General features: G+C 45.1%; 2 protein-coding genes, 1 long non-coding RNA gene, 1 other non-coding gene and 2 pseudogenes across 8 annotated transcripts in view; 4 read left to right on the top strand and 2 right to left on the bottom strand.

Moving 5' to 3' along the window:
- The window catches only part of CHCHD3 (coiled-coil-helix-coiled-coil-helix domain containing 3), a 298,843-nt gene extending 172,792 nt beyond the window's left edge, over nt 1–126,051 (top strand). Inside the window, exons 6-11 of one of the 3 annotated variants that reach the window (XR_001116881.2) lie at nt 25,966–26,049; nt 73,201–73,271; nt 95,598–95,751; nt 97,663–97,799; nt 114,355–114,490; nt 125,249–126,048. Coding sequence is in view for 2 of the 3 variants with exons in the window: in XM_003261354.4 (XP_003261402.1) it covers nt 24,656–24,670; nt 25,966–26,049; nt 73,201–73,271; nt 114,355–114,490; nt 125,249–125,272 (330 nt within the window). In the remaining variant the exon portion in view is untranslated. Of the gene's footprint in view, nt 1–24,655; nt 24,671–25,965; nt 26,050–73,200; nt 73,272–95,597; nt 95,752–97,662; nt 97,800–114,354; nt 114,491–125,248 lie in introns of all 3 variants that reach the window. The other 2 variants (XM_003261354.4, XM_003261353.4) reach the window with 2 other exon arrangements.
- Nucleotides 103,319–103,449, top strand: LOC115838177 (annotated as a pseudogene).
- Nucleotides 126,052–159,172: 33,121 nt separating the features above from the next.
- Nucleotides 159,173–159,276, bottom strand: LOC115838125. The gene has a single exon (XR_004033168.1). It is a non-coding gene; the product is annotated as a small nucleolar RNA SNORD46 (small nucleolar RNA).
- A 173,896-nt stretch (nt 159,277–333,172) lies between these two features.
- On the top strand, nt 333,173–791,057 carry PLXNA4 (plexin A4). 3 transcript variants are annotated; one of them, XM_030825648.1, is made up of 32 exons: nt 333,173–333,309; nt 404,374–405,647; nt 423,591–423,773; nt 613,969–614,100; nt 672,086–672,186; nt 684,819–684,942; nt 685,680–685,833; nt 687,006–687,105; nt 689,573–689,687; nt 702,058–702,258; nt 709,856–709,952; nt 710,439–710,629; nt 714,951–715,102; nt 719,394–719,511; nt 725,943–726,079; nt 727,708–727,872; nt 731,227–731,320; nt 731,796–732,035; nt 732,677–732,823; nt 733,497–733,731; nt 739,819–739,961; nt 746,081–746,349; nt 749,450–749,516; nt 750,360–750,506; nt 755,015–755,174; nt 765,750–765,853; nt 766,408–766,507; nt 767,696–767,886; nt 769,085–769,254; nt 773,638–773,850; nt 781,291–781,441; nt 783,828–791,057. In XM_030825648.1, the coding sequence occupies exons 2-32, from the start codon at nt 404,460–404,462 to the stop codon at nt 783,921–783,923; spliced, it is 5,685 nt and encodes a 1,894-aa protein (XP_030681508.1). In that variant the 5' UTR covers nt 333,173–333,309; nt 404,374–404,459; the 3' UTR covers nt 783,924–791,057. The 3 variants fall into 3 exon arrangements, with proteins under 3 accessions (XP_030681508.1, XP_003261397.1, XP_030681509.1); XM_030825649.1 differs by lacking the exon at nt 333,173–333,309 and adding an exon at nt 344,242–344,300; XM_003261349.3 differs by lacking the exons at nt 613,969–614,100; nt 672,086–672,186; nt 684,819–684,942; ... (24 more) ...; nt 781,291–781,441; nt 783,828–791,057 and adding an exon at nt 526,851–528,984.
- On the bottom strand, nt 649,245–652,692 carry LOC115837941. The gene is made up of 3 exons (XR_004032966.1): nt 652,651–652,692; nt 651,970–652,178; nt 649,245–649,460 (listed from the first exon to the last, which is right to left on the bottom strand). It is a non-coding gene; the product is annotated as an uncharacterized LOC115837941 (long non-coding RNA).
- Nucleotides 791,058–1,022,628: 231,571 nt separating the features above from the next.
- LOC100581340 lies at nt 1,022,629–1,023,662 on the top strand (annotated as a pseudogene).
- The last annotated feature ends 17,507 nt before the right edge of the window (nt 1,023,663–1,041,169 follow it).

Raw genomic sequence — 1,041,169 nt, 5'->3', positions numbered from 1 at the left:
ATTGGTAGTGCTTACGTAGTGAGCTGTGTTGGGAAAGGTTGTGTAGCCTTACTCAGACTCGGTGGGGTCAGGAAAGACAGTGCTGGCTGAGCAACGTCTGCTATGAGCGTGGGAGTCAGGAGCAGTGACATCCTTGCCTCTGTCTGCCATGTCTTAGAAGCATATAATTGCTAGCCCTTTTCTGATCTGTAATGTGCTGCTGTGTTCGTTTGAGAAAGTTAGAGGGGGTCAGCTTGGATGAAGAGAAATGGAAATAGTTAAGCTGCCTGCTTAGAGCTATCTCTTGGCACAAGAGAGATGGAGCAAATAACACATAGAAATGTTCAATATTAAACTGAGAGACAGATATACAAAGGGAAACTGCAGAAATATACTTTGTTCCGTTCACCATTCTCTGTCAAAAATCTGCTTGAATTCCCAATAGTTTATTAGTATAAGAAAGTTAAGGAATAAAGAGTATGCATTTAGTTAAACCTACTTATGTCTGTCAGGAGCCTGAACAATACAGGCAAGTATAGGAGCCAGGGCAACTCTTTCTGCTCTCCCAGACATGCACCAAATATGTGGGGGGCATTTGTTATGGAGTTACAGGCACTATGCTGGACTCTGATCATACAGTAATAAAAAGAAATACCCCCTGCCCTTGGCAAGTTTTACCGGTACAAATACAGTTGTCCCTAGGTATATACAGCGGATGGGTTCCAGGGCCGCCCTTATATACCCAAATCTGTGCATATTTAAGTCCTACAGTTGGCCCTACAGAACTTGTGGATAGAAAGTTTATACTTAGGTTTTGTATCCTGTGACTACTGTATTTTGGATCTGCTTTGAGTTGAAAAAAGTCTGCGTATAAGTGCACTCGCTCAGTTCAAATCCATGTTGTTCAAAGGTCAAGTGTATATGCTTGGTACCATTTTTCATGGGAAAGCTCATACCTGATTATTTTTTCATTCTTACTCCAGCCTCTAAGCAATAGCACTTTGTACATTGCCTCATGCATAGGAGTTTCTCTGTAACCATTGCCGAATGAATTGTATGCTGTAGGTTGCAAGTGCCATGAAGTTTCTAAAAGAAAATGGCCAATAGTGCCTGGTATGGCTTTGTAAAGAAGATAAAGGTAGTTGTGTTAATAATGAGAGAGTAGTTGATTAAAAAATAAATACAGTATCATCTTGACCACTTATTGGCTGTGTAACTGTGGCAATCCCTTTCACTTCTGTGACCCTCATTGTGCTCCACTGTGAAGTTGGGAGTTGGGAGTGATAATTTTGGCAGGATTTGTTTATTTTAGCATTCCTCTGCTATACAGTATTGTAGGTATATTAGTCTGTTCTCATGCTGCTATAAAGAACTGCTTGAGACTTTTTTTTTTTTTTTTTTTTTTTTTTTTTTTTTGAGATGGAGGCTTGCTCTGTCACCTAGGCGGGAGTGCAGTGGCACGATCTTGGCCCATTGCAACCTCCACTTCCTGGGTTCAAGTGATTCTCCTGCCTCAGCCTCCCAAGTAGCTGGGACGACAGGTGCGCACCACCACACCTGGCAAATTTTTGTGTTTTGAGTAGAAATGGGGTTTCACCATGTTGGCCAGAAGGGTCTCGAGCTCGTGACCTCAAGTGATCCACTGACTCAGCCTCCCAAAGTGCGGGGACAGCATGAACCACCACACCTGGTCTTGGGCAATTTATAAAGGAAAGAGGTTTAATTGACTCACAGTTCTGGGAGGCCTCAGGAAACTTAAAATCATAGCAGAAGAGGAAGCAAACATGTCCTTCTTCACAGTGTGGCAGGAAGGAAAAGTGCCACACAAATGGGGGAAAAGCCCCTTATAAAACCATCAGATCTCATGAGAACTCATTATCATGAGAACAGCATGAGGGTAACTGCCCCCATGATTCAATTACCTCTTACCGGCTTCCTCTCACAACATGTGGAGATTATGGGAACTACAATTGAAGATGAGATTTGTGGGGGGACACAGCCAAACCATATCCCTAGACATAGCTTTGAGAATTTAATTAAGACCTAGCATTGTTTTGAGAATTAAATGATATAATGAATATGAGATAACTTTATAACATTCTAAAGTACTACACAACTATTAGTTATTATTATTCTTTGTTATTTAGAGGCAGCTTTCCCCACACTCCTGAGTTCAGGGATCTATTCCTTTGCATCTGTCTTCCATTTTTTTCAAGTGTCCACAGGAACCTAAATGAGCCTGCCTGGCCTGGACCCAGTACTTACAAGGGCTTATGCTTCTGACTTTCTTCTTCGGGTATCTTAGCAGCTTATTGGAGAGGATGGTGTCTTTATCAGAGGAGAGTCTAGAGTTTTAACCTTTAGACCATACCTTAAAAACCAAGGGCCTCAGATATGAAAGGATACTTATAAGAAGAAAGTGCAGGTTACTTTGACTCATATTTTGAAGATGGCATACTAAACAACATCTCAGTGAAATATCAGAACAAATACTAAAATTAAGACATTTCAAAATTTATATCTAGAGCCAGCATGATTTTTCTGAGGTTTGGGACTTTATATAGTAGCCTTTTACTTAGGGTAAAGGACTTAAAATGTGGTGTTAGACTGTAGCAAATTTGAGTTTTTGATGGAAGGACATTGGTACTTTTGTCAAGCTGGACACAGGAAAACTTGCAGTTATGTTTTCCTGCACTGTGGCAGCATGATTCTCTTAAACACCAGATTCTGAACCGCAGACCAAGACTGATGGTTAAAGCAAACAATTCCTAATACCTCATAATGATTTGTCCCAAATTTCCTTCTCTTTCATTAATTATATTTTCCTTCTTAATTAATTAATTTTATGTTAGAATAGCGTGACTGATCTCTTAAATATATCCGTGGCCTATCTTCAAATTGCCTAGTTACGGTGGTGATTCTATTTGGAGATTTTTCTGTGGCATAGTCATGGTATGTATTGTGTTAATTCTTGTACATTTTCCTGGGTTTTTGACCATGGTTTGTTTTTTCAGTTCTGCAGTTCACTGCCCTCTCACTAGAATTTATACCTTTCCTTTAGAAGATATTTAGAAAGTGCTAGTAGAAACATAGCTGTCATTCAGCACATGCAGGTCCTGTTATCTCACACTTGGATCCTTTCAACAGGCCCTTTAATGGTTTCCCTACTGGCATTCTCCCCTCTTTCTAATCCATCCTACATACCAAGATTAATCTTCCTAAAATACTGTTTTCATTGTGCTCAAAAACCTTTAGTGGCCCCCCCATGGCCTACCGGATGAAGTCCAGACCTCTTAGCCAGTTAAGTCTTCCTACAGACTAGTTCCCACTTATTTTCTGGCCCTCTTACTGTAATTCCCTCTTCAACTGATAGACTTGCTGAGGCCTCCTTTCTTCCCTCCTCTGTGTCTCTGTTTCTTGTCCCCTTTCTTGCGATGGCCTTTGACCCTATCTCTGCCCATCTAAATCCTACTCATCTGGCTTTCAAGTTCTAGTCCAGTTGATGAAATCCTTTATTTTCCTGGCAACATTTACTGTCCTTATCGTATATTATATTCTTTCATGGTGGCTTGTGTTTACAAGCTGTGCACTGCCCTCTACCCCAATTTATAAGTTCCTGAAAAACGTGGCTTCTGTAGACAGGAATGGATTCTTGGTAGTTTTATAGCTCTGTGTGTAAAAGGGAGCTTTAGGATTGTGGTTTATGGTCATTAAATGAGATGCAATAGACAAGTTATTTATTGTAGTCTGTCCTGTCTTGTTCAGTGACTGAGGGTCTTGTACAAAATAGGTTTTCATTGAGTGCTTATTGAATAAATGAATAGATATATTAAGTTTATTTTGTTCTTCAGGTGTGTAAATTATTTTAGCATTTAACTTAACATGTCAGCATGTATATAGGGTATGGTTTATTTCCTCTGGTGGGAAGAGACACATTCAGAATGCCCCAGAGTCATTTATGGGTGATCATGAATTGTGTATTTTGCTTAGATCAGGCTTTGTGTTTAGAGCTGAGTAAGTTGGTGGCCTGGCCATTCTACCCACCAAATTGCAAAAGTTCTCCAAAGTGTTACAGGAGCTATTTGGATAGTAGATCAATTAATAGTTTTATGTTGCATTTCATCTCTAGAGGATGCAGGCTACCTCAGATGACAGAAAGCTACAGGAGGACAAAAGATAGCTTTCTGCAAAGACCTGCTAGGCAGTCTTTTTTTTTACAAATATTCCAGCTGGTTGTCAGCTCTTCCTTGATCATGTCATCATTACTGCCGTATTCATCTGACACCAGACAAAAAGAAAAAAGGAAAAAGATTGGGGGTGGGCGTTGGGGAGGGAATTCCTTCAGCACTTAAACCAGGCTTGTCACACTGCAGGGGCACTGTGTTTGGTTTTAATAATCTCATATGTCATTATTAGTAGTAAAATATAAATCTGTTTCTTAGAACTTTTTAGAAAAGAATTTTGAAAAGATTATGAAATGGTACTCATGCTCATCTTTCAGGAAAGAGGTGGAGGGGGTGTTAACTTGCTAACTGTCATTACACTGCTTGTTTTCAGTTTCAGATTAATAGCAGGTGGTACGCAGTTTTCAAAGCAAACAGGCTTTTTTGTTCGGTTAGAAAAAGCACTAATTCTTTACTGTAGCCTAGAATATTTTGTGCAAAGTGACAAATGGCAAGGATCACAAAACATTTAACATTTAAAAAAAATTGATAGCTGGCTAATATTGTAAATTTTTTAAATTAAAAATTGTCTTAAATTGATAGATAACATTGTATGTATTTATCATGTACAATGTGATGTTTTGAAGTATATATCATACATTGTGGAATTTTTAAATCCAGCTAATTACCAAGTGCTTTACCTCACATAGTTATAATTTTTGTGGCCAGTGCAGTTAACATCCACTCTCTTTGCATAGTATTGTAAATGTCTAAAGGATCAAGCCAGCACTTCAGCAAAATATTTCTCTTACCATACTAATTGAGTTACGTATCTTGGTTATTTATGCTTAATATATATGTCTGTTACTTTCAGTGAATATATTTTCATGCAGCTGTTTTGATTTGTGGCAATATCCTTTTGTCCACTCTGCAGTACAGTACTCATCTCGATTAGTAAATGCCTCTGGAAAGGAATTGCATCTTAGAAGCTCTGCAGATGATCAGCCCATCCAAATGGACGGTTAATGCATGCTTTTAAATATGTCTGTGTGTATGTGGTGGCAGGAGTGGGGTGGTTGGTGATGTTATGTTTGGAATAACATATTAAGGATTTCTATTTTTGGATTCTTATTTACAGGTAAGTTTTTTTTTTTAATTAGGCATTTTTTTTCCCTCAACTTTTATTTTAATTTCCGGGGTACATGTGCACGATGTGCAGGTTTGTTACATAGGGAAACGTGTGCACAGTTCATCCCATCACTTAGGTGTTAAGCCCAGCATTCATTAGCTAGTCTTCCTGATGCTCTCCCTCCCCACAGCCCCCCAACAGGCCCCACTGTGTGTTGTTTCCCCCCATGTGTCCATGTGTTCTCATTGTTCAGCTCCCACTTGTAATGAGAACATGGGGTATTTCAGTTTCTGTTTCTGCGTTAGTTTGCTGAGGTTAACGGCATCCAGCTCTATCCATGTCCCTGCAAAGGACATGATCTCATTCCTTTTTATGGCTTTTTAAAATTATTATTATTATTATTATTATTATTATTTTTTCCAATGATAATAACTCAATCCTCTATTTGACAAAGAAGGAGAAGGAAGAGGAAGAAAAAGAAAGTGGGATAAAGGATCAGAAAGGGAGGAAAATAGAAAAAATTAGAGTATGACTCCAGGGTAGACCTGTTTTGTTGTCGCTTGGTTGGTTGGTTGGTTTGTCAGTTGTATTTTTCATATGTTTCGCCATGTTGGCCAGGCTGGTCTCGAACTCCTAGCCTCAAGTGATCAACCCGCCTCGGCCTCCCAGAGTACTGGGACTACAGGAGTGAGCCACCACGTCCAGCCCCCACATTGCTTCTGGCCTCTGTGGTAGACCTCCCAGACGGGGTGGCCGGGCAGAGGCGCTCCCCACATCCCAGACGGGGCGGCCAGGCAGAGGTGCTCCTCACTTCCCAGACAGGGCGGCCGGGCAGAGGCGCTCCTCACATCCCAGAAGGGGCGGCCGGGCAGAGGCGCTCCTCACTTCCCAGACGGGGCGGCCGGGCAGAGGCGCTCCTCACTTCCCAGACGGGGCGGCCGGGCAGAGGCGCTCCTCACTTCCCAGACGGGGCGGCCGGGCAGAGGCGCTCCTCACATCCCAGAAGGGGCGGCCGGGCAGAGGCGCTCCTCACTTCTTCCCAGACGGGGCGGCCGGGCAGAGGCGCTCCTCACTTCCCAGCCGGGGCGGCCGGGCAGAGGCGCTCCTCACTTCCCAGACGGGGCGGCCGGGCAGAGGCGCTCTTCACTTCCCAGACGGGGCGGCCGGGCAGAGGCGCTCCTCACTTCTTCCCAGACGGGGCGGCCGGGCAGAGGCGCTCCTCACTTCCCAGACGGGGCGGCCGGGCAGAGGCGCTCCTCACTTCCCAGACGGGGCGGCCGGGCAGAGGCGCTCCTCACTTCTTCCCAGACGGGGCGGCCGGGCAGAGACGCTCCTCACTTCCCGGATGGGATGGTGGCCGGGCAGAGGGACTCCTCACTTCCCGGCCGGGGCGGCCGGGCAGAGGCACTCCTCACATCCCAGACGATGGGTGGCCGGGCAGAGGCGCTCCTCACTTCCCAGAAGGGGCGGCTGGGCAGAGGCGCTCCTCACTTCCCAGAAGGGGCGGCCGGGCAGAGGCGCTCCTCACTTCCCAGAAGGGGCGGCCGGGCAGAGGCGCTCCTCACTTCCCAGACGGGGCGGCCACGCAGAGGCGCTCCTCACTTCCCAGACGGGGTGGCCGGGCAGAGGTGCTCCTCACTTCCCAGACGGGGTGGCGGCGGGCAGAGTCACTCCTCACATCCCAGACGAGGGGCGGCCGGGCAGAGGCGCTCCTCACATTCCAGACGATGGGCGGCCGGGCAGAGGCGCTCCTCACATCCCACACGATGGGCGGTCAGGCAGAGACGTTCCTCACTTCCTAGACGGGGTGGCGGCTGGGCAGAGGCGCTCCTCACCTCCCAGACGGGGCAGCCGGGCAGAGGAGCTCCTCATAACCCAGACGATGGGCGGCCAGGCAGAGACGCTCCCCACCTCCCAGACGGGGTGGTGGCCGGGCAGAGGCTACAATCCCAGCACCCTGGGAGGCCAAGGCAGGCGGCTGGGAGGTGGAGGCTGCAGCGAGCCAAGACCACGCCACCGCACTGCAGCCCGGGCAACACCCAGCACCGAGTGAGCGAGCCTCCGTCTGCAGTCCCAGCACCTCTAGAGGCTGAGGCGGGCAGACCACCGGAGGTCAGGAGCTGGAGACCAGCCTGGCCGACATGGCGAAACCGCACCTCCAGCCAAAGGAGAGAAACCAGGGAGGGATGGTGGCGCGCGCCGGCAATCGCAGGCAGGAGAATCACGGGAGCCGGATGCAGGGAGTCTGCAGCGAGCCGAGTGTACTCCAGCCTGGGCCACAGAGGGAAGAAAAGAAAAAGAAAGCAAGAAAGCAAGAAAGGAAGAAAGGAAGGAAGGAAGGAAGGGGAAGGAAGGAAGGAAGCTAAAATTATTATTATTATACTTTAAGTTCTAGGGTACATGTGCACAACGTGCAGGTTTGTTTCATAGGTATACATGTGCCATGTTGGTTTGCTGCACCCATTAACTCATCATTTACGTTAGGTATTTCTCCTAATGCTATCCCTCCCCCTGCCCCCCACTCCACGACAGGCCCCCATGTGTGATTTTGTTCCCCGCCCTGTGTCCAGGTGTTCTCATTGTTCAATTCCCAGCTATGAGTGAGAACATGTGGTGTTTGGTTTTCTGTCCTTGTGATAGATAGTTTGCTGAGAATGATGGTTTCCAGCTTCATCCATGTCCCGGCAAAGGATGTGAACTCATCCTTTCTTATGGCTGCGTAGTATTCCATGGTGTATATGTGCCACATTTTCTTAATCCAGTCTACCATTGATGGACATTTGGGTTGGTTCCAAGTTTTTGCTATTGTGAATAGTGCTGCAGTAAACATATGTGTGCATGTGTCTTTATAGTAGCATGATTTATAATCCTTTGGGTATATACCCAGTAATGGGATGGCTGCGTCAAATGGTATTTCTAGTTCTAGATCCTTGAGGAATCGCCACACTGTCTTCCACAATGGTTGAACTAGTTTACAGTCCCACCAACAGTGTAAAAGTGTTCCTATTTCTCTGCATTCTCTCCAGCATCTGTTGTTTCCTGACTTTTTAATGATGGCCATTCTAACTGGTGTGAGATGGTATCTCATTGTGACTTTGATTTGCATTTCTCTGATGACCAATGATGATGAGCATTTTTTCATGTGTCATTTACAGGTAAGTTTTTAAGAATATTGAGATATTGCTTAGTATGCCAACTTTAAAATGTGAGTCAGAATAATCTGTATTCTATTCTTAACTCATGACTAGTTAGCTTTGTGGTCCTAAAAGTGTCTTTAACTTCTAAGGGCCTTGGTTTTTAAGGTATATTCCTGCCTTTGCCTTAAATATGCATGATTCTTTGGAAAAAAAAGTTGTGGGTTTTTTTTTTTCTGAACACAAAGTCATGCTGTGTCACCCAGGCCTGGAGTACAGTGGCATGATCATAGCTCACTGCAGCCTTGACCTCCTGGGCTCAAGTGATTCTCCTGCCTCAGCCTCCTGAGTTGCTGGGACTACAGGCGCATGCCACCATGCCCGGGTGATTTTTTTTTTTTTTTTTTAATCTTTTGTAGAGATGAGGTGTCATGCTGCACGGGCTGGTCTTGAACTCCTGACCTCAAATGATCCCCCCACCTCAGCCTCCCAAAATGCCAGCATTACAGGCATGAGCCACCATGCCTGTCCTTTGTCCAAGTATTTTTGATAGCTGAGAAATATGGCATCAGATGTCATTCATGTTTGTCATTAAGATGATTTTACATGTGATATACTCACATGCGGTTTAAAAGGCTTAAGAGTGGGGATCGCTTTCCTCTGGTCTGGAATCTGATCAATTAGTTTCTCAGTTCGAACACTTGCAAAGAGCTTTCTAGCATCTGATCAAATGATGCATTAATGAAAATCCTACCCACAGTAAGATGAGTTTAAGTCAGAAAGGCAATATGTAATTAAAACAATAACTATAGCCATAAGCAGGCCGGATACCCATGCCAGGTAGTTAATAATATTCTGACTTCCCCAGAAGGCAAGACCAAACCAGAATTATGAGGTTGTTTTTGTTGTTGTTGTTGTTGTTGTTGTTGTTGTTGGGTTCAAACCTAGAGATGGATCTGCCTGGTGAGCTCTCCTGGGAAGAGTCAGAAATTCTGTGTTCATGAGACAGCTCTTCCAGCTTGTGGATTTCAGGCAAATCTCTTTTCTGCAACTTGTTTCTTTAACTGTAAGATAAAAAAATAAAATAAAAAGGTTCGTGTAGAAACTGTACTACAATTGGCCCTTTGTGTCCATGGCTTCTGCATCTGCAGATTCAACCAACCAAGGATTGAAAATATTCAGAAAAAAAACCCAATATAACAACTAAAAAGAATACAAATAAAAAATAAATACAGGATAATAATTACTTACATAGCATTTACATTATATTAGGTATTATAAGTAATCTAGAGATGCTTTAACATGTATGGGAGGAGGTACATAGTTTATGGGCAAATACTATGCCATTTTATATCAGGGACTTGAACGTTTGTGAATTTGGGTCTTGGGGAGTTGTGGAACCAATCCCTTGCAGATACTGACAGACAATTGTACTTGCTTCACATTGCTGTGCAGTGAGGCTTTCTAGTGTGATTATATAGTTACAGGTCTTTCAAGATGACAAAGGATGTTAAAAATTGTAAGTTGACAATGCTGATCATGTCTATTCCTGAGTACCTTGACAGCAAAACTCTGGTATGACAAGAGTTTCTAGAATTTGAGATTGTGGAGCTCTCTGCCTCGTTTTGGTCTTCCTGTACCAGGGTATTGTTCACAAATAGTGATGTGAACAAAGCTAAGCCTTTTTTTATTTTTTATTTTTATATATTATACTTTTAAGTTCTAGGGTACATGTGCACAATGTGCAGGTTTGTTACATATGTATACATGTGCCATGTTGGTGTGCTGCACCCATCACCTGGTCATTTACATTAGGTATTTCTCCTAATGCTATCCCTCCCCACTCCCCCTACCTCACAACAGTCCTTGGTGTGTGATGTTCCCCTTCCTGTGTCCAAGTGTTCTCATTGTTCAGTTCCCACCTATGAGAGAGAACATGTGGTGTTTGGTTTTTTGTCCTTGCGATAGTTTGCTGAGAATGATGGTTTCCAGCTTCATCCATGTCCCGGCAAAGGACATGAACTCATCATTTTTTATGGCTGCATAGTATTCCATGGTGTATATGTGCCACATTTTCTTAATCCAGTCTATCATTGTTGGACATTTGAGTTGGTTCTAAGTCTTTGCTATTGTGAATAGTGCCACAATAAACATATGTGTGCGTGTGTCTTTATAGCAGCATGACTTATAATCCTTTGGGTATATATCCAGTAATGAGATGGCTGGGTCAAATGGTATTTCTAGTTCTAGATCCTTGAGGAATCACCACACTGTCTTCCACAATGGTTGAACTAGTTTACAGTCCCACCAACAGTGTAAAAGTGTTCCTATTTCTCCCCATCCTCTCCAGCACCTGTTGTTTCCTGACTTTTTAATGATCGCCATTCTAACTGGTGTGAGATGGTATCTCATTGTGGTTTTGACAAGAAATGGGGAAAGGATTCCGTATTTAACAAATGGTGCTGGGAAAACTGGCTAGCCATATGTAGAAAGCTGAAACTGGATCCCTTCCTTACACCTTATACAAAAATTAATTCAAGATGGATTAAAGACTTAAATGTTAGACCTAAAACCATAAAAACCCTAGAAGAAAACCTAGGCAATACCATTCAGGAATAGGCATGGGCAAGGACTTCATGTCTAAAACACCAAAAGCAATGGCAACAAAAGCCAAAATTAACAAATGGGATCTAATTAAACTAAAGAGCTTCTGCACAGGAAAAGAAACTATCATCAGAGTGAACAGGCAACCTACAGAATGGGAGAAAATTTTTACAATCTACTTATCTGACAAAGGGCTAATATCCAGAATCTACAATGAACTCAAACAAATTTACAAGAAAAAACAACCCCATCAAAACGTGGGCAAAGGATATGAACAGACAATACTCAAAAGAAGACATTTATGTAGCCAGACACATGAAAAAAATCTCATCATCACTGGCCATCAGAGAAGAACAAAGTTAAGTCTAAACCAGCCAGGCCTGAGGACTGAGTCAGACAAGAGGACCCCCTGCCTCCCTCTTGTGGCCTTGGCCTTTGCCTCAGGGTGGCTTCTTTAATAGGCAGATGATGGCATGTCTCTCTTCAGTCACCTGGATCCCAGCACTGAGGTGGCTGATTTCCATCCTATCTTGTGTGCTCTGTTGCTTTCTATTCAGAAGACCGGTGCTTTGAGTTCATTCTCTTCTTTCCATTGCTCCCTTATAAGGGTTCTTTCCCTTCTTACCCTGTTTAGGGCTCAGGTTGTCATTTGTTATTCCCAAGATCTTATCTCTTAACTTCTTTTCCTTGGTTAGATAAGCTAGAGGCTTTGTACAGAGGCTGAAGGTTTTCAAGAATCCCCTCACTACGGGTTTGGGGAAAACTGGGATGTTGTAAAGGGCTGAGTGTTCTGTTGTACTTTCATTACCAGTGACCCATTGTGGAAGATTTCTTTAGAAAGTAATTTTTATCCCTTAAGTGATTTTCCAAATTCTATTTTTCTTTTTTCTCTCTTTTTTTTTTTTTTTGTTTTTTAAGAGGGAGTCTTGCTCTGTCGCCCAGGCTGGAGTTCAATGGTGCTATCTCGGCTCACTGCAACGTCCGCCTCCCTGGGTCAAGCAATTCTCCTGCCTCGTGATCTCCTGAGTAACTGGGACCACAGGTGCCCACCACCACGCCCAGCTAATTTTTGTTTTTTTTTTTTAGTAGAGATGGGGTTTCACCACATTGTTCAGGCTGGTCTGGAACTCCTGACCTCAGGTGATCCACCCAACTTGGCCTTCCAAAGTACTGGGATTACAGGCCACCATGCCTAGCCTCTAAATTCTATTTTTCTTAGAATATAGTAGAGTTGCATCTTAAGGATTTAGTTTTAAAATCAGCATATAAGGTAAACATTTCTTTTGTTCAAAATTATTCTTATGAGTCCAGCACTGCTAGTTTTTTTTTTCCATTCTGGGTCAGTAGTTTTCTTTAGTTGAGCACTAGATGAAAGTGCTGGCTTTCATTTAAAGGTTTGTGAATGAATCCTGTATGAGTTCAACCACTAGAGTTCCATTCACTGGGAAGAGATGCTCACTCTGGGAGGGCATGTGGGAGATGAGACAGATCGAGAGGAGAGCTGATGTATGCCTCCTGTCTCAGGCCTTCTTGTGGAGTAAGTGGAGCCCTGGGTACTACTGAAATTATTCTCTCTCCCTCCATCACCCTGGGCAGTTGAGTTTGCAGAAGTTAAATGTCCATATGATGTAATTGTACCAGCTTCTGTAAAGAAACATAAACAGGATGAACATTTATTTTCTGATTATTTTCTGGCCTTTCTCATTTTTATGTGGAAGATGAGAATGAGTGTGATTTGGTTAGCAGCAGTGAGTTGAGGTTGTTTTAGAAAAGTGGCCCCTTGCAGCCCCAGTCTTAGCTATTTGAGTTTGCCAGGTGATATGAGGTTCACGAGGCAGCCCAGTGAATATTGCTAAGGCTAAGGCTCTGTTCTGGTAGTTGCAAACCCATTGCCAGTGCCAAGTCAGGCAGAGAAGGAACATTGCTGCTGCCACACAGTGCTTGCCCCTGGCATCCAGGTGTCACATACACGTGGTTATTTCAAAATGTTTAATGTGTGCCCCTAGCATCCTAGCAGTTTGGCAGAAGAACATACACATTTATTGAATTTCCTCTGGCCTAGCTGCTTAGTAGATTCCAAATGAATAATACAAGAAATGTTGTGGTAAATGTAATGCATGAAATGTGGATGTTAGAGGGGTCTTAGATATTATTTAGCCTATCCTCTGAATTGTACAGATAAGAGACAGATCCAGAAAGGTGAGGTGATCTGCTGTAGACCATGAGTTAGCAGCCAAGATGGAATGGAAGCCTTAATTGTCTGATGCCTATTTTGTTGCTTTTTCTACTTGATAGAACTTATGGATCAAATAGTATCCATAAGTTCAATTGGATTTACTCAGCCTGGTCTGCATAAGTGAAGCAATTCTAAAGGGAACTGATACATACAAACACATGTAAACCTCATTCTCTGCTGGTTTACATTCTGTTTGAAGTGGAAGTTGATATTTGCTGTCATCATTTTGTTTTGTGTTAATTAACAAATCTGATTATGTGGCGGCCATAGGAGTGTGCCCTTTAGCTCTATCTTTAAGAGAACCTGCTTCAAAGGTGTGGTGCAGTTAGCTGACAGCATCAAGCTGCTGCACCTTTGGGATCCACCATGTGCTCTGGGGCTCCCCATCAGCCTGGCTAAGATTTTCCCAGAGCTGCGTATGATCTTCCTTCCTTCCCTCCTGTTGCTGGTGTCAGACCTGCAGCACAGTCTGAGGCCCTCCTGCTTTCTTCTGCTCCTTCTCTACTCCACCTTTCCCACACATGTCCCTGTAATCAGTCTCTTGTGCTTTATGTCTTAGCATCTGCATCCCAGAAGACCTGAACTGACATAGTATACAGGTGGATTTGAAGTTATTTTTAGTGTAGTGTGCAATAACGGTTGCAGAAAATCTTTAAAAACAAATCTTTATGTTGAGTAGGGCTGAAAATTGCTACAAATGTTTGATTAGTCATTTTTTTAACATTTTCTTCTCTTAACCTCAAGCCAGCATGAGAAGAAATAAAGTCAGAGCAATGGGAAGTACACTGCTGTCAAGAGGCAGGAGTCCCGGAACCAATTCTCTTTCTGACCTTCAAGAATTCCCTTAGCCGACAAAGAGCTTGGAGCCTCGCTTACTTCCTAGAAAATGAACTGAGTGATCTCTGGATGTTTTCTTCAGCTCTGAATGTGAAACAGATTGCAAGAAAAGAGGTTGAGTGGCCAATTGGTCCCAATAGTGTGAACATTAAGTCTAAATTTAAATTGAACAAATACAAGTTAGTACAAAGAAAAGGAATTCAGAAGTTGTGCGGTAATTGTCTCCATGTTGTTGTCCAATTTATTTGTCAGTTCACTGACACCAAATACCTTGGTGCAGATAGTGCAGTTTAACTAGCGTCTATGTCAGAGTGCTTCTGAGATTTTTAATCTCCATGGTAAAACAAGATTATATGTAAGTGCCTGGAAATGGAAGTTTCATTCCCCACAATATGGAATAAGAAGATAGAGATATTTTAGTATAATTGCACCTTAAGTTATGGAACTCAAAATGCTTAGTATTTCTTCCCACTCTATACTCACAACAGCTGTGGTTTAGAGTTGAGACCACCCTGCTTTTATGAGTGATGGTAGCATTCAGTAGTTGATAACGCCAATCTGCTGCAGCTGTCTTTAATAGTAAACCCCTTCCTGCTCTAAGTCCATATAATCACACAGTTTTAAAGAATATGGCCTCTTTTAACACTTTTTCCTCTTTCAGTGCTAATTCTTAGCTTTGAAGTTTTTAAGCTTGCTAATGATGCTATGACATAGAGTCCTTAATTTATTTTACAGAATTTAACTTTTTGGAGCTGTGTTTTATATTCAGTTGCTGAATTTGATTTACCATGGTCTTTTAGGCTTGTTAGCTGTTTATATTCACTTGTGTTTCACTTGTGTCTTTCGTAAGCACTTGTGTCTTATATTCACTTGTGTCTTTCATAAACATGTAGTAGCTGAAGCCGTTGTCATTAGAGAAGATAAGACTGCTTGTGTTAGAATTCTGAAACCCTAGCAGTTCATTTCAGTTTTGATTCAGCATTTATTTAATGTTTCTTATGGGTTGGGGATTGTGACGAGTGTTCTTGTTTTAAATAGATGTTGGGCGGAGAGCACAGAGCATATGCCACTGAACTGACACAGTGATATATTTCAGCATCTTTCATGTTGAAATGTCATGTTACTTTGTAACATGAAACTTGTAAGTTATAATGGAATCACAATATGCCTTGTTCTCAGGAATTATATATAAAATATTTAACAACAGGTATGGCATAGTCACTGCCCAAGCAGAACAAATGTTAAACAACCAGAACCAGTTCGTGTCAATGGAATCTCAGCCCTGCCTGATCTGAACATAAGTTAAATGGATTCAAAGTCTTATATGTGATAGAAGCTTTGATTCTGGTTTTACCAGAAGTTGTAGAAAAGAACGAGCTTTTGTACATATTTTATATATTTTCTCACTGGGAAATCATTTCATTACATTACAAAGATGTGAGCCACTCTCATTGCTTTTGTACCTTACGCCTTTGCAATTCAATCCTACCACCAGATGATAGATAACACAAGCAGACCCAACCCCAATCTACAATATGTACAGACATTTATTGAACAAAACTTTATTAGAAATCCAGTACAAAATGATTCATATGACCCGTTTTGTAAAACTCAATGAAGTTGCAGTTTTCTGTTCTTTTAAGTATTTTCCTTGGAAGAAAGTTTCACCTGAGACAGATGAGGCTTTTTGTATTTGATCTCAAACAACCAACAATCCTCTTGTAGTAGTCTGTTCTTACACTGCTAATAAAGACATACCCGAGACTGGGTAATTTATGAAGAAAAAGAGGTTTAATGGACTCACAGTTCCATGTAGCTGGGGAGACCTCACAATCATGGCGGAAGGCAAAGGAAGAGCAAAGTCACATCTCACATAGTGGCAGGCAAAGAGAGCTTGTGCAGAGGAATTCCCCTTTATAAAACCATCATATCTCATGAGACTTATTCACTATCATGAGGACAGCACAGAAAAAACCCGCCCCCATTATTCAGTTACTTCCCACTGGGTCCCTCCCATGACACATGGGAATTAGGGGAGCTACAATTCAAGATGAGATTTAGGTGGGAACACAGCCAAACCATATCACCTCTTAAACCTGTGGTTTTCCACAGAAGGCGATTTTGCCTCCTAGGCAACATTTGGCAATGTCTGGAGACATTTTGCTTGTCACAACTCAAGAGTAGGGGGTAGTGCTGCTGGGCTGTACGGATTAGAGACCCCGAGTACTGCTAAACGTTCTACAGTATGTAAGACCTGTCTCCATAACAAAGAATTATCTGGTCCAAATTGTTGATAGTGCCAAGGATGAGAATCTTTGTCTTAAACACATGGCTGGATACAGAGCTTTTTAGGGATAAATTCTGAGGTACCACTCCTACAGTAAAAGCTAGAGGCCTCATTGGATTTCATTAACCTGTTCATGCAGCATATGTAGGAGTGTCTTTATAACATGGCAGCTAATTCTGATATCTTTGTGATAGCTCTCATTTTACTAATAAGAACTCATATCTAACATTTATCATGCTGGTTAATGGACCATTTTCACCAATAAAATCCCATTTCCAGCAGTCATTTTGCTAATTAGCAAAACATCACTGTTGATTAAGACATGGATGACTGAAGCCCTTCTAGTAGCCTCCTACTTTTCGAGCTTCTAATAAGAATACTTGCTGATTGCTCCTGGATTGTGCATTCCTGAGTAGCATGCTGGCAGCACCTATTTCAGAGCTTACATAATAATGTACATACATAATAATGTACACATAAAATCACACTGTATATCATGTGGTAGTTTGAACTAAATCATAGACATTAGGACAGATTTCCTTCCCAGAAGCTGTACCTACTTACTTCGTACCAACTCTTGCCCTCAGTGCAGTTCATTTGATTCAGCTACTGTGTACTGAGTGTTTCCTTGTGGAAAGTACAGATCTAGCTTGAGCCAAAGATACAGACAGAGAGGAGGAAAGCCCTTCTCTTGTCTCAGAGAGTTTACAGTTAAGGAGAGGAATAGTGGGTAAGTAAGCATGTATCATACAAGGTAAAATCAAAAACAAGTGCCATAGGAAACATATTGAAAGGTTTTATTAGCTGCAAAAGTAGGAGAAGCAGCTAGGGTATGACTTGGCAAAGACTCTGGAAGTAATATCCAAGAGTGGTTTTGGAACATGGGCGCAGGGCTGGGTCAGTGCATGGTGATGTGGTGATTCCGAAGAGTCGATGTGAGCACCCAAGTCTTCTGTCTCCTCACTGAGTTTCTTACTGTGTCAGTGCTAATAACTTCCAAATTATGAAATAAAACTAGAAAACTGGAGGAGTAAATGTATAGTTTACAATTGTTCCCTCTCTCTCAAGCTGTAGAAGAAAGTTTATAAAATCGGTTCTAATTTCATCCAGCACTGCATTTTGCTTCTTTTGTTAAGCACTATGATATACATAAAAGTTATGAGAGAACTTCTGGGATAATTTAAAGCAAAACACCACCAGATCACTTTCTATTCAAAATTTGTGTACTCCAACAACCTCCTCTCTTTATTCAATGTTGGCTTTACTTTTTAATTTCAAAAATCATTCATTTTTGGCTCTGCATTCTTATTTAAGAGAATAGCAGATATACTTTTGCATTACTCCATTTTCACACTGCTATAAAGAAATACCCGAGACTGGGTAGTTTATAAAGGAAAGAGGTTTAATTGACTCACAATTTCACATGGCTGAGGAGGCCTCAGAAATCTTACAATCATAGCAGAAGGCAAAAGGGAAGCAGGCACCTTTTTTACAAGGCGGCAGGAGAGAGAAAGAGCCTGTGAAAGAGAAACCTTCAGACACTTACAAAACCATCAGATCTCATGAGAGCTCACTCTTGATCACTGGAACTGCTCGTGGGAAACCGACCCCATGATCCAACCACTTCCCACCAGGTCCGTCCCTCAACACGTGGAGATTATGGAGATTACAGTTTGAGATGAAATTTGGGTAGGGACACAGAGCCAAACCATATCATTCCACCCTGGCCCCTGCCAAATATAAGATTCTTTTTACATTTCAAAATTAATCAGGCCTTCCTCACAGTCCCCCAGAGTCTTAACTCATTCCAGCATTAACCCAAAAGTCCAAGTCCAAAGTCTCATTTGAGACAAGGAAAGTCCCTTCTATGTAGGAGCCTGTAAAATCAAAAGTAAGTAAGTTACTTCCAAGATAAAGTGGGAGTACCAGCATTGGGTAAGTGCTCTCATTCCAAATAGGAGAAATTGGCCAAAATAAGGAGGCTACAGGCCCCACACAAGTCCGAAATCCAGCAGGGCAGTCATGAAGTCTTAAAGCTCTAAAATCTCCTTTGACTCCATGTCTCATGTCTAGTTCACCCTTACGCAAGAGGTGGGCTCCCATGGCCTTAGATAGTTTTGCCCCTTGTGTTTTTGTGGGGTACTGCCCCCATGCTCCTCTCATGGGCTGGCATTGAGTCCCTGTGGCGTTTCCAGGCACACTGTGCAAGCTGTCAGTGGATCTACCATTCTGGGGTCTAGAGGACAGTGGCCCTCTTCTCACAGGTCCACTAGGCAGTGCCCCAGTAGGGACTCTGTGTCGGGGCTCCAACCCTGCATTTCCCTTCTGCACTGCCCTAGCAGAGGTTCTCTATGAGGGCTTTGCCCTTGCAGCAGACTTCTGCCTGGATATCCAGGCTTTTCCTTACGTCCTCTGAAATCTAGGTGGAGGTTCCCAAACCTCAATTCTTGACTTCTGTGCGCCTGCAGGCCCAACATCACATGAAAGCCGCTAAGGCTTGGGGCTTTCACCCTCTGAAGCAGTGGCCTGAGCTATACCTTGGCCCCTTTTAGCCACGGCTAGAGCTGGAGCTGCTGGGACTCAGGGCACCAAGTCCTAAGGCTGCACACAGCAGCAGTGCCCTGGGTCTGGTCCAGGCAACCATTTTTCCCTCCTAGGCCTCTGGGCCTATGATGGGAGGGGCTTCTGTGAAGGCCTCTGACATGCCCTGGAGACATTTTCCCCTTTGTCTTGGTGATTAACATTCAGCTCATTGTTACTCTTACAAATCTTTGCAGCCGGCTTGAATTTCTCCCCAGAAAAATAGGTTTTTCTTTTCTACTGCATGGTCAGGCTGCCAATTTTCCAAACTTTTATGCCCTGCTTCCCTTTTAAAAATAAGTTCCAATTTCACATCATCTCTCTCAAGTTCAAAGTTTCACAGTTCTCTAGGGTAGGGGCAAAATGCCACCAGTGTCTCTGCTAAAGCATAGCAAGTGTCACCTTTGCTCCAGTTTCCAGTAAGTTCCTCATATCTATCTTGAGACCACCTCAGCCTGGACTTCATTGTCCATATCACTATCAGCATTTTGGTCAAAACCGTTCAACAAGTCTCTCAGAAGTTCCAAACTTTCCCATATCTCCCTTTCGTCTTCTGAGATCTCCAAATTGTCCCAACCTCTGTCCATTACCCAGTTCCAAACTTGCTTCCACATTTTCTGTATCTTTATAGCAGTGCCCCACTACCTTGGTACCAGTTAACTGTATTATTTCATTTTCACACTGCTATAAAGATACTACCCAAGAGTAGGTAATTTATAAAGGAAAGAGATTTAATTAACTCACAGTTGCGCTTCCTGGGAAGGCCTCAGGAAACTTACAATCATGGTGGAAGGCAAAGGGGAAGCAGGAAGCTTCGTCACACGGCAGCCAGAGAGTGAAAGAGCATGTGAAGGAGGAACCGTCAAATGCTTATAAAACCATCAGATCTTGTGAGCACCCACTCACTATCACAAGAATAGTAGGGGGAACCTCCCCCATGATCCATTCACCTCCCATCTGGTCCATCCCTCAACATGTGGGGATTATGGGGATTACAGTTCAAGATAAAATTTGGGTGTGGACACAGAGCCAAACCATATCATACCCCAAGGTGGCAAAGGACATAATCAGTTGGCTGTTTTCAGTATGTTATTAGTGTGAAAAAGCTTAAAATGTCTATCAGGGCTCTTGAAACTCTGAGAAGGGGAAGACAAAACAAACACCAAAACCAGCTGCCTTGATCTAATACTGGGTGCTTGGGTTTGAGTTCCAGACTTCAGATTAGGAAGTCTATTGGAAGAACGGGCTTTTGTCTTTCATCTCTCTGGTTTATGTTCACCTTATATTAGGTGTTATAGCATTTGTGGACATCAGTGCAGTTTAGCATTTCCAGCTGGGATCTGCTTATAGCTGATGCTTATGCCTCCAAATAGTAATTGAAAAGTATGATAATAGGTTGGACATCATTTAAGTTCACCTAGATGAGTTACCCTACTGAAGGTCACCCTCTGGTGTGGTTTGGAAAACAGTGCTGGAAGTATAATTCTTTGTTTATTAATGCCACTTGGTAAAGACTCAGTGAACCCTATGTAATTTCTCCTAACTAAAGTCTAGAATTCAATTAATTGAATACATGGCTACTTTAATTATTCTGTTACGGCTAATTGATATTCACAGTGATCATGTTTTACAGTTTCTAAATGCAATATTACCTTACAAGTTTATAGTTCAGCCTCCTTTGATATTTCAGTTCTTTTTCTGTTTTATGTCAGCATATAATTTTATTAGGTTCGTATATATTGCACCTCATATGTAGTTTTGACAAGAAATAAAGCTCTTTTTCCTACTCTTATTTGCTCATCTTTCTATGTGAGTTGTAAAATAGATTTTGCCTACCATAGATTATCCATATTATAGTGAAAGTTTAATCTTTCTCAGTTCTTTATATGTATGCTTCAGATTGTTAAAAGGTTTAGAATGAAAGGATATATAGTTAGTTACAGGGATGTCCTGTTTATGTTGTTAAGAGAGTTGTTGCCTTTTCTAAATCCCAGTAATCTCTGGCTTCATAGTGTTATCTCATGGAAAGTTGAGTAGGTACCTGCTTTGTTTTTTACCCTGAGCTATTAAAAATTGAATACTGACATTTCAAGGAACTTTGTCATTTAAAATATACAAGCTTTCCCATAGCACAGAACCTTGCCTTAACATGCCTTGTGCTTGATATACAAACTAACAATACATTATCTGTGCTAAGTGATTGTGATGTCACCGAGTTCCCAATGCCATGCAGTTGGTGCCACACCTGAGTCCCCAGGAGCAACCAGGGCTAAAAGGGTGTAGTAATGCCGACAAGTTTGTGCTATGAAGATTTAGCCTGGACTATTCATGGGAAGGTAAAGTTTCTATCAGCACAGTATGTTATATTCATAATCCCAGTTTTCTCTTGTATAAACTTTATTATACCCTTTGTTGTAAAGCCCCTTCAAGTCCATTCTGAAAAGAGACAAGTCTTTAAGGAAGTAAACATACGAACTTCACTTTTAATCTAGCTATCAACACCAAGTTAAGACATCAAAATGTTTGTGTTGGGTTCCTTAAACTTGATTTCCATATTTTCTTTGTTTCTCTTGCATTATAGGATATTCTAGTTTTCCGTAATGATCCACTTAAGTACATTGTGTCACATTTTCAAGCCCAGTCACGTTATTCTAAATCTGGCAAGATCTGAAATCTATTCAATACATATTTCTTCTAGGAATAGCAAATAGTAGATGGGGAAAAATGTTTTATATTATTTTTTCCCAAGATATGTTTCTATATCAATAAATAATGTTGTAATCCTCTTTGTTTTTATTTGTTCATTTACAATGATTCTCTGTTAGAGAGCTCTACAGAGTTTTATTTTCTTGCAGTAGGTTTACTACTTTTTTAAAGTTGGATGTGACTCTCCATCCTCAGCAGCTATTAGCTTAGTCAATGTATTCTAGGCTTATTTAAGTTTCAGGATTCATATCGTGTGACTTTTTCTCCTAGCATCATATTAACTGTTTGAAAGCAATGTGCTATTAAAGTGTTGTGGCCATGTTTCTTACTTTGTTATTCTTCCCAGTGGATCTCAAACTATTGATTCTGTTTGCAGTCCAGGGAAAGATGTGTGCTGCTGGCCTATAACTTGGTGGTGTTGGGTCTTAGGAAATATTCCCCTCTTTGGTCTTTAGTGTACACATCTGAGCTTTGGACATGTTATTTTAAACTTTTTCAAGGGTCATATCTTAGAAAAGTGAGTGAGCATATATCTGTACATCCTTTAGGTTGTAATCAGCTCTTCAAAATTAAATTTGTTGATTGATGCGGTATCCTCAGCAGCCTCAAGTGTTGAATTCTCTTAGTGTTTTCTAAATAATGATAATGGAATATCCATTATGATTTATTTGCACTTAAAAAAACTCACTGTATGAACAAAAGGAACATTACCTAGTATGAGTGTTTTAATAGCCAGGGTAGATAATGCCATACATTGAATGGGGGAGAAAACCAGGTGCGGATACATTCAGGATTTAGTAGGTAATACAGTTTCCATGCTATCTATAACTGTTCAAGTTGTTAAATTTTTTGAATTGTTAATATAATTATTTAATAGTTCACTCTTTTAGATGCCCTCAATGCTACATTTCCATCTCATAGTCAAGTGTAAACATATGTAATATTGATGTTTAAAAGATTTTTTTCTGATTACAGAAGTAATAACTGTTCATTATAGGAAATAAGAAACAGTCCAAATAATATATCCTACTACATATATCATAATTACTATAACATCTTACCATACTTTACACTGTTTTCCATGTCAGTATAAACAAGTACTCAACCTTCTCTGTCCCTCCCTTCTGCTCCTCCCTCCCCCATTTCTCATGCAAAATTAGGAACTTAGGGCACACGCTATTTTATGACGTGTTTTTTTTTTGTCACTTAATATTTTGAGTTTTAAAAAATTAATTTTATTTTAAGATGTCAGCTTTCAAGGACTCTTACTGTCTGATTATATGGCTGGATCAAAATCTTTATAATCAATATCCTATTGTCAGATTATATCTTATTTACCCAAACATCTATTGTTCACTCTTAGTTGTTGTTGCTTTAAATAATGCTGGTTGCATTTTCTTAGATGTAAATACTCTTATATTTTAATATTTGCTAGGATTGAATGCCTGGAAAAGAAATTGGCCACATAAGAAGATTAATGATAATAATGATTTATACACACATTCACACATTTATAGTTATTATTATAAATTTTAGTATGCTTAATTTATATTAATTTTTAAAATTTATGTAGTTAAATTTATTCTTTCTGATATACAGTTCTATGAGTTTTGACAAGTGCATGTAATTATACAACCACCACCACAATCAAGAAACATATTCATTTCCTCACCTTAAAAAATTTCTTCCTTTTGCCCCTTGACTATAAAGTATGTTTGTTTTTAATTCTGAACATATAAAGAAGCAAAAATAAGAAAATAGATACCGCCCATAAGTCTACCAGTCTGCTGTAACCTCTGTTGACATTTTGTAAAATATCCTTCTGGTTTTTTTGTTTGTTTTTGTTTTTGTTTTTTCTCTTCGTCTTCCCTACAAAAAAAAGAGGTTATACTACCTTTTGGTTTACATAGCTTTTTTCTTTTTTAAGTGGTGTACTTTGAGTACATATTTCATTTAGCCATTGGATTGGTTTGTTTTTGTTTCTCTGCAATTCTAAACAACCCTATAATGAACATCTTTGCATATAGTACTTAAGAAAAGTACCATAAGTAGAGTTTTTAGATCTCAGTGCATATGTACATTTTAAAGACTTGTTAATTTTATCCATTTGATTTATAAAATGGGTATACCAATTTATATTCTGACCAGCAGTGTATAGGAGAGCCTGTTTTCTTATATCCTTGCCAATATTGAGTATTTTTAATTTACATTTTTGTTAATTGGTAGATGAATAATGACATCATATTACCTTAATTGGTATTATCTGATTTGCGGTGGGGTTAGCTTTTTTTTCCATGTGTTTATTATTTGTATTTTTTGTGTGTTAATTTCTAGTTTATATTATTTGTGTATATTTCTTTTGTTGTTTTTTGGTGGGGAGAGGAGTGGGGGATGAGGCTTCTTTTTTCAGTGCTCTATATGTTAATAACATTAACTCTCCCAGTTACATGTTGGGATTTCTTTTCCTCTTTTTATTACTTGCTTCTTCTTTTGATTTTATACTGCTTTTGTTTTATGGAGTTTCTTATGAGTCTATTCTTTTTCATTTACTTTATTTATATTTTGGGTTTTTATGTTGAATTTAGAGAGGTCTTTTCTCTTTAGATTATGTAGTCATGTATATTAGGTTTGAAATTCATTTACTTTTTGTTTCATATTCCTAACAGTCTAATAAAATTTTTACTGTGTTGTACCAGGGAGCCATAGATTATATACCTGTATATGAATGTACTTTAATCTAATCTTAACATTGTATTTGTTTTTATTTAGTCATATGCTTCCAAGCAGCATGTACTTTTCATTGGAATCTTCTATTCAAACTGTAACAGCATAGTGACATTAAAATGTGTATCAAGTTAAGCATTTCCTTTTTATTTTTTCCCCAGTACCTTCTTTGGCTTGCATTTTAAATATTATCCATCAGATTTTTTGTGTGTGTGAAATTAGGAAAAAACAGTACTTAACGTTTTTAAATAACTGTTTATTTTTAACATGCTGCAGGATATTGAAGACAAAGTAAGTAGCAAAACAATAACCTATAAATGTGCAAGTAGTTCACCTAAACTAAGCAGATAGTTGAGTAGACAGGCACCTTGACATCTGAGACAGGCAATACTTGATCATTTAGCAAAAGAATTTTGGTGAAATAGCACAAGGATGGGAATGCCTAACTATATACTTGTTAATGGATAGCTGGATGCATGCAATTAAAAAAATATATACACTTTACATATTAAAAGTAATATATATACTTTGTTTATATATATTAAAAGATACACACAAAAATATATATAGATATATATTTTTGTGTATATATGTGTATATATAATATGTAATATATGTGTATAATATATGTGTATAATATGTATATTATAATATATAATATATTATATATTATTATATAATATATTATATATTATATATTATTATATAATATATTAATCATATTATATATTATATACATATTATAATATAATATGTATATTTATATATACACATATATATATATACACACACACACTTTCTTATAAGTTGTAGTCAGGCATATATTCAGCATTCACTGAGCAAAAAATATGTTGAAAACAAAATCTAACTCAGAGTGATATAGGAAAGTCTCATCCCTCAGAGATAAAGGTGAATTAAACATAATATTGAAGATACCAACATTAGTTTAAGAAATGCATTTTTTTATAAAAAATCTTGTAAATTGAAAGTCCAATAACTAAAACTTTTAAAATTACTCTTAAATATTGTTATTTATTATGATTATTTTGAATTATGGAAATAAACAATTATAGTAGTTTTTGTTTCCACTCTTCCATAACAATTAATTCTTTACATAAAGGGAAATAGAACAATGTATGTATTTATTTGCAGGTAATTAACTGTTCTTAAACACAAGATTTATGTACAAAATGTTATTTAGGCATTACTTTTTTGTTCAAAAAAGAGCCATGTATCTTATGCCCAGGATAAAATTAAAGTTCCGTTGTACAAAATACTAATCCTTGAAATTACTCTTTGATAGGGAAGTTAAATAAGAGTCTGTTATGTGCTGTATTCTGATGTTTCCAAATATATTTGGACAAAATAGGACACAGCTGTTACAGTGGGAAAAAAATACAATGTGGACTTATTCTTTACATTTAAATACAGCAATCATCATCTTAATGTTTTTCTATGGCAGAGACCTAATAGATTGCAAAAATCTTCAGATTTGTATTCTTATTTCTAATGCAATTTATTCTTGACTTTTGCTTTGCTGTTGCTGCTTTTTCTTGATATAGTATATTCCTCATTTCTTTTTTTAGGCTAGGCAGCTGGAAGAGAAAGACCGAGTGCTAAAGAAGCAGGATGCATTCTACAAAGAACAGCTGGCTAGACTGGAGGAGAGGGTATGACTATTTTTTGTCATTGATTCTATTACTACATCTGCTGCTTTCTTGTATATTTATTTAAAAATTAATAAATTAGAACTTCAACTGCTTTTCCTGGTTGTAAAGTGGCCAGGAAGTGAAGAAGCAAAGCAAGTAGTTAGTTCATCCTCTGTAACAATGTCATTTTTTCTTTGGTCACTTTGGAATGGTTGCGTTATTTGTTCACTGATGCATTTTACCACTTGGGACCTACCACAAATACTTTTCTTATATGTTTAGAATCTACATTGCCTCCAGGTCAGACAGTACACTGCTATTCTTACCTCCCCCAAACATTGACTAAACTTTAGTACACTCTTAAAAATGGTAGTGTTTTAAAGGATATATTTATCTTCTTTTATCTTTTCTTTTTTTGCTTTTTTCTTTTTGAGATGGAATCTCACTCTGTCGCCCATACTGGAGTGTAGTGGCGTGATCTTGGTTCACTGCAACCTCCACCTACCAGGTTCAAGCGATTCTCATGCCTTAGCCTCCTGAGTAGCTGGAATTACAGGCGTGCACCACCATGCCTGGCTAATTTTTGTATTTTTATTAGAGATAGGGTTTCACCATGTTGGCCATGCTGGTCTCAAACTCCTGGCCTCAAGTCATCTGCTTCCCTCAGCCTCCTAAAGTGCTAGGATTACAGGCATGAGCCACTGCACCTGGCAGGATCTATCTTCTTTCTTAAAACTCAGTTTCACTGCATTTGTAGTTAAGAAATGAATGTCTCCTTCAGGAGAGGTAGATAGGAGCTGAATAATAGAAGTTAAACATGAGTTAGGAGAAGGAAGAGAGATAGGGCATCAAGTCAGCATGGGTCTAGAATTGGACAGAGATGGACAAAAGAAGGCAGTGAGTTTAAGAATAGGAGTTTGAGCACCTTATCAGCGCCCTTTTCAATAAAGTAGATTGGTTATCTAGATTAATTTCATACATAGACCATGAGGTTGCAGAGTGAGCTCTCTCTTTCTTTTGAATGAAACCCTCAAAATTTTATTTGTTGAAAATGGTATTTGATAAGAAAATAGGAAAAAATAAGAAATATACTATTAACCCTCACTCAGTACAGTTATGTATATGTTAAATGTGTTTGCTGTCTCCATATGTTACCAAACTGAGTACCTCTTGAATGGAGGGAGCATTTTCTCATTCATTTAGCAGATGTTTACTTAAGCACTCTGGTTTTGTGCCAGCAGCTATGTACTAGTGAAGAAAATGAGGTAAACATCCATCTTCATGGAGCTTAAATTCAGTTAAAACCAGAATACATATTGTATGGCAGGTTATGATAATTTCGGGAGGAATAAAATGGGAAAAGAGAGTTCCAGGGCTGGGGTTTAAGCTTGGAGTTGGGTAGAGAGGGAAGATCTCTCTGTTGAGATGACATTTGGGAAGAGGCCTATGGTAATAGGGAAGCAAGCCGTTGCCAAAAGCGTGAAGCAGGCGTGAACTTGGCATGTTTGGGAAGGCTGGGGGTTTTGGGAACAGATGAACCCTCTGGCTGCTGTCTTGGGCAAGAGTTGAAGCAACAGAGAATTAGTAAGAAATTATGGCAGTAATTCGGAAAAGGGATGACTGGTGTGGGTCTGAGTGCCGGCAGGGGAAGTAATGAAATGTGGTTCGGTATTTTAAAGGTAGAGCTGACCAGATTTGCTGATGGCTTTGAACATGAGTGAAGAAAGAATAAACTCTAGGTTTATGGCTTTTATGACTAGAAGGTTTTTCCACAGGGGAAGATTCTTAAGATAGGGATTGGGATGTTGGTGGTAGAGGAAATCAGGAGTTTGATTATGGATATGTTAAGCTTAGGACACTTAAGGCATTGAAGTAGAGATATTGAATAGGCATAAAGTGAAATGGTTTAGAGAATGTCAGTAATTTTTCCTGTAAAGGGCCGGATAGTAAATATTTTAGGCTTTGCACACCACATTTGGTTTCTGTGCAGCTCCCCAACTCTGTCTTTGTAATGTGGAATCAGAGAAAGCCAACTGTAAACGAGTAAGTGTGGCTGTGTTCTAATTGAAGGACCCTGAAGTATGAAGTTCATATGGTTTTCACACATCACAAAATTTTGCTTAAATTTTTTTCCAACCATTTAAAAATGTAAAACCAAAAACAGGTACTGGGCCTGATTTGGCTCCCTCATTGTAGTGGGCAGAACTCTGATTTAGAGCACAAGGCTCTGATGTCAGATGCCTTGGATTCAAATTTCTGACCTGGCATTTCCTGCTGTGTAATGTAGAGCATCTTATTTTTCCTCTCAGTTGTTTCATATATTAAGTGATGATTTAATAGTACTTACCTCACTAATTTGTTAAATGAGCTAATACTCATAAAGCACCTGTAATAGTGTGTAGCTCAGAGTAACCATTCACCCACTAATTGTTTTACTTCTATACCTAGAGCATTGTACATGGCTTAGAGTTTGTATTAATTTGTTTTCTCACTGCTATAATGAGCTGCTTGAGACTGGGTAATTTATGAAGGGAAGAAGTTTAATTGACCCACAGTTCTCCATGGCTAGGAAGGCCTCAGGAAACTTACAATTATGGCAGAAGGTGAAAGGGAAGCAGGCACCTTTTTCACACTGGCAGGAGAGAGAGAGAGCGTGCAGGGGAAACTACTTTTAAACCATCAGATCTGAGAACTCTCTCACTTGTCACAGGAACAGCCTGGGGAAACCACACCCATGATCCAGTTACCTCCCACCAGGTCCCTCCCTCAACATGTGGGTATTACAATTCAAGATGAGATTTGGGTGTGGACACAGAGCCAAACCATATCAGAGTTAGTAAATGTTAAATGAGTGAAAGTTTTTTAGGTGATACACCTGGCACCTGCTTTTCCTCACCCAATGACAGTTTTCTTTGCCATCAGGTTTTACTATGTTAGGTACCTTATAAACTTGCCTTTAATTATTGTCAGGTTCAAGAAAAGGCACTGAAAAATATTCTCCCATTTCTCATAGACTGACCAATTTGATTGGTACAAGCATCTGAGAGGATTTGTTTCTGGCAGATTGAACTATCTGCCCAACAACTGCTCAACAAATAAACTGTTAGGCTTTTTGGCATCAAGTAGAACAAGTGGTAGAAGATTAGATAGACACAGTATGATAAGATCAAATTATTGTGAATATATATATATATATATATATAGGCAGAATATATTGTTTTCCTTTTTGAAGATCAGCCTGGAAAGTAGTCATCCTACAGTTGAAACTGAAATCTGAGAAGCACCAGTGAGCTCAGAATGCTAAGGTGGAATATATACGCTTCTGTTACTTAATACTCAAGAACTCCACATTAAGTAATATGTGATAGAATGTTAGACAAGTAGTCAGAAGGCATGCTTTTGTCATCTGGCTATTAGGCAATTCACCTAATCCCCTGTGGTGTCTGGTTCTTTATCTGCAAAATGGGGATATACTCTGTTCCTTGCTCATCTTCATGGTGATTGGGGGTAGATCAGATGAGTGTGTAAAAGCCCCTTGAAAGCTGGAAAGAGCTTAACAAACATCAGCTGTTGCCATGAAAGAATATCTGCTTACTTTCCATTGTGTATAAGATAATGATAATCATAGAATTAATATTATTCAACTTCCTTGTGTCTTTTGCCCATTTCTTTACAGTCCTGTTTTTGTTTGTTACTGTCATTCTCAAAGTACCCAAGTTGAATTTTGTCACTTTGGATTTCTTCCAGGAATATGTGAGAGACATTTAGGTCTCAAAGGATGAAGTATTTTCTAGGCATAATGCAAAAGATTGTAAAGGGATTTTCTTTTGTATTGTGATGGCAGTGAAAATTACAATGTCTAACTATTTCTATTAGGAATTCTGCACACACTTTTATATTAGACAGTGTAAAAATGCTGAATCCATTAATTTGTGTTGTAAGAAATAATGATTCTAATATTAATATAACTTGCAGAATCATCTAACTTACTAGGAAATCCAGGTTGCCTGTGGTTTAAAAGTGGACATAGGCACCTATGTTTCCTCTTTTAACTAAATGAAGTGATGAAACTATAAAGTAGATACCAGATGGTGTATCATTAATGGAGAGGGGTGTGGCATCAACGAGTCTTTTACAGAATCATTCTGAGGGAGATTCCTTAGATAACCTTACCATCTGCGCATCAACTAGATTAACTAAACACAGCAATTGTACACGTTATCACTTTTTGATGACTTGAACTATTCATTTATATTGGCTTCATGCAAATTTCTTTTGAGAGTATGAATCAAAGTGCACTAAACACGTGAAGTACATTTAGTTCTGTAATACAGCTTGATTTGCTTCTTGGATCTATTTCAATAAACTCCTTGTTAATTAGATAATTCCCGTGTGTGAATGGAACTCCCTCCACCCAGGTATTTATATTGGCCACTCCATCCAGGAGTCTGAGATAGTTTTCTTCTTTCACTAACTTGTTAGGAGTAATAAGTATAATTTAACTGGACACTGATTTCACCCTTTTTAGAACAAGTTTTCAAAAGCAGCGACACTTTACTGAGAGAGAAGGTCAAAGCCATTTGAAAAGATTTTGAAGTCCTTATTTCATAGTCAAATGTTGCTAAGTTATCAATGGCATCTCTGTGAACATTAAAGATATCACATTTAGGTGTTTTGCCTAATTGAAAGATACTTAGAGAGTATTAATTCCTGATTATTGGTATAAGAGACGTAGATAGTATTAATTCCTGGTTGGTGATTTGATGAAAGGAAGTTGAGAACAGCTTTCAAAGAGAAGGTTCTTAAGTGTTTCTAAGAAGTAGTCTCCAGGTCTCTCAGATAATTCTTTTTTTGTTGTTGTTGTTTTCCCAACTTTATTTTTAAAATTTTTTCCCAACTTTATTTTTGTCTGTTGTATAATTGGCAAATATGTCCATAATAGTTTATACCTCTTTAAGATAGCCACATTTTGTTTATAATACTTGTGATTAGTTATGTGTGTTTATCTTGTACACTCCTGAGGACACAGAGCTCATTTTCTTATTTCTGTATTTTCTATTTTTTTTTGTTTTTGAGGTTCCATAACTTGCATATTTCTGTATTTTCTACAAATAGCACAGTGAATGAATCCTAGATTTTCTAAGCTTATACTATGAAGTTATGTTTATGCAATTAGTGTATAGTTTTAAAATACACACAAATGTTTAATATCTTTTTCACTAACCATTTAAATTCATAATTCTATCCTGGGAGAAAGTCAAGTTTAACTTTGAATATTTTGTTACTGTTTATAGCATCCTCATTAACATAGCTGATGATAACATTTATTGAGCATTTACATTATGATTGGCACTTTGCATGGATTGTCTCATTTTACACTCACCAACAACCCTGTGTGGCTGTGCGCCCTATTGTTTAGATGAAGGCTTAAAGTAATTCACCTAAGAACATACAGCCAAAATATGATAGATCTGGATTTGAGCCAGGTTCCGTGCTTAAGCATGTAGCTGCTGTCTAGTACTAACTTGAAGATGTTCATTCTGTATGTAAATCCTGCTGATTGTAGTGTTAGTTCTTTGGGTGGTAAGTTAGCTCTTTCCAGCTTCTAATACAACTTTTTGGGTCCTGACGTTATGATTTGATTAATGCTACTTCATAACCTAAAAGTGTTAAGCATTCAAAAACACATAATTTTCTCCCCAGAATTTGGCATTTCCTGGGAAAATGTGACCAAAAAAGAATGAATAAGGTCTTATTACCTAGCAATTCAGCATGATACCCGAGTTATTTTAATATCTAGTTGTGCTTCTTTCACGTTGAAATAAGAAATTTATAGTCATTAAAGCAGTTTAAAAATTTCTTCTTGAGGTCTTCATTCACTTGCTCATACTTTGATAATACTGCTTTCCATCTTTTCATCTCTTTCCATCTTCTGGAAAGAAAGCAAACCTTTTTTTTTTTTATTTTTGACAAAATGTTTTGATAGATATTTCATTAGAGTCTGGATGATTGCATGTTCTTCAGGAAAACATGTATTTTTCAGGAGTCTGTTGGTCCTGTGGGAGGGAAACAAGGGGAAGGACCGTGGTTATCATGTCATAGAGGGCAGAAGCCACAGCCTCCCAGGGGTCTTCCCGGATGAAGGGCCTTGTCTCCCCAGGACATGTTGAAGACTTGAGCTCTTTGATAATGTGTTTTGCATGTACAACTTCTCAATTATGAATTTGAATTGATTTGCTCTATGGAATCCACTTTGCTCTTGGCTTTCCTAAGAATGATGGGGTTTGGCTCAGCATGAAGCCCTCTCGGCTTGAGGAGCTGAGGGAAATCAGAAAATTTAGTTAGGTATAATACAATATTGAGTAACCCAGTGATGTGGCATGCATTTGTTCTTTGAGAACTCCTCCCTACACCTCCCTCCACTGCATTTACAATTTATTTGCTTCTTAAATATGAAGATATGTTTGTAAGATGGGCCACTTAAAATATTGTTCTATGTGCTATATGTAAAAAATGGAAGACTTATTTTATTAGGCTAGTTTTCCATGGCATATAATCAAATAGATGCCTCCTTGTCTATAAACATATTACCTATTATTCATCATATGCTTACCATATTGAAGATCTGCTAAGTGTATACCATTCTTCACAATTCTTTCCCATGTCAGGATCTTTGCCTTTGTTGTTCCCTGGGATGCTCTTTCCCACCTCTGAATAGCTGTCTCTGACTCTCTTACAAGTTTTAGGCTTTCCTAGTGACTATCAGAAACTAGACTTCTGAACCCTGTCTCTAACTGTCATATCAACCTATTTATTTGTTTGAAAGCACTCTTCCAGATCTATAATTAGTTTACTCGTTATTTGTTAACTTGTTCATGACTGCCTTCCCAGTCATCCAGTAGAAGTTCCACGAAGGCAGAAACTTTGTCTTAGACACCCCTGAATCCCTCATCTGGTGAATCATAAATGCCAGTGTGGCATGGATTGCTTTCAGTTTTCAGACACCTCTGGATTTCAGCAGCAATTTGCATACAGACTGCAGGAAATCTCACAGAATTAAGAGGGGGAGAGAATTAGATAAGCTGGGCAAAAGATAATACAAAGAGAATGGTGAAAAATAAATTGCCACTAAGAAGAAAAGTATATTACTAGTTTGTCACCCGTGGAGAGAATTGCTAATTAAATTCTAAGGTCATGCTTACATCAAATGAGCAATTTTTAAAAGTCTCACTTATGGCAGATGACATGTCTTTTATTGCATCATAAAGTGTTGGGCTCATCTGTATGATTAATTGGCTTTTGATTGCGTGACTTCTTCTTTCTCAATTAGTACCTTTGCTTCTGTGCTCCTCTGTGTGAAGCTTGGCGAAAAAATAATGCCAACAATGATAATAATGAGAAATGACAACAGAACAGGTTATTGTCAGCCCAGAGTGCTTCTTATGGGAAGAAATTATGTATTTTTACTACCAGGCGAAGTCTGTCATTGTAAAATATTTCAGTGAGTGAAGCTGGATCAACCTTTTCAAGGGATTAATACAGGATGGATTCACAATTAGACTACTGACATCTGAGATACTAAAATATAAACGGTCCTTTTTTGGAGATGGGGAGATAACTTAAACTTGGTTTATGGGATTAAGAAACCGTTTGATGTTTCCCCCCATGACGTGCTTTCTAAACAGTTGCCAATGATTTCAGGTGATGTGGTTAACTCATTTTGGCCCTGCAATGTGACAGAGTAAATTTAACATGATAGTTAAAAATGGAACTTCCTGGTAGATGTGCCTACGTGGGTTATACTAGTTTGCACTTGTCAACCTAGAGAGATAGACTATTCCTTTGACACTGGGAAATTTTGTACTGGTTTCCTCATTCATGTGGAGATCAGGGCAGATTCCCTGTGGTTTCTATAGTTACTGAGAGCTACACAAACAGAGATGAGGTTCTATAGTCCATAGGTTTGGATGTTGAAGTTAATAGAAGCCTATACCACTTTTAATTGTAATGTCACAAGCAACAGAGGTTTTATTAAAGTGGCTTGGATTGTGTACATTGAGTTACTCTCAATTTTTTATCATCAACAAGTAGTGATAGTTTAAGTAAATGCACTTAGATGTTAATTGTTCTGTAGAAAAATTAATAAGGCCTAGTATCAACATATCTTTTGTTAACATAATTGACACATTTATAACTTAGGTGCAAAGATGGAACCATTTTACACTCTTTACCTGTTTTCCTAAAGGAAGTTTATTATTGCAGATATTCCAAAAGTAGCAAGCAAGATTTTTTTTTTTCCCTAGTTTGTGCTTTGGGGAAAAAAATCAATACAGTATAGTAGATATGGGGGTCTTATCCTTAATTTATTATTCAACAAATCCTCAAAATGCATTGGCTTTTCTGTTAACCTCTCTGAAATTTCGAATGAGAAATGTGGTTTAGGTAACCTTGAGCTGTTTTCAAATCTGGCTTTAGGGATATGAGACTTACTTTTTTTCTAGGGTGAGCTGTTAAAAGTGCATCCAGGTAAAATGATCCCTTTAACTGGAGTCAGTTTTTCTATGTCTAACTTTAGAGGAAAGATTTGCAAATCATGGGATCAGCACTTAATTTGGGACTCTATTTACCATGTAGGCTGTCAAGAAGTATTAACCTTAAGGTAAGATGAGAACATGGAGTACAAAGCTGTGAGTTGATGGCACACAGTACAGCGGTATTAAATAGCATTATCCATCCTGCTTGCTACAGTAAATAGGATTTCACTATTATGATGTGTCAGGGCTTTCAGTGAAATCAAATTTACAAGACACTAAACTGCCATCCTCTCTGCTGAGCAGCTTTATTCTGGGATCTTGCTTTCATATTAATCCTGTTGGTAGGAAATACTTGTACCAATTGTGCATGGAAATTATAATTTAATGATCTCTTCCTTTTCTTTATTCAGAGCTTAGAATGGACTACTGTGCTTTGCAGTGATAGCCCCAGGGCTCTGAGAAAGAGATAATATACAGTTCAGCTTTAAAGCCCAGTATTGCTTTTTTGTGAGTGCTTGTAATGATCATAAGTGCTGAGATTCCAACAATGTGGGTTGCATACTTTCTCAACTCTTCACATTTCCTTTACCTTTTGAAAGGCTACACAATAAAATAATTAGATTCTGTTTACCCTGATGGTTTTAAAAAATGATATGCCACTTGAATGTGTGAAGACAAGGTAAGAAATAAAGCATTGTGAAATCGAGGGAAAATTAATTCCAGTTTTAAAGATTCTGTACATTTTGGGAAGGCTCAGCAGGCTGTTTTATTTGAAAAACAATTATTTACTCACTTAACTTTCTTTGAGCTCCTTTCTTGCTATTGATAGGAATATTACAGCCAGGAAATCATTATGTTTCCTGCGTATGAGATTGAAATTGGCTAAATCCTTTGAATTTTCTTCACATCCAATTTCAAAGTTAGTGATTGTTTTGCTTCTTGACATCTTGTTTATTTATAAATTTCAAATGTACTTCATTTAGGCAGACCAGCCAATGTGTATTTTCCTATTTTACTGACTGAAAAATTAAAGTACATGAATATTAAATTTTTTAAAGGAAATTGCAGTGCTTGTGTTAGAAAGTGCTCTTCAATCCTTATGTTCAGACCATGAGACAGCTGTGCCTCTGTAAGGGATTACGTTTCAACACATTAGCTTCAGTTAAAAAGATATATTTGGTCATTAAAACGTTTGCAAATAATATTAGCTCATAATATCATCAAATAAGAAGTGCCCACATCTGAATTTGGCATATAAAGCAGGTTTGCATGGTAAGGTCGGCATTTAATGAAGGGAACCTAAATCCAATTTGTCCGTGTAGACTAAGATAGGATTTTAACTTTGGTCATTCTTATCAAAATTTTGGGGACTAGAGGTAGTCCTTGGCATTCACCACTCATTCAAAAACACATTTGTTAATCTCCTACAGTGAGCCAGGCTCTATTCAAAGATATAATGATGTATACAAACGGCACAAAAGCCCGTTGGTATCTGGCACGGAGCTTTCAGTTGACACGGTGGCGCAACGGGCCCGTGGAGGCTGTGTTTGTGAAGAACACTACCTTTTTACTACCTTTGTCCCTTCAAGATCTAAAGATCATGAGATCTGGGGGGAAAGTTAGTAGGTTAGAGAGATCCATCAGGTTAAATTATCAGATGAAGACCCCAATACTTTGGTTGCCTCAAGTAGTTCTTTCTGAAAATAAACATTAAATAGGTAAGTTCCTTTGAAGACCATAACTCATTCCCCTTTGATCACTGTGATAGTGCCTGGCACATAATAAGCCTTGGATAAATTTTTTAAAATTAATGTGTTTGTCCAGGAATGGGGTGGGTTCCATGGCCGAATAATTTTGAGGAATGTTAGGTTTCACGAAGCTGAACAGATTTCTTTTCTACAGGCCTTCTCAGAAGTTATGTACACTTAGAGCCTCCAGGATGAGGATGCTGCATGATGTGTTTCAGCATTATACCCAAAACATGGAATCGTTCTGAGATATATCTGTGAATTTATCCCAGTATATCATCTGAGATTTCTGTACCCTGAATAATGCTAGTACCTACATTTTTTTTAGTCCTTCTTAGCTTGCATCCTAGGTTGTAAAGGTAGAGTAGCCATAGAATTTCACTGACGGAATTCCTAATCTGCGGGCTTCTGAGGACCTGAAAGCACCTGGGATTGCTGCTCTTTGCTCCGTGTTCCAAAAGCATACGCCAATGAGAAGAGGCTGTCTCAGGGTCCTAAAGGTGCGGTGCTCTGGGGTGGGGTGTTCTTTCTCAGTCTGAATTATCTTCCTAATCCTCACCCTCTCCAAGAGTCTTTGAGGAAACTGTAGCCCATAGTAGGTATCTCATTTTTGTATTTAGGTGTCCATTGATTCAAGCTTGCATTATTCCAGCCTCCTCAGAATTGGGAGCAATGGGTAGTGGAGTTTCTCCTTGATCGTCCCATGTCAAGATTCAGCACCACACCTGTTAACCCAAGAGTTGTATGTACTTGCCTGAAGAACCAGGCACAAGTTTCAGTAGAATGCCACCAATGGAAAGTCCGAACCAGAATATTCTTCCCTTTTATGAAATGAAGTAGGAAGGTAATTAAATTGGATAAATTACCCCTGTGGATCTTTACAAATCTTCCCACAAGTGTTACCAAGATATGGTGCTGAAGGAGCAAGTGGAAGAGCTATCAACATTTTCTGTCCCATCAGAGCCTCAAGGTTTCTGTGACCCTCTAGAAAGAATCTATAGGACTTGCTATTATTTTGTGAGGAAGCAGTAAGGTTTACTTACATAGGGTAGAAAGTGTGCCTTTGTATCTGGAGAATAAGTTTGATGATGGTCAGTAATCACATGCTCTGTAATTTAATTTGTCTTCAGAAAACGTTTAGAACTGGAGTTCAGAGAGAATGGCACCATCACCACACTGTCCCCTTGTGACTTGTAGTGTTTGCATAAACTCTATAAAAGCAGGGACCTTGTCTGTTCCCTGCTGTATCCCTATTACCTAGACCAGTGCTTGGCACTTAGCAGGTGCTTGGCAAATATTTGTTGAATGAATGATGAAGGCATTTTCAGCGCGACAAAAATGTCCATGTAACCTAGAGATGCATCTTCCAGGTTGCTTAGTGGGCAGCTCATCTCAAGTTAGACCTTATTCTGCAAGTTTTCTGAGATTTAGGTAAGGGTCCTTTTGCTCTAGTCATGCTAACTTCTGCTATTAATGCAACAACATATCTTATTTATGTAAAATTAAACATCAGTATAATTACTACTCCTCAAGCAAACTTCTGAAATAAATCAAATTATTGTCTAAGTGATGTTCTTATCCACTACTTTTACGTGACTGGGGAGAAGGTGAATAATGATGATGATGATGATATCAATTTTATCTACAATCTTTAACCTAAATAGAATGCCCAACTTCATATATTATCGCAAAACCTGGTTTTAAGTGACAGAGTGCCCCTGGGTACTGTGCATTGTGTACATCCTTGTTCCAAGATTATTGGGAAAGAAATATTAATATCAGTGTCAGTACCATCAACGTCATCATTAAAACATCCACCATCGGCACGCGCCTGTAGTCCCAGCTATTCGAGAGGCTGAGGCAGGAGAATCACTTGAACCCGGAAGGCAGAGGTTGCAGTGAGCCAAGATCGCGCCACTGCACTCCAGCCTGGGTGACACAGCGAGACCCCGTCTCAAAAAAAAAAAAAATGTACCATGTATTGAGGGATTATTATAAGCTAGGCAGTGCTTGAAATGAGTTAACATAATACCGTCTTCTATCCCTAGAACATTAGGGGAAGGTATTTCTTTGCCAGGCAACCAATTGATTTGTTGAGGCTGAAAGACACTGAGTAACTTGACCCGGGATTCCTAGCTGGTGCACCCAGGCCTCTGTCTTCCTCCTCACCAATGGCCTCTCCCTTTGTGTCACCAGTGGTGGACTATTAAATTTTCACTTTCGGTCTCATGTGGTTCCACTCCCGTTTTCATCCTCCCCCTCTTTATTTTTATTTATTTATTTTTTGAGACACAGTCTCGCTCTGTCACCCAGGCTGGAGTGCAGTGGTACGATCTCGGCTCACTGCAGCCTCCACCTCCCAAGTTCAGGATTCTGCTGCCTCAGCCTCCCGAGTAGCTGGGATTACAAGCGTGCACCACCACGACTGGCTAATTTGTAGAGATGGGGTTTCACCATGTCAGCCCGGCTGGTGTTGAGCTGACCTCAAGTGATCTACCTGCCTCGGCCTCCCTAAGTGCTGAGATTACAGGCACCAGCCACCGCGTCCGGCCCTCCCCTCTTTAAAAAGATTTTTGGTGGAGATGGGCCTGACATTTTTTGTTTAGAACCACGAGAGTCAAGTAACAGATTCTCAACTAAGTTTCCCTCAGCAACGTTGGTACTTGGTTTTCTTCCACAAGCTAAGCGCCCACTGTTTTATTTAATAGTGAATCTTATTTAAAGAGAAGTTAAACTAGCTTTATTAAAGGGCATGATTAGATACAGTTAATTAGTACGGCTATAGTATACAGGCTAAATTGATAGGAAAGGTGCTGAAAGTAAGGAAATTGTAAAGGATCTGTGAATTGGGTCTTACTCCTCTGAGGGGATGCAGAGGAAAGAAGCTGGCCCTATACTGTGGTGAAATATAACCAGAAATTGAAGTCACAAGCCAAGCCAAATCAGCCCAGGTAAAGGTGATGACACTTTCTGTGATGGCAACTAGTAGCTCCTAAGTAGCCTTCAACCATGGTGTCCACAGCAGCCCAGCACACTTAGCCTGCTATGTGGATTGTACCTGTGGAATCCCGGGGTACAACTTCCTGCAAGTTTAGGTTTAGTCACACGAGTTTACTGTCACTTTCCATTCTAAGACGGAGTGTGCTCCTGTTTCAACTCTCTAGTTTCAGGTCAGAGATGTTTCTCCTATCCTAGAACTATTTGAACTTCAACTTCCCCAGGCTGTGCCTCAAAATTAACTTTAGTAACTAATAAACTTCAGTACATGCACCAGTCAATTACCCTCAAGCCAGCCCTACTTTTAGCCTTCCTCGATGGCAGATTCTTGTCCATCTCCTGCCACAGCATTCCTTCCTAGGAGATCTCCATGCTTGTGTTCTCTCTGTAGATTGCTCTGCCTGTGTTGGGCATCCCCTTATTTTTACTTTTTTTTTCCCAACTTTATTTTTGTTTGTTTTGTATAATTGACAAATACATCCATAATCCTTTTATACCTCTCTTGATGATAGCCACGTTTTGTTTATAATACTTGTGATGAGTTGTAGATGATGAGGGGATGTTGAGCACCTACTGTGTGTGCAGATATTATGCATGGTAGGTACCTGTGACACACAAAGTCACTGAAGCAGACACAGTTTACCTCTAACATCTCATCACTCCTCCTTGCTTGTTACCTCCTAATATTAGAATTTGTAGAACTTAATCATAATCTAGTTTCCACCTTGCCTTGATGGATGATCTGTGATGTGACGTGGGCAGCGGAAATAGAAGTGAGAACGGAGTAGCACTGACTGAGGGGTTGTCTCCTTGGGCAAGCAGTCCACATGTTGAGAAGATTTGTCTGCTTATCTGTTTATCCTCATTATCATTAAAATGAAAATGTAACTAGAACTACAATGAGCACTTCTGTAGTTCAAGAAAAATAACCCATAATAAATTGTGAACTGTCTATTCTCTAAATTGTGGAAATTTGGCAGATGTCCCTAGAACTATTTGTTAAAATTCAATAGTGTGTAATTAAAGACAGAGACTGCCATTTTGCTGTTGGGTACATTAAAAAATTATATTATGTATCATTTGGATTTGACCCTGAACTCATTTCCCAAAAGATTAATGCCAGAAAGACAAAAGTATATTTTAGTCTAAATAGAGGCTCAAGTTATATAAAGTAACTAAATTTATGGAAATAGTTAGACTCTAGCTATTTAAGAGTAATTATGCAAAAGATAGTTTTGAACGAATATTCCTCTAGAAATGGCCAAATGGAAGCTGTGATTATGATGAAATTCTGTGCTTCAAGTCTTGCCAGACAATAAGACAAGACTGCTGATATTTTAAGCCTATATCATTAAAACTAATATTGATGCAACAACCTGGATAATATGTCAATGAAATGGAATATTTTATAGACACACAAAAGTATACTGCTCCTTGAAACTTTAGCATTCATCTAGTATAAAATTACACTTTTTTCAAGCAATGAAACAGAAACCCAGAGGCTGGAAAATTATTTTTACGTGGTTGGGAAAGGGAGTGGTGGCAGTGTTCACCTAGTTACGATTATCTCATCAAATAAGTTCTAGGCAAGTGAGTGGGTGTTTGTATGTTTAGGTTCCTGCAATTGATTTGTGTTGGTGTGTCCCTCCCAAATATAGACAAGTGGATATGGATTTATATATTAGACCTCCTAGTTATCAGCTATTTATTCTTAGATAAATCATGTAACCTGTTTGACCCTCAGATCCCTCATCTGTAAAGTGGCCTTCATGTTGTACTTCCTTGGGAGTGTGGAGATTAAATAAAATATTATGTGTTAATTTATACATACTAAATTAGGATAAACATCAGTTATCAGCACCAGTCTCTAGGAGGTTGATAATTATACTGCTGTTTGAGGTAGCTTGTTGCAGGGAGAAAGCCCTAGAATAGAGTAGAGAGATTGAATCTGGAAACACAGGTTGAATTCTATTTGAAGTATTTATCTTTTTTTTTTTTTTTTTTTTTTTTTTTTGAGATAGGTCTCACACTGTCGCCCAGGCTGGAGTACAGTGGCGTGATATCGTTTACCACAACCTCTGCCTCCCAGGCTCAAGCAATCCTCCCACTTCAGCCTCCTGAGTACCTGAGACTACATGACTGCATGCACGGGCCATCACACTGGGTTAATTTTTGTATTTTTTGTAGAGACGGGGTTTTGCCATGTTGCCCAAGCTGGTCTCAAACTTGTGAGCTCAAGCAATCTGCCCACTTTGGCCTCCCAAACTGCTGGGATTAGAGACATGAGTCCCTGTGCCCGGCCATTATTTTGTTATATTGAAATGTTATATTGAATTTTGCCAGAAGGAATGGAATTATTGGGTCAACCATAAAACCGTTTTTATAATATAGATACAATAATCAAACCTACAATTAAGCTTACATAATCTTTCAGGTTTTTCAGATCTCTTTCATGAATATCATTTTATTTGATAAAATGGGATTTCTCTGCCAGGTACGGTGGCTCTTGCCTATAATCCCAGCACTTTGGGAGGCCAAGGCAGGAGGCTTGCTGAGCCCAGAAGTTTGAGACTAGCTTGGGCAACAAAGCGAGACCTTGTCTCTACAAAAAATAAAAAAATTTGCCAAGCATGGTGGTGTGTGCCTGTGGTCCCAGCTACTCAGGAAGCTGAGGGAGGCAGATCAGCTGAGCCCAGAAGGTCAAGGCTGCAGTGAGCCATTATGTCGCTGCACTCCAGCCTGGGCAACAGATCCTGACTCCAAAACAAGTCATGGGGGATGGGGGGAGCAGATTTATCATATTCATATATATATGAATATATATATAGGCAATGAATATATATATAATTTGCCTTTGAATTTGGCAGATTGTGTATATCAAAGATAGAAGTCTGATAATTTAGTGCACATAAGCTTAGGTCTTTCTGTCATTTTTTGAGCAAAGGCCGGTTTGAATCTGCATCCGTTTTGTTGAATCACCCTAGCTAATGAGCGGGAAATTAAAAAAAAAGAACAGAGCTGGTTGAGCTTTCACTTCTGCATATTCAATCCTATGGTATGTTTATTAAATCCCATGGTATTGTAATATTGCAGTCTGGCTCTTCCAGACCAAAGAAATAGGTACACAGAGAAGAAGAAATCAGGTTCTAGAGGTTGTGGTTGTGACATTTGGGGATGGCAGTGTTAAGGAAGTAGCCAGGGCATGGGGACTGTGGGACTGTAGGAAACCTTAGCATCAGAGGAAATGCTATACAGGTGCCCTCTAATAATATAATGTGAGCATGTCTCCTGGAATTTTTAGTTTTGTGTTTGAATGTTCCATCAGAAGTGTCTGACTTAAGATATCAATGCAGAACAAGGATTTGCTTTTTCGTGATGCATTTTGGGTCAGTTTTTTTTTTTTTTTTTTAACATCAAGTAAGTACAGACTGAGTTATATTTTTCATCTCTTCCATTAAGATGAAATGGACAACAAGAGGAAGCAAACATGAAAGCTTGGGTGAGGGTGGGTCACCAGGCCGTGGTGGGCAAGAGCAAGGGGCCCTGGGGAAAGTCGCACAGCAGTTACTCTCCGACAGCCACTGAGTTTGTGGGACAGTGTTCACGATTGTGAATAGTCCTGGTTAAAAGGTCTTTTCTTGAAAACCAAGGCTTTTCATTTGGATTCTATTCCAGAGGCACAAAACAATTCTGGGGTCTTGGCTTTGGCAAAATGACTTTGGGATGTTTATATCAATTTTCTTTAGAAATGAAATTTTCATTTCTAAAGAAAAATGTACTGGGTCAGACTTAATTCTGGCACATCTCATCATTTTGTGCAATTTATGCAAGAGTCTATTAAAAGTACTCACCAAAGAGCAAAATCACCAAAGCGCTTTTCGTTATAAAACTAAAGGTCTCAGCGTATGTTGGCCAGCTCAGAAAACCTTCACAGACGGCTGTGTTACCTGTCTTAAGAATGTAATTTTTTTGACTAAATTACTCAAAAGGCATTCTGAGTTTAGAGGATGCCTAATCTTGTTGAAATTTTAATTTCATTAAAATTAAATGACAAAAAACAGTCTTTAAGTCATCAAGCAATAACTTTTCAAAAAGATCTGTGTAAACATCTAATAATTTTTTTCTCTTGTAATTTAAATTCATTTTTATGTTCCTCCCACAACTTCCCGTTGGCTTTGCTGCTTCTACCTAAAAAGCAAAAAGCAATGAATATTGGTTAGGCCTTTTAAATTATTTTTTATATTTGTGGATCTTATTTGTATTTTTAATCCCTTAAGTCAAAGTGTATTATGTTCATGACTGAAGTATGCAGTTGTTACAGTATAAAATTATGGGCATTATAAGGATTAAACCTAGCTTATCAATTGTGGGTGAACGTCTTTTTTATTTGAATATGCTACAGTGTAAAGATAAAGGCATAACAACTTTTTAAAATTGTTTTTCATTTCATGTTCTCTGTGGTACAAAATATGGTAAAAATACCTGCTAACTTGCCACTGTGAACACCCACTCTGCAGTTAAAACATTTCCCATAGCCTATTTTATATAATGTACTTTCTGGATCCCCTCATTATCCAGAGAAAATAATTTTTCTTTTGAGAAAATTTTTTCTTTTGAAGTTTATCCACATAGCAAAACAGGGTATTGGTGTAAGTCTTTCTGCCTTATACTTTCTCATCATCCATTTACTCTAAAATTAGTAATAGCAATAAAATCCTATATGTGCATGGTACATATTTTAAGTAACCTGGAATATTGACTTTAATGTATTTCTATTATTGTATTAGTAACTTTCTTTATCTGTGGACGTTTTAAGGAGAGAGAAGGGTTTGCTGATTTCAATCAACAATCAGCAACTGAAATAAAAATTCTAAACCATATTTTCTCAAAAACCTACCTCTGTAAGTTCTGTAAGTTTTGCTGAATTCAAGAATAACTATTCTCTAATTTCTTAGTCTCACCTGTAATTTAGAACACTTTCAAATAATCTTTTGGACTTTTATAAAGCTTTAAAAAGTAATACCTTTTAAGGCTTTAAGGCTTTAAAAGGTATTACTTTAACAATATTTTAATGTAATTTAATACCCTTGTTTCTAACAGTTTAAGACTTTTGCCAAATGTCTTTTTATTTTTTAGTGTTATTTTTGCACTAGTAGTTGTTCATTTCATAAATATTTATTTAGAACCTACTATGTGGTAAGCTCCATTTTAGGTTCTGGGGATATAGCAGAGAGCAAAGCAGACAAAAATTCCTCTGGTTCCGTAGAGCTGACAATTCATTAATGCAAGATAGTCAATAACAAATATATTTTATGTCAAGTGGTGATGGGTTCTATGAAGAAAAATGACTCAATAAGAGGAGAGAAAATGATGGTATATGTATGGTGGGTGGGGGTGGGTGATGCTGTTTTGGATAGCGGGGCCTCTGATTAGATGCTACATGAGCAGGGACCCGAAAGAGCCATGTGTTTCATCTACCTGGGGGAGAAGCCTGCTGGCAGGTCCTGTTGAACACTCGTTACCTAAATCTCTTGCATTGGCTCCATGTCATTTATTGCTCTAGCGTATTCTTCACTATCTTTTCAGAAAGTGCCAGGTTTGCTTTTCAAGTACAGTATCTGTCTTGCCAAGCCTGGCAGACAGTGCTTATTTTGGTCTGTACTTTGTTAGCAGATCAGTTCTATGTTGAGTTCAAATGACACTCTGGTTTCAAGAGTGACTCTAATTCTTTTTCTCCTAGAGGAATAGTAAATCAGCCGTATGAATCTGGTCAGTGAGTATTGAAGTATTTTAAAAATTCCTTATCCAGTGAAAATGCATCCATGATTCTCTCTGTGACTTTACACACCTTTCCTCAAGCCTCTCCCAAACCCAAGTCAACACTAACAATCCTACCAAGCTATTCAATATGAAGAGTAACATTTATTGCAAGTTTTCTTGTATGTATGTCAACATGTTTGCTAGCACTGCAATGCTGAGTTATTTAATTAAACCTTTCCAGCTTTCTAGGAGTGTTATCCTCATGTTTTAGACAAGTACAGTGAGACACAGTAAGGGTATGTACTTTATCCAAGGTCTCGGGAGTAGTAAGTGGCAAGACCAGGACGTGAACCCTGGCAGTCTAAGCTCACATTCTCTCTAAGCCACACAACACAGACTTTTTGAGAGGTTGTACTTGGGATGGGATTGCATTAGACAGAAAGGGGCTGAGTGGGCCCTTTGGTTCAGTGTTCTACCAAAGTTAAATAATATGTGGATGGGCCACATAAATGTTTTAATATGAATTGGGTGAAAGGTCCTCCTTTAGCGTTGTCCATAGATTGGAAATGGTTCCTGTCGACAAGGTTGTGCAGTTGATGGTTGTTACAGGCTGAAAGAATGAGGGGTCATGATCAACTCACTATACCACTGGAGGCTATATGAGTAAACAGCAAACTTTTCTCATGAAAGCAGGATGTTGGCAAAATGACAAACTGTGCGGCCCAGAAGGAATGCTGAGGGCAGTCATGACCCAGGCACAAGTGTTTCTTGTGATTAGGCACATCTGAAGCCTGTTAGCAATAATGTGAACCTGTGATCAATTAAGCAGCTAACCAATCGTTACCTCCTCCTCCCTGCTGTTGCTACCGGATAAATATGAACAGCGGTAGAAGCTCGGGGGCTGCCTTTGCTCGTTAGAAGCAGGAAGCTCTCTTCTTCTTCCCAGGTTCCCTTCCTTTAAAACAGTTTCTTTTGTCTTAAGTTTTCATTTCTAGGTTCCTCCCTTCGTTCAGTCTTGTAATGATGGTCTCAAGCAGTAACAATAGTAACTGCTGTAATGAGGATCTCAAAATAGTAACCATGGCAGTCGGCCACAGACGGATCTGTATTCACCACCTCCATGGTCCCTTTCCTGCTTTTGTTGATCTGTTCCCCTAGTAAAACAGAGAAGGCCTGATTGCTGTTATTTGCACCTGTCGTCTTTGCACTGAGTCCTCAGTTTTTGTGGTGTTCCCCCCAACCACCACCTTGGGGTGAATTCTCCTTCCTGCTTTTAGGTTTCCAGTCCCCTGCTGTCCTCCAACCTCTTCCCCATGATTAAAACAGGAAAAGCCTTTGTTATCTGAAGGTTTCTCTACTGTGGACAGCCTGCCGAGATGGCAGCAGTTAGGTATGGCTAAAAAAGTTCAAGTAAGTCTTCTGGAGCTTTGGGACATGTTCACTCCTCATCCTTAGCATGGGTCATCACTTGTTTTTCTCACGCCATATAATTTTTTTCTCAAGTTTAGACCCCCAGGTACACGATACTGCTTTTCAGTATGTTTGGCATAATTTTATTAGGTATTTAAAGCATCTTTGTACCATAATCCTCCTTATCTGACAAATTAAAAATCATTTTAATGGTTTCTTTTACTGTTTTGGCTATAGAAAATGAAGTTTTAATGAATGGGGTCTATGGTTGGAGCTCATCTTTGCAATGAGTAGACATCTTGCTGACATTGTATTTGAAAGTAGTGTTTATTCTGGGAAGGATGTTATGCAGGATAATACAAGAGTTTTCAGAAGTTTTTACATTTTATTTAGGGTCTTTGCAATGTGTTGAATCGTTGTTTTAGTGGGAAATCCAGGTTCATCATATTGCCATTTATTTTTTTAAAAAATCGGTATGTATATCAGCATGGCTAGAGAAGGGTATTCTGGTTCCTCAACAAATATCCAGAGAATGTAGGTTTTTATCTTTGTTTTAGACTTGGGGTACATTTCTCTTATTTGTCCAAGAGATGCCAGATGGACAAATCACAGTACAGACATACTTCATTTGCCTTTTTTAAAAAATGCAAATTTAAAGTTTGTGGCAACCCTGCATTAAGGAAGTTGATTAGCACCATTTTTCCCACAGCATGTGCTCACTTATTGTCTCTGTGCCACATTTTGGTAGTTCTTATAATATTTCAAACTTTTTCTTTGTTGTTATATATGCTATGGTGATCTATGATGTGATCTTTGATGTTACTATTGTAATTGTTTTGGGACACCACGGACCACGCCCATATAAAAAGCTGAACTTAATTGATAACTGTTACGTGTGTGTTCTGACTCCTCCACCCATCAGCCATTTCCCCATCTCTTTCCCTCCCCTGAGAGGCCTCCTTATTCCCTGAGACACAGCGATACTAAAATTAGGCCAATTAATAACCCTACAATGACCTCTGAGTGTTCAAGTGAAAGGTGGAGTCACACATCTCTCTTTAAATCAAAAGCTAGAAATGATTAAGCTTAATGAGAAGGATGTGTGCAAAGCCTAGATAAGCTGAAAGCTGTGCCTTTTGCACCAAACAATTGGCCAAGTTGTGAATGCAAAGGAAATGTTCTTGAAGGAAATTAAAAGTGCTACCCCAGTGAACACACAAACAATAAGAAAGTGAAACAGCTTTATTACTGCTATGGAGAAAGGTTCGTGGTTTGGTGGAAGATCAGACCAGCCACAACATTCCCTTAAGCCACAGCCTAATCTAGAGTAAGACCCTAATTTTCTTAAGTTCTACGAAGGCTGAGAGAGGCAAGGAAGCTGCAGAGGAAGCATTGGAAGCTATCGCAGGTTGGTCATGAGGTTTATGGAAAGCAGCCGTCTCCATAACATAAAAATGCAAGATAAAGCACTAGGTGCTGATGTGGAAGCTGGAGCAAGGTATCCAGAAAATCTGCCTACTATCATTGATGAAGGTGACTACAACAGATTTTCAATGAAGGTGAAATAGCCTTCTATTGGAAGAAGATGGCATCTAGAACTTTTCATAGCTAGAGAGGAGAAGTCAGGGCCTGGCTTCAAAGCCCCAGAGGACAGGCTGACTCTTGTTAGGTGCTAATGCAGCTGATGACTTGAAGTTGAAGCCAGTGCCCACTTACCATTCAAAAAATCCTAGGGTTCTGCAGAATTATGCCAAGTCAACTCTCCCCGTGTGCTATAAATGGAACACCAAAGTCTGGATGGTAGCACGTCTGTTTACAGCCTGGTTTACTGAATATTTTAAGCCCACTGTTGAGATCTACCTCTCACAAAAAACATTTTCCATTTAAAGTATTACTGCTCATTGACAGTGCACCTAGTCACCCAAGAGCTCTGATGGAGATGTACAGGGAGATTAATAATTTCATGCCTGCTAATATCCATTCTGCAGCCTGTGGATCAAGGAGTAATTTTGACTTTCAAGTCTTACTATTTAAGAAATACATATCATAAGGCCATATCTGCCATAGATCGTGATTTCTCTTGAATGATCTGGGAAAAGTACATTGAAAACCTTCCGGGCAAGAGTTACCATTCTAGTTGCCATTAAGAACATTTGTGATTCATGGGAAGAGGTCAAAATGTCAGTTAACAGGAGTTTGGAAGAAGTTAATTCCAATTATGGATGGCTTGAAAGGGTTCAACACTTCAGTGGAGGAAGGAATTGCAGATGCGGTGGAAATAGCAACAGAACTCGATTTAGAAGTGGAGCCCGAAGATGGAACTGAATTGCAGCAATCTCATGATGAAACTTCTAATGTTTGAGGAGCAAACTTGAACAGGTGAGGAGCAAAGAAAGTGGTTTCTTGAGATAGAATCTACTGTTGGTAAAGATAATGTGAATGTTGTTGAAATGACAGGAAAGAACTAAGAATATTATAATACATGAACTTAATTGGTAAAGCAGCAGTAGAGTTTGAGATAATTTTGAATTTTGAAAGAAGTTTTACTCTACGTAAATGGTATTAAACAGCATCACATGCTACTGAAAACTCTCCCCTGAGAATGAATTGATGTGGCAAACTTCACTGTTGTCTTATTTAGGAAATTGTCATAGCCATGCCATTTGGCCACCACCACCTGATCCATCAGCAGCCATCAATATTGAGGTAAGACCCTCTACCAGTGTGACTTGCTGAAGGCTCAGATGATTGTTAGCATTTTTTAGCAATAAAGTATTTTTAAATTAAGATTATGTACTTCTTTGGACATAATGCTATTGCATGCTTAATAGACTACAGTGTAGTATAAACATGACTTTTATATGCACTGGGAAACCAAAAAGTTTGCGTGACTCACTTTATTGTGGTAGTCTGAAACCAAACCTGCAGTATCTCCAAAGTATGCCTGTGTTCAGTTTTCCTATTCCAGTGATATGGTGGTTGCAAAATAAAAGTATTTCCTTCCTCTTTCTCTCCCCTTATTTCTCCATCTCTCTCTCTCTCTCTCTGTTCCTCTCCCTTCTTTCCCTCCCCTCCCTTGCCTTCTTTCATTCGTTTCTTCTTTCCCTCCTTTCTTTCTTCCTTCCTTCCTTCCTTCCTTCCTTCCTTCCTTCCTTCCTTCATTCCATCCATCCATCCATCCATCCATCCATCCATCCATCCATCAGCAAACATTAAGTGCTGGATTTCAAGATTCATAGACATGATTCCTTTTTCTTAAGGGACAGTAGGTTAGTGGGAAGGAATATAGGGATTATTTTATGGTAGTATAAGTTCTCTAATACAATTTATACTAATCATTCAGTTTAACATTTTCTCGCCTTTCTACTCCTTGACACCTGATGCTTAAAATTTGGATAGACCATGCATCAGCAAACTAAGAATAATTTGTACATTTTTAAATGGTTGGGGAAAGAATTCAAAAGAATAATTTTATGACACAACAATTCTATGAAATTCAAATTTTAGTGTCCATAAATAGTTTTATTGGAAGACAGCATGGGCTCATTTGTGTGTATATTGTCCGTGGCTACTTTTGTACTACAACAGAGTTGAGTAGCTCTGACAGAGACCATGTGACCCATAAAGCTTCAAATATTTACTGTCTGGCCTTTTATGGCAAAAGTTTGTCACCTCCTGCTTTAGACATGTTTTTTCCCCTAGAACTTCCCGAGGATAATTGATTGTGGACACATCCAACTACGTCCCAAGACACGGGCTATGGACACAGGAAAAAGCAAGAAAAAAGAAGAACCTGTTTCCCACCATCACAGAGCTCAGAGTCTAGCGAGTGGAATACAGTACAGAGAACAAAATGAGCCAAAATAGATCATGAAAAGTGTGATGAAAGAAACATGAATACAGTGAGAGAAAATAGGAGAGGGGTTTTCAGATGAGGTGTTCTAACGACGAAACACTTAGGAAGCACACACTCACACTCCAAAGAATAGCAGAGGTAGCGGTCCTGAGTGCTCCAGCCACCAGTCTTCCTCCAGCTTTCCTCGGGAAATGACACCATTACCTACTCAGTGGCCGAAGCTCACAATCTGTGACATATTTTTGGTTCTCACCTTTCCTGATATTCCCTCCTTCCTCTCCAATTCATCAGGAAGTTCTGTTGATTCTACTTCCAAAACATAGTTCAATTTTGTCTACTTTTTAAGTCTATTGCCACCATAAACCAAGCCTCCATCTCTCTTAGCTGAACTCTTGTAATCACTCCCTTGTCTGTCTAGTCCATCCTCTGTTCCCTCCACCACTGTCTATTTTCCAACCAAGAGCTATGGTTTTTTAAGAACTTGAGTCTGGGCCAGGAGTGGTGGCTCACGCCTATATTCCCAGCACTTTGGGAGGCTGAGGCAGCTGGATCACTTGAGGTCAGGAGTTTGAGACCAGCCCAGGTGACATGGTGAAACCTTGTCTCTTCTAAAAATACAAAAATTAGCCAGGTGTGGCATGCACCTGTAATCGCAGCTATTTGGGAGGCTGAGGCAGGAGAATCTCTTGAACCCAGGAGGTGGAGGTTGCAATGAGCTGAGATTGCGTCACACCAGCCTGGGCAACAGAGTGAGACTCTGTCTCAAAAAAAAAAAAAAACTTGAGTCAGATTATATCATTTCTTTGCTGAAAACCATCCATGCTTTTCCATAGCTATTAGAATAAAATCCAAACCCATTACATGCCTGTTAAAGAAGAAAGGAAGTCAATAAGGCCTGAACATAGGGAGTGTCTGATGTGCTGGACTGGATATAAGATGGAGTAAGAAAGAAAGATGATTCCTGTATCTCTGGCTTCAGCAAATGTGTGAAAGATAGAACCAGTTACCGAGTCTAGGAAGACCAAGAGGAATAAGTTTATTCATTGAAACAAACAAAACACAATGTGGGATTGTGTTCTCTGTCTGTCTGTCTGTCTGTCTGTCTGTCTGTCTGTCTATCTATCTATCTATTAAAAAAACTGTTTATTTTTGAGATCGAGTCTCACTCTATCACCCAGACTGGAGTGCAGTGGCACAATCTTGGCTCGCCGCAACCTCTTGGGCTCAATTGATCCTCTTGCCTCAGCCTCCAGAGTAGCTGGGACTACAGATGCGCGCCACCACGCCTGGCTAATTTTTTGTATTTTTTTTGTATAGACGTGGTTTTGCCATGTTACCTAGGCTGGTCTTGAACTCCCAGGCTCAAGCAGTCTGCCTCATTGACTTCCCAAAATGCTGGGATTACAGGCATGAGCCACCGAGCCAAACCCTGTGTTTTAATCAATTTAAATTTGAGGTGTTTCTGATACAATTGATGTCAAGAAAACATTTGGACCATTGAGTATGGAATCAGAGGCAAGGTCTGGGCGGGGTATATAGGTCTGGGAGTTGTCAGCCCATGAGGGGAGTTTAAAGCCATGAGACTGGAAGAGCTTTGCTAAGAGACCAAGTGCAGGTCGAGGAGAAAAGTGGACCTTGAACAGCCCTGAGGTCTGAACTGGGGGTTACTTCTTAGGGGAAGACAAGAGTCCGGTGGAATTCCTCCAAGGGGACTGAACGGGAAGGAGGCAGGACTTGTGCTAATTTATCCAGGGAAGCAGTTCTCCATCATCTTTGGAGGAAGTGGGAATCTGGGCTGGACAAAAGCCAAAGATTGTTAAGAGCATCTTCTACAAACAAAGCCTCTGGCTAATCTAAATTTAATTCTGGATCTTGTATAGATTAGGAGTTCATTTAAATTTAATTTGCATAGGGTGAAAATAAGCTTGACCTTTATAATTGCTGTATCAGAAAAGTCACAGTTTCATTGACTTGTTAGCCAATTTTTCCTCTGTTACTTTTCTTCTGGTTTTGTTGTTGTTGTTTCAGTTTGTAATATACAGATTTAAGAACAAGTGTCTGGATATCCACAAAGGCATCACAGACAGCTGACACATGGATCTGCTTTTGTTTGTAATTAAAATGGGCTTAAATCCCATCCCCCTTACACTAAGTAAAATATATAATTAGAATTTTTAATATATAATACCTTAAATATCTCATTGTAGGTTCACGGAAGGTAATAGTATTCGATTAGAGGCTAAATGCTACCTCCTACACAAAGCCTTCTAATTGTTTTGTATAGATGGTGATCTCTCTTTATAAGGCATTCAGTATAGTGATCTGGAAATCAGTATGTTAATATAGTGATTTGCAAATCACTGTACTGTAGTTGTTAAGAACATTACCTCTGGAGCTCGGCTGCTTGGATTTGACCCTGGCAGTGCCACAGACAAGCTCAAATGACCTGGTAAATTATTTCATTTTGGGGGGTATTAGTTTTCTTATCCGGAAAATGGGGATAATTGTGCCAACCTGATGGAGTTATTGTCAGCTTTGCATGAGACAGTCTATATAAAGCACATGTTCTGGCATCAGATTTAAGAACTATTTAGAAAAAATGTCTGTATTAACACTTAGCTAAAATATGCCACTGATTCGTAAAGATATTATTATTAGCATTTATACCTTTCTTATCCTCAAAGTGATTTGATGGGATATGGGCAATATTCTAAGCAATATTAAATCAGGAAGGCTTTAGTTTTCTAACGTACAAACTCTCAGAGAGCTAAAGACTAAAAATTTATTTTTCTTTGTATCACCAGTACCTGGCACAATACTAGGCTATTCATGCTTTGTTGAACTGAGGGCTAAAACTCAGAAAGTTGATATCAGAGAATTAGGATGATTGGGGCAAGGGCTGGCACATGCCATCTGCTTGAGGGGTTGTGTTAGTGGCTGTGCAGAATTTTCCATTGCATCATTACTTTTGTTTTTTGTCAAGAATGAAAGGTATATAACAAAAGTTGGCTCAAGGGAAGTGAAACTAAAGAGAAAAGAGGAAAAAAGTGAAGATGCCAGGCACAGAGGCTCATGCCTGTAATCCCAGCACTTTGGGAGGCTGAAGCAGGCAGATCACCTGAGGTCTAGAGTTCAAGACCAGCCTGGTCAGCGTGGTGAAACCCCATCTCTACTGAATATTCAAAAATTAGCCAGGGATGTAGTGTGTGCCTATAGTCCCAGCTACTCAGGAGGCTGAGGCAGGAGAATTGCTTGAACTTGGGAGGCTGAGGTTGCAGTGAGCTGAGATCGCACCACTGCACTCTAGCCTGGGCAACAGAGTGAAACTCAGTCTCAGCAACAACAAAGTGAAGAAAGAGTTGAAAAAGAATCGAAGAAAGCCCTACCCTGAATGAGCTCAAATGTGTCTCAGCATAGAGAAATACAGACAAGTGTGCCGATTCTGCTTGTGGAGAGGCACTGTCCCAGAAGACGGGAGTTATCCTGTGACCTGCTAGGCCAAATAGGGTTTTGGGTGGACTAAAGTAGTTGAGCTTCTAAATGACTTTACTCCTTCAGCTCCGATTCTTTCAACACAGGGGTAGCTAATTTCTAAAACCAGACCCAGTGGGATTGAGTGGTTTGCCCAAGGTCACAAGCAGTCAGGCCCCTGTTAGGAAGTGCCCCCGCCATCCAGAGGTCTTCAGCTCTAAAATAGGCTGCCTAGGCCAGGCGCAGTGGCTCTTGCCTGTAATCCCAGCACTTTGGGACGCCAAGGCAGGCCGATCACCTGAGGTCAGGAGTTCGAGACCAGCCTGGCCAACATGGTGAAACCCCATCTCTATTAAAAATACAAAAATTAGCTGGGGGTGGTGGCAGGTGTCTGTCATCCCAACTACTCAGAAGGCTGAGGCAGGAGAATCTCTTGAACCTGGGTGGCTGAGGTTGCAGTGAGCCAAGGCCACACCATTGCACTCCAGCCTGGGCAACAAGAGCAAAACTCCATCTCAAAAAAATAAATATATAAAATAGGCTGCCTTCTGAGATTTGCCAGTCTCCCTGTCACCAGCAGTGTTTCAGGCACAATGAGAACAATCACTTGTCAGGGATACTGTAAAGAAGATTGTTGGAAAAGGATTTGATGACCTAGAAGGTCTTTACCCCTTAAAGTTCAATGATTCTAGCTCCAGTTTCATGGATTTAATAAGACAGCCTCTCTTCCTAGCTCCTTTTAGAAATGGATCTTTGAAAGCCTTTTGTTTTATGTTCTATTTAAAATAGCAATTAGCTTTGCATCTCAGGTACTTTACAGTGCACCATGTGTATTATTCTTGTGGAATATTAGTTCACCAGATGATAGCCCACAATTCTAGTTACGTATGAAGTGGTGGTGTGGTGAAATAACATTGCAGCTCCTTACTAAACCAAAAACTCCAGCAAGCTTGTCGCAGAGAGACCCTCATTTTCCCAGCTGTCAACCTGACTGATATTTTAATTTTTTTGCCCTGTAGAAAACTTCAGTCTCTTATCCAGTAGATAAATGGGCAAACCCCCAGGAAATGCAGCAGAATGTTTCTGTTTGCCAATGCAATGAATGCAGAAGCTAATAAATGTCTACTTCTATCAGGAGGAGGCGTGTAATGAGTAAATGATGAGAGAAAGAATTCAGGGAAACAAATGATCAATTCAATCTAAGATGACAAACAATTTCCTAATAACTTGGCCTCTAGTTGGAGAGAGGGCTTCACCAGGCAAAGAGAATGCCTGTTGAAACTAAGCCTAGCACAAGGCCATTTACATTCAGCTGCTGATGGATTTGGTCTGGTTACATTTGGGTCACACTGAGCAATAAGGCGACATTCAGACACAGCCTGGTTATTGCAGACTTTTCTTTGCCCTGTAATTTCTATGAATGTGTACTAGGAAAAGGAATCATTTCAGAGCCTAATTCACATTATTCACCCCGATTCCATTTATGTTTCACATTTGTCTTTTTAATAAAAATCTTTTTCAGAAGTAAAGATCTCGTCTCTTTCTCCTGAAATGTGTTCAGATCACAAGGGTCACACAAGAAACTCTTTTGTGTAGAGTGAATGTGCTGTTCTTTAAAGACTTTTGTAGACCTCAGCTCCCTAAATCCCCAGTGTCTGCCTTTGTGGGAACTAACAGAATGCATATGCTTTGTCTCTCATGGATGGGTGCATTCTTGCTTATAGGTCTTGTTTGGAAGGACTTGGACCTACACTAGGCAGAATACACAGTAAATGAGATGGGCCTTGGAAGGAGACTTGCAGCCCACATGGAAGATGTGAGAGAGTGACATCATGCCAGACTGAAAGATAATTTGATGAAATGCATTTTATTATCACCCCTTGGTGGGATCTTTCTAAGAACAATTCTCAGAAAAGCCACGTGGCAAAGATTGGCTACTAAATACCAGCAGTTTTCAGGGACAGATTTTCGTGAATATTTCTAGAAGACTATCAGACTTGTTTACTGGTCCTCTATAGCTATCTTTTTCTCCCCATCCCACCCACCCTCTTCGTTTTTTGTTTTTTTTTTTTAAAACAAATATGACATATTCTGGTGCATTTCAGTACCACATGAATGAACTGCTTTTCTGCAGTTGAGGGGTAAAACTTTTAGGTAGAGTTTAATGCAGGAAAATGCTAATGAGCCACCAAATAGAAGCTGGACACAGGCAATACTGCAGGGCATATTGTACTTGGTAGCATATGAAATACACCTTAGAGACTCAGGAATCCTGCACACTCCCTTCTAAGGGAGAGCCATTATACCTGAAAGCTAAGACTTTTCAATGTGCCTCTATTCACATGCATATTTCTCTGCCAAGTCTTTCAAAAAGGCCTTTCCTTTGAAATACAAGATAAACACATCTTTGAAATAGATCGGTGATCCCTTTGCCACTTTTGAGCTTTCTACAATTCATATCTGAGATTATTAACCCTTAAGACTGACTTTTCTATTCACCTGTATAACTTTACATGTGTTGGTAGCACTAGAGAAAACCATGTCACAGTTATCATTAACATCTCAGTTTGTGCTAAAATTGATGAAAAGAAATTAAACTTCAGATATGTGTATCATCTGCATTGGATCTTCTTTTTCTTGGGTATTGTGGTTTGGTTAAGAAATAAATATAAACCCTCCATGGTCAACAAAAGGCATGACTTAGTGAAGTACTCTGTAGGGTACCATCTACTGCTTTGTACTGAAGGAACTATAATATTTTAAACCTCAAGACCTAAGGCCTTCTAGCTCTGGACTTAGGGACTGATTTATTTCTGGCACTTAATATCTTATGGAACACCAGCAGATGTGTGACCTTGTTTAAACATACCATTCCTGGTAGGTAAAATAAAGATAGTGGCCCCTAACTTTACTTCCTTCTTGGCTGGTTTTTATCATAAAATCAAATGATATGAACATAGGAAATAATTGATTCCTAACAATATTTGCTTTCAGACAGTCCAAGACTCCACCAGCTTTCCTATGCTTTCAACTCTTGCCCTTATAGAATTGTGTTCCCTTGTATAGGAGGAATCTCCAGAGCCTCCCTTCTTTCCAGGGACTTTTGAATATGAATGTTATAGTACATCTCAGTAGATCATAAGCACTGGAATCACATAACTAAATTTTAGAAAAAAAATCTAATTCAGGTCCTAGGACCTTACTCTGTAGCAGATACATTCAGTAAATACTCGAGTGAATAAAAAATGAACATTGACCCACTTAACAAATGGCAGAAGAATTTCAGAGAACCAATAATAAATAGGGCTTTAACCTTCATAATTTAAAATTGGTTTGTCCCCCAACCCCCTTTTAAAAATTAATCCCCACTCTCTCATCTGTATTGACCTTGTGGTTGCATAGGTTTGTACTGTGCCAAAATGGTAGATTTTTGTTTTTCCTTTTTTGTTCTAGAGGAGAGTTGGTACAGTTTGGAAAATCATAAGAAACTGTTGTATAACTGTCCTTATTCTTATATCTATTCACCGAGGTCTAAAACTTAAAGGAATTTAAACATTTCTTCTCTCCTTTTTTCTCTTGGGGAAAGGGGGAAAAAACAAAGCAAACTCTAAGCAGCCCTATCATTCCATTATATGAATAATCTATTAGTTACTTTAGCTATTTTCTGTGGCTAAATACTTGTTTTTCATTTTTCAGTATGATGAACTCCACAATGAAAAAATTATTAGCTAAATTTTTGTATACATTCATGATTATTTCACATATTTCCAGACATGAAGCCTTTGAGTCGGAGTACATTCGAAAGGCATTTGAAACATGTTGCCATAAATTGTACCAATTTATACTCTTACTAGCAAACGATGAGGGAACCCATTTCCTCTTCTACTCGTTGACACTTAATGCATCTGTGAAATAAAAGAAAGAAAGCAAGTAAGACAGCCAGTTTGATAGGGTAAAATCAAATGATTTTACCAATCTTTTTCTTTCAAATTTTTCGAATGTTACTATCAAGGAAATGTATGTGCTAGACACCTACAGTCTAGCTCTTCCCTGTCCTACTCCCCAATCAGGAGACTTGAAAGAATGGTATTTTCTGGTAGGTGAAATCTCAGCTTAGAATATAATACAGTTCATCCTAGACTTCTGAGAGTGCACGATGCCAGTGATAAAAGTAGATTTACAATGAGACACTGTCTTGGATGGTAATTCTGTACCCCTTGCCTGCACCAATCCCAAGACTGTCTTCATTGAATATAGACATTAAGTGTGTGCCTTAAAAGAGTGAGCATCATAGTTATTTATTTATTTTTTGAGACGGAATATCGCTCTGTCGCCCAGGCTGGAGTGCAGTGGCGCGATCTCAGCTCCCTACAGCCTCCGCCTCCGCCTCCGCCTCCCAGGTTCAAGTGATTCTCCAGCCTCAGCCTCCTGAGTAGCTGGGATTACAGGCGAGTGCCACCACGCCCGGGTAATTTTTGTATTTTTTAGTAGAGACGGGGTTTCGCCATGTTGGCCAGGATGGTCTCGAACTCCTGACCTCAGGTGATCTGCCCACCTTGGCCTCCCAGAGTGCTGGGATTACACCGTAGTTCTTAATGAGTAAATCTGTCTTACTCATTTGTGTCACCTTTTATATGTCAAAAGGTGACACAGATAACTTCCTGAGCATAGTGATCCTTTGAGCTTAAGGATGCTTTGCCTTGCGTACACCATCAGAGCACCTCCTCATTCAAGGCTTTTGCTTGTCACTCTGCAGCGGTCAGTCAGAGTTGTTTCATCTTCTTATTCACTTAGAGAGATGTGCACAGTCTGGGATACTGAGCTTGTTTGTGGTACTCGTCCTTTATGAGAGGTGCGTATTTTCTGTGGTGCTGGAAAGGTATTACTTCTGAGCAAATAGATTTGATTCTGCTGGGATTACAGCTCAGCTGGTGCTGAAGAGCACAGCAAGTATCATGCCTGTGAAAGAGTTCAGAGGTTTGCTCAATCTTCAGGAAAGTTTTTCTTGAGTAGATATTCTGAATCAGAATGAATTATTTATGTTGGCCTCTATTAGAATGTGTCTATCTTGTCCTGCTAGAGATTTGATGCAATCTTATTTTAAAAAGTTGGGTTCTAGGCAAAAGTGGGAGGAAGGCAAGCTTTGTCTTGGCCTCTCCAGCCTACTCTCCTCAGGATTCCTTTCTCCACCAACACTTCTCCTTCCTCACAGGACTCCTTCTGTAGTCTGTACACTTAACTTTTGTTCTGGAAAGCATTCTTGTTCCCACCTGTTGGTTATGAGTCTCTATAGTTAATTGATAATTAGCTGAAGGGTAATAACTGGATTCACTCAGTTTTTCTCTCAACCTTGATTCCAAAGAAATAATAATTTAAGGTCTTCTAATTCTTTACGAGAATCTTTAAAATTTGTTTTCTCTGTCCTATGATTATTTCTATGATTACTGTAATCATATTTTCAGTCAATAGGATGGTCCTTAGAAATTTGAGAGACACTAGGTTGGATGACAAAAATACCTCCCTCCTGTGGCATTGACACTATAATATGGAGCTCTTGAAGCAAGAAAGACAGCCAAACTGAAGCTAGTTATCTCTGTGTACTATAATTGGTTAGCTGTTTGGAGCTCTCTGTCCAATAGCCTTTCGAGGTATCTTCAGCCTTCCATTCCTAGGACCTACCCCTGGCCTGGCCCATATTATATTAGCTCTTCAGCAGTAGTGCTTCTTGAATGAATGGATTTTAGGTTGGCTTCTCTGAGGGCTGGAGAAGAAGGTGGAATGGTAAGCCAATGTCATCCAAATCAGCATCTGTTATGAATCCTTCAGATTATTAATATAAAATTATGAATGTATGCAGGGCTAAAGAGCATTGCTGTTAAAGGAGCTAATGTTTGCCTGCTTCATCCATGGTAAGGCTGATCATTTATGGCTTTCCTCTTGGCCCGCAGTTTTCAAGAGGACTCTGTGTGCATGTGCTCAGCCTGTAGCTGAGCAGGCACAAGAGAGTTTGTTAGTTTTATAGAGTTCCTAGTCATAGGAGATGATATGAGACCAGGGGTAAAATGGAGTGCAAGCCTGAGATGTGTTGGCAATACAAATGTGACACATTCTGTATAAAGCCATCCAGTGGATGTGCTGTTAAATGTGCATGTGGCATCATCTCATTGAGCACTTCCCAAGGAAAACTTATGACCTGGAGAGTGACTGTGTCACATCACACAGCCCTTGAGAAAATGGGGGGTTCCTGTGCCGGTTCCATGAAGTAATTTAACAGTTACTCTAGAGGTCTTGCAAGACATCACGGTAAATTCTTGTGATAACCCTTCTGATAACTATGAAATTGCTTTGTCTCACCCTTGTAGAATAAACAATGAGACATACAACCGTGTCAAAAGCAGAAAGGTCTCAGGTGTGTAATATAGAAGTCCAAAAGGTAAGTGTAGATGGCTGATACTGCTTTATCACAGGGAGAAGAGCTACAATAATAGAAGGATTTGAGACCTTTTATTGGCATTGTTCTTAAAAAGAATAATAGAAAAATTAGTACCTTATATTTGTGATAGATGAGAAGTCCCAATCTAAGCATGGAAAATAGAGAAAGGATTAGAGTCACTTTCCCAGTAATATTTAGATAACTTTCATGCATGATGAGAATTTACTTAATACATAATGGAAATGAAGGCATATTTTTCTAATAAAAATTACATATGCCCAGGCTAAAACCTTAAATTGTCATAGAAGGCTATAAAAGAAAGAAAAGTATCTTCTCACATCTGTAACAACTGTTCCTTGCAGAACATTTCTGGGTATGTGGGTGCATGTATTTTTGCTTATCATTTTATAAAATATTCAAAGTGTTTTGTACCTTTCTGTTTTCTTCTTGGACCTCTTTCCATATCAAAACTGGTAGGTTCCTCTTATTGCTAAAGGGGTCAGAATAAACTTTTACAAGTAGAGAAATGAAGCTTGAATCGTCTGACACAAATAGCTAGAGAAATTTAAAGGAAATAAGATCACAACTAACTTAAGAACTGAATATGAAGGTAGATACTTCAGAGAAATATAGGGCTTTAGAGACTCATTACAAAAACCACTTCCTAGAAATAAAAAATTTCCACATAGTGACCCAGTAGCACTGTAATTCTTTACTAATTATGTATTTATGTGATTTTTAAATCTATGTCGGTCTCCTTCATGATAATGTTAAGTTTCATAAAAGCAGGGCCATTCATCTGTTTGCTCACCATCATATTCCAAGTTCTTGGCCCAGTGTCTGGCACAGACCTTTAGTATTAATAGAAGTAAAAAAGTGAACAAATAAAAGGAAACTTAGAATGCCAAATGAGTTTTTGGTGCAGTTGTTTATTTTAATTCCCCAGATGAAGAAACTGAAGCATGAGGTAATGTAACTAAGGTTATCCTTGTGTAGTGGCAGGGCTGTCAGTGAATCTAGGATTCCTATTCTAATTAGAAAACCAAATCAAGAAAAACAAAACAAACAAACAAAAAACCTGAGACTCTCATTAGTGAAGTTTCTAAAGCTCCTGGAATAAAACTAGAAATGCCAGAAGAAGCTCTAAATAGCTCTGTTTCTTTATATAAGAAATAGTAAAGATGGAACGAAAGGGTAATTATAAAAGCAGTTTATTAATTTTGCCAAGGCACCCAGGAGATAATGGGGTTTTCATGAAATATGACTTCTCAGAGATGGTAAGATTTGATGCTAGAGTTCAACATGGCTTTGACATTTTTTAATTCTTCCTGTTCTTTGTTGGAAAAGGAGAGAGGCAGAAGGAAATGGAGATTCCCGACAAGTAGAAGTGAAGCATTACCGCAAAGGAGAAAGATGCTTCCAGTGTGTCATTGCGTTTGACTTTATTGAAGTTATTCATGAGGTGTACAAAAAGCAAACATCTTAGGGCTTACAGAGGTCTATTCCTGATTACTTTCACCCTGTCTATCATAAAAATAGAATGGCTGACATAAGTAGATTTTTCTCTTGTTTAATAAAAGGCTGGCATGGTGGCTTCAGTGTCATCAGAGCCCCAGGCACCTATTGTTCCATTGCAGCACCCTAACACAGGCCTTTGCTCTTTAAGGTCAGCTTATGTCCCAAGATGGCTGCTGGAGCTCTGGCCATCACATCAACACTGCAGGCTGAGATAAAGGGCTGAAAAGATCCCCTGTCAGCTTAGATCAACTCCCTTTAAGCAGCCTACTGGGAAGTTCCATATAACACTTCTGCTTACAGCTCAGCCTCACTGGCAGCAAGCTTGGAATTTTAGTTTTGTTTACCATATATCTAGCTTAAAACTAGGGTTATCTAAGCAGGAAGGAGAGATTTTAAGATAAACCAGTGAGAGTCTTGTTTCCATAGGGAATCTTAATTTGGCTTAACTATGGAATGTAATAGGATTTTTGATTCATTAGAAACTGCTAACTTGGTTATTTATTATTGATGACTGGTGATATGGATTTGAAAAAGAAATAGGGCTGAGACAAATTATGATTCACTTATCCATATACACAAATGATTACTAGCAGAAATTTAGGGATACTCAGGGTACATAACTAGGTTTTTGAGTTCAGTGCATACATAAAACAAATAGCAATGCTGAATGTTAGATACATGGAGATGCAGTTTGAATCCATCAGCTTGATGATTGTTCTTCAGGTTCACGCATAGTTGTGTAGGTAAATGAATAGAAATCCAGGCTCTTTGGATTACCTTAGGGAGCCAAGAGTTGCTGGTAAGAATGGCATTGTGATGGAGAACCTCTGCCTTCCACAAGGAGAAACCAGGCCCTATGCCAAGTACTGAACTTACATAGTCCCACTGATACAGTCATCCTGAAAGATAAAGTCCTCATTTTAGATGTTAAAAAGCAAGACTCAGTTTAAATAACCCAAACCGTTCCTTAGTGTACCTTTCAGAAACAGAATACTGGATCTGATATACTGTGAATCTGAACCGACATTGGCAATTTGCAAACTATTTAAGTTAGCTTTGATTTTTCTGTCTGAGGACAGCATTCTCCTGGGGGCATTGAGTAAAGACGGAGGGTAGGGGATAAAAGGAGAGAGTCAGTGAAGTAGACTCAAGGCCATAGGTTTAAGAAGTTTCAGTAATAAAATATTCTTTAAGGTGCCAGCTACTCCATTGGAGGGCTGCTTTTCTTACCAAGAATTTCAAATTCCTTCTGCTTTTCTGCCAACCTATAACAGACTTCAGAGTATAGACACAAGAAAGGCAAAATTCAAACCAGTCATTAGGCTTTCTGATAGAAGAAATATTAAAACTTCTAGATAAACTAAATTTGTACTATTACTGATTTTAAAAACCATAGCTTTTAAAGTTCTGATAAAAAATGTAGTTCATTGCAAAGTCAATCTCTTGATTCTGTGTAATTCTGTAAAAAGACAGAATGGTTGACAAGTCATGAACTCCTTCTGAACACCTGATGCCACTGAATAAATAACTGTTTCAGAGCTTCTGTGCCTGGAATTGTAGCTGCGCAGCAATTAATGCAGCATTAAATTGGGTCCGCAAGTGCTTAACTCTCACCTTTGGGAAAACATACTTGCCTACATCTAGCTGATTATATATCATAGTTCCTGGGTGAGGATTATAACAAAAAGTATAATTAAGACTTTTGAATCTGGCTACTCAACAATGGGAACTGCTGTTATTTGACACTGGTGTTTGTGGCACCCTGGACCTCTTTGTTGGAATTGGCTGCCACTTAGAGTGACACTTGTGTTTGCATGTGTTGTAGGAGGAAAAAGAGGCCTGCAGTTGTCAGCAGTAACTATAGACCAGTTTAGACACAGGACAGTCTCACCTTTAGCCAGTGTGGTATTGTACCTCGAAGGTACAGGACCAGACTTGTTCCTGCCACCATTCTCTTGGTGCTGAGGATCTGTGGAGTTGCCACCATCCTTGAATGGACAGGCAATCGTCTTGTTGTTCTTTTCCGGGAGATAGTGTCAGGCCACCAGAATTTAAATTGTACCTCAGCCCTCATGTGTTACATAGTCATGCCCTAATCTCCATATGAAGCATTCTATAAAAGAACTGACAAGAGCCAGTTACATTTTTCTTATGACCTCTTTGATTTGTTCTTTTTGTACATGCGACGGGTATGATCATACTAGTTATAATAAAACGATTCAGAATCTGAGCAAATATTGCACGAATACTGTGTATGTATGTGCATGTTTTCTTTTGATCAAATTTAGAACTTGAAAACAGATAGTTTTCAAATCGAGCAATAATGTATATCTGTGCATGTGCATTTTAATATACACTTTTAAAAGTGAGACTTTCTGAAAATGGAAAATGGCAGTGTATCGCACATTCAAAATCCTGGGCCACGGCCAGCCCAGAGAGACTCGGGAATGATGCCCACTCTTGTTGATTCTCGTTTCCTTCCTTACGGTCTAGAAACTTTGTTCTTGGGGATGAAGATACCAGATGGGTAAATCCCCCCCATACCCCAAATTAGTTTAAGGGAGATTGGAAAGAAATATTGGAATACTTGCAACTAAAATCAACCACTTTGTTTTGTACTTGATTTTGTGCTGTCACCTCAGCTCTCTGTGGCAGGTACAATAAATAACACTCAGTAAACACCCATTCCAAATTCTTTCTTCCTTCTTCTTTACCCTAGAAGTGAGAAAACAAAAATAATCAATTTCCTAGCCTCCTTTGTAGCTGGGATTCCCAGCCTCCTTTGCATGATATAATTGTAGCGGAAGGGGTGGAAGTACAAATCTCTGGACCTCCCCCTTCCTCCACCCTGAGGACATGGGCATAATAACTGCAGGTGCAGTAGCTACCTTGAACCGTGAAGACAGAAGTCAACTGCTCAGGGTGGCTATAAGGGAAGACAGAACAGGGGGCCTAGTTATTTGTTGATACACTTGCATAGTTATATCAGCCCTGAGTTTCCCATCCAGATTTCTTATTACACAAGAAAAATAAACCCCTTACTTGTTTAAGCTACTGTTTTGAGCTTCAGCTGTTACTGTACTATTATTGTAGTTGAACACATCTTAAGTGATATACATTTCCTTTTTGTGGTAGCATTGCAGGCTGAAGTGTTTGTCAATTTGTAGTAGATATAATAAGGGTAGTATTTCTTTTCATCCTCATTATAACATTATTTCATTTACTTTAGACTTGTCTCTATCCCATCCTGTTTTAAATATGAGCAACAGTTGAAGTGCTGTTTAGAATTGCAGGTGTCACTAACATTTCTGTGAGTTTGTGTGTCATGTAGTTTGCTGAGTGCTCTAGGTATAATGATGAATAGGACAAGATACCTACTCCTAGGGAGCTTATGGACTAGGTGGGGACCACACAGAAATACATGTTGTTGGTACAGTGTGGTAAGTTATAAAAGTCTCTTCTTTGTAAGAACACAGAGAAGGAGCATAATCAGTTAGCTTTTACTGTATAATGAACTACGACAAACTTAGTGGCTTAAAACAGCTACCATTTTATTCACATCCTGATTCTGCAGGTTACCAGTTTGGACTGTTACCAGCTGGGCTCACTCCTGCTGAGTTGGTTGAGGTTTGGCTGCTCTAGGCTGTCCTCACCATAGATAGCTTGTAGTCTCTCTCCCGCTTGCAGGCTAGCCTGGGGTGATTGACATGGCCCTGTGCAGGGTTGCAAGAGAGGGGCCCAGGTTTGAAACTGGCATACCATCACTCTTGTCATATTCTGGTGCCCACAGCAAGACACAAACACAGCCCAGACTGAAGGGATGGGGAAGTAAACTCCATACTCCCATCATGAGAGAAGCTGTGAGGTCATGTTGCTGGGGGCACGGATATAGAAAAGAGTAAAGCATGGTGGCCATTTTTGCCATCTACCACTGGGTTCTGAGAGAACAGGGGAGGGTATAGCAATAATTTTCTTAAAGGATTTCATCTCAGATTTTTAAAATTCAAGATAATTGCATGCCCTTCTTTATTAGTACTGAATAAAAGGTGATACCATCAATCTTCATCAGTTTTGGAATCATTTTTCAATATTGCCAATTACCTTTTGAACATCAGTTTAAAAAATAACCCATAAGAAAATGCTGCTTTGAGAAAAGAAAAGTTGCATGCCAGAAAGTACAGGATTGACATGTGGTTGGACTTTTCTTTAATTTGGCGCTTCTCATGGATCATTTTAGGAGATTCTCTTCCCTCAAGATGCTCCATGAGCAATCAGTTTGAGAATCATGAACAGTAGTTCTCATCTTAGAGATTCACATGTAGAGTAAAAAGCAAGGCCTTGGGAAGTCTTGGCATTAAAGTACTTTGGCTGTTTAATGTGGTTAATTGGATTTCATTAGTGATAAGGTCAAATGTTATTGGTTTGATTTTTTATATGGGGTGGTTAGTTAATTCCATAGCTATTAACGCTTCTGACACTGGTCCACTATTGTCTTCATATTTCCCATCTATCTTGAGGAACAGAAAAACAGAACAGGTAAGCAGTGTGAGCAACATTCACCAATGTCTGGTTAATGGAAGAATAGGCTTTTGTTTTAAAGATTTAAATTTTTATTAAAATGGCTTTTTTAAAAAACCACCCCACCCCACACTATGCAGTTTTTTCCCCCTGTTCAAATAATTTTTAATAATAGGTCGCATTCCTAAGTCCCTGGTGCTACAAAGAGTTTTACATATATTACCTTATTGAATCTCCAGAGAATCCTGTTAGGTAATCATTATTACACTATTCCTGTTTTACAGAGGAAAAGTAACTGTTAAGGTTAAGTAACTTACTCAGTTTCACAAGGGTAGGGCCATGATTTGGCCATCTGGCTCCAAAGTCCATGTTCTTAACCACCATGCTGTACTGCTAAGAATCGCCCACCTAAGTGCAGAGTTCTGTGGATGACATATGAATAGGTTTTACAGGAAACGTATTAAAAAGTATGTACAATGGAGCATTCAGTCTCCCCACACAGTTCGTTGCCCATGTTTTCAGTAATTGATCCATGGTGCCTTAGATTGGAATGTGTTTTAATACAGAAAATCAAAATACCTATTGTTTCCAATGATGCCTTGTCTATTAAAATAGGTGACAGAAATATCTTCCAAATATAGAGAATTATATTGTTGTTTTAGATATAGTTTACCTCGTAGGAGCTTACTTGGCTTATCTTTACAAGGATGTGCAAGTCTTTATCAGATGGTTGATAGTGCTAACACATCCAAGAGGTACTGTCATTCTACTTTAAATTTATGAGATCTACCTTCTCAAAGAGTCTTGATGGAAAACATGTTTTATGCTTATATCAAACAATAAGACTTTCTGTTTTAAAGAAAGAAATTATTAAATCACACCTTTGATATTTGAATTAAATCACATTTACCTGCCACAAATTTATTTTAACCGTACCATTGGACAAATCATGTCAAGTATTTTTTCTGCTGTTTATGGGGCAGGACAATACGCAGAGTGAATATGAATGAAGATAGTTTTTATTTTAGGCTGTATAGTGATATGTTGTTACACACAAAAAAATTATTATTCATTAGAAGACCACCTTAGACCACCTTGTAAGATCATGGACGTCTTTCTTTCTCCACATTTGTTTTTTTTGAGACAGATCTTGCTCTGTTGCCAAGGCTGGAGTGCAGTGGCACAATCTTGGCTCACTGCAACCTCTGACTCCTGGGTTCAAGCGATTCTCATACCTCAGCCAGCCGAGTAGCCGGGACTACAGGTACCCGCCCCCACAGCTGGCTAATTTGTATTTTTAGTAGAGATGAGGTTTCACCATGTTATCCAGGCTGGTCTTGAATTCCTGGTCTCAAGTGATCCACCTGCCTTAGCTTCCCAAGGTGTTGGGATTACAGGTGTGAGCCACTTCGCCCAGCCTGCTTGTTCTTTTTAGTTATCTTTTTTTAAGGTCATCTTAACAGGATTTCTTCCCCATTCCATATACTATGAGTAATTACTCTTAACAAATTTGGGAGGGAATGTACACATCTTCTTTGGAAATAGGAATGTGGTTGTTCCTTATTTAAGCACAGATCATACAAGTCTTACAATTCAGCTATTAGTAAATGATCAGACAAATTGGTATATCTCCTACTACAAACTGTAGGGTTAACCAAAGAAAACAGATGACATTAAAGTAACAGTCATCTATAATTAATAAACAAGATAGCAGCATGTGCAACCTATTACCATCTCAAGACAACAGAGATAACAAAAGCAACCTTTCTGAAAATGGTTGTGCTCCTACCTCTCAGTACCCATTCAGGGTAGGAACATTGTGGTGTTGCTAGGCAATGTGTGAAGACAGAGTTCTTGGAGCAGTTTGGGGTCCACCAGTGATCTGCCAACAACATTGGCAGAATCACTAATTTGGAGTACCTTTATAAAGATTATAGCTATATTTAATTATGAAAAGTGGTTATTTGCCATCATTCTTCAAAAACACTGATTTTTTTCACTTTGAATGGCAAGCTAAATACTATATTATTCTCGCATTGTTCTAGAAACCCCGTAGTTTACAAATTTAGTGTGTGTATTCAGAATCACCCAAGCTGCTTGTAAAAAATGCAGCTTCCTGGCCCCATCCCCAGAGATTCAGGATGTGGCCCAAGACTCTACTGTTTAATAAGCTCCGTAAGTGACTCTGAAGCAAGTGGTCCATAGACCTTGAACCAAGGGCTCACAATAAAAAATTAGCTGGGTGTGGTGGACGTGCCCCTGTGATCCTAGCTACTCGGGAGGCTGAGGCAGGAGAATCACTTGACCCTGGGAGGCGGAGGTTGCAGTGAGCCGAGATTGTGCCACTGGACTCCAACCTGGGCAAAAGAGTGAGATTCCATCTTAAAAAACAAAAACGAAAGAAATCGACGTACCATCAGAACACTACGGTAATCATTGCTGCAGACAGGACTCACCAGTGGATACCAAAAGGTGATGGACAAAACTTTGAGAAGAAACAGGATGTTTGCATAGTCTCAAAGTGTCTCCTGCAAGATCTCAATTACAGAAAGGAAAAATGGTAGCTTTGTTTTGGAGAATCCCCACAGACACTAATCAGGTAATCAAGGTCAACATCAATAAAAAGATCTGTTGCCATAAGGTAGCCCCTGAAATCAGGCAGGAGAAGGGCATATTGCTTCTGTAGAATTCTTCCCAGTAGTGCGTAAACTCTTAACCATGAGAAAACGCCTAGGTGAGCCCAAATCACGAGTGACTCTACAAAATATCTGACCAGTATTCTTCAGAAGCGTCAAGGTCATAACAGAGAAGGAAAACTGAGGAACTGTTACAGATGAGAGGGGACTAAGGAGCCATGGCAATTACATAGGATCCAAGATTAAGTCCTGAAACAGAAAAGGAACATTAGTGGGAAAACTGGAAATAGCCGAATTAAGTCTGTAGTTCAGTTACTACTATTGTAACATTGTTAAATCATTACCTTTGATAATTGTATTATAATTATCTAAGATGTGGACATAAGGGAAACCTAGGTGAAGGATAGATGGGAATCTTTTGCCTATTTTCTGTAACTTTAAAATTTTTTCACAATGAAAATGAAGAGAGTATATTTGCTTAGTATTGTGTATACACTGCAACAGTTAGTATTCAAGAATATATAAAATCCCCACTTAGCCAACCTCTTCAGGATTTGCCCGCCCTGCCCAATACACTTTTATATTCTTGCCAAACAAAATCTTGTATTGTTAACCCCTTTGGAGGGAGGTGGGAGTAATACAATTTTTGTCTCTATTATAAAATATTTAATTTTTTTTTTCTTGAGACGGAGTCTTGCTCTGTTGCCCAGGCTGGAATGCAATGGCGCGATCTCGGCTCACTGCAACCTCCACCTCCTGGGTTCAAGTGATTCTCCTGCCTCAGCCTCCTGAATAGCTGGGATTACAGGCATGAGCCACCATGCCCAGCTAATTTTTTGTATTTTTAGTAGAGATCGGGTTTCACCATGTTGGCCAGGCTGGTCTCGAACTCCTGACCTTGTGATACGCCCGCCTCAGACTCCCAAAGTGCTGGGATTACAGGCATGAGCCACCGTGCCCGGCCTATAAAATATTTTAAGCCAATGTAACGACTAGCTGCATGTCCACACCTCGTTTTTAAAAATATAGCAACCCAGCAAAGCCCGTGTTCCCATACTTTGTGGCATCCTGCTCCTTTTGTGTACTTCCACCACACCACATGACTGCTACCACTCGGAGATCATCAGTGGACCTTGGTGTTTACTATTCTTGTTCATTATTTTTCACTTTTCCAGTCTTGGCATAAGGTGCATCCTACCGATCAGATATACCACTTTTTTGCTCTGCATGTTTGTCTAATTCACTCCTTTACTTTGTAGATTTTCACTGTATGAATACCCAGTATTTATCCATTCTGTCACTGGAAAACAGAATGAGTGTTTTTTGTTGGGTTGGTTTTTGTTTTGTTTTGTTTTTTTGAATGAGTTCTGTTCATTTGTAAAAGTGTTTTCTGAGGCCAAAGGAGATCTCTACTCTTTCTGAACTCCAGTAACACTTATCTATGACTTTTAACTCAGCATTTGTGACTTTCCATGATAATAATTGTTGTTTCCTGCCATGTCAGATGGAAAGCTTCTTGAGCGTCTGATTCCCAAAGATGGATGTTATTAGGACAGTAAGAATTTAGTTTTCTTTCACGAATAAGTGAATATTTAAATAATGAATTAAACACTGTCTACACATAGATCTTGAGAATACTTGCATTTATTCCCTTGATTGTTACATGATGTTACCCCCTGGGGACTTTTCTTTATTGGAAAGATTTATGCAATATGGGAAACTGGTTGCTGAGGTGGAAGTATGGAGCATACATAAAGCCTAAAGCTTTAATTTGAGAATTATGTGCTAAGTTTTCAAGCAACACAGGTACTGGGTTTTGTGTGTGTGTGATTGTGTGTGTGTGTGTTTTAACATCCTATAGGAAAGTTGACAAAATTATTAATAATTTTACTGCATTTGGCATGGCAAAGCAGAGAGGAACTGACTAATTTGTATTATGGCAAACTCTTGCTTTTGTGCACATTCTTAATAAAACGAGTAATATTTGCCTCTTACCATTTAGAATCTATACCTAGAATGGAATTACCCTAATTATTTTCCTCCAAAATTATTTTGTTGAGATGTTGATGTTACTCTGAAAACATTTAACAGATTTCACAGCCCTCTTGCCTATCTTATTTGATTTCTTCAACAGCTTTGGCAAAAATAAGCAGGGATAATATTATCATCCATACTCGACGGGTTAGGAACACTGGAAGGGAAGCTGGGGGAGATTAAAGACCTGCTCGAGGTCACAGAACAGAACCAGAAACCAGATCTTTCAACTTAGTCCTGTCTCTGTCCAGATATTACAGTTCCAGTGCTTAAACTAAGCAAAAGTATTAATTAAGGTGTTATTGCTTAGCCAGCATTTTAATAGATAGTTCGGTAACATAATACCCACTCAGCAGTTCATTAGAGTAATTTGGGAGTTTCTCATCTTTAGTGAGAGTAAGTATTGTTAGTGATTAGTAACTGTCTTTTTGCTACATTCTGTGTCAGAAGGGTTCAAAGGAAAGATTACACCAAACATTGCAAAAGAGCATGTTGTGACTGGTGTGTATTTTAAAGGGAAGAAAATCTTATAAGTGAAACAGATAGGAAGGTGTGACATAACCTTAAGTATCTGAGATGACAAATGGTTTTTTGATAGCTTGAGATCTACAGAGGAATTAAAACCTCTCGGCATATAGACAAGTGCAGTTGATCACTCAAATTGCAATTTTATAAAATGCAGCAGCAGTATACGTAGAATATTGTCTTCATGTCAGAAATGCACCTTTGTGCTTGAAAATGATAAAAAATTACAATCGATCCTTACAACTGTTCTGTTCATCTTTATTGATCAGGTGCAAGAAAGATAAATCGTAGCCCAAATAAGATTATAGTAAATATTAGCATCGTAGGGGACTATAGGTTGATAGAAAGCCATTCATCATCTCAAATGGTGACCTGTCCATGGCTCTAGCCACCCTGAGTCTGCTGTCTAATCACATACCTATTGATTTTATCTACATCCAAGAATCCTGGATGTGACTGTCATTGGACAACCTAGATTGTTAAATGCAAAGGGGTCACTGGTGTGAAGAGGATTTCACTTTCATTTTTTCACCAACCAACAATGATTTATTAAAAAATAAATGATCCCAGGCCATGCATTTGAAACCTGAGTGATTAGAGAATGAAAGGTACACAATAGACTACCATATTGTGGTGGTGTTTTGTTGTTGTTGTTTTTCTTAATGCAGTGCATTTTGCAGGATATTTCATTGAGTCTCAGGGCTCATGGGGTCATTTAGGCCATCTCCTGCAATAAGACCAGTTTCAGTGTAGCTAGTCAGAATGGATAAATTTTGCTGCCCCAGGAAAGGCATTACTTTGCCACTGCATCTTGGTTTATGTTGTTTATGTGTCCATTCATGTTCATAGTGGAAACATTTTTTGTTATTAAAATTATCTAAATCTGCCCCCTTGTTCCTACTGATTAGTTATAAATGTTGCTGTTCTTGTGGTCATGTGGAAATGATAGAACAACTTAAGCTCCATAAAGAAAACTTTTTTTTTTTTTTTTTTTTTGAGATGGAGTTTTGCTCTTGTTGCCCAGACTGGAGTGCAATGGCTCCATCTCCGCTCACCGCAACCTCTACCTCCTGGGTTCAAGTGATTCTCCTGCCTCAGCCTCCTGATTAGCTGGGATTACAGGCATGCACCACCACGCCCAGCTAATTTTTTTTTTTTTTTTTTTTTTTTTAAGTAGAGACGTGGTTTCTCCATATATGGTCAGGCTGGTCTTGAACTCCTGACCTCAGGTGATCCGCCCACCTTGGCCTCCCAAAGTGCTGGGATTACAGGCATGAGCCATACCATCTTGATGACAAAAATATTGTGTAGAAAGAAATGATCTTTAATATCCAAGTAGGAACACCAATGGAATAATAGACAAATATGAATATGTGTGAATTTCAGTTTTTGATCTCAGGCATCCTTTGATCTTACAAGAGTAGATTCCAAATAATGGCAATCTAAAGAATCTTTCCAAAATGTTAGGAATTTTCTCCAAAGGATCAAATGATAAGGAATTGTAACTGTGAACGTTTACTCTGTAATTACAATCCGCATACCAACAACTGTACTGTTATTTAAACGAGTAGCTTTACATGTGTTTTGTAAGTATCCATGCCACCTATACAAGAAAGCCTTCTACTGCTTGAGTGGCTGAAACAAGGTTTTATGTGTTTTTTGAAGTTGTAAATCTTCCACACGTTTTGTCATCTTGGATAGTGAAACCTTTGCTATCAATCTTTGTCCACAGAGCTCAGAGTTCTACAGAGTCACCACTGAACAGTATCAGAAAGCTGCTGAAGAGGTGGAAGCAAAGTTCAAGTAAGTTTTTAATAGTATTATAATTATTTACTATTCTTAACAAGATGAAAGCACACTTGCAGTGCTTTTTGCACAGAACATAGTTTGTTATATAGCACTCTAGAATACTTGGAAGAGTTTTGGGGTGGTTGAGATGGGGCCATGTTATCTGCTATACTGGAATTCAGATGCCAAGAAAAAGGCATTTGATGAAAGCCTGTTACAAATCAATGTATTTTATGAACTGGGGGAAATTGAAAGCAATGGTAATAGAATTATCATTCGTAATAATATATAAAATAGAATGCCCTTGATTATGAAGGTCATGCTAAATTGCTACTCTATTAAGGGAAACATAGAAACCATTCACTTTTGTATAATAAAATGATGGGCATGTGCAAATTTGGGTATCTGCCTTTCTTATGGTTGGGCTGTTTTCATTTCTTCACATGTACCTTGAAAGCCTTTAAATCATAGACTTTACCTGGCCCTTGATTATGAAGGTGATGTTAAATTGCTACCTCTCTTAATCCTTGGAGTGTTTAAATGAATGTTCTGTAATTGATGGATCAAAGTGTCCGTGACCCATAGCCTTGTACTTTCCCTTTGCTGCCAGTTCTCACATTAGGTAAGAAGACATCATTCAGAATTTTTCTGAGTATATAAATAGTCCTAATGTGTAACCTCTACTAGTAGCACATGCGCAAATTAGTGAAGCAAAAAAAGTTGTTGTGACAGCTTTAGTTGAAAGATTGCATCGGGCTCTGACCTCCTTCCTTGCACATGTTTACAAGCATTTGATAAAATGATTAAACCCTAAGGTGGAATTACTACTTTCTGCTACAGTACAATTTGTGTGGTAATGGATATTAGTGTTATTGTAATGTGGATTAAAATAAAATTTTTTAAAAATTAAAGGTAGTTTGAGGTTTATTTAAAGAGCCAAAGCCCTTCAGCCTTCTGTAGTGAATTATCTCTTTAGAGGCAGCAGAGAGAGACCTTCCAAGGATGGGCCACAAGTCTCACTATTAGAGATTAATGTGAGATCTTAAGAATTTAGACATATTAATAGAGCTGGTTATAGATTTTTTAAGTTACTCTACATATATTATTTTAAGTTAGGTGTTTATTTTTCTCCCTAATGATATAGTGACTTTTTTTTAGGTGGTAAATCTTTTTTTGTCTCTATCCCATGAGAACCTTCGAGTTGGCTCCCTGAGTATTTCTTTATTCTAAGACAATAGCTATAAAAACAACTAAATTTAGGATACATTAGAGATCAATTTTGACTAGAGTGATCTGTGAAGTTTTCATAAAGAAGGTGATTTTTTAGTTCAGCCTTTAAGAAGAGTATTGAGTAGGTGGATGGGAAAGATACTCAGAAGAAAAACTGTGCTCTGTAGTTGGTGGATGACAAAGCAGTGGCTTGAGTCAGAAAGACTAGTGCAAGATAAAACTGGAAAGGTCAGTGGGTCATTAGCTGCTGGGCTGTGAAGTTTGGTCTTCATTGAGCAATGAGTCATGGGAAGATGTTTGACCAGAGGAGTGCTCTGATTTCTGGGCTCCTGAAGGAAAAGTAACCTGACAGTGGCTGTGAGGTTTAGTTGGAGACATGAAAAATAAGAACTCGAAGAATGAGATAAGGTCAGGCGCGATGGTTCACACCTGTAATCCCAGCATTTTGGGAGGCTGAGGCAGGAGGCTCGCTTGAGGCCTGAAGTTCAAAACCAGCCTGGTCAACATAGTCAGACCCTGTATCTACAAAAGAAAAACTTAAAAATTAGCCAGTTGTAGGGGCATATACTTGTGGTCCCAGCTATTGGAGAGGCTGAAGTGGTGGACTGCGTGAACCCAGGACTGCAGTGAGCTATGATTGTGCCATTGCACTCCAGTCACAGAGCAAGACTATGTCTTAGAAAAAGAAAAAAAAATCAGATGAGAAGTCTCTACAAGTGCAAGAGAAAAAAAAAGTTGTTGAAAGTTTAGACATGGCGCCAGGCGTGATGGCTGACGCCTGTAATCCCAGCACTTTGGGAGACCGAGGCAGGCAGATCACTTGAGGCCAGGAGTTCAAGATCAGCCTGGACAATGTGGCAAAACTCCATCTCTACTAAAAATACAAAAATTAGCTGGGCATGGGTGGTGCATGCCTGTAATCCCAGCTACTGAGGTAGCTAAGGCTAAGGCAGGAGAATCGCTTGAATCCGGGAGGCAAAGGTTGCAGTGAGCTGAGATCATGCCATTGCACTTTAGCCTGGGCAACAGAGCAAGACTGTCTCAAAAAAAAAAAAAAAAAAAAAATTAGACACATGAATTAGTGATTGGTTGGTGTATTAGTTTGCCAGAACTGCAAAGTACCACAGACCGGGTGGCTTAAATAACAGGTATTTTCTCACAGTTCTGGAGGCTAGAAGTCTGAGGTCAAGGTGACGCCAGGGCTGGTTGCTTCTAGGCCTCTCTCCTTGGCTTATAGATGGCCATCTGCTCCCTGTGTCTTGACAGTCTTTCCTCTTGTGTCTACATGCTAATCTGCGTTTCTTACAGGAATACCAGTCATATTAGACTAAAACCCTCCCTTGTGACCTCACTACAATTTAATTACCTCCTCAAAGACCCCTCACCCCAAATACAGTCACATTCTGAGGTACGGAGCAGTGGGCTTAGGATTTTCAGGGCACACAATTCATCCCCTAACATTTAGATAAAAGGGACAAAAGAACCAGAATTATGAGGTTAGCAGGTCGGAAAATCAGTGGAGAGTGGATTTCATAGAGAAAGATAGGTCTGGATTTTAGATGGAAAAATCTCTGTCCTGAATCTCTGCCCAGCTGCCATGTCATTCAGCCTGAACTAGGCTTGGAGTGCAAGAGGCCACGGGAAGCACGACGTTGACATCGTGATGGCTGACCCCCTGCAAGTCAGCAGGGCCCTGTAAGTTAGGCTTTGTTTTAAACAGAACCTCAACAGCATCATTCTGTCTTACCTATTAAATATTATTCAAGAATAATTAATAATATGGCCAAACTGTGTAGTAAGGAATTGGCCTTGGCCAAAGAGAGGTCTGGATTTTGGACCAAGCTCCTGAGAAATTCTAAATCCTTGGAATTTCCTAAGTGATAGAAATTGTTATTCTCAGCCAGGCGTGGTGGCTCATGCCTGTAATCCCAGCACTTAGGGAGGCCAAGGCGGGCAGATTGCTCGAGCCCAGGATTTTGAGACCAGCCTGTCCAACATGGTGAATCCCTGTCTTTACAAAAAAAAATACAAAAATTAACCAGGTGTGGTGGCGCATGCCTGTAGTCCCAGCTACTCGGGAGAGAGGCTCAGGTGGGAGGATCACCTGAGCCTAGGAGGCAAAGGTTGCAGTGAGCCGAGATAGCACCACTGCCTTCCAGCCTGGGCAAGAGTGAGACCCTGTCTCTAAATAAATAAATAAATAAATGAGAGCAAAAAAAGAAATGGCTATTCTTGCTGGGCCCCTTGGACCATGTGGTATCAGCTCAGCCTCTGGGGAGGTGAGTTTATCATGTGGACCATCAGTCAAGCAGTTTAATGAGGCTCCAATAAAACTCTGAACAGTGCTACTCAGGTGAGCTTTCCTGGTTGACAGGACTCCATGGGCACTGTCACACATTGATACCAGGAGGGCAGCAGGTCCTAAGGACATTGGAAGCTTTGCATTTGGAAACCCCCAGGCTCGGTCCTATGCATCTCTTCCTTTGGCTGATTTTCTGTATCATTGCCCTATAGTAAACCATAACTGAGTTTAACAGCTTACAGTGAGTTCTGAGTTCTTTCAGTGAATTATTGAACCATTGAATTTTGGGTGGTTTGGACCCCCCCTCCCCCGCCCCGCAAACTTGCTATTGATGTGTCAGAAGTGAGAGGAATCTTGGGGACTTTGCCCTTGGATTTTTGCGTTTTGACTAACTCCAGTGCACCCAAAACCTAGGTTTTAACACACTGTGAAGAAATTCGAATAGCTAGTTTTTTAGAGAGTGGCTTTCATTATATTGTTTTTTCTCCCAGCTACTTCCTGCTAGACTGAGCTTCCTAGAATGTTGTGTTTTGATTTGCAGTGAGTTCATTAGCTTCACACCTAGGAAGTGATAGTGTATTGGGTATAGGAGATGCTTACCATCTTTGAAGGCACAGAGATTACTTAGTAGACTGATATTTCTTTTTAGAAATTTGGCCATCTCAGATAATCAGGACTTTTGTAAGACAATATATAATATTTGCATTGCATGACAGGGGTTTTTCGCCTGGTCAGATTATTTTCACTGGCTCCTATCTGTATGACCAGCTTAGCACTTGTAAGCATCACCTTGAGGAGCTCTATCTTGAACCTCAACCTGAACTCAACAGTTTCTCTTAGGCAACAAGTTCTGAAGGACTTTGAGGATAATTTAGTTAATTGTATCTGATGAAAGTAGGATTCATTTTTGTGCATCTTGGTTACAGGAGATAGAAGCTTTTTAAAGTTCAGTGTCAAGGGCAGTATTATATACCTGATCAGAGGTCATACAAATCACTGTAAAGAGAAAGAAAGCTAAGAGCATTTGAAGCTGCCCATAACTAACCACCAGCACATTGATGCAACCTACCGGGATAGCTAATCGAATTATTTTAGGGATGCTTAAAATATTAACTCATACTTCAGCCCCTCAATTTATAGTTTCGGCAGTAAAATACTTTGAGAATTAATGGACTGTTGTCTCCTACTTTATCCACACATCATTCATTCATAGAGCCCCTGTGTGACAAGCCAAGCCTGAATATACAACTAAGAAAACAGGCCAGGATCTTATTACTAGTGTGGAACTCAGAGTTCATCGGAGAAAAACAAAAGGAAGACAGACTTTTTAAATGATGATCTTTTTAAAAAATCAAAGTTAGTTCTCCTCTTTTGGGGTGATTACATTCCCAGTGCGTATCAAGTTATTAAAAATATTACTTACCATGATTTCAGTGGGAACTAAGGATTCGAAGATAATTTGGACTATTTTCCCACAATAGATTTAAAATTTTAGCTCTAAAACCTAAATCACGGAGCAAATCCAGCATTCTTCTTACATGTAACCTTAATTCAAAAGGAATACCTTCTCTTTTCTCAATCCAACTAAAACAGTAATTGTCAACACTTCATGTCGCATTTTATAACAACTTAGGGTGCTAGTTTCTATTATATGGTGCTAGTAATGTTACAACTCATCCTAATGCAAATTATATTTTATATTAATCCTTATGCTGTACCTCATAGGTAATTAATTAAACAAAGTATTATTTTAATAATGTTACATGTGTAGTTCTTAACACAGACCTAGCACAAAGTGATAAATACTGCATTTGATTATGATACCAAAAGTTATGAAATTATGTGCCATCGGAGAAATCTCAGTATTTGTTTTTAAACAAATTCTAGATGCTGCTAAACCTCTAGCACATTAGAAGGAGTTCTTACCCTTATGGAGCTCATACTCTAGCCAGGATGACCAACACATAAAGCACTCATGATAGAATAGCATGTAAGAGAAGCCTCACAACAATGTACCTGGAGTGCTGCCGGCCTCCTGTTTCTTGGTCAATGTCAGAATCAGATCTCTGTGGCTACATTGGAGCTGATATGCCACACCTATAGAAAGAAGATGTTACCAGAGTGTTTTTGCGTGTGAATTGTTTTTAGAATAGAAAAGCAAATACCAAAGACATGTTAAATATTTTAAAGGCAATATAGGCATTGTAAAGACAATGTGATAGTAAACAAATGAAAAGCATTTTACAGACAGTTGATATTTCATTCCCATTCTGTCCTTTACATAATGAAGTGGCGAGTTTCTATTTTCCATAAAAGAAAGAAAAAATATGCATGGAAAGTGACATAGATCTATTGAAAATATTTTTGGAATGATTTCATTAGAGGTACAACTTTTTAACATGGCTTCAGTTTCTGTGAAAGAAGAAGCACTTCTAAAGAAGTACGAGTCTATGAACTCAGACGTGAATACCAGTAATACTCCTTTGTGTGCCAGATTTTAGAGGGGTATTCGCTTTTATCCGTGAATGAAGTTGTTGAAACCTGACTTATAAATTTAGGCTCACAGAAGAAGATTAGGTTATCCTTATAAAGTATTAAAATATTAGTTACCCTGTAAAAGTAGTTTAGGTGATTTTAGAGTATCTGAGGAATACTATGCAAAACTCATACAGATAAAATGGATTTTATAAATATTACCCTGTCTTTAAAGGTTTTCTTCAATGTAAAACCCTTTAACTTTAAAATGTCCTTGATTTTTTTTTTCTTTTTTAGGGGTTGCACTTTCACTGGCAATATTGTTTAGTTTCTTTTTTGGGTGTAATATTTTAATAGCTATATTACGGATGAATTTGTGAAGCCGAGGAAGACACGCCAATAATATCAGCAGGTGTTTCTTATGTTCTGTATAATTACACATGTGTATCATGGACAGTTTTAAGCAACGGTGTTTAAAGATCCTGCTTAATTGGCTGTAAAATAATTAAATACGGTTTTGACTGGCAAATTTATAATTCTGCTAGATGCATAAGCCAATGAGCCTGAATGTCAATGCAACCTCATTGTGGAAATATTAGATTAATAGAACTAATTGTACTGAAAGTACAAAGTTTACTCTGATTAATAGTCTTAAAATTCTTCTAGAAGTTTAGTCAGGTAAATTTATGTTACTTTTCTTTCTTCTCAAACTTTTAATTAAAACTTATTTCAAAAGTTTGAGCTATTCAGTTCCGTGCTTCTCTTTCTAGTTTCTCTGAAGTTGAGTTCTTGCAATTTGTTGGTGACTCCAGCTCTCTTATTGAGTAACATGCCTTATCAAAAGTATTAAAATTATATGCTGTTTTACGTGTATTTGTATCTACAGCTGACAGGTACCCTGAACAACTTCTCTAACACGTATTGATGTCTACTTATAACCTACTTTAGTGCTGTGTGAATGGATCTAATATACCAAATGTACATGATAAACGTTTTATCTCTGATTCTCATTGATCGGTTTTGAAATGATCAAATAGTGTATCTCAGTAAGACACTAATTCACATTGATCAAATTCTAAATGATCAAGTTGACTTGGTTTCTGCTGAACACAAATTGTATTAAAACAACATTACTTGAACATGCTGCCTTCTCTAATGCAGGAGTTATGTTACCAGCAGTTACATTATAACTAGAGTTATTGTATTATAAAGATGTCTCCTTCGTAATGAAAAGTTTACACAAGAAGAAAAGAATGCGATATTACAGGAAGAACAGGGCTTCAGGCAAGGATTTGGGCTTTTACTAACTAATTAAATTCTGCATTTGTATTGGGCCTTTTTTCCCCCTTTTTTAATTTGAAGGGCTGTGAGCAAGAAATATAGCAGCTGCACTGGTGACATTTTATTCCCCACGGTCCTTGGAGCCAAGTAACATCTTGATTATTCAGTAAGAGACTTAGTAATTGAAGAGGAAAAATTCTAGATAAAGTAGATATACCTGTACCCTTTGTGCACTAGCCTCTTGGTTACAATGATGTCTTTAGAAGTTTCGAGTTATTTATTGGTTTTTGTTTTTAAAACATCAGCTCACCTGCGTCAACTTCCATAGTATATCATGTCCCCTCTGGATTTGCAAATGTGCTGCTGGAGGAGGATTTCATTTGTGAAATTGAAGAAAGATGTTAATGTATTATGAATATACTTTGTATATGAAGCTAATGGCAAATACACATTTGGCTGTCACATGGACTTGGTTATTTAGAACACAGAATTCCTCAGGCAGGTTATTTATTATGTCTTTGACTTGTGTCTTCCATCTGTAAAATGTAAATTGTAACTGTCACCTTCTGTAGGGCATATAAGCTGAGAAAGTTTAAAAGTTAACTGAGAAAATTGTCTTTGATCCTTATCTAAAAAAATGGTCATAAGTTGTTTTATTCAACTCTAAGATACTGGCTCCCATTTTAGGAAAGTTGTAGATGATGCAGCTCCTTCCGTATCTCATCAGGGATATGTAAGATAGTGCCAGCTCCCAAGCTGTCAATCTGCCTGGTTTGTTTGTCTGTCCACCTCCCACCAAGCAACAAATTAGTTCCAAGGAAAGTGAGACCGGCTTTGGAGCATGCCAATATTTGACAGTATTTCTTACGATACCCATTTAGAATTGGTTATATACACAATGAAAACTTTGGTGATTAATGCTTTTTTTCCCCCTTTCTAAAATTGGAGCCCTTCAAATCAGATCTACCTGGTTATTTAATTTCTTTTTAGTTCCTTGGGTTAGATCTCTATACTTGGTCTAAATACTATTTTCTAAGATAATAGAAGTAAATGTCAAGAAACATTAACAAGAGAGATTTCCATCTGCATTCTCTCTCTACTTCATGACTGGTCGCCACAGTATTCCACTCAGCTCAGTGGTGTCCTGCAGAAAAGGGCAGGGCAGATGGCAAAGCTGATTGGGAATATAGGGATAAAAAGGGCAGGAGCAGGAGTGTACACCAAGAACAGAGAGTGTTGTAGAGTATTGTTAATTTCTCTAAAAAGACAGTGCAAACTGCAGCTATCTCATGAACATGGTCACAAGACCGAAAGGGTGACTTTGGAAACTTTTTTCATCACTTCAGCATAGGGTGTAAAGGAATCTCAACTGGTGAAATAAGCTGCTGATGGTGCAGCCAGATTGGCTGCATCCTTCTTAAGTCCATGACCTGGAGCATTCTTCTCTGTTCTTGCCATGGCAGTTGGGGTTTGTTGGCGTTGCACTGAGCTGTTCTTTCCTTTCATATAAGTGGTTTATGTGTAAACATGTAAATGATCAAACCATTCTTGTGGCAGCTCTTAGGTTTGTGGCCATACACTCCTGGATTCATGATTTGTTCTGTGTGAGCTAACAAATCGTTCTGTCTTCCCCAGCAGGAACATTAGTATTGAACTTTCTTCTTAATCAGTACGATCCATTAAGAATCTAGTATACCCTACATGGTTATATGAAATATTAATTGCACACTGTTAGTTAGATAAATGAAGAGTCTGTCAAAATGATAGCTTATTTCCTTCCTTGTGTCATAATATTTTAAATGAGAGCATTCTGAGTTCTAGGGTACATGATATTTTGGAATTTGTTTATTGATCCTTGCTTTCTTGAGTCATTAACTACACAGCTCACAGTTGGAAAAGACATTTCTAACTGAGACTACTAGGTTTGTCCTCTTGCCAATTCCAGCTAGAATTCATTTACTTGTTAAGGGCTCCAGTTAAAAATCATGCTTTCAAAGATAAGAAAACATATTTTGTGTTTTGAGTGCAACTAAGCTACAGGTAGAAAGCAGTGAAGCTTGTAGGAAGGCCAATTAGAGTTAATTGTCTGACTGACCTGCCCTGTTATAAGATGTCCAGAAAGACTTCTAGAAGGTAGAATTTAAATTCTGTCCTTGTGTCAGATATGCAAAGTTAACAATCTTAGGACTTGTGCACAGTTAAAGATTGTATCAAAGACGTTATCTACACATAAAAATGGTAGCTCAGGATAGTTTCTGGAACATTGTATAGGTTCAGCCATAGTATAACATCAAATTAATTATGTCTTATCACTCCAGAATTTGGTAAGCCTGTCCCAGATGCTATCAGCCCTTCCCTGGTTTCAGTCAGATAATTAACTTATGAATGTATTTGGCTGTCCATTCACTCTGCCTGGGGTAAAACCACATATTAAAATTGAAACCAGAACTTTCAGGATACGTTGTATTTTAACTTGTATTCTTGTTGCTCATTTGAATGTATCATTACCAAGTCACCCCTCATGGTTTCCGTCTTACCAAGTATTCTTATTTCTGGCTCTTCTGATTTTTCTGAAGAGATAAGCAAACAAAATACAAAAATTGATAGATTGGACCTTATGAAATTTTAAAATTCTGCCCATCTTAAGACACCATTAGGAAAATTTTTTTAATGGGCAAAAAACTTGGACACTTCAAAGGAAGATGTAAGAATGGCCAAATAGCACATGAAAGGAGTTTCTACATCATTAGATACCAGGGAACTGTACATTTAAAACATAGGAATGGCGAAAATCAGGAGGACTGACAATACTAATTGTCTGGAAAGATTGTGGAGAAACCAGAACTCACTTTGCTGGTGGGGGTATACAATGGCAAAAGTCCTTTGAAAAAAAATGCTGGCAGTTCCTTATAAATGTAAAGCATACACTTGCTGTATGATGTAACAAGTCTAGTCCTAGGTATTTACCCAAGAGAAATGAAAATATACATCTACAAAAAGACTTGTACACCTATGTTCATAGCAGGTTTATTCATAGTATCAAAAACTAGCAACAATCCGAATGGTCATCATTGAGGGAATGGAGAAACAAAACAGATAGTATTCCACTCAACTCAGTGGTATCCTGCAGAAAGGGGCAGGACAGATGGCAAAGCTGATTGGAATATAGGGATAAAAAGCACAGTGTTCTACTTTATATTCATACAGTAGAACACTATTCAGCAGTAGAGAAGAGCAAACTACTGATACATGTAACAGCACGGATGGATCTCAAACATCATGGTACACACGAAGAAGCCAGACGCAAAACAGTACTTCCTATGTGGTTCATTTAAACGAAGTTCAAAAATAGGCAACATTTGCCTATTGTGGGAATAGAGGAGATTTGACTGGAAAGAGACACAAGCAGCATTTCTGAGATTTTGGGAATATTCTGTTGTATTCTGAGTGATAGTTTTACAAGTATATACAGATATGTAACTTCTAATACAACATGAACACTTAAGATCGGTACATTGTGATATACAGGCTGAGCAGCCCTAATCTGAAAACCCCAAATCCTCCAAGATTGGAAATTTTTTGCATGCCAACACGATGCCACAAGTTGAAAATTCCACACCTGACCTCGTGTGACAGGTCATAGTCAAAGGCAGGTCCACAACATGTAGTCTGTTCACTGTGCCTCAGGAAGAAAATGACCTTCAGGCTATATACAGTATATATGAAATGTAAATAGATTCCATGTTTTGGTCGGGGTCCCATCCCCAAGATATGTCTTTATGCATATGCAAATATTCCAAATTCCAGAACCCAAATTCAAAAACACTCCCATTCCCAAGCATTTCAAATAAAGGATACTCAACCTGTATGTTAATTATGCCTAAAATACCCTAAATTAAGAAAAAACGTACCCCAAATATTGGGAATTCCCAGTTTCTAACTCTAATATGTCCTAGATAAAATGCTTCTTCAATTTAATCACAGTCTTAAATGTATGATTCCTAATCCTATCCATAATCATAGTTTTTTTATTAGAATTTAATCCCTTGTCTCAAAGTCAGGGCTGTTCATTCAGAATATTTTATTACTATAGAAATAGAGAGGGATAAATTTTGCTTGTATTTCATTTATTTATTTTCTTAAAGAATCAGTCTTTTTTCCCGCATTAAGTTACATTTGCCTGTTGTACTCTCTTCCTCTTCAACCTAGGACCTTGTAGGTAGGCTTGGATAAGGTTTGAAAATTACTTGTGATAAAGGGATTTCAAAGGCAGTATTTGTGAATGAAACATTTGTACAGTAGCACTGGTACTTTTCAATATAATAATCATATGCAGTAATTTGTTCATACTATTTATTGAGTCCTGGCAGAATGCTTGAAAACTTGTAAAAGCTTGCGTCTTGGCCCTTCCTTACATGTTGAAATGAAAGCACACATGTTCATATGTTAAAGTATCGCCAGGCATCCCCAATTTGCTCACATGCCTGCCTTAAGTTATTTCATGTGCTTTCAGTGGCCAATAGTTAAATTGCTGTGTTCCTTTTGTGAGTGTGTATGTCTAAATGCTGGTAATCAACCGAGTCCCTGGAAAATTGATAAATGTGCTCATTAAGGAGAGTTCTTGCTCTTGGCTCTGTTTCACAAGTCACCCCAGCTAGTGTTTCTGGATGAAGCTGGCAAGAAACACCGCAGTGATACATCTGGCTTTATACTCCTTTTCAAGGACTAAAACCTCCTTTTTTAGTATGTTAAACATGCATTGTAGGGATATTGCAATTACAAAGAAGTAAGCTATTTGCCAATTACATTATTTACACAAGAAAAACCAAGGGCTGCTGCTGTGTGGTGAGATTTTTAATTTTTTATGCACTGCCATTTGCTCCTCCTCTTGTTCTCTTGAGCATCTGAGATTACACAAGTGCCTATTCATTTGTGAGGCAGAGCCATCTATGCAGACTCTGAAGTCCACCGGCTGGCCACTGGCATAGATCTCAACAAAGCTGACTATGTGAGAGATGCATTCAGCATGGTTTATCATTAGAATGTCGAAGGTAGCATACACCTGTTCCTGCTTTCAGGATGAAAAATGAATTGCCAATTATATAGACATGTTCAGACAGACGCTTCATATGGTAGAAGCTTGCTTGGCCTGCTTTATGCTGGGCCCCCAACTATGAAGCCATCAGTTCTGAAAAAGAGGTGTGTTGGCAAGGAGGAGAAGAGAGAGGGGTATCAATCCTTGATCTGTTACCATGGTTTGTGCTTGTGCAAGCTGTGGGCAGGAGGTCAGTGCCTCACACCTTTGTTTCCCAAGCAGAGCCCTTGAACAAGATGAAGTGATCAAAGCTGGGTGCCAGCGCATTATCACAGTCTCATTACTTTGCAAGCTGCATGCCCAGATGATGCTGTTTTCTGCATCAGGCTTCGCTGATTTACATTCGTAACACCTCCATTATAGCTCATTCGATACTGCTCACAATCAACCAGTTCTTGTCTTTTCCTGATAGTGTTTCTCCAATACAAAAGACGCTAGCGTAATGAAGAAAATTAGTATTGCTGGTATAGAATTCGTCTTTAAGACATCCTGGTTAATTGACAAGAAGTGGGAACCAAATGCTTTGTCATGACTTAAATCATTTGTGGTTTTGGTTTGGTTAGTTGGGTGTTGGTTTGGGAGTGTTTTTGAAGTCTTTGAACTTGAGTTGTTGGATATTGCCAGAAGACCTATTTTGACTCCTGTCTTGCGAGTTCTTTTCTGTTAGTGAATTCTGACACCCTGTCCTTATTTGTTTGGTTTCTTCCCCTAGTGAGCTCAATGGCATATATTTATTTGTTAAAAGTATTAACACAACAATTTTGCTTTGAAGAACTTACCATCCCAGTATTAACACATCCATTCACCAAGGGTCTGTTTGATGTTCCATGTTCTACGGGCCCTGAAAATACAAACATATCAGTTTGAGTCCCTGCCCTCAGAGGGCTTGTACTCATTGGGATCATTAGCTCTACTGCAGAAGTATCAAAACTTGGTGCAGGAATTATTACTAAAAGATTTGTTCATGAAAAATTTTGAGTATCTTATACATTCCATATGGTTGTTATAAATTGGGAATATAAAAAGTGACCAAAACATGTTAAATGCTAACATGAAAGTACAAACCATAAAATACAGTAGAACTAGGAGGGGAATCCCAGGGGAATCTGGATTGCATGAAGAGGTAACTGGCATAAGCTGGATCTTCTCATCTTGAGATTTTCTTAAGGTAAGAAGAGGGAGAATGGCCTTGCTATGAAGAGGGCCTTGAATAGTGGAAATGGTTGAAACAGTGTGGGGGAGGTCTAATGGAATATGAGACCACAAAGGAAGACTGGAGTCAGACTTGAAGGACTTGAAATGCCATATTTTAAAAGGCACAGTTAATAGGGCATAAAGATTCAACCAAGTGTTCTACCTACTTGGTGGCCAGGCGTGGTGGCTCACACCTGTAATCCCAGCACTTTGGGAGGCCGAGGCAGGCAGATCACAAGGTCAGGAGATCGAGACCATCCTGGCTAACATGGTGAAACCCTGTCTCTACTAGAAATACAAAAAATTAGCCTGGCGTGGTGGCGGGCACCTGTAGTCCCAGCTACTCGGGAGGCTGAGGCAGGAGAATGGCGTGAACCCAGGAGGTGGAGCTTGCAGTGAGCCGAGATCGTGCCACTGCACTCCAGCCTGGGAGACAGAGCGAGACTCCATCTCAAAAAAAAAAAAAAAGAGTTCTACTACTTGGGAATATTTTTTTCTTTCACCTATCCCTAGTCCCCATAATTGTCACCACTAGGATTATGCCTTTTGAGTTGGTCATTGTTTCTGGAAGTCTTCTATCAAATAATACAATATAATATTGCGTGCATAGATGTTGTATACATTTATTATATAATAATTAGAGTTTACTGCACCAAATTAATGACTACCACTCTTAATATACTAACGTCCACTCAAAAATAACCACATATTAGCTTGCCATATTGATTGATAGCAAAGTTCAGGGGCTTGAAAGGATGGGACATAGGAAAGACTAGTTCTGATTAAAAAGGTGGGGAGGAGAGAGTTGAGGAAAGATTGGATTCATAGGATGCTGCCTGAGAAAGTCCTAGGGCATTAGGCAAAAAAAGAGCCTCATCTTTTCATACCAACTGAAATGGTATACGATTAGCTTTCATTACTCCTAGCTATGATATCTTTGAATGGTGTCCTAAGAATTCACATGGTACCAGGTTCTTTGTGTCATTGCAAAGAATGTGTGAGAGACAAATGTTTGTGGTTTATTCAGATGTGTTTTATCTGGATGTCTAATTTTTAATTTATGTCTATAATTCTGATTGAATGTGCCCAAAATAGATAAAATTAGCTCACTTACTAGGTAAATTTTCTATTGCTAGTCCACTTGATTATGAAATGAACCTTTTAAAGTATTCTCTCTCCTTCCCATTGAATTTTATGAATAACTTTTCTCTTTTGATATCCTTCCTGGAGACTTACTGTAGTGAAAAGGATATGAAATTAATAAATAATACAGGTGGCCCCCCTTATCTGCAATTTTGCTTTTTGCAGAGTACAATAAGATACTGAAAGACTACATTCACATAACTTTTATTCTAGTGTATTGTTGTATTTTGTTATTCTTGTTGTTAGTCTGTTACTGTGCCTAATTTATAAATTAAGCTTTATCATAGAGGTATTTGTAGGAAAAAACATACTTTATCTACAGTTAAGTACTACTCATGGTTTCAGGCATCCACTAGATATCTTAGAATGTATCCCCCATGGATAAAGGGGAACTAATGTATTAGATTTTTTTCTCTTTTAATTTATCAAGGAAGTATTTTTTTTTCTTGTAACAAGGGAAATGTAATTTTACTCCTCTTTTCTTTTCCAGATCAACCTTTTAAAAGTAAAGCATGTGAAGTTGTAGTTTGATATTTAGCCTTTCACATTTATCTCTATGAATAGATATGTTAATAAACATAGATTTTGTTTTGTTTTCACAGAATGTAAGACTATACCATATGTATTTTAACTTATATTTATTATGGATACATCCCCCTGGGTCAACACATAAATTCAACGCCTTCTTTTAAATCCAACTCATTCTTCTAAATAGCTGCATCATGCCTCATAGGATTGGTCTGTAGTCCTCTACTGAAAGTTTCTTTCAAGTGATTGGTTTTTTTTTTTTTTGGTTGGGGGCGCGGTGGGGACGGACAGTGCAGAAGAAGGCTGCAGCGAAACAAACTCATACCTAAACCCTAAGGAACTGGTACTTTTATGTCCGTAACATGGATGGGGTTTGAATTGTGACCATTCCTTCCAACTGTATAGCATTAAGCTACTTAACTCTTGAGCTTCTTTTTGCTGATATAGGACATGTACATATAATACCTCATGGGTTGTTAATAAGGGTTAATGAAATGTGGGTAAAATTCTGGGCATATAGTAGGTACTCAACTCTATACAGGTCAGTTTCTTTTAGGGATCTAGTAGTTAAGAGTCAGGGCCCAGGTTATTTAACCTTAGAAGTTGTATCACAATATGAATCAAAAATTGGCCTCCCAAGACACTTTTTTTTAAATTTAAAAAAAAGGAAATCATGTTTTGTGAAAATTGTAGGCTTTTTTGAGTTGTATAATTTAAAAATACTGCATTTTGGCACAACCTTTGCAGCTTTTGCTGCTAGTTTGTAATTCCCTAGAGGCGAATTGAAAAGATTAGTGGCAGAACTTTTTCCATTAACTCTGAGAAAAACTACAGAGCAAAAAATTGTCCTTTGGCAGAAATGTCAATCCATACCTCTTTTGAACATTTGGAAAGTGAAGCGCTGAGAAGCTGATATAATAGGAGAATTGAAAACCAAAATGTATACACATCTTCACCTTTTCTAACAGACGACAAGACAAATGAAAAATACATCCTCAGAACTTGATGATGCAAAGAAAATAGGATCGTTGCTCCAGAAAATGCATTAGGCTGGGATCTTTAAAAGATTTGAGTACTAAGCTTTTGGCCACGTTCTTCAGAAGGGCTGATCCATTCTTATTAATGATACATCTATTTGTACTTAATGTCATAAAATTCTACGTTTATATGCTACAGTATCTAGGAAGTAGACTTAAGAAAGAGCAAATGTTTAATATACTACAGGTTTTGCTGTAGCATCTACCAGAAAATATGCTTATTTTCTCTCGTCTGTGGTTCTTGGTCTTCCTGATTTCTTTTTAAGTTTATTAGGACTTCTCTTCATTTTTCCACGCCATAATGTCAATATAGGTACAATGAAATAATAAGTATCCACATGTTAAAATGTGACCTATTCTAGCAAGTTACTTCTCATTTTCCACCCCACCCAAACCCCACACTGTCTTAGATTTTTATATCTGTGAAATGGTGATAATAACAGAGCTGTTATATTGGAATTAAATGAGGTCCATTTATGTTTTTAGCACATCCTAAGCAGTGAATAGTGAGCTATTAATAATTACTATAGTCATCAATAGTTGAATTTTCTGTTGGGTGAATTTTGTGTTTTTTTAATTGATGCTCATCATATGATCTAATATATATTTCCCTAGAGGATAATCCTTGAATGCAATAAAATTGCAATTGAGAGTATACCAGGCCTCTTAAAAGCATGTGTTTAAAGGTAAATGCTTTCTGTCAAATCATTAACCAACAGTTAGCAGCACTACTCAAAATAATAATTATGTTTTAATATGCTACATGAGAACTACATAATTTGGTTAGAAATACATATGCAATGGTGTGCTCAGACAAAATGCAGCCATTGTTAGTTCATGATATAGTTCTCACCTAAAACCTTGTCATAGTTTTAGAATATTTTTCTTCACTTGAGATTCTAGACAATGATAGGTTGGTAGTCTATACTGAACAAACAATATTCTTCCTAACGTGTTCTGTAGTCACTTGCTCAGCATTTGGGCCATGTATATATTTTTTTTCCAGAAGTAAAAAGGACAGTGTGGCTAAGTGTCTAGATTAGTTCCCAAAAGCCCGTTTAACCCCTGCAGTTCAGAAAAGAAGACTAGACGTTAGGGGCAATTAAAAAAAAAAAAAAATACTAGCACATTTTCCCATGTGTGTGCATACATGTGTGTTTAAACTACATTCTGGATTGAAAAGCCTGGGCTAACTCAATCACAGGTGCAGCCTTGTTTCTATGAAAAGAGATAGATTCCTGTAGAGAGTGAGAAAGGGATGTGGAAGCCATAGCAAAGAGAAGCCTCCTTCTCTCCCAGTCCCTCCTGTTGTTTTCAAACATTTTTTGTTAGCAGTTAGTGGAATCCTAATACCCACAACTGATAATATGCTATCTTAATACTATTACTCTAGTTTATAAGCTTACTTACAACCTTTGCTCATTATGAAGAGAACAATGAAGCTTATTTTTATGAATACAACATTTAAAAATTAGGGGCCAAGGATGATGGCTGCAGTCCTATGTCAGTCCCAACAGCCAAAGTTATGTGTTTGGTTGAGTGTTATGACGATCCTGATTTGCGGTGATAAGTAGTGGCAAATAATAACTTTTTTTTTAACAGCTTGCCTTGCAACCACAAGATGCTCATCCATCAATCTGATCCAAATGATTAAAAGCAAAATAAGTTTCCACTTCAAAGTTAAATAATCAACGTTATCTAATAAATCATAATACAGAAGTTGGGACAAACAGCCAAAACTTTAAATATTAAACCACAATATGAAAATAACCTTAGATACCTCCTGGGCTGATCTTCTGCCATCTTTTCTCATGTACTTCAGTGTTCATTCACTAAAGGGAGGGGGTGCCTTCTGCACCCGGCTTCAGCCCAGCTCACACTGCCCCCACAGCACAGCCATAGCACACCTCACCTTCACCACCTTCCTCCCGATAAACTCAGCCTTTTGTTAGGACCTGTCTCATGTGTTAATTCCTCTGCTTTCTCTGTAAAGTCTTTCTAGACACCTCCCTTCCTACTAAAAAGCCATAATTAATTAATTAATTAATTGTTCCCTGTGTGTTTATGTAACTCCAGCCCTTATGACAATGTAAGTGACATCAGTGTTGCCTGTGCCCTGTCTCCCTTCTCATTTAAGGCACAAGCTGTATCTGAGCCAGCTTGATGGTAGCACGCCTCTCTCTAACAGGTGCTCAATTAGTATCAATATTTCCATCTACTAAATTGAACTCTTATAAAATGTCCATGCTTCTTAACTTAGACTCCTGCAGTTCAGAATGGAAGACTAGAGGTTGGGGCAACAAAAAAAGCAAAAAGAAAAAAAAAAGTGCGTTTTCTCGTGTGTGTGCATTTAAACTACATTCTGGATTTAAAAGACTAGGCTAACTCACTCACAGGTGCAAATAAGAATGTTTTTACTCTGGAAGGGATCTAATATAGCTCTGAATTTACACTAGAGGAAACTGTTGTCTTAAAAACTAAGAATTATAGACTTGGGATTTTGAAGGGCCCATTGCCAAGGTCTAGTTAACAGCATGTGAATCTCATTCTTAGTTGAACTGAAACCTTCTTGAGGGCAGGGATTGTATTTTATCCTCTTTATCGATCTCCGCAAGCACCGGGCATATATACTGTGCTTGGGAAATACATATTTAAATAAATGCATTCAGCAAATTAGGTGCCTGTGGCTATGTTGACATCTCTGTGTCTGGCTTAAAGGTTTGATTTATCTGGCTGTTAATGGTCTTCATTACAGGCTGTTAATACAGGGCTGATTTTTGTTGGACATTAGCTAATTGCTAGAGTTCATCTCTAGTACATGCCAGATAGAAGCTGGGCTTTTCTCTTGATGGTATCAATAGGGTAATTAGGACTATAGCAAAATTCAAAACATGATAGAGTATTTATTACATTAAGACGTCATTAATTGGGAATTCCTTCAGTTCAGATTTCTATAGAGTGTGAATTTTTGTCAAGGGAAAGTTATTGATATTAAAAATTTGTTGACTTTTGCTATTTTTAAGGACTTTTTTTTTGCTTCTGTTCATGTAGACAGATTTATATATTTTCTAGTTTGAAATTTCAACTTGAAAACACAGCATCTTCAAGTCAGGTAACTGTCTATCAAGAATACCAATTAAATACTTCATAACAAGTTTTCTTCTTATAAAAGCCTACCCACCCACTTTCCCCCATGAGGTTTCTATTGTCTGTTATACCAGTCTATGTTAAACTTAATTATCGGCATTTTCTGAGCAAAGCACTGATGGAACTAAGGCATAGAGGAGAAAATTCCTGTGTACTTTAAGGATAAGAGAACCATTCCTTTTTCTGGCTCAATTAAAACTGGACCGATTGTCAAGTCCCATTAACCTAGTGGGTCACTACCTTGCATGCATTAGTGGCAGCCCCACTGTAATGTGGAGCAGTCTTGCCACGTCGTGGACACATTTATGAAGATTGATAACAGCTAAGGTTCAGTGTTAACTTTTATTGTCAGGCAGGCTGTACAAGAAACTGTCTGGTATTGGCTTTTGCTTTGATTTATGAAAAGGTTGCCACATGAAGAAGATATCACATAAAACAGCACTGCTGGCAGCAGCATTATTTGATGCAATTGTAACCATAGCAAATAATAACTAATGCTAATTAGGTTCAGCATCATCTCTTGCTACTTTCCATAGTTTGGATGGGGTGGGCCCTCATAGCAATATAATACACTCCCAAAGGAATGGGTGACTCACTTGCTTTTGCCTGGGTTAGCACATATTTCTCCAAAGCTTTCCTTTTTTCTTTCTTTCTTTCTTTTTTTTTTTTTGAGACAGGGTCTCACTCTGTCACTCAGGCTTTAGTACAGTGGCATGATCATAGCTCACTGCAGCCTTGACCTCCTGGGTCAAGTGATCCTCCTGTCTCAGCCTCCTGAGTAGCTGGGACTACAGGTGCAGTACCTAGCAGTGTGATGCTGGTTCTTTAAGAGAGAACCATTAAGAAATTGACTTCATGTTCAGTTATCCCAAGGTGTCAGTGATCGAGTAATTACCTATTGGCTTTGCCTCAGGGGAGACATGTGTGCACAGTCTCCCCCATGAACCCCAGAGGTGGCAGGAGTCTGAAATTCTGACTCCTGAATATCTGCAATAGCTCCAAGTAGTGGCAGGTGGCTCTTCTGGAAAGTGGCAGCTAGAGCTTCTTTCTCAATTGGACCTTTTGTCCCTAAGGAGAATAGTCATCACTTTGCCTCATTTTTTTTTTAATCTCAATGCACTTTGATATAATGGAGTATCTTTTATGCTATAAAAACTTTCCTTCCCTTTGAAATCTTTGGTCTCACTAGTCCCAGTTGCATCTTAATATTCAAGGAAGGCAGCTGTGTTTTCCTTTAAGCAAATGTAATTGTTGGAGGAAGGCATCTCTGTTTATCCCATGGACAAATACGTTACGGGTAATGCCAAAAAAAAAAAAAAAAAAGAAAGAAAGAAAGAAAGCTTGGAACCCCAGGAAAATTACATGAATCTTTTCAACTCTTCATAAAGCGGATGAGTGCTGCCCTTTTCTTTGGAGCTGACAGCTGTGGAGGCTACGGACCAGCACATGTACAGAGAAATCGCCATTTTCTTTTAGTTCCCAGGTAAAGACAGAGAAGACAGAGATGCCCTTTGTGTCTCTTGTCTGTTTTTCAGGTAGCCACATTTGTCATAGTTGAACCTACTTCCATTTTGATATTCCAGGGGTTTTTTTCAGGCTTTTGTATGCCATTTATTGAATTCTGGCAAGATTTGGCCGTTCTTGGATCTTCTTTATCTAGGGAAATCCTTTGTGCAAATGTGGGAGGCAATCCTCTCAAGCAATAGAATGAAAAAATACCGGTAGAAGCATGCATTAGTTATCACTGAGAGCAGAATATGGCCCTGGCCCAAGCAGGTTGCATCTAATAGCCTCTTGTTGCCTGGAAGGCTTCTGGTTCCTGGAATGGCTTGGAGTGATCAGGCAAGCCCCTGCCATAAAGGAGGAGGCACAGCAGCAGCTGGGGAGAATCACATTTGGCCCACAATGGCAGTAAGATGGTGCCTGGGAAGCCCTGCTCTCGGATTTGGGGGGAGCCAAATTATGAAGCTTGGATGTGAGATGGTGTCATTAAGGGCTTTCTGGAGAGATCGTGCAATTAACTATGAAGCCAAATGAGCCAGTGTGTTAATATATGGGGAAGGTACTCCTAAAATGCTCATGAAGGCAATCTAGTGACTGTCATAAAACTTTCTTTTAAACAGATACTTTTTGAAAGGGTAAATGCTAAATCTGAACCTCAAATCAGCTTTAAAAACAGACATAGCTAAGATCAAGGCTCAAACATTAATAGAGGCCAACTCTTTTACTCCAGAAAGTGAAGAAAGAGACTGCTAAGCCCAGATGATTTTTTTTCCTGGCTTTGCTTCCCTTTTAGAGGGTGTGGATTGAGCTAGAAAGGGGCATTATCTGATCTCTATTATTTTCAGAAACTGTGGATTTTGTATGGCAAGGTGCTTATTGGAAGAGAGCCAGGCTTCTCGTGAATTTCAACCTGACAAAATGCCCAGCCTGAACTACATGACCATAAGAAAGTGCCGAACCAAGAAAGTCCAACCCAATGCTAAAGATAGAACACTAGGGAAAAGTTTAGTGCAAGGAAACGCAAATAAATTTTGTTTCAGGCACCAACTCCAATTGATCGTGGTGGCTCCCTGCAGTATTTCGTTGAAAAGGATTCGGAGGCTATGACAGACTCAGCCTGAAAGAATGTCAAGATTGATTAGTGATGTCTGTCACTGGCTTAAGCATTGAACGAGTTGGCATTTTTCCTTTGTATTTGCTACTCCTGCTTTAGAAGCATATATAAAAATTTGTTCACCCCTTGATTGACAGTGCCTAAACCAGAAATAGGAAGGATCTGGCTGGGGAAGGGGAGAGAAAGGAAGAAGAGAGAGAAGGAAAAAAGAAGGACAAAAGCCTAAAGGACTGTATAATGCAATTTTCATATCTTTTCTCTGTTCTCTTTTCACCTTTTTTCCTACCAGCAGGTTTGGTGAAATGAAGTATCACAAAACAGGACTCTTTATTTTGTTACCTCTTGTCCCAATATGGCTCCTAGTAGGAGAACTCGTTACTTCTCCCTCATTTCAGGCAACCTGAGCACCAGTGAAACTGTGACTGGCATTTGCAGGGACCTAAAAGGTAATCAGAGTAAGAACAACTGGTAAAATGTCCTTTATGTGCAGTCATTCCTGCCATTTCCTTTGTAATGAATAAGAGAATATATTAACATTCCATTTTGCTTAGCATTTGTAATATATGCAAACATATTAACCTTTGGTACATTTTTGAAATAGTCTCCTGGGCAAAGGGCTTAGTTTATAAGCAGGGAAATAAGACTTCAGTCAGATGGCCTCACTCCTAAATACTGGAAGAAGGAAATGCTCCATCTGTTAAACGGTTCTTTCAGTCTAAATGTTGGCACTTATAACCAATATTGGAGATCTAAAAGTGGCTGGATTTGATGGTGTCTGATAAAAATTAATATTATAATTGATTTGCCATCACATTGAAATGCCTTGATAAAAAGCTCTCATTGCTTTATTTCATTATACAGTATGTGGTTGTGATAAAAATTATCTCATTACGCTATTCAATTTAGATAACAAAACCAGTTATTCAGACCTTAAACTAAAGTTATCATCCTGAGCAGTACTTAAGTCTTTCTCTGTCAGGGTCTTCGGTCCTAGCTCAAACTGGAGTTGCTGGCCATAATCCTCCTATTTGACAGTTGACATTGATTAAATTAGGCCAACAAGTCTAAAATTTCGGTTTCATGGTCTGCTGTATAGCCACAGCCATTACATACCTCTAGTACCATGATATGATATATGATATGATATATGATCTGATTTGACAAAACTCCAGACTTTACAGGCTTTTCACATAATCATTTAGTAATGTGTAATTAACTTCCGAATGGTAATCAATCAACACATACTGTGATTTTATGATGTGTAAGGCTTCTGGTTCTCACTCATCCTTCACAAAGGCCAGTCACTCAGGCACAGGGTAGACCTTTAATTTTATCTGGGTTTTCTTTGCATTCAGCCATGGTGCATTTATAGAAAGGAGAATCCTCCTAGTCCATCTTCTTCCCCATTCCTGCTTATGAGTTGGCTACAAGGCCATTACAGGCAGTGCTGTCATTACCTGTCCATTTAAGACCATTTGAAAATGAAATCATCATTAGCACTTTCACATTTCTCCCTATTATTTCTAAATGTCCTTTGGTGGTTAAAGCTTTTGGGAGTATGGGGTAGGGGAAGGGACAGACCTCACAGCATGAATAAACTGAAATGTTACCCAACATTTTAATAACACCAGCATGTCTAGGCCTCCTCCAGAAGACCGCCAGCGTGGCATCACAAAATAACATTTATGACCTTAAAGATACAGAAAACTCATGAAAAGAGGCTGAAAACCAGTTTCTGGCCTGTTTGAATACTGGTTTAACAGTAATAGAACTTTTAACTGTGTGGGTTTATTATTCTTGAAATGTCCAACTTGTTTTAGGCAAGATTTTGCTACTATTAAGGCAAATTAAAGCAGTTTGCCATCAATTCTGTTGAGTTCCCCTCACTGCTTAGTCACAAGTAGCAGCCCTGCCACCAGCAGTGGGCAAATCTATGCCAAGTGTAATTACTTCAAATACAATTCCATTTATTCATAGGGTGGACTGTTGCTCCCCGTGAGCACGTACTTGGGGAAAGAAAAGATATGTAGGTTTATGTTCATTATGTACCCCATGCTGGAGGTGTGATTTTTAACATGAGTACAGCTTTTTAATCCCGTCATCAAAAACACATGCAGCAGCCCTCCTCTTTTTCCACCACCTGAACACCTTGTGGGCACCTTCAAGCTTCATGAGCAGTTACCAACTCTCAGATGTATCATATTCTAAAACTTGGTTTTTAAGTTGGCTGTTTGAAAATAGCAGCTCATTTTTCTTTGGAAAGAAGATGATAACTAATGGTTAGGTTCCCAGAATAACCTGCAGAAATATATGAACAATAAATGTGTATTAATAATAACAGCTACCATTTATTTCAGGCCTACTCAGTGCCAGACATTGTGTGGAGAGCTTAAACGTTACCTTACTAATCTTCACAACAATGTTAAACAGTAGGAACTGAGGAAAAAGTTGCATCTTAGAGAGATCAAGAAACTTGCCCAAGCTTCCATTGCAAGTAAGAAGTAGACCCCAGTTTTGGATATGCATATTTTAGATGCTAGATCCTGTGTTTTTAACCATCACAGTAAATGGCTAAAACATAAGTATTGACTGTATTCTAGAACTTAAGTATTTATTGGGAAATTGGTTCTTGATTCCAGTTGGGATGTTAAGAACATGTGTAGTTTGGCCACTCTTCCTCACAGGTCTGCCTTGTTCCCCCACATATATACTGGCTAATACAGTGCTGATGAGAAGTGGAGAAGGTACCCCAGTGGCTTCTCAGGGGGAAAGGTTTGAACAGCTGATGGTGTTTGGCAGATGTGACAAGCACTGGGAATACTGCCCTGTTGGAGCTTCTGGTCTAGTGGGAGAAATAACTGATCATCCAAATAACTTGACAATGGCAATTGTGAAAAGTGCTGTCAAATGCTATGAGAGCATGTCCCATGGGAATCGACTGTGAGGCATTGGAGACAACCTCTTAAAGCTGATATAAAGACTAAAATAGTAGGCATTAGGGGAAGGGCAGCAGGGCCAATGCATGGTAAGACCCTGAGGAAGGAGCTGAACTCCTTTGGGGTTCTGAAGGGAAACCTATTGTGGGAAAGTGTCGTCAAGAGAGGTGGAGGCAGGGGTTACATCTTGTAGGACCTAGTAGGTCATAATCACTATTTTGGATGTATCCCAAGAGAGGTAGGAAATCTTAAAGAGTTAGGGTTGTAACCTAGAAGTTGTGAGACCAGATTTGTGGTTTAAAAGGGGCACTCTGGTTGTTGTTGTTTTGATAATGAATTGTGGTAGAGATGAGGGTAAGAGACCAAAAATGGAAACAGAGGGACTACATGGGAGGCTGTTGAAATAGTCCAGGCAAGTGGTTATGGTGGCTCGGACTAGGATAATGAAAATGGAAATACAAAGTGGTCCATTCCAGGCCAGGTGCGGTGGCTCATACCTGTAATCCCAGCACTTTGGGAGGCCGAGGTGGGTAGATCACTTGAGGTCAAGAGTTTGAGACCAGCATGGCCAACATGGTGAAACCCCATCTCTACTGAAAATACAAAAATTAGCTGGGCTTGGTGGCGGACACCTGTAATCCCAGCTACTGGAGAGGGTGAGGCAGGAGAATCAGCTTGAACTTAGGAGGCAGAGGTTGCAGTGAGCTGAGATTGCACCACTGCATTCCAGCCTGGGCTACAGCAAGACTCCATCTCAAAAAAAAAAAAAAGAAAAAGAAAAGAAAAGAAGAAAAGGAAGTGGTCAATTCTAGATCTATTAGAATTTAGACAAGACTACGTGACAGAATGGATATTGAGAATGGAAGGGGGAAAGGGGGAGGTATCAAGTACAACTCCCTGATCTTGGAGGGTCTGTTTACTGAGATGGGGAAGAAAAAAAATAAATTGGAGGTAGAGGAGGGAATTAGTTCAGTTTTAAACATGTGGTACCTGTAATGCCTTCCATGTAAATAGCAGTAGTCAAGTCACCTATAAGAGGGCTGGGCTAGAGATACAAATTAGATAGCGACCAGCACACAGATGGTATTTAAAGCTATGAGAACGGTTGAGGTATCTGTGGAGAGAGGGGAGAGAGAAGAGCAAAGAGACCTCCAGGACCATCACTCCAAGGAACTCCAACATTGAGGGATCAGTTAGAAGACAATGAGCCAGAGAGCCAGGAGGAAAAACAGGAGAGTGTAGTATTATGGAAGCCAAGAAACTCTTTTCAAGAAAGGGGCAATTTACTGGAACAAGTCTGCTGATCGGGTCCTATAAGATGTCTACTAAAAATCATTGGATTTGACCACTTAGAGGCCTCTGATTTTAGCAGGAGCAGTTCTATCCAACAGTTGAATGAAAGCCACTTTGGCATGGATAGAAAAGAATGGATGGAAGGTAAGGAAGTGGAGGCAGAAATTGAAAGGGTATTTGCTAGAACTGTGCTTCCAACAGCATGGTAGCCACTAGCCACTTATGACTGTTTAAATGTATTAAAATTTAGTAAAATTTAACATGCATTTCCTTTGTTGCACTAGTCATATTTCAGGTGCTCACTTGCCACTGGTGGTGTGACCACCATGTTGGGACAGCGAGGATTTAGTACATTTCCATCACTGCAGAAAGCTCTGTTGGATAGCACTGTTCTAGAGAATGACAGAATGCGGTGGGAACCATCTCAGGAGAGAAAATCCCACTAGAAGGCAAGGGTGGGGGAAGGTAAGAATTGGATCCATGCATAGGGATTGCCTTTCTTTTGATGAGAGAGACATTCTTCCTCCAAAGTAACAATAGAAAAGGAGAAGATGGGTGCAGATCCAGATCTTAATGTTGGGAAGATGAGCGAGTTATCTTTTGGTTTATTTTTTTTCTCAATGAAACAACAGGCCAGCACATTAGCCAAGGGTGGAAAGGGAAAAGAACCAGGCAAGATGTTAGAGGAGGCTGGAGATGGCATGAATAATCCTAGTAATAGGGGGAGAGTGAGTTTACCAAAGAAGTGCCATAACATTGTGGCAGGATTTAGTGCCTGTGAATTTATAGTGATTCTAGTTTCCCTAGTTTTGTGATTTTTCTCCAGAAACACTCAACTGGAGAGTAGTATTAAGGGGTTTGGGCTGTGTGTAATGGCATATATTAATACTGCTGAATTGGAACCCTTAGGGAGATGTAAAACTAATGGAGCTCAGCATGGTGAATCCAATCCAGACATGAATTGAGAAATGCATTATTTGGTCCTACAGTAATATATCATTATCCCTTTACGTAGAAATCATTGAGATTCTACCTCTGAAATACTCATGTATGAGACTCATCATAATCATTTGGAGAATCTGTGTGGTAGATTGTTGTTTTCTATACTTCATAGTTGGTCTTGTTCATTTTAGTCTCAGCAGCGGACTAGAATGTTAAGCCAATTTGCTAAATCTTGCCTGTCTCTGTAAAATGCTTAAATCCATTTATGCAATACAAAGGGATATGTTGGAATTTAATGCCTTCTTATGGCATCAGTACTGAATACTTTATTTAATCAGAACAAAAAGAGAAACATGTTAGAATTTTCAAATTACAGAGTTACCATGTGGATGTTTCACAGAGGCACGTGCAGTTCAGTGCTTATACACCCGTATAAACTTCTCACATTTATTAGCTATAAAATACTTTGAAGGTGTATTTTCTTCTAGTCTTTATATTTAATTTATGGAGTATTAAGTAGGAAAATATTAGCAACTACTTGAATGCATGCTGCACTTATTTTCTAAGAATTAGTAAATAGTGTTATCATGTGTGATTAGTTGTGTTTAATGCTAGAGATGAGATATTACGAATTAGCAACTCACCTTCTAAGTTCTTTTCCTTACCAGTTACCTTAAACATATCCATTTCCCAAATAGAAAGAGACGATTTTCTCATTTCCAGGGACTTTCAGGAGATTAAAAGGTCAACATTTACGATGCTCTGATTTCAAGACTGCAAGGCACGATGTACAAAATTCGTATGTTGTTTGAGCACTTTTTTTAAAGCTTCTATGTTCAAACCTTTTGAAATGAATTTAGTTCCTATGGAAACTTATCGCTGCTGTAGATAGTGCCCTTATCCAAGAGAAGAAAATAAAATCAATTCAGAGAATGATTTTATAATTGTATAACATAGCTTGGGAATGGACATTAGGAATATGTGCAGTTGTGCTCTTCGGCTGTTATACTACTGGTTCATATTAGATTGTGTTTGAAAACAACCTTGCAAATGTCACCATCTGTCCTTCACTTTGAGGCCAGAATAGGTAATAGTGGTTTAACAAAAGTTTCAGTGGGTACTCTTTCTTGCAGCACCACAAGTAATACCTTGTGAGGAGGCAGGGGGTATGACAAGTATTTTGGAATTAAAATTAGCTTTGGTAGGTGGAGGAGAGGGAGAAGGAAGAATGCTGGTTGACTTCTAGGGAAGATTGGCATTTTGCAGGCTATTCATTCACTAGAATTCGTGTTGATGAACACAAAAAGGAGGCAGCTGAGGCAGACAGACTATTTGAAAGTTAAGTAATAGTAGTGTATGCTTGAAGTGATAACTTAGCCTATGGTAAGGATATGGGAAACTGAGGAAGGGTTAAAAGTGAAAGGCATTTTAAAACAGTATCTAACAATCTCAGTGACTTCTTGAAAATCAAGAATTAGCCGGGTGCTGTGGCTTATGCCACATCCTAGTACTTTGGGAGGCCAAGAAGCGTGGATCACTTGAGCCCAGAAGTTTGAGACCAGCCTGGACAACATGGCGAAACCCCATCTCAGCAAAAAAAAAAAAAAAAAAAAAATCACAAAAATTAGCCGAGTGTGGTGGTACGCGCCTGTAGTCCCAGCTACTCAGGAGGCTGAGGTGGGAGGATCACCTGAGCCCAGGAGGTCAAAGCTACAGTGAACCGTGATCACAGCACTGCACTCCAGCCTGGGTGATAGAGCGAGATCCTGTCTCAAGAAAAAAAAAAATTTTAAAAGGGAAAATAAATAACAACAAAACCAAAAATTGATGTATGATGATGAGCTAACAATATTGCTGTTGATGAAAAGTAGGAAGAAAATCTTGTTTGGATAAGAAAACAAATAATAAATTGACCATAACCAGTTGATACTTAGTGTAGAGTCTTAGAAGGAACCTAAGAGGATCATCAGATCTAGTCCCTGGCTTCAGATGGCTAAGATTACTGATTGTATATTTTATAGCAGAACTGAAGACTAAAGAAACCTAAGATCACACAGCTACTGACTGGTGAAGAGACTCGAAATCCATTTCAGTCACAAACAGAGTTGTAGGAGTACCCCTAAAGAAAGGAAAATACTTTCACAAGGAACTTAGAAGAGGAGTAGGGACATAGATCTGAGCTTTGGGAATTACTTATAAATAAAAGTGGAAAGCAGGTGGGGAGAGAGCAATTAAAAAGACAGAGAAGGGGCCAACTTACGATTTCATGAATAGAGAAAGCTTCCAGGCCTTCCAAATGCTCGTGTTAAACCTCACACCCAATGGCTTGCCCCATGACTTCAATAATGTGTTGGTTTCTCTGTCTCTTTTCTCACAAGGTTACTGAGATACTGAATCAGAAGGGTTTGTGCCAAACTTGTGCTGAAGGCTGATAATGTAGGGGGCATTATGAATTGTTTCCCAGCTTACATTTTGGTCTTTGTGTAGAGTTTGCATGTGGGATTTCATATCTGCCGTCTTTAAGTTTTCAATCTGTTTTCTATTTAGTGCCACAAAACGTGTGGAAATGGCATCACCATTAGGAATTGTGGTGCCCAGACATCTAGGGGGAAAAGCAAACTTTATTATAGCAGTTTCTCAGAGGATACAATATATATAAATAAAATGCTGTTGTATTTTTTTGAATGTTATTTCTTGATAAGCAATATATGCACATGATAGAAAATGTAAATATTATATGCAAAAGTCAATCTCCTTCATAACTCTTTGGCCACCTATCCAACTCCCCTCCTTGGAAGCAACTGCTATTTGCAATTGCGTATTTTTTCAGATATATTTTATAATCATTTCTCAGCCTTTTGGCTAAGATCAAGTGTAGATATTTATGTCAAGTATATATATATATATTTATGTGTGTGTTAGCATATACATGGTATATGATTTTAAATTAAACTTGTGAAATCATGAGCTCATGCAGAATAAGTAATCATTGCTGTCCAGCATCCATAAACTCTTATTTCATTTTCCATTACCCATTAACCATTCACTTTACTGCACGTCTGTTTTGGAGAGCAAGAAAGGACTTGGGCTGGAAGTACTGGACACTCAGTGTAAGTGTGAGGTGAAGCTCATCAGTAAATGTGTAAATATATTCCTGCCTTAGACATGTTTACCTTATATATAAAATTAAATGCTATAGTGGAAAGTACAGCCTGGGGGGCAGAGAGGAGCCTGGAGTATCCCTTGCCAGTGTTGAGCATCTCCCATCATGGGGTCCCCTACACCTGCTCAGGTACCAAGGCAGGGCCAGGCAGCGGGGCCTCCCCCAAGTTCATACTCCGTCTCTGCTGTTCTGTGTCCAGCTCCTTTAGGATAACCTTCTTCTCATGTACTGCTTTTTTCTCATGCGTGGGCTTACTCACCAGAATCCCACATCTTATAGGACCCGATCAGCACAGAATCCCTCTTGCTATCAGAGCACTGACCCAGCTGATGAGGTTTCCCACCCAGCAAACCATTTCCTTCCACTCCTCCCCATCTCACCAGCTTCATTTTGTAATATACTTCACTGTGGACATCCTTCTTAGGAAATTGAAGTGTTATTCCTTAACCACACCAGGTCTGCAAGGACCATGCCCTCCTTTCTGCCTGCCCTTCTTTGTCTTTCTTTCAAAGAATTGAAAACTCACCCTTTTCACACTACCTTCCCTAACTTCTAAGCACATTTTTACTGGTTCCTCTACTTGATGGGAAGGTCATGGTCTGCTTGCAGAATGTGTCCTTGATGAAAGCATTTTGGCTCTTTAATCTGTATGTAAATTTCCATGTGAATCTTTAAAAAAAAAAAAAGTCTGTTAGAGATGTCACTGCCTCCAGCTCTAGCCTTTTCTTCTCTCTTCTTTTGCTGCCTTTCCTTCATTTACTTGTCTGTCTAGAATGCCTTTCTATCCCATCTCTAACTGCCTAAGCCCTTTCCATTCTTGAAGACCCTAGTGAAATTCCATTATCTCATCTAAAACTTTTCCTAGTCATCTCCAGCCAGAGGTAATCCTTTCCTTTTGTATTTTACTGTTGCCAGATGTGTCCTTTTAAAGCAGTTCTTATGGGCTAGATAGGTCTGCCTGACTCAGTCTCTTTATCTTGTCCCACAGTGCCTAGTATCTCACAGGCACTCTAAAGGATATGGAGTCCTCATCCTGCCGCTTCCATTTCTTCTTCACTGCCCACTTTCTTCTTTACCAATTTCTACCTGGCTTCTGCCTCACGCACTCTGCTCAGATTCTTTCTCCAGCCTGCTATGGAGCACATTCCTTGGCCGTTTATCAGTCTTCCTCCTTTTTGACTGTCTGTCATGAAACTCTGGTCTCCCCAGCCTTGTGATGCTGTGTTACACCAGTTCTCTCCATGGTCAGTTCCTCTACTGCTCCATCTTCCCTCCCTGTCACCCCCAGGTCTGGACCGTTCCCCAAGCTTCTGCTGTCCTTCCTGCCCTTTGCCTCTATGCTCCCCACCACATCTTGCAGGGGATTTTGACACTGCAGCTGTAGCCCTGCCATCATGCTGAGCTCCAACTCCATGCTTTAGATCGTGGTGAGGAGGTGTCATTTCCACTTGAGCTTCCTGTCATTACTTGAGCATGTTTCTTTTTAAAATCCCCAAGGCCTAAGCCATCCTGTGATTCTCTCAGTCCTTCATCTTCTTCACTTCCATGTCCTCTCAGTTACCACATCATTCCATCCTTGCTTTCCAGTGCCTCCATTCTTGCTGGATCATTCTCTTCTTCAGCTTGTTTCATCTTTATAGCTGGGTGCTGCTCCACTGACCTCTCTGCCATGGAGTTCCACTTCCATCCATCTGATTTATTTTTGCATTGGAACTGCCTTCCCAAGATGGTACCTTTATAACTTCACCCTCTCATTTAGAAAGGCCAGTGGCTTGTCATCACCTGCAGGATAGACTCTAGGTGTGCTGTCTCTTCTTGGCAGACTGTCCATATCCCAGCCCCTCCCTTCTTAGCACTACCCAACTCTTCCAACCCTCTACTACAACCTGAGTCCCCTGAATATGCCAGACTTGACTGAGCCTGGACCTTGGCTCACCTAGATCCTCTCAAATGCCCTCTGACTCTTACAGTCCTGCCCTTCACTCTGTGGGCTTTTTAAAGTTCCATCTCCTCTCTTCCTTGGAACCCCCCCAGACTACCCCTTCCCCCACACCATCCACCCACAATAGAATGGTTATGCCCTCAGAACAGCTGTAGCGTATACTGCCTGTACTGTTTCCTTGACACTTCGGTTGCCTTGTGTTACTTGTGACCTTTATGAGTGTGTGTGTTTCTCCCCCAGTAAATAAGTTTCCTGGGGGAGTATTTAGTATTCTCTCCCCTCCCCTTTGTTCCTGCACATCTTTTACTCCCCCTTCCTAGTCTGTACACAGTGGCACAGCTCTGATGTCCACATGACATTCTTTCTTCCTTGCAGCACTGCATCCAAGGAAGTTTGGCAGCATGGCCTATTGGCCCCATTTTGGGATTTCCCTCTTCCAGTGGCAGTGCCTAAGCATTCCCCTCTTCAAGTAACCCATAGGGATGGAAAACAGACAAAAGGCTTGACTCTACCCCTCCTCCCACTGCTGCTCCCGCCGCTCTTCATTTTTAGCACTCTGACACTTAAAGGGCAAATCAGTATGGATAATTTTTTTTCTTCACTTGTCCCTAAAATAAATACATTTGCAATTCTTTCAGTTAAGGGAGACAGACACAGTCCTTCCAGTGTGTATCTGGCATTTGGATCTTGCTTTTAAAATGTAGTGGAAAAAAGTATATCACGTAAAGTAATGTAACACGCTCTCTCACCACAGACTTAAATTTTGGTCTTAACGTAGTTTTTTAGAATGTGTCACAGTCCTCATTGAGATATGTGACAGTTTTGAAATTTTTAAAATTAAACTGTTCTTGACTTCTCTTGGTATTAAAAGCACTCTCTTAAATTTGGTCACAGCAGGGAAGAGGTAGAGGTACTGGAATGTATTTTTATGCATGGACGACTCAAATGGAATTTCACCAAACTTCGCGCCACCCAAGTCACCCCTCAGCTGAGAAGGAGTATATAAAATTCATCCCAAAGGGCAATTCTTTGTGAAAAATTATGATCACCTAAAAATAGAAGCTCCACATGAATGTGTGTCCACTTATATTTCTGCACAGAACGCTGCTTGCATACTACCCAACAGCAAGAGTCTGTGATTGTAAGCTATTATAATAGATTGAGGAAAGTGATATAAGACGGTCCATGAAGTATGTATTTCTCCAAATAGGGAAGGATTATTTCTGGGAGGGTATGTTTGATGTTCCCTTACAGTTTTCTCGTTAAGTCTTAGGTTGATTGTTAGTATCCTTTGTCAGAAAAACCTTGTAGATTGCCAGGCCTGGTGCCCTGTCCCTTGGCTACATTGGGGACTCCCGTGTTGGCTATTTCCAGTTACCCATCTTCTAAACATGAGGTTTTTTGCAGGAAAAATGGGTGATAAAGGGAGTACCACCCCTTCAAGAACCTGAAATTAAAGTTATCTTCAAAGACAGATGTCATAGTTTGTTTTAGTTCCCAGCCTTGAATTCCCCATTTCTCTCCATCTTCCTTCCCAGTGGCTGGGCACAGCAACCCACCACTGGGTAGAGTGGATTCCTTCCCTTTCTCCTCTAGTTCCAATAGATTATTTTGCTTCCTAATATCTTTCTGCTTTCCTCAACTTACCCAGTTCCTCCTGTCTTCCTTCTGTTGTGGGAGTGACTGAGTAGATAAAAGAATAAATGAACCAACCAACCCTCATGTTTTTAATCCTAAGACCAATTTTGATGAACATTCCAAAGTAGCATCATGAGGGATTGGAAATAACTCACAAAGCCTTGGGGGTATCAGCATAAGTAGAATACATTATATAGATATTTAAGAAAATAGTTATTTAAGGAAAAATCTATGATTGATGCATTGTGTATGGCTCATGATGAACATATTTCTGTTATGTAATTAAACAGCTGTTTTACAAAGTCAGGAGAGAGTAAATGCCATGCCTTTATTTAATAATAGTAATAATAACAATGCTTTTCTTGACCCTGAAACCTAATTGAGATATTCAAATAAAAAGTTTGATCTGTGTTAAGATTACTTGGTCTCATTCACACATTGATATATCCTTTGGAGATTCAGATTTAACATTTTCATTCCAAAACCTGTGGATCTTTTGAAAGGACAAGAGAATAATCTTCAAATTTGCAATTCTTATAACCAAGGGCTACTTCTATGGAGTGTGATTTTATTCTATTCCCACTATGTGCGTGCTAGGAGGTAGTTCTGCCCAGAATACTTCATATAACTGCTGCTAAAAAACTGCATTGTTAACCCACTAGTGCTTGTTTTTATTACAGCATATATTATTTGACATTTATTAAGCAATAGCAATATTTCAAGCATTGTTAAGAAAGAAAGGGAGGGAGGGATGGCTTATAGCTCTCTAAATAAAGGCTCCCCACCCAGACGAAAGTGCAATTTGTTAGCTGTAGAATTTTGCTTGTTGAGAAGACTTTGTAGGCTTGAGAAAATAGTACATGGTTGTTCTAAGTTATATGTGATCTGGAAGTTTATTTGGGGTCCTTCCAGATTGAGTTCATGTTGCCATCAGTTATGTTGAGTCACCAAACTCTGTACAATTATTGCCTCTTAGTCCTGGTATCTTTTAAGTAAGAATTAAGTAAAAATTTTATCTCCCTTTTTAGAGATATGTAGTCCAAATATAAGTCAAGAACACCAAGATATGGTGGAAAGTAAAAATTAGCCAATGGCTTGTTTCTTCCACCTCATACCAAATGCCTGACTTCCCAAATCCTTCCACCTGTTAAACAACTAAACAAAACTGGGGACCCTCATTCTTTGGAGACCCAGCTTCCTAAGTTCAGACCCCTAATGAGGAATAGGAACCCTCCAGCTCTTCAGTTGTGCCGGGTGAGCCCATACAGTGGGATCCAGCTCAGGGTTTGGTGCAGTTGGCAAGATCCCAAGAGGGTTTTCTGCGAAGAGTAGAATGAGAGCTGTGTCTTGAGAAGAAACCAGGCAGCAGGGGAGTCCCATCATGTCAGGGTGTGTTACTTTCCCCTGAGCACCACAGAGAAGCCACCAACCCCTACCAGCTGTCACGTGGCCACATGTTGTTAAAGTCCTGCTCTCCTAGGTTTTTCCACCCTGCCTCCCATCATTTCCAAGGACCCAATATTATTGAATAAGAAAAACATATTGCAAAATTGAAAAGTTGTTTGCTCACCTTACATTTTGTTGTGTTTGTACCCATCTGTTTAGGGTGCATGAGGCCTATTGGCATAAGAACTGTGTATCTGTGTGTGTAGAGTACTGTGTTGCTCATTTTAGCAGGGATAGGTGGCCAGAGGTCCTCTCTTTTGGATTTTCCCGGGTTTAGGGCTTTTACTCAGGGTCCTAACACTGGAGTGGAAGGCTGGCAGTGCTTTCCCCTCCTGCCCTCCAGGTCGCATTCCCCCTGTGGATCCGACTATGGAATTGTGAACCTGACATCTTTTTCCAAGGTCAACAGTGGATTAAAATTAAAATGTTAAGTCTTAAAGTATTTTCAGATAGATACTATTCTTTCAGTCCTTGGGTTTACAGGATAGAATTTTATATGCTCTGTTTTCTAGCTAGCCAAAGCTAACCTTTTCTTTTAAAGCCCAAGCTGTAGCTATTTGATTAAGTAGTATGGCCCTCATTACAGGTCATAGTCTGCTGGCAGTGTGACTGGTTCGTTGAGCTAAGTGCTGAGCTAGGTGATGTCCAGGTCAGCATTCCTTTCTCTGGTAACAGTGGAGGCTGCTTGGCATTTTGTGTTGTGATGGTAGAAAACATAGTGGTTAACATTCATCATGTTAGTAATCAAAAAAAATTGCATCTCAAATTGTATATGAAAACAAATGGAAACAAAGCAGGCAGCTTTTGGAGCTGTTTGGACCACTTTAGAGAGGGACTTCTGAAGTGTAATTGTGGAAATTTGATTACAGCTCAAATGGAAATGTCATTAATAAAATGGTTAGCAGTTATTAAGAATGTCAGAAAAGCTTAAAATTGAATTTTTCAGATCTTGCATTGTTAGAGACTATTTACATTTTACTCCGAAAACAAATATTAGGATATTTAGATTTAAGGTAAAATTAAAAATAAAAAGTTAATGTAGTACATTTCAGATATTTTCTTCCTTTATATTGCATTTTACGATAGATTAATTGTAAGTGATAAGAGAAACAAAAGTGAATGATTACATATTTTTAAATATTGGCAATGTGCCTAGTAGCTTTAGTTTTGTGTTTTAAAAGAAAAGCAGAAATCCTGATCACTGGGTTTAACAGCTGATGAAAAGTTGGTAGAAAAAAAATTAGAGTTTTTGCATTGTGCTATAGGAATTAGACCTAAAGATTTGATTCCCTGACTGTGTTGTGTGTCTGCTTTTAGTGTAAAATATGGTTTTATGAGACCACCTGATCCCATGAAGGATGCATTATCAGAACCTGTTAAAAAAAAATTAGAATTCTCCTTTTAACACCAGCCATTCTCATATTCATTTTCTCTCTCCCTCCTTCTTTCCTTCTTGTTCCCTCTCTTCTCCCTCTCTCTGGTATTTCATCGTAGTATCTGTAGAACTCTCTCAGCATACTTCTGGTTCAGGTACAGGGAAAGGATCCTTTCTTTGCATGCCTAGACTCGTAATGAGTGACTTCAGTGTCCTCTAGAGCCTTGGGAGTTGTGGCTGCTAACTGATTGTCATTACATGATTTTTTTAGCCTTCTGAGTGGAGAGTGGTGTGAGGAGTGTTATCTCCACATTTTTTCCTTCTCTGAAGTTACTTTATTATCCTTACCATTAATATTAGCAGAACTAAAAAGATGGGTAAGTAGTTTTCTTGAAATGTAAAGCTCAGACCCACATCAAAGAAGGTTCTAAGACTTGAAAATAGAGGCAGCAGTGGAACCAACAGATAGTTTTAAAACAGATAACCAAGTGTAACTGTATTATAGAGTCTTAAGAGGGGACTTCTGAATACTCCCTCAGCTTTGTTTTTGCTAAAACTGTTTTCATTTCTCTTTGATCAGTTAATTTAACTTACAGGAAAGTCTCCTAAGGTAATAATCAGAAATGGTAGTAATAATTTATGTCCTTCACCATGTTTTTTAAGCAGTGAAAAATTAGAAACAGCCTAAATGTGTATCTTTATTCTTTTCTGTCTTTTTCCAAAGTTTCTACAATAGACCTGTTAGTATAATGAGAAAAAATACTTGGATATATATATTTTTAGATGCCTTTTAAGTGAATATTAACATTAAACATTAGCCAAAAAATGTTTTACTGGTGACAGGCTACAGAATATCTACCAGAAGTGCTTCTTTTGATTTTGTTCTGGGGGCATATCTTTCGGACTCCGGTTCTACCTTTGGTACTGTCAGCAACCCCTTGGGCCTTTGGTGCCACTGTGTGGGGTAGGGAGGGCCAAAGGGAGGGTGGGCTGCTAGTGCTTGTGGAGATGACGGGAGAGAAAGGGAAGAGCAGAATAAAAGAGTATAAGAAAGAAAAGAAAAGAGATGCGCATACATATGGTAGGATCCATGAAAGGTTCCCAGTAATTTCAAGTGACCACAAAACTGGATTTTTTTTTCTTGTTTTTGTTAAATGTATATTTTCAAAGGTTGACTCTATTCCACCGATTTCTTCTCACTAAACATGTTTTTGAGTAACTATTAGATCTTCCCACTTCTTTATTAGTGTTTTAAGTTTTCCAAATCTGTATTTCATCCTTCTCTTACCACTGTCATTCACCATTTCTTTGCCTCTTCCTTACATACAAAGAAATTAACTTGTCTAATCGTCCTTTGCTGCTAAGGTTTAATTTTCCTTCCTAGGTATCTTGAAAGTCTGCCTTTCATTATTTTTGCCTAATAGGGGCTTTTTCCATCAGCAGGAATGAAAGCAGTCAATAAAAGTCAATTGCTGACTCCATAATTATATGGAGGGTTTACCATAATGCATATTGGAAATGTTTTTGAAACCTTTATCCTGAATGGAAGGTGCCATGGCTTGTGTTTTATGGCCTTCTAATGTTAGACAGCAATCTCATTTAGCATTTTCCCAAAGTGAAAACAGTGCATTAGGGCAGTATAACAAGCTTTACAGATCAATACAGAGGCAAACCTTTACCCTTATAGATTAATCCAAGAAAATGTCCCAGAGTCTACTCCAGGAGCTGGAGGACAATTTATGCTGATTTCCATTCTTCTTCCCCTCTTTCTACCATCGAATCATTAATACAGATTGAAATGTGTACAAAAAGAATTTCAGAGGATGACTGCACACACACACACACACACACACACACACACACACACACACACACACAGAACAGACCACCAGACAGGAAATCAAGAGCCCTGGAAGTGAGTAGTATTGATTTGTGGTGATAAAAGTATATTTTGACACATTTCAAATCATAAATAACTCATGGACTTTAACTTGCATGACTAATAGCTCAACCCAGGATACATGCTTATCTACAACTTAAACTACCTCTTTCTAAGGAGTCCATAACATGAGGTGAATTATCCCATTGTGAGTAGACTTTTTAAAGGAAAAAATACACTGTCTTCTTTATGATGTGCAGTGTGTGGATGCTCATTTTTACAGTCTTTTCCTGTATGTTAATGAGGAAGGGCTGCATATCTGGTCAGAGTTGTTCTAGCCTTCCCTCCTCACCTCCTTCCCCTTGCTTTTAAATCTGAGACACATTGGAGACACAATCAGTTGTCAACACTAGGATAGAATGTAACCCTGCTTTCCTATGAGCTATTAGTCATTAGTCATGTATTTGCTAGGTTCAGCTGATCTGATGCTTAATCATATTTTATTCAATATTTGTCTAGATGCAGGTCTTGCTATAATTAGTCACTTAGTGGTATCTGTGCCTATACTCTTTGAAGCACGGCTGATTCCTTTTAAATCCTGATGTTCATGGTAAAGGATTAGGGAAATCTGTGTCCAGAAAAATTCACAGACATCTGAAGTTTGAAATCTTAAAGCATGGAAACTCCTGGGATTCTATTTAAATTCTGTTCTTAGGTATTTGACAAAGCAGTAAGGTAATGAATGAAAAAGTGATGTTATAGAAAAATTGTTGAAACGTTTTTTTTTTTTTCTCTGTTTGTCTATGTTCTTTAGAGGGTAGTAGGAAGTCACGGAACCACCAACATGCTTTGCATTTCTATTCTAGCAAAATATATGTTAGCTTAGTGTACTGGATAAAAGTAATGAGGAGACAGATCGTCACCCAGGGGTTTCCTTATTGATGAGAAATATTCCCCCTGTGTTCTGTAGGGTTTTTTTTTTTAGAACCCATTAAATTTAAAATAATGTGATTTCAAGATTACTATGGAAATAACAAATTTAAATTTCAAAAATAGAAGTGATAAGACTGGAAGCTTCTTGTATTAAAACTAATTTGAAAAAACACAAATTTCTAGATTAAAAGTAGTAATATTGTGTTTTTTTTCTCTGTATATATGTAGTCCTTACCGTCCAAACTTCCCTGCTGTATTAATAAGAATATTTTACCTTCATTCATATAACTCATTTGGTTTATTATCATTTTCAAGCATATATTATAAGCTTTTTGGAAACATTTACATTTGGTCTCACATATTCACAGAAGCAATCTGACCGAAATCTGAGATTTGTAAGTATAAGTAGCAAAATTTTAACCCAGGGGACTTTAAAATATTTTCTTTGCACCCATTTGTATTCATTGAGTAAATGTATTACATGACTTCTGTAGGGTTCCCATGTCTAATAGCTGAGGTAACAAAGAAAATAAGTCACAGTCCTTGGAATTTGCATTCTAGTAAATGTAGGTTGCTAAATTGTATTAGACTATGGTGTAGTCAGTGTCACGTACATGGCAAGAAAAGTGAATACAGGACCAATGAGGTCACCATAAAGGGAATGATAGACTGTACCGGGGTTGAGGGGTGGAGAGCTAATGAAAGCTGACACTTGAGTGAAGTATCAAAGGATGAGTAGGTTTTTTCCAGATATATAGGCATAGGTGGGAGTTTGGGCGTAGAGCATTTGCAGAAGCAAGAGCAGCATGAGCTTAGACGTGAAGAGAAGTGTAAGAACCAAACCCTGAACTGGGTTTGTCCAGGCTTCAGCTGTGTGCAGGGTTGTGGGGTGAAGGCAACAGAGTAGGCAGGAACCTGGTCAAGAAGGACCAGCCAGCTGGCCTTGTATTTTGTGTAGAAAGTGCTGGGAAAAGAGACCATCTTCGATTTCCTATTGGAAAGAACCCTCTGGAAGGTGTGTGGAGGCGCAGGAGTAGAGGGTGTTAAAGCTGAGAGACCAGCTGGGAGGTTGTTTCTTGAATCCAGGATGTGGCTCACTTGGAAGCAATGTAACGACAGTGAGTGTGGAGCAGGAGGACCAGGCTGCAGGGATCTCCAACTTTGTGACCAAGTGGATATGGGAATGGAAGAGAGAACTCAGGGCTTCCAAGTTTCTGGCATGTTGATATGGTTTCAGTTTGGAAGGGACGGTTATATTGTCCAGACTAACTCACAGCAGTGTCAATTAGTGGAACTAATTTCTTAGAATTTATTTACCCTTTGTCATTTTTATCATGGGAAAAATTTAGCTATTTTTAAAGTTTAAGGAAAATTCTTTCTCTTAAACTTTTTTCTACATTTGCAACATCTGTGTCTTACTGTGCGTTTTATGTGTTCTTTAACCTTGATTTTTATTCTGAATGAAGACCACTGGTCTCAGCGGTCCCTGTGTTTGTTTTCAGGCGATATGAGTCTCATCCAGTCTGTGCTGATCTGCAGGCCAAAATTCTTCAGTGTTACCGTGAGAACACCCACCAGACCCTCAAATGCTCCGCTCTGGCCACCCAGTATATGCACTGTGTCAATCATGCCAAACAGGTAGGTGTGCCAGCCAGGCCAGTGGGGGCACTGGGCAAATTGAAAACTGGATGACCTGGGGCAGTGGTAAGGACTAAGTGGGCCGCTGTGTGAGAAAAAGCTTTCTAAGCCCTAGTCATCATCATCAAGAATTACTGTAATGAGTTGATTAGGGCATAACTTCTGTCCGATCATTGTCAAAGAGCCCATATCTTCCTTGTGTACAACTCATTTACTTGCAGAAAAAAGGATTCTACTAAGATTATACTTTCTTCCACTTGCCCTGAACTTTTGTCTTCTAATAATAATGTTCTCAAGGTCATTCCTCATACTTTTAGGCCAATATTTAGAGCCAGCGAAGAGGATACAGATTAAGAGCTGGCACCTTTGGGCCCATAAGCAGTAGGTAGTCAGGCAGAGAGCCAGGTTCAAAAAAAAAAACACCGCTGTTCAGTCACTGTCCAACGCTTCCACCAGTTGATAGAGTTCACTTAATTGGACAGGGAAAGGGAAACCAGAGATAGCATTTTAAAAAGAATTTCCACTGCTTTTATAGACCATAACCATATTCTTCTCTTGACCCTTCATATCAGAATAATATGATGTTCACAGGACATGCATTTTCTCTAATTTATGTACTTTAGAAAGCTAATGATAAACCCTGAAGCAAATTATCAATTCTGGCGGTCACATAATTGCCTATCATTTAACCAATTTAACAGTTGGATATACGTTGTTCTAAGAGGCGGAAATTGTTGGAAACCTTGATTCCTTCTGCTGACAAACTCCACAGATTTGACCTTCTAACCCAACTAAATCTAGTGTTTGAGTTACACAGCATGCCTTTCTGCAGTCTAATTTGCTGTAGTTATAATGATATCACTTGGCGTAAAATTTTTATACTCTACAAATATCCGATGGGAGGGTTAGTATTGTCTGGATAGCTAGAAAAAAGCAGTAACATTAGTGGAAAAAATATAATCAAGATTTATTAAAAGCCTATGTTGTCCTCAAAAGCCTAGTAGCTGGCAGCTTTTTTCTGTTTCTCGCTTGTAGCTGCACTTGTATAACTCTTAGTAGTGTGCCAGGGATCCTTTTCTTTAAAGGTCTTTGGTACACGTAACGTTGCTAATGTTAACTTAGTACATTTTATTTGTCGAAAACAGCTTCTGATATGCTCTTAAGAAACCCCAGCCTTCAATATGAATATGAACTGAAGGACTTGGGACTTGTAGGTTGATTCATGGATTTTTCTAACTTGCTAATAGTGCCTTATTGAGGTGGTGGTCAGTGGAAAAGAGTGGTTGTAACAAAGTGTATGTTTCAATGCTGGTCTCTAACATATGTGCCTGTTTGTACCACGTGATTTGTAACATTACCACAGTGGCAGCTGCAGGGGCATTGGGAGTGCTGACCCCATCCTGACTGTCTGGGTTGTGTTGAATTATCTACATATATTCTTGTGACATCAATGGTATATATTTATAGGATAAAGCAGAGTTAACTTGTGACAAAACCAAATACACCACATGGCACGATAGAGAGTTTGAATCTGGCAGACCTGAGTTTGTACCGTCCTTTTACTAGCTCTGTGACCTTGGGGCTTGAGTTTTCTCATCTGTAAATTGGGGTATTGTTGTGAGGATTACTTTTATATGAAGTATTCAGTAAATCTTGTTTTTCCCCTTCTTTCCTCAGTTGCATTATTGTGCTGAAATTTACTAAACAGTTCAGCCAAAAGCATCAAATTATTATTAATGATTTCAAAAGAGACCCTCTTTTTTCCCCCTCACTCTCCAATCTTTTATTTTCAGCTAGTATGTTTGGAGTATCTATTGTTTTCGTGGCTCTTATATTCAGTTATTAGGAGGTGTATAATACAAGTTAATAATAAAAAGATAGAAGCCCTCAAACCTTTTTTCCTAAGATGGGCAACATTGAAATGGATGAGAACCAAGAAGCTACGCCACCTTACATTTCGGCAGTAGTTAGGATTGCAAGGTCATTTCACATCCATTCTTTTACTTGTTTTTTTATGACAACCTGAGATGTAAATAGAGATGGTTTTATTTTCACCGTTTTCCAGTTGAGAGCACTGAAACTCAGGAAAGTAACAATAGTAAATTTAACAGCTAGACCAAGATGTACCTTGCCATAAAAACAAAAAAATTCAAAATACATAAGTGGCGTTTGGTTTTTGAGTGGGTAAGTTTGTGAAGGGGCATCCATCCATCATCCACTAATACAGAAATAAGGCAGTAAGGGAAAGTGAGAGCGAAAGCGATAAAGGGAGGACACAGAACATGGAAGATCTAACGAGCGGGGGACAGAGTGTGAAGGTCACACATGGGGAATGGGTTGATGAAGCCCATGGTGAAAGGGGCACCTTGGCACTGGCCCATTTTAAGATCGCGCCACAGTGGCCAGAAGGAGCTTCTATCAGTGTTTCATGAGCAGTTACTTTCCCTCCCAATACCAGGTTGTCCTTTTGCTCCTTGTGAATATGGTCTAACCTCATGACCCCAGCTGTGCCCCTGTTGTTAGAAGAGACTCTGGCAAGATACGTGGTCCCGACTGCCTATTTTAGCAGTTCCTCGTGGGCCAACTTCTTATATTTCCTGTTAAATCCAGAGAACAAACTGGACATGCTAAACATGGAAAATACTACACATGACAACAAGCCATCAGGCAGTGTTGTCCATATCCGACACAGTGCAAGGGTTTCCCCCATGGAATAATTCCAATGGCTAAGTCCACTCCACTTTTAAATAACTCATAAGACTGGCCTTTCACGGGTTCCCTGGGGCATTGTTCTAGAGACTAATAGGTTTTACTGATAGGAAAATTTCCAGATATTCCTTAGCCTTACTCTTCCTCTCTGCTTATTTATCCACTTATTCACATCAGTGTTTCTTCAGCTGTTCTTCAATAATTTTTAATGGGTTGACATGAGACATTTAGACTAATATTTCTTGTGTATTAAGTTATGTGCTCTTCATGAGGGTAAAGAGATATTAAATAGCTCTAATTATTATTTCTAAGACTTAAAAGCTACCGGCTGGCTGGCTATATGAGATACAGCATTTACAAACGAAGGAGGACATCGATTGATACATACTCCTGTGTGTTTTGTTTCTCATATCGCTTAGCCTCATAACTTTCTCAAGCTCGGCAAGATTGGATTACCTCTTCTTACCTTTGATACCTGGTTCCCATTCTATCTTGCTACACCCACCTAAGATAGGAGAGGTGCTGCTTGTACCAAATAGGTCATGTCTCTTCATCTGAGTGCGCCTATGAACAGGCATGCTTATGCACACCACCTACCTTACAGGAGAAATGGAAAGGAGCAGGAATGAGAAGCCAATAGTGTTTGCTCATGGGTAGACCAAAATGTGCCCAAGTTCTGTTTTTTAAAAAAAGGGAAGGGTGTCAAAAGGGTTTGCTGTCAGATCTGCATTATGTCTGGGACCATTCCCTGGGACATACCACTTCTCTACTATTTACTTGTAGAATTGGGCTGCATTGGGAGTTGCTAGTCTAAGCATTTCAGCTTTTTCCCAGCCCTGCTGCTATTGACAGAAAAATGCAGAAGCTGGCTGGACCCTTATGGCACATTCTATGTTCACTGGGAGGGTGGGGTTTATAGGAAATGCTGTTGCTGCCATCCTAATCTAATTATAGTGCCTTGAGCTTCAGTTGCTTTGATAAATTGAAGGTTTGAACCAGGTGATCCATGAGGGCCATCTAGCTCTGTTATTCTAGGACTGATTCTGCTTTCATGTATAGAGAGCAAAAGGTGGTGTGCATATAAGCATGCCTGTTCATAGGCGCACTCAGATGAAGAGACATGGCGTATTTGGTACAAGGAGCACCTCTCCTTTTGAGACCTCCAGTATTTGTGCCTTTGCCTCTTAAATTTTGCTATCCACCTTAAATATTCACTTGAGAAGAACACTTGCATTTCTGATTGGTCTGCTGCTGCCTGGCCTCCCACTGCTACTTACCCTTTCTTTGAGGTTCACACTCCTGACAGCCCTGGGGAAGCCAAGGTGGCAGAAAGAACTAGGAGGGAATAGAAACAGTTTCACAGTTTCTCCACAGTCAGTGAAGTGAAAAACAGCTGTCTCTGCACTGGCTAGCAGAATGTACCCTGCCGGCTAATAAAGGCCATTAGAAAATGCAGGCTCCCTCCAGCCAGCCGTAAGCCTCCCCTGGATCGTGATGCCTTTCATCCTGTGAAGTACCATGGGAAGTGTGACTCTGAAAACAGAGCAGGAAGCCAGGAACCTGGAGCCTGGGCAAACTGGGACCAGAGGCAAGGACCAATCCCAGGAGATGCCCCAGGGACAGAGGTCAGTGTGGGACCTGAAGTTAGATGATGAGTCTGTCAGGGGTGCCCCAAACCATAGCAGAAGTTTCAGTCAGTAAGCAGGCAGTGGGACAGTAGCCACGCAGTTAGCTCAGCTCACAATAAGGACGTCTTGTAAATGAGACAACCCCACCTCAGACCTACATGCTTCCTGCTGATCTCTTTGGAGAGATCAGAAAGGAACCTGACTACAGTGAGGAGCTTGGGGTCAGGACCCAGTAAATGAGGCTAGATCCTAATGTGACAGCTCTCCAACTTAAGGGTAGTGCACCCCATTGTCTCGTTTCTAAAATATCATTGACATCTCCAGTATTTGGTTGGCTTCCTAAGTCAAAGCCTCAAGATCAGTGCATATGGAGGAATTTGCCCTGGCACAATTTCTGTCCACCTTCTGAAGGACAATGCATTTCATCTCCCCGGTGAACTGTATTTATATTAGACCAGGATTCTGCTCCTAAGTCTGTGACATATTTTGAGTATGAAGGGGTCCTGAAAACATAGTAGTAGCTTTTGCTTAAAAATCAAGGTTCTTGAAAGAAAAACCTATTGCTAGAGCAAGCTGGATGTTATCATTGTTTTCAGATGAACTCTACATTAGATGCAAATGATTTAATAGACTTATAGGCTGTTGGAGCTAAAAGGACCCTAGAGATCATGTAACCCAACCTCAGTTTTTTCATGTGCAAAAATTAGCTTCCAGAGAATTTAAATGATCTGTAGAAGGGCAGAACCCAGACCAAACAGCCCAATCTTAAATCCAGAACCAGGGTATTTTTCCTGTCGTGTCAGATCTCAAATGTGGGTGAACATCAGAATCCCCTGACGGGTTTGCTTAAAATGTACCCACCCAATCCCCATCCCTGGAGATTCTGATTCAGAAGGTCTGGGTTGAGGCCTGGGCATCCGAACTTTGGCCAAATTTCCCAGGAGACTCTGTACCCAAAGTTTGAAAACCATTGCTCTTAGAGCCCATTGGCCTGAATTGCATTAAAGGGCTTTGACCTTTCAGAGGTCCTCCCAAGTCCTTCTTTTCCATCTTTTGGGAGATGGGGAGCTGTCACTCCCTACAGGTCAAAGCTACCTGGCAGAGGTCTCATCAGACCAACCCTAGGAATGAATCTTTAGCTTTAAGAACAAATTGGAAGATGATGTGGGAAGCGGATGGAAGCCTTGAAAAGAGATCCCCTTCCCCTCTTCTGTTGCTCCCATGGAAACAGTAGGTGACCCCAGTCCCCTGGCGAGCTCACAGCTGTGACCAGACCCTCCCTTGGTTCTACTGCTCCCAGTCACCCTGCTTCCCTCCCCTGACCCACATCAGGGTCCCCCCTGATGTACACGATGGCCACTTTCAGAGAGCATGAAGATAATCAAGAAGGTTAACTTTCTGGGAAGCCCTCCAGGAGCGTGTTTTTATTGTGTTCGAAAGCTGCTTTATCATCATCGCTTGATGACATTTATTAATTGCCCAGCTGGGATGCTGGTCACAGGGTGACTGACACGTGGGTATTTCATAATAGATTTCCCATCTTTTGGTAGGGCAGCCCTTTGAATTTAGAGTCAGATCAAAGCAAACAAAATTCCAAACTTTAAATTTCCTATCCCAGCCTCTTCCATCATAGGAATCCTTTTCTAAACCACTTTCTGAGAGTAATCGTTGCTTCGTGACATTTTCTCTTTTTTTAAATCTGAGTTTAATAGAAGAAATACTACCATGGTAATAGATTTTCATTTTTCTTAATAGGTATTTCTTTTCTTGTGCTCGTCCTTCAAGAGTTAGAACTGCAGTATGTTAGTGTTTTGTCTGTTATTGCAGCCAGCTGTATAAACAGTTAATTACTTGTAACTTAATTTGAATATTATACAGAGCATTTGTCACAGAAGATATAAAGCAAGATCCAGGCAGAAAAAAGTTAACTTCTATTTCCTCCAAAGCAGGAGGAACAAAGAACAAACAGCTCTTGCTGCAGGGAATAGACACATATTGAAAACAAAATAAGTGAGCTAATCAGATTTCCAGGTAGTGAAGAATAGTACTTGGTGCACAGGCAAAACTCGCTTTGTGCTTCCCATAAATTCAATTTATAGATGACTTTTCCTTCCTGTCTCATGCACAGTCTTCTCATTCTGTCTTTTTCCTCATCGAATCTCCAGTGTCTCCCACTCCCCACTTTTCCCGACCCTCCTTAGTAAACTGGTGTCTTAAGACCAGGTCTGTGCCAGGACACATCTCCAGTTTCATTTTTCCTTGGTTAGGTAAACCTTCCTGCTTTTCTACCCAGCTTTATGAGGCCTGAAGTCTTGGTGAGGCGCTGGGTAAGCTCATCCAGAGACAAGCACCCTGAGTGGCATCTTAAAAAACAAACCGCTTTTCTTCTCTTCATGATGATTGGTTAGCAACCCAGGGTTGCCATCATTTCTCTTAAATTATCAACACAGCCAGTAGCTGGCATGCTGCTATGATAGTCAACCCCTCCAAGAAAGCCGTGATTCAAAAATCAGTTGATGAGATTACTGCTTAACAGAAATATTTGAGGCAAGTAGTTAGGATGGTTAGTAAGGTTTTAATAAGCGGAAATGACATGCAATCTCAGGTCTCCAGGGGCGCTGTTCTTACTTGTGAGCTGCCGGCTGTTCTTCAGTGGCTGGAATGAGAAAAAGACTTGGGAAAAGAGCAGTGTTCATGCCTGAACCACTCTCTTCTTTTGGTGATTTACCCAGCTGTTTATAAAAGGAGTTTCTGCAGGCCCAGCTACGTAAATGATGAGCAAAAGCAAGGAATTTCTTTCTCCACATTAAGATTAAGTGTTAGCAGTTCCTTAACTGAAGGAAGCAATTTTTTATAACTTGCAAAGCTTCTCCCTCATTCTTTAGGGAATTTCCTATGTTAATTTATGCAGTGTTAAATTTATGCAGCGTTGAAATTCAGCCCAACAGCAGTACTTACAGAACCAATAGAGACAGTAGAACCTATAAGGTGAAAGCTGAATAACACAGACCCCACCAGACCTACGGATCCCTCTAGCCAAAAGCCCTAGGTTCTGGGTTGGAGCAGGTTTTGTTGCATAGCTGGAATATAATAATAACCCAAAATGTTTGACAGATGAATTCATCTTTTTTAAAAATCCAGCCTGCCATTGTGTTTGTTAATTTCCCTGATAGAATTGAGATGGTTTTGTACCACCTCTGCCACCCTTTGGTAGCAAGTGAGTGCAGTTTGACAAAATGTTTATAGATCGGCCCTGGTGCTTTTCTGTGGTGGTCCCACATGTCTTCAAGGAGTCACCACAAATCAGCTGAACCACTGTGCTATCTTTGAGGATTAGAATTTTAATACATGTAACAGGGTATTTTGTGAATGTGGCTGAAGGGGTTATTAAAATGTTACTTCTTTTAGTGTCTTTATGTGAGACTGGCCTGCTCATCCTCAGACCAGCCAGGACCCATCTTGTCTCTTTCTGAAAGAGAGCCTAACATTCTTAGCATGATATGATTTGGCTGAAAAATTACCCATCTATATTTGGTTGAGGTTGCAGAGAGAATAGTAAAAACAATCTCTAGACTCATGAAAACACTCTTTAACTATTGCTTTCCTTAAGTTGTGGCAGCTGCAGATTATTTTGCAATATTTGAAAGGAGGTGCATTGTCGTGTAGTTACCCTTGTAACCCTAAGCCCAAAATTGTAGAGAGGGTTACAGCCATGTAATCTTGACCAGGCAGATGACAGCTCAGAGCTCCCATCAGTGTGTTGAAGAAAGCAGTGAATCTATAACCCCCCAAATGCAAATGGCCAAGTGGCATCATTTATAAAGAGATCACTTTCTCTAGTAACTGAATTTCCTTAGATAGGCTCAGTATAGATCCGCTTTATACTGGCTTCCATTTTGTATTTAATAAAGCGTGATGTAGTGAGGTTGTCTATATATCTGGAATTTATAGAACTTATCATCTATGTAATTGGAGAGACTCACACAGATCAATTCACAAGCAGGTGAGCGTAGCTGAGATGCTGTGATGCTGTGACACTGCCAGGTGGTGTCTCTTACATGGTGGGTGTTCAGCGTGTTATTTTCCCAGCGAACATGGGGCTGGTGCCTCACATTCCAGTATGAGTTCTTACAGGACAAGGCTCTGCTGAGCAGAATCTTCCACTGCACCTACTTTGTTTTTCCTGTTTTCCCTAAATGCATCTAGCTTTTCTAATTTACCTCCTGTGTGACAGAATCATTGTTTTTCTGACCACTATGTGTGTTATGTCTAAGTTTGCCTGCCTTTATATCTGTTCTTTTGTGCCCTATGACGTAGACTTCTTAGAAACCTATAATGATGAACACTTCAGGATAATCTATTCACCCTTTGCTCCTATGACCCAATAGACCATCTTGTTTGACTTCTACTCTTTCTGTTCTGTCCCCTAATTTCAATCATTTTTAAATTTTTGACGCTGAATTGTTGTATCTAGAGACCTTTGACCTCAGAAGGCCTACAACTTCCTTCTAGACATTTCCAGTTTTGGATGTCTCACCCAAAATTGCCCCACAAACCCAAAATTTAAGTCATCCTCCTCCTTCCCAGGCTCCCACTGACTTCCCTGTTTCTCTTGGTGGCCCTGTCACTGTCCTTGTCACCAAGGATCTTCCCGTACCTTGGGTGTCACCATCTCCCTTTTTCTTCCCATGTAGCTCTAGTTCTTGTTTCCACCCTTGTCTGGCTTCTAATCTGCCTCCTTCTTGGGCTTCCTGCCTGCAGACTTCCCTCTGTTGGATCCGTCACGCTGAGGATGTCAGGTTAACATTCCTAAATGCTACATTCTCCTATGTAAAAGCATTCCTCCGTGTTTTCGGTGGCTAGCAGGACGTGTCCGTCCTGGGCCCTCTTTCCACCCTTTCTCTTGGTCAGTCCTGAGCATATACCCTTTCTTCCAGCCAGGCTTCTCCCCTCAGGATTCTGTTTGTGCTAGGCTTGTTCCCCTGCTGAATCCTGGCCACCGCTTTCTCCCCTCACTCCTCCCAGTCCCACCCTAGTCCTCCACCTGGATTCTCTCCATGGTAGAAGGTCCTTGGAGAAGACTTCCTTGCTCGCTTCAGCTACAGGCTTGCCCTCTGCACCAGGCAGAACCATTCCTTTTGTGAACTGTGACCATCTCTGGAAGGGGACACAGAAACTGGGAAACAGAAGGAAGGAAAAAAATGACTTTCTACCAGATACTATTTGGTTCCTGTTAAGTGTTATGCTGTTTACACAATAAAATAAATTTTAGCATGTATTTAGCAAATAAATAAAAATTAGCAAATTATTACCTTTTATTATTCCTGAATTTTCCACAGGTGTATGTATTAGTTTCCCCAATGCACTAAACTGAGTGCAGTGGTACCTGGCAGGAGCTCAATGGAGAGATGGCTGGAAGGGTGCGGGTTGGCGGGAGGCAGGTGGGAACGGATAAACTAGAGGCAACCTCGGCCTCACCTTGCCTCTCTGAGTGGTTACAAAACTAGAGGGGAAAGTATCACCTTTTTCTTCTTAAAGACCTCTAAAAATGGAGGCAGTATACCCCCATTTCAGCTGGTTATAGAGTTCTCATCTGATAGTTAGGAATTCTTTCTATCTACATCCGCATCTCCCAAATAAATAACTAAATAGAATGTAGGGACCATTTCTGCAATCTGGGAATAGGTACCAATCTGTGTAGCTCTGTCCAGCCTCATGAGCACATGAACATCTGTGCTCTCCCTCTCTGGGAAGGAATCTTGTGTTTCTCTAATGAAGAGATTCCCTCTCAGAGCCTTTGGAGTTGAGATTTGATCCCTGCACTGCCTTGGCCACAGCTTTCCCCCAGTCACTGCATCCATCAGCCATGCTCCCAACATTTCCAAATGCCCCTGCCAGGAGCACTTTTGCTTTCTATTTGAGACAGCAAAGACTGCTGCCCAGGCTGGAGTGCAGTGGCATGATCATGGCTCACTGCACCCTCTGCCTCCCAGGCTCAAGGGATCCTCCCACCTCAGCCTCTCAAGTAACTGAGACTACAGGCACACACCACCATGCCCAGCTAATGTTTTTGTTTTTGGTAGAGATGGGGTTTCACTGTGTTGCCCAGGCTGATTTCAAGCTTCTGGGCTCAAGTGATCTGCCCCCCTTGGCCTCCCAAAGTGCTAGGATTACAGGCGTGAGCTACTGTGCCCGGCCTTGTTAGGGTTTTCAACCCATCTGGTGGTGAGAGGGGTCATTTAAAGATCATACGTGATAAAGCAATGGTGTTGATTAAAGGAGCAATATTTTGAGAACAGGAAGTATGTGTTTTTAAAATTAGATATTTGAAAAGCAATACAAATCATACTAAATAAGTTAGTGCCATTTATTTTTTGCCCTCTCCTGGTGGTAAAACTTACTCTTTCTGTTTTTCTTGCAGAGCATGCTTGAGAAGGGAGGATAAAAACTTTCAGAATGAGCAAAACACCATCAACGTTAATTCCAGAGATGGAACATTTTTTTTCCTAGTGAGAAAACAACCCATTTGAAGAGAAGACCACTAATGAGAAGACCACTAAAGAGAGACACCAAGAATGGATTCAGCAGAATCATTTCACATTTTGAACAGCAGCAATTTGAAGGGCCAAAGCCTTGATCAGGGATCAGTCGTTAAAAGACACTCTTCACTATTAGTAAACCCTCTTATGATGATTAAAAGAGAAGGGCAGCCCTCTCCACCTTTTGGTACTTTCTATGCAACTTCCACTGACCATAAAATGTTTCTCTTCTGAACAAGCCCCATCATTTGGTGAACCTCCACCCTAACAAAGTAGGATGGGGTTGGGGGCTAAATTAATTGGAGTGGGGCGAGGAGAGAGCCAGAAAACATAGATCTGAGGGCAGCAGTGCTGGGTGGAGAGAGCCAGAAAACAGATCTGGAGGCACCAGTGCTGGATGGAATTGTCTAGGCTGTGTCATGTTGGTTTTGTCTCTCTTTCTTTTCTCCTTTGATTATATAAGAGCTATTTCATTTTAACTTATTATGGTGATTATACAGGCAAGAAGACAAAAAGGAGAGAAAATGTACCTCTTCTACTGGAATAATGTTTATGATTACAAGTGAGATAGGGTATTTTTATCAATATGAAGGCAACCTTGGCTGATATAACCTCTATAGTGAATACTCACATCTTTACTTCACTCATTATCAATAATAAATATATTTTCTGACAAAGACTGGCATTGTAGCTCCTCGCACATTCCTTTGGCTGGGTTAGATGGCTATGCTTACGGGAATTGAGCTGATTTATGTTGTTACTAATTTGCATTTGTGCTGTACCTTTCCTCTCAAAGGCTCCAGAGCATTTTGTGGAGCCTCCGACAGGCAAGTGATGCTTATAACTTGCCTGTCAGGTAGGTAGAATTCAGGAAGATCTTTACAAATTGTGTGAACCTTCCTTTCTTTGGGATGACTTAAGTCATCCTGCCTGGGGCAAGAACTAGATTAATAACCTTGGTTAGGACCTTCTGACCCTGCAATACTACAAAACGTTTAAAGAAAATAATTCAACCATTAGTTTTTTTTTTTTTTCTCATTCCAATTTTTCAAAACTTCCTGATTATAACTCTCCCTTTTTTTTTATTTTTTATTTTTTTACCATGATTGGTGCTTCAACCCTGGAGTTGAGTGAATTGGAAATAAGTAGTCACACTGAAGCTAAATGAGAAGGTTCTTTTGGGACATGGGAGTACCAGTGCTCTGTGATATCCTTTAAGTGTCTTTTGTCATGTGGGATTTTTATTTTATTACGAAGCACATGAACTTAGCAAAATACAGGTTCTGTATTCTTAATCTGTGTTCAAATTCTGGCTCTGCTGTGGAATTCAACCAAGTCAACCAATACTTCTTCAACTGCAAAAAGGGGGCAAATGGAAGAACTAATTTTTAGGCTTACAGTGAAGAGTCCAAATGCTGACTCACCGCATACATTTGGTCAGACCCAGTAAATGCTTGCTTGTGTGATGATTCAGTAAACTGGCATTTGGAGCTGGGGGCATAGAATGTATTCACATGCTCGAGTACCTTTTATTTAAAGTCAGATGTACTTGTGATGGAACAGTCTCAGCCAACCCATGTGAGTGTAACTGCAGCTACTTATTCATTCGGGTTCCCGGGCGATGGCTCCCTCCGAGTGACATGTTCATGGACAATTGGGGACACACCGCTGGCCTAATGTTGATTCTGAGCAACACTAGAGGCTCTCCTACCGTAATTACTAATATGCTCTGTGATGACTGCTTCATGAAGGTTTTTTGTTTGGGTTTTTTTGTTTGTTTTGTTTTGTGGGGGGGCTGTCAGGTTTCTTTTTTAATGGTCTGAAAGAAGCTGAGTTTATTTCAGTGTGAATAAGGATTCACTGGTAACTTGAGGAGCAGCACATTTTGATGCTGTCAGGGTGGCATCCAGGTAGCTGCCTGAGAGGAATGGAAAAACCTGAGAGACACAAAAACAAATGTTTACATGGCGACTTGCTCTAGTGTTTGCAAATCAGCTAACTCACAAATTCCCTCCTATACTGTTTTGTTTTGCAATTGAGAGCCAAGTGCTTGGCACATCCCAGGCTGCCAGTCTTGCCTCTGGCAGGCAAATGCAGCGCTGTAGAGTCAGGCGTCTAAAGTGGGCGAAATCCAAGGGAAGGGGGGTTGGTTCGTCAGGCCGTCCCTCCCAGCATTGCTTATTGATTTTTCATTCTGATAAGCATGGTAGGTGCAAGAAAAGCCAGCGCTTTGGGGAAATAAAAGGATGAAATGATGCCTTTCTCTCCATCCTTGGAGAGCTCCCTGCTGATGGCATCACAGCTCTGCCAGGTCACAGTAGCTTTCCAGACCACTGCTTGGGAAGAGTGTTGTGATTTATATGAGGCTGTGGAGTGGTACATTCCAATCAGTCAGTTTCTCACTTAAGTAGAACGCACCTTCAACCACAGTAGCTTAGCTCATGAAGCCAAGAAGAATAAAGTGTCTTGAAAGCTGGTCAGAGGTTATCATACTAAACAAATGTTTGATGAAGTTATAGAACACAGCTGGGCTGAATCAGCACAAAGTCCTCTTTGAGAAGTCAATAACATTACAGTAAACTTGCCAACATGCACTAGTTTAGAAAAGTATTGACTAATCATGATTAGTAAAAGCCAGATGCCTGTGGCCAGTTGGTCAACCCGCAAGACTCCCTACAACAGTTTTTAGCAGTATTTAGCTTAGAACTGACCAGGTAGTCACATGTCCTCAACTTCTCGGGCTGAGAAATGGAGAATGTGGTTCTTCACTTGCTGTCTTCTAGCCTGCAGGTATAATTGCTTTTGCCAGAAACCCACATTTCAGTGAGCTGTAGGAGATGACCCTTTTGAGATTTAAGAATTAAAGCAACAAAATTTCAGTTAGATTAGGAGGAATAGTTCAAGAGATGTATTGTACAACATGCTGACTATGGTTAGTAACACTATAATGTATTCTTGAAATAATTTTTTTAAAGAATTAGCAGTTGAACAATTGAAAGGGCAGCAGTAACTTGCTGTGATTCAAACCAAGTGAATTAGAAAATAGTCTGTTTAGAGTTAATCCTCTTGAAAGGCTAATGTTGTGAATAAATGAGTTGATACTCATTCATATCTCACTGGTCTCCTCCCGTCTTCCTCTCCCAAGTTTTCTCGGTCTCTGCTTCCTCCTCTCTTCTCTGCCGTCTTCATCCCTCCCTCTAACCTCCTCTGTGTGTTTACACTTTTTTCAGCCTCTCCGGCCTCCCTCCAGAGAAGCAGTGACAACAGAGTGCACAGTGCATCCTCCTGAGTGCAGAGTCCTGGGGTCTTGACCCAGCTCTGCTCCATTTGTCAGTGGGGACAAGTCACCTCCCTCTGGTCTCTCACTGTACAATGGCCTGCTCTGGGTCCTTCCATTATGATTTGTGTTTTTTTGATACTTCCCTTCTTTTCTCCTCCAGCCTCCTAAATCTTTTAGTCCTATATTTAGTACTTCCTCACATTTAGTAATTTCTTATTCTTACAGTTCTTATAAACTGGGTAAATTCTCTAAATGAAAACTATATTTGTATTTCTTTCTCTGCGCCCTTGATGGTACTTTTCCCACAGCTTATGGTCCCCGTTAGATTTTTGTTTTCCATCAGTGCCCTGAGGGATTTATTCCGTGGGCAGGCTGCATCTAGTCTAGGAAGTCACCTTAGGTCACGTAGCCCGTTTTGCTGATGACACCCACGGTCCAAACCACCCCCAGAATAGGGGACTGTGGTGCGGGTGCTCTGAGGCCTGCACTGGCCAGTGAAGAATACATGTTCTGGCTAAGGAGTCCATGGTTTAGTTTAAACCTTTATTCCAGGCATCTGTTTTAGCTTCTTCCAGCCTTTAAGAGCATGTGGAATGGAGCAGATTGCAGTTTTTACTCTCCTTCCCTTGACCCACTTGATTTTGAGGTACCAACAATAACTGAAGCAACGTAAAGGAAATAAAGGAGGGGGATAAGGACCCGTTTACTGTCCATAAAGTAGAACGCTGGCTCATGGTGATCAAGGCTGTGCCTGGAGAGGACTGGATGTGATTCCCAGAAGCTCCTTTTACTCTCTAGGAGCTTTTTTTTTTTTTTTTTTTTTGAGACAGAGTCTTGCTCTGCCACCCAGGCTGGAGTACAATGGCATGGTCTTGGCTCTCTGCAACCTCCACCTCCTGGGTTCAAGCAATTCTCGTGCCTCAGCATCCCAAGTAACTGAGACCACAGACACGCCCCACCCCGCCCAGCTAATTTTTATATTTTTAGTAGAGATGGGGTTTCACCATGTTGGACAGGCTGTTCTGGAACTCCTGGCCTCAAGTGATCTGCCTGCCTTGGCCTCCCAAAGTGCTGGGATTACAGGCGTGAGCCACTGCACCTGGTCTGTAGGTGCTCATTCTGACTGTACCATATATGAAAAGAAAAGTCACTTTTGCCGGGCGCGGTGGCTCACGCCTGTAATCCCAGCACTTTGGGAGGCCGAGGCGGGCGGATCACAAGGTCAGGAGATCGAGACCATCCTGGCTAACACAGTGAAACCCCGTCACTACTAAAAAATTAAAAAAATTAGCCGGGTGTGGTGGCGGGCGCCTGTAGCCCAGCTATGCGGGAGGCTGAGGCAGGAGAATGGCGTGAACCCGGGAAATGGAGCTTGCAGTGAGCCGAGATCGCGCCACTGCACTCCAGCCTGGGTGACAGAGAGAGACTCCGTCTCAAAAAAAGAAAAAAAGAAAAAAGAAAAGTCACTTTTAATTATTCCACTGCAGGTGAGTCAGAGCTGTATCTGTTTTACAATCATCCCCAGCCTGTGCATGACCCAGGGACACTGGAGTGGTTGGTGATTTTTCAAGCTCAGTGAAATGGGAAACTTCAAGGCCCCCCTTGGGTACTGGGAGGCTGGCCCTGCCCATCTCCCTGGGCAAGCTCTGCTACTCCTGGATAACACTGCTTTATCTATGATGAAGGATCAGATTGGTAAACAAAAGACAAAGTAGATTTGTTCCCCCGTACCCGGAATGAGAGTCATCTTCCTCACCCAAAAAGGTTCCTTATGCTAGGAATTTTAGCCAAAGCACCAGACAGCTTCTGGAACTTTCAATTCCATTACCTTCCAAAGCCCAGAGTCATTGGATCCTGGCTTTGGGAGAAAAACGACCAACCACCTAATTCATTCTCCTACCTCCAAGCTGATGTTTGAATGGAGATGATGAAATTTTATATTTCATGTTGTGCTCTCTCTCTGGTCCCTCCAGCCTCAATATTGCTGGCATAGCCCCTAAGAAGAGTTGAATTGCTTTAGTTTATGGGAAGAAAGCAGAAGTCACCCAAATCAAAGGTATCTTCCACTTTTCCTACCCTTCCAATAGATCCATGGTCTCTAGATCGTGATAATATGCTCTTGTATTTCAGGGGACAAACCTATGTTAAATCCACTTTGGATTCAGAAAATATGGTCATCATATTGATGCTTTTCAGTTAAGGAAGTTGGAAACTGAAACCGTTTCAGTCCCTGCAACTCCTCAAACCAAGTCAATTCTGTGGCAAACAGCTTTGCTTCAGTTTAATAGAGTACTTCAAAACTCTTGCAGTGATTTGGATTAGGTGAGGCCTCTATACTCTTCAAAGGCTTTCCCATGCAGGACAACTTTACTTACCTACCTCTCTGCCCCCCACTCCCTGGCAGATAGTCTGTCTCCTGGGAGGATGCTTATCATGCAGGCAGTGGTCACTGTCCCTTTGTTGAGAGGCCAGTCTGCTTCGAATATAACCTTACCTTCAAAGTAAATTACATTTCTATATCATGGCTTTGAAATGCAAACATGGAAGCCGGAGGTCAGTGGTCAGTTGCAGGGTACCACTCTGCTTAGCTGTGCACCTTTCTTCCCAGACTTGCCCCAGCACAGAGCAGCGTGCCAGGGCTGGAGTCCAAGTGGCTCATACTTGGGAAGCCTCCTGTGGAGTCCCCTTCCCTGTCAGGTCTGCCCATCAGCCAAGCTACTGCTGGGCCCTCCTCACTGCCCACAGCACAGGTTGAAAGCCTCTGCTCACTCTCTCTCTCTCTGCCCCTCCTTGGAAATACATAAAATCGAGGTCGAGGGCCGGATGACTGGGGCCAACTGCCTATTATCTGCTGCCTGTGCAGTCCAAGGGATGAGGGTAAAACCATTTTCTTCATTTCATAGCCACAGGCGGTGTTTCTCAGTCAGCATCAAACCAGCAATGCCACGCCAGCCTGCGCATTTTAGCTTGGCTTTGCATCTCCCTAAGGTAATGCGCATCCCGGTCTCAGAAGCATGACCATGAAGTCATTGAAAACAGTATTCAACCTCCAGTTGAAGTGGCATTGTCGTTTTATTTCAAGCTTGGAAGGCAGGCTGCAGAGCAGGGGCTGGGAACTCCACTTCAGCAGAGGGTGAATAGGATGTCGGGTAACCTGCTGGCAGAAGTTTATTTTCAGTCACCTCCGTGTTCTTAAAATGCCTTTGCAGCAGCTGCATGTTAAATGTGAACCCAAAATAAAAGAGCCCACATTCTTCACCCTCAGGTGCTTAACACAGAACTTAGAAGTATCAGTGACTAAGGCAGAAGGTGTTTTTCTTCTATTGGAAATGAATTTATCAGTGAAGTTAGAAAGATGTTATATTTTAGAAGCAGAAGAGGGGTTATGAATCACCACTAAGGTGATGATGTTTCAGGAACATCAGAAGTTTATTGTCCTGAGTTTTTATAACCACTTTCAACTTCCTCCTCATTAAAGGAGAAGCTTGTTCATCACCAAGCTCAGCATGGACCACTTAGCTCATCACTCCTGCCTTCTCTGGTTCCCTGGAGAAGGTACTGTTAGCCACAGTCCCATGTCACACTGGCATTGCCTGAATCATTGCCTGAATTCAGCATAGCCTCTGTGCACCAGGTGCTGTTCCAGGTGTCAGGGATATCGTGGTGAACAGGACAGACAAGGTCCAGACCTCATGGGGTTTACATTCTGGTGGGAGGAAACCATAACCATATGATGTCAGGTAGTGATGAGTGATGTGTGAGGTATGAATGGGTAAAGGAATGGAGCTCTCAGGGAGGGGGGATAGAGGTTTGTGGAGGTGCCGTGCTATTTTAGGTTAGGTGGTGAAAACACAGCTATAAGGTGGTCACATCTGAGTAGATTGTTGAATGTAGTGAGAGAACTGGAAGCCAGGTATGGTGTCAGGTGCCTGTACTCCCAGCTACTCAGGTGGCTGAGATAGGAGGATTGCTTGAGCTGGGGAGTTCGAGGCTGCAGTGCACTGTGATCATGCCCGTGAACAACCACTGCACTCCAGATGGGGCAACATAGGGAGATACCATCTTTAAAATGGGAAACAAAAAAGGACCAAGTGAAGTGCATTCCAGATTGGAGAGCAGTAAGCACAAAGGTCCTGGGGCAGAAGCTTGAAGTTCGATGGGTTAGGGGAGTAGCAAGGAGGTCCTCATGGACCCAGCAGAGTGAAAAAGGCCCATTGCTCTGGGATGTGGGTTGACAGAGGTAAATCAGAGCCAGAACAAGGCAGGACATTTTTGTCCATGATAATGATTTGAGCTTTATTCTGAGTGCAATGAAAAACTATTGGAGGGTTTTCTGCCAGGCTGTCAATCTGATTTACATTTATAAAAGACCACTCTAGGCTGGGTGCAGTGGCTCATGCCTGTAGTAGTGTTTTGGGAGGCCAAGGCGGGAGGATCGTTTGAGGCCAGCCTGGCCAACATAGTGAGACCCAATCTCTAAAAGAAAATTTTAAATAAAATTAACCAGGTGTAGTGGCACACACCTGTAGTTCAGCTACTTGGGAGGCTGAGGCTGGAGGATTGCTTGAGCCCAGGAGGTCCAGACTGTGGTGAGGTATGATGGCACCACTGCATTCCAGCCTGGGTGACAGCAAGACTCAGTCTCAAAATATCCAACCAACCAAACAAAAAAACACTCTGGTTGCTGTGTAAAGAACTAAAGAACTATCCAAAGTATGGGCAAAGTGGAAGTGAGGTGAATATTAGGCTATTACGTTAATGATCGAAGCAGGAAGTGGCGACCCAGACTAAAGTGATAGCGTGGAAAAAGTGAGAAGTCAGATTTAGGAGACCCATAGACGTTAGATAGACCCAACAAGACAGCCTACTATATTAGATGTGGGGGGAGAGAGGAATAAAATGTAAGGACCCCAAGATTTGCCTGAGCAACTACTGAATGGTGGTGCCATTTATTGAGATGGAGACACTTAACATCTGCAAGAGTGGGAGGGGTGTGGACAGGAAGCAGAGGTTCCGTTTTGATCATGTTAAGCTTAATGTATAATTTATGACCCCTAGTAGAGATGGCTGTGCAGGCCTTTGGATATATGTCTGGGGCTAGAGAGAAGATTTCAGGTCCTCGTTGTCAAGATGGCATGGAGCCTTGGCACTGGCCTTGGATGTGTTTGCCTATGGGATGAGTTTGTAAAGAGGAGAGGGCTGGGACAGCTACAGCTCTCTAACACTGGGAAGCTGGGGAAGAGGGAAGGGAGCTGGCCAAGAGGAATGTGAGAGAATGGCCACTGAGGTGAAAGACAAACCAACACAGACATGGAGACCAAGGGAAGGAAGCATTTCAAGAAAGGGGGAATGGCCAGCTGCACTAAATGCTACTAATGGGTTGAGAAAGGTGACAGCAGAATTAGCCAGTGAATTTGGCAACATGAAAGTCACTTGATGAGCAAGTGATGACTGGGGAGAATGAAAGCCTGGTCAGAATGGGGTTGAAGAAAGAATGAGTTTGGAAAATGAAGACGGTGAGAAGCAGCAATGCTTTTTTTTTTTTTTTTTTTTTTTGAGACGGTGTCTTGCTCTGGCACCCAGGCTGGAGTGCAGTAGTACAATCTTGGCTCACTGCAACCTCTGCCTCCTGCATTCCAGTGATTCTTGTGCCTCAGCCTCCCAAGTAGCTGGGACTACAGGCATGCGCCACCACGCCCAACTAATTTTCGTATTTTTCAATAGAGACAGGGTTTCACCATGTTAACCAGGCTGGTCTTGAACTCCTGACCTCAAGTGATCCACCTGCCTCGGCCTCCCAAAGTGCTGGGATTACAGGCATGAACCACCACGCCCAGCCAGCAGCAGCATTTTTAGGAAGTTTTGCTTAAAGAGAGAGTAGAGAGGGAAGTAGGTAGAAGAGATGTGGGCTCCTCAGGAGATTTCTTTTTAAGATTGAAGATACAGCCCATTTTATACAGAAAAAAGCAGAAAAAGAGGATAAGCTCAGTGGAAAGTCCTTGAGTAGGCTAACTGGCTGGGATCTAGCCTTAAACAGAGCAGAGAGAGTTTATCCATTGTAAATAGAAGAAAAGTTGAGTTTATGAGCACAGATCCAGGCAGGCTGGTGGATGGTCCTGAGAGGATGAGGTCATTCTCTTCTGATGGCTTCCATTTTCTGATCAGCCATGTGGCGTGTCCCAAGTTAATGTTTGCTAGCAATAATTGAAAGTAGCTGAGTGCCTTCCTTTTCTCACTGCCTTTCTTCCTTCCTGAATAACTCAGTTCAAAAGCCCTTACGTAGAGCCAAGCAAGGTAGGCCCCCAAGCAGGGAATGAGGGGGGTGGCAGCCAAGACTGGGATGCCTGAGCCTGTGCAGGAAGAGAAGGGTGTCCATTCGTGGTGTGAGAACCCGAGTGATGGGAGGAGGGTGGTTGTGTTGGCTGGGGGAAGAAGGGTGGCTCTAGCAGTGGAAGAGTGATGACATGCAGAGGACACTGATCTAATAATAAATGTATTGAGGATAATGAGAGCCAGTTTTCTTATTGTCAGATAAGGAAGTTACAAATTTGGAAAGGGAGAAATTAAAATGACCTGTATAGCATTGGTTTGGAATTGGAGATACTGAAGTGAAATTGTGGTGATAGATACTGAAATTATATATATATATATATATATATATATATATATATATGATTGCATATTTATATGTATCTATTCATACTCATATATTATGCACATATGTATGTATGAATGTCCATTCATTCAGATATTCCTTAGATCTGCCATCGAGAGGAGCTGGGAGCAACAGCATTCTAATAGCAGTGAGCTCACCATATTCCCAGATCTTTGGTCTAAACACCATCTTTCACTAGAAGGAACGATGACTTCTTGAAGAAATGGCTAAGCCCTAGGTAGGAAAAAATACAAGATGGGAACATACCAAAAGGGCAGTGCCATCTTGAAGGGGCTATCACTGGCCACAACTTGGGCAGATTTAACCCACTGAGTAACAAAGGAATGGTCCAAACTGATATCATGGGTCCATGCTAATATAATAAATAATGAATAAGTAAATGGGGAAAGGAGAAAGCTTTCCCTTAGTATAGAATGCAAACTAATAAATGTTAAAGGAATGATATAATTATGAAATTATTATTTGACAACCACCATAGTAATAATTCAGCCAAGAAACATCAATTGGATGTTAAAACTAGGGGGGTACTCTTCTGAGGAACAGGATGGATGTTTACATGTTAAATTCCCTTCCAACTCATGAACTACAAAATTAAACAGAGTAAATTCTTACAAAGAAGAAACCTGACATACACCACCTAAATCAAGTGATCAGCATTAACATGACCAGGAATGGGCCACATCAACATGTGATAGGATGCAGTGAGAACACAGCAGCAGCGCTTCTGAGACTGTCCCACCAAAAAGATAGCGTGAATCTAATCATGAGGAAAACATCAGACACACCCGAGGGAGGCCCAGTCTACAAAATAGCTGGCCTGTACCTTCTGAAGTGTCAAAATCATGAAAGTCAAGGGAAAAAGTCTCAAAGAACTGGTCCAAACTGAAGAAAACTAAAGAGACACAATGAAATACAATACGTGATCCTGGACTGGATCTTTTTGCTACCAAAGACATCACTGGGACAATTGCCAGAACGTGAACAATGTCTGTACACTCGATGATAGTAATATAGCAATGTTATTTATTTGCTTATTTTGAGGATTGTATGGTTGTTATAGAGGAGATTGTTCTTGTTTGGGGTATTTGGGGCTGATGGGGTATCATTTTGGCAATTCACTCTCAAGTGGTTCAGGAAGAAAAGTTTGTACTATTCTTGAAACTTTTCTGTAAGTTTAAAAGCATTTCAAAATAAAAAAAGAATTACATGTTTTAAAAAGCAGCAAAGGTAAAAGAAGTTTACTTTAAAAAATGAATGCTATGACATTCTTAAAGAGCTAGATGCGAAGGCTTGCTCTACTAGAGTCATTATAAAGTTACCACAATTAAAAGAGTGAAATGATATGGAATTGATGGATGGGACAGAATAGAGAGTTCAGAAACTGACCCATGCATATGTGGTTGGTTGATTTATGATGAAGTTTGTGGTTCAGGTCAGAGGGGAAAGAATGGTCTTTAAAAAAAATGGTGCCGGCTCAGTTGGATGTCCCCATGGAAAAAGAGGAAAACTGGACCCTCTCTTACTCCATACTTGAAAGTCAATTTCAATTGGAGTATCATTTAAATGAGTAAACACCAAAACTTCTAGAATATAGTATAGAAGAATAGCTCCATGACCTCAGTGTAAGGAACTATTTCTTAAACAGCATACAAAAAACACAACCCATAAGGGAAAAGGCTGATAAATTGTATTCCTTTAAAATCGAGAATTTTTGTTCATCGGGACATCATGAAGAGAATGAAAAGGCAAGCCTTAAGACGAAGATATTTGTGAAACAGCCAACAAAAGGTCATATCCAGAATATATAAAAAAAGGCCTATAAATCAGTAAGAAAAAGACAGCTGAATAGAAGAAAGGGCAAGAGACTGAAATAAGCACTTCACACAAAAAAACGTAAATAAATGACCAATAAGCATATGAAATGTACTCCATGGAACTGCTAATTAGGGAAATGCAAATTAAATTCACAACGAGATGCTACCATTTGTCCTGCGACGTGGCAAAAATGTAAAAGATGGAAAATAGCGTTGACAAGGATATGAAGCAACTAGCTTCTAATACATTGCTGGTAAGATTATAAATTGGTACAGCCAATTTGGAAAATGATTTGACATTTTCTATGAAAGCCGAATCTATACATAACTTATGACTCAGCAATACCATTTCTAGGTACATAGTTAGTGTTCAGTAGCATTATTCATACTAGCTACAGAGTAAAAACAACCAAGTGTGCATCATAGTAAAACTGATTAAATATATTGAGGCATCTGGAATATGATGCAATCATACAGATGACTGATTTATGGCCACACATAAAAACAGAGATGATTCTTACAGTGTTGAACCAAAGAAGTCAAATACTAAAGAATGAATATTGTGTAATTGCATTCATATAAATTTTTTAAGGCAGAAAATGGATAGTTTTTAGAGATGGATGCTTATGTGGTAAAACTTATGAGAAGTAAGGAAGCGTTACCATATATGGACGGCAGTTACTTCTCTTGGGGTTGGAGGGTGTCCTGATTGGAAGGGGACACTAATGGGATTTCTAGGGTCCTGCTACTATTCTGTCTCTTTGCCTGAGTGGTGAATGGGTATATGTCATTTATGAGAATTCATTATCTGTACATTTGTGTACTTCACTGTGTGTTTTATACTTCAGAATAAAAAGGATTCAAAATAAATTCAAACAGGCTCAGGGTTATTCCTATGACAAAGTCATTTCCACTCCCTTGATAATACCTACCTGAAACTGACATTTGGTGAGGGCTATTCTGCGCCAGCCACTGTATTAAGCATTTCAATATCTCCTGTTGCCATCTGGGCACGGTGGCTCACGCCTGTAATCCCAGCACTTTGGGAGGCCGAGGCAGGTGGATCACTTGAGGTCAAGAGTTCGAGATCAGCCTGGCCAACATGGCAAAACCCTGTCTCTACTAAAAATACAAAAATTAGCCAGGCATGGTGGTGTGCACCTGTAATCCCAGCTACTTGGGAGACTGAGACTTGCTTCAACCTGGGAAATGGAGGTTGCAGTGAGCCAAGATTACACTACTGCACTCCAGCCTGGGTGACAAGAGTGAGACTCCATCTCAAAAAAAAAAAAAAAAAAAAAATTGCAATAATCTTATAAATTAGGTATTTGTATTATTCTCATTTTGCAGGTCAGAAAACTGAGGCTTGGAGGGATTAAATAACCTGCTAAGGGTCATACAGTGTGTAAACAATGCAATCTGCCCTCCCCAGAAGTCTGGCTCTTAACTGCTGCATGAGCTCCTCTCTATCCAAGCCCCACCTTGATACTAGATCTTGAGGACAACCCTTGTTATAAACCTCCAAGTTCCCCCCATCCCCGCAGTGTCTGGTACAGTGCATTTGTACAGGACAAGCCTTCAATAAATGTTGAGTTGAATGAAGGAATAAAAGCCCCATCATTTTCATCGGCTTTCTCTCGTGTACTGGGTGCAGTAGCACAAAATATCTTGTCTGTGCAAAGTTACTGAGATTTTGAGCAGAGGAAAAATAACTGGAGAACCTCCTGCCTGTGGCTGATGCTAATTTTGCTCACTGGGGTCTGTCAGGCAAATTCCCCACTTCCTTTTTTGCTTTCCCTGCGCTCCAAGACATCTGCCTAACTCCATGGTGTTCCCCCGCTCGGCCTGCCACCCAGGAAGTGGTAGAGGGGGAGACACAGCCGGGCTGTGTGTGCGTGCACTGCTTCTGCCTCCGGAAGGTCCCAGGTGCAACCACTCAGCAGGCCCCAGGTGGGCCACCAGGGTGCAGGGCACAGAGCCCAGCCATTCTAAATAAAACTCCTAAGTCCATGTGGTTGCTGGGTTTCCAAGGTCTTCTGAGGCAAAAAGAGTTTGGAAGGAAAGTGACTGTCGGTCTGGAACTTTCAGTCCCCATTCAGTGGAGATTTGTTACTGGTACATTGACTTTGGAGGTGGAGCTGCTCATGAATGCAGATACAAAGCAGATGGGTGGGGCTCCATGCAAGGTCATCAGCTCAGCCTCTGAGCCTGCCTTTGCTGAGCAGCCTCTTCCTGTTGCTAGTAGTTTAAAAATAAACAACCACAGAAAAGAGAAAATCAAACTTTGGGAACTCTACACATACTCTCCTGAACATTTTTTGTTTGTTTTGTTTTGTGTTTTTGAGACAGAGTCTCGCTCTGTCGCCCAGGCTGGAGTGCAGTGGCATAATTTCGGCTTACTGCAACTTCCACCTCCCAGGTTCAAGCAATTCTCCTGTTTCAGCCTCCTGAGTAGCTGGGATTACAGGTGCCCACCACCATGCCTAGCTATGGACATTTTTTTAAGAGACAGTCTTGCTTTGTCACCCAGGCTGGAGTGCAGTGGTGTGATCACAGCTCACTGCAGCTTCAAACTCCTGGCCTCAAGCAATTCTCCTGCCTCGGCCTCCCAAAGCGCTGGGATTACAGGTGTGAGGCACCATGCAGGGCCCCTTGCTGGACAATTTCAACCATAATTTCAAGTTGCCCCAAACAGCTATTTATTTATAATTCTCTCACCTATCCCTCAACTCTCCCCAACTGACTCCTCTTCCTCTTGACTTTATGACACTGCACTCACCCATCACATGTTTGTGTCATCCAGGCTTAAAGTCTAAGGTTCATGGACTCCCCCCGCCCCATCCACCTGATCTTACCAGCCCTCAGATACCATCAGTTTGGCCCAGACAGCCTTTTAGAGCCAGGAGAACTTGGGTCAATTCTTGGTTTTATAGACATCTTAAAGCCACATTAGTAATGTCCTTAAAGTGAGGATTACTAGGCACTTTAAAGGTTATAGGCAGTCTGTAATATCCTTCAGGAAGATCGCTATAAATCTGTAGAGTGGTATAAAAGGGTCAAGTCTCTTCCAGTTCTTTTTCCATAATCTCTTGCCCTAGACAGTAGTAAATAATGTTCACTGTGGCTTATCCAAGTGTTAATGCCTTCCTTAGTGACAGACCTTGAGTTTGTCCAAGTAGCAGATGGACAAGTCTTTCAGGGGAAAGGAGATCCCCTTCCCAGACCCAGGGATAAATCCTGGTTAACTGAAGCCAATCATAGTAATTCAACTTCCCTTGCCAGTGATTGGCTCAGGAGTGGGCATGTGACATGATTCTAGCCAATGACGTGTGAAGGAAGTCTGCTGAGTGCTTCTGGGAAAGTTAAAAGGGGATACTAGTGATGCCAGGTTGTATTTCCCCTGATGGCCTTTGATGTGTGAGTGTACAAGACCTGGAGCTTCGGTGGCCACCTTGTGAGCATGGAGTGACAGGTCTGAGGACAGAAACTGAGGCATAGGGGATGGGAAGAATCTATGGTTTTTTTTGTTTTTTGTTTTTGTATTGTTGAGCTGCTGAATTAATCAGTTAAAACTGTTCTACCATTAGACTTCTTATTACAAGAGGCAATACATTTTTTCTTTTTCTTATGTTGGATTGGGTTTGCTGTTACTGTTAGCTGAAACCTCCTAACTGATACATCTGCATTCAACAAAGAGGTGCTCTCCCTCTCTCACTCCTATTCTCTTTCCATCATTAGGGAATCAACTTCAGGCTAGCAGGGACATGGTTTTTTAGTGATGTCTTCATAATCTCTTACCAGAATCCCTTTCTCATCAAATGCCTGGTCAAGGTTAAGCTTCTAATTTCCAGTCATGGAATAGAACAGTGTTAAATGAAGAAGTCCTCAGCCAGGCATATCAGAATCACATGGGAAATGGGAAAGGATCTGAATAGACATTTCTCCAAAGAAAATATACAAATGGCCAATAAGGACATGAAAAGATGCCCAACATCACTAATCATTAGGGAAATATGAATTAAAACTTCAATAAAACACCAATTCACAACCACTAAGATGGCTATGATTTTTTAAAAAAAAGAACAATAACAAGTGCTGGTGAAGACATGGGAAAGTTAGAACTCTCATACATTGCTGGTAGGAATGTGAAATGATGCCACAGCCTGGCAGTTCCTTAAAAGGTTGAACATGGAATTACCATATGACCCAGTAATTCTACACCTAGGAATATACCCAGGAGAAATGAAAACATAGGTTTATACAAAAACTTGTACACAAATGTTGACAGTAGCGTTATTCATGATAGCTGACAAGTGGAAACAATCCAAATCTCCATCAACTAATGAATGAATAAACAAAATGTGGTATATCCATACAATCAAATATTATTGAACAAAAAGGAATAGAGGTCTGATGCATGCTACAACATGGGTAAGCCTCAAAACATTATGCTAAGTGAAAAGAAGCCACTCACAGAAAGACCACATATTGTATAGTTCCATTTATATGAAATGACCAGAACAGGCAAATCCACAGAAACAGAAAGTGAATGAGTGGTTACTAGGGGTTAAGAGGAATGAGGAGTGACTGATAAAGGTTTTCTTTTTTTGTGTAAAGAAAATGTTCTAAAATTAGATTGTGGTGATAAATTGCACAACTCTGAACATACTAAAAACCATCAATTTGTGCATTTTTTTTTTTTTTAATTGAGACAAGTCTTGCTTTGTTGCCCAGGCTGGAGTACAGTGGCGTGAGTACAGCTGGAGTACAGCTCACTCCAGTCTCAACCTGCCGGGCTTAATCTATCCACCTGTCTCAGCCTCCTGAGTAGCTGGGACTACAGGTGCGTGCCACCACACCCAGCTAATTTTAATATTTTTTTAGAGACAGAGTCTTACCATATTGCCCAGTTTGGGATTTGTGCACTTTAAATGGGTGAATTTTATGATATGTGAATGATATTTCAATAAAGATGTTTTTAAAAAGAAACATGATTAAACCATTTTTGCTTTCTGAATTAACAAGAATGGGGAACTCTATTAACTTGTTAAAAATTAACAGTATAGGCCAAAACAATTGCTATATAGGATAATAATAAATGTTACTTCTATGCATCTAACAAAAACCTCACATATCACCTGGGGAGTTTCCCTGGCATCACCTGAGACCTACAGATCTGACCTGGAGTGAGGCCTTGGAGTGAACAGCTCAAGTTCGCCAAGTTCATGCTCAAGTTCGCCAACCAAGAAACCAGAGGGAAGTTCTTGACTTCAGAATAGTGGCTCTCGACCAGTAGAGGTATTCATTTGCAGAAAGAATGCTGAGTGTTACCTAAAACCGTAACACAATGGTCCAAGAATCCATGGTTACAGCAGAGTCTGAGAGTCAGACCTTTTACTTACTTACTTATGTACTTATACATAATAATTATTGATACATACTAACTATATACATAATTGATACATAATAGTACATATTTATGGGGTAACTGTGATGTTTGAACAGGACTTATTTTGAGGCTGGGCATGGTGGCTCACACCTGTAATCCCAGCACTTTGGAGGCCGAGGGGAGTGGATCACCTGAAGTCATGAGTTCGAGAACAGCCTGGCCAACATGGTGAAACTCCATCTCTACTAAAAATACAAAAAATTACCTGGACGTGGTGGTGGGCCTCTGTAATCCAAGCTACTTGGGAGGCTGAGGCAGGAGAATCACTTGAATCTGGGAGACAGAGGTTGCAGTGAGCTGAGGTCGTGGGATTGCACTCCAGCCTGGACAGCAAGAGCAAAACTCATCTCAAAAAAAAAAAAAAACAACTTATTTTGAATTCTTGCTCTGTTAACCTGAAAGCTGTGTAAACTGTGGAAAGTTACTCAAACCTCTTCAAGTCTGTTTCATAATCTATAAAATGGGGATAAGAAGATCACCCCAAGGGGCTGATGTAATAAGACTTAAAAATTTGAAGTACTTTGTACCACGTCTGGCACCTAGTAAGCTTTTATCTGAGTGGCATGAAGGAGTCAACATTCTAAAGTCTGTCCTGATATCAATTTAAGTCTTAGGAAAACATTGAATTTGAAGTATGTTAGCCCAAGGGCACGCACAGATGCCTTTATTGAACTACTAGTCATATGGTGAAGTCCTTACAATAGAAGCCCCGTGAGAGCAAGCTTCTGCTTCGGGCTCTGTGCAGTGTCATCAGTGTCTGGAGGTTAGTTGGTTCTTAAATGTTTGTTGTGTGCATGAGAGGCATAGGGTTTTTTCAGCAGTTGCAAGTGAATGTTCCGAGTCTTCTGCAGTATGAGTGACTCCATCTGCCATCTGCCTCTGACTGTGGACCCCTGGTGTATTAGTCTGTTTGGGACGCCGTAACAAAGTACCATGCACTGAGTGGCTGAAACAACAGACGTTTATTTCTCACAGTTCTGGAGGCTGGAACTGCAGCCAATTTGGCTCCTGGTGAGGGTGCCTTTCTGGGCTTGCAGACGCCTGGTTTTCCCCAGTGTCCTCACACGCAGAGAAACAGCTCCTTCTCTTCCTCTTCTTATGACGCCAATGAGCCATCATGAGGCTACAATGACCTTATGTAACCCTAATTACCTCTCAAAGGCCTCATCTCTAAATACCATCCCATTGTGGGGTCAGGGCTTCAACATGTGCATATGGAGGGGACACAGCTCCATCCATAGCCCCTGGCACCCCTCCTCCTGCTGCAGCTCACCAGCCAGTATCTGTGCTGCTTCCGACCTCCCCACCCCACCTGTCAAGACCAGTCTTTCTGCTCCTGCCCACTCCTCCTGTTCCAGCCTGTTCAGCCTTTCTGTGTATTATGGGACCTGTTGATGCTGGCCATCTGTGCCGTGCCCTACTCACTGACCCAGGATCGTTCTAGACCAACCTGGAGCAGGCACTCTGAGTAGAGCCTCACATCAGTCCTTATTCATCTTTGTTCTCAGTTCTTTAAACAACACCCAGGAAAATGCCAGCAGATGTAGAAACAGCTTTGAAAAAGAAGACTTTTGCTCCCATCATGGTAGGACCAAGATCTTTGCTAGAACAGTAGGCATGCTCGGCTTTCCCGGCTGGCAAAATGCTCCACATTGCATGGCCTTTCCCACGGCACGGCCCCGTCTCATTTGCTGGAGATTATCGCCACAATCTGAAGTCCACCCTTGTGCCTCCTAGGCCTGGAGAAACTGGCCTCAACTCTTTCCTCTGCCAGTGGCGTTCATGTACATACACGGATTTGCAACCCACCTCGTGTGGCTGGCTTTTGCCTGGGCTTCTAACCTCTCCCTCCACAGATTGTTTGCATTCTCTCTTAGAGCTGGTGTTTCTGGCACCTCCCAAATTAGTATCATCTGTGAATTTCATTGCTCACTGTTTACCCCGCTTCTCCCTGCTCATTAGCAGGGCTGGAAGAGGAAGATGGTCTCCACTGCGGCAGGAGAGAGACAGATCCGAGCTGCTGTGAGCCCTGAGGGAGCTGCACCCAGTGCCAAGAGCTATAGGCCTCTGCTGAGATGGAAGCGGCGCCTGTTCTAGCAGAAGAGAATCTCAGCGCTCTTTAGAAGCCAGTTGGGAGGCCGCAGCATCAGCTGAAGGTAAGGAGAGGATCTCCCTGGATCTCCAGGTGTCCTGGCCCTTCCTCTTGCGAGGAGCAGCTCTCCAGGCCTGAGCTGGGGGATCAGAGGCACCGTCACACCCCGCTGCTCCTGTCGGGGAGGTGAGACGCCATGTGTCCCAGCTCCTTGCTCAGCCCAGAGGCGCCCACTCAGCGAAGAACCTTTCTACCCTTTATGTCTTCATCAGGCCTTAGGTTTTTGTCATTATATAGCTTGCCACTGTGTCTTTTTTTTTGGTTTGGTTTTGTTTTGTTTTGTTTGGAGATGGAGTCGTGCTCTGTCCCCCTGGGCTGGAGTTCTCAGCTCACTGCAGCCTCTGCCTCCCAGGTTCAAGTAATTCTCCTGCCTCAGCCTCCCGAGTAGCTGGGACTACAGGGGCGCACGCCACCACACCTGGCTAATTTTTGTATTTTTAGTAGAAACGGGGTTTCACCATGTTGGCCAGGCTGGTCTTAAACTCCTGACCTCAGGTGATCCGCCTGCCTCGGCCTCCCAAAGTGCTGGGATTACAGGCATGAGCTACCATGCCCGGCAGCCACCCGTATGTTAATGCAGTTCTCTCTCGTTTTTTTTGAGACAGGGTCTTGCTCTCCCACCCAGGTGGTATCACAGGGACCCCTTAATGCATTTCTCTCTGACTTTATTTCACTGATATTAACACAAGGCTTGACAGAAGGTAAAAAAAAAAAAAAAAAAAAAAAAACCTCGAATGTTTGAGTGAAAAGCATCCACTAATAGTTCCATGAATCAACTTGCAGTCAATATGAGACCCACAGTATTTCAAAACTGAGGGGTTTCAGACAAAAGCACAATTTGCATTTAAGTTGGACTGTCCGGTTTTAAAATGAGGTTATATCAATTTCATGAATTTTTTTTTTCAAAAATAAAACAGCTTTATTAAAATATAATTCTCATCCCATGTAGTCCAGCTCTCTCAAGTGTGCATTTCAATGTCTTGTAGGATATTCACAGGGTTGTTCAACCTTCACCACAATCTAATTTTAGAACATTTTCATCACCCCAAAAGAAACCCTACGGCCATTAGTCAGGCTCCATTTTACCCGTAGTCCTCTTTTGCTGGCAACCACGGATCTCCTTTCTGTCTAGAGATTTGCCTGTTCTGGGCATTTCATAGAAATGGAATCATGGGATATGTGGTTTTTCTGTGATTGGCTTCTTTCACTTAGCCAATGTTTTCAAGGTCGATCCAGGTTGTAGCATGTATCAGTCTTCATTCCTTTTTATTTCAAATAATACTGTATTGTGTGAAGATATCACATTTAGATAGCTTCCACTTTTTGGCTATTATGAATAATACTGCTATGAACATTTGTGTACATGTTTTTGTGTGAACCTTAGTTTTCATTTCCCTTGGGTACATACTTAGGAGTAGAATTCCTGGGTCACATGGTAACTGTGCTTAAAAATTTGAGAAACTGCCAAACTTTTATTTATTTATTTTTATTAAAAAATAGACAGGGTCTCACTATGTTGCCCAGGCTGGTCTTGAACTCCTATGCTCAAGCCATCCTCCCGCCTTGGCCTCCCAAAGTGTTGGGATTACAGGTGTGCACCACTGCACCTGGTCCCAAACTGTTTTTTGAAGTGGCTGTAGCATTTCACATGGCCACTGGCAGTGTGGAAGTTTCTAATTTCTCCACATTCTCCTCAGTACTTACTGACCTTCTTTCTGAACTTAGCCATCCTAGTTGGTGTGAAGTGGTATTACATTGCAACTTTGGTTTACATTTCCTTGATGACTAATGATGTTGAGCATCTTTTTATATGCTTACTAGCCATTTGTATATCTTCTTGGGAGAAATATCTATTCAGATCCCTTGCCCATTTGAAAAATTGGATTGTTAGCCAGGCATGGTGGCTCATGCCTGTAATCCCAGCACTTTGGGAGGCTGAGGTAGGTGGATCACTTGAGGTCAGGAGTTTGAGACCAGCCTGGCCAACATGGTGAAACTCTTATCTCCACTAAAAATACAAAAATTAGCCAGGCATGGTGGCATGCGCCTGTAATCCCAGCTACTCGGGAGGCTGAGGCAGGAGAATTGCTTGAACCTGGGAGGCGGAGGCTGCAGTGAGCTGAGATCGCACCACTGCAATCCAGCCTGGGCGATAGAGTGAGACTCAGTCTCGGGAAAAAAAAAAAATTGGATTGTTTATCTTTTTATTGTTGTCATAAGCATTCTTTCTATATTCTGGAAACAAATCCCTTATCAGAGCTAATGATTTGCAAACATTTTCTCCCATTTTGTGCATTGTCTTTTTGCTTTCTTGATGGTATCATTTGCAGTACAAAAGTTTTAAGTTTTATGAATTCCAATGTATCTATCCGTTTTGCTCCTAGTTTTGGCATCACATCTAAGAAATCAAGGTCATGAAGATTTATGCCTATATTTTCTTCTAAGAATTTTATAGTTTTAGCTTTTACATTTAGCCTGTGATTTATTTTATGTTGATTTTTGTATATAAAGTGAGGGAGGAGTCTAACTTTATTCTTTTGCATGTGTAGTCTTCTTGAAATCACAAAAATAACTCAGACCCCCTTTCTATTAATACAATGGGCTGTCAGGTTGCATCTGGTGCCCCGGCCCATGAGCACCTCCCAGAGCACCTGAGGGCAAATGAGGTGGTACCTGAGATGTCATTTTGCGAGAGATGTGTGTGAAACTAAGAACTAAGCCACAGAGGGACCAGCTTTGGATCTGAACTGGCAGCATCCCTTTTGCAGCTGCCCACTCCTCTCTCGGGTAGTAAACTGGGGGCACCATTACACTGGGGGGCACTCTGGCCTTTTAAAAAATATTAAAGGTTAAGTTGAGCCTCTGTGTTCTTGTCCTTGGCAGAACACTGCCTGGAAAACAGCCTACCTCCCGGGCGCCGTTCTGGGCGTTTCACCTGCATGCCCACAGTATTCAGGGTACTCGTGGTGCTGCCCCACAGTCCCCTGGCTGCACATTCTCAACAGCCCCAACTCTGCTGGCCTCCCTCTTCCAGGGAGGAGGGTGGAGGCAGCAAGGGGAGGATGGAGAGTGAGGGGGAGCGGTGTTAGGGGAGAAAAGCCAGTACAGGAAGAAGATGGCAGGTGTGGAGGAGTGTGGAGTCGACAAAGATTTTCAAGGAGCAAAGCAGAGGTAGAAGAGACAGGTGGAGGCAGACACTGGACCTGTAATGCTCCCTTTCCTCCTTTCAGCAACATGCAAGATGACCAGACCATGGCACCTGTGCGCAGACATGCTCTTCTCCACCAGGACTGCCCAAGGGGTGCTCATGTGTGTGTCAGGGGTGTGTGTCTTCCTTTCTGGCCCCTGCTTCCTCCTGGTGCTGCTGTGTCTCCCTCTTGCCCAGGTGGCCCTCATGCTGTGGGCATCCGCCATGCTCCAGTTCTTCATGGAGGACCCCCACCAATCCTCACTGATTAGCTGAGCAAGTCCTCTCAATCAGCTGCAGGTTATCCAAGCCAAGCGATGTGTTTGCATTTTGGTTTATCAGGCTTCAAGGCTTTCACTTGGAAGGAACCAATGTAAGGGTCTGCAAGGGCCTCATTGGGTTGGGAAGGGAGGAACATAAGGTGGGAGAAGGAATATTTTCTCCCCCTGTTGCTCCAACTCACAGAGGCCTTTCAGTCCCAGCACCTTGCTGTGAACCCAGACCGGCTAAGCCAGGCCGCCAGCCCCCGGGCAGTGGATCTTTCTGATGTGACCCCCCCCAGACTCCAGTTGCTGCCTTCATCACGAATCTGCCTCAACCCTCCTAGAGTTGAACGAGGACCCAGGACATGAGGGCTTCAGCCCTGCTGAGTCACAAGCCACCAGTGTGCCCTTGGGAATTAACTTGCCACCACCAGGCCTCATCTGCCTGGATAACATGAGAGATTCAAACTGGACCCTTTCCCATCCCCAGCCCCAAGTCTTCTGATTCCCATGACATCATTTTCTAGGCAAAGCTGATTGCCCTTGGTTCCGCACTGGGTGTCCACAGCCGGTTCCTATTCCTATGCTGATAGCTGCACCTTTCTCTTCCTCCATTTGCAGGGCCTCTGGGGCCTGCTGCCCTGTAACACTTTATATCTGTCAGGAGAGCCAGATGCTGGGTTCACATCTAGCTCAGCCTCTTACTAGCTCCATGAAGTTGGGTGAGCTACTTAACCCACCTGCCTCAGTTTCCCCATCTATAAAATGAGGATGATTGAAGGTCCCTCCTAGGGTTGTTGTGTGGATTAAATGAGTTGATCTTAAAGCTCGTTGAACAGTGCACGTGGTAAGGGTATACACATGCGTTCCTGTTACCGCTACCGCCATGTTCTCTCTGTTTCCAGCCAATCCCTGTGTACTCTGGAGGTGTTGCAGAGAGTGTCCAATCACATTGCAGTCTTCTCCCTATACCCCCGTTGTGAACCTGAGTTTCTAAAGATAGGTCCTGCTCTTTGTCACGTCTCCTCTCCGATCTCCCTGGTCTCTGTCCTCCTCCCTGGGTCTTTAGTCCATACAGGGACATATGGAGGTGAGATCTGGGGCCTCAGTCTTGGCATGTCTCTGGCCCAGAAATCTGCTTATCTGAAACCAGCACTTCCATACCTACACAACCACTCTTTAGCCCATGGTTTTAAAAACCTTGCATTGGGGCCAGGCACTGTGGCTCATGCCTGTAATCCTAGCACTTTGGGAGGCAGTGGCGAGTGGATTGCCTGAGCTCAGGAGTTCAAGACCAGCTTGACCAACATGGTGAAACCCTGTCTCCTCTAAAAACACAAAAATTCCCCAGGTGTGGTGGCATGTGCCTGTAATCCCAGCTACTTAGGAGGCTGAGGCAGGACAATTACTTGAACTGGGGAGGTGGAGGTTACAGTGAGGCAAGATCACGCCATTGCACTCCAGCCTGGGTGACAGAGCAAGACTCTGTCTCAAAAACAAACAAAAAACCCTTGCATTGCAGGTTACAGCTACACACGGTAGACCACGCAGTGAGGTTTTCCCACAGTCTGCCTCCCTCCTCCATTCGCTCCATCCTCTCCTGCCTACTCTTTTATTAAATCTAAACTTTGGGATGGCAGATTATTTTAAATTATTTGTTTTGTATTAGTTTATAAATGATATCTATTTGTAAATTTGGGGAATACAGAATATGAGATTAAGTAGAAATAAAAATTGGTGTTTTATCTACTAATCCTACAAGTGGAAATACATTTACATACGAACAATGACATGATTTAAGAGAGGAGTTAAATGTGGTTATTTGACAATGATTGTAGTTTTTTTTTTGTTTTGTTTTGAGACAGAGTCTCGCTCTGTCGCCCAGGCTGAAGTGCAGTGGCACAATCTCGACTCACTGCAAGCTCCGCCTCCTGGGTTCACGCCTTTCTCCTGCCTCAGCCTCTCCGAGTAGCTGGGACTACAGGCGCCCGCCACCACGCCCGGCTAATTTTTTTGTATTTTTTTTAGTAGAGACGGGGTTTCACCGTGGTCTCGATCTCCTGACCTCGTGATCCGCCCGCCTCGGCCTCCCGAAGTGCTGGGATTACAAGTGTGAGCCACCGTAGTTTTAATCAATTTCACTTCACTGATCTTTTATTTCTGGCATAGTGAACAAGTGTCTACCATTCTCTCAGTCATTTCTACATCTTGCATCACCTTCTCTCTGGACCAAAATGTTGCTAGGAAAATCAGTTTTGTTGTTAAATGCTGAATTAAACAAATTTATGACAGCATCTTCATTGCAAAACTTCTCAGAGCCTTTAATTGCTAATATAATTGCCTAAGAAGGAAAGACTGTACGTGGCATTACCCAAACACGACTATGCAACAATCCTGTATGAAAACAAAAAGAAAGAAGTATGTTTTAGCATCTTTCTAGGAGTTAGGCTTCCTTGGAATTCCACTTGGGAAACCCATTTTTACATTGAGCCACCACATGGTTCATTTCACACCCCAAAGCCAATAGCAGAGGCATGGTACCATGTGTGGCGTGGGGCTGAGTGGAGAGCAGCTTGTGGCTGTTACTGATCTCTAGGAAGCAAATCTAGGGTGAAATAGAATGCCGGACGTGGCCTGGAATGCAGTGGTCCCCATTAACTCGGTGAGTTTGGTTACTCACACCTGAGGCCGTTTCCCTGCCTACAAACCAGGGAATAAGACCTGCCTCCCAGGGTTGTGAAGAATAAATGTTATTTATGAAAATGCTTAAATATAAATGCTCTTGACAAGTGATTTAAAGGAGTTGATTAGTATAGGAACAGACCCAAACCTTGTAACCTTGCTAATATTGTGTTTTATCAACTTGGCTTATGCTTAGTGCCCCAGAATTCCCACACCTCTCCAGCTGGGCACATCACAGCCTGGCCATAGGACCTCCTGGTGAGGAGCAGAGAAGCGCCAGCTCTGCAGTGCCCAACCCCTCCCCAGCCCTCTCTGGGACCCACTCTCATTTGCACTGGTAGGCCAACTGCACCAGGACACTCCCTGCCAGGCCATGAGAGCTGCTGCTTGCCTGCACGGCCCAAGTGGTAAAGAGGCAGCCAGGGCCGCCTTGCTGCCCTCCCCAGGGTGCCTTGCTCCCCTCCCCAGGGCGCCTTGCTCCCCTCCCCACTCAACAGAGCCGAGTGTTGCCAGAGCCTAGGCCCCCAGGAAAACAGCACAATTTCCAGAGCCAGAAACTGGAGGCACTGCTTGCCACAGGGGCCTCCTCTCCGGGCCCTAGGGCCAAGCACAAACTGCTAACTTCAGGGTCTCCACGTCTTCATCCAGGAAAGTATCTGAAAATGCCCACCTCATGAGAGGTTTGCAGACAAGTCAGAAAAAAAGATGTCAACCTCACTGCCTTGACAGGCTTGTATCTGAGTCTGGGAGACAAGACACACATCTAAATAACAGCAGAGACTTTCTTATGAGGAAGTCGCTGCTGTGAGGCGGGCGTGGCACCCACAGGCCGTGGCACAGCTGCCCCTGCTCACCATGGCCAAAGAGCCTCCCTGGTCATTGTGTGATGGTGTCTTAGCTCAGGCAGCCACAACAAAGTACCATAGACTGGGTGGCTTCAACCATGGAAATGTATTTCCTCAGTCTGGAGGCTGGAGCAGGAGGTCAGGGTGCCAGCATAGCTGGGCTCTGGTGAGGGTCTCTTCTGGGCTATGTCCTCACATAGCCTTTCCTTGGTACATTTCAGTGGAAAGTGATCTCTCTCTTCCTCTTCTTATAAGGGCGCCAATCCTATTAAATTATGACTCCACCCTTATGACCGCACTTAACCTTAGTTACCTCCATAAAGGCTCTCCACGTACAGTCATACTGGGACTAGGGCTTCCATATATAAATTTTGGGGGTCTGCAATTCAATACATTGCACATAGTAACAAGGCCAAGGTCATGCATCGTGTTCCCGGGGCTCGTCTGGCTCACCCTGGTTGAAGGCATGAGGAACATACTACCAACGTCTGCTCACAGGGTAGGGAGGCATGGATTTGGTGTAGACAATTAGAAGGACAAATTGTTAAACTCCTTTGTGGAGTCTAGTTCACTCCCTACTTCCAAGGATGAGAAAGTCACAACTCACAGAAATAAAGATGCCACAGTCCAAGTCTCTGACGAGATTAACATTTTAAAAATGTGATTTCTACAATTACCATACCCATGTAAGCCACCTTAAACTAGTTCTAGGGCTGCCCATGTCCTGCATCCCAGGCAGATGTTCCCAGATGTTGATCTGGCTTGATGTGAAGCTTTTGTAAACAGGCCTTTAGCAGCCCCTAGGATTAACTCTTGAGGCAGGGAATCCAGAGCCCAACCTACTGTCTTCATTCCACTTACCCCTTAGAAACTTCTGGAGCCTCAGAGGAAACCCTAGGGCTCCTGGGACACAAGTGGGAATTGACTTATCAGAATCCATCATTCTTAGTTAGAGACAGGTACACAGGAAAGTGACTTGCCCAAAGTCACACAGGGACAACAGAAAGTTATTGGCAAAACCTGGAACAGATCCAAGGTCTCCACTCAAAGCCTGAGAGTTCCTTCCAGTCCAGAAGATCCCAAACTCAACCAAGTGTCAGAACCCCTTGGGAGTTTAAAATATATTTTTTTCAGGCACCATCCCCAAAGGATTCAATTCAGTGGGTCTGGAGTGGGGCCCTGGTATGTATGGGGTTTGCAGTGGTTTGGATGTGGTTTGTTTGTCCCCACCAAAACTCATGTTGAAATTTGATCCCGGGTGTGGTGATGTTGGGATGTGGGGCCTGGCAGGAGGTGTTTGGGTCATGGAGAGGGATCTCGCATGAATGATGTGGTGCTGTTCAGGCAGTAGTGAGCTGTTCTTACAGGAGTGGATTGGTTCCCATGAGAGTGGGTTGTTATAAAGCTGGAGACCCCTTAGGATTCCCCCTCTCTGCACATATTCACTTCCCCTTTGACCTTTCTCCCTGTGTCATAATGCAGCAGGAAAGCCCTCGCCAGAAGCCAGGGCCATGCCCTTGAACTTCTCAACCTGCAGAACCATGAGCTAAATAAACCTCTTTTCTTTATAAATTATCCAGTGGCAGTTTTTTTTTTCTTTTAATAGCAAAACAAAATGGACAAAGACAGGGATTTTTAAGAAACATTAAGTGACTGACATGGCTGCTTTTGCTATAAGCAGGCATTTAAGTTCAGCATGGGTAGCAGCTTTAGTGACGGCAAAACTGTTGGAGGCAGGGAAATAAGTCCCTTGGCTGGCAGTGCAAATCTTTGCTGGCTTGGTCCCTCCAGCGCCAAGACTATTCTTGACTCCACCAAAGAACCAAGGGTGAATCCTAGAATAGTAGGCTGTATCTGATTCCACAGCATCACTCTTCATGCATCTAGAAAGTTCCCTGCACATTCCTATAGGTAGAACGTGTACATAAACAATGACAGGTGCAGACAGGCGAGCCCACTAATTATCACCATCTGGATGAATAGACTGAAGTAAAAAAAAAAACCTATGTGATGGAATTTTCTCCTCTTTGTTTTCTTATTTCTGGTGGCTTAAATACTGTGTTTAGTTTAAATACAGAAATGATCCTACCACAAACATTATGGGCGTAAAAGCCAACACAGCCAACTCCATAGAGAGACTGTTGCTTTCAGGTATGAAATAAAAATAGTGTTTGCTGCATCTCCAGGTGTTCCTGTCTCTTCTTGGCATGTGTCACCTCACTCCTCCACAGGACTTCTCTGGGAAGTTAGTTTACTCCCATTTCAGAGAGGAGTAATTGGCAGAGGAGAGTTTAAAAGGCTCAAGGTCACAGACAATAAGTGACAAAGTTGAGATGAAAAGCCATATGGCACATATTAGCTACAAGCAGATCTAGCCTTGGTTCCTGAACCCAGAGGCAGGGCTGAGAAGAAGGACTGGGTTCATGGCCTCCTAAATAAAGGAAGTGGGAAGGGAAGTCTGGGCCACTGGGCTAGTCTTTATTCTGATGATGAAGGAGGAGCATTTGAAAGGTAATCGTCTGTGTCAAGTGCATTCCACCCCTGTGCTGTGTCTCCTGGCCCTTGGATACTAGGTATCTCTGCCCTCGTGGCTAACAGGTAGGGGAGAAGGTGCTGAGTTCAGCTGCCAGGACACCCTGGGGACAAGTGTCCCTGATCCACTGGACCCCTTCAGCATTTGGGAAGATGAGATTTTCATCTTGAACATCTGGTGTTGGCAGATTGGCAGGCTTTACACTGAATCTCTGGGGGTCTGCACCTGGCCTCTCCCAGTGTGTGGAAGACAGTGGAGGTGGGGCTGACCTAATCCTTGGGAAGTAAGTGAGTGCCAGTAGCCTGCCTGCCTCTTTTTTTTTTTGCAGCCTGGGATCAGAACCAGGGCTGGTGCAGCTGTGGGGTGCTGGCAATGCCATTCTTGTCCACTAAGCACTGTGGATGCCATTGTTATCCATAGGGCACTGTGGCACTTGGAGATGAAAAAGATGAAGTCCCTGCCTCCCCCAGTGAACTTCCCAGGGAAATGCTGGCCTGGAGGACACAGGGTCTGGGCCTGTTCAGGCAGGTTCTATGGGAGCAGAGGGCAGAAGGGCCCTTTTGCTGCTGGGGGAAATGGCTGAGGCAAGGTAAGGCAGAGGTGAGGCAGAGGCAATGGGCTTCTCCAGGCCTCTAGAACCAGACTCTGCAATGTCTGGAGCATGACACTTACCCCCCACCCAGGGGACTTATGGAATCTCTTCAGCTTGTTTTACATCTCTGTGACTTTTGCAGGGTTCAGAGGGCATAAAGCTGTTGAGCTGGCCAATTTCTTGGGGTCTCTTTGCTTCTGTGGGCAGGGTTGGCACCAGGTAACTCCCTATGAAAGCAGAAGCATCTCTTCTGCCACTGGTCTCTTTCGAGGTCAGGTCTCGGAGCCTTGTTAAAGGGCAAATGCCATCTGGCAATGCTATTAGTTGTAATGCCTTAGTTCCTTCTACAAAGTGAATTTGCTGCTTCCCTACCAGGACCCTGGAAGGGGAAGACTTGGGACAGGTCCTGTGTTAGCAAGATGGGAGATGGAGGGAAGGGAGCTGAGAAGGTACCCTGGCCATGTGCCCTGTTCCTCATGGAGAAAGGGAATTTGCTAGAGGGCCTGGGCAGATGATCATCTGGGGCTGGAAGAGTCCTCATGCCTTGTGAGTAATTCCCAATGTCTGCCCTTTGAGGGGACCAGTTCGCTGTGCCTATACCTTCTTACTCACACCTGCACCAAGGCCTGTTGGGCAGGATCCCCGCCACTCCTCACCCCTGCCTCCTGCGCACCCTCTCTTGCCACGTCTGCCTCAGTTACCAGCCCCAGCCCCTGTGCCTGAAGCCCCCCTCCCTGCAGCTGTGACCCTCCTAGGATATGGGAAAGTGGATGCAAGGCTTGAGCAGCCAAGGAGACCTGGGGTCTTCATTTGTAAAACACAGGTGGCTTCACCCCTCATCCTCACCTTGGGATGTGGCAGCAAAGGCTTATTGATCTCTCTCTACTTTTCTCCCCCATAAAAGAAATCAGACAGGATGTAAGGATAAGACCAGGCACAATGAGCCATGCCTATAGTCCCAGCTGCTCGGTAGGCTGAGGTGGGAGGATCACTTGAGCCTAGGAATTTGAGGTGAGCCTGGACAACATAGCATGATCCCATTTCTGAAAGAGAGAGAGAGAGAGAGAGAGAGAGAGATGTGAGGGTAGAACTAATTTCCCTCCCCCCGCACCCTGCATCTTGTAAAGGGCAGAGGAACTGGCCACAAATGTTCCCGCCAGCATGAGTCCTTGGGCCTTGCCATGACATGTGGGTCAAAGAGGAATTTGAGTGTCAGAAATGTGTAGATTTTGTAAATTTGGTTAGTTATTAGTTACCTCTTCTAACATAACAAACATGGTAAGCCAGGCAGTTGGAAGAAAAGGCATTTTTAAATAAGGGAAGATGCCACTGTCTGTTGAACTGGGGTTGCAGTATGCAGAAAGGAACAGATCGGCTCTTGCATTGCAGCAGATGGGATTCTGGGCTAACCCCAGAATTGGGGTGAATCCCTGCATAAGTAAGTGTACCAGTGGCGAAGGCAGAGGGACAAGCCACAGCACCCCCGGTGGACCTGCCATCTCATTAGATGCCAGCCATGGGGAGGACAAGCATGGAGTCACCCCAGGTCCCTCTTCTGGTCCTCTCTGAGACAAGAAGCTTGCACCTTCAAAAGGACCAGTCAGAGTTAGGAATGTGGTGGGTGGCTGTGGGGTACTGCAGAGTTGAGCTGCATCCCTGGTACACCATAGACCAAGTGTAGTGAAGAAACTAAGCTTACCCCAAGAGAGGTCTGGTCTTTGCCTTCTGCTACTGGGAGGTGACCCCTAGGCCCTTGGGATGTCCTGCCCAGTAAGAGTGTCTTTGTTAACTGGGCACCTTGGCCACAATGGACAATATGACTTATGCTGGGGGCTTTGGGCCAGCTGGTATCCACTTGACCTCTGGAGAGGTTAGGAACTAAAAATCAGCCACATGGGAGGTCAACCATGGAGCCCCAATAAAAACTCTGGACGCCAAGACTCAGGTGAGCTTCCCTGGTTGGCAGTACCCCATACATATGTCACATACTGCTGCTTCAAGCAGTTAACACCATGCATGACTCCATGGGGCGAGGGTGATTGGAGGCTCCAGTGTGGAATTTTCCTGGAATCTGCCTTATGGCGTCTTCCCTTGGCTAATTTTAATCTGTATCCTGTAGCTGTAATAAACCATAACTGTGAGCATAACAGCTTTTAGTGAGTTCCATGAGTCTGTCTAGTAAATTATCAAACCTATGGGTAGTCTTGAGAACCCCTCAAACCTTGCGGTTGGCGTCAGAATTGAGGGTGATCTTGCGGATGACTGTTTCTTCAATTACACAGGTGGGTAGAATCATTTACCACCTGAACGCCTTTTAAATTTTGGCTTATGTGATGAAGCTAACTGACCATAGACAGAGAAACTAGATTGAACATGAGAATCTAGGAAACAGTGCTTGGAACACAGGCTTTTAGCAGCAGGCGTCACAGAAGCTCCCTCATGTGATGGGCCTTGGGAGCCTCCAGTGTGGTGACTACCTGAGCAAGCTGGGCTCTGGCAGAAGCACTCACTGCTGCCAGGATGAAGAGAAATCCTAAGTGAAATATGCAAGTTATGATGACCATAGTAGGTTCTTGTTTGAGGGGGGACTCTGATTTTCATGGTGAAATGGGCACAGCATCTGGGTGGAATAGGGGTGGAAAGATGGGTTGGTAACAGGGAGCCAGAGAAGGAACAGATGATGAGTCAGAAGCCTGGGATTTTGATCCTAATATTGCTGCAAACTGGTCATGACCTTGGGGAGGTTAGTGATATTATGGGTCTCCTCATGTGGTGCCTTGAATGTGGGAGCCCATAGAGTTGATGGGGCTATGGGGATAGATTCAAGGAGGAACATGGAAGAGAATATACAATTGGGTACCTTCTCTGCCAAAGACATGCTGGGGCTTGACTTAATGGAATAATCAGGGTTTTCCAGATAAACAAACATAATTTTATTGCATTTTTTTTTTTCCTTGAGACAGGGTCTTGCTCGGTCACCCAGCTTGGAGTGTAGTGGTGCAATCATGGCTCACAGCAGCCTAGACCTCCCAGGTTCAAGAGCTCCTTCTGCCTCAGCCTCCCTAGTAGCTGGGACCACAGGTGCTCACATACAACTAATTTTTTTAAAAATTTTTGTAGAGATGAGGTCTTGCTATGTTGCCCCAGCTGATCTCCTGGCCTCCAGCAATCTTCCCGTCTCAGCCTCTGAAGTGCTGAGATTATAGGCATGAGCCACTGTGCCTGGCCCAATTTTGTTGCATCCTTGAGGCAAAATTTTTCCTTCTTCAAGAAACCTCAGTCTTTGCTACTAAGGCCTTCAACTGATTGAAGGGGGCTCCCCCACATCATGGAGGGTAATCTGTTTTTGGTCGAAGTCTACTGAATTAAATTTAATCACATCTAGAAAATTATGTAAAAATCATAAAAATTCACAGCAACATTCAGAGTGGTGTTTGACCAAACAGCTGGGCACCATAGCCTAGGCAGGTTGACACAGGAAATCCACCATCACACTGTTTTATTTAATGCCCACAGCAACAACACAAAACTGGCAGCATTAGGAATCCGCAGTGCCGAGGCTGGGTCTGAGGCGGCTGTGGCTTCATCTTCTCATGGTACCATGCTGTATCTTGTAGATGATCCCAAAGATTTCCCAACTGGGACACTTAAACTCTTTGTGACTCTCTTTTTTCCCCTGCAACTATCTTTATTGTAGTTGACTCAACATAAGACACTATCATAATCAGCAAAATTATAAAACTGCACAGGAGGTACCAAAATAGGCCATTTACCATAGGTAATGACCCTCACATCATCAAACTTTAAAAATACACATGAAAGTTGTACAGTCTAGACATTTATAAAATATATAGCTAAAAAGAAGATATGGGGTTCCCTCTTTGGGAGGCTGAGGCCGGCAGATTACTTAGGCTCAGGAGCTTGAGAGAAGCCTGGGCAATGTGGCAAAACCCTGTCTGGACAAAAAATACACAAATTAGCCAGGCGTGGTGAAATGTGCCTGTAGTTCCAGCTACTTGAGGGGTTGAGGTAGGAGGATCGCTTGAACCCAGGAAGTCAAGGTGGCAGCGAGCTGGGATCACCCCACTGCATTCCAGCTGGGGCGACAGGTGAGACCCTGTCTCCAAAAAAATTAAAAAAAGATACGGGGTTCCACAAGGAGGATTATATTACACAATTAATACGTATAAATTAAAGGGCCATCCGTGGAGAAACCACAATGGCACAGAATTTTTTTTTAAAGCAACCACAGGTTCTATTTTTTCTACTATTCCTACCCCAAAACAGCTCCCAGTATTGACCCCACCTCCCTTTTTGTTCCTTTGTTTCTTTTTAACAGTCAGTGTAACTATGACAAGTCCTTGCACTGGCAAGTGACACACAGATGGCCAAGGTGGCCACAGCCACACCTGAAGATACTTTTTCATCACTCCAGCACCCCCTTTTCAAAGCAAGGTCATGATCTGCCAGTAGCCACAGCCTTGGCATTGTGTCTCACTCTGACACTTACCAGCTACTTTGCAACCTCTAAGTTGGAATCTCTGCTGAATGGTTCAGGGAAAGCCACCATTCCCTTAACAAAGTCTAGAAGACATTTGTGAGGTACCAGGCATTGGTAAGGACTGAGGCTGTGATATGACTCAGACACAGACCTGTTTGAGTTGCTTGGTGCAGCCAATCTTGAGAAGATTATGGTACAATGAGCAAATGTTTGGAAAGTGCTTTTCATATTGTAAAATGTAAGCTCTAAGTTTTCACATGCTCATTGTAGACACTGATTGTACACACTTCCCATGAGCCGATGGAAATGATGCAGTTGGCTTCATTGTCACCGTGGTAGTGACTACACATTGTGTTATTCTAAGCATTTGTTTGCTTAAAGGTTTAAGAAGTATACTAATTGCTTAACCACTCGTAAAATCTGAGGAAACCCAGAATAAATGCTAATGAAAAATGTGAACTGATACTCCACAAAGATTTTCACCAAAGAAAGGAAAGAAAGATTAGGAATGAGGGGTGTCATTAGGCAGGATTGATTTTTTTAATGCCAGATGCTAAAAATCAAACTTTTACGAGTGGGGAAGTACACAGCATGAGAAATGTTACATCCATGAACCTGAAGACTCCTCTCATTCCCCCATAACTTGTATTCCACTTGGGAAAATGTCTTCTTCCAGGAAGATAAGTTCTGTAGTTCAGTTGCTGCATGATTGGAGAGGGAAGGGGGCAAATTTCTGTCATCCATTCACCACCTATAATGTCATAGATGACTCATTCTCAGGGGAACTATATTTGGACCCAAGGGTTGAAATTAGAAGAATAATGTTTTCACCCTGAAATGTATGAATAAATAAAACATATTTTACCAATATAAAAGGATTATTATTCCTCGACCAGTGATTTTAAAGATACACCGATGGCGAGAAAATTAGTTTTCTCAATTCACATAGGCTCTAATATAACAGTGACCTGGAATTAAAAAAAAAAAAAACCTGAATGGTCCCCTAGAAGCCTAAATTTTGGCCTAGGAAGAGATCAAGGACAGTCTCTGTTCAGGTGTCTTTTTAGCAACTATTTAGCGTTCATACCCCTGGTACTCTCCAAAAAAGCTAGTTACGTCTATTCCCTTTAGTTTAAAAAAAGTCTGTAACTGAGCTTTTTAAAAAAATTATTTAAAGTTAAGAACCAAAATAGACTGTGGACAAATAAGGTTTTTGTTCATGTTCTGCCCCTACTTCTTTTTTCTGGGCCTCAGTTTCTTAATCTGTAAAATGCAGAGGTTGGAAAATGTGTAGGTTTTCTCTCTTCCTGTTCCTTCCAGATTCCCAAAATCACAGATCCCTCACATCATGACCTTTCCCCAGTGCCACTTAGATTGCTCAGGCCTGCGAAACTGGGGAAATCACAGTTGATTTCATGAGCTCTGTCTGGAACCGACGCTTTGTGCTCTCCTTCCTCTTGGCAGGCCCTGGCTGTGCCCGGACTGGTGTGGGCAGGGATGGTAGGCAGGATTCTGGGGCCAGGCAGGGTCCGAGGGCTTACCACCATCCCTCCGAAGTGCCTCTGAGACAAACATTTGGTGAGGAGGCAGGGGGATGTGTGGGAAGGGGGTTGCTATGGCAACCCCTGAAATGTGCAGGCTCCAGACCCGTTGCCTGCCCCCTCTGGCCTAGTGCTGCTCCTAGAGGTCTTTTCTGATGGGAGGGGAACAAATATTGGGAGTTACATGGAGATCTGAGAGCATTCCCAGAAATCCTCCCGTAGCCCCCAGCCTCACTACGGCTTCCAGAGGAGAGACCCAGCGCCAAGACACCATATAGCTCATGCAAGCATGCCGCGGCCAAGAAACAGCTTCTCTGCGCCTCACAGTCTGTCTACAAGGCCCAACTCGAAGCCCACCAGCTCCCTTCCTCTGGGCCCCTGTGTGTTTGTCAGCACTGATGTGCATTATTTGTGTGTAAGTATTCATAAGGTTTCTCAGCTGTTGCAGCCTGCACGTCAACAGAGTAGTTAGCCTCCGTAGAAACTGTTTACGTGGTAAGTCATGTGTTTATGCATCAGTAGCATAGGAAGAAATTGCTGGAGTGGGCAGAGAGATCTGTGCTCCGGCATAAGCTATGGATAAATGAGGGGAGGGGAGGTCAGCGTGGGACTTACCCAGAGAAGCCAGGGAGCTGAAGGAGAGAGAGGCTGAAAGTGGGAGGGAGTGGAGAGAAGGGAAGGGAAGATGGGGAAGAAAGAGAGTGTGTGGAGCGAGGGAGAGAAGGGAGGGAGAGTGAGATTGAATCGTGAGATAAAAGATTAGCTGATGCTTTGGAAAGGAGGTAAGAAAATTAGAAGCAAAGACAGGTACAATTTAATTAGGCAAAAACTACATGTAAACAACACTTCTTAGCTACAGTAAGGAAACAATTTTGGTTTCAGTTCCTGAGCACTGGGGTCTCCAGGTCTCCTGTGCAGGGCGGGCTCTCTGAGTTTTCCTCTGAAGCCCCTTGCAGACCCTGTCTGCTGCTGTCTGCAATGGTTGCGGGGGGACTGTAATCCACTTGAAATTCATGAACAAATCCTCGGAATGGCCTCAACTGCTCCCTTTACTCTTCAACGACAAGCCTGTTCCTGCTGAAAAGATTTCTATTCTCTCGGCCACTCCGCTGCCACGGAGCTGTCAATGCCAGCAGCTGTTGGGCCAGGGTATTCGTACACATGTGAGTTCATCACAGTCTGGTGTGTGCGTGGCCGAGCTGATGCCAGATTGGTTCCTCTTCCACTCTGTTCCTTCGCCTTTTTTCTCAGACTCCCTTGCTAGGAAGAAAGTTCTGGCAAGAGCCTAAACGTATGATGTGAAAACAAGATTCTGTGTATGCTATATATAGTTGTGCACAGGTGTTACATAAGAAATTCATGTGCTATGGGTGTAAAACATGGTCAGAAGACCCAGATGCATAAATCTATTTATTCACAGCCACGTGCATTTGTTTGCAAGTGACCTGGTGGTCCCGGCCCTGGTCCAGAGAATTGCTTGGGACCATTCAAAATGAACCATACTTGTCAACATGTTCTCAAAGCCAATTAATGAAAAAAGAAAATGCTAAGTTGCTTCCAAATGGATCTAAGTAATATTTTTTAAAAATGTTCCCAATGAAAGTTATTTATGAGACAGTTCCTATCATTTTACAAACGGAAAGCTTTAATGGCTATTGTCTGTGGGGGGAGAAAATTCAGATTCTGGCTGGTCATTCGGGGTGCTCCACAGTCTGCACCTAGGATTATTTATCTTTAAGGCTGTGTTCACCACTGCTCCTACCACAGAGCTTATTTTTGATTGTATCTTTTGACCACGTGAAAACATCAGTTTCTCGGACACATATCATTGACATGCAAGACCAATTCGCAGATGGGCCAAGGCTAAGAGGGATAATGAACTTATTTATTCAACAAATGTTGAACACCTAGGCTGAGCTGGGCTTTTTTCTAGCACTGGGCATGCAGCAGGGAAGGAAACAAAGCCCCCCTGTTCTCATGGAAAGCTTGTATGCTAGTGGGGGAGACAGACCCATGTGTCTGGAGGGGTAAGTGTTATGGAGAGCCATCCTGACTGCAGAAAGGTGGCCTCTCCAAGAAGGTGGTCTGTGAGAGGAGACCTATATAAAAATGAAGGGGAGCATCTACTGAGCTTCAGGAGATGGGTGTTTTCGGGCAGTGAGAACAGCAGATGCAAAGTCTCTGAGGCAGAAGTATGCTGGGAATATTTGTGCAGCAGCAAGGAAGCCATGTGTGGCTGGGGTGGAGTCAGTGAGGGCAAGAATGATGGGAGGTGAGGGCAGGGAGGCAGCTAAGGCTAGATCGTGCAGAGCATTCTGGCCATGGTCATGATTTGGGATTTTACTCTGAGTGACATAGGATGCCACTGGCCGCTTTTGAGAGGTGTGATCGACTGTGTCTCATGTGATGACTCTGGTTGCCACCTGCAGAGGAGGCTACTGTGAGGGTCAAGGGCAAAAGCTGGGAGACCAGTTAGGCAGTTATTTTAATAATCTAGATTAGGACTGCGGTGGTTTAGACTAGCTGAGTGATAGAGGTAGTGAAAATAGGATTCTGATGGTACTTTGCAGGTAGAGTTGCAAGAATCTGTTATGGAATCAGATATGGAATGGAGAGGGGAGTCAGTGATTCTAAGAATTCTGGACTAAGCAATCAGGAACATTGGGAATAGAGCCGTTATTTATTGAGGTGGGGAGTAGTCTGGAGGAGGGGGTGGTGATGGAAAACCAAGAGTTCTATTTAAATAGGTTTAATTGAGGCCATCCATTGTGCTATGAAGATATTTAGTAGGCAATTGGATCTATGAGTCTGAAATTCTGGGGAGAAGTTAGGACTTGAGAAATCATGTTGGGAGCTGTTCAGATGACTTTAGAGAGTTGGGGTAGGTAAAGAAGGGAGGAAGTCCAAGGACCCAGCAAAGAGTGGGAAGGAATGGCCAATGGTTCCTTGGAGGAGGAAACCAAGAGGGGGCTTCCTCTGAAGACAATGAGAGAAAGCAGGAGTTCTCTCTCACATTGAGTTGAAATCTCTCAATGGTTGATTTTACACTAATGGTCCACAATGAATCAATCTGTGGAATCCATACCCTTCTGTTGTCTGCAACCTTGACCCAGGAGGAGGGAATGACCAACTCTGTCATTCTGTCATTCTCTCATGTCATCATGGGAGGTTATTGATGGCAGTTTCAGTTGAGTGGTCCAATTGAAAGGCTGATTATAGTGGGTATTATGGATTGCAAATTGTATCCCCCAGAATTTATAGGTTGAAGCCCTGATTTCTACGTGATGATATTTGGAGATGAGGGCTTTGCATGCTGCTCCCACTGCCACCTATGCATGTGAAGGAAACGCCATGTGAAGACACAGAGAGAAGGTGGCTGTCTGCAAGCCAGGAAGAGAGTCCTCACCAGAAATTGAATGTGCTGGCACCTTGACCTGGAACTTGCAGCCTTCAGAACTGTGAGACAATAAATGTTTGCTGTTTAAGCCACCCAGTCTGTGGTACTTTTTATGGCAGACTGAGGAGACTAACATAGTGGGCTAGGAGACAATGGAGGAAAAGTGGCAACAGCTGGAATGAACAGATTTTGCTAGAAGAGTGTGATCAGGAAAGTTAGGAGAAAACATTACTATATTTAGAATTTTGGCTTAGAAAGTTCCCAACCATTATGATCAATTTAGTGGGAACCCACTTGTTTGTTTGCTTGTTTGTTTGTTTGCTTGTTTGTTTGTTTGTTTTGAGGCAGGGTCTCATTCTATTGCCCAGGCTGGAATGCAGTGGTGTGACCATGGCTCACTGTAGCCTGCATCTCCCAGGCTCAAATGATCTTCCCACCTCAGCTTCCTGAGTAGCAGGGACCACAGGCACGTGCCACCATGCGTGGCTAATTTTTAAATTTTTTGTAGAGATGAAGTCTTGTTGCCAGGGCTTGTCTTGAACTCCTAGGCTCAAGCAATTCTCCTGCCATGGCCTCCCAAAGTGTTGGGATTATAGGTGCACCATCGCACTTAGCACTTAGCACATGTAGGTTTAAATGGTAAAGTTTTTATGTGCAGGATTTGAAAGATGTGACTTCACGCAGTTCATGAGAAAAAGCCTTGGATTTATGGCCCTTCATGCAATATGCACCATTGCACAATGAGGACGTCAGAAAGGCCACGTGGACCCTGGCTTGGGCTCCTGGAAGAAGGAGATCTGGAGAAGTGGAATTACAGTGTCCCTAAGGGTCACCGTGCTGGAACATGATGAATATGTTACTATGCTGAGCCCTATGCTTGTAAAAGAGAAGGGTAAACCAGAGCACCTTTGGAGAAATTTTTCAATAGTAAAAATCTATTGAAGAATGAAAGGTGTTCAGCTTGGAGAAGACCCAGGAGGGAGAGATCTGTCTTCAGCCATTTGAAGCTTGTCACATGGAAGAGGGCTCATACTTGCTTTTACAAATCAAGTATAGAAGGTAAGGGTTCAGTTATCTATTTCTGGGTAACGAGCCACCTTGGAAATGGAGTGGTTTAAAACAACAATTTATTATTTCTCACAATTTTGTGGGTTGGCTAGGTGGTTCTTCTGCTGGTTTTGTTTTTCCTGGGCTGACATGACTACACTCCCACTGTGATTGGCAAGGCTCTGGGCTCAGCTGAGTCCCTTGAACCATGAGGCCTTTCATCCTCAAAGAGGAAAATTTGGGCTTCCTTTAATGGTGATGGCTGTAAGCCAAGAGTGTAAGCCCTGTTGGGAAAACAGGACTCATCAAGCCTCTGCTTGCATTACGTTTGTCCCATTAGCTACAGTGACTTTCATGGGCAAGCCCTGGGTCACGTTTGCAGACAACAGAAGGGTATGGATTCCACAGATGTGATTCATTAGGGACCATTAGTGTAAAATCTACCATTGACAGATTTCAACTCAATATGAGAGAGAACTTTTAAGCAACTATAGCCATGTAGTTAGCAACCTTGTGGAATAGCTGGTTCCCTGGTAGTAGAGATATCCCAACTTGAATTCATGTGTTCATTCTCCCATTCATTTAAACATTTTATTAAATACCTATGTTGTGTGAGACACTGGGTTACCTACTATGGAGAATAAAAGATGGCTAGAATAAGGTCTGTGAACTTATGACTTTTACAGACCACTGGTAGAAATGGGGGTGGGGGAAGGAGTTATTGAGAGGGACTTATAGGTAAAGTGCAGTAGGAGAGCAGAGAAGAAAGAGAACTTCTAGATGGAGTTGGGGCATGGAAAATAGAGGCGGTTGCTAACATCTTTACAGAAGAGATAATATTTTAGCAGAGGAAAGGGAAATAAACTAATTCCTAATGAGTTCTACTGTGTGCCAGGCACAGTTCCAGGCTCTGTATGAATGTTTCACCCTTTAATCTTTATGACAACCGCATCATTCCCATTTAATAAGTGAGGATGCTGGATCTCAGTATGTTTACATAAGAATTGTCAAACCTAGAACTTAAGTCTTGCTCTGGCTGGTCCACAGTATATTCCTGTGGAAGCAAGGCTGTCTCCATAACATTACCATGTACATTACAATTAAAAAATTTGAAAGTAATTCACATACAAAAGCTCATCCAAGTTGGTTTTTACAGTATGAGGAAACTGTTATCCTCATTTTGTAGCTGAAGAAACTGAAACTCAGAGATGTTGATTCTGACAGAGAGGGGGCTTTTGTGTTAACTCTTCTCTCTGCCTGGAATGCTGTTTTCCACAACGATGTGGCTGGCTCCCTCCTGTGATTCAGATCTCAGCTTGAATGTCACCTGCTCAGAAAAGTCTTCCCTGATCACCAAGCCCAATGTGGCTCCCAAGTCTTTGGCTCTCACATCATCCTATTTAAATTCTTTGTGTAGCACTTGTTACTGTTTAGATGATCTGTTTTTTCTTTTCTTTTTTTGATTTCCTCAATTGGTGATTGTCAGTTTCCCCAGCTAGAAAGTAAACTTCATTAGTAAAATATTTCAATTTTTTTTGTTTTTCAATGCTCAGCTTGATTGTCATTCTACAAATCAGATATGTATGTTATACTTTATATAGTCGTATTTATTTTTATTTTCACACATTTGCTATTTTTTATTGCTTAATAGTCATTCTTATATTTCACCTTTTTCTAGTATCATTTTTCCTCTTCCTAAGGTACATATTTTAGTTCAGACATTCCTTTAGTGGAGGACTGTTGTAATGAGCTTTTTGTATGTCTGAAAATAGCTTCATTTTTCCTTTTTTCTTGAACTATAGTTTCGATGCATATATTTAATACAGTTGACAGTGATTTTCTTTTTTCTTTTTCTTTTTTCTTTTTGAGAGGGACTCTTGCTCTGTTGCCCAGCCTGGAGTGCAGTGGTGCAATCTCAGCTCATTGCAATCTCCGCCTTCCAGGTTCAAGCAATTCTCCTGCCTTAGCCTCCCCAGTAGCTGGGAATACAGGTATGTGCCACCATGCCCGGCTAATTTTTTTTGTATTTTTAGTAGAGACAGGGTTTCACTGTGTTAGCCAGAATGGTCTGGATCTCCTGACCTCATGATCTGCCCACCTCAGCCTCCCAAAGTGCTGGGATTACAGGCGTGAGCCACTGCCCCCAGCCAACAGTGATTTTCTCTTAGCATTTTGAAGATACCATTCTACTACTTTTTAGCTTTCATTGTTGCTGTGGAGGTGAGCTGTCAGTCTAATCTTTGTAATCTCCATTCCTTGAGTAGTGCTTTTCCCTCTTCTTTTAAAAAACTCCCTGTTTGTTTCTAAGATCTTCTTTTTGACTTTGGTTTTCTGTAATTTTATTATGATGTGTCTTGCTTGGAATTGGTTGGATTCCCTGAAACTGAGAAGCAGTGTTGATATGGTTTGGCTGTGTCCCCACCCAAATCTCACCTTGAATTGTAATAATCCCCACATGTCAAGGTTGGGGCCAGGTGGAGATAATTGAATCATGGGGGTGGTTTCCGCCGTACTTTTCTCGTGGTAGTGAAGAAGTCTCACAAGAACTGATGGTTTTATAAATGGAAGTTTTCCTGCACAAACTCTCTCTTGCCTTCTACCATGTAAGATGTGTCTTTGCTTTCCACCATGATTGTAAGGCCTCCCCACCCATGTAGAACTGTGATTCAATTAAACCTCTTTTCTTTATAAATTACTCAGTCCTGGATATGTTTTTATTTAGCAGCGTGAGAACGGTCTAATACAGATGTCAATCTGAAAAATTCAAAGCCATTATTTTTTCAAATATTTCTTCTTCCTTTTTGTATTTGCATATTCTGGCACCCCAATTATACTTGTGTTGCATCTTCTCATTCTTTCGTTCCTGTCTTTTTATCACTTATTTTTATTTTTCACCTTTTTCTCCCTGGTGCATTCTGGGTAATTTTTCAGCTATATCTTACAGTTTGCCAGATACACTTTTGCTGTGTCTAATGTGCTGTTTGACCCATCCAATGAGTTTTGAATTTAATTTATTATGATTTCATTTTAAGGTAAGTTATATTTGGTTTTTAAAACTATTTGGTTTGACTTTGATAATCTCTTATAAATTCCCTTTTATTTCTTTAACTATATTAAACTTATTTAAAATTCTTTATCTGATAGTTCAATACCTGTAGGCTCTATGGGTCTGATTCTGCAATTTATTGTTTCTGCTGATCCTTACTCACGTTGGCTTGTATTCCCATGCATGTAGGGATTTGCTCTTTATTTGTAAAAATTACAAGACGTCTAAGTTGAGGGTTCATTCCTTCAGAGAGGATTTGTGTTGTTTTTGCCAGATGCTTAGAGCACTGTCCATCTGGGAACACTTTAAACTAAGTCTGGAGTTTTTAATTTTTACCTTCTGGACCCACAGGTGGTATGAATTCCAGCCTTGAAGCCTTATAAATACTAGCTTGTGGTAGGAAATATTAGGTAAGATGTATTTCTCCCTGCCACCTTCTTACTCTAAGGGCCAAGGCTGAGTCAGAAAAATCCTTTTTTTGTGGTGCCACTGAGATGTCATTTCATGGGCATTCCTGCTAATAAAAGTCCCATTCTACTCGGGTCCTAGGATTTTTCTCCAGTCTCATATGTGTCTCTTATGTGTCTTACATGTCTCTAGGCCATTAGAAAATCCAAGGATTTCCTAAAGGAAAATGCTTCTGTGGCTTACTTATCTCCATTGAATTTTATTCCCTTATATTTATTTCCTCTGATTGTTTTCCTTATTCGCCTGCTAACTCAGCCATGATCTAAAAATATGTTTTATGTTTTAGCCAGTATTTTGATGTTCTATACTGGGAAGGTGCTCTCTCCTCATTTAGTTCAACATATTGCCAGAAGCAAAAGCACCTATTCTTATTCCACACCACACTACTTTGCCTTCCAGCCCAAAGAAGATGTGGCTGAAAGTCATTTTTGTAGTGAACAGTGTTACCAGGATCCTGTTCCCTGTTGTTAGAATTTCCCTCTTTCTCCTAGCCCTCTCACCATAAAGAAAATCGAGAGTCTTGGTATAAAATGAAGGGCCAATATAGCTGGATCATGGTAAGAAATGGGAAAAGAGAAATGAGAATAAGTTCGAGATGTAGATTGGAATCAGATTGTGAAAGACTATTTGGGGGGCACTGGTTTTTATTCTGAGTCAACTGGGAAGCCATTGAAGGGTATTAAACGGGAGAGGGATGTGAACTAATTTTATTTAAAAAATACAAATGTGGATGACAAATTCTTGAGGAGCAGAAATGCGAAAGGGAGATGGGTTGGAAGGCTACTGCAGGAGTGCAGATAAGAAAAGAGGTAGGTTGAGGTAGCATGGTAATCATGAGATGCAAAAATGTAGATGGGTACATTATCTGTTGTTGTGTAACTAATTACCCCCAAATTTAGCAGCTTAAAACAATAAACACTTGTATCTCATAGTTTCTGAGGACTAAAAATCTAGGAGCAACTTAACTGGGTGTTTCTGAATCACTGTCTTACGATGTTAAATTGAATCATTGGCTGGGGCTGCAGCCATCTCAAGGTTAGACTGGACTGAAGAATTCACTTCAGAGCTCACTTGTGTGATTGTTGGAAGGTTCAGTTCTTTGCTGGCTGTTGGCCAGAGGCTTTCATTCCCTGCCACGTGAGCAATCTTTTCATAATCTAATCTCTAAGTGAGATGCCGTCAACTTGGCCACATGTTATTGGTCATGCACTTCAAACCCTTGTACAATGTGGGAGGGGACTACACAGGGTATGGATATCAGGAAGCGAGGCTCTTTGGGGGCCATCTGGGGCTGCCTACCATAATGAGTATGAAATCTACTTTGGTTGTAGAACAAACAAGACTTTACTCATGAATTTGTTGTGGAGTATGAGGAAAAGGGAGGCGTCAAGGATGGCTTCTGGGTTTTTGGTTTGAGCTACTTACTACCGCAGGAGCCACTGAAAGAGAAACATGTTGGAAGCCAAGAGAAATCAAGAGTTGTATTTTCAACTTCTGAAGTTTGTGAAGCATTTTAGATACCCAATGAACATGCCAAGTAAGCAGTTTGAATGAATAATTCTGGAACTCAGGGGAGAGCTTAAACAGAAGATTAAATTTGGGAGTCATAGCTTGTGGATGGATTTAAAACCTAGGCACTGGACAAGATTGCTGAATTGCAGTCATTCTCAAGCTTAGCTGCCTATTAAAAGCTTTCAAACATTCCAACACCAGGCCATTCTCCAAATCAATGAAATCAATATCTCTGGGGGTGGCACCCAGCCACGAGTATTTTTAAAGCTCCCTAGTGATTCTAATGTACAGCCAAGTATGAGGACAATTGACAAGGGAGAAAATGTCAATGAGAAGAGAAGGGATTCCGAGACCTCTTCATGTGTGTGAGGGTGGAGGATCATAGTGTTGCAGAGAGATAAAGTGTTGGCAGAAGGCACAGCCTCTTTCACAGTACCTGAGAATTTGGTTGATCTTGCGGTTCATGTGCTCTTGAACCACTGAATTCCACATACAGAGGTTATCATTTGTGGCCAATTAAGAGCATAAATAACCTTGGAATTTCAAAATGTAAGAACTCGAATACACTGATTCCATTTTGCAAGGCAATCAGACTTAATTAGACCCAAAGTATTTACCAAGCATTCTTCTGGCCTTTTTAATTAGGGATGAAAGTTAAGCAATTTTGAATCTGACAGTCTTTAAGAGTGGATGATTTTCTGTGCAAAGACGTGGCTGGATTCCAGCTGGAAGTTTCTGAATTCAGGCTATAAGAGGGAAAACAGTTAAGTATCCAGCCCCGTTTAACTTCAAGTTAACAATAATATCCCAGTTTTTGCATGTGTAAAGATTTTGTGCACTTCATTGTTAAGTAGGTATTTGGAGATATTTTTCCATTTGTGGGGATTTGTGCATTTGAGAGATTCATTTTCTAATATCAAGGCCTCTATTTGCTACCCTGTTACCTCAGACTTTTGCAGACGGGTGTACTTTAGTGAGCTAAGAGATCAATAGCTTACAGCTATTTTCTCCACCATTCTTCCTGAGATGTTGAAACTGTGATCTTGACTCCATTAACTTATTTTCCATGACTCTTGACTAACAAGTTGAACAGGTCAAATTTATAACTATTTATAAATAACAAGGTAATTTATAACTTGGAAAGTATATAGCATATTCCCTCATCCCATACCTGCACCTGATTGGGATATTTTAAAAGATATTAATTTGTCTATATTTTTGTTTATGATTAAGAGGATTGTTAAGGGAACCCCCAAATGCTCTATAGTTGGAGTCTAAAGACCTAGGTTCAAGATTTAGCTCTATCACCTGTTGGCTATAAGCCCTAAGGCAGGCTTTATCTTAATAAACCTGTTTCTTCCTCTGTAAAATGAACTTGATCCCTGTCTCACTTCTTTCCTGAAGTCATTGTCCACGTAGAATGGGGTAACTTGCTTTGAGGAGTGTAGAGAAATACGTGAATATAAACAGCCTTATCTTCCTGATGTGAGGACTTGCTGCATTCACCATTTCTCCTCTTCTGGGCATATGTACAAGCCATTCACCTGCTTTGGGCATCTGCTTCCTAGCCTTCTTGCCATCTGGCCTTTCCTTCCTTCCAAATCTCATGGCACAAACCTCATACCTCTTCAGTAAGTCCTCTTTGATTAACTCCATCTCACCTGGATCGTCCTTGATGTTTTTCTCCAACGCCAGAATATGGTGTTCTCTTTAAATTAAATACCATATACTTGTGTGTTTCTGCCAAGTGTTCATTCTGGCTTTTCATTAAATTGTTAGCTTTTGGAGAGCAGTGACTGGAGATTATTTCCCAGGTTTGCAGCAGGCATCAACAGCAAAGTCCTATTCATCAATGCGGACCACTAACTTGTCTTTACATCCCACGTGCATTTCTCACTGATCTTCACAAATTAGCATTTACCCAAAAAGCAATCAAGTTTAGGATGTTTGTAGACATTTTCCTGCATGTATAACTCAGTCTTTTCCTTATTAAAGCAATGCCTGGCTCTCAAAGTTTTATTGGCATCAAAGTTTTAATTGGGTATCAGCCAGTGAGGGAGGGAACAGAAGCATTCATTTTTGTTTTTCATTCGCAGGAGTGTGTCTCCATCAGCACACCACTGAGATTTCAACATCGCTATCCTTCCTTCCTTCTCTTTCAAGTCATTCCAAGCCCAGTGACATTCGAAGGGATGAGTCATTGTCTAAATGTGGAGGCTGTCATTCTGCATGCACAACTGTGCTGGCTTGGGTACCATCCCAGTCTGTGATGGGAAGCATGGCTCTGACCTCACAGGGAAGAGAATTCTGAATGTAATCCTCTGTAAACTTAGAAGTGACATAAATCATGATTTGATCTTTTTTGGGGACTCAAGCTGATGCTCTGGGGATTTACATAATGAACAGACTGCTGCAGTGCAGTAGAAATAACACCATTCTTGGAGACAGGGGGCCTCAGTTGGAGTCTTGCTCTTGCACTCACTAGTTGTGTGACCTTGGGCAAGCCATGTTACCCCTCTGCACCTCAGAGAGGAAGCAGGTTAAACTGGATCATCTTAAAGTTAGTTTCCATAAGGACCCAAAGTTCTGCTGAAAGTTATAGGATAATGCGGACCCCAATCAACAAGGACTTTGTAATGTTTTCTTGGTCTCCTAATGTTTCTGCTGATCTGGAGAGGTGGTGGGGACAGGGAGACTCTTTGGCAGTAACTTTCTGGATGTCTAGCAGATACATATATAACAGGTTGTGAAAGGAAACCAGAAACGAGAGTGGAAATGGGGAAAGAGATGAAAGAAAAGTAGAAAAGAGGACGTTCTGTGTTTCCCTCCACACTGCCATCCCTCTGGTTAATTGTAGATTTCTGACTGCTTCCAAGCTATCCAGGGTAGTTACTGATATCATGCAAGGCACAGGGTGTGAACCTGCGTCAGCCCCAATTCAGGGCTGGGATGATCCCCCAAATCATTGAGTTTCAGGGACAAATGTTTATGGGCATTCTGTCTGCCCTGAGAGGCTAAACCCACTGACCTGGAACACTCAGGTGTTGAGCCCTAGTCCTAAATTGTGGCTTTCTTGGTTATTACTTGTCAGGGTTAGTGTTTCTTAAACCTGCCTTCCAAAAGAAGTGTCTCGTGACAAAACCAGCCTGGAAAATATGCTGGGTTGGATGAAATCAAACAGATTTCTACATTGCAAGGTTTCTTAGAGTCTTTTATTGCTAAATGTATACTGCTAACATCTAAGAGGGGAGTATAATATGCAACATTTCCTAAACTTATTTGATCATGGAGACCCCTCCCCTCAAACTCAACGTCAACCTCTATTTATTTACTTTCAAGACTTCTAATAGACCTCTGAGAAGCAGGTTTTGGGAAATACTGCTCTAAGTTGATGGCAGTCTAGAATGTTCCACCCCAAACCTCATCCCTTTGGGAGGTCAGTCCTGATTAAGTCCAGGAGGATGGATGAGTCAGGGCTGACAGTGCCATTCCTGGCACCATTCCTCTTTAATTAAAACCTGAAAACCAAGAGAGGAGATTGGACCACGTGTTCAAACAAAGGCTATGTGAGTCAAGTGAGTGTTATCTCAGGGATCCTGCATCCATATGACTTTCAAAACCCCAGATGCTTTCCACAGGATGAAATAGTTAGAAGCGATTTCATCCACTCCTAGCCCCCACTAACACCCCTGCCTTGCCCTCCCCAGGCCCCATCTGAGATGTCAGTCACCCGCCTGGCATTCCCAACAAGCCTGTTTGTGAGTGCCTCAGTGATAGGAGGCTTCCTGTATTCATTACATCTTTGAGTGGCTCTGTTTATTGAATGTCTTGCCATAGACAACTCTTCAAAAGAATTTTGCTCCCTGGGAGAGACTCTTTTCCCATTCATTTCTTAACAGATATTTATTGAGCACTTACAATGAGTAGGAAATAATGAGTGATCAAAGATATAGAATAGTATCCTGACCTCAGGAAGCAAGACATGTGCACAAAGAAATAGGAGGGTGCTTATGGCTGGAGGTGAGAAAGTGCTGAGAGTATCAGAGAAGGGAGAGACCAATTTCTGCTAAGGTACCCAGAGAAGATTTAAAGAGCAGGCAGCCTCTGAACTGTGCCTTAGGATGAGATTGGGGGTGGTGGTCAGGGAAGAGCATTAAAGACGGAGGGAGTGGCCATGGGAGGCAGGACTGGGGGCAGGTTCCCAGGAGTGCATACACATGAGTTGGGGATTTGGGGATGATAAGCAATAGCACCAAGTGGCTTCAGTCCCAGGAGGATTTATTGGAAGAACACAGGGGTCTCTGCCAGGGCAGGGAAGCAGTGGGGACTCCCAGCAGCAGCTCCTCATGAACTTCCTCTTCCAGGCCCTGCCCCAGGCCCCTCTATCCCTGTATGTCTCTGAACATGCAGGTTCCCAGGAGAGAGAGCACGGATGCCTGAGGGAGGGTCATGATGCCACCCCTGGGATCTGTTGCAAAAAGAAGGGGAGGGTAATAAGGAAACATGTGAAAAGTGCTTGGAATGGTGCCAGGCATCTAAGAATTGCTAAATTATACAATGTAAAGTATATAAATTATGCTGGGTAGTAAAAGCAATACTCCCCCAGAAAGCATCTTATGGAAGATCAGTCTGGAAGAATAGTTTGGGTCGAGGGTAAGAAGGGGTGAGTGGTGGGGGGGAGGGAAAAGGGGATGGCAGTGAAGGCTTTCAGCACGGGGCAAAAGGGTCAAGGTAGCAAGATTCTTGTAGGGGCAGTGTGGGATGGACTCACAGTGGGGATCAGTAGAAGTGTAGCCATCCCAGACTTACGAACGGGGTTAAGATCACAGGTGGCAGCAGGAATGGTTTGAGTGGAGATGGAGGGGCCTCGTTCTAACTCTCTGCGTGGTACCGTGTGAATCCCCCCACTGGACAAGGCTTTTGACCTTCCTCTGGTCCACTTTAAACCTCGGCGCTGTCTGACCTGGTTTCTGTATCAACCACAAATTTTCCCTGATAGTGAAAGTGCTCAAGGATGCTTAGCAGCCAAGGCTGGGGGTGCTTGTGGTGGTGGGAGGGGCAATTCCAGGAAGAGAAGTGAACAGTGTGGGTTTCTGGGGCAGAGGTTCCCAAATGCCAGTCCATAAGAGGTGCCACGAGACAAGTGGCAAAGCTTTCATCCTTCTCAGTAAAAACACTGGTGTAAAGTTAGCTGTTGTCCTTCTGATGGGCCATCCTTAGCTTGGAAATTGTGCTTTTGCTTTTCCTGTAGGTATATTCAAATGTCCTCTCCCCTCACACCATTTACCCTTCTGCACCTCCTCTCTCCTTTTTGGATAAAATAATGGTCAAAGTGGATGGTAGGAGGTTTTTCTCCTTAATTGTCCTAACTTAGCAAAACGAAGAACCGACAATCCCCATTTTTAAGTTGTATAAGTCTATGGATTTTAAAAGTCTGGGAAAAATTGATGGCAGACTAGATACACAGGTTTATCTCTCCTCCTTCCCCATATCCATCAAGATGACAAAAGAAACAGGAAAAAGTCATAGAGGTTTAAGATTTGGGAGGGGTACCACTGAGAGAGATCAGAAGAATGAAGAATATATATATATATATATATATTTTGAGACGGAGTCTTGCTCTGTCACCCAGGCTGGAGTGCAGTGGCGTGATCTCGACTGACTGCAACCTCCATCTCCCGGGTTCAAGTGATTCTCGTGCCTCAGCCTCAGGGTAGCTGAGATTACAGGTGTGCGCCATCATGCTCAGCTAATTTTTGTATTTTTAGTAGAGATGGGGTTTCACCATGTTGGCCAGGCTGGTCTCAAACTCCTGACCTCAGGTGATTCACCCGTCTTGGCCTCCCAAAATGCTGGGATTACAGGTGTGAGCCACCATGCCCGGCCAGAAGAGCGAAGAATTTCTGAAACATACTTAGGTCAATGAATGCGTGGGGAAGTAACATAAAAAGAAACATGAACAGCCAAAGAAACATGGAAGTAGGCTCAGTTTTCCTAATAATTAAATGCAAATCAAAACAAAAATGAGATACCATTGTTTTGGTCTTATAGATTAGCAAACCTTTTATAAGTTTGATAAAAGTGCAGTGTTCTGTGTGGTCAGGATGCAGAGAAACTATCCTTTTCATGGTTGATGTTTCATATGTAAGTTGTGAACTTCTGAAGGGAAATTGGGTAATATCTGTCAAATAAACATATATAACACACCTTTTGGATTCAGCGATTCTACTCTCTTAACTGACTTTCAATTACCCAGCTCCCAGTTCCTGCGGTAACACGCTCTGATAGACGCCAGGAATGCACTAAAGGCTTCATAGAGTTTCTTGCCTTCTAAGAATCTACTCTGTTTATTCCCAAACCTGTTGTACTTGGTGATCTTGTAATTTAATCACAATTATGTGAATCTTTGAAATCTGAGTGGAAAAGAAACGTTTTTTTTTTTTTAACTACAAGTACTGTGTTGAATATTTTTTTTAGAGGAAAAAAATAAACTTTTTATGTTTGACAGTGTGGAGATGGCTGATGAATTCTGATTCATCCCTGAGATGAAATATTATTCTGCTAATAAAATTATGTTGTCAAAGGAAACGCCAAGTGAAAACAATAAAGATATATAATTATGTTTCAGTGGGATTCTGATGTTATAAATATACATACTGGTTTACAGTGCCCCTGGATGGTGGTAATACAAGTGATTTTCATTTTGTTCTTGATACTTATTTTCCAAATTCTATATAATGACTATGTATTACTTTAGTTATCATGAAAATACATTTAAGAAACTTATTTTCTGAACATACATTGATAATAATCATAATAAAAAATTGCTAGTACCTAGCTGATAAACTAGCAATCTCATGCAAGTTAAATAAAGGACTTCCATGAACTTGTTTTCAATAGAGCCCTGGCCTACTCTCAAGACTAGAATCACAGGATTATCAGCTACATTACTGGTTAATGAGAGACAAGACACGTATAGCTCAGGATAAGACTAGCTACTGAGATGAGGGGCAGAGGTGGGTAATGTGGGCTGGACACATTAGTTTAGAGGTGCCAGGAATGCAAATATGAAATTTTGTATTCCAAATTTTCTTCGTCAGTGACTCCTTTTTGTTTTAAATTGGGAAATATTTTAGATATTTTTAAAAACTCCAGAGACTATTTAATGAATACTGAAATGGGAAAGGTTCCCTTTTCCCCCTCGAAGGGTGTGCGACAGAGGGAGTAGCTTGCTTCTTCAGTGCCCGGCTGCTCCAACCTCTAGGTGAGCATACAGACGAGCAGGTTGTGGGTCTCTGACCCCACGGCAGTGTCCAGGGGTGAATGTTTACAGCTCCTGCAGCCCCAGGGGGCGTGTGTTACTGTGTGCTCTTTTCGTTTGCCGTGTATAGGAGGCTTGCGTTAACCAGCTCAATTAGACCCTCTACCTGTTGCAAGGACAGAGGGCTTTCTGTATCCTGGGTTCTTGCCTTGGTGTACCGGAAGAATCAGATCACATGTGGGCTTGGAGAATGAGTTCAAAGTTTTATTGAGTGGAAGTAGCTCTCCGTCGATGGGGGAGCCAGCAGGGTGATGGTTTTTCCCTGGAGTTCCTCCGATTGCCCCAGCCAATCTCTGCCTTGTCCTGCGGGTTGAGACCAGCCAGAGTGCGGGTGTCCCTTTGTTGGTGCGTTCTTCTGCCAGCGTGCTCTCCTCGATGTCCTCTCGATGTCCAGCTGCTTGTCTTCTTCCGCCGACGTGTTCCTCTCACCGTCCAACAGCTTCTGTCTCTGCCTTGCTAGGGTCTCGGGTTTTTATAGGCCCAGGGTGGGAGCGTGGCAAGCCAGGGTAGTCTTGGGAAATGCAATGTTTTGGAAGAAGTCAGAAGTGCCTGTCCTCACCTGGGTCCGTAGGGTAGAGCCCTAACCAGGGACTACGCCCTCCTTTACCCAGCACTTCCCCTCCCTTCTTCCTTTCACTTAAAGGGACCACGCCCTTCCCTTCCCAGCACTCCTGTATGAATACTATGCATCTTCCTCTCAGTTCAAGAAACAAAATATGTAAGTATAGTTGAAACCCACCATAGTTACCTTGTCCCAAGGTGAAACAAGTGTTCTAACTTTGATGTTTTCATTTCCATGCATCACGTATTTATACGTTTAATATCTACACTTTTTTTTTTTTTTTTTTTAAGAGACAGAGTCTTGCTTGGTTGCCCAGGCAGGAGTACAGTGGTAGGATCACAGCTCACTGCAACCTCAAACTCCTGGGATCAAGCCATCCTCCATCCTCAGTCTCCAGAGTAGCTGGGACTACAGGCATGCGCCACTACACCTGGCTAATTTTTAAATTTTTTGTAGAGACAGGGTCTTGCTATGTTGCCCAGGCTACTTTTGAACTCCTGGCCTCAAGTAATCCTCTGGCCTTGGCTTCCCAAACTGCTGGGTTTACAGGCTACTGTAATCCCATGGAGCCACAGCATCTGGTCACATATGTCCTTAATATCTTGCTTTGTGTATTTTTTACTTTATATAAAGGCATCATACTGCATATATCTGCCTGAAAATTTTTTTTTGTACAGTGGATCCAAATTGATACACGTAAGCCCTAGGTTTCTTAATTTTGACAACTATGCACTTTTCCATTGTATCATTATTTATGTATTCTGTTGATAAACATGTGTGTTGTTTCCAAGCCTTTTTCTGTTAAAAGCAAAGCTGTGATATACATTGTTATGCATTCAAGATTTTTCCCAGAAGATTAGATTTTAGGTGCTCTTACTATATATAAAAAAATTGGGCAAATTTGTGGGAAAATTGATATTTTAACGCAATATAGTAACAATATTTCATTCTCTATATGTGTGTTAAAACATCATGTTATATACTGTAAATATGTATAATAAAATTAAAACAGAAAAAAGAAAGAAGAAATAATCTTATATTTAAGCCCCTAAAAATAAAAAACTCTGCATGTGAAAAAGTTAATAGAAATTTAACAGTAAATAAAAGATTGGGTTCAAATGTAAGCAAATAACCAAGGTTTATATCTTTATAACCGCCCCACCCCCAATGTTTTTCTGCATCTATGGAGGTGTTTATCTAACATTTTAAATTATCTCCGTAATGATCCTGGAGCTAGGCAGCTAATTTGATGGAAACTATGAGATGAGGTAAAGATTCTTATGAAGACAAATTCCTTAAAGTTTTTCAGAACATCACCCTCCAAGAGGGCATTTCAAATGTCACCTCCCACAGTCAGGGGGTTGGAAAAGAATGCAGGTATTGTCACACGCTGCCAGTAATTCATCACACGGTAAATGGGGATGTGTGAGCTGGAGTGTTGTGATAGCTAGGGACTGTTACAGAAGAACTGAAGAACAGCATGCTTCGCACCAGGTTATTTGAACAATATATGATTATTATGGGCCAATGCCTGGGGCTTGGATATATTTTTGTTAAGGTGAAATTTTCTTTGTAATAGAATTGGTTATAATGGGATTTGATCTCCATTCATCTCACTTACCTGTTCTCCCTCTGGCTGCTTTGATCGCTCTTGCTCTCTTTGCAGCAGTCAGCTCAGCTTGTCTAAGGACCCAAGCATGCCTCTAATTTGTGACCAAAAGCTCTCCGGTGGGGCTGTCTTTGTAAGCCTTAGATCATTCATCCATCATTGATGGCCTCACTCAATCTGCCTTACAACGTGTTTATTGTCTTACTTAGCTTGTCCCCCTTGGAACTCTCCTGGCCTGTTTAGAGGCATCCTGGTTTGTCACACATTATGGATGATGAACAGTTATGTTCTGGGTGGTTCTGAAGTTTTGCCCCGGCCAGCGTTAGTGCCGTGTCTGTCTGGACATGGGTAGCAGACCGCCATTAGAGGATGATGCTCATTTGCTTCACATCCCAGGTTTTGAAAGGCACATCTGCCAGCCATCTTGTAAGAATGTTTGGAGTTAAATTGCTAAGTTTGACCAAGGAAAAAGGTGGGCATGATGCAAGATGCCACCCACCAAATCGCCACTACAGCCTACACAATTCAAAGGCCATGCCCTGTGGGCACTGGTTTTGTTGGCCAATGTTTGTGCAAATAAATAATTTCTCTTCTCCTGAGTTGCTATGTTAAGTATGTTAAACATTGGCTGTATCCACCTAATCAGTTTCATCTCTTTCTTGTTCTGTACATAGGTTGATTCTGCAAGAAGGTGAAATGCAGGAAACTGTCTAATGGCATTTCACTTGATGGGTGGTAAAGGGTTCCTCTCTAGACATGTTTCCTTAGCTGAAGGGCCTGTGATCCTACCATTCATGGCCTCCAGGAAAATGTGACGATCACGGTTGGGGAATGTAAATCGCCGTCACTTTGATTAATTAATTAATTAGCTTAGCCAGAGGTTTGAGGCTCACAGAAATTGCAACACGATGTTTATTCCTTCCGAAAACTTTTCATAAAGAGGGGGCACGTGCTTTGTCAGGGACTAGTGATCCAAAGATATTGCCCACATCTTGCTGTGCTCTGCCCTAGGTAGGGCCATAGTCTAGGGGTATGTTTGAAAGAGCACTGAACAGGGGACTGTGCACCTTGAATTCTGGTGCCAATCCTGTACCAGATCTGAGAGCTGGCGGAGCCAGGGAGCCTTTGGGGCCACCATTTCCACATCTTTATAGTGGGGAGAGGGTGGAATAGGATCTCTAAAGTCCCTTCTAAGTGTGCCTGCTGTGAGTATACAGGTGTTTATTTTTCTTGGATAGGTATTACATCTGTGTGGTTCACACATCAGTACAAAATGTCCTTCCCTCCCTGTGCCTCACCTGCTCCTCTCCCTACTCAAGCAGCCACCACTGATGTTAGTTTCTTATCCTTCAGAGATTTAAGAAATGTAAGTAAAAGCTAATGCAAGTCTAAATTCTTTATCCCTCTTTCTTTTTCTTTTTTGATATGGGGCCTCACTCTGTCATCCAGGTTGGAGTGCAATGGTGCAAACCTGGCTTCTTGCAGCCTTGACCTCTTGGGCTCAAGTGATCCTCCCACCTTAGCCTCCCGGGTAGCTGGAACAACAGGAAAGCACCATCATTCCTGCCTAATTTGTTTGTTTATTTTGTAGAGATGGGGTCTCCCTATGTTGCCCAGGCTGGTATTGAACTCCTGAGCTCCAGTGATCCTCCTGCCCTGGCCTCCCAAAGTGCTGGGATTACAGGCATAAGCCACCATGCCCAGCCCCCTCTTTCATCTAACATAAGATATGGCATACTATAAACACTGTTCTACATCTTGCTTTTTCTCCCGCAATTAACAATGTATCTCGAATCTTTCCATGTCAATATAGAGCTTCTTCAATTTTTTTATAGCTATATAGAATTCCATTGTACATATGTTCAATACTTTAACTAGTTCCCATACAGATGACAATTTGGCTGTTTCCATTCTTTTACTGCTATAAGCAATGCCAAAATGTATAAGGTTGTATTTATATCATTTTGCATGCTGCTAAGTGTGTCAGTAAGATAATTCCTAGAAGTGGAGTTTCTAGATCAAAGATATACATTCTGGTAATTTTAAAAGTGTGATTCTTTTTTCCATCTTTTTTTCTGACATCACCTCTGACATCAAATATGTGTGGGGTTTCCAATACCAAGTCTCTGATTTTCTGGCACCAACTGTGTGTACAACCATTCAATTCAATTTTGACAGTAACTACAGAAAGATTGCAGTGGACTCCACAGGTTTAAGGCCCCCAGTCCCACAAAATGCCCCCACTTCAGATGCTACCTACAAAGGGAATGGCCGGGCTACCCACACTTCTGCCTGGCCAACTGTAAATTCTGGGGTTCCTACAACACCCCTTCCCTTGCCCCTGAATGGCTCACAGTACTCGGGAAAGTGCTTTACTTACTATTACTGGTTTATTATTAAAGATAGAAGTCAGGAACAACCAAATGGAAGTGACTTCCATGGTGGGAGTGGTGGGCAGAGCCCCCGAGTCCTCCAAATGCCATTTCCTCAACACATCAGCGTGTTTACCAACCTGGAAGCTCCCAGGATCTCATCATTCAAGAGTTTTTAGAACCGAGTCTCCAGACTGCCTCCCATCCTGGAGGTCAGGGGCTGAAAGTTCCCACCCTCTGATCACATGTTTGTTCTTTCTGGTGACCAGAACCATCCTGAAGCTATCTAGGGGCTCCATCTTGCGTCAGCTCTGATGTGGTTGACAGAGGACTCCTACAAACAACAAAAGATACTCCCAACATTCTGAAAACCCCAAGGGTTTTAGAAGCTGTGTGCCAGGAACTGGAGACAAAGACCAAATTCATTTTTGTTTATTTTATTTTATTTTTTTGAGACTGAGTTTCACTCTTGTTGCTCAGGCTGGAGTGCAGTGGCACGATCTCAGCTCACCGCAACCTCTGCCTCCCGGGTTCAAGCGATTCTCCTGTCTCAGCCTCCCAAGTAGCTGAGATTACAGGCATGCGCCACCTGCCTGTTATCTCACCTGCCTGTTATCTCACCTGCCTGGCTAATTTTGTATTTTTAGTAGATACGGGGTTTCTCCATGTTGGTCAGGCTGGTCTCAAACTCCCGACCTCAGGTGATCTGCCTGTCTTGGCCTCCCAAAGTGCTGGGATTACAGGCGTGAGCCACCGCGTGCAGCCATGCACTTTTTATTAGAACATAGAAAGATACAGTTAAAACATCCTAATAATCACTCCCAAGCCTACCATTAGTGAATTTGAGGGTCTGTTTCCCCACAGTGTTGTCAGCACTGTGTGTTGTCACACTTCCAGCCTTTTGCCAACTTAAAGAAATATATTTTATTTATTTATTTATTTTTGCAGAAATGAGGTCTCACTATGTTGTGCAGGCTGGTCTCGAACTCCTTGCCTCAAGCCATCCTCCTTCCTTGGCCCCTCCAAAGTGCTGGGATTATAGGTGTGAGCCACCGTGCCCGGCCCTTTTGCCAACTCGATAGTGATAATGGAATCTCAAGAGTAGTTTAATTTGTATTTCTTTTGTTCTGAATGAGGTTGAGCATCTTTTCATATAGTGGTGAGCTGTCTATATTTTGAACAGGTAGGTTTTGAGGGGAGGAGAATGGAAGGATCCAGAACATTATACTCCTTACAGAAGGTGAGAGGAAGGGCTGTGGGGTCCCACAAATGGGAATATGCAAGAGTCAGATATGAACTGAAGGTCTCTGATTTTTTTCTTCCATGTTTTTATTAGAGTCAATCCCATTTGCTTCATCTAGTGCCCACTCCAAGGTCCCAACCTGACCCCCTCTGGGTGAGCCAGTCACAGTTCCATTAGCAGGAGACCTCAGGCTTCCTGAAAGATCCTCCAGGATGAGGTTCCCTGGGCAAGCCCAAGTGACCCTGCCTAAAGCCCAGCTGAGAGCCTGGTTGCTGTGTGCTGCTGCTGGTCACCACGTCCTGATGCCCTTTGAAGAATCAAAATTCCAGGGCAAGGAGCGCCTGGGACCTTATCCAGTGCCTGCCTCCACCTCCCTCTTGATGCCAGAAGCTGGCTTTGCTGTGGTCACCTGGACCTTTGCACATTCAAGACAGGAGAAGAAAAATCCATAAGACTCTGCTGTCCTTGAAACAGTGGGAAGAGGAGAGAGAAGAAGGGAGAGAAAAGTGGTAACCCTGTCCTGGGGAGTGGCAGTCGCTGTCAGCCCCGGCCAGTACAGATGGATTTATGTCCAGCGACCCCATATTCCAGGACGCGTGGCTGCCAACAGGCTGATGCCTGAAGGGCTGTCCAGAGAGGGGCATCCTCTGAAGCAGCAGAGGCAGAAATGTGACAAGGTTTACTCTCCAGGAAAAAGGATTTAAACCATGCCTGTTCTTCCTGACTCGCACACAGCCTCGCTTCTCCTGTCTCCTTTCAAGAGGTTCTCCCAACTCCTGCTGCTTTAGTCTCCGAGGACTCCTCCACCTCAGTGGCCTCTTGGCAGGTCCCTTTTTCTTCAACCCCCTCAGCAAAGACTGCTTAGAAGTGGGCACACTGGGAACCTTCTAGCATAAACCTAGTGGTGCAGGTGGAGGAAGGTCTGGAGGGCTGTGTGTGTCACAGGCCAGGGTGAAGGGGCTGTGAGATCTGCTAAGACCAGGGAAGCCTAGTTCTCTTTGTAACTTAGGGACCCAGCTCCCGAGAGTGTTTTGTGTGTGTCCATTTTACGGCACTTGACTCTGTTTCCCTAACTGTAAAATGGTTGTAAGTGTTCCTATAGCCTCCTCACCTCTGGAAATGTTGAGAATCCCAAAGACCCAAGAATTCCAACCAGGAGAGCCAGATCTTCTCCAAGGAGCACAGTGGGTGGGTGTGTCCTTTCCCTGGAGTTTGAACAATCCTGAGGCAGCGTGTGCCCCAGGCGGTGATAGATGGAGGTCCCCGGCAGCGGGCTTTCTTGGCAGTGGCCTGCCCTGCGTCTGACGAGCAGCCAGCTCAGAATGAAGATAAAGCACTATGGGGCTTTGATGGACGACGGGCCCAGCTTCTCTTGAAATTGGTCTCTCAAAACAATATACAAACTAATACACAAATCAATGCAAAATGTTTCAACTGCCAGGAAAACTCAGTCCATCTATCACACTTAAGGGGAAGTGGGGGCTGTGGTGCTCGGCCATTGCCTGAGTCCTCAAGGCCCAGGGGAAGGGATGCTTGGTCTCCAGAAACTGACTGTCTGATTGAGCATGTCCCTGTTGAGCGTGGACCCCAGGGCGACTTGAAATTAGAAGTGGGAGGGAATTCCCGGCCTCACCATGCTGCAGGGCTAGATGAGAGGGGCTGCTGTGCCTTTGTCTCTCTGCTCACCATTGGCCACTCATGGATGGGCTGAATCTTTGAGGGTAGCCATTGGCTCAGGTCCTGCGGGAGAGGGGTAGTAGCTCCAGGCCTTGAACTAGTGATGATGCACAAGTGCGGGTCGTAACTCAAGGTGACTAAAAGCCGGGCAGCCTGGGAGTCGGCTAACACTCTTGGGTTCTCCAGAGTTGTTTGCAAGATGGTCGCTCCTCAGCATCCCTCTGGTCTATTCCTCCTGCCTCTCTGCCCATCTGGGAACTTCACGTTTCATTCTCCCCTCGACTTTTTTTTTTTGAGTTAGGGTTTCACTCTGTCACCCAGGCTCCAGACTGGAGTGTGGTGGTGCAATCATAGCCTCATTGCAGCCTTGATCTCCTTGTCTCAAGTGATCCTCCCACCTCAGCCGCCTGAGTTAGCTGGGAATACAGGCACATGTCACCATGCCTGGCTAATTGTTTAAAAACTTTATTTTTTATAAAGATGGAGCCTTGCTATGTTGCCCAGACTGGTCTCAAACTCCTGGCCTCAAGCAATCCTCCAGCCTTGGCCTCCTGAGTAGGTGGGACTATAGGGGCACACCACCATGCCTGGCTAATTTGTTTATTGTATTAAAAAACTTTTTTTGTAGACAGGATCTGGCTATGTTGCACAGGCTACTCTTGACCTCCTGGCCTCAAGTGATCCTCCCACCTTGGCCTCCCAAAGTGCCAGCCTCATTCTCTAAATAATGACACTATCTGCCTTGAGTTAGGCATTCTTCCACTGGAATCAAGTTCTTAGCTTTATCCCAATCTTATTTTCTCTAGAAACTTCTTAAAACTTATATGTATATCATGCCTTGCAGTTTGCAAAATCTTTTCATGTACATGGTTAGTAGCATCATCTCCATTTAACAGGAGTGGAGATTGAGGCTCAGAGAGGTTAAATGCCATGACCAGGCTGCCAGAAGGGAAAACCTGGTAGGAATTTAGGAAAAGTGTTGCATTTCCAAGCCCTGTTCACAGAAGCTGGCCTCTGGCACGGACTCCATGCCTCCCATCTGATATATTTCAGATGTGTGTCCCCGCCCAAATCTCATGTTGAAGTGTAATCCCCAGTGCCAGTGTGGGGTCTGGTGGGAGGTGTTTGGATCATGGGGGAGATCCCTCATGGCTTGGCGCTGTCTTTGTGATAGTGAGTTGTCAGGAGATCTGGTCATTTAAAAGTATGCGGCACTTCACTGCCCCACCCTGCTCTCTCTCTCTCTTGCTCCTTCTTTTGCCATGTGGAATACCTGCTCCTGCTTCACCTTCTGCCATGAATAAAAGCTCCCTGAGGCCTCCTCAGAAGCAGATGTCACTGTACTTCCTGTATAGCCTGCAGAACCATGAGCCAATTAAACCTCTTTTCTTATAAATTACCCAGTCTCTGGCTGGGTGCGGTGGCTCACACTTGTAATCCCAGCATTTTGGGAGGCTAAGGAGGATGGATCACTTGAGGTCAGGAGTTTGAGACCAGCCTGGCCAACATGGTGAAACCCGCCTCTTTACTAAAAATACAAAAATTAGCCAGGTGTGGTGGTGGGTGCCTGTAATCCCAGCTACTCGGGAGGCTGAGGCAGGAGAATCACTTGAATCCAGGAGGCGGAGTTTGCTGTGAGCCAAGATCGTGCCACTGCACTCCAGCTGGGGCAACAGAGCAAGACTCTGTCTCAAAAAAAAAAAAAATTACCCAGTTTCAGGTATTTCTTTATAGCAATGCAAGAACAGCCTAATACACAGTCTTCCAAGGACTCCAAAGAAGCATTAGAAACTCCATCCTTCCCTTCCATTGTTAGTTTCTGATCTCTTGGTGGCACTAGCCATGTGGCACATGGTGGCCGGCATGAGCATCAGCTCCTGTTCTTTAGTGGGCTGACAATTTGCCCAGAGTAAAAGATGGTTACTTTTTAAGGATTTCCCCCACTCCATGACTAAAAAAGTGAAAGAATAATCTTATCTGCAGCCATCAGAATAAAGAAATGACTGGAGATCCCAGTAAAGGGTTTCTGTAACTCACAGGACAAGAAGAACTCCTAGACCTTACCCATCCTCCTATCTCCCTCCAGGCCATATCTACAGTGCCCCAGCCAGGTCGGTGGCTGACTTACCCATGGGCATTTCCAGGGAGATATAGATGACCTTCTCCTGGAGCTTATCCAAATGGTTGGAAGTTCATCTTAAATCCCTCAATTTAATTTGGGTCCATGGTCTTTAGTTGGTCTTTGTCCTAGTTATGGTGTCTCAAACCTGTGAAGCCATTCCCTGAACCTGTGGGCTGTTCTCTGTGCTGTTGGGGTCACCCCTGACATGTGTGGTCAGTCCTGGATGTCCTGCTATATTGAGGATATGAGCAAACTGGAGGCACCTGGAGGGGTGAGCAGGACATGGAGGGGACCGATCACCATGCTACCATTGAGAACAATCCAACAATGTGTGTCCTACAGAAAAGGGACTTGACTGATTGACTGGGGTTCAAAGGGGATACACTTAGGAAAAGGCAGGGATGTGTGGGGATTAGGAGCATGAAGACGGGAAGCTTCTGGGAATGAGGCTGCAGGCCTCAAACAGGCTTGGGCGTTTGTTCCTGAGGGCAGTAGGGAGCCAAAGAAGGTTGGTGCATGGCAGTGGCCTACTTGGATGTGTGAGCAGAGGGCAGCAGGTGGCCACATGGAGAAGGGTCTGGAGGGGACAAGGCTGAGGCAAAAAGGGTCTTAGGAGGCTGGAGCAAGGTCTGCCTGTACCTGAAGCAGAAGCTCATGGCTCTTCTTTGTTGCTGGAGAGAGGCTCTGGGGATTACACGGGCTCCTCCTCTCCCCTGGAGGCCCTGATCTCAGAGGAGGGGGTGGTGTGGGTGGTGGAAGGGGCTTTGCTAGCTGACCCCCATCAGGGGAGGGGGCACGCTGCCCTTGCAGCAGATCACATGAGGTGTGGCCAATAGTAGAACTGCTGTTGTGAGAGTGTCTCCCCTTATGGTGTTATCTGGGCACTTATTCAAGCTTCTGGGCCTCAGGGCTTCTGGGAAGGCCAGGTCCTTAGGGTGGGAGATTCTAGGCTCACTTCAGGGGGAAAACCCCAGAATGGTCCCCAGAGGAGCAGACAGTGGGGTGTTTCTAAACACCTATTCCTTGTTTCTGTGGCTAGAAAAACAAACAAAACCTTTTATCTTTGCAGGAAAATAGAAGGCAGGGAGACTCAAGGTCATTCCAGGAAAGCCTTTAGGGGTCGTGGTTCTGGTGTGAGGAGTCATGTTTCACTTGGCCTCAGAGGCCATGGCTGTGCACTGCCATAATAGAGTAGGGCTCATGGAGGTTGAAGCGTTTCCCACTACAGACTTAAACAAAATTACAGTAAAATACTCATCACATAAAATGTACCATCTAAATGTACCATTTTTAGTGTTCAGTTCAATAATGTTAAGTACATTCAAGTTATTGCACAACCGTCACCACCATCCATCTCTGAAACTCATTTCATCTTGCAAAACTGAAGCTCTACTCCATTGAAAAACAGCTCCCCATAGCTCCTAGCCCCCCAGCCCCTGGCAACCACCCTCTAGCTTCTGTCTTTATGTACCTATTCTAGGTGCCCCACGTAAGTGTATGATTCTACTTATATGAGGCACCTGGAATAGGTACATTTCACTTAGCAGAATGTCCTCAGGATTTATTGATGTGGTAGCCTGTGTCAGAATCTCCTTCCTTTTTAAGTCTGATATTCCATTGTGTGTATGGACCATGTTTTGTTTATCCATTCACCCATCAACGCATATTTGGGCTGCCTCTGCCTTTTGGCTATTATGACGAATGCTGCTATGAACATGGATTTGCAAACATCTCCTCGGGACCTTTCTTTTTCTTTTGGCTGTATACCCAGAAGTAGAATTGCAGGATCATATGGTAGTTCTATTTTTAATTTTTTGAGGAACACCATACTGCCTCCATAGTGGCTGCACCATTTTCCATTCCTGCTAACAGCCACTGCAGCGTTTTTATGACATGCCTGTAAGCTACAGGGCCACTATGGGAGGCTAGGATGCAGACTGAGTTACAGCCACACCAGGCACATAATTCAAGCTTCAACCATACCACTGTACAGCCCTGAGCCCCAGGGGAGCAGGGAGCCATGGAATCTCCCAGCCAACTGTAGCTCAAAATTACTTTTGTTCGATTTCAGAGCCTTGGGTTTAAATGTAAAAACTCCCCCTAAATGTCCATTTAAGGAACAATAAAAGTTTTGAATAAGCTTTCTCAGATCCAGGGCTATATACTCTTTATAGGGCCAATTGCTTCACTTCACGGTCTTTCTTCACTTCTTTTTTGTTTTGTTTTGTTTGTTTGTTTGAGACAGAGTCTTGCTCTGTTACCCAGGCTGGAGTGCAGTGGCACGATCTCAGCTCACTGTCACCTCCACCTCCTGGGTTCAAGTGATTCTCCTGCCACAGCCTTTTGAGTAGCTGGGATTACAGGCATGAGCCACCGCTCCCAGCACACTTCCTTTTCTTATTGGGAGGAATTTTGAAATGTCTCATTCTAAAGAGGACTTTGTTTCTGGGGATCTCAGGATGCTATAAGGGCTTTTTGCTACCCTGTTCTGTGAGATTACCCTGAAGTCAGAAGATGCAAGAACTAATATCCCTAGCTATGGCTTCTCTAAAGGAGGTGTACATATAGTGACCCCTCATTGAGGTGTTGTCTTAGACTTTCCTCTCTGGGAACTGCACACGTCACCCCAGGCCTCCAGTGGCCACGTGTCTGCTGTGTTTTCCTGTCTCTCTTGTTTACCGACTTAGGAACTGACTACTGACCCACAATGAATACTTCATATTTTTCTGAAAATCTGGGTTGTATCTAAGGCAGTGGTCAGTGATCCAGCCAAATTCTACCCATCACCTTCCTGTTTTTGTAAATAAAGTTTTATTAGAACACAGCCACACGCCCATTAATTTGCAACTTGGCCATGGCGGTTTTCATGAAACAATGGTCAAGTTGAATAGTCATACCAGAGACTGTAAAGTCCATAAAGCCGAAAATATTTTCTATCTGGCCTTTATGGAAATTTGCCAGCCCTTGGTTTAAGGAAATGTCAGTCTCTGTGTGTGGCCAAACCAGTGTATGTGAACCCCCAGTTGGAGGGGTAGCCACATTCTGCCACGTAGACAGAAGAGAAGAGAAGAGAAAGCCAGTCTACAGGAAGAGAGAGACAGGACACAGAGAGGGCTGGAGTTGGGAGATGAGACATGGAGGCAACTCCTGATAGCTCCCAAGTCCTCAGTCCAATAGCCTTTCTTTTTGTTTTGAGACTAGGTCTCACTCTGTCACCCAGGCTGGAGTGCAGTGGTGCCATCACAGCTCACTGCAGCCTTGACCTCCTTGGGCTCAGGTGATCCTCCCACCTCAGCCTCCCAAGTACCACAGGCACATGCCACTATGCCCAGGTAATTTTTTTGTATTTTTGTAGAGACTGGGCTTTGCCTTGTTGCCCGGGCTGGTCTCTAACTCCTGGGCTCAAGTGATCCCCCAGCCTCAGCCTCCCAAAGTGTTGGGATTATAGGCATGAACTACCGTGCCTGGCCTCTACACCCTTTCTAAAGGCTGTTGGGTTTCATTAGTTACTCCCAGACCTTTATGATAAAATCACCTTTTTTTCCTTAAGCTAGCTTAAATTCATTTCTGTTTTGGCAATTAGAGTCCCCAGTAATACTCTGGAGAAGCTCTGTGCATCTGTTATTCAAAGATCAGTGGTGGCTCAGCACATCAAAGCCTAGTCCAGGGCTGGCCTTACCTCCTTCCTTTCTTCTGAGCTGGTGAGTCAGAAGGAAGCAGGTGTGTGCAAAGTTGGCAGCTAAGCTGACATGGAGAAAAAGTTTTTGGTGAGGAGTCGGGGGTCACAGCCCTGGTGCATGCCTCTTGCTCTTGACTGACAGCCACTGCCTCCTCCCGGCAGGAGCTGAGGTGGCCTCCACACCTTGTGTGCTCCAGCAGCTGCAGTCAGGGGGAATGCCAGAAGCTGCCAACCCTGGCCTTTGTGCCCTTGAACTCTTTGAAACTATTCTCTCAAGTCTACTTTGAATTTTCTTTAGTAACTTTTTAATAAAAACAGACGCAATGTAATCTTTAGCCTAACAGTTTTTGCACTGGCGGCCTATGAAAGTCAGATACAATGCTTGGCATATAGAAGAACGGTGTTTCTAGTTGGAATGTGGACTTCGAACAAACTTTTAATGAGAACTTCTGGTTCAAAATGGTGGGCTGAGTACATGCTTTCACCTTTGTCACTTCTGAGATGTCTATCATGGCAAAGAGATTGGGGAGGAAGATTGTTGAATGCAAGAAATCCCAACACAATTCTGGAAGATGGAATGAATGGGATTTTGATGCATGCAACTGTCGGGAAAAGGCATAACCTGGAATAAAAGTGGGGCTGCAATGGATGTGGGAATCCATATGCTTGTTAGGAAGCAAAAAGGATTCTGGGCTCAGAGTTGGAAGGTACAGTGGAACACAGGAGTGAGAAAAGGGACTCACAAGAGGAGGAACGGTTAAAAGTTGCTATGGTTGTACGGCCCACCTATCATACTTTGGTACACATAATCGTATCTGCTTCAAGACAAAATGTAAAGGGTATATCTGTAAATTTAAATCAGCCCTCTGTGGAAGGCTAAGGCATCTAGTGCAGGTTTTGGTGGTCAAGAATAGAGCCCTCCATCTTCTGGCATTTGGGGAGTTTTTGGCTTGGTTTTTAAGTGAGAGCCTCATACATTCTTCCAAAAGTCAAAGCCACCATCATGCCACCAGGCAATATTTCACACCCCATGGAGAGCTCCTAATCAAGATTCTAAGGAAGAGACCTGCTGGAAAAAAAAAAAAAAGACCTCTTGAGTTCCAACATAATGCAGAAAAAAAAATTCCACATCAGCTGCCTTGTCCAGTTTAACTATGGAAGGACAACCAAGAACCACAAGAATTAGAGAAGAACCAGAAGCATGAAAGAGATAGGCCAAGATAGACAAACTGACCCCACTGGACACCAAGTCAATCTCCAAAAAAGTCTTGTAATTTACATACTCAAATTCAGCGGTATATTACATCCATAAAACAAGCATAAGATGCAATGAAAAAGGAACAGAAAGAGAAAAAGAGATAGTTCTTAGAGATTTAAAAAATCTTGATTACCAAAATTAAAAATGTTCAAAACAAGCTTGGTATATAAAGTCAAGGGAATCTCTCAGAATGTAGAAAAGAAATATAAACAGAAAAATAATAATGGAGAAAAGGTAAGAGACATGAGAACTCATCCTTGAAGTCAAACATAAAATGAAGATCAATCCCAGGAAGAAAGAATAGAAAAAAATGGAAATTAGCAAAGAAAGAGTAGAATAAAATTTATCAGGGTTGAAGAAGGACCTTAATTTTAAAAGGCCCCAAGTATCCAGTATAGTAAATGGAAAAACAAAGCAAAGCAAAGCAAAACAAATGACCCAACACTTAGACATCTTTCTGCAAAATTCTAGAGCACCAAAGACAACTGGTAGATCCTACAATTTCCCAGAGAGATAATGAGAGTTATCTCAAAGAAACTAAACTCAAACTGGCAATTGACTTTTCATCTGTAACCCTCAGTGTTAGAAGACAACACAAGAATGCCTTCAAAGTTCTGACAGAATAGGACCTAACTTAAAAAAATAGTATTTACCCAACCCAATTGTCAATCAAATATTAGGGCAAAATAAGGCCATTTAATTTCCTTATACCTTTTCTTAGGCAGTATCTGAGGTCGTATCCCAGCAGCATGGGGAAGTAAACAGAGGAAGAGAAAGACATGGAATCCAGGAGACAGGAGGTCATGTCCAATCCAGGACAACAGCTAAGGAGACCCCAGAGTAACAGCCAGGCTGATCCTGGAGGATGAGCAATCCAGACTGGAACAGAAGAGCAAAGAGTTCTACAAGGGGGAATGAGAAGAAAGAGCACTCCTGTGGTAGGAATACCCTCTCAAGGATGGGACATCCTAAAACATGAAAAATGACCATTAGTCAAAGGAAAAAATGTGCTTGGAAGCACCTAGATAAACAAGAAGCTGTATCACAAAGTCAGTATCCCAATAAGCAGAATGTATCATGATTTTAATCAATTGCTGGAATATAAGAAAGGGAATTCATTGAGCTTTATGCTGGGATGACCATTATTCTTTGAGTGGCCTAAGGATTGCAATTTCAGATTTGTGGAAAGGAAATTGACACACTGGCCGCACTTGTTCGGGCAGAGCAACGTGTGTATTGTGATCATAATTGTTGCTAACAACAAACAACAACAACAACATTTAGAGTGCATCTATGGAAGCTCAGGGGATGGCATTGTAGTTAGAGAATGCAAATGTTAATATCAGCATTTTAATGTGAAATTTATCTGACAGCAGGTTGGAAACAGAAGGGAGAAGGATGGGTAGGGGCATAAATACTCCCATCTTATCTGAAGGAGAATCAAAATACTGACTAACGTTGATGGAACAGTAAATGGAGGTACTGTTATTTAATGTTATAAAAGTAACTAAATATGTCAATAAAAAATATGAAACCACACACATTGAGCTAAGTTTTAAATGAGGACATTATAAGTTGATAAACCAAGAAGTGGAGTTATAAATACCATTTAGGTTAAGGTAATCACCACCAACATGGCGCTGCTTGATCCTCTAGGTTTGCTGGAGGGTCACGTGGGGCCAGGAATGGCGAGAGCTCCAGCCCGGTTTCTGGCTGCAGTCAGCACTTTCTGCTTCCCCAAATGCACTGTCTAAGTAGTATCACTTTCTATTTGTGCATTGAGCAGAGCAAGGTTAGGGAGCATTATGTTATAGAACCTGACTGGTCTTCACCTCCTTTTTCTCAGCTGATGTATGGTCTGTGCTTGTTGCCTGACACTTGTTTGCATTAGAGACAGACACCCATGCCCCACAAGGGTTCTGTGTGGTCCACAGTGGCCTACAGGATACCGGCAATCTGAATAGAAGTGGGGAGCCCTTCAGACCCACAGAAGGCCTGAGTATCTACCACTGCAATGTCTCTCCAGCCAGGCCTGGAGCAGCTGTGTGGTCCTCTGCTGGTGATGTCTGAGCCTTTGAGCAAGTCCCAGTCTCTTTGGGTTTCCCCAGAAGATCCTGGTGTGTGCTGCTGCTAGGGTTGTTTTTATGGTAAAGAGCTGACACACTTTAAGGAGGGAAAAAGAGGGAGGTGTTCTGCTTGGTTAAAGTGTGTGGAAAAGTCAGTGAGAAGATGGTGCTGATGACACAAGCCTATGAAGCCCTCAAGCCACCTGCGGTGGAGGCCAATCTTTTGCAGTTACAAATTATGTATTTGGCAGCACTGAGTAAATATCAGAATAGGCCTTCACCTGAGGACACGGTAGACTTTTCTGGAAAAGGACAGAAAAGCCAGCTCCCTGAACTTTCACTTCACGGACAGACACTGTCACTCAAAGAGGCATCAAAATCCTTCCAATCTTAAGTGACTGATTCATAAAACATCTTAAAAGCATTTTAGAACAATGGAGAACAGAAGAGAATGACGGACAGTTTGAATGAAAACACTCATCTTAAGGAAAGGCTAGAACTGCTTGCCCAAAAAACCGTGAGATGGGAGAAAAGAATGCAGGAACTGAAGGAACAGAAAACCTGCTTGAAAACGCAAAGGGGGGAATGAAATAGGTCATGGGTGATAAAGTGGGCCAGTGAACATCTCTGATGAAAACCTTGCTGAAGATCTAGGTGTGCCTGTCTCTTTGGAGACCATGTGGCTGATGGCAGCTTGAAATTAGAGAAAAAGAAGAAAGCAGAAAGAACTGGAGATCACCAGGTCTATCAGTTACAAGTTGATTTGAAGAGACTCCTGGATGCTGTTAACTTAAATGTTTTCTTTAGAAGATTTGAAGGGAAAAAGCAAAAAAAAAAAAAAAAAAATCCAAGAAATTATGTGAAGAAAATCCAATGAATGAAGAGTTTCCAGGACAAACAAAGTCTCCAAACTGAGCAAGCATCTTTGCCGACTGAAAATTCACAGCTTCGAAGTGAGATTCAGAAGCTTCCTCTGGAACTTGAAATACATCAGGAACATGTAATGCAGCTTCAGAGAAAATCAATGGAGGAGGAAATACACTACCTAGAAACAGAGAAGAAACATTCTACAATGTATGCAGAAACATGAGCCACACGTATTGGAAGTGCAGCCTCTACAGATGATGGCTGAAGATATGGACAGTGGGTTGGACAGAACCACTTCCTTCTTTCTTACTTTTGTTTTGTTTTGTTTTTTGAGACAGAGTCTCACTCTGTCACCCAGGCTGGAGTGCAGTGGCGCAATCTTGGCTCACTGCAAGCTCCATCTCCTAGGTTCAAGCGATTCTCCTGCCTCAGCTTCCTGAGTAGCTGGGACTACAGGTGCGCACCACCATGCCCAGCTAATTTTTGTATTTTTAGTGGAGACGGGGTTTCACCATGTTGGCCAGGCTGGTCTTGAACTCCGGACTTTGTGATCCACCTGCTTCAGCCTCCCGAAGTAATGGGATTACAGGTGTGAGCCACCGTGCCTGGCCCAGTTCCTTCTTTCAAAGCTAGATTGTCTTCTGTGAGAAAAGTACTCCAGAAAGTTGGATGGGTAGCTCTGTCAACAGAAAGACGTCTCAACAAGCTCAGAAAATAAAATGATCACAGCAAATATTGGCTAATGCTATGTCTGAGTCCCAGACTCTCCCTGGTGGCCCTTTTGCTCCACACGCAGCCCACAGAGGCCTGGAAGTATCAGGGGAGGACCTGGGCCTTCAGGTCACCCAGGAAACAGGAGGATAAAGCTGTGGGAGTGCAGGGATCTAGGGTCACAGCTCAGTATGATTCAACCTTCCCAGCAGCCAACCACAGCAAGACATTTGCCTGTGTTCTTGCAGTAAAAGTTTTGATGTCTCTCTTATAATTTAATGCTTGCCATTCCATGGATGGCATAGTTGCTTTCATTAAAATTTGATAGCATTAAGAGAAGAAGCCAGGCATGGTCACGTGCACTGATAGTCCCCGCTACTCTGGAAGTTGAGGTGGGAGGATTGCTTGAGCCAAGGAGGTGGAGGTTGCACTGAATTGTGATTGCGCCTCTGCACTCCAGCCTGGGCGATGAGAGAGACCCTGTTTCTTTAAAAAAAAAAAAAAAGGTGAGAATTAAAAATGGATTGGATTTAGGAATTGCCTCTGGGAAATGAAGTGGGCAAGAGTGCAAAGAGACTGCTGCTGTGCATGGAAGCTGGAGGAGCGACTAATCTGCATAGCCCTGGGGTCACTTCCTCCCTTTGGAGCACCTGGTCCAGCCAGGCCCAGCCCAAGCCCACCTCTTTGAGAATGATGAGTGCTCAGGGGAGCAGATACACTCTGCTGCTTCTCTGGCTTGTAAGTGTTCCATTAGTAACCCCTATTGTATATTTACACAACCTGGCACTAGCTGCTTATGTCTCCACACTCCCTTTGCACAACACAGCACTTGTGTATGATTTGCTTTGTTCCTGTATGCATATCCTTTTGAGAAAAAATTAAAACTGTAAAAGCCCATTTATTGAATTTCTGCTGTGCGGCAGGCATAGTACTAGGTACTGATGATTGGAGGGTAAACAATAATAGAAGCAAAAATCCTTCTTGAATGACGGGAGATCTGAGGGCTGTGTTTCATAGAGCTTCGCTAACACTCACAGAGGGATGTCTGTGAGTTCAACTCAAACATCTGACTGTTCTCCTCACCCAGTACCCTCTGCCCTCCTGGGGAAGGAGCTCTCTAGTAAGTTTCCCAGGGCAAGGGGCTTCTAAGGTAACCAAACTTTCCGTTTGTGTACATCTTTGACCAGCCATGAAATTTCAGGTATCTGGTATATGCCGTGGCAGGAGAAAGGGCTGGGGGTGGGGTGGTAGCCTTGAGAATATCCTGAAAATGACTGGATGGTAAAGCTGATGATATGTCCTCGAGTTTAGCTTTCACACTGAAGGAGGGATATGCAAGTTGATGGAAAAAGCAGGATTTAGGTTTGCTTTTTTATTTTTTTGAGACGGCGTCTCTCTCTGTTGCCCAGGCTGGAGTGCAGTAGCATAATCATAGCTCATTGCAGCCTCGAACTCCTGTGCTCAAGCAATCCTCCTGCCTCAGCTTCCCAAGTAGCTAGGAATGCAGGTAAGATAGGAATAGATAGGAGTTCCTATCTACCACACCCAGCTAATTACAAAAAATGTATTTCGGTAGATGTGGGGTCTTGCTAAGTTGTCGAGGCTGATCTTGAATTCCTGACCTTAAGCAATCCTCTTGCCTTGGGCTTCTGAAGTGTTGGGGTTACAGGTGTGAGCCACCACACCTAGCCTGCTTTTTAAAAATTGAGTGCCTTCCTGTTTTTCTAAGCTTGAATGCCCTTTATAAAAACAAAAATAAAACAAATTTTAAAAACCCAACCATTTATTTTCATTCTAGAGTAGTTGACTCAGCCGGGGTCAACAGGGCCAAAGTGATGAACTCAACCCCTGAGATCCGTGTTGCGATTGTTAGTCATATCTCTGGAGGACAAGGATTTCCTGTCTTATTTATCCTCGAATCACTTGTGTTCAGAATAGTTCCAGGCACATATGAAAGGCTCAAACAAACTATTGTTTAATACAAAGTAATTTGCAGTATATCTTACTTTTGTACCAACTTAATACTGAAATCACAGATGTCAATAAATAATTCAGTAGTAAATGTGTCTCTTAGTTATAAGATTTGGTCCTGAATACATAAATCATGTGGCCCATCCCCTTTCCTCCTCCCAAAAGCAGAGTGGGTGAATGGGTAGATGAATGGATGCCCTGTTCAGAAGTGAGTTTGCCATGAGAGTGCAGAAGAAGTTTAGCTCAGCCCACTCTCCACTATGGGTGAAACGACTCAAGCACCGTCAGCAGACAGAGGAGTAGCAATACCATATATAAATTTATCAAAACAAGACAGCATCTATTTTATTGTCAATACCACTTCAACAAAATTAATTTCCTTTGCGGTTTTTGTTTCTGTATTTAATGGTCGAATGTAGTGCCCAGCACACACTAAATAATGGTTTCCTTCATTCTCTCATTTTTGTCTTTTTGTTTTTTCAGAAAGCCCCTGATTGATTAAATGTCTCCCTGCCTATTGCCCTTAATCCTGTGCTCTTCTCCCCCAACCCCCTCTCCAGCACCCAGGCATTCTAACTGCATCGTGCAGGGAGCTGGCTTGAACCAAAACAAAGTGGCACACGAACACGGTACCAAGCAATATGGCACAAGTGCCAGCTCCAAAGGATTTGCCAGTTCAGGAGAGAAGAGGGGATGGAGGCGGGGAGGCCATGGGTCAGGATGTGATGATAGGGTTAGAAAGGACTTGGAAAGGGAGAGAGAGCAGAGCTGCTCTGTGCTCCGGACTTGGATGAAGCTGTCATGACAAAGTGATATGGTTTCCTACCCACCTTCTCCTGCTCTGATCCCAGCCACAAAGTTGTAGAGAGGCATGGACAGAGTGTTTTATTACAGTTGAAAATGAAGACTTTTTTTTTTTTTTTTTTTTTTTTTACCTTATGGGCTGCAGGAAAGCTCTACCATTTTAGTCCTCTGTTTTCCCTATCTGTAAAACGGGTCTCCTAATGCTTGCTAAGGAAGGCAAAGAAGTGTCTTCACAAGCACTGGCCTAACGAAACTGACCTTGTTGTCTGCTGCACAAAGAAATGAAAACCCATGGCCAGGCCAGCTCCCTTCTTGACTGGGATCTAAACCTCTGGGGGGAGGCAGCTGCCTCCTGCTCAAAGGAGAGCCCTTCAGAGGGATGTTTTATGGACACTGCTGGAAACATAGAGGATACAGTAAAACACAAAGGCAAGTGCATTGAGCTAGAGATCCCATTCATTCTGCTTGACAGACATAAATTACTGACCAGACACCGGCATTTCCCCTCATGGTCATCACCCAGTGAAGGGGAGAGCTTTTATTTTCTAAATGATATATTGATCCAATAAAATTATTATTACATCATCTCTACTGGCCATCACAACTCACAATGGGAGAGCATTATGGGGAAATGAATGCTCCTTCTGGAATGGGGTACAGAGATGTGTGTTTGTGTGTGCGAGTGTGCATGTTTGTGTAAAGATTTCTGACAGACAGGACATCAAGACCTTCCTGGCTAACACGGTGAAACCCCGTCTCTACTAAAAATACAAAAAAATTAGCCAGGTGTGGTGGTGGGCACCTGTAGTCCCAGCTACTTGGGAGGCTGAGGCAGGAGAATGGCGTGAACCTGGGAGGCGGAGCTTGCAGTGAGCCAAGATCACACCACTGCACTCCAGCCTGGGCAACAGAGCGAGACTCTGTCTCAAAAAAAAAGAAAAAAAAAAAGATTTCTGACAGAGAAAGATGGGAAGTTGCATTAATATTAGTTGACTGAGCTCCAGCACTCACATGCAAAACCAAGCATCTTTCCTGGGACCTTCCCCAGGGGGTCACTATTGAAATAAGATGCTATTAGGGAACAACTTGGAAAGGATATAGTAGACCAAGGCCCCAGGGCTTAAGGAGTGAGACTGAAGGGCTCTTGTTAGACTCAATATGTCTTCCTTGAAGTAGGAGGTGAACAAGGAAGAATATACAATTTTTTTTTTTTGAGACAAGGTCTCACTGTGTCACCGAGGCTGAAGTATAGTGGTACAATCACGGCTCACTGCAGCCTTGACCTCCCCAGGCTCAGGGTGATCCTCCCACCTCAGCCTCCCAAATAGCTGGGATTACAGGCAGGTGCCACCATGCCTGGCTAATTTTTTTTTTTTTTTTTTTTTTAGCTAGAGACAGGGTTTTTCCATGTTGCCCAGGCTTGAACTCCTGGGCTCAAGTGATCCTCTCACCTCAGCCTCCCAGAGTGCTAGGATTATAGGGATGACCGCCATGCCTGGCCAGAATCTATAATGTTGACTTTAAGATATCTGATATTAGGTATATGCCATGGCAGCGGGGAAGGGCTAGAAATAGAGTAGTTTAGTGCAGGGTTCTCAGACCCTCAAAGCCTCAAACCATCTTGTATAGCAATCTAGGAGGAGAGCCTCCTTCAATCATGTAAAGATCACAGGAGACTGTCTTCTCTGGAGATAAGTTATTGATGAGCTAATGACCTTGAGTCAAATCGAGTATGTGGAACTACGCCCCTTTATATCGACAGAGGGCTGAGATGTGGTAGCAAGGTGGAGTGGTGAGTGAGACCCCAAAGCTGGATAGTTCTAACCACCTCACCCCTGCAGGTGGCTGTGTCTGAGTCCTCAGTTACTCCCTGGGTCTTAGAAAGCTGAAGATATTAATAGAGGATTTCTCTGACTTCAGTGAGTCGGAGGGAACAGCTGCACCTGGGGAGTTTTTCCACTTGACGAGATGGACTGCTTCCCAAAGCATCGTCGCAATCTGCCATGAAGCCTTGGCATACCTAGGAGCTCTGGGATAGAACACAACCACACAACCAAGCCTTGAATAGCTTTCAGTGTTGGGTATCCCAAAAGGCAGACTAAGTAGTTGCACGCCCATGCACACACACACACACGCGCGCGCGCACACACACACACACACACACACTCTCTCTCTCTCTCTCTCACAAGATGTTTAGATACTTGACAGTATGAAGTAGTCATCCTAGGAAAAAATCGGAACCAGGCTGAACTTTCCTACCCTTACAGTTTAGTGCTATTTTTATTTGGAATTTCACATTAGGGGGCTCAGTGTTTTGGGCCCTGGATAATTTGGATGCCTTGTGCCCAGAGTTCCCTAAGTGGAGGGAGCTCTGAGAAGTGCATTGTCCTCTTGGAGAAGCTTGGGCTCAGTGGGTTTGGGTGCAGCCTGGTGAGACATAAACCTCACAGCGACCTTTGAGGCTCCTCATCTCCTGAATTCTCATGAACTATTCTTATATTCAAGTTTATACTTTTGAAATGCAATTTAGTGGGAAAAACTATACCTATACAAGTTTAGGTAAAGAAACCAGCAGTGCTGTAGTCTCCCAGCCTAGGTTAGGTGAATTCAACCTTGTAATACTTAAGCTGCTGCCAGGTCCACAGGGCTCTGTCCTTTTAGGACCCTGCCTGCCCCTCAGAGGGGAGCCAAGAGAAAGGGCAGATAGCCACGGGGACCCCCACAGTCCATGGACCACTGACCATCAAGAATGTTGCTATGGGTTTCTCTAGGAAGAACGGGGGCCACCAGGCCCTGATAAAAGGAGTCTGTACAAGATGTGAGGGTGGTAGATCTGTCCCAGGGAATATCAGTTTTCCAAATTAGATGTGATTGTCAGTTGGAGAAAAAAGACTCCTAGAAGGTAGGGAGAGAGCTTCTCTAGACCACTACCAAATATATCTTTCAACAACCGCAGAATTGTCATATTACTCTGTTTCAGAAAACCTATGTTAACATCCTATTTTGGTCCACAAGACACTCAGCTTTCAGAGTCTTAACCCTGTGTCAACACATCTTAACTGCACAATAATGCTTGTCTTTCTCTCCTCAAACTCCAGCTCCATCCCCTTGAGGACAGTCTCCACAGTGGTTTCCATGTTCAATTTAGCTCCAAAGTCAGAAGGAATCACGTTCTACCCCAGCTCCACCGCTTGCCACCAGTTCCTTATCCTCTTTCAGCCTCAGTTTCCTCTTTCGTAAAGTGGAGATAGTCCCTACCTCCATAGCCTAGCTAGCACCTGGCTTGCGTTTAAGTGTTTGATCAATGTCTGCTGCTGTAATACACATAATAATAATAATAATAATAATAATAATAATAATAAAAAATGTCAGTTGGTTGAGGAGCCCCCTGGTGGTGGTGGTGGTGATTCTGGAAAGAGTATAGGTTCTCTGTGAACACAAATGCAAAATGAGAAAAAAAATCTCTTTGAATATAGAGACAGGCAAAAGCACCTGAATGTTGAGGGTGTGCTGCCTCAGTGGTTGTGCTTAACTGACAGGCTCCATAATGGTGTGAACACTGCATGCCCTGGCTATCTATTTTGTGTCGAACTTAATCCTTATTTTCACAAACCCAAGACTGTTTCAAAAATGGTCTTTGTGGCCATCTTGGGAAAGAACAATGCAGTTATCTGACAACCTATTGTTCCATGGCGTTTACTGACATTGCTTTGTGTTTTAGAATCACCTTTAAAGCATTCTAGAGATGGTAGGGAAGGATGGAACTCTGAAAGAATGAAACCAAGAGGGAGTTGAAGGGCAGAGTAAGAGCTCGAGAAATCCATTATCCATTAACATTATCTTGGAAGTCAAGACTTAGAGATACCCCAGGATAAGTTTTATTTCTCCACAACAGATGATTAATTACACTATAGCTAATTTGTGTGTTATAAGAGTTTATTTGAAACAACAACAACTCATAGCTCCAATAACCGAATGTCACTGGAGGAATTCCCTCTTCTGATCTCTTTGCGCCACATCAGCTTCACTGACAGAGGCTCACGCACTTCCAGTGGGCACTGAGCCTCCCTCCCATCCTTACACAGGACAGTCTTGTCAGGGCCAATCCTGGCGAAGTCTACAAGATTCTTGTGTTCTTCCTGCCGGATGCCAGGGTCATCTGTGCTCTCCTCACTTCCTCTCTTAGCAACTATGGTCAGGCTAGTTTTAGACTCTGCAAACTCATTCATACTGAGGAGTAAGTGATTATTGATAATTAAATCCTTGCAATATGGGTGCTTCATAAGTTGAGGACATGTCTTCATTCAAAGGCATGAGTCTATAATGGCGGATTTTCAGGCCTCCCAGGTGTACATTGTGGCAGAGAAAATGTATTGAAGAATAGGTGATTTAGTGCAAAGTTCTTCTCAGAATTGCTCCAAATTATACCACACAAGTGACCTTTTACTCTGCCCGTGGTTTAAGGATATAGCAACAATTATAGTCTGTGGAAAGCCTACTACCTAAAGGAAAAAGGTTTAGAAAATGCAGTGGAATCTTATTGTCACACAGTAGACCCCTGATATTCTTAAAGGCTGTGGCCTCATACCTTAGTGAATTACCAAATTTGAGAATGACATCAAGTTGTGTAATTTCTACCCCACAAGGTAATAAAGAATAATTGAAAAACCTAGTGCCTATTTCAGATCCATAATGGTTCTATAAATATAGCACTTGGGTAATTCATAAAGCCACTTTCTGGCTAGACCATCATGTGATTAGTTAGACCTCTTCTCTTCCCCCACCCCATGCCAGCAGCTGCCTTTCTTTTCACACCCAGTTTCCCACAAAGAAGCACAGGCTTTATCACCTCCCATGTGCTCCATGACAAATGGAGAAGAACAAAGCCACCAGCCCAGTGCCCTGTCCTTACACCCGGCTCTGAGTACATGACCGTGCCTTGGCAATGTGACAAATGACTGCACATCGCGTGTTGTAAATGATGGGGTCATTCATGAATAGTTAAAACCATGAATGCGAAGCCCTTGAATGCCAACGGCCTTCCGGGCTGATATCATGGAAATGACTTTAACACTTGAGCCAGAGGCTGAGAGACATCATCGCAGGCCCCTGTCTTCACCGGGGAGAACATCTCCCCCTTTGTGGTGTCCCCAGTCACGTGTATCTGGTGGCCTCTGTCTTCATTTCTTAGGGCTGCCATCATAAAGTGCCACAGACTGGGTAGAATGACAGGAATTTGTTGTCTCACAGTTCTGGAGGCTGGAAGCCCAAAATCAGTGTCGGCAGGGCCAGGCTCCCCTGACAGCACCAGGGAAGTAGCTGTTCCAGATTTCTCCTCTAGTTTCTGGAAGTCTCAGGCCTTCCTTGGCTTGAAGATGGCTGCTTTCTCCCTATCTCTTCACACCATCTTCCCTTGGTGTGTGTCTGTCTCCTCGCCTGGCATGCTTTTTCATAACGACACCAGTCACGTTGGATTAAGAGCCCACCTACTCCAGTATGACATTGTCTTAATGAATTACATCTGCAATGACCCTATTTCCAAATAAGGTCGCATTCTGAGGTACTGGGCATGAGGACTTTAGCATATGAATTTTGAGAGGACGCTATTCAACCTGTAGCAACTGCATACACTTCCTTGAGGCTTCTGCTAAGTGGTGAGGGGGCTGCTTTCAGGGATCAAAAGAGTGATAAACACTAGTCTACCTCGTTCTTTACCCATCTCACCATACCACACACACTCACACACCTGGATGCTTTAAAAGAAGCTCTGGCACCTCACACCCATTAGGATGGCTATTATCAAACAACAACAAAAACAATGACAACAGAAAGTAAACATTGGCAAAGATGTGGAGAAATTGCACCGTTGGTGGGAAAGCAAAATTGTGCAGCCACGATCAAAAACAGTATGATGCTGCCTAAAAATATTAAAAATAGAATTACCATGAGATGCTGCAATTCCACTTCTGGGTATAGACCCAAAAGAACTGAAAGCAGGGTCTCAAACAGGTGCTTGTCCACCCGTGATCATAGTGGTATTATTCACAACAGGCAAAAAGTGGAGGCAACCCAGGTGTCCAGCAACAGATGAATGGATGAACAAAATGTGGTGCAGGTTGAGTAGCAGAAATGCATGGGATCTGAGGGGTTTTTGAACATTTTTTTTGGATTTTGGAATATTTGCATATATATAATGGGATATCTTGGAGATGGGACCCAAGTCTAAACTTAAAATTCATTTATGTTTCATATATACCTTATACAGACAGCCTGAAGGTAATTTTATACAATTTAATAATTTTGTGCATGAGGCCCGGCACAGTAGCTCACGCCTGTAATCCCAGTACTTTGGGAGGCTGAGGTGGGCAGATCCCTTGAGGTCAGGAGTACAAGACCAGCTTGGCCAACATGATGAAACCCTGTCTCTACTAAAAATACAAAAATTAGCCAGGCATGGTGGTGCGCGCCTGTAGTCCCAGCTAACTCGGGAGGCTGAGCCAGGAGAATCGCTTGAACCTGGGAAGTGGAGGTTGCAGTGAGCTGAGATCACACCACTGCACTTCAGCCTGGGTGACAGAGTGAGACCCTGTCTCAAAGGAAAAAAAAACTTGTGCATGAAACAAGGTTTGCGTGCATTGACCCATCCGAAGGCAAAGGTGTAAAGTACCTTGTGGTGTTTTGTGGATGCTCAAAAAGTTCAGATTTGAGGTTTTTGGTTTAGGGATGCTCAACCTGTATTTACCTACAATGGGATATTCTTCAGCTTTCAAAAGGAAGAGAATTCTGACACATGATCCAACATGGATGGACCTTAGGGCACTATCCTAGGTAAAATAAGCCAGTCACAAAAGGACAAATACCATGTGATTCCACTTAAATGAGGTACGTAGAATAGGCAAATTCATAGAGACAGAAAGGAGAGTGGTGGGTACCGGGGTGGCTGGTGGGAGAGGGAGTGGGGATGGGGAGCTATTTTTTAATGGGGCACGGAGTTTCAGTTTTGAAAAATGAAAAGAGTTCTGGAGATGGATGGCGGCAGTGGTGACACAGCAACGTGAGTGCCGCAGAGCTGCACACTGAAACATGATCGAAGTGGTACATTTATATTATGTGTGTTTTACCACAGTTTTCTAAAAAGAAGCTTCGGAGGTCATTTTTAAGATTCCTCTGCAGCCGGGCGTGGTGTCTCACGCCTGTAATCCTAGCACTTTGGGAGGTCGAAGTGGGTAGATCCCTTGAGGCCAGGAGTTTGAGACCAGCCTGGCCAACATGGTGAAACCCTATCTCTACTAAAAAAATACCAAAATTAATCAGGTGTGGTGGTGCCCACCTATAATCCCAGCTACTCAAGAGGCTGAGGCACGGGAATTGCTTGAATCCAAGAGGTGGAGTTTGCAGTGAGCCGAGATCGTGCCACTGCACTCCAGCCTGGGTGACAGAGGGAGACTCCGTCTCAAAAACAAACAAACAAACAAACAAACAAACAAACAAACAACCATCCATCCATCTGCTTGTGCCTGGCCCTGGGATTTCACACAGGTCATTTTCCTCTTCCAGCACCAGTTTTCTCGTTTCCAAATGGGAACTGTGTGTCCCCCAGTGCCCCCCAGGGTGAGACCTGGGACCTGCCAGGGAGCTCACCTCAGAAGAAGAGCCTTGCCCAGTGTGTCCAGAGGGCCATGGGCTCAGGGGGCCTCCAGTACTGGTACTGGTGAAAACTGCTGGAGAATATGTGGGAGCCCAAAGCTGGGTGCTGAGGAGTGAAATGTGGTCGGCTGGAACCGTCCTGAAAGGACAGCATTCATAGCCTAAAGCCTTTGGGGAGACTGGAGACAAGTGTTTTGCCCTGTTTCCTTCTGCATATAAGGCTGTGTCCTTGGAGAGAAGGAATGTGATCACCCTGGGTCTGGCCAAGTCTCCATGGACCACAGGGAAATGGGAACCAGGGTACCTTGGCTGTGCTGACAGCCCCATCCATTCCCTGGCTGGAGTGAATGAGCAATGAAGTCAAAGCTGTCTAGGTTTCAAGGTAAGTCTGTCCCTGTTCTCTTTTGCTTCTGACACTGAGAGGACATAAGCCCCTTTTCAGGGGTTCCCTTCTAGAGCTGCTTTTCAGAGCCACAGAGCCTGGCTAGGTCCCACTCCAAGGATCATGGGTGTTGTCTGCAGCTGAGCAGTGTGGGTGAGAGAGAATGGAGAGCTGAAATCTAGGAAGCGCACTTTGTGGTTGGCACTCTTCCTCAACCTCAAGACTCTGCCTGCCAAGATAGATTTCACGTTTGCCTTCTTCAACGTCTTTGTTTCTGTTCTCACTCTTCTCCATTCATAACATTGCGACCAATAAAGTAGAAACCAGAGCAGACTCTGAGCCTGAGACCGGCACCTTCTTCAAAGGGAATCAGGGCCAATGGAAGGATTTTCTCATTCTTTTAGAAGAAAAGTGCCCCCTCTAGTAAGGGTATGAGCCAAGAATGAGCCAAGCATGAACTCAGGGTCAGTCAACCAACACTGCCCAAAGCCGTCAGCTAACGCTGCCATATTTCCTGTACAAAGCCAACGTTGCTGTCCATGGGCTGTCTACTCTCACGGAGTATTTATCTTGCAAAGAGGCTGGTGGCTTTGATTCATCTACACTTAACCCCATCCTCCTTATGGCTGGAGGCCCGGGAGTCGTGGACAGGAACCAATCTAAAGTGCTCATGGGTTATCAAACATGGAGTCTCGGAGGGTAACTTCAGTGATCCAGCTTAAAGCAAGAAGGAACGTACCACTGATGGAGCACCTGCTATGTGCTAGGGTTGCGGGAGGGGTGACACAGAATAATCTCATTTGTTTCTTACAGTAAGCCTTCCAAGTAGATAGGGTGGCCATCATTCTTACAGAGGAGTCAACGGTGGCCAGAGAGGCTAACCAAGGTCACCTGGGGGAGCTTTCAAATGTTCATGGACTATGCAACGTCAGAGTCAAAGTGAAAAAATGCAGCCACTATTTTGGGAATTACTCTGAGACAATTAAGCACTAGGAGAGGAGGAAGCACCTAAAATCCAGGGACACCATTCCTGGCATTTATAATCTTGACCAATCGGACCTTCTGGAAATCTTCAGCGATGAGCACATCTCTGCCCCTGGCAGAGGAGCTGCAAAGAGGCAAGCAAAATAGTTCAAGGCAGCAGCGGCTTTTGTTAACAAGTGTGCCATTTACAGAGGGGTGATTATAGAGCCCGGAGGAAATTCCTGGGTGCTTTTTGTGAGGGTGATGGAGGCCTGTGCGGTGCACAGAGGGCATCTCTACCTGAAAGGAAGAGAAAATAGCAGAAATAAGTGCCCAAGTCTTCTCCCCACTCCCTCTACACATCCTTAAGCATCCAGCTAAAAAAAAGAGATCTAATATTACTTAGACAAAGAAAAGCAACCCAGGCTTCCATTCCTATTTTTCTTCTTTCCCGACAGCTTGTGGAGTGCCTGCTGTTAAGGGCAGAAAAATATCACCCCATGCTCTAAAACATGACCAAAATTACCACCCCGTGACTGCTCTGGTCCTTGGCAGGTGAGCTCCAATGTTGGCAGGCCGGGGTTTTTGGGAGTGCCAACTCTCTTGTGACAAAAATCACCAGCAGGGGCACCAGCGATGGCTGAAGGAATTCGCGGAGGCTCCCTGAGATGAGGTGGGGTGGGGGCCTGTCTTGTCCTCAGGATCCAGGCACGTGGGTGCGGGAGCCACAGACAGCAGAATGGACAGGTCCAGGCCAAAGCAGGAGCTTGGGCAAGCAGAGGGCAGGGGTGAATGTGGACATTAAACCCTGCCTAAAGCCAGGGGCCATGGCTCATGCCTGGGATCCCAGCACTTTGGGAAGCTGAGACAGGAGGATTGCTTGAGCCCAGGAGTTTGAGACCAGCCTGGGTAACATAATGAGACCCCTTCTGTACAAAATAAAATTTAAAAGATTATCTGGGCATGGTGGTGCACACTTACAGCCCTAGATAATCAGAAGGCTGAGGTGGGGAGAATCACTTGAGGCCAGGAGTTTGAGACCAGCCTGGGCAACATAGGGAGACCTTATCTCTACAAAAAATTTTTTAAAAATTGGCTGGCTGAGGTGGCACATACCTGTGGTCCCAACTACTCAAGGGGCTGAGGTGGGCCGGGCATGGTGGCTCACGTCTGTAATCCCAGCACTTTGGTAGGCCAAGGTGGGTGGATCACAAGGTCAAGAGACCGAGACCATCCTGGCCAACATGGTGACGCCATGTCTCTACTAAAAATTCAAAAATTAGCTCGGCGTGGTGGTGGGTGCCTGTAATCCCAGCTACTTGGGAGGCTGAGGCAGAAGAATTGCTTGAACCCAGGAGGCAGAGCTTGCAGTGAGCCGAGATCGTGCCACTGCACTCCAGCCTGGTGACGGAGCAAGACTCCATCTCAAAAAAATAAAATAAAAACAAATAAATTATATACATATACATATACATATATATATATATATATATATAGGCTGAGGTGGAAGGATTGTTTGGGCCTGGGAGGTCGAGGCTGCAGTGAGCTATGATTGCACCACTATATTCCAGGTTGGGCAACAGAACAAGATGCTGTCTCAAACAAACAAACAAACAAAAGAAAGAAAGAAAACAACAACAACAAGAAAACCCTGCATAAGCTTAGAATCACAAATGTGGACAGCACCAGCCAACAGCAGTGGTTGGCAAACTCTGGCTCTGTGAGCCAAATCTGAATGAAGGCCTATATTTGTGCCGCCCTTGACGAAGCATGGTTTCTACATTTTTAAATACAGTAGTTGGAAAAAAAAAACAAACAATATTTTGTCACAGGTGAAAGTGATATGAAATTCAAATTTTAGTGTCCATAATAAAGTTTTATTGACACACAGCTCGTTTATCTACGTGGGCTGTGGCTGCTTTTGCTCTTCAATAGCAAAGTTAGGGTGACAGAGCCTATATGACCGAGAAAACCTAAAAGATGTACTATCTGGCCCTTCCCAAAAGAGTTTGTCGATCCCTGGCTAAGAGGGATTTAAATCCAAGCTCTGACACTTACAGGCTGGGTGACTTTGGGTCAGTTCTCTAACCTTTGTGAGTTTCAGGTTTCTCATCTATAAAATGGAGGAATAATCATGCTTTTGCCATGTGGTTGGTGGAAGGATTACCTGAGACAGCAGATGAAAAGAAAGCACTAAGCAGAGACCTGGGGCAGAGCAAGCACTTGGTAAAAGTTTGCTTCTGTGATTCGTTTGTCAGGCTTCTTAAGGAAAGAGTTTGACCCATATGACAGAGACTGCAGGTTTGCTAATCCTATGGCTTTTCACAACAGGCTACTTTAGAGGCCTGGAAAAGCTAAATATTTGCTCTCTCTTGCATCCAGGGGTAATCATATGATAACAATCTGGCCAATGAGATACACATGGAAGTCTGCTCTGAGTATTCTGGGAAAGCTTTTGCTTTCTTGATAAAAAAGGCATGTCGTGGCTGAGCTCCACCAATTCTTCTTCCTGCCTGGGCTATAGGTGTGATGTTTGGAGCTGGGGCAGCCATTTTGGGCCCATGAAGGCAACGGTCAATAGAATTATGGAGACCACTGACTCTGAAATCATTAAACTGCCAAGTCAATGTCATCAGCCACCTACTTTCAGACCTTTTGCTATTTAGAAAAATAAAACTCAATTTGTTTAAGCTATTGTTAAGTCAGGCTTTCTAACGGAACACATCTCTGATGGGTACATCATGTTGGAAGTTGAGTGGGATTCAGAGGAGCCATGGGTCATGAGGGAGGGCTTCTGCTTGAGGGAACCAGAAGTGACTGATAGATACAGGGATGTAAAGATGTACCTTTTGAGAAGCTGAGTCACAGACACAGGCACAGAGATAAGAGATAGGAGCTCAGAGTTCTGATCAAGCTCAGCTTTGGCTAAAAGAAATTTCATTGTCATGGCATAGCGGGGACAGGTGAAGAAGAGGTTTATTGCTTTTTCCCAGGGGAGCTGTTAGCGAAGAACAGGGCCTATCAGCATTCTCGAGGCTGCGTTAGAGGGATAGGGAGGTAATGAAAATATATTCTCTTAATTATAATGTACGAATGTCTAGAAAACGTACTCGTTATATTCCTCCTTAGAGTAATCTAGCAGTCAAGTCTACACATTGGATCTAAGCAGCCCTAAATAAGGCAGCCCCAGCAGCACTTGGAGAAGGAGCATACACTTGGTACAGGGAGAGGTGATTCTCCTTTGAGCTGGCCTTGACCCACTTAGATTTCCAAGAGCATAAACTGGCATGCTGAATGCAAATATATATATGTAAATATATATATACACATATATATTTAGGTAAATATATATATACACATATATATTTATATATAGGTAAATATATATACACATATATATTTATATATAGGTAAATATATATACACATATATATTTATATATAGGTAAATATATATACACACATATATTTATATATAGGTAAATATATATATACACACACATATGTTTATATATAGGTAAATTATATATACACACACATATGTTTATATATAGGTAAATATATATATACACACATATATTTATAGGTAAATATATATATATATACACACATATATTTATATATAGGTAAATATATATATACACACACATATATTTATATATAGGTAAATATATATATACACACATATATTATATATATAAAAAAAAAAAAAAATAAAATAAACACATATATTTATATATAGGTAAATATATATATAAAAACATATATTTATATATAGGTAAATATATATATATATATACACACATATATTTATATATAGGTAAATATATATATACACACATATATTTATATATAGGTAAATATATATACACACATATTTATATATAGGTAAATATATATACACATATATATTTATATATAGGTAAATATATATACACATATATATTTATATATAGGTAAATATATATATACACATATAGGTAAATATATATACACATATATATTTATATATAGGTAAATATATATATACACATATATTTATATATAGGTAAATATATATACACATATATATTATATATAGGTAAATATATATACACATATATATTATATATAATATATATATAAATAGGTAAATATATAAAATATAATATATATATACACATATATTTATATATAGGTAAATATATATATATATATATATTTATTTAGCAGGTGCATGTAAATGCAGTGGCTCATGCCTGTAGTCCCAGCTACTCAGGAAGCTGAGGCAGGAGGATGGCTTGAGCCCAGGAGTTTGAGCCTGCAGTGAGCTATGATCATGCCACTGCACTCCAGCCTGGGTGCCAGAGAGAGATACTCTCCATTAAAAAACAAACAAACAAACAAAAACACAAATCAGAGCTTTTAATGTATTTACTCTTTGGGGAGATAATGCAAGTTTAGTATAGGATTTTGTTTAATACAGAGAAGTTTAAAAAAGAAAGAAAAACCACTCTGAAATCCCCCATCCCACACCCCAGGCAACTATAGATCTCCCTCTGGGCAAATAAGCATGTGTAATTAGAAGTTTTACACGAATGAAATCCTATCATGCTGAATACACTTTCTTTATATTTTCTCCTCTCGCTCTCTTGCACCCTATTTTTTATTTGTAGAATTTTTTTTTGTATTGGTGACAATAGCTAGGAATCAGTGTTTATATGATCCATGCCACATTCCTTTGCATGGCTCCCTTGGGGAGGGAATTGGGGGAACTACTGGAATGGTGGGAAGGGGTCGTCTGGCTGGAGTTGAAGCATGGGATGATATAGTAAAAGTTCCTGATGGATTTTCTAGTAAAGATGTAGGTTAAGTTGGAGACAAGAGGGCGGGTAAGAAAATGGCACAAGTAGGTGATCATGGGAAGATCTGCATAGCTTCCTCCTGCTTCTGACCGTCTAGAGCTCTCTAGGGGATCCGCTGGCTGGATGGATGCCCTCCTGCACCTGGGCACAGTCCCTGGCCCCTGCTGTGTTGGGCAGATGCCCCGCTGGTTATCTGGCCTGCCCGAGGTGGACAGAAGTGAGCCACAGCACTCCACTCACCCTAGAGCCCCAGGAGGCTGCACTGCCAACCAGGAAATGAAGTGGATAAATGATCCTGGCCTGAGAACCTGCCAGGTTATTTGGTCCAGGCACAGCCTCCCCAGTAAACAGGCCCTTCGGAAAACCATGGGGCAGCTTAGAAGCTTGTTTTAGGGATGCAAAGCCAGAGCAAAACATATTAGAAAATAATTTCCTAGATTCTGTGCTGTGATGGGAGGTTATGATTTTGACACTTCAATATTCCTTCTGGCTGGTCATTGAATTTCTTTTAATGGTGTTTGTTGTTGTTGTTGTTGTTGTTTTCTTATTTGTCTTTCGTTCACCCTTTACTCCTTCCTGTAAGGGTCATCAATGTGGCAGAATAGAACACTCTGTAGGAGCTCGGGTCTGGTGTCCACCTGGCTTTCCATCCTGGTGTCATTACCTACCTGCTGTGTGAGTGTGGAGAAGTTATTGGACTCTTCCGACCGTCAGTTCTTCTTCTGTAAAATGAGGATATTGACAGTGCCCGCATCACACCGGTGCTTTGGCCATGCCTGTATTTCCATGACCTTACTTAAGTGCATACTTAAAGGAAGCGTCCAGCTGCCTGGTTTCCCACCACCCTCTCCCATCAGCCTCGGTTTTCAGCCTCGGGCAATTTGCAGATGATGATGGCTTGTCCTTCCTCTTTTTTTTTTTTTTTGAGACGGAGTCTCGCTCTGTCGCCCAGGCTGGAGTGCACTGGTGCCATCTCGGCTCACTGCAAGCTCCGCCTCCCGGGTTCACGCCATTCTCCTGCCTCAGCCTCCCCAGCAGCTGGGACTACAGGCGCCCGCTACCACGCCTGGCTAATTTTTTGTATTTTTAGTGGAGACGGGGTTTCACCGTGTTGGCCAGGATGGTTTAGATCTCCTGACTTCGTGATCCGCCCGCCTCAGCTCCCAAAGTGCTGGGATTACAGGCGTGAGCCACCGCACCCGGCCGGCCTTCCTCTTTCTAACTGTGCTTATTATTGGTACTTCTGGCTTAGAGAGCTCCTCAAAAGTCGCTTTGGCTTAAATGCTTCCTACACACACCATGAGGGACAGAAGCGAATACAACGTCGCGGTTCAGGTCACCTCAGGACTTCAGCCTCAGCTTTGCTTGAATATGTTAATGAGGACCAGAAATAAAATTTTATCTAGAAGTAGGAAGCAGGGAGCGAGAATGAGAGCCGATGAGGTAGTGCACCACAAGCAGATGTGAGTGGGAGAGGAGATGGAGACCTCTCCCAAACAGCAGGGATGGTGGGAGGGAGAAGGTGCTGTCCTCCATCTGCCTCTACAGAGGCATGTGTCCCCGCGGCATGCCACGCATCAGTCCCGGCTGATGGCAAAGTGAGCTCCCAGCGCTGCTGGGTCAGTGAGCGATCCTCCCGCTTTGGAAGTAAAATGCTGCGGGGAAGAGGCCAGAGAGCCACAGGTTGGGCCCTGGGATCCCTGGACCGGCCGAGACCTTCGGCTCTACATCTATCTATCTATCTATCTATCTATCTATCTATCTATCTATCTATCTATCTATCTATCTTTCTTTCTGTCTGTCTATCTATCTATCTTCTTCTTTCTTTCTTTCTTTCTTTCTTTCTTTCTTTCTTTTCTCTCTCTTTCTTTCTCTCTCTTTTTCTTTCTTTCTTTTTCTTTCTTCCTTCCTTTCTTTCTTTCTCTTCCTTCCTTCCTTCCTTCTTTCTTTCTTTCAGCAGAGTCTGCATCTCTCCCTCTTCTTTCTTTCTCTTTCTCTTTCTACAGAGTCTCTCTGCATCTGTCTTTCTCTCCTGTCTTTCTCTCCTCTCTTTCTCTCTCTCTCTTTCTTTCTTTCCTCCTTTCTCCCTTTCTTTCTCTCCTCTCTTTCTCTCTCCTTTTTTCCTTCCTTCCTTCCTTCCTTCCTTCCTTCCTTCCTTCCTTCCTTCCTTCCTTCTTTCAAGTCTTGCTCTGTCACCCAGGCTGTAGTGCAGTGGCTCAATTTTGGCTCAATGCAACCTCCGCCTCCTGGGTTCAAGTGATTCTCCTGTCTCAGCCTTCCAAGTAGCTGCAACTACAGGTGCATTCCACTACCCTGGCTAATTTTTGTATTTTAGTAGAGACAGGGTTCACCGTATTGGTCAGGCTGGTCTTGAACTCCTGACCTCAGGTAATCCACCCGCCTTGGCCTCCCAAAGTGCTGGGATTACAGGCGTGAGCCACCATGCCTGGCCCCTCTGCATCCCTTTCCCTTCTCCTTGCACATTCTGGTGGCCTGAGAAAGCCAAAGAGACAGAACAGGACAGAGACATGGAGACAGAACAGGCAGAGCATCTAAGCTAGCTGACTGGCTGGTTGCCTGCCACCCAGCGCCCGAATTTTCACCCAACTGTGGCTTCCTGCCATCCCAGGCTGTTCCTCATGCCCCTAACTGCCTTCTTCCACCCCCCTGCTTTCCTACCTACCTCTGGGGAAAAAGAGAAAAGCTTCTCTTGAAAAAAAAAAAAAGTCCCAATGGAATGGCTGTAAAGGATAGATTAAGATGAATACATTTCCTGTAAACTTTGAATAGGAACTGCTCTCCCAGATTCAGAAAAGGCTCCCTGCCCCTCCGCTCCCTGGTGGAGCTCCTGGCCCGTGCCTTGCTGGGGATTTGTGGGTGGGTAGCACAGGCATGCCGCTCCTTTCCCCTCACTGCTTCCCCCACTTCTCCCTCCTGCCCCGAGGCCAGACCTCAGGCTAAGTCCTCTGCTGGGCTTGAGATCCTGGCAGGGCAGTTCTAACTGCAGCTGAGCTAGCTCATGGGAGAGAATTCTGGCAAAAGAGAGCAGAATAGATGCTACTGCTGAGAATAAGATCCCTTCTAGCTTGGAGTTCTATGATTCCATGAACAATGAGGCATGAAAAAACACATTCAGCTGATTTCCACCCTAAGAGCACCATTCTCATCTTGGGTAACTGTAAACATGTAGCACATTTCAGAGAGGGGGGCCCGAGGTGGGAAAGGGGGCGCCAAAAGGACTGAGCCACTTTTTTTTTTTTTCCCCGGATTACAGGAATCTCAGCACTCTGGCTGGAGTAAGAATAGCCTGAACCAGCCACTGCTGGCAGTATTTCCTTTTGTCTTAAATAAACTGAATCCACTTTCGAAGAAAATAAACATTAAACACAACACTTAATAACCTAAATTTTCATCCATTATTTGTCAATAAATGTACTTTTTATGTAGTTCTAATCACCGTGTACATAGTATTTTATGTTGCTTTTCCACTTAACATGATTTAGAATGTGCGTTTTCCATTTATTGACATAGACTGAGTCTTGCCATTAGGTAGCTGTATGAGAACCCATTAAATTCAGACCCTTTAATTTGTTTATCCAAGCTATTCCCCTATTGCTGGACATTTGGGTTGTCTCCAGTTTTCACCATTATAAATAGAACTGGCAGCGACATCTTAAGATGGAACAACAATGATGAAGAGCTGAATTGTTGCTGACTTTATTTTCATTGGCAACCAAATTTAGAGAAAGCCTCAGTATTGCGCCTCCCAAATGCGAGAGTAATTAAACAGCTGCCTTGAAGGATGGCTGGATGATTTATAGGCAACAAGATACGTTCAGTGGGTTTATCAGTATCCTGCGGCATTAAGGATACGCTTGTTAATTATCTGTGGTTAATATGATAATTTAGGAAAAACAACACCTATTAAAGTTCTTCATTAGGCAAAAAGCCTTCTCACTTTTGAACAAACAAAGCCTCCAAAATAAATGATATTCACCTGTGATCTGTCACTGGGCAGAGAGAGCAAAGAGTCCCATTTATCTTTAACTTTCCTACAATGCCATGGGTCGAAAAGAGTCTCCCTCTTGGAAAATTTTTCCAGGCCCTGTCCCTGCCTCTGTGGCTGCCTTTTTTATTTTATATATATATATAAAATATATATAAAATAATTTATATATATATATAAATATATATATATTTTATTATACTTTAAGTTCTAGGGTACATGTGCACGACGTGCAGGTTTGTTACATATGTATACATGTGCCATGTTGGTTTGCTGCACCCATTAACTCGTCATTTACATTAGGTATATCTCCTAATGCTATCCCTCCCCGCTCCCCACACCCCACAATAGGCCCTCGTGTGTGATGTTCCCCTTCCTGTGTCCAAGTGTTCTCATTGTTCAATTCACACCTATGAGTGAGAACATGTGGTGTTTGGTTTTTTGTCCTTGCGATAGTTTGCTGAGAATGATGGTTTCCAGCTTCATCCATGTCCCTACAAAGGACATGAACTCATCATTTTTTATGGCTGCATAGTATTCCATGGTGTATATGTGCCACATTTTCTTAATCCAGTCTATCATTGTTGGACATTTGGGTTGGTTCCAAGTCTTTACTATTGTGAATAGTGCCTCAATAAACATGCGTGTGCATGTGTCTTTATAGTAGCATGATTTATAATCCTTTGGGTATATATCCAGTAATGGGATGGCTGGGTCAAATGGTATTTCTAGTTCTAGATCCCTGAGGAATCGCCACACTGTCTTCCACAATGGTTGAACTAGTTTACAGTCCTACCAACAGTGTAAAAGTGTTCCTATTTCTCCCCATCCTCTCCAGCACCTGTTGTTTCCTGACTTTTTAATGATTGTGTGGCTGCCTCTTTATGGAGCCACCAAATTAACCATTGTGGGACCAATTAGTTTTGTCCAGGCGTCTTAACAATTTTGCTCTATCTGCTGAACCTTTACCTGCTCATCTCTGGGACTGAAATGGAGCAAGTAGTGGTATTCTTATTTTGTAAGTGAGGAAACTGAGGCCCAGGCATGGTGAGTGGTTTGTCTGGGGTCCCAGAGCCAGGCAGGGGACAGATAGGGTGACTCAGATCTCTTGCTTCACCACCTGAGTTCCTAGCTTCCCTTCCTTCCCTGCAACGTGCCCTCCCTCAGGGGTTCCACCAGACCAGCACCGAGAGCGATACAGAGATTCTTGGAGTGAGCAGAGAAAAAGGGAATCATATAATGTGATGCCGGAGACAATATCAGGAAGATCCAAAGAGAAATAACCTCATCTTTATTCTTCAATAAGTATTGAATGTAACTCATGGGTTGTATTCAATCACCACTCCCGGGTGTCACCCCAGTCATCCTCCACTGCCCCATCTTCATATTTCATTTTGGCCTGGACAGTGCAAACTCCATTGAAGCCATCAAGAATAATTTTTATATATGGGGTCTCTGCTGAGCCAGCATCTTGCTGCATAGATTCTCAATTATCCTGTTTGGTGGGGGCAGGAGTCACGGGGAAAATGGGGAGAGAGCTCACCTAGGCTGGAGGCTCTCTGAGAATCAGTCAGGTCCAGTTTCTCCATCCCCTGGCTCTCTACTTTCGGGCAGTACCAGCTCCTATTTCAGGGAAACACCAAGACCTCTATATATGGTGTCCCTTTGGAAGAGTTAGGAGGAGGGAGAGGACAGAACACAAATTGCTGTGTCCTGGAGTTTTCGTTCACTCTTCCATTTACTTTTCGTAATGAACCTAAGAGATCTGTACTAGAATCCTCGTCATATGGGTGGAGAAGCTGAGGCTGGAAAGGGTTAAATCCCTACTCAAGATCACACAGGGATTAAGTTGCAGAGGGGAGGATTTAAACTGAGATGCTCTTTTCATTTGCCACTGTTCCATTCACCTCCACTCTCCTTGGTGACTCTGACATGGACTTGGCCCTTAGCGGGTGAGGAGGGGTGGGGATGGCATGGTGTCACAGCGGAAGCTACAGGGCAGAGGCAACTTAGGGTCCCTGAAGGGGCAGCAGCCCCCCACTAACACCCAGGGCTGATGCCTGTGGATTGTCACATTGATGCTGGCTGTGGCCTCTGAGGACAATCAGGTTACTCCCTTTTACAAATTCACCCCCATCTGTGTCTGAGTGCTGATTGACGCCAGGTGAAGTTGGAGTGATGGATTAGTCCTGGTTTTAAATTCCCACTGCTGCATCGCTAAATGTGTGCCCCCAGATAAGCCCCTGACTTCTTTCAGAGCCTCAGTTCCTTTGTGAATCTGACATGAATAACATTTGGGTGGACTGTGTCCTTGGGTAGCTTGGAAGATCAACTCAGATGAGTAGGAAAGTGACTTGGAACCTGAAGCATCATTTTATTACGATGAAATAATGCCAGGGCTAAGACCAATGATTATATTTTATTTCACACCTGCCCCTTCCTTCCTGACAAGTGTGTCTACCAATATTTCCTTAAATAACCGTCCCACTAGGGGTTTCCAAAGAGTGGTCCAGGGACCAACCTCATCAGACACAACAGAGGGTGCTGTGACAAATACAGATCGCCAGGCCCTACTCCAGACCAGAGCCTAGGGGAGTCGGGAGCCCTGGAGTCTGCATTTTAATTTGCTCCCAGGATGATTCTCCTGTCCAGGCATTTGCAGTTCAACTTTCAACTCACTTACAGACCCCCCAGTTTCTCTTCTCTGAAACTTGGGAAAGAAGGGTTAAAGGGAGTGAGTGGGTATTTGTGTTCCTTTGTCTGGTTTTTGTAGGTGGCCAGCAGACTGTGAAAACCTTTGGCTAGGCTTGGCTTCCCCTTTGTGGAGACAACAATCCCTTAACCCCATGTATTTCCTTTTAGCTTGACAAATCAAACCCGTGTTTAGCTTGATCAAGCAAACCCATGCCAGCCCCTTGGCTCTCTCCTTTCAAAAGTGTGCTCAGCCTCTTTCCGGGAGATGGGGTGCTGACTTGGGAAATGCTGATCTGGGCCCAGCAGTGTCTCAGGCTTGCTGTGTGACATTGCCGAGCCCCTTGAATCTTTGCATTTCAGGGCCTCACTCACAGTCAGGAGAGGTGCCTGGATCTGTCCAGTGATGCTTGGCTGGAGGACACAGTGCCCCTTGGTTTTGTGTGTTGGGCTTCCTGGTCTGTCAACACTAGTTTTCACCGAGTATTCATCTTTCTCCTAAAGGTGAAGCCTTGTGTAGTCGTGTGGCTTGACAGGTCCTTTCACGGGTCAGAAGGGCCCCCACCCAGAAAGCAGGTATAGGTGCGATTTTTCACTTCCTGAACAGTGTCTGTCTAAAGTGCACACTTTGACTTCCAGTTTGGTGCATCCAACCTGCTTGGAGTCGAATTCATCACAAACGCTTGTTCTCAGACCCAGGCAGGGAGAGGATCAGGGAGGATGGGGAGGGCGAGGGGCAGAGGTTTGTGTTACCAAATGATCACCAGGACCTCATTCTAAAGCAATTTGGACTCTCAGGCCTGGGCTTACTGTGCACACCTCTGTGTGGGATTAGAATAGTCGAGGAAGAGGCAGAGTTTGCATCAGGTTCTTTTCTTCTTTTTAGACAGGGTCTTGCTCTGTCGCCTAGGCTGGAGTGCAGTGGTGCCATCATAGCTCACTGCAGCTTTGACCTCCCAGGCTCAAGTAATCCTCTTGCCTTGGCCTCCCCGGTAGCTGGGACTACAGGCACGTGCCACCACACCCAGCTAATTAAATTTTTTTTTTTTTTTTTTTTAGAGACAAAGTCTTGCTATGTTTCCCAGGCAAGTTTTTTTTTTTCTTTCTTTTTTTTTTTTTCTTTTTGAGATGGAGTCTTACTCTGTCACCTGGGCTGGAGTGCAATGGCGCAATCTCGGCTCACTGTGGCTGCTGCCTCCCGGGTTCAAGCGATTCTCCTACCTCAGCCTCTCTAGTAGCTGGGATTACAGGCCCCCACCACCATGCCTGGCTAATTTTTTTTATTTTTAGTAGAGACAGGGTTTTGCCATGTTGGCCAGGCTGGTCTTGAACCCCTGACCCCAGGTGATCCACCTGCCTTAGTATCCCAAAGTGCTGGAATTATAGGTGTGAGCCACCACACCTGGCCTCCCAGGCTAGTTTTGAACGCCTGGGCTCAAGCAATCCTCCTGCCTTGGCCTCCCAAAGTGTTGGAATTACAGGTGTGAGCCACCGCACCTAGCCTACAGCAGGGGCTTGATCTGGCACTCCACCCAGGACTCAAGGAGGCAAGAACCCTGTCAGAGAAGAAAACGAGTGCAGCTGCAAGAGGTTCAGCAGGGAATGAAGAAAGGCAGACACTGTCCCATCCTGGCTGGTGAGGAAGAGATTCCACTGTCTACCCAGATGAGTTAACCCCTAAGTTTCCAGGAGTACTGCTCCTTCCCGAAAGTTTTCCCTGAAGACCCTCTGCTGTGAGCTGGCCACACACAGAAAGCCATCCCCACTGCCACCTCACTCACCACCAACTTCACCTCCTCTCTACCTGCAAGTGACAGGCAGTGAGTGACATATTTCAAGGCTGCTCTGGAAGGTGTGGCCAAAGGAGGGTTGATTTCATACTTCGCTTATTTCATCTTCCTCCACGGTCTGTACCCCATCCATCTTTCATTCACAATTCTCCTTTTTCACCCTTGACTGATCTGGTCCTTGCCTAATTCTAGAATCTATTTTTTCCTTCCTCTGCCCCCTGATCTGCCACTGAATTGCAACCATATTACTGTCTATTTCTATATTTCTTTTGCAATTCGGCCTTTTCTTCTCCTGTCATATCCTTTCAGGCACAGCGTGTGGGCTTGTGAATGGTGGTGATTGCTGGGGCCACGCCTTCTGTCTCTCAGACACACCGAGACAAAGGTCCACCTCTAAGAAGCTCTGTGACTTTGACCCACACACTTTACTTCTTTAGTGTTTTTTTTTTCATCTGTAAAATTGGATGATCTGAGCTGATCATCTCAAAGCTCCCCTTTATCTTCAATATTAGTCAATTCTGTGGTTCAGGGTGCTTTGTTGATGGCAAATATTCACTCTACCTATGCAGAAAAATCTCTGTGTCTAATTTTATATTTCATGATGACTCGCCCAGGCATCCAACCACCACCAGATCAATGTGGGCTTGGGGGAAGTAACATATTGGCCCAAACCTAATGTAAATCCATGACAGCAATGGCCAAAGACCCAAATGCTAAGTGTTTATTGATTATTTTGTTTATTATCCAAGTGCATGCTCCTGTTCTCCTTTAGGGCATCCATGAATCTTAGCAGTAAATCTTGTTTATTGCAGAGTGGGGACTAGAACCCGGGTCTCAGGTCTGAATGAATGCTGGGGAGGCCCAGCTTGGCTCTGTGATGTTGGCAGGATGGACTCATTCTGGGTCTCTTGCTTGCCAATTGGATGTGTTTGAGCACATTAGCCAAAGGTGCCCCCTCTGAGTGGAGGCAGACCCACCCATTGTTTATAACTTGACGAGTTTATGGCCCTGCCAGAGCCGTCTGCCCAAACTGAGGGCCATCTGCCTGAGACAGTTACTTCCTAGAGGCCCAGTAGACCTGGACTTGCCTTACCCGGGGGATCACTCAATGGCCTTATGTATCAGGACAAGTCTCCCATCCATGAGGACTTGCAATGTGAATCTGTACTGGCTTTGGTCCTTTTCTGGGTCTCATCACTTACACTCCTTTTTGGAAATTGGTGGGATATAAAAAAATTCATTTATAAACATATCCTGAATTTCACCAGCACTCATATACGCAGACCGTACCCAACTATCATATTAGGCTGGTGCAAAAGCAATTGAGGTTTTTGCTGCTACTTTCATGGCAAAAACCGCAATTACTTTTGCACCAATCCAATACTGATTTACACATGACTTAAGAGTTCCTCAGCTTGTTGGTTTCTCCCTTGAGTCTTGACTTAGAGACTCTCCTACTAGTTGTTAATGTCCCAAAGGACAGTTGTTTCCAATTAAAAAACCAGATTCTCTAGGCTGGGCACAGTGGCTCACCACCTGTAATCCCAGATGACGTGGGTGGATCACGAGGTCAGGAGATCGAGACCATCCTGACTAACACGGTGATACCCTGTCTCTACTAAAAATACAAAAAATTAGCCAGGCATGGTGGCAAGCACCTGTAGTCCCAGCTACTCAGAGGGCTAAGGCAGGAGAATCGCTTGAACCTGGGAGGCAGAGGTTGCAGTGAACCGAGATCACGCCACTGCACTCCAGCCTGGGCAACAGAGTAAGCCTCCGTCTCAAAAAAAAAACAAACACAAAACAAAAACAGAAAACCAAATTCTCAAAATAGCACAGAGCTGAATTTGTGAATGTACTTAACAAATGCTGCTAAATTTAGTTGAATACAAGATGATCACCCTCGGAGGAGAGGACGAGACCTGGCCCCAGGTGAAACGTCCAAGACCTTGCCATTGCTTAGGAGGAGCTGATGTCTTTCTTCTTCCCGTTGGTCCCTCTCTCTGCCCCTTCTCTTCCCACCCTGGCTCTAACAGAAGTTCTGAATGTCTTCTGGGAAAACAGTTCTTGATCTTACTGCTGATGAAAGTGGATAATGTGTGAAAAATTGACCTTTCAGATGACTCGCTAACTGCTTTCAGTGTTAAAGAGATTTTCCAGATGGGAAAGAAAGGGAGATGAACAGCTAAGAGGTTGTTTCCTGGAAGTGGCGTTGACAGCATTTGGAGGCCACTGGGACTTTCATTCCTTCTTTGCCCTTTATCTCCACAAACCACTATGAGTGCCTTTGGTGGGGAGAATGGGATGAGAGGAAAGGGGGTTGATTGGGGGGGGCATTCCCATGGGAGTTATGACCAGATCCTTTCTTCTCACCTCTGCTCTGAGGACTTAACGCTCCCTGGTTCCAGGTAAATGCCTTTTCCTGAAGTAGCGGATGTAGCAGTTGTCTTTAGAATTCCCGAGAGACAGCGGTATGCCAGTTGTTACACTTGTTGGCTGCTTGAAATAGGCCATAGTGGGAATATTTACATTATGGAAATTGTCAAATGCTACAAATCAGATCTCTTTTTATTTTGAGAGTGTGTTTAGGTTTACCAGCACATCACTACCTGGAGAAAGAAAAATCATCTCATGTCCAGACTTCACACCCAAGCCAATTAGTTTAGAATCTTTGTGTGTAGGGCCAAGGCATGCGTGGTTTTAAACTCCTCCCAGGTGATGCCAACGCACAACCAAAGTTGGAATCACTATTCCAATCAAATCCTTGCATTTTACGCAGGAGGAACTGAGATCAAAGGGGTAAAGTGACTCCTCCCAATTCCAGCAACTCCCAGGGAGCTAGCAACAATAATCAGATCTTCCTCCAAGGACCTCCAGATGGCAGAGACTCACCTCTGTGCCATTTTGTCCTTTTTTTTCTTTTGCTGACCTCTCTTCTTCTACATTTTCTTTTTTCTGTCTCTTCCTGCCAGGTCCTGAGCAGAGCTCTCTAGAAACTGCCACCTAAGATGTGCTCCTTCTCAAAAAAAAAAAAAAAAAAGATGTGTTCTTTGCCCTCAAAGTTAGGTCTCTCTGCGGGCAGGAGGTTACCAAAGGAAATAGTGGTAGAGACAGTTTGTGCTTGTGTCCCCACATGAGCCGTGCAGGATTTTCCATCTGAATAGAGGGGCCCAGAACTGAACAGAGCTGTCACAAGAGAAAAAGTTGATGTTTGCTGCAGAGGATCAACAAATCACTTACATTCTACAAAGTCAGAAAAACCAGTAGCCTGGTATTTCTTAGGGTAGTTCTGGGGTCTCCCCTCGAAAACTTCCTACTTGCTGGTCCTTCTGCGTGAGGACAGCTCCCTTACCCTCTGGGCCATCAAGTGGCTGCAGAAGGCAGTGGGGGGCTCTCCCCCCAGGAGGGAATGAGTAATAAAAAGAGTTTACAGAGTGCTTTCACAGGCATGATCTCATTTGGGTTGATGACCCTGGGGCTCTTGAATGGAGAAGGAAGTGGGGGGCTTGGGAATTCAAATTGCATCTCCATTGTCTTGGGAAACCCTTTCCGGCAAATAGGAGTCAGCAAATCCCCACCTTGCCTGTCCCTCCTTCTCAGGCCAGGAGCATTTAGAACTAATTGAATCACTAGATTACCTAATGCAGCCTCCATTAAGACCACGAGATCCCAGGGGAGAGGCCATTGAAGAGAAGCAGAAAGATCCACCCTCAGCCCCAGCGCTGTCCCAGACCCCAACACCACCGCCTTATTCATCGAGCCCCATGGACTGCCTGGGGCACTTCTTCAGACTCTCCTGTGGCTCTAGCATTTGAGGACAGGACTGATTTATGCCCTCCGTTTATGCCAGTTCTTGATCCTAAGGAACAACAAGTATATGACAGATGGTGTGTATTCCTTCTCTGGATTTTCTTTTAAGGTAAGCTCTTCCTATTGGAGCTCTTGTCCTGTGTCCAAGAAGAATCATAAAGGAAATAGCTGACCTCCCAAAGATCGTGAGGTGGTTTGCCAGAAGGACAGAGATAAAAACTCTGGTCTTTGGACTAATTTTTCTTTCCACCCAGACTGACAGCCTCTTCTCCATGAGGTGGGGTGCTGGTTGGATTTTCTGTTATTCAGTCCAGTTATTAGATGTCCACCATTCACTGTGCCAACAGCTGTTGGGGGAACCACAGTAAGGAAGGCCATTGTGGTCCTGAACTCCTGGAGCTGACAGTGCAGTGGCTAGAGCAGGGGTGCTCCATCCAAATTTGTGGGATGAATGGACAAAGGGGAATCGGCTGACCTGGGAAAATACTCCTTTTCTCAGCACTCCAAAGTGAATGGAAATCTCCAAAAAAGGGATGGCAAATGTTGCCTAATGTATTTACTGTAGCTTTGTGAAGGCCAAGATCTTGCCCATTCCTTCTAGAGCTCTCTAACAGCATCTTATTCAAACTTGAGTCCTTTCTGTCCTTAAATCATCACCACTGTCCCACAACTGATGCACACTGCCCATGCCCTGTACGGTAACTGGGTCCCCATTCTTCTTCTCCCAGCCCCCTTTCCCACCCCAGTGCACCTGCATGTCTAGAGAAGGGCACTTTATCTGACTTTTAAATCTTCCCTTCCTCCACATTCACCTTTTCTGTCTTCTCTCTGCCCTCTGCCCTCTGTCCTCTCTACTGTTTGGGTTTCCTAGGAAGTGATGGGCTTGATGCTGGGATGGAGTTTTACATGCCTGCTAAGGGCCCCTGTTGTCTAGCAGTCAGTGTTTTACTTTAATGATGAATTCCCTCAAAGAGATTTCATATGTTTTTAAAAACAATAATGCTTTTGCCTCTTACCAGGGTAATATCTCATTGTGGAAAAAATTAGAAAAGACAGAAAAACACACACAAAATAGGAATATCATCTGCTATGATCCAGGAATAACTACTGTTGTCATTTTGGAAAATTTCTTTCCAATCTTTTAACTACACACATACATACACACACACAGACACATTTGTTAATATGTATTTATGCACATATATATTTACATATGGATTTACACATATATATGTATGTTGTGTATATGCATATATGTATATATTAACAAAAGCAAAACAAAAATGAGTTCAAACTTTGAGAGGGTTTCTTTTCAGAGAGAACAGTTCAAGCACAAACAGAGACAGCCACTCACTGATTATGGGGTGTTCTTTATGGCTGAGGTGACTCCTGGCATGGGTAGCCCTGTCCCAGCCATCTCAGTGAATGTGAGCTGTGGTTGCATCTCCAAGAACCCCTGTCCTGTGGGCACACTGGGTGGGTAGACAATCACTCTTGTAATTGTCTTGGTTTCTTCATCTGTAAAGTCGGGAGAATATTGGTATCACCTCAGAAGGTTTGCATTTATATCTGAAAGCAAAGCCCGAGACAAGGAGTTGGTGCAGGTAGTGACCCAGGAATTTTCTTGATCACGTTGTAAGCTGGAACCTCTAGCCAGCAATGCACCTCCCCACCCCCCATCAGTATTATAGCTTGTATCCACATTCAGTGGTTCCCAAGCTCTTGTCCTGTGTCCAAGAAGAATGAGGATACACTGACAGTTGAAGGGTGACAAAGGTGGAGAATAATTTTATTGAGCTATGGAACAGCTCTCAGTGGAGAGGGGATGTGCAGCTGGGCAAGAGGTGATCCTTCACCCCTGCAGTTGGGTGATTTTTCTCTCAGTGTGCCTGGGTCTGGGGTTTTTATGGACTCAGAATGGGAAGTATATGCTCATCGGTTTGTGAGTATGCAAAAAAGGTTAAAGTGAAGACACCACTCAAAGGTGGGCACAACAGTGTAGAAAACCAATTAGGAAAGAGTAGGTATATATAAAATAGGTGAAGAGTGGGGATCAATCAGAAGAAAGTGCACCAAATGGGAAGACAGGTTCTCAATCTGGCCCATGGATTTGACTTGTAGCTTGGCTTTCAGGCTTTAAGCTGTCTTCAGCTTGGTGGTGGGGTTTCACTGGGGACCCACCCCTACCTGCCTAGGCATTTGGCTGCCTTCTGCTGCTATCAGTAGTTTATTTGGGAGGTGACTCAAGAAGCAGGAGGGGGCAGCAGAGAAAAGCAAGGCCATGGAGTCTTGGTGTTGCTGGGGCTTCTGAGCAACTTAGTAAGGATGCCCTGAATTGCCTGCCTGAAGACTGAGAGGCTGAGGCTTTTCCCACTGGCTCCTGTCCTGTTTGGTTGGGTGTTGCCCTGGGGGCATAAACTCCCCTGTACTTCAGACTGCTGCTGCTGCTTGCAGGTCTAACACACAGTGACAGAGAAAGCCCTGGGGGCAGAAGGAGGTGAGCCCAGCGGCGTGTTGCTAAAGTAGGACACTGTCAGTGGGGTGAATCTGAGCCAGCCTGGAACTCTGCACTGCAGCTGTGGCTGAAATCAGAGGTAGGCCAAGGAGGGATGCGGGGCACTGGGTTTCTACCGTATCCCCGTAAAGATGCCTCTGGCCTCTGGGGTGAAAAGCCTAGCATCCAATTAGAGGACAGAAGAAGAGAGCCAGAGGCCAGGGGCTGGATACACACACACACACACACACACACACACACACACACACACACACACACTCTATCTCTCAGGAGGGGGAAGATTTCAAGCCATAGATTTTCTGAGGTCTCTGGTTAGAGAAAGCAAGCAGCCAGGTGGGAAGGAAAAGGAGACTTCTCAGGCCATTCAGCCTCTTGAACTAAAATCAGATTGCAGGGGAAAGAGGAGCTCTCTTGTCCTCTGCCTCCCAGGAGGAGGTGGCCCTGCCCTCACCCCAACATCCCACACCTCTCCCTTCCCCAGGAGAAAGCACACACTCAAATACAGTGTGTGGGCGATGGGTGGGGAAGAGGGTGTGGCTGCCTGTCTACCACATTCCTGGCTCTGGCCCAGGCAGCGCTTTTTCAGACCTGCACATCTGTCCATAGTAAAGAGGTGTAGCAGCCTTGCATCTATGGCCTATTGTTGGGGCAAAGGCTTTATCCATTAGCTCATGACCAAATCGGAACCATTCAGGGCCTGAGCTTGTTCAATTGTAAAATGGGCTCGAATTCAGAATAACATCATGACCCTCCAACCCACAGAACTCATCGAGGACATCTCTTCCCAAGTCTGCATTCAGCGGCATCTCGTTGGTAGCTTGAAATTGGCATAGTGGGAGTATTTGCACCAGGTTAATGGGCAAATGCTACAAATCAGGACTTTTAAATTTGGAGATCCAGAGGTTAAATGTTTACCAGCACAGCACTGCCCTCTAGGAACTTTATCCATTCTGCAGGGAACTGGAAGATCATGGAAGAAAGCAGTGTGTGGATGGTGCAGTGCCCTTCACAGGCACTTTGATTTTGGGGGCAGAACTGGGCCTGCCAGAAGAAGCCACCATGGTCTCAGAAGGCCAAGCCCCCTCAGACACCCTGGAGGTTTTGTCTGTTGCTGCTTCACTTTCAATGTGTGATTCCTAACCACTTAGCTGCCTTTTACAGCGATGGGCTGAAATGTCCCCTTGGTCTCTTGCTCCTTCTCTTATTCCTCCAGCCCCACACACCAGGAGCCTGCCTGCCACTGAATTGCCATGCCAGCAATTTTCTCAGCCGCTTAAAAGGCCATCAAGACAGCATCAAACTGCCTGTGCATGCTAAACCCAAACGCTTATGGAGCAGAGCCCAGAGTGGGATGCTAAATTGGATTCTATCAAATCAACATCAGCTGCGTGCAAGCCGCTGATAATGAAAGGCTCCTAACGATGGCGTTCATAGCTATAAAGAGATGACTAAGAGCTAAGAATGGATGGCTGCTGGCTCTTGCTAGGGTGGGAAGGAGGCACCGGGGAGAGGCTGTGGTGATAGACTATCCCTTGTGGATGCTGGCTGGAGAGGGGAGGAAGGAGGAGTCAGATAATGGATGTTCTCCATTTTCGGAAGGGGGATGGATATAGGAGAGACATTCACATTCTCCTTTCTTTCTTACACACACACACAACCCAGAAACACATTGAGATCATGAAGGTGGGCCTAGCCCAGATGTGGATATAGATTCTAACTTCTCATCCAGAAATCACTTTCTCTGCACTAACACCCCCCAACCTCCCAGTTCATGAACTCCTCAAGCCAGGATGGTTATTACTTAATGGAGGGAGGAGAGGCAGAAGAGTGAGTCCAGGAATTTGTCCTGGGTCTCTCCTTTTCTGCTGACTCCTTCCCTGTGCTCCAGGTTGCAAGAGGGCACTTCCTCCACCTGGCATGTGTATTAGTTTCTGATTTCTGCTGTAACAAATTCCCACACGTGTAGGCTTAAAATGACAAATTTATTCTCTTGGGGTTTTTAAGTCAGAAGTCTGACTTGGCTGTCACCAGGCTAAGATGAGGGTGTGGCGGGGCCGAGGTCCTTTCTGGAGGCTTTAGGGGAAGGTGGTTTCTTTGCCTCTTCCATCTTCCAAAGGCCTACCTCATTGCTTGACTCTTAGCTCTCTTCCTTCATCTTCAAAGCCAGCATTGCTGCAACTCTCGGACCCTTCTTCTATAGCTGCAGCTCCCTCTGACTACAGCTGGGAAAAGTTCTCCACTTTTAAGGACTTGGGTCATTAGATGGGGTCTACCCGGGTGATCAAGGATACTCTCCTATTCTTAATGGCCTTAACCATAATCACATCTGCAGAGTCCCTTTTGCCATGTAAAGTGACATAGTCACAGATTCTGGGGATTAGCACATGGACATCTTTCGGGAGGGCCATCATTGCCTACCACAGTGTGCAGAAATTGAAGGCTTGTTCCTCAGAGCCCCTTCGTTTGACTGAAATGTCTGGTGACCAGGATGGAGCCAGTTGTGATCAATATTTGCAGCCTGGGATGCCGACCGTGGGTAGACGATGTTGAGGGACCGGCATCGGTGGGTGTCACTGCCAAGGTCTGCACCAGCTGGGATGGAAGGAGAGAGAAGCTTGTTGGATGGGAGCTGCCTTGAATCTCTTTCCTGAAAACAGTAGTGCCAGTGATAGTGCTGGACATTGGATAATGTTTTATGGTTTTCAAAGCCACGTTGAAACAGGTTAGCATGTAGCTGGTTGGACTGGAGGAAAGTAGATCCATGTGAGAGGAAAACTGGGACTCAGATTGGGTCAGTGCTATCCCCTAGTGTCATTGATGGCTTTATGATGAGGGTCTAGTACTTTAATTTCTAGTCCAAGGCTCTGTTCAGCAGGTAAAAGCATCTAGAGATGGTGTCAATAGAAGGCTGAGATAAGGGCTCAGCAGATCAGCTTGAGGGCTGCAAGGAACATCAGAGAGCAGAGAACAGCATCGACCTCAGACTCCCTTGTAGTTCTCTGCTTTCTGCACTTCTGGCTCACTGCTGCAAGATGGGGTTTCAGTTGCTCCCTCATGGGGAAGGTTTGTGTACCACCAGTCACACTGTCTTGCTGGGTCCTGCATTCTGCAATCACCCATATGTGTTTTCAGGGCACTCGGTAGCCTAGTTTCTGCAAGCATCAGTTGTGACCAGCCTGAGAACAGAATCTGGGGTCTCAGGTTCACCTTTGCCACCTTCTAGTCAGCTGACTCTTGCCCAGTGTTCAAAGGTGAGCTTGTTGCATGTGGCAGAATGGACTTTGATGAGTCAGCAGACTCGGCCTTGCCACTTAGAGCCTTCTGAGCCCAATCACACTGACCTAGACTGATGCTGGTGAATGTAGAGGCCTATGAGGTCACAGGAAGTAAAAGCATTGTCCTAGACATCTCATCTAGAGAGGAACCAGTTCTATCTCTAGTATCACATCTGAATTATTTTTTTCACCGATGCATTTATATTTTGGTTGGCAAGCTTTTATGAGTACAAACCATACTCTCCCATGTTGGACCCTTTGCCAGCATGTAGCCTGCCCACTAACTAGCTTGTACCCCATCTTCACCTTTACCCAGAGGCTGCAGCTACTCCTAACTAACTGGTCCCAAGGAGTGTGGAGAGGAGTTGAGAGAAATTGGCTCCAGAGTCTGGCAGCGGTGGTCTTGGGCAAGTTGTTTTACTTGTTCAAGCCCCAATTTCTTCATCTGTAAAAATGAGGCAATAATAATTGCAGGTATTTATTCAGTTTTATGTATTGGGAACTGGGCTAATTAGAATTACACATAGTTTTCAGGCATAGCTCATTTAATTCTCACAATGATGTTATGAGAATTAACATTACATGTCAACTTGGCTAGGCCATAGTGCCCAGTTATTTTGTTAAACACCAGTCTGGATGTTATTGTGAAGGTATTTTTTTAAAGATGTGATTAACCTTTAAATCAGAAGACTTTGAGTAAAGCAGATTATCCTCCGTAATGTGGGTGGGCCTCATCCAGTCAATTGATTTATCCTTTCAACATCTTATCTTGTTAGTTTCAGTCCATTCTTCTGGCCCAGACCTTTTTTTGAATCTTCACTCTGTCCTCCAGCATACTGACTCTCCCATCTAGCTTTGGTTCGTCTATCAATTTGTTAAGCATGCCTCTTATGTCTCCTCGTATCTGAGGATAAAATGTCAAAGAAGACAGACACATGTATGGCTCTTTGGGGAAATGGACAAGCCTCTTGTGATGCAGCACTAGGGGCTTCTTTAATGTAAGAGAAAAGACTGAGGTCCCTCTAGAGGAAGGGTTTCTGCCTCCAGACTGCTCTCGCACACACGTGTGCAACATGAGCTCCTGCCAGAACTTCCAGCCTGTTGGTCTGCCCTGCAAATTTCAGACTTGCCAGCACCACTATCACATGAACCAGTTCTTTAAAGTAAATCTCTCTCTTTCTCACCTATTGGCTCTGCTTGTGTGGAATCCTTAACTGATACAGACATTATGAGGCAGGGAATGTTATTATGTCAATGACATAGATGAGGAGTGCTCCCCAACCCACACTCTCCACATTTCTCAGCCTCCCATGTGCTGAGATGGGTCATGTGACTAGCCTGGCCAATGAAATGTGGGCAGAGTGGCATAAGTCACTGCACCTGACTTGGAATTCCCCCACCTCTTTGCACTTAGGCTAAATGGAGAAGACCCAGTGGAGTTCTCTGGGAAGGAGCCACTAGATGAGAAGCCTCAGTCCCCAAGCCATCTATAGGAAGTCACCCATGGGACTGGACTGTGACATGAACAAGAAGTAAGCCTTTATGGTATTTGGCCACTTAGATTTTGAAGTCATTTGTTATAGCAAATGGCCCACTCTGGCAATTCATTGTCCACCGTTGTCCAGGCAGGAAGGTGCAGCATCAGTACTAAAACTCAAGTGGCCTGGCTTGCCTACCTGCTCCCTTCCCTGCACTGCAGCTGCCTGTGGTGTTGTTGGGAGGGTTAAATGAGGTGGTGTGTGGTAGGTGTGGCACTTGGTAGGCCCCTTATACATGATAATTATTAATGTAGCAAGGGTTTTATTTGAGGCGTGGATTTGTGGTGCCTCTTGTACTATTGTTGTGGACAAAATGGAGTAGAGTAGGCTGAATGATGGCTCCTTCACTAGTTGAACAACTATCCCCAAGACGTGTTGGTTAACAAGCCAGTGTCAACCAGGAAGTCCCTAGTGCTGGGTCACAGGAGGTTTGTCCATTTCACCAAAGAACCATACAATGTGTCTGTCTTCTTTGACATTTTATCTTCAGATATGTGGAGACATAAGAGGCATGCTTAACAAATTGATAGATGAAGCAAAGCCAGATGGGAGAGCTAATTTGTTGGATGACAGAGTGAAGATTCAAAAAAGTCCAGAACAATGGACTGAAACTAACAAGATAACATGTAGGAGGGATAAATCAAAGTCTTGCCTTTAGTTCAAAAACTAACCGAATGAGGACGAATAAGGACAGGATGAGGGAAGCTTAATGCCACAGCAGCTCATGGATGAAAGTCCTAGGGCTCTCATTGTCTATTAGCCTGTTATGAGTCAAGATACTGACACAGACTCTTTAAAGATGAAGGACACATAGGCTGCATTAATACAAGCCTCACGCCCAGACCATAGTCATCCACTCAACAAATATATACTGATTGCTTCCTGTGTGCTGGGCATTGTGCTAAGTGCTAGGGATGGAGCAATGAATGAGACAGACCAACACTGCTGTCATGTCTCATGCAGCTGACAGTTAGGGACAGAATTATCCTGGGACCTACACCCAGATGGCAAAGGGCTTGAAAACCATGTGATATGAGGAGTGGTCCAAGGAACTAGTAATAATGAGATTTACGGAAGCTTCGGAAATATAAAGGGTCATCTTTTCTAACAAATGCTATATACTTCAGAGGGACAAAGAGGACTGATGGCTGAGAAAAGAGGGCTGAGCTTTGGTCTAGCACTGCCGACGTTTGGGCTAGCCACTGTATTCTTGCTCTTTCAGTGAGTCCTCACAACAGCTCTAGAAGGTAAATATGATTTCCTCATTTTGCAGATGGGAAAACAAAGGCTCAGAGAAGCTCATGTCATGTGGACATGCTCATAGAGCTGGCAAGTGGCTGAGAAAGGCTCCAAATCCTGTCTGTCTAAATTAAAAGCCCCAGGTTCTTTCCCATTCAGCACCCCGATGCAGATTTCACCTTAGCTTGAGGAAGACATTTCTAACAACTGCAGCTAAACATAAATGGACCACCTTGTGCTTCCTCCACTAGAAGTGTTTTGGCAGAGGCTGGATAACAGTCTCCTGGGATTTCCCACAAGGGGCTTCTCCATCAGTGCCTGGGAGGTGGATGGGGTGGGGGGGGCGGCGCAGGCTTGGGGAGCATAGCCTCTGTGCCTTCATCTCTGGCCTCACTGGCTACATTCCAGCCACACTGGGCCCTGGGAGCTCCTCAAACAGGCCATCTTCTTTCCCGTGGTAAGGCCTTTTCACACACCAACCCCACCACCCACTTCCCATAGCTAACTTCTGCTCATCTTTCTGGCTTTAACCAAAACTTTACTTTCTTCAGGAAGCTTTTCCTGATGCTCAGCACTGGGTTAGATGCCCCTCTTTAGAGGCCGTCCTGGCAACCTGCCTGTGCTGTCCATGGAGCATGCAGCATGCTCCTCCTGCTGCCTGGCTTAATGTCTGTCTGAATTTCCCTGAGGACAGGGAAATTCCCTGAGGGTCTGCCTCTATTATGTCCTGTCCTCAGTTTCTAGCACACAGTAGGCACTCTAGAAAGGCTCGAAGAATTCCTGACATCCTCTAAGATCTGGCGATTATTTTGGTGCCCTGGGAATGGCCAATGTCCGTTGGGTTTTCACCTTGCCTCCTGCCTTCTCAGCGCTTGGCCATGCCTGGGACAAGGCTGGGTGGGTCACAGTGGGATGTATGGTGGGGATGGGTCAGAGAGCAGCAGTGGCCACTGGCCCCAACCCTGCAGGCTTCGAATGTGCTAGAATCCAGGTGAATGATGGCTGTGGAGCCAGGTCTGGCAGAGGAGGGGTAGTGAGCTGCCCCAGTGACCTCAGCAATTACCCGGGCCTCTGTGGACTCTGGGCTGCCTGGCATTTCCTCCCTCTCCCAGTATCCCCAGGGCCCTGGCCTCTTTGAATGTGGGGGCTGCAACTCATTATTCCTTCCTCTGTGTATCCGTGGCTTGACTTCCTGACCAGGAGGCAGTAGGGAGAGAAGGGGGTTAATGATGAGCGGGGAGGTGGAGGAAGGGAGGATGATGTCAGCCAGGCCGCAAGGCAGAGACTAAAGCCCCTAATTGCTCTTTTCCTTCTTGTCAGAAGTGCAGTGGCTGACTCCATAGTTACTGTAATAAAGGCCCGTGGACAGGGAAGGCGGCCCACTAATGAGAGGGCCATTGTTCAGTGAAGAGGGAAGCAGGAGACAGGCCCATGGGGCCAGAGCCCTGCTCCCCAAAGGGAAGATGGAGAAAGTCCCTGGGTCACCTGGCCTGGGCCATGGGCAGGGTCATGGAGGTTGTGGTCAAGTTGCATTTTAAATGCCTTCAGCATAGAGCAGCTGGTCCTCTCTGTGACACAACAGACTTCCAGGACCTCACTGAGAGCATGATCCAAGGGAAAGAGCCTGGGCCCTGATGGCTGTGTTATTTGGTTAACAAGTGGGATGACTTCCTTCAGGGGGCAGATTGTGAGAAGCCATTATGTTTGCTGGGAATCACACTGAATATGGGGTCACTCCATCTTCTGTAATAAACGTGTCCTGATTACTCTCAATTGAGCAATTCTTCCAGAATCTACCTTAGAATCAGAGATTCCCAGGAGCAGGAGGGAGGGCTGTCCATCCACCCATAACTAGTTTTTTTTTTTTGAGCAATGCAGAGGGATTACTCCATGTCCTTGCCAGGCTATGGAGGCTCTGCCACCTCCTCAGTCCCCTGCAGGCTGAGGATTCAGTGGATACTGTCACACAGCTATGCACGGGCATCCCCTCAGCCAGTTCATTTCCATGTGCCTGAGAGGATCCTGTACAGAGCTGTCGAGCTTGGGTCCCCACCCTTGACTATCCACACCTGAATTGTCATCTTCTCTCTCCTGCCCTTGGAAAACTTGCCACCTGCCTTCTGCAGGAAAGCTACCCAGATCAACAACATGTGGTCTGTTTGTGCAATGGAATATTACTCAACCTTTAAAAGGAAGGAAATACTAGCTGGGTGTGATTACGTGCATCTGTAGTTCCTGCTACTTGGGAGGCTGAGGTGGGAGGATCACTTGAGCTCAGGAGGTCAAGGTGGCAGTGAATTGTGATTGTGCCACCGCATGATCACACTCCAGCCTGGGCAGGAGAGTGAGACCCTATCTCATGAAAAAAAAGGAAGGAAATTTTGATACATGCTACAACATGAATGAAACTTGGGGACATTCTGCGAAGTAAAATAAGCCAGTCTCAAAAAAGAAAATACTGAAAGATGTGACTCATATGAGGTCCCTCGAGTAGTCAGATCCATAGAGATAGAAAGTAGAATGGAGGTTGCCAGGGGCTGGGGTGGAGAGTGGAGAGCTAGTGGAGTAATGGGCACAGAGTTTCAGTCTGGGAAGATGAACAGAGTTCTGGCAATGGCTGCCCAACATCGTGAATGTATTTAATGCCACTGAACTGTATACTTAAAAATGGTTCCTCTCCTGAATGACTACTGGGTACATAATGAAATGAAGGCAGAAATAAAGATGTTCTTTGAAACCAATGAGAACAAAGACACAACATACCAGAATCTCTGGGACACATTCAAAGCAGTGTGTAGAGGGAAATTTATAGCACTAAATGCCCACAAGAGAAAGCAGGAAAGATCTAAAATTGACACCCTAACATCACAATTAAAAGAACTAGAAAAGCAGGAGCAAACACATTCAAAAGCTAGCAGAAGGCAAGAAATAACTAAGATCAGAGCAGAACTGAAGGAAATAGAGACACAAAAAACCCTTCAAAAAAATTAATGAATCCAGGAGCTGGTTTTTTGAAACGATCAACAAAATTGATAGACCACTAGCAAGACTAATAAAGAAGAAAAGAGAGAATCAAATAGATGCAATAAAAAATGATAAGGGGGATATCACCACCGATCCCACAGAAATATAAACTACCATCAGAGAATACTATAAACACCTCTATGTAAATAAACTAGAAAATCTAGAAGAAATGGATAAATTTCTTGACACATACACCCTCCCAAGACTAAACCAGGAAGAAGCTGAATCTCTGAATCAATAACAGGCTCTGAAATTGAGGCAGTAATCAATAGCTTACCAACAAAAAAAAGTCCAGGACCAGATGGATTCACAGCCGAATTCTACCAGAGGTACAAGGAGGAGCTGGTACCATTCCTTCTGAAACTATTCCAATCAATAGAAAAAGAGGGAATCCTCCCTAAGTCATTTTATGAGGCCAGCATCATCCTGATACCAAAGGCTGGCAGAGACACAACCAAAAAAGAGAATTTTAGACCAATATCCTTGATGAACATTGATGCAAAAATCCTCAATAAAATACTGGCAAACCGAATCCAGCAGCACATCAAAAAGCTTATCCACCATGATCAAGTGGGCTTCATCCCTGGGTTGCAAGGCTGGTTCAACATACGCAAACCAATAAATGTAATCCAGCTTATAAATAGAACCAAAGACAAAAACCACATGATTATCTCAACAGATGCAGAAAAGGCCTTTGACAAAATTCAACAACCTTCATGCTAAAAACTCTCAATAAATTAGGTATCGATGGGACGTATCTCAAAACAATAAGAGCTATCTATGACAAACCCACAGCCAATATCATACTGAATGGGCAAAAACTGGAAGCATTCCCTTTGAAAACTGGCACAAGACAGGGATGCCCTCTCTCACCACCCCTATTCAACATAGTGTTGGAAATTCTGGCCAGGGCAATCAGGCAGGAGAAGGAAATAAAGGGTATTCAATTAGGAAAAGAGGAAGTCAAATTATCCCTGTTTGCAGATGACATGATTGTATATCTAGAAAACCCCATTGTCTCAGCCCCAAATCTCCTTAAGCTGATAAGCAACTTCAGCAAAGTCTCAGGATACAAAATCAATGTATAAAAATCACAAGCATTCTTATACACCAATCACAGACAAACAGAGAGCCAAATCATGAGTGAACTCCCATTCACAATTGCTTCAAAGAGAATAAAATACCTAGGAATCCAACTTACAAGGGATGTGAAGGACCTCTTCAAGGAGGACTACAAACCACTGCTCAGTGAAATAAAGGAGGATACAAACAAATGGAAGAACATTCCATGCTCATGGGTAGGAAGAATCAATATCATGAAAATGGCCATACTGCCCAAGGTAATTTATAGATTCAATGCCATCCCCATCAAGCTACCAATGACTTTCAAAGAATTGGAAAAAACGACTTTAAAGTTCATATGGAACCAAAAAAGAGCCTGCATTGCCAAGTCAATCCTAAGCCAAAAGAACAAAGCTGGAGGCATCACGCTACCTGACTTCAAACTATACTACAAGGCTACAGTAATCAAAACAGCATGGTACTGGTACCAAAACAGAGATATAGACCAACGGAACAGAACAGAGGCCTCATATCTACAACTATCTGATCTTTGACAAACCTGACAAAAACAAGCAATGGGGAAAGATTCCCTATTTAATAAATGGTGCTGGGAAAACTGGCTAGCCATATGTAGAAAGCTGAAACTGGATCCCTTCCTTACACCTTATACAAAAATTAATTCAAGATGGATTAAAGACTTACATGTTAGACCTAAAACCATAAAAACTCTAGAAGAAAACCTAGGCAATACCATTCAGGACATAGGCATGGGCAAGGACTTCATGTCTAAAACACCAAAAGCAATGGCAACAAAAGCCAAAATTGACAAATGGGATCTAATTACACTAAAGAGCTTCTGCACAGCAAAAGAAACTAGCATCAGAGTGAACAGGCAACCTATGGAATGGGAGAAAATTTTTGCAACCTACTCACCTGACAAAGGGCTAATATCCAGAATCTACAATGAGCTCCAACGAATTTACAAGAAAAAAACAAACAACCCCATCAAAAAGTGGACAAAGGATATGAACAGACACTTCTCAAAAGAAGACATTTATGTAGCCAAAAAACACATGAAAAAATGCCCATCATCACTGGCCATCAGAGAAATGCACATCAAAACCACAGTGAGATACCATCTCACACCAGTTAGAATGGTCATCATTAAAAAGTCAGGAAACAACAGGTGCTAGAGAGGATGTGGAGAAATAGGAACACTTTTACACTGTTGGTGGGACTGTAAACTAGTTCAACCATTGTGGAAGTCAGTGTGGCGATTCTTCAGGGATCTAGAACTAGAAATACCATTTGACCCAGCCATCCCATTACTGGGTATATACCTAAAGGATTATAAATCATGCTGCTATAAGGACACATGCACACATATGTTTATTGAGGCACTATTCACAATAGCAAAGACTTGGAATCAACCCAAATGTCCAACAATGATAGACTGGATTAAGAAAATGTGGCACATATACACCATGGAATACTATGCAGCCGTAAAAAATGATGAGTTCATGTCCTTTGTAGGGACATGGATGAAACTGGAAACCATCATTCTCAGCAAACTATCACAAGGACAAACCAAACACCACATGTTCTCACTCATAGGTGGGAATTGAACAATGAGAACACATGGACACAGGAAGGGGAACATCACACACAGGGGCCTGTTGTGGGGTGAGGAGGTGGGGAGGGATAGCATTAGTAGATATACCTAATGCTAAATGACGAGTTAATGGGTGCAGCACACCAACATGGCACATGTATACATATGTAACAAACCTGCACGTTGTGCACACGTACCCTAAAACTTAAAGTATAATAATAATTTTTTTAAAAAATGGTGAAGATCATACATTTTATGGTATGCTTATTTTGGCACAATAAAAAAAAGGCTTCCTGACTTCTCTCTCCCTTTTTTAAACATCTATAGAACCTGCCTCTTGAACCCCCCAAAGGAGAAGGCTTGCCCCTTCTTCTAGATTGTGGTCACAGCAGAGACTGTATTTGTCTTGTATTCACAATGGGGCTGAGTACATAGTATTCAGGACACACTTGCTGCATTGGGTTAAATGGAATCCACATCTGCATCCTCACCAGAAATTTAGACTTTTCACTTTGGGTGTTTGGAGTGGCCCAAATTTATACCAAACAAGTTGAACTGCTTAAGTACTTAGTAAAGCTCCTGGAACCCCAGTACCTAGAGCTACCATAGAAGAGGAAAACATGATGTCATTTCAGGAGCAGAGGCCACCTGAGGACAGGAAGGAGGGCCAGGGTATGGTCCCCAGCTGTATCTTCCAAGGCCAGGTCTGTGAGGAAGTGGTTCTGTGGTTAGGTAGCTTTGGGAAGTGGCACAAGCCAGGTTGATACAGCAGGAATTCTCTGATCCTTTAAATATGAGTGTGCCACGAGGCCCACGTGGTGTGTGCTGCTTTGCACATGCATATCACCCCACAGTCCCTTTAGGGAAAACCATCTCCCAGGAGCTGAGCTTCGTGGATCAGCCTCAGGGAACTTCCTGCGTGTGGGCTCCCTATAGACGACTGAAGGGTCCACACATCCTCACATTGGATCAGGTCCTGGAGGTCTGAACATCTTGGGCATGCCCAGGTCCTCCCCTAACCCTTCTTGGTGCCATCTGGTCATCCTGTCCCGGCTCACACCGGGATAGGAGCTGTAGGCTCTGCCCGTGTCCAGGGCAGCCTCTTCCTGCTCCCAGCCCTATCCCTTCCCATCTGAAGGCTCATTTATCTTGTCTTCTGTGCTTCTTCTGTTTCCTTTTGCACCCCACTCTGGCCCAAGGGCTATAATTTATTAACAATCCCACATCTCCACCCTGCTGCTCTGAGTCACTGATCCCATCCATATTCAGTCGTGCATTATTTAAATCTAGAAAATGTTCTGGGCTTGAAATGAACAGGGAGAGACTCATTAATATGGGTCTTATAGATGTATTTTTTCCAACTCTTTGGAACTTCAGAGGGCTCTGTGACCATTATCCCAAATAGCTCTTTCTTCCTTTGAAGAGCAGAGGCCCACAGGCGGCCCAGTGGGTTGATGGGGGGAGGGCTGTGGCTGCGGTATTGCATCGGTACCAACCCTGCCACACAGGGAGGGCTGCGGGGAAGGGGGGATCAGCACGTGGGTCCTGGCTTTGCCACTGGCTGCCCATGCTGTCCCAGGGAGTCTCTTCCTTTCTCTGGGCCTGGTGTCCTCTTCTGTAAAGCAAGGCATCATCCACATGGCTTCCCAGGTCCCTCCGAGTTTCTCATGTGCTCTGTGAAATGCATCCCTGCCTCTCCGCCACACCGAAGAGGAAAAGAGTTCAAGTCAAGCAAATCACACTTGTCGACTCATATATCTTTCAAACATCGCTTAAAAGTCAAAAGAGCAGACCTATCACAAAGTGAGTTCATCCTTTTAAATCATTTCGCTGCAATAGGAAACCTGAGAATGCCCAATACAGAAACTGTTTAAATCCATTGTGTTTATGTAGCAGCTTTATTTCCGAAGTGCTTGAAATACATTTTCATATTTGGTCTTTGCAATCTATTTACAGAAGATGAGCTGGGGAGAGTGAGTATTGCAGTTTACGCATCAGGCACTGAAGCCCAGAGAGATGAAATGCCTTCCTTTAAGCCACCAAGCTGCACAGTGGCAGGGGGCTGTGACATGGACTCAGCGTTTCCTGGAAATTTCTCCACCAGGATACACCCCAAGTTCTTGGGCTTCACCTGATAAGTGGAACCATCTCTTCCTCTCCCAAGCCTTTGTCCTCTTCCTGGTCAGTCCCACCCAGGCTCATCTAGGCCTGAAATCTGGTCATCAGCCTCACTTTTGGGACTTTGTCATAATCCACATCCAATCAAGCACCAACTCGTTCTCCTAAGAATTCCCTAAAACCTTTCCCTTTTCTACACTCTAAAGTCAACTGCCCTAGGTCAGACCTTCATTATGCCTTATCTCCTCTGGACTGGGCTTTTTTTTTTTTTTTAATCACAATTTCCTAACTGGTCTCCTTGTTCCCAGGCTCCCTCAAACCCCTTCTCCAAAAATGCAAATCTGGCCACATCCACCCTCTTCCCTGCCCCTCCCACACTAGTTTGAAGGCCTTCATTGGCACTCATGATTTATTGAATAGCCTGTGTTTTCTAGCATGGTGTCTGGGCATTCCCAGATCTGATCTCATCTGGCCCATCTATCTGCACCACACCTTATGTTTTCCTAATACTGGGCCAACAGTAATTCTCCAAATAAGCCATACAATTTTCTACCTTCATGCTTTGGCTTGTGCTGTTTTCTCTGCCTCGAACAACCAGTGCGGTCCTGTTTGCCTATTCTTGGCTAATTGCTGGTCTTAATCTTTCAAGACTTAGCCCATGTGATGCCATGTGGCAGGATTAGCCACTCTCTGGCTCGTCTAATACCCTGTACCCATTTCCAACATGGAATCTTCTGTGTTATAGGTAGAAATGATCTGTTTACCTATTTATCTCCATGGTAAGACTTCTGTTTCTTGAGAGCAGGAATAAAATCTTACTCATTTTTATAGCTTCAGTGCTACAACTACAAAGCAGAACAAAGCATGTGTGTGGTAGGGTTTGAAGGAAAACACTATCTTTGATTTTATTCTCAGAGTAGTGGAGGGGGAGAAAATGCCTAAGGATGTAGGATGTCCTAATAAAGATGTTGTTTCTTCTTTGTGCTGATCCTGGGGGTCTCTACCTAAGATGCTTCACTGAGGTATAGATGCTTGGTCAAGGTCAACCATATCTGTTCAACACTGTCTCTAGTTCTGAGTCCAAGACTGTGACTCCAGCCCTAAGAAGAGCTATTTACTTGGCTTAGAGGAAACTTCTGTTCCAAAGCCACAGATATTCCCGTGATCCTCAGCAGTCATCTTGGAAATTACTGTCATTGGCTCACAAGGAAGAGCTGGTGACAGGTCATGCAGACACCAAGGCAAACCCATTCTTTCTCCTTGTACAGGGGAGGAGAGAAAACTCTAAGGAAGCCTTCAGAATCACTGTATGCCTCCCAGCAGTGGTGGTGGAGGAAGGGGGGGTCAGAGGGCAAGTACCATTTCAGGGAATCGTGTCTCTCTGTGTTTCTGTGTATGTGTGTGTATGAGAAAGAGAGAGAGAGAGAGAGAGAGAGAGAGAGAGATACTTGTTTTCTCTGCAGCCTATGGAGACTGAATAAATGTTGGGACAGAGTCTGGCAACAGCCAAGGTTGACCAGAAGTAGCAACTGGCTTTCCCTCCCATGAGGACACTTCATCCCTGTCTATCCATGGGCCTAACCAAGCAATCACTGTCTCCCACTGTTTCAGCCTTTTACTCAATCACTTAATGATTTCTCAGGTCTGGGTGGCATGGCCACAGCCCTGTATTAGCACAGAGCATAATTACCCACCCTATTCCTGTGACTGTGCCTCCTATTTACTGCCCTTAAAAAGACCAAATTCCACCCCTCTTCTTGCTGTGGGCATAAAAAGGACCTTGGCCTCTTATCACTGCCTGGGGCCTTGGAGCAGCCTGCCATAAACTGCAATATCTGCTCGTTTATTCCTGTTCATTCAATTGGCTCCAAATTGCTCTGAATGAATTCTTGGGCTGCAGAAGAAGCTGTGCAGGCCTATTTTCATTAGCGTGGACACTGAGCAGGGAGACAGTGAGAGAAAAGAGGAAAGGAGAGGGCACTGCAGCTGGGATTTTCTCTACTCCACACCGCTACCTTACCCCTCAGCTCTTCTGGGCACACATTGCCCCTCTGTGCAGGAAACAGGCCACTCCAGCGTGCCTGTGCCTGAGCCTTCTGCTGACAACCTGGATCTTATTGACACAGACTCACCCCCATTAAATGGATAACTTAACAAGTCCATGATAGGAGGGAGAGCTAAACCTGTCTTCCCCTCCAGCAAAGCTGTACTTGCTGGAGAAGATGGCACCATCTGACCATCTTTTTATCTTTCCCAGGGAGCTGGAGAAGCTTGGCCAGGGGGAGATAGGGTCCCAGTGTGACCATTTGAGCAGGGATGCAGGATCAGCTTTACAATGATCTTAACACATTGATATAGTTTGGATCTGTGTCCCAACCAAATCTCATGTTCAACTGTAATCTCCAATGTTGGAGGTGGGGCCTGGTGGGAGGTGACTGGATCGTGGGAGTGGTTTCTCATGAATTGTTTAGTGCCATCCTCTTGGTACTGTTCTTGGGATAGTGAGTGATCTTGCAAGATATGATTGTTTAAAGGTGTGTAGCACCTCCTCCGTCTCTCTCTTGCTCCTCCTCCTTCCATGGGAGACACCTTTTCCCCCTTCACCTTCTGCCATGATTGTAAGCTTCCTGAGGCCTCCCCAGAAGCAGATGCCTATGTAATGCTTCCTGTACAGCCTGCAGAAATTAAACCTCTTTTCTTTATAAATTACCCAGTCTCAGGTAGCTCTTTATAGCAAGGCAAGAATGGCCTGATACACACATTGATGATTTTCCCCTCTTATCATCAACACGGTCCCCATAGGACCACCTCGTCCCAGCACCCTGGGGCTGAGAGAAGGATTCTGAGGTCAAGACATTTGGTTTCCCTGCCTTGTGTTCTTTCTTGATTTCCTGCCTACTGTGTTTACAGTTTGGAAGTTCTCAGGCAGTCTGATCTGAATCTTCCTTATATAACGAAAGCCTATTTCTTTTTTGTTTGTCTTCCCTTGGGGCGTCTATGCCTATAACTCTTTTGAAACTGGAAGTCAGTTATGAAAGTCTTGTCTCATTTCCCTCAGCCTCATGTTCTCCAGGCCAAATCTTCCCAATTCCAAGAGTCCTAGCATCATGTAACTTAAGAGTCAGAAGGATGCCTGTTAACTAACTCTCCTACTTGACTTTATTACCCCTTCTACACATAAGTGACTTCCTTCAGATCCTGCCCAATTTATCTGCAAGATTTTTAAAAATGTGGGTGGTCTACTTCTATTTCCAACAGCCCATGTGGTTCTGGGGGCTGAAATGAAAACTTTAAAGAGGGGTTCTTGGTCTTTCCAGCTTTTTTTCTAGAGTACTGGGATGGAAAAACATTAACCTGACTTCATTTTTCTCTTTCCTTAAGGACAGGGCAAGGGAGACGAGGTTTAGTGGGACTGTGGGTTTTCAGCATCCGGTTCCTACATTTCAGCTTCAGGAAGGAGGTCTGCCCAGAGGAGGTGGGGTGTGGTAGAAAGAATAATTTGTTTGTGTCCAGGATGCATGAATTCTAGGTATGATTCTCCCAACTCTAGCTGGGTAACCTTGAACAAGTCAATTTACTTCTCTGGGTCTCAGCTTCTTTGTCTATAAAGTGAAGAAACTGGAGCAAAGGAATTCTAAAGTCCTCTCTAGTTCTGACATTGCTGAGTGAAGAGCCCTCTAGGGGAATGACCAGAGGGTGAGGGACACTGGCGATCCAGGACAGTGCTGCTGAAGACACCTGGGCCAAATGAGGCTCCAATGAAATAAGCAAGAGAATGTGATGGACAGAAAACAGGGTGGTGGTATTGACTCGGAGGGCTGGTGCAAGGTGTGTGGCATGGGTGGTCAGGCCCACATGGGCCGGGGAGTGTCAATCTCCTTTTTGTTCTTCTAGAAGCTGCTGCACCCATCCATGGTGCTCTTCATGGCATTGACCTCCGTCTTTCTCCTGTACCCGTAGCTCATGTTGAAGTAGGTTGCTTCAGATTTTTCAGATCATCTGAGAAGTGCTGTGCTTTCCAGAGTTTCTCTCCATCTGGTCATTCGGTAGGCAAAGAAACCCATCTAAAGGCTAGGATCATCTCACAGATAGATAATAAAACCTGCCAGCTTCAAGCGAGCCTTTTCTAACAAAAGAATCCAATAACCAATATTTCCCACTGCCTTTTCTCTGTTAATGCTATGGAAATGGTGCATTAGATACAGGAGCTGGAGTGGTTTGAAGGATGAAGAATCTGTTTTTCTGTGTCTGTAAACATTTTCTCCTTGAATTATTTGACATGGTTGGATGTTTTAATGCCTTGGGCCCTGGCAAGTGGAGTGTCCACTGTAGCAGGCACATTTCCCTGTTTCCTTCTCCCCAGGCTCAGCCAATTGCCCCAGCTAACAGAGAAAATGTAGCTAGTGATGGAGGCTGGACCAGGCGTGGAGACCTGCAGCTTGCCAGATAGTGCTGGGCAGTGCTACCATCTGAAACAAGCTCCAGAGGCAAAGGCAGGGGAGAGACCAGGTTGACTCATGGCCATTTCTCAGAGCCATAAGATTTCCAGGCAGCTGAGCCAGCTTTGGCTGGACAGTCAGGAGCAAGGCCTGGCCAGAGGGCTGATGGTGGCATTTCTAGTCCCTGGTCTCAGCGGCATGCTCTGGGCATTGTGGCTCAGGACTGTTAGGGCAAGCTGCTTTGTCAATGTCCCCAGATCATTCGCCTTCTCTCTCCTTTTCCCCGAGAACATTCTGCGAACTACTAAAATTGCAAAAGACTGAGCACAGATGAATTCTTCTGTAGTTTCCTGGTGTATGGATCAATGAAGCTCACATGATATATGACCTTGAACAAATCATTCTTGTTTTTTGTAAAGTGAGGCCATCTCATCCCTGGCTGCTGCCTGCATCCCCCCTCTGCATCGTACAGAAAGGGGTCATGGACCTGGAAAGAGGCATCTTGGTTTCAGTTTCAGTTTCTGTTTTAACAGTGCCACATAACAGCAAACTTGTGACATCAAGCAACACTTTTAACTTCTATCAGCTTCAATTTCTTTATCTGTGAGATGGGTTTAATATTTGTCGTGACTATAGGGTTTTGGAATCAAATGAGTTAACACTGCTTTGCAAGAGGTAAAGATCTGTACGAGGGTAAAGTAGTACTAATGATATAGACATGTGTAGCAAGTTTCATGTGAAATCCTTTGACGTCGTCATCAGAAAGGATGTGTATAGGGGAGTGGCCATTGGAAATGCTGTGTAGAGCAAGGACGTGAGCATATCAGACCATAGTGCTCAGAGCTCCATGCCATCATCATTCACTTAACCATCTGAGAAATGATGAATCACTGGGGCTGCCCAATCGCTTACTTGTCATTCCTCAAGCCATACCTATGAGGACATTTTGGGGAAGACAGAAGAGAAGAGAATAGGGAAGGACCATGAAGTGAAGCAGGAGCCCAAGCTTCTAGATCCTGGAGATTGGCACCATCTAGTCCCTATCCTGGTGATCTTCCGAATCCATCAGCAGCTTTTCCAGGCAGGCCTTAAGCTAAAGGTAGGATTCACTTCTTAAAAAGGCTTATTCACTTCTTAAAAAGGGGACTAACTGGGTCATGGGAACCATCGAGACTTTGACTAGGGTTGACCAACTTTGAGCTAATTCAGTGGAGAAAGCCTCATGGGTTGTGGATATTTCATGTGGAAAAAGAACCAAGCTAAGGGCCTGTGCATGAACAGAATTGCTTTTTTTTTTTTTTTTTTTGAGACGGAGTCTTGCTCTGTCGCCCAGGCTGGAGTGCAGTGGTGCAATCTCGGCTCACTGCAAGCTCTGCCTCCCGGGTTCACGCCATTCTCCTGCCTCAGCCTCTCCGAGTAGCTGGGACTACAGGCCCCCACCACGCATGGCTAATTTTTTGTATTTTTAGTAGAGACGGGGTTTCACCGTGGTCTCGATCTCCTGACCTTGTGATCTGCCCGCCTCAGCCTCCCAAAGTGCTGGGATTACAAGCGTGAGCCACCGCGCCTGGCCCAGAATTGCTTTTTAAGACATTACAGCATTGCTAGTGCCATGATAGTGCCTGCCTTTGCCTTTGCATTCAAGTGTGTGTAGGCCTGATCTATATCACATGGATAGGTGTCTAGATTATCCTTTAAAATATTCTGGGATAGGAGATTCCAAAATTGCCCTTGGCAAGCTATATAAGTATTAGCAAATTTGGCAATCCAGAGGCCTATATCCACATCTCATTTTCTACTGTAGAAGAGGATATTCTTGAGTTTCCAGGAAGCGAGAAATAAAGTTCATTGACCTCTCTTTGAAGATATACTATTATTTTTATTGAAATTTGTTCTCAAGTCTATTAATGCCAAGAGTTGTGAAGGGTCTGAGATTTTACTTTACTTAAAATGTAATAGTTAGCCTGTTGTTGTTCAAGTTGTTGTAAGACATGAGATTCCTGGATCAGAGATGAAAGACTTTATTACTCACAGCAAAAGCAGTAGCCAAGTTGTCAGCTTATTTGTGTTGGTTCCCTGGACCCACTTCGCACAAGGTGGGAATGAAGATGGACAGATAACAACTGGTACACAGAGCAAGTTTTATTGTAAGAGAGAAACCCTGAGCTTAGAGAACCCAAATCTTTTCTAATGGGCAGTAAACATTCCTGTTCTTCACTCTGGAGTGAGACCCCGTCTTATCTTCCAGGGATGTTTGCTATACAAATACTCTTGAAAAGGTAATCTAGAACATAAGATAACACCTTGCTTTCAAGACATGCAAAAAGCTGAGTCCCATGGAGAAGCATCTCCCAATATTGATGAGTTTTACTATGTTTATGTGAGCAAATTCCAATTTCTTTAATCTTTTTCCCTGGGCTCTATTTCCCTACCCCTTCATTTATCGGGCACTTATCCCCAGTGGTGCTCCGTGGCTATTTTTGGGTCCTGTGGTTTCTTGCCTCTTAGGCAGCACCATCCAGACAGACTCTCTGCTCTTCTATAGGAGAGTTCCACAGAAGAAGTTTACCTCCTTGTTCAGAGGTCCCCAAGGAAACTGCACCTGCAAGGTGCATTGCCATCATCTGTTCCGTTCTAGAAAGATGAAGACAAATTGAAGGCAATTCAGAGACAAGTAACTTAGGTGATTAGGGGTGATGTCAGGGGAAAGATGAAAAGAACTGCACATGCAAGCGTCTGCTCAGGTTGTGTTGAAGAAATTGGAGAAAGGGGATGTAGGGAAGCTTCCAGTGCCTGAGCGGATCAGGCTCAGAGTAACTTTCAGGATACAGACATCTGACTCGGTTCCTCCCTAGCTTGGCCTCTTTGTGGATCTGTTTCCTTTTTCATAAAACCGGGATGAAAAGGGTGCATTGTTGTTGGAGATTAAAGGACATACTATATATTTATAATCACCTAGAATAGTGCCAGGCACATAGGAAGAGCTCAAGTAATGCATCATGTTTTTGGAACACAGAAAATGCGAGCTAGAAAGAATCTTAGCCTCATATTCAGCTCCTCAGTCTACAGAGGAGGAAACTGAAGCTCAGAGGCAGAGGTGACGGATCCGTAGACACAACGCTAGCTACAGGAAGAATATGACTGGTCCTAAATCCATTCTTTCTTTAAGACAAAATAATATATTATGGCTCTCTGTCATTTTAAAGGTGCTTTAATGGTTAATGTCCAGACAATGAGCAAAAGTGGCACATATTTATTAGGCTTCAAGTTCTCCTTCTGAGTTTCTTTAGAGAGGGTAGGCACATTGGTGGTAGCTTTTCTGAGATGAAATGTAGCCTTCTCCTTACAAAGGCCTACTGCTGCAGCTCACTTTCATACTCTGAGTGTTAACACCATGGCTAAATGCATATGGGCTTTTACAACAACTTCGGGTGTTGACACCATGACTGGATATGTGGGCTTTTTATTCTGGAGGCTAAGTAAAGGCAGACACCAGCTCCTTATTTTCCAAGTTCTCCTGTAGGTGTCTGTGGGTATGGGTGAGGAAATGTACTCTAACTTTGCAAAAATAAATTAAGCTTCCTCTTGCAACATACATGAAGGATGCCAATGCTTTTAACTTCTAAGTGATCTCACAAGACATTTTTTCAATCAAAATACATTGATTAAACAATGATTATTATTCCATCTTATGTTAATCAAAATTTAGCTGCCAATCAGAGCTTCTGATCAGTAAAACGTCATTGCTATCCTACTGAGTTGACCTAATTCTAGGCCATAAATTGAAACATCATTTTTTTTTTTTTTTTTTTTTTAGTGTGCCCGGGCAAACCTGTCTCTCATAAAAATTTCTGTTTCATTTTTGGAAATAGTGAAAGATGTCCAAAGATTCCCATTATTACTTTCAAGAAGCGCTAGGGACTGCCACCATGAACCGTAGGGTCAAGAAGCTAGGAGGGATCTCAAATAATCTAGTCAAACTTCTGGCATTTACAGAAGGAACAGAGGCCCAGGGACTGGATAATGGTCCAAAGACACTAGCAGAGGCCTCTTGGAGTGGCTTTGTATTAGTTCGTTCTCATGCTGCTAGTAAAGATATAGCCAAGACTGGGTAATTTATAAAGGAAAGAGATTTATTTGACTCACAGTTCACATGGCTGGGGAGGCCTCACAATCCTGGCAGAAGAGCAAGAGACACCTTACATGGTGGTAGGCAAGAAAGAGCTCGTGCAGGGGAACCCCCCTTTATAAAACCATCAGACCTTGTGAGACTTATTCACTATCATGAGAACAGCACAGGAAAGACCCACCCCCATGATTCAATTACCTTTCACCGGGCCCCTCCCATGACATGTGGGAGCTACAATTCAAGACGGGATTTGAGTGGGTACACAACCAAACCATATCAGGCCTTCCCAGCTCTACTGATGTCTCTCATTCCTGAGAATGACTGCAGTATAGGGGGAGGCCTCAGGGCCACATCTGGGCTGTCATTCCTCCTGACCTGGACCCCAGAGATAGCAGGTTCTCTCTCCTGGCCTCGAGCTGAGCTTATCAGTCTCTTTCTCAAGAGTTTGACATTTGACACAGGGACTCAGGCTGAAGGCTTCTTGAGGGTAAGTCTGTGAAGGGTGGCACAATTGGAAGGAAGTCCATGCTCTCCTAATGCTGAGTGCTGGAGCCAGTCTCATGCCCTCTCTTCACGTATCTTGGTTGTCCAACTCTTTCTTCAATTTCATACACCAGAGGTCTTCCAATAAATTTTTCATAAAAAATAAAGATCATTTAGAGCTGGTTTCCATTACTGGTTACCAAGAGAACTTTAACTAAAAAGATAAAGAATTAGTAAATAGCAATATTATACCTAGAATCCAGGTCTCATGATTTTCAATCTAATGCTCTTTCTGGCACAGCAAGCTGCCACTCAGAAAAATCCATAAAGCTTTGATATAACTCATGCTTTGAGCGATATAATAATTATTAGACAATGAAAATTCTGGGGGGAAAAACGCAACCTTTTTTGGAATCTTTATTGAAAGCTCTTTTTCAAAGTATGAGATGGGAAAAACAAAAGTCACATATATACCTAAATACTTGATTGCATTAAACTAGAATAATGCATTCAGTTTACTTTAAAATGAGATATTATTACACAATCTCTAGGATAGATTTACCAAAGCATTAATATACAAAATAGAAAGACATTCTCTGAATTTTGAAGTATCTTTCACTGGTATGTTTAATAATGCCACCTGGTTTTCTGTGAGTTCCTAGAAGGATGCAAATGAGTATGCTTCTATAGACAAATGAATATGCTTCTCTTCGAGGTTGTGAAGGAAAAAATAAGGATCTTCTATTTTACTCCTGTCCCTGTTTAGGAATAGAGAAACCAAGGCATTGAGGCTGATTTAATTGCTTGAGGTCCACTGAGAGAAGGCAGTGGAGGGGTCAAAGGAGGAACTAGAATTAAAGCCCACGTGCTTACTCCTCTCGAAGCTTGGGCTTAGCTTCTGAAGTGAATTTTGAATGAAAGGAGAATGATGGCTTAGTTTGTGTATTACACATCTTTATACTTCCCCATGCCTACCATGTAAACAGGCACCTAATCAATATTGATGGAAAGATGAATAGAGGGAGGGAGAGGAACTAAAAAGGAGGATGAAAGAAAAGTAGGAAATAGGGAGGGAAGAAAGACAAAGCTACTGATGTGGTTTGGATTTTTGTCCCTGCCCAAATCTCATGTTGAATTGTGATCCCCAGTGTTGGTGGATGAGCCTGGTGGGAGGTGTTTGGATCATGGGGGCGGATTTCCCCCTTGCTGTTCTCATGATACTGAATGAGCTCTCACGAGATCTGGTTGTTTAAAAGTGTGTAGCACCTCTCCCTGCTCTCTCTTCCTCCTTCTGTGGCTGCTTCCTCTTTGCCTTCTGCCATGATTGAAAGTTTCCTGAAGTCTCCCCAGCCCTGCTTCCTGGACAGCCTGCAGAACCCTGAGCCAATTAAATCTCTTTTCTTCATAAATTACCGAGTCTCAGGTAGTTCTTTATAGCAGTGTGAGAACAGACTAATACAGCTACTGAACTGGAGAGTGTTAAAGGAGAGTTTATTTAAAAACTGCCCCAGGAAGTCCTGAGGACACATGTCCCGGTTGCGCTATGAGGCAGAGAAGTTAGGAAACCTCTAGCCATCCTGGCTGGAATGGGGATTCATATGTGGAAAAAGGGAAAAGATGTAGAATAGAGGAAAGAGAATCAAAAGAAAACAAAAGACAAAGAGGTTGAGGTTGACTTTTGGGGAGCAGCTGTGCGGTGCATGGTGAGCTGCCCGTCCTTCTCAGCTGCTAGGCTCTCTCAGCTCCCCCTGGTTATTGGCCCCCTCCTCGCTCAAGGTGCCTACTCCTCTCCTGTTTTTGATCAAAGCCAGCCTCCAGGAAGCGGAGGCACATTCACAGCTGAATAAAACACTGACCTCTTTTTAAAGTGTTACCAAGACATTTGCATTTTAGCAGATTTAAACCTTGAGCTACAGAAATGAATTTGTAATGACGCAGTTTGTGTCATCGGCTGGGGGACTGACAAAGTTTCACTTGGTGCCCCGAAATGAATCCCACTGAATGACTCTTACTGCTCAAGTCCTGCTTCTTCCCCAAATGCTCTTCCTCTTCCTACTTCCTGACTCAGCCCTCCTCCATGCACCTGGGCCCCACTTGTCTTCCATCTGCTCGGTTTCCTACCACTTGACTGGTAAGCCAAGCATTAAGGAGTTCTAGTCCCAAGTGCACACACAGGAAGAAATTATGCACTGCATCCAAAAGGAGGTGTGTGCTCTTCCTGCAGAATATGTGGCTTGTGCTTTGGGCCCAGGGTGGCACGTCCCCACTCCTTGAGATGTAATTTGTGCTCACCAGTGTCACAGGCTGGCCCATGCTGTGCCAAGAAATTTTAGGTAAACAGGGGTAAGGAGGGAAATATGGAGATGGTTTGAGGCAGATGAAAATAAGAAGAAAGATTAATGGATGAGGAGGGGTCCATTTGGCCACAGTAGTTCGATGCCATACTCACAGATGTCCACCAGGAGCAGTGTTTCCTAGAGGGTTCCTGTATTAGGGTTCTGTAAAGGGACATAACTAATAGGATATATGGATATATATGAAGGGGAGAATTGACTCACACGACCACAAGGTGAAGTCCCCCACAATAAACCGTCTGCCAGCTGAGGAGCCAGGAAGCGTGTCTGAGTCCCCAAACCTCAAAAGTAGGGAAGCCAACAGTGCAGCCTTCAATCTGTGGCCAAAGGCCTGAGAGCCCCTGACAAATCACTGGCATTAAATCCAAGTGTCCAAAGGCTGAAGAACTTGGAGTCTGATGTTCAAGAGCAGGAAGCATCCAGCACAGGAGAAAGATGAAGGCCAGCAGACTTAGCAAGTCTGCTAATTCCACCTTCTTCTGCCTGCTTTCTTCTAGCGAGGCTGGCAGCTGATTAGATGGTGTCCACCAAGATTGAGGGTGGGTCTGCCTCTCCAGTCCACTGACTCAAATGTTAATCTCCTTTGGCAACACCCTCACAGACACACCCAGGAACAATACTTTGCATTATTCAATCTAATCGAGTCGACACTGAATACTAGCCATCACAGTTACTGTTCTGGTGATCTGGGACCAGGGCCATTAGGACCCAGTGGGAGTCATTTGAATTTCACAGTTAGGAGGTTGAATGAATGAAGAACTTTAAGGGCAAGCAGTGTAGTTTAAAGGTATGAATAAACTGTGTGTGTGTGTGTGTGTGTATGTGTGTTTTCCAAATTGGTGGGAGGCTAGCAATTAAGACTATGTTGAAGAGACCACTATATCAAGAAACTGACATTTTAATAAATCCAGATCAGCTTCTGTTTCAACCATTCTGAATGCTCTGCTGTGGGTCTGAAATTAGAGCTTTTTTTTTTTTTCTTTTGAGACAGAGTCTGGCTCTGTCCCCCAGGCTGGAGTGCAGTGGCACCATCTCGGCTCACTGCAAGCTCCGCCTCCCGGGTTCACGCCATTGTCCTGCCTCAGCCTCCGGAGTAGCTGGGACTACAGGCGCCCACCACCACGCCCTGCTAATTTTTTTTTTGTATTTTTAGTAGAGACAGGGTTTCACTATGTTGGCCAGGATGGTCTTGAACACCTGACCTCGTGATCCGCCCACCTCGGCCTCCCAAAGTGCTAGGATTACAGGCTTGAGCCACCGTGCCCGGCCGAAATTAGAGCTTTTAAGGACCCATTGTACCAATACTTTCATCTCTTGATGCCTCAGTTTCCCTTCCAAATGACCATATCGTTATTGACACGCCTTCCGTTTTCTTTTGCCTTATCAACCATGCAGCAAAAACAATTTAAATTCATGCCTTAGTAAAATTGCAAATTACTTTGGGTAATGAACCTCCTGGGTCAAAATAGCAAATGATAAGCCTGTAAATGCCAGTGTTCTGTCTACTGTATAAAACTGGTCTCCAGAGGAAGGTGGTTCGGTGGTGTTCCCACTTAACTCGGGTCCACTTACAACTCTGAGCTCCTCTGTTTTGAGATGAAGGGAATGAGGTTTTTTACTGAGAGGGGAATCTATTGGAGAATTCTCCTTCCTTAAGGGAAGGTTCTGGGGTGCACCATCAAGCCTGATGAACCAGCTGCTATAGTTTTCTATCCTCCCAGGACTGGGTAGTGCAGTTGCAGCCTGAGCCTCCGGCGGGCCCTGGGTGAGTTGCTGGTGTTGGGATTTTAGCAGGAGAGGAAGCAGACAAGAGGAGCCCAGCACGGATGCTTGTGAGCCGGAAGAGGCAATAGCATCTGCCAAGTTGATAAAGAGTAATGCTCGGATCTTGAAATCGCTGAAAGTGCAGAGGGAGGGGCCCTCCGAGAGGGAGAGAGAGCACAATGTCCCGCCAGGGAAGCCGCAGCACTTCCTCTCTGGTTTGATTCCCGTTATGCATGTCAGACAGACTTACTCAGAGAAAGAAGCGGGTGGAGGGGAGTAGAAAATCAATTGTTTTTCATATTTATTGATCTCTTTCAATGAATCGCTGTGGTAATGGAGTAGGAGGGGATGGAGGAGAAAGGGTCAGCCCCAAAGGGTGAGTAGCCATCCACTTCGGCACTAGGAGTGTCAGGAGCCCACTGAGGGTGCTGGGCGAGCAACTGCCACTGTGTCCCCAAGAGGCTGTGGGAGGAGCAAGGCTCAAGTCTACCCAGCGTTGGGGGAAGGGCCTGAACATGCTTGTTTAAATATTTGGGGTTAGAGATTCATCCAGATGAGTTAGAGTTCTCCACCTCCGTGTTAGAAAATAATACACATCTAATTGCAGAAAAGATGGCTATAGAAAAGCGTACTGTAGTAGAAAGGTATGTAATTTTACGAGAGCATTGCAAACATTCCAATCTTTTCTCCACATATGGTTTATGTACTTACGATAGAACTTACATGTACAATATATCTTGCTTTGTTTGCTTATCAATAAGTTGCATTTGCTACACTATTAAAAGCTCTTTAGAACATCCTTTAAATAGGACTTTTTTTGGATATAAAATAACAAATGACCATTACAGAAAATTTGGAAATAAGCAAAAAATATAAAAAATAAGTAAAAGTATTCAAAATTTTACCACCTAGAAATGACTCCTGTTGATAGTTTAGTATATTTCATTCTAAGCTGTTTTCTATACATGTATACATAGTGTATTTACCTCTGTGAAATTTTGATTATGATGTATACATATTTTTTATGTTCTATTTTTTCACTTATGTGATCAAATAAATTTTAAAAACGTGATTTTTAATGTTCATATAATGTTCTATCATATGTGCTCAGCAGTTTTTATTGTATTGATCCTATTACTTCCAGTGTTTGGGTTATAATAAACAACACAGTGATGGCTTCTTTACATCTATTTTTAACCTCTTCTCTGGGTACCTAGAAAATACTATTTTCGTGGAGATGGAGCTGGATTTCCCCTCAGCTTCAGGTAGAAACTCCACTTCCCCTGGCCCGCTGAAGCTTGGCCCATGCAAATTTCGAAACGTGGCCCAGAACCTGCTGAAAGCCTCTAGTGGTGTTTGTCCCTCACTGACAGCCCTCATTTTTTTTTTCAGTTTAGTTTAGCGTTTTTCTAGAGCTTTCTGTCTAATACAGTAATACATATGTGGCTCTTCAGATTCAAACTAATTCAAATCAAAATTAGAAACTCAGTTTCCTGGTCACAGTAACTACATTTCAGGTGCTCCAGAGACACACACATGGCTCATAGCTACCATATTGGACATAAAGTCACAGAGCATTTCCATTGTGGCAGAAAATTCTATGGGAAGGTTACCCTGGGCACTTCTGATTAACTTGTCTGGGGTCTCTCCAAGTTTTTGGGGCTGTCAGTCTCTACTTGCAATCCCCTTCCACCATCTTCTCAGGCAGACCCATATTTCAGCCTTCTCTTTGTCTGCTTATACCTAATTTTTGCGCCTAAGATGGCGTTTAGAGCAGGTTCTTTTTGTCTCTGGGCGAGTAAGAATTTACCCAGAGATCCGAATGATAAAAGCATAAGTAAGCTTTTCTAGTGCTACCTCCTCAGACTCAATGAGGAAGAAAATGGATATTCCTAGCCAAAAAAGGAGGTTAGTGGAGGTGGCATCTCACCCCTCCAGGCTGGGGACAGCTCAGCTGACAGAAGGGTGAGCTGTTGTTCCTGTAGTCACTGCTCTTAGATAGCTGGAGCCTTTCTCCTCAGCACAAGGGAGGGCTAGAGTGGCTGTCAGTGTCTTCCAGGCAGGTTTCACAGCAGCAGCTTGGGCAGAGCAAGGCCATCAGTTACCACTTCCCCTTTATATAGGACTGGCCAGGTGTCATCAGACTCTGATAGCACGTAGCAAGCAAGCAAGGACTGAGGGCCCTGGCACGTCGAGGGAGACCAGGTGTTCAGGAGTGAGCAAGTCGCTTAAACACACCAGGGTGTTGAGAAGGATAGGGCGGGACACAAGCAACACACCAACGCTGGTGAAAAACACAGCTCTAAGCCATTTACATTCACATTTCAACCATGATGCCAGGATCCAAATTCAGACTGTTGTGGTCTAAGCAGATGGCATCAGCCAGGTGTATAGAAAGGCCTACAGGCTTTAATTACTTGGGGGGCGTATTAGTCTGTTCGCATGCTGCTAATAAAGACATAGCTGAGAATGGGTAATTTATAAAGGGAAGAGGTTTAATGAACTCACCATTCCACATGCCGGGGAGGCCTCACAATCATGGCAGAAAATGAAGGAGGAACAGTCATATCTTACATGGTGGCAAGCAAGAGAGAGCATGTGCAGGGGAACTTCTCTGTATAAAACCAACAGATCTCGTGAAACTTATTCAGTATCACAAAAACATCATGGGAAAAATCTGCCCCCAAGATTCAGTTACCTCTCACTGGGTCCCTCCCATGACACATGGAAACTGTGGAAGCTACAATTCAGAATGAGATTTGGGTTGGGACACAGCAAAACCATATCAGGGGGACAGTCTAGTGGCCAAAGAAAGTCTAATTACAAAGATTACAAAGTAAGATTTGTTTGAGAGGCAGATTCTAGACCCCAGAAGAGATTGGCTCCTCCCAAGACAGGTTCTTATCCCTTGTCCACTGCCTCTTTTCAGAAGACAGCAGCACTGTGGGAAAGGAAATGGAGATTGCTTGCCCAAGAGGAAGTGAAGAAAGGAGACATTCTCCAGGAATCAGGTTAGCTCCTAGAGTCTTAGCTCTGTCAAAGTGAGAGCAAGAGCCAAGTTTGTCCTGCTCAGTGACCAGTCCTCAGGGCAGGCACATGGTAGATGCTCCATAATTTTTGTTAAATGAATGAATAACAATGATTTTACAATTTGAATTGATCTGGCCTTAATCAGTCTCAACATGCCCCCAAAGGGTGAATGTATTTCAGGGAAGATAATGAGATTTGGGACCAGAGATGCCTTTCCCTCACATTCTTAGTATTTTAAATTTTAGTATATAATATTTAATAAATGTATTAATAAATATATGTAGAGTCTACATAACAATGTAACAAAGCATACTAATGAAACACACACTGCTGAAGCCACCACCCAAATTAAAAATCAGAGTTTTACCAATAAGATAGATGCTATCTGCTTTCTCCTCCTCCAACAGACTCCATGGCCCTGCTCTTCCATAAAAATAACCACTATTTTGAATTTTATGTTTATCATTCCCTGAACTTTTAAAATATAGTTTCACCTCCTCATCTGTGTGAATTATCAAGCAATATGTTGTTTCATTCTGCTTGATTTTGAGTTTAAAAAAGGCATATTGATGGTGGTCCTTTGAAACTTGCTTTTTATTCAATGTTATGTTTCTAAGATTATCCTTGTGTCTGTATTTACATTCACTTTTCACCGCTACCTAATTTTCCATTGTGTGAAGGTACCAGACTTAGTATGCACTCTCTCACTGATGGGCATGTAGGTTGTTTCAGGCTTTTAATGGGAATATTAGGGTTGTGGATATCTTGCGTATGTCTCTGGGTACACATGTGTAAGAATTTCTCTAGGATGTGTACCTGGAGTGGAATCACTCACCCTATGGTAGGTGCAATTTTAACTTTCAAGGTGTTTCCGTATTATTTTCCAAAATGCCTGAATATACTCCTGACAAAATAATTATACTTCTGACATAAGAATCCCCATGTCTCCACATCCTCGCCACCACTTGTTATTCTCGAGTTTCTTAGTTTTTGCCAATATGGGGAGTATGATATTGTGCTCCTAATTTATATTCTCCTGACTGTTAATGAAATCGACCTTCTCTTCATATTTCCTCTCTTTAGTGGCATCCTTTCTCATGCCTTTTGCTCTTTTTATTTTGGGTTTTGTCTTTTCTTTGACTTTTAAGAATTATTTCTGTGTTCTAGATACTAATCCTTGGGTGATTAAATATCCTTTCAATGTTTTCTCCAGTTGCTGTTTACTTATTTAATGGTATATTTTGATACCTCAAAATTCTTTCTTTTTGAATGGAAGTTCTTGATTTTAGAGTAGTCAACATGTATCAATCTTTTTGTGTTTTAAGAATCCCTTTCTGATTTTGAGTTTGTAAAAATACTCCTCTATCTTATTTTATCTTCTACATGTTTTAAAGTTTTTTGCTTTTTGTATTTAAGTCTTCAATGCACTTGGAATATATTTTTATGTGAGATGAGAGTAGTGACTCACACATTTCCCTGGATATCCCATTGGGATATCCAGTGGAACATCTTTGTGTGGATAGACAATTGTCTTGACACCATTTATTTAAATTAATCCTATCTCCAGTGACCCAAAAGCCACTTCTTTATCAAGAATATGGGTCTACCTAACAAATCTTGAAATCTGGTAAGGCAAGTCCCTTATTTCATTATTCTTGAGTGTCTTTCTTTCATTCTTAATCTGCAGGAAGGATGGCAGTACCCGTGCCCAAGGTCATAAATAGCAGGGACTTAGAACTCTGTGACAGTTTGTGTGTGATGCTTGTTTATGAGGTCTACACCAAGTAGACTATGCCAAAAACATCTGTCTGTGATGCTGAAGTCCCCAGTTCAATGTAGGAAATTCCAAGTCTCTTTTAGCTTTGGGCTATACTTTCAACATCCTTGTAAGTGCTGAATTCCTAAGACAGCGAAACCATCTGACAGGAATATTAGGGTTTACCCAAGGACAGGATATCAGTGTTTGGCTTGTAAACCAGATGCGGTGGATGTGACAGTCCCGGGAGGGAAGCAGCATGGTCTCAGGATGGCTTGCAGCCAGTGGTGCCATGCTGTCACACATTAGGAAGAGAAAATGAAGCAGAAGAAAAATGCTGCCTGAGATGTTCTCAGCAAAGCACTTTTCCATCACAGCCTCTGCTTCTTGACAAATGGACTCTCAGATGCATCTAGGAATATCTCTGATGTAGAAAAATACAAGGTCAGAGACACATTGGGTGTGGGAAGAGTCCATTTACTCATCTGTACAATAGCTATTTATTGAGTGCCTACTGTGTGCCAAGCACTATTCTATGGGCTGGGATTCAGCCTTGAACAAAACAGGCAAGTTGCTGATGTTCAAATGGGGGAAAGCAGACACTATACAGCTAAACAAATAAGCCAGATAATCTTACCTATGAATAACAGTTATCTAGAAAGGAAAACTGCATGATGCTCAGGGAAGGTTTCTCTGGGGCAGTGTGAATGGCAGGAAGCAGCAGCCTTGGCAAGATCTGCTGTTTAACTCAGTCCTTCAACAAAGGCAGCTCAATAGAGCAGCTGGACCCAGGTGTTGGCACCTCTGCTCCCTTCTCTTGCAGAGGCCTGGAGTTTTCTTCCATTCTCTTGGAGGTGGTCTTTCACTCACCAGCTGCCTCACACCCTATCCCCCATCCAATCCCTCCTGCGGCCTGTGGTGGCCTCCTTAGAGAGCTGCTGCCCGACACTCGCTCTTCAGAGTTGCCATTGTGTTCTTCCTGACCAGCCCTATCTGCATGAGCTGTGGGACCATGTGCTCTCGGCTGCCCCAGCCAACCTGGCCTTGCCTGTTTTGCAGTGATGTACCAGGCTGCCCGGGGATTCAGGCTCCATTGCTGGAGCTGTCCTTCACCCGTCAGGTTCAGAGAGCTCAAAACCAGAAACCAGGAGACCTAGGTTCTCATCCTAACTTGCTGTGTGACCTTGGTTAAGCCTGTCTGCACTCCCATCTATAAAATAAAAGGACTGCACTAGTGATTCTCTAACTGTTCTGTGGGACCCAGGTCTTTTCTCTCTGCAGAAGTGATTCGAATTTTATCCAAAAACTATTTTTATGGCTGTAATAGAAAAAACAAAACTCCAATGGGTTATATGCCAAATATCAACAGTTTAAAACCCAACATGTTAATTTGTTTTGCTAGGCAAACTCCTTTTTGCACAGATCTTAGACTAAATCTCTTATTGCCATCTGTGTGTGTGCATGTGTGCATATATATATATATGTAAACTATTTATTAAAATGTCATTGATTTGGATGCTTGTAACTCAGCTCTTATCTTGCTTGTAACTCAGCTCTTATCTGGGATGTCTGCACCTAATAAACGGTACCAGCAAGTGCATGACTACAGTGCATACCTTCCCTGAGCAACTCACCACCAGGTCCGTGCTAGCAGCATGTTCGCAGTGAACATTGTAATATAGGCTGGGCCTAGCTTTTTTTTTGTAGTTAAATGTTTTAGTTGGAAAGAACTTTAGATTTACAGAAAAGCTGTCAAGATAGTAGAGAGTTCCTATGTATTCTTCAGCAGCCTCCCCTAATGTTAACCTTTTGCGTACCCCTCATCCCATTGGCAGAGCAGGGAAATTAACATTGGTACAGTACTGTTACCCAAATTACAGACTTCATTCAGATGTCACCAGCTCTTCTACTACTGTTCCCGGGTCCCCTCCAGGGTCCCACATGGCATTTAGCTGTCAGGCCTTCTTAGTCTCCTCCAGTCTGTGTTGGTTTTCCAGTCTCGTTTTTCATGACCTTGACAGCTTAGAAGAGTGCTGGTCATGTATTTTGTAGAATCCCCCTCAATTTAGGTCTGTCTGGTGGATTCTCATGATTAGACTGGGGTTATGCATTCCAGAACCCCGATCTAATCATGAGATGAGTTTCAATGCATCCCAGAACCCCAGTCTAGACAGCCCAATCAGACCAGTATTTCCCCTCTGGAGCTGGATTGAGGAGGGAACATGGGGACTGAAACCTTGAATGCTTCTGCTTTAAATACCCCGAAAAGGTAAAAAGCATTGAGTGGAGGAGCCCCCTCATTAGGGATCACTGGGGATACTGAGCAGCATTACTGTTGAGAGTGTGAAGGCAGAGGAAAGCTGAGATACAGCTCTTAGTGACATCCCTTAGCTGAAGCCCCATGGGAAATGGCCAAATTCTATATTTTATGTCACTGAAAAATTGGTAAGAGTTGGAAAAGGGGAAGGTTCTGTAAGTCACTAGTCTCAGTAATCAGGAATTATTGGTACTGTTGGAAATGGAAAGCATACCTGTGCTTAGAAGGACATACACGATGTGTGAGTGTGTATGTGTATGCATATGTGTGTGTGACACGGTGTACGTGAGTGTATGTGTGACTGTGAATGTATGCATAAGTGTGTGTGTACGTGAGTATATGTGTGAGTGCATACGTGTGTATATGTGTATATGACACTGAGTTTGTGAGTTTGTGTGTGTGCATGATGTATATGTGAGTATATATATAACTGTGTGTGTGAGTATATGTGTGTTTGTGGGTGTATGACTGTGTGTTTATGTGAGTATATATGTGACTGTGTGTGAATGTGCATGTAAGTGTATGTGTGAGTGTGAGTGTATGACAGTGTGTGTTCATGAGTATATATGGGAGAATGTGGATGTGTGTGTTTGTGAGTGTATGTGTGTGTATGTGTGTATACGATAGTGTATGTTTATGAGTGTATATTTTGAGTGTATGTGTATGTGTGTGACTGTGAGTGTATATGTGTGTACATGATAGTATTTGTGAGTGTATATGTGTGTAATTGCATGTGTGAATATATGTGAGTAGATGTGTGACTGTGTGTGTTCATGAATATACATGTGAGTATATGTGTGACTGTGTGTATATGTAAGTACATGTGTGAGTGTGTATGTGTATATGATAGTGTGATTGTATGACAATGTGTGCTTGTGAGTGTATATGTGCATGACTACGTGTGTGTGTATGTTGGTGTATGTGTGAGTGTGTGTGTGTATATGATAGCATGTGGGTATTTGTGAGTGTATGACAGCATGTGTTTGTGAATGTATATGTATGTGACTGCATGTGTGTGTATGTTGGTGTATGTATGAGTGCATGTGTGTGTGTATGATAGCATGTGTTAGTGTATGACAGTGTGTGTTAATATGTGTGGCCATGTGTCTGTGAGACTGTGGAACCGGCAGTGGCTTGGGAATTGGGTCCTAGTTCCAGCCTAGTTTCATGCATTCAACAACCTTACATCTCAATTTCCTCTTTCATAAGATGAGCCCACCAGTAGGGCTCAGACTGAGTGGCCTAAACAACAGGCATTCATTTCCCAAAGTTCTGGGGGCTAGGAAGGCCAAGAGCAAGGTATCAGTTGGATTGGTTCCTGGTGAGGGCCCTCTTGCTGGCTTGCACATGGCCACCATACTCACTGTGTCCTCACAGGGCAGAGAGAGCACTCTGGTCTCTCTTCCGCTTCTCATAAGGACACTAATTCCATCACTGGGACCCTGCTGTCATGACCATATCTAAACCTAAACACCTCCCAAAGGCCCCATCTCCAAATACCATTACATCGGAGATTAGGGCTTCAACATAGGAAATTTAGGAAGCCAGAAACATTCAGTCCATAACAGGGAGGGAATACAAAAGAGACTTCCCATGAGCCCAGGTGTTCTGGGTGGAAGAGACTGAGGGTGGAGGAGGAGCTTGGTGAGTCCAGCCCTTCAGCTGTATCCTCGGATGACTCATCCCCAGAGAGTCCATAGCTCTTCCAGGGAAAAAAACACCAAGGGACTGACAGAGGGGAGATAAGCGTGTTCTATGAAGCTTGTCACCTTAATGGCCTGATGAAAGGAGGTGACAGAGAAAGATCAGAATAATACCGTAGATCACTTAATGGATTGCCACTATCATTAACAGCCTTAATTAGTCCATAATATACTGTACCTCCACAGCAAGTGCCACTGTTAGAAATGGAAATCAGGCCAGCCGCTGGGGTGGAAAGCAGCAGGAATGCAAACGTCCACGACCCCTCAGATCCACACAAAGCCTTCCGACCTTGGAATTCAAGGTACTGGCTCAAGCACAAAATTCAGACCTGAGTTTCTAATCAAGCCTGTCTCTGGCTCCTCTCTCTTTACAGTCCTGTTCTTTTCCTCACTGCTCTGACCAATCATTGTAGCTCTTACTGCTTTCGCTTCCCTTGATGGTGATGCCACCCTACGTGTGCACATCACTTTGTGCTCTTAGACTTGTGTCTGTGAGACTATGGAACCGGCAGCAGCTTGGGAATTGGGTCCTAGTTCCAGCCTAGTTTCATGCATTCAACAATTCTACATCTGAATTTCCTTACACATAAGATAAGCCCCTACCAGTGGGCCATAGCAGCCACAGCTGCCTAAGGTACTCTCCTAGTATTCTTATAGAAACTGTATATTAGCCAATTTTCACACCGCTATAAAGAAATAATTTATAATGAAAAGAGATTTAATTGACTCAGTTCCATATGGCTGGGGAGGCCTCAGGAAACTTATAATCATGGCAGAAAGAGAAGCTGGCACCTTCTTCACAAGGCAGCAGGAGAGACAGCGCACGTGAAGGAGGAACTGTCAAACACTTGTAAAACCATCAAATCTCATAAGAACTCACTATCATGAGAACAGCATGGGGGAAACTGCTCCCATGATCCAATCACCTCCCACCAGGCTCCTCCCTCGATATGTGGGGATTATGAGGATTACAATTCAAGATGAGATTTGGGTGGGGACCCAGAGCCAAACCATATCAGACTGGGACCATGAAATGAGGGCAAAGGAAGCAGCTGCATGAAACTTGGCATCTGGTTACAGTGTAAGTTCTTAATGGGCATCCTTAGTAACAGGTGGCTCGCCCCTGTGGCCCACACTCAGCTCTGCAAACTAAGCTGACACACCTGAGAAGGCATCCCAGTGCTTCCTGACCCAGAGCCACTGGGTGTGGTCCTAACCGGAGGGGAAACATCTGTTGGTCTCTCCAATACCCTCAGGCTCTCAGCTGTGCCCATCTCTCTTGACCTGTACCTGAGCTGGGCACACAGTGTTGGCAGTTGGTTTGGGAAGTATGAGAGAGAGAGGGAGGTGGGCCTTGAGATTTTTGTCAGATGAGGAGACTCAGAATCAAACCTCCCCATGGTTCAGAGTCTGCCACTGGGAGCCAGAAACGGTGTCTTTTTGTCAAAGGTCCTAATAAAGCACTTTCTCTGCCTCTCAGATATTGATTCATCATCTTTAATTTTGGACAGGGCATGCACATCATATATTCTTTCCAACCACAGATCGACTGCCATTATTTCCTTCATCATCTTCCTCTTTAAATATATCATGAAGGAATTACGGTGGCTGGGACCATCTATTTCCCTGGAACCAATGCTGAAAGGGGGCTGGGATAACAAATGTCCTATTAGAGTAAAGTAATGTGCTCCCCTGAATTGAAATGCGCCTTTCTGGTCACCCAGCCCCTTTGATGGTGAAGAGGCAGGAAGCTGTGGAGCCAATTGCTGCCTGTGGAGTGAGAAGGAGAACACTGGGGAGAAGCTGCCAGGCAGAAGAGCCATGGGACAGCCAGGAACACAGGCCATGACCAAGTCTATTGTCTGCTTTGGTGCCAGAGATTCTTGAGCAAGACGAAGGGCATATTTCTTGGTTGTGATAGTGATAGTGAATGTTTCTCGAGTGCTAACCATTTATCAAGTGTTAAGCCAAGATTTCAAGCTAAACCTAAGCACCTTGCAACCATCCCATGAGGTGGGTGTTGCTACTGTCTCCATTGTACCATGAGAGGAGGTTAAGTCACCTGCCAGGGAGACAAAATCATAGATGTGGGGTTTGAACTAAGCTTTGCTCAACTCCGGAGCCCTTTGCTCACTCACTCCTCTAGGCCACTGCCTTTCAAACACTTTTGGCTGCAACCCACCGTAATAAATATATTTTACCTATGACCCACTATCCACACACATATTTGAAATTAAACATTTTCACAAAATAATACTTATTTTTACTAGTGTGTGATATATTCTGACTTTTGAAAACTTCCATTCTTTTTTTTTAAGAGACAGGGTCTCCTTCTTTCACCCAGGCTGGAGTGTAGTGGTGCGATCTTAGATCACTGCAGCCTCAAACTCCTGGGCTCAAGCGATCCTCCTGCCTCAGCCTCCCCAGTATCAGGAACTATAAGCATGGACCATTACACCTGGGTAATTTTTAAAAATTTTTTTATAGAGATGGGGTCTTGCTGTGTTGCTGAGACTGGTCTTGAACTCCTGTCCTCAAACAATCTTTTCCTTGGCCTCTCAAAGTCCTGGGATTACAGGTGTGATCCACCTCGCCAGGCCCTCATTCTTTTTAAAAAAGGCTTGTTGGACTCTCCAAATTGATTTCACAACTTACTGGTGGATTGTGAACCCTCAGTTTGGAAACCCTTACCCTTGGTGCCTGTGAAAGTCATTTTAACCACAAAGAGCAGTTCTAATACGGCCTCTGAGACTGGGCTGGAATTTCTAGAAGGAGAGAATTCCTCCAGCTTGATTATGCAGCATTTGGGTTTGGGGCAGACTCCAGAGGCTGCTTTGTGTGGGGTGGGGGCTGGGGGAAAGTGAGTCAGCACACCTGGCGGCTGGAATTAAGACACACTTTGCTGTGTTTCACGTGTGTGTTAGGCACTGTGGGGGCTCTGAACTTGCACGTGAAGATTCCTGCCCTTGAGGAGTTTATGATCTTTCTCAAAGAGCATCTCTGTGAAACAGCAGAAAAACAATACCAGACAGACAGGATCCTGCAGGAAGCTGAAGGAACATAGAGGAGCTTCATCATTACCCGTCCACACACAAGCCTTCCCACAAACAGAGCCACAGTCTTATATGAGCTGCCCTTCCACTTGAAACATCTTTCTTCTCCCCCCTCCTCTTCCTGCAGGTCTGAAAAGATTCAATGGCAGACCACTGAAATTCTCCCTACCACCCCATCCCCAGCCACCTAATACCTTTCTCTGCAGGTAACCAGCCCTTTTAATTTCTTTTGTATCCTTCAAGAAATAGTCTAGCACATATAAGCATGTGTAAATTAATTTTTTAACACAAATTATATCATATCATACTCCTGTTTTGCATCTAGCACTTTCTATCTAGCACCTTTTGCATCTAGCACTTAATTTATCTTGGAGATCACTGCATAGGAATAAAGAGTTCCAAGTTGGTTTTTTTTGGAACTTTCTAAAAATTTCTGTTTGGGTGAACCATAGTTTCTTTAACCAGCCCCTTTCAGATGAAACATTGAGATAATTTGTAATCTTTTGCTGTTATAAAAACTGAAGCAGTGAGCAACCTCCTTGTACTCTGGGATGTGCCTAGACGTGGTGAGGTGGGCCCAGGAAGGCCTCTGCCTGTATCTCTGCTCCGTGCCCTGTCATGCCCCCATCCCTCGCCCTCAACTTCAAGTCTGTCTGCCTTCTCCCTAGTTTCTCTCTCCTACCTCCAGGCCCCTGTGCATGCTGTTCATTCTCTTTGGAATATCCCTTCTCCCTGGCTGACTGCTAACTCACCTTCTGGGTCTCAGCTTGAGAAATATTTTCTTAGGAGCAACTCTGTTCATCCCAGCATTCTGTGGACTTGTAATCAATCACTTAATACTATACAGGGTGACCCTAAGGTTTGTATGCTTTTAGGAATTTTAATACATTTATTTCTATAATACAAACAATCTGCAAGATGGAAAATAGAGGAAATTTAATCATAATTTACTATATTTAATTACAGAAATGTTGGCTTTCGACATATCCAGCCTCAGTTTAGATATATTTGGGTAGAACCATTCTGTATAAAGAAGGGTTTATTACCTAGAAAATTAAAGAAAGAAATTAGAACAAATGAATCATTAAAAATTTCATTGAAATCTTGAGTAAATTCATTCTCTGTCACACTTTGCAATTTGCTTCTATATTATATAGAAGCAAATTTATTAAAAACTCAAACTGCACAAGAATTACATGGATATCCTAATTTATGTATTTATTTATTTATTTTACCATATTTCATCTAAAACACACACACTTTTCCCCACATTTAACATTTCTGAAAGGGGGATGTGTCTCACTGTTAAATGCTATCTTATGGTGCTGTGGGCTGGACAGCCACATTGACTGCTGTGATCATTGTCTGAGCATGCACAGACTTGGTCATGGGTACTTATGTTGTCATCCCTCCAGTGGAGTTGGGTGCATGACTGACATTGCATATCTGGGGTTTAGTTTATATTTAAAATACCTCTTAAAAAACAATATCATTCTAATTTGGTACCGAAACAAAAAGTTTATATAGAAAGAAAACAGTAGGCCGGGCGCGGTGGCTCAAGCCTGTAATCCCAGCACTTTGGGAGCCGAGGCGGGCGGATCACGAGGTCAGGAGATCGAGACCATCCTGGCTAACATGGTGAAACCCCGTCTCTACTAAAAATACAAAAAATTAGCTGGGCGTGATGGCGGGCGCCTGTAGTCCCAGCTACTCGGGAGGCTGAAGCAGGAGAATGGCGTGAACCCGGGAGGCGGAGCTTGCAGTGAGCCGAGATCGTGCCACTGCACTCCAGCCTGGGCGACAGAGCGAGATTCCGTCTCAAAAAAAAAAAAAAAAGAAAGAAAGAAAACAGAATAGCAGGGTGTCAATTTGATGCTAGCAAGCAAAGCAAATGTTTTATCATTCGAAAGATGAGATCACTATTCTCTTGCAAAGTAACAACAAAATGCTTTGCAAGACTGTAGTAGCCTGAATTGTGTCCCCCTTAAAGTCACGTGTTGAAGCTCTAACCCCCAATGTGACTGTATTTGAAAATAGGGCCTTTAGGGGAGGTAATTCAGGTTAAATAAGGTCATATGGATTGAGCCTTCATCCAACATGACTGGTGTCCTTAGAAGAAGAGACACCAGGGATGTGTGAGCACAGAGGAAAGGCCATGTTAGGATGTAGCAGGAAGGTGGTCATTTGTAAGCCAAGGAGAGAGGCCTCAGGAGAAACCAAAGCTGCCTGCACCTTGATCTTGAACTTCATTCCCCAGAATTGTGAGAAAATAAAGCTCTGTCGTTTAAGCCACCCAGGCTGTGGTATTTTGTTATGGCAGCCTGAGCAGATTAATATAAGGACAAAGAAAGAAAGAGTCCACAAGGAGATGAAGCTATGTTATGGTTACATTAGTGTGCAAGAATTGTGTATCACAGGATGAGATGCATTCTGTAATCTGTGGCTATATGCATTTATTTAGTGTAAGTTTCTCCTACCAATTGAAAGATCCCTGAAAGCCATAACTTCTTTGATTGTCAGTTCTATGCTGATCATGTCTTCTCTGGTCACTGTGTACCCCAGCACTCAGCACGTGGTCTGGCATGCAATAGATACTCCAGGAACATCTGTTGGCTCACTACCATCTCTTCCTGATCCTCTGTAAGAACAGAGCACCATTTCTGCTTTGGGAAAGAATAACAGAGAGATCTCATGTATGCTTTAGATGCTGGTGTCAAGGCCAAATCCTGTCTTAGTTATAATTACTTATCATGAATGATAATGCAACGTTAGAATGTTGGAGCTCTGCAATCCTTAGAAATCCAGCCAAATCCCCTCGACTCACAGATGAGGAACCTGGGCAGTGTTCTTACCCGAAGCCAGTTAGAGAAAGGGCTGGGGCTGGATCTTGGGTCTCCTCTGTGGTGCCCTTTCTACCCATGACTCTGATCAGTGGTCTGGAAATTTACAAGTATCACATGGAACTGGATGCCATGGCTTTAAGACTTTTACAATTTGAGTGTAGAAGCCAGGAAATTTATCATTGGAAAATTGCATGCATTTTTTTCCTAGCTATAGATGAAAACTTTATTTTGGAGAAGATTAATCCTTTGTTCTGCAAGACCCCCTGAATGGCCCCTTCAGTTCCACGCACGCTGGGGAACCAGGTGGGGGTGGGAGGCGGCAGTGTTGACTCAACGCAGAGGTAAAGCCTGGAAAGATAAATGTTCTTTTTAGGAACACTTTACTACTGGTGATTGTGGGGGCGCATGGTTCTTGGCAGGGCTTCAGGGAATGAGGGACAAGCTGAGTGGCAAATATTATATTTTACTTTGCCTGAATTCTTGCTTTTTCTTATACACACAATGATGTCAGTGTATACATGGTCATGATGGTGAGAGGTCGGGGAGGTTGGGAGCTGCTTTTAGGAAAATAAAAACAGAGAGCGGACACAAGAGCATGAGGTTTGATCCTCCCTTTGGGCTGGAAGTGGAAACTGAGGCACAGACTACCCTGCTATAGAAAATTAGCACAAAGGCCTAAGGACTGGAAGAATTGTCACTGTCCCTTCTAAATGAGAAGCCCTGGATCTGGGCACCCAGGATATGGAGGATGGATCAGCACTGAATCTCAGCCCGAGACTGCTGGCCTGGGTTATAGGCTCAGCACCATGATGGGTGTTCTCAGTCCATCCTTGGATGGTGAACTTTGATATGACCCAGATGCTGCAGAGTTGCTGCTCTGGGATGCCAACCCCTAGAGCACCATGCGAGGGGTGCCCACTGGAACTGGGAAGTGCTGGACACGTGGGTGTAATTCCTGAGGACCTTAGGGATATCTGGAGACTTGAAAAGATAAGATGTCCTGTGATTAAGCAGGCTGGGGCTCAGAGTCATTGCTCTTTGTACGTTGAATGTCAGTGAGCATTTGTCCCCACAGGCTAAGACATTCTGGTTAGACACACACCAGAGCATGTCTTGCTCCCTCTAAGCTCAAAATGCTTCCTTACCATTATTAATTTTTTTATTTCATGTGATCAGGGTAAAAAGGGTAAAAGAGAGTGAAGATGTGATAGGCCAGAAACCATGGGTACAAATGGTCGGCATTTTTTTTTCTTTTTTCTGTTTTTTGAGACAGAGTCTTGCTCTGTCGCCCAGGCTGGAGTGCAGTGGTGCAATCTTGGCTCACTGCAATGTCTGCCACCTGGGTTCAAGTGATTCTCCTGCCTTAGCCTCCAGAGTAGCTGGGATTACAGGCACGCACCACCACGCCCAGTTAATTTTTGTATTTTTAGTAGACACGGGGTTTCACCATGTTGGCCAGGCTGGTCTCGAAATCCTGACCTCAAGTGATCTGCCTGCCTCAGCCTCCCAAAGTGCTGGGATTACAGGCGTGGGCCACCATGCCCGGCCCTGGCAATTTCTTGTATAGGAGTTTTACTGAGATTGTCTCACTTAGTCTTCCAACCATCCTAGGCCTAGACCTGCTATGATGTGTGTTCATCTGCTCATGACCTCATGGGGTAAGCAGGGATGGGCACAGGGCTGCGCCTGGCATGACAGCTGCCCATGATAGAGGGACAGATATGGGGAAACCAAACCACAGTCTCTCTTGCACACACAGCTATGTAGGGAGGAGGCTGTGCGCTGGGAGCAGAGGCTCCGTTGTGGCAGCACAGACCCTGGGGGTGGATGAGAGCCCAGGCTTCAGCCTGGGGCCTGGTCAAAAGCTGTCAGGAAGCACTGCTATGGAAGACAGTGGAGCCCAGCTGACTGTGGGGCTGTGGGCAGACTCTAGGACTGACAGAGGCCAGGAAACTCCTGCTTAGTATCCATTTTTGGATTTAGGAGTTGGAACCAAGGTAGAAAACTTAATAGTGGGGAGAAAGAAACTGAGCCACCGTAGAAGCTTCCTGTCTCAGGATTAGTTCAGGATCTGGGCAGGGAGTGGAGGAGGGAAGTCTCTGTAGTCAGCCCATTGGAGATGGGGAGGCAAAGGCATGGGAGATGAGGCAAAGCCTCGCACCTGCGGTTTTGGGATGTCCTGTCCTCATTTTCAGTTATTTGCTTGTTGATGGATTTTCTGCTGGAGTAACTACATCACAGGTGGGGAAACTGAGGCATAGGACAGGCCAATGCTAGGGCTGCCAAGGGTTTCTCATAGACTTGGAAGACAAGCATGGCTTCTGTCAGTCTTCCAGAATTTTCTTAGGCAGGAGCTGGGATGAGGGGCAGCTGAAAGCAAGTATGGGGGCATCTTTGCTAATATTTTGCTCCCAGTTAAAGAGCACTTCCAGTGTCTGAGAATGTCGCGTGGCCTTCCCCCTGTGCAGGGTGTGGAAAATTGCATTCTTCTGTGCTCAAGGCAACCAAGGAGAGCCTGGTATGTGCAGGACCCTGCTCTGGTCTCTTTGTCAAGTCCTCTGTGACAGCTGCAGATTCAGAGACCACACTTCAATTACGGACCCAGCAGGTGAAGGGGTGCTTGGACAGGGCCATCACGTTGAGATCAAGGAGGTAATTCATCCTTTTCACAGCCACGGAAAGGGGGAAGGATTGTGCATACAAATTGTGGTCCTGGTCTGAGAGTGGAATGGGGGATGAGGAATGGGGGAGGGGATAGACAGAGAAAGAGAAGGGTGAAGGAGCTGAGAGCCAAGAGAATGATCAAAAGGCTCTTTGGGAATGGACTTGTAGAGCCATCTATCTCTGCATTCCCTCTCGCTCATCCTTGTCATTCCAAGCATTTCTACAAAGCACTGTTTCAGCATCAAACAATATCAAGAAGACTTGAGGCAATAGCTTCCTGGGAGGGAGGACGTGCATGTTGGGGGAGCTGGATGGAACAGAATTCTTCTGACTTCCCCACCTCCTGCATCCTTTGCTTGCAGATAGCAAAGGCGAGGGCTGGCTTGGATTTGCCCAAGGGAGACCAGAATGATTCAGTGCCTGAGGCCAGTAGCATTTCGGGAAGAGAATGAAGCTCAGAGAACTGCTAGGCTGGGAAGTCCTTTCTCTGCTCAAACAAGGCCACCTTATTGGGGTGCAGTGGGGGAAGCACGTGGGGTGGCATCATATGAAATCTGAGCTTCTAAGGCTTTATGTGAATCTGGAAGGGCAACAGCAGAGCAGGGTTTTGGCAGGTGACTGGCTGCTACTCCCTGAGCCTTGTATGGCTGTGCTTTGAAGCCCACTTGCCTCAGGGCATTTGGGCATTTTCATAGCAACCATGGGATGTAGCTGGGAGTGTGGGATAACAGCCAATCACTCCTAGGGGGGGCTATTCCTTGATGTGGTCTCTGAAGCACACAGATTCTTGGAAAACCATACCCCAGAAGCCCCACCCCTGAAACATCAGACTACAGGGGATCTCTCAACCCATGTGGCTAGAAGTCCAGGCTGCTGGTGCCTCAGCTTCCCTCCTTGACTTGGGACAGCCCCTTCTCTCCTCTGCCCTCTTCCTGGTTTCTTGTGGTCCCCAATTCCTAGGCCCCTGCACTCCCAGAAGCCTCTTGGCTGAGGAACTCTTCTGGCTTTTGGCTATGAAATCTTCGGATTGCTTGGAGTTCTTGTGCAGAGCTGAGCCAACCTGGGTATTGGATGGGAGGCTTTGAGCTGAAAGTTTCTTGCGCTCATTTTCTGTCCTTATTGCAAGATAGTGGATGCTTTTCCTCCCACCTCCCTCTGCACATTGGAGCCTTTTGGAGGGGATGCCCACTCCTGAAGCTCTCTACCCTCTGAGTTCTGTTGAGAGGGATTCTCCTAACAGATCCCTGGAAACTCCTCCTCCATCCCCCAGCCTCCTGGAAGAGTTGCATCCTATCTTTGCTGCCTGCAGATAAATACATTGCATTCATTTACCTATTTCAAGTTCAATAACCCGGCCCTTGGAAAATTCCTCTGTTGTTAAGTATTAAACGTGGAACTTCCTGATGCTGTTGCTGTTGTGTGATTTTACATCTTCCGGAGTTAGTTGGAAAATCCCTGTGTTGCTAAGTATTAAACGTGGAACTTACTGATGCTGTTGCCGTTGTGTGATTTTGCGTCTTCCGGGGTTCGTTGGGGGTTTGAGGCCAGACTGACAGAGGCATGGGGCAAGGTGCAGGGCAGTGGGGTCAGAAAGAGCCTGTCCTGGGGAGCTGAGGAATTGTCACGGCATTTCTTCCTCTTCAGTCCTCCAGGAAACCTCTTAGCAATGTCAGCTCACATCGTTTTTTCCTTCTAATTGCTGGGAACATTGTGTGTTCTATCTCTCGGTTATTTTGAATCTAGCACTGTATTTTGTCTTAGAATGTTTCATGCCTGTGGGTGTATCATCCTTCCAGCCAATTTACAAGCTCCTGGGGACAGGGGCCATATCCCTAAATCCAAGTATACAGTTCAAAAAATCTATTCAAGTTCTTACTCTGTGCCAGGTGCTGTGTTGGCATTAAGAGTGCAAAACTAAGTATGCTATGACCTTTGACCCCAAGGAGGAAGCAATGGACACATGACTTCAGCAGAGCACAGTGACTGTATTAGGGTTCTCTAGAGGGATAGAACTAATAGGATACGTATATATATATATAAAGGGGAGTTTATTAAGGATTAACTCACACCATCACAAGGTCCCACAATAGGCTGTCTGCAAGCTGAGGAGCAAGGAGAGCCAGTCCCAGTCCCAAAACTGAAGAGCTTGGAGTCCAGTGTTCGAAGCCAGGAAGCATCCAGCACAGGAGAAAGAGGTAGGCTAGGAGGCTAGGCCAGTCTCGTCTTTTCATGTTTTTCTGTCTTCTTTATATTCTAACCACACTGGCAGCTGATTAGATGGTGCACACCCAGATTAAGTGTGGGCCTGCCTTTCCCAGCCCACTGACTCCAATGTTAATCTCCTTTGGCAACACCCTCACAGACACCCAGAATCAATATTTTGCATCCTTCAAAGTTGAGATTCGGTATTAACCATCACAGAGCCCATCATGACAAGGCCTGCAGGCACATCCACATGTCCCAGACTATGTGAGAGATGGTGGCCAGAGGGGGATCTCAGAGGGGATCCTTGAGAAGCTGAGACCTGAGTGAGGCCTGCAAGGGTGAATGGAATTAGGTGGAAAAGGGAGAGGGCAATATTCAGAGAGAACAGCATGTGCAAAGGCCCAGGGGCACTTATTCAGCGATCTAGAGGAAGTTCTATGTTTCTGGTGTATTGAATTTAAGGCAAAGAGTGGGATAGGATGTTGTGGATAAGTATGGCTTTCTGTATGTGTGTGTGTAGTATGTGTGTGTGTGTGTGTGTTGGGGCAGTGTTCCTGTGTGTATGTGTGTTGTGTCAGACCCCTACTCATCCAGTAGGGATGGAACCATGTCAGAGAGGCCAAAGAAGAGACCTAGAGCCAGTGAATGAGACAGGGTTTATTGAGGCCTTACATATGGGCAGACTAGTGGCAGTGGGCTGGACGGGAGAACTGCTACTGTTTGTAAAAAGCATGCAGTTTACATAGCATTTTCACTTAGCACCCTCTACCTGGGAACCTCCACCTAGCAACCTCCATTTAACCCTAAATAAAGGGCTTTGATGCCCTGTGTGCCCTGCATTCCAAGGAATGGGCCAAGGGTTTAGATGACCCTCACAGATAAGGAATGAGGCTCCAAGCTGGCCAATCCTGGATTTCTTAGCTTGGAACTCCAAAACCAGCACTTTTCTTAGACCACAGGGCCAGTCTCAGGGTATGCTTAAGTTATTGCTATCAGGTGCATCTGCCATACACTGTGTGTTTGTGTGTGTGTGGTGTGGTGTGGTGCGTGTGCGTGTGCGTGTGTGTGTGTGTGTGTGTGTGTGTGTGATGTGCTGGAGTTGCTGTGTGTACTCAGTGAGAGATCTCAACTTGATTCCTTGGGTGACAAGGGAGAAGATACTGATGGGAGGAGGTGAATCACAGGTTTGCATTTCTGAAAACTCGGTCTGGAGAAAGATGGACAGGCTATGGGGACATGGAGCAAAGCTACTTCAGTGGTCCACCAAAGAGATGATGAGGGTCAGAGTCAGGGAAGCAGCTGGGGAAAAAACGTGAAAAATACTTGGGAGATAAAATGGTCAGGACCAGATCCTTGCCTTTAACTATTCAATGTCTGAATATATCCTTGATGACACCGTAGTCTGAGAAAGGAACAATCCGCCCAAGAATGAGAACCTTGGTGGGGCGTGGTGGCTCACGCCTGTAATCCCAGCACTTTGGAGGGCCGAGGCAGGTGGATCACAAGGTCAGGAAATCGAGACCATCCTCACCAATATGGTGAAACCCTGTCTCTACTAAAAATACAAAAATTAGCCCAGCGTGGTGGTGGGCGCCTGTAATCCCAGCTACTCAGGAGGCTGAGGCAGGGGAATCGCTTGAACCTGGGAGGTGGAGATTGCACTGAGCCAAGATCACACCACTGCACTCCAGTCTGGTGACAGAGTGAGACTCCGTCTAAAAAAAAAAAAAAAAAAAAAAGGAGAACCTCAAGCCCCACTGTTTTCTCTATCACCTGGAGCAAATTGTGTTTGTCCTCCTCTGTCTCAGGCAATTTTAGACCTTTGCTGTCTGCAACCCACTCAGAACACTGGCTTCATTGATTTAATTTTTCTCTCCCCATCTCTTCGCCCACCTCCCCCTACATACTGACTGCTCTTGACCCAGTAATATTTTGAGTTGAAGGGAGTGTGGAAAGCCTGGTTAGAACGGAGGATGCCTTGGATAGGAGCAGACACAGGTTTTCCCTCCTTATGATGTTTCCAGGGTTGAAGCTGGGGGTCTGTCTCCCCACCTTCCACTCCAGGTCAGCTTAGAGACTCAGCTCTGTGTCCTGAGAACACAGAGATTAGAAGAGCTAATCTCTGGCTCCAAATGGGAGCCAGTGGGATCCCAGATAGTTTCCACTGGTCTTCAGCAAAATGGGGAAAATGTGGAGGCTGTCCTATTTTTCATAAGTCTAAATTTATTCCGTTTAAGTTTCTGCTTTTATCCTGAGATTATCTTCTTCCCATCTTGCGGTGTTAACAAGTCATTTAAAAAATGAAATGATAGTGATAATGGGATTTATTTTTAATGTGGCTATTTGGCAAAATATAAACTTGGCAATTTTGTGTTTATCTACCCTCCCCCAAATTATTTTGAAATTTTCTTGGCAGGTGCAATCTCAGAGCCTGGGAGCTGTTGAAATGGATGCTACATTTCTATCCCAGGAGGTAGATAATGAGTAAGAGCCTAACTCTGGAATCAGGCACATCTAAGCTCACACTCAGCTCCAGCATTTGCTCACTGTGTGACTTCTGGGCTTCAGGTTCCTGATCTGTAAAGTGGGAATAATACAGTAGCTACTTTATAGGGTTGTGAGGATCAAATGAATTAATGTGTATCCTCTATGATTATTACTTCTAAAGATTTCCACTACATATATCATTTTTTTGCCTACCATGAGCTCTAATTTCAGAAATTCTACCCAAGAAATTTAGAATGCTCTTCCTCCGCTATTTTTTATTTTTTTTTGGAGATGGAGTCTAGCTCTGTTGCTTAGGCTGGAGTGCAGTGGTGCAATCTCGGCTCACTGCAACCTCTGCCTCCCGGGTTCAAGTAATTCTTCTGCCTCAGCCTCCTCAGTAGCTGGGATTCCAGATGTGTGCCACCAGCCCTGACTAATTTTTTTATTTTTAGTAAGGATGGGGGTTTCACCATGTTGGCCAGGCTGGCCTTGAACTCCTGACCTCAGGTGATCCACCCGCCTAGGCCTCCCAAAATGCTGGGATTATAGGCATGAGCCACCATGCCCAATCTTCCTCCACTAATTAATCCAATCCCTCTCATATTTCTTCGGCAGTTAGAGTTTTGATGAGAGGAATGAGCAGAAAAGAAAGGAATTGAAAGGACAGTGCTTAAAGTTGGAACATCTGACTATGTCCCTTATAGTAAGATCAGCCCTACTTCCAAGCACGAGCTTTTAGCATTGGCTTGGACATGTAGCATAGATTTAATCATCCCACGAATAATGAGGAGAGGTGGGTGAGGAGCAGATGAGACCATGGGGTTGGGGGAGGGTCTATGGAGTTGAGTGACACTTGTTAAGTATATTATCTTCTAGGAGCCAGCTACTTGGCCCAGTTTTGATGACTCAATAGGACTAAGGCACCTGAAGAATAAGGGCTGTGCCTCTTAAACTGTATGTGTCTCATGGATACACAAAGTAATGAGATAAATTGATCAGTTTTTCAAAGCATCAATTTGACTTGAAGACTGAAGAAAGAAAGTAAAGGAAAGCAATTTAAATGCCAAGTAATTTAAAACAATATTCTTATATTAAAACAAACAGATCCATTATGGAATAGGGGCAAAATTTGCATATATTTAAAAAATAAAACGTGAGATTTCAAAGAAATTTTGTGCAAGTGGTTGAGTCTTTTGGACTCCATCCCAGACACTTAGGCATACACATGTTAATTCTCTGCCACTATGGGTGTTCTGGTTTAAAAGTTTGAAAGTTCTTTCTGTGTGTCATGGGAAGAAGTTGAAGGGTTTTAGTTAGGGAGAGTCATAATAAAGGTTGCAGTTTAACAATGTCACTCTTGAGGAATACCAGGTAAACGTACAGATCAAACACTTAATTTATTTCTACTCCCCCTGAAAACTCCACTGATATGACCATAAAGAGTCAAATAAAGGCCAGGTGCAGTGGCTCACGCCTGTAATCCCAGCAATCTGGGAGGCTGAGGCGGGCGGATCATGAGGTCAGGAGATGGAGACCATCCTGGCTAAAACGGTGAAACCCTGTCTCTACTAAAAATACAAAAAATTAGCCGGATGTGGTGGTGGACACCTGTAGTCCCAGCTACTTGGGAGGCTGAGGCAGGAGAATGGCATGAACCCAGGAGGCGGAGCTTGCAGTGAGCCAAGATTGCGCCACTGCACTCCAGCCTGGGCGACAGAGCGAGACTCCATTTAAAAAAAAAAAAAAGTCAAATAAAAAAAGCAAAAAAAAAAAAAAAGCCTGAAGTGGGCAATGTTTACAAAATTGAGGAAGCTGGAAAAGCAATGGGCACATGACAAATGACTTAGTAGTGCAGAGAAAGTGAAAACGCTGCTGGGGAAAAACCAAGAGGCGAAGTGATTTGCAGAAAGAACCAGAAATCAGAGGCAGTAGAGTCTGAAGTTTTCTGTTACAGATTGTGTGCTATGGAAATTGAATTGTGTTTTCCCCAAACTCATATGTTGAAGCCCAATATCCAGTGTGACTGTATTTGTAGATAGGGCCTTTAGGAGACAAGTAAGGTTAAATGAGGTCATAAGGGCATGGTCCTAATCTGATAGGATTAGTGGCCTTATAAGAAGAGACACCAGGCCGGGCGAGATGGCTCATGCCTGTAATCCCAGCACTTTGGGAGGCTGAGGCAGGCAGATCTCGAGGTCAGGAGATTGAGACTATCCTGGCTAACACAGTGAAACCCTGTCTACTAAAAATACAAAAAAATTAGCTGGGTGTGGTGGCAGGCACCTATAGTCCCAGTTACTCGGGAGGCTGAGGCAGGAGAATGGTGTGAACTCGAGCGGCACGGAGCTTGCAGTGAGCGGAGATCGTGCCACTGCACTCCAGCCTGCTGGGTGACAGAACGAGACTCCGTCTCAAAAAAAAAAAAAAAAGAAGAGACACTAGAGAACACTGTCTCTCCATGCATGCACAGAAGAAAGGCCATGTGAGGACATAGTGAGAAGGCGGCCATCTGCAAGCAAGGAAAAGAGCCCTTACTGAAAACCAAGTTGGCCAGAACACTGATCTTAGTTTTCTAGCCTCCAGAACTGTGAGAAAATAAATTTCTGTTGTTTAAACCCAGTCCATGATATTTTGTTATGGCAGCCCAAGCTAAGACACTGGCTGGCAATAGGAGAAATGGTTAAAAGTTGTATAAGGTGCAGTTGGACTCATGGTTCCCAATCCTCAGTATGCATCAGTTTCATCTAGAAGAGTTAAAAAATATGCAGGTCAGGACCTCACTCCAGAAAATCAGAGGTAATGGTTCAGGAGAGGGTCTAGGCATCAGTTTTTAAAAATGTTTCCGAGGAGATTAATGTGCACTCAGCATTAGAATAATAGAATAGGACCTATGAGATGCCCTTTACAAGTCTACATACTCAGGTATCTGTCTATGATCTTAGTGCAGGAATGAAGCTTTCCTCTCTGGAGAAGTTGTACAAGAGAGTCTCTAGACTCAGAGTCATCAGATAAAATTGATGGTGAAGTTGAGTTAAAGCCAATTTACTGAGGCCTCTTATTCCCCTTCTTCCATTCAGCTTCCCAGAATGCTGGTAGTTAGGTTTATTTGTCCAAGGCAGGAGTTCTAAGTATTCCTCTCTGAGTAAAACGATCCACCCGAGAGAAAAGATCTAAAGGTATTACCACTTGGGGTCTCCTTACAAAAGGGCCTGGGCATACCTGATCAATCAATAATGAGATCAACTAGCAGAAAAGACAGTGACAGAGCTTTCAATCAGCATTTGAGTGCCTCACTCTTGAATATAAATAGACAGCCAAGGACATAAGACATCTGAAGAAATATTTTTAACATGAGACAGAATTTGAACTAAGCAAATCAGAAGGAACTCAGAAGAAATGAATGCAAGGCGTAGTGTAGAAGGAAAACAAAAAATATCCTCATCATGAAAATGCTTTGAGATGTAAGACAGAATACTACATTCATAAAACAATAACAGAAGGTTGTAAAACAAGGAGTTTCAGAGAACAAGATCACAGAAATTAAAAATAAGAGAACGGAAATAACAAAAAAGCTACAAGATAGTGTTGAGGAAAGTCTAGAAATTAGATCAAATTAACCTAGAGACTGAAATGGAAGAGAAAAATAAAGAAAATCCAGGAGATCCAAAAAATAAAAGATGTTTAGAAAAAGAGAAGAGAGGAAATGAGGGAGAGAGAGAGAGGACATTTTTAGAAACAAACCCACAAACAAAAAGACATGTTCAAAGAATATGAGTTTCCAGACTAAAATGATCTGCTGAATGTTCAGCATAATCAAGGAGAAAAAAACACTCTAACAGAAAATATGAATTTTCAAAATGCCATATAAAGAGCCTAAAAGCTGAGAGGAAAAGAGAGAGAGAAACAGAGAGAAAGAGAGTGCGAGAGACAGAGAGCAAGAGAGAAATACAAAGGAGCAGGAGTCAACACAGCATGGGTCTTCTCATCAACAACATTAACAGTTGGAAGACCATGGAGCCGTGTCTTCAGAATTCTGACAGAAAATGCTTTTGAACCTAGAATTTTATACCCAACCAAAGTACCTCAAATATGAGGATAGAATAAATTTTTAGGAAGGCAGGTCTCAAAATATTACCACCTGTATACTCTTTACAGTAAGCTGTTAGAAAATGTGTTCCACAAGGATGAGGACTATTGAGCAGGATTAGAAGGCTTCTGTCCATATTGGGAAAAGAGGAGAGAGAGCCTCAGAAGGGATGCCTCCAAGGAGGAAAATATTAAATGCATTGAAGACCATGAATGTTTAAACATATTGAGAAGAAATATTCTGGTGGAGGGTTTGGAGAGATATTAGTGAGAGTATCTGAGTCCATTCTTGTTGCTATAACAAAATACTTCAGACTGGGTTATTTATAAAGAACAGACATTTATGCAACCACAGTCTGGAGGCTGGGAAGTCCAGGATCAAGGTGCCAGTGGATTCACTGTTTGATGATGGCTGTTCTCTGCTTCAAAGAGGGTGCCTTTTTGCTGAGTCCTCATATGGTGGAAGGAGCAAATACTGTGCCTTCACATGGTGGAAGGGATGAAGGGCAAAAGGGCCTAGTGAGTTCGCTCGAACACTTTTATAAAAGCACTAATCCCATATATAAGTGTGGAGCCCTTGTGACTAATCACTTCCTCTTAATACTGTCACGTTGAGTCTTAATTCCAGCATAAGAATTTGTGTGTGTGGGACACATACATTCAAATGATAGAAATGAGGGCTACATAAAAACTAAGCAAATAAGACAACCAGGGAAAACAAACAAACAAAACTGTACAGGAAAAGAAATGTAATCATAGTATACACCTTAGATCAGCTGTGAATAATGTTATATAGAAGGAAAACAACAAAAGCAATGAAAATTGTGATATAAGAATCTCAGGAGAATGAAGACAGGAGAAGTGTGTGTGTGTGTGTGTAGAAGATCTAAACCTTCATCTTTCATAATAGGAAGTTGACAGATATCTAAAACTGAAAAAACATCAACAAATAGAAGCATAAGCATGTTATTTAGAAATGTAAAAATAAATGGCAGAAGGCGATGGGATGGGTGTTGGGAAGGAATACTATTCTTCGTTATGAGCCATGAGTTATATTTTGTTTCATAAACTGTAGTACTTCAATAAAACTAAAAGTTACACTACAGAGATTGGAAATATAACTTTTGTAGATATTCAGAGGTGGGATTGATGAAGGGTTGAGCCAAGGTAGAGCAGGTAGTCAGGAGCCATTGAAATTTTCTTGTCCTCATAGATTGGATTCCAGCATGCAGGCTCTTTATTAAGGAAGGTCCTTGGGATCAACATCTGTGAAAGAAAATGGACAGAGTACCATGTTGTTCTGTGATGCAGGCTCACTCGCATTCTCAGATGACCCCATAGGGTGCTCCAGAGCTATATCCTGGGTTGGGCTGAGATGCATGCACCTTGAGTGAGACAGTTCTCTGCAGCTGAAGCAATCCCATTAGGGATTGACAGATGTGTTAGGTCATTCTTGCATTGACATAAAAAAATACCTGGAACTGGGTAATTTATAAAGAAAAGTGGTTTACTTGGCTCATGGTTCTGTAGTCTTCTAGGGAGGGTTCAGGGAGCTTTTACACATAGTGGAAAGCAAAGTGGAAGCAGACACATTAGATGGCCAGAGCAGGAGCAAGAGAGATGTGGGGAGATGCTGCACACTTTTAAATGACCAGATCTCATGAGGGCTAACTCATGATCACAAGGATAGTACCAAAGGGATGGTGCCAAACCACTCATGAAAAATCTGTCTTCGTGATCCAATTACCTCCCACCAGGCCCAACCTCCAATACTGGGGATTACAATTCAACATGATATTTGGGCAGTGACAGATATCCAAACTATAGCAATAGTTGAAGGCTGAGCACCGACAGCACTCCCAAAGCTGAGGCAAAAGTCCTTCAGGCTAGATTGAGAGGGAATCTGGGCTGTGCATGACAGTGTCCACTACAGTAGGTAAGAAATGATGATGTGATGAGGGCTTGACCTAGTTTGTGGCAGTGGGAATGTGGAGGAGGGAATAGATTTCAGAGGTACTTAGAAGGTAAAGTCTACAAGGCCTGCTTGATTGGTGGCAGTGAGTGAAGAGGAGTGAATTGGGATCATCTGGTATACCACCAGTTTTCTTGCTTGTAAGTCTGGGTTCACAGAAAGAGGGTGTATAAGGGTAAGGGTGATGAATTCAGTTTGGGATAAACTGAATAGAGAGGCCTGTGTGGGGAGAAGACCTGCTTAAAGCTTCTATTTCAGACTACTCAGATCTTTTCTCTTAATTACTGATGACTTTGTTTTCTGAATTCCACAATCAAACCTTGAAATATATTTCCTACAAGAATCTAAACTCCATGAGAGCAGGACTTTTGTCTGTCTTGGTCTTTGCTGTATCCCAGTCCCTAGGGGAGACACTGGTATGAAGTATTCAGCAATATGTGGATATTTGTTGTTGATCTACCATTCCCACATCGCTTCTTTGTGTCTGACTTCTTCAATGACAGTGCAAGTCTTTTGCAGTGATAGTATGAAAATTATTTTACTCCTCTACATCCTATAGCACCCAGCACAGTGCTGGCACACATGTGACAAATGCATGAGGATGAACAGATTGATGAAGGCCAGGGGATCTCAGGCCTCTAACTGCCTAGGACTCCACACACTCCACCCTGACTCACAGACCTGCCTTTTGTGATGGTCTCTCTGGTGCTTGATGTGACAGATGATCAATGCTCTACAGGATCTATGTGAATGGTGTGAAAAGATAGTACCTACAGAGGGGGAAATCCCCTTGAAATATTGCAGAATTAACCAGTTTTACTGGAGATGAACTCACATAATGTACATTAACAGGGTAGGGAGGTAGTTGTTGCATTTTAGGACACAAATGTCAGAAGAGCAGAGTTAGGGATCCCTTGACCTTCATAATTCTGCTCCTTCAGGATCCAGCACTGTGCTTGGCTGGAGGGGCTTTTATCATGTGGTTGCATGACCCTCAACCCAGAAAGGCTTGATTTGGCACTCTCCACCTCTCCTGGGCTGAAGTCATCGGTTTGTACCCCATCGGCGGGTTTAGGTTCTTTCAAATTGCCTAGCCCTCACTTTTGAGATGGAAAAAGTAAGTAAAGGACAAGTTTGAAGAACAAAGAAGAAAAAATCATGAAGGTCAAATAAATAGCTTTATTTTGGGGACTCAGAGTCCTGTGGATGAAAATGCATTCACAGCATTGGCCATTTGTGGGGAAGAGTTATTTTATCTACTTTATACAAGGAGAATAAATTGGGCAATCTAGAAGCAGAAGAAAGTCTGAGGACTTGGGTGACTTTTTCTCTTCTACTCAGGACCCTTTGTACACTTGCTTCCTGTTCAGGCTTGAGGACTGACTTAGAGGTAGGTGAGCTTTTGAGATTTATGGTGAAATTGATTCTAAAGGTCGTGGCAGGTGGTGGGGAGCCTAAATAGGGCAGCCTTTGCAAAATTTGCTGGTGGGGCTGGTGTTTAACCCTAAGCTTACTGAACACTAAATCAGAAATCTGTGAGTTATATGGACCAAGTTCATGACTTATACCAGGATCCAGGAGCTGTAGTTTTCAAGCTCATGCTTCCCTTTCCAAGATTGAGTAGCCCCCAGATGTGACTTTTCATATGAAGTAGTACTTGGGCTTTGAGTTGGTTTCTAGGTCATGAGGATGAGTTTGTGCTGATCTGCTCATTCTCTCTATTCTTCCCACATACACATCCCCATGTGACCTCTGGCATAAACATTTCCACTATTTGGCATGGGCTCTGTGATCTATGCTCATGAGAAAGGATCACCTTTCTCAGTGTGAAGAGACAGAACCTGTAGCCATGGGAGCTAACCAACCAGGTATGTGCTTATGGCCAGGGACTGGAGTCTGTATGTGCTTTGCATATTGCTATGATGAATAGTATACTACCATCACCGTGGGTACTACCATTATGATGGCAGCATCAGAGTCTCAGCAGTGAGGGTAGGATAAAGAGCCCGGGTACTTGGAGCCTGAAGATGTGGTTCCAGTCTTGCAACTGCCTTGGGACTAGCTTTCTGGCACTGAGCATGTCACCAAATCTCTCTGAAATTCTGTTTCTATTAAATGACAATCTATCTTGACTACATCATAGTAGGTTCTGAATATTGAATGAGACAATATAAGGGAAAGTGCTATATAAACTGTGAAGTGCTATGAGGCCAATATGCTGTAACTATTACTGACGGCAATTCAAAGACTAAGCTTCTTTTATTCTTTCATTCCCCAAATATTAAGTGCCTGATATGTGATGGATACCAAGCCAGGTACTCAGAGTACAACAGGCAAAAAGCAACTAAGCAGCTTGGCTTTATGGTCCAATGTTAAGATTTCCAGGTTCACATTTGGTGGTCTGCCACCTTTGGGTGAGGTGCTGTACACCCTGGGGGTTGCTTCCTGCTAGACCTTTGGATGGGTCACCTGTAAAGGCCTTTGGAGTGGCTGTTTTTAAACTGTTCTCTGTAGAGCCCCAGGGTCCCAGGGAGAAACTCACATGGGTATGGGGTGGAGCAAACAGGAGGGACTCTAAGTCCTCCTCCCCCTGTCTTCAGCCAGGCTTGCTCTCCTTTGACTATTTTATTTGATTGTTTGAAAACTGCTGCTATGGCGGAAGGAGCTGGACAGTCTGGCTCCTTGATCTCTTCTAACTTTTGCATGTGACTTATGGGTGAGTCCTTTTTAAAGTCCCTTTCCTCCTCACTCTTCCTAGGGCAGCCAGAGGCATAGACTGTTTGTTGTCGTTATTGGAATGTAATCAGGGTATGAAGACTTTAATTTTAGTTTTTTTCTTTTTTTTTTTTTGAGATGGAATTTTGCTCTTGTCACCCAGGCTGGAGTGCAATGGTATGATCTCAGCTCACTTCAACCTCTGCCTCCTGGATTCAGTGACTCTCCTGCTTCAGTCTCCTGAGTACCTAGGATTACAGGAACGTGCTGCCATGCCCGGCTAATTTTTGTAGTTTTAGTAGAGATGGGGTTTCACCTTGTTGGCCATGGCTGAACTCCAGACCTCAGGTGATCCACCCGCCTCGGCCACCCAAAGTGCTGGGATTACAGCTGTGAGCCACCATGCTCGGCCAGTTTTAGTTCTTATACCCAATGGGGAAGGGGCTGGAAGGGTCACCTGGAGGGGTGGGTTGGTTTCCTTTGATAGCCGTGGAACAATAGCCTGCACAAATAGCTTTGACAGTCACCTGGCTGGGCAGCCATGCTTCATGAGAAATGTTGGGCATGACTCTACCTTGGGCAATTTCTCCATGCCACAGAAAGTCAACTTCAACAGGTAAACTGGTAACCATGTGGTAGCTTCACCCCTGGCCCTGAGCTCGAGGGCAGCTTCCTAGTAGCAAATGGCATTTTAAATAGTCTTTGACCTCGGATGAAACAATTCTGCAGCATCTAGACTCTCTGCAGTAATTGACTCTGATGGCTGACAGGACATTTCCACAGGAACAGGGTCCTCCAAGCCTGATGCACTGACCAACAACTGGAGTCATCTGGGAAGTAGTTCTTGGGTCACAGTGGGGACCAGAAAATGGAAGAAATCTCTTTTTTAGCTAACCTGTGACATAGGCCAGGGATTTTTTTTTTTTTTTTTGCCTTCGGATAGCCCCTAATTCTTCAGACAGTTTGTAAGATGGAGTGTTCTGTGCTGGGAGGTATACCTATATGCCCAGGATGACTCCCTGATTATTTTCCTAATGTTTTTATAGCATCTGCAATCATCTTCATGAGCTAATCCTCACTACAATACTGGTGGTTGCTGTAATAATAATAAATAACCCGACAAGTGCTTGAATAATTCTTGCTCACATTAAATCCAAAACAGGTGTTCAGGATTGGCAAATAGCTCTTTTCAAGTGGTGACTCAAGGACCCAGGCATCTTTCCTCTTTCCTCTGTATTTCTGCCATCCTCAACGTGTGGCTTCTAGGTTCATCATGCTTGTTTATATCCAGCCAGTGGAAGAGAGGACAGCATGGAGATTGTGTGCGGAAGGTTTTTATAGGCCAGTCCTGGAAGCGGTACACATCGCTCCATTTACATTTCAATGGCTAGAACCCAGTAATAAGTCTCTACACAACCGCCAAGAAGTCTGGGAAACACAGTCTAGGTGTGTACCCAAGGAGAAGAGATTTGGAGGATAGCTAGCTGTCTCTGCTACTACTGTCTACTTGGGTAAAGTCTCCCTATTTATGGGGAGAAGAGGACAAGAAATAGAGTTAGAAAAATTATGTTAAATAGCAGCAATGTAGTTGACTTCCCACATTCAGAATACTCCTGGGCAAAATAAAACAACAGTGGGAAACCATTTTCACTCATCCGATTTGAAATGGTTTTAAAGTTTGATAATGATGGCAGAGGTTTAGGGAAACTGGTTCTCTCATACCTTGCTTGTGGGAGAGTAAATTGGTGCAGCCACTTCAGAATGCTATTTATCAGTAATTATGGCAATTTTAAGTGTTCATGTCCTTTGACCCAGCAATTTCATTTCTCACTATTTTTTCCTGGAGTTAACACTTGCCCATGTATATGGTGGGGCTCAAATGAGATACCTTTGCAGCAATGTATAAAAACCAAGAGATTGGCTGGGTGCGGTGGCTCATGCCTGTAATCCCAGCACCTTGGGAGGCTGAGGCGGGCAGACCATGAAGTGAAAAGATGGAGACCATCCTGGCCAACATGGTGAAACCCCGTCTCTATTAAAAATACAAAAATTAGCTGGGCACGGTGGCATGCACCTGTAGTCCTAGCTACTTGGGAGGCTGAGGCAGGAGAATCGCTTGAACCAAGGAGGTGGAGGTTGCAGTGAGCCAAGATTGTGCCATTGCACTCCAGCCTGGGCGAGAGAGTGAGACTCCATCTAAAAAAAAAAAAAAAAAAAAAAACCAAGAGATTAAAAATCACCTAAATGACCAGCAATTAGGGACTTGGTAAGTAAACTATGGTTCACTTGAATTATAGAATACCATGGAATGGTGCTATGGACTGAATGCTTTTGTCTCCCTAAAATTCATATGTTGAAGCCCTAGTGTGATGGTATTTGTGGGTAGGGCCTTTGGGATGTGATTTACTCATGAGGGTGGAGCCCTCACGAATGAAATTAGTGCCCTTATAAGAAAAGACATGAGAGAGATGATCTGTCTGCCCTGTGAGGATACAGCAAGAAGGAGGCCGTCTGCAAACCAAGAAGCAGGCCTTTACTGGATACTAAATTGGTCAGAACCTGGATCTTGGACTTTCAGCCACTAGACCTGTGAGAAATAAATGTCTATTGTTTAAGCCACCCAGTTGTTGGTATTCTGTGATAGCAGCCCGAACTGACTAAGACAAATGGTTAAAAATATAGGGTAGAGTTATATCAATGGATGTGGAAAGGGCTTTAAGACATATTCCAAATGAAAACAGCAAGTAGTAGAGCAAAAGGTATCCTATTACATCATTTATAGAAATAATAATGAGAACAAGACAGAAACTACAAATCTCTCTAAGTGCGGATACATTTATGTATGTCAAAGCACAGGGAAGAGTCTGGAAGGTTATAAACCAGGGCAATGTTTTTACCTTGGGGAGAGGACTGGGTTTGACATGGTAATTAAGGAGACTTTCGATTTTATTGTTTGGATTTTAATAACCCTGAAGCATCCTCAATGTACTACTTATATATTAAAAACAAATTAATAAAAGTAAAGATGTTATATAAAATAAATTTAAAAACTCAAATATTTTGGACTTTGCAAATATAAATACCAATGGTATTTATCATGTTTTATTATCTTAATATTTTAAGACCTTGAACAAAGAAACAAAAACTAAGCAAAACAACAAGAACCTTCTCAGAAATCCTAATCAGAGGCAGGCCGCTTATCCAGTGTCACCTCAGAAATCACAAGAGTAGGTGGGATTATGAGAACATGCATACTGAGTGTGTCATTATGTCTTTCAAGACCAGTAGGTGATCATGTGACCCTGAAGCCTTAAACATGGTACCATCAAAAAATAGCTTATTAAGAAAAATGGGCCAGGCGTGGTGGCTCACACCTATAATCCCAGCACTTTGGGAGGCTGAGGCAGGAGGATCACGAGGTCAAGAGCTCGAGACCATCCTGGCTAACACGGTGAAACCCTGTCTCTACTAAAAATACAAAAAACACTAGCCAGGCATGGTGGTGGGCACCTGTAGTCCCAGCTACTCGGGAGGCTGAGGCAGGAGAATGCCATGAACCTGGGAGGCGGAGTTTGCAGTAAGCTGAGATCGCGCCACTGCACTTCATGAAGCCTGGGCGACAGAGTGAGACTCTGTCTCAAAAACCAGAAAAGAAAAATGGACAAGGAGTCCTGCTGTTACCTAGTAGTTCTCCAATTATGTTCCAGTAGTCTGATAGCTGGAGTGAGGTTGGTTCAATAGCTAAAATCAAGTAGCTGATCACACGTCTTTGCTTAGCTTCTAGAATATGCCAGGTATGCTAACCAGGAACTGAAATGGAGCCATGAATAAGACAGTCATTGCCACTTTGTTCATGGGGCTTGTAATCTAGAGATATTTTCCTAATTAATACAAAACATTTAGTCAATTCATAGAATTTTCTCTGTTTACAGTTTTTCTTCCATAGATGTTTCCTTTGATTTTTGAGTTGCTTACATACCAGCAAGCACAAACGACAACAGCAATAAAGCTGATGAAACAGTGGCAAATAAGTATTAACAGAAAAATTCTGAAATCACTTTTTATGTTTAATCTGGCAGTTAATCTTTTTGGACACATATGCATGGTCGTGATATTGTATTTCATGTATATGGTATAATCTTCTTGTCCCCATATAAAATTGTTGATTTGTAAGTGGAATTTAAAATATCTCTTGGGGGCTAGCCAGAGAATGTCATGATTTCCAGGCTTGATACTATCTGGAAAAGTTTGAGAAACATACACACACACTTCGCTCTTTTTAAGGGTTCTTTTTCCTAAGGATTCAAAACAGGCGGAAATCTTGGTTAAGAAGGTTTTTTGGGATTTACACTTCGCTGACATTTTCCCACTGTTCTGAGTCATTTCCTTCTGAGCCACAGCTTGTCTAGTTACCAGGCAGTGTCTGGGTCATAGAAATACAGTCTATTGAATTTAAAAAATTTCCAAATAATTTCTGTCCTCTTCTTGCATTTTTTAATTTCATGATGTCCATAGTGATACTTCTGAAACCTACTTTTCTTTCCTGTCCACTTCTCTCATGGAGCCCAGGCTACCAGAAATCACTTTTTATGTTTAATTTGACAGTAATCTTTTTGGACAGCAATGCATGGTTGTGATATATTTCATGTATATGATATAATCTTCTTGTCTCTAATTAAAATTGTTGATTTGTAGATGGAATTTAAAATATTTCATGGGGGCTAAACAGAGAATGTCATGATTCTGTCCTCCCAACATAAACCTTCTGCTACTTTTCTCTCTCCTCCTTGCCTCACAATCTTGCATTACGAAAGCCCAAAGCAGTTGTCTGGCCCGAATGAGCCTGGCCTAGAGGACGAGGAGGAAAAACTTGAGAGGCAGACCAAGTTAGGCAGAGCTAGAGGGAAGCAGGGAGTGAAAGGCAGAGAACAGTCAGAGGTTAATTACAATTATCTTTTCACGTAATCATTTGTGAAATAGTTCACTTGGTCAACACATATTTATTAAGAACCTACCAAGTGCCAGGGCCTGGAGATGCAATAGTAAACAGACGGAATGAACATGGCCTCTGCCTTCATGAAGCTTCCCCTAATGGGACATAGAGAGGAGTAAGCAGGTATTCACCCAGCACCGTGATGAATGCTGAAGAACAGCAGTACAGGAGTTCATGGGCCATGGTGAGGTAGGAGGAAAAGCTTCCTGAGGAAGGCCACATGGCTTGCCAGGAAGCCAGAGGCTGCTAGGTGTCCACTAATATTCCTTTAATAACAGCACCTAAATTTATCTGACCAATGGCTGCCCAGCTAGGGACTGCATTTCCCAGGCTCCCTTGCAGCTGAGTTTGGCCATATGACTCAATTCTGGTCCATGAGACTGGAGCAGGAATGATGTGGGCAATTTCTGGTTTGCACCCATAAGATGAAGGGTCTGCCTTCCTCCTCTGATTCCTGCCTGGAAAGTGGGCCTGGAGGTGGTAACTGGAGCAGCCACCTTACACAGCGAGAAGGAAGCTCAATGGTAAAGGTGGCAGAGGAGAAAGAATGAAACAGAAACAATACTATTCAGCAGAGTTGCCCTACCAGCCCAAGACCTGCAGAGAAAAAGATTCTGTCTGGTATAAACTACTCTTATTTAGTTTCTATTCTGGTAGCTGGACAAACATTTTAGGTCATATATCAGGTTTAAGAGAGAGTTCTGAATTTCTAATCTCTTCTTCTTATCCACTAGGGATCCCACAATTTAATTCAGTAGCAGTCCTTGGATCAACCAGACTGGGAGGCATTTGGGAAACGGGCTGTCAGTGTTTTAGATTTCATGGGAGGAAGCCTCAGTGATGTAGATACTCATCCAATTTAATTACTGTGAAAATTTCTAAGAGACAGTAATTACTGCCTTATTTGCTGAAAGAATAGCCTAAAGGAAAAGAATTTATATATTTGGTCTGAAATCAAACTCCTTACCATTAGGAAGACATAGGACATGCAGAAACAGGGAATACAGAGGCATTTTTCACTGTCTGGCTTAGAGCTCTTTAGCCCAATGTTCAGGGATGGCCCTGGGATAAGAGTGGAAAGTGCCCATCAGTTCCTGGAGCAAGTCTACCCACATGGTGCCTTCCTGATCAGTCTTCAGAGTCTGAGCCATTTCTTACATTTTGACCCCATTCCTCAAACCACCCTGTGCTTTTCCTCCGTGGCACTGTGGCTCCCTGTCACTACTGAGAAGCGCCCTCTCAGCATGACATCAGAAAACAAACCCGTGCCCAAGGTGGCAATCGGGTTCTCTACAAAGAGGATCAGTCAAGAGAAGCTAGGTTGTGCTGATGTAACGAAACCCCCCAGATCTCAAATCTAACATGGCTGCTCACTTTAGCCACTCAAGTCAACCTGGATGACCATCTTGTGACTCGACCATCCAACATGAGGCTTCAGGGTTCGTTGTGGTGAAGAGGAGAGAGGGCATGGGAAGTTCTTGATGCTCCCAATCAGAAGGGACCCATTTGCTGGACAGGGCAAGTCATGCAGCCACTCCTAACTTCATGGGTTGGAGAGTAGGGTCCTCCTGTCTGTCTGGAAAGGAAGGGCAACTGGAAGGGTCAGAGAGCAGCACAGTCTACCACAGAGATGACCCATGAAAGGGCCGGTGGGTAAACGCAGTGTCTTCAAACAGGTGCATATTCCAGGAGGCTCACAAGAGGATCCACTGGGTGCAGGAACAACATAATAGAACGTTGAGTTATATTTATTCTTTGTCTTCTCCTTTTACAGTTTCTATATTTTGAGTATGTCCATTACATCCACTATAATGTCTATTTATAGTATAAATAATGTTAGACATGTAGTTTATGTGATTATAATTTATAAATAAATATGTATATACTGGGGGTGGGTGCACAAAAAGTTTTATGGATGAGGCAAGCAATTAAAAATGTTTGGAGGCCACTGGGCTGGAGAACAGGACACAGAGACTCTTAGGTTATAAGTGCTGAGGGCTCTTGGAAAACAAGGCTCCTGCAGCCCTTGACCTCAAGTGACTCAGTTTCCTTGGCTATGAAACTCCCATTATGATTCCCTTTGCAGAAGCTTTTAGGATCAATACCCCAAAGGTCCTTAGAGAACGGGCTGAGACAGGCTAGGCAGGTAAGGTAGACAGAGGAAGCTGAATACATTTTCTCCTCTCTTGCCTGCAGCCAGCAAATGCGGAAGCACTGCGAAGACGCAACGTGCTTTTTAAACCGTGCATGGCACATGGAGTGGGTGTGTGGAGTACATGGTGACCATGTGTGTGTCAGGTAGAGAATGCGGCCTTGGACTGGAGAGCCAAGAGGAAGCGTGGTCAGGGAGTCTGGGCATTATCTGCCATTGCTTTTCCTGGTGTGGCTGGAAATTTTTGAGGGATCCACTCCAAGGGAAGAGTGTTGCTAGCTAAGTCTGGCTGATTTGGGGATAGGGCAAAAGCAGGCCGTGGGGAAGAAAGAGAGAGAGAGAAAAAGAGAGAGAGAGATCCTTTATCTGTCAAAAAGTGTATTAGGTCTCCAGAGGGGAGAAGGGAGAGGGGAGAGAAGAGAGGGGAGAGGGATGGATAGAGGTGGGGAGAAGGAGCGAATGAATGTATGTGTGTGTGTGTGCATGTGCATGAGTGTGTGTGTGCACCCACGTGCACGTTGCTGAAAGCTGATGTGGACAGAGTCTGTTAGTTTTTCTTCCTCTGGTTCAAATGGGGTCTCCCAGCTTTAGGACATGGAAAGCGTCACTTCCCTGCTCACTCCAATGGCCCGCAGAAGGGAAGAAGAGCAGAGAGGTGAGCAGGAGCAGGGAATAAGGTATAAGGAGCAGGTGCTACAGGGTGCGGGAAGGAGAAAAAGTGTCAGAAGACAGATCCCGAAGTGGACACCGGAAGTGACTCTTCGTTGCGTCCAGAGCCCTCAGCCATCAGCCAAAGCCTGCAACCCAGAGCCCCAGGGACGCCGAGGCCGGGCACTGCGGGCCGCCTGCGGTGGGGTGACGGGAGCAGCCCCAGCCCCCGTCCCCTCCGCCAGGGGCGGGGGCTGCAGAAGTCCCCATGGCGGCAGTCCAGGCAGACAGGACGCGCGTGGGGTTTGTGCTGTACAGGCTTCAGTTTCCCTTAGGGCCCTGCTCCCTCTGCCACCACTCCCCTCTCTGTGAAGGACATCATCACGTTCCCAGCCACAGGCTCAAAACCTCAGCCATCTCCCGAACCCCCCTCCCGCTCCACCGATGGCCAAAGCCCTGGAATCTCAGCTCTCCCAGATCCCTCCCTTCCCGCCACCGTGCCCGGTCCCTAGGTCGGGAGGCAAAACCACGGAGTGTCCTAAAGCCCTGTGCTGATGGTATTTCTTAGGACCTTCTAAATCTTTTGTTCTGTGGATTAGAAACCAGCGTTCTAAAAGAGGGCGAGGGCTCGGGGGAGAGAGATTTATTACAGTTTAAGGGCAAGGGACATCTTGGGAAGCCAGGGGGCAGGATTTCAGAAGAGGCTCCGGGAGGGTCTGGAACTTGGAAGCCGGCGGGACACAGGCGACCTTCCCAGCCACTCCTCCATCTCCGCCTCCCTGCACATCTGCTTCCTCCTTCTCTGCAGCTTGCTTTTCTCTGCGGCTCAGTTCCGCGGTGGGAGGTGTCTCTGGCATTTCCCAAGTATTTACATCTCCTCCATTCAAGAGACCTGAATAAACTGAACTAGTACCAAATTTCTTGGAAATTTCTCATTAGTCAAATTGGACCAGGTGCCTCTGTCCCCGTCAGCTGTAGCCAGGCAGTCAGAGCGCTGCACACAGCTGTGGTTGCTGGGGCCCGCGTCTGGTGCCTGCCAGCCTTGCCTGGGCACCCTCCCTGTGGGTCTGGCATTTATAAACCTCTGCTCCAACAGTGCTCCCTGAGTCTTCAGTGCCTCCCCATTTTTGAGCTTTATTTCCATCAACTTACATGCTGAAAACAATATCAAATACGCTTGTTGCAACTTCACCCGCTGTCTGCTGCATCCTGCTATCTTTCAGGGTGGGCCTGCTTAAGCCCACTCCCACTATGGCACTAGACCTGTCCAGTATGAGGGCCTCTGGCCGCATGTAGCTACCGAGCACTTGAAATGTGGCTAGTCTGAGCTGAGATGTGCAGTGTGTCAATCACACACTGGATTTTTAGCGTTTAGAAAAAAAGAGTGTAAAATACCTCAATAATCATTTATATTGTTGATCTGTTGGAACAACATTTTGGATATCCAAAATATTGAATATTAATATTAGGTTAAATAAATAAAAAGTTAATTTTACCCATTTTTACTTCTCTAATGTGGCTGCTAGAAAAATGTGACTCACATTACATTTTTACAGGATAGCACTGGATGAAAGCACATTCTCAGCAAAGGCCTGGGCTTTCTCACTTACTCCCTTTACTCAAGCTGTTCCTCCCTCCAGAAGGTCTCCCCATCTTCCACCTATGCAACTCCTATGCATCCTGCAAAACCTCCTTCCAACGTTGGCCTTTGAAGCCCCATGCCCACAGGCAGAAGTAACCTGCCCACCTTCAGAACTGTAGAACTCTTTTTTCTTTTACTTTTTTTTTCTGGATTTAAAAATACACTCCTAGCAGACTTTACATGTAATTATTAAAATATATTTTATCTTCTGTATTATATTGTAGGTCCTTGTGGCCATGTTTTGTTTATTTTTTTATTCCAGGTATAGATAGCCAACAAATGTGTATAACTAACTCGGAAATATTAAGTCTGTGCAAGAATATCACACATGCTACTTTGCGTTTGTCCTGGTCTGTGTTCCAGTTTTCCCCATCACCCCCTCACCCACTCACTGACACACCACAGGTGCACACAGTCTCACCCCCATTGCCATATCCACTCAGCCACCAAATACTTAATGGCACTTTCCTGTGCCAGGTGCTGGTGGAATATGGGTGAACAGCATTGAATAAAGAGACACGGCCCCTGCCTTCATAGAAGCCACAATCTAATGGGGAGAGTGATAATTAAAAAGTGAATAGATCCACATGGACTTATGAACTGTGATATGGAGCATTCAGAGAAGATGCCAGTGGGGGAGGGCGGCTTTATTCAGATTCACGGTCAATTGGTGGCAGTGACCTTTAAGTAGAAGCTGGTGGCATGAGGAGGCAGCTATGTACAGAGCAGAGGAGGAAAGGCCCAGGCTGAGAATCTGATGCGAGAAGATCCCGAGATGGAAAAGTGCAAGGTGTGCTAAGCCGAGGGAGGGAGGAGGAAAGCTGCATGAGACCAAAGGGCATTTTCTCTGCAGTCCAACCTTTGTGTGCATGAGAAGAATCGCTAGTAGGTCAGTTTCCTCTCTGTCTTCCGAGTTTACTCTTTGGAAATTCAGAAGCGTCAGGGACTACACTGGTCTCTTAACATCTTTTCAACAAAGCATAAAGATTAAGTCCATTTTTTTTTCTCATAGTGTTACATCTAGGTGACTGTGTAATATAGTAAATGTATATATATTCTTATGAAGATCATGTGTATAATCTCATTTTGATGCCCTTTTGATAGAAATCAGTGGTTCTCACCCACGGTTGATGTTGTCTTCTATGAGACATTGGGCAATGTCTAGAGACAGTTTGGGTTGTCACAACTGCTTAGGTGGGGGATGTTGCTACTGGCATCCAGTGGATAGTGGTCAGGGATGCTGCAAAATATCTAACAATACACAGGACAGGCCCTCCCTGCACCCAATAAAGAATTATTTGCACAAAATGTCTGTAGTGCTGAGAGAGAGAGTCAGGATGAAGACTTTTTTTTTTTTTTTTTTTTTTTGAGATGGAGTCTCTTTCTGTTGTCCAGGCTGGAGTACAGTGGTGCAATCTCCTCTCACTGCAACCTCTGCCTCCTGAGTTCAAGTGATTCTCCTGCCTCAGCTTCCCAAGTAGGTGGGATTACAGGGGTGCACCACCACACCTGGCTGCTTTTTGTATTTTTCAGTAGAGATGGGGGTTTCACCGTGTTGGCCAGGCTGGTCTTGAACTCCTGACCTCAAGTGATCTGTCCACCTCAGTCTCCCAAAGTGCTGGGATTACAGGCATGAGCCACCGCCCCTGGCCAGGATGAACATATTCTTTTAACAGGTAGAAAGTTGAATCTGTGACAGAGACTGCCAGGTGCTACATCACATCTCTTGTTCCTTCCATTCTTAGTAAAAGAAGTCCAATTTTTTTCAAGGTCACACAATGCATGCAGCTAACAGGTTCTATTTCCCAGTGTACTCTGCAGTTAGGTGTGGCCATGTGACTAAGTCCTGGCCACTGAGATGTAAGCCGACATGTGCTATCCTTTGGGAAGGTTGTTAAAATGGAGTTGACTTGGCATGCATTGCTGTCAAGGGGACATTTTGCTCCTGTTTTTCTGATTTCCTGCTCCCTAGAAGGTGGTGTAATAGCAGAAGCTCAAAACAGCAATCTTGACCTACTGAATGGGAGCCATGATGCAGCCTTGAGGTGACCTTGAAGATGGCAGAACACAAAGTCAGCAGCTTTGTTCTCCGATGACTTCATGGAGCCCCTGGACTCTTTCCTTCCTCTCAGCCTTTTTTAGGTGAAAGAATGTGCCCTGCCTGTTAAAACTTCTGTTACTTTAGTTGCTTGTAATATGCAGCTGATCTATTTTTAGCTGAGAGCATCACGGTCACAGAGAAGGCTGAAGGTCCAGGGCCCTTTCTACTGGTTCTCTCTTACAACAGGTATCTGGACTCCTCTTTTGGTACTGGTCTCTCTTGCTAAATTGTCAGCCTTGGATACAATTTTCAAATTCTAGGCCAGACTCTACCTATGGGGAGATTTGTGTGTAGCCCATCTTCCAGGATCATGCCCCAGGTTGTTTAATAAATTCCCCCACCTTTGGGTGCGCGTTATGACGTGGGCACAGCACAGTAGCCTTGCTGCCCTCTGATCTTTCTTGGAGACGTTCAGAAGTTGTGAAGGGGTTGGGTACTGAGAAGTGTGCACTGGGCTTGGCCCCACTGCTGTCACTTTTGAAGTCTGAAGTTCTGTGTTGGAGCGTGGATTTGGAAGCGTTAAGATATGTTTGCCAAAGGCTGGAGTTTTGATGTGGAGTGGAGAAAGAGCTGTTACTTTGAGGGGGAGAAAAACACCTTTCATTTCTTTAGGGAAAGATAAGTAATGCAACTTTGCAGTTTCTCACTTCTGATCTTCTGGGGAGCAGATGTTTCTTAAGGAATGGCAGGTCCAGAGGCGACATATTTAAGTTCGCAAACACCACACATTTAGATGTTAGACATTTCAGTGTTGCTAAAGAAAACCACCAAATGAAACAGCCAACTCTCCCTCTTAGTTTGTCAAAGAGAGACTTTTAAAAATTCACTTGGCTGCTGGCCGGGGGGATCGGCTCACTTGCCAGTCTCAGAGATGGGGAAAGGGGGTGACTGTGTGATTGGAGTTGGGGAGACCAGTGACTGAAGGAGAAGAGATATGGGGGTGCCTGGGCACACAGAGAAGCTTCCCTTCCTTGTGGGGACAGACAAGGAACCGCTCCACGGGCTAGACACCCTCCTGCTCATCCACATTACAAGTGGCAAACCTCTGCTCCTCCAAGAGGCAGTATCATGGCACTCAAGGTGGAATCCATCCCTGTGCTATATGGGCAGTTATCTCCTAAGATGCTCTCTCCAGGAGGCAGAAACTGGGAGGAGAAGAGGAGCCTTAGGCAAATGAATGGAAAGGATTCCTTCAGATAAGAATGAATGACACCTGGGGTTTAAATGATGCACTTTGGGTTGGGTAAATGGCTTCCCTTAGCCTGATGACCCTCTTCCCATGCATGCACGTTTTAGTCTTGAAGACATTGCTGAGGCTGAATGTTAGGGCAGGTTGCTGCAGAGAGCAGAGAGAGAGGGAGCTTTAAGCAGCTGTATTCTAGCTATGGTCTGAATAAGATGAAATTCAGCCTTTTATTTTTAGCAGGGATGGGGGGACTAGGAAGAACCTTTGAGAGGGGACTGAAGAGCTGCTTTTGGAGGACGAGGATGAGAAAGTTAGGGATGCCCTCCAAACACCTGCCAGTGCAGCAGCAGCAATAGCAGAGCAGTCCCTCTGCACACAGCATAGCTCCACTTCCCAGTCTCAGACGCTCCTACTGCCAGTGCTCTGGTGGAGAAACTGAGGCCCAGGGGTTGTAGTGACTTGTTTCCCATCTTCCCAGAAATTCCCTAGGAGGAGCAGGGCCAGCCTGGGGCTCCTGGCATCTCGTGTAAGGGTTTTGTCTGCATGATTGCTTTGCCTTCATTATTTCACTTTCTGCTCGGGTTCTTGGAAGTGTTCCATAAATGCCCTGCTATGTGAAGCTCTTTCTTAAAATAGGAAGAGGATAACTCATCTAAAGGAAGGGAAGGACCTTGTGAAGAGAGCTGCGCATAATTACAACTCACCCTGGTTTCACTAGTTCAAGTAGGCAGATGGTGGATAGAACTGAAGCCAGATAATTTGCACTTACCAAATTAGCACCCGTCTGTTAGAGTCTGGAGAAATGGTAAAAAATGGGCATCTCTCTTTTCACCATATAAGGTAAATAAAAGCCAGTGCTCATGGAGTGTTGGCCCTACAGGACACAGAGTCAATGCTGTCCCAGCTACTGCTCTACAGCCCACAGGCTTCCCCCTCCCACTGCCAATGAGGGGCAGCCCATTGTAGCGGGAAGAACTTAGGCCTGGGAGTCAGACAGCCAGAGGTTCAAATCTTAGCTCTGGTACTTACTAGTTGTGTGGTCTTGGGCAACTTAACACGAGAGAGGCTGTTTATTCATCTATAAAGTGAGGATAATAATATCTATTAGTCTAACTCAGTAAATAAAAGTAAATGAGCAGGTTGTATTTGGCCGTCTGCAGTGATAGCTCATTGGTAATGGCCACCAACCCCCTTTCGGTCATCACCTACATATGACGATAGCCACAAGAAGGGAGGTGGAAGGGACTAAGGGGAAGGCCGGTCCAGGGCAAATTCCCCATCACTCCAGGACATTGCCCACAAACCACATGCTCTTGTGGTTAGCCATATGTGAAAGAAGGATGAGGCTTTTACTCTGCAGGACTTACAACCGCATGATGGAGCAACTCACATACTTCCAAGCAGCCATGGACACATTTTGGAAACAGTTTGTCGCTGACCACTCTTTCCACCATCTATTACTGAGTGGCCCTACTCAATGTCAGGTGCTGCTCTGGTATTGAGGAGACTGGGTCTTCACCCAAAGAATTGCAAATCTGGGAGGGAAGGGAGATACAGAAATGTAATTATGACAAAACGTGTAAAATGCTATAATCAAGGTGTGATGAATCCCACTGGGAATGGGACGGAGTGGGCTGTGGTATGTCACTCATGTGGACACTGAGCTGGGCCTTTAGGGATGAGGGGCATTTCAGCACATAGTGACAGGGTAGGAAGGGCCCCCCAGGTAGAGAAACAACATGTGAGCAAGGCCTCAGGTTTGGCAGTTCCTGGCTCTCCCAGAGTGAGCACCACAGGGTGACCAGTGTCAGTCCCACCTGGGCACGGCAGAGCAGGGCTGCGTCTGACTCTGAAGGGCCTTTTCTGAGTTTGAATGTGGTCCTTGAGACAAGGAGAGTTTTTAGACAGTGGAGTGAGTAATCCCTGAGGGTTGCAGTTTTGGGAAGATCCATCTGGCTGCACCAGGGAGAATGGACCACGAGAGGCACGAGTGGAGGCAGGGAGACCAGTTTTTAGGCTGTCGCAGGAGTGCAGGGGTGGGGGATGTAGGGAGGGGTTGAATGGAAGCAGTGGCAGAAGGAACGGATTGAAGTCTCCATGAGAGGAGAGACTGGGCAAACTTGGTGATGAATTGGCCGCGGGGTAAGTGTCAGAAGGCCAAGGGTGGATGCCTTATGACTTTCTTGGGCAGTTAGAATCTTGGGCCAGCTTTCTCTGAGAGCACTTTCACTGTAATGCTTGCAGTGTACTTCTCTTTTGCCATTGGACTGAGTGTTCCTCGAGTGCAGTGACTCTGTGTTATTCATTCTACCTGTAGCCCTCATGCTAATACAGAGTACGGTCCCAACAAGCATAGAATTAATATGTTGGTGAATAAATGAATGAACTATTCATTCTGCCTTTTGCTGCACACATCTGCCTGGAGAGTGTGTGCCCAGCTGGCTTCTTACAGCTCTCAGCATGGGGTCTCATTATCCCCATGGAATAATGAGGATGATGGTGATGATGATAGTGATAGTGATGGTGATAGTGATGATGATGGCGGCAATGGTGGTGATGGTGATAGTGATGAGGATGATGGTGCTGATGGTGGTGATGGTGATAGTCATGAGGATGATGGCAGTGATGGTGGGGATGGTGACAGTGATGAGGATGATGGTGATGATGATAGTGATGGTGATAGTGATGCTGGTGATGGTGGTGATGGTGATACTGATGATGATGATGGCAGTGATGGTGTTCATGGTAATAGTGATGAGGATGATGGTGGTGATGGTGATAGTGACGATGATGATGAGGATGATGGCGGTGATGGTGGTGATGGTGATAGTGATAAGGATGATGGTGGTGGTGGTGGTGATGGTGATAGTGATAAGGATGATGAGGATGATGGCGGTGATGGTGGTGATGGTGATAGTGATGATGATGATGGCTGTGATGGTGGTGATGATGATAGTGATGAGGGTGATGGTGGTGATGGTGGTGATGGTGATAGTGATGATGATGATGGTGGTGATGGTGTTGATGATGATAGTGATGAGGGTGATGGTGGTGATGGTGGTGATGGTGATAGTGATGATGATGATGGTGGTGATGGTGTTGATGATGATAGTGATGATGATAGCTGTGATGGTGGTGATGGTGATAGTGATAAGGATGATGGCGGTGATGGTGGTGATGATGATAGTGATGAGGATGATGGCAGTGATGGTGGTGATGGTGATAGTGATGAGGATGATGTGGTGATGGTGGTGATGGTGATAGCGATGAGGATGATGGTGGTGATGATGGTTATGATGATAGTGATGATGATAGCTGTGATGGTGGTGATGGTGATAGTGATGAGGATGATGTGGTGATGGTGATAGTGATGAGGATGATGGCAGTGATGGTGGTGATGGTGATAGTGATGAGGATGATGGTGGTGATGGTGGTGATGGTGATAGTGATGAGGATGATGGTGGTGATGGTGTTGATGGTGATAGTGATGAGGATGATGGTGGTGATGGTGTTGATGGTGATAGTGATGAGGATGATGGCGGTGATGGTGGTGATGGTGATAGTGATGAGGATGATGGTGGTGATGCTGTTGATGGTGATAGTGATGAGGATGATGGGAGTGATGGTGGTGATGGTGATAGTGATGAGGATGATGGCAGTGATGGTGGTGATGGTGATAGTGATGATGATGATAGCTGTGATGGTGGTGATGGTGATAGTGATGAGGATGATGGTGGTGATGGTGGTGATGGTGATAGTGATGAGGATGATGGTGGTGATGGTGGTGATGGTGGTGATGATGATAGTGATGATGATAGCTGTGATGGTGGTGATGGTGATAGTGATGAGGATGATGTGGTCATGGTGTTGATGGTGATAGTGATGAGGATGATGGTGGTGATGGTGTTGATGGTGATAGTGATGAGGATGATGGGAGTGATGGTGGCGATGGTGACAGTGATGAGGATGATGGGAGTGATGGTGATAGTGATGATGATGATGATGGTGGTGATGGTGATGATGATAATGACGATGTGATGCTGCTCACTTTCCTCTTTCCAGAACATAATGCTTCTGTTCTGAATTTCCTTGGGGAATTCAGGAGGCCTAATTAATTTACGTGAGAAAAGTGATTTGATTGGCACTTCTAGGCTGCAAAAAGGCACAGCCTCAGAGAACATCTTCTTCGCACAGTGATCGTTGCTCTCATAGCCCCTCATAACGGGCCCCATTAAGGTGCTTCTATCAAAGGTAGATAAAACTCCAATCCCTTTAGCCTTGTTATTACGTTTCAGAACTATCTGTCTCTCCATCTATAAAGTTTTTCCTTGATTTCTCATCTGCTCAGTATGGATTTGCAGCTGCTCTTGTGTTGTGCTCTGGGCTGCTCCTGGCTAGGTGTGAGAGGCCCTGTCTGCCCATATCACTTGAGCCATACCGGCAATTTCTCTAGAATTTGAAACCATGCTCATAAGTCTTGTCTCTTGGGTGTATGTGCAGGTCAGCCTCTTGGAACTGGAATGCTCTGGTTGCAGGTTTTCTGGTTAACTGTGGATTATTGAAAATCTTTGTTTTGGTTAGTCTCGTTAAACTTTTTCAAAGGCGTCTGTTCATTTTCCTTCCTCAGATGTTTGAATGTTGAACATTATTTACTTTTGATTTGGTGATTTAGAAAGCATCCAGGATCATGATTCAGAAACCCCATTCCAAAAATGCCAGTTTTTATTATGCTTGACCACAGGTGTGGAAGGCTCAGGGTACTGTGTGAATCTCACTTTGGGATGCATTCCTGATTTTGTTTGGCTAAATTCCAGATATCAGCTTGTTTCTCGTGATTTGCTTCTAGTGAAGTTGAAGGCAGAGAATTCTAAATATATGAGAGCTCGAGCTGCTTTCTGATGAATGAAAATTTTTGCCATATATCAGGTTCTCCCTCCTCCCTATTTTTTGTCAGGCTTAAAGTGAGGGGTGGCCCTCATGTGAATCTAGAGAGTTACGTGTAAAACTGTGCCCAGCCCTATTGCTAACTCTCTGTGTGAATTTGGTGGTTCAGTTAGTTCTGCTATAGTGCTTGTTTTGGAAATGCAAATCTGTTCCAAAGCAATTGATGGATTAGGGAATGATTTGAGCGTAACACAGATTTCACATTTACTTATGTGCGATTTAGCCTACGAGAAACACTAGGTGAATGCAGAAAACTGCATACAGCTGAACTGAGTGGCATGAGAATGTATAGAACGCATGCTTACACACTTCAAAGGCAACCCAGTGACCTTGGTTGGTTTCCCTTTTGTTACCCTGACCTGCTCAAGGAACTGGGTTTTTCTGATGATGACTACTATTTTCCTGGGCTGACATAACAAAGTACCACAACCTAGGTGGCTTAAAACAACAGAAATTTATTCTCTCACAGCTCTGGAGGCTGGGATTCTACAGGGCCATGCTCCCTATGAAACTCTCAGGAGAATCCTTCCTTACCTCTTCCTGGCCTCTGGTGGTGGCTGTCAATCCTCGGTGCTTCTTTTCTTTTATTTGAGACAGAGTCTTGCTGTGTTGCCTAGGCTGGAGTGCAATGGCATGATCTCGGCTTACTGCAACCTCCGCCTCCCAGGTTCAAGCGATTCTCGTGCCTCAGCCTCCCTTGTAGCTGAGGTTACAGGCGTGTGCCATTGTGCTCAGCTGATTTTTGTATTTTTATTAGAGGCGGGTTTCACCATGTTGGCCAGGCTGGTCTCAAACTCCTGGCCTCAAGTGATCTACCTGCCTCAGCCTCCCAAAGTGCTGGAACCACAGCCGGCCTTTGGAGTTTCTTGACCTGCATCTGCATGGCTCCAGTCTCTGCCTCTATCTTCACATGATGTTCTTCCTGTGGGTCTCTCTGTGTCCAAATTTCCCTTTTTGTATAAGAACACTAACCATATTGGATTAGGGCTCACCCTAATCCAGTCTGATCTCTGCTCAATTTGATTACATCTGCAAAGCCTTATTTCCAAATAAGATTACATTCACAAGTACTAGGGGTGAGGACTTAACATTTTTTTGTGCATGTGAGGGGTGGGGGTGGTGGTGACACAATTTAACTTATTAACAATAACCAAACCAAGTTCCAACTCTGCCTGGCTTCCTGTGTCCCCAGAATTGGCCCAAATCTACCAATGCCACCTACCCACTTCCTAACAGACCCCCCATGCAGCATCATGCTTCCAAGCCCTTGACCTTTCCACCACTTATCATGTCACCTACCTGTTCTCCAGGGCCAAAGTCTAGTTCTGCCTTGTCCCCAAATCCTGGGGACAAAGATCTGTTGACTCTATCACTGGATCCCCTCTCTAAATTCTTACAGCTGTTGCTCAGACATAGCCTCATCAGTACAGTAAATAACAAAAGCAATGCCTAGTCCAAAGGGTCTCATCTACCCAGGCTACGAGGCAAAATGCATGGCCTTGGCACACCGCCGCATGGATTTGGATCTTAGCTCTGCCGTTTCCTAATTGTGTGACCTTGAATAAAATGACTTATCTTCCCCATGCTTCATCCTCTTCATCAATAAAATGTGGATAAGAACAGTGCCAATCTCATAAGTTGTGAGAATTAAATGAGATGATTCCTGCGGAGTGCTCAGCATGGGGCCTGCGCATTTGTTAATTTTATTGTGAGTGCTGAGGACACTCGCCTTTTAAAAGCACTGCTTTTTAGGTCGATGCTGAGCCTGGGCTGGTGTGCACTGCTAGGACTGGAGTCAACAAAGGAAGAGCCATCAAGGGGTGGGACAAGAGGGAAGTGCAGGACCGGGAGGGTTGAGTCCCAGGGAGAGGCTGTGGCTAGGGGCAGAGTCCGGTGCAAGCGGAGTCATATCTAGGGGACAGGACTGACAGATGTCACCATCTGCACATGGGAATAGAGGTATGTCATGGTCCCTGCACCTGTACAGAGAAATGGCTTATCAAATGAATGAGTTATTGAATAATGATGAGTTTAGTTCAAAGTAGTTGTAGGATATATAGATAGGGAAGATGTCCCAGTAAGCAATTATATCAAGTCAGATAGTTGGCTGGGCAGGGGTGGGGTGGGGCAGGAGAACTTGTGGCATCCGTTGGCCAATTCTCTTATATTACATAAGTTGATGTTTACTGTTTATTGAAAAACAACTGTTTACCAGATTATTAAGACTTTTTTCTATTTCATGTAACAAAACCAGCACAAGCTACTTTTCACGAGACAGAGAACCTTATTTTGAGGATGCAAGGGTATGAGTTTCATGGAACCCCGGGGCAGAGATGAATTAGAAGCAGAGCCTCGAATGATATCTACCCTCTGTCTCCTGTTTCCTCTCCATGTATCTATGTTCCTCTTCTCTCTCTTCATTTGAAGACTAGCTCCTCCCATTGTTCCAGGCTGGTTGGCAGAGCACAGGGTCCCCATCAGCTCCTGAGCTAGTGGGAGTTCATAGGCCACTATCCAGAGAGAGATTGATTTCTCTCAGCACTCATCCAGTGCAGAATCTTGGGGAAAGGCATGCATATTGGCCTGGCTTGTGTTAGGTGCCCCCCGCCAGAACACAGAGGGGTAGTGGAGTCAGGTACCTTAGCACCCACCCCTGCAACACAAGGAACTTCACAGAATAGGGGTGTGGACAGTGGTGGGCACAGCTGGGCAAATAACCCAATTGGATAGTCTGCTAAGCACTTTGGGCATGTTATCTTTTAAATCCTCACCATAACCTTGCAAAACATGCATTAACTTTCCCAGTAAGGCACCATCAATACATAGTGGATGCAGGGTTTTAATTTAGATCTATTTGAAACAAAGGACCCCGCCCCCAATTAAGTGATTTGCTCAAGGCCAGAATTAATTGGTAGCTAAATATGCACTCATCAGTGTGATATAGTTTTTAAAGTTCAAAACCATACCCAAGGAAGAAATATAAATATACACAGGTCCTCACAGCTGGGAGTCTAATATACTTGGTTGAAGTCCAATATCTGACTCCCAAGTCCTAAGGTTGGCCCTGCCCTTTTGCATGCTGTATGAGCTGGCTCCTGGGGAATGCAGGCCCCCTCCCATAGCAGAATCTGTACTTTTAGCAGTGGCTTCTCTACTCAAAATGTTTACCTGTGAGACTGAATCCTGGCCTGCAGGTGGTCAAAAAAGCTGGTGCATATTAGAGGCTGGGCTCGTCCACTTCTTCCTGCAGGCAAAGCTGGTACCAGAATCCTCTTAGGGGAGGTCAATGAATCTTTTGCTTAGAGACCAGACACAATCACTGTCTGGATTATCTGCAACTCAGGGCTGCCGAGTAGTTGGGCAGAAGTGATTTACAGAGGAATAGTTCCCGACAAGGGATTCTGGTGACCTTATAAACCAAGAGACTGAAGCAGCTCGGCTCCTCTCTTCCCAGGGTGGAATTAATTCCACCTTAATCTCTGCAGTCCATTTGATATTTTTTTTTCAATAAGGAGAATACAGATCCCAGCAGTCTATGTTGCTTCTTGGAGACATTTAAACGACCAATCTCATTAGTGTGGGAGCTTCTTCAAGGAAAATTGAAACCAGCAAACTGGCTATGAGAAGAATAGAAACATAGTATGGAAAGGAAGGAAAATAGGGAAACTTTTAAATGCTTTTATTTGCAGGCTAACAGCTCTTTTCTGGGTAATTTTGGTATTTCTTTCATTTTTTAATTGATTGACGGGTTGTAAGTGGTTGATAGGGCATACGTATTGGAAAGTTTTGGTTAGGGTAGGGGAGAGGTTCTCTTTCTTTCTCCATGTTTCTTCTGGTTCATAGACTTGTACTAACACTTCCTGATGGCTTTAGAGAGATCTTTCCACTCCTCAGTGACTCCTCCACGGGTAGAGGAGAATCCATTGAAAGGTGAGACAGTGAGAGTCTGATGACCTTCTCACCATGCCTGTGTCCCTTCACAGTGCAGATCTGTGTCAATGGCTGATTCTCATGTCTCTGATCCCTCTTGTACTCTCTTCCCTCACTAAGATGGGAGGCAGGTCCTTGTCATCCCTGGTAACTATTTTGGTGGCTGGGTAAACGTCTTTTCTGTAAGCTGAAACCTTCCTTGTGTGTGAGGATCAGAGTTGGGGCTTGGAAAGAAAGACTGGGAAGCTTGTTTGGGTCTTGAGTGTAAACTTTTCTCCTGGTCACAAAAGCAAATATTTTTTAATTTAATTCAGGTGATTTTGAAGTTGATTTTGAGAAGAACACTCTGAGAAACTCCCCATAACAACAAGGAGACCACAGGGCCATAAAGAAGCTGGTAGACAGAGGCAACATGGTCTCTTGGTCGTATAGGTTATAGGGCATGTAGCTGTCATCTGGGGAGCTTGCTCTGGACTGAGTTCCAAACCTCCCTGCAAAGCCATGACTGAGAGAGTGGACTCCAAATGACAGCTCATGAAGGAGGTGAAATAGCCCTTTGAGAGTCAAGCTCATTAGCCACAATGGGTGGACAAAGTTTTCATATTTTTGTCCAGTGGTCTTTGACCTTGAAAAGAACAGGGAGTCTAATTACCTCGCTAGCTAGAGAGTCAAACCTGAGAAAAATCATACCAGAGTCTGAAAAATTTGAGGCTTACTTGGATTTTGCCCAGGCAGTCACTAGAACTGAAAATTATTCAGTGTTTACATGAGTAAACCCAGATTCTTCTATGGTAAGAACCTTTGGGACCAGCCCTCATTGATTTAGAAGAGGCAAATTTGTCCAACAAATTGAGATCTGAGTAAGAATGAGAGATAAATCATAGTTTCAGCTCCCATATTGCTTTCCCCGTGTGTGAAATGGGATTTAACATCAACTTCTTTCTTAGATCTTTGTTGTGTGTGCAAGGACACCTTTCAGAAAAGGATCAACATGTACCAACTGAATCAATTACTAATCTAATTCTATTCTAATCATTTAACACGTTCAGCTACATGTGGCAGAAACCTCCCTCTTGCCACCATAGAAAAAGACCCCAAACTGTGCCTTAAACAACAGAGGAGTTCTTTCATAAAGAAGTTCAAAAGCTATCATCTTGAGCTACCATGAAAGCTTCCGGGTACAAGGAACCCAGGCACTTTATCTTGTTCCTCTGTCATGTGAGACTTCCATTCCCAAGGTCACCTCCTTATCCATTTTAACTGCTGGAACCCTAACCATGAGATGCAGATTCAAGAAAGCAAGACTAAGAAAGGGGAGGAAAAAAGACACATCTTTTCCCTTTATACTTTCTCAAGTTGTACCCACCATTTTCACATGTATCCCACTGACCAGAAGGTAATCACTTGATCTTTATTTCAGATGGTTGTGTGCCTAGCTAGAATTAGGGGTTCTGCCACTAAGGAAGAAGAAAACAATGGGGGGAATCACTAATGGGCTCTACCACACTATCAGAAATGTTTACTGTTTTTTTTTCTTTTGACTGAGAAGGCTCAATTATATGACCTCTGGAGGTTTCTTTAAATAGAGAGATATATATTTCTTTACATTAAATATTCCTTCAGCAAAAGTTCCCTCAATATTTACTGAACCCTCCCATGTGCTAAGTGGTGTAGTAGGTATTTTGAGGACTATGAAGATTGACAAAACATATTATCTGATCTCAAGGTGTTTAGAATTCATTTATTCAATAAATATTTGATAAAAAAAAGTTTCTGTGTACTAAGTATATGCTGAGCTCTGGAGATAGAAAGTCAAAACAGAACTATGGGATTAAACCAAAGAAACAAGAGTACATGAAATAATAAACATAAGGGCAGAAATCAATACAATTAACAACAAAAGAAAAATAATAGTAAAGATTAATATAACCAAAAGTGAATTTTTTCATATTATTGGTAAAATAGACTTCTGAAGAGACTAATCAAGATAAAAGAGAGAAGATACAAATAATAAAATATGAAATTTAAAAAACTATAGACAAATCAGGAAGTAAAATAATAAGAGTGTTATGAATAATTATAGGCTAGATGTAATGGATATATTTTTAGAAAATATAAAAAGTCAAAATTGGTACAAAGAAAAAATGACAGGCAGGGTGCCATTGTTCATGCCTGTAATCCCAGGGCTTTGGGAGGCTGAGGCCAGGGGATCCAGGGATCCCTTGAGCCCAGGAGTTTAAAGCCAGCTTGGGCAACATGGTAAGATCTCATCTCTACAAAAAATAAAAAATAATTGGCTGGGCAAAGTGGAACACACCTGTGTTCCTAGCTACTCGGGAGGCTGAGGTGGGGGATTGCTTGAGACCAAGAGATCGAGGCAGCAGTGAGCCGTTCTCACACTGCTGCACTCCAGCTGGGGTGACAGAGTAAGACCCTGTCCCAAAATAAAATAATAAAATAAAATAAAGATCATAATTAGACCAAAAATATTAAAGAAATTGAAATGATAACCAAAGACATCTTATCTCCCCAAACTCTAAGCCCAGATAGCTTTAAGTTTCATTCTATCGAACTTACAAAGAACAATGAAATCCTACCTTTTACATATTATTTTCAAGAAAAGAGAAAGAATAAAAGTTGAAGTTAGTGTAGTTTTTATTTCAAAATGAGGTAAGAGCAATGTAAGAAAACAATAGGCATATTTCACTTATGATAAGTACAAAAATCCTAATTAAGATATTAGCTAACCAAATTAAACAATGTATTAAAACATATCATTATCAAGTAGGATTTATTCCAAGTGAGCAAGGATGGTTTAACACAAGAAAAATCGATTAACATAACTTATCGTATTAATAGGCCAAAAGGCACTATTCATATAATTATCTCAATTGATGAAGTACATGATAAAGTTCAACAGTTGTTTATGACAAAACTCTTAGCAAATTAGGAACTACGGAAATTCCTTAAACTGGTAAAAGATACACCAAAAAAGAAAAAGCAAACATTATCTTTATTGAAAAAAATTTGGATGTATTTACCTTAAGACTGAGAATGCAATAACAGGGCCATTATCAGTGCTATTGAAAGACAATATAGTTGTGTTTGACTATAAGAAAAGAAGAAAAAAGGGGGAGAAGTCTAAATGCTGGAAAGGAAGAAATAAAAGTGCTTTGTTTGCAAATCATATAATGACTTACCTAGAAAACACAAGGCAAACTACTAGAATAAATAAAAGATTTCTGGGTATCAGATCTACCTAAAACAAAATGGCATTTTTCTATAACAATAACAAAATATAAAATATTTAAAAATAGAGTGTTATTCTCATTGGTAATAAGAACTAACCAGGAATTAACTAAGAACAACTGAGGTCCTTCCAGAGAAAAAGTTAATATGTGGGAGGGGGGGTATGCTGTAATCAGCATTGGGAGGGGGGGTGGATCCGAGTAGGAGAGAATCTGGCTAACAGTGAAGTCTACTAAAATACAAAAATTAGGGGAGTGGGGGCCTGTAGTCCAGTAGCAGGAGGCTGAGGCAGGGAGGCGTGAACCCGGGGGGGAGTCTGCAGTGAGCGAGATGCGCCACTGCATCCAGCTGGTGAAAGAGCGAGACTCCGTCTCAAAAAAAAAAAATAAAAAAAAATAAAATAAAGTACATAGAAGTTGATCTGACTAAATGGAGACACATGCTATGCTCAAATAAGATTTTTAATATTTTAAAGATATCAATTAATCTCCGATTAACCAATATATCTGTTGCACCTTTGAATCAAAATTCCGATTGATTTACAGAACTCAATGCATCTACACGGAAATTTACATAGAAGGATAAAAACCCACCAACAAAGCAAGATCACAGGAGGAGTAAGTAGGGGGACATACCCTGCCAGACTTTAAGACATATTAGAAACACGTGGTAGCAAAAACTGGGGTGGTCGGGTAAGAACAGCCAAAAAAGTCAATGGAACAGAGTCAGTATAGGGAGTAAATATATAGTTAAGATGAATTATGAATTAATGAGGGAAAGATGAATTATTTAATTAACAGATTTGGCTAAATTTACTTACCATACAGATAATCATTAAACTAGTTCCCTACCTAATGCCACATATAAAGGTGACCTAGAGATGGATTAAAGGCCTAAATAAGAAGGACTAAACTATAAGATTAAAAGAAGATTTCCTTTGAGATCTAGAATAAAGGATAACTTCTTAAATGGAATTTTAAAAGCACAAAATATAAGGAAAAAAGTATTTTATTTACCATAATCGTATCAAAATTCAGGATTTCTATTGGATGAAGGATACCATGGACAGTGAATGAGCTGATGACAATTGGGAGAAGATATTTTACTATGTCTAAAACTGACAGAGCACTATTATTTAGAATTCACAGGAAATTCTTGCAGATCAACAAGCAAACAATGAGAACTCCAAATGAAATACAGGGAAAGGTTATGAACAGCTAACTTATAAAAGAGGAAACCTGAACAACTAACAAGTATATGCAGAAATAATCCAAATCTCTTTAAAATGCAAATTAAAATGTTACTTTAATGTAGTAGACTGACAAAAATGTGGAGGTTGGATAATGTTTGTTGAGGTTGTAGGAATATGGAAAATCTCATGCCAATAAGAATATATATTTTGGCCAGGCGCAGTGGCTCACGCCTGTAATACCAGCACTTTGAGAGGCCAAGGCTGGCCGATCATGAGGTCAGGAGTTTGAGACCAGCCTGGTCAACATAGTGAAACCCCCTGTCTCTACTAAAAATATAAAAATTAGCCAAGAATGGTGGCGAGCACCTGTAGTCCCAGCTACTGGGGAGGCCGAGGCAGAATAATCTCTTGAATCCGGGAAGCCGAGGTTGCAGTGAGTTGAGATCACACCACTGTACTCCAGCCTGGGTGACAGAGCAAGACTCCATCTCAAAAAAATACAAAAATATATATATATATTTTGTTGTAGACATTCTGAAGGGCAACATAGCACAAATTAGTCACACATATTTGTTAACCATAGGACCCAGAAATTCCATTCCTGAGTATATATTTGATGGGTCCCTAACGGGATTGCACCCAGGTGCAAGCTGGGTGCCTATCAATGGGCAGTAATAAATGTAAAATGTGGTAGAAGCATACGATGGAGTGCTATTGAGAAGTTAAAAATTACAGATTGGATGTATATATATATATATATAGAGAGAGAGAGAGAGAGAGCAACATGGATGGATTCTTAGAACTTAATATTGAGTGAAAACAGTAAGGAACAGAATGAAGCATATGACATTATATATGTATGTAAATTAAAATTCTATATCCATGAAATATACACATATTTTACAAGAATGCATACAAACAAAAGACCCTCATTAACCTTAACAGAATTGTAGTCAGTGGTCAAGGTAACAGGATTGGAAAGGGAAATAAAGGGAATAAATGAATGAATGAATGAATGAATGAATGAAAGGAGAGAGACGATGCATAATTGAATGTGTCATGAACTAGGAATATGGTTGACTCAATTCTCTGGCCTAAAGCCTAGTAAAATAGAAAAGAAAAAAAGAGATGATTAAATATGGCCACTAGGTCTTACAATTTAGTAAAAGGACATAGACATATTTCATTTAAAAATAGACTGGAATTATTAAGATATTTTGGAACAATTCCACTTGTGATAGAATAGTGACACAAATGATGATGTAGTGACTTCTATCTGAGTGGGGACTGGGGAAATGAGAAGTGGCCTTGTAGAGGAGACAACAAACTATTGGGGGAGACTGGCATGAACAGAAATAATACAATTCAGAGAACGATAGGGAAAACTTCAAAGTGAATTACAAAAATGAATTCAATGGAAATGCAAGGAAAGGCATGATAATTCTGCAGAGGGACTTGAGGAAGGCACCTTGATCCTGAGCAAAGCCCATAGCACCGGGCTGGTGACTCAGGCAATCAGCCTGTCTGGGGTCACATCTAGGTCCAGAAGTGGCTGCTGACTTTAGCAGACTATGCCTGGAAGCCCAAATCAAAGCTCTGCACAATCATGCCCCCAGTGTAGTTAGTGTGACCTGAGAACCAATCAATTAGTAATAAAATACAAACTTTTATTCTGCTTCCTCAGTGAGGAGGTGAATCCTTTTAAAACCAGGTTCCATGATGCAGGTTTTTTTTTTTTTTTTTTTTTTTTTTTTCAGGATTTAGATTCTGTTTCCAAGTTTGTAGATGTAATTAGATGATTTATCATGGAAAATTATTGCATGATCATCAAAAAGTAATGAAAGTTGTCACAGCCTTCCTTCTTAATGGTATTTCTCCCTGACCTCCTTCTCCCTACCCCGAAAATGAGCTCTAGGACTCTAGCATGGAGCCAACCTAGGGGTCTGATGTTATTTAATTCATGCAGGCAGTCAACCATCAATGCATTTTTCAGAAGTAAAGACAACTTCCGTAACTTTTTAATTAGAGCATAAAAGCCGTTAATTAAAAAGACATAAATCACTGAGAAACCTTTAAATCTTTATAATCTTTTGTGGCATTGTATGTGTGTTTCCAGCTGTGCTCACTAAAATCTCAAAGGCAGCAGAGTCCAGAAAGGGCCAGCACTGTTCTCCAGTGTCCTGGGGCTGTGGCTTGGCAGGACCAGGCATTCAGTGGCTCTGTCGTGGTGGAGGTGCTGGTGTGGACCTCACTCAGTGGAGAGAGAGGCCTGGAAGACCTTGGAACAGGAACATCCAGCCCTGCTTCTCTCTTAGTCTCAGCCCACACTCAGAGTGTTTAGTAGGTCAAGATGGCAGCCATTTCTAGGGGATAGAGGGACAAGTCAATCAACACCAGAAAAAAGCAATCGGACAAATCAAGAATATACAACATTTATAAAACTATCAGCCTGGGTTCATCAAAAAGTCAGTGTCATGAAAGAAAAAAGTTGGAGGACTGTACTGGACTAAAAGAGAGTCAACAGACACTACAACCAAATACAATGTGTGAATTTTGATTGGATCTTGGTAATTGTAAAAAAAAACCTATAAAATATATTTCTTAAGATGATGGAAAAATTGAATAGGGACTTGATGTTAGATAATATAATGGAATATCATTAATTTTATTATGCACAATAATGATATTGAAGGTATGTAGGATAATGTTTCATTCTCAAGAGAGGTTTGCTGAAGGGTCTAGAAGTGACATTTCATGATGTCTACAAATGTGACAAGATGATAACAATTATTGGGTATAGGTGGAGGGCACCTAGTGTTCATTTTATTAATCTTAAACAGTTTATATACATTTGAAGCAACTTTGTCACAATACTTGGGGGGAGAAAGAATGACAGCTTCTTTGTAACTTCTATCTGATCTTTCTCTACATGTGGGTCACCAATGTACTGATTGAACGAGAATCAGGTTGGGCCAGTATATCTGGACAAGTTTTCCTCTTTGTTCTGACTTAGTGCCTGGGTGTTGTGAAAGTACCCCTTTTCCAGATTTTAAAATAATATGGGCTTTAAGAACAAGGTAATTATTCAGGTCTTCCCGCTGGAGCACTCATTGCTGATCCACCCGTATCTGGGGATTTAAAACTTACGTGCACAGAAGTCCCTATTCTCCTGGAACTCCCAGTCTAGCATGGGAGATGGATGAATAGTTAGGCAGCCAGTCTCCATGAGGCATCATCCCGTGCAGAGGCTTCTGACACCTGTGTAGTCGAGTCTGCCATGATGCCTGGTGCCCCTACAATATTGGGGATACCATTCTCCTTCTTTCTCTGTTTAAAGATAGACAACAAGGGCATCATATACATCTCAAAGTGGTGTTTATTGTTCTGTGAGGCATTGGACATCACTGCTGGGTGCTGGGGGTCTCTGTGGGAAGATGGGGAAGTGGTGGGTCACAGAATCTTTCAAGTGGTTGGGTTCACCGTGGAACTTGAGATGGTGACTAGGGTCTAGAATGGGACTGAGTCTCCAGGATCTAATAGGATCTAAGCCTAGCAAAGATTATCTATCTATCTATCTATCTATCTATCTATCTATCTATCTATCTATCATCTATTTATCTATCTATCTATCTATCTATCTACCTATCTATCTACCTATCTATCTATGTCTGAATGGAAACACCACTGGACTAGACGCAGAAATCTCCGTACTTTCTAGCTCCCACATGAAGTAGCCACCTTCTGCCAGGGCTCAGTGCCTGAAGAAGCAGACTGGAATTATGTGGGATGGAGTCCAGCAGGGTCCCCTCAAGAGATCGGCCTATCCATGCAGCTGGAGAAGAAAATGTCCCCCCATACAGCCTTCCCTAAATTTTGAACCATTCTTTGTCAAAACTGAAAAAGGCTTTAATTTAGAGAGTGAGAGCTGGAGGGACCTTGGAGATTGCACCATGGTTTTCAAAGTGTGCTGCCACGAAGTTGTGGGATATCAAATGGAAGTTCAAATGGAAGTCAAGACTCAAATAGTTTGAAAGCTGCAAATCAAGTCCAACTTACTCACCTTATAGAAAACGAGCCCATTAGTTTCCCAGGATTGCCATAATGAAGTACCACAAACCGAGTGGCTTAGCAGAAATCTACTGTTTCACAGTTCTGGAGGCTGGAAGTCTGAGATCAGGGTGTCTACAGGGTCATGCTCCTGCTGAAGGCACCAGGGGAGGTTGTTTCAAGCCTTTCTCTTAGCTTCTGGTAGTTCCTTGGCTTGAGACAGAATAACACCATATGGAGAACATGGTACTCTCCCTGTACGGGTGTCTGTGTCCAAATTTCCCCTTTTTATAAAGACACCGGTCATGTTGGATTAGGGTCCCATGCTCCTCCAGTATGACCTCATCTTAACGAATTACATCTGCAATGTCCCTAATTCCCAAAAGGTTACATTCTGAGGTATTGGTGGTGACCACTTTAACATATGATTTTTGGGGGAGGACACAATTCAACCCACAACAGTGAGTAGAGAGGCATAGACTTGCCTTAGCTCAAGTAGCCTTGCCTGGTCATGGCCCCATGCCTGGGTCTGGGTCTCTTGGTCCATCACCCGGAGCTCCCTTCATTACTGCAAACTGCTTCCCACCTGATGCTCGGGCTGAACAAGGATGCCCAGGCACACTTTTCTCAGCCCTAGCATAGGAATCACTTGCCAGTTTTGGGGTGCCTTCATTCAACCTCTTTTTGTGAGTGCCTGATCTCCCATTTGGGGAATCTGCTATTGTATGGCCCTTCCATGGCAGGCAGCACTTGTTTCCCTCTTGGGGACTGAAAGGGCAGACCCTCTTTCTCCTGTCTTCAGGGAGCCCATGTGGATATATAGCTTAGGCTGAGCCAGTGAGACCTGCTGCCTGCAACTTGGTCCCTGGAATGAGCGATGGCACGATGTGGAGGCCACATTTGGGCTCCAGGGCTGCAGCCACGCCTGCACCCACCTGTCCTGTAGGGTGGCCTCGTGGGGCCTCCTCCTGAGCCATCCTCCAGGACTCCCTGCCTTCTCGCTTTTGCGAGTCGCTGATGTCCTTTTAGTAAGTTCCATCTTTGCCTAGGAGAGGCAGATGGCATCCATTTCTGTGATGGACACACCCAGGGTGTCACTGCTTACCTGGGGTGGTGTGACAAAATTCATCTTGATTTTAGGATGAGCCAGGACAAATCATGAGACCCTAAAGATGACAAATGACCATTATGTGGATTTTTTTTTTCCTAAGTGAGACCTGAGACCTGTTCTCTGAGGGTGTGACTAACCCAACCAGCTTGGAGCTGGGGTAGGCAGGGAGAGGAGCTAATTTAGATTCCACAACAGCCCACGCTGCGCATCAATTGTGTGGGTAAACAGCTTCCCCACTGGCAGAACACCAGGCCCAGCGATTTTATCTTGTTAAAACTGAGCCTAAACAAAACAGATAAGCGCTATATCATCCTCACGAATTAGTCCACCTCTGGTTTATCTTCTGAGAGGTTTGCCACCCTGTCATTTGTGTCACTGTAAACATAGGTTGGATAGATCACTCTTAACTAATTTAATTTGCTTTCAAATGTATATGTGTGTGGGGGACCTCCTCTAAACCAAATTATTTGGAAAAATAACATCAAGGTCGGTGAAGAAATGCATGTGGCAAAACAAGGTCTTGGGTTTTTTTTTTTAATTTTTTTTGCTTTTGGAAAAAAAAAAGACACATAAGGGTTTATTTTTGATTAAATGCCTTAGCCTTGCTTTAGTATTTATCTTTCTGTGGCAGCCCCTGGTCTAGTCACAATGTGTAATTCCATTAGCATTATCTCTCCATTCATTTGAGAGGGGCTTCAGCCTGGACAGCCACAGCATAAAAGGGCTACAGCGTTCCAGAGGCTTATTTCTTATTTCTTCAGCAAGTTTATTCCTTTATCGGCAGCTCGTTTAAAGGGAGCTAAAGGGGACCCCGTCAAATCGTTAAACGAGAATTTAATGTGGGTTTTTAAAGGCAAACCCAAAAGCTTTTCAGAAAAAAAAAAAAGGTTAAATTAAATAAATGAACAATGGCCCACAGCAAGCATAACTGATGGCTGAGGATAATGCGGACTGGCCTCAGATTTATGAAGGAGGTTTTATCTTTGTCCTTTTAATGAGACGAGTGATTTTGATCGGGTGTCAGGACTCCTGGGTGCATTCTAGCTGAGTCGCTAAGTGACCTCATGACTCTGTTTCTCTCCCTGTACCGCACTCCCATCTTTGTCTCTTGTCCACCGCAGAGGTGATGCTGGGAGGAAGAAAGAGAGGCTCTTTCTAAAGTGCTTTGAGTAGCTGCAAAGGAAGATGAGGGCAGATGGAATGTAGATACAGGCAATTCTCATTTGTCCATGCTAATGGGAGGCAGGGTTCCCACGGAGAAATGAATTGCACAGAGAATGCCCAGACCTTGAGTTTTAACTCTCCCTTCCCCGAGGGGACTTTCACCTCATGGGCTGATGGGTCACCTCTCTGCCTGGCTTTGCTTCTCCTCCTCTCCTTGCTCTTGTTCACCCCTTCACAGAAGTTCCCACCAGCCAAGACACATACGGAAGATGAACAGCAGGTGGAAAGAGGAGAAGATGCTGGGGGTTGTGGTAGCGATGTGATAATAGCTCCCGGGAGCTGCTTGTAGGACTTAGCGCGTGTAATCCTGTTTTCTGGGAGAGGGATTTGAGGTGCCCAAAGAGCACATAATACGCAGCATTCTGAGAATGGAGTTGGGAAGGACTGTGGCAGATGCCGAACCTTGCCATTAAAAATGGCAACACTAATGCATCTGAAAGGGAGATGGGGACAGCCTTTGCTGAGGACCCAAATTCTCCCAGTCCTGTGCTAAGTCCTTTATATGTGTTATGTTTTTAAGAAAGTGTTTCCAAGCTTACAAATAAAATCTAGACCCTTACCAGTAAATTTTTTGAGCATTTCCAACATATACACGTGTATGTATTTATAAGTTATATATATTCTATTGTTGTAAAGCATTATGTATATTATATGCACAACTGTACATATTTTAAAAGAATGAGAAAAATAAATAGAAATAGAAGCTACAATACTTTTGTCCTGTATCCTTGTGGAGTCGTGGGCAGACACTAGGCGCTCACAATTCACTCTGGCAATTTGTGCTCTTCACAGCCTGCTTGACAGATAGGTGTTGTCACTTCCATCGTATGGATGAGGAACCATGGTGAAGATTGTTTGAGTGATTTGATCGGAGCTGGGATAGTGACCTGTGTCTTCTGAATCAATTACAGTGCATTCACTTTTCTTCCCTCTTGTCCCCAACATGGGCCCTGTGTTTCTGTGGCCCAACCTTCCCTCCTTCCCCTGTTCCATGGCTCCCCATGTTGATTACATCTGCAGAGGATGACAACTTGACTCTTGATTAGTCCAAATCAGTGTTAGTGATCCCATGCCTCCTTTCCAGATGCTCTTTTTCCCAGCCTCCCTTGCAGCTTGGAGTGGCCATGTGACCCAATTCTGGCCAATCAGACATGCACGAGCACTCTGAGAAGTTTCACTTGCTGTCAGAAGAGAGCACTGGGAAGGAGATGCAGAGAAAGTAGGAAGAGAGACTGGGTCCTTGATAACTTCACTGAGTCCCTGCACCAAGCCCAGAGCCACCTACCTCCAGACTGCTCTCCTGAGATATTAAATGTCTTACTGCTTGAGCAGCTAGATGAGTGTGATGGTTAATATTGAGTGCCAACTTGACAGGACTAAAGGATACAAAGTATTGTTCCTGGGTGTGTCTGTGAGGGTGTTGCCAAAGAAGATTAATATTTGAGTCAGCTGGACTAGGAGAGGCAAAACCCACCCTCAATCTGGGTGGGTACCAGCTAATCAGCTGCCAGCACAGCCAGAATATAAAGCAGGCAGAAGAACATGGAAAGACTAGACTGGCTTAGTCTTCTGGCCTACATCTTTCTCCTGCGCTGGATGCTTCCTGCCCTCAAACATCAGACTCCAAGCTCTTCAGCTTTTGGACTCAGACCTTTCACCACAGACTGGAGGCTGCACTGCCGGCTTCCCTACTTCAGAGGTTTTGGAACTCAGCCTGGCTTCCTTGCTCCTCAACTTGCAGACGGCCTATTGTGGCACTTCACTTTGTGATCACGTGAGTCAATACTCCTTAATAAACTCCTCTTTATATATACATCTATCCAATTAGTTCTATCCCACTGGAGAACCCTGACTAATACAATAGGCATTTTGTTATTTGCAGACAAAGGCCTTCCTAACTGACTTAGTCTCTATTCCTAATAGGCACCTTCCTTCCTCAGTTCATTTCCTCAGTTACCTTCTGTGCCCGTGCCTCAGTTAACTTTTATGGAACCAGGCTTGGTTCATATGGCATAAGAAGTCAAATAACCAAGAGATCTTTTCAGAGCTACAATAGATTTTCCTAACTCTTTTCTGTTATCTTTCCCAGTTGAATTACTATGTGTGTATTTGCGTGTTCCATTTCTTTCCCTTGCATAGTTCTACACACATTGACCCTTTCATGGTTCTTTGGAACCGAGTATTTTCCCTCCTCTGTGTCCCATCTGGAACTGAGTATTTTCTGTCTTCGGTGTCCCACCTCACAGCCTTTGCACTGGCCACTCCTGTTTCATCTTCTCTCGTCTGCTGGCTCCTTCTTTCCCTTCCAGTCCCAGTCCAGATGTTACCACCTCAAGGAAGTTGTTCCTAGCAGTGTATCTCCAATCTTCACAACACATGTTTTAATTTTCTTCATGTGAATTACCACTGCAAGAAGTTCTATTGCTAGTTCATCTCACTCATTACATCTCACCCCCATCCAGAATGTAAGTTGCACGAGAGCTTTGATCTCCACTTTATCTGCAGCACCTAGAGCAGTGCTTGGTATACACTAGGAGCTCACAGTCTATTTTTATAAAAAATGAATAAAAGAAAGAATGAATAGATATAAGGTGTCTACTCACCTGAGTCCTTGGTTTTCTTCCTCAAGGGTATATTTCAGTGTTTATAAATGGGGATACTAAAAGCTAGAATAATCAGAGCTTCCTGTGCAACATGCTAGTTAAATAATATGCTATCATCAACTTTCTGTAATTTAAAATCTTAACTTAGAAGAACATATATAAACATTATTATTTCTTACTGAGTCTTATTTTTGAAACATTGTAACAGCAGAGACAATATTAATAAAAATACATAGTTATAAGTTAATATAGTGTTATGATCAGAATCAAGAAGAATTGCATTCTAAATTGACACCCTCTCCCTCACCATCCCACACTACTGGGAGAATACTTATATCTTGGCATTAACAACAGACTACTACAGCTATTTGTTTACCGTTTTGTCCCCTATTCACCTGAAACCCCCTAAGGGTAGTGACTATGGCTGAAACAGCTTTGATCTGCAGCATAGTGACATATGGTAGGCATTCCATAAATGTTTTTTTCAATGGATGATTCTAAACATGATATGAGTTACATAAAATATCCTGTTGGCATATTTTGCTCTACAATTACAATGAAATTTTCTAAAACAAAAAATCTTTATAGTCCCATGAAAATCTGTACTATCTCTTTTGGTTTTTTGAAGATACCTTTATTATTGTCATCATCACTCCTTCCTTCCTCTCTCTATTTCTTTCTCTCTCCCTTCCCCAGCTCTTTCCCCCTTTTCTTCCCTCTCTCCCTCCTTTCTTCTTTTCTTCCTTCCTCCCTCCCTCCATCCCTTCCTTCCTTCCTTCATTCCCTCCTTCCTCTTTCTTTCTTCTTTCTTTCTCTCTTTCTTCTTTCTTTTTCTCTTTCTCTTTCTTTCTTTTTCTTTCTCTCTCTCTTTCTTTCTTTTCCTTTTTCCTTCCTCTCCCCTCCCTCCCTCCCTCCTCCCTTCCCTTCCCTTCCATTTCCTTCCTTCCTTCCTTCCGTCCGTCCGTCCTTCCTTCCTTCCTTCCTTCCTTCCTTCCTTCCTTCCTTCCTCAAGGTGTGTTCTGTCTTCCTGTAGTTTTTATGTCTGAATATGCATGAAGAATTAGGGAGGGAAATTATGATCATGCCCGAAAGATATTGATAAAGCCACCAGGGAGGAAAATATGGGTGCTTTAGTTTTATTTTCAGGAGAAGAAAATGATGCCAGTGTTGATAATACTGATTGCCGTACAGGAGGAAGAATAATTGGGAATGGCAAAGAGATATTTAGACAAAATTTGGAACTCCTGCAGAAGAAGTAAGCACACATTATTTCACAGACAGGTGCATTGATGACAGAATAATTTCTTCCAAGGGAGAGATAAGAATGCCATTGTTCAGGTCATTTAAGACAAACTAGAGGAGGAAAAAGCAGTAATTATTTTTAGTTTGGAGAATGTCCACAGTGTAGTTAGGCATAGGACAAAAACCTGTCCAGCCTCCAGGTTCACAGTCCATAGGATGAGATGACGCTACCTGACACTGAGTTCATCACCTGAGGCCTCTGTGAGACATTAAGATCCCTGTTCTAGTTTTCAGGACCTTATTAACTGTTGAAGCCTTCAGAGGGTTATGGGGGTAGGAAGGGAGAAATGGAAAGGGTCCCCCAAGGAAAGGGAGAGACCACCTAGAGAAAAGGGAGACAAAAGGATTCTGGACATAGAATGAAGAAAGACCAGGAACTCTGGGGAGTGTGGAATGGGAAGAAGATTTGAAAACTAAAGAGAAAAATAAATAAAAATTCAGAGCCCTGGATTATATGAATATCCAGTAGGCAAATGGAACATGGAAGATGAATTCATATGGGCCAGCAACAGGTGGAAGATGGTGCATCTGATGAATGAGGTGTACAGTGCAGAGTGGGGAGAGGCAGGGTTTAATTGAGTTCTGTGCCTGCCTCTTCCCTTCGTCCCACCCTTGGCCTTATGTTTCTGGCTTCATCCTTGACTTCTCTCCTTAGTAATGGTCTTGGGTGGGATATTGGTTCTCTTCCCTAGGAATTACCCCAAAAGCATTCCAGTTCCACCTAATAAATATCTACTAAGTCAATGCAAAGCCTATAGCACCATAGGGCATACAATGATAAATACAGAACAACAAACATCTCAAACCTCTAGAGACATCAGAGGTCATTCAATCCAAACTCTAGTCTTCACTTGAGCATCCCCTGGTTTCTGCCTGACCACACGAAGTGATGGAGAACTCACTACCACTCAAGAAAATGTATTTTATCTTTAGAGAACTCTATTAGAAAGACATTCCTCACATCAAGCCAAAATATGTCTAAATAAGATAAGTTCCATTCTCTGATCCTACTTTCACATCTTGAAGTTACACAGAAGGAATGCAGCAGCTCTTCTCTTTGACAGCCCTTCAAATATTTGAAGCTGTTATGTTCCCTTGAGCCTTACTTCTCAAAGCTGAACATCACCAGTTACTTTGATTGTTTCAAATTAATTCCCTTCTGGGCTCGGCCACTCTCTCCTGAATGTGCTCAAACTTATTATAAAGTGCTTAAAGTGTGGGGCCTTGAGCTCTATAAAATAATGCAGGTATAGTCTGCCTATCTCAAAGTTGAGTGGGACTGCTTCCTTTGGGACTCCATTCTCTTTTAATACAGCTTACGATCCCATTGACTTTGGCAGTGTTTCACTATTGATTCATATTGAGCTTATTGTCAACTTCAGCTCATACTTTGTTTTTGGTTTGAGACAAGGTCTCACTCTGTCACCCAGGATGGAGTGCTGTGGTGCAATCATGGCTCACTGCAGCCTTGACCTCCTGCTTGGGCTCAACGATCCTCCCACCTCAGCCTCCTGAGCAGCTAGGACTACAGGCACATGCCACCACACCCAGCTAATTAATTTTTTTTTATTTGTTTGTTAGAGATGGAGTCTCACTCTGTCACCCAGGTTGGAGTGCAGTGGCACCATCTCGGCTCACTGCAACCTCCGCCTCCCAGGTTCAAGTGATTCTCCTGCCTCAGCCTCCTGAGTAGCTGGGACTACAGGTGCCCACCACCATGCCCAGCTAATTTTTTTGTATTTTTAGTACAGAAGGGGCTTCATCATGTTGCCCAGGCTGGTCTTGAACTCCTGAGCTCAAGAAATCTGCCTGCCTCGGCCTCCCAAAGTTCTGGGATCATAGGCATGAGCCACCATGCCTGGCCTGAGTGCCATATATTTTCAAATGAAGATCTGTTAAGCTCTCTCACCTTTTTTATTCCTTAGAATGGTACCTCAAGGCAACACCAAAATGCCCTGTCAATACCCAAAATGCCCAACATTCAGCAAAAGTTTCTTTTTCTTTAGGATGGAGCAGGATTGTAAATAGTTACATTTAATATGTTTCTTTTATTGCAATCATAGACAAATCTGATGACCATGTCTCCTGTATCTTTACCCAAGTCATTAGTAAATGCGTTGAATAGGATTAGTCTGAGAACAGAGCTCTGACATATACCCTAAGAAAACCTCCTTCATGTTGTCTTTGATGCGTTAATGAACATCTTTGGGGTTTAACCATTGAGTCAATTAATTCACCAGCCTACATTGCCTGGTGTTCTACAAGGATTTTATTAAAGAGTCTATTAAATGCCTTGATGCAGTTCAGATATTCTCTCTTACATTTCCTTGATATAAAAGCCTCACAGCCTTGTTGAGTTAGAGAGCAAGACCACCCTAACCAAGTTTGTTCTTCATGATTGCTATGGACTAAATGTGTCATCCCACTCCCAATTCGTATGTTGAAGTGCTAACCCCCCAAGTTGGGGCCTTTGGGAGGTAATTAGGTTTAGATGAGGTCATGAGGGTAGAGCCCCCACACATGATGGATAGAGTCCTTATAAAAAGAGGAAGACTCACTTGAGATCTCTGTCTGCTTGAATGAACCAAGGAAGAGCCATCTGAGGACATAAACAGGAAAGGAGCCATCACCAAGTACCTGACCATGCTGGCACCCTCATCTCAGACTTCCAACCTCCAGAACCATAAGAAATAGATGTTTGTTGTTAAAGCCACCCAGAGAGTGGCATTTCATAACAGCAGCCCCAAATGATTAAGACAGTGATTCCAGACTTACTCCTAGTGATCAATCACATCCTTTTCTAAATAATTACACATCTATCTTTTAGTGATCCAATGGTCACTTTGGGGGGCCACACTCATTTGTTTGTATTTTTCAGAACTTACATTATTTTCCCCTTTTGCAAAACTGGAATGCCATTTGCCTGTCTCTGGTTTTTCTTTGTCTCTCCCTACACAGTTCCTGATAACATTAATAACAATATGGAGCTTTCACCCGCTGCTATCTAAATGTCTCCTGGAGTCATCCTATTTTTGGCCTGTACCATGTCTGAGTGTTAGTTTCCATGAGTTTACTGACTCCAATGTAGCAGGATATTTCCTTTGACTTGATCTAAAGCTGCTTGCTTTAGCGTAGAAAGGAGGTGCTGGAGCATCCCTGGAATCCCCCTAAAATCAATCTAGTGCCAAACAGAAGTTCTCTGGCCAAGTAGGATACTGGCTGGTCTTTAGGAAATGAGAGATGAAGTCTCATTCTCTGGGACGTTTACCAGATCCACTGAGCTGTCTGCCTGGGCAGACAGGCTGCTGTGTGACCTTCATGGCAGCCCACAAAAGAGGAGCAACAGGGTGCATCTAGTAGGAAACTAGAACAAAGGCAAGCTCAAATATGATACAGATGGGGTGGAGGAGTGGTTGGCTGGATTTGAGAAGAGAGAGTGAGCAGAGGACTGGCGGTGTGAGAAAGATGATTTTAGCAGCAGTATTTTTTTGTTCATTTTCAACTAGCTTTTTGAAAAATAGAGAATGTAGTACTTGCACGTGGTAAAACATCAAAAAGAATAAAGAATATACAATAAATTAAGAAAATACATATCACTCTGTTTCTCACTCTGAGGTTTCTGCTGTTTTTTGTGTATCCTTCCAAAATGTCCTATGTGTGTACAAGCCTATTTTGTATATTCAAAATATGCAAAGATATACATGAATACACCGTTCTGCATTTTGCTGTTGTTTTTCAGAGCAGCATACATAGATTTACTTCATTTTGTTTTCATTTTGTTTTACATCTGCACCATGTTCTGTTGTATGGATGTATGGTAATTTTAATGCAGTGCTTTGAGGAAATGAAAATAGAATTTCTGCCAAACCAAGTGCATTAATCTTGAGGTGGAGGGAGTAAATGACAGGTGTTACCAGATGTACATTTCAAGCTTCCTACACACCCATGGGTCACGTCAACATCTCTTGCCTCAGTTTACCTAGCAGGAAAGAATAACAATTTGATTTTAGTGTCAAAAACCATGAATAAAGGCTCCTTACCTACAGGACTTGGAAAGAAGAGCTAATAGAAAGAGTCCATATTAATATTTTCTTATAATCAAAAGGTGGGGTATGGACAGAAAGAAACTCTTACTCTGACCTTGAACTGGGCTGATGCAGTTCATGTATCTGATGGGTTCCCACGAACAATCATTTGAGAACTGGGCAGGCCTGGGCTGACCTGTCTTATCCAGGCCCATCATTGGCCCTGCCAGAAGTGTACTGGCAGGTGTTTAACAACCAGCTCTCCACAAAAACAAAAGTCCCGATTTGCAGCATGTGCCAATTCCCATAGTGCAATACATCCACAGTGGCTGATTTCCAGCGACTGACCTGGCATCGCTTGTTGCAGAGTTGGGGAGATATGGCACAATTGGCCCTCCCCAACCCTCATGTGCTACCACACACCTCTGTGGACTTCAGGCTTCGAGGACACCTGCTCTCTCTGGACTCCACAAGGGACACCTCACATTTGTGAAGGTTACAGTCAGCAGGGCTGCGTTAAGAGAAAGCTCTTTAAAAACAGATGAAGAATATAGGGCCTGGCCAGGAAAATAGGGCCAGAAGGAGAATGGAGCCAGGCCACAGAGTCCTGGAGATGGACACTAAAGTGGGGAGAGGTCACCTTGGGCCTAAGCACTGTCCTCAGAATCCCTAAGGCAACTGTCTGCGGCTCTCTTTCTCCGCTTTGCATAGGCACTCCTGTCCCTTCATTCTTCTTTGCCTCTTTCTTCCCTTCTTCTCTCGTCCTAATCCTTGTATATGCCTTGGCTCTGCTGATAGCCAGCAGGCTCCACTGAGCTCTCTGGAAGCTGCTGAGGGCACAGGAGAGAAGATGATGCGAGAAGTCCTCAAGGAGACTGGTGTGGAGGGAAAGTGGATGATCAGCTTTCAATCACGTCTCGCTTCTAGTCTCTTTTTACTCTACTTGCCATCTATGGGAAGCATCGTTGGGCCTCCCTCCTGCCCTGTGGTGCAGCATGGGTCAGGATCAGATGTAGGGAACACTTTCAGCACCACTGGGCCTGGTGCTTAGCAGGTGCAAGGCCTCACCCTGGAGCCCCATTCAACCTCACCTCCAAAAGGCTCTCTGGCAGAGGCAGGTGCCAGACAGCTTGTGAAAGTGAACAGGACTCGGCACAACTTTCTGCCTGTCTCTTGAATGTCTCTGATGGCCAATACTCTGGAACTGAACTGACGATGGCCCATCTCAAGTGAGTGCTGGGTTTCAGTATTCTGTACGTGGATGGTTTCAAGCCTCTTCATTGGGTTTTCTCATTTCCATGTAACACACTGAGATGAACTAAGAGGCTCAACCCCAGAGCTCTGAAGGGAGTGACTGGCAGGACATCTATTGGTGCTCAGTCCTGCCCAGTATGAGACTATCATGCATCAAGCATGCCCCACTTTGTCCTTCTTATTCTAAAGCCAAGTGGGCTCAAATAATAAGCTTAAGAGGTTAATGAGGTCAAGGTCAGAGGAATGATATCTTCCCTGCAAATCACTGTATTTGTTATCTGTTACTGCATAACGAATCTCTGGCATAAAACCATATCTTATCTCTGCTCCATGATGTCTGGGATCTCAGTTGGAAGCTTCTGAAGGCTGAAATCATCTGAAGGCTTAACTGGGGCTGGAGGATGGGCTCCTAGTGTGGCTCGCTCATGGAGCTGGCAAGCTGGCACTGGTTGTTGGTGAGTAGGCTCAGTTTCCCACCACATGGCAGGTCCAAGGGACTCAAGAGACCAAGCTGGGAGCTAAAATGTCTTTTTGTGACCTAGCCTTGGACACTGTCACTTCTTGGTCACTTAAGTCAGCTCTGATTCAGTGTGGGAGCAGACTGTATGAGGGCATGAATACCTCTGGTTGAGAGTCACTGGGGCCATTTTGGAGGCTGGCAACCACGGTCACTTAGAACAGCTTACACTCAGACCACCTGGCCACCATCTTGTAAATGTATTACCAGGCAAGAGCATTCAACCCATCAGCACGAATCCATCTTCATCACAGGGAAAACAACTTGAGGCCTTTCTGTTATGTGCACCCCAGTCAGAGGGGCCAAGTGACTCATTTAAACTACTTAGCCAGTGTACTAGGCAGTGCCAAGAGAGAGGCACCATGTGGGAGACATGGACTGTATCCAGTCCTTGTAATGCAGGCATACTACGGGACCCTGTGCCTCCCAGGACTTAACCCCAAGAAGGGTTACACTGAGGTATTTCTTCTTTCTTGTTGTGGTAAGACATGGCTCTGGCCAGATCTGGGACTCTCTTGTTTCTGGCCAATGGAGTTAAGTCACCCCCCTCCCTCCCTCCCTCCCTCCCTCCCTCTCCCCTCACCTCACAATATCCTCTAACTTCTGGTTTCTGTAGTTAAAAAGACAAGTTTTTTTTTTGTTGTTAGTTGAAAGAGAAGGAAGCAATCCGGAGAGGGGGCAGTGGATGAAAGGGTCTGGGGAAGAAGGGGAGTAAGACTTGGACCATGGGAGGCATGGGAGTTGTTTTGGTGCCCAGAGGATCAAGATCCACAGTGTGTGTGTGTGTGTGTGTGTGTGTAGGAGGAGAGGGGTGTCCTCCCCACCTAAACACCAACCCCCCAGTGTGGCTTGGAAAGCCACCGCACGGTAGCAGAGCTTGCCATGTCCAGCAGTGCAGCCGGGTGGAGGTGCCCTTGCAGAGGGCAACCACAGAGCTGGTAATGCAGAGATGTCCTTCCATCAAATGGCTCATGGGCAGTGGATTTCCAAGAGGGTACTTGTGGTGAATGAAGTGGTCAGACTTGTTCCTAAGCACACCCACCAGTGGCGGTCTCTGACATAATGGGAGGAGACAGGGAGGGGTTTTTCAGTGGTGGCCAAAGTCTTATCTGAGCAGAAAAGGCTGGGAGTTGAGATTCGGATGTTAATATCTCTGTGCTCATTTGCACCCACATGCTAGGGAAGCCTGGAACAGTTGGGTCTACTAAGAATACCCAGCCACCAAGTTCAACCTACTAGTTGGCCCTGTGGTGTGACACAAGGATGTTCCTCCCCTCATCTTCCTCGAAAGGCAGTCACCTCTCCTTTCTGCTTTACTGTTCCATGGTCCAGTCTTGAAGACAGAACCCTTGGCTTAGAGGTCCACTTAGTCCCTTAGGAGACAGATGGAAGAATAAGTTAGTTTGAATGGACTGAGAATCTTGAGAGCTGCTGCCCATCCCTCGAAATGGCAGCATTCAAGGAGGATGCAGATTAAAGGCTGCTGGAGTGTGCTGTGGACATGTGGTGACACATGCAGAAAGCAGGGGCCAGAGGGGACCCTGGCCTCACCTGTGTCACTGCGGAAGGCTCCTCTTGCCTCCTCTGCTGAGCTGTGGGATACTGATGATATTCCTGCTGTCCTGCAGGTGGCGCCACAATTTAGGTTTTTAAGCTGCTGACTGCCTGCCTGTGGTTTTTCTATCCAGTGCAAGGTACAAGACCCAGCCATGGGGGCAGCTCTTGGGGGAAAGAAAATGTCTCTTTAGCACCACCAGGCTCTGGTGATTTATTTAACGAGCAAATCTGGCTTTTATCAATTTAAATAGCAGCACTGTTCCTAGGCTAATAAAATGGTGGTAGCTGAGTGAAGGGAAACTTAAGGGTTTCTTCTCCTCTTTCCTATTAAACTGGTCCTTTTATTCAGCCGTGGGAGATGAACCAACACTTTTTCTGTCTAAACCCAGCAATAAACCCCAACCCAAGTCCCACAAACATAGCTTCTTTAGAAAACAGGACTCTCTGAAGCAATGTGCCATTTAGCCTCTCCCTCTTGTGGCCATGGGTCCAGACAATGACATAATCAGCTTCGTGACCAGGTGAGGGGTAGAGGGAGTGACTCACAGAGCCATTGTCAGTAGGGGACACCTAGATGGTCCTACTTGTGTCTCCCTTAGCCCTCACCAAGGGACAGGGGGTAGAGGGGGTGTGAGAGCCAGAAGAGCTTGTACCTAATGCAGAAACACATTTTGAACTGTGGGAAGATGCTGCTTTTGCCTGTGTATTTATTCATAGGGTGGGGACAAGATAGCAGAAGGCCTACCCTCATTGTATCGTTCTATTTGAAAAAAAAAAAAAAAACCATCTGGAAAGTGACTCTAATTCCCTACATGTGTTTTGTACCTACCTTAGAGTTTCAAAGCACATTAATAAAATGGTATGTCCTTTGAATGTCATTGCAACTCTAAGGGGCGAATGTGTCAGGTGAGAGATGAGGTATCATTGAGAGGATGTGACCCACTCCAAATTTTAAAGCTGGCCGATGACAGAGCCAGGAGTAGGACATGTGTTTTCTAACTTCCAATGTAGAGGCCCTACTCATCCCACCCCATTCCATTCTCCTAACTTAAGGCAGTCAATCCAATGGGACATCACTGAAAAAAAAAATCCTCTACTGTGGCTAATTTGACTCTTTCTGCGCCTCCTCCCGATAATATGATAACTGCCCCCTTCCGTATGCCTTTTACTGTGTTCTTCAGTGGAAGGCAAGCAGGGAAAAGGCAATTTGAGATATGGCCCCATTAACAATGGGAGAGCTGGCTGGCCCCTCACCTGCCCATGGCTGGTCCAGCTTTTTGCTGTATGTCTTCCCTGTCATTTGGCTCTGTTATTACTCTTCAGGCGCCACATGGCATTCATTTCTCTGAATGAAAATAAATGACACCACACACTAGGCTGGAGATAAAGAATAATAAACACATTTTATTTGCCACCTCTGGAAAAAAAAAAAGGTCTTTGACTTCCCGTCCATCCATCAGGAAATGGGCCTGGAACTCAAGCCATATTCACACACACACACACACACCCAATACGAGGAGGAAAAAGACAATCAGATTGTATTAAAAATACATGCTAGAATGACTGAGAATGGAGACAGAGCTGTTTTCTCACCTTCCCCCCTTCCTTTCAGCATTTTATGGCATACCCTGAAAGCTGAGTGGCCAACAGACATTCGAAAGGAGTCCCCCCCACCCCTGCTTTTATTGAACGATATTCCTTAAGTAACCCATTAGGGACTTCCGTGGGGCTATCCGGGCTGTCACTTCCGGAAATGGGCCGTGATGGACCCATGCAGCAATTTTAAAAGGGACACTTAGAAGCAGTGCCAGGATCAGGTGATGCAAACCTTACATGGACCTTGGGGTGAGGGGGCCTCCTTCGATTTTGTATCCTCAGTGCCCGGCTGGCCTCATGCTAATCCCAGTCTTGCATAGAGAGGCATTTGGCCCTGGGCTTCCTCCACCCTGGAAGGATGTCCAAGAGGCAGTAGCATTGAGTGATTTTGTTATGTGTGTCTCTGGACTTCTGAAACTAACCTGATATTGTGTGCTTTATCTAAAGTCTGGGATTCAGGGTTTCTGGGAAGAGTGGAGTCAGATCAACGTATTCACGTAAGCTTAATAAGATAACTCCTTGCTGCTTTCTCGACCATGCAATACTCAGCAGAGAACCAGAGACTAAAAGGGCTCCACGCTGTCTCCTGGAATATCCTTTAATCAAAGAATCAAACATCTGGTTTCCTCCTCATTCTGGCTTGGTTCATCTTCTCATTGGTGAGAGCAAAGTTTCAGCAGGGTCCTCTCTGGGCCAAGCCTGACCTACATGTGCTGCTCACCTTGGGGCTTGTTTAAGCTGTCATCTCACAGCTCCTTTCATAGGCTCCCCAATTCACACAACTTTGATTTCTGTGAGAATATAACCCCTATAGGGAGGTATAGGAATTTAAGCCATTATCAATCATGTCCATCTAATAAGGAGGCTCTGAGATGTTTCGATGGGAGGGGCAGTAATGGGCAGGGAGTTGCTGGGTGTGAGGACCGGGAAAACTAAAGAAGGGACAGGAGAGAAGAGGCCAAGAGCCATGGGCTCCTTTAGAGGGTCGTCCTTGATGGTTGCCTATCCCAGGGAACGCTTACTGGACACTGCTGAAGGTGCCGCTTCCCTGAGACTATGGTGGGAGCAGGGATGAGGATGAGGGAGGTACGCACAGAGTTGAGTTAACAGGTGTGGGAATCCCTTCGGTTTCTCTTGGTGGGTGGGCCCATTCCTAGGGGGATCTAGGCAGAGGTTTGGGAGGTAGTGCCACCCACTCGCCATCTTCACTGCCTAAACCAGAGCCACATGGTGATTTCTTTCTTTGGGCTTCAGAAACCACCCTGATGTTGGCATGGTCTGTTCTGGTTGTAGTCTAGGATCTAGGGTTTCAGAGAAGAGAGGAGCCAGGAGAGCCGCTCAGTATAAACATGACTGGAAAAGTCAGGTTACCAAACCAGCTCTGGGGCACTGGCCACTCATGTTCTCTCGTGCAGGCCTTGTGCCCTCAGTGTCCTCGGCCTCCTTGGGTGCCATGTGGGGGTGACTTGGCGGGGTGTTGGGAGGGGTTCTCACTAGGAATGGGTGTATGCTTCAGCGTCAGTGTGCGCTTGTGTCAGCTCTGAGCACCTGAGGTCCCTCCGACGGCCAGTGCCCAGAGCCGCACCTTCCGAGGCGGCTGAGTGCCTCCCTCTGAGCGCGTGCCTTGCGCCCCAGTCACCCATGTATGCCCCACTCTCCGCCCCACATCGCCACCGCCAGGGTAGCTCCGTGCGGGCCGAGGGAACCCAGAGGGGGTGTCGGCAAACGCTGGTGCGGAGGAGAGCCGGCAAGCCAGGCGGCGGCGGGTGGGAGCGTCTAGGGAGGCGCCCCCTGCCCCCTCTGCCGGCCGCTCTCCCTCGGTCTAGATGTCAGCCGCGAGCTCCGAGCCAGCGAGAGCGAGCCAGAGAGGGAGCGGCGGCGGGCGGCGGGCGGCAGGGAGGAGAGGAGGCGAGGCGAGGGAGGGAGGAAGGGAAGCAGGGAGGGCGGGAGGGAGGAGAGGAGGACCCAGAGAGCGCCAGGCAGCTGGAGTTTTTGCAGCGCTTGGCCGGGCTTCAATGCACAGCAGCAGCGAGCCGCGGCGGCAGCAGGCAGCCCGGGAGCTCCGGCGGCGGCCGAGCCAGCGGCGGCCCCGCTCCCTGCCCCCTGCAAACTTTGCGAGCAGCTCGCCCGGGGGGCCGGGGGCGCGCCCGGGAGGCCCGGCTCGGCCCGCGGCCGAGCTCTCCGCCGCCGCAGCGCCAGCCGCCGCCGCCACCACCGCCGCAGCCCCGCGCCTCCCAGGGGAACAGCCGGCGGCTCCCGCGGCCCCCCAGCCCCGGCCCCAGGGCACTGCCCGGCGAGTCCCTCGGCAAGGGTGGGGGCTGCCGCGGCGCGGCCGGCCGCGCGTTGCCGGGGGGCGGCCGCCGCTACTCAGAGAGGCGCGCAGAGGCTCCGAGAGCGCTCCCCGGCGGGTCCCCCGCGCACTCGCCGCGCCCGGGCAGCGGCCCGACCGGGAGAGCATGGGCGGCGCGGAGTGACGCCGCTGTGCCCGCTTGGCATCAAGGACATTCAGCCCGCGGGGGTGGGGACGAAGGGGGGCAGCCCCGCGTCGCTACCGCAGCCCCCGAGAGCCGCCGCCGCTGCTCGGGCTCCGGGGCTGGGTGGAGGAAAGGGGTGTTCGGAATCGATCCCCATTTTCCGACCTTTTTGTTGGACATTACGCCCACCTTGGACGCCGCAAGAGGAGCTGTCAAACCCCGCAGGCTCTGATTCGGCGCCCTCCGCGTTCCTCGGCTGCTCCCGGCTTCCCTGTGCCTCGGTGGAGTATTTGCGTTCGGGGCTGGGGCTGGAGGAGGCAGCCACACGCGCGCACACGCACACGTTCAGAGGAGGGCGAGAGGCAGCGGCATAAGCTCCATCTGCAGTGTCAATGCGGCGCTCCCGCTGAAGGAGGGAAACGCGGCGCGTCCAGGTAAGGAGCCGGCCGGCCGGGGAGTGGGGCCGGGCGGGCGGCGAGGGCAGCGCGGTCGGAGAGACCCGGGCCGGCCCGGGAGTCCTCGGTGTCCCGGAACCAGCCCGCGGCACACGCACACGCACACACGCAGGCACACACACAGATCCACACCGGCACACACGGCGCTCGCGCACCTGCCCACGTCCCACCTGGACGCCCGCGGAGGTGCAGCGGCCGGAGCAGGGATTTCCCGGGTGTGTTCTCCTCTCACGCTCCCGGACTCAGACTTCTCTTTCCCGGGACTTTCGGGGTGGGGTTCTGTGTATTCCCGGCTCTGCCTCCCACCCGGGGAGGTTGAGGGAGCAATTTTTCAGCTTCCAGCCCCTTTCGTCCCGAGCTGGGCTTTAAAACGGGAGAAGTCCTGAGAGGTCTCCGGAGACCCACCCAGTGTCATCGGGGTCCCGTGGCCTTTGGACACCCTGGGATTTCAACGGGAGACAGACCCACAGATATTCGGACGCATATTTGGAGAGTGGTGGCCCAGCGCCCGGGGAGGAGGCCACATAGGCGGTTGGGGCTGCAGTTCTGTAGGGCGGCGCATATGAAACAGACACTGCGTTTCCCCAGTAAGAGGCAGCACAAACGCCTTTCTGAAGCGTGGTACTGCTTCCCCGGAATGCGCCGAGATTTCAGGCAGAAAGCGGCTTAAAGCATCGCCGCGTATGTTGCTTGTCTAGGGAAGGTACGGGGGTCCGATCCTCCTTAAAAGGTATGACCTTATTCACAGCCTCAGTCCCTGCTTAGCAGCAAGCAGACAGGACTTGGAGACACAGGACTTGGGTCCCCTCTCACCTCCCTACCCTTCCTGGGCACATGGGGCTGCCTTCCCCGGTGCCTCTGGCTGGCGAACACCTGTCACATGCCTTTCGTGGTGTGTGTCTGAGAAAGAGAACTAGAAGTGGGAAGCACGAGGGGTGTAGTCCTCCAAAAGAGGAGGCTCCCCTCCCTCGCGATGGCGGCGGCAGTGCCCACCGGAGGAGGCAAGGCAATCGTGGGTCTGCCAGCGTTCCCCAGAGCCCAGGGCTGCTCCTATTGTAGAATCACTCCCCAGAAGCCCGTGCTTTAAGGTCCTATTTCCCGAAAGCATTTTTATTCTTGTTCTCTCTGGCTGGAATTTCACAGGCTGCTCATTTTAACTTTTTCTGGAGGAGGTAGGAAGTGGCTGGGGTTCTAAGAGGCTTTTCCATAGTTCCCTTCTTGGGGTCTAAGAGCAACTAATTTAGGGTCTCAGTTTTCATAGGGAGAAGAACATGAGATCCAAGTCAAATTCAGAATTGAATATACATGTACAAGCTCCTGTGTTTCTGGTGCTGTCACTTTGAGGTAGCTTTCTAGGCAACCTGATCATATCATTCTCCCACAAAACTGAATAAGCTTGTACCCTCTGTCCAAGATCATGTGTTCAGAGTATCCCACAGACCCACCAGTGGAAAAAATATGTTAGGAGCCTTCCAGAACGTGATGGAAGAGGAGCAAACATTCTTTTGAACAAGGAGGCCCCAGTGCTAGGCCCAGAATTTGGGTTGTTTTTGTAAATCCTGAAGATAGGGGCTGAATGAAAGGGCTTTTTCAGCACCCTGACTCCGCTATTTCCAAACTTTTTTCAGCTCCTGCAAAGGTCTCTGGATAGGCTGGGGAGAAGCGCAGACGCCCCGGGAGGCAGATTGTATTCCTGCTGTGTGCTGTGTGAGCTGCCCTTTGATTGATTGAAAAGCATAGATGGAATAAAGCAAATCTCTCACAATGGAGAGACCCCAGTAGGGGGAAGAAACCTTATTTGCTTTTTAGGAATGGTGGGCGTGTGCACACACACACCCAAGATATATACACACATGCGTTCTCAGAGTCTGGCTAAATGTGGTCAGCTCCCCACCCCACCATGTGTGACAGTGGGGTCCACCTCTGTCTTCCGGGCTGTGGAAGAAATGGAACATTTCTCCCCACATGCCCCTTGAGGGCGTGGACAGGCAGATCCCACCTACGCGTACAGCAGCACATGGTTTGCAAAAGAAATTATGAGCTCCAGCAACAGCGGGTGCTTCCCAGGTAAACAGCCCCTCATGGGACCTGGAAGAGGCAAAGGGATAGGGTACAGGGTCTTCCTGAAATGTCTGTATCTTCCCTGTAGACCTCCACTCCTTTCTCTGCTTTCCTCCCTACCGTCTTTCCTTTCTCATGTATTTGCAGCCTCAGGATCCATCATTTTAATGCAAAGCTAGTATCATTATGCTGGTTATAAGCTAAACATCTGGGTTCAAAAAATCTCTGCACTTTCTGCACTTAGCATTAGGTACTAATTTGGTTTCTAGGACAAGGCAGGCATTAATTAACATCTCTGTAAAGCGGAGTATACATCACGTTTTCCTGGCTCTCTTGCCCAGCCCTGGAGCATGCCACGCTGTCATTCACCCTCTCTGCCACTCTTCTGTGCCCTTCCTTTTAAGTTCTCTGAGGTCTTTCTCACTGGGAAGACAGTCACACTAGAAAAACCCCAGCCATGAATGCTTCTTTTCAGCAGACCCTCACTGCCTGGTAGATGGTGCTTAAGGCAGCTCTCCTGTGAGCACTAGGCGTGGGTCACCTACAAGCTGCTCCTTCTTACACAATCACACCTCCCGGGGCTCTCGTCTGTCCTCCCAGGACTTCCTCCTGGATGCCCACTGGGACACTGCAGACATTTCTGGAGGACTCCAAGGCAGTCAACTTGTTTCCTTTCTCCTTCTCTGTGCCTTTCTGTCGCCTGCTGCTGCTACTCCCTGCAGACAGGGAAATCTGCACGGCATAGTCTGCCTACACACACTTGGCCTCGGGATCCTTTTCATCACAATGAGGGCTGCTGGGAATGAAGTGGGGGCTTTCTAGGATGGCAGCAGTCCTGAAGTGGGAGAGAGCTAAAGGGGCTGGGTCATTAACCACTCTTGATTCATAGTTATCAGGCTTTGATGCAAAGAAATCGCAGTGGATCTCTCTCCTCCTAGTCAGCTAGGGGGCATTTCTTAGCTGCTTCTCCCCATCCTCACCTAGAGAAGGCATACGCAGACAATGCACATCAGAGACCTGTTGGAGCAGCTCTGTGGTGGGTTACAAGGGGGCGAAAGCAATACAGAAAACACGACCATGGTCTTGGCTGTCATTAGACTATGCAACCGATGTGCCAGCATCTCCTCTCTTCTTATTTGTGTCCAGCGCTACCCAATGTGAAACTGGCTCAGACCCTGGGCTATTGAGTAGGTTCATTTCCCTCCCTTGACACCTCCCTTCCTCTTCCTCCAACCCCCACTTCTCCGCCCCCACCACTTGCTAATCTACCTCTTGGCTTTGTGCGCACATCCGCCAGCCCATTCGCCCTCAAATTTGCGGCACTCCAAGAAATCAATATAACATGAATTTAACGACAGCTAGATGATTAAGTGTTATTTATATTTAAGAGCGGCATTTTAAAAAGACGTCTCACTAATAAATCAAACGGCTGTTTGGGAGATGCACATGATTAGGGTAATTGGCCTATAGGCTCTATCGAGCTATGCTTGGTCCACACAGGGCCCTGTGGACAGGACACTGTCTCTTTAAAAGCTGCAAGCTCCACTGCTCCCTCCCCAGACTCCCACCCGATCCCCTCTAGCTGCCCAGACTTTTTCTTTCTTCTTTCATGTTGCCCTCACTGCCCAGGCTGTACCATTCAAGTTGCGGTAGGAAGGCGGAGCCCGCAGGGAGACTGAAGGGGGCTCTGCTGCTAAGTGGTAAGAGATGGATCTTAAAACGAAAGGCAGGCAGGGGTCCTGATTCCCCTGGAACAAGAGCCCAGGCCTTGTTCCTGAAGGAGGAGGCTGCTTCCCTGCATGGTATGGGGCAGCCTGGAGGAAGAGCTTCCTGAGTCCCTGTGTGAGTCTGTGTATGCCCCCACACCCTTGTCTGGTCCTGTGGCATCAGCCTCCCAAGGGAAGAGGCTGTGAGGATATTAGTATTGGTTTCAGTTCTTGTAAAAACAATGGAATGGAAGATGATAATTAATGATGATGGTGACCAATATTTATTGAGCACTCATTTGGTTTAGGCACCATTTAAGTAGTTTGCCTCATAACAACCTAGATAGGCTATTATGGTCCCTATTTCCTCCAGGAGGAAACTGAGATGCAGGAGGTTAAAGACTTTGTCCCAGATCACACAGCCACTTAGTGATGGAGCCAAGTCTCACTTGTGAGCAATCTGACCTTTCTCCTCATCACTGTGCTGGTTTCCTCCTTAGAATATATGTGCTCACTGTTCTGCTGCCCCCTTGGGAGGTTTATGGGTGAGTGCTTGGGAGGAAGTTTAGAATATCTGGTCCCTAGTCTCTTGCACTACCTCTGTGATGCCAGGCAAATGGGTTTATTCACTGAGCCTCGATTTCCCCATTCATCAAGGGAGATGAGTCTTCTCCTTGGCTGTTGGTAGGTTATAAAATTGCATGGATCATTCTAGCAGAGTGCTCAGGTCCTGAGGGTGACTGTCACCTCATTTGGCAATTCCCATTTTCTCCCAGGAAATAATGAGTGAATGAATGAATGAGTGAAGTCCCCATCTTTACTTTAGACTCTATGAGGCTCCAATTCTGATAGGAGTCTAATTCTCCCTGGTGACTGCTTCAAATTGCTAGTATTGTAGAAACAACACTTCCTCATTTCATCTTTAAAATAGCTGTGCAAGGTAGGTATTGTTTATTCCCATTTTGATAGCATAGAAACTAAGGCTGAGAAGAGAGTTTAGGTGAGATGTTCAAGGCCCCAGGTTGCTAAGGGATGGATGATTTTTTCACTCTTGGGCAAAGATTCTTACCATTACACCACTCACGGTAGATACTTGACACTTGTTCATTCATTCATTTATTACTCCTAGAGTTTCTGACTTCAGGATCCAGAAGCAGGGAAGAAATCTGTGCCTGGGGACATCATGCCATGCTGGGTGCCTGGATCCTATGGTGGTTGCAGCAGAGACTCATCGCGTGTTGGTGCCAATGGACCATGTCAGGGGATAGCCATCCTGTAGCACTTAGAGGAATTTTGATAGGTCCCCATTTGCACAAAGAAAATAATTCAGACCTGAGATGGTGCAGGCTAAGGCAAGGCATTAGGAATTACATCCTGATGCAAAAAGGTGTGGGTGTGAATCCCTGAAGGAGCCCATGGGCCCGGTTGGGTTCTGTCCCACTCCAAAGCCAGGGCTAAACTCAGTCCCTCTGGTCTGAACATTTTAGGAAAAAGCAACAAGTGAGGCACTTTGGTTACTTGCCTTTTTTTTTCTTTTTCTCCAAAAGCCAAACTTTTATTCCATGCATTATTTCTTTGACTTCTCTACACTGTAAAGTGAGTGAAAGTTCTGTCCAACTTGAGGTGGCTAGAAGGGGTGCACTTGGAATTTCATCACCTCCCCCTCTGAGGCAGCAGTAGGAATGAGTGGATAAAACATTGGGAGGTAAAGTCCTGTGCAAACTGAAACCAACAGGTGTTGGCGAGATCTCAGGCATCCTAGCTTTTCCTTCTAAGCTTGGATCTTCCCCTCCCCCTCTATGGTGTTTCCTCCATGAACCAGGATTCGCAACAGCAAATTGGATTTTGGGATGTTTTGTCACTCCAACACAAAACAGATCACTAGCTAAGAGGATAGTCTCCGCAGTCAATGTGCTGAACACGGCCTCACTGAATCAATTCCCAAGGTCTTACAGGGTAGAGTATTTTCATTATGAAGTAGGACAGAAGCAGTGGAGGAAGAGGTCATTGGAAATTTAGGAAAGGAAAACCATGGCAGTTGAAAGGCTTTCCTGGTCTTCGCTCAAGATCAGTTCCTTATCTGACATACTCACTGAACTCTTCTTGAATGAGCACAGCTGGATTTCCCTTTTGGTAGTGTGTGGAGGCTCAACCTAGAAGGTGAACCAATCATTCCTTGGCTTTGACCCAGAGGCCAAGAGGAAAGAAGTAAGCAAGGCATAGCTGGTGGATTGCTTCCGTTCTTGTGGTGGGGTTAGAGAGTGAGAGGAGACAGTAGCAGACATCAGGATGTGCAACTAAAGCAGCCTGCCTGGAATGTCAGCTAATGTTGCTAGAGTCAGTTGGAGTTCATTTTCTTCCTCTCCATCTCAGACCTGCTTTCCTGAAAGTAATACTTAAAATAGACCAGAGTTTCCCAAAGTATATTCTGCAGGGGAGTGAATAGGCATTACATACAAAAAAGTTTCCGCAGTGAAATAAGTTTGCAAGACCCTGGGTGTAAAGCAAAGCTAAAGATACTCCTTGCTGCAGGACTTCTCAGAGCCTTTAATACACTCACATGGATTGTGAAATCACTAAAGTAGATCAACTGTGTAGTGGACCTGGAATCCACTGAGAAGCACTGGATTAAGACAAGCACTTTCCTATGACTACTCTCAAATGTGAATAAAGGGGTGGCTTCTCCAGTGAAAATTTCCACTGAACCTTTGCGTTATGTAAACCAAGTATTGGATTCTGCTGATGGTGTGAGCAATAGATTCTCAAGCAGAATTGTGCCAGATAGGTAGAGAGTCCACCTCTGGCCTCAGCATTTGCTCAGCCTTCTTCAGAGCCAATCCTGCCCCTTGTCTTTCCAAGGAAAGAGACAGCTACTTAGGCACGTGTCCGTTTTCTTAGGTTCCTAGATGATTCCAATATGTCCGCTTGCTTAAAAACCACTGTTGTGGAAAAAGCTAGGCTTTGGATACAAATAGATGTAGATAACTCTAACTAAAGCATCTTGGGAAAAATCATTTTATGTTTCAGTTTATTGTTTATAAAATGAGGAGGTTAGTCTAGATCGGTGATTAAACATAGTTTAATATGTATACAGTGAAAGTCTTTGCTCCAATGAAATTTTATATGGAATTCCAATGCACAGAACAGATGCAAGCAGGACTATTCTTGTCAAAGCTATGGAGAGCCTGGGCCTTGCCCCCTCTGCCTGTCTGTCCTTCACCCCAGTCACAGCCTGGGTTCCCTAGAAAGTAGAGCTCAAGGCAGAAGCTATGTGTTACCACTTTATTGAGGGGTGGGGTCCCAGGGAAGCAAAAGTGAAGCAAAGGAGGAGAGGTAGGGAAGGAAGGAGAACAAATAGTGTGTTACCAAGCTGGCCCTGCCTTCCCAGTGAAAAGCAGCTGGTGGCTCAGTCACTCAGGAGGTATCCAGGGAAGCCTGGTGTGAACACTATGTCTCAGAATAGTCTGTGGTGGTGAGGCACAGCCAGCAGTTAATCCACGGGTCTTTCTGGTCTGCTGGAGCTCACTGGTCACAAGTCACCCCACGAGACATGAGTCAACTCCCCTCACTTTGGGGTTGGGAATACCAGGTCAAGCTAGAGCCTCTGTGGGTCAGGCCCTGGGGCTGGGGCTTCCTTGGCTCTCCCTGCAGAAGGTGTGTCAGGGTTACCCCTACAGGAGCCCAGCCTTTGCCTCTGAAGGAAGAAAAGACAGCAAGAACTTTAGGACCAGAGGAGCGGCAGAAAGCATCACTGAGGCCTTTTGTCCGTTAGATACTGACTCTGTCTTCCTCCCTTAATACATATGCTTGCCCCTAACCACTGATCAATGTGAGCAACTCACTGACTTAGAGACGTGGGTCTGTGTTAGGGCATCTGCCTGAGAGTTGCGGCTCCTAGAGGGTAGGGTCAGCCTCTGCTTCAAGCAGTGTCTTGTTTAATCAAGAGCTCAATTCATGCTTTTTAATAATGGTGAAGAAGCTGCTCCTGGCAGTGGCAATGATAACAAGGGTTCAACAGGAAAATGGCTGCAGTTCAGAATTGGGGTGGGGTGGCATGATGTCAGGTGGGACTCAGGAGATTTGGGCAGATATATAAATTGGAAGTCTGGGATAATGGTTTCCATGCAAAGAACATAAAGTTCTTCAGAACAGAGTCAGATGGCAAGACAGGGCAGGGTACTCCAATTAGGAGCCCCGGAATTCACGTGTCTATGTCAACACTAGTCGACTACACTATTATCCCATTGAAACCCCAAATAGAAACCACATTAAGAATGGGTGCCAATCCGATTTCTGGAGACTTTTCTAATGTTTTGGGGCTTACTAAACAACAGCCAGCCTTCCGCATAGTGGTGTGTGACTATCTCAGGGGCAGCACGGCTGCTGGGAAGCAGGGAGAGGTCGTAATGACCTCTGCCACCCTCCTAGTTTTAAGAAGTAATGAAAGCATTGAAATATAATGCAACAGGGGACATTTCTGCATAAAATATTTCCTGTAAGTCATTGCTTGTAGCTAGTCCTGCCCCTCATCAATGTTTTTTTTACTACTCTTGTGCTTTGAAGGCCCTTTAGGGTCAGGCTGGGGAGAGGACTGATGGTCATGCTGTGCTTGTGACCTCTTTTCCTGCTCTCTTGTCCATTAGATATTGACCCTATCTTCCTCCCTAAATGCACTTGCCCCAACCACTGATTGATGTGAGCAAATCACTGACCTAGAGACGTGGGCCTGCATTAGGGTGTCTGCCTGAGAGGTGCAGCTCCCAGAAGATAGGGTCAGCCCCTGCTTCAAGCAGTTTTTTTTGTTTCATCGGTAACTCAATTCATGCTTTTTAATAATGGTGAAGAAGCTGCTACTGGCAGTGGCAATGAAAACAATGGGAATCATGTATTTCCTTATGTTTTAGGTTGAGAGGGATCATTTCTTACTTCTTGTATACTCAGTGCCCAACCCAGAGCCTATCTTACTGGAAGCAATTGATAAACATTTGCTGTAAAAATAGAAGGAATAAATGGAGCAGGATAAGGTGGAGAAGAATGACTTTAAAAATATCAAGACTAGGGAAGTGTGAACCAGACTAATATGGTGGGTTCTTGCTCTGCAGCAGGGACAGAGTAGGGATCACATCAAGTCAGACTGACTGGCTATTCCAGAGGATTCAGATGAATCCAGATGGGTACAGGCTGAGCCCCTCAGTTATCCTCCAGCATCCTGGGTCATAGTGGTTGGGGACAGGTAGGTGCAGTGGTCTTGCACATGGATGCACATGGAATTAAATTATTTCTCTCTGTGTAAAACTCACTATGGGTTTAGGCGCTGATAGATTAGGGGGGAAGACCAAGCTGAATTTAGCAGAACATTCCAGAGACTAGTCTATAAAATCCTCCATGGAAAGAGCATTCTGTGACCAAGTAAGTTTTGCAAGCATCCTCTCTTTTGTCCTCTTCAGGAGATGCACAAGGGCGAATTAAAGGTGAAGAAGACCTGTTATTGGAAAACCTATTTATTCTTCGCCCACTGCTTTTCAGATTATTGGGTCATGGGGATCCCTTTGTGTGGATGTATTTAAGCCTATTGATGTCTCCTGGAAAGAGGGTTCCATAGAAAGGCATTTTGGGAGATGGTGACCTTCAACTGGAAGCTTTCAAGTTTTGGTTTACTTCAGAGGTGAAAAAACCAGAAGAATGAATTCACTGTACTGACAAAATAGGGACTTATAGGGACTTGTGACCCCAACTTTCAGAGGCACTGCCTGCCTCTTGTCCTTGTCATTTGCTTTTGAGACTCCCAGAAATGACTGCGAATTCTCACAAAACTTTAGCGACCGTGGCCTTGCGATCTGCCTTCAGGTGTATATTTCATAAAGAAACAATTTCGAAAAGTGTGAATGCCACTCTGACAGGTTTGTGGACATGTTTCCCACAAGTGGCACTTTTTGGTTGCATATAACGGATCAAGATGGATGTTTTCAAAATATGTGAGTAATGACATTCACCTCAATTTTTTTTCTCCAACTATGCTTCTTGAATAAGAGGCTTCAATATAACTGACGAAGATAGATGTTCCTTATCAAATTAACAAAGGAAGCTTGAGTTATTAAGGCACATCTCCCTAAGCTTTGGATGGCTGAAACAAATTTTCTCTTGGGAAGAGAAAACTTTGCCATCCAAGAAAAGGCTGAGGATTTCTAATTAGACTGTAAATCCATGGTTTCCACCACTGGGTAGTGACCTGGAGAGTGAAGTTAGGCATTTCCCATGGAAAGCGTTTTCACTGCCCGGCATTCTTCTCACATAGGTAATGATTGTACGTGTGTGTGTGTGTGTGTGTGTGTGTGTGTGTGTGAGAGAGAGAGAGAGAGAGAGAGAGAGAGAGTGTGGGAGTGTGTATGTGGGTTGGGGTAAAAGGGGGTATCCTCTAAGTGGTATTTGGGTTTGAATCACTTGGGGACACTGTCTGGTAATTCACATGCCCAATTATAGAGCCCCCACCCCCCATGCTTGGTGCAGGCACAGTGCTCCTTTCCAGAGTGAATAACAGTTGCTAACACACACTAACAAAATTCCCCTGATGCCCATTCATAAAGCATTGCACTGGTGATTCTATCAGCATTAAACTGTTTGGTGACTGAGCTTAGAATTATAGGAATCGGAGAAATGAATTAGCAGTAAATCAAGTCCCAGCTGAGTTCGAACCCAACTGCAGTGAGTTTTAAATTAAAAATATCTTGCTATGATGAAGCAGTTGTAAGTCAAGCACTGGAGCTCTGTTGCTCTTGACTTTGGAGAAGTGTGGCAGCCACCCTTTGAAAGGAAAACGCTGACAACAGCTTGTATTGATTCCCAGCCATGCTGGGAAATTGTCACTTCATTTCTTCTTCATAAACTGTTGGCTTTCATTTTTTTTTTTTTTCAAAAAAGGAATCCTATTTGCAGGGATACAGCAGAGCTTTGGGAGGAAGACAGGTGGGAGAGGGCTCAGGCCCATGGGGGACTATTCATGGCATTCTCTTTGGTCCTCAGAAAGAATCATGTGGAAGAGGAATCTGGGTCTGCGGGTGTCATGTGGTTTGTTTCCCTGCTTGGACCATATTTGATTCTTCTTTCTGGAGGATCTGTATAAAAAACAACAAAGAGAACACTTCAAGGAAGCTGCAAGACTGTCGTATTGCAGTGACAATTGTGGTGTAATAGGAAATCATTTATGTAAGTTATGGTGCCCTCTGAATGGAGCTTGTCAGAAATGTGGCTATGTTTTTTCCAGGCCTATTTTTGTTTCCTCCTGCAAAATAATCCTGAGGTTTTCATTTTCAGAGCAATTGAAGAAGTATTACATACTGGCCAGGGAATATGGAGACTGAGCTTCTAATCCTAGGTCTGCTGAATGTCTTTCAGCAAGTCCCCTCTCTGGGCTAGGCCTCAGTTTCTCCTCTTTAAAGCCAGGAATAAGCCCTTGCTGTTTCCACCTGCAGCCCAGGAGGTGAGGATGAATGTGGCCTTGCATATTAAAGGGTTGGGTGAGCATCAGAAGAAAGAGTCTATTTACACACAAGGTCAAAGAAAATCAAGACAAAGAGAATGAAAACTGAGCTTAGGCCTCGCATCACACCTTTGCCAGCTCCCGTGTGTTTGCTGATCTGGTGAGGAGGTGTAAGTGATAAAAACCACATGCAGAGGGTCAGAAAGGAGAATGCAGTAGGGATGGCAGGAGACAGTAGCAGGGGATGGTCAGTGCAGGAGTCCAGAGGCCTGGGTCCCCGAGGGGATCTCCACCCTGGCAGTAGTAGGTTCAGCTGGGGACTGCAGAAAAAGAAAAGGGTTCGTAAGATCCCTCGATGCCTACATTTCACCAAGCTCCATGCACATAGATTTGCATATTTTAGTAAGAGAGGTTGATATGATGTTATGAAATATTTAATCAATTAATTGACCAAGCAATCAGTCAATTCAAGCAATATTTATTGAGTGCCTACTATGCGCTAGGCACTATGTGAGAATTTGTGCAGAGATGAAAGACCTACTTCTGCCAGTAGGGAGTTCACAGCTTAGTGTAGCCACAACATACGTGGGAATAGAGAATTTACATGCAATGTGGCAGGAAGTGAGATTGGGGCATGAAGAGGGTGCTCTGGGAATAGGAAGAGGGGCACCCATGCAGTTATGAAAAGCAGGACATGAAGAAGGGCTCCTGGAGAAGGAGGAGGAGGAGCAAGAAGAGGGGGAGGAAGAGGAGGAGGAGAAGGAGGAAGAGGAGAAAGAGGAGGAGGAGGAAAAGGAGAAGGGGGAGGAGGAGGAGAAGGAGGAGGAGAAGGAGGAGGACGAGGAAAAGGAGGAGGAGGAGAAGGAGGAGGATGAGGAAAAGGAGGAGAAGGAGGAGGAGGAGAAGGAGGAGGGAGAGGAGAAGGAGGAGGAGGAAGAGGAAGGAGTAGGAGGAGGAGGAGAAGGAGGAGGAGGAGGATGAAGAGAAGGAGTAGGAGGAGGAGGAGAAGGAGGAGGAGGAGGATGAAGAGAAGGAGGAGGAGGAGAAAGGAGGAAGAGGAGAAGGAGGAGGAGGAGGAGAAGGAGGAGGAGGAGGAGGAGTAGGAGAAGGAGGAGGAGGAGAAGGAGGAGGAGGAGAAGGAGGAGGAGGAGAAGGAGAAGGAGGAGGAGGATGAAGAGAAGGAGGAGAAGGAGTGGGAGAAGGAGGAGGAGGAGAAAGGAGGAGGAGTTGAAGGAGGAGGAAGAGTAGGAGGAGTTGAAGGAGGAAGAGGAGGAGGAGGAAGGGAAGGAGGAGGAGGAAGAGGAGGAGGAAGAGAAGGAGGAAGAGGAGGAGAAGGAGAAGGAGGAGGAGGAGAAAGGAGGAGGAGGAGGTGGAGGAGGAGGAGGAGGAGAAGGAGGAGGAGGAGGAGAAGGAGGAGGAGGAGAAGGAGGAGGAGGAGAAGGAGGAGGAGGAGGAAGAGAGGAGGAGGAAGAGGAGGAGGAGGAAGAGTAGGAGGAGTTGAAGGAGGAGGAAGAGTAGGAGGAGTTGAAGGAGGAAGAGGAGGAGGAGGAAGGGAAGGAGGAGGAGGAAGAGGAGGAGGAAGAGAAGGAGGAAGAGGAGGAGAAGGAGGAGGAGGAGAAAGGAGGAGGAGGAGGTGGAGGAGGAGAAAGGAGGAATATGAGAAGGAGGAGGAGGAGGAGAAGGAGGAGGAGGAAGAGGAGGAGGAGGAGGAGGAGGAGGAAGAGGGGCATCCAGTTGAGTTTTAGAGGATGTTTTGAAGGATCCCTCAGATTGGCTTTGTGAACTCATAAGCAGAGGTCCCACGTGGAGGAAGCAGCACAGAGAGGTGAGAGCACAGCCCTCTGGGTCTGCAGGAGTTCAAGGCAGAGGTGGGAAGTGGGGCAAGGGGCAACATGGCAGAGGCTGCACCAGGACCAGTGTCAGTGTCCAGCTAAGGGATTTATCCATCAGGCAGCAGTCAGGCCTTGAGGATCTCCATGGAAGAGAATCAACAAGACCAGATTTGTACTGTAGCAAGATTCAGCGGGGGCCACGTGGAGAACAAGTGGAAGCAGGCTATTGCAGTAAATCAAAGCATCCTAGCCGGGGCTGATCAAAGGTGGTGGCAAAGGAGAGAAAGGGGCTGATCTGAGAATCACATCGTAGGAGTTAGCGCTGACAGATGATGGTGGATATGGTGGTGAAGGTGGTGGGCAGCAAAGAACGGGCAGTGGGGTTGTCCTGCAGGTGTCCTGCCTGGGCAGCTGGTGGGAGATGATGCCATTCATGGAGCTGGAGAAATCTGGACTGAGGCAGGTTGTGGGGGGGGCAGGAGTGCTGCATTCTTTTCTGGACAAGGTGAATTGAGGCACATGTGGATTTGCAGGTGGAAGTGACCAGGAGGCCGGCGGATACAAGGCTTTTGTGTCCCTGGCAGCTTCAACTTCATGCTTACCTAGTGTTGTTTACTTCTGGACCCAGTTGCAGACTTAGGAGTTCCTTTTGGGATCTGGCAGAAACTTGACAAAGAAGCAAGAAGATCCACGTAGAGATTCTTGCATTTTTCAAGTGGTTCATGTTTCGATGTAAACATACTGTCTTGGACAATGTACTTGAAATTGTTCTGAAAGCATCCCAGGTATTCACCTTCCCTTAGGAGAGTCCCACTACTTTCCAGTGGGAAAAGAACGATCCCAGGAGGCTGAGTAGCACCCAGAGTGCTATGGAGCAAGCTTGGAACAGAGTGCACCTGGGCCTCTGTTCTGCTTGTTCCCTTCCTCGGTGCGTGCCTCCAACTTCAATGAGCGCATGCTCAAAACAGTGTGGTCTAGGGAAATGAACTCCACCATGAACTAAGAGATTGGTGATTAAAATATTGACCTTGCCCACTGGGAATAACGTCCTGTTGGTCTAATCCCACATTCTGGGAGGTAGGACAAAGTCTGCACAATCAAAGCCTGCAGGTAGGACCTGGCCACTAGATAGGGTTGGCTTGGTACGGGAGTGTCAAGTGTCAAGGAAAAATTTTTATCATGGGAATGCCTTTAGGTGGGGCAATCCCTCTCCAGGTTCTACCCCCTGTTTCTCATATCTTTGCTTCACACATCTATGATGAAGGTATTTTTAAAATACCAGACACAGTCTAGGGCTTAGTAAAACTCAAGCAGTATCTGTTCTCTCTCTTTCCAATACATGGGGAAAAAATGAATGGGTTAGCATATTAGTGACAGATGCTTTGCATTCTGCAGGGGAGCTTTATAATTTAGTGGTCTTCATTTGTTGTAGGAGATGTAGACATGGGCTCCTGTGTTCCATTACAGTGTTCATGTCATAGGAACTGCAGAGAACAGGCCATTGGTTTGAGCAGAGTGCTAGAGAGAGATATGCCCAACTCCTTCAAGTCTTCCCAGACGCTTTTAACCCTCTGTGCTGCTGCGGAAGGTAGTGAGACTTGGGGATGGGGAGAGGCCCCAGACAGTGCAGGGCCTCTGACTAGCCCGGGCATCATTTATACCAGTTCTTCAAGACTGAGGGACCCCGGGAGTTCAGGCCCAAAGAGTGTCTTTAGTTGCAAAATTGCAGTACAACATCAAGTGAAACAATGGATCTACCCTCTTCTCTGGATTGCTTCTGGGTATCTCAGGGCTGCTAATAAAATTGGCTTGTGCTTTGGGCTGTCTTGTGGGGAGAAACGGGGGGCAGGGTAAGTGTTTTTGAGCTCTAACCTTTCAAAAACCCCATAGAGGTGGCAGGATTTCTGTTCATTCCTCCTCATGCCTCTTTTCCCAGCCCTTGTACGTTTTATCAATTGCTCTCAGCATGTAATACATTTACGGAGCTGCACTTTTGGTCTCAGGGAATTCAGCAGTTTCTCCAAGTTTATCTGGTGGCACATTGTTTCCTTACTAGGAGGCAGAGGGCAGGGCCTGGGGATCTAAGAAGGAAAGTAACCTAACCGCAGTGATCTGTGGTCAGGACTGGAATAGAGCAGTTGACGCCACCGAGGGTGTCCTTGTTACATCCCCTCACCATGCCCCTGTCCACTGTGGGTGAGGCCTTTGAGATTGGTGAGCTGAGCCCTCTCCAAGGCTCAGAGCCTGCAACAAAGGTAGGGAATCCCTACACTTTCCCCTTTTCTTGTACCACCTTCTTATGTTTCATTTTAGAGACTACCTACTGAGCTGGGGGTATCAGATGTCCTCAAAGGGGCTGCTGGCTTTATGCTCGGATGAGAAGATCTAAGAAAGCAGGCAAAGGCGAAAGAGGCGGGGTAGTGACCATGTGCATGATGTCAAATTGGACAAAGAATCTTGGCTGTCATTGGCCCCCGGCTGATTGTTGGGGGTGTGGAGGAGAGAGAGTGAGCTTTGCTAAACCCAGGCCTAATTGCATGAAGTTGCTGTAGCTCATTTCACTCTCCTTTGTTCCTTCTCCTAGGACTTAATACTAGCAAGACCGAAGCCTTCTTAGCAAATACTTAAAAATAAACTAATTGAATAGTTTTTCTAAACTGCATTTATATTTCTGGCAATCATTGTTGAGTGAAATGGTATTTTATTTACATCTAAGATTTGCAGAAATGTAATAGAAGTTCTCTTGTTTTAATTTGATGATGCTAATTTTTGGAATGTTCTAAAGAACATTTATAAAAAAGCTTACAGAATATCACATATAGAATATGTGAAAATTCACTTATATAGTGAATATATATACCAAATATAGAAAATTCACTTTGAAAAAATGTCATTTCTCCCGCACATACTGTTTTGAAAGAATGACATTTTCACCTGAAACTTATATTTGAAAACTTAAAAATATTGCTAGGCATGGAACAGCATTTAACCAGGTAACAAATTTTACAAGTAGACTTAGCCACATGCCAGGTCTGGGCATTTTTGTGTGCAGACAGTATTATATGTAGAGACTTTCTGAAAACTCAGCCTGCCAAGAATTTCCTGGTAATATATGATTATTGGCTTGTATTTTCAATATTTACATCTCATATTCCCACTTAATTGCAAGCTTCTTGAAAGCAGGCATTGTCTTAGACACATTTGCAGTTCCCTTTGGACCCAACATAAGGTTGTTTGATTGTCTCTCTCTCTCCCTACCTTAAACTTGGTTTTCTGAGCTTGAAAAGAAAAGTATTTGAATGGTCGGACAGTAGAGGGCATTACACATCCTGAAACAGCTGTGGATCTACAGGAAGTGGGAAGTAGCTTCCTGGGGAAGTCTGCAGGCAGTGATGTCCATGTCTTGGTGTTTATTCTTCCATACAATTATCATTTTTCACCAGCTGATAGTAAACAGAGCACCTAATGAGTAGGTCTCTATACCACAGATGTACCATATTGCTTGGTAGACACAGAGGAGCTTCAGATAACATCCTTTCCAAAATGAAAACTCCATTAAACTTGGCTGACTTCCTGTTGTCTTTGGTGAAAAGGTCCAAAGGTTTTGCAAAGGTGAAAACTTTTTTTTTAAAAAAAAGGTAAATTAAAGGAAAATTCAAGGAAATAAAGAGATTTTTATTCAAGGGCACAAACAGTTGCTCCTTGGTAATTGATTGCCTATCTTTATGTCCCCCCCACCTCCCATTAACTCCATCTTCTGTAAAGAGAATCTTAAGTTGTAGGTTTTGATAAACTCTCCTCCCACCTCTTTTCTCTGAGCCAAACATCCTGGCTGTGCTGGCAAGTTGGGAGCCTTTGCAGGGGATGGGAAGAACTCAACTTCAGTAGCACGTGATAGAGGGTTCTTTCTCTTTTAACTGCTTTGCACATTGATGGAGAGCTCATTGCTGCTCATGGTGCAGGTAGGTCTGACTCCACATCTAATTTTGTGACTGATCACAGGTGCAGGTCACCATCTGCAGGAGGTGTGGATAGCAAAGCCCAATGTCAAAATTCATTCGTGTGGCAGGGTTTCTGGGCAGAGGGTCCTTTAAGATCTTGGGGCAGCCCCCATCCCACTGCTGGTTCATAACCAGTGGGTCTCTAAGCTTCTCTCACCCTCATTTTATGTGTGTCTTACACAAACTTCTGCCACCTGGTACTTTATTCATTAATATTTTTTGAAGGCTAAAATTTGAATTTATGTTTGTCACATTCAATTTCTTTTTGGGGGTCCAGTTTTGACCCTGTTTCAGGCTGCTAAGATAGTCTTAAACTTTGTATCATCCTCATCAATGGGTTGAGTCTTACTCTACTGTTAAATGACTTCTCTCATATTATCTCATTTGACCTTCACAAGTCCTGGAATCTGTCAGTTGCAAATTTGATAAATGTGACTCTCAGTCTTTATTCAACTTACTGATAAAAGTATGAAACAGCACAGCACCAAGGACAGAACCCTTTGACATGGCATTTTCTGAAGAGCTTCCCTTTTGGGTTTGACAAATAACCATTGATTCACTTTCTTTAGGCTCCAGAAGCAGGAGAGCACCCAGGACCCAGGATAGACTTTGGAGGCAGACAGGTCTGGCACTGCAACCCAACTTAATGCCAACTTGGCCATGCCCAATGGGCAGATTATGTGGGGACTCATTTCCAATGATTATAGGCAGGTGAGAGCTACAGGCCTTCTCCTCCACAACCTTCCTACAACAGCAAGTTGCAGATTCAATTCTACCCTACCTACCAATCTTTGTTAGTAACCAGGCACAGAAATAGCCATACAGCCTGTTTTTGAAGCTCAGTGTGGATCCTGCTGTCTGCCTCAACTAGTGTGCCAGGGAATGGTCTCAAGGTTTGCTGATATAGCGGGTCACCTCAACCCTCCTGGTGGACAACCAGAGGGCACGAGGGGCATGCAGCAGGCAGAAGCTCCCTCTCTGGCCCCAGGGTGTGGTAAAAATATTATCACTTTCTGCAAGTGTCAGGAAGTGAGAAAGTTTGGGAGGCACTGACTTAGTAACTCTGACAAGTTTATTTCAAGGAAGATTTATTTGAGGCAGATGTGGCAATGCGGTTGCAGGTTTCAGCTCACCTTGTAGTGGGATTAGAGGACAGCATCCTTTGAGAGATGAAATAGACCCTAGTAGGACCCCTAGGCCAAGAATGGAGCCACAGAGGGCTCTAGGCTTGCCAGATTCTTGTGCCCAAAGGGCAGAGATGCCTGGATGGCATTTCTAACCAATTATGCATATTCGACACTGCTTAATTTCCTGTTGATAAATTGTTTCCAACATCTCTTATGTTTTTTAACAAACAGTGTAGACTCTGATGCAAGGCTTTCAAAGGCCAAGTCACCAGCCCTGGTTAGTTACAATACTTCAGATGTCGACTAACCATCCTTGGGTGAGGATTGGAACTAACTTACATTATACCACTCTGTTTAAGCTGATGCATTTTAAAGTAATTTACAGACATCATCAAGCCTTGGCTACTCAGCTGTGTGGCATCAGCATGTTACCTGTCTTCTCTGATGTTCAGTGTCCTTATCATTAAAAGAGTAAAATAAGGGACTGCTCTAACAATTAAGTGACATAATACATGGAAATAGCTTACACACTGCTTGACACATATTAAATGCTCAATGGAGAGGTAATATTATTGAAAATTGTTGCCTGTTCTTCAGATTCCTAAAGCTTGTCAGTTCTGCTTCTTGCCACCCTATGTTGGATTAAAACACTTCAGTTTTCTTAGTTTATAAATAGTCACATCTGTTTCTAACACTGGGCTTCAACAAGTCTACTGCCTTGAGGTTCTATAAGCAAATGGGAAGGGAAGAAGAGCAGGTGGCTGGTCCCATTGCATTAATTCTGGCTCTCCGTCAGAGTATGACCTCTTAAAAAAAGATTTAAAAATATTTGTAGGGATTCCTTTATTTTTGGAAGACTCAGAATTTTCTCAGAGTCTAGAATTAACAGCCACGTTTATATATTCAATCTGTGCTCAGATCAGCCATCCACATGTAAATGTACGTTATTTTTATAGGACCTAGAGTGATATCTTAGATAATGTGGTTTTCTTGCCAGGCCATGGTGATGCTTACTGTTTTTTTTTTTTTTTTTTCAGGTTTACCACCCAAGACTATGAATTTGGTGTAGGGAGAGCAGGTAGGAGACTCTTGGCTCAAAGCAGTGGCTAACCGTTAGTGAGTAATTATTGCCTGGAGCCTACCTGATAATTATGCCAAGCATTGCAGGATGGGGCATCTGCTAATGTTTGCCTGCAACAAAGTCAGAAAGCTGAAGTGGTCCATCAGAGACCAGAGAGGTGTGTTCAGAGTACATGGTATTTGCACACTTGGATGTCCTCACCTGCCTCCAACAGAGGATATTTATGAACACAGCCCATCTCAGCTGTCTTCAGCCCCAGGCCCTGGTTTCCTGGAAAGATAGACTTAAACTAGCGAGTAAGGGCCTCTGGGATTCTCCTGTGTACAGCCAGCCAGCCAATCAGAACCCTCTGCCCTGAGGCACCCTGGTTCAGAGCGTGCTCGATTCTTCCAGGCACCTTAGCTTTGAAATCAGTGAAATCTCTGCATGATGACAAATGATTAAGCTGGAAACATTGCATTATTCCCAGCAACACTCGGGCTGAGAGAGGAAAGAACCACTGGTTGACTGTGGAGAAAGGTGATTTGCCACTGTGGAGAGGGAACAAAAGCTTGGGGAGTCTGTAAACGGAGTGTGTCAGTGTATTTTGAAAGTGATGGGACATCTGTGAGCAGAGAATCCGGCTCTGGTCTTGTGGAGGTGGTCTTTCCACCGCATAGCACACCATGGGGAGATTTGCCATTGCTTCTCTGTCCCCTAAAGGAAAAGGGGCACCTCATTGTCACACTGTCCCCCCAGGATCCTTGTCACTGCCATCCTCTACTCTTCAGCCCATCTATAGTGACCACAGGCCCTGTGTTCACTAGAACAGCCTGTGTTTCAGATATTCTGTGCCATTGCTTGAGTGTGTGTCCTGATATTTTTGGTTTGAAAATAGTCATGTATCTATATCTATATCTATCTCCAAATGGGTATCCTTGGGCAAAATTGAGAAGTAGTTGAATTTTGCCCCAAGTTCTTGGGTATCTCCTCTCTATTTCTCTCTTTCTTTCTTTAGACAGGGCTTTTGGTGCTATACGCTGTAGTGTGTATACCTGTGAGCTGGGAGCAAATAAGGGCTGAAATTCTGCTCATGTTTTATTGGCCAAGGCTTGGTGTATCTCTTTGCTCAGGAGGGGTTGCCCTTTTCTTCCCACAAGATGCCTTCTGTTTACCAAGTTCTGGCCAACCAGAGAGGACAGCACTCCCTAATTCTCAGTAAATAGCCATGTAGATCAGTGGGGACCCTGCTGTTTGCACCCTCTCCACTCTCTTCTGTTTAGCCTTGGGCCACAGAAAAACAGAGGTGATGGAGGAGGTACACTAAGGTGTAGGTTGTTGAAAGAGACAGCATGATGCTTGACCCAAAGAAATCATGTTCCAATGGTGGACTTTTAGCACGTCAGTGGAGGGAGTAAGATATGGACTGGTGCAGGGGAGCTTTGCTAGGACCTCTCAAACCAGACGGGAAGGTCGTACGTGTGGCCATTTGCTAGGTGCCTGTGCTTCAGATTGAGCTGGGAACAGCTGTCTCTGGCCCCTCTTTTGCACTTAATTTTCATGTACCCTGTCAGGAAGCTCTCTCCCTGGGCTGATGACCATCACCCCTTGGCTTTTCTGATGAGTCTGGGGAACCTGGAGTTCCTTCTGACTGTGTTATGAACCTCCTGGGGGCAAAATACCATTCTCAGTAATGTGGAAAATAGCCTAAGGACTGCTGAGAGCTGCCTCCTGCCATGTCCCCAACTTCCTTTATGTGTGTCCTCCCTGTCATTCCAGGAAATGCTGACCTCAGGGTGAGCAGGTTGCAGGCCATGCCTGGGGCTGGCAGAAACATATCTCAGGACGCATCTGCAAGGCTTCTAGATCATCCATGTGTGGATGCCGTGCCAGAGCTAGGCATTCAGAGCAGCAGGTTTTCTGCCTGTGAGGTCCACCCAGAGATACTGGCTTTTCCAGCAACCAGAATTAGGAGGAACTTCGGTTTCATGGCATGGGAGCCCATAGCACCCCAGAATCCTGAGCCAAGCATTCTAACTGCTAACAAGCCAATTCCCTGCCTCCTGGCAGAATCATCCCTAAGTGGGCTTGTAATGGGCAGTACTGGCCCCAAGGCAAAATTTTTTTTTTTTAGTTTCTTTTATCCTAACACAACTTCTACTTTAACTAGCATCACTGAGCTGGCTTTGGGGTGAGGGTCTCAGGCACCTAATTGATTTTTTACAGAAGGGCATTTCTCCTGATATTAATCTTTAGGGAAATGGAAGCCCACTTTTCTTCTGTCCAGTGTTTTGTGGCCCAAAGGGGATGTGTCTCTAGATGAAGGAAATGGAGTATCAATGCTAATTTGAGATCCAGTGAGCAGCGGCTCAGGTAATCAGATACCACTTCAGCTGGAAACCTCATACCTGCAGAAGGACTTTTTCTTCTCACCTTCCAGAGCCTTCTAGCTATGGGGTGTGCTACAGGAAATTGGAAGCTGATGAAGAGGCGGGCTGCCCCATTCCCACCCCCAGGGCTGCCTGTAGAGAATCCAGGCCCTTCATTTCCCAGTGCCTAGCATCTTGGGGCAAAGGTACTTCCAGCTACTGCTCGTGAACTAGAATTTTTGAAGAGGGGTAAGACTAACAAAAAGCCCCAAACAAATAACTCCCCCTGTGGCTTCTTTTTGACCAAGTGTTTGCTGAGAACTAAATCAACTCTCGTAAGTGTGTTCTTTCTTAGTATTTTAAAACAAGGTCTAGGAGTCAGGGCTTTAGCACTGAGGTTCTGGGTAACTCTGCCAGCTGTGATCCTGGACACCATCTCTGAATGGCTTTTCCTGCCCCAATTAATGTCTTCCTTGCTCATCACATTAACTCTCACCGGGAGCTTTCCTGTCAAAGGAAGGAGGCGGAGCAAGCACTTAGCTTTCCATCTTCTGTCAACTTCAGCTGCATCTTGGCTGCATGTGCAGCATTGATTTTACATGTCCCTCCTCAGCAAACCTGCTAATAAGATTCTTTTCCCTCCTCTCCTTCCCCCTACCCCCTTCAACCTGGCCCCGACCCCTGGTCAGACCTTGATTACATGTCTCATTGATTCCATTCAGCTATTTATTAATACACTAATTAGTATGTTCATTTAAAGGAGAGTGACACGCTTTTTAAAAATAGATGTACAGAGGTGTAGGTTAATGGAAATCTCTGTTTATTTAACATCGATGTCTGGTGTGAAGAGGATTAGTTTTGGATGTTAAAAGGACACAGGGGTTTTTCCAGGGCTTAAATCACTTTAGCTGACAGTCACTAACACCCTTTGAAAGGTGACACCTAGAATCGTATTTCATTTTCCTTCAGTGATCATAGACACTCCAATATTGGGGTGGGAAAACTAGAGGGCAATTGAGAGGGTACAGTACAGGGCTGGTGGTATTAAGTCTTTTGCAGACAGCTCTGATTGTGTATGGGGACTGGCTGGCCCTTGCAACCTCCAGTGAGGTATACTCACTACTCTGGCTGTAGGACCCAACCGGCATTTTGTGATGAAAGGTGTGTGAATGGAAAAGCATTGCTTTTCTATTATAGGCTTGTTCTTTTTGTTCTTGAGTTGCTCACTATTAATCATGGCTGGTTAATTCTGTAACAAACCACCACAGTTCAATATGGGTTAGTATGTGGGGGGATTTTTCCCCATGCAGTCATTCAGGAGCCCAGGTTCCTTCCACGTTGTGGCTCCACCATCCTGTTAAGGTCTTCTCAATTTCCCACTGGCTCTTCTGTATCTGGTCAAGAGAGAAGGGAAGAGAAAATGTGTGAAGAAAGCTGCTGAGTGCTCTGGGGACCTGGGTGTGCACCTAAGCTCTCTGTCTCCAAGTTTGGCATGCCAGGACTGCACTTTGAGTGTTGGGGAATTGTCAGGAGGCTGCTGCTGTGGTCCAAGGGAGAAATTATGAGGACTGGGCCTGAGGTACTAAGTGGAAGGGAAGGCAGAGGCCCAGAAGTGGGTCTTGGTGAGAATTAGATGAGGCAGCTGAGGGGCATGGAGGACCAAGTGGGTGCTTGTGCTCTAGCAAAGGGAGAGAATGCAGGAGAAGGAACAGGTGGGGCTTGTTTTTGAGTAGCTGGGTTTGAAGTGTCTATGGGACAGCATGGAGATATACTGGGTCTGTGAGTGGCCAGGAGGTCAGGGGGAGACCAGGATTAAGGTCTTCACTGCAAATTGGATGAGGGGCTATAGGTGCAGATGTGGTCATTGCAGCCCAGTGGAGTAGGAGGACTACTAGGGTCATCAGCAGCAGAGGAGCTGGACTCTTCCCTTCCTCCTCCCACTGAGTCTCTCAGACAGAAGCCTTGAGGGAGGGGAGGACAAGGGAGGTTAATTGTGTATAGCAGACTTTGGTGCCTTGCAAATGCAAAATAAAGTCATATTTTGGTTAAAACTCAAATTATGATGATTTTTTAAATTAGCTGAGCTGTGCTCAGATCCTCTTTAAGTGTCTACTAATTGCCTCCTGCAGCTGAAGAAATGCTGACCCCTCCCTCTCATTGCTATTCTCCCTGTTAATCCTAGCCTGGAAGAGGTCCTTCCCCAGATTCCTTCCAGCAGAAAGAGATCAGGCTGTGTGTTTGAATACAACTTTTTTTGATGGGTCAAGGGTAATAAAGGAAACATAGAGAGTAACTTAACACTTCTTCAAAAGGTAGCCACTGTAGGCACATCTCCAAGCTTAGACCTGTCCTCACTTTTGGGTGACTCATGCCCCACTCCTGGGCATCCTGCTCCCTAGAGGAAGGGCAGGCTCACCACCATGCTGTGGGGTCAGGGGTACTCTGAGTTGCAATGAAGATGCACATTCCAGCCTTCATTGTCTTCCTAGGGAATGTTCACTTCCTTCAGGGTAAACCCTACCTTTGGGTAGCAGGTGGGGTATAGCCCTAGCCTTAAAGCACCCACAGAACAGCCACAGCAGAACAAGGTTCCAACCCCAAAGTCTGGGTTGGTGCTCCAAACTGCAACTGGATCCTGGGCTCAGCCTCCACCTTCATGTAAAGTGAGGATCTCACCCACCTGTGCTGTCTTCTTCTGCCTAATTTTCAAACTATAACTCTACCTCTCTCTACCTAATGTTCAAACTGTGGTTTGAACGATAACTTGTCTGCCCATCCACAAAAATAAGCTCAGCATTTTAAAGTCATTTTAAGAAAAAGATCCTAGCCCCCATGCTGCTCCCCAAACAAACAAACAAGAAAGCAACTCACCCCAAGGAAAAATTAAAGATGTAATTTAACCCAAATAGCAATTGTCATGACTGCTGAGGAATCCTCCCTGCATTTGATGTACTTTGCCATTTTCCAGAACACTAAGGAGGGTAATGACTCAGGCAAATGACCCTCCCAGAGGCAAGGAAATCTGCCCCCAGGAAGATTTTAGGGTCCACTCACTTTTAAGGTTTTTCCTGCATTGATGGTTCCAGCTTTCAAAAATCTTGGGAGGGCCAAATGTATCAGCATCACCGGGGTTGGGACCCAGGATTTTTTTAAGTTCCCTAGGTGATTCTCATGAGTAGCCAAGTTCGGAATCGTTTCCAATGTCTGAAGTAAGTGGTTCAGTTCCTACCAAGACACCTCAAGGGTGTGAGTAGTTAATAAGTATTTTGCACGAGGGGAAATTAGGTTCCCTGGGATTCCTGTTTTCTTAGGTGGGATGATGATAGGGGTCTTACCAGAAAAGGGCCCTGATCCAGACCCCAACAGAGTTTTCTTGGACCTCACACAAGAAAGAATTCAGGGCAAGTCCATAAAGTAAAGCAAAAGCAAGTTTATTAATAAAGTAAAGGAATAAAGAAATGGCTACTCCATAGGCAGAGCAGCAGAATGAGCTGCTTGACGGAGTATACTTACAGTTATTTCTGGATTATATGCTAAACGAGGGGTGGATTATTCATGAGATTTCCAGAAAAGGGGCAGAGATTTCCCAGAACTGAGGGTTCCTCCATTTTTTAGACCATATAGGGAAACTTGTGGATGTTGCCATGGCATTTGTAAACTGTCATGGTGCTGGCCTGAGTGTCTTTTACCATGATACTGTATTATAATTAGCATACAATGAGCAGTGGGGACGACCCGAGGTCACTTTCATCACCATCTTGGTTTTGGTGAGTTTTGGCCAGCTTCTTCACTGCATCCTGTTTTATCAGCAAGGTCTTTATGACCTGTATCTTGTGCCAACCCATATCTCATCCTGTGACTAAGAATGCCTAACCTTCTGGGAATGTAGCCCACTAGGACTCAGCCTCATTTTACCCATCCCCTATTCAAGATGGAACCGCTCTGGTTCAAACACCTCTGACAGGGGTATATTTTACTCTGCAAACTAGGAAATAACAGATTAAGGTTTAAAAGCCACGTTGGGTATTTATTGGAACGTTTAGGAGAACCCTTGGTCTTGGTCTCGGGTGACAGCAAGCCTAACCTTGGGTCAGAGCACATTTCTCTTGGCCTGGGGCTAGGAACAGAGAACTCAGACTGCCTAGCAGCCTCTCTCACTGTTGTCAGTGTTGTCTACCGCCATGTCCCACTCCTGGGCTCTCTCCACAAGCAAATGCATACAAAATGGTGGGACATTTTTTAAAAAGCAAATAAATAAAGACCTTACTTGCACTTGAAATTGCCCTAGCCTCATCTGCTTATCATAAAAATCCTTTCTTAGTCATCTTGCAATTAGAATTAAACTCCACTCATTGATTTGTAACGAGGGCTAGGGGAGTCTAGAACTCCACTTCCTACTATGACAACTAAGTGTTTTCAACAAGCAGGACTCTCCAAACCCCTCACAAACCCCACCGGATTTGGGACGTGGCATTCCTAGAAACTCTTTTGAGGCTTTCCAAAGCCAGGCTTTGTCTCTCTTCACTCTGTCCCCACTCGCAGCCCTGGAGTGAAGCCACCAATTCAAAGGGCTCTGTGTGGCTGGGTGTTTTCTTCGGTTTCACGTTTTGTTCGACAGCATTAGATCTGCTCGTGTTCAGACTCCCCAGGGCCTGTGTGTGCGTCACTGAAGGCTTTTTGTCCTAATTTGGTCATAGTGGTCTTGGGATCTGTAGTTGTGGCTACAAAGAGAGGTGCTTTCTGCTTTCTTGCCATCCCCAGGGCTCTTTTGCCAGCTGCTGCATGAAGCTGAAATACAGAGCAGTCCAAAGAATAAAAATCTAGGCCACCAACAAACTCTCTTCTTGCCTCCACAGACCCTGATTTGATTCTCCTGGTGGGTATGTTTGTGAGGTCCTGATGGCTTTGACCGCCTCTCTGTTTTCTCTGAGGTTCTGGTTTGCCTGGCTGTTGGAATGTCTGTCCTTTCATTCTTCTGCACAGTAGGCCAGAGTTGGAATCCCTGATATAGTTCTGCACCCCACTAGGAGATCCCAGGAGGAGCCCCAGACAGCTCCCAGCCTCTCGTCTTGACTCCTACTACTCACTGTATCCTTACGCATGCCTTCATGCACTCAGGAGCACCCTAGCGAAGAAATGGATGCAACCACATTGGCGTGGAGGGGATGCTTGTTAAACGACATACAAAGACCTAGAAACTTAAGCAGAGATGTAGGTGTGGGAAGGTTTAAGAAAGCAACATACTGTATAGGCTTCAAGGTAAAGACTCCGAAATCAGATTAAAGTTCAATTCACATCCCACCACTTTGTAGTTTGGGCAAAGGTACTTAAATCTCCCTGAGACAGTGACTTCATTTGTAAGATGGGTGTGACAATGCCTTCCTTACAGATTATGTGAGATGACGTGTGTGAAGTGGTCAGCATCAGTACTGGGCCCAGAGCAAGCATCATTGAAGAGCACAGCCTACCGTATCTTCCTTTTGAAAAGGATTTTTCACTTTAAATTCTCTCTGTGAACTGAATCAGGGAAAATATCACCATGGAGCTAGCTTGCTGTAATTCAGTTTACTATTTCAAGAGAGGAAGTATTTAAAACATAGATGTATTTTTCAGGCCACTTGTAACAAATTAGCATCCTTTTGGGCTCCCTTTCCTGGAATAGTGAAACCAGATGGGCCAGTTTGGCATTTGACTTGCATATTTTCATTTTGTGAATCTCATGGGTTGGACCCATGATTCCTAAGCCTTGTTTGTCCTCAGATTCACCTGAGGAACTTTTGAAAGTTACAAATTCCCTGCCTTTGTTCCAGACTGATGTAACCAGAATCGACAAGGGTGTTAGGAGCAAGGGTGGGGATGGAGAACCTTCTCAAAAGGGGGGCTTAAGGTGGATCTGATAATCAATCAGTTTTGTAAGCCCAAAACAAGTTCACTGTTCACTAGTGGGGCATTTGTTTCAATCATTTCCATTAACGCTGTTTCTTCTCCCCTCTGCTCTCCAGTGTGTTATTAAAAAAGCTTAGCACTCAAGGGATTACCAGCACCTGCCCCCTTCTGTTCCTGAGTCTCAGTGAGTGTCTGGTTGTGAATTAAGAGTGCCCACTGTTTTTGGCCACTCGAATATATTAGATTCTGGAGATATGCTTACAAATGGCTTTCACCAGAGTTCTGCTTTCTTTGGACTTAAAAAAATTTGACTGGTGCCTTGGGATTTTTAGTCTCTCAGTTCCTACATCCCAACAGGGTAGAATATTGAACCCACTAAGACTGTCAAAGCAGGAGGGAAGATCAAGACCAAATGAAAGGGATCCCTAATACTTGTCCCTTCTTAGATGCTGCATTTTTTGTGGTCCTGGAAACATATATTCCTGCATTTCCACATCCTAGCCCTTTTTCTGCAGTGCTGCCATTGTTTTTCATTCTGAAGATTAGTTTTAGGAGTAGGTAAGCTACTATTCCTGAAGCTCTAGCTAGAGACAAAGATCCCAAGTACTTGGGTGATGGCCAAAACATCACAGAGGAGAACCAGATGTAGGTCAAGCTAGTCAAATGCACCCTTCTGAGCACCATCTGGGGTTGGTGTTAAAGCCAGTCCCCTGTTGGACTCACTAATGATGACTGTGGTTATCAAAGGTGACTGACTACTCAGCACTGGTCAGTTTTGGGGGTTGGTCGGTAACTGCTGGTCCTCTTCTTAGCCTTGAATGTGCACAGTTATCCTACCAGTCAGCAGGAATACACCCAGCCGCCTCCTGCAGGGTCCAGGCCTGCAGGTGCCTGATGACTTTGTGGTGATGGTGTCAGTCAATCAGTCAAACCTCTGCCTAGTACAGCAACACTGGTTTTTCTTAGCCTCCTCTACCCTATTACACTTCTTAATCCTCATTTTTTTTCTTTTCCTGCGAAAAACAAATGAAAGTCATCCACTCACTGTTTTGCTTTCTTCTGGAATAAAGGCATTTGGAGAGAAAAAATGAGCACATTTATAGGGAGGATTCTCTTTGGGGCTGTGTCATGAAAGAAAAACCTTGGGTCAACCCGTTGGCCTGCCTTTGGGTGGCAAATGTACAAGGATTCTTTGACAAGAAGGTGATGCCTGGCTTGTTTTTCTCATCCCAGCTCTCTCAGTTCAACAATTCAACAAGTATTTATAGTGTGTTTTTTATGAGCTAGGTATTGTGCCAGGTGCTGGGGGTTCAGTGTGAGTGGCAAACATGGCCCTACCCACAGGGAGCTGAGAGTCTATCCCTGGGATGTTTTTGTTCAACCTCATTCTCCTTTGATAGGCTTTCCAGGCCTCTACACAAACCTACATCCTGACTTCCACTGGGATAAATTAAAGCTGCCCACAGGAGCATGTGAAATAACTGCAGGAGGTAAGGTCCTTTTGAGAGAATTAATAGGAGCTTTCTTGGGGCAGACAATAGGAGCCCAGAGGACACTAGGAGAGGGGTGATCATCCTCTTAAATTCCAGGTCTGAAGCCAGAGAGGAGTCCTGGGATAGAATAGGGAGAAAAAAATACATTTGCTACATTTGTTTCTTGCAGATCTTATTGATTTGGTGTAGACAATAAGAAAGGCAAAAGCAAACAGGTTGTGTGGTGAGCTTTGCCTGGTGTGGCTGTACTAGTCCCCTCTATTGTAGCACAGGTCCAGTTCAGATCAATGTCAACCTCAGTCACTTATTTATGAAATTTATATAGCCCTTTCCCAAGTTACATTTTACTTTTATTTCATCTCCAAGATCTTTGCAGTGAAAGCGAAAGTTTTCTATTTTTATTTTTTACAGGTACCTACTTTTGATATTCACTCATATACATGGAATGGAGGAAAAAATATCTGTAGCGCATGACAGACATCTAGGCCAAGAAAGCCATAATTATTTAAAGGTTTACATTTCCACTCCATTCAGACCCTACCTAAAAACCTGGGAAGTTAACCCTAATGGGCACCTTTTCATCACTCAGTAGGACCAACAGTGAGAATCCTAGGAGCCCCCATGGATCACCTGTCACATAGTGACAGGGTGTGTCCCCCTCACCCTCTGCATACTTGTCTATTTCTATGTGCTCCTTCTTTTCTATGGAAGTTCCTGGCTTGTATTCCAATGCTCTAAGACCTCTACTACTAACAAGTGGGTCTGGGAGCTTTCTCCTTCCCCAAAACAAGAATTGTGCTGTCAGCCAATTTCACTTAGAGAATCTCTAGTATCACAAAATTGGTTGCTCTCTGACTCTCCAAGAGGTTATCCCACCTGCCTGATTGTAGTGACACCGTGGGTAGGTTCTCTATTCTCATATGAAATCATCTCTCCTCTGGGAGGGTTTTGGGTTGGAGAGTGGCCACTGTCACTTACTTGAAACTGAGATCTTTTCTTTGAGCTGTCTCATGACTAAAAAGAGGATGGGTGGGTTGTGGCTTAGCCCTCATAGTCACTTTCCCTTGTCTGAGCTACCCATGTTCAAAACCTCAGTATCATCTTTGATTCTTCTTTCTCTTTCAATCCCACTCTCAGTTAATGGGCAAATCATATCATTTTACTTTTCTCCCTCTGTCCTTCATCTGGTTTTCTTTCCATATTCTGATTTCTGTCTCCATCTTCTAGGTGGTGTGCCTCACTCATGAAATAACCCTGCACTTCCCATCTGTCCCTGTCTTCCTAGTGTTGCCGCCACCATAGCCCTAGCTCAGATAGTTTGCCTTCTTCTCTGAAAGTTTGATAAAAGGAGTCAACTCTCCTTCCTGATTTTGGTCTCATCCCCCTCTAATCAGTTTGGCACATAAGTGTCCAATTCATCTTCCTCAAGTATAGCTCCCAAGGAGAACTCCTTTGCTTGAGAATCTTCAGTGGCTCCCCATCGCTTATCAAAGATCCTTCCTTTTTAGCTTAGCATTCAAGTTTATCCATGTTTTGGAATTGGCCTATTATTTGGGTTTATCTTTTATTTCCTCCCAAAAGTAAATCCAATGCTCCAGTCAAATCAAATACCAGCTGGGAGGTTTTTGCTTCTAGTAAAGGCAGACTAGCTAATTCAATTGACTGACCTTCCTACTCATAAAAATTCAGAAAGTGGAGAAGATATTTTCAAAAGCATGCTTGAAGACACATGAAAGCTAGTAAGGTGGTAAATATTGATAGGGCCAAATTTTGGAAGAAGCTGGAAATCAAGAGGTTAACTAATCAGAGGGATTAGACTTTTGCTGGCTTCTAAAGAGGCACCTGAGAGTCTAAGCATTGCATTTGACAGCATTAGGGCATTAGAGGACACAAGCTGGAGTCCAGGGCCTATTAAGCATGGGAACATTTTGGGTTGGAACTACAAGTAAACCAGCTTTTGCAAGTTGTGAAGTCAGGCTTTGAATCCCTTGAGTAGCTAAGAAAAATGATAATTTCTGAAATGGGATTAATGTTACACTGTGTTGCAAGTCAGTTACCTGGTAGAAGCAAACAATATTATCTGGAGGAAGATACCTTATCCTAGTCATTGTATTATTTCTACAAATAAATCTTTGAATACAATGTCCAGCATGTAATCAAAGATAAGCTGACACACAAGGAAATAAGTCAACATGACCAAGAACCAGCAGAAATAATACACTCATAGGTTTCCTGGATAATTTCCAGTGCAATTATCAGACCATGGATTTAAAATAACCATGCTTACTATTTTCAAGTAGAAATAAGACAAGATTACAAGTTTTGGCAGCAAACTAGAAACTATAAAAATGACATAGTAGATTTCAAACAAGAACCAAAAAGAAATCCTGGAACTGAAAAAATACAGCAACTGAAATTAAGAATTCAATGGATGTATTTTAAATAATTTAGAAATAGCTGAAGAGATAATTAATGAAGTAGGGTAGGGGGCAAATGAAATCATCCAAAATGAAGTATAATAAATACAGAAAACTTAGGTAAGAGACATCGAGGATACAGTGAGAATAGTGCTATCTATTTAATTGGATTTCCACAAAGAAAGAAAAAAAATGAAGAAGTATTATTTGAAGAGGTAATGGCTATGAATTTTCTAAAACAAAGAGAAAATATCAATACAGAGATTCAAGAAGGTCTGTAAACTCTAAGCAGTTTAAATAAGAAGAAATCTACATTCAGACCTGTCACAGTACAAACATAGAAAATTGAAGACACATTGTAGTATTTGTTATTTCCTGAGCAAGTCTTTAATTTTCTTGCATCTGTACCTTGGCCTATACTATTCCTCTACCCCCTCATCTCCATCTGTCCAGATGTTACCCATTATTTACCAAGCTTTATCTGATAATCCTCCTGTCTTTACCTCCAACTGGATTCATAATTAAAATTATCAGTAAAAACTTAATGTCAACCATATTAATCCTACTTGTTAGACTACTGCTATCATTACCAAGTGCTTACTTAGTTCCAGGCATTGTCCTGGGCACCAGTCATGTATTATTTCTTTTAATTCTCATAAAACTCAGTAGAGGTTATTACACAAGAAAACACAGAGACCACCCACCTCTCCTCTGAACTTGTCTAGTATTTTACCTTTCATGTACCACCTATTTCATTTTTTTAAAAGCACCTCTTCTTCTAAACATATATTAGATTTTCCTGGAACTATTATAATTTGCATGTAAAGCCCATTTCATCTAGAGGAAGTGATTCGCATCTGGTTTTACTCATGCATAGTAGGTGTTCATTCATTTGTTGAGTGAGTCTCTCACGTGGCTTACCTGGCTTGTCCCTGAGATGCCTTAAATGCCTGCGGATCTGTTAGAATCTGAGAAGATGCACCAATGGAAACTGAGCCCATCCCCACACCTTATCATCTCTGCTTGCCTTAGCAGCTCCCGTTCACACATTAAATTGAAAGCAGCAACCCATGCTCTATTTAAAGTGTCCTCGAAAATGGTACTCAAGTGTGTAACACAGCTATTTCACTGACATGGGCAAGGTATTTATGGAGAAGTTGTTTTTCCTTTGGATAGGGGGCTTTATAACCAGAAACCATTATATGACACCTACGTGGATGTCAAAAGGAAAACAACGAAGAAACCTCTACTAGTTACTTCCATCTCTATCAAGACATAATCTCCCTGGTTATTTTCTCTATCAAGCCGTCTCTCTTCCATCAGCATCCAAAGATCGCAAAATACAACCTGGGGCCAGTGAAGTTGAAGCAGGAATTGTCCAGAGCAGAAAGAATAATTGCGGTTTTGACCATTAGCATTCCGGCAGCACCGGCTCTCTCTGGTTTTGTTCAACAACTCAGCTTGACAGCTTAATGGTTTGTGGGGCAAGGAACATTTTAGCACAGTCAGTTGCTACTCTTATGGGGCGGGGGAAGCTGGTGAAAGCACTAGGTAGGAGTCTCCAGAGAAAGGGGCTATGTATGGGAAGAGAGGCATTAAGTTAGGGGAAATGGCCAACTTCATCCAGCCACATTTCATCCAGTGCTTCGAGGAAACCTGTGAATCGTGCATGTTTTTGTGTGCTGCTGTCACTTTTCTCCCCTCTGCTCTCTGTCTGGCACTTTTTCCTTGGGAATCCTTTGAAATAAATCTTTATTGATTCTACTGATTAAATTCACTCCTGGCATTTTTGACAGCCAGGATTGTTAAGTTTCTGAACAGTACCAACATTCTCCTCTCATCCTTACCTCCGTCTCCCTTTCTGAGTAACAAATAATAAATAGCACAGAGTTTTTAAGAACGGTCCACACTACACCTTCTGCTCTCTTGACCCAACATCCATTTCCTGTATGAACTTTGGGGAAATTTGGGGAATTCCTACTAACACCGTGTTGGAGAATGTTTGCCTGCGCCCATGGAGCTGGAGATCTAGCCCAGGTCTGGTAAGGGGTGATTGGAGCTTGGGCAATTGAAGCAATTGCATGTTAAATGAGATTTGAAGCAATTGCATGTTAAATAAGACAATGAAATGTCTAGAGTGGAAGCTGGCCCTGACAACATCCACAGTAGGACTTGAGCAGGAAACGTGTCCCATGAGACGTCCAGCTCTCCACAGCAATTGTGATTGTTGAGTGGATTCTCCAGGCAGAGACATGGTGCATGCTCTGGATAGCTCCAAAACTCTGGGTTGATCAGTGTTTCTCGGTGGAGATGCCACTGGCATTGTAAGTAGGATGCTTCTTCATTATGCAGAGCCATCTTACACAGTACAGGAGGAGCATCCCTGACCCTCTGGATCCTAAAAGCCAAGAGCACTCAGTCAACCACAAAGCCTCCATACATTTCTAGATGCCCATGGGGAAGGGAAATGGCACCATAGGAGTCCTTTTGCAAGTCAGAGAGAAGGAAGGGCATTGTTAACACCTTGCTTTCGGTTAACACTGCTCTATTCGCTGGGGAATGGCTATTAAGATATCTTTGATAGCTGAGTGACCTTGAATGATTCCTTTCAAAAACTCTGTAAGCCTTCACTGAGGTCCTTGATAGTTGCCTGGTGATCGTGGAAGAACTCATCTCTTAGGTTTTTAGGAAGATCAATATTAGCAAATATTTATGAGTGCTTACAATTTGCTAAGCACATTATATGCAGGGTCTCATTTCATCTTTGTAACCGACAACCCTGTGAAATAGATTCCATCATCATTCCCGTTTAACACATGATGAAACTGGTTTTGGTCCCACCTTACAGATGCAAAGACTTAAGTGTATTACTCAAGGTTGTGCAGCTAGCTGGACTATAACAGGTCAGTGGCTTTTCAAACTTCAGTGTGCTTCAGAACCTCCTGGAGGGCTTGGAAAAATGAGATTGCTGGAACCCAGCTACAGAGTTTCTGATTTTGTAGGTCTGAAGCGGGCCTGAGATTTACATTTCTAATAAGTTCCCAGGTGTTGCTGCTCTGGGGACCAATCACAATTTGAGAACCACTGACTGGAGCCCTCCAATTCGTAACTGCCAGTAATTTGGAATGTATTGTGAGCTCTGGGAAGACAGGTGGAGGGTCTGTCCCTCTCTCCATGTACACACAGCACACTCATCAAGGGATATTGTATGGCTTTATATGGCCTTGGACAGGGCACAATCTTTGTGGCAGGGACAGAGTCTCACTTGGGTTGTGCTCCACTGTCAATCTCTTGAGACTCCCTGTGTCCCACAGCCCTGGGATGGAGAGGCAGGGTCCTAAGTAGGCACAATATATCCTGGGGCCTTGTAGTAGGAGAGAGAAGAGCAAGGAGGGTGAGAGGGTGGCAGCAGTCACAGGGAAACAGGCAGAGGCTGAGAGGTTAAAAAGTCATAGAAGATGTGAGTTATTACAGGATCTGAAACCTGTATTCAGGAGCTTTAATTATTTCTACTGTGTTTGTGTTTTCTGTGACTATCAGATTTTCATTCTCTGCTTTTCACAATGTCAACTTGGGCAAAGAGGAGCCAAGGAAAGGGATTTTCTTTCCCTCGTGCTTGGGGCAGGATGTTCATGGGGGAACAAGGTCTCCCTCCGGTTGGTCATGATGGCAGCAGCTGGAATCAAAGTGAGGGAAGCCCGGAGATAATGGACAAGGGGTGGGGCAGCAGTCTACAGCGTCCTGGCTCTCCTGGCCTGGAGGTGCTTCCAGTCATAATATGATACCCAGTGCTTATCACGTGCAGGGACAGATGCTAGACACCTTATAGTTGTGAGGGATGGATTCTATTTTTGAAATCCATTTTATAGATAAAGTAAGTTTGAGAGATTCAGAAATTTCAAAGGTTTACACAATGAACAAATAACAGAGCCAGGCCTGGAGTCCAGGGTGGCCTTAGGTATAGCCCCCAACCTTAATGCTTTTGCAGTAATGCTCACAATCTTGGTGCTTGCTGTGTCTGAATTCCTGATGGTGGGGACATTTCAGTTCCATTCACCTTGTCTAGAAGCAGGTACTCCCTTCCTGTGAAGCTGGTGATGCTCCAGGCTTCAGACTGCCTCTGCCTAAGACCTTGCCAGTGAATTTGTGCTGATCATATAATCTCATGGGGCCTGAGTGTCTCTGCTTGGGGAGCACCAGGACTCCTTTCCTCTCTTGCTGGGCTGCTGTGTGGACACTGACGTGTCTCTGGGCTCATGAGAGGAAGGTGGTGCAGGTGCTCGTGGAAGCAGGCAAAGGCTCCACTGCCACCCTGTGTCTGCAAGCCTGGTACACATTTCTCCTCCATGTGGGTGGCGGCATTGGGAGGACTGCAGAAGGGGAAGCAACAGAGGACAGCGATTGTCTGATCCTTTTCTTGGAGGAATTGAAATGTGAGCAGGTTTGGGGTCTGGCAGGATCAGCGAAGCTCTGCATCTCACAGAGGAGTTGCTCTGTGCTGGGGGATTTTCCCCTCTGCTGGTTTGATAAATGATCCCAGGCTGGGTGTCCAGGCTGAGCATGCAGGTCATGGTGGCCCCCACTGCCCGTGCACTTCTCCATGAAATTGACAACAGAAGGTCATGGCTTGAAGAAGGACTTGATCCAGATAAAGACTTTCTTTTTTAAAAAATTTCCCAGCTCCCATTCTTACCAGAGGCTTTGTTGTCATTGTGGATTTGACACCTCACTCTCAGAGGGCCTGGCTTCACTTCTCTCTTCCTGTCTGGCCTTCTTCATTCCCACTTCCATGCAGCATGGTAGAGCATGTTGAGTAGATGCCTCCCACCCTCTTCGGGGTCTGGTCAGGCACACGTGCCTCAGTCCCGAGACACCCTGCAGTTCTGCTTCTGGTGTTTGTCTCTAACTAGAGAATCCTAGCTAAAGCCCTTAAAGAAGGTCTTAACTTTTTTGAAATAGGAACTGGGGTGCTGAAAATGGCCCCTTCAGGGCAACGTATGGACTTAGAGGATTAAGGCTTCTTCCTAAGAGGCTACTTTCATTGTGTCAGGCCAAAAAAGAACCACCAAATCTTATCATTAGATTGTTAATTCCACCAAAGTTTTCATTTGTTGTGCTTGGTAGGTGCCAGACACAGCCAAGAGCTCATTTTAGGCATTGCTTGCTCCAACCTCCTGCCTTAGCGGGGAGTCTGGTGTACAGGAAAAGGGCACCTGGCTGCTGCCTGGATATGTCTGTGGTAGCTTGACCCATTGCCAGGCTGGCCCTGTGGACAGCGAGGTCTCAGAGAGGATCAAGATCTCTGTCTTCTGACCTCCACTTGCAGGCCCTGCTTCTGCCCTTTGGAAGAATCCAGAAAGAAATCTCGCTCCTCCAGGCAGCAGCCCCCAAGTGCAGTTTATATGTAACCTGTCGCTTCAAGGCTTCCCAGACTTCTCTAGTTGCTTGCTTCCTTGCCATCTTTTAAATCAGCCTAATGCTCCTGGGAGGAAGGTCAACTTAGCAACACTCCTTGGCAAGAAGCAGAGGCTGACACAGAGTGGGGACTCAGCAGTTCGTGCTCAAAATAATCTGCTTTTCTTCAGAAATACTTTCTTCATGACCATCTCTTTCTGCCCTGACTTCTTGGAGTTGGGACCTTCGACTTGTCAAAGTCAGCCACCTCTTTAGGGCAGCATCTCCTCGCTTAGGGGTGGCGTATGAGTCGCTGCCACTGCCATAGCTGCTGGACCAGGCAACTCCGTGGCTGGCTCTAGGATTACAGCCTACCAGCCTCTCTCTGCAGCTCCTTGTGGCTGGGTCCTCTGGGCTGATTTGCCCAAGGACTGGCTGCCTAATTAATCTCCAGGTATCTGGAGCCCTGGTAGAGCAGCCTATATCTGGCAGGTTTACTCAGAGGAGAAGCTTGGTGGTGCCACATGGGGGTCCTGCAGGGGCTGAAGGAAGCCTTGTTCAGAAGCCTCCTTCTCCTTCCTTCTGCACCATTGAGGTCCTCGTTCTATTTGTTGAGACCTCAGTGTCTCAGTGGGGTGCATGCAGAGGTGGAGGTAGGCTTAGGGAGGGGAATTTAGTCTTTGCCTTCTGTAATGCACAACTTCTCCCTTGGTCTGTTGCAAGGGTCAAGACTGGGATAAAAGGATAAAAATTAGTCACTTACAGGGAACAACAGGGAGAAAAACTGAACTTACTAGGGAGAGCAATATAACACAGTCATGATGGCGATAATAACTGCAAACACGAATACAGCAGCTACTGTGTGTGCAGCACTGTTTGAAGCATTTACACTTATTAACTCATTTAATCTTCACAAAAGCCCAATGCAGTATGTCCTGTTATAACCCCATTTTATGCATGAGGGCCCGAGGTTCAGAGAGTAACTCGTCCAAGGTCATAAGACGAAGTTTTTCTCCAAGTTTGGCACGCCCGATTGCTGTGGGAAGCAGGAGAGAGGTGGGGAGCAGAGATTCTGGAGCCTGGCTTTGAGTCTGGGCTGCAGCCTTTAAAATGATCTACTCTCTGTAAACCCCAGTTTTTCCCTCTGTCTAATGGTAATAAGACCTACCTTGTAGGGTTGTGGTGGGGATTAATGGAGATGATGGGGGTCAAGTGTTCAGCCACGTGCCTGGCCTGTGGCAAGTTCTCTGTAATTAGCTCCTATTGTGCAGGGGAAGATGCCTGGATTTTTCAATCATCGGGGAAAGATCCTGCCTGTGTGGCCTGCAGAGGGGATCTTGGCCAAGGTATAATGCATGAGCCTGGGAACGAAAGGACCTGGGTTCTATTCTCTCGGGGTCACACTTTCCTTTTGGCTTTCTTAGTGAATTGGTGGGCCAGTGAGGTGTGGGGTATGGGGCGGCTGCCATCGAGGTAAATGAGATGAATCGGGGTCCTGAATACCAAGGGACCCCTTTCCTTTCCTCTGGAGCCCCAACTCTGCAGCTGATATGAGGAAGAGGGTAGGACAGGAGATAAGCTCGTTGGCCTCAGCCACAAAAGGCCATTACCAAGAGCTGGGTCTTGAGGTTCCTGAGTGTGGCCCCCCTCTTGCTGTTCTCCCATGGAAACACACCAACAAGACCACAGCCCCTCCTCTGACTCTGCAAGCCAGGAGAACCCTCAATGAAGTCGAGGAATGGCATTTGGTCTCTGATGTTTTTGGCATGTGCCCCCATCCATTGGGCATTGTCTCTAAGTAAATCAGCGCTCACTGGGAGGTTCATCATTAATGATGGTGAACATAAATCCGGATATCAAAATAGTCTTCTTCATAATTTTGATTTCTTTTTTATTTGGAGACGGGTTGATTTCTGGTCTGATAAGTTGGTCCTGCAGCTTGTAATATGGATTATGAAGAGCTATACTAGGCGTCGAAGGATCACATCTTCATTTTCTTATTGATTACCAGTGCCTGCATTATTTATGTGTTATTTTCTATCCATATTCTCCTGATAGGAAGCCCTTAAAGCCACTTCCCTAGTTTTTAAAACACTGGATTATTGAAGTGAAATAATGCAATAAATCATAAGTTTCCTGAATTGGCTCAGGTATACTGTCATATCTTGCTAAATACTGATGGCAGGTTAAGGAATGGGGGCGCTGTGTCAGCCTCAGCATCATGGTGCCATCTGCTCTCAGGCACCTGTAAGACCCATGCCCCTCAACACACCCAGTAATGGCGCCCATTCTTTATATCAAATATTAGTAGAGCTGTTATGTTTCAGTCTTTTGAGATACAAATAGATTTAAATAGAAGTTCTAGTATTTTCTTTCCATAGCCCTTCTTTTGGAGACTACTAAAATAAAAGGCTTTGAGTGCCAGCCAACCCAGTGTTCATCCCATTTGCTCCAGCTCCTGGCTGCTATCAGGCTAGAGGCTCTTTGTGCCTCCTCACCCCATTCTGCCACTACAGAATCTGTACACACACAACACTCATGGGTAGGCACCCGTGGACAGGGCCCCTGGAGCCAGATTCTCGGTCTCTGCATCAGGCTTAGATGTGTGGACGCCAGGGTAGGGAGGGCTGGGGTGGAAGGAACCTCAGGTCTCTCACTTGGCTCCTCTCACTTGGAAGTTGCTGCTGTTTCATGGGGTCTCCCACAGAGGGGAGGGGGTCTAATGGTGGAAGTAGTTAGTAGGGGCGGTTGCCTGAGGCTGATGACTTGGGGAGCCTTAGAGCAGAGTCAGGGAAGATCTGGAATTGCTGATTGGATTTCTCACCAGGTATCCCTGTTCCAGCCAAGTAGGCTTGTATCCTCTCCTTGTTGAAGCTGACCGGTTTTCTATTTCAGTGTGAGTTCTTGCTCCCCTCTCCTCTTTATGACTACACACACTCAAGCTGCGGCTTCCTCTTCACTGGCCTTTTCTTTTCTTCCTCTTTACTGGCCTTGGGAGTTCTCATAAAGCAGCCATTTTATTTCCCTGTCTTCAGCCTTCACTCAGCCACCAAGGAATGTCTCTGAATCTCATTGCCTTTGTTGCCTGGTGACTTGTTAACATAATAATAATAATAATAATAGTAATAATATCCTTATTCTGTCCTTTAGAGCAACCCCACAGGGGTCTGGTTCTGTGGGAAGTGGTCCCAAATCAGAGTTCTTGGTTCTAAGATGAGAGGATGAGGTGGCTTTGTTCAAGGAGGTGGGTTGGTGTGGGATGGGTGACGGCTCCAAGGTGGGCGGTGAAGGGAGAAAAGGCTGGGTGCTGGCGGCAGGCATAGAAGGGAGAGCAGAGCTCTCTGGTCCTGCAGCCTGTGTGCTCAAGAAGCCCGGCTTCCACTGATCAGAGCTCCCTGAGGTGGGCAGGGCAGCTGCAGCTTCTTAGACTAGCAGAGCAAAAGGAGAACAGAGGCCCAGAGCATCAAATAGAGAAAAATGGTTTTCTTGTGAAGCCAAGGTTTTTTGTTTTAAGTAAGCACAGGGGAGTCCTGATGTGGATGGGAATCCTTGAATTATTTGAAAGTGCTTGGGATGGCAAATTGGGCTGAGGCTGGCCTCTGTGGATTCTGGGGAACCCTTTGAACAGGGGGTGTCTGGAGAGAAGTTAATTCTTTTCATGTTGGGGGCCTTGCACCTCTCCGATTCCTGAGTTTATGTTCCACCCAAGGATTTGGCTACCTACGATGAGACCTCAGAGCACTGCAAGGGCAGCTCTGGGAGGCAATTTAAGGTAACACAGTCCTGATCATTTGTTCCTCCTACTTTGAGTGGGTGTTTACACTGTGCTGAGTACTGTGCATGAAACTGAAAATAAGAAGCATATCTTCACCTTAATAAGGTTTCCTTAGCAGCAAAGGGAATACAGGTATAAACGTTATGGCAAGTGCAAAGTAGAACATGATAACAATAATGTGTATACAGGTTCTATTATTCTGGAAATTAAAGGAAGGACAGAAATCCCTTTGGTTTGGAAGTTAGGAGGGATTTGTGGTGGTGGCAACCAGTTCCACTGATTGCCCTACTTATTCCTCATCACAACCTATAAGGAAGATTCTGCTGTCATCTCTGTTTTATGCTTAAGAAAACTGAGGCCTAGAGGGAATAAATAGCTAGTCTCAGGTCACATTTGTAAGTGTAGAGATGGGGAAGGAAGGAGGAAAAAGGAATCTCAGGTAAAGAACAACTGGGTGAAGGCGTGACAACAGGAAAGCACAGGACATGCATGGGCAATAGAGAGTAGTTCTATTAGAGTGGAAACCATGAAGTCAGATGATGGAGGTCTTTGAATACAATGCTAAGTCTGTCCCTCACTGCGTAGGCAATAGGGAGCCGCTGAAGATTCTCAAGTAGCAGAGTGGCATGATCAGAGATGACAAATGGTTTGGAAAGAGGAGAATCTGGAGATGTATAGAGCATTAGAGTTGATGGTAATAAAACATACGAAGGATAATGCATTGTGCATAGAGGTTGGTATGATGTCATATTTTTTCAAACAAGGCAGGAAAGAAAATTTTCTTTCACTTGCATAAGAGGCAACTGATTTCATAAGAATAAAGAGGAAGTGACCCATATTCTAGTTCTTCCCAACTGCGTCCACGCATTTGTACCTGGAAACTTTCTAGAAATGCAAACTCTCATATCCCACTCCAGACCTGTGGAACCTGTGTCTATAAAAGGCCACCAGGTGATTCTGAAGCATGGTCAGGTTTTAGATTCCACTGTGACAGAGTCCTGACCCCCAAACTAGGCTGTAGTCCTGACCCCTTTTTCTGTCTTCTTACTGCATTTCTTTGGCACAAATCCCAGTTAGTTTTTTAGATCACTCTAATGCCAGTTTGTTGGAATGGGTAAAAACATCTTTTATGTCTTCAGACCTGTGTTGGCTTTGAGGGAGGTTGTGCCAAGTTGGCACCTGGAAGCATCCAGATCACTGGGGTGATGGCTTTATGCTGTAGTGAAAAAAAGCTTTGGACTGAGGCTCTAGGTCCAGCCAATAACTAACCCCTTTTGTGGTTCTAGGATTTACAATGTCAGATTTTGAGTTACTGCATCTGTAAAATGTGGATAATAATGAGATTCTGTATATTAGTGATTCTCAAAGTGTTGTCCCTGGGCTATGAGTGTTACCTGGAAACTCGTTAAGAATGCAAATTACTGGTGGAGCCAAGATGGCCTAATAGGAACAGCTCTGGTCTACAGCTCCCAGTGTGAGTGACGCAGAAGACGGGTGATTTCTGCATTTCCATCTGAGGTACCGGATTCATCTCACTAGGGAGTGCCAGATAGTGGGTGCAGGACAGTGGGTGCAGCGCACTGTGCGCGAGCCGAAGCAGTGCAAGGCATTGCCTCACTCGGGAAGCACAAGGGGTCAGGGAGTTCCCTTTCCTAGTCAAAGAAAGGGGTGACAGATGGCACCTGGAAAATCGGGTCACTCCCACCCTAATACTGTGCTTTTCCAATGGGCTTAAAAAATGGCACACCAGGAGATTATATCCCACACCTGGCTCGGAGGGTCCTATGCCCAGGGAGTCTCGCTGATTGCTAGCATAGCAGTCTGAGATCAAACTGCAAGGTGGCAGCGAGGCTGGGGGAGGGGCGCCTGCCATTGCCCAGGCTTGATTAGGTAAACAAAGCAGCCTGGAAGCTCGAACTGGGTGGAGCCCACCACAGCTCAAGGAGGCCTGCCATCTTCTATAGGCTCCACCTCTGGGGGCAGGGCACAGACAAACAAAAAGACAGCAGTAACCTCTGCAGACTTAAATGTCCCTGTCTGACAGCTTTGAAGAGAGTAGTGGTTCTCCCAGCACGCAGCTGGAGATCTGAGAACGGGCAGACTGCCTCCTCAAGTGGGTCCCTGACCCCCGAGCAGCCTAACTGGGAGGCACCCCCCAGTAGGGGCAGACTGACACCTCACATAGCCAGGTACTCCTCTGAGACAAAACTTCCAGAGGAACGATCAGGCAGCAGCATTTGCGGTTCACCAATATCCACTGTTCTACAGCCACCGCTGTTCTGTGGCCACTGCTACAGGCAAACAGGATCTGGAGTGGACCTCTAGCAAACTCCAAGAGACCTGCAGCTGAGGGTCCTGTCTGTTAGAAGGAAAATGAACAAATAGAAAGGACATCCACACCAAAAACCCATCTGTATGTCACCATCATCAAAGACCAAAAGTAGATAAAACCACAAAGATGGGGAAAAAACAGAGCAGAAAAACTGGAAACTCCAAAAAGCAGAGTGCCTCTCCTCCTTCAAAGGAATGCAGCTCCTCACCAGCAACGGAACAAAGCTGGATGGAGAATGACTTTGATGAGTTGAGAGAAGAAGGCTTCAGACAATCAAGCTACTCTGAGCTACAGGAGGAAATTCAAAGCAATGGCAAAGAAGTTAAAAACTTTGAAAAAAAATTAGAAGAATGGATAACTAGAATAACCAATGCAGAGAAGTCCTTAAAGGAGCTGATGGAGCTGAAAGTCAAGGCTCGAGAACTACGTGAAGAATGCAGAAGCCTCAGGAGCCAATGCGATCAACTGGAAGAAAGGGTATCAGTGATGGAAGATGAAATGAATGAAATGAAGTGAGAAGGGAAGTTTAGAGAAAAAAGAATAAAAAGAAATGAACAAAGCCTCCAAGAAATATGGGACTATGTGAAAAGACCAAATCTACGTCTGATTGGTGTACCTGAAAGTGACGGGGAGAATGGAACCAAGTTGGAAAACACTCTGCAAGATATCATCCAGGAGAACTTCCCCAATCTAGCAAGGCAGGCCAACATTCAGATTCAGGAAATACAGAGAACACCACAAAGATACTCCTCGAGAAGAGCAACTCCAAGACACATAATTGTCAGATTCACCAAAGTTGAAATGAAGGAAAAAATGTGAAGGGCAGCCAGAGAGAAAGATCAGGTTACCTACAAAGGGAAGCCCATCAGACTAACAGCGGATCTCTCGGCAGAAACTCTACAAGCCAGAAGAGAGTGGGGGCCAATATTCAGCATTCTTAAAGAAAAGAATTTTCAACCCAGAATTTCATATCCAGCCAAACTAAGCTTCATAAGTGAAGGAGAAATAAAATACTTTACAGACAAGCAAATGCTGAGAGATTTTGTCACCACCAGGCCTGCCCTAAAAGAGCTCCCGAAGGAAGCACTAGACATGGAAAGGAACAACCGGTGTCAGCCACTGCAAAAACATGCCAAACTGTAAAGACCATCAAGGCTAGGAAGAAACTGCATCAACTAACGAGCAAAATAACCAGCTAACATCATAATGACCGGACCAAATTCACACATAACAATATTAACTTTAAATGTAAATGGGCTAAATGCTCCAATTAAAAGACACAGACTGGCAAATTGGATAGAGTCAAGACCCATCAGTGTGCTGTATTCAGGAAACCCATCTCACATGCAGAGACACACATAGGCTCAAAATAAAGGGATGGAGGAAGATCTACCAAGCAAATGGAAAACAGAAAAAAGGCGGGGGTTGCAATCCTAGTCTCTGATAAAACAGACTTTAAACCAACAAAGATCAAAAGAGACACAGAAGGCCATTACATAATGGTAAAGGGATCAATTCAACAAGAAGAGCTAACTATCCTAAATATATATGCACCAAATACAGGAGCACCCAGATTCATAAAGCAAGTCCTTAGTGACCTACAAAGAGACTTAGACTCCCACACAATAATAATGGGAGACTTTAACACCCCACTGTCAACATTAGACAGATCAACGAGACAGAAAGTTTACAAAGATACCCAGGAATTGAACTCAGCTCTGCACCAAGTAGACCTAATAGACATCTACAGAACTCTCCACCCCAAATCAACAGAATATACAATTTTTTCAGCACCACACCACACCTATTCCAAAATTTACCACATAGTTGGAAGTAAAGCACTCCTCAGCAAATGTAAAAGAACAGAAATGATAACAAACTGTCTCTCAGACCACAGTGCAATCAAACTAGAACTCAGGATTAAGAAACTCCCTCAAAACTGCTCAACTACATGGAAACTGAACAACCTGCTCCTGAATGACTACTGGGTACATAACGAAATGAAGGCAGAAATAAAGATGTTCTTTGAAACCAATGAGAACAAAGACAGAATATACCAGAATCTCTGGGACACATTCAAAGCAGTGTGTAGAGGGAAATTTATAGCACTAAATACCCACAAGAGAAAGCAGGAAAGATCCAAAATTGACACCCTAACATCACAATTAAAAGAACTAGAAAAGCAAGAGCAAACACATTCAAAAGCTAGCAGAAGGCAAGAAATAACTAAAATCAGAGCAGAACTGAAGGAAATAGAGACACAAAAAACCCTTCAAAAAATCAATGAATCCAGGAGCTGGTTTTTTGAAAGATCAACAAAATTGATAGACTGCTTGCAAGACTAATAAAGAAGAAAAGAGAGAAGAATCAAATAGATGCGATAAAAAATGATAAAGGGGATATCACCACCAATCCCACAGAAATACAAACTACCATCAGTGAATACTACAAACACCTCTACGCAAATAAACTAGAAAATCTAGAAGAAATGGATAAATTCCTTGACACATACACCCTCCCAAGACTAAACCAGGAAGAAGTTGAATCTCTGAATAGAACAATAACAGGCTCTGAAATTGTAGCAATAATCAATAGCTTACCAACCAAAAAAAGTCCAGGACCAGATGGATTCACAGCCGAATTCTACCAGAGGTACAAGGAGGAGCTGGTACCATTCCTTCTGAAACTATTCCAATCAATAGAAAAAGAGGGAATCTTCCCTAACTCATTTTATGAGGCCAGCATCATCCTGATACCAAAGCCTGGCAGAGACACAACCAAAAAGGAGAATTTTAGACCAATATCCTTGATGAACATTGATGCAAAAATCCTCAAAATACTGGCAAACTGAATCCAGCAGCACATCAAAAAGCTTATCCACCACGATCAAGTGAGCTTCATCCCTGGGATACAAGGCTGGTTCAACATACGCAAATCAATAAATGTAATCCAGCTTATAAACAGAACCAAAGACAAAAACCACATGATTATCTCAACAGATGCAGAAAAGGCCTTTGATAAAATTCAACAACCTTCATGCTAAAAACTCTCAATAAATTAGGTATTGATGGGACATATCTCAAAACAATAAGAGCTATCTATGACAAACCCACAGCCAATATCATACTGAATGGGCAAAAACTGGAAGCATTCCCTTTGAAAACTGGCACAAGACAGGGTTGCCCTCTTTCACCACTCCTATTCAATATAGTGTTGGAAGTTCTTGCCAGGGCAATTACGCAGGAGACGGAAATAAAGGATATTCAATTAGGAAAAGATGATGTCAAATTGTCCCTGTTTGCAGATGACATGATTGAATATCTAGAAAACCCCATCATCTCAGCCCAAAATCTCCTTAAGCTGATTAGCAACTTCAGCAAAGTCTCAGGATACAAAATCAATGTACAAAAATCACAAGCATTCTTATACACCAATCACAGACAAACAGAGAGCCAAATCATGAGTGAACTCCCATTCACAATTGCTTCAAAGAGAATAAAATACCTAGGAATCCAACTTACAAGGGATGTGAAGGACCTCTTCAAGGAGAACTACAAACCACTGCTCAATGAAATAAAAGAGGATACAAACAAATGGAAGAACATTCCATGCTCATGGGTAGGAAGAATCAATATCGTGAAAATGGCCATACTGCCCAAGGTAATTTATAGATTCAATGCCATCCCCATCAAGCTACCAATGACTTTCTTCACAGAATTGGAAAAAACGACTTTAAAGTTCATATGGAACCAAAAAAGAGCCCACATCGCCAAGTCAATCCTAAGCCAAAAGAACAAAGCTGGAGGCATCATGCTACCTGACTTCAAACTATACTACAAGGCTACAGTAACCAAAACAGCATGGTGCTGGTACCAAAACAGAGATATAGATCAATGGAACAGAACAGAGCCCTCAGAAATAATGTCGCTTATCTACAACCATCTGATCTTTGACAAACCTGACAAAAACAAGCAATGGGGAAAGGATTCCCTATTTAATAAATGGTGCTGGGAAAACTGGCTAGCCATATGTAGAAAGCTGAAACTGGATCCCTTCCTTATACCTTATACAAAAATTAATTCAAGATGGATTAAAGACTTACATTTTAGACCTAAAACCATAAAAACTCTAGAAGAAAACCTAGGCAATACCATTCAGGACATAGGCATGGGCAAGGACTTCATGTCTAAAACACCAAAAGCAATGGCAACAAAGGCCAAAATTGACAAATGGGATCTAATTAAACTAAAGAGCTTCTGCACAGCAAAAGAAACTACCATCAGAGTGAACAGGCAACCTACAAAATGGGAGAACATTTTCACAACCTACTCATCTGACAAAGGACTAATATCCAGAATCTACAAGGAACTCAAACAAATTTACAAGAAAAAAAAACAACCCCATCAACAAGTGGGCAAAGGATATGAACAGACACTTCTCAAAAGAAGACGTTTATGCAGCCAAAAAACACATGAAAAAATGCTCATCATCACTGGCCATCAGAGAAATGCAAATCAAAACCACAATGAGATATCATCTCACACCAGTTAGAATGGCCATCATTAAAAAGTCAGGAAACAACAGGTGCTGGAGAGGATGTGGAGAAATAGGAACACTTTTACACTGTTGGTGGGACTGTAAACTAGTTCACCCATTGTGGAAGTCAGTGTGGCGATTCCTCAGGGATCTAGAACTAGAAATACCATTTGACCCAGCCATCCCATTACTGGGTATATACCCAAAGGATTATAAATCATGCTGCTATAAGGACACATGCACACATATGTTTATTGAGGCACTATTCACAATAGCAAAGACTTGGAATCAACCCAAATGTCCAACAATGATAGACTGGATTAAGAAAATGTGGCACATATACACCATGGAATACTATGCAGCCGTAAAAAATGATGAGTTCATGTCCTTTGTAGGGACATGGATGAAACTGGAAACCATCATTCTCAGCAAACTATCACAAGGACAAAAAACCGAACACCACATGTTCTCACTCATAGGTGGGAATTGAACAATGAGAACACATGGACACAGAAAGGGGAACATCACACACTGGGGACTGTTGTGGGGTGGGGGGAGGGGGGAGGGATAGCATTAGGAGATATACCTAATGCTAAATCATGAGTTAATGGGTGCAGCACACCAACATGGCACATGTATACATATGTAACAAACCTGCACGTTGTACACATGCACCCTAAAATTTAAAGTATAATAATAATAAATTTTTTTAAAAAAAGAATGCAAATTACCAAGCCCTCCCCAAGATCCACCAAATCAGCCTACTCAAGATGGGCTCCAGGTGAGAATCACTCCAGGCGAGAATCACTCCAGGCAAGAATCCACTCAGGTGATTCTGATGCATCATTAAGCAGAGAACCACTGCTCTTTGTTGAGAATGACTGCTGCTTGTCATAGCACTCAAAAGTTCAAGCTCTTAACTGAACTCGATTTTGGCTCTATTACAGCGGTTCTAAAATTTGACCATCCTTCAGAATCACCTGGCAGTCTTGTCTAAACACAGCTTTCTTAGGTCTGGAGTGAAGTCTGAGAATTTGCATTTCTAGGAAGTTACCAGATGAGAAACATTATTCTATTACATACTAACTTTGTGGTCTGGGACAGGTTTCCTGCTCTCTGTGACTCAGTTTCCTTGTCTATAAAATAAAGATCATAATAGTATGTACATTATAGACTGTTAAGAGAAATAGAATAGGTAATTCATGTAGAGTTCTTAGTGCCTTATAGCTTCATAAGCCTTTTCCTTGTTATTAATTAATCTGTAACATGTTTTACAAATACAGACAGTAATTGTGAGAGTTGGATGGCAGAGGACTACAGTGTGTCTACATTTAAAAATTCTTGTGGTGGTAGAGTACATAAAACATTAAATTTTCCATTTTAACCATTTTAAATGTAAAATTCAGTGGCATTAATTACACTCATGATGTTGTGTAACTAAAGTTGTCATCCATCTGCAGAACTTTGTCATCTTCCCCAGCTGAAACTCTGTTGCCATTAATAACTCCCCATTCTCTTCTCCTCCCAGCTCTGGGTAACCACTGTTCTACTTTCTGTGTAGGAATTTGACTATTCTAGAGATTCAGATAAGCAGATTCTTACAACATTTGTCCTTTTATGTCTGGCTTATTTCACTTAGCATAATATTTTTAAGGTTCATTCATTTGTAGACATATCAAAACTTCATTCTTTATATGGCCAAATAATATTCCATTGTAAGGATATATCATATTTTGTTTATTGGTTCATCTGTGGATGGACACTTGGGTTGTTTCTGTCTTTTAACTCTTGAACGTTGTCTGCAGTGAACACTGTTGTACAAATATCTGTCTGAATTTCTGTTTTGGAATATACTTAGGAGTGGAATTGCTGGATCGTGTCGTAATTCTATGTTTAGCTTTTTGAGGAACCATCAAATAGTTTTCCACAGTAGCTGAATAAACCATTTTACACTTTCACCAGCAGTATCCAAGAGTTCCCATTTCTCCACATCTTCACCAATACTTGTTACCTTCTATTTTCTTGATTATAGCCATTCTAGTGGATGTGAAATTGTATTTTGTTGTAGTTTGGATTTACATTTCCCTAATGGCTAATGAAATGCATATTGACCATTTCTATATCTTCTTTGGAGAAACGTCTCTTTAAGTCATTTGCTCATTTTCAAACTGGTTTATCTATTTGTTGTTGAGTTGTAGAAATTCTTTATATATTCTGGATATTAGACTCTTACCAGATAGTTGATTTGCAAATATGTTGTCCCTTTGTGTTTGTTACCTTTTGGGTCTATTTTTAAATACAGTTTTGTTGAGATATAATTGATATTCCATAAACTGCTGGACAGTTGAATAGACAGTTGAATAAGTTTTGACCTGTGAAGCCATCACTATAATCGAGGTAATGAGCGTATCCATCATCCCTAGAAGTTTCCTCATGGCCCTTGGTGAGTCCTTCCTCCTGTGCTTCCTCTCTCTGTCTATTAATAATAATGATCTAAATACCCTGGAGTTGACACAGAAGCATGATGAGAAGATACCCGGTCTGGGGCTCAAGAGATCAGACCCCAAGTGCCCTGGCTTTCTTGCCAGCAGATGTGTGATTTTGAACCCTGGGCCTGCTTCCTCATCTGCACGTGACAGGGTTTGTCTATCAGTGGTTCTCATCCACTCTGGCTGCATATAAGAATACCCTTTTGAGGGGCCGGGCGCAGTGGCTGATGCCTGTAATTCCAGCACTTTGGGAGGCCGAGGCAGGTGGATCACGGGGTCAGGAGATCGAGACCATCCTGGCTAACATGGTGAAACCCTATCTCTACTAAAAATACAAAAAATTAGCCGGGCATGGTGGTGGGCACCTGTAGTCCCAGCTACTCGGGAGGCTGAGGCAGGAGAATGGCGTGGACCCGGGGGGTGGAGCTTGCAGTGAGCCGGGATCGTGCCACCGCACTCCAGCCTGGGCGACAGAGCAAGACTCCATCTCAAAAAAAAAAAAAAAAAAAAAGAATACCCATTTGGGAAGCTTTTAAAAAATATTGATGTCTGCCCTAGACCCTTTAGACCAGAGTTACTGGGGGTGGGGTGCTGAATTCTGTGTTTTTAAAAAAACTTTCCCAGTGAATCCAATGCATAGTAAGTTGAAAAGATTTCCAACACAGCCTTCATGTCCCAAATTCCATGATTTCTGTAACACCTTGTATTTTTCATATTGATTTAATTTTATTCTTTCTAAAACACCATGAGGTGGGTAAGAAAGACATAGCTCATCTAAAGACATGAAAATAAGTATGCAGAGTAGGGAGGATTTGAGGAGATATGAGGTAGAGTGGGGATGAGAAGGTAGCAGGTGTTTTCTGCTATTTCTGTTATTCCCTTTGATTGCTGTTAAACAAGATGACCCCAACCTGCAATGGGAGGCAGCCAGTAGTTGCCAGGTAGGGCCTTCCAGGGTGGGGTTATTATGGACTGGGGCTGGCTTTGCTGGTATGTGTACCCAGAGATGAACAGATTCTCAGGACTAACTCATTCTAGTCCCAAGTATATTGATATTTAAGATAAGATGCCATCTTATTCATTGCTGGAGTCTGCTGTTATCCACTTAACAAAAGAATGGCTGTTGCTGCCCTAGACACCCTTCATAGTCTTTATGGTAGCAAAGTATCATCAGCCAGCACAGCTATAGCCTGAGGGATTACTGGGTGAGTCAGTGAGATGCTTTCACCTTCTGGTAGGACCCAGTAATAGTGTGAACCATAAGTGAATGGTGGACTCATACAAGAAGACCCAAGTTGGGCGGCTCCAAAACTGGTCATTCAGCACCTCCCCTGCATCATCCTACTCCTGGCACTTCCCTTCTCTCTGTTCAGCCATTGCAGGCACATCAGTGGTGACTCTCTCATGGGTACAAGAAGTCTGCCACAGTTCTAGGCATTGTAAGCAGGTGGACAAGTAAGGAAGAGAGGTGCTCCCTTACGTGTGTCTCTTTTAAAGAGCAATAAAATTACATTCCTGAAGCCCCTGGCAGGCTTCTCATTCAGTCCCATTCATGAGGCTTGGGTGGCATAGCTGTTCCTAAACTCATCACTGGCAGGGAGAGGGAGACCAGCATGATTGGCTTAATCCAATCACAACTGTTGGTTGAGGCTGGGAATCACTGGCTTATTCCAGTCATGGCTGCCTACTTCTGGAGTGCGGCCATGTGTGGAGGGTGAACTCCTGAATACAGTTGGGAATATTCCAGTAAGAAAGACACATTGGTGGATTGGCTGCTCCTTCGGGGAGCATGGATCGGGACCAGGAGGCTGGGTGTTCTTGAGAACAATGTAGTCCGCACAGTGGAGAAGCCTCATGTCCAACTGCTGCCCCTCCTGGGAGTTCACCTTCCTGGTGAGTCAACCACAGTTCTCCCTCCTTGGCTGGCATGAGATTAAAAACCAAGCACTCACGCTGCTTACTCTGTTCTCCGAGCCGACCACCCCAAGTTGGTTAATACCTTCTTTATTCGAGCTGTTTAGATTACAGCCTTCTTAAGTTATATTCTTGTCCTGGGGAAGAAACCTTGTCGCCCTGATTGGGCTTCACTTCCCTGCTTTTTCAGTGGAGACCTGGGGACACCTTGCCCTTGTAAGGTGGTTTCTGCAGATATCTGGTGCTTCCATGCAGATGTCTTGATTGTTACTAAATTAACTCTCAGAAGGTCACCTTATCTCCTTGTTCCAGGGGCTCTGTTCTCTTGCCTCTGTGTGCAGGCTCTATTAGCTACCTCTCAGGGCTGTTGGAAGATGCTCTTCAGATTGGATCAGGTGGACACGTGCGTGGAGGTTGAGTCTGGCATGTGGGCAGTATGCTGGCAGGTGGCATGGGGAGTCGGTCTGGGCAAATACAAATATGATTGTAATGCAGTCGGGTGTCAATTCAGCTGGGAATACAGGTTATTGGTCCGTTGCCTCATCGATTTTTGCAGGCTGAGCCTTTGCCTCATTGATTTTTCACTTTGGACTGAATCTTGTTCATCCGTTCACTAGAGATTGCTTCATTTCTTTCCAATTCTTTTTTTTTTTTTTTTGAGTCTGTTTCACACTGTGCCACATTGTACTGCCCTTACTCACTGTAGGTTCCTAGGAAAATCTCTGCGACGTGGAGAAAGGCATTTAGCCTCTTTAAGCTTCACTTTCCTCATCTGCTCAATGGGGATGGTAATTCCTGCCTAAAATGCCTACAAGCTTTGAAGGCAGTTGGGTATCTGGGAGAGTAGCTCCTGAGAGGTGGATGGCAAGATTTCCTCAGTAAGGGAATTCTTACCTTGCTGAGCAAAATAAAACTCAGACTCTAGACTTGGCAATGGAGGAAGAACGTCTACTTGAGGAGGTGCTGAGGTCCTGCAGCCTCAGCTCTTGTCTAAAGATTCAGTTTTTTCTGCCAGTAACTGCAGCTTTGGCCACATTGGGTCCAGAGAATGGAATGCATCTTCCCAATAATCTACATCCTAAGTTTGGATTTACAACTGTCCATTAACTTCTAAGAGCATGGCTAACATAAGGCTGGACATTTAACAGGATTTTACCCGGGGCCTGGGGGTGATAAAAGTGAAATAAATAGAGAGAGTTACTATAACAAGTCAATGGGGTTTCCAAGTTATGGTTTATTTTGCTTCATCGGTGTCTCTTGTAGAGTGGCCCTGTTTAACACCCATTGTGCCACCATGGGGCAGGGTCTCTTTGACCACTAGCCAGACCCTCAAGACCCCTTAAAGTTTAGGCATGAAGACTATGCACCAAAGAGGGATGAGAGGTCCCTGTCCTACCTGTGAAGGTGTGCCATCAGTCCTAGTGATCTATTTGAGAGCCACCTGGATGACTGCCACTGTAAATTGTTCACCTTCTTGAGAAGCCATGTCCAACCCTCACAAGCATAGCCTTACCCCATAGGGCAGGACAGAAGAGTCATTATCCCCAAATAAAACAGTAGCCCCTACAGGGGCACCAGGAGTACATGCACTACAGGCAGCAAGGAAGTGAGCCATTAACTTCACCTTAGAAGTCAAATCAGCAATTTGGGTGTGAGGGTTGGCGGGGCCTTTGAGTCTGGGAATGAACTAGGAGGGGATGAAACTGAAACCTACACTTTGTTGAGATAGACTCATTTTATCCTTCCTCCTTTCTCTACATTTGTTTTCCTGTCAGATTTCTTATAATCAGAGAAAATTGTGGCCTCTCTCATCTGTGCTAAGCAGATCAGGAGAAGGCAGTTGTCACAGGCATGCAGGCATCTGCCAGGAGATTAACAGGAGGGCTGCTATGTCTCCATGGGGCCATGGTGATGGAGGATGCAGTGTGTTCCATGCATGAGCCTTCGGTGGGAAGGGAATATCAAGGAGTGCAGTCTATACCACTTGCTCCCGTTGCTTCTCCTCACCTAGAGGTTTTCCTTCCAGAACTAAATCTTGAGAGCTTGGGTTTTCATTTCAATAAGTGAAGCAAATTGCTTTAAGTTTCTCAATTTACTTGACAGGGTTTTAATAAAGACTCAGTGAGAAAATAGATATGAAAGTGCTTTGAGGAATGGAAACCAACATGCCAGTATTTCCCAAGGTGTGTACCATGGAACAGTGTTCCCAGAGGTCATAATAGGGGTTAAGCAAGAAAAGCTTCCTTGGTCAAACAAGTTTGAGAAACCCTGGTTCACAAACCTTCCATGGGTTTGCTTATCAAAGCACCACCTCTCAGGACTTTTAGTGAGCTGACATGCATCATGGCTCCCCAGGAGGGTGGTGCAGTGTTGCTCATACTTGCTTAATAGGGGACCCTTTCAAGGCAGAGCCTTGGGAGGGACTGGTATTCTTCTCAGTGCTATATTATTATAATCCTATGGGTCTGGAGATGCAGGTTGGTGAAAGGGACATGTTTTCACCCAATAAGGCATTTGTTCACACGTTTTCTCTAGGTCTTCCCTTTCTCTCCTGTGTCCATGAACTGGCAACTGTAAACCGGAGTTACTTAAAACCCAGAAGTTTCTGATGCCCCCGCAAAATGGATCTTTATTAAAAACCATCTTTCATGCCTATAATCCCAGCATTTTGTGAGACTGAGGTGGGAGGATTGTTGGAGTCCAGGAATTTGAGACCAGCCTGGGTAATATACTGAGATTCAACTATACAAAAATTTAAAAAATTAGCCAGGTGTAGCAGCCTGTGTCTGTCATCCCAGCTACCCAGAAGGCTGAGGTGGGAGGATTGTTTGAACCCAAGAGTTAGAGGCTGCAGTGAGCCGTGATTATGCCACTGCACTCCAGCCTCAGCGACAGTGAGATCGTGTCTCTCAAAAAAACAAAAAACAAAACAAAAAACACCATGTTGTCTACATGTTACCACATGAATGAACCTTGAGGACATTAAGCTAGGTGAAAGCAGCCAGACACAAAGGAAAAATACTAAATGATCCTACTCATATGACATACGTAGGATAGTTAAATTCATAGACATAGAAAGTAGAATGGAGGTTGCCAGGGGCTGGGGGGTGAGGGGATGGGGAGTTGGTATTTGATGGGTACAGGGTTTCGGTTTGGGAAGATGAAATGGCTCTGGATGGCAGTGATGGCTGCACCATGACATGGATATACTTAATGCCACTGAACTGTATGCTTAAAAATTGTGAAAATTGTAACTTTATATTCTATCATGAGTTTTAAGCATGTTAATATGTTTTTTAAAAAATAGTCTTGTTGGGTGCAGTGGCTCACGCCTGTAATCCCAGCACTTTGGGAGGCCGAGGCGGGCAGATTACGAGGTCAGGAGATCGAGACCATCCTGGCTAACACAGTGAAGCCCCGTCTCTACTAAAAATATAAAAAATTAGCTGGGCGTGGTGGTGGGCACCTGTAGTCCTAGCTACTCAGGAGGCTGAGGCCAGAGAATGGCGTGAACCCAGGAGGCAGAGGTTGTAGTGAGCCGAAATCATGCCACTACACTCCAGCCTGGGCGACAGAGTGAGACTCCATCTCAAAAAAAAAAAAAAAAAAAAAAGTCTTGCCCTTAGTCTGAATTATTTTGATTTCAGCCTAATTTCCTTCAGACTGGCCTTTAGACCTTCACTGGTTTATATAACGGGGCACCCAGGACACTCTTTATGACTTGAGAGAAGAGAGGGCTCCTTGCTAAGAAGTATATGATCAATGCTGTTTCCCCTTTTCCATTTTCAGTCCTTTAATGTTATTAACTTTGGTTGGGAATTTATGAAGTTTATAAAGTAGCCTGTACTGCATAAGCATCTGTAATTTCCCTTTGGTAAAATCCAGTTTGCTGTGGTAGTTCTTCCTTCACAAAAAATAAGCATCGAATTCTAGGTTCCTCAGTAAAATTCTTTCACTGACATCCCCTTCTTCCAGCCAAGGACCCTTGGTACAATCTCTGCATCTACCCATGAGCCATCACAGTTACAAGGCCCCCATCTCTATGGGGCTTATTGCAGGGTTAGGTTGTCTTAGCCTCACTTCATTTTAGTTATTGAGAATCAGCTTCTCATCCAGAGAATAGGGATGACATTAGCATCCTCCTGGGAGCATGTACATGAGATGCCTTCTGCAGAACACACAGTGTGGTTCTCTGTGAGTCACCTCCCTTGATTGTTCTCTTGAGCATCAACCTGGGCCAGGTGGGCCCTCTAGACAACCTCACCCTTGACATCCTAAAAAGAACTCTTGTCTTCTCTGCTCCTCTGCCCTGATTTCCCCATATCAGTTAAATGGCACCAGCACGCACCCAGACCCTCAATCCAAAAATCAAGGAGGTGTGACTAAGTCCCTCTTTTCCACCCCCTCGTTTCCATCATTACCAGCAACCCCTGCTTCTTTTTTCTTTTAGGTTTTAACACTATCTGAAAATAGTTATTTTTCTTGTTTATTGTGTGTCCTCCCTATTAAATGTAAACTCCACGAGACCAAAAACCTTGTTGTCTTACTCATTGCTGCACCCCCAGAATGTAGGTTCCCGGTGTAGAGTCTAGGGAGCTGAATAAGTGTTGGTGAACGAATGCATGAAGACATGTGCCATCTTCCCTGCCTGCTGGTTAGCTTCTTCAGACTAGCCCTTGGCCCCTGAGAGCTTGCCCAATGGTGCCACCTCCTTGAGCTCCATTGTGCACAAGCTATCAAGGCCTATCAAGGTGACAGGCCAGAACAGGTCAGAAGGCTTTTCTCTCTTCCCAGTTAACATCTGTGCATTTATCATGGGCCTTCTAGACAAATTTCCCTTCCCACTTTTGCTATACAATCCCCAGTGATGACTCTGGTGAGTGGCTTTGGGGTTTGTTCATTTATTTATTTTGAGAGTCTCCCTCTGCCACCCAGGCTGGAGTGCAGTGGCACGATCTCAGCTCGCTGCAACCTCTGCCTCCTGGGCACAAGTGATCTTCCTGCCTTAGCCTCCTGAGTAGCCGGAAATGCAGGTATGTGCCACCATGCCTGGCCAATTTTTGTGTTTTTTATAGAGATGGGGTTTCACCAAATTGCCCAGGCTAATCTCGAACTCCTGGGCTCAAGCAGTCTGGCTGCCTTGGCATCCTAAAGTGCTGAGATTACAGGCATGAGTCACCACACCCAGCCAGCTTTTGCGTTTATTAGGAAAGTATTGGCTCAACAGAAGACCCGAGGCGTAGAGAGAGGAAAGGCATGACTTTGGGAAAGTTAATGAGATTCTCTGATACCCAAAGTCATGCCTTGGCAATAATCCTAATGGGTTGGGTTGGGGTGGTCATATATGTTTGGAGCCATGAGTGGTTTATTGCCTGTGAAGGAGCTTAGAGAAGGCAAAGCGTTCCACCAATGAGAGGTGGTGATGGTTGTGTTGATGATGGAGTTTTGGGTGGCATAAGAGTAGGAGGGCAGTGGGAGCTGGCAGGTGTTGTCCCCTCTGCATGGAGCATGCGGTGTCTGTGTCCGTGGAGCTGATCCACAGAGTGGATTCAGAAGAGCTACCGAGTCTACTGAAAGGCCTCCTGGGTCTTGCAGCGGATCTGACCCTTTATCACACCCCAGCCCACCTCCTGGCCTCTCTTTCCCCATGGACACAGCTTCAGAGCAGGTCCTGAAAGGGGGATGTCAGTAGCATCCAACATGAATCCCCCCTGTGTCAGGCCCTGCCTTGGGCCCTCCACCAACATGCTCCTTTCTGTATTCCTGTCACCTGAAAAAGGAAGAGGGCATGACCAAGTCATAGGGGTGCCGTGGGAGGGAACCTGTTATGTCAGGAGCACTGGCAAGAGGGCCTGGTGCTGATTTCAGAGGTAGAGGTCGGCTTACTGAGGACACATCTACTTTACAGTCATGGGCACCTGAGAGGATGGTGTCCCCGGTGCTTCACCCTTCTGTGTCTGGCTTTGTGAAGTTGGGGAGTAAGGGGATGAGACTTCCTGTTCCTTGCCCAGGTGTTGCTGGCACAAACACAGAGATAGGGTGAGGTTTCATCACAGTCCAGGGGTCAGGGGAAAAAGAGCTGGGAGATGGGGATGTGTTAGTTAATTTGGAATCATTGCCAGAAACTGCACATCTCCTTGGCCATTTGATTCACAGGCGTGTGCCCAGTGGGAAAGGCAGGATGACTCGGAGACTGGGACCCAAACCCTTAAAGCACATGTTAATTCTTGGGAGTAAGGAATGAGTGGGACCAAAACAACCTCTTTACTATGTATGACATGTTCTTCTGGCATGTGCACTATATATTACACTTGTTACTTGATCAATACTAAATATTTCTTAAATTTAGTGTTGTCATGGTGATAGAGATTATTTCCAAACTTTATGTCCTAAAATCCTCTATTCTGCTACCCCCTTACATATTATCAGGTAGTAGTGCCTGGCCCCAAAACTTTGTTGCCGTCATTCTGAATTTTTTTTTTTTTTTTTTTAAGGAGCAAATATAGCTCCGTTCAGCTTCCGGCTGCAGCGGAGATTTCTGCCAAGATTTTCGGCACACAGCTGAAATATGTTTTGTATTTTATGAGCTTTGGCTCATCGTGGAATTAAATAGCACTAATTACATGAATATAGACCAGCAAGGGAGACAACTGTTCACTTCCTGATTTTCCGGGGAATTGAGAAAGAAGAGAGGGGGTAGAGGGACAAAAGGGTCCTGGAGTGAGGCGCTCCCACTAGATGTTGGTGACAACAGAAGCACTGTCATTTGGCTGAGTGAGCCCCAAATAGCCTGCTCCCCCACAGTGCCAATGTTTGGTGGGATTATGGGCTTCCTCGAGTAAAGACTCTATGGGGCCAGAAGGTGGGTGGCTGAGCTGTTGGGGCGGCTGTGACAGGGGCTGGTGGGGGTGATCAGGCCTTTTAGGAGTGGAGGGGCGGCCGGAGAGATGCTGAGGTCCAAGGATCTGAGTGTATGGACTCTCGGCTCTGTTTTTCCAAAACCTTGCATGTATTATCATTTCTAAACTCACTGACTGTTTTTACAGTTAGAAAAGTCTAGCTAGAGATTTCACACCAGTCTGTGGAAGGGAATATTTCCATTTCTTTTTCTTACTTGCTACAGGTAGGAAATGAAATGGGTCAGATCATGCTGGCAGAGTCAACCTGTTGAGGGGTCTAAATTAAGCCCTTGGGTGGGCGGGGGAGTTGCAATGCTTGGAGGCCTCCTGCTGGCCTCCTGCTGTGGACTGAGGTCCTCAGAGGCCGGAAGAAGCAAAGGCCTTTCCCAGAAAGATCAACTTGCTTGTCAGGCTCAGTGAAATGGACCAACACCTGAGATGTTAAGAATGTGCTTGGTCCTTTTTATCTAAGGGAGAAAATAGACTCCAAAGAGTGTGACTTACATCCACTTAACAGATGAGTATCCCGAGTTCTCTGAGGGCAGGCTGTGGAATTCAACCCTGGCAGGCATTCCTGAGGCTCCCCACAATCTAGATTCAGGCAGCTAAAAAGGCAACTTAAGCAAAGATGCAAAGAGTCTTTGGAGAGAAACTTCAGTACCAGCTTTTTGTCACCCAGTGAACACCACCCCTGGGTGTTGTAATCATCACATCACGTGGCTCTGCCCTGCACCTCCACAAAGGCTGTTTGTGGAAACTTCCCAACCTCAATGATAGCCTGTGTTCTGTGAAGCCTACAACATTTCACTCTCACTTCTGAATTTAGCACAAGAAGAAACTGGGTGATCTCTCTTCCCCATCCTATTTCCAGAAACACCATTTTACAGATGGGGAAACTGAGGCAACAAGAAAGAAGGGCTGTCACTTAGCAGGACGTGTCTGGTTAGAATGACCTGATGCCAATAGTATCCTTGGCCGTGGCAATTCTTAGAGGAGGCTTTTATGGGTGACACTGGCTGATGCATGATTGGCTGCGAGCTAAGAACATCCCACTTCTTCCCTTGACCATGAAAGGAGAGCAAGGAGCTCATTTGGGTGAAGGCCACTGAATGTGGCTTTGCCTGCTGGGGCCAGGCCAGAGCAGCTAGAGAGGCTACGGGGAGTGTAGGTTAGAGTGGCAGGCAGGGATGCAGTGAGCCTCCTCTCCTGATGAAAATGTCAGCTGGGCAAGCCTCAGGCCACATGCACGAGACAGGGATTCCTGGAGAGGTGACTATCCCCAGACTGTGGTGACCCCCAAGCCCCTTTTCTGTGGCCCCTATGTCCACTCAGGTCTTGGGGCAGCAGAAGTGACAGCAAGTCTCCCTTTGCTACAGCTTAGCAACTTCCCATGGTGTCCCCCCCATTTCTGCGCACTCAGAGGCCAGTGGATCCCCTTTGAAGACCAGGAGCCAGTACCCCTGGACAGACCCTGGATAGAGTATTCCTCATGGGCTGGGTAGGAGACAGTGGCCACATAGGTGCCAGGCTGTGCCATTTTGCAGAGCAGGTCTTGACACCAACTCCAGCTGGGGCATCTGACTCCAAATTCCTGGCTGGCCTGTTTCTTTAAGTGAGATGCTGGAAAGAAGTTTAGGATTCTATCCTCCCCAAGCCAGGATCCTATTGAGAATGCTGTGTTTTTAAAGCCTCGCTGCCACACTTGGAGTAAAGAAAGCCATTGCTTAGCGACTCCCCCGCCCCAAGGCACAGTGCCTGGAATCTCAAGGCGATCTCCACTTGGTAATGGAGAGTTTCACATGGGGCTGCCTGGGCCTCGGCTGGAGCTCCTGCTCCACTCTGCTGGGAACGGCAGACTTGGCCAGGGAGAGGTGGTTTTGTACCCTGAGGGAACACCCTCCAGGCCAAGGACAATGAGGCCTGGGGGAGGGAAAGGAAGGAGGGTGTGGAAACCATGTATAAACGCCTCAGAGGTCCAGCTGGGACCTGATCTCTGAATGGAGAGGCTCACAGGCTCAGCCTCCTGCAGAGGCTTCTTCCAGGCTGGGTCCAAAGGCTCTGTCCATGGTAATCACTTCTCCTCAGCCCCTTTTAATAAACTAGGAAGTAAGGATGAAGGAAGCCCTGTGTAGCTGAGCTTGGTGCTGGATTTCCCTGGGACCGGGCTGGTTGCCTGGCGGCGCCAAGACTCTACATCAGTGCCTGGCCCTCCATCGCTCCCTCTTCCCCATCTTTTATACTTTTCTCCAGCCCTCCCACCAGTCATCAATTTCACAGTTCCCATCTCTCAGAAGAGAAGCAGAGGCAGAGGGAAGTACACTGGAAGGAGGGCTCCCATGGCCCCTGCTGGACTGCTGCTTCCTGGATTAAGGCTGGGTTGTGGCTGAGCTGACCCCATGAGGCCCCACCCACACTGAGACTGCCGAAAGCCAGCAGTGACCGTCTCTTGGGAAGACAGTTGCTTTGACTTGACTTTTCCCCCTAGTGATAGTGGTGGGTTTTGCTGTGTCAACCCTACCCTCTGGCTTTTTCCTTTGATGAATGAGACATGCATTTCTGATATAGCCAGCAAAAAGGGGCAGGGGGACATTGAAGGCTGGGACAGATGGAGCTGCAGTGAGGTGGCCAAGTACATGGGGTCAGTTGTCTGTCACGGGCCCCAGACTGTAGCGAGCTGCATGATTGGGCCCTAGATGGGTGTAAATAGAATTCTCCATGGAAAGATGTAAAATAATTCATGGCTCCCACTTCTAGAAACCGAGAGTTTAAAGTAAAAAAAATGCAGACATGAAAAAATACCGATCTTACTGAAGATGCTATTTTGAATGCACGGATTACAAATTGGAGTAGAAATCTACAAATAGCATGTGTCCATTTTGTTTGCAGGGATCAATGAGTGTTTGAAGTTTCTTAGATGAAATGGGAATGAGGCCTCTTGCTGCTCCCCAACTCCCTCACTGCCCTCAGCTGCACACACACTTACCTCCCTGGGCCCCAAACTTGGAAATGGCCATTGAGCAGGAAGATTTCTCTATCCTGTATATGTTAGCTTGGCCGTCTCCTCTCTCTGGGCTTAGTCACTTGCAATCTGGCTTTGGAAACAAGGGAGGGGGCTGCTGACATCTAAAGAGAACTCTTCCTAGGGCCAGAGCCTGATGTACCACAAAGAACAGAGACCTGGAGCCCCCCAGCATTAGGTTTGAATCCCAGCTCTGAGATGCAGTGAGCTTGCTGTGTTTCTGCCTGTGAGTTAGGGTGAGGTTAACTGTTGTCACACACAAATCCACAGTTTCAGTATTATCACAGTAAAGATTTCTTTCTTGTCTGATGTTCCTGGTTGGTGCATGAATCTTACATCTTGAGGCTCCACCATCCTATAGGGCTTCAGGGTCCTCTTTATCCAGCTGGGTGGTGAAAGAAACTGTAGAGAAGACACACTTATTTCTTCCCTGCTTTGGCGTGGAAATGTCACCATGACCTTGCTATTCACACAGTCACACCTGGATACCGTGTGGAAATGGAGAGGCTGGGAAATGTCATCCATCACTGGTGGCCGCCTCTCACTGACTTCATACCAGCAGCCTCACGCATAGGGAAGCCCATGTTATTTGTGAAAAGTTAGCTTCCTGGCCGGGCGTGGTGGCTCACGCCTGTAATCCCAGCACATTGGGAGGCCGAGGCAGGCGGATCACGAGGTCAGGAGATCGAGACCATCCTGGCTAAAACAGTGAAACCCCGTCTCTACTACAAATACAAAAAATTAGCTGGGTGAGGTGGTAGGCGCCTGTAGTAGCGCCAGCTACTCGGGAGGCTGAGGCAGGAGAATGGCGTGAACCCCGGGGGGCAGAGCCTGCAGTGAGCCGAGATCGCACCATTGCACTCCAGCCTGGGCGACAGCGAGACTCTGTCTCAAAAAAAAAAAAAAAGAAAAGTTAGCTTCCTGTTCCCAATCCACCTGCACAATTGAGATGAAATGACCTGTTGTACAGTGTTGTAGGAAGTTCTGGGTTTCTAATAGAGGCTGGGAAGGGGAGGATCTGCAGAGCTTGCCAGTGGGACAGCTGGAGGGGCCTCTAGAAGACCCTCAGCCCCTGGAGAGCAGGGACACTGGTTTTGTTTTTTTGTTTTTTGTTTGTTTGTTTGAAATAGAGTCTTGCTCTGTCACCCAGGTTGGAGTGCAGTGGCATGATCTCGGCTCACAGCTGCAACCTCTGCCTCCTGAGCTCAAGTGATACTTGAGTAGCTGGGACTACAGGCATGTGCCACCATGCCCAGCTAATTTTTTTTTTAGTAGAGACAGGGTTTCACTATATTGGCTAGGCTGGTCTCAAACTCCTGACCTCAAGTGATCCGCCTGCCTCAGCCTCCCAAAGTGCTGGGATTAAGGCATGAGTCACCGCTCCAGGAAGGGACACTGTTTTTTGCTCTGGAATGTATCTATCCTTTGCACCCAGTCCAAAACTCCTCATGTGGTATGTGCTCCATCAATAGTTGTTGGCTGAATACAGGAGTGCATGCTGACTTCTAGCAACTGACATCTCCTGCATTGTGGCTGTTTTCTGTTGTTGTCTGTTTTCCATGCTGCAATTTTATTTTCAGGCTCAGCTTCTTCTATTCAACCAGGTCCATACTGATTTCCTTTGCTGCATAGGATAGTGGTTCTCAAAGTCCAATTTGCTAACACAAGACAACTTTTTATGATATTCCAGCTGGTGGACCGGTTGGTCTCCGTAAATCATATACGAAAGATGTAGTTTCTCTGATGCATTTGAACTCATGTCCTAATAAAAATAAGAAAAAAAGAGCTTTACCTTTAAATATAAATAAATAAATAAATAAATAAATAAATAAATAAATAAAAGGACACAATGGAGTATGTTAAGTATTTATAAGCCCTTGTTTAGAACAGGGTACAACCAGTTTTTTAGGTTGGTCCCTGTTTGAATTGACAGGCTCAAAGATTTACTTGAACCACCAAGATTTACTTTGTACTTTAGCCGTATGTGATACCCACTGCCATCTCATATACTCTGCTACGGAGCATGCATGCATGCATGCATTCATTCATTCATTCATTCATTCATTCATGTGTTTCCAAACATCTATTATACACCTACTGTGTTTCAGGCTCTGAGCTTGGAACTAGAGAAAAGAGGGGCAATATATAATCCTTGTCCTCGAGGAGCTCATATTTTTAGACTAGGAGACAGCATCAATGGACAAATATAACAGAGTTTGTAAAATGTGAGACTGGTGGCACTGGTTCCTGCACTAATATATAGTTGGGGCATCTTAGACCAGTGGCTTGATCAGAGAAGGTTTCATTTGAACAATGAGTCTAACTCAGGGCCCGGAAGCATGAATTGGTGAAGACTTCCCAAGATCTCTGCTGGTGCAGCTCCTACGGCAAATGCTCAGCAGACAGGGAAGTGTTGTGTTTGCTTCTGAAAGTTGGTACATACACATGCACACATATTTGAACATCACCTGGGAATATGCCTTGCTGTCTGTAAAACCATAGTTTATCTCTGTGGGCAGTGGAAGGCACAGATCTGTTTGGCTTGCTCACTTGATCCCGTGGAATAATAGTCTATTAGAGAGGTTGTTTTGGGAGACACTGTACTCTTTGGGATTTTTCTGTGTATGGGTTAGGATTCTTACATCAGCAAGTGCCAGAAAACAGAACCCAAACTGGCTTCTGCAAAAGGGGAATTTTTTTTTTTTGACTCACATAACTGGAAAGTACAGGCATAGAGCTGGCTTCAGTGGACACAATGGAGACATTTATAGGATGTCGCCAGGCCTGGGACCCAGTACTCTCTATCCTTTGGCTTAGTTCTGCTCTTCTCAGTACTTTGGCTTCATTCTTCCAGCCTCCTGTCCCCTGCTCCCACCCCTGTGATTACAAGATGGCACCAGCGGTTCTTAGGCTCTTGCCTCTCCAAGGTCACATCTGGTGGAAGGCTAGAACTTTCTCCCCCAGTATCCCTATCCAAAGCCTGTTGCTTGTCGGAGACCTGATTTAACCAGTTTCTCATTCCTGAGCCGATCACTACACCCTGCCCACCCGTGTTCTGTGCTGAGTGGCTCAGGCTTTGAACCAGAGGTGGAGTCAATTCCAGCAGAAGTGTTTGGGCAAAGGCACAGATGCCCGGAGGATAAATGAATGACAGCAAAAACAACAGGTATGCAACGTGTCTGAAAGTGTGTTTCAAATTTTTTTGACCATGACTATATTAATTGGGCTTCTTCAAAGAAAATAGAACCAAGAGGATATGTGTGTGTGTGTGTTTGTGTGTGTGCGTAGAGACAGATTGATTTAAGGAATTGGCTCACACAATTTTGGAGGCACCAAGTTCAAAATCTGTAGGGTAGGCCTGTAGATGGGAGAGCCAATGTTGTACCCAAGTCCAAAGGCCATCTGCTGGTAGAGTTCCCTCTTGCTCAGAGAAGGCCAGTCTTTTATTCTATTCATGACCTTCAACTGATTGGATGAGGCCCACCCACATTATAGAGGGCAGTCTGCTTTACTCAAAGTCCACTCTTATCCCAAGACACCCTCCCAGAAACTTCCAGAATAATGTTTGACCAACTATCTGGGCATCGTAGCCCAGCCAAGTTGACAAATAAAATTAACCATCCTAGGGACCCAGTTACATCACACATATTTACATCACACTCAATACGTAGTTTGCTATATAGTGGGTAAAACGAAAGTCTCACCAGCCAGGTGCAGTGGCTCACGCCTGTAATCCCCGCACTTTGGGAGGCCGAGGCAGGTGGACCATGAGGTCAGGAGATCGAGACCATCCTGGCTAACATGGTGAAACCCCGTCTCTACTAAAAATACAAAAAATTAGCCGAGCATGGTGGCAGGCACCTGTAGTCCCAGCTACTGGGGGAGGCTGAGGCAGGAGAATGGTGTGAACCTGGGAGGTGGAGCTTGCAGTGAGCTGAGATCGCGCCACTGCACTCTAGCCTGGGCAACAGAGGGAGACTGTGTCTCAAAAAAAAAAAAAAAAAGTCTCACCAAACAGTGCTTATCTTTTCTATGTGACATACTAGTATTTTCCCTTCTATTTTATTTCATTAAGAAGAGCACCTGGCCAGGTACGGTGGCTCATGCCCATAATCCCAGCACTTTGGGAGGCCGAGGCAGGGAGATCACTTGAGGTCAGGACTTCAAGACCAGCCTGACCCAACATGGTGAAACCCCATCTCTACTAAAAGTACAAAAATTAGCCAGGCATGGTGGTGGGCACCTGTAATCCCAGCTACTTGGGAGGCTGAGGCAGGAGAATCACTTGAACCCCTGGGAGGCAGAAGTTGCAGGGAGCCTAGATTGTGCCACTGCACTCTAGCCTGGGCGACAGAGGGTGACTCCATCTCAAAAACAAAACAAAAACAAAAACAAAAACCACCTGTGACTCACCTAATTCATGGTGTGTTGTGACATGAATTTTGAAATGCCATCCTAGGGCACACTTTCTGAGAATCCTATTACCCCATAGCAAAAGGTCTGAGGACCAGGACTCTGTCCAAGGGGCCGGGGAATATATTGTGAATAACTGAGTGAGGCCTGAAGAGCTGCGCTCTCCAATGCCCAACGTGACTGTGTGTGACCTCAGCCAAGACCTGTACCTGTTCATGCCTCGGTTTCCTTATCTATAAAGAGGGCATACTTATAAATACCTCATCTACCTAACAGGGTTGTCATGAACAAGATATTCAGAACAAGGTAATATCCATGAAAACACTTCGTAAACTCTAAAGTAATTTCACAGGGTAATTGCTATTTTAAATGACTCTATAATAACTTTCCTCTCTACCACTCAGGAATCTGAGAGGATGGAGCTATTTCACGAAAATTAGTTTCAGTTCTTTGAAACTTGATGCCTAAAACAAAGACAGCCCCAATTTCTTTAATCAAAATGATCAGCTTCTATAAATGAGTCCCATCTCCCCCGAGACTACTCAAAATTAAAATCTGATTTCAAAGAAGGGAAAACTATAGCGTGTTTGGGTTGGGTTTGGGGGTCTTTCAGTTCTGCCTTCTTACCCACTCTACGTAGTTCGGTGAATCCTTCGGAGCAATTGTGAAGGTTATTTGGTCCCATTACTTGCCTTTAAGAATCAGAGTTGGGCTGAATGTAATTTCCAATACTTGGTTTTGAAACTAGCTAAATGGTGACTTGAGAGCAAAATGGTGGGTAGGCTCTGAAATTGGGGTGGGGGTTTCCTAGGTTGGGATTACCGCTTACAAGAATTGACATCCTGGAAGGGAAACCCCCCTGGAAAGTCTTGCTTTGCCAGATTGGAGCAGCCTTAGACAGCTCAGGGAGACAGGGGCCTGGTGGCTCTGCATATCTGTGGGTCCCAAGCTGGACGGCGTGTCACCTCTGTGGTGGTTCCTCGTGGGGTCTTTGGTGAGGCAAGCTGGAGCTCACATCCTTATTTTCCCCTTTTCTCTTCCATTTCTCTCTTATTTGTTTTCTAATCAGTCCCTTTCTTGGTGTGTAAAATGAAAGGCTGGTTATTCCCAGTGCACGTTATTGTTTCTGTAGGCCCCCCTCATCTCTGGGTATAGTAATCTCACCGTCCCCAGATGAGGGTGATAAGTGTTTGAGATGCATAACTGTGTCTCCTTTCAGTGCCTAATAGAAGATACAGAATGAGCCATGACACCTTTCTGCTCAGTAAATTCATAATTATAGGATTCTTCATCTCGCCTCTTGCAGACTAGAGAGCTGTTGATTGGCCATGGGTCCATGTGTGTGTACAGTAAGGCAGGTCGTGGGGTAGGCACACTTTCCCTAGCATATGGCAGGTTGTGATACAGAGACTGTGCGAAGTTCCCTCCTCAGAAAAGTTGGTGGCTGAGCCCCGACCTGCACCTGCCTGTCTGGAAGGGGGATTATCAGCCCTGCTGGAATTTGGTTGTTGGCAGAGATGTTTTGAGAGCCCTGTTAGCCAGCAGAGCATATGGTGCCCAAAGAGCAGTCTCTTTCAGACAAAGGCTGGAAGCAGCTGCTGGAGTGAGTTCACATAAAGTCACAAGAGAGGCCGGGGTGGTGGAAAGAGCATGGGGTTGACAGTGTGAGACCCAATCTTACACTGTTTTCAACTCAATGTGTGACCTCTTGCAATTCCATCTGACCTCTTGGATTTCAACTTCCTTGTCTCTAAAATCAGGGATTGGGAATCACTAAACTGGATTATCTCTTTCAGATGAAAAACTTATAGATTCTTCTTTGATATTTGAATTTGCATAAGCAATTCAAGGTGAACCATCTTGACTCTTCATCACTCATCTTGAGATGTACCACCAGGTACCATCTCATTATCATAATCCTAATCTTTCTAATCCTATTTTAATCTTGCTAACGATAACAATGACAGCAACTCTCATTTTCTAAGCACTTAACTGTGCTGGGCAAAGGCTCTGTGCAGCTGCTGCTTTACAGTCATTAATACTTTCAGAGGTAAACCACAGAACTCACCTGATCGGTGTTATCTACCAGCTTAGGCCCTGAAGGTCAGAGAGGACTTTGTTTTTCTCCTGATACTGGTAGGTGATATCCCAGGATTTCTGTTTGGGGCTTACAAGAGTTAACAAGGGCTTCTAATTGCTCTATCTTCTGGGCTCTGGAATTGTGCATTTCTAGAAAAGTATGAATTTTGCAGTGATTGAAACCTGGACTTCAAACCCAGTTCTGCCACATCTTAACCAGCGTCCTTGCAGAGCTAAAGTTTCCTCATCTGAAATAGGAATAAGACAATTCTGACCCCAGGGAACAGTGGTGAGGATTGTGTGAGCCAAGCTATGTGAAAATATTTGCATGGGCTCTGGGGTACAGTGAATGCTCCACAGATATTGATATTCCTCTATGCTTCCAGCCCTTCTTTCTGCCAGTCAAGAAACAGTTGTTGAGCCTCCTCTATATGTCCAGCTGTGAATGTGTTAATGAGCAACACAGACCCAGCCCTGCCCTGTGGAGTTCACAGAACCTCAGCTCCAAACTCTCCTTCTGCAAAGGCTAAGGCTAAATGGAATGGGAGAGGCTCCTCTCTGGGGGCCTTTGCTCTTTTCCTCTACCATGTCATTTCTGTCTTCAACACTGTGCATTTCAGTCTCAACTTCCCAGTGACATCCTGGTAAGGCTGAAGCTCTCTCTTTTCAGCCTCATCTTCCAACTGATCCATTCACGGACTATGTTCTCCAGACGTACTCTTCGTTTTACACACCCTCATGTGATGTGCCCACGCTTCTGCTATGTAGACCCCTCCCCTAGAAGGCCTTTCCCTTTGTGCTCTGCCTGTCTTCTCGAAGCTCACAGCTCAGCCCAAATTCCATGCCCTCCCCAAGGCCTCCTGCAGCCTGCTTCTTGCCCTCTCTCACCCCAAGTTAGAAGTCTTCCCCCTAGGAACTTTCAAAGCACTCTTTTGTATGCCATGTGACTTTTCGTCATGCGCATCAGTTCAGGTTCTGGTGGTATCGGCCTGATTTGACTACGCGTTCTTTGAGGATCCGATCCTTGGGCCCAACAGCATCTTGCACATTTTATGTGTGTTCTGAGCAAACATTTGCCACATGGGTGAATGAATGAAGGCCCTTGGCTTGCAGCACTGCTCTTGGTTGTGGTGTGTTCCACTAACCAGTCTTCCTCCTCTGATATTGACTGGAGAAGACCTGTGCTTTTCATTAGGATGCTGGCTGTCAATGCAAAGTCTTTATTTGGTTTTCTTCCTTCTTCTCTTGGTTTCCACCTAACCTAGTGTTTGCTCCCTGCTGGGGAATTTTCTATTGCTTAGTGATCTACCTCTTCTCATTCTCCACTTTTGAGGTGTTTGGGGGTGAATGAGAAAAATTCCACAGAGCTGAGATGCCCCCAGATAGAATGTTGGCAATTCCTGCCCTGAATTCTCCCAAACTGGAAGAAACATAAAGCTGTCCAATGGGAACACATGCAGGAAGCATCTTGAATAGAAAGAGACCCTCAGAATGGGAGGTGATCTTGTTCCTCGGGGAGTTTTGTATTTATTTGTTTATTTATTTGCTTGACCACTTCTTAAAGCATTTTTTTTCTCCCTTTAATGAAAACCTCTCAGAGGAGGTCCTGCTAGGGGAGGAAGCCAAGATCTGCCTTGTTAAAATGACATTAGGGCTCAGGGTTGGGCAGCGAACCCAGAGGACCTGGTCGCCGCTGCAGTGTGAAGAGATTGAGGATGTGGGTTTTTAATTTGGCCTCTTCATCCAGCAGAGGAGGCATAGAGGAAAGTTTCTCCTGCAGTAGTAGGTACAGACACAGAGAACTGGAGGCAGTGGCTGTAATGGACAGCCCCCAAGAAGGGATCAACCTTAACTCTTCTGCTGCATGGGACAGAGACCACGGTACAGCCCCACCTGTGCAAGGCTGGGGTGAACTGAGATGCTTTAGCAGTTAAGATTGCGAACCTGCACACATTTAAACTACTCATATTTGGAGCTACCTCTACCACTTATAGCTGTGCAAGTTACATGACTCCCGTAAGCTTGCTTTCCTTAGCTATAAAATGTGGCTACAATAGGATGTACTTCGGAGGTCTACCAGTCAGGGTGCCAGCAGGTAATAGACAGCACACACAAATTTGGTCCTTTGAGAAAAGGTTAATAAAGGGGCTATTCATAAAAGTGTGGCTCTTTAAGGGGCGATGTAGTATGGGGGGATAGCAATAGTGAGGTCCCTGTTACCACCTCTACGGCCAGATGGGGTCCAGCAGGAGGTGGTTCACAGAGCCTGGAGATGGAGAAACTGTGTGCAGAGGCCTACTGTGGGGAACACCGGACAAAGCTTGCAGCTAGTGCAGGCAGCCCCGCCTCCTGCCCTTCCTCCCTCCCTCCCTCCCTCTTCTCCTCCAGCCAGTCTTTGTGGATGCTGCCTGCTGGTGGCACCTGACCCGGGTGACAGTGCTGGACAGTGTCTGACACAAATTCAGGCACTCAGTAGATAATGGCTGTTGATCATTATCATCATCATCATCACTGCTATTATTATCATGTCATTATCATCACCACCATTATCATTACTGATGTGTCCTCCTGGGGCCACTGCCACCTGGCTCTGACTGTGTCACATGCCTGTGGTGGGGGTTGACTCAGTCAGCCTCCAGCACCCCCCGCCAGTGCAGTTCTGCTCAGTGTGTTCAGAACATTTTGAAAGTCCAGGCAGACAAGCTGTGGGGTGAAATGAAGCCACTGGCGTTGTTATCCAGCTCATAGTCTTCCCTTTCTCCAGTAGGGGAGACTGCATTGCTGAGTCCTGGCCCTCGAAGGGGACGACGGTGCCTGAGTGCTGCTGTGCCGCTGGGACCCGCCTCTGCCATGAAAGCCATGCCCTGGAACTGGACCTGCCTGCTCTCCCACCTCCTCATGGTGGGCATGGGCTCCTCCACTCTGCTCACCCGGCAGCCAGCCCCGCTGTCCCAGAAGCAGCGGTCATTTGTCACATTCCGAGGGGAGCCCGCCGAGGGTTTCAATCACCTGGTGGTGGATGAAAGGACAGGACACATTTACTTGGGGGCTGTCAATCGGATTTACAAGCTCTCCAGTGACCTGAAGGTCTTGGTGACGCATGAGACAGGGCCGGACGAGGACAACCCCAAGTGTTACCCACCCCGCATTGTCCAGACCTGTAATGAGCCCCTGACCACCACCAACAATGTCAACAAGATGCTCCTCATAGACTACAAGGAGAACAGGCTGATTGCCTGTGGGAGCCTATACCAAGGCATCTGCAAGCTGCTGAGGCTGGAGGACCTCTTCAAGCTGGGGGAGCCTTATCATAAGAAGGAGCACTATCTGTCAGGTGTCAACGAGAGCGGCTCGGTCTTTGGAGTGATCGTCTCCTACAGCAACCTGGATGACAAGCTGTTCATTGCCACGGCAGTGGATGGGAAGCCCGAGTATTTTCCCACCATCTCCAGCCGGAAACTGACCAAGAACTCTGAGGCAGATGGCATGTTCGCGTACGTCTTCCATGATGAGTTTGTGGCCTCGATGATTAAGATCCCTTCGGACACCTTCACCATCATCCCTGATTTTGATATCTACTATGTCTATGGTTTTAGCAGTGGCAATTTTGTCTACTTTTTGACCCTCCAACCTGAGATGGTGTCTCCACCAGGCTCCACCACCAAGGAGCAGGTGTACACATCCAAGCTCGTGAGGCTTTGCAAGGAGGACACAGCCTTCAACTCCTATGTAGAGGTGCCCATTGGCTGTGAGCGCAGTGGGGTGGAGTATCGCCTGCTGCAGGCTGCCTATCTGTCCAAAGCGGGGGCCGTGCTTGGCAGGACCCTTGGAGTCCATCCAGATGATGACCTGCTCTTCACCGTCTTTTCCAAGGGCCAGAAGCGGAAAATGAAATCCCTGGATGAGTCGGCCCTGTGCATCTTCATCTTGAAGCAGATCAATGACCGCATTAAGGAGCGGCTGCAGTCTTGTTACCGGGGCGAGGGCACGCTGGACCTGGCCTGGCTCAAGGTGAAGGACATCCCCTGCAGCAGTGCGGTGAGTCCAGGGAGGGCTGCGGGCTGGGATGGTCAGGAGTGTAGGATGAGAACCCCAGCCTTGTAGCCCCCATGGGGTGTGTATCATCCTTCCCCTTTTGCAGATGAAGCGAGTATATCCCATCCCCTCTGAGTCTCATTGGACCCAGAGTGTTACTAAATATCCTGCAACTATGACATTGAATGTATAAGAGTCAGAGTGGGAGCTGAAACATAAATTCCCATCAGAGTACTTTTCTTTGCCCCATATTGGCTCACTGGTTATGACGGGGAGTGCTAGAAATAGGTAGGAATTTTGTCAAATGGATGTCATAGGGACTGGGCATGGCTGGAGTCTAGATCACAGTGTGCTGTAGTGCAAGACGCATACACACCCTTTGTACTCACCAAGCCTGCAAATAACTTTCCTGGGAGCTTAGAATAAAACCATAGGGTAGAGGGAGAAGAGAATGTGAGGAGTCATCCTACATTGGGGTAGATATAGAATTTCAGGAGAGGTGTGTTTTTAGCCCTTTGTATGTCTTTAGGAAATGCTAAAATGAGAGCACAGTCAGGTAAGAGTGCAGCGAACACATAGAGAAAGCAAAGCTAACTTAGAAAAGGGATGGGAAGGGACAAATCGTGTTTATTGAGCATCTTCTGTGTGCACAGTGCCTTGGAAGAGACATGTGAGAAAGTCAGGAAGCAGCCCGAGAGCAGCATGGGATGATGGGAGAGCTGCGGGGAGCCAGAGGGAGAGCAGGAGAAGGGTTGGCTTAGGGGTCTTCACATGGCTGGTGGGTATGGCCTTGCTGGGTGACCCCAGGTGAAGCGGGGGACACAGACTCCTGCCTGTCGCAGCCTAGCTCACGTGTGCCCCACCATGAAAAGCATCCACCTTCTTGTGGCTTGACTGTTCCTCTTCACAATGGTCGTGTTTTTTCACAATTATTCTTTGGGTGACTTGGAAGGCTCAGCTATCAGCATCTTCTGTGTTCTTGTGCTTTTCCTTTTATAACTGTGCATTTTAGAGATTATGAACCTAGTTTGAGAACATCAATTCTATAATTTTAATTTGGGGAGAAGAAGAAATGAAAATGTATCCATCGGACAGAAGTACACATCCATACTGATGTGATTCTTGACTCCTTAAACTTTGATGGAGTTCCATATTAGGAAATGTATTTTGGTTGTTTAAAGAAGTGTAAATTTCCTTTCATAAAGTATAACTATGTGCCAGGCAGATCTCAGTGGGGACTGGCACCCTCCCCAGCCAGAGTGTGGAGAGGCCATCACTCTGGTCTTTGGGATTTGGGTTGGAGATAGGGAAGAGAGAGGAGAAAGATAGTGCCCTGGCATTAGGCTTAAGCTGTTTTCCACTGTCAAGTCTTCCAGGCACTGGGCCGGCTGAAACTAAGCGATGTCTTCTCTTCTTGGAGGTCTTGAAAAGCCAGGAGTTCCCTGATGTCACAAAGGAAATAGGAGAGGTGCTATGGACGCAGCAGGGAAGCAAAAAGTTGACAAATCAGAGCCAGACCAGAGAATGGAGGGGACTCCACTGTATCTACTGAGCCTTCCTGGCAGGTGACTTAACCTTTGGGAATGCCTCCTGGAGCCCTTTGTTTGGGGCAGTAGTGGAGCCACTTAAGAGAGTCCATGAGACAGGGCTATGAACTTGCAGGGGTATGGACTGCTCCCAAACGAAGGCAGCTAATGACAGAGGCTGTGCTGGACGTGTCTATTAGACACTCAAACATGGGTCTGTGGTGAGATGTATTAGATTGTTGGTGTTGAGAAGGCCTTTTGAGAGCCTTGGCCTAAAACTTCATTTTGCATTGAGCACCTTAAGACTCAGCAAGGTGAATGAATTGCCCAAGGTCACACATCTTAGGAGTGAGTAACAGAGCCAGCAATTGAAGAGGATCCCCCTTGCCTGCAGGACACCCACACATGCATACATGTAATAAATTCCCCATGAGCATGCACACATATGCAGGCCTATGTCAGAAGATGGCAAGTTTATGCTGTGCACTTACTAAACAACAACTAGTTCTTTTGAGACCAGAGGGGTTGGCAATCTCTGACAGTTTCCTGTAGAAAACTTACTTAAAACCCTGACTTTTTGGGCGATGCTCTTGGGAGAAAAGTCAGCTGCAGGGGTCCGTCTGGCTGCTCGTGGGCAAGTGTTCGTGCTGCCCTTGCTTCCTGCCACAATACAAAAAGCCAAGTTCATCATGGAAGTCTGCAGAGCTGCAGGTCCTAACACCGTGTGGTAGCCTTAGAGAGAACAGAGGGAAAACAGCTTTGCAAGACAGGCTAATGCCGGGACGGGGAGTAATGGAGCCAGATAACAACCTTTTGATTTTTCTTTTGGCTTTAATTAGCCCTTTCAAGTTACAGGCAAGTTCAGGGCCAAGAGTAGAAAGGAGGAGACCAGAAACTCTGCACTGGGCTGGGGCTGTCTCTCCAGCCAGTCTGAAAAAGGCCAGGCTGGCGTTTAATGCACAGTATCAGTTTCCTTTGATTTGGCAGATACCTGAGTTCCTTTGCTCCCACCCTCCTGTTACGATTCATTTGGAGTTGGCTCAGACCACACGTGTTTCATGCAACATCGGCCAGGCCAGGCTCTGTGTTGCCCCGATGGCACCATTTGCAAACTCAGCTCTTCCTCAACCCATTTACAAGGCTGTTGGGTTGGTTTTCTTGTTCCCTTCCTGCCTAGAGGTGGAGGATGAACAAGATGAACTCTGGAGTTCTCTCTTGTCATGGAGTCTGACACTCCCGGAAGCCCTGTGAAGTGAGAACTCAGTCCCAGATGACCTCTGTCCTGTGGTGTTTTTGTTGTAGGAAGATGGCAGAGGGCAGGGCAAGGCCCAGGAGGTTGGCTTTTAGGACTGTGTTTTGTAGGGTAAGGGGTCCCCTGTGGGTTTTATCATAGTTACAGCTCTAAAAGCTTGAAGAAGGGATTTGACTAGCAATGAATGTCGACAGTGCTCCAGGCTGTACCAGCTCTCTAAGTTAGAATGCTCTTCCCATGGAGTTCTTCAGGCTTTTCTAGCCTTTTCCACATCCTGAGACCCACATTCTTCCCCCTGAACTCATGCCTCCAGAACTCAGAGCTGGGATCCGCATAACTCCTGGGCCACCTGCCTCCTTCACAAGGTCCCAGCACCTGCTTTGGCTGTGTTCATTCGGAGGATAGGAAGGAATGGTAAGAAGAACCCCAACTACAAGGCCCCTGGTGCCAGGGAGCATCCACAGAGCACTGGGCAGGCTGGAGCCTGAGGACCAGGCAGAGGGAAAAGTCTTGGGCCATGGGGGTGGAACCTGCTGACCTGCAGCCCCCAGAGAGCTCGGCGGTGTCTCAACTTCAGGTGAATCAGGGAAAGCTGGCTGTGCTCCCATTGGAGATGAGGGCTGGTTGGCCAGGAGTGGCCTCCTTGTGGGTATGTGTTGCTGTGGACATAAACGGGCCTGTCACAAATGTACATCCCTGAGTGGGCCTCGGGTGTGGAGGCTGGGGAAGCAGCTGGGGCTTTCTGGTGTTGGTGGAGGGTGGGAGCAGCAGCTTCTGCCTTCACCCTCTGAGCCATGCTTTACCCCTGTCCTGGCTTTCTCCAGCCTCAGTAGAGAGAGGTCTCCCAGAACAAGTGGGTTAGTATCTGAAAGTAACTCTAAGGATCTCATGAGGACATGGGTATGAGGGAGGTCCTAGAGGGCCTGTCAGGGCCCCAATTTGTCTTGGGACTCAGGAGACTAGAGGTCAAGCTGAGACTGATTTGCTAATGAGCACTCATATGGTGAATGGCATTAATTTCATTTCTCAGTTTCTGTTGCTTATCCCTGGTGCATCTCTATCCCCAGCCCCTTTTGAAGGCTGCCATCCAGGCTCCCTGAGGTCCCCTGTCTGCAGAGCATGTGACAGACAGTAAGGCTGAGGAGCCCACACCTGTGATCTCTGTCATGTGCCAGGACCTTATGCAGGAGAAGGTGACGGCTCTCTGTCCTTCTCTGGGGGGGACCTGACACTCCTGACTTGGAGTGGGCAGCTGGCTGGAGAAGATGCTGGGTTTGACCAAGCACCTGGCATCCCAGAATTCCCCAGGCATAGGGTTATCTATACCTTCTCTCCTTTCTTCAGCCTCCTGGGGCAACCTCATCCAACACTAATGAACTAGCACCTCTAAATAAACTAATGAATGGAGAAACATGTACGGAGCCCTAGGAAAGGGCTTGGCAATGCACTCCCTCCTAGTGGATACCAAGCATCGTGGAATGGCATCTGTCTCCAGGAGCCCACACAGTGGAAGAGAGAGCCCACCAGCAGGTTATTATGGCCCGGGTGATGGGAACAATGGCTGTGGTCATGGGAGTGACTGTCATTCACTCCACTTCAATCTTCCCTGACTTTGGAACCGATTGAGCCATGGGTATAGGAGTCAGATCGTCTCGGCCATAGTACTGATTAGGCGGTGTGGAGAAAGGTGGCATGGAGGAGGTGCAGAAATCAGCTTCTCAATCTCCCTGTCAAGCCTTGACCTGAGTGTCCTTCAACTAGAAAATTTGGGTCCTTGGAGCAGAAACTATCATCCAGCATCACCAACTCACACCTGTCAAACCCCAGTAGTGGGAGCAGAGGGCAGAGACCTCCTGGCTGTCTGGAAATAACACACTGGAGTTTGCATGGTACCTGATGGTTAACAAGGGCTTTCTCACACCTTTTCTTCTCCCAACAGTACTGTAGGATAATGGAAGGGCAGGCATCCTCTGCAGTTGAGGGAATGGAGGAACAGAAAACTCAAGTGTTTCACTCAAGGTCATGTAATTAGTAAACTGAAAGCTGTTCTGTATCCTAATTTTCAGCTTGGTGCTCTTCCCGTGGTGTTTCACAGGAGTGTGCTAGCGGTGTCTGGGGTGGGCAGTTCTTGGTGCAGGGACTGCCTGATATTGTAGGGCATTTGTGATCCAGGGCCCTAGAGTGCTGAGCACCAGTGGAAGTTCCCAGCCACTACAAGACTAGAAAACCTCTCACATTTCCAGAAGCCTCTCATTGAGAACCATTGCTAGACCCAGCTCCCACCTGACTCTGGAGTTTACCCATCAGCCCTGTGTAGTCCCACAAGGGCCGCACAGACACAGGAGATGGAGCTGTTTCTTTTTAACCCAAAGCTCCCCTTCCTGCCCTGCTGTGTGCATGACTGGGTGGCGACGGAGGTCCCCTTCCACATGCCGTTCCTTTGACTCACTGGTTTCCTAGGCATGGCAGTCCTGAGCAGGAGACAGGGTCACCCCCTTGGACTTGGGCTGGCCTCACGTTCCAGTCTGGATGGTTACTCAGGTTGGTCTGGCGCCTGAGATCCTGAAACTCCATGAAAGTGAGCATCCGGAATGGCCAGGCAGGCATCCCAGGCTCCGGGGCCTGGCTTCTGCAGGTCTACTTGGGGTGTTTTCTTTTCCCTGTCAGCAGGAAGCACAGGGCTCATACTCGATGGGGTTGTATCCTGTTGTTTATGGCATTAGACGAGGCTTGCTCTTTCTGCTCAGCTCTTGTCCTCTCCAGACTGGGAACTCCTCCTCTTCCCCGCACCATCCCTCCTCTCTCATCTCCACTACACTTGCCACACAGACCGTGGCCCATGCCACACTCACGTCCCAATAAATGCACACATCAAAAATCTAACACATTGGTCTGAGTGCCCACCTCTTATGGCCCATGACCCTGTACTCCAGATTTCTTATTTAGCACTGGGTGCCTGACATATCACAGCCCCAATCTTTATAGAATCAAGTCTTCCCACTCTCTCTTGGAGATGGCTCTTGTCTCAGGTATTTAGGTGAAAGGCCCACCCACCTCCCTCTTTTTGGCCAGCAGGGTTTGCAGTGAAAGTCTCATCCCAGACTAGTGTGAATGGTGCTTTGTGTGACAGGTGGCTGCACCCTGGGCGATGTGTTGGGTTTGGCAGGAGCAAAGTTGAGGCTGGCTTCCTAGGCTGGATGTACTCTCCCAGGATGCCCACCCTGGAGGCCATCGGGTCAGCAGGGAGTGAGGCGGGACCCAGGAGTCACACAGGCTGAATTTTAATACAGACGGCTGCCAGGAGAGCTCAGCACAAAGTTAGGGTTGAGGATGTGTGGTCTCACAATACTGAGACGTGGACTGCATGTCATGAGCCCAAGCACAGTGGTGTACACTCCCGTAGCACACCCACGTGCACACACCCATTCTCTCTGTCCTTGATGTCTGTCCTCCTCATTGCTGTCTGTCTGTTGCTTCTCTGCTTCTCTCCTCTTCTTCACTCACTCACACTCTTGGTGCACGGTCCTCTCTTAGCCTTTCTCTGTCTCCCTCTTTCTGTGACTTGTTCTCCCTCACCCCACACACTCTGCTCAGCAGCAAGTACAATGAGATTTCTCTCTCTCTCTCACACACACGCATGCCTCATGCAGTGTGAGATAGCCCTGCCAAAATGCGAAGCCAGACCTCTTGTTCAATGGGCACGTAGACCATCCCTACTTAACAATCCAGATCTGGACTTCTGGGCCTTCCCTTCAATTCCTTTCGTCCTCATAGGGTGGCGTCTTGGCCGGGTTACTGGTCTGGGAGTCAGGATCTTTGGGTCTCAGCCAGTCCCAGCTTGTGAGATGTCACTGGGCAAGCAGTTTCCCTTTTGCTTTGAATCACACATTTTATCTTCAAGAAGGAGATAATAAAAAAGTATCCTTTTAATAAAGAGTACGGAAGCTCATAAGGAAAGAGAAATATACAGATGTTAATAATGATAGACGCACAGGCCCTTATATTCATAGGACACTCAAACATCTTCATAGCATCATCCTGTGTCTCCTCCTTTAGTTATAATAACCACCCAAGGGGACAGAAAGGGGCATAATAATATTGCAGTGATTTCATGCTTAGAATTTTTTTTCTTCACCAATACGTGCTTTTGAGAGATTTGGGCTGTGCTTAATGCAGATGTGATGTTTGGTATCTCAGGCCCTAGGATGTGCTCCAGTTGCCTTTATTATTATTATTTCCCCTCCCCCTCCCCCTCCCCCTCCCCCTCCCCCTCCTTCTCCTTCTCCTTCTCCTTCTTCTTTTGAGACAGTGTTTCACTCTTGTTGCCCAGGCTGGAGTGCAATGGCACGATCTTGGCTCACTGCAACCCCTGCCTCCCAGGTTCAAGCGATTCTCCTGCCTCAGCCTCCCGAGTAGCTGGGATTACAGGCATGCGCCACCATGACCGGCCAATTTTTGTATTTTTAGTAGAGACAGGGTTTCATCATGCTGGCCAAGCTGGTTTCAAACTCCTGACAGGTGATCCATCCACCTCAGCCTCCCTTCAGTTGCCTTCCTTTCTATATAGCACAGGTTATGAAAGATAAGAGAATGCATTTGGATGACAAGACATGTTTTGAGCCAGTGCTTGCTGTTGTTACCTTCACATGTCCCTTAGGTTTTGTAATGTAGAAGGGAAGGACTGCACATCACCACATCAGGCTTGTTTCTTTTATCAAGAAAGTCAGTGGAGAGAAGGAGAAAGAGACAACTGAGAGAGCTCTTCTCCATCTGGCCTCTCAATTTACATATTTTCCCTAGTGTGTGTGGCCCTATGGGCAGGAAACGGGGTCAGTGGGAGAGAAGCAGCCCACTCCCTTCCCTAGTCTCTGTGTCATTACTGTGTCTCTGTCAGTGTTCCAAAATATAATGGGATTTGTTCAGCTGATTTATCCTCCACACAGGCAACATTACCCAGACCCACACCCAGACTCGAGGAGCAAGAGAGGAAGATACATGGCCATGAGAGTGGGGCTAATAAAATTTATTTCCACTAATGAGGGAATGACCTACCCCATAACTCAGCCTGGGGAGCAGGGCCACTGCTTCCCAGCACCCACCAGAAAACACACAAACTTAATCATCATGGTGTTTCTCACTTCAGTGACAACCCTTGTGGCTGCTGAGTCTGCCTGCCGTAGACTCTGGCAGGGAGAGTGGGATTTGGGATTGATGGACTGATGGCATGGGATTTATCTGCCCCTGACAGGTAGCCACTGGGGTTCTCTGGAGCTAAAGTACAAAAGGAGAGAGGTGGCACCCCAGTAGGTTTTGGTTGTTACCATTCGCAATGCTAAGAAACTTCCCTGGGATTTCCCATGGGTCTGGTGTTGGTTGCTAAACCAGCCCCCAGGGATAATGCCATCTGCAGAATTCCAATTCTCTTGGTAGGCTGGCCTAGAGCTCTGGCCTGTCCAGACTATTCCCAGGGCATGGCCCTGTCTGCTTCTCAGAGGGAGGAACACGAGGCTCTTGGCAGCTAAGCTAATGAGGAGAAGGTCATGGGTTCAACCCCTAGGATTCTGAGCTGAAGCTTGTCTCTGGCTGCTATGCTCAGCAACCCCTAGAAGGGGTGCACTGCTAAAGCTCAGTATTGGTTACAGCCTGGCCTGCAGAATGTGTGCTTGGCTTAATGCCCTTCTCCAGGGAAAACTGGTCAATTTGGTGACATTAGTTCCCTATTAGAAGGATAGCTTGTTTTCATCATGAATGAAAGACCACTTAGATATCTGGTGGGCTTGGGCCACAGATGGTCCCAAAACACACATAGAAACTTCAAAATGAGTATTGAAAGAAGTGTTGCTTTTAGCAAATGGCTTTCATCATTCCATACGTAGTTAAATGCTCTCATTTAATGAATATTTGCATCAAAATCCCCAGCCCCACCTCCGAAAACACAATGACTTCCTATCGTGTTTTCTGGTCTGCCCTCCTCCTTTTTGAGATGCCCAGAAGCACAGCTCTTGGTTCTTGAGAACTGGGGCCATATGATAGTCCCCACTTATCCTTGGGAGATGCGTTCCAAGTCCCCCAGTGGATGCCTGAAACCGCAGGTAGTCCCGAACCCCATATATACTGTGTTTTTTCCCATGCATACTGTCATCATTTGGCTATGTCCCCATCCAGATCTCATCATGAAGTCCCACATGTTGTGGGAGGGACCTGGTGGGAGGTAATTGAATCATGGGGGCAGGACTTGCCCGTGCTGTTTTCGTGATAGTGAATACGTCTTATGAGATCTGAGGATATTATAAGGGGGTGTTTCCCTGCACACGCTCTCTCTTTTTGCCTGCTGCCATCCATGTAAGACCTGTCTTGCTCCTCCTTGCCTTCTGCCATGATTGTGAGGCCTCCCCAGCTATGTGGAAATGTAAGTCCATCAAATTTTTTCTTCCAAGTCTCCGGTATGTCTCTATCAGCAAATGGACTAATACACATACATACCTATGATAAAGTTTAATTTATCAATCAGGCACAGTAAAACATTAACAGTAATATAATCATAAAATAGAACAGTTATAACAATATACTATAATAAAAGTTATGTGAACATTGTCTCCTCTGTCTCTCAAAAATCCCCTATTGTGCTCTACTTTTCTATTTTTGGGCAGTGGTTGATCTGAAGCTGCGGTAACTGAAACCATGGAAAGTGAAGCCAAGGATTGGGGGAACTACTATAATTTGTTGGGTTGTTTTTCTAACCCCAATACACTTTTCTGTAAGCCCCTGCAATGATGTGTTTGTCTAACTGAGTTGTTGTGACTGTGGCTTGCTGGCTCTCCCTCTCTTTCTCTTACACATTCGTTTTCCCTACAATCTCATTGAAAAAGACAACAGAAAGAATCATTCTGGGATGAAGCATTAGTAACTGAGTGTATGAGCCCTCACTCCAGCACTGTTTCCATGGCCTGTGCTCACAACCAGGGTGCGGGGTCAACTTTCACCTATGATAGGACTTCTCTGGCTTGCTTTCAAGAGACTTCAATCTCATAGGGCCAGCATGGGTCCTGTGTCTGAAGGTCACGTGTCTGAAGGCAGACTTTCCAGGGAGGGCTAGGAGTCATAAAAGAGAAAGTTTAGGCATTACAGTAAAGCAATCAGAGGATTGGATAGTCAGGTCTTTTTGATTTCTTCTTTGTTACAAAATCATCACTCGAGCATATGGAAATATCTTACAGAATAATAGGCTTTCTGAGGAGCTAAACCTAAGCCTACTAGAGACTCCCAGAAATATTTCTACCTCCCTGTGGACACTCTCCACTTACCTCTACCCCTGAGGAGGTAGTGTGGAGTAAACACGGCGTCATCTCAAGGGGTGGATGCATTTTCTGTATTTATGAACACCTTAGGGGTCAGCCGTCATATTTGAGATATGGTTCCCAATAAGTGGGTGATCATTATCTGTCTGTACTGCAGAGCTTTACAACTGGAGCCTGCATTTAGATATGAGCTATTACAGTTCATCTGATCAATATCTCCCTTTAAAAAGAAATCCCACATGTGTAATTCACTGATTCCCCATTTCCAGCGGAGTGTGCTATGGTCAGTTCCCAGGATATGTGTATGTGTGTGCGCGCACGTGTGTGTGTGTGTGTGCATGCGCAAGTGTGCATAACTAATTAATGGGAAGAAATTTAGGGCTGCTTAACATGAAGAATATAAAGACCTTTTCTTTTCTGTATCAATAGGCAGCTCATGGGCTTCCCTTCCCTTTTTCTCCTAACTTGAATTTCTTTTCAAAACGTCATTTCTCACTTTCCTTTGGGATGCACAGACCCAGGAAAGGAAGAAGCCCAGCTTAAGTGAGTGGTCAGGGGCCTCCTTGGGAAGGGAGAGTAGGTTGCTTCCAGTTTCTGGAGATGGCAGAGCACTCATCCCTGGCGCTGGGAAAGGGAGTGGACATGTAGGCTCTTCCCCAGCAGTCCCCTGCCTTCCTCTGATCCTGGAATAGATTGTCTTTGGGACCACCCTCTAACAACCCCAGAGGAAACCCCTGCTTAGGATCAGTATTTTAGCCAGGTGTGGTGGCTCACGCCTATAGTCTCAGCATTTTGGGAGGCCAAGGCAGGCGGATCACAAGGTCAGGAGTTCAAGACCAGCCTGGCCAACATAGTGAAACCCCTGTCTCTACTAAAAATAAAAAAATTAGCTGGGTGTAGTGGCAGGTGCCTGTAGTCCCAGCTACTTGAGAGGCTGAGGCAGGAGAATTGCTTGAACCTGGCAGGTGGAGGTTGCAGTGAGCCAAGATTGTGCCACTGCACTCCACCCTGGTAACAGAGCAGGATTCCATCTAAAAAAAAAAAAAAAAAATTCAGGTTTTTTTGTTTTGTTTTTTCTCTCACCAGGAATTTGGGGTTTTGGTACCTATTTTCTCAGCAACTTGATAGGTAACCAGGGGAGGCACCTCAATCTCCAGGCCCCAGTGTCCCCTTCTGTAAAATGGGGCTGTTGGATTTTATGATCCTGAGTTATTTTCCACATCTGAAATATGATGTGTGAAAGAGGGGCAGAATACTGTTTCATAAGCCAGAGAACTTGAATGTGAGCCCAAACCTTGCCTCTTCCTCAAAGTCATGCCTGCTCCCCAAGGCAGTTGGTGGCCCACTCTCTGGACTCCCCCAGGCATATAACTGAAGCAGGGCCCAGACGGCTTTGTCTACTCATGGCCCAGGTCTGTCCATCCCCACACTGGGAAAGAGGCAGTTCTTTGGGGCAGAAACTGAGACTTTTTCATCTTTATATTCTTAGGGACTCACCTAGTGCTTGGGGCTTAGGTTTTTCATAAATGTTCTTAAGCAAATTAGTAAGTGAGGAAAAGTAAATAGCATTGTCTTCATCTAGTGCCTATTTCCCTTGCTGAACGCAGGGAGTTCCAATAGCCCAAGGAACCACAGTTTTGGTGGGAAAAGGTTGGTCTAAAGATCCAGTTGGCCCCACCATGGGTGAGGTTGGGAAAATCTCTGATGTCTTCTTACCCTATGCAATGGACAGGAGTGGGGACTTCCCAGCTGTGGAGGAGCATGAGGCTAGATGACACTTTTCCATTCAGGAAGGGCAGGAGAGCTGGTTTTCTCCCAGATGAGAGAAATCCTCTCTCTCCTGGACCACAGGAGTTGCCCACATAGCAATGGGAAGACCAGATCTGATTTTGTCTTCCATCCTGGGGCTGAGATGGCTGCTGCTGCCCCAGAGCAGCAGGGCAGGTACATAGGTGGCTGGAGGAGTTGGCTGCATGGCACATCCCTGCTGGTCACCTGGTCTGCCTCTTCAGGATCAGCTTAGGATGTTTGTAAACAGTGGATGCCTGCAGTAAGAGGGCAGCCTGTGGCTATGGAAGAGACTGTGTCCCAGAGCTAAGCTAATTGGCCCACAGGGGGATGGACCTGCTGACCTTCACCTCATTAGCACTGCATTTGGGCCATTGAGCTCTGGCTTGGTTCTGACCTTTCCGTAATAAGGACTCAATGTGAGGTTTCTGCAAAGGTGGGGCAAGCCAGGGCTGGGGCTAAAACAGCTTTGCTTGGCAGAGGAGGTGCTATCAGGACTCACACCAGGGGCTGTGCAGGCTGGGGTCAGGGGAGGATTTGGGGATCGGGGCCCACCCTGCCTCATCACCTGTGGCCTTCAAGATAGATTGATGTGGCTGTCAGAATGGGTGATAGTTGGTTCCTTAAGAGTGTGTCATTGAGGCCTAGGGTTGGGGGTGATGTCTAGAGTTCTTGGGGAGATCCCCCCACTGTTCCCCAGGTCTACCTCCTCCTCCAGCCCTTCCCAGGGAGTCTCCACAGAGACCACCAGACATTTCTGGGGTCCTTGGGCAGTGACTGCAGCTCTGCCCCCGAGCCTGGGGAACTGCTGGAGGAAGGACACCGTCTGCATTTAAAATCCCCTTTTCATGGAGATGATAGAGCTTTTCAGAGTGCCAGTCTCTCTGCAGAGTGGGAGCAATTTCCCTGTAATTGGTAAAGTAACCGTAACTGCTCTGTCATTTGTATGTGGCGACATGTAATTGCATGGTAACTTTTGCTGCGGTGCACGAGGGAAGCGCCATAAGCTATTAGATTGTAATTTGGAGTGTCAGCTCCAGCTCCCCACACCACCTCCACCACCACCACACTGCGTGGCAGGCCCCCGGGGAGGCTGCTGTGAGGGCTCTCTGCATCCAGGTCCAGCTCAGGGTCCTGCTCCCGAGTGGGGATGCTAGGCACATGCTGTGTTCTGTAGTGCCCTCAGCTAGGAAGGGCCCTCCATGGTGATCTAGGCCAGTGCTTCTCAAACCTTAGCAAGAGGGGGTTGGAATCACCTGGAGAGGTGTGAAGATGAAGATGTCTGAGCCCCCACTCAAGACTTTTTAATTCAATATGTCTGGGGTGGAGCTCAAGAATTTGCATTTCTAATGAATAGCGCTCAATCTTCTGGATCTGAGACCATTCCCCTGCTCCTTCAGTCAGCTTTGTGATCAAATGTCTATCTGATTCTGGAAGATATTTGGGAAGAACTACCTTTGCTATTTCATCTTCACAACATTAGCCCCTTTAATCTTGATGATACCTCTGAGATAGATACCATGAACTTCCTCAAAGATGCTGAGACCTGCAGAGGTCATCTGACCCATCTAATGACAACAAACAATGAGTGAACACTCCCATAGAACTGACTAAGTGCCAAACATTGTTCTGTATGTTTTAAATTATTTAATCCTCACCACAGTACGACAAAGTATGTACTATTATAATAATCCCCATTCTACAGGTAACAAATTAGGGCACAGAGAGGTTAAGTGACTTTCTCAAGGTCACACAGGATTAAGTGGCAGAGTTGATATTCAAACCTAAGCACTTTGGTTCTGGTTCAGTACTGTTAGCCACTGTGAAGCTCAGGCTTTTATTTGTCTATCTATGCAACCATCCATCCATCCATCCATCCACCCATCCACCCATCTATCCATCCATCGTATTAGCCTATTACAAGCCAGGCACTAAGCTAGGGGTACAAAGATGCATAAAACGTGGCCCCTGTGCTTGAACTCATAGTCCTTGGAGCACAGTGGATCAGCCGTCTTAATTTGCACCCCATGCATTCTATGAGGACATTTGAGCCAGTGAAAAAAAGATCCAGTGTCCTCTGGATAGGGACCCAGAGAGTGTGGCCCTCTCAGGGCTTCTAGGTCTGTCCACAGGGTTGTCCAAATGGGCTCCATATAAATTCTCATGTAATGGGCCCTTATTTCCTTTCCTTGTGAGAGTAGAGCTGCTCTCTAATAAACAAGGGTTATCATAACCATGGCCAAACATTTTGTGTATTTGTGGAGTGACAGGAGGCCAGCCCCGGGCCTAGGGCACGGCTGGGCTCCTGATAATAGCAGAGTCCAGACCTGGCTCCCCTGGCTGTGGCTCTAATCTCACTGTTAATGGGGCCCAGGGGAAGGCTCAGCCAGGGCTGGAGCAAACATTCTTTTCCCCCATCACCCAGGTGCTCAGGAAGCCACATCAACCCTCGCCTGTTGAAGGCTTTCACCAATTAGCCTCCCCTTCCCGGGCCCAGGCAGCCCTGGCGTCTGTTCCCTACACGTCCACCTCCCAGGTCTGCAGGCCCTGGGGGACCCTCCCTCCTCTTGCTTCAGGTACTGTAATTAGCTGGTGGTTTCAGCTCAGACCCAGCAATGCATACTGTGTTTGCAGTGCATGCTGTGATCGAGAGGCATGCTAGGGCCACACCCTGCAGCCATTCTACCCCTGTTCCAGGCAGGATTTCTATACACAAAAAATCAACACGAAATATCTTACATTGAAGTGCTTCCCAGCTCACCAGGTGCCATCGCTCCTATAAGCTTACCCACTCTATAGCCAAGGAAAGTCAGGTTAGAAAACAGTAGGAGCAAGTTGTGCAATTGGGAAGCAGCTGAGCTGCCATTTGAACCCAAGTCCTGTGATTTTTCCACTGTTTCAATCTTAAAAATCCCTCCCCCATCACCCCAGATTCAAGGAAACAAAGAGCAGGGCCACCTCCTGCCACAGCTGGGGGACCTCAGCAATCATGAAGACCTGGATGGTGCTTGGTCAAAGGCCTCAATGGCACCTTTATCACTTGGGGCCCCAATCAGAGAGAGAGAAGCCAAGCCACGGGGAAACTTAGGGAGAAATCTGTCATTGTCCCAGATCTCGCCTGGGCTTCTTGCTGCATGAGGTTCTGCAGAGGAAGAGAGTCACAGGTCCCTGACTTTCTGGTGAGTGAATGATGTAACCAGCCAGATGTATACTCTCTTTTTGTACATGGCTGTTGATGTGCTTGTGTCGTGCCCAGCCAAGGGGAAGAATCGTATTCAGTAATCCTGACCACTCAGAAATGCAATTTTGGGAGCTGAGAGGCCTGAAGCCTCCTCAGGCTAATGAGGCCTATGTTTGTGGCAGAGGTGGTGGGGAAATGTGAAACATGGACTCCCTTTCTCCCTGCCTCAGTGTCCCCACCCTGTGCAGTGTGAACAATCATTCAGCCACATCTACTGGGAAAATGGATCATAATGGGTGATGTACAGAATTTGCGATGGCAGAGGTCCCTGCAGCACAGTTTAGGCCTGAGAAAGTTGGGGATGCGAACTCCTTGTGAACCAGAAGCAGGAACATTCAACAGCCACGAGGATGCCTAGCACCCCAGGCTGCCCTTGGAAGGCCTGGCAGGTTGCCGTGGTCATATCCAGCAGGCACAGGGCATCTTCTCCCCTTTGCCTGGATTTGTCCTTCCTCTCTTCTACTCCTCCCTTTGACCCTCTGCCTCCTGTCTCCTTCCCCATCTCCTTATTTAGGGAAGCATGGTAAAGATCAGACTAAATCTTGAACACTCCCTTGTAAATTTGACTCCTATAATTTTTTGTTTGTTTTTTTTAGTAGAGACAGTGTTGGTCTCAAACTCCTGACCTCAGATGATCTGCCTGTCTCTGGCGGGATTACAGGCATAAGCCACCATGCCTGGCCAATAATTTTTCTTTTTTTTTTTTTTTTTTTTAAGGGAAGGGGAGAGAGCTGTGTTTGGCCTGGGCTGGTGGACCAGGCCACACAAGAGAGGCCAGAGGCTATCAAAGTCCTGGAGAGAACGTCTGCTCTGCACTGGCCTGCTCAGGCTTGCCCATGCTCTCCCCATTTTCGCTCTGACTGTCCCTACCCTGTAGGAAGAAGGGGAGCCGTCAGAGAGGCTTCAGATGCTCAGCAGGTCACCTTCTCTGGAGGGATAGTGCCTGCCTGCACTTCTTCTGGGAGGGAGTGGAGGAGCCTGCTGGGGCCAGGTGAACGCCTGTGGCCTGGTTTCACACACTCCCTGGCAAGATCCTGCCTGCTGTTCTCCAGATGCCCTTTCCTTTGGCTGGATTGAAGCCTTTAAAAAAGTGACACCTTGTATTTTATTTCACCCCTTTCTCTGCAAAGTCCAAGGACGTTTACAGGCACGAGTGCAATAGGGTTTATGGTAGCCCATCAAAGAGTGGGGATTGTTTCCGTCATCTTTATAGAGCAGAAAATAAAAGCACAGGAAAACGGAGTAACTCTTCTGAGACCACATAGCCCTTCCAAGACACGGTGGAAAATTCACCCCAGAGGGGTGTGTGTGAGACCCAAGCTGCTTGTGGGGAGTGCCGAGGGCTTTTCACCCACTACTGCCAGGGTCTTCACCACTCCCCAGCACCACAGAGCCCAGCTGAGACCGTTTCAAGGGGGACCTGACGGCCCGGTATAAAAAAGAGATTCCACTGGAAATACAGTGAGGGAACTGGCCCCAAAGCTTTCTGACTTCTGAAATTATACTTCCCAGAGTCAGGAGCAAGCGAGTCAGGGTCAGTATCTCACAGGATATCTGGAGAATATTCTCTTTAAGGAACACTAGTAGGTGTTCCAGTCAAAATGGTTTAGTGGCTGGGTGCAGGGGCTCACACCTGTAATGCTAGCACTTTGGGAGGCTGAGGGTGGTGGTTGCTTGAGCTCAGGGGTTTGAGACCAGCCTGGGTAACATGATGAAATACTGTCTCTACAAAAAATACAAAAATTTAGCCAGGCATGGTGGCACATGCTTGTGGTCCCAGCTACTCGGGAGGCTGAGGTGGGAGGATCGCTTGAGCCTGGGAAGTCAAGGCTGCAATGAGCCATTGTCATGTCACTGCACTCCAGCCTGGGTGACAGAGTGAGACCCTGTCTCAAAAAAAATAAAAAAAGAAGAAAAAAGGTTCAGTGAATAAAATGTTTAGGAGAGGCTGAGATAAGGTTAAACATATTTTTTCTTAAAAATACTTTTCAGACCTTTCACATAACTAATCGTTATGAATCTCTTAGATGGTGTTAAAAGGCTTTCTAGAAAATTGCCTGCAGAGCCCTTTTGTGTAGAGCATATGGGGGACCTGGGTTTCCATGGATGGCACTTTGGGAAGTGCTGGTGTAGGCATGGCAGGGCCAGGGCTGCCCTTCTTCACAATGCTCTAAGAGACACAGGGAGCCTGAGGTCGGAGCTCATAAAGCACCAGCTGTGGCACATTGAGTTGAATCAGCACATTCCTTCCCCCATTGCTCCTTTCCCCAGCTGATTGCCTGCACATGCCTCTGTTGGGCTAGTGCTACTTACATGCTAATGTTTTCAGCTTCCTAGTCTACACTTTTGAGTCCTCATGTGTGCGTCTGCTCCAGATATGGAGACCACACCCCTCTTCTATATAGATACGAAGACCACATTCCTCTTTGTGTAAGATACGGAGACCACATCCCTCTTGTGCCTAAGCAGAGTGGCCTGGAGCCCCTGCTCATCTGGGCTGACCCAGGGCTTTTCCACGTGAGGATGATGATGATAATAATGACGGACAAAGCTCCCAAGATGGCGCCGGGAGGGCTTAGATGAGGGGCAGAGACGCACAGATTATGGGGAAAGGAGACCTGCGGATCTGTGTTTTCTGCCATGTCCCTGCACCTGCCCACTCAGGTGACTCTTCACAGGTCACCTACTTTCTCTGGAGTGACGTTTTTCATGTAAGAAAGAGGGATTGTTACCAGATGATTCATCTCTAAGGCTTCTTCTACCTCCATAGTTTCCTGACTTAATATCTCTGCCAGTTTCCTTGACGCTCCCTTCTAATTTTTCTCTGTTTAAAATTTTCAGCTCTTAACCATTGATGATAACTTCTGTGGCCTGGACATGAATGCCCCCTTGGGAGTGTCCGACATGGTGCGCGGGATTCCCGTCTTCACGGAGGACAGGGACCGCATGACGTCTGTCATCGCATATGTCTACAAGAACCACTCTCTGGCCTTTGTGGGCACCAAAAGTGGCAAGCTGAAGAAGGTAGGAATGAGGTGCAGTCCTTTTGGTTACTGTGAAGACAGTCTGCCCCTCCTGGGCTGGACATTATCTTAACGTCTTTTTGCTACCTTGGGTGTGTGGGCAGGTGATACAGATTTGAGCTAAGGAGATACGCTGCTGTTGAGGTCATGATGAACATCCTGTCCTTTCTCTGCCTCTGTGCTGAGGTTGCGGGGTGAGTGTGTGGATTCACCTCCTCCCTAGAGCTGGTGTGCACATGAGAGGTGTCAGACCAGCCTTGTAGGGTTGTTCTAAATTGCACATACTGTGTTCAATTTGGGCTTGTGCCCTTAAGACAAAGGCTTTATTAGGTCTGAGCAACTGAGGAAGGTGGGCAGGGGGAAGGGGCATGCCTGTTCCCCTTGCTCCAGCCCTTCTGGCTGCTGCATCATCTGGAATGCATTCAGGGAACAGATGGAGGAAAGTGCAGACCTGTTAAAGTTGCAAATGGGGCCCAGAGCCAAGTTGTGGGCTGAGAAAACCACGGGTGTGATGGGAGCATGAAAATTGCTCTGGTGAGGTCAGATGGTATGATCTGGGGTCCTGACCTTTCCCCTGCATCTTCCGGAAGCTGGCAGGTTCTGGGGTCCTGGGTGATCTTGGCTCATCAGCTGTGTTGGGAGCAGTCATGTGCCCAGGGATGTTTTGTGCTCAGGCTTCTCATCTCGTGAGTTGGAGCTGGCCCTGTAGTTCATGCCCTTCTTGATTGGGTTAAAAGCCCTTCTGAGATGGTAGGCAGGAGGTCCTGTTTCCTGTTGGCCAATAATTGCATTTTAGTCCTTTCCCAGGAAATATTGATAATTCCATGTGCAGCTCTTGCTTGCTTTATTTTGGCCTCTCTTGGAGTTCTCTGGACATTGTGTGATTCAGATTGAGTAAAGATTGAGACTGAGCCTTAATCCCTCCATTTCCTTTTGCCGTATTTCTGGCTGCTAGCTCTGGATGGTCAAGGGGAAATGTTCTGGGCATATTTAGAGGACGATGCCTATTTTACCATCCAGCAATGTAACAGCCCAGCAATCATTTCTTCTGGCATCTCTGTGAACAGGTGGTGTGTCTGGAATGGGAGCATGTGGAGGACAAGAGGTGGGCACCCCAGAGTGTGTCTGTGACTTGGGAACTTGTGTGTGGAGTTGTTCTAGGGGTAATGACTGGGAAAGAAAACAATGAGCACTGGGGAAACACCATGGTACTCTGCAAGAATGGTGTCCATGATGTACCACACAGCAGGTGCTGCCCAGGAGGAAGTAACCGCCTAATTTGAGCGGACCACCTTCAGTGTCACAACTAAAAAACAGCAAAACCATCGTGTATGCATCTTTAAGAATTGCATTTCATAATTCCCTGCAAAGAATTCTATTTCATACCTCTGTTCTGTGAAGAAAATAGCAAACACAATGGAATCTTTCCTTGCTGCCTCGGACTCCTCGTGATTTTTGTTCACATATTGAACTGAGTTTTGTGGATGCCCAGGGAAGACGCTGCGAGGCATGGGCATGTTATCCCCACACAGCTCCTGTGTCTGATTTTTGCCGCCTTCCCGGGACTTCCTCTCATGCACTTGGCCACTCATCACTTCCAGTTGCTGCCAGGAATCCTGGTTGACTTCAGCACCTTTCCTCCTCCCTCATTCTGCAGCTTCCAGCTTTGGTGGGCTAGGAAACCAGATAGCCAAACTCTGAAATTGTGTCTGACAAGTGTCAGTCCACACTGAGGAGAGAAGTGCATGAGCCTTGGGGCAGGTGAATCAGATGGCTCGATTCTTCAGTAGGATTTGGCAAGTTTGGTCTGCTGGAAAAGTGAATTCTAAATACCAGGGGCATTACTGTGTACAATTCATGCACTGAGACCTGCTTCACCTGCTGCAATGGGTGAATGAGCACTATTGAGAGTAAATAAGTCAGCAAGGTAGTATGGGGGATGCTTTAACTCTTTTCTCCAGTGAGCTTAATCTCAGTGCAATGGAGAAGTAACTTCTGCCTTGCCCTTAAAGAGTCTTACCCACTGAATTTCCTACCAGCTGCCAGAGGACCATTTACTAGCTGTCAGGATGGAGTAGACCCTGGATGAGGATTTGTGTGTGTGTGTGTGTGTGTGTGTGTGTGTGTGTGTGATTGTCTGAGCTGGTTGGGCAGTGAATGTTATCAATGAAATGATCATTGAGAGTTCAGTGCACATAACAAAACAGTTATTTTCTCTTGGAAAAAGGAAGGTGTTTCCTGACCACGGCTGCATTGTAAACCCAAGATAGTCAACTTGCATTTTTGTGCTGTTGGTCCAAGAGTGGGTTGAGGCATTTGGTGACTGGTGCTCTCTTGCCTGTGGAAGGCTGTCCAAATCTGTTCCCCAACAGGGAGGTCAAGTGCAGCACCATGAGTGTGGGATCAGGACACCCCCAGGAGCCTGGGCCAGCAAGGCGCTCAGAGACCACCCTCCTGAGGCAGGTGAGGACAGAGCCCAGCAGTCAGTCAGGCAGGCAGTGACAGGTGACACAGGCAACACCCCACCAAGAGGCTGGGGCTTCATAAACCACAGCCGGCATTCGCATCTTTTACTTTGGTAGGTTGATATAAGAACAGTTCTCTTTCAGCCACCTGGGATAGTCTATCTAATTTCCAAAGCAGTGGTGGGGCTGGTGAGGCATAAACATTTGAAAGGTAAGAGCGCAAGGGTCAGTTGGGGGGAATGAGCCTTCGGTCCTCCTGGGGAAAGCCAGGCCACTGGGGCGGCCAAACTTTCTGCTCTGCAGGCTCGGAGTGGCAGCCTTTTAATGGTTTTGCTCAAGCCCGGCTCCCGTGCCTGCAGACTCAGCACAGCTGGCCCAGGGGAACAGTCTGAGTTGGGAAAGGAAGGCTGGGCTGCGGAGTCTGTTGTTTGAAATAATAAAAAGCAAAAGTGGCCCGTTTATTTATTTTTTTCCTGAACAATAGAATTCCCCACCCCCACTCACTCACTAAGCACCACTCCCCTTTCCTTGTAATAATTCTGACTTGCTTTTCCCAGAGGTTATCAGGACCACAGTCACCTTTTGGGCAGAGGCCCAGCCATGACAAGTTGTGGAGCTGCAGGAGGATTTTGCTGGAAGTTTTGCAAGTGACTGAGGTCAGGGCATGAGAATAATGGAAATCGTACTGTAGCCATAATTATAGAGTTGGTTTCTCTGAGCCCTGTAATAATCTCCTGTGTGTATCAAGGGCCTTTCAGAGTTCTTTACGGTATGACTAGAGACTGGTAATGGGGGTAGGTGGGCAGGAGAGAGCTTGGGGGGATGCTAAGAGTAGGGGTGTTTGCTGTGGGTTTCAGGGGTCCAGGAGCTAGACTGAGCTATCCGTGGGCTGCTCTCAAAATTACTTTTTATTTTGCTTGAAAGGCGTGAGTCCCAATCATTTGCAACCTTGTCTTTGACGACCGTAATTTCACTCCTTTAGTGCACATGTCACGTGAAGCGTGGGGAAAGGAGGTGAGGAAAGTACCAATTTAGATGTCTTTGATGTTTTCTGATGTGTGTGTGTTGTGGACGGTATTGGCAGCCTCTTTCTGTGGTGAGCTTTAAGGGTATGTGTGTTAAGAAATATGATCTATAAATGCTACAGTCATGAGCAAGTGTCTAGGAACTTAGCAATAACCTACAGACTGTTAACATTTCCGCTATAGGTAAAAATTGTAAGGCAAATGCCATCTTGATTGGCTTTAGGGCCAAGCAAACCTAAGCCTTTGGCTTGAGGTGGGACAGTCAGCTCAGTGTTGTCTCAGAAGCACAAGACTTCTTTGCTTGAATATTTCTGCTGGAATCTTTTCCCTCTCTCTCTTTCTCTGCCTCTTGCTTTCCTTTCACTAAGCAATCATTTTTATGGCTGCTGTTCAGTGGTGAATTACTGCCTGACATTAGTGGGAGAGACTAATGTTCATTGTGAACCAAAACATCATAAACTTCCACTTGAGGTGTGATTGCTCCTCTCGCTGGTGATTGCATCTTCCCTGGATGTTTTTGCTGGGTTAAACTGTTCATACCTAAGGGGGTGGAGCGCTGTACAGATGTTGGTTAAGCGGCACTCTGGCTGGCCCTGCTATTAGCCTGTTGCAGGACATGCATCCATGTGTCTGTGCACAGACTAATCCATACCAGCCTCTCTGAATAGGAACTGGGTGCACGTTCCCATGGAGAAGCAATAGGAGTATATAGTACAAAAACCATTCTTATTGGGAATTGTCATGTAGATTAATTTAATCTTCCTAATTTTTTTTTTCTCAAGCCTGTTTTAAAATTAATTTGCTTGTGTTCCCTAGACCTTCAGCACAGGTCCACAATGGGGAGTCACCCAGGAGTGGATTGGAGTGGAGGGAGATCCACCTGGGGTGAACATTGCTTCTCAGAAACAGATGCTGTGTGTGTATCTTCAGTGCTCAAGTCACAAAGCAATATCAGATCAGAGAGTCCAGCCTCTGCTTTGTTGCTTCCTAAATGTACCTGGGAATTCTTCCTAAAATTACTCTGGAAATTTGAATCCACTTTAACTAAAAATAAATATTCATAGCACAGAAAGCCCTGCAGATGGATGGAAGTGTCAGGAAATCAAATGGAGATACAATGTTGGAACACCAAATAGACTAGGAACCTGCGGTTAGGGCAGAGGGCATATGTATTTGATACAGGGCTCGGTCAGGTAGTTCTGTTGTGCTATATGTTTCTCCAGCCCAAGCTGCCATGGGTTCATGTGTGATTGACCACAAGCACAAAGGGAAAGAAATGCAGAAGCATCAGGGGTGACCGATTTCCATGACAGGAAAAGACCCTCTATTTGCTATATTGTGTCTGCATTTTCCATCCCTGGTTTTGCAAATATTGAACCTGCATAGACCTTACCCTGTGGGTTGTGTGAAGGGGAGGCTGAGGATGAAGGGCTCCAGGCAGAAGATCCCACAGGTGTGCCAGCATGCCAGCCTCCCTCCTCTGATTTCACGTTCAACCACAGACAGATGGCATTCTGTCTTTAGTCTTTCCAGCCTGGGAATTCTAAGACTGGCCCTTCAGACTGATCTTGCCTCAGACCAATGCATCTGCTTCTCATGGGCCTTCCTCCCGCCTCATTTCAGTCTCTTCTGCTATGTGTTAAGCTTTCTTCCCAAGTTGGACTCAGTTGATTAGAAGAGCAACTAAGCTGGTTGATGTCCTCTTGGACGTATTTTATATTCTTGAACACTATTAAGCCCTCACTCAATCACCCTTTTGATGTAAGTGTGGCCACACTGGCCCTCTTTTCTTATCTTTTTCCATTTCTCACTATTCTGCCCTTGGGCCCACCCACCTTCCCTGCACATCCCTGGGGGATCTTGAGTGGTCCCTCCGTGCTGACCTGAATAAACCTGGGGAAGTGTTCTCATCGTGAAGTTTCTGCTGCAGCCAATAGCTAGGCATTGTTGCATTCTCCTCCTGGCTTCCTCCTGAAACACATGTTGAGATCCCAGCAAAGAGTTTCTCAGGAACACTTGTCATTCTGTTTTCCAAGTGATCATTGCTAGTGCACATGATTTAAAGAGATCATCTTAAATGAGCTTTGCCAATTCAAGATTTATTGATATATGTGCCACTTTTTTGAATCATATGTGTGTATATATACACAAATTGGTATAGAAAGATCCTGATCATAAATTAAAATGCAAACACATTAAAATTGAAGAAAGTGCTGCAGAAACATCCCAAATCATAGAGCGCATTCAGTCAGCTGATACACAAATGTCAGACACACTAGAGGAATTTATCCAGTGACACATGCAATTGAAGTAAAATATTGTGCTTTACAAGAACATATCATTAAAATGAAAACTAGCAGCATATCAGGAGTCTGGCCATGTAACCAAGACAACAAAGATGGGAAAGGATGAAAGACATGATGTACAGAGGAAGAGGGAGGAGGCAGAGGCAAGAAGAGAGAATGAGCCCCCAACCATAAGTGGTCCTTTTACTGCTGGGCTCACACCTGCTAGACTCTGGATGGGAGAATAGAATCTTGATGTCAATACCAGTGAGGACTCCTAGCGAGGGTAGAGCCAGGGGAGGTCTTTCTTACCGGCAATTGCTATGATTTCTTCAGCTACTTTGATGGGGAAGGCAGTGGCAGTTGGACCAATTCACAGCCCACGAGTTGATGTTCTGATTGGGGGTCTGCTGAGAGTCCATACTTGTTCTTAGGGAACTTCCTGGGAAAGTGTCCACTGGGATTGCTTATTGGTGATGTCATGGTGCTGCTTTTCCCAGCAGTTCTGGCTTCTCATAGAAGTATCCATGGTGACTTTTTTAAAAGAGGTCTCTCGGCCAGGCGCGGTGGCTCACGCCTGTAATCCCAGCACTTTGGGAGGCTGAGGCAGGCAGATCATGAGGTCAGGAGTTCAAGACCAGCATGACCAACATGGTAAAACCCCATCTCTACTAAAAATACAAAAATTAGCTGGGCATGGTGGCGCGCACCTGTAATCCCAGCTACTCAGGACGCTGAGGCATGAGAATCGCTTGAACCCAGGAGGCGGAGGTTGCAGTGAGCTGAGATCGCACCATTTCACTCCAGCCTGGGCAACAGAGTGAGACTCCATCTCAAAAAAAAAAAAAAAAAAAAAAAAAAGTTTCTCAAAGCTCCCACACTCACTCCATACCTTCTCTCCTGGCCCAGGAGACACATGTGTATTAGTTATCAATTGCCCGTGAACTACTCCAGACTTAGAGGCCTTGAACACTTATTATCATACATACAGTTTCTGTGGTACTGGAATCTGGGCACGGCTCAGCTGGGTCCTCTGGCTTAGGGTCAAAGTATTGGCTAGGGCTGCAGTCATCCCACAGCTAAAGACCAGAATGGGGAAGAGTCTACCTCCAATATCACTCCCAGGTTTGTTGGCAAGCCTCAGGTCCTCACTTGAGAGATCCCTACATTGCCATGTGGGCCCCTCCATGAGGCCACCTACACAACAAGGAGTGCAGCAGCAGGCTTCTCTAGAACGATGTCTGAGAGACAGGGGCGAGAAAGAGGCTGAGCAAGGTGCAATCCATTGTCTTTTTGAAACCTGGTTTCAGAAGTGACACCCCATCCCCTTTGCTGTATTCTGTCTTAGAAGCCAGCTACCGGGTCCAGCTCACACTCCAGGAAGGGACTCTGTAGGTCATGAACACCCAGAGGTGGGGATCACTGGGGGGCCATGTTGGAGGCTGCCTTCTACACGAGGGCTTTGTTTCTCAGCCATTGAGGGGACTTGAACCCATATTTTCAAACTTCAAGTTCACTTTTAGTAGCATGGAAAAGGACACAGCCTTCCTCAGGAACACCAGTGGCCCAGGCACTGAATCCTGTCTTTTGGCTTGTGGCTTTGATTGTGCAAACACAGTAGAGAATCCAGAGGATAAACAGGAGGCTGTGAAGCAGTAACCATACCCACAGGACCAGGGATGAGGAAGCTTCCTCAACAAGGAGGCCTGGGGGCTCAGCAGGCAGACCCAGGTGCTCCATTCATCTAGAGAGAGAGCAGTGCTTGATGATGGACAAGAGACACTTAGATTTTGAATCAGTAGCTGCCGAGAACTCTGTGTGGCCATGGAGAATCCACATCTTCTGCCTTTGGCCTCTGTGGAGAGGCACCCAGCATCTTAGGAAAGGGTCATTTTCTTAGTGTTTGGGGCTGGCAGAAAAGAGGTGATGCAGAGGGAACTACTGAACTTTGAACACCATGTAGGCACCAGGATTGTTCTAGATGTTTTCACATGTTACTTACATTGATTGTCACGTGTAATCCTCAATTTTTTTTTTTTGAGGTAAATGTTACACCTTCCATTTTACCCAGGAGGAAAGGGGTTGGGTAACTCCCCAGAGGTCACACGGTCTAATCTGAGGTTGTCCTGGGACCCGTATAGAGTAATATCACAGACTCTACCAAGGCCTGGCTCCTGGGCTGTAGGGTAGGTCACTTCCCTGATGGAAGGAGGAGGTGGTGGCTGGACCTCTGGTACCTGTCCCAGAGCCTGTTGCTCAGAACCCTCCTTTCATTCCCTCTGTTCTGTCCCTGACCTGGCTCAGGTCTGGATGTCCATGTTAGGGCAGTTGAAACTGATTTTCCCCTCTTTAATCCATCCTAGGAAGATGGATTGAAGAGGGGAGCACTTTAGGGACAGGAAAATCAATTTGGATGGATCCTAGATGGCAGATTCAGCTTCCTAAAGCAGTTCTAATCCTTTCAGCCTTGTCACCAAGAAAAATAAAACTGGACTTGTCTCATCCACCCTTCCGCAGCCGCTTGCCTGTAGCTCTGCCTGCGTGGAAGTGGCCCTGACATGCTGAGGACTGAGGTCCCCGGCTCAGCCATTCAGCCTCGGCTGGCTGCCTCGGGCCTTCATGTTTTGAGTCCTCAAGTGCCCTGGCTAAATTTAAATACCAAGGAAGAGGCTCCCACCTTAGAAACGACGGGACTCCCGCCTTTGTGGCCGTTCTCACATCACCAACCTGCCTCCACGGGCAATTTCCTTCTCCGAGAGCAATTATGCCAGAGCTCGGATCCCATGGCCGAGTGGGAGGTGGCCACAGGGAGGGAAGGAGGTTTTCCAGGAGGCAGCCAAGCTGTGCTTTTCCACTTACCCCTGGCCTGCTGCCTGGGACAGACTGGGCCCATCTTTGTCTTGGTTTCTCACTGGAATTGTCCCTCCTAGAGCCTGTGGGACTGTGTGCTGTGGTTCTGGGTGATTTTTCCTGTGATGGGTTATCCATGGTCCCTCTCTTCATCCATTTGGAGGATGGCAGCTTCTTCCTAATCACGGGTCATTATTGCTTTGCAAGCGCTCTGGAACGGAGGGCCTAGTTAGCCAGTCTCCTTGTGACTCCCAGTCACCCGGAGCACTTGTCGCCACCAGCGCATCCAACCTTCTTTTTCCTTCTAAGTGTCTAGCCCCCAAACCTGAGCTTCTCGGCTCTTCTCACAATCCTTTGCCTACTTTCCTCACTTTCACCCCCTCCATTCTTACCTTTTCCTTCCTGTTGCTCTGTGGTATTGTACTTTTAACTTAGTGAAGATGTGCTCACAAATGTTATCTTGACCAATTAATTTGCTCAGGATGATGTGGAGTTAGGAAGGCCCGAGGCAGTGTTGGCTTTGCTATTTCTTTATAGATATGGGGACTTGGGGGAATAGTATGATTGAATGGAAGGTTTGGGAGACTACTTCAGAAGTGTGCATAGTTCTTTATGCAGTCAAACCTCTTTTTAAAAAAATGCAAAGAGGCCAGGTGCAGTGGCTAATGCCCGTAATCTGAGTACTTTGGGAGGCTGAGGCAGGTGGATCACTTGAGGCCAGGAGTTCGACACCAGCCTGGGCAACATGGCAAAACTCTGTCTCTACTAAAATATAAAAATAAACAAAAAAAAATCAGCTGGGAATGATGGTACCTGCATGTAGTCCCAGCTACTCCAGAGGCTGAGGTAGGAGAATTGCTTGAATCCAGGAGGCGGAGGTTGCAGTGAGCCGAGATCGTGCCATTGCACTCCAGCCTGGGCAACAGAGTGAGACCCTGTCTCAAAAAAGTGATTAATAAATAAAAGAATGCAAAGAATCTACAAAGAGCAATCCTCTTCCCCCCCAAACCACTCCTGGATGCCCACTGCCAGGCGGCATTCTCTCCCTTGCTCATTGTGGGGTCCCGGGCTCACTAAGGTGTGGGTGGAAGGCTGTATTCCCATGCCCTGTGTTATGGCACAGCTGCATGGGGACCCAGCTCTATTTTGTTGGCTTCCTGGGATTCCCTTATGAGTCCTTTTAGGAAAGGCTCTCCAAGAGTTGCATCTGTGAGAAGTGGGTGTTGGTTTGGGGTTTTACCCCACCTCACAGGTTCTCCCTTCCTTGGGGCTGCCCTCTGACACTCCCAGTGCCTCACCTAGTCCCAGTTTTCCTTTTGGGAACTTTTTTTTTCCCCAAAGAGATAGGATCTTGCTCTGTCACCCAGGCCAGAGTGAAGTGGTACTATCCTAACTCTCTACAGCCTCAAACTTCTGGGCTCAAGCAATCCACCTGTCTCAGTCTCCCAAGTACCTGGGACTACAGGTATGTGCCACCATGCTCCACTAATGTTTAACATTTTTTATAGAGATGGGGTCTTGCTATGTTTTCCAGGCTGGTCTTAAACTCCTGATCTTAAGCAATCCTCCCACCTCGGCCTCCCAAAATTCTGAGATTACAGGTATGAGCTACCATGTCTGGCCGTGAGAGTTTTTTGAGCTGCCTTCCAAAAAGTTTCTCCCCTACTGGAGAAGGCTTCTGAAGCTCTGGTGGCAAGGAGGTTGGAAGGAAAGAGATGGGTTGTCTTTCTGCTTAACCACTTTCACCTTCCCACCAAGATATGAGTATTCTGGGGCTAGAGGTGGCTAAATTTGAGTGTTCCCAGGTATTGTTGGACCTGAGAGGCCAGAATGATGTTGAAGCCACCTAATAACCTGCCCTCATCATTGCATCCAAAACTTAAACCAAATCCTACTGTGTTCCAGGTATTCCCATGGGAGTCTCAGATACAAATTGCCATTTTGGCCTCTAGGCAGGATTCTACCTAAGATCATATATGGGTGCCTTATATACATTGTGGTTTTTTATAATAATGAAAATGATTAGATGTCTTCAGTCTACCTTTAAAAATCTGTAAGTCAATACATTCTTTACCTTGGTCTTTCTGCAACAGACCAACATTTCCTCCAGTGATAATTCAGCTCTGTCTCTTTTGTTCTTCATTCCCCCACAGAGCATAAAACTTATCCATGATTTTCTGTCTCAAAGAGGATTCCTCTACTATGAATATCACTTGTGATGGGTAAACATATTTTTTTAAATGTTGCATGTAATTATAACCATATTTTAAATGCATCAGGTTAGCATACCTGGAATATCTTATTTTATTTAAACTTTATGATCAAAGTTGTTCTGGGCCTTTTCCCAGACATACCAGACTTGGGAGAGAAAAATACATCTTAAACCTCACTTAGAGAATGAGTCTTTCTTAGATCCAGGGAGGTTTAGTTAGGCAGTGTTGGCTTATGCCCTAGGTGGGCCTGAACCTGTACAATGTTGACCTTAAGTAGAGCTAGTGTGGCAGCTGGTGACCCTACCTCTAGGCTCTGTGACCTAGGAAGGGCCATGGGTGGAGGGATGCTGATAGTACTGATGGCTTCCCTGCCTCAACCAGGCTGTGGGTTTCTTTATCTCACTTTGGGTAGGAAATGTGGATTCATTGTAGGAAACTAATGAATCTCTTTCTAAAATGGAGAATTATTTTCTAAAATTAATAGCCTGATAATGTATCCATTTTATAAATTTGGTTTTTATTTAGTCACATTTTGATTACCCCAAAATTACAGGCAATAGAATCTTCCAACATTGTAGCTGAGATGTTTTTCTGAAAGGAATTTGTTCATTTTCTTCACGTACAAAATACAGTTCATTAATATAGCTGGATCTATTTCCCCAGTGTGTTTACACCTTTTTCCAATTAAACTGAAGGCGCCCCCATAGTACTGCCCAAAGGTAACAAATGCTGAATAAAAAAATGTATTTGAAGATGGACGGATCACTGGGGCTTAGGGTCTTCTAGTGCGTATGTGCATGTGTGTGTGTATCAGCTAGCTTAGACTATGTTATGTTGCAGTAACAAATGACCCCCAAGTTTAAGTGGCTTACAACAACAACATTGAAGGCTATTTTCAACTCATGTTCATGTGCACCCTGGGCTGGCTGCAGTCCTGCTCCATGTTATTTATCTGGGAGACTTGGAAGGGCAGCCCCTGTCTGGGACATGTTGATCTCATGGCCAAAGGAAAAGAGAGATGGCAGAACCGTGCCATGGTTGTTAAAGCTACTGCTTGGTGGTGGCCCACTACCATTTTATTGGCCTAGCCAAAGTGAATGGTGTGGAAAATATAACCCTGCCTGGAGCCTGGGGAGGGGGCTGGTGTGTATGTATGCAGGGAGGTGGGAGAGGAGGGCAATGAATATTTTGTGGATAATTCTGTCCATACAGTTTACCATAAGGATTATTTTTGTGAACATAAACATTCAGTCAAGAACTATCTTCTTGGTCATCTAAAATGCGCTAGGCACTTCTTGACTTAAAGAGCTTGGGATCTCTTCTTTGCTTAGTATTGGAGAAGATGTGCAAAAAATATAGGATATGGCTGATTTTATATCATCAACCCCAGATATAATGTTGGAGATTTTTAAAAAACTAAATCCTCTCTCAGATGATTTTCCTGTGATTTACTTTTTTCCTCCAAAAACTGAAACTGAAACTATTCCTTTTCTTTCATTAGTCAGGCTCTGAATGTTTGTGTCTCCCCAAAATTAGTTTTGTTAAGAGTGAGGGCACTTTTCTACTTAAATACAATGATTAGATTGTGTTCAGCAGATGTCTCTTGGATAATTAAATTACCCAAATTTATGGAAGCATTTCTTTTACCTATAATTAAATAAAGTTTCCAAATTAATTTTCCCTAAGTAATTTAAGCTCCAGAGATTCCCCCACTTTCCCTCTGAACCCACTTTGCCAACCATGGGTTCCAAAAATTCACTCTGGACACAGGCAGGATATTGCCCATTAAATTCCATTTCTCGGGACAAGGAACCCAAAGCTGTCTACTGACTTAAAACAAGCTCATATGCCTCCATGTCAGGGTTCCCTGCCAGCCTGCTCCTCTCTGGAAAAGGCGAGAGACTTGCAGAGTCAGAATCCTGAGTGGAGGGAGCTATCCTGCAGATTGCATTGAAAAACATTGATTTTTATCTCTGAAAGTCATTTTGTAGACTGCCAAGTTTTTGGCCAACATATCTTAAACTCGCATCATATTGATGATGCCTGGGGAAGCATCAGTCATCCGTAACTGGGTACCACAATATGTATTTTCATGGCTGAGCTGGTGACAGCAATGGCGGGGGCCTTAACAATCTCAGAAATCTCATAAGGAGTTGCCCGGTTGCTATTATGCTAGGAGGGGCACTTTGATTCTGTCTAAGCTCTTCGCCTTCTATTTTCAGGTAGATAAGATACACTCACACATGCCTGATTCTGTATCCCCTCTCCATACACACATCCATAGTCATAAACATGCACAAACACCCAGCTGACACACACAACAGTGTTCACCCGTGCACAGGGAGGCACCCACACATGCAAACATAGGAACCAGCAGAGCCTTCTCTGCACTCAAGCCTGGGGCTGCTCCCGCTGGGCTCTGCCTTGCATCCACCTCCCTCATGTTCTCTCTGGGAGATCAGCAGCACACCACCTAATCAGTTTACCTCTGACTCACCCACTTTGGCTTCAGGATGATGACAGAGTGGAGCTATTTAGCTGTCAAACGCCCTGACCATTGCCCAGATGGACAGTGCCTCAACCACCAGAGTGGCTTCTTTCTCCTCTGGGTGTTGGGGGGAATCAGTCTCCCAGTTGCTTTTTTTTAAGTGCTCCTTGCATCTGCCTTCAATTTTCATGTTAATGTCTCTTGCTTGCTGACCTGGCTTCCTGGCAGCCAGCCTAAGTGTGAGTCCCATAATTAGCTTAGTGATAATTTAATCTCTCTGCCTTGAATCTGATTGTTTCTGAGAGAGTTGGGTCAGGGGAAGGGGGACCTTTATTTCTCCCTTGACCTGTGCTTTTGTCTGGATTCTTGTTCTGTGCAGGGCCAGGGGCAGAAGGAAGCAGTGGGATTGGGGGATGCAGTGACAGAGCGGTCGCTGGCATCGAGGGTAGATACCAGGCAGGAAGCTGAAATGAAGTTCATCTCTATCTCTAACATTTTCTCTCTTAGAGGGAGTTCCATTTCTTTGTCCTCATTTCCCCCTAAAACTGTGAACACATGTGAGTGTGGACACATAAAGAGCTCTAAGATGCTCGGAGCTGGGGGGCAGCTTGAAAATGGGAAATCAATGTGCTTCCTCCGCTGGTCATGGCGACCATTCTCAATCCCAAGGAGGGCTGGGAGGGGCCATGGGATCCACTGTGGGCCACCTTGCTGCCTCCCACTACTGCTCCTAGGACTCCTGCAATCTTCATGCCCAGGTGTCCGCCCTGGTCTGTGTCTGGGACCATCCATCCCTCTAAATTGTTAAGAGCCAGGCCTGGGTGTGGCTTAAAATCTTGGAACCGACATCCAGATCTTAACTTTGTTTCTGGCTGCACTTCTGGTTTGGGACAAATGCTTTATCCACACGTATGTCACCTTTGGAGTAATGAGCATATTAATGTATGCACCCTCCCTCCATCTCTCTTATGAATGAGCTGAGGGTAGTGAGACTTCACATCTGTAGAACATTCTTTAATTCACCCAGGAGGAAAAAATTGAAACAAATTAAGAAGAAGGCAAGGATTCATAAGACTTTCTGTGTTTAAAAAACTTCTAAGAGTCTTCAGACTCACAAATGCAAACAGCCATGTGAGCCCAGGCAAGGTAGGAATGCAGAGGGGGGAAGGTCTCCAGAGGTGGGGCTCTGCAGGGGAAACAGCAGATGCCCCAAATAGAGGCACTAACCAGTTCTGATGGGATTTAATTGTGTGTGTGTGTGTGTGTGTGTGTGTGTGTGTGTGTACATGTGCTCAATATCTCTTTGGGAGAACTTTGGAGACCCCAATGAAGAAGGTGAGATGTAACTCATCAGAGCCACCCTTGGCTACTCACTGAGTCCCTATAACATGTGCGGTGCTGTAATTGGGGTGAATAACCTGGGTGAGGGAAAGCAGAACGGGCAGGGCAGGCTCAGCTCTGCAAGGCTTAGGTTCCCTCCTACTACTTCCTGCAGGCTGGAAACAGGGGCTTTGATTTATGAGCTCACTTTTAATTAAAAGAACTGCAGGAAAAAAATCTCACGTTGCCTCTACAGGATAAATGTTTTACAATCTAAACTAATTTTGTATCTTTCCCAAACGCCCCAGTGCTGCAGGTGGTGTGTGCGTGTGTGTGTGTGTGAGAGAGAGAGAGAGAGTGAGAGAGAGAGAGAGAGAGAGAGAGAGAGAGAGAGAGATCTGATCTTGGCTCAGCCCGGTGAGTCTGACCCCATAAGGATTCTTTGCTCCCACTGCTAATGCTGCCTTTGCCCTTTGGGCTCTGCTGCACAGCCCTAATGCCGCCTTCTCAGTGTTTATTGTCCTATTTTTTCTTTTTTTTTCTTTTTGCCATTTCTGTTTGCAGCTTTCTCTAAAGTCTTCACTTGAAGAGATGCTGTCAGTTCTGTTCTAAGTTGCTTGTTGAACTTTCTTTCCTTTAACCACAATAATGTTCGTGCTGTCTTTGGTGGGAGAGGTTTTATCTTGGTGGCCACTCCAAATTCTCAGTACATTTTAATTTGTTTTTTTTTTTTTTTTTGAGACGGAGTCTCGCACATTCTAATTTCTCTGACAACCCCTCATTATGTTCCCTTGGCACTTCCCAGTATGGAATTTATTAGCTTCCTAGCCCTTGTTCTCAGGGAGCTGATCTTCTCTAATATGACTGAAACTGACACAGGAGTGGTCCTGGTGTGCTTGAATGTAAACCTGGCCTTTTTAACGTGACAATATTTATTTGCCGTCACTATCCATCCCCATTAGCAGTGTGATACGAACCACTCTTTTTGGTGGGTCCTGCCTTCTGTAAGTACCTATGTTTATTTGACATTTAGAAATGTATTTATTTCTTTGTGAGAGGTGTCAAGTCTGCTTTTCGTAGTTATTTTCATACGTTCCTTCATCACAAAGGTTCATGGGATGCTGTCCATGAGCTACAGAAGCAGGAGACAGGGGTCCCCATCCCAGCAAAGGACCTGCCACCACTGCCCTCCTGGGACTGCTTTTGGGAAGCATTGGGGGAGCTGCTGAGGCCTCTTTGCTCCAGGAACAGGAGGGAGAATCTGACCACCAGACACACTAAGAAACTGCACGGAAACTGACCAGCAAAAGTCTCCAGCTAAGGAGCCAGAAAACCAACTTCAGAGCCATGGAGAGGCAGCTTGCGCCAGTGGCAAGATTTGGGGTTTGCACCTGGTGACAAGTTCTCATCTTTTTCTGCCACTGACTCACTGCAAGAGACAAGGGATCCTTGCCCTCCTTTGCAGGGATTTGGTTTATTTTCAGTAAATAAGAGGGAATGTGCCCCACTCTCTCTACCTTCTGCCTGCTGCTGCATTTGTAAATATGCTGCCACGTAACATCCTGATGTGGGCCTGACAGGAGAAGCTGTAACTCCACAATGATAATGTTTAGTACTGTTTGCCGCTCATCTCAAACGAAGTGTGTCCGTATCTGTGACCCTGTCCTGGAACTTCAGCTCACTGTGCCTGGGGTCGTGGGGACTCTGAGGAGAGCAGGCTAGTAATGCCCCAGACCCCCCAGCCTGTTCCCCGCTGGCCACGCCCTCACCATCACCTGTACCTGCTCCTTGTGGTCTTGGTGCTCCCTTTTAGTGAGCTGAGAGAGGGGCCCTGTGCCTTTCACCTACATTATGGGACTAGCAGTGACGTCCACTTCCCAGCTTGTCCAAGTGATGTTTCCCTGAGCCCTGGGGCCGTTCTGCAAGATGAGATCATCGGTGCTAAATTTGTCTCTGCTGACAGCCTGGAATTGGGTTCCATAGCCCCACCAGGCTTGGGAGGCGGTCGGCTGGGGGTGTGTCCCATGCACTGCCCTGGTTCCTGCCATCGCCCCTGCTGCTGTCTGTTGAGAGAGGCTTCCTTCTTCATCTGAAATTCTTACCTCTCTCTTTTCAGCTCCCAGTTTCCTTGTTCTAAAGATTTGCATTTGTGCCCAAGGAGGGAATTAAAAATGTGATAATCGTAAGGGAAGCCATGGTAGATATGAAGAATCCAGCAAAATAGAGATAATTGATGCTCTTGTGCAACTGACCAGAGCAAATTAAGAAACAAGCCGAATCCAATAAGGAAAATATTTCTGAGCGAGAAAAGATCTGGATTTTCTTGCCAAAAGACCTTGCAAGGCCCCAAGAAAAATAAGTGAAGATATGGGAAAAAAAGTATCAGGGCAAAATTTTTTTTATTTTCATGATCAAAAAGCAAGTATGCAGGAAAATAAATTGAATTTGAAGAGGAAAGAAAGGTCAGGGTGGGCTCAGATTCCTCACACTTCTGAGGCTTGTAGACGATAATGGAGCATGGTTACAAGCAAACTTTACAGAGTGTTTTCTGCAGAATACAAGTTCCAAGAAATACTCCATCAGAAAAGTGTTTTGGCTTTTGTTTGTTTGATCAAACAACTTTATGAGATGCTGCAGGTATGTCCCCTTTTGGGCAGTTCAATAAAGCACACTTGATGTATTTTAAAATTCTGAGAAAACAAACAAGCTGGAAAACATACCTGGTTCCGGTAAGAAAGGCTGTGGCCCTGCTTGTTTGTTCTTGCATGTACTGTTGTTTGGCGTGGAAAGCGAGGTGGCTGGTGTTTTACAAGTCCACGTGTGGGGAAGTGGGTGAAGGGGGAACCAGAGTTTGAAAGAGCACCCCTCCTTCTCCTCCCACTCCAAGGCATCTGTGGTCTATCCTTCCGACAAGTGATGTTTGGAACTCGAACGGTCCCAGGGATTAGAAACAAGATCTAGAAGGCCCTTTAAGGAACCAGGGCCATTTGAAACTGGAGAGAGGAGAGGACAGGCTGCTGCTGCTGTCCTGGCGAGGGGACTGATGAGGGGCAGGGCCAAGGTGATCCCTGGGAGTGACAGGTGTGGTGCTCCCATGGGATGACTCAGCCAGCAGCACCTTCAGAGAAGTTGGGCCATGAAGGAATGAAGGAAGAAGGGCGCCTCACCAGAAACAGGCAGTGTATTCCATTCCTAATACTGCTGTCACAAATGACCACAAACTTACCAACTTCACACAACACAGCTTATTGTCTTACTATTTGTATTAGACCGTTCTTGCATTGCTATAAAGAAATACCTGAGGCTGGATACTTTATAAAGAAAAGAGGTGTAATTGGCTCATTGTCCTGCAGGGTGTATATCTGCTTGGCTCTGGGGCAGCCTCAGGAAGCTTACAGTCATGGCAGAAGGTGAATTGAGAGCAGGCACGTCACATAGATAAGGCAGCAGCAAAAGATGGGGGAGGTGCCACACACCTTTAAACAACGAGATCTCGAGAGAACTCTCTCACTATCACAAAAACCGCACCAAGAGGATAGTACTAAACCATTAATGAGAAATCCACCCCATGATTTAATCACACCCCCCAAGGCCCCACCTCCAATACTGAGGATTACAATTCAACATGAGATTTGGGTGGGGACTCATATCCAAGCTATGTCACAGTTCTATAGGTCAAAAATCTGACATGGGTCTCACTGGGCTAATCCAGGCACTGGCAGGTCTTCATGCCTTTCCAGGAGCTCATCCCTTTTTGGAGGTTCTAGGAGATAATCTATTTCCTGTCTTTTCCAGCTTCTAAAGGCCACCCACGGCTACAGTTCTCTTCCTCCGTCTTCAAAGCCAGCAGTGATACATGTTTTTGGCCTTTCTTTTGTAGTCAAGTCTCCCTCCCTCTGACCACGGCTGGGAAAACTTCTCTGATTTTAAGGACTCATGTGATTTGAGTGTGCCTACCTGGATAGTCCAGGCTCATCTCTCTTTTTCAAGGTTCTTAACTTCATGATATCTTCCAAGTCCCTTTTGCCATGTTAGGTAACCTATTCGCAAGTTCTGAGGATTAGGATGTGGACATCTTTGGGGAGGGGGCATGATTCTACCTATACAAGTGGAGATTCCTCTAAAACATCTGCAAAACTGATTGGGGATAGGTGTGAAGTGTGGAGGATGGCATTTTGGGACCAGATAGGTCCACTGAGAGGCCCACATCCAAAAAGAAGGTGAGAAAGTTTTTACAAAGACTGACAATCCCACCAAACTTTGCCATCATTCCCAACTAGAGCAATTCAGGTCTTCTGATCCAAGCCAGACGGGGTGAGGACAGACTCCCCATGTTTCTGAGCCCAGTGAACTCTACTGGTCAAGATGACTGTCAGTTCTCCTTCTTGGATATTTATTGAGAGGAGCCCTCTGTAAACTTCTCAGTGTCATTGACTTTGAGGTTTCATTATATACAGAGTTTCTTCCCCTTAGTTTTGGAAGAGCTTTGGGCATAAAAAACTTTTGGGAAGTTCATCTTTGTCTTAACTGCACAAGGCAGAGAGGCTTTTGGTAGCTCTGGCATGTGGAGCAGCTACTAGAGCCCAGTGAGAAGATCTGCCACTGAACCTGATAGTATGTAGGGCCAGTTGTGACAGTGGCAAATGGTGTCCTCTCTCCCAAAGGGGAGTCACCACTGACCTTGGTTGTTTACTGATCAAGGGAAACCGTGACTGACCAGGCTTATGTTGTTGTGTTTTGTTTCTGTTTTCCTCCGACAATTTCCTGGCGCTACTGCCATCTTCCGCTTAATGCTTACTGTTGAGCAAGATGTGATTTTAGGCAGTGTGTGACTATCAAATAAGGAAAAAGTGGTCTTTCTATTCTTGGAGATTTTAGGTAGACAGAAAAATTGGAATGGACGAATGCATTGAGAAATCACAGAGGTATATTGGAGTGAAGACCCATGGGCTACTTTCTCACTGAAAGGGCATGTTCTCTGCTTGGCTTTGCAAAGCATCCAAATGGAGCCCTGTTTCAGGAAGGCTAAGAACTCCACAATCAAATTATTGAAAGTCAGTCTTCAATCCCAGGGCTGAGAAATAGAACTCACTTCCAGTAGCCAGGCGAATCATCAGCTGAGGCTGGGTCTGCTGCAAAAGTGGAAATCACTTCCAATCAGTCAGGGCTGGGGAGAGGGAGAGAGAGAATGGAAAATGAGAAAAGAGTGAGCAACTACTCCATGGTGAACCTTGTGCTATCAACGTTTTACACATGTATGGTCTAAGGCCCTCACAGCAACCCTGCAAGGTGAGGATTTTTGCTCCAATTTACCCTAAAGAAACTTACACCCAGGGAGGTAAGGCACTTCTTCATCCACAGACTCCAAAACCCATGACCTTGTATTACATCGTGACATTGTGCCACTGCTCCCTTTTGGACCTAAAATACTTTTTTCTTTATTTCTTTCTTTGTTTTTTTTTTTTGGTTGGTGTGCATTTCAGAGCTCAATTTAGCTTCCCTACCAGATACCCAGCTCTGTAGGGATTAGTCTGAGGGATATGTGGAGACTGAGTCTCCGGAGAAGAAGCACTTGGTACTAACATCTCAGATCGCCCTCCAGGCTGGAAGCTTTCAAGCATTCCACAGGCCATGTTCTGTTCTTCAGAGTGGGCATTTTCTCAGTGCCTGTCGAAATTCCTAGACTCTCACCCCAGACTTCTATACTTATAGGATTGAGCTCCATTTCAAGTGGGCCTGTGAAAATGAACAGCTGATGTGTTACATAATTCCTTCTCTCCTCAAATGTGTGTATGTAACAGTCGTGCATAAATATTGTGTGTGTGTATTGTGTGTGTGTGTGTGTGTGTGCATATTGTGCGTGCTGAAGGGAGGGAGGTGTTCCTGGAAAAGTGGAGGAGGACCTGTCTGCCATTTTGGATAACTTATTTCAAAGCATTCGTCTCTCTTTCTCCTCATCTCATTCTACTCCTACATCTGCAGGAAGAGTGAGAGGGCCACAGAGCAGTGTTCTAAAAAGGGACGTTAGAAGCATTGCCTGCCCCTTCGACTGCCTCTTCTAGTTTTTCACCATAAGGCTAAGACTTCCCCACCTGACCTCAGTTCTTTGGATTCTTGAGATGAGAATTTTTTCCTTCAGGGTTCACTGGGATTGAGTGTGCAAGCTAATAACATTATTAGGAAAAATTATTGATATAGAATACATATAGTATATGTATAAGCACCAATTTACAAAATAGTAACTGGGGACAATTTCTAAATCATGTCCTCTAAATATTAATTATATTTTAAGTTTTAAACAATACCATCTGTCTATGTGTGTATGTGTGTTTGTGTGTATGTGTGTGTGTGTGTGTGTGTGTGTCATTTAAAGCCTTGGCAATTTGAATGTAAGATTTGTCTATCTCTGTTGTAATTACTTGAGGCTTATCTTAGGCCCAGTTGATACCAGATTACAGGTTTTTTTTTTTTTTTTTTTTGTAAAACTTTCTCTTATTCCAGAGAGCTAAGGACTGGAGGGGTTTATTCTAACTCGGTCACACCAGAATGGATTGGGGAGTGCAGCCAGTTGTACCCAAGGAACCACCCAGTGAGCCAGCTGGAGCTGTGTGCATGCGTGTGCAAGTGTGAGAGCCATGGGCAGTTACTGCTGATGGCATTAGAGGGGACAGGTGTTTCATTAAGTTGGAGAGATTTGGAATATGTTGGCGTTCCAAAGTGAGCCAGCAAAAGGATCCCACAAGAAGTGTATTCCTCGGCAGTGCTGCCATCCAGAGATGGTCTGTTTCACCACTTGGACACTACCATCCTGAATAATGAGGTTATTTGAAGTATTAGAAAGACCAAAACAACTTACTCCCATACCACCTATGGGAATATTCTCTTGGGCCATCATGGGAATAGGCTGGGAGCCTGGGTCCCTAGGTTCAATGCCTTTTAATTTTGTGATCTTTGGCAGTTACTTTGCCTTGTCTCTCTGTGTTAATTTCCCACCTTTGAATTGAAGACCAGAAAATGTGCTTGGGACATGTGCTGGGACATGATGCCCAGCTGAGAGGTGGGAACTTCAAAGAAGTTTTTGGTGAGTACTTCTTTGAGCAGACCAGTTTTCAGAGCCTAGGATGGGAGGGTCAAGTTGTATGAAGCAGTATAGTAACAAGGCCAAGGTCTTTCATGTATCCCTTGCAGGGGACAGCAAATACCTCTGGCCCGCGGTCTCAGGTGGAACCCTGAGCTCTTGCCTAATGGTCACCTTGGCTGTGAGGGACTGTGACTGACTCAGCTCTGGAAAAACAATGCAAACTCACCCCCCAATATAGGTCAATTACCCTCACACCTCTTTTGGCCCCAAGACCAGCTACTCTGCAGAGCTGTGGAGATGACCCCAGATAGGTGGGCTAGGAGGAGCTTCTCATCTTATTTTGTGACTTGATGAATTGGAAGACAGGCCGCTTCAGGGGCTGTGGACTCTCAGTCCACATCCCACCAGTGACTTCTCAGTCTGTCTGAGGCTCTTCCATGTATGGAGCAAGTAGTGTGCAGTTTACCTGATGGGGCTGCTTAGGGAGTTGCTAATCATCATGGAGGGCAGCTAAGGCATAGTGGCCATGGGAGCTTCTCTAAGAGGTTAGAAAACATTCTAGTCAGGCTGCTTCCCCCAGCAGGAGTCTCCTCTAATCACCCAGAAAGCCCAAGAGCCTGTGAACAGGCAATTGCAACTATGCTCCTACATTATTTAAGCTTCTTGATAGATGGCTCTGCAAATCTGCTAAAAGAACACAGGGGGAGAACTTAGAAAATGCTTAAAAAATTAAAAAAGGAAGAAAATGGAGAGAGAAGAGTAAAGAAAAGATGGAAGCAGAGAGACTGCCCCTGAGGGAGGAGGTTACACATAGAGAGAATTGCTGTGGGGGTGCTGTGCGCATCCCACTGCCACCAGGGGAACTTCATCCACCCACCTCCATCTTTGCATCTTGGGAGGGCGGGACCCAATGGGGCTCAGCGTGAAGGGGGTTTCCCCACGGCTGCTCCAGCCAACACTGACTGCAGGCTTACCAAGTGTGGACGCTGCTCTGCGTGATTTACGTCTGCTAACTCTTTCAACCCTCAGAACAGCCCCACAAAGTAGATATGCCTATCATTGCTAAGGACGTTCAAGGGAACTGAGGTCCAGACAGGATAAAGAGCTAACCCAAGGCCACATGACTCAGGCTCTGGAGGCAGGATTTGAATGCAGGGCCTGACTCCCGGCTCCAGAGCCCATACTTGTCCTCATCATGCCCTGTTGGGCTCAGGCTGAGCTGAGCGTGGTCAGCCACAACTCCTGCCCGAGACCTACAGCCTCCAAGAAATGTCAGACATTGTCCCTCCTGCATATTTCCCCCTTTCACCCTGGCCCTCTCTCTTGGATCCTTCTTGCTCTAAGATCTTTCAGAGCCAAGCAATGATAGATGACCCCTTTCTGCCTAGCTGGCTGATGGCTTCCAGCTTCTCCGTCTCCAAGGAGAGAAGCTGAGCTGAGGGGCTTCAGCTTGCTGGCCTCTTGATGTTTCCCAAGTTGAGACCAGGCCCCTGACCTGCGTGGGTACCTGGCACAGTGGCTTGTGTTGCCCATGTGCTTTTGAATCCCTTCAAAGGGAATGTTCTCTGGCTCTAAGCAGGTGTCTCTGTTTCCCTAGCCCCCTCTTTTTCTAAAAATGTATTTTGAAAAACACAGATGGGTCTCTGTGCGCTCTTCCAGCCCCTCTCTCCTCCAGCTCTGCAGGAAAAGTGGTCTCCTCTGGGTCTTCCTGCTTTCTTTCCTTCCCACCAAACCTGCTGCCTGTGTCCCCTTCCAAGTTTGTGATAACACATTGCTCACTTGGGCTCATCTGGCCTGAGCTGACATTCCCAGGCCCCATGATCCTGGGATGACAGAATATGGGAGAGGAAGAAGGGCTTTTTCCAAGAAACAGAAAATTCCTTGTACTTAGGTGTGGTAGCCACATGCTCAGAGAGATTCTGGATGGTGTTACTGTTGGACTACATTTTCCCACTAGGAATAAAACATGGTCGTTATTTGGATGGGTCCTTAGGTGACTTTACTCCAATCCAAGGATCAAGGTAAGGTTCCCCTTCCCTGGATTCTTATAAGCCTCAGGAACAAAGATTGTAAAACTTTTTAGAGTTTAGAGAGAGAACCTTTTCTTCCTATAAAATCTTATGTGGAAGCCAAACATTAAACTGGTAAAAATCATTTCAGGTTGAGGGTGTATGTTGGCGGGTACGAGGTGGTTTCAGAGCTTCCCTCTCAGTTTTCCCAGTGTTCCCCAAAGACTCCTAGGACACCTCGGGGGAGCTCAGGGGGCCCAATGCAGCACAACTAGAGGCCCCACCCTCCACACTGCCTGGTGGGGGGTCCAGACTGAATCGTGAAATCACCCTGTCTATGGGCTGTGTGTCCAGTTGTTGGGGTGAGGTCTGGGGAGTGGGGGATGCAAGTGGTGGAGGGAATGAAAGGAGGGAGGGAATCTTCCGGTGCCTCATCGTTTACCCATCCCATAGATGGCACCTGGGCTCCCCGGGGCTGGGTCAGGCTCTGAGTGACAGCTGTTGAAGAGAAGCCAGCCTCCAGGAAATTTCTCCAGCGTGACTGGGCATCCTCTCTCCTAGCCAAATATATCAGAGCTTTGAGGAAAACGGGCTTCTGGCCAGGCCACCCTCGTCCTTAGGAAGAGCTGTTTCCATCTGAGGAATCTTTTTGTAGACAGGTGCTAACCCTTGAAGGGTAGGTCCGCTGAGCTTGCGCCATAGAATGCCTGCACCACTGGCATCCTTTAGTCCTGCTGAGGGGAGGGACTAACTCCTGGTGATTTTCATTTTGTTGATCAGTAAAGGTTGTTGTATTGGCAAATGCCACCTGCATCACTACTACAGATTCTTAGGGACCTACCCTCACATGTGAATCCTGGGTTACATTTTGCAAAGCCCTTTCACATATTTTGCAAAGCATTTTGACACATTTTTCACATATTTCACATATTTTGCAAAGCCCTTTTACTGTATTTCAATGCACGCCCACCTGAGATGCAGGTGCTGACAGTCTTACTTTACAGGTAAGGAATCAGCTTAAAGAGCTTCCCTGACTCAGGCATGGTCACAAAACTGGTCAGTGCCAGAGTGGAGACACGACAGTCAACTCTTCTCATTCCAAGCCTGATGGCATCTCGCCATGCCACAGGGGCCTTCTGGTGGTATAGCTGGTGACTGAGGATGGAAGAGAAGTAAGACAATGGCAGACTCTTAATTTCTAGCAGGTTCTCTGCAGCTCCCTCCTGAATCTCCCCTAATATTCCCGCTTACCTCCTCACCCTTCCCTGGTGAGACAGAGCAGGACTCTTCCAGAGCAGATTTCCATTGTTATTTTTCGCATCTCAGCACCACGTGTATTGCTATTTTTATCCTGTACTAGAAACTATTAAGTAGGGAGAAATGTTAATTGGTATTATTACAGCAAACTGTGTCCTAGTAACATTGCAATTCAGAGGTAAGCTCTCCACTCCTCTCCCCTGCCTTTTAGGCAAAGATAGGAATTTTATTCATTTTGCTGACAGCCAGCCCTGGTTTCCTAGGCTGGTGCCGGGTGTGTGGGGAGAAGTACTTGGGACCCTGACATGTATTGGACAGGCTCCTGGGCCTCTGCTCTGTGGCTAGTTTATGAAGGATGGAAGTGAGGGTGGGTGGAATAGCAATGAATTTAGTTCTGTTTTATCCACTGATGCCGGACTGGAAGGAATAAGATGTCTGCCCAGGAAGCCCTTGTGAGGGGTGGCTTGCAGCATCTTTGTGAAAGAATCTGGGGCATGTGGATTCACGGTCCACCTGAAAGTAAGAGATAGTGGCCCTCATGGTGTGTCCCTGTAAACCAGAGGGAAGAATGAGCAGATTAAAAAATAATAGCAGTGAAGTCCACACAAGTTCTGCCTAACTTCCAGAAGGACGGGGACACATTATTATTAGGGATTCAACAAACAGGCTGGTTTCTAACCCTGGCAGCTTGCCTTCCCAGCTACGTAACCTTAAGCAAGTCTCTTATCCTCTCTGGCGTCAGTTTCCTCATCTGTTGTCAAATGGGCTAAAAATACTTACATCTCTGGGTTGTTGTGAGAATAAAGTACATTGCACAAAGCACACAGTAAGAGCTCTGGAAATTAAAGCTTAATAGTGATGTTTTTTTTTTTTTTTTCCTCATGTGCTCTAAGAATACTGAGGGCTGAGTGTGCACTGGTAGTAGATGGAAAATCCAGTTTCCAACCCAGCAGCATCCACCGACTGATCAAACCCAACCTGCGCTGGATAATACCTTCCAAATCCTCTCTGGCCCTTCTTCCTCCCGTGGGAAGAACAATCAGCTTGATTTCATGGTACCCTACAACTTTTACTTTTTATAATGTTGATTGTTTTTAAGAATTATTATAGGCTGGGCGCGGTGGCTCACGCCTGTAATCCTAGCACTTTGAGAGGCTGAGGGGGGTGAATCACCTGAGGTCAGAAGTTAGAGACCAACCTGGCCAACATGGCGAAACCGCATTTCTACTAAGAATACAGAAGTTAGCTGGGTGTGGTGTTGTGTGCCTGTAATCTCAGCTACTCAGGAGGCTGAGGCAAGAGAATCACTTGAACCTGGCAGGCGGCAGTTGCAGTGAGCCGAGATTGCACCATTGTACTCCAGCCTGGGTGAAAAGAGCAAAACTCGGTCCCCCTCACAAAAAAAAATTATTATAGAAATGCATATTATTTGTGGAAAATATAAGACAAGAATAAACAAAGAAAAAAATAACCTGAAATTCTATCATCTTCAAAAAATTATTAATGCTGGGCGTGGTGGTTCATGCCTGTGAATATCAAAGACTTGGGAGGTTGAGGTGGGAGGATCACTTGAGGCCAGGAATTTGAGGCCAGCCTGGGCAACATAGTGAGACCCTGTCTGTACAAAATAATAATAATAATAATTTTTTAAAATAAAAATCTTGAGTATATCCCTATGCCTTTTTCTCTATGAACCTAAAATATAGACAAAGTTGAGATTATATGTATGTACATATTTTTTGTCCCTACTTTTTATTGTGAACATTCCCCTGTGTGATTAAGTATCCTTCAAACATGGTTTTTAGTGGCAGCCTAATATTTCATAGCACAATCCTTGTTTTTCTGTTTTTTTGTCTTTAAGCTTTCTGGTTTTCTTTTTGATGCATTTACTTCCTATTTCCTTTTTATCACTTGTTAATTATGCTATGTGGGTTGGATTTTCTCTGCTTTCCTTCCTTCTGGTGATTTGGAAAGTATTCATCCTATTTTAACCTAATAGTGGTTACCCTTAAGTTTTTGAAAGCACATTTAAACCCACATTCCCTAAAGCATCAAAGTTAAGAATTCAACAGTATGATTTTATGTCCTTCTCCTCCCCCTACTTCCAATTTTTATTAATATGATCTAGGTTTTAAGACCTGTATTATTTTTACATTATGATAATTTCAACATGGATTCATCCCTTTCAAACACTGTTTTTGACGTTTCTACTATGTTATAATTGAAATTATACTAAGTATTTGGACAACTTTAATAGCTTTTCATTTGTCATAGATCTGTAACATTGTAAATTTTCCACCTGTGGGTTCTTAATTTTGATTTGTCTCCTAGTAGATCGGCATTTGCCGTTAAGACATTTTTTTCCCCCACGAAGGGAATAATATTTAAGCCCTTGGATATCTGAGACTGTTATTCTGTCAACCTTAAATGTAAATGGAGACTTGACTATTTTTCTTTCCCTCAAAGTTGTTGAAATGACTCCATTGTCTCAGAGCAATGAATACAGGGGGGAGCCTGAGGCCCGCTGGATTTTGATTCCTTTGTAGGTAATCTCTTCATTTACTTTGTCTGAAGGTTTATAGAATTTTCTCCACATATCAGAAACATTTATCAGGATATGGATATGTGTTGACTTGATTTCTTTTGCCTTGGATTTAAATATGTTCTTTCAATCTGTAGCCTCCAGTTTTCAATGCAGGAAAGGCTTTTATTATCACTATTATTATTATCATTCTAATCAAGATGTCTGCTCTGTGCTGTTTTCTCTTTGGAGGGCTCCTTGTATGTACGTATTGGGGTGTCTGGTTTTGTGGTGCAGATCTTATTTTGTTTTCCTCACTGTCATCTGATTTCTGAGAAAGCTTTTGAAGTGCATCTGTCACCTTCTTTTTTGCATTATACTTCCTGCTTCTTATAGTGAGGTTTTAACTTCAGCCATTCATGCAACCTTACCTGAGGGCAGCTCCTTCCCTCTGGATCAGAGGAAGAGGCCAGATTCAGTCCCACTCCCTCATTTACATATTGTTTCTGCTTAGGGAAGCCTTGTTGTACAGAGACCATGTGGCCTCAAAGCCATGCATATTTCTTGCCTAGCCTTTTAATGGAAAAGTTTCTGACCTCTGCTTTAGATGCTGTTTACTTTGATTTTTTTCAGACAAAAGTCCTGTTGAATCTTACTGAAAAATGACGTTTCCCAGACATTTTCTTTCTTTTTTCCTTTTGATAAATCTATCTCATAGGAAAATATTTCTTGTGATCATCCTCATCTTTTTTATTTTTTACTTTTTGGGGCTGCAATATCTTTCTGCTTACTTGGTCGCTTGCTTCTGTTTGTTCAGCCTTACAAAGAGAGGCTGTGTGCAGAGGTACCATGAGTCTAAGAGAGAATAGTGTGAACACCATTCTGAAACGTTTAGGATCTGCTCTCATCCCCCCTCTGCTTTTGTTTTACTGAAAAACCAAAATCATCCTTGTGGTGGGTGATGTGTGAGATTAGCAGAGGGTAAGATTCATTCTTAGACAGTAAAGGAAAGACAGGGAGAAACTGAAGCTCAGAGAGGCTGTGACCACACATACTCAATTTTGAATTTAAATATCGCCTGCCAGGTTTGACTTTTCTAGTCCCACACTTCTCAGCTGGTGGCCTGATCTCCAGTTGTCCTGACTTGATTTGGTTTCCAGCTGGCAAAACATCACCCAAGATTCTTTGCCACCTGAACCTCTGGGAAGCCTATGACGCTGTCACTTGAGAAGTGGACCCCACGGAGCCACAGGAGAGAAGTGTGGGCACACAGCTAATTTTTTCCATGCAGCTATTTTTGAAAATATTTAGAGAAAATACGACTTAAGGTTTTTTTTTTTTTTTTTTTTTTGAGACAGTGTCTCAGGCCGTCACCCAGGCTGGAGTGCGGTGGCATTATCATGGCTCACTGCAGCCTCGACTTCCCAGGCTCAAGGGATCCTCCCACCTCAGCCTCCCAAAGTAGCTGGGACTCCAGGTGTGTGCCACCGTGCCTGCCTAAGCTTTTAAAAAAATTTTGGTAGAGACAGGGTCTCATTATATTGCCTAGGCTGGTCTCAAACTCCTGGGCTCAAGCGATCCCCTCAATTCGGCCTCCCAAAGTGCTGGGATTACTGGAGTGAGCCACAGTACCCAGCCAAATGGAATTTAAACTGTTGTATCTGAATTGTACACAGCCATAAGTATTCTTGCTATCGGTTGCCATCCTGACTGCATTGGGTACTGGTATTATATGCTGATGTATAGGTTAATTACAGGAGGGGCATGGGGAAGAGAAGGGGCGGAGTGGGGGCACTGTTTTGTACACAATGAATTAAAAAAATCAGATATTTTTGCAATTTAGTCAACTCCAATTATCTACACTTCTGTAAGGGAGGTGTGATGTAGATCATAGAAACCAGAAAAAACTGGTTTACCAAAGTAAACTTCACTTTCACTTTGTTTTGGGATATTGTATATTAGGATGGAGGGAGCCTCCCCACTTCAGATCAGGCTCCCTGCCCCCAGCACCCCTGCCACCAACAGATTTCCCTTCTGGTCTGTGCCTGCTTGGGCTGGTGTTGAAACAAGCTCAGATTTGCTGAAACGCTGCCCATGGGCCTGAATATCTGGGGGAGCAGGAATATGAATTGAAAATGCCCAGGGGAAATAAACCACACACAAAGCCGAGACCTGGACCCCTTCCGGCATCTCTAACCTCCTCAAGTGCTGGCCCTGGAAGAATCCACAAAATCAAATTGACTGTAGCCTGCTCATTGCTCTTTGGTCTTTCCCTGGGGTTCCTCTCCTACTGCCAATCCATTTGCATCCAGCTCCTCTTGAATGACAGATTATGACCAAGAAGGCTATATTTCAAATAAGAAAAGGGGTGGGAGAGCGTTTCCCCGAATGTAAGATCTTGTTGGTGTTAAAATTAACAGTGATAACTATTACTGTTCCTCCAGTTCTTACTTTCTGCTTCTTCAGGCAATTTTTAAATTAGGGGTTCTGGCTCAGAAAACTGTCTGCTCAGGGGAATTGATCCTCAGAGCTGCCGTCTTTGATCAGACAGAGGCCCAAAGGGTCCAAATGCTCCATGGCTGGGTGGCAGGAGGAAGAGCGCGGGCTCTGGTTCGGTTGTGCTGTGTAAAGGCACACGGTTTACCTAGGCCTATGTAGATGTGTGTATTTATACTTCCTAAGCTGCATATTTCAGGCTGTAATTGCATCCTGTGTCCCCACAATATTATAGACATGAAGGGAAAATGAGGGCTTTGCACATTCCCAGAGATGTAATTATGGTAATAGGCAAACCTCATTTGCAGTGCTTGTCCCGTTAGGCATTTCGCCCAGCTCTCCACTGCACACAGCTTAGGACTGGATGGGCTTGGCAGAGGGATTGTTTCCAAACTGGGGTTTCTTGGGTAACTTTTTTTTTTTTTTTTTTTTGAGACGGAGTCTTGCTCTGTCGCCCAGGCTGGAGCGCAGTGGCGCAATCTCGGCTCACTGCAAGCTCCGCCTCCCGGGTTCACGCCATTCTCCTGCCTCAGCCTCTCCGAGTAGCTGGGACTACAGGCGCCCGCCACCACGCCCGGCTAATTTTTTGTATTTTTAGTAGAGACGGGGTTTCACTGTGGTCTCGATCTCATGACCTCGTGATCCGCCCGCCTCGGCTTCCCAAAGTGCTGGGATTACAAGTGTGAGCCACCGCGCCCGGCCCCTCTTGGGTAACTTTTTATTGCACTGTCGTATTCAGGCAGGAATGTGCGTATGTCCTAAGTGTACACCTTGGTGAGTTTTCACATGCTAAACTCCTCCATGTTGCCTGTACTGAAACCAATAAATAGAACATTCCCATGCCCCAGAAGTCCCCTTCTGTTCCCTCCCACCAAGGACAGCCACCATCCTGACCTCTCACAGCGCAGATGTGCTTTGCCTGCTTTCTGCTTGATGTGCCTGGAATCCTGCAGTCCATACTCTCTTGTGTCTCCTTTCTTTTGCTCTACTTAAGTTTGTGAGAGAGACCCAGCTCACTCTATGCAGCTGTAGTTTGTTTATTCTTATTGCTGTGTAGCGTTCCGTTGTGTGGGTACACCGACATTGACTTTTCCATGTTATTGTTGACGAACATTTGAATAACTTTCAGTTTTTGCCTTCTATGAACAGTGCTGCCCTTGATACTCTCATGTAGGTCTTCTGGTGACCATATATATTCACATTTCTGCTGGAAATACACCTAGGAGTGAAATTGCTGGGTCATGGCATGTGTACCGCTTTGGTAGACCCTGCCAAGCATATACTAGATATTTTTAAAGAACTTTTTGGTTCTGGTAGGCTGGTTAATATCCTCACCAGAAAATAGCAGGAAGGGGGTACCTTGTTGTTTTTAGACTGCATGGTGTAGTGGGTTCTGGAAGGAGATACACCTGGGTATATTCGCCCAGTGAGTATGTCTCGAGTGGCCACTATTCTAAATGACAGGATGTGTTGGTTTCCTATGGCTGCTGTAACAAATTACCCCAAATTTGGTGGCTTCAAATGACACAAATGTATTCTCTTACAGCTCTAGGGATCAGAAGTCCAAAATAGGATTCACTGGCCTGAAACTAAGGTGCGCACAAGGCCACATTCCTGCTGGAGCTTCCAGAGGAGAATTCATTGCCTTGCCTTTTCCAGCCTCTGGGGCTGCATTCCTTGGCTCACGGCTCCTTTTGCATCTTCAAGGCCAATGGCATAGCATCTTTAAATCTCTGCTTTGTCTTCACACTGCCTCCCTCTCTGTGTAGTAAAGTCTGCCTAAGTGTCCCTCTTAAAAGAATACTTGCAATTGCATTTAGGACCTACCAGATAATTTAGGGTAATCTCCGTCTCAAGGTCCTCAACTCAATCACATATGCAAAGTCTCTTCCTCTAGAAGGTAACATATAAGGGATTAGGACATGGGTGTGTTTGAGGACCATTATCCGGCCAACCACACAGGGAGGTATTGTCTCTCCATTTTCACCATGTCATCCTCGGAACCTGCCTTCATGAAACATCATAAATGGCACCACAAGCTGCCCAGTTGTTTAGCTCCTCTCTGTGATTCTTATTATATTGTGAGGGAAGATTGATGGATGCAAGGGGGATGTATGCTTAAAGGATAAATGACTTAAGATTTGTTTCATCAAATTGTCATTTACTTTCAGCAGTAACGAATAATCTAAAATGGATAGGAAGAAAAATACCAGTGCAGTGTGGGATCTTGGATTGGATCCTGGAACAGCAAAAGGACATTAGTGGAAAAACTGATGAATTCCAAATATAAGGCTACAGTTTGGTTAACAGTACAATGTTAATTTTGTTTCAATAATTGTACCATGGTTACACGTAACATGTTAACACAAAGGGAAGCCAGGTGGGGGATAAACAGGAATCTCTGGGTTAACTTTGCAATTGTGCTATAAATCTAAAATTGTTTTAAAATAGAAAATTAAAAAGAATACAAGGTACTCACTTAGGTACCAGAGAAAAAGCTCCAAATACCTTATGTCTATGTGACATGGGAGACAGGGTTCAGTGTTGGCAGAATGAGTTTAGATCTGAAAGGTAATGATGAGGCTTAAAAAAATACAGAACCATTAAAGTGTAAATGAAAACTGGGGAATGTGAGACAAATCAGATGGCGTCGGTTATCTCTATGGGGATGTAGGAACCAGTTCCATCCAAGGTCTCCCAGGCGGGCTGGGCTGAGGGTGATCCTTGGGCATGAATGGAGAGGGAGCCCCGCCCTCAGCCTTTCTGATTGATTTGTCAACTCCTCCCCAGCCCTCCTCCCCTTCCCTCCCCTCCACTGCCCTCCTCTCTTCCTGGCCCATCCTGGGCTCAGTCTGTGAAGGGCTCCCCAGTGGCTGCCGGCTTGCAGCTGAGTCGTTATCTTCTCGTCACACACTTATCTGGGCATGGTTAGAGCTCCATAATAAAATTTGTCACTGACTTTAATCCCATCACTGTCCAGACCCGGTTGATCAGTCCCTCTGGTTGTTTTGGCTTAGTTCTGTACCTCCAGCCTCTTCTAGGAAATTGGTTGAGATGGAAGTTCAGAGCACACTCTTGGCCTTATAAAAGGAGAACAGAGGCTGGGTGCAGTGGCTCAAACCTGTAATCCTAGTACTTTGGGAGGCCGAGGCAGGTGGATTGCCTGAGCTCAGAAGTTTGAGATCAGCCTGGGCAACACAGTGAAACCCCCATCTCTACTAAGATATAAAAAATTAGCCAGGTATGGTGGCGGGCACCTGTAGTCCCAGCTACTCTGGAGGCTGAGGCAAGAGAATCACTTGACCCAGGAGACGGAAGTTGCAGTGAGCTGAGATTGTGCCACTGCACTCTGACCTGGGTGACAGAGTGAGATTCCGTCTCCAAAAAAAAAAAAAAAAAGAGAGAACAGAGGAGATGCAAAGAGGGACCCCCAAACCTGTCCACCAGAAATACATATAAACAGTTTTGTCTCCCTCCTGCCCTCCTACCGGCCCCCAGTCAGGCCCATCAGGGCCAGAGACAAGGGAGGGGCACCTTCTCTCATCCATTCGGTGAGCTGCAGAAGGCTGGCCTCACCTGCATTCTCCTGACAACTTTGCATGCCCCACATCTTCCTCCCAGGCCTCCGGAGGTGGGCAGAGGGGTTGATGGTCAGGTCTGGGCAGGGGACCAGAGGGACTGAGACTGTAAGTCAGGTCCCTGGAAGTTAGGCACCCACACCCTCAGACTGGCTGAGGACCATCTGGGCCCCACTCCCCCGCCCCTCCACTAGGCCACATGGAGCATCCTGGCAGGCTTCTCTGCTTGTATCACTCTTTTCACAGCTGCACGCTTGATGCACAATTTCGAAGCCCAGAAAGAAAGGATGTGTGTGGAGAATGCAAACGGAGGATTCTCCAAGGAGCATTTTCACTCAGCAAACATACTGCAGGGGCTCCCAACAGACAGGAAGACCGTGCTTATGTGTGTCACCCAGGGTCTGCATGCAGGCATATGTGTGAGTGAGTGCATTGGGGTTTGGCGTGTCTCCAAGTGTCAATTCAAGCAGCTCTCACTCTGTATGTGTGTGTTGTGTGTCATATACTTGGGCACACTTGAACGTGGCCTGGCCCTTTCCTCCTTCTCACGTTCTGCTTTGCTGCACACCTGATACCTTCCTCTCTCTCACTCCCTCTGCACCATCCTGAGAGCCAGGCGCCCCTCCCCACCCCTGAAGTTGAACCTGTTCTCTGCAAATACGTGTTTTGTCTCAGCTCCATGGTTTTCCATCCTTGGGCTGTCTGGGCTTCATGCTTTATTTTCAGGCACCTGCCAGGAGGGAGGCAAACACCAGAACAGTCACAATGCTGGCCACAGATACCTGCCAGTGTGTGTGAGTGCAAACAGCGTCTAGGCAAGGCTTCAGGCTGACGGCCGGGGCTGCCTGTTTCCCAGACATCTCCCTACCTCCTCAGTCAGGGTGGTACCTCTACAGCCTCAGGCCCCCACCCAGGGCAGGGATGCACAGAACCTGCTCCTCTTGGCCAGCACTGGCCCCATCGAGGATGCTGAAGGAGCTCTGGAAAGGTGGACAGCCCACCATGGGACAGGAAGAGATCTGGATGAGTTTGCTAAGGCTGCCATAGCACAGTACCACAGACTGGGTGGCTCCCACATTTATTCCTTCGCTCTCCTGGTGGCTGGATGCCCAAGATCAAGGTATAGGCAGGGCTGCTTTCTCCTAAGGCTTCTCTCTTTGGCTGTCTTCTCCTTGTGTCTTCACATGGCTTTTCCTGTGTACCTACTGGTGTCCAAATTTCCTCTTCTTATAAGGACACCAGTCAGTTTGCATTAAGGTCCGCCCTGGTGATCTCATTTTAACTGAATGACATCTTTAAAGACCCTATTTCCAAATACAGTCACATTCAGAGGTACTGGGGGTTGGGACTTCAACATATGAATTTGTGGAAAGGCAGTGACACGGTTGGGGGGGGCACACTTCAGCTCAGAACAACGTCCTTTCTATGCTCTACTCAGCCTCCTTTTGTAGGGCCATTTCCCAGGCAGCTTCTTGTTAAAGCCAAGAAATGCCCCTCACAGAACCCAAGCTCCTTTTCTTGCAAGGGTGATAAGTCAGCTTTTGGTTTTGTGGTTTGCAAATTAACTGCAAAGAAAATAGAGAGGTTTGTTGTTGTTGTTCTTAAGAGGAAGGCAATGCAGAAGCATGAACAAGAACTTTGAGATGAGGCTCAAGAGTCATGTGGCCTTGATGAAATGGCTTCACCCCTCTGAACATGTTTTGTGTATATGATGGGGCTGTTGTGAGGATTGGGTGAAAGAAGGTGTATCAAATGCTCAGGACAGCACCCGACAACCAATGGGTGCTCAAAGCTTACTTGCTTCCTTTACTTTCATTGACAGCATTGTTGCTGCTGCCATTCCTGCACAGGAAAGTGTGGTGACTACAGACACACTAAACCCAATGGGCTGCTGGGCTGTTGCCCACACCAGAGAGCAGGGACAAGGGTGTGCTCAGCACGTGGTGCAAACCTAATTTTGTTCTTTCAAAATAAACCACACTCTGATGTCCTTTCTGCTGATGGCAGGTCAAAGACCACATCTCTGGATACAAATGCTTATTATAGTCACTGAAAGTGATGTGAGGTCTCGAAGGGGAATTTGGAGTTTAAAAGCACTCATTGGCTGGGCGCGGTGGCTCACGCCTGTAATCCTAGCACTTTGGGAGGCCGAGATGGGCAGGTCACAAGGTCAGGAGATCGAGACCTTCCTGACCAACATGGTGAAACCCCATCTCTACTAAAAATACAAAAATTAGCTGAGCATTGTGGCACGTGCCTGTAATCCCAGCTACTCGGGAGGCTGAGGCAGGATAATCACTTGAACCAGGGAGATGGAGGTTGCAGTGAGCCGAGATCGCGCCACTGCGCTCCAGCCTGGTGACACTGAGACTCTGTCTTGAAGAAAAAATAAAAAAAAACACCTCATTGTGGGCAAAGGATGCAATGGAAAACTGGAATTCCTTTTCCTTCCAGGGACTGTTCTCAGACCTGAATGTTAATCGGGATCACCTGGGGAGCTTGTTAAAACACACCCCTACGGTTTCTGAGTCAATAGAGCTAGGGTGGGATCCAAAAAGTGGTGTGTCTCACAAGTGCTGAGTGATGCAGCTGTAGCTAGTCCTAGGAGCATAATTGGAGAACTGTGGCCCTGCAGTCTGAGTCCCTGTGTGGGGTCTGTGTCACCTTTCTCTCCAGCCTTGCTTGTCTTTGCTGCTCTCCCACCTGCCTGATCTGACTTCTCTCTCTTCTTGGGAGAAGGGCAGGTTTGTTGACCTACTTCCGTCCTCTCCCTGATTGACATAGGATTTGCGTTTGTTCATGGGCAACTGTTTTTTTGGCCCTTATCCTTCTCTCCTCCTTTCCTCCACTTCTCTTGTCATTTTGGGGCCTCTACATAATTCCCCATGACCAAAAAGTAGAACGTGGTGCATGGCTCCCTAACTGTTGCCTGCAGTGATCCCAATTAGGAGGAGGCAGATGCAGAAGGAGCATCTTTGCCACTGCCATCCTCATCTTCTGAACCCCCAGGTTCAGGCCTCTACCCCAACACATATCCATTCCCTGGTCCCAATTCCCTAATCACTTTGCCAGAGTAAATAATTGGTGTGTGGTGACCCAAGGTCATAGCCAATGGAGGGATGTAATTAGAACCTGCATTTCTGACCATCTTGGGAGCTGTCTTGCAGCTGATACATTTCTCTGAGCCCTTGCACTGACGCTCATGTCCAACCGCATCTCTCTCCTTTGAAGATCAGAGAGCTTGGGTTGGAAGAGAGTTACTCATGAAGAGATGGCCATATTGCCTTTCTTTGCATCTCACCCCACAGAAGCGAGAGGGTAGAGTATCAAGCCCCCAGGGAGCTGGGAGCTGGACCCTTACACCTTTCAGACCATATCTTGTAGTGTGTGAGGGCTCACTAATGAGCTTTGCAGGGAGAGATTCGAGACTAGTAACACTCTGTGCCATGTTTTTTTTGGATTTCCCAAGACGTCATGGCCACCATCGCTTTCCTTGTATTGGACACATTACTTCTTCTTTTCCTGGCCTTCTGAGCCCTGCTAACATGTACTTGGCAGAGATGGGCATGCCACAGGCTCCCTGGGTCTGAAGTGACTTGGCATGCGTCCTGATGGGCGGGACACTAATGTGGGAGGCAGAAGACTGGCCTTTTATTCCTGTCTCTTCCATCTCTCCATGCTGGAATGATTTCTCTTTCTATTAAATGCATGGTGCTGGGATGCCTTGCTGGGGGAGATGATGACAGATAAAGGTTTTTGATTTCCTTTGGAATTATCCTCCTGGTCAAAGCAGGGGAGGAAAACATCTTCTTTCTCTACTCTGACTCCCATGGCTAAGCCAGACTTGAGACAAAAATAAAACCAAAAGAAAAGGGCAAGAAACTCTTGTGTGTCCTTCCAGCATCCCTTTTTGGAATGAGAGAGGACTTTTGGGGAAGGAAGTGGGCAGGGAGTGTGATGTAATATTTTGGTGTCTGATACTTTGAGCCTCCTTTTGGGAAGAACTTCCAGACAGCCTGAAGGGAGCAGAAGTTTTACTGATTGAAGAAATATGGGAATTGTTGGCTGTCAGGGCCAGGAGGGCCCTGCCTACCAATGAACTTGCCCCTCCCACACAGCCCCATCCCATCCCTGTGCCAATCACTCCCGGGCCACTGGGGCAGCTTAGGAGTGTGAGCTTGGTCTCTTCCAGTGGCTGGCACCGCCTTCTCTTTTTGGAGTCCCATGGGGTCCAAGGACCAAGCTCTTGCTTCCTTCTAGAAAGACTCTCTACATGTAGGGATGTTTCCTTGACAGCTCAGCTCACTGCCATTTACCCACTGGGCCTATCAGGCAGAGTACAGGAGACCCCACAAAGGAAATAGCCTTTCCTTGCTGGATATCAGTGCAGGCAAGCCCTTACTGAAATTTTGATTTGGGACCAGGCTTCTGTCTAATCGTATTTTCCCAACTTCCCGAGTACCGGGCCCATCTGCCCTTGTGGACGTGCTTCCCCAAATACCCCCTAAGCTGCTCAGCACATTGGCTCTTGGTGGTGAAGGGGATACGGATGTGAAGTCAGCAGCCACTGCTGCCTCCAACCCTTTTCCTGTGATAACCTCAAGAAGCCTCAGGGCAAGGATGCAGCAAAGAGGAGGCCCAGGGTGCAGACTTCAGCCAGAAGGACTGGAGTACAACCCAGCCGCTCCTTAAGATGAGATGCTTATGACGGGAAGACTTCTGGACCAGCCTGGATGAGGCCTCAGCTGTGAAGGCTGGGCCCTGAGTCCCTCGTGGTCTAGACTTACCACACCTGGCCTCACGCTCCTTCCTTAGACACGGTCTTCCATGAGGCATAGCAGTCAAGTGCCATTTTCACAAAAGTGGCTGAGTAACTAGGACTTCTGAGTTTGTACAATCTACACCTTGAAGGTGTAGCTACAGAAGAGAGGGTGATCTGGAATTTTTCTCTGGCTCGAATCATCTTTCTGGGCTCCTTAGCCTTGGGTCAAAGATTCCACCCCTGCAGAGGACCTTGAGCCATAAAACAAGAGGACTAGGGACTGACTCATCCATGTGGGCCTCCTGGGCCTCCGACTTGCTCAGGGAGCTCCAAACCGTAGTGGAACAGAGTGCTCCCTCATGGACATACAGAAATACTCCAGAATCTCAGAGAGAAAGAGGGCTGAAGAGGCCCACTAAGGGGGCTAGGAGTCCCTGGGGACACTCAGCTGCCTCCTTGGCCATTGTTCCTATAGCAAGCCAAGCAGGTTCCTCTGCTCCAAGAATTCTGGAGTAATGCCACCCTTGACTTCAGTTGAGGGCAGGGTCCTGGCCTTTCCAGCCTTCCCAGTCCACCCTTCTCAGTAGCTGAGTGACCAAGGAGTTAGGGAGGAGGAGTAAAATGAACATGATCACTGGCTGCTGATAGAACAGTAATGAGATTAATGGCTCTTAGAGCTCTCTCATTAACAGTGGACACGGTGTGTCAGAGGCATTTATGGTATTGGTTCTCAAGACATCAGCCCAGTACACACAGAGCTAATCGCGTGTCCTGCCTACCTCTGAGCAAAGACCTACCTGCTTCCTTGGAGGAGCACTCCCTCCCATTTTGAAACTTCGTGTATGAGGTTTCATACCTCCTTCCTAGCTGAGGAAGAGTAGATGCCAGGGTTTTGATGTGGTTGCTTCTGAGATCCACAGACACAGCACTATGTGGCTGCATTAAATTCCAGAAAGAGCCACAGCCTCCCGGACCTACGTCCCGATCCCATCTGTCCTAGTAACTTCTGTGTGAGCCTGAGCAAGTTGCATGGCCTCTGTGGATATCAGTGTGCTCACCTGTATGTGGAGGGGTCCCGTAGAGCGGTCATCTTCCTTCCTGGAGGACACAGGGGACTCGAGAAATGAAAAACGGGAGCTGGTGTCCAGGAAAGAAATGGACAGTGTGACTGGGAGAGGCATTTCATCAGAGGCCATTAGCCCAGGGCCCCCAGGGGGACTGTCACAGACTCTGAACTCTGTAAGTTTGTAAAACAATGGATGAGTGAGCATTTTCCAAAATATTTGAGAAGATTCTCAGAGAGGTCTTGGTTCCCCCAAGGTGAACACCCATTGCCAACTTAGGGTGGAAGTAGTCTGTACTTCTGCCACTAGGTTGGGGAGGACGGGCCTCTCCGTTGAGGCAGTACCCCAGCCCAGCAAACCTGGGCTTTTGTACAGGGCACTGAAGGCATTTTGCCTCTGTTTCTGGATGAAGCTGTCAGGAAAGAGAGAAGCATGACCAATGGTGGCAGTCATGTGTGACAGAAGATCCAGAAAAGGACAGGTTTCCAAATGAGGTACCTCTGCCTCCTCACCCCTTTATGGGAGTAGAGCTGGTGCCATGTGACCAGGATCTGTCTGTTCATCTCTTTGGGCATGGTTTCCCTGAAATGGATCATCTGCAGTGGGAAACACTGATTGAGTTGGAGGTTTGGAGAACATGGTTCCTCCTGCCTTCTGAGTCCACTTCTGAATGTAGACATGGTGGCATCAGCTTCATTGTCTTGACCTGACTAGGCTTTGGATTGTTTTAATTTGGGTTGTTCAAGGTGCACAGTTGAATGTAGTCAGGGGCCAAGTTACCAGCTTACTAAGAACCAAAAGGCGAAAGCACATGGATCCGAGTAAGAGGCCAGGAGAACTGTGGAGAAAGAAGCAAAGCCATTCAACTGGACAATACAGGAATGAGTAGAGCCAGGGGTGAGAGCTCAAGATAACTTATAAGATCATGTATATGCCTAATCAGTGTCTATCGGTCTAGCCAGCCAGCCAACCAGCTAATTTTTACCTCTTAGAAAAGGGATTTGAAAAGTCTTGACATCTGATCATAAGCCAGTGGTTTGCCACCAATTCAATTCAATTCAAAGTGATTCAATTAATAAACCAAAATTTTATTAATTACCTGTTGTAACATCAATATCTTACCAAGTACAACCATGGTTATATAAGAAATGAAAGGCACAATCCCTGATTTTCATGAGCTCTACAGTTAGCTGTTGTCTTGTATAGATATTTCTACACAAGAAATCTCTAGAGGCAACTAGAACTGGGCTGTGTATAAATGTGCATATAGAATTCAGTCTATAGTTCAGAGCTCTTTGTTGGTTTTTCCTTCTCTGACTCATGGCTTCTGAGGAATGATAGGATCCAAAGTTCTGTCTCTTTAGTTTTCTTCACTTTAGGTCTGAGAACATGAAACAATAACTGCTTTCCTTACAGAAGAAATAACATAGCTGCAGAGGGAATAAGATGTTTCCTGTTTAGGAAAGAAGGAAAGGAAAGGTGATTGTTTAGAGTTTGCTTTTCCCAGGATACTAAAGAATGTGGTTTCCCTGACTTGCCTCCACCTCGTCCTCCTCACCCCACCCTTTCTATGCCTCTCCCTCTATCTATGTTGACCACATGACTGGGCACCCTCTTCATGAAACCCTTGGCTCTACAGAAAAAAGAATCCCTGATTTATAGCAGATGCCATTTTCTATGGTGTAAATACTTCTACCCTGGTGTTAGCAAACTATCAATAGTTTAACAACTGGATCACAAACTTCCTAAAAATGTAACAACCAGCTATTGTGAGCTGGCAATGGCCACTCTAGCGTACCTCTGTGAGTTGTCTTCTCCTTGTGGAGCTGGTCACCACTGACCACTTCACAGGACACTGGGCCTATTCCTCATTGACAAAATGGAAGCTTCCATAAAATACCACTTGGACACCCACTGGTCAGTACCCACTGGGAATGGGAAGTTCTGGGAGGAAAATGTAGCTCTGTTTGGAACCTAGTAGTCCAATGTACTTACCAGAGACAGAAGCTAGAAGGTGTGAGAGAGGCTATATGTGTTTGTTTGTTTGAGGTGTTTTCTGTTGTTGTTGTTTTTTAAGACAAGATCTCCATCTGTTGCCCAGGCTGGAGTGCAATGCCATAATCTTGGCTCACTGCAACCTCTGTCTCCTGGGTTTAAGCAATCCTCCTGCCTCAGCCTCCTAAGTAGCTGGGACCACAGGCACATGCCATCACACCTGGCTAAATTTTTTTTTAATTAAAAAAATTTTTTTTTTTTTAAGTAGAGACGAGCTTCACCATGTTGCCCAAGCTGGTCTTGAACTTCTGTACTCAAGTGATCTGCCCACCTCGGCCTCCCAAAGTGTTGGGATTACAAGCATGAGCCACTGCACCCAGCCTGAGTTCTTAAACTTAGGAGATATGCTCACCTTCCTAAGATGTGCTGTGTGGCGTGGACAGAAGGCTGACTTAGATGACCTCTGGGGATTAATAAGTCCCGTTTTAGAAAAGTGATCATTCTATGAAGTCTTCTGATGGATTAAGAGATGAGAGGTCCTCCGTTTGTGACATGGTATCCCAGTCCCCTTCCCACCTCTATCTCTCAGTCCATTTGGTCTTCCTCATAATCCCCTTTCTCCTCCACAAGAGGTCCAATTACCCCAGCTATGGCTGAAAACATCAGTACTTAGGAGATCAAAATTCACCTGATCCCACCTCCCAAGACATTTTCCACAGTTTTCTGCTCCTCCCCTTCCCATTGAGAATCTTGAAGGACTGAAGTGTGCATATCCATCAATCAGTTAATGGGGACACAGTCTAGAGGGCACTGAGTTCTGACACAGTGAGAGCACTGAGAACAGGAAGTAGGGGATGACGTCCAATTCCGCTTATCCAGATGATGTGCTATTCCATTCTGGGCTCTAGCGGGAGCCTGGCAAGCCAGCCACAAGCCTCTAAGGGGAAATCAGCCGGAAATGTCAGTCAGGCAGTGGAGCAGGGCCAGAAAAGCAATGCTGAATTTCAGATGTCAGGAGGGCAAGGGAGGGGATAGGAGGATGAAATGAGAGCATTTGTTTGCAATTCTAATATAACAAATCAGCAGATCACTGGGCAAAGATGCCTAATGAAAATGCGCATTATGGATGTGGGTGGGTGGGGAGAGGAAGGGAAGATGGAAGGTCCAGGCACAGGCCTGTCGAGGAATTCAAAGGTGTGTGTGTCTGCTGCAGGCCTGCTGCAAAGGGGAATGGTGCCAAAGACCAGCTAGCTCTAGGCTGGAATCCTAGATCTACCACTTACTAGTTGTATGGCCTCAAACTCATTACCTTAGCTTGTTGACCCTCTATTTTCTCCTCTGTAAAATGGAACCCTTGGGAATTCGGACAGGGTAGGGTTTTTGTGAGGATACAATGAGGTAACATAGTTACCTGGATAGTTGATGCTTGATATAGGGGAAGAGCTACTCTATGTTCTTGTTTAAAAGTTGCATCTTAGTGTCTGGTTTGTAAAGTTAAGTTTCCCTTCTCTTCGAGGAGGCAGTTCAAAGGCTAAGAGAGATAGAGTCAGAGTTCAGATTTCATGCATTGTCTGGGCAGCTGGGCCATTTGAAAACCTTTACCAGGTTTCTTCTCTGGGCCCCTCCAGTGGAATCCATGAGTTCCACCCTTTTCAAATTCCCCTTTTGATTCCTCTTTTAGCAGTGAGACTTGGGGCAGATAGTTAATGGCACATGGGCTGGATTTCCTCTTGCATAATGGGATGGTGACAGTGCTTGTGCCTAGTTTGTTGGGCTGTGAGGTGACAAAAAGAAGTATAATAGGGTATTTGTTGTTGATATGTTGTTATTAATATTACCTAACCTTTACTGATGGGGATGAAGTGCAGCCTCTGGTCTAAGCATGCTACATGCAGTTTCTCGTTTAACCATCAACAACCGTAAGGGGTTTGCACTGTTATCTACGTATAGCTCAGGGAGGTTGGGGGTCAGTCTACCTCTTGTGCTCAAGACCATACCTGGCTGTCTTGGTCTTGCCCCACCTTGGGCCTTCCCTTCCTCCATCGGGGATACAGGGCTTGTGTTAACTTGGAGCAGAGCTGACCTGAGTCTACCAGGGAGATATCAGCTCAACTTTTAGGGCACAGCAAACAACCTCCTTCATCAAGGTCTTGGGAGGTTTTCTCTTTAACTTTGGCCTTCATTTTCCCACCTTATCACATGAGCCTGAGAGGCTGTGTGAGGAGCTAGAATCCCTGATGGGGGACACAGTGAGGGCTGAGCAGAGCCCCCAGAGAGAAGATCTTCCTGGCACCCTCCGGTCCCATCCCACCCTGCCTTCCATCCACAGGGCGGGGTCAGTGGCATCTCTGGGACTGCTTTTTTGTGTTTCTCACTTTTATTTTTCTGTACAGGGAAGTGAGGTGTTTCAACTGGTCTGGTTGTGGAATGAGGCCAGATCATATATTTGCTTTCAAAGAATTTTGGCGTGAAAAATGCCATTATCTGTCTAGAAGTGAATGTCAAAGTTACATAGGTGTGACCATGATTTGCTCAGATGCAATAAATTCTGGTTCACACCATGGAGACAAGTCTCTTATCTACTGTACCCCATGGCAGTAGGCAACTAGATGTGTTGTGTGAGATGCTTTCAGGGGGAAGATCCACAGGGGCACTGATGATGGTCAGATGAGTGGTTGCCAAGGCAGGGGCACTCATTTGGCTGTGGCAAGGAGAGGGCTTTGAAGACCCCAGAGACAAAAATCAAGATTGTGTGGGGTGTGAGTTGCCCCAGACAAGTCTCTTTGCATCTGCTAGAGAAATCACATAGAAGGAGGAGCAGGTGGCAGATTGGGAATATTAACCTACACATGGAAGGGTGGATATGGTTAGAACCAATCTTTTTTTTTTTTTTGAGATGGAGTCTTGCTCTGTCACCCAGGCTGGAGTGCAGTGGCGCAATCTCGGCTCACTGCAAGCTCCGCCTCCCAGGTTCGCCCCATTCTCCTGCCTCAGCCTTTCCGAGTAGCTGGGACTACAGGCGCCTGCCACTACACCCGGCTAATTTTTTTGTATTTTTTTAGTAGAGACGGGGTTTCACCATGGTCTCGATCTCCTGACCTCGTGATCCGCCCACCTTGGCCTCCCAAAGTGCTGGGATTACAGGCGTGAGCCACCACGCCCGCCTGAGAACCAATCTTAAAGGTTTTAACACACCTGACTGTGCTGGTTTTCAGTTTCTCCTGCATGTCCAGAAAAATGATTTTGCATGCATGATCTACTGCCAGTGACCAACAGAGCACTCAGGTGTGGGGAAAGTGGAGAGGGTGCATGGTTGCACACCCACAGGTTGGCACAGCTTCACACAAACCCCACACACCTTCCCACCCCAACACACACACACCTTAACACAGATGTGCACCAGGCTGCCTGGGGTTACTGGAACTTAGGTCCCTTTACATGTTCATTAGATGACACCTGCCATTCAAGATGCTCAAAGGACAGAACTGGGTCCTCTTTGTCAAGAAAGTAGTTACGTTCAGCCAGGCACGGTGGCTCACATCTGTAATCCCAGCACTTTGGGAGGTCGAGGCAGGTGGATCACCTGAGGTCAAGCGTTCGAGATCAGCCTGGCCATTGTGGTGAAACCCCATCTCTACTAAGAATACAAAAATTAGCTGGGCATAGTGGCACATGCCTGTAATCCCAGCTACTTGGGAGGCTGAGGGAGGAGAATCGCTTGAACCCAGGAGGAGGAGGTTGCAGTGAGCCGAGAGGGCGCCATTGCACTCCAGCCTGGGAGACAAGAGAGAGACTCCTTCTCAAAAAAAGAAAGAGAAGAGTTACTTTCTGACAACAACACCTGAGCCAAAGGGCATCATTAAAATGATGAGAAGGTGAGTATCTGGTTTAATTTCCAAATTTGAAGGACAGGAGTAAGTATGGACTAGAGTTTCGAGACAAAAGACTTTCAGATTCTAGAAAAGGGTATTAATGAAGGCTGAAATTCAGCAGGATAATGTTCTTAGGTTGGTCTGCAGGTTTTCAATCAGGCTCAGTTTGTAAGCCAGGCATTTTGCGGAGAAAGAACAAAGGCAGGGGGATCCCACCCAGTTCACTGAGGTGGATGTGGCTTTGTTGGACAGTGTTTTAGCACTGAGTGACAGCGGGGGAGCCAAAGGAATCCATGGCCCTCCCCTGCTCACTGATGGGATTGGTCTATTATTGTGTTGCTTGGAATGGAAGCACACATTTTTTGAAAAGAAGTTATGCCAGAAATGTTTTAATTTGAGGGAAGTACCAATTTAGAAAATGAAGGGGAACCCTGGAGATGCCACATGTTGGTCTTTGGAAAGTTTCTCTGCTGAATCCTTCAATAGCAATATTTTCACTTCTATGTAATAAAGAAAGGACGCAGACGTGAGGTTAATGAAGAGGGAAGTTTCTAAAGGAAGACCAAGTCCAGGGCAATCCAGGGGAACATGGTCATGACCACGCGCAGTGTCGGCTCATCGTCTTTATTTGTATTGACTGAGCACGTGCCAGGAAATGAACAACAGGCAGGGTGGCAGCTGGAATTGACTCTAGAAACATCTGGGAGGAGAGGGCAGAGAGATCACAGTCATGAAACCATCAGTTTCTCGTTTGCACTGAGGAAAGAAAGACTGTACAGAGTATCAGCAGACTTGAGTTCTAGAAAGCAAATTGCCCAGTTGATTTAAACTTCGGGCAGTGTGACTGCTCTCTCTGAAGGCTTGGGACTTTGGAACCAGAAGGAGAGCAGCCCAGAAGCCAGGAAAGCTCCCCCAAAGAGAACAGGGTGCAACAAGGATGGTACTGCTGATTGGATTTGCCTTGGCTGTAGGAACATGGCCACAAAAAGGAAGGAAAGCCTCCGAACATCAGCAAAGGAACATCCCTTAGTTGGGCAAAGCTTCTTGTTCCCCAAGAGAATCTGAGGGAGCTAGGACCCTGAAGACACCAGGAGTGGGAAAAGCATGGAGAGGTCTGGCTATCTGCATGGCTGTACCATGATCTCAGGCTTTGGTTGGTTGGTCTCCTTCGTGATAAAACCAGCAGGAGGGGTGTTCAGATGGAAGCTGGTGTAGCACGGGCTGGGTAAGCAGAGCCGACTCTATTTGTCAGCAACCAATAGGACCCTACTTGTGCCATCCCATCAAATGCCAGCCAGCCTTGGGCACAGTGTCCCGGGGTTTGACCTCTCAGGCCCTGCCAGCCCCAACAACTGATCCCTTTAAGTCTGCTAGATCAGGGCAAGCTAAATCACAGAGACAGAAAAATCAGGGGCCAGAAGGTATTGCTGATGCGGGCAGCTTGGTTCCTTGTTTAATGCCTGACACTGTGAGCCCAGGTTGGCCTGGGACTGTTTTTTGTCTTGGTCACTGTTCCACATGTTGTGCTTAGCCCAGGGCCTGGGCACAGAGCACACTTAAGTGGGGAAGTTTGCAGAGGGGGACTTCTCTGAGTGATAACGTTTGGGAGGACAAAGGTCAGCAAAAGAAAAAGAACAGAAAGAACCCCCTGGAGAAGCAGCAGATTGGAATCTAGAAAGAACACGTAGGTGGTGGGGAAAGTTGCCCGTTCGAGAAAAGTAAGAATCTTGAGGCATTCCCAAGAAAAAAGGGAGTGGAAAGGACATCTGTTAAAACTTCTGAAAGTGGGATGGGGGTTGGGAGATGCCTCATTTCCATCTTTACAGGCTTCTCTTTCTTGTTTCGGTGCTTGCTGGTGTCAAGCAGTAACTTCATATGCAACTTATATACAACCCACAGGCTTATCCCAGCTTCTGGCATCAGGGACCTCTGTGGCCCTGACACAAGAATCCAGGCTGGTGACACTCAGCATGTTCCCTTAATCTCCCACTCTTTGTCCCTGACTGATAACTCATTCTCTGCTCTTTCAGATCTGGATCTGTCCTCTCTTTTTGTCTCTGGAGTGCCTGGGTGTCCCTGAAGGCCACGTGTGATCATTAAGGGCTTGGGGCTCCTCCCAGATAGGGTGAGCACATGGTTCTCCAGCCTCAGGAGATCTGTGCCATTGTCTTGCCCCTGCCTCTGATCGACTGGTGACTTGAGGTTAGGAGTGTCACTCTTGCATGTGATTTTGACCGAGCATTGGTGGCATGCCACTTCACAAAGCAGTTGGCACTCCTTACCCTGAAGGACTTCTCCAAAGTGAAGCCCCAACAGACCTCTGGCCTCATTAAGCTGAGTCTACCTTTGGGATCATCCTTCTCTGATTTTCAGTCTTTGCTGGCCTTGGGCAAATCACTCTTTGTGAGACCTTCATTTCCCTGACTGGCAGCCAAGGAATAGGATTATTATTTGACTGAGTAGGTTTTTAAAATGTGTAATGTAAAATAGGTAATGATTTTTAAAAATATAAATATAACGTGAAATGTAAAAAGGCATGAAATAGACTCCAAATGCAGGGTTTAAAAAAGAATTCCATTCATTACTACCTAAAAACACTGAGCTTAGTGCGATGAGCACATGGAAATGCTAGATCCTATAGCCTTGGGATCTATGGGCAATGTCCTATGCTTTGGAGTGCAACGTGCTCCTAGCTAGGGAACATCAGTGGGGGTTAACAGCATTTTGTTGTTATTCTCAATTCAATGCAGTGAGCATTTATGGAGGATATATTGTAGTTCAGGCGCTGTGCTGGACACTGCCAACCAGAAAGAACTCACCATGATCTGAGGAACTATCAGCCTCCCCTTACTGGTCAATCTTCCAAAATACTAAAAAGGGAAGCATCTTGTCCAAGATCCCATAACAAGTTCGGTGACAAAGGCGAGTTTAAAAATCACCTACCTTTAAAATTTACCTGTTGTTGCAATGCAGATGTGATGCAGACACATGGAGTGGGAGCTAGCAGGCAGAGACTAAGAGTTAGGAGACTTCAATTCTAGCTCTATTTCTGATGGGAACTCAGTATGCAAAGTTGTGGTTTACCATTGGGAGGGACCCAGGGTCTACTGTTCCTATATTATATTTGAGGAAGCTGAGTCTTCAATATACTAAGCCTTGGTTTTTTCATATGTAAAATGGAAATAATAATACTTACTTACTTTGCATGGATTTTAGCAAATAAAATGTGAAAATAACTATCATATTATTTTGGAAAAAGAAGTGCATAGCGGCCTTGACTTTGCTTCTAGAAGCGGATGTTGTCCTGTTCACCAACCTTTTTTGCTCTTCATTCCCTTCTCTACCAGGTGCCCAAGTGAAACCTTGTAGATCCCAGCAGGCTTTCTGCCAAGAGAGTCAGATGCAAGTTTTAAAAACATTTTACTTGTGGGCAAAAATCCCATAACAGCAGCTAGGCCTTGACCCCTTCTGGTTGACCCTTTTCACAAATAAGTGTTTGATAATCACCTTTCATGGTAAAATATTTGATTTATTTTATGTCAGTTCTTTGGAGGGCCCTTAAAAAAAAACCGCAAAAGCATTCACTAGCAGCTTTAGGGAAGGGGAGGAAAGAACAGGAAGAATTATGAACACACACCCTTGGAATCGTTATCATATTAAACCTGTGTTCCTTGAGAGTACGGATTTTCTGATATAGTTGGATCTCTTGCCTCTGGACAATGAAATTGCTATCCTCTGCCACAGAATAAATTACCTGTCAGGCTCTTTTAAGCAGTTTCAGGATGGTTAGTTTGAAGACAGCAGCCCACGCTGGAGAAGGCAGACGGGGCTGGGTGTGGGGAGAGTATACTTTCAAAAGTTGCTGGTTGCGTGTTGTAGTGTTATTTGCTGTGTCATGTTGATGGGGTGTGATTTGACAGCTGCATGTGAGAGGCAGCAACCTCAAAGAATTGAGAAGCACCTTCCAGGTGTTTGTCTGTGCAACATATGTCTGTGCAAGGCAGGGAGAAGGTAAACCGAGGCTCCCTTTTTCAACACAGAGATCCTGGCATTCTCCTGAGGGTTGAAGCTCAAAATTTGTTTTTGTTGCCTCACTTGTGGGGAAATGGGAGAACGTAATTGACCCTATTATGAAGATAAATTTGTGTTTTATGGCAGCATGGCACAAGCCCACACAGATCTCACACACACACACACGCACACTCACACATTCACATGCACACATGTGTGCACATGTGAAATAAGGTTTTCCAATAGCCAGAAGCATTTATCCTAATTCCATAAAGCTTTACAAAGTGCCACACTGCTCATTCACCATTGGGAATGTTTGAGGTCAGGAACCAGGTGCTTCTCTCTCTAGTAATGCCCTACTCAGCAGGGCCTAGAGGACCATGGGTGCAGAGGAAACTGTCCTAGGGCCTTTAGGGAAAGGGAAAAGAGAGTAGAAATAATTAGGACCGCAAACTTTGGTTGGCCACCTGTCGTGCGAACCTCTGAGTTCAGGTCTTGCCCCTTGAGTTCAGGTCTTGCCCCCTAAACAAGTGGTTTGCAAATGTTTTGGTTCCAAAAGCTATTTGAGCAGCAGAAAATGCCCCTCCTTCTCCCACAAAGATCCCTACAAAATGTGTCACCCAAGGTGACTGGGAAGGGTAGCTATGCATGGATATACACATTGTATGTGTATATGTGTATGCATATGTATATATTTGTACATGTGTGTACATGCATGTGTATTTATGGATATATGTGTGTATTTGTATATCCATGTATACCTGTGTGTATACATGTATGTATAATATGAATCACCAAGTAAATTGCTTGTTCATGTATTCTAAAGTGTAGCTGGCCACACATTCTGAGGGACCAGTTTGCAGATAGCCTGGAATTTTCAGAGACCCCCAGGGATGGCTTCATTGGCTGGGGCGGGACTCTATGGTTGCAGAGCCCAAGCAAGGTGGGCTTGTTGCACCTGTGGGCCATGTGTCTGAAGCTCCAGCACCTGCCAGCTGCACTGCAAGTGTCAGGGCAGCTGAATCTGGCTGAGACTATTTTCTGCTTCTCAATTCCCTCCAGGCCTGAGGAAAAAAAAGAGAACTGCAGTTTGTGAATGATACCAGGGCTGCTGAATGAACCAGGGACTGTTGACGTTCTTGCCAATTGTAAAGCATGTTATACACGGTAATAATTGTAGGTTAGTACTTGCTGCCTGTGATGGAGTTTAAAAGGGACATGACAGTTCATCTCAATGTGGGTTGAAGAATTAATACATCCACATGTTTCATATAAACCTGTGAAAGTCCATTGATGACTTACTGTCTAGCAGTGGGCAGTTGATATGGAATAAATCTTTTTGTTTTGACATGTTGACAATCAGCTATAAGGATGATTGAAAAAAAAAAAGCTATTAGACCAAGAACAGAATTGTCAATATTAAGCACATCTAAAACTCCACAGAACTGTAATTTTTAAAAACAGCTATTGAGGTGTTAATATGTGCAGGGCATTAGGCTAAGCCAGCCTAATTGCCAGCAAGTGGCAAAAATAGAATACTCCCATAGTCTAATATCAAAGTCCTTGCTTTACCATGACACTATGGGATACTTTTAAATATATGTTAGACTAATACTGAGATTATCCAGTTAGAATTATCATCCTATCTTGATATTCAGTGTGTGGTTGAGAAGTTAGCAGTTCCCTGTTTAACTGGGTAATATGAACAATGGCTTTCTTGCAAATAATAATGTTATGTATCTACCTACCATATTTTTGCTATGTCATTTTAGACCTGAGATCATGGGGAACATCAAATAATAATAAACCAAATTAGTATTTATTGAGCACTTACTACATGCCAGGCCCTATGTCCCGTGCTTTATCATGGATTACGTCATCAAAGCAACCCTATGATAGTTACTGTTATCTACACCTCATAGATGAGGATACTGAAGCTCTAAGTGGTCATATACTCTAAAGCTGGTATTTTAACCAGAATCTGTGGTCCTAACCACCCTTTAACCCAATTTGTAAATATGCTTTTGGCATGCTGCACGCAAACCCACACACATGCTTATACACCTGTAAATTGTGCTGAGGTTTTCCTGCATAGGGTGTACCAGAGACACACTTCTGGAAAGCTCCATCCTCCCAGTACCACAACCACACACAACCACACGCTGGATGCAGTTCCTGCCCCTCCTCTTGACTTTCCTTCCGGCCTGGCCTCCACGGAACCCATGGGCGTAATCTTGGCTCAAGTTAATTTCACTTTTCACTCCTCCCACCTCTTCACCTCTCTTTCTCAGTGGAGACAGTGTTTTCCACTTAATGTGGAGGGAATCACGTGGGCTTGTCAGGCTGCCCTCTGCAATCACATGGCCCTCCTGCTGCTGACAGTCTGCAGTGTGTGTACTCATATTGCTGTGGTCACCACCTCTGGGTTTTGCTGTATCTTCAGGTGGTGTGTATTTAGTGGTCTGGGGCCAACCTGGGGTGGGAGAAACAAAGGAGAGTTTCACTGAAAATAGGAGAGGCTGAAGCGGCCAATGAGAGTGCAACAAGCTAAGGATCTCTTGGTGCGGAGGGTACAGGGCTGGTGGCTTTTTCTGTTTTTTTTTTTTTTTTTCCTCAGATGCAGCTTTCCTTCCATTTGTGATGCCGAGCTTCACACAGTCACATGCTCAACCCCCTAACTCTCACACATACACCCACACATCACCAGTGATTGCAGTTTCATTTGTAAGAATGTGTGTGTCTGTGCACGTGCTTGCGTGCAAACATGCACACACACATGTGGTCACATCCCTCCCTGCTAGATTTCTGTCCCTCGGGAGTCAATTTCTTCAGATACTTTAAGGAGTTGCACTTAGGACCACGAGGGGAGGCAGCTGGCACAGGCCTGGACTTTTCAGGGTCTTCCCATGCGCCATGTTCTGACTATTGCACTTCTGATTCTCTTTGAAGGACAAAGTGGATGCCCTGTATTAGTTGGTGTGGCCACTGAATTGGATTCTCTTCTCCAGAGCGTCAGCTTGTAGCCATTTTCATCTGAGGGCTCAGGGAACAAAGGAAAAGAAAATATAAGGATGCTCCCTGGGCATGCTCCTTCCCATCCGTGGTTTGGGGCCAAGGTCAATATGGGCATGATCCCTGAGCAAGGCATGCGTATGGGGTGATGGAGCATCTGTAGGGCATTGCAGCAGGAAAGCCCAGTCATATCCAAGTCAGATGGCTCCACATGCTCCTGCAGGGGTGGCATCTGAGATGGCCAATAGTCCAAGTGTCCTGGAGCCCTGAAGCAGCCTGCATTGAGTGGGGTATAGCAGCTGTGAAGCCACTAACAGGGACTGCATCCCAGCTTGAGGGAGGGGCTGGGGATTATAATAGGTCATTCCTAGCTTGTGGCAAACATCTTTCAGCTTCTCCTTTCCTCTCTCTCGCTCACTGACCTTTTCACTATCTCTGTCCTGTGCTGATTTTGGGTCTTCCTTGTCTCTTGGCTCAGCAGCCATCACTGAAATTCAGAGCTCTGATTTTCCATGTAGCAACTTGGAGGAGGGGTATGCATAGGGACTTTTCTTTGCGTTTCTCCAATGACTGGAAATTGAGGGACAGGTCATCTTGCTTTGATTGGGATCTCCCACTGCATTGGTTCCTTCTGCTGTGTTTCCATTTGCAGTGAAGGTGCAGGTGGAGGAAGGGAATTCCTAAGCTGGCTGGCCCTGTCTCATTGCTCATAATCTATGGGGCAAGCCTTCCGCCGCCTGGCTCCAGGATGGCTGGGCGAAGTAATTATCCTGGATAGTGGCATGGTGTTCGTTGCCATGGCCTTACCTCATCACTCCCCGTTTTTCACTCTAGCTGCTTAAAATATAAACCAGACCCGTTGTCCCCATAGACAGACTCCCTTCAGAGTGGGACGGAGTGTGCAGCGTGTCATATGTCATCTGATTTGCAGCGTGTTTGGGTGATTTCCAGATGAATACAGGAAGAAGGAGAGTGCAGCCTGGAGTGTGCAGGGAGATGTGTGGCTTTCCAGGGACAGAGTCTCCAGGCTGACACCTGACCCAGCAGGTGAGTTTGACAAGTTGCCAGCCTCTGAGGTCTCATATGTGGATTGGAAGAAAACCTAGGAGTCACCCATCATTTTCTGGGAACTTGAGAAGTCTGTGGGGAGCGGGGTGGGGGGTGTCCCTAAGCCAGAAACCTCTAATTTAGAGAATATTAGTACAGTTGTTCTCTCTATCCCAACAATTTGCTGAGAAATTGTTGGAAGCTGCTGGTACCTACTGGCTGGGTGCTTACCCCGGCCTTTGCCTCACAGGGGTTATCCTTGGACTACAAAGCTTAGAGCTTTGTAGGGGGAGAGAAGAGAGGAAGCGGGCACTCCAATGTGTAGGAAGGGGAAGGGAGATGGGCTCAGTGGACGTGCTGTGGATGGTCACACTCACCTGCTGGCTGCAGCCTGTCATGCATCACGTGGGTGCTCAGAGGCTCACCAACACAAAGACAAGTGTCACCGGATGCAGGTGGCCCCGGCAAACATCCACAGACAACCCCCCAGATGTCCGGCTGCATCTCTGACTCCTTCCTTTCACTTTCCACTTTCTTCAACACTCCTCATTGTTCTTTCTCACCTCCCCTGTGAGCCTCACCCCTCCTTTGCCCTCTGTTCTCTTTGTAGATTGGGATGGTCGGAGGATGGTGGTGGTCCTGCAGGCTGCTTGGGAGCCCCCTGGCTGGGGGCCATTTCTGGGTCTGCAGGCTCCATCCACGGGGCTGATTAGAACAGGCTGCAGTCTGAGCAACTGTATTAAGGAGTGGTTGTCATGGAAACAGGGCTCTTGATGTTGTCTAGATTCCAGAATCTCTCCCCTCTCCCCACCTTGGTTATTTTCTTTCTTCCCTTGTTTTTTCCCCTGGGGATGTGGGTACATGTTCAGTAGGAGTTTGTGGACCCGCAGCTGACACTGAAGACTGCAGATCTCAGCCGGCTCCATGATGCCACCATTCTAAATGAGGATATGGGTCTGTGTGGCCAGGAAGCCCGAGACAAGGCACACATACTTCCTGCTCGAGTCCTAGAGATATAGGCTGATGTGTCCAGATGCCAGAAGCACAGACTGATGCCCCAACAAGTGTCATGTGTAAAGAGGGCTGGGGAGAGATGGAACAGACTGGGAACTTGGATCTCAGCCCTGTCTCTTCCCAGGGTGGCCCCAGAACAGAGACCTGGAAAGAAGTGTTGAGCCTCTGGACTTGGGTTCCTCATCCTGGGTGAAACATTAGAGTGGGGACTTTGGTAAATCCACAACAAGGCTAGTGTTTCATCCATACAAGAGACTAATCCTCTAACTCTCTACACCTGTACCCATCAAGGCCGTGCCAGCTTATGCAGCTGAAGGTGGTCAGAGCAAAGTGGAGCTCGCCATTCCACACTTAGGATAACATCATTCATGGGCTGTGTGCCTCGGTGTCCCCAAATGAGGCAAAATGGGGTTCATATTCTTTCATCTGACTACATTCATCCCAAGGATGTTATGTGGCTAAAAAGAGATAGCAGATGGCAAGCTCCTTGGAAAGAAGCAAGTATTATACAAAGAAAGAAATAGTTGTAGTCAGGAATCTACTTTAAGATAGACTTGAAACAGCATGACTTAAGAAAAGCCACAAACTGATTTGTGTCTTGAGGGAATCTGAACTTCTAAGTCTGAATTTTGCTAAACATCGGGGAGAGACAGTATAGCATGCACAGAGTGTTCAACTACCTCTCTGTCCTCCTTGCCTCCCACCCTGGGCAGTTGGGACAGGCATGGCAGAGATGCCAACCAAGATGGATAAGGTGAGCTGGGCCCCAGGGACAGCAATGTGGGTACACTATGGTGGCCAGAAAACCATGGAACCGGGAGCTGGATGCGCACTGTGTCCAAAAGAGAGCTTGGAAAGCCAGCACCGGAGTGCCAAATCTGATGCCAGTGAGGGCACTGGGGAGAGAGAAGGAGAGACAAAAGCAAAGTGTCAGAAACTGAGGAACGGAAAGGAAGGGCAACCAAAGGCGGGAAGCGTCCTTGGAGTCAGGCAAGGCTGCACAGTGGTGGGCAGACCAGCCTGGTTTCAAGGCCCAGCTTCGAGCAGTTGCATAGTAATGGCACCTAGTAGGTGCTGAACATGCTTTCACTGATGGGCTGACACTGGTTCATCCACCTCTAGGGACTGGGATCATCGACTTTTCCTTCTGTGAATCCTTAGCCTGGTGTTAGCATGTCAGGCACTTTTGTTTCTAATTTCCCTCCTCTGCCTACTCAACTGAATGGAATGAGGGTATGGAGGGAATTTTCCTATATGGTGATTCTTTCTAGAATCCCGAGAGGTGCCGATGAGGTTAGGAAGTCAGGGCTGATCTGAGTCCTTTGATCTCCTTGCTCAGGAGGTCGCGGGTATCACAGGTATCACAGGTCAGGTCTTCTGTTTGGGGCCTCTCCTTCTAAATGGTAAATTGTGCAGCTCTCTAAGTAGGAAATGATAAAAGATAAGATGGTGTCCAGCTGGTTCTCTTTTCTGAGAAGAGAGAGGAAGCTTCATGCACAAGCCAGCTACTCTCTTCCTTTCAGTGGTGTTTCTGCTGTCTCCAAAGGGAAATGAACGCTGAGCACAAACCTCAGAAAAACACCCTATTTTAGAACAGTTCTGCTGTGGCCGTGGTCACATGTTTTCTCTTGCAGTTGTGTTTCATTGAGTGGCTTCTTACCTCTAGCCGCCTGTGTTTGGCACTCATGAGCAAGGGTGGCACTGAAGCCTTTGCTGGGTGTGTAGGGTAGAAGGCTTCCTGTCCACTTCAGGGACCCCCAAAGCATGTTTTTGGTATTGCTTTGTTACTATGACAAAAGGTGACATCGAACCAGTGGCTGTAGGAAAAGGTAACATCACAGAGTTGTCAAAAGTGGTGAGTGATCTCAGAGTCAAAAATATTGATTTTTTTCCCCCCAAGTTTTACTCTAGTAAGGAAACATTTATAGAATTTAGGAAATTAAATATAGCTCCTAAGTTTTCCAACCCAGTCAAGTGCTTTAATCTAGTCATTTTTGTTGGCCCTGTTGCCCATTTGGTGTCGGTATCAACCGGAACTAGACAGAAACATCATATGTGTAAGAACCACTGTAATGCACAATGTAAGTATAATGAGAAACACTTACAATGGTGGGATGGTAATGCATACAAGAGACATGATAGCTCCAACAGTGTACTGTACTTGTTTGCAGAGATGCTGTGGGAAAAAAATGCTAAAAGGGACTCGAAAGGCCTAGGAGTTTAGGCAATGTCATTTCTAGTGGTGTGTTTCTGGAAAGATCCTTTACTTTTTGGGGTTTTGTCTATACGATAAATGAACCTACTTTAGAGGGATGTTGTAAAAATTAGATGAGAGAATAAAAGTGAATGCACTATCTAAATGCAAACTGCTTTTGACAATACTGTTTTCTTATGAGACGTTCCCACAGCCTCCTTCTTACCCATTCCCTCAGTTTTTCCATCTGTTAAATAGTCCTTCCCCACACCCCATCAACAAGCAGACCTCCTGCCCTTCTCTCCCTTACGTTAGTGAAGAAAGAATAATAGATGTGAAAATCTTTGAGTTCCTTGAAACCAAGGAGTGGGATAAATACCCTATATTGATTATGATGATTATATCTGGGACTAGAAAAATATGATTGCCTGGTTGCCAATAGCAACCAGATGGCAATGCAGGGGTAGGAAGTTGAGTTGTGTTGTGTGGAGAGCTTCCCTGAGCACAGAAACACATTTATTTTCTTCTTTTTCTCAAATCCCCATTCCTGCTCTCTTGGGCTGGCATTCTTGCTTTTGGGAGACTGGTCACTCATAAATGGGATTCGAAGGGAGTTACAGAGACGGCTAACTAAAGGCTTCTTAGGGAATGCCACGAGTGACTGGTGAGTCTTCTGTCACTAGTTCTGGTCCCCCGTTAGATGCAGGGATGGGGCTGTAATTGGACCAGGGAAGAGAAGAGACTACTATTGTGGAGAAACACAGAACCCCCACGCAAAGGAAGACAGAGGAGCCATCTAAAAAGGTGTGGGGGAGAGCTCATGACAGAGGCCACCGGTAGGCAGTATGGGGAGGCTCTGAACCTGGTTAAAACCACTTCCACCTAAGCAGAAACCAAGGTCTCAGGCAGGCATTGATTATGAGAGGTGAGGTCCCATCCTCATCTCAGGTGTGAGCAACTGTGTCTCCAAATTCCAGATTCCTCTGTAGCACTGGGCTACAGTCTGTGCTGAACACACATTATCTCATGTACCCTTATTTAACTGATGTCCTTATTTACGTAGTCACATGGCCAGGGAGCACCGAGGCCAAGAACGGAGCTCATGGCTGCCTGGATGCAGGGCCTGTGCTCTCTCTGCCAAGATGCTGATCATGTTCCTAGCAGGTCAGAGGCCTAAATCTTGAGCATGAGGGTTCCCAAAAGGGACCCCTCTTGCAGATCAGACGTCTTGCAGGTCAGAGGTCTTGGCTTGAATGCTGTGACACTCCTGTGTTCTAAGAAAGAAGGCATTTAACTTCTGAGTCAGGTCTTCCCCCTCCCTTCCTCCTTCCCTCTCACAGTGCTGGGGCTATGAGTTTTCTGTTGAGTACATTGACTTGCCTGATAAAGGTCCCCACGTGGGACTGCACATTTCTGGTTGTTGGTTTTCACTAGCTGGCTGAGGCGTGACTAGGAGGGTGTATGTCAGTTTCCTGAGGATATGGTGTGTGCCTCACCACCCAGGATTGGGAGGGGGAGAGGGGAGGTGGGGGGTGATGGTGGACTGTGGTCAGCTATCCTTCCACCTCTCTGGCAAAAACAAGCTTCTCTGGCCCAAATGGGACTCCTGGCCAATGGACAGAATTTGACCGGGATTAGCACATTTCTATTGAGAATTTGCTCCGTGCAGGGCACGAGGGTAAGCACTTCACATGTTTAACCACATCATCTCAGCTTCACACGGACCCTGTGAGATGATGACTCCATTTTATTGCCTCGGTTTTACAGATGGGGAAACTGGGTTCCAGAAAGGACTGATCATTTCTGGGGAGTAAGTGCTGGAGTTGGACTTGAGCCCAGTTTATCTGACTCCCAGGTCTACACTCATAACCACGAATCACTTTACAAGTCCCACCTCCTCCCGCTGGCCCACAGCCACTCTTCTGCTTCACCCAGTGGTGTGGCCGAGGCTGCTGCTCCTGTCCTAGTTTAGGGTTTCTTTAAAGGGACTCCTTGCTTATCCAGTCCTTATGTACTCTGCCACCATGTTCTCTTTCCTAATCTCATTGCCACCCAACCATCTTTGCTCAGAAGATTCGATGCCTCCTACCACCTACAGATGTTTAAACTCCTTTGCCTGACTTTCTTGGCCCTCAACAATCTAGAAACAGCTTAACTCTGGATTGTTAGCACTCAAGCTATTATTCCTCAAGAGGCATGAAGACTGCAACCTCAGCTATCCATGTTCTTATAGACACCATCATGCCTTGCTAGTTGTTCTTTCTGGCTGGAATTTTTCTCTCCTGTTTCTCTATGCCCCAACTGTGCATACCCTAATCCGACTCATCTTGTCAGGCTTAGCTCAACTGCCCCCTCTGTCATTGGCACTTTCTTGGCTTCCTCAGCTAGACCTAATTCTTCCTCCTCTCTGCTTGCATAGGATTTGATCTGCCTTGTGCTACTTAACCATTTCCGTCTTGCACATTGATTTACTAATTCACTCAGCATTTCCTGAGCTTCTCCTGCGTGCCTCATGCGGTGCTGGGTGCTGGGTGCAGAAGAGGAGTAATGTCCCTGCTGTCAGGGTACTAACCGCATAGAGACTTGGTGTCTGATATCCTGTGCCTGATTTTCCTCTGGCATGATGCCAGAATAGGCATTCACTCAATATGCTGGTTTTGAATGAATGAAGATACTTGGTACTCCCTGTTGCTAAACGGAGAGGCAGTAGGAGAAGACAGTGGTAAGTTGGGTTGTGCTGCATAGAAACTCAGGATGTTGGTCTCTTATTACCTTATATGCCACAAATACCCTCTGCATAGAGAGGGGCAGATTGAGACACAATTCCTCTTCCGTATTCTTCTGGGGAGGGATTGTTTGCCCATCTAGGGAAAGCTGTCATCCAGCTGCCCACCTGCTCCTGGGGACTGGGTTCTCACAGACATCAGAGGTGTCTTGAGCAAACCTCATAGGATGATTTCCTGAGGGCTTCCATGGTTGGTAATATCCTGGCCTACCACGGCAATGTGACCTAGCAAAGACTGACCATCAAGCCTTGTTCTAAATACCATGCTGGGTTTATGGAGTCAAGGAATGGTTAAACTCTGAGTATGGAATAATCAGAGAAGCACAAAGTCTTCTGGCAACATCTTAGAGCAACAGTCAGCAAACTCCAACCCATGGGCTGGATCTTGTTTGCCACTTGTTTTTATAGCTCACAAGTGAAGAATTTTTGTGTTTTGAAATGGTTGAAAAAAATCAAAAGAAGAACAATATATCATGGCATGTGAAAATAATATGAAATTCAAGTTACAGTGTCTGCAAATACAGTTTTGCTAGAACACAGCCATGCCTACCTGTTTATATATTGTCTGTGCCTGTTTTCATGGTGTGATGGCAAAGCTGAGTTGTTGCTACGGAGATTGCATGACCCATAAAACTGAAACTATTTCTTATCTGACCCTTCCTGGGAAAAGTTTGCCCACCTTTACTCTAGAGGGCAAAGTTCTTCCTATACCCATCCATTTTGGTCAAGAAGGTAGAATTTCCCAGCTGTCCAGTGGGTGGGACCAGTGAACTGTAACCCAGGGACCAAAGGCAGAAGTTAAGGAGCCTGCACATGGACAAAGTGTTGGCCTGGGGCTTGGAGTCCTGAGTTCTGTTGGTTTGGGGCGAGACCTTTTCTCTCTTGGTCTTTCTCATCTTGACAATGAGAAGTTTGGTCTGCATGATCTTGAAGGGGGACATGGTTCTCTAGTCTACATGGCTATTCCACAGAGGGGTCTGCATTGCATGAGGACTTCCTGAGCCATCCTTTGAGGCCCTGAGCTGGAGGCAGCCCCCAGCTGACCAGCAGGCAGACACAGGAGTGCCTTTGTCCTCCCCACTCTCCTTCAGGGTCTCAGCCCTTGCACCCCAAAAGCTTTCCAGAAGTACCATCTTTTCCTCACATTGGTCCCTGTTTGGACTCATTTCAGCCTTTTTTTTTCCCCTGAAGTGCCTGAGATCTAGGAGAACTGTAATTATGTAATTCTTCCTCGTTATCTTTTCTAATTGTTCTCAGAGCTGTTTGCTAAACTGATTGGAAACAATTGCAGACAGGGAATGGAGTGGGAGGTAGGCGAGGACCTGGCCGCTGGCCAGAGCTTGGCCGTCTGATGGAGGCAGTGTCTTGGCAGTGGTCGCAAGGACCGGGACAGAGGGGACCACCAGGAGCCAGGCTGCCCCTCACGGTTCCTGTGTCTGAGCAGCAGGGGTAGCAAGAAGGAAACACTCACTGAGGTGTTGGAAGCTTCGGTTTAATCACCCCAAAATAATAAATCTCCCTCCTGCTCTCGGGCCCTAGAGACCCAGCTGTTTTCCCTTTCTCTGCTGACGCTGGTAGAGCTCCCTGGGGATTGCGCCAGGGGCCAACAGGGAGCAAGGTCCTCGCCTCCTGGCATCGGATTGTTTGTGCTGTCTTAACAGAACAAAAATTGCAACTCTTGAGCCATCCATCACCCCCAGAAAGCTAGGGAGAGCCAGATGGGGAGAACATAGGGACTTCCCACAGATTTGAGCCTGAGTGAGTAGAATGGGGTCCCTGCTATGAGATCTTTGGGAAAGCATCAAAGGTGCTGGCTCTTTGGGCCAGAGCCCCAGGAAAGGGACCCTTCTGGGATGTCCTCTCTGTTAGGAATTTGTCCCCTCGCTGCATGGTTCTCTGGTGGGAGCAGGCAGAAGGCACCTCTTGCAGGGCACTTGGGGTACATGGGGCCTCCCATGTCACCTGGAGGCTTTCCTGCAGTGTCCCTTGGTTTCCCTGTCTGTGCCGATGTCCTCCCCTCCCTCATGCCTCTTCTCACCTACTTTGCAGAAGCATATGGGTTTTCTAGCAGGGGGAGAGGAGAGGGGATGTGGAGGGGATGCCGACCTTGCCTGTTGTGCACAGGTTCTCCCTGCACGTCCACACCATCTCTCTAACATTCCCAACAACCCCCCAAGGCGTGGAGACGGTCACTTCCATTTTCCTTTTGCAAAAACATTTGCAAAGGAAGGATCACATTGGATTCTGCAAGCGTGTATGAAGCACGTAGTGCATGATGGGTTCTAGAGAAGGCATCGGGCAGGAGAATGGAGTAAGACAGAGCCCCTTCCCAAGAACCAGACTCTCCAAGATCACAGGGACAGTCAGACTATGACTTGCTGGTGTGCAAAGCCCAGTGGGTCTGACCCTAGAGCTCTTTCCACCAGCCCCTGAAGCTGCCAGTTAAGATGGATACTTGTTAGGCTGAAAGCTGCACTACTCACTTGCAGGAGCTAGCCCAGGTTCAATTCTTTTAGGGGTGGAGGTGAGGGCCCCCACAATTGTCACCCATGAGTTTATGACTGAGTGGGTGGGGGCCTGTCCATTCTGCTGTGTAGTTATTTCTCTTCCCTCTTTCCCGCCCTCTGGAACCAGAGAGGGGAGGAAAAAAGGAAGAGTGTGAGGGGTTCTGGTGGGGCACTGTGGACCCTAGGGTCACTCCACTTTGGTCTTCTACCTGGAGCACCCCAGCTCCCCTGGCTGTTTTTAAGGTCATTAATCCTTCCAGCCCCGCACTGTGATCCTGCCCTCAGTCAACCTCCTGGAGCTCAGACGTCCAGTGCGCCATTTCTCTGAAGACCTTAAGGTCTGGGGTGAGGAGCAGGAAGAAGCTCCAAGGTCTTTTGTCTCCCAGAAGCTCTTCCCTCTGTCCTGGCAGAAGGGACAGCATTGCAGTGTCTTACCCGGTTGCCCTGCTAGGTTGCTCAAGTCTCCCGCCACTTTTAAAGTTTGTGAGTGTCTTGGGTAGGGGTCACTGACTGGTTTTGGGGAAGAATCCCCTCCTGGGCCCCATTTCTTTTTTCATATGCTGAGCTTGGTCCCAAGGGGGTACAGGTGAGTGGATCCAGCTCTGGCCTGTGGGACTCTAGGGGCTACTGCCCTAGGTCAGCATTTCTCAGCTTTTTAAAAATCACCTTTTCCCCTTGGAGAAAAGTTAAATTTAATTTAAATTATCTTTAATGAGATGACATGTGAATTTATTGAGTAATGTTGACCTTTGGAGGGCCACAAATCATTGTATCTAAGATTGTTTTTCTTTTGCCCCCTAATTTTCACCCTCTGGGGAGCACTGTTATACCCATTGAGAATGCACGTTCTGGGCATTCCAGAAGACTATATGTTTTGAAACGGTCTGTAATTTCTCCGGACTCTCACTTAAGCTATAGAAAGGAGGGTCTCAGTGAATGAAGAATGTGCCTCCTAGGACTTTAGATGGTACTAAATCTGCTACTAGAGCAAATTTGCCTCGGTGTTTCTGGGCCTCCAAGTTTCCATGTATAAAATGCAAACACCTGCTGCTGCCCCTTCAACCAACAGGGAGGCCACACCTAGTGTCAGGTGGGCGTGACACTGAGCTAGGGTTGGGCAGACATGACAGCGCTGGTCACACTGTGTGCCTCACACAGAGGTGGAGACAAGACATCTATACTGTCCTGTTCCTACCCTAACTCCTGCCTGGCAACCCAGCCAGTGGAGGGGTGTCCCTGGGGGAGAGGACCCCCGCCCCCATCACCTCAGCCGCTCTGCTGGGTCATCACCAGGGGCCACTGAAGGGTTGATGAGCCATGGTGGGCTCTGCAGGATGACGGAGGCCCTGTGCAGTTGCTCTGGGCATCTTCTCTTGCTTGGCCGCACTTCTTGACACTCCCCCAGTTGTACACTGAGCTCCCCCTGGGAGAGGCCCTCTTTCGCCTTTTTGGAGGCAGGAATGAATCCACAGCAGTGGCAGAGGCCGGGAGGAGCCAGAAACTGCACTGTGCTGCCTTCCTCCTAAATGAGGCACCCCAGAGTCCTGTGCCTGCACTTTATGAAGAGTTTTCTCGGTTTCAGAGCCAGGGAGTTGGGGCGACTGAGCAGGGTCAGGGAGCCTGGGCAGGAGGCCTGAGGGTTACAGAAGCCCTTGTCTGCCTCCACTAGCACTGTCTGGGGGAGGCACCGTGTTCAAGAGTAGGCCAGAGCCCCCCCGCTCCCGCCCCCACCTAGATGGAGAGTTTAATAGGAAGCACAAATGAGAAACAGCCTTCTGGAATTTGGCTTTGGTTCCTTTCTCTCAGTTTCCTCAAATGTTTCTTTCTTCTCTGTTTCCCCTGTCCTTCTCCTCTCTCTTTGTCCTCTGCCCTTTTCTTCCTCCTTGTATGATTTTCTGGCTGAGTGTGTGGCCCTGTCTGCCTGCCTGTCTGCCTGCCTGTCTGCCTCTTCTAAGGCAGGTACCCTTGACTGGGATAAGGCAGGGCTCAAGGTGGGGAGAGGTGGGGATCTGATGAGGGAGGGTGAGGAAGGGGAGGAGGAGCCAGGAGGGGCCTGGGTTCCGGGACACAGACATTAACCCTTTCCTGGCCTAAGGACGTCATTTAGCCTTCCCCTCCCCTTTCCCACCAAGGTCATAAAATCCGTTTCTTACTTTCGCCAATTCCCCTGTCAGTGCCAGGAACACACAATTAGCTTTAAAAGTGTCTCCAAGCTGTGGCCAGTTAGAAATTTATGACTTTTTTTTAAAGCTTTTCTTTAAAGTGGCTAATTAGGTGTATTTCTCCAATGGTAATTTAAAAAATGCTAATTGGTCTGCACTCTGGAAGGAGGAGAAGAAAACTTTCCCCCTTATTATCTTGGCACTAGGGAGACATAGAAGAGATTGACACGGCTTGAGCCTCCAAGGAGAGAGGCTAGGCGCCTGCTCTTTTACAGACTTGGCAGTGTGGAGGGTCCAGGAATGGTTTTCTGTGTTCCAGACAGTGGCCTTGCTAAGGGGATGTGACACAGTGGGGCTGGAGAGGGCAGCTGGGGTAGGGTTGGAGCAGCAAGTGGCTCACCCACCCAGGTGCCATGATGCTGACACTCAGCAGAGGGGTGGCCTTCCTGGGAGGATGGGTGAGCTGGACGATGCATGGAGGGCACATCATGGTCAGGACTCAGCTCTAGCACAAGATTTGACAGCTGCCAAACCACACGCTGGCAGAACCTTCCTTTTTTCCTATATATTTATGTATAAAATTTTTATTGATTATATAATGTGATGTTTTGGTACATGTATGTAATGTGTAACCATCAGATCCGGGTAACTGGGATATGCATCACCCCAAACATTTATGTGAGAATTCACCATTTGGGGGAGGCTGTTTCTGCCAGGGACAATTACAAATGGAATCGAAAGGGGACGGCATCCAGGGTGTATAGTGTCCTCACATGGAGGAGGGGCAGGTCACAGGGAGCCCTGGGCAGGAATGAGGCTGGGAAAGGAGCGCTGGCCTGGGGGGTTCTACTGACCTCCTGACTTGCCAGGCAGGGTGGGGGTTCCACCAAGATTTTGGTCCCTACAGAAGGATGGAGACGACCTCAGCCTGCTTGGACGTCCACAAGGAGCAGTGCCCCCTCTACTCTCTTGTGGGCCTGGGCCAGCGCTCTCCAGCTGAGCTCCCTCCTCAGCCTCTCCAGCCATAGAGTATCTTGGGACTTGGTATGGATTTCCTAGATCTGCCTCTTTTCCAAAAGTTCCTCAAAGATGGAGCAAAACCCAGGCAGGGAGTGGGGCAGCCCAGCAACACCAGCGTGTGAATCCACAACCCCTGCATTTCCAAGACATGGGCCTGATGTTGGGTGAGGGGCTCCCTGCTCCTCTTTTTGGGGCTGGGGCGTCACTGAGACCCTGGTGAGGAGGAGGTGTGGGCTCATTCCTTTCAATGTCTCAGACTTCGCTGTGGGAAAGCTAAAGTGGGGCTAGAATCAAGTGCCTCAGGTGACCCCTGCTTGTGGTTAGAGGCAAAGGGCATGTTCTGGGAGCTGATCCAGAGGGGAGGGCAGCCCTGGGAGGCATTGACCTCCATGCAGCCCTGCCTGGTACAAGGGGGCCTGGTGGGGAATGATGCGTTCTCCTAGAATGCTGTTGCTTTCTCCTTGTGGCCCCGATGCTGGTGGCTGTAGTGTGGCCATCCCCGTGTGTTGCTATGTGAGTAATGCAATTATGAAGACACAAAACAGGGATGAAGAAAAACATTCTGCAGGAGAGAGAAGGGGAGGGAGGACCAGTCACAATCAGCTCTGTTGTTATCGGATCATTTCAGGGAGGAGTAGGATTCCAGACAGGGAGCCCAGTTCCATTTAAAACCCTGTGCTGTTGTGGAAGGGAGGAGTGATGATCAATTAAACAGATTCCTCAGCTTGTTTGCTGAAATGAGATTTTATTAAGGATGTCACTTCCCCTCTTTGGCTTCATGACCATCTCTAGAAAAGCTGGATGGACATGTGACTGATATTCTGGTCCCAAATCTCTGCAGCTGTTTGCAGCTTCCCTGAATTGCTCTCAGACTCAGTTTATCCATCAGCAAAATGGGAAGAGGGAAACCCCTTCATTCTCTCTGCTGCAGTGTGACAGATTCTTTGGAGCCCTGAGGGAGGACAGAACAGGGCCTAGATCCTGGCTTTCCGCTTCCCAGCTGAGTGGACTTGGGAGTGTCCCTTCACTACGTAAGCTTTGGCAGGTTGGGAAAAGTTAAATGAAATAATAACATGAATTGTGCAAAATAGAAATGTGGACTAAATCTGATTGATGTAAAAATTGAAAGATGAGCAATGCAAAGTACCCAGCACAGTGCTGGGAATGCAGAGCCTCTGCAGGGCAGATCTGATTTCTTTGCTACCCCTCCTGGCTAATTCCACAGTGTTTGCACCGGAGGAGGCAGGAGAGGATGAACACAGTTCAGGAGTCGTGTAACGAATTCCATGCCACCCCAAGGGGCTAGCGGGGCAGGGATGATGAATGTTCTTAATCAGAACCTGCCACACCATCTATTCTGCTGTCCCTTGACTCTCTGCCTCTGATGAGGTGGAGAAGCCTGGCTCCCTTGGCTGTGGGAGGCTTTCCTTGGCAGATCTCACCTTCAGAGGTTTCCCGAGGTGCTAGGCCAGCTCGTTTGTCCATCTTCTGGGGTTATCCAGAGTTACTTAATCTTTATGATCCTCTGCCCAGTGGGGTAATAATACCCCCTTTATAGGGATATTATGAGGATTAAGAGAGATTATGTATGGCCAGGAGCTCCTGGAACAGGGCCTGGGCCTTGGAAAGTGCTCAGCAAATGTTACTTCCCTTCCCTCTGCAAACCTAATAGACAATAAACTGGCAACTGGACATCTGACTAAGCACATCGTGAATTAGCTTGAGTCATAAAGGAGACAGAAGGGGAACGAGAGCCAAGCCATTAGATATGGCCAACACGAATCTGTCTCTGGATGAATTACTGCTGGACAATTAGGATGGTCCCTATCAGCATGGCTGCTTGGAAGGGTGGCACGTTCATGGATTTTGGAGGTCGGCAGCCATACTTTTGATCTCAGCTTTAATGATGCACCAGCTGTGTGACTTTGGGTAAGTTGCATATCGTTCTGTGCTTCTCTGTGTGTGCACTTACATGAGAAGAATTAAATGCTGTTGTGGCTGTAGAAAATCTGGAAGGACACAGTAGATCCCCAGTAGATGTTCTTCTCCCCTCTTGCTGTCTGAGGTGGGAGATCAGTTCCATCTGAGTAAGTCACCCATTGTTCTGCAGGAAGTCAGATTCTTTGCATCCCATCCGTGCAGAGCCATACAGGGTGGAGGAGGGTGCTGGGCTCACATGTTCACCCTTGTTTTCCAGCTGCTAGGGTGGGGCTTGCATTAGGCATAGACTCAGAGCATTTGGTAACCAACTGAGCAAATCATTCTCAGAGTATGACTGTTTTTCTGTGACTACAGGTGTCTATTTGACAACGACTTCCCTGTGAAAGGCTCAGGGCACTTTGAAGACATTACCTCATTGTTGGGAGAATTTTAGAGGCATCATTTGATCTATTTCACAGCCAAGGAGGGTGAAGAATACAGAAACACATTGGCTTGCCCAGGGTTGCAGCGAAGCAGTGATGTATTTGACATCTCAGTTCTAAGCTGGGGTTCCCACTGCGGTACTCTTGGTAACTAAATTGGTGTCTCAAAAAAGAGGTTCTGGGATTCTCTTGGGGATCTCTAGGGTTCATTTGGGATACTAGGACCAGACTGTGACCCTGGAAAACATTATTAATTGGGATAATAATAATAATTACCATTTTGAGCACTAAGTTGTAAGTTTTGTGTTTGATATTTTGTATCTTTCATCTTATTTCTTTTTCACAACAGTCATTATATAGAAGGTAGTTATTTTTGTTTTGTAACTGAAGCTGTGGTCAAAAACTTTAGCAATAAAGTAAAGAAGCAGCTAAGATTTAAATTCAGGGATGTCGGCCATAAATAAAGCCCACTCAGTCGCCCTGACACCATAGTAGAGAAGACAGAGAGGGTGAGCAGAATGGGGGAATTTTCTAGGGGCAGAGTGATGATAAGAAGATGGAGTGAGATCCATTGTTGGTATTGTTGGGGAAGAGATGAAGAGAGTTTGTTGTCAATGTCATATGTTAAAACTCCTCTTACATTCTGGGGCAATTTGGGTCCCACCTTTTAAAAGTGAGTGTTCTCTTATTTAGCCTTTAAAAAGAAGGACATTCTGACACATGCTACAATGTAGATGAACCTCAAAAACATGAGGTTTAAGTGAAATAAGCCAGACACAAAAGGACAAATGCTGTATGATTCCACCTACATAAAGTACCTGGAGTAGTCAAATTCATAAAGACAGAAAGTAAAATGGTAGTTGCCAAAAGCTGGGGGACAGGGGAATAGGATCATAGCGTTTAGCAGGGACAGAGTTTCAGTTTGGGAAGATGAAAAAGTTCTGAAGATGGATGGCAGTTAGATTAATCCATTTTCACACTGCTGATAAAGACATACCCGAGACTGGGCAATTTACAAAAGAAAGAGGTTTATTGGACTTACAGTTCCACATGGCTGGGGTGACCTCAGTATCATGGTGGAAGGTGAAAGGCACATCTCACATGGTGGCAGACAAGAGAAGAGAAGAGAGTGCATGCAGGGAAACTCATTTTTAAAACCATCAGATCTCATGAGACTCATTCACTGTCATGAGAACAGCAGGGGAAAGACTTGCCCCCATGATGCAATTACCTCCCACTGGGTCCCTCCCACAAAACATGGGAATTCAAGATGAGATTTGAGTGGGGACACAGCCAAACCATATCAGTGGTGATGGTTGCACAACAATGGGAATGTTCTTAACACCACTTAACTCTACACTTAAAAAAATTGTTAAAATGTAAATTTGAAAAGAACTGAGTGTTCTTCTTCCTATTCAGGTGCTTAAAGGCAAAGAGCTTTTTGTTGTGCAGGGGCACCTGTGGGGCAGGTGGGAGCCCTGTGGCTTTAGTTAGCTGAGGAGGCTGTGGAGGCTGGAGCCTGAGGCTAGGTACCAAGGAGCACCAGAGGATGAGCCCAGCCATAGATTCTATGCATGAGCCAAGAAAAGTATTAGAAAAGGCAGAGGCTCTCTTGCTGTCCCCTGAACCAGCAGCTCAGGAATCTACTGGATCACAGTCCCATGGGTAGACAAGCAAAGAGACATTTCAAGGTAGAGTGAGAAACGTGTGGAACAAGAAGTGCATCCTCTTGGAGAACACAGTTCAGGGGAACAGAGACCATCAATTAAATACATTAGAATTCATGCTCTAATACAGAGGCACAGGAACAACGTGGACTTGATCTTGACTGGTGGGCAGCTGTGGAAGAGGTTGTTGGGGCTCCCCTCACTCCCACCTATTTGTAGATGCCAGAAGCCTTGAAGAGGACTGGCAACATGCTGCAAGCATTGGTTGATGTGGTGTGGTCTAGAGGGTGACAAACTCTGGCTCCCAGGCCAAATCCAGATCACCTCTGATTTTGTACAGCCCATGAGCTAAAGATATTTTTTTTTCCGTATTTAATGGTTAAAAAAATAAAGGCTATGTCATAGCCCATGAAACTGACATGAAATTTGAATTTTACTGTACATAAGTAAAGTTGTGTTGGAACACAGCCACAATCATTTGTTGATGTATTGTCTGTGGCTGCTGTCATGCTACAACGGAAATGTTGAGTGGTTGTGACAGAGACCATATGGCCTGCAAAGCTGAGAATATTTCTTATCTGGCCTTTACAGAAAAGTTTGCTGACCCTTGGTCTAGTCCAGTATTTTTTCAAACTGTGGGTCACAGCAGCCAGTCATGAATCAACTTAGTGGAACATGACCAGAATTCAAAAAAGAAAAATAGAAGAATGGACAGAAACTATCAGAGTGTATCACTTGTTGTAAGGCTGTGTTTCTCCTTAAACATTTTCTTATTTCCTTTAACTTTTATTTCAATTAGGTATGTATGTGTATTCTCAGTCATGAGCTGAATTATTTATCTTACTTATGGGTCTTGATCAAAAAAGTTGGAAAGCTACTTGTCTAGGTGAACCTAGGAAATTTCTAGTTGTTCACCCAGTTATCTGGGATGAAATTTGGTTGCAGGCTGCTCAGCTACCTGTGCTCAAGGGAGCAGTTCTCTGTTCCTGCAGCCCAGATCCAAGCTAAACTGGTGGGTACAAGATTCTCTGCTGCATTTTTCTCTCCAGAAGAACTGTGGTTACTTCTGCCCAGGGCACAATGCCTGGCCCCAGGTAGAACGCTTTCCTTGTTCTCACCCAATTTTCTCCCACTTAAAGAGGAAGTTTTCCATTTTCCCTATGGGAATGAATGAGGAATGTTCACTTCCAGGCAGAAAGAGAAAAAGAAGTAAGTCCCAGGACCAAGGACACAGAACTCCCTTCCCAACCCTTTGATTGACAGCTAATACTCAGTGACAAGAGACGGTGACTGTGTGAGGTGACAAGAAGTGAGATCCGAGAAGTCTCTGTGTTTACAAACGTATTGCCAAAAGTGTCACGGATACAATTGAAAAACATCAATAGTGATCGATGGGAACAAATCACTGGCCCCAGCCATTAAAAAAGAAAGTGAATCCAGGCCTGGAGGAAGTGACAGGGAAGAATCTGTAGAGGATGGGAGCATGGTTACACCCTCTGCCTCTCACTTCTTCCCCTCCTGCTTACTCTTTGTTCTTCTTCCCACCCCCTGCTCCACCTCTCTGCTCATCACTGCCAGTTGCCCTGTTTGCAATGGAAGGAAAACCATTGATTTCTACAAAGCCTCTGCCTTGGTCTTAGAGACAGAATCTGAGCAGAGCTCCCTGCTTTCCTCTTCCTTTCTCCAGGCTGTGCCCAGGATGCCTGTTGAATTTCAAGCAGTGAGTTTGTGAACCACTTCTTAGCCAAGCTTCATGTTCTCAAAGACATTAACCATAGGCATCCCTCCACACAGAGCATTAGGATGTGATATGCTTTGTCTGAGCAGGGGATTCTAGGACTTGAGAGCTAAGCTGGGTTGGATCCATCTTGGTCTGGAAAGTTTTGGGAGGCCAAGGAACTATGTTCAGCAGGAAGTTTCAACCCTGATATTATGGTAGAAAACAGAGTGTGGAAAACAGGAGCAATCACAACTCCAAAAATTTGAGGTGAATTTGCCGCTGGAGTATGAGGGACTGGAGTAGACATCATGGAGAAACTTGGGGGAGGGATGAATGAACTTTGATGGATGGAGAGAACTTTTCCTGAGTTTAGGTCACTTTAGAGCCTGGAAAAGGGGTGTAATCATTCTTTTAAAAAGTAAGATAAAACATACAGCAGCAGCAAGAAGGGCAGTGCTTATACCAGACCTGCAGAAGAGTCTAGAAGGACTCAGCAAAGGGCTGGGGTTGGCTAGGTGCTTGGCTGTGGATGGTCATTAAAACTCAGTGCCCAGAATGCTAGTTCTAAATAAACTCAAAAAGTCTTCCACCGGAGGAATAATGAATTAGAAGTGTTTTGTCCAAATAAACCAAAGTGACCTAAGAAGAGAGACTTTAGAAGACAGATATCAGGTGGTTGCAGAGAAAGCAATTTCCCCACAAAACTAAGGAGGTAGATAGGGGGCCCAGAGAGAAAGAGAACAGAGACCCAAGGACCAAAGAGTAAACCAGCTTTCCTGGGATGAAACAACAGCAGCCCAGGCAGAAACCAGAGTAACAGATCGGGCATTGGTTGATCTCCTGCTCCTTCTCTCTCCCTCTGTCTCTCCCTCTCCCCTCCTCCCCCACCTCTCCCCCTTTCTCTCTCTCTCTCCTTTTCAGTCTTTTTCTCTCTCTCCTTCTCTCTCTCCCTCACACACATATATGCATTCATTCATTAATCTATTGTATTGCTTATTTATTTTGTGCAAGGCATTTTTCTGTACACTGGAAATTCAGATTTAAAAGATATAGAAATAAAATCTCTGCCCTCAAGGAATTTGTGAACTAAAGCATTACCTCATTCCTTATCTACTGGACAAAGTCTATATCCTGAGATTTTTCACTGAGTCTCAAAACAATTGCATCATTTAAGTGACTGAATATGTGGTTTGAGGGAACAACCAAGAAGCAAGGGTCTAGGAAGAAGCAGAGGAGGCAGCCCCAATCCCAAGCGCAGGCCCCATGACACAGGGAGCACACTTGGCCATGACGACAATAATGTCGTGGCAGGTAGCAGATGCCCAAGAACCTCCAGACAAGGAGCCCCTTCTGCCATTTCATCTCTGGCTGTCAGAGGCTCCCCCACAGCCCTGGTCGGTGGTAAGTGAGCTGTCAAGAGGATGGATTGGCCTCATGCAATGAGGTAGGTAATGATCTTTGAGGCCAGGGGGAAGCAGGAGTCCCTGTAGAGTGGGCATTAACTTAGCTTAAGAGAGTGTGAATTTCTAGTGCAGACAAGAAGGCATTCAGCAACATTCCATTGCAGGACTTAAACCCTTTCTTTGTCCTGGTATATAGTCATGGTAGGATATAGTCACTTTTTTTTTTTTTTACTAGAATCTGAAATGCAGTTGAATTTTTCTATGTGCTGAGATGTTTCCATTTTTAGTAGCTTGTAGAGAAGCAACTGTGAGTTGGTGTTGAACAGTATGGGGGTGGGAGAATGGGGCACTAGTCCATAAAGTGGTTGAAGGACTGTTAGGTATCATCCATCCACTCTTCCATCCAGCCAAACATCCATTGGTTTACTCAAGAAGTATTTACTGAGACTGAATAGGGAAGAGAGTCCTACTGGGCTGCTTCCCAAACTCCAGGTTTGCCATTTATCTTTTCAATTGCTGCTATTTTACAAATGTTCAATGTCTCATTCTTGGACAGCCCTGTGCCATTATAAGAAAGGAAGATGCAGCAATACGGCTAGTGATTTACCTGTTAGGAGTCATAATAGTGTGAAGACGTGTTGGAAATCACCGCTGAGTACTCTTGATATTTTCTGTGCACATCTCAGAAGGGATCAAGGATCAGGATGATGGGAAAAACCCAGAGTGACAGGCTGGGTGGGACGGGAAGAGCCTTCGACATAACTGGCTATGTGACCTGGGCCATTGGCCTCCCCAGTTGTCACTGGCCTTATTGTAATGTATGAAGAGGTTGAATATGCTAATCTCCAAGGCCCCTTCCTTCTGTGGCATTTCTTGAAGTCTCACTTGTTAATAACAGCAACCAATTGATCCGTGTCATGCTGCCCTAAGTTCTCCTCTTTGCTCTTCACTCTTTTCTTGTCCTTTCTAGATGGGAAAAGCTCGCAAGTTAATGCCATCCTTCCTCCAGCTGGTTATCCTGAAGAGCGTTTCCATTTGCCAACGTCTAGCCTTATCCTCTAACCAGTGTTACCTAGTGAATTTTCAGTAAAAATGGCAATATTCATATCTGCACTAGTCATTCTGGTGGCCACCAGCCACATGGGACTACTGAGCACTTGAAATGTGGCTAGTATGACTAAGGAACTAGATTTTAAATTTTACCCAATTTAAATTTAATTTAACTTTAAAGAACCATGAGTAGCTGGTTATCAGACAGCATAGCTATAGTCTATTCTTTCCCCAATGCTCTCTGGTCTATATCAAACTTATCTGTTCATTTCTTCCTAAATCATTGATTAAATTTGGTATCTGTAGTGAAACTTCTTTGGCTGGAATTCTCCTTGACCACTTACTAGCTGCAGAATCTTGGGCAGTTTACTTAACCTATCCAGACCTCAGTTTCTTCACCTGTAAAATGCAGGTACTGATAGTCCTACCTTGTGGGGTTGCTGTATTGATGAAGATAATTAATAAAGAACACTTAGCACAGTCCCTGGAACTTTGTGTTGATAAAGCTTAGCCGAGAGTGAGGAGGAGAAGAGGCAGAAAGGGAAATGTATTTCCACCATCTATCTCCTGTTAGAGTTAAGTTTTGCAGGCTGACTATCTAACCTGTAGTATTACTAGTTAGCATATGAGACAGTACTGTCTCCCAGGGCCCACATGTGTATCTTTTTTATTTGAGTCTTATCTCTTTGCCCAGCTCTCCTGATACCTCTGTTCCCTGCACCAGGGCAGATACAAATCTCCTAACAGCAGCTACACTGACACAAGCCGAGAGGCCATATCGCTGGTCTCACACACACATACATGTGAACATACCCATGCACACACACACGTCTTATAAAACAGACAGACCTGCGATCTCATTCCTTTAGACATCTGTGTCTTCTGGCTGCGGCTCCTCCTCCTTTGGGTGATGGGGAGCAGGGTGATGACCCCATTAATTCCAGGCAGGCCCTTGTTGCTCTGCAGGCTGCCAACTCCCTTCGGACCTCCCCTCTGGCCAACTTGATCTCCCAAGTGACATCTCTCAATCCTGCCCCAGGAATCAGATGTCTAAATAGCAAATGAAAGATTAATGCCAGTGGCCAAGATTAGGGTGTGAATAATTTAAAGGGCAGAATAAGAGCCAGCTCTGCTTACCAGCAGGGCTGCCTGGTGGAGGTCAGGGAAAGGGTAGGGGCCTGTGTAGGGCCAAGGATAGGAGGTTGTGGATTCCAATGGATTGATTTGGGAGAGGATTTTTCGTCCTTGGCATTGGGAAGAATTTGTAGTTACAACTAGGAAATGGATCCTTTGGCATTCTTATCAATATAGGGATTGTGGGTTCCATGAGGTGTGTGGGAGGTTTTCGTGTGGGTGCCATGTTTCCATGGAACTCATGGCACATCCTATGCCTCTCATGATAAGGACGCCTCTCACCAATGTCTCTGTTCTTGTTACCACCTTGAACCTGTTGGGCTGTAGGAATCCACATGACTGGGGACTGGGGGCTGATTAATTAGCCACCCCATAATCAGTGGAGCACCTTCTGGGGTTATGGGATTTGAGGTGAGGAGTGGCCTGATATTTGTGAAATAAGCAGATATTTTACAGAGAGTATGGCTCTTGTCCAAGCATAAAACCTCTGTGTGGATATTTTTTTCTCCCCTCCCTGCCATCTCGGTCACCTCTCTGCCACCCCAGCCTCCTGTTAGGTTTACCGCAGTCTCTCCTCTGATGGTTTGGGGTTTGATAAATACTTTCCCCTCTGGAAGTCTTTAGCAGTGCAGCAAAAAGGTTACATGATGGATTCTCCCCATCACTTAATTGAAGCCATAAAAAATGAAAAGAGAGTTTCCAATAAACCAAACCATTACTCACTGGTGGATGAGAGGGGATCCCAGAACCAGGACCTGGAAGGCACAGCTGGGAAGCCCTCCAGCTGACTGTCTATTATGATTATTAATCACAACAGCAACAGGGTTCATCTGTACCGAGCTTCTTAATGAACTTGGACTCATGTCCTTACAAGGTTGTAGCCATTACAGCAACCAGGGCTTTTCCATTTAAAATCCCTGAAGGCTGATTTGGATGGATGTCCAAGTGGGTACATATGTCCCAGTGCTCCCCCAAATTATGAGATATGTGTAGTCGTGTCTAGGCCCGAATAGTGGAAGAGAGATAGCTCTATCTGCCATGATTGGGAGACTTGTGTAGTGACTAGCAGTGTAAGAGTATGGCTGGTGGCGGAGTGCATACCTTTTTTTGTGAGTACAACTTGATGGCTGCATGTTGTGAATGGGATGTTGAGAGTTTCGTTTACTGGATGGTTGATATGGGGGTGGGAGTGAGGAGTGTATAGTGGTCATGGGTGTATATAGTCTAAAATAGCATCATCTCTATGTAGATTCCATAATATTTGGGTTTCCAGGTACATCACAAGTAGGAAGACCCCAGAATTTATTTTCCAAACTGGAAGAGTTTTAAAAGTAAAAGAGGGCATTGCTAATATTTTGCCTGGGCCACACACATAAACCAGCACTGTTTCAGGCAACCAGGACCGTGGGGTAACTCCATTTGTAAGGCATCATTGAATTGCTCAGGTGTGTTTTCTGTTGTGTTTTGCTCTGAGTTGGGTTTAGGTTGAGGCCATGTCTGTTGGGGTTGGTGCTTAGAGGAGTGGCAGAGGGTGCCTCTTTGGGGGCAGAATAATCGTGACATCTGTCACATGGTGGAAAAAGCAGCCACATGGTGGAATAAACAGCCCCCTGGCTCCAGGGTCAGAGATGTCCTGGTTGTGTGCCCCTGTCTTGATGCTGGGGGACTTTGGTGTTCACTCCAGGAGTTACTGGAGACAGGAAGCCCAGCCAGTGAAGCAAACCCCTGGGCTGCTCCAGGGAAGGAAGGAAAGACCCCACTGAGGAAATCTTCAGAGTTGCTTCCAGGCTTTGCTCTGTGCCTATGCAGTGAGTCCAGAGGCAGACTGTGTTCCAGTATGATTGGGTCTGTCCTGGACTTGCCCAGGCCTCAGTTTACCTCTGTGTAACACTTAGGGAAGAATAGTATCTAGTAATGAGAGTGTTAATCCTTGAGACAGCGTCGGGAATGAACTGTATAAGAACAGCATGCCTTCTTTTCCATTTTCCTCCCTCCTTCTCTCCCCACCCCCATCCTTACCATTTTTTTGTTTATCAAGTGACTTTGTTTCTAAAGACCTCAGATCTTTGTTTCCTAGTCACTAATCCCTCCACATCAGCAATAGTTTACCTCTGTCATGGCAACCCTTTAGGAGGAGAGGAGAGGGGTCGTCCCTCCAAAGCTTGGCCGGCGTGTCCTGCATGGAGGTCCCTCCCTGGTGCTCCAGGCCCTGGTTTTCTCTCCAGTTCACCCTGGGATCCACGGCAGGCAGTGAGCTCTCTGGAATAACACCTACAAGAATTGTGTCCTGGCTGCTTTCTCCAGAGGTCCTCTCTCCCACCTCCTCCCTGAAAACGAAGAACTCCCCCATGCTGCCAGCAACTAGATGTAAACAGAAATTAATCCATCTGTGCCAAACCTCAACACGTCACCTGATCCTTATCACTGCCTCATAATCGCCTCCAAGGAAGATCTTATTATATTAAAAAGCAATTGCCCTCTATGCTGGTAACACTAATAGATTTTTGTGTGATATTTATACAGGATTTCGTTGTCAGCTCACGAGATGCTATTCCCTTCCTTCTGCCTCTTTCCTGCCCCCTTCGTCTTTGCCCAAGTCTCCTAAGATTTCAGTTTCCTGCAGGTCGCTGTCTGCAAGGCGATCGGCTCCATGAGGGCAATGCATCTGTCTTCTTGACTGTTGTATCATCAGCATGGGAAGCATGCTTGGTGCATAGTAGGCATACCATTTCATCCAGCCACTTCATTCATTCATTCAACAGATGGAGCTGAGGTCTAGAGGGGGAGATACGCCAAACACCAAACAAATAAATAAAATAATAAACAGTTATCAGGGCTTTGAAATAAATAAGTAGGGTGCTGAAATAGAGGATAATCAAGTTTTGGGGGTCTACTCAGAATGGAAGGCTGGAATGTTTGCTCTGAGACCTAAAGAATGTAAGGAGATGAGGTGAGGGGAAGAGCGTCCTAAGGCGAGGACACAGTCCTACCTGGGGGTTGTGAAGTGGAGAACAAACTCGGCATCTTTGAAGGCCTGAGAAAGACTCCCTGTGGACAGACCTTCGTGAGGGGAGGCAGAGGGCATTGGTCAAGTTTGGAGGGGCAGGCAGGAGCTAAGCCATTTCAGAAATGTCTGGGGTGGTCAGAGCATTCAGGGATGTGATCATGTGATTGGACGTAGAATTTGGGATCCTTCACATTCCAAGCATAAATATCGACGTGAATGACAGACCAAGCCCCTGGGAAGTCTGTGGTGTGGAAATGCAAGGTGAAGTTGGTGAAGACTGGAATTTGAACTGGGGATGCCAGAATTTCTGGGCCTTTTCTTCTCTTTCATACTGACTGACACTCATTTCCTCATGTCCTCTGTTCCTCAATGTTTACTGAGATGATGTCAACATAAACAGGGAATTTGGACTCAGAAGGCTCATGCTCAGATGGTGGCAGAACTTGAAATCAGGGCCTAGCTGAAGTCTTGTGATAAGTTGAAAAGACCCAGGTTTCAAAAACAGCCACAATCGTAACAATGGCAATGACAGCCCATTCTTGCCTTCTGGGCGCTTTGGTATCAGTAAATTCAAAGCAGTTTCAATTGAAAATAGATTTGATGGTGAGAGCCAAGTTATATACCCTTCATCAGCTATGGTCTTGTCAATTACGCATCCGAAGTAGATGCTAATGAGGGATTCCAGGGTGAAGCCCGAACGGGGTGGCGAGGTGCCAGAGCCCAATCTGATTGGTGGAAGATACCCATTCAGAGTCTGGGGAAACATAACCTGCACAGAGAATCACCCAGCTCCAAGAGAACTTGGGCCTTCATCTGCAGTGAGGGAAGAGATGGGAGAGTTGTTTGGACACATGGAGCAACTCATTAATTAGAAGTTAAATGTACCCCTTTCTCTGCCAGCTCTGAATACATTAAAGTGAAAACATGAGATCAAGCACGTTCTTTTCGTTCTCTATTTCTAAACATTCCTTGAATTAAAATCCTCATGTTTCTTTATTCCATGACAGCCAGATCATGTCATAGGCAAACATAATCAGGATGATGGCCAAAGCACCAGAACTTTTTCTAAAAGATGCTACTGAGGACTGGGGCTTGCTGTACAGGCTGGTATCTCCTGGGGCTCATGTCTGAGGTTTGGGCTTCCAGTGGAAGTTCCACCTAGAATGGATGCTAGCCTGCTGTGGGGGATGGACAGATGGGTGGGTGCACTGTCAGAAGGGGTACTAGCTGGAGTGGAGGCAGGTTTGTGGCACCTTCCATACCTCCTGATGGAAATGAGTAAAAGCATAAATGATAGTGGTCTTCCCCACCAGGGCCTTGGGGAGGGGAGTGATTGCATGTCTGTTTTTGGCCAAAGTGCTTGGAGACAGGCAGCCTAGACAGACGAAACCTTTATTATCAAAAGGCAGCACTTGGTAACCCTCCTCCCTCCATGACACCAGCCTCTCTGGTTGTCAGCTCATAAATGTGTCTCCCAGTTACAGAGCACACGACGTAATCCTGTCAGATCTCCTCACTGCCCACTGGGATGGAGCTGGCAGTTCTAACGGTTATCCCTGCGGAGGGGGGAAGGCTAGGCTGGGGTCTGTTCTCAGCTGTGCGAGTGACAAGGCAGCTTCACGTCTCTGAGATTCCTTCTCCCCATGGACGAAGTCAGGAAAAGTGTCTCTCCTTCCTGTTCCTTCTGAAGGTGCTATATGTGAAATGTACTTCAGAAGCTCAGATGGAAGGCACTATGCTGCTTCTGGGATTCTACAGTGCTGGCTCAGAGGGTCTCAGTCCTGTCTGTAAAGAGGAATTGTGAATGCTGAGAATAGCATGGGCTGGGGGGGCACGGGGAAGTGGGCACAGTTTCCCTTTCCTACCTGTTTGCCCAAAACTGTTGCCATCCCCCAACTTTCACCCCTAGAAGCAGGAGGGAGAGTGTGAGGATCCAAGCCTAAACTCGTCCTTATTACATTTCAACCATCATGATTATCCCAGGCAACCACAGTCAGCTTCTCTCAACCCAAGGGACTCAATTCAAAAGAGGAAGCAGGGAGAGGTGAGATTCAAAATATTTAAACTTCAAGGGCACAAAGCCTTAATGCTGGGTGAAGAGTCTGGGGGCCCCCTGCCGGGCCAGGCATTAACCCTTTAGGTGACACATCTTAGGGAGGTCATTGGGGGATCTCCCAGAGGATGAGCCAGCCTGCTGGGACTACAGGGGAGGTATCAGAAGGTGACGGCAATTTACCAACCAGTGTGGAAACATTTCAGTATTTTATCTTCCATCCATCCTGGTGCATGCTGGATGAATATCAGGTCTAGAAACAAGTCGTATTTTCTCTGAACTGTGGGAAAGATGGCCAAAGTCCAGGGGAGAGATACAATCCCATGTAATTATCAAATCATGGAATTCCACCATGAAAGACTGAAAAATCCAATTAACCCCCTCATCCAGGGTGGGGAGCTGGTTCAATGTGTTGATTCTCATTTCCCCTCCCCTGTGAACCACTCAACCACTCTGGGATGATTGAAGGAGGGACAGACTTTCAGGGGGTGACAGACAGTGTCCTTGAGGAAATGGAACTGGAAACCATGAGATCATCAGATTATTTGTGAGGAGGTGCCCCATGCTCATAATGGACAAAAAGAATCCCATGGAGTTTGGTCAAGGGAAGATGTCTGGGGGCTGGAGCTGCCATAGCGGGTTATAGGACATGGGATCTGTCCTGCCGTGCCTGTGTGGGCCACCAAGCCATCTACTGCAGTACCCTGGAAGGTCAGCTCCAGCTAGTGCCTGGATGGAGGCACAGAGCTGAGCCTCCACCTCCATAACCTGGATTTCTGGCTTCACAGGGCAGCTGCCCGCGACCCCATTAATTTGGATGTTTGGCTCCAGATGTCCAATCCCAAGGACATCAAGTCAGCATTTTTCTCTGCAGACTGTAAAAGAACAGCTGCATCTTCTAGAAGACCATCCAAGTTCATGGTTTGTTAGGATGATTACAGCGTTTTACTTGAAGCATAATTACATCTCTTGGACCCCTTTTTGGGATCCCATTCTCAAACACAGGGGCATGATATTTCAAGACACAGAATGTGAGAGCAGAATGGGTTTTAGACATCATGTGATCCAACACACTCCTCCTAGAGATGATGACATGGGGTGGGGGGTGGGAGGGAGGCAGGCAGAGAGGGCACTTCCCTGCAGTCATCTGCAGAGGTAGTGGAAGAGATATGACTGCACCTCCCTTTATAAATAATGTGTTATTAGCCAGGTGCAGTGGCTCATGCCTGTAATCCCAGCACTTTGGGAGTTTGAGGCTGGTGGATCACTTGAGGTCAGGAGTTCGAGACCAGCCTGGCCAGCATGGCGAAACCCCATCTATACTAAAAATAGAAAAAAATTAGCCAGATGTGGTGTCACGTGCCTGTAGTCCCAGCTACTCATGAGGCTGAGGCAGGAGAATCACTTGAAGCCGGGTGGCAGAGGTTGCAGTGAGCCAAGATTGCACCACTGCACTCCAGCCTGGGTGACAGAGGGAGACTCTGTCTCAAAAATAAATAAATAAATAAATAAAGTGTTTTTGTGTTCAAAGCTAAAAAAGAATTGAAAAATACTTGTTTATTTAAAACATTTAGAAATCTATAAGAAATGTAAAAACTGCACACCCGGAATACCACTGCCTGCAGCTATCATTAATATTTCCTTTCAATGTTTTATGTTAATCATTTTCTGTAGATAAGATTATACTATATATCTCATTTTTTCCTGCCTATTCAGTGAACCTTGTAACTCAACTAACTTCCCCACTTGTTGTAAACTCTTCATAATTTTAAACATCTGCTTAATATTCTATTATGCAAATACATTATAGTTTACTTACCCACTCCCCTACTGTTTTATATTTAAGTTAGTTCTCATTTTCAAATTATAAATAATGCTAATATGAAAATTATTGTGCATAAAGGTCTTTTTAAAAAATCCCTGTATTTCAGACTATTTCCTTTGGCTAGAGTCCCAGAAGCGGTATTTCTAGGCCAGAGGGTATGAACACGTTAAAGACTGGCTATCTGTTACTAAATTGTTTTCCAAAAGTATTGTTCCAATTTATGTTCCCACTAGAAAGCTATGAAATTTTATTAGGTCTTTGCTAATGCGTAGACATTTCTTGTTTCCGATGTATAAAATCTGTGTGTTCTAAGTGCATGTTCTGTGGCATAGCAGAGATTGTGATATGAATAAACAGTTTCATTTAACATTCTTCAAAATTCAACAAAGCCCTGCATCCACCCTGGAAAGCAAAAGAATTGGCCCCATTTAGCCCAACTGACCAGGACAAGCCCCTCAAACTGATGCCCACTCTCCAGACCAGGAGAGATGTATTGACATAGTCCCAGGAATAAAAATAAAGTAGGTTGGTTTCCAGGGGGCATGCGGGGATGCAGGACCTGAGCAGCCAAGGTATTTGTGTGCACATGTGTGTGTGCATGTGTGTATTCGTGTGTTGGTGTATGTGCATGTTTGTGTGCATGTGCATGTGTGCATGCATGTAGGATGCATCTACATCCCTGGAGGAAATCCAGAGTGCCGGATCAGTGGACTCACAAACACACTTCTCACACTAGAAACTTCTCACACTAGAAAATGGGCGTCACACACCTCTCTGTGAAAATCGCCAGAGGGCCTCATTTGGCTACTCTGATGATCCACATCAGTCCATCTCAGCCCTGCTGTTCAGGGGGCCTCCGAGTCCCAGGGGTTGGGTGTCCCAGAAAGGGTTAGGCCATTTCAGCCTTGCTTAAGGAGAAGGCCAGCTGAGATAATGGGCTTCTGCTCATTTTAGGGCAGTCAGGCAGGCAGGACCACCAGAACAAATGAGAGTGTCAATATCTGTCTTTGCACATGCATCAGTCAGGGCCATCAGTGTAGCTATTTCTAGAATGCCCCTCTCTCCCAGACTCCATAAGGCAGATGAGGACTTGGGGGATGAAGGATTTCTTATGAAAGTGGAAATCCTGCTTGGGCTTGTTTTCCTTATGATGAGAAAAGGGGTAAATGAGGCCTAGAAAGTTGAGTTTTCCCTCAAAATGATCACCTACTCTATTATGATTCTCTTGGTGCCCACTCAGCCTTCTCTGCAAATGCAGAGTTGGGGAAGTGCAAGGACATTAGAGATTTGAACTTGGCCCTTCTTACCTTCATTCACAGAGAGGTTGCGTGGCTCCTGGGACACAGGTCACCCAAATTCTAGCCCTCACTCTAGCAATCCGTGTGGCTCCAGGTGAGTCACAAATGTCCCTGGGTCATGCTGTTCTAACCTGTAAAACAGGAGGCTGGATGAGGTAAACCCTGTACTTTTTTTTTTTTTTTTAGTTCTATGAATTTGAGATATGACAAAAATCAAATATGCCTAAATAAGTGATATTTGGCAGAAGGGGGCAGATGCTCTGAATCTAGGAGGCCAAAGGAGAAGCTCTATTCCTTTCATTCATGTGGTCAGGAGGCTCCTGGGTTTCCTATAGCATCCAAAGATGGGAGAGTTAAAGGTGAACAACAGGTGAGTTAGAAGGCGCTCTAGTTTACTCAATTCCTAAAAATCTCAGAAGTGAGGAAATAAACCACAGTTGGAGTAGCTGAGTAACTGACTCCAATTTTGAAGAAGTCCTTGGAGTGTGTGAGTGACTTATCTAATGTCAGCTTCATTCATGGGCCATAGAAAAAATACTCAGACCATTGTGTGGCAGGAGGGTATGCTATCCCTTTTAAATGAGCCAACTTCTGTCTGGGCTGAGAATTAGTCACTGGAAGGATTCTCTGTGAAGAGGTCCATGGATCCGAAAAGTCCTTTTAACCCTGCAGTGTAAGCCTGGAGATACTTGGACTCTGACTTTGTCGAGCAGTCTGTCCCTTTGCAAAATGGGATTTCTGCCTGCATTGAGGCCACATTGAGTCATTGTCACTGCCCTGCCGCTCAAACGGTGCTTTCCAAGCCAGGGGGCCACAAACTCATTGTGTGGCTTTAAGTCAATGTAGTGGGCTATGGCCAACCTTTTTTAAAATGGAATAGACTAAGAAAGGAAAATATCTGAGTGCATTGCAGGTAGCAAGGGGAAGACTTGTTTTCCTGAAATGTGTTGTTTTATCCTGGGTTTCAATGTGAGTAAGATCTCCTGGGTAGGCCTCCAGCAAAACAATTTTTAAAACTGCCCTAAAGGATGGGGAACCTGAGGTCTAAGGAATCCAGATGCTCTCTGCACATCCTCACAATGTGTTTTGTGCCACATGGGTATGTGTACTGAAAACCAGAAATACCACCTGGCTCTGAAAGTGATGGGCTGTGGGGCCTGTGGGGCATCCACTGAGGCCAGTGTCCCTGGCTTTGCAACCTGGGCTCCAGATCAAGGAGACCTGCTAAGCCGACACCTCCTCTCCTGGGAGGACCGAGAGCTGTCACCCATCTATCCAAGGCTGGCAGTAATCAGGACTCTCCATTTCCTGTTGTCCCTGCTCCTCTAGCTGTTTTTCTTGAAGACCGAGGAAGCTGAATCAAGGAAGAGTAAGATCAGAGAGCAAAGGGAGTAGCTGGCTCAGCATCTCATGGTGGGTCCAGTATGGCAGGTATGGAATCACAGTTCCTAGGATGTCCTAAGTAGGAGCAGCTGTAGACACAGCCTACTTCTGCCTCATCAGTGTACAAGGAACCCAAAACTCTGCATTGCTGTAGCCCATTTCAAACCCAGACTTTTAATCACCAAGGCCCAGGCTCCACTGCCCTGCCTGCTGCTTTCAGCCAAGCAGGGAGCACCATGTTTTAGCAAACGGCTTCTGAGAGCTATGGAGTGGAAAACATACATCCATCAGAAGAGAATGTGTCCAACACACACGCATGCATGCACGCATACACACACATGCATGCATACATGCACACACATGCATACATGCGCACACACATGCATACATGTACACACATATCCTCAGCTGCCCTGTCTTATTATTTTTCAGAAACAATGGATCCCCGATGTTATTTTAAAGTAGAACATCAGACTCAGGTCCTTCACAACAGGGAGGACCAGCCCTGGGGAAGCCAGTTGGGGACACTGGGGTGACAGGAAGGCAGTAGCACCCCGCCCTGTGCAGTATGCCCCCTGCAGCTCCATCCTTCCACCCTCTATGCCTTCTGGTCTCCTGGGCCACGGGGATAATAATAATAATAATAGTAGGAATCAGAATAGCAATCACAGCCTACACCAGCACTTACGCAGGCTTGACATTGTTCTAAGAACTTCACATGAATTATCTTGATCTCTACACTCCTATGAGGTGGCGCTGCTACTATCACCCCCTTTAACAGGGGAAAAAACATGGGAAAGTTAAATAACATGATCACATTGCTCATTAGGATGCCAATCAAGCAGTCTTACTTGGGAGTCTATTCTTAATCACTGCCCTGTAGCGTGTGGCCTCCATGTCACCCGGTGCACTGCCAGGTCCATGTAACAGGGACACTGTGACACCAGCAAGCCGTGTTGGTTGTGTGGCATCCTGTTCTGCCATCCAGTGGGAGGCTACCTGCCCACTGCCCCCTGGCTCTGGGCCTGTGAGGGCTGGTTGGTGACAGTGGTAGAGGCTGCCCACCAGCCTTCTCCTTTGCCTCACAAAGGCTAAGGGGGCTGCATCTTGTCCTGGTTGGGGTTTGAGTAATGAAGTCACTGGGGGGAGTCTCCCATAGTCTAGGAAAAGGGGTCTTTGGAAAGCTTTCTTGGGACATTTCCTGGAGTTGTGTTGGGCGGGCCCATCAGAGCTTGTTGCATCATGTGTAGCCTCATATCAGCCTCCTGGAGGGTTAGTAAGGTTCAGCCTTCTCATGGAGCTATTTAGGGTCAAGGCCTCTGGGTTAATTCCTCAATGGGCTCTGACCCATCCTGTGTTATGGAGGTGCTTGGGGACCTGTGGAAATGAAAGAAGTGAAAGAAAGCCTTGTCTCCTGGCTTTAGTGGGCTGTGGCCAACCTTTTTTTTTAAATGGAATAGACTAAGAAAGGAAAATATCTGAATGCATTGCAGATAGCAAAAAAGAAGGCTTGTTTTCCTGAAATGTGTTGTTTTATCCTGGGTTTCAATGTGAGCAAGATCTCCTGGGTAGAACCCGGGTGAACTTCTGCTCCCCAGAATGGCAGGGCCAACTACAGACCCCTTATCCTGCTCTGACCTTCCCTGTTGCGCTTCCTGAGTCCCGCCCCTCATGAATGGAGCACGTCTGATGCAGACTCTCTTGGCTGCCCTAGGGACTGAGAAGGGGTTTGCTTGGAAGGGGGACTGGACACCAGAAGTCAGCAAGTGGGTCCAGATGGCCACTTTCTCCCTCCTGATCCCTCAGGTCCTGTCCCCGACGTCAGCCCCCAAATGCCCTCTTCCCCACTTTCTGCCTCTTCCCTCCCACCCCACAAAGTGAAGCCACAAACCTGCATTTTGGAGTCTGCAGGCAGATTCCTCCATCATCACTTTCCATGGAGTGGGAGGAGGTTGGAGAGAGAGAGTGGAGGAAAAGCCAGGCCAGTCAGGGAAAAAAAAAAGTCCCAATTTAAACCCAGGCCAATTTGGGAATTCAGCTGACACAGCAAGCAAATGCGATCAGTAAGAAGTGAGAGGGAGATGATTTATGTTTTGTGCCTGAGGATCCACGGAAGACTTTCAGGTGTCATCAGGGTTACCCCGTGATCTTTAGCAGCAATTAGGGCCCCCTCCCCTTACCTGCCTGCCTGGTTTTAGGCTCACGCTGCCAGCTCCTCCCCTGAGTAGGGGAGATCTTAAAAGCCTCTCTCCCTTGCCTGACTTCTCTTTTTCAACTTTCACATTTGACTGAAAATGGGACACTGGCATTCCAAAGAGAGAACATGATTGAGTTCTGGCTCCTGAGGGGGCAGTGCATTGCCAGCATCCATACCTTTCCCTGCTGCTTTTGGGGGCCAAGCATAGCAGGGGTCAGGGCCTCTGAGTCTGGGGCCGGGACCTGGGCTCTGTGTTGTGGGAGAGACCATCTTCTCTCTTCCTGCTCCAAGCACTGCCTCCTGGGATGTTGGCATGGAAGGGGCTGCCCAGCCTGCCCTCTCTGGCTCTGAACCACACAGAGAGCCAAGGCAATGCAGCTGGCCAAGAAGAGATGCTCGAGGTTAGCTGCGGGGGAAGAGAGATCCAGTTATTACACATTTACATGGTGGCGGTCAGTCAGCTGAGTGTTTTGTGTTTTGTTAATGAGCTCTTCAACACTAGCTCTCTGGATTGGGGGTCAATGGGTGGGCGTGCTCAGCACAAGAAATGAAGCAACTGGGTCAAGGACACGCAGTTTCTGGCCACGTTGGAGGTGGCGTTCCCAGCCAGACCTGTCTCATGCAAAGTGATGGTGCTGTGGTAATAATGCAGGAGGTGTTTCTCCTGGTCCTCGGATGCCTCCTTGTTAAACCTGATTGATCCAATGGACTGAGCAGCTTGGGAGCAGCCTGTCCTTTGCTCTGCATATCCCGTGATGGCAGTGGCCGGTGCTACAAGGTGAGAAAGCAGGCTTTGAGAGGGGGGCTGTGTTTTTGGCAGAGGGTATTTCCTGCAATAAGATGATTGGCCAGCTGCCCCTCCCATAGTGGCAGCCTGCAGCAGCACACTGCCCCTCTCTACTGTGTATATGTTGGACTAATTGATAACAGGAAAAAGCAAAGAGATGTTCTCCAAAGCATTTAGAACTTGGACTTGAGTATCTTAAAGCTCTTTCTTCACCTTTACAATGGAGCCCCTGTGCCTCGCTAGGGTGGCTTCCTCATGTTAGGTGAGTGCCCCACGTTACTTTTTATAGCTTTCTGTCTCCCTGCCTACCATAAGGGTGTCTGTCACCTGTCACTTCTCACTGTTGTCACTGATCCTGTCTGATGCAGCTCTCCTGCTGTCACTTAATTTGTTCTGTTTAATTTGCTATGGGCTTGGAAACAGATACTCAAGCTTATTAGACTTGTGTATAAAATAAGAATAAAGAGGTGTTGGGTGATTACTCTAGGGACCTGCTGAGTCAAGTGCATTTGCTGTGGTATGTAGGCTTGAGATTTCTATTTTACCCTTTTCCAGGTCATTTCTGGTATTTTCTAGCACCTGGCTGGGCTCTCGACTTGGGAATCTAAGGCCAGCTGAAGTGCAGTCAGGCAGAGTGACATGAACCATGACAACGACTGCTTACTTTTATACCCATCGATACTATATTCTGAAGCCTCTCCAGCCTCTCCCTCTTTTGCTTATCCGAGAGATGCCAAGTGCCTTCTGGGGAATTGGCTTTTTGCTGAAAATTGCTCTTGGCAATTTGCAGGGACTTAGAGCTGGTTCAGGTGTTTGAAAGATCCGCTCGTCTAAGCACAGGGATAGAGCCAGTTTATTATGAAAAGTTTTATCCATCTTCACTCCTCAGCTGTCCCCAAGTTCAGTTCTTCCCCTCCTCCACAGTATGGCCACACCATCTCTGAGCCCTTCTTTATTGGCATAGAGGGCCCTTTCCCCTCCTCTGAATTCTCCACTTCTGCCCCATCCTGATTAAGTACCACTTCACCATGAAGCCTTCCCTCATCCTACATGAATTCCTCTAACCTTATGCGTCTGTTCAGCAGTTCACTGATTTGCTCCACAAGTATTTACGAAGCCTTTGGTACTGTATCACATGCTGATTGTTCCTGGATTTCATGTGTGTGTCCCATCTTCCCAACCTCCATGAGCAAAGATTCTCAGCCTGGGCTTCACATTAGAACCACCTGGGGAGCTTCTAAAACTCTGATGCTCAGGCTGCACCCTAGTCCCATTAAATCAGACCCTGGAAGCACATTTTTTTAACTTTGCCTTTTGAGATAATCATGGATTTGCATGCAATTGCAATAAATTGTACAGAGGGGTTCCTGTGCCCTTCACTCAGTTCTCCCCTCCACATGGCATCATTTTGCATAACTGTACTACAATATCACAAATGGAAAATTGACTGGTACAACCCACCAAGCTTATCCATTCAGATTTCACCAGTTTTTGCATTGGCGGGTGTGTATTTAGTCTTGTGCAATTTTATCACGTGTGTAGATATGTGCCAGCCAAAGGTCTCTCCCTTTTCCACAGGCGCTGGAGACCTGATTTGAGATCGTGCATGTCAGGTCGCTGGAGTCCTCTTCTGGCCTGTTTGCACAGATAGCTATTTGCAGGGCTTGGGAATGAAATTGAAAATAGACCAAACAATGTGACAGTTTTCTCCTGCTATTTTTTCTTCCACGAACAGAATGTTCAGCATTATTTTTTTCTCTTTGTGCAATATTGCAAGTGAGAAATAATCTGATTGGAATGCTGGCTTATGCTGTTTATAAGCCTGCAGTCTCCCGCAAGCTGTGCGCAGGGAGCTTTCCCGAGGAGGACATCTAGGGACTTGCAAGATGAAAGGTTTGAGGAGTAGCTGTGGCCACACCCCAAATGCTGGTGAGGCTAGGAAGTAAATGCGTGGCATGCATATGGATGGTACCCCTGGAGGCTTCTCTTTTTCCTGGGAGTGTTCTCATGTGTTTTGCCTGAAAACCATCAAGGAGCGGCCTGGCCCATTCACACAGGGCCTGGGAAGGAAGGATGAGCGTGTCTGAGGCTGGGGTACATTATGTCACAGATTTTGTCTGCTGAATAGCTGGGAGGAGAGACAAGCACCTTGAGCTACCTGCTTGATTTTGTCAAACTTATGGAATTTGAGGCCTAAGATGGACTGGCTGTATAGAACACAAGAGTCTGGGTGACAGGTGGGTGGCAGGACAGAAGGATACTCTTCTGCATCCTCCTAGGGACTCCCTCCTAATCTCAAGAGAGAGGACAAGAAAACATCATAATTGTCAGTGTCACATGGGAACTTAGAGAAAGTAGAGTCCTTTATTTCCTGGGAGACTTTAATCTGAGAATGTTAATTCCTTCCTTTTTTTAAGAAACACGTATGGATCACTCACTGTGTCTGGTATGAAGCTTGGTTCTGGGGCACGAAGGTAACAAACACAAAGACAGACTAGGCATTTGTTTGTTTAGATGTGGACGAATTTTATTTTATTTTTTCTCCTGGGGTAGGAGGTAGACTGGTGTGGGGCAAGGGAGGAAGTTGATTATTTTGATTTATTCCAATTTACGGATGCCCAGAAGATGTAGGTATGGGACAATCTGATCACAAAGGTCACATTCCTCCCCTTTCCTGCCCACGAAAGTATCTAGATCTCAGTTGGATTGTTAGTTACACAGGTGAAGGCATTTGTCAAAAACTCATCAAAGTGTGCACTGAAGATCTGCACATTTCACTGTGTGTAAATTTTACCTTAAAAAAATTACACTCCAAACAGAAATGGAAAAGAAGCAGTGAAGCCCCAGTTAAGAGCAGTCCACTTTCATCAGGAATAAAACCTGATTTTGAAATTTCATTCTAACAACATTTTCAGATGCCAGAGCCCACTACATTGAATATATCTGTGTCCCTGCAGCTCTGCACTCCAAAGCACAGATGTGTGACCTTCAGCAAACTCACTGCAGCCCTGCTCGGGTGTGCCTGCTTTTGCTTCTGGAACACTCCTTCCAGACCCCGCTAGGACCAGTGTGGTCCTGTCTCCCCCATGAAGCCTCTCTTGATCTCTCCAGTCATCCAAAGTGATCTTTCCTTTTTTTGTTTCACCTGCACTGACTGCCTTAATATAATGTGACTCTTATTATTTAGAGTCTTTCATTCACATTTACTAAATAAGCCAGCACATATAAAGAGCGTAGAACAGTGCCTGGCACAAAATAAATGCTCAAGAAGTGATCATGACTATTTTTGTTGTTGCTATGTATTATGCTTATGATCAGTCCCTCTAAGGCCTGTGTCTTTGACTGACATACAAGCTGATATGTCTTGCGGGGACTGGGTTGTGTCCCTTTGGTGACCAGTGTGATGCTGAGCACTTGCGCCCATTTGAATCCATTGGAATCTGCAGAACTGTGTGTAAATACCCCAGGCAAACTTGAAGCCCGTGAGTGTAATAGAGACGTGACTGAAGGAAATTCTAGCAGGGACCTCTGTACTTAAATGCAGCACCAATCAGATGGCATGGGATGGGAGGGGATGCCCAGGAATCTAAGACCTTTATCCAGCCCTGCGGTTGAGAGGCCTTGAGAAAAACCTGGTGCCAGGGCCAGCTGAGGAGCGGAGGTGGCAGCCACAAAGCCCATCTTTGTGGACAGCCTTTAGAATCTCCTGTGGGCATCCTGAGGTGGGGTAATAAGATGCCACTTGATGACAACAGCCCTGCCTTTCAAAGTGACACTTGGCAAAGGGGCGTCATGACAATGACACCTGCTCATCAGCCCTGTCCACCTCGAGCTGGCAAGCGCTGGGCCACTGTGCTCATTAGGTCGGCATCTGTCCCCACCAGCCTGCCAGCAGCTGATGCTCATTAATCCTGGAGCCCTGAGCCTATTGGGCTGAAAGAGGCTGAGCTTTTAGAGCCATTTATGGCAATGGTCTCAGTGAGTGCTGCTAGATTGATTTATAATTGGGCTGAGGGGGCTCCCTGCATCCCCGGAGCCCAGGCTCTTAAACTGGGCCAGCCCAGGAGGGTGGTTTTGGCTCATTGACTTCATGAAAAGGACAAACGCAGAGCTGGGGTTCCCATCAGACCCGGCGTGGACGGCATCTCCACAGAGCTGACTCCCTCACACCCAGGGCCCTCCTGGCTTGGCCGCCTTGGACATGCGGTTCCTTGCTGGGACACCAAGTAGAACCTGTGATAGTGAGGACATGGGCTCTTCAGGAGAGCAGGACACTCAGCAGGGTCTTCCTAGCAGGCTTTGGGATCAGTCCTCTGAAGTCACAACAGTTTCACAGGAGAATATCAATAATGAAAATGGCAGATTATATTTATTGTCCGTTTAACATCTGCTTGGCATTGATCCAAAGGTTTCAAATGGATCATCTCATTCAATGAAGCAAGAACTATTATCAGGTCTCTTTGGCAGATAAGGAAACTGAGACACCAAGGGTTCCATAACTTGCTCAGGGACACACCGTGCTAGAGGCAGAGCGTGGCTTTGGACTAGGTGGCTTAGCTTGGGGCTTTGGTGCCTTTGCTTTCTACTGCTCCAGGCATGGGACTTGGCATTCCCAGCCTAAGCAATGGGTCTGATGGGTTGTCAGAGATCCTGGGAGCCTCCATAGTGAGATGGCAAAGCCTGGGGTGATGAAAGAGAAGGTGACTGGCGGTCAGGAGACTGGAATTCCAATTTCCTTTCGGTCGCTAAGCAGCTGTGTGACTTTGGATATATCACCTTTCTCCCCTGTGCCCTTCGTCAAGTAGGCATACTGTCCTTAGTTATTGCTTTTAAATAAGGATATTAACTTGCAATGCATATTAAAACACTGAGAAAATAATTAATAATGATGCCCATGGTGGCCCTTGGCCCAGTAGGAAGGCCCCCAGCATAGGTCAAGAGCTTGAAGGAGAGCCTCATATTTCAGGTGTAGAGACAGTGAGCATTTGTCAGTCCAGGAGCTGCTTCATCCTTTGCCAGGATGAATCTCTGGTTCTCTGTGTTCTTGTCTTTCTGTGTCCCGTGGAATTTCCTGGATTTGGGGGAAGCTGGTGTCTGCTCACCTCTTTGGGTCTTTTCTTTCTCCCGGCATGGGACTCTCATGAGTGTGTGGTAAATAAAGCACCTGATCCTACCTCATTCCCCCAATTCCTCCTACTACCTGCTCTCCACTTCCCCTTGTGTCTGTTTCTCTCCTTCTGCTGGTTCACTATCATCAAAGACGCATCTCAGTACCCAAACTGAACCCAACTGTCTTCATTGCTGCAGGTTTCAGATTAGCTCGAGTGATGGTGGCGCTTTTTACAGCAACAGAAGCTGCTGATGCATAATTCAACAAACAATCCAGAATTGCATCAGAATCCAAATTACTCACATCAGAAGGATCTTGATGTTAAACACTGACTCTTAAAAACCAACTTCATTCATGCCGGTTCCTGCGCTTTTATCTTCTAGTATTTGTAAAATTTTGGGGAAGGCTGAGATGTGGAGAAGGCTTTTAGCCTAAAACGGATGGCTGGGTATCCCTGCAGAGAATGCGGGTGGTGTGATGTCCCCAGCCCCCATCCCTGGGCCAGCTGTCAGAGTGGCAGGTGTCTGGGTCTGGATCTTGGGGCAGGATTTCCCTAGGCCCCAGGCAGGTGTGGGATAGGGCTGCCCCTGGAGGCTCTAGTTCCCACACCAAGGCAGGGTCTTTCCCTAAAGAAAGGAGCATCCTGCTTCACTCTGGAGAGGCTGCGCTGCACCGTGGTTAAGAGTGCACAGGCTTTGGGAGAAGCCTCGTGAGGTTCAAAGTCCGGCCCTGCTGGCCAGGCGCGGTGGCTCACACCTGTAATCCCAGCACACTGGGAGACCGAGGTGGGTGGATCACTTGAGGCCAGGAGTTTGAAACCAGCCCCATCTCATGGTGAAGCCCCGTCCTCTACCAAAAATACAAAAAATTAGTCAGCCATGGTTGCACACACCTGTAATCCCAGCTACTCGAGAGGCTGAGGCATGAGAATTGCTTGAGCCTGGGAGGCGGAGGTTGTAGCAAACTGAGATTGTGCCACTACACTCCATACTTGGTGATAGGGGGTGACTCTGTCTCAAAAACAAACAAACAAAAAAGAAACAAGAAACCCAAAAACCCAAGTCCGGCCCTGCCACTAATCAGTTGTTTGACCTTGGACATGCTACTTAACCTCTCTGTGACTTAGCTTCCTTATCTATCAAGTGTGGATAAAAATAGTGCTTATCTTAATGTGCTGTTGTGAAAATTAGAGTTAATATATATGAGTGCTACATATGTGTTGGCTATTCTTCGTCTCTTTCAGAAACTTCCATAGATACCTAGGGAACCCACAGGTCTTCCCATTCCCTTTATGAACTCCCCAGTTTTCAAAGCATGGCATACTCTTCAGTATCTGGACTGAGTCTCCGGAGTCCTTTCTGCCCGTCCATGGTGGGGATATCCCAGGGGGCTGGCTGAAGGCTCTCTCTTGATGTGATCACTTTGACCACCAGCTCCCCGTCTCTAGGGTGCATTTGCCTTATGCCTACTTTGGTTCAGCTGTGTGTCCCAGGAAGTCCCCAGGCAACATCACTGTCTATCTCCAGTGAGGCTTAAAGGATCAGAAATTTATATCTCACCAAACTATGGCAGCTCTTGGGATACCGGTTGCCCATAATTTGTGAGAAAACAAAACGCCCCCAAACAGTGAAAGCTTTCTGTGTCTTGAACGTGTGTACAGGCATAGGTATAATGGGAGAAAGACTAATTTGGAATCAGGCTGCTAACTGGCTTCATCATTTGTTTCCCGGCCATGGGGATCCTGGTCATTCCTTCTAGAGCAAGTGGTTATGGATTGCACTTGCATCTGGACTTCTTGCTTTTTCTGGGTGGCAAAGAAAGTCAAGTAATATTCTCCCCTGTCTACAAGAGGCTAATTGAGGCTCCCAGCTTCTAGGCTGTCTGCCTATCAGAGGCAGCCTGCATGGGTGCCAGGGTTTAACTGGCTGCTGCTTCCCCCTGGTTCTGCCCAGCAGCATGTCAGGGGCCACATGGCCAGACATGAGATGCACAGGTGGGACGCACGTGCCAGCCTGCCTGCAATACTTCAAATAGGACGTTGTGTCCCCACTCAGTGCTGCATCATCAAATTTATCTGGCTGACACCCTCTCTCAGCAGGACTCTCTCTGGGGTCCCTCCCAAGGTTTCCATTGATTTCTTCCTCTCACAGGGCCTCAGACTCTAAAGAAAGTGCTTATTCGTCTTGTCTCCACTCCTCATCTTCCTTTCTTCCTGAATGGCCACCAGCCAGCCCCTTGTCCTCAGCCATGCCAACTAGCCCCCATAAAACCCATCGTCCTGTCATCCTGCAATAGCCGCAAACCAGTGATTTCTACGAGCCTGGAGGGCAGGCTGTGACTTCCACTCCAGTCCAGACCTACACCTGAATGCCTAATTGAGTGTTTCCTCCATTATTTCCAGGAGTGAAAAGTAGGTTATTTGGTCAATAGCTCCCCTAGCTCTTTATCAGTAGCTGTGGTAGCTACCCATTTGCTGTAAGGCTGCAGAGAGATGCAGCTTCACTTTTGCTGGAGTGTGCAGCCGCACCTGCCCAGGAAAGGCAGGACTACATCTGCACGTGATGAGGCCCAGGATCCCTGAAGGCTGAGAATCCCCAGGGCTGGTCCCACAGCTCACCTGACTGGTGATCAGAGCCACAGATGGCCTCAGAGAATTCTGGCGAAGCAGAGGGATTTTTTAGTGCAGGAGGAAGGGCAGGAGCTCAGAGCAGGACTGCACACGCAGTGGGTGGACCAGCAGCTTCCTCATGACTAGAATCCCAAGGCAAGGACAGTGGGAAAGAGTGGAGAAAAGTTCTTCATAGATTCTCATGATTTCTTCCTGGGTTCATTCGTGGCCCTGGCCTCACATTAACTCAGTTTTAATTTCATGTTGTGTGCAATGTGACTTCTAAAAGATGACTAATCTTAGCCCAGAGAGGTGAAGGAATTTACCCAACATCACACAGTAGGTTAACAGCAGAGTAGAAGTGAAAACCCAGTTTTCTTTTCTTTTAAAGCAGTATTTGCTCTTCTGACAGCTAGAATCACAGACTCAGACAACAGGGACACCTAGGGTCAGAGAGGTGAAGTGACTTGCCCAAAGTCATACAGCCTATTCGTGGCAGAGCTGGAACTAGAACTCTCTTAATCTAGTGTTTGTTCCACTTATCACTCATGATCACATTCTCTGGTCCCTTCACCTGCTCCCCTCATTAGCTAGGGAGGAGGGACCCTCTTAGGGACTGGCATCTGCTGGTGCCATCTGCACCAAATCAGCTTGGGTGTCTCGAGGGGGTAGGATAGGGCAGCCCTACTGGCTGGGCACTGCTTCAGAGGAAACTCGGCCCCATCCTGGCCCAGGGGCTGAATGCAAGAGCAAGTTTTGCATGAGCACAAACTGTTCCCTTCCCCCTCTCCCATGTGTCCTGGGTCTTGGCCAGGGCTTGGAGAAAAAAAAGAAATCTGGATGGCTGCTAGCCAGGCAGACTCCCAGGTTGTCAGAGGATTGGGGAAGGTCAGGCAGAGATGCCAGTTAACATGGAAAAAAAAAAAGGGCGGGGTGCAAATTAGTGGTCTGCGTCTCAACACCACTGTGCCTGGAATCTCTAATAAGTCTTGTCATAAGTTGGCAGAAGAGCCTAGATTGTTACACAGCCCCACTTCTGAGTCAAGCCTGGGCTCTGCTGCCATGCTCTGAAGATGGCTTAGTGTCCTGGTGCCACCCCACTCTGCCAGTTTCATCCAGGCTGAACTTCAAGCCTCCAAATGTCCAGTTTCTCTCTTACACGGAGTCAGGGACATCTTCTGTGGATTCCCACCATCCTCTCCACTTCCCTTGCCATGTCTACTTACTCTTCTGCCTCTCCTCCTCGCCTAGGAGTTTCTAGAGAGCCAGGACTATGTCTTGCTGCACTCTGTATTCTCAGTGCTTAGCACGGTGTTGTGTAGTGTTATGCTTACTAAATATATCTCAGATGAATGAATGAATGAATGAATGAATGTTTAGCTAACAAAATTAGGACTTGAGTGATGAGCTTGTTGGGAGGAAGGGTGCTCCCATGATAATCAGCCATGCCCAAATCCAGGTTCATATGTGGGGCTGTTTTCTCTTGACTCCTTAGTTTGACACCCAGGTTAAAGCCAATACACCCTCTCTGGATCATGGGTTCTTGAGGGTAAAACCCATTCACTGCCTTAGATGTTGGGCTGACAATCAGATGAGAGACATAGTCTGGCAGGGGAGTGGGATTTATCACCCACTGTAGGAGCCTAGAATGGGGAGTGGGAGAGTCTTCTTTGGTGGGTGGGGCTGGGGTCAGTGGTGGTGGTGGGGGTGTTAGGGGTCAATGTTGTTGATAGAGAAGGTAAGCATGAGCTAGGCCTTGGAGGATAAGTGAACATTTCCAATGAAAAGGATGAGGAACAGCATGAGAAAATTCGGAGGAGGAAACTGACAACTGGTATAGGGAACTGTAATAGTTTTATTTGGCTGGGGCATGGGGTAGGGTGGGATGGGGTAGGGCGTGGCTGCAGAGGAAGCTGTGAAGCGCCTTCATGCCAACCGGAGGAGATCCTCTGCTGCGGGGTCTGAGCGCTCAGATGGACACAGGGAGGTGGCATCTCCTAGGGCTGCTGGGTTTTGTGAATGATCATGCCTGTTTTGTCTCCTGGCCAGCTTGGGGCTCAGCAGGACTCCAGTGTCTGTGTCCACTCCCTGGTTTGAGATGCCTGGACCTGCACAATGACCAGGATGGCTGTGGCTCACAGGATTGCTGTAGCCTCCAGCAGCGGCCCCTCCTCCCCAGGACAGCCTAGGCGAGGCTGAAGCCTGGCTGTTGCCACAGTAACTGTCAAGCAAGGCACACGGCAATGCGCGACGCTCAGCTCTGCAACGCATCTCGCTGCAGAAGAGCACTGAGGCTAGACAGCGACTAACAGAGCCTCTGGGGCACCCGGCTACCTGCCTGGAGCATCACCTGCCAGGGATGAGCCTCCTGCCAGCTTGAAGTACCATGACTGTGAGCCCAGGAGACCTGGGAAACTCAGGGAGTGGCAGCCCTGGAAAGGTTGTGAGGAGAGATTGGGAGAAACAATGTCCGCACTTTTCAGAGTGAGTCTGAAAGACAGGCTAGGGCCTCCTGATAGCAGGTGCACATTTACAGACCACATGAAGGCTAGTTAGCTTTGTTGCCTCCCTGATGCCCTTCCATTCCTCCATTTCTTCATATATACACTTGTTAATATAATAAATATTTATCAAGGGCCCATCATGCCCTTGGCACATGGATGCTGCCCTCCAGGAACTTATGTTCTAGGAGGACAGAAATATCAATGAGTAATTCCCACACACACTAATGTGTGCTTCTTCCAGGAATCTTTTTTTTTTTTTTTTTTTTGAGACCAAGTTTCACTCTTGTTGCCCAGGCTGGAGTGCAATGGTGTGATCTCAGCTCACTGCAACCTCTGCCTCCCAGGGTCGAGTGATTCTCCTGCCTCAGCCACCTGAGTAGCTTGGATTATAGGCACCTGCCACCATGCCTGGCTAATGTTTCATATTTTTAGTAGAGATGGGGTTTCACCATGCTGGCTAGGCTGGTCTTAAACTCTTGACTTCAGGTGATCCACCCGCCTCAGCCTCCCAAAGTGCTGGGATTACCAGCGTGAGCCACTGGGCCCAGCCATTCCAGGAATCTTTTGTTCATGCCCCAGAGCCTTGTGCTCTCCAAAGACTGTGGAGTCTGCCTCAGTGGCCTCCCTGGCCTCTGACTACTGGATGAGCTGGACAGTGAGGACCCTGGCAGGAGACTGGTGGGGTGGAAAGGATAGAGGTTGGAGATTAATTCACACTAGTTCCCTATCTTTAGCACTGCCCCCCCCACCCCACTGTCCACCCCTGCTGGGTAGCCTGGGGTTGGCTGCATCCTTTACCTAAGATCGCTTCTCAAAGTGATCTGCCCTACGTGATTCTCCTTTCAGCTTCCAATAACCATCCCCATTCCTTGCTCCCTCAGGCTAAAGGGTTGTGAGGGTGCTTTACATTTGCTAACCCCAGGATCCTGCACTATCCCTTGAGGTTGCCCATTAGTTCACATGGGTGAACCAGAGAAGTAATTAGAACATATCAGCACAAGCTGTCCCCAGTAACAGAAGACAAATGCAGGGAGGTTCTACTTCTTCAACATGCTTTGCCAGTCACTATGGGGGAGATCAAGTAACGGAAGGGAAGTGGATTCCCTAGCCCCAATTCTCCTGCCCTGAGCCTGATGCTGGGCATTGCATTTCCCATGTCACCTACTTGATGCCACCTTGCAGCGTGGCCACACACACACACATGCACACACGTGCACATGCCTGCTCCTGCCAGCTGCTGGTACTCTTCCATCTTCCTGGCTGGGCACAGAATCTCCTTTCTACTAATGCTAACTGGCATGAGGGGAAGCAGAAACTAGATTCCATCATCCCTTTGCTTTACTCAAAAGGAAAAGGATGGGGTAAAATGGAAACTCCCTAAGACTGTGATGGTGTGGTACAGGGAGAAATAACTAGAGTTTGCCCTCGGTGTTCCTTCCCGTCCACTGCCTTCTCTGCTTACCGGCTTTTAAGTCACCAGCAAAGAATTTCCTGTCTTGTTACAGACATCATTTTTCAACATTAAAAGCACAAAAGGAGAAAGGAAAAGCCTTAGCCCAGCTCGTGCCCAACCAATGTGAGGAAGTACAAGCTTCTTGGGACTTTCAAGGAGTGCAAGTGCCTGCTGAAAGGCAGGGTGTGGCTGTGCATGTCTCAGGAAACAAGAAGGAGGGTGGTTGGTGGGCAGAAGGGGGCTGGGACTCATGGGGCAGAGAAGCGGGGGCCATGATGTGGCACACCCTGGGGCTTGCTTTGCCAGAGAGAGAAGTTAATGATCGCTGTGTTTTCAGTGGAGGTCTTTTCTTTTTCATTGTTATTTTTTATTTATTATACTCTAAGTTCTGGGGTATATATTGTCAGGACGTTGGCACGGGCAAAGACTTCATGACTAAAACACCAAAAGCAATGGCAATAAATGCCAAAATAGACAAATAGGATCTGATTAAACTAAAGAGCTTCTGCACAGCAAAAGAAACTATCATCAGAGTGAACAGGAACATACAGAATGGGAGAAAATATTTGCAATCTATCCATCTGACAAAGGGCTAATATCCAGAATCTACAAAGAACTTATACAGATTTACAAGAAAAAAAAAACAACCCAATCAAAAAGTGGGCAAAGGATATGAACAGATACTTCTCAAAAGAAGACATTTATGCAACCAACAAACATGAAAAAAAGCTCATCATCACTGGTCATCAGTGGGGCCCTTTTCTTTTGAGAATGTTGTCTCTTCCAGCCAGAGCTCTGTGAAGGACACGCCTCTGCTCTGAGCTGCCAGTCATGGCTTGTGGGATTCAGGTTCATCTCATGTGTTATGGGACTTGACAGAAAGAAGCCCTGCTTTGAGGAATAGAATAATGAAGCCTAATGCTTCCTAGAATCTTGCAGAATTGGAAGGGAGGGCTGGCATGAGCCCCAGGCTTGAGCTGATCCCACCCTGAATTCTACAACCCAAAGGTTGAGACAGTTTCTGTCTTATCTACCCTTGAAGCCAATGTAGTCCCAACTTGAGGCCCCAAAGCCTCTTAGGACCCCTGGGAGAAGTAATTAGGTGAAACTCTTCATACGTACTTTTTCTTCAAAGAGTTGAACAGCTGGAACCCCTTAGTTGGATTGGTAAAAATACATGGTCAGGACACAGAAAAGACATTAATAAAGAGACCTTTTTTTTCTGAGCCAAAATTGTTAGGGTAGACTATTACGATACAATAATGAGTACAAAATTATTACTGTGGTGGAATATCTGGTGACTGGGACTAATATGAATGATTGACTTACGAATCATACATTTTATTGTGTTAATCTCAGGCAGGGACACAATCTGGCTGGGTGACTTTGGGCGAGACACTTAACAATGGGTGTCCTCAGTTTCCAGGGTCTCCTCAGCTCTGTGTATTGGTGATTTTGGGCACAAGGGGAGAGAACTCTTATGGAAGTCAGATTGAAGTGACGGTCACAGTGCAGGTGAGACAGGAATAGGGAGGACAGGTGTAGGGGAGTGCTCTGAAAAGGGAACCAGGGAATGACTGTACCCCACCTGCACCCTGAGATAGAAGTCGCTTATGAATCTGTACATATTCCTTGTGATTTCCTTTCAGCTGGACTGAGGGGGCTGTGACTTCTCTCCTCACTTGTGTGCAGGTTGAATGTTTTAATTAAGATCTGGGCTGCTGGTCGGTGGGAATTGATTGAAGCAGGTCTGCAGTCCCAGACAGAAGCAGAGAAACGCCGCAGGAAGGAGGTGCAGAAAGAGACCCCGGGGAGCTTCCAGCCTCTCTGGCTCTATGCTGGAGACAGAGCAGGGTTCAGAGAGCCCTTAATGGCCAAGCAGATTAGGAACATGGTTCCGGCTGAGGGCATAGAGCCCTGGTGAATAATAATCAAACTTGCAGCCAGTCAACCAGCTAAGCAGACAAGATCTAAATAAACATCCTGCTGTCTCTGCGTGGGCCGGCCACGATCTCCATTACAGAATCAAGTTGTCTCCTCCAGCACCCTGACCTTGGGCTCTCTGCTTCATCCTGGTGCAATGCCCATTTCCCAATATTGGATTAATAAATGTCTCTCACCCTTTGTGCTCACTCTCCTGGGCTCCCTTTGGATCTGGCAAGTGAGTGCCGTCATTCTCTGGTGGCTTCTGAACCATAGAGTTACCTGGCAACAGATGGGCTATTCCGTTTTCTCAGCTTTTCTTCTTCATTCTTGCCAGTTACTTAACTCCCATAAAATATTTCAGCCTGCAGACCCCGCCAATTTTTACACCCACCTCTGCTCTCCAACTTAGTTAAGGCACTTCAGTGTTGAGTATCTCCTTTACTCAAAGACATTGTGAAGGTTGGATGGAAAGAAAACATTTATAATCTATTAGCTCAGAAGCTTGGTCTGTTCTAGCACATCTCAAACTTTCACATGCACACAAATTGCCTGGGAATTTTATGCAAAGGCAGATTCTTATTCAATAGGTTTGAGGTGGAGCCTGAGATTCTGCATTTCTTGCAAGTTCACAGCTAATGACGATGATCTTGGTCCTTGTACCACACACTGAGTGGCAAGGATCTAGATCAGTGCAATTCAGAATATACTCTGTGAACAAGTTGTTAGTGGTCTATGCTGAGATAGGTACAGACAGTGAGAGTGAGTATTTAGAAATTTATACAGCAACTTGATATTGATGCAACATCCCAGCGCATAGTCAATGCATTTGTATTTTGCAGCTTTAAGTTTCACTCTTCTAGTAATTTGTTCTTCTAGTATTTGACAAAAGTTTCCATCTACAGTAGATGGGAAATTTTACAGAATGGCCCTTCAAAACAGTTTGAGAAGCCCTGGCCTATATGACATGTGATGTGCTTTGCAGTCCCCGAGATTCTCTGATGCTCTGCAGCTTGTGCACAAAAGTGTCCTGTCTTTGGGGGCAACCCTGGGGAACATGATCCCTGCTGAGGCTCTCGAGCTGGGTCCCTGGAATATCTTCATCCTACCTGTTTTCCAAGCTCAATGTTTTCTTTTCACGGCAGAATGCTGGGTATTTCAGACGAGGGTTTAACGTACCGGGGGATATGCCAGGAAAGGCCGACTAACGAGAGAGGCAGCCAGAAAGCCTCTGAGCATGCGGCCCCAGAGGTGTCCACCCCAAGCCTGGGCAGCCTGCTCCCTTCCCCCCTAAGCAGAATTTTACTCGAATATAGTACCACCTGCCCCACTTCTGAGAAAGAAAAAGTCGGGCTGCAAAACAAGCCAGTGAGAAGGCTTCCTGCCTTGCGTGCCCACAGGGGAGGGCTGGGTGTTAATGAACCCAAGTGCAGTCATAACAGGAATGAGACCAGCTGGAGCCCGCCCGTGTTTGACCAGCGGTCATTTGGCAGGATCCAGACTGCTGGGGGAGTGGTCAGAGACGCAAACATAGCCCGGTGTTCTCCCTGCAGAGGCTGTCTTTGTTGTTCTTGGACCACTGTGGGCCAGGACTGGTGGGGATGACCCTGGGGACGCAGGGCTGGCAGAATTCCTTTCAAACTCACTCTTTTTCTTCCATTTCCCACCTCTGATGCTTGTTTCAATGCTGGGCAGCTCACGGGGCCCCTCTATCAATGGACTGATTGGTTTTATATTCCCCCCTTTTGAGCTGGAGGTAATCCCTCAAAGATCGCTGCTCTATGGAACATCATGCCATCTTTACTAAATGCTAATTAAGTTTAAAAATCACAGAGAAAAGGGGCTGATATTGAATAACCATGTGTTGAATAATCTTCTTACATCCTTTGGAAATTAGCCACTTCAGTGTTCAAAAACGATGTGATTCCAGCTAAGTTCAGATTTAATTGAGTGGATAGATTTTAATTTGTGCTTATGATTTATTGAATGACCCTAAGCTGCTTTATCTTTTAATTTGTGCAAATTATTAGTGAGGGGCAAGGTTGGCCACAGGAGGACTTGTCACTGAGAATGTGTGTGTGTGTGTGTGTGCATGCGTGTGTGCGTGCACATGTGTGTGTGTGCGCGTGCATGCATGCTCACCTTTGGATAAAAAGTGATACTTGGTAAAGTGGGGCTTTGAGGTTGTTCTTTCAGGGATATAGGCGAGGCATCCTGTCCTGATCATTCTCTTGCTGTCTAAGACACGTGCCACCATTCAGCTTGCTGAGTCGGGTGCCTGAGGCGGGGTGTAACATCCATGGCCAGGGAACAAAAGTAAAGTTGTTTGGTTGACCCAGGATTTGGACTCTAACTGTGGCCTCATTAGTTCTGCTCCATAGACATTGAGGCTCTTAATACATTTTGTAATACATATTTACTGTATTTCAGTGTATATTTACTGTATTACAGAACTGTAATACATATTTACTGTAAACAGAAAGGAGAAGGAGAATAACGAGGCTTATGGGCACATCTTGTGCACCATGGTCCAAGTCTGCTAAGGTTTCATCTTGTCCAGATGCCTGGTACCAGCCTCTGCCCTACCCTTGAGCTACAGATGGGACCCCGATCCCACAGAGCAACAGTGACTCTGGAACTCCTGTTCTCCAGCTGTTCATCAAACTGAGAAAAACTTCAGAGCTGTGTAGGCTTATTTAGTGTGTTGTCAGCCTTGTATACTGGAAAATGGAAACAGATGAGACACATCTACCTCCCTGTGACCCCAGCCATATATCATAGCTCACGTCCTGCCACCCCAAGTCCTTAGGTAAAAAAGACTTTGGAGAATGTGTCTCTGCTTAGCTTGGCTAGGTAGTTGGTCTATTTTCTCTGCCCCAAGCATCCCATGGGTACTTTTAAACAATGGAGTGTAGGCATGTTTGACTGTTGCGGTGTTATCACTTGTAAATGTCAGTGAAACTAACTGATTCTCCCATCGGAATATAGTTATCTCTCGGACGTGATATATGATAGGATAACCTCATACTCATCTGTCCACTTCTGCAGCCAAGTCACCTGGCCTGTGTGTGTGTGTGTGTGTGTGTGTGTGTGTATGCTCATCTGTGTTTAAAGGTGTGTGTGTGCATACACAGGGCAGAGAGGATGGAGCCCACCTTACTGCAGCATCATGTAATTAACTCAGCGCTCAGAACCATCCCAGCCTCTGCGGGAAAGAGAAAAGGAAGCCAGCAGTGCCTGCTGAGCTGATTATATGTGCAAAAGCTCTGTTGGCATCTGGTTCAGGAGAGCACCCAAAAAAAGTTAATTGGTGTTGTCCAGTCTCCTTTCCTTAAGACTATGGTTACAGCCAAGCATGAGCAGTGTCTCCTGCATGGCCACTATCCAGCACAATTCCATAATTCCCCCATAAAGCTGGTGGGGAGGAGGAGGTGAGTGGCGAAGGAAGTGGGAACAGTTGGTGTCACGTGCTCCCATCATTTCTACTAGCTTACTGGGAAATAAAGTGTAGTCAAGAGTGTATGAAGGCAAGACGTAAAATTAGAGACTGGTGCTAATCTGGTTACTTGAAAACAAATGAAAGTGCTGTAGATTTGTTCTGTTGCTAAGAACCACCACACTAAACCTCGTGTAGTTCCTGGAGGATGCACAACAGTGTAATTCTCTTTAGGGTGTGCCACAGGTTCCTGGCCTGTGGGAGGGAATGAATCAGGAGGGGTCTTGAGAACCTTCATCTGTGTGCTTGCTCTGGAAGTGAGTCCCAAAGCTGGAGATTTAGTGAGAGCAGGCATCCCCTCTCTGTCTCACTGTCCATATTCTGGAGGCAGAGATTTGTAACAGGCCATGTGCACCTGCATAGGGATGGGTAAAGCAGGGACTCTGAAAGAGTCGAAAAGCATTATAAACAGTTGTTCAGAAATGAGTCCCAGGAGTTCCACATGAAACTGGCTCTGTGTGCATTGAAGCGTGGCTGTTGGGAATTCTAACTGGTCCAACACTCCTGCAAAACAACGTGTAAATATTTAGGAAGAAACTTGAAAATAGTCAAATCCTTTGAACTAGTGACAATTTTTTAAAGAATCAATTTTAATTTGTTCCAAGGGTAATAATCACCAAGATACACATTTCAGCATTTATTTAGTCTATCAAAAATTGGAATTGATATATACACTCATTTATAGGAGAATGGTTAGGTAGATTTGGTATATTTATGTAGTCAATGAAAACTTAGTTTATAAAGGCCAATCTTGTGACTGATTCTTGTGTGATAACATTCAGTGAAAAAGCATGAGACAATTAGAAAGCATGATACAATGAATAAAATAAAAACTGGAAAGAGAACCACCAAAATGCTAATAGTAGTTGTGCTTGGAAAATGGGACGAGGTGTGGTTTATTTATTGTTTTCTATTTATTTACATTTTTTCTTAATTTTCTTTAATGAGCATTTATTACTTTTACATTGGAAAACATAAATTAAAAAAAATAGAATCCCAGGGAATGCTTTAGGTAGCATTTAAGTCTGAGGGTGAAGATGCTTTGAAATATCCATGTCCAATCCCGGTGTGTGCAGCCAGCCAGCTAATTAACTCAGCAGTGAGGGGGTCTTTTTTCAAGTGGGTTGTATGGTTTGCTTGGTGGCTTGGCCATCTCACAACACGTGCCATGAGTGGGCTTCAGAGAGAGGGAGCATGGATGGAGGGATCAATATGAGCCTTTCCCCACTGCTGGGATAAACCTGACTGCCAACAGGAATGTATTAAGGGTTTCTTACAAAGGATGCACCCTGCTTTGAACTAAAGATGATACAGAAGAAGTACAAAAGAAAATTGTTGCCCATAAGAACTTGTATTCCTATTTAAGGATATGATACTAAGACGTAGACACGCAAAAAAGTTCATGAACATAATATATAACTATATTTGTGTATGCATACACTTGTGTGTGTTTATATATGTGTATATAAATATATACATGCACACCCACACATATATATGCACTCACATATGCATACTGCAAATACTCTCTCAAATATATTGGTAGCTCAGACAATATATAATTGTGCAATGCAAAATAAGCACTTGTTATACTGTGTTAGTAGCATCGTCTTTGAATACAAAGGACAGCATATCATTGCTGATCATTTTGATAGTGGTAACAATTATTGCAGACCATGCCAGTGCCAATACTCTCTGTTATTAATGAGCTGATGATGTAGCGATCTCCATTTGCAAAATGCCACACATGACAATGTAAAAATCTTGATCTTTTCACTAAAATTGGCTGTGCATGCTTAGGGTGAAAGACTGGTGGAGGTTTGAGGTCCCTGCCACAGGGACCTCATATTTGGTTTCCACTTGAATCCCTCCCAGTGAGCTTGAACAGCCATCCTCATTTTACCAAGGAAGAAATTGAGACTCAAGTAGGCTGCATGAGAGCCTGAAGCCAGCAGCAGCAGGGGCTGTGATTCTTGTGTCTACACTGCACCCCTCAGCTGGTCAAATATTATCCAAGCAGGCAAGGCAAACAACCATGAAGGGCTCATGCTGGAGCCTGGAATCCGTCTTTCTGACTCCTGCAATTGGCTGTGCTCTTAACCCTCTTCCCGCTTCCTCTTCTCTGGGCTTCAGAGAAAGAAGGAGACCTCCTCAGCCTGTGTGCTTTGTCCAAGAGGACAAATGCAGGTGACCTATTAGAAAGCACATCTAGTGGTCTACCCTATACCCAGCCCAGAAAAGTCTCCCAGCTTTCTTTTCTCCCCTCTCCCTTGTATTTTATCATGCCCTGTGGCTTCTTCTGTGTTTTTTTCCCTCCTCCTCTCTCTCAAAGCAAGCAAACAGGAGTGTGAATAATTGATTGAGAGAAACTGGAATGACTAACAGTTCTGGTGGGAATCGTCTCTCACGTCAGGAAGCCTGCGGGGGTGCACAGATGACGACCAGACGCCTCTGGCTCCTGCCCTAGAGGGATTGTGGGCTGCAGGGGATGCCCACCAGGCCCTGTGGCACCGGGCTGTGTCTGGACCCTGCTCAGGGCTCCTGGTGCTCTCATTAAAGCCTCAGCCCTGGGCAAATGGTGCAGTATCTTGGAAAGTCCTCTGTTCCAATCTAATTTGAATCACACCAGATATCTGCTCCGCATTCATCCCAAATGTGTGAGTGTATGTGAAGTAGAACATGGGCTAGGGGTGTAAATTCTTTGCCTTATTAATATCCATGCCAGATGTTTCCAGACCGTGTTCCTTGCAACTGGAATGTCGCTTGAAATTTAAATAGATGTTTTTAAATAAAAGATTATCTGGTCAAATTTGAGAAATACTACACAGCCTCCTCTTGGAGATTCACTACACACTTAAGTTTATTAAAATACCTGAGAAGTCCAGTAGATTCTTCAGTTGCATTTGTTTTCTTCAAACTTATTTGGCCATTTGACATTTTGAATCACTTCTTTTTTATCTTATATCTTGTAGGACACTATCTCAAGTGTACAATTTAGGAAAATATTGTTCTATGCAACTCTGCTCCCTACCTCATATCTAGAAGGGACAAGATCAGACTGGAGATGTGAGTTTGAGTCCTGTCTCTGCCTCATGCCAGCTGTGAGATCTTGCAGGAATCTCTGAGCCTCAGTTTCCCCATCTATAACAAGGATACAACCAAACCAACCAGTCCTCAATTTGCGAGTGCTACCTATTGCCAGTAACAGTGCCCAGCAGAGTGCTTAGAATCTTGGAGATGCCCCATAATCTTGTATTTAAACTGATTGTAGTCCATGGTAGATAAAGTTACCTTGTAGCTAAGCAGGACAGATTCAGATCCGTTTCAGAAATGTGAGTCTCTAGCTCAGGAGATTTCCACAACTGTCCTTAGTAACCTGATCTTATTCTCATGTTTAACCTTGGCAGTGGGAAGTTCTTCCTGGTATCTTGCCTAATTTACTGGAGTTGGCATTAATGCCATTTCCCCCTAAGGCATGGCTCTTGGACCAGTATCACCTGAGAATTTGATAGACATAGACCCAGAGTTACTGAGGCAGGTGCTCTGAGTTGGGGACCAGCAATCGGTGCTTTAGCAAGTTCTTTGGGTGATAGGGTTTGGAAACTACTGCTCTAAAGCATCATCTGTTTTGACTTTGCCAAGCACAATCTGAACTCAGTCCCCTGAGGCCCTGCTCCTGATACTTTAAATCTGTCCTGTCTCTTTTTCTGCCTCTCCGTGGAGGACTGCTGTCTGTTTTCTGGGTTCCTGGAATGTTGGCAAGTTTCTTTAAATCAGGATTATGAAATTCTTTGAGAATGGCAATCATCCATACTTTAGGAACACACTAGGAGATAAAGGGCTACATTATATTATCTTCTCCCTCGGTGCCTTGGTCCTTCTGTCTGGGCAGGTTCTCTGATTCCACCCATCTGTTTCCACAGCCATGTCAGGGACCAGGCAGGGTGAGCCAAGAGGGCCACAGTATTGCAGTGGAGGAAAAACAGTCTCCCTGGGGGAGAAGTGTTGCATAAATATGCCTCCTTGTTATCACCACCAGGGCCTGGCGCTGCCCTTTGCACATGATCACAATGCTGCAAATTCCACAGGCTGCTCTCTACAGGGATTTGAGCAATGAATAACAACTGTTGGGAGGGTTAGTTCTTTGGTATTTTGATTCATTAAAAAAGTTATCTGTAGTTCCCGGAAGCCCCAAGGGGAGGGGCTGCTTCTACTCCTGGAATCCCATATGGGGCCAGTTTCAGCATCTCGAGCAATTCTCAAGCCATAAATAAGCCAACACCGTTATAAAATGTGGTGAGCCCTGCCTCTGTTATATTAAGCCACTGTTATATTATGAGGTACAGGGGCGGTGAGGGGTGACGGTGGTGGCAAGTCCAAGAACATATGAAGCCCAAGAACATACCTTTGACTAGTAAAGGCCAGACAAGAATTAAATAACTGGTCCCTACTGCAAAAACCTTGAAATCTAGAGACAGTGTGTACACCAAAAAGGGTAATAGTTTGGATGTTATCTTTCATTGTTTTTGAAATTTGCAGAGTGAGTATGAAGAGCTATAGTGTGAGATTCTGGAATCCTGGGTTTTAAGATTGGCTCTTCCCTGGTGGTTTGCAACCTTGAACGAGATTATTTCTTCATTCATTCTTTTACTTTTTCCTTCAACATTTGACTGATGTTGATGATGCTCTTGCCACTATGCTGGTTGCTCAGAGTACATTATATATCAAAGAGTAGAAGCACAGCCCTGTTCTTAAGTAGCCCACAGTCTGAGGAGGGAGGTATTTGTAAATAGATCACAATACAGAGAGCAAAGTCTTCCATGGAGGTATGCAAGGTCCATGGGGATCTGTAAGACAGAGCCTCAGATGCTTTGGAGAAAGGAATGCTTCTCAGACAAGGCTTTGACATACTGCCTCCATTTCTTTCCCTCCTCCAGGGGTTTTGTAAAAGCCAGGTCATATCAACCTAGTCCTGGTTCTCCCTTGCATGGTAGGCTCCCACATGAGGAGGGACATGAGACACTGCCTGGTGTAATCACCCTTTGGATGCTAATGTACCCACTCTCATAGTATACACCCACCCTTGCCCACACACAACAACCCAGCCATTTGTCCTGCCTCCACTTGAATATCTCCGATCATGGGGAATTTTGTACCCAATGTTATGGCATCTGTTATAAATATAAGATCTGGCCGAGTGTGGTTGCCCATGCCTGTAATCCCAGCACTTTGGGAGGCTGAGGTGGGCAGATCACCTGAAGTCAGGAGTTCGAGACCAGCCTGGCCAACATGGTGAAACCCCGTCTCCACAAAAAATACAAAAGTTAGCTGGGTGTGGTGGTGTGCACCTATAATCCCAGCTACTCAGGAGGCTGAGGCAGGAGAATGCTTGAGCCCGGGAGGCGGAGGTTGTAGTGAGCCAAGATTGTGCCATTGCATTCCAGCCTGGGCAACAAAGAGTGAGACTCCATTTCAAAAAAAAAAAGATCTAATGCCCATTTCAGAATTGTCTTGGCTGTCACTGGTTTAAAGTAGACTAAATCTCAACTAGCAGAACCTCCTGATACCATTGAGTGAAATTTCAAATCTTAGCAGCTCAAAGAATATCAGAGGTGGGAGGGACTTTTCAATAATCATTATCATTCTCATTCTCTTTCTTTGAACCTCATTTTGCACAGGAGAGATCGCAGACCCAGGTGAAATGACAGGAGGAAGTTAATCATCTGCCATGGCTGCTATCCATGAAACTGCTTGGAATGTCTGGTAGTTTTTATGGAATAAGGAGCTCATAAGAACACCTCAGGGATGGGCACAGTCCTCAGAACTATGACATGCTAGGGGAGAGGGGACAACCCAGGACACAGCCTGCTTTAGGCATTTCTAATCTCTAGGGATTGTTGCCTAGTAGAGAACTTTGGCATCAAACAATGACTCAAGAAATAATCACCCAGGACATACCATGTGCCAGCCATGTGCCAGGGGTGGTGAGAAGCTGGAGCTCTGAGTTAAATATTCCTACTCTTTTCTCTAAAGCACGTCTTAAGTTTTCAATGGGAGGAATCACTATTTCCATGACTTGAGAACACTAGACCTCTGGCCCACAGAGCAACAATCACCTCTGCACCATGAAACACCAAGCTGCCACAGCTAGTGCTCCCTTCCAGGTACCATCATGACTCTTGAGAATAACAGGTGTTTCTCACAGAAACAAGATAATTGGGGAATAGCATAGATGTTTCACCAGGAGCGTGTGATGGTCGGGTGGGGTGGGTGATGGAACCTCTAGGGCACTCTTCCTACCCTCACTCCCAATATTTGGGGGAACAGTGCTATGTCAGCAGAAGTTAGAGGATTGCTCCTGAAAGCTCCATCCATTGCCTCTCCCATACCACAGTTTCAGCTCGTGGCCTCCAGTAGGACGTGGGTGTGTGTTTCCGTTCTTTTCTCTTGTGCCAGGCTGTGCTGTGAGAAACAGCACTCTCCCCTGCCATCCATCCTGGCTCTTTTCTCTCCTCAGCCCCAGGTCTCTGCATTTCAGTCGTTACCCCCGGCCATACCTTCCTGCTCACAGATATCTTCTGGAGAGCAAAGTGATTTGCAAGTAGGCAGCAGAACCTATCTACTGAGTTGGTGCTGGTGGCCACAGAGGCCACAAGGAAATCAAATGGTCTCTCCAAGCAGCAAGGTGGGGAGGGGGCTCCTGTGGACCCATGAGGGATGTCATAGAAGGGGAGGCTGTGGTACCCCATCTTCTGTGCTGCCGAATCAGATGTGTGGGTACCACAGAGATGGGAGACGATGTCACATCTTGCACCTCAGTTTTCCTGCCTGCACAGGGCAACAGGGGAGTTGATCCTTCCAGCTCTCTCTCTTTTGTTTTCTTTTCCTTTTGAGTTTGTAGAAGACCGTGTCTGGAAAAGCTCTGGGCTTATCAGGGAAACACATTCTGTACAGGCCATTCTAGGGGAGGCTATAAAAAGGAGGCAAAGGTCATTTGGCTTGGAAAAATGATCTTTAGGATTGAAATCATTTAAAGTAATTTTTTCTAGGAAAAGGAGAGAACTTATTTATTTGGGAATCTGGGTTTTTTCCAACTGGGTCCCAGTAAACAAGGCTGCTGGGCTGATATTTCATAACATAAGCATCTCATATTCTCTGGCTTTTCCTAAATAGCCTTTTCTAGCAGAGAGAAAGAGAGATCCAATTGCCTCATAGAAAACATCTGGGGAATCTAGTGTAGGATTTCTTTTTCTGTACTTTGTTTTTACACATTTCATGAGCCTGGGAAAGGAGTTTTTGCTGGCGTTCATGTTTGATGAAGAGAGAGCAATGCAGGAAGATAAGTTTCTCTATAAGCAAACATTGCCATAGGTGGGATTTGGCTCCTCCTGCTAAAAGCAGAGAGAGGATTAACCCTGCCTGGCACCAAAGGTTGACCTGGGAAGACAGAGAGGATCAAGGAGGACTGGGTACAGGTGGGGCCAGGCAGGAGTGATGACCGCCTCGTGTCCTTTCTAGGACAGTCACAGGGACAATTTCTTCTGGTTCCAAATCCAAGCCAAAGCCACCATCAGGGCCTGCTGGATGAAATTAAAGGTGGTGGGTGCTGCCTCCACTGCAGGGCAGAGAAATCAGGAGGCCTGGGGAGGCCTTCTCTCCTGCCCAAACAGTGATTGATCAGGGATCCTGAGAAATGGTTATTGCTGAGCAAATCGCTTCCTGGGAGTGGAGATTTAACAGCAGCAATTTTATTTCCTTATGGTTGCTTCTTGCTGAAAGTGCCTTGCCTAACATCACTGTTTATAGTTGCTGAGTTTGAAGGGCCTTTAAAAAAAAATCCTTTAAAGGAAGGTATTTGGAGAGCTGAGCCAAGTGTAAATGAGGAGAAACATATACTTAATTGGGATGCAGTGGGCACAGGGACCCCAGCATCTTGCTCCTCCATGGAGCAGCGGCAGAGACACGGATTTCTTCATCCCTTCCCTGTATCCTCGGCTGGGGGTCCTTTGCCTTGCGGAGCAATAGAGGCTTTCCTGTTAGCATGTGAACTCCAAGGACTTTCGGCAAAGTTGGTACAGTCCCTGGGCCAATGCTGGGATCCCTGGTGATGATTGATGAGAACTTTTCACATCGCTAAAGCTCTCCACAGTCTTCAGAGTAGCAATACTTCAAGAACCTTATCAAAATTTGATTCTCACAACAACACTATGGGGCAGATGCTACAGGTGGGGCTGTTCCAAATTTGCAGATGGGGAAGCTGAGACCCCTGAGGTGAAGGCATTGGTCTAAGGTCATGCCAGTGGCATTGGGACTCAAACTCTACTGTCTGCTCTTTTCTGTTCACATAAGGGACTGGCTGGAGTGGAAGGAAATATTGCTCCTTGCTCTCCTTGGCTCCTATTTGCCTTTTTCCTTTCTAAATTCCACATAAGCTCTCCCTCACTTAGTTCTTCATGCTGGCAGTCCCCACTTGTGCTTTGTTCCCCCACATGCCATGCTGTTTCCCACCCTGCTGACTGAACACATGTTGCTCTGCCTACAGTGTCTTCCCCACCGTTCTGACTGCTCTAGGAGCTCTTTCTCAGATCACATGTCACCTGTTCCAGTAAGCCTTTTTTGATCTGTCCTTCCTGTCCTCCTCTTCCCCAAGTAGACAGAATCACTCCCTTTCCTGGACTGCTACTGGGTCCTCTAGCATGTCCATGTTGGCATGGATCACACTGTGCTGTGGTTATTTAATCAACTTCCTGTCTTTCTTACTGAGTTCTGCATGAGACCCTTTAGGGCAGGAACATCAACAGTTTGTCTTTGGGTCTTCAGTGCCACACACAGAACATGCACATGGTATTTGCTTTTGATGAGTGGAACTGGGGCTGGGGAGCCCAGTCCATGTGGCATTATTCTTGAGCCTTTTCTACCTCTTGGGGGACAACCGGGTTTCTGGATCCTAAGGAAGATGTCTGTGTGAATTGAATGATATTGTCCCAAATCCTTTTGAGGGCTGGGTGGGGTGGAGTTAAGGGGAAGGACCAAGATGACATGGAAGATGTGTAAGCACTGGCCATGTGGGCCTGGAAAGCCCGACCAGCCTCTGCCCCACCAGGTTTCTTTCCTACTCTGGCCCTGCCCAAGCCTCTACTAGTAGGACTCAAAATCCCAGCTAAAGTGTCTGTCTTGGAAAAAGGCACATAGATGAAATGGGGACATCAGCTTCAGAGGCCTTACTAACATGACCTTGGGGTATCCAGGATGAGAATGTGGAGGGTGGGGACAGTCTCGCCTTTCTTGGTCTTCTCACACACAGACTTGTGCACGTTGTCCATCAGACCTCTCTCTGACACCTTGAAAAGAACACACAGAGAGCTTGTCCCACAGCAGACAGGGTAGTTGTAACTGACTCTGGGTGGCTTACCCCTGACACACATTTTCCCTGCAGAAAGCTGGAATGCTTTTCTGGCTTTAAGAGTGAGTTTGTTGGAGTTGATAGTGAAATTGCTAGATAAAAATTATATGCTCTCTGTTGGTGCAAGTGCCTCACACTGATTCATTTTGCTAGTCATGACTTTTCTGTTTGTTTTGGGGGCAAAGCTGGCAAAACAGGAGTTTGGTAGAGCTAGAAACTGTTGTTAGGATTCGAGGGTTCAACAAGTGGTGACTCTTTGGCAATTGTGAAAGAATAGCCCAGAATCTACACCAGCTCCTGGGACCCACAGATACTCTGGGTGTGTTCCTCTCTGCAGACATCTGGTGGATGCATTCTGATACCCACCAGTAGCTTCTAATTACCAGCTGCTCACCCTTACCTTCCCTCTAGCCTTTGCTGGTGTAGGCCTGGCATCTCCCAACAGCTAGCCTTTGACACCCTGCTTGTTTTGTGAAGGAGCCTGTCGTGTGGTATTAAGGCAAGGTGGATCAGCCCCTCAGAACTGAGAGCCAGACCCTGGATAGAATTGCATGTGACAGGAGAGATGAATTTATCAACATCAGCGGCTCCTAATGAACACAATCTCCCGGTGCTAATGGGAACCTTAAGGAGTTAGGCATGGATGAAGGCCACGGAGGCTTTCAAATGCAGATGCCCCTAATCAATCACATATTGTGACTCATCACTTACTCCTTTGGTCCACTTTTAATAAAGACCAGGATGAGCTTCTCTGTCCAAACAGGAATGAACGGGAGCCAAGCTGCCATCTTCACTTGGCCCAGGTCAGCATCAAATGGCTCATGATTACTCTCTGATGTGCAGCAACTTATGTGTTGCTGGACTGGCAGCTCTGCAATCAATCCCAGCTGCTGGACTGGAGGGTGTGGAGCCCCTGGCCACCTGAGCCTCAGGTTGGAATCCTCTCTTATATCCCTATTAAATACAAGGCCCTACCACATGGGAGAGTTTAAAGGGAAAATGAGATTTTATTAAAGCCAGGAGACCTCCCTGATAGAACAGAAAACCTAATAAGGGCGGTAAGTTTTCTTATCTCCCATGAAAGTTTCCTATTTTCTCAGATTCCTCTCTTTTTTTTGTCACTGTATTGCTCCTCCTCCACCCTTGCATTTCCATGGGCACCTCATTATTTAAAGCCACTGCTAAAAAGCTAAAAATTAGTAGCCAAACCATCCCAGAGCTGTTTCCCCCCAATGAAGGCCCAGGGGTTTAGAGTGTATTTGTTTTAAAGTTTGAACGTGGTGACTTCAGTAGACTCTCCAGCTTTAGAGCATTGATGGGATCTGGATTTCCAGAAAATAAGACAAGCCAGAAAAATGTGTACATCTATAGCCCTTGGTCCAGGAGGAGCTGATGGCCAGACACACAAAATCTAACCTTTCCAGCTGCCACTCTGCTGGTTTCACTAACCCTATGCACATCCAGAACTATGGAGGTCTGGCACCAATTGTAGAATCCTAGCGCATGAGGCACTAAGGCCTGGAAGCCTCTCCCTTTACTTCCCTTCCTCTTGACTTCTCCAGACCTTGGAGAGAACATTGCAAGACTGAGTCCTCTGGGGAAAGGTGTACTTGGCGTCCCTGGTTGCTGGGGCTAAAGGTGAACTTAGCAATGAAGTTCAGCTAGAGACTCATGGGCAGCCAGGGCTTGTCTTGCCTGCTCTACTGGTTTTATCATTACTTCTACTGCCTGACCACATCATGCCCTGTCCATCTCAAAGCTTGGAATTAGTGCCCGTGCAAAATGGGAATAATGATATTTACCAACGACATAGTATTTTGAAGATTAAAAGGGATAATGGATGATAAACCCTCAGAAAAGTGCCTGGCACATAGTAAGTAATAAATGTTTGGCATTATATTGTTGGCATAGCATTAAATTATTTTATGGTTTTCTTAATAAATGCTGGAGAAATGCCAATTTTCGAGGCACTTCCATGCTGTCCACGCCAGGTCCTCTGCTGAACCCACAGACAAAGATTATCTTCTTTAAGCCTCTCAACTTTCCCTATTTATAGGTGAGAAAGTTGAGGCTTTCAGATGTTGCACAAAATTATACTGTTGGTGAGTGACAGAGCCAGAATTTCTTGTATTGATATTTATGCAGTACTTATTTTATGTCAGACACTACTAGGTGCTGGAGAATTGAACCTTTGTGGGTTTGATTCTAAAAGGCTTCATCTCTCTAATGCATCATGCTGGTTTCCACTGTGTGAGATGTGGGAGAGGGTGAGTAACATCTGACCTTGGAGATAACGAACATAGAGAGGACACATTGCTTGGTGTAGGGGCCTCCACTCCTGCCTGAAGGCTGTGGTGCAGTAGCTAAGCTGATGCCACTGGGAGGAAGGATCTGCATGGATCTACCTGACCTCCTTCAGAGGACTGTCATCCACAAATCCTAAGGGAACAGGAGGGACTCCTTCAATGAAGAAGAAACTGCTTGAGTAAACAGGGCCCAGGCCACGCCACGTGTGTGATCCGTGTGGTGATACTGAATGCTATACACTTTATTCTGGGAAAATTTAAACATCAAAACAGCAGAGCCACTCAAGGTTATCATCTCTGACTTGGTTTTAGCCATTTGTTTCTGCTTCTTTTGGATGGAAAAATTGAAGCTCATTGCTAGAAGGGGTGATACCTTTGCTCAATACCTGGTCCTGCAGCCCTAATGTAGTGCCACATGACATGTCACATGATATAAATCTTTCCAAAAGCATTCTCATGTGCCTGACCACCTTCAGTACAGCTGGTGGGAGTGTGGGTGATGCGTTGATTGATAGGAGATAAGCCAGGCTGGGACAAAAATAATGCAGGTGTCAATCTAGAGGCGATGGCCAACAATCATTAATCAGAGTAGTGGCACAGATAATCAAAAGATCATGTCTTTTTGCCTTTGGATGCATGATTGCAGTTTTTCACATCAGGCTTACCTTTCCAATCTATTTTCCCCAGAGTTATTTCTCAGTGTGTTTTCATGGATTAAAACACTCTTCAGTGGCTGGGTGTGGTCCAGACTGAGTGTGTGTGTGTTGGGGGGACGGGGGGGTTATTTCTCAGTGTGTTTTCATGGATTAAAGCACTCTTCAGTGGCTGGGTGTGGTCCAGACTGAGTGTGTGTGTGTGTGTGTGTGTGTGTGTGTGTGTGTGTGTGTGTGTCTGTCAGGAGGCAGGGGCAGATCGGAGAGGCCCAGCCATGGGCCTTGATAAAGGAGTTACTGTCCTTGATGCCTTCTCTTTAATTTATCCCTTTCAAGGACGTCTGTGAACATCTTTGGCCACTGTCTCCGTCCCCACCCGAGTTTAAGGCTCCCTCCTGAGTGGCTGCTTCCCTTCCAGGCTCACTGCGACTTTGGTTTTAGCCATCAGTCCCCTCGGTGCCCCAGTTTTATGAACTCCTAGGGGGAGGATTAATTTTTCTATCCCAAGGCTTTATTGAGGGAACTGTGTCCAGAAATACGCTCCTACATCTAAAAGATACTGACATCATTGGCAGGAAACTCTCACAAGAAGTGATTTGAGATTAGGGAGATACAGCAATAGCTGTTAAGATCCCGAAAGGTAGAGAAGAGGTAGCTGAAGATGGTGGGCCACTTTCTTTGAGGGTCTTGGGCCATCTTAGAGGGTCTCCTGGGACAGTTTTTGGTAAGCTCCTTCCTTGCCCACCCAAACAGCCCAGTCTTAACTTTCCATATTCTTTTCTCTGTGCCTTCTGTATACATAACACGGAGCCAAAGGACTTAAAACCTGGTTCATGATTTCCACCTTCGCATGTGTTGCTCCCCATCCCCATTTCCCTCTCCACCCCAACCCGTCCAACCACAGGGCACGTGCGTCTGCAGACCAGCCCTAACCTGGAAGTGTGCCTTTCCCACTCCACGTGCTCCTTCTCTGGGATCTCCTTTCCACTCTTCTTGTGCTCCCCCCCACCTCTGCCTCTGCCCACCAGCATGGCCATCCACATGTGGCCGACACTGGTTCAGGTGCTCATGCCAACCAGGCATCAGCTCTTCCTGCCTGCCATAGGCATACATGCATCCTCACTGGGGACCCTCAGGGCAAAAGTGAGTCGTCGACTCCTGGGACGTGGTATGCCCACACAGGAACACAGTTTTGCCTAATGTCAGAGGATGGCCTAGCTCAGTCACACCCATCAATATCTAGGGGCTGGAGCAGGGCGGGGAAAGAGGCGATAAGAAGGAGTCAACAGAATGCAGGAAAAGAATCTGCTCACTGCTCCTCTGCGTGAGTTTGTTGTACATAAACATTTATTAGTGATATGATTGGAATAGAAATAGGTGAAACACACACACGCATACACAGGCACACACACAGAGTCCAGGAGAGCTGGCACCGCTAAATACAGGCAAAGCAAGGCTAGTTTTATTAACCAAATACAGATGAAGGATATTTTTATGTATGCATCCAAATACAAATGGATAATTTTATAAAAGTTGTTTGCCAGCATTAAGAATTCTAAATAAGGCCAGGAGAGCATCACCAAAGGCTGTGGGCTGGACATCCTCCAGCATTTGAGAGGCCACATCCAAGTCAAGAAACGGTGGCGCCTCTGGCTTGCGAGGCCTGTGGGCTTCCCAGTAATCCCATCCCCAGCTGGCTGCCTCTACGTCCCTCGCGTCTCATGCCAGGGCAGCATCTGTGATAGCACGGTGATGGGCAGCCTCTCTGCATCCACCTACCAGAACAGCATTTCGGGAGGAATGTACCTGGATTTTCTACACTCAGAGCTAAGACTGGGAAGGAAGAACACCCAAGTTGACTCTTGCCTCTTCCGCATTAAATGCTGGAGTTCTCCTTGCAAGGGAGCTCAAACCTGCTGTCAGGGGCCACACTACATACCATTTTTTTTTTTTTTTTTGAGACGGAGTCTTGCTCTGTCACCCAGACTGGAGTGCAGTGGTGCAATCTTGGCTCACTGCAAGCTCTGCCTCCTGGGTTCATGCCATTCTCCTGCCTCAGCCTCCCAAGTAGCTGGGACTGCAGGCACCTGCCACCATGCCTGGCTAATTTTTTGTATTTTTAGTAGAGAAGGGGTTTCACTGTGTTAACCAGGATGGTCTTGATCTCCTGACCTTGTGATCCACCGGCCTCAGCCTCCCAAACTGCTGGGATTACAGGCAGGAGCCACTGCGCCCGGCCCCGTACCATCTTTTTATACCTACTTCTCAGGGGGCTGTAATGGACAGATTAGGAATCAAAATCCCTCCTCTATAGGGTGTCTATAAAAATTCCCTTTCTTTGATGAGCTCTTTGTTCATAGTGATGGTTTCAGGGCGGACATGAAGTGCCTGCTTTTGGGTGATGGCTACTGAGGGATGTCCTTCTCTGTCAACACATATGGTTGGTGCCCTCTCTTTTTGGTGTATGTTATGCCAACTGGGGGCTCTTCCATTCTTTCCACACAGCCCCCTTGGCTTCTTCCATTAGCCAAGCCAGTGCAGGCATTAGTCTGCCCTCCTTGGAAGGCTTATTGGGGTGGCAGTGGAGAAACAGGGGCCATCGACCAGCACTCCCTCTGTTCTCACCAGGCTTGGGGACTCCTCCCCTCACCTCCTTTCTGGGAAGCCATGTCCTGTCAGTTTTGCTGAGAAGGGGAAAAAATGCTTATGATATCAGCAAGGGGTCTGGTGATGTGTCTTAGCAGGTTTCTGGCACCTGGGTGGCTCTGGGGGCCTGAGAATCAAAGGAGGGGCTTAGGCCACTCAGCTTAGTCCTGTCTCTGCTGCTGATTTTGCCCGAGGGGAAGAGAAAGTTGAAAGGAGCTGTCTTGGTCAAATGGCAGAGGCGTTAGGGATTCTCTCATCTCCTGTGAAAGGGCTGGGAGAGGCTCTGGACTCTCAGCAGCCAGACACATCAGGCCAGGCAGATCCAAGCAGGAAAACTCAAATGTGGAAGTGTGCGGCAGGATAGAGAAATGGCATCATCTGAATTAGGGGAGGGTGGATGGAAAAGAGGACTGCAGGGGAAGCTCCTTCAGGTGATGCTGACAGCGGCAAACATTTTCAGAGTGCTATGTGAGGTGAATGCAGACACCCACTGCAGATGCAATGTGGGTTCCCAAGGTCATCGCCTGAAATCCAATGTCACCACGTGGCTGGCAGCTGGTGACTGCAAGTTTCACCTGGCAACCATGTGCTTTGGGAGGGCTGGGCTGCCTTCTTTCAGGGTGGGGCCCGGGTCCTCAGCAGACATCTGCTTGTCAGTTCTCCTCAGCCCCAGCCTCATCTGCGACTGTTGACGGGGACGGGCATGGTGCCCAGAGCAGGTGTCTTTGAGCCCGGCAGGACGCGCCACACCTGTGTGTCCATCAGGTGCTGTTAGCCGCAGTGCGGGCAGCTGAGGGCCCCACCCTAGACACTCCAGGTGTCAGCCTGGGCAGACAGAGGGGGACAGGAGAGACCACAGCCCACCTCCTCTGGTCCTCAGGTCAGTGGGGGTTCCCGCCAGCTGGGCTTAGGCTCAGACAGCTGCTCCTCTGGATGCCTGGCAGGCCCAGGAGCTGCTGGCAGGAAGGAGAGTGACAGGGAGCCAGGATTTGTGTGGGTGCAGCCGCATCCCTCCCCAGCCCGCTCTCTTCTCCCGTGTCTCCTTGTTGCTTTTCTTTTCTCTCATACCTTAGTAGTTGATCAAATAGTTAACCTAAGGGAAAAACACTAACCAGAATAGAATACTCAAATAAGCTGCTGTTCCACTCCCTCTAAATGCCCTTGGTTCTCCCTTCTTATGGAGGCGACACTGCCCCTCCTTTGATCATGCCCAGCATTGACATTGGCCCCAATCAACACCCTGCTGTCCAGCCCATTTCCAAGACATTCTCCTCTCTTGCCGACTGCCCCCATGGTGCGTGGGTGTTTTCTATGTCATCACAGAAAGCTCCTTTCTACACCCTCTGTGATCTCTGCCCTCCCATCAGGCCTGGAGCATTAAGAGAAAAGTGTCACAGTAGGAAGAGAGAGGGCTTTGAGGAGCAGAATTGCAGTTCTACCGCTGACACCTGGGGGAACCTGGGCCAGCTATTTGGCCTTCCTGGTCCTCGGCTCTCTTATCTAATAAGTACCTGCATGGCGGGTCTGTTGTGAGGGCTCAACTCAAGTCAGTTCAGTTAAAGCATCTGGCTCCTGGTGGCTGTTCCATCCCTGCAGGTGCCCTTTGCTGCTCTGTCCTTCTCATTCTCTATTGGTCTTCATGGATGTTCCCCAGAGACGCACTGCTCCAACCTGTGGTCAGCTGTATCAGCTAGATGTGTCCTTCCTCTGGACTGTGTAATCTCTAATGATGTCCCCTGCATGAGAAGGGGACTTACTATTGGTTTTATTCTGTACTCGTGATTCTTCCGGGTTTCTCCATCTTCTTGTGTGTTGTGTTCATCCACCACTCCCCACCTCACCCCTCACCTGCATTCTTCATCCTTTCTTCCAAATACCTTCACCTGCCTTTCTTCTTCCAGGCTCCAAGGCAGTTCCTTCTGTATCTCCCTCCTTCCATGCCACCTCACCCCTGGTGTGTATCCTTTTTGAGGGTGGTACGCTGCCCACTTGCTGTCATGCCTGAAGAGTTCAGTGTATGGTGATCCTTTGGAAATACTTCTTTGGTCATAGTCCATGACACAGCTGCTAGGCCACCATCCTTAGCAGTCTCTGGATCTAGGCAAGGGATCTGTGTGGCCACCACAGCCCAGCCCAGGGCTACTCACCTGAGCATTTTCACCTCTATTCCTTGAACATAGCCAATGTAGTTAATGATCTGCAACTTGCAGTTGCTCTATATCCACATGTAGAACCCAAGTTTAGCAAGAGTTTCACTTCCAGGTAATCTTAGATATCTCTTTCTTAGCTTATTTGAAGCTCTCACTAGCTAGGTACAGTGGCTCATGCCTGTAATCCAAGCACTTTGGGAGACCGAGGCTGGAGGATCACTTGAGCCACAGGAGTTTGAGACTAGCCTGGACAACATAGCGAGAGTCTGTCTCTACAAAAATAACAACAACAAAAAAATCAGCTGGGGATGGTGGCAAGTGCCTGTGGTTCTAGCTACTCAGGAGGCTGAGGTGGGAGGATCACTTGACCCCAAGTGTTTGAAACTGCAACAAGCTATGATTGCACTACTGCACTCCAGCCTGGACAACAGAGCAAGACTCTGTCTCAAAAAAGTTTTTTTTAAATAATTTAAAAAAAGATTAAAGCTCTCATCATCATATTCCAACAGCAGATGTCAATTATTCTTTCAACTAATTTTTCCAAGGAAAATTTAAATGGCCCTTTGCTGGAATTTCTTTTCTGCAACATCAGTCCTTCCTCTTCTTCCCAAATAGTTACTTTTGATTTCCCAAAGAGCCCCTACTTTGAGGTGGCCAAGAGAAAGCAATACTTCTTATTTAATTCTCTCTTTTTTTTTTTTTTTTAATTGAGACAGAGTCTCGCTCTGTTGCCCAGGCTGGAGTGCAGTCACACAATCTCGGCTCACTGCAGCCTCCGCATCCTGAGTTCAAGCAATTCCCCTGCCTCAGCCTCCTGAGTAGCTGGGATTACAGGCACCCACCACTACACTCAGCTAATTTTTGTATTTTTAGTAGAGATGGGGTTTCACCATGTTGGCCAGGCTGGTCTCAAACTCCTGACCTTGTGATCCACCCGCCTCAGCCTCCCAAAGTGCTGGGATTATAGGTGTGAGCCACCATGCCCAGCCTCTCTCTTTTTTTAATGGTAGGAAAATCAAGACTCAGAAAGCACAGGGTCTATTACCCTAAAAGACAGACCCCCTTGGTCTTGGAAGTGAGGAAAGAACTGAGGCTCTCACCTCTGGCTCCTGCACAATGTTTTTGGAGCTCTGAATGTACTGTGTGTGTTTCAGGAGGTAAATCACCACCATCCCCGGCTTCATGATTGGATTACAGATTTCTTCCAGTTTCTCTTAATATGGAGCTCCCTGTAACTAGACAGTCCTATTGAGACAGTTTCACGGCTTGTAACTCATCTCACTGTTTCTCTGGAGGAGTCCCCAAGCTCCCTGAAAGATAGGAAGGCAACCCAGGGACTGTGAAGGTGAAGGGGCCCCATCTCCTGTGGTTAGCGACATGAAAGCAGAGCGGGCAGGACACCCAGATTTCCTCTTCACAATGTGCTTTGCTAGCTCACTTTTTAACGTTCTCAAAGGAATTGAGTTTCAATACTTTCCTCAGGGATCTGGGTTTCTATCTAAGAGCACTTGGCGGAGGAAAGATTTACTTGCTGATGCCTGTCTTCTCTCTCTGAATCTCCTCTTCTGTGCCCTAGGTATCAGGAGCCCTGGATTTGGCTTCACTTCTCCCCTCTGCCTCATGTAAAAATGCCTTCCTTTTCTGGTTTTCCTATCCTTCAGCCACAGTTCCGGAATGATGGATCCATTGAACCACAAGTCATTCCAGAAATGAAACTGTACAACTTTTATTTTAGAGATGAGGAAACCGAGCCCCCAAAGGGGGAGGGTCTTGCTGAAGACAGAGGTGAGCATAGAATCCAGTTTTCTGACTTTCAGCCTAACCCCACTCACCATCACACTCTTGCCCCATGCACGTGCGTGCACACACACACACACACACACACGGGCCATAGGAAAGACCGGGAGAGCAGGGCATGGAAACCCCTGGAGGGACACCTTCTCCAGTGTACTCAAGGGACCATTATTCACTAGTGCTTTTTATGGACTCACTGCTAAGCTCTCTCAGCTTATTGATGGAGCAGTTAAATGAACCAGACATAGACTTCAATGAGACGAGTCCTTAAGTTTGTTTCCTAAACCTTCAAATTTGGTGAGAAGCCATCGCTATCCCAGAAATGCCCAAATCCAGCTCTCGGGAGCCCTGGTAGGAAGGGCATTCACGAGGACAGACGTCTGTCAGGGAGGGTTTCGTGCAGTCTTCCCCAGGGAGGGGGGACATCTCCATTGGCATGGGACAGTAACCCTGAGAGCTTACATTGTGCTTTTAGGTGCCGGACTCCTGATATTATTAACTGAGATAAGGCATGCATTCTTGTTTTCTCCAATTAACAGATGAAGAATATGAGGATTAAGCGATGTAGTTATTGTAATAATTTTCCCAAATTCACACACTAGAAGTATCAGCCCTGGGAGTCAAACTGGTTTTTTCCCATCCCAGAGCCCACTTAGCTCAACCACAGGATGAAACTACGAACATAGTGAGAAAAAGGAACCGTCATTCTCTACATCCCCTGAGCAAGGCCACGGAATGGGTATTTTTGGTGATAAGGAAAATTCCTGATAGTTTTGGATGGTTTCACTAATGTCCAGTCCAGGCAGAAAGGGGGCTAAATGACCCTCTGTGGGCCCTTTTAAGTCCAGTGACTTCTCAACGACTTTATGGAGAAAGGAAGAGCCTGTCAAGTTGGCTGCCACTCTCAGATGTTAACAATGCCCTGGGCTGGGCCGCATCCAGGCAGTGCAACCTCTTAATGTCTGTGAGCTGGCATGAAACCACTGCCCTAGCGCAGAGAGGACAAGGAGTCTAAAGCTTTGTGCTCTGGCAGGCTAGCTCTGATCTCGCCAGCTGCCAGGGCTTTGGGGAACAAAGAAAGGCAATGAGTTTCTTTCTTGTTAGCGCATTATTTGAAAGCTGAGTTTCTATCCAAATATCCTGTCATTTGCTCCATATGACAAAGTCTGGACACCAATATGTCATAACCAAAATGTGAATGGCTTCCTCCCACCATGTCTGCCCATTCCTCCCCATTGTTCCCTCCCCACTGTTCCCTCCCCACACCCAGCCCCACCTTTCCCACGAAGGGGTCTGCATTCTGGAGGGCGGCATATGAGCCATCCCCCTGCCCAGGGAAACATTGCTGCTGATGAGTGAGAATGTTTTTCCCCAGTAGAGCACTGGTCCTGGCCCAGGGACCACACCAGGCGAGTGGCAAAGGGGATGGATTCAAGTTATTGCCCCTCCACCCTGGTGCTCTGCTGAGCAAGACAGCCTGCCAGCCACAGCATGGGCAGCAGGAGGTGAGGGCAATTTGCCATGTGCCCATGGCTAGGCCCAGGCCGTACCTGGATGACTTCAACTTGAATTTCTTCAACCTTTATCTCTTTGTGACCCTTCAACTTCTCTATAAAGTTTTTCAAACAGGCATTACTAATTGAAATGTAAGAACAGATGGTGGCAGTATGATGGTTCCTCAAAAAATTAAACATAAAATTACTATATGATCCAGCGGTTACACTTCTGGGTAATGCCCAAAAGAATTGAAAGCAGGAGCTCAAACAGATGTACAACCATATTCATAGTAGAATTACTCACAAAAGTCAAAAGATAGAATCAACCCAAATGTCCATCAACAGATGAATGGATAAACAAATGTGCTCTATCCATATAATATAATGGAATGTTATTCAGTCTTAAAAAGAAAGGAAATGTCGATACGTGCTACAACATGGATGAACCTTGAAGACATATGCTAAGTGAAATAAGCCAGATACAGAAGGATAAATACTGTGTGATTCCACTCATATGAGATTCCTAGAGTTGTCAAACTCCTAGAGATAGGAAGTATAATGATGGTAGCCAGAGGCTGGGGGAAGGGAAGAATGGGGGGGTTGTTGTTTAATGGATTCAGAGTTGCAGTTTTGGAAGATAAAATAGTTCTGGGGGCTGGGTGTGGTGGCTCATGCCTGTAATCACAACACTTTGGGAGGCTGAGGTGGATGGATCATTTAAGGTCAGGAGTTCGAGACCAGCCTGGCCAACATGATGAAACCCCATCTCTACTAAAAACACAAAAATTAGCCAGGCATGGTGGTGCATGCCTATAGTCCCAGCTACTTGGGAGGCTGAGGTAGGAGAGTCACTTGAACCTGGGAGGCAGAGGTTTCAGTGAGCCAAGATCGCACCATTGCACTCCAGCCTGGGCGACAGAGTGAGACTCCATTTCAAAAATAAATAAATAAATAAAAATCGTTTTGAAGATAGATGGTGATAGTGGTTACATAGTAGTGTGAATGTACTTAATGACACTGAATTTTACACTTAAAAATAGCTAAAATGTTAAGTTTTATGCTATGTATATTTTACTACAATAAAAGAGGTAGCATGCATGCATGTTTCACAAATTACAAAATTCATATACATACATTAATTTTCCTGTTGTTATTATTATTTTTAATGATAGGGCCTGTGACTCAGAAAAGCTCTGTGTCTTTCCCAAAGTCATGGTTTATAGTCTTTTGACTTCAAGTCAAGTGTTCTTTTAAATGTACCAGGTTGGCGTACGCATAGCATGTGATACCAGGACTTTCTTGTAACCCTTACGGCAGACATCAGTTAATGGGTCACTATACTTTCTGACTAAGTGAAAATTCAACCCCATAGTCATTCTTAACACAGCACTATAGGGAGTCACTATAAATCAGTCAGAGTTAGCGTGCAAGTTGCAGCTTACTCCCATCTCTGCACTTCTAGCATTTGCATCAGTTTCTTAGTCTGGGTACCCCGACGTATCACTATTTTTTGTGAAGTTTTGAAGATGCATAGAAAGCGTGTGGTCCTCTTTGGAGAGCAAGGAGGCTACTTGCACCAATTCCCAACCTAGCAATGAGTGCTTGTGGTCTTGTCTTATTTGAATATTGCTATCTCAAGCCACCTCTCTGAGCTTGTAGCAGCCCTACCACATCAATAGTATATCCCTCCCTGCAGGTGGCTCTACAGCAAACCCATTGAAGACGGAAGTATGCACTGGAGGCCTCTCCATCTTGCTCTTCCCATCTTGGCCTTACTTGATGATGTATCAAGGCCTCTAAATGGTCCCATGACTTAAGTGGGACCAGGGGAGGGGAGAGGACCTATGATTAAGAGAACCCCTGGTGGCTGTAGTGGCCTTGGAAACCCTCTCTTATTACATGTTGCAGGTTTTCATTTGTGGATTGCCTGGGCTTAATAGCTATTCATACCTCACTTTAGATCCAGTTGAGTTATTGATGGAAGTGAAGGAAAGAAAAGGAACAAGATTGGTATCAATTTCTCTTCTTCTTTTCCTTTTTTAAATGTTCTTTTCTTTGAAAGATCAAAGGAGGGCCAAATAGAACTTTTTTTCACGCACGCGTGCACACACACACACACAGCCACACCCCCACCATAATAGAACACAGGAGGGAAAATTCCAGCAAACAAAATTGTTCTCAGACATCTTTTTATTTTTCCTTTCAGTGGCTTTGATTTAGTCCCCTGGCTTTAATCAAAGTGTTCAAGGAGGCACAGAAATGATTCTGTTAAACAAATTTCTGGCCTCACTCCCTCTTCCTGCTTTAACCTTTCCTCCTTCCGCCCCACTCTCCACATTTTTTATTTTTCTTATATTGATGTAGGTTGGAAAAAATATTCTCTTAGCAAAGAGAAAGTGAGGACTGGGGAGAAATAGAAATCTTATTTTCTAAGCTAATAACTGGTTGCGGTGCAGCCTCTCTGCAGCTGACAGACCATTCTCAAATTTGATTGTCCCTTTCCCTTCCTTCTTTACTAAATTCATCCATCACCCTGGGCACAATAAATAAAAGGCCCAATAAGCAAATCAATCAACGCATCATTTTCTATAGCTCACAAGGTACCTACAGTGCAACACATGTGGGCTCTATTCTCCAAGCAGTGAGTGCACACACAAGGCATCGTGGGCCTGCAGGGGCCTTTGAAGAGGCTGGTTTCTGTCACTGGGCTGGCACAGTGGACAGCCCTCATGATTGTCATCTGCCAACCTGCGACACTTCTCTCTCTTCTAGCTCTTCCTAGTTTTCCCTGGAAAGTACCCCATGAGTTCACATCTGGAGCAGAGCAGCAACCCACCCCCTAGGGCTCATTACAGCTGAGTCCTTGGGGAAGTGGATGGCATGGTGGACCATCCATGTTAAGGCCAGTATCTTCAAACAGACTGTCAGGCAGCTGGAAGTAATACAATCAATTTTACTCATCTCTTTGCTCCATTTACCATGCATTCTGCAAACATTTAGTGAGCTCCTATGCCGGGTTAAGAACAAAGCCACCACCAGGGATAAAATGTGCATTCAGCAGATGTGGACCCCATCTTCAAGCGGAATGCATTCAGTAGATTTGAGGTGGGAGAAGAACAAGACAGGGGCTATCCAGGATGCTGTGCAGGACTGGATGTGCTAAAGCCAGCCCAATGCAGAGGGCAGCACCCACTGTCTCTCTCTCTACAAGCACGCAGGCTTCTGTGCCATCTTCTGAGCTCAGAGGTGGACAGAGGCACTGGCCACCCTGCAACAACTCTATGGGGGGTTTGGGGCCTCTTCTTCCAAACTGGTCCATTTTTATCTTTTTGTTGTTGTCGAGAGAAACATCATTCAGCTCAGATATCACTGCTAGACCTGTCATGAGTATGCTATATTCTTGCTAAGGAAAGGATAGAACGGGACCCTTATTTTTTGGTAACCCCATTGTCCTAAAGAGAAACTGAGTATCTGATCTGTATTTTTAGTGAGCACCACCTTTGCTCTGATCCTCATAATCTCCTGTCTTGGTGCAATGGGATAGGAAAAGATGATGCCTGGGACCTGGCGGGGATGAATAATTGACAGAGCATATTCTCCTAAGCTGCCTTGGGGTTCATTAGGAAGGCCTAAGGGACAGCAAGAGCTCTCATGGCAGCTTCATGTGGATGAGGGACAGGCCCACCTGGAGGTCCTGCCTTCTTGGTCTCTCCCACCCTCTGAGACCATGTTTCTTAGTGACTGCCTGGCAGAAAGGTAAGCTTAGGAAGAGAAAGTGCCCATACCTTTAAGATACATAGCAATGGTCCCGGGAGCTGTGTAATCTGGTAGGATAAGAAAAGGGATGTTGTGTCTTTAAGATCAGATCCCTAAAGGGAATATATTTGTTAAACATTATAATTACCCTTCAGCCGCTGAACTCCATGGCAAATGAGAACTCAATAGCAATTGAGAACTATATAGCAATTGAAACCGCACTGAGGCCCATTACTGTTTCTCAAATGATGCTTTCATTTAGGTAAGACAGGCAATTATGCATCTTGATTAGGTCACTGCTCCCAAGGGGATAAGGTATTTTTCAGGATTTTCCCCCTCCCTGTAAATAATGCCCTAGAACTACATTCAGTCTCTCAAATACCTTTTTTTCTTTTTTCTCTCTAGATACAGATAATGAAATAAAAACTTAGATACAAAGACACAGACATACACACATAGACACATGCAGACAAAGCTCTATTTTTCTCTCTCTTGTCTTAACACTTAAGAACATTGAGATGTGTGAGTCTTTGTGGCCAGGGTGGGAGAGATCAGAAACAATAATTTAAGACCTTAGGTATACATTTTTCTTTATTTTACAAAATACGTTTACACGTATTATTTCTTTTGATTACTGCCACAGTCAAATGAAATGAACAGAACAGGTATTAGGAGCCTTGACAGCCAGGCACGGTGGCTCATGCCTGTAATCCCAGCACTTTGGGAGGCCATGGCAGGCAGATCACTTGAGGTCAGGAGTTCAAGACCTGCCTGGCCAACATGGTGAAACTCCGTCTCTACTAAAAATATAAAAATCTGGCATGGGGGTATGCACCTGTGGTTCCAGCTCCTTAGGAGGCTGAGGCAGGAGAATTGCTTGACTCTGAAGGTACAGGTTGCAGTGAGCTAAGATTGAGCCACTATACTCCAGCCTGTGTGACAGAGCAAGACTCCATCTCAGAAAAAAAAAAAAGCAGCCTTGACTTTTTCCTTCTGAAATAGGAGGGGGCTGGACATAAAAAAACAAAACAAAACTCTCAGGTGCCTTCCAGGTCTAACTTTGAGTCTCTTTGTAGTACTCATTCTCAGAGGAGAAAACTGAGACAGGAAGGTCGAATGGCTTTCTCAGGGCCACCTCACTAGTCAAGCCATTGGTCTGGGTCCACCCAGGTGGTCTGATTCTGGTGCTTTTTCCTCTAAATGATTCTAAGCCCTTCAGTGGATTCTCCTTGCATCCATGATAAAATCAAGTGCCCCTTATGTAGCCTGCAAGATCCTGACTCTCCCAGGCCTTGCCATGTCTAGCCCTGCCTGTCTTCAACCTTCAAGTCTCAATCACCCTGCTCTGTCCTGAGCGAGCCTACCCTAGCCCTGCCTATGAGATTGTGCCCAGCGATACTCGCTCATAACTGCCTTCATCTTTTCTTCACAGAACTTGACATAGATGTGATTATATACTCACTTGTAAAAGTTGTTTTAAAAAGCTTGTTTTTATCCCTTTATTCCTAGCACCTACCCAAGTCACTGTCATAGAGTAGGCATCAACTTAATATTTGTTGAATGAACACATGCATTAAGGAATTAACTGTGAGTAAATAATGGCCTGGAACCTCTAAATGGCCATACCCGAAGATTCTATATGGCTAATTACTTCCAGGTAATTTAATAAAACACAGTCATATCCTCATTCCGTTTTCTTCTCTACCAACCCTCTCCTCCAAATTACTTGGCCATTTGAGAGCTGCTGCTCTCTAGCTACACTGGCAGGCAATATCTTTTCTTAAAACTTTGCTCTCCCCAAAAAGAGTGTGGGTACATTGCTTCAGGCTCACTTGTTAGTAGAAAAGGCAGCCCTTGTAGACAAGTGAACTTGAACCTCCACTCCCCGCCCCCCGGTTTCAGATGAGAAATCTGAGTCACACACGCTTGCTACAGATGACAAACATCTGAATTGGAAGTGGGGAAAAAAAGGATTTGTATATTTCAAATATCTGGATAATTAAATAAACTTCTCAATTCCCTTCCAAATAGTTGATGCCACATAGATGCAGCCGCAGAAAGACTTCATTTTGGATTCTAAAAAACAAATTAGTGGTGGCAGTGGAATTTGAATCTTGTTCACAAATCCTCATCTCCGTTGAGACACACTGGCTGGGAAAAAAACATATTGTTGTCCTTTCCCCTGAATGGAGTGCTCTGTGTCTAACAGTCTCCTGCTTTCTGGCATGGATTTCTCTGTTAATTCCTTTCTCTGACTTTGGCCTAACAAAATCCTTCACTTTAACTTGGGCTCAGCCCAGCGCTGGTATTTATTTACTAGAGTTGCCTGCGGAGTTCTAAGACCACCAGGTGTACACGCAAATCTATAAAAACACAATGCAATTTCCAAACACTGCAGTAAACTCCCCCTGAAGAGTCTGCTATCTTAGGGGAGGTTAGACTGAAAAGAAGGTTTGTGTTGGTGGCAAAGAGAAGGCTGAGTGGCTTTCTACAAATTGAACGAGGACAGACCTTAATTCCTCTTAGGAAGAGTTCTGAGCCCCTCACATGCTTGAGATGGGATGTCAGAGGCTCCGGCAGATCCTATCTTCATGGCAACCAGGGGAAAGACAACACGCTGCCATGCAGGTATTTTGGCATCTTGGTCTCTTAAGATTCCAAACTGGACGTGGATTCAGGACCAAACTATTGCACTACTCTATTTACAATGAACAAATGAATTGATAACTCTCACTTGGCTGAGAACATGGACAAGAGCAGTTTTCCTTGAGACATGCACTCCTGATGATGAGAAAACCATGCAAGAAGCCCTTTGCTGAGGCAGATTAGGAAGGCAAGAAGGATGCAAAGGAAAGAGGGAGGGCATGTGAAATGCAGGGCACAGACCTTGGCACTCAGTGTTCGGCGCTGTCAGCTGAGCAGGCTGGCTCTCCAGGCCCCACTCTGTTTACTCCATGTGCCCTGCAAAGATTATCATTTCTTATGGCTGCCATGAAAAAGGTGGGAAAGTTCTGCTGTTTTTAGATGAAGATGGTGGCTCTAGCCACATGTACATTTTTTCCAGGCTCTTGTATCAGGAAGAGACTCTGGCTGGTCGACATTCCTTAGCCGACACCCATCTCTGCATTTGGACGCCACACCTCTCATAGGCAGATATGTTGCCTTTAATGTTGAAGCCCTTTGGAAACAGGTGGTTTCACAACCTTCCTTAGGAATCCTTCCCCAGGCCCCTCTGTCTTCCTCATACTCTAGTGAGAATCCCTCAGGGAGTATTTTTGGCTCTCTAATACATGTTCCTTCCTCAGAGGAGGAAGGCTAGCTTCCATTTCTCATATGAGAACCACCCATGGAGAGAAACAGCTCTTACAAAGTCCTGCCTCCAACTTCTGTTTTGATTAGAATTTTGATAGGCTTTCTATCTGACCTTTAACAATCCCTTTTGTTTTTCCCCTGGACTTCTCAGAACTTGCTTAATAGAGGGAACCAATATTGCCTGGGCTAGAATAATTATCCAACTGTGTCCCTGTTCTGGCATGGTTAGGTCCATAATACTCCTGCCCTAGCCTTACTCTGTTTTGGTGGACGACAGCAGTGGATGCAGACCTGGCCTTGGGAAACGACCAAAGCAGGTAGTAAAGAGAGGAAGAGGATGACATCCTTACAGGGGTTTGCCCTTATATGGCGCTTTTTGTTCAGCACAGGAGTGAGAATATGGGAATCTTCAAAACATGAACCTTCTAGTCTTGTTTTTTAACAACAGCTTTGACCAAATGCAGGAAGTTCATCTTGAACATCACTGTTTATAAACGGCTCAGAAATGTTTACCGCGGTTATAATTGGTATCATTAAGCTTAGGTGACATTATTAATGCTGCTGATTAAATTACTATAAACCCAACTTTGCCACTTACACAAACAGCTGTATCTGAGCTTCAGGCTTTCCCATTTGAGCACCTGGATAGAAAAATAGACCCACCGGAGGGCCCAGTTGGGAAAAAAATAGAACCCCAGCTTCTCACAGATCTGCTAGGTGGAGCTTCTAGGAAGATCTGGCTCAAGATATCTTCACCTTGTATGAGTAAAGTGGTTTCCCTTTCTAAAGCAGTTCTTCGAAACTGGACATCCCAAGTCCGTTAATGCACGTTCAAAAGGAGCATCAGATATCTCCGCTCTCGCTCTCCTATCCTAAATCCCCTCCTCCCTCTTCCCCTTAAACCTGCATCAGCTGCCCACTGATATGTTGGGGTCATTTCTCAGCCTTGTCCTACTATAGAAATCTACCCTCTATCATTTAACAAAATGGTATCTTCCTACCTCCTCGTACACTTTACAAAATGAATACTCCCTCCTTCTGGAAACTCTTTTCTCTGTTGGCATCATATGATCTCCATTTCTCTCCTTCTCTCTCCCTCCCTAAAGCCTCTTGATTTTTCCCCCTTCCCCCTCGCTCTCTACCCCTCCTCCCTCTCTTCCTAGGCATAGGCAGAGGGATTTATATGCCTATTTGTAATTGCTTGTCTCATCCCACACTAGGATTCAAACTACATGAGAAAAGGGATTTTCTCCTATTTGTGGCTGCATCTCTTGCTCCTAGGGCAGTGCCAGGCACATGGTTAGTACCAGGTAAATATTAATTGGCTGAATGGGAGAGTCTGCCGAGCACCCATGGTCTCATTTGTCCAGACTTGTGATGAAAGTGGGGATCACTGTGGCTGCACTTTTTGCTCACAGCCAGTGGGGCTTGCCCTTTCAGCTAATGAAATCTGACGTCAGCTGTCTTGGGGGCTTTATCAGTTAGGATGTTTCGGTTGTAACTAACAGAGACTGACTCAGGTTATCTTAAATCAAAAAGGGAATTTATGGAGAAGGATATCAAGTCCTCCCAGAATTGATGGCTAGCTGGATGAACAGACTTGGACGAAGTTCAGGAATTGGGACACGGGAAGCTGGAAGGATGATAGCCATCTCTTAGCAGAAAGCATCGTCCCTGTGGTGACTTACCACCGACATCCTGAAGAGTGTCTAAGCATCCTTCCTTACCAGTGCGTTACCTGCTAGAAATCCAAAGGCTTGGGAGCAAGGCTTCATGAACCAGCCCAGGGCCCTGACCACTAGAGGCAGGAAGAGGGGCATCTGGCCCTTTGAACTTCCAAAGTGGGGGCTCTTGGTCCTGCCTGAAACCAAGACCTCCCATCGTGGAGGGTTTCACCTAAGGAAGGAGTGCTTGGATCCTGGACACCCCTAAAATAAGACCAGTAGACGAAAGCAGGCATTTGCGTCATCTTTTATGAATTGTGTTTCACAACCACTAGACTCATTTATGCTCGTGCTGAAAAGGGGCTCAGGCACCTTCTCCACATTTTCCTGGGGCTGTCAGCAAGTTGCCTCCCATAGGGCCCTGGTGAAACTTCCCACCACTTCTCTATTTCTCTGCCTTTGCCACATCTGTACGTGCTGGTTGCTAAGTGGAGGGAGGAGCTAGAGCATCTTCCTTTTTGAAGAAAAAGAATCCCTCTCCAAGAGCTTTCCCTGTCCTGATTAATTAGAGCCATCTGCAGAGCAGGGGTACATTAGGACACACACATGTGGACAGAAAAGCACATCCAAGAGCCATTCACCGAGAAGCCTGCCCCTACTCCAGTGACCTACCTGCGTTAGTGCTGAATAGTGCTGATGATAATGATGATGCATTATGATCAAAAGTTATTTTTATGAAAGGCTCCTGCCTACCACCCTCTGCCATCAGAATAGTCTATTCCCTGATGGGGAAAGAAGAACCGTAGTAGAATAGGAGCAGAAGTGGGAATATAAAACACTTCAACTCCAGAAAACTGAGCCCTAAAAAGATTTTAGACCCCAGTGGGTTTCAAATAAAAACTCCTCCTGGCTAAATTGTGAGTACCGTGAGTTCACAGGGATACATGTCTGTGGATTTGAGCTCATTCCTGATTTAAACCCCTTAATATGCACAGGCTCAATGTGCAGTGCACTCACACACACACACACACACACACACACATACACACACACACACACTGCTGGTGCCCCAGGCTTACAGGCATACACACTTCTGGCTGTAATGATTCAGATGCCATTAATCCAAACCCGCCAGGACAGTTGCTCCTTTGATGTCCCCTTGGGGGAACATTCCAGGAGGTCCCACTCTTACTGATGTGGAACTCTCTGGGGGTCAGTGAGCAATGAGGACATGTGTTGGGGGTTGGAGGGGAGAAGAAAACCCTGGGCTCAGGCTCCATGAGGAAAACAGATCTGACTTAAAAAGAATTCAGACTTTTAGGGGTTGCAAAGCTTTCAAGAAGCACAACAGACTTCATTAATGCCAGGCTATGAGGACCTTCCTTACAGAAAACAGGACAACTGACACCTCATTGCAGGGCTGGGCAAGATACTGCTTGCCCCCCCACCTCAAGTTCTCCCCATAATAAATGGGGGAAATTCATGCTTTCTCTGCCTCTCAACCATAGAACCAAGTCATTCATACATTTATTGGGTCAAATAAGAACAGCAGAGGAAGCTAATGCAGGGATGAAATAAATCATGCTTGTGTTTTTTTGTTTTGTTTTGTAATAAAGTTTTCCTCCAGCTTCAGGAAAGTCAACATCCCAAATAAACGACGGAACTTGCCAAACAGATATTTCAAGGTGTGATAATACGTATTAGGAGGAGAAACTTCCTAGTGAATATCGGAAGAAATGCAGTTTGTAAATTTCAGCTTTACAAGTAACTTTTCCTACATATAGATATGTATGTTGCATAGAACCAAGTACACAAATCTGTGATTAAGTAATAATGGTAAGATGATAGCAATTGGCATTGCACTGATGCTAAGTTTATACCATAACAATTAGTCCTCAAGTGTGATTTAATAAAGGAATAAGCACATATTTAAGAGGGGATCTAAGAACAACTTAGAAAGTAATCACAAAAAGTGTTCTGGGATGGAGCCATAAAAACTGGGCCAATAAATCTCAGCCAGCCAACCAGACATTCTGTTATTTGATAAAACTAATAATGCAGAACTTATTGCTATAGCAGAAACGTCATAAAAATGTAGTAAAAATAAACAAGCACATGGCTCTGGCAGAAGAGCTAAAAACAAGCGTGGAAATTGAAGACATCAAAGTATAGCGAAGAAACATCTTGGCAAGTAGGAGCAGGCGATGTTCACATATATTAGTGGAAAATGTTAAGGAATTTGGGATTTTTTTTCATGTTTGAGCAATATTTTGGGAAGTGATATTTCATACATACTTGTCTCTGTACCAAGATATTTCCCCTCCCAAGATTATTTTGCAACGTACTTGACTGGTGAGGTCTGTTGCTTTTATGATGCCTTTTGGTAGAAAGATTTGAAATTTGTACAGCAAAGGGGAGAAGGCACTAAACGTTATTAAGCCTCCTACTCACCACTTTAGCTGTATTATCTCAATTAATTCTCAAAGCAATCCCGAGTGGAAGGAAAGCGTGTTCCTATTTTACGTAGGAGGATGCTGCAGCTTTGAGAAGTTGGTCACAAGTGTCTGGAAACTGCCACCAGCCCTGAGAGTGTTCTCTTCGCCATAGTGTGTGAACTTTTTCCCATATCCCTCCTCTATTCAGGTTCTACCATCTGCCCCTGGGGGTCTTTCAAGGATAGACCAGGCAGGGGATGGGAGGAGATTCAAAGGTCAAGGTAAACTCTGCTTCCAATCCCAAGTCCCCCTTTTCCTCACTGTCCCATGAAAAACACCTGCACCTCCCACTGCCAATCTTGTCCACAGCAGCTTGGAAGCAGGAGGCGGAGGCTGGCCTCCCTCCCTGGGGCTCTACTCACAGTCTGAAGTCTGCTGCCCAGCCTCAGCAGGCACACACAGCTCTGCACCTCTTACAGTCACCGAGGACCGGAAGCCGGCCAGGCAGGGATGGGCACACGTAGGCGAGAGGGGAGCCTGCTTTGGCCTCTGGGCACTTATCAAAGGAGGAGGAGGAAAACAGCTGTGTTTTGGATCTGAAAGGGTTACAGGGCCTGCTCAGCCCCTGGGATGGCAGCCAGCAGGGGAAGTGGGGAAGCTGTGAGGAGAATAGCAAGTTTCTCCTTGCAGGGACCCTATTCCAGCTGAATGCAGCCTCCTCGCCCTTAAATCCAATTAAAGGCCGATATTATGTCAGTGGAAATGTATGCCAATCCTAATATAGTCTAATAAGCCTTAAAATAGCACTCTGTAAGTGGAAAGCCCTGTGGTTTAATTTGATTCGCAGCCTAATAACAGGCTTAATAAGAGGGAATTGGCCCCCTTTTATTTTCCAACTGGTCTCTGCATGCTCTTTTCTTCTTTTCTTTCTTTGTCTCCTTTTTCTCTTTCTCTGGAGCTCTGTGGAATGACCAAGAGAGGCGGGAGTGAGCAGGAGGTGGGTGCATCTTCCCCCCCATTGCTTCCAGCTCAGAGGCCTGGCACCTGCTACCTGAGCGTAGTTCTGGGATGTGGCAGGGACTCCAGGTCCTTGGCTGGGTCCTACATATGACTTGACTCATGGTGCACATGGACAAGGTGCTTCCTGTTGGCTTTGTTGCCTTCCATTGTAATGGAGAAGGTGGATGGGAAGTACCTCAAAGCAGGTATCTTGGGCATGCACCTTTGGATGAGAGAGGACTCATCACTTTCTTCCTGGGCCTTGGGTCTCCCCTCCCAGGAAGCTGGAGCCAACAGCCATTCTCACACACCCTCTGCTAGAGATGATGGGGTGGCCAGCCATGGGCAAGTCTTATCAACATAATCTGGAAACTGAATCTGCTTTATGGAACTTTGAATCAATTCTTTATAAGGACAAAGGATTCTCAAACATTTAAAAAGCAGAGTTTTTGAATTTAAAGTACTCTTTAAAAAACAGCTTTAATGAGATATATTCACATTTGGTATAATTCACCTATTTAAAGAGTACAAGTCAATGGCTTTTGCAATTCAGTAGCTTTTACTATAATTACAGAGTTGCACAACCATCGCCACAATCAATTTTAGAACATTCTTATTGCTGCAAAAAGAAACCCCACATCCCTTATCCATCACCCTCTCCAGCTCCACATGCCCCCCAGCCCTAGGTAGCCACTAATCTATCTTTCTCTATACATTTGTCTATTCTGGACATTGTGTATAAATGGAATCTCATATGTAGCCTTTTGTGTCTGGCTTCTTTCTTATTCAGCATAATGCTTTCAAGGTTTAGCCACATTGTAGCATGGATCAGTACTTCATTCCTTTTCCTTGCCACTAATATTCCACTGTATGGATATACCACATTTTATTTACCCATTCTTTATTTGATGGACTTTTGGGTTGTTTCCTTTTTTGGCTATTCTGAATAATTCTGCTATGAACATGTGTATATACGTTTTTGTCTGGATGTATGTTTTCATTGCATATATTTCAAGGAGCGGAATTTTGGGATTATATAGTAAATCTATTTCACCACTTGAGAAGGTGCCAGACTGTTTTCCAAAGCAGCTACCTCACTTCCATTCCCACCAGCGATGTGTGAGGGTTCCAATTGCTGCACACCCTCACCAACACTTGTCATTTTCTATTCTTTACTCTAGCCATCCCAGCGGGTGGGAAATGGCATCTCCCGCTCATCGATGCTATGATTTGCATTTCTCTGAATGGAATTAATGTATTTTTTTTATTATTTATTCATCTTTTTGAGACAGAATCTCACTCTGTTGCCCAGGCTGGAGTGCAGTGGCACGATCTTGGCTCACTGCAGTCTCCATCTCTGGTTCAAGCAATTCTTGTGCCTCAGCCTCCCATGCAGCTGGGACTACACGTGCGCACCACCACGCTCAGCTAATTTTTGTATTTTTTAGTAGAGATGAGGGTTTCACCATGTTGGCCAGGCTGGCCTCAAACTCCTGACCTCAAGTGAGCTGCCTGCCTCAGCCTCCCAAAGTGCTGGGATTACAGGTGTGAGCCACTGCACCTGACCCTGAGTTAATGTATTCTTGATCTGAACTGGTCTGCAAGTTAATAAACAATGAGAACAGAATTTAAACCTCAGCTGTAGTGATGATTAACCAGATCATCTTGAACCCCTTCCTTCTCTGAATCTTAACTTCTGGTTTGTGAACAGGAGGTTGGGATTTTGAAGATTCACTAAGAGAATGTAGAGGACAGCTTACAAAGGGGAGGGCTGCAGCACACATTCATTTCCTTCCCTTCACCTGGTCCTAATGTGTATGCCTCCATTTTCGGGATGGTACAATGGGAATGATGTTTACCCCTGAGCCATCAATTTTGCAACAAGGTCAGAAGAAAAAATATACTTAAAAAAAATGGACGGTGATGATGGGTTGAGTGGGGACAAAGGAAAAGGGCATTTGATGGCAAGATACAGAAACTGGAGTTTTATTTTTTTTTATTAGTAAGAAGCAGCAAGGGGTGAAAAGCAACAGGATACCCATCCTCAATATAAGAGGGGTTATGATGGGGAGGAGAGTGACCAGCTGTTCCTGATCTCCACGAAGGACGTCAGAAGGGAAAATGCATTTAAACTGTGGGAAGAAGCCTGTAGCATAGCTATTAGGATGAGCTCCTTTACTGTCAGGGTCGTGAAACATTGGAATGGGAATTTATCAAGTTTCCTGTCCCTGAGGGCCTTTCCAAATATGATCAACTACATCTAGGAGTGGGAATGAGAGGCCCTGAGGCAGCTCTGTCCAGCACAAAAATGCTGCAATTCCTGGCAGTGGCCCCCCTTGGTAGCCCTCCCTGTGTTGGCCCCCTGCACACACCAGGCAGGGTTGCAGCCACTCCTCCACCCCCACCAGCCCCCCACCCCCACACCCTGTTTTGGCTGGACCCAGTTGCTCCCTCTTCTTTCCCTCAATGCTGTGGGGGAGATGCTGCTCTTCTATATTTCAGTAGGGAGTGACGTGGCTTCTATACATAGCACGGCTTATAACTTCTTTGGCAGCTCCTGGGTTGAAAGGTGCTGTTAAAAGAAAGGGAGGGGAAAAAAGAGCTCAATAACCCTTTTATTTATTTAAAAAAAAATCTTTCAAGAAAAGCTCAAACATGAGGTCCTTTACTTCAATTGCTCACTGAGACCATTATGGTCCTTGACCCATCTTTTGGCGTTGGATGGCTACCAGTGTCTTATGGAGGAGCAAACAGAAGCACACATGGGGGGAGGCGTATAAAGGGGAACACGGAGGGGAGCCTCAGACTTGGGATGCTGTCCCCATTAGGAGTTCTGCCTCTGTCCATTCAGTGTGCAGTGGGGATGGTGGTAGTTTCCCCAACAAAAATTCTTTCCACCTTTCTCCCATAGCATAGTAACCAGGAAGCATAATAAGAATTGCCTCTACCCCAGGACCTGAGGTGGGCTCCCATTGGCCTGAGCTGACCAGAGTGATTCTCTGCACTCCAGGTTTTAGCCCAAATACTTCTAAACCAATTAGTGTCCAGATGTCCCCTGGCCCCAGGGACTGGGGTCGCCCCCACCCCAATTTTGGGCTGTGCTTACTTTGCTTCCTATTGATTACCAGGAACCTAAATATTGATCCCCACAGCCCTGGGAGATGCCAGGAGGGTTGTGGGGCAGCCAGAGCCTCAGGGCCATGTGCTTGCAGCTGGGAACAACCTCTCCATTGACCTTGGACTGTTGTACAAATACTGTGATCTTTCTGTGTCATGATGTGGAAATGTTAGGAAACACTGGGTCTGAAGAGAACAGGTTTGGAGTGAGGACAGACTAACCTTCCTTCATGCATTCACTCACAAACTGTTGGATTTGTCGGTTGTGTCCTTGGGCTGGGCTTCCCTCAAGCATGCAGGAGAAATGCTAGTGACATCTTAGGTCTGAGGTCTGTGGGTCCCTCTTTCTAAGGCAAACCCTAGGAGGTAGGATTGTTATGATCTCTGTATAGAAGATTGGAAAAAATTGTTATGATCTCTGTATCGAACATTAGGAGGCAAAGAAGTTAAGGGATTTGGGCAAGGTTATTCAGTGAGTGAGCAGAAGGGCGAGAGTTTTAACCCAGGCAGTCCAACTTCATTCATTACCCTAATCTTTCCAACTGAGTAACGGGCGGGTAGGGAGAAGGGAGGCCAGGTTGATATCTGACACCTCCTGCCCCATTTATCACTTTTCCAGCACCAGCCTAAGGAGCAACTGGGAGGAAAATGGAATGTTTTCCTCCTTTCCTTTCATCCTTTCTCCTCCAGGAGAGCCATCCCTGGAAAGGTGCTCAAACCATAGTGCCCATGCCTCTCTGCAGGGGAAATCTGGTTACAATGAACATGCTGGTAGCATGAAAGTGCCCAGAAAAGCAACTGCTGCAGGAAACACTGTATAAAAGGGGAGAAGGAGAAAGTGAAGCCAGTGGAAGATATAAAGATAGTCCCGGACTGGGTTAGAAAGCATAGGCGTAGATCTGGGCTCTACCACTATCTCTGTGATCATGGGCACCTGCCTTTCCTCCCCAGACCTCCAAGGTGGCTTGCAGACCCTTCTTGGAGCACACAACCACTTGTCCCCCTCTGTGACCAACTCAACACTAGACCCTCAGGCTGCCTCTCCTTTTGTGACCCAGCTGCCGTTTCCTACCAAACGATTTTGGAAGGCTCTTTGGGCAGCCAACACTCTTCTCCAATACCTCTTCATTGAGCTGGCGTTGATTTGGTCAGTTTCTTGGTTAGTTCCCGATGCTTTTGTTCCCTTTTACCCATCCCACATCAGCTGCAACACATGCCTGCTTTCGAACAGGCTTGCCCTTGTGGGAATCCAAACTTCCTGACAGATGCACCCTCCTTTCGTGTCTTGCTTAGTTTTCAGGTGATGAAAGTGGCCTTGGCCTGGGTGGTTGTCATGGAGACACATTGCAGCTTCCCGCCTCATATGGGCCCTTGAGCTCTTCCCAGCAACCTCTCTGGGCTAGAAAAGGAAGAAAGGTCTGGCTTTGCCCTCTGTGTCTCCTTTTTTGGGGGGAAGGGATTCAGCTGAGAGTGCTTTGATGCTGTTTAATCCAAGTTATTCCACTGGGGAGAGGGAAATAGGCTAGCAAAAAATCCAGGCGGTTTTTCTACTTGCCTTATTGTATTAGCTAATTATCTCAAGTGGCAATCAGAAAGAAGAAAAAAAATGGAATCAGAGTAACATCCATGTTATTTATATTTTATCATCTTTGCCAAGCTCAGCAAAGGGATGCCGTTTTCTTTATTTCTCTGACCCTTCATTTAATGTCATCCTCTCACTACTGATCAAATCTCACTGCCTATTGATATCGACATCAAAAATACCTCACCTTTTCATTCAAGGCTCTGAATAGACAGTTCATCAATAATATCTACCTGAACCTCTGCAAGTATACTTTCTCTAAGAGCCTGGACTCATCCAAATGTCTAGTAAAGTGTGTGTATATGTGTAATTTTTCCAGAACTCATCTCTAAGCATCTCAAAAGACTTTAAATTGTACCTTACATAATTCTAACCATTTTCACTAGGAGAAGACCTCCTGCTACAGTGGGCAGATGGGGAAACTGAAGTATAAAGTATAAATGAAGGATGGTATGTTCTTTTGTGGAATCCAACAAATTAAACAGGTTTAAATCTAGTAGGGAAAACAATGTAGGTTTCCTGCTGCTCTGTGGCCTTTCCAGCATGTTTGGAAGGCAGGGCTAGCACAAAAATTCTGCCACAGCATTTGCTTTATAGAGAGAAGAGTGTAATTAGCAGTGGATAAGGAGCCTGCTAAACCTGGGTTTTATTTTTGCTTCCTCCATTACTGACTTGGGTAGGTCAATTAATATTTTTGAACTTTGTTTTTATTTTGTTTTCTTAAAACACTGAGTTAAAACACTTACCTGCCTTCCTGGTAGTGGACCAAAGATGTGAAGAGCCTTTGTACCCGTAAGGCATGCTAAGTTTCATTACAGCTATGACATATCTCATTTAGTCCTTGCAAACATCCCATGAAGTTAGCATTATTTTATGAGGCTCGGAGACATCAAACAAGTGCCCAAAGTCACACAGATAGCAAGCAGCGGTATCTGGACCAGGGTATGCTTGTCATTGGCCCACAGCTGTCTGCGGGAACAAGGTTAAGTCAGTGCTGAGAAAGACCCAGAGGGAAGGTCATTTGAAGGTCATCCCAACAAACAGCCTGCTGTGCCAGCTCTGGGATGATATGCTGCTCCGGTGACCAGGGCTGATAGGAGACTTGTAGCTCTTGCAGCAGATGGGGAAAGAGGAGAACAGGATAGAGTGGGAGAGGAGAAACAGTGGAGGAGAAGGGGGAGTCATGTGAACGGCTGTGCTGGCCTGGGAGAGGGGTGGGTAATGTGCCATGCTGAGGTCCTTTGAGCCAAGAGAAAATGTGTGTCTTTATCTTTGTCTGTACAATTTATGGTCCAGCTGGGCTCTTTCATGAGGCTGGGGCTGTTCTGCCAGTGCCAGAAGAGTTACTCTTGGGGTGAGACACTAGAGACCCTGGGGCCCTGCCAGGAGCATAATGTAGTCGTGGTTATTGGAGGGGAGTTCCCAACTGGTGTTGGCTGGCACAGCCCAGAAGATTTAGGGAGCTCAACTCTATGGAGTTCCCAGAGCAACTGAATGACCTGACCTCATGTATGTTAGAATCATGGGTTATAACATTTCCTTCCCTACTAGTTGGGATGACAATAACATAGCAAGCTAGGTAGCTGTTATAATTGTGGATGAGATGTAACATGTTTTTCTGCAGGAGAGATCAATGTGCTGGGTACATTTGAGCTTTCTTGACATTAAGAAATGGGCAAGAATGAAGTGTTAATGCTTAATGCACATATGGTATGTGCAGATTATTATAGTTCACCATTGTTCAGATGATTTCTTGGAGTTAATAACTTACTGAGATTAATGACGATCTTTGGAGTGTTGATTTAACAGAAAAGTTTGTCAGCCAACTTTGTGCAGTTGTGTGTGCTTTGGCGGTTCTAATGTTTACCAAAGTAACCAGCCTTAATGTGTTAAAAGTCTAGACCTTATGCCTATATTTTATTATTTAACACTCTGTTCATCAATGGATTTCCTACTTTCACACCTACATCCATCCCCCAAAGAACTAAAGATCTATGATCTAAAATGTATGTATGCATTAATTCATTTCACCAACATCTACCAATGCTGGCACCTAGTCTGTTGGGGAAAATATGTATTATTTACAACTTCCTGGTGAGAAAACTGAGCTAAGTTGCTCTCAAGGGAAATGCTAGTCCACAGCAACCCTCATTCCTCTTGGTGGGGTGGGGAAAGATCCTTACTGTTATGATATGTGTTGCTTTGGGTTTAGACACAGGATGCCAGCAAGCCTTGCAGATGTTATTATTCCCTAGTTCCACTGAGAGGCAAGACCTTCTCAACTGATCTCTTGCTTGACACTTAATTAAATTGTAGTACAGAAGTGACATGACAACACTTCGAGGACAAAGGTAGAAATAGAAGATGTTTTGATGAACAGCTGTTGGAAATCTGCATCAAACCCTGCATGTAGATAATAGAACAGCTTAAAGAAGAGAAGAGGAAGGAGGAAGCTAAACCTCCAGGAGGTTTAAAGGAGGACTGCCAGAGGGAAAGGGGAGGGATGTGGATGCTGGCCCTCATTGGACAGGGGCTGGTAGTGACTATTTCTGGTTGCAGGAAGTAGGCAAGGCACACGCAGTTGCTCCACGAGACCCTACACCTGCTCTGCAGGGGTGAAGACCCTAAAGTAGCCCTTCATTGCACTGGTCCCTCCCTTGCCTCTGGGGAGCTCAAAGTTTTTCTGTTTTTTTGTCTTGTGAAAAAGGAAAATCCAAATTTCAATAGTCCTTAATCATATCATAGCACATGTAGAAAATGATAATATCTGTGGGGCACATTGAGGTTGCACACAGTGGCAGGCGACTGCCACCCCAAGGGCTAAGGGAAAGAAAAAAAATCCATGTATTGACACAGGGGTGTCATGGCACCCCTTCTGTGCTGTGGACAGTCGAGGTGAGCTCATTAATGAAAGGACTGGTGCTTTCCAGAAGGCGTTTAACCTGTTCTACATGCAGTAAACAACTGCACTGGTGTCATCGTGGTAAGACACAGTAATTCAAGTTGGCCATTGGGTACTAGGGGCATTATGGGCAGGAGTGGTGAGTGTGGGGTGGCAATTATGTGTCTAAACTAAGTGTTTGCTCTAAACTAAGTGTTTGCTCTCAGAGAGGTAATACCTGCTTGTGCACTTAATTATTTACTTTTTTTTTTTTTGAGACAATCTCACTCTATCACCTAGGCTGGAGTGAACTAACATGATCTCAGCTCACTGAAACCTCCACCTTCCGAGTTCAAGCAATTCTCATGCCTCAGCCTCCCAAGTAGGTGGGATTATAGGTGTGCACCACCATGCCCAGATAAGTTTTGTATTTTGTAAAGATGGGGTTTCACCACGTTGGCCAGGCTGGTCTCAAACTCCTGACCTCAAGTGATCTGCCCGCCTTGGCCTCTCAAAGTGCTGGGTTTAGAGGCGTGAGGCACTGTGCCCAGCCACGTTGAGTGTTCTAAGGGAAGCCAAGTCTTACTCTCTTCTGAGCCTCAGTTTCCCACTTGTGACTTTAAGCCAGAGGGCTCTGGAAGGATGGTTCTTCCCTTTTCAAAGGACACAAATTTCAGAAGGCCTCCTGAAAGAACAGAGCAATACTGATTATGAAATGCTCCATTGGAAAAAGACTTTCCAGACAGAAACTAGAATGGTGATTGCCAGGGCCTTGAGGGAGGGGAAAGGGGAGCAGTTATTTAATGAGTGTAGAGTTTCACTTTTGCAAGATGAAATGAATTCCATGGATGAATGAATGGTGGTGATGGTTGCACAACAATGTGAATGTTCTTAACACTGCTCGGCCACACATTTAAAAATGATTAAGATGGTCGATTTTATGTTAGGAATATTTTACTGCAATTTAAAATTGTTAAAAGAAGATTTTCCATGGAAGGATCTCACCCAGTCTAATTTGTATCATTTCAAAGTAGCTTCCTTCTTCCTTTTGTAGTGGGTTTTCCTAACCTTAAAAAAAAAAAATCTTAACTGTTGAATTGATCTTCAATACTAGAACTTTAGACACTTCTTACTTTTTCCTAGGGTTTGGTTTTAGAAAGGGACTTGTGCCAGATGCCAGTATCCCCCATCCCTTGTGTAAATATCTTCTTTTTTAATTTTTTTTTTTTGAGACAAAGTCTCACTCTGTTGCCCAGACTGGAGTGCAGCGGTGCAATCTTGGCTCACTGCAACCTCCACCTCCCGGGTTCAAACGATTCTCCCGCCTCAGCCTCCTGAGTAGCTGGGATTACAGGTGCCCAGCACCATGCCTGGCTAATTTTTGTAGTTTTAGTAGAGATGGGATTTCGCCATGTTGGCCAGGCTGGTCTCAAACTCCTGACCTCAGGTGATCTACCCACCTCAGCCTCCCTGAGTGCTGGGATTACAGGCGTGAGCCACCATGCCTGGCCTCGTGTAAATATCTTCTGAGGGCAAACATATAGTGGCCCAGGGAGGCTTAGTCAGCTCCCTTCTCCTTAAGCCAGCTTGCAATGGTCAGAGAATTGCTGGCCTCTCACCTGTGCCTAGAAACATCTTTGAGCTAGAGAAACAAGAGGCAGAATTCTTGCTTGGGGTTGTGCTTTCATGTTTATTAAAACACACCCTTGTCTATAGCATGATATTTTAAGCCCAGCTTAATTTATAATAACAACAATAACAATCACAGAAGCTTCTTATTTTATAGCCAAGATGAATCTGTTTGTAACTCATTATATTCACAGAACCTTTACTGGACTGAGCATATTACTATGGTTCGTGAATTCTCTTGTTATTATCAGCATTGTTATTCATACCTTTATCCAACTTTATTTTTTTTTATCTAGTTGCCTTTTTCTTTACTTTTTAGTAATGTCTTACAGGCTTTATTTTTATTTATAATCATAAATTCCCTAACAGCAGGAAATGCTTTTTCTGATGTTGTGGCGAGGAAGAATAGTAAGAGACAGAGCTGGCCTAGGTGGTCTCCTTGAAGCCAGATTGATGCCAGAGGAAAATCCATGATGGATTGGTTCATTCATGTCACCCCCTGCCTCGCTTGATGCCAGTGCTTAGACCACTAAGATCCATTTTAAATGGTTAAAAATGGGGCAGTGGTGTCACCCAAAAGCATGTTGGAATCCCATTTTGACTAAGTCAATAGCCTGTATGAATTTGGTAAAGTTGCTATCTATGTGTTATTTTCCTCATTAGATAATAGCACCCTCTTGCATATGAAATCTATGTGGTTTACACTTATATAACTGTCATTCAGTAAATACTCAACACACGTTTACTATTGTTTTATCTTCCTCAGGGAATTTATAATCTAGAGAAAGAACTCAACCCTAAAATACTCAGAACTATGCTGTAAAGGGACAGGGTAAGGGCCATGATGAGGAAGAAATGGAATGTGAGGACCAGCCCAGGCAGGCTAGGGGGGCTGGGGCCAAATGGCTACATCCCAGGCAAGAGAGACCACTTAAGCCCAGGCCCAGAATTAGAAGGTGTGAGGTGTGCTCACCAAGGAGAATCAGGCTGAAGCTCTGGTCCATGTAGGAAGGCAGGATATGGGGCTGGAAACATTGGTTGGGGCCATTCTGGGAAGGGCTTTAATGCTATTGTAAGGGATTGAGATTTTACTATATATTAGCAATTCTAAGACACATTTTCCCCTCACAATCTAACATCTCTGAAATTGAATGCTTCTTACAATCAATGTATTGTCATAGTTAATTGCCGGCCTTTTTTTCTTTCTTAGTAGTACATAAAATTATAGTGTGCTGTACAATTGGTGCCTTAGATTAGATAAAATATGGTGTGTTAAAGGCTGCAAGACCCAAGGGTTGGAGAAAACTTCATGTTGCTATTGTTTCTGTGCCATTCTAGTAACTTGTTCAGTGTTAGTAAGTAAATGCCCAATTATCCTCAGATAGAATTCAGTTCTGATGGAGGTCATGAGCCTCCCCAACTCTTAGCAATCATTCAGGGGTAGGGACTGGATAGGGGTCAGTCCTAACCCTCATGCCCCTTGAAATGTTCTACAGCTTCCTCCAAGACTAGTTCTGTCTGTGCATAGCTGCTATGGGTTCTGCAGGATGAGTTAAGAACCTAGGAGAGGCCAGGTGTGGTGACTCATGCCTGTAATCACAGCGCTTTGGGAGGCTGAGACAGGCTGATCACCTGAGGATGTGAGTTTGAGACCAGCCTGGCCAACATGGTGAAACCCCATCTCTAATAAAAACACAAAAATTAGCCAGGCGTGGTGGCACATGTCTGTAATCCCAGGTACTCCGGAGGCTGAGGCACAAGAATCTCTTGAACCTAGGAGGCAGAGGCTGCAGTGAGCTGAGATCACATCACTGCACTCTAGCCTGGGCATGAGAAAGAACCTAAGCAGAAAACTGGACTTGCAGGATGGATAATACTGCAGAGAGAGGTTCTTTATTGTTTCCAATTTCCCAATTCTTTTGTGCTCTTTCCCATCTCTTTTGTGTCCTCCCCTTCTCCATTATGCCCCTCTTTTCTGCTTCTCTCCATTCAGTAAAGCTATCCTTGGGGTATACTAAATCCACGGCTCACTCTTCAGTAGGGACAGAAAGGTAGAAATTGACAGAGGATCTGGAGATTCCACCAACTGATGCTTAGAAGTATCTGAGGTCATTTACATCCAGGTGCCTTGGAAGCCTTGCCCCTTCTTGGTGGACCAGGCTTGGTTGCCTAGCAACAGTGCCCTCTGCTCTTTTCACACATCCTCTTCAGCATCTTCTGTATCTTATTTTCCTTCAGACCAGTCCATGAAGTTGATTTTTATCCAGTCTTAAACTTTAATAAGCAATACAGTGAAGACAGATGGGAGGAGTGTTTGGTACAATTTTCCTTAGACCCTCAACCCTTTAATTCCAACCAGGGCACTAAGGATGTATGTGGAGTCCAATCCACTGAGTCTCTGTCTCAACTGCCACAGACTCCCTCAGGGACTGGTCAAAAGCAAAGGTTGTGAATGAGACCTAGAGAATGTAAAAAATAATGAGATCTGTTGGGCCCATAATTCTGCAATATACCCATTTCCCTGCTATGGCTAGCTAGGCAGGGATGCTGAGTGAATATTTTCAGTCTGGATCTATATTGTCTTATATGCTGTGTGTGTAGATTACAGTGTCTTTGGTTAAAAATATCTTCATTATTAGGTTCAGCTTCTGTGCTAGGTCCTTTTACATAAGAACCATTAGAGGCCTTTTTATAAAGAAACTTCCAGTTAAAATCAAATATTCTATAATCTAATCATAATAAGTCCTGAATGCAGGCATGCTAGGTCACTTGGCACCTGAACTCAGTGTGAGGGCCCCTGAGTATTCCATCCTAACCTAAAAAGATGGAAAATTCAGGCCTAAATATTTACAATTATTGTATCCCGGGTGGGGCAAGGAGAGAGAGAGAACAGGGGGAGAGAGGTTATATTAAGGTTTATTCATTTATTTACATAGGGGAAAATGCATTCATAATTGCTACTTTTCACAAAATGGGACACTCTTTTCCCTTTTTTATTGATGCCTTGCGTATGGTAGGTACACAGTAAATATCTTGGAAAGGAGAAATGGAAGGAATCTCTAGTTCAATGATTTTATTAAAACAAATCTTTTCATGTGATAAAATTTGGAAAACTGCTCTGTAGAATATGTGACTGAGAACTGGTGTTAAATTTAAGTTGCAAGATTTATTTCCAGAGATAAACTTTCATGTAGTCTTTACTGGCCTGGTGTGGTAAGAAACATTAGATGGGGGATGAGGCAGTATAGGCCAAGTCACATCTCTGGCATAGGTGTTGTTACTTACAAAATGAGAGGTAGGTAGAAAAATCTCTAACATTTAGGCTGGCTCAAAGGTTCTGTGATTGCAGATGTTAATCATTATGTTTTGCTGAGTCTCAGTTTGTGTGGTCTGTAAAATGGCAAGTATGCCATTTACCCTGTAATTTACTAGCTGAATAATCACCTGAGCCAGAAGAGACCTCGTGGGGACCTTCTCTTTCCCAGGCTCCTTGCCATTCCGGAAGAAGCTGCATCTCATCTTGGATGGGTCCACGGGCTTCCATTCCTCCTCCTCAGTCATCACAGTTCCCTGAAAGGAATTGTCATGGAAAACAGTGCTACGTGGTCTGTGTCATCTCGCCAGCAGTGAGATGAGCCATCCTTCCTCCATAATTTTAGGATATTGCTGCAGCCCAGAAATTTGTCTTCCTGGATAAGAAAAGAACCATTTTCCTGTCCAGAGGATGTGTACCTGATGAGGGAAGCGGGTGGTTGGGGTTGTCAGTTTCCACAGTTATTATTTGAGGGCGGGTCCTGTCTTTTATTCAGTGCTGCATCCCCACAGACCACCGTCCACCTCCTGATATTTATAATGTGGTCACTAAGTAATTATTTATTGAATGTTGAGCATTGTGACTCTTTTACAAGACATTCCAGGCTAGATTAGAAGATATCTGGCTGTCTATAGAACATCCTCATATGATTTGAAGGGTGAAAATGTTAATCACTGTGTAAATATCTGAGTAATTACTGCACTGGCAGCATTTTTGAGACAATTTGTCCTGAAAGTGTGGAGCAACTCATTTTTACTGACATCACATTACATCTAGACTTAATAGTTGGCTGGCTTTGACAACGTCAGAGGTATTCTTTTTTGTGTGCCGTTTTTCATAAAAGCAAGATTGGCATTCGCCTTTCATCAGTGGATTTTAAAACATCTTGGAGTCATAAGGTTGGGGGAGCTCACTGACCCACTAAAGTTTCATCTATGCATTTAGAGGCCAAGAGGACTTTGAGTCTGTTCACGGCTCCTGTGCCGGTGGCAGAACTAGTGTGGACCCAGTTCTCCTGACTCCTGATCCAGTGCTTTTTACAAGACACACAATAGGCTTCCATCCTGCAGTCCTTTCAGAAATTGGAAATTTTAAGAGCACACCCTCAGCACAGTATGCATCTGAGAATATGAGTTTCATAGAGGATGAAAGTCACAGTGAATTTCAGAGAGGACCTTGCCGAAGTTGAGAATGAGTATAACTGTTGTGGGGTGGGGGGAGGGGGGAGGGACAGCATTAGGAAATATACCTAATGCTAAATGATGAGTTAATGGGTGCAGGAAATCAACATGGCACATGGATACATATGTAACCAACCTGCACATTGTGCACATGTACCCTAAAACCTAAAGTATAATAAAAAAAAAACAAACAAAAAACAGCACTCTACAGTGTAGATATGAGAGTGTGACAGCAACTGCCTTCCCCACCACAAGAGAAGATGAACTTAAATTGCTCCAGGAAAAACTTAGAGCAGACAGTCAGCAGAACTTCCTTGTTCTTCCATAACTGGGCTGGGCAAAGGCAAATCTCATGTCTGTGACTCACCCAGCTACTGGGGGTGGCTTTCTGTTTTCTCCAAAAGTTCAAGAAAAGACCCTTGAGTGAGCCAGGCACATTTTACCCAGCCTGGAAATATGTTACAAGGAGAGCCTCATACCCCCTTAAGCTCATTATGCCCTGCTCTTTTTTTGAACATCGTCTGGTTGTGTCATTTTGGATAAAGCCAAGCCTGCCAAAACTACTGAAGCTACCTTGGCTGTCTTTTCTCAGCAATAGGAAGAGTATGTTCCAGCATTTAACATCTAGGTTGTAAACGTTGTTTCTCAGAAATGGGCTTAATGTGCTGCAACTAGGGTGTAGTTGACTGCAGAATTCCAGGAGGGCCTTACTGGTGGCATTTATATGAAAGACAATAAAGCACAACCTTCTCCATATGACTTCCCATTTGCACACCTGTGTTGAGCAAGTATGAATGTGCACAACACAGGTATATGTGCGCTGTTTTAGCCATGTATTTCTGTGCATGCGTCTGAGTATTCATGTGCACAATTGTATGTGCTTCCACAGCCAGGGGACATGTGTGAACATGGGAAGTGTGTATGAACATGCATGTGCATGTGACCATTGCCAGTTTTTATTTGCACATCACCCACAGCTGCACACATGCACAGGTATATCTACAGCACATTTGCAAGTGTCCATGCTATTTTTGCTCATGCCATTCTCCCTGCCTTTATGGGGGAGAAATTGTTGAATGTTGGCAATGCAATAAAGAGAAACTGATTTCAATGGAATGTTCCTTTGCCCTGCAGACACATTGCCACTGCTTTTATGCAGCACATTACACCGCGGTGAAATTTAGTTAATTTTATGGTTTGTTATTACAACAGCAGAGTGGATTGAGAGAGGCAGCTTTTGTTGGCTCCAAGTTCCAGATTTCCTGGGTGTGATGGGAGTGAACAGAGCAGGAAGCTAGAAGTGGTAGGAAACAAAGTCCACGCAGAAGCAGAGTGACTGTTTGAATTGGCTTTTAACTACAGGAGTTAGTTAATTAGTCAGCAGAGGCTTGGCTGCTACCTTCATGGAGTGTGTATTTTGGTCAAGGGCATCAGAGGAACATTCACAGAACGATGAGAAAGCAACCAGTTGCTCAAGTGTTTTTGCTGAAAAGCAAGATGTTTTGGTGAAGAGAGCTTTGCAGCCTGAATGTTCTGTGTTCAAATCCCGGCTTTGCTGGTGATTCGCTCCCTTGTCTCTGACCTTAGCTTCTTCGTGTATAGAGTGCAGGGTGGTGATGGCCACTCTCTGAGGTTCTGGAACCAAGCACCTAGCACATAGTAGATGCTCAATAAGTGCTCCTTCCCCGTCTCCCTTGTTGCCTAGGAAAACTCTTCTGTTCTGGAATATCTCTAGAGGAGAGAGAAAGACAAAGCAGGTGGGGTTTTGAGATCAGGCTAAGTACCAAGTAGGAAGAGGCTATGGATGCACATAATAGTGCCCATAATTTCTGAACCCCCATATCAGGATATACAATGTGAAAACTTTAGAAGGACTACTCTGGAAAAACCAGGACAAAGATGTGTGTTGCCTGGATCAGATGCTCAGCACCTTAATTCAGGATGTGAATAAAACGCATTAGCTCAATGGGAGTTAAGCCATCAGTCACTGTGAATGAAGCAGAGCCATTAACATTCTTATTTATACTACTAATGAAGCTAATTAAATCTTAAATCCAGAAACAGAGTTGGTGTGGACTAGAATACTTAGAGAGCAGAAGCTATTTCCCTAAGAACATGGCTTTCCTTGTTATTCTTCTCAGCTGGGGCCTTGAATCTTGCCATCCATGGTAGGGCAAGCAGATGACAGAGAATATGTCAGCTCTGCTATCATTCCTCTAAGTTCTGGCAACTTCTTTCCCAGACTGGGAGGCTGTTCATCTCTCTACTGATGGTTCCTTCATTCTCAGCAGACAGTAGCCCAGCAACTCTGGTGGTCTTGCCAAGTGGCACATGCTGGTTGGGGGAGACCACCAGCAGGCCCCCACTTCCCTCCTAGAATGGGAAAAAAGTCTTGAGACAAGGTGGCAACACAGAGGACAGACCTGCAGATCCAGGTGCATGGGTCAGCTTTAGTTCTTCATTGAGCCAGTCTCATCTTTGGTAATGTGTTTTCTGGAAGTCTCCTTGCCTTTTCCTGTCTTCGAAGAGCTCTAGGAGCATGGAGATGCCATGAACTCATATTCGTTGATGGTTTGAATAAGAACAAACAATCATGTCATTGTTTCCTGAGTAGAAACTCATCATTTCATGGATAATGTCAGAACTCATCAATTTAATACAGGATGACCCTGAGCTTTAAAGCTAAAAAAGGCTGGGGGGTGGGGGCTGTTCTATTTTGGCCCAGGGAGCCCCAGAATGAAAATACTTGAAAATTAGCAAACAAGGCTAACTCATTGAAGGAGAATGAACTCTTGTGATTTGGGGCAGTGGGAAGAGGAGGTAGGACTTGGGAACAAACAACCTCTGGCAGAGAACAGAGGCTTCTGAGTCATAGCATTATAGAATAGATTTTAGCAGTCATTAAATCATGCCCCTTATTACAGAAAAGGGATGCTGTTTATTTAGTGTCTTCCCTTCAGAATCAAAATGTTCATATTGTTCATCATCCCTAGGATGCTAATTTCTGATATGGCTCACGAGCCCTATGAAGGTTGCTGTACGAAACTGCTCAGCTATGAAGACTATGCTTAGAGAATAAAGTCTTGGGAGTCACTAAACAATAGATTTGGGTGAAACACAAACAATATATTTTGTACAAGGGTGATAAATGGTCAAAAGATTAAGGAGCATCAAGTTTGACTTCACAATACAGTTATGCCAAATATAAATTTTTAAAAATTTATTTGAAAGCAGTCAGGATTTTCACAGAGCTTAAAGTCATCATCCAAATATTAACCTGTCAGTGTAGATATGCTGACATTCTGGGTAATTGAAAGAACAGCAAAAGCAACTTACAGTCCTGCATTTTGAATGAAAGGGTTTGATCGTCTTATGATTAGACCCTGGGGACAGTCTTTTGTTATGGCACCATGCAATGCCAATGTTCTGGGCACTGGGTGGTGTGGTGCCTGAGGGCAGGTTGGTAGAAATATAAGGAAGAGCGTTTCATGTCTAGTACAACTATTATCCACATGAATGGGAGAAGGGCTTTAGGGGCCGCCATTCGCCCTTGTTGTTTAACCCATGAAGTTCCGTCCTGATTCTGGCCCAGATATCATGTGCAGGCCCTGAATTGTGACTTCCTCATTGTTTGCAATCACCACAGAATCTGCAGTGTCTCTCTCTAGAGTAAGAAAAATGTCTCAGCTGGGTACCTGCAAGCTGGGCACCTGTAATCCCAGCACTTTAGGAGGCTGAGGAGGGAAGGTCTCTTGGGGCCAGGAGTTTGAGACCAGCCTGGGCAACATAGTGAGACACCATCTCTACAAAAAATAAAAAATTAGCTGGGTGTGGTGGTGCATGCCTGTGGTCCCAGCTACTTGGGAGGCTGAGGCAGGAGGATCATATGAGCCTGGGAGGTTGAGGCTGCAGTGAGCTGTGATTGGGCCACTGCACTCCAGCCTAGGAAACAAAGTGAGACCCTGTCTCAAAAAAAAAAAAAAAAAAGAAAAGAAAAGAAATCTGAAATCTTATAAAGCACCAGGAGACACCTCTGTTTGAATATAATCATGAGACTTCTCTGTGCAAAAATATGACATTTCCCCCTCCCTACAGCTTCCGTATTTTACACTGGGCTACAGAGTTCCATTAAGGAGATTACATGTAGTGTAAAACAAAGAAGTTACAGATGTTATAAAATCATCACAATTATTAAACATGTTTAATAAGCATAACAACAGCAGCTAAATATGTGTACAAAACGCTGCTTTGTTCAAAGGACCTTATAAACAGGGAGAAGTAGGTCTTCCAGGACCCTGGAGAGGAAGGTAAGTTTTCCTGTGTAGAAAGAAGAGAGAGAAAAAATCAGCAGGACTGGTGGTTGGAATGAGTCCCTCCCGCTCAAAAGCGTTGCTGGCAGTGTTTATAAGACAAGGCCTGTGACAAAGCTTTGGAAGTGTCTTATCCCCACAGGACCCTTGGGAAGTGGGGCCCGGAGCTGATTTTCCTCACTGAAGGGGAACGATGTCTCTTTCTCAGGACTGTCTCCTGGGGTGCCCCAAGCCTTGACTCTCATCTTTTGGCAGCCCTGCCCTCTGGTAGAAGCACCCCTCCAAACCCAGACACCTCCTGGATTGCACCCCACAGTGGCTGTGTCCCTCCAGCAGCTGAGGAGCAGGCACAATTAAGAGCACCATTGCAGCTCCCAGTGGGGCTGTCAGCAGCAGCAGCAGGAGTCAGGGGAGGAGGCCCAGGTGCCTCCCATCACACCTCCCCTGGTGCTGGCCCTGGCCTAGATTACTCATGGTTGCCTGGTGCTTGTTGCTACCTTCCCACCTCCCCACCTCCCTCTTCCTCCTCCTGGCTGAAGATGCATGGGAGCTCCAGCTCAGAGCTGGGAGCAGGTGCGGCATGGCGGGGAGCTGGGAGATCCCATTATTACTCGGCACACACGTGCCAAATTGTCATTGGGTGGGAGTCTCTCAACAAGCCCCGGTTCTGGAGACCCCTTCCCACAAATCCCCCACTAGCCACACCCAGGGATGGCCGCTGCAGGGCAACAAGTTGTTGGGGAGGAGTCAGGGAGTCAGAGAGCTGCTATCCCAGTTTCCGACCACAGCATCAGAAACCAGGAATGTCCTTTTGAACGCATCTCATCCAATGACTTTTAAATTGCAAGGTGAGACCCATTAATGTGTCATGAAAGCAGTTTAGTGGGTTGTAAACGGCATTTTATTTTAGAGTGAATGAGTGAGAGAGAGCAAGAAAGAGTAAGAGAGAGTGACAGAGAAGGGAAAATATCAGAATTCATGTCATAGATAAGTGGAACTTTTACTTCTGTTGTCTATAAACATGGGTGTCCTGTCTTTTTTTTTTTTTTTTTTTTTTTGAGACAGGGTCTTACTCTGTCACCCATGTTGGAGTGCAGTGGCATGATCATGGCTCACTGCAGCCTCGAACTCCTGGGCTCAAATGATCCTTCTACTGCAGCCTCCTGAGTAGCTGGGACTATAGGCCCTCACCACCACACCCAGCTAAGTTTTGTATTTTTATTTTTTTTTTTGTAGAAATGAGGTCTTACTATGTTGCCCAGGCTGGTCTTGAACTGCTGGCCTCAATCAGTCCTCCCGCCTTGGCCTCCCAAAATGCTGAGATTATAGGCATGAGCCACCATGCCCAGCCCATGGAATAATACTGGAATAAATTCTCCCAGTGAGGAATTTAGGAATCCCAGTTCCTCAGATAAGATTTTGGCCAACTTGCCATAGATGATTCCCGCCCTTCCCACTGGCTTCCCTAGCTCACACCATCTCAGCCGGGACAAGACTCAAGTTAAACAAGACCTGGTAGAGATGTTCTTGCTTCCAAACATAGCCATGAAGACCAGTAGTCACAAAAGGACAGTGGGGGAGAAGAAGCACACTGATTTCAGAGCAGACAGGTCCCAGAAACACTACAGGAAAAGGCTGTGACCCTGGTAGTGCATTGCCCAAAGTTTCAACTGAAATGATGTCTATTCCGTGGCCTAAATGTCTCAGGCTTCTTTCCACACTCATCGTGGGCACCATGGGTTCCTTCCACTCCCTTCACAGGTACAAGAAGGCAGAGGAAAGAGGCAGAATTCCAGATGGCTTCAGAATGTTCTCTTAGTGAACAATGACTTTATTGTTAATGAAATGTGAGTGTTTGAAGGGAATTTAGAAGTCATGTATTCGTAGCCTGCATTTTACATAGATGATACACACATTGTCCATGAAAGTTCAGTGCCTTGCCCAAGGTTGCCCAGATGCCTGTAGCTGAGCAGGGTCTAGGACCCAGATCTCAACACTCAAGAGCCCCTTCCACTTTCTCACAGATGCATGAATGTCTCCAGCCACAGCAGTGGCTGTAGGATGGGGAGGACAGGACCAAGAATCCCCATCCTATAGAACCCGCCCTGTACCTCACAGGGCACACTGGTTCTGCCTATCACCTCTTTCAACCATGGTACTTGGGACAGGTGAGACAGAGAGCTGGTGCTTTGGGATCCCTGGAGAGATGGCCTGGAAGGAAAGCCCGAGAGCAATAGCCACCATTATAATTATTATAAGAAAAATACTGTACACTTGAGGTTATTATTAGTTGCAATGGCTGAGTGAGCTGTTCACTTGGACCTAATAGAAAATTGCTCCTGACCACTCCCCATAACCACAGGATCTAGAGGAAAGCGATTGAGAGAGATGCTGTCACCTTCCCTGGGGAGTGACATGGGCAAGACTCAGACCTGATGCCCCAGGTCCCTGAGCAGCAGAGCTGTGTGTCTTGCTCCTTCCTGGGCCGGTGGCTCTGAGTGGGAAGAGCGGGTGGAGGTTGCAGCACAGGCTGCAGGCCCTGATTACCCTTGGCAGAGGCAAGCCCTCTGTCCTTGGCAAAGGTGAGGCTGTGTGCAGCGGTGTTTCAGCCCCTCTGCCAGCCCCAGCTGGCAAGGTTCAGGGGCCAAGGCAGGGAGAGGTTCCCATATCCATCTTCCTCCCGCTCTCAGCTGAGCCCATTAGGAATGTATCTCTGCCTCCTGATTGCTCTTCTGTGCTATTAATTTGTGGTTGTATTAATTCCTGCTGTTATTATACAGCTAGGTGATGCAGAACAAAGCTGCTCATTAACATGGCCAAGGAGTTGTTGCTACTGCCAAGGTTGAGCGGCCCCTCCCCACTGTCCCATCCCACCCTCACTCTACTCTATCTTGACATGAATGGAGCCTTGAACCTTGAAAAATGACTGGAAGGCTTGGAAGTCAAAGGTGACCAAGGAGGTTATAGTAAAAGCAGTAACTTTGCTTTGTTCCTGCCCTTGGTCGACCTTCTTTATTTAGAAAAATATATTTATTATGTTTGTAAACACCTGTAACCCCTTATGACAGGTGTTGCTTTTGTGATAAGTAGGGATACATGGTGCACAGGGTCACATTAACCAGGTGACTGCCAGGGTCAGTGGTGCTGTCTGTGACCTTGGACATGTCCATCCTTGTGATTCCAGTAGATTCAAGATCAGATCCATAGCACAGCTGGGACACTCAGCCATTGACCAGCCATGTCATTTCCCTAAGAGTTCCCATTTGGGCCACTCCCTTCCTACAGCCAGATGCAAGCACAGTTGGGGGCTGGGCAGGATCCCCAGTGCAATGCCCTGGCTTAGCCAACTTCTTTACATTTTCACATTTTAAAATGTGCTGTAAAGAAGTACTCAGGACTCCTACAGGACAGAAGACAAGTTTTATTTTTAAGACTTGAGGACCTTTTCTGCCCTTTCTCTGCTTCTGTCCCTTCTGGATCACTCACTGGTGAGCGGGTTATATTTCACTCAGTGATTACTGGAAAGGCTTGAAATCCTGATTCTGATAGTTACTCTGCCACTGTGAGCAATCTATTAGGTCACTGCTGGTGTCCCAGAGGTCTCCTGATGTAAGGTGGCCAGCACTGCGAGGGACTCTCCCTCCAGCTTCACCTTCTTCCCACCATGTCCCTACTCAGCTCCAGCCAAATTGAGCACCTCACTGCCTCCAAACAATCCAGGTCCTTCCCACCTCCGTGGCTCTGCACTGGCTGTGCCTTATACTAGTCTGTTCCCTCTCTGTTCCGTCTTCACAGTGCCCACTCATTCCCTAAAAATCAGCCCAGGGAAATCTGCCCTGTGCTCCTCCCCTTGCCTCCTGCATGTCCATGGCACTTTCTGGATTTCAGCCAGCTCTCAACACACAACGGAGAGCATGCTTCTAAAGAGTTAAGGTCTCTCAGACATGGTACGTGGTGCTCAAGACAGCACCTGGCTTCTCTAAGCTCAAAAAATACCTGTTGCCTAATGTGGAATCCTCCCTGTTTTGTAACCAGAAGATCTTCATCATGGGGCTCAGAATGACCAGGCCTAGGTCACCAGATAAAGATTCAGTGGCAGCAGGACTAGAACTCGGGAGCCTTCATTTCTTTGTGGGGCCCCACGAATCGTCAGTATCACCAGATTTCCCGAGGGCCTCCAGAGACAAGCAGTCAACCCGTTTGTTTCCTGTTTGTTCTTCTATCCCTTCAGAATGGCTGGTGCAAAGGACTTGTGAGTTATTATTTTGATAATTTAAAAAAAATCCAAAGGAGCTGGAGGCCCATGATGCAGATGAGGAAAAGCAGCTGGAATTGGCTGCCGGCTCTCATGCAGTGCAGCCACACTTAAGGCTGGTGCTTAATCAATTCTCCTTGGTTTCTGCACAGGCAGTGTGTGACAACCGCTGGACCCCTGGGGCCCTGGCAGGCACATGGCTGAGCACCCTTGGGCAGAGTCCTGGGGGGCACAAACAGGAGGCACTCACTCTTTTCCTGTAAAATGAGGGAAACACACACATAAAGATATAAAAATTCATTCCAAGAACCAGAGACAGGGAGAGGGCGAGCATACCCAAAGATGATGGGGAGACCCCAGAACAGCCTGGGGTGAGTGCTAAAAGGGTAAGGCTGGAGCTGGATTCAACAGACAGATGCCACCTACAGGAAGGCGTGGAGTGGGGGCATTTGGACTTTTCCTACAGATTTATTTTATGGGCTGACAAAAAGGTATCCTTCGGGCAGCAGTTCCCAAACTTGGGGGTGCATCCACATCACCTGGAGTGCTCCTTGAAGCACAGACGGTTGAGCTCCACCCCCAGAGGGTCTGATCCAGTAGGTCTGGAGGGAGTCCGAGAATCTGCATTTTGAAAAAGTGATGGCGATGTGCCGGAACCACGCTTTGAGAACCACAGCCTCAGAGCAAGCAAACCCAGCTTCCCCAGGAACCCAGACCTTGTGAACCTGAGGCCAGATAGGGCATCCTTGGTGGCTGAGTCTTGAGAAGTCACCCCCTCCTCATATGCAATGGTCTCTCCCTCTCAGAGTTGCCATGAGCAGGACGGGAAATCATGCTTGTAGAGCACCTGCGGTGCAGAGGGAGTGATCAGTAGAGCACTGGGGACTCCTGTAGTGTGCATAGGTCTTTCTGATCCCACCTGGTTTGCCCGGGCCTGGAAATCCTGCAGGGCAGCTCCTGGGCAGAGACCAAGCCCATGCTTTCCTGCTCTGCATTCCAGTTTCGCCACCGTGACGTCCTCTCTAAGGAGTGATTACCCTTTATTTCTCCAAGGCGAGGAATATGTTGAACCTCATGGCCTTGGTCATAATTGCTCCCAGAGTCAACAGCCCAGGCCCTCTGATTCTTACATCTGATTCCACTGGAACAGAGGTGGTGGAGGTGTGGGGCAGGGGCAGGAGGCCCCCTTGCTCCTGTTAGCCCCAGGCATCTTGCACAAAATGCCCTTTTTGTCCAGCCCTCCGCCAAGCCCATGTGCCTCAGTGATGTCACAGTGGAGACATGGTTGGAGGAAGACCACGGGGTGGGGGAGAGTGACACAGGCCGAGAAGATCAGAAATGCAGCTGAGAAGGTGGCTCAAAATAGCTCACGCAGAACAGGCTTCTGCTTGACAGGCTGACGAGGATGTGCCTGGAGCCAACACTCCTCTTCGAATGCTCTGTCTCCTTCTAATTATGGATCTGTCAGGAGGAAGAGAAGCCAGCGCCCGCCCGACCCAGTGACCCCTTCACTTAACGTGGAAACTCAGTCCCCATTAGCAGGGTCAGACGCCTAAAGGAAAATGGGCTGCCAGAGCGGAACTGGGAAGACAGTTCAAAGGGAGCACTCTGTCCATCCGGCCACCCTTTCCATGGGGACCGGAAGTTCTCTTTGCACCCTGCCACTGGTTTCCTTCTAGATATGCAGAGGAGCTCACCTGTGTCCCCACACAAGGCGGCTCTCCCTGTTCTCAGGGATCAATGGGAAGGACTGGAACCTTCTCCTCATCCAGCGATGTGGGAGGAGGCTGGTGGAGGGAGGACTTGCTGAAAATCTCTCTGCTGCTGAGACTGGCTTTGTGTCCCTTCTTCATATACAGGGCACAATGGACCATGTGCTCTGCTCTGTTTTAGAGATTTGTTAACTCACATATGAATAATTTTATGAGAGGATTTCAATTTGGTATACTTTGATGAATAAATCATACAGGATCCAGATGTGACCTTCCTCACACAGTGTTCACCTCTGTGTCCGAGAACCCAGGGCATAGCAGAACCTTGATGCATATTTTGCGTGGGTGTCTGACCTTGGTGTTATAAGGGTGACAAATGAAATTCAGTCAGAGAGGACCTAGCTTCCCAGGCAGACAAGTTATATATGGATCTTATTCTGGAAGAAGAACCTGCCACTTCAGAAGGTTTGGGGGTAGGAGTGAGAATGGGAGACTCCATATGTTATATGATTTTATAATAAGCAATTATGACCTTCCCTGAACCTTCAAGTAAAAGTTTATCTTTAAAAATCTACATATTTAATCTTAATTTTCACGACTAACCTATTTCTCAGTACTTCTGACCCTTAGATGGCAACCTCCCCCTGGAAATGTCAAATTATGGGATGCTCCAGGCATGAGCAGACCCAAGGGACCATCTTTGAATGGTGCACTTAGAGCCTGGGGTTGCAAAGCTGCCCACCTTCCCCCCCTCCCTTTCTTTTTTTTTTTTTTTTTTTTTGCCTTTTCTCCCTCTTTCCTTTCCCGTCTCTCACTCTCTCCTTCTTTTCCTTCCCACATTTCTTTCTCACTCCTTTCTTCCTACCCTCCCTCCTTTCTTCTCTCCCTCCCTCTTTTCCTCCCTTCTCTCTTCCCTCTTTTTCTTCCTTCCCTCCCTCCTTTGCTTCCTTCCTTTCTCACTGTTTCTCCTTTCCTTCTTCCCTCTCTCTCTTTCTTCCCTCCCTTCCTCCTCCTTTCCCCATTCCCTTCCTGCCACAACACTTACTGAGTACCAGCTCTGAGCCAGGCACTGGGCACAGACACTGTGGGGAGTGAGACAGACATGATTCCTGCCTTTAGGGAGTTTCTAGTTTCTATTGGGGGAAACACACACTAAATAAACAGCTATAACTTCAGGTTGTGTTATATAAAAAAAGATAACACTGGGTGAGGGCACAGAGATGTGTTAGAGGAATGGGAACCATCAGCACTGGGAGTCAGGGAAGCCTCTCTGAGATGCTATGGGGGTGCAAGGCCTGCAGGAAGCAAGGGCCAGCTTTGTGAGGTTCTCCGAGAGAGCATCCAAGTGGGCAGAGCAGCCCTGACACAGGGGCTGGCAGAGGAGGCACAGTGAGAAGGTAAGGGGGAGGGCAGGAAATAAGCAGGGGCAAGAGTAGGACAGAGAGGGGGTCAGACCATGCAGGCCACAGGAGCACCAAGGGCCACCATTCGGGGGCATCAGAGCATCTGATTCCACATGGATTCTACCAAAACCCAGGAACAATAGGATGGTGTGTATGTGTGTGTTCATTTATTTACATATATAAAGAGATTTGTTGTAAAGAATTGGCTCATAGGACTATGGAGGCTGGGAAGTTCCCTGATCTGGAGTTGGCAAGGTGAGGAGCCAGGGAGGTCAATGGTGTGAGTTCCAGCCTGATTCCAAGTTCAAAGGCAGAAGAAGACCAATGTCCCTACTGGAAGACAGGCAGGCAGAGACAGGGAATTCTCCCTTCCTCCACCTTTTTGTTCTATTCGGGCCCTCAGTAGATTGGTAGAGGCCCACCCTCACTGGGAAGGAAGTCTGATGCACTACTCCAACCACTCAAATGTGCATCTCATCTGAAAGACCTTCACAGGCGCACTCAGAATAATGTTTAGCCAGCTCTCTGGGCACCCTGCGGCCCAGTCAGGTTGACACATGGGATTAAGGATCATACAAGGTCTGGACAGTGGGTAGGAAGGGCTACTGTGTCCTGGCTGTCAGCTATGTTGGAATCCGCTGCCTGCTGGGCCAGAGGCCCTGTAAGATCCATGCCCACCCTCACCTTTACACGTCTCCCTGTAGTGCCGAGAGTGACCCACTGGGTTTACGTGTGTCAGTTTCCTGGGGCTGCTATAATAAAACACTGTAAACTGGGTGGCCTGGGGCATTAGGAGTTTATTCTCTCACAGTCCCGGAGGCTACAAGTCTGAAATTAAGGTGTCAGCAGGGCCACACTCCCTGAGGCTCTGTGTAGAACCCTTCCTTGCCTCTCCTTTGGGCTGGTAGTGGCAAGCCATCCTTGCCTTGCAGCTTCATTGCTCCAGTGTCTGCCTCCGTCGCCACATGGCATTTTCCTCTTCTTTTAAGGACACCAGTAATATGGTGTAGACTCCACCCTAATCAATTCCTCTTATCTTGATTATTTCTGCAAATATTCTATTTCCAAGTAAGAACATTCACAGGTACTGGGGCTTAGGATCTCAGCATATCTATTCGGGGGACACAGTTCAACCCATAACAACTGTTTTTCTGAGATGCCCTTGGGTGCTAGAGACTTGTCCAGAGGGGCCCTGATTATTCAAATGGCAAGAATTCTACTCTTGCTTTTCAGCTATCAACAAACTCACTAACTGTAGATGGCCCTGTATCCAGAAGCTTCTTCAATGCTCTGAGGCATCCTCATTCACACCCCAGGTCCAGAGAAACTGTTAGGCACCCTAGAAGCCACTTGAGCAGTTGGGTGGTAAAATTTGAGCCACAGAATGAGGGTTTCTTTCTTTTTCCAAACCAAGCTAAAAGTTACCCAGAAGAATAAACCAGTATGAGGAGCCTGGAGGTGAAGGCAGGTGGGGGCAGGTGTCCGACGTGCTGCAGGAGTGTTGTGAAAGTTTGTCAGCCGGAGGATGCTGCCAAAATTCCATCTGGATAAGAGGAGGCTGCTCTCTTCTGTTTTGTGCTTTTCAGGGGGCTTGTGTACTTGATTTTAATCTTTGTGGATTCTGCTTTCTGTAACCCATTACCCAACACTCAGATACCTTTCCAGGCACCTGCAATGCTTATAGTGTATTTTGTCAAAATTCAGTTATCACCCCATTTTTGATGCCCCTACCTTTCTGCAGCATCCAGAGAATCCTTCTGGACTAAACTCTGGCCTCAGGCATCGCTCCCATTCACCCTAGGGAAAGGATGTTTAATCTGCAAAATTACTTTAAACTTATCTGAAGAGGCTCTCCAATGCTTAGCCTTTTTAATAGCCAACTCTCATTCCCTTCCCAATGCAAAGAAGAGAGAGATTTATTCTGGCCAGTTTATCCCAAGTAAATCTTGGGTATCTCAGTTTTACATTTTAACGAGAAACAAGCACTTTATAATAGCCATTCAGATTAAACTCCAACATACTCTCAAACCATTAACCTGAAGGAACTGTAACGATAAATTAAACATATTAATGAAGCTGTATTACAAGCTCAAAATTTGTTAGGTAAATTGTAGCATTATTAACAACCAACTTGACTTATCACAATCTATCACTGGGGGAGAAATGAACTGAAACAGTGATTACATGACATGCAAACTCTGTCACAATAAATAAACACAAAAATGTTTGTTACTAGGAAATGCAAATCTGCTGGGACATTTTCATGTGAGTGTCAAACCAGCAGATCTTTTAAATTTTTCTCTTTTTTCCTCTCCCGTTGTCCCTTCACTCCTGTCTGCTTTCTCTTCCTCTTCCCTTCTCATTCATTCCCTTCACTTTCTTGGAAGGATCTTGGCATCCGGTTTTGGGTTCACTGGTCAACATCCTTGTCTGCAGTTCTCTGCTAAGTTTTTAGATAGAGCCTAATTTTTGTAAATAGGATAAATTGCTCCAGGGCCTTCCTTACCCATTGTTTGCCTGTCTCTGATGATCCCTGCCTAGCTCAGTATGGTGCAGGATCATCTCCATCCTTAGGCCTATTTTGTGATGATTTGTAGCCAAATTAGTTTGCACCTCATGTAGAATTGCATCATTTCTGCTTGGAGGAACCACAGAGATATGAGGCCCTCACTTCCACACGAGGAAGCTGGGGCACAGAAGGGGGTGTATCTTTCCTGCAGCCACCCAGTTATTTAAACAGTGACAAAAATCAAACCTGCAAGTCTTCTCCACATGACAGATCTGTATATTATGTAACAGGTTTCTCAATCTTGGGTTCAGATTGTTTTGCAGAACCCAGAAGCATGGCTATAGTCTAAGGACAGCCGACATTATAGTGGCCTGGAAGTGGAACATTCACCCATAGCCTGGGAGAGTCGTGTCAGAAGACTCCCCGGCATGGTGACACCTTGCACAGCAGAGCCATGGAGTAGGGGGAAGACCTAGCAGAACTATTTTGGAGGGAGAGTGCCTAGAATTGTCCTGAGAGATTTTAGGTGGACCCAGGTCAGGCCTCCTGGGTTGGGGTTTTGTTGTTGAAGGCTTTGCTTTTACCACTTTCTCTTAGGCTTTGGAGGTAATAATGCCTAACTCCTCAGATCACTCGAAGGATTAGATGAGATGATGCAAGTACAATCCACTTTGTAAAATGAAAACCTAATGGACTGTGTAGCCTCATGGCTGTTACTGCCAGCACATCAACAGACCCACATCTCTCAATCCTTCGGTTTCCTGTGCCCACCGGGGCATCTGTCTGTTGAGTTCCATGAATCATCTGCTGGCGCCCAGCAATGCACACATACAGGTGATTTAAGGCCTGATGGTGGGGAGAGGGCAAAAGGGAAGACAGGCTGGACAAGGTGAACTCATGGGGATCACCGTTCAGTGGTCACCTGAGTTATGAGTCTCTCCCCCAACAGATCTTTTCCCTCTGTGAATTTCCATTATGTCACCCCGTGTATTTCATCTGTGCTAAAGGAGAATACACTGATACAAATGCGCACCACCCCTCCCCAACCCTTGTATTTCTGATGTTAAGGCCTCTCTGGCTTATATTGCCTAGAGGGGACCCAGTGAGATAGTGGATCAACTGTCCTGTTTAAAATCTGAACAGATCTCTAAGTCACAGGAAGCCGAACCCCAGAACAGTTGTATCCAAACCTGGTTTTGTGACATCCCTTTCTTCCTGAGCATCTCTGGTTGTTTCAAAGAGTGACCCAATGATCTCCTAAATTTCCAAAGCAAAATAAGTCACAATAGTTTAAAAATACATACAGCACAGGAGGTGCTTAAGAGGAGACGAGTGTCTCCAACTAAAGGAGTGATAGTGATGGAGCAACTCACCTCCTACGTGTCCAGGTACTTTTTGGGGTTTGAAACTAGAGAATGGTCCTGAGAGGTTGAAACTGCACCAGGACGTTTAGCCATGCTACCTTCTTGCTGTGTGGGATAAAGAATGGAGCAACAGCCTCTTAAAACCTGATGCGACATCTAGGAGACAGACATGAAAAAGGCAACCCTTCTGGCCGGGCACAGTGGCTCACGCCTGTAATCCCAGCACTTTGGGAGGCTGAGGCGGGTGGATCACTTGAGGCCAGGAGTTCAAGACCAGCCTGGCTAGCATGGTGAAACCCTGTCTCTATTAAAAATACAAACAATTAGCCAGACATGATGGCACATGCCTGTAATCTCAGCTACTTGGGAGGCAGAGGCACAAGAATCGCTTGAACCCAAGAGCAGAGGCTGCAGTGAGCCGAGTTTGCACCATTGCACTCCAGCCTGAGTGATGGAGTGAGACTCTGTTTAAAAAAAAAAAAAAAAAAAAAGACAGCCCTTTTAGGGAAATTGAACTCTAGCCTTGGTCTATCTGGTTTCCAGACCCAATGGAAAGTGTGTCTCAGACCCAAGGGCCTGCGTGCAAAGATTTCCAGATTTCTCTGGCACATTCGTTTTCCAACCTTTTTGCTTACCGTATTTATTTTTACTGTTTGTTGTTTGTTTTTTTCTCACTACTATTCTACTATAATTGTGCCCAATTTGGTGGTTGGGACAAAAAAAGCATGGAAACTGGGTTGTAGCTTGCCTAGATACTCTGCTAGTTTCTACCTTCTTCTGGGGTTGGAGTTTAGGCCTTCCTATGCCCCCTCCGCCCCACCCGGGCTGCCCTCCTCCCCAGAAACTCAGAACTCTCCTGGGAGGCTGGCCACCCGCATACAGGCTCCCCAGTACATGCACCTTGGCTCTCTCCAAAGGGCCTCCTTTGTGCTCCTCCCCACCCTCAACCACAGACACATCTTTAAAACCTTGTCTTGAATGTTCACCAGACTCTAACACGTGTCCACGTGTCCCCCAGGGCTCCCTCCTGTCTGGCTCTCTGCCTCCTGCAGGTCTGTCTGCTCATGTGCACCGACACAGCAAATACACATGGCTCACCAACATTTCAGCCCAGTGTTGCTTTGAACAAGGCCTTCCAGGGGATCAGAAATGTGGACAGCAGATGTCAGGGGTGACCCACCGTCTGCTGTTTATGGGAGTTGCTCATTCCCTGGGTCAGGGAATGTGTACAGAGACTGTCACAGCCAGCGCAATGAGCATCCAAGAGGTTGTCACTGGTATCTCCCTGGGAATTGGACCATGATTTAAAAAAAAGAAAAAAAAAAAAGAAAAAGCTTGCCTAGAACACAGACACGCTAGGGTAACTGTAGATCTTACGTTCACACACACCCTGGGCTTGACATCCTTGCCTTCAGCAGCTTGGCAGACAGAAAAATAACAGTTTGTTTTCTGTGTGATCGGAGTTAACCAACCCCTGCCAAGCTCTTCTCTTTGTCAGGAGAAAGAGTCAGACGGAGGTGAAGGCATGCAAGTAAGTGCGAGGGGGCGGTGGAGGGAGAGCCAGGTGAGGAGAGGCAGCCGGAGAAAAACAGTGGTGGGAAGCTGGCTGGTAAGTGTGGAGCCAGGTGATGTGCCAGGCATCTGACAGTCGTCAAGGAAGGGCAGCTGGCAAGGGATTGCCAGGAACCGGAGGGCAGAAAAACAGGGAGACTTGGGGCAACAAATGACATAGTTGGTGGCTGGAACTTGCTGGGGATGCCCTTGTGAGCCCTACTGCGGGAGCAGTCATTTTCAAAATTTAGTATGCATCCAGACTACCTGTAGAACTTATTAAATACAGATTGCTGGCTTCAGCCCCGGAGTTTCTGATTCTGTAGGTCTGCGCAAGGCTAGAGATTTGGCATTTCTAACAAGTTCCCGGATGCTGCTGGTCAGGAGCCCAGACTCTGAGAACCACTGCACTCAGAGAAGCCCAAAGCTGGCTTGCTTTAAGCTCTTCCAATATGGCATCCACCAAGAGCAAAAACTTTATTCATGGGAAAGGTCATTCAGTGCTTGGAGAAGCACTGAGACTCTGCTCTCCTCTCTCCAGGCAGGAGGTAAGAAGTGAAAGCAGAATCTTTGGTTCGTGGGGTGTTGCAGCTTGAACTGTATCTCCCCAAAGGGAAAGCTGAAGTCCCAACTTCTGATACTTGTGCATGTGACCTTATTTGTAAATAGGATCTTTGCAGATGTAATCAAGTTAGGATGAAGGATGGGCTTTAATCCATTGACTGGTGACTTCATGAGAGAAAGGAATGGGAAATTAAGACAGTGAGACCCGGGCCATGTGAAGACAAAGGCAGAGACTGGAGTGATGCTGCCACAAGCCAAGGAACAGCAAGCACTGCCAGCAGTCAGTGGAGGTGGGAAGAGGCAATGAAGGATTCAGCCCTGCTGGCCCCTCGATTCCAGACTTCTAATCTCCAGAGCTGTGACAGAATACATTTCTGTTGTTTTATGACACCCAGTTTGTGGTCACCTGTTATGGCACCCCCAGCAAATGAACACTGGGTTTTCAGAGTTTGTTTGTGTTGCCATCTTAAAAGCACCCAGTATGACCACTGTGGGTAGGTCTTGTGTCATGCTGACTTTCAAGGCAGATGTCTGTCCTCTGCGCATATCTGTGGGTGCAGCTCTAGGTTGCTTGACTGTGGAGATGCTCACCAGGGCAGTCCAACTCAGGTGTCTGAGAAGGCAGGGGTGGAGAATATGGGAGAGGCGGGGAAGCATGGCACTGCCCTGCAGAACTCCAGCAGAGCCCCTTGACTGGGAAGGAAGCAAGTGGAGAGCATAGGAGAGGAGTGGATGCATGATACTGCCCTGCACGGCTCCAGCAAAGCCCCATGGCTGGGAAGGCAGGGTGAGGCACTGTGCATTTCAGGAGCTTACACTGAATAAAAGAAAGGTTAAGATGACAGGGAGGCAGTGTGAGAAAACCTGCTTCTGGAGCAGGAAGTCCGGTGATCTCAGAGCACCAGGAAATTAGCATAAGGAAACAGCAAAATTGTCCCTTAAGAATGCAGAGCCGAAACTTCATGGTAGAGGAGTGCAGCGGCAATGCGTTTGACGAGTAGGAAACAGGTGGAGAGAATTATAAATTACGAGGAACCCTGAGAACAGATCTAGAGTAGGAAACAGGTGGAGAGAATTATAAATTACAAGGAACCCTGAGAACAGATCTAGGATGAAGCCCACATCACAGCACCCAGAATATGCTAGTTTTCTATTTCTTAATTTGGAGTTCCCTGGCGACTGCATGGGAATCACCAGCAGCACTTACTCAAAATGCACGTTCCTGGGCTCCACCTCAGCCATGCTGCGTGAGAGTCTCAGTGGACAGGGCCTGGGAAGCTGCATTTTCACAAAATCTGCAGGGGTTTTATGCTAAGTCTGAAAACCATGCTGCATGTGCTTAGTAAACGTTAGTAGGTTTCCCCCTTTCTAAATTAAATTAGGGGAAATAGAGAAGAATGGAAGAGAAGAGAGGAGGTTTCAGAAGGGCCTTTGGATGGCTGTCCTCCATATTGCCTTGCCCAGGACCTCTATGTGGGCCACCTTGGGGTGCGTGTGGACACGCCTTCCCTTCCACGGTTGGAGCAGTCCTGACAAGCGCGGCGGGGCCAGGCGTCACAGGACTGGAGTCACCCGACTGTCGCAGCACTGCCACCTGCTGGCTGCAGGAGAAAATGCAGCATTCAACAGAGAGACCAGCTTCAGAAACACACAGGCAGAGGCCCGTGCACACACATACCTACATACACACCACCGAACAGAGCCCCTCCGACCCTGGCTAGACCACAGCAGCATCTGTGATTTCGCCTGTGTAACAACTACAGATGCGTTCGATTTCTCCCTTCAGGGGACAGATGAGATTGGAGTGGGGGAGAAGAATTAAAAAAAAAAAAAAAAAAAAAAAAGCAAAGCGCATGATGATCACCAGAGGCGCTGAAAAGACTTCCTCTTCCCTCCTTCCTTCCTGTTTTCCGGTAAACACAGGAGGTAAAGATGTTGTGCAGTTGTGGAAACGCTCACTCTGCAGGGGGTGGGGAGGGAGAGTCCTGCAGCTGAGGCATCCCTTGGCTCCCAGCCCTGGGGAAGGAGAGGGAAAGCAGGGAGGGAGGGAGCCAGGAGGCTGGGAAAGCTGACCCTCCCCCAGCTCAGCGCTCTCAAGTGTCCAAAGCAAGTGAGCACATACTGATATCACCTCCTTTCCTCGACACTCTGGGTTCTGGGCAGTATTACTGTCTTTTCTGCCTCAGTTTCCCCTTTAGTGAGCAGATGGGGCTGCCAAGAGGGTCAGACCCAGGTGTGATCTCTGGTGCTCAGAAGGGTGAGAGTGTCCACTTGAATCACCTGTCTGGCTAGGAAGGGCTCCAACTCCCTCGCCCTTCAGCCAGAGCCCTGAGAGGCATGCTGCCCCTGCCCTCTCCGCTCCAATCCCCCTGCCTGCAGGCCTGCTTGTTGTGTGGGATGAACTGCTGAGATTGCCTTGTCTCGATTCATGACCTTATGTCAAAACCACTTGGGATTGAGTTTCTTTGACCGGGTTACTCAGGTCTTCAGGGAAAATGGATTACAGCCTTTCCCAGGAGGCACAGATTCTTGTGCTCTCAGAGAATGTTCTCTGGCCTGCAAACTGTGCCTGCCTGGCCCCGACCCTTGCTCTGCCTGGCTCTTGTTCTCCACTCCCTGCTCTTGGATTTCTTCCCTACCCATTTCTGAAGTTGCCTGGCCAGGTGTAACCTGAGCCAGTTGAGGGAGGGAATGGCTGAGAGGCTCCCTACAACTGGTGTTCCGCAATGCTTTGCTGACTTTTGCTTGTGCTGCTCCCTTTTGCTCCTGTTACACACAACCTGATCATGGTAAACTCATGGTAGCTTTGCAAGGACAAGCAAACGGTCACTGAATGCAACAGAATGAAAGTAATCAGGGAAGACTTTGGATCCTGTGCTAGTGAATCCCAGACCAGTAAATCCAACCCAGTTCAGTCCAACTCAAGTCAACCAATTTAATCCAATTCAACATAACACAACCCAATCCAACCCCATCCAGTGCAACCCAATCCAATTCAATCCAACTGAACACAACTCAACCCAATCCAATCAAATTCAACCCAATCCAACTCAACTCAATCCAATTCAATACAATCCAACACAACCCAATCCAATCAAATTCAACCCAACCCAACCCAATCCAACGCAACCCAACTCAACTCAATCTGATTCAGCACAACCTAACTCAACCCAATTCAATCCAATCCAACCCAACCCAATCCAATCTAACATGATATAGCACAACACACACAACCCAACACAACCCAATCCAGTTACATTTAATCCAACACAACTTAACTGAACCCAGCCCAATTCAATTCAAAACAACACAACCCAATCTAATCCAGCACAACCCAACTAAATCTAATTCAACACAACACAATCCAATCCAATTCAACCCAACCCAATCCAATAAATCCAGTCTAACACAACACAACACACACAACCCAATTTAACACAACCCAACCTAATCCAATCCAATACAACACAACACAGCCCAACCTAACCCAATGCAGCACAATACAACTCAATCCAATCCAACCCAACCCCAGCACAACACAACTAGGCTCAAGCAACAGGCAGTCTTGTAGCACCCTGTTTTACTCATCTCATTCTGCATTGATGAAACTGGAGGGTGGGGGACTAAATGGTGTACTTTTCTTGTGAGACCCCAGTCCCTTATTTAAAAAGAAGTGGGTGCCAAGATAACATGGTAAGGACAACAGGTTCAGAAGTGAAGAGACCTAATGAAGCTACAGTGGTGTCATGAATTTGGAGAGTCATTTCTCATCCAGGTGTTTGTTCTTCATCTGCTGGGGAGCTATGCCCTAAGGACACTTCCCAAACCCAGCTCACAATACTGCTGGGAGGACACACTGAAATAATGTACATAAAAATCCTTTTCAAAGTTTGAGGCACCAAGCTATTATTGATTAAGTACTTTGTAGGCTAGTGTTAAATCTATGTTTTAAAATCTTAGTCTGGAGGTTTGTGAGAGTTTAGGGTCTCTATCCCATAGTGACTTGATCAGTAAAGTGCTAAAATGAAATGTTGTTCCTAAGTCCACCATTTTCCATGAGTTTAAATCAGTTGATTGAGTTTGTGTTAAGAACATCAAGGTTTTCCCAAACTCTGGTTAGAGAGCTTGCTGCAAAGAAATGTATTGTTCCCTTAACCTAAACACAAAAAGTTGACTAGAAGAGAACTGGGAGAATGTGGACAATTCAATAAAATCCACCTCCCGACACAACATAGGGAGGCTTATGGTGATAGAGTCGCATTTTTTAGTTTAGTCATTTGAGGCAATAAGTAGGTGTTCACCTTTGTTAAAGGAATGACAGTGCCCCTCTTCAAGGGCATAGCAGTTTTTCCAAGTTGAAAAAGTAGGGTATGCTTCGCTTATTATCTCCAGTTTACAAAAGTCAGATCGTATCTGTTCCCCCATCCCGGAAACATACAACACTTCCCCTCTGTGTACAGGTTAAAGCCCAGCACTTTGAAAGACATTCAAGGGTCTTTTGTACCTGCATCCAATCTACCACTCTGGGCTTACCTCCTACCATGCCCCCATAAAGCATATGCCCTGACCACAGCTGACTACCCTACACTGCACACACATGGCACTTTCCTTCATCTCTGCCTTTGTTCATGCCAGCCTGCCTAGGACATATTCTTCCTCATGGCTCCTGCTATTTGAATCCTATTCCTCCTAACAATCAGCTCATATTGCCACTCTTCTGGGAAGCATACTCCTCAGAATTGACCACTGCTTCCTCTCCATGGCCACCAGAACGGAAGTCAATCATTTGAATGTGCTTCACTCGGGAGGGGCGTGAGGTGTGGGCCAAGGTATATTGGGTTTTAACCAGAAGATCTGATCGAAAATGAGATCCAGCACTTGTTAGCTATAATCTAACTTTGAGCATCATGTAGCCCATCTGATTCTTAGTTTGTTCATAGACACAACATGAATACAAACGACCATCCTCCTTCCCTCACTGGAATCATGGTTCATTTATTAATTCAATAAAGTTTATTGTGTCCTTACTATGTGTGGTGTGAATTAAATTTAGAAAGTCAATGTGAAACTGCTTTTTAAATTGTGTTGTGAATCTTGTTTTGGACAAGAAGTCTTTGAGAGTAGAAACCAGCCAAATCTTATTTGAAACATCTGCATTTCTGGGTGGGATTTTACACAGTAGGTGCTCAACTCATGTTCAGCAATGGAATGAACTAGAGAAAACAAGCCTCCCAGAGGTCACACAGAACAGACTGGAGTGAAAGCCCCTCTGGTCCTGTTTCCCAGGCACCAGTAGCAGAAATGTCTCCCTTGCTCACAGATCCTCCCCTGGCTCACTTAGGTGCCAAATGGAAAAGTCAAGGAAGAAAGTGCCGCAGAGGAAGAACACAATATTCCATTGGATAACTTGCTTAGGAGAGTGGATAAGATTATCCTTAATAATCTGACACTTTTATTTATGGAGTGTCTGCGATAAAAACCCTCCAAAGTGCTTGCAGTCCATTGGAGGAGAGGAAATAATTACCTGCCTAGAAATCTGAGAGGAAGTTAAGTGACGCAAGACAATTTTGTTGCTGGCTTCTTTTCGTGTCTTGCAACACAACAAGCTGACGTGATCAGAGCCCTCCTGGGCTGAGGAGGAACAAAGAAGTCTTTCCATCATGACTTTTCCTGGTTTACCTTGAGGATGGGAAGTAAAGTGGCTGAAAGTCCAGTTAGTGAACTCCAGCGTGCAGACCCAGGGCGGTTCTGATACAGGACCCAGGGTCTGGTGATGTGGAACCTCCATGAGGACCTCTTTTGGAACCTCAGAATAACAACCTGTAAAATCTCAGTTGTTCTTGATATTCTCCAACCCTCAGCTCTCCCACCCTTTCCTTCCTCCCTTCCCTACTTCCCTTCCCTACTTCCCATGGCCTCCCTTTCCAGACTCTGATGGGGGGTAAACCATGGAAGGCCCCAAGAAGCAGAAGGGAACCAGCGACCCCTGGTCATGGGCATTGGCATGAGGCCGACTAAACGCTCTGACCCAAGGGGAAGGTCTGTGGGGAGAAAGGGCCACACCACACACTCAACCTTTAGAGTGCTTCATTTTGTTTTAAGTCTTAGGTCAGTGTGGGAAATAAATCCTGCTATTTTTTAAGTAATGGTAGATATTTCTGGATTTTTAAATTGACACAGACTTTGGAAAGAAGTTCTTGAACCAGCCCTAAGCAAAAATTTTGAAAATTTTAGTGCAAAATGAGACTTTTATTTGGTTCCATGAAACTATTTAATCCAAAGAAAAGTTCCTCAGATACTAAAATTGAAGGATCCTGGTGATGGTGCAGAGAAGGTAATTAAATTGGTGTGTCTTTCCTGTGCTCCTCAAAGTGACTGCCTATTCATTTGCAAGTTTATGTTGGGTCATGCATGGAGCCTATTTCAGCTGCTGGGATGAGAAGTGGGAGAACATTCTATTTCTCAACTGAGCAAGTCCTCTGTAGTGTCTGGGGGCAACGTGAAGGGAATTAGGAAATAGAGATTTATGTTCTTCCCTTTCCCCGACACTTTTCCAATCTGTATTCTGTACTCTACGGAATGTGTCTGATGTGACCCTCAGAGACAGGGTAGGAGGGCCAGCCTGCCATGGTGGTCATCTAAATTCTGGCTCCGGGAAATGATTTGATATCATGATTTCACAATCCACCTCTAAAATGACAGTGACTCAATTGTCCTAAGCAATGACTTTCTGCCCAAGCAGAAAGTCATTCAGTCAGACATTCAGCAGACATTCAGTCCTGAATGTCCAAAAACAATCAGACAGTCAATCGGCCACACTCCCACCAGTGACATTCAGCAGATCTCAGACCCGCACTTCTTCTTTCCACCCACACGGCATTCCCTTCAACTTGCTCCTTGGGCCCACCATTCCCTTGGCCACCCAGGTGTGACAATCCAGAGTTGTCCTTCATTCTTCAAGCTCCATCTCTTTCTCCCTCTATCCTTACCCGCTATTCCAACTGCCTTTTGGCTAGACCAAGATAAGCATCATAGTCCTTTACTGTCACCCTACTTCTAGTCTCTCCCTGTCCACACCATGCAATATAAGAGAGTATGTTCCAGGCACATGCAACTTCCTATAGCAAAAAGATTCAGGAAGGAGAATTATTTCAAAACCAGTCTCAGACTCCCACCATCCAATACATTTTATCCCTTAACATGTCCTTGAAACACATTAAAAAATAATATTACTTTAAATGCATTTCATAAATAAGACTTTGTGTAACCATTACTGCTTAATATTGACTCTAGGCTTGAGGAAAAGTGATGGGGACATAGGTACAGTGAGGTAGGCAGAGAGGGAGGTTGGAGCTCAGGCCCACCCCCGAGTACATCCAGGGGGCAGCTGCAGACAGAGGTCCAGGTGCAGCTCCTGCCTCAAGACCATCAAAAAAGAATGCAGTACCCCTCAAATCTCAGTGCAGCGACTCACAGGAGTGTAAGCCTTCCCTCTGTCCTTTGCCAATGATGTAGCTGTGCAACATGAGTTGCCAGAGGTGTGTCATGGGTCAGTGAGTAGCCATGGACCCCTGTGTTAATAAGTGCTAACTGTAGTTTAGCTCTGATTGTGTGCTGAGCAGTGTGCTAAATGCTTTTCGTCTACTAACTCATTAAATCTTCACGTCAGCTGATTGTGGTAGGTACTGTTATTATCTGCATTTTCCAAATGAGGAAACCAGGGGTTAGAGAAATTGACTCATTTCCCAAAGGTCATGTAGCTAGGTCCTGGCAGAGCTGGGTAGGAGCCCTTGTTAATGGCCTCTGGAACCCATGCTTTCAAATACTACATTATTAATTTTTTGGGCAAACCTAAAAACTAACACTTTGACAGAGTAAGTGCTGGCCAAATGGATAAATGGATATATTATTATTGATATGTCAATATACCATTAGCGTATTATATTAACATATTGATCATTAATATTAATATGCCATCCCCTGACTCTCTTGTTCTTGGTGACTTCCCCACTGGGCTCAGTTTTCACATCTGAAACATGGGAAGAGGCAACTCCCAGAGCACCAGAACCAGCGGCTGTAGGTTTTTGCTCAGTGCCTCGGAGCTGGGAGATCAATAGTTTAATTGCTATGAAACACATGGGCCTTGATGATGCCGCATAAATAATTGTAATAACTGTGGCCAGTGACGGAGAGAATGGTTTTCCAATATCTTATTTTAAAATGAATTTCTCTGCAACTAACTCCACAGGCTTGTGGCAGAAGGAGTAACCCATGCAGGCACTTATTATTTATTTATTTTTTTTTTCCTTCAAGGCACTTTGGCTCTGGTGCCTCCCTCACTGGGATCAAAGGTCACCTGTCTGATTGGAGGAGGATGTCTTTAGGCCCCTCAACTGAGGGCGGGGGTGGCTTAAAGCCAGGGCTCTGTGGTTTTTCCTGGGATGAGAGTGGTCAAAAGCCCCTTTGTGATCTTCCAGCCAAGCTCTCTCCTGGCCCCAGGGCCCCCAGCTTTTTGCATCTGTGCATTCCAGCTCTGTCTGGTGATGTCATCCCCAGACAGGGATGCCCTTCTCAGTTCCAGCATTCTAAGCCCAGGGAAGGCTGTCCCCACAGTCTCTTTGGGAACAGATTTTCTGACTGTAAACTATTCACATGCCTCACCCCAGGACTCATGAATTCCTGGGTCCTCATTTGTGATAGTTCCAAGTGTTTCTTTCCCAGAGTAGCTGCTGTTTTTAAAAAGTAAGATGTGGGCAGTGTCTGTGCTGGAGAGATGTGTGGGCCAGGGAGGGGAAGGATTCAATAAGGGGTGGTGATCTATGAGATAGCCCTGAGTGAGGCCCACTCTTCAAAGAAGCTCTAGTAATTGTTTTTGCTGGTGACACTGAAATTATAGTGCCTACTTTTAGAAGAATTGTTGCTGAGTACAGGTTTGAAGCCAGAAAATGTAAACTTCAGTGTGGGGCTCCACTTATTGGCTAGTGAGCTTGGGTAAGATGAATAACATGTAACCCCTGCACTCAAGAAGCTCCTAGGGAGTGGGGAAGACAGTGAGTGCTCACAACCCCATGTAGCAATGCATGTAAGTGCCACAAGCAAGGTGTGCAAGAAGTGCCGCTGGAGCCCACAGGAGGCACCGAATCATACCGGGAGACTCTGGGGAGAGTTCTGAGACTCTCAGTTTTCCCTGAGCCGGATCTTGGGTAATGTCGCATGCATCCCTCACTTCCTTCTAACCCTCATTCAGGCCACACACACACACACACACACACACACACACACAATTATCCTAGATAGCCCAGGAACTGGGGCTACTTTGAAATCCTGGTATAGATCCCAACTGAGCAAATCTGGAATCCCCTCCTGTTCTAGGGCTTTGCAAATGCACTGACATTGCATTTCGGCCAGAAGGCAGGCAGCACCACTCTGACCAGTGTGCTTCCCAAGGGGGTGAGGAGTGAATAGAGGGAGATGCCCCAGCCTTGTTGAAGTTGCGTCCTTCCTCCACCTTCTGGGAAGCTGCACCTCTGCCCCTTGTCATAGGTGAACATGGGCTGTTCTTAGCCTCTCACTCACACACACAGCTGTCCTTGGATGGTAGCCTCAGTGCCCCTTGAAAGTGCTGGTGCCCCAATAGCTTGATGAGGCTGCAGAGGAAGAACCTAGAGCAGAGCCCAGCAGGGAGAGCAGATGTTGAGGTAACACGCACTTGTCTGACACTCCCTGGGTTATTTATTTGTCAAGGAAATTGCAGAACAGTGCCTGGGGGCTAAGCAACAGACCCATGGGCCTTCCTGCAGACAGCATGATGATGGGAGCCATATAGGGCTGGCTGCTGTGGATGCCCTTAGTGCTAGAAAGAGATTTGGTGGTCCTATAAGGACAGAACATCAAAGAAATGTAAGCTTGGAAGATAGTCTCTGAGGATGCTGGAACCCTTCTGATTTTTTTCCAATGTTAATGGGACTCGTGTGTTCATTTGTTAATTTACTAAACGTCTATTAAGCAACTGGTGTTCCCAGAGCTGCCAGGGAGCCTTGCTAGGGGAAGATGTGCTCTGCTACACCATCATCACCATCCCATTATCTCCTCTTCATCTTCACATTGGCTAACCGGGCACAGCTACATATTAACTGGCCACAACTCACAGACACGTATGTATATTGCATGTATCAGGTGCTGAACTGAGAGCGTTTCAGAATTCACCTGATGAGATCCTCGCGGCAGCTCTGAGCTCCAAATTCTGAGACCCGTGTTTCAGCTGAGGATGGCAAGCAAGTCTGAAAAGTCCTGCCTGAGGTTGCAACATCTATAATAGACAGAATCAGCAGTCGAGCTTGGTTGCCTGCACAGCCCTAGGCTTAAGCTCTACACCACTGGCCTGCCCTCAAGATGTTGACACACTCATGGCTGTCACACCCTATAGCTTATAAGGGAGTCACTCTAGGGTGGTGGTGCCAACTGGTAAATCTGGGATGTGAAGGGAGAGGGAGGTGAAGCTGCTTCTGAGGCTGCGATGAAGGCACCCTTTGCTAGTGCAGTTGATTTGTTGAGTCTCTGCTCTGTGCTGAACTCTGTGCTAGTAACATCCTTCCTCTGAGTTAGTACCTGGATGACTACTGACGGTGCGGTAGCAGCTCACACAGGAGTCCCTGGATTCCCAGGCTTCTCTCTACTTCTGTTTCCTTTGGGCCTCCAGCTGCACAGGGGTTTTCTCCTGGTTCTGGTGTACCTGCACGAAGCATCGGCTGGATCCCACTCCAGAGGAGGCCAGATTTCCAGCAGGAGAGGAACATGGACTGTGCCAGCCCCAGCATCCTTGCACACCTGTTCCCAGTCCTCATTGTCTCGCAGTCATCAACCCCTTTGTCATTGCAACAGTTGTGTGGGCAGAGAGGAGAGGAGGCAGCCTCCCCATGTGTGGGGGCAGAGATGAACGTGGCTTGTCCAAGCTGTAGGATGAGGCAATAGAGGCATGTGGATGAGGAGCTGGCGGTCCTGGTTCTGGCCTGCGTCTCTGGGCCTGACACCGTGCAGAGCCACTGACTCTGCTTTTGGAGACTGGCTCTGCTTCTCCCCAGCATCCTGCCAGCCCCACCTCTGCCCTCCATCCTCCCTGGGTCCTCAGAGATGCCGCATCTCTCAGCGAGCCCAGGCTGTGGTTCTCCACTTCCCCTCCTGCAGCTTGGTCAGACCATAGGCATGAAACTGCTTTGTTCTTTCTCCATAAAGTCGTTGGCTTTCTGAGTCTCTCCTGAGTTAAAGCAGACTCAGGGTTTCCTGGACAATTCCTGTAGCTTCAGGGCAGCCACAGGAAGGTCTCTGGGTCCATTTTGTTCTGTACAATTCATCCTAAAGAGCACAGACTCTTTAGTCCTGGTTCCCTGCCCTCTATTGTCTTCAGACAGCCCAGAGCTAAGCTGTGGGTCCTCTTCTCCCTCTCCTGCCCTTAGGTGAACTTGTCAGATGTTGGGAGTCCAATCTGCAGGCCACATCTTCTAGCCTGTTTATCTATGGCACATATAGAAACCTTCTAACCTCTTTATATCAGGGTTGTGTTCTCAGTGGGCTTGGATGAAAATCATAGGGATCCATTCATTTGAATAGTAATCGTTGCACATTAATCATTGCTAGTATTTATCAAAACCCCCTCACTCTGCTAAGTATTATCCATGCTTGGGACATTATCATACTTGCACAATAATGATAACGATGAGGTATTGTTATTATTTCTGTTTTTCATATGAGGAAAGTGATACTCAGGAAAGTTTAGTAGATTGTCTGAGGCTGCACAGTTCCTAAGTGTCAGAGTTGGGAGTCACGCTGTTTGCCCCTGGACTTCACCACTCCTGCGCTGCCAGTGCACCCCAGCTCAGGATTCTAGTCTTTTGCAACATGGATGAGCGTGGTCCATCTGCCAGGTGTCAGAAGGAGCTGATGCGTGTAAAGTGCATGGCATGGTATGTGGCGCATGGCAGGTGGTGAATTAACTATCTATTCATGGGAACTTGTTTTCCTAGGAGTGGGAGTGGCCCAGGCTCCTTTCTAACCAGAGGCACATGAGAAATGGCCAACCAAGATTTTAGGGTGCAGGCTATCCAAAGAAGTTGTGGCTCTGGGGTCACAGGGTGGCTGACCTACCAAGGTTTCAAACCTGTAACTTTAGCACACAGTGCTCTCTGGCGAGTCTCTGGGAATGGTGCAATCAATGAAGCTGTTTCAAAATATTCCACATGTGAAATATGCTGGTTTGAACCTTTTCCTGGTATGTTCTTTACATCAGCCCTATTGACTTCCCTTTTTATTTCTTCAGCATCTTTCTCTTCTGGAATCGTAGCTTGTTCTTTGTGTCACCACTCAAGCAGGTGGGGAAGGTTTGGAGGCCATTATCCCTGGTTTCTTTTTGGTTTGGACATCGCAGGGCAAGAAGTTCCTAATGGCAGCGTAGAAATCATTATTTGGCTCTGAGAATGTGTGTAATGGGAGACCCAAAGGGACCGATTGTCCCAGCAGTGTTTGGTAACACGGCACGGGATTCGTGCACACACGCTGCCTGTCTAATTAATTACTGTTTACACTCTTGCAGTTCCCTTTGCATCCCCTTTCTCCTGGCTGGAATCAGGAAATCAAAACAAAGTGCCTCATGGAGCTATTCTGGGGCAGCCTAAGCAGCATGAACACAGAAGCAGGGTTTACGCCCACCTTCCAAGCCCTGAGACTAAAGGCAGGAAGGCACGGATGTGGCGTCAAACAATCCACCCTGCTGGCGAAACAGGGCACCTACCGGCCACATGGGCCTGGCTGGGCAGTTTCCGCTTCACTTTTGCTATAGCATCTCCCAGTTACAGTGAGAGAAAGCCCCTAACTCGTTCCTTCACTGTAAAATAGGGGAGCTCTACACCAAGAGGATGAAGAAACACGAAGATGATTACTTTGAGTGTTTTCATTCATTCATTTATTCAACAAATGTTTATTGAGCACCTACTCTGTGGCATGGTTCAAGGGTCTGAGATATATCCCTTGATAAAGTTTTCTGCTCCCGTGGTGTGTATGGTCTAGCAAGGGTGTAAACAATAACCATCATAAATGAATGCAGGACACAGTACGTCAGAAGGGGACAAGTGCTGTGAAAAAAAGCAAAAGCAGAATGGGGAAAGGGGATTGGAAATCCAGGGGAGAGGCAGGAGGGAATAATTTTAAAAAACAAAAGCCCTGGGGAAGATGAGAGGTGCTTCTATGAGTGCAGTCTTATTCTCAGATGCCCTTGGTGTGGGGTTGTAGGGATACTGGCAGTGAGGGCCTGGGGTGTGAGGGAGCTCCTCTGGTGGGGAGATGGACTTGCAGCCCATCAGAGTCTGATGGGAACTAAGAAATCCTCCAGTCCAGCAGCCTGCAAACTAGGCAGCTCTTCCACAAGGAAGGGCCCCTTTCTGAAGACGTTTAACCCACAACCAGCCAGTTGCCAAGATACTCAGACCTCATGCCCATATTCACATCTATCTTCCTGCCAACCTGCTGCACCCTTCCCAGCTCCTCTTTGTCCCAGACACAGTTGTATCACCTGTCCTCTCTCCCATTTCACAGAATGAGAAAGGGAAAGTTCTAGAGATTGTGTTTGAGCTGAGATGTGGCCCCATCTTCAGAGCCAGAGAGTGCACATGTGTATACATGTGTGTGCACACATGTCTGTGAGTGTGCATGTGTGTCTCCTGGTTCCAGCTGTGGCAACTCAGACCCAGAATCAGCTTCTCAGGCCATTCATTCATTCATTCAACAATGAGTACCTACCCTGTGCCTGATTCTGGCATTCTTTGGTGTGCTAATTCTTCCTTTCAGGTGCCAGTGACAGTGATGAGGGCTACATCATTTAGAACCTGTGGGTCCAACTGAGTAGACTGCATATCTATGATCCAAATGGCTCACAGTTTGCTCCCTCCTGAGAGACATCGTACCGCTGTTGTGTGCCAGAGATATGGCTGGTCGCTCATTGCTTGCCAAGGATCTTTGTTGCTGCCTCCTTGAGAGCCAGGTCAGAGCCAGGAGAGCGACTCAGGACAGCTAGGAGAGCTGAAGTCATGTGCTGAAGGCTTCTGAGAGGAGCCAAACCTGGCCCCCTTACTTCCCTCCTTTGGCTCCTCACCTATCCCTGCCTGCCCCGATGAAGTCTCCCTTTTGCAAACTGACTGGTTTGCATTTTGTTGCAAGGGATCTCCTTCCAATTCTGGGCACTTCAAGGCCTAACTCTGGCTCTGGCATGGCTGGAATATGGGGCGCCTCCCCACAAGCCCCTCCACCTCTGGCCCTGTGAGCAAGGCCTGACCTCCTGTCCTGACCACCAGCTGGTTTGCCACGTGCCTCTGTGTTTGAGGTTTGAGGGTCTAGGTGGGGAATTCAGATTTGCCCTGGGACATATGCCTCCAGGTTTGCTCTGTTCCCCTCTCCATCTACAGTTCCAGCTCTATATCCCTGCCTGTTGGATAAGACCCCACCCTTGCATTCTTATACCTGGGCCCAGCTCCCAAATCTCAAAGGTGTAGACCTCCATTAGGAAGTTTGGGGAGGATGTGAAGGGAGAGAGGAAAGGGAGAGTGCAGAGGTGGCCTGCATCTTTAGAGATGAATAGCACTGTTTGCTCATTAGGGAGATTAGTCCAAGCAAGACGGCAGCCAGAATGCTCTAGTGCAAGCATCTGCCTGCTACTGGGAGACTATATTTATTGTTCAATCCTTCAATGGATGTAAATAAACAGCCCGGCCCAGATAATGTTCCAATAAACAAACAAGCAGCTGCCAGGAGCTCCCCGGATGGCTGACCTTTGCGGAGGCCACGCTGCTGATGTTTCAATAGCAGTCTGTCTGGCAGTGTAGAGACTCACCGTGCCAGGGATGGAGATAGGTGGTGGTGCCCACTGGTGGATCGGCAGGGGGCCAGCGGGGCTGGAGGAAAGGGGCTGGCTGCCTTGGAAGATCCCAGGCCGGGGACTGAGTGGCTGGGGATGCAGATGCCTGGATACCCAGAGTAGAGTGTGTGTGTGTGTGTGTGTGTATGTGTGTGTGTGTGTGTGTGTGTGTGTGTTCTTGGTAAGCTGCATGTAGTGTGGAGTAGTGCAGTGCACACTGAACACTGTAGTGGAGGTTTCTGTGTGGCACAGGCAAGATGATGCTCAGTCCTTAAGTGCTCATGTGGCCTCACCTGTCGTTAATATTGAAATGCATCTATGCAATTGGTAGTCAGTTGCTGCCCCCAGCCCCAGAAGCCCACCACCGTCTAGGTGTCCCACTTATCACCACTCTCTCCCAGGGCAGTATTACTTGGTGCAGGTAAGAGTCTCCAAGAATCCCCTCCCATAGCGATGATTCTGGCTGACTGGTTGGTCCCCTCCCACGAGCAGGGGTACCAGAGGTCCTGCTGCACAGGAGGTTTGCCCAGAGTGTGGGAAGAGAAGGCATGAGTGCATCAAATGAGCCTGGATTAGAATGAGGCCCATGCAGCAGCATTCTGACTTGATGGGGACCATACAGCTGGTTGGAACATACAGCCCAAGAATGCCCAAAAAGTCAGGGCAATGGGGCACACTGCACTGTGGTGTAGCTTGAAGGTCCCTGGGAGACACAAAGGGGTTACAGCAGAGGACAGGGCCGGTTGGGGTTGGCAGTGGTTGCAAAATCTCAATGGAGCTTGTCTCCAGGGGGATAGTCACCAAACCAAATTATTAGCAAGGTCAGTTGGTGAGTGTAGAATCAATACACAGGAAAGAGAATAGTCTAGAATTGTGCTGTCCAATATGGTAGCCTCTGGCCGCATAGCGAGCACCTGAAACGTGGCTGCTCCAAACTGAGCTGTGCTGTAAGTGTAACATGCACCTCAGGTGGCAAAGGTTTAGTTAGTATGAGGAAAAGAATGTAAAATGTCTCAATAATAATTTTTATACTTGTAGACATGCTAACGTGATCATATTTGGGGTATATTGGGTCAGATTAAACATATTATGAAAATTAATTTTACTTGTTTTTTAAAATTTGGCCACTACTAGAAAATTTTGAATGACATATGTGACCCACATTTGTGGCTTGTACTATCTTCCGTTGTCCAGTGCTGTTCTGGAACATTCTACGGGGGCTGAGGTGAGGCCTGCAGGGGCACCCATCCCTACCACAGAGGACACAGTGGCTCTCTGATCTCTAGTCTCTCTCTCTCCTCAAGATGATGCTGCAGGAAGATGATAAAAATCTTCCCCTCGGACGCCCTTTTTCCAATTTTTACTCTAACCCTCTTGTCAGTATGTTACGTCTTTATGAAATCTATTAGTCCTGCTAATTTTGCTACTTCAGATCAGTCTTCCTACTGATCTAAAAGGTTTCATCCCCTAAGGTGGCTTTGAGTAAATCTGATGTTACGTGCTACACGTTGTATTAGTCAAGCTCTCATCACTGGCAGTGCCATATTGGTAGCTCTTGGTCATAATGCTCCCTGACCACTAGCCTCGCCTGGAGCTGGGCTGATCATCCTTGGTTAAACTCCAGCTGGCCAGATCTCCTGAGAAGAACAAAGAGAGGCCTTTGAACACTCCTGTGCCATAGCATTTGCCACCTGGCATTACTTGTGTGAAATCTGAGCCCTCCAGGAGACAGGCCTCCTGGAAGGCAGGGCTGGCACTTACCACCTCTCCTCTCTAGGAGAGGCCCCAGAACAGTGGGCATTCAACAGACACATGGTGGGTGTGGGATGTGTCGCTCCGTCAAGGGACACACAGGATTGGGGTGTGGTTTCCTCCTTGGTGTCATCCTCAGAGATTAACATCTTCCAAACACCCAGTGTACCTTTGTGACCCGTGATTAGTTTCTTTACATTTTCTTTTTTGAGACAGAGTCTTGCTCTGTCGCCCAGGCTGGAGTGCAGTAGCACCATCTTGGCTGACTGCAAGCTCTGCCTCCTGGGTTTAAGCTATTGTCCTTCCTCAGCCTCCCGAGTAGCTGGAACTACAGGCGCCCACCACCACGCCCAGCTAATTTCTGTGTTTTTAGTAGAGACAGGGTTTCACCATATTGGCCAGGATGGTCTTGATCTCTTGACCTCGTGATCTGCCCACCTCGGCTTCCCAAGGTGTTGGGATTACAGGTTTGAGCCACAGTACCCGGCCAATTTCTTTACATTTTCTACCAAAAAAAAAAAAATCGACTTCTGTTTTCATCCTTTCTCATTGTTTAGGTGATCCACAAGTATCTATACTATGTAAAAATAAGAAATCTAGGCTGGGTCCAGGGGCTCACGCCTGTAATCCCAGCCCTTTGGGAGACCGAGGCGGGCAGATCATGAGGTCAGGAGTTTGAGACCAGCCTGGCAAATATGGTGAAACCCCGTCTCTACTAAAAATACAAAAATTAGCTGGGCGTGGTGGTAGGTGACTGTAATCCCAGCTACTCAGGAGGCTGAGGCAGGAGAATCGCTTGAACCCAGGAGGCAGAGGTTACGGTGAGCTGAGATCGTGCCATTGCACTCCAGCCTGGGTGACAAGAGCAAGAATCTGTCTGAAAACAAAAACAAACAAAAAAGAAATCTAATTTGTTCAAGCTGTCATGTTACAAGTGTTGGGGTGGCCTCTGCATTGGTGACTGAACTGTGGCCACTGGTCAGTGTGTCTCCTTTCGTCTCAACTATTTCTTTCTGGCATGGGCTGTCTTTCCTAGGCTGTTCTTGAGTTGCAGGCATCTGGATTGTGTTCCTACCTTATGAGGGGTGAACTGAATGTGATCTCGTATGTTCGGGTGAACTTGACCAAGATGACGGCTTCTGTTCGTCTGTTTTTCTATGAAATCTTACTTAAATGCTGCCTAACATTTTGTGGGCCTTTTTGGCTGCCTGAGTATTGGGAGTAGTAAATGGTGGCTCTGATCCCTTCCTCGATCCTGACTCTTACCTCGATTATAACTAGCAGCTCAGATATCAGAGACTGTGGTTGTCTTACATTTATTCAGTAATTACTTACTAAGCACCAACCATGTATCAGGGATTGCACTGAGTACAGCAGACATGACCTCTTCCTTGGGAGACTCATGGTCCCAGGGCTATTTGCCCATGTGGCAACTGTCAGCCCCTGCAGAGGGTGGACCATTTTTTTTTTTGTAGTTCACCTTTGTTGTTGGACTTCTTGCTGTCCCAAAGAGTTTAGAATCATTTGCACATTTTCCTCTTCCTCCTCCAGATCATTTATAAAAAATATTAAATGAGACTAGTCGTAACACTTGTTACTTCTCCATGCAGAAACCTGTCTTTTCCTGTCTCTTAGTCAGTTCTCTCTCTCCATGGCCAAACTGCCCGAAGTCCCACGGAGACTCATTATTTTTAAATACCTTTTCATGTGGAACCTTGTCAAAGGCTTCTGGAAAATCTAAATAGCTAAGAGACAAGCACTGAGCTAGGAATCAGGAGACCTGGGTTCTAGTCTTATATGCCATTGGTTTATCATTGAACTTGGGGCAAGGCACAGAACAGCCTCCATCTCTGCTGCTTCATCAGGAAGATGAGAATGATTATTCTGGCAATCAACATCATAAAAATTTTACAACCATCAGCTGAGACAGTGTTATTTAAGAATGCTTTGCAAGGTATAAAGCAAAAATATAAGGGATCACTATTTAGAAAATTTACAACAGCATCTTCATTCATATGCACGTTTCTCTCCCAGAACTGCAGTAGATAAAGACATGGCTCCTCCAGCACCCCTGCAGTGATGCTTGTTTAAAATCAACTCCTTTGACTTCTTGAAGGAATGCAGGTTTACATAAACAATAGTGCCGGGTTCAGCGTGAGCCTTTGGTGTAGTGTGTGAACTCATAGAAGCATGATCACTGGAATCAATCAGACCCTGGTATGGGTGCAGCTTGTGCCATCCGCCAGATGTGTGACCTTAACCAAGTTATTTAACCTTTTTGTGCCACGCCTGTAAATGGGGACAATATTAATGCTTACTTTACTGAGTTCTGAGATTTAAATAAGAAAATAAATATATATAAAATGCCTACCATCGTCCCAGACCCATAATGGCCACTCAATAAATAACAACTCTTGTTCTATTTGTCTATGTTAAGGGTCCAAGAGCCGGCAGCTGGTCCATTCTACCTAAATTTTTGGATTGCTCATCAAACATTCAGTAAATTCCATCCTAAACTCTTTTATCCATGTCTTGTGTAAATTTTTTCAACAGATGAATAAATAATGCTTTTCTTTGGTTTTCTGAAAAGTTGTTGGAGGGTGGGGTGGGAAAAGAGAGAAGGAGCCTTTCCAATTACATATTTCTCACTGGCAGAGTGCGGAGGGTGGGGACTTTTCTGCATCCAGCCTCCTTACAGAAGGCCAGGCCTATGGAAACTTGTCCAGTTGGTGCTTCCTCATCCACCCCTCTGTCCATCCCCCAAGTCATCTGGCTTCCTTTGATGTCCAGCCACACCCAGCAAACCCCTCATCCTAAGGAGCAGGGAAGTTGGAGTCGAAAGATAAAGGAGACTGCTCAGGCACTGAATGTAATTTCATTTGGGGATCAGGCCAAGGGGCACTGGATGGAGCTTAGTTCCGCCAGCACTCCCCCAGGGACCCTGCTCTGGTCGACGGTGGCCTGAGGGGGCTGGAGACCAGCCAGGGCATTCGGTATCACTCTCTGATTCTGCTCCAGGGGCACCTCACAGCTGGGGATGAAGCTTGGCTGGGCTAGGGGCCAAGGCCATCATTGCGCAGTCAGACTTGGGTGGTAATCCCAATCGGTTTTGCATAAACTCCTGTTTCATCCAGATTAGGAAAGGACCTGGCCAACATGGACATCTGGTGGCTTGGGGGTGGGCATAGAAGAAGGAAGGCTCTGGGAATCAGAGGCATTTCCATTTTCGATACTAACCATGACTCCTTAAATCCTTTAACTATTGTTTTCATGGGCTTAATGGGAAACTATCAAAGAGGAATCTGAACTACATTCATTTATTTATTCATTTTCAAAATAAATATTTGTCAAGCTCAAGTGTTTGAGCACCAAAATCAAGAATGACCAAAGAAAGTCTCAGGAATTGTACAGACTAGAGACAGACCCTGACCTCAGCTCCCTGCCTTTAGGTGGCCACCACCGGGAGACATACGGGAAACCCTCCGGGAGCAAGGACTGTCACGTAACTGGTGGTAGGAAAAGCATGGACTTCCACAGTCAAACTGAATTCTAATTCTGTCCCCAGATTTTATCGCACAGGCCAGTTGTTTAATGTACCTGGGTATCATTTTTCTCATCTATTATCAGTGCATCCGCTAGGACTTTTGATGTTGCAAAAAAAACCTTTGTATTACTTTAACATAAAGAAACTATCTGCAGTAACTAGAAAGTCCCAATGTCCAGCAGGCTTTAGGGTTACTTTGATTCAGTGGCTCAGCGATGTCACCAAAGAACAATTTTTTCCCATCTCTGTGCTTGACTCTCCCTGGTTCCAGTTCCCCTCCTTGTTAGGAGAGGGCTGCCCACAGATCTTTGAGCTCCAAGTTCATTTTACCCCTTTGAGAGTGAGGAAAGACTGCCTCTTCCCTCTACCATGAGTACCTGCTTTGCTCTGATTCAGGTTGATTGGCTTGAGCCTATTTTCTCTTAATCACTGTGGCAGAGAGTAAGATCAAGCTGGTTTGTTTATGCTCATCAAGGACAACCTGGGAAGCAGGAAGTGGGTTCAATCCCACCCAAAAGGTGGGAGAGGGTGGAGTGGATGCTGGAGGGGCACATGAGCCGCGATGAATGAACATTAAACCCACAGGATTGAGAGGATTACGTCAATAAGGAATTGTGTGCAAAACCATCTCCCAGTACCTGACGTCCATGAAGCTTAAAAATAACGCTTAAAAGGAAATTTTAAAAATCAGAGTCCAGAACAAACCTAAAATCAAGCAAATAAACCACAAAATAACCTGATATCAGAGTTCATGGACTCAAGAGAAATGAAAGGTGGGAGCCTTCTGGGGGACCTGGTGTGGTCAGTTGTCATTAATGTGGTGTTCTTTCTGTAATTTAGCTCTTCAGACTGACTCTTTTATTCTCCTTGATCTTGTGAGAGGTTAAAAATTACACATTAAAAATTAAAAATAAGAGTGCCTAATGGGAATATTTGGAATATAATTTTTTTCTTTAGTTTTATTGTTGAAATCTCTAAAATTACACTACGTGTACCTTACAGTCTTGTGTGTGGTGGGGAAGTATGGTGATCCCCTAGTTCTTGCCTAACCATACTCTCAGTAATATTTGTTCCTGATTTATGGGAGTAGTGTTATTAGCACTGACTGTGCAGCGGTCATGTTGGATCTATGCACTCAAACACAGGATGGTTCCAGAGACCTTGGCCAACATCCCGAAGCCAGACAAGCATCATGTAGGGTTGGAAAGCTCATGTCTTTTCTAGGTTAGTTCTCATTCATGGGGCATGTGGGCAGAAGTCCTCTTTCTATTGTCTCTACGCTATCCCAGCATTTCTAAGAAGGACTTGTGGATGGCCGGGGATGATCTATTCAGCTGAGTGTTTGCAGAAGGTTGTGGATGACTCATGCCTGAAGCACATTTTCCTGTAATTCCCATATCCCTTTCCCTGGGGGCATGAACAAAACCTCTAGAAGGTTTCAGGACCTAATGGTATAAGTATAAGCCACTATTTCAATGGCCAAAAAGAGACCCTCAGTGTGAAACCTTTGGGGTTGGCCCCCTGCCTGGTTGCCTTTCAGGGTACAGCAATGACATCTGGGTAGCAGTTCCCATCCTTACACTGACATGTTTTTCTACTAACAAATGCAGAAAATAATATTGCCTTTCCAATGCAGGGTGACACTCTGATCTGAGGCAGCTTCAATTACATGCTGTTCCTCCATGTCTCAGAGCCTCATCTTTTTCTCCAAAGACCAGCAAGAAAGGCATCAAATGCTTGAGCCTGAGGCATAGGGAACCAGGGAGATCAAAACTGGATTCTTGATGAAGCCCAGCTTGGTCCCCCACTTCCCTCTCTGCCACTCCCATCCTGAGGCCCTTGGTGAGCTTATGTCACTCCACTCCTTGGCTTTAGCCTGTGAGCACTGTAGAGACAGAACTCATGCCCTCTCCCTTGGCTGTTGACAGGATCTCTGGCTGAAGTTTGGCTGTGAGCAGTGCAGGATCTGAACTCATATTGGCTCTCCTCTTCTTCTCCACAGATCCGGGTGGATGGACCCAGGGGCAACGCCCTCCAGTATGAGACAGTGCAGGTGGTGGATCCCGGCCCGGTCCTCCGGGATATGGCCTTCTCCAAGGACCACGAGCAACTCTACATCATGTCAGAGAGGCAGGTAAGGCTCTTTCGGCTCTGCTAGACATTTGTCTTACAGCTAAATACAAGCCTGTGGCTCAGTACAAACCTTAGGAGGCCAACTGCAGAGAGGTGATTTGATTTATTTGGCGTAGTGTGTATCTTTTCAGTTATGCTGCCTGGGGACTGAGGCTTGGTGTTCTGAAACAGGAAAGAAACATTTAAAATATCAAAATATTGGAGAGTCTAGAACAAATCCACTAACTTCAAAATCATGCGTATATGTTCAGGGCCAACATTTGCTTTCTTTTGAAGGAACGTCATACAGATGCCCAAATTGTGGGTCCAGATTTCCCTATACAAAATGCGATCTCATACCAAAGTCACCTTCCTGGCCCCCAGGAAGCCTGTGGGATCAAGAATTTATTGCCAAAAGCACATAGTTAAGGGAGCACCATGGTCAGGACTCAGAAAACAGTCTGTGTGATGAGATGCAATGGGGTAGGGCACGGCCTGAACTTTTGTGTATACATACAACTCTTTGTGGAAACTCCAGCAAATGCCATGGAGCCCACCCGAGAAGAACAGATATGGTGCAGGTTTGCTGATGCTGAGTAGGAAGTAGAAAACCTGGGCTTGGTTCTCAAACTGAGCTAAGAACGAAGTAAGTTTTTCTGGAGTCCCTGAGCTCAGGCCAGGAGTCATATGTCTGCAGCAGGCAAAGGAAGGGGTTTCACCTTGGACATCCATGTATTTAAGGGTATTTCCTGGAGTCCTCTAATTCACTGCCTGGAGTGCTCCACCCCACAACACACAGCCCACCCCAAGTGTGGCGCAGCACTGCCGTACCTCTGCCCTGTGGCCTCTGTGGAGGATGGGTCGTTCCTGGGAGCTGTCCCTCCAGCCCATGAATATGTATGCATTAGCTCTGAGTGGCAGCAGCGGCCATGAGGGGCAGATCTCCTCTCTTTTTCATCCTCGTCAGCATGGCCTGAACTCTCTGGAGGACCCTGCTGACAGAGTCTGGATTGTTCTGCCTGGACCCTCTTGGCATTGTGGGGGAGATGAATTCCACATTATGCCACCCACGGGGCTTGTGCATTATGCCTTAGCAGTCACAGGAGTTCTGCCCTCCCCAAGAGCTCGATGACATCTTCTCTTGGTATCGGACTCCCCGTTCTCCCGACTTCAGCCACACTGGGACCCATTGTACCCTGGTTGATGCTGCTATGGCTTGGGAATGGTCTCATTCCCAAGGTGGGGTGGAAAGTGGAGTATTTTTTGCTGGGAGGGGAGACTACCGAGATGGAGCCTGCAGCTGGGCATGAGGCTTCCCATTTGTCTACATTCCTTGCTTTTATAACAGCTTCCACACTCCCCACTCCCAGCCCACCTCTGAGGCCCTAGGAGCTGAGGGGAAGCAGCTTTCCTTGGTGGCACGAATCATCTGGAGAAGATCTTCACAAGACATTGAATATTCCAGATTTCTTGCCTGATCTGAAAGCCAGCATTTCTGAACCTGGGACTTAAAACATAAGAGGACTTTCAAAGATGGAAACTATAAACAGAGCCAGGCACAGTATCTTGCACCTATAATCCCAGCTGCTCAGGAGGCCGAGGCAGGAGGATTGCTGGAAGGCCAGGAGTTCAAGGCCAGCCTGGGCAACATAGCAAGACTTTGTCTCTAAAAAAAAAAGAGAGAAATTAAAAAAAAAAAACAGGAAGTAAAGCTGATAATATGAGTTATCAGCCCCCTTTGAGAACTGAGTCAGGATTCTGAGCATCACTCCTTCCCTGGAGGTGCCCATCTGAACCCTTGTCCACCTCTTTGTCCTCAGCTGTTTCCGCTTGGATGGGTAATGTTGTCACTATCCATTCAGGCTTGGCAATGAGGCATCCTGAGAGCTCCATATTATGGGCACATTGGAAAGGAAGGCAGGAATGAATAGAGCCAGGGTTTTCATCCATTCCAGGGCTGCTCCACACAGATGTGGAGACTGGCCTGCCATCCAAATGACCATCTCGAAGGCCTAACACCTGGGCTGACACTGGTTTCCACTGGGCTTGTGGATTCTTGGTGGAGATTTGTGGAACGGTGCAATGATTAAGTCCACAGGTGTTGCCCTTGGAATGTCTGAGCGTGAATCTTAAATCTCATTTACTAAGTGTAGTCTCTGTTAAGTTCCTAACCTCCTTAAGATTCAGCATTCTTTACTGTCCTATGTAGGTGACAATAATATCAGATAGTTTTGTTCCAAGAATTGAATGAGATAGGCATATAATAAGCTTAGAACCATGGCTGGCACAGAGTAAGTGCTTGTTAAATGGAGAAACTCTTGTTTTTATGACTCTGTGACAGGAGTTTCCAGACACTGGCCATGTTTAGAGTCAGGCAGGGGCTGGTATTGAGATTCTAGATGGTCCATCTGGGTTGGAGCACAGCAGCCCAGGTGAGACCAAGGGAGGCAGGGAGCAAAAATCCAGTCCCAGGGGAGAGCACATCAGGAACCCAGGCCTGCTTGACAGGCTGGGCATGCGGAGTAGAGCTCAGGGCAAAGCATCTTGATAAATATACCTGGGTATTTTCCAGACCCAGTGCATCAAGACTAATTCCAGCCTCCTTCAGGTGGTGGGTCTCCCTCAGCCATGATGGGTCAGAACACTTTGCACACTGTGTCTGCAGGCTAAGGGCATAGCTTAGCCATGATGTCAGCACGGCCTGGAAAGCACTTTCCTTTCTTATCTGACTAATTTTTCCTTGTCCTTCAAAACTTAGCTTGGCTGTCACATTCTTCACTGGGCTATTCCTGGCCTGCAGTTAGACATGTCTATAGTAGCTCTTGTCAGACCAGGCTGTGATGATGACTTCCTTGTCTCTCGTGCTGCCAGCAGCTTGAGAGTATCCGATGCCTTGCCAGCCTAAACCTCACCTAATAGGTCCCTCATAATTTTTTGATGAATGAGTCCCCAGTGCCTTCATTTAATCAGAATTGGAAAAGAGAGGTACCAACACAAATAACCTATTGCTTCAGTTAATTTCAAAGTTCAAACTTAAGTAACTGAAAGACTGAAGTTCAGATAAAGGAAGCACCTCCTGCATGTCAGTAATCTATCACTTGTATTCATTGGCTAGGGCTGCCATAACAAAATAGCACAGACTGGGGAGCTTAAACAACAGAAATTTGTTTTCTCACAGCTTTGGATGTTGGAAGTCTGGGATCACAGTGTCAGCATGGCTGGTTTTTTCTGAGGCCTCTCTCCCTGGCTTGCAGATGGCCACCTTCTCACTGTGTCCTCACATAGGCTTTCCGCTATGTGTGCACGGTCCTGGTGTTTCTTTATGTGTCCTACTCGCCTCTTCTTCTAAGAGCACCAGTTAGATTGGATTAGGGCCTCCCTCTATCAGTCTCATTTTAACATAAACACCTTGATATGGTTTTGCTGTATCCCACCGAAATCTCATCTTGAATTGTAGCTCCCATAATTCCTTCATGTCATGGGAGGGACCCTGTGGGTGGTAAGTGAATCATGAAGGCAGGTCTTTCCCATGCTACTCTCATGATAGTGAATACGTTTCATGAGGTATGATGGTTTTCTAAGGGAAATTCCCCTGCACACGCTGTCTTGCCTGCTGCCATGTAAGACGTGACTTTGCTCCTCATTTGCCTTCCACCATGATTGTGAGGCCTCCCCAGCCATGTGGAACTGGGAGTCTGTTAAACCTTTTTCCTTTATAGATCACACAGTCTCAGGTATGTTTTTATTAGCAGAGTGAGAATGGATTGATACACACCTCTTTGAAGAACCCATCTCTGAATACAGCCATGTGCTGAAGTGCTGAAGGTTAGAGCTTCAATGTGTGAGTTTTGGGGAGACACAATTCAGCCCATTACATCACTGTCATGACTTTTGCCCTGTTCTATATTTTACATTATGTTTTTGTTTTAACTTATGATTTCAACTTGGATAACCTACTTTAACTGTCTCTTAAATAGTAGTATTATGGATCTAATGTGTTAGTGGTATATAATATGACTAATGTACTTACAAATCAAACAGAACTCTTAAAATTATTAAAACTCCATGTCTGTATCCACACAAAATCATCTATGTGTTGCTTTGGGAACCACTGATGTATTGGTTGTAGCTTGGGTTTTGACGTCCAAAGACCTGAATTCAAGGCTGAGACCTATCCTCCACTGGCCGATGGCCTTGGACAAGTCAATCAGCTTCTTTGAGTCTCAGTTTTCTCATCTGTAAAATGAAGATAATCATGATAATCTTCCATTGCAGAGCTCAAATAACACAAGAGACACATCTAGTAACGTTCAGATTGTTATTTTTTTCTTCACGTGAACTGAAGACCTAAATATTCCTGAAAGATGTGAATTAATGGCATTAAATACCAATGAGTTAGTCCAGGGGTTAACAGACTTTTTCTGTAAGGGGTCAGATAGTGAAGAGTGTAGGGTTTGTGGACCATATCATCTCTGTTGCCATTATTCAACTTTGCTGTTGTTACATAAAAGCAGCCATATATAGCATGTAAACAAATGGGGATGGCTATCTGCCAATAAAACTTTGTTCACAAAAACAGGTGAACAGCAGTAGTTTTGCAATCTCTGAGTCAGTCCTACAATGAAAATGTGTTAGATGATGACCCTGGCATTGGAGATGGTGGAGTTACTGTGTACAGGTCACTCACAGAAGTGTGGGGAGAAAATTCCTCAGCCTATTAGAATGGACCCCAGTGCCACATATCCAACTGCTGCCTGACATCTCCACTTGGACATCTGGTAGATATCTTTACTTAACATGTCTAAAGCCAAATTCCTTATCGACCCTCCCAACAATCATCACCTGTAGTCTTCTCTATCTCAGATGATAGGGATGATGGCAGATGATGGCAACTATGCCATTCAAGCTAAAAACCTTAGAGTCATCTTTGACTCCTTTCTTTATCCCTTACCCCACATCTAGTATGTCAGGAAATTCCACAGACTCTACAAAATATTTCCAGAATATGGCTACTTCCCACCACTTCATTGTTACTCACCTGGGTTGAATCCCCATGGTCTCTTGCCTGAATATTTGCAATAGCCCTCCAACTACTCTCTGTTTCCACCTTTGTCTTTCCAATCTTTTCTCCATGCAGCAGTTAATCTTCAAAAGTTTGAGTTAGATAGTGTCATTCCTCTGTTCAAATCCTTTCAATGACCAAAGTGCCTATGAAGACCCACAGGGCCTTATATGCTCTGTCTTCATGAGATGTCCAAGCTCATCACCTGCCGCTCTTCCCCCTCCCCTACTCTGCAGGGCCAGGGCAGGAGAGAGTGCTCTGGACACAGAGATGTTCTCTGTGATCCTCCTGCAATATGGCAGGCTCCTGCTTCGGGATCTTTGTCCTGGTTGTTCTCCTTTGCCTGGAATTCTATCTAGGTATCTGCCTCCCCTAAGTACCACAGTTAAAACTCTAGATTGCCTTCCACCCAGACTCATAAACTCCCAATCCCCTCTCCTCGCTCTATTTTTATCCGTAGCACTTAGTCTCTTCTTATTTGCTATATGATTCTTAATAATTGTTCTGTATTATATGTCTTCTTCATTTAAAATGTAAACTCCATAAGAATATAATTTTTTGTTTTTTAGTCTTTTTGGTTTGCTTGTATATTACAGACCCCTAGAACAGCACTGACACCTAATAAATACTCAATACACATTTGTTGAATGGGTGACTGAATGGATCTGGGCTCAAGAGAGCTGTGGTTTCAATTTTGCTGCTCTGGCTGCTCCTATAACTGAAGACTAAAATCTACCATGAAACATACTAGCATCTGTATTCCCAGATCTTAGTGGAAGGGCATCCTAAACATATGGGAGAGTGGCAATCTGGATGATAATCCAAGAGGCTTATATTGGATTGAAGGACACATTTTCTAACAGGGATCACTGTGTAAAAAACTGGTGGTAGAAAATGTGTGCTTTATGCTGTCCATTCTTACATACCAGCCTCTCTCTTCTCTGATCTTTTTGGGATCTCAGCAGGGCAGTGGCCTAAACGACCTTTTGGTCCTGGTGTTGTGTTCAATACAATGACAGGTGATACGGTTTGGCTGTGTCCCCACCCAAATCTCATCTTGAATTGTAGCTCCCATAATTCCTATGTGTTGTGGAAGGGACCTGGTGAAAGATAATTGAATCATGGGGGTGTTTTCCCCCATACTGTTCTCATGTAGTGAATAAGTCTCACAAGATCTGATGGTTTTATATTTGCTTGGCTCTCATTCTCTCTTCCCTGCTGCCATGTAAGATGTGATTGTGAGGCCTCCCCAGCCACCTAGAACTCTGAGTCCATTAAACCTCTTTTTCTTTATAAATTACCCAGTCTCAGGTATGTTTTTATCAGCAGCGTGAAAACAGGCTAATACAACAGGTGAAGAGATGAGCACAGAGATGAGCAACTGAATCAGGAGGCTTGTGAGAACTTTCCAAGTTAACAGAATGGGTGTTCATGGACCCCTCCTACCATCAGGGACATCTCATCATTCTCGGCATAAGGCCCAAGCTCCTGGCATGGCCCCTTGGCCCCTTCCTGTGACTCCTCTCCACCTCTGCAAGCTCATTTTGTGACCCTGGCCCCTGGCTTTCCATGCACCAGCAAACAGGCCTCCGTTCTGTCCCTGAGCCCAGCTCCTTCCTGCTGCAGAACTTGCACGCTCACTGTTTCCTCTGCTGTGGAAACTCTCTGGCTTTTCCTGTGGCTGGTTCCTCCTCATGCCTTGGTTTTTGCTCAAATATCGTGTCCTCAGAGAGGCCTTCACTGGCCACCCTACATAAATATCCCTCACCCTGGAATCTTGACTTCTTCCTATTAAGTCTTTTTGTTTACTCCCTTCTGCTGCCCACCACAGTATGAAAATTACCTGTTTATTTCCCATCCCTATGCATTAGCATATAAGTTCCTGGAGGGCAGGGACCTTGTCTCTCTTGTGTCTAGCAGGTAGATGAAGACCTCACCCAGAGAAAGGGCCAGGTATATTCTTGTAGAGTTAATATGAGTGAATGAGCTTTGGACTTCATCTGTTTGTGATGAAGAGCAGCCCTTCTTTGAGAGCACTCTGATTTTGGTGAGGCTGAGACCTCCTGCCTGGAGATGATGCCTGAAGACTTAAATAGAGATGGCAGGATTCTGAGTTTTGTTAAGAACCAGATAACTTTGATTCAGTCAGCAACCTGGCAAGCTCTAGGGTGTTACCTCTGCCCCTGAGGAATGTTCTCCTTTACCATTTGGTGGGCAGGGGCTGCTCTCTCTTCTAAACATTCTTTCATCCCTTCTTGTCCCTAGTTTCTTTGTGGATGGAGATGCTGGTCTCTGCCACCTCCAGCCTCCCTCTGATTTACCTGATACCACACTGGGTGACACAGAGTGCAGGAAAGAGGCATTTGACAGTCAGGGGAAATATTTTGCATCATATTTTAGTAGTCATGAAACAGTTAATGAATCCATAGTTAAAGAAGTATCCAGAGAGATCAACTAACTTTGACTCCCCACTTCTGTTTGAAACTTTCCTTGGGGCTGAGTGTGGTGGCTCACGCCTGCAATCCCAGCACTTTGGGAGGCCGATGTGGGCAGGTCACCTGAGGTCAGGAGTTCGAGACCAGCCTGGCCAATGTGGTGAAACCTGTCTCTACTAAAAAGACAAAAAATTAGCTGAGACTGGTGGCATGCACCTGTAATCCCAACTACTCGGGAGGCTGAGGCAGGAGAATTGCTTGAACCTGGGAGGCAGAGGTTGCAGTGAGCTCAGATCACGCCACTGCACTCCAGCCTATGTGACCTAGTGAGACTCTGACTCGAAAAACTAATAAATAAACTCTCCTGGGTTCCAGTGTTCCTCATTCCATATGCTGAAATAGGCCAGCTCTTGGCATGTGGTAGGATGAATGGATGGCAGAGAGGATAAATGGATGGCCAGCTCTCGACATGCAGGGCAAGGATTATATGACTAATGGAGGTAGAGAATGGAGTGTGTGTGTGTGTACACATGTGCATATCTCTGCACACAAATGCTACATATTTTCTGGTTCTGTCACCCATTCCCTCAGCACCTTATTCATTCAGTATTCAACAAGTGTTTACTGAGCACCTGCTCTGAGCCAAGCATTCTTCTAGGTTACCAGGAATTCCATGGGGAACAATACAGGCAAAGTCCTTATCCTTATAGGCCTTGCATTCTGGGCAGAGAGACAGTGAATGAGAGAATGAGTGAATGGCTTAGATCGGGTAATAGTGAACAGAGTGAAAAATTAAACTGACTCAGGAGGAATAAGGTGATGGCCAGAAAAGTGGAGGGGAGTGCTCTTTTAAAGACGGTTGCCAGGGAAATTCTCCAAGGAGGGAACTTTTGAGCAAAAAGCAGAAGAGAGTGAAGTGGTGTGAGAGGACCGTCTGGGGAGAAGCGGTCCAGGCAGAGGGAACAGCAAGCACAGAGGCTAGAGATGGGCATGTGACATGTGTTTTTGAGGGCGCCGGACAGGCTGCCAGGTGGGGAGAAGGTGGAAAGTGGTGAGTGAGGCAGCTGAAGACAGAGGCCAGCTCAGATCACTCCAGCCTCTGTGTGCACCTGTGAAATGGGGATTTAGTAAACAGTATTGATATCCTGGAGTGAGCGAGGGTTCAGTGAGATGTTCCATGTAAAAGAGCTTGGCTCAGAAAGAACATTCAGCAAACGTTATCTATTAGATTATTTGCAAATTACATAGTTCTGTAGCCTGGATATGGTTTCTCTTATCACAGATGTGTGGGTCCCTCTGTGATCTCATGCAGCAAGTGCCATGTTCTGTGTACACTTCTGCTTGGAGTGTATGAGTGTGCACTGTGAGGTGTCAGTGTCATTTTGTCATGATTTAACTGTCTCTTTCAGAGCCATGTTACATTTCTCTCTGTCTCTTTTCTTTCTTCTGCATGATTCTGGATATCTCTCAGCTGTGTGTGCACATGCACACCCACCCCTTCCCCTGTGTCTGTCCCTGTCTGGGTGTCTCTGTTAGCCTCCTTCTTGCTTTGTGTGTGTATACATGTGTATGAGTGTGGTGTGTATTTACTAAAATTCCAGTGACCCCAAGGGAATGTCTATACACACTGACACTAGTGTGATAAAAACCTGCCAAGCCAATGGGAGGGAGGTGAGAGGAAATGTCAGTGAGTCAGATAAATGAGAAGATGAGGTGGCAGAGCTGGGACCATCCTTGTTCTTGGGTGCCCTGGAGTGATCCCTACCAGGGGAGAAGCAGCTGTCCCCCAGACAAGGCGAGTATCTTCTTTGATAGGCCCAGAGGAAGTGGCAGATTTCTCAGTGAATTTCAATATATCTGCCTCTCCACACACCAGCCCTTTCCTCCCTGGAAGCCAGAAGCCTCAAACACACATTTCTGCTTTGGGGATCTGTTTCAGCCACGTTTGGACCAAAGCCATCTTTTATGGTGTCCTTTGTTTTACTGACTCCTGTTCACAGTGGGTCTGCTTCCAGGTGCTGGCGGACTCTTGCAGCCTGCCCTCCTGAGCAGCTGGTGCTCAAGTCCTTGCTATAAAGCAGGATGCGGATGCCTGTGGGGCCTGAGGAGGTGGGCCTGGAGGTGAGTCCCCTGCCCGTAGGCATTGCCCAGGATAGCAGCCTTCCCTGGCTCCTTCCAGCATAAACCAGTAGTGAAGTGGCGAGGGCTACCTTGCTTTATAGCATATTACTCAGGCCTGATTCATTCATTCATTTAGGAAACAGAGATAAACCTGGGCAACATAGAGAGACCCTATCTCTAAAAAAAAAAAAAAAAAATTAATTAGCTGAGCACTGTGGCTCATACTTGTAATCCCAGCACTTTGAGAGGCCAAGGTAGAAGGATTGGTTGAGGGCAGGAGTTTGAGACCAGCCTGGGCAATATGGCAAAACCCCATCTCTACAAAAAATTTAAAAATTAGCCAGGTGTAGTGGTGTCAACCTGTACTCCCAGCTACTCAGGAGGCTGTGGCAGGGGGATCACTTGAGCCTGGGAGGTTGAGGCTGCCGTGAGCCATGGTCACACCACTGCCCTCCAGCCTGGGCAACAGAGGGAGATGACTTCTCTAAAAAAAAAATAAAAATAAATTTTTTAAAAGAAACATTCCCTAAGCTCCCTCCTACTATGTGCCAAGCACCACCAGTCAAGGCATTGGGAATACAACCATGAAGAAACAGCGACATGTCCCTATGATTTTAGCAAAAGGAAGCAGCAAAGAAGGAACCAACCTAAGAAATAAATCGGAGACTAGGTTAGCAGGTGATAAACACTCCAGAAAAAGGAAATCAAGTAGATTAAGTGGAGTCATGATCCTTGTGGGGGTGAAAGGGTTGCATTTTAAAATAGAGTGGCCAGACAGGCATACAAGAGGAGAAGGGGAGTCCTGTCCATGCTGTCCTATCCCTTTCCTTCTATTTATTTGCAAGTTCTTTGTTTGGGATTGTGAAATTGAAAGATGGTGAAGCCAGCCTCTCTGGAGGGAAGAGGTGAGAGGAGGCATCGTGATTGTTTTTTACCACCCTGAGAGCTTCAGAAGGAGCCATAGTTCAACGGGGAGGTGGTATCATGGTCTAAGAAAGGGCGACATCGCTTGAGGCTTGGGAACCCTAAGTGGATGGTACCTCCACCAGGGACCCCCTGTGTGATGAAGGAGTCATTACCGTTTCTTTGCACCTTATTGTCTGTCCCTGTCCCCACTCTGCCTCCCAGGATGTTCTGAGGGAAGTGATGTGGAGTCTGACAGTCTTGGAGGTCTATAGACATTGATTTGATAGAAGATGCTGTTGTGGAGATACTGTCTGCAGCCAAAGGTGCTGGGCTCCTGTGAAAATGATTCCTGCTCTCAGCACTGGGTCTGCAGGCATGTCTCACGTGAGGTGCACTGGATGGTGATGCTCTCTCTGCCATCCTCTCTGCCCCTGCGGGGGCCAAGCTGTACACTCCAGTTAGTGTGGATGGCTGACACGGTGACAAGCCCACGTGGACGTTTGCTCCTGGCACCCAGGCTGGCCTATGTCTGATAGCTCCTGGGAGAGCAAACTTGAAGCATAGGGCTGAGGAATGAGTGACAGGAAATGGAGCCACCTCAGACATTCACAAAAACAGAAAAGCTGTCTCAGTGTTTCACCCCATTTCACTCAGGTGGGAGCCTTCTCATTTGTCTGGAACAGATTCTGAAGGTTCCAGAATGTCATTACTGAGATATTCCCACTTCCCACTTCATTCTCAATCAAGGCAGGATGTCTCCATTTTACCACGGCACAACTGGAGGAACCAGAGGGGAAGTGACTTCCCTCCCTAGTTTCCTACAGTCAGTAGGTGCTGAATTGCCCACTGTATCCTAAAACCTTAGACCTGGAAAATGCTGCTGGCTTATCTGGTGCAACATACTCCTACTGCACTTTCCTCCTGCGATCAGTGTGGAAACTGAAGCACAGAGGAGGGAGCAGGTCATCCAGAGTCACCAGCAGTTTGGGGGAGGAGCTGAGCTTGAATATAGGGCTCAGCTCCTTCTGCAATGCCTTCCCCAGCCCCCTCTTCCAACGAGGAACAGGGAGCTCTCTGTGAGAGCAAGAGATACTATCCATCGTCTTGACTTTCCAGTAAAAAGTGGTGTGTCCCACTCTGGGGTGTCAGAACCAGCCATAGAAGGCAGAAGGACTCTCTGGGGAAGGGGTGGTGGAGCAGTGCAGATGTGATCAGAACTCAGAACCTGCCTCGGCCCCATGAAGGAGGGCCCTTGGTTTACTTCTCCTTTGTTGTAGCCTGACACAAGGTGGGACAAGCGCCTCTTTGCAACCTCTAGGGCATCCCGGGGTACATGGAGCCCTGGGCGGCACCAGCCCCACCTCACAGAGGGAGTAGGCAGGGCAGCAGCCCACCACCCCCACTGTTCTTTTCCAACAGACGTGTTTCTACGTGGTCACTGGTGTAGGCAAATGTCTCTGACATCTGAGTATGATCACCACAGTGGCCTGGCGTCTCTCAGGCAGACCATGGGGGTGACCAGAAAGTATAAGCATGTGCAGGACGGAGGCTACAGGGGCGGGTCATGAACAGACCATGGACTTGGCTTTTCATACCTGTCCTTAGTACTCACCAGCTGTGCCACCCGGAGCAACTCACTCAAGCAGTTCATGCTTTGGTTTCTTATGTAGAAAATGAAAGTGATGGTAACTCTCTTTCAGCGCTTTTAGGATTGAAGTTAATATATGAAATTGCCTAGCACGTAGTAGGCTTTTAGTAAGTTGTGGTTGCCATCATCATTATCATTATTCTTATTACTATTAGAAAATATATTGTTAATCCTAGTGCTTTAGGAGACCAAGGCGGGCAGATTGCCTGAGCTCAGGAGTTCAAGACCAGCCTGGACAACATGGTGAAACCCCGTCTTTACTAAAAATACAAAAAGTTAGCCAGGCCTCATTGTGCATGCCTATAGTCTCGGCTACCTGGAAGGCTGAGGCATGAGAATCACTTGAACCCAGGTGGCAGAGGTTGCCGTGAGCCGAGATCATGCTACTTCACCCCAGCTTAGGTGACAGAGTGAGACTCTATGTCCAAAAACAAACAAACAAACAACAACAAAAAAACGTTGTTAGGGGCAGGGAAGCATGGACAAACCACTTCTTGGTGGCTAAAGGCCAGTTGAGCTCCAGGCACCAGCTACCCAGGATTCTGTGCTTCCCCTATCCATCATCTCAAAGCCCCTGGAAAGTACTCAGGCAGAGACTCCCTTCATAGTAAGGAGCACTGCCTTCTGGGGGATGGAGGGCCCAGGAGGGGCTGTGGTCTCCCACCCTAATCAGAGAGAGCTATGTTGCCTCTGGATTTTTCTCTGTAACTCTGCTTCCACTCCGGGGAAGGAGTCTGAATCCATTTGAGTCCAACCTCATTGGATATATGAAGTTATCACAGATTGGGCAGCTGAAGAAACTTTTAGTCCCTCATCTTCCAGGACTTCTAGAGCAGAGAGAAAACTGGCTCATTTTCCTTCTCTCTGCCCCAGAATAGAGAAGAAGAGCTATGATGTGGAGGGTAGAGCAGGGGTGGATGAGGGAGGATGTGGAGCAGGAGGAAAGCTGAGGAAACCCAAGGGCCAGTGGTTAAGGAAAGCACTGGCAGGTCTCTAATCCTGAAATCCATTAAGCATCTGTCTCCGGCAATTGCCCTGACAGTCGTCGCACCTTCTCCTAACTTAGTGCTGGTGTCCTGGTACTTTCGGGGCACTCTAAGTGCCATTTTTAAAGACAACCACCTATAATCGTCCACTTAGCAGCGCATGAGGAGACTCCACAGGGTGGACAGACAGGACCAGGGCTGCTTCTTTACTAGATTCCAGCTCCTGTCCCACCATGTCTGTTTAGTAAGCGCCCACTGCATGCCCCACACAGAGCCAGTCCCTGTACACAATCAGAGAAGGGCCGAGGGAAGGCCCTGTTCTGGAAGCTCTGCAGTGGTGAAGTGAGAGCAAACTCCAGCTTGAAGGGTGTTAAAAAGAGTGTGGTCCTACTGTGGGAATTGCTCCAGAAACCCAACTTTCTCATGGAGTTAGGGATCAGGGAAGAAAAAGATGTCAGTTTGAAGGGCACATTCTCCTTACGCTTTTGAGTGAGGTCATTACAAGGACTCTGGTCTGGAGGCCGGAGTCTTTGGGGTCTTTCTTAAGACTACCACTGATCCTCACTTGTGGGTGGGGGTGGGGCGTGGGCCTTGACCACCTCACCCCTCTCAACAGGCCAGGTGTTGGTAGAAGTTGACTCACACTGTTCCAACCCACTCCCCTGACCCCTAGGGATGGTATCCTAATGGAAATGGTTAAATTCCATGAGCACTGATTGACTTGCTCTTGAGTTCTGTGGAAAACAGAACAGAAATGTTGATACTTAAGTAAATTTTACACTCCGTTTGAATATCAATGGGACGTTTTCAAAAGTAAATAGATGCACATTAATTTATGCCCTTGTTCAAGATGACTAGCTAGCATTAATGATGTCATGTGACTTTACTAAATGCAATATAGGTATAAAAAGGTAAATTACAAATGGCATTTATTTACATATCTCATATGAGTCTTTCAAGTGCATTTCAGATATTGCAAGCAGACAATGGAGACATCAATTTGAAACTGACTCAGAGACGTATGCGATGGTTTTGAAGGGAGGCACAATGGCAGAGGGGAGATTATCTGAATACTTATTTAGACAAAAAGTCCAGAAAAACAATGAAGAGGTGGAGGAACAGGTAGAGAATGTATCCTTCTCCAAAAGGATTCCGGCCGGTGCAGAAGGCTATCCAGTTACAAGCTGGATGGCTTGAAGTTGGGTCAGGGCTAGAATCACAGCTCTGCTTCCGGATTCTGGCCCTGCCACTTGACTTTGGACAAGTTATTTAATCTCTGGGTATTTCAGTTTCTTCATTGGCAAAATGGGAATATCCTAGTGCCCATTGGCTGGGTGGTTACAATGAATAAATAAGAAAGTGCACATAAAATTCTTAGTGCATTGCCTGGCACATAATGACAACTCAATGAGGCTTAGCTTTCATCTCTATGATTTTCAGTATGCTGGTGACTATTATAAGAATGTCTATGTTTTATTGAAAAAAATCCACCTATGCCAGGTGTGGTGGCTCATACCTATAATCCCAGCACTTTGGGAGGCTGAGGTGGGCAGATCATCTGAGGTCAGGAGTTAGAGACCAGCCTGGCCAACATGGTGAAACTCCGTCTCTACTAAAAATTCAAAAATTAGCCAGGCATGGTGGTGTGTGCCTGTAGTCCCAGCTACTAGGGTGGCTGAGGCAGGAGAATTGCTTGAACCTGGAAGGGAGAGGTTTCAGAAAAGAAAAGAAAGAAAGAAATCCACCTGTAATATTTTTCTTCCAGCATTCATAAACTCATTCCTGTATCCTCTGGAGCGTATTAGGTGTTTTTGGTGCCAAGAGTGACCGAGAGCAGACCAGGAGGCCTCCCTCGGCCCCACTCCTGGTTGGCTCTGGCCTCATAGTCTGAGTCCATAGGTTCCAAGGCCCCTTGGGTGTTCTACTGGATAGAGGTGCCCAACCCCCTTCCCTGAGACATGGCCTTTGGCTAGGGCCACTACTCACACCTGAGATCACCTTCAGCAGGAGAGCAAGGCCCTCTGTAGAAAGTCCTATTCCCTCAAAACCCCTTTTAATCCACAGGCTGGGAGATAAATGTTCACTCTCATTAAAGTGTGAGGGTCTCAAGAGACAAATGATATTCACGTGAAGCATGACATGTGTAGGAGACCTCCTGCCAGTCCTTGCCTTGGTACAGATTTAAGCATCAGTTAGTTAGTCCAGCATTTCCCAAACTTCATTTCTTAGAACCAAAATTCTGCAGGATTTTTTTTTAAACAAAAGCTTTCTTTAGCCAAATATGTTTGAGAAAATCTGAGTTAGGCAGATGTATAGGTATATAGAGATTTTTAGAGATAGGGTCTCACTCTGCCACCCAGGCTGGAGTGCTCTGGTGCCATCATAGCTCACTGTAACCTTGAAGTCCTAAGCTCAAATGATCCTCCCACCTCAGCCTCTGGAGTAACTGGGACAACAGGTGCCCTTTCTCTCTAAGCTAAATTTTTAAAAATTTTGTGTAGAGATGAGGTCTTGCTGTGTTGTACATGCTGGGCTCCTCCTTGGCTTAAGTGATCCTCTTGCCTTAGCCTCCCACAGCACCGGAATTACAGGCATGAGCCACTGTGCCCAGCCCTTGAGTTAAGTGGATATCTTGACTATAGCATTTTATAGTGCATTTAATATACTAATGGGTATTATGAATCTCTGAGCTATGAGTGAGATGACAAATGTAGGAAGTAGTATCTCTCAAAGTCATTTGGCCACAGAACTCATGTTACCAGGAGCACCTAGAGTGATTGGTGCATTGTGGAACCTTCACTAGGAAAGACTTAACTATCTTTTCCCAGCTCTCCTGGTTTCCTCTACCTTTTCCTTGGCTAGTCTCTCTGGCTGTAGGCCTGACCCCAGTTACTCTTTTTTGTGTGTGCTGTTCTGTCATGAGCACAGGCTGAGTTCTTCTTGGTCTTCATTCTTGCGATTTGGGGAAAGGAGGGTTCTCTTCATCAATCAGATTCTCAGGGTTACCCCTTGAAGTCCGGGCAGCCATTGCCTTTGAGTCTAACTGATGTTTGGCTTGCTCATGCTCACACAGATGCCCAGGATCATATCTCTCCATCCTAGGTCTGTAGAGCCTTCCTCACCTCTGAGCTTAGTCCATGCTCTCAGTCTCTAATTCACTGTTCTTTTCCAAAAGGCATGCATTTTGTTACTATTATTAAAAGTCGGCCTCCTACTGCTGCCAGTTACATAGTTCTCAACGGGAATTCATATATCACTTTGCATCTTCTCAGATGTTCTTAATTTAGGAGCCATTGTTTATTGTCAAATATTTATTACTCTGTCTTCCACAATTAAAGCTGAATGCTAGCTGGGCATGGTGGCTCATGCCTGTAATCCTAGCATTCTCAGAGGCCGAGTCCAGTGAATTGCTTGAACCCAAGAGTTCAAGGCCAGCCTGGGCAATGTGGCAAAACCTTGTCTCTACAAAAATTAGCTGGGTATGGTGGTGAGGGCCTGTAGGTCCCAGTTACTTGGAGGGCTGAGGTGGGAGGATCACTTTAGCCCAGGAGATCGAGGCTGCAGTGAGCTGTGATGGTGCCACTGCACTCCAGCCTGGGTAACAGAGCAAAACCCTATCTCAAAAAATAAATAAAATGAAGTTGAATGCTGAAGACCCAATATCCCCAACTTCACAATAATCTAGGGGAGGCTATTTATTTACTGTTTTGCTCCAGAATACCAGAGACCAAACTCTAAAACACTGAGCTCCCTTTTGCCTCTTTAGTGTTATGCATTTTGATGCCAAGGGCTGCTAAGAAGGAACACTCTCCGATGAAGCAAGGGGAGAAACTATTAGAACTACTGCTTCTTTTCTTTTTTTTTTTTTTCTAGAGACAAGGTCTGGCTCTATCACCCAGGCTGTAAGGCTGGAGTGCAGTGGTGCAATCATGGCTCACTGTAACTTCTGCCTCCCAGATTCAAGCCATCCTTCCACCCCAGCCACCCAAGTAGCTGAGACTACAGGTGTGCATCAAGGCATACAGGGTAGTCTCAGGGCATCACCATGCCCAACTAATTTTTGTATTTTTTGTAGAGATGGGGTTTCTCCATGTTGCCCAGGCTGGCCTCAAACTCGTGAGCTCAAGCGATCCACCTGCCTTGGTCTCCCAAAGTGCTGGGATTGCAGGCATGAGCCATTGTACCTGGCCTATAATTTTTTAAAAAAAATTTTTATTTGAAACAAGAAATCTGGTTTTACTTGTGTTTAATATTGAGTTGATGCTAGCTAGTGTCTGCCTCCCTTGGTCTATGCATCAGTCATTCATGCATTAGAGAGGCACAGAGATGCTGGGAACCCTACATCTTGGAGGGCTTGACACTGGCATCCTCACTGGCTGAGTCAGTTTCAACATACTATAACAAATTTGCAATTTATGCATGACAGATATTATCAATGTTATAAAAACAATCCTTTAAATAAAATATTTATAATACTTTGCAATGATGTACAAGTGACCGTGGAAATTTTTTGTACAACATAGAGGTCTACTGCTTATGGAAACATAATTAATCATTTTTCTTTTAAAAGAACCAAAATGTTCCACATTTGCTGACCTTTTCAGTTCCAACAAGCAGCTGTCAGAGTATGCCACTTTGTTGGTAACTTTGAAAACATAAACACTTAATCTTTCCCTCCAATATAAAGGTAATACATTCACAATGGGTAAGAAAGTAAGTACTTTCAGATGGATTTATGGCATGGGGAGATCATTTGGGGAGAAAAAAATGTTTGGAAATATTTTTATCATTATGTGATTTTGTTGCCGATAGTGAGTAAATGTGACACTTTAAAAATTCATATCTTAAAACTTTTAAAACTTGGAAACAGAATCTTCTACCTGCTTAAAAATATTCCAAATGAAGAGTTTCAGAGAATTTTGACCCCTTTGTTAAAAAATACAAAAATTCAGCACCCTCCGATTAGTTCCAAGAGCTGATTGACATCAGAGAAGATGGAAATCTACTAGCTGAATTTCAGCAACAGTCTTCACATAATTGGTGTATGAGACTGAAAAAAAAATCTTGATTTATTCAGCACAGCCAACAATGCACTTTTTTGCATCTCTGTGTCTATGTGAGGTATCCTTTTCAGTTATGACAGCCATTAAAGCAAAGTATGGAAATAAATTGAACCTTAGACCTTAGAGCCTTGTATCACTAAGTGCTAAACGAACGTATTAAACAATAATAAAATCAATTCTAGCACATCACTCTTACCATTATAATAATTTTCTTGGGGATAGTAAAATGTTTTGTATCACTCATTTATAAAATCAGATACAAATTAAGATGCTATTTTATCTTTATCTCACTTCATTTCCTGATTTTCTAAAGGTTTGATAGTGCTATGATGCTAATGAGCAGAACATATATATTATTTATTAATAAATTATTTATAAATAAATATATGTGCATTGTAGGTGATGCTCAAAGAATGTTTTACTATGAAGTGTGCAGTGAAAATCAGTTACAGACCTCTGGCTATTGGAGTATGTAAACTTGCAGCTTCTTTATAAATTAACTTTACCTCAATTGCTGAATTTCACTTTTCTGTTACCTTCTAAAACAATCTCCTTTGTACCAAGAGTTTGTTGTGTAAACTCAGTTCAAAGTCTGTAGAACCCACGGTGCAAAGGAGTAGGTAAAGTGGGTGTGGTCAGTTTCTATTTCTTGGTAATTTACCCAATGCCTTCTAGACTTTTCTTTTCCTGAAGAACAGATGGAAGATTCTGAGAGTCACTATAGGAATTTGAGATGGTGCTGACAGATATGAAATCCCCAGACAGGCAAACAGCATTATCAAGGCTATGGCCATTAATGCTGGCAGGGAAGATTCTTGTATAAATATGGCCAGAATGACTGTGGAGCTTGACAGCAGTTTTCACGGATATGAATCTGTCAGTATAGGGTTTGTCTTTTCTCATTATGTCTCCCATTTCTCATTCATTTCTCCCTTCTTCTCATTTAATTTCCATTCTTTCCTTTATCCCCTCCACTATTTTTGGTGTTTCTCCCACCTTCTTCCTTATTTTTATCTCAATCTCTCAATCTCTTGTCTCATTCTTTTTCTCCATGTTCACCTTCCGTTCTCCCAGCCTCTGAGGAGGGAGGGGGAGCTGGAATACGGTCAAGCCAGTGTTTTTCAAACTGCTGGTCATGATACATTAGTGGGTCAAGAAATCAATTTAGTGGGTCATGAAATCAATTTAAAGGGTCATGACCAGAATTTTTTTTTTAATGGAATAGAATAAAGTCGAATAGAATAGTGGCCATCAAACATAGTAGGGATAACTACTATTTGTGAAACTATACATGGGCATGTATGTATGCCCTGAATTGCAATGTAAAACATATCTTTTCCATGTGTCATGGTCAAAATGAAAGTCACTGACCTAGGGAAGAATGCCTTGTGTAAACTGGCAATATGTTGACTTCAGCTTTGGGCATCTGGCTCCCATCTCAAGCCATGCTAATGTCATCATCTCTCCCTCCACTAGTTTTAAAGTGATTTCTCAATCTCAACAACTTGCCTTCTACAGTTATTTGTTGACAATTTACTGCGGGTGGCAGTGGAGTAGCAGGTGAAGGATTAAACATAGAGTAAAGCTAACTGGATTCAAGTTCTTGACTTGTGAGACCTTGACTTCCAAGTCTCAATTTTCTCTCTTTTTTTCTTCACTGAGACAGAATCTCACTCTGTCGCCCAGACTGAGTGCAGTGGTATGATTATGGCCCACTGCAGCCTTAACCCCACTGGGCTCAAGCAACCCTCCCACCTCAGCCTCCCAAGTAGCTGAGAACTACAGGTGCATAGCACCATGCTTGGCTATTTTTTGTTTTAAATTTTTGGTAGAAATAGGGTCCCACTATGTTGCCCAGGCTGGTCTCAAACTCCTGAACTCAAGTGATCCTTCCACCTTGGCATCCCAAAGTGTGTGAGCCACCATGCCCAGCCTTAATTTTCTCATGTGTAGAGCAGATCAATTCTTTCCAACCTGTCACTATGTTAAGGCACACATGGAAAATGAATGTATTTGTGTGGCTAGCCCAAGTGATGGAAGTCCTCTAATGACCAGAGGGAATGAGGTATTTTCCAGCTGCCCCAATGGCTGAAAGTTTCACTTTGGTGGCACACCTTGGCCCATCACAGTGTGCACCACTCATCAGTCAGGAAGCACTTTCCAGATGACCACAATGGACTCTGTGGGTCTAGAAATCTTTGTCCCTGTAACTTTGTGCATATGTCTTCATGCTGGAACATCCAGAGATGCACAAGACAAGCTCTGTACCCTCTGGGAGCTTACTATTCAGTCACTGTTGTCACCACCTGCAGTTTGCAAGAGATACAATGTGGTACAGAGCTAGCTGAGTCACGATCGACCTTCCTTTGCAGTGGCCTCTCCTTGCCTGAAGCCCTGACATGTGAAAGTTTCTTTTCTCTCCTTGGGAGCTGAACGCAACCCCTGAATTGCCTTGCAATCTTGATATTTCTTCATTATAGACATAAACCTCAGGCAAATCAAGATGAGAGGGACAGACTCCAATGTTTCTCCAAATACCAGATTCTGCTGCATTCACCGTGTGCACCGAAGGGGAAAAAACTAATTACTACCTTTCTAAAGAGCTGAGCATGGGTGGATATGCCCTTGATAGTGGCCAGCAGATATGCTTCTTGCAAACCATTCTCCCCATGCAGCCGCTGGCAAGTCTCTCTCCCAGGGCCTTCGCTGCCCTGAGGACCCTTGCCTCGGGCCATTAGTGAAGAGGCTGGTCATTATTAACTAGTTGGCATTGACTGATGACACGAAGGCTTTTTGTGGCCACGCATGGACTGGTGTAGGCACTTAGTTGACCCTTGGAATTTGGAGTTTATTCTGCCATGAAAACAAAGAAATAAAGAAATGAACAGAAGCCTCCCATAGTTAGACATACTGGTTAGAGGCAGCCCAACAGGCTGGGCTGCCCCATCCAGAAGAATCTGCCTCCCAGTCCCTTGTCTCAGACTCTGGCACAGCTCCTCCTCAGGCCTATGAAATGAGAAGGGAGATTCTTTCCCTTTTACTGCCCTCTGAAGCCTGTTGCCATGCAAAAAGATAGTGTCTGTGCAATATCTTGCACACTGGAGAAAATTCTGAGATTCAGGTTGTATGTAAGGGACCATTTCTTGACATGTGTTCATAGAACAGATTGTATGTTATTTGGCCACAGGAACTTTCTGCATAGAAAATAACTCTTTTCACATGTTCTGCATTTGTGGACTTTGTCAGATCATATTTGACATTTTTAAAAAGTGAGGCACACTTATTATTAATTGACATCCCTTTAACTCAATTCAACAGGCACTTATTGTTCACCCAGTAGAGAGGCTGGCAAGCGACAATCCCAATCTGATCAACCACCTGGTTTTGGAAATAAAGTAGTATTGGAACTTGGTCACACCCATTCATTTACATGTGTGGTCTACGGTTGCTTTGGCCGCAACAGCAGAGTTGCATAGTTGAGACAGAGACCATATGGCCTCTGCAAAGTCTAAAATATATATGCTATTTGGTCTTTCTTAGAAAGCAGTGTGGTTTCTCCTGCCCTCCTAGGTGTTAAGCCTCAAGGTCAGCGAAGAAAAGTGGTAAGAACCAAACAAGTCTATGGCAAGGTCCTTGTCCTCAGAAAGGTTGCAGGTTTATTGGAGAGAAGAGTCTGAAACACAAAGCATAAACCACCAACAGTTTCTTATTTTCTGGGCAGCCACATGGTGTGTGTCCTCCCTCCTGAGCCTCTGCTTTCCTCCTGCCATCTGTTCAGGACACCGTGGGACTCATCTCCCCGGGGAAATCCTGTGTGTGATTCAAAGGCTGTGTCCTATACTGAGTCATCCTCACACTCATCCTCCAGACTGCACTCTCCTTCAGGGCAGACACCAGGGCTTATAATTGGCTTGCAGCCCTCACAGGACCCGCATGGTGGTTGGTACTGTGCAGATACTCATAAGCATCTGGTGCATTTAAATGAATCTTCACACTGATTTAGGGAAGGTGGGAGGAACTTACATGAAATGACCCTTTCTTCACCAGTTAAAAAAAATTCCCAATTGGAGCCTGGGTCAAACTCCTGAGATCCAGCTTCCCCCACTTAAGCCACAGTGCCAAGGATTCCCTGAATAAGTAAACCATTCTAGTAACTGACTTCTAAGCAACCCAGTGTTTCCGGAGAATGTCCAGACAAAAATGTTTGCCTTCTAGGAAAAAGGGGCCAAGTGACTCCTTCCTCTCCTGCTTCCTCACTAATAACTTCTCAATCCTACCATCTTACAAAAGAAAATTTTTAAAAAATCAAAATGAGAACAATAATTTTACGTGACAGGAGTATTTATATGGCTGTTCTCCCCATGATGAATCCATCTAGGGGCTCAGCACCTCGCCCAGATGCCAATTCATAAATCAGAAAATGCTATTACCCACTGGCCATAAAAACAGAGCCCACCCCCAACACAGAGGACTCATTTCAGAAGCAGCAGCCCCATTTCCAGGGCAGAAATGAGTTCAGAAAATCTACCTGGCTGTCTAGAGAGAGGAAAAAATGTCTTTTCTTTGATAAATAATCAGTCTTTTCTTCCTCTCCATCCTTTTTCCCCTAGAAATATGTAGAGTTAATGGCACGGATATATGCCATTCCACAGAAATAATAATAACAGGGCTAACCAGATTGCAGCAGGGCAAAGGGGAAGAGTGGGAATGGCAAGAAGCCTGCGGATTTCTGGGGAAACCTTTTCTATTAACTTAAATGCAGTTCATGAATAAGCTGCTTAGGGACGACTCAGGGAGAGCCCTGCTTTCTGGGCACTCCTCCTGCAGGCACCCATCAACAACAGGCAGGGCGCCAAGGGAAAGGGTGGGGAAGGAGGGGGTCATTGCAGAAAAGGCTGGGAGTAGGAGGAAGTCGCTGGGTTTGCTTGTGATTCCACTAATGATATTCTGTACTTTATTTTCTATCTCAATGGGTGTGTGTTGGAAGCGGGAGGAGACAGAGAGCTGAAAGAGAAGAAAAGAGGAGACAGAATGAGAAGGAAGGTGACAGGAAAACTCTTTTGGGGGTGTGAACAATTTTAGAAAGTCCCCACTCATATTCCTTTGACAGAGTGGAGAGGCAGCAGTGGACCAAAGAGGCTATGCTCATGCATTTACATAGCTTACATTCTGGAGGGGACTGGGGATAGACAATAAACATAGCAGAGAATAAATAACCAAGACAGCTTCTTCCAGCAATAAGTGCTATAATGGAATAACACAGTCACATGATAGAGAGAAACTGGGACCACGGGTTGCAGGGAGGGGCCAGTTCAGACTAGGTGGCCCAGGAAGCTCTTTCTGCATAAATGAAATGAGAGCTGGCCACCAGACATCTTCAAGGAGAACACTCTAGACAGAGGGAACAGCAACGGAAAAGACTCGGAAGCAAGATGCACTTGGTATATGCAAATAACAAAATATAGTCACTGCAGAGAGGGAAAATGGGAACAAAAGAAAGCCCATGCTGACGTGCATGAGAGTCACATGTCACATGCATGGGGGTGACAGCCCTGGAATCACTCCAATAGAGCTAGAGGAGTGCTAGACCCAGGTGCTGGCGACTCATTTCCATCTAATCCATCCAGAATAGCAGCAATCAGGGAGTCATGCAAAAGGAGAGGTCCCTTGCCCCTTTGTTTGTTTCTGGGACTGGCCTTTCTCTGTGATAAAACAGCAACAGTATGAAAGCTGATAGTTATGGAGTGCTTAGTATAACGTGATCCTGGCAATGTTTGGGTGGTTTTTGGTTTCGGTCTTTTGCCAGCTTTACTGAGGTATAATGTGCATCTGATCACCAATTTTAAGTGTCTGGTTTTATGATGGTGATGAAATAGTTCTGGATGTTGATTGTCGTGGTGGTTTCATGAAATTAGACATGTAATAAAATGATATAGAACTATACCCTCATTTTAAAGAAATGTCCGTTTCTTGATTTGATAGTATACTATGATTTTGTAAAATATAACCATTGGGGGAAGCTGGGTGTAGGGTACATGGAACATCTCTGTACTATCTTTACAACTTCCTGCAGTTCTATAACTGCTTCAAAATAAAAAGATTTTAAACAAGTAGAAGACAAAATCAAGATTTTTAAATGTGAAAGAAAAGAGGAAAAATCTTTAATTATGTTACAATAATAATTATAGAGAAGAGTCACTACTGAATACAAAATTGTGGGCAACAGTTTGAGGAGAAACTGGGTATTTGCATAGTCTCAAAGTTTTGACCCTGAATATTTATTAGCTACAAAGGGAAAATAATAACTTTATAGTGTAGAAACCTGGCAGAAACCATCTTAACCAAATGATCAAAGTTAATATCATCAGTAACAAGACTTGACAACATCATGACAATTTGATATGATGCACTGAGGCTGGGTGCTATGGCTCTCACCTGTAATCCCAACACTTTGGGAGGCTAAAGTAGGAGGATAGTTGAGGCCAGGAGTTCAAGACCAGCCTGGGTGACATAGTGAGACCCCCATCTCTTAAAAAAAAAAAAAAAAGGATGCACTGAGAAGGGCACAATATCATTTCTGTGGTATTCGTGCCAAAAATATATAACTCATTCTAATCATGTGAAAACCTCAGACAATCCCAAATTGACAGATATTCTACAAAATTACTAACTAGTACTCATCAAAAGTGTCAAAGTCGTAAAGACGATGAAGGATTGAGGACTTGGTAGAAATGAGAGATGATGAGGTTACAAAGGAGTTATAACAAGTAAATGGAATGGGGGACCCTGGAAAAGAATAAGAAATTAAATAGAAGAACTGGCGAAATCAGAATAAGGCCTAGAGCTTAGGTCGTGATATTGTACCAATGTCAATGTCTGGTTTTGAGCATAGGACATGGTTATATATGCTCTTAACATTAGGAAAAGCTGGGGGAAGCGGATATAGAAGCTCTTTCTACTATTTGTGCAACTTTTTTGTAAGTCCAAAATTATTTCAAAATCAATAGGTCTTAAAATAGAAATATATATATATATATATAAGTGTAATTACCACTACACTTATGATATAAACATTGCCATCACTCTCCACAATTCTTTTATGCCCCTTTGCTGTCAGTCTTCTCTCCCTGTCTCCAACACCTGGAAATCACAGACCTGTATTCTGTCACCATATTTTTGCCTTTTCTAGAATTTCCGAGAAATGGAATTATACAATACATAGTCTTTTGTATTGGCTTCTTTCACTCAACACGTGCTTTTAACATTTATCCATGTTGTTGCCCCCTTTTTTTTTTTTTACTGCTGAGTAGTATTCTATGGCATGGGTGAACCTCAGTGTACCCATTCACCAACTGAATGATATTTGAGCTGTCTCCAGTTCAAATTATAAATAAAGCTCCTATAAACACTCTCACCCAGGTTTTTACATGAGCATAAATTCTCATTTCCTCAAGTGAGACTTCTGGACTTTAGTTGCTGCTTAAAGCCCCTTCAGTACTTTAAAAGCTGGAGGCTGTCTCTTTCCATTTTTTATTTTTGTAGATAGATGAGAGCTAGTGTTACAGAGTTGTTCCCATTTTATAAACAGAGGGAAACAAGCTGAAGTCTCATAGCAAGTTGTGGCTATGGAGAGGAAACTCATCTAGGGAGTCTTAGGTTCTCAGTCAACACTATGGCCATCAGCTTCCCTGATCTACCTCCCCTCTCCTCTTTGCCTCTAAGCAGAATTACCATGCAGCATAATACTATCCCAGCAGATAACTAAGTGAGGATCTTGCTGTTCATCAATATAGCTTCCCTTATATTCTAGAATCAAGGTCAGAAGAAAAGTTGAGCAGTACATAGTTGAGGTCAGTCAGCAAAGCTGGGTGCAATTCTCAAGGTTGAAATAGCCTATAATGTTATGATTCTGGAGACAAAGTGATGGGAGGGGTGTGTGTGTGTGTGTGTGTGTGTGTGTGTGTGTGTACAAAACCAATGAGGCATGAATTAAAGGGTTCCAGTTCCAAACAAAGAGTTTCCAGTGTGAGCTTAGTGTATTATATTTTCCCCCAATGTTAGGTTCCAATGCTTCCACTTTCAACAATTCTGGAAACACAGACATCACTCAGAGTGGATGACATCTGCTCCACGAAGATAAAGGCTATGTAGGGATCATCTTCATGACCGTTTTATGATTGCTCCATACAGGCAAATGCATTTGTTCAATTATTCATTTGTCAAACATTTGATGAATACCTACTAGGTAGTAGATATGGCTTTAGGAAAGAGAGTTGCAGAGTTAAATAAAACACAGCCTGCCCTTCAAAGCATTCATGATTATTGAAAGCTGACATGCAAAGACATAAATGACAATATAATGAGTTAAGTGTGACAACCGAAGTGAATACATTATGGAGTGGTAATATGGAGAATGAGCGATGAAGAAGGTTCTTAAGGAGGCCAAATATGAGCTGGGTTTCAAGGATGAATAGGATTTTGCTGAGAAAACCAGAGAGAAAAAGGACATTTCAGCAGAAGGAACAGCATTACAAAGTCATAGGAAACTTTGAAACATTACTGTGTCTTAAGGGAAGCTATAAGAAGTGTAATGTTGCTGGGACATAAATTGAGATGAGAGAATGGCAAAGACTGAAGAGTTGGGCAACAATTGTATCATACTGTATCCTGGTATCATACTAAAAGAACCCCTGGATTTTACTCCATAAACAAAAGAGACCAACTGATTTGATTTAAGCAGGAATGAAACTGTGCAAGACTTGATTGTCGAACAGATCAAACAGATCATTCTGGTGACAAAATAGTGAATAAATAAAAACTAGGAAATCCAGGGCTAGGGAGACCAAGCAAGAAGTTTTTGTGATCCACTGCCAGGGGCTTATTTAATTTAATCTTCACAGCAGTGCTTATAAAAATTAATTGTTTTTATTTCCGTTTTACAGATGAGAAACTGACAAGTTTGTAATGTACTTGTAAAGCCATGATTTGAATAGCTCCATCAAAATTAAGGTCCTGATTTAAGGCTGCAGAAATGGAGACAAAGGTATAGGTTAAGAGATATTGAGGAGGTTAAATAGCATTGATGATAACAGAATGCAGGGAAGCCTGAAGGACATAAAAGGTGTTTGTGATGATTCCTGGAGTTCTTGGCCATTAGAAATTAGTTGTATGTCATGTAGAAATTAGATGCACTGACTCAAGTGAGAAATGCAGAAGAAAAACCTACCTAAACCCTCATGTGTTTCTCCTCCTGCTAACAAGTATCTTCCACCTGTGCTCTGATCCCTCCTTCCTTCAAGCATACAGACTTTCTGTCCAAATTTTCAAAATCTTGTGTTTCTTCCTATCATCTGTTTTTTCACCTCTACCTTCAATCAAACTCAAGTTTTATTTTTCTCTTTTAAACTACAGCTTTGTTTCTTTCCTTTACCACCACATAATTTGAGTCTGTAGTTTAGAGTTTCTACTCTCATTTTTTCACCTCTAACTCTTTCCTCAACCCTCTGTAATCTGGTTTTTCCAATGAAGCTACTCTTTTAAAAAGGTAGCCTGTGACCTCCTGTTGACCACATCCCATGGTCTCTGTTGAATTCTGATCCTCTTTGACCTCTGCTTGATAGTTACATCCATCATTTCGTGACAGTGGTGTTGACCTTGGCTTCTTTGTACATAGAACTCTGATTATCAGAAATTCAACATGGATTATTTGACCATTTTAAAAGGCAGTGCATAAATGGACTTCTATACCAAAGTGGTGCCTCAGCCTCTGGAAATATTTCCTTTGTTGCTTTCCCAAATAAAGCTATGTACCAGTCACCACTGGGGTGGAGGGAGGGGACATTGTCAGGTATGTTTCTTTTTTTTTTCCTAAGTGACTAAAGTTCCTTGTTTCCCCATCTATTTATTTGATGTCTTTGATAGCAGTGTAAGGTTTTATTGTGATGGTCATGGTTTTTAGACATCCAGATGAATAACTTAGTATATTAAGATGAGATAGGATAGAATAGGATAAGCTTCAAAAATTCAGGAACTTTAACACATAACATTTTATTTCTCTTTCATTCAAAGTTTACTATGGATCTGACAGATCTTCCAAGGAGGATCCTTTCCAGATGGGCGCTTAGGAATTTAGGCTAATTCCCTCTTGTGGCTCTTCTGTCTCAAACGTGGTCAATATTATTGTTGCTGTGGGCGGAAAAGAGCTGAATGGTCACACAGTGACTTCAGTCTTTTGGTGCAGCAGTTATACATTTCACTTTCACTTACATTCCACTAGATAGTCATATGGCCTCACATAACTGCAAGGGGGTAGGGAAGCTCCATTTCTATGTGTCTCGGAAAAAAATAAGAACCAGATATAAGTGAGTACTACTCATTTCCACTGCATTGAAAAGTTTCAAAAAACATTTTTCTATAGTTCTCTAGTGACGGAACAAGTACTCTTTTAGCTTTATATTGGTCATAGATGGTTGAGCAGCAACTCTACTCAGAGCCAGGAGAAAACATTCATTCATATTGTGTAGGCACTTTAAATGATAAAATTCTTCGGTTGTGTATTTCAGCACCAGAACTTGAGGACAGCTCCTCCACACTGTAAATGATTCTGCCTGTACATCAGGTTTATTAGCAGTACTGATTTCCTGAATTTTCTTAGAGGTATTGACATATATACAGCATAAAATATTGCAATTAAAATAATTCTTGCTCTCATTCCTCTATCCCACAAATTTGAGCAACTTCTTTGATGAGCAGGGACAGAATGTCAAAATGCCATCCTAAGTGGTTGTCAAGTCTATCTAAATTTTAAGTAACAACCTTTACTTTCTGAACTTATGAGGCTGCGCTGCCTTTCACCCTAATGAAACTGCGAAGTAATTTTGGAATCATAGGGGAAAGTCTGGCTCTAGCCCTGAGGGGATATATTGAATAACTTGTTTCTTGCTGACCTCAATCGGTCTATAATTTCTAGACTTTTTAAGGTATTGTCTGTGAATCGCTCCCTCTCTCTGGGTTCTTATTTGGAAACTATTCCCGTGGTATATATAACTTAAGGAGTCACAGGCACGGCAATTATTGCTAAAAGAAATTCACATGTGGCAGCTCTCTCCATATGTGGTATGGAAATTAATAAGCATTTATTTTATGGCAAAATAAAAATAAAACCGTAGATAGGGCTATGTCCTTGTTTCTTCACATATACATGTCTCTTTACATATAGTGGTTTCTCTCCAAGTAAGCATTTAGGACGATGAGTTTAGTTCTTAGAAACCTGAGGGTGAACCGAATGGATTCTGAGCATGCTGGTGTTTTTTATTATTCCTGTCAACCCCTCAAGCACGTTTCTTTGTGATTTCCCATTAAAAGTAGGAGTCTCAGCACTGACTTCCCATAATGTACTAGGGACAGCTCCCTCTCCCCTCTGCAGGACTCCCTGTTTGCCTCATTCCTTTCTCTTCTCTCTAGCAATAGCAATATCAGACATCCCAGCAGCGCGTTCCTGTTCATCCAAACCTGGCAGCCACTCAGGGAAAAGGACAACAAAATGAAGCCACATTCCCAGAAAAAGATAAAAATAAAATGAAACCTGCAGAGGGATATGTTTTTGGAAGGGCAACTGTTGGCAGAAAAAAAAAAGGTCTTTTTTTGGCAGAAAAAAAAATTAATGTGTCAGAGTCCCACCACTGGGTCAGCTTTTTGTTATTTCTACAATAGGATTGCATCTGCACCTTCAGATCCTGCTGGCCATTTCAGACATGCCTAACCTGTCATGAAAACACTACCCAGTTCTGAAGAGAGCTGATGTGGTGTCCCATGCCACTCTAGGCATCATGAGCAGCATCCTTTCACTCTCATCTGATCTGTAATGTTTGCTCACTGGTCTGGTGGAGCTGTGGGGAAGGCTGTCGTGGGAGAGGGGATGGTGGCGGGGGAGGCAGGGGGTCTGTAGGACCTCTTTCTGCTCAAATTTGCTGTGAACCTAAAACTGCTCTGAAAAATAGTCTATTCAAAAATAGTAAGTTAGAAAACAGGCAGTATACTACTCTTTTATCATTCCCTTAATGAATACACCTACGTTCAAATGTCCTTCCTTGCTCTCATACACCCAAATCTGACATGTCCAGGGCACACGGAAGAAGGGGAAGGAGCAGAGCTGCCACCAGTACTGGGGCAGCTGCAAAGGTTGAGGAACCCAATGTGGAGAGCCAGAGGTGGGGGAGGACGCATGTGTCCAGTGTCATCTGGACACATTCCAAATATTAAGAACAGAAGCTAATAGAATAATAATACTTTGTTTTTACATAGCCCCCCCTTTTGGAGGTATTCCAAGTGCCTTGACAACTGAGACTCTCACCAGCCCTAAATGAAGTACTACCCTGTCCCATTGCTCGAAACAGGGACAGCTGAAACATCAGTAAGTGGGACTCAGGAAAGGTGACATGATACTCCTTCCCCACACCACACATTCACCAGGAAGGCCAGCAGTTGACATGCCACAAACATTCCTTGGTCAACTGAGGAAGAAACAGATGCTATCCAAGAAAAGAGGGCTGAGATCTGTCATCCAGGAAGCCTGGCAGCCTTCCTCCTCCTGGAGGCACCAGCAGTCTGAGATGTCATGTGGGAGTAGATTAGTCCATAGGCACCTACGCTGTTCACATGAAGCATTTAGCTCTCTCTCTCTTAGCAGCCTGTGGGGTGATCCCCTCTGCTCCTATGTAAATAAGACCCATGCCCCTCCCGCCAGCCACACTCCAACTAGCCTTGCTTCAGGTAATTTTTCATAAGTGTTTCATGAGCAGACCAGTGATCCAAACAAAATTTCAAACTCATGGTGAAACTGGATGAGGGTAAAATAAAGAATTGCACAGAGTGGGCAGAAGGCCAGTCTTATATTTGGGAATGAGGAAAGTGAGGCCAAGAAGGAAACTGTCATGCATGGTATTTCCATGGTGCTGTAGTTTCACCGTCTGATACTTTAAAGCAAAGGAGCTAGGGGTAAGCATAAAGTAGTTTTACCTGCATGCATTCCCCTGTGTAATAAATTCCTTTCTTAAGAGACCAGCGCAATCATGACAGGTTAGGGAGCTCTACGCCAGCCATGTTGTATCTCAAGGCCCTGCAAACCATGGAGTGGCACTAGAGGCTGGCAAGTTCATAAATAACTCTCCCAGTCGATTGCATTTTTAATCACGGTGTGCACCATGATCACTAATGGCACTTGCTTACGGGACAAAGCCCCAGTATTTATCTTGTTTTAATTATATTAGAAAGCAGTGATATTCAATTAACCAACTAATCAAGCAAGCCAATCAATACTGGTCCTGGCAGGATTCTCCATTGCCTGGCTTATTGTTCTGGGTGGCAGTGCGTGCATTAGAGTCAGATGGAGTTAACTCTTGATGGCCAAGATCCTGCTGCTAAGAAGTAGGCAGGAGCAAGGAAGCCAGAATTCAGCTCTCAGACATGGGCAGAAACCCCACGGGTTCTTTCCTTTGCTGTATTATGGTGAGGACTTGCAACAGCCTCCATTTGGTTTGAGGCGTTATTTGTTCTACATAGTATGCTTGTTTTCCAAATACATATAAAAAACCATTTCCTGCATTCTGAGGATTGAAGAGCTGAGATTCCATGTCAGATAAGAAGCCAATGGCAAAGCTCTAAGTTTTGAGCTAAGAATCTAAATACCATGAGATGATGGCTTGATGTTTCCAAGGATTGCCATGTGGTTCCCAGCTCCATCATGTAGCTTAACAGCAGTGGATCACCCTGGAAAGCCTCTACCAAGACTATTTGGGGCATATGTGTCTAGACTCATGGTAAGCTGGAAGATGTACTAAGTCAAGGTCAGAGCTGCTCTAGGGCTGAGGGCTCTGTGAGCTGGGCCCACCCCTCTCCCCATTCACATGTGTCCAAGGACACCTGGCTTTGAGACTCTGTGGTTGGTTGTCCAAGGATTGGAAGTGGTTGTTGACTAGAGAGGAAAGTGTTCCCCTTGGGCTATGCTCATTATTCTTCATCCTCACTAGGATCCTCCTACAGACACACCTGAACATAAACACTCACATAACAACTCCACTTCCCAAGGTGAACTGATGACTGAAATTTCCTCAGGGTTTCCTAGTTACCTGATTATTTTTCCTGACTTATGAGGCAAGAGGTAGTGTGGAATTTGCTCCTGGATGCTCCTTACTTGGGTGGTTATGTATTCATCAGACCCCAAGCCTTGCGAGTTTCAGGAATTCCCACCCTTCACAAAGCTGAAGGTCTCAACTGGAATCTCTGTAGGTGGTCTGCTGCTAGATGAGGATGGCATTAGAAAGGGAGAAACTATCCAGATAAGTGGGATTCAAGGATGCCCACCATTAGCTCACAACTCCCTAGCGGGTAGCATGGCCCATACACAAGATTAATCCCTTTGAAGCCCAGTCACTTTATTCCAAAGGGGAAGTAGTTCTGTTTGATGACCAGACTGTACCCTAGAAATGTCTTTTCAAATGTATTAAAGCTCTAAGGCACCCTTGGATGGAAAGTAGAAATCACTTGGTGCAGCCAGGTCAATGCTTATGCAGAAGGACAGTAAGTATGTTGCTGGTTGGAGAAACCACCCAAGTTCTCAAGCCCTTGCACCTCTGTGGGCAGGTGACTCCCTGCTACTTCAGATAAGCAAGACTCAAAACCTAATTCCTGAAGTGCAGCTGTCTGAATCCAAGTGAATATGTGGAAAAAATGAGACATTTCACAGAGAGATAGATTAAAAGGAAAAGAATCTTAAGACTGCCATAGTTTCCAAACATTTGATGAGTTTCAATTCATTAAGACTTTCATAGGCTTGTTAATTTCATAAGAGCAAATGGGGCCCTAATGTCAGACAACAATCAGTAATTTGAAGGGGGTGAAAAAGAATAAGAAGTAAAACAGTCATTACCTAGCACAACGTTTAATCAAAATACACCAGGAACTTTCAACTTCACAGTAATGTTTTAAAAGGTTGGAGATTTCAAATGCACACAGTCTTTGACTCTGGCTGGCAGGCTGGAAAAATGGACATACTTGTGATAATTGATGGTGATGGATTTTTAAAATTCGGCTCCTTACCCTCCCCGCCACACCCAAACACACAGACACATACACCACACATATACACACACTCTTACCCCAAACCTTCTCTTTTTCCCTAGAGCTGGATTCAGTTTGGGTTCCAGCCCAGTGAACATAGGGAAACAAGGCTTTATCATGGGATTTGATGTCTGCTGAGCCACACATTGGTACTGAGTCAACTTTTTCTTGATTCTGAGCCATTTTAGAGCTCCTCTTTTCTAATGACTTTTTCTTATTCCCACCCATCCCGTTTCATGTTATAGTTAGGACCTGTGTGACCATGTGGTTTGTGGATTCCCCAAGCCCTTTGGGACCCCCATCCTGCACTGGCTACTGACTTCTAGATGACTGCCCAGAATGTTAGTGCCCATGTGTGTGGCTGGCAGGGTCATAGTGCGTGGTACCTGCAGCTGAGCCCTGTCCTGTTCTTCAGGGACTACCCAGGTTCACATGTGTATCTGCTAGGGTCTGTATACACTCGCTTCTGCTACACAATGTATTCAGTTTGAGATTCAGAGATTCATAAATACCTAGGAAGGATCCCACTGATCTTGTCTGCCTGCTCAGTTCTTTGCCCAGGGCTGAAAATGACCCCAGTCCTGTCTTCTTGCTATTCTCCTGCCACCTGGTCCTTCCCATACACACCCTTCGTATTGCTACCCTATTCCTAATTGTTTGATTCATGATGCCAATTGACCATTCAATTGAATGAATGAATAATGGTTCTAAAGGCTTCTCTTCAACTTTTAAGGTGCTACATTGCCTGACCAATATAGCACAGTACTTAGCCTGGGATAGACACTCAACAGATGCTTGATAATTGGTAAACAAAATAGTGTTTTTGAAAGTATGGAAACAACCTGTTTTGATCTAGATGCTTCAGAATGGTTTTGAAACCTGGACAATCAGGCAGGACCCAGCTGACCCCAAAGCACAATTCAAACTCAACACTCAGAGTTTCTCAAAGTTATGAACCTGGTGTATGGTGTGGTTGGGACTCAAACCCAGGTCTCTTCAGGGCTCTTCCCACTCACTATATCTAATTGCTTCCTGTGGCCTGCCATTGCTTGTTGCATTTGTCGTTGTTTAAAAGCTGATTTTATCTACTTCTGGGATCAAGTTTCTCTATTAGCATTAAAAGGGACAGACAGGGCTGGGTGCAGTGTCTCACACCTGTAATCCCAGCCCTTTGGGAGGCCGAGGCAGATCACTTGAGGTCAGGAATCTGAGACCAGCCTGGCCAACTTGGTGAAACCCCATCTCTACTAAAAATACAAGAATTAGCTGGGTGTGGTGGCAGGCGCCTGTAATCCCAGCTACTCAGGAGGCTGAGGCAGGAGGATCACTTGAGCCCAGGAGGCGGCGGTTGCAGTGAGCCGAGATCGCGCCATTGCACTCCAGGCTGAGCAACACAGTGAGACTCTGTCTAAAAAAAGAAAAAGAAAAAAAAAAGCGGCGATGACAGACAGTATTTCCCAGAGCCAAATGGTGCCCAAAGAGTAGGTGGGGTAGCTCAGGGCATGAGGAGCCCAGCGTGGCCTGTGGTTTAGGTGGTGTTATAAACCCAGCTCGCCCTGTGTAGAGCAGAAGTAGCAGAGGGGCCACAAAAGCAAGCACTGCCTACTTTTAAGTGTCTCTGCAAATCAGGGCATATGAGGCCTCATTTGCAGAAAAAGAAGTGTGAAGTCTAAGTTGGGGAAATTCAAGGTCAAAGCCAGGTTTGGACCGAATTATTTGCTACTACTCCCCAAGCTCCACTCCAGACAGTTGACCCCACAATAATTTCTGGGCCCTGTGGGCTGCATCTCCCTAAAGATAAAAGCCATTTTAGTACCTGCTGCAGAGAAAGTAGAGGGAGCAAACTCCAGGGGAGAGGGTTCTGATGGGATATGGATTCCTTCATAGCAATTACCACAAGCACCAGAGCTTTCAATTTAATTAAACCAATTCTTCAGCTTTGGGATCCATCTCTGGGTTCAGTTGCTTTTCTTCTTTCTTTTCATTCTTTCTTTTTTATAATGTTCTTGCTTCTTCAGTCTTGTATCTGAGTGCAGCAGGATATCTGAAATAATGACGAGCAGGTGAACAAAAAAGGAAAAATGATTTCTCTTCTGGCGCCTTAATGGAAGGCAGTGAAAGAACTGAATCAAGAAGTTAATATTTACTATCATTTATGCACCCTAGAAAGCTTGATACAGGCGAACTCTATATTATCTTTGCTAATGGTGCAGTGGTAGCAAATGAAATGATGCCATGGATCTGTTTAGTGCTTGCTATTTCCCAAGTGATTTTCCACACAATCTCTCATTGAACCTACCCAGCAATTCCTTGAAGTTGGCACCATTATCTCGTGTGACAGATGAGAAAGGTTAAATGACTTCTCAAAAATCACCCAGCCGATATGTGGCAGTCAGCTCTCAAATCCAGGTCTTTTGATTTTGAGTCCAGTGCTCCATAAACAATCCTAAAATCTCATCTGGAGTGTTACTTTTAGTTTTCTCTCCCACAAAATCAATGCACACAATGGATAATTTGCTAGGTTTTAAGTGTCAGCTCTGCTCCATCTTCCAACTATGGGTAAAGGCTTCCAAACCAGAACTAGTGTGTGACAAGGTCTCAGAATAACCCAGGTAGGGTTTCTTACCCCTACTTTACAATGAAGAAACTGAGGTTCGGAGGCACTCATAACTAAGCCCAGGCAAGTCTCTAGTAAACAGTAGGCTGCTGCCCCAGCCTGCTCTGATGGAGTGCCATGGGGCTGCTGGCTTGCAGGGTGGAAGTGCTGCATATGCCTGCCTCTTGGGTAAGCCTGTGCAGGGTGGTGGTTAGTGTGGATGGCATGGCCAGAACACATTTGGCATGGCCAGTCCTGCAGTCCCCACCCCACTGGTGGTGGGCCAGCCACGCCAGGTTCCTTTCCACAGAAGTTCCCATTTTGCATCTCTGCCAACTAGATGGATGTGAGGGAGAACAGGAAAGCTGTGGATACCCAGGGGAGAAGCTCAGCCTCCCTCTCTCATATGGACTTGTGCTTTCCTCAGTGGTCCTGTGCAGGCTGCCTGGATGTAAGGCTCAGGGGTCCAGACTCAACAAAAAGCACTGGAAGCTTACGAGGGGTCACATGCCATAAAGGAAGTGAGACTTCGACCCCACTAGTAAAAGGAACTGGTTCCACTGAGCCACCCACTATTTGTGGCTTCCCGCCCCCAGCTCCATCCAAACCTTGGGTTGTGGTGTTATGCAGAGTTGTGTGAACTTGAACCACTGACCTTAGGGAGTCATGAACGACAAGTGTTCTCTAGGGACTGGCAGTCCGCTGATGTTTTGACCCCTTAGACCCAGCGTCTCTGCCTTCCTCCCCAGCCTCCCCACTGAGCTCAAGCCAGCAGAGGAGCTCTCCCTTCCCCCGAAATACCATCCAAAGCAGATGGTTCCTTTCTTCTTAGTGCACGCAAGGAATAAGCCTAACAACAATATTAATTGATCAGTTAATTAATTTAAAAGTCTCATTGCCATGGGAACCTGACATGTACATAACACTGTGCTGTCTCCTCGTAAGTGGGCTGGGAGAGGTAGGCTCATCCCATTTGTCTGTGCCACCAGCTCTTTCCTACCTGCAGCCATGGGACCACCTTGAAGGACAGTCTTACTCCCCTCTTTACCCCCTCCATGGAAAGGGGAAAAAGCCCATCAAGGTTTGCTGTCAAGGGTCTACTGAAAATCAAGTTACAACCAGCACAATGTGTTTCAGAGCATCTGGGCTCCAATCCATCAGCCCAGGATATCATTAATAACCCACAGCCTAATGACGGAGATGAATATTGGAGCAGGGAGCAGAGGAGTGGCGGCCCCCAAGCAGCAAGGCAGAGGGAGAGAGTGACTTATGAGCTTGGTTCCAGGTGTAACCTTCTCCCCACCACCAAGCCGGGCCAGAATGATTTATTGATACAGTAAACGGATTTTTATAATTAAAATTGATTTTCAGTTTTAACCTGGTCTGGAAGGGCTGGGTCAAGTTCAAGAAGGGAAAGGGGGGCAACCCGGGGAAAGGAAGGGAAGTGTACTCTCAATTTCCCATATATCTTGGATTATTAGAGCAGGAAGGAGCCTCTCATTTTACAGGTGAGGAAACAGCAGCCCTGAGAGGTTGATCTATTTGGTCAACCTCTGCTAGTGAGGTAAGGCAGAGCTGAGATTGGTTTTGGGTCTCCTGGATCTCTGAGATACACTCATTTCCCTGGGACTGTTGTGTGTAGGTGCTCACAGAGCCACAGTATACTGTTGTGTAGGTTGCTCACTGCACAAGGACTCCTCACCAAGGGGCTGAGTAGGGGCTGAAATCTAACCATGTCTTGTGCACTAGGGCAGAGTGGCTGCTACCCAGAGGATGTGCTCGGAGGCACCATCTGGAACTGTTTCTTTTAGTGGACTGCTCAAGGCTGGCCAGCAGCTGCCCGGGTCCTGAAGGGCTGTGCCCATCTGACCCACTCCCATCATTCAGTGCCTGGAGGCTATGCTGGGGATGTTTATTGACAGCCCCTAGTGGGCTTTGCTGCAGACAGTGGAAATACCTTGGGGTGTGGCGTGTCCAGCCCAGCGTCATTCATCAGGCAGAGAACTGGTGACACTGGCAGCAGCAGACACTAATTGATAAATAGTGTGGGTGTATCTGCATTTTCACGCACAGATGGGCCTGGGCACATCTGGATTGCGCTGGTGCTGCTGGCACTCCCACATGTGTACACACTGCTCTTGTTCAGTCCCTGCAGGAAAAGCACAGCTAGGAGAGAAAAAGTGAGTTCGTGTCCATTGCCAAATTTCACTGAGTAGCCTTTTTCTGTTCCAGCCCACCGCAGGCATCGCAGCCACAGGGCTTTGCATCCTCCCCAACCTCTGGCTCTCCACATTGGGTCCCTCAGCCTTTGCAGCTGCCCCAGTACTGGTGGCAGTTCTGCTCCTTCTCCTTCTTCTACGTCCCCTGGGCATGTCAGATTTGGCTGTATGAGAGCAAGGAAGGACATTTGAATGTAGGTGTATTCATTAAAGGAATGATAAAAGAGTAGTATACTGCCTGTTTTCTAACTTACTATTTTTGAATAGACTATTTTTTAGAGCAGTTTTAGGTTCACAGCAAATTTGAGCAGAAAGAGGTCCTATAAACCCCCTGCCTCCTCCCACTGTCCACCCACAGCCTTCCCCATTATCAACATTCCCAACCAGTGTGGTCCCTTTATTACAATCAATAAACCTACATTGACATATAATTATCACTCAGAGTCCACAGTTTTTGGTAGGGCTCACTCTGGGGTTGTACATCCTGTGGGTTTGGACAAATGTGTAATGACAGGTATCCACCATTATGATATCATACAGAAGAGTTTCACTGCCCTAAAAATCCTCTGTGCTCTGCCCATTCATCCCTCTCCACTCCCCCAACCCTGTCCAACCCCTGAAAACCACTGATCTTTTTTTTTAATTTTTATTTTAGGTTCAACACATATATGTGCAGGTTTGTTGCATGGGTAAATCACGTGTAGCTGAAGTTTGGTGTACAAATGATCCCATCACCCAGGTAGTGAGCATAGTACCAGATAGATAGTTTTTCAACCCTCAGCCCCCTTTCATCCTCCCCACTCTAGTAGTCCCTAGTGTCTGTTGTTCCCATCTTTATATTCCCATGTGTGCTCACTGTTTAGTTCTCACCTATTAGTGAGAACATACAGTATTTGGTTTTCTGTTCCTGCATTAATTTGCTTAGGATAATGGCCTCCAGTTGCATCCATGTTGCTGTAAAAAGCATGATCTCCTTCTTTATTATGGGTACATAGTACTCCATGGTATCTATATACCACATTTTATTTATCCAGTCTTCTGTTGATGGGCATCCAGGTTGATTCCATGTCTTTGCTATTGTGAGTAGTACTTCGATAAACATACGAGTGCAGGTCTTTTTGGTAGAACAATTTATTTTTCTTTGGGTTGATACCTAGTAATGGGATTGCTAGGTTGAATGGTAGTTCTGTTTTAAGTTTTTTGAGAAATCTCCAAACTTTTCCACAGGGGCTGAACTAATTTACACTCCAACCAATAGTGCATCAGTGTCCTTTTTTCTCCACAACCTTACCATCTGTTATTTTTTGTCTTTTTAATAATAGCCTTTCTGACAGGTATGAGATTATACCTCATTGAACCACAGATCTTTCTACTATCTCCATAGTTTTTGCCTTTTCCAGGTCATATAGTTGGAATCGCACAATGTAGGCTTTTCAGATTGGCTTCTTTCATTTAATAATATGCATTTTAGTTTCCTCCATATCTCCTCGTGGCTTGATAGCCCATTTCTTCTTAGAACTGAATAATATTCCATTGTCTGGATGTACCACACCATTTATTTATCCATCGCCTACTGAAGGGCATCTTGTTTGCTTCCAAGTGTTGGCAATTATGAATAACATTGCTATAAACATCTGTGTACAGGTCTCATTTGGTGGGTAGTGGATGGACCACCCCTCACTATAGAAGAACCAAGATGCACAAAGGCTTCAGTGAGTCCAGTCTGGCTGGAGGGCCTTGGGAATGCACACCTTATCCCACAGGTGCCAAGCCCTGGAGGTTTGAAGGGAATACCATGGGCTAGTTTTCTTTTGCTTTTCTTTTTTTTTTTTTTTTTTTTTTGAGTTGGAGTTTTGCTCTTGTTGTCCAGGCTGGAGTGCAGTGGCATGATCTTGGCTCACTGCAACCTCTGCCTCCTGGGTTCATGTGATTATCCTGCCTCAGCCTCCCAAGCAGCTGGGATTACAGGTGCATGCCACCACATCCAGCTAGATGGGCTGGTTTTCTAAGCCATGATCTCTGAGTGATCTTCCCAGCTGTACTGAGGAATAAGTCTGAGCCTGCAGACTCTCTGTAGATAGAGGGTCCATCCAAGCTTTCTGTGTTATTCATTTAGGGTACCCTAAGAACTCTAAACCCTGAAGTGGCTCAATACTGTCTGCTAGGGATAGAGGAGGGACCTCTTTAGAAGCTAAGTCACCAAGAGATGTAAAGAATGCTCCCAGCTCTTTGTTTTTGTAATTATGACTAGATTACCGTGGCACACAAGCAATAAATTAGGGCAACAGTACCAATAAGCACAGTTTAATGTTGCATCAAACCCTTTCATAAGTCATGTCTGATTATATTTAATGATGTTGTTCTTATTATTTTTCTTCAAATTGGATGTAACTTGCAAACACATAGCATAAATGTCTGCATTGAGTGGTTATATCCAATAAAAGGTTGGATTAGGCAACTAAGTTTTCACCCACTCTGGGATTCTTTGGTCCTAGAATTAGGTTAGTGCAGCCAACCTATGCTTTCATAGTTATTTTTGTCTTCTTCCCAGGTGTTTTCCTGGATCTGGAGTCTGGATGGGTGTGGGTGGTTTCTCTAAGCACCACAAAAGGTCTAAGCATAGCTCCTACAGAATCGTGCACATGAGTGTCACAGGGACACTGATCACAGGGGACAGGAAGGAGGAGAGTGGTGAGAAAGGAGAAAAGGCCAGATCCAAAGGCAGGGACTATGGTCAGGCAGGGTCCCCTGCTCCTGGAGTCATTGAGAACACAGGACTTTCACTCTACTCCTTGACTCTGCTCCCAAAAACAAGCCTGCAGCAGCCACTGCCAGCAACGGCCTGACGCCAGCCCATTCATGCTGAAGTATGAGTGAGAGAGAGCCCACTGGGCAATTTCTGATAAAGAACAAAAGCAGGAAGAAGAAAAGGGAAAATCTAATAGGGAGCTGAGGCATGCAAAGCTAACCTTTTATACCCTGTGGTGTCACCAATGCCACCCTTTGCTCAGCCCCCAGCCCGCCTTTCGTCGACACAGCAGCTATTTGGTCTGCACTGTTTTCAGATTCCCTTCACTCCTTGAAGAAGCATTGGCCAGAGAAGCACCAGGGGTGGGGAGACCCTCTCCAGGCTTTGCTGAGTCTCAGTGACCTGACATGAGGGCAGACCAGGGTGGCCTTCCAGGCCAGGACTCTTGCAGAGATTAGATGGGCCCTATGGGGTGGAGCTTTCTCTCCAACTTTTTTGCCTTCAATGACCCTTTTCCAGCTACACCCTCCACCTCAGAGAGCTGGGTTTATTAAGGCCCATGCTAGCCAAAGACGCCTTTGCATGTCAATGATTTTGCTGGATTCTCCCTTGGCTGGACCAGGGTGAATGGCACAGAAAGCTGAGATGGACCCTTCCAATTCCTCCATCTATGGACAGTCTGCAAGGTCAGACTGATTCTTCAGCATAGCTGGAAAGATCCCTCAGAAAACATGGCCTAGGAAACCAGGCCACGGCCTTCCCTTCAAATCTACAGGGCCACAACTGAGCATCTAACAGGGTCTCTGTGTCAGAACTAATGGCCCACTCAGTTCTAGCAGTCTGAGAGCCCTGTGAAGGTCAGGTTGTCCTAAAGAATTGGCCGCCTGTGGGCTCCTGCTGCTCTGTGTCGCCAGACCATACCCTTGGCCCCAAGACAGGATGTAGATTCCCTACCAAGCTCCAGGCAGCAGTTGCCTCAGGATATGGCCAGCCCTGAAGTCTGCAGCCCCTGGAGCCAGTGAAACAATTCCATAATTGGTAAAGTCTCATGAAGTCAGACATACCAGCCCCTGCTGGGTTTGGCCAGGGTGACATTGCACCACCACACTGAGCGATTGTCTAGAATCTTGCCAGGCCCCAGATGATAGAGAGCCTTATTTGGAGATGTGTGTCATGTAGAAGGAGACAGACCTTGTGAGGGAAACATGTTGGCCAAAGAGTGATTATAAGATATATTTGAATGGAAATTCTCCAAGCCAACTCTGCCTTCATCATTGTCCATGATGTTTGGGACAACTTGCCTCTGCAACCAATTAGGCAGCTGCTGCTCATCACGAGGGAGTTATGGCCACCTGGCCCCTGCAAGAGAGGAGACTGGAGTGGAGAAAGGAGGCTGCGCCATGCCATAGAGCAGCCGTTGGTCATAGACACCTTGTGTTAGGGACCTGGCACTGCCACTCACCGGCCGCGTGACCTTGAGCAAGTCGCTTAACCCCTCCCAACCTGTGTCTTCATCTGTAAACTGGAGGCTGTCCTCCCTGAGCTGGCTACCTCACCAGATTGTGGTCACAGGCAACCACGGCTGTGAAATTGCTTATGAATGGGGAAGCCATGTACAGCTGTCCAGTGTCATCTCTATGCTCACCCCCACCCTGTCCCTGTGCTCCCATAGCCTTCCACCTGCCGTGTCACTCAGATTCCAGGGCAAAATGCATAATCCTCAAATCACTAACTCCTCTGCTCCCTATGGTCAAGGCCAGTTGTCCCAAACCCAGCCCATTAACAGGGTCATGGGTGGGGGAATAAGCGGAGGAGTACAGGGCCTTGAGAAAATACAGATGCCCAGCTCCTGGGAATTTTGATTTTGCTGCTCAGAGCTTGGCCCAGGCATCAGCATCTTAAATCCAGCAAAACAGAATCTACTGTTGATTCTGATGCTCAGTGAAATTTGGAGCTGATTAACCTAGACCCCAAATTCCTGCCTTTCCCTCCTCCTTAGCACCTTGTAAGTGCCCTGATTCTCCCCTTAAACTGAGCATCCCTGAGGGGTGGCCCACAACTCAGCAAGCGGTGGCATGGTGAGCTTGCCCCGGGAGGCACACAACCCAAACCAGCCCCCACTCTGCCCCAGACTCTGGTCCAGGTTAAGCTATATTCCCAGCAACATCCAAAGCAGGCTTAATGGAGGAGAAAAGCATTTGAAAATGAATTCCACGTATGGCATGCTACCTGCCCTGAATTGTCACATCCGTTTTCTTGCTGCTGCCTCAGCCCTGTATCCTGCAGGTTTGTTTGCAAACTCAGCAAATGTCCCATGTTTAATTGTGTCTGGAGGCTGCATCCTCATGTCCCTGTCACAGCAGGGACTGCTGGATTCTGTGCCAAATACCACCATGCTGGGCCTCACTGCCTGACCCTGGCCTTCCAGACGTGCCGTGCCAACTCATGTCCCAACATGCCGGCACACAGCACGGCCTCTTGTGCTTGGCTAGGAGCCAGCACGATTTCCTATCCCAGACCCAGGGCATGCTTTTGGTTATGCCTGTTCACAGAGGTTGGGGAGACCCTGATTAAATAAAGAGCACAGATAACCCTGACCTCATTTCATCAGACAGTTGGAAATGTTCCCTGTCTTTTCTTAACTTTTACACGTGCTGGGGCAATAAAACTTACTTGCTGGGGTTTTCCTCTTTTCCTTCCTATGCAATTCAAGAGCAGAGCAAAAGCTCTCAGAATAGCTGAAGAGAGGAGAGAAAGAGACGGGGAACTGGCTGGAAAGTTCTGGGGCTGTGCTGTGTGACCAAAGCCCTATTGATAGGGAGGGATTCTTTAGGCCTGGGGATCACAGGGCATCACCCATTGGAGTCAGTGGTCAGGTTAGGAATAAGACTGTGAGATCCTATCACAAGTTCTCTTCAGTTCTGACTACTTTTCCAGCACTTACATATATGGTAACTGAGGGCTGAAGTATTCAGCAATCACAGGGACACATCTGGAAACCTTTAAAGTTGAATTTTAAAATTGAACTTTGCATTAAGGCGAATGTTGTCTGTCCCAGGAAAAGCAAACCCAAAAGATGAGTTGGCCATGGTGGTCATGCCTATAAGGACAGATGCTGGGTGTTAGGTGTGGATGGTATAGGACTGTGTTGAGTGTTTTACATGTATTATGTCATTTAATCTGCATAGCTTTCAGAGGCTTGAGAATGTTGAGTGCGCCTGACCAAGCTCTTAAGTGGCAGAGTTAAGATCTAAGCATCAGCTCTCAGACTGCACAGCCCAGGTCCCAGCAGCAGCAGGTCCCAGGTCCCCTGTGACCCACAGACTCCTGACTAACACTCAGTTATTAAGAGCCTCCACCTATCCGCTGCCCCTCCCTGTGGGCTGCTACACTTTTAGATCCTTCTCCCAGTTTCTCCATCTACTGAGCTTGTCTGTCACAGGCAATGGCATTTTGGTATTGGGGGTTGTCTGTTGCTGTAACAGAGGCCTGAATGGACAGAAATAGGGTGGCTGAGACTCCCGGCCTTCCCCCAGGCCACCCACCCTGAGAATGGGCCCAAATTAGCCTGGAATTAGCCCCCTCCTACCCCATCTCCACCCCAGGGCCAGCAATTATTTCTGAGCTCACTGAACCCCTAGTCTAAATATAGCTCTAATAGCTATTTCTCATTTCGGAATGGGGAATCTATGCTGAGCCTTAGTCGGATATAGATCAGACTCCCCAGATGCACAAAATGTGAAATGGATGCATTACCACCTACCACCACCACCACTCACCCCTTGAAAATGAACTTCCTAATGGAAAGCAACTGGCCTACTACTACAGTCCAATGGGGTCAGCTCCTGGCAGATGGAAGCAGGAAGCTCTGCATTATGTCTGCAGCCTAGAAAGCATGAAGGTTGGCACGGCGCAGCCGGGTTCCCTGACTGTCCTCCCAGTCCCACACAGAGAAAGGCAAGAATGGATGTTGCTGAGCACTGACAACAGGAGTTAATCGTCACCTAATACTGCTCCCTTTATGCACAGGAGGAAACCGAGGCTCAAAGACACACTTTTGATAAGTGGCTGAGCCAGGAGTTGAATCTAGGACTTCAGAAGCCTGTGCTCTCTCCATTCTCTCAGAAAGGATGTGCACACAACCCTTTACTCACCCTCACAATTGTTTATATTAATGATAGATAGAAATGGTCGCAGTAAACTCTAGTGGTTTCATAATTCATCATTAGAAGTTGCGACAATTTCCTTGCTTAGAATTCAAAGTATATTTCAAATTGATATCATTGTACTTTTTTGAGATCACAAGAGCTAGGGAAAGGGCAGAGCTGAGGGTCCCTATCATACAGATAGATGAAGTAACCAAGATGAGAATAAAATTGAGGGAGATCCTGGAGTGAGACTCCTGGAGATTTTTCCAGCCTTAAGATAGTTAGTTATGATGGAATCTTATGGCTAGAAAGGACAATAGAGATCAATTTATGTTGAACACTGAAAGCTAGACAGATGAAGACAATTGCTAAGGGTTTGCAGCAAGTAAGGAACAGGTCTAGGATTACAGCCCAGGTCCTAGGACCCCCAGCTCAGTGATGTCCCAGCACAGCATGACTCCTCCACATGGAAACTAAACTGATGCAAACATAGTGCGTGATAGCGTCTGCACATGTGGGGGCTATAGGCAGAGGTGCCCTGGTCCTTACCCAGTAATTTCTGTGGAGAGATGGAGTCTTCTCCATGTTGGGTGGAATTGGTGTGGGTTTTCTGCAGGAAGCTTCTGGGCGGACAGGTGACATCACTGAATAAGTGCATTGCCAAACAATGACTTTCCCACCCAATATGCGATAGTTAATTTTATAAGGAGAAAACTCCCCCATGGCCCAGGGCTCACTTCTAGGGTGCTGCTGCTCAGAAGCTGAACCAAGAGGGAGAGACCAAGCAGCCAAGAGCCCTCTCCATAGTTCCAGAATATTAGAAATCTTGTGGGTATAAAGAAAAGTTGGGCCGGGCCTGGTGGCTCGTGACAGTAATCCCAGCACTTTGGGAGGCCATGACAGTCAGATCCCTTGAGGTCAGGAGTTCAAGATCAGCCTGGTCAACATGGCGAATCCTTATCTCTACAAAAAAGAAATACAAAAAAGAAATTAGCTGGGCGTGGTGGTGTGTGTCTGTAGTCTCAGCTACTCAGGAGGCTGAGGAGGGATAATTGCTTGAACTTAGGAGGCAGAAGTTGCAGTGAGCTGAGATCGCGCCACTGTACTCCAGCCTGGGTGACAGAGTAAGACTCTGTCTCAAAAAAAATAAAATAAAATAAAGAAAAAAGAAAAATTCAAGCTGTCACCCTAAAATAAATTTTGAGCTGCACAGTTAATTTAGTTTAAAAGACTAAAGGTTAAAGCATCTTTAAAATACTATTTTAATTTCCCAAGTCAATAATACCCTGTCTGTGAAAAATTCAAACTCCCCAAAGTTAACCACTGTTAGCAGATATGTTACTCTCTCTCTAGAAGTTATTATCTGCACGAGGTTTGCATATGTATATGTACACAGCTGCACAGTTGTCTTTTGAAAATAAACATTGAGTCTTAATATACCCTTTTTATAAAATTTGTTTTTTTAACTCAAATATGAATCATAGACATTCATCCATCTTAGTACATACAGACTATTATCTTAGAGTGTAGATGTGCCATGATTTTTTTAGCCAGCCCCCTGTGGATGGATATTTAGGTTGTTTCCAAACAGTCATTACTACATACAAAGCCACAGTGAATGTCCACAGCCAACCACCGGTGTCTAGGTGCTAGTATTTCTGCAGGAAAGATTCCAAGAGGAAGACTTGCTGGGTCATTTTAGGTTTTAGTAATAACTGCCAAATTACTCCTCAAAATGTTTGTGCTAATCTACACCCTCACCAATAGTGTATAAGGCATAAAACCCTTTTAGAGGCCAGGCATGGTGGCTCACGCCTATAATCCCAGCACTTTGGGAGGCCAAGGCAGGTGGATCACGAGGTCAGGAGATTGAGACCACCCTGGTGAAACCCTGTCTCTATTAAAAATACAAAAATTAGCCAGGTGTGGTGATGTGTGCCTGTAGTCCCAGCTACTCGGGAGGCTGAGGCAGGAGAATCACTTGAACCCAGGAGGCAGAGGTTGCAGTGAGCCACAATCACACCACTGCACTCCAGCCTGGGCAACAGAGTGAGACTCCGTCTCAAAAAAAAAAAAAAAGCACTTTTAGAATGCTGTCATTTTAACGATTGTCCTTTCATATTTGAAGAATTACTGGAAGATGCCCTCAAAGCCGTATCTCTTAATGAAGAAGATACATTTTGCCTGTGTCCAGGATGACCCAGACACCAGAGGGCCCTCTTTGTCTTTCCCCAGCAGCAGGCTGGGCCCTGATCCCACAATGGAAGCTCATATAAGTTCAGGAGAGTTAGGTGGGTATCTTGAGACAGGAGATAGGGTGAAATGAAGACGATTTAGAATTCCTTGGGCCATCTGTCGTCTCTGCCTCCTTTCTAAGCCAGCAGCACCTGGTCTCCTGAGAGTGGGGCCCTATGTTGATGGACCTAGAAGGTTCTCCTTCAGGAATATCAGTTTCCAATCATTTGAGCACCATAACTTTTCCCAGAGTCAAATCCCTTTTTGAAAAAAGATGTTTGTTTCCTAGCCAGAGAAGCCTCATACCCAGCCTTGGTTGCCTGCGGCGAAAGATGTGTTTATTTGCAAACATGCTCCTGTGGTCCAGAACACTTCTGCCCATAGGTGTGTGCAAATGCCACTTCTGTGCTGAGACATGTACATCTGGGCACACCCCCTTGGGCTGCTGTGCACTCATTCGCAAAATGTATCATTTACACACACTTTTTTTGTGGTTTGAACAGCCAGAGCATTGCTGGGGACGCTAGTCAGCAGAGCCCTTGCTAGAAGGAAGTCAGAGAGAAGGGTCAGGTGCTAGATGGAGAAGGGAGTGCCCGCCCAGCCTGCCCTGCCACTTCCCACAAGGAGCCAGTGCCAGCCAGCTAGGGAGCCTCAGCATATGCCTGGGGACTAGCTTGGCTCTGCTGCCTGGGCCGGGAGTTAGGTGTCACCGTGCCAGCCCCTCCCTGCCTTCTTCTTGGCTGCAGAAACAAAGGCTCCCATTGAGCAGGCTGTGCTTGGGAAACACACAACAGCAGGTTCCCGGTTCCAGTTCAGAAGGGGCCATAGTCTTTGTTTGTGTCATTCGCTAAAAGATGGGCTGGAACAGGAGCAGCACTTTGATCCCCAGGACAACAGCCCCTTCCCACCTGCTGGGCTTGGGGATGGGGAGGGAGGCTTTCATTTTCCTCCAGGATGTGGGGCCCTGAGGCTCTGCCCCTGCTTCAGCCCTGACCTTAAGACAGGGTCAAGAATGAGCATCTTGGCCAGGAGTCCATATCTAGGGACTGGGTATCAAATGAAGACTGTTGGTAGCCATGTAGCCTTGGACAAATCCCTGCAGCAACTGAGCTTCACCTGAAAAATGAGAGGATTGGCAGCTAGAATTTTTCCAAGGTCCCTCTCAGCTTATTAACTCTGTGAATGCCAGGACACTCCTCTCATCCTCCATTCCTTTGCGCCTCCATGTTGGCGGGGTTGCTCTGGGGCTGCAATCTCCTCTGTCAAATGCAGGGGATCTGCCTAGATAGAGAAACTCACACATTGCAACCCTGCAGCCCTGGAAGTCAGGAAGTTGGGCCTCCTGAGCCTGTGTGTGAATGTGAGCATGAGAGCTCAGAGAAAGGAGAGGATTTAACCTTTACACTAAGAGATTAATCTGTGGCAATAATCCAGAAATGATAGGTTTTAGAGTAGGGCCAAGATTGCTAAATAAATGATCTCCAGGGGTTTCTTGGAATATGTACAAGTGTAACAGGAACCACATTCATTCATTCACTTATTTATTTATGTGTGCATGCAAACATTCATTCACTTTTCTCATTTACTGTGCATAAGCTGAGTACTAGGTGTAATGGAGTGAAGAGAGATGACTTTGCACCACCCATCACAGGGGCATTTTATCGGAGGAAGATGCTGGAACAACACAGTTGCCATTAGCATAGCACTAACACATTCATATGTGTCATCCCAATTATTCTTCAAAACAACCCATCAGGGTACTTAGATGAGGAAAAAGAGGCTTGATGAAGTTAAATAAGTTGTCCAAGTCACACAGTGGTGGCAGATCCAGGATCCAAACCCAGGTCTGTTTTTCTTCCAGATCTCTGCTTCTCACTTGTCCCTGAGATAAAACTATTTCAAACTCTATTTTTCTCCCTAACCACATTTGAAGGAGTAAGAAAACCTCCTGGAGGAGGAGGCTGTGCTGAGACCAATTGTCATTCTCTCTTCAGGGCTGCTACTTGGTGATCTGCCCATAGGAGGGGCTCCTCAGCCCCTGAACTCAGCCAGACCTTCCTCGTAGTATAGTAAGTAGCCTGCAATGCTGTGAAGTTTTCAACAAAGGACCTGGGTTCAGCAGAGGGACCAGAGGTTTCTCAATCGCCTGTACTATGTTCCGGGAGCCAGTGGTGTCTGGCAGGCCTGAGGGCAGGCTCCAGCCCCCAGCTTCATTTCAATTTCCACCTTTGCCACCGCCCTGCTGCGTGACCTTGGGCAAGCTGCTCAGCCCCTCTGGGCTATGGCTTTTCCATCTGTGCGGCAGGGAAGGGGATCGCTCTCCTGCTTGGCGAGGGGTCTGGCTAATAATGATCACGTGCCATTGTAACGCAGCCCACACTGGGAAGCCTGAGGATGGGGTGATTTCTTGATGCTCTGCAGAAAGCACGCTGAGAGCTCCTTGCCCAGCTTCCCAGATACTGCCGTTTGCTAATGAGGACCAACATATGTTGATGATTCCGGCGTCGGCACTCGCTCCTTGGCTGTCCGAGTTCCCAGAGCAAACTGGCTTCCTATTAGGCATTTATTCTTATTAATAGCAACAAATTGCAGCCCTCCGCAGCATCTGCTACTTTTCGTTTACAAGAAGCTTCTCAAATCATTTGTATTGGTATTATTTTGTGACCAATTCTTTAAGGCAGAGCAGGACTGGATCCCCCTAATCTGAAAATGAATCGAGTGAGGTATGAGAAATGGGAAAATGGGAAGATTTTGTTCAAGGTCACCCAGACACACAGATTAGATTACAGCTTGGAATCTCAGCTCCCCAAGCCTCATGCCCTGGGGCGGTTGCCTTTGCTATTCTAAATATCGTCGGCCTTGACCCCAGAGTTCCTGCCTAGAGGCAGGTAGGGACAGTGGTGGTAGCCAGGGCTGCTGCCCTTGACCCTGTGCCTCTGTCTGCCCTCAAGTGAGGCCCAGCTGGATTAGCCCCATGGCCCAAGCACCAGCAGGAGGAATTGCAAAGCTCAAGGCAAATCATTCCCAAGGAGTTTTTACTGCTGCCAAGTAAAAAAAAATAATAATAATTTTCTGACACTGGGGCAGCCAGATGGTCAGTACAGGGGGTCTGAAGCACATTTATGCTTCTGGACAGCTGACCACATCTGGAGGGCTGCATTCTCTTTCCAGAGTCTTCTTCAGTACTTTGCTCAGGGGCTAGACCTTCCTGAGATCTGTAGATCTATGACCATAGAATTAAGAGAGCATGGCCAGCGTGAGAGGTACTGAGAAGGGCCATTTATCATGTTAGACCTGGCTTTCAATAATTTCTGAACTTGTACCAGGTACATACACCCTCAATGTTTGCGTGACCTATTTGAAGCACAGGGTGGTAAGAAGCTACCATACTGCAACCTTCCCCCTCCTCCATTTGACTGACCTCTCCCCTCTACCTTTCATGGGACCTTTGCATCCTGGCGTAACTTTCTGCCCAGCACCTGTGTATCAGCTAGCTATTGCCACAATAAAGCTTTGTAACAAACCAGCCCAAAACTCAGTTGCATAAAATAGACATGAATCCTCACACTCATGGCTCTGCAAAGCAATTGTATGTCAGCTCCCTAAGCTCAACTCAGCTGGGCAGTTCTGCTTCAAGCTGCTGCATCAGCCAGGGTTGTCTCTTGGCTGTGGTTTGGGCTCAGGTCTCTCTCCATGTGGGTTCATTTGGGGCCCAGGCTGAAGAGGAAACAGCTATTTCGGGAAGCTCTTCTCATGGCAATGACAGAAGCACAGAAGGCAAAGATGAGCACATAAGCACATTGGAAGCATTCATTTGCCTCGTGTTTCCTACTATTCATTGTCCAATCAAGTTCTGAGGCCATGCCCAAAGTCAAGAAGTGGGGAAGTACATGCCACTTCTCTATTCACCATGAGGCCATAGAGGTGGAGACATAAAAGTCTTCTTTTTAGGGAGTGAATAACTGGGACTCATAAAACAGTCTGCCACAGCCTGGGACCAGCCTCCTGGCATCTGCCTTTCTTACCTGTTAGCCAGGTTCAGAACCTGCCAGCTTTGAGCAAAGAGAATGGGAGTGACAGGGTTCCAGGCATGTGGAGTGACTTGAAATAAGCACAGCTTCTTGAGCCACTGCTCAGCCACAAATTGCAGCCCTGGCAGCGAGAGCCTTGGAGCCATCACAAGGAGATTCCACAAAACCTTTGTGTGGTCCCTGGCCAGCAGAAATAAAGCTTGGAAAGGCAGCCAGTGGTGACCAAAGGAAATGAAGGCTGGTGGAGATGCTTTGAGGAGCTCCCCAAGACCATGCCACCAAGACCCATGTGTATTACTGAGCTAAGAATTTGCCAGAAAAGGACTAACTTTTTTCAACTCTACTTCCTCTGCTCGGGGACAGTGGCAAGGAAGGACAGCATGAGGTACAGCACCAAATGCAGCATCTGCACAGCTTGACAGTTCCCCCAGCAGCCTCTTGGAGTTTCTTAGTGGGTCATCTTGCTTCTTTTTTTCTTTCTTTTTTGACAATTTTGAAGGAAATTGGGTCCTTAAGAAAACTTTTGGACATTTAAATTAATTCCAACCATCAGGCTCAATGTAGCCATCGTTGCATTAGCATCCAATTATAAGAGTAGAAATGGAGTAATAACTCACATTTTGACCAGAATGTCAAATGCTTAAACAAATTAGAGATACACACAGAGACCGCATGCTATATCTATGGAACATTTCTGAATGTAATCAGCAGAACAGCAGGCACCCTTCGGAAAGTGAGCAGCAACAGGCAGAGTGGGACCCTATTGCCAGAGGAAAGCATCTTTCGAAATATCAGGGAAACCAGGTGGGAGTTGGGAAGTGGGGGCCAGGACTCAGAAGCTGTAAAAATTCCTCCAGCTGCCATGGAAGACCCCCAGGCTCCCAGGTCCCCAAGCAACGGGCTCAGCTCCTCAGCTGGAGAAACTTATGAAGACCAAGGCCATGACTTAAAATCTGATTTGGAACCCTTTGCTCTCTTCTCAGTCATTCATTGCCTTCCTATGCTAGGCCATTGTTTTGTAAATTTGTGGCCTTTGGAACTGGACAGGTTAGGAAGATGGTGATGATGATGATGATGATGATGATGATGATGATGATGATGATGATGATTGCATGTACAACAGCAAATGATAGTTCTATTTACAATTATTTAAAACCAGACCAAACTACATTATATTACATAAGGAAGCTTACCTTGGTGGCAAAAGGATAAAACCACCCAGATTCCCAGAAAGGTGATCTAGGGGGAAAGGAAGTGTAAATGGGGAAGGGCACACGGGTGATTTCTGGCCATAACTGTGAATGAAAAATACCAAAGGAGAGCTTGAGCAACAGCAGGAGGATTTTCTAAAATCGGGCCATTTGACCTCGTGTGAGTTATTTGAATTGGGAGCTCCTTGTCTAGGCCTTTTGGAATGGGTGAGAGGTAAGGAAAAGTTCCAGGAAGAACAAGGCTATGGCATTATTTTTCCAAATCAGGAAACAGGTATCCAGACCTTGAGAACGACAGAGCCAGTTATGTAATGATACATGATAGGAGACATTTATCCAAAACGCTTTATCCATTTGAGATTACATTGAAAAGAGTAGCGATGCCTATCTTTTGACTGAAAGATCTCAGAATGTTTCATAAACATGATTGTATTAGTCTACCAGCAAAAGCTGTTCCCCTTTGACCCAAGGAGCTAAGCAGAGAACAGGTGTTTTCATATCATGCTGCCAAGCCAAAGATGAAATAATCTGTGAAGTCCACTCAAAAGGGTTATTTCAACTTTTTTATTGTAGTAAAATACACATAACAAAATTCACAGCGTTAATTATTTCTAAGTGTGCATTTGTAAGTACACTCACATTGTGGTGCAAGCATCACCAGCCTCCATCTTCTGAACTTTTTCGTCTGCCCAAACAGAAAGTCTTTGCCCATTAAAGAGTAACTCCTTATTCCTCCCTTCCCCAGTCCCTGGCAACCACCATCCTACTTTCTGTCACTATGAATCTGACTACTCTAGGCACCTCACATAAGCAGAATCATGCAGTATTTGTCCTTTTATGTCTGGCTTATTTCACTTAGCATCAAGTCCTCGAGGTTCATCCATGTTGTAGCATGTGTCAGAATTTCCTTCCTTTTTAAGGCTGAATAATATTCCGTTGTATGGATATACCACATACTGTTTGTCCATTCATCTGTTGATGGACATTTGGGTTGCTTCCATCTTTTGGCTATCGTGAGTAATTCCACTATGAACCTGAGTGTGCAAATGTCTCTCTGAGATCCTGCTTTCGGTTGTTTTGCGTGTGTACCCAGAAGCAAAACTGCCAGATCATATAGTAATTCTGTTTAACTTTTTGAGGAACTGCTAAACTGCCTAACAGGTTTTTGCACAAAGCCAGGACAATGTCCCAAGACAATGTTGTGCAGACCCTACCCTAACCCTGTACCCAATCCTTCCCCCCAAGCACAGTTTACGCACACGTGGAGGTCCCCAGAGGTGATGGGGCTCCCATCTCTAGAAGCAGCGAAGGTGAAGTTGCAGCCACATCAATCAACACCTTTGCTAGAGTCTGGTGGCCAGGGGACAGACCTCAATATTCTGTGGTCTCTGAGACAATCTATCATTATGGTAGCTTAGGTCATGTCACCATCTGATTTGTTCTCCAAACAGAAGTCCCTCCCCCGCCCCTATTACTTTTTTCGCCTCTTCCTGTGGTCTGAATTCCCTCACTAAGTTAATTAGCATGCCTGGCACTGCAGCTTAAGACTTTAATCAGCGTGGGGTGGTTTTAATTAATCGTGTGGCTCTGCATCTGGAGTGGTTTGTGTTCCAGGGTCAGGAGAGGAGCTGGAGATGGGGGATGGGAGAGGCAGCTTTGTATGGTGTAAGGCTGTGAGTGGCAAGTCTAGGTGTTTGGGGAAAGAGAATCATAGAGGCAAGGTGGCTCAGAGGCCATCTGGCCACCTGTGCAACGTACTAGCAAGGTGTGGATGGTAACTGGGGACGTGAGGGAATACATTTAGACTGAGCTAAATGGTTGGACTAAATCCAGTTTTCAAAAGTGATTTAAAGTATTAGAAAAACTTCTGATGCTTTGCAGAATTAACCATGGGGTAGAGAGTGAGGCAAAGCAGTGATAGAGATGGAGAGCTTTGCAGCCAGTCTGGGAGGCCTTGGCCATGCTGGAGACTATTGCCTGATGGTGGGGCCTGGGAGATTTCCCTGGTTCTGTCCTTCCTTGGGAAGGTCCTGGCAAGGTGAAGGAGGTGGCACCTAGCTCTCAAATAATGGTAACCTTTCTACTCGGACTGTCAGAATCCTGTTGGCTGAATGTCCACACTTTAAAAAGAGTGGAGAAAACCTAGATGAAGTTCAAAAGAAAGTCGTAAAAAATGGTTAAATCATAAATAGAAATATTCTGTGAGGAAAGACTAAAGGCAGTTGGGTTGTTTACCTTCAAGATGAGAAAGCTCTACATGCCTGGATGATTGTCTTCAAGAGAATGTTTTCTTGAAGGTGGACCCGGTGCCATTGTTATACATGTCCATGAAAACCAAACAAGTGAGATGAGGTTGACCCGAGAGACTTTGTCAGAGCATTAACAAGGAGCTTAGCATCCTAAGGATGCTAGGACTGAGAGGGAATTCAGAACGAACATGCCCAGTTCCTCATTTTTCAGATCATCAGAAAGAAGCCCAGGAGAGACTTGTCCAAGTTTACCCAGGAAACTGGGGGGCAGAGCTGTGGCTGGAACCCAGGGCTCATAATACCTGTGCAGGACTTGTGTCCCTGTCTCACATGGACCCACCTACATGAAAAGCTAAGAAAAGCAGATAGCTGTTCCAGAAGCTAGTAAAGATAGTGAATAAGGCCTGGAAATGAGGTATCATCCGAAGTGTGGAGCAATGAATGGTTTAGGGCAAATATCATAGTTCAAGGAGGAAATGACACTATCAAGGTACTAAAAAAGAAAAGTTCTCCCAGGTCTGTTGAACTCCTGACAGAGTTCCTGAGGCCTCAGAAGACTGTCAGAGGAGTTTTCTGGGATGTGGGGGAGAGGTAAGTGACAGTACAAGGAGGATTGGTATATTAATAAAAAGGATAGCAGCAATCAATCATAGCCATCACTTATAAAGTGCCAGACCATTTACAAAACCATTGTGTCATCTGTGCTTTGGGAAACTGTGAATTGGGGTGGGGGTGGGGAGGGGGGGATTTTTATCCCCATGTTAAGCCAGAATTTGAACCTAGCTCTGAGGGCTCTTGCATTCTTTCCAACCCAACAAAAAATGACTCATGTTTAAAATCAAGAGGAGGGGCTTGACAATTCCAGGGTATGGACATTATTAAACATCAGTTTCAAATATTTTAAGAATCTGAATGCAAAGGTTTTTGAGAATTTCAGATTCACCAAGCAGCTGGCTCTTGACTTGATGTGGAACATTCCGGAACCCGTGGCCACATTCCATCCAAGGTGGATTATAGAACTTGTCAATAGGAGAAACTGGGGAGGATGGTAATTAAGTTTAGAGCAAGAAAATGCTTTTGATTGAGCAAGGCATGATTTTCTGTTTAAGCCCATGTGAAATATGGAGTGCTAGACGAGCAGCTGGAACATATGAAAACATTATTGTGTACTTATGGTTCCCAACTTTCACCATTTATGGCCCCTTTTATTATTTTTTCCCCCGTGCATTATGTTTTGAAAGATTCTGTCTACTAAACAAACTGCATTTATTAAGTAATAACATATTTCCTATTTTAATATGAGACGTACATCACTGAGTATGAATAAAAAACATAAAACAGCAACAGTTCAATTTCCATTAGGCTTTGGGAAATATTGAAAATAGCGTGTAGACCTCATTACCACTCATGAATTCCTAGGAGTCCAGGTACTTTGGGTTAGGAGCCACTATTTATATGCTTACATGACTAGCATGTCTATGCTCACTTAAGGAGTAGGAAGAGAAATTAAAGACGCAACAGAAAGAGGGCAAATTCTTGGCTGGTGTGGAGCCAGTGTGGGTAATTTGCAAGGAACTAATTGTTAAGGTTAATTAGTAGGATAGGAAGGTCGTATGTAGGCAGACTCCAGGCACGGCCCATGCAGAGTACGTGAGCAGTAATAAAAGAAAAGATAAAATTCCAAATGTGCAAAAAAGACATCTGAGAAGGTGGAGGAAGGGCCACCAAGGTCAAGGTCACTGCCATCAGAATGGGAGAGGGAGGCTAAAAGGTTGCTTGAAAGAAGTGAAAACGCAGTGTGGTCATTAAGAATGCTCAGTGTGTACTTTGGAGAACAAAAAGATGCGTAAAGGGAATAAGAAAGTTAAGGGAAAAGAGATCATGTGGGATTTGGAATTAATTATTAATTAATTCCAAAAGAGAGTTGGAGACTAATTGAGAAGCTCTGGTGCCAGTTTGCCTGTGTGTGAGTTACAAGTAGCCCCTGCCAAGCGGACATCATTTTACAGAGGCACATGCCCCATAAAACAGCAGGGGAAGCACTGCCTCTGCATTTGCTCATGTAACAGAGAGGGTTCAGCCAGGTCAGCACAGTTTATAGTTTTCTGTGCCTGTTGTCTGATGGTGAGAAATTAGAAAGGACGGCCACATCAAATGCTCTTAGCTCAAGCTGACACATCAGGTAGGATTCTCCATTGAGATAAAAAGGTATCCCAAATGGAAACGGATGATGTAAAATTAAAAAAAAAAAACTTTTTGTAAAGAAAAAACTGGCAAAATGGAGAATAAAGACCAAGGCTGTAAAAAGAAAATAAAAACTCCGTTTGATCGAGTGTATCATTATTAAATACCTACTATGTAGCAGGTGCTGGCAAGTTATGTAAAGAGACACCAAGGCAAAGCTACGGTGGAGAACAAAGAAATTCAAAAGATATTTAAGAGCATGTAGGAAATGGAAGCATTTGGGCTAAGCAAAAATGTCATGTGGAACATTTTACATTAGCAGGCGGCTGGTGAAAGCTAATATAAAGTTTTGGGTTGGAGAGGAAGCCTCTAGTCATGAAAAGAGTGTGGGTAGGAGGAGAAATAGCAGCAGATGCTCTTTGAAAGCACCATAGTGAAAGCTTTTAGAGCCAGTTGGCCAACATTATGAGAAAGAAAGAGCGGGCAAGTAACAGCTACAGAGTGAGCTTATGATATCTTGGTAAATGGCAAGGAGGAAGAGAAAGAGAAGGGTCTTGGTCTCAGGCTAAATGCTCTCTGGAGCAGCAAAAATGATGAAACTTGAAGGAGGGCTGGAAAGAAGGAGAAACACTACAGAAAGAGAGAAACCATGAGAAAGTGAGAATGACCATTTGCACTTGTTAAATTGATAGGAAACGAATACATGATGAATTGGCCGTTTGTAGAGATATTTGGTGGTTTCAGAGGTAGAAAACTTGAAATGAACACTGTGTAAATACCTTTTCTGACAACTTAGTGTGGACTGTATGGAGTCTATTCTGGAGACTGCTAAGAAAATAATATGGCTGCTTGTCTCCCTGGATGCATATGTGGCCACCTACTCAAACATAATCACTCAAAGTCCCTTCCCACACTGGGCTCCAAGCACCTTCATGCTCCCGCAACATTTCAGGTGATACACTTGATATTTAGAGCAACATCTCTTCTGGTACGCTACTGGGTGTTCTGCAAAATCTTGACCACCTTCTCCCTATCCTGCTGTCCTAGCTCACCAGAGTCCCTGTGGAGTCCTGTGGTCAGTATCAGAGCTGCGGCGAGTGCCTTGGCTCGGGTGACCCTCACTGTGGCTGGTGTGTGCTGCACAACATGTGAGTACCATGGGGAGGCTGCCTCCTGCCTCCCACTTCCTCCTGGTAATTCCCTTCCTCCGCTTCTCTGTCATCACTGCCCTTCCCTTTGATCTGTCTTTTCTCCTCATCTGTTCTTGCTCTTCCTTCCTTGCATCCTTTCCAAATGTTATCTCCCTTGCTTTGTTCTTTCTGACTTCTCTTTAAATTTGCCAAATTCCCTTAAGAAATATATGGCAGTGGTGGCATGGGAATGATGACGGGTCAGGATATAGTTGTCATGCTGGGCAATCACACACTGGAGGGCTGGAGGAAGCAGGATTCCTGGACTTTCCTGACGGTGGCTTACTGGGCTGGAGACTGACTTTCCAGGACTGAACACCAGGAAAAAGGCATTGGATATTTTTTTCTCCAGCTTCATACTGGCCCCGAAATCATGAACAAGATATATGCTGTCCCTTTAGTGATTCCACATCTCCTTAACATCTCCTTCAACATCTCCATAGGATTTTCTGGTTTGGGTCTGCAGTTAAAGTGTGTAGCACCTGAGGACCCTCCCACTGCTGTCAGACACCCATCAGCTGGCTATGAGTGCACTTGGGCTGGAGTCACTGGGCCAGTAAAGCCCGGCCTGAGTGCTGGCCTCTTGCCAACATGGCTCCTTTTGTGTGGCTCCATTTTATTATGTAGAAGACGGAAGAAGGCAATGGCATTATAGTGGAGGTAAACAGTAAATAAACCAAATGGCAGGAATAGGGCTCAGACAACCAGAAAGCTGAAGGCTTTTCTTTGGGGATCTGAAGACCCTTGCCATGATTACCTGGAGAAGCCAACAATGGTTGGACCTCACTCTGATGAAATTTGGTTCCAGTCCAAATTTCAACAGCTATTGTTGTTTCTGGCCAACACTTGAAATGTGCCATTTTGTGAGCTGGATCCAAACATTATAAATTAAGAAGAAAAACTTTAGTCTTCCTACTAAGAACCTGAACTACCAATGACATTTACCAATAATTTTCAAGTATAAGAAGGTGGGGTATGATCTTGTCTTCTCCCCTCCCCTTTGCAAAGAGTGCCTCTAAAAGTCGGAAACACCCTCTTAAACTCGAATACATCTCTGGGTGGCAGTCTCAGGCATAATGAGTCCTTGAGTTCCTTAGGGGAAGGTCTGAAATCCCTCAGGTAGGTTATAGTGGAAAAAAGTCAAGAACCACTGAGCTACACTGAAGTATACATAACTCAGTCTACGGCCGTGCCACCCTGAATGTGCCTGGTCTTGTCTGAAATATACATAACTCAGACAGATCAGAAACTATGCACTCAAGTGTATAGAAAGGTTGCATGCTAACAGAGCAGGGGAGCCTAGGAGTAGCCAGCACAGAAGAGGATGGCAGAGGTTGCATTCAGAATGCAGATTAGCTCAGATCAGGCCAGAATTGTTCCCTGAATGATACCTTGCCAGGCAGACAGGGGGCAGTTTTCTTTGTGTCACCCAGTGAGGCCTCTGAGGAAGGGACTGTTTTCTAAACTCATTGCCTTACTTGGGGGCCTTGACTACCCTGTTTTCTGCTTGGCTGAGGATAGCTCTGCAATCCTGGCATGGGGCTTTCCTACCTGGCATAATTCAAAGGCAATCAGAAAATCTGGTCCCTCCCTGACACTCCATGTCCAGTGGCAATTTCCATGTCAGCTTTGGTCTCTGCCCACAATGCTGTCCCAGCCCCACACAACACGGAGCCCTGTGAACAGAGGGGCTCCAAGGCTTGGAGAAGGCACAAGAGAGGCTGTGAGGACCCCCACCTCCCACCCCCAGGGCTGCAAGGTAAGCAGACATGAGAGGAGGAGGCACAAGACAGTACTTCCTGTATGGCCTCAGTTTCCCCTTCTGTAACATCATACCTGCCTCCTGTCAAGTGGAAGAAAACAGGGGTGGATGGAGGCCAAGGTGAAGTCTGGGCAGTTCATGAAGGGGGCCCTCAGCCTGCACGGGGAAGCCAGCTGCTCCTGTCTCAGCATGGCATAAAAACAGCCATGGACATGAATTTTGGGCGCCTGCCCCCAAGTCCAGACTCCTCATCCCAGCTCCTCCTCTGTGAATTGGACATGGTGATGCCTGTCTCCCCTGCCTCACTGAGTCACTGATGAATCAAATGAGATGGTATGAGGACCAATGCCTGGTGGGATGTGGATCACTAGGAAATGTAGTGTGGGGTGGGGCAGGAATGTTGACAAGGCTGGGGAAGGACTGTGAGCTCATGGGTGCCCCACCTCTTTTGACTCTGTTGATCCCTGGTGATTTTCCAGATGGCTCTACTGTAACTGCATGCTTCTCTTCCTGGGGGGTTCCCAGCCTTTGTCTAAGTGGCAGGTACTCCTGCTAGATCCTCCTCACCCCTTTAGTCTGGCACCATGTTTGATTCTAACACGTGTATATCTTATTCGTGTTTCCATGGAGCATCAGCCCTTGTTAAGCACAGGCTCTCAGAAGGCAGGGGCTGTGCAAATGTTGTTCTCTTTGTGGTCATCATTGTCTGCTGCTGCTGCTGCTGCTGCTGCTGCTGCTGCTGGCACCTCATTGCTCAAGGAGCCACAGTGGAGCCAGCAAGTTGAAGCACTGGGGGACACTGGGAGGATTACTGGAGTGGAAATCAGTGGACTCGAGTTCACATGCCTTGGAAACTTGTTGTGGGGCTTTAAGCAAGTGCAGTCAGTTCTCATTGCACATGGTAGATATGTTCCATAAAGTCGCTGGAACACAGTTAGTGAATACCAAGCCATTGCTCCTAGGAGAAATACAGGGTTAGGTTCCTGGGAGCCTCTGGTCACATTTTCATCAACAAATCCATCTATAACCTTGTTTTATGTGTGTTTCTGTTTAAAGACATTTTACTTAATATATATAATTGATTCATTAAGCTTGACCTCACTGCCAACAGTACTACAACACATACCTGAACAAGGCTTATCCAACACAGCTATTTTCTCCATAAGGCACACCATGGTCTTCTTGCACTCAGGATCACTAGACAGAACTTCAGCACTACATTCGGGGACTATTTTAAGCAGCAAAATCACCTGAAAAATTAGACAAATATGGCACAAAATAGGGCTTGAAGAGGACACTTGTTCATAGAGCGAGAGCTAAAACAAGAAGCTGAGGCTGCCTTGTCCCACCTCAGCTGGGAGTGTGTGTGCCAGATCACTCAAATTTTTCACTGCCCTGTACGTGTCCACGGGTACCGATTTTTTGTCACAAATAAACGTTAGCAGTTAGTTGAATTTGCAAATAGATTCCACGATAACTCCATATGTCAGAAACTTGGCATCCTTGTTTCAAAGAGGGAGAACAGTACCTTCTCACAGTGGTGGCAGGAGGATAAAAAGAGGTGACTGATATAGGATGTTACAGAATTCCAAGATGCTCTGCCAGGGCAAGGTGCTGTCATTCGTAACCTTGAGCCTCCTGGTTATGTCCATGACCTGAGGAAGGCGGACACAGGTATAAGAGTTGTGCCAATGTATCTGGTAAAGCCCAATTCTTCCAGGAGGACAAAGCTCAAGAGCCCCCATAGGCCAAGGCTGCCTGCCCACTGAGACACTCAGTAAATCTGTCCTTCCTCCCTCTCGGAGTTATGACCAAGGAGAGCCCCCTGGCAACTATAAGAAGGTGGGGGTAAAATATTGTCTTCCCCCACTCCCTTGCGAAGAGTGCCTCTAAAAGCTAAAAATACCCTCTTAAACTTGAATACATCCTTGCTACAAGAGCAGGCACCCTCCCCATCTCTGAGTGGCAGTCTCAGGCATAATGAGTCCTCGAGTTCCTTAAGGGAAAGTCTGAAATCCCTCAGGTATGGATTTCTGAGGTCCAAAATCCAGGTTCTAAAATCCGGTCCTGGATAACTAGAGTAGGTCCCTGGATTTCTAAGATATTTTTAATAAAGGTACAATTTTAAATTTAGATGGAATGAGACGCACAGATCTTAAGTGTACAGCTTGAAAGCTTTGACAAAGGCAAACACCCTTGTAATCCACATGTCTATCAAGATACAGAACACTTTCTTTGTCCAGAGAGCTCTCTCCTTCTTCCCAGCAGGCCTTTCTTCCCTAGTTCCTCAGATTCAGGTCAAAGCCAGATATTGCTCCTCCTGATCTGCCCTCCCTTTCACTTTTCATGAGAGCAAACTGGACATCCATGGCTTGGAGAGACACATGAGGAAGTGGGCTCAGCAGGAGAGAAAGGAGAAGGCTGGGGGCTGGCAGTTCAGTGCAGGAGGTTGATGGCAGCCAGAGAGAGCCTACGGATGCTTGCTCTGAAGGGCATCCATTTTCTAGGAAGGGAGACAGGTGGCAAGAGTGGGAGGTTTAATTGCTTCCAGGGAGTGCTGTGTCCACACTCACAAATTTGTCCGTAGATCTCTCAGACCTGCCCTTCTGCCTCCGTGCCCAGCAGTGTGCCAGGCTCAGTGATATGAAGGCGACTCTGTTAGGTCATCTCTGCCCTAAAGCTTTTGGGGAACCAGGACTTGGATTCACGGTGGGAGTTTACTAGAATCAATGCATTTGTTAGGCCCCCACCATGGGCAAGGCCCTGTGCTAAGTGACTCGGTTGCTTGCTGAGTGGCCTCAGCAAGCCTGATCTTCACTCAGGAAGACCAGGACGGCAGGAAAAGGGTTCCTTGAGGTGTCAAGAGAAGTCCATTTTCTCAGTCACTTTTGCCAACTTTCCCCATGGTTGGAGGGAGTGAGGTGGTGGTAGCATTGTGGAAGAGAAAGGCAGCAGATGGGTGTATGAGAGACAGAGACAGACAGAGACAGCAAGAGAGGAAGAAGGAAAAGGCAGAGAGAGAGGTTGAGAGTCAGCACATGTGACTGAGCAGTGCAAGGGCAGGGCCTCTGTAAACAGGTGGCTCATGTGGCTGAATGGACTGTTTGTAGCAGCAAGGTCACAGGTGGGTTGCACAAAACATGCTTAAGAAAGGCTCGTGTAATTTAAATCCTCTCTCCTGTTACTCTCAATTGTCATGAAGCACTCGCCTGCCAACCCGGTAGCACACAGGGTCACTCAGTCACTCTCTTTTGCAGCCCCTGACCCCGGCCTACAGGCTTGCCCATCTCTGATGACAATGACAGCTTCAGCAGTGCTAAGTATTGAGGTGGCCCTGAGTTTTGAGCCTTTATTCCTTGTTCCTGAGCTGACCCATTCTGACTTGGGTGAAGGTAAAGGAAAGCGTACAAGCCCACTCTGCCTTCGCCCTATCACAGCTATCTCCTGTCCTAGGCCAGAAACATTTTCTCCAGTGACCAGGCTTGGCAGGTCCCCAGCCGCCTCTCCATCTTCCCCTCCCATGGCTTCGTGCCCAGGCAAAGAAGCCTGTCTCAGTCTCAGCAGGTAATGGGATCCTGCCCGGCAGACCCAGCCGCATCGATTGGCCCAGACGTTACCTTTCTTAAGAAAAGTCGTCAGCATCACTCCTGGGAGGCTCATGTAACCCAAGACATCACAGGGGAAGGATAAGATCAGCTTTTATAAAGTCTCCCTTTCACCCCCTCGCGACCCTGCCTCTTGCCAGATTTCTTCTGTTGGAAGAATGCCCTCCTCCGGATAGGTTGGCAGGGGTTACTTTTCAAGAGTCACTCCTATTCTTTTCTATATGGTTTCTTCCAAGATGGCGAGAGTGAAAAGACAAGAAAGACACTGCTTTTCAGAGCAGAAAAGATGAGTTACAACTTAGTTACAACTGAGGACCTGTCTAAGAACAGACCCAGTCTGGGTTTAGTTTCTTCAGCTCTAATTTCGTAGCCATGCTATGAAAATTAAGGTAGGGGACCTGCATGAAGCCCCTTGCTGGGCCTACAATGCAGCAGGTCCTCTTGCCTGAAGTGGCCCAAATGGCCAGCCATGACTGTGGGAGCAGAGGCTGGAGTTGGACCCCAGTGCCTCCTCCTGGTCCCCCTCCCCTTCCATTCCTCTCCTCCCCAGGACTGGTGCTGGAGCCAGCCCACTGTTGGGAAGTCTTCCTCCCCTTGGAAGGCTTCAACCAGCCATGCCAATGTCCACTTAATGACACACAAGCTGATCGCAAAATGCAAGCCCTGCCTTGCTTCACTCAGGCGTATCCCATAGCCTTGCTATCTCGTTTTTTAAACCTATATTCAAGGGCTACTTAACACTAATCTGCTAGGTCACTGATCTCTCCTAGGGCTGCTTGCACAAGGCCTACACAGTCATGAGGAATGGTTGGTGTCCACTTCCACCCAGCAAACTCCTTGCAGTCTGTGCAAGGAGGTTTTCCTTGACTCTTTGCCAAAAAGCTATCAGCCTCTGATCCAAGGGAATGAGTCCCAGACTAGATTAGATACTAGTACATTGGACTTTTCCTCTCCATGGCTTAGCAGAGACATAGTATGACTTAAGGAAATGGGCCTTTTCTTTTTTAACCCTGCCCCCCCCCCCCCGCCAAGCCCCCAATACACATACGCGCGCACACACACACACACACACACACACACAACACATGCTTCATGACCAGAGAATGCTAAGTCAAAAATGCCATCTCCCCATATAAATTAGAAAAGCCCTGTGGTCTGCTCAAGCTCTCAATGTCCCTCCCAGTCTAATGACTTGGATCCCTGTGGACAACCTGAGGAGCTGGCCTACCTCTGAGGCTTCACTCCAGACATACACACCCATATTCCAGCATTCACACACTTCATTCAATCACGCTGCACTGGGCCACATAGGATGGAGCAGCCCAGCCTGCACAGAGCAAAGTGCTCCCCTGCACCAAGCCTGCTGGACTTGGTGACATTAATGGACATGAAGACACCAGGCTGTTGGATAAAGTATAGTGTAAAGCTGATGAAAATCAACTGGAGTCATTGTTGGAATGTGTCTCAGGTAATAGGCAGCGTTCTCCTTGTTACTGACTGGATTAGAAAGAGAATGGATTCGCCTGTGATGATGCCTTTGCTGTCTCTTCCTCCATTTTCCCTTCTCTTGCCTTTCCCTCCCTCTCCCTCCCTCCACTCCTGCTCTGCTCCACATCTGTTCTTTCCTAACCTCTCCTCAACCTTAGTAGAAAATTAATAGGCCCTAATAGAGCTAGCCACTGATGAAGAAAAGAGAAAGACAAGCCCACTTCACTTTCTCTTTTGGCAACTGCTACATGTAATTTTGTTTGGTTTGGGATCATCTGGAAAAAAATGAACATTTCCAGGTCCTTTTTGCCTCTCATCTAAGGTTTTCTTCAATAGATTGTTCATTCAAAGAAAGCATGGCTACCAAGGTCAGAATCCAGTCAGGGACCCAGGGCAGAACATGGCTTCTCAATGCAGGCTGCAAGCCCAGCATCTGAGCTTATTATGGTGGGACAGGATGCCTTGGTTGCTACACAAGCCCAGAAAGGTTCTTGGGTCTCCACTCAACCCCTGAACCTGCTGGTTTCTGCTAAGTCCTATGCCCTCCTTCTGTAGGGGAGGCATGGATAAATCTGATTCAGCTGCTTCTTAGGTTAATTTTGGATCTTTAGAGATGGCAAAGGACCATGGGCCCAGTTGCCAGCAACTGATGGCAGAGGGAAAATTACAGTAGAACCTTGGGCTTCCTATCTTGGGATTCATCCTAAGTATTTACACGGCACAACCCAAATACTTCAACTTCCATGAGACCATGGTGTCAGTCACTGTATCCTAGAATTGTAACATTGAAAGGACTCACCTGATCTACCCCTACATTTAAGAAACCTCTTACACACACACCTGCCTAGGAAGGATCCTGTACTAGCTACTCCACTTCCTCCAAGCCACACACATGCATCTATCCATTACTGTGGTCATTCTCAAGGAGGACAATGGTAATGAATTAGGAATTCTAGTCTCTTCCCTTGTCAGGGTCCCCAGATGTGATGACAATGACCAAAGCTTCCAATAATCTCCTAGTTGAGTAGGCATTCTAAATTATCTTAACTTTTCTGTTAGGTCGACTGGGGAAGGCCCTCACCCTTACCCCCTTTCTTTTTCAATATTCTCAGTTCTAAGCACAGATGGTGCACCTTAAGTATAGGTCATAGCAAATGTGAAATGTTAAGGACTGGGAATCATCTGCAGGGAGAAGTAAGGAGCAAGTTCTGATGTCTAAGCCTGGTAAACACATGCTAGAGAGCCCAGGGAGATGGATCAGCAGCAGCCCCTCCAAGCTTGGAGGCTCACTCAGGCTGGACTCACAGATAGCCCTGTTTCCAAATTGAAATTTGTTTGCCTGGCCAGCGGCACCGGGAGTTAATATTTCTATCGCTGTATTTGGGAATTAATTTCTAGAGGACTTAATCACCACCTCTCTCCCTCTCTCTCACCCCCTTCCTTCCTTCATTCCTCTCCCTTCTAATTTTCCACTTGGCTGGGAATTCTCCAGCAGTGAAAGTTCAGGCTTAGAGGAGGGTGGAGGTAGCTGCTTCATTAGAGAGGATAATCTCATTGGAACCACTGGCTTGAATAATAACCCCTTCCAGGGGCCCTAGGGCCTTTCTCCCCAAGGGCTTTTTGCACCTTTGATATAAGGCTGGAGAAGATGAAATGCAGAGAAGTGGAATGAGGAAGAGAGGTCAGAAGAGGTTAGCAGGGAGGGACTCCAGCTCTGGGGGTCTGGTGTATTCTCTTGGGGTCGGCTTCCTGCTGGCCATCTGAAGGTTTGTATCTGGGGCGGGGGTGACACTGGCATGCAGAGAAGAATGTCAGAAAACTCCAAGTCACACAGCATATGCACTGTCTGCATCCGTATCAGCTCCAGTTTTCCTACCTGGGAAATGGATGAAGCAGGGGATTCCTTCATGTCAAGGGGCCCGTACAGTGGAGCTGAGGGACATGCTTTAGGAGTACCTGAAGCCTCTTGGAAGGAAACATCTAAGCCACTACCCCTGCCTCTCAGGTCATGAATTAACACTTTTCTCTGGTTCCCAGCTCTAGTCTGGGCTGTGGGAATTGCAGTCCTAGAAAAGCAGACCATTCCCTTGACAGACCCCAGAAGAAACCAGCAGGAATTCATGCCTCCCCTTCCATTATCCTATCACATTTAAGGTCAATTGTCTGTGCTTTTGGACATTTGTAGCCTCCACCCTCATGAGTCCTGGAGGATAGTAGAAATGACAAAACATCCCTGGCTCTAACCTTACACTTGACTTTCCACTAAGATAGCTGAGTTCTCAATACCCTTTGACAGCTAGTAACAAAACAGAGCTATGATCCAGACCATTCTTTCACTCTTTTCTCCCTCCTGGCCTCTGGGCTGTCCTTCTCCTTTATTAAGAGGAAAACTGCTGCAGCCCTGCCTTTCTTTGGTCTTTGATCTGCCCCAAGGGCCAGTCATGGAGATCTGTGGTTCTGGGCTGGGCATGGTGGCTAACGCCTGGGCATGGTGGCTAACGCCTGTAATCCCCGCACTCTAGGAGGCCGAGATGAGTGGATTGCTTTAGCTCAGGAGTTTGAGACTAGCCTGGGCAACATGGTGAAACCCTGCCTCTACCAAAAAAATACAAGTTAGTTGGGCATGGCGGTGTGTGCCTGTAGTCCTAGCTACTTGGGAGGCTGAGGTGGGAGGATGGCTTGAGCCCAGGAGGTGGAGGTTGCAAACAGCTGAGATTATGCCACTGCCTTCCAGCCTGGGCTACAGAGCCAGACCCTGTCTCAAAAAATAAAAATAAAAAACACTCGTTCTAAAAATAAATAAGATAAAATAAAATAAAATAAATCTGGTTCTGCATCAGCTACAGTTTGGAGAGGTCAGATGAGGATGTCAGAGAAAGGATAAGATGATAATACTAGCTAACATTTATGAGGGTTTACTATGAGCTACATCCTATCCTTAATGCTTTACTCTCATAATCTCATTTAATCCTCATAATAGCCTTATTAGGTAGGTACTGTTTTGTCCCCATTGTATAGATGAGAAAGCTGAGGCACCAAGATGTTAAGTAATTTGCCCAAGATTATACAGTTAAATGTGATGTTTAAATTGTAAATTACAGGTGGCTTCCCTATAAAACCTAAAATTGGGGGAAGGTGATGAGTAGTTCCTTTGGGGCTTTCAGGAGCAGTGGCAAGATGCAACCACATGAACTTTGGAAGCAGCAAGCAATGCACGTAGAACCTGTCCTGAGATCCCCCAAGCAAACACCTGTGTGCTACCTCTCCCTCCCTACCCCTGGAAGAGAGATGGAGTCCTGTCTTTTCTATCTGAATCTCTATTTGGTAACTCCAGGTGATATTTGGCCTGGAAACAGCTCTGCTTTTCCCTCTCTTCATAATTTAATCAAAGACATTTTTCAGACCTACTGATTGCTCTTAGAAATAGGAACTTCAAAGCTGGGGAGTCAGTGAATAATTTAAGCCCGTACCAGCTCTCTGGGTCTGCTGTTAATGGGAGTAATAACACTGTTAATAGCGATGTCAGTGCAGACACGCTGGAAAAGTCCATAACATTAGCTTAATGGCTGAAGGTAATGGAGTCCTCGCAGAGGAGCTGGCCTGGTAAATTAACTTCCAAGTCTTTTAGGCAGACACTCTTGTTGCCATCGGTCAGCTGGAGCAGCAAGGAAGTGCCACGGGGGTGACCACACTCATGCCCGATCCTTCACTCCTGGGAAGGGGTTTCCTAGAAGCACCCTGGAGAATTTATCTTCATCCAACAAGTTGCAATAACACTCAAAGTGCTTCCCAGTGCCAGGCAAAAATAGTGATTAGCCTAGACAAAAAGATTGAGGGGAAAATGTTTGAATTGCCCTAAGGACATGAAGGGGGCATCAGGATGGTGAGCAGAACCAGCTTAGTCTGCAGCAAGGGGTCTGCCCCTCACTCCTCAGTCTGGAAGCTTCAGGAGGTAGAGCTCCGTAGTGGAGCACAGGCTGCAGGGTGCATCTGTGTCCCAACACATCCTGACAAGGTGGGGTTTGTCACAGCATTGTTATGAGACTTAAACGCTAGACAATGTAAACCCCGTATCATGTGCCTATTAATAAGTGCTTGTACCTCGCAGCCATGAATATACTGTTCAGGGTTGTTTTTTACTTTTGCATTGCACATCCATCTACTCTGAAGTCCTGTGTTCTGTCCCTGTGTCCCTCCATTTATCCCATCCTTAGAGGGACAGCTTCAGCCCATGGCCTTCAATGATTTCTCCTTCATTTGCTAGATTCTCCTCTCAGGCTCTCCACCCAGGCTGTCCCTCTTGCTTTGGCCAAAGGTTGGGAGGAGAAACCCCCATAGCTTTCCCTAATCCTGAGTTACCCCAAGAGCAGCTCAAGGTGTCCAGGTACCCCCTTCCCTCATCTCCTTGCCCCACACCACACCTGTCTGCTTCCTGAGACAGTCAGTTGTTCCCTCCCCAAGGCTCCCTCCCCATGTAGATTCCCTATCCCTGGCTGTTCTGTGTCCTAATAAACTCCTTGCCCGGGGCTCCCTCCTGCCCTGCAACAGCTCCTGACATCTTCCTTCCTCTGCAAAATCTTTTCTCTTTAATCAAAAGAGATCAGGAACTCTGGAGCGATTTCCCTGCTGTCTCATCTTCTCTCATCTTGTCCCTTCTGAGGACCCTGCTTGCCCCCACCCCACAACAGAATCTGTAGTCCAGAGTTTCCAAATCATGACCACTTGGTGAAGCCCCATGTCCACAAAGTTCACTTGACTTGGATTAAATACTGTTCCCTGAAATTCAGATGCCTCCATGCAGTGACCTCAAGTGATGCCTGCATTCGGGAGAGTTCCATGTTTTTCACATGCCTCTTTCACAAACCTTCATCAGCTAGGACTGCAAGATCCCAGGTCACACTGGACATGGTCCACCTGTGACACCATATGCTTTGCACAGCACAGAGCACTGAGGAGTAACAGCAAACCTTAGAGCCAGGATTCTGATCCAGAGCAAGCTTTTAACTATAGTTCTTAGCTCCTTTGATCCTTGCTTCCCTCTCTCCCACCTGCCTACATGAGTGGATTCCAAAATAAATCGAACATAGCTGCTTTTTTTGAGAAGCTCCTACTTGGTAGGAGAGGGCTGCACTTAGCCCAATAATTGTCATATAATCTAAGAAATTCCAGACTTATTAAAGTAGGAGACTCCAAGGTGCTATGAGATCATAGGAGGAAGCTCTTCACTTTGCCTAGGGTGGGCAGAAGAGATTGCAGGTGCATCTTGAGCCATGGCAGGAAGAAAAAGTAGGAACTGGACAGGTGGAGAAGTGAGGAGAGGGAAGTCCAGCAGAAGAACTGGCATGTTCAAAGGCAAGGAGGTATATTTTCTATATGAAGAAAACAAATCTCTGGTTGCCTAAGGAGGAGAAGAGAATGGCAAGGGCTAAGGATGTGCAGAGAGGGTGAATAGACAGAACCGTGCAACACCTTATATGAGTTTGGAGAGGATGAGGGGAGTTAGGATGACTCTCAAGTTTCTGCCTTTGGCAAGAGATGATTGGAATTGCCATCTTCTCTAAATATGGGAATGATGGAGGAGGACCAGGCTTGAGGAAGGACACAAAAAAGTTAGCTCTGGGCGCATTGAGTTTGGACACATCCTGGGAGCTGCTGGAAATGCCTGACCTCAGCATCCGCCCCTCCCTGGACCAAGCGGCCATCTCCTGAGTAACTCAAGGGTATGTCCTTCCCAGTTGCACCCGGAAGGAGCGGTGTGAGCGGTCCAAGGAGCCCCGCAGGTTTGCCTCGGAGATGAAGCAGTGTGTCCGGCTGACGGTCCATCCCAACAATATCTCCGTCTCTCAGTACAACGTGCTGGTAAGGGTCGTGGGGGTTGGGGTGGGGTCCAGGGATGCAAGGAAAACTTTCCCCTCACTAAAAAGTGCCTCAGCCCAAGGCCCTTCTGGAGGACTGGGCCAAGCCTGGCCAGCAGAAGCAGCTCGAGAGAAGGGTGCAGGATATCAAAGAATTAAGCGTCCATGGGGGGATGCAAGAAGGAGACAGGGACGGGACTATTGGGGAAGAGGCTCTATTCATAAAGAGTGGAAAGACAGGGAGCATCATCACCAAAAATGATCAAAGGGTGACAAAGAATGACAAAGGGTGTTGGGAATGATATCTTTAACTATAAAATGGGAAAGATGCATGTACAGAGACAGAAAGGGGCACAGGTGACTTCCAAGTTCTAGCACTGGGCACTTAGTGGTTGGTGTTTCTATTTTTCCAAAATTGGGCCTAATGGAAGAGGTGCTCCATCAGCCACGCCTCAGTCCTGATCAAAAAATGGCACCATGCAAATCCCCTAAGCATTCTTGTTTCCAGGGACCAAATCCATTTCCATCCTAATGAGGTTTCTTTTGTCTCTTTGCATCTCACCACGGCCTCTGTGACACTCTCCTAATAACCTGAGTCTCTTCTCCATGTTAATATTGCCTCTTGCTTGTCTTTGCTTTCCCTGTGATCTCTCTCACTCTCCCACTTTCTTTTTTTATTCCATACGTGTCCTTTTCTCATTTCACCCTCCTCCTTCTCTCCCCCTGCCTGGCTGTTCACAGCTGGTCCTGGAGACGTACAATGTCCCGGAGCTGTCGGCTGGCGTCAACTGCACCTTTGAGGACCTGTCAGAGATGGATGGGCTGGTGGTGGGCAATCAGATCCAGTGCTACTCCCCTGCAGCCAAGGAGGTGCCCCGGATCATCACAGAGAATGGTGAGCATCCCGGAGGCACAGCTGAGTGGCACTTCTTCCTCCTGGCTAGATGAGAAGAACTCAGGACAGATGTGGGGGGATTGAAGGAACCTTCAGGCAGGAGAGGGTCAGAGGAAGGGGCATGGGTTGGCGGGTGTGTTATGGGAAGAGGGGGATGAAATCTCCTTCCACTGCCCTTGGCATTGACTGTTACAGCCCTTCTGTCTCAGCCCCAGGTTAGCCCCCAAGAGTCACCCTCATCCTGGGCAAGGAGCAGCTGCAGAGAGGGTGGGGACGGGCAGGCCAGGACAGCAGCAGAACCTGTGGTTAAGTTCAGCCTGCTCCACTGGCTTGGCGGGTCAGTGGAGGAGGCCACTGAGCAGGAGCAGGGATGCTCACACGGCCGGTCTCTGACCCTAGACAACTGCCTCCCCAACTCTGCCTCCCCAGAGCTGTGTGTTGTTGGGGGCAAGCTGCCCTGGGAAAGACAGGAGTGGGCAGAGGATCCATGCTGGTGAGGGACAGGCCCAGCCTGGGCAGATTGATTCCATGTTGTCCCTCCCATTTGGGCTTGCCACATTTGTTCGGAGCTGATTGATTAATGAGGCTCTCAGGGAAGGCAAAGAATAAGGCTTGAAGTGGGGGCCTAGGGTCAGGGCTGTGAATTAAACATGGGCTGCAGCTCCTCCCTGGTGCCAGCTGAGGATTCCAGGGTCTCCCGCCCTGGTGGAGCCCTGAGCCCCCCAGAGGAGGTGGTGTCAGAACAGGGGCTCTCTTTACAGAGACAGGGAATGAGCTCATGCATACACACACATACATGCAAAACCTCTTGTGCAGTTTGTGGCTGCATTCCTAGAAGTCTACATATGTGTTTCTCCTGGTTATGAATCAATTTTCTGAGCCTAGACAGGACATCATGCATGCAAATGCACATTTGAATCCCTGGCAGTGTGCATCTGTGTGTGTACACGTGGAAGAGGGGAAGTGATACGGTGGGCAGGGAGAATAGACGAGAACTGCCCTCTGCAGCTGCACTCAGGGTTGTCCTGGGACTGGGTCTGCTGAGTCAGAGCCCTGTTAAGCCAACAGCACCCTGGGGAGCAGGCTCCCTTTTCCAGCATGTGTCACTGGTCAGGGAGTCCCTGGCTTGGGGCCTCAGCATTCCCCGACCCCTCAGCCATCTCTCCTTGTAGGGGACCACCATGTTGTACAGCTTCAGCTCAAATCAAAGGAGACCGGCATGACCTTCGCCAGCACCAGCTTTGTCTTCTACAATTGCAGCGTCCACAATTCGTAAGTGGCCCCAGCCTTACCCACTTCCTGTTCCTGGGGTCAAGTTTCATCCAAAGATCAGAAAACCCCATCACTATTCCCAGGGAGTCACCATTTAGAAGCCCCAGAGGAGGCCTCCTTCACTCCCTCTCCTCTGGTACCCACAGGGTTGATGGAAAGAGACTAGAAGAGTAGAGAGTGAGAACTTATGGAGTGGGGCTTTCCGCATCCCTAGCGCATACATCTTCCCTGACATCAATCCTTCTAACTCAATTCCATCTCCACCATCTGTTGTGGGGTGGTGCATCCCACATGAAGAACAGAGAGCAAACTCCATGGGCAGAGGAGGGATCTGAGGAGGGAGAGAAGCCCCAGTGTGTGTCCAGGATTGGGGCGAGTGGTCTAACCACTCAATCACATGCTCAGCTCTCCACAGGCTGCCCAGGCTGAGTGAGGACAGGCTGGTAAGGGCCAGAGGGAGGCAGAAAGGTATGGGGTGGGTGAACTCTGGCTCAGGGGTCAGGAAGCCTGACTCCAGCTCCAGCTTCGTTTGACTTAAGTATCCAACTTCCAATGGCAGGTGGGGAGGGCAGAGGCTCTGGCTCTGTAGCCGGACCAGCTGGGAAGCTCAACCCTTCTGTGCCCCAGTGTCCTCTATCAACAGGGAAATCATAGTGCTCCTTCCAAGGGCGTCACACAAATATTTACCAACTGACGTGGCAGGAGCAGTGTCCCATCCGAGCAGTCATTGGCTGGCACCCTGTGCTGGCTGCTAGCCCTGAATATCAGTTCTGTCTATGCTGCAGGACAGCCACAAGGGGTAAAAGGGCCACGCTAAGGAGAAGCATTTAGAGCCATGTCTGGCCCAGTGTTTAGACACCACATGTGTTCTTGCTATTATTATATTATCTTTTCTTTATCAAATGATGGGGTTGGACCAGGTTGTAAATGGGCCAGCCTTTTTTTCTTCTCGCCATAGAAATCTTAAACTGAAAGTAGGTGTGGATGCCCAATATACAGAATAGATGGAAGCAGGAGCTCCTCTGATTAAAGGTTGGGGGGCCTGGAACCCCTCTCCCTAGGAGCCCCAGAAAACTACACATTCTCCAGAGGAACTCCATGGCATCCCCAGAGTTCCACAGAGCAAACCGTGGGACCTGACCTCAAAAAACCCTGCTTGCTTTAACATACTCCTGTTTTGCTCTCCATGCATGATAGGTAGCCAACATGACCAGAGACACTTTGGGGATCTAGGCTGGTGGAATTTTAGGGTCTATTGATCTGCTTATGGCAGCTGTGAGTCTAAAGCTTAGCTCTCTTTGGGGCCCCAAGTAAGAAGGCATCCAGCCCTTCCAGCCAAAAATGACTTGCTCTAGCCCTGGGACTCTCCTCTTGCCTCTTGCGGCAGAGCTGTCCCTATCTTTAACACTCAGTGGCCTAATCCCTCCCTCCTCTCTTTCCCCTCTGGGGAAGCAGAGTAAATAGGTGAAATCATGTGTGAGGCTTTCATTAAGCCCATAAAATGATTTTAAGCATCTCCTATGTGCAAGGGAATGTGTTGCTCATTAGATACAGTGGAGTCAAAAATCAATGCAACACAAAGACTCAATCCTTACCCTCCAGGAGTTGATGGCCTATGGACTAGTAGAGGAGCTGGACAGGTAATTGTGAGATATAACACAAGATGGTCAGGACTGTCCCAGAGATGTCAGCCAAGAGATTCACGGGAGAAGGGCCCAGGGTGACCAGCTCTTCCTTGGTCAAGCAGGTAGTCAGGTGGAGGAAAGAAGAAATGGTGCTCTGGAGGGAGGGATGGCTTGTGGGGAGAGTGTGGCCTATTCGTGGCCAAAGCAGCAAACCTGTGTTGGGGGCAGTGGCCATCTACACCATGAAGGGCATAGCCTGTATGGAGAGGCATTTGAGTTTTTGGAAAAAGGAACCATGTTGGGCTTTTAAGGAATCAGGAGCTCTTATAAAATTGTCTTGGTTTCCTGGGGTAAAGGGGAAAGGTGGGGTTGCCAACCATGCAGGAGCCATCGTAGTGAGACAGCAGCCTCAGTCACTTCCTCCTGAGGCAAGGTGCAGGTGGCTTCTCTGCAGCAGAGACCCAGAGTCAATTTGCATACAAACCTAATCTTTTGTTTGCCCCAACTCTCAGGTCTCTCTACACAAGCCCCCTGCTCCAGACCTTATCATTCCCTCTTTTGAAAAGGAGGATGTTATCCCATGGAGATGGAGGAGGGCTAATTTGGCCTTGGGGGAACGGCGTTGTCAGCAACATATGGGAAAGTGAGGAAACCAGAGACCATTAGCTTCCTGAGGTCTTGGGGAGTAAAGGGATAGATGTGAATAAGATCTGCCCTTCCTGCGCATTCAACGGTGGTTTCTCTTAATATTAAAAATGTTTTGCTAGACCCTAGAGACTCAGGCCCTCTGCTTTGGGCTCATCCAGGTTCTTAGATTTGTGCCTCCCTTCCGCTGTGCCCAGGTGCCTGTCCTGCGTGGAGAGTCCATACCGCTGCCACTGGTGTAAATACCGGCATGTCTGCACCCATGACCCCAAGACTTGCTCCTTCCAGGAAGGCCGAGTGAAGCTGCCCGAGGTAGGTCCCTGGCAGCCAGAGTGGTGAGTGCCTCTTGTTGTGAGCATGGGACACAGAAGAGAGGCATTCTCCCTTAAGAGGAGAAACCAAAGGAAAACTGTGCAGGACCACCCCCTTCCTCCTGGCTCTTAAGCGTCCACTTTATAAAAGCAGGAAATATGCCAAGCTCTGTGCGGGACTGTGGGTTCTGGATCAGCCCTGGAGGTTCTGTTACAGACAAAGGTGTATCCCAGGTCACTCCAGCCAGAAGGATCCTCCACACACCAGGTGGGTCCTAGAAAGATTCCGAAGAGATGGGTGTGTTGGTGTGTCCTAGAAATAATTGTAGGTACACAGCAGGACTGTGTCCAGACTCCTCAGCTGTTCCTCAGGGCACTGTTGACAGAGGAGCAGTGAGACCCCCAAAGAGGGCAAGTTGAGTAAAAGGGAGAGAGATGAGAATGAAAGAATGGTCAGCTTGTGAGCTAGAGCAGTGGTTTTCAAAGCATGGTTCCAAGACTAGCAGAATCTGCATCAGCTGAGAACTTGCTAGAAATACAAAGTCTTCTGATCCACCCTAGGCCAACTGAATGAGAAGCTCTGGGGGCAGGGTGCAGCAACTTGGGCTTAAACAGGCCCTCCCAGTGGCTCTGATGCTTGGTCCAGGTTGAAGAATCACTGAGATACTGTTTGGCTCTAAGGCTAAAATGTGACCATTCTATTCCCTCTGAATTTTTATTCTGCTTAAACACTCATCCTCGCTGTACCAAAAATACTTTCTGCTTATGCTGTTACCTCTCTTGGAATGTCAGAGTGTGGGCAAGGACTTCTGGGATAACAGGTATACCTCTGGAAGAGTCTGTTGTTCAAACATGGCAGGTTTCTTGCACTCTCTCAGCCAACATTGGACTCAGCAGGCTCCAGCACCTTCACCTGCACGCCTAGTCTTGGATGTATCTTTCAGACCCCTTTACACACCACACAGGTGTCATGACCATGTGGCCAGTCCCACAGCTGTGAGAGAAGGGACCTGTCCAGGTGTAGGAAGCATAGGGGATTTGGTGGGGGGAGGGGGGCAGGAGGGGCATTGAGAGAACACACAGGCCCATCAAGTGCCCTCCCCATCCCAGACTCATACTCCACTAAGAATCCTACCTTTGGCCAAACTCTCATGGCAGGAGAGAAGCTGTTTATTATCTGAGGCTGAAAGGGAAGGTCAATGTACACCCCACACTAATACCTGCTGCATGGTGGCTCCCCTAGCACAGTGGGTAGTGACTGCACTGTGCTTAGCCATCAGAAAATCCAGGCCCAAATCCCAATTTGCCCGAGTCCTGATGGCTGAGCAGGAGTTCTGCAGGTGGACAGTAAGCAGAGTGATTCATTTTAGAAGTAAAAGCAAGGAGTGGAGATGTTGTCTGGGGAGAGGATGATCCTGATTGAGTAACAGACAAGGGGAGCAAACAAGAAAGAAAGAGTAGAAATTTGAAAACCTTCATTAAGATAATGAAATGACTCAGGGCCTTTGGAAGCCTCCACATAACTCAAATGTTTTGATTGCATTTTATTCTTGGGCCTCTTTGCTAGATAAAACCTTTGCTAGATACACTAGTCTGGAAAGCTGGAGAGAGGCTGAAAACCTTTGTCTCAGCTCCCATGAAGTTCCTTGCAAGTTTCAGACAGAAACAAGAAGAGATTATGGAAGCCTCAGACACAAGACCAACTCCCTCTCTGGGAATCTGTTCATGCCTGGAAATAGCTACTATGGATTCACAGTCAGGAAAAGAGACCCTGGCTGAGATTGTCCCTTTATAGGGAAAGGGAGGAGAGTGGTTGCATCTTGGATTTTATGTAAGAGTGTGAATCTCATACTTATGTGTCACTTCTCTACTTTAACAAAGACAACATGTATATAAAGGTAATAAGAGTGAGGTGAGTCAGACAGCAAGGGCATGTCCTTAATAAAAGGCTGCACAGTCTCATCAGCCTGGCTGGGTCTGTCTCAGGGTGTGGTTTCAGGAGCAGAAGGACTGGTTGACCCACCAAGGCTGGGGACAGAGATGTGGGAAGAATCCTTTTCTTGTTCTGGTCTGAAACCTGCAAATAACTTGATGGGAGTTGAGACAAAGTGGTCCTCAGCTTCTCTCCAGCTTTCCAGACTGCCGTATCTGGCAGAGGTTCTATGTGCAGAGAGGCCCAAGAGTAAACTGAAAGCAAAAACAATTGAGCTAGCTGGTGGATTTTGAAGGCCTCTAATCACTTAATTACCTTGCAGGAAGCTTTTGAATTTCTGCTTTTTCTTTCTTGTTTGCTCTTCTTGTACCAAATTTCTTTCTTTTAAGTATAGAAGAGGAGCCTCCTTCTGTTGCTTAGAAAGAGGGAAAAAGAACCAGAAGGGAATAAAATAAGGCCAGGCATGGTAGTACCAGCACCTTGGGAGGCCAAGGTGGGAGGATCACTTCAGCCCAGGAGTTCAAGACCAGTCAGGACAACATAGTAAACTCTCCCCAATAGAAAAATATTTTTATTTTTCTACAAAAAATAAAAATAAATAAATAAGTAAGTAAGTAAGTAAGCTGGGCATGGTGATGCATGTCTGTAGTTCCAGCTACTTGAGAGGCTGAGATGGGAGGATTGCTTGAGCCTGGGAGATTGAGGCTGCAATGAGCCATGAGCAAGCCACTACACTCTAGCCTGGGCAACAGAGCAAGATCCTGTCTCAAAAAAAAAGAAAGAAAAGGGGAAAAAAAAGAATAAAATAAGAGCCCACCATGTGTCCCAGGGCAATGCAGAGATCCCTTTAGAAGAATGATGGCTTCAAGCACCCAGACTCCAAGCCAGGTGGGACACCCCTCTATACCTGACACAAGCAAAGACTGCTGGGGATTCACAGCATCTCAGAGGATGGGATGCTAGGGCCCCAGAGAAAGGAACTAGTCTGAAGGAAATGGCTGAGAGAAGGATATGGAGCTGTACGTACTAAGCTCTTGCTGCCATACTGAAATCCTCTCCATTTCCCATGAGCCATGGTACGATGAGCCTGGCAGGCCGTGGCAGGGAGGGGCTCTGGGGTAGTTTGGAATCGCCCATGCCTCCCTTATCACATGGAATACATTTTGGCTCCTCTTTACCTTGGATGTTTATTTATTCTAAGAAAAGGAAGCTCTAATGGGGAGCTTCTGGTCCAGGTTTGGAGGTTGCATTCTACCCAGCTCAATCCCAGGGCCGTTTTGAATGTGAGCATAGAGATGAACCAGAGTTGGCCACCTGGTGATGGTTGTTGTAGCATCTTCCTAGTGAATGTGGCAAAGAGGAAACAAGTAAAGAAGTATGTGTGGATTACTGACTGACTCCAGCCATTTGGGGTCAGTGAAAGGAGGTCATTGTCCTCAGAACTCAAAAGACAGTTCCTGGCTGCTAGTGTAAATATGAGAATTTTTTTATGTTGTTGTTTTGTTTTGTTTGCTATATTTTTACATTCTATATGTACTTATTTTAGCAATATACAGTCATGGGCTGCTTACTGTTGGGGATACCCTCTGAGAAATGTGTCATTAGGCAATTTTGTCATTGTGCGAACATCATAGGGTGTACTTATGCAGACCTATGTGCTGTAGCTTACTGCACACCTAGGCTATATGGCTCCTAGGCTACACACCCATACAGCAAGTAACTGTACTGAATACTGCAGCCGATTATAACACAGTGGGAAGAATTTGGGTATCTAAACACATCTCAATATAGAAAAAGCACAGTAAAAATACAATATTATAATCTTATGAGACTTCTGTTCTATATATACTTTGTCATTGACTGAAACATCCTTATGTGGAACATTACCATATGTGTTTCTGGGAAGAGACAGTAGCAGGAGTAAGGGGTAAAAAAAAACTACCCAATTGAAAGGTGATTTTATGGAAGCCCCCAGACACCTGTGTCCTGTCACTACTCTAGGGGAAGAGCTCACTCACAGCACGATACTCTCAAGTTTTGTTACAATTTAACTGTTCATTCTTCATTACCCTAAGCATTTCAGTCATACTCAAGGCATTGTGAGAGGTTTAAAGGTGAAGAAGATCTATGGAGATCTGTGTTTAGAGATCTGTAAAATGAGGCCTTTGGTCTACATCATCTCTAAAGTTCTGTCATTGTAAGTAGAAAGAAGCTGGAAAGCCCCCAAGGTAAATCCATGCCCAAAAAGTGGTCAGTGGGGCTGGCGATTATAGGGTGTGTCAAGTCAAGGCTTAGGTCAACCATCTTTACCTAACAGGGTGACCCATACCCTCAGGGCCTGCAGTTCCACTGAACATCCAGCCCAAGGCCCACCATCTTGGAATGAAGGTATACCCAGACCCTGGTGACTCTTCTGCAAATCTCTGGGGTTTTCATTTCCTTTTACCCTTTGAGTGAGGGGATACAGACAGTGTCCTTTTGTTAGCTAAGAGTGAGGCTAACAGGTGGCTTTTCATCTACCCGGCACCATCTTGCATCTCAGGAATGCTTTCATCTGTGCGTCTTCCATTTCAACAGTAGCTTTGTTGACTATCAGGGATATTGAATTACCTTTTTTTTTCCTGAACAAAGAATGCGTTCAGGTGAAGTTATTGGTCTGGAACAGAGAACTGGTCAATCATTGTTGTTATTATATTAATGGCAAGTATTCTACCATAATTACAGTTATTAGAAATAGAATGCCCAATAACATATGTTGTTTATAGTAACTATATTCCAGTTACAAGGAATGATTTTGTTTCAACTAATGATGGCATTGTGATAACAGCCCTGGGCCTTCAGATCAGCTGCCAGAGCCTTGGGTAGCCATTAACAAAGCCAAGCCCACCCCTCTACTGAGCAGGAGCAGCCACTGGTCCCCAGGTGGCTTCGGAATCCATCCCCAGCTCCTCCACAGGCCAACCTGGACCTCCCATCAGGCATACACACTTAAAGATGATGCTTGAGGAACAAAGGTGAACTTCCTTGCAAAAGCAAATCTGTTGGCAAAATTTGTCCTTGATGGACTATTTTGCTGTTTTTTCTCATCTAAATTGAAAAGCAAAGTGAGCTGCTGCTGAAGCTGTATTCTCTGGGCACCAGACTAGAGAGGCTTTGCAAGGAGGGCAAAGCACATCTGGCCCCCAGGTGTGCAGGCTCACCGAGAAGGCTCCCAGGAACGCCTCTCCTCTTGAAGTTCAACCAGCCTGCCTACTCCAGAGAATAGTTGTAAGATCAGAGGAGGTAAAATGAATTCTATTTGATTTGCAAAGCTGTGTTTGAAAGCTTCTCCAAACATCCCCTAATACCCCAACACCCCTGAAAAGAAATTCAGAGCCAGGATGAAAGCCGGTATCAAAAGGATGAAGTCCTCTCCAGGACTGAAGACCCGGCAAGGCCGAGAAAGTCCCAGCTCATGGGCTGCCGCTTGCCCCTGGTGCTGAGATAAGCCCCATGCCCTGAGACAGGAGCAGACCAAGGGCACTGACCCACCGACTGGACTCTGGAGGGAAATCACCAACTCACTTTGTCAGCAATTCTGCTGCCCTTCTTGAAGGGAAGGCATTCCTGGGATCCAACCCAAGGGAAAAAACCACCCCACCATGCCTTTCACCCTCCTGTGAAAAAAAAAAGCAAAAGAAAGCAAATCCAGCTACAGAACATGCTCCCCACCCATGCACCACCCCCACTCCAGGTATTCAATTACTGGGTTGCCATTCCTCCAGACAACTGCACTTTCCATCAATCTTGCCTGCCCCTCCCCACCTCAGGTTATGGGTATTTTCTTTCTATATTATTACTTCGCTCTCTCTATAAACCAGCCTGTCATAGATCACACTAATGGCATTATAAACTTGGGGAACAGCAAGAAAATATATGATGCGTTACATTTTTGTATTGGGCACTGTGGTTCTGAGAAGGTGAGTATAAATTTGGGGGGTTGGTTGGGGTTAGGGCTGGCTTGTCTTTGGGACTGATGAAAGCTGAGGTGACTTGGGCGGAGGAGAGGTGACCTGCAAATCATTTATTCCTTAGCTGCCCCCCAGGTCCCTGTTCTTCCCTAGAGCTCTGTTTTCCCCAATCTTGCTGTAACAATAGGAAAATTAAAGCCCTCATTTTGTAAACACACTAGGGGCTATAAATTCAAGGGCCTATCCCCCCCATCTGTAGGCAGCACCAGCCCTGAAGGCAGCCTTTTCTCTCCCAGCTAGGCTGCATTCTTTATGTCCTTGTTCAATTATTTAAATATGCAATGAAGCCTCTGTATAAAGCAGTCACTAACATGCTGGACATGGTAGATAGAAAGTCATCATTCTCGCTTTTATACTTTGGTTTTGTGTTCCTGCCCTCTGCAATTAGCAGTGCGATTTGTATTTTGTGTGCATTTCAGTGGAGACCAAAATGTGCATGGGGCTGGACAGTTGACCTGGAGTTCGCTGGAGTCACCTCTTGAATGCCAGGCCTTTAAAGGTGTGCTTGTGCCTCGAGCTGCTGCCACTTCCCACCCCCCTGCATTCTTAGAACTGCAGAATGTAGCCACAGGCAAAACAGCCTCCGAGGGAGTTGGGTTCTTCTGGCATGCATGTGTCTCCAAAGAATCTTATTAAATACAGGTGTTTTCCATCCTCCAAAAGCTGGCCCTTTCAAATGATAGTTCAGAGAAATGGCCTCCCTCAAAAGAGAAGGGCAGTATGTTTTTGAGGATTTTTGGATGGAAGCTGGATAATCATCTGTGGATAAAGGTCAGTACGGTGATTGGGTGAAAATACTGTGCTAATCATTGCCATGGGCAGACTGAGGTAAACGGTGTCCTTAGCATCTTTATCTAGAACATAGGAGTGATCTTATATGTATGTGTGTGTGTGTGTGTGTGTGTGTGTGTGTGTGTGTGTCTGAAACAATATAGCACATGGAAAATATGTGGAAGGGGATGGAGGTAGTGGAATGGACACTGAATTGAATGCTTGTACCAAGTTAACCATGTTAATTAGAATCACAGCAGTATCCCATGCTGCCTATCAGAGCCAGTTACTCAATTGGACAACCATACCAGGTTGCAACATACCAATTATTAAAATATTAAAACATGTCCCTGCTGATAGGTGAAGAGCCACCCCTCGGAGGCCCACCTCCCCCATGCCTTCAGTATTCATTCACTGGTTTATTGAACGCCACATTTTGAGCTAGTTTTGCAGGTATTATTATCCCCATTTTAGAGGTGGGAAAACTGAGCTTCAAAAAGATCATACAATTATATATCCCAGATTATCAACTGGGTTATTAATAGAACTGGGACTAAAAGGAAAACAAACTGTTCTTCTCTATACTTAACACAACAGCAAATGCGTGGGGCTTTTTTCCACACCAAGCAATTCTCCAGTCCTCTGCAGAAACCACTTGGGTAGCCTAGAACTCAATTCATTTCTGACACTACCTGCCCAGAGTGAGCATTGGATCTCACAAGTTAAAGGGCTGAGTCCCACAAGACTGTCTCCACTTCAGATGCCAGTTGCAAATCTGAGGTTGTCACCTGCAGTTCTGACCCACCAGTTATAAGTCAGGGGCTCCCACAATCCCCTCCTCAGATTGGATAATTTGTTATAACAGGTCACAAAACTCAGGGAAACATTTACTTACCTTTACTAGTTTCTTTAAAAGGGTGTTGCAAAGGATACAGATAAACAGCCAGATGCAGCAGTGCCTAGAGCAAGGTATGGGAAGGGGCACAGAACTTCCTTTTCCTCTCTGGGCACCACCCTCTCAGCATCGCCACCTGTTCACCACCAGAGAAGCTCTCCAAGCCCCTTCACTTAGGGTGTTGATGGAGGCTGCTTTACATAGGCATGATTGATTAAACCATTGCCCACTGATGGTTGAACTCAATCACCAGCCCCTCTCCCTTCCCCAGAGGAGAGGGCTGAAGTGCCACCCTCTAATTACATGTGTGGATCCTCTGGCAACATACCCCCATCCTCCAGGAGTCACCTCATGAACATAAACTCAAGTATAGTGGAAAAGGGCTTACTGTGAATAACAAAAGATGCTCCTTTTCCCCCAATCATTCAGAAAACTCCAAAGGTTTTAGAAGCACCATGCCAGCAGCCAGAGGAAAAGACCCAATGTATATTTCTGATGTCACAATATTCCAGGGACTGCACAATTCATCGAATCCAAACCAACCTCTTCATTTTATGGGTAAAGAGACCCAGAGGGTTTGAGGGGCTTGCCCAAGGCCAAATGGCTGGCAGATCTCCTGTCTCATAGCACATGGAACATGCAACTTTACAGTGTCACTTCCCAGAAGTGGAGGCTGCTGTTCGGGGAGCAGTGGCCAGAACTGGGACCTCCCTGCCAGTCTCCCTTGTGTTTGGGACACTTGGAGCTATTTAAGTTAGGCAGACTTATCCTAAGATGTGAAGCCCAGAGGAGTGAAATAAGCTGGGTGGGAACTGCTGGGGTATTTGCAGAAAATTACATGGAGGCAGGAGCAAGGGAGATGGGTCTTTTGGAAATGAGGTGGGAAAAGGGAGCAGATGAGGGACAAGACGCAACCTGGGTTGGGAGGAAAGGACAAACATTTGCTGAATGTCCACTCACTCTGGGCCAGATGCTTTATATGTGTTAGTTTATGGAATCCCCAAAATGGTCATTTGGGAGAGGAATTTTCAATCCCTATTCATGGTTAAGCCAAGCAATGGTGAGAGCACTTGTTCAAGACACTGAAACTAGCCGGGGAGAGGGGAGACAGACTTGCTCTCACAGTTACAGGATTCCTAGCCAGACTCCTGCTGGGTGAGGAGCCTTCGAGGTGAAGAAGATAAAGGTCTGGGTGCCCTGAGTCCCTGGGCCATGAAACAGGGCCTCGGGCTCACGTCCTGGAGGAACATGAAAGTTTATCTGAAGTTGCCCTGGAGTGTCAGATCTGTAGGTAATTTTGTATCTGGAATCTCAGCGCGAGGCAGGTCAGGATCTGGGATGCTGGGGTGGGAGGAAGGGGCAGGGTGGTGGAAGTGGTCCCTTCATGCCTTGTTGCCTAGGGAGAAATTGCCATTTTACATTTCAATTAGGAGGGACACTGGGTTCAATCAGCAGCGCCACTAGAGGAAAATGTGCCCAGCCCAGCCCTGGGCCTCTCCAATTATTATTAATGAACTTACTCTCAGAGCTGCCAACCTTTTTATATGCAAACTAGGCCTTTATGGGGCTACTGATAATCAGGACTCATTAGAGAACTCATCACAAGCCTCACTAAGAATCTTACAGGGGATGTGGGAGACAGGTTTTTGCTGCTGCCCTTGTCCTGGACAAGAACAGTCCAGCCCCCAGGCAGGGTTCCAGCCTAGCTCCGGAGGGTTTCACAGCTCCAAGTCCCCTGGACTTCAGGGGGACCCTTGTTGACTGACCAGCCCATCCTGAGGTGGTCCTGCCCACTGCTGGGAACTCTCCTGTTTCATGAAGGGCAGAAACTTGGCAACTCAGGCAGTTGGCATCTGAGTTCTTCAGCTACCAGCTCATCTGTTGATACTGAGCCCTTCTTTCTCCTCTCCTTGCCTCAGTTTCTCCTTCACAAAATAGATGGGGTCCATGAGGGTAGTCAGAGGATTCTGAGATTCCTGTACCATCAGCGCCTCATTTCTCAGTGGCAACATGTGGATGTGGGAGGTGGAGGGAAGAGATTCCAGGGCCTCCCGGCTCTCACTCCCAATGCGACCAGATCTGATTCCCTCCACAGACTGTGGCAGGAGGGAGAGTCAGGCTCCTTCCTGCTTCAGGGGAGGGGAAGACGAGAACAGGGCTCAGGCAGAGGGAGGGTGGAGTTGAGTGGAGCCTGGACTCACAGCAACCCCACTCTCAAGGATCTGCTCTCCTCGAGCTGCCAACATCACTCTCCTCTCGCTCCAGTTCTGAGCTCCATCATTTTCACAAATCACTTCTTTCGTCTGTGTGCCACATTCCCACCTTGCTAGAGCAGCGGCTGTGGTGGGGGCACAGGATGGAGCTGCTAAGACTCTCCCCAAGTGGCTACCTGGCGTCTCCAGAGACCCACACGCTGTAGAGCCTCAGACCACACGCAAGGTGGAGGCCAAGACCAAGGCCCCTGTTCTCTTCCTGCTGGCCCGCCTCCCTGCTGCTCCTCTTCATTGTTTTATAATTGTGGCAAAATATACATATCATAACATTTACCATCTGAACCGGTTTTAAGGATACAGTTCAATGGCATTAAGTACATTTCACATTGTTGTACAGCTGTCACCACCATCCCAAACTGAGGCTCTGTTCTCGTCAAACAACTACTCATCCTGCCTCCCCTTAGAAATCACCATTCTACTTTCTGTCTCTATGAATTTGACTGTTCAAGGGACCTCCTACAAGTGGAACCCTGCAGTATTTGCCATTTTGTGGCTGGCTTATTTCACTGAGCATAATGTCCCCAAGGTTCATCCATGTTATAGCAGTTTCCTCCCTTTTTAAGGCTGAGTAATATTCCATTGTATCAATAGGCCACATTTTGTTTACCCATTCATTCCTCAGTGAGCACCTGGGTTGCTTCTACCTTTTGGCTGTTGTGAATGATGCTGTTGTGAACATGGGTGTGCAGATTTCTGAGTCCCTGTTTTCAGTTCCTCTGGGCATGTAAACCCAGGAGTGGAATTTCTGGATCTGCGGCTCCTCTTTCAGCTGCCCTTCAGGATAAAGGTGTGAGCAGCCTGTAGGGTTGTGGGAGGAGGGATTAGTTTAATGGGCCTGGGGAACTCCCATGAAGCAAGGCTCCACTGCCGGTCCATCTGTGGACCATGGTCCTGCTCTTCCAGCTTCCTCTCTGTCTCCTAGCTTCCCTTATAACTTTCTCTCTCCCTTTCTTGCTTCCATTTCCCCTGCCTCTCTTTCCCTCCTCTTTTCTTGTTGGATGATCAGAAAGGATAGAGGGAACAACCACTCCAAATCATGGAATCATAATGGGTTAAGATCGACAGGGCCTTGGAGTCCCACTCAACTGATAGATAAAGAAATTGAGTTTCAAATGGGCTGTGATGTGCTCAGAGTTCCAGAGCTCATCAGCAGCTCAGGGGTACCAGAGCTAGCTCAAGCCTTCTCCCTCTGAGCCTAAGTCTTGTTATGGTATAGCTCACAATGGCACAGGGAGATATTTGGCTCATGTTTGCTCTGGGACCTGGGAGGGACAGCTGCCAGTTGCCTAACTGCCTAGAACCCCTCCCTTCCACCATTTCCCAGTGGCTTCCTTTCTGCCTTACTCTGCTGAGGACAAGTGTTAAGGTGCGGGGAGAGAAGCCTCTGCTGAGAGTTGGTGGTGAGCCCATGACAAAGCACCATCAGAAAGAACATGTGCGTCATGCTTTTTGATGATCAACCTGCCCAGGAGCCATCTGTCTTGGCATGTCCCAGACAGTGCCACAGATAGAGGAATCTGGGGGATGGTGGGACCTGCCTGGCACAGGGGATGCCCAGGCCATGCTTGTGTTATGGAAGGCCTCACGCCTGCCCACCTCCATCAGCAGGAGCTAGAATACTGACTCTCCTCCACCCAGCTCCTGAGAATACAGCAACATACCAGCTCCTACCACTCAACTGGGCAGAGCACCCACCCTCCTTCTTCTGACCTCCTTATGTCCCCAGCCCTCCCTGGACAAAGCCAATAGCCCCAGGAAAAAGGGGCCCAGTGATTCACTGTCTCCATCCCAAAGGCCATCTGGGCTCCTGTGGCTCCAGGGCTAAGTGTGCCCATTGCTAGCATCTAGAAAGAGCTCAGAGTGTTTCTACTCTGAGAGGCATTTCTTTGGGGCCAGGACATCCTAGAGCTTGGTCAGAAGCTTCTGGATTTATAAGGCCTCTAGGGCCCATTCCAGAACATTCTCAAACATCAGATTCAGCCCATGTAGGAAAGGCCCTCCTAACCTCCCTGTGGCAGTCAAGACTCACATTCCAGGGGCAGAGCAGGGCCCAGGGCTTTGCCTCTCTGTGGAGCTTCTCACACGGTCTATGCATCCCAATTCTTGACAGCCTGGAACTTAGCATGCAAAGAGATCATCAGTCCCCAGTGGGAGGGGAGGCCTAGCCCTCAGAGGCAGTCTCTACTAGGGTAGAAGGGTGCCAGGAGGAGGCTACAGGAGTGTCAGAGAATCTGGATTGCATAGGGAAGGTATTCATGGAACCCAAAGAGGGTGGGGACCACCTCAAGATATGACACTAGGACCCCAGATTCCTCAGTTTCATTTCTGTCCTCAGTGCATTGCCCACTGGGAGGGCACGAGCACCTTGGGGGTCACCTGTGGGTGTGTCCATGGAAGGGTGGAGACGGAACGTCTGGCTTATGTCTGCAGAGGTCCTTGCTCATTTGGTTTCCTGGCTGCCTAGCCTGAGCCATGCCCTCTGTCCCCAGGACTGCCCCCAGCTGCTGCGAGTGGACAAGATCCTGGTGCCTGTGGAGGTGATCAAGCCTATCACGCTGAAGGCCAAGAACCTCCCCCAGCCCCAGTCTGGGCAGCGTGGCTACGAATGCATCCTCAACATCCAGGGCAGTGAGCAGCGGGTGCCCGCCCTGCGCTTCAACAGCTCCAGCGTACAGTGCCAGAACACCTCTGTGAGTCGCCCAACCCTGCCCACTGCCAAACCAGGCCCCAGTCCACCCGCATCACTGTTGTCTTCTAGGAGCCAAATCAGCTCAGCCCTGCAGTCATTTCCTTAACACGCACAAAACTGCCCACCTGCTTCCCCCATGCCTGCTGGCACATCCCAGCCCCACAACACCTGCCCCAGCAGCGTGCTGGGTTCTGAGGTCACCCAGGGCCTGGCCCTAGTTGTAAATGTTTTGTGATGAAGGTTGTCCGTGCAAGACAGGATTAGAAGGGAGATTGGACCAGCCATGGAGCTGTGAGCCCTGTTTGTGGGCAGACGCTGGGCTCCAGGAACCTTCATGTCCATCCTCTTTCCTGAGAATCTCTGAAAGCCCTGCGCCCTGCCTTCTCGCCAAGCCCCAGAGACATCCCACCACCTTCACACCTACATAGGGGCTGTTTCTCAGCAGAGAAGGCTTCTGAGACAGACCAAGCATTGGCAGGAGGAAATAACAAACGGGAAGGAGCTGGCCAGGAGAGTGCTGCTTAGATCAGCGCAAACCCTGCCCAATGTGTAGCAAATCCACATTAAGCCCAAGCCCTATCAATGAGTCGTCAGCAGCCCCCAGGCTGCCGACAGCTGTCTACCTAATTCCTAGGTACCCCACAGTGAACCCCACCTGTGTATCACCTTTCCTGACTTCCTTTTGCACCTGCCATGTTGCCTTTCCAGCTACTGCTCTGGTCTCTCTCTCTCTCTTTCTGGGCTCCTTTCTTTGTGCCCAGATGCTCAGAGACAAACACTAGACACATAGATTCAGAACATTTTCAAGTCATAGGAACTTTAAAATTTTTCTTCACTGCACAAAAGAGAAAGTAAAGGCCTGGAAGCAGGGGCAGATCTAGGTTTGTGGGGTGAGACATACCATTTGGAGACCTTCTTTAAGACCAAAATATAATAAGTACAAATTAGATACATAGGCCTTAGAAGGGGCTGTGTGTGCAAGTGTAGGCCCAGAAGCTGAGCTCTATTCACTTTGGGGTAATGCACCCCAAAATGTGCCAGAAGGTAAGTGACTTGCTCAAGGCCACACAACTAGTGAGTGGCAGAGGTGGCCTGGATTTGAGGACCCCTCCTGTGTCACACTGCTTCCTATGTATTCTTCTAGTTGCTCCTGGGCACTTACGTGCAGTGTCTGTATTTGGAGATGTGATGTGCGACCAGGAGAGTCCCAGACAAAGGATTTCGTGGGACACCCTACTCTTCCTGCAGGAAGTAGTCCAGGGGGAATTGGAGCTCAGAGAGGCCCACACACTTGCCCTAGGTCACTCGGCACTACAGGGATAGAACTGGTCACTGCTCTCACAACCTCTGAAACCCCAGAAGTTGTCCCCATGGCATCCTGTGTGCCCATCCCCCTCCTCCCCTGGCTGCCAGGCTATTTTTCAGATTTCTGCTGCACTCCAGATTAAACCTGTGAGCAAAGGAGATATTAAACACCTCCTGTTTCCCCATAAATTCTGAGTTCAAGCACATCAGCCCCAAGGGTTTGGCTCAAGTCATTCTCTCCAAAACAAGACCCTCCCTATAGAAAGAGACCTCCATCTGGGCCTCACATTTGACTCTGCGGAAGGCTGGTGAGGATCTGAAGCTGTGGGGAAAATAGCCTCGTTTCTTCAGAGAAGCTGCCCCAAGGATCTGGGGATGTCAGGAGGGTAGATAGAGCCTGTGGGCCTCAGATGGCTGTGCCCAAGAGAGGGACATGAGTGTCATAAAACTGGGCCCCATGGCCTGGCCTTTGGTTGACTCCGTTAATAGACAAAGATACTCCAGACAGCAGCATGAGTTAGTCTTCTAAACCCCTGGGTCAGAAGTTCCCTTGTGCCCTTGGGACTAACTTTAGCTTCCAAGAAGCTTGCTGGGACCCTCTGCCATTCTATTGACTGCCAGAATTGGAAGTAGATTGTGTTGAAATGTCCTCAGCATTTCCCAGGCTGAGAGCTGCCTGATCAAATGAGTCCTTAGCCATCACAGGGAACTCCCCGAACGTGGGTGCGAAATCAGAGCCTCCTGGGAACAAGAACACAAACAGGGTCTCAGCAGCGCCAGGCAGATGAGTGCTGTCTCCTCCTTCATGGTGTCCCAATGGGGTACATGGAGCTGGCACCCTGGTCGGCACCCATGGGAAAAGGAAGGGAACGGCTGGGCTCCAGTGTGCGCACAGTCTGTTTGTCAGATGTTGAATCCTTGGACCTCAAGAAATCAGCAAGTGACATAGCTCCTCCCCTGGGAATTTCACATCTGGAAGCCTGATGTCCCAGGACACAGTGTTGAGTTCTACTTCCAGCCCCTGTTGGCATTGGAGCTGGAAGCCTGGAAGCTGCGGCTCCCTTCACCAAGAAGAGAACCTGATGTTGAAGCTCCTGGCCCATGCCCTGCCCCCAACTCAGGACCTGAGGAGGGCTCCCGCTGCACTCTGGCCCTCTAGAGTTCAGAGCTGCGGCCTCTCCATCCACCATGGGCCAGGTCTGGGTGCCCCCAGGTCACTGCTTCCAAAGCAGCTCAGCTGACTTTGCCTCCATGACTTTTTAATTTTGACACCATTAGTTGTAGGAGAGGTGATTTCTCTACCATCTTAAAGTCTGAGAAAGAAACTGAGGCAACAGGAGGGGTGCCCCTCAGACAACAGAATGCAGGAGGAGTCCCTTCTGCTTACTAGGACCCACTGGAATCACATGGTTCAGGAGGGCTCAGCTCTGACATTTCCCGGGAGCCTCTCTTTTCATGGGGGGCAGTGGAATCCCAGTTTAAATGCTGGTCTGGGTCAGGTTGCTGCTTGCCATCAAGCAATTTCCATCAAATATCTTTGGGGTCATGATCAGGGGCAACCCTCCCCCACCATAGTTACAGAAAACAGGGTACCATCAGACAAGAATAGACCTGAGAGGGTATCTAATTAATCCTGTTACAGATGAGGTCTCCAAGGCCCAGAGAGGGCAAGTGACCATCTCCAGATCACCCAGCAAGTAAGGCACAAATTCAGAACTTGAATCCAGTTTCATAACACATCCCCTAATCAAAGGCTGAGCAAAGAACAGCAGCGAAGGGCACTTTCTACCCCAGCTTTGGTGTTATTCCTGGGAGTACAGTCTGATCAGCCTCAAAGAGGATTGTGCGGAAGAAGAAATTGTTTCATTTCCTAAATCCGTGAACAATCGGAGACAGCCTTGGACAAGGGATCTAACAAAGAAATCCATGAGTTTGTGATGGCAGAAGGAGGTGGGTGATAAATTGGTCTCAAAGGAGAGCAGAGAAAAAAGAAGAAAATTCAGTGTGGGAGTGACACTGGGCTGGGGTGGTGGAGCCACTTCCAACCCCATTATGCGGGGACAGGCCTTGAGCCAATGGCTGCAGCCCCCAGGGGCTGGTGGGAGGAGGACAGGGTGGACTCACAGGCAGCAGTGGAGGGGAAGCAACTGTGGGTATTCGTGGCCTACTTTAGATCAAGGCTCTAGGAAAATGTCAAGTGCTGCTAATAATAGTGCGTGGCCACCAGCTCTCAGAGGCTGCCAATCATGCCAGTGAGGGGGCTGCAAAGGGCATCTGGCTGGCTGAAGTGCTGGTCATGAGGGCCGGGGACAGGCCCAGCTTCCACGGACTCATGGTGGCCTCTGGTTTTCTCTTGGCACCTTCATTTACCACGTGCAAAACAGGGATGGGGAGCAATAGGAAGAGAACTTGTCCCCTTTCTACTTTATTGGGACATGGCTGAAAAGGGGTCAGCAGAGCCCTCTGGACTAGAGATGGACACAGTGTACATACCAGCTTCTTGTGTAGCATTAGGTTGTTGAGATTTGTTTGCCCAAATGGCAGAACTTTCCGGCAAAATATCTCAGATCTTGGGACAAGGGACTGGCTGGAGGAAAGAATGTCTCAGTTATATCGAGGTCTCATTTTTGCTTTAGAAGTAGAAGCTGAGGTTCACACTTTCCCAGGGTAATGGGGAAAGTCATCCATTAGCCCCGCATAGTGTGCCAGACCTTGATTGAGACACTTAACCTCCCGGCCTCCAGGAGCCTGGAGCCTGTCCTCCCTGGGCTCTGAGCTTTGTGCACATTAACTGCCCGCTGATTGCAGAGAGCTATATAAATGCTAAGTGGAGTGGAGACGGGGTGGGGGGGGGATCCTGGGGGATGGGAGCCCGCGGTCCAGGCTCCCAGCTGTCTGCAGAGGCAGAGAGACTCCGTCTGCCATGACCACCCCTTTCCCCTACCCTTCCCCAGGCACGTTGCAGGTCATCCACAGGAGAGACAGCCTCCAGGAACAATGGAAACTTCCCTAGAGACAGAGCAGGGCTGGAGGCGGGGAGCACATGGGGTTAACGATTTCTCTAATAAATCGTTAGATCCCAGGATTGGGGGAGAGAAAGAGAAAGAAATGCCCAGCACATGTGATCCTAATGTCTTTTTTATTTTCAGTTTCTTCAAAGAGAAAATTCGTGCTTGCACACATGCACACACACACACATACACACACACACATACCAGAACACATAAGCGTTCTCATATGCATACATCCCCATACATATTAAGAGTCTGGCACAGGAACACTCAGTGCATGGCTGCTGTTATTTTTCTGCACAAACATAAACATAGGCAACATGAATATAGTTTTGCATAGCATCCCCAACTGTATGCACATAGACTAAAATACACAATCACATTTGAGTGCTTAGACTATATGACAGATACTATGCTCAGAGCATGCTGTGCATGATCTTGAATCCTTACGCCAATCCAAGGAGATGTGAACTGCTTTGAATTCCCACTTTACCAATGGGGAAACTAAGACTTAGATTATCTGCTCATTTCACACAGCTGGTCACTGGCAGAACCACTTTGTGGAACTGTGTGGTGTGTCTGTATATCTATGTGTGTGTGCATTTATGGACATATAGATAACATGGAGATGTGTGCTCACGTCTCCTCAAGTCAGCACGCACATAAACACATTTGGATACACAGATGCTCACATGCATATGTATGTAGGATTCTTTGCCTTCCTCTCTCTGGGATGTGAGGTCCTTCCTGAGAGGGGGCATGAGGATTTATTGATCTTTGACTAACATACTCCTGGTCACCACCTGCTGCTTCCACTTTGTGTCTTGGCCAGAGCCAGGCCTGAAAGCAGAAGCCAGGCTCCCATCTTGACATAGCCACTGTCAGCATCCCTCCTATAGGTCAGAGCTCAGCCTGCCCCAGCACTGCCTCTAGGTGATCAGATGGTGCTCAGCTTGGGGTGAAACAGCCAGCCCTGCTCAGACCCATCCAGGCAGCAGCTTGAAGCCTGTTGAGATCACCTTTTCCCACTGGGACTTTCAAGGAGAGAGATGAGAAGGATGGGAAGAAATTGAATATGGCTGGAGGAGGGAACTGGAAGCCTGCAAGTTCTCTCTCTCTCTCTCTCTCTCTCTGTCTTTCTCTCTCTCTCCCTCTCTCTCTGTCTCTCTCTCTCACACACACACACACACACACAAATACGCACAAGGAGGGAGGGCATCCGTCTCTTATACCCTTCTCCCTCCACTGGGGCAGTCATCTGCCTCCCTACTTCTAACAGACTGCAGGGATTCTCTAACTTTAACCAGCACCAGAATCACAGAGTAGTTCTCAAAAGGCTCATCTTTAGAGATTCCAGTCCGGCAGATCTGGGATGGGCCCTGGAATCTGCATTTTAGTAGGCCTCCTGGGTGATTCTGCTGAAGGAGTCCCTAGACCACTCTAAGAACCACCGGTCTAAAGTGGAAGAGGTTTTCAAGACAACTTACGACCACCCAGCCTGACCCAGCTACAGAGAAAACCTCTGGGGAGTTGATGATTAAGTTCTATGATGATCAAAGTTTCCACTGTGGTTTCTGCAGGGCTAGGAACCTTTGCTTTACTCTGTGAGCTCGGACCCTGGCCTTGGCCCAGGTGCCATTGGTCAAATGAGAGATTCAATGAGAGGGGTGCAGTGCAAACTCCTCCACTGTGGGACAAACACCGAACTTGGCTCTCTGGCCCTGGCACGCGTTGCCAGGGAGGAAGTTAGAACTCTAGATGCTAGGGCAGAGCCAGGAGTGGCTGGAGGTATGTCCTCCTGCAGTTGCTGTATAAGGGCAACGTCAAGTCACAGTCTGTTCTCATGGGAGCACATTCAGTAACTCAAGAATTTAGGGTGATTTTCTGCATTAAAGATTAGAACATCTCCTTTAGAAGCTCCTACAAATAGAGTGCAGACCTGTCCCTGCCCAGAGGCAGAGGTGTGGACAGTAGCCCTCTGAGATTCTTCCCAGATGTGTTTTCCCATGTCCTGTGGCCACCCTCCCTGTCCATGAAGGTGCCATGGCCAACTCGGAGGATGGAGCCTCAGTGGCCTCCTGTGATATCCATCAACATCCCCCTAGCCCAGCCCTCCAAATTTTTAATTCAAATTAAATTTGAATTAAAAGAGCCCATAGGTTCTGCAAACACAACTTCAAACCTGGTCCTCTGGACTAACCTCTTTCAACAAATTGCCAGGCCTCAGCCTCCCCTATGCAGAAAATCTGTCTCAATTCCATTCCTCCTTCCTGCCCCTTGTGGCGAGCAGAGTTGGCTGGAATAATGAGAAAATCACCAGGTAAGGGTTGGAAATTGCTGCCCAGGGTGGGCTCTAAGTTCTCTCTGCTAACCCTCTTTCTCTGGAGACTGAGAGGGGTCTGCTATGGGAAGGCAGACTAAGGGGCACCATGCCTGGGGACTGCCCCCTCCACCAGCATCTTCAAGCCAGCACCTCCCTCTTCTCTCCACCCTCCACCTCTTATCTCTTAGCCAGGTAGGGGAGCAGGACCCTGAGGAGCCCTCCGAGGACAGGAGTACAACAGGAATCTGGGCATGAGCCTGGCTTTGAGCTGGTGACTGTCTGCAGCATCCAGGCCCAGATTCCCAGATTTGTCCTCCAAGGTCCTCAGGATTTCCTCCCTCACCAACAAGCTCCCATCTAGTCCTCTTCTCTCTTAGCCCCCAGGCTCTCATCCCCCTAGGGTGTAGCTCCTTCATTTCTTAGTCTCTGCAAACACCGCCCTGCCTGGGAAGTGATTACCGCTCCCCAGGTCTTTGGTAAAACATCCACCTACCCTGGACATTTCCTGGAAATTAGAGTTCCCCAATCTAATTGCAGACTTGGGAGGGCCTAGGGACCAGGGTTTTCCTGGGCAGCCAGGGAGGAAGTGGACTCCTCCCTCGGTTTTACCTCTCAGGAAAGCCCAGGGGTTGGGAGCAGGCCTCCTGCCTGAGGCCCACAGAAGATGACCTGGTGGCTTGCTCCCATCTGCTCCTTGAGCCGGCATCCACAGTGGCATGCTTGGAGGCCTGGCCCACCCCTGTGTTATTTTCCAGCCCCTCTGATAGACACTTCCCTGCCTGTACACATATGTGCCTGCGCATACTTGTGTGCACACAGGTAGACACATGCACACAGGCACAGCCTTGGCCAGTCCTTAGCCCGTGAGCTCTTAACGGCCCTAGGCTGATCATTGGGGCCCTCTCTAGAACTCTCTGTGACCCCACTTTCTTCTTTCCTCCTCCCCGACCTGGCTGCAGTATTCCTATGAAGGCATGGAGATCAACAACCTGCCCGTGGAGTTGACAGTCGTGTGGAATGGGCACTTCAACATTGACAACCCAGCTCAGAATAAAGGTGTGGAAGGGCTGGGGCCTGGCAGGGGAGGGAGGGGAAGGGATGGGGTAGAGAGGGAAGGAGCTGCCCTGCATTCTCGCAGGTGTCATTCTGCCCCCGCCTCCTAGTGGCTGTCCATCTCCCTCTGAGCCCCTCCTTCACAGCCTCTGCACCATCTGTGCTTCTCAGTTACATCTTGAGCATGGGCTCCGTATAGCTTGACCTGCGCTGGGGGCTTCTGGTAGGAGGTGGCGTGCAGAGGACTTCCTGGGAAGGGCTGCTGAGTGCTTAGTGAACGGAGACCCCCAGAGCTTCCCATTTCAGTCCCTCTGCACAGGCCTGGACTTCCTTTCAGGTTCTTTTTTGCATCAGAATGGCTAAGGGGGCAAAGCTGCCTTTGTGTCCCATCACCCCAGGCTGGGACTGCACTCTTTGTCTCTCTCTGGGCCCCTCCTGTCCCCACCGCCATTCCCAAGCACCCCTTGCCCTTGCCCTTCCCCTCTGCAGTTCACCTCTACAAGTGTGGAGCCATGCGCGAGAGCTGCGGGCTGTGCCTCAAGGCTGACCCAGACTTCGCATGTGGCTGGTGCCAGGGCCCGGGCCAGTGCACCCTGCGCCAGCACTGCCCTGCCCAGGAGAGCCGGTGGCTGGAGCTGTCTGGTGCCAACAGCAAGTGCACGAACCCCCGCATCACAGAGGTAAGCTGGGGTCAGGCCTCCTGCTCCAAATGGGCAGGCTCCAGGCTGCTATGCCACACCCTGTGGAAACTCTGCCCAGCCGTGGTATCGGTCACCCAGTGGTCACCGGATGGACTTGGTTGCTCCGACTGGCTGGGTGGTGCCCTAGTTTTCCTTCACGGCTTCCCCAGAAGCTTAGGCTTGGATCAGAGACTCCTGTTGGGGCTCGACTGTCCTCAACAAGGGGCTCAACTGTCCTGTTGGAGTCTCCGAGGAGCTGTGTCTAAAAGGACTCAGTCCTCGCCAGCCCGTTCCTTTGTCTGTAAAAGCCTCAGTGGCAAGGCCTGAAGTTCCACCAGTGGCACCCTCACCAAGTGTCAGCCCGTGATTGGAGGTTGCATGGGCGTTGGGGCACAGCGTGGCTCTGGGAGGTGAAGAAGGTCACAACAGAGAGGCCTTTGAACTCCCCCAAAGCAAGCCCTGAGCTGTAAGATGGAGCACAGTTTAGGGGGACCAAAGGGACACAGGCCATGGAGCGAAGACCCAGGAGAGGAACACGGGGAAGAGCTAAACATGCAGACACTGGGTCCCAGAGAACAGGGTTTGAATCCAGGCTCCACCAGCTGTTTGCTGAGTACCTTGGGGCTAAATCACCACTATCTCCACACCTCACCTTCCTCACATGTGCGGTGGGCCTGAGCATCCCTCTTACATGGGACTTGGAAGGATTTCACACGTGCCTACAAGCAAGGTACCTTGCTCCGGGCCCAGTGCGTGGGGATCTCACCAGCCTCCTCCTCACTCATTGTCACTGGTAAAATCATTCCCAGGGATGTCTAAGCCAAGGAAATCACTGCCCCTGGAGTTCATTTAAGTAGTCCTGTCTCTTCTCCTCCCACTCCTGCACTCTTTCAGCAAGGCTGGAGTCCCTTGCTCCCTCTTAAAATAAAAAAGAGGGCTGCATCTCTCTCTCCACATGCTCCTCCCCCATGGCACCATGGCATCTGTGGCACCATGGCATCTGTGGCACCATGGCATCTGTGCCTCCAGCTCAGGGCTGAGCACACCGTAGGTGCTCAATACCTCTTTACCATTGCGGATGCTGGTCAGGATTATGAAGCAGCAGGAAGAGGGAGAAGGAGAGAAGACAGAGACTCAGTCTCTGCCTCAGTGAACAGTGAGGATGAACTGGTACCGGGCTTTGAGCACAGTTTCACAAATGCACACAGTATACAATCACTTAACAGTGGCAGGTACAGTCATAGGCCATATATTTGTGTGATGCCTAATAGTTGCACCACACGTTTACACCCCTTACCTTGTCAGTCCAAACAACCACCTGTTCTTTTAGGTTCCCAGGGCTGCCGTCACAAGGTACTGCAGACTAGGCAGCTTGCACGACAGAAATGGATCATCCTGAAGTTCAGGAGGTAGATGGTCAAGGTCAAGGTGTTGGCCGAATCGGTTCCTCCTGAGGGCTGTGAGGGAAGCGTCTGTTCCCCGTCTCTCTCCTTGACTTGGAGATGACCATCTTCTCCCTGTGTGGCTTCCCATCATTTTCTCTCTGTACATTCCTCTGTGGCCAAATTTCTCTTTTTCATTAGATCGTATTGTACAAAAGCCCATCCTAATAGTCTCCTTCTAATTTGATTGCCTCTGTGAAGACCCTGTCTTCAAATAAGGACACATTCTGCAGACTGGGATTAGGACTTCACCCTGTGACTTTGATGGAAGCACAATTCTAACCCATAATGTCTCCCAGGCCAGGGTTATCATCAGGTTATTATTCTCTTCCAGACAGAGCCTAATGCTCAGAGAGGCACACATACTCTAACCAAAGTGTCAGTAACATGGTCCTGAATCCCAGATCTCCTGAGTAATGCTCTCCTAGGTTATTGTTCTCCTCCACTACAATGGTGAGACTTCACACCCCCACTCACAAATCGTGCACGTGCACCAGGGATGTGTGAAAGCAAGAAGCTTCTTGGCTTTTGTGGGTGAACAGCCTCACCCAGCAAAGCAGCCCCTTGGGGTGGCCCTCAACATGTGCCCCATGCTTCAGACCCTTTATCCTCCACATTCCTGGCTGTACAGGCTCTGAGAGTTTCTCTCAGTCCCCACTTCAGTCTTTTGCATGGTAGGAATCTAAACAGTGATTCTCAGACTTGGAGGAAATATTTGCAGAATTAACCTACAGAATGATCTGGAATAGGAGGACAGGTGGACCTCTCCTCTCCCCACTGCCCCTGACCCCACACCCGGGCCCATGTCCTCCCTTCCCAGTCCCCACCCCTCACCCTCACACCTTCTCTGTGGAACGGCTCCTCCCGGAGCCCTCAACAAGAAACCAACCCAGGGGGCTCTGCGCATGGCAGTGTGTCTGGTGCCATGAGTGGGACTTGCTTTCTTCTTGGCCTACGTCCAAGAAAATCACAGGGAGGAGATGGCAAATTAAACAAATCTCCCTGTGACAAAGGCTATTTACTGCCTCCATACTGGTGTTGGCCCTAGGGGAACCTGGGGAACGAAGGAGTGGGCCAGAGATAAAACTCCTTTTTCAGTATGACAAGCCAGGGCTAGAATATCATGGGGACACTGCTTTCAGGTGCCACTGGCACTTTGGGGACTGGCTAGGTGGGCATTTAGGAACAGCACAGACTCTCCCTCTGACCTTCCCCACATCTGTCCACCTCCCTCTCATAGAAATGGGCCTGTGTCTCCAGGGAAGCTGTTTTTCCACTGCAATGGGAATACACTTATGCACAGGCTCACACCCCTGCCCACGCTCACTCACAATCACACCCATCCTCACAGGGATGTGTAGGAGGTGGGAGGTAGCTTTACTGTGGCAGGTAAGCCGTCTCACCTGGAGAAGCTGCCACTTGGTGGGGAGGGCAGCACAGCCTAATTTCTTCCGCTTCCCCCATCTTTCACCCTCACCCCAGGATGGAATTCCCACTTGTAGTCCTGCAGGGTTGAGGAGAGTTGGATATGCTGAAAAGGGATAGAGATGGAATCTCTGGGCTCCTTCCATTCTAATCCTGCTGACATTGGCTAAGGTTCAGGTGCTGGTGCTCATAGGCACCAGGAATGGAAGCATGCCCTTCTCCAGCCCATGAAACGCTGGGATGAGATTGTGTTAACTGTACAGCCCTCACCTCAAAGCAGGCACTTGGATGTTGAGTCCTCACATTTTAATCACGGGTTTTTTCACACTGATTTAGGAGGGAAAGCCAGTACACTTTGACCTGTGTACGAGGGTAAAATTTAAATTAAACTTAAATCTATGTGGTACCAGGCCAAACAACAAAGGCAAAGGAGTTGTGACAAATGCTCATAATAATTCCGGAAAGGTGTTCGGACAGTTGTAGGTTTTATTACAGTGACAATGCAAGACATTAAGATGGTACTGTTACTGAAAAGCCTACAAGGAGTGAGACAGACCTGCTGTCAGAGATTCAGGATCAGAGGAGGAGGGGGCTGGGAGTGGGAAGGATGAGGAACAGGCACAAAGAATTATTGCCAGGTAAGTGGCACAAAGAAGGTACCTTGGAATTTAAGTGGAGAGAGAGGAAGAACACAGGGTTATGGGGCAGTGTCATTTGAGAAGGATCTTGAGAGGTGGGTAGGGTCACATAGGTGTAGAGGGCTCTGGGTGGATAGGAGGGGTTTTTATTTTCCTTGAGAGTAGAACCAACACAAGCAAATGCTAGAAGGCATGAATCCCAATTTTCTACGAATCACCCAGTAGCATTGCTGGTCATGTTCCATCTTCTCATCTCTTCTATGAAATGGAAAGATGGGCTGGGCGCGGTGGCTCATGCTTGTAATCCCAGCACTTTGGGAGGCTGAGGCGGGCGGATCACGAGGTCAGGAGATCGAGGCCATCCTGGCTAACATGGTGAAACCCCGTCTCTACTAAAAAATATAAAAAATTAGCCGGGCGTGGTGGCGGGCACCTGTAGTCCCAGCTACTCGGGCTGCTGAGGCAGGAGAATGGCGTGAACCCGGGAGGCGGAGCTTGCAGTGAGCCGAGATCAGGCCACTGCACTCCAGCCTGGGTGACAGAGTGAGACTCCGTCTCAAAAAAAAAAAAAAAAAGAAATGGAAAGATGTACCATGGGCTTTGCATACTGCTCCTAGTGACACACACAAACACGGACTGCTTTCCTAGAAGCTACTACCCATTGATTACCGCAGGCTTTGGGTGCCCTTGGGGCCTTCGAGCCACTCAGGGACTCTGGGGCAAATGAGACAAGAGCCAGCAGCCTCTCCTTTCCTCATCCACAAGTGAGTGGCAGTATCTTGGTGTTTGTCTAATTATTTCTCTTCCTCCCTCCAGATAATCCCAGTGACAGGCCCCCGGGAAGGGGGCACCAAGGTCACTATCCGAGGGGAGAACCTGGGCCTGGAATTTCGCGACATTGCCTCCCATGTCAAGGTTGCTGGCGTGGAGTGCAGCCCTTTGGTGGATGGTTACATCCCTGCAGAACAGTAAGTGAAGCTGCACACAACGCAGGAGGAACAGGGGAGGGAAGACGGGTTAGTATTAGGGACGTCCTGGTCAGCAACTAGGTGCTCTCAGAGCCTGTTGTGGGGGAAAAGGAGAACCACCCTAATATTCTAGAGTTGGAGGGCAGACTCCCACAACTCCCTGCCTACTCAGCTAGCTAGCTGCCATATTGGGGAAAGTGTAGAGAGGGAAAGGAGAAATAGCTGGGAGAGAAAGGTGACTGTTACCTACTTGGGGTATAAGGCCACATGGAGGGGAGACAAAACAAAATGAAAATCTGCGAGAGAAGTGTTTAAGTCCAATTTCTTCTGCTGTCCTCAACTTCCCGCTCACATCCCCCCCAGCACTGATCCTGTGCTACTCTCTATGGAGACTGACAATGAAATTCACACCCACTCTCAGGCTTGTGGGTGCCTTAGATTATTTTTCTCTTTGAAAGTCTGCTGGCCCACTGAATGGGTCATTCAGCAAAAGACCTTGACCTATAACCCACCTAGTAGGGGAGGTTTGTGAATCATGCATGGCCTTGTAAATAAGTAAGCACCATTTTCCAGCCCAGCAAACACAACTATGAAATGTTTACCAGCATCATAGAATCCATATTCCATACCATCTTTGTTGCACCTCCTGGAGTGAAATCTTGTCACTTGTGCTGTATGCACAAGTTATTAACTCTTCGCAAGGCTTCCCCTAGGTATGTGAGTGCAGTTTCCATTTCTGCTTGCTGGGTCTTGCCTAGGTTTACTGATTCTGAACCATCAGTACCGCCATCCTCAATTCCTCCTGATTTCCATGAGGTCTCCCCAAGATGCTCATAGCAGATCAGATGGTTTAAGGATCCAGTCTTGGTAGGACTCACCTCTCTGGTCCGTCACCACTTAGTTACCAAAAGATCTTTCTATGGCTCTTTCAACTTTCTGACACCTTTCTAGAATGAAACCAAACTAGGCCACTGCTAATATATTGTGATTTGGAGAATTTTAAAATATCCTACTTTAGATTTACATAGCCAGATATCAAAAGTATTATTATGAAGCCACATGATTAAAATATTGTGATACCAGTTAGATCAGTAAAGTAAGATAGAGGACCCAGAAAAAGAATGCTGATGCATACAAATTTAGTATGTAATAGAGGTGATATTTCAAATCACCCAAGGGAAGATCATTCAATAATTGATGCTGGTTAACTCCCTGGAAAAAGTACAATAGCAGATCCTTATTCCACATTACACACCAAAATAAATTCCAGATGGATTAAAGAGTTAAGTTTTAAAAATGAAACTGTGAAAGGATTAGAAGAAAATGCAGGTGGAAATTTATTCGATTTCAAGAAGGGGAACTTGTACAAAGTATAACTGCAACAGAGGAAATTATAAAGAAAAAGATTAGGGGATTTGGGTACATAAAACCTTAAAACTTGTGCATCAAAAATCATTGCAAGCAAAATAAAAATGTGAATGATAAACTGGGAGTATGGTTATACCCTATTACAGTTAATAAATACTTTTTCTTAATATGTAAAGAGCTTTTATAAATAAAAGGCAAAGATCACAAAATGATCAAACAGCATGAACGTACAATTTATGAGATAAAAAAGAACCAAAAGTCATACGGAAAATAAATGTTTAACAGCAGTAGTAATCAATTAAATGCAAATTAAAACAATAGGGAGTGGTTTGTGAAAGTTAATGCCTGGTGCAGGAGAGAGGCATGAGAAGTAGCTGACTCCTTCACTCATTGTGCAAGGGGAAATTGGGACAAACTTTCTAGAAGGAAATTTGGAAATGTGGGTCAAAAGCCTTTAGCCTGGCCATCACACTTCTAGAACTTTCCCTAAATAACCAGAATTCACAAATATTTATTTTCAAGAATGTTTATTTCAGCCTTATTTATAATAGTAAAAACTCAGAAGTGATTTACATGTGTAAAAATAGGGAATTCATCAATTCAATAAATTATTGTATAAGCACAGGAAAGAAAACTACACAGCCATTAAATCTGATATTATAGAAGAATCATGACCAGCCATATACTCAAGGTACATTAAGTGAGAACACAGGTTCTTGGAACACAGGTTACAAAGCATAATATAGAGTTTTGAATCAATTTTGTAAAAGAAAAGCAAGACTGGCCACAGAAACACCAAAATGTTGACACTGGATATTACACGTGGGTGCAAGGCAGCGTGGCATGGTAGGTAGGCAAGAGCTTGGACTTCACAAGGAGATTCCTGGGACTGGAGCCATGGCTCTGCCACTTACTTAGTGGGTGAATGTAAGCAAGGTGCTCAACATTTTATTTGCCTCAGTTTCTTCATTTATAAAATGAGGATAATAATGGCATCTACCCCGTTGTCTTATGGAAAATTACATTCTGAATGGTGCAACTGGGGGGGTGTCAGTATGACAAGTGCTTTTATGTACTTTCTATTTTTTTTTAAACACCAAACATGCATTAATTGTGTGATCTGGATAGAAAGGTATTATTTGTTCAGGAACCTTACTCAAAAGTTATTTCTAAGAGAAACATAAAACATAGAAGCCATAAAGTAAAAGAACAACCAACTTAACCACACAGATACTTTTAAACTTTAGTGTGGCAAAAGACATTGGAACCACAGTTGAAAGATGACAAGCGAGGAGAAAATCATTGCAATATTTATAACAGACAAAAGTTAATACTCCTAATTCAGACAATCTATCAGCAAGAAAGAGGGCTTCAACAGAAAAGTCAAAGGAAAGGCTATACGAGATCTTAAAAACACACCCATGTGAAAATTTATAAAACCTCACCTGTAATTTGCAAAATAAAAATGAGATTTTTCCCCCTATTATATTGGAAAAACCTTAAAAGGATTGTTCATATCTGGTGTTGGCAAAAGAGCAGGCCATCGATAGAAGTGCATGGTCCAGACTTCTTGGAACATTATTTGGCTTTACCTGCCAAATATTAAATACACAAACTGACCCAACAGGTTCCTTCCTTAGAAATCTATCCTACTATACAGTGCCTAAGGATGTGTGTGTCAGTTGGTTCATTTTGCAGAATTATTTGGAGTAGCAGAAAAATCAGGACAACTAAATTTTCATCAATAGGAAGATGGTTGTGTAAATGATAGTGCAATCATCAGATGAGATACCGTGAGGCTGCTAAAAAGAAAAAAGTCGAGCCATGTCTACAGAGACAGGAAGGAAGGTCCATGCTATTGTGCTGAGCAAAAAGCAGAAGTGTTTATAGCAGTGGATATGTTATGTTTTGCTTTTATTTTAAAAAACACATATATCTTTCTTTACACATGTATGTTTATAAGTGTAATTGTATATATGTAAAAACACATTTATGTTCATGTGTGCCTGCATATGAAATACAAATATAAATATACATATGTGTGTATGTATATATGTGTATATGTATGCAAATATATGTATTGGGCAAGTTTCCTAACTTTTCTTTGCCCCAGTTTCTTCATTTGTAAAATGAAGAATACATATACATATATACATAGATCTATATACACATATATATTTATATATTATGTCTGCAAAGATATATATATATATACACACACACTTAAGTTTTAAGTATATATATAGTTTTAAGTTTTAAGAAGAATGGGACACTCACTTTTTACTGCCATACTCTGTGCTGTTTGACTGATTATTTTCAAAGGGTATAAACAAATTTCGTAATCAAAGCAATAAAAATTTTTAGAAAGGAAAAAGTTCACACACGCATAAACACACACACACTCTCAATTATTCCCTCACCCAGCCTGGAGGCTGGCTGGGAAGCAAAAGCACTTCACTGAGGCAGCCCAATCATTGGGAGCAGAAAGCTCCCAGGTGGGGACCAGAAAACCTTAGGTCTGTTCCAAGTTCCGGTTTGACTTGCTGCAGCCCTTGGGTAAGTGGCTTTGCCTCTCTGGACTCTGCCAGCCCTATTCCCTAAGGGTTTTGGCTAGAACATGCCCTCCAGTCTAGTTGACAACTGAGTAGATAATCATGAATTAGGGACTGAACATCTAGGGTCAGAACACAGGGACCCTCTTCTAGGCTCCTTCAAAGGAGATCCCATAGGTCAAGTTTCCTCATTGCCTGACAATTAAGGAGAAGCCCCTGCTAGGAGGAATTAGGATATCTTCTCCTTCCTCCCCTACCTGGCCATCCCTGAGATCCTACTGTGGAGAAAGGGACCTGGGTAGGTGCTGTGGGGTGCAGGGTCTTGGCTGGAAGTCCTGTGACCCATGGGATTTCTCCTATCCTCCCTGCAGGATCGTATGTGAGATGGGGGAGGCCAAGCCCAGCCAGCATGCAGGCTTCGTGGAGATCTGTGTGGCTGTGTGTCGGCCTGAATTCATGGCCCGGTCCTCGCAGCTCTATTACTTCATGGTGAGTCTTGGCCAGCAGTGATCTGGCTGGGTGCAGGCCACAGAGCTCATTACCATGATTGCTGGGCCCCTCTAGAGCTCTGTGGGCAAACCCAGGGCAAGGGCCCTCCCTGCAACCTCCCTCAGTTCATGAGACTCCTGTCTTATAGTGAGTGAGAGCACAGCCTTTGAAGTCTGGAAGACCTGGATTCAAATCCAGACTTTTCTGTGCCTGGCTGTGTGGTTCAGGTAAGTTGCTTTAGCTCTCGGGGCCCAGAGTCCCCATGTGGGTGCATGGCAGTGTGGCATGGTAGGTAGGCAAGGGCTTGGACTTCACAAGGCAACTCCTGGGATTTGATACCTGGCTCTTCCACTTGCTAACTGGGTGAGCGTGGGCAAGTTGCTCAACATTTTGTGTTTGCCTCAGTTTCTTCATTTATAAAATGAGGATAATAATAGCATCAACCCCATCATCTTGTGGAAAATTACATCAATGTAGTTATGACTTCTAGTATCATTTGTTTTATTATTTCTGTGGTTGCCACCATTGCTTCCATTTTTCTGGCCTGTCCCTGCACACTTGTGGCCCATTATGCCATCCTATCGCCCTCACACTTCTCCTTCACCCCAATGTCTTAGTCTGTTTACTGCTGCTATAGAAGAATGCCTGAGACTGGGTAATTGATAAAGAAAAGTCATTTATTTGACTCCTTGTTCTGGAGGCTGGGAAGTCCAAGATCTAGGGGCTGCATCTGGCAAGTGCCTTCTTGCTGCGTCACCTCGTGGCAGAAAACAAAAAGTCAGGAGACTGCGTGCAAGAGAGCAAGAGCGGGAGAGGGTGGAACTACCTTTCATAACAAACCCACTCTTTGATAATAAACATGTTCCTATGATAGTAACATTAATCCATTCATGAGGGCAGAGCCCTTATGAACTAATCACCTCTTAAAAGTCCAACATCTCCACACTGTTAAATTGGGGATTAAGCTTTCAAGACATGACTTTGGAAGATGCACTCAAACCATAGCACCCACTCACCATTATCCCTATTTCATGACCTCATCAACCCCCGCCCACCTCTCACCTGCATACCCAATCCATTTCCCTCCACCCACACCATTGCCCCTACCTCTCACCCTACCACCCCTTTCCCCAGCCCATGGCCTTTCTGAGGATCTCTCCCCAGTCCTTAAATTCCTTCCTGCCTGGAACCTCTCATCCCTTCAAAGGCTGCCCGACAAGTAGTTCTAGCGGACAGAGGCTTTTGGAATCTCTCAGCCTTGTGATTATGGAGATGGTGGAGATATGAACACATTCCCTCCCGCACACACCCGTCATTTTAAAAACTAAACCTCTCAGATTAATGACGCTGTAATGGTATAATTTCCTCATGATTCTGAGCTGCTTTTGGAAGCTGGAAGCCTGAAGTGATGGATTTTATGCCTGGCCATCAAATGCCCTGAAATATGTCATGGGGAGTTGGGCTTTTATTGTCCTCCTTCCTCTCTCTCTCCCTCTTTCCTCCTTTTCCCCCTCTTGCCTCCCTCTCTCTCTCCTTCCTTCCTCTCTCCCTTCCTTCCTTCCTTGCTTCCTTTCTCCTTCCCTTCCTTTCTTCCTCTTTCTTTGTTTCCTTCCTTCCTCCCTCCCTCCTTATCTCATCTGCCTTCCTCCTCCTCGTTCTTCCTTCTTCAACTGACAGCCATTGATCACCTCGCACAATGCCTCTCACTAGATTATTTAATGAGTGCTTGTCTAATTGAGTTGGATTTTATGACTTGATGGTTCTGGCTGTGGGGGTTAACGGATGATGAATAAGACCCAACACAGCACCTCCCTCAGGAGGCCTACAGTCTAGAAGGGGAGGTGAAAGCAACTGAGCTCAAGTACTTGACACAGACTTGAACATAGTCAGGGCCAAACCTTAGAGAAACGTTGAGTGTCGTGCCGCACCATGACTGGGCCTGCATCTGCTCCACCTTTTCTCTCCGAGGGCCAAACCCCTTCTGGATGCAGTTGGCTGTCACTGACTGCACATGGGAATTCATAAAATGAGAAGAACACGCACATATAATGGGGTTCATGGACGAGTCGTTTTCCTTATTTGTTTAGGATTTGTACCTGCCACCTTCTCCTGAAAGCATATGAGGGAATTTCCAAGGTGAACCCAATAGACATTAAGACAACTAATGAGAAATGTATATATATTTGTATATAAAGCCTGCATATATATATATGTGTGTGTGTGTGTATATATATAGTATATGATATAGACATAGAGACAGACAGAGAGAGAGAGAGAGGAGGGATGACATTCGCCAGGTATTTGCTAAAATTGGGCAAGAAATCTGGCTTTGAAATTTCCTGGCAGCCAAAGTAAAATGGGAGGAAACTGCTGCATGGCCAACGCAAGCACTGGACTTCCTTGGCCAGCCACTGCCCAGAGCAGCTTTCCATCCTGAGGTTCTTGGCAGCGATCCTGAATGATAAAGTGGACAGGGCTAGAGCCACCTCCAACTTACTAAGCTGATGCTTCTTTTGAACCTTAGCTGCCTCTGCCCTGCATCCCCAGTCAGGACCCTCACTCCTGTGGCTCAATCAAGGCCACCAGCACCTGGCTGTCCTGCAGTCATCTCCACTTGGCCCACTCAGGCTGTCAGCTCCCATAAACAGTGCATCCTCCTCTCTTGCCCATTCCCATCAGTGGTCCATCCCCTAGGCCTACAATCCTGCTGGGCTGTGGCTCAGCGTCCCTTCATTCCTGACATCAGTCCATCACCATGTCCTGGAGTCTTCCTTTTCCCATTCTCTTTGCCATCACAACGGCCTCCTTAAATCCTTCCCTTGCTTTTCTCTCTGAACCTGTTGCAATCCATCTACCATCATGTCAGCTGCCACCTCAAGAAGAGCCAAGGCTTCCCCTCCCTGTAAGACATCGTCCAGGCTCCTCTGTCTGCTTCCCCATTCAATCCTATTTTGCCAGCCTTTGCATTGTCTGCCACCTTATCCTCTCTATCTCCTTCTCTTGGTTGCACGAGCCATATCCTCCTTATTCATCAAAGCTGTGCTCGGGACCCAGTCCTCGGTCTGCAAATGCACAGGCCTGAGCCGTGGATACTCACAGGCCCTGCATCCCATGCCACTTACTGGGACTCCAGACATCTGACTGCATCACACAACTCAGTGGGTCCTCTTTGTGCCCTACTCCTCTTGTCAAACCAGTCAGTCTTGGGAGCCACTTGCCTTGGCCAGCCACTTGCCCAGAGCAGTTTTCCATCCTGTGGTCCTTGGCAGGGACCCTGGAGGACACAGTGGACAGGGCTACAGTCACCTCCGCCTCATTAAGCTGACGCTTCCTTTAAGCCTCTCTGCCTCTGCTCTGCAGTTGCAGCCAGGCCCCCATCCCTGAGGCTCCATCAAAGATCAGCTGAAGCCCAGGACTTTCCTTTCTTTGGGAGCCCCACAGTGCATAGGCAGTGCTAAACCTCCAGACACAAGAGAGTCTCCTGGGGCGGGGTGAGCATTAAACAAAATGCTCTGGACCTGTCCCTGCCTCCTGCCAAGACTAATTACATCCATTGCTACAGATCCTAGGTAATTCTGAGATGCAAGCTGGGCTGAGGCCCCCTGACCTAGGAGAAAGGATGTTTCCTGAGTAGCTCCCATGTACCAATGCACTCAGCTCTCTGCTTTTATTCTTATAATGAGCCTGTGTGCTACACATTGGAAAGTCTCATCTGCCCTCAGGAAGGGTCCAGTCTTGGCTGTGTGATTGTTCCTACCCTGGAGAGGGGTGTGATTGAATTTAGGGTACTAAGGGAGAATTCCTAGAAGAAGCTGGAGGGAAAGATGGGATTTGTATAATACAAATAGAATATAATTTTCCATGTGGATCTGAAGTGGTGGGAGGCTGTTCCCAGCATAAGGTCTAGTGCACCAAAAGATGGGAACAGGAGGGAGAAGGAAGAGGGTGGGTGGTGAGGAGGAGAGACTGAAGCAGAGGCAGGTCAGGACAGATGACAGAGGTTGCCACAGGCAAATATGCATTGGTCTAGTGGGTCCCTGAAGCTCAAAGATTTGTGTCATTTTTCTACTTAAGGGACATCTTTGAGGAATGGCTCTGGTGCCACATGTTCACTTGGGAAGACTTTTAGGAAGGAGGTAGTGCTAGGGACCCCGGTCTCTTTCTCTGGCCCCTTGCATTTAAGGATTGCGTCACTGAGGCCCACTCCCATCCCTCGCACACAGTTTCTAGGGATTCCAGGTGGGAATGAGGGACAGAGGTCCCCATGAGTCTCCGCAGGGGGTTGAGAAGGGACAGAACCCCCATCTATCACACTTTCCAGCATCTCTGAGCCCTCATGGCCTTCTCATCTACCAGGCAGCTTGCAGGTGCACTCTTCAGGCCCTACACAGAAGCCCCTAGCTCCCCTGGAGTTCTGAGACAGCCAGGAAGCTCTTTCCCCAGGACTTGGAGACCCTTTTTAGTACCAAGGCTAGAGGGAAGATTTGACCTCTCCCACAATCAGGCCAGACTCCAATGTGTGGGTTTATTCACCAAAAACCAAACGCCAAGGCCAAGAGGCCCCAGATTAGCACCCTGGGCTGTCACTAGCTGTTCCTAAAGGTCTCCATGCAGGGAATGCTTTCCCCCTTCCCTCTACCTCCATTCATGGAGCCAAGTGAAGAGGTGGCAAGTAATGCAGAATTTGATTTCCCGTGCAAACTCACCGTGAAATATTTATGAAGCATGGCTTGAATAATTAACAGCTTCTCACAACTCTAAAACATGTATCCATAACATCCTCTCCCCACCAGTGAGCCCCTTGATAGTGCCCCAGCAGCACCTGCAGGGATTACTCACTTCTACCCCTTCTAAGAACCCTCACCCACAGGCTGCCAGGGAGCACCAACCCCCATCTATTTTAACTTCCCTGAGTTCAACTCTGTCTCTCTAGGACCATCCCTGCATCGAAGCCTATGTGTACAGTCTTCTCTCTCACTCTCTCTCTCTGTCTGTCTCTCTCTTTCTCCTTTCCTTTCCTTTCCTTTCCTTTCCTTTCCTTTCCTTTCCTTTCCTTTCCTTTCCTTTCCTTTCCTTTCCTTTCCTTTCCTCTCTGGGAAGGTTGGTGGAGTTCCTTTAAGATGGGGCACAAGTACCATTTGAAGAGATACTGCAAGTTACAGAACAAGAGAACTGCCAGGAACCTTGAAGATCACCACTTTTTGGCTCAACCCCCTGATTTTGTTGACGAGAGAGGTGAAATGTCTTGTCCAGGGTCACACAGCGAGATCCAGGCAGAGCTGAGAAAGGAGGGCTCTTTCCACAGCCTCACCCCACCCTCTTCTTGGTCTCCGGTTGAACCAAAATGACAAGCTATTCCTTGACTTGGCCCATGTTACAGGGATGCTAGACCGGGATCCAGAGACAGGGTGCTGAGACCTGGTGAGGCAGGTCAGGAGCTGTGGTCTGTGTGTCTCCTCACCCATGTGCCCTGATCCTGGACCTGGAGGCGCATGTGCCAGGTGATAGGGAAGCTCTGGGGCTTTCCTATCAAAGCATCTCCAAGGGGGGGTTGTCAGCCTCCTCTGAGGACCTGAGAGGGTTCGACTTTTGGTGCTGAATTCTTTTAGGAGGAGGTAGCTGGGGAAGGGAGAGAGAAATCTTCATTTAAATGCAGATACAGGCTTCTCACCTGGGACTGAGGAAAGTTTTCCCATTAAAATGCTAATGAAAGAACAAACTGCAACTCCAAATCCCCAGCTGTCAAGAGCTTTTTTCTGCTCTGCCCCCAACCCGGACTCCTCACTGGTCCCATTCTGGCAGGGGGCTGGGGGCAGCCCTTGAAAGCAACTGACTCTTTTCTGCTTCTCTCTTTGAGTTTCCCTGGGGCTCTCACTTCCCAGTGCTCTGCCACTGTGTGCTTTGGGCAGCTCTTTGTAGAGACCTGTGGGAGAGACAGTTTACCACCCAAGAACAGAGCTGTAGGTTGGAGAGGGGTTGAGAACTGGAGCTCTGGGGTAAGATCTCAGTTATGCCATTTTTTTTAGCTGTGTGACCTTGGAAAACTAGCTTAACATCTCTGAATCTCTTCTGTAAAATAATAATGCCTGCTTTAAAGAATTAATTGGTGATTAAATTATATATATGTATGTGTATATAGGGATATATACACATACATGTATAATTATGAAGACATACAATCTGACACTTAAAAAATAAGTACATGGCAGCTATTAGTATTACTATTACCAAGGTAGGCATGCAAACTCTCAGGGTCTGGAACATTGCCTGTCCACACAAGCCTAAAAAAAACTGCCCTGGTTCTCTGGGAGACCGCTATTACCAAAGATTACAGAAGGCAGCTTAGGGGAGTGGGGTGCTGCCTCACACCTGCCCAGAAGCCTCCTCCACCCCTTCCTGGTTGTGTCTCAGGCTACATCCTTTCTACACAGACACTGACTCTCTCAGATCTGAAGCCCAGCCGGGGGCCCATGTCCGGGGGGACCCAAGTGACCATCACAGGCACCAACCTGAATGCCGGAAGCAACGTGGTGGTGATGTTCGGAAAGCAGCCCTGTCTCTTCCACAGGTAACTCAGAGGGCCCCTTTCTGCAGTACCAGAGGGGGAAAGGTTAGACAGGTAAATCACTTCAGGGTAGCTTTGTTTTTATTGCAGGGAGTTGGGAAGGTGTAACCACCTGACAGGTTCTTCTTGCCAGCTGCACAGATAGAGCCAATTTCCTGAGACAGCATTATTGCAATAGAGAAAGAATTTAATAAATACAGAGCTGGGTAAAAGGGAGACCGGAGTTGTATGATTCAAATCAGTCTCCCTGAAAATTTGGTGACAAGGGTATTTTTAAGGATAATTTGGCAGGCGGGGGGTTAGGGAGTGGGGAATGCTGATTGGTTGGGTTGCAGGTGAAATTGTATAAAGTTGAAATAGGTTTTTCTTGCTGTCTTCAGTTCCTCGGTGGGATCGCAGAACTAGTTGAGGCACATTACTGGTCTGGGTGGTACCAGCTGGTCAATCAGAATTCAGGATCTGAAAAGTATCTCAAACAGTGATCTTAGGTTTTACAATAGTGATGTTATCCATAGGAGCAATTGGGAACATTTGGAATCTTGTGGCCTCTTGTTGCTTATGTGCCTCCTGAGTCATAATTTCTGATCTTGTGGCTAATTTGTTAGTTTTTCAAAGGTGGGCTCTCTGGTCCCCAGGCAAAGAGGGGGTTTGTTTCAGGAAAAGGCTGTTATCATCTTTGTTACAAAGCTAACCTATAAACTAAATTCCTCCTATAGTTAGCTCGGTCTGTGCCCAGGAATGAACAAGGGTAGCTTGGAGGTTAAAAGCAAGATAGGGTCTGTTAGGTCAGACTTGCACTGTGATAATTTTTCTATGTCAGACTTTCCTCACTGCCATAATTTTTGCAAAGGTGGTTTCAATCACCTTATGGCTTGGAAATACACCTCCTGCCTAACAAAGTGGACATGCTCTTTGGGAGAGGATTTGGGCTCAGTCTGGAGACCTATCAGCCCTCCCTTCCCTGGATGGCCTGAGATTCTCTAGAGAGAGGATTTTTCCCTGAGAGAGCTACGCTGAGGGCTGTGACAATTCCCAAGTCAGACCTGGCCAGGCCTGGCATCAGTAGTGTTAAAGAAACAATTATTCTGACACTTGTTAAAATAGCAAGGAAGACTCAGGACGATTGCAATTGATGTTAAGACTACTGCGTCAGGGGAAACAGATGGGGCTCAACTCCAAATACTACAAAGACAGCAGGGGATTTATAGCCAATGAGCAGAATATGGGGCTCAGTGAATGAAAAATCACTAAGAGGAGACATCAAGATAGGCGGACTCCTGCTAAACCAACTGAACATGATTCCTGCGAAGGCAGGCCAGGGTGATCAGGTATCAAGTATGGGAGGAGTCTCCCCAAATAGACTTAGCCAGATTCTTGCTAAAAAACGAGGCTAGACAGGCCAAAGACAGACCCAGGGATGAGGCCTGTTTGAAAAGAAGGCTCAGAGGAACCTGTCTAAAGTTTGGCCAAGGAGAGTCTTTGTCACTAGCTCTCCAGCTTTCTATCTGAGAGCACCCACCCATGGCCTCTGAGCACCCTGACATGCAGGGAGCAGTGTGGGAGGGCCCTGACTCAGGACCTCTGTCCTCCTCAACACCAGGCGCCCAGTGCTCTGTCTTCCTGCCCTCCAGGCGATCTCCATCCTACATTGTCTGCAACACCACGTCCTCAGATGAGGTGCTAGAGATGAAGGTGTCGGTACAGGTGGACAGGGCCAAAATCCACCAGGACCTGGTCTTTCAGTATGTGGAAGACCCCACCATCGTGCGGATTGAGCCAGAATGGAGCATCGTCAGGTAGGAGCTGGCCCAAGTGGACCTTAATGCTTCTGTACCTCTGTTTCCCTTCCCTGACTCTTGAAAGCCAAGGAGATTTCTGGGGGCCCAGTCCTGCTTGGGGGACTGATGAGCTGGAATCGGTTCCAAACACCCACAAATCAGACCTTCCTACTGTGACTCCCTCCTTCCACTGAGAGCACCTCTGTGCCAAACCCAGCCTGGAGGCCAAGGTCATAACAACAAGAGCCTACTTTCCCGAGTTCTAGGACAGGCACTGTGCTGGAGGCCATGTCCCCACGCTGCAGTGACTGCTGAGGGTGCCAGGCTACTCTTCTCACTTCTGGTAGACACATGTGCTAATGCTGGTCCCACCTTCAGGCTGAGAGGTGTGGAAGAAGAGTTAGATCAGGCCTGACTACTCCTTGTAGTCAGCTTCCTTGGGGGAAGTTGTGTCCTGAGCCTGGAGGCCCCGTCCGGATACCTATCCTCTCTGCTCCTGGCTGCCTGCTTACATTTCTCCTCCCCTCTGCTGTAAACTCCTCAAGGGTAGAGTTTAGGTCTTGTTCCCTGCTCTTTCCCGGTGCCCAGCCAGATGCACTGAACATCTGTCTCAGAGGGAGGGGACCAGACATTGGATGTTGGTATAGAAAGGCCCTAGGGCAGGGACTTGAGGACCTTCATTTACCTTGGGCAAATTGGTATTCTTCCTGGGCCTCTGCCTATTCAGCGATTCACCCAGGGATTTTGAAATCCCAGGATCTCTAGAGTCCCTGGAGTTGTATGTCTCCCATCAGGGGAGAAGGGGTAGGCACACGGCATAAGTCTGCCTTTCCAGGCCCTGGATAGCACATGGGAATGAGAAGATGCTGCAGAGCTTTTTTCTTCCCCCAAGGAAGCTGACTACAAGGAGTAGTCAGGCCTGATCTAACTCTTCTTCCACAGCCCTCAGCCTGAAGGTGGGACCAGGATTAGCACATATGTCTACCAGAAGTGAGAAGAGTAGCCTGGCACCCCCAGCAGTCACTGCAGCATGGGGACACGGCCTCCAGCACAGAGGGCACCCCACAGCAAAGCTCACAGAGGTCACTGGGAAATCACTGTAACAGGGGCAGCATGGGAAGGGTCTCAGCCCAGCTCCACTGCTTACCAGCCCAGTTACCTTAACAGTTATCTCACCTCCCTGGGGCCAGAGTCCCTCATCTGTCCACTCTCATAGGCAGCTGAGAGACTGAAGTGAGATGCACATGCACAGGGCAGTGCCTGGCTCGGCCCCCTCCCCCCGCCCCCTGCTGGGGCCAATCTTCTCACTGTTGGCTTCAGTTCTCAGGGGTGTGGGGCTAGGGGAGTGAGCAGGAAGTACATGCAGAAGTAGTCTCCCTGGGCTGAGGCAGAGAGCAGGGATGTGTCCAGTCCAGGGAACAATCTTTTTTTAATCCAGGGATCGGCATACTCCAGTCCGTGGGCTGAATCTGGCTAGCCACCTGCTTTTGTAAATAAAGTTTTATTGGCACACAGCCATGCTCACTCGTACATGTATTGTCTATAGCTGCTTTCTCACTATAACAGCAGAGTTGAGTAACTGCGACAGGGACCATATGGCCTGTAAAGCCTACAATATTTACTATCTGGCCCTTTACAGAAAGAATTTGCCACCCCCTGCCTTAGACCCAAAAGAAAGACAGCCTTTGCCTGCTGAGATGAGATTTGGCTGTCCTCAGCAATTACTCTATAAGGCCCAAACCTTCTGAGCTTTAGCCATGACCTTAAGACCAATGAAGACCAGAAGGCACAGAGAGGGGAAAATCGTCTGTAGAAAGCCATGCCAGCATTTGGCCCCAGGAAGTTGATGCAGCCCTTTGTGACTTAGTCAACAAACTTTGCAACTCTATGCAAAATTCACAGCCTGGTATACTTCAGTTCTTTGTGTCATCCTCATAGAAATAGAGGTGTCACCCTAACTGGCATTCAGCTGCCGTTCCTACATCATGCTCCCACTAGGAGGGAGGTTGGAGACAGACATGTTCTGGGTCTGCCAGCCAGCTCCAGGGCTTTTATTTAAGTTAATAAAGTCTGAGGATGGGGTGAGGCTCTGCTCTTATAAGCCGCCTGGGTTACTTGTGAACAGTGATGGTGGGCATTTGATAAATGTGTGTTGAATTGGTGATTGAGAGGACTGGGAAGATGGCTAGACACCAGAAGGTCATCTCCAGCACTGTCACATGTGCAAGAGCCTCTCCAAGTTTCACGGGAATCTTCCTCTGTGTGTGCGCGCACATGTGTGTGTGTGCGCATGTGAGCAAGGAGAAAGGGGGAAGCAACTGGCAATATAAAGACAGGCAGATGGATAGATGGGTGGAAATGAATGTGGGTGTGTGTGTCAAGGATTCTTTACTCATCAACTTATAGCTAATTAACTTGCTAAAGCCTGTTTTAGATAGCAGGATTCTTCTCGAAGATGCTCCTTTGATTGGGGATCAGGCTATTTCTCATTTTTCTTTGAGTAGCCCCCCTGGAGGACACAGTCCACTACAGTACTGCCCACTCCTTTATGCCCACTTCTCAGCTGCCCTAAGGATGGGCACTGGGTCCAGCTCTCTTTTGAAAGGCTACACAAGATGAAGCTCCTAGGCCCTCCCTGTCAGCAGTCCTGTGCCCTCCCTGTCAGTGGTCCTGTGTCCTCCCTGTCAGCGGTCCTGTGCCCTCCCTGTCAGCGGTCCTGTGCCCTCCCTGTCAGCAGTCCTGTGTCCTCCCTGTCAGTGGTCCTGTGCCACCCCAGGGTACAGGAGACGCGAGTCCCAGAGCATTTCGCACTTGCATTCACATTTGCATTCATGGACCCTCTGCCTTTCCCAGATCTCAGCCTGATCAAAGCCTCCAAGATGGAAACTTGTGGAATGATTGCCCTGGGGGAGCAGACTGTGCTCAGCCCCTGGAGGATGTGGTGGGGACAATCTGGAGCGAGACTTTCATGAGGCCAAAGCTAATGTTTAAAAAGTCTCAAGATTGGCGAGGACCAGGGGAAGGATGGAGGAAGAGACATCAAGGGGTTGCAGAGAAGCAGCTGGGACAAATCAAGAGGGCTTGGAGAGCCAAGGGGGCTGTGCTGTTGACTGGGCCTCCACGGGGGTCCATACTCCGAACAAACTCAGCAAAGGATGGCCACGGACATCTGGTCATTACTGCCCTCCCCTTGGCTGCTGAGATGCTCGTCCTCATTACTATGCAGTCAGCTTGTCATCCTTGTCCCCATGAACATTACCCTGCTGCCTAGTTATCACTGTCCTTATTGTCATAGCTCAGTCATCATTGTAGAGTGCCAACTGCTCTTCCTGAACTTATGATTTACATGCCTCCTTCTTTCTTCCTGCTCAGTGGAAACACACCCATCGCCGTATGGGGGACCCACCTGGACCTCATACAGAACCCCCAGATCCGTGCCAAGCATGGAGGGAAGGAGCACATCAATGTGAGTGCAGGGCTGATGGGGTTCATGGAGGCTGCCCACGCAACATGTTGCTTCCGCAAAGGGTGTGGGTCTTCCCAAGTACTGAGGTGACTCCCTGCCCATACACTGACAACCCCAGCCTGACACCCTTGAATACTAGGATAGTGGAATAGGGGAGAAGATGTAAGGGCATTTTTACTTCTTGGGATATAGACATGGAGGAGCAATTACTTTTGGGGTTCCCAGGGTTTTATACATTTACTCTTGCATTCTTCCAACCCTAGCCATTGCCACACCCACTACGGGCAAAACTGGAGCTGGGTGCAAGCTATAGAGCCTATTCCTTGAGTGCCCAATTGTGTGGCCCTGACTCATCTCTAATCCTCTTGTCAACCCCTTGCTATCCCGATGACATCCAGGGAGGCCCAGGACGTGCACTGGGGCTGTGGGTATGTGGAGATACTGCATAGACTCCACCCTGTGGCTCCTCCCACAGATCTGTGAGGTTCTGAATGCTACTGAGATGACTTGCCAGGCGCCCGCCCTCGCTCTGGGTCCTGACCACCAGTCAGACCTGACCGAGAGGCCCGAGGAGTTTGGCTTCATCCTGGACAATGTCCAGTCCCTGCTCATCCTCAACAAGACCAACTTCACCTACTATCCCAACCCGGTGTTTGAGGCCTTTGGTCCCTCAGGAATCCTGGAGCTCAAGCCTGGCACACCCATCATCCTAAAGGTGGAGTGAGGGTGGTGGGAGGCGGGGGGGAAAGGAGGGGCTGCTGCATGGAAGGGGGTGTTCAAGTCACAGACTGCTGCCACATTTCTCAACCGGCCTCTCTTGCAGAGGTTGCAGTGTAGCCCAGAGTGTGATAAATGTTCTGAGTCTGTACTGGGAAGAAAACTCTCTTTAGGGGCCGGTCCTACCCAGGGAAGGCAGATCCACCTTGGCTATTTGACTCTCAAATTTTTATTGTCCTGAAAGTCCAAGTACTGGCAGGTCAGGCTCACTGCTTCCTCTGAGACAGCCTTGTGCGAACCACAGCATAGGGCTTCCTTTGGAACATGGGTTACAGGTTAATTAAAGCTTATGACAATTTGAATCAATTGGTAGTGACTGACTCCAACTCTGCATTGAGAAGGATTCTGAGGCTGCATTTGGGATGAGCTGAAAGGAGTACTTTGATAACTGACTACCCACTGGGAGGAAGAGGCAATGGTGGTAGTCGTGCCATGAATATTTTTTGCACTTATTACCAAAGTTGGCTTCTTCACCAGCTCACCAGCAGGATGGGACCTCCAGGTGGGAGGACGTGAGAGCCAGCTGGTAGCTGTGGTCCTCACTCTGGGGTGGGAACTGGGGCTTTCCCATCTGTACAGGGCAAGAACCTGATCCCGCCTGTGGCTGGGGGCAACGTGAAGCTGAACTACACTGTGCTGGTTGGGGAGAAGCCGTGCACCGTGACCGTGTCGGATGTCCAGCTGCTCTGCGAGTCCCCCAACCTCATCGGCAGGCACAAAGTGATGGTGAGGCTGGCAGAACCCCATCCTAGATGGAGCGGGCTGTAGGGATGTGGATGTGAGCGGCCCAGCTCCATCTCAGGCCACCAGGGCTTTCTAAGAGGGGATTCCGTCCCACAAAGAACTTTTCCTCTAGCTACCCCACACCCCAAGTTCTTTCTTCATGTCCACTTTTGAGCTTCTCTCTTCTGTATTGTCATTCTTTCCACGCTGGCTGGTGCAACAATAAGGGAAATGCAAAACAGCATTAAACAGTTGCTAAATCACCTGCAACAAACAAAGCCTTCAAGGAGAAGGCTGTCTCTGGCCCAGGGAAGTCCATAATATCTTAATATCATGTTCTGTGCTTCAGTTGTCCACCCTTAGAATGGACATAAATCTTAGGGGAGCCAGTCATTGGTGGCAGACTGTGTTTAGGTCCCAGCTGTGTGCTGTTATGAAGATGACAAAACTCACTCCTGAATAAGAGGAGGTGAGGTTTTTCCAGTTGGGGGTGAGCTCTGTTAAGCTGTGCCTGTCCCCGCTCCCAGCGCCCCATGCCCTCTTGTCTATTTTGACACCAGTGACTGGTCTCCTTTCCCTCATCCTGCCCTGGTCACTAGTTCATGGGTAACTTGGGACTGTTGCCAAAGCTGCTGTGTCCCCACACCCAGCTCCCTCTTGCCCGGTGTGTCCCCAGGCCCGTGTCGGTGGCATGGAATACTCCCCGGGGATGGTGTACATCGCCCCGGACAGCCCGCTCAGCCTGCCCGCCATCGTCAGCATCGCGGTGGCTGGCGGCCTCCTCATCATTTTCATCGTGGCCGTGCTCATTGCCTATAAACGCAAGTCCCGCGAAAGTGACCTCACGCTGAAGCGGCTGCAGATGCAGATGGACAACCTGGAGTCCCGCGTGGCCCTGGAGTGCAAGGAAGGTACTGAGTGGCCCCGTGCTGGAGGCCGTGTGCGTGTGCGTGTGTGCATATGTGTGTGCGTGCGCATCTGTGTATGCGTATGTGTATGTTTCATATACAAACAAGCAGGCTGGGCAGCAGTGGGCAGCGCTGGAGGCCGGTGGTGTGTGTGTCCGTGTGAATGTGTGTGTGTGCATGTGTGTGTGTGCACATCTGTGTGTGTGTATATATGTTTCATATACAAGCAAGCAGGCCGGGCAGCAGTGGGCAGTGCTGGAGGCTGTGTGTGAGTGTGTGTGCGCACGCATGCGTGTGTGTGTATATGTATGTGTTTCATTTGCAAGCAGGCCAGGCAACTGTGAGCAGTGCTGGAGGCTGTGTGTGTGTTGTGTGTGTGCACGTGCGTGTGTGTGTGTGTATGTGTTTCATTTACAAGCAAGCAGGCCAGGCAGCTGTGAGCAGTGCTGGAGGCTGTGTGTGTGTGTGTGCACGCACGCGTGTGTGTGTATGCATATGTGTTTCATTTACAAGCAAGCAGGCCAGGCAGCTGTGAGCAGTGCTGGAGGCTGTGTGTGTGTGTGCATGTGTGTGTGTGCACATCTGTGTGTGTGTATATATGTTTCATATACAAGCAAGCAGGCTGGGCAGCAGTGGGCAGTGCTGGAGGCTGTGTGTGTGTCTGTGTGCGTGTTTGTGTGTGTGCGCATCTGTGTGTGTATATATGTTTCATATACAAGCAAGCAGGCCGGGCAGCAGTGGGCAGTGCTGGAGGCGGTGTATGTGTCTGTGTGGTGTTTGTGTGTGTGCGATCTGTGTGTTATATGTTTATACAAGCAGGCGGGCAGCGTGGCAGTGTGGAGGCTGTGTGTGTGTGTGTGTGTGTATGTGTTTAATTTACAAGCAAGCAGGCCAGGCAACTGTGAGCAGTGCTGGAGGCTGTGTGTGTGTTGTGTGTGTGCACGTGCGTGTGTGTGTGTGTATGTGTTTCATTTACAAGCAAGCAGGCCAGGCAGCTGTGAGCAGTGCTGGAGGCTGTGTGTGTGTGTGTGCACGCACGCGTGTGTGTGTATGCATATGTGTTTCATTTACAAACAAGCAGGCCAGGCAGCTGTGAGCAGTGCTGGAGGCTGTGTGTGTGTGCATGTGTGTGTGTATGTGTATGTGTTTCATTTACAAGCAAGCAGGCCAGGCAGCTGTGGCAGTGCTGGAGGCTGTGTGGTGTGTGTGCATGTGTGTGTGTGTGTGTGTATGTGTTTCATTTACAAGCAAGCAGGTCAGGCAGCTGTGGGCAGTGCTGGAGGCTGTGTGTGTGTGTGTGTGTGTGTATGTGTATGTGTTTAATTTACAAGCAGGCAGGCCAGGCAGCTGTGGGCAGTGCTGGAGGCTGTGTGTGTGTGTGTGTGTGTGTGGGTGTGGGTGTGTGTATGTGTTTAATTTACAGGCAAGCAGGCCAGGCAGCTGTGGGCAGTGCTGGAGGCTGTGTGTGTGTGTGTGTGTGTGTGTGTGGGTGTGGGTGTGTGTATGTGCGTATGTGTTTAATTTACAGGCAAGCAGGCCAGGCAGCTGTGGGCAGTGCTGGAGGCTGTGTGTGTGTGTGTGTGTGTGTATGTGTATGTGTTTAATTTACAAGCAGGCAGGCCAGGCAGCTGTGGGCAGTGCTGGAGGCTGTGTGTGTGTGTGTGTGTGTGTGTGTGGGTGTGGGTGTGTGTATGTGTTTAATTTACAGGCAAGCAGGCCAGGCAGCTGTGGGCAGTGCTGGAGGCTGTGTGTGTGTGTGTGTGTGTGTATATGTATTTAATTTACAGGCAAGCAGGCCAGGCAGCTGTGGGCAGTGCTGGAGGCTGTGTGTGTGTGGGTGTGTGTGTGGGTGTGTGTATGTGCGTATGTGTTTCATTTACAAGCAGGCAGGCCAGGCAGCTGTGGGCAGTGCTGGAGGCTCTGTGGGGGGTGGGGGGGGGTGGGGGGTGGGGGGGGTGTGGGTGTGTGTGGGTGTGGGTGTGTGTATGTGCATATGTGTTTAATTTACAGGTAAGCAGGCCAGGCAGCTGTGGGCAGTGCTGGAGGCTGTGTGTGTGTGTGTGTGTGTGTGTGTGTGTGTGTGTGTGTGTATGTGTATGTGTATGTGTTTAATTTACAGGCAAGCAGGCCAGGCAGCTGTGGGCAGTGCTGGAGGGTGTGTGTGTGTGTGTGTGTGTGTGTGTGTGTGTATGTGTATGTGTTTAATTTACAAGCAGGCAGGCCAGGCAGCTGTGGGCAGTGCTGGAGGCTGTGTGTGTGTGTGTGTGTGTGTGTGTATGTGTATGTGTTTAATTTACAGGCAGGCAGGCCAGGCAGCTGTGGGCAGTGCTGGAGGCTGTGTGTGTGTGTGTGTGTGTGTGTGTGTGTGTGTGTGTGTGTATGTGTTTAATTTACAGGCAGGCAGGCCAGGCAGCTGTGGGCAGTGCTGGAGGGTGTGTGTGTGTGTGTGTGTGTGTGTGTGTGTGTATGTGCATATGTGTTTAATTTACAGGCAGGCAGGCCAGGCAGCTGTGGGCAGTGCTGGAGGCTGTGCATCCTACCTGCATAGCTGCAAAGCCTCTCACTCTATAGTCCTTATGCCTGTGTCCCAGGCCACACCCATACCCAAGCAGGCCCCACCCTGGCAACACCAGAGAGGCCAAGGTCTCGTTGCCCTCTCCTTGAAGGTGTCAGATTAGGATCATTCTCCACCCGGCTAGAGCAGCCTCCAGACCTGGAATCCTGGTTGAGTGGGTTTTGCACTCTACTTGAGGGGAGATCTGGGGGTGTCTTAACATGACGCATTTCAGCAGTCTCCAGCTTTCTTCCTCTAGCAGGAAGGTAAGGCTGTAGGGCTGATCTGTGATTTAGAAGGAAGGGTGTTTCACAGCTTGTACTAAAAAAATTACAAACACCACCATAAAGTGAAATCAGCTGCACTAAATCCAAGAAGGAAATTTAGGAGTCAGACTCTTGTAACCCCCAGGATATCATTTTGTGACTCACCCTGGGAGGATCTGAGCTGGTTCTTTGCTGTAGATTTATACATGGAGTAAATCCGGCGCCATACCTAGGGCTCTCACTTCACACCGATTCCCACCAGGGCAGCCACGGCTCTTTTTGATGGGCAAGTGGATCCATTCCATCCCCTCTCTACATCCTTCAGCTGTCAACACAGCATCCGCCTTGTGGGACTGTTAATTACTGCCTTTTATTATATTTACGCTGCTTAATTTTTTCTCCGCAATGTACTCCTTCCTTTAATTAGGTGTAGTGATTAGAATCTCTTTTATGTGTGGCAGGCACGCAGCTTTGAATGTTGGAGGCGCTTGGTGACTTAAAGGAAAGCTGCAGACTGATAAAAAGCCAACTCCCTCCTTCTGCTCCCTGTGGGCCGAGCACCCCAACTGGGAGGGGGCAGCCGAGGGGAGCTCCCACCCAGGGCTGTCAGCTGAGGCCCCAGGAGGAAACCTTGGCTTCAGACTTTAGGGGCGAGCTATGCTGTGCACGTAGGAAGAAGGGGTCTTACAGCAAAGGACTTGTCAGACTAGCCACAGAGGCACTTTGCAGCGTGCCCAGAGCCAGCCGCTGAACGTTTACAGGGCTGCACTGGCCCAAGCCAAGGGGTCTCCTTGAAGACTTCACAGCCAGCCAGGACGTCCTCTACACAAACTCAGAAGACACCCAGCTGGGCCCTTCATGGGCCTGAGCTTCTGATATATAAACATACCCGTGTATTTACAAACACTCCCACACAGGCCCACACACACTCTCTGACATACACTTATGGACTCACACATACACACATACACACATGCATGCACACTCACATACACTCACTCGTGCACTCACACATACATGCCCACACACAGTGACAAGCTCACTCATGCTTTCACATACACTCACTGACATACACTCATGCGCTCACACGCTCATGTACTCACATCCGTACACACACACTCACTGACATACACACTCACACTTGCACATGCATACACACACATGCACTCACATGCACACATGCATGCACATACACACATGCACTCAACTCACAGGCATGCACACACTGACATGCCCACATACTCATGCACACATTCACACATGCATGCACACATAGACGCATGCACTCACACATGCATACACACAGACATATACTCACACTCATGCACTCACATTCATACTTGCATACACACCAACACACACATATGCACTCATACCGACAAGCATACACACACACTCATGCACTCACACACACATACCCAATGAGACACACACGCAGGTGCTCACATTCACACACACACACTCATTGACATACGTTCATTCACATCCATGCACTCACATTCACACATGCATACACACTGACGTTCACACTCGCACATGCCTACACACTCACTGACATACACACATGCATGCACTCATGCTCACACACACTCCCTGACATGCTCACACACTGTCATACTCACACACTCCCTGACATGCTCACACACTGTCACACTCACACACTTACAGACACTCCCTGACCCTGACATACACACTCAGATAAGTGCCCGTGCACCCACACCTATGCTCATGCACATGTTCCCACACTCTCCTATAAGCATACACACCCGTGTTCCTCACTCAGGACATACATGAGTGTTCCCCAGGGCTTTTGGTGACAGCACATGCCAAAAACACATGTGCACACACATTGGCGCAGGCTCCACTTGGATGCATTTGGGTTCTCTACTGTTGAAGTCAGCCTACATATCAGGAACCCCTGTGTCTGTGTGGCCAGTGTAGAGGTGCAGGGAGAGAGGAGCAGCGGGAGAGGCTGCAGAGGCCTCTCCAGGTGGCATCCCCTTGGCTCTCTCAAACAAGCAGTCTTGGTATTCTCCTGGCACAGAAAGCCAAAATTTGAGGGCCTGAAGTCTGCTCTGCCAGGTGGAGCTCCACCCAACTCATGGGCAAGGGCGGGACTGGGGTCCCTGTAGACAGTTCCTAGGGCGGCTGTATTGCGTTTCTGTGATATCACAGCTCACTGGGCACTGGGCTTGCTTTCTGAGGCTCTAGAGCCACACTGGGCTTGTTCATCCTTTCTGAGTTCACAAAATATTTTCTCCCTATTTTTGAAATGATGTAAATAGAAAGAAATATTTTTTAGTAGTCAATGCCCACTGGCTGTTCTTCTTTGCCAGCGTGTGTTAATCCGTCCTGGTTGTCCGTGTGCATGCTTGTACGCATATGTGTGTGTGCACACACCAAAGAGAAAGGAGGAGCAGGGAAGGGCTGGGTGCCTTAGCCCTGAGTACCCCTGTGGCAGACGGTGGCCCTGGGGGAGGATGTTCCCAGAATGGAATATGGTGACAGCTTTGAAGCTATGTAACAGCCTCAGGCTGTACTGCATGCTCACTTTCCTGGGGGGTCTTGCCACTCTGTTCATCTGGAGGCCTGAACTGCTGCCACACACAGCAGTGCCCACATGCAGGTCATAATTCACCATCAAGTAGCATCACCTTGAGGAAGGAAGGACAAAGAAATAACCTTGCCTATTTATACAGAAGGACTATATTAGTGTGGCTGAGTCTCCATCTCTGCCCCATTTGGAGGTTTGATGGCTCTGATGAGCTGCATGGTCCAGACTTGTGTCTTTAAACTTGTTTTCCTTTATCAGAAGTTGTTCTTAACATCTTATAAGGAAATCTATTCTAAAACACAGCATCAGGGATGAACTCTTCCTCATGGCACCTCTCCCTTCTCTTACCCATCCGTCTACATCCCCCTCCCCAGCATATTTTGCAAACCAAAGCCCTTCATCTTCAGATGGGGAGTCTCTCCTGGCCCAGCAGCAGCACAGATCTGTGGACAGCCTCACCCACCACCCCCCATCATCACACTTTGGAAAGGTTTTAGCCCCAAGACAAGGTTTCTTGCACTACATCTTTCTCCCATGCCAATGCCATTCATCCCAATCCCAGTTATGTAAACATAGCCTCTCCAGTTATTCCTGCCCATCGTGGTCCATTGCTCATGTCTCCTAGGGGCTTGGGCAAGGGTTCTGAGCATTCTGAGATGGAGGTGTCTCCTGGGGCCTCCCCATCCAGCCATCTCACAGGCTTTTCTTCGTGCCAGCCTTTGCCGAGCTGCAGACGGACATCCATGAGCTGACCAGTGACCTGGATGGAGCCGGGATTCCGTTCCTGGACTACAGAACCTATACCATGCGGGTGCTGTTCCCAGGAATTGAAGACCACCCTGTCCTCCGGGACCTCGAGGTGAGAAGCAGTGCTCCATCCTGGCGTTAGAGCAGGGGGGTGTGTTGGCAATCTTCAAGTCCAGCCCCCTCTTTCGGAGGTGAGAAAACTAAGGCCAGGGAGGGGACACAACTTGCCCAAGATCCCCCAGCTTGTCAGCACCAGCCCATCCCTCTGGAAGAGGTGGGGCCAAGCCAGGGAACCTTGGAGCAAAGAAATGAGTAGGGCTTCGGGTCTTAGAGGGTCATGGAGCCCTTTCAGAATTGAACGGAAGTAGTTGATGACCCTCTCCCCAGAAAAAACTACATATGCACAGAAACAAGAAACATGGCAAATACACTGGGGAACCTCAGGGACCTTTGGTTAAGGGTCCGAAGTAGGGCATTTGACTCACGTAGCTGGTACTCAATATATAAGGGATTTACCACTTAGTGTTTAATTGGAAAAGGTAAACGACGTGTTGGGAAATGGGGTGGAAGTATGAATGAGAAATCATAACCCTCTCTTCTACCAGCAGGGACCTCATCTCTTGAACACTTTATCCCACTTTCTGTCTAGCATGGTATCTGGCTTAGGTGTCTATTCATATTATACTTTGTCCTGAAAGGGCTTTGGAATGGCTTACAGAGATAAATACCAGAGAAAAGTGAAAAATATAAATGAGAAAAGACCAGGACAGAATAATAATCCTGAGGAATAATCACTATGAGTTTACTGTTACTAACATCTTAGTACAGTTTAAGCCCTTTGCATGCATTCATTCATTTCACCTCCCAAGAAGCCTCTGAAGTAAGTAAGCCCATTATACAGGTGACAACACTAAGGGGCCAGAGTTCAGTGGTTGCCTGGGACCACACAGCTGGTCGGGGCCAAAGGAAGATTAGAGCTCAGGCATTTAGACTTCAGTGTCTTCACTCCCAACAACAGGCCTCTGTACTGGACTTCTGGAGAGCTATGTCAGTGACCTGCCTTACAGCTGTGGATGGATCAAAAATCTACAGCCAAAGCAACAATGCAAACTAAGATTAATTCCAAGATTTACATTGTCCATAAAATAAAAACAGACCCATCACTCGGGAGTTGTGTAGGTTTGCAGGTACCGACACCTGAGGGAATGTCTAAGCGGGCTCTCCAAGGGAATATAGGCTGTGCACCTCTGCAGCAAACGTGAGAAGTCCAGAGGGGCATTCGTGGCACACACTTTTCTCCATACTTTCTTGTTGCAAGAAGCGTGTGCTTGTGTGCGTTAATATATTGAGGGCATGGGCTTTTCTGTCTGAAGGAGGCTCCCTTTGGCTCCTCAGCTGATAGATACCAAGAGATACTTTCATAAGTTGGAGGTGACGGTCTCTATGTCCTCATCAACAAGCCACCTTTTCTGTCTGTCTATATGTGTGTATGTGTGCATGTATGTGTGCATGCATGTGTGCATGTAGCCCATGTATAAATAAAAACATAACGTGTATCCTGATACTTTTGTCTATCCATTTCCTTGGTCTTGCTCCTGGCTCCTCCCCCAGTCCCACTCATTTTTCTCTTCCTTTTATTTTTCTCCAGCCTCACCTTTGTTTGCTTCAAATTACCAGGATTCTCTTAGGGCCCTGGAGAGTATGCAAATTCCTGTTTAAAGTGAGACATGAGAGGGACAAGAAGATAAGACCATTGTGTGTGCATGTGTGTGTATGATTGGATGTGTAGACTGTGCATGTACCTTATTTATCTTTGTAGTTCTAACTTCCAGCAGAGTAGAGTGCCTGGCACATAGTGGGCATGTGGGAAGTGGTAAATGACTGAATAAATGAATATCTGTGTGTTTGGCTGAATTAAGGTGGAAATGGGGGTTGTAGGAAGGGAAATTATGTCTGAACATTCCCATACTACTCTGTGGATGGGATGGAGAGGAATCTAAATAAGAATGCAATAAGGATGAGTATTTAAAGTTATTCTCCTTTCTTCATGAGTTCAAAATTCCAAATCTAAGTAGGTTTCCTTTAAAGATGTAACTTTTAAGTTAGATTTTCTGAGAACTTTTACTGGCCCGCATTAGCCTGGAGCTATGTGAGATCTAGCCTTCTATGTGAAAATCGAGGGATTGTGTGTGGATCACTGTTTTCTTATTTGCTTTTTTCCAACCCCTTCTTGCCCCTGGAGTAGTTTCTCCCTCTTGGTGTTCTAAGTATGGAAACAAGCCACTGATTAATCCAAACCAGTGTTTCCCAGCCCTTTCAGCCACTGGGGTTCCTGCTCACCTCTGGAAGTGTGAAGAAGGAGGTGTCATCTTGCTTCAGGCTGTCCTGGAGGGGAGGTCACCCAGCCCCCTCACGTGGGGCTCTCTGGGTTAAGTCCAGGCCTTCAAGAAAGGTGCTTCCCAGGCACTAGTCACGTACCAACCCTTTAAAACACAGAGCAGTCGATCTCCCAATTTCAGTCTATCATTGCTCCTAAACTCTAACCTATTGGGTTACAATTAAAATTTACTATCCAGTTTTATGCTCACAGACTTCAACTAAATTAGAGAACCATCTGGTGAATAAAGAAAGTCTTGTTTCAGAGTAGCATTTGCTTGGGCTGGGGAGGATGGCAGGCAACAATGAGGAACTGTTTTGGACACTCCTTACCGAGACACTTCACTTCCATCTCCTTCCTTCATAAAGTGGGGAGAAAATTCCTACCTCCCACACCCCAAAACACCACTCTGATGCATTAGATGTCTGGGAATCTCTTGGAGGAAAGGGATCCCTGGAAAGCAGTCCAGGGAGTCTGAAAGGCAGGTAATAAAACTGTTGCCGTTTAAGTGTGCACGGTACGTGCCAAGCACTTTACATACATTATCTTATTTAATGTTCATAAAACATTATGACACAGACACTCATATTCTCATTTTACAGACGAGGCAATGGAGCCCAGAGGTGATGGAGTTTCCTCCACCTATGAGTCACTGTGGTCTCTCTGCTTCTAAAACCCATGCTGCTGAATAGGATGCTATTTCACTGTAGGTGGCTTTGCTAAAATCTTCCTTCCTGGGGCCCTGGACCTGCTTCCCAGGAGGCGTGTGCATTTTGCATGCAGAGAAAGGGCAGCCTCGCAAGAAGCCCAGAGTGTATCCTCACACCAAGTGTGCTATCTGGCCAACCCATCTCCTCTTCCACCTCTCTAAATGCCATAGTGCTAAACCTTCCGGTGACTGCCCTCCCTTAGCCAGCCAGTCTGAGCTGGTGAGAGGCCCTGCATGGGAAGGCTTTAGAGAGACATCCGAGTTGGCTTTCAGACAACTCTCAAGTCCAGGGGTAGGGCTAGATATGGTGAAAGATGGGGAGGACGAACGGGCACTTGCGAGCCAAACAAGTTTGGGTTTCATAATCCAGCACTACCTGTCATGAGATAGGCTGCCTTGGAATAGCTGTAATAGCTTCTCTGAGAGATTGTTAACTCAATTTTGCAAGATCATTAGAAGGCTTCATTGAAACAATGTGTGTAATGTGCTAGGCACCGTGCATTGCACATGGTGGGTGCCCAAGAAATGACATTATCTATTATTATTAGAACAAGTCATAGAACTGCTCTTCTGAGTAATTTGAAGGACAGCGGCATGTATGTGATGAGGGTGGTCACAGAGTTGGAAGACAGATAAATGGGCAGATTGAGGCCTGGGCTGATGGCAAGGTAAAGCTGTCCTTCCCTCATCAGCCCCCAGTGGAGGGGAGAACTGGGGAAGGCAGGCATGAAGAAAGCAGAGGCTAGTCCCACCTCCGAAGGTGAGGGGTTCACCAGCAGGGGCTGTGGCCTGCTGTAGCCTGTTTGTCTCTGGCTGTTCCCATCTGTCTCCTGATAACTGGCCCTCCCAGGACCAGCACCACAGTGAGAGAAATGAAAATGAACCTGATTTGGAAACACACACGTTTCCTACAGCTTCCAGATCCATAGGAGCTACTGATGCCGGGCTAGTTGGAGGTTTCAATGAGAGCCCTTCTGTGCAGGGTGCAGGGCTGGCTCACAGAGCTCCACTATGGAAGGGATCTCAGGACTCGCTGGGGCTGGCCTCCTGGTTGAACTTCTTAGGGCAGGGCCTGGGTCTGACTGAACCCGGCCTCCTGCCAGTGCCTTGCCCTGAGCCTGGAACACAGGGAATTGGTGATGAGGATCATGAATGTTCTGCCACCCTCTGCAACTTTGGTTAAACAAGGCTTTCTCTGGCCGTCTCCATTTTTCCCAGTTTAAAACCTCAAGAGTAGAGCAGGAGGATGTAGCTGCTGTTTAGGAGCTGGGGTGTGCATCAGCTTTTCATACACCTTCTCCTTTCAGTTCACATCATGGTCCCTGGAGATGGCGGAAAGAGGTGCCAAGTGCCTGGATTTATGACCTCCCTTCGCCCTTCTCTGTCTCGGGGCTTTGTGAAGCTCCTTATCCTCACAGGGTCCCTCATGGGGATTGTAACAAACCTACCTTTTTGGTGCTGTGTGCATTAAGTGGGTCAGTATTTCTAAAGCACACAGAACAGCAGTATGGAGTTAGAGCTATATCAATATTAGCTATCATTATGTTCATTTTGCTGGTGAAGAAACTGAGTCACTAAGGGCCCTAGGAAATGACTGTGACAGAATTAAACCCAAGCATGACCGACTCTGAAACCAGGCTTGTTACTGCTGTATACATGACACTCCTTCTCAAAGAACTGAGGTATCCACCCCCTTGGGGAGACACAGCCCCTCAAGACATGGCTCCAAAGGCATCTCCCCAGGCTGTCCCTCCCACTCCCTGCCTCCTTCAGTGCCCCACTTCAGGAGACACACCCTGCAGTGTTCTCAGAAGCTCCCCCTTAGGGGCAGATCCTATAGCTGACCTTTTAAGTACGTTTTTTGGTTTAACAGAAGCATGCATACAAATCATGCACAAATTGTCAGCGTGCAGCTCGATGACTTTTCCCCAAGTGAACATGCCCATCAAGCGGGCACCCATCAAGCCGGCACCAAGCAGAACACAGCCAGTCCTCCAGGAGTCCCGGGCTGCCCCCTTTTAGTTACAGCCATCCCCTAGAGCAGTCATTTCTCTACAACCATTGATTAATTTTATCTGCTTTTAAAATCTTTATTTAAATGGTATTCTATGAAGACCATGCCCTCTTTAGCATCTGGCTTTTTTCATTCACTACATTTTCAGGACCCATCCTGTTATTTTGTGTAGCAATAGGTCATTCATTCTCATTGCTGTGTGCTATCCATTGGGTGGAATACACCACAGTTCCTCCACCTGTTCTCTTGTTGCTGGACATCTGAGTGTTTCCAGTTTGGAGCTATTACTGACAGGATTGCAATGCACACCCTTGGACATCTCAGAGGTGGGTCTTCCATGCCTACCTGAGTCATTGACTCGTGTTTGCTGAGTGAATGGCACACCCTTGCAGAGATCTCCCAATGAACAGACAACGGAGGCAGGAAGATAAGACCATCTTCTTCCTCTTACCCTGCATAGAGCAGGGTCTTAGAAAGAGTCCCTAAGAAAACAGCAAATGCTAGAGTTAGGAAGTTCTTTAGAGACTGTTGGGCTCAATCTTCCCTTTTTATCATGTGGATAAACTTGGGCCCCCAGAGAAGGAAAGAGACTTACCCAGAGTTACCCAGCAAGGTGGTATCAGAATCCACGTGGAACCCAGATGTCCTGACTCTGAGGCCACTGGTGTATCAACAGCCCCCCTAGGGCTGGAAAGGGGTGGGCATTAGGTTAGTCCCAGGCTCAGGGCTGGGGATTCTCAGGGTGTAAACCACGACAGCCCTGGGCACCTGGAATTCCCCCACAGGGACTGTGAGGTGCTCTGCCATGGCACAGGGGCCCTCATCAACTCTGCGTCACCATCAGGGAAGAGCTCTGGAGTCTGGCAGAAGTGAGTGCCATCCTAGCCCCACCATTTACTAACCATGTGATGTACTCTCTGTGCTTCAATTGATCCATCTCTAAACTAGAGGCTGCAATGGAGGTTAATCAGATATTTAACTCAGTGCTAAGGGCTTGACAGCATTAGCCAGTTGGACTGTGGCTTAATTGGTGGATGAGAGGGTCATGGATATGGGCACAGCCGTCCCGTGGGGAGGTCACTGAGCTCCCCACCCTGCCAATGGCATCACGACTCCTAGGTCTCTCTGCAGGTCCCGGGCTACCGGCAGGAGCGTGTGGAGAAAGGCCTGAAGCTCTTCGCCCAGCTCATCAACAACAAGGTGTTCCTGCTGTCCTTCATCCGCACGCTCGAGTCCCAGCGTAGCTTCTCCATGCGCGACCGTGGCAATGTGGCCTCGCTCATCATGACCGTGCTGCAGAGCAAGCTGGAGTATGCCACTGATGTGCTGAAGCAGCTGCTGGCCGACCTCATTGACAAGAACCTGGAGAGCAAGAACCACCCCAAGCTGCTGCTCAGGAGGTGAGGGTGCAGTCTGGGGCACCCTGCTCCAGCCTAGCCATGTACCTGGCTCACCGTGCCTTGCAGGGAGACTGGGGTAGAGCTCCTAGGAGAGCAGCCATGTTCCCACGTTCAAGTCACTAACTAGCCCAGAGCCAGGGCTACATTGCAGGCCCCCTTAGAAGAACCTGTCCACTGTCCTCAGGAGTCAAGGATGCGTGGACTTGTTGGCTCACCCTCTTGTTCTCTTGCCCCTATGTCAAATCTCCACTTTTCCTTCTCTGCCCTTCTACTTAATCTTGACCCTGTCTACTGCAGTCTCCTCTCATGGAATCTTCAGAGGTCACTTAGACCATCCTCTGGCCTTATCTAAGTCCAAAGTTGGATTAGGAGAGAAGACCTGTGCCCTCATGCCATCAGGTGGCAGGGGACAGCATCAAGAGCACATTGGAGCTTGCTAGAAAAGCAGAATCGCAGGCCACGTGCAGTGGCTCATGCCTGTGATCCCAACAACTTGGGAGACCAAGGCAGGAGGATCTCTTGAGGCCAGGAGTTCAAGACCAGCCTGGACAACATAGCAGGCAACATAGACCTCATCTCTACAAAAATAAAAATATAAAAATTAGCCATGCATGGTGGTGCACACCTGTAAAGTTCCAGCTACTCTGGAGGCTGGGACAGGAGGATCCTTTAAGCCCTGGAGTTTGAGGCTGTAGTGAGCCATGATCTCACCACTGCACTCCAGCCTGGGCAACAGAGCAAGACCCTGTCTCTAAAAAAAAATTTAAAAATAAATAAATAAATGCAGAATTTCAGGCCCTCTCAGACCCGCTGAATCAGAACCTGCATTTTAACGAGAAACCCAGTTTATCCCAATCCATATTAAAGTTTGAGAAGCACTGAAGGAAAGTCCTTTGGTGATGTCTCACCCAGCGCAGCCCAGCAAGTGTTTCCTGGCACCTGCTGTAGGCTCTAAATGGGCCCAGAGTCCACCACTCAACACCCTGGAGGCCTCAAACTTGACACTGTTGAAACCTTAAAGGTCCTGTGTGAAGACATAACCTTATCCTGTGACTTTGGCCTTATAGGAACTAGAGACTCTCTCACTCTATCAGTGCTTCTGTTTGAACTTTCTGTGTACTCGAAGGCCATTTCTCCTCTAGGCCATTATTCCAATACTTTTGGCCTTGGCATATCTGAAGTTAGAAAACTCCCACGTCATGTCATTATGTCCAGCCCTCTTCCTAGACCACTCATGTGCTGTCTGCCTGCTGTCTGCCTGTCCCCCAGACTTCCATCTTTGGTCTTTGGGTCTCAGGCTGGGCTTCAGTGGCTCCCACTTGGTCCAGCAGATAGATTTGGCTTTCAGAAGTGTTTACTTCAGGCTTTTTCCTGGAGCAGTGGGCATTTGCCTGCACAGCTGCAAAAGTCTGCTGCATATAAGTGCCAGCAGACAGCTTTGGAAACAGCAAGGTAGATCATTTTGATTTTTGTTTTACTTTCACCACGCAGCCACCCACTGGCATAATTCTAGGGTTGCCACTGCCTGCCAGAGCTCCCACCGACAACTTCCCGGCGTGGTCTCGCTCTGCCTCTGTGTCTCCTCCCATTGTTTTCCGTTCCTGTTCTCCTGGATGCTCTTGCTTCCTTCTGGCCTCCTTTCCTTTTCTTCTTCTTGCCCCTGGCTGCCCACCTCCTTTCAATGTTCCTTCTTTTCTCTTACCAGCTTCATTTTGTGCTGGTGGCCTCCCAACTCCCTTGGGATTTTAGTTATTAGCATTTTCTGGCAACTGCAACTTTAAACTCTATCCAGACATACCTGGATGGGCTAGTTTCTCTCTGGAGCTGGCCGCATGCTTAGTGCAAGTTTGAACGTAATTTGTTTTCTCTGAATGGATGCAACTGAGAATGTCCTTGGGCTGACTGCACTGCTGCTGCATCTTCATTTCCAAAGTAAAAGAGTGGATGGGCTTGTGTTGTAGCATGAAAGATGCAAGTTAGACTCAAGAATGAACTTTCTGTCATTGCAAATGAAACTCTGGAAGGGCTCCCAAGGGAAGTTCCAAAGGATGTGGAATCCTTTGCCATAGGACAGTTTCTTGTTTGTTTCTTTGTTTGTTTGTTTGTTTTTGAGACGGAGTCTCACTCTGTCACCAGGCTGGAGGGCAGTGGCAAGATCTTGGTTCACTGCAACCTCCACCTCCTGGGTTCAAACGATTCTCCTGCCTCAGCCTCCCAAGTAGCTGGGGTTACAGGCACGTGCCACCACGCCCAGGTAATTTTTGTGTTTTTAGTAGAGAGGGGGTTTCACCATGTTGGCCAGGATGGTCTTGATCTCTTGACCTCATGATCTGCTTGTCTTGGCCTCCTAAAGTGCTGGGATTACAGGCGAGAGCCACCATGCCCAGCTGCAATAGGACAGTTTTAACACGGCTTGGGCTGAGCTGGGTATATGACTTTATGCTGCTGTGAATGCCAGAAGCCTTTAGCTGAGGCTGTAGACTCAGTTTGGCCATCTGGCCTTCTGACATGGACCCTTCTCCTGCCACCTTTATTCCTATTCCCTGCCAAATTGGTACCTCCCCAGAATTTGGGATTTTTTTTTTTTCACCCAAAAGAACACAACTAGCCTATAAAGTTCTCTAAGGTTATACTATCTAATAGGATAGCTATAAGCCACATGTGACTATTTAAATCTAAATTAGTTAAAAATAAGGTTCAGTGTCAGTTCCCCAGACATGCTGCCACATTTTAAGTGCTTAGTCACTGTGTGTGGCTGGTGGCTGCCATATTAGATGGCACAGGTAGAGAAAATTTTCATCATCACGGAACGTGCAACTGGACAGCGGTGCTCTAAGGCGTTCCAGCCAAAAACCCACCCACAGTCTGATGCCCAAAATGTCATCTTCCAGCTTTGTAGGAAAAGCTTGTCTTACCATTATGGGGGCATCTAGGAGTCCATGAAACTCTTATATTCATTAGGATCACAAGGTTTGGCCTAAACACTAGAAGCAGCAAGATCAATGCACAATTCCTCCCCTGCCCTTCCCAGCCCATGGGCTCTGACCAGCTACCTCTTTCTTTGTCTTGTTCCGTTGGTTCCCTCGGTGACTGCTAACAGGACTGAGTCAGTGGCTGAGAAGATGCTGACCAATTGGTTCACTTTCCTCCTCTACAAGTTCCTCAAGGTAGGGTTGGATGTGGACGTATTTCTGGCCCTGCCTCGTTCATTCTCTGCAGCCTGACTGGGGATCGCTCCACAACCCTCAGTCCTCCCGTACTGGGCCTGGCTCTTATAACCCCACAAGAAATGGAATTCATCCTTATCATGGACTGTCTAGGAAGACAGAGGCCTGCAGTCCATCATAGCTCCAAAGACAGTCTTCCCGAGGCTAGTTTCCTCCCGCCTGGCAAGGGATAGATGAGCCCTGAGAGGCCCTGCATGGTCCCTAAAGCTGAATCCTCCTTTGAAGTTAAAAACAATTTGCCCATTATTTCTCTGCTTTTCCTCTTCCCTCTCCCAGCCCCAGACTTACTGAGGCTGATAAGGCCCCCCGGCCGGTGCAGAAGCCGCATGTTGCGGCAGATAAGCCAAGGATGCGCCTGGGAGGTGGAAGAGGCTCAGCTTCCAATTATTAACTTATGTTCTAAGGAGTTCGTGCCACCCAGGACTGACCTCTACCTTTGGATGGGGCCTCTGAGAGAGCGGGGTGAGGCGGGGAGGGGGAGCAGAGAGGAGGGCAGGAGGGGAGGGGAGCGGGAGAGGAAGAAAGAGCCCTGGAGAGGCGGCAGTAGGAAAGGAGAAATGGGTAGAATGGGGGAAGACCTTGTGATCCAAAGAGCCAGGAGAAATGCCAGCCTGAAGGATGAGGAGTTGGAGAGAAGGAGATTGAAGAGCTGAGTATAAAAGCAGGTGGGGGCAGGTGGGAGAAGTTGGCAGGGGATGGAAGCAGCCCTTTGGAGAAGCAGGGACTGGGGGTGCATTCCAATGTTCCAGGAGCTCCTCCTAATGACGTCCTTCTCACCTCCAGGAGTGTGCCGGGGAGCCCCTCTTCTCCCTGTTCTGTGCCATCAAGCAGCAGATGGAGAAGGGCCCCATTGACGCCATCACGGGTGAGGCCCGCTACTCCTTGAGTGAGGACAAGCTCATCCGCCAGCAGATTGACTACAAAACCCTGGTGAGCCCACCCGTCTGTTTCCCCTGGGGCTTTGACAGGCAGGCTTCGGTCCTGGGTAGCCCTGCTCAGCAGAGGGGATGGCTGAAAGGCTGAATAGCCACCTCTCCAGGTGTGTCTGCTGTGTGGGCCCAGCCAGGTGCTCCCTCTGTGTCCATCATCCTAGACTTCCTCTGTTCTGTTTCACCAGGGCATTTGGATTTGGGGACCAGTAGCTCAGACACATTCGAGCGACACTTCAGCCAATGAACTGGGGGTTTCCGGCCACACCAGTTATAGGGTCATAGCCCTTGACCCAGGTGAACTCCTCTTCTGTCCTCCCAGCTTAGAGTCAACACTTTACAGAAGAGGTCCGTGCAGGCGGAGAGTGGGGGACAGAGAGGAAAGGAAGCTAGAAAGAGTTCCTCATAGTTCTGAAGCCCACACTGCCTTCTGCTCTAAGTTCAAATACAACTGTGACCTGGGCTGTATAACACAAGGCCAAGGTGGCCTAGTGGTGCAAGGCATTTGCCGAAGGAACACGGGGACCACCTCCATCAAGGTCAGGCTCCCTCACCTGACAAAAACAGCTACCCTAGGAGGCACCAAGTCTTAGCATTCAAGAGCATGGCCTTTGGGATCAGACAGACCTGGATTTGAGCCCTGACTCTGCCTTCGACCAACAGGGTGAATTGGGGCAGGTCCCTAATCTCTCTGAGTTTGGGTCTCTTTATCAGAAAAAATGAGAACACCAACAGAACCGACTAAAGTGGGGATAATCATAGTTGCTCAGAGTGAAGTTGTGCAGAGAATCAAATGGGACAAGATGAACAGGCAGTGAAGCCCACATCATACTCATGCACTAGTGCTTGGTCACACAGGCCCTGCTTGCCTCTCCCAACTGTCACCGTGCATCCACTCACTGCTCACCATCCTTTCAAACCCAGGGAGCTCACTCTCAGGATTTTTTGGAGATCACTGTGATCTCCAACCAGCCCTTTTTCTCTGAGAAAGAGAGGACTTGGAAGGAGGGAGTATGAAAAAATAAAAGCTGAGTTTTGGGGGTGATATGCATATGGCACCCAAGAATGGAGGTAAGAGAGACAGAAGGGAACGAGGAGGACGGGGAACAGACGGAAGTTCAAGCGCAGTGGTCGGGAGAGGGAGCCACAGCAGGCCGGGGCATGGTAGGACTGGGAGGGAGTGTGATTCTCAGACAACCCCTCGAACTGCTCTGAGCTCAGGGCAAATTCCAGACCCTGTGGCTAGCTGGGGAGGCAGTTCCCACCTCTGAACAAAGCCATCCCTGCTGGCTGGGAAGGCTGCGACCATGATCCACCTATCCCACTCTCATTTTCCAAAAGCCCCGGGAATCCCAGTAGACGTCTGAACAGATTTGTGGGGATTGGCTCCGTTATGAAGATTCAAAGGAGCAGCCTGTGAATGAGGCCCCTGCTTTCTGGCAGTTACCGTCTGCTTGGAAGGAGAGAGAGAGAGGCTCCGATTAAAATGGAAAAGGGGGGGAAAACCCTTCCAAAAATAGAGACCTGAATGGATTTCTTAATGAGATAGAACTACTGCGTAAATGTCTTCCACCCTGTCTCACCCGTTCCACTCCCTTTTTTTCCTGTCTCCTCAGCACCCTCCCAATATTGAATCCAACACAATGAGTTGTAATAACGTTCTGTCCCCAAATTGCAACATCCTTTGTTCCAGAGGCCACAGTACCGGTAGTGCACTGAGCTGATTTCAGGTGCCACAACTTACAGAGAATGTGAGGAAATTGGGGTGGTTCAGGGACCAGTATCCATTTAGGTGGGAACACTTGAGGACAGGAGCAGTGAGGAAAGAGGAAAGAAACTGCGATTGTTTTGCCTGGAGAAGAAACGGCCACAGGGAGCTTTAATAGCCGCCTTCAGGCCTGGGGAAGGTATTTGCACATGTGCAGGGGAGCAGCCCCCTCAGGGTGTGGACAGATGGCAAGAAATCGTGCAGGATAACAGCACACAGGGCGTGCAGACGAGTCCTGGAAGTTGGCGGTGGCTGGAGGAGCCCAGAGTGCTATGGGCCTGCTAAAAGTAGCCTTGTCTTGGGCATGAGAGAGAACCACAAAGAGGCTCTATGAGGCTTGGGGGGAAAGCGAGTGTACCACTTTGCAGTCAGGTGTGTCTCTAGGGGTTTAGTGATTTATTGGATTGATGCTGGAGCTTGGACTGGTGTGGCCAAGGACCATGCTAGTGGGAGCACCCCAGTACCAACATCAGCAACATCTGGGTGCAGAGTGCAAGATGCCTACCTAGGAGCCCACTAGAGCACTAGGTACCCACGTGGAGCCTGGAGCCAGGCAATGCGAGTTGCCCACCTGGTAGCCTGCCAGAGCACTAAATGCCCACCTGGGAGCCTTCCAGAGTGCTAGGTGCCCGCCCGGGAACCTGCCAGAGCACTAGGTGCCTGCCCAGGAGCCTGCCAGAGTGCTAGGTGCCCACCCGGGAGCCTGCTGGAGTTCTAGATATGCACCTGGAAGCCTGCTAGAGTGCTACATGCCCACCGGGGAACCTGGGAGCACTAGCTAGTTGCCTGGGAACCTGGAAAAATGCAGAATCTCAGGCCCCATCCCAGACCTCCTAGATCAGATTTTGTATCTCAACAAAGCCCCCAAGTGCTTGTATTCACGTCAGTGTTTGAGAGGCACTTCCCTGGCAGAGAAATCATGAGGCAGCTTGTTCACAAACTAGCCAAGGAGCATGGGGGAAGGGAACCTGTGGGTAGAGCTCTGGCTTGGCCAGTGGCCAGGGGCTCTGTCCTTCTGTGGGGCCACTGCTTCCACTTTAGAATGCCACCTCCTGCCCTGAAGTGCACCATGGAGTTGTTCTCATGAGGCCACGCTGAATTGCTGCGGCAACTAGAAGTGCCAGGAGATTACACTTAGGTGGCAGCCTCTGCCTCACGGGTCCCTCAGAGGAGGAAGCCCAGGGCAAGCTGTGTTGCTGTCTTGGGAAGGCTGAGCTGCCCCACCAGGGCCCAGAGGACAGGACAGCAGGGGCTGCCAGAACAGCCCAAGGGTCAGGCATTGCTTGGCTGCTGAGCAGACGGAAGGGGCCAGAAGGATCTTAGAAGGAGGGGAGAGCTGGAAGGAGGCACACATGGAGCGCTCGATGCAGAGGTCTCTCCATCATTGTTTTCAGGTTAGGGCATTTTGAGGGGGAGAGTTTGGTTTTATAGATTTCAGGTTTTTTTTTCTTCCCCTTCTTAATGGAATAAGCATGTTCCCGTTTGAGCTCATAGCAGTCACGTTGCTAATGAAAGGCAGGTGCCCAGAGCCCAGGGTTCTGATTGCCACCACATGGAGCAAGAAGGGGGTGGAGTGGGAGAGAGACTGCTGTCTGGCTCTGCAAACCAGATGGGACAATTGGGAAATGCTTATGGGGGCACAGAGGGAGTGAAAGTTCCGAGAAGGAGAGAGACACACAGAGGGCTCTCTGGCAGCAGGGGCCTGAGGGAGAGTTCGGGAGCCCAGAAGTGGAGGGCCACTTGGCATCAGTACCCCTGGGATGCCCAGGCTCTCTGCCTTGGATCTTGTGCCCTCACTTACTCCAGTACCCACAGCACCCACCCCGTTCCCCTCCAGTCCACCCAGGAGCCCACACGGTGCCGTCAATGTAGAAAGATCCCACTGTGAGAACGGCAAGAGAAGAAAAGCCTTGTTCTTTTTAAAGGAAAAGCCCAGAACTTTTTAAAGGAAAAAAATAAAAATAATTTGGTGAAGCAGAGTTTTAACTTTTCCTACTAGTTCCAAAAGGAGAAATGGAGGCCCTGAACTATGCAGTCGCCTCTTCCCCCAACACAGGAGTTCACGTTCAGGGCCGGGAAAGAATCTCAGGTGTCCCGAACCTGCAATCTTTAAAGGGCATCTTTTTATTTTTAAAGAATACATTGTGTCTTATATATTTGCCAACCTCTAATCAGGCAAATGAAACTTTCACAAAAATCGAAGCTTGTGAAATCTTTGGAGAAAGAAGCCAGATTCCTATTAGTTCTGTGTGTGTGTCCCCGAGAAGGAGTGACAAGAAGGAGACAGACACACATGGATGGGCAGGGGGTTTCAGAGGTGGGCGAGGGTCTGGGTGTGCCGCTGCGACACTGCTTCCTGCATGCACGTGAGAGAGATAGCACATGTGCATGCATGCATTGGAGTCTGTTCTGTTACAAATTTCCCCTCACTGCTTCCACATGCTTGGGCATTGTCCCTTTGAAAAATCAGGATTTTAATGAAGTTTGTTCTGACAGGGAGTGAAGTGTGCAGCTCGCACTCCCTCAAGGACATTGAAGCCAAGGCATTGTCCTGCTTGCCCGGACAGGAAAGGGCAGTGGGCTTGGTGGGAGCACAGATGGCCTGGAGCCACCCTACTCCTCCCCAGCCCATACTGGAGAGGACGAGCCATTCAGGACGGGATCCCAGGGTGCTGCTGGGGATCTAGGAGCTTTCCCTGCTACCCCATTTCATATGCCTCCTCTCCCCACCTTTCCTTCAGGTCCTGAGCTGTGTCAGCCCAGACAGTGCCAACAGCCCCGAGGTCCCAGTAAAGATCCTAAACTGTGACACCATCACTCAGGTTAAGGAGAAGATTCTGGATGCCATCTTCAAGAATGTGCCTTGCTCCCATCGGCCCAAAGCTGCAGATATGGATCTGGGTGAGTAGGTTGCCCACCCAGGGGCTGTCCTTGTGGCTGGTCCTGAACACACCTCAACTTCCTTCTCCTGTCAGTAGAGGCAGGGCTGGGGTAGAGATCCGAGGGGGATAATCACTGGCTGGAGGGAGTCAGGCATGGCCGGACCCCCACCAGGAGCCCATGGGGTTACCTTCCTGGACTGCTTGGAATTGACCAGAGCTGGTCAGTGAACAGTTTGCAGAGAGGGGTCCACGGGCCACTTGGTAGTCTGTTGGTGATCTGCCTGGCAGGATATGCCTCTGGGGGTCCTTTGAATAGCAGAGGGGTGGGAAATGAAGGAGTCACATCTGGAAAGAAGGGAATTTAAGGGCAGAGTCCGCTAGTCTGAGCTCCTGCGGCCCAAGGTCCTGCCACCGCCTCTGTTGTCGCCCGAGGCTCTTCCCTTCTGCTCAGTTCCATGCCTATAATTTTTGCTGACTACCTACAACTTGAGGGATCTGGGTCAGTGATAGAGAATGGAGAGAAAGTATAGGGAAAATGAGATATGACAGCCTGCTGGGGAGAAGGATGACATTTTAACTGAATGTTCCATGAATATATCTCCCAGCCTCTATAAACAAGGGCATGCTGGCTAGGGCCACCTGTACTTAGAGCCAGTTATGGTTTGCATAAGCATTTCATAGGATGCCATCCTGGGGAAATCGTTATGGGGAGCCCCAGGATCTGAAGAGGCCAGCGGGGAAGAGAAGTGGTTCCAGCCTTGTGGGCCAGCATCAAACACATCTAGGTTTGAGTCCTGGTGCCATCAAATCCTAGCTGTGTGACCCTGGTCAAGTAACCTGTGTATGCCTTAGTTTCCTAGCTATAAATGGAGATAATCATAGTGTCTGCCTTGTAGTAAGAATTCAGTGAGATCATGCATGTAAAAGCCTCTTTAATGCCATGTGTGGTCCATCGTACACATTCAGTAAGTACTGGCTGCTGTCACTGATTATGAGGATAATACAAGGATACTGAGTGTGCCTGTTTGTTGATGCTGGGCATGGAAGGAGAAGCATTGATGTGTGTATGTGCTCGTATCTGGAGATTCCTGGCAACATAGTGGTGGGAGGACCCCTCAGACGCCTCTAATCCATCCATCTGGCCTCTAAGCTGGCTTTGGCTAAGCCATCCAAGACAGACGGGCATCTATGCTATTTTCTAGAATCCAGAGGGAATTTTCATCATCGCCTCCCACTGCCTCACCCCAACTCCCTCTGAATTCTGATGCCTAAAGATTCTTAGGATCAGGAAGTTGTAGTAACTCCTCCAAATTCTCACTTCTTCATTTAACCCCATATCCTCTCTGTTGGCTCTTGGCTGAAGGTGTTTGGCCCTGTGCTCTGAGCTTGGACGTTGAGGGAAGGAGATTGGGTGAGCATGTGTCTCCCTCCACTGTGGAGGTGGCTCTGAGTATGCTGTTTCCGGGACACAGAGGAAGCCAATGTGTGATGGTGGTGGGGAGGGGTGTGGGTGTGTGCTCACATGTGTGCCCTTAGAGCCAGACCAGACCTGTGTGTCTGTGTGCATTTGAGTTGCTTTTGCTGCCGTGAAGATCCCACAGACTCATGGGGTGAGGAAACTGTTATGGACCCGTGGGAGGGAGAACAGTTCCTGGAAGGAGGATTTTTGTGTTCCCCACGTCCAAACAATTGAGTGGGATACTCCTTAATGGGTTTTTCCAGGGAGAATTGAGTTCGGTAGTGGAACCAGCTAGCACCCACTGTTCCTTTGTTTTATCTGTGGGCCATATAGCAGGGGCACCTTCAGCTTTCCAGGGTCCTTAATGCAATTCAGGTGGGAGGAGAGTCCAGGCAGAGGGTGGCCAAGAGGGAGAGCTGTGAGTGTGGCCAAGAGGGAGAGCTGTGAGTGTGGCCAAGAAGGAGCAGGCTCCTTCATGCTGGAAGCTGAGATTGCAAAGATGTGCCAGAACACAGAAGGAGCGCCTGCATGCAGCTGCATGAAGAGATGTGTGCTTCTGTGCTTAAGAATAGGTGATTTCCCATGGAGGGGCTCATAGAAGGCATCCCTGTGAGCTTTGTCCTGAGAGTCCCTTAAAAAGCGTGGGAGTGCAAGCCCAGCAAAGCGAGTCTCTTATGGGATGCAAAGCCTCCTGAAGCCAGAGTGCTAGACTATCTGGAGTAGAAACAGCAGCAGACAAAGCAGGCGCAGTCGCTCCTGCCACCCACCATGATGAAAGGAAGCCCAAGGGCAGCTCTGCAACAAGGACCTGCCCAAGGGTGGCTGGTCTCCCCAGCTAGAGGCTGCGCAAGCCAGGGAAAGGCTACCCGCTTCCCAGGGGAAACAGGTCTCCAGTGCTCACCATGACTGTTCAAGCTCCAGGCACCCAAACAAACAGAGGGGATCCCTCTGCCATCGCATTTGCTGCTGGGCCACACTTGGAGGAATAAGATCCCCACACCAGGGACAGATAACAGAGAAACAAAGAGAGGCCTGGGGCAGTTTGAACCTCAGGGCCCCCTCTCACTGGGAAGGGGCATCATGCTGAGCTGCTCAGCAACATCTCCCTGCTCGACCATGATGGGTGCTCTTCTGAGAAGTTCCCTTTTTTCCTTTTAAATCTAGAGTTTGGAGCTGCCTGCAAAGCTCTAGGCTTCTTCTTACCAAAGCTAGATTGCATCGCAAGAAAAATGGGGCCTCCTCAGAGACCCAAATGCTTTTTCCACACTATTCAATCACAGCCCCCACGGGGAAAGAGAGGCAAGGCAAGTTGTTCCCATCATGTAGGTGAAAGTGCTTTGAAAGCCTAAGAGCAATTTACAAATGTAAGGTGTGACTACTTATGCCAAAGGGACGCATAGCACACTGGCACTCACTCAGCCCCATGTGCTGGACAGGGCCAAGACAGCACAGCATGCCCCCCGACTTTCTCCCCACACCCGCTGTGCTTTCTTCTCCCACTGCTGAGGGCATCCAGCAAAGGCTGCCTTCCCTCTCCTGATGCGCAGGCCCTGGCACGGCAGGAGCACCCATCTCAGGCCAGCTCAGCAGGAAGCAAAGACATTTGGCACCACCCTGTCATTGTCCCAAGTAAATCCAGCCCAACCCTCCCACTCTTGCTTGGCTTGTGGCTCCTGCCTGTCATCATCACTGTGGCCCCTGGCTTTGCCTAACTGCTCACTCCTGACGTGTCTATGCATTGCTCCTCGGAGCTCATCAGAGCTCTCCCACTTCTCTCCCTGCACTCCTCGCCAGACTTGTCCAGGCTTTAAGGAGCCAAGATGGGAAACCACGTTAGTAAGCGTTCTCCAAAGAACTAGAAACAACAAGGGTTGTGTGTGTGTGTGTGTGTGTGTATGTCTAGAAACAGAGAGAAAGAGAGAGAGATTCATTTTAAATAAGCAGTCACACAATTATGGAGGCTGGCAAGTCGAAAATCTGCAGGGTTGGCTGGCAGGCTGGAGACCCAGGGAGGAGGCAACATTGCAGTTCAAGTCTGAAGGCCGTCTGTTGGCAGAATTCCCACTTTCTCAAGGGAGGTCAGTCTTTTGTTCCAGTCAGGACTTCAACTGATTGGATGGGGCCCACCTACATTATGGAGAGAAATCTGCTTTATTCGAAATCCACCCTGATATAAATGTTAATCTCATAGAAAGACACCCTCACAGAAACATATTGAATAATGTGTGACCAAATATCTGGGCACTGTGGCCCAGCCAAGTTGACACGTAGAATTAACTATCCCAGGAACCGCAGGGCCCACCTTCACTGCAATCTGTTGGAAGCTGGGGAAGGACAGCAACCACAGCGGGAGGAGTTGGGACTGAGGCAGAGCTCTAAGGCACAGTGCCCAGGTAGCACTACCCCTGCTACACGTGAGGCTGTCCCCACAACCAGGTTTAAAATGTCCCTTTCCACCCACAGGTATCTGGGCAGGGTAGGTACCTGTTTGCATCACTAAACTCTTCAACAAACACAAGAAGATCCTACCCTGTGGCCAGCTCTGTGCCAGGCATGGGGGTGCCATGGTGCCTAGGAGAAGTTCCCCACTTCTTAGCAGACTAGCAGAGACAGGACATTTTTCTATCTGAACTAAAGAGCTCTGTTTCCTCCTCCCTTCACTCCTCAAGGGAAATCATTGGTGCCATTCTCTTCCCCTGCACAGATGGAGAATCTGCAGCTCAGAGAAGCACAGTGCCTGGGCCCAGGTTACACAGCAGGGAGGTAGAGAGAACTCCCATTCCCTTCACACGCAGTCTCCTCTGCGGCCCATTTCCTCTCCCCTCTGCCACTGTCCGTGACCTCCAGAGATTCCTGTAGTTTAATGCAAATGCTCTATCAATAGCCCCCAGAACTCCACCACCCTCTCTCTGTCTTGCAGCTCAAGTCGAGCGAGCTGAAAGGATATATTTTTTCAAATAAGCAATTCCTGTAGGCAATAAAAAGATACACTATCTTCCGAGTGAAATATAAAGAGTTCACAGCAGCTGTCTCCCCAGTTTGCATTTTCCTCTGCACCTGATGGGAAGGACAGATAAAGATAATGGGATTTTTCTTTCTTTTTTATTTCACCTCCCTCTCTCCCTGGAAGGTGGAAATGTAACAAATTGGATTGTGAGTGTGTCTGTCCTTTGTGCTTGATGCCTGGAGCAGGGCATCCGGCTGCCGGGCAGAGCTGCTGCGAGAGAGGTCAGAGCTAGCAATTTTCTCTTGGTGCCATGCATATGAATGCTAGGGTCACCTTTCCTCCTTCCCACTGACACCACCTGCCTTCTAAACTCTTCTTTGACCCACCACACCGCCTGGAGCCATGCCAGAGCCCTGTGTTCCACATTCAGGAATATCTACTAAGTTCTAGCTTGTCTCTCTTAAATCAGGAAGCGGGGCTCAGCCTACCTTTGCCTTTCGCTCTCCAGGCATCCCCAAATAGCAACAACTGACCAGTGCACAGCACTTAACAGTTTACAAAGATCTAGTACCTTCAGTGCAAATAATGCACTTCTATTCAGGAACTTCTTCTTTTAAGCACCAGGTGTCATAGTTCAATCATGTTATATTTGAGAACTTGCTGTCACAATGATTTAAAAAAAAAAAAAAAAAACATTTTTAGATGTCACCCCTCCTGCTCCCAGGTGAATTTTCTGACCTTTTTAGCAGATGCACTCTGATCTTCTCTTGGCTCTCCCAGCTCTTCTCTGGTGCCTGCTCCCAGCACTTCAGCGTGGCCAGGTGTTGAAGGTCTCAGGGCTCCCTGCCAGGTGTTTCCTTGGGTTTCACCTGCTGACAGGCGTGCAGAGCCACCTGCTGACAGGCCTCCTTCTCCACTCGGGGTTTGGAGGGTGGAGTGGGCCCCGTGCAGTGCTGGTGTGTGCTCCTAGTGAGAACCTGTTCACAGTTCCCCCAAGGTAAGGAAAGGTGGCAAGGGTGAAAGTCCAGGCATGCGGTCATGAAGGTGCTCCTGCATGGACTGTGCAGGTCGATTTTGCTGGCTCTGCCTAGCCTGGTTAGTGGCTCCTTCCACCCTTTCCTTTCTTCAGCAGCCCTTCCTGAAGCTTCCTGGGATGGGTCTGAGGAGAGATGATAGGAAGACAGGAAGTGAGGTTATTACAAAGCCTGAAGGGTCCCCAGCCTGGTGTAAAAGGAGGTGCATGTGCACATGTGTGTGTGGGGGTGTGTGTGTGTGCATGTGTGTGTGTGCATGTGTGTGGGGGGGGGTGTGTGTGTGCATGTGTGGGTGCCCTTGGGCCCACCTGCATGTCTACACTGTGAGGGCCAGAACTACCAGGTGCTGTGCACCCTGGGGAGAGTTTGCCTCTCAGCGTGGCACCTACCGGTGGGTAGGGGACTCTTCAAGAGCCAGGCCAGTGGGGTCCTCCATGCCAGCATCTCCTTCCAGGTTGGCCTGTGGAGGATCTCTTTCCTCTCTATGCCTCAGCTTCCCACTGCCAATCACATGGACCTCCACACACTTGGAGGCAAGCCAGGGTCCCCCTACCTCTCCCCTTCCTAGAGACACTGCAAGCACGACCTGGCCATCTTCTGAGCGTCCCTGAAGCCCACACCCATGAGCATCCCTGAAACCCATCTCCACAGCCATCTCCTGAGCATCCCTGAAGCCCACACCCCTGCCCCACTACCTTCACTTAGGTCCTCGCTGCCACTTCTGCTTTGGACAAAGGCAGCCATCCCGACAGGGCTCATGCCTCTTTGTCCCTCTAATGCTCTCCTCTCCTTATCCCCTCCCCGCTCCGTCTCCATGGCCTCAGCTTAGCCCCAGACACCTTGGCATGGCATGCTAGATCTTTTTTAACTTAGCTCCTGACCTCCCTACACCTCTCCAGCCTCTCCTTTCAACCTTCTCCTGCTCAGACTCGTCGTTCCCTAGAACTGCGACCTGAGTGCCACCTTTGGACCAGAACACTTGTTCCCCTGGCCAGCCAGCAAACACCTACTCGTCCTTCACAATTTAACCTGGGCAGCCCTTTCCCACCAGCTCCTCTTCCCTGTCTCACCCCTGCCCTGACCAGCGGGCTCTTGCACAGCCTCTCCACACAAGGAGTCTTCAAGGACTAGGGCTTGTGTTTTATTCCATTTCCTTGTTTAACTACCTCTCATGCCCAGCTGGCCGTGCCCAGCACACTGGGGGCACACGGTAGGTAAGTGTTCTTTGCTGAATGAGTGAACGTGGAGCTGCAACACCTCCTGGACCTGGATTCTCACCACAGAGACTGCAGGAGATGCATCTTGTGAGATGGGACTGTAGGTGTCCTCTTTTGTAGGAGAAGGTATTTGTTTGTGAGGAGTCACTCTGCCCCAGGATTTGCTATGGCTCTCTCTGAGCTCAGCATCTCATAGCATTTGATGCCTGGGAGGTATTTTCCAGCTTCTCACTGTGCCCCACAGGCAGGCAAAAAATGCCCAACAGGCTCAGCCTTCACGGGAGAATGCTGGCCATTGGCTGAGCTATGACATTGCCTCTTCGCTGTCCTAATGTGGTCACCTCCTACGGAGCAAGGTAGAGACTCAAAAGAGAGATATTTTTAGTAACATTTTTATAGGCAAGACAGAAGGAGCCCATCTGGTGAAAAGAGGCTGGATCAAGCACTGGGGGACCTGGGTTCTATTTATTTTCATTACTGTTATTAAAACTAAGCACACATTGAATATGCAACAAAGCACAAAATTAGATACTGCCCTCACAGAGGGCCTCCTGAGGCTGATTCATCCAGCCATGCACACCGTGAGGGGACCAGGGTGCTGGCCTTCCTATCTAAGGTGGCAGGGTTGTCTCATCCTCAGCTGACTCAACCTGACCTTGGGATCTTTACTTCTTGAGTGGGGATGAGATTTTATGAGCCCAGCCATGCAGCTCAGGAGACGGCACTGCCCCTGGGCTAGAGGGAAGCCACCTGCGATGGCCTTTGACCTTGGCTTTTCCTGGCCCCTGCTTTACTCAATAGAGTTCTATGGCTCAGACTTCTATGGAGAGAAGGTCAGGAAGTCGTGCAAGAGCACTCCAGAAAGCTGAGCCCATGCCCACTATCTGATCTTCTTGAGACATTCTGTGATGAGTCCAGGGAAAATAGAGACCATAACTGGCCTGAAGAAGGGGTTTCAGGAAAGGAAGGAGGGCAGGTAAGTATGGAAGTGAAAGTGGGTTCTGGCCAACAGGGTAAAAGTAAGGAATTTGGGCAGAGAAGAGTGACATTAAGGAGTGGCTTTCCTTGTCAGCCTACTTGAATTATTTTGTGCCAGGGAATGTGGGACCGCCCGCCAGTTATACTCCACCCTCTCTCCTCCATTCTGGGTTCAGCTGGGTGGGCTACTTGTGATCCTTGCTTCTTTCCTGAAAGCCTCAGGGATGGAGCTGCCCACACCAGCTGCCCGTCACTCTGGGCTCTCTTTCATCAGGACTAAGTTGTAGATGCTACAAAACAACAATTTCAACTATTACTTTCTTCTTCCTCTTCTTCCCCTCTCCTCCTCCTCATCTTCCTCCTCCTCTTCCTCTTCCTCTTCCTCCTCTTCCTCTTCTTTTTTCCTCTTCTTCTTCCTTCTCTTCTTCTTTCTCCTTTCTTATTCTTTCACCTTCCTGATATTTCAGAAAAAAAGCACATAGCAATTTTTTTCTGTCTAGGAGATAACAAAACAATAGGCTTGAGAGATCTAAAAGCAAGCTAAGTGTACTCCTTGATTCCAGCCCCCTCTCTCCATATTGGCTTTTGGGGAAACATTCCTGACTTTTTGAGATAATTCCCAAGGAGACATGCCTATGCCCTACCCAGTCTTTTTGGATAGGGGCATGGAGGTAGGTGGACTTTCATTCTCATTCTCATTTCTGGGCATGACTCAGCCAGGGTTGTTGAGCATGGCTACCTAGGCTGTGCACTGCACAGCTCTAAGGGGAATTGTGCATCATGGAAGAAGACCTGCCCTGGGACCCAGAATCAGTCACCAACTGTCATTGCCTAGTTGGCCAGGCCATGTGGTTTCTTCAGATGCTCCTGAGATGTGCTATAATTCTTTATCAGCAAAGAGTGCCCTTGCAGCTGCTAAGCTAGAGGCTGTCTCTCCACTGGCACCTTCTTCTTCTAGTCCTATCAAGCCCCATGGTCACTTCAGTGGAGGAGACTCCCTTGGGCCCAGCCAGAGGACTTAGTGTCCAGAGCTGAGTTCATTGCATCCCTCTCCCTACCCCAAATATGAGGAAAGCAGAATGCTGGCTCCCTTTTGTGTTGTGCCCCAAAGCTGTTCCTCCACCCCTATGTAGCCTCTGACTTTTAACCAGGTGCTGCTCACCATGCAAGTGGGGGAGGCTCGCTGCCGTATACTCCCCAACCCAGACTGGTGTCCACCAGCATCCAACTGCACAGCACATCAGCTGTCTGGCCAGCTTGGAGAGAATCCTCTTCCTTTGCTCCAACCACTCAAAAGTGCATGCATGCATACCTCCATAAAATAAAAAACAAAAAAACTCAAGAAAAACAACAACAACACAATAACAAGCAAAAACGCTAGTGACCAGATACCTCAGTGAGGCATTTTCCCCTTTGCCCATTAGTCTAACCGCCCCAGACCATAATCGCCATGAGCAATCCCAGCTGTGACATCCACAGGACTAAGGGATGGATGGTCCCCAGAGACTTCTTGCTCCAGTGAGCAAGCATGTAGTCCCTATGCTTTCATTCCTTTGACCACCTGACATGATGCTAAGCTCTAAATCAGGCAGCAGGGAAGCCCCAGGGACTGGAGGCAAGGGGCTTAGATTTTAGGAGCATCCCTGCTATTCCAAAGGGCATGCCATCTGTGAAAGGCGGTTGGCAGCACAGACCACAACAAATGCACAATGCAGGGAGGAATTGGTGCTCTCTGCCACAAATGTGGCTGGTCATGGACCAGCCTTGGCAGGAGGAAAACGAGGAAGAGAATCTGAACCTGTGGCTCTGTGAGACATAGGAAGAAATCCCTGGTGGGTCAAGCAGTGACTGCCAGGCCACTTAATCTAGCAACTAACGACACTCTGAACAAGCCCAGCATTCTTTGCACATTTCAGAAGTATCAGCATCTGAGAGGCATTGAGCAGGATCTGGGCTGCCTGGAAACCAAATGTCTGGCTTCTTGGCTGGAACACATGTTGCATTTGAATTTAAGAGGCTGTTTTTCCTTTCTGGTGTATGTCCATGAGAATGGTATGTGTGCGTGCGTGAGCTCATACATGTGTGTGCTGCATGAGTTTATGTGTGTCTGACATGCACATGGATTTTCATGTGTGTACACTTTGAGATAGGAATGTGCACTTCTCCACCTACACGTGATTTGTAGCAAGTATGGTGGTGGGGATTTGGTTGATGAGAAACAGCCTCCCATTTCCATGTGTGATCCATCAGTAAGTCCATGTATTATAGGGGTTTGGGCCTGTGAGAATAATATGGGGATGTAAATATATCCTTGTAACATCTAGGTGTTGGATAGATTACAGCGTTGATATCATTTACATAAACTTTGCAGGGAAGGGGATGTTCATGGGCATGAGAATGGGTTTTGCTGATTTTTTCCACACTCTTTGACCCAGTCTCCCTGACAAGGGTGACACACTGCCAGTTTCACCCTGCAGGATATACCCCTGGAACAGGTCTGGGGCTGTTCAGTGACTGAGCCTACAGCCTTGATTTTATCAGCTCTAAGAGCTTCCAATCAAGCAAACAAGTCACCCTACCACAACTATGCCACTTTGCATTTGCCTTATGCTTTGTCAAAGCTTAGTGTTTTATTATGTGCCTCTTTTGTTTGGCCAATACTTTTTGAGCACCTACTTTTTACAGATGTAGCCATTCATAGCGAGCAGATGGGCAGGGGTGGATAAGTGATGTTAGCCCCATTTTGGTCACATAGTTTGTTGGGATCGGAACCAGAACTGGAACTCAGGGTCTCACTGCATTGAGAGCTTTGGCACTCCATTTTCACAGGAGCATGTGCTAGCACTTGCAATGGATACACCCTTGAGCTAGCATGGCATAGGTACCTACACAGGGGTCCTCAGCTTCCCCACAGGAGGGGTCAGAGGGCCTCTCTGAGATGCCACCGCTCTCTTGGCAGAGTGGCGACAAGGAAGTGGGGCAAGGATGATCTTGCAAGATGAAGACATCACCACCAAGATTGAGAATGATTGGAAGCGACTGAACACACTGGCCCACTACCAGGTGAGGGGAATGTGGAAAGGGGAGGAGCTAGCCAACTGCAAGTCCTTTGCCCTGGAAATCATTGCCCTCAAATAACAGGGCTAGACACCAAGCCCCTCACCAGCACTCCATGTTCCCTTAGTGATCCAGAGGAAATTGACGTCTCCCAGTCAAGAAACCAGGGAATCCTGACCTCTTTCTTTGGAGATAACATGCTGACATGCACACTTTCTGCAGGGCATGGGCCGAGTCCCCAAGGAAGGCCCTCCTGAGAAGTTCCTCTGGGCATTTAAGGTTGGGTCATCTTCCAGGGAAGCACTGGGATTGAGAATGCTAGGGAGGAGCTCTTGCCAGAAGTTACTCCAAGAGAAGCCACAAAATAGAACACTAGTCAGTATCCAGATCTGTGTCTTGTTTTGCTCCAAGGAAAGCTGACAGCCTCCAAAGTCCCCTAGTTCTCCAGCAAGGCACCAATTGCCCCTTAGTGCCAAGTTCATCATGATTTGTCCTTATTAATTATTTCCTGGAGTGGCAGAGCTGCTGTGCCTAGGCCCTGAGAAGCTTTTTCCCTGTAGGTACCAGATGGTTCCGTGGTGGCATTAGTGTCCAAGCAGGTGACAGCTTATAACACAGTGAACAACTCCACTGTCTCCAGGACCTCAGCGAGTAAATATGGTAAGATCCCACCGAGTGTCCTGGGGAGGCCCAGGTGTCCTGAGCAGCTGTTGTCATGCCAGAAGGCAGGAGACTCTTGGAGAGGGGAGATGGGGCATCAGGCAGGCTGACCATCAGGGAAGAGAGCCAGGTGGGGGAAGAGGCCCCTGGTTTCAGTCGGTCACTCTGATGCATAAGCAAGAACTTCATCCGCGAGCAAAAGAAGTAAAGCCAACTTTCATGAATGTCTTCCAGGCTGTGTGAAAACTATTATCTGACATCATGTTCATAACAATCTAGTGAATTAAATAATTATTATTTCCCCCTATTATGCAGATTAGTACGTTATAACTCAGGTGCACAGAGGCTAAATGATTTGTAAGAGCCACTGTTATTTTGCAGTGGAGTGCAGGTACAGACCAGGTGCGAGGCTCTGCAGTGGTGGGGAGAGGGTGCTGGAGGTGGGGTAGAAGCCAGAAGGAGCCCTGTTCTGCCCTATCTGTGTGCTTTGGGGCTAGTCATCTGACCACTATGAGCCTTGGTTATTTATTTATTTACCAGAAGAAGAGACTGAAAAATCTACTGACTGAACAGGATCATTCTAGATAATAAGTGGATGAATACAGAGAATAGTGCCTGCACACAGTAGGACCGCCATTTCTTTTTCCTGCTCAGTACTCATTTCACAACACTTCACAAACACTGGCAGGAGTTTCAGCAAATAAACAGGAATAATTGGCACAGGCCAGAGGGGAGGACAGACGAAGGTGAGCAGGTTACCTGGCGGTTACTCATCCAGTCAGCGGTTATTAAGGGAGGCAGGCTACCTGCTCTTAAGTATGTACTTAATTGGCTGCACAGAACACATCCTGAGACATGACTTGAGAACTCTTACAAGGAAAAGCATTAAAAAAGTACAGGCTTATATTTTTACAAATTGAATAATTAAGGGTTGACACGATGCAGAGTACAGGAAGGAGGGGGAGATCTGAGTGGGTAGAATTAGCCACAGATAGTTTCCTGGAGGTGGTGAGAAAGGCATCCCAGTTTCAGGGAATGCACCAAACCAAGGCAAGGTGACAGCACCGGCCAGTGGCAGGAACTATCAGATGGTCGTTGGCTTCTGCCGGAGCAAGGGATGCATGGTAAGGTGATGGGCTAAGGCCGTGTGGCCTCACATATGTTGGGGGGTGATCCTTGCCTTGGCAGAAAACATGATCCGGTACACGGGCAGCCCTGACAGCCTCCGCTCACGGACACCTATGATCACTCCTGACCTGGAGAGTGGAGTCAAGATGTGGCACCTAGTGAAGAACCACGAGCACGGAGACCAGAAGGAGGGGGACCGAGGGAGCAAGATGGTGTCTGAAATCTACCTGACCCGACTCCTGGCCACTAAGGTATCAGACTGGAGAACTGGGTGCAGGGAGCCCAGAGGCTATGGAGTGGGGCTTCATCGGCCCACAGAAATGCCAGAGTAGCCAGTACCCAGCATTCATGCTGGTGTCCACTCTATTACCCACCCCAGGAGGCACTGCTGACCAGTCCCCGTACTGAACCTCAGAATCCTTCTCAATCCAGCACTCCAGGCAAACCCTACTGATACATCATTGTTGGCATGCAATCTGAAGATTTGTTTCTATCCCTTCTCCATGCCCTTCTGAAATACTGAGACTCTAACTGCCTCTTTTCACATTCTTCTGCCATGCCTTATAAAAGAATGATTTCTTCTCTGGGATATCATCTACAATCTCAAGTGGGGGAAGTCGGGGCTCCATCAGCGACTTCCCAGGCACCATTTCTTTTTTTTTTTTTTGAGACAGTCTTGTTCTGTCACCCAGGCTGAAGTGCAGTGGTGCAATCTCTGCTCACTGCAATCTCCTCCTCCCAAGCTCAAACAATCCTCCTGCCTCAGCCTCCCAAGTAGCTGAAACTACAAGCATGCACCACCACGCCTAATTTTTTTTTTTTTTTTTTAGTAGAGGTGTGGTTTCACCGTGTTGGCCAGGCTGGTCTTAAACTCCTGGCTTCAAATGATCCATCCGCCTTGGCCTCCCAGAATTTGGGATTACAGGTGTGAGCCACCGTGTCTGACCCCAGGCACCATTTCTAATCCTGGTTCTGGGGACGTTGCTTGCCTGCAGTGCTAGTCTTTCACTCCTGAGACTGGGCTCGGTGCTGCTCTCTGCAGAGCCAAGTGAGTCACTGTTCATTAGCCAGTGTGAGTAATGCCCAAACAAAGCCAGCAGATTGTGTTTGTCTGCTCTGACCAAGTGAGTGTTCATTAGCATTTGTGAAAAATGCTAAAATAACACCGCCAGAGGGTGTTCAACCAAACTGTGTTGTTGGCAGAGGAAGCCTTACGTAGGTCCAGTCATCAGTGTTATATCTCTTTTCCATGTGCAGGGGAAATTTAAAGCTGTTAGAGACAGATGAAATGGGAAAAAAAATGATTTAATGCATGGACTTACCCAATTTCACCCAAGTGGGTTGGGCTGTATACCATCCTCCCCTGCCTAGGTCTGTGAGGCAGGTTTTAAAAGCCATCCTCAGAACTACGTGAGTTGAGCTGTGTCTGGACATATCCTGCCTCTCCAGGGCACACTGCAGAAGTTTGTGGATGACCTCTTTGAGACCATCTTCAGCACAGCACACCGTGGCTCTGCCCTGCCCCTGGCCATCAAGTACATGTTTGACTTCCTGGATGAGCAGGCTGATAAGCATGGCATTCATGACCCGCACGTCCGCCATACCTGGAAGAGCAATTGGTGAGTGAAGGGAGGGCAGGGGGCATATCGGGAGCCCTGAGCCCACCCAGCCTCAAGTCAATGGTGGTGGGACTCTGGGCCTCCAGGGGAAGGGCTGGCCAGAGTCTGTTTTCATCAGCAGGGACTCTGAGCAGGCACATTCTCTGGTCCTCCCCATCCACTCTTCCTAGATTTTTGTGTTCACTCCCTCTCTTACTTCCCTCTAGTCAAATCTGTCCATGCATCTTTCTTTCCTATCACTTAGTCAGTTAACAAACATTTATTGAACCAGCTGAAGAAGCAAGAAATAATATGCCAAATGTCACGGCCAGGACACTCTCCCATCCAAGTACCTCCTGGGTGCCTGTGATTATGCTAGACACTGAGGATCATGGGCTAATCAGACATGGCCCCTGCCCTCAATGAACTGATAGATGAGGGTGAGAGGCAAGGAAGTCTGCTGGTGTGGGACAAATGCTATGGAAGATGGCGGATGTGTCATGTGCAACCAGATCTTAGAAGGGCAACGTCTAACAGTGACTTGCAAGCAGTTTTGAAACACACCTAGGAACCAACCAGGTGAACAAAGGGCATTCGTATTCTATTCAAGCAATTGCTCTCTTCTCTTCCCATAAACTCCTTTTCCAAGCTCTGTATGGTGAACAGATCTGCCCTTAACCACTATGTCTTCCTTTGAGACAACAGGATTCTCCAAGTACTAATTGACACTCTAGGTGTTCTCCCCTATGATCCCCTCTCTCCTTTTAACATGGATCATCCTTCCTTTCACTTATGAGTAATTTGTATTTCAGGTTGAAATTTCAAAATCACACATCAGTATTCAGCACTTAGTACGGAACCTTGTGTAAAGCTGGGTCTCAGTAGTTATTGATGAGATGCAGAGCCAAGGTGGTCTCTGGTTGAGAGCTCTACCTGAGGCAAAGCTGGCTTATCCTTTGTCCCATCGGTTCCAGAACTGCCTCCCTGTAGCTTTTCTATGGTGCCTGTCCCAGGCTCTTCTTCCCCAGATCATTCTTCTGAGGCAGTGTGGGCCTGTTGCCCAGCACCAACAACTGCTAGGATGGGCAAGGCATTAGGGCTCAGCCAAGCACCCTGGCACCTAGCCCTGGGCCCCAAAGCAATGCACAGATGAAGGCAGAAGTCAGGCTTTGGTACCAAAACTGTATTCAATGTAGTATGCTCTGGCTCCTCATCCTCTTCACCAGGAGAAGAGACTATCCCTGCTGAATATAAAAAACCAGGCAGGAACCAAGGTTGAGACCACAGAACTGAAGCATGGGGTTTGCTCCCATATTAACTCCTAGTGAGAGAAGACTTTCGTGCCGGGGTTCTTCCAACCTTTCTGAAATAAGACTCAAAAATCTAGATTGCTCTCTCGGTGTAGCAAAACTTTGTGATGTGATTTCCTCCTTTGAAAGCTGTGTTGGGTCTGATATCTCCCAGGACCTGCCTTTAGGTAAGATGCGTTTAACTCTTCTAGACTTCTAGACTTCTTGGCGTGACTACTGGGAGCTGTTCCGTGGGGCATGTCCCCAGCCTACCAATCTGCTTCTGTTAGTGAGTCTTCCTACTTACTGCCTCCATTGAATGTTAGCAGCCTTCAGGAGATTAACAAAAACTGCTCTGCCCAGAACTTCTCTTGGTCCTAGCTGGAGAAAGTTGGGTCTTTCTAAACATTTCTACCTGCTTTTAGTAGCACATTGCAAGAATATCACCTACAATGGTATCTAAACCATTTGTTTTCACCCCATCCCTCCTGCTGGGGCAAGGCCACCTCCAGGGGTGCCATAATGTCCTTGGGGTGGAGCCAAATCTTCTTGGATGCCAGCTCTTCCAAGTACTCAGGTCTGAGCAAAGGAAATCCCAGAAAGTAGACAGTTTCCCCCAACCCTGAGGACACTTTCCCCCAACCCTGACTTGATCTGTTGCTATGCTGAGCAAGACACAGTTAGTCTGGGAATTTTAAGATCTGCATATTGACTTGGAGTTAATTGTCTCTGATGGAAAAATTATTATTTTTTTATTCCTGGCCCAAGGTGTAACCCACCCTCTCCCCACCCTCTTCTTCCACAGTTCCCTACCTCTTCTCTTTTAAATAAACCTCCTGCTCATTTAGCCTGAGTAGCTGCAATCAACCAGAGATTAGTGCCACCACTAATGTTAATAATATGCTAATATTTCATTAGGCGGGAGCCTCGGGTGGGTGCTGTGGCTTCCCTGTTTGCTGTGCCTGTCAGCAAAACCGGCCTGAGGACCAGAGAGCACAGGGGAGAAAAAACTGGCAGAGCAAATGTGGACTCCCAGAGTCCCTTACCTGGGTGCAATTTCTGGAAGAACAGGAAGATGTAAACAGAGACTTCGTTAGCTGGGAAGTCGTGAGTCCTCCATTCAGGGCTCTGAGCTCAGCTGTCAGGAAGGCTGGGCAGCTGGAGTGACCCCTACTTTCACCTGGGTGTCGTGGCTCTCTGAGCTTTCCTGGGCGCCATCCCATTATTTCCTATTAGGGATTTCCAGGGATGAAGCAAACACCGCCAAACATTGTCAGACCTCAATGCTGCCTGCCTGAGTCCCGCCCTGCACACTTTGTAGGAACTTAATAGATCCTTGTCGACTGATTGGCAGTCTTGAACATTAGGTTTTCCTGTATTAATAGCATTTGCTATTTGTACATACTGGCTGCTGGGAGATAGAACAAGTATAGAAATATTATACTGGTTCTGTTGAAATAATGTAATTCAAAGAGTTTAAGTTCTAACAAGCAAGCCAAACACATAGTGAACATTCTAACTATTACCATCAGTGAGAACAACAACCAGAACAATAAAACATCAGGGGAAATGGCAGGAGGCAGAGGAAAGAAGTAAGCAATCCATTGCATGGTGCTTAGCCCTCTTTCCCACCTGCATCCCAGCAGGCTGGTTGGATGCCGTAGGATTAGAGCCCGCAGGGATGGCTACAGCCAAAAGGTGCAGAAGGCAGTTTCTCCCAGTGCCCCAGGATTGGGACATTATAAGCAACAGGCTTACAATAGCAGACTGCAGGGCACACTTTTCCCTCTTTGTCTTTGTTAATGCAGATTTCCTGTCTGCAGCCCATCCTCCACCCCCTTCCTCCAGGCCTCGGCCTGCTAAGAAACACACAGGCCAGGCACGGTGGCTTACGCCTTGTAATCCCAACACTTTGGGACGCCGAGGTGGGCAGATCAACTGAGATCAGGAGTTCAAGATCAGCCTGGCCAACATGATGAAACCCCATCTATACTAAAAATATAAAAATTAGCCAAGTGTAGTGATGGGTGCTTGTAGTCCCAGCTACTCAGGAGGCTGAGGCAGAAGAATCGCTTAAACCCGGGAGGCAGAGGTTGCAATGAGCTGAGATCACCCCACTGTACTCCAGCTTGGGTGACAGAGCAAAACTCCATCGAAAGAAAGAAAAAGAGAGAAAGAGAAAGAAAAAGGAAAGGAAAGACTTACACAAGTTTTAAAACTCCCACCATCAAGTGCCCCCTTTGTGAAGGCATTCTGGACACTGCCCTCAGGGTAGGCTTGATGCTTCCCTTGGTCCCATGTTGGACCCTACACATCCCTGGTCTTAGCACCAACAGTCCTGCCGGTTTGTAGTTGGTTTCATATCTGCCTTTCTATGAACCCACCAGAATGCAGGCTTCTTGAGGGCAGAGGATGCGTCTCATTCATCACTGTATCCCCAGTTGCAAGCACAGTTCCTGGTGGGCAGGAGGTGCCAACTGGAATAAGCAGGGAGGGGAAGGAGGGAATGCAATGGGGCCCATGAGGTGGGTGAATGTGGGTTTTCAAGCGTGCCAGCTTAGAAATGAAAAATCAGTCAGCTACACTGTACTTCTCAGCCCCAGTAGGAGTAGGCTGAGAGGCCCAGGCAGGGAGGAAGGGTGTGACTTCTGCCAAGTCATACAGTAGATGGCAGAGAGTCAGATACAAAGCCTAGATTCCAAGCAGTTCCTAAAAGTTTGCCAACTAGATGCTCTTGTACCAGGCTTAGGAGCAGACAGACAGAGAGTTAGAAATTCCACTTTATAGCATACATCATGGCTGCCTTTTAGGCCAAAGGGAAGATGATGAGCCCTGCCATCAAGGCTGGGTATCAAGTCCTCTCAAGTAGCTACCAACGTTATATCTCTGGATGAATTATTCAGCCTTGCCAGTCCTCAGTTTCCTGGAAGGTAAATAGGGGCCCTGCAGACCTGCCTCACCTCCCTTCCCTGGCACATCCCATCCCCAGCATAGAGAAGGCTCTTAAGTTCTATTAGTTCCCCGGGCTTCTCTCCTTCTCCAGAGACCCCTCCTACCCACACCACAGCCCCACTGCCCCATCTCCCCTGACCGTCTGCCTCTTCCTTCCATGCAGCCTGCCCCTAAGGTTTTGGGTCAACATGATCAAGAACCCACAGTTTGTGTTTGACATCCATAAGAACAGCATCACGGACGCCTGCCTCTCTGTGGTGGCTCAGACCTTCATGGACTCTTGCTCCACGTCAGAGCACCGACTGGGCAAGGACTCGCCCTCCAACAAGCTGCTGTATGCCAAGGACATCCCCAGCTACAAGAACTGGGTGGAGAGGTGAGTGCTGGGCCACAGAGTCAAGTCAGGGCCCCTTGCTGGAGCCAGTAGCTTCCTCGACGAAAGGTCCCCTCCCCATCAAAAACCAGCTGCACTTCCAGATGAGTCATTCACAAAGCCTGATCCTGCCACTGCAACACCCACAACCCCATGTCCCAGTGCTGCTGTTCCCTGAAACCAGAATAGGAAAACTTGGCCAGAGGTTGCCATGGTAGCTCAGCTTCCCTAGATAACATGCCCTGGAACCTAGCAGCTGAAATGTCTTCTAGGACCAGAAAGGAGATGTGGCTCCCAGCTCTAATCTTCACCTCCCACCCCCCAAAAAATAAATAAAAACTGTCATCATAACACTTCAAGGGGCCAAACTACATCATTGCTGCAGAAAAGGCTGGAGGCCTCTACCCATCTGCTCCCATCTGGCTAGCAGTTCCCAGCATTCAGTGGGGATGTCTTTGTCACTGTCTGAACAGTTTCTCACTCTCCCAGCCCCTTGACTCTTGCATGAGCTCTTAATGCCCTGGTTCTTGCAGCATTGTGATCAAATCCCAGTGTCCTGCGGGCCTCTCGTGACTGAAGGTCCCCCTATGAGCTGCAGGGCTGGGCTCCTCCTAGGGCAGCGCTGACTCATGGTAAAGGAGGTTAATGGTTTGTCTCAGCCACATCAGCTCCATATGCCAAGCACCTGAACTAAGCAACCAGCTGAAGCTTTATTTATTCATCACAGCAGCCCTGTACTAGGGAGAGGACAGGAACTATAAGCTCCTTTTATGCCATGAAGGTGAAGAAATATACATACAGAATGGGTAAGTAATCTGCCCAAGATGATTTAAGGAACCAAGATGAAACTAGATCCCAGGACTCTTAGCTGACTCCCAAATAACCTTCCTACTTATTTGCGTTACTTTCAGACAGGGCCTCTGCCAACCCATATGGTGCCTCTGTATGGTTTAAGAAAGATGCCCCTTCCTACAGAATAAGGTAGCCCCACACCGACTGCATAGTTTGATGAATGATGGGCTTTGTCAGCCGCAGCTCATCCTCTTGTCCAAGTACCTTTGTGCAGTGAATAACCTGCACAACTCTATATGGCACTCCTGCATTTAGACTTTCTCTTTATTCCAAGTAGCTTAAATATAGGAAACCTAGAGGGAAGCTCAGATTTGGTGCCTTTTTGAAGTGTAAAAGAGTCCAGAAGGGGTTCTTGACTTGGTGACAAAATGAACTTTATCATTTTGCATATGATAGAGACAGTCTCTGTCTTTATACTTGAAAATTGCCTTCCCTTATAAAAAGGAAATAACTAGGAGGGAGTAGAGTCCTGGCCACCTCAGTGCATTAGTGTCACTAAAAGGGTTTGATTTTGTTTTTCCCTCTCCCCTCTGCTCTTTGATACCCTCTCCTCCTTTCCTACGGGTGCAGGTGGTGGACATGCCACCTCGGCTGTCCAAAAGGAAGCTAACTCTTTTGTCCTAGTGTCTGATTATGTCTGAGTCACCTAGACAGGCTCCCACCTCCTGCTATGCAGACAGTGGCTCACTCTTCCTACAATAGAGCTGCCAGGAGCAGGCCCTCCAGCCCCTCCCGTGTGGACAGCCAATTCTTCAGAAGGGAGAGGGGGAAGAGGCAGCAGCTGGGCTGTTGCTCATCCCTGTGCCACAGCGTCATTGTGATAGTGCCCCAGGCGGGTAGGGGGGAACCAGGGCTGTGAAGGGCTGGGAACATTTATGACGTGTCTGCATAAAGGACACTTCCCAGGAACAGGCTGCGTAGTCAGAGCTGAGGCTCATGCATGGGCTGAGCAAGTGGTCTCCTTTCTGCTTGGTGCTCAGTGAGATTTGTGCCATGCAGCTGCTGCAGGTCACAAGTAAACTCAGTCCATTGGGTTATTTTTAGGAGTGATTTGATGGTTTCCATTTCCTATCCCGCTCGTTTCTTAGCAACCACTGACACTCTCAAGGAAGTCATCTTTCACTTACTTGAGGCCCCAAATCTTTTCTCCTTTCCGGGACCGGGGTACAAAGACAGATGGATCAAGAAAACAGCACACGGACAGGGCTGAGGTCAAGCCCAGTGTGCTTCTTCACTTGGTGATGGAGGGACAAGTCCACTCCCACTCCCAGAGGAGGTATCCTCCGAGCTTGTCTGGCTCCCTGGAGGGGAAAGTAAAGTTCGGCAGGGCAGACCTCACCTGGGACCACAGCATACCTGATCTCCCACCTCCCCATTCCAAGGACATTGGCAGCCCACAGTTGAGGATGATGGTAGAGTGACCTGGCCACGGCTTGGTCACTTCTGAATTTGCTCCCCTGCTGTTGGTCAAATGGAGACAGTCCTTCCAGGACTGGAACTTAGAGGCTCACTGCTGTGGAGTGTGCCCTGCACGAATTTGGGGAAGGTTTTCTGCACCATCACAACTAAAAAATAGGGCTTACCCTGCCTGGTCCTCTCTTCAGAGCAGGTAAAAAAGGGAAGCATATAAATTCAGGAAGCCTCAATAACTCTTGGTTGAATGGCATAGATGATTCTGCCAGTATGTTGAGTCTTCTAGAAATTCTTTACCCTCCCACTTATCTTTTCATCTGTCCTCCCACCTATCCCCCATTCATCCTTCCATCTAGTCTCCCACCAGTCTTCCCACCTGTCCTCTCACCCACCTTTGCGCCCATCCTCCCACCTGCCCTCCCTTCTCTCACTCATTCTCTTACCCATCCTCTAACCCATCTTCCTGCCTGTCCTCCCATCCATCCTCCCCCCGCCCTCCCTTCTCTCCTCTCACTCATTCTCTTACCCATCCTCTAACCCATCCTCCTGTCTGTCCTCCCATCCGTCCTCCCACCTGCCCTCACTCCTGTCCTGCCATCTATTTTTCCATCTCTTCTCCCATATCTCCTCCCACCTGTCCTCCCTCCCACCATCTCCCCACCCATCCTCCCCTCCCTGCCTCCCCTCCCCTGCCTCCCCTCCCCTGCCTCCAAGTACCTTGTAATAATGGTGGTTTGTAGCCCCACTGTGGATTCCCAGTATTCATTCCCCTCATCCAAGAATTTGAGCTTTTGCTTATGGCCAAATCTGGAAAAAGGGAGAAGAGTCTCTTGGTTTCTGATTAGCAGTTAACTGCTACCTTCATCTTACAGACAAAACTCAACAGTGTCATCACCATGAAGTGGCGTGTTGTGACCAGTCGTAGTTTTTGTGTCATTACCAGTAGCAATACATTTGCACACTTTAGTAGTGATTTCCTCCGATTTTAACTTGGAATAGTTGAAAGGTGATTCTTGCAGCAACATTGGCCCCACTTACTTGCCATCAGTCAGCTTTTAAGAAGTAAGTAGAATGGAGTCACAGCAGGCCACTGGGATTTGGACTAGAGTGTGCCACACATTTGAATGTCATCTATTATGTGTGTCACGGCATGAAAAAGGTTAAGAATTTTAAATATTTAAATATGCCTCCTATGGAAACCATCCAGTCAAATACATAAAATGGTGACAGCTCACCCTGGGAGCAATACTAGAGGTGAGATATAGAAATTTCATTAACATATTCATTAATTCATGGGTCAAACATTAATGGTATCCATCATGAGTGAGTTGGGTACTTGAAATGCATTGAACTTGACCCTTTCTTTGCAGCTCCTGTGGTCAGGGAGGCCACACAGATGCTCAGCAGGCCCCACAAGCATCATAGTGGGGAACTCAGGGTGTGGGGCCTCATTCTGCTGGGCCCAGAGAGACCCTCCTGTGATTCACAGAGGAAAAGACTTCTGTGCAGGGCCTTGAAAGGTACATATTGGGGATATCAGAGCATCAGGCTGGAAATATCTTTCACTCCTGCATCTTCATCCTTGAGGTGTGTGGAGGGATGCCAATGCTGTGTTTTTTCCAAAGAGTTTAGGGCATTGGAGACCATATTCCCAATCACCACAGAGCTATCCTAAAGGCAGATGTGAGATACGCACTGTCAGTCTCTGGGCCCAGGATTTCTGCCGGCATCCCACTACCCCATAGAAATCCACAGACTAGGACCCTGCAGACTGGCCAACAGTGGAGGATGCGGCTCTTTGGGGTGTTGATCTTTATGGCCACTCCCAGAGGCCTGATGTCAGGACCTCAGGGGTGCTGGCCTCCTCCCTGCTGTGAGCAACTCAGCAAAGAGAACCAGGGAAGGCCAGTGGTGGGACCAGCTCCTTCTTAGCAGGTCAGACTTGGGGCAGCTCAGAGGGGTCCTGAAGGATTTCCTGGAGATGGGCTCACCTGTAGGCAGAACGCCCACAGGAGCAAGTTCAAGCACAGGGGCCCAGGCTCCCCTTTCCCTTCTTCAATACACAGCCAGCAGATGAGAATGCTTGTTTAAAGTTCCTTAACAGGGCTTAATTGTGTTCTTCCCGATCAATAAGGCTTCCCAATGGAGGAGCCCAGCACAGGGGCCAGCATAACAGGAGCAAGAAGGAAGCAAGGTTCACCCGGCAGAGGTAGTGCCACATGAGTCAGCGTCAGGCACAAGGTGCTGGCTAGGGAGTGGGAGTGGGGAAGCAGGAGGGGTCAAGACAGCATCGGCAAAGCCCTGCAGAAAAGATGGGACCACTTAGCAGCAGGCAGGCTTGGAATCAAAAACAGGGTAGACTCTCAGCAAGACTTAAGCCCCACACCCACAGACACTGGGCTGTCAGTGGCCACTCAGCTCAGCTGATTTAGAACTTGCTGAAGATGAGGTCGTGCAGTTAGCCCACCTGTCAATAGTATGTGGCCACAGACATGCCCTGGTTTGATCCAGCCTCCCCAGTGCAAAGGGAACAGGAAAGAGACAGGAGCTGCCCAGCAAGGACCTGACCTCAGAGAGAGGACGATGTGTTCAGGAGAGGCATGTCACCCAGTACCTCTAGATGAGATGGTCAGGGCCCCAGCCCTGTCCTACCCTACTCTCAATTCCCTGCCCTCCACCCCAGCAGCTCTCTCTGTCTTTTTCACACACACATATATACTTCTAGATATTCTCTTTGGAGAAATGGACAGGACTTTTAGTGCGGGGCCATGAGGCAAGACACTGTGAAGGCAGAGTGCTGGGCTTCTGTTGTTTCCCCTAGCGATGGTTCCTTCACTGCAGACACAGTGGTCCCTAACCTAGGATTCCTTACACCTCAGGGACTATAAAGGCAGCAAGAAGGTCCCTGGCACTGTTTGCAAAAAGTCTGACCCAGCCACCTGCCTACTGTGAAAGGTTCCACAGCTGGTGAGAGAAATAACAGGAGTCTTTGCTTTTGATGACAGTTATGTCCTTTCCATGGGAACCTGGGTTTTTCACCTGGTCAGAGGCTCTGATTGTGTACAGGTGACAGAGTATACCTGTCTGGTGGAAGCTTGGAACTCAGATGAGTTACCAGAGTTTCATGGCTGGCTGCTGGCCATGGTACCAAAAGTGAGTGAGGTTATTTGTTCACGCTTTTTACAAACACAGCCTGTGAAGATAGCCCTTTACTTGACAAACGTATCTTGCTTGGTAGACATGGGATCCCTAAGGGGACAATGACACAAGTCTCCTTGGGAATGGCAAGGTTGGTAGCCACTAATGAAATCTCTGGTCTCCTACTATAAAATGGAACATTGGCATTTATTGCATTCCAGAAATGGTTACAATGAATCGAGTCTCCCTGCAATTTTATACCTGGAATGTCGTTAAATTGCTCAGAGCCCTGTGTCGTGTCCTGAGGTACCTGAGGATGTGTTTTGGGGGTGGGTCATAGGCCTTGAAGAGAACAGGCTCTTCTGGGGATGGAGCAAAGAAAGAAAAATGAAACAGGAAGGGGTACTGGGCCCGGAGGGTTCTGAAGGTGGAGGAGGGGCGGGGAATGGAAGAAGATGTGAAGGATGGAAATACAAATGAGACAGGGGCAGGGCAGCCTGTCTGAGCACCCACGCTGCTCTGAGAAAGGCCATGTTATTATGCCCTTGGCCTTGTTGCCTGTCTCAGGCTCCTGCCCAGCCAAAATGCTACGAGTTCAACAAAGCAGTTGGCAAAGTATCTGGTTTGTGGCCAGGGGAGTCCCCTCTGACCAGCCCCTTCCCCTTGCCAGGGAGCACAGCTGTCATCTCCCTCCCTCTGCCTCCCCATTTTCCAGACAGAACAACAGATCTGCAATCCCAGTACCACGGTAGCTCAGAGCAGGGAAGCCATCCCAACCCTCACTAGCCCAGGGATGCTCTGATGCAAATTGAACTGTCATTCCATTGCAGACCCTTGAGCTGATGATTGGGATGGCACAGGAAAACATCTCTGCCAGTCTTCACCCACCTCCTGGGCACTGATGGCAACAGTTGGAGGTCAGGGAAACAGCACAAGACTGACGGGGTCCTGGTTGGAGAAGTGAAGGATAGGGCTGGGAAAGACACAGGGCTGGGGGGCAGGGGGAGACTGTCCCGGAGCCTCTGACCAAGATTCGAGTTCTGAGAACTCCCAGGGTCTGTCACTGTCACCAATGCTTGCACAACCCCAAGAGTGAGTGCCTTTCCTTAAATTTGGTGCCTAGGTGCCTTGCTTGATGCACCCTAGTCCCTGCCCTGCAGACTGTCCTCCCCCATCCCCTCTGATCCTAGGTTTCAGGTTTACTTTCTCCAGCATGGCAGCCACAGGGATTTGGCATGGGCTGGATTAGGCTAGGCTGAGCTGGGCCACCACAAGGCCTTGAGGTTTATGATGCCCGCCTGTCATTGCAGTTACCTCTTCTCGTTTATGCAGTCCACAAGCCCAAAAGTGCAAAGGAGAGGGTGAGAAGTGGCTGTCTTGGGGGCACTGAGGCCTTTCAGTTCCTCATTAAGAAACTGCGCAACCCCCCTCTGGCGGGGGAGTTGAGGTTTGGTGCATAAAATGTCAAATTGCAAAAATTAAAAATGTAAATGCTGGCATCTAATTAACCAGTTGACAGCAGTGCACAGCTGCAAGTGACAGTGACTGATTGCCTTCTGCCAGTCTCTCCCTGAGCAGCCTCAGCCCTGCCTCCTCCCATTTAGCCCCAGAGAGCGGAGGACATCAGAGAAGTGCAACCGCTTGGAAGAGCCTTCAGGCCCTGCTGGAGGATATCCCTTGCATCTGTGGGAGGGGCGTTAGAGAAACTCAAGACAGTCTAGACCTCTCTGTGTGGTAGCTGAGAGCAAAGAGGATGCCCGAGCTGGGCCCCTCTGGCTCTCGGTTCCTCTCCTGTCTTGGCCACTCCCCAAATCCCTTCCCTCTATGCCTCCTGCATCCAGAGCCGCAGAGGGCTCTTTCTGGTTCGGACCCAGCAACCCAGATGAGAGAGAGACCACAGTGGTCCCCATGCGGTCACAGCACAAGTATCCACTACCTGGAGTGCAAGCTGAGCTCATGGCCCCAGACACGGTGCTGGGAGCATCCATCTCTCCTCTGTATGCAGGACTCCAGCTTCTCCCTACTTCCATCCCTCCGCAGGTATTACTCGGACATAGGCAAGATGCCAGCCATCAGCGACCAAGACATGAATGCATACCTGGCTGAGCAGTCCCGGATGCACATGAATGAGTTCAATACCATGAGTGCACTCTCAGAGATCTTCTCCTACGTGGGCAAATACAGCGAGGAGGTAAGCTTTGCCCTGCTCCAGGCCTATTGAGATGGAAGGGGGCAGAGAATGAAGACAACCCTGCATGCCTCCATGTAAGAGACCATTGCCACAGACACCTCCACCTCTGCTGGGGGAACCACCACTGAGGACCTGGGGCTGTGTTCCAAAGGCTGGGATGCTAGAAACCCTCCATCCCATAAATTCTGCATTCCTCCCTGTGCTTCTTAGATATATAAATAAGTGCCTGTTTCTTTTATATTGTCTTTTTTAATCCTTACTTTCTCTCCAGTATTTCTTCTATGTTTTCCACATCTCTTTCTGATCTAACTCTCTTTAAACAGGCACCTCCTCACTCCTATGGGCAGGCTATGTGGTATGGCATGGTATGGTATGATATGGAATGTTGTAGAATAGAATAGAAACAGAATAGACTAGAAATGAAACAGAAGTGAGTCAAAACAGAATGGAATGGAACAGACTAGACTAGACGAGACGAGACGAGACTAGAGACGAGACGAGACTAGACTAGACTAACGAGACTAGACTAGACTAACTAGACTAGACTAGTTTTTTGTTTTGTTCCCTCACTGGAAAATCCCACCTGGGGTCATTGCCACTATAGACGAGGCCTTCTTTCTGGCCAGTGCCACGGTGCTATGGGAGTTTTCTTGGCTATGCATGGGGTCAGGAGCAGCTGGGAGAGAGAGGCCCCTCAGACATCTTCTGGTCAGCCCAGGAAGCCCAGGAAGGGAGCAGCCCAGGAAGCTCAGGAAGACACAGGCATGTGCAGGGGCACACAGGACACTGCTGGGTAGGAGGAGGCCTGTGTCTTCCTGGGCTTCTAGTCACCTCTCTTGCCATGGATCTGGCCATCCTTGGAATCCAAATTCCCTGCATCTGAGCAGCAGCATAGCCACCTTCTCTGAGTGGAGGGTAGTAAGAGAAGCTGCAGCTTGTGCCCCAAGTTCTCTATTTCCTCCCATCCTCATCACTTAAGGAGAGTCCAAGAACCCCCAGTTAAAGCAGCAGACCCAGCAGGCCCAAGGCCTGGAGTCCTGCAGGCCATGAACAGCCTAATTCTGTGGCCCCTACAGCATGGGAAAGCCAGTGCTGGGTCCCTTAGGGGAGAGACCGTGATGCCAGTCTGCAGGTGAGTACTGGTCTGGGGCAGTTTTCCCCTGTCTGTGGCAATGCAAGGTAATAAGGATGCTATAGTGTGCACCAGTATAATATTCCAACCATCTCATCTCAGAAAAGAAAGATTCTGTTAGTCTATAAGTACACCTGTCTACCTTGGTGTTTAAATAACCTATCTATCTATGAAATGATGGTGTGTACAAATGACAGTTCTTGCCCAGCTCTATCCTGCCTCCACAATTAAAGAAACATTAACTGGGTCATGAACTCCAAAGCCCTGGGTACCTCCCTTGAGCCTTCAGCCTCCTTCTCATCTCCTTGCCCTCCCTTCTTATCCCTGCCCCTCAAACTGCAACATCAGTAGGTTCCACCCAATTGTCTAGTGCCTCTCGGGGGGCAGGCCTTGTGTTGAGGGTGCTCACAGATGTTATCTGACATCCTCTCCCCTGGAGGTGGATTAGTCATTCCTACATTAACAGTTGAGGACGTTGAGTGTTCAGACAGGTAACCTGTTTGGTCTCAGATCACCGAGCTAGAAACTGGCAGAGCCTTTACTCCATCCCTCCTCTCCTGAGTTGGAGTAAAATTCTAGCACATTTTTCATCATGGGCCACAATTGCTGGCTGTCATTGTCCTCTGCTAACTGCCTGCCCTCAGAAAAGGCTTTGGTAGACATTATCCATTTAGGTGTTAATGACCAGGAAAGCTTGTAGTCTTACTTTTCCAGGGATATTTGTTTTTTAACGGGCAAAGTGAAAACAAATGACTTTCTAAATGTAGAATTTGGGGCCTCAAGGAGCTGATGGAGAGGATTTTTATTTCTGCGGGAGGAAGGGTGGGATGTCTTAACATCCGTGAAATCACATTCCGGCTCCATGCTGAGCACTGCACATTTCCATCGGATATGGAACTAGCTGCTGTCTAACCTGCAGGTAACTGCAGCATCTCGGCACAGGCATCTTCAGCAGAGCTTCTGCCCTCTGTCTACCATCTTTTGTAGCCAGTAGAATGCACACAGTCATTCAGACATGACTGTGTGTGCTGGCATCCTGTGCTCACCGCCTCGCCGATGCTCACATGCTATGCCTGCCACACCTTCCCGCCCACGCTCCCCAGGTCTCCTCCTACCCCGCAGTGTCCTGTGTGCCTCTGCACATGCCTGTGGCTTCCTGGGCTTCTGACCACATCCACACCATCTTTGTGCCTCCTGAGAACACAGACCTGTACACACAAATGAGTAACCTCCCCGTTCTTGGCCCTTCCGCAGATCCTTGGACCTCTGGACCGCGACGACCAGTGTGGGAAGCAGAAACTGGCCTACAAACTAGAACAAGTCATAACCCTCATGAGCTTAGACAGCTGAGAACCATCCTTCCAGGGCCGCCCTGGAGGGGGACACACCAAGCCGTGCCTCAGTCTAGATTATCATCTTTACCAAGTGCAAGTTCCGACTGGCATCAGCAGCATCCCCTGAGCAGCGCTGTTTCTCTCTTTCTGCCTCTTTCCGTTTCTCTCTCCTTCCTGGATCTCTTCTCTTCCAGTTGCTCTGCCAACACGATTGGACCAAGCCACTGACCCTCAATTAGTCCAAGAATGGCCAGGCCCATGGCAAGGGAGCTGACCAGAAGATGTCAGAGGGGCCTCTGTCTCCCAGGTGCTCCTGACCCCGTGCATGTCAGCAGCAGGGTGCAAATATGGATGAAGAGCCAGGGACAGGGGACGTTTCTGTGCTGCTACTTCGCCTTCCACTTTGGCAGCCCCCGCTTCGGTCTGAGCCTTGGCCTAGGGAAGAGGCAAGGAAGGAGTTCAGTATTATCTTTACTGGGAAGACATCACCTGGCTCACCCTTCCCACAGTTCCATCTCCAGTGGTTCAGCCAGTGGTCTGATCACTTTGCAGCTGTGAGAAGAAAGGCCAAACCTCCTGCATGTGGCTGGAGCAGGGCATGTGTGAGCAGCTGGGAGGTGCTCCTTGAGGCTCCCTCTCCCCCACTGGTCTGGTGTCCAGAGGCTTCCTGTCCTCTTCCAGGTCTCCAGAGGGACCTGCCTGCCCTGCCTGCTCCCCTGCCAGTAGAAAGCCAGGCAGGAGAAAGAATAGCAATTACATTCCACCATGGAGATTCTCCTAACCTTTTCATCTGAATCCTAGCAGCAGAAATGTAACACAGAGGGGGAGAAAAGGAAAGAGAGTTGCATCTACCCTGGAAGCAGAATTTGTTTTCCATTTACCCCCAAATTCAAATGAGTCACAATCATAGTCATAGGTCTAGTCCATTACCAGAGCCCTGAGTGCTGTCAAGAGAAAGCATCTATCTCCACCCTCCTTTGTCACCTTTCATCAAGGGTCAACGTGAAATGCAGAGTGCATCTAGGAGATTCTACCTCCAGCCATCTCCATGGCTCCATCCCCACCATCCTTCCTGAGAACTCCATAGACGGCTGGGGCCAACAGCCTAGTCCCTGTTCCCTCTGCAGAATCTGGTGCCATTGCTATGCAGATGACTTCGTCACTGGGCTGTCCAGACCTCTTTGGGAATGATTTCCTCAACATCTCAGCTGTCTCTTTCATCATTCTCCTTCCTCATCTCTTCAGCAGTCATCCTTGAAAGAAACAGACTTAAGCACAGCCTCACGGAGACAGCCCAAAATGCCAGCCAACCTCAGCATCCAGCTTGTCAGGTCTGGGAGGGACAAAGAGTCGAGCTGATGGGCCTGGCTGGAATTGAGAAGAGGAACATACAAATGACCTCGGCCTTGGCATCCATCTCCCCATCTGTTCTTACATCTACAGATGCACCATTTTAGCCAGGCAGGCAAATGTGTGCCTAGAAATGGATACTAGGTAAGCAGAGGCTATGGGGAGAGATGGTCTAATGGAGGGTTCTAGGAACCTTTCATCCTAAGGAGACCTTAGGTGCTGTCTGGTCCGGTCTCCCACCCTAAGCAGGAGTCTCTGTTGGCACCTCTGCTCTGGAGTTGTTCACCACTATGGGATACAAGGAGAAATATCATCTTAGGTGAGGTTGAGGAGAAGGATTCAGAGTCTTGCCTTCACTCCCCAAACATCAGACATCGTTCCTTGTCACTCACTCAGAATGAGCCACCCTTGGGGAAGAAACCACACCATTTCCAGCAAGTCCATGGAGCATCCGGTACTTTTAAGAACACTTGCCCCTTTGGATATGAATATGTGCACATGTGTGTGAGCGCATGTGTGTGTGTGTCTGCCCCAGGTGTAGGCAGAAAGCTCAAAAGGATTCCTTGTCCTTTGTAGAAGGATTTTTGAAGTGTTCCCCTTCTCTTTCCCCTTGCTCATCCATTCATCCTGCAGCTTCAGGACATTTCAACACTTACTTGCTTTCTATGCTGAGAGCTGGTGGGTGGAAGGAGAGGGCACTTGTCCATAGGAAATCAGGGTGGTCACCTGCCGAGGCCTGGACCTCGGAACGGGGCATCATGTGACATCGCAGAGGACAGATGGTGGAAAAGACATGAGCAACCTAACGGGAAGACGAAAATGGGAAACAATGCATTGGAAGAGGAAGAAAAAAAAATAACCAAAGGTTTTGGCAAGTGCAGTACCAAGTGGAGAAGCTTGGCTTTTCTATCCTTGATCATTTTATTCCCTCCCAAGAAGTCAGTCACAGGACCTGGAAGGCCAGAAAGGGTGCATGTGGGAGATGGTCTGAGGAAGTACCTCGGTCACTACAATATTTTTGCACATATAAAGGGTTGGGGAGGAAAGAGACATGAACGTATTTAACACAGATTTGCTGGATGGAAGCTGCGTGTGTGAACGCGTGGATGAGTGAGTGCGTTTTGATTTTTTTTTTTTTTTTTTTTTTGCACAGTTAGGAGAAAAAAAATCGAACAAGCAGAAAAGAAAAAAAGACTTACTTATCACAGTTCTGCTGAAGCTTTTATTTTTTACCAGATGATTATTGTTATTGTTACTTTGGCGGTACAGGACTTTATTTTTTTCCATGTTTTTGTTATAAGAAAAACTTCAAACACCTCAGAGAAATAGAAAGGTTAGGAAGAAAGAGAAGACAAGGACAGACAAATTTTCTGGCTGTCCCCATTTCTCCTGGGGGAGGGGTTTGGGTCCAGTTTGACTTTAATTGGTGGGTGGGTTGTTTCTGTCACTGTTTGCTGCAGTCCCCATGGCCTGCTTGGGGACTGAGAAATCCGAGCCAGGTATCCAGAGCCACAGCCCACCTTGCTTATAAAAATTATCTTTTCTTTTGCTGTTGTTTGTTTTCCATTTCTTCCGTTTGGATTCTTGGTGCACGTGTGATATGGTGTTTAAAAGCAAAGACAAGCAACATTGTCAAAAAGCTGTCCTTGCCCCCCCCATCCCCACCAAATCTTTTTTCCTAACTCCCCCAGGGATCTTCCTTACCCCACTGGCCGAGCAAACATCCAGGGGCTGCCCATGTGGCTTGCGGGCTCCCAGAGAAAGGAATTGGGCCGACTTGGTCCTGTGGGATGGAGGCCCCTTCACGGCCTCCCTCGAGGCAAAGTTAATTTGTAGGGTCACCATTATGTTGAGTCCTGGGCAGACAGAAGGAGAGAAAAGGCCTTCTTCCTTACCTTCCCCTCCAACTCATCCCGTACCCTCCCAGGGAAAATGGTACCAGACTGAGCCATCAAAATCACTGACAAAGTTTAGGTGGGGATTTTTGCATTTTGGAGAGAGAAGGGCTTAAGGTAGCAGGGAAGAAGGGGGCTTTGTGGGGTCCTAAATTTTAAGGAATAAGTAGAGGAAGACAAGAAACAGAGCGGTAGACTGGTCATTTCTCCTGGGCACAAGTCCCCCCAGATGCAGCTTTTGCCCATTCTTTGTCCTTCCCCATAAAGAGAGACCCTGACATTTCTTGGTAGCCGCAAATAGTGCCAGTAAGTGAAGGCGGCCATCGTGCCAGTTACTTCCTCAGGAAAATATTTTCTTGCCTTCTTCTTTCAATATGGTTTTAAATTTGGGGACAGAGGATAACCCAAGTGTCCTACAGGCCAAGGTACATTCCAATGGCAGCATGATCCCTGCACGCAAAGCCAGCCCCTAGAGCCTCCCCATTGTGCACCTGCAGCCTGGTAAGTGAGCTTGGGTGCTTGTGAGGAGCTACGGGTGAAAGAGAAGTCATTTTAAATAAATCCCAAAGTTTGAGGCAGACTGTCCAGGACTGTTCCCAGGAAGAAGCAGGAGTTACCCACAGGAAAGGTCTCTGACCTGGTCCCCTCAGGCCCAGCTACCTGTGCCCACCAGCAGTGAAAGTTGATGTACTGGCCCAGCATCTCCACCTCCCCCACAAAACCAGGTCCCTGGTACCGTGTCTCCCGTTGCATGTCTGGCTTCTGCCTGTGCTCCTCCTGCCGCGAGCATCCTCCTTGTCCCTCCTCATTCCACCCTGCCTCTCCTGCACACATAGCCTCTATCCCAGGGCGATTTATCCACTTGAGTACAGGAGCTGCTCAGACCTCTCAGCCCAGCCCTCTGTGACTGCCCCAGCCCCCCGTCCCACCCCGCCCAAAGCTGCCTTCCTGGCTGTAGGGGCTCCCTCGTCTGGCCAAGGCCCTGTGGGTCCCCATCTGAGGATCCACAAGCAATGACTTCCCAAATGACCTCCACTGCAAGAAGAATCCTCACCACTGTTTCCAGAGCCGTGAACGATGCTGTGATGGGCCCACGTCTCAGCACCACCCTGTGTGACCTAAAAAGAAAAGCTCAATTTCCATCTGTCTTCTTTCCCAGGGCCAAGAGGACACAGTAACATGAAGTCAAATACTTAACCGAGCGAAGGGCCAGTATTGTTATCAGTCAAGGACAAACCTCCCACCTCACAGACAGCCAAGCAGTGAGGGAAAGACAGACACAGGTAGGAAGGTGCTGTGCAGGCACAAGGCCCAGAGAAGCCCCTCTCCGGGAACTTCCCCTGCTCCTTCCAGGAACAGTGAGCCCAGTAAGCAGCCCCAGCCAGCTCTTCAAGGCCTTCAAGGGGTCTTTCCATGACTGAGTCACCTCCAGGAGCTCACCTGGCCCCCAGAGAAGACCCACCCCAGGCATCTCAGTGCCCTGGCTTCTCCCCATGCCCCAAATCCCCCCAGCCATCCCTCCTGGTCCTCGTCTACATCAAGGGCCTCTTCCCCTCTTCCTGCCAGCTCTCAGGACAGGTGACTGGGAGGCCTTGACCCCTCAGCCTCTTCCTTTAAAAAACAAAACTGTGGGCCATTTATTTGGGATTTTGGCGTTGTTTGGTTTTTGTTTGTATATCTTAGTAGTTCGAGAGTAAGAAGGGAGCCCTGCTATGGATGTTAAGTCCAAATTACTTGGTTGGTGGGAGCAAAACCTATGACTTCCAAGGGGATGAGGAGAGCCTCAGAGGACAGGAGGAGCCTCCCCCATTAAAAAAAAAAATGGGTCAGGACATTCCCTGGATGAGGACAATGCTAGGGGTGGCATCTCACATGGCTGCTGCTATTCCTGGTGCTTCCCCGTGCTTTTGACAGATGGAGTCCTTCTACCGCCTCCTGCCACCTCACCCTACAGGCATTCTCTGTGTAGGAAACAAGAGCCTTATTTTCTAGAGTGGGGAGCTGAGACACAGCCCCAGGTAACACTGACACAGCTCCCGAGTGAGGCTGGGACACTCTGCAAACCTCTCCTCATGGTGCTGAGGGTGGCATGCTCTTGACAGGAAACCTAAATGACCACTCCTCTCATTTGGAAAGTAATCCACTGCAGTAAAAGTTTCAGACATGCAAGAGAGAGTTTTTGTTACTACAAATTTTTGCTCTCCCACAAATTTTTTTTTTACTAGAGGGAGTATCCAAGGTTTAAAAGTATATAGGATTTTTTGGTTGTAAAAGAAATACATACTCATCAGGATCCCAATTAAATGCCTTGAGTAGACTGGTGACTACCAGAAAGCAAAGCAAAGTTAAACAAAATGAAACAAAATCCTTCATATACAAAAAGAACTTTCTGTTTGTATTGGCAGAGGTAGTGAGGTGGTTCAGTTAGGCTGAAAATCCTGGGTTGGGGGAGCCTCACCTTATTCCATTCCCACCGCCTTTGATGTCTATGCTTGGCTCTCTGGGCTGCCCCTGGTACTGCCGAATCCTACACATCTCTTATCAGCTTTCCTCAGACTTTAGGGAGGCTCTATTAGGGACGGGTCATGGGAAGACCCAAGTTTTCCCTCCGCCAGGATTGCAAAAGCAAGTAGACTTTGTCTATGCAGCTCATCTTCCACCAATTTCTTTATGTGGAATTAGAACTTCCTTTGTTAGTATCTTTGATCTTTTGACTCAAGCACATTTTGGAAGGTCTCCCTTACAAGAGTAGAATTTAAAACAGAGGACACAGTTAAAGAGCAACCCCAAGGACACTTAAGAAACCAAGACCATTTCACCAAACAGGACTAATGAACACTTTCGTGCACAGAGATCAGCCGCAATCCAGGCACAGGACGAAGATGGGATACATCTGTCTGTCCTCATCTGTGCTCATCTGTCTGTCCTTTCCTCTCCCTCCCCAATGTTCTCGTTAGTTTGTTGACTTGTTAAACCTTCTGTTCTTAAAAATGAAAAGCTAGCTTACCTCAAAGAATCTTGTTTCCATTCGGAAACCAATGATTTTGTGTTTTAGAATGGACAGCCCTCCCGTCACCACTCCCTACCTTGGCCTGGTGTCCTTGAGACATGCGGTCTTTGCTTAGTCGTGTGTTGGCTGCTTTGAGCAGGAACAAGGCCTCCAGGCCCCGAGGTGGGAAGGAAGGATTGGATGCCACTGCCCTCCTCCCCACTTTAGCATGCAGGGGCCAGTCCATCTCTTCCAGCAGGGTCCTGCCGAGTTACCATAGCAACCAGCAACTCCAGGGTACCACAACAGACAATGGCTCAGCTAGCCAACATGTGGGGGTGATGCAGGGGTTTTGGCCCAGCCAGATGACCCAGAGTTGAGCTTCAAATGCTAGAGGAGAAGGGGAGAAACAGGATGGAAGCGTGGTTTAAGGAACCGGCAGAGGTCTTTGAGTCACATAGAGAAGCTGTTGAAGGAGGTAGGGCAGGTTATCTCTGTTCCAGTCACCCCCTTCCAGCCCCATCCCACTTCTGTTTCAAACTAAAGCTCCCACCTCGAACATTGACCCTTTGTTAGAACAAAGCAAAACATATCTTTAGACAACAGTGTTAAAATGAGCCTCAAATATATGTGGATGAGACCTCTAAGAAGAGGGTCTTATGGTTTTGATTTTTAAAGAAGAGTATCCTAGTAAGATATTTAAAAAAAGGATTAAAAAAAGTTTTTAAAAAGGAAACCTATGCTATTTAAATTGGAGCCCAGTTGTAACTTGGTAAAGGCAAGCTTCTGTACCTTTGTTATAATTAATTGTATACCTGTGTATGTAAATATAAGGCATTCCTATTTTGCAGTTCAGAACAAAAAAAAACTTATTTGTAATATAGAATAAAGTTTATTAAAAAATAATAAAAATGCAGTTTGGGATTTTGGGTGCTTCTTTATGTGACTGACTAGGAGGGGCTGGGGGAGAAGGCTGGCTATAAGATGGCAAGAGCTTCCAGCATGCAGACACATGGCTGGCACCTTCTCTCTGCAGTTGTGTGACATCTAAACTCAACCACCAGAGATGCATCCTTCTACTTCAGGCTCTGTTCTCAGTGGCAAGGCAGCCATCCCAAGGTGGCAACACTTCAAGCCAGGGAGAGTAAACATGTTACTAGTCAGTGCTGTCAGGAGACAAGGCTTTCCTACGCAGCCCAGTCAGTCCCAGAATCCCTCTCAAGGCAGCCCTCCAGGAACTTGCTACTTGCCCATTAGAGTTGGCTCTGGGGATGACACAAGCATTGCCATCTCTGCTTCAGGTCTTCCTGGCAAGTGACACCTTCATGACCAATGATTCTCTCAGCCCCCACCTCCCCTGGTATGTTGATGGAGAGTGAAGATCTTGAATCCAACTGTGTTCCTGGGGTAGAGTGGGTTAGGGAGAAAAAGAGAATGAAAAGGGTGGCAGTGAGGAGGGCCAGAGAGAAGGAGCCCACGCCGCTGCCTGCCTTGCATGCCCATCTAACGCCCACACCGCTCAGAGGTGGGGGGCGGGGAGCCAGTGCAGCTGGCATGACACAGAGAGCCCTGGCCTGGGCACCAGGACCTCTGCAGGTTCTGCTGTTGGCTCAACTGGCCACCTTGGGCAGATCTGTCCACGTTTTAAGCCTCAGGTCAGCTGGTGGGGGAGGCTGGGCTGGATGACTCCATGAATATTCCAGCATCCTTCTTATTCAAAGGGAAAGCTATGAGAGAAGGGAATCAGGAGAGAAGCAGAATAAAGAACAGGAGGCAGAAATGCGGAAAGGGGAAGACTCAGGAGGGAGGCAAGAAAGGAAGGAGGAGTGCAGGGTGGGGGAAAGGGGGAGGGGTGAGGCAGATGCTGGGGGCACCAACTGCTGATGAAACTTCAGGCAAATCCCACCCTCCCGCCTCCATACTGCCCCTACCCACCCACCCACCCATAGGCCCCTCCAGCCTTCATTCCCTGAGATGTGCATGGGAACAGTTCACCCAGGATGAGACCCCTGGAGGGCACAGAGAGAAGGGTCAGGAAGTGGACTCGGGAGTGTCCACAGGGGTCCTTCCTGGCCTTGCCCTCAGCACTGTCCCACCTTCCCGAGGCAATTTCTTCTGAGATACGAGGGAGCTCCTGAGGAGAGAGCATTCCTCAGCCTGAGACGCAGAAGCCACGGCCTCTGGAGGCACCATCAGCACGGCCACAGGACGATGTACAGCGTGGGGTGACTGTGGGAATGGACGGGGCAGCTGTGAGGGAAAACCAAACTCCCTGGCCTCAAGACCTGGAACAAACCGAATGGATTGAAATCAACCAGAGTGGTGGGTGTTTTTTTTTTTTTTTCCTCAGTAGATCAGGCTTACAAGAAAAGCATAGTTCAGGAATAGGAAGGAGATGTTCTTCCCTTCTCCTAAATAAAGACTCAGGCTGGGTGGGGACAGTGATGTCACTCTGAAGGTTTACATTGAGATTGAACAATGAAGTTTCCACCAGGGCCTCAGATTCCTTTACCTATATGAGCTCAAACTTTGTCAGAACCAACCACCATGACCTTGAGCAGGCCACTTCTCTTGTATTTTGTTTACCTAGCCACAAAATGAAGATTGTTCTAATTGTACTACAAAGCCCAGAAGATTGGGGCAGGCCAATTTAGACAACCGAAGTGAAAAAGACCCCATGTACTATGAAGGCTCATGCATGCATGTATTATTATTATTAGTCATAAAAATGATACTCTACAGGCCGAGCACAGTGGCTCATGCCTGTAATCCCAGCACTTTCGGAGGCTAAGGTGGGCAGATCACTTGAGGTGAAGAGTTTGAGACCAGCTTGGCCAACATGGTGAAACCCCATCTCTACTGAAAATACAAAAATTAGCCAGGCATGGTGGCAGATGCCTGTAATCCCAGCTACTCAGGCAGGAGGCTGAGGCAGGAGAATCACTTGAACCCGGGAGGCAGAGGTTGCAGTGAGCCAAGATCGCCCCACTGCACTCCAGCCTGGGCGACAGAGCAAGACTCCATCTCAAAAACAAAATAAAACAAAAAAGATACTGTACAAATAATAGTGGGCCCATCCTGGAGCCTTAATAACAAATTTAGAATAATGCCTCATTTACCCATTGCAAAATAAGTAAATATCTAACACCTTATGAAATTGTATACTTTTTGTGGTCATTAGACTATGAGATCTTTGATTATTTTTTTTTTCCTGAGACAGAGTCCTGCTTTATTGCCCAGTTGGAGTGCAGTGGCATGATCTTGGCTCACTCCAACCTCCACCTCCTGGGTTCAAGCAATTCTCGTACCTCAGCCTCCCAAGTAGCTGGGATTTCAGGTGTGTGCCACCAGGCCCAGCTATTTTTTTTTGTATTTTTAGTAGAGATGGGGTTTTGCCATGTTGACCAGGCTGGTCTTGAACTCCTGACCTCAAGTGATTAGTCTCCCTTACCCTCTCAAAGTGCCGGGATTATAGGCGTGAGCCACTGCGCCCGGCTGACTGTGAGATCCTTAAAGGCAGAGACTACATCTCAGTTGAATTTATTACCCCAGCTTAGCACAGTGACCCACTCAGAGAGAGTGCTCAATAAATCATGAATGGTGGGAGAGAGGCACAGAAAGCAAGACTCAGTGAAAGCAATCAGCTACAAAGTTGGCCACTGGGTTGTCTCCCAACTGTGACTCCATTACCTTCAATATCAGGCCACTTGCTCTCTCCCATGAATGGTTTATCTTTAGAAAACTAATTCCTTGAGTTGCAGCTAATGGCTATCTTTTACAGGTAAAGAGAGATGGTGTTGTAGTGAAAACCTCTCCCTGGGTTAGCAGAGCTGCTCCTAGCTGAGCAGAGTAAATGGAGGCAGATGCAGGTCACTTCTGCACCATCACTTTCTCTAAACCTGCCTCGCTTTTCTCTTAGCAGAACTCCTACCCTGGACACTGAGCCAGAGCCTGCAGGGCTGCTGAAGGTACTTACTAAAGCCAAGGCTCATGAATGATGTTGGACCCAGGCAGAGGAGGTAGGGTCCAGGCAGAAGAGGTTAGACCCAGGCATAGGAATATCTGGTAGGTTATATCACAGTTCAGCAATATCTATTTCCCCTTCCTGAAGGAGCAGTACAGTTTCCCACCCCAATAAAGTTCAGCTGGCCCAGCAACTTGGTTTGGGCCAATGGAATATGAGTGCTAGTGGTGTGGACACTTGTAATGCTCCAGAAAGCAGCAGCCTGAATCACAGAGTGAGATCAATGACAGCACAGAGCAGAGCCACCGGATGACACCATGGTTGTGTAGTATGAGTAAAAAATAAAACTTTGCTGCTTTAAGTCACTAAGGTATGAAGCTGTTTGTTACTGCTGCATAGCCAAGACTATCCTGACTGCTATAAGGTACAAGGGATTTAACCTAACAGGTGGCCCCTCAGTTCATAATGAATGTATGAAATCTCATATTTCACCTACAAAGAAGTATTCTTTTGACCTAAAGCCTTCTTTAAAAGAGACACTATTGACTATTTACACTCAATATGAATCATTTTGTGGACAGATTAGGGAAGAAAGCAAAGACTAAAAAGGAGCAGAGGTGGAAAAAAGGCAGTGCAAATCTACAGAGTTAGGACAGAAGGAAGTGTAAGGAGGGGGAAGTATCAGAGGAGAGAAATGGGGAGGATTTAGAGGGTGAGAGTAAGGACCTGCCTTTTGCCAACTCTGTGCCAGGCATGTGCTGCCTGGTTCCCACACCAGCTGCTGTGGTGAAGAGTTTTCAGGCCCAAGTGAAAGTCATGGCATTAACATCCCACAATGTCCTAGGAGAAACTATTATCTAGGAATGAATGCAACCAAGTTTGCTTAAAAATATAACCTATAGTTTTCTATATGCCTTGGTTTGGATCAATGATCAATTTACCATGAAAGCAGAGAACTCATCCTCAGGGGATACAGACCATATTCTCGGCACTGGTCCTTGATCAAGATGGCAGCTCCCTTTGGAAGCCATAAACGACAGCTTCTTGTGATGCCTAGAAGGATGCTGGCTGATTCTACTGAAGGCCTGATGATCCCTCTAAAATGTAGGAGAGGAAGAAGTCATGCTCCTCACGCACACACACACACAGAAGAGGGGTCCTTCTTATCCCTGCTCCACATCCAAGTCCAGACCAGACCAGCCACTATATCACTCACCTTCCAAGTCCCTGCTCATTACCTGTTTAAGCCTCTCCAAACTCTAGCAATGCAGAGGCAGGGCTTGGGGGAGAAAGAAACAGAGGCCCTGGGAGAGGTGGCTGGCAGGTCAGTAGGGATGTGTGCTCCCCCCGATTCATTAGGATCACATCCCTCACCATAGGAAACATCCTGTTTCTTAACTAAAAGGGCACTGGCTGTGCTGAACTGCCCCAACTCCACAATACCCTGCCAATCCTTCCTTCTGCTTTGGTTTCCCTGCTGTTTTGTGAATTTCTGAGGGCAACGCAGGCTGGAGATGCCACTGACTCAGAGCTGTGAGAGCAGCCCCCCTGGGCAGACAGCTAGGACTTCCACCCCTAGGACCCGTTCTCCATCCCCCTTTTGTATCTGGAACATACTCTCTACATAGTGTGATGGTGAAGACCACGGCCGGGTTCAAACTCTGCCCTTCTCTGGCCAGCTTTTACCTGGAGTTCCGAACTGTCTCTAAATCGTGGCTTCCTCACCTATAAAGATGAGAATAATAATGCAGGGCTGCTGAGGGTATCCTCATACAGCTCTCGTGAGGATGAAGTGAGGCAAGGATTACAAAGCACTTAGAGCAGGTCCTGCCATCCTGTAAGTTTGTGATAGACGGTAGCTTTTACTATTGTGTAGCAGGCTTCTGAAAACTCCACATATGATCTCTCTAACCCTTGCTCATGGGACAACACCAAGCACATAGTAGTTGCCCTATAAATGTTTTTTTAAATGAATGAGTAAAGTAGGTACAAGAATTTCTCAACTGCCCATCTTGAAATACACATGTAAATAGAACACAGCTTTCCAAAAAAGTACAAAAATAGATAACTAAAAATTATAAGAGCCTGAGTTCCCCCTAAAAGCAGAAGTGAGACAAGGGGTTGTGAGCAGGGGGCTTGTTTTGGGAAGCGGTCCTGAGGAACGGGAGCGGAAGGTAGGGAAGTGAGGACAAGCCAGTTCAAGGGGATATTTTCAAGCTGGCCCTCGCTGTGGGGGGCCAGGACTCTGACCCCTCTTGGACCCTCTGGTAATGTAGAAGACACCTCAGAAACCATCCATCGGCTCCCACTCCCCACTGCAGAAAGTTTGCCCCTGGGCTGTTCATTCCTCTCACTTCTAAGTTTGCAAGTGAGTTGGAAAAGCTAAGTGGTTTCCCCCAGGCACCCCCTGCCCTCCATGGTAGGAGCAGAGGAGCCCCGGGGGAAGAGGCCAGGGGAGCACAGTGTCCCTGAAGCAGACACTATCAGGCTCCCTGTGCATGCCACCTGGTTGCTGTGGCAACAGCTGGGGTGGAAAGGCGGGTCAAGAGGGTATGCGGCCGAGTGCAAGGTAGTGTACAACACAATATGTGATCCTTTAAAACCCTTCATTCTAGATCAGTAAGATTAAAGTCATTTCAAAAACTTTTCTTTTTTTTTTTTTTTTTTTTTGGTACGAGTCCCCAGGTCTTTTCTTCTACCTCCTCATTTTTCCACTACTTTCATCACCGGCTACAGTGATTACCTTTTCTCCTCCTTTCCATTATTCACAACAAAGCCAAGTTTTTGTTCCACCTTGAAAGTTATGACATATGGGAGATAAGTAAAGGATGTCGAGGTAACCCTGTGTCATGGATGTTGGTGAGGGCAGGACAAGCCCATTGGTTCTGTGACTCATCAAATTCACACATGACTTCTGGGGTGGGATGTGATACTATCTAACCTTTCCCAGCACTGTCTGCATTTCTTCTTAGCTGTGCCATCCAATTAGCACCTTATCTTAGGTGGCCTTAGCATTTTATTGCCAGTAATGCACCACTCAGCACTTTATTTTAATAGAATCAATGCTGATATGTATGTAATAATTTTATCCCCTAATAATTTCACCTTTTTATGTCCTGTCTCCTTAACTCAGAAATAGACCAGGTCTTCTATTTCTTTGATTCTGAACTCAATGCTGGATACACTGTAATTAGATGAATGCTCAAGTTTAACATGAACTGTGTATGTCTTTATTACTCATTCAAACATGTCAGCCCATTAACAAAACTCCCGCAGGGTTGTAATAATTATGAAATCCAGTTATTTATATTTTTACCAACTTTCAGTCATGTATAAGGCATAGATTTCACTCCCCCTGCCCCGCTAATTTTATTGCTTTGAAGGTGTATTTGCCAAGGTACAAGGATGGAACAAAGTTTATTTAAATATAAGCATTTGATGTCTAGGCCTCCATTCATACCCTCACCCTCTGCAGCTCTGCAAATGTTAGGGCTTGTCTGACTGTGATTCAAGGTCTCCATGCATAACATGGGGAAATATCTGCACTTAATGAGCTTTTTCTTGACTTAGAATCTCCTTCTCTGTCTCTTGGCAGGATGACGCCTAGCCCGTCTAGGAAGAGGGTTAACATTTCCAGTTTTTCAGGGTCATCAGTTCTTTCTACAATATTCAGTGCATAGGAATTCATGCAGTGAATCATGATTTACTTTATGGAAAAACATCTCCTGAACTAGATAAGATCAACAGCCTCGGGCCGTCAGTATTTGAACCTTAGGAGAGCTTTTAGAGACCCACCCTCCCTTGCAAAAGTGCAGCTTACTCATTTATCTCTGCAGCTCCCTCATCACCTAGGTTCCAAATATGTAAATGGATAGGTCTGTCCAACCAAATGTCATTGACCATTGTTTTCTTTATAGCACTGGACCACAAGACCAGGTATGTAAAGAAGATCATGTAATAAAATCAAGCAGATACTGAAGGCAAGTTTTCTTAAGTGATCTTAGTCTGCTGTAGTCTATCAATTAAAAAAAAAATTAGGTCCCTTAGAAAATGGGATGTTGATAAGATACTTGGAAGAGATAAAGAAGACAATACAAGTGTTGAGTGGGATTGTAAACCCTGATTTCCAATAACCCATGCCCAAGAGTCATCACCTCCCAGGACATAAAGGGATTTCCTCAGAGAAATGATGTCTGTGTCACTCACATACATTACTGGCATTCAGTTCTCAGGATCCAGGTCTAGTCTATAGTTACCATTATTATACCCGTCTTACAGATAAATACGCTGAGGCTTAAAACAATAATTGGACTCCAGTTCCACAAATGGAAAGTGATAGGGATCAAAGAGCGGGGATGTAAGACCAGGTTTCTCTGATTCCAAAACCTACGCACTTAATGATTGTGCTGAACTACGACAAACACTAAACAAGTCTCTCTCTGTCTCTATTTCTCTCTCTCTCTCTCTTACTGATGGATGGATTATCATCACAGTGTTACTGGAAAGGGGTCCCAATCCACACCCCAAGATAGGGTTCTTGGATCTTGTGCAAGAAAGCATTCAGGGCAAATCCCTATAGTGAAAGCAAGTTTATTAGGAAAGTAAAAGAATAAAGAATGGCTACTCCACAGACAGAGCAGCCCTGAGGGCTGCTGTTTGCCTATTTTTATGGTTATTTCTTGATGATATGCTAAACAAGCGGTGGATTATTGATGCCTCACCCTTTTAGACCATATAGGGTAACTTCCTGACGTTGCCATGGCATTTGTAAACTGTCATGGTGCTGAAGGGAGTGTGTAGCAGTGAGGACAACCAGAGGTCACCCTCCTGGCCACCTTGGTTTTGGTGGGTTTTAGCCGGCTTCTTTACTGCAATCTGTTTTATCGGCAAGGTCTTTATGACCTGTATTTTGTGCTGACCTCCTATCTCATCCTGTGACTTAGAATGCCTTAACTGTCTGGGAATGCAGCCTGGTAGGTCTCAGCCTCATTTTACCCAGCTCCTATTCAAGATGGAGTTGCTCTGGTTCAAACACCTCTGACAATAGCAAAGGACATTGTAGACAAAGTGACTAGGGGTAGGCATTGGGTTGCAACTGCAAGCTACAGCAGGGAAAGAAGAATAGAAATTGAGGGGATTCAGCCAGCAGATTTAGGGACTGCCGTGCGCAGGAGGGGGCACCAGGCAGCCATGCTTGTGGGATGCACTGTAGATACAGAGGGATCTGGATTTGAATCTCCAGTACGGTACACACAGTAGCATGTGTGTGTGACTGGAGAAAAGTTGATTTTGATCGCTTTGCCTCACTCCCCTATCTGTGAAATGGAAATAATTTGTGAGCAAGTTGTGGGGATTCAGCATGATGAAGTGCACCATGCCTGACTCACAGTCAGTGCTCCTCACAAAAGACAGCTCTTTTAAACAGTGCCTCATTGACTTGCCATTAGAAACCCACTTCCCGTGGGCTTTTCTTCATCCTGGACATGCCAGAGGCCACAGCTAGGGCCAGCTGGGAGGTGGGCGTATTGGTAGCAAACCTCTCCTCTGGCCATGGGCATATCTTCCCACCTGCAGGAAGACCCCAGCTCCTTCAGTGAACCATTTGCCCTCATGCTGTGAGCTCTTCTGAGGCCTCGAGAGTATCTGTCAGCTCCCTGAGGAGAGGCTGGTGGTCACCATTTTGTAAAACGGCAAACTAGAGACACGGCCCTGACAAGGAAGCGGTAGCCGGGCGTCTTAGTGCTACCCCACCCCACCCAGGAGGGGTCCAGTGTGTCCTTGCTGTGCGGTTCCACAGCACCCCGAGGAATGTGATGCTCACGCATGCCTTCTGTCTGATGTTTGTGTCCAGCAGCTCAGCTCACCTCTTCAGCCTCAGCTCCTTGTCTCTCTGACAAGCCTCACAGAATCCCTAACACCGACGCCTGGCTGCCCGCATCCAGCTCAAAAACATCGCCTTGGCCTCCCTTCACGCTCCCCTGAGGCCTCTGCCAGGTCAGCCTCTCATTGCTGGCACCCAGATTGGCCTTCCCTGGGGGCCCTGCATGACAGCTGAGGCCAGGTTGGGGGAAAGAGCAGGCCCCAGTGAGTTATGAGGCTGTAATTCCATCAAGGGCTTCTGGAGAGATCGTAAACTCATGTCCCAAGTCTCCCCGGTCCCCCGGCCCCTTTTCTCCTCAGAGTGATTTATGAGCCTATAATTCTGAGGTGGGACTGCTTATTTCACATAATCCAAATATTTTCATAAAGCAGCATCATTCTTTCTCCTGGCCTCTGGTTTCCTTCTTCAGAGCTAAAGAGCTGCAACAGCATCGTCTAGTGACTGAACCCCAGGGTGGGGCCCCTGGTGGAATCACCCATCACACCCCTTTTGAGATGGCTGTGGAAACCCAAGTCATGCCTGAAACCAAGTGGATATGGAGGGCCTCTCTGAGGGTTCTGGGACATGCAGATACAAGCCAAGAGGGATTTACGCAGCTTTGATTTCTGCATCATTAGTTGACAAGCATTTGCTGGGCTCCACTTGTGTGGTGCTCTCTGCAGATCCTGTGAGCTGCATTGCCAAGCCCAGGCTCCTTCCCGTGGCCATATTTCTGCCCTTCACATGCCAAAGACCATGTGTGACTGTGGTCACCCTCAACAAGGCCCCACCTGGCCCAACACACCACCCTGAGGCCAATGGAACATAACGTTTATTACCTGACATTATAGCTTCCATCTACGCTTTTAATGCCAGTCTCTCCCACTGGAATATAATAAGCTCCACGACTGTGGGGATGTTGCCTGGTTGGGCTCTGCTGTATTATCTAACCCCAAGCGGAAGTATTTGTTGAGTAAAGCATGAAGGAGAGAGCCATTGAGTGATCATATGAGGCAGCTGGGTGGTCCACAGCATTGGCCTCAATAGATGAAAGAGACACACAGGCTTGCTGGGTGCATCCAAGCCCCAAGCTTGAGGATCAATGGTGGTAGGGCTCATACAGACACTTTCCTACCATTTTCCCCTTTTCTCTGGCTTTGCTTTGGGTGGAGGCCCATAGTCAGGGGTTTCATGGAAGGAGAAAGAAGTGAAAATTCTTGGAGCTCGCACTGGAATGGGGCCAGAGAGTGGGACCTCTGAATGGTAATCATCCTACAAACTGTGCTGAAGGCCCCTTCTCAGCCTGCTAGTTGCCCTTCATGGGAGGCTACCATGGTGATGCACCATTACTGCAGCCTGAGGACCTCTGCCCCGGGATAGAGACAATGACTAGGACTGCAGCTAGGTGAGTGGAGGCCACCCTCTAGCCCAGACCCTCTCTGGGACCTGCCTCTTCCTGCCCTCCCTCCCTGCTTCCTGACTTCTGCCTGTGTACGGCTTTTCCCTTTAAGATCTGCTCACGTTCTCCTCAGTGGTGGCTGGTAACTATGGAAACTACAATTAGGCTGTTTTGCTCCATGTCTCTAAAAATTGCCACGTGCAGGCAGCAGCAGCAGCCCCTGACTTATGACAGGCCCCACCCGAGCTCTCCTGCAGGTTCTTTTAGGACACACCCTTTGCTGGGCCAAAGACAATGCTCCAGGAACTACCTGTGAAGAAGGACCAGTTTCTCTTCTTAGACATTTCCAATTCATCACAGTTCAATGTTTTTGTAAAATGCAATGAAAACAAATTAGAAATGAAATGGAAAAAAGATATACAACATTCAAGCCCCGTTTTATTGTGATAAATTTAATAAACATAAGATTACTCATTAAAACTGCCACAAAAGTTTCTCAAAATTACTCTCCATTTTTGTACCAAATTATCATAGATCAGCACCAGTGTGTAGACAGGCTCCAGGTCCTGGACCATCCTTTGAATAGCTCTAGTCTGGAGTCACACCCAGGACCAAGCCTGCTGACCTTGTCCAGCTGGGATCTGTACCCAAGGATGCCTCAAGGTGGAAGGTGGGGCTTATCTAGGGGCCTCTGACTACCTACAGAAATGTCTGTACTTGACTTGAGCAAATGTGTATGAGAGAAGCAGCTGCAGAGGCTTGGTCATGCCTGTAAGTCCTCCCCAACAGCCAGGAATCTGCACTGCATCTGATGGCATAGGACAGACGTCACTCAGAGGAGGCCTCAGTGAGCTTGCACTGCGCCACAATTCAGCAAACAACCCCACCGCTTTCTTCATGCCTTCTACCAAAACAAAGATTACCGTTTGTATGAACTGGATGGACATTCATCTTTTTTTTTAACCTGATCTCTGAGTTTTCTTCCCGTTTTATAAAACTGAAGTACAATTTTTGTACATTAAAGTGCATAAATGTCAAGAATACAGGCCAGGGTGGAGTGATTCACACCTGTAATCCTAGCGCTTTGGGAGCCCCGGGGGGAGGATCGCTTGAGGCTAGGAGTTCGAGACAAGCCTGAGCAATATAATGAAACCTTATCTCAAAAAAAAAAAAATTAAATTAGCCAGTTGTAGTGGCATATGCCTGCAGTCCTAGGTATTTGGGAGGCTAAGGTAGGAGGATCACTCGACCCCAGGAGTTCAAGCTTACAGTGAGCTATGATTGTCCCACTGCACTCCAGCCTAGGTGACAAAATGAGACCCTATTTCAAAAAAAGAAAAAGGAAGGAAGGAAGGAAGGAAGGAAGGAAGGAGGAAGGAAGGAAGAAGGGAGGGAGGGAGGGAGGGAGGGAGAAAGAAAGAGAGAGAGAGAAAGAAAGATAGCTCTAAGAATTTTTACACATTGATACCACTTAGATCAAAATATAGAAAACTGGCCAGGCCTATAACCCCAGCACTCTGGCAGGCCGAGGTGGGCAGATCACTTGAGCTCAGGAGTTCAAGACCAGCCTGGGCAACGTGGTGAATCTCTGTCTCTACCAAAAATACAAAAAATTAGCTGGGTTTCATGGTGTGTGCCCATAGTCCCAGCTACATGGGAGGCTGAAATGAAAGAATCACTTGAGCCTGGGAGGCGGAGGTTGCAGTGAACAGAGCCTGGAGACAGAGTGAGAACTCCTCTCAAAAAAAATAAATAGAAAACCTCCATCACCTCCCCAAAAAAATTCCCTTATGCTTCTTCCTAGTAAATACTGACTCTCCCACACCACCCCACAAGCTAACTACTAGTCTGATTTCTATCACCATAAATTAGTTTTATACAGACTTTGTATAAATAGGACTAAATACTGTGTGCTCTAGTTTTTTATGCCTTTCATTCAATGTAATGTCTGTGACATTGACCCGTGTCGTGGACTGGTATCACTGGGCTCTTCTTAATTTGTGTTATGTTCTGTTGCATCTGCGAACACTTCTGTATAGCATTTTTAGTGCACACAGGTTTCATTTCCTTCAGGCAAATATCTAATAGGGGAATTACTGGATCATAGAGTAGACATATGTTTAGGTTTTTAAGCAGACACTGACAAATAGTTTTCCAAAGTGATTGAACAAATTAACACTTCCATCAGCAATGTGCTGCTTGGAATTCCGGTTGCTCCCCATCTCTGCCACACTTGATTTTATCAGTCCTTTTCACGTTAACCATTCTAGTGGATAGATAATGGTATCTCATCATGGTTTTAATTTACATTTCTCTGATAAATAATGATGTAAAGGACCTTTTCAAATGATTGTTGGCCACCTGGGTATTCTCTTTCAAAAAGTTTAACTCTTTCACCCTTTTTAAAAAAATTGGATTCCTTACCAAATGTGTGATTCATAGCTTCTTCTAGTCCTCAGATTGACTGTTTACTTTCTATATGATGCCTTTTGATGAAGGAAAGCTATTATTTTCACATAGTCCAATGTATCCATCACTCCCTCCATTTATGGTCAGTGTTTTTTCTGTTCCGTTTAAATACTTTTTGCAATACTCCCAAGATTATGAAGATATTCTGTTTTCTCCCAGATACTTTATTGTTTTATCTCTCACATATGTCTATAATCCACCTAAATTAATTTTTGCATATGTTGTGAGGTAGAAGATGCAGCTCATTTGTTTTGCTCTTTGGGTATCAATGGCTCCAGTACTACTTATTAAAAAGATCATGTTTTCTGCACTGAATTGTGGTAGATTCTTTGTTGTAAATCTTGTGACCATAAATCTATGGGTCTTTTTCTGAATTCTTTATTCTGTTTTATTGATGGGCCTATTTGTCTCTCCTTGAACTCATATCATACATGTTTAAGTGTATAGTGCAGTTGGATAAGTATATGCATATTGCTGTGCAATAGATCTCTAGAACTTTTTAATCTTGAATAACTGAAACTCTATGCCCACTGAACAATAATTCTCCATCTCTTCTCTTCTCATTCCTGGTAACCATTCTACTTTCTGTTTCTATGGTTCTATTTTAGATACCTTGCATAAGTAGGCTTATGAAGTATTTGTCTTTCTGTGACTGACTCATTTCACTTAGCATAATATCCTCAAGATTCATCCATGTTGTAATGTATGACAGCAGGATTTTCTTCTTCTTCTTCTTTTTTAAATAGAGTCTTGCTCTGTCACCCAGGCTAGAGTGCAGTGGTGTGATCTTAGCTCACTGCAACCTCCGTCTCCTGGGTTCAAGCGATTCTCCTGCCTCAGACTCCTGAGTAGCTAGGACTACAGGCATGCACCACCATGCCTGGCTAATTTTTTGTATTTTTAGTAGATACGGGGTTTCACCATGTTGGCCATGCTGGTCTCAAACTCGTGACCTCAAGCAATCTGCCCCCCTCAGCCTCCCAAAGTACTGGAATTAGAGGTGTGAGCCACCATGCCAGGCCGATTTCCTTCATTTTTAATGCCAGATAATAGTCCATTGTATGTCTATGCCACATTTTCTTTATCCATTCATCCATCAGTGGAAATTTGGGTTGCTTCCACCTCTTGGCTATTGTAAATAATGCTGCAATGAACATGGATGTGTACATATCTTTTTGAGATCCTGTTTTCAATTTTTGTGAATATATACCAAGAAATGGGATTGCTGGGTCAATATGGTAATTATAACTTTGATTTTTTGAGGAACCTGTATACTGTTTTCTATAGCAGCAGCAACATTTTATATTTCCTATCAATAAATAGCATTTTAAAAATCTCACTGTCCAATTGTCTCTTGCTATACCTAGAAATACAACGAGCATTTTTGTCTATCAACCTTGTATATACTGATAATTGCTAAATTCAGTTTTTAATTTTAATACTCTGTAGATTCCTTGGGATTGACTATGTATACAATCATGACATCTGTGAATCAAGATGGCTTTACTGGTTCATTTCCAATACTTACACATTTTATTTCTTTTTCTTGCCTTATTGAAATAGTGAGGATCTCTAGCACGATGTTGAACAGAAGTGGTGATAGGGTACATCTTTGTCCTTTTCCTGTGTTTACAAAATTTCCCACTCCATGAGCCTTGTTGAGAAACAGAGCCTGCCTCCTACCTAAGAGCTGAAATGCCAGATTCTTATTTTCCTGGCTTTCTTTGCAGCTAAGACATCAATTCAGTCAGTATCCCCACAGGAAACAGAGGGCAGATTCATTCAGATGGGATTCTGAAGAGAAGGTAACAAAGAGCTATTCATAGAGATGCAGACAGGATTAAGGGAACCAATAAAGGATGTCAAGGCATTCAGAGACTTACAATAGTAGGAAGTGATTTCCATGCCCATACCTGGAAGGGGCAAGGTGAGAAAACAGTGGTACTCAAGGCGTGTGAGTTTGGAGCCCTGGAAGAGGACAACTCAACAGGAGCTGAAATCTTGGAAAGAAGCAGGTACTGCCAGAAAAGCTACCCTGAGTTAGAAGGGAGTAAGTAGGGACAAAAATACCCTGGCTCCTCTCTCCTTTCACCCCCCAATCTCCTACTGGTACCTGCCATTGCTCCAACCAAATGGAAACCCAAAGACAAGGGAGCCTGGGTGGAGCAGTCCCTGGAGATCAGCCCCTGGGGCCTGAGAAGGCTAGACAAGGATGTGGAATGAATGGGAGTGGGAAGGTAATGGGGATAACTGGCGTAGGCATGAACATGTGATCAAAGCTTAGCTAATCAGATGCATCCTTCCCAGACCACACATCAGAAGCTAGTGGTACAAATAAGCAGCAACCAAGAGGATTTGTTCAGGTTGTAGAAACAGGGACAGTACAGCGTCCAGGATTGGGGCCAGCAGTGTCACGAGGGCAAGTGAAGCATCTGTTGTAGCAATTCTGCAAGTTACCCAGTATCTGTTCAACAGCCTCCTCTTCTGTTTAAATTAGCCAGAGTTAAATTAGCTTTGTTGCAGCTAAGAACAGGACGGAAACATGCCCCAATGGTGGGTAACTTATCTCCATGCTGAAAATATTTTTTAAAACCTCATACTCTACCCTGATTCATTCAACGTTTACTGGTTATCCCACATGATCCCAGCCTAGGCCAAGACATCTCTATCATGCCTCACTGTATGTCCTGCAAGAGGTGAAGGAGGCTGTGTTTTAGGGATAGTTAAGGTGACAGGATAAATATGGACTATCTTTCTTAATATTTTACTTTAGAATTTTACTTTAAAATGTTTCAGAGAAAAATTAAGTAAATTTACTACTAAATAAAAAAATTATACAGAAATAATCACATATATTACGGAATTGATTGCAAAACTTGCTGGACTTCTTAAAGCAAAACTTAAGCCTTCAAAGAATTTCCAGGCATATGGTTGTTCACAACTTGATACAAAATGTTAAGAAAAAGCATATTAGAGTCTCTGATCCCTCTGCCTGTGTTGTGGAAGATCTCTCCAGAACATCAAATTGCTTTGGGAACCTAGATTCCCCTTCAAAACACTACTGATAGAAAGAACAGCCATTTATAATCTAACCATTAGAATTTAAATGCAAGTGCTGTATTTGAAATGGAAGAGCCTAATTGACTTTTCTTTACATTTTTATTAACATATTTTAAAAGGCTCAGTGAGAGTCTTGTGCTGAGCAGCAGCACTTGAATGCTGGGCTTCTACCAATATGACAATAACCTTTGGCTGCTACCAATGGGGCAACACCCACCCGGCCCCTGTATTAGTCAGGGTTCTCCAGAGAAACAGAACCAATAGGTTTATTACAAGGAATTGGCTCACATGACCATGGAGATGAGGAGTTCTAAGATCTGCAGCCAGCAAGCTGGACACCCAGGAGTGTCTATCTCTCACTCCAGTCCAAAAGCCAGCAGGCTTGGGAGTCAAGAGAGGCAGATGTTTCTGTTTGAGTTCCAAGGCAGGAAAAGACCAAGGGCCCAGCTCAAGGCAGCCAGCTGAGCATCAGCATTCCCCTGTACTCAGCCTTTTTGTTCTATTCAGGTCTTCAATTGATTGAATAAGGTCCAGCCACAACAGGGAGGGTGGCCAATGCACTTTACTCAGTCTACAGGTTCAAATGTGAATCCCATCCAGAGACACCCTCACAGACACACCTAGAATAAAGCTTGGCCAAATGTCTGGGTACCCCATGACCTAGTCAAGTGGGCACATAAAATGAACCACACAGCCCTATAAATACAGAAGTCCCAGTGGCTCCCTTCCCCACATAGCCTGGAGAGGCAGCATGACCCACAGCTAATCTAGGCTGCCTTTCATGCACCAGTCAAGACCCCTGGTAGAAGCGCTGTTTCTCCCCTGAACCGTGGAGGTCAAATCTTCTGTAAGCACTGTAGGCTGTCAAACAAGGCTCATCCCTTCCTCTCCACCACCAAGGTGAGGTCTGGGGTGACCCACTCATCTGGTTCACCCATGCCTTTCTTAGTTTTAGTACTGCAATTTTCATGTCCTGGCAATCCAAGGCAAACCAGAATGTTTGGCCACCCTAATGCAGCCTGATCTTGGAGGTGAGTAGCTGCCAACCTTTATATTCCTCTGGGCAAAAAACCCTTTCCTTTCTTCCTCCTTGGTGTAGGGAAGAGAGGTGGGAACATGCAAGCTTGCTTTCTTTTACTCACACCAACTTGGTATGTATTGTAAGTCTAAGGCCCAGTCATTTCAAGGAAAAAGAGTAAGCTCTTAGTCCTACCTGTAGACCTAAGAAGCTTGTTCTTAATCAAAGCAGCCCAGTCAATGAGGCAGAGACACTGTGTACTCCAGCTCCCTGACCATCTCTCTCGAGGACAAAACTGGTGCAAAGACTTCTTGGGCTGGAGGTGACATGACCATTGTTCCCCAGGATCCTCCTAAGGTCTGCTGATTCTTGTGATTTTTTTGCGGGGTGGGGGGGTGTTCTCAAAATGCTCTCACATTAGTACGTGCTTTGTGGGATCCTTCCAACCAAACATAACCCTGAACAGAAGTTTAGTGTTGATATCCTCATCAAAGAATATTTATCCTGTGCCAAGGGAGCTTCAGAGCCATGCAGTGTTTATCAAAAAAGATTTGGTTCCTGGTCTCCCTGGACTTCCCCCATACAACCCCAATCCCACCCAGAGACACCACCACCACCAGACACACACTGAATGGGGCTCTGAGCAAAGCAGGGGAGAGGGGGTGAGAGTGAGAGACAGAGCAAGATGGTGACTTGTTTTCCTCTCTTTCTCTTTGTTCTCAGATAATTTGGGAGCTGTTATATTATTGCTGTTGTTTTTTATGTTTTCACAAATAGGATGTTGCCTGCTTGCACTCAGAGGCTCTCTCAACAAAGGGAAGACAAAAACCTGAGAATATACAATGAAGGCAGAAAATGCATCTGCCTCTTGTCTGTCTGGTGAGCCCACTGGGATGGAGTTGACGCTGGGCCATGTGGGAGCTGGGGAGCAGCCTGAAAGGAGATGCTTATGTCCAGCCTTCTTGCTGTGATGGAATTGTATCTTCCCCCCGCCCCGATCTGCACCACATTCTTGGGGTGATATACTTGATTATGAACTGCTGCTGTTGTTGTTCTTATTGAAAGGCAATACATGTACATGGTGCCCAATTCAAGAGGCACAAAAGGGTCTCCATTCTACTCATGTCCTCAGCCCTCACTTCCCTTCCCCAGAGGCCAACACCATCGACTATCTTTCCTCTTTGCAGAGACAGCCTTTGAGCACTTTGTGATGCAATGATCCAGCTGATGTTTGCAGCAGACACAGGCTTGAATTCAATAAACAATCGCTTGCAGATCCAAAGCCTGTCCAGCTACATGACAAAACCCCAGAAGCAGTGGTATTTTTGTGAGGTGTTTTTTTTTTTTTTTTTTTTTTTTTTTTTTTTTTGGTGGAGAGGGGACAGGAACATGGAACTCAGGGAGAGTCTATTGTCTCCAAGGAAAAAATAACAGTACCATAAGGAAAGAGAGAGAGAGGTAAGACAAGAGGGCAGGCTGGAGAGGAGGAGGGAGACTGCTCTGTTTTGAAGCACTCCATCTTCTCAGCTCTCTCCCAAGGCATGATTCTGGAGCGTGAGTGCTCTGCTGCTTCCCAGGGACTGAGCTGGCATTGGCGAGGGACAGGCAGAAGCCATCCTACCATGGGTCCAGGTTTGGCGTTCCTCCCCTCCACCATTGGCTTCCCCACCTCTGTGCTAGGGAGCTCACTAATTCACATGGCACTCCTAGAAAACTTGGAATTGTCTGAAAGTTTCTTCTTCTATTTATTATTATTTATTTATTTTGAGACATAGTTTCGCTCTTATTGCCCAAACTGGCGCAATCTCACTGCAACCTCTGCCTCCCGGGTTCAAGGGATTCTCCTGCCTCAGCTTCCAGAGTAGCTGGAATTACAGGCATGTGCCACCAGGCCCAGCTACTTTTTTGTATTTTTAGTAGAGATGGGGTTTCACCATGTTGGCCAGGCTGCTCTCGAACTCCTGGCCTCAGGTGATCCACCTGCCTCGATCTCCCAAAGCGCTGGGATTACAGGCCTGAGCCACCGTGCCCAGCCTATTTTTTAAAAATAGAATTATTGCATCAACTAGAATGTCTTTCCACACAATTTTATGGAAAGTCTAACTCTTTTCTTCTGAAATCAAGCTAAGAACCTGCATGGGCAGCTGGGGTGGGAGGGAGGTACTGAATAAAGGTAACTCTCCAATCATGGACACCTGAGAGCAGGCGGTCACCTGGGGCAAAGCCAGTGGGAGAGAGCCCCCCCAGCCCTCGCCAGTGGGAAGTACAGAAATATGGGATGGGATGCAAGAGGTGCATTGAGGCCAGTCCTGCCCCTGCTACCAGCTCGGGGCAGTCTCCCAGCAGAGAATGTGACCTGAGAGACAGCCAGGAAAGATAATCTTGCCCTCAACTCAACTTCCCATCAACTCAGCAAGAAGGAAGGTTGTTTGCACCCCGTCTCCCACCCAGACAAGGCTTTTCCAAAGAGGCTGTGACATAGAATCAGCATTTGCTTTGCATTCCCATTAAATATAGAATCTTCACTGTTCTGGGTATAGGACATACTAGACCATAGAAGGCCTGGACTTTGCCCTTCAGAGCTTATGGCATAACTAAATAGACCACAAACATGGTGAAAGTTAAACAGATGACTTGGCTACACTTTGATGGTGGCAGAAAGAAATGCTACAAGACAGTTCATGATGAATTGCTAAATGAACAGGAAAAGTATCATTGCCATAGGAACTCCACAGATGGAGCAGACAGCAAAGTCTCTTCAGAGAAGCCGAGATTTGAGCTGCATCTTGGAGAGTGGATAAGTTACACAGAGAATACAGAAGGTTATTGAACCCATCAGAGAAAATCAGCAGTCACCCAGAGCTCAGAAAACCCATCCCCCTGCTCAGCCATAGACACTTAGGCCCTGACATCTGGGAGAATCAAGACATTGTCCAAGGTCAACAGTTGAGGCAGGTCTAACATTTGAGCCTTCGCTTCCTGCTTGCCCCCAGTCATGGCCTCTGGGGTCTTCCTCTCTCCCTTTGCCTTGTGGTGTTCCGTCACCTGTCCCTGGTGGTGGAGGGACAGGTGGAAGGGTTTTCAACAAAGCTCTAGTGTGGGTCGCTGGGGTCTTTCCTCAGACACCTCTCTCCCTTAGGAGAGCCCCTCAGCCTCCCTCTTTCCTCCCACTTGCCAACGGCTGGGGGGCATACACTCTTTGTGCTGCTCCCTCTTCCTTCGCGTGCTCCCTCACATCCAGGCGTGGGGGCGCAGAAAGCAAGAGACAGAAGAAAATTGCTGCTCACGTTCCCTTGCCTCCCTGCATTAGAGCTGTCGCTTCTAAATACATATGAGAGGGCCAGCTCCGCCAAACTCAGTGAAATCCGGCTGTCTCGGGTGGCTGTTAACACCCCCTCCTCCGTCTCCAGGGCAACCCCTCCCTGGAGGTGCGACAGAAGGTACCCTGCTCCAGAAAGCCAGGGAGGCTGCTGGGGGCAGGATCACAGCAGGGAGGCCAGAGCCGGCCTGGTCACTAGTGAGGGCCATAAAGTCTCCTCCCGTTTTGGTAGCTGGCTATGCCTCAGAAAGGTGGAACACAGGCCCAAAGACCCTGAAAGGGAACTGGGATTCTCTGGAGAACAACATTTTGGGAAACAAGTAACTAAAATCAAAGGGACCCAATAGAAAGAAAAAAACAAAACTAGCTCACAGCCACCCTTCCCACTGACTTCCAAGTGAGATCCTGAGCAGAAGTGATGGGATCCAGCAGGTGCACACGGGCTCTGCTCTCCTGAAGTCACACAAGAAGACGCTCAGATTCCTGAGGCTGGGGGAGTCGAGCCATGGTCACCTGGGCCTCCTTGATTCACAGACCCAAACAGAAGGGAGGCCAGCACAGGACGGGGCCTTGCCAGTAGCTGTGCCCACCCCTGCGGAGGGCGGGGGTAGGGTAAGGAATCTTACAGAGACTGGGCCAGGGCAGCCCCCATGCCTGCCTCCCCAGCTTAGCATTACCCTTGAGGCTGCCTCCCACTCATGAGATCAAGATCTTCTGCTCCCCGAACTCCATGCCCTCCCCCAGGCCTCTCAGAGGTATTCCCCTACCAGGCTTTGGCACCCTGGACTGTAGAGCCTCCTATTGAGGGTAGGCATGGAGCTGTCAGGGCGCATGCTGCACCCCAATAAATCAGTGGTCTGGTCCCAGCTGTGCCCATGTCAGCTTGTTAGCCTGGCATAGATTACCATATAAATTGGATTTTTACTGCCATTCCCAGTTTTACTTTCTTAATTTACCTGTTCTACTTCCCTCGGCCCTGGTAAGCCTCTTTCTCAAAGCTCTTCTATTCAGGGGGAAGATATATCCTTTCTGTCTGGACTCCAGGTCCACCCCACCGAGCCAGAATTTTTCTCTTCTCACCCATCTGATCCAAAATGGTGACACCTCTGGATTGGGCCCACAGAATTTCTCTGAGTTAGGCTAACGTGTCATTCTCAGTTTTGAAAGTAGCCCCTCCAAGGCATGGTGGTGTGGTTTTTGTTTGTTTCATTCTGTTTTAAATACCTGCAGTCTATTTTGACCTTGCCATCCTACTGGTCCTCTTCTCAGCTTGAATGGGCTTCTTGGTGGAAACCATAGCATGGGCAAACACATCAAACCAATCACATTTCACGTACTTTGCCCTACACAGACTCAGCTTCCCTCAAATTAGAAATCATCAGTGAGCAGGAGGATTTTTGCCCCCACCAGTCCCTTCATCTCTCCAGCCCCACCCAAGCCATCTCGCTGCAGCAACTTGCTGCAAACCATCTCTGATGCAAGAAAAGGAAAATGGCTCTGAAGCTGGTAGCAAGAGGGAATGGGCAATGATATGGTTTGGCTGTTCCCCCCTCAAATCTCATCTTGAATTATAGCTCCCATAATTCCTAAGTGTTGTGGGAGGGAACTGTGGGAGATAATTGAATCATGGGGGCGGTTTCCCCCATACTGTTCTTGTGGTAGTGAATAAGTCTCATGAGATTTTATAAGGCGTTTCCCCTTTCGCTTGGCTCTCATTCTCCCTGTCACCATGTAAGACGTGCCTTTGCCTTCTGCCATGATTGTGAGGCCTCCCCAGCCACATGGAACTGTGAGTCCATTAAACCTCTTTTTTAAAATAAATTACCCAGTCTCAGGTGTGTCTTTATCAGCAGCATGAAAATGGACTAATACAGGCAAGAAGCTGAATATAATAAACACCAGGCTCTGATGATTCCTGTTCAATTCCTCGTCTTTTCCTGGCTGCCAAGGACTTTCACTGTCTCATGGAAACATCGAGAACCGATGCTCAGCCCCAGCGCCTTAGAGTGACTCACAGAACCAGCAAGGCAAGGCCTTCCCATTGCCTGCTGCCTGCCCTTCCCTACACCACCAGCCAGCAGATAAAGATGGCTGAGTCTAGGAGTGAGGGTCCATGAAGGGAGCTTTAGCCCTGATCAAAGAATGTCAGGCTCTCAAGTCAGTAGCTTTTTATCTTGCTCACTATTGGACAACCAAATAAATTCTTTCTTTTTTGCAACAACTTCCACTCTCACTCTGATCAGCTCACAGCTGGTGGAGAGAGATACTTTTCTCTTGAGGCCACCTCCATGATCTCGGTTGGGGTTTCTTAGAAAAAGGAAGAGAAGACTCCAACTGCTTATGATCATTTTGGTACCAGGAGTTATAATGATATGGTCCCAGGGAAGCCACTGAACAAAAACATTTCTAGAAACTGAACAATTAATATGCTCTAGGGGAGAGATTCACCTTAAAGTAAGAGAAGACAAAGGAAGGGGCTGGGAAGAAGGAACTGTCCTTGAGTGTTTACCTTGTGCAAAGTGTTGGGAAAGACAACTTGTACATACTATAAAAATAATGTTTATTACTCCATCAGTTCATCACCTCTCTCTTACGCCTCAAACTTCTGGTCATCCAGAACTGCCTCTGTTCTCTCCCGCTGCCCCCACAACTCTCTCTATCCCTTACAACCACCTGCCCTCTCACTACCCCTGCACACACATAAACTCCAAAGGAAAAATTTTCAGCCAGGTTCTTACATCTTTTTTGATGCAATCAGGAAAATAGGTGGATAGAATCAGAGAGGTTAGAGGTGAGGGGAAGCAGGAGGATCTGAGCCAGAAAGGGTAAGATCCTATATATTTAAAAAAAAAAAAAAAAACTAGAAAAGAGAGAGAGAAAAATAAAAAGGAGAGAGTTTGGGGGATTTGTTTGTAGGTTCTGGAGAGGTACAAAATAAACAAGAATTAATTGAACAGAAACGAAGAGCTCTCAATATTGCTATGGGTTTGGGATTGTGTTAAACATTAAAGAGATGTTCTTCGAGAGATACAAGTCAAGTCTGAAATTCCTTCTATATTGCCATTTTACTGATGTCTTTCTGTACCTTTTTACATGCAATTCTGTACAGAGACTGAGCTGTAAGGATCCACAATTATTCAGGTGACATAGCAATACTCATTTTGGATCTAAGATGCAAACTGCATGAAAAATTTCAAACTTTATTCTAGACTTGAGTCAAGAGCAAAGAGCACAACTTCTCCATGACAACCCAGCTGCTACAGTCACATCTGTAAAGGGGTATAGGAGGGTCAGATACTAGCCAGAGGGGCAGAGCAGTTACCCTGAGTGAATCTGAACAGGCCAGACATTGGCATTCTCTCACCATGTAGCAAGGACTCCAGTTTCTTAGTAGAGTCAGTTTTTGTTGTTGTTGTTGCTGTTTCTTGAGACAGGGTCTCATTCTGTCACCCAGGCTGGACCAGGCTGGCTCGCTGCAACTTCTGCCTCCCAGGTCCAAGCGATTCTTCTGTCTCAGCCTCCCAAGTAGCTGGGATTATAGGCATGGGCCACGATGCCCGGCTAATTTTTTGTATTTTAATAGAGATGGGGTTTCACTATGTTGGCCTGGCTGGTCTTGAACCCCTGAACTCAGGCAATCTGCCGGCCTCAGCCTCCCAAAGGCTAGGATTACAGGCGTGAGCCACCGCATCTGGCTAGAGTCAGTTTTATTGAGGTTAGGATGAAAACGAATTTCTCAGCTTCATAAAAGATATTTTTTGAAGTATCTTGATTCGGTGATCTCACATGATGCCACCTGGAACATTCTGTTCCAAACCCTGCATTCTCCTGCAAGTTGTAATGCTGGCTTCATAGCATCTCCCTGATTTCTCTGACTTTGAGGTTGCACTGAATGAGCCAGTTGGGGCCTTGGGATTTATTTTCGTTCCAGGTACATTTATCCCTTAATGAGATGAAGAAGCAGTTTTGTCTTCAGTGTCTGTTGTTGGTACTTGATGCTTTAAAATAAAATTGTGGCATCTGACCCTTTTGAATCCAGTGAAGCTGGGATAATTATGAATTTAAAACAGTTTCAGCAGTGATACACAAAAATGAAAATAATTAGGAAAAGACTTCTGTCTTCCTTCAAGTTGCCCCAACTTATTCTCATCCCCACATTTTATTATGAAAAAAGTCACACATAATGCAAAGTTGACAGGATTTTACAACAAACACACATCTCCCCACCAACTAAATTCTTCCATTAACATTTTCCTAGATGTGCATTCTCATGTTCCTGTCCATCTGTACATCCCTCTATCCATTCATCACTCTGTCCTATTTTTGATGCATTTTAAAGTAAATTACAGGCATTAGCACACTTCTCCCTAAATACTCTAGCATGGATATCATTAACTAGATTTCAAGATTTGTTACAGATTTCCTTTATTTTGAGGTACAATTTACATGTGATAAAATGCACACATCTTAAGAGTACATTTGCTAAATATTGACAAATGCAGATAACTGTTGCAACCCAAATCCACATGAAGATACAGAACTTTGCCAATACCCTTGAAAATTATCTAGTGGCCCTTCTTCAGGAATTCCCTCCTCCCTCCCCCTGACACCTCAAGGCAACCACCTTCCTGACTTTTTCTGCAATAGACTCTTAGTCTGTTCTAGAACTTTATATAAATAGAACCACACTTCATTTTAATTGCAAAATAAGCTAACCTCTAGCCCCATTCAGTGTAGGCAATACTTAAGTCTTGTTCCTTGCCTGGATCTAGAAAATGGGGAGTTTGCTTACTCCCCATAAAGATCAGAGTTCTCTGATCATCAGTGCTTATGCTGGATGGTTTTGTGGAGCTGTCCAGTACAAAAGAGGCCTGTGAGAACATAGGGAATGTCTAGGTTGAATGAGCCTCACAGTGGCTCCCCATAGTCCTTCCCTACTTAATTAGCATCTGGATCTTCCAGAGTTCCAAGGGTCTTCTTGGGTACAGTTGTGCTCGAGGTTAGGAATCAGGGTACACAAGCCACTTGGGCTCAAGGAAACCCACCCTGGATCCTATTTGCTTTATCTGTTCACCATGGAGGACTGTGGGCATTCCACCTTGGGTTCTCAGTCCTTGAATCCGAACTAACGTGGGAGAGCCCTGCAGCATTTGTAATTACAGAGAGATGCCTCATTCTCCCCATGCTCACTATAGGAGGGATCAGCCCAAGGAAGGCGTTGCTGACCTTGCTTTTTGCATAAGACCACCCACCAGCACAGGATGGGAAGCAGAGGGAAGTAAACAGACCAAGTTCTGAAATGTGCTCATCAATGCAATCTGTCCTCTGAACATTTTTGCAGCAAGAGAGCGGCAGGACGCAACTGAGTGGAAGAAACTAATCAACTAGCTTGGCTGACAGCATTAAAGGTGGGAGAAGAGGCATCCAGATGGCGGTGCCACGGCTACACAGACATGTCAGGGCAGGATGCTCTGCCTCAGATGCAGAGGGCTATGAGCTGAGATAGTCATATTTCCTCCCTGTGCATGGATTTTTCCATCAGCCACTATGGCCGTGAGTTTCAGCACTATGGAGCTCTAAGATGACGAAGATAGTGGTGGCAGTGGTAGTGGTGGCAGTGGTGGTGGTGGTGGTGGTGGTGATGATGATGATGATGGTCATGATCATATGGGGATTAAGGAGAAGTTGCTGAAGAACAGAGTATTTCCAAGAGAAACATATTCCAATCTTTTCCAGTACAGCTGCAGATTTATGGAGCACCTACTCTGTTGTAAATGGTGTTTGGTTCTATGGGTTCTAAGAAGATTCAGAGAGCACACTGAATAGAGGTGTGCTGTCCATGTGAGCCTGGCCAGCCCATGCTGGGTCTAAATCATCCTGCTGCAAAGTGAAGATTTTTTTGGAAACTTCTATGCCTGTATCTCAGGGGTGGATAAGACTGGATATCCACAGAAGTTAAGCCAGAAGAGTGTAAGTGTTAATCCGCACAGGCAATGATGGGGAGCACGAAGGAGGAAGATGAAGAGGAAAAGGAGCAGGAGAGAGCTAATTGAAATTAGCCTAATGTTTATAAACATTAAGGCCCAGATCTTGCTTTGATAGGACCGCAGGTTCAGAGATCGCTAAAGAGACGAGTCCACAGGTTCAGAGTTTCTGATGTGGAGCTAATAAGAATGCTAATGGAGGTAATTAGAGACCAATTGATTAGCCAGGATGAATTGAGGAGTGTCGTGGGTTGGTATGCATTAAAGCTCTAGGACTGTGTGTCCTGGAGGCATGAACCACACTGTGAAAGCCCCAGCTTCACAAGATAGAGTGGTGAGGCTGGGAGTTCCACACACACAGTGAGCATGTGAAATAAACCTACAGCAGTTGGCAGTTGAGGACGCACCAGCAACTTTACATAGAGGGCAAGGACAAGTCAGTGGGAGACCAAAAACGATGATATTTTTTTCTATGTCCTTTTGGCTATACATTCCCAAATTTGATCCTGGGATCTCTGGATACTTCATTCAACAAATATACAATTACTTTGTGTGCTGTCCCAGGAAGCACTCTGTCCTAATCTAATTGAAGAACAGCAGTTTACTTTCTTCCTATTTCCCTACCTGATTTATTTCCCCCTTCTCCTTTCAGAAGACAGTGCACAAAAACAGAAAACAGAAGGATCCTGATTATTTGAAAACTAAGGCAAGAGGAAGGGAAGAGTGGAATGGGCATTTCCCTGCTTCCTATGCCCTGGATGCATAATAAATGTACACATGACAACTGTCCTGTCCTCAAGGAAATTACTATCAAAGGTCAAGAAATAAACTGGATGAATCAAAAGTGTTTCAGATGCAGCATATGAGATAGAAAATAATAGACTGCTCCGAGCTCCAAGTAAATATGTCAAGGCCATGAACTGATCCTAGCCTTCCATGGTATCCTTCTCAATTAAGAACCCTCTAGGAAAACTTTCTTGAGGATTTACTCATGACCTCACCTATTTCTACCTTTTTTTTTTTTTTTTTGAGATGGAGTCTTGCTCTGTCACCCAGTCTGGAGTACAGTGGTGCAATCTTGGCTCACTGCAACCTCCATCTCTCAGGTTCAAGCTATTCTCCTGCCTTGGCCTCCTGAGTAGCTGGGATTACAGGCGCATGCCACCACCCCTGGCTAATTTTTGTTTTTAGTAGAGATGGAGTTTCACCATGTTGGTCAGGCTGGTCTCCAACTCCTGACCTCATGATCCGCCTGCCTCAACCTCCCAAAGTGCTGGGATTACAGGCATGAGCTACCGCACCCGGCCCTATTTCTACCTTTCTTCATCCAGGTCCTAATCTCTTGCTGCCTCTGCTCCTGATTTCTTCTGTCCACTATCACATTCCTTCCTTTCCCCAGCCCTGTCCAGGACTCTCCTTCCCTTAGTGGGAAAACAGAGAGGTCCCTACACATGTGCCTCCTGGCTCCCTATCATCCCAACCCTAGGACAGCTGTTCAGATGAAGTCTCACCCCAGAAAGAGCCCTGAATCATCAAGACTTGGATCACCAGGTGACACAACTTTATGCTTCATGGGCAGAACCATGGGGAAACAGTCAAAACAGGACTCAGCCCCGGCTGTGCCCACAGAGTGTCAGCTGCACTCTGTTCACATGGTCCTAGCCCTGGATGGCAAAGCCAGGTTTGGCTTCCCCTGGATCCTCATGGCCTGACCATAAAATGGCTCGTTGAGCTTATGTTGCTCATCATGCCCCATCTACCTTTTCATTTCTCTGTTGCTGTTTCTTGCTCCCAGAACATTCAGAAGCAGAGGCTGGGAGACAGAGGAGACTCTAAGCTGGGTCCCCCTGCACTCCCAGCAGCTGCAGTTCAAAGCACATTGCCTGCCTTGACAATTTAAAGAGCAGGAACTGTCATATCCCAGGTTTCTGTGCTCAGTGAAGCATTGCCAATTAAGTCTCTCTGGAGACACTGCCTCTACGGAGAGCCACTTGCAAGAGGGCTGGGTCTCCAGGGATGAAAACAAGGATCCCCTATCTGGAGAGGCTGAGGGGTTCAGCTCCACAGAAGGGATGCTGGGGATGCTAGTGTTTTCCTCAGGCTTTCCTACAGGTGCTGGAGCTGATATAAAAACTCACCTTCTTCCAGGCATTTGGAGCCCTAACCAACCACATCCTTTCTAACCTCACAAACACACATACTCATACACATGCACATGAATGCACACACATACGCACACGTGCACACACACCAGCCTCCACTGTCCTAACAGGTGCCATTATCCCCAATAGTACCTCCCTACCTGAGACATTCACAAGACCACTGCCCAACAAAAAACTATGAAGTTACATCTTCATAACCTCATTGTGCCACCAGGTCTCCATTACACTTTGCTTATCCACATCAACGTCATCTTTCTCATAGAGGTGGCTCCTAAAGGACCCTGACAGGGCTTTACATTGGGGACCTCAGTGCCTGTTCAAGTCAACTCGCAATTATTCTAATGGAGCAAATGGATGATCCAGTCCTAAAAAAGAACATCCTCCCAAATCACTGCTAATTGGATTTTAAAGGTGTGACGGGATTTTGTGGCAGATGCTTTGCTTAATATGAAAAATGGTTTCAATTCCCTGATTCACAGTGGCACTTGGGATGAGGTTAGAGAGAAGGCAAGCATGTGCACAGGTGTACTGAGAGGAGGGAAGGAAGCCAGGCTGCGACAAAAAGAAGCCTGGAGGGACCATTTTCCAGGAGACCAGTAAGGGTTGATAGTGTTTGCTTCTCTCCCACCTAGAAGAGGGAGCTAGAGGCTCAAGGGGAGGCTGGAGGCTGAGGGTTTTCCCCTTGTGCATGAAGTCGGGAGCTCATGGGGTTGAACGGAGTTTGGGGAGCCACAGCAGCAAATCCAGAGGGGACCTCAGAAATGAACTCTTCCAACCACTTTGTGCACAGATGAGGACATCCATGCTAGAGAGGTCAGGACATGATGAAGCTAACACAGCCAGTGAGTGCAAGGGCAGGGCTGGGTCATGGACCTCCAGGCTGCCCTCTGGAGCTCATTCCACCACACCCCACAGATGTGCAGTACATGGTCTCGCCCCAGCAAAATACCTGTGGTAGAAGCCTCTCTCGCTGTGACAAGTGGAAAAGGCAGGTAGAAGCCATGTCTCCAGCCCCAGGGCCATGAATGAGCTCCTCTTTTCTGCTTTGGACAGAGGGTCCTATGTGGCCACACACATGCTTCAGGCCCCCAGAACGGCCAGTGGGAATGGGACCCAAAAAATTTTAGAAAAGAGAGTCCTTGATTTCCTAGAATTAGGTTGTCTGTGCATTGCCTCATTCCCTCCCACATGCCACCTCTGTCACTGTCCAATCCTAACCAGGCTGTGGGCTCCTCAAGGGCCAGGACCATGCACAGCTCTCTTTGATAACTCCGAGCCCTAAACCACTGAGTTACACATACAGGTGTTGGATATATACTGAATCAAGCTGTACTGGATTAGCTGGTCAACAGCAACGGGCTCTGCAGCGACTTGGATATGTAAACGGTGGCAGCAGTACCTGGGGAGACAGCCCTTAGGCTGGGCTGCAAGGACAAAGAAAGAGATTAAAGGGCTGGGTTCACAGAGAGGGCATGGCCTCATGTGAGGGCCAATGCCAATTCTAAGAAAATACATGTAAAATGTTCGCAGGAATTTATAGGATACCTGTGTGTCCACATGTTCTCTAGAGAGGCTGCAGGTTGATTTCCAAGAACACGGTTGTAGCTTTAAAGAGTCGTGTTGCCTCCAATCAAAGGAATGCAAGGGCTGCAGTGCACCTCTTGAGGAAGCTCAGAAATTAAGAAATACTAGGGTTGGGAGGGACCTCAGAAATCACCTGGTGAACCTCTCCACCTACAAATGAGAGACTGCCGGTGAGAGAAGAGAGGCAGAGAGGGAGGACGTGAGGCCTGGGCTGGAGCCCAGTTTCCTGCGACTGCCTCAGCAGCTGCTCCCCTCTCTGCTCCGTGGTGCTCCGTGAGGATAAGGCTCAGTGCGCCACTGGACTCTTGGGCTCCTAAGCGCTCAGCTATGGAATGTGTGGAGACTTCCCTGGATCACAGCGAAGTGGCCACCTAACAACTCCATGAAACTTGGGTAGCAAAACAGCAGGATCCAAGCCAGACTTCAGGGGAAAGCAAAGACAATTAGAAAGGCCCAGTTTCCTCTTTTCTCTCCAATGTCCCCTCCTGGATTCCTCTAACTCACTGGCCCTTAACCCCACTGACCCCCAAAATCTGCTACACAAACAGAAATAACAGAGGGGGAGTAAACTGTGTATGCAGACAGAGCGAGAGAGAGAGTGTGCAAGAGGGTGAATTCAGAAGACCCTTAGAAAAATGTTTATTCAGCCAACAACAGTGCCCAAGGCTGTGCCAAGGATAGGGGGTCTAAGTGGGAACAAATGGGGTCCCTCTGCACTGGAGGCTTTCCCCTTCAGGACCTTTTACTCCCTCCTCCCTTTCCAGCCTGGAGACAGAAATGCAATGTCCTTTCCCATGGAACAACTCACAGGGGCAGGGTGCCGAGTCAGGGGCTGTGCAGCCAGGGGAAGGGGTCCCTAGCGTGGCCTTGCTCCAGGTGCAGCTACCGGCCTCTGCTCTGCCGAGCACAGCTCCCTCCAAACCCAGCAGGACTCCCAGATCACAGCCAGCAAGAGGAAGCCACCTTGAAGCTAACAGGTATGACCAGCTACAGATCCTCCTGGGGCTCTCCAGGCCAGAGAGCAGATGGGACTCTATGGTGAGGGGCAGAGGCCCTCGGGTGGGTGAAGTGTGTGGCAGGTGAGCAGATTCCTGGAGGCAGGCTGGCGTTAGGAAGCCGCTCCCCTCTGGGACTGCACTGTTCACAGGGCCAGGTGTGGTTGCTGCCACCTCATTCTTCCACCTGTGTCACTGCTGCCTCCGGGGGATGCAGCGGAGAGTGGCAGAAAAAGCACTGGACACGGAACTCTGTGGATGTGAGATCTAATCCCAGCTCTAGCCTACCAGCTGTGTGACCCTGACCTTGAGCAAGACTGTCACCCTCTTTAAGCCCCAAACTCTTCATCTGCGAAAGGAAGATAATACTTTTTCCCTCCGCTTCCTGCAGAGGATAAAGGGAATCACTGAAGCAGATGTGGCTGAGATCTTTGGCCCATGAAAGGTGCTCAGTGAGTGCTTCATTTCCTCGGTCTTCCTTTCATGGCCTCTGGAAGGCTTAGCTGTTGCCCTTGGGAGCCCCTTTTCCAAACTATGATATCATGGGGAAACAGGAGAGGAAGCAAATAATAACAGAGTTTACAACAAGTGAGTCACCATGCCAAAAGGTTTATAAAGATCTCTGTAACTCTCTGGATACAGTTTGTGAGTGAGGAAGCTATGATTCTGCTTTCAACAGCTAGTAAGAGGGAGGAGATGAGTACTTAAGGAAGAAATCGTGCACAAATAGAAAGAAGACCATTGCATCTGGCCTGTTCCATGGACCCAGTCCTGTGCCTGGGCTCTGTCTGTGAACAGAGGGTGGGGAACAAGAGGCATGCTGGTCACCTCTGCACCTCCGCTGGCTGGGCTGGGATTGAGCATGTTTGATGATAAATATTTGTTATGAAAAAATTACCTAATGAGCTACAAGATGATTATCTAGCACCAAAAGAGTATTATCATAAATGTTACAAATTAAATTAGGCTGCCTTTGCTAAATCCAACAAATAATAAGAGTAATTGAAATTCTAATAAACCAAAGGATTCCAGACCACTTGGTTCCTCAAGATGTTCTCACTGATTTATGTATTTGCTTTGGACTATGTGGGCTAGAGATGAAAACACTGATCTGGTCATCTGTCAATCCAATTGTTTTAATGAACTTCTACCAAGGAGTGAAGTGAATGTGTGTGTTGAGTGTGGTCTAAACTAGGGAAGTTCCTCCAGTTATTCTAATTCCACATCTCACAGTGACTTCTGGCTTTGGTTCTTTGGCAAAATTATATCATTCTTCACTTTTAACTTGTGGACAGAGATGGATTTTCAGTTTTGACATTTTTTTCCATAGTTTCAGAGAAGACCATTTTCTTTGGGGATTGGCTGAAGTGAAGGAGATGGTTTTATCATTATTAAAATGTTGAAGCCCTACTTCAAATAATTTATTATAGAAGAAACTGGTCTTCTCTCTTTCAATCACAGGGAGATCACCCTTTCTCTTCTTGGTCTTTCAATTCAGCCACTCTTTGAAATAATCAATATTTTATTTTCAAACAAAAGCACTTAGACATTTTCATTTGCACCAGCACAGAATTGAATTGAAAAAATCATTTTCGTAACTGAAGGCTTTTGTTAGGATGATCCTGTGGAGACTGTGCTCTGTGTTTACTACTCCATTTCCACTTTCTAAACACACAAAGGAAAACCGTATTTCCCAGGCTCCCTTGCAGTAAGGCCAGGGCCACATGAATGAGTTCTACCAATAGGATGAATGGACGTGAATAAATGAGCTCTACCAATAGGATGAATGGATGTGATGCAAGACATTTCTAGGCCTGATCCTCTACCACAGTGACCTTAGAGGTCATGTGTTTCAGACGTTGTGTCTGCAAGATGAAGACTTAAGCAAAAACCTTTGTACACTAAACACTAACCACTAACACAATTGTGCAACAGTATTTCAGATTCAGCTACCATTTGTAGAGCTTACTCCATGTTATAGGCAATAACATATCTGAAGATGCTCTCTATGTCTGTTCTTATCACAAAATAATCTGACCTTCTTTCCAATTCTGGCCACACTTTTTGGTCAAGAAAGCAATCACCTCTTCTTTGTTTTTATAATATTTTATCAAGAACTTGTTCCTTCAATAAGTCAATTGGCAACAAAGAAATAAAGCTGGCCAGGCGCAGTGGCTCACACCTGTAATCCCAGCACTTTGGGAGGCCAAGGGGGGCAGATCACGAGGTCGGGAGATTGAGACCATCCTGGGTAACATGGTGAAACCCCATCTCTACTAAAACTACAAAAAATTAGCCGGGCATGGTGGCGGGTGCCTGTAGTCCCAGGTACTCCGGAGGCTGAGGCTGGATAATGGCGTGAACCCAGGAGGCGAAGCTTGCAGTGAGCCGAGATTGCGCCACTGCACTCCAGCCTGGGCAACAGAGTGAGACTCCATCTCAAAAAAAAAAAAAAAAAGAAAAGAAAAGAAATAAAGTTTTAACTTTAATAATGAGATACCAACTATTGGCTTAGGGCATCTCTTGCTCTAATTTTCACAACAATCTAATGGATAAATATGATCATCCCCATTTTACAGATAATTTAATTTCTTTGAGACTCCCAGAAGTTAAATAACTTGTTTTAGTTAAATAACTTGTTGACATAACTAGGCAAATAAAAAGAAGCCAGGGTTTAAACCCAGACTTTCTAATTTCATGCTTTTATTTAAAAACAAAAAACAAAAACAAACAAAAACAAAACAAAACAAAAACACTACATTGTCTCTTGACTGTAGTATTAAAAGAAAGTAGAAGAATTCACAACATGATGTGATGAAGGGTGTCCTTTATGTATCTTCAAGCCAGACCAGCCTCAGGCTGAAGATAAAGAAATGAGCAAAAATAATCCCTGCCTTGGAGGAGCTCACATGGAGACAAGTCAGATCTTTGTTTCTAATCGACGTTATTTTTTAGAGCAGTTTTATGTTTACAGAAAAATTGAGTGAAAAGTACAGAGAGCTTCCATGTACCCCTCCTTGTCCATCCTATTATTAACATCTTGCACTGGTGTGGTGTATTTGTTACAATTGATGAGACAAAATTGATACACTATACATTTTCTTTTGCACAAATTTATTTCCATACAATATTCTAAAAACATCCCTTGGTTTGTGTGTAAATTCTTTGCCTTCATTTTTAAATCCCTTATAACATCTGGTTTCTTGCTTTTTTTTTTTCTTTCTTTTTTTCATTTAGGCTGTTCTCTGAAATCTGCCTTTTTTTTTTTTAAGGAAAAAGAAGAGAAATAAAAATGCTATGTCCAGAGGACAGGGTGGAGAAAAAAAAGACAAAAATAAATAAAACATCAAATGTGAAGATTCTCAGAGATAATGCATTTACAAACACAGAAATGGTTACGACAAAGACAGCCATGATGAGTGGGTATATACATATGTACACATATATTTATATGTAGAAATCCTTGCCCAGCAACCAACTATGGCATCTAGGGAGCTAAGGCCAGTCTTTGCATTTGCCCTGAAGGCTCCCTTCTCCACAGCACCCCCTTTTTGGGGTTTCATGGAGTACGTAAAGCTCCCACAGCTCCTTGGGGGCTGGGCAGGGGATACTGAGATGAGAGGGCCTTGGCTGGCAGAATGGAGAGATGGAGCTTTATGTTCTTCATGAAACCCTAAAACAAGGGGTGCTGTGGAGAAGAGAGCCTTCAGGGCAAATGCAAAGACTGGCCTTAGCTCCCTAGATGCCATGGTTGGTTGCTGGACAAGGATTTGCACATAAACATGTATACATATGTATATACCCACTCATCATGGCTGTCTTTGTTGTAACCATTTCTGTGTTTATAAATGCACTATCTCTGAGAATCTTCATATTTGATGTTTTATTTATTTTTGTCTATTTTTTCCTCCACCCTGTCCTCTGGACACAGCATTTTTATCTCTCTTTTTTTTTCCCTTAAAAAAAAGAGGCCACAGCTGGTGAGGGCTCAGCCTCCACCCTGCTGACAAGCATGGTGTTCTCAATTGGCCCTGAGATGGTGGGGTGGAAGGCCAGACATACAAGTTAGGATTGAAGTGGGAGTCTTCCATTCTACCCTCTCTCTTCTTCCTGTCCTCTTATCCCTTCTCCTGTGCAGAACTCGAACTTCACTGCAACGATTGCTGTGGAGACACCAGGGCCAGAGCCACAGTACAGGAGGGTCCGCATTTGCTAGAAGCAGTGCTGCAGTGTATGCTACCAAAAACTCCAATTCCTCCACACCCACCTCCCTTGGGCACACTGGACAGGAGAGGGTGGAGGAAAGGCAGTACATTACTGTGAATGAAAGCTCACAGTTAACACTGGGGCTCACTCCTTTTGTTGTACATTCTATGGGTTTGGACAACAGTATGAGGACACATTTTCACCACTACCATTCCACACAGAGCTGTTCCACTGGAGTGGGAATCAGAGAAAGGTTTCATGAAGTCTAAATATAATTTGGACTTTAAAAATGGATAGAGGCCAGGCACGATGGCTCACACTTATAATCCCAACACTTTACGAAGCCAAGCCAGGAGGATCACATGAGCCTAGGAGTTCGAGAGCAGCCTGGGAAACAAAGTGAGACCCTGACTCTAACATAGATATAGATGATATAGATATAGATATAGATATATGGTCACAGTGGTATGCACCTACAATTCTAGCTACTTGGGAGGCTGAGGCAGGAGGATCCCTTGAACTCAAGAGTAAGAGGCTGCAGTGAGCTATGGTGGAGTCACTGCACTCCAGCCTGAGCAACAGAGCAAGACCCTGTCTCAAAAAAAAAAGGTGGGGATCAGATTTTCAGATAGACCAACAACCACAAATAAAACCAAAGAAGAAAGAATGTACAAGGCACTACTTGACAGATAGTGGGTATGTCACTCTGTCTTAACCAGAGGTTCATATTTGGAAAGGTGACACTGAGAGTGAACACTAATTTGCAACTATTATATGCCAGGCAACTGATAAACATTTTATAGTGATTATTTCATTTAATCCACAGCATAATTTATAATATAGGTATTACTGGTAGAGGGTCTTGACTGCAAGTTGTCCAGGTTCTTGGCATTTTGAACAAATAATTGGGCAAATTGCACAATAAAGCAAGGAAAGAATGAAGCAATGAAAGAACAGAAGCAGGGATTTATTGAAAATGAAAGTACACTACACAGTGTGGGAGCAGGCCTGAGTGACAGCTCAAGGACCCAGATACAGGATCTTCTCGGATCCAAATACCTCCGAGAGGTTTCCCATGCTCACCTCATGTAAATGAAGTAGTGGCCTGCGATCGGTCTGATTGGTTGCAGAAAGCAACCTATCAGAGGCTGAAGTGAAGTTACAAACGTCACACTCCTGTGCAAACCAATCAGAGGCTAAGGTGAAGTTACAAAGTTGCACTTCTATCCAAACGAAAACTCTGCCTGCAATCAGTCTGATTGGTTGTGGACAGCCAATTTCCCATCTGCTAGGTAGAAAACGTGGGGGGTTTGCAAAAGGAGTAGCCTCTGGTCCCTTTGTTACTTAGGTGTGGAAGGTTAGGGTTTTCCTTTCAATTTAATTCAAAGAAGTCGATGTGAAACAGCCTTAGGTTCCCTGACTCCAGACCCTATTTTCCTGCCTCATAGGTGTCATCATTGTCATTTTAAATTAACACGTGTACAAATTAAAGCTTGGAAGGGGTTTTAAAAACTTTTGCAAGGTGACACAGCAGGTATTTGGAAGATCTTGGATGCAAAGTTGGGCAGAATGAGTCCAGGGTTCTTTGTCTCAGAAACTACACTATAATCCCTGCATGGTAAAAGCAGAATGAGACAGCAGACATGTGGAAAAGGTAAATCGGGAGTTGTTTGAGATTGAATTGGATGTCATGTCAGGCTAAATAATTGTTTTCTTTCAGCAGTGTGGTTTTCAAGAAATGTATATACAAGTATTTTTTTTTTAGTACTTGAGACAAGCAAGCCAGGAGAGGTTGGAGTTTTAGAACCTTGTCTGTTTCATAACAGCTCATCAAGGCTATAAAAACCAACACCCTGTTTAGGGGAAGGACCTGAGCAAATCCTACTGGGGGACTTTGTCTTGAAGATGATCTGTCAAGTAACCCAATGAGAGAGGCAGAGCACTAAGGAAAAACCAGTAAGAGGTTTCTGACATTCACATGCTGCCCCAGAAAGGTTTGGGCATGAGACGGTGGCTGTAGGGATTGAAATAAAAGGGAGGTTATGGCAGGAAATGTGAAGGAAGAATTGAGCAGTCCTGGGGATGAGGGAAATGTGTGGAGGGGTTAAGGTAACTGGAGAAATGATGAAACTATGTTTAGAAATCCTAAACGTCAGAGGAGGGGATAGTGTCAGAGAGAACAAAAGCTGGGATTTAAATTCTTAGACAACATCTGGCCAGGGACGATCTGGTGGCACTGTCCATAAGAGTTGGAAATAAACGCTTTTTATTGATTTTAGAGTTCTGGATCTGAGCATCGCTTCCACGATAGAGACGAGGAGTGCACGAGTGAAACCAGAGAGGGGAACAGAAATGCCTGGAGCATGCGTGGAGGAAGTTAGCATGATGCAGCAGGGATGGAGAGGGACACTCAGGTGGCAGGAGGATCAGGTGGGCAGGGCTGAGCCTGGGAGTAAGAGTTCCAGAGGGAAGATTGAGGCACACTTGTAGTCTACACTGCCATGAGACTGGAGGGGACGGAGGCTAGGACAAGGCCTTTGGGGTCACGAACTGGAGATCACAGAGCAGAGGGGAAGGGAGAAGCGGCAGCCTTGAAGTGGGAACAGCATCGGGGCTGCTGGAAGCAAAGCCAGAATGTGCCTTTCCTCGGGCACTGAAGGCCCGAGAGGACAGGAGTGCTTGAAGCTCTTGTTCAGATGCCAAGGGGACACATGACATCAGAGGTCAGTGACAGTGAGGGCTGGACCCAAGCAGCTGACTCCAAGGGGCAGCAAGAAGAGCAGGTCCCCCCAGAGCCCCCAGACACACTGCAGAAAGTGCTGCATGGTAACAGCTGCCGCTGCCAGAGAGGAACAAGTGGGGGTATGGGGTGGGGGAGGGAGACCGACTCCATGTATATTTTGAATTTCACACCATATACGAGTATTAGCCATTTGAACAAATGAGGCATTAAAAATAACAGATGGAAGAAGTACTGATTAGGACCATGAGCCAGGGCTAAAAGGAGTTAGGGAGCTCCAGGGGAAACAGGTTAGAACTGTGAATGTCAACAGCATCCCACGCACGGAGCTGCATGGAGCCTGGCTCAGCCACTCTGCCATGTGTACATGCACAAGTATCCGTACACACGTTAGAGGTGGGAAAGTAGTTTTTTCCTCTGAGTAGAGAACATGCAAGAGGCTTAGATCCTGAGATCTGGCTCTACTTTTAATTCCTTCATGAGCTGTAGCAAGAAAAATCAATCAGAAGCAAAGAAGAGGCTCCTCCTCCTTTTTCTTCTTTGTCTTTTGGTCTTTTATTCCCTCCTTTTTATTTTTTTTTAAGGTCTTGATATCATATGCAGTGGATTTAACAAAGTATTAAGAGCCGGTTTTATTTTTATTGGAAAGAAATGTTAGTTTAACATCAGCCCAAGGAGAACATAATTAGGAAGGCAAATCATCTCCCAGGAATGATCAAATGGTACATTTCAAAACAGATGGTAATGATTTAGGGATTATCCACTGGCTTTGGGTTACTCATGCTAGTGTTCACCTCCATCAGCTCTGCTAACCAGGAGGTAACTGTGGAATCCATAAAATCCTTTAAAGCAAATTCAACACTCCCAGCAGTCACCAAAAGCCTAGTATTTCCCCATGGGGTTGAATGTGCTGTTATCCATTGTTTGTGTACTCAGAGGGGACAAATGTTATAGTACTCGGCATCAGGTCATCAGAATCTGGGGATAGTTTTCTTTGAAACTCATTTTGTGCTCTCACTCTGTCACCATACACACACAGCAAGTGTGAGAGATTATAATATCCCCACGTAATATCATTGCTGAGTATGGGTGTTAATAATTCAGTTACTCTCTTCAAACCCAAGTCTATGTCTTACAGTATCCCCGGGCCCCAGGCCCACACAAACAGGAAGCCAACTTTGCTTGGAATGATTGGTTGCTGCTTTTTGCTCCCTTAGATATTTTATTTTAAGTTTCAGGAGTCTCTTGAGCTCTGGAGTTAAGTTATTGGAATGAGAAAAAAGGCCAGTGACAGAAAAGGTAAACTTTGGGCTGGATTCTGCCAGGAGCTCAGAGCCGGGTGCAGGAGCTGGATTGGAGACAGCATCTCACTTATTGTTTATGTTTTCTGATGCCATCGTGGCAGCCTCATAGAGCAAGGGAAGTAAGCTGGCCAAGTCCGGGGCAGAGTGGGGCTCCAGGAGGAGAGGGCGGGAGGCTGAGCTCAGGCTGCACTTTACTCTGGCAAGGACGTCAGGACCACAGGCTTCAGTGGTCAAGTCCAGTACAAGGCAGGTGGTCAGGCAAAGATTCTGTGCATTCTGAGTGTAAGAGGCAGTCTTGGAGATGCAGTTTGTGGACTAGAAGTTTCAGAATTTAACGACTTTCCGAAACTTTGCAGAAACAATCCAGCAGCCTGTTTGACAGTGTGGACCTGTCCTGAACACTTCGGGATGTTTGTTCATCCTCTACACCAAATTCACTTCTCACTCACCAGATGTGTCTGGAGTGCTTTAGGATAAAGAGGCTCAAAGTATATGGGAGCTTCAAGGAAGGGGCCATTAATTCTGCCTGGGAATTCTGGGGAAGGCTGCACTTTGACCTCATGGTTCCTGGAGGAGTTCCTGGCAGCAGGAACCAGTGTCTGCCAATTGCCTTCTGAAATGGGCTCAGAAATCCAGAAACAAACCATTCTCTTGATAATTAAGCCTTATTTGGGCATAATTAGGCTTCTGTGTTGGGAGTACCCGGGCTGGGTGTAGGACAATCTGCTTCTTTGGATGACTCCACCAACTGGAGAGAAACCAAGTACCTTTCACAACCCAGGCAGCAGGATCAGGATGTGGGATGTTTTGCACATTCCAGGAGCCCTTCTGGCATAAGAACATTGGAGAGATAGAATTCACTAGCATTAATGTTGAAGACTCTGGCGTCCAGACGGGATCGTGCACTCTGAAAACTCTGGCCCACCATGAAAGTAGGCAGCAATGGGAAATGGGCCAGAGAGAATGATTTATCTTCCTCCCCAAGGAGCCTGCACAGCATCACAATGCTTATCTCTTCTAGGTGATCCTGATTTACTAAGAGTTCCAGATTCCAAGATGGTCCCATACATGCAGCCCAGGAGAAAGGAGCTGCACCAGACACACTGGGATTTGAGCTTTAACTGTCTTACTAAAGCTTGTCAGCTGTGTGCTCCCCAAAGGAGTACTTCCCTCTCTGCAAAGAGAAAGAATTAAAGACTCTCCTTCCAGTAAGAGGATCACAACGGCCTTTAGCATACACTTCTGCCCTGGCTGTGTGTGCCACTGAAGCAAAACCAACCTCCTGCCAGAGGTTGCCTGGCAAGAGGTCAGCAGCAAGATAAGCCAGGCCAGGATTACTGGATACAGGTGTGGACAAGGGTAGATCAGAAGCGAGAAGGCCAGGAAAGCAACACAAGAGGGCAGGAAACATCTGGAAGGTTCATGCCTCCCTTGAGGGCTTACAGGGATGGATGTTGTCCTGTCTGGTATCAGGAAGCAGGGCCCTAGCAATGAGCTCCAAAGAGCTGGTACAAAACTGTTTCTGGGGCTTGAATGGACCAAGCCCAGAGGCCAGTATCTGAAGCCAGGGAATAAAGTCAGAGTGGGAGAAGAAAGGGCAATCAGACACTGAGTTGGGTTGGAAAACTACTGGGCTAGGACCGAGACTATAACAGTCAAATACAACAACAATGGTAAACATAACGGGTTCATTCTTCTAACATTCAACAATCTTGCTATGCTCCAGGGGTACAGATAAATAAAACTATTCCCTCATGGCAAGGAGCTCACAGAAAGTTGGAGGAAAACAGCCCTGTAAACTCAACATTTTAACAGAGCAACTGGAATGCTTTAGGATAAAGAGGCTCAAAGTTCAATGGGAGCTTCAAGGAAGGGGCCATTAACTGCCTGGGAATCCTGGGGAAGGCTGCACAGAGACATTCTGAACTGTGTTTCGAATGATGAATACCAGGTTCCTTGGTTGGAAAGAGAGGCAGGCATTCCAAACAGAACAGAGAGAATACCATGGGCAAAAGCAGAGCTCTGTGCAGGACGGTGGCACATCATCAGAGTATGGAGCATTGGTATGAGGGGTCCTTAGAGGAGAAGCAGAGGGCCAGGGGGAGGGGAGGAGGGGAGAGAAAGGACAGGACCAAGGCAGGGAGAGTCAGCATAGCTGGTCTAAGTGTGGACCTGACCCACAGATGGCAAGGGGCCATTGGGAGTCTGTTGACATTGATTAGGCTTCTTTGGTTATAAGCAACAGAAACAAGCTCTCACTTACTTAAACAAGAAAAAAAACATGTCATAGAGGGAAAACAGGTGGTTCCCACACCTGATGGAGAATGAGGAGTGTAGGGAAGGGACTGGAATCAGGGCTGGCCTGGACTGCAGACAGCAGGAACAGGCCACAATGTCTTCAAGGAGCTGTTGCCCCCAGGACAAGTCAATTTCACCCCACTCCACTGGCCAGCCACAGTCCACGGGAGAGTCTGACACAGGGCTGGGGTCACATGCCTGCCTCCCAGTTGGCAGTCTTACCAAGATCATCCACTGTAGGTGGTGCTTCCCCAAAAGGAAATCAGGGTTCTAGAACCAGAAGGGCATTGACGCAGGTGCTGCCAGAGCTTGATACTTGTGTGCTTCTAGTGTTTAAGCCAGAAAATGACAAACACACAGTGCAGGGATCAGCTAACTTTTCCTGTAAATGGCCAGAGAGTAAATATTTTCAGCCTTGTGGATCATATGATCTCTAAGGCAGCTACTCAACTTGGCTGCTATAGCCCAAAGCAGACAGACCACACATAGACCGATGTCTTTACTGTGTGCCAGGAAAGCTGTATTAATAAAAACATATAGTCGGCCCGATTGACCCTGGTTTAGAGCCATATTAGGGCATAAGAGAAATACAGAAGGTTAGGAAACTGAAAGGAAAGAGACCAAACCAGAAACTGGTCTGTCTATAAAATCACGTCCTGGCCAGGCGCAGTGGCTCACGCCTGTAATCCCAACACTTTGGGAGGCCATGGTGGGCAGATTGCCTGAGCTCAGGAGTTCAAGACCAGCCTGGGCAACACGGTGAATCCCCGTCTCTACTAAAATACAAAAAAATTAGCCAGGCATGGTGGCATGTGCCTGTAGTCCTAGCTACTTGGGAGGCTGAGGCAGGGGAAATGCTTGAACCCGGGAGGTGGAGGTTGCAGCAGTGAGCCAAGATCGCGCCACTGCGCTCCAGCCTGGGTGACAGAGTGAGTGAGACTCCATCTCAAAAAAAAAACAACCCAACAACAACAAAACACATCCAATGGGCTGCCATGCTAAGTATGGCCTATGGGGAAAAAATTCTCTACTTTTTTCCTCTTTGGGACACTCCTAGGCAAAGCATCCCTTTTACAAACTTCCTTTTTACAAGCATTAAGTTCTGTTTCTTCATGCATTCAACTTGTTTCTTAATTGTTTCTGAAGTGGGTTCTATTTGTTTGGTGTGTTTTGTAAGCCTTTCATCCTGGCAAAGGTAGCCACAGTTCTCCTCAGCAGGATACCAGGCATGTATTGATTGTTTTTTGAAAAAATGGCACTGTAACCACAGGTTTCCCGGTGTGGTACACCTGTATTTATTGGAGTCGATTTTTAGAAATACAACAATACAACTGCTTCCACACTTTCCGGGTTGCTGTTTCACTCCCTGCTTACAGCCCTCGGAGCCTTTGTCGGTACTGCTCTAAGACATGACAGCTTGGGCAAGAAGTGGCTGGAACGCGGAGATGGTGTGCACAACCGTGGCCAGGCAAAAGCCTAGCCCTCTTTTGCAATCACCTCTTCGGTGTGAGGCAATATGCTGTGAATTAGTGTGTTCCAGGCCCAGAGTGGTAACATATGGTGTATCTCTGCTCATTCTACATTAAATCCTGACATTTTGCAGCTGTCAAGATAAAGCTGTTTATATGAGTAACATTGTAGTTTGTTTATAGGGAAATAATGTGTAGCAAGTTATGATTAATCAAGGTGTCTCAAATCTGCTGGAGGCTTCTAAATAGATTTGTTTTCACTGCCGTGCTTTTTGTCTCCTAAATCAGGGGTTTCGTTGCCCCTACCTCCTTTGTCCGGCTCCTGTTTGTGGTCTTGTCTCCTGTGAGATGGATGAGGAGTGAAGCCAGGCCACAGAGAAGCAAGAAAAATCAGGATACGGCATGGGCTAGGTGACAGGAAGGACTCACCTGAACTCTTCCAAACCCCAGAAAGCTCATCAGAGAGCCGCTGTCTTCTTCATTCCAGTATCTCTGTGTCTGGAACCCAGATCTCCAATAGCCCATCCTCCTGAGGACCTGCAAGTAGGTGTCCCAGGCTCCTGCAGGACATACAGTCCATTGAGTTTTGGTTTTCTGGGGTCCAAAAGGTCATGAGGCCTTGAGGCAGTGCAGATTTGAGGGGTCTCAAGTTCTAGGTATCATAGGAACTCTTCCTTGTGTCTGTAGTTCTGGGTTAAGTGTCCTCTCTGGAGGATAATTATTTGGAACTCCAGACTCCTGAAAGTGAGGAAGACCCTTAATGAAGTCATGCAGGACCTTCCTCCTAGAGCAAGAGTCCTTCAGCATTCCTGACAGCTGGTCTCAGGCCACTGCCTGCTCCCTCTCGACAGGGAAAAGCAAGGTAACTTGTAAGATTGGGGAAGGTCAAAAACTGGGAGGAAATCTACCTCAAACCTTATGCTACATCCATCCTAGTTTTGCCCTCTGGAGCAACTTGGAACTGACTGATTGATTTTCCACACAAAAGTCCTTCAGATCTTGGTTGACAACCACCATCTCCTCTGCAGGCCAAGCCTCACAGCTCTTAGGAGTAATCCTTGCAGGGTCTAGCTCCCCTCCACTCCAGCCACACTCCCCGAGCACCTGGTGGCTTGTTTTTATTCACCGGGGAAGGTGGGCTCAGAATGGACCCATCTCAAGTGTCCAAGCTGGCTAGAAGCACCAGCTGATCTCTCTCCCTCTTTTTAGTCCTTTCTGAAGCTCACCATGGAGATGTGGTCTGATGCCAGTGTGAGTAATAGAGGTCTTAGAATAATCATCATTACTACCAGCCCTGACATTTCTATAGAACTTCTTAACATTTTCAAAGTACTTTCCCTTTGTTCAGGTGCGATTATCCTGCCAACACAGCATCTCGGCACCAGAGTATCTCTTAAGCACTAGATATGCTTATTCTGTGCCTGGGAGCCAAATGTGCAGACATTGTTCCAAAATGAGTATTTGCATGCGTGGATGCACGCTTGGATCTACACACATGCGCATCTCTCTGTGCTGGGCATGCAGCGATCCCTGCCCCTAAGCTGGCCACATGGTGAAGTGACAACCAGCAATCCAGGCCACTAAGTGGAATTTGACCTGTGGACTAGAAGACACACACATGCAGACATGTTCCCCCAGCTCTGCTGGTGGTGCAGCAGAGAGGACCAGCTGCCTCTTTGGCCATGGAGGCAGAGCCAGCAGTCGCAGGAAGAGGAAGGAAGCTGCTGCAGTATCACACGCCTGCTGCCTCCCGTGCCTTCCAAGGCACACAGGAGGCAGCTGGTTGGAAGGCAGCAAGAGGACAGGCAGGGGAGGTAGGAGCTTGCTGCTGAGAGAGCAGGGTGAGTCCACGGTTGGGGAAGGGATGTCAGATTATCACCCGACTCCTTTTCAGCACATTGCCTGCCCTCCCCAAAGTACTCCCTCCTTGGCTGTGCGTACAGAAGTGTCCACTGGGAATGATCTAAGAAAGGACAGATGGCCCCGAGGTGAGTCCAAAGAGATGCCCCCAGATCAGCACAGAGGGGAGGTAATGAAGCCACTGGGGAAGCCTGGGCAGTATGGTGCAGAGGGGCAGAAAGAGCATGGGGATGGTTTTAAGAGGAGTCCGCCCTGAGATGTAGGTTAACGGACCTTGCCAGGGCCCAGTGGTAGAGCTTAGATTGGAAGATATTGAGTTCAGCATCACCAAGCCCTCCTTCTTGAGGTCCAGAGAGTCCCCCAGTCATTTTGTCTCCTTAACCAGAGAGCTTAAAGTTCTCCTCCAATCTTGCCATGTGGCAAACAGATAGAAGCACCAAGCATCCCCTTTCATAGGTGAAAGGACATAGGAAAGACCAAGTAAGGGGCCAAGGACACCTAGCAAGGGCTGCAGGACGCAGGAAGAAAGGGCTACCACAGAGGGCAATGCCTTCTGAAAAGGAACAGGCAAATAGGCAAAGAAGGAAAGCCAATCAGGAAATGCACTCTCTCCCTGCCCCCACCACTGCCCCACCTCCCTCTTCCTGCAGAGACAGCAGAGTGAGCTTCTTGTCGGAAATTAATATCACACGGGACAGTTAATCAAAGCTGAACCGCCCCCTACCCCAGTGAGTGAGTGGTGTTTGGAGCGGAGCTGACAGCCTGACAGATGAAGGAACAGAGGCGACCCCTCCCCCTGCCAGAGTCCACCTGCTGTGGGGAGGGGGCTGCAGGGGGAAACACACAGCCAATTTCTCCCCATAAAAAATGATATGAGGTGAAAAACCATTTACTGCACATTAGGATCCACAGTTGGACCATTTGTATGTTTTACTGGGATGGTTATGTCACTAAATGAAGCCTGAAAAATCCATCATGGGCGGGGAGCCTGACAGTGGCCCGGTCAGGGAAGGGGAGCTGGTAGGGGGTGGCCGGGCAGGAGCGAAGGGAAGGGCTGCCCTTTGTTGCTGTTGTGGGGGAACCCACATCTGGGCGCTGTCCCTTAGGTCACTCAGTTTCACAGCAGAGGTTCTTGTGAACCACACCGTCACCTCTGCAGTTAGTTGCCTTCTTAAATAAAAAGCTCTGAGGGCCCCTGTACCCCAGTCCTTCTTTGCATCTTCTGGGAATGCACTAATCTGACACGCCCCATTCAACGAGTGACTTTTAATTAAATGCCAGTGTGCTGGGCACTGAGCTGGGGACCCAGAGGTGACAACAGTCCTGTCCTGGCCATCACGGATCAGGATCTTCCTTCTCCAGCCCTTGAGCGTCCATCAAGCCCCACTTGTTGTTAGAGAATGAAGCCACTAAGAAACACCTTGAAAGTTGGAGTGGCAGGTAGTGGAGGGAGTGGAACATGGCGGGAGGGAAATGTATAAATGTCATTTGATCTATTAATCAGGAGCCTTGTTAATTAAACCAGAGCCAGCCACCTGAAATGCCAATTCGAACTTTAATTGCCTGCCTGTATCCCTCCCCTTGCCTCTGAGCAGAGGGGAGGCCTCAGCAGCCTCTGGCCTTAGCAAACTAATTGGCTCCATGTGGTGGGATTCGAGGGGTAGAGCACCTTCCCGGCCTCCCCGTCATACCACTGACCCTCTTCAATCCCAGAGCCCAGGGAGACAAGCCCAAGTGTCTGGCCCAAGTCCCTTGTCGTACAGGTAAGGAAACTGAGGCCAGGTACTAGAACTCTCTTCTCCTTATTTCCAGTTTACTCCTCCATGTCCTGCTGCTGCTTTAGACCCAAGCTATGCAAGCACAAACGTGCCCCAGGTCCCTCTGTCATCTTCCCTGACCACCCAAGGTAGGGCCCTACCACACTGGTCACAAGAAGCAGGATGGGGCTCGGGGCTTTGCTAGTACGCCGAGTATTCTGATCTCAGCCTCCAGCTCCACCACCTCTTCTTCCCTTTTCAAATTAAATGGTCCCTTGGCACTGCCAAATTGTAAAATAAGGACATCAACTGTGGGGACTAGTATAACACAAGGAATTCCGGGTGCATAAATAAGAGGGCCAGGAATGCCACCGGATGTCAGGGGAGTAGACGGACTGATGAGAGCACCTGTGTGGATTCCCAGACGCATGAACTGCCTTGAGGTGGCTGGAGGATGGGATGAAAAGGACAATCAATGAAGGTCTTTGACCAGAACTGGAAACAACGCGTGGCATCCAAGTGAACTGGCGTGATGCTGGTTTTGTTATAAGTTCATTTGAGGACAAATCAGACACTGCACTTACACAGAATTGACTCTGCCGTTCAATTCATCTTTCCAGGTGGAGGAAATGTATTCCAGAAGGAAAACTCCTGCATGGCAGGCAGCATAGATGTGGGGTGCATCCTGACACATGCAATGTCCCACGGAGTGAGAGTGAGACATGACTCTCCTGAGGGCCTGAGCCCGAGGAGATTGTCCACAGCACAGAGAGCAGGCCCTGGGTCCGGGGGTGGCCTAGGGGGCAGGCACACAGATTCAGGCACTACATGGCCTTGGTTTAAATCTCACTTCTGCTGCTTACTCAATGTGTGACCTTGAGCAATTTCATTAACCTCTCCCTCAGTTTTCCATCTGTGAAATGGAGAGATTAATAACATCCACCTTGTAAAGCTGTCTAAGAGTTTGGTAGATGAATATTTGGAAGTGTTTAGAACATTGCCTGGCATAGAAAATGCTGTAGAAGTGTTCAATAAACTAAACAAGTCTGATATAACCAAGAAAATTAAGTCTTGAGCCTGGTGCAGTGGCTCACACCTGTAATCCCAACACTTTGGGAGGCCAAGGCAGAAGGATCTCTCAAGCCCAGGAGTTCGAGACCAGCCCAGCCAACATAGGGAGACCCTGTCTCTACAAAATACTAAAAAAAAAATTAGCTAGGTATAGTGGCATGTGCCTGTAGTCCCAGCTGCTCAGGAGGCTGAGGTGGGAGGATCATCTGAGCCCAGGAGGTTGAGGTTGCAGTGGGCTGAGACTATGCCATTACACTCCAGCATGGGTGACAGGAAGAAAATAAAAAAGGAGAGGGGAGGGAAGGGTGGAGGGGGGGAGGGAGGGGGAAAGAAAGGAAAAGGAAGAGGAAGGGGAAGGGGAAGGAGGGGGAGGGGGAGGGCAAGGGGAAGGGGAGGGGGGAAGGGGAAGGGGGAAGGGGAAGCGAGAAGGGGGAAGGGGGAAGGGGGAAGGGGAAGGGGAAGGGGAAGGGGAGGGGAAGGGGGAAGGGGAAGGGGAAGGGGAAGGGGAAGGGGGAAGGGAGAAGGGGAGGGGAAGGGGAAGGGGGAAGGGAGAAGGGGAGCGGAAGGGGGAAGGGAGAAGGGGAAGGGAGAAGGGGAGGGGAAGGGGGAAGGAGAAGGGGAGGGGAAGGGGGAAGGGAGAAGGGGAGGGGGAAGGGGAGGGGAAGGGGGAAGGGGAAGGGGAGGGGAAGGGGAAGGGAGAGGGGAGGGGAAGGGGGAAGGGAGAGGGGAGGGGAAGGGGGAAGGGAGAGGGGAGGGGAAGGGGGAAGGGGAGAGGGGAGGGGAAGGGGGAAGGGAGAAGGGGAGGGGAAGGGGGAAGGGGAAGGGGAGGGGAAGGGGGAGGGGAAGGGGAGGGGAAGGGGAGGGGAAGGGGAGGGGAAGGGGAAGGGGAAGGGGGAAAGGGGAAGGGGAAGGGGAGGGGAAGAGGGGAGGGGAAAGGGAGGGGAAGAGGGGAGGGGAAAGGGAGGGAAAGAGGGGAGGGGAAAGGGAGGGGAAGGGGGAAGGGGAAAGGGGGAAGGGGAAAGGGGGAAGGGGGAAGGGGGAAAGGGAGGGGAAGGAGGAAGGGGGAAGAGGAAGGGAGAAGGGGAGGGGAGGGGGAGGGGGGAGGGGGAGGGGAGGGGGAGGGAAGGGGAGGAGAAGGGGGAGGGGAAGGGGAGGAGAAGGGGGAGGGGAAGGGGAGGAGAAGGGGGAGGGGAAGGGGAGGAGAAGGGGGAGGGGAAGGGGAGGAGAAGGGGGAGGGAGGGGAGGAGAAGGGGGAGGGGAGGGGAGGAGAAGGAGGAGGGGGAAGGGGGAAGGGGGAAGGGGAAGAGAAGGGGAAGGGGAGGGGAGGGGGAGAGAGAGGCCTGAAATGAAAGGCAAGAATGTTTTTCAACCAGGCATTTCTTTATGGGTAACACTGGGAAAGAGTGAAGAGGACAACATGCTATAAGTGACATGGGTGTCCTCACGGCCCCCAGCTCCTGCCATGTACGTGCAGGTGTACTCCGTGACCTAAGGATGTCGCCTATGAAATAAGTTGCTATGACATGCATCTGATTTCTTATTCGATTTCAGGATAAAATTAGGGTTGTGTCTGTTAGGGGGAAAATGTGCCCTCAAATACAAGAAACTCCCTAGAGAAAGCCTGTTAAAAATCACATATTTAAAAGAACATCAATATTTTTCTGACAGAGTATTAGTGACAATAAATAAATTGTCAAATAGGACTGCAGACTAGCAGGACAGCTCAGTATTTGAATGACAGTTAAAGGTCTCATGGGAAATAGCAGTGACAGCTGAATATGTCACCAATGATGTGGCCTCAATTGCACAATATATGAGGGGCTCCTGCTGGGAGAGGCAGTCAGGCCAAGGACGGCCAGGCAGGGAAGGTCAAGGCTAGGAGAATGGGCCACCCACTGTGGAGGCTGCCTGCAGCCCAGAGCCCTCTGTCTAGATAGGGCAGAGAACAAGGTCTAGGCATGGGGCAGAAGAGCCAAGGTCAAGGTATGTCCAGACTGTTGTCAATGAGCCAGAGGCTGAGCTGAGTGGAAACCCAGGATGCTATGATAAGACTTCTGGAGACAGATGGTGTTTGCATCAGGGGGACATTCAGGCCACTTAGTAGGGCTGATGAGGGAAATCCCAGAAACTGAACCCAGCTCTGGGAAATAAATGAGGCAAAGGGGGTTAGGAGTCTGGGGCTCAGGGGTAGGGCCCAACCCCTGCCATGGGGAGAAAGGAGGAGGAAAAGGGCATGAGGAGCCCAAGGGATGGGGCAGTAGGTTGTTTCCAAACTCTCCCAGGCAGTGGGGCAGGGGCCCTTCACAGGAAGTATATACTCCTTGGTCTGAACTCAGGGCAGCAGAATGATCAGGACTGGTATAGATGGGGAGACAGACGTATTGGTGGAACCCTCAAGTCTTAGCACTTCTGCCAGAGGTCACAGTGGGCTTAAAATACAGCATTGTCATAGCTTAAGGTCTGCTCCTGGGACTCTCTAGAAGTAGTTGTCCTTTAGAAATACACAGATCACCCTGGAGATGCAGAAATCTAGCCCAAGGCAAATAGCTCTGACACCATGCAGGAGCACAGATATCGGAACCCGCTATGGACAAAGTAGGGCATGACTTCTCAAACCACCCGGCCTAGGGCACTTGAACCGGAGTCTTTCTACATCACATTGACTTAGCAAGAATATGAGACATAATTAGCTTACCCCTGATCCACAAACCTTGCTGATAGACATTGTTTTAAAGTTTTCTGTGAACACAAAACTGTTTATGAAGTTTTGGTGGGGAGAGAGGTAGAAGACATTGATTACGGACCTTCACCATGTATATCATATATTTCATGTTTCAATTTTTCACAATTACCATGTTACTTTTATGATTCAAAGGTATGTTAGGCCGGGCGTGATGGCTCACGCCTGTAATCCCAGCACTTTAGGAGGCCGAGGTGGGTGGATCACCTAAGGTCAGCAGTTCAAGACTAGCCTGACCAACATGGCAAAACCCCATCTCTACTAAAAATACAAAAATTAGCCGAGCATGGTGGCAGGTGCCTGTAATCCCAACTACTTGGGAGGCTAAGGCAGGAGAATCGCTTGAACCCAGGAGGCAGAGGTTGCAGTGAGCCAAGATCATGCTACTGCACTTCAGCCTGGGCAACAGAGCGAGACTCCATCTCAAAAAAAATAAAAACATCTAGGACTTTTGGAAAATAACTTCTGGAAGCTTCTGTAGGAGTCATCTAGGACTTTTGGAAAATAACTTCTGGAAGCTTCTGCAGGAGTCCGTTCATAAGAGATTCTGGTGATTTTGCACCATTGGAACAGTTGCTGTACCCAGGAAGGAGAGTTTGTAATAGGCAGCTGTAGAGGGAAGCCCCTCCTTGTCTCTCTAACTCACCCCAGGAATTAGGAACTTCTAGCCCTGCTGAGCTGTTAGGAGAACCCCGCCCCTCCAGTGAGTCCCTCTTACTCTGAAAGAGAGTGGTCAATGATTGGACGAGCAGGCTTCACATCTCCTGGGATCAGTTCATCTCCTCCCAGCAGAGTTACCTTGTTTAAGATGGTGCACACCTCGGGCCTCTCTCCCTGTCTGGGGTCCCTCTCTGAGTTGGACGGGCAAGGGCGGGATCTTTGCCTTAAGGTCTAGAATTGGGGGAAAGTATTTGGAAGACATGTCCTTGGGTCTGCTTTTTTTTTTTCCTAATCCAGCTTTGCCAAAGATTAATCTAATTTAAAAAAAAAAAATCTCTACCTCATGTCTGGTCTATTTCTGAAGGGATTCCGAACTCACAAATAACATCAACACAATGACAACTAACACTTATTGAGTTCTTACCAAAGGCCAGACATGGTGCTAAGTACTTTACATGGCTTGGGTTTTTTGTTTTTTGTTTTGTTTTTGTTTTTTAAATTTCTATTTCATTAGAAACTGACACAGAGACACCAGGACGAAGGCTGGTGACAGCAGAGCTGGGATTCACATCCAGGCTGACTTCACAGCCCACAGTCTTCAGCAGCAGCCACTAGAGTGGGCGATTTCACTCTGTCCTCCTGCTTCATGAGAAGGCAGTCTGTCTGTCTCCCAGGAATGGCTGGGACAGACGGTCAGTATAGGTGGAGCTCACCATAGGACAATGCTCAGATCATAGCAGAAAGTGGGACGGGACAAGGGCAGGGTAAACAAGGACCAGGACAGGTGTCCACCTGGCCAAGTAACCAGAGGTGAGATGTGCAGCAGCCTGGGTGGCGGAGGGGAGGGTGGGCAGGGGGTGGGCAAGCCCAAGCAATGATTCCCAAGAGAGTCACACAGAGGCAGCCCATGGGAGAAGCTTGCAGGACCCCCTCAGGGATCCCTCCAGCTTGGAGCTTAGACTCATTCTGTTGGCTTTACCCATTCCTTAAGCCAACAAGTTTATTAAAATACCCTCATTTCCTTTTGCTATGTTTGGTCATAAAATTGTAGACATTAGAACTATAAAGCTTAGAGAGTTATTTAACTCTCTGGTCTTAGAGATGAGTAAATGGGACTAGAGAGGTGAATAAACTACCTAAGGTCACAAAACTATGTGGTGACAGAACCTGGCTGCAAACCCTAGCATTCTTCCTCCCCCTCCAGGGCTCTTTCCATAGCGTCATCATAAGGCTCAGGATTCTGGTCCTATCAACCTTTATGGAAATCTACTTTGAGTTAGACACTGTGATAAGTGTCAATGTGTGAAAAGCCTGGAGTTGATTTCCAATCTCAGCTACAGACTTACAATGGGGTTCATGAGATTGAACCCATGTTGCTGGATATGCAAGGTGCACATTGGGCTCTCTGAAGCAGTAAACATACCTCTTAAAACTTGCAGGTTATAAACAGATGACAGCAAATGTGACAGAGGAATATAGGATTGATTTTCTATGTCAACAGCTACTCCTAATTTATATACTCTCTAATAGCCAGTATTCCATATCTTGAGAGACATCTATTCTAACAATATAAGATATGATTTTACCCCCCTCCCTCCTCTCCCCTATGTAGCCCTAGACTGAAAAAAGGCCTTAGAGTTCAATAATCATTGCAAGGTCACAGAGCAAGCGAAAGGCAGGACAGACATAGAACACTGTGCCCCAAATCCAAATCCCCAGGTCTCTAGTGTTAACCTCCTCTCATGTTACCTCACTCTGCATAGATTTCTGTCATCATAATAGAAAAGGTCACTCAATCAGGAACTTTGTGTCACTAGAATAAGGAAAGGGTATGGTCTCAGCCCCAGGAAGGCCAGCGCAGGCAGGCAGAGGTGCAAGGAGAACTGCAGGTGCAAGTGTCACCAGGCCAGGTGGTACTGATTTCACCAAGGCTCTATTTGCAGCTACAAAAGAAGACCCCAAACACTGTCCCTCCTGTCATCCGAGGCTCCCTGCTGTTCTTTTAACAGAAGCATTTTCCTGCCTTCCTCTCCTCCTTCCAAAAAACCTCACAAATATGTTGTGTGAAATATCAGAACTAATTAGACCAAATGGTGTTCATATCTGTCACTGGTTTTTCTGGGGGGAGAGCTGCCTGTGTCGTGGAGGGAGATTTTATTAACTAATTAAGGGCAGTATTTAGCGGGGAGAATGCCCTGATCCTGTAGGAAAGAAGGATGGGAGGACTGGAGAGGGCTCTTGGATGGGCCAATTAAGAAAAACCAAGAATAGAGATAAAGACAGAGAGAGCGGACCCAAAAGATGGTATGGGACAGAGGCAAGAACAAGGTGGAGATAGCATGGCAGGCAGTGAGTTCCACAGTTCTCCTTACAGTCAAAACAGGACACTTTGCACATAAGTATAAGTGCATTTACCATTCCAATTATAAAGTACTATAGGAAGGAGGAGGCAGTTTGTCCACAGCCAGTATTTAGTTGTTAATGCTACTGTTATACAACCAAGAGCAGAGACCACATTTTATTTTCTTAATATTTCTCAGCTCTCAGCAGAATATGTAGTATTGGTAGTTACCCAAACATTTGGACTGGAATACAGTAGAGGAAGAAGAGGAAACATTTGCATGAGCCTAATTTATGCTGGAGACAATCTAGGACCTTTTGATATGTTTTTTTCTCTTTGAGGAATATCTGAATAGAAGTAACAGAAAAAGAACCGAAGGATGCTGAAGGATAAAGAAGACTCCAGAGGAACTTTTAGCTGCCTTCGTAGATTCAGAATACTATCACGTGAAAAATGGAATGGATTAATTCCAGGAGATCAAACTAGGATTAATTGGTGGAAGGTATCGGGAGGGAGACATTGATCCAAAATAAAGAACGTTTTAATGATTAGAACTATTCAAGAAATGAAACAGGCTATCTGGTGAGAAGGGAGGGGGTGGGTTGGCACCCATCTTCCTGCATGTTAGACCCAAGGCTATGGGACATCAATCAGAGGTGCTTGAAAGGAATTTCTGCAGTGGGAGGAATGTTAAAGTTCCCTTAAACATTGGAATTCAATGAACCTGGTAGATTTTGAGCTGTAGCAGGCTGCATTTCAGTTGCATACAATGAAGCGTATTCTCCCCGCAGAAGCAATAGGGCAAGGTGCTGAGAAAGTCTGAAACCTTCTTCATGCAGAAGTCTTTAGAAATGGGAAGAGGCAAAACAGGAATCCTTCTGGGAATATCTGGGTGCTGAATGGCCCACGTACAAGGTGGGGGGTACAGGTACATAGGAATGCCAAGAGTTCTGCCTCATTCTCACTCCCTTTGCAATACCCACTGCTACAAGGCAAAGGCATTATTTGGGAGAGCTGAGGAGCCAAAGTCACGTTTTGTCCAATGGCTCCTATTTGCCCTTGTCCACACTTTGGCCATGGTCTCTTCCCATGCATCTACCCAGGCCTGTGTCTCTGGTCCTGAGAGAAGCTTCTGATCCTTCCACTGATCCTCCACTGATCCCCAGACCAATCTGAATTCAGTGGTGAGCTCTGAAGCAGCATAGGAAATGGATGATGCTTGCGGAGGGAGAGAGGACGGCGTGGGGAGGCAGCCTGAGGTCATGCTAGAATCGTGGGTCAGCCTCTGGATGGTCTGGGCTCCATGTCTAGCTCTGCCACTCACTAGGTATGTGGGACCTCACTGGCCTCAGTTCACTCGTCTATAAAGAACATGAGGCCAGGCACAATGGTTCACACCTGTAATCCTAGCACTTTGGGAAGCCAAGGCTGGCAGATCCATTGAGGCCTGGAGTTCAAGACCAGCCTGGCTAACATGGTGAAACCCTGTCTCTACTAAAAAGACCAAAAAAAATTAGCCAGGCTTAGTGGTGCAGCTATAGTCCCAGCTACTTGGGAGGATGAGGCAGGAGAATTGCTTGAACCTGGGAGGCGGAGGTTGCAGTGAGCTGAGATTGCACCACTGCACTCCAGCTTGAGTGACAGAGCAAGACTTTGTCTCAAAAACTAAAATAAAATAAAGGAGATGATACTGCTACTTAGCTGATACAACTGGTGTGAGCACAATATGAATTCCTATCCCAAAATAACAGCTAGGAGGTGAATGCCCTTCATAGTGAGTACTTGGTGAGTGGCCTGGTCCAGGACAGCCCTTGCATTCTGTCCTTGAAACTGACACCCACTGCCCTTGAAGGAGAGAAAGGAGAGCCATAGCATTCAAGGACAGCAGTAAGACCTCCATCAAGTGGCTGAAATGCTGTGTGTACAGGACCGTGCAGGGAGTGGCAACAGTTCAAACAAACCGAATTTTAAAGAAGAAACCAGAACAGGGAGTGATGGCAGGAAGACCAGAACCAAATTTTCCCTGGGAATCGGGGGTGTCTGCGTGCCATTTATTTGACGACTGTCCTTGCCGAGGGGTCGCGTGGCCGCTCCACCGTGGGCAGCCGAGGAGGCTCCTGCTGGGCTCCACCGTGGCTGCTCTGAGGGTCCAATGCAGCCATCCCCCTGGGCTCTTTGCCAGCAACGGTTTTTCTCCTAAGAACTTTTAAGCACCTCCAAGACAGACTTTGTAACTCATATAATGGATGGGAGAGCTGAGACAGGCAGCTTCAACTTGCTCAAAGTCACAGCGTGAGTCTGCACTGGGCCTGAGGCCAGAACTTCCACCCCCCATGCTGTCCTGAGGTTCCCCCACCAGGACCCTGCTCCCGTCTGCCTGTCTGCTTCACCGCCACCCCCAACATGCGTTTCTCCAGTCTAATAAGGCTGCCCTGCTCTTTGGCTCTGCTTACTTTAATATACACATAGATTACAGCTACATTAAAGGAGCCTGCAAATACCAAAGCAGAACTAAAGCAATTATTATAATGCAGCCTTAACAGCAGCTGTAATGAGACAGAATTAAAAATGTGCCAGCATAATCACAATTCACTGTTCCCAACGACCTTCCAGAACCGCTTTCGTTTGGAAAGTAACATCCAGTCCTGAACTGTCAGATGGAAGGGAAAAATTCAATTGTGCCTCCCCGTGTGGCCAGGTCCCTGGCTACCAGAACTAGCTCTTCCATACAAAGGCATCTGTCCCCCTGGCCTCTGCTATGTGGTATTAGCCATTTGCTCAGTGGAGCGCAAGGGGAAGGCTGGGTGCTCCTTTGATGGTACCAAGGCTGGCTCATTTCTCTCCTTCTTTGTCACTGGATCTGCCTGTTTCACACTGGAGCGAATTCCAGTCTGATCCCCATGGTGCCTGGCTCATGGCATGCACTATGTGTTACAGACAATACCAGCTCACACTTAATATTATTTCCGCTGATCCCCACAATAACCCTGAAAGGCTGGCTCTATCATTTCCCCTATTTTATGACCAAATAAACAAAGACTTATGGAAGGTAAATAACCACTCAAAGCCACACCTAGTGGGCAGGAAAGCCAGGACTCCAATCCCTGTCTTCAGACTCCAGACCACAAATTCTTATCCTGATTTTATGGAGCTGATATTCCAATAGAAGGAAAAGAGAAATCAATTTGAATTGGTCTTACATGACTTCATTTTGATGCAAGGGGCAAGGCAGGGGAGGGGAAAGTGGAGGGTGAAATGAGGGAAGGAGACAGAAAACACAGCCTGCCTGGAGAGGCCATTCCTGCTGGTGAGTCATGGGCATCCACATAGCAGAAGCATTTAATCATCTTTCTTCCTCTGATTCAGAGGAGAGAACAGAAATAAGAAGGCAAAGTGCCTGGAGATGAAGGAGACAGTGAGGGAGGATGTAGAGAAGGGAGGGGCTCCCCTCCCTGAGGATGCTCAGAAGGAAACACTCACACTCAGGGATTTTGCCCAGCCTGCCCCAAGACCAAACCAAGCCTCTGGTTCCTCCACCAAAGGCAAACCTGGCCACGTCCTTCAGAGCATGCTCAGTTCCCTCAAGAGGCAGAGATGGGGAAGTTCCCAGTGCTTTATTAACACTTGCTTTGCCAGAATTGCCTTAACATCTCTCCATGTGAGATAGTTTCCATCTCGCCCAGCTGGACCAGGAGCAGGCACAGGGAAGACGAGTGAGGAAGAGGAGACAGCTCCTCTGTCTTCCTCCCAGCCAAGCTAGGCTGTGGCTCTGGGCAGCCAGCCTTTCTTCCTCCCCAGGCTGCGGGCAGGTGGAGCCCTACAGCTCTGGTGCTGAGGATGATGACCTGAGAATTCTTGCTCTAGAAGCCCCACAGCCTCGAATGCCTTCTGATGTGTTGCTGCAAGGTTGGGAGGTCAGAATGTCTTTAACCAGCCAGCCTGGTCCTGAGAGGGTCTTGAGCCCCAACCTTCAACAACTACCAAAATCCTGTTTACCGCCCCACCTAATGAACTTCACGAACCATGGCTTCCCCTCCTGGAGTGAGCAATGGTAACAAAGCATCTTAGAGTTTGACAACAATCACAGGTAGGTTTATGCCATTTCCAGGAATCTGGCTCTACAAGGTCATTATGAAACTCAATATTTGTCACACTAGGATTGCTGGTCCCCAATGTGTCCTGCCTCCCGGGTAGGCAGGGCCTCAGAATCCAACTGCAAATGATGGCATCACTGTTTGTCTTTGCTGGGAATAAGAGTCATTAAGAGAAGCCATCTCTACTTCTTTCTTAGAGGCTGCCATCCCCTCTCTCTGTGAAAGTCCCACCTCCACCGCCATTCCCATTTTATAGAGACAGACGTGTGTCTGATTCTGAGACTCAAGTAGAGTAGGATGATGTGCAATAGTTACTGCTATTGTAAAACAAGTGGGTAGGGGAAGTCTGGGAGAGCCTGGGAGGGCAGAGTGTCCCCAAGAATAGAAGCCTCTGCTCCTCCTGAGTGACAGGACAGACAGGACCACAGCCATGGCAGGTCTCACTCCCAACTTGATGAGCTTTCTTAGAAGGCCAAGGTGAGCTTTCTTAGAAGCCTGAGATCTTGGGAATACAAACATGAAGGGAGGAGAAGCAAGTGAGAAAAGAAATGGGGGAAGTGGCTGAGGATTTTCTTGTCTACTTTCCAACTTGGACAAGGAAGTTTGACCTCTGGAGGCAAATGGGGGTCTTCACTATGGCAGTGAGTGGGGCGTCTATGGGAGCACTCGACTTTGAGTCTGCAGCACCAACTGTGGCAGTCTCAGCTATGATGTCAACAGTCCACTAAGACAGGACTCTGATGATTCCCTTTTCTTCATAGAAATCATATTCAAAACCCAAGTTTTAAAGACATGGAAGAGACCTTAGAGCATTGACTCCAAAAACAAACAAACAAAAAGTGTGCTACACAGAAAGAATCTGATACCTGTTCTAAAAATTCACACACAAGGGAACAAATTACAAGCAGAGCATCGGAAAGATCTTTCCTAGGCTGGGAGCTGCGCCACTCCGCGCCTCCCACCCGCCCACCTCTGTGGGCACGCATTGGTTTTCAGGACACGTAGGTGTAGGCAGTGCCTGCCAGCCCCCTCTCCTCCCACCCCAGGCGCTAATGAGATACAGGGAGGGGTCTGCAGCCCGGATGGAGTGGCTTGCAATTTTTGTTGCTGTTGTTTTTGAAAATGTCTTTCTCTAGTCCTCTGCCAACAGCTTGTTAGCACATGGCTTTGGGCTCCCAAGATGGTATAATGCCCCGCCTCAGCCCCCAAGGGGGTATTCTCAGGACATGTGTCCACAGTGTCCCCAGACAGATGCTCTAGGGCCTCTCTAGCAGTCCCTATCACGTGGGCACCAAACTCCCCAGGCCCCATGTCCAGGGAGCCAGGTTTTAAAGCACAGCCCCCACGCTAAGTTTCTTTTTCCATCTGTCTTGCAAAGGTGTGAATGGATTTGACAGAGGACAAGGAAGGAGAGAAAAAGGAGAGAAATTAACTGTACCCCCTAGTATCACATCACGGTTACCACTCTCCCTGCCCAATCCCCACCCCTAACGTACAAATTCTTACTCTCATACAGGCAGCCAACCACTAAGGTCAAAAGAACAAGCCAGGCAAAAGCATGCCCCCTGTGATGTGTGATGTCTAGAAAGAATCAAGATATTGGGCTTCTGGTCCCAACTCTGTACCGAGCTAGCTGACATTAGGCCAGGTACTTCATTTCTCTGAACTTGAGAGTCCTTCTTCCCAGGGTTAGTCGTCCATACTTTTCCAGAAGAGCAAAATGGCTGCTGCAAGCCACCTGTAACTAAACACTCAGGCCCACCCCAGGCTATTCATTCACAGGAGGCTGGCTAGAGATGGGATTTATTATATTAATAGATGTGGGGAGCAGAGGCAAACACATAGGCTTTACAGGGATAAGATTCCTGACCTTGGCCCACCAGCACCAAGATCAAGAGCTGCCCAACCACTGGGTCTACCCAGCATTTGTTTCTTCTCTGTTTATAAAGTCCCAAAATTCATATTTCAGTGTCTCAAACAAGCTGCAATTTACTTGTCGCATGCTTCATGGCCCACCCACATGTGACATCTACCTAAAGCAGCATGTTCTTTATCCAGAATCGATTTCTGGATGGCTTCAGGTCAGATCCACGTCTTCCTCCTCTGAATCCACAGCACTTGTTGTTTGAACTTCTCACTTAACATTCATCTCATGCTGCCTTATGTTGGTATTTAATTTTTTATGTTTCCTCTCAGCTAGATTGTTCTGTTTGTCACAGAGCAATAATGTGCTTTATTGAGAATTAATGGGGAGGTTGGTGGGTTTTTTGCCTTAAGTATATTTTTTCTAATATTTGTTTTGATGCGTCAGTTTTGTTTTGGTGGTACTTGCAGAGTATGCCATTCTTCATTCCTTCTACTTTCAAACTTTCTGTGTCTGTCTTGCAAAGGTGTGAATGGATTTGACAGAGGATAAGGGAGGAGGGGAAAATGAGAGGAATTAGCTGCGCCCTGATGCTACTATATCACAATCAACATACACACATACAGACACACACATTTGTATTTTACAGGCAGCCAGACATGTGCCAAAATACAACATAGCCAAAGCACTAAGGCCAAAAGAACAAGCTCTATTTTACATGTTTCTTATAAATTGCATTGATTATGCCCAAACTTAGAGTTTCTATCTTTAAAAAGGCAAGTTTAATCTACTCTGTTTATTACGATTGCTGATGTGTTTTGATTCATTTCTATCATCTTGTTTTGTGTTTTTTAATTGTTTGAAGAGAAACTCTTTGGTGGGTTTCTCATGCTACTTTGTCTCTTGCTGGGCATGCCAGCAAGGCAAGGATCTGACTGCTCACCTGGGTCATTTCTCAGGGTTGCATTTGCACCAAGAACCCTTGCAAACTGAGGTGATGTCTCCCTTTGAGACCTAGAGAAGGTTCACTGTCTGCTACGAAAGAGGTGGATTTCCCAAGCTCAGTCTTCATTGGCAGCAACATAAACCCATTACACATGCAACATCCATTGCATGTGTCACCCCCATGAGACTCAGCAAGCAAGGGGAACTGGAGCACATGTGAGGCTTATGGTGGTTGCTGTGTATATTAAAGTCCTTTGACCCAGGCATCTCATGCCTTCTGACAGCATCCATGAAACAGTAACAGGCTAATTTATTAGCTTGGAAGTAGGGTAAAATCAAACTTCAGCTTCTTCACAGACTCAGCAATAATGACCATGGTTGTTTTCTCCTTATTTCCTCATATCATGCCTCTGATGATCAGAGTGATTCTTTATTTTCAGCCTCTATTTTAAAAGTTTTACATCATATTTCTTTTATTTTAGTGGTTAACACTAAATTAAGCACATCTGACTCTAAAAAGTTTGAAATTAATTAATATCTCCATCCCTTTTCCACACAAGAAAACTGCTTCCCCATGCCCCACCCTCATGCTCATCTTCCATGTTACTTATTGTTATTCAACGTTTTAATGTTGCTTTTAATCTACTTTTGTTGTTCTTGTTATTGTTGCAGTCACTGCATATTTAGATTTATCAAAAGGTTCATCTTTTCACCGTTATGTTTCTCATAATTGCTTCTGACATTCTACACCTTCCACCCGGTGCAGTGTCCATCTCACCAAAATGTATTCTCTAGTCAGTCTTTCAACTAGTAAGAGATGTGAGGAATAAATTCCCTTGGAATACATTTGTATTAAAATGCTTTTCTCCTCATCTTTAAATAAGTGTTGAGTTAGAATTCAAATTTTAAGGTGTTAGTTGTTGTCCTACAGCAACTTGAAGGTGTATTTCCTATCGTTATATATTTTTGCTGATGACAAATTTGCTTTTAGTTGAATTGTCATTCCTTTGAGGTAATCTGACTTTTATCTATGGAACTTTTTACAAGTTTTTTCCTGCAGTGTATCTACAAAGTGCCTAGGTGTGCATTTACTTTTACTTCTTCTTGGAAGCTGACATTTTTCCATTTAAAAATTTAAATGTCCAATTCCGGAAAACTCTCAGCCAGTATCTTTTCAAATATTGCCTCTTTAATGTATACTCTGTTATCTTCTCCTGGTACTTGATTAGACATATTTTGACCTTAGTATTTTAACTATGTATTTGTTAAGCTCTCTTTCATATTTTCTATTTCAATTTCTGAGTGATAGTATCAATATATCTTCCAGGTCATTAATTTTGTCTTTGACCATGTCCAATATACTACTTTACACATACAACAATTTTTTGTAATATCATTTTTATTTCTAGAAGCAGTATTTGCCTAAATTTCCAAATTCATTTCTGTGTTATTCTGCCCTTTCTTGTCATTCGTATTCATCCTTTTAAATTTTTAAACATTTTAAAAATAGTTTAATTATAATCTGTCTAGGATTGTTTTATTTTCCCTAGATCTTGGAATGCTAATTATCCTATTTGCTACTGCTTCTAAGTGTCTGTCATCATACCTTGTATTTGTCATAGTTTCTAATTTTTACTGGGAGTTCTTCAGTGAAGTTAATTTCCTTTGAGAAACTCATTTCCTCTCTATGAATGGTGGCGACATCTCTCTTTATAAGACTTTTTTTTCGCCTCTGCTAACACCCCACTGGTTTTACCAGTTCTGGATCAGTATGTTAGTTTTTAGGCATTACCTATGTAGTACGAATTTCTGCAGGTAGTGCAGGCTTAGATTTCAAATTTCTGCTATATGACTCTCTCCCACCCAAGGCCTATATGGACAGCAAACTTTCTTGAAACTTCCCCAAACAGATTTGCTGAGTTTTTCTAATCCCCTCAGAGGCTCCTAACTATGCCAGTGGGCATTTGTTCCTGCCTCTCAACTCACCTAGATTTGAGGGCTTAAGTTCTGTCCTTGGGTGGACATGAACGTCCCAGTATGAGAAATTCAGCCTGTGTCTGAGTGCGAAACTCTCTTTGGGCTCTTATGGTCTCAGCTCCCACCAACACCCGGGCTTGAGTTCCTGCTTCATCACTGATGCTGGGACATTCTCTGTCTTTCCTCAGAGCTCTGTGTGTCCTTGAATTTATTTTTGTTATATTGCATGCAGATTTATATACATTTGGATGGAAGGAACATTTTTCCATATCCATGCCATCTGCCATATTGAACTGGAAGTCCTCAAGTTGTAAACTAAGGACAGGAACCATGTCTCATTCTCATCCTTCATGTAGTGTATGCCTGCACTCTAGAGCCTGGCCCAGAGTCATACATAAAATCGGAGCTCAAAAAGAGTCAGCCACAATCTCAGGGTCTCATGGTAGGGGCTTTTTTAACTAGACCATGGTACAACAATGCAATGGAATGGGGTGCAGCCATTTTAAAAGATATTGTGGGAAATTTGTAAATTATACAGAGAAATGTCAATATCACTTTTAAGTGTAAAAGGCAGGTTAGAAAATAGTATGCACTGTCCTATGATATAGAAAACAGACTAGAAGAAAAATACACTAAAATGTTAAAACCATTAAATCCCTGAAAATGAAAGTATGGGCCATTCTTATTTTCTTGTTTTGATTTGTATTTCCTAGAGCTAACATTATTTCTTGTATAATATATGTGATGAATATGAAGTTCACCACAACACTCAGGGTGCAAGTCCTGTGTCCCGAGTGTCCTATGACACTCAAGGTGACACGTCCCTTTTGATATTTGTATTAGTCCATTTTCACACTGCTGATAAAGACATACCTAGACTGGGCAGTTTACAAAGAAAAGAGGCTTAATGGAGAACTCAGTTTCATGTGGTTGGAGAAGCCCGACAATCGTGGTGGAAGGTGAAAGGCATGTCTCACACGGCAGCAGATGAGAAGAGACCTTGTGCAGGAAAAGTTCCCCTTATGATAACTATCAGACCTCATGAGACTTACTATCACGAGAACTGCACAAGAAAGACCTGCCCTCATGATTCAATTACCTCCCACTGGGTCCCTCCCACAACACGTGGGAATTCAAGATGAGATATGGGTGGGAACACAGTCGAACTATATCATTCCACTCCGGCCCCTCCCAAATCTCATGTCCTCACATTTCAAAACCAGTCATGCCTTGCCAACAGTCCCCCAAAGCCTTAACTCATTTCAGCATTAACTCAGAAGTCCATAGTCCAAAGTCTGATCCAAGACAAAGCAAGTCCTTTCTGCCTATAAGCCTGTAAAATCAAAAGCAAGTTAGTTACTTCCTAGATACAATGGGGGTACAGGCATTGGAAAAATACAGCCATTCCAAATAAGAGAAATTGGCCAAAACACAGGGTCTACAGGCCCCAGGCAAATCCAAAATCCAGCAGGGCAGTCAAATCTTAAAGCTCCAAAATGATCCCCTTTGACTCTGTGTCTCACATCCAAGTCATGCTGATGCAAGAGGTGGGTTTCCATGGTCTTGGGTAGCTCCTCCCCTGTGGCTTTGCAGGGTAAATCCTCCCTTCTTGCTGCTTTTGTGGGCTGGCATTGACTGTCTGCATCTTTTCCAGGTGCATGGTGCAAGCTCTTGGTGGATCTATCATTCTGGAGCCTGGAGGACGGTGGCCCTCTTCTCACAGCTCCACTAGGCAGTGTCCCAGTAGGAGCTCTGTGTGAGGCCTCCAACCCCTCATTTCCCTTCCACACTGCCCTAGCAGGGTTTCTGCATGAGGACCCCACTCCTGCTGCAAACTTCTGCCTGGGCATCCAGGCGTTTCCATATATCTTCTGAAATCTAGGTGGAGATTCCCAAACCTCAGTTCTTGACTTCTGTGCACTTGCCGCCTCACCACCATGTGGAAGTTGCCAAGGCTTGAGGATTGCACCCTCTGAAGCCACGCCTGAGATATACATTGGCCCCTTTCAGCCATGGCTGGAGTGGCTGGGACAAAGGGCACCAAGTCCCTAGGCTGTACACAGCATGGGGACTCTGGGCCCAGCCCACAAAACCACTTTTTTTCTCCTAGGCCTCCAGGCCTATGATGGGAGGGGCTGCTGTGAAGACCCCTGACATATTCTGGAGTCATTTTCCCCATTGTCTTGGGGATTAACATTTGGCTCCTCGTTACTTATGCAAATTTCTGCAGCCGGCTTGACTTTCTCCTCAGAAAATGGGATTTTCTTTTCTACTGCATTGTCAGGCTACAAATTTTCCTAACTTTTATGTTATGCTTATAAAACTGAAAGCCTTTAACAGCGCTCAAGTCACCTCTTGAATGCTTTGCTGCTTAGAAATTTCTTCTGCCAGATACCCTAAATCATCTCTCTCAAGTTCAAAGTTCCACAAATCTCTAGGGCAGGGGCAAAAATCCTGCCAGTCTCTTTGCTAAAATATAATGAGAGTCACCTCTGCTCCAGTTCCCAACAAGTTCCTCATTTCCATCTGAGACCACTTCAGCCTGGACTTTATTGTCCATTTCGCTATCAGCATTTTGGGCAAAGCCATTCAACAAGTCTCTAGGAAGTTCCAAACTTTCCCAATTTTCCTTGTCTTCTTCTGAGCTCTCTAAACTGTTCCAACCCCCACCTGTTACCCAGTTCCAAAGTTGTTTCCACATTTTTGAGTATCTTTCCAGCAGCACCCACTCTACTGGTACCAATTTACTGTATTAGTCTGTTTTCCCACTGCTGATAAACACATACCTGAGACTGGGCAATTTACAAAGGAAAGAGGTTTAATGGAGAACTCACAGTTCCACATGGCTGGGGAAGTCTCACAATCATGGCAGAAGGTGAAAGGCACATCTCGCATGGTGGCAGACAAGAGAAGAGAGCTTGTGCAGGAAAACACCCCCTTATAATAACCATCAGATCTCATGAGATTTACTCACTATGATGAGAATAGCACAGGAAAGATCTGCCCCTGTGATTCAATTACCTCCCACCAGGTCCCTCCCACAACATGTGGGAATTTCAAGATGTGATTTGGGTAGGGACACAGCCAAACCATATCAATGTTCCAAGTAAGTTAAAACTTGGTAAAATCCCAAATGCCAAATAAGTAGAAAATCTATGATGCTCTTTTGATTTTCTTCCTTCTCAGAACCTTGGTGGGCTTACACTATCTCAAAGGAACATCCATTTGACATCCACACCCAGATGGAAAGGTTACTGCTTTCTGAGTAGTCTGAAGCTGCCTCACTTCTCCTTGTCTTGCAAGAATGCTCTTCAGCACTAGGCCTGCCCAGGCTGGCAGTTGCCCATGGGTCCCTGGTCATGGTGCCTGCTTGATCCTGGTTCTCATGGTAGCTGTCAAGGGAGTATGATCCGAGGGCACTCCCTGCCTAGAACCCTCTTCAGTTTCCACCCCCACCCTAGTTATAGCCCTACATGCTCTTGGGGCCCAAGTGCTGTGCCATGCTGCTGGGTCTAATGGGATTCTGGCATCAGCCGCACACTATACACAGGCCTTCCCCTCCACCACTCTGGGCTCTTCCTCATTAATCTATGTTCCTTTTTTCCTCAAGTCTATTTCGGGACCCTCATTACCCTTACTGACACCAGGCCTTGATGGGAAACTCTCTATTCTATTCTTGACAGGTCTCTCTGGCTTTGAATTTCAGGAACTAAAGATTGGGGTGTCTGTCCTCCCTACCCAGAAGGTCCTCTGTGCTTCTTTGGAAAACCAAGTCAAGTTCATCAGTGACTAGCTTCTCCAATTCCAGTAAATGCATATTTGCTTGGGTTGTAAGAGGTATTTTTATACCCTGACTACATAAAAGTGGCTTTCTACCATCTATAAAATTGCCCAATTTAGAGGGTAACTCAGGTGGCCCTATGCTAGGCTAAGAAAGACAACATTTCTCATATGCACATATACCCCCTATATATAAAAGCCATACCTAGGAGAGAAGCCAGGTGCTGTTGAGGTCTGGCCCAGCCTCCAGCATCACCTGCATGCTCATCGAAGGATTGGTAGTTTAGATTCTCCCTATAGCAATGTCCTTCTTTGCCTAGCTCCACTTTTGGCTGTTTTTGTTTCCTGAAGCATCCTCCAAGCAGATATCAATTAAAAGTAGGGGCGAAGAACACAGGAGGGACTGGGGAAGGAGGTCCATAGAAGGCCCTAGAGCCCTTTTGTCTTTTTCTCCACCTCTCTCCATTCCCCTTCCACCCCCAACCCTTGTGAAGTCAGGGAGGGGCGGCCATGGAGCAGGTGGCCCTGGCTGCTGCCTGGGTTGGTGGCAGGTTGGGTGGGAGGATGCTTGTCAGCATATGGGCCAAGGGAACACATGGCCCCGAGTTCCTGGGGACAGGAGGGGAACAGGCAGGAGCAGACAAACTGCTAAGATCATCTGATTTCAGCCAGAGAACTTTCCAGTGATAAGAAATAAGGGACAGCAGCCAGTCGGGGAGGTGAGGAAAGGAGGCTGAGGGACTCGGTTGCCCATCTCTGCACAATGATATCTGTGTTTATTTTCTTTTAAAAGTAAAATGTTATTCTCTCAGGAAGCTTTTGCTTTTCCCAACTTGCAGAGCTGAAAACAATAGGAAACCATCAATACAGTCTCCCCGCTCTCTAGAGGATGTGCTCACGAAGCTTCTCACACTCACGTTTAAATTATTTCTCAGCTACAGGAGGCACAATGGCTGAACTTCAACATGTGATCAACATACCGGAATGGAGCTTCTGCCGAGTTTTAAAAATAGCACAGAAGGAAACATATACCAGAGGGCCAACAGCGGTTGCTTCCGGGTGATAGGATTATGGATGATTTTTTTCCTTCTTTATATTTTTCTGTACTTTTCATGTTTTTAACATGTGCAGATATTGTCTTATGATTTTTAAAAGCTAGTTAAAAACATAGACAAGGGCAACACACTTTCATAAAAGAACAAAGCATACAGACTGGTATGCCCAGAACCTACCATGTCACAGAATCTACAGTAGATCTTTATGTCTGTTGTTTGATTTGGCATCAAACATCCTGTGAGATTGGTTGTATCCCTTGTACAGATGAAGAAACGGAGTCCCAGGGAAGTTAGTGAGCTTATCCAAGATGACACAAGTGGAAACTGGCTAAGTGAGATCTCAACCCAGGTACGTCTGCCACCAGGCTGTGTACTGGGGTGACAGATAGTGTCCATATATCTCTCATGGCTGGGTTGCTTCTTCTTGTATAGCTAAGTTCATGTTGAAAGGGCCAGGCTAAAGAATCAAAGAAACACAGGGAAAATCTCACTTCTGAATGTCAACAAGGCAATGCTTACAATAGTTCAGACATCTGCTGCTGTTGTCTGAACTATTGATGAACATCATTCAGACACAAAGCTGAATTTTTCACACTGGTTAATTAGTTGGTAACTAATGTTCCATTAGTTCAGGAACTCAATTTATCATCAAAATTGTGTTGCATTGTACATTTTAGCTTTTCCTCAAACATAGAGGTAAGGATAGTGGGTATAACAGTAATAGGCTCTTGAATGAGGGATATTATAGGAACAGAAACTAGCTGGTCCTTACATTGGAGCAAACCCTCACAGAACGTGCATGTTTCCTCCTCTCCAGCACACACTGGGGAGAAGAGTTGGTAAGGAGATGGGCTCAAGGAGTCCTTTTCCATTTAGATGCCTTCATCTCACCACTGATACTCTTCACTGTTCCACACCATTTTCCCTGTTAATTTGGGGGTCTTTATCCTGTGTTCTTTGGTCCATAGATAGGGCTTTAGGGATTCCATGAACCCACTGAAATGTATGCCACCATCACATTTGTGCAGTTGGTGTGTGTAAGTGTGTGTGGAGGGGATCCACAGCTTTCACCAAATTCTCAGAAATGTGGAGAATCCCTACTATAACACATATTCCTACTCCTCGTCCTGGTCTGTGCCTATTCCCACCTCTCCTGCCTGCTCTTTCTCTCCTTCATCACTCGCCACCCTTTCCTCATTCTATCTCTTTGCCTCCTCTTCCCCTGAACACTGCTTTCCTTCCCTGCCTCCCTCCCCTCTTCTTCCCCCTCCTCTCACTGGAATTCCTCTCCCCTTTGCCACCCCTGTCTGTGGTCTCCAGTCAGCCTGACCTTCACTTCAACATTCAGCAAGACCCAGGCCCTGCCAGGCAATCTCTGGCCAGACATGGGAACCACAATCACCATCATCAGACAGCCTGGTAATTTTCTTATTGTTTATTCTCAAGAAGGCAATTTGGCTGCAGCTGAGCTGCAGAGACCCTGGAGCCTGGTCACAGTCTCACATGTCAGCAGAAGGAATGAAGAGGTTGCCAAGAAGAGCAGCCAGGAGCCTGTTGCACCCGCTCGGCACCCACTCCCTGCTCTGTTGTGCAGCCCACAGGCTTCTTGCCCCTTTGGGGGAGCAGTCGGCTGTTACTAAGCCCCATCCCACTCCCACCCATGAAGAGATGGGCTCAAACTGGAAAGCTTTTAGGATCTGCATAAGGCGTTACCTAGAACAAGGCAGGACAGACTCTAGATCGTTTTTCATGGGGTACAATAACTAGACAGTGATTTCATGTTGTCAAATCCCTCTAATAGCTTTATGGCTTCAAACATGCCTAAAGACCCATCCATCCCACTCCACCCTACCTAGGTCCCAGCCCAAACTAGAAGAAAGCAAAAGGAGAGAAGGAAATGGTGGCTAACACTTGTTCAGATCATTTCAACCAATATTCCTTGGGTGCCTACTGGGTGTTGGGTGCTGGGGTGATCCAGTAATGAATAAACAAATATCTGCATTGAACACATTTCCTCTCTAGTGGGAAGAAGTGGTGTTAGTATATTTTCACACTGCTAATAAAAACATAGCCAAGACTGGGTAATTTGTACAGGAAAGAGGTTTAATGGACTCACAGTTCCACATGGCTGTGGAGGCCTTACAATCATGGCAGTAGGCAAGGGGGAGCAAGTCATGTGTTACATGGATGGCAGTGGGCAAAGAGAGAACTTGTGCAGGGAAACTCTCCCTTATGAAAACCAACAGATCTCAAGAGTTATTCACTATCATGAGAACAGCATGGGGAAGACCCTTCCCCATGATTCAATTACCTCTTATCAGTTTCCTCCCACAATTCAAGATGAGATTTGGGTGGGGACACAGCCAAACCATATCAAGTGGCTAATGCTGCATGTTTAAGGAAGAGTCAGGAGACAAGAGCAACTGACACAAAGAGGGCAAAGGATGGACAGTGGGAAGTGAAACCAGGAGTCAGTGGGACTGGACACTGCAGAGCCATATGGACCTTGGATAAACTCATAGGGTCCACTCCTGCTGATATGCCCACAGTTCAGCCTGGGCGCCTCCACCCTACGCTTTGACAATCTTTCAACACAAACACCCTCCAACTAGAAAGTTCTGCTTCTCTTAAAGTACCAAGAGAGAAAGTCTAGCTGCTAAGCCTAGCTGGTGGCCAGGCTTCACCAAATCAGGCTCAGGTCCTCTGAGTAGGGGTTTGGTGTGGACTGGCCACCCCATTCTTGTTCTGGGCTCTGACTGATCAGGCAGTGACAGACATCCTATGAGAGGAAACTCTGAATGGGGCCTGGACTACTAATGGGATCCAAGCAGTCAATTCAGGGACAGAATGAGAGAATCTCCCATTTCTCTCCCTCAATGGGAGAAGGTATCTCCCTCTCTTCCCCATTCTGCTATAATCCCCTGATGTCACTTGTTGGAAAGGACATTGGAAAGGGGCAGAAAGTCCTTTGTACATTGTTTGTGGGCAGTTTGATCCTAATGAAGGATGATAATAGGCAGGAGTAGTGGGTGGAATCTGCATTTGTCAATTTGCTTGAAATTACAAGGATGATAACACCTTCAGATGGATATGGAAAATTCAGAATCCTGATTTGCTGAATCTCCCCCACTCCCTCCCCAAAAAAATCTCAATAACAAAAAGCAAAATCTTTTCTGCTCCTGATTATGGAGTCTCTAAAAACCCTTGTCTCTGAGTTTCCCTGTGTGACACACAATGATCTTCTAAGCATCCAGGAAAAGCTTTCGTGAACCCTGGTATTGAGTTCTGATCCTAATTTTCTCAGCTGGGAAATGGCACAGTTTCCTGCCACTTATACTATGCCATCTGACCCTCAGAAGCACTTGCAGGCCAAAAACAAGAGACAGCCTTCCAGCACAGGGGAGTGGGTTCATGCAGGTCATACACCAGGCTAAGTCACTCCTGCTGCTCCTGGGCCTGGGACCAGGAAGGGCATCCTTATCCTGGACCCCTGCAGAGATCACAGAGAGAAAGTCTGAGTAGGTCAGCACCAAGACAATTGCCACCGTCTGTTCTCTTGCCTCCCTGGAGCCCCTCACAGCCACGCTGTCCTTGATCTCCCTCCAGCAGTCCATGCCCTTATGTCCAGAGCCAGAAAATCCATCACTCGCTGCTCTAGTCTTTACCGAATCTTAATTTCCAAGTGTCAGGAAATTTCACTTTCTCTATGATGGAGTTCATGTCTCATTTTGTGAAGGGAGCTGGACTCAAATGTCAGAAATAGTATTCCTCTTTTTTTAATACAATAAGCAGGGTCTGTTTCTGCTTTCGTCCTTTGGCAAGAATGGAGCCTGGATGAATAATGGTGGGAATGAAGGGAAATAGGCAGCAGCCTGGCTGTGTCCCACCATCAGATTTAAATACTAGCTGTGCTGCCCAGCTCTTCCCACCCATCTGGGCCTGGACCTGCCCCACTGTGCTCTTCTTGTTTACGTCTTAGAGCCAAGCCCAGCGATCAGAACTCCAGCTGCTGAAAAGAACAAAGCCACAGAATAAGGAGCTGAAGCTGGCAGATGCCCATAGGACAGGAGGGGTCTTTGGATACAGTTCCCTGCATTGGACAGGCCCAGCTCCAGTCAAACAGAAAGATGTTTGCCCTCATGTCTCTAGCCTTCCTCTCTTGCAACCTTCCTGGCTGACTCCTCAGAATAAGGAAGGTCTTGACTTCTGTGATATCCAATCTGTACTAATGCATCCTCATGTAGCACGCAACTGTTCTGGCTGTCTGTATTTTAAAAACGTGATCACTGAGTATTGAAAGACTCACTTTATCTCTTATTAAAGGAACAGTGAGATAAGCCAGGGAGGAAAAGAGAAAATTCCTTCCTCCATAGTAAGGTATTGAGTGGTCCACACAGGGCCACAGGGAGGATGGAGAAGGGCTAATGGGATAGGGTGGAGGTGTGCTGGAATATAGGGAAACTTGTCCCTGGGGAGCAGTGAGAGGAAGGAGTGCCCAGTTCTTGGGGAGTAAGAGGTGTGATTTCTTGTTTTTAACAATCCTTTGTAATTTTTATAATAATGAGATGGTTGTCAAGAATTGTGTAAGGGCCAGGTGTGGTGGTTCATGCCTGTAATCCCAGCACTTCGGGAGACTGAAGCAGGAGGATCACTTGAGCTCAGGAGTTCGAGACCAGCCTGGGCAACATAGTGAAACCCCATCTCTATACAAATAAAAAAAAATTAGCTGAGCATGGTGGTGCATGCCTGTAGTCTCAGCTACTAAGGAGACTGAGGTGAAAGGATTGGTTGAGCCTGGGAGATTGAGGCTACAGTGAGCTATGATGGCACCACTGCACTCCAGCCTGGGCGACAGAGCAAGACCTTGTCTTTGAGGAAAAAATTAAAAATTGAAGATTGAAGCGTATGAGGTTTTACCCTCCCTGCAAGCTAAACAGTTAACCTGCCACAATTTCATGGGTGCTGGCAGAAGACTCAAGGTATTCTAGGTGAGGGACAAAGGTCTCTCTTATTAATAGCAATAGCCAGGATGTCACCATTTGCACCAGGTCGCCAAGGCTCAATTTCCACAGGAATAAAGAGGGCTATGTGACACCCACACAATCAGTGGATTGAGTCACAGAAGAAAACCCTGACAACTGGGAAACTCGAATCAATTTCTATCGGGCAATTATTAGCCTATTGTAATCCATTCTAAGCCTGCCTGACCTTTGTCCTAGAGGGAGACAATCATTATACTGGATAGTAAATCGGCCGCCCCATTTGCAGTGCAAAGAAAAACTATATCTTCCAAAGGTGTTTCCTATATAAAAATCACTCAGAAGATATTTCAGAACAAAAGTAATCAGTACCTCTGTGCACAAAATGTACAGAAAAACAAGACATCCGATGAGAACCATCTCCCAATAATGGTTACACAGTGCATGGCTTCAGTGAAAACTTCTACTACCAGTAATGTCAATAAATAATATTGGGGAACTGACAGTATGAGCAGACAGAAGCTAAAATATCACTGGGTATATGAATATAAAAATCAAACATAGGCTTATAGGTGCAGTGGTTCCCCTTGGTGTCTATAACCAGACAATACAGTAACAATTATGCACACCAGGAAGGATAGGTCAGATAAACTTTTCAAGGGTTGCATTTGATCATAGAGTATCTACACTACATCACTTGATATGGCCCCACGGACCACTGGAGCTGTGTTGATTTTTTTCCAATATCTTTTCTCTTCATTCTTCAGATTACATCATTTCTGTTGATTTATCTTCAAGTTCAATAACTCTTTCTTTTCTCATTCCAATCGACTGCTAAATCCATTCAGTGAATTCTCTAAATCAGATCTACTTTTTTCGTTCTAGCATTTCTATTTGGTTCTTTTTTTTTTTTCCTTTTTCATTTCTCTGCAGCAATTCCTCATCTGTTTATTAGAATCATATTTGACTTCAAGTTCTTACACATTTTGCATTTACTGTGTTGGGTTATTTCTCTATGGACTACTTTTTCTCTTGGCTGTGGGTTATATTTTCCTGTTTCTTCCATGTCTGATAGTTTTTTATTCTGTGCCGGGCATTGAGAGTGATACGTTGCAGAATCTTGGATTCTTCTTTCTCTGAAGAGTGTTATTTTCATTCTAGCAGTGCCTTCAATTGACTGAACTCAAACTCCAAATCCTATCTCTCCTGCAGGGGGCAGCACCCGAAATCTCTGCTCAGCTCTTTCAACCTTCCAGTTGCACTTTTTGCTGGGGTCCTTGGTGCCAAATTCAGGGGTCCTCCAAGAATTTGGTCAAAGTTTAAATGTAGATTTTGGGGCTCCTTCTTCTCTGGACCCCTCCTCTGAGATTTCCACCATGACTTTGTAGTTGTTCTGGCTACCGTGAACTCTGTCTCCTGATGCTGCAAGCGGTGCTTCTCAGCTTCTGCCAGGACTCCAGCTCTATGTCAGGTTGAGTGCCTGGGAGTGGCCTAGGGACTAAGCCATAAATGTGAATCTCTCCCCGCACAGTTCCCTACTTTTAAGAGTCAACTCCCCTCTAACCATGCCTGTAGTTGATCGTTCTCCAGCTCCTTCAAATTGTTGGTTTTTTTATATATTTTAACTCGTACACGAGTTAGTCTACTACAAGCTGTTTCACCACTACAGGGAAATGGAATCATTCCTTATAGTGCTTTCGAATCCATTTTTTCTACACTGTACTGTTAAAATGCTATACATTATTCCATCATATTGGCCATTATATCAAACAAAACTTATGTAACACTTAACTATTGGTAGACATTTAAGATGTTTCCAGCTTTTGATATAATAAAATTTGTGGTTTCCAGAGTCAGGAGTTTCTACTGCAGGAACTGCACAAGATAATTCCTTTTGTTTGCTGGGAAACATACATATTAGTACGTCTTTTTGTTTCTACTTAACCCAACTTTTAACATATCTATTTCACATGTTTACAAGTTATATATTATTATGATGCTACGAGTAAGTAATTTATTAAAAATATATAGATAGATTAGGGTACATGCTTAATTTTACTTAGTTGTTTTTTACTGATAGGGATATATGACTTTAAATTCTGGAGGGTACTATTATGAATAATGCTTTAATGAGTATATATATATTTGGCATAATACTTATTATTTACTCAAGAAATTTACTCAGAAGTAGAATTGCTAGATCAAAATATGCACATATTTTTAAAATTTCTGATTCATAGCATCAATATTTCAACTAATTCTCCAGAAGGGCTGTACCAATGTACCCTCAAAGCTGCAGAATGTGAGCGTATACTTTCACATCCATAATCTGCTAACACTGACTATAGTTAGTGGAGTTTTTAATCCCATATTTAAAAGTTTTATAGATGAATAACAATATTTTGGCTTAATGAGAACATCCTCCTCTACTCATGGAGTTGAACATTTTTCATATACTAACTGTGTTAAATTTCCTTTTAAATTGCTTGTTTATTTCCTTTGCTTTTTTCTATTAAAATAATTCATCTTTTATTTAAAAATTAATTTCGGGCTCTTAATAGTAAATATATTCATCTTTTGTTTGATATGAACGTTATAAAAATGTTTTTCAGCTCATTATTTGCCTCTTTATTTGCTGATGATATTTTCACATACACAATGCATTAATGTCATCAAATTTATCTTTTTCTTCATGGTTGATGCCTTTTGAATTATACTTACATAGTCATTCTACACCCTAAGATTATGTAACTATAACAATTTTTCTTTTAGGATATTTACATTGAAATCTTGAATTCATCTAGAATTTGTCATGATGAATTATCCAAGATAGAACTCTTATCACATACTAGAATCATATATATATATTTGGGACTATTTCTGGGTGTTTATTGAAATTCATTGATCTGTTCAACTACTATGTTACTATTGCAATCCTCTAACTTTTATAATTGAATAATACGTTCTCATATGGGACATTACATTTCAAGAACATTGATCAGAAAGCACTCAAAAGTGGAGCTAGAAAACCACCTCATGTAATAAATATTTTGAAAACTAAGAATATTTAACTTTGAGAAGAGAGGACTCAATTCTTGTCAAAAGTAGGAATTCAATAAGTAACCTAAAGGAATACATCACAGCTATTTTTCAAATAGTTAAAGATCTGTTATATGGATTGGAATAGATCTGAGTGACTCTAGAGGATACAACCAGGGAAAATGGGTGGAAATTACTAGAGGAAAATCTTGGCTTATTAAAGAGCTTTTCTAACAACTACAGTTGTTTAGCAAGAAAACAGGCTGTCTTGGCCGGGCACGGTGGCTCACGCCTGTAATCCCAGCACTTTGGGAGGCCGAGGCGGGTGGATCACGAGGTCAGGAGATCAAGACCATCCTGGCTAACACGGTGAAACCCCATCTCTACTAAAAATACAAAAAATTAGCCGGGCGTGGTGGTGGGCGCCTGTAGTCCTAGCTACTCCGGAGGCTGAGGCAGGAGAATGGCGTGAACCCTGGAGGCGGAGCTTGCAGTGAGCCGAGATTGCGCCACTGCACTCCAGCCTGGGCGACAGAGCCAGACTCCGTCTCAAAAAAAAAAGAAAACAGGCTGTCTTGAAGGAGGGTGGGGTAGGAGCAGGCTTCTCTTTGCTGGAAAAGTTAAAAAACAGGTAACTAATTTTTCAAGGATGCAATGAAGAGGACATGTGCAACAAATAACGAACTAGGCTACTTGAGGGACATTCAAACTCTAAAATCCTGGCATCTACGATCTTGCTATCCTAAAAAAAATCAATGTCATATTCATTAACATCAAGCCCTAGCCAGTGAAGAGTCAGTATTGAGAGGTCCCTAAGGCAAAATAGCAGAGTCATTGGTTCCTGAAACTGTAGAAGCTGTGGTTCACTTTTGCTTTGCCTATGAGGTAGTGAGTGCAGGGCTATAGCTGGAACACAGGATATAAAGAAATAGAAATTTAATGGGTGCCCACACAGCCCTCATTTTTGCTAAACCTTTTAGGTGTGACTCAGGGTGCCCTGTGGCACAAGGATATATTTCCCCTAACAAACAAGAAAAAAAGTGGTCCAGGATCCTGTGTCTCATTTTCATCCTGCTTCTGCAGACACCAAAGCACTGAGTAAAGATATGCTCTGTCCCCTATTCACCACCATAGGGTATAGAGAAGAGAATTTTCCTTTAATGCCTCAGTAAAATATTCCAAGGTCCTGAGAGCTATCCTATTTAAATGCAATGATTGTATCTATTATTTATCCCATGGCTTTTGGAGAGAAGGTGTTTCAGTCTTGCTAAGAAGAGAGGAAGAGCTTTGAAGCAGTCCTCTTTGGGCTGGATTTCCTTGGGAATAAGCAGTGGCCAAGAACAGGACAGCAGAAATATTGTCCTCTAGGGCTGAGGAACAGTGTGTCTGAGGACATTGGCTCAGTGAGTATCCAGCCACCTAAGCAGTCTGGCTACTGTCCTCTGAACACCCACAGTTCTCATTTCATTTAAAGGCATGGGTAGATGGAGAAAGCATCATAGTAGGTTATAATCTCCATAGTCCATCAGATGTCTAGCTTTGCAGGACACAAATAAGTATTTTGTGGACATAAAATATGAGGCAGAGTGGACAGTACAAGATGTTACAAACTATTAAAATTGATATAACTAAGCATCAAAATATAAATGGAGAAATACATGGGCCTTATAAACATAATATTGAATGAAAAAAGCCAGACACAAAAGAGCTCTGTATGAATCCATTTATATAAAATTTTAAGGCAAGCAAACTAATTTACGGGGGTTTGAAATCATGATAATGGTTATCTTTCAAGGGAGGGCCAGTGGTGGTGCCTGGAGGGGACCCCAGGGGCCTCGGGGATGCTGGCAATCTTCTGTTCTTAATCTGAGAGCTGGTTGCTTGGATGTACTCAGTATGTGAAAAATTCATTGAGTTGCACATTATGCACTCTTCTGTACATGTTGTTTTTTTAAAAATTCAAAACAAGAGGAGAATGGTAAGTTGGCACTTCTTGGCACCATTCCAAGGGCTCCCGTGTGTTTATGCCATTTAATTCTTCTAACATGTAAAGTAAGTGATGCTTTCTTCATTTTTTGTTTTTTTCAGTAGGGGTTATGGTAGCACTGAGAGATTATAGCATAGGGTAGTAGCACATTGCTGGCAAGTCTGAGTAAACCAGGGTCTTCCAAACTTAAATCCTAAGCTCAAGTTCTCACCAAACATTTATAATAGATGGAGCAAAGTTATAACCCCAGAACCAAGGAGAGGAGAGCCAGTAATTAGACCCTCTGTAGGATTTTAACTAGAATCCATGACCCCAAGGACACCTTGCAAGTCAGGAAAGAATCTGTGTTCCCAGGGTCGTGGTGGGTTCTGAGCTACTTAGGGACCCCCTTGTAGGCTCTCTGCAACATTCAAAATTCATTTTTGGGGTCCTCTGTCATCATCCTATAGAAACTGCAGCTGAGTCACAGTGCTTCGCAGACTCCTCCCAAGGCCAAAGTAAGGGAAGAGAGATGGGGGAGAAAATGCAGGTGACCTGTTCCATTTCAGGTACTTAATCAGATCAGTTAGGCAGAAACATGGGCCTCAGACAAAACTAAATTATGGCTTCTTCATTTCCCAGGGGAAAGTTCTTTGCCCCAGGCTTTAGGAAACGGTTCCTATAGCTACTGATGTTGGTATATTCAGAAGATATTACTTTCCTGGCCAGGGGCCATCTCTCTGTGCTCCTATAGCTCCAAAACCCTGAAGGTGCCAGCAGGGCTACCTCCCCTCAGCCTGACGGAGACATCATTTCTGCCCAGAGCAGCAAGACTAGCCCTTGCTGCTCTTGTCACCTGGGCCCTGGTGTAGCACTGTTTCTATCCTTCCTGGGAATATTTCATTGCAGAGACCATGTCCTGGGTTCACCATGCCCCTTTCACTGTCCTGGGAACATGGGAAGACTGCATTTCCAAGCTCCTTTGGAATTAAGTTGGAGCCATATGACTAGTCGTGACCATTGGTCTATGAGGGAAATTAGATGTGTGTAACTTCTGGGCCAAATCATCAAGGAGAGACTGTCAGTTCTCCACACACTTGATTCTCTTTCTACAAAGATGTGGGTGACACGTGTCCCAGGGGCTGAGCAAGGTTCAAGTGACCAGCATTCTCAAGTCACCTTACAGAAGGAAGTAGCCTTGGAAATGGGCAGTCGTTGACTTAGAGAAATAAACTGTTATGTGCAAACCACTGAGATTTTTTTCCCCACAACATAACTTAGTGCAATCTAATGCAGAGTTCCCTTGACTTTGCTTATACCCTCTCTAGGAACCAGCCAAAAACTTGGGAAATAGATACCCTAAAATCTTCCCCTCTTTCCCATTTTTTTCTCTAAATATGTTTCTCTCCTACTCTACATAACTATCATCTGGAGATAGTCCCTGGGAAACAGTGTCATAAGCCCACCTGTTCAGAAAACTAATCAGATTTTAAGACTTGGTTGGAGCTGTCTGGTCTTGGTGGTGGTGATAGTGGTGTTGGCAGTGGGAGTGATGGTGTGTATGTGTGAGAAAGAGTGCTTTTTATTTGGGAAATGCAGTAGTAATTTTGTAGCACTGACTCACAAACCACTCTCAGGAATCTGATGTTGCCAGGTGGGCCTGAGAATGAGCTATGTCAGAGGGAATCAGCTTTTCCTTGGGGGCTGACTGGTTATATGACTTTCTTTTGGGGACAGTCCTACCACAGGGATAAAAAATGTTGGTTCCCCTCAACTTGCAGCTGTGAGAAAGAGAGGAGCATCAAGACTCTCCACAAGCCTGATTTGAACATCCTCCGGTGGAAACTCTCTTAGTACCTCACTGACATTCTGGAAAATGTGCCTGGATCCTATTTAAGTTCTCTTCTTAGTTTCTGGGCAAAAAATAAATAAACAAATCAAATTTGGCAAATCTCTAGTTAGGTAGTCATACCAGCAGTGAGTGGGTTTCAAAGTCAAGAGAGGAAGAATGCCTGGCTCAACAGGTAGGGTGGGGCCAGGATATATAGGATGCAAGAAAGTAGAAGCTTCCCAGAGTTTGAACCCAAGTCTATGTTGGCAAATTCAGAATTTCTGGAAGAAAATTCTGAAAGAACAACAGATAATCACACCATATTTTCTGTGCAGTCATTTCTGAGGTCAAAGAAGAAGGCAGCATCCATAAAACAAATAAACTAAAATTACTGACAAAGTTTGCTTTGGAAGCAGAAACTATTCACCATAAAAATAATGCTTCGCATTTTAAAATAGTTATCTGCCTTTCCTTCAAAGATTGTTTGCATGCCTTTATTATATCTTATCCTTACAGCTATGCTGTCCGGTAGACATAGTAAAAATGAAGGTCACAATAGGAACTAGTATTTACCTGGTCTCCAATATTGCCAGGCACCGTGCACAGGACAAACAATGTCATTTAATCCTCACATACATTTTATGAGAAATAGTATCTCTAGTTGTAAATTAAGAAATTAGGGCTTAAAAAGGATAACTCGTCCACTGTCACCTAAGTCGTCATGGCAATACTTAGGTTCTAACTGTCATGGTTTTAATGTGTTCCCCAAAATGTATGCATTCAATGACCCGGTGCGGTGGCTCATGCCTGTAATCTCAGCACTTTGGGAGGCCAAAGAGGGTGGATCACGAGGTCAGGAGTTAAAGACCAGCCTGGCCAGCATAATGAAATCCGGCTCTACTAAAAATACAAAACTTAGCTGGGTGTGGTGGCACATACCTGTGGTCTTAGCTACTCAGGAGGCTGGGGCAGGGAAATTGCTTGAACCCAGGAGGCAGAGGTTGCAGTGAGCAGAGATCGCGCCACTGCGCTTCAGCCTGGTGACAGAGTGAGACTCCGCCTAAAAAAAAATAAAAATACGCATTTGAAACTTAATTCTGGTACAACAGGGTTTGAGGTAGGGCCTAATGAGAGGCAATTAGGCCATGATGGCTCTGCCTATGAATTAATTAAAGCCATTATTGTGGGAGTGTGGTCATTATCACAGGAGTGGGTTCCTGTGATAATTGTAAAACGATGAGTTCCTCCCCGTCATTAGGTTCTAAGACCATTGATCTTGGACTTCCCAGCCTCTAGAAATCTGACCCAATAAATTTCTGCTCATTGTAAATTACCCCATCTGTGGTATTCTGTTATAGCATCACAAAACGGACTAAGACATCCTGCCAAATATATATGACCTCAAAGCCCATTTTTTTAATGGACATTATTGTGTTAGTTGACCAATATCATAGGACAAATCAGTGGTGGAATCAGGCCCAGGAGCAGGTTCTGCTAAGAGCCTTGATACCTAATTCTGAGCTCTATTGGGTAAGCTATTGTGCATAATAGCATCTTATTGTAAACAAAACATGCTGCCACCCAAATAAAATCCACAGTGCCCAATAGTGGAGGGCAAGCATCTACCTGCCTCCCACTGTTTCCCCACCCTGCACCTACTCTCTTCTAATGCCCAAGCAAGCTCCAAGGTACAAAGCAAAGACATTTTAAGAGCAGGTATACCAAACTATGTGCCAGAACCCAGTTTTTAAGATTATACCAATGACACCCTCCTGTCTTACTATTCAAGTTCAGAAACGTTAGAATTAGAGAATAAAGTAGCTATTTTAAGTTAAGGATTTGTTCCCTGATTATTTCCCAAGTTCATTTGAAATGGCTATGAAATGAGATAGTATATGAAATAGGATAATGGAGGGGAAAAAAGCACATACAAAAGGATCAGACAAATAGAGATTATCAAGCACTTGAAATGAGTTAATTATCACTGCCGAGGCTAAAATTTAGCTGCATTTCCTAGCAGGTAATGCATAAAAAGGAAACACAGTTCTCATTATCTAATGATAATAATTTTTAAATAATTAATTAGCTTTTAAAATCATGTTATGAGTGTCTCTTGGTGGGTGTGTGTATGTGTGTGTGTGTGTGTGTGTGTGTGTGACTGATTTCAAGGAGAAATGTACCTTGAGCTTATTTATCTGTAAGAAACAATAGAAACTTTAGGTATTATTCTTTCTTCCCTCTTTCCTTCACTCTTTTCTTTCCTTCCTTTCTTCCTCCTCCTTCTCCTCCTCCTTTGGTTTAAAAATATAGAAAAGTACAAAGAATAATAAATATTATGCACTCAACACCCCAAACTAATTTGTGCCTTATTTTGTAATATAAAATAAATAGAATCACTCTAGATAAAATGGAAGCTTCTTCTTTTATCATTTTCAATTCCATTTTCTATCCTCTCTCCCAAGGTACTATTACTATCATTAATTCAGTGTGCATTTTTTAAAAATCTTATTTTTTATATTATATAAAATACAATACAAATACACATATAATAGTATTAAGTTGTGTGTTATTTGCATGAATGGGATAGTATTGAGCACAGCATCCTGCAACTTATATTTTTCACTCAATATTATGCTTCTATTCATGATGATACACACAGATCTAGTTAATTCATTTTACTTGCTGAATAATATTCAATTATATGACTATATCACAATTTATTTCATTATTTACTGGACATGTTGTTTGTTTCTCATTTTTCAGCATTGCAATCAAGTTTACTACGGATATTCTTGTATCTGGCAGTTTGAACACATGTTAGCATTAATCTCTGGACATGGAATCATATGTCCATTTTAAATTCCTTTAGATTGCAGACAACAGAACCCATTATAGCTTGTTTAAAGCAAAAAACAAAAGGCTTAATTAAATGATCTTGGATGGTGATATGGTCTGGCTGTGTCCCCACTCAAATCTCATCTTGAATTACAGCTCCCATAATTCCCATGTGTCATGGGAGGGACCTGGTGGAAGGAAGGTAGAAGGTACTTGAATCATGAGGGCAGTTTCCTCCATGCTATTCTCATGATAGTGAATAAGAGATCTGATGGCTTTACAAGGGGCTTTCCCCTTCACTCGGCTCTCATTTCTTCTCCTTCCTGCCGCACTGTGAAGAAAAACATTGTATGTATGTACATTGATTGTATGTTTCCTGAGGCCTCCGTAGCCATGTTGAACTCTGAGTCAATTAAATCTCTTTCCTTTATAAATTACACAGTCTCAGGTATTTCCTTATAGTAGTGAGAGAACAGACTAATAAAGACGGCCTATAAAAATTCTGGGAAGGCCAGAGAAGTAGGCTGGAACAACATTGTCAGGGATGTTTTGATTAGAAAAATACTTCAATATATAACAGGATTGTTCTCATAGAAACACCAAAGTTGCTGCTTAGAAACCAAGACTCTTTGGCCTGGACACCAGAAATTTGAGTTCTGCTGCCACAGAAGAACTGGATAACTTTCTTCCCTACCATTTTGTAATGCCTCCTTTATCAAATATCAAAGACCCACATATGCTTGGATCTGTATTTGGACCCTCTATTATGTTCTATGGATCTAATTGTTTATTCCTACAGCAATACTGCGTTGATTTAATTATTGTGGCTTAATAATATGCTTTTATATTCAGGAAGGCCAATCTATCTTCTTTTTCAGAATTATTTTGTCTGTACATTTATATGAATTTTAGAATCAATTTGTCAAGTATGAAAATTGTGTGGCAATTTTTAGTATATTGACATTGAATTTATAACCTAATTTTGGGAGAATTAATGTATTTATAATAAGATCTTCCCATCCACAAACATGGTCTAACCCTCTAGTTATTCAATTCTTGTTACATTACTTAAATTCTTATACTTACTTTATTCTAATTATTCACAGGTAACATTTAGGGATTTTTTTTTTTTGGCTATTGTTAACACATCTCTTTTAATTTAAGCTTTCTAATATGGTTAATACTGATGTGTGGAGTGTTATAAGTCTAGCTATGTTGATCTTCTATCTCACAAAACTAAATTCTAAAAATATTGATAGCTTTTCCACAAGTCATTTTTTAATTGAAAATCAAGTATTGTATAAATAATAATTACATCTTTAGCTTTCTTATATATTTTTGTGTTTAATTGCATTTGTTAGAACCTTAAGCACAATGTTGACAGGTGGCATGATTGATAGTGGGCATTCTTCTCTTCTTTCTTCCTTTAAGTGAATGTTTTCAATATTTTATAATTAATTATAATATTTGCTATAAGTAATAGATGGCCATTATTAGGTTGAGGGCTTATTCTTAATTGGCTAAAAGATTTTTAATTATGACTGAGTACTGAGTTTTATCCAACCATTTTTCTGCATCTATTGAGATAATACATTTTTTTCTCACAATGTTTCTAAAGAAAATAGACTATCATAGCCAGAATGGACTAATAGAATATTAGATATTTAGCACTGGAAGAATCCTGAAATATCATCCAGTGTTCTTAATGGGACACCGTTGGCATTTGGAGCTAGGAAGAGTATTGTTTATCCCACATAGTGTATAGCAGGGCTAGCAAGCCTGGCTGCCACTCACTAAAAACCAGATGCACCCTTTAAGTCATCTGGAAATCAAGATGCTCCCACGTATTTACAAAGGTCCGCAGGAGGCGCCACCATGTCACTTTGACATCCCAAGGATCCAGAGACAGTCTAGAAACCTGCAAGGGCTTGTCCTAAACCTGGGAATTACTAGATTTTTCCTTTAGACTCTCACAAAAGAGTTTTTATGATGCTACCCTGCTGTGAAATCTTAACTCCCATACTTCTCATCTTTGTTGAAGGGTTAAGTTATTCTGATTCATTCTGATTTTCTTTTGTTCCTGCCCTAGGCAATCCTGCTGAGGATCTCTATTTTCTCTCATGGTAAACAATCTGTCTCTTCCCCCCACTCCTGCTTGCTGTTCTCTGGAGAATGGTGCCTGACATGACACCAGACAGCCCACCAGGAGTCTTCTTGGATCCATGGATCTTAGTAGAGAAGGGGGTGTTCAAACCAGGCTGGCTGCGGAAGTAGACCCAGTCATTCTCTCAGCAATGAGGACTGGCTAGAGACAGCCTGAGTCCAACATGGACTTTTGGTTCCTAAAGGAGGAACATTTGAATCACAGAAGCAAGCAACTGGAAGACAGGTTAGAAATCACATCCCAACACTTCCTCAATATAAAATCTGGCATGACAATTTCCTAAGTTTCAACTAATTTTTTATAGTCATGAAATAGACAAGAATTGTCAATGAAGAAGAGAGAAAAAATAGAGCTCATAAACCCCTTAAAAATTTACCTTGATGGACATCATGGTACAAAAGATACTCTTCTCCTGCCACCTACTAGCTGTGTGACCTGGTACAAGTAGCCTAGCTTCCCTGAGCCTCATTCTACTCCTTTCTAAAATGAAGATGAGGAAAACCACGTGGTGAGGACAAAAACAATGTGAATATAGCAAGCACTCAATAAATGATAGCTAGTGCTATTTTTCCTGGGAACTCAAGATCGCATAGACAGCTCCTGTGTCTGCCATTTCTAGCCACAGCTTTAGTACACACCAATCCTAGCAAAGATAACATTCCAGAATAAGTCAGATTAGAACTTCAGTTAACAAAAGTCTTGCCTGGTCAGTAAGGCAGAAGGGAAAGCTATCATCGGTTTCTTTATTGAAGACCTCGCAGGAGAGACTGCAGGAAATGTAATCCATCCATTCATTCATTCATTCCAGCAAGGGAATGGAAGCAAGAAGAGCTCTTGCATGTTAAAACCATGCCCTATCCCAAGGACACAGTCAGGAAAGTCAGCAAAGAAGAAATATAGCTGGCCTGTTAACAAATTTAAAATTAGCAATTTTAAATTTATTAAAATTATTAGCAATTTAAAAATTGCAAATAAAAATAATGTCATTTTTCCACCTAGGAATGAGTCAATGATTTTTAAAATGAGAGTTCTCAGTGTTTGTGAGGGTGTGGGAAATGATCACTCTCAAGATTGGAGGTGGGAATTCAAATTGATGAAACCCTGTGGCTGGGCAGGAAAAGTGGGTGCAGGCAGTAGGGGATGGTACAGCAGGGGCTGCCTGGCCCCCAGCGCCTCTGAACTGGCTCCACCCAGGTCTGTCTGCTCTGCCCCAAACAAATCCTCTCGACCCAGAAAAAAAATGTGCATTTGCATTGACCTCACGGCCTCATTTCTAGAGATTTATCCTTGAAAGCAACAATGGGGTATGCAAAACATATAGCTATAATGATGTTCTTCACAGCTCTGTTTGTACTATTTACACACTGGAAGCCACCTAAATGACAGCAATGGGCGCTTGGCTGAGGTGGCCGCACAGCACGGAATTGCAGAGGCTCCAGAGCCAGAAACAGCAGGGTCAGGTTCAAATTCCAGCTCCTCTACTCACCGTCTATGTGACCTTGAGCAAAACATTGCCTCCAAACCTGTTTTCTTACCTAGAGAAAGTGGATGATAATAATAGTATTTACCTCATAGAAATGTGGCTAGGAATAAATGAGATGATGTGTGTGAAATGTAGCCCATAGGAAGTGTTTTGAAAGTGTTTTCTATTATTAAATAAATTATGCTATAATCATGATGAAATTCATTGCAAACATAAAAAGGATGCTGTAGAAAACTAATGACACTGGGAAATGTTTATGGATATTGTTATGTGCAAGAAGGTTATATTACTGCAGGATATCCATTTTTGCTAAAAAATATATTTTTCAGAGGGGAAAAAAGGTGAAATAATTTTTACATCAAAATGCTAACCATAGTTATTTCTGACTGATGAAGTTATAGGGGATTTTTGTTTTCTTATTTGGGTTTTTCTATATTTGCCAATTTTTCCTTAAAAGTAGGGAGGTGGAAAAAGGGTGCCATCAATAACGTGACTTTCCTTGCTGTCTAGGTTAATTATAATTGTTCATGATAAATATGCAACAATAATTGTTTTTATCTATAAAGATGCTGTAGAAAATGGAGATGGAGAATGGTGTCCTACAAAATTCCCAGCAAAGTGCCCCTGCCTCATCCCCTTCGTGGAAGGAAATAGCCTAAGAAACCTCCCATTCCAAAGGACAGCAGGTTCCCCAGCCTGTGAGACGTCCTGAGGGACCTCACCTGAGTCTGTGGGTGCCACTTACAGTGTGGATGTAGGCAAAGGAAAGAGAGTACAAGGGACTGAGGGCCAGGGAGGAAGTGGTTCTCAGTGGTCCCCTTTCTTTACATATCCCATTCCACCTTCCTTCCCCTGGACCTTGTCTTCCTCTTTGGCTGCTGCTGTTTTTTGTCCAACTTGCCCAGGGTCTACCATTTCCCCACTGTGTAAAGTTTTGATGTGTGTCTCTTGACTATTGGATCTCCCTGGGCAGAGCAAAGAGACTAGAATTCCCCCTGGAGGCAACTTGGCCCCAGTTTACCATAAAGGAAGGTCCCAGGCAGGACTGGCAATTTGCTAGCCAGGCCCCCTTCCATGTCAGGCCAGACCAATCTTAGAGTTTAAAAAAAAAAAAAAAGCAAAAAGAGGAGTGGAGGCACATCCTTTCCCTTGGGCAAAGGAAAAAGAAGATGGGTCTGGGGACCCCTGAAATGAAGTCAAGTGGCCTTCTTTCCTCTCACTAGATCCACCCTCTCATCCCCTAAGGGAATAACATTTTTTCATGAGCACAGAGAGGTGGGGGCCACCTACACATAAATGGCATGCAGTAGTAGTCTTCAGGGTTTGGTTGTTTTAGCCCAGAGGCCATGGGTGGGCAAAGAGTTCTCATCATTTCCATGGACCCCATCATTGTTACTTAGCATTTATATTGCATGGCTACAACCACAGAGTGCCTTCCAATCACATTTAAAAACTATTTGTGGAGCCAGCTACCTGCAATTATTCCTCAGCCTACTCCTGGGTATTTGCATACTCCAGGATGGCTTTGTGAGGAAGATTTTCTAGGTGATTATCCCCTGACTCAATGATGTTCCTAAAGAACTGTGATCTGGGATGATGCTAAGAGATTAATAGGAAGGCTCTCTCCCTTGTCTATAAAACAAAAAATAGTGATATTTGCTGACTTGCAAAAACCACAAGACCACAGGTAATAAATGAATGAGATTATCTGAGAAAGACTTGAAAGCCTCCTAAAAAGAGGCATTTGAAAGCACAGAGAGGTTTTAGGCCCAATTCCGTCGGATTGCAAAGCACCGCTCTTGTAGATGCACTGTACCACCTTGGGAATAAACGTGGTTTCCAGATTGAGCCTGCTGACACGTCCTAAGGGACTCCAGCTGGCAGGACTGCATTGAAGCCACAGCCTTGACTTTTTCAGCTTTGAATACTTTGAAAGGACAAAATGTCCCTTCCTGTTCCATCTCTCCTCAAGACTGTTGACTCCCTCCTGCTCAATCCTTGTCATTTCTCAGTTTCAGGGAAAAGAGTCACAAGGGATGTTGTTTGTGAATAAAAGTGGGAAAGAGAAAAGATACTCAGCAGAGCTACATGGGGGCCAGAGGCAGCCCTTCCCTGGTGTGAGGAGCCTGTCACTCTTCCTTCCCTGGCCCCACCTGCTTTCCAGCATTGGCTGGAATGTGAAGCAGATACTAAGCATCCCACTTATAAAAGACCCTTTCCTCTCAGTGGGAGATGTGTCTTTTGTTCCTAAAAGCTTAGAGCGTAAAGTATTTTGGACTCATTCAGGACTCTGAATGGCCCTACATGAGGCAACTCAGGAGTGAGTCATAAGCTGTGTTTGACTAATTGAGTTAGGACCTGTCAGTCATCAGTTATGCTAGAAATACACTGTGAGCTGGATGAAGCTTCCCAGGAATATAATGGGCTATGCAAAGTGGATGCAGGGCATTGAGACAGAAGAGATAAAGAAAGGTACAGGCAGAGTGGCAGGTGCATATGTGGCCTCCAGGGAGGCAGACACACCCACTCATTGCCACAAGGCACTCTCTCGCTCTTGCTCTCTCTCTCTCCTTGCACCAGATTTTTCAGAAATCAGGCCAAAGCTATTTTAAACATTGTGATTACAGTAAGAGAATGAGCATGGGCAATGCACCTGGAAGCAGGTGCAGGACGGGTGGATGGGTAGAGACCCATGCTGGGCAATTTTGATTCAAGGTGCTGAGGAATATGATGGCAGAGCAAGCTCCCATCCCTCAGGGCCCCCATAACAGATTCCCTGTTGCCAGAGAGGAATTTCCCATCATCCTCCCCTCCTCTTGTCAACGGCTGGCACTGTCTGTGCTAGAAGGCAGGCTGACAAGGTTAAGGGGAAAGATGATCTGATATGCTATCATGCTTCCCAGGTCCATGACAGGCAGGCTTGTGTGGAGTGGGCCCACGGCTTTCCTCTGCTTCCCTTTCCAAATAACCCCTCAGTGTGCCTCAGACAGTTCTGCCAATCAGAGACAGAGATAAGAAGCTGACTCCAAGTCCTCTTCCCAGAGCCTAAGCTTCAAAGGCAATTATATATGGGAGCTCTTGGGTGTCTGTCAACTTCCAGTCTAGGGCTTGCGGTAGAACCACATGGAAGCTGCCACTGCAGCATGGAATGCACTCTGCAGAGCCAGGTGGGGTTGGGGTAGCTCGTACACATACCCTCTGCGCCATGCCAGTCACATCATTCCCATCATTGACAAGGCGTGGCCATCAAAAGGGTCATGTCCATCACTGAAACTGCTGTGTGTGAGTCTGTGGATGGGGGCTCTTGATCTTCTCAAGCTAAAGGGTCCACACTGCCACTCCCACCCCAGATCATCTGGACCAGTGCTACTCAATGTGTGTATCAGGGCCCATATGCAAATTGCTTGTTACTGGTCCACAGCGAGGTCAGTGCTGAACTTGAGAGTAAGCATTTTGAAACTTTTATAGTAATCTGACAGGGTAATCTAATGTGTTTACCCTAATAATAAAAAAGGGGATTTGCATGTTTATACTTTTTATTTCCCCACAAATATATTCTAAATACATTTTTAATAAAAATACATATTTTATTAAAATATTCTATAACACATAAACAGATATTTTATTTTTAAAGTCATTCAACAACAAATTGTAAAAGAAAAACTCTGTTCCATCATCCAAGAGAGTTTGAGAAGCACAGATCTAGTTGCAATCCACTGCTCCAATAATTGGCATCTAAGACACCAGGCTGTGGACTAGCTGTTTTTTTCATAGGCATTCTGAGAAACAGCAAGAGGCAGGAAGAGAGAGAGAGAGAGAGAGAGAGAGAGAGTAGAAGAGGGAAAGGAGAAAGAGAGAGGCAAGCTGATGGACAGAGAAAAAGTACCTCCTTCCAGTATAGCGTTTTTCACCTGAAACTGGAAATTCCACATTCCAATACAGTGATACTAAATCTAGTCCTTTCTGACACCCTTTCTTAAGATTATGGTTATGGAGCAAGTCAAAATGAAGGCAGTACACTGACAACACATCCTCTCCGGGTGGCTGCCCACCTAGAACAACCCAGAGCAGAGAACAGCCATGCCCAACACTGAAAACACATCCTCATGGACAGCCGCTCTCCTAGCACAGCCTGGCTGCCCCAGCACCCTCTCTCCTCCATGCTTCTAGTCTAAATGTTCTCACTTCTTTAAGAATTTAAAAACAGACCATAACCCAAACCTCTGCTATAATTCCCGCTGAGCAAGACCTCCTGCAGAAATTTTTCAGCTCAGGCAGGATACCCAGTGATTAAGAACAAGGGCATCACAGTCAAACATATTGAGCTTGAGTTCTGGCTCCTGCTCTCCCTGCCTAGGTGACTTTGGGCACACCACTGACTTCATTAAAGCTTCAGTGTCTGCATCTATAAAATAGAGATAACAATGCCTAATATTTACTGTTATACTATATGCTTGATATTGGCTATCTGCTTTATCTGGAAAATCTCAAATAAATAATTTTATGAGATAGATACATCTATCCCCATTTTTCAGGTGAGGAAACCGAGGCTTTGAGAGGGTAATAACTTGCCAAGTTTACACAGTGAGTAAAAATCAGGACTCATTATTATGCACTCTGCTTCCCATGGTTGTTTAATTAATATAAGATACCACCATACTATCTAATTCATAGGATGGCTGTGAAGGTAAGATAATACCCTTATCACAATGCTTTGCTAGATATTCGTTGCTATTGCTTTTGACATTCTTTTCCTAGGGCTATCTTGGGGCCTCTGAATGTCCCTCAGCTTCAAGGCTACAACCTAGGGCAGCAAAAGCTTGGCAGGCTCCAGAAGGAACTGAGCCAGGGTTTTCTTGGCAAGTGGCCCAGCCTGCACATCCTTCAATAGTCCAGGGTCTCCTATAAATATGCCAACACCAAATCACAGGCTCAGAAGCAAATCTCAATAGTTACTCAATTTCAGGCTCTAAAGCACTTTTCGTCTTGCACTTTTAACATCAGCTGAAAGGTTCTCCCAGGTTCCCTACTTCTGGATCCTTCCATTGAATCTTTTAAAATGCTGAGCCCCCCTCTGCAGTATATCGTTAAATGTAAACTATGAAAAGAGGGGAGTAGAGCCAAAGGGTAGGGAAGAAATCTGGGGAGATTGCCTGACTCTCATAAGTATTTATTCCCACTTGGTGAGTCAGTGTTTGAGCCAGAACTCTCCCCTGGGCTTCCCAAGGAGGATTTTCGATGCTAGGCAATGGGAAGGCTGAATGCCAACTTCTTCCCAGCCATGCCCTTGAAAACCCTTGGAAACCTCAGACCTTGCTAATAGGTTCAGGGCCGACTCTGTGTTGAGCAAGGTGACCTTGTTGTCTCTAATCCATACACTACACAGCAGAGTAAGTATTATTATTCTCATTTTAGAGATAAGGAAACTGAGGCTAGAGGCGTTAAGTCACTGGCCTAGGGCCATATGGCCAATGAGCCAGAACTTGAGCCAGGTCTATTTAGCACTGGTGTCTGAGTTCTTTCTCTCCAAAGGCCCTGTGATTTCTCCCACTAGGACAGGACCCTAGACCTCTAACAGGACTGAGATGCCTTTCCTCCGTCCCTCTTTCCTGGTCACCTGGACCGGCATATCATCTTATGGTCCTCATGAGTTCTAACCTCTACACACCACCCTATCTGAGTGGAAGTGGGCTCCTTTCACAATTTCCTTTTTTTTTTTTTTTTTTTTTTTTTTTGAGATGGAGTCTTCCTCTGTTGCCCAGGCTGGAGTGCAATGGTGTGATCCGAGCTCACCGCAACCTCCGCCTCCTGGGTTCAAGTGATTCTCCTGCCTCAGCCTCCCGAGTAGCTGGGATTACAGGCACCCAACACCGTGCTCAGCTAATTTTTGTATTTTTTAGTAGAGACAGGGTTTCACCATGTTGGTCAGGCTGGTCTCGAACTCCTGATGTCAGATGATCCACCTGCCTCAGCACTTGGCCACAATTTCATTTATTTTATTTCTAAGGTGATTATATGGAGTGGAAAAGATAATCTCATCCACTAGGCTGATGCAGGGTGATTGGAGCCCTTGTTTATGAGATTCTTAGCAGTTTCCCAATTTTTCAGAGGGACTCATGTCAAAACCTGTAGGAGGTACCCTCAGCATAGCTTTGTTCTAGATTTATAGGTCTTGAGAGACATTGAGTGGGAAAGTGTCATATCCCTCATCCCTCAGGGGTCAGTGAAAGGAACATGGTGATGAGATGAGACACAGTCAGTCCAAGTCTCCAGGTAATTGTTTTCCATGTCAGTGATGGCACAGTGACTCATGGTGCTACCTGCATCAGAATCTCTTTGAGGGCTTGCTAAAGCAGACTCTGGGGCCACAGCCCATCTCTAAATCACAATGCAATCTGCAACGGAGTTCAGGAAAAGTCCTAGGTTCCAGGCGATTCTGATTGGGCAAGTTGCCCAACCTCTTGTGCTTCAGTTATCTTATATTGTAAATTAAGAATAATAATAGTACCTAGCTCCTAAGATGCTGAGAGAGAGAAAGCCCTTATCCATGGGAGCAAAAGTTTTCTAAGCATCCCTGCTTCAGAGCCCTCCAATCCAAAGTCTCACTATAGTCCCTAGATGTAGTAAGTATTTAAGAAGTGACTTGGTTTGCTACTGCAAGCTGGGAAAATGGTAAAAACTCACTGATCATGTCATTACAGCTGAAAAAGAGTGAGTAGAGGGTCAGTCTTTTTAACTCTAAGCAATCAATCAACAAATATGTAGTAAGCAGCCAGTGCAAGCCCAACATCACGGAGCCACCAAAGTTCTTACCTATAGCAACTTAATTCAGAGTTGAGAAGATGAGAAAAAAAAACACGCAAGATTAAATAAGAATTAACTAGAGAACAAGAAAATCATTAAAAGATGCCCCATGTTCATTTATTCGTTCAGCATATATATTCATTAATTTCCCATTGTGTGCCATGGACTTTACTAGAAACCGAAGATACAAGGTTGAATAAATGGTCTCTCCCTCAAGATATTTAAAGTCTAGAGAAAGAGACAGATGAGCAAATCGATGTTCATGATTGATTTACTTTCTTCTGGCTATGAGTATTGACAAAGGATAAGTTTCACAGTATTTGAAATACTTCATTCAGGGCCTAAGAGATCAGCTCTAATACTTTAAGCAGGAAGGCATTCAAGGTCTGGTTCCTGGTCTCAGAGAATTTAGAGCTCTAGATTCAAAGTCTAGAGATGAATATACTAAGTGGATCACTATCAATAGTAACAGCAGACAGTTTTGAAATCTTATCTAAAGGTACCTGTGAAGTCTGAAAACACAAGTAAATCTGCTCTAAATCATTTACCATAATCCATGGGAGGGGGAAATAGGTAAAAGACCCAACCCACCTTTAATAACCCATTCAATAAAGCGAGAAGGTAGAGATGAGAGAATCACGTCCCCACTTTCTGCAAAGCTCATTGTCTTGGCTCCTTGATGGGAGAAATAGCACCTGTTTATTCACTGCTATAGAGCCAGCACCTAGCAGACTGCTTGGGTCTGCTGCCAGGGTCACTGGTGTCTAATTGATAATTGTTGAATTAATCAATGAAAGAATTGATGCAGTTGCTCAGACCAGAGAGTACAAAGTACTCAGTATGTAGCCAACCATCAGACCAGTGAATTTGTAGCAGACAGCTCTTTTTAGGGAGCTGTTTTCTCTGAGCTCTAGACTTGTGTATCCTACTGTCTATTTGTCAACTCCTCGTAGCTGCTGCAAAGTCTCCTCAAACTCGGAAAGGATGGACTCATGATCATTCCTTGCACATGCTTTCCTAGGGCTGCACATCTCCATGAATGCCACCAACTCAGCCCAGTGACAGAAGCCAGAAACCAAGGGCACATGACTTCACAGCCCTCTCCCCATTCCTTCTCACTCTTCCATCCCTTGGTGCTATCCATTCACTTCCTAAAATTCCCTTAAATCCAGCCCCTGCCATTGTTCTAAGCCCTACTAGTATCTTTCTCCTGGGCTAATTCCATTGCCTCCCACTCATCTATCTTCATCCTCTCTCCCTAGCATCTCTCTACCTTGCCTTTGCCTCTACCTGCATCACTCCTTATTTCCATCTTTACATTGCTAACACTTTCTCATCCATCAGATCGCAGAGAAACCTGCCCTCATCTTCTTGACTAGGGCAAGGCTGTCTGCCATGAGCTCTAGCTAACTTCACTTTCATGACATTAGTCATAGCTGCAGTTTTATAGTCCCCTGTATAGTGGCCCATGGCTGGCTTCCTAACCCAGAATGGCCAACTACATCCATGCCTCTGGTAGCAAGGAGGATGGTAGAAGGAATAGTTAGGAATTCAGTTTAAGCAAAAGTGTCTGGGGCAGGAAAGGGAAAGAAAACAATCATTTTGTGCTGCAAAAGTTTTCAGGGTTAGGAAAGGAGTGAGCCCTAGGCCCCTGGTTTGCTTGACTCATGGGAGGTGCCTTGACTCAGAAGCTGCCAGCACCCAGTTAAGTGCCATCAGTGAGCAAAGCAGGTGCAGGGGAAATGAGAGGGGCACCCTGGAAAGCTCATGCCTGCCTGAAAGGCAGCTCCAGCTGACTGCTGCCTTGTGGGAACATCAGTCCCGTGTGGTCAGGTCTGGATTTATTTTTTCAGCCGAAGTCTGAAATCAAAATTCTTGGTTATGGCTCCTGAATTTTAAATGCTGGCAAATAATCCAAAATTTAAAACAACAACAACAATGTGATAGTCAAATAAAACGTATCTGTGGTTCCAGTTTCCATATGCAGACTTGAGTTTGCCATCTCTACATTAAATTATTTCTCTATTTTTCCTACCCCAGCTCTACACAGCCTTATAATTAATTCCTCTTCTGTCCCTCCGAGGACTTCACATAAACCAGACCTGCTCTGGCTGCTGGTTTGCAGTGCGTTAAGCTCCTTAACTCGTTTCTCACTGGATTCATCCCAACTTGCCCCTCCCTTCCCAGCCCCCTCTGCTGAAAATTTCATGCTAGATTCCTTACCAGGTTATAAAGATCTCTTAGGTATAGTCATCACTTATCCACAAATGTCTTTTTCTTTAAAACAACTTTTTAAAAGAGCCTTAGCAGTGGGTTCTCTGAAGGGCCAGAGCCGATCCTGCATCTCCACTCCTTCCCCACCTCCTCCATCCTCATCTTCCTCTACCCTCAGTCCTCTTCTGAGCACTCTCTAAACCCAGAAATCCAGGTCACTGAGGAACACAGTTTGAAAACTGCTGTACCATTCATCCACCCAAAGACTAGCGCTTGAAAATAGCTGTCACAGACCAGACCAGACCAGTGGGCCAGGCATGGTGGCTCACACCTGTAACCCCCTCACACCTGTAATCCAGGCCAAAGCAGGAGGATGGCTTGATGCTAGAAGTTTGAGACCAGCCTATGCAACGTAGTGACACTCTGTCTCTACAAAAAAAAAAATTAGTCAGTTGTAGCAGTGTGCACCTGTAGTCCCAGCTACTTGAGAGACTGAGGCAGGAGGATTGCTTGAGCCCAGGAGATTGAGGTTGCAGTGAGCCGTGATTGTACCACTGCACTCTAGCTTGGGAGGCAGAGCAAGACCCTGTCTCTAAAAAATAACAAAATTAAATTAAAATTTTGAAAAATTTAAAAGGCCAGGCCACTAGAAACAAGACTCCTTACAGCATGGAATCAGATATCTTCAAATACCACCAGGCAGCCCATCCTGTAAGTCCAACAGGAGGGATGCCACTGCTTAGAATAGAGGTGAGTAGAGCCCCAAATGGGAGTCTTGGCCAGACACAGATGGTGCCCACTCATGGAGATGGGAGTTACCGGCAATAGAGAAAAGGGAGATGCTCTACCCTGCCTGGTATCTGGATGTCAATCCCTACAAGCATTAAATTGTCCCTTCCGCGCAGCCTAAGCCCCCCTTTTTCCTCCTCTACTCCTCCTCTCTGAGGATGGCACCACTTGGTCACCATGTCTGATGTGTGACACACCACACTGAAACAGTCAATCCCCAAGTCTATGGTTTTCATTGCTTGGTATCCTTCAAATCCATCTCCTTTTCTCCATCCTCACCGACAACCTTAGCCCAAGTGTGTCCCATGCCACAGCCACACAGGACTGCTGGTGTTTCCTCAAAGCATGTGCAAGCTCCCTTTCACTTCATGTCATCACAGATACTATTGCAACTGCCTCCAAAGTCCCCTTCCTCCTCTCTTTATCAGCTTGGTAACTCTTCCTGGCCCTTCAAGTTTAGCTAAAGGGTCTGATTCTGCAGAAAGTCTTTCCTAACTTCCCATAGCAACTCTTCTTTTCCCTGCTTCCTTCACTACCCTCTTGGATATTGTTACCAGATCCCTTATCCCATGATCCTGCAATATCCTCTGTCTCTGTGCATCTTCTGTACTATACTGTGAACAACTCTAAGGCAGGGACCATTCCTCTGACTCAAACTGAAAGCCCAGTGCCTAGCATAGAGTAGGTGCTTGCTGTAAGTGTGTTGAATGAATGACTGAAGTGCTCTAACCTTCACTTGCACTGAGGGTCGGCAGATTTCAAACAGTCCCTTTCTTAGCACACATGGCTTATTTTTAGCATTAGTGGTTTATCTCCCAGTGAAATTTGGTACCAGCTGTGGTCACCTGTTTGATTGCTCTCTGAGCTCTGCCTTTAACTAGAAATTAATTTGGATTACTTAAGCTTTCATTGCCCAGTGGAGAAACTCCGGCTGGGTAAATCCAAAGCTGCTGGCGATTTTTCCTTTTCTGTTTAATCTCCTTCTCTCATGTACTAACTCTAATTTTGTGCTTTCTGGCTTTCTCCCCTCTCAGTGCCCGTTTTTAATCTACCACATCTGATCCTTCCCAGATGTTAACTCACCTCAGATCTTTCACCTTCTCATCTGTTCATTCACTTCAGGGAAACTGAGGCTAGCCTTGCCTCAGCCACAGTCCTCAGTGATGTGGACCCAGCCACATCACTCAAGAAGTCTGGGGCAGCTCTGACAATGGGAACCAGAAGTAAGAAATCCTAAACCCCAGTCTGTTGCCCTCTCAGCCAGATGCTTAGGAGGGTCAGGAATTTTAAAGGCCAACTCTTTGCCCAGAAGTTCTGACCATCGGCAATACAGGCACGGAACAAGGCAGGGCAGATGGGAATGGGCACAGAACCCGGCCCCCACCAAGCTCTCTTTTTGGCAAGGCTATGTCCATTCCTACCTGGGGTCCCCTAATGGCCTCTGCCTAATCAGGGACTGCTTTCACTCTCCAGCTGGCCGGAGAAGACTGTGTTGTGCCCAGCTGCCTGAGAGCCAAAACAGAATTCATTTCAGTCATGAATGCCTACGTCTCTCCCACCTCCCCACCACATCAGCCTTCTGTCCTGCTGTCTTGGCAACTGACTGTCCACACCCCACACTGTCTCCAAAACAAGACTGGCTAGTCTCTATTGAGAAAGGGAGGGCTGGAGCGGGGGCACCTACGGATCCCACAGACGACTGAGAGCTGGAACTTTAGGAAAACCAGAGACAAAATGTCTGGTGAGTTCTCAGGGCACTGGACAGGGCAGCTGGGCCTTTATGAGGAACCATTGATTTCTCTAAAGATAGCGTTAAGATAGTAAATTAAATATCAGCAATTTTCTTATCATTGTGAACCTGAATCTGCTATATTTTAAATTTCTACCCATTGGCTTTAATTTGGTAGAATGTTAACCCATTTTAATTTGGATGCTATAATCCTTAAGTTCATCTAAGAAAGCATTTTAAAAAAATCATCTACTTCAGACGGTTGACTTATCTTGGACTTTTGCGGAGCTGTGCTTGCCTATCTGTGCACCATATGTGTCTTCAAATCTGGATAGAAACTGTCTCCTTCTTGATTTGTGTTCTTTGTTCTAACCTTTTGAAATTTTTTAAATAACTGTTTTTTGTTTTTGTTTGAGAAAGTCTCATTCCGTCACCCAGGCTGGAGTGCAGTGGTGCAGTCTCGGCTCACTGCAACTTCCACCCACCAGGTTCAAGCGATTCTTGAGCCTTAGCCTCCTGAGTAGCTGGAATTACAGGTGCACCACCACAACTGACTAATTTTTGTATTTTTTGTAGAGATGGGGTTTTGCCACGTTGGCCAGGCTGATCTCGAACTCCTGACCTCAAGTGATCTGCCCACTTTGGCCTCCCAAAGTGCTAGGATTACGGGCGTAAGCCACCATGCCAGGCCTTTTTTTTTTTTTTTTTAAATAATGAAAGCAATATGTGTTCACTATAGAAATTTGGGGCTGAATGCGGTGGCTCACACCCATAATCCCAACACCTTTGGCAGGCCGAGGCAGGAGGATTGCTTGAGCCTAGGAATTTGAGACTAGCTTAGATACCAATGCAAGACCCTGTCTTACCAAAAAAAAAAAAAAAAAAATTTAAAAACTAGCCAGGCATGGTGGTACATGCCTGTAGTCTCAGCTGGGAGGGATGGGGCAGGGGGAATCACTTGATCCCAGGAGTTTGAGGCTGAAGTGAGCTATGATCACACCACTGCACTCCAGCCTAAGGGACCAAGTGAGAGTCTGTCAAAGAAAGAAAGAAAGAGAGAGAGAGAGAGAGAGAGGAAGGGAGGAAGAAGGGAGAGGGAGGAAGAAGGGGGAGCGAGGAAGAAGGGGGAGGGAGGAAGACGGGGGAGGGAGGAAGAAGGGGGAGGAGGAAGAAGGGGGAGGGAGCGAGGAAGAAGGGGGAGGGAGCGAGGAAGAAGGGGGAGGGAGGAGGAAGAAGGGGGAGGGAGCGAGGAAGAAGGGGGAGGGAGGGAGGAAGAAGGGGGAGGGAGGGAGGAAGAAGGGGGAGGGAAGGAGGAGGGAAGGAAGGAAAGAAGGAAGGAAGGAGGGAAGGAAGGAAAGAAGGAAGGAAGGAGGGGGAGGAAGGGAGGGAGGAAGGGGGGAGGAAGGGAGGGAGGAAGGGGGGAGGAAGGCAGGGAGGAAGGGGGGAGGGAGGAAGGGGGGAGGGAGGAGGGGGGGAGGAATGGGGGAAGTGGGGAAGGAGGAAGGGAGGGAGGGAGGGAGGAAGGGGGAGGAGGGGAGGGAGGAGGGGAGGGAGGAGGGGAGGGAGGAGGGGAGGGAGGAAGGGAGGGGGGAGGAGGGGAGGGAGGAAGGGAAGGGGAGGAGGGGAGGGAGGAGGGAGGGAGGAAGGGAGGGAGGAAGGGGGAAGGGAGGGAGGGAGGAAGGGGGAGGGAGGGAAGGAAGGGAGGGAGAGGGAGGGAAGGGGAGGGAGGGAAGAAGGGAGGGGAGGGAAGGAAGGGAGGGAGGGAAGAAGGGGAGGGAAGGGAAGGGAAGGAGAGGGAAGGGAAGGGAAGGGAGGAAAGGGAAGGAAGGGAAGGAGAAAGGGAAGGGAAGGGAAGGAGAAAGGGAAGGGAAGGGAAGGAGAAAGGGAAGGGAAGGGAAGGAGAAAGGGAAGGGAAGGGAAGGAGAAAGGGAAGGGAAGGGAAGGAGAAAGGGAAGGGAAGGGAAGGAGAAAGGGAAGGGAAGGGAAGGAGAAAGGGAAGGGAAGGGAAGGAGAAAGGGAAGGGAAGGGAAGGAGAAAGGGAAGGGAAGGGAAGGAGAAAGGGAAGGGAAGGAGAAAGGGAAGGGAAGGGAAGGGAAGGAAGGGAAGGGAAGGGAGGGAAGGGAAGGGAAGGGAAGAAGGTAGGTAGGTTTGGAAAATATGTTAGAGTGTGCATTGATAAATAAAAATCACCATCACCCAAATATACTCCATTAACATAGGCTCATTTGTCTCCCCCTCCAGTCTTTTATGTATTCTGGATGGGTGGATGGATGGAAGGATGGATGGATGGATGGATCTATCTAATTGTTGGTGTTCTATGAATTGTATGGCATAAGTTCCTCATTTTTGTCTCTTCACCCTACCTTATGAACTTTTCCTCAAGTCATTGAATATTCTCCTATATTTCTTTGAGGTTTTGTTATAGTCCACAAACTGGCTGCACCACAATTATTTTAACTAAGCTTTTTTGGTCTTGGTTTTATTTTCTGTTTTTTTTTTTTGTATTTTCTTTTTAATTGACACATAATAATTGTACATATATACGCAGTACAGAGTTATATTTTGATACATGTATACAATGTGTAATGATCAAATTAGGGTAATTAGCATATCCATCATCTCAAACATTCATCTTTTGTGTTGTGAACATCCAAAATCCTCTCCTCTAGCTTTTTGGACATATACCATAAATTAGAGTTAATCGTAGTCACCCCGCAGTACTGCAGAACAGCAGAACTCATTCCTCCTTTCTAGCTGTAATTTTGTATTCATTCACCAATCTCTCAACCCAAAGGAGAGTTAGAAGAAATTCTCCAATAAAGAACTAGGGTATGTGAGAAGGGCCACTTAAGCTGAGAGGAAAGTCCCATGACAGAACCCAGGCAAACATACCCTGACACTGTGAGTCAAGTCATTCGTTCAGTTTAGAAGCTGGGTGATCAATGTCAAGAGGGGGCCCAGCTGAGGGTGATTTCCAACAAGCATGGGCAGAAAACTTGCAGTAACACAGATCCCCATGTTCTGCATGGTATTGGACTTGGAGGGGACTGGGAGAGAACAGGAAATAACGCCAAAACATTTCACAGGGAAATAAAAAGTGATTTTATTTTAAATTTCTTTTGTTGGGTTTCTTTGATTGATGTTGGGGTGGAAATTTATATTATAAAAGAGACTTGTTTTCCATTTGCATTTCTTCTTTTGCAAGTTGTCTGCCCAATTTTCTAATGGAAGGTTTATCTTTTTTTCTTGGTTTGTGAGAACTCTGTCTATATTAAATACATTAATTCTTTGTCTTCTATTTTGCAAAAAAAAAAAAAAAAAAAAAAACTCCGTAGGCTTTTTAGCTTTTATTTTTTTATGGTAGTTTTCACATATGAAGCTTAAGGTATATCTAGTTAATTCTTTGTATTTTCTAAAGGATTTCTTTTTCTATCACCTTCTGCCTAGCTCACCTCCCAGCTGGGACTGCTACCCCTTTAAGGTCTGCCCATAAAGGTGAGCTGGGCAGGGGGGTCTTCCCCAACCACGCATCCTAGTCCCATACCAACATCTTTTGTCCTCCTGCATTCAAAGGTAAATTCTAGGAGGGCAAAAACTTCTGTCTGTTTTGTTCTCAGGTATAACTGCAGTGCCTGGGAGAAATAAACATTTGTTGAAAATAAGAGCAGGTGGATAGAAGAGAATCAGAACTCTCCTGCCTCAGTTATAGTGGGTCCTTTTCTCATCCCTCCCTGTCCCCAGTACCTGGGCCACATATAGTCCCCACTATGTTTGCCTCCACCTGGTCCATCCATATCCAGGGAGTCATTGCCCAGTGCAATTTATAAGCTCAAAGCTACTGGGTGCATGGAATATTGCTCTTACCTGGACAAATAACTGTGGTGCTTAGAGACTGCAAAGATCCTTTGAGTTATTCAGCCTCCCTTCTACTTGGCTCTGTGGTTAATTTATGCCATTGGCTCAGATAAGTCTGGAGAGCAGCCCTGAGGATCCCTGCAGAGCAGGGCCTTCTGCATTTCTCCCCTGAATGTTGTTTTAAAAGGACTTGGAGCAAACAGAAAGCAGGAAACAGATTTTCCTTAATGGTCAGAAGAGAAATGGCAAGAGGAACACAGCTAACTGCATTCAATTTACTAACCATGAAAATAATATTCCAGATGCCATGAGAGTTAATTTTTGGACTTCAGAAGAATTTTTTAAAAGGAATTTTAAAATTTTAAAAGGAATTATTGGCTAGGCATGGTGCCTCACACCTGTAATCCCAGTACTTTGGGAGGCCAAGGCAGAAGAACTGCTTGAGCCCAGGAATTTGAGACCAGCTTGGGCAACATAGGGAGACCCCATCTGTGATGGTTAATACTGAGTGTCAGCTTGATTGAAGGATGCAAAGTATTGATCCAGGGTGTGTCTGTGAGGATGTTGACAAAGGGCATTAATATTTGAGTCAGTGGGCTGTGGAAGGAAGACTCACCCTTTGTCTGGGTGGGCACCATCTAATCAGCTGCCAGCAAATATAAAGCAGGCAGAAAAATGTGAAAAGGCTAAACTGGCCTAGCTTCCCAGCCTACATCTTTCTCCCATGCTGGATGCTTCCTTCCCCCTCAAACATCAGACTACAAGTTCTTCAGTTCTGGGACTCGGACTGGCTCTCTTTCTCCTCAGCTTGCAGACCGCCTATTGTAGGACATTGTAAATATAAACCCTGAAATGATCCTTTACACTATAAAAAATAATTAAAATGATTAAAACTTAAATTTAACCAAAACATTAAAATCCTACAAGAAAACCTAGCAATACCATTCAGACATAGCGTGGCAAGGACTTCATGTCTAAAACACCAAAGCAATGGCAACAGAAGCCAAAATTGACAAATCAATCTAATTAAACTAAAGAGCTTGCAAAAAAGAAACTACCATCAGAGTGAACAGGCAACCTACAGAATGGAGAAAATTTTGCAACCTACTCATCTGACAAAGGGCTAATATCCAGAATCTACAATGAACTCAAACAAATTACAAGAAAAAAACAAACAACCCATCAAAGTGGGCAAAGGACATGAACAGACACTTCTCAAAAGAAGACATTTATGCAGCCAAAAAACACATGAAGAAATGCTCACCATCACTGGCCATCAGAGAAATGCAAATCAAAACCACAGTGAGATACCATCTCACACCAGTTAGAATGGCCATCATTAAAAAAACAGGAAACAACAGGTGCTGGAGAGGATGTGGAGAAATAGGAACACTTTTACACTGTTGGTGGGACTGTAAACTAGTTCAACCATTGTGGAAGTCAGTGTGGCGATTCCTCAGGGATCTAGAACTAGAAATACCATTTGACCCAGCCATTCCATTACTGGGTATATACCCAAAGGACTATAAATCATGCTGCTATAAAGACACATGCACACGTATGTTTATTGCGGCACTATTCACAATAGCAAAGAGTTGGAACCAACCCAAATGTCCAACAACGATAGACTGGATTAAGAAAATGTGGCACATATACACCATGGAATACTATGCAGCCATAAAAAATGATGATTCGTGTCCTTTGTAGGACATGGATGAACTGGAAACATCATTCTCAGTAAACTATCACAAGGACAAAAACCAAACACCGCATGTTCTCACTCATAGTGGGAATTGAACAATGAGAACTCATGGACACAGGAAGGGAACATCACATTCCAGGGACTGTTGTGGGGGGGGGGGGGGGGAACAGCATTAGGAGATATACCTAATGCTAAATGACGAGTTAATGGGTGCAGGAAATCAAATGGCACATGGATACATATGTAACAAACCTGCACATTGTGCACATGTACCCTAAAACTAAAGTATAATTAAAAAAAATAAATAAATAAACAAAAAAAACTAAACTCCCCAATGTATATATATCTATCCTATTAGTTCTGTCACTCTAGAAAACCCTAATATACCATCTGTACAAAAAAAATTAAATTAACTGGATATGTTGGCATGAGCCTGTGGTTCCAGCTACTTGAGAGGCTGAGGTAGAAGGATCACTTCAGCCTAGCAGGTCTAAGCTGCTATGATCCATAATCACACCACTGCATTCCAGCCTGGGCAACAGAGTGAGATCGTGTCTCAGAAAAATAAAGAACAGAAGAGAACAGAAAACAAAAGAAAAGGAGGAAGAAAGGAATGAAAAAAAGGAAGGGAAGGGAGGGAAAGGGATGGGAAGGAAAAGAGGGGAGGGAAGGAAAAGAGGGAAGGGAGGAAAGAGGGAAGGAAAGAGGGAGGGAGGAAAGAGGGAAGGAAAAGAGGGAGGGAAGGAAAAGAGGGAGGGAAGGAAAGAGGGAGGGAAGGAAAGAGGGGAGGGAGGGAAAGAGGGAAGGTAAGAGGGAAGGGAGGGAAAGAGGGAGGGAGGGAGGGGGGAAGGGAAAGAGGGAAGGGAGGGAAGGGAGGGAGGGAGGGAAGGGAGGGAGGGAGGGAAGAAGGAAGGAATTATTTAGCTTAAAAAACAACCAAACAAAAAACTAACCTGGACTTCATTCTGTAGCATCTATCTAAACTGAATGAACAAAGTTCACAGAAATTAGGCCCTAGTGGGTGATATTTGAACAATGTTTTTAATAATTCTTAAAGCCCTGTTTCATATATGAGAGCAGCAGTCATATGAAGTAGGGATTATTTTCATCTCCATTTGTTAGATGAGGATCAGAGAGGTTAAGCAACTTGCCTAAAGGCACGCAGTACTAAGTAGAGGAGTCACCAACTCCAGTTTTTATACTAATGTCAAATAGTTGAATACAAAAGCCCATGACCTCTGGTACACCACTCTGCAAATAAGTTCCTGTAGAGTGAATGTTTTTATTTGTATCATAAGGTTCTGCAATATCAAATCCAATCAAAACTTCCTGCTTTGAGCAACAGATAGTTGTAAGACTTCCAGAGGAAAGAATGTGTGGCTACTGCTAGTGATTTGGCAAATGTTTATTCAGCACATATTTGAGTGGTGCACATGCTCCATGCTGTGAGAATACCATGATCAATCACATTCAAAGCATGCTTTCAAAGAACTTAAAGTCTTGTTGAGATGGCATGAGTGGAAATAGGAGTATGCACTTTGACATGGATGTAAAAGATTGATCAGTTAAAATGAGTTTCCGGTTGTAAGATTCTATAAGCATTTGGAGCTTATAGAAAGGAATTGTCAGCTACCCTGTCATTTTAACTAAAGTGTCTAAACTAACTTTAGTTCTTAAAATAGAGAAATTCTAGTTTCGTGCTTGTCTATAAGTATTCAAGGCAGTAAGCAATTTATCCATGCTAGAATTGGAAGCAACAGGCAGGATTTGTAAATTCTCCTTTCATTTATATTTAAAGAGGGAGATTCAATTTATTCCAAATTTATTATCCATAAGTAGAATTTGTCCCTCGCTCCGATCTAGTTTTGAAAGATTATAGGAAATTATAGAGGAAACACATAAAATATACTGACAATGAGCTCAAATGCAGCAGGAAAATGGAGTAAAAAGGGTCTCTCATTGCTGCCTGATATGAGAGTCTCCACAGTTGTATACAAATCCAACTATAAGGTAAGGTTCTAATTAATCCCCACCCCAACTTCCAAAGCTTCAAGGATACCAGATAAACCCTTCCAGCAAACTCTGCCAGAAGGAGTAACAGCTAAGTGATAAAAATGCTACCATAAATCTTAAAGTGCCTTCTGCCATGGGCTCCCCATATTCCTGCTCCCCATCCCTTTCCAGCTCCTGCATCTAACTCTTCTGGAATTTTTTTTTAAGGTATTTCTACTGACCTAGTAGATAAGTGGACCCGGATGGGGATAAAAATTGGTGGCCTTGATTTGGCAATACCTATCAAATGTTTAAAACCTTCATACCTTTTGACTCCAAATTAATACTCTTAGGAATTTGCCCAAAAGAAATAATCAACAATGAATATGAATACTTATCTGCCAGTATTATTTAAAATAATTTAAAAATTTAAAACAACTTAAATATGTATAAATGTTGACCTTAAGTAAAGTATGCTCTGCCAATACATTGAATTGAAAGTAATATAGAAGATATACAAGAAAAGATTAATAGAACTTACCATATAAAAATACAAAAAAAATTATGGCAAAAAATAGCGTTTACAAAATCAGAAGACAAATGAGTAAAATATTTGCAACATATATGACAGGCAAACTAATTTATTTGATATAAAAAGAGCTCTTTAAAATCAATAAGAAGAAAATCTAATAAATACTGGCCAATAACCAAGATGCTCAATCTTACACAATTAAAGAAATATAAACTACATTAGTAGCTACATTCCATTTTTCATCTATAATAAAGGCAAAATAGTATCCAATTATGACCAGAACTTAGAGAAAAATTTGTTCTCTTCATTTTTTGGTAGAAATATAATTTGATGCACTGTCTTTAAAAGATAATTTGATAATCTACCAAAATGTGAAATTCTTAAATATTTCTACTATAGGAATGTATCCTTGTACACATATTTACACAGGTGGATTAAAATATATACATAGGATATTTACAGCAGTGTTGTTTTTAATATCAAAAACCTGGAACAAAATAACTTAAATAAATTATGGCACACCCACACAATGGAATACTATGCTGTTCTTAGGCAGAATGAGATAACTGTATATATACTGATAGAGAAGGCATCATTCAACATACATGAATACATATGATTGATAAGTAAAAGACAAAGTTAAGGAATATTAAGTGTAAATTGCATCTGCAATACACACACACACACACACACCTTTTTCTACATAAGCATAGAAAACTTCTTAGAGGATATGAAAGAAATATGAATAGTGGTGACTTCCAAAGAATACAACTTAAGGGTAAGGGAGATTTTATACTTTATTTCACACCATTCTGAACTATTTGATTTTTTTCTTTCAATATAATTTTTAAAAACACTAGCATGAACCATTCATTGAGCCATTATTAATCACTGATTCTGTTCCAGGAATTGCTCAGATGCTGGGGACGTAGTGGTGAGCAGGAAAACACTATCTTTTTTCAAGCGGTAAATAATAACATGAAATGAAAAGACTCTTACAATAGAGGGAAGGGGACTATGATCACATGGAGAATGGTCTGACCTTAAAAGCTTCAGGCAGAAAGAGGCTTAGCTTTTTTTTTTTTTTTTTTTTTTTTGAGATGAAGTCTTGCTCTGTTGCCCAGGCTGGAGTGCAGTGACACTATCTCAGCTCACTGCAACTTCCACCTCCTGGGTTCAAGTGATTCTTCTGCCTCAGCCTCCCGAGTAGCTGGGACTACACAGGTGCACGCCACCATGCCCGGCTAAATTTTGTATTTTTTATTTTTAGTAGAGACAAGGTTTCACCATATTGGCCAGGCTGGTCTTGAACTCCTGACCTTGGGATCCGCCCACCTTGGCCAACATTTAACTTTTATAAGGAGGAGTAAACAAGAATGGGTATGATGGCATTATCAGACAGTTGAAGAAAGACTTTTTCTTTGTTGTTGCCCTATTTTCAGGAGGCATCCTGAAGTGGGGCTATTTCTCTGGGTCAAGTTTCAGTGGCCTGTGGGGAGAGGAGAAGTGTAACTAAAGTTTGACCAAGATAAGTTAGTGGGTATTTTGTTCAGATTTATCAGTAGGAATCAATATTCCAGCTGATCATGTTGAGACCAGGGTCTGTGTTTGGGCCGTTCATAGGTAAACGAGGGGGTTATCCATGAATCTTATCTATGCCATATTGGGAATGTTTGTTCTTCTCAGAAAGCCACTTCCAGAACACAAAGGGAAGAGGGGACTTCTTAGCCATTGCTGTTTTCCAGGAGGATGGGGCTCAGGAAGAGTTTAACACTGTCAAGGACAATTACAGCCCTCAAAGAGCTTTAATTGGGGGAGGGGACATTTATGAATTAAACCATCAAATAATAGAATCAATAATAAATAAAAGTTAAATAACTGCCTTAAGATGTTTTCACAATGACTCCTGGGCCCAGAGGAGGCTGTATCAAGTCCACATTTAGCTCCGTGGTTTTGCAGTTTCAAAAATACATCTGTATCTGTCCAGGCCCAGAGATCACAGTAATAGAACAGATGGTACTGAAATGGACCTGATTATGTACAAAGATGTAGGATTCATTATGGCTCAATGAGGGAAGGAAAGGATTACCCAATAAATGGCGTTAGGACAATTAACTAGCAATTTGAAGAAACAGTAATTTCAAAATCTCACTTCACGTATGCACTGAAATAAATTCCAGTTGGGTGGAAGTTAAATGTTTTCTTTCGAAACATCAAAATCTCAGAAAGAAATAGAATTGGATAATCTCCCAACCTTTAGAGGAAAAAGAACTTTAGGCCAGGCGCAGTGGCTCATGCCTGTAATCCCAGCACTCTGAGAGGCCAAGATGGGCGGATCGCTTGAGGTCAAGAGTTTGAGACCAGCCTGGACAACATGGTGTAAACCCGTCTCCACCAAAACACACAAAAATTAGTCGGGCATGTGGTTGCAAGCCTGTAGTCCCAGCTACTCGGGGGCTGAGGCAGGAGAATAACTTGAACCCTGCAGACAGAGGTTGCGGTGAGCCAAGATCGCACCACTGCACTCCAGCCTGGGAGACAGAGGAAGACTCCGTCTCAAAAAAAAAAAAAAAAAAAAGGAACTCTATAAGTCTAGAAAAAGTGCAAGACATAAAAAGAAAGAGTAAATTCTATAGGTTTGACTACAAAAAAAAATACAGAACCAAACAGCACATAAAAAAAGTTTCTGCAAACATAACAAATAGGCACTATGTTTAATATTTAAGATCTAATATACATTGCTCAGAAAAAAAGTTAAGACTCTAAAATATCAATGGGCAAAACATAGTCACAAAAGAAGTGCTGTAACTAGCAAAAAAAGATTTGCAATGTTTGGTTCCCAGAGAATAAGAATGTAAATTAAAACACCAAAGTATCATTTTCCTCCGTTATTAGGTTGGTGCAAAAGTAATTGCAGTTTTTGCCATTACTTTTAAATGGCAAAAACCACAGTTACTTTTGCACCAACCTAATAAATTGCCATAAACTTAAAAATAACACCTCTGGGGCTTCTGTTTCTGGTTAGGATGTAGAAAGCCACAGGTAAAGGCCGGGCATGGTGGCTCATGTCTGTAATTCCAGCACTATGGGAAGCTGAGGCAGATGGATCACTGGAGGTCAGGAGTTCGAGACCAGCCTGGCCAACATGGCAAAACCCTATCTCTACTAAAAATACAAAATTAGCCAGGCATGGTGTCACGCACCTGTAGTCCCAGCTACTGGGGAGGCTGAGGCAGGGTAATTGCTTGAACCCAGGAGGCAGAGGTTGCAGTGAGTCAAGATTACACCACTGCATTCCAGCCTGGGCAATAGAGCAAGACTCCATCAGGAAAGAAAGAAGAGAAAGAAAAGAAAAGAAAAAAAAAAGAAAAGAAAAGAAAAGAGAAAAGAGAAAAGAAAAGAGAAAAGGGGAGGGGAGGGGAGGGAAGACAAAGAAAGGAGGGAGGGAGGGAAAGGAAGGAAAGAAAGGAACCTATTAGAATCCCCAAAAGCTCTAGCAACAGACTCAGTCTACTCCTGCTACATGCCAATGCTTTCTCACAGTTCTTCCTCAAGTGCAAAGGGGCAATAGGCCAAAGGCTAAAGGCAAGGCAGGAGAACTGAGAAAATCATCTTGGGGTACAGAGGACCTTCCCCAAGTGAGAGACAGTGCTTTGCCAAAGGCTGGGTACAGGAAAGGAGAGCTGAGAAAAATCCCTTAAGGGACATAAGTGCAGCACAGTGGCCTTCCTAAGACTGAAACCAGGGCCCAAGGGTGGAGAGAGGTCTCCCAAGTTGCAAAAACCCAGGAGCAGGACCCCAAACCCAAGCTGGCAGTTGTCTGCAAAGCAGAAAGAAAGAAAACCTTCCCATGGTTCAGAAATCTGGCAACAGGGCTATAAAGTATCAATAGGATTTTTGTTTTGTTTTTTTAAGTCTCACTAGTGCTCAGATCCCAAGCCCTGATGAAAGGATAGTCCTGATACTATTCTCAAAACATTCGAAGCCAGTGGTGAATTGGATCAAACTGGATCAAACCTTGCTCAAATATAACCTTTCATTGACTCAGACTCTAGTTTTTTGGTTTTTGTTTTTTGAGACAGAGTCTCGCTCTGTCGCCCAGGCTGGAGTGCAATGGCAGGATCTCAGCTCACTGCAGCCTCTGCCTCCCAGGTAGCTGTGATTACAGGCACGTGCCACCACACCCAGCTAATTTTTGTATTTTCAGTAGAGACAGGGTTTCACCATGTTGGCCAGGCTGGTCTTGAACTCATGACCTCAGGTGATCTGCCTGCCTCAGCCTCCCAAAGTGGTAGGATTACAGGTATGAGCCACCACACCTGGCCTCAGTCTTTTATGCTAACAGTCTGATCAAAGGGACATAATTTGGTTTTTTTTTTGAGGTGGAGTCTCACTCTGTCACCCAGGCTGGAATGCAGTGACGCGATTTCATCTCTCTGCAACCCTGCAACCTCCACCTCCCGGGTTCAAGCTATTCTCTCATCTCAGCCTCCCGGGTAGCTGAGACTACAGGCATATGCCACCACACTCAGCTAATTTTTTGTATTTTTAGTAGAGGCAGGGTTTCCCCATGTTGGGCAGGCTGGTCTCTAACTTCTGACCTCAGATGATCCGTCCACCTCAGCCTCCCAAAGTGCTGGCATTACAGGCATGAGCCACCACTCCTGGCCAACATAACCTTTTCTGTGGGCAAACATTATTTACTTCAGACACTACTGTACTTTTACACACATTGCCCAAAATAAAGAATTAAAACATCATAAGATAGCAAGAAAAAAATGTGGCACACGGTCAAGAGAGGAACAGTAAATAGAAAGAGACCCAGATGTTAGCTTTATCTAGACAGCAACTATATGATAAATAGAATAAATACCTTAAATATATTAAAGAATTCACTTATATGAAGAATCTAAAAAAGTCAACTCATATTAATACAGTAGAATGGTGGTGACCAGAGGCTGTGGTGGAAGTGGGTGAGAGTTAGGGGGATTAAGGTGATGTTAGTCAAAAGGTACAAAATTCTAGTGAGGCAGGAGGAATAAGTTTGGGATCTATTGTACAAGATGGTAACTATAGTTAATAACAGTGTACCGTATTTTTGAAAATTGTTAAGAAAGTAGATTTGAAGTGTTTTCACCATAAGATATGGTAAGCATATGAAATAAGCCATATGTTAATTAGCTTGATTTAGCCATTTCTCAAATGTATACATATTTCAAAACATCATATTGTATACCATATGTATGTGTGTATATATACACACCATTTTTAGTTGTCCATTTTTATTTTAAAATTTTTTTATTTCCATAGGTTTTTGGGAAACAGGTGGTATTTGGTTACATGAGTAAGTTCTTTAGTGGTGATTCAAGAGATTTTGGTGTACCCATCACCTGAGTAGTATACACTGAACCCAGTTTGTAGCCTTTTATCCTTCACTCCCTTACTACCATTTCCCTCTGAGTCCCCAAAGTCCACTATGTATGCCTTTGCATCCTCATAGCTTAGCTCCCACTTATGAGTGAGAAAATACAATGTTTGGTTTTCCATTCCTAAGTTATTTCACTTAGAATAATAGTCTCCAATCCCATCCAGGTTGCTGCAAATGCCATTAATTCATTCCTTTTTATGGCTGAGTAGTATTCCATAGTATATGCATAGCAGACTTTCTTTATCCACTCAGTGTTTGATGGGCATTTGTGTTGGTTCCACATTTTTGCAATTGCAAATTGTGCTGCTATAAACATACATGTGCAGGTATCTTTTTTGTATAACGACTTCTTTTCCTCTGGGTAGATACCCAGTAGTGGGATTGCTGGATCAATGGTAGTTCTACTTTTAGTTCTTTAAAGGATATCCACACTATTTTCCATAGTGGTTGTACTAGTTTACATGCCCACCAACAGTGTAGAAATGTTCCCTTTTCACCATATCCACACCAACATCTTTTTTTTTTTTTTTGTATTATGGCCATTTTTATAGGAGTAAGGTGGTCTCACATTGTGGTTTTGATTTGCATTTCCTTGATTGTTAGTGATGTCGAGCATTTTTTCACATTTTTTTGGCCATTTGCATATCTTCTAACAAAAAAGAAAACTACAGACTAACATCCCTGATGAACATAGATGCAAAAATCCTTAACAAAATACTAGCTAACCGAATCCAACAACATATCAAAAAGATAATCCACCATAATCAAGTGGGTTTCATAGCAGGGATGCAGGGATGGTTTAACATATGCAAGTCAATAAACGTGATACACCACATAAACACAATTAAAAGTAAAAATCACATGATCATCTCAATAGAGGCAGAAAAAGCATTTGACAAAGTCCAGCATCGCTTTATGGTTAAAACCCTCAGCAAAATCAGCATACAAGGGACATAAGGTAATAAAAGCCATCTATGACAAACCCACAGCCAACATAATACAGAATGGGGAAAAGTTGAAAGCATTCCCTCTGAGAACTGGAACAAGACAAGGATGCCCACTCTCACCACTTCTATTCAACATAGTACTGGAAGTGCTAGCCAGAGCAGTCAGACAAGAGTAAGAAAAGAGGAAGTCAAACTGTTGCTGTTTGCTGATGATATAATTGTACAACCAGAAAACCCTAAAGACTCCTCCAAAAAGCTCCTAGAACTGATAAATGAATTCAGCAAAGTTTCAGGATACAAAATTAATGTACACAAATCACTAGCTCTGCTATACACCAACAGCGACCAAGCTGAGAACTGAATCAAGAACTCAAGCACTTTTACAATAGCTGCAAATAAAATACTTAGGAATATACCTAACCAAAAACGTGAAAGACTTCTACAAGGAAAATTACAAAACACTGCTGAAAGGAATCATAGATGACACAAACAAATAGAAACACATCTCATGGTCATGGATGGGTGGAATCAATATTGTGAAAATGGCCATACTGCCAAGAGCAATCTACAAATTCAAAGCAATTCCCATCAAAATACCATCATTCTTCACAGAACTAGGAAAAACAATCCTAAAATTCATATGGAACCAAAAAAGAGCCCACATAGCCAAAGCAAGGCTAAGCAAAAACAACAAATCTGGAGGCATTATATTACCTGATTTCAAACTATACTGTAAGGCCATCATCACCAAAACAGCATGGTACTGGTATAAAAATAGGCACATACACCAATGTAACAGAATAGAGAACTCAGAAATAAACCCAAATGCTTACAGCCAACTGATCTTCCACAAAGCAAACAAAAACATAAAGTGGGGAAAGGACACCCTAGTCAACAACTGGTGCTGGGATAATTGGTTACCTACCTGTAGGAGAATGAAACTGGATCCTCATCTCTCACCTTATGTAAAAATCAACTCAAGATGGATCAAGGACTTAAATCTAAGACCTGAAACTATAAAAATTCTAGAAGACGACATCTGAAAAACCCTTCTAGATGTTGGCTTAGGCAAGGATTTCATGACCAAGAACCCAGAAGCAAATGCAATAAACACAAAGATAAGTAAGTGGGACTTAATTAAAGAGTTTTTGCATGGCAAAAGGAACAGTCAGCAGAGTAAACAGACAACCCACAGAGTAGGAGAAAATCTTCACAATCTATACATCTGACAAAGGACTAATATCCAGAATCTACAACAAATTCAAACAAATTAGCAAGAAAAAAACAATCTCATCAAAAAGTGGGCTAAGGACATGAATAGACAATTCTCAAAAGAAGATAATTGTTCATTTTTAAAATGCATAAATTTTTAAAAAGAGTCTGGGGAAAAGAAGTACAATATGTGTGAACAAATGGGGAGTTTTAGCAGAGATGGAAACTATTTAAAACATTAAATGGCCATGTTATTAATTTTTTAAAAAACATTGTTTAAAGCAACAATTATAACAATGAATTTTAGAGTTTGGAGCATACATAGCAATAAAATACATGACAACAGGAGCATAGAGGAGGGGAGTGAGGTAAATATAATGATACTGTTGTAGTGTTCTTACCTTGTTCATGAAGTAGTTATTATTTTAAAACAAATGTTGCTAAAGAAATGATTCACGGAATCATCTATAGAGAAATTTCATAACAAAAATAGGTGTAGTTAAAAAGCTGCTTGGTGCAGTGGCTCATGCCTGTAATCCCAACACTTTCAGAGGCTGAGGCAAAAGAATTGCTTGAGCCCAGGAGTTTGAGACCAGCCTGGGCAACGTAGTAAAACCTTGTCTCTACAAATATTTGTTTTTAAAAAATTAGCCAGGCATAGTGGAGCACCTGTGGTTCCAGCTACTCAGGAGGCTGAGTGGGAGGATCGCTTGAGCCCTGGCAGTCAAGGCTGCAGTGAGCCATGATCGTACCATTGCACTCCAGCCTGTGAAACACAGCAAGACTCCATAAAAAAAAAAAAAAAGAAAGAAAAAGCTAATCAAATACTTACTTAATTCACGTACAAGGATACAGAAAAGGAGGGAGGAAAAAAAACAGATGGGATACATAGAAAACCAATATCAAGATGGTAGAACTAAATCTAATCATATTAATAATCATATTAAATGTAAATAAACTGCTCTAATTTAAAGGCAGAGATTATCTGACTGTATAAAGGAACAAAACCCAACTATAGCCATTTATAAGAAAGATACTTTAAACATAAAGATGCAGAAGAGATAAAAAATAAAAGGATAGAAAAAATATACCACACAAATGCTAAATATAATGTGACTATGCTGATAATATAGAAAGTAGTTTTCAAAACAAAGGGTAGTATTATTGAAGATAATTGGGACATCTTGTTATAATACAAGGATAAATTCATCAAGATAACAATCATGAATGTCTATACACCTAATAACGGAGCATCAAAATAAAAGAAGCAGAAAATGAGACTAGTAAAAGGAGAAATAGAGGAAACCCACAGCAATAGAAACTTTAACATCTCTGTCAGTAATTTATAGAATGAGTACACAAAAATGTAACGATGCAGATTTTAAAACAATTTGATGTTTATAGAACACTGCACCCAAACATTTCAGAAAGATTTTGTTCAATTGCCTATGAAATAAACACACAGATAAATCATATTCTGGGCCATAAACAACTCTGAATACACTTCAAGTAATATAAACATACAAAGTATATTATGTGACCACAAAAACAAAGCTTAAAATCAATAACACTAGGATATTTAGAAAATCTCAAAATATTTTGAAGTTAAAAAACACATTTCTAAAATATTTATGGGCAGATAAAAGATCACAAAAGAAATTAGAAATATACTTAATTGAATGGTAATACAAACACAACACATTAAAATTTGTAAAATGCAATTTAAACAATATTTTAATGGAAATTTATAGCTTATAATACCTATACTAGAAAAGCAAAAAAAAAAAGTCAATTATTTAAGCTTCTACCTTGAGAAGATTGATAAAGAACAAAATGAATCTAAAGTAGAAAAAAGCAAATAATAAAAATAAGAGTAGAAATCAAAGTATGAGTAAATGAATAAATGACAGAGTAAATTAGTAGTCATAATTAGTGTCTGAAAAAATTAATGAATAAACCTATACCAAATCTAATCAATAAATAAAGAGAACACAAAGGATCAGGAATGAAAAAAAATACTTTCACTGCAAATCCTTTCAATATTAAAAGGAAAATAAGAAATAATTATGAACATTTCAAAGTCAATAAATTTCACAACTGATATAAAGTGGACAAATTTCTTGAAAAAATTAAAACTTTTCAAAACTGAAACAAGACAAAATAGAAAATCTAAATAGTCTCAAACTTATTTTTATAAATTGAATTTGTAATTTTGAAAAAATGTACACCAAAGGAATATTCACTCCCAAATAGCTTTACTAATGAATTATATCAAGCATTTAAAGAATAATAATGCCACTCTCTAAAACAAACTTTTTTAAAAATAGAGGAGGAGAATGCACTCCTCTATTTGTTTCGTATGGCACTTTTTAAAATAAAGGCGGAGGAAACACTTCCCTATTTGTTTTGTAAGGCAATCTGAACCTTGAAACCGAATCCTAAAAAAAGATATTACAATAAAAGAAGATTACAGAACAATGTTTTTCATGAGCATAAACATGATGGTCCTTAACAAAATATTTCTGCATCAAATCCATGTATGTATAAAAGAATAATACATCATGAACAACTAAGATTTGTCCCAAGAATGCAAGGTTTTTTTAGCCATAAAAAACATAATCAATTTAATTCACAGAATTAACAGAATATAAAATAAAATTTATGTATTTATATCAATAGATGCAGAAAAAGCATCTGACAAAATGTAATATTTTTGAACATTGTTTTTAATATCTAGGATTTTTTCTAGGAAGTGGTTTCTAAGAACACCACTTCCTCACTCTGATAAAAGACACCAAAAAAGCTAACAACAAATATCCTACTTAATAATGAAGTAAGATTAGGAGCAAGGCACCAATGTCCACTCTTACTACTTCTACAAAATATTCTATTGAGCTCCTAGCCAATGCAATAAGATAAGAAAAAGAAAGAAAAGCCAGACAAATTGGAAAGGAAGAAGTAAAGCTATCTTTATTTACAAACCACATGATTTGTATGTAGAGAACCTTCGGAAATCTATAAAAATATTATAAGTAATTAATGGTAAATGTATTAAGATTGCAGGATAAAATATCAATATACAAAAATTAGCCGTATTTTAATACTCTCAATGCATACTGTCAGTGAATTATTAGAAAATAAAATTTAAAATAGTATTTAAAATAGCAAATAATTGCAAAATATTATTTATAATATCAAATACTTAGGAATCAATCTAATGAAAGATGGGCCAGACCTCTACACTGAAAGTAAAAAACACTGCTAAAAGAAGTTAAAGATCTGTTAATAACTAAATGGCAAGATACATTATGTTTATTGATTGACTCAATGTTGTTAAATGTTTATTTTTCCAAAACTGATCTATAAATTTACAACAATCCTAATCCAAATACCAGCAAGCATTTTTGCAGAAATTGACAAGGTAGTTTCAATATTTTTGTGGATATGCAAAGAGTTTAGAATAGCGAAACAATATTGACCAAGATAAACAAGGTGGAGGAATTACATTACCTTATTTCAAGATTTATCATAAAGCTAGTATAATTAGCACTATGCAATCATATTTATAAAGTGTTTAAGCTCACTGTAAAAGGCCAACTGCTCCTGCTCAGACGGATAGAGCAGCATGTGGAGACTCATATTGTAAACCTTCACTCCAAGAACTACCTCAGGAATATACCAGGAAAACTGAGAGAATCCACAGACCCTTTGAAGGAACTGGATCACCACTGCAGGCTCCTGAGACACAGGAAAACTGAGTTGGCTTGCTTTCTCAGTGGGGAGGCTTGTGGTCTGGGACAAGTTCTCAATCCTGGTCACCGGCTGCCTGGAAATAGACTTGGTGCTATTGTGAGGGCCTGGTGGGAGTGACACTGGCCTTTAAGACTGCAGGCTGCATGGGAGTGGGATGAGGCCTGTGACTGCCAACTTTCCCTCATTTCCCTGGTGACCTGTATGACTCAGCAGAGGCAGCCATAATTCCCCTGGGAACATCATTCCATTGGCCTGGGAACTATACTCACATCCCCCACAGCAGCTGCTGCAAGCCCTGCCCAAGGAGAGTCTGAGCTTAGTCACACCTATACTGCACCTCTTTTTCTACCCACCATGGTAGCCAAGAACAAAGGTCATAATCTCTTGGGAGCTCTATGGCCCTGTCTACTCCCTAATAAAACTGAATACTTAACCAGGCATTCCTAGGGAAAGCTTGCATCTTCCCTATAGTACTGCAGCTGATGTGCTCTTTAAAGTGCCACCTCCTGGCTGGAGGCCAACCAACACAAAACCAGTGCACTAAAAAATACAACCAAGGACCCTCAAAGAATCCACTTCACTTCCATGCTACCTCCACTGAAGCAGGTGCTGGTATCCGTGGCTGAAAGACCTGAAGATGGATCACAATGCAGGACTCTTTACACATATTACCCAGTACTAGCCAAGAGCCCAGTAGCTCCACTGGGTGGCTAGACCCAGAAGAGCAAAAACAATCTTTCCAGTTTGGCTCTCAGGAAGCCCCATTCCCAGAGGTAGGGGAAGAACACCACATCAAGGGAGCACCCCCATGGGACAAAAGAATCTGAACAGCAGCGCTTGAGTCCCAGATCTTCCCCCTGACCTAGTATACCCAAATGAGATGGAACCAGAAAAACAATTCTGGTAATATGACAAAATAAGGTCCTTAACACCCTCAAAACATCACACCAGCTCACCAGCGATGGATCCAAACCAAGATGAAATCTCTGAATTGCCAAAAAAAGAATTCCGAAGGTCAATTATTAAGCTAATCAAGGATGCACCAGAGAAAGGTGAACTCCAACTTAAAGAAATAAAAATCATGACACAGGATATAAAAGGAAAAATCTTCAGTGAAATCGATAGCAAAAATAAAAAACAATCACAGCTTCTGGAAAGCAAGAACACACTTAGATAAACGCAAAATGTACTGGAAAGTCTCAGCAACACAATCAAACAAGGAGAGGAAAGAACTTCAGAGCTCAAAGACAAGGCTTTTGAATTAACCTAATCTGTCAAAGGCAAAGAAAAAAAGAATTTTAAAAAAAAAAACAAGGCCTCCAAGAAGTTTGGGGCTATGTTAAATGCCCAAATCTAAGAATAATTCATGTTTCTGAAGAAGAAGAGAAATCTAAAAGTTTGGAAAACATATTGAGGGAATAATCAAGGAAAACTTCCCCAGCCTTGCCAGAGATCTAGACATCCAAATATAAGAAGCTCAAAGAACACGTGGGAAATTCATCACAAAAACAACATTGCATAGGCACATAGTCGTCAGGTTATTTAAAGTCAAGACAAAGAAAAGAATCTTAAGAGCTGTGAGGCAAAAGCATCAGGTAACCTATGAAAGAAAATCTATCAGATTAACAGCAGATTTCTCAGCAGAAACCCCGCAAGCTTAGAAGGGATTGGGGTCTGACTTTTAGCCTCCTTAAACAAAATAATTATCAGTCAAGAATTTTGTATCCAACAAAACTAAGCTTCATAAATGAAGGAAAGATACAGACTTTTCCAGACAAACAAATGCTGAGAGAATTCGCCACTACCAAGCCAGCACTACAGGAAGTGCTAAAATGAGCTCTAAGTCTTAAAGCAAATCCTCAAAATACAACAAAATAGAGCCTCCTTAAAGCATAAATCTCACAGGACCTATATAACAATAACACAATGAAAAAAAGGTATTAAGGCAACAAATAGCACAATGAATAGAATAATACCTCACATTTCAATACTAACATTGAATGTAAATAGCCTAAATACTCCACTTAAAAGATACAGAATGGCAGAATGGATAAGAATGCACCAACCACATTTCTGCTGTCTTCAGGAGACTCACCCAACACATAAAGACTCACATAAATTTAGGGTAAAGGGGTGGAGAAAGATATTCCATGCAAATGGACACCAAAAGTGAGCAGGAGTAGCTATTCTTATATTAGACAAAACAAACTTTAAAGCAACAGCAGTTCACAAAGACAAAGAGGGACATTATATAATGATAAAAGGACTAGTCCAATAGGAAAATATCACAATCCTAAATGAATATGCACCTAACACTGGAGCTCCCAAATTTATAGAACAATTGCTACTAGACCTAAGAAATGAGACTGACAGCAACACAATAATGTTGGGGGACTTTAATACTCCACTGACAGCAGTGGAGGTCATCAAGACAGAAAGTCAACAAAGAAACAATGCTACTGTGTGCGGTATTGGCATAATGACAGACAAATAGATAAACTGAATAGAATAGAAAGTTCAAAACTGGACAAACATATATTCAGTCAGTTAATTTTCAATCAAGTTGCCAGTCAATTTGAAGGGGAAAGAATTATCTTTTGAACAAATTGTGCTGAAACTGCTGAATATTCACAAAGATAAAAAAGATCTTCAATCCTTACCTCACTCTCCACATGAAAATCAATTTGAGATTTGACAAAAACATAAATATAGAAGCTAGAAATATAAAGCCTCTAAAAGAAAGCACAGAAAAACATCTTTCCAACTTTAGGACAGCAAAGATTCCCTGGGACACAAAAAGGATTAATCTTAAGATTGAAAAATTGGTAAATGAGAGTACATAAAAGTTAAAAATTTCTTCTCATCAAAGACAATATTGATAAAGTGAATAGGCAAGCCACCAGCTGGGAAATAATATTCTCCATATATCTGAAAAAGAAATTGTATCCAGAATATATAAACTCTTGAAAGTTTATAACAAAAAGACAAACAACTCAATTTTAAAGCATGTTTTATAATTTTTTAAAAGGAATACCCAATAAGTATATAAAAAGCAAGTTTAAAAAGGGTTCAACATTACTGGCCATCAGGAAAAAATACATATATATATATGATATTATTTCCCTCCTACTAGAATGACTAAAATAAAACATACTGGCAATTTCAACTTTTGGCAAAGATATGAAGCAACTGAAACTCTTATATATCTCTGATTGACATGTAAAATGCACAACCAGTCTGGATATTCATATAAAACATACATCTATCCTCTGTCCCAGATATTACATGTCTAGGTATTTACCCCAGAGAAATGAAAACTATGTCACAAAAAAATAGAAAATATTTTCCAATTGTATATGGATGTTTATAACAGCTTTATTTGTAAGAGCCTAACATTTGAAACAACTCAAATGTTCATCAACAGAAGAATGGATAAATAAACTGGTATATTTATACAACAGAAGACTACTCAGCCAAAGAAAGGAATAAACCACTGATACATATAAAAATATGGATCAATCTTAATAACATTGTGTTGTACAAAAACAAAATCTAGACAAAAAGAATGTGTTTATTGGATTCCTTTCACATGAAGTCCAGGAACAAGCAAAAGAAATCAATGATGATAAAACTACATTAAAATCTAACATTGGATAATAAACAAAATGTGATAAATCTACTTTATAGAATATATTTAAGCCATTAAAATTATATGTATGAAGATTAACAAGCTGAGGACATATTTATACTGTAATCTTTTACATTCCTATAAATATATATATATGCTCCTAACACAAAGAAATGATAAATGTTTAAGGTCATGGATATTTCAATTACCCTGATTTGATCACTACACTCACATTGTATACATGTATCAAAATATCACAAGTACCCCAGAAAGACAATCATTATGTATCAATTTTTTTAATTAATTTAAAAATACATACAAAAAAATACTAGAAGGAAATAAACCATAATGATAAATTGTTCTTGTGTTGGTTATGTAGAGTTATTTCTTTCTCTTTTGAGTTTGGTCATTTAAACTTTAATATTTTTCTTTTTTAAAATATCCATTTCTTTCAGTTTTTCTTTTTCTTGATATTTTTGTAATATTATATTTTTCTATTCAAGAATAAGGTATTTCTCTCTGATTATTCATGTATCACTTATGCCCTTTGGTCATTTTCTCCTTTGTTTAAATTGGTTTTTTACTGCACAAGAAATCCATGACTCAATTTTCATTATTTTTCATATGCAGTCCCTTTCTCAGTATCCAAAGGGAATTGGTTCTAGGATGCTCATCAATACCAAAATTTACAAAATTTACACCCATCAATACCAAAATTTACTTATATGTCATAGTATTTATGTATAACCTATACACATCCTCCCATATACGTTAAGTAATCTCTAGATTACTTATATACCTAATACAATGTTAATACTATGTAAGTAGTTATTTCATAATTATTTTAATTGTATTATTTTTCAAAATGTATTTTTTTCCCCAACTATTTCAATCTAAGGTTGGTTGAATCCACGGATGTAGAATCTACAGACATGCAGGGCCAACTGCATATAAAAGGAACTCTGTTTTACCCCATAGTTCTTAATTTCTAGAAAATAAATTTTTAAACTGGGTTTTAATTTATGAATATAATAAATGGAATAGGCCTTTCCAGTGACTCAATACTCATGCCTACAGATCGAGTCATCATATGTAACAAAATGTTATATTATTAGTGGAAAAAATTAAATAGATTTACTTTGAAAACATCTGAAAATATTAGCAGTGTTATTCTCTGGGCAGTGAGATAAGGCTAACTTCCTTTGCCTTGCCTGCTTTTTCCCACAGTGAACATGTATTATTTTATGGTAAAAGTAAATGGCAAAATTAAATCCTCATTTCAGGCTGAAGCCCTCCCAAAGCCCTGGGCCAACCCTGATCCCCATCAGGGGTCAGGGAAACACAGAGCTCCCTAGGCCTGAAGCTTCTCCATCGCCCATTGCATCTCTCTCCTGATAGTCTCTGACTTAATGCTCTACTTCTGGTCACCAAGGCTTCAACTTCCTCTTCCTGGGCTACTTAATAACCTGAAGCTCTGGAGCTTCCTCTTCTGGCTCTCAGCCTTGCTCCTACCAGAGCCACTGTCCACACAGCCATGGTGGGGGATCACTTTGTGCAGGTAGTGCACGAAGTCCAGTAAGTACAGGAAGAAAGGACCCTCAGTCTGGCTCTCCCATTTGGTGTCTGGGCTCCTTGGTGTCATGCAGGCAGGTAGACCAATAGCTCCACCTACCTTCCCTCCCCTAAGCCCCAGCACCAAGAGCTTGCTGAGCCATCACAGCTCCTGTTCCTGCCAGACCTTTATTAACCATGACAAGGGTTTGGAAAGCCTGCGAAACATCATAATCTCTCCTGTCTCCCTGTAGAAGCAAATAGAGTTAAAAGAGGCTGTGAGGGTGGAGTGGTGGCAGACGAGTCCCTGGAGAGCCCAGCTCCAGCCAGCCTTTCTCCCTGAATGTGTCTCCCCCTCTCGGCTCAGATCTTCTCGCAGGAGTCTGGCCAAACCTGCTGAAGAGGAGCTAAAGAGGTGACTGCAAATTGAAATGAATATGCTGCTGAAAAGAATTCAGAGCAGTGACAAATCGCTTTATGGGGCCCCAGTGTATTGCAGAGAGCTGAGGACTCTCTCCCCATGCACCAGAGTATAAATTTGAGGTATGCGTTCCTCACCCCTCCCTCCTCCTAACCCCAGGAGTACTTCAAAACAGGGAGAATGATCAAGCCCAAAGAGGAGGGGGAAGGAATCAAATTAGAGGGAATCTCATTAAAATATGGCTCTTCACTAGCCATATTTTAAATCATAGTGATTTAATGAATTCAATCACTAATTGACTTTTCCTCCTCACTTTAATTTTGACGCTGGTGTCTTGATTAATTAACTCTGTCACCAGAGCCCCAGGGTGCCAAAGAAGGACTCACCAGGAGTTTCCTTCTCCAGGTTCTAGCCAGTTTGACAGGTAGGCTCTCCCTGGCCAGCTCCATGGGTAATGGCCTGAGCCCATCTTGGTCCCTTGAGGATACACTGAGACACATTATAATTCTTTAACCACTGGCCACGGGGCCCAGCTAGCAAGACATCCAGAAAGCCTAGATTATTGCTGTCCTTCTCTGACAGCATAATAAATTCCCTTCTCTCTACATTCTTACACGTATAGGAAGTTCATCAGGGAGACTGTGGCTGGTGGGAGAGATGGATCACCAGTGTTGTTTCTGGATATGCCACCTGGGAAATCATTTGTCCACTTACTCATTCAGTCATACAGGGACTATTTGCTTGTAACTGGCCTGCGTTAGACCAGGAGGGGAGGGAGTTCAAAAGAAGTATAAATTATGGATCCTACACTTGAGACATTTATGGTTTTAGTTGAAAAGGTGTGATAGTCTCTTATAAAAACAAGTCAAGATTTGGTGTTCTGAAGAAAATCTCTAGGTGAGGGAAGTCCATTTTCTTGGATGTTATTGGCCACGTTTCCCCTCCTCAATTCTGGGACCCTCTGGCATATCTGAAATGTGCACTGAGGAACCACAGTGGAGCCACCAGTGAATGGATGTTTGGGAGAAGACAAAAGGTCCAAGTCTCTTCCTCTGCCTGGCTTTCTCCATCCCCTCTCCTGAAATGAAGGGATAAGGGAGCAGCAGAAAATGGACTAGGGAAGACAAGCTCCCATTTCACCTCCTCCCCACTCCACCCCACAGAGGAGGAAGATTGATCCATGCTGGTTGGATTGATTGTTTTGCCTGGGCCAAACTGGGACATGGAGCCATGCTGCCCTAACAGTGGGCTGGGGTCTGCCTCCTGGTCTACACTGCACTGGGGATGCCTTGACAGGGCGCTTTGTATTCCTCTTTCGCTTCAGCTTACTTGGCAGAATAGCGCTCTGCCCCAAGACCCACTCCCCTTGAGCAAGCCCAGTCATCTTGTCCTCTTCTCTCTCTTCCTTCCACACAGGAAAGGAAGACGATTTCATGACCTGAGGTTGATTTTTTATATAAATAGTGGCTGGTGTGGGGATGGAGAGAAACACATAAGCCCCAAGTGTGACTGCTTCCTCCAGGCTAACTTACAAAAGCCCTCTGATTTGGGGCTGGGGGGTCCACCGTCAGTAGCAATAAAGTGACATTTTGTTTTCCTTTTCCAATTTTCATCTCATACATCTTTCTCTAGGAGATTCATGAGGATGAGTGCTGTAATCTTGGGCAGGATCTCAGTATTCCAGGGTCTTCTGTCCAAAGGCCACCCAGGAGTTCCTGATACCTTCTGCAAATGCAGAGAGCCTAGGAGACCAGGCCAGGGCCAAATCATTCATCCAGTGTGCCTCCTGTTATGGGCCTGTCCTGACAGTATTTTCAGGGCTCCACCCTAATAGAACTTCCTTGCCATGTGCTCAGTATCTGAGACAACCTTTTCTAGATTACCCAATTTATCTCATCTCTTATTTTTATTCATCTATTTTTAACCTACCTTGGCAATCAACATTGATGCCCTCTAGTTAAAACACACACACACACACACACAACCCTAATGCCTTTTTTTTTGTTTGTTTGTTTGAGCAGTAGCAAGATTTATTGCAAAGAGCAAAAGAATAAAGCTTCCACAGTGTGGAAGGGGACCCAAGCCGGTTGCCCCCTAATGCCTTTCAGTAGCACTTAGAATAAAATCTGATCTCCTCACCATAGCCTATATGGTAGATTAATTGTATTGTTGATCTCAACATCTGTTGCTCCTCTCTATGGGAAACTTATACATTCAGACACCAATGACATCAAACTTGGCTGTATAATTTGCTTTGGCCAATGGGATTGTCACATCCACTTCCATGCAGACACTTTAAGGCCATTACGTGGTTCTCCACTTTCTCTTTTCCCTCTTCCATAATACCAGAAATGCCTCAGATAGGAGCTATTCCATCCATTTGAGTCCTGTAGTGGAGAAAGTGTGTAACTGACTCACAATGGACCTGCAGCGTGACTGATAAGTAAATGTCTTCATTGTATGCTACTGAAATTCGAGGGTCATTTGTCATCATGTGCTTTAGCCTAATCTGAATTATAATTTTCTGCAATGTGATCTAATCCCTGACCACTTCTCCAACCTCATAGCCTACTTTCCATCCCCTCACCTGCTCCACGCCACACACTCTGACCTGTCTCTGAACACACCAAGCTTGTTCTCACCTCAAAGCCTTTGCACGTGCTGTTCCCTCTGCCTAGAATGCTTTTCCCTGACATTTTCACCAGTCTGGTTCTTTTCATTTTTCAGATCTTGGTTCAAATGTTACCTTCTTGAGAAAGGCTTTTTCTGAACCCATATCTAAGGTAATCTCCCACTCACTTTCTCTCACGTTTTCCTGTTTTATTTTGCTTTTGTTCCTGGGTTTGTTTTCCCTTACTGGAAAGACACTTTATGAGAGTAGAGACCTTGTTCATCATATTTAATGCTCTATCTCTGACACTAGAAAGTCACCTGATACATAGACAATAAATATGTGTATACTAAATGAATCTCTCTCCTGAATTTTAAATGCATTCAACCTCCAACTGGATACATTTTCCTAGAAGTTCTCACACTCAACAAATCTGAAGCAGAATTGATAATTCTGTCCTCTCATCCCTTAGCCCCACCTCCTCCTCACCCTGTGCTCCCTGATGGACACTGCCCAAATCGGAAACCCCAGGGAATGTTCCCTTCCCCTCTCCCTGACCTCCCCCACCCTCAGTCACCAGGCTGATTGTCTCTTTAAATCTCTCGCCAATCTGCTCCGTCTCCATTACCATGCACCTGCCCTCACTCAGACCCTCATCATCCCTTGCCTGGATTATCACAATCTTTGCAGAACAGGGTTCCTTGTTTCCAATTTTCTCCTCTCCCATCTGTGCAGCACACTGCCACCAGAATTATCTTTCTAAAATCTAATCGTGTCAGTCCCCTGTTTAGAAGGATTTCAAAGGAGCTGAAGGATAAAACTTAACTCTTTGGAAGCTGGGCCATACCTTTGCTTTTTTGATCCTGCCAGCCCCGACTCCCAGCATCTCTCCCACCCCTTGTCTGCCCCTTGCCCCATCCAGCCATTCTGAAGCAGAGCAGCAGGTCCAACACGGGTTGGCACTCATTGTTACCTCTCTCTGTGATGCCCTGCTCCCTGCTAACACCCTGCCCTAACCATGCATGCATGCACACACATACATACATATACACACACACACACACACACTCCCACAGCCCCCACCTACTGAGAGCTTTCTCTGCTACACAATCTGGATCATCCCAGTCTTCATCACTCCCCCTGTGTAGCCTCTCCTGATCCTCCCTTTCCTCCTCCTATAAAAATCAGAATGCTCTAATTATGATTGCCATCCTTCTTTCACCTTCAATGCTTTGTGCAAACCTCTTATCACATGGTTTGGGGACAGGTTTGTCTCCTCCACAAGTCTGTGTGTTCCTTCAGTGCTCACACAACATTTCCTGATGGAGCCCCGAGCATGTCACACAATGCTTGATAGATAGTATGTGCTTGATAAATCTTGCTCCAGTAAATGGATGGATAAAATAGATGGTATTAGGTATAAGGAGCATAATCGATGGGCTAATTACATTACAAGCTAGAGCACAGGTTTGCATGATATGACCAGGAAAAAAATGCAAATGATAGTTAGTGGGGCCAACACTTAGTCCCATGAACAATTCTATCCTAATTAACCGACCCTACAAAGTGGACACTCACCTGGTATAACAGGAAGAGAACCAGGATTTGAGGAGCCCTATGGACCCATTTGACTCCAACCCTTGCTTGCACTTTGACCTTAGGTACAGCTCTTAAATGCTGTGGCCCAGACATTCTCATCTACTGTGTATACAGCTTTTTCCCACGTGTATCTTGTAAGAAAGGGCTTTACCAATGTTTCTCCCATTTTACATTTTCTAAAAGAGGAATTAAGTGATGTCCCCAAACCACACAATTAGTAAGCGACAAAGTTACAACTTGAACCCAGGGTCTCTGTTTCTAAATTCTGTGCCCTCCTCACTCCACTAGGTTGACTTTCCCTCAAATGACAGTGGTTGTAAGGAGATTATCTCCCTCTTCCCACAGCCTTTGAAATGCTCTGGTTTCAATACTCTCTTCACCCGGGGTTGCCTTTAATCACTTCTCCCACCTCAGCTCTCAGTCTCCAAGCACCTATTAGGGCAAAGCCTCTGGGAGAGTGAGTCAGGGGCCCTGGCTCCTCACCTTGGAAATGGAGGTTTCCCTCAAACTGGAGGAAGAGCCTCAGCACATCCCGTCAAAAACCCACACTGTGATCTTAGGAAAATTATCTTCCAACTGAATGCTATGTGAGGCCCAAAATAGCCCCTCCAGCCTTCCTGCTTATTTCTTAAATGCAGTTCTTAACGGTAATGATGGCACCTGTGGGGGAGGGAGAAAGGGGATTTAGGCTGAGAGTTGGTTTCATGTCACCTAAAAGGATTATTCCACACCACCAGAAAGATAATTCCCCTCCTACTGGGGGAGAATGGATTAGGTCTTTCCTTCAGATAGTACTTCATGAAAAGATTATTTAAAGATTATAGGACAAAATGGATACATTTGACAACATCTGCTAGGGCTAGGTTCTTTGGCTGTCTGCAAAATGGTCGTTATTTATGCAATTAGCAGATTGCCTGCTCTGGTGCTCATCTAGAGGCACACAACATGTGTGCGAGCAGCCTCTAGATGAGCACCAAAAATCCTGCTTTGAGTCTCCTTTCCCATCTCCTACCATTGTTAACTAAGACTGATGCAAAACGCCACCACCTCCAGGAGGCCTTCCCTGATCTCTCCATCCAGGAACGGCTACTCTTTCCTCCAGACTCATGCCTCTCCTTGAAGTTCTCATTGCACTCTGCTTTGTGAAGAGCTCTTCCTGCCTGAGCCTTCTCCGCCTGGACCAGAGGCTTCCTCTCATGTTGTCACTCAACCCCCTTCAGGCCTTGCACAGAATAAGCAGTGAGAAGTGGAAAAGCCTCTCTGTGCACCACCGAGGCTATGGAGGAAGGAGGGTCTCAGAGGCCTCTGCTTGGGGAGGTGCTCTGCAGATCTGAATCACGCCATATTGTTGTTGCCCACACAAGGGCTTTGGGGGCTGAGAACACATGGTGCGATTTGCCTCCAGGAAACGCTGCTGCCCACAGCATTTTGGTCAAATGCCCTGGGACTCATGCTGCTCACTTATTTTATGGTGAGGCAGTTTGGAGAAAAGTATTGCGGAATGATCCTAGATTGCTCGTCTGAACACTTCTTGGGCATGGGACAACAGGAGCACATCTGGCCTTACTCAGAGCTCCAGAAAGCTGTCTTCTGAATCTGTAGAAATCTATGACTAGCACCCATGTTTGTTCATACCAATGCCATCTCCAATGGCTACTGACTCTTCCACTCTCTCCCCCACCAATCCTCTCCCAGCCATACTGAACTAATGCCAGTTCCCAGGCCTCACACTCTTCCCTGAATCTAGAGTCAGCACACAGTTTCTTCTGCTTGCCCTGCCCTCCCCTCTCCTTCTCCATACCCTGAATTCCCCTTACACTCTTTTAGACTCAGCTCAGATGTCACCTCTTCTATGAAGCCTTTCCTGATGCCTCTAGGTGGATTCAGGGCATCCTTAATTTCCTAGTATCCATTGTCTGAGTGCCTAAGACTGTGAGTTATGGAAATGCAAAAAAGCACCATAATCGGAAAACATCCACTAATAAACGGCCACTCCTAATAAACACTTAACAAATAATTTATTGAGCACCCATTTTGCCCCAGGTCCTGATCACAACAATGAATCAAATACAAATTTCCTCACTCGAGTGCAGCTTGCACTCCAGGGAGGATTGGGAGAAGGGACATGGAAACTCAATAAACATAAAAATGAGTAAATGATATAATACGATAGAAGTTGCTAGGTGTGTGCAAAAAGGAAAAAAATAGAACAAAGTAAAGATGATGGAGAATATTGAGCAAGGTTGGGAAAGGGTGGTCAGGACAAGCTGCACTAAGAAAGTGAGATTCAACCAAAGACTGAAAGGGATAGAGGAGGAGCCCAGCAGATGTCAGTAGGAAAAACATTCTCTGCAAGCAACAGTTACGGTAGGCAGCAGCGAACTGTGGCCTGGGGGTCAAATTCAACCTGCCACGAATTTTTAGATGACCCACCAGCTAAGACTGGCTCTTACATTTTTAAACGATTGGCAGAAATCAAAAGTGTAATAATTTATGACGTATAAAAATTACATGAAATTCAAACTTCAGTGTCCATAAATAAGGTTGTGTTAGAACATAGCCACACTCATTCATTCATGTATTGTCCATGGCTGCTTTTGCACTGCAACGGCAGAGCTGAATAGCTGGGAAAGAGACTCTACAGCTCACAAAACCTAAAATATTTGCTATCTGGCCCTTTACAGCAAAACTGTAGAGCAAAGGCCCTAGGGTGAAAGTGGGAATAACAAGGAGAAATTGTGGCTGGAGTGAACAGGAGTGATGGATGGGAAAGAGGACACGGTGCGGACAGGCTAGGGAAGCAGATCATGGAAGGTCTTTTAGACCACTTGGTTTTAAACCTGGGCAATGGGGGAACCATGGCGAGATTTGGATTACAGAAGTCACATTTTTTGACTTATGTTTTAAGAGAATGGCTTTGGCTGCTCTGTTGGGAATAGGCTATTATGTTAGGGGGCTATTGCCATTATTCCAGCAAGAAAGGATAGTGGCTCAAACCAGGGTGATGGTGCACAATGTGGGTGATAAGAAGTGCTCCAGTTCTGTACATGTGTCGAACATAGAGCAAATAGAATTTCCTGATGATTTGGATTTGGGATGTGAGAAAAAGGGAGAAATCAAGGACTCTAAGACTTGGGCATGGGCAATTGAAAAGTGGACCAGGCACCAAATCCCATTTCAGCATGGTAGGTTAGAAGTGTCTGATAGACAAGCCAGTGGTGATGTCGAATGGTGGTTGGAGATATGAGCCGGGAGTTCAGAAGAGAGACCTAGCTGAAGACATAAATTTGGGAGTTGTAAGCATAAAAATGGTATTTTAATCTCCAAGGAAGTGCATATAGAAAGAGAAAGAGAAGAGGACCAAGGACTGAGCCTTGGACAGACCAGCTTTAAGAAGCCAGAGAGAAAAGGGAGGAAGCAGCAGAGTACACAAAAAGGAATGTCCAATGAAGGGGTTGAAAACAAGAACAAAGAGGTGTCTGGAAGCCAGGTGGAGAAACTGTATCCATCTGGAGGACCTGTACGGGTGGAGAACCTGTGTCCAGGAGGAGGGAGAGATTATCTGTGCTGAATGCTGCTGCTGTGTAAGTAAGATGAGGGCAGAGAGGTGACCATTACACTTAGCAACGTGGAGACATGGAGGAGCTCTACGAGCACAGGCTTGGTGGGGAGACCGGGGTGAGAACTGATTGAATGAGAAAGTGTGGGGAAAAGAGGAATTGAGGACATTAGGTCTGGGCAACTCTGTTGAGGAGATGTACTGCAAAGAGGAACAAAGAAATGGAATGTCAGGTGGAGAGGAAGAGCGTGTTGATGAGAATGATCGAGCAGAGAGTGAAACATTGATGCCAGGGTAGAAAGGAGGGTTATTCCAGAGGAGGTGAGGCTGGAAGAAACTAGTGCGCCCATGCATACAGCATGGGAAGTCCTCACTCCCTGTGTAATTTCAGCACCCATCCGTGCTCATGCTCACCATGTAAGGGGCTTCATGTCACTCTGTTCAAACTTATTTATTTATTCATTCATTCAATTGACTTTTACTGTATGGCCTCCATGTACCTGGTTCTGTTCTAGGCACTCAGGGTACACACCAGGGAGCAAGTCTGATGGTCTCTTTTCTCTTGTAGGTTACATGCTAGTGGAGAAGGCTGGTAGGGTAACTGAACATCCTGTGTCCAACAGGCTCAGAAAATAGGGACACTTAATATCTCATATAGTGAAAGTCCAGATAAATGTTCACAGTTATGCCATTATTTTGGCCTTAATCAGAATGCATTACCACTTTCTACTTATCTATCTCTACACTGACGGTGATTTTCTTTAAAGGTATAATATTTATAACTCCAACACCTACTACTAAAGTTTCTGACACAAGAAAGGAAGATTTAAAATACTTGAGTGAATACATAAGACCCAAGAGACAGAGAAAATCCTCTCTTGAAATTCCTCTATAATATTCAGCCATGTGAGCTACCAAGCTACACTTTCAAATGCAAAACCTCCCTGTGACGTTGAACACCTCTGCAAACAGTTATCCATGCTGAAGCATGAATTAGGTTCCTCAGATACCTTTCTTTTAGAAACAACCAGGTGAGAGTGATTGTTTCTTATCAATTGGATTTTTCCATGAAGTGAGATGAAGCGGAGATCTGGGAAGGATAATTTGGAAACTGAAGCACCACAGGTAACATAGGACTAGGTATCCTGACCCAGTGGTTGGTCCTGATGACAGCATGAGGACACCAAATACAACTGGAGGGGACTTTGGACAGGGAAGACAAAAGAAGGAGCTCAAAGGGAGAAAAGAGGTGAAGAGCTCCTGAATTTGAGGACACAGCTTATCCGAGAGGCAGGGCCACTGGGAGGTCCCATCCTGCGCAGCTGACTCAGTGGGAGCCTGAGGCTGATTGTCCTGACCTGCATCCCAAGCCACCAGGGGGCTCCTGACACAAGTCAGAGCCCTCTCTCCAGGCTTCAGGAAACAAAGCTTCTCATTACAAATTGGTCTTTCCAATTGTTTTTATTAAGAGGCCATCTATCTCTGATTAATTTTCTACTCTTGCAGACTTCCCATCAGCATGTATATTTGGCATCATGCAAAAGCTGCTCACCTCTAAATGACTTGTGCTCTGTTTTTCTTTCTTTTGTTTAGAGACAGGATCTTGTTCTGTTACCCAGGCTGGAATGCAGTAGCACAATCATAGCTCACTGCAGCCTTGAATTCCTGGGCTCAAGTGATTCTCCCTCCTTAGCCTCTCGAATAGCTGGGACTACATGCTACGCTATGGTTTTTTCTTTGTTTTTGTAGAAATGGGGGTCTCATCATATTGCCTAGGCTGATCTCAATCTTCTGTTCTCAAAAAATCCCCCTACCTCGGCCTCCCAAAGTGCTGGGATTATAGGTGTGAGCCACCGCACCTAGCCTATATTTCTTTCTTTTTTTTTTTTTTTTTTTTTTTTTTGAGACAGAGTCTCACTCTGTCGCCCAGGCTGGAGTGCAGTGGTGCCATCTCGGCTCACTGCAAGCTCCACCTCCTGGGTTCACGCCATTCTCCTGCCTCAGCCTCCCGAGTCGCTGGGACTACAGGTGCCCGCCACCACGCCTGGCTAATTTTTCTTTTATTTTTAGTAGAGACGGGGTTTCACCTGGTTAGCCAGGATGGTCTCAATCTCCTCACCTCGTGATCTGCCTGCCTCGGCCTCCCAAAGTGCTGGAATTACAGGCGTGAGCCACTGCACCTGGCCCACGCAGCCTATATTTCTGAAGACAGGCTATAAAGGAGACTAACCAAGAAAACGACTTTACAATGGCCAAGAGGGTGCAGAAATTGGTATTTAATCTTACTCTTATTTCTGAGTTGTTTTTGCTATTTTTAAAATAAGAGTTCTAAATAGTTTAAAGTGGAATCGTTTTTACATTGTACTTTCTGGGCTTGTATATAGAGTTAACTTATAAGTTGAGATCTCGTCATGATGCTGATTTCCACACAAGATCATGTCACCCTGGATGCATCTGACTAGGGAGTTAACTGCTGAGGCCACCAAAGGAGCTCATTATCCTAAGATTTAAACTATAACCATGCTGTTTGATACCAAGGAGGGCCACATCATAGCTGATGAGGTGTGGGGCAAGACTGTGATCAGAAGACCCAACTAGGTCTGAAGCCACCTCCACCATTACTACTTGTGTGACCTTTAGCCCATGCTTAACTCCCAGAGTCCCAGGGTTTATTTCTGGATTTTTTATGATTGTAAAATATACATATTTATTTTAACCATTTGTAAGCGTACAATTCAATGGCACCACATTCACAGTACTATGTTACCATCAATATGATCTATAACTTTTTTTTATCATCTTCAACAAAAATTCTGTACTCAGTAAACTTTCCTCCTTCCCTCCCTCCCATGATTTCTGATAAACTCTAATGTACTTTCTGTTTCTATGAATTTGCCTATTCTAGGTACCTCATATAAGTGGAATCATACAATGGCTGTATGATGTAGTTTGTGTCTGTCTTATTTCACTCAGCATCATGTCCTCAAGGTCCACCAATGTTGTAGCATGTGTCAGAATTCCCTTTCTTTTTAAGGCTGAATAATATTCCATTGTGTGAATAGACCACATTTTGTCTATCCATTCATCTGTCAATACACACTCAGGCTATAAACAATGCTTGACTATTGTGAAGAATGCTGCTATGAACACTGGTGTACAAATAGCTGTTCAAGTCCCTGAATTCCATTCTTTTAGATATGTACCTGAGTGGAATTTCTGAGTCACATAGTATTAAATAGTACTATGTTTAATCTTTTGAGGAACTTCCTGACTGTTTTCTATTGTGGCAACACCATTTTATTTAATTTAATTTTTATTTTATTTGAGATAAAGCCTTTCTCTATCACCCAGACTGGAGTGCAATGGCACAATCTTGGCTCACTGCAACCTCTGCCACCCAGGCTCAAGCAATTCTCCTGCCTCAGTCTCCCGAGTAGCAGGAATTACAGGTGTGCCACCATGCCCGGCTAATTTTTGTATTTTTAGTAGAGACAGGGTTTTACCATATTGGCCAGGCTGTCTCAAACTCTTGGCCTTGTGATCTGCCCACCTTGGCCTCCCAAAGGCAGCACCATTTTATATTCCCACCAAAATGCACAAGGATTCCAATTTCTCCATTTTCTCACCAATACTATTTTCTGTTGTTGTTGTTTTTATAATCATCCTAGTAGGTGTGAAGTGATATCTCATTGTAGCTTTGTTTTGCATCTTCCTAATAACTGATGATGTAGAGAACCTTTTCTGAGCCCATCTTTTTATATCTAAAAAACAAGTGTATTAGCCTATTTTCACGCTGCTGAAAAAGACATACCCGAGACTGGGTAATTTATAAACAAAAATAGGTTTAATGGACTCATAGTTCCACGTGGCTGGGGAGGCCTCACAATCATGGCAGAAGGGAAAGGCACATCTTACATGGTGACAGACAAGTGAGAATGAGAGCCAAGCGAAAGGGGAAACCCCTTATCAAACCATCAGCTTTCATGAGACTTATGCACTACCACGAGAACCGTTTGAGGGAAACAGCCTCTGTGATTCAATTACCTCCCACAACATGTGGGAATCATGGGAGCTGCAATTCAAGATGAGATTTGGGTGGGGACACAACCAAACCATATCAGTAATGATCACAAATTTCTACTCTGCTTGCCTCAGGAGTTGATGGGATGGGCAGTTTACACAAGAGATATGAATAGATTTGCAAGACTCTATGCAAGTTATTAATAAGATGATGCTTCCACATGAGGCATTGATTTATGTCTTTTACTCCAAGGTCTAGATGCTTTTACACAACAGTACAACTACGCAATGCAGAAAGGTGGTGAGAGATGACAGATACCTTGTTTTCACTGCAGTCCTAGCCACTTCCACAATTTCAATGATTGAGGGAAGGAGTGCTGATGATGCCCTCTCAGTGGTGTTTTCCAGCTGTTTACAGGGCTCCTAACCTGAAGGATATCTGCTTCCCTTAGTTGCTGCTCCAAAGCTATGGAATAGAAGTGGATCTTAAAAAGATTTCATAATTTTTTCTAAGCACACCTGTGTGTGGATTTGACCTTGTGGTTTTAGAAGTTCTAAGCCACCATTACCAATCCAACACTCTGGCTATATGAACCCATAAGAATTTTATATTCTAGCTTATGAGGCCACAGTAACAGTAATGACTCAAATTTCACTGGCTACAGCTCATTCAGAGGCTCAGAACCCTGTCAAATGCCTCTGGACAAGTGTTTTGGAAATATACTCATCCAACAATCATCCACCCCATGCCCCAGAACCCTTTATGGTGTTTTGACTGAGGTAAAAGTAGAGAGAGTCCCCTAATCCTCTATTCTGGATACCTGAGAACCAAAGCAGTGCCCCTGACCTCACAGAGCCCTTCGGGAGGACTGACACATGGGCTCTCTCCACACCTCCATTTCTCACAGACTCCCATCTATGGGTCAGGGAGGGGCAGACCCCAGCTGTCTCCTACAACCCCCTCCCTCCTACTTGGGCTCTTCTGGCCTGTCTGCCCTTACTCATCCACTCTACTCTGCCTAAGGTGGCCCCTTGACCCACTTCCATTCTAGAATGACCAGCTAGTAATGCTACAGGAGCATACAAAAGCCAAAATCACAGGTTCCAGAGTCAAAACAACCTGGGGTTTAGTCACAACTGCACTGCTTACAAACTCTATGACCTTGGCCATGTGACTTAACCTTCATAGGCCTCTGTTTTCTCAAATGTGAGCTGGGAATAAGCATGCCTTTTTTTTTTTTTTTTTTTTACAGAGTCACATTGAGAATTAAAGGAGACAATGTGTAGAATGCATTTAGGATAGCAACAGGTATATGACATGGTGCCATAAATGTTACTTTAGGTTTATTCTTATTTTTTTCTTGCAATTGCTCCATGACTAAATCGAACCAATTCTTTTTTTTTTTTTTTTTTTTTGAGACAGAGTCTCGCTCTGTCACCCAGGCTGGAGTGCAGTGGTGCCGTCTCGGCTCACTGCAACCTCCGCCTGCCAGGTTCAAACAATTCTCCTGCCTCAGCCTCCTGAGTAGCTAGGACTACAGGCATGTGCCACCATGCCCAGCTAATTTTTTTTTTTTGTATTTTCAGTAGAGACAGGTTTCACCATGCTGGCTAGGCTGGTCTCAAACTCCTGACCTCATGATCTGCCCTCCTCGGCCTCCCAAAGTGCTGGGATTACAGGCGTCAGCCACCACACCCGGCCCTAAATCCAACCAATTCTTATCACTTTCACCATTAATAGCTCAGACTAAGTCCCCACCATCTCATACCAGATTTCTATGAGCCTTCTTACTTTATTCCTGCCTCCCTATGGTGAACCTACGCAGAGCAAACAGAACGAATCTCTCTGGTTGTGTATCCAGTCATTATCTGCCCTCTGCTTGAAACTCTTAGCACATTACATTCAAGCCAGCCTGCTCCCCACCACCCCTGCCTGGTCCTGAACCATCTCCCCAGCCTCTGCCCACCTGTCCTTGGCCATCTTGCTTTTTCCAGGGACACTATTATCTGTACTCTTTGACAGCCTTTACACCTGCTGCCTGGAAGATATCTGTGTCCTTTGTGTCTCTGCTCAAATGTCAATCCTTTGTCCTTCCTTGTCCACTTTATCTACAATAGGCACCCCTCTCCCAGTGGCACTCTCTGTCTCCTTACTCTGCTTTAATCTCTTCATAGTGCTTACACTGTGACATTATACTAGCAATGTGTGTATTTTTTTATTATCCACCTAAACTAGTAGTCTCCTACAGGTATTCCCTATATCTTTAGCCTGCTTTATTTGTCTTCATAGTACTTACCATCACCAGATATATTATTATGTTTTCAAAAATTATTTATAGCCCAGGCGTGGTGGCTCACGCCTGTAATCTCAGCACTTTGAGAGGCCGAGGTGGGTGGAACACTTGAGGTCAGGAGTTCAAGACCAGCCTGACCAACGTGGTGAAACCCCATCTCTACTAAAAATACAAAAATTAGCCAAGCATGGTGGCACATGCCTGTAATCCCAGCTATTCGGGAGGCTGAGTCAGGAGAATCACTTGAATCTGGGAGAATCATTTGAACCTCTGTCTCAAAAAATATATATATATACATTTCTAGTCTCTCTGTCTCCATTAGAATGCAGGCTCTCTAAGAACAAGAACCTTGTTTTATTTTCTAACTTCAGTACCTAATCAGTGGTTATTATGTAACAGGCATTCAGGAAACATTTGTTCCATCAGTGAATAAGTCCATGCCACTTTCAGTCTTCTTTCTGAAGCACAAGTCACCTCTCTGGACCCACCGAGGAAGGAAGGCCCCATATATCCTTGTCTTCCACATCCCACTTGCCCTAAATGTGAGAAGTCAGGGGCTGGTTCTCCACTGTGATGGGAAGGCCCTCTAATCTCTGGGCACCAGCAATCCATGTTTATTTAAATTCAACATGCCTGCTACAGAAGACATTGGTGAGAACATTCACTGCTTGTTGGGTGCTCCAACTTCACAGAGCACAGTCACAGTTATCAGACCCACAAGTGAGCTGCGCAGACATGCATTTTCTCCCCAAGGTCTCCAGCCCAGCCCTCACATGCAGCCTCCACTGGGTGGGGGACGCCTGAGCTGACAGCAGCCATGGATTAGGGGGCCTTTCCTTGGAGTCAGGAGAGCCCACTGTGGAATGAAGGGCAGAAGGCACAAGGCTGCCTGTTACCTCTCTCAGTTCAGGACCAAAATGCCTGCCCACCACCCATACCTGCCCATCTCTTCTGAAGCTGCTTTTGGATTTGGTGTCAGTTCTCCTCTTCCAAGTATACCACAGGACTGTGTCCTTCACTCTTGGCCAGTTCAGGCCTCTTCTGCCTTTCCATGTGGAGCTATCAACACAACGCACTCATTTAAGTCACTATTTTAAGTCAAACAAATTGCTACTTCTCTGTTCGTGTGGTAAAATGTATATAACATGCAGTTTGCCATTTTTACCATTTTTAAGTGTGCAGTTCAGTAGCATTAAAGATATTCATGTTGTTGTACAACCATCACCACCATTCATCTCCAGAACCTTTCATCTCCCCAAACAGAAGCTCTGCCCCATTAAACAACTCCCCATTCCTCTCCTCTCCCAGCAGCCCCTGGCAACTGCAATGCTACTTTGTCTCTATGAATTTCACTACTCTATGTACCTCATATGAGTGGAATCGCACAGTATTTGTCCTTTTGTGTCTTAACATAATGTCCTCAAAGTTTATCCATGTTGTAGCATGTATCAGAATTTCCTTCCTTTTTAAGGCTGAATAATATTTGAATGCAGGATATACCACATTTTGTTATCCATTCATCCATTAATTGAGTTTTGGCTATTTGAATAATGCTGCTATGAACATTGGAGCATTAAATACCTATTCGAGTCTCTGCATTCAATTCTTTTGGGTATATATGCAGAAATGGAATTGCTAAATCATATGGTAATTCTATGCACTGTACAATTTTTTGAGAAACAGCTATACTGTTTTCCATAGCAGCAGCACAGTATTACCTTCCCAGCAGCATTGTGCAACGGTTCCAATATTCCCATGCCCTTACCAACACTTGTTATTTTCTGCCTTGTTTGTTTATAGTGGCCATCCCTAATGGGTGTGATGTGGTATCTCACCGTGGTTTTAATTTGCATTGTCCTAATGATTAGTGATGTTGTATTAGTCTATTTTGCATTGTTATAAATGAATACCTGAGGCTGGGTAATTTATAAAGAAAAGAGGTTATTTGACTCATAGTTCTGCAGTCTGTATAAGCACGGCACCTGCATCTGCTCAGCTTCTGGTGAGATCTCAGGAAGCTTACAATCATACAATCATGGCAGAAGGCAAAGGGAGAGCCGACACATCACAAGGCAAGAGAGGAGGCAAGAGAGAGAGGGAGGGGAGCCATGCTTTTTTAAACAACCAACTCCCACATGAACTCAGAGTAAGGACTCACTCATTACTGCGAGGATAGCACCAAGACATTCATGAGTTATCTGCCCCCATGACCCAAACATCTCCCACTAAGCCTGCCTCCAATATTGGCAGTCACATTTCAACATGCGATTTGGAGGGGACAAAACATCCAAACCACATGAGATGTTGAGCCTCTTTTCATCTGTTTATTGCCCATACAAATTGCCACTTTACTCTTGTAAGAAAAATTGTTCATAACAAAATTACTTACAGTCTAACAACCTACAGAAATACAGAAGACTTACAGTCTAACTTGGCCCCACTGAACACATCTGGCTTCATTTTGTTCTCCCAGCTTCACAAATCCTTCTCCTTCTAATCCAAAAGAGTTGTTATAACAGATCTTCCAGGACTTTGCATTTCATCACACTGCATACAGCCTCTTAATACCTGACCTGATTGTTGCTTCCTTTTAGGTTCCCATAACACAACCCCAAACCTCTTCAAATGTCTTCCCTTGAGGCATCTCAAGGACAGCCCAATCAATCTGCCTCTCTTCTGGTTCCACTTGTCACTTTCTTATTCATTATCTTTAGCTGTTATAGTGGTTCACCTCTTTCATCAATGCCTTTTTCACAATGTCTACCTCCTCATTTCCCACTCTTACTCTTTAAATCAGTTCAATCTGGTTGGTCTCCCTCATTTGAGCACATCTGCTCAAATAGTCCGGTTTGTTCAGCTCTGTGGTCAGATCCAATGTCTACTCTCTGCCCTTGATCTCTCAGCCTCATTTAGCTGAGACAACAATGTCTTCCTTACTGACACAAGTCGACCTGCCCTTGGGCTTCCTTCATCTACCCTGGTCACTTCTCAGTCTTCTTAACAAATATCTTTCCTTTATCTGCCCTCCAAATGTTAGCATCTCACAGGACTCAGCCTGCACTCTTCTCTCTACACATTCTCTCTCTAGGTGATATAGATACATTCCCACTGTTTTCAATATCATCCATAATTTGATGACCCCCAAATTTAGATCTATAACCCACATCACTCCTCTGAGTTTCAGACTCACATATACAACTGCCTCCTTAAAATGTCCCACTTGGATATTCCATAGGCACTTCCAAGTTAATAAAGCAAGTGCCCAATCCTTGATGTTCCCACTCAAATTCTCAGCCTTCTTCCATCTCTGTAAACGGTACCACTATCCACACAATTGCCTGAATAAGGAAACAAGGCTGACTCTTTGATTCCAATCTCTCTGCCCCCAATTCAATCCATTACCAAGGCCTGTTGTTTCTACCTTCAAAATATTTCTTGACTTCATCCACTTCTCTTCTGTTCCATTCCAAATACTACAACCCACACCATCAGCATCTTTCATATGGATGGCCATGATGGTCTCCTCATTGGATGTCTCAGCTTCTGCTCTTTATGCCTCCAGTCTAGTGTCTCAATAAAAATCAGTTAATGGGACACCCCTTCTTAAACCATGTAATGACTTCCCATTGTGCCTCAAATACAATACAAATGTTTTATCATAGGTCAGTAACTCCTAAATGATCCAACCTTGACTACAGCTCCACACTCATCTTGGCTGCTGTCTCCTCCCCGCTGTACTCCAGCCAGGCCAGCCTCCCTTCCCCTTGAGCATGTAGCACATCCCCACCTCATGACCTTTGCTCGCTCTCATCCTTTGCATAGCAGTTCACGTCCCCACCTTTCCCATGGCTGACTCCTTTTCATCCCTCAAAACTCAGTTAAATGTTACCTTTCTAAGGATGCTTCATTAATCATCACCTATATTTTCTATTTCTGTACTCTGGTAATTGCTTTCATAACATGTATTACAATTTGTGTTCTGTTGATCATTTAAAAATATTTTTTACACCTTCTTAGTGTCAGACACTATGCTAGGCCCAGGGGATGCAATTGTGAGTGAAATGTAATATAGCCCATGATCTCCTGGAGATTTTAGTGCAATATGGAGACATTTTAGTATATAATATGTAAACATATATTAATTGTTTAAAAGATCACAAGTGTGAGCATATAATACAAAGTGACATGAGTACTAGGAAGACATTTCTATTTCAAAATATAATTAAGCTAGTACTTGACTGGGATGCCAGTTGTCTTCCCCCAGAGAAGTGAGGCTTCCGCTGGCATCTGAAGGACTAGTAGGGGCTGACTAGGCAAAGGGAATGGAGTAGCTTTCCAGGCAGAAGAAAGGACACGTGCAGTGACGCTTCAGCAGGAGGAAGAAAAGCGTTTGCAAGGCCAGGCTGGCAGTTGCTCAGAGAAAGAAGTGGAGGGTGGTGCATGATGAGGCTGGAGAGCTAGGCCAGGCAACACCATGCCAGGCCTTGTAGACCATGGTTAACAACTCGGTCTAATCCCAGGAAGAAAAGGAAGTTGTTCAAAGTTGCAAGCAGCAGGTAGGTGGGAGGTGAGGAGTCACATGATTACATTTACTTTTTAGATTATTTCAATTGCACTGTGGAAAACCATTTGCAGAGACCATAGAAGTGCCATAAAACCAATAAGTCAGCTTTTATGGTGGTCTGGGGGAGAAATGATGGGAGCTTGGATTGGAGGGGTAGCAGTGGAGACAGGAAGAAGTGGATTAGGAAGATATTTAGAAATCAAATCAATATGAATTTCTGATGGATTAAATATAGATAGGGAAAAGAAAGGAAGTTTCAAGGACAACTCTTAGGTTTCTGGTTTTAAAAACTGAATGGATTGCAGTGCCACTCACTGAAACAGGGCAAACTGAAAAAGAAAAACAGAAAACTAGACATGAACCAGGAAGAGGGTCCCAGGGGGGCATCATGTGTTTTGGTCTTACACATTCTGCGTTTGAGGTGACTTTGAGAAATGCAAGTAGAAATATAGTAGGATTCGGAACAGCAGTGATATAGTGCACTGGGGTCAAGCACCCACAAGAAAGGTATGAGCTGAAGATATGATTTCAGGATCCATTTATATATATATATATATATATATATATATATATATATATATATATATATATATATCAGCATGTTTTATTCTTTTTAATTTTGGGGGCAACTCAGTGGGGCGTCATGAAACTCATTTTACACATCCTGACCAGCCTTTTCTAAAAAAGTAGAAGAAAAGAACAGATATGAGTATTGCTTACTTTTGATTTGGTTTTCTATATATGTATGCATGTATTGGGTCCCCATGTAAAAATCTATTCTTACCATAGGTTCATATTGTTTAATAAAAACAACATGAATGCTACTGATGGAGATGAAGACCGAAGCTGTGGGTGTGTATGGTCCCCTGAGGTGAGTGGTAAGATTAAGATGATAAGAGAACCCAGGACTAAACCCCAAAGAACCCCAAAAACTACTAACTGAACAGAGCAGGATAAGCCTACAAGGGAGAGTGAAGAAAAGACTCTTTCCGAGGAAACCAGGAGCATGCCATGTCCCTGTACCAGGGGCAGAGACTGTTCTACAGGGCAGCAGTCCCCAACCTTTTTGGCACCAGGGACCAGTTTTATGGAAGACAACATCATTAGATTCTCATAAGGAGCATGCAACCTAGATTTCTCTCGTATGCAGTTCACAATAGTGTTCTTGCTCCTATGAGAATCTAATGTCGCTGCTGAACTGTCAGGAGGCAGACCTCAGGAGGTAATACTGGCTCCCTCCACCACTCACCTCCTGCTGTGCGGCCCTGTTCCTAACAGGCCACAGAGTGGTAACAGTCCATGGCCCAGGGGTTGTGGACCCCTGCTACAGGGAAGCAGTGATGATTAGCAACAGCAGCTACAAGGTCAAGTAAGATAAAAACTGAAAAATGCCTACTGGATCCTTAGATACCTTAGAAAAAGCCATTTTAGTGGAGTTGTGAGGATGGAAGCCATAATAGCATGGGTTGAGGGCTGGGAAGCAGGGAAACTGAAGCAAAGAGCACAGACAACCTCCTTATAGTAACCTGGTGGAAAAGGAGGAGAGAGAGAGCAGTATGGTGGTAGCTGTGATTGCTACCTTCTTGGTGGGGCCAAGATTGCTGCCTGGTGTTTTATTTTGTTGTGTGTGTTCTACTAGCTTAAGCTGTAAACACTTGGCAACATTTAATACTCATATGAGGGGTGGAGCCAAGATGGCTGAATAGGAACAGCTCCAGTCTACAGCTCCCAGCGTGAGCGATGCAGAAGATGGGTGATTTCTGCATTTCCAACTGAGGTATCAGGTTCATCTCAATGGGGAGTGTCAGACAGTCAGTGCAGGACGGTGGGTGCAGTGCACCAAGCATGAGCCGAAGCAGGGCAAGGCATCGCCTCACCCAGGAAGCACAAGGGGTCAGGGACTTCCCTTTCCTAAAGAAAGGGGTGACAGACGGCACCTGGAAAATCGGGTCACTCCCACCCTAATACTGTGCTTTTCCAACAGTCTTAGCAAATGGCACACCAGGAGATTATATCCTGCACCTGGCTCAGAGGGTCCTACACCCACCAAGCCTTGCTCATTGTTAGCACAGCAGTCCCAGATCAAACTGCAAGGCAGCAGCGAGGCTGGGGGAGGGGCGCCCGCCATTGCTGAGGCTTGAGTAGGTAAACAAAGTGGCCAGGAAGCTCGAACTGAGTGGAGCCCACCGCAGCTCAAGGAGGCCTGCCTGCCTCTGTAGACTCCACCTCTGGGGACAGGGCATAGCCAAACAAAAGGCAGCAGAAAACTCTGCAGACTTAAATGTCCCTGTCTGATAGCTTTGAAGAGAGTAGTGGTTCTCCCAGCATGCAGCTGGAGATCTGAGAATGGACAGACTGCCTCCTCAAGTGGTCCCTGACCCCAAGTAGCCTAACTGGGAGGCACCCCCCAGTAGGGGCGGACTGATACCTCACATGGCCGGGTACTCCTCTGAGACAAAACTTCCAGAGGAACGATCAGGCAGCAACATTTGCTGTTCACCAATATCTACTCTTCTGCAGCCTCCATTGCTGATGATACCCAGGCAAACAGGGTATGGAGTGGACCTCCAGCAAACTCTAACAGACCTGCAGCTGAGGGTCCTGACTGTTAGAAGGAAAACTAACAAACAGAAAGGACATCCACACCAAAAACCCATCTGTTCGTCACCATTATCAAAGACCAAAGGTAGATAAAACCACAAAGATGGGGAAAAAAACAGAGCAGAAAAACCGGAAACTCTAAAAATCAGAGCACCTCTCCTCCTCCAAAGGAATGCAGCTCCTCACCAGCAAGGGAACAAAGCTGGCTGGAGAATGACTTTGACGAGCTGAGAGAAGAAGGCTTCAGATGATCAAACTACTCCAAGCTAAAGGAGGAAGTTCAAACCCATGGCAAAGAAGTTAAAAACCTTGAAAAAAAATTAGACGAATGGCTAACTAGAATAACCAATGCAGAGAAGTCCTTAAAGGACCTGATGGAACTGAAAACCATGGCACAAGAACTACATGATGAATGCACAAGCCTCAGTAGCCAATTCAATCAACTGGAAGAAAGGGTATCAGTGATGGAAGATAAAATGAATGAAATGAAACAAGAAGAGAAGTTTAGAGAAAAAAGAATAAAAAGAAACAAAGCCTCCAAGAAATATGGGACTATGTGAAAAAACCAAATCTACATCTGATTGGTGTACCTGAAAGTGACAGGGAGAATGGAACCAAGTTGGAAAACACTCTGCAGGATATTATCCAGGAGAACTTCCCCAATCTAGCAAGGCAGGCCAATATTCAAATTCAGGAAACACAGAGAACACCATGAAGATACTCCTCGAGAAGAGCAACTCCAAGACACATAATTGTCAGATTCACCAAAGTTGAAATGAAGGAAAAAATGTTAAGGGCAGCCAGAGATAAAGGTCGGGTTACACACAAAGGGAAGCCCATCAGACTAATAGCTGATCTCTCGGCAGAAACTCTACAAGCCAGAAGAGAGTGGGGGCCAATATTCAACATTCTTAAAGAAAAGAATTTTCAATCCAGAATCTCATATCCAGCCAAACTAAGCTTCCTAAGTGAAGGAGAAATAAAATACTTTACAAACAAGCAAATGCTGAGAGATTTTGTCACCACCAGGCCTGCCCTAAAAGAGCTCCTGAAAGAAGCACTAAACATGGAAAGGAACAACCGGAACCAGCCACTGCAAAAACATGCCAAACTGTAAAGGCCATCAAGGCTAGGAAGAAACTGCATCAACTAACGAGCAAAATAACCAACTAACATCATAATGACAGGATCAAATTCACACATAACAATATTAACCTTAAATGTAAATGGGCTAAATGCTCCAATTAAAAGACACAGACTGGCAAATTGGATAAAGAGTCAAGACCCATCAGTGTGCTGTATTCAGGAAACCCATCTCACATGCAGAGACAAACACAGGATCAAAATTAAGGGATGGAGGAAGATCTATCAAGCAAATGGAAAACAAAAAAAGGCAGGGGTTGCAATCCTAGTCTCTGATAAAACAGACTTTAAACCAACAAAGATCGAAAGAGACAAAGCCATTACATAATGGTAAAGGGATCAATTCAACAAGAAGAGCTAACTACCCTAAATATATATGCACCCAACACAGGAGCACCCAGATTCATAAAGCAAGTCCTTAGAGACCTACAAAGAGACTTAGACTCCCACACAATAATAATGGGAGACTTTAATACCCCACTGTCAACATTAGACAGATCAACGAGACAGCAAGTTAACAAGGATATCCAGGAACTGAACTCAGCTCTGCACCAAGCGGACCTAATAGACATCTACAGAACTCTCCTCCCCAAATCAACAGAATATACATTCTTTTCAGCACCACACCACACCTATTCCAAAATTGACCACATAGTTGGAAGTAAAGCACTCCTCAGCAAATGTAAAAGAACAGAAATGATAACAAACTGTCTCTCAGACCACAGTGCAATCAAACTAGAACTCAGGATTAAGAAACTCACTCAAAACCGTTCAACTACATGGAAACTGAACAACCTGCTCCTGAATGACTACTGGGTACATAACGAAATGAAGGCAGAAATAAGGATGTTCTTTGAAACCAACGAGAACAAAGACACAACATACCAGAATCTCTGGGACACATTCAAAGCAGTGTGTAGAGGGAAATTTATAGCACTAAATGCCCACAAGAGAAAGCAGGAAAGATCTAAAATTGACACCCTAACATCACAATTAAAAGAACTAGAGAAGCAAGAGCAAACACATTCAAAAGCTAGCAGAAGGCCAGAAATAACTAAGATCAGAGCAGAACTGAAGGAAATAGAGACACAAAAAGACCCTTCAAAAAATCAATGAATCCAGGAGCTGGTTTTTTTTTTAAAGATCAACAAAATTGATAGACCGCTAGCAAGACTAATAAAGAAGAAAAGAGAGAAGAATCAAATAGACACAATAAAAAATGATAAAGGGGATATCACCACCAATCCCACAGAAATACAAACTACTATCAGAGAATACTATAAACACCTCTACGCAAATAAACTAGAAAATCTACAAAAATGGATAAATTCCTTGACACACACACCCTCCCAAGACTAAACCAGGAAGAAGTTGAATCTCTGAATAGAACAATAACAGGCTCTGAAATTGAGGCAATAATTAATAGCTTACCAACCAAAAAAGTCCAGGACCAGATGGATTCACAGCTGAATCTACCAGAGGTACAAGGAGGAGCTGGTACCATTCCTTTTGAAACTATTCCAATCAATAGAAAAAGAGGGAATCCTCCCTAACTCATTTTTTGAGGCCAGCATCATCCTGATACCAAAGCCTGGCAGAGACACAATAAAAAAAAAAGAATTTTAGACCAATATCCCTGATGAACATCGATGCAAAATTCCTTGATAAAATACTGGCAAACCAAATACAGCAGCTCATCAAAAAGCTTATCCACCATGATCAAGTGGGCTTCATCCCTGGGTTGCAAGGCTGGTTCAACATATGCAAATCGATAAATGTAATCTAGCATATAAACAGAACCAATGACAAAAAACACATGATTATCTCAATAGATGCAGAAAAGGCCTTTGACAAAATTCAACAGCCCTTCATGTTAAAAAACTCTCAATAAATTAGGTATTGATGGGACCTATCTCAAAATAATAAGAGCTATCTATGACAAACCCACAGCCAATATCATACTGAATGGGCAAAAACTGGAAGCATTCCCTTTGAAAACTTGCAAAAGACAGGGATGCCCTCTCTCACCACTCCTATTCAACATAGTGTTGGAAGTTCTGGCCAGGGCACTCAGGCAGGAGAAGGAAATAAAGGGTATTCAATTAGGAAAAGAGGAAGTCGAATTGTCCCTGTTTGCAGATGACATGATTGTATATCTAGAAAACCCCAGTATCTCAGCCCAAAATCTCCTTAAGCTGATAAGCAACTTCAGCAAAGCCTCAGGATACAAAATCAATGCGCAAAAGTCACAAGCATTCTTACACACCAGTAACAGATAAACAGAGAGCCAAATCATGGGTGAACTCCCATTCACAATTGCTTCAAAGAGAATAAAATACCTAGGAATCCAACTTACAAGGGATGTGAAAGACCTCTTCAAGGAGAACTACAAACCACTGCTCAATGAAATAAAAGAGGATACAAACAAATGGAAGAACATTCCATGCTCATGGGTAGGAAGAATCAATATCGTGAAAATGGCCATACTGCCCAAGGTAATTTATAGATTCAATGCCATCCCCATCAAGCTACCAATTACTTTCTTCACAGAATTGGAAAAAACTACTTTAAAGCTCATATGGAACCAAAAAAGAGCCCACATTGCCAAGTCAATCCTAAGCCAAAAGAACAAAGTGGGAGGCATCACACTACCTGACTTCAAACTACACTGCAAGGCTACAGTAACCAAAACAGTATGGTACTGGTACCAAAACAGAGATATAGAACAATGGAACAGAACAGAGCCCTCAGAAATAATACCACACATCTACAACTATCTGATCTTTGACAAACCTGACAAAAACAAGAAATGGGGAAAGGATTCCCTATTTAATAAATGGTGCTGGGAAAACTGACTAGCCATATGTAGAAAGCTGAAACTGGATCCCTTCCTTACACCTTATACAAAAATCAATTCAAGATGGATTACAGACTTAAATGTTAGACCTAAAACCATAAAAACCCTAGAAGAAAACCTAGGCAGTACCATTCAGGACACAGGCATGGGCAAGGACTTCATGTCTAAAACACCAAAAGCAATGGCAACAAAAGCCAGAATTGACAAATGGGATCTAATTAAACTAAAGAGCTTCTGCATAGCAAAAGAAACTACCATCAGAGTGAACAGGCAACCTACAGAATGGGAGAAAATCTTTGCAATCTACTCATCTGACAAAGGGCTAGTATCCAGAATCTACAATGAACTCAAACAAATTTACAAGAAAAAAAACAAACAACCCCATCAAAAAGTGGGCAAAGGACATGAACAGACACTTCTCAAAAGAAGACATTTATGCAGCCAAAAGACACATGAAAAAATGCTCATCATCACTGGCCATCAGAGAAATGCAAATCAAAACCACAGTGAGATACCATCTCACACCAGTTAGAATGGCGATCACTAAAAAGTCAGGAAACAACAGGGGCTGGAGAGGATGTGGAGAAATAGGAACACTTTTACACTATTGGTGGGACTGTAAACTAGTTCAACCATTGTGGAAGTCAGTGTGGCAATTCCTCAAGGATCTAGAACTAGAAATAGCATTTGACCCAGCCATCCCATTACTGGGTATATACCCAAAGGATTATAAGTCATGCTGCTATAAAGACACATGCACATGTATGTTTATTGCAGCACTATTCACAATAGCAAAGACTTGGGACCAACCTAAATGCCCAACAATGATGGACTGGATTAAGAAAATGTGGCACATATACACCATGGAATACTATGCAGCCATAAAAAATGATGAGTTCATGTCCTTTTTAGGGACATGGATGAAGCTGGAAACCATCATTCTCAGCAAACTATCACAAGGACAAAAAACCAAACACCACATGTTCTCACTCATAGGTGGGAATTGACCAATGAGAACACATGGACACAGGAAGGGGAACGTCACACACCAGGGCCTGTTGTGGGGTGGGGGGAGGGGGGAGGAATAGCATTAGGAGATATACCTAATGTTAAATGACGAGTTAATGGGTGCAGCACACCAACATGGCACATGTATACATATGTAACAAACCTGCACGTTGTGCACATGTACCCTAAAACTTAAAGTATAATAAAAAAATAAAAAATAAATAAAAGATAATTGCAGAAAGAAAAAAAATACTCATATGAATGACCTGATTGAGACAAAATGTATTAAATGTGCAGGAAAAAGAAGGAATATTTCATAGTCACGATTCCTGAGAAAATGGGGGAAAATGGGCAGGTAGGTTTTGGAGCACAGATGGGCTGCTTGACCTTAGCTGGGTCAGCATAGATATAAAGATAAGACATGGAGCAAGTTCCTTTTTGGTAGCTCCAGTTTTACATGTGACTGAAGATTCTAGACCAATGCCATCCAACAGAACCTTATGCAATGATGGTGATGTTCTCTATCTGTGCCATCCAATATAGTAGCCACTACCCACATGTGGCTATTGACACTTGAAATGTGGCTAATGGAATAAGAAACTGAATTTTTAATTTTCTCTACATGACTGTGAATATAAATAGGTGCATGTGGCTGGGGGCTGCTATATTGAACAGCACAGGCTCAAGACCAAATGCAGAGGTAGTGGCAGGGCACAATTGGAGGAGAATAGAAAGAGCTTGAAGTGGTCATCCCAGAAAGTGAAGTGAGCCACATAGGAGGACCTCAGGGGAAATTTGAGCCCCCTTTAAACATTGGTGATGAATTTATGGTGATGTCAATCCATGCTGTGGAGTAACTTTCTCCAGCAGCATTCATTTGCTGTGTTACTAGTACAGAGAAAAGGACAAAAGAGCTCATGCGGGTTTTCCTTTTTCAGTTGAGATAATGAAAGGACAGAAGGTCAAGGGAACTTAAGAAATGGGTTAGAATGTTTCAGAAAGCATGGGCTTTGAACCAAAACCACTTAAAGCAGCAGGTGAAATAGAAGATGTTTGATTGGAAGAGTAAGCAGTCAAGGACCCAGATGAAGATGAAGTGTTATAGGAGAAGCAGTTTAGGAATAAGTAGAGGCCGGGCGCAGTGGCTCACATCTGTAATCCCAGCACTTTAGCAGGCTGAGGCAGGTGGATCACAAGGTCAAGAGTTCAAGACCAACCTGAACAACATGCTGAAACCCCGTCTGTACTAAAAATACAAAAATTAGCCAGGCATGGTGGTGCGTGCCTGTAATCCCAGCTATTCAGGAGGCTGAGGCAGGAGAATGGCTTGAACCTGGGAGGTGGAGGTTGCAGTGAGCCGAGATCGCGCCATTGCACTCCAGTCTGGGCAACAGAGCAAGACTCCATTTCCAAAAAAAAAAAAAAGGCAGGAAAGGGAAGATGAGACATCATAGGGTATTTATTCACTCATCAAATATTCACTGAGCACTGAACAAGTGTCAGGCTCTATTTTGAGTACTAGAAATGTAGCAGTGCACAAAAAGGTTAGAAATCTGTCTTCACGGAGCCTAAATTCTGGTTGGAGCAAGATGGACAAAATAAAACATACATTGCATCTGTGATTAGTGCTAAAGAGGAAAAATTCAAAAGGCAAGTGAGCTAGAAACTTTCAGTGGTTCAAATTTTTTGATTGGGTAGCCAGGGAATGCATCACTGAGATCTTTGAGTAAAGATCTAAAGGAAGAGTGCCAGTTATGATTTGATGGCCTCTTACCTGCCAATCCACTGCTTATTACCAGCTCTGCAACAGTGGGGATGAGCCCTTTTAGCACTGCTCCTTTGCAGTTAGCACAACATTAAGCTTTGTCACTGAAATGGTGGGGGTGGACAGAGTAGGAGGAAGGCGCCTCTGTTCCTAGTTCTGGTGTGTTCATTTAGTCAACGTGTAACAGGGGTGTTTTGTTTTTCTGTAGCTCCCTTGTGGCACCAGCATGTGCACCTTCCCAAAGGTAGCTTCCTTTAACATCCCTTCAGGTAACTTCGCCATGGAAATCTGATGGTGGGACACCTCCTGTGAATGGCTTTCTCAGGCCAGCCTCCCCCAGTTGGCTTTGCAGCAGAGTGCCAAAGGCTTGGTAATTCTTGCCTGACTTCACAGTACCCCTGTGGACAGATTTGCACTGAGTTCTAATGGGAAGTAACTCTATGTGGATGGTTTTCCCTAGAGCTCCAGATGGTGATTTTAGTGATTCCTGCCAGCCTTTTTCTTCAATGAGTTTATCTGACATGCAGCAAGCCATAGATACTCTGAGGTCTGATCTCAGTCCTAGAAGTGGTGGCTGCTCCCTATGTCTGCTATTCTTTTAGAGTTCTCTTTACCACTTAATTATTTACTTACTTTATCCATCTCTTCCTTACTCTAGCAATCCCTGATCACTCTAATCCCATTAATATTTACACTTAATTGTGTTTACATTATTATATGACCTGTCTCCTGATTGGACCCTGACCAATACAAGATGTGAGGGGGTGGACCATGTGGTTATCTGAGGAAAGAGTGTTCCAGGCAGAGGGAACCGAAATCCAAAGGCTGTAAGACAGTAGAATTCATGGCCAAAGTGGATGGAGCAGAGTGAACAAGGGACAGAATGAGAGCAGGTGAAGTCAAAGAGGTAAAAGAGAACCATTGAAGTAAATCTGGCTTTTTTGGAGGTAAAAAACTTCAGAAGTTTTGGAGCGGAGAAAAGGCTGACCTTACATTTTAGCAGGATCACTCTTGGTGCTGTGTTAAGAATATGCTGGTGGGGGACAAATGTAGAAGCAGAGAGACTAGTCAGGAAGCTACTGCAAGAACTCAAGTGAAGCAGAAGTGTGTTTTGCTCTAGGATGGGAGTAGCAGTAGTGGTGAGAAGTAACTGGATCCTAGCTCAACTTTGAAGGTAGAATCACTAGAACTTTTTTGACAACTTGAATGCTTGGATATGCATTTTAAAAGGAATCAAGGTCAACTCTATGGTGTTGAGTCTGGGGAACTGAAAGAAAGGAGTTTACCTTTAGCTGAGATGGAAAATCTATGGGAGGAGTATCTTTGGGGGAAAATCCCTAGCTCTGTTCTGACTTGGTAGGTTGGAGGTACCTTTTAGAACCCTTAAGAGGCTGCAAGGTAAGGATTTCTAAAGATAGTCATGGCTGAAGATAAAAAATGTTGAGCCATCAGCATATGTATGATGCCTTAGTCCTTTCCTGCTGGCATAAGAAGATATCACAGACTTGGTAATTTATAAAGAACAGAAAAATATTTCTCACAGTTCTGGAGGATGGAAGGTCCAAAATCAAGGTGCTGAGAGGTTTGGTGTCTGATGAGGGCCCAATCTGTGCTCCCAAGATGGTGCCTTGAATGGTGTGTCTTCACACAGCAGAAGGTGGCAGGGCAATAGAGGGGCCTAGCTAGTTCCCTTGAGGTCTTTTATAAGAGTGGTAATCCCATTCATGAGGGATCTGCCTCTTAATACTATCACATTGGGTCTTAGCTCCCAACATATGAATTTTGGAGGGACACATACATTCCAACCATAGCAGATGGTATTTAAAGCCAATAGGATTAAATGAGATTACCCTGAGAGTGAGTAAGGTTATAAAGAGAAAAGCCCTGAGCACTAGGCCCTGGGACATTCCAAGGTTTAGAGGACAGGAAGATGGGAGAAGCCAGTAATGGAGACTGACAGACCAGTGAGGAAGAAAGAGAACCAGAAGAGGCCGGGCGCGTTGGCTCACGCTTGTAATCCCAGCACTTTGGGAGGCCAAGGCGGGCAGATCACGAGGTCAGGAGATCGAGACCATGGTGAAACCCCGTCTCTACTAAAAATACAAAAAATTAGCCGGGCATGGTGGCGGGTGCCTGTAGTCCCAGCTACTTGGAGAGGCTGAGGCAGGAGAATGGCGTGAACCTGGGAGGTGGAGCCTGCAGTGAGCCGAGATTGCGCCACTGCACTCCAGCCTGGGCGACAGAGCAAGACTCCATCTCAAAAAAAAAAAAAAAAAAAAAAGAAAGACAACCAGAAGAAATATGTGTCCTAGAAGCCAAGAGAAAACAAAATGCTTCGAGGAGGAGAGAGTTAAGAACCAAATTAAATACATCTGGTAGGTCTGGTTAGATGACAACTGAGGATGACCGTTGGAATGGCAACCTGGACATCATCAGTGACCTTGGAATTATTAGTTTCCACAGACTGGAAAAGGCTTGAGAGAGGGCTCGGGAGAGAATGGGAGGAGAAATACTGGGACCAGTGAGTATAGACAAGTTTTCTAGGAGTTTTGCTATAAAGAGAAGGAAATAAACAGAGTGGTAGCTGGAGGGGAGAATGGGGCCAAGAGTAGATTAGGGTTTTTTTTCAAATGGAAGAAATAGCAACATGTATGAATGCTGTCAGCATGGTAAGCATAATGCAGAAATAAAATTAATAGAGGAAATAAAAATCATTAATCCAGAAGACTATGGTGAAAACCGCTGTAACAGTGCCCTTGAGTAGGAGAGAAGGGATGGGGTCAAGGCCTCCATGGAAGGGTTGGTCTAAGGCTGAACCAAGACCTGCTCATCTGTAGTGGCCTTGAAGAAGACAGGGCTGTGGGTAGATTAGGTCAGGGTGCTGGTTGGAGCTTTTGAACATTCTTTACAGATTGTGCTAATTTTCTCAATAAAACAAGAAGAAAACTCATCAGCAGAGAGTAGGGGTGGGATGTTGGAAGAGTGAGAAGAGGGGAGGAAGCACAGAATGGTCATTTGAAAGGAGGGGAGCAAGTAGGCCAGGGATGTGCAGGGAATTGCTGGGCAGTATTAGGGCTCCACATAAGCTTGGCAATCAAATCCTTAAAATGACTTTGAACAATAGGAGTTTTGAAGGTGGGGCAGATTTAAGTGATGCTGATGTCCAGCCTATGTTTGTGGGAATGAGTGGTTGAAGTGGAATGAGGACATCATTTGACACTATGACTCCTTGCTGGTGAATCTCCAGGGCAGGGACCATGACTCTCTTTTACCATTGAGTACAGTGCCTGCCACAAAGTAGGTGCTAAATTAGCATTTGCTAAAATACAAATATTTCATAAATTACAGAGTATTTAATACATGACATTAAGCCCTCTCCCACTTCTCACATCTTCCTGTCACTGATCTTCTCCCGAACCCTTAAGGTTACTTGCGAGTTCAACTTCACACTGAAAACACATCTGCGTTTATGGATGATAACAGTAGTTTCTCAGCAAAGAAACCCAAAGACCTATATTATGTGTAAAGTTAGGAAAGGGGCTATTCATTCTGGTCCCATCTTTGACAATAATACAAAACTCTTTTCTATAGGTCTTTTATTTATCAAAGCATGTTCACAATGATTCTCTTCTCTCATCTTGAGAATCATCCTGAGAGACAGTATCATCCCTATCTCACAGACGAGGAAAGTGAAGCCATGATGTTCCTGGGTCACGGGGCCAGTTAAGAATTCAAACAGTAATGCCTGACCCACACCCCAGGCTGCACAGGCCATTGACCTTGGAAGGTCACATGATTTTGCTTCTTATGACCTCATTGGCTTTTTAAATGTCTGCTCTGTCTGTCTCTCTCTGGTATCGACCCCCTACAATCCCTTTTTTACTCCTTTCCAGCTTCCTTCCAGTGATACATCTCAGGCCTGGGTATAAGGTTTAAAAAATATCCCTATCTCACTCCAGATCTCAGGAACAGAGTTGATGTGTACATGTAACAAGTCAGCAACTCAAAACTCAGCCAGTCATGACTCAAAATTCTTTATAAGAAGCCAAGCTTCTCAGAGTGCACACCCTGGGGGCACCCGGCCCCAACTCCCGCCTCCTATCCCAGGGTGTGGATATTTACCAACATCCATTCCTTCCCTGAGATCAGATCCTAAATACTTCTTACCACTGTCAGAGTGATCACTAAGATGTGGGGACACCACTGTAGGCACCACACATATTATTGCTTTTATTCTTTTACAGTGAAAACACTCCAAAAACAGTATTTTTACTCATATTTTACACAGGAGGAAATTGATACCTGGGGAGGTTAGAACTTGCTTAAGGTTACTCAGCAAGTAACTGATGGGGCTGAGACTGGGACCCAGGTCTGAAGACAAAGTCTGTGCTGTAACTGCTATTATACCATCTCTCAATCCTTGCTGAAGAACACAACAGGAGTGACTTCCAGATCAAAACACTCAGATTTCAATGAGCATCTCCTGCCCTCACTAAAATTATGGCAGTTATTCAGTTTGCTCTAAAGCCACACCTCAACCCAACCTTGACAGGGGAAAAGATCAACATAGGAAGGGCAGGTCACAGGGGCGGGGGATAAGCGATTGAAATGTTAATGTGCCTGCCACACAGGTGGGAGTGGAGAAGACAGGTGGAGGCAGGGAAAGCAGGAGCCAGGTACTGTGGTCCAGGACCACCATGAGGAAGGCAGAAAACAGGAGTTGGAATCCCTGAAAGGGAAGGGACACTCCCAGTCTCTTCTTCCAATGAGCTCCCATCCACTTTCTTTCTCCAAGTAGGCTGCATAGTATTTGCTACCCAGTGCAGTAATTTATCTACTGCCTACCAGCCCCGCTAGGCCCTAGCTTGCGACCATTCCAACGAGGCATTCCACTTCCTCTAAGTGTTCTTGCTATGCCTGATGGCTACCTGGATCATTCTTCTCAGACTAGGCTACCGTTCAAAATTGAACTGACAAAGAGCAGGACACCCACAGAATAGATGAAGGAGAAGGAAGTTTGCTTGGCAGGACTGTGAAGAACCCCAGTGGGGTACCATCCAGGTAATTTTAGGCTCTCTCAGGGACCCAGGCAGGGAAGAAAAGGACTATTAAAATCAAATTTTGCTTACTTTCCCCAATATACATTTCTATGAGAAGAAAAAAAACAAACTTGCATCATCTTTTAAGCAAACACATGCATTTGATTCCTTTTCCTTTAAACTTAAATCACATGACCTCAAATTACATTTTGTTTTCCACAACAGTTTTTATCTTTGAAAATTTCTACAATGTGCGTATTCCATTTACAATGTGGGGTGGGGGGAGAATTCCATTTTCACTTGTTTTTAAGGGACAAGCTAGAAGTAAGATGGCCACGAAGGTAATGAAAGGCAGTAAGAAAGACAACCTCCTGCAGAAATGCCTCCCCCAGGCTGGAATTCCACTCACCGGTGAGTCCAGAAGTCATAAGAGCAGATGCTGCAGTAGCAGTTTGGATCATTAGTGTGAATGTGCTGGGGGATTGTGCTATGCTCAGAGGTTGCAGGAAAGATATTGGGCTGGTTCTGGGAGTTGGGAAGAGCAATTTCACTCATCTCGAGCTACTTAGCAAGGAAAGAATTAACCCACACAGGGAGTCAGCATATGATTGAGTGAATTAATCCTTCCCTGGCACTCAAAGCCTCTTTAAGAAGTTGCTTTTCCTTTGAAGAAGAGTGGTGGATTTCCAGATATCACAAGGGAAACTTGCTGTATTTAAAGAACATATATGTCCTGAAAAGTTGTTTTTGTAAATTAAATTTTCATATGCCAAATCCTACTTTTCCAGACTTTTTTATTATCAAATCAAGAAATCTTCTTCAGAGAATACAGTCAAGCCACTCTTGGGAATAGAGCACAAGTGACATGCAGCACACTTTTATTATAATGTTATGCTTTATAAAAAAAAAAGATAAGACTCGCAAAATAAGTCACAAAATATAAGCAGCCAGAAATACCTGCTTCCTTGGCTAAACAGCTTTCTGGTCCAAAGGAAACCCAATGATCCCTGAAAAAAGAGACTGAAAGGTCCCTAGAAGAGTTGTCTAAAAACCTAGTGTGTTTGGATATTAAGATATTGTCTCTCAGCTTCACATCTATGCTTTTATTCTCTTCTCAGATCTCTAGAAACCAACTTTGTACTTTGCCAACTGGATCCCTGTTAGCCCAGGAATAGGAAGTGCTGGAGAGAGGCTGGGAGGCTAGAGGAGAAAGTATGACTTGATCCTTCCTGTGCACTTCCTGTTCCTGTCAGTGTCACCCCCAGCCAGGGTTCTCCATTCTGCAAGGGGCAGCTCGTTCTAGTTTCCAGTTCTTCCCATGCTCATATAACTCGCCTCATCATGATCCTTGCAATGGTAGATTACAGCAAGCGTATACCAGCTCAACAGAATTTCAGGAATTTTATGAGCTAATTTTAAGCACAGTTATAATTTACAATTAATTATATATACTTATTTTATTGTTCTGTTAGGGTTGCTGCAACAAAGTACCACAGATTGGGTGATTTAAACAACAGAAATGTATTGTCTCACAGTTCTAAAGGCTAGAAGTCTAAGATCAACTTATCGTCAGTGTTGATTACTCCTGAGGCTGTGAGACAGAATCTGTTCCATGACTCTCCCCTTGCTTCTGGTGGCTTCCTGGAAATCTTTGGCATTCCTTGGCTGTAGAAGCATCACCCTGAGCTATGCCTTGTGTTCCAATGACATTTTCCCTGTGTGCATTAGTGAGTCTGTCTCCAAATTTATCCTTTTCATAAAGACACCAGTTGTATTGCAGTAGGCTCCTAATGACCACATTGTAACTTGATCACCTTTATAGTGAAGACACTATCTCCAAATCAGCTCATATTCTGAGGTACTGGGGGTGAGGACTCCAACATACCTTTTGGGGAAACACAATTTAACCTATAACACTTACAATTAAACAAATTCTATTAAAAAAAAATTAGAGAGAAGGGGATCAGACAACTTTTGCTAGTGACTAGAGGAGGAGTGGGAGGGTGTGGCTGTGAAGAAGCATGAGGAAGTTCCTTTGTGGTGATGGGACAGGTTTCCATCTATATTGTTGTTGTGGTTCTACAAATGTGATATTATAGAATTATACACAAAGACATAAAGACATGAGTACATCAAAAAACTGGTCAATTCCAAGTCTGTAATCAAAGTATTTGGATTGTGCCAACCTATTTTCTAGTTTTGGTCTTGTACACATGTCACTATTGGGGGAAGCTGGATGATGGGTACAGGGGTACTGTTTTTGTGACTCCTAAGCCTATGATTATTTCAAAATACAAAACATTTTTAAAAACCAACAAAGATAGTAAATATCCAAAACTCATTACTTCCTATTTTACTATCAAATATGGTCCTGTCAGCCTGGCTGTGCAGGTCCCCTCTGCTGAGCTTCTATCTCTTTTCTCTGTTCCTCAGCCTTGGGAATGGCAGCTATTTCCTGCAGTTGTAATCTCCATGCCACCTCAGTGTTTCCTCTTTGCTTCTTCAGTTCTTCTATACCAACTCAAATAAATCCTTATATTAAATTATTTGTGAATTATGTTTGCTTCCCTGACCAGTCCCTGACTAATACAGTCAACACAAATATTCTCCAAATCATCTACATGGCTTACGTGATATTTTTAAATGTTTCTTAAAAGTAGAAAAGGCCCAGACCTCCATGCCTCTTCTGATTATCACAGGATTTTATTTTGGAAAATTGATATTCCCCCAAGAAGGGATGTCAGGAAGCAAAGCTTCTGTTGGCCCTGAAGTAGTACAGGCAATAGCCGGCTATAGAGCCCAGATCTGTGATTGTGATTATAAAGCAATCTCAGCAATTTTTTTTTTTGAGACAGGGTCTTATTGTCACCTAGGCTGGAGTGCAGTGGTGTGATCAGAGCTCACTGCAGCCTTGGCCTCCTGGGCCCAAGTGATCCTCTCACCTCAGCTTCCCTTGTAGCTGGACTATAGGGGCATACTACCACATCCAGCTTTTTTTTTTTTTTTTTTTTTTTAATTAAAGAGATGACGTCTCCCTCTGTTACCTAGGCTTGTCTTGAACTCCTGGGCTCAAACGATCCACCTCAGCCTCCCAAATTTCTGGGATTACAGGCGTGAGCCACCAATGTTTGTTTATTTATTTGAGACAATCTTGTGCTCTGTGGCCCAGGTTGGAGTGCAGTGGTGCAGTCTCAGCTCACTGTAACCTCTGTCTCCTAGGTTCAAGTGATTCTCATGCCTCAGCCTCCCAAAGTGCTGTGATTATAGGCATGAGCCACTGTGCTTGGCCCACGTTTTAAAAATGATTTCTCTGCTGATTATAAAAGTAATCCATGCTCATATATTACAAAGAGTATAAATAAATGGACACATAATCCCAGCATCCAGAGAGAGATTTCTGTTGATATTGAAATACTTTTTCCATAAGTCTTGTGATATAATTTATATTTGTCTATACACGTATTCTTTTAAATATGTCAAATGAAAATAGATTGACAGATATTGCTATGTTTTGAAGATTTATCAATCACTGTTCTTCCCCCAGTTTGAGTTGTTTGAATTCCCCCTGTTTGAACTATTTCAATCCACTGATAAATACAGACTTCAGATACTGATGGAAATATCAGCCTTAATGCTTGCAGGAAGAGCTTTGTGAACACGGCTGGGATTTGTGGCCAAATAAGCTTTCTCATTGTCATCCCATTCCTACTTCAGTCCTGAAAATGGGGTTCTGAAGGCAGACACTTTACCAGCCAGCTGCAAGTGAGATGACTGATGTATCCTTTGATTCTCCCGAGGAGGGGCAGAGCAGAAGCCAGGCCTGGATCCACCAGTGAGCTCAGGCATGGAGGCAGGAGCACAGCACTTCCCACCTGTGTCATAGACCTCTCTCCAGCAGACAGACCTGTTCACTGGGGACCAGCCAGTACACACTTAAACTTCCCCCAAAAAGAGGGATGAGGAGCAGCAGGAGTCCAATCCCAATATCTCACCAGCCAAGAACATTATTCCCTCTTTTGCAGAGAAGTGGGTGAGATAAAATGAAAAGAAAAGCTGAATGGGTTTGTGTGCCAAAGTTCTCCTCTTAGAAACACAAGACCTAAGGAATAGGAAAGTCCCTCATAGATGCTGTTTGTATCTTGTTCTTTTTAAGTAATGCTGTATTGTAGCATCTATCAGTGATCAAAATATCCTTAAAACATGATTTTGTAATTTTCTTGACATAAAACAATACACAGTCTTTGTAGAAATTTGAGAAAGAAGGCAAGCTACAAGAAAATAAGAAGCATAGTAATCCTGCCATCCAAAAATAACCAGTGCTACATTTTGGCATCAATCCTTCTAATGTTTGTTCTATGTATATGTACACATTTGTCCCAACTGAATTACATAGCACATATTGTTTCGTAACATGTTTTTCATTTAATGTTTCTAAAACATCTTTATATATTTTTCCCACTTGTCTATTGCTGTGTAACAAACTACATCAAAACTTGATGGTTTAAGACAATAATTTATTTTGTTTATGATTCTGTGGATTGGAGCCCAGCCACATTCAATGAGATGGAGAAATGGATTCCAGCCCTTGAAGGCAAGCAGCAGGGTCACACTACAGAAGAGCATGCGGAATGGAAGAGATTTCACAGCCTTCTTTGGAGAATACAGTATGCTACTTACGTTATTAAAGAGTCCTCTTAACTGCAGTGGCTGAATAGTATTCTAATTAAAAATGTGTCATCATTGATTTAATGAATTTCAATTTGTGGAAACTTTAGAAACAATATTACAAACACCTTTATGATGAATATTCTTCTACAAAAAACTTTATCTGTACCTCTGAAAATTTTTTATTAGGTTAATTATTAAAAGCAGAATTACTAGGTGATACAGTTAAAACTGCCTCATATAAATGGCCAAATTAATTTCCAGAGAAACGCTTATTTAGATCCGGTTCACTTAAAAGTGTTTCACTCTTTGAAAGAAAAATATTCCCATCAATATTCTTTAAAAATACCGTTGACAATTGTCATCTATTATTTTTACAGATAGTTTTTGAATGTGAATGAAATTTCCACTGAAATTTGTATTGGAGTTTAATTAAACCTATAAATGAACCTGGGATGAAGTGGCCTGTCTAAACTATTTGGTCTTGTGGTCCAGATGTCTTCTACCCTGATCTTCTTTTATACTCATTGGGAGAAATTTATAATATTCATGATTGAATTATTTTTAGCATTTTATACTTTGTAATTGCTTAAGGAGGAGCTCTTTCTCCCGCTATACACTTGAACTGATTAGCAATGTGTAATTGGGTAAGCAATTGTTTTATGTATCTATATATGTTCGGCCAGCTTTCTAAATTCTTAATTCTAATAATTTTTAATTGATTGTGTTAGGCTTTCTGGGTAGACAATCATATTAACAGCAAATAGTGAGACTTCTGATCTCCTTTCCAGTAGCCCTTATTTCTGTTCCCTATCTTTTTGCATTGGCTAGAATATTCAAGACAATAGTGAGAATAGGCATTTTATCTTATTCCTGATTTTAATGAAAATATATTTAAAGGTGTTCCCCATTAAATAATGATATATTATTGTTTAAAATATTCTTTACCATTTAAAGAAATCCTCTAGTTTCAGTTTAATACATTTATTTAGAATTGGTACATATTTTTTTCTGAAATGACTTTTAGCCATCCACCGAGATCATGTGGATTTTCACTTTAGATTTACCAATATATTTCATATTAAATGATTCTTACATCCCTGAAATAACCCAATAAAATCATCATGAATTGACCTTCTCATATACTGTTAAAATTTTTAGCATTTTATTTAGAAATTTTGTGTTTTTATACATAGTGAGAATGGTTTGTAATTTTCTATTTTATGTCCTCTTCCTCAAAGTCTGTTACAGAATTTTTGGAAGTTCTTACCCCACCATTTCAGAAGAAGTTTCTCCATTTTTACCCCCAATTTGTTTGATTGAGACCTGTATCTTTATCTTAAAAAGCTGAAGAGATAATTTGAGGCTTCTGATAGCGCTGTCTTTTCAGAGAGTAATTTGCATTTGCTTCAGTCAGGAGGGAGAGAAACTGTCAATCCCAGATCACTATAATCCAATAGTGGTGAGATGATTTAAAGCCAACATTCAATCCTTTCAAGGGACAGGCTACCTGGTTCACCTTTACTCCAGTAATGTGTCCACTCACAGCCTTTACCCAAATCATGGAGTTTTATCAGGGGCCCCATCCCTGAGACGCTCCTGGTCCCCCTAAGTCTGCTTAAAGTCCTGCTCAGCATCTTAGTACCTCTGCTGCATCTTCTGGCATTGGAGGCGCTCTTAGGAGAAAACTGGCCAAAAGATCCAAGCTCTCCCCAATGGGTTTCCCTCCTCTCATAGAGCTTGGCCCAATAATTCTTAGTTGACTTCTATTTTCTCTAATACTTTCAAATATGCTTTTAAAATATATTATTTTGTCTCGCTTTTCTAGTCATCCTCAGCTGGAGAATGGGTTTGAATTGCCAAACCAGTGACCACCGGAAAGAGCACCATGTCAGCCACCCCATCTGCAGGAAGCACGAAGCAAGAGATGACGGGAGGGGGATGCACCTCCCAGCCAAGTCGCACACATTTGCTGAACCTTCTTGGATGGTCCACACAACACTCCTGCTTGTACCTCCTTGGCCAGAATGTAGTCCCAGGGCCACTCCTGGCCTCAGGAAAGGCTAAAGACTTTTAGCACAACATATTGCCACCCTAAATAAAATCTGGGTTTTATTACTAAGAAAAAAAGAGAAGAGCAGCTATTGAGTAAGCAGCAGAGTCTCTGCCACATTCCTCCTCCATAAAATGGAAATAATATTAATACCTAACTTATGGAATTGATGCGAGTATTAAAGGATATAATGCAGGTAAATGTCTTAGCACAGTGCCAGGGTGGACATTTGATCAATGTTAGCAATAACAATATTTATTGCTATATAGTAATTTGACTATAATAGATTATATGACAAACAGGAAAAAGGAACAATCTTTTTAACTTCCTTTCTCTAGTTTCACATAGTTACCTGAAGCCCCGTATAAATTCACTCAGATAAACTTAAGAATGAAATTTCTACTATTATTGTTTTGTTTCAAATGGAGTATTAGCTTAGTATAGAATAGCTGTTTATAAATCTAGCAATTAATAGGTATTAAAACCATGTAATTACACTCTGGATTTTCTTGCACTGTCCACATTTTTACACAGCTTCATTCACTTCAGTCTAACAAATGTATAAATAAATGTGATTTACTTTTTATGTCTTTGTAAGATCCACATCCTATTAAACAATGCAACCCACACTTCAGCACAAATCCTTTTGTCAGATAAAGCTTGATTTTTAGTTGGAAATCCATAGGTATTCGGCATTCTTATAATAGCTTCTGTATGATATTTGGAGATGTTCTGAGAGTTCTTTGCCTTTATTTTTACCTCTTACCACAACCACACCCACAGTATTATACATATAGGTATGGATAAATTAGAAGGGGTCACAGAACTTTTCATTCAAGCAGCCACAACAAAACAATAAACACTATGGTATCCACCTTCCTCCAGGGATCAGATACAAGTGAGGTAGTAAGTGTACGTGTGTGTGTGTGTGTGTGTGTGTGTGCGCGCGTGCGCACACATGCACGGTTGTATATTGGAACCCCAGCATGGCAATAGTGTGACTGCTGGTGATTATCAGAAGAAAAATTACGAGTGACACAAATTACTAATTACTTTATTATGCAGTGAGAAGAATAAGAAGCTGAAAGTTGTTTCAGCAAATTCTATTTTTAAGCAAATAATTATTGGGTTTCCAATGCTCTAAGTTAATTAATTCTCCTCAAAACTTTCCTTAAGTCTCCCTCTTTGAACTCCAGCAGCTGGCAAAGAATTGCAGCTGGCTTTGGGATGGGCTTTGGATTTCATTTGTAATTATTTTGTTCAACCATGCTATCCTCAAAATGAGATCTCTTCAGCAACGTTTTTCTTCCCCCAGTAATTAGGATTGGTTGTACCAAGTCATTCACAGTTTTTCCCCCTCATTTTACAAAAGGTGGTATTGAGTAATATAAAGATTTAAAAAAAAAAAAAGAACTTGGGGCTAGGTACAGTGACTCATGCCTGCAATCTCAGAATTTGGGAGGCTGAGGTAGAAGGATCACTTGAAGTCAGGAGTTCAAGACCAGCCTGAGCAACGCAGTGAGACCTTGTCTCTACAAAAGTAAAAATAGAAATAAATAAGCCTGGCATGGAGGTACACACCTACAGGAGGATCACTTGAGCCTCAGGAGGTCGAGGCTGCAGTGAGCTGTGATCATACCACTGCACTCTAGCCTGGGCAACAGAGCAGGCCCCTGTCAAAAAAAATAATAACTTGGAACCAAGTCTAAGACCAGGTTATGCCACCTCACTGGCTTTGTGACCTTGGATATTATATTAATCTGGGTTCTCCAAAGAATAGGATATAAATATGTTCTACTTCTTTGGAGAACCCAGAATATATAAGTAGTATAAGGAATGGACTCTGCAGTTATGGAGGCTGAGAAGTCCCAAGATCTACGGTTTGTAAGCTGAGACCCAGAAGAGCTAATGGTATAGTTTCAGTCTGAATTCAAAGGCCCAACAACCAAGAAAGTCAATGGTCTTAAGTTCCAGTTTAAGTCCTAGTCCAAAGACAGGAAAGGACCAACATCCCAGCTCAAAGAAGTCAGGTAGAGAGTGAATTTTCTCTTAGCATTTTGTTCTACTGTAGACTTCAAATATGTATACGAGGCCCACCCACATTGGGAAGGACAATCAGCTTTACTCAGTCTATAAACTTAAATGTTACACTCATCTAGGAACATCCTTACAGACACACCCCAAGTAATGTTTAACCAAATATCTGGGTACTGTATAGCCCAATCAAGTTGACACCTAAAATTAACCATCATAGGTATCCCATAACCTTCACCTGTGCTGAAGAAGTGAGGTAAGTATATGTTAGCATCTTTGAAACTTAGAAGTACTGGACACAGTTATTATGTATTGTTAAGATGGCCAAAAATGGCAACAAATAGCTAGCTACATAAGAATTATAATGGCTCCCATTTTTAGGACATTTTGAGGATTTATAATACGCTTGGCACTGACCTAAGGGCTTTACATACATTAATTTATTCAACCCTCACAATAACCCTTTGAGGTAAGGATTAGAGTTTCTTTAATTTACCCATCAGCTACAGGAAGGTTAAATAACTTGACCAAGATCACAGAATTAGCAGGTGGCAGAGCCCAGTTTCAAACCCAGATGTTTTGGATCTAGAGTCCATGCTCTAACAGCCACACACCATCACCTGCCAGAGGCTAGTGGGAATGACAACCAGCCCGAAGGTCTGAACACATCTGCTCACTTCTCTGGCCCTTTGCTTTTCAGCCATGGCATCAGGCATCCCTTTAAAGCATCCTAAAGATGTCCTAATGCAGCGACGGTTAGAAACATGGCCAATTTTAACGAGAGGGTACTCAAGATGGAGAGAAAAGGCAGAGAGGTCTGGGTATGAAAAACTCATTGGGGTGTGGGTAGAAATGGTTAGAACTAGGCTAGTGAATCATTGCCCATCAAGCCACCATTAACCCATGCCCCGCAAGGTGGGGATATCACTCAGGGTAATTAACTTCTAACTGTTAGATTATTTTATTTGGTCACCAGCAGAACCTAAGGGGATGGAGAAATAGGGTTGGTGAGATTTCCTAAGGGGAAGTAGGGAGAGAGGGAGGTCTGAGTGGAGGGACGGATGCTTAGTGGCCCAGGCAGGGGTACCCTGAGGGCAGGTTTACTGGTCAGTGGGCAGCATGAGAGCTCTGTGGTCTGAAGGCCTATGTGAGATGAGCTCAGAGGTGGTGGTGGGCAGAGCAAGGGAACTCAGACGGCCATTGTCCACTGCAAGATCTTGTCTCTGCCACATCCAATAAGCACGATGTTCATAATTCCATTAACAAAAGTTGTTAGATTGTGCAGAGACTGGCTCCTGCGCATAGTAGGGGTTGTGGAAGGCTGAGGAGGGGACAAGGACAGAGCAAAGGCAGGGCCAGGGTCTGTAAATGACCTTGGCAAATCAGGTGCCTCACTGAACTACCATTGACCCATCTATAAACTAGAGAGAATAATCCCAGCCTGGCTCGTCTCACATGGTAGTCACGAGAAACAACCGAGACAATGTACTTTGTAAATAGCATCTGGGAGAGCCAGTGAAGACACAGCTCCAGGTGCCTGGACTCCGGGGCATCGCATTTCTGGCTTGACAAACCTCAACTATGCTCACAACTTTTCAACTTGAAGCCAGAATAGAGGGGCAACCAAGCAAGCAAAGCACGACGTGCATGCAAAATCGCCTCGTTTGATCTCAAAGTCGAGGGAGCCAAAACCACGTAATAGAGCCTCTGCAAACTCTGGAAATTTGATCTCATTCAAGGACGGTGTTCAATAGAAGAGGTGTTCCTGGGCCCCAGGCAGTTCAAAACCTTGGCTCGATTGGCAAATATTTCAGCAGGAGGTTAGCAAAATTGATGCCAACTTAAATGAGCCTCCTCTGTGGCCCTGCAGAGGTCCATGTTTGCACTGCAATATTTTCCGTTACTATGTAAAGAAGAGAGAGTCCCAGCACATCATCAGTGCAGGCTTTCATAGTAAGTGCCTGACAGGGGTGGGCCACACATAGAAAGCAGTGCTCAGAGGCAGTGGTAACACAGCCGAAGCTGGTAACACTGGGAGACTTGGGGAAGCATTTCCAGGCTAGAGACTGCATTTCTGCAGCCTCGTGAGGACCCTTGGCCAGCAGAGCAGCAACACTGCAAAGTGCATGAGCTCAGGCAGACCTGGTTCAAATCCCACAGTGCCAGGATTTGTGTAAACTTGGGACAGTGAACTTGAGCCACCGTTGCCTCACTTACGCGAAATGAGTAAAATAAGCCTACTCCTAACCCTGATTCCCACTTTCCTCTGGGCTGGATAATGGACAGATATCCGAATGATGTGATGATCGAGCAGATGATGGGCGTACGCAGCCTAGTCTACAGGACATGCTCAGTCATTCCTGGTGCCTTTGCCTGTCCCCACTCAGACCACTGAATCATATTAGAAGTGATTTCTGACAAGTAACTGATGGTCTGATTTTTAACAAGGTAAAGACTGGGAGGCTTTAATGCTGGCTACTCCGGAGAGCCTCAACCACAGGGAAGAGCTGCTAAGTGGGTGTGCTGGTAGCCAGTGACCGAGCCCAGGTGGTCCTGAGCATCTTACTCTGTGCCTTCGACTCTTTCCCTTGATCTGAGGAACAAAACCTGAAGGAGAAATAGAGGAGGACCAGGAGGTTAAGGAGTCAGTGGGCTCCAGCTCCCGAGGCCTGGAAACACTACAGATTGGTGTTAAACATTAGGGGACAGAGGTCTCAAGAGAATCTTCAGCAGAGTCTCTGCCCCCAGGGCCCACAGTGTGCAGAAAGTGCCAAGTGGTGGGAGTGGACAAGCCCTGGCAGGCCAGGGGACATCAATAGAAGGAATTCCATCTCGCAGTCCATCATAGACCACGCCCTGTGTCTCATAGCTCCTTTGCCTACCATGGCACAGTGCTTGATGTTTACGAGTGAGCCCCATGGAAAACAGGGTAAATCAGTGGGAGTGAGGAGATGGGGGTGCAGGTGGGGGCAGAGGACTAGAGCTTATGCACATAACGAAATAATTCATTTAAATGGCATAGCATTGGTGAAAGAAGTCATTAGGTAGCTGTGTGTATGTGTGTTGTGTCTGTCCTCAGTTGCAGAGGTCTTTGGGGGCAGGAGTCTTGCCTCATTCCTGTCTGCAGTCCCACAGGGACTGGAACATAATAAGTATCAAAATCAATATTTTGAAAGAATAAGTGAATGAACAAATGAAAGAAGTTCCTAGAGTCCACGTATGGACTGTGTCCAAGCGACTAGCCCCTTGAAAAAGGTCCCAGACAGAGCAAATGTGGAGAAAAGCAACAGGGAGGCCACTCCTCTGGCCTTCTGGTTATTCTGCCTGACTCCAGGCTCTCTCCTCCTGGTCTTTTCTGCCCACCACTTTCCAGGACTCATAAGTCTGCAACACTGCTTGATCCTGAATCTCTCTGCCTGAGCACCTTCTATGGCTCCCTATTGCTCTCAGCATCAAAATCCTCTCATGTCTTTTAAGCCTTTGCATTCTCCCCCCACAAGCCTCTCCTTGCTGTTCACCAGCCACTCATTCCAGCCAGCTGCTCCCGCTGGCCACCATCACTCCTGCTCCTCCCTCCTTGTTTCCTGACCAAACCCAAACAGTCTCCAGGGATCAAGAGCCATCTAACAGCTCCAGCTGTTAAGGATCTGTTTTGAAACCTCCGGGCTTCCAGTCTGGGCCATGCCATTTAGCAGGGTCAGATTGCAGGTCCTTATTCCCTGGGTTAATCCTGTCTCACCAATGAGACTATTAATTCCAAGAGGAGAGGGAAGCATGTCTACTCTGACCCCACTACCCAGCTTGCAACTGGCTGATAAATCAATTATTACAATAATAAATTATTGTAATTATAATTGTATAATTGTACATTGTGTTTATAGTACATTAATTGTATAATTGTATATATAATTGTAATTGTAATAAATTGTATAATTGTAATAATTATAATTGTAATAAATTATTGTGATATAATTATTATAATAATAATTATTGTAAAATAATTTATTAAAGTCAATTTTAAAAGTCCTTCTGGGCTTCAGACACAGGGATGGGGAAGGCTGGGTAACAAACAGATATCTGAATGATGTGATGATTGAGCGGGACAATGCGTGTGCCCTGTCCTGAGGAGGGAGACAGGGACCCCACCAGTCAATAGTGATGCAGAGTGGTCAGTGCTCAGGTAGAGGTGGATGCCAGGGAGACACCCAGCTCACTCCACAAAGCTTGCAAAGCCTGGTCTTCCCAAGAAGGTGATGGCCGAGGGAACCCCTCTCTCCCTTTCTCCCTGACCCAAATCAAATCAAAACTCACCTTTCTCCATCCCACTGGGTTCATGATTGTCATCTCCCCTGATATATTTGGCCAGGTTACTTACATCTCTGGGCCTCTATAAACTCATTTGTAAAATAATTTTAACAAACCTAACCCTGATCCTAATCCAGTCTCTAACCCTAACCTTAATGGGATGATGAACTGCTAGCAGGACTATGGGATGATTAAGCTGGATAAAGCATGTCCTACATGCAGGACATAAGAAGTGTCCATCATTATTGGTTCCTTTGCCCTTCCCTGCTCTGACCACAGACCTTAAGTTTGGGGACCCAGGCTTATCTTGGAGCTGTGTTATTGTTAGTTGAATTTGTCCTGAGAGCAGTTAGCAGTTTCTCAGCTAAGCAGTTACTTAAATATATGGAGGTCTACCTCCAATTTACCTGATGAGAAACCTCTTCAGCGGACTATAATGCCTATGAATCTCCAGAAAGGAAACAAAATTTAAGGCACACCTGCAGAAGTGTCAGGGACTTGATGTAAATCCGTCCAGTCCTCCTAAGAATCATCAAAGTGGTTATTGCCCCTATTTAACAGATAAGAAAACTGCAGTTTCTAGAGGTCAAGTGTCTCATTCAAGACCTCACAAGTCAGTGGAAGAACTGGGGTTTCAGTTTCTCTCCAAATGCAGGAAAACTCCAGTGGAGTCACTCTTCCAGCCAGGATCATTTACGAGCAAGAGGAGGGCAGTGGACTGATGATGACCTTTAGTGACTCTTAGGTCATATTCAGGGAGGCATCAATTCTGTCATTTCACTGTTTGCTTGTAAGACTTTAGGTAAATTACCTTTCTTCTCTGTGGACCTCAGGCTGGTTTGTTTTTTAAAGTCTTAAGTTTTTATGGCTAAGATAGACCTAGACGGGAAGGAGTTTGAGGCAAAGAGCGGCAATTTCAGATAAATTATCTCCCTATCAGCACCAACCTTATAGGATTCTCCATGGATTCCCCTAATTTGAATACAAATCGCATTTCTCCCTTCCAGAACCAGTTTCCCTAAAGCTATCATCCAAATCAAGCCCTGAGCCCTACTTCCTGCCTTTGCAATCCATGTCTTCGTGAATCATCAGTGCTCCCTGAGTTCTTCTGCTCATTAGCTGGTCAGGCCCCACTGCCTCCCCTCCCCAAGGACAATCAACAACATTGGAAAGCAATCGAAAAAAGAGCAGTATGGCATGTTAGAGTTTGGAGGCACTCAAGGACCACCTACGGTCCCCTCCTTTTACAGGTGAGGAGACAGGCCCTTGGAGGAGCTAACAGACTCCCCACAGCTCCACAAATACCAGCTGTGAAGCCGCCCACACACGTGCTCCTAGGCTCTTACTGTCTGACGGTGGATCACGACTCCATGGAAATTAGATGGATCAGCAGGCAGTGGCAATTGAATGTAGTGGGCTACAGGCGTGGGGGCTGTCAGGAAAAGCAGTGCTCAGAGTGATCGAAAAAGGCTTCCTGAAATAAATGTGTTGTGAAGCCTGCATTGAAGAATGTAAAGAACATGGAGAACTTTGCTTGAAGACTTTGAAGCAGAAATACTTGTCTCAGAATTTGTGGCTAGTTGTCTGTGCCAATATATGATCTCCCTTTTTTCCTCAAAAATAGGTTTCCTGATTTTTCCCCACTGGGTAAATGAATACCCAGAGTAACAACTATATTTCCCAGCCTCCTTTGCAGCCAAGTATGGCTAAATAAGTTTTGGCTAATGAGATTTAAGATGAAAGTGCTGTGTGCAACTCCCAGGAAGTTTCTGTAAAGAAATAAGCATGCCCTTCTCCCTTCTTTTCTCTTTTTCTGCTAGAATGCAGATGTGATGGCTGGACCCTGAGCAGACATCCTGGGCCATGAGGCAGCATGTTAAGGCTGGCAGAGCTGCAAAATAGCATGCTCTCGTCAAAACAACACTAGTTTTGGATGGCCTACTGCCAACTTCTTTACATTAGAGATATGAACTTCTGACTTGTTTAGGTCACTTATAGCTGTCTTTTTCCCCAAAACTGAACCTAATTCTAGCTAATTCAGAGGTAGAAAATAAATTCAGAAACCCCTAAGAAAATCCAGAAACCTGAAAGAGAAGCTGGTCTTGCAGGGAGTTAAAGTGAATGGAGAAGAATCACGGACATTCTGGCGGATCTAGTGGATAGTTTAGGAGATTTAGTTGTATTAGTCTGTTTTCACACTGCTGATAAAGATATATCCATGACTAGGCAATTTACAAAAAGAAAACGGTGTATTAGACTTACAGTTCCACATGACTGGGGAAGGCCTCGCAATTATGGCAGAAGGCAAGGAAGAACAAATCACCTCTTACGTGGATGGCAGCAGGCAAAGAGGGCTTATGCAGAGACACTCCCGTTTTTAAACCCATCAGATCTCGTGAGACCCATTTACTATCACGAGAACAGCACTGAAAAGACCTGCCCCCGTGATTCAATCGTCTCCCACCAGGTCCCTCCCACAACATGTGGGAGTTATAAGAGCTATAAGATGAGATTTGGGTGGGGAGACAAAGCCAAACCATATCACTAGTGGTTCTCAGATTTGAGTGTGTATCAGTATCACCTGGAGACTCTTTTCAACCACAGACTGCTGGGCCCCAACCCCAGAGTTTCTGATTCCATTAGCTTGGGGTGGGCCCTGAAAAAGTGCATTTGTAATGAGTTAGCAGGATGCTGATGCTGCTGGTTCAGGGGACCAAACTTGGAGAACCATCGTTCTAGGCTCATCAAGACACTTACCCCAACTCAGTTTTCTTGCGTGAGTCTCAGCTTTGTGGCTCTAACAAGGAGATATGATTTTCAGCTGCTTTCAAAGACCAGGGAACGTGGGGAGGCAGGAAGGGTCTGAACAACAGCTTGGGCAAGCTGAGCATCCAGCAAAGAGAAGATTTGTGATGCAAATGATTTACTGGTGTTCAGCTGGGAGCAGAAGGGATTTCAATATGGTGAGCCAAATCGAATTCATTACCTGACAATTAGCTCTAAATTAATGCAAGACTGTGCCGTCTGAATGTGCTGTAAGGGAGAAGGTCCCTGACAGCTTGAGATGGGCAGGATCTGAGACATCAGTCTTGGCTGGATTCAGAGAGGGCTTTTTCCCAGCTTGCCTGTGTACTCTGAGCTCAGAGAATGGCCAACGCCCCACTCAGATGCCCTTTCCAATTGCACTCCCTCTAGGTTTAGTCCTCATTAACCCAGCCTTACCCCATCCAGGATGGACTTGGTCTCCTCTGCCCTGGCACCTCCAGGTTTGTTTCTCAAGAGACTGCCTTTTGCTTGCACATGGGCTGGTGGCTAATTCTCTTATAGTGAGGTGCTGTAGGATGAAACTCATTATGTTTTATAGGAGCAAACTGTTAGCATTGTGTGAGTATATTTGACCTCCTCAAGTGGAAGTTGTAAATCCCTGGAGGATAGAAATTATTTTCCTTCTTTCTTTAGTTAATTATCTCCCCTACTTTTTCCCTCCCCTCCCTTTCCCCTCCCTTCCTCCATCACTTTCCCACAGGGTTCCTGATGCAGTGCACACAGGAGTGTGACTGTAATGAATGATGACCTGCAGCTTGAGCATCCTTGGGACTTCATTTATTTATTCATTAAACATTATGTGCCAGGATACAGGTCATGATGGCCTCTGACCACATAAAATTCATAAGCTAGTCTAAGAGACAGGCAACTGAGGAGCTAAAAATCAAACCCTAGGGTCCTAGGGCATGTATATGGAGTGGGGGCACAGGGCACTTTGCAGAGAATCCTCTAAGCATTCTAGCTGGCCGTGTGGACCCTCTTTCTCCTTCCCAGGACAAGCCTCAGCCCTGCCAACTGCCTACAGCTCCCACCCTCTGCTGAGGATGCAAAGATGTCGCTGTCTGGGGTTGGCTCTGAAACATCAGGGTAAGGAAGGCAAAGAAATGATGGAGAACAGGAGGACCACAGGGGCTAGATCTGCCCCTTCTCTCTTAAACATCCCACAGCTTAAATACCCATCAAAGCCCCTTCCAGTGGGAATCTCTCCTTCCCCAATACCACCTTCTAGCAAGTTCAATAACCTCATATTTACATCCTTAATAAAACTCTTTTAAAGTCTGTTGACAGTTTCCTTTGGTTTGGACAAATGGCCCCCAGTTTGTTCTCTTCTCATTTGACAGTGCTGAACTGTCACTCAGAGGGAAGACAGCCAAGTCCATTTCCACCCATTGGTCAGATTCTCTCTCAAAAATAATTAACTTAGGTCATTTGTGGAATGAATCTGCATTTTAAAAAATTAAGAGATACCAAATGACATTTGCATAGTGCTTTACAAAATGCTGTAACTTTTATATTTTATTTGGTTTCCCTAATCATTCTTGGAATTCCCCCCAATTTTACAGAAGAACCGTAAATGTCATGAACCAAGGCCCGAGCTCTGGCCTTTGGCTCCCCAGTCCAGTGTTCTTCCCAGCAGACCCTCCCTTTTTACTACGCACAGCAGATAATGTCCACATGACACAGGCTCAAAAAATGTACATGTGCGCATGTGTGTTTGCATGTCAGCCTCAACCTTCCACTCACCTCCACCACCACTGTCATCACACCTGCCATTCCTGGGTCAGAGTTGCTAAGGAGAATAAAAATGTTATGCTCAGGGGTTTGTCTGTATCAGCCAGGGTTCCCCAGAGAAACAGAACCAGCAGGAGGTGTGTTGTGTGTGTGTGTGTGTGTAAAAATATTTACTTTTTATTTATTTTGAGGAATTGGTTTATGTGATTTTAGAGTTGGCAAGTATGAAATCTGCAGGGCAGGCTGGAAACTCAGGCAGGAATTCATGCTGTAGTCTTGAGGGAGAATTTCTTCTTTCCTGAAAAAAACTTTACTTTTTGCTCTTAAAGCCTTCAACCAACTGGATCAGGCCCCACCACATGATAGAGGGCAATCTCCATCAGTTGAAGTGAGCTGACAGTAATGTTGACCACATCTACGAAACACCATGGTTAGTGTCTAACATTGCAGCCTTACCAAACTGACACATACAAATGACCATCCCATCATGTCCAATTGCTGGCTGGAAGGCATGACGCAGAAGACTTTGGGGGAGACAGAAGTATCCCTTCTAACCAGAAACCCAGACATAGAATGCCAGGAAAGGGAGCATTCCCCACATGAGACTCTGGGGAAGGGTGACTACTTCGGTCCCATCCTGCCAGGAATTTGAGAGGTGCATTCCTGCCAGACAGGGAGTCTGAATAAAACTCCTCTCCCCAGAGCACAGGCCCTGCACCCTCCCACGGCTGCCTCTGTGGCGTGGGTTCCAACCAGCTCTGCTCAAAGACTCTTGTGCTGGAAGAAGGTGGGGTCATATCATGGCATCAGATTTCAAACACTATCAGGAGCCAGGGAAGGGATATGTGAAGGGCTGGGAGCTGTGGCCAGAGGCAAACTGGACAGGGACACTTTGTCCACAAGCACCTGACAGTCATCTTTGAAATCACAGCAGGAACAATGTGCCTGAGAGAGCTGGGGGTCACCAGTCTGCCACCTTACTCAGAGGTAATGAAGGCCGCAGCCTGGGAGCCACAAGTGCTGAGTCACAGAGTCCGTGGAGAGATTCCGCAGATACAAAGAAAATGGGAAAAATACCTGATACCAACTAGGCTCAAAGACCCCAACACCTGCTCCCCATCTGCAGCCCCTCTCAAATCCTGGAGCACCGATGAGCTCAGTCCTCACACTAATCCTCACCCTCCTGGAAAATAGTCACCCCAGGATTGATTTTTTCCTGATTACATTATTTCCTATATTTGATAAATAACACCTGCCCTATTCTATAGCTTTCCTCTGACTCTGTTTATTAAACAACCCTGAGATTTTTCTTCTTCCATGATAGGTACTAAAGGCACAAAATTCAAACTCATCATATCAAGGGGAGGGCTCCAGCCGTCCGTGTCTTTGCACCAGGCAGTGAGTGACGTTTTATTTGCCGAGGGCTGAGCGAGGCCAGGAACTGAGGCAGCACAGCTTTAATGGAAAGAGGTTTGGTTCTGGAGTCAGACCTGGGAGTCATCCTGGTGCAACCTCAGCCCCTGCGTGACCTTTGACAAGGACTTAACCTTCATAAGCCTCAGCATAAAAATCATCTGAAAACAGGATTTTCCCATCTGTAAAATGAGAATTGTTGAGGCATCCATAGTATGGAAAAGCACCTCTGAACGTGTAAAGTGCACATGAACACAGGAGTTAACCCACTTTCCAACCTGTTTATAAATCCCTCCTGAGCCCTGCACCCACACCGCCTCAGGCAGTCCCTGCTTTGGGGCTAGCGTGGGTTGCTGTTGCTGTGTCATACACCACCACAAATGCATCGGCTTTTTTTTTACTTTTGGAGGCGGAATCTTGCTCTGTCGCCCAGGCTGGAGTGAAGTGTCATGATCTTGGCTCACTGCAACCTCCACCTCCTGTGTTCAAGCAATTCTCCTGCCTTGGCCTCCCAAGTAGCTGCGATTGCAGGTGCCTGCCACCTGATTGATTTTTGTATTTTTAGTAGAGATGGGGTTTCTCTACGTTGGCCAGGTGCTCTCGAAGTCCTGACCTCAGGTGATTTGCCCTCCTCGACCTCCCAAAGTGCTGGGATTACAGGCATGAACCACCTTGCCCGGCCATGCATCAGCGTTTTAAACAACCCTTTTTTATGCTCAAGGATTCTGCTGGTCAAGAATTCAAACAAGGTGTATTAGTCTGTTTTCACACTGCTATAAAAAAATATCCGAGACTGGGTAATCTATGAAGGAAAGAAGTTTAATTAACTCACAGTTCTGCATGGCTAGGAAGGCCTCAGTAAACTTACAGTCACGGCAGAAGGTGAAAGAGAAGCAAGTACTTTCTTCACAAGGCAGCAAGAAAAGGAGAGAGAGAAGGAGGAACTGCCAAACACTTATAAAACCATCAGATCTCGTGAGAACTCACTCACTATCATGAGAACAGCATGGGGGAAACCAACCCCATGATCCAATCACCTCCCACCAGGTCCCTCCTTTAACACGTGGGGATTACCATTAGAGATGCAATTTGAGTGGGGACACAGAGCCAAACCATATCACAGGCCAAGGCAAGAATTTCTTCGCTCTGCACCACAATGTCTGAGGGCTCAGCTGGAAAGAGTCAAAGGCTGGGATGACTCAGTGACTACGTACTGGAATCATCTAAAGACCTGTTCACTAACACACCTGGCTGTTGGCTGGGGCATCACCTGGGGCTGCTGGCCACAACACCTCCACATGGCCTCTCCATGTGACTGCTTGGGCTTCCTCACAACATGGTGGCTGGATTCCAAGAACAAGTGTCCCAACAGAGCCAAGTGGAAAATGTATTGCCATTTATTTATTTATTTATTGAGACGGAGTTTTGCTCTTGTTGCCCAGGCTGGAGTGCAATGGCGTGATCTCAGCTCACAGCAACTTCCGCCTCTCAGGTTCAAGTGATTCTCCTGTCTCAGCCTCCTGAATGGCTGGGATTACAGGCATGTGCCACCATGCCTGGCTAATTCTGTATTTTTAGTAGAGACGGGGTTTCTCCATGTTGTTCAGGCTGGTCTTGAACTCCCAACCTCAGGTGATCCACCCGCCTCAGCCTCCCAAAGTGTTGGGATTACAGGCGTGAGCCATCATGCTCGGCCTAACGTATTGCCTTTTATGACCTAGCCTCTGAAGTCCCATAGCATCACTTCAGCTATAACCGCACATCCACTCAGATTCATGGGGAAGAAATACAGGTCCTACCTCTAGATGGAAAGTCCCACTGTAAGAATAACATGTGGGATGGAAGATATTGTTGCAGTCATTTTTGGAAAATTCAATCTGCCATCAGGTCTGAGTCATTAGATGAATGAACAAGCTGGCAAGTTAGAAGTTTGAACCAGGAATGGAACTTGGCAGATGTTGTCTGCCCCTATTCCTGGTCATGTCTGGCTCCAGATGCCCACTGAGATCAGCACAAGTTGTACCCATATCAGGAAATCTCATCGAGGCAAAGTTCAAACCACGAAGTCTTCTAAGGAAAGAGAGACAGACTGCCCTTTCCTCCCACTCCTGATCTCCCTGCCTCCTTGGAGACCTAAGCTTGTCTCGGTATTTATGTCTCCCCATTTTCCAGAATGATTCCCGCCTCCCATTCGATGGGCACTGTTCCCCAGGGTCTGCAGCTTTGAGGTGTTCGTAGCACACCCTGCTACTTGGGAACTTACTGCAAATGCAGAATCTCCACCCCACCCTAGACCTGCAGAACTTGCATTTGAACGAGATCTCAAAGTACTTCTTATGCTTATTAAAGTTGCCGCAGCTCCAGAGTAGGGGAAAGAGAACTTGATTTGAAAACTGTCACTGGGCTTCAATTCTAATTCTATCTTTGCCCACTTAATAGCTGGACAAAACCGCGCAAGTTATTTAACCTCTCTGGTCCTCGGTTTCCATAATATGTAAATTTGGTATGATGATAGCTGTCTCAGTGTATGTGTATGTGTGTTTGAGAGAGAGACAGAGACAGAAATAGAGAGAGACAGAGAGAGAGCGAGTGATTGTTCCTCCTAAGGCAGAGAACCAATACATTTCAACTCTAAAGGCCAAGCACCACTGTCAGCCCCACCTTGCAGGGTGGAGACCTCTCCCACAGCCTCTTCCTGCTGTGGGGTCCATCAGGAGGCTGTGGTGGTCTGTGAAAATGGTGAGCAGCTAGCGCTGCAGGGAGACAGCAAGGCAGACCTTTCCTCTGGAGCGGCTGAAGCGGGAGGCTCAGGGAGTCCCCCTCCCAGGAGAGAGCTGTCTCTCTGAAAGGCAAGGGGGTCTTAGGAAGCCTGCTCTCCTTTGGAGATGTTACTTATTTTTTCTAATAGAGACTGTTTATCACCCACTTACAGGAGTTTTGACTGAGGCTTTTTGTCACCCTTTAGACTCTGGAAATTAGGTCAATCCCCTCCAGAATTTACTTGAGCTGGGAAACCTGACTTGCGGAGGCAGCAAAGGGGCCCCGCCAGCAGGCTTAGGGAGGATTCACAGAACCACGGTCCTTGTGCCCAGGGCAGTCGCAGAGGTCACCTCAGCTCTCCCCGCCATGACAACGGCCACTGATGCCAAGGCCTGCCAGGCTCCAGGTGTGTCTGTGAGGATGGGGGAAGGCTTTAAGTAAAAATCATACATCAGTATCATCCCAGAAAGCAGGAGGAGGACCGGGAGAAATGTTAACAGGATCGTTCAATATTCAGTCCCTCTAAGCCTTTATTCAAAATGTTCTCAAGACTGATCTCATCCTTCCCTGATGCTGCAAGCTGTGAAGTAAGCTTGGGTCCTACTATATCAATACCAATAGCTGAAAGTCCTTCCTTATGTCTAACTTAAAGCCTTACCGCTCTAAGTATCTGCAACTAGCTTCTCCCAGCACCTTGAACATAATAAGTTTTCTGTAAATACATGGTACATTGTTGCTCTGGAAGACTGTCCCCTGAGGAAGGCAGAGAAAAATCTCTTCATAGATTTTCTGTTTTCCCGGCAGGTCTGGTTTCCTTAAGGCTAGACAGCCCAGGTGTGCTAAGGGTCTTACTAGGCCCACTGGCCTCCTCCCCACAAGAGTCCAGACAGACAATCAATGCTGAAATTTTCCTTCACAATTGGGCACAAAGCTGTGGGGACATTTGATTTTCTTTTCCCAAAGGAAACTGACATTGAGGTGCCTCATCGAAGTAGAAATAAAAACTAGGGAAATACTGCATCACAGAGATCAGGGACTCTCTAGCAGGAAATTTGTTTCAGAAAAAGATCCGGCTGCTGATCCTCAGGGTGACCAAGCCTCGGTTTGCCTTCTGTACTGTGGCCTTTCTGCGAACATATAATATGTCTGTTTGTTTAGTTGCCCTGTAAAGTTCAGGCAAATCTAGGTAATTGTACAGATACTGTTCTCCAGTTATTTATTAACACATTTCAAAACATGTCTGCAGAATGTGCTGGTGCTATAGCAGGCATCTCCTCAGAGCCTAGCATCTGCAGGCAGGATTGAGTGTCCTGGGATGGGTCATCTCAGGGTCCTTGCAGCAGGGACACAGAGGTCCTCACTCAGCGTCTTCTGAATCACTGTGAGGCTGCGGGCCAAGTCTCTTTTCCAGCACAGCCACACCCTGCTGGAAATAAGAGGCAGCAGAGGAAGCTGATTAAGTGAAGTTGGGGAGCTTGGGAGCTTAGGAGCAAGGAGGATGGGCCAACAGCAGATCAAACCTTGAAGGCAGATGCCCCAGGGGGGGAGTGGGGAAAGAGCAGGCCTCCTCCACGCCACCTGGCTAATCCAGAGTCACCTAATCTGGGTAATATAGATGAGTTCTGATGATGAGATCCCCACATAACCAGATGGAGAAGCCCAGCCCCACAGCCTGGGGTTGTGACTGGCATGGCTACAAAGGCAAGAGGTTTCCCTGAAGGTTTTCTCTCAGCCCGTACAGATCTGGGTCTGGCTTTGGAGTTGAAGGCAAAGATTGAGGGGTCTCTAATAGTGGGGTCCTCAGGTCCGCTGTCTCTGTGGGAAAAACATAGAGGACTTGCTAAACTTTGATCCCAGACTGTGGACTGATTATGGGCTACAATGGGAATGGACCGAATTAACCAGCCGAGGGTGTCAGTATCTGACCTGTGGCTGACGAGGTCCCCAGATGCCTCACCAGGAACAGCCAGCCTTCACCTTCCTGGAAATTCTCCTGTGCTTTCTAATCACAACTTAGCTGCTCAGTGTCTCAGTTCCTCCTTGGAGTATTATCTATCACTTCAGCATGCCAGCACCCTGTCAAACCCATCTATTCATATGAATGTGCTAATAGGAGAGCCTTCTCCTTCTTCCAGAAGCTTCTGTCACAGGCAGAGGAGGACAGAAAAAAAGGACAGGAGGGGAAAATGGGAGAGGAGCAGCCTGCAGCATCAGGGACCCACATTACAGTGATTGAGAGGAGAGAACAGAGGGAATCATGGCGGACCCGTGGGGGTGGTGTTTACGACAGATGGGGTCTTGCAAGGGAACACTCTGTTCATCAATGCAGAGGCAGATAGCTAACATATCTGCAAGAGGACCAGCTCCTGGGAGCCATCCTGTGAGGTACTATGAAATCCCTGAATGTCATTTCACATGTCTGTATATTTGAGTCTGCATGTGGGGTGATGGAGGTGCAAAAAAGTTTACACTACCCACCACAAAGAATTCCTATCCAAGATGTGCCCATGGAAGTTACCAGAAACTCTCACCATCCCTCCTGGCCTGCCCCACCCTCTCCCTCTTGGGTGATGACCCCGCTCTGCCTTCTCCCATTCCCCAGCCAAAATTCCAAGATCTAGGGCCTCCAACTCCATTTCCACCCATAGCTCTCCTTAGGGACTACCTTCCAGGGGCACTGTTAGAGTGAACTCACGTAAACCGTAAATGGAGTCACTCAGCAGCAGCTGGAAAGTGTTTTCAATGAGTTGGAAAATCAGGTGAAAGGTATCGTGAAATATGGTGCTTACAGAGAGGCCCAGACGCATGGGCTAAGTACTTTGTGATTAGGCCTGCCTTACCCATTACTCCCTCCAGCCCCGTCTCTTCACCCTCCTTCTTTCCTTCTCTAGAGTTTTTAAAGTTAAAATGTGCCTGCGTATTTTATTAATATCTTGTAAGAGAAGCTTCTTCAAGCAAACGGTTCTTTGCCTTAGGGGTCAATGTGATCTTTTATGTACATGTGTATAGCAGGATGTGTTGGGCTTGTAAATGTGTGTGAGTTTCTGAGTGTAGGTGCTGAATAAATGTTTATTGATGATGCCTACCTACGCAATCTGCATGGTGCTTGTATTTCTATTGCATGTGCATTTGCACATCATATACATACACACACACACACACACACACAGCCTTGCTTCCAGAGCCATGCATGCTCTATTCTCAGTTTCTGAATGTCCTAAGAGGTTATATCCTGTCTAGATGGATGGACCGAGAGCACACTTGGATTTCTACCAAGATACATTCTCCTAATTCACCAGAACCCCCGCTTCCCGCCCATCCCCTACACAGAGCATCTCACGCCATGCAGTGCAGGGAAGCACATTCCTCAAAGCTCAGCTGCCCACCTCTGAGCAGGTGCAAATCCACCCACTGCATCCTCCCATCCACCTTTCTCCCCTCTGACTTCTGCTCTTCTCCTAAATGGTCTCTCTTTCCCCCCGCCTCCTCCTCCTTCTTCATTTCCCTTCTCCAGAGAGGCAGAGGTTAGGTGTGCTTGACCAGGATTCACCAAGTGCAGACATCAAAACAGCAAAGGGATGTGGACACCATCTCCAGCCTCTCGTTTCATGGACTGGCTGAGGTTCAGGGATGCTGAAGGATTTTTCCCATGTGCCCAGCGTAGGTCACAGAAGAGCCTGCGCCAGAGCGTGTGTTTTCCCAGCCTTTCCCACAACCTGGCCCCGGGTGGAGGAAGCGTTTCCCCTCCACCGACCCCTGCCTCCCACATCAGAGGTGCTGCACCCAATGAGTGAGGCCAACCAAGACCACCAGTGGATGAAATGAGTCACATCGACTGTCTCTAGGATGGAAACTTGGTAGGGATTCTGTTTCCCGTGAGCAGGAAGAACGCGAGATGAGACACAGGAGGACCGATCTCGCTGCTCTCCGGACCCTCGTGTGACTTCACAGAGGACAACTTTGGCCCCTCCCTGCCCAGCTCTGGCAGGTGCACGTCAGTGGACTCTGTCCAACAGGCAGAGTCCCTGGAAAGGAAGGACAAGATGATGTAAGCATGAGATCCCAGATGCTGGCCCTGGGAGGGGTTTTAGAGACCATCTCCTCATTCAGTGTCTTTGCATTACACAGAAACTGGGCACATAGAGGCTCCAGGACTGGCCAAGGCCACCGGGACAGGTCCCAGGCTTTGCACTTCCAGGGTGCTGTCCCGTTTACAAACCCTCGCCATCCATTCCTTTTTGGAGTGAGTCCTGGTGGCACTCCTATACGAACAGCGTGTGGGGAGGCCTAGGTATGGCCTGGCCTCAGGTGAGGACACCATCCAAGTGACCCAGCCGCTGCATCCCTGCTCTTTCTGCCACACCCCAAGTCCCTTTGCTTCCCAGAGATGGAGCAGATGACAGAGGCGCACGGAGGAAGCGGGCCTGGGGACACGCGGTGTGCCAAGCTCTTTCGTCCACCTAGGTCGCCCTCCGCAAAGCCACTGCTCCGGGCTTCCCGCGCCGGTCCCCAGGCAGCCGGGAGTTGACGCGGTCGAGGAAGGGGCTGCGGCCGCGCCGTTCCTTCTCCAATGACAGGCGCGCCCTCTGCTGCTAGAACGAGGAAGCGCGAGCGTGGCCCGGCTCAGAGCCCGAGCTTGGAACCCGCAGCCGCCCGCACCCGCCAGAGAAACCGGCTTAGAAGAGCCTGCCGCCGCGAAAGCAACCAGAGGCCCTCGCCTTTCCGGGGTGTTCTGAGGACTCAGACAGGAGGGAATAGAACCTGGGAGGAGAAGGAAGAGGGGCTACCTGAACTCTGTGAGGAAAGGGAGGGGATCCTTGCATTTAGGATTTAGGACAAAATCGGTGCGTTTGGGATTTAGGCTCCTTCCCCATCCTTTGTCCTCTCCACGAAGTTCCTCTCACCCCAACCACCAAACTGTGCCCATGAAGTGAATGGCCCAATAAGGAGCCTGTGGGAGCCGCAGTGTCTGGAGATTTTACTCGGCCATCTCTTGAGCCCTGGGAAAAGTTTTAAAATGTTCACTTTGGCAACTTTGAGCCTGGTTCAAAGCATGGTGTCGCCGCAGGAAGAGTACAGGACTGGGAATGAGGCCTCCTGGAATCTGGTTCCATTTCAACCACTCTTTTTCCCTGTGCTAAGTCACGTGTCCTCTCTGTGGCTCAGTTTCCTGACCTATTTATTACATGGGCCTCTCATGTCCTGGAAAATTCATCGAAGTACCAAGTATGCTACAGCATTAGCAAGCGGTGGTGCCACTGCCCAGCTCTGGCTGGGTTGTCTTTCCCTGGAAATGGGCAGTGGTAAGAAGAGGGTGGAGACAGAGCCTCCGGCCATCTCCCCTGCTCCTCGCCCCTGCTGGGACCCCCACTGTGCAGTGTTTCCCTCTTACCTCTGGAGAATCCCACGGACTCCTTCCTCTAGACAAGGCATCCCTAAGGATGTGCAAATAAAAATGCTGTTGGTGGTGGAGGCAACATATTCAGTGAAAATCCACCAAAGATACCAGCTGAGGCTGGAGCAGGATGGGGGTGAGGGGAGGCTCGGGGAAGGCAGGAGGGACCAGGGAAGAGGTCCCTAGACAGCACCAGCCGGAGGGTCCTAGCATGGGGCCTTGGAGGCGGCAGGGAAAGGAAGCTTCTCTCTGATTTTAGAATGTCCATGGAGACAGCCTTGAGTTGCTTTCCTTGTCAGATCACAAGCATAGGCTTTGGGAAGAACTGGTGAGCAAACTATAAGGTGGCATTTTCCCTGTGCCTAGGACAGCTACTGACCCCCTCAGCCTCACTGACCTTATCCAGAAATTGGGGGTGTAAAACCTGCCCCAATGCAAGTAAACTCCTTCACCCAGTAAGCAGCATAGTAGTGCACAAAATTATTGTTGTTATTATTATCATGATCATCGTGGCCCTATCAGGCCTAACCCTCTTATTTTCTGCATGACATTCCCTTACTAGAATTTCTGTTTCCTCATCAACAAAAGTCATGTTTGCCCCTCCTTAGTTCTGGGGGTTGTGGTGGGGAGGAGGAAAAAGGCATCCCAGGTGCATCAGCAGAGGAATGTCCCCGAAGGACCCGAAATGCTATTATTGAAGGCTAAATGTTCCGTGGCTAAAAGCTGCTATAGCGATCTTTGCATCCACTTGATTTGAATGGGCACATTACTGTAATGTCCCAGCGCTGCAGTCAACACGGGGAAGGTTGAGCTATTTGTAACAAGCTGCATGAGCAGCATAAAGATCAAATGGTGGAAGAGAGCACGTCTGGCTCACCTGAGAAAACAGGGCTAGTGGCTTTGAATATGGCTGGAATCCATCCGTGGCCGCCTGCCTCAGAAACCGCTGCCTGGGGCTTCCTGTAGGGAGGACTAGAGAGACAGGAGCAGGTGGAGAAAGAAGGCAAGTATGAGGCGGAGAGAGACAAAGACAAACCACTGGACACCATGAGACAGAATCCAGTCACAATTCCAGCTCCAGCAGCATTATGGATGCTAAGTCCCGTTCTCCACCTGCAGCTCTGAGAATACCGCCTGCCATCCAGCAAGCTTTCTCCAAACCCCCATATCTGGACTGAGCTCCTCATTCTTGGTGTCAAGCTGTTCAGGTGAGCAGCTCCAGCCTATTTCTCCCCCTGCTCTCCTGTCCACGGGGACAGAGCATGCCACAGCTGCAGGTCTCCAAGGCTCCATTTGGAACAGAGGTGAGGGGGTGATTGATGCCCTAGAAGGACTAGGGAGATGGCAGGAGATGGAAACTAGGGAGGTGGCAGGAGAAGGCTGGACAAAAACACTTGCAGACCCTGATCAATACACCCTCCAGGCCAGCGCTGCCTTTTAGGTCATCTCCATTGGCCTCCCATCAGCTCCTCCGCAGAACTTCATTTGAAACTAATATTGGGAAGGGCCTGGGAGGAATGTCATTTGGCTGAAATCGAACCCCCCATGGAATGACCAAACACTCATCCTCCTTTTTCTTTTTCTTCCAAACTCTGGGAAAATCTCTGGGTCTTGGTTTTGTTATCTGCAGATTAAGAGTAGGAGTCCAGGCTCTGTAAGGACCCTATTCACTTCTACCTGGCAACCTGCATAACTCACGCCCTCTCCTGACATCACATGTGGCACAGACTCACACTCACGCTCAGCGTTCAGTCCTATTTCTCAGCCTCAGTCTCCACATGTGGTGTCCCTTTGCCCTCCCCACTAGCAAGGCCAGTGCCTTACAGCACTGACATTCTGATGGCTGCTTCCGCCTTCCCCACCCTCCCTCTTATCACAGGAGGAGTTCCTCCCAGCTCCCCCTCACCGCATTGGCTGCCTCATGCCACTCTTTTTTATTATTATGGCAAAATATGCATAACTTCTTTTTTATCATTTTAACCATTTGTCAGCATACAATTTGGTGACATTAAGTGTATTCACAATATTGTGTAACCATCACCACTGTCTCATCATCCCCAGTGCAAACTCTGTACCCATCCCCAGATAACCTCTAACCTACTTTGTCTCTATGAATTTCACTATTTTAGGTTTCTCATATAAATGGAATATGCAGCGTTTGTCCTTCTGTGTCTAGCATATTTTGCCTAGTACAATGTTTTCAAAAAGTCTATCCATGCTGTAGCATATATAAAAATTTCCTTTCTTTTGATGACTAAATAATATCTCATTGTATGGATATACCACAGTTTACTTATCCATTCATCCATCAATGGATACATGGGTTGCTTCTACCTTTTGGCTATTGTGAATAATGCTGCTATGAAAATTGATGTGCAAATATCCCTGCCTTCAATTTTTTTTTTCAGGATCTACCTAGCAGTAGGATTGCCAGATCCTATGGTAATTTTGTGTTTATATTTTTGAAGAGCTGTCAAACTATTCACAGAGGTTGCACCATTTTGTATTCCCGCCAGCATTGTATGGCAGTTCCAATTTCTCTTTGTCTTCACTAACACTTGTTATCTTCTGTTTCTTGATTATAGCCCCCATAGTAAGTGTAAAATGGCTTCATTTCTTCTTAACTTCCCTCAACACCCAAGATCTTTGTACTTTTGTCTGTCAGCCCTAATCTTACAGCACACTAGGCACAAATAACCCAGTTGAAGGCTGAAGGCCACAGGCCACCGGGCAGGGCCCAAGGGTGGCGTGTCAGTGGGAATAGCCAGTGTCTCCATGAGCCAGTTTTGGTCACAGTTGTCTGCCTTAGACTGCAATGTCCTAAGCCCAGCTGTCCGTCCGTCTCCTTGGCAGAACCTGGAATGTCCAATGACTTAAGAGTGGTGTTTGAGGAATAGGAAGAAAAATAAATGAAAGAGGATTTTTTTAAGTGAGAGGACACTGAGACTAAAAGGACAGGACCCAAAGAGTAAAATGGGAGAGGAGAAAGATTGAAGGAGAGAACTAATCCCAGAATCCAATCTCCAGCGAGGCAGATTCTGCAAGCTCCTTGGCAGTGCCTGATTCTGATGCCTCATGGATCTGAGCTGAGAAATTGAAGAGATGGTGCAGCCCAACTCCACGCCTCCTTCACTACAAATCAGCTGCAGGGGGCTGAGGGGCACAGCTTCCCCTGGGGCTCTGCTGGGCTCCGAGGAGCCTGGGTGCCCCCAAGAATTTCAGCTGGGGCCCCAGCAGGCTGTCCAGCCATTGTCAAGACAGCTGTAGCTCTGGGCATTGCCAAGGGAGCTTCTCATTGCCAGACCCTGGAGGGCTGCAGGCTACCCCAGGAGAGGGGCCCCTGGGGACTTGGCGACAATGGAACCTGTGTGGTCCTGTTAACCAGTCAGTGGCTTTGTCCCAGCTTCTTCATGTCCAGACAGCCATGGGAAAAGAAAAAGAGATGCTCAGAAGCTCACTAACAAGGTGGGATAAGGGAGATGAATGGAGACAGCCAGAAAGTCTGGAGAGAGGATTGAGAGTGAGCACACACTGGGGCAAAGGGGGAATGGAGAACACTGATCAAAGGTAAACCTAGTGTGTAGGTCTAAATTACAATGCTTTCCTCTCCCTGGCGCCTTCTCACTCCCTCTTTTCTCATCTCTCTCGCAGTTACTATCAAAGGAAAATTTATGAAGGGCTCGAGGCATTGGATATTCCCTGTATTTCAATCTAAGTTTTTGCAATCTCCAGTGAACAGCTCGGCTGCCTCTGCCTGTCAGGGAATTTAAATTGCAGATGGGATGGTGAACCCATGCCCAGAGCAGGAGCAGCCCCTCTGGTGAGCACCAGCATTGCTTAGCAACTAGGCTGGGAAGAACTTTAGGAAGCAGCAGAAAGTTCCACTCTGGAAAGTGCCCTTGAGCCAGGGCATCTCCTGGGAACAGGGAAGGAGTGTCCCAGAAAGAAGCAGCAGCCAGGTTAGAGATCTGCTCACTCCAGGGTCAGGAGTATGGCCAGGGGATACAGTCAGCACCACTCTGCTCGGTCACCATTAAGTGTTTCCTTCGCCAAGGGACAGAATGCCTGCCAGCCTCCATGTAGTTTTTGACATTCATTGTTTTGGAGAGAGCTTTCAAATGCATGGTATCTTCCCTATGTGCTGCCTCACACCTCACACACCAACAACAAGTAGAAATGGAAATGAATAATGCCAACACCCTAACATACACACAACGTGCACACACACACTGATATGGTTTGGCTGTCCCCACCCAAATCTCATCTTGAATTATAACTCCCACAATTCCCATGTGTCATGAGAGGCACCCAGTAGGAGGTAATTGAATCATGGGACTGGGTCTTTCCCGTGATGTTCTTGTCACAGTGGATGAGTCTCACACTATCTGATGGTTTTATAAAGGGGAGTTCCTCTGCACAGGTTCTCTTCTCTTGTCTGCCACCATGTGAGAGGTGCCTTTCGCCTTCTGCCATGATTGCGAGGCCTCCCCAGCCATGTGGAACTGTGAGTCTATTAAACTTCTTTCTTTTGTTAATTTCCCGGTCTCGGGTATGTCTTTATCAGCAGCATGAAAACGGACTAATACACAGACATAATCACAAACTGAGATAGGTAAGCATTTATGCTACTAAAAACAAAATGCCAGCAAATACCCACAGCAGGTCAAAAGGAACAAACCCATTAAATCTGCTCCTTTTCACAGCTCAGTTCTTGGGACAGCATTTCTTAAATTATGGCCCTCCCTCAATAAAGTGTTTGCGACATTTAGCATCCTAGTCTGAAAGGCAAGAATATCCCAACTATGCTTGAGGCCATCATCAAAGCATATGCTTTTACAGTGGAGCCTGAACAACACGGGTTTGAACTGCACAAGACCGCTTAGATGTGAATTTTCTTTCAACTCTGCCACCCCAAGACAGCAAGACCAACCCCTCCCATTCCTCTACGTGAAGACAACAAGGATAAAACTGTTATGATGATGAATAGTAAATATATTTTCTCTTCCTTAAGGTTTTCTTAATCACAATATCTTTCCTCTAGCTTACTTTATTGTAAAAATACAGTATAAAGTACATATAACATACAAAACATGTGTTAATCAACTGTTTATGTCATTTGTAAGGTTTCCAGTCCACAGTAGACTTTTAGTAGTTAAGGTTTTAGGGAATTGAAAGTTATTCTTGGATATTCAACTATGTGGGGGTGTTCAGCACCCCTTAACCCCATATTGTTCAAGGGCCAATTGTACTTAAATAATTGGCTTGAAAATAAAAATGTAAATAGTAGTTCAATGTGAATGTTTGGCAAAGTCTGCAGATTCTGGTGTTCCATCAACTTAGAACTATGACGTACCTTACACACACTCTCACAGAAAAACACCCCCATGTCAAACACACCCAACTACTCCTGGGCCTGTGTCTACAAGAAAGCTAATATATTTTCTGGGTTCCTGTTTTGGTTTGAATTACGTCTTACCTAAAAAAGATACATTGAAGTCCCAATCCCCAGTACAACAGAATGTGAATTTATTTGGAAATAGGGTCATTGCAGATGTAACTAATTAAGATAGGTCATACTGGAGTGTGCTAATACAGTTCTATTAGTCCATTCTCATGCTGCTAATAAAGACATACCCAAGACTGGGTAATTTATAAAGGGAAGAGATGTAATTGACTCACAGTTCCACATGGCTGGGGAGACCTCACAATCATGTCGGAAGGCAAGGAGGAGCAAAACGATGTCTTACATGGCAGCAGGCAAGAGGGCATATGCAGGGGAACTCTCCTTGATAAAACCACCAGATCTCATGAGACTTATTCACTATCACGAGAACAGCATGGGAAAACCCTGCCCCCATGATTCAATTACTTCTCACCAGGTCCCTCCCTCAACATATGGGGATTATGGAAGCTACAATTCAAAATGAGATTTGGGTGGGGACACAGCCAAACCATATCAACTGTTATGTGAAGATACAGGGACACAAGGAGAACTCCATGTGAAGATGAAGGCAAGATTGGAGTCATGCACCTACTGAAACACCAAGGATTAGCAGCAACCCAGAGCCTGGCCCTGCCAACACCATGATTTCAGACTTCTGGCCTCCAGAATTGTGAGACAACACAATTCTGCTGTTTTAGGCCACCCAGTTTCACCCTAGGAAACACACACCATCCCTTTTTGTTATTCTGTGGGAGTGTCCGGGAAGGTCCTGTTTACAGACAGTGACAACTTGCTGTGGGATAGAAATGAGTCTGCAGAGGAGAGACCTGGCCTTGCAGGTTGAGCTTCTGGACACAGATGCTCAGATGGAGTTTGAAGGATTGAAAATCTTTGTGACTTGGGGCAGAGAAATTGATATTGACTTTTTGGTTAAACTGTTATTTTTCATTAAAAGTTTGCTCGATAGACAGTTCATGGCCCTTGAATGGAACATGGGGAAGCAGTGCTTTTTGGAGGGCTCAGGCTGATGCAGGGCCCAGCACCTTTGCCCTCATCTTGCTCAGATGCTGCCTGGTGCAGCTGTTAGCTTGTCCTGCCTCTGCAGGGGAAGGAACATACTCCAGGGCTGGGACCCTCCTATCTCCCTCTCTGTATCCCATAGAGTGCTATGCACTTAATAGGTGCTCAGCAAATGTGTGGCAAATCAGATGCATGGGGCATAAAGTATAAAAATCATGATCTGCTCAAACACTCCTAGTGAAGCACCTGTTGAATTAGCACTCAAATCCATTCATTTCTGAATTATTATTACTGCTGTATTACCAATTCCCCATTTGACCTGGGAATAATCCTGTTTTTCCTTTTGAGTCATTCAGAGTATTGTATTTGCATAAAGCTAAACTATCTGACTTTATCTTTCTGGAAATTCCACAAGGTAGTGTGGTGGGTTTGATTACCCCACAGCTGAGAGACTGAGCCAAGTGTAGGATCTGAACATTGACTGGCAAGGAAAGCTGCAAGGGGCGTGGGCTGAGAGTTGGAAGAAGATGGTTCTAGACTGCTCACTGGATGTGCAAGTGACTTCACCCCATGACAGCATATCAGAGGCACCAACCTGTTAAACGAAGGCATCAACAGCTTAACCATTCTGCATAGGACTCTTTGACCTGCTATCTCCCCACTGCGGTAGACAGAAAAGTGCCACTGAGATTCCCCATTTCTGTGGTCAGTAGAGACCCTCCCCTCCCCACCCCACAACTGACAGCTCCTTCAAGGTCAGCTTCAACTGAGCCACATCAGAGGTCTGAGAAAGGCACAGGCATCAGAGGCCTGGTCATTTTGTCCTGATGGGCAATTCACACTCCAAAGCTTCCAAGATTTTTGAGGGCCTGCGTGACAGACTCAATGCAGCTTCTTCCTCTTCTCAGTCCTACTTCCTCCCCTTCCTTTCAGAGGTATTGATCCCTAACAACATCTCACAGACCAAACTCCATCCCAGCATCTGCATCCAGAAGGCACAACCTGCAACACCAAGTGTATTAGTCTGTTCTCACACTGCTAATAAAGACATAGCTGAGACTGGTAGTTTGTAAATGAAAGAGTTTTAATGGACCCACAGTTCCACATGGCTGGGGAGGCCTCACAATCATGGCGGAAGGCAAAGGAGAAGGAAAGGCACGTCTTACATGGAGGCAGGGAAGAGAGCATGTGCAGGGGAACTGCCCTTTATAAAACCTTCGGATCTGGTGAGACTTATTCACTATCACAAGAACAGCATGGGAAAGGGAAAACCCACTCCCATGATTCAAATACCTCCCTCCAGGTCTTTCCCACGACATGTGGGGACTAAGGGAGCTACAATTCAAGATGAGATTTGGGTGGGGACACAGTCAAACTATATCACCAAGTCTCTCCTCTGCAGACTTTTTCAAAAGTTGTGATTAAATATAGCATAAAATGTACCATTGTAACCATTTTCTTTTTTTGAGACAGAGTCTCACTCTGTTGCCCAGGCTGGAGTGCAGTGGTGCGATCTTGGCTCACTGCAAGCTCCACCTCCTGGGTTCATGCCATTCTCCTGCCTCAGCCTCCCAAGTAACCATTTTTAAGTATACAGTTCAGTGGCATTAAGTGCATTCCCACTGTTCTGCAACCATCACCACCATCCATCTCCAGAACTTTTTCATCTTCCCAAATGGAAATGACACACTCACTAAACAACAACTCCCCATTCTCCCCTCCCCCTGGTCCCTGGTAACTTCTTTTCTACCTTCTGTCTTCATTATTTTTCCCATTCGAGATATCTCATATAAGTGGAATCATAACAGTGTTTGCCCTTTTGTGACTAGTTTATTTTTTCTAACATGTCTTCAAGGTTCATCCATGTTGTAGCATGTGTCACTGTTTCCTTCTTTGTAAAGTCTGGATAACAATTCCACATGTGTACTTACCACATTTTGTTTATTCATTCCCCCGTCAGTGCATAACTGGACACTTGGGTTGCTTCTGCTTTTCAGCTATTGTAAATAATGCTGTGCAGACTTATTTCATCTCATGCCAATTACCTACCCCCTTATACAGATGGGCCTTCCTAGCCTCCTTCAGGATGACCAAGAGCTAAGAGGAAAGGCAGGTATATTCAGAGTTTCCCAATCATGTGATCAACAGGGGCAATTGTTCCAGCCCCTCACTGCCTCAAAGTGATTAGCTGGGCAGTGTCCTAAGACCAGATGTAGGCAAACAGACAAGGCAATATTTGCTTTCCAAGGAGAAAAAAAGGTGCGCAAGATGCACAGGCGAATGACAGAAGAGCCCTGGGCCAATCCAGGAAAGATTCATGCTCCTGCATCCTTTCTGGGGTCTCTTTCCCCACAACACTATCTGTGATATTCCTTGGAGGGGTAAACAGGAGGTGAGCATCCCGCTCTGGGCTTTGCCTTGTCCTGCATCCCACTCTACACTAGCCAGGGAGAGCCCAGGAAGGTTGATATGTTACAAATAATAATCCCTGACCTGAAAAATAATGATTGAATGCAGTCATGCAACAGCAGCTTTTCGGACGCCTAATGTGTGCTAGGCTCAGTGCTAGGCATATGCCACCTAGCCACTGAGGTCACCCTTCCAAGAGCTGAGAAACCCCCAGTGTAGGTCTCCAAATATAATGGGGCAGTCCCAACCAAGCACAACCAAGGGCGCTGTCATCTCTGGGATGTGAACTCTGCTCCTGCTCTGAAGACCTGCGCTCCTTGACTTTCAGTGCAGTTCCCCATCCATCCATGCATCCATCCATTCATTCCGCAGTTGTCTTCTTCTCTGCCAGATGCTGTTCTGAGAAAGCAAATGCCTGCCCAAGAATGGTGAAGAATGCTGCCCAAGTGGATAAAAAATGCACACATACACGCACGTGCACACACACACACACAGAGAATGAGAAATATTGCTCAGTGATGAAGATGTGCCCTCATCTCAAAACTATAAAATAGAGCCTCTGACCAACTCCAGTAGGAGGAGAAGCACACCTCATGCCCTGCCCGCACCGGGTCAACAGTCAGCAGGTGTGGGAGTGCTATCTCTGGCTGCTCTCTCTGTAGGAGACCTTGGGTCGATCAGCCATGAGCCAGTCCCAACCTTCAGAGGGCCCCTCAACTGCATCTCTTAGCACCAAGTGGGCCCTAATGAAGACTCGAGGCCACCCATCCAAACAGGATCTTAGCTGTCCATTGTCACTTAGGAAGGAAAAATTCCAAACCGAAGGCATGTGTGCTCTCCTTCTATGCCAGACAGCTCGCTGCCTATCACAAGCCAGATATGATGTATAGGAATAATAAGGCCCCTTGAATTACCCATTATGTGCTGTCAGCAAATCACATTATTTCTTTTTTAATATTGCAAATATCTGGCCCCTGGAAAATGATGATGATGCTATCTCCACTTGGCTAGATGATAAACAGAGTTCCTGTGCCAGGGAGCCACCGCCCCTCCTCCAGGGTTGTCTAAGAAAAGGCAGGGAAGGATGGGGAGAGGCTCCTGCAGTTTTGAGCTTCAAGTCCCATCTTCATCTGGCACAAATGCCCCTACATTGCACCTCCCTCCAGCCAATGTTCCCTGGCTTTCCTGACAGCATGGCTAAGGCATCAATGCCACTTCCTCTGAGTGGCCTTCTCTGACTGCCCTACCTAAACAAGCACCTTGCACTGTTGACCCTCCAAGCACCTGCTTTTTCATTCCCAGCATTATACCTGTTTGCTTGTTTAATGCATCACTTATTAAACAATAAGCTCTGTGAGGGCTATCTTGTTAATTATTCAACCCATAGTGCCTAACACATTATAGGGCACATAGTTTGACCCCAGTAACCATTTAAGTAACTTAATACTCAGTAAACACTGCTTGACGGATCCACACTTCCTAGAACAGACAGTGCTTCTCAAACTTCATCGTGCATCAGATCACCTAGAGGGTGTGTTACGCCACAGATTACTAGACCCCACCCCCAGTTTCTGGTGCAGTAGGTCTGGGTGGGGCCTGTGGATTTACATCTCCAACAACATCCAAGGTGATGACAATGTTTCTGGTACAGGGGCCCCACTTTGAGAATCACATCCCTGAGAATTGCTCATAAACGCAGACACTCACTTCCTGCTTTCCGGCCTTCTGGGCATATTTATCAGAGCTGTCCATGTGACTATAAGTGACAGATGCAAAACTGGGTTCTTCAGATCCAGTTTGTCCAAACTGAATAAAAGTATTCTTATCCCTAATAGTGGGAAGGTTACTTGAGGCCAGTAGATGCAAAGTGAGGTGAGTTGCTCAGCAAGTCCTGGCAGATACAGCACAGAACCCTACGTACCAGATACACAGTTTCCTGTTCCAATCACTGAGCTGCACTTTTCTGACACCAACTGTAGAAATGAGTTGGCTTCCAAGTGGCTTATTAGAGAACAAATTATTCCCTGTTTTTCTACTCTTTCCATGTGAGTTAATCTGCAAGTCTAAAGTCCAAGCAGGTGCCAGAGTTATTCCTGCAACTGGCACCAAATTGCATTCAGAAAGCACAATTAGCACTTCGTTAATGTGCCTCAGAATGGGATAATCTACATTTTACCCAAAGGCAGCCTCCATCCCCACTGCATTTTACCCTAATGTGCCAACATACAGGTTGCCTGGCTAACGGGGCCATTGCACATCCCACCATTTGCCAGGTGACCGTCCTTACCTCTTCACTGGAGCAGAGGAGGAAGGACCCACCCTCTGAAGTTCAGGATCCAAGAAGCACTCTGTATTCATATTTTCTTCTTCTTCTTCTTCTTCTTCTTCTTCTTCTTCTTCTTCTTCTTCTTCTTCTTCTTCTTCTTCTTCTTCTTTTTCTTTCTTCTTCTTCTTCTTTCTTCTTTCTTTTTCTTCTTTCTTCTTCTTTCTTCTTCTTCTTTCTTCTCTTATTCATCTTCTTCTTTCTTCTTCTCTTATTCATCTTCTTCTATTCCTCCTCATCTTCCTCCTCCTTTCTTCTTCTTTTCCTCCTGCTCTTCCCCCTCCTCCTCCTCCTTCTCCTCCTCCTTCTTCTTCTTCCTCTTTTTCCTCCTCCTCCTCCTTTCTTCTCCTTTCTCTTCCCCTTCCTTCTTCCTTCCTTCCTTCCTCCCTTCCTTCCTTCCTTCTTTCCTTCCTTCCTTCTTTCCTGTTCCTTCCCTGCTTAAACTATTCAATCTGCAAACCATTAGGGAGACCTAGAAGACCTAGAAGACCTGTGCCAGAGCAGAGGAGAGATGCAGTGGCCCACAGAGGTGTTGGAGACCAACAGTATATGGAGGCTGAGGCTGTAACAGAGGCATGAGAGGTTGGCCAGGGCTGAACCCGGCATGGTGTGTGGGGCTCCACGGAGATGAAGAGCTTGGGCAGCATGAGACAATGAGCATGGAATGTGGAGACCTGAGGAGTGGGGAGGGCTTCTGCCTTAGGGCAAAGTGAGGGGCATGCATCAAAACAGTTGGCCTGTAGTCTTCAAGCCCAGCACAGGCTAGAGATAAAATTGCATGAGGAGGGCATCCATGCCAGGAAGGAGTGATGGCAGCAATGGAAGATTGGTTACACATAGGGAGATTTATCAATTAAGGAAATATGTTCGAGATAACTAGAGCCAGGATTCCTGCTGGCAGAGAGGGGAGCCACAAATGTAAAGAGGAAAAAAAAACCTAAAGTGAATCCTGAGGTGTTAGAATTTATAGTATATATGTGAACTTGGGATTTTTAATAAATAAATAAATATATAAATATGAATGCAACTTTATGTGTACACATACCTATATGTAAACATACATCTATATATTTCTTCACTCTGTCCCCCAAGAAGGCCTGAGGGACACTCCAACACCAGTGAGCACACCTAACCTCCTGGATCTGGGTTTCTAAATAGCATTCTTCTCTGCAAGGAATGAGGACTCTCCAGGCTGGTGCGGGAAAGTACAAGATGAGCCTGGAATGTCTCATTGTGCCAGAAGTAAGGACGTGCTCAAAATGTGAAGGGAAGATGAGAAAAGCACACAGAAGCCAGCCTGGAGGGACTCCTACTGGCCAACTCAGAGGCAAACAGAGCAAAAATAAATAAATAATGAAGATCATAGGTTGCAATCCATTGAACAAGATATAAAACCCTGAGCTCATACCGATAAAAATAGATAAGTGAACAAGGCTGGTCTCCAAATATCTCCACACATGATTACTTACAAAGAGGAAAATAATAGCTTGATGGTGGAGACGCCTGGCAGACACTACTGCAAGCAAGTGATCAAAGTCAGCATCCCTCATTCCAAGACAAAACAGAATCGTGTGCCACCTGATAAGATGTGATGAGAAGTTTCTGTGAAACTCTTGCCAAGGATGTATGGTCTGAAATTAATCATGAGGAAATGTCCTACAAAGCCAAAGTGAGGGGCATGTATCAAACCAGTTGGCCTGTAGTCTTCAAAAGCATCCAGATCCCAAGCATTAAGGAAAGACTGGGGAACTATTCCAGATAGAAGGACACTACAGAGACGAGACAAGTAAATACAGTGTGGGATCTTGGACTGGATCCTTTTGCTATAAAGATTATTCCTGGGGCAACTGGCACAACTTAAATGGGGGCTGAGGATTCAATCAGTTCCTTTCCTGCCTTTGATGGTTGTCCTCCAGTCACATAAGAGCGTGTCTTTGTTGATAGGATACATAAACTAAAGTATTCATGGGTGGTCGACATCACTTCAGCAACATACTCTGAAATAGTTCTGGAAAAAGAATGATGTTTTGCTGTACTTACAGCTCGTCTTTATGAATGAGATTGTTCTAAAAACACCATTTAAGAAGCTATCACTGTGATGCCCAGCAAAAGGCTTCAGTCTCCTTCAGCCCACATTATCTGGCCATGCTTGCAATGAGCTCAGTCTGCTTAGAGATGCTGAGTGAGTCAGCCTCACACCTCGGTGCTGAGGTCATCACAGTCTTGCCCACCATCTAAAATATCCTGCATGGAAGAGGGAATTGAGGGGGAGACTGGTGGACTCCATGCCCTTCTGGAGCCCTGCATTGATTTCAGGAAGGATTCAGGCCACAAGAATTGGGAAGATAGACATCTCTATCATGTGGTCATTGGGTCTGTGGTCACAGGAGCAATGTCCTGACTTTCGGTCTCATGTCTGCCCTCGCAAGGGCTCTGCTCTCAGGGGTATACCCTGGGAAGCTTCTGCCTCCTCCTCTTCCATGTGACAAAGGCTGACAGAGAAGGGCTGTCTATCCTGGAGCATGGGTTGAAAGAAAGGGCATGTTCCTCTCAGGGCTTGGAGCTCCTGCCTAGGACAAGAAGCCTCTTCCTGTGTAGTTCTGAGTCTACATCTGTCATCATAGTGCAAACATAGCAAAGAAAGACTCATGTGCACCCAGGAGAGCATGGCAAGGTTAGTGAAGGATCTGAAAACCATGTCATGAGAAGTGAAATCAGGTGAGATGGAGCATCTGCCTTCAAGTATGTGAGGGGGTGGCTCATGGGAGACACTAGACCTAACTTGTATAGCTCCAGATTACGAACTAAAACCAACAGTGGGTAATGGAAGGAAGTGTAGTTCAGCCCCACATAAGGATGAAACTTTCCAACACTGGCTCTGTCCCAAACGTCCCAGGTAGCCCACATAGCCTGAGACCCTAGAAGTGGGCAAGCAGACCCTGAAAGACCACTTGCAAGGGCTGCTGCAACAATATTCAGACCAGACTATCCTAATGTAGATCAACTTCAGCATCTAGGAAAAGGAGCCAGAAATTCAGTGAACAGAGCAAAAATGGAGAATATCGGGCTTTGCTTATGCCAACAGGATGGCCCAACAAACCAGCACAGCCTCTCTCTCCCCAGCAGCACACCGTCTGCCACCCAGCCCAACAGTTCCAACACCCAATGTGAGTAAGTGTCAAATACCATGGTCAGGGTTTCTAACAAATGCCCAGAACTTCATGGTACCTTGGATACCTTACATATGGGACTCAGTGGTCCCAGATTCCTGTGCCTCACCATCAGCACCACAGAGGTTGCCCCTAAGTCCAGCTTGACCACAGGTCGACCTGTTTATAGCAAAAGGACTCAGTCCAAAGTCCTCTGGTTTCTTGAAAAGGTGAGATGGGACATCTGCATGATGAACCCTTAGCCTCATTCTTCCATCGTCAGTTTCCCTTACTTCCACCCTGTATGATGTGTTCCACATCATACATTCAGTCTAAACACTGAATGCTTTAGACTTTTCCCTATGGAAAGTTGTAATCCACTGAAGGGTCTGTCATATACATATATATGGTATGGTTTCAAATCTGCATTCATTGTTCCCACTGAACTTAATAAAAGAAGGAGACATGGTGATTTTAAAACAGAGAAGGGGGCTTTCCTATAGCACATGGAGAAGATGTTAGAGCTTATTGAGTCGTCATATGGGACACATTATTCCCCAGGGGCCTGAATAAAGAATCAGAGCAGTGAGATCTTATTCTGCATTTAATGTTTCAATTTCCCAAGGAACATTCTGCCTGTTGAATTTGCAGCTTAGATGCAATGCTAAGCAGACCTATTGGCCAACCCCTCCCATCTCCACACTCCCACTAAGAGTTTTAAGGAAGACCAGTTAAGATTTATTACACATTTTTATTATTCAACATATATCCCACTCAGATCCATTTGCACAAGTCACTTTTACAGAACTCATGTATTCACATCACATATTGTTAGCAACTTCATTTTAGTGTTTCAAATTTTACCTAGTAGAAAAGTCCAAAAGTTGAGAACAACTGACAACCAGATATAGAAATATATATATTTTTTTATTTCTGGAAACTCTGCTTACTTTACTTAGCTGTTGTTTCTGCTGCACTGCATGTTGCATGGTACTGCTCACTGATAACCCCTCTCTATGGCATCATCTGCCCATGGTGGAAAAGCCAGCAAACCTGCCCTGGGCAAAAGCAGGCACAAGCAGACAGTGTGTTGGACTGGCTGTCCCAAGACCTGGCATCCATGTTGGCTCCGCTGCTAACTCACTAGGAACCTTGGGAAAATCCCCTTCAATCCCTCTGCCCCGGAAATTTGATCTGTTCTATTTACTTCACAGAGTAATGGGGAAGAAATATCAAGATAATGGATGTGAAAGTGCTCAGAAAAATAGGAAGTGCCTTCAACCTATAAAGTTAAGCCTCTGTCATTAGGATCAGGTTTAGAAAACGAGGTCTGAACACAGGGCTGTAAAGCAGACAGGTTCTGAGACATGCCTAGCTCAATTCCTCATTTTACAGGTGAGAGCACCATGGGATACATGTCACAGCTACTCACAGGACAGCAGCGGGGCCAGTCAGGTTTGGATGGGACACTAGAAGCCCCAACCCACACTCAGATGCCCACCCAGTGGCCATGTAGCTGCCACTTGATTATCTTTGTAGATGAGGAGCTCACCTCCTCAAAGGCAGCCCGTTTCACCTTTGAAAGGCTTAGATGCTTAGGAAACTTTACCAAAACATGAGGAAGAGGAAGAAATTATGGCGGCCTTTTCTCTTCCAATCATTTGTGTCACTGATGCTAAAACAGCCCCACAGACTGCATCCACCCCCTTTCCTATACAATGTGCATTGAGTCCACATGTGTTCCCTATGACACTTTTCTTCTCCAGCCTGTGCATCCCTACTTTCTTGGTTCCTGCCTCACTTCAGTCTGTGTCATCCTGGTTACCCTACAATAAACATACTTGAATTTGTCCAGAACTGGCTCCCAGCTCCTCTCCCAGGTGGCCATCTTGTCTTTGGCTGTTGACAACCTGGATGTTCAGGAATTCATCTGTCACCTTCCTTTTGAGCAGCTACTGTCCACAGCTCTTTAATTCCACAGTAAGCCTGGGTGTCAGGCCTGGACAAGGGGAGCTCCACCTGCCCCTCGTACATGGTTGATACCTAGCAGAAGACAACGACCTTGGAACGACCCAGGAAGGTGGACCCAGAGTCTGAGCCTTGGCTGGGCCACTGGTCAGGGGCCCCCACTCCAGCAAGGAAGCCCCCTACACGTGTAGAAGGCATAAAGAGAGGCCTGTTGCCATGGTGACTGTCAGGCAGCCTAGCCTGCCTGAAGCCTGTGAGGAAAAGGCTCTGGGAAGGATCGTAGTGAGATGCAGGAATTCACCCACAACCACTACCAACCCTCCAGGGGCATTTACTGAATCAAGCAGTACCTGGGCTGTTTCAGTTGTGGTCCAGAGAGGAGGATGGGGCAGGGCTGGCGTAATCCATTCCACAGGAAGGAAGGAGGCCTTCAAGGGCGTGTGTGTATATGTGCATCTGTGTGTGTGTGTGTGCATGTTTGTGTGTGTGCAACTGTGTATGCACCTGTGCATGTGTGTGTGCATGTTTGTGTGCATGTGTGTGTGCATGTGTGTGCACCTGTGCATGTGTGTGTGTGCATATGTGTGTTGACACATTGAACTGACACAGCGTTGTTTTCTCCTTGGGCAAAGCCTCTTTCTTCAGGTGACACTGTGACGTGAAGCATCTTGGAGCAGCTAGGGGGATATGAGTGAGGCTGAGGGAGTCATTCCTCCTCCGTGCCCCCAGAGCGCTCTGCCCACGCCTCCATTAGCACTAATTACACTGTGCTCTAATTCTCTGTTTACACGTCTGGCTCTCCCACCAGAGCAGCTCCAGTGCAGGGGCTGCATCTTGTTTTTACATCCCTGATTCCTAGGACCATTCTTGACATATAGTAGGTGTTCATTAAGGGTTGCCTGAATAAACAAATGAATCTGCCAAGGACAGAATCAGAGTGTTCTGACTTAAAATGGCAGCATGCAAGATTGAGGTTCAAATCTCACAACAGCTTTGTGCAGCTCTTGCCATGTGTAGGATACTGTGCTAGGCATACGGCCTCATCTTCAGGGACATCACATTCAGTGACAGGGACAAGGCAGAGGGCCATCATGTTTGTAGGCACAAATACCCAATTACCCAACGTATTTGTAGGCTCATTACAAATTGTCTGTATTAACCAGTCATTCCTTCATAGGACTGTAGAAAGCCTTTCTTTGTTGACTTGTTTGCTGTCACTGTCAATACTTGAATGTAATGACAATGTATCTCTTTTAAAAGATTTCATAATTCAAAATTTTCACTAATTCAGACTAAGCTTCCACAAATTAGTCTGAATTAAAGAAAGTTGATTGTACTAGGTTCACCCATATGCAATTGGTGCTATTTGACCATTTTTGACCTAGAAAAATGACAGTTTTATATGGTTCAATCTAATACATTTCTTTTCTGGTGCCCTTTTCCAAGGAACTAAAAGCATTCTTTATTTCCATGCTTTCCTCCTATGGTATTTTAAAGATAAAAGTAGAAGAGTGGGATTGACTGCCACAGCCCCCAACCACCTGCCCCTCAGTTCACAAGTACAGAAACTGCAGACCTGGTGGGCACGAACTTAGCAGCCAGAGATGGGTGATGAGTGCCAGGCAATGACAGAGCTGTGAGAGGAACCCAGAAGACCCACCACCAGGGTGCCTGCTTGATAGGTTACCAAGGAAAGGCCTGGCCTTATTTCATGTTTATTTAGTTGTTTCTAATTTACGTACAGTTCAACTACTCTTTTTGATGCATAGGTTTATGCATTTTGACAAACGCATAGACTTGTGTAACTGCAATGAAGATAGAAAACAGTTCCATCATTGGTCAGCTTGTTGTTTGTTTGTTGTTTTTAAATAATCGCTTTTATCTTATCTGGTTCCTTTTTTATTTCATATCCACTTTAGGACACACAACTGAAAACTGAGTCCATTTCTTGTAATAGCCTCATCAGATTTATCCAGGCTTTAAGTCCTATTTGACATTTCAAAGCAAGAGAAGAAGGGAAAGGAAGCAGTAGGATGAGATTTGGCACCAAGTTACATTGAGAGAAGAGCAGTATTTTGCTCTAGATTCCCAATCTCTGATCAGAAGGACATACCAGCCAGGGAGGGAAGCCTGTGAGGATAAACTTTGCCATGCATCCCAGGTGCACTCCCGAAAAATTATGCCTAATTCCAGTTCTATCAAAGAGTCTATCAATCTCTGTTTCTGCTGGTCACCAAACGTTGCCTCCTCTCCTCCCACCCATGCATTCCCTAGAGTTTCAAGTAAGCAGAAAATTGATCAAATCACTTGTAAATAAACTTAAATATAATGGACAAATTACTATTATTTAGGGAACCTTTTAAAATGTTTTTATATGAATAAGTATCTTTCCAAAAGAATGGTTTTAAACCATAATAGATGGAATTTGTACATTCACATCAGGGTTGCTCTTTGAAATATTTCTGTGGGATGTTGTTGGCTTATTCCAAGTTTGCTGCTATTACCCAAAACACTGTTTGAACTTTGCTTCTGAAACTGCCTCCAGAATCAGTATACAAGACATACAAGAAAACCGGCCTCATTTTTCAAGTCATGTATATTTCCATCAAGTATATTTTCCTCTTCCTGGATACTTGTGAGAGTTGCTCTCCACTGATTTTCATTAACCTAATGTCCAACCTTAAGGTCAGGAATAGAGCAGTCAAGCATCATTAATTTGGAATCCACTATTTTGGAATAAGAAATAGTTCAGACAAGTAAACTTCAACCATACAGTTGCTTTCTTTGAAAGAAGGATTTGTCAGGCAAACTAATCATATATGCAAATCAAAAGGCAACTATTTAAAGCTACTCAAAAGAATAAACTGATTAAGCATTCTCAAGTACATACACCCTACATTAAAGCATCCTTTACCCAACATATTTGTAGGCTCATTACAAATTGTCTTTATTAACCAGTCGTTCCCTCATGGGACTGTAGAAAGCCTTTCTTTGTTGACCTGTTTCCTGTCACCGTCAATACTTAAATGTAATGACATTGTATCTCTTTTAAAAGATTTCATAATTCAAATTTTTCACTAATTCAAACCAAGCTTCCACAAATTAGTCTGAATTAAAGAAGTTTGACTGTACTAGGTTGACCCATATTAAATTGGTGCTATGCAACCATTTTTTACCTAAAAAATGACAATTTTATATGGCTCAATCTAATACATTTCTTTTCTGGTGCCCCTTTCCAAGGAATTAAAAGCATTCTTTATTCCCATGCTTTCCTTCTATGGTATTTTAAAAATAAAACTAGAAGAGTAGGATTGACTGCCACAGCCCCCAACCGCCTGCCCCTCAGTCCACAAGTACAGAAACTGGGAGATTTAACAGAAAGAAGAAAATCATTCAAAACACAACTTCTGCTTTCTTTGCTATACGGAGCTTTTAAATTTGATGTGGTCCTACCTGCTTATTTTCGTTTTTGTTGCCTGAGCTTTTGGTGTCATTTCCATATTATCATTGCCAAGACCTATGTCACAAAGCTTTCCTGTATGTGTTCTAGGAGTTTTAGTGTTTCAGGTTTCATATTTACGTCTTTAATCCATTTTGAGTTGATATTTATGTATGGTGTAAGATAAGGGTCCAATTTCATTCCCTTGTGTATGGATATCCTGTTTTCCCAATACCATTTATTCAAGAGACTATCCTTTCTCCCTTGTGTGACCTTGGCACCCTTGTGGAAAATCAGTTGACCATATATATGTGGATTTATTTCTGGGCTCTCTCTTCTGTTTCATTGGTCTAGATGTCTGTCCTTATGCAAGTACAATACTGTTTTTATTACTGCAGCTTTGTAATATATTTTGAAATCAGGAAGTATGATGCCTTCAGCTTTGTTCTCCTTTCTCAAGATCAGTTTGGCTATTCATGGTCTTTTGTGGTTTTACATGAATTGTAGAATTTTGCCTCTATTTCTGTAAAAAATTTATTGGAATTTTTTATAGGTATTTGCATTGAATATGTAGATTGATTTGTGCAGTAGAAGCATTTTAACAATATTAAATCTTTCAATCCATGAACATAGGTCTTTCTTGGTTGTGTCTTCTTTAACCTCTGTCACTATTTTAGAGTTTTCAGTAGACAAGCCTTTCATCTCTTTATTTAAATTTATACCTAAGGCCGGGTGTGGTGGCTCATGCCTATAATCCCAGTACTTTGGGAGGCCAAGGTGGGCAGATCACCTGAGATCAGGTGTTTGAGGCCAGCCTGGCTAACATGGTGAAACCCCGTCTCCACTAAAAATACAAAAAAGTAGCTGAGAGTGGTAGTGTGCACCTGTAATCCCAGCTACTTGAGGGGGTGGGGGGCTGAGACAAGAGAACTGCTTGAACCCAGGAGGCAGAGATTGTGGTGAGCCAAGATCTCACCACTGCACTCTAGCCTGCGTGACAGAGTGAGACTCTGTCACAAAAAAAAATTTATACCTATTTTATTCCTTTTGGAGCTATTGTAGGTAGAATTGTTTCCCTAATTTCCTTTTCAGATAGTTCATTGTTAATGTATAGAAATGCAACAATCAACACAGTAAAAAGGCAACCCACGAAATGGGAGAAAATATTTGCAAACCATATCTCTGATATAGGGTTAATCTCCAAAATATATTAGGAACTCCTACAACTCAATCACTCAAAAAAACTAACAATACAATTTTTAAAAGGCTAAGGACTTGGATAGACATTTCTCCAAAAAAAAAAAAAAAAAACATACAAATGGTCAACAGATACATGAAAAATATTCAACTTTACCAACGACTGGGGAAATGCAAATCAAAACTACAATGAGACATCTATCTCCTCACATTTATCAGAATGGCTATTGTCTGAAAATAAAGATAAAAAAATACACAGTGCTAGTGAAAATGTGAGAGAATTTGAAACCCTTGCACACTACTGGTGGGAATGTAAAATGGTGCAACCACTATGAAGAACAGTATGGGGGTTCCTCATGAAATCAAAAATAAACTACCATATGGCTCAGTAATCCCACTTCTGATTATCTATCGAAAAGAATTAAAATCAAAATCTGAGCGAGGGTGGCTCACGCCTGTAATCCCAGCACTTTGGGAGGCCAAGGTGTGCCAATCACAAGGTCATGAGATCGAGACCAGCCTGACCAACATGGTGAAACACCATCTCTACTAAAAATATAAAAATTAGCTGGACATGGTGGCACATGCCTGTAATCCCAGCTACTTGGGAGGCCGAGGCAGGAGAATTGCTTGAACCTGGGAGGTGGAGGTTGCAATGAGGCAAGATTGTGTCATTGCACTCCAGCCTGGGTGACAAAGCGAGACTCTGTCTCAAAAAAAAAAAAATCTCAAAGAGATATTAGCACTCTCATGCTCATTATAGCATTATTCTCAATAATCAAGTTGTGGAAACAGCCTAAATGTCCATCTACGGATAAATGGATAAAGAAACTGTGATATTCACAAGAATGAAATACTATTTAGCCTTTAAAAAGAAGGAAACTCTGCAATATGCAACTGCAGCATGCAATATGGGTGAACCTTAAGGACATTATGCTACATGAAATAAGCCAGTCACAGAAAGTACACAAATGATGTGCCCCTCCACTTACATGAAGTATGTAAAATAGTCAAATTCACAGAATCAAAGAATGCAGTGATGGTTGCCAGGGGCTGGGGTTGGTGGGGGTGGGGAGGAAGAAATGGGGAGTTACTAATAAGAGGCATAACATTTCAATTGAGCAAAATGAATAAGCTCTAGAGATCTGCTGTACGACAATGCACGTACAGTCAACAACACTATTGTACACTTAAAAATGTGTGAAGAAGGTAGATCTCATGTTAAGTGTTCTTACCACAATGAAACAAAATTTTAAAAAGTACACACACAACTACTGCAAACTGGGCATAAAAGAGTAATATATCCAGAATAAATAGAACTTAAAGCTGCTTCCCCATCATCCACATTCGCACCCTCTGCTTTAGACCTGTTTTCCCTAAGTCAGCTGGGCAATCTAAAACTCACTTCAGGGACAAAATACATCCTGCCTGTCCATAAGTGTAATCCACTAGAGCCCAAGAGATTCTGACTGTGTGAAGTAAAATTCCAACCTAAGACTTCCTAAAGGACTGGGGATGAGAGGAGAGGAAATTAAAGTTTAATAGAATGGAACCTCGGAAAACGGACAAATGCAAATTAGGAGAGAGAAGCAGAAATTCTTCTCATTTTTAAAAGGCTCTTCATTAACTTATTTGATAGCATTATGAGAATTTGTTTAAGGAATGCAGGGATGTGTAGATTCGAGAGTGCAAGAATGACTCTTCTCTGCTTCTGGGCAAGGAAATGGATTTGCACTGTAGCAAGAAGTATTACTAATGAGTATGAAAAACTTCCTGGATTGTGAAGGAGGGGGATAGCATCACACCATGAAATTTCTTTGTCTGGAGGTATTATAGTAGAGGAGCCCACTTGGAGATATCGGGATTAATTTTGTCTTTATTCGACATTGTCCTCTGCCAGAGTCCCCTGTGGCTGGATGGTAGATTAGTCCCCATGGCCACATTGGGCCTCTTTGAAGTAGCTATGGCCACTGGGAAGAATGAAGATGAGTATCAGACAGTAGATTCCGCTGCAGAGCTGGGCAGCTCCATCCAGCCAACAAGACCCTTCTCCCATAAAGACGCCTTTTATGGGAGCCATGTGGTGTTGTCGCTTGCAGCCTCTTCTGACACATATATTCTTCCAACACATACAGAGAGGGAAGAAGAGCTACCTGAAAAGGTCTCCGCAGTGTGAGGTAGGGGAATGGAGGAGTGATGTATGCTTAGTTTATTTTTAAGCAAGTGACATACAGACACGGAGAATGAAAATGCAAGATAGGTTTGAAGCTGCAAGCTTTCTCGGGGGAGCTGCTAGGAGATGGGCTCTCTGCAGGGCAGCTCCATTTCCCTATGCCTTGTATTAAGGGGCAGGGGCGGTGGGGAGCACTTCCCACTCCTGTAAAGCCAGACAAACCTGCCACTTCAATCCCCATCTCCCAGTGACTTGGGTGCACAGTAGGCAGTATATGGCAATAGAATTAATGTGGCTCTAAAGTAATTTGAAAATGGCAAGAGTAGTGAATTATCACATGAAAATGCAAATTGTTCCTTATCTGGACTGTTCCACAGATGCTATGATTCATCACTGAGTGTTCAGCTGTATTTCCAAGTAAGATCTCAGTGAGAAGGTAGAAAGGCATGGCTGAGGCACGTTCTGCCTGGAGAGATTTATAGCTCCTTTTATCCAGATGTAAAGTACACGAAGTTGGGAGGGAATATTAAACCTCTAAAATCTCAATCTATCATGGAGTCCTTATTTGAGGAGGACCAAAGGACACACAAGCATACACTTAAATCCTCCAAAATTTCCTCTCCCCAGACATGCATATACCTTGTAGACAATTCACCCTTCACTTTACCTTCTTACCTGACTCAAGGCAAATTCTTCTATCCACCCATCCACCCACCTACACATCCATCCATCCGCCCATCCATCTATCCAGAGTTTCTTTCATATATTTACTCATTTTTAGTGGGTATATTGGCGAATCCATTAAGCCCTCACTTCTGGCCACAGTCACAGTTTCTGATTAAGAAAAGAGATCCAAATGAGCTTTTTTTTTCTTTCTTTCTCTTTTGCTAACATTTGTAGTGGATGCTTATTAAAGAGGAGATGCTAAACTTGAGAACTGGATCAGAGCCCAGTGTGTGAATGAAAAGCAATTGTCCAAAAGCTGGAACCCAAAGGAAGACATCCCTTAGCCAAATCAGGAGATAATACTCACATAGTGCTTTCCGGGTGCCAGTGCAGTTCTAAGTGTTTTATGAATACTAATTTATTTACTGGGATCAGAAGATGAGTGTCACCCTGAGTGAAAGTCACTGACAGGTCACACTTCCACTTTTGGCAACTATTAATATCATGGAGAAAAATCCCTTAAGCTCAGGATATGTCCCAAGGGGGCCAAATCTAGGGTCTTTTGCAGAGTCTCTGTACATCCTAGTGTTGGTCAAAGTAGGCTCCAAGAGACTGCCACAGAATGGGTGGCTTCGCCAACCTCCGTGTGTTCCCAGATATCCTTGTATCTCTTCCTTGCAATCTGGGAAGCCTGACCAGTAAGCGACCACCCAAAAGGCTGTTCCACAAATGATTTCCTGAGCAACAGTGCTGCTGAAACAAAGAGCTCCTGCATGGGAAGGGTGGACAGCAACCCTGCAAAGGGAGCCTGGGGCTACTGTCGACTGGAGGCTTTGGAGCAAAGTTCCCCCACCCCCAGGCTGCAGACGGGTAAGAACCGGGCTGTACAGCAGGAGGTGAGTGGAGGGCAGGTGAGCAAGCATTACCTCCCAAGCTCCACCTCCTGTCAGATCAGCAGCAGCATTAGATTCTCATAGGAAAGTGATCTCTTTTGTGAACTCAGCTTCTCAGATTCCAAGGAAGAGATACAAGGATATCTGGGAATATGGGGAGATCAGAGAAGCCACCCATTCTGTGGCGGTCTCCTGGAGCCTACTTTGACCAACACTAGAGGTCAAAACACTATCTATTCCAGGCCTCTCTCCTAGCTTCTGGCAGATTATTGGCTTGTGGAAGCCAAGCTCCAATCTTCATATGGTGTTCTCACCTGACTCTAGCATGACTTCATCTTAATGAACTCATCTGCAAGGACTCTATTTCCAAATAAGGTGCCAGTCTCAAGTGCTGGGGGTTAGGACTTCTACTTATCAGTGGGGACACAATGCAATCCCATAACACAAGCCACAGAATTTGGACTTTACAACAAACTGTCAAAGGACTGCAGCCTCCAATTACAGGCCCCTCCATATAAAATTTGGCCTTTCAAAAGCCCCCTACCGCCGATGTCTAAAAACAATAATGAGAGGCTATGTCAGAGGCCTCCCAACCCTGCTTCCTGTGAACATTTCAGCAGGGAAGACACCATAGCTGGTATTCCCAAAGCTCAGATGCCACTGTCAGAGTTGCTTCAAGCATCCTTGTCATACTTCCCACTTCTTGGTCCCTTTGATATGTAGTTTCAGAAGGGACACGGAACTGCTCTTTTTCCTAAACACACTAGCTGTCCTCTCAGAAGAAGCTGCACAGAGGGGTTTTGAGCGTTTGACCATCCTTCTCATGCAGACAGACACAACCCTTCCAGACTTCTGCGTGTTCCACTTCAGCCCTCCACCCTCAAGGACTGCCCTGCAGTATCAATAGTTTTCTACAACACAAGAAGTGGAGAGCTGGGAGCGACCATATGTAGAAGGCCACGTAAGACTTAACAGCATCTAAACCAAGCAGAGGAGGCGCCTGGTTCAGATGCTGTTACAGATAAATTACACCTTTAGTGAGATGTAATTTATATACAATAAACTTCATCAAATTTTAGCATATAACTCAGTACATTTTGACAAATATACATGGGTGTGTAAACACCACTACAGTCATGACACATAGTATTTCTATTCCTTGTGCTTCTTTTCAGCCAATCTTCTCCTCCTCCCTCCCTGGCAACCACTGTTGTGCTTTCTGCTGCCATAGTTTTGGCTTTTTCAGAAGGCCACATAAATGAAATAATTAGCTATGGAGTCTTTTGTGCCTGGCTTCCTTCACTTAGCATCACGTTTTTGAGATTCTTCATGTTGCTTATGCCAGTAGCTCATTTCTTTTCACTACTGAATAGTATTCTGTTACGTTCATTTGCCACAGTTTGTTTATCCATTTACTTGTCATTAGACATGAGGGTTATTTCCAACTTGGGTCCAATAAGAATACAATTTCTATGAGCATTTGAGTATGTCTTTGGGCTGACCTAAGGTTTTCATTCCTCTCAAGAAAATACCTAGGAGTGGGATTTCTGAGTGGAATAGCAAAACTGTACTTAACTTTTTAAAAACTGCCACTGGGCTTGATGACTTATACCTGTTATCCCAGCACTTTGGGAGGCTGAGGCGAACGGAGCACTTGAGGTAAGGAGTTTGAGACCAGTCTGGCCAACATGGCGAAACCTCGTCTCTACTAAAAATAAAAAAAGTTAGCCAGGTATGTGCCTGTAATCCCAGCTACTCGGGAGGCTGACACAGGAGAATTGCTTGAAACTGGAGGCGGAGGTTGCAGTGAGCTGAGTTGATGCCACTGCACTCCAGCCTGGGTGACAAAGCGAGACTCCGTCTCAAAAAATTAAAAAAGAAAGAAAGAAAGAAAGAAACTGCCAAACTGCTTCCCAAAGTGGCTGTGCTGAGTGCTTTGCTGCACTGTGCTGAGTGCTGCTGCATTCTCAGCAGCAAGGTATGACAGTTCACATTGCTGCACATCTTCATCAAAACAAAATCATCAGTTCTTTAAATGTTAGTGATAGTGGTAGCTCACTGCAGCATTAATTTGCATTTCCCCAATGAGTAATAATGTTGATCATCTTTTCATGTGCTCATTTGCTATTTATATATCTTCTTTGGTGACATGACTTTAAATCTTTGCCCATTTTTTATCATGGTGTTTGTCTTATTAATCAGTTTTAAGAATTCTGATCCATGAACATAATACATATCTCCATTTATTTAAGTCTTTCTTAGTCTCTTGCAGCAATGTTTTATATTTTTCAGTGTGAAGGCCTTGCACATTATTTCTTGCACTTGAAAAGAATATGTAGTCTGCTCTTGTTGGGTAAAATGTTTTATAAATATTAATGAGATCAAGGTCGCTAATAGTGTTTATGACCTCTAGATAATTGCAGATTTTTTTTTGTAGAATTGTTCTATAAATTTTTCGAGAGAGGACTATTGAAGTCTCCAACTGTAATTGTGCGTTTTTCTATTTCTTCTTTCAGTTCTATCAGTTTTGCTTTGTTTATTTTGAACCTTTATGTTTTGGTATATATGCATTAAGGAATTTTATGTCCTCTTGGTGAGTTGACCCCTTTTATCATTATATAATGCCCTTCTTTATCTATGGTAATTTTTCTCATCCTGAAGTCTGATTTGTCTCATATTAATAAAGCCACATAAGCTTTCTTTGTCTTAGCATTAGCATAGCATATTTTTTCCATACTTTTACTTTTAGCCTATCTTTGTCTTTGTATTTGAAGTGGGTTTCTTACAGGTAATATATAGTGGGTTTTGCCTTTTTATATCCAATCTGACAATTCTTGTATTTTGAATGTTTAGACCATTTACATTTAATGTAATTATTTGTATGATTAAATTTAAATCTACCATCTTATTATTTGTTTTCTTTCTTTTTTTTTTTTTTTTTTTTTGAGATGGTGTCTTGCACTGCCACCCAGGCTGGAGTGCAGTGGTGCGATCTTGGCTCACTGCAAGCTCCGCCTCCCGAGTTCACGCCATTCTTCTGCCTCAGCCTCCCAAGTAGCTGGGACTACAGGCACCTGCCACCATGCCCGGCTAATTTTTTGTATTTTTAGTAGAGACGGGGTTTCACCGTGTTAGCCAGGATGGTCTCGATCTCCTGACCTCATGATCCACCCACCTCGGCCTCCCAAAGTGCTGGGATTACAGGCGTGAGCCACTGCACCCAGCCTTATTTGTTTTCTGTTTATCTCATATGTTCTTTTTCTCTTGTTTTTTCCATTTTTTTCTTACTGTATTTTTAGGACACCATTTTATCTCCAATATTAGCTACACTCTCTTTGTTTCATTTTTTTAGTGATTACTCTGGGGTCTGTTAAGTTATCCCAATCTGCCTTCCAACAATATAATATCTTCTCACATATAGTGTAAGAATCTTACAGTAGTATATTTCTATTTCTTCCTACTATCTTTTTGCTGTTGTCATACATTTATTTCACCCAATAAACCGTAAGTTACATTGCTATTATTTTTATGTAAAACAATTAATTATTAAGTCATGCATTTAAAAATGAGAAAGAATTTGTTTTATATCCATCCATATATTTAGTACTTGGAGAACTCTTCATTCCTCTGCATAGATCTCAATTTTCATCTGTTCTCATATTTCTTCTACCTAAAGAACTTACTTTTTTTTCCATTTCTGGTCTGCTGTGATATATTCACTCACCTTTTGTTTGTCTGAAAAAGTTTTCATTTCATCTTCATTTTAAAAGATATTTTTAACACTAATGAGAATGAGATTCTGTTTCAAAAAAAAGAACTAATGAGCAATATTAAGTCTTTTGCTCTTATCTGATGTATCTGGGGAAAACAAATACATAAATAAATAAAATATATTTTTGCTAGGGATAGAATTCTAGGTGGAGAATTGCTTTTTTTTTTTCTATCATACCTTAAAACGTTGCTCCATTATCTTCTGGTTTGCCTAGTTTATGACAAGAAGTCTGCTATAATTTTATCTTTGCCCCTTTGTACAGAGCAAAGGGCTACTTTTACAATTTCCTGATTATCTCTGGCTTTTAACGATTTGATTATAATGTGCCTTGATGTAATTTTCTTTATGCTTTTTCAACTTTGGTATTGTTGATATTGTTGGATCTATAGGTTCAAATTTTTCGTCAAATTTAGAAAATTTTTGGCAGTTATTTCTGGAAATATTTTTCTGTCCTACCATTTTCTCCTCTCCTTCTGTAATTACAATTACATGCAATAGGCCACTTACTATTATACCACTAGTCATGCACAATTCTGTTTCTTTTTTTTTTTTTTTTTTTTTTTTTTGAGATGGAGTCTTGCTCTGTTGCCCAGGCTGGAGTTCAGTGGCACAATCTCGGCTTACTGCAACCTCTGCTTCCCAGGTTCCAGCGATTCTCCTGCTTCACCCTCCTGGGTAGCTGGGATTACAGGCGCACACCACCACCCCTGGCTAATGTTTGTATGTTTGGTAGAGACAGGGTTTCACCATGTTGGTCAGGCTGGTCTCAAACTGCTGACCTCAGGTGATCTGCCCACCTCGGCCTCCCAAAGTGTTGGGATTACAGGCGTGAGCCACCGTGCCCAGCCTATGCTATTACTTTAAGTTCACTGATATTTACTTCTGTAGCATCTTATCCACTGTCAATTCCACCCAGTGTATTTTTTCATTTCAGTTGTTGTATTTTTCATCTCTAAAAGTTTCACTTGACCTTTTTTTATATCTTCTATTTCTCTCCTTCTCCTATTCATATGTTCTTTCTTGGATATACAGATCATTTTTATAATTCTTTTAATATCTTTGTCTGCTAATTCCATCATCTTTGTAATGTCAGAGTCTATTTCTACAAATTGATTTTTCCCTCAGTTGTTCATCTTATTTTCTTGCTTCTTCCAATGCCTTATAATTATATATGTGTTGCATGTTGCTCTCATACACAGTTAAGTTACTCAAAGTCTGTTGAATATTTTTGAGGCTTGCTTTTAAACTTTGTTAGGGCAGGTCCAGAACAACTATCAGTCTAGGGTTGTTTTGGCTCTACTACTGAGGAATGCTCTTCTGAGGATTCCACCCCATGCCTTATTTATTAGGAGCTCTTTCCACTCTAGCTGGTGGGAATATGAATTATTTCCACCCTTCTGTGAGCTCTAGCAATTGTTTAGTCTACTGCTTTCTACTGGGTTCTCGCCCACGTGGTGAGTTTCCTTTCATGCATGTGCTGATCAGTACTTAGCCCAAGCTTTAAGAAGACTTCGCTACAGATTGCTAGAGATCGCACTCTGGGCAAGTCCATTCCACCCTCTGTGCTCCTCTGCCCTGCAAATTCAAGTTACCTTGTTCTCCCCAAATTCTGATACTGTCTTCTCAAGTGAACAAGATTACCAAGCCACATTTTTCTCCCCTCACCCTCACCTCACACTGTGGCTTAGAAACTGCCTCCAGGATTAAGCTGGTACAATCCTAGGACTCGCCTCTTTTGTTTTCTTTTTCTTAGAGCTCATACTCCTGCGCTATCTGCTGTCTGGTGTCTGTAAACTACTGTTTCATGTATTTTGTTTTGATGGTTTAGTTGTTTAAAGTGAGAACATAAATCCGATCCCAGTTACTCTATCGTGGCTGTTGGTAGAAGTCAGTATCTATAAGGAATTTTAGAGGACAGATTTCCACATTTCCCACACTGATCTATCCTGTTATCTCATTTAACCTCACTATTATCCCTTCCCAACTGCCATATTTTAGATCTACTGGAAGGGGCTCGGCACAGATACAGTGTTCAGGATACTGCTAGGGCTTTACCAGCCTCAAGCATGCACTCTCCAGGCAGCAGAAGAGTGGAAATTCAGCTGGCCTTAATACAATGGTCCCTTAATTTTTCATCACAGAGAAACGTGTATTTGGCCAAATGACCTGAGCCTAATCAGTGGGGATGCCGAACAGAGCCCTGTATTGGAAGGAACATAGTTATCAAGGTAGGAACAGATGGAGTGGGGAAGGAGTGATGCCCATGGCATCTGGGAAGGGGGAACTAGAACTAAATTCTAGTTCCATTCTGTTGCTTAGTGGCAGTGTTCATTTGGGCATGTCACTGAGTTCAGTTTTCTCATCTGGATGACTTCGAAGTCTCCTTCTAATTTTAACAGTTTATGCTCCTAGAACTTGATCACAGTCTCTTTCCATCAGCTTTTCCACATAGGTAAGTTGTGCACGCATTCTTCTTTGTTCCCTGATCCCGAACGCTGCCACCCATCAGTTCTCATTATGGCTGCAGAGGGTCTTCTGGGTTGATGGGGCCCCCATATGACCTCAATGCTGGGCCATTATCTTCCTGGGCTCACCTCTTACTTTATTTCTTCAAAAGGACATATATGTGTCATCTCATTTGCCAGATTATTCTTTCCCATTTGCCATCATATATAAACGCATGTTCCAAATCCCTAGTAACTCCAACCCTGACAACTGCAGTCTTCCCTCCCCTCCCCAAATGCAACAGGCATCACTCCTTCCCCACTCCATCTGTTCCTACCTTGACAACTACCTGCTGGATGCTACGATAGTCACTGCACAACAGCTCTGGGCCTGGCATCAAGAGAAGAGGAACACAGTAGGGTCCAACAAGAGCTGATAAGATTGCTGTAAAATAACAATCCCTATATCAAATGTGTCCATGGTCCAGCAATCAAGCCCAGAGAACTCATTCCATTCCCTGTGGAAATTTAGTGAAAAAACCCTTAGGATACAGACATTCATCTCTGATTCTGACCACTCCATCCCTAGGTAACCTTCCTTCTGTGGACCTTGTTTCTCTCCTATCTAAAATGGGGTGCACCATTGCTGGGGCCTCCGTGACTCAGCATTGTTGACAGGACCAATAAGATCATAATGGCGAGGACAGAGTTTGCTGGATGCAAGGAGGCAGCAGCAGTACTGAGATAATTAGCTTTTCTGTACTGATGAGCTGCAAATTCACACACACGAACTTTCTTTTCAGGCTTTCAGGCTGTTAAAAGATACTGTGATTTCCCAGTTCACCCCTAGAGTTTCTTTGTGTTGTCCTGAAGAAAAAGAGAGGCAAAGGGGGTGGGGGGGGAAGGTTTACTCCACAGTTGCTATTTTAGTATCCAGAAGAGTCAGCCTTGTTGATTGCAGAGAGATTGTTATCTCTTTCAGGGCTCAGTGAAGGTCACCTTCAAATCTTTTTTGCTAAGCCAGAGGCTCCTTTTTCCCTTGTGCTCAGTTGATGCAAAACTGGGACAGTGGAGTCAAGAGGGGGTGGAAGGGGCACTGTGCAGCAGAAGCCCTGAGAGCTAAGAGAAGAACTCAGTTCTCTTGGTAGGAAAGAGGGAGGAAAAGAACAGGTGAGAGGGATGTTTAACGCCACTTCCCGCAGTACAATATAATAGATGTCTGGGAGGAATCTAACTGAGAAGTCATTTTTAATAATGCAGATAAGGACATAATTAATGCCCTTATCTGCACCAGATCTCCCCCAGGAAGACAACAGGATAACTGGGAGGGAAGGGTTATAGATTTGGAGTCATACTCTTCCATGGATGCCTGTGATTAGGATGCAGCCACTGCCTAGGTGGCCGGGGCTAAGGAGGGGAAGGGAGCCATCAGAACGATTCTCAGAGATGTGACACCGGTTGCAGGAGTTACATCTATTAAAGGAGTTAATAGATGTAATTCACTTAGCATACAGTCTAGCACATTCTCAACACTGCAGGAGTAGAAGCGAACGGGGTGTTCAAACACTGATTCAGCCCCTCATGACTGTAGCAAGAAGAGCAGGGAGTGTATCACACAAGGGATATACAGAGATTCCCCTATGTCCAGAATTGCTGGGCTCTTGGTCTCACTGACTTCAAGAATGAAGCCACAGACCCTCACAGTGAGTGTTACAGTTCTTAAAGATGGTGTGTCCGAAGTTTATTCTTTCTGATGTTTGGACATGTTCAAAGTTTCTTTCCTCTGGTGGGTTCGTGGTCTCGCTGGCTTCAGCAGTGAAGCTGCAGACCTTCGCAGTGAGTGTTACAGCTCATAAAGGCAGTACAGACCCAGCGAGTGAGCAGCAGCAAGACTTATTGCAAAGAGCAAAAGAACAAACCTTCCACCCTGTGGAAGGGGCCTGGAGCAGGTTGCCACTGCTGTCTCGGGCAGTCTGCTTTTATTGCCTTATCTGGCCCCACCCACATCCTGCTAATTGGTCCATTTTACAGACAGCTGATTGGTCCGTTTTACAGAGAGCTGATTGATCTGTTTTGACAGGATGCTGATTGGTGCATTTACAATCCCTGAGCTAGACACAGAGTGCTGATTGGTGCATTTACAATCCTCTGGCTAGACGTAAAAGTTCTCCAAGTCCCCACTAGATTAACTAGACACAGATCACTGATTGGTGCGTTTACAAACCTTAGGCTAGACACAGAGTGCTGATTGGTGTATTTACAATCCTCTAGCTAGACATAAAGGTTCTCCAAGTCCCCACCAGATTAGCTAGATACAGAGTGCTGATTGGTGCATCCACAAACCCCAACCTAGACACAGAGTGCTGACTGGTGCATATACAATCCTCTGGCTAGACATAAAAGTTCTCCAAGTCCTCACCGGACTCAGGAGCCCAGCTGGCTTCACCCAGTGGATCCTGCGCCAGGGTCGCTATTCCCGTCCGGTGCACCGGCACTTCTGAGCCCTTCGGCGGTCCATGGGACCGGGCGCGGCGATGCAGGGGATGGCGCTCACCGGGAGGGCTCGGGCCGCGCAGTAGCCCACGGCGGGAGGATAGGCTCGGGCATGGCGGGCTGCAGGTCCCGAGCCCTGCCCCTCGGGGAGGCAGCTGAGGCCCAGCGAGAATTCGAGCGAGGCGCTGGTGGGCCGGCACTGCTGGGAGACCCGGCACACCCTCCGCAGCTGCTGGCCCGGGTGCTAAGCCCCTCACTGCCCCGGGCCGGCGGCTCCCAGTGCGGGGCGCGCCGAGCCCACGCCCACCCGGAACTCACGCTGGCCCGCCAGCGCCGCGCGCATCCCCGGTTCCCGCCCGCGCTTCTCCCGCCACACCTCCCCGCAAGCAGAGGGAGCCGGCTCTGGCCTCGGCCAGGCCAGAGAGGGGCTTCCACAGTGCAGTGGCGGGCTGAAGGGCCCCTCAAGTGCCGCCAGAGTGGACGCCGAGGCCAAGGAGGTGCCGAGAGCGAGGGCTGCTAGCACGCTTGTCACCTCTCACCCCCACAGAGGAAAAGCTTCCTGAGACAAGAGTCATCATCAGCCACCCTAGAATCTAGACTCTCATTCCAACACCTGTGTGAAAGGAGAGACCAGAGTGGTGCTATCTCCAAGGGCAATCTAAGCCAGGCTGCTCCTTGTACTCTGGTCTCATCCCTGCCCTTTGCCCCCTCTCCACGTCTCTCTATTCTTCTTTCCCCAGGTTCCCTGGGTGTCGCCCACACCCACCCTGCACCAAGACAAATTGCACAGGGCCAGGCTCTCCCGAGAAGGCCTTTGCAGACTGCTGCTGGCCTCCCAGCAAGTGCTGCATCTCTGCGAGCCACTGAGCATGCAGGGAGTCCCTGAAGAGACAGCTTTGAAATGGGATCATTTTCTTCCTGGAAGCAAAAGGTTGTTTCCTCAAGACCCTATTTCTACATTAAAGTATGAGAAATTCCATCTTTGAAGCTCCCAGTGGGGCCAGACATCGGGTTGGGGCAGGGGAGATGGGATGTTGATAAGAGTCAAATCTAGAACACTGTGCTCTTACCCCCTCATTTCACCCGGGGTCTCTGGGACTGGCCTCTGGGAGCTATTTGTGATGTGTGGTATGAGTGCATGTGCTGGAAAGTATTCGTGTATGAGTTCAAATTTATGTGCTCACCTTGCCCCTTGGGGTATTACTCGTCTTCAAGTTTGATGCTTTTGGAAGCTGAGTCCTCTCCCGTCTTTTCAATCAAACTCAACCCTTGCTGCAGTAATCTGTCTTTAACAACTCCCACTGCAAGTCAATAAAATGTCAATTTAGTTCCCCTTTTGTTAAATCTGTGTAACGCCTCTCCTTTCCTTTGCTTGTTAAGTGCAGCTCATGTTTACCTCCCCCAGCATCTCCCAGCCTCCTCAGCAGGGGCACCTGCCCTTGAGCACAGGTGCAGACATGCTCACTCAGATGGGAGTCAGTAGAGGGGCCTCGGAGATAGGGAGACCTGAAAAATGGAACCACCAGCTATCTCTAGTTTTCTTCTATTCTTGGAAACCCTGAGCACACTAGCTTTCTTTAGCACCACTGAGGTCCTTGATTTTCCCAAGCTTGCTTTTCAAGTGGGCAGTAGTGAAGTGGACAGTATTGCACAGGCATTAGGAATGAGACTTTGACTCAAAACCCAGCACCGCCACTTACTAGCTCTATGACCTAGGATAATTATTTAACTTTTCTGGATCTCAGTTTCCTTATCTGTCTAATGGGATAAAAATATCCTCATTGCCTGCATAGGCTGATTAAAGGAGTTAATAGATGTAATGCTCTTAGCTCAGAGTCTAGCACATTCTCAACACTGTATACCTGTTTGCCATGATTTATTATTTTCTGGTTTCTTACCCTCTATCTTCTCTTCAGCAATTCAGTTTCTTCCATTGGAACTACATCTTCTCCACTGGGTACAGCCTGGGGGATAAGTAACTAGAACCTCTCCCTTTTCCAGACAATGAAAGGGTTCCTAATGCAAGCGATGCCATAGGATGCCCCTTTCTGGAATTTGAATCTTGAGCATAGGCACAGAGACTGAAAACAATCAGCTGCAGCTGCTTCTTGACCAGGCTCATCCTAATTGGCCACCACTATGTGGTAGCTGCTTCTGGGCCCCTGGATGCAGCCTTGGTTCTTGCCTGTCCCCCATCCCATTTCTCCCTTCCATGCTGGGAGCTTCCTTTAGGAGAATTAACCAGTTTGTTTACTTTGCTTGCAATCAAAGAATCTTCACCCATATGGAAGGAGTTCAGGGTTCATGTGTCTTCATGAACCAGGGCTTCTATCCTGTCATCTCCTGCCTCCTTCCCTTTGCCCTATCACTCTACCTGCTTTCTGACCCCTTATCTTATGTTCTGCAAGGAAAATAGAAGCTAAAGGAGAAGAAGAGAGAGTCCCAAGAAGTCTGGCAAAGAGGAAGAAACATTAAGAATATCAAGCAGTGATTCTTTCCTTGGGCTTGGTGTGCTAGCCCTCTACCCGGCTCCACCCCACCCTGGCTCCATTTCCGCTTCAGCAGCCTCCCTCCTCTCAGTGAAGAACTCCTTTGTGTTAATGGCCACAAATGCAGCAGAAAGAGAAGCGGGAAAAGGACAAGACAGCTCTGGCATCAGCCACAAACTGCAGGGCTCAGCGTCCAGCAATATCATGCTGAAAGCAAGCTGCTCCCTGCTTCTGCCCTTCATGCCGCCTGAGCTGAGCATCTCACTAAACCTGCATTCCAATCAGCCCAGTCCACCTAGAGGATTCCTCTGGGAGGCAGGCTCACTTGCCAAAAGTAACTTGGCCAGGGTTTGATTGATTAGAAGCCAAATCACCATTTGGCAAGATGAAATTGATGAATGTACTTTCTGTGAATTGGGTTTTGGTGAATTTTCCCAGAGCCCCTGTGCCCAGAACCACATTCAGAGAATCACCACTTAAAAAAAAAATTCAGGGTTTCCCAAGAGTCTATTCCAAGGGGAAGGCTGGAGAGGTAGATAGGGAGGTCACCTGACATTTGGGAATCACCTACTCTCCTCCAGGAGCCTTATGGACATGATCTCATTTCATCCTCCACACCCAGCCCATGAGCTAGGAACAACTCACTTTATATGTGGGAAACCTAAAGCTTGAGAAGTAAGTGACTTGCCCATAGTTTCTGCCTTCAGAGGTATAGACCTTTCTTTACGTCCTTCAATCTCCTTCTTAGCCACCTCTTTCCCCACTTCAGGCCAGGCCAGGGAAGAGTGGTCCAGCCGGAGAGAAACCACTCCAGAGGCCCACAGGGGCATGCAGAAGCCAGCATTTGGGCTGTAATCCTGCAGCTCACCCATATTTGGTCCAGGCCGCCATCTCTTCCATTTGGCAACCAAACAGTGAAGAAGAAAACTGATGTTCTGAGAGGGTCTGCTGTGTGACAGACATTGTCACACATACTTGTTTACATAGTCTCCTCTCTCTGAGGCCAGGGCTCCCAGCAGTGCATAGCTCACCTAGGGTCACATAATTCCCAAGTGGTGGTAACAAGTTGCCCCAGCAGTAATATCACTTGCTTTCCTGCCAATAGCATTTGTGCCCACATCTTAAGACTTGTTTAAGTCTGCACCTCTATGTTACAGATAAGTAAATGAAGGCTCAAAGAGGGGCAGCCTACGGTTGGCTTGGTGTCCCAACAAAGCAGGCCTTTGAGTTCCCTGATGGAGCATGGGACCTTTGAGCCTCTGGTCTTCCTGGCCTAAGATGTGGTCTTTATCCCTGAAATTCTAAGAACTGTGGGCTTGCCTATTGCCAAATGACCCTCTAGGACCATGGCTCCTCCAAGCCCACTACAGAATCCAGCTGAAGCTTTCAATTATGTCAGCCTGTGGAAGTATCTAAGGTGAGTGATGGGCTGCTGTCAGAGAAAGCAGAATGGATCAAGCTCAAAGATCTGAGAGGCAACTGTACCACACTTTCCTGAAATGCAAACCCCACCCCCACTCCACCAGCCTCCAGATTTCAGCAGCATTACTACCCATCAAGGGCTGCTTAATTTGCCTTCAACGTCCGAAGGCTGTCAGCAGGGAGGGCACTGCCAATTAGTCCATCAGTGAGTGAGATCAGATGTAAGGTTGTAATTGCCCTGGGACCTATATGAAAGTATCAACACTCTGTAGGAGGGTGAGAGACCCAAGAGTTTGGAGCAAAGAGAGATTCTGTCTCTAAGAGAAATAGCAGTCACAAGCTGAGAAGAGTAAATACACAATTATTTTAGCTCTTGGATGTCCTAGTATTAAGGAAACTGAGTCCTATAAATTCCTTCTCTTCAATACCTCCCAAATTCCTTATTTCCTTCCCTTTCCCATGGCCACCCCTTAGCTCTTGTCTATGCTGGTGGTAATGCAAAGCAGGTGAGCCCCTAATGGGGCTTAGACAGGGAGGGTTCTTGGTTTTGCCCAGGAAAGAATTAAAGGGCAAGCCGCAGTAGACGAAAACAGCTTTACTGAAGCAGTGTTACAGTTGTGGTGGTTTTATAGTTCCGTGACTGCTCCTGCACAGCAGGGTGACCCCATAGGCAGAGAGTAGCATCTCAGGGCAGTTTTGCAGTCATATTTATACCTATTTAATTACATGTAGATTAAGGGGCAGTTTATGCATAAATTTCTAGGGAAGGGGTAGTAACATTTGGGTCATTGGGTCGTTGCCATGGAAAGGGGCAATAACTCCAGGTGTTGCCATGGCAATGGTAAACCTACATGGCACACTGGGGGTGTGTCTTATGGAAAGCTGCTTCTGCCTCAGTCCTGTTTTAGGTAATCTTCAGTTTGGTCTGCTGTCTGAGCCCTGCTTCCAGAGTCGAGTCCCACTTCCTACCTCAGCAAGAGTATATCAACAGCTTCCTAAAGGCTCTTTCTGTCTTGACTACTGCTGCTTCCAGTTCATCTTTCACATGCCAACAGGGTGATCTGTCTAAAACTAAGTCCACCTAAAATGTCATTCACTTAGGGCACAGGTCTCTAAATTGGCATGCATATACTCAAGAATACACAAGATGCATTGGTGTGTAGGAGATAAAAAAAGACAACATATATTTTCATTCATTTTTCTAAAAACTAATTAAAAGAAATTGAGTTTTCCTAATGTGTAATATATGTAATATGCGTCTTGACATTGGGAACCCTGTTCAGCCCAGGAGGTGTCATGAGGGGAAACTGGGGGCCCCACAACAAGGGGGTAAACAGCAGTGTCCTCATTCAATCTTTCAGGGTCAGATTTTTCCTCTCAGTGGACCTCAGTGGCACTGAATCAGTTTATTCAGAATTCTTGATGCATAACATGGCTTCTCATGGGTCATTTATTCATTTATGTATGTATCTACTTTTCACTGTCTGATAAGCACCTGTGAATCTACCATCCAACCTGAAGACTAGGACCTTGGCAAAAACTTTCATCTTGCTACATGGCCATTCTCCTGCCCAGCCTCCTGTTTCCCCCACCCAAGGCAGCCACCATCCTGAACCACAAGTCCATTGTTCCCTTACTTCCTTTGAATATAGTGTTCACTCATCTGTATGTATTCCTTAAAAGTAAACATTTTTATTTTAGTTGTTTTTACCATTATAAAAAGGGCTTATGCTGCATGTAATATTCTGAATCTTTTCTTCCCTGACTTAATAAAATTTTGCTAAGATTCATTCACATTGCTACATTGCATAGTTTCATTCATTTTTACTGCTATGTAATATTCCTTTGTGTGACTTTACCACAATTTATTCATCCATTCTCCTGTTCATAAGCATTTGGGTGGTTTTTATTAATAGATAAAAATAAAAATTTATTTTAAAATTTAAATGGAAATGCAAAGATCCAAAAATAGCCAAGACAATCTTAAAATATATGTATATTCTCCAAAAAGACTCATACGCATAATTTAAAAGGAACATCAAAATTCAATAAGGATAAGAAAAATAATCCAATAGAAAACAAGAAAGACTCAAACTTCATGAAAAAATCTAAGTGGCCAATAAATATACAAAAAAATGCTCAACCTCATTAATCTTCAAAGAAACATAAAATAATACCATAGTAATATATGACCTCACGCCTAACACAATGGTAAAAATTAGAATGACTGATAATACTAAGTGTTGGTGAGGCTGTGGAGAAACTGGAACTCTCAAACTTGCTGGTGAGAGTATAAATTGGTAGGACCACTTTGGAAAACTGGCATTATCTATCAAAGTTGAACGTACACAATGTAGTCCCCCCTTACCCAAGCATTTGGCTTTCCACAGTTTCACTTTCCATGATTTTAGTTACCCATGGTCAGCCAAGATCTGAAAATAGGTGAGTATGGCACAATACAGTAAGATATTTTGAGAAAGAAAGACTACATTTAGATAACTTTTATTACAGCATACTGTTATAATTGTTCTTTTTTTCATTAGTTGTAGTTAATCTCTTACTATGACTAATTTATAAATTAAACTATACCACAGGTATGTAGGTATAGGAAAAAATATAGTATATATAGGGCTGGTTCTGTCGATGCTTTCAGGCATCCACTGGGGATCTTGGAACATACCCTCCACAGATAAGGAGGGACTACTACTGTATACTCTGTTATCCAGCAATTTTACTACTAGATATATAGCCAAAGGAAATGTATACACACATAAACTAAAAGACGTGTGTAAGAATGTTTATAGAAGCACTAATCCATAGTTCAGTGCCAGTTATAAATTCAGCTCCAAGGACATACATACTATATGTATATATACACATACACATTCTTCAGCATACCTACATCAGGACTGGAATTCGCCTCTCCTCAGCAAAGTGTATGGCAAAAGTATTTCTAAGTACAGTGGACCATAGAGAGGCATTCCTATCCCCCATAGAAAAAAACTGGTTGTGTTTCTAGAACTTCTACTTGGGGATCCAGTGCTAAATATTCACTCATCACCAGAATTTTCTTTAAGTGAAAAAATTTGTATTTTGGATTTTAGATATTCAGCATTGGATTAATCATAATCCTAGTTATGACTCAATGCCAGCATTGTTTCACATATAGCCCACTGTTTTACTCATTCATTCATTTATTCATGCATTCATTCATTTTTTTTCACCAACTGTTTTAGTCCATTTGTGTTGCTATAAAGGAATGTTTGAGACTGGATAATTTACGAAGAAAAGAGGTTTATCTGCCTTGCAGTTCTGCAGGCTGTACAAAAAGCATGGAGCCAGCATCCGCTTCTGGTCAGGGCCTCAGGCTACTTCCACTCATAGTGGAAGGGGAAGGGAAAAGGAAGCTGGCTTGTGCAGGGATTACATGGCAAGAGAGGAAGCAAAAGAGAAAGAGAGAGGGCAGGTGCCAGGCTCTTTTTAACAACCAGCTCTTGTGGGAACTAATAGAGCAAGAGCTTACTCACCCCATCCCCAGGAGGAGATTAATCTACTCACGAGGGATCCACCCCTATAACAAAAACACCTCCCATTAGGCCCCACCTCCAACACTGGGATCAAATTTCAACATGAGGTTTGTTGGAATGAACATCCAAGCTACAGCACCATCCAACTCAAAATCTAGAACAATATGAACAGCATGTCTGCATGTTCCTGTGCTATCCTGGCCCTCTGCCTTGGCTCTCACCACCTCTGCCAAGGGTAATCATTACACTAAACCTTTTGCTTTTCTTTCCTTTGCTTTATTTTTCAGTTGTATCACCTAGATGTGTATGCCTACATCACCTATTTCTTAGTTTTAATTTTGAAGTTTGATGTGTGTAGCCTTCTAGAACTTGCATTTTCCCACTCACTATATTCTAAGATTCACCCATATTGCTACACGTAGTTTACTAATTTCCATTTCCCATGCTGTAAAATATTCCATTTGGTGAAGATGTCATTATTTATTTATGTATTCTTCTCTCCATGGACTTTTGGGTTGTGCTATGGACAGTCTTGTCCAAGTACTAACCCCTCTCCCTTCTCACGCTGATTGTTATGGCTACGTTAGGTTTGGGGGCGTGGATTTTTGGAAATGTGGTAAAAATACTCATCATCATGTGATGGTGATAGCTGATATTTGTCTGAGGTGTTACCTGTTACAAGGAACTTATATCAACATTATCTAGTTGGACAGACTCTAAGAATAGGCAGGCCTATCACAGGGTTAGGAAACAACCAAATCCATGTCCTTTAGATTTTGTTTCATGAGTTATTCTGACCCAGTCTGGAGCCTTGGGCTTGACTGGCATTTCTTTCACTGTAAAGCCTAGTTTCATTGCAATACATCATTAAAAATGGGTGGGACATCTGAGAAAACTGAGACATAGAAAAAGACTATCAGAGGGCAGCCAGACCTAGTATCATCCAAAGTTTTTTTTCCTAGTCTGCAGCCAAAAGCCAGAGCCTCCATGACCTGTGGGAGGCCAGGGGCTGCCCAGGAGATAGAATTTTCCCCACTACCATACACCACTGGTCCGCCCAGGATGAGAACCAGTCACCTTTGACTCTTCCAGGCTGTCTGCCTCTTCCAGTTCCCATGTTATCCCTGGTGAAGCCAGACTCATTTGGTGGCACAATGCCAGCATTCTCCACTCCCCATCCCTATCACTGAATAATGAATACCAGCTAAGTGTCGAGCAAGTGCCAGCGAACTTCTAGCAAATATTCCCCCTGGAGCTTGGATCAATAACACTTAGCTTCTCCTTTTCAGCCAGGAAAGGGGGCAGCAGGAAACCCAGCCTGAACCTTTCCTTCAGGGGCATGCTGTCTGACAACCCAAGCCCACCCTCATGGGCTCTTGATTTCCCAGTGCAGGAGTGAAGACCTGTGTCCACAGGAGACTAACTACCCTCCTTCCTCAGCCCCTATTCCCCAAACATTCCCTTGGAATGTGATTGTTAAGCTCCATCTCCAAGAAAGGGCTCTTTCCCTGGGAGCTCTGGCTTGGGTAGCCTATGAGGGCTAAGGGGACAGTGTGTTCTGGATTCAGGGGTGGTCACCAGCCATCTCATAACCTTGAGCTGCATAGTTTGGGATTAGAGAGGAAGAGAAGGAAAGAGAAGGTGTTTTACACATCTACATCAATTCAGTGGCCTTGGCCATGCTCCATGTCTAGTCTAGGCACTGTCAACTCCAGCCTGGTTCTGAGAATCACGTCTTTTTTGTTCTTAGAAGTCTTGCAGAGTTGAGAGAATAATGACAACCAGTACTCACAAAGTGTCTCTTTTGTGCCAGACTCTGTTCCAAGCCCTTGATTCTAACTCATTGCATCCCATAGTAACCCATGAGGTACATGCTACCATCTCCACTTTAGAGACAAGGACCTTGAGACATGAAGAGGTGAAATGACTTGTCCAGAGTTACAAGGCTAGGAAGCATGGAGCCAGGTCTGGTCCCAGGCCATCTAGATCTAGAATACATCGTCTGAACCACTCCACCAAGCCACTTCCATGACACTTCACCCCTGGGCTAGACAGGAGCTCTGGAGGCAGATGTTCCTGGCTCTGAATCCAGCTGTTACTTACAAATGATGTGATAGGTAAGTTTCTCAACCTTTCTACTTTTCTGAGTCTCCCTTTCCTTATGTAAAAAACTGAGATAATACTTAGCTCAAAGTATTGCTGTAAAAATAAAAATTCAATAAACTACAGAGCTGATGTTCAATAGGTATTTATTTCTTCATTGAGGGGCTGAGGCCCCTTACTCTTCACTGCAGAGGCAGGCTTCCTGGCCTGGGCAGGAAAGCATTGGCCCACATTTGAGGTTCTGGCATCATCTCACTGGCCTGGTATCAGGTTGCTCTTCCCAGATTCCTCTTCCTGACACTTTCCCAATATCCCAGCCCCCTTCAAGAGTGAAGGGTTAAACCACTTCCTTCCCCTGGCCCTGCTGGCCTCTACCACTCCTGCCAATCTCCCAGGCCACAGCTGATGCCTGCCAAGGTAGACTTTTAAAGCCATTCCCCAAATACTGGCAGGGGCTATGTCCTCCTCAAGGAAGGCTTGACCACATCATCTGGAAACGCTGCTTTGCTGATGGCACAGCTTAGATCTGTGGCCATATAAGCTTTTCAAAATGGCATTCCCCCCTCCGCCTGAGTTAAATGTCTCACTCCGTCACAGCAGACCTGGCACACTGGTTATATATGGCTGCATAATAAACTACCCCAAGCCTAATGACATCATACAACAGTAATCATGTATCATCTCATGGTTTAGGTGAGTCAGGAATTCAGATGGGCACAGGGAGGATGTCTTGCCTCTGCTCCATGATGTCTGGGGCCTCAACTGGAGCACATGAGGGCTGAGGGACTGGAGTCATCTGAAGGCTTGCCCAGGGCTGGAGGATATGCTCTCAAGGTGGTTCACTCATATGGTTGGTGAATTAGTGTTGGCAATTTTGTTCCTCTCCACGTGGGCCTCTGCACAGGGCTACTGGAGTGGTGTATGAGTTTGCTAGAACTGCCATAACAAAGCACCACAGACCTGGTGGCTTAAACAATGGAAATTTATTTTCTCACAGTACTGGAAGTTAGAAGTCTAAGATCAAGGTATCAGCAGGGTATTTCTTCTGAGGCCTCCCTCCTTGGCTTGCAGAGGACCACCTTTTCCCTGTGTCTGCTCACAGTCTTCCCTCTGTGCATGTCTGTATCCTAATCTTCTCTTCTTATATGAATACCAGTCATATGGGACTAGGGCAAATTCTAAAGACCTCATTTTATCTTAATCACCTCTCTAAAGGTCCTATCTCCAAATATAGTCACATTCTGAAAATCTGGGGATTAGGATTTCAACATATGAATTTGGGGAGATACAATTTACCCCATAACAAGTGTTCTCATGAAATGGTGGCTGGCTTCCCCCAGAATGAATGTTCCAAGAACATTGGGTGGCTGCTGTCATGTCTTCTATGAGTAGGTTCAGAAGCCACACAACACCAATTCTGTGCTATCCTATTGGCTTCACAGATCAGCCCTATTCAGTGTGGCAGGATGCCGCAAGACAACGTGTGTTCTGGGAGGTGAGGATCTGGGAGGGCAGCCTAGAAATGAGCTACCACCACACGTGGGCAAACAAATGCCTCCCACATTTACCACACACCAGAAGAGCAGCCCACCCTGAAAGAGAAAGCCCAGAAGGCACAAAGCCTCTTCTTGTGCTCAGCAGCAAGGCAGGTGGCTCCAGAGGCATATGGAGAAAGAAGGTGGCCACATTCTTCTCAAACTACCATCTCTGGGGAGGAGAAGTTTTACTCCCTTCATGGAAACCTGGGGCTAGCATCCCGGATGTAAAGAGAGGTTCCAGTCTGCTCCTGGGTTTGCTCCACCTGCCCTGTTGCACAACTGCACAGTGCCCCTACAATGGACACCGCCGAGGGGACACAGATGGAAAAGATGAGTAAGATACCTGCCGTGCACAAGGAGCTTACAGCGCACATGGCACAAGTTAGACTGTGATTGTTAATTCCTAGAGCACGTGAGACTATATTCGTAGCAGAGGAGGGGAAGGTTTCACTCCTTTGTTCTGAGTAGATGTGACTTGAAAGCAGAACCCTGGTATTCCTTCTCCCTTATCTGATTAATCTGCAGAAACAGAGAATCACAGTCAAGCGAGCATCTGCTACTGGTGATCATAGGGTCAAAGGTCTGTGTCTGGGACCCCAGGTGATTTGCAGTTCATTTACTGAGTTCTCACTGGGAGTGTGTCCATGAAGACATGGATCAGCTGGAGACTATGTGCCTGGTGACTGCTGGCCTTCTCCAAGCAGATGTGGCCTTCTGATAGGCCTAGTGCTGGGGTCCTAAAATACAGCTCTGGGTCCTGCCTTGGAGTCCCGAGCAGGGCTGCCTCTCCTCCCCTTATCATGTACTCCTCAGGCTACACACCAGAATAGCCAGTTCTCCTCATCCAGATTCCCCATCACCTTCCTCCTAAGTGAAAACTCACCTGGCCCAAGTTTTGGGGACAAAAGGGGAGAAGAGCTCATCCTGCAATGTTGCCTTCTCTTCCTCAGAATCTTCGGGACTGACTGAAAGTTCCTGCATCCCCGCCCTACTAGACAGTGGGGGGATTCCTCCAGTCCCAGCTGGCCCCACCTCCCAGTCACCTCATCCATCATCCTGACAGGTGGGCCCTAGAGAGAAGCTATAAGCAGGACAGGGGTAATTAGGATCCATTAAGGAGATGAGGCTGAGCTGCAGGGGGGACCATTCATTCCACAGCGCCCTCTTCTAAATGGGACTGTCAGCCATGCAGAGCTTGCTCCCACAAGTTCCTGGGGAGGCTGTGGCAACTGGGTAAATGAGCATCTTGAAGACATGGAGGCCTGGAGATGAGGCAGGGGCCATCAGCCAGCATTCCTGCAGAGAAGGCAGGGGGCAGAGAAGGGGATAACAGGACCCACCCCCGACCCCCACCAGCAGGGTCTCATGTAGGGCTTGTTTGTGAGCCAAGTTCTCAGCTTATGACTATAGTCCAGGCTGCTTTCCATGGCCTCCCCACACAGCCCAGCCCAGGGCAAGACAACATCTAACTTAAAAAAAAAAAAAAAAAAAGCTTTACACCTAAGATGGGAGCACTCCTCCCCTTGCTCTCTTGCTTTCGGGAACACCCTGCCCTGCATGGGACAGCTATGGAGTAGCCATTCCTTTGTTTCTTTACTTCTCTAATAAACTCGCTTTCACTTTATTCTGTGGACTCACCCCAAAATCTTTCTTGCATGAGATCCAAGAATCATCTCTTGAGGCCTTTCCAGTAACATTTTGAGTATAATTTAGTGCACTTAATGTAGGCACAAATGTGATCTGAAATATGTTGGTTGGGTCTTTAGTAGGATTTTTTTTTTCTTTTTCTTTCTTTCTTTTTTTTTTTTTTTTTTTTTTGAAAGGTCTGGGGATACCCAGTTCCATTATGTCTGACCAGGTCGTTTCTGAAAGGAACTAGAAAACATCGTGGTTCACAACCCCACAGACAGCAGCCCAGGACCCTTGGGGAAGGCACCTATCTGCCTCCTCTTTTCCGAGACCCCCGCAGAGCAGAACGAGTGAAGCTCGAATCTTGGGGGCCTTCCGTCTGGCCGGCCAGGGTCTGCGCTTGCTTTGCCTTCATTGCTATTGTTTTCAGTCAAGGCAGCAGTTAAGCCCACGTTAAGACCAGATGAGAGAGGCCAATTACTAATGTGCTGAGGGAAAAAAAAAAAAAAAAAAAAAAAAAAAACATAAATAATTGTACTGAGGCTTGATGTTAAATATAAGGAGGACTAATAATTCAGACAGGCAGAAACTCCTGAATCTACCACAGAACTCCCCAAGGCAGAATGGCAGCGAATGGCCACACATTTGCATAATAGCTTTCTTGTTGTTCTCTTTGTTCTTTTTGTTGCTTCAACTAATTGCATTTAGGCACCCTGTTATTTCCCTCATTCCTCTGAAAGAAGCCAGCCCCAGCGATCCACATAAAATGGTAACTTTCACCAGCACAATACTGTTGTTATACACTTATAAATTGAGGGATCTGAAAAGAAACAAATCTAGAGCCAAATAGCCCCAGGAACCTCTCCTTCTTTGATTCAATTGGTTGTGGATGCTTTTCTCCAGGGCTGGATTCACAGGTGGGCCACCTGCACCCCTACGCAGCTGTCCCGTGCTAGCTGGCTCCCTGTGGTTAGAAAGGCCCTGCTTGGTTTAATGCTGTCCCTGTCTAGAATTGCTCAATACTTTTTAAGAAGGGGCCCCACGTTTTCATTTAGCACTGGCCTTGTAAATTATCTATGCTTCTCACTCTGAGTCAGGTCTGGCTGGGACGGTACCTAACTCCAATGGCAAAGTAGACATCATGTGGTGAAGTCTCCCAAGAGTCTAACAGCCGTCACATTTCTGCCTCCTCTAGTATTCATTTATATAAGCCACCCAGCAATTGATGGCAATGACTCATGGAAAAAGGGAAAATTCATTTCCCCAGGATACAATCTGACACCAAACTTCCTGAGCTCAGCTTGAAATTTAGCTGGAAAAAAGAAAAGCACAAAGATCTCTGTCTGGATGGGACTTTTAATTGTTGAAGTCACTTCATTTGTGGAGAAGCCTGGACGAGTTGAAGAGGTGTTTCCCTGGTCCTAGGGATTCTAATGGTTCCACTAAAAGAAGCATGGGAATGCCCTACACCTGCTGTTATTCCTGCTTCCTTCCCACTTTTTCATCTTTCAAGGTAATCATTAATCTATTCCCACAACAAACATCACCATATTACTCCAGGTTATTCTAGGCATCAGGGATCCAAGTGTAAATGAGAGAGACTCAGTCTCTGCCATCATGGATCTCATGGTCCCATCTCAAATGAGACCAAAATGCCAGCCCCATGCCCACAGGCATGGGAGGACTAACTCTCACATTCTAGCCTTGGAGCCTATTGCTTTCCACTAGGAATAGCTGCTCCTTCTTCCTACCAACCCATGTCTGGCTCACTTGATTGCCAGAGTCCAGCTTGAAGTAGATTTCTACCAGAAGTCCTTCCCTGATCACTGCCCTAGGCCACTCCACTCAGCTGCCTCTATGCTGCACCCACTGGGGATTCAAGTGTTTCCGGGACACTCTCGGTTCTTCAGTTGCTAAAATGACTGTAGGTTTCTTAGCTTGATAGGAGGTTCTAACAGACCTGAAGTCTGTTTTCCTCCCTACCTTTATGACTGTGCCTGATGTAACAAGTACTGTTTGTTGCCCACACGAATCTATTGCCCTCTTCCTGGCCAGTAGAAACCAATTTTGTTTCCATATTGGCACTTTCCTCTGAGGCCTTCTGCTTGAGGATGGGTGACTTTATCTCTAGCCACTTCCCAGGAGGGTGAGGCATGGATATTGATTGGTCTATGGTGATCCCATCCTCTTTCCTACCATTGGTTTAAGAACAGTCATGAGACCTCGTCTTGATCAATGAAACGTAAGAGAAATGATGGGATGGTTTCTACAGAAAAGATTTCCAATCGATAGAAAGAAACTCAGGGGAGGAAATGGTTCCTTTGCTTCAGTTGGATTAGTGTCATGTCCACATGGGACACCTAGAACTATAGCAGCCGCCTTGTGACCGGGAGAGACAACACCAACAGGTTGAAGCTGACAGTGAACAATGATGGTGTTCTTGATGAGGTGATTAGATAGACATTAACCAACCTGGTCCCACCCTATCTACTTCCAGGATTCTGGCCATGTAACTTTAATATTTTTATCACTTAATGTACATTTATTTCGGTTTTCTGTTCTTTGTAGCTGAAAGCTTTCTAAATGATAGAGTTCTGCCTGTAATAGCTGTGCTTTGTGGATTTTGTCAATTAAATGTTGGGAACAGGGTGTGCAGGGTCTGCCCTTGGAACAGGCTAACTAGACTTCCTGTAAGGAATACGAGTGGTCTAACAGAAAAAGAATATAGGCATCCCAATGTTTCTGAGGTCCAGTTCTGATTTTATGCCTGACTATGACTTTGATAGTTGGGAATGTGAGAAATTAAGACATTAAGGAGTAAAGTTTTGACTTTGGTTGCATCACAAACTAAAGAAACAATCTAGAACACTGACTTGGTGTAGAAGTAAAATTCCAAGTAGATCTCCATCTACTTCCTCTGGCTGGGGGGCACTTGCTTCTTTCTGCAAGTGATCAAATTTAAATAAAATGTTGTTTCTTGGGTCTAAAAATCTGCTATTAGCCAGGTTACTACGTTCTGTAATTAAGACCTGATCTTTTCCCCTGGGGAGTGCGTGAGTGATGAATTCAGCAGCCATGCATACCTCCTCCTCACCCAGCACCCAGTCCTCAAATTCAGCCAGCTTGGGCTGCTCTCTACACAGTGAAATTTTAGGAATATCTGTGTAATCTAAAATTATACCATCTCGGGCTGATAAAATCTGGAATTCCATTATGAGAGATTCATTCTTTTGGCTATATGTCTATAAAAGTCACCACAATTCAACCATCCCTATTTAGGAGTAGCCCCTTTTCTTGAGCACAAAATAGGATATAGAAAATGGAGCAGGGGACAATTTCCTGGGATGAGCTTATTGCTAAAGAGTTGAACAGATTTATGCAGAAGAACCTTGGTGCACTAAAGACAAACTTTTCTTATGTCTCAATTTTACTTGGAAATAATGACAATCTTCAGGGAAGGAGCAGCACATGAATTTGCCCACTGTAACATGAATCCATTCACGCCTGTGAAGATAGAAGGATATGAAGAGCAGAAAGAAGCAAGTGGCCCACAGGCAGACAAAGTAGATGGAGGTCTGAAGACCCAGAGAGAATTCTGTGACAGTGCTTTAAGAGCCTATGCGGGCCAGACACAGTGGCTCACGTCTATAATCCCAGCACTTTGGGAGGCTGAGGTTGTGGGTCACTTGAGCCCAGGAGTTCAAGACCAGCCTGGACAACATGGCAAAACCTCGCCCCTACTTTTAAAAATACAAAAATTAGCCAGGTGTGGTGGTGCATGCCTATGGTCCCAGCTACCCAGAAGGTTGACACTGCAGTGAGCCACTGCACTTCAGCCTGGGCTACAGGAGTGAGACCCTGTTAAAAAAAAAAAAAAAAAAACAAAAACACCTATGTGAAAGATCATTATTCCAATGGCCAAAGCTTCTGTATTGTTTGTGCTAAAAAGGACTGTTATTGCATGTATTGAAAGCCACCAGTTTCAGCCTAAAAACTTCTGGAATGATCATTGGAGATAAGAGCAGAAGTCCACCATCAAACAACCTACAGCCCAGGTAGCTGAAGGGCTTAAAATTGAAGTTCACTATTATGAAGAGGGCAATGCGCCATTGGTCAGTCATAAAGTTGTACAGGATTCACTAACTGTTTCGAATGAAATCCAAACTGTAAAGGAGTTTATTAAAATCAGAGAATGCAGGAAAGGAGCATCAAACAGCAATTAGTAAAAACTGTCAAACAATGTCAGATGCCACATTCAAGGCCTTGCACCGGTAGCTACCAGTTACCTGCACCAAAATTGATGGGAACAAGATACTCAGCTACAAGACTGGGAAAGAAATGCGGAAGACTTAAAGGCTGAATGTAGGATTCTTCTGTATGTGGAAAGAAAAGATTCAATGTGAGGTCGTATGATAAATAAGTGATTTATAAACAAGAGTGATATTTTGCTAGGGCTTTCAAAGTTAATGGATTTTCTAGCCTCATGGAATACTGTTGAACCTCTAGCATTGTCTTGATTCTTTTATGTTCTCTGCCTTGTAATTTTCTGTTACCACTATATCCATGTGCGAATTTTTTGTTGTTGTTGTTAATTCTGCTACATTTAATGTTGGAAAGAGACATCTAATCTAGAGTCACTTATTGTTTAGAAAATTTTCCTAGCCATGAAGCCCTGTTACTGATTTAGACAAGATGTGATGTTCATTACTTTTCTACTGCTATTCTTCCAAGAACTTCTGGGACTTCAGTGGTTTTTACTGCTCCACCAACAGCTGAAGAGGTATTGCTACAAGCTGTAGCTAAATGGAAGACACGTTCATCCTTCTCCTTCTGCTTTCATCTTCATTTATAGCATCTCATAACTGTTGTTTCCCAAAGTTTGGATTGGGGCTTTTCAGGTCCTTTTTGGAGGGCAAAGGAAGTTTTCTGGAAAATCCATTATAGCCAGCTTCTCTGAGGAACTTGTTTTTAAATCCAAAGACTTGAACCACCTTCCCTGCAAACAGACATGTCTGCTTTCTTCCCCTCTGCTTTCTTTCCTTCCCATCTAGTACCATTGTAGTTATAGACATCTGCACTCTTAGAAGAGTTTTATTCACTTATTTTTTTTTTAAAGCTCAAGAACTGCTGATATACTATGGATGCAGAAGTATAAAACTTGAAAAATCCAGATGTTGAAGGAAAAATGGATATCTTCTGCTTTAATGCTTTGTGGCAGGATTGTACTATAAGCAAAATAATCAAACAACTCTGTAAATCATGAACAAAATATAAAAATGAACCAAAGTGAAAAGGGTAGCTTCCAGGTAGTATCTTCCTATTGTAACCTCTTATTTAAGGGAATACTAGTGATTTCTTTCAAATAGGATGTAAAACATTCTAAATTACTCTTCCTCAGTCCTGCCTGCCAAGAACTCAAATGTAACTGTGATACAGCAACCCTTCCCAGGTATTTTGGCAGGTACATGTATGATCTCAGAATACACAAGTAACATAGATATGACCTAACAACTGGCAATGGTGAGTTCATTTACATTGTTTACACTTCTATGACCAAGCCTTAAGGGAAGGTCAGTTTAAAAAAAAAAAAAAAAAAAAAAGTAGTGTCTTCCTACCAAATGCATGTCAAAAAAGAAGGGTGTTTTTGTTTCAGCTTCATTTTTGCTCAGTAATACAGTCAAGCCAGAGTTTGTTTCCAAATAACCCATTGAGCTGTGTAAGCATTTTTGTTTATTTCAAATATAGTATCTTTATATTATTTGTCATTCACACTATCCATCCATTCCACACTATCTTCTGTATCAGGTAGTCCAATAGAAACATATGTGTTTCGTTCTAAAGAAAAGAAATTTTCACTGTCAGTAGCTGCCAATTTCTCCTGCTTGAAGGCCTCACTCTTGCCTTACTCTGCCATGAATGTTCTGCCTTTCTCAGTTGTCATGACCGTTGGCCTGTTCTCTGCCCTACTGACTCTACTGTCCAGCGTACATTTTTGTTTGCCCAATTAAACGGTTCTGAGTTGGTGAAGGTGAAAGAGAGGGCATAAGGAGGCCTGCAAGCATGGGCCTGGCAGTGAATAAGACCCATTTCTTGCCGGGCGTCATGGCTCATGCCTATAATCCCAGCACTTTGGAAGGCTAAGGCAGGCAGATCACTTGAGGTCAGGAGTATGGGACCAGCCTGGCCAACATGGCGAAACCCCGTCTCTACAGAAAAAAAAAAAAAAAAAAAAAAAAAGGCCAGGCGCAGTGGCTCACGCCTGTAATCCCAGCACTTTGGGAGGCCGAGACGGGCAGATCACGAGGTCAGGAGATCGAGACCATCCTGGCTAACACGGTGAAACCCCGTCTCTACTAAAAATACAAAAAATTAGCCGGGTGTGGTGGCGGGCACCTGTAGTCCCAGCTACTCGGGAGGCTGAGGCAGGAGAATGGCGTGAACCCGGGAGGCGGAGCTTGCAGTGAGCCGAGGTCGTGCCACTGCACTCCAGCCTGGGCAACAGAGCGAGACTCCGTCTCAAAAAAAAAAAAAAAAAATGCAAAACTTAGCTGGGTGTGGTGGCAGGTGCCTGTAATCCCAGCTACTCAGGAAGCTGAGGCATGAGAATTGCTTGAACCAGGGAGGCAGAGGTTGCAGTGAGCCAAGATCATACCACTACACTCCAGCCTGGGCGACAAAGCAAGACTCCGTTTAAAAAAAAAAAAAAAAAAAAAAAAATTCTTCTCTTCTCCCAGAAAGAGGAAGAACACCACCACCAACAAAATCACATTGACTAATGCAATGGAGTGCCCAAAACACTGTGGGCTGCCCAGAAGGAAGAAGAAGTCCACAAATGTAGCAGCCTTCTTCAGCATCCCTCTAGCTGCAGAAAAACAAGGAAGCCTTTGGCTGTGGGTTGTATTTCTTCTGCATTTCCACATCTTACTCATGGCTTTCTGCCAAGAAAGTCTAGCCACAAAAGACCTGGGAGAGGGGCTCACTGAAGGGGCATGACTGTTGCCAAGGAGACCGAAGGACAGTGAGGGGAGACACAGGCTCCTCTGTCCACTGTTAAACCTTCATAGGAGAAGGAAGGATGGAGAGAAGTGCAGGCAGCACGAGTGGACCACTCCACCCTCCATCCAGGCAGGCCACAGAAAGTCCCTTCATGGAGACTTTCCCATACAAAATTGCCACCCAATTCACCTCAGTGGCCATTCCCCAAAGTGGTATTTAAACTGTATCTAGACTCAATTCAGCTTGTGGAATGCGTTTTAAAGGTAGAGAAACCAAAGCCTGGCAGTGATTTGACCGTAGTGAGTCAGTGACTGCTGTGCATCTCTCAATGGCGGCTTTTCAGAGACCACAGGGCAGGGGTAAGGGCTTGGCAAGCAGGTGTCCCCATGCTAGGAGACCAGCCTCAATAGTGAGCCAGAGGTCTGGCTAGGCCACCTGTGCATTCTCAAACTCCGGCAGCATTTTCTGCGCTGGAGAAAGCTGCTGGAACCCACCCTGCAGGGAGCTACCTCAGGGGCTCACTTTTCCTATTTTAGCTCCATGAGACTGAGTGCCCTTGGCTCCTCGCCCAGTCCCTATATAGCACCCATGAGGCCCCTGGGGGTTGTGGCCTTCCTGCCCTCTTCCTAACCTAAGGTCTCTGGTGGATTTCCAGCCTCTAAGAAGCACAACTTGAGAGTAGAAGGATCCTGGGCCCTATAGCTTTCAAGTAATATCTGGGGGTGTTGCGATAAAACAGTGCTGTCCAGTAGAACTCTCTGTGATGATGGAAATATTCCCTGTCTACGCTGTCCAATACATAGCCACCAGCCACATGTGGCCATGGAACACTTGCAATGTGGCTAGTGCCACTGAGAAACTGAATTTTTAACTTTATTGAATTTTAGTTAATTAAAATTTAAACTCAGAGAGCTGCATGTGGCCAGTGGCTAAGGCACTGGACAGAGCAGGGAAGGATAGGGCCTCCCACAGGCAGTATCCATGGATACCAAGCAATAGGGGATAATGTGATCTCCCTTCCCCACCAGCCCCTCCTTGAGAGGAAAACACTGAGGGAAGATGGCATTTCTTGGGGGAAATCAGAATTTCCTCTCCACTACGTGTCCTTTTCCTGCTAAAATTTCCACGCATCAGTGAGCTATATAAACCCAGAAATGTGTAGAGAAAGCCATGCCTGTGCACCTATGTCAGCACAACAGACAGGAAGGGGGCCACAGGGCTGGGGGAACACTCTATGCAGGCCTAGAGAACTGAGAGCCTGGAACCCCACCATTTTCCAGTAAAGTCTTGCAGAGATTGGATGTTGTAGGAGAGATGGAGGTAATAATTAAGCTCTCGTGTATACATACTTTGGGGTGTATATGACTTGAAACGGTGCTCACTCTCTGTTTTGGGGAGCCCTGCTGTGGGGCCGTCTCCCAGGTTGAAACGTTGTGTTAATAAGTTTCTTCTGTTTTTTCCTAAGGGCCTGGGCTGGGGTCCAAGTCCAACTTTCCGTCTGTCGCACCACATCAAGGTAGAGAGAGGAACCAGCATATTCGTGTCTAGGCAGTTCTGTAATCTTCAGAGCAGAGTGATCGGCTTCTCATTTTCACTGAGCTCAGGTCATCACCTTTATGATTTTAGGAGATTGTTCCAGGAAGAAGCCAGGGTATTTGGCAGACAATAAATGTGAGGCACACATTCCAGGCAAACAGAGCTGCGAGGATGCAGAAAAATGCTGAGGAGAGAGGGTGGTGACGGAGTGAAGGAACACCTGAGGGAAAATATCTGAGGGTGAGGGTGGAAGTTGTTGAATAGCAAGACACCTACATGGTTTCAATGTATCTCCCCAACAGGTTACTTGTCAATTACAAAAGAAAAGAAAACCATAACAGCAGAGTAATCTGGCAGATGCCAATTTAACCAAGCGATTGAAGCTGATGTCTTCAACGATGAGACAAACCCCCATCTTTGCTTCCTGATGTGAGGCTTCCCCATGGCGCAGCATTCCTAACCCAGCAGAAACCTCAAACAAGTCCAAACCCAGGGACATTATGCAAATTAACTGACCTGTACTCTTCAAAAATGTCAAGGTCATGAAAAACAAGAAAAGGCTGAGGAACTATTTTAAGTTAAAGGAAAATAAAGAAATACCATTACAACAGCAATGTGTGATCCTGGATTGGATTCTGAACAACCCCCAAAATTGCTATAATGGACATTATTGGGACCACTGGTGAAGCTGGACTGTGGACTGTAGATTAACTGACAATAATCACATCAGTGTGAAATGCCTTGATTTCAATACTTGTAACGAGGTTTTGGAAGAGAATGTCTTTGCTCTTAGGAAATACGTACTAAATTATTAAAGGGTAAAGGGACTTTATGTGGGGAAGTTACTCTCAAGGGGTTCAGAAAACCAATGATATCTTTAGAGAGAGAATAATATAGCAAATGAGGTGAAATACTAACAATGAGCGAATCTGGACAGGTAGCATAAGGGCATTCTTTGTACTTTTCTTTTAAAAATCTTTAAGTTTGAAATTCTTTCAAAATAAAAAGGGAAAACTAAAAAGGATCTGAAGGAAGAGCATTTGACCTCGAGGGAGAATTGTAAAGGATCAACCCAAATTCCTCTTGCAGTAACTGGGATCAAGACTTCAGTTTAGGCCCTCAGCAAGGGATGACAAAAGAACAAAGCTGTTTTTCCTAAACTCCACTTCCTCCAGAATCTGAAAAACACTTGTTTTTATCTCTTTGCCTGCCCCTTCCCCATATTTCAGAATCTCCCGCAGAGCCAGTTTCCATTTAGACAGGAAGCCAGTATTGAAATCTGTCTCCCTACAAGTCACTCCATGAGGCTCTGGGATGTAAAGATGAAAAAGAAACTGACTGTTCTGCAGGATTCAGATGTCTGATGGGACAGAAGGAAATGTGAGTAGCTAGTCTCATAAAATGCTGAGACAGCTACACATGGTACCATGGGGAAACAGAGGCACAAACTCTGGAAAGGTGACTCCAGGAAGAGGTATGAGGGGTGACACTACAGCTAGGTATGAAAGTGGGAGGAGTTTGCCAGTTAGGTGGGAAAGAAAGGAGGCTAAGGGGCGGCAGCATTTTCTAAAGGTTCAAAATGAGAAAAACCTCAGGATTCTAGGGCCAGGCTTGTTCTGGGAATACCCAGTATCCAGTGGAAATGGAGGGTATAAATAGCAGGAATAGTAAAACCGTAGGTAGGGGCCAGACCACAGAGGTTTTATCTACATGCCAGTGCCTGGGCAAAGGACAGCCCACAATGCAAGAGAGTAATGTGATCAGATGTGATTTGCTCTGGAAAATTCTGGTTGCCACATGAAACATGTATTGGTTGGAGGCAAGACAGGAGACAGGGAGCGTAGTTAGAAGGCAGTGACAGTGATGAGGCTTGCAAGGAGGAGGCAGGCCAGGACTTACACAATCCCTGGGTGTGAGTGTCTCCATAAATTTTACACCCTGGGCATCTCATTTACCTCATCCCAGTCCAGCCCTGGGGAGCAGAGGAGCCATTTATGCAAGTGGTAGAATCCTCAGGATGCAGTGATTGTGGGTATGGGGATGACATGGACGGAGAGAGAGGATAGTTTAGGGAGACTTCTTGGTCCTGGAGACAAGGGTTTGCACAGTGAGAAGTACAAAGGAGATATAATAATGTTCAATCAATAGCAGAGTGGGAGCAGATATCACCTTCCTCTGGGCAAAGGCCCAGACTAGCACTCCTGAGCTGACTGGACTCCCCTACTAATGAGGATGCTAACCAGGGCACCTCTCCCTCCCTGTAGGGGTCAGCCTAGTTGGCCTGCCTAGGGCAGTGTTTGCCAGTTGGCCAATTATTGTTGAACAAAGAGGAACTTCCAGGGGTCTGATTTTCTGCCCCCACCCTGCCGCCCTTGTAGGGCAGCAGTCAAGAAGTGCTCCCAAGGCCCCTGGGAGGTTGGCCCTAATCCTGGTCCAATGACCAGCCCCAAGCACAGCCCTTAGCTTTCAGTGTAAGCACAACTGTTGTGAAAGGCCCAAATCTCCCTTCCCCCAAGGACTAGAAGGGTGGAGATAATGCTTTTTATTCCACAGATGGGACACCTGGAAATAAAGGGATGTCTTAGTCTGTTCTGGCTGCTATAACAAAATACTGTAAACTGGGAGGATTACTAACTACAGAAATCTATTGCTCACAGTTCCAGAGGCTGAGAAGTCCAAGATCAAAGAAGATTCAGCATCTGGTGAGGGATCGTTTTCTGGCTCACAGAGGGCACCTTTTTGTGGGGACCTGCATGACAGAAGGAGCGAATGAGCTCTCTGGGGCCTCTTTTATATAAGCACTAATCCCATTCATGAGGTTTCCACCCTAAAGGCCTAATCACCTCACTAAGGCTCCACCTCCTAGTGCCATTGCCTTGGGGGTTAGGATTTCAACAAATCCATTCTGGGGGTGGGGTACATCCAGCCCACTGCAAGAACTTACCCAGAGTCCTACAGGACATTTTCCTTCTAGTTTTTTGTTTCCGATACTTAAGCTTTGACCATAGAGTGGCTTGTTACATTAGTTAATATTTTTTAACTATCGTGTGTATGTTGTTTCTCTGATCATGACACCTGTCTTTTAAAATTAGGGACACCGTTGTCATTATTCATCCTTAACTTTATATCACAGTGGAGAGAGGAAGAGCTTCCAGAAGCTCCAATTGAATGCAAAGTACTAATAAAAGAAAGCTTGAAATGTTTTTTCTACATATTATTTTACATAAGACTAGTGCTTGTAACATTGAAGAGGACATTCAGGTCCCTAAATGTTGCATGGATTACCCAAGTTCACATAATTGACAAGTTCGGGACCTGGGTCTGCTGATTTCTACTCAAGGGCTCTTCCCGTCACAGCAGGGGCCATGGGGAGGCACACAGAGCCCTTGGGAAGTACAGGGGCCCTGGCTTCAAGCCACCTGTTTCGCTTGCCCAGCTTTGTGACCTTGGGCAGGTAGCTGAAGCTCTCTGTGCCTCAGTTTCTGACATCTCAACCAAAGCAGGGAAGGTGATGACATTTGCCTCAGAAAGCTATTTTGAGAATCAGAGGAGCTAATATAGAACTCAGCAACATTTGTGTTCATATTTCCTGGGCACACAGCTGAACTGGCACTTCTCAAACTTTTTTTTTTCTTTTTAAGATGGAGTCTCACTCTGTTGCCCAGGCTGGAGTGCAGTGGCGCAATCTCAGCTTACTGCAACTTCTGCCTCCTGGGTTCAAATGATTCTCCCACCTCAACCTCCCGAGTAGCAGGGATTACAGGCGCACACCACCACACCCAGCCAATTTTTGTAGTTTTAGTAGAGACGGGGTTTTGCCATGTTGGCCAGGCTGGTCCCGAACTCCTGACCTCAGGTGATCCACCCACCTCAGCCTCCCAAAGTGCTGGGATTACAGGCATGAGCCACCATGCCCAGCCTCTCAAACCTTCATGTACATGAGGCACCTGGGAATCTTGTTAAAATGCACATTCCCTCTCAGTGGATTGGGGTGGGAGCCTGAGATTTTGCATTTCTATCAAGCTCACAGATTATGTTGATGCTGCTGGTTGGGGGACAACGCTTTGAGTGCAAGGAGGAAAAATAACAGAAAAACTTGCCCATCCTTCAGCTATATAACAGAACACTTTTCTGAGACTTAAAATGATACTCCATTTGTTGATGTGGAAGTATGCTAACTGAGCAGATGTAGAAAAGATGTAGAATAGAATTTCATATTGTTTAAATATAGCTAGATAAATAGAATAATAGGATTTATCAGATAGGAGAAAGAGAAAGGGAGGGAGAATGAGATGGGGAAAGGAGAGGGAGAGGGAAGGAGAGGGAGGAAGGAGAGGAGAATGAAAAAGTCGCATAAAAAGTCTTGACAGTGGTTATCTCTGGGGGATGGAATTGCAGCTCTTATTTTTCTTTCCTTATAAGTATTTGAATTTTCCCATTTTCTACTATAGCCATGCATTTCTTTTATAATGTGAAAAAAAGTTATTTTCATCTTTAAATGAACTCTAAATATGCATTCATTTATCTGCCTAAAATGCATTTATTTATAGCACTCCCTATAAACAAGGTGGTAGCTCCAGTTGGGGGGTCCTTGGGTGCCCCATAGGGAGTTAGTCATTGGCCCTTTGAAAAGGGATGTGATGAGGATCAGGCAACAGCTGTGAAAAGCCTCAGCCCAGGCTCCTCAGAAAGATGCTCTGAGTATCCAGGGCTATGTGAGCTGTCCATCCTAGCCACTGGCCGTACAGCTTGTGGGCCACGGGCAACAGGACAAGAGGTAACCCTGAGCCCTGGGATGGGGCCAAACACTGTAGCTAACTGTGTGACTTGGGGGAGGGAGCAGGACCTGCTGACATCCCTGACTGACAGGCCCCTTCGATCTGATCTGCATTCCTGCCATGTCCCCTGGCTTCTCCCCAGGGCTCTTTCTCTCTGCACCACATTGCTTCACTCTCTCTCCTCTAAATAAAATTTAAGTCCTTAAGACACTGTCCTTAATAAGTCCTCCCTTCTTATCCCACAGGGGTACACAGCACCCTGATTATTTTAGCTTTTCAAATGGGAAAACAAGTAGGGCAGAATAGGGACCCACAGTGGGCCCCACAGCAGACAGCATCAGAGTCAGACTAACAGCCTGGGGATCTGGTTTCTGGGAAGGAATTCCCTAACCTTATTTCTCTTATGCCTTTAAGAAACAGAACCCAGACCCTGCTGCAAGGGTCTTGTAGGCAGAGGTCTAAAGGAGTGAAACATGCATCCAAGAGCATATGGGCTCTCTGCCCAATCCCGCACCATGGCTCCATGAACACACAGCCTTCCATTGTGAGTCCAGGGTGACCAACCAGGCCCATGGCCACATGGGGAGTATCACTTGGGGGAGGCAGAGCTGTAGGAACAGGCACAAGGCATTCAGTGGCCTAAAGAATAAGAAGTCTATTTCCCTTTTATGTGATAGTCTAGATGGGTTTCCAAGTTGAAAGCACAGCTCTGCTCCATGTAGTCATTCAGAGCTCAAGCCACCAGCTGCTCTGCCATCTTCAGGGTATGAGTTCTAAGGCTTCCCTAATGGGCATTTCAACCAGCCAGAGGGAAAAAGGACATAGAGGAGACAGGGAGAGGTTTTGACAGGCCAGGTGTGGAGGGGGCACTTATCATTTCTGTTCATGTTCTATGATTAGATCTCAGACCCATGGCCTGATCTAACATCAGAGGAGGGAAATTATTCTAGTTGTATGCCCTGGAAGAAGAGGATGTGAGTTCTGATGGACAGGCAGCAGTCTCCACCAAATTTTATTACCTTGAGTCAGACTCCAAATTTCACGGTCATAAACAATTATTGAGCACCTACTGTGTGCCAGGCACCATACAAGGCACTAGAGACCCAATGATGAATAAGGCACAGTCCCTGCCCTTGAGAGGTTCATATGCAGGAGAGGTCCTCACTGTGGGCAGTGACTGAAACCTACATCACAGGATTTGGGAATGAGAAAATATAGCCCACCCAGGCCCCTCCTATGCTCTGCATTTGCAACAAAGAAAATAATAAGGGAATTGTGCTCCGTGGGCAAGGACTAATGAAGGCCGCAGGTGATAAATTGGTGCATAGATGTGCAGGTAGGGTGCCCCAGACCAGGTATGCATGTGTTTGAATGTGTGCATGTGTGCGCATGTGTGTGAGCACATAGGCATGTGCTGGAGTGTATGGGTGTGTGTGAAAGAAAGAGAGGATTAAATCATATTTAGGACTAGCCAACATCTTCAACTAACATGATCATTTCCTCTCTATTCTGAATTCCAAAGGACTGCATTATCCTGGTCTAGAAGTTTAAGTACAGTAGCTGCAAATGAACTTTATTCCTCCTTTTATAATAATATTCTTTCTTATTCTTAGATTTTCCCTCAGGATGATTTAATTCCATTCCACAAAGTCTAATAAAAATGTATCCCATCACCTTCTAACCCAAGGTCTCAGCCTCTCCTTGTCTCTCAATTCTTCAGCACAGTGGTCTAAGTGGAGCACAGTGACCAGTCATCCAGATACAAGAAGAATGTACCAGCCTCCAAGGGAGCTGAAAGGAGAGCCCTCTGGCCTAGTGTATTCTCAAAGACCAGACACACAGCCCTCCCTGGCAAAGGGTTCCCAGCCCACAGCAGAACTGGCTGGGATAGAACCATTTCCATGGAGCAGGCAAGCAGACAGCAGTTGGTGGTTTTCTGTCCAGAAACAGAAGATGCTAAGGTGTAGGAAAATAGGAAGGAAAGGCCCAAGTAAATGGAGAATATTGCACACCTTAGAAAAGTCAGGAGAGTTGGATGTCCTGAGACGAGGTGGGGGGCAGCAGACCTGGTCTGGAGGAGCAGCCTGCAGAGGGACAACCAAAGGGGTAGTTAGAAGATGATGGGTCCATGAGCTTCCAGAATTTTAGGCAGACAGCAAGATCTGAGGCATTTGCTTCCAAAGCTGCAGTGGAGCCCAAGAGGAGCACTTCCCAACTACAGGCCCTCCAGGGAGATGCTGTGTTCACCATCTCCTACAGTCACCTCCAGGTAGCTCCATTCTGTCCCTGGGAGAAGAGGAGTACTGCGCAGGCTCCAGCCTGCACAATCTAGAGTGGCCACCACTTACCCCTTCTGCAAGGGAGAACCTTGCTGGCCAGCATCACACCAGCCTGCAGCCCTCCTCCTGCTCCCAGGCTGAGGATCAGAGAAGTGATTGGACAAGGGCACAGCCACCCTTCAGGGGTCAACCAGGGGGTGCCAAACTTGCCCTGAGTCTTGCTGCAGTGGGAGAAAGAGAGAAATCCATAGTCATAGTAAGGACAATATACAAGCAATCGTGATGATTCTCCCACCTGCACGGAGCTTTATATTTAGCAAGGCCCCTTCCTTTCTGTTGTCCCCATCCATGGCCCTGGGTGGAGACATTAGGAAGGCAGGAAGAACCCCCTGCTCCATTCTTCATCTGGGGGATCACCCCCTCTGGCAGAAGGAAATAGGCAGCACAGGGCCTGGCCCCGGTTTCCACAACTTGCACTGGTGGATGATGGGCAGCTGCGTCCTTACCATTTGCTGGCGTGAGCACTGTCCATGATGGCTCCTGCCTTGGGAGGAGACACTGTCAAGGCTCCCTGGTGCCAGAGGCATCCTCAGAGGACATTCAGCCACTGCCTCTGCCTCTGGGAAAGACAGGCAGCCCCTGAGTCATTGCGGGCAGATGGGAGCCTGTCCTATTTTTTCAAAATATCCACAAGAGATGGCACCATCTGCTTAGGTAGTCAAATGTGTATGATGATCTGACAAGGCCAAATAGGAAATCGTTATAGCACCATTTATGGCTGGGATCAGCAATCTGTGCGAATGAAAGAATCCCTTTTATCTGAACAGCATTTTTTAGTTTACAAAGTACTTTCTGAGGAGTTTTCTAGTTTTATAAAGACTTACCTGCGACACTTCATAAAGGAGCACTACTTTTTAAATATGGACCTTATCTCTAAGAATGGTCACATCACACCTTGGATGTGACCCGGGTGTCTGTAGTTTTAAAAAGGCCCACAGGTGATTCTGAAGCACAGCCAGAAGGTGATCCCTGGTGGGCATCATCTCCTTACTCCTCATGGCTGCCCTGAAAGATAGGACATCTCCTGGTAGGCCTGATTTGCTGATGAGAAAACTGAGGCTCAGGACACTGAAGATGCTTGTCCAGGGAAACATCATTAGCTAAGACCCCAGTCCAGGTCTTCTGAGCACTAGTCAGTGCTCCTTCATCTCCTCTTACTGTCCATCATCAGCAGGATGAAAGGAAGCTCCCCTGTTCAAAAATATACCTCCAAGAAGGGTGGGACCTCTGAGTCATCCACGTGCTAATTAATTTAACATGCTGTCATGGTGCTCTATCATGTCAGCCATCAAGCTTTACATCATTGTGAGGGAAAGAAAGGAGGTAACCCTCTTAAACCATGAGCAATGTCAACTGAAGACCAGCCCCATCCAAGTGGTACGTGCATGTTGAAGCTGTTTAAGGTAGTTTCCAGACTTTCTTGGTAATAAAAACCACCTGAGACACTCAAACTGCAAATTCTTTTCTTAAAAATATTTTTAGGAATTTTTTTTAAAAGACTGGATCAGGATCTCCAGCAGAAGGGATGAAGACAACTACAGCTCTAACGGGTGAGTTGATGATTCCTGTCCTCGCGGAAGTTTGGGGGAAATTGCTCCAGGACAGTGGTTCTCAACAGGAGAAGGTGGTTGTTGAAGCATGGCAGGGCTCCAACTCAGCATTCTCTTCTTAAAAGTTGTCCTTGAGTCCTTTCTGGGTGGCGAGAAGATCCATCTAAAGTAGGGTTTCTCAATCTCGGCACTGCTGACATTTGGGCAGGTGAATTCCTTGTCGTGGGGGACTGTCCTGTGCATTGGAGGGTGTGTGGCTGCAACCCTGGCCTCTCTCACCAGATGCCAGCAGCACTGCCTATTCAGTTGTGACAACCAAAAATATTTTCAGATATTGCCACGTGGCCTGGTGGGCAAAGTCATCCCCTGTGGAAAACAGATGGGGTCTAGTGGAAAGGACGGGGGCCCAGGTGTAGAGAGCCCTGGTGGTCTCAGGTCAGTTCTGCTATGACCCTCCTTGTGTGATAAGGCTGTACACACAACTCCTTAAGGCCTCAATTCCTTCATCTGCAATAAAGGGACAAAGTCTGTCTTGCAGCAATGTTGTAAAGATAGATTCTGATGCAGAATGCAAGAGTTCTAACTTCCTTAGTAAAAGTCACCTAAAGGTGGGGAGAATTAGTCACAGTTCTGCTAAAGCTTCTGGGATTAATCCAACAATTAACCCCATAGAGGCTGCTTCCTCGACTCTGCCACCAAAGCAGATGCCCACCTGAGCAACCAATCTGGAATCAGCGTATGGCATTGACTTTCTCTGCCACTTTGTGGGTCATCTCTACTGGCCCTCATTTCCCTCTACTCTTCCCTGCAAAGAGGGAGAGGGGGAGAGCAAGAGAGAACCACACAGCCCTTCATAAACAAGTCATTGGAGGTTAGGGCATCCTCCACGACCAGAGTGGTATGCGCATGTTGAAGTGATCTGTGCATGTTGAAGTGGAATGTGCATGTTGAAGTGGTCCGTGCATGTTGAAGTGGTGTGTGCATGTTGAAGTGGCCCGTGCATGTTGAAGTGGTCCGTGCATGTTGAGGTGGTCCATGCATGTTGTGCGCATGTTGAAATGGTATGAGCATGTTGAAATAGTATGAGCATGTTGAAGTGGTCTGTGCATATTGAAGTGATATGTGCATGTTGAAATGGTATGAGCATGTTGAAGTTGTCCATGCATGTTGAAGTGGTCTATGCATGTTGACGTGGCATGTGCATTTGAAGTGGTATGCGCATGTTGACGTGGTCTGTGCATGTTGAATTGCTCTGTGCATGTTGGAGTGGTATATGCACATTGACATGGTCCATGTATGTTGAAGTGGTAGGTGCACGTTGAAGTGGTATGTGCATGTTGGCGTGATAGGTGCATGTTGAAATGGCCGTGTATGTTGAAGTGGAATGCACATGTTGAAGTGGCCTCTGCATGTTGAAGTGGTTGTGCATGTTGAAGTAATATGCACATGTCGAAGTGGCCTCTGCATGTTGAAGTGGTCGTGCATGTTGAAGTGATATGCACATGTTGAAGTGGTCCATGCATGTTGAAGTGGTCCATGCGTGTTGAAGTGGTCTGTGCATGTTGAAGTGGTATGTGCATGTTGAAGTGCTATGTGCATGTTGAAGTGGTATGCATGTGTTGAAGTGGTAGGTGCAAGTTGAAATGGTCATACATGTTGAAGTGGTATGCACGTGTTGAAGTGATATACACATGTTGAAGTGGTCCATGCATGTTAAAGTGGTATGCACATGTTGAATTGTTCCACGCAGGTTAAAGTGGTCTGTGCATGTTGAAGTGGTATGCACATGTTGACGTGGCCCGTGCATGTTGAAGTGGCCTGTGAACATTGAAATGGTATGTGCATGTTGAAGTGGTCCATGCATGTTGAAGTGGCCCATGAATGTTGAAGTGGTCTGTGCATGTTCAAGTGGTATGCACATGTTGACATGGTCTGTGCATGTTGAAGTAGTAGGTGCATGTTGAAGTGGTCCACGCATGTTGAAGTGGTCTATGCATGTTGAAGTGATATGCACATGTTGACGTGGTCCATGCATGTTGAAGTGGTCTGTGCATGTTGAAGTGCTATGCACATGTTGAAGTGCTATGTGCATGTTGAAGTGGTCCATGCATGTTGAAGTGGTCTGTGCATGTTGAAGTACGCACATGTTGACATGGCCTGTGCATGTTGAAGTGGTAGGTGCATGTTGAAGTGGTATGTGCATGTTGAAGTGATATGTGCATGTTGACATGGTAGGTGCATGTTGAAATGGCCATGCATGTTGAAGTGGAATGTGCATGTTGAAGTGGTCCATGCATGTTGAAGTGGTATGAGCATGTTGAAGTGATATGCACATGTTGAAGTGGTCCATGCATGTTGAAGTGGAATGCACACATTGAAATAGTCTGTGCATGTTGAAATGGTATATGTATGTTGAAGTGCTATGTCCACGTTGAAGTGGTCCATGCATGTTGAAGTGTTCTGTGCATGTTGAAGTGATATGCACATGTTGACATAATCCATGCATGTTGAAGCGGTCTGTGCATGTTGAAGTGGTATGTGCATGTCGACATGGTCCATGCATGTTGAAGTGGTAGGTGCATGTTGACATGGTAGGTGCATGTTGAAATGGCCATGCATGTTGAAGTGGAATGCACATGTTGAAGTGGTCCATGCATGTTGAAGTGGTATGGGCATTTTGAAGTGATATGCGCATGTTGAAGTGGTCTGTGCGTTCTCACTTTCATCTCCAAAGCCCTTTCATAGAGCTTAACAACAGCACACAGGGTAAACCTCCAACAAAAATTCTTTGTAAACATATGTTTTCAGCTCCAGGTAATAATACCTTCCATGCTTGTACTAGAGGGATAAAAAGGCGTCTAGACAAAGGTGTACTTTCCTGGTGTTAAATAACCAGCATTTCAGTAGAGCCTGCTTAGAGGTTTGATGTTTTTCTGGAGACGGTGCCTGGGGACCAGGCTTTCCTTAATAGGTTAAGAGCTACATAGTACACAAGTGACCCTCAATTGATACAGGGTGTATAAAGACAGAGCTTGTTCTAATAATAGTCTTAACTTACATCAATCATGCCATGGACCAGACTCAAGTATGAGTGCTTCACCCACTTACTTCTCACAACGATGCTATAAAATTAGTACTGTTGTTATCACCGTTGTAGATGAGGAAACTGAGGCACAGAGAGTTAAGCATAAGAAGGAAGGATGTGTTTATAGCCAGTGAGTGGCTAAACAAGGAGTCAAAGCCAAGGAGTCCAGGCATCTGGAGCGGAAGAACAGAGTCATGTTAATTTGAGTTGCAGCCCCTCCACACTCCTACTAAACTGAACACACAGAATGTACCCGCTCGCGTTAATCAAGCATTCCAAAAACGAGAAGTTCTGTGGACGAGTGGAAAGAACATGAGTTTGGAAGTCAAGTTAATTCCTCCATCTGTATGACCCTGTGTAAGTTACTTAACTTCTTTATTAAGTTCTAGTTTATTCAACTGTAAAAATGTGAACACACCTCACACAATTATTTTAAGGGAAATAAAATGAGGTAGTGTTCATCATACAACACCTGGCACAGAGCTGGCCACTTGGCAGTTCCTTGGTAAATGTTTCTTCTCTTCCCTCTTCCTCACTTCTTGTTGAAGACCATGTCATTGACTCCTGGACAGTGAGATAAATCCTTCTTTCATGTCAGAAATCATCCCCCAATCCAGGGGTTTAGTGGAAGACAAACTGGTATCTACACTTGCTCAAATTCAGGTTGACTGACACACACAAGGGGCTTATTATCCTCTGTGTTAAATTTGGCCCCATATCCTTCTTTTATCCTATATTTGAGCATCTACCATATGCCAGAATGTTCTAAGCCATGGGATACATCAGTGAACAAAACAAAAATGGGTCACCTTGCAGGGCATACTTTCTAAACATGGCCACTGGTTACTGTCTACAGGGTCAGATTTACATGTGTTCTATTCCAAGGACTATTGGGGTCATATGGTGTGACTGGAGGGGACTTGATAACCACCCTCCAAAGCCTGATTACCACCCTAGGAGCAATTCTCTTGGTTTGGGGATGGCATTCTATGGCATTGCTTCAAGTTAAGCCATCATCGGTCATTAACCTGTGGGAGTGAATTTATCCAAAGGATCCAGGTTCACACTATATCTCCCCAGGCTCATCCTTTCAGATTCTAGATCTAGTGATTCTCTGAGCTCTGTGGTGTAGCTCCTGCACAGCAAAGTGCCTATTTCACCATTTTCTATCATATGAGGTGAGGAGAGGGGACAGAATGCAGAAATTTCTGCATTCCTACTTTGAAACAGATCTGTGACTTGTCACTCCTCTGCCTCAGTCTCATTCCTGTTCCTAAAACTGTGCAAGAGCTTGGGCAGAGGAGTCGTCCTATTGCTGTGAAACAGATATTAAGTTCTAGAAACCAGCCTTCTTTGGAAAACTCCATGCCTCGCTCTGCTGTCTCCAGATGTCATGGATACAGAGAAGTGTCATTCTTTGCCTTGGGGAGAGAGAGAAATTGAATCTAGAGACATCACATGGATCATCTTAGCAGCATCTACGAAATTAAAAAAGAAAGAAAAAACACCCCACCAAAGAGGCGCAGCCAAATTAATTGTTTTCCTGATTAACAAAACACAATTAAGCCCCAAATGC

Source organism: Nomascus leucogenys, chromosome 13 (genome assembly GCF_006542625.1).
Source record: "Nomascus leucogenys isolate Asia chromosome 13, Asia_NLE_v1, whole genome shotgun sequence".
NCBI classification, from domain to species: Eukaryota; Metazoa; Chordata; class Mammalia; order Primates; family Hylobatidae; genus Nomascus; species Nomascus leucogenys.
Note: the sequence above shows the minus strand (reverse complement) of the source record. Positions and strands in the feature narration are given on the sequence as shown.

Coding starts and splice junctions, on each gene's coding strand:
- PLXNA4 (XM_030825648.1), top strand. CDS start 404,460: ATGAAAGCCATGCCCTGGAACTGGACCTGCCTGCTCTCCCACCTCCTC. Junction 672,187..684,818: donor TGGTGTGTGCTGCACAACAT/GTGAGTACCATG, acceptor TGTCCTTCCCAG/TTGCACCCGGAAGGAGCGGT. Junction 746,350..749,449: donor CCCAAGCTGCTGCTCAGGAG/GTGAGGGTGCAG, acceptor GACTGCTAACAG/GACTGAGTCAGTGGCTGAGA.